Source organism: Mustelus asterias, chromosome 11, assembly GCF_964213995.1.
Source record: "Mustelus asterias chromosome 11, sMusAst1.hap1.1, whole genome shotgun sequence".
Lineage (NCBI taxonomy): Eukaryota > Metazoa > Chordata > Chondrichthyes > Carcharhiniformes > Triakidae > Mustelus > Mustelus asterias.
This window is the reverse complement of record NC_135811.1, coordinates 34,806,402-35,959,834: the sequence shown is the minus strand read 5'-3', so window position 1 is coordinate 35,959,834 and position 1,153,433 is coordinate 34,806,402. Positions and strand designations below refer to the sequence as shown.

Sequence of the window (1,153,433 nt, the reverse complement as noted above, 5' to 3'; positions counted from 1 at the left end):
TTACCTTAGATGTTGGTGACTAACTATAAAGAAAAGTAAAAATCTCAAATTCCCACATGAATAAAACTGTATTTGAATAATTGAAGTAAGTTTTTCTCTCCCTTTGTGCCTGGGTGTTAGTCGACAAGGTACCCTGTTGACATGGCCTAAACCTGTTTGGACTTCTGGCTTCAAGTTGCTCAATGATGAAACCCTGCGACGTGGACCATTGTGCTGAATGAGTTGGAGCAAATTTTGAAGAGGATTCCAACATGTGAGATCTTCAAAGCTGAGTTTCAGCAAGATTTGTTAACTCACGGTGTTACTGATGTGTTACTGAGTGTGTTGCTGAGAAATCTATGGACTCTATCTTAAACTCTTATTTAATGCGCTGATTTTTGTCAAATCAGGGACAAAGCGAGACTATGCCAATATCAACATTCAACTTGTCACTAACTGGGAGCTCAGGATTGAGAATCTCTCATACTTCAAATTTTGGAATAAATCTTGGTGACGTCTGTCATTTATTGTGTAGTGTAGCATGTTCAACCACAGATGGCTTGTTAGTTCACATGTACCTCACATTTACCCTGAATATTAGAATATAAGATAGATATTGTAAATCATTTTATCTTTCCGGAATAACATTTATTTTTGTTTGTTTAGAACCAGTTGAACCTTGTGTCTTTATTCACTGAGCAAGTGTCTTAAATCTCAAACTTTGTGTGGCACAGTGGTTAGCGCTGCTGCCTCACAGTGCCAGGGACCCGGGTTCGATTCCTGGCTTGAGTCACTGTCTTTGCGGAGTCTGCACATTCTCCCCGTGTCTGCGTGGGTTTCCTCCGGGTGCTCTGCTTTCCTCTCACAGTTCAAAAGATGTGCCGGTTAGGTGCATTGGCTATGCTAAATTCTCCCTCAGTGTACCCGGACAGGTGCCGGAGTGTGGCAACTAGGGGATTTTCGCAGTAACTTCATTGTGGTGTTAATGTAAGTCTACTTGTGACACTAATAAACAAACTTTAAACAAAAGGTTATTTATTGGTCCTTAACTGGATCTTACCAATGTTTAGGGGGTCTGACCAAGGATCATGATGCTAGTTAGATATGAGCAGCAATTCGTATTTGCTAAACTTAGGAAATGGTGTAATTCAAGCAGCATTAAAAAACTCTCACTTAAAACTTTGACTATGATTAAATCAGGGACAAAGAGAGACTATTCCACATCAGCTTTCAACTTGCCACTAACTGGTGTCTAGCCCAGAATCAGTAGTCATACCTCAAATTTTGGAGTCAACTATCAAACAGCTGCCAAACAATTTGGAAGTGGTATGAGATCAAACATATATCTCTCCTCCCAATTGTTCCATTTATTCAAGTTCCAAAGCACTGCACCGCTAGAGGAAACAAATCATTACATTTGTTAATAATGGAATTGCTAACCTAATGATCTTTTCTGCTCATAATCATCTTTACTAAGCCTTCAGCCGCTGAAACAGGGCTCTAACAGTGCCCGATATGTGTGTTGCTAAAAGAGGGCACTCGAGTACTTTTTCTCTCTTTTGACGTTATTCAGCTTCAGCTATATTCTTAGTGAGGACCTGGGACAGACTTCTTTTGAAAGTTGTTGATAATATTCTGGAGTGCGCTGCTGGGATCGCTTAGCGGAGCATAAGCAGGTTGGAGCTCATCTCTCAAGTGGCTCTTTAGTTGGGGTACCAGCATTTCACCCACAACCCTCCAAGAGCTTACTACGATGCCATTGGTCTTGTATTTCATTGGCATGGAATCCAAGGCATTTTGGTTGTTCTTTTACGACATGCTGTTGTGTAAAGAATGTTGGGCTCCATCTAGTTGTAATATCATGTATCAGACAGTGCTCTGACCCTTTGTGTTCTTTACAAAATGATTTATCCACTGAGAGCCTTTAACAACACAATAGAACAGTTCTCAGATTGTATATGAAATAGTGATGGAACTACTGATTTCCAATTGTCTGAAGTATTTTGTGTCTAGAAAATTATCCTCATAATGCTTGTTTGGGAACATGTTCTAACATGATAGACATTTTTTAAAAGGTTCTATGTTATTAGGTTTTCTTTATTATGAAAGGAGCTGTGTGCAATATGTGTTTTTGGATGGTGACTGAAGCAATGAAAATGATTATAAGCGATACTTTCCACAACATATCCTTCACAGAGTTAGATTAATGTATTTTGTGCAGGCTTTGCTATCCAAGGGACACTTTGCACTGGGAGGCAGAGCATCCATTGAGTTTTGATTAGGGATGAAGTGGAGAGAGAACAAGGATGGAATTTTACCATTTTTTGGCTGAGTGCCACAGCAGGTGGAAAAATGGCATGGAAGCCATTGGCCACAAAGACGGCTTTCTCCGCCTTATCGTTCTGCTGATAGACGAAAAGACGGTGAAGGGGTGGGTCCCACCAGCAACTTAGGTTTTAAAAGCTCATGGTGACCCAATACATAAAATTAAAAATAGAACCTCCCCCAAACAATGTCCCCTCCACAGGAGACCCCCAGGCAACACCTCAACACCCCAGCCCCAAAATAGTGCCCCCCAAAGAAAACTCCCCCACACTACAATCCACATCACACAACACCCTCTCCACACAACAAACTGTCCCCACACAACATCCTTCCATGGAATAATCCCCAACCCCCGGCATTGCCTCCGGCACTGCCCGGACTGGGCAAAACCCTCTCCCCTCTGATCAATACACTAACCTGAACTCCTCTGTTCGGTTCTGCTCGCCAGGTGTACGTCATAATTCATGACAGAGTGCCTTCATGCCAATGTGAATGGAGTATGTCACTGCATGGTATTATTAGGTGTAGAGATCTGATAGCAAGACATAACTCGATTGTAATTGGCTTCCCGACGTTGAATGTCGAGATTCCCGGTACATCATTGGCAGGGGTGGGGACAATCACAACAGGAAATCTCGCTGGCGTAAATTGCATTTTGGAGCTCTTGCGGGATTTTCCACTCATGCCACTGATCGTGTCTGCTGATTTCTATTTGTTCTTTAATGATAGAAAATAGCCATTATATACGAGTTCTGTACAAGTGTCCATGCATGTGCAACGCTGAGCTCAGTAAAATGCAGCAAGATGCAGCTTGCAGAGTAGCTGGTGTGGTGACTGTGCGTTATGCAGTGGTTGATCGCCATGAAGACTCCCCAAGTGTGCCGCAAAAAAAGATTCAAAATGATTCAAAATTCATGTAATAAAACTAAAATTAACCTTCATCTTCAGCTCTGCGGTTGGCATCTCCAAGACTGGACAAATCTTGGGATGGCTGGGAAAGAGCCGCACATGGGTGGTTTTGATTTTTCATGTTGGTCAGGCCCATGCGCAAAGACTCTGGAGAAGTGAGAGGGAAAAGGAGGTTTAAAATAAAAATAAGCAAGAGGACAGGGAGAAGTTAAAAGCGAAGTTCCCAGTAAAGGGAAGAAGATGGAGAAAATAGAAGGTTTGCCTCAAAATTCACAATAGAGGTGTGCCATGACTTATCAAATGTTGTGAACCAATGCTGTATGGATTATAACCTGGCACAGCCTACCCCACAGACCCACAGACTACTGTTAACCAAACAATATTTTGACAAGATTACATATTTGCTATGCTTACAATCCAAATTACACATTCAGTTCCTGCATAATGTGTTGAATGACTGCTACTATTTGCATTGTCTACTAAATGCAAGTTAATGGTGTAATGTAATTTATCTTTATATAATCTATCATTACAATTAAATTTACTGCTTTCAGCTTGGGGAACACAAATGATCACAAGGAAGATACAAAAAGGAAGAAAACCGTGACATTGACAGCAGTATTTAATCAATTTATACAGTGCGAGTACCCTTTTCACAGAATTGTTACGGCACAGAAGGAGGCCATTTGGCCCATCGTGTCTGCACTGGCTCTCCAAATGAGCATCATGACTTAGTGCCATTCCCCTGCCTTTTCCCCGTACCCCTGAACATTGTTTCTATTCAAATACTCATCTTTTACCCTTTTGAACGCCTTGATTGAACCTGCCTCCACCACACTTCCAGGCAGAACCAAACCACTCGCTGTGTGAAAAAGATTTTTCTCACATCACGCTTGCATGATGTGACATGTGGTAATAACTGCCAGATAATCCCCTTGCACAAAAAGTAATGATTGCAAGTGTGGAATCACTTTCCTTCAAGTTTTGATTTTTTTTGTGCAGAGACATTTTACAAATGTTAAATTTATATTTTATTTCCTTACTTTCCCTCTCCTTTTCTCTTTTTCTCTCTTGATCTTTCATCCCGTCTCTTTATTTCTCTCTCTTTGCTTGATTTAACATGGAAATCACCTCCTTTCCACTCTCCTTCTTGACTTATTTGCTAATTCTTAAATCTCTATAGTTACCCTGTTCACTGATGTCCCAGCTTTTCCCTCACTGCACCATCATCAGCTCACACTTTTAGCAATCTTGTCAGCAACTGTGCTGAAGACTTCAGCTGTAAATCTAACTAACTGCAGCCGCCATTAGATTCGCTGTTACAGCAACTTTTCACCCTATAAATAGTTGGAAATTCCCAAGCAGAAATAACAAATTGCAAAGATGAACCCAACCACTACAATGTTTTCAAAATTCACCATGAACTCTAAACTAAGTACTTTCAAAATGCATGAACAAACACAACACCTGTCAGCATAATAAAAGTTTCGACTAGTGCATATCTAACACGACCATAGGGTTTGAAAAAAAGTCAGAAATGTTGAGAGTTTATGGCAACACTTCTTCAGAGTGTGAGGTCTGCTGGCTGGAGTAAATTTTGCAGTCACTTAAAAACAGCCAATCAAAAAAACACTTAAGCAGTGGACTGCTTAACTGAGGGATCAGATCCTCTAATCATTCAATTTTGCACGGAAGTGCAAACCTAGTTCATGCCCTCTAGTCATAGCGTGGAGTTTGAACCACAATGTTCTGACTCAGAGGTAACAGTGCTACCAACAGCAAAGCTGACATAATCATTTTACATGGCATGCCATACATTTCTCACTAATATCTGTGGTTGAAACCACAGCAACAAAAGCAGAGACATTTGGTAAATGATAAAGATTGAGCAGGTCAGGTGAATTGGCCATGCTAAATTGCCCCATAGTGTCCAAAGATGTATAGGTTAGATCGATTAGCCATGGTAAATGTGCAGTGTTATGGGGGTAGGGCAGAGGGTAGGGTCTTGGTGGGATGCTCTTTCGGAGAGTCGGTGCCAACTTGATGGGCCAAGTGGCCTCTTTCTGTACTGGAGGGATTCTACAGTTCTAACTGGCAATCAGCTGCATATTTGTCTACGTTGTCCTCATATAGTGAATAACACCAACAGTGCAGGTTCAATTCCCTTACCAACTGTGGTAATTCATGGAGATTTATCTCCTCACCTTGCCCCATGTTTGACACAAATTAAAGTATAGCCCAAAATATATGTTATTCAAATCTAACGCTTCTCAGCAGATTCATAGCCCTGTTTGCTTCGCTGAGGGTTTGGACGCTTCTTCATGTTATGATTCTCCTCCACTTATAGAACCAATTGTGGCTCTCTAATGGAGCTGGTCCTTCATGGATAATAGCTAATTACCCTACCTGGTGTAACATGAGGAAGTTTCCAAACCCTCTATGAAGCAAATCGTGTTGGGGAGGAGGGTGAACCCGGCTGCAAAGCACAAGGTTTGAATCTTTAACCTTCTCATATGCCATAGCATTAAAAATGTTTTGGCCTGCACTTTAATATGGTTTGATGCATGATGGAGTTTGTTGTGTAAACATTTGGGAGATTGATTCAAACTGAATTCAATGCCATCCAAATCGAGTTTGATCTGCTGTCTAAATAGAGCTTGTTGAGAGATCCTGGATGTTAGACTGGGAACTCCCAGATCTCCGAACGCAGTGTTTGAATTTGTACATGTGAAATAATCAGCTAGTTTTATTGTCCGAGTCAGTTCACCAACTGACTCATTTACATACAAGTGAAATGAGGGTGAAATCCTGCTCAGTGACAGGATTTTCACCTGTAGTTGGTTGGGGGGAGGGCAGACTTTTACCCACTTTTATGATGCTCACATGACCCCAGCCCAATTCTCTTGGTCTTGGCCAATTAGATATTCCTGTACTGGATTTCCGACACTGTAACTGGTGGTCCTTGGGAACTAACTGCTATGAGGGGGGCGGGGGGAAGGATATGGTGTACTGCTGCAGTTTAAATGGGTAACCAAACTTTAAAAGGAGCAGCAGCTGGAAATGCACCGTGGGGGGTGTGGGTTGGGGGGGTGGGGGGGACACACATATAAACAACTGGGCAAGAACTCAGCAAAATAACGGGGGAGAGGGGGTGAAGTAGGATAAGGCCACTCTGGCACGCAGATCATGGTGCATGATTATTACCAAAACTTTGTGCTGCCTCCTAATCAAACTAATTTCAGAGTGCAACCCAGTGGGGAATACACTGCTAACTGGCTGAATGGCAGCAGGACAGAGATGGGGTGTGCAGTGCAAGGGCGGGGGAGGATGGTGATGTGGTTGAGGGGTGGGGGGGTGCGGTTGAGGGGTGGGGATGCAGCAGAGGTGCAGTCCTCAATGCAGCTCAGTCTTGGCCCGGCTGGCTCCGCCAGCCGTGACCCAGTATGTTGTATAATTCACATGTCTGCAGAGGGTGCCCTAAACCCCTATCTACAGCTGCAGTGCCCACCTCTCCCAGCAGAGCTACTGGTTGCCCAGAACCTCAGTCCCCTTGGTCCTCCCAGCTGCAGAGCATGTCCATCATCCTTAATGGGTCAAGAATCCTGTAGGCAGTGTCTTAGTTGGGCACCTCCTCAGAAATCTCCTCCAGGTTCCTGCCCCAACCACCTCCCTACCTCGAATTCAGCCTGGAGTGGGAATCTGCATTCTGGAGCTACAATTCAACCCAGGAACTCTCTTTTTCTCCCCGCAGATGCCACCTGACCTGCTGAGCATTCATAGTTTTTCCTGTTCTTAGAACCTGATGTTATTCTTATACAATTTCACACTATTTATAGCCACACTTGGAACAAAATGAATTAAAAATTACTGGCGAACACTTTCGTTCCCAGTGTCCTGTTCAACTCAGAGTTGAGCACCATATCCAGTCCATTGGTAAAAGGATGGTTGTCCACCTCCAAAATAACACCCACCTCTTTCCTTTTCCCTCCCATCCACCCCAGCTGAAACTCTTATGCATTTCCCTTTGTCACATTCAAGATTTCATTCATTCAAGTGCCCTTCTAGTCCCACAGTGCACAAAATCTCTCATCCATAAACTCTGCTAGCGGCGTAATAAGTCTCACTTCACCATTATCCATCAACTCAATCCTCGTTAACCTCCATAGATCTCTACCTCCCAGTTCATTGATCCAAAATCTTTGTAGTTATTCAAAATATTCCATGACTTCAGCACCATCTCAATTCCACTTTTATGAGACTGGAATTTTGTGCATGTTCCCTTCCTTTGATCCCGTTATTAATAGCAAGTCCTGAATAAATCATGGTTCAACATCCTGAAAAATCTCTTCCTTTGCTATTCCACCTTGTTACAATCCTCCCCAACTTCATAACCATCCTCGTGCTCATGATCACCAATCACCTCTCCTAGTTCCTGCTCAAAGTCTTTTACTCCTCCTTTATTGAAAGACTATGGGAAATTTCAACACAGTAAAGATATTGCAAGTTGTCGTCATTGTATAATATGCTAAAGGTTACCACTCTATATTATAATCTCGTTCCACTATGAAAGGTGAATGCTGCATTGTGTCAAGGTGTTTTCAGGTACAGTGAGACACTGTTCCCTAGCTGCTGAAGGCTATTCAGTACTTAAAGGAAACAGCATATATGGAAAGAGCAGTACTTAGTGTAATTACTGCCACAAACACAAAAAGCTCATTGTTGTAAGACTTTGCATTCTTTGATGTGTTTAATCTACATAGACAGCATGCCATCAAGCAAGTGGTAATTGCTGACACATGCAGGGGAAGGTTATTTAATCGAACCATCAGTTTATCAAAAAAAATTAGGTCATTCGAAAGGGAGATAATGTTTTCAAATTATTAGCAGCTGTCTTGAAGTTGACAATAAAAGATTGCCTTTGAATGGAAACGCTGGCAAGAAAAGCTTTAAAAATGAAGGGAGGGAGGTATGAGGGGAAAAGCTATCCTTTGAAAAGGTATTGTTTAGTTGCCATTTTGCTATCTGAATAATCTTCAGCTCTTATAGCAGGTGAAGGTTGAGATTCTTATCAGTCAATGAATGTCTATCAACAGCAATGCTTAAATGGAGGGGCCACAGTTTTTGGAAGCTTAGGAAAGGTAGGCAGGTAGTTTATCTTCATGTAAGCAGCAGGTACAATCCCCTGCTGAGTTCAGTCTTCATGGCTGGAAATAAGCACCGGAGAACGAGTTCTGCCCAAGTATTACAATAGAATGATTCTTAAAGAACCCATCATTACTCATGCAATTATACTTGGAGTCAGTTCTTGCATGTCTTTAGATGGCAATTTTGCAAGTGTTTGGGACTGATCTACTTATTATACTGATGGCCAGACTGATTTATCTTATGGCTCAAGGCTTATTACTGAAATCCTCACAACATTTTTCTGATAAATTAGGATTGACTTTTGCTGCAGTTCTTCTCGAGGTGCCTGAGGGCTTCAGTGCATTAAAAAAAGGTATCTTTAATCAGCTCAGCAGGGTTATATCTGTCCATAGCTTTGCCACTCCAGTTTCCTCTGACATTTTAATTCCTCATACCATATCCAAACAAAATGTCACTCTAAACTTCAGAGGAAAGTAAATTATATGATGTTTGGAGTCTTCTTCGCCCAGCTGAATTCTTTATCAGAAGGAGCCTGACTCACAACTTTAAATAAATAAACAAATGTTTATGCGTGGTCAGATTTTCAATGTGGGGTTGAATTCCAGGTCCTGACCCCACACAGGAACTGCATCGCTCTCACAACACTAATTTTGAATTCAAGTGGCCTAATTGACCGGGAGGCAGGCTCGGCACCCAGTTAGCAGTGCCAAGCATCTCCAGCAGGTGAGAGCTGCCGGTCTGGCACCAACAGCAAAGGCAGGCAGAAGCCATATTGGGATCTGTTGCTGCTCCGCCAAGGAGAGCAGACAACTTCTACAAGCATCCACCTGATGAAAGATCCATTGCAGGCTAGATTACAATCAAGTGCGAGGAGATCCAAGAAAGATCAGCTTTAAATAGATGGAGAGAGAGCTTCTCCTGACCCCACAGTGAACCCAATGGTTGTGCAGTAATTTCCACTGAATTAAAAATTAAAAGTTGCAATCGTGAGCACACAGACTCCTGAATGAGCTTATTAAAGAGGGGATGTTCAGTGAATGGGATTGATGTCGGAAATATGTGAGATAATATAAATTTCAAATTAGATAAAAGTTTATTTAATAGTCGAACAGTCAATGTCTAGGTGAAAAACATAAATGGCAACACCAGATAGATAGGAATAGGGAAAATAGCAATGCCTTACTTTTAATAGAGAATCCCAATTTAAGCTTCTTTTGTTACAGGGATAATATTTTCAAAATAATGTCCATCAAGTATTAGACAAAGGTTACCTTAACCCTCAACTGAATGAGATTCGCTCAGCTCATCAAACACATCTAGTCTGTCTGACGTGTCCTTGGATACTTAAGATAAACGTTGCTACTGTATAATTAATTTCTTCCAGAGAGAGGTGCTTCTTCAGTAGTAATGAGGCTATCCCTATTCATCTCCCCTATTCAGTGAAAGACCGCCAATTAGAATTTATGTAATTATTCAATCCCATGAATTCATGGCCTAACCTGCTCCTGAAAATGAAGTCTGTTTAATGGTCAGGCTGGTCACATTTCCCCTTCGTCAGCCGTTGGCTTTATATGAGATAATATGATTCGGAAATTGTTCCGTCTAAATGTGGTTGAATTACCTGTGCCTGCACTGAATGCTTTACATGCCATTGTTAAAAATGCATTGTGTGTCATTTCTTTTGGATTTGTTTAGTGTTATCAGTGGATTCACATTGCTGTGAAGGAGGCTATTTGAACCTCAATTTGTCTTCGCAAGCTGTTTCTGACCTTTTTTTAAAAAAAAGAAATAATACTTTCTGTGAGTTTATAGGGGATTTTAAAAATTCATTCTTGAGGCCAGGGCGTCGTCGCTGGATGGCCAGCATTTATTGCCCATCCCTATTTGGCCCTAGAAGGCAGTTGTGAGTCAACCACATTGCTGCGGCTCTGGAGTCACCTGTAGGCCAAACCAGATAAGGACGGCAGATTTCCTTCCCTAAAGGACATCAATAACCCAGATGGGTTTTCCTGACAATCAACAATAGTTTCATGGTCATCAATAGATTCTTAATTCCAGCTATTTTTACTGAATTCAAATTCCACCATCTGCCATGGCAGGATTTGAACCCGGGTTCCCAGAACATTAGTTGAGTTTCTGGATTAATAGTCCAGTGATAATCCCACTGGGCCACCTTGAATAACTCTTTTAAGTTCATATCCCCGCATTATGGCCATGTTTCTTTACCTTTATTCCTTCACAATACAACATCATGATTTAGCATTAAAAACCAGAATCACGGAACTTTGGAATCATAAACCACAAGGGAAGGCCATTTGATATGAGCAATTTTGAGTTCAGGAACTTTTCGTACAGATTTTTAAAAGCACTGATCAACATCATTCTTCACCAAAGCTCTCGGAACACAGGCGGTAATACAAAAACATAGCCTCCCGTTTAAATTTCTCCTTCAAATTCATTCAGAGTATTTCTCACTAATATGCTGATTGCATTTGGGAAATGCTGGTCGAATGTCATCGACAATGTCATTCACCTGAAAACTAACTTCCTAGAAATTTGACTACAATAAACCTCACAACTGTTTCACTGTATAAGACCCTCACTTCATTTAACTCAACAAAATTATTCAAACAACTACAGGCCTGCCATGCGGAAATCCAAATTCATAAATCGGAGACAGGAATATCTCTATTCTATAAAATACATTATCATAACTGCATCTAATCTTCTTGTGCATGAGAATAAGAGAGAGGAATGTGAGACATGTTTAATTTGGGGCAAGTGTGTAAGAATAAATGAGATTCTTGTTCTAAACTTCACAAAAGCTTGCTGCTGAAATTATTTAATTGGGATCCACAATCCAAGGGTAAGAAAAGACATACCTCATATATCAAATATACTCATCAGGGGCAATAAAGAGAACACATATATTCTGTCCGTTACTTGGGGGGAGTGGGGGGGGGGGTGGTGGGGGGGGGAGGTGGTCGCATAAACTAACTGGATCCTTTTTCCCATATGATCGACTCCCAGTCCTGAGAATTGAACACTTCTCATTTGGATTCAAGTATAGAATTGTACATTTTTAAAACAATGATTCTTGCAATTAGGATGAATTACACTTTTTATCTCCTACATTTGTCTCACATTTGGACAAATACAAAGCATTCATAAAATGCTATCCATTTGAGTCTCACATTATCTTCTATTTATTGCAAATTATTTGTAGTCTTCAGGTGAACCTCAGATCTGAGGGCAGTGGATATTGGCCCAGGAATAAGAACAAAGAACAAAGAACAATACAGCACAGGAACAGGCCCTTCGGCCCTCCAAGCCCGCGCCGCTCCCTGGTCCAAACTAGACCATTCTTTTGTATCCCTCCATTCCCACTCCATTAATGTGGCTATCTAGATAAGTCTTAAATGTTCCCAGTGTGTCCGCCTCCACCACCTTGCCCGGCAGCGCATTCCAGGCCCCCACCACCCTCTGTAAAAAACGTCCTTCTGATATCCATGTTAAACCTCCCCCCCTTCACCTTGAACCTATGACCCCTCGTGAACGTCACCACCGACCTGGGAAAAAGCTTCCCACAGTTCATCCTATCTATGCCTTTCATAATTTTATACACCTCTATTAGGTCACCCCTCATCCTCCGTCTTTCCAGTGAGAACAACCCCAGTTTACCCAATCTCTCCTCATAACTAAGCTCTTCCATACCAGGCAACATCCTGGTAAACCTCCTCTGCACTCTCTCTAAAGCCTCCACGTCCTTCTGGTAGTGTGGCGACCAGAACTGGGCGCAGTATTCCAAATGCAGCCGAACCAACGTTCTATACAACTGCAACATCAGACCCCAACTTTTATACTCTATGCCCCGTCCTATAAAGGCAAGCATGCCATATGCCTTATTCACTACCTTCTCCACCTGTGACGTCACCTTCAAGGATCTGTGGACTTGCACACCCAGGTCCCTCTGCGTATCTACACCCTTTATGGTTCTGCCATTTATCGTATAGCTCCCCCCTACGTTAGTTCTACCAATATGCATCACTTCGCATTTATCTGGATTGAACTCCATCTGCCATTTCTTTGCCCAAATTTCCAGCCTATCTATGTCCTTCTGTAGCCTCTGACAATGTTCCTCACTATCTGCAAGTCCAGCCATTTTTGTGTCGTCCGCAAACTTACTGATCACCCCAGTTACACCTTCTTCCAGATCGTTCATATAAATCACAAACAGCAGAGGTCCCAATACCGAGCCCTGTGGAACACCACTAGTCACAGGCATCCAGCCGGAAGAAGACCCTTCCACTACCACCCTCTGTCTTCTGTGACCAAGCCAGTTCTCCACCCATCTAGTCACCTCCCCCTTTATCCCATGAGATCCAACCTTTTGCACCAACCTACCATGAGGGACTTTGTCAAACGCTTTACTAAAGTCCATATAGACGACATCCCTCGTCAACCATTCTAGTCACTTCTTCAAAAAATGTAGAAGTATGTCAGACCCAAATTTTAAAATATTACATGCTGCCTTTATGTTTTGATTTCATGGCAAAGTTTATAGCAATTTATGAAGCAAAGAAATAACCTTGGTTGGGGTACACGGGTTTATCTGCAGGATGGAGTTGGAAGACAAAAAACAAACAGTTACAGTGCAGTCACTCTTAGGAAGGCTTCATAACATAGTGATAAGTTTCCATTGTAAATATGGACATAGGATTCATTATGGGTGAAAAAGTTGATTTGAAAATACAACAAATAAGTGATAATAGGCTCAAGCTTTTATAGACAGGATGTAATTAATATTTTATCAATCTAGAAAGCATTTAGCAACCACGTTTTTAAAGTTTATTTATTAGTGTCACAAGTAGGCTGCATTGAAGTTACTGTGAAAATCCCCTTGACGCCACACTCGGCACCTGTTTGGGTACACTGAGGGAGAATTTAGCCATGGCCAATACACCTAACCAGCACAACTTTCAGACTGTGGGAGGAAACCATAGCACCCGGAGGAAACCCATTCAGACATGGGGAGAACGTGCAAAATCTGCACAGACAGTGATCCAAGCCAGAAATCAAACACGGGTCTCTGGTGCTGTGGGACAACAGTGCTACCCACTGTGCCACCGTGCCACATTTCAGATACATGCATAACATTTGTCATATTTGCATATTTAATTCAAATGCCATATTCGTCCAGGAGGTTGTATGATGTATTGGCAGCAAGGGTGAAAACTAGTTGTCTATTTTCGGACAATTGTTGAGAATTGTTATTGGGGAAATTTAACATTGCAGGAACAGAAAATGCTGGAAATGCTCAGCAGGTCTGGCAGCATCTGTGGATGGAGAAACAGAGGTAACTTTTCAGATCAAATACAACTTCTCCATACTCCTCTTCTTCTCTGGCCTGCTCAGAAGAGCTGTTAAAATAGGAACCAGCAGGAAAACCTCACAGGTGATTTAGAATAATAGAATCATTGAATCCCTACAGTGCAGAAGGAGGCCATTCAGCCTATCAAATTTGCACCGACTCTCCAGCATCTTACTCAGGCCCAACCCCCGCTCGAACCCCAAACTTTTATCCCACTAATCCCCTTAATCTAAACATCTTAGGTCGCTAAGGGGCAATTTACCATTGGCCAATCCACCAACCTGCACAATATTGGACTGTGGGACAAAACTGGAGCACCCGGAGGAAACCCATGCAGACATGGGGAGAACGTTCAAACTTCCATACAGCCAGTCACCAAAGGTTGGAATGCAACCCGGGTCCTTGGCGCTGTGAGGCAGCAATGCTAACCTCTGTGCCATCACCTGGGATGTGGGCTTCGCTGGCAGGGCCAACATTTATTGCCCTTCCTTAATTGCTAATACCGAACGCAGTTACTGCCTACTTCAATTTATTGGTAATAAGAATGAGAATTTCTAGAGTCATAGAATCATAGAGGTTTACAGCATGGAAACAGGCCCCTCGGCCCAACTTGTCCATGCCGCCCTTTTTTAAAAAAAAACCCTAAGCTAATCCCAATTGCCTGCATTTGGCCCATATCCCTCTATACCCATCGTACACGGCTTCCACGATTACCACTTCGGCAATGTGCTTCTCCACCGGAGTTCGGTTTAGGTCAGAGTTGATCAAACTCCTGTTCCGCCCCGCTTTTCACAACATTGACAGTACAGTTCCCAACTTTTCAAACTTTCATGCAATCAGATGGCACCTCTGCGTCCGTTCGCCACTACAGAGTTTGATGTTAAACCGACTTCTGCCCTTTTGTGCTTCACAATCCTTTAGTGCCCTTGGTGTCTCTCACTCACTTCAATTCCTGACCTTCACGTGGCAGATTTCTGCTCTTAATAGCCAGTCTAAGGCAGAGGTTTTGAGACAGGCACTACCTTGTCCTTTTGTCGATCAGCACAAATCACAGTTATTTATTACTATCAGCAGTTAGTACTTATCACTATAACAAAATACTATCACAAATACACAGTACAAATATTTCCCCCTTATAAACCGTATTTTCCGATCCAGTCCGACTCACAGATTCCGCGATCTCTACCCCGGTTGCGACCGTGGCCAATCGGTCTCACCAGTAATTGAGGGCATGGAACAGTCGGTGGCCCGATTGTTCCTACCGCAAAACGGTTCGGGAGGTTTGGTGTTTCTGTCATGTAGGTACCATTGAAGAGGAATACATACCCCTTCTTAGCCCGGTAACATTTAGTGTCCCGATTGTGAGTTTGCTCATACTGCCAATTGTTCAGTTTATTTGGCTTCCCGTTTGATCCCACCACCTGGTAAGTATCAAAGGGGTATGTCCATTTGGCTGAGCTTACGTGAGTTCCATTACATTGCCCGCAAATAAGCTGTCTTCCCACGGTTATATTTAAACATTTCCGTTCGTCACAAATACAAGTAATCTGTCCCTTGTTAATCCGACAATGTTGACGGACACACTGTGTCTGTACACAAGAATCATTCTTAGGGACTAAGGCATAGTGTCCCAAGATTACGATGAATTGGTAGAATGGGCTAGTGGCATACCTGGAGATGGATAGGAGAGATCTTAGTTTTTGTATTTCAGTGTGTTTGTGAGATCTGGTAGCTTGTCGAATGTAGGTGGTTGTTGTTATATTAGATTGAGAGAAGGTTTGCTACAGACATGTGCCTTGTCTCCACGGAGCTCCGTTTAATAAATCGTATTTTCTGAATCTCGAAGTCTGACTACTAGTGGATTTTTCCCACAACACTATCTAAATGCTTTTTAAAAGACAAAATTGTACCTGCCTCTACTACTACCTCTGGCAGCTTATTCCAGATGCTCACCACCCTCTGTGTGAAAAAATTGCCCCTCTGGACACTTTTGTATCTCTCCCCTCTCACCTTAAACCTATGCCCTCTAGTTTTAGAGTCCCCTACCTTTGGGAAAATATATTGACTATCTAGCTGATCTGTGCCTTCTAGACCTTTAAGTGCAACAAATTAATGTACAGGAATTGCTAGCCTGTAAAATTTCACGAATGGATCTTCTTTTGGTAATACATTTGAATTTATTCACGAGCAGAAGGGATTGACAGTGAACTTTCATCCCAGTGTAAATTTCTTAAGCTTGAACCCTAGACATTTCCTGTAAAATGGTACACTTTAATGCATGGTGGTATTTTCTTCCTGTTGATAAATTAAGCTTTGGAATTATCTTGCTATCTCTCTGCAGGCACAAATCTAATAAATTAGTTCAACTCGGGTGAGAATGAAACAATGTGGTCCCAAATAGAGAGCTTCTCAATTCACCGAATGGACCGTACAGGGGAGGTGGGGTCTGCCAACTAATCAACACCTTGTGGTGCCTAGATGTAGCAACACTGGCGAGTTTCTGCTCCCCGGACCTAGAATACCTGACGCTAAAATGCCACCCCTACTACCTTCCGTGGGAGTTCACCTCTGTTATCTGACACCAGTTTACATCCCAACCCACGTGGACGTGAAGACTGCGCTGGATGAAATATACACCACTCCAAATAGCCTTGAAACGAGACATCCTGAGGCCTTGTTTATTGTGACCGGGGACTTCAATCAAGCCAAGCTCAAGAGCATCCTACCAAGATACCACCAATACGTCTCCTGTTCCACCTGAGGCCCAAGCATCTTAGACCATTGCTACACAAATATCAAACATGTCTACTGTTCTATCACCCACCCACACTTTGGCAAATCAGACCACATGGCTATGCTCCTGCTCCCAGCTTACCAGCAAAAACTGAAATGAGAGAATATGTAAAAGAAAGTTGTGTAAAGTTGGTCTAAGGAATTGGATGATCTCCCACGGAACTGCTTAGAGTGAGTAGACTGGTCAGTATTTAAAAACTCTGCGACCAGCCTGAACGAGTACATCACTACGGTAACTGACTTCATTAGCAAACATGTAGAAGACTGTGTACCAAAGAAGAAAATCTGCATATTTCCCAACCGGAAACCATGGATGAACAGAGATATCAACTGCTTGCTGAAGTCCAGGTCTGAGGTGTTCAAGTCAGGCGACCCTGACCTATACAAGAAAGCCAGATATGATCTAAGGAGATCCATCAAAGATGCCAAAAGATAGTACCGGACCAAGCTAGAGTCCCAGGCTAGTCACACGGACCCCTGCCGACTATGGCAAGGTCTGCAAGGCTACAAGATGAAGGCACGTAAAATCGCCGGCACCAATGCACTCCTTCCCAATGAGTTCAATGCATTCTATGCCCGTTTTAACCAAGAGGTCAGCAAGAGCAAGCCCTCCAGCCCAGAAGCCTCGTACAAACCTGTAACCAAGGTCACCATTACAGACGTCAGAAGGTCAACCCACGGAAAGCGACTAGCCTGGATGGGGTACCCAGATGAGCACTCAGATCCTGTGCGGACCAGCTGGCGGGGATATTCGCAGGCACCTTCAACCTCTCTTTACAACAATCTGAGGTCTCTTACTGCTTCAAGAAGACAACCATCATCCCATTACCAAAGAAAAGCCAGGCAGTGTGCCTTAATGACTATCGTCCAATGGCTCTGACATCCATTATTATGAAATGCTTCGAAAGGTACGTCATGGCACAAATCAATTCCGGCCTCCCAGATTGCCTGGATCCACTACAGCCTACCTCCGCAATAGGTCCACAGCAGACGCCATCTCCCTGGCCCTGCACTCAACCCTGGAACACCTAGATAACAAAGACACCTATGTCAGGCTCCTATTTATTGATCACAGCTCAGTCTTCAACATCCTTATTCCAAAAAAACCCATCTCCAAACTCCATGGCCTAGGGCTCAGCTCCTCCCTCTGCGACTGGATCCTGAGCTTCCTAACCCACAGACCACGATCAGTAAGGATAGGCAACAACACCTCCTCCACAATCATTCTCATCACTGGTGCCCCACAAGACTGTGTCTTCAGCCCCTGACTATACTCCTTATACACCTATGATTGTGTGGCCAAATTCCCCTCCAACTCGATTTTCAAGTTTGCTGATGACACCGCCGTAGTGGGTTGGATCTCAAACAATGACAAGACGGAGTACAGGAAAGAGATAGAGAACTTGGTGAACTGGGTGCGACAACAATAATCTCTCACTCACTGTCAGCAAAACGAAGGAGATAGTCATGGCGTCAGGAAGCATAGTGGAGGACATGTCCCTGTCTACATCAATGGGGATGAAGTAGAAATGATCGAGAGCTTCAGGTTTTTAGGTGTCCAGGTCACCAACAATCTGTCTTGATCCCCCCATGCCGACGCTATCATTAAGAAAGCCCACCAACACCTCTACTTTCTCAGGAGACTAAGGAACTTTGGCATGCCTGCTACAACTCTCACCAACTTTTACAGATGCACCATATAAAGCATTCTTTCTGGTTGTATCACAGCTTGGTACAGCTCCTGCTCTGCCCAAGGCCGCGAGAAACTACAAAGGATTGTGAACGAAGCCCAGTCCATCACTCAAACCAGCCTCCCATCCATTGACTCTGTCTACACTTACCGCTGCCTTGGAAAAGCAGCCAGCATAATTAAGGACCCCACGCACCCCGGACATTCTGTCTTCCACCTTCTTCCATTGGGAAAAAGATACAAAAGTCTGAGGACACGTACCAACCGATTCAAGAACAGCTTCTTCCCTGCTGCCATCAGACTTTTGAATGGACCTACCTCACATTAAGTTTATCTTTCTCTACACGCTAGCTATGTCTGTAACACTACATCTGCACTTTCTCCTTTGCTTCTCTATGTACGGTATGCTTTGTCTGTGCAAGAAACAATACTTTTCACTGTAAACTAATACATGTGACAATAATAAATCAAATCAAATAATAAATCAAATCAAGTCAAATCAAATCAAAACTCCTACTTTCATCCCCATGGGGGCATTTAGTTGAATTGCTGACTAGTGTTATTTTTTACCATCAGGGTGGTTCTCCAGATAAATTTGAAACATTAACCCAGCAGCTATTCAGCAGTATTTTGTATAATGCATCAGAAGGTTGAAAAGCAAAACTATTTCATACGTTCCTTACCCATTCATATCCTCAGTGATAACTTGTACTTACATGCTGCTTCTCACAAAAAATGTCATGTTAGATAAAAATACAGACATCCGTGGCATAAAGTAAGTAATTTAGGAGGGGAGACCAAAGTCAAAGAGAAGGGTTTTTCAGAGAACCGAAGGCAGGGTTTGAGGTAGCAGGGTACATAGGCTTGGGAAGACACCAAATCAGTGGAATGCAATAGTTACCAAATGCAATAGTTACCAAATTGCATTCCACTGATTTTAGAGCAGACAGCATAACCCAGGGACATGGGCTGCTGAATATCTCTCAGGAAGAGTAATGTAAAGCCATGGAGATGTTCAAATATAATGACAGGGGTCTTGAATGTGATTTTCAAAGGAATCAGGCAAAACTTGGCAAAGACCACTGGTGTTTTGAAATGAAACAACATGACTATGATATGTCAAATTGACTAAAATTTATGAAAGGTCAAAGTTGGAAGGTCATCGAAGAAGACATTGGACAAATCATTCGGAAAACGTGATTTAAGGCTTCAGCAGTGGTGGGGAAGATATTGGGTGGATTTCTCCCATGGCTCTGCTGCTGGGTTCAATGCAGGCATTGGGGTGGGCAGAGAATTTTGCAGGCATCCAAAAATCGTTTCTACACCAGTGTAAATTTTCTGTGGGATCATCCGCTGGTGCCCACTATGGCAGACCAGGAAACCCACTGGAGGCTGGCATGAAATGATTTGCATGCTACTAATGAGATGCAGAGGAAGGCCTGATCAGAATTTTCCAACCCTGCCAGGTTCTTTGCGACGCCAGCAGGTAAACAAGTTGGTGCAGAACACGTCTGGGCCCATGTCAAGACTCACCTGAACAATGCCTGGGACTGCTCCAGAGTTCAGGATGGAGGTTGCCAGTGATCTTGGACTCTGGAACACCACAGCAACGGATGGGATTAGCATCTACAGATGAATCCTTCAGATTCAATTTCATTGAGGTGACCCATCTTCCAGTCCCAGACTGTTCCTGGAGTTACATCCTATTTCCTCATCAGTGGCTCAGTGATGTTGGGTACCATTTCAATATGGCACCCAGATATGATGACATGGTATGCACCACCATGCCTGTTCCTCCATGCAATACTGCACTAAATGCACAGGTAATTAACGTGGTTGGGACCAGAAGTTACGGTGTGGCTTCCCGCTGGCCTTTACAGCCGGAAACACTCCCCATCCCTATCCCTGCCATATGGTCCCATATGGGAGAATTCCACCTGCACAACAATTTCCGAAATGGAAAAATGCACTGCTTCTGGTGGCTTAGATATGAGGGAGTGACTCAGTTCAGGGTGAAACTGTGAGGTTGTATACCATTCAATTTATCTTGATAGAACTGTGAGATTATTGGATTTAGGATTAGAGGCCTTTTGGGCATGGGTGGGAAAGGATGGCTTTAGTTTTCCAACATTGAGCTGAAGGAACTTTTGGCACATACAGGACTCTATGTCAGATAGAGAGCCAGAAAGGACAGGAAGAGCCTCATAGACAGTGACACTGGAACAGAGCGAGACTGAGTGTCAACAATATACAGAAAAACTGCCAGCACTGGAGGAGGCCGTCTTTGAAAGAACATTTTAATCTCACAGCACAGTCTTTTCCCTTTAACCCAGAAGATTGTTTTTCTTCAATTAGCTGTCCGAATAGAGATATATCTCAAAGCTGACCTCCAGCTTGTGGATAATGAAGGCAAAGGTGAGCACATAAATAAAATTGCAAAGGAATAAAATTGCAATAAAATTGCACGGGGTAAAGGATGCAGCACTGACTGGGTAAAGGGTGCGGCACTGACTGGGTAAAGGGTGCGGCACTGACTGGGTAAAGGATGCAGCACTGACTGGGTAAAGGGTGCAGCACTGACTGGGTAAAGGATGCAGCACTGACTGGGTAAAGGTTGCGGCACTGACTGGGTAAAGGGTGCAGCACTGACTGGGTAAAGGATGCAGCACTGACTGGGTAAAGGATGCAGCACTGACTGGGTAAAGGGTGCAGCACTGACTGGCTAAAGGATGCAACACTGACTGGGTAAAGGGTGCAGCACTGACTGGCTAAAGGATGCAGCACTGACTGGGTAAAGGATGCAGCACTGACTGGGTAAAGGGTGCAGCACTGACTGGGTAAAGGATGCGGCACTGACTGGGTAAAGGGTGCAGCACTGACTGGGTAAAGGATGCAGCACTGACTGGCTAAAGGATGCAGCACTGACTGGGTAAAGGATGCAGCACTGACTGGCTAAAGGATGCAGCACTGACTGGGTAAAGGGTGCAGCACTGACTGGCTAAAGGATGCAGCACTGACTGGGTAAAGGGTGCGGCACTGACTGGCTAAAGGGTGCAGCACTGACTGGCTAAAGGATGCAGCACTGACTGGGTAAAGGGTGCAGCACTGACTGGCTAAAGGATACAGCACTGACTGGGTAAAGGATGCAGCACTGACTGGGTAAAGGGTGCGGCACTGACTGGGTAAAGGATACAGCACTGACTGGGTAAAGGATACAGCACTGACTGGGTAAAGGATACAGCACTGACTGGGTAAAGGATGCAGCACTGACTGGGTAAAGGATGCAGCACTGACTGGGTAAAGGGTGCGGCACTGACTGGGTAAAGGGTGCAGCACTGACTGGGTAAAGGATGCAGCACTGACTGGGTAAAGGATACAGCACTGACTGGGTAAAGGATGCGGCACTGACTGGGTAAAGGATACAGCACTGACTGGGTAAAGGATATAGCACTGACTGGGTAAAGGATACAGCACTGACTGGGTAAAGGATGCAGCACTGACTGGGTAAAGGATGCAGCACTGACTGGGTAAAGGATACAGCACTGACTGGGTAAAGGATACAGCACTGACTGGGTAAAGGATGCAGCACTGACTGGGTAAAGGATACAGCACTGACTGGGTAAAGGATGCGGCACTGACTGGGTAAAGGATACAGCACTGACTGGGTAAAGGATACAGCACTGACTGGGTAAAGGATACAGCACTGACTGGGTAAAGGATGCAGCACTGACTGGGTAAAGGATGCAGCACTGACTGGGTAAAGGGTGCGGCACTGACTGGGTAAAGGGTGCAGCACTGACTTGGTAAAGGATACAGCACTGACTGGGTAAAGGATACAGCACTGACTGGGTAAAGGATGCAGCACTGACTGGGTAAAGGATACAGCACTGACTGGGTAAAGGATACAGCACTGACTGGGTAAAGGATGCAGCACTGACTGGGTAAAGGGTGCGGCACTGACTGGGTAAAGGGTGCGGCACTGACTGGGTAAAGGGTGCAGCACTGACTGGGTAAAGGGTGCGGCACTGACTTGGTAAAGGGTGCGGCACTGACTGGGTAAAGGGTGCAGCACTGACTGGGTAAAGGGTGCGGCACTGACTTGGTAAAGGATACAGCACTGACTGGGTAAAGGATACAGCACTGACTGGGTAAAGGATACAGCACTGACTGGGTAAAGGATACAGCACTGACTGGGTAAAGGATACAGCACTGACTGGGTAAAGGATGCAGCACTGACTGGGTAAAGGGTGCGGCACTGACTGGGTAAAGGGTGCGGCACTGACTGGGTAAAGGGTGCAGCACTGACTGGGTAAAGGGTGCGGCACTGACTTGGTAAAGGGTGCGGCACTGACTGGGTAAAGGGTGCGGCACTGACTGGGTAAAGGGTGCGGCACTGACTTGGTAAAGGATACAGCACTGACAGGGTAAAGGGTGCAGCACTGACTGGGTAAAGGGTGCGGCACTGACTTGGTAAAGGGTGCGGCACTGACTGGGTAAAGGATGCGGCACTGACTGGGTAAAGGATACAGCACTGACTGGGTAAAGGGTGCGGCACTGACTGGGTAAAGGGTGCGGCACTGACTGGGTAAAGGGTGCGGCACTGACTGGGTAAAGGGTGCAGCACTGACTGGGTAAAGGATGCAGCACTGACTGGGTAAAGGGTGCAGCACTGACAGGGTAAAGGATACAGCACTGACTGGGTAAAGGATACAGCACTGACTGGGTAAAGGATGCGGCACTGACTGGGTAAAGGATACAGCACTGACTGGGTAAAGGATACAGCACTGACTGGGTAAAGGGTGCAGCACTGACAGGGTAAAGGGTGCAGCACTGACTGGGTAAAGGATGCAGCACTGACTTGGTAAAGGGTGCGGCACTGACTGGGTAAAGGATACAGCACTGACTGGGTAAAGGATACAGCACTGACTGGGTAAAGGGTGCAGCACTGACAGGGTAAAGGGTGCAGCACTGACTGGGTAAAGGGTGCGGCACTGACTGGGTAAAGGATACAGCACTGACTGGGTAAAGGGTGCGGCACTGACTGGGTAAAGGATACAGCACTGACTGGGTAAAGGGTGCGGCACTGACTGGGTAAAGGATACAGCACTGACTGGGTAAAGGGTGCGGCACTGACTGGGAAAATGATGCGGCACTGACTGGGTAAAGGGTGCAGCACTGACTGGGTAAAGGGTGCAGCACTGACTGGGTAAAGGATACAGCACTGACTGGGTAAAGGATGCAGCACTGACTGGGTAAAGGATGCAGCACTGACTGGGTAAAGGGTGCGGCACTGACTGGGTAAAGGGTGCAGCACTGACTGGGTAAAGGGTGCAGCACTGACTTGGTAAAGGATACAGCACTGACTGGGTAAAGGATACAGCACTGACTGGGTAAAGGATGCAGCACTGACTGGGTAAAGGATACAGCACTGACTGGGTAAAGGATACAGCACTGACTGGGTAAAGGATGCAGCACTGACTGGGTAAAGGGTGCGGCACTGACTGGGTAAAGGGTGCGGCACTGACTGGGTAAAGGGTGCAGCACTGACTGGGTAAAGGGTGCGGCACTGACTTGGTAAAGGGTGCGGCACTGACTGGGTAAAGGGTGCAGCACTGACTGGGTAAAGGGTGCGGCACTGACTTGGTAAAGGATACAGCACTGACTGGGTAAAGGATACAGCACTGACTGGGTAAAGGATACAGCACTGACTGGGTAAAGGATACAGCACTGACTGGGTAAAGGATACAGCACTGACTGGGTAAAGGATGCAGCACTGACTGGGTAAAGGGTGCGGCACTGACTGGGTAAAGGGTGCGGCACTGACTGGGTAAAGGGTGCAGCACTGACTGGGTAAAGGGTGCGGCACTGACTTGGTAAAGGGTGCGGCACTGACTGGGTAAAGGGTGCGGCACTGACTGGGTAAAGGGTGCGGCACTGACTTGGTAAAGGATACAGCACTGACAGGGTAAAGGGTGCAGCACTGACTGGGTAAAGGGTGCGGCACTGACTTGGTAAAGGGTGCGGCACTGACTGGGTAAAGGATGCGGCACTGACTGGGTAAAGGATACAGCACTGACTGGGTAAAGGGTGCGGCACTGACTGGGTAAAGGGTGCGGCACTGACTGGGTAAAGGGTGCGGCACTGACTGGGTAAAGGGTGCAGCACTGACTGGGTAAAGGATGCAGCACTGACTGGGTAAAGGGTGCAGCACTGACAGGGTAAAGGATACAGCACTGACTGGGTAAAGGATACAGCACTGACTGGGTAAAGGATGCGGCACTGACTGGGTAAAGGATACAGCACTGACTGGGTAAAGGATACAGCACTGACTGGGTAAAGGGTGCAGCACTGACAGGGTAAAGGGTGCAGCACTGACTGGGTAAAGGATGCAGCACTGACTTGGTAAAGGGTGCGGCACTGACTGGGTAAAGGATACAGCACTGACTGGGTAAAGGATACAGCACTGACTGGGTAAAGGGTGCAGCACTGACAGGGTAAAGGGTGCAGCACTGACTGGGTAAAGGGTGCGGCACTGACTGGGTAAAGGATACAGCACTGACTGGGTAAAGGGTGCGGCACTGACTGGGTAAAGGATACAGCACTGACTGGGTAAAGGGTGCGGCACTGACTGGGTAAAGGATACAGCACTGACTGGGTAAAGGGTGCGGCACTGACTGGGAAAATGATGCGGCACTGACTGGGTAAAGGGTGCAGCACTGACTGGGTAAAGGGTGCAGCACTGACTGGGTAAAGGATACAGCACTGACTGGGTAAAGGATGCAGCACTGACTGGGTAAAGGGTGCGGCACTGACTGGGTAAAGGGTGCAGCACTGACTGGGTAAAGGGTGCAGCACTGACTTGGTAAAGGATACAGCACTGACTGGGTAAAGGATACAGCACTGACTGGGTAAAGGATGCAGCACTGACTGGGTAAAGGATACAGCACTGACTGGGTAAAGGATACAGCACTGACTGGGTAAAGGATGCAGCACTGACTGGGTAAAGGGTGCGGCACTGACTGGGTAAAGGGTGCGGCACTGACTGGGTAAAGGGTGCAGCACTGACTGGGTAAAGGGTGCGGCACTGACTTGGTAAAGGGTGCGGCACTGACTGGGTAAAGGGTGCAGCACTGACTGGGTAAAGGGTGCGGCACTGACTTGGTAAAGGATACAGCACTGACTGGGTAAAGGATACAGCACTGACTGGGTAAAGGATACAGCACTGACTGGGTAAAGGATACAGCACTGACTGGGTAAAGGATACAGCACTGACTGGGTAAAGGATGCAGCACTGACTGGGTAAAGGGTGCGGCACTGACTGGGTAAAGGGTGCGGCACTGACTGGGTAAAGGGTGCAGCACTGACTGGGTAAAGGGTGCGGCACTGACTTGGTAAAGGGTGCGGCACTGACTGGGTAAAGGGTGCGGCACTGACTGGGTAAAGGGTGCGGCACTGACTTGGTAAAGGATACAGCACTGACAGGGTAAAGGGTGCAGCACTGACTGGGTAAAGGGTGCGGCACTGACTTGGTAAAGGGTGCGGCACTGACTGGGTAAAGGATGCGGCACTGACTGGGTAAAGGATACAGCACTGACTGGGTAAAGGGTGCGGCACTGACTGGGTAAAGGGTGCGGCACTGACTGGGTAAAGGGTGCGGCACTGACTGGGTAAAGGGTGCAGCACTGACTGGGTAAAGGATGCAGCACTGACTGGGTAAAGGGTGCAGCACTGACAGGGTAAAGGATACAGCACTGACTGGGTAAAGGATACAGCACTGACTGGGTAAAGGATGCGGCACTGACTGGGTAAAGGATACAGCACTGACTGGGTAAAGGATACAGCACTGACTGGGTAAAGGGTGCAGCACTGACAGGGTAAAGGGTGCAGCACTGACTGGGTAAAGGATGCAGCACTGACTTGGTAAAGGGTGCGGCACTGACTGGGTAAAGGATACAGCACTGACTGGGTAAAGGATACAGCACTGACTGGGTAAAGGGTGCAGCACTGACAGGGTAAAGGGTGCAGCACTGACTGGGTAAAGGGTGCGGCACTGACTGGGTAAAGGATACAGCACTGACTGGGTAAAGGGTGCGGCACTGACTGGGTAAAGGATACAGCACTGACTGGGTAAAGGGTGCGGCACTGACTGGGTAAAGGATACAGCACTGACTGGGTAAAGGGTGCGGCACTGACTGGGAAAATGATGCGGCACTGACTGGGTAAAGGGTGCAGCACTGACTGGGTAAAGGGTGCAGCACTGACTGGGTAAAGGATACAGCACTGACTGGGTAAAGGATGCGGCACTGACTGGGTAAAGGATACAGCACTGACTGGGTAAAGGATACAGCACTGACTGGGTAAAGGATGCAGCACTGACTGGGTAAAGGGTGCGGCACTGACTTGGTAAAGGATACAGCACTGACTGGGTAAAGGGTGCGGCACTGACTGGGTAAAGGGTGCAGCACTGACTGGGTAAAGGGTGCGGCACTGACTTGGTAAAGGATACAGCACTGACTGGGTAAAGGATACAGCACTGACTGGGTAAAGGATACAGCACTGACTGGGTAAAGGATGCAGCACTGACTGGGTAAAGGGTGCGGCACTGACTGGGTAAAGGGTGCAGCACTGACAGGGTAAAGGGTGCGGCACTGACTGGGTAAAGGGTGCAGCACTGACAGGGTAAAGGGTGCAGCACTGACTGGGTAAAGGGTGCGGCACTGACTGGGTAAAGGATACAGCACTGACTGGGTAAAGGATGCAGCACTGACTGGGAAAATGATGCGGCACTGACTGGGTAAAGGGTGCGGCACTGACTGGTAAAGGATACAGCACTGACTGGGTAAAGGATGCGGCACTGACTGGGTAAAGGGTGCGGCACTGACTTGGTAAAGGATACAGCACTGACTGGGTAAAGGATGCAGCACTGACTGGGTAAAGGGTGCGGCACTGACTGGGTAAAGGGTGCGGCACTGACTGAGTAAAGGGTGCAGCACTGACAGGGTAAAGGGTGCAGCACTGACTGGGTAAAGGGTGCGGCACTGACTGGGTAAAGGATACAGCACTGACTGGGTAAAGGATGCAGCACTGACTGGGTAAAGGATACAGCACTGACTGGGTAAAGGTTGCGGCACTGACTGAGTAAAGGGTGCAGCACTGACTGGGTAAAGGATGCAGCACTGACTGGGTAAAGGGTGCAGCACTGACTGGGTAAAGGGTGCAGCACTGACTGGATAAAGGATACAGCACTGACTGGGTAAAGGATACAGCACTGACTGAGGGTGTAGCACTGTGATGCACTATCAATTAAGCGACGACTAGTTAGTACGCATGAACAAATAGGCTTTTATTCACAAAAGACTTGGAGCACACCCATGCTGATGAACTGGTCCGGCGACTGTGGCAGGGGGGTTGGGAGCAGTCACCTTTATGCCAGGACCGGGGGGGGGGGGGGGGGGAGGAGTCTCAGGCAGGGCCGGCAGGGGCGTGTCCAGGCATGTCACACATACACACAGGCAATAAACCTAACAGTGGTTTACCACATTTACCCCCTGCTTTTAAAAAGAGTCTGGCGGGGGTGAGGTGGGTGGAACAATATTTACAGAATTACAATTTTACAAATTCAGTCTCTCTGGGGGCTTGATCTGCCGATGCGACCGCCGTAGTGCCGGTTGTCGTGTCGGTTCCGGTGGCCGCGGTGTTGGTCCAGGCTCCAGGCCGTAGCTGCTCGAGTCGTTTGTAGTCCCTTCCGGTTGTCGGGTGCGTGGTGGTGGTTCCTGGGGCTCAGGCGAGTTGTATACGGGGGTTGGGGGTGTGGGGTTGTGGGTCGTAGTGGTCCCTGGGGCACCTGCGGGTGCCAGGTCTCGAATAGAGACCGTGTCCTCCCGCCCATCGTGCTACGCCACATAGGCGTATTGGGGATTGGCGTGGAGGAGCTGGACGCTTTCGACCAAGGGGTCCGACTTATGGGTCCTCACGTGCTTCCGGAGCAGGACAGGGCCTGGGGATGTCAGCCACGTCGGTAGTGAAGTCCCTGAGGAGGACTTCCTGGGGAAAACAAACATCCTTTCGTGAGGGGTAGCATTGGTAGCTGTGCAAAGGAGTGATCTAATCGAGTGTAGTGCATCAGAGAGGACCTCTTGCCAGCGGGTGACTGGAAGACCTTTAGACCTCAGAGCTAGTAAAACGGCCTTCCAGACTGTCGCGTTCTCCCTCTCTACCTGTCCGTTCTCCCTGGAGTTGTAGCTGGTGGTCCTACTCGAGGCCATGCCTTTGGAGAGCAGGTACTGTCACAGCTCATCACTCATAAAGGAGGATCCCCGGTCGCTATGGATATAGCTAGGGAAACCGAACAGGGTGAAGAGGCTGTGCAGGGCCCTGACGACCGTGGTCAAGGTCATATCCGGGCAGGGAATAGCGAAAGGGAAATGTGAATATTCGTCAATGACATTGAGAAAGTATATGTTGCGGTCAGAAGAGGGGAGGGGGCCTTTGAACTCGACGCTTAGGCGCTCGAAAGGGCGGGTGGCCTTTATGAGAGGTGTGCTCTGTCTGGCTGATAGAAGTGCGGTTTGCACTCTGCGCAGACCTGGCAGTGTCTAGTTATAGACCTGACTTCCTCAATGGAGTAGGGCAGGTTACGGGCTTTAATGAAGTGAAAAAACCTGGTGACTCCCGGGTGGCAGAGGTCGTTGTGGAGAGTCTGCAATTGGTCTATTTGTGTGCTGGCACATATTCCCCGGGACAGGGCGACTGGGGGCTTGTTGAACTTCCCGGGCCGGTATAAGATGTCATAATTGTAGGTGGAAAGCTCGATTCTCCACCTCAATATTTTATCATTTTTGATCTTGCCCCGCTGCGTGTTGTTAAACATGAATGCAACTGACCATTGGTCCGTGAGTAGGGTGAATCGTTTACCAGCTAAGTAGTGGCGCCAGTGCTGTACAGCTTCCAATATGGCTTGGGCCTCCTTCTCGACAGAGGAGTGTCGAATTTCAGGGCCTTGGAGGGTTCGTGAGAAGAAGGCCACGGGTCTGCCCGCCTGGATAAGGGTGGCGGCTAGGGCGAAGTCAGACGCATCGCTCTCCACCTGGAACGGGATGGATTCGTCTACAGCGTGCATTGTGGCCTTCGCGATGTCTGCTTTGATGCGATCGAAGGCCAGGCGGGCCTCTGCCGTCAGGGGAAAAGAGGTGGATTTGATGAGCGGACAGGCTTTATCCGCATAACAGGGGACCCACTGGGCGTAATACGAGAAGAAGCCCAGGCATCTCCTCAGTGCTTTGAGGCTGGTGGGGAGGGGAAGTTCCAGGAGGGGACGCATGCGGACGGGATCGGGACCGATGACCCCGTTTTCCACAACACAACCAAGGATGGCGAGGTGGCGTGTGCGGAATACGCACTTCTCCTTATTATAGGTCAGATTTAGGAGAGTGGCGGTGTGGAGGAATTTGTGGAGGTTGGCGTCGTGGTCCTGCTGATCATGGCCGTAGATGGTGATGTTATCCAGGTACGGGAAGGTGGCCCGCAGCCTGTTCTGGTCTACCATTCGGTCCATCTCACGCTGGAAAACCGAGACCCCGTTGGTGACGCCGAAGGGGACCCTAAGGAAGTGATAGAGGCGGCCATCCGCCTCGAAGGCAGTATATTGGCAGTCTTCCGGGCGGATAGGGAGCTTGTGGTATGCAGATTTTAAGTCGATGGTGGAGAACACCCGATATTGCGCAATCTGATTAACCATGTCAGATATGCGGGGAAGGGGGTACGCGTCCAGCTGCGTGTAGCGGTTAATGGTCTGACTGTAGTGAATGAACATGCGATGTTTCTCCCCAGTCTTAACAACGACTACTTGGGCTCTCCAGGGGCTGGTACTGGCCTCGATGATCCACTCCCCTAGGAGCCGTTGTACTTCGGACCTGATAAAAGCCCCATCTCCAGCACTGTACCGTCTGCTCTTGGTGGCGATGGGCTTGCAATCGGGGGTGAGATTTTCAAACAGTGAGGGAAGGGCGACTTTAAGGGTCGAGAGGCTGCAGGTGGTGCGCGGTGGGCGATCTAAGAACTGGGGATTGCACACAGAGAGCGGGAGAAAAGGCCCATTATACTCCATGGTGACGCTCTTAAGGTGACACAGGAAATCTAGCCCCAGGAGTGCGGCAGCGCAGAGTTGTGGCAGCACGAGGAGCCTGAAGTTTTTGTACACTGTGCCCCGTACAGTCAGGGTCGTCACGCAGTACCTGAGGACCTCCACCGAGTGGGACTTTGAAGCCATGGAGATTGTTTGCTTCACTGGCAGTACTGAAAGGGCGAAGCGACTCACTGTGTTAGGGTGAATAAAGCTCTCCGTACTCCCACAGTCAAATAAACAGTTTGTAGTGTGACCGTTTACCTCGATGTCCATAATGGACCTGGCGAGTTGGTGAGGCCTGGATTGGTCCAGCGTAACCGAAGCCACCGTTGGATTTTGCGGCGCGGCTGAAGGCGTCCAGGATGGCGGCCCGCATGGTCCCCACGCGGCTGATGGCGTCCAAGATGGCGGCCCGCACGGCTCACACGTGGCTGAAGGCATCCAAGATGGCGGGTCGCATGCGGCGCTACTGAGCTTGGTGGTCGACTTTGCCTTGCATACCCTTGCGTAATGACCCTTCTTTCCACACCTGGAGCAGGTCGCATCATTCGCCGGGCAGCATTGTCGGGGGTGCTTCCCCAGGCCGCAGAAGTAGCACTTCGGGCCTCCAGAGACTGCCGCAGTGGTCGGGTCATTGTTGGGACGTGGCGTAGGCCTGCTGCCCTCCCGAGTACAGAGGTGGCGGCGACTGTGGCGTCCACGATGCGCTCCCATGGTCGGGGGTGTAGGCCTCGAGATTACGGAAGGCCACCTCTAACGAGTCGGCAAGCGCTACAGTCTATTGTAGATCCAGCCCACCCTGTTCCAGCAGTCGTTGTCGGATATAATTTGACCTGATACCCATGACATAGGCGTCTCTGATTAAGTCCTCTGTGTTTTGGGCGGCTGTTACGGCCTTGCAGTTGCAGGCCCTGCCAAGTGCTCGCAACGCACGCAGGAATTGGTCGCCCGATTCACCTGGCTGTTCTCTGCGAGTAGCCAGAAGATGTCTGGCATAGATCACATTAGTCTGTTTGTTGTACTGGCCATTTAAAAGTTCGATCGCATCCTCGTAAGTTACAGCGTCTCTGATCATCAAGAATACCTGATCATTTACCCGGGTGTGGAGCATGTGGAGCTGGTCGGCTTCAGTCCGGACGACGGAGGCGGTGAGGAAAGTTTCAAAACATTGCAGCCAGTGATCGAAGCTGTTAGAGGCTACTACAGCTTGAGGATCCAGATCTAATTTATCGGGTTTTAATCTCTGCTCCATCACAAACTTTTTGTGAATAAAATTGATGCACTATCAATGAAGCGACGACTAGTTAGTACGCAAGAACAAATAGGCTTTTATTCACAAAAGACTTGGAGCACACCCATGCTGATGAACTGGTCCGGCAACTGAGGCAGGGGGGTTGGGAGCAGTCACCTTTATACCAGGACCGGGGGGGGAGGAGTCTCAGGCAGGGCCGGCAGGGGCGTGTCCAGGCATGTCACACATACACACAGGCAAAAAACTTAACAGTGGTTTACCACACACTGACTGGGTAAAGGATGCAGCACTGACTGGGTAAAGGATGCAGCACTGACTGGGTTGTGGTGAACCATCGTTGGTTCCCACCAGGTAGTGCTGAGCCAGGGTCTGGCCAGTACTATGAGTCTGTATATCTGTTACTGTTGGGGTTAGGGTTGGGCTGTTCTACATGTTACTGTTGGGGTTAGGGTTGGGCTGTTCTACCTGTAATATAGTTCTTATGGTACATCCCAGTCGGGCTCCGCCTCCTGGGAGAGGTATAAAGGTCTCTGCTCTATCTGGGACCCCTCAGTCTGGGATTGTGTATTATATATGGTAGCTCTATTGTAGTAGTCAATAAAAGCCTTTATTTCCTCGAGCATCTGTAGCCTCGTGAGTTATATCGCGCAACATGGGTAAAGGATGCAGCACTGACTGGGTAAAGGATACAGCACTGACTGGGTAAAGGATACAGCACTGACTGGGTAAAGGATACAGCACTGACTGGGTAAAGGATACAGCACTGACTGGGTAAAGGGTGCGGCACTGACTGGGTAAAGGATGCAGCACTGACTGGGTAAAGGATACAGCACTGACTGGGTAAAGGATACAGCACTGACTGGGTAAAGGGTGCAGCACCGACTGGGTAAAGGATGCAGCAGGTGCACAAGCAGAAAGTTTTCTTCAGGCACTTTCACTGGAGCACAAGCCAGTTCTTGTCGCCACACGACTCTGATTACAGAGCAGCAGCATATACAAACATTAGTTTTTCCCAAACCACCCACAATTCATTTTAAATGCTGGATATGAGAACAATTTCCAGCAGTGACAGGAAAAGATGCCGTAGCATTTCATTCATAGCAAACTTTCCAGCCATTCTTGTCGGTGGGATCTGCCAGTCCTGCTGAAGGCGAACCCCACCCCCCCCGCAATGGATTCAATGGGAAATCCCACTGACAGCAGCGGGACCAGAATCTCACCACTGGCCAATGGCACACTACCTGCCGCCATGGCGAAACATAGAATCATAGAATCCTACAGTGCAAAGGAGGCCATTCAGCCCTTCAAGTCTGCACTAACCACAATCCCACCCAGGCCCTATTCCCATAACCCCACATATTTACCTTGCTAATCCGCCTGACACTCGGGTCAATTTAACGTGGCCGATGCACCGAACCCACACATCTTTGGACTGTGGGAGGAAACCAGAGCACCTGGAGAAAACCAGAGAATGTGCAAACTCCACACAGACAGTGACCCAAGCCGGGAATTGAACCCAGGTCCCTGGAGCTGTGAGGCAGCAGTGCTAATCACTGTGCCACCGTGCCATCCGTATGGTTGTGTGGTTAAAATTATCCCCAATACTTCAAAAATATTTCATTGACTGTGAAAGATGTCCCAAAGTGATGAAAGGTACTGTAGGCAGAGTGGTCACGTGATGACATGATGACATGGTTACTTAAGAGGTCATGTGATGGAAGCTTGGGAGTTCTTCAGAGAGTGGACAGAGTACAAGCATGTAGAGTAATGAATAAACTAATGTTTATTATCAGTCCCTGGTCGCCAGTCTTTGAGAACATTGTACTTCTGCATGATGTTTGGAGGCGGCAGTATGGAACCAGGACTTTGCCGCATACCCGATCGTATTCGATGAAAATATTGCGGACAATTGGACCAAGTTTGAAAAGGAGCGGTGTTTATATTATGGTGCTGGATTATCAGATAAATCAAAAAGGTACAAGAGGTCACCTTAAATCTAATGCACCCTGAGGTCATTGAGAAGTTTGAACCGTTTCTATTTTAAACGGAAGAGAAAGAGGACCTCAAATTAATTCTAATTAAGTTTGAGAAAATTTGCCTGCCAGTGGAAAACATAATGCTCAACAGGCAGAAGTTTAACCCTTCAAACCAAAGATCTGACGAATTGATACAATCATACGTGGCAAATTTGAAAATCTTAGCAAATAATGTGTAGTTGGCACACTTATCGATGAGTTAATCAGGAATCAAAGAGGATGTGGGATCCACAGTCGTCTTTGAGCAGCTGCTGCAAGATAAAGATTTACTGCAGCCGTTAGCATTGACTAAACAAACAGTTTCAAAAATAGCATCAAAGGAAACTGAAGTTTTCACAGTATAGGGCATGCCCTTCCCCAACTGTGGTGGCCATCTCTCTCAGAACAGAGCAGCATATTTGTAATATGGTAAACGCTCTAACAAATGTGGAAAGTGGAATCACTTCACAAAACACCGCAGATCAAAATCACAGCAGCTTTCTTTCGACAAGAGCCACATTGCAGATGATCAGTCCTCCAATGTTAGGAGCATCAGGAAGTTGACCAAACTGGAGCTCAGCCAGTGCAACCAAACTACTCAACCTCCAACAACACTCAACTGTGAGAATGTCAACCCATCACAGAAAAGGGCCAGATCTTCACCATGCTGAACATGTTTTGCAACTACGCAAAATTGAAGGTAAATTTAGACTCTGGAGCAAAGCGTAATGTATTGCCCAGCTGAATGCTATGGAAACTAGACACATAGGCAGCATCGGTCCCTAATATCCAGGTGGACCTTGTGGTCTATGGTGGACAAACCATCTACATAGTAGGTGCGGCCACTTCCCATTGCACACAGAACAGCTTCAAGTTCCACATAATCAACCGGGGCATAAGGCCACTGTTAGATCTTCGGGGCAACATCACACTGGAGACGTGATGGGCTATGCAGCAGCTGATACAGCTTAATCCGTGTTTCACTCTATGTAAATAGTTATGCATTGTTAGTCTGATTCAATCTGAATGTTATAAAATTGTTTCCACACAATTACTGTGCACACTGTTACATCTCAGCACTGCCAGTTGTCCCAACGTAACCAGGAAAGATGTAGATGAGTGGTCACATGATGACATGGTTACTTAAGAGGTTGTGTGACAGAAGCATGGGAGTTCTCCCCAGAGCGCAGGCAGTGTACAAGTAGGTAGGAGCTGCTGAGACTTAATGACTGTTTAATCAATGCGAATTAATGATTGTTGTTATAAGTCTTTGGTCACCCGCTGTTGGGAGCCTAATACTTCTACAGGTAGAATGGCAATATTTTTCTTTCTTTCACCTTGAATAGCCAGCCTTCTCCAGCATATGAAGGTGAATTTTGCTTGTATGAAATCTGGCTTCTCCTGCAAATAAAATTCCTCAAGCTTGATGCATCCTGCTGACCCGTCGTCTCTAACCCAGCTTGCACCGATTCAATTGTTCCAATTATCTGCTCCTGATTTCAGCCTCCATGCCGCTTCACTTACTTACCTCTGTGATCTTCCAGGAATCTCTATCCTCCAGCAAATTAATTGGCTTAATTGTTATTTTCGACATACTGTTGTAAAAGTGTAATCAGTGTATAAGCCTGTGGAGAAGTGTGAGCCAACATAAACATCAATTAACTAATCCTTTCTTGACTTACCAATTTTTTTTTCCCTCTTCCCTCTTCCCTTCTGATGGCATTGACTCCTCATTCAGATATTGTTTAGCCTACAAAGGCTGCACCTTGACAATGTGGTTAGTGTGGAGCAAACACATTGCACAGGTTTTGTGTAGTTCTGTGGTACAATGTCATTGTGGGCACTCTTGCTTTGTTTATCTGGTGGGTTTGCTGACATTTTTCTGATTTGTAGCCATGTTAAGACCACATTGATGTACAAGAATGCAATCTGCACAGATCATTTGGGTGAACAATGCCAAACACAATCTGGCACCTCCGTTGGAGACCCTTGGACACCATGACTCTGCTAGCTCTCATCTCCACATCCCTGATTGTCCATTGCTTTCTGCCATCAAAATCATCTTGCAGTTTATCTGCTACGGCCAGCCTTTAACCCTGCAACAACATCAGATGCTGCATTTTCCTCGTTTCAGATGAGAGGCATTATTCATACCAGTACCTTACACACCCAGCATTCTCCATGCGGCTGGGTTCAAAATTCACACTGTTCTGCTCCTGCTCCTGCTGGAAGCACTGAAGTGAATTCACCTCATTGTATTTGTGAGGCTTCCAAACTAAACAAGGCAGTGGCTTAGTGGTATTATTAATACCATTAATCCAGCAACTCAGCTAATGTTCTGGGGATCTGGGTTTGAATCCCACCACGGCAGATGGTGGAATTTGAATTCAATAAATAAAATCTGGAATTAAGGATCTATTGATGACCATGAAACCATTGCTGGTTGTCGGAAAAACCCATCTGGTTCGCTAATAGGGAAGGAAATCTGCCATCCTTACTTGGTCTGACCTATATGTGACTCCAGAGCCACAGCAATGTGGTTGACTCTCAACTACCTCCTGAACAAGGGCAACTAGGGATGGGCAATAAATGCTGGCTAGCCAGTGATGCCCATGTCCCACAAACGAATAAAAAAAGCACTATTAATTTAGCAGATAATTTGGACATTTAGGTTTTACATAAGCATATTGTTAGGGGAAATATTCTGCAAAAGAAATTTTAGAACCATAGAAAATTACAGCTCAGAAACAGGCCTTTTGGCCCTTCTTGTCTGTGCCGAACCATTTTATGCCTAGTCCCACTGACCTGCACTTGGACCATATCCCTCCACACCCCTCTCATCCATGAACCCGTCCAAGTTTTTCTTAAATGTTAAAAGTGACCCCGCATTTACCACTTTATCCGGCAGCTCATTCCACACTCCCACCACTCTCTGCGTGAAGAAGCCCCCCCTAATATTCCCTTTAAACTTTTCTCCTTTCACCCTTAACCCATGCCCTCTGGTTTTTTTCTCCCCTCGCCTCAGCAGAAAAAGCCTGCTTGCATTCACTCTATCTATACCCATCAAAATCTTATACACCTCTATAGAAATGTGAAAGAAATGTGAAAGAAAGGTAATTTATTTTAATCTCAACTTTATAAAAAAATTCTACAACATTAATAATAGAATGTACTAAAAGCTATGGCAAAAGTGGAAATTTAAAAAGTCTTCAAAACTCTAAGAAATCTATCATGCATGGATCTTCCTTTGGGTCCACTTCCAGGAGAAAGGAGAGGAACCTCACCCCCATCTATTTTAAGTAAATGGTAAATTATATTTAACTAAATGCTAAAATTCCTTTGAAGTATTTGCACCATCTGATCTAAAACCTAAGAATCACTCTCGGCACAAAGGTAGCACAAAGCTGGCTACCTGGGCCAGTGCCAGGTTTCTCAGTTCCCCGGTACATCCTTGTGCTCCTGCATCAGCAGCCTGAACGACCAGGAAATGAACCCTTTCATCTCTCAGACAGGTAAATGGTGGTTTGACTAACACAGTGGGAGGCTAAGAAGGCATGGTGGGCTCTCTTTAATACATCAGTGGTTTCCTGAAATTCAGCGATGTTAACGTGTCATGTAGAGTCAGAATTTTAAATTGTTGTTGGACAATTTTCAAAAGAGGATTGTATGCAAACTATATTAATTTCTGAACAGTTACCAGAACTCCCACCGTGAAGGTATCACCTGCTTAAAGGAAGATGGACAGCATTACATTTCCTGCTTCCCAGGCTCAGACACATCAAATTAATCTCCAGAATTAACAAATTATCCTGCGATGAAAGTTTAAACATACCAAAATCTTGTTCAGCAGCCAATCTACTCAATGCCTATGAATTAAACACACTGTGGGAGAGTGTTTCTGGTTTTTGTAGCCACACAAAAATTTTCCTTTCATTCTGGGGAAATAGACACAGGCTGGGATTTTAACTCCCTTCACCCAGCAAGTGGATTGGAGGGTTTTAAAAGTCAGAACTTCTTTTTTTAAGGCTCCGACTGTCACGTTTCACGCTCACCAGGTGAGGTTGTTCAAGTTTTTGATCTGAGGTAAGGCTTTTTATTCGTCAGGAGTGAAGGGGACCTTGCCAGGGGAAGATAGTGGAAAGGATGAGGCAAGGGTGGAGAGTCTGGTGCTCAGGTTCGCCATCAGGAGATTGGGTTGTTGTGGGAGGAGGCCTGTGTGGGATGGGAGGAGCTCTGAGTGTGGCCCATGGGAGATTTGTGCACTTTCATTGCTCAAGTGGACTTGTTCTAGGGATTAAAGCCATGTCAACAGAGCTGCTCATATTACTGCCTGCCTTCTTCCCACAATTCACTTTGTGGATTTGCATTGTGTCACATACACCCAATATATTTGCCACTTCAGTGGTGGAGAAGGGGATTCAACAGAGGAGGACCATGGTCACAAACAACACAGGCCACGAGGCCCACAATGGACACCAGCCTTAGGAGGAGGGAGGTCAGGAGGAAACCAAGCAGGGCAGTCTTCATTACTGAAGAGCATTGGGCACATCAGCACATGTTCAGAATGTACACCAACTCCGCCCAAGGTATCTGAGAAGCATTGCCAGAGATAGCTGAAGTTTTCGAGGGAGGTAGTTACTGACCTGCGCACAGTCCTACAACAATAACTGCAGCCCCACGGATTTGGAGGGAACTCCAAGCCGATCACCTTGAAGGCAATAGTGGCCATAAACACCTACACCAGTAGCTCATTTCAGGTTTCTATTGGAGACATACATGACATTTCTAAGGCTGCAAAACATAGATTCATACGGGTGGTGACAAGTGCCCTGCTCAGATGGGCAAATCATTCATGAGATTTTCAACAAAAGCTGATAGCCAGGCTACAAAAACATTTGACTTTGGGTACAGCACGCAGTTTCCACACGTACAGGGTGTAATCAACTGTACTCACGTGGCCATGCAGTGATTGGCTGCATTTATCATTTGGAAGTGGTTTTGCTCCCTTAACCTTCAAGTTATAGAATAGAACCCCACAGAGCAGAAAGAGGCCATTCAGCCCATCAAGTCTACGTTGACTCACTGACAGAGTAACTTACCCAGCCCCACCCCCACCCTATTCCCGTAACCCCACACGTTTCCCATGCCAATCTATCTAACCTACACATCTTGGGACACTAAGGGGCAATTTAGCACGGCCAATCCACCTAACCCGCACATCTTTGGACTGTGGGAGGAAACCGGAGCACCCAGAGGAAACCCACGCAGACACGGGAGAATGTGCAAACTCCACACAGACAGTAACCCAAGTCTGGAATCAAACCCGGGTCCCTGGCATGTGAGGCAGCTAACCACTCTGTTACCGTGCTGCCCTGTGTTGTCTGTGACCATCAAAAAAGAATTACGCAGGTGTTTGCTCATTTCCTGTCAGATGACAGATACATCTTAAAGAAGTCCCAGCTTTTTTTTAATTTATGAGATGTGGGCATCACTGGCTAGACCCGCATTTATTGCCCTTGAGAAGGTAGTGGTGAGCTGCCTTTTTGAACTGCTGCAGTCCCTGTGGTGTTGGTACAGCCACAGTGCTGTTCAGGAAGGAGTTCAGGATTTTGACCCAGTGATAGTGAAGTAATGGTGATATTTTTCCCATTCAGGATGGTGAGTGACTTGGAGGGGAACCTCCAGGTTGTGCTGTTTCCCTATATCTGCTGCTCTTGTCCTAATAGAGGATAGTGGTTATGGGTTTGGAAAGTGCTGCCTAGGAACCTTGGTAAGTTCCTGCTGTGCATCTTGTAGAGGGTACACACTGCTGCCACTATTTGTTGTGGTGGAAGGATTGAATGTTTGTGGAAGGGGTAGCAATTAAGCGAGCTGCTTTGTCCTAGATGGTGCCAAGCTTCTTGAGTGCTGTTGAAGCAGCACTCATCCAGGCAAGTGGACAGTATACCAACCTCACAACCTCATTTACAGTATTTTTGCCCATGAGTGATGCTCCTACCTGACCATCATTTCCTCACCTGCAAACCTTTGCCTGTTTGGATTATGCACCTACATCTGCCAGCCTCCACCTGCAGCTACTGCTGCTTTCTATTTCGCTACCACAGGAAGTAGTTGAGGCCAAAACATTGAAGATTTTCAAGAAGCAGTTAGATATAATCCTTGAGGTGAAAGGGATCAATGGAGATGGGGGGGAAGGTAGGATTAGGCAATTGAGCTGGATGATCAGCCATGATCATAATGCGTGGCGGAGCAGATTTGAAGGGCTGAAGGGCCTTTTCCTGCTCCTAATTCCTATGTTTCTATGATTACTACTTACACCCGCTGCTGCCTAGAAGAGCAGGAGGAGTGGGCAGTTTTCACATGGGATGAGAAGTGATGACTCTCCCCCCCACCTCCTCACCGACCCCCCAAGTTTGGCATTGACACCCAAGTCAATGGAGCTATCATGAGCCATCTCTCTGCTCCTTGCCCACATTTTCTAGGCCATGATTGTACAATCAGTTCATCATTTTTCACACTCATCAGTGACCTAGGCCAATCTACTTGACAAGTCATTTATAGGGAGGCCAGCAGATGCTGCATGTGAAACCATGTTGCATTGCCTTAGGAATACAAATCATACTACCATCCAATTAAGGCTGACCTTTACCACAACATCATATTGTTGCCTAAACAGGTGAGATGTCTCTCAGTCCCCTTCATTCAGCAACAAGTGTCAACCATGCAGCATGATAGTGTAATATATCCTCCAAAGAAGGATATTCCAACAAGTGTACATAATGCACACAATAGTCAAGTGAACAAAGTATGTTGTGATATTTATATGCATGGGCATACTATCCCAGTGTCTCAACATCCATGCCATTATTGTGCCTTTAATTCCTGTTCATTTTTCTTTGAAGACTGTTATACCTTGTTACAACTCCAACACCAGCTGATGAGGTGGCAGGTTGCTGAGAGCCATGCCACTCCACGTGGTTACACGTGGGACATGTGCCCGCTGCACATACTTAAAATTTGCATGATATAATGTGTTGTAGCTCCTGACACATGATCAGAAGTTTCGTCCACTTGCTGTATCAGGAGCAGCCCACTGTCTGCTGCCCTACACCAGAATGATGACTGAGCAGAAGAGGCCATGGTAAGTTTTGAAAACATGCTTCTTTTAGAACACCTTATCCACATTGTCACTAGAAGCAGGGATGCTTCACCCAGGCCCGACAAAGAAACCCTCGCCTCCCTGTCCCTATTTCCGGCACGGCCTTACCTCGATTTTTCTGGATCCTACCCCACACCCCCATCATGGGTGGCACAGTGGCACAGTGGTTAGCACTGCGGCCTCACAGCTCCAGAGACCCTGGTTCGATTCCCGGCTCAGATCACTGTCTGTGTGGAGTTTGCACTTTCTCCCCGTGTCCGTGTGGGCTCTCTCCAGGTGCTTCAGTTTCCTCCCATAGTCCGAAAGATGTGCTGGTTAGATGCATTGGCCATGCTAAATTCTCCCTCAGTGTACCCAAACAGGCGTCGGAGTTGGCGACTGGGGGATTTTCACAGTAACTTCTTTGCAGTGTTAATGTAAGCCTACTTGTGACATCAATAAACAAACTCTAAACTTTTCACACACCCCCATCACCGATACTGCCCTCCTCCCACTGACTACAGAGGATTTTTTCCATGTGGTCCCCTATTGCAGCCTCCTGTTGTCAATCACTCCCATCTGGTGGTAAGGTGAAGAATCTAACTGGCGGTTAGGTTAGACATTTATCTGAATGATGCCCTATCATTAAAATAGGCAAAGACTTTCATGTCACCAAACTCTCCAATGAACTGTCCCCTACTTGCATACCCATCGCTCTGGAGTATTTTTTTTGTGATATACAAACTGCCAGAATTGATACATACGCCTGATAAACAACACTCAAAATAAAACAGTTTGCATTATTTGGCGGTGCTGATCTAAGATCCATATCAACTACTGCTAGATGTGCTGCAGAAGATTTACTTTATTTCTTTGTTGGCTTTATTTCCCATATGACCAAGACTATATGGTACAGGGTTTGTGTCCATTTGGATGCAATGTTTGCGACTTTAAGTTCACACCTCACAAACAGTGATTTTGTGTCATTTGGATAGACTTACATTTTGACAGCCAGGACAAACTTGTTTTTTAAAATAGGCAGTAGCTGCCTTTATGTCTTTCCAGCTGCTGACTCTCTCCCAAAGTGCTGATCATAAATTGCTCCACATTCACTTGTCAGAGCACTTAACCATTATTTTTGGCACCTTGCCAATTTTCTCCCATCTCCTTCTAAAGCCATCGATTCCATTCTGGATTCCATAAGCACAAACGGGAGCTTTTCCAAGGGCTAATCTTATGTGAGTCTTGGCAGTGAGTGCTCACAGAATTTATTCAATCACCAAGGCCACCATTGACAAATGTGATCCTCTTGTCACCAATATACAGCTTGTGTACTCCTGGAAAAGAAAGTCATTAAGAGCAGCATCCCTGGATAGTGCATTCCATCCTGTCCCCAGGGTGTCAAAGTCAACTGTAGTAACCCTTGATCCTCTTCTCACCAAAATTAGCCAACTCAGCATAGATTGACAATCAAAGCTAGGATTTTCTTGCTTTGCATGGCTCAGCTATTCCCTGGTGGCAGAGTACTGGAGGACAGCTAATGTGGTATCAATATTCAAAAAGGGAAGTAGAGAAAAACTGGGTGGTTACAGGCCAGTGAGTCTAACAGCAGTGGAAGGGAAATTATTGGAAAAAATTCTGAGGGACAGAATTAATCTCCACTTAGGGAGGCAAGGATTAATCAAGGATAGTCAGCATGGCTTTGTCAGGGGAGATCAGGTCTAACAAGTTTGAGTGAATTTTTCAAAGCGATGACTCGGTGGTTAGATGAGGGCAATGCAGTTGATGTAGTCTATATGGATTTCAGTAAGGCTTTTGACAAGATCCTGCAGCGGAAACTGATCAAGAAAGTAAGAGCTCATGGGATCCAGGGTACTTAAACAAAATGGATCCAAAATTGGCTTAGTGGCAGGAATGATGTAAAGATGCCGGCGTTGGACTGGGGTAAACATAGTAAGAAGTCTCACAACACCAGGTTAAAGTCCAACAGGTTTATTTAGTAGCAAAATCCACCAGCTTTCGGAGTGCTGCTCCTTCTCTCCGAAAGCTAGTGGAGTTTGCTACCAAATAAACCTGTTGGACTTTAACCTGGTGTTGTGAGACTTCTTACTTAATGGCAGGAGGCAGAGGGTGGTGGTCAAATTGTTTCTGTGACAGGAAGCCTGTTTCCAGTGGTGTCCCACAGGACTTGGTGCTGGGTCCCTTGATGTTTGTAGTGCACATTATTTATCTACATGGAAATGTTGCGTGTCTGAACAGTAAGTTCGCAGATGACACAGAAATTGGTGGTGTGGTAACTAGCGAGGAGGAAAGCCTTAGATTACAGGATGATATAACTGGGCGGGTCAGATGGGCAGAATAGTGATAAATAGAATTTAACCCCGAAAAGTGTGAAATAATGCATTTTGGGAGGACCAACAAGGCAAGGAAATATACAATAAACTGTAGGACGCTAGGAAGCACAGAGAATCTGAGGGACCCTGGGTGCATGTCCAAAGATACCTGAATGCAGCAGGACAAGTAGAAAACGTGATTAAGAAGGCATATAGGCTACTTGCCTTTATTAGCTGAGGCATAGAATATAAGAGCAGGGAGGTTATGATGGAGCTGTATAAAACACTCATTAGGCCACAGGTAGAGTATTGTATGCAGTTCTGATCGACACACCATAGGAAGGATATGATTGCAATACAAAGGGTGCAAAGGAGATTCACCAGGATGTTGCCTGGGCTGGAGGGTTTTTGCCATGAAGAGAGGCTATCTAGGCTGGGGTTGTTTTCCTTAGAGCAGAGAAGGCTGAGGGGGGACCTCAATGAAGTGTACAGAATTATGAGAGACATAGAATAGGTAAGAAGAAGCTTTTCCCACTAGTTGAGGGATCAATAACCAGGGGAAATAGATTTAAGATGATGAACAGGAGAACAGGGGAGGGGATATAAGGAAAGCTTTTGTCACCGAGAGGGCGATAGGAATATGGAACTCACTGCCTGAAATGGTGGTAGAGTTGTGAACATTTACAACATTTAGGAAGCATTTAGATGAGCACTTTAAACACCATAGCAGACGAGGCTATGGACCAAGTGCTGGAAAATTCAGTCAAGTGGTAACTAGCGAGGAGGAACAGCAGAACTAACAGCAGTGGAAGGGAAAGTAGAATAGATTGGTGTTTGGTGGCCAGCGTAGACACGATGGGCCGAAGAGTCCCTTTGTATGCGGGAAAACTCTATTCATGGCTCTTTGAGATTGGGCCACCCGCCCTGCCAAGGTCTGTCCCTCCCCCACCACCCCCCTCATTCCTTCACCTCCCGTTGCTCCCTCTCCCCAAGCTCCCAGCCTTGCCATCATAACTTCTATCCTCTTTTCCCTATATCCTCTTTTCCCTATCCATTCCTGCCGCGAGATCCACCCCCCATGCCCCCCCACCCCCCCCCCACCCCCCCCCCCGCCTTCACCTCCATCCCATATTCTGGGGCTGGAAAATCCGTGTTTAGAAGCCAGGGACTGCTTCTCACAACTCCCAGTGAAACTGTTGGACGACAGATCTGCCAGCCAATCAGATTGCTCTAAAGTGCTATGGGCAGCCAGCATGCTCTGCCAAAAGGGCCATGCAGGAAACCCCACCACCCATCACATTCTGCCCCACACGTCAATTCATTCCCCCTTGACCACAGACAGCAGCAACTGCACACGTGCACCAGAGAATCTGGAAATCTTTCCTCTTGCTGACGTCCCCCCCTTCCCCACTCAAGGTTGCTGGAGTTTCAGACAGTCTTGCAGCCCAACAAATGGTGGCCCCTTTTAACTGGCTGCAGCCTTTTTATTTAAAGAGCTTCCACATCGCTGAATTACCCAGCAGCAATAAGCCAGTGGGGAATGAATGGTATTGCTGTACCTTGCCCAGCTGACGGCCAATCCTTGGCCTTGGGAGGAAGGTTAGCAGTGGTGTTGTGTGGGTAGATGCAAGTCCTGACCTCACACTCACCTGCTCGTGAGGAGAGAATCCAGCCTGTGATGTTTTATATTGCAGAAACTGAACCATCGATTTAGAATGTGAGAAACCTGTTTGGATGTGATGCACCATCAATCGAGCAAAGACTAGTTTGTATGCAAGAACAAATAGGCTTTTATTAGCAAAAGACTTGGAGCACACCCATGCCGATGAACTGGTCCAGACTGAGGCAGGGGGTTGGGGAGCAGTCGCCTTTATACCTGGACCAGGGGGGGGGGGAGGAGTCTCGGGTAGGGCCGGCAGGGATGTGTCCAGGCATGTCACATATACAGGTAATAAGCTAACAGTGGTTTACCACAGGATGCAAATACTTGGGAAAGAATTTTCCGGTCCTGTTGCAGTGGGGGCGGGGCTATAAAATGTGGGTAGCCATTGAAAACTTTATTGACTTCATCGGGACTGGAAAATTTCACCGATGGGAGGGACTATAAAATTCCATCCTTGGATAATTGACTGACCCCAAACTGTATTTTTGGTGAATATGACTTTCTGCCATTATTATTTTGGCACTGATAGAATGCTGCATATCATAGGATTCTGTCAGTGCAGAAGGAGGCTATTCAACCCATCGAGTCTGCACCAACTCAGCACCTTACCCAGGCCTTATCATCGTAATCCACGTATTTACCCCGCTAATCCCGCTAATTTACACATTTTTTGGAACACTAAGGGGCAATTTAGCAAGGGCAATCCACCTAAGCTGCACATCGTTGGACTGTGGGAGAAAACCAAAGCACCCAGAGGAAACCCATGCAGACACAGGGAGAACGCGCAGACTCCACACACCCGAGGCCAGAATTGAACCCGGGTCCCTGGTGCTGTGAGGCAACAGTGATTTAACCACTGTGCCACCATGCCACCCCAATCAAAATGAAGAATATGTAAGTCCGTTTTTAAGTTCACATTTTTATGAATAGTTGTTCTACATTAGTTGAAAGTGACTGGCCCTCCAATTTTGTACTTTGGAATCGGCATATTCATTTAACTTGGTTTCTATCTTCAGTTCAGGAGTTTTCTAGAATCCAGTTTTTTTGAATGAGATATGTAAAGACACCAGCAAAAAGTAACTGAATAATCAGCGAGTGAGTTGATCGCAGTGGTTTGCCTTCCTTACAGACCACCGGTTTCAGACACTCTCTATAAATCATACAGTTTCACATAAGTATTATATAACAGAAAACCATTTGAAGTATCAACTGGTAAATCACAAGTAGCTGTAAATGATTATCTCTGAGTGTTTTACTGTCCTTTTATTTATATCTGTTGCAGTCACACAGCTGTCAACTAAAATGTGGGGTCAGGCTGGTTTAAACAGCGTGGGAATCGGACTTTCTACAGTTAAGAGCAATATTTCTTTCAAGTACAGTGACCATATCAAATTTTAATATCCCCTTTCCGGATATTTAGGAATTTCCCATTCAAATATATGCGAGGATGAAAAAATTAATTATCCCCATTTAGATTGCACTAATAATGTAAATTTTACGACCATACCGTTCTCTCAGCCCCACATCTTAAGGCAGAATTTTGCATTCGAGGATTAAGTCCCATGGTGGGGGTGAGGAACTGGGAGAGTTTCCCATCCCAGCGGCCAGTTGGAATTTACGCATATCACATGATGCTGGACTCATTAATTATGCAGTCAGGGGTTCCCCAATGTTTTGTGAAGTGGAGCAGGCTAGATGGCTCGAACTACACCATCATATCCGGGTGCCATGTTTAAAAGACACCCAGACATCAACTGACCCACCGTTGAAGAAATATGACCCACTGACTGGGAGATCCTGAAGAAGCAAGATTCATCTCCTGGAAGATCCTGGAGACAGAAGGCCCATTTCTTGGAAGATCCTGAAGTTAGAAGATCCATGTTGGAGATGTATGTGGTGTTCCAGGGACCGGTTTCTGAAAGCCTCCATCTTTCCTTCCAATCTCCATGAGCTGCCCCTGGCCTTCTTCTATGCAAGTGCTGACACTAGCATGCTACGTTGGTCTAGACACATTCTGGTCAGCGTGAAAACCCACCGGTGGGATGATGATCGGGCTGGTTGGGCCTTCATCTGTATCCCATTAACGGGTTTCACCCTGGCTCTGGCAGGAATGGCAACACTCCATGATGGTAGGAACGCACATTCCCGCCATCATTTTATGCCAGTGGGAAGCCAACTTTCCAGTTCCTGCTGCATTGTTCCCTCAACCGCCACCACCCCCCCATCCCCCACCTCCCCAACCCGCCATTAAACCCGCCACAGAGAGGTCTGAAAAATGCCGCCCTTAGGGAGAAAGACTGAATTCTAATTATAATTCTCAAACTCTACCGCGCCATTCTCTCTCCCTGTGGCAACGTCTTTCTGATAATTATGCAAAGGTACATGAGCAAGACTTCTGCCAGGTTTAGCCTTTCCTGGTTTAGCTGTTCCTGAGTTGAGCCTTTTCTGGACATGGAGCCTGTGGTGGAGTGATAGTGACTACATGTTCCGAAGACCCTTGAAGTTCATGGTATCCAAGATGTGTTTCAATTAGGTTTACTTCATTTTTGTTTTGCAACAAGGGAATAGGTGTGAGGTTATAGTCCCTGACAAAATAAAAATATATTTGAAGACAGCTGTAGATGTATTTTCCTTTTTTTTTGACTGTTTTTGACCTGTGCTCAACATAATCTTCATTCCTCTTGGTCGCAAAATTGATGTGAGGCCATGAGTCCCATTCATTACACATTGAGTCTTATAGAGTCATATAGGTTTACAGCATGGAAACGGGCCCTTCGGCCCAACTTGTCCATGCCGCCCCTTTTTTTAACCCCTAAGCTAGTCCCAATTGCCCGTGTTTGACCCACATCCCTGTATACCAGTCTTGCCCATGTAACTGTCTAAACGCTTTCTAAAAGACAAAATTGTACCTGCCTCTACTACTACCTCTGGCAGCTTGTTCCAGACACTCACCACCCTCTGTGTGAAAACATTGCCCCTCTGGACACTTTTGTATCTCTCCCCTCTCACCTTAAACCTATGCCCTCTAGTTTTAGACTCCTCGACCTTTGGGAAAAGATATTGACTATCTAGCTGATCAATGAGGTGTAGTGTTCCTCAACCCAAACAAGACTGCAAGGCTCAGCTAAGTTGAAGCTTCATTTAAATGTAATAATCATTATACAACTATAATTCCTCAGGAACTGCATCCTCATCTTCCAGCTAGGCACGCTACAACCTTCCGGTCTCAACATCGAATTCAACAACTTCAGATGATTAGCTCTACCCCACCTCAACCCTTTTGTTTTCATTTCATTTCTTTTTTAATTGTTCTCCACCTTTTATTTCTTCATTGTCTTTCTTTATTTTTCTTCCCCTCCCCACTCTTTCCTCCTATTTTATCCCCTCTTTCCTTACCTTTTCTCCCCCTTTTTTCTCAATTTTACCTCTCTCCCACCCATCTCACCCCTCCTCCCACATCTCCATCTGTCACAATTTACCCACTGATTTCAGCTTCTCTGCCGTTTGGCCATTCACGCATTCTATTCTCTCTATGGGCTGCCATTTGCAGCCTTTCCCCTGGTTTCTGTGGCTATGACTCATCTTTCCTTCCCTCACCCTACAGTATAAATATTTCCAACTTTCGATGCCTTTTAACTTTGACAAAGGGTCATCTGGACTCGAAACGTCAGCTCTTTCTCTCCTCACAGAAGCTGCCAGCGCTGCTGAGATTTTTCAGCATTTTCTCTTTTGGTTTCACGATTCCTCACTGAGTTTCTGCCCCAATATGCAACTCACACAGGTTTCCTCTGCCTTCAGTAATCTGCCCAGCGAAAGCTGATGGCTTAAGAATGGCTTCCTTGACTCACTCTTAAGTGTCCTTTTGCCTCCCAGGAGTCCGAGTAACAGGGTAATGGATTGATCTAGGGATAATTGGCGCGATTCTCCCAAAAATGCTGAATTGGTGGGAGAACTGTTCTAAATCCCGATTGTTCTGTCAGTTCAGCTTCTCACCTCAATCTCTGCACTCTGTGCACTGCAGTGGTCCCAGTCGTGAATCTCATTAAAAACCTAGCGGGGCGGGGCCTATTTGCGCTCGAGTTTGACAGTTCTGGAATTCTGTGTATGCACAGTGGTCCCGATCCGTCAGACTCCCCGTCTGCTGGCCAACCTGATCGCTGGCCAGCCCGGGGCCCCCACAGCGATGCTCCTCCAGCCTCGCTCCCCCCCCCCCACCCCCCGCCCCCAACGGCCCAATTGCAGCCCCCACATCAATTCCTGGGCTAGCCCTGACGATGTCCCAGAGCGCCCTGATGTCCAGGCCCCACCCCCCAGCAGTGATGATCCCCCCACCCCCTCACACTGGCAGACCACCCCCCCCCCAACTGACCTCCCCCCCTGGGGTCAGACCCCCACCCCCCCAGAGGCAGACCCTACCCCCCAGCAAACCACCCCCTCAGCTTGCCCCAATCGCTGCCCTCCCTCCATTCCAGGCCAATCCTGTCTGCAGAGTGGCAGAGGGACCTCCCACCGCCACTGAATGCCCCTAGGCTCTGCCCAAAATAGGCCGCACCCGCTTGGCACTACCCAATGCCCAATGGGCAGTGCCAAGATGCCCCCTGGGCATGGGCACTTTGCCCCTTGGGCAGTACTGGGGCACAGGCTTGGCACTGCCAAGGTGCCCATGCCCCGCCGCCCGACCCCAGGGGGGCCCCAATTACCCCACCTTCATTCTGGCAGGGTTTCTGGTTAGTTCCCTGAATGTGGGGAGCTAGTCTGAACCCCGCCGGAATGAAGTACTCCTGGCGGGGTGGGAGATTCAATGGTCCCGATAATTAACCAATACACATATTTAAAACATATTAAAAACAGATTTAAATAACTTACCTGCCTTCCTGCCGGTTTCCAGTGTGGTCTGACCGGCGACTGTTCGGCAGCTCTGGGAGATGTGCGTGCGTTCTGCCGCGTGCGCAAATCCCTGTTCAAAGCCGGAGACGCGCAGCTCCCACTGCGACCCGACAGAATAGTTGCGGGCCGTAATGGGAGAATCACGGCCATTTTTTCTGTTTAAAAAGTTGTAGATCTGAGAGTCTGAGGGGGCGAAGCCTCAGTCAAGAAGCTCATAGCAAAGGAATAATGGGTGCAAAATTTAAAGGGGCAGTGCATAATTGAGTGGTCTCACAGGTCTGAGGAGCTGAGTGGAGAACACCTTGGAGGCTGTCTATAAGGAAAGCGTGAGGTAATGACAGCATGGGAATAATCCACCCAGTCTTCCTGTATCTGTGTGCATTAGCGGGGAGACATGATATTGATGAGCACCGTGTTGCACATCATGTTGCAGGCCGCCTAACAGCAGCAGCAACAACAGGAGGTATCACAAGGACAGGATGTCAGGGAGTAAAGGGAAGGCGATGGCCTAGTGGTATTATTGCTCGACGATTAATCCAGAAGCTCAGCTAATGTTCTGGGGCCCCAAGTTCGAATCCCGCCGCAGCAGGTGGAATTTGAATTCAATAAAAAATATCTGGAATTAAGAATGTACTGATGACGATGAAACCATTATCGATTGTTGGGAAAAAACCCATCTGGTTCACTAATGTCCTTTAGGGAAGGAAATCTGCCATCCTTATCTGGTCTGGCCTACATGTGACTCCAGAGCCACAGCAATGTAGTTGACTCTTAAATGCCATCAGGGATGGGCAATAAACGCTGGCCCAGCCAACGACGCCCGTGTCCTACCAATGAATAAAAAGGAGAAGGCGCCTCATGTCCCTAATGTATTCGAGAGTGTACAGGAGCAGGATGACCTACTTGCAGATATCAGCAATGTAGTGCCTGAGGAAACAACGCCACTCAAGGAAGACAGTCACACAACTCTGCTCCCTAATACCCGAATAGACCTGAGTCCATGGGGATAATGTGGGATCCCAATGCCAGGGGCCCTGAAAGTTATTGCAGCCCTGAATTCCAATGCCTCTGGTCACTTGCAGGGTTTCCTAAGTGGCATTTGGAAGATGTCCCCAGGAGCTACTCACTGCTGCATAAAGGAGGTGGCAAATGCACTATTCAAGAGGGTTGCAGGATACATCAGGTCGACGAGGGCAGCCAGGCAGAGAGGGCAATGTGATTCACTGCCATGATCAGGTATCCACATAGTCAGGGTGTAATACATTGCACCCATGTCACTATCAAGGCACCATCTGAACAGCCAGTAGCTTATATCAACAGGGAACACTTCTAGCAGTAGTCACAATGTCTATATGCCGCACTATTTGCAGATGTTGCACTTGCATACCAAGGACACAGATTAATGATTGCCCTCAGTGACAGGAGTCACCCTCTTCATACCTGACACCCATCAGAAACCCAAGTAGTAAGGCAGAAGAGAGGTACAAGGTATGGCACAAGAGCCATAACTGAACAGGCAATCAGCTTCCTGAAGATGTGTTTCTATTGCCTTTAGTGTTCTGGGGTTTCTCTGCAATATGACCCAGTGAAGGTTTCCCAGATCATCACTGTATGCTGTGTGCTTCACAACTTCACCATACAAAGCAGTGAGAACCTCAACCTCAAGGAAGAATAGGACGCACAAGCCTCAATTGATAAGGAGGATGGGGATATGGAGCTTGGTAATGAAGGGGAGACGGAGCATCTGCATGCTGTTGAAACCGAAGCCATGGAGTCAGACAAATGGGAGACAAGGGAGAACTTTAACCATGGCCAGTTCCAAATACCTCAATACCAATAAGGGTTACCCATTCACCATCCTTACTCTCTTGCCATGGATGGCACATTTCCTTGCAATAAAACCCTCACGTTATGCTTCCATTGTTATCACAGAGATGGAGTTCCTCAATGCACACATGCTGATGAATTTCCAAACCTCTCGAATGTCAGGAAGCCTTCAATAAAAAGAGAACACATCAGTGAACATCCTAAACCAGTTTAATGTGGCTCGGACAATCTTTTCATATTATTATGTAACTATCACTGCAACCCTAGTGTTTCTGTGTGACCTTTTTAAAATGCTTCTGGATGCTGCAGTGAAGTCCATCTCTAACATCTGTAGATGTGATGAGAGCAGGCTGTCATTCTTCTGCCTGAGCCCTTGGATGAACAAAACAGGCATCCTTCGGTGGTCTCAGGCCTTGAACATCCAGAGCAACTACAGGTCTCCAGCACCAGTGCAAGAGGCTCCTCTGTGGTCACTGCTGCTGGAGAAGTTTGGGTCACTGACAGAGGAACTGGGAAACATTGGGAGGAACCCTCAAGTGTGTAACAAGGGAGGAACTCTCAAATGTGTAACAAGGAGAGGAGCACTCAACTGTGTAATAAGGGGAGTGATGCACCATTGATTCACGCAAAGACTAGAGGTTGCGGAACAACAGGCTTTTATGAATGTGGTGAACCATTGTTGGTTCCCACCAGGTAGTGCTGAGCCATGGTCTGGCCAGTACTATGAGTCTGTATATATGTTACTGTTGGGGTTAGGGTTGGGCTGTTCTACCTGTCAATATAGTTGTTATGGTACACCCCAGTCTGCTCCGCCTCCTGGGAGAGGTATAAAGGTCACTGCTCTGCCTGGTGACCCTTTAGTCTGGGATCGTGTACTGTAGTATGGGCGGAGATTAGAAATAGGAGAGGAGAGGTCACCCTGTTGGGAGTCTTTTATAGACCTCCTAAAAGTTCTAGAGAGGTTGAGGAAAGGATTGCGGAGTCAATCCTGCTTAGGAGTGAAAGTAATAGGGCAATTGTTATGGGGGATTTTAACTTGACTAATATTGACTGGAATTGTTATAGCTCTAGCTCGTTAGAGGGGTCAGTTTTTGTTCAAAGCGTGCAGGAAGGTTTTTTGACTCAGTATGTAGACAGGCCAACTAGAGGTGAGGCTATATTGGATCTGGTGCTGGGAAATGAGCCAGACCAGGTGCTAGACTTGGAAGTTGGTGTGCATTTTGGTGATAGTGACCACAATTCGGTTACGTTCACCTTAGTGATGGAAAGGGATAGGCATGAACCTCGGGCCAATGGTTTTAGCTGGGGGAAGGGTAATTATGAGGCTATTAGGAGAGAATTAGGAAACATAGGTTGGACTAGGAGATTACAGGGACTGGGAACGTCCGACATGTGGAGTTTTTTCAAGGAGCAGCTACTGCGAGTCTGTGATAGGTATGTCCCTGTCAGGCAAGGAGGAATTGGTAGGGCTAGGGAACCGTGGTGCACCAAAAAAGTTTCTTTGTTGGTTAAAAAGAAAAAGGAGGCTTATGTTCGGATGAGACGTGAGCACTCGGGTAGTGCACTAGAAAGCTTTAGATTGGCTAAGAGGGAGTTGAAGAGCGAGCTTAGAAGGGCTAAAAGGGGACATGAGAAGACTTTGGCGGATAGGGTTAAAGAGAATCCTAAGGCGTTCTATAGGTATGTCAAGAACAGAAGGTTGGTTAGGGCAAGTTTAGGGCCAATTATAGATGGCAGAGGGAAGTTATGTGTGGAACCGGAGGAGATTGGTGAAGCATTGAACCAATATTTCTCTTCGGTGTTCACGCAAGGGGACATGAATATAGCTGAGGAGGACACTGGGTTGCAAGGGAGTAGAATAGACAGTATTACAGTTGATAAGGAGGATGTGCAGGATATTCTGGAGGGTCTGAAAATAGATAAATCCCCTGGTCCGGATGGGATTTATCCAAGGATTCTCTGGGAGGCAAGAGAAGTGATTGCAGAGCCTCTGGCTCTGATCTTCAGGTCGTCGTTGGCCTCTGGTATAGTACCAGAAGATTGGAGGTTAGCGAATGTTGTCCCATTGTTTAAGAAGGGGAACAGAGACTTCCCCGGGAATTATAGACCGGTGAGTCTCACTTCTGTTGTCGGCAAGATGTTGGAAAAAATTATAAGGGATAGGATTTATAGTTATTTGGAGAGTAATGAATTGATAGGTGATAGTCAGCATGGTTTTGTGGCAGGTAGGTCGTGCCTTACTAACCTTATTGAGTTTTTTGAGAAAGTGACCAAGGAGGTGGATGGGGGCAAGGCAGTGGACGTGGTATATATGGATTTTAGTAAGGCGTTTGATAAGGTTCACCATGGTAGGCTTCTGCAGAAAATGCAGATGTATGGGATTGGGGGTGATCTAGGAAATTGGATCAGGAATTGGCTAGCGGATAGGAAACAGAGGGTGGTGGTTGATAGTAAATATTCATCATGGAGTGCGGTTACAAGTGGTGTACCTCAGGGATCTGTTTTGGGGCCACTGCTGTTTGTAATATTTATTAATGATCTGGATGAGGGTATAGTTGGGTGGATTAGCAAATTTGCTGATGACACCAAAGTCGGTGGTGTGGTAGACAGTGAGGAAGGGTGTCGTAGTTTGCAGGAAGACTTAGACAGGTTGCAAAGTTGGGCCGAGAGGTGGCGGATGGAGTTTAATGCGGAGAAGTGTGAGGTAATTCACTTTGGTAGGAATAACAGATGTGTTGAGTATAGGGCTAACGGGAGGACTTTGAATAGTGTGGAGGAGCAGAGGGATCTAGGTGTATGTGTGCATAGATCCCTGAAAGTTGGGAATCAAGTAGATAAGGTTGTTAAGAAGGCATATGGTGTCTTGGCGTTTATTGGTAGGGGGATTGAATTTAGGAGTCGTAGCGTTATGTTGCAACTGTACACAACTCTGGTGCGGCCGCACTTGGAGTACTGTGTGCAGTTCTGGTCCCCACATTACAGGAAGGATGTGGAGGCTTTGGAGAGGGTGCAGAGGAGGTTTACCAGGATGTTGCCTGGTATGGAGGGGAGATCCTATGAGGAGAGGCTGAGGGATTTGGGATTGTTTTCGCTGGAAAGGCGGCGGCTAAGAGGGGATCTTATTGAAACATATAAGATGATTAGAGGTTTAGATAGGGTGGATAGTGATAGCCTTTTTCCTCTGATGGAGAAATCCAGCACGAGGGGGCATGGCTTTAAATTGAGGGGGGGTAGTTATAGAACCGATGTCAGGGGTAGGTTCTTTACCCAGAGGGTGGTGAGGGATTGGAATGCCCTGCCAGCATCAGTAGTAAATGCGCCTAGTTTGGGGGCGTTTAAGAGATCCGTAGATAGGTTCATGGATGAAAAGAAATTGGTTTAGGTTGGAGGGTCACAGTTTTTTTTTTTAACTGGTCGGTGCAACATCGTGGGCCGAAGGGCCTGTTCTGCGCTGTAATGTTCTATGTTCTATGTTCTATGTATATGGTAGCTCTGTTATTGTTGGCAATAAAAGCCTTTATTTCCTGAGTACATCCAGCCTCTCGTGTGTTATATCGCGCATCAATTTTATTGCCAACAAGTAAATTCTTTTTTTTTGAAAAAAAAAACGACAAAGAAAACATGGAGCAAATGCTTAAACCCGGACGGCTTACGTTAGACCCACGTGCGGCGGGCGCATCGAACACATTCGACCACTGGTTGAAGTGCTTCCAGGATTACCTCGACGCCTCCACAGCGGTCACCGACGACGCCGACAGACTCTGGGTCCTCCACGCGAGGGTAAGCGACGCTGCATACCTAGCGATCCGTGGGGCCACCGACTACAAAGGGGCCCTCAAGCTTCTCAAGAAGCGATACCTTCTAGCCACTCGATGGCGGCAGCCCGGCGAAACGACAGAACAGTACGCGTGCGAGCTTCAACAGCTAGCCAGAGCCTGCAACTGCAAGGCAGTGTCGGCAGACCAGTACATGAACGACCTTGCTCGAGAGGCATTCGTGGCGGGAATCGGCTCGTCGTACATCCACCTTCGGCTGTTGGAGCAAGGTAACCTCGATCTCACTAAATCCATAGAGTTAGCTGACGCTCTCGAAACGGCCTCCAAGAGTCTGGCGATGTACCCCGACGACCACGTGGAGACAGCGTGGCAGGGGCAGTCACAGACCCCACTTAATTCAGCGGGACCGAAAAATGGCGCGATTGCGTTCCCAGCCTCGGACCTGACGACGGCAGCAGCTCCAGGTGGCCCGCGGTGTTACTTCTGTGGGGGGGTGAAACACCCTCGGCAGCGATGTCCAGCTAAAGTGGTGTTGTGCTCCGCCTGCGGCAAGAAGGGGCACTATTCCAAGGTATGCCGGTCCAAACTTCCATCCAAGAACAGCAGTGCGGCGTGTGACTCCCCGGAGCCGGCCTCCTTGTCTTCTGCATCTTCAAGGTCTTCTGCCACGTGCGATTCCAGGACGTCGCCATTCCGAACGACGGAGTCGCAAGACACGTGCGACCTGCAGGGGCCGCAGGTTTTGGCGCCATCGGCCATGTGCGACCTATGGGGGCAGCCATTTTGGTCGGCACCGACCGCGAATGACCAGCAGGGGTCGTCATCAACCATCTCAGCTGCCTGCAGTTGCGCCCACGAACCAACGGTGGCGTCGATCATCCTGGACCAGGCCAAGCCTCACAGACTCGACAGGTCCATGATGGACATACAGGTAAACAAACGCCCGATTTATTGTTTGTTTGACAGCGGGAGCACGGAGAGCTTCATTCACCCAGACACCGTGAAGCGGTGTGGTCTCCAGATTCGGACTGTCAAGCAGACAATTTCGATGGCGTCAAGGTCCCGGTCTGTCACCGTGCTAGGGAGTTGCGTGGTCAATCTGACGGTGCAGGGCACGGTTTACGAGAACTTCAAGCTCCTTGTGTTAGCACGATCAGCAGGACCACGACGCCAACCTCCAAACATTCCTCCACACTGCAGCACTCCTTAACCTGACCTATAATAAGAAGAAGTGCGTATTCCGCACGCACCGCCTCACCATCCTTGGTTGTGTTGTGGAGAACGGGGTCATCGGCCCCGACCCCGACCACATACGTCCCCTCCTGGAACTTCCCCTCCCCACCACCCTCAAAGCGCTGAGGAGATGGCTAGGCTTCTTCTCATACTACGCCCAGTGGGTCCCCAATTATGTGGACAAAGCCCGTCCGCTCATCAAATCCACATCTTTTCCCCTAGCGGCGGATCAAAGCAGATATCGCGAAGGCCATGATGCACGCTGTAGACGAATCCACCCCATTCCAGGTGGAGAGCGATGCGTCTGATTTTGCCCTAGCCGCCACTCTTAACCAGGCGGGCAGACCCGTGGCCTTCTTCTCGCGCACCCTCCAGGGCCCTGAAATTCGACACACCTCTGTCGAAAAAGAGGCACAAGCCATCGTGGAGGCTGTGCGGCACTGGCGCCACTACTTAGCTGGCAAATGGTTCACCCTGCTCACGGACCAACGGTCCGTTGCCTTTATGTTCAGTAACGCGCAGCGGGGCAAAATCAAGAACGACAAGATTTTGAGGTGGAGGATCGCGCTCTCCACCTACAATTACGACATTTTATACCGGCCTGGGAAGCTCAATGAGCCCCCAGACGCCCTGTCCCAGGGGACCTGTGCCAGTGCGAACCTAGACCGATTGCAGACTCTCCACGATGACCTCTGCCACCCGGGGGTTACCAGGTTCTTCCATTTCATCAAGGCCCGGAACCTGCCCTATTCCATCGAGGAAGTCAGGTCTGTAACCAGGCACTGCCAAGACTGCGCGGAGTGCAAGCCGCACTTCTACCGACCAGACAGAGCGCACCTCATCAAAGCCACCCACCCTTTCAAACGCCTGAGCGTTGACTTCAAAGGCCCCCTCCCCTCCTCTAACCGCAACGTCTACTTCCTCAACGTCGTTGATGAATATTCGCGGTTCCCCTTTGCTATTCCCTGCCCGGATATGACCTCGGCCACGATCATCAGGACCCTGCACAGCCTCTTCACCCTGTTTGGTTTCCCCAGCTATATTCATAGCGACCGGGGGTCCTCTTTTATGAGTGACGAGCTGTGCCAGTACCTACTCTCCAAAGGCATAGCCTCGAGTAGGGCCACCAGCTGCAACCCATGGGGGAATGGACAGGTGGAGAGGGAGAATGCGACAGCCTGGAAGACCGTTTTATTAACTCTCCAGTCTAAGGGTCTTCCAGTCTCCCGCTGGCAAGAGGTCCTCCCTGATGCGCTACACTCAATTAGATCACAACTGTGCACGGCTACCAACGCCACCCCTCATGAACGAATGTTTGTTTTCCCCAGGAAGTCCTCCTCGGGGACCTCACTACCATCGTGGCTGACGTCCCCTGGCCCTGTCCTGCTCTGGAAGCACGTGCGGACCCATAAATCGGACCCCTTGGTCGAAATGGTCCGGCTCCTCCACGCCAAACCCCAATACGCCTATGTGGCGTATCACGACGGGCGGGAGGACACGGTCTCCATTCGCGATCTGGCCCCTGCAGGTACTACATCCCACGGCCCCTCACCCCCAGCTCCAAACATTGTCCATGATGCACCAGAGTCGCAGCACGCTCATTTAGCCCCCGTGTACAGCACGCCTGAGCCCCAGGAGCAGCATCCACACACCCGGCAGTCTGAAGGGGCTACAGACGGCACCACCGGTTATGGATTGGCATCTGACTCACCACCGCGGCCTCCTGAACCGGCGCCACGGCTGACACTGCGGCGGTCGCAGCGCCAGATCAAGCCCCCGGAGAGACTGAACTTGTAATTTGAATCAATAACTTGTGACTGTCGTTTCCATCACCTCGCCCCCGCCGAACTCTTTTTAAACAGGGGGTGAATGTGGTGAACCACTGTAACACTGTCTGTGTGTGGGATGTGCCTGGGCACACCCCTGCAGCCTTGGTCCGGGGCTCCGCCCTCCTCGGGGTATAAAGGTGGCTGCTCTCCGCCCCTTTGCCTCAGTTCGAGTTGGCCATCGGTTTGGGAGTGCTTCTGTTCTTGTTCATTGATGCGCGATATAACACACGAGAGGCGTGATGTACTCGGGAAATAAAGGCTTTTATTGCCAACAATAACAGAGCTACCATATACAGTATACGATCCCAGACTAAAGGGTCACCAGGCAGAGCAGTGACCTTTATACCTCTCCCAGGAGGCGGAGCTGACTGGGGTGTACCATAACAACTATATTAACAGGTAGAACAGCCCAACCCTAACCCCAACAGTAACATATATACAGACTCATAGTACTGGCCAGACCATGGCTCAGCACTACCTGGTGGGAACCAACAATGGTTCACCACATTCACCCCCTCCTTTGAAAACAAAGGCCGGCGGGGTACAAAACACAGAACAATTGTTCATTTGTCTATAAGTTCAAGCGGTCTGGGGGACCGCACCGTCGTTGTGACCTCCTCAACACCGGCGATGACACTGGTTCAGGCAATCGCAGTGACGTTCTCTCCAAGGCGGTGTCCAGCGACTCCCCCAGTGCCTCACGGGCCGGTAGACCCTGAGGTGGTGACAATCCGCTGAACTCGGGCACGCCTTGAAGTGGCGACCATCTCCTGGACTCAGGCAAGCTGTACACGGGAGTAAGAGGGTTAAGTGGTGGTCCCGATACTGCCCGCGCCGTGTCAGGAGCGGAAATAATTGTTGGGGGTTCCCTAACAGTACGTGTGGGAGCGACAGGGGTTTCCAAGTCCCCTGCTGGCGCCAGATCTCGAATCGAGACCGTGTCCTCTCGCCCGTCAGGATATGCCACGTAGGCATGCTGAGGGTTGGCGTGGAGGAGATGGACCTGTTCAACCAAAGGGTCGGACTTGCAGGTCCTAACATGTCGCCGCAGGAGGACAGGTCCTGAGCACGTCAACCAAGATGGTAATGAGGTCCCAGAGGAAGACTTCCTAGGGAATGAAAACATTCTCTCATGAGGAGTAGCGTTGGTTGCCATACACAGGAGTGAGCGTATGGAGTGGAGCGCATCAGGGAGTACCTCTTGCCAACGGGAGACTGGAAGACCTTTAGACCTCAACGCCAGTAAGACAGCCTTCCAGACTGTAGCATTCTCTCGTTCGACCTGTCCGTTACCCCTTGGGTTGTAGCTCGTGGTTCTACTAGAGGCAATCCCATATGAGAGCAGGTATTGCCTCAAGTCATCGCTCATGAACGACGAGCCCCTATCGCTGTGGATGTAACAGGGGTAACCGAACAGGGTGAAAAGATCACGAAATGCCTTGATAACCATGGCAGCGGTCATATCAGAACAGGGAATGACAAAAGGGAATCGTGAGTACTCATCAACCACATTGAGGAAGTACACGTTCCGATCTGTCGAGGGAAGGGGGCCCTTAAAGTCCACACTCAGTCTTTCGAAGAGACGAGTGGCCTTAACGAGTTGTGCCCTGTCAGGTCGGTAAAAGTGCAGTTTGCATTCCGCGCATACCCGACAGCTTCTGGTTATGGACCTGACATTCTCCACCGAGTAGGGTAGATTCCGGGCTTTTATGAAGTGGAAGAGCCGAGTGACCACCGGATGGCAGAGGTCATTGTGGAGAGCCTGCAATCGATTCTCCTGCATACTAGCGCATGTTCCATGTGACAAGGCATCCGCGGGCTCGTTGAGTTTCCCTGGACGATACATGATATCATAATTGTAGGTGGAGAGTTCGATTCTCCACCTCAAGATCTTATCATTCTTGATCTTACCCCGTAACGTGTTGTTGAACATGAATGCCACAGACCGCTGGTCCGTGAGCAGAGTGAACCGTTTGCCCGCCAAGTAATGGCGCCAATGCCGAACGGCCTCCACAATGGCCTGGGCCTCCTTTTCCACCGCCGAATGTCGAATTTCAGGGCCTTGGAGGGTGCGAGAGAAAAAGGCGACGGGCCTGCCCGCCTGGTTGAGTGTGGCGGCCACGGCGAAATCAGATGCATCACTCTCCACCTGGAAGGGGATGGACTCATCGATAGCGTGCATCGTGGCTTTCGCGATGTCGGCTTTTATTCTTGCAAAGGGTAAGCGAGCCTCTGTTGCTAGGGGAAAAGAGGTAGACTTGATGAGCGGACGGGCTTTGTCCGCGTAATTGGGAACCCACTGTGCGTAGTATGAGAAGAAGCCTAAGCATCTCCTCAGTGCTTTGACGCTAGTGGGCAGGGGAAGTTCGAGGAGAGGACGCATACGGTCTGGATCAGGGCCAAGGACCCCGTTTTCCACCACGTATCCGAGGATAGCTAGGGGGCGCGTGCGAAATACACACTTCTCCCTGTTGTAGGTCAGATTCAGGCAAGATGCAGTGCGTAAGAATCTAAGAAGGTTGGCATCGTGGTCCTACTGGTCATGGCCGCAGATGGTGACGTTATCCAGGTACGGGAAGGTGGCCCGCAGCCCGTTCTGGTCCACCATTCGGTCCATCTCACGCTGGAAAACCGAGGCCCAGTTGGTGACGCCGAAGGGGACCCAAAGGAAGTGGTAGAATCAGCCATCCGCTTCGAAGGCAGTGTATTGGCGGTCTTCCGGGCGGATAGGGAGCTGGTGGTATGCAGACTTCAAATCAATGGTGGAGAACACCCGATATTGCGCAATCTGATTGACCATGTCAGATATGCGGGGAAGGGGATACGCATCCAGCTGCGTGTATCGGTTGATGGTCTGACTGTAGTCAATGACCATGCGAAGTTTCTCCCCAGTCTTGACAACCACCACTTGGGCTCTCCAGGGACTGGTACTGGCCTCAATGATCCCCTCCCCCATGAGGCGTCGCACCTCGGACTTGATGTACCGTCTGTTTTTGGTGGCAATGGGCTTGCAGTCGGGGGTGAGGTGCTCAAAAAGCGAGGGAGGAGCGACTTTGAGGGTCGAGAGACCACAGGTGGTGCGCGGTGGCTGGTCTGTTAGCTGTGGGTTTTGGACGGAGATTGGGGGAAAAGGCCCATTATACACCATAGTGATGCTCTCGAGGTGGCACATGAAATCGAGCCCCAGTAGTACGGCAGCGCAGAGCTGTGGCAGCATGAGGAGCCTGCACTTCTCGTACACCGTGCCCCATACAGTCAGATTCGCTACACAGTACCCAAGGACATTCACTGACCGGGACGTCGAAGCCATAGAGATTGATTGCTGCATTGGCAGTACTGGCAGTGCGTAGCACCTCACCGTGTTAGGGTGGATGAAACTCTCCGTACTCCCACTGTCAAATAAGCAGTTAGTAGTGTGGCCGTTTACCTTGACGGCCATCATCGACCAGGCGAGCTGGTGAGGCCTGGACTGGTCCAACGTGACCGAGGCCACTGTCGGATTAGGCGATGCGGTGGACGGTTCCCAAAATGGCGGCTCCTGTGGGTCGCACGTGGCCACTGGCGTCCAAAATGGCGGCACCCGCGGATCGAACGTGGCCGATGGCGTCGACGACGGTCCCTCCCACGGATCGCACGCGGCGCTGCTGGGCCTGGGGGCCGATTTTGCCCTGCAAACCTTCAGGTAGTGACGCTTCTTACCACAGCCAGAGCAGATCGCGTCTTTCGCCAGGCAGGGTCGTCGTGGGTGCTTCTCCAGGCCACAGAAGTAGCGTCTCGGGCCTCCGGGGATTGCCGCAGTGGTCAGTTTGGCTTCGGGACGGGGTGTGGCGTAGGTTTGCGGCCCTCCCGGGTACAGCGATGGCTGCGGTCACGGTGTCCACGGTGTGCCCTCGTGGTCGGGGGTGTAGGCCTCGAGGTTCTGGAACGCTACCTCCAGCGAGCTGGCAAGTTCCACAGTTTTCTTCAGGTCCAGCCCACCTTGTTCCAGCAGGCGCTGCTGGATATAGGTCGACCTGATGCCCGCGACAAAGGCATCTCTGATCAGGTCGTTGGCATTTTGGGCGACTAAAATGGCCTTGCAGTTGCAGGCTCTGCCGAGTGCATGGAGTTCACACAGGAATTGCTCAGTCGATTCCCCGGGCTGCTGTCTGCGAGTGGCCAGCAGATGTCTGGCATAGACTTCATTCTGTTGCCGGTTGTATTGGCTCTTGAGGAGATCGATTGCCTCCTGGTAAGTCTCTGCATCTTGGATCAGCGCGAAGAAATGAGCGCTGACGCGGGCGTGGAGCACATGCAGTTTGTCGATGTCTGTTACGACAACGGAGGAGGCGATGAAGGTCTCAAAACAGTGCAGCCAGTGATCAAAAGAATTAGAGGCGCCAACTGCCTGCGGATCCAGATCCAATTTGTCAGGTTTCAGGAGTTGCTCCATTTCAAAAATTTTGTTAATAAAATTGATGCACCATTGATTCACGCAAAGACTAGAGGTTGTGGAACAACAGGCTTTTATTAACAAGAACAGAAGCACTCCCAAACCGATGGCCAACTCGAACTGAGGCAAAGGGGCGGAGAGCAGCCAACTTTATACCCCGAGGAGGGCGGAGCCCCGGACCAAGGCAGCAGGGGCGTGCCCAGGCACATCCCACACACAGACAGTGTTACAGTGGTTCACCACAGGGAGGAACCCTCAACTGTGTAACAAGGGGAGGAACACTCAAGTGTGTAACAAGGGGAGGAACCCTCAAGTGTGTAACAAGGGAGGAACACTCAAGTGTGTAATGAGGGGAGGAACACTCAAGTGTGTAACATTGGGAGGAACACTCAAGTGTGTAATGCTGCAGCTCCCCCAGCCTCTCAGTGCAAGAAAGCACCTGCCTCCTTCCCATTGACTAAGGTGCATCTGGAGAGGTATCCAAAGACACCATCAACCTCTCGCTGACCCGCTGCTACAGTGAAACTATAGTGCCAGTGATCACCTGTACGTTTACGTGAACACCACGCATTCACTGTGTGGTCTCCTTTGTCTACCTCTCCATAACAGTCATCATAGTCACTATAGAAGAATCAGTGCATTCATGGTTTTGAAGGACTCCTCCATTGCCCCTGAAGGTCCGCTCAAAGCCTCAGCTCTGTCACATTCTCCCCTGTTTGCCTCTGCAACTCAAGCAGATTGAGTGTGACCCTCATCAGAAGCCCTTTGTCACCCTTGGTAGCAGCATGGGCCTGACCTCCGACTCTCCTCCGATTATCAATGGCTTGGACTCTTTTTGTCATTTGTATCAGCATACCTGTAAGCTGCTCACCAGATTGTGACCCAGAATAGAATCCAAAATGTCTCCCCACTGAGGTGAGTGTATCTGCACTGGCACTAGGCACAGAAGCAAGATATGACGTTACAAGCTCAGAAACATTGAGACTGATTTTCTTAAAGAAAGTCTGTGGAGGGAACCCCTGATGCAGTGAACCTGAAAGGGAAACACAAATACTATTAGCTGAGTGAAGATTGCATGGTCTGTTTGCTGGTCTATGGGTGCGGCTCTCTGCCTTTGTAATCAGAATTGATGGAGAAGCACAAAACTTCTTCCCTCTCTATGCTCACCACTCCAAACTCAGCAACTGAAATGGGACAATTGCCCTTCTCCACTAAGTGCTCGAGTGCCTCAATCTTGTTGTAGTCAATGGACTCTTCCCTCAGTCTTCACCCTTTCCTTGTTGTCATCCCTTTTGTCCTGCAAGAATTAGGGGAGAGTTTGCGACATTTTAAGTGATGCTCTGGAGACCCTCTTGTCACTGTATTGTCCCCTGTTCCCTTGAAATGTCATAATGCCCATTTGTCTCTCCAAAACTCATGTTCTTAAGAAAGCTGAGTGATGCAGAGAGGAACAAGCACAATTCTATCTCTCACTCACCTCACTTACTCACCTCACTCGCTTGCTCACTTACTCACTCACTCACTTACTCGCTCATTCACTCACTCACTCATTCACTCACTCACTCACCCACTTACTCACTCACTCACTCACAAACTCACTCACTCACTCACAACACACACATGCATCCAATGCAAATGAGGAAACTGGTGAGGAGACACAACGTCCACATGAATGCCGATCTGAGCCCCTAACAATTTCAAAACTCTCCTGACCCAGTCCTCCTTTATTCCACATTTTACCCATCTGTCAATCCAACTCATCCTTGTGCTGTGCAGTAGATCATTCATCCTTTTCCTGCATTGGACCTAGTCCCTGGACTGCACCCCACGCTTCTCACCTCCATAGAGACCTACATCCAGGACTCCTATCTCAGCCAAGATGGCCTCTTGCCACTAGTGTTCTGTTTTAATAATGATACAAAGGCATCAAGTACTCATGCAGGATTGCATAAGTGTGTTATGGATTCATTTATTTGGCACATAAGAACATATAAACCAGGATAGAAAGCTTGAGGATGTCAGCAGCAGAGTTGTGTGTGCTATGTTCAGATCACAGGCTAATGTGAAACTGGGACTGGATCGTGTGACACATTTCCCTTCTAGTGATGCCATGCTGCCATCTCTTAAAGGCATATTACAACAGCCAAACGCAGTAAACAGGATGCAAGGTCAAACAATGAGCCCTCACTGAACGGTGAGGTGATCCTCTATCTTCAGGTGCCCCACTAATGCTGTGGAGGAAATTAAATGATGATGGTCAATTCTACTCACTGAGCCTCCTATGGGCTTTTCTGTTGGTTATGTAAATATCTAGCAATGAATAAAAGAACGCAGTTTGCAGAGAAAATCTAAAATAAGAGCCGCCATTCAGACAGGGCTGGTTTCTTTTTAAATGTGAGCATTGTCTTGGAGACCATCGGGTGATGTAGACCCTCCCATCATCAGACCAGACTCCTGCCACAGGATCCAACAGGAATCTCATGCCATCCTCACGAATTGTTCTTCCCCACTTCATTCATATGAGAAATATAGTAACCATCCATCAATCCTCTGGCATGGTGCCTTTTTCTAGCAAATTACTAAATGAGTTGCAATAATGTTTCTGTTATCTCTCCACTTGATTCTTTCAAAATATGTGGATGTAATCCATCTGAACCAGAGACGTCATCCTGTTTGAGTTTTAGTTTATTCAACACATTCCCTCTGTTATTTAAAATGCAGTTATCTCATTGCTTTTCTCATCATTCAATGTCATGTCTACTTGTTCCCTATCCCAGATGAACATTGAAGAAAATAATTACTGAATATTTCCGCCATCCCTCCCTATCGTTATTTGTGGTATTATCCTGTTAATCTCTTAATGGTCGTATTCCCAGTACAGCCCTCCTTTTTCACTGATGTACTTGAATGTAAACATTTGCCAGAATATAGAACTACCCCAAGGTACTGGGTCCATCAACTGTAAACTAACGGCTTTGTGAGTGCTGCACCCTAACTGCTGGGATGTACCACACCCGTAAAGAGTTCCAGTCCCAAAATGTGCAGTTGGTGTCCAACCATGATCAGCCCCCAGCATGCAGGTAAATTCCTGATATCCTGGCAGAAGTCATGATGCTTTCGTTCTGGACCAGTCCACTGTTCCCTTGGTATTTGAGCCACCAATTGTCAAATCAGAGGGTGGCTGCTGGGTGACAAGTTTAATGCCTGACTCATGACTCCACAGTGCAACCCAGCCACAGGTAGCCAGCATGTGTGTAATGAGAGCTATGCTGTCACGTGAGAGTTCACGGGGTAGACCAATTAGGCTGCTCACACAACGGTTCTGCTGCCTGGAGCATTCTGGAGGAATGCAGTGACCAGAATCTACGTCCGCCATTCATCATTGTTTGCTGTGTCCTGCATGACCTTGTCATCAGGAGGACACAGTCTTACTGCCAGGGGCATAGCAAGTACCCCAGGAGGATGAGGAAAAGGAGGAAAAGGAAGAGCAGGATCAAAAGGAAGGGAGGAAGGAAACCTACATATCCCTCTTTAGGCTGGGCTGTTTGTGATCGTCCCATGTCGCTATAGTTCCACTGACCAACCCAAAACCCCATTCTATCCCAGTCCCACATATCTTTCTTACTGAAGTCCCTGCATGCTCTTGGCCACAGTGCTGAAATAAAAGCCACCACTAAAAAAACATTCCAAACCAACTTTATCAAACAAACAAGCCAATGTTCCAAACAAAATAAGCCAATCACACTTGGGCATTCCCTGAGCACCTGTTTTTTGGCTTCCTTTGCCTGGCCTAATGTGCTGCACCTCTGCTTTCTATGCATGCTTCTACGTACTGCTCCTATGCATGCTACACGTGCTCCTATGTACTGCTCCTATGCATACTATGTGTGCTCCTATGTGCTGCTTCTATGCATGCTATATCTACCCCAGTGGCTGTAGATTGGTTGGTGGAACGCTTCTGACTTTCAGTGGGGAAGACTACAGGACACCCATGTGTAGCCCTGAGCCCTGCAAGCCTGGCTTCTGACTACAGCACTTCAGCATGATGGCAGATAGGGCTAGCTGACAAACAACAGCAAGGACCCTAAGAGAGTGGCAAGGACGGGAGGACAAATGCTGCTATCTTGAGAGAAGAGAGCAGGTTCATACTCTACAAAGTCACTGCCACTCACCTTGGGCAGCGCTGCACCAAATCTATCAATCTGTTGGAGCACAGATTGCTGAATCGCTGAGACACTTTCCTGAGCACCAGTATCAACATCCATAATGGTAAGCAACTCTGATCCTGCAGAATGTTAACCTGGACATGCACGGCAACAAGCAGGGGTCTCAGCACCACAGTTTGAGTTTCCACTGCAGCACTCAGTTGTTGGATAGCTTCTGCTTGTGCTGCAATGGAAACACAACTGCATCATTTCTCATGCAATTGACCACCAGTTCCAGGCTGGGAAAAAATGGGCTCCAAACTCTGTGCAAAGCCCTGTGCCAAGTTAGTGCTTAACTTCTCTCTGCTCCCTGGCAATAACACAGTCTTCCTAGCAGGCTTGCCAATGCTCTAACCATTTCATTGCACATACCCACCAGCCTTTATCTGAGACCCTGCAGCAAAACTCATCTGCATCTTTACCCTCTGGGTAGCTGATGCGCTTCTCAAACACGAGGCCAGATGCTCGGTAAATGAAAGGCTTTTATTTACTGTAATGAAGCTACCAGAACTTATATACACTATCCCAGACTGAAGGGGTTCCGGCCAGAGCAGGGACCTTTATACCTCTCCCAGGAGGCGGAGCCCGACTGGGATGTACCACAACACTACAGTACAAAGATGTAACAACCCCACCCTAACCCCAACAGCAACAAGTAGCACAACCCAACAGTAACATATGTACATCCTTGTAGTACTGGCCAGACCCTGGCTCAGTACTATCCAGTGGGAACCAACGATGATTCACCACAGTAGCCAGTTGGGACCTGTGCTACCCTCTTCTCTTGCCTCGTAGCTCATCATGGGGAGATGGTGGCATAGAGATAATATCATTCGACCAGTAATCCCGAGCCCCAGGCTAGTGCTCTGAAGATGTGGAAGTTAAAAAGTTCAGATTGAAGTTTCATAGTTTAATTGTTCAAGTTAAAGTTAAATTGTGCGGAAGTTAAAGTGTTCAAATTTAAAAATTCATGTCTTCTCTGTACAGTAGTGGAAAATGTTTATCAGCTTACTGACCTTCAAAAGCAGCCAGTCTCTGCTATTTCTTCACAAGTCCCCATCACATTTTCCTTTTTCGGCCTTCACCAGAGGGTGAACAAGACCAGATTCTTTTCATAACAAATACCAAAGGCAAGATATGGGGATATGCTATGCAAATGAAGGATTAGCACAAGGATTTGCTGTTTGTAATATATTTAAATGATTTGGAGGAAAATGTAACTGGTTTGATTAGTAAGTTTGCGGACGACACAAAGGTTGGTGGATTTGCAGATAGCGATGAGGACCATCAGAGGATACAGCAGGATATAGATCGGTTGGAGACTTGGGCAGAGAGATGGCAGATGGAGTTTAATCCGGACAAATGTAAGATAATGCATTTTGGAGGTCTAATACAGATAGAAAATATATAGTAAATGGTGAACCCTTAAGAGTATTGACAGGCAAAAGGATCTGGGTGTATGGGTACACAAGTCGCTGAAAGTGGCAACGCAGGTGGAGAAGGTAGTCAAGAAGGCATACGGCATGCTTGCCTTCATCGGCCAGGGCATTGAGTTTAAAAATTGGCAAGTCTTAGTTAGGCCGCACTTGTAATATAGTCTTCAATTCTGGCCGCCACACTACCAGAAGGATGTGGAGGCTTTGGAGAGGTTACAGAAAAGATTTACCAGAATTTTGCCTGGTATGGAGGGCATTAGCTATGAGGAGAGGCTGGAGAAACTTGGTTTGTTCTCACTGGAATGACGGAGGTTGAGGGGCGACCTGATAGAAGTCTACAAGATTATGAGAGGCGTGGACAGAGTGGATAGTCAGAAGCTTTTTCCCAGGGTGGAAGAGTCAATTACTAGGGGGCATAGGTTTAAGGTGTGAGGGACAAGGTTTAAAGGCGATGTGTGAGACAGATTTTTTACACAGAGGGTGGTGGGTGTCTAGAACTCGTTGCCAGGAGTGGTAGCAGAAGCAGATACACCAGTGACTTTTAAGGGGCATCTTGACAAATACATGAATAGGATGGAAATGGAGGGATATGGTCCCCGGAAGGATAGGGGGTTTTAGTTTAGTGTAACAGCATGGTCGGTGCAGGCTTGGAGGGTCGAAAGGCCTGTTCCTGTGCTGTAATTTTCTTTGTTCTTTGTAGCAAAAGTCAATTTTTATCGAATGAGAAAGGGCGAAAGGCTGAGATTTAATTGGCAAATATATATGTCAATGAAAGATGTGAAAAATCTCTTGTTCCTGATTTGCTGTAATTGACTATAACTGCTGAGCTCAGAACTGCTCCGGTCAATCCGATTTGGCCGTGGAGAGTTCTCCTTGTGCACAAGTAATTAAAGACCTTGCATTGGATGCATGATGTCCAGTGCTGGTTGTGTTAAAGTCGACTGAGTGCCTTTAGATTGCTGTTACTGGAGAGAACTCTAACAAAGACATGCTTCAAATGCCACAATGGCAGCTGGTGGAATTTAAATTCAATGAATAAATCTGGAATTGAGAGCTCGTCTCAGAAATGGTGACCATGAATCTATCTTCGATTGTCGTAAAAGCCTACCTGATTCACTAATATCCTTGAGGGAAGGAAATCTGTCATCCTTACCTGGTCTGGCCTACATGTGACTCCAAGCCCATAGCAATGTGGTTGACTCTCAGCTGCTCTCTGAAATAGTCTGGCAAGTCTCTCCATTGAAGGGTCAATAGGGATTGGCGACAAATGCCAACCCAGCCAGCGATGCTCAAATCCCATGAAAGAATAAAGAAAAAAAGGCAGAACCTGCCTCCATGCTGCCATCTAAAGATCGCACAATGCCAGTATCTGAACTTTTTAAAATCCATTCCTGAGGTGTGGATGTTGCTGGCTCAGCATTTATTGCCCATGCCTAGCAGCCCTTGAACCGAGTGGCTTGCTGGGCTATTTCAGAGGGCATTTAAGAGTCAACCACATTGATGTGGATTTGGAGTCACATGTAGGCCGGAACTTACCCGGATCCTTACCAGACCGGGTAAGGATGGCCGATTTCCTTCCCTAAAGGACATTTTTTTAAAACTGACAGTTGACAACGGTTTTAAGGTCATCATCAGTCTTTTAATTCCAGATTATTATTGAATTCAAATTTCACCATTTGCCATGGTGGGATTCAAACCCAGGTTCCCAGAGCATTAACCTAGATGGTTGTGAGTGTATGATTGATGGTATTTTTTCATGGACATCACAGTTTTTGCTCCTGACTACTGCCTGACCAGGTAACAGTTCTTGGGTATCTAAAAGGAGAAAGGCACAAGGGTAAGGTTGCAATGAGGTGGCAAGGGGGTTGGGGCAGCAACCAATGCCTTTTTACATCATCTGCAACTTATGAATCAAAAAGCATTGTGGGAAGAGGAGGAAGTGGGGTATGAGGAGGTGGATAAGGTAAGAACAATACGATCATCCTTATCTAAAAGGGGAAAGGCTGCCCGATCTTTTGTTAACGTTTAAAAGATGGAAGATGAAGTTTAAAAGATCCCAAGGGATCAGTCGAAAAGTCTGGGAACTTTATAAAGTCTGCTTTGCCCTGGTTGTTGTTATATAGCAACTGGTGCACTGTGAGACAATGTCCTCAGAATGCCTAACTTCAATATGAACGAGGTCATCATACAGCTATGCAGCAAATTCTGTTGATGTGAAATCAAAGATGCTTTTTATTGAAGCAAAGAATGTAATGCAGCTGATCTATAATTTAGAAAATAATCTAAAATTATTTGTCATTTTATAAGAGTCATGGGAAAAGTAAACTTTTAATCCTGGAAATGGCTAGATAAAAAATTGTTGTAAATTTTAGTTACTTTAGGAAACAATATACTTGAAAGGTAGTGCAGTCATCTATAAGGTCTGAAGTGCATGAATATAAAGATGACATGACAATATCCTTTAACACTAATATTCCTTTATGCTCCTGAAGTGTTTACTTGTGTTTCCTACTTACTTTTGTTCTACAGAATCACCTCGGGAACAGATAAAGAAAGAGCTCCCTCTTGACGGTATTCATTTTAAAAACCTTTTCTCCATTTAAAGTCAAAACAGAACTCAAAGGCGCCCTAGGGGAAAGCAAAAGGTAATTATAAGTGTATTAACTTGTGGAAGATTTGCTCCAGCCCTGAAGCTGTAAAATGTGTTAATCCTCTGTTTCAGGGGGGGAAGTAGTGTGTGTTATACACCTGCACCTCAGTCACTGAGTACTTGCTGTCTGTCTCCTCATAAAAATAATTTTTAAAGTTTTTGTTTACAAGATTTGACAAGTGTATAGTTGGAAAATGTTGCTATGATGCAGGTACTTTTACTATCTATCCGTGCAATAAACATCCTCTGAGATAACAAAGCTTCATTTAAAAAGTACAAGCCTCTAAACTTCAATGTTTGTGTAGTACAAATTAATACTTTCTGCTAAAGGATGTTTTACTTAAGCCTCTCTCGCTTTATTGCAAACCATCCATCAGATAAAGTTATAGTTGATGTACTGAAATAAGTTCTTCATGTCTTCATTTCAAGTATTTTTTGGAATGTTAAACATTTGAATAATTTATTTTGACTTTCAGCTCGCAAGTTTCTTTTAGTTGTTTCTAGCTGTGATTTCAGTTCTGACTAGAATAAAATCTGAATGTTTTCAATAATTAGTCTACACCTTTTAAAACTGGACTTTGCGTCAAGTCTATGATTTGACTGCACCCAGTACAGATCAACACTGGTATGCGAGGGGGTTTCACAACTCAGTGCACCGGAGAGTTAGATATAGATCAGATTCTCAAGTTATATGATGGTTTCATGTTAATTTGCAGCAGAAACCACTTTGCTTTAACACAAAAATATCATTATAACAGCACCACAAATCCATATCCCTTTGCCTTCATTTCTGATTTTTATCTTCATCTTGCCACTTAGGTTCCTGTTCTCAGATGGTCATCAATTTGCCACTAACCTTGACAGTTTCTTCCTTTCTTCACTTTCCCCCATTGGCCTCAATACTTGTACCTCACCATCATCCATCCGGGTTTGTCTCCTACTCTGTTTTCCCTTTCCTCTCTCACAAACACAAGAACACAAGAATATACAAAAATGGGAACAGGGATAGAACATGTGGCCTATCGAGCCTGCTCCGCTATTCAATGCAATCATGGCTGATCGTGGACTTCAACTCCATTTTGCTGCCCACTCCCCATATCTCTTCATTCCCCAAGATATCGAAAACCTATCTATCCCAGCCTTAAAAGAATTCAATAATGGAACATCCATAATCCTCTGGGGAAACTTCCAAAGATTCAGAACTCTTTGAGTAAGGTAATTTCTCTTCATCTCAGTCCTAAATGATTTACCCCTTATTGTGAAACTATGTCCTATGTTTTACACTCTCCAATCAATGGGAACAATCTCTCAGTGTCTACCCTATCAAACCCCTGCAGAATTTTGTCGGTCATCTCTCATTCTTCTAAACACCAGAGATAGTAAGTCCAATTTACTGAGTCTGTCATAGGACAACTCCACCATCCTCGGGGCCAATCTAGTGAACCTTCACTGTACTGCCTCCAATACAAGTATATCCTTTGTTAAATATGGAGACCAAAACTGCACACAGTATTCCAGATGTGGTCTCACCAAACCCCTTTTCAAAGGAGAAGATTTTTTTATTCCTGTACCTCATTCCCCTTGCAATAAAAGCGAGTATGCCATTTTCCTTCCTATTTGTTTGCTAACTTTCTGTACGGCACACCCAAATCTCTTTGAGCTTCAAAACCTACAAGTTTCACACCTTTTAAAAAATAATCTGCTTTCTAATCTTATGACCAAAGTGCATAACCTTACACATCCCTGCTTTATAATCCATCTGCCATCTTGTTGCCCATTCACCGAACCTGCCCATGGGGGGGATATTCTGGTCTCCCTGCAGTCTGTTTCTTAGATTTCACTGCCAGGTAAGCACTGCCAGAGTGGCACTGGTAAGGGACCAGGCCACAAGGGATGCCTGAAGCATGTGGGGCCTTAGGCAATCCTATTGCAGGGTCTCACCCACTTGAGTGGGTGACCTCCAATGCTGGTGATTGGGTGGAGGAGGGGTCCAAATGCCTCAGTGCCCAGGCTATCCTGGTGCCTGTGGGAGAGGGGTGGGGTGGTTTGGGGGTGTCCCCATGTCTGCAGGGGTGTCGTGATATCCAAGGGGGGTGGGGTGATATGAGGGGACCTTCAACTTTATTTTGATATTGGGGAACCCTTTAAAAGTGATGACCTGACCTCTGAGGAGCTGGTGTTGCCAGTGTCTTCAGGTCCCGCACACCTCTCTCCCGGCAGGAATCTCTCCAAGCTCCAAAAAGGTGTGTGTGAATTGCCATCTGGATCGTACCGATCCACTTACCAGAATTCTCACCGCTTTTTCTGCCGGAGATGACACTTAGAGGGGAATTTTCCCGTCCCGCCTGCCAAGGGAATCATAGTGGGTGGGGGGTGGACAATGCAAAGGATCGATGACCTTGGGTGGGATTTTACGGTTTTGGGGTGAGCACAGCCGGAAAATCTCGCCCTTAGTCATTTTTGGGAGAATTCTGCTGAATGTTGACTTGTTCTAATGATACTATGCTTCTCTAAGTGCATTGTTAAGACCTCCTTAATAATAAATCCAGTAGATTCACCCCTTCAATCTAGTCATTTTCAAGGACTGTGCAAAATTTCACACTTGTATCCCAGGGTCTATTCCACCATAAACTGATGGAATGAAAGGTTTCTCTTTCTGCTCTTGTTAATGCTCCCACAGTTTGCTTCTGAACGCACATGCACAGTACTAAATATTAATAATTTGGCACTAATTCACATCAAATTCAATTTTTCTTCGAGAGGCTAGTGGGATGGCAGGTATGGGAAATGAAATATAATATTACCTATGTAGGAAGTACTTTTTTGAAGCTGGGATTAAGGAACATGATTGGGTAAAGGTAAAAGGGAATTTACTGGGCATCGCAAGTGCTTGGTGATGACACTAGAGAATTAATTCACAGATCACGTATTGTCACACTCATTTGCATAGACCAATGGAAGAACTGCAACACTTTAGTGCCAATTCTTGGACCTTGCTCCCTGGTTGTTTCGGTTCAGTGAATTAACCCTCAGACGTCAACAGTAGAACGGTGTCCCATTCCTTAGCACTTCCTCTCAATGTTCTCAATACATTGAGTGAATGCTAAGGCAACATGACTTTCCTGGCATTGTCAGAACCACTGAATACAATATGCTCATATTGACATTAAGGATACTGAACAAGTTCGAATAAAATTTGCTTGCAGGAAGAAAGGACCATTGCAAGGCAAATAAAGATAGAAGTGGTGTCCCAGGGAAAGAATGCAATCATTGCAGGGTCGTATGGAGGAAGCATGGGAGAGATTTCAGAGCTGGCAGCAAGGGAAGGTTGCGATGAGGCATAAATGGGAAACATGCCTAAAGCTGGGATATCAGAGGTATGAAGCGGTAGTGTCACAATTGGAAAATAAAGTAGAATGTGAGAGATATAGAGCAGGAGATATATTGGCATGGAGAGAGAAATATTGAGATATGGAGAGGGCATGAAGATTTGAGAACAATGAGGGAGAAATCATTTGCTCAATCTAAAATAGCAGTGCCTGAAAAGGTAAAAGTCACCATAGTCCCAGATAACCATCCTTCGATGGGGAGAGCAGACTGGCAGTGATTTAACCTGAGGATCGCCACACCTCAGGCAAGGGGCAATGTTGAGAAGACCATGTTCATGAATAACCTCAGCCAGTACCGGAATTGAACCCATGCTGTTGGCATCACTCTGCATCACGAACCAGCTGTCCATCCAATTGAACTAAACTGACCCCCAAATACTACAGCATTCCCAAAATAGGTACAATGGCACACTTAAAAAGATGATGAAATGGAACTAATTATGCAGGTTTTCTATATTTAAATTTGAAGAAGCAGCAAAGAATATTCCTTTGAGGATCAGAATCAAACTAGATTTGAGCAATTCAAATCAGTTCTCAGTAAGTATGACTTCATAGTTACAGATGCCTTTGGAAATTAATGAAATCTGAATGAATGCATTGAATGAATCACAAATACCACCCAGAAGAAGTGAACAAACCCTTAGCAGAATGTGACTAATCACTTTATACCTAATGTCGTCCTCATCGTCTTTTTGGAAAGGTTGACCAGACACAGAAAGTAAATCAGACCACATTCAGATTAATCTCCTTTGCCCATACAACAACAATATTAATCTTAAATGAACTAAAATGAGCGAAGGTAATACCGCGGGCATGGCAGATTTCAAAGACAGCCCATTGTCTACCGCTCCATCAATTCTACAGCCAGCAGAACAAAAACCCTCAAACCGACTGTAAACTGATGACTGTGAGGTCAGCACAGATTATGGTGTCATAACCTCGGCGTATATTGTTGTCATTCCTCAGACTGGAGAGCTGTGGAGGGTTGCTGGAAGAAAAAAAAAGGCTGCATAGTGATCTGTGGTTCTATTTGACTAACCCTTGACTTCTTATACATTTTAAAAATTGCTCGCTGTATGTGATAATGAGAAGTACAGATGGCCGTCGGGGTGCTGTGTTTGAAGGCTTTGTGTGTTCCGTTCAGAGTTTTGACTGTAGTTCCCCAGAGGGGGGCAGCATATGGACAGCTCACACAGGTACTGTAAACGCCCCTTGCTGCAGAGTCATTTTTTATGAGGGGAGTATGTGAAATTATGTAACTGATACAACTCAAGCTTCTTGGAAGTCATTAGACTCAGATATCGTATGTACATTTCATCTTTTTACAGTGCTGTGAAATGAAGCACCTTTCTCTGCTTGTAGTAGTCACTGTCTGCCCTTAGCTGTCATCAGACTGTACAGAACTTAGATATATAACTGCCTCCTGAGATTTCGGTGTAATGCGTGATATTACTCGGTAATTCCCGATGAGTAGTACAAACAGGTGGGCAATAAAGTTTTCATGTCGAAAATATTCCTCTAATCTAGAATTGCACACAGTTGCTTTACAGCCATGTTCATTAAAAGTGTTGACAATTCCTACAATTTTGTCAAGGTCACTTCATGTTTATTTTCATTATAATCCGAGTGTTTTGATTTTCTTTCCTGTGATATATAGGATTTGATACACCATCTCACTGTATAACATTGAACAAACCTCCCATTGTGGCTGCAAGTGTATTTCTTGGCTAAGGAATGTGCTTGTGATACATCAGAGGGGCGAATCGTAAAGTCAATCAAATAGAAAAAGGATGAATCTTTACTAACTAGCCCAGTAAAATATTGTTGGTATTATATGTATTGTATTATATGTATTGTATTATATGTATTGTATATATATAATTAAGTTTAATTTCCAAAAGCAATTTAACTCAGCTAAAATTATCATTTCATAAGCATTTTTAAGCTGCAATAATCTTAAACTTTTTCCCTTATCATAAGATGGTGTTGCATTAAAGGATTGCGCCATAAGCATTGTTTCTGTATCTTTTCTGTCAATGGTTATCTGGAAAAGGCTGAGAATAGAGGTAAGGTAAAATAAATTTGCAAATATATACAAATATAATCTGAAAGACGTGCTGGTTAGGTGCATTGACCATGTTAAATTCTCCCTCAGTGTTACCCAAACAGGTGCCGGACGGTGGCGACTCGGGGATTTTCACAGTAACTTCATTGCAGTGTTGATGTAAGCCTGCTTGTGACACTAATAAATAAACTTTTTTAAAAAACCTCTTATATACCCTCTATAATAAAAAAGTGAAATTTACAGAAGTCTAGGGGCAGAGTACATCAAAGATTGGTACATGGCACAATAAGATGCAATACTGCAACAGAAAGAAACTGCTTAGTAAGGTAAAATAGGTCATGTCAATTCTTTCACATCGAGCACTTGAACTTCAATCTCGACCAGCCTTTTTCCAATCAGTTCAGAAGGGCTATTCTTGACTCAAAATGTTAACTGAGTTTCTCTCTCCACAGATACTGCCAGACCTGCTGGGTATTTCCAGAACTTTCTATTATTAGTTTTCTGTTTGCCTCCTCCTCTTAAGAGCAATCATGATGTTGCTGCCCAGTCTTAAATTGAAAATGCCTCCATATTTCTATGCCATTCCCAAGAAGGGAATATAGGAACTTGCTGTGATCTGAGATGTGGTGTAATTGAAAGGAGGAATTCACAGGTGACATAGAGCTATCAGTATGTGCTTAGTGTACTTTTATTCTATGATTTACATATTTTCTTACATAAATATGTCCATACAAACTAATTGTGCATGTGAGGCAAAGCAGCACCAAGGATAAATAAATGTGCCTTGTGTGTTCATAATATCCTAGTTATTCACCTCACAAAGCAAAATGAACTCAGTGAAACCCCAACCAGACCCTGAGGATAGCTTGAACACCAGTCACGCTTAAATAGAAGTTTGCACCTAAGCATTACCCACCATCACCATCATCCATAAATATACAAAATGGAACATATATAGGCAGGCAGCACGGTGGCACAGTGGTTAGCACTGCTGCTTCACAGCACCAGGAACCTGTGTGGAATCTGCACGTTCTCCCTGTGTCTGTGTGGGTTTCCTCCGGGTGCTCTGGTTTCCTCCCACAGTACAAAGATGTGCAGGCTGGTTGCATTAGCCATGCGAAATTTTCCCTTTGTGTACCCGAACAGGTGCCGGAGAACTAGGGGATTTTCACAGTAATTTCATTGCAGTGTGAATGTAAGCCGACTTGTGACTAATAAATAACTTAACATATGGTGATGACAAAGAAGTAAAAAGCGTGTAAATAAAAGTGGCATCAGCTTCCACTGCTTCTTCTCTCCCTTTCTTTATCCCACCAAGCCAAATATTCCCATTGTTAACCTTTGCCTTAAGACAACCCATACCTTTCTCTACTTTCTCTCCTATCTTCTCTCATACCCTTGTTCATGAGACACTCTCCTGCTCCCTTGATTCTATTTCCACTAAATTGTTAGTTCCCCTGAGGCCCCCACGTTAGCCGATATCGTTAACAGTTTCCTCTCCTCAGGAACTGCCACCTCCCCTTTAAACCTGCCATCATCACCCTGCACACCCCCACAAAAAACACCCCCAACTCCACTTCCTTATCTCCAAACACCTTGTCCTCTCCAAAGTCCCTGAAAGTCCTTCCAAAGTTTCTGCCCCTGCCACAGTACCGAAATAGCCATTATCAAAGTCAGAAATTATGGCCAGAATGATCCGGCCATTCACGCCGGTGGGATTTTCCCATCCCGCTGCAGTGAACAGAGATTTCCCTGGGCGTCAGATTCTCTGCCCTTGCTGCAGTGGGAGTGTGGCATGAACGGCCAGTAAGATTGCGCCCATTATCTTATGTGACTGTGATATTTCTGCAGTCTTTGACAAGGCAGCCGACACCAGACTACACTTAAACCTCTCCTCCATTCACCAGTTGGAATGGAACTTCATGACAACTCAATAATTATGCAAATGCACAAATCGTAATACAATTATTGGGTTTTATGGCCCATTCACCACCTCCCCGCCACTCCCCCCACCACCCCACCGCCATGCACCTGGCTCGCCAGCAGAGGCAGTACAAGGTGGGGCTTTGGTGTTGTTTATTACATGGCATGCTGGAGCCTGAAGGTCCAGGAAAGCACCACCAATCCCTCAGAAAAGAGGGGCTTCCTCCCTTCCACCACTCAAATCACGAGCCACCCTCACACATGACACAGGCATAAGGGTGACCCAACCCCCACTCAGACCCCCCCATGCAGGTCCCCTTTACCCTCACCCCCCCCCACCTCCCCTACCAGGGGAGCGTGGTGAAGTCAACCTCTTGCCCCCAGACTGAATCCCCCAAGCCAACACCCATGGCCCTTGAAGGACACTTTCTCTGCAGCCTGGCAGTAGCCAAGTCCAATAGCCATTTGCTGCTCTGAGAGGCCAAGGTGTCAGTACCAGGGTGCTAGGGTGCCAGGGGGTAGTGCACCGTTGGTACTGTCAAGGCGCAAGGCCTGAAGAGGCCCCTGAGTGGGGAGGGGGCTGTTTGAGGGGGGGAAGTAGGAGGGGGTATTTGGGTCGGGTCACCCTGCATGGTGTGGGGGAGCTCCCTGTTATTTGTGGGTGGGAGGAAGACGCCCTTCTTTGGTGAGGGGTTGCTGGTGTTCCCCTGGTCAGTTGGGAGGTGGTGGGGGGCACAATTTCAGGTTTTGGGGGGAGGAGGACTGTCTCTGAGTGCAGAGATTGGGGCACCCCAATATTGGAACAGTGGGACTGCCTGGCAGGTCCTCTGAGATTAGCTCATTCACGTCTTTCAGGTGGGTGAATCCCACCTGACAGACAATGCCAGCACCAATGGGAAACATTCCTATTTTCCCGCCAGCATGCCTGCAAACGGGAGAGTTCCATCCCTTTTGTTTCTCTTCCTGATGTATTGCAATATGCATCCCCCCCATTACCCCCCGGTTCCTCTCATTTCTGCTATACCTACCCAGTCAAACACGAACATCATCAGCTTTTGTCACTGCTGTGTGCTTCAAAATGTTGAATTCAATAATTTCAGATTTAATCTGGCGTAAAATATCAACTGTTCAATTTGATTGTGCAGATCTGGAATGTTAAAGGAATCGATGATTGTTGCCTTTTACCAAGAGAAATCATAATTCTCAGCTTTTTCAGCTCCTTTTTTGAAGAGGTATGAATGTTCAGATCAATGCTAAACATAAGAATTATCCACTTGTACTTCCTTTGGACGAGAAATTTCTTTTATTTGCGTACATTTTGCAAATTAAATGAACAGAAAATGCCTCTTTAAGATTAAATTTGGTTATCAGTGAAATCTGGATTATTTGCAGTAATGGGAAAATGGTGAAGGTTTCAGAAGTGGAAGAAATGTTGGCTACCAACTGATTTACTGAGAAATAACAATGGCCAGGATTCTCCGACCTTGTCTGCGGCTGGGATTCTCCAGTCCCGCCACAGTGAATGGAGAATTGGCTGAGCACGAAATTCTCTTTCCTTGCTGGCAGTGGTGACAGGGTGAACGAGATCGGAGAATGCTGGCCCATGTCCCACAATTGTTTCTAGTTGTTCCCTCTTACACATAGGTAAATATGGAAACAAGGTTTACCTGCTGAAAATTGTTCTTTGTGGCATTTCGCAATCATGTGATTTGTGCACACACGCAATTGACCTCTGCGCTTCACCCCTGAATTCTGATTGTGATTGGCAGGAACCCAAGGGCAAAAAGGAAAGGTCAGTGGTTTGACTCCATGAGCTGCACTTCCCTGAAACTGATCTTTATAACGGATAGCATTGGACAGGACAGTTTTTGAACAGGTAAATAACTACAGCATCAGCATCAAAAGGTTTTATCACCAATTAATAATGAGATGAGGAACTTGAAAAAGCGAGTCGACCATCATTACTTTTTTAAACAATCTTCTATTATAATTCACACTTACAGCCTTCCACCTGATCATTTTCTAAATTTATTTTAAGATATATTAAAGACATTTCAAATGAAACTAATATGTAAACATTACTGACCGAATGGTGTGGGTGTGATCTCTCTAGTTGTGACGTGGCCACATTTTAAAGAACAGTGGTTCATACTTTATTCTGGTTATTTATTTAAACTAAAAAAAAGTGGAAGCGAATTAATATGAGTAGATTGCGCAGATAGATGCAAGATTAAATTTAATGTGGAAAATTGTGAGGCAATGTCTTTTGGGAAGATCTAAAAGGAGAGAACATATATGCTAAATAATAGCACATTAAAAAAAACAGTTCAGGAAAGAAGAGATTTGGGAATTCAGATACACAAAAGTCTTTGAAAATGGAAGGATAATCTGTTAAAAAATATATTATAAATAGAGATATGGAGTACAAAGGCATAGGAAAAGCTAAACCCATACAAATCACCAGTTAGCTTATAAATGGGGTTGATATTGGCTTCAATAGTAGCTTTAATAGTTCAATAAGTGTAAAATGTGTGATAGCGAATCGGTTGTGCATTTACATCTCTCTCGACTGTTATTTCTACTGAAGTCAATGGAAATAACAATGAAGACCAGTAAAAAGGGCAGTGGATTCACAATTACCTGCTTTACACTAATCACGCAAATTCCAAATCTGTTTAAACTTTGAGTGTCTTGCTTTAGGAAGGATATGAAGATCATATGATGAAGATAATACCAGGAATAAGAGGATTTAATTATGAGGGCAAATTAGAGAAGCTGGAGATTTTTTTACTTCAGAACAAATTGTTTTAAGAGAGAACTGATAAAGATGTTAAAAATTGAGCTTTTACCGGAGGCTGAGAGGTTCAGAGGGGTTCAGTGAGGGAAGAGAATGTGGTTGAAGTACAATACAAGGAAATGATCATAGATTGCCTTATCGGCCGTAGTTTGATGGGAGCAACAAAACCATGTAAGATGGCAAGGTCAAGAGAGTCACCATGAATATGGCAGGAGAATTTATATGGAGGAAGAGATTTAATGATCAGTAGGAAGGAAAGTGAACTTAGAGGAGAGACTTTGAGAAGAGTTGAGGTGTAGGTTGAAATTATGAGGATGGAAAATCAGAGGTGCGATGGGCCAAATGGTCTCAGAGCTGTGAATTTCTCTGGTTGTAAAAAGACAAGAAGTTGAAAGCAGGAGCCATCTATTAATCAATTATTACAACTTCTCTGATTACAGTCCCATTGGAAAAGGGTGAAAGGTTTGTTATGGATTGTAAAGTCCTCATTCAGGTGGATCCTGTGAATTTGATGAGGTTTTCAGGGATGGACCATGGAATAAATGAGACACTCCTGAATTCACAGTAACTAGTATCATTGGTTATTAAAAAGAAAGACAACATTCCAAAATATTAATGTAGCTATTGTTTAAAAATAATATACACATAACATTGCCTAATAACACCAGAGCGCAAAGGATAATTCAGATCTGTTTTATAAAAGTACTACTTTATAATCAGAATAGCTTATTGGAAATATTTTTGAAGCATACAATATAGTTTTAGGACCAATATATCATCAAATTTCAATTAAAATTTGTTAGGACAAAGTGTATAAGTGAATAAATTGCTCCAAAATGTTACACTAGTGATCAAATGGATCAAATTATGTGAAATCTAACAGAATTTCAAACCAGTATTTATCTCGAAGATGAAGACAGCCATGTTAACTTGAAGAATTCTGAAATGGTTGGTTAAAGTCAATATTAAAGTCACATATGGGAACAACAAACTCAAAATAATACTTTAATAATTATCTCAAAAAGTATGTGTGGATATTGTCCGAGGTTGTGATGTTATAAATTATACATTAGATAGATTTTCTACAGCTAAGGACTATGAAATCTGACTCTGTTTCTTTCCAAAATATTCCAGTCCTGATTCATAGCAGTGATCCTTCCTGTTCTTTTCAATGCTTCATCCTCATTCACATTCTTGTTTCAAACATCTTTTATGTCCATTGCATCATCATCTGATAACTGTTTGCTTTCAAGTCTCTTATAATCCTGAAAATGTACTTAATATTTGGATTGCATATGCATTCTGTAAATTATGCTGGTACAAATGCAATAAGTAAGTCCGAATTGTTTAAATGACTCATCTTAAATCCTATAAAAATGTGGTAGTCTTAATCTCTATACAGGAATGATATGAATGACAGAACTCATATAGCTTTCATAGTAAATGCTGTGCATGTCTGGAGCTATTCATTCTACACAAAGAACTGTGTACTCTTTAGGTCACATAGTTGTTCAAGATAGGTAATGAAGAAAGATGGTAACCGATGAAAAATAAGGATGATTCCCTAAAGTTCTGCTCTAAGAACCTTCTATTATCGGCAGAACATGTACAGCATTGAATCAGACAGCTCCACTGAATCTTTCAAGGCACTGGTTGTAACGTTCACCATGTTTGTCAGACTTCAATCCAAATATGCATCAAGTTGGTCTCAGAAGGTTTGTTTACCAGGAGTAACAAGGTTGTCGTTTCCCCATAGAAATGAGACCACCTGCATGAGAGCACACAACACTTTCAGCAGGTAACAGGCATCTCTCTAAAGTACAGGGCTTCATTGATGGAACGTTTATAGTCGTCAGTAGGAGTGGTGCATCAATTGACAAATTATTCATGTATAAACTGCATTTGTGGCCCTATGTGATTACACTGTATCTCTATTGATAGCATCTCAGGCCTAATCACCACTAAGCATTTCTTCCTAACTGATGGCTCAGCTGTAGTCATCCCCATCTCCAGCTGGGTCATGAGTTGACTAAGGAACTGCTAGCTGACTGCTCCTGTCCACTAATTGCTTCTGCTGCAGTACTCAGATAGGGCTGGATGGGTTAGGCAGATAAGTGATCACCTTAAGAGGTTTATTGCTTCTTTCTGAATTGCTGCAGTTGCTGGGTGCTCTTTGCTGATGGCCAGGGCTCTGATCTGGACAGATCTTTAGCATGGAACATGAAAGGCAGTATCAAGGTGCTTTCATGCTGATCTCTCAAGGCCAGAAGTGAGAACCTTCTGGACATTGAGCCACAAGTCTCAACTGGGATGGACACAGTCCCAGCGAACAAAACTTTATCTATATGCATCCTCTATTCTCAGGAATGCTCCTTCATAAATGTTGGAAGAGCAACGCTACATGTTTCACACATACTGTACAGGAAACTCTAAAACTTCTCAAGAAACCTTATGAAGCACTTCTGCTAGTTAGTGACCACAGCTTATTTTCCTGTCCTAGTAAGGTCTGAGTTCATCAGTCCACATGTCCAACACTTTCTCTTGATTTTGCTCATCTGCTACCACTTCAATTCCCTTGTGTTCAAACCAGTGCGATGTATCACTGGTTCCCCACTGGTGTGCTTGAGGGCGGGGAACATGTAAAATAAAAAAGGAGGCCTGGCTGTGGCCTTCCCACCTATCCACAACCTGTCTCCTATATTATGGTGGGTGAGCAATGCGCCAGGCAGCTCACCGCCCTTAGGCCTATTGAGGCCTAAGTGAACAATTAACTGCTCCTTAAGGGCCTCATTCTGCCTCTGCTGTAATTTTTTTGTCCAATGGGGGAAGGTGCGCAGCCTGAGAGCTTTCACCGCACGGGCTTTGGTCGGGCATGAAGTGAGTGTACCTCCTTTAGGAGGTCCCCTGTGTTTCTTTTACAAATTACATAAAATCTGTGCCTTCTCATTCTCAACCCTCTTACGAGTAGGAACAGTGACTGTCCAAACCCCTCATGATTTTGAATACTTCTATCAAATCTCCTCTGAACCTTCTTTTCTCAAGGGAAATAATCCTAACTTCCCCAATTTATCTATCTACCTATTAAGTTCCTCATCCCTGGAACCATTCTCATGAATTTTTTTCTCCATCTTCTCTAACGCCTTCACATCCTTCCTAAAATGCGGCAGGTACCCAGAACTGGACCTCCTCCAAACAGCATACACTATTTCCGTCCCCCAGTAAACATTGAGGTCTATGGGTGGGATTTTACGGCCTTGCTTAAACGAGACTGAAAATTCCCACCCGAGGTCAACAGACAGTCCCGTTGTTCGCCCCTCGCCCGCTTCGATTCCATGGTGGACGCGGCAGTAGAATTCCGGCGTATATGTTTAAAGTAATATACTTATGTAATGCAATTTTGCAGATACTTTTGAGTTTCTCGTCATGAAAAATAATCCCTGAAAATCTCGTTCTTCGAAGATGTCAATTACAAGATAGTACTAAGGAAGGCAATCAGAAAAATTATGTCCAATAGTTACTTCACACCTTAAAGAGTGCAACTGTATACTTCACTGATGCAGTATTTTGCATTTGTTTAAAGCTTCTTTGCCTTGGGCACAAAGTTGGACAGAGCACAAAAATAGATGGTTTCTCAAAAAGATGTGTGACTAATCAGAATGTCTGCTGAAAATATAAGATCAAATCCTTTATAACACAAGTAGATATGATCTATGCATATTAAACATTAAAGTGTAATTTTTCAAAGCCAACAAGAAATTTGCACACACTATCAAATGTAAAAGAAATCACCTTCGGTTGATTAAGTATGTTATTATGGACTTCAAATACTATAGAAGGGCTTCAATTTGTGTAATTATAACCCAAATCCAGTTAAGCTGACAATAATTTATAAAATACATTACAGTCCCTAAAGCATGCATCACTACAGAGGGAATTGATGAACATGGCCTCTAGTGTTGTGGTTCTCATCCATATTCAATGCACTTCATTTGACCTTTAAAATGGACATAGATGTTCCCTGGGTGTTTTGATAAGAGGCGTAGAGTTCAGTATTTGACAAAGACATGCACACTCTTGTAAAGGTGCAGACACATTGTCCCAACATGACGTTTACTTAAGTGAGAATATCAATAGTGAAAATAAAGATTGTAAACAGAGCTGAATTTCAAATTGTAAGTTTATTTTTGTATTAATCAATTGGCGAAATACCCAGCTAATTTGTCTGTATAAATATGTATGGCTTACACATAAAATGTAAGTTTATTGTTTTAAGAATATTATTTATTTAAACTAATCAATCTTTGTGGGGTGCCCTGGAGGGGAGATTCTGACCACATATCTGCACCATTAATAAGATCACCAATTTCCACCACCATAGCAGTGCTGAATTCCAATGCTGCCTCAGCTCATCTGCTGATGAAACTCTCAGCCATGCCTTTGTTACCTCTAGGTTTGATTATCCAGACACACCATTGATCAGCGAGACATACCTTACCCTCCCAAATCATGAGTTTATTCAAAGCTGTGTTCCAACTCACAGCTACTTCCATTCACACCACCATTGTGTTTGCCAGCACACATTGGCTTCCACTGAAGCAACACCTCAATTTAAAAGTTTTCACCCTTGTTTTCAAATCTCCCCATGGCACTTTCCCCGCATTACCTCTGACTTCTCCTCAAGCCCCACAATCCTCCAAGAAATCTGCATTCTTCTAATTCTGGCCTCTTAAGCATCCCCAAATGTAGTCACTATTGATGGCCAGGCCTTCAGCTGCCAAAGCCCTAAGTTCTCCATTTCCCAAAACCTGTCTGGTTCTCTCCTACTTTTCTCCTTCAAGACACTTGTTAAAACCTTCTTAAGACCAGACTTGTGATCATCTGCCCTAATCACCTTGTGTGGCTCAGTATGAAATTTATGTGCTCTTGTGAAACACCTTGGGACATGTTATTGTGATAAAACTATATGAAAAGAAGTTACTGGTGCCGATGTGAGATCAGAACTGGTCTTCATCCCTAGGCTAAGAAAGTGAAAGAATTATCTAGAGTTACCACTTCTGATCAGTAAGCAGAGATCCTTATTAAAGTGCACAAATGTAGACATTAGTGGAGGACCCAACCAATCTTGGCCCTGATAGCTCCCACATGGTATCATCGGCTCCTGACACTCAAGCTAGGAGGAGACGCATTAATATGTACTGGAGCGCTGCCAGCACTGAGCAAATTGTTCTCTATGTGATTTATCATTCAATGCCTGTTATAGATAGAAAAATAATGCGAAAGAAGTAAAAGGGATTCATCAAGCAGAGGAACTTACAAAAACAATTGTGGTCATAATATTGAGAACTTTTAACTCTCCGGAGGTTGACGAGGTTTAAAACAAATGATGATACAGCAAATGATGAGTTTATGGAATGTGTCCAGTCAGTTGAAGATGTATTTTCTAAGTCAGTGCAGTACAATGTTCGATAAAGAAAGATGGAGCTAAAAACAGGAAATGCTGGAAAATCACAGCGGAATCTGTGGAGAGAGACAAGAGCCAATGTTACAAGCTGGAACTCTGATAAGGGGTCATCCTGACTCAAAACATTGGACGGGATTTTACGACCTTGCTCGGGCGAGCTTGTAAAATCCCGCCCGGGGCCAATGGAGAATTCCGTTCTGCAAGGCAGTAGAATTCCGGCTGTTGGCTCTATTTTCTCTCCACAGATGCTGTCAGAGCTGCTGAGATTTTCCAGCACTATCTGTTTTTGTTTCAGGTTCCAGTATCCGCAGTATTTTGCTTTCATCTGAAGAAAGATGGAGACCTGGTTCAAATAATCAACTGGAGCAAATAAGCATTTAGGATCAGTGATCATATCATCACAGGAGTGAAGATTGCAATAACACGGGTACAAGTAGTTGAAATGACCACTTTCTGGGGCACGATCATATTTTTGTGATTCTGTAATTTTTCAGGTGAAGACAGATTTTAAAAAGTTTGAAAAATACTTAAATACTTACATTTTAGTATTTTGCTACTGAAAGTTAAATACTAATGCTGCAACTTTTGTTTAGCAAAATGGAGTTCTGGATTGTTATCTAATATAATGAGAAGACATGAACCAAAATAATATTGAAGACCATTGAAAATTAAAAATGTTATTTATACTCAAAGCATCTCAAGCAAAATTATAAATGGTCTCCAAAAATTATACATTTAGTAAATTGGTGGTGGTTTAATATAATTCATCTTTAATTAATCTTGAAACAATGTGATTAATCCTTTCTTCAATGCTGTGACACTCAGGTATGAATTGTTGAATGTCAGAATTTAATGCTTCTATAATGGTATGGATTGTGCCCTCTGATAAGAACAAATGTGACATGTGCCATAATTCACCTCCACTACAAGAATCAATCAACTCATCTCTCATAATTGTAGTTTACCAAGAAATCAGCAGATTAAAATGTCTACCCTGGCCCCATGACATCTGAGATGGACGGTGACCCGTAGTTGCAATGATCTCTTGTTCCTAACACTACAACTTCAGGAAATGTTGTCTTTTTCCACTATTTTGCCTGTGGTGTGACACCTAACCTTTCTTAGCATTGCTGCTTGTGCATTTCCTTGTGTGAAAATTAGGAGGACATCAAGAGCCCGAAGAATGTTCCTTTCTGCTAAGTAGTAAGGACCAGATTAAATTGTTGAAGGGAAGCATGCAGAATCCAGGCCCTGTAATTAAGAGCTCTTCTATTTGGGCTTGATCCCCTGAGCCTGAAACCTTTCATTAAAGTATTATAGGTTCTAACTCTCAGTGTATCACCCCTGTCCTGAGCTATATGGCCAAACCCAGCCCCTCGGGCATGTTTGAAAAAAAAATCTTCCAATCTACCTAACCAGACCAAATCAAGTAGACCTGGTTTAGTGCAGTTCCGGTGGTGATGTAAACTAGCCTTGGGGATGCTGCAGAGCAGTGAAGCTTACAAAATAGAAACTAAACCAACAGTTTGATGAATTATCTAAACTGCCTCAGAGACTTAGAGAAAGTTCAATTAAAGTCCTGTATATTGTGACAGCCTTAGAAATGGAATGCCTTTTCATTTGTTGCCTCTAAATTCAATGGTTACGTTGAACTGAATTGTGATTTTAAATTAACAATATATAATATGTATAGGTCAGCATTTTTAAACACCCACACTCTTTTTTATTATTTACACTTAGGAAAGTCTGCAGCAGAACATCACTGACTGTGATAGTATATCTGATAATGCATTTCTTTCACTTTTCCTTTGTCAGAATTTTAATAAAAGGTGGCACGGTAGCACAGTGGTTAGCACTGCTGCCTCACAGTGCCAGGGACCCGGGATTGGGTCACTGTCTGTGCAGAGTCTGCACGTTCTCCCCGTGTCTGTGCGGGTTTCCTCCCGGGTACTTCCTCCCAGAGTCCAAAAGACGTGTTGGTTAGGTGCATTGGCCATGCTAAATTCTCCCTCAGTGTACCCGAACAGGCACCGGAGTGTGGTGACTAGGGGATTTTCTCAGTAACTTCATTGCAGTATTAATGCAAGCTTGTTTGTGACACTAATAAATATAAAAAACTAAAATGCAATACTTTAATGATGTAAAAACCTGTCATATTAAAATACGTCAAAAATGCACAAACTTAGTCAGTCATTCGTTCCTCTGCTGTGGTGTTTTCATTTGTAACAATCTTAATATCAAAATTCAAATCAGTCCACAGTATCATGTGAGAAATATTTCACAAGTGTATGCTGTAGTTAAAAGTATAATTTTTGATTAATATTATAACTTTAGACTTTAGACTTGTGGCCTGCTTACACTTTGAACACCTAAGAGTGTTTTCCTTTTCATAGCTGTTAAAGATGAATTTTAAAATCTATTTAAATATTTTGCCTCTGTTGGGCAAGCTAAATTTCCAATAGCGATGTGATTGGTAAAAGATTTTGGACTAAGATTGCTCTGCTCATTATATGATGCAGGCCCTGTTTGGGAGGTTTTTAGAATAGGGGCCAATCACTTCTGCAGGTGGGTGAGAGGCTGCTTATATGCTGTAAAAACAACAATTACAATTATATAATCCCTTCAATGTTACAAAATACCCCAAGGTGCTTCATAATCGGTGATGAGTTAAATAGAATGGAGTTTGGGTTAGGTGGCTTGAGGTCCTTTTGAAGAACCCTTTTAAAGGTGAGAAGTGAGATGGTAATGTGAACAAATTTGGGAAGGAGTTGTAAATTGTGGGGGTGAGATGAACAAAGTGACTGATAAATAGAGCTGGGGGAGAGTGGTCCTGGAGTAGGTCAGAATTGTAAAAGCAAAGGGTGCAAGCAACAATGGGCTAGAGTTGTTCGCAAATTAGGGAAGTGAATGGAATAGAAGGTCAGGATGAGGATTTTGACATCAATGTACTGAGGGAGGAAAGCCAACGCAGGTCAGTAAGGAGTGGAGTAATAGGTGACCAGTGTTTCACGGGAGATACGGTGGAATAGATGAAATTCTGAATGAGTTGCAATTTTTGTAGGATGAGGACGAAGAGACCAGTGAGAAGAACTGGAGCTGACAAAGGCATGGGTGAGAATTACAGCAGTAGTGGGCATGAAGCAATGTCTGCAATTGGAACATGGTGATGAACTGGGTGTGGGGTGAAGTCCAACTCATGGTCAAGTAGGACAGCAAAACTTCATACCCTTCTATATTAATGTGTTCTTAATAATATAATCATTCAAATCCTGTAAAAGCAAAACAAAATAAATTAAACTAAATGGAAATATATATCACAGCTTTAATGTAATAAATGTTACCCTATATGTGTCAGCTTGGCTAAATAGCACCCTTGTGATTATGGGTTTAAGTTCATGAACTGGTTTGACATTTACTAGTGCGATACTCGGGGTTCTATCATTAATGTACCATTGAAGTCTCACATATCTAGTTCTTTCTCAACTGTAGCATTCAGAGTATTTATTTATTTTTTCAATTGCTTTCTATTTCGCCATTTGAATTAGAATCCCTACAGTGCAGAAGGAGGTCATTTGGCCCATCAAGTCTACACCGACAACAATCCCTCCCAGGCCCGTACCCTGTAACCCCATGTATTTATCTTGCTAATCGCTCTAACACTAAGGGGCAATTTAACATGGCCAATCAACCCAACCCGCACATCTTTATAATGTGGAAGGAAACCAAAGCACCCGCAGGAAACCCACACAGATACGGGGAGAACATGCAAACTCCACACAGACATGACCCTAGGCTGGAATTGAACCCAGGTCCCTGGCGCTGTGAGGCAGCAGTGCTAACCACTGTACCACCGTGCTGTGGACATGTTGGAGTGACATAAGCCAAGAAGACACCTTGATAGGGATTGATTACTGTCAGTGAAATTGGTCTGTTCTGACATCAGTTACAGAGCAAGTTCAGCCTTTGAGTATTTGCTTTAGTTTAACAAATGCTGCACAGGGACTGGTGAAATGAAGATTGGATTATGGTATTGTACAGTCTCTGAAACTGGCCATTTGCTGTCATAATAATTCTAAGCAACAGATGTATTCCAGTTCTGGTCAGCTCAGCATTTCACTCCATAATTCACTGACTGATATGCAGGATACACGGCACTGAGTTTTCAAAATTATATTGAATTATATTTTATATGTTAGCTATCTGAGGTGGGTTGAGGGAAGTAGCCAATGCTATTTCCACACCTTCCTAACACAGCGGTAGACAGTACCTGGCTTATTCCACTAGTGTAAACAAATCTGCTGGGTTCTAAGTGAAATGTGCTGGACTTCATCTAACTTTGTTATCAGTGCAATGCGCAGTACATTTAAACAATGAACATAATAATTAACGGTATGTAATGACATAAAATCCAACAGTTTGTTAAAATGAACAGACTAGTGTTTGCCAACCTAACAGTCTCAAATTCATGGTAGGTGAGGAGCTGTATGCAAATATTGCATTAATTTTAATAAGGAACTATTTGAAACAAAATTATTTGTAGAATACGGTCATTTTGTTTCAATCAGATTTATGAAAGGACATTTCATATTTTCAACGTGTGTGTGTGTGTAAGTGGAAGTTTGTGTGTGAGGAGTGTGTTACTGTCATATGTCTGTGAAGGCGTGTATTATTGTGTGTGTGTGAATGTGTGTGTTGTGTGTGTTTGTGTGAGTGTGTGTATTGTGTGTGATTGTGTGTTTGTGTGTGTATGTGTATCGTGTGTGAGTGTGTTTGTGTATGTGTATTGTGTGTTAGAGTGTGTGTGTTTGTGTGAGTGTGTGTGTTGTGTGTGAGTGTGTGTGTATTGTGTGTTAGAGTGTGTGTGTTTGTGTGAGTGTGTGTTTGTATGAATTGTGTGTGAGAATGTGTTTGTGTGAGTATGTGCATTGTGTGAGTGTGTACGTTTCGGTGAGTAAGTGTATTGTGTGAGAGTATGTGTGTTTGTGTGTGTGTGTGCCGTATGCGAGAGTGTGTGTGTTTGTGTGAGTGTATGTATTGTATGTGAGAGTGTGTGTGTTTGTGTGAGTGTGTGTCATGTGCGCGAGAGTGTGTGTGTTTGTGTGTGTGTCGGGTGTTTGTGTGAGTGTGTGTGTCGTGTGTGAGTGTGTGTGTTATGTGAATGTATGTGTTGTGTGTGTGTTTGTGTGAGTGTGTTTGAGTGTGTGTGCCATGTGCAAGAGTATGTGTGTTTGTGTGAGTGTGTGTGTCATGTGTGAGAGTGTGTGTTTGTGTGAGTGTATGTATTGTATGTGAGAGTGTGTGTGTTTGTGTGTGTGTTTGAGTAAGTGTGTTTGTGTGTGTGCTGTGTGCGAGAGTGTGCATTTGTGTGATTGTGTGTGTCGTGTGTGAGAGTGTGTCATGTAAGTATTTGTGTTGTGTGTGTTTGTGTGAGTATATGTATTGTGTGTGAGAGTGTGTGCATTGTGTGTGTGAGTGTGTGTATTTGTGTGAGTGTATTTGTGTGTGTGTTTGTGTGAGTGTGTGTGTTTGTGTGAGTGTGTGCATTGTGTGTGTGTGTGTATTTGTGTGTGTGCGTGTGTTGTGTGTGAGTGTGTGTTTGTGTGAGTGTATGTATTTGTGTGTGTGTTTGTGAGTGTGTGTGTGTTTGTGTGAGTGTGTGCATTGTGTGTGAGTGTGTGCATTGTGTGTGAGTGTGTGCATTGTGTGTGAGTGTGTGTATGTGTGTGTGTGTTGTGTGTGAGTGCGTGTTGTGTGTGAGTGTGTGTTTGTGTGAGTGTATGTATTTGTGTGAGTGTGTGTGTTTGTGAGTGTGTGTGTTTGTGTGAGTGTGTGCATTGTGTGTGAGTGTGTGTATGTGTGTGTGTTGTGTGTGAGTGCGTGTGTTGTGTGTGAGTGTGTGTTTGTGTGAGTTTGTGTTATTCCTACTTTTTTCGACACACTGTTGTTCAGCTGTTCCCTCCTTCTTTCAAGAGGCCTCCTTCCATATTCAATCCTGCTTTGATTCCAAGTCCGAGCTCAATTCCATTGTCATGATTGGAAATTAATTCTGGTAATGTCCTCAGAGAGCTGAGAAGGATCCGAAGGGTAAAACTTTATATTGGATGCAAACTGCCGCAAACCACGTTGGATTTTCTTTGTAATTTCCTTCGCTGAGTCTAACCAGTTCTTTTGATTTCCAAAGTTCAGAAATGTCAAACCAAAGTAAGATTTTTCAGAAGATTGAGCTACTCACAGACTTTGTCAAAGAGAAGCTGTCCCTTTTCATGCTTTCTCAACTTCCACATGTATGTTCAGGGCCACACAGAAGAGTCACTTTATCCCTGTCCCTTTTTTTGTTAATTGGCCTTAGCTCCTCTGTCAGGTAGTACAACTCCACCTTCTGTTACGAAATGGTATGCTCAAAATTATTTCCAGAGCCTCCAATTGTGTATCTTTCTGTTGCAATGTAGTTTATTAATTCATTCATTTGTTCTGGATCTTCATTATCACTTTCTGCACATTCTGTGGCAAATTAGCAGATCGGCTTCTTTGGTGTCAGAATTTGTTGTAATTATGGTTTTAGTGATCATTGTGGCAGTTATGCTGTTGGGAAAACCATCGTAGTTCACTCGAACATCAGTTATGAACAGTACTGTTTCCCTGGGTATCCATGTCTATGCAATCTGTGTAGATTCATTATCACAGCAGTTCATTTGGAATGATGGTTCAGTTTCACCAAACAGTCTTACTTCACATAATTGTCCTTTTCTTCTGTCTGTGGTAGTAAAATACTTGTGCTCGTCAATCTCCATCTTGAGATCACATATGACCGCTGATTAATCTACATTTTTCATGTCCTAGATGATGAACCGCTGTCAATGGTCCTGCAGTTTATAATCAGTTTATTTCATCAACCCAAGAACAGGGTTCAAATCAGTCAACGTTTTTTTGCATCTGTCTCTGCACTTGCACAATTTCCTTATTCACATCATCTTCTAGAAACTGATTCTCTTTCTCTGCCTTCACCAGTTTTACATTGCACTCATCTGCTTCTGTTCATGTCTTCATTAACTGAGATTTGTAACTATCCTCCAGCCCTTTGTAATGTTTCATCTCGACTTTCAGCTGCTGCATTTCAGACTGAGCAAACATCAGCTTCTCCTTCTGAACCTGAGTGGATTAAGTCTATGCAGATGTTGCTTAATTGGAACAACATTTTCTACATCTATGTCATGTCCAATTACTTTAGTACCTCCCAGTTTGTTCCCACATGTAGCTCTATCTGATTGTAATAACTCTTTTAGGTCATTTTGGTTTTACTCCAGAAGATATCTCAGTAATTTAACCCAATTTTGGATTACTTCCCTTTGTCCAAACTAATTTCAGGAATGTCAAATTCAGAATCATCTAATTTGTTTCTTCACTCTGAACTGTAACAACTCGCACATCCTACTTCTGCTTTCCTTCCCTGTCAAAATACCATTCATTCTATCTAACATTCTGATCAAATAACTCATCTCACTCAATTTTCTTTTGATTTAATAAGGTCCACTAAGCATTGCTTTTAATGGGTCACCTACCAATGGCAATAGTATTAATACATTCTCCGCACTAACAACACTACAAGTTTTTGATCTCTTATCCACTTCTTTTTTCATGACATGCTGTGCCATCTTTAAATGCTGTCAAGCCAACTCACCACTCCTAGTTGATCTCTCCCTAAAGCTTGACACTTAGCCATAAAGCTTAACATACTCATGCCATTATGACATTTACGGGGCAATCTTACCATTTTGTCCCATCGGCCAATGGACAGGGCGAGCTAGAAAGATTGCAAGAGAGCCAAGAAATCGGGTTCGCACTTAATTTTGCACCTCTCACGATCTTACCAACACCAGATGTCTGGCGAGATCAGCCTCGTGCCCGAAAAGAGCATGAGGTTGATTATAATATTTAAATATATTTGACTTGACTTTGTGGCTTTGCGAGGAAAGGTTATCTCTGCGAGGAACACATATGGTCCCCATCAATGGGGACCAGATGTGATAGCCTCACTGATAGAACCGAAGGCCATTGAGGCCCCCCTCCCCCCAGGAGGTCAGGGGTGCCTTTGGGCAGTGCCAGGATGCAGGGTGGCACTGCCCAAAGGCATCCCCGACCTCACAAGGGGGCCTCAATGGCCTCCGTTTCTATCAGTGCCAGGTGCCCAGTGGGCAGTGCCAGGATGCAAGGTGGCACTGCCCACTGGGCACCTGGCACTGCCAGCCAGGCACACTGGCAGCGCCTACCTGGCACTGGGCAGTGCCAGGGGGTAGGGCCAGAGCAGAATTGGCCATTCAGGGGGGGGGGGGGGGAAACCACTGCTGCTTTGTAACAGTGATTGATGGGGCAAGGAGGCACTGCTGCCACTCTGCAACAGTGATAGGAGGGTTGGCGATCAGCCATGGAGTACCGTGGTAGCAGGGGTTTCAGCCATGATGGCAAGCTACAGCTAGGAGAAGCATCGACAGATTTCTGAAAATGCCCAATTGCGCCCTCTGCTGCTATCAGCCGGCCTTTGGACAATTTAGGCCCGTCCACTCCCCCTGCTGACAGAAAACAAGTTTGTCAAGATATTTTCCCTAAGTCAAGATTTTTAAGTCACCTCAAAAAGTGATGCTAATTTCTCCCATTTTCACACTCATTTGGTACTCTGAATTCTTTTGCTAAGATCGCCCCTTTTGAGGAAAATTCCACTCTATGGGGTGAATTTTCCCATTCCGCCCATTGCTGGAATCGGAGTGGGTGAGAGGTGCACCATTGAAAGGTCCGTTAACCTTGGGTGTGATTTTCCAATTTTGGGGCGAGTGTAGCCAGAAAATCCCACCCCATGTGTTTTTTGTGTGTTATTGTGTGTGTTTGTGAGTGTGTGCCATTGTGTGACAGAGTGTGTATGTCTGTGCCTGTTGTTGTGTGTTTGTATGTTATCATGTGAGAGTGTGTTTGTGAGTGTGGGCCCAATTTTACCATTTTCATTCTAAGTGCCGAATCTGGGCATAGTACAGATCCGACTTAGAAATCCGCTTTCAGGCGCCCCCATACGCTCTCAGACATCTCCAGTCCCATTCGCGCTGTGGGTGGGGCTTAGTGCTGCCGGAACGATCGGAGCTCTAAACTGCGCATGCGCAGTTAGAAAAAAATTGGAAAAAGCGCGCCCGTGTTGGATCGCTCCCGAGCCGTAGAAAGTGGAGAAAGCGGCCCAGGAGTGACAAGCGGGAGTGACGGTGTATCTCGGGGCGGGTGGAGGGGCCACAGATGGATCTCTGGTGGGGGGGGGCAGATGGATCTCTGGTGGGGGTGAGGGGGGCACAGGGGGGTCCGCTGCCACTCTGCGGGTGATCGGTGGGGGGGTGGGGGGCAGGGGTGGCGATCGGTCTGGGTAGTGGGGGGGGCTGTGGATAAGGGGGACAGTGATGTGTGTGTGTCATAATTTGTCCTCAATCTCTGAATGAGGCAGGACGCCCGGGGTTCGGGCACACATTTTCACTTCTGCACAATAAGAGGTAACCTACCGGCAATTTAAAAGCAGCAAAATAATGATTTAAATCGTTGATGATTCATCAACTCGTTTTATTTCATCGTTAACTTATCTGAAGAAAGAAGCTGGAAGGTTCCGATTTGTCTCTACTATATCATCCTTCAGCCCTGTTCCCATATGTGCCAGTGCTGCTAATGGATCTCCGCTGTGTTAACCCTAAAGCTATAGAGCATCAAACTGCAACCACTTTGGCAGTTTTTCACTTGGCCAAAGCATAATCCTTTCTTCAAAAATATATACAGTAAGAAGTATCACAACACCAGGTTAAAGTCCAACAGGTTTATTTGGTAGCACGAGCTTTCGGAATGCTGCTCCTTCATCAGGTGAGTGTGACACTCAAGTGTGACACTCAGATGTGACACTAACCTGATGAAGGGGCAACACTCCAAAAGCTCGTGCTACCAAATAAACCTGTTGGACTTTAACCTACTGTTGTGAGACTTCTCACTGTGCCTACCCCAATCCAACGCCGGCATCTCCACATCAAAAATATATAGGGATTGAAGCATTGTTTATGTCTGCAGAGAGTCTGCAGAGAGATTTGGATAGGCTAAGTGAGTGGGCAACGATCTGGCAGACGGAGTATAACGTTGGTAAGTGTGAGGTTATCCACTTTGGAAGGAATAATAGTAAAATGGACTATTATTTAAACGGTGAAAAATTACAACATACTACTGTGCAGAGGGACCTGGGGGTCCTTGTACATGAATCACAAAAACTCAGTTTGCAGGTGCAGCAGGTAATCAAGGCGGCAAATGGAATGTTGGCCTTTATCGCGAGAGGGATGGAGTATAAAAGCAGGGAGGTCATGCTGCAACTGTACAGGGTACTGGTGAGGCCGCACCTAGAGTACTGTGTACAATTTTGGTCCCCTTATTTAAGAAAGGATATATTAGCTTTGGAGGGGGTACAGAGAAGGTTCACCAGGTTGATTCCGGAGATGAGGGGGTTAGCTTATGAGGAGAGATTGAGTAGACCGGGCCTGTACTCATTGGAGTTTAGAAGGTTGAGGGGAGATCTTATAGAGACATATAAGGTAATGAAGGGGCTAGACAGGGTAGAAGCAGCGAGATTATTTCCACTTACAATGGAAACAAGAACTAGGGAGCATAGCCTCAAAATATGGGGGAATCTATTTAGAACAGAGTTGAGGAGGAACTTCTTCTCCCAGAGGGTAGTGAATCTTTGGAATTCTCTGCCCAATGAAGCAGTAGAGGCTACCTCGTTAAATGTGTTTAAGTCACAGATAGATAGATTTTTAACCATTAAGGGAATTAAGGGTTATGGGGAGCGGGCGGGTAAGTGGAACTGAACCAACTATCAGATCAGCCATGATCTTATTGAATGGCGGAGCAGGTTTGAGGGGCTAGATGGCCTACTCCAGCTCCTATTTCTTATGTTCTTATGTTCTTATTGTTTATAGGCTGGTCTGTATTTGTTTTAGGATCACACAGCCTGACACATCATTGCAATACAGTTACCGTAAAAGAGAATTTGCAAGGAAGTCACTCGGAGGGCGCACTGTGTTGTGTCAGAAGCGAACGTGCAATGTGTTCCCCAATTACAGGCATGGGACAGTAGCCTATTGGATGAATTGGTTGTTGATGGGGATTGGGTGCTGCCCTTGGTCCGGGTGTTTTGAGTGATATAATTCGCTTCCCAGATCCCAGGTCAGAGTTTTTAATCTTGGTTCTCAGGGACAGATTACCATTGCCACCAACATTCATTTTGAACTGAACTTTGCAGAGAGATTTCCAGGAAAATGAAACAAACCCTGGTTATCGTTCATTTCACCTTATTATGCAAAAATCTGTGTCAAAGTTTTCTGTGCAAGGATCTGTGTTCATATCCTCAGAGCGAACGTCCCTTCTAATTATACTGTCTGGCATGGAATCAACTGCATTTCATTAAAAAATGATCTCAATCTACCTAAAAATGTTAATCCAGTGTATACATTTGTCACAAATGAAAATTTTTGAAGAAAATCGACCTCCACAGGGTGATTGCAAACACCGAAACAATAGATTATTCTCTCACTACAGAAATACCAAACAGAGACACCGTAATAAACTCCTCCTACAGGCCACTCAGAGATACATAACATAACAAATCTCTCTCACCAATAAAACACAGAGACACCATAGGCAGTGTTTTACCACTTTTTGTCTAAGTGCCGGACGGGCATGGAACTGGGAGAGTTCCAGATCCGTTTTTTGGGCAGGTTTTCAACCGCCCCCCGCCCCCCCCCTCCCCCCCCCCCCCGCCCCCCCCGCCACACCATACGCACACTGGCTGCAAAATTTTGAATGAGTCCATTGCTGCAGAAGCCTGAGAACGGGGCTTAGCGCACCCGAAAGCCGATTGGAGTCTAAATGCACATGCACAGCAAAACGTTCCGCTGCCAGGTCCCTCCCATAAGACATAGGAGCAGAATTAGGTCACTTGGGCCATTGAGTCTGCTCCGCCATTCAATCATGGCTGATATTTTTCTCATCCCCATTCTCCTGCCTTTTCCCCATAACCCCTGATCCCCTTATTAAAAGAGAACCTGTCTATCCCTGTCTTAAAGACACTCAATGACCTGGCCTCCACAGCCTTCTGCGGCAAAGAGTTCCACTGATTCACCACTCTCTGGCTGAAGAAATTCCTCCTCATCTCTGTTTTAAAGGTTCGTTCCTTTGGTCTGAGGTTGTACCCTCTGGTTCTGGTTTTTCCTACTAGTGGAAACATCCTCTCCACGTCCACTCTATCCAGGCCTCACAGTATCCTGTAAGTTTCAATAAGATCCCCCCTCATCCTTCTAAACGCCACTGAGTACAGACCCAGAGTCCTCAACTGTTCCTCATACGACAAGGTCTTCATTCCAGGGATCATTCTTGCGAACCTCCTCTGGACCCTTTCCAAGGCCAGCACATCCTTCCTTAGACATGGGGCCCAAAACAGCTCACAATACTCTAAATGGGGTCTGACCAGAGCCTTATACAGCCTCAGAAGTACATCCCTGCTCTTGTATTCTAGCCCTCACAACATGAATGCTAACATTGTATTTGCCTTCCTAACTGCCGACTAAACCTGCACATTAACCTTAAGAGAATCTTGAACAAGGACTCCCAAGTCCCTTTGTGCTTCTCCCAGGCCAGATAATTCCTCCCCCTGGCCCTCACGGACACTGGACCCCCCCCAACATTACTGACCCCCTTATCGCCCCCGCTGCTCAGACTGATCATGGCCCCCCTCCCCCACCGATCACAAGCAGAGTGGCAGCAGCCCTCCCCCTTCCTCCGCCGATCACAGGCAGAGTGGCAGCGGCCCTCCCCCCGCCGATCACAGGCAGAATGTCAGCGACCCTCCCCCGCCGATCACAGGCAGAGTGGCAGTGAACCCCCCACCCCCCCTCCCCAAACCCACCTGCACATGGCCCCCATCTTCCCCTGGCTCCAATGGCTGTCACCTCCCTCTCTCTTTCCCCTGCCCCCAATCATTATAGAGGCACAGATCCCCCACCCTCCTCCAACAGCATACCTGTAAGTGCTCACTTGCCTTCCCCTCAACGCTAACAAGCAAACTGCATGTAACTTGCTGCGATGTTCTCCCAAACTGCTTGCAGCTGATCTGCCCCAACAAGGGGCAGCTCCATTAAAACCCCAAGGATGGACAGGCAGGCAGGCAGTGCAAAAAGAAGTGTTGCCGAAGAAGGCAGCCACCAGATTTCTGGAATCAGACCTGACCAGGTTGCTGGACACAGTGGAGGCAAGGTGTGGCGCCCTCTTCTCCCCAGCAGGACATCTTCCAAGGGGAAATGATGGGAAAGCAGCCTCGGAGGCAGTGGCCGACTCTGTAAGTGCCATGGCACTGGCCAAGACAGCCAGGAAGCACTGCTGAAAAAAAAGATCAATGACCTCATCCGGGCAGCAAGGGTGAGTGTTTAACCCCATCTAGAATCTTCCCCCAAATCACCCCCAGATCTCCCCATCCCCAGCACCCTGCATGCTTCCAGCTCCTGACCCCAAGTGCCCCACCCCCCGCAAAGAGTAGCACTGTGCTTGCCTCTTGGAGGGCCAAAGAGCTTGTTCCTGTGCTGTAATTTTCTTTGTTCTATGTTCAATGGAGAAATGTCAAGTAAGTTTCTTGCATCCCAGATTCCTCTCCCTCCCTTGCACTTCAACCTTGTGTCCTCTGTCGCAGGAAGGGACCCAGATGCTCCGGGGCCATCTGGCATCATGGCCCCCACTGCTGCCCCTGCCCATCCAGCCCCTGACAGCTCCATAGACTCCTCGAAGAAAGCGGATGAAGGGATCTCCAAGGATGGCACCTGTTTGGCGTCAGCTTCCACCCCACCATCCCAGAGACCCTCACATTAGTGGGTCAAGTGAGGCATCTGGGTCACTCTCTGGTGAGCACGACACATCTGCTGATGTACATTGGGTGGAGGAGGGAACGTCCGAGGCCTCTGGCACGTCTGCTGGAGGCGAGGATTCAGCTGGTCCCAGGCTACATGCTGGGTCTCTGAGATCACTTCTCCCTCAGCTGCTGGAGATGCAGCAACAGAGCCAGGGAGTGAAGGAGGGGCTGACAACCACACTGAACCGACTGCAGGGCTGTTGGGAGGAGTCCCAAAGCTTTCAGGCAGACCAGCTATTGCCTGTCTTGCACGGTTCCCAGGCTAACACTGCAAGGGTGGCGCCCGTGGTGGAAAGCCTGGGGCAGGGAATCCTCACCATGAGTGGCAGTCTCCAAGCAATGGCTAAGACACAGCAGGCCACAGTGGTGTCCCAGAGGGCCGTGGCTGAGTCATAGCAGGCCACAGCTGAGGACTCAACAGGCTTCTCAAGATTCAGCGAACCATGGCTGAGAGGCTCGAGAGTTTGCAGGAGACCCAGCGGGACTGCGCAGAGACACAGCGAGCTACAGCAGCAGCCCTTGAGAACATGGCCCAGTCGCAGAGGGTCATGGCTGAGGGGCTGCAGAGGGCACTTCCTGCTGCCACTGACAGGTGGCCCCTAACTCAGGTGGCCATCGCAGAGGGCTGGACCACCATGGCTAGAACGCAGGTGGTCCTCCAGAATTGGCAGGGCCAGGTGATGCTGGAGCTTCTGGTGCTCACTGCAGAAGCACCGCCATCCCATGGAGCGACCCAAAGGCCCACAGGAACTCCAAGGGAGGAGGAAGGGCTTGAGCCCAAGCCAGAGCCTTCCAGCCAGGAGGCTGCGGCTGTGACTACACCTTCTGACTCCCCCCTTCCTAATACCGGGCATCTCAGGGGCAGTGGGATGAAGAGGATGTCATGGATATATCCCAGACACCCGAAAGCCGGCCAGGGCCCTCAAGGTCCAGGCAATCCAGGGGACATCTGCCACGCGCATCACAGGCCATGGGGCGTGGTAGGCAGCTGGCCCCCTCCAACTCCAACGTACATTCGGGGGAGACACCAAGAGGTAGTGGTAGGCCACGTAAGGTTTAAAAGTTGTAGTAGCACTAAGATGGCACGGGTGAAGGGCAGCACTAGTTAGAAACATATTTAAGCACTTTACCATTTCCTGTTCACATGTTATTATGTTAGTAATTATCAATTAGACACTTTTATTGTCAGCAATAAATGTTTTTTCACCACCCACCTGTGACTAATTTGTCTCAGATTTTCCTCTAACAGGAATGCTCTTACCCTGGCGGTCGCCGGAGGGACTCTTCATGTTGATGTCAGTGGGGGAGGCCCCTCGACACTGTGTCACTGAGAAAATAAAGGCATGGCACCCCAGAACCCACGAGAGATTCCCTCCCCTCCCCCACCCTACCCATCCCGGGGCCCTGTATGGGGTTTACTGATCCCTTAGCCACTCCACAGGTGTGGGCCCAGGTACCAGTGTGCATACGGAGCTCAGGTAGGAGTCAGACTAGTTTGCACCAGGGCATCATCATAATGGTGTTCAGCGAGTCGTCAACACCCTCCTACCTGCCAAAGAAACTCGCTATCACAGCGTACCCAGGCCCACCACTCTGGTATTACAATGTTGCAGGAGATAGCAGGACTTTGGGGGTGGGGGGGAATGGAACCCACGTGCAGCAACACAGGCCCCTAGTGAGCAAAGTGCCTGATGATCAGGGCCTCCCATGCTGCCCTCGCATGCCTGATCCTTGCTACCAACCCTCCAGTGCCTGGGTGGTGTTATGTAGCGTTGCCCTTCTCCCCCTCCTGCTGGGCGGCCTCCTCTCCAGCGACACCCGGCTGGCCGGTCTCCACGTCCTCCTCCACCAGAAGGTCTCCTCACAGCCACAGGTTGTGCAGGGCACAGCACACCACCACAAAGCCGGACGATATCAGGGGGCTATATTGGAGGGCCCCCCCACAGTGGTCCAAGCACATGAACTGCATTTTGAGGAGCCCTATACACCACTCTACGACTGAATGGGTGGCAATGTGGGCCTCATTATATCAGTCTCCACCTCAGTCTCAGGCCTCCACACAGGCGTCATCAGCCAAGTCTGAAGCAGGTAACCCATGTCCCCCACGAACCATCCCTGCATCCTGGGCTCCTCCTCAAAGACCTCTGGGATATCTGCGCTCCTCAAGATGGAGCTGTCATGTATGCTGCCGGTGTGTTTGGCGCAGATGTGCATGATATTCATCTTATGGTCACACACCAATTGCACATTTAGAGAGTGGAAGCCCTTTCTATTCATGAATAATCGTGATTCTGAACCGGGGCCTTGAGGGCGATTTGGGTGCAGTCTATAGCCCCCTGCACATTTGGCATCCCCACGGTGGCCACGAATCCTGCAGCCCGGGCTTCCTGCAAGTCCTGGTCCAGGTCAAATTTAAGATACTGGCGAAATGGCACAGGTGTTGCACTGTCTCCTTCGGAGCCATCAGCAGCACATGATGTCTGCCAGTTGTTCAAAGGACACTCGCATGCAGAACTGCCGGGGTCTCGGTTCCCTCCTCCTCTCCCCCCATTACCCCCCCCCTCCCTCCCGGGCGAATGACGGCCATGTCCTGCCTCCAGTGGCCGTCTCCCTCTCCTCCGGCGAGTGGTAAGGCCTGGGCCTCTTCTGTCCACAATGCTTCCTCCTGCTGCTCCTCCTCAGCTCCAGCAGCAACCAAAAGAACAGCAAGGTCAATCGGTTGCATCGCAGAAACATATCGTCAATCTGAAGGGCGGGTGGAGGGGGGGTATTCGGAGAAGGGGAGAGACAGATGGAGAGGTTCAGGAATTCTGCTTGCCCCTCGCCCAGCCCATAATGCCCATCCCCCCCACAGACCCCCAGCAACACAGCCCCCCATCCTCCCCCAGCAACACAGACCCCTCATTCCCCCCAACAACCCCCCAGCAACACAACCCCCCATCCCCACCCCACAGACCCCTAGCAACACAGTCCCCCCATCCTACCCCCCAGTAACACACACCCAGAACCAATGCAGTAGTGACCACAGGCAGTGTTACTTGAAAAGACGTAAGGCTGCAGAACTGCCACTTCATGGAGTTTCCAGCAGCATCCCTATGATCCGACGTCAGTGCTGAGACCCACGTCCGTGATGAAAATCGGACATCGGACACCGTGATCAGCAACAGCCACCCACCACCCACCACCCCACCCCCACCCCCACCCCCCCCCCCCCCCAACACACTTGCAGACCCCTCCCAACTCAAAACGCAACATGGCCACTATGAAACAACCCCCTGTGAACACCACAGAGCCACCCAACTGTAGGCACTTACCTCCTCACTAGCTTTCACTGATGGAGCGCCAGAAGCCGACTTTCACAGAGGAGGTGTTTTCCAGACCGATCCAGCTGGGGCGAATGAGGTGGTAAAGGCAGGCAGGCTGATAAATTGGGGCGTGCAGCTTGCTAATTGCATTCAGATGAATGCAAAAATATTTAAATTGACGTCTTGCATGTTTTGGGTGGGCCCTGATTGCGTCGAATTTTTTCCCTTCGTCAAGGAGGAACTGGCAAGAAAACGGGCGTAGATCGCATTCATCGCTTCATGCCCCACTTTACAACTTTTTCGCGCCCGAAAATGAGGGCAACTTGGTGGTAAAACTCTGCCCCATTACAAATCACTCCAAGAAAGTACAGCGACACCATGACAAATCTCTGTCCAAAAAAGTACAGAGACACCATAACAAATCGCCCCAGAAAAGTACAGAGGCACTGTAACAAATCTCCCCAAAAAAGTAGAGACAATATAACAAATCTCCACAAAAATGTGCAGAAACACCATAACAAATCTCTCCAAAAGCGTACACCGATACCATAACAAATCCCCAAAATATAGAGACACCAGAACAAATCCCCCCAAAAAGTACAGAAACGCCAGAAGAAATCTCTCCCCAAAAAGTACAGAGACACCATAACAGATCTCTGTCCAAAAAAATACAGACACCATAACAACTCTCTCCCAAAAAAGTACAGACGCCATAACAAATCCCCCCAAGAAAATACAGAGACACCATAATAAATCTCTCCCCAAAAAAGTACGGAGGCATCGTAACAAATCTCCCCAAAATATAGAGATACCAGAAAAAATCCCCCCCCCAAAAAAAGTAGAGACACCCCCATAACAAATCTCCGCAGGAAAGTACAGCCACCATAACAAATCTCTGTAAAAAAAAGTACAGCCAGCATAACAAACCTCTGTCCTAAAAGTACACAGACACCATAACAAATCTCTCCAAAAAGGTACAGCCACCATAACAAATCCCTGTCCAAAAAAGTACACAGACACCATAACAAATTTCCCAAAAAAGGACAGATATCATGACAATTCTCTCCAAAAAAGTATAGCCAACATAACAAATCTCTGACCAAAAAACTACAGACACCACAATAAATCTCTGTCCAAAAAAGTATAGAGATACTATAACAAATCTCTCCAAAAAAGCACAGCCACCATAATAAATCTCTGTCCAAAAAAGTACAGGGACAAGAACAATTCTCTGTCTAAAAAAAGTACACAGACACCATAACAAATCTCTGTAAAAAAATAAAAGTACAGAGACACCATAACAAATCTCTGTCCAAAAAAGTACAGAGACAGCAGAACACATCTCTCCAAAAAGGTACGGAGATACGATAACAAATATTTCCAAGAAGGTACAGAGACACCATAACAAAACTCTCTAGCAAAGTACAGACACCATAACAAATCTCCCCAATAAAGTACGGACACCATAACAAATCTCTGCCCAAAAATTACAGACACCATAACAAATCTCCCCAGAAAAGTACTGCCAACATTAAAAAATTTTGACAAAAAAGTAGACACCATAACGAAGCTCTGTCCAAAAAGGTACAGAGACACTATAACAAATACTCCCCCTCCCGCAAAAAAAAAGTACAGACACACAATAACAAATCTCTGTCCAAAAATTGCAGACATCATAACAAATCTCCCCAGAAAAGTATCGAGACACCACAACAAATCTCCCCAAAAAAGTGCAGGGACACCACAACAAATCTCTCCAGAAAAGTATAGACACCATAACAAATCTCCTTAATAAAGTACAGCCACCATAACAAATCTCTCCAACAAAGTTACAGCCAACATAACAAAATTTTGACAAAAATTGCAAACACCATAACGAATCTCTGTCCAAAAAGGTACAGAGACACCATAACAAATCTCTCCAAAAAAGTACAGCCAACGTAACAAATCTCTGTCCAAAAAAGTACACAGACACCATAACAAATCCCCCCCCCCCCCACTCAAAAAAGAACACCGACACAATAACAAATCACTGTCCCAAAAAACACAGAGACACCATGACAAATCCCCCCAACAAAGTACGGAGATACGATAACAAATATTTCCAAGAAGGTACAGAGACACCATAACAATACTCTCCAACAAAGTAGAGACACCATAACAAAACTCTCTAGCAAAGTAGAGACACCATAACAAATCTCTGTCCAATAAAGTACAGCCACCATAACAATTCTCTCTAACAAAGTACAACCAACATAAAATTGTGACAAAAAAGTACAGACACCATAACAAATCTCTGTCCAAAAATTACAGCCATCATAACAAATCTCCCTAAAAAAGTACAGAGACACCATAATAAATCTCTTCCCAAAAGAGTACAGAGATACCGTAACAAATATCTGTCCAAACAATGCAGAGACATCATAACAAATCTCCCCAAAAAAGTATTGAGACACCATAACAAGTCCCCCCCAAAAAATGAAGTGACACTATAACAATTCTCCAAAAAAATACAAAGACACCATAATAAATCTCTCCCCCAAATAGTACAGAGACACCATAATAAATCTCTTCCCAAAAGAGTACAGAGATACCATAACAAATCCCTCCCCAAAAAAGTACGGAGACATCATAACAAATCTCCCCAAAAATTAGAGACACCATGACAAATCTCCCAAAAAAGTATAGACACACCATGACAAATCTCCCAAAAAAGTACAGACACACCATGACAAATCTCCCAAAAAAGGACAGACACACCATGACAAATCTCCCAAAAAAGTACAGACACACCATGACAAATCTCCCCAAAAATTGACAGAGACACCATAACAAATCTCTCCAACAAAGTACAGCCAACATAAATCTCTGTCCAAAAAATTACAGAGACACCATAACAAATCTCCCCAAAAACGTACAGAGACACCATAACAAATCTTCCCAAGAAAGTACGGCCAACATAACAAATCTCTCCAAAAAAGTACAGACACCATAACAAACCTCTGTCCAAAAAGTACAGAGACACCATAACAAATTTCCCAAAAAAGGACAGATACCATGACAATTCTCTCCAAAAATGTATAGCCAACATAACAAATCTCTCCAAAAAAGCACAGCCACCATAATAAGTTTCTGTCCAAAAAGTAGAGACACCATAACAAATCTACCCAAGAAAGTACAGCGACCATAACAAATCTCTCCATAAAAGTACAGCCAACATAAATCTCTCCAAGAAAGTACTCAGACACCATAACAAATCTCTGTCCAAAAAAGTACAGAGACACCATAACAAATCGCCCCAGAAAAATACAGAGACACCATAACAACTCTCCCCAAAAAAGTACAGACACCATAACAAATTGCCCCAGAAAGGTACAGTGACATCATGACAAATCTCCACAAAAAAGTACAGAGAACCCATAATGAATCTCTCCCCAAAAAGGTGCAGAAACACCATAATAAATCTCTTCCCAAAAAAGCACAGAGGCACGATAAGAAATCTCTCCCCACGTGATACAGAGACACCATAACAAATCTCCCCAAAAAGGTAGAGATACCACAACAAACCCATGTCCAAAAAGGTACAGACACTATAACAAACCTCCCCCCAAAAATACAGAGACATCATAACAAATCTCTGTCCAAAAAAATACCAAGGCAGCATAAAAAATCTCCCCAAGAAAGTACAGCTACCAAATCTTTGTCCAAAAAAGTAGACACCATAACAAATCTCCCAAAAAAGTACAGACACACCATGACAAATCTCCCCAAGAATTTACAGAGACACCACAACAAATCTCCCCAGAAAAGGACAGCCAACCTAACAAATCTCTGTCCAAAAAAGTACAGAGATACTCTAACAAAGCTCTCCAAAAAAGGACAGACACAATAACAAATCTCTCTCCAAAAAGTAGACACCATAACAAAGCCCCCCCCCAAAAAAAAGTACAGACACACCATAACAAATCTCTGTCCAAAAAAGTACAGAGTTACGATAACAAATCTCCCCAACAAAGTAGAGACACCATAACAAATCCCCCCAAACTGTACAGAGACGCCATAACAAATCGCCCCAGAAAAGTACAGACACACCATGACAAATCTCCCCAAATATTTACAGACGCACCATAACAAATCTCCAGAAAAAGGTACAGAGATACCAGAGCAAATCTGTGTCCAAAAAAGTACAAATGCCATCACAAATTTCTGTCCAAAAAGGCACTAGAGACACCATAACAAATCTCCCCCCAAAATAGTACAGACACCTTAACAAATTTCCCAAAAAATTTTAGACACACCATAACAAATCTCCCCAAAAAATTACAAAGACACCATAACAAATCTCCCCAAAAAGGTACAGACACCATAAGAAATCTCTCTTCAATAGAGACACTCTAACAACTCTCCCCGAACAAGTAGAGGCACCATAACAAATCACCCCTCCCTCCCCAAAAAAAGTACGGAGACACTCCAACAAATCTTTCCTTAAACAAGTATAGCGACATCATAATGAATCTCTCCAAAAAAGTGCAGAGACACCATAACAAATTTCTCGCCCCAGCCTCACAGCATAATGGCAGAAAGTGATTCTGTGGGACAGCGGGTTGCAAAAAATGTTTTTAACTTGATCTATGTTTTCATTTTTTCCCTCCTAACGGGTATTTTTAGTTGTGAGGTTGTTTATCTATTCTCATGTCTGTCATTTTTGCATTTGTTTGACGTCGTTATTGTTAAAGCCAATGTAAATATAATTTGTACTGTTCTAATTTTAAAGGTAACAATTAAACTGCATTCCAAAATTAATTCAAAAATTTCAATGCAGTAAAAACATTGCAACTATTGAGCCTGTCACGATAATCGCCCGATAATTCGTTTTTAATCGTGAGCTATATAAATAAATTTAACACAAGCCTGCTAGTATATAAGGTATGTTCGAATACTAGTACCAGTCTATTCCCTAATCTGTGAAGACACTTGCGGTGAATAAGGTGTTTTGCTTGATTAATCTTTTGTTTGGGTGCTTGATTTTTAATTGCTCGGAAACGCAGCCTGTGTAAGCAAACAAAAATAAAGATTGTCCACTTAATTGGGAGACATGACAAGTTCAGAAACGAACCCAAATAATCCAATCTATCGAAGAAGACACGGGAACCAAGAGCGATGGTGAACTTTCGAAGCGGATTTTGGAGCTTTCGCTGCGCACTCTTATGCAAAGTGAGAAGGCATAAGATACTCCAGTCTCACCTTCTGCTGTCCAGTGAGCAACAGACAGGTGAGTCCATTGAGTCTGTGAGTGGAAGAGGTCAGTACAATTCAAAGGACGAAACGCCACAAGAAATCACAGAGAACCCCTGCTTATCTGTTTTGAAACTTCATGTTTGCAAAAGTAATTGCCGCATTTTCATATTTTGAAGCGTTTGGAAAAGTTTGCTGCATTAGATTAAATAAAATGAATCTGACTTTCAGCGCGTAAAAATGTACTGAGAGTTTCGCAGTGCCTTTGAACAACTCGCCGAGAAAGACAGTCCACTAAACACGAGTCAACACTTACTCCACACACCTCCCATCGTCTTATATAGATGGTGGACAATGTTTCCAGTGAAGATTTGTTTCAGTAAAAGTTGATTTCACAGTGGAGCTTATGGAATCTATCCATGCATTGAGGCAATGCCAGGTACCATGCCTTGATGAGTGTTGTTAATGTCCCAGTAACGTTAGTTTTATTGCGCGCGGTATTTAAAAAGGGAAAACTTCACTGATCCTGGGGAAAGAAAGCATGTAATTAAAGCAGTGCCCGGCAGGGGACCGGATTAAATTTGAAAACGTTTTCAAATTTGAATGAAGGGAAAGTCTATTACTAAAACGCTATCCGAACAAAACGACACGTTCGTTTTAAAAACACACAATTAATACCCTGCCAAAATTGCGGGCTGTATAGGGATTACAGAACTGCACTTTGAAGTGGCCGGGGCCCTAAACGCTTAAAATTCCTTCTATAAATGTCTGGACTTCACCCGCCTTATTTAAATCGCTCCTGAAAAGCGGGTTGGCCATACTTTGGGATAGTTGTCTTCATTTCTCCCTTGTGTAGAAGGGTGTCTGATTGTGTTTGAAAATGTTCCTCTGAGAGGCCTTGAAATGTTTTACTAGATTAAGGCGCTATATAAATGCAAGATGTTAAGGGAATTAAGCGGGATTGGAGTCTATTGAATATATCTCCGGTCCCTCTCGGTGTCATTATGTGATGATGGAATAGATGACATCTATCACTTTCTGCTTTTCAGAACAAAAAATGTCAAACATCCGAAACATTCCTCCAACCTTCTGTGCCGGCACTTGTAAAGAATCTTATAGGATTCGGAAATGCATTTTCAGCAGTAAATATTCCATTACAATGACGGGCTCTTCATTTCAATTTCGCTTTCACAATAAGGTTTCTCTGTCGACTGCAAAGCAAGAGTGAAGATTACAAAGAGACAAGTCTTGTGTGATTATTTCCACATATGCTTTACTGTGACACAGCTGTGATCCCCTGACTCTAGGTCAGAAGCTCCCAGTTCCCACTGGAGCGCTTGAAGGCCACGGAAGGTGCGTTCAGAAGACGGCGAGCGAGGTTGGCTGCCAGGGGTAAGAGATGATGTGGAGATGCCGGCGTTGGACTGGGGTAAACACAGTAAGAAGTTTAACAACACCAGGTTAAAGTCCAACAGGTTTATTTGGTAGCAAAAGCCACACAAGCTTTCGAGGCTCTGAGCCCCTTCTTCAGGTTTTGTTTTGTTTCTTAAAGACTGGATTAGTTGTAAGTATTCGCATTCCAACCATTATTCATGTAAATTGAGTCTGTGTCTTATAAGTTCTGTTTGTGAACAGAATTCCCACTCACCTGAAGAAGGGGCTCAGAGCCTCGAAAGCTTGTGTGGCTTTTGCTACCAAATAAACCTGTTGGACTTTAACCTGGTGTTGTTAAACTTCTTACGGGGTAAGAGACTCAGTGGTCAGCCATGCTCGACTCGCAGCGGCGCTTCTCAAGCTAAAACCTCTGGTGTCAGGCAAGCGAGCCGTTCCAGAAAAAACACAGCCATGTGTTCTGTCTGCCTGGTGTATCGGGCGGGAAGTTAGTAATAACTCCTTTAATTCGCAGGAAAAAGTTAAAGGATCAGGAAACACTCAGGCAGAGAGAAAGATGCACCTGATGTTACTTTAACACCTGAACTAAAACAGTCATAAAATGGTTAAACACTAATAAGAACTAGTAACACTCTTCCCCGCTGTCATCAGACTTTTGAATGGACCTACCTCGCATTAAGTTGATCTTTCCCTACACCGTAGCTATGACTGTAACACTACATTCTGCACCCTCTCCTTTCCTTCTCTATGAACGGTATACTTTGGCTGTATAGCGCGCAAGAAACAATACTTTTCACTATATACTAATACTTGTGACAATAATAAATCAAATCAAATCAAATTCTCTAATATTGGCCCAAACTGGCCTCCCAACCTTTGACCCGTCTTTCGTTTAAAATATGAATTTAGACCCGAATTCTCGTTTGGTTTACTTGAAAGTACAGGAAGTGGCCGTTTCATTTCAGCAGTGTCGGTTCACCCACAATTTAGGAGCTGAAGGAAATCCGAGACTACTCCGTGTTTTGGAACAAGTCCTCGCCACGAAAGATTCGGTTTCAGTTCTGTTTATTTGCTTCGCCTAAAGTAAACACACACACACACAGTTTCCGGGTAATTTCTCTCCATCCATAGCCTCCATTCTCCAACCCAAACGCCGAGCTCAACCCAGTATTATTCTGTACCTGCTGGAAATTAATCCGTGCAACGAATTACAACATATTCCAAATATGGAAACCATCACTAAATCATGCGTGACAACAGTTCGGAATGTAGGAATGCTAATGGTAATATACAGTCTGTGCAAAATGAATGAATGTTGTAGCCGTGGCTCACGCTAATAAGTCAGCGAGCGACCAGTTTGGTTTTCTATTTACAGGAACTAAAACAGCAACACGTGCAAAGATATCATTCGGCAGGGAAGCCAGCATTGCCACCTTGCAGCCCTTGCTCTATCTGCCTTTAATCCACTTTGAATAGGCATAGTATCGCCTCTTCTGGAGCCCCCTTTCTGTCCCGTTCAAACATCAAGGGTTCAGGGGTGGAGGGAGGAGCAGTAGCATCGCACAAATTTCCTCCCTCTGCGTTGTGAACTCAGAATAACAAGTTCCTTCGCATTCAATAAGGAAAGAACTGAGATTAACCTTCTTACGCAAAACTAGATATCATTGTACAGTCCTTTGAAATATTTGATGTTAAATCACAATGATTAAAATAGTAATAGTGTACACCAACTGTATTCATGCGAATTCTGAATGCTTAATACTTATGGAACAAACTAGTTCATTGTATGTGCTGAAGATTACAAGTCGACGGGTTACGAACTTTTGCTCCTTAGTTTTAATATGGAAATAAGTAGCATGGTATAAATTCTATATTAACTGTAAAATTATAATTGAAATAAAATCCACAATATGGGAGGTGTTGGAATAGCCTAACTATTCAATTGTTAGGCGAACGTACCGTTCGCAATTCGAATTACACCTACATGAAGTACAATCAGATAAATCCCAGGTTTAAACGCACAGTTAAGTGGCGATATGTTCGCCATTATATGTGATAAATGTACATTTGGAAACAAGACAACTTCTCCAACCCCTCATTTTCAACTCTAGCTCTGAGCGTGTGCTACACATTTAAACAAAATAACTTCGGGAGGCTTTGTTTAGTTAGAGTGAACTTTTTAATTAGAAAAGGGGGAGAATAAAGGAAAGGCAAGTTTAAGTACAGAAACTGCAACTGATAGCATCTCAAAATAACTACAGCATGACGGCGCAGAATTACAACGCGAAAAAAAACACTGCTAAACCAGCCGTTTGGTGAATCCCATTCAAGCAATGAACCCGAGGTCTGATAGATACATCCTAAAATACAAATTCAGAAAGGTCCGAATATCAACTTGACAAAAACTGCTGACTTCTCCGTATACAACGCAGTGTTCGACAATCGATCAGTCCAAAACTGCGATAAGCAGAAATATACTTCATCCATCTACCAAATTAATTTACTCATCGGTTACTTAGTGCATCATTTCCCAGCTACAGATTTCAAACAATATTTCGTTTGACACTCCAAACGTTTGTCCTTGTTTTATAATGTTCCTCGTGTAAACAAATGATTTGTGCCGAAACGCTGCCAACTGACAGGAAAGGCAATTGGACTTCTCCATGGCATTAATAATAAGGGCACTTCGATAGGAAAACAAGTCAATTATACCAAAAAAAACTACACTAAAAAATATTACTCACATCGTTACTCTATAAAAAGGGGGCATATTTCTGTTCTAAGTTTGGTATTCTTTATATTGATGGTTAAACTTCTGGGCCGTCTCTGCTGTGAATGAGGTTATTGACGCTGAAGTTGTTGCACAGGGAGCCACTCAGTCCACTCTGTTGGCCTGAAACTGGAGACTGGTAGTAGTTCAACCGATTGTGGAAGTCGCCTGTGTTATGCATTGAGCTGTGCGAAGGTGAGTAAGAGTTAAGTCCGGGGAGAGTCTGTCTACCTTGCGATAAATCGCCCAGCAGTCCCCCAGAGGAAATGGGCCGGTGCATCCCATTGCTGCTGTTGACCATGGAGCTCATGTTCGACACAAAGTTGCTGTAGCAGGAGTTGGATTGCATGGTGGGTGAAGGCGAGGCTTTGGGATCACTTGCGGGCCCCGGGACGTTCTCCAGTTCGGGAGAAGCAGCAGCCCCCAGGATGCCGGCCGGGTCTGCAGCTTTAATACTGCCCTCCTCGGTCTTGTCACTCAGAGGGAGTCCACTGGAGCCCGGAGTGTCCGACCGGCGCTTTCTTTTCCTCCTGAAATTCCCATTGTCAAACATTTTCTCGCAGTTGGGATCGAGGGTCCAGTAATTCCCTTTACCTGGAGGAATAAATACACCGAGTCAATCAGTCAAATGGAAGGACTTCATGCATAACCAACTCAACATAATGCTTTAAAAATAACACCCCCCCCCCCAAATCAACATCTTAGCTTAATGCTTAAAAAAAACATTTCCGTTCAGCTGAGTATAGAATCACAGAATTGAATTTGAAACAAATTGCGGTTATTTTGTTGAATGATCAAGTTCATTCTAGCAAAGTTGCAACTGATTCAACTTCCCCCACCCCATTACACAGGCACCTGCAACTCGGGAAGGACATTGAGGCCCAACGCAATGACATGTTTTTGTGACAAGTAACTCGCCCACACTTTATGAAAGCAAGCTTTGCAAAGGTGTCCCGGTTCCAATTCCGATCCAACTCGGGGGTGAGCTGAACTTTCAACTTCAGCCAAGCAACTGCCGGCGAGAGAAAACAAGCGGCTTATTATCAGCCCGAGTCATTAAGGACAGGGGTTTAGAATTGTTTCAGGGGGAAAGCAATCAGAAGGGGAATGGGGAGGAGGGTCAGAAAGGGGCAGAGTTGTACCCAGAGTCTGTAGCAGGGATTGGATTGCTCGGTGAGTGGCTGTACAGAGTCTGTACACAAAAGACATTTAGTTCTAGCCCCATTTCCTCTCTCTTTTATCAGGAGGTTATTTTTCTAATTGACTGATTTGCGAATTGGATATAACACAATAAACTGCCCAGAGGTAGAGAAAATCAAACTGTACCTGGATCGTCCTCGTCCCTGGGGACTTTCTTGAAGCAGTCATTGAGGGAGAGGTTGTGGCGGATGGAGTTCTGCCAACCCGCCTTACTCTTCTTGTAAAAGGGAAAGTTCTCAGCCACGTACTGGTAGATCTGACTGAGGGTCAGCTTCTTGTCCGACGCGTTCTGGATGGCCATGGCGATCAGCGCAGAGTACGAGTAAGGAGGGCGAACCATCTTAAAGAGTTCCTGCTGGCTGGGAAGGGACAGCCAGCCCAGCTCCGTGCCCCCGTAGCCCGAGGGAGGCGGCAGGAACTGCCGCTGGCCCGTCCCGTAGCCGGACGGGATGTAAGCCGCCCCATTGCTCCCGGGGAGGTAAGGAGAGGAGCTCATGGTCGCTCCGTTGAGCCAGAGGTAAGGGTTGGCGCTCGGGCTGGTGTAGTCAGGCAGCCCGTAGCTGGGCGGGTGGGGAGAGGGTCTCTGAGGGTGGTGGTGGTGGTGGTGGAGGTTTTGCGGATACACGCTGAAGTTGTCGCAGTACACCGCCATGTCCAGGATCTCCTGCGCGTTGGGGTGTTGGAGAGGGGAAGGTTGAGGATTAGGAACCGGCTGCTGTCCAAAGGCATTCATAATCCGCTGGGGCCAGGCTGGCTGGGGGGCTTTAAAGAGCAGAGGGGCGAGCTCTGATACCAAACTGTGCTCTCTCAGAGCCGGAGCCAAGTGCGGCATTTAAATAATGACTCGGTGCATCGCCTGCAGTCTCAGCCAGAACAGGTAGATCCATCTGGCTGCACCTCCCCCCCCCCCCCCCCCCACACACACACACACACACACACCCACGCTACCAACAGCAGCAACCCACCCCAGCATCCACACAGGAGTGGGGCACAATTCTCAAAAGTCCCACCAACTCACAATGTGGGACACGAGACATTCTGCACACTTAATTTACATTTCAATCCTGAATGTGTTGCAACTTTCCACAACATGTTTGACATCGTTCTCAAACAGTTAACACAAAATCGATGTTTGTCTTCCCCCGGCGGTTAAAAATTCAGAAAGGTTTACAGTGCACCCCCCCCCCCAACTTAATCTAAAACAAAATAATTGTACTTACCAATAATGCCAGACATGTGAACTGTTTGGGATTAGAGATCGCAGTCCTTTCGCCTCCTGCATTCTGTCCTTGGTCCCTTTAAAAAAACAGACTGAAATGTGGCAAATTAGTTTGCTTTGTTTAAATAATTAAATAGGAGAAATCTTTCTGAAATTACCACCAACAGGACTGTGTATGTGCAAACTCAACCCGAGCCTGGGTGACTTGGAAGCAATTTTTTTTTGTTGCAGAAATAAACAGCCAGAGATTGATCAGTACACTTAGCAACTCGGGGATCAGGACGAAGAAAAGTTATTTTGCATTACTTGAGGCGAAACATGTATATCTGCTCTCGATGTTTACCAGCAAACACTTCAGCTTATGCACTCTGTGTATTGGTTAGGTGGGGAAATCTTCAGGATGTTGTGACATGTAATACTTAAGCCTAGTGCCATCTCCCAAAATATTTCGTTGTACACAAAGTTATAAGTGTATTCGTTCATGATTTATTTTTCCGTGGTTTGGAGTATGTGAATTGTTTTCTGTGTTCCAGGACAGATTTTATTTTCTGTGTTCCAGGACAGATCACAATGGGGCTTGGAGGTTGTCCTTTCCTGCCCCCTCTTGGTAGTTCAGGCACTAGGCAGGATCACCAGCACTGCACCATAGCCTCCCACTGTCACCCTGTTTTGAGGCTTGACACACAACCTGGTGTTGTGAGACTTCTTATTGAGCCTTGAGAACAGCCTTGTGAGCCAGGTGGCAGGTAGAGCTGTGCAAGGTAGAATGAGAGGGTGAGAGACAAGGAGATCTGTGGGGGATGGGGAGAGCTCTGAGAGGCGGGGAGATCTGCGAGGGTGGGCTGGGGGAGCAGTTAGAGAAGGGGGTATCTGGGGGTAGTGGGGGAATGGGGAGAACTGTGAGAGGAGGGGGAGATCTGTGGGGGAGGGGGCGAGCTGTAAAAGGAGGGATTATTTACACTGCAAGGCTTTCAAATAAGAAGCATTTACCTTTTCATTGGCTTTTTTGGAGCAGGAATCAGGCTTCAAAGACCAGTGAGTTGGGCCATACCCACCATTAACAAAAGCAAGAATATTAAGGGACCATGTAGCTGTTAACTTTCAGTCCAAATTCCATGGCAGCCATAATCATAGAGTCACAGAGTTTTACAGCACAGAAAAAGGCCCTTCAGCCCATCATCCCCACGCCGGCAATTTTCAATTAGGAACATTGAACAAATTGTTAGAGAATGATCCTCTCTTCAAATAATGCAAAGAAAGCATTTGCATTTATATAGTAATTTTCACATCCTTAAGATGTTGCCAAGTGCCTCACAGCCAGTTAGTTAATTTTGATGTATTCTCATGGTTGACTATCTATAAAGGCAAACACAGCAGCCAATTTATACACAGTCAGCTCACACAAACTGACGAATGGCCAGTTACCGTAATCTATTTTTGCTGGTGTTGGTTAAAGGAGAAATGATAGTCAGGTCATTGAAAACGCTTCCTACTCCTCTTTGAATAATTGAATAATAAAAAGGCAAATAAGGCCTAGCTTTGACATCTGAAAGACGGCAACTTTGTCAATCCATTGGAAGCAGTTTAGAGAAGGTTCACTCAGCTGATTTCTGGAATGAAGGGGTTATCTCATGAGGAAAGGTTGAGTAGCTTGTGCCTATACTCATTGGAGTTTAGAAAAATGAGAGATGATCTTATTGAAACACATAAGATCACTGGAGTTTAGAAGAGTGAGAGGGGGTCTCATAGAAACTTATAAAGTTCTAACAGGGTTAGACAGGGGAGATTCAGAAAGAATGTTCCCAATGGTGGGGGAGTCCAGAACTAGGGGGTCATAGTTTGAGGATAAGGGGTAAACCTTTTGGAACTGAAGTGAGGAGACATTTCTTCACCCAGAGGGCAGTGAATGTGTGGAATTCACTACCACCAAATGTAGTTGAGGCCAAACTGTTGTCGGATTTCAAGAATAAATTAGATATTACTCTTGGGGCTAAAGGGATCAAGGGATATGGGAGGAAGGGGGTATCAGGATATTGAATTAGCTGATCAGCCACGATCAAGATGAATGGTGAAGCAGGCTCAAAGGGCCGAATGGCCTACTTCTGCTTCTAGTTTCGATGTTTGTATTCTGAGGGGGCTTAGATGCTGAGAGGATGTTTCCCGTCATGGGGAATCTAGAACAGGGGGTATAGTTTCGAATAAGGTATCTCTGGTTTAGAACAGAGATAAGGAGCAATCTCTTCTTCCAGAGGGCTATTCATCTTTGAAATTCTCTACATCTGAGCAGTGGAGGCTGGGTCAGTGAATATATCCAAGGCTGAATTGGACAGATTTGTGATCTATATGGTAGTTAAGTGTTACGGAAGGCAGGCAGGAAAGTGGAGTTGAGGCCACAACATCAAAAATAATCCTATTGAATGGCAGAGCAGGCTCAATGGGCCAAATGAGCAACTTCTGCCTCCTTTTGTTTATCTTATATTAATGCCGCAGTCCTTCAGTACTGCACTAGAATGTTAGTTAGTTTATGTCCTGGATTAGGGCTTGACTCAGAATCAAGAGTTCTATTAGTGGATATATATTTGCTATTTGAAGAGGGGGAGGGAGATTAGCCAGAGCTCTTGATTTCTGGCCAGTGACCTTTGTCAAAAAGCAAAAGTATGTGGAGATTGAGTGAGGTTTGGTTTGTTATCCATCCCTAATTTCCCTCAAGAAGTTGATTTTGAGCTGCCTTCTTGAGCCTTGCAATGAAAATACTCTCACAGTGCTGTTAGGGAGGGAGTTCCAGAATTTTGACTAAGCAGTAATAAAAGAACAGCAGCACATTTCCAAGTCAGGCTGGTGAGTGGCCTGGAGGGTAACATGAAGGTAGTGGTCTTCCCAGCAAGTGCTGCCCTCGTCTCTCTAAACAGTGGAGGTTACAGGTTTGGAAGGTGCTGTCAAAGAAATCCTGGTGAGTTCCTGAACTGCCTTTTGCAGGTGGTGCAGGCACAGTGGTTAGCACGGCTGCCTCACAGCGCCAGGGAGCTGGGTTCGATTCCCGGCTTGGGTCACTGTCTGTGTGGAGTTTGCATGTTCTCCCCGTGTCTGCGTGGATTTCCTCCGGGTGGTCTGGTTTCCTCCCACAGTCCAAAGACGTGCTGGTTAGGTGAATTGGCCATGCTAAATTCTCCCTCAGTGTACCCGAAGTGTGGCAACTAGGGGATATTCACAGTAACTTCATTGCAATGTGAATGTAAGCCTACTTGTGACTAAAAATAAACATACTTTACTGTGTGCCCGTGGAGGAGGAAGTATATGTTGAAAGTGGTGCATGGTGGCAATTTGCCATTTTCTGCATGGTATGAAGCTTCTTGAGAGTTGTTGGAGCTGCACTCATCCAAGTAATTGGACAGTATTCCATCACATTCTTGACTTGTGCCTTTGTAGATCAGAGAGACTTTGAGGATATAGGAGATGAGTCACCTATCACAGAATTCTGAGACTCTGACCTGCTGTTGTCGCCATAGTATTAATGTGGCTGGACCATTTAAGTTTCTGGTCAGTGGTAATCCCAGGATATTGATGGTGGGGGATTTAACGATGGTAATGTTGTTGAACATCAAGGAAGATGGTTGGATTCTCTCTTGATAGAAGTGGCTAATCGCCTGATACCTGTGTGGTGCAAATGTTACTTGCCACTTATCAACCCAAGTGTGAATCTTCTCTAGTCTTGCTGCATAAGGACATGGACATGGGAGAAAGGCAGGGAACTATAGGCCAGTTAGTTTAATATCTATTATTGGCAAGATGTTTAAGTCAATAATCAACGAGAAAATAGCTAATTATTTAGGGAAGGTGAATATAATCAAACCTAGCCAACATGGTTTTATGAAAGGTAAATCATGTTTGACAAATTTGCTTGAATTCTTTGAGGATGTAACAGGGAGGATAGATAGAGGCGGAACTGTAGATGTAGTGCATTTAGATTTCCAAAAGGCATATGACAAAGTGCCACATAAGAGGCTGGTGCATGAAGTAAAAGCCCATGGAATTGGAGGAGTACTGTGGAACAGACCGGGGAAGGACGGGAACCTAATTTGAATGCATCAGCATATGGGCGGCACGGTAGCACAGTGGTTAGCACTGCTGCTTCACAGCTCCAGGGACCTGGGTTCGCATCCCGGCTCGGGTCGCTGTCTGTGTGGAGTTCTCCCTGTGTCTGCGTGGGTTTCCTCCGGGTGCTCCAGTTTCCTCCCACAGTCCAAAGATGTGCGGGCTAGGTTGATTGGCCATTCTAAATTGCCCCTTAGTGTCCCGGGATGCATAGGTTAGAGGGCTTAGTGGGTAAATATGTAGGGATACGTGGATAGGGCCTGGGTGGGATTGTGGTTGGTGCAGACTTGATGGGCCGAATGGCCTCTTTCTGCACTGTAGGATTCTATGATTCTATAACATTAACAAGCACTCATGCTGGATATTGAGGCCGCACTGAATATTCAGCTGGCACCAGTGTGACGTCATGTTGGTGCCATTTACAACAGCTCTACATAAGCATGAAGCTGGCGCTGTCACCTCCGAGGGGAATATTAGAAGTGAGTGCTCAGGTGGTCATTTCTTCTTGGGCAGTCCAACACGCAAGGGGCACCAGGAAGAATGCTGGGGACACAAAGAAGTGCAGCTCAGGCCCGGGGGTGAGGGTCGCTATCACCATCCAGGGGGAAGGGTGGAGCGGGGCTTTGCGGGGGGGGATGTGGGTGGGTAGCTCAGAAGCCTTACCTTCCCCTCATATCGGGTCACCCCTTGCTCCAAGGGGATGTGCTGGCTGCCAAGCAGGCATCGCTTCCTGGTTCCTCCATGCTGGGTTAGTGTTCAAACAGTAGCTGAATGGGTTCCCTTCCTTATTGGAGTTACAAACTGAATGGAAGGCAACCACAATAGAGGGGCAGTATGAGGTGTGACTATGAGGTCCTGCAATCCTGCTTTCTGAGAGGCCAGGCTACAAAGGAAATGTGGGGGTATCAGTGATGGGATGCTACCCTGCCTCATGAGGCATAAAGACCGTCTCACTTGGGGGAGGGCGACTGCAGTGAAACCTAAAACCCTCACTCTGTCAATGGTGTGAGGCCAGAGGGGATTATTGGACAGGAAGTTTAAATCCACTTCTCTGTGAAGTCTGACTGTCAGGTACAGCAGTGAGAGTGCATTGATTACTCTCATGCAAGGCTGCTTAACTGCACAGCATTGAAGACCCCAAAGAATGAGGCTGTCCTCTAGGGAATTGCTTCAAAAGCTAATTGTATATCACTCAGGATTCAGCTGTGTCTCACCAAGATGAATGTTGTTGGCAGAGGGACTAACTGACAATTCTTTGAGGATTCCAATATGCCAGTTTAATATCCAGAGCTAGATCTAGTTATACGGTCTAGGGAACAAGGTTCCCTTTGGAAAACCAGGCCCCAAGAATGTAGATGCAACTTTCAATTCAAGCTTTAGCAGTTCACACTGTGGCGAACCCCCTGGCAAGGTAGGATGGTGATATCTGGCACCACTCCCCTCTGTATCATGTCCAGCACCATTTTTGAGGTGCCCCATCAGGATGCAGACCTTGTTGTCATGCATTTTCTCTGATGCACTTTAGTGCTATGCAAGGTTGGGACTTATATTCTTTGGCGTGGGTGGGGAATGTGTGGGTCAGATGCCATGAGACAATGGAAGCTCAACGCTATTCACCCTGCTGGAGTACAGAGGAAGCTATGTCGGGATTGGCTGTAGTGACAAAGGGGGTAGTGTGAGGGAGAACAGAAATTCACACAGGTAATGGGAAGAACTGGAGTGGAAGTCACAGACACATGGAGCGATGAGGGTCAGGGCTCTGTGATGACTCCTCAGTGCTCACTGTGATGTTCTCAATCTCTCAGTGCATGATTCAGGACAATCATGGAGCCTGTTGAGTTGGCCTTTCTACTGATCGGGATTGACCAGCTGCAGAGACAATGATGTGTTGCTGCACATGGCCAGGACCAGCGGCCTGTAGCTGCTTAGGGAGCAGGACCTCGCGTGGAGGAACAATGTCGGAGACAGTGGCAGCCAAGAATCTTCCAGGTCGATGTTCCTACATTCAGTTGTCCTAGCTGCAGTGCCGGGGAAGACTGCGACTGTCCCAGGGGACAATGGGCCATCTCTGACATATACTGCACCACATGGAACTGGAAGACACTCAATGCCTGTGGTCCTTAAACCTATAACCACTCTGAACTTTTATGCAAGCAGTTCATTCCAGGGCAGCACAAGGGACTTCTGTGGAATCTCCCAGTCTGCCACCTACAAATGTACATTCGTTAATTATCTATCACCATTCACGACTGGATATAGCAGGGCTATTGGTTTGTTGGTTATGGAATCGATTAGCTCTGTCTGCAGCATGCTGCTTCTGCAGTTCAATTTGCATATAGTCCTGTCTTGTAGCTTCACCACATTGGCACCTGGGTTTGAGGCGCTGCTCCTTACATAATAAAAGCAAATTACTGCAGGAATCTGAAACCAAAAGAGAAAATGCTGGAAAATCTCAGCAGGTCTGGCAGCATCTGCAAGGAGAGAAAAGAGCTGATGCTTCGAGTCCAGATGACCCTTTGACAAAGCTTTGACAAAGGATCATCTGGACTCGAAGCATCAGCTCTTTTCTCCTTACAGATGCTGCCAGACTTGCTGAGATTTTCCAGCATTTTCTCTTTTGGCTGCTCCTTACATGTTGTCCAATACTCGTCTTTGAACTGGACTTGTCCCATCTCTTGATAGTGTAACGTTAGTGTATCTTTAAGAATTTTTTTAAAAATCATGTCCTCTGCAGATTGCAAGCAGTTTTTTTTCATTGTAGCACCTGATGCCTGCTTCGAAGTCCTTTTATTGCTGCTTCAATGGTTTAAATGGAGGTTTGGTTACTTTTACTCTGGGCTTCATGCAGTGTCTGGAATTTTACGACGTTTTGAATTGTTAAGGGGAAGATTGGTTGACAAGTCAAAGTCAGATGGTTCCTCCACAGAGGAATAAGAACATAAGAACATAAGAACTAGGAGCAGGAGTAGACAATCTGGCCCCTTGAGCCTGCTCCGCCATTCAATAAGATCATGGCTGATCTTTTTGTGGGCTCAGCTCCACTTACCCGCCCGCTCACCATAACCCTTCATTCCTTTACTGTTCAAAAATTTATCTATCCTTGCCTTAAAACAATTCAATGAGGTAGCCTCAACTGCTTCACTGGGCAGGGAATTCCACAGATTCACAACCCTTTGTGTGAAGAAGTTCCTCCTCAACTCAGTCCTAAATCTGCTTCCCCTTATTTTGAGGCTATGCCCCCTAGTTCTAGTTTCACGCGCCAGTGGAAACAACTTCCCTGCTTCTATCTTATCTATTCCCTTCGTAATCTTCTATGTTTCTATAAGATCTCCCCTCATTCCTCTGAATTCCAATGAGTATAGCCCCAGTCTAGTCAGTCTCTCCTCATAAGCCAACCCTCTTAACTCCGGAATCAATCTAGTGAATCTCCTCTCGAGATTCCACAATCTCTCTCCAGTGCCAGTATATTCTTTCTCAAGTAAGGAGACCAAAACTGTACACAGTACTCCAGGTGTGACCTCATCAGCACCTTATACAGCTACAACATAATCTCGCTGTTTTTAAACTCCATCCCTCTAGCAATGAAGAACAAAATTCCATTTGCCTTCTTAATTACCTGCTGCACCTCAAACCAACTCCTTGTGATTCTTGCACAAGGACACCCAGGTCCCTCTGCACAGCAGCATGCTGCAATTTTTTACCATTTAAATAATAGTCCATTTTGCTGTTATTCCTACCAAAATGGATGACCTCACATTTACCAACATTGTACTCCATCTGCCAGATCCTCGCCCACTCACTTAGACTATCTATATCCCTTTGCAGACTTTCAGCGTCCTCTGCATACTTTGCTCTTCCACCCATCTTAATGTCATCTGTGAATTTTGACACACTACACTTGGTCCCCAACTCCAAATCATCTATGTAAATCGTAAACAATTGCGGTCCCAACACTGATCCCTGAGGCACACCACTAGACACTGCTCGCCAACTAGAAAAACACCCATTTACCCCCACTCTTTGCTTTCTGTTAGTTAACCAATCCTCTATCCATGCTCATACATTACCCGTAAGGCTGTGCACCTTTATCTTATGTAACAGTCTTTGGTGCGGCATCTTGTCAAATGCCTTCTGGAAATCCAGATACATCCACAGGTTCCCCATTGTTCACTGCACATGTAATGTTCTCAAAGGATTCCACCAAATTAGTCAAACATGACCTGTCCTTCATGAACCCATACTGCATCTTACCAATGGGACAATTTATATCCAGATGTCTCGCTAAAAGTGATTCCAAGGATTCACTTTCAGTTTTGGTTCAGAGTCAGAGGCTGTTCTAGTTTTCTAGCGGCAGACAGGTTCTCTTTCTCCCTGGTATTGTAAATTCTGCTGGCTAGCTGGAAGCAGGTCTTCTTGCCTTCCTGGAGTGAAAATTCTGCTGTTGGTGGTTTGTTAGCTAGTAACTAGAGTGTCTGTCTTTCTCCCTGGTGTTTTGGGAAGCTGTTCTGGCTTCAAGCTTGCCTATGAGTGTGTCAAGACAGCTGCAGAATCCAACCAAAGGACTAAATTCCAGCATCACATGAGCATTCGTATTTTCTGTGCTAAACCTGTGGCAAGCATATGTTTTAAGGAGATTTGTTTGGTTGGAACATTTCATGCAGTTAAGGTTTCTACAATATCATGGTTGTTTTTTACTTGTTAGTAATTGGTAAACGCTTTTGCTATATGTTAACTGTATTCTGAAATAAACTTTGTTTGATAAAAACTCTCTAATGGGTCATTTGAATCATACCTGAAGTGAAACATCTCCTCCTTACCCTAGCCAAATTCAAATTGCAAAACTTATGATCCAGGTGGATTTCATAAAACACTTTAGAGTTTCTGACCTTGAATTATAACAATAGTAATGGTAGAGTGGGGGATATACTGGGCCATGAGGTTACAATATCTCATGAATGCCCAGGTTTGAGCTGCCAGATCCGTTCTGAACCATTTAACATGGTGGTATTGCAACACGACATGGTGGAGGGGGGTCCTCAGAGCAAAGACAGGAGTTCATCTCCACAAGGACTGTGCTGTGGTCACAATTGTCAATACTGTCATGGATAGGTGCATCTGATAGAGGTAGATTGGTGAGGTCGATATCAAGTAGGTTTTTCTCTTGTTTGGTTGTCATATTCCCTGCTGCCAGCCCAGTCTGGAAGTTATGTCTTCTAAGGACTTGACCAGCTCAGTCAGCAGTGGTATAACACTTGGTGGTGGACATTAGAGGCCTCCCAGGTAGGCATTCTGTGCTCTTGCTACAGTCAGTGCTTCTCCCACGTGATGTTCTGAGTGCTGACTCATCACGGTAGCACAGTGGTTAGCACTGCTGCTTCACAGCTCCAGGGACCTGGGTTCGATTCCCGGCTTGGGTCACTGTCTGTGTGGAGTTTGCACATTCTCCTCGTGTCTGTGTGGGTTTCCTCCGGGTGCTCTGGTTTCCTCCCACAGTCCAAAGATGTGCGGGTTAGGTTGATTGGCTATGCTAAAAAATTGCCCTTGGTGTCCTGAGATGCGTAGGTTAGAGGGATTAGTGGATAAATATGTAGGGATATGGGGGTAGGGCCTGGGTGGGATTGTGGTCGGTGCAGACCCGATGGGCCGAATGGCCTCTTTCTGTACTGTAGGGATTCTATGATTCTTTGAGCTCAGGGAGGAAGTAGATGGTAACCAGCAGAAGCTGTCCTTGCCCATTGTTGACCTCAAACCATGAGATTTCATGGGGTCTAGAGTCCATTTTGAGAATGGACAGGGCCACTCCATCCTGAATGTAAATCATGATTTACATTGGGTCTGTCCCAGCTGCCATGGCACAAAACAAATGCAATTTGGTAATGAAATTTCTTGGACAGAGGATGAAAGCTATAATTTTGTGAGATTGTCCGATTGTGACTTGAATTTATGTCTTTGGATCATTAGACCAAGCCTCGAGGTTGCTAATCCAGTAACATACCCACTATACCATCATACCCATAACCACTATACCCTTAACCACTATAATCGCAATAACAGCTATAACCACCATTGCCCTAACCACTATGCTGCCACATCTATCGATTTAAAACTGTAGAAACTAATATTCCATTTGTGATGAAAATTCAAAGATTGGGAATAGCAATCATATTGCAGCATCAGCTTAAATGTGTGCTTTGCTAGCTTTATTTTTCATGGAAATCTATCCCCAGTGATGTTTTCTTCTAAGTTTCTCCCATAAATGCATATTAATTCAACAAGTTTGGTAAGCTTTTATCTATATTCCTCTTTTTATTTTCTTTCTGCATCAACATTAATCTATTTTTTTACTTGAAGCGGTGAAGGAGAATTTGGAAGGAACTCTCCGGGTTTTTTTTCAGTGTTGGCTCACACGAGGACAGTGGCATGCAGCCCGCTGGCTACATTGCTGGATTCTCTCCCCCCGACCATATTTTCCAACACTGAGGGAAACAATTGCTGGTGGCGGGTCCCACGTCATCACACTGACGGCGTGAGCTGTCTCACCAGCAGAAAGGGGCACCCCGATGTAACAGAACTAAAACTAAAATCAACATCCCCACCCACAGGCGCAGGGACCACCACCTCCCCCCCTCCCCCATGAACACAGAGAACCCCCTGGCCTCTGATATTCGGGTAAGCATTCTCCAAGGCGGCCTTCACGACACATGACGGCGCAGAGTCGCTGAGCAGAAACTGATAGACAAGTTCCGCACACATGAGGACGGCCTCAACAGGGATATTGGGTTCATGTCACACTATTTGTAATCCCCACAGCTTGCCTGGACCTGCAGAGTTTCACTGGCTGTCCTGTCTGGAGACAATACACATCTTTTTAGCCTGTCTTGATGCCCTCTCCACTCACATTGCTTGTATCTTAAAGACTTAATTAGCTGTAAGAATTTGCATTTAAAACCATTATTCATGTAAATTGAGTCTGTGTCTTTATATGCCCTGTTTGTGAAAAGAATTCCCACTCACCTGAAGAGGGGGCTTGGAGCTCCGAAAGCTTGTGTGGCTTTTGCTACCAAATAAACCTGTTGGACTTTAACCTGGTGTTGTTAAACTTCTTACTGTGTTTACCCCAGTCCAACGCCGGCATCTCCACATCATAACCCCCCATGAACACAGAGAAGCCTCCCCATGAACACAGAGAAGCCCCCCATGAACACAGAGAACCCCCCCATGAACACAGAGAACCCCTCCCATGAACACAGAGAACCCCCCCCATGAACACAGAGAACCCCCCCCATGAACACGGAGAACCCCCCTCCATGAACATAGAGAACCCCCCCCATGAACACAGAGAACCCCTCCATGAACATAGAGAACCCCCCCATGAACACAGTGAACCCCCCCCATGAACACGGAGAACCCCCCCCAAGAACATAGAGAACGCCCCCATGAACATAGAGAACCCCCCCCCCATGAACACAGAGAACCCCCCCCATGAACATAGAGAACCCTCACCCCATGAACACAGAGAACGCCCCCCCCATGAACACAGAGAACCCCCCTCATGAACACAGAGAACCTCCGCCCCAGGAACACAGGGAACCCCCCATGAACACAGAGAACCCCCCCCCCCCATGAACACAGAGAGCCCCCGCCCCAGGAACACAGGGAACCCCCCCCATGAACACAGAGAACCCCCCATGAACATAGAGAACCCCCCATGAACACAGAGAACCCCCCCATGAACACAGAGAACCCCCCCATGAACACAGAGAACCCCCCCATGAACACAGAGAGCCCCCCCATGAACACAGAGAGCCCCCCCCATGAACACAGAGAACCCCCCCCATGAACACAGAGCACCTCCCCCATGAGCACAGAGAACCCCCCCATGAACACAGAGAACCCCCCCCATGAACACGGAGAACCCCCCGCCATGAACACAGAGAACCCCCCGTCCATGAACACAGAGAACCCCCCCCCTCCATGAACGCAGAGAACCCACCATGAACACAGAGAACCTCCCCCATGAACACACAGAACCCCTCCTCCACCGATACAGGGAACCATCCATGGACCTCCCCAGAGGAAGCCCCCTCTTAGTATTGCTCTCTGGCATGGCCCCCTGGTACTGTTCCCAAGTGCTAAGGGGCAGTGCGTGGGGCAGTGCCAGGATACATCCCGGGCATGTCCCTCTCCCCCCGGGGATTGTACATACCAGTGCGCCCCCAGCGGATTCTCTTCACCTGGTTCGCATTTCTCCAGACCTGTTGTAAACCTCACCGATGTGGCATCACATTGATGAGGGGTGGGATCCGAATATGAGAGAGACAGTGGGAGAAGCCCACTAATGTCACTGATAAGTATTTAAATGGGGTTCCCATCACCGCATGGCAGTAAACCTATTACATCACTGGTGGGGGGAGGGGCGGGGACAATCGCGTTACAAGATCTCGCCAGTGCGAATCTCGTTTTTGGCCCCTCACGTGACTTTGCACCCCAGCCACCATTTTGCCCACAGCAAATAGGGCACAAAATTCCAGCTGCTGTTTTTAACATGCTGAAGTAATTAATTTTTACCTGACATTTTTAACATTCTAATTCTGAAATTTTTCAGTTTTACAATGAGCATTTTGTCTCATCGCTGATAGAACGAACAATTATGGTGCAATCAGCACAAGTTATTTATTGAAATTATTAATCTGTAGTATCAGTGAAAATAAAAACTTTCACAAAAATAAATAATTGAACAGAAAGTGCCAACTGAGTATTATCAATTCTTTTTTGCCTTTAATGAAATGTGAAAGGTCTCATTACCTACTCACGCTCATAGAAATAAATAATACAGCACCTCATCACATTCTTCAGACATTTCCATGTGTTCTACAACCAATCAATTACAATTTTCAAGTGCATTTAATGTTGGGGTGGCTTTTGAAGGCAGGGAGAGATCAAGCAAACGGGAGTATTTCTGTGTGTGTATACTGCTGATGAGCGTGATGGCAGGGAGCACGCATATGCAGATAAACAAAGAGTTTAAATGGTGGTATATGCCCAGAGCAAATTGCAGCAGTAGGTCAGAGTGAAGACATACACTTGTAAACAAGGGTGAGGACCTTGAAATCATTGCATTAGAGGATATGGAGCTAATGAATCATCACAAGGACAGGATCACAGTGAGTGAGCTCAGTAAAATATAGGATGTGGGCAGTAATGTTCTGGATGAGTTGATGATTGTGTAGAGTGAAGCTTATGGAGGAGTTCTGTTTGATGTATGGGTTGAAGTTGGGTGATATTATCATAGAATCCTTACAGTGCAAAGGAGGCCCATTGAATCTGTACCAAACACAATCCCACCCAGGCCCTATTCCTGTCACCCCACTTTTTTACTCTGCTAATTTCCCTGACACTACAGGGCAATTTAGCTTGGCCAATCCACCTAACCCGCACATCTTTGGACTGTGGGAGGAAACCGGAGCACCCGGAGAAACCCACTTAGACATGGGGAGAATGTGCAAACTCCACACAGACAGCCACCCAAGGCTGGAATTGAGCCCGGGTCCCTGACACTGTGAGGCAACAGTGCTAACCACCATGCCACCCCTATTGCATATTGCAAAAGTGAAAATTGGTCTTTAGATGTGTGGTTTGAAACTCAGTCAAATAACATAGCAAAGTTGCACACTGAGATGAAGATAGGCAGGGATAGGGAATCAAAAGCAAATCTATGAAGCTTCTGGCAAGAACAGAACAGGATGTCTTCGGTGGTGTTGCTGTTGTTTAATTGGAGGAAGTTCTGACTCATCTGCACCTGATGAATGGCAGGCAGTCAGACAGCACAATAGCAGTTATGAAGCCAAGTTTGATAGCAAAGAGGCGAAGCTGACTATCATCTGTGTATATATGGAAGCTCAACCAGTGTTTCCAAAACATTGACTTCAAAAGACATCATGTATATGAGGAATAGGATGACGCAAGATGTCAGAGCTAAACAAGCTGCCACTGGAGGAGAAGCTATTGCAAGAGATATGTTAGTTACACTGGGGTAGTTAGGAAAAACGAGGGTGGCCCGGTGGCACAGTGGTTAGTACTGCTGCCTCACATCGCCAGGAATCCGGGTTCAATTCCAGCCTTGAGTGACTGTTTGTTCAGAGTCTGCATGTTCTCCCCGTGTCAGCGTGGGTTTCCTTCGGGTGCTCCGGTTTCCTCTCACAGTCCTAAGATGTGTGTGTTAGGTGGATTGACCATGCTAAATTGCTCCTTTGTGTCCCAAGATGTGTAGGTGAAGGAAATTAGCAGAGTAAACATGTGAAGTTATGGGCGGGGGATGGGCCTGGGAAAGAAACTCTGTCGGCGAGTCGGTGCAGACTCGATGGGCCAAGTGGCCTCCTTCTGCACTGGAAGGATTCTATGATTCTATGATGGTGGTAGATCACAGAAAATAAGTTAAATAGGAGGTGGAGTGATTAACCAAGAATAAAACTACATTAGCTTTTTACCTCAGTCGAAAATGACCCCAATTAACTGTGATCACAGACATTAGTCTGGGCCCAGAGCAGGGAGATTAGCAGGGTAAATATGTGGTGTTACGGGGATAGGCCTGGGTGGGATTGTGGTCGGTGCAGGATCCATGGGCCGAATGGTCTTCTTCTGCAATGTATGGATTCTATGATTCTATTCTATGTGCTGTAACCAGTCTCTGATTTAACAATTTCCACCTTCATTTTGTGAATGTGTTGTTCAGTATGTTGTAATATTCCTGAAGCTGATGCAGACTTCAGAACATCAACACATTAAAAGTTTAACAAGATCAGAGACAGACAAATCTCCATGTGGTATAACTAAAACTTGCTGTACACCTCATGGTATTATCTCAGATAATACATCGTTAATAAAGTAGCTGTAGGAAAATCGATATGTTAAAATAATTCACCAGACTCGCGTGGGGAGAGGGGGGGTTTGGTTGGTCAGTCAGTGGGGGTTAGCCAGGGGATGGTGAGTGCTCAGGGGGTCGATTGTGGGGGGGGGGGGGGGGGGGGGGGGGAGTTGGGGGCAGTCAGTAATGGGGTAGGGATCAGGTCGTCAGTAGAAAGGTTTGGTCAGAGGTGGAGTTGGTTAGAGGGGTTGTGGGTGGAGGAATCAGTTGACTGGGAGATGGGGGTCAGGTGACCACTAGAAGTCATTAAGGTTATCAATGTGGTGGGAGTGGAGGGGGGAGCAGGAGGCAGGAATGGGGTCGGTGAAGGCGGGTCGAGTGGCTGACGTGGGTAGGCAGTGGGGTGGAGTGGTTGGGGGTTCAAGTGGTCAGTGGGCTGATGAGGGTGGGTGATCAGTGGGGGGGTGGAAGTGGGGAGGTCAGTTGAAGAGGTGAGTCAGATGGAAAGTTGGTCGGGAAGGGTTGGTCAGAGGCTTGGGTAGTTAGTGGGGGGGGCAGTTGGTTGGTTGGTGGCGGTTCGGTTGAGGGAAGTCAGTAGCAGGGGTTTGGATGGCTAGTCGGGGTCAAGTGATCAATGGGAGCTGGGGGTTGGGTGGTTAGGGGGAGTGATCAGTGGGGGCTGAGGTCAGGTGGTCGGGGAAAGCGGCCAGTGGATGTGGGGGTGGTCAGTGGGAGTCAGGTGGTTGGAGAGTGGAACAGCCCCATGGGCGATTTGGGGGGTGAACCCGAACACTGTTCCCTGAGACCCCTGTCTCCAGACATACCAGTACCCCTCAGCATAGCTGGTCTGTCAGTCGTCCCACCACTCCAAGCTAGTGCTGATGATCTGCAGAACTGTTCTCTTTTTTTAATTGATTTGTAGGACATGGGTGTCACTGGCTGCCCAGCAATTATTGCCCATCCCTAGTTTCCCAAGGGCAGCTGAGAGTCAACCACATTGCTGTGGCTCTAGAGTCACATGTAGACCAGACCAGGTTAGGAAGGCAGATTTCCTTCCCTAAAGGACACTAGTGAACCAGATGGGTTTTCTGACAATCAGCAATGGTTTATGGTCATCAGTAGATTCTTAAATCCAGATATTTTTACTGAATTCAAATTCCATCATCTGCAGTGGTGGGATTCGAACCCAGGGTCCCTAGAACATTACCTAAGTTTCTGGATTAATAGTCTAGTGATAATACCACTAGGCCATCATCTCCACTATGAGGGTGGAACTTCCTACCAAGAGAGGGACAGAATTGCCATATAGCAATTAGAATTGCTCCCAGTATTAAATTACTCAGGGGCAGCCATTGGAGTCAGTGGAGGTCTCCCCCAACCCCTGACCATGTAGCTGGGGGTATGGGAGACAGCATCCCATAAAGTACAGCCCTATGCTTCCCACATCGGTGAATCATATTTGACTTGAACAAAATAATGTCTAATTGCTCGATCGCATTCTCTTTCGATTGGCCAAAGTTTATCTTTGCAGTTTTCTCTTTAAAGAACCTGGTTAACCACCTATGTCTCTACCTTTATTCTTTGTCTCCATCTGTTCAAAACAACAAAGGTACCAGAAACGTCTCAACACAATAGGTGTAAGTTACTTTTTCATTTCCAGGTCAGGTTAGTAAGTTGTTCTTTAATTACAGTTTTCAGGGGAACAGCTGCAAATCTTAACAGAAGAGCAAAATACAGCACTGCTGAACATCTTAAATAAAAGCAAAAATGCTGGGAGTACTCAGCAGGTCAGGCAGCATCTGTGGAGAGAGAAACAGCAACATTTTAGGTCAATAACATTTCCATAAGACCATAAGATATAGGAGCAGAATTAAACCATTCAGCCCATCGAGTCTGCTCTGCCATTCAATCATGGCTGATATGTTTCTCAACTCCATTCTCCCACCTTTTCCCCGTAACCTTTAATCCCCTTACCAATCAAGAACCTATCTATCTCTATCTTAAATACGTTCAATGAACTGGCTTCCACAGCCTTCTGTGGCAATGAATTCTATAGATTCACCACCCTCTGGCTGAAGAAATTCCTCCTTTACTCTGAGGCTGTGCCCTCGGGTCCTAGTCTCTCCCACTAATGGAACTACTAATGGAAACATCTTCCCCACATCCACTCTATTCAGGCCTTTCAGTATTTTATAAGTTTCAATGAGATCCCCCCTCATCCTTCTAAATTCCATCGAGTACAGACTCAGAGTCCTCAAACGCTCCTCATATGTCAAGCCATTCATTCCCGGGGTCAATCTTGTGAATCACCTCTGGACCCTTCCAAGGCTAGCACACCCTTCCTTAGGGATGGGGCCCAAAATTGCTCACAACATTCCAAATGGTCTGACCAGAGCCTTATAAAGCCTCAGCAGTATACTCTAAGTTAAGTTCTTGATTGAAATGAGTAGCTTTTTAAAATTACGTTTCTAAAAATGTCAGAAATATTCTATTGCTGGAATGAGATATGGAACATGTTAAATTGGGAAATTATTTATAAAATTCTCATATTAGATTATTAACATAATAGATTAGTAATTTTAAATGCCATATTTGGTTCCCCATCTGAAAATATTGACACTGTTTGCATTTAAGCACTGAAAAGCAATCACTTAGCCATCATTTAACATAATTTACTTTCAAAAGCAATCAATTAATAATCATTTCACATTGCAAGTCACATAATTGATATCATTGTCATCAGTTGTCCCAACTGGAGTGTTCAAACTTTTGTGATGAACAACTTCACTTACCTTAAGCATTCGGACATCTAAAACATTCATAGTTTATTTTCTATATTTATTCTATTTCCATATTCTATTTCTATATTTCTGAATCCTAAAAGCTTCAAAATCCTAAAATTTAGCTATCTTTAGAAAATGCAGACTCTGTTGCAACATGTACTTTTTGACAAGTAGCCTTATTTTTTTTATGACCAGTGCAGCACTCCTCTTCCCCTACCACACCCTCCCCACCACTGCCCCACAGAGAAATTTTCTTCCACCCACCCAAATCCCCCAAATTGCAGCAGTTTTGTTCACCCATATCCCCCTCCTTTTTTCCTCTCCCTTCCCTCTCTCTCTCCCTCCACCCACCTCCCTTCCCCCTCTATTCCCTCCCTCCTCTTCCACACACTCTCCTTCCCTTTCTCTCCTTTCCCCTTTCCCTCTCTCCCCCACCTCTCCCCCTCATCCCTCCCTCGCTCCTCTTCTCTCCCTTTCCCCCTTCCCTCTCTCCCCTCTCCTCCCTCCCAATCATCCACACCCGCCCCTTACTCTCCCTTCTCCCCTTTTCTCCCTCTCCCTTCCTTCTTCCTTCACATCTCTCCCACTCCCACTCCTCTCCCACTCCTACGCCTCTCCCCCTTGAGTTCAGGGGAGAGGGAGTTTAGACCCTGAGACGGAGGGGAGGGTGGTAAATTTAGACTCTTTGGGCGGGATTTCCCGGCCGCACTCACCCCAAAACTGGAAAATCCCACCTGAGATCAATGGACCTTTGCATGGTCCACCCCCGCCCACTGCGATTTCCGTGGTGGATGGGAAGGGAAAACTCCCCCCTGAGTCTGGGAAGCAGGATGGAAAGTATAGACCCTAGTGAGTTAAAACTGATGGGGATCTCAAGTATGTACTGAATAGTGGATATTTTGGACTAAGTGTGAAAACTAAATAAATTCAGATATTAAGTAATTAATTTCCTTGTATTTTTCAATGCAGGTTTCTGAGTGCATTTGCTGACTTTGAATATATTTGATAGCTTTGAGCATGCTCGATGCCTTTGAATACTTTATGCCATTTGATCACATTTGATATCAAAGATGAAAAAAATGCGACTGACTCCAAAACACATTCCAAATTAGGACATTTGGACCGGGATTCTCCCAGCCCACTGTGCTGCTCGAGTAGCGCAGCGGGCTGTGAGACATCAGTGGGGACCTTTAGCGGGAGTCGCAATTGGCTGGACACCGATTGCGACTCTCCGAGGCCCTTCTGGCGTGGAGCTGATTACCATATGGAAATAGCAATTTCCATACGATTAGCAGGCCCGGGACGGTATTTTCCAGGCCCGCTTGCATCTCTCCTCCGCCGGGAGAGGTTCCCACCAGGGGGGTTTACAACAGCTCCCCACTAATGGGGAACAGGCATCCTCTGCCGCTGGTGGGGACAGAGGCCACTGAGGCTCCCCTGGGAGGTCGAGGGCAAGGAGGGTGCCCCTTGGGTAGTGCCAGGCTCTGCCCTCTCCCTACTGACAGATCAGCAAATGCGCAGTGGCCCACTGAGCACTGCTGGTGGCCTCTCGTGTGGGATTAGGCCCCACCCCCCACTTTCCAGTGAGAATCACTCTGAGGCACTCTATTGCACAGAGTGTCAGAGATTCGTTCAGGTAAGTACGCCCAATAAACAGGTGGGAAATGCTCCCGTCTTCCTGCCCATTGGTTTTTTTTCGGGAGAATCCCGACCTTGATGTTAAATTGTTGCTGATTGTTTTTGAGTGCATTTGAAAGTAAAAATTATGACAAAATGTTTGTGTAATGTATCATATATGTCAAAAGCTGAAATTCGGTATTTGTATGGAAATTGATTAAGTTGCACGCAAAAATCGTCATAGCTAAAGGCATGATTTAAAAAATGACAAATATGAAACAGTGACCAGAATTTTACCCTTCTGCCCACCACAGGAATCGGAGCGGGCGAGACGCGGACCATGGAAAGGTCGTTGACCTCGAGCGGGATTTTCTGGTTTCGGGGCGAGCGAGGCTGCAAAATCCCACCCAGTAACTCTAAACTTCAAATTTAGTAGGAAAAACAAGACGATATTATTAAACACATTCACTGTAGATAGAATAATGTGTTTAGACACTGTCTCCTGGTGTCTGGTTTAGAAGCTGGTCCAGATTCCTCTCTCTGATGTCTGTGAGGGGTTTAACAGAAGCAAACTCTGAGACATTTTCAATCTGGTCCTTTGTGACTGGAAGTGATACATTAGCACTAAATTGGGAATCAGCAAGGAAACCACAAAGATTTGTTTTGTGGGTGGCGTGGTGGCACAGTGGTTAGCACTGCTGCCTCACAGAGCCAGGGACCTGGGTTCGATTCCCAGCTTGGGTCACTGTCTGTGTGAAGTTTGCACGTTCTCCTGTGTGGGTTTCCTCCGGGTGCTCCGGTTTCCTCCCACAGTCTGAAAGATGCGCTGGTTAGGTGCATTGAACTGAACAGGCGCCAGAGTGCGGCGACTAGGGGATTTTCACAGTAACTTCATTGCAGTGTTAATGTAAACCTACTTGTGACTAATAAATAAACTTTAACTTTAAGATGCCTGCCACTGATTGTGTAGAAAGAATTGCACTTCAGTGCAATTGTTGGATCCTTAGACAGATTAAAACAATTTGTTGTAGAGTTTTATTCTGTATGTAACTATAGTGCACAGTATCTGACTGTAAGTACATGATTGGATTGGCATCCATCTTCCCCCTCGTGCTTCTAAGAAGCACATTTCAATGTCTTTCTACTTTAAAGGCACAATTTAAAGGCCAGTTTATTGTTGTTGATGATGCTGGCACTGGGTCCCAGAAATGGAAAAACCTTCATGCACTGGCATCTCTGAGGTGAACAAAACATGAAATTTTGTAAAACTCCAGAAGATTTTAACTTTCATGAGATATTGACAATGAACCCAATTACAGGGGTAATTTAAGTAAGGGGTGATTCCTCCACCTTAACTGCATTTCTATAATGTATTGGTTTCACTGAGTATATGAAATACTTTTCTTCTGTGCACAATACTCCTTATGGTCACACATCCTGTCCCTAAGCTCAGTAAAATGCAGCAGAATATCTGAAAGCTAATGCTGTAAAGCAACATTAATAACAACTGCAATAACAGATATTGGCAGAATGACAAGAAATCAAATTCTTTCAGGTGAAAATTTGATTTTTGAAATAACATTTGCAGTTGACCAGAGGGATGGAGCAAATATGCAGACTGGAAAAGACCTTGTGATCCACCTGGCTACTATTAAGTTCAAAAATATTACACTCTAATTTTTAAAGCTCTCAATCAGTTCTTTCATATGTTGTGACCAAGTTCAGAGGGGTGAATAAATTCTCCTCTTTTCCACCCCTGAAGATGGCTGTAAAAGAGTTTGATGGGATTTTTTAAGTGGTGATTTCATCATAGAATCCCTACAGTGAAGAAGGAAGCCATTTGGCCCATCGAGTTTACACCGACTCTCTGACAGAGAATCCCACCGAGAGCCTAACCCCACATATTTACCCCACTAATTCCCCTAACCTATGCATCTTGGGACACTAAGGGGCAATTTAGCATGGCCAATTCACCTAACCTGCACATCTTTGGACTGTGGGAGGAAACCGGAGAACCCGGAGGAAACCCACGCAGACACGGGGATAACATGCAAACTCCACACAGACAGTGACCCAAGGCTGGAATTGAATCCAGGTCTCTGAGCGCTGTGAGTCAGCAGTGCTCACCACTGTGTCGCCGTGCCGCCGCATTGACATTTAAAGTGTTAAACCATTAAATCTGAAAAGTCTGCAGCTATTCTGCTAACATATAGCTGCAAACTGCACCCCATCATACATGTCCCTACCCAACCCCATCCTCCTATCCGGCTTTGGACACAGATCCTCCCTTCTCCATTTCATACTGATTTTTCAATTCAGTATGTACTTAATGATATGCAAATCAATGTGAATAAATAAGCCAGCCAGATCTATTGAATTAGCAAGTAAGGAGTTAGTTTTATTGCAAAATAACTCACTCAGGTAACAGTATAAGACTTATTAAAGAGTTAAGTCCAGAATTCCAAGGCATAAACATGAAAAGCAGAACATGTTACAGGCTGAAGGATGTGGAATTGATAATCATAAAATCATAGAATCTCTTCAGTGCAGAAGGAGGCCATTCAGCCCATTGAGTCTGCACCAACCACAATCCCACCCAGGCCCTATCTTCTTAACCCATGTATTTACCCTTTTAATCCCCTGACGCTAAGGGGCAATTTAGCATAGCCAATCTACCTAACCCGCACATCTTTGGGCTGTGGGAGGAAACCGGAGCACCCAGAGGAAACCCACGCAGACACGGGGAGAATGTGCAAACTCCACACAGACAGTGACCCGAGGCCGGAGTTGAACCGGGTCCCTGGCGCTGTGAGGCAGCAGTGCTGCCCCAATGCCACCGTGCCGGATAAGAGTTAAAGTCTGAAAGAAAAAAGGAAATCTATGTCCCAAAGTTCATTTCATGGATTTGAAATTCTAGTGGGGTGACGGCTGAAGTACGCAGGTATTTGCTGGAGTTTCTTTTAAACGGTAATCCTTTTAGTCCAACATGGATGATATGATACTTGAAGTTCCTGTCGATTGAAATTCTCTATCTCTGTGATGTATACCAGAAGTAATAGAGATAGACCAAACTTGAGCGTAGCAGGGAGAGAGAGATGATGTTCACAGTGCTTCCTCTGGATGTTACTTTCTGCAGATTCTTCTTCTGCTGCAACCAACAGACAAGCTTATAGTCATAACTTTTCACACTGTGTTTGGACCATCTGACTATTTTATTGGCTTTCAGCACACAGTAGAGGGCAATCTATATCAACAAAATAGCTTCAATCTCATTGTCAAATCTACCAAGATGCCATCAAACAAATATGGGGTCCGTAGCACCCTCTTGCATAATAGGCTTCATAAGTCCTCCTTTGTTCCTAGTGGTTATTAGAGTCTAGATGTCCAGCAGCCTGTTGTCCTTGAGTTTTTCAGAGAGCTCTGAAAATGACAAGTGTGACGTCCTTCAGGCAAACGGCCTGGTCATGTCCCCCAGTAATCTGCTTTCAGAGGCTGCTGGGAAGTCAGCCAATTTGTATGGCAGGTGACTTCTGCAGCCATTTTAAAATACAGTGTGATCTTACTGGCCGTTCATGCCACGGTCCCGCTGCTGCAAGGTCGGAGAATTTGCCGCCCAGCCAAATCGCTGTCCACTGCAGTGAGGTGGGAAAGTCCAGCCAACGTGAACAGTGGTGACATTGCAGTCAGTGTCTTTGCAGTTCTAACTATTTCTCTTCCTTTTCAAAAACAATCCAAGGCATTATACCAGCCGATGAAACTAACGGTTGATAGTCCACATTGCACATGACACATCATCATGACACACAAAAAAGAAAATCCAGCTCCATCTTGAATTAGTTAACACTGTTTATCAACATGATCTTCCTGGGCAGTGTGTTCAACATATTTTCCACTATCTGTGTGAAGTAATTAAATTTAATCTTTGTGCAACTCGGGTACGTTTCTGCATGAGGCAATTTTCCCACCCACTCCCTCTGGTTAAAGTTGTGAATATATCAAAAAGAATTGAGTACACTTCAACTGTACTCCATGGAATCCTTAAAATCTTGATGCTATCTTGACTGACCCTTTAGACAGAAGCCCACTTCATAGAAATCATGGAAACCCTACAGTACAGAAAGAGGCCATTTGGCCCATCGAGTCTGCACCGATCACAAACCCACCCAGGCCCTACCCCCATATCCCCATACTTGTTCTCTGACTAGTCTCTGATTGAATCACCCAGTGAATTTCAGCCCTTCAGCTATCCCCATGCCCTTTAAATATGCAGATGATGGAATTTTCCCCAAAAAACAACTGCTCTTCATTAGAACTCAAGAATGGATTTTCATCCCACAATTATTCCTATTGTCTTTCCTGGGTTCCTGCAGCGTTTCCATCAAAGATACAGCAGATAAGCAGGAAAATCCCCAGTGTAAATTCTCACCCTTCATGCCCAACAACTTTTCTTGTCTCCAGTGAAATCTCAATTTCTCTAGTTTCTCAAGAGAGTTTGGTGACTCACTCTCTGTTATGAATGTACCTACTCTCCTCTGTCCAAATGTCTCCACTGCGCCTACAATGTACATGTTATTCCGGGCATGGAAGAACAACTGTTCAATAGCAGCTCACTTACTTCCTGGCATTTTATATTGCTCTAGTTCCAGAATTTAGATGCCTATACTAAGTCCAGGTGAGATGTAGAAAGATTCCATGGTACTATTCAAAGAACACAAGCAGTTCATCCCAGGTCCTGGCCAATATGCAGAACGATCTAAAATAAGCAAGGACGGCATGGTGGCAGAGTGGTTAGCACCGCTGCTTACAGCACCAGAGACCCGGGTTCAATTCCCAACTCGGATCACTGTCTGTGTGGAGTTTTCACATTCTCCTCGTGTCTGCGTGGGTTTCCTCCAAATGCTCCGGTTTCCTCCCACAGTCCAAAGATGTGCGGGTTAGATGGATTGGCCATGCTAAATTGTCCCTTAGTGTCAGGGGGACTAGCTAGGGTAAATACCTGGGATTAAGGGGATAGGGCCTGGGTGCAGACTCGATGGGCCGAATGGCATCCTTCTGCACTGTAAGATTCTATGATTCTATGAAACAACATACAATATGAAGCGGGATGTTGGAATCTGAAACAAGAACAGAGGAAGCTGGAAAAGCTCAGAAGGGCTGCCACCATCGATTAGAGGAGAACAGAGTTAATGTTTTGAGTCAGGGAACCTTGGCCAGAACACTGACCATCGAACGAATACCAGTGTCATCCACCCACAAAGAAAAGATCACGACTAACTGCAACCAATCATCATCAAACCATCCAGACCAACCAGCCCTGGGACATCATCCATCAATAGGAGAAGAGAATGAAGCCACGCCTACATTCCAATATGAACTCCAAGCCACTGCCAAGAGCAAGAACTCCCAAAGAGTGGCAGAGTGGTTAGCACTGCTGCCTCACAGCACCAGGGCTCCGGGTTCAATTCCAGCCTTGGGTGACTGTGTGGAATTTGCATTTTCTCCCTGTGTCTGTGTGGATTTCCTCCAGGTGCTCCAGTTTCTTTCCACTGTCCAAAGATGTGCAGGTTAGGTGGATTTGCTATGCTAAGTTGCCCTTTAGTGTCCCAAGAAATATAGGTTAGGAGGAATAGTGGGGTAAATATGTGGGGTTACGGGGTAAGCCTGGGTAAGAGTTGATGTAGACTCAATGAACCAAAAGGCCTCCTTCCTGCATTGTGGGGATTCTATGATTCTAATTTCCTGAACAAAGGAGAAGCAAAAGGGATGTAAGATCTTCAAACTGCCTGAATCTCTGATATCAAGGACTGGAGATGGGGTAGTAAGAACATTGTTAATGCATGATGTTAATGTTTATAATCAAATAGCATAGAGTTATAATAGTTTGTTGTTGGATTATTAAACTTGGTACACGAGACTTATATTAATGTAAGACTTGAAGCAAACTGGAAGTAAACTAATGTCAGTCTCTATCCAGGAGATAGAGACTTGGGGGAAGGTGTAGTAGAAGCATCTGGTATCTAAAGGGTTAACATGAGATTGAGTCCAATACCCCCCAACACAATGATGTAAGAAGCCACGTGAGCTAGAGCCAGGGCCAGTTTGAAGATGTGCAGCAATGTGTAAGGACCTGGTATGGAATCCTCTCCTTATAGTGTAAATATGTAGGTTCATTATTTTCAGTTAAGGTATAGACCAAATGGTCATGTGGGAACGTGATGAAGCGGCTACGAAAGAGGTCACATGGCGTGTGTGTGGGAGTGACACGTGGGCAGAACACATGTGTTGTATATCATTGTTGAGTTCAGGAATAAACTACCTTTGTTGGAAGTCCCTGATGTCGGTGATTTAAGGAACCCCCAATATTCAACAAAAGGCTTCCTTGTAACTTATACAAAACTGCTTCATGGGGTCCAAGTAACATCCTTCAAGGGCAGTGACAACAGAATATATCATGGTACCAGCAGTAGGATTCATCACATCCCTTAACAAAAACAAATTAATGTGTCATTTATTTTAGCTACTATTGGTGACAATTTGATATGTGAAAACTGGCTATCTCTACCAAACACTTCAAAATGAATTCATTTTAGGTGGAGTATTATGCAGATATAGAATGGTGCTGTATAAATACAAGTTATTTTTCTCTTGTATGCAATCATAAAGACATTTTGACTGATTACTGAAAAACAACATTAATATGAGATTTAACTGCATATGGGTGGCAAGGTGGCACAGTGGTTAGCACTGCTGCCTCACAGCTCCAGGGATCTGGATTCGATTCCCAGCTTGAGTCACTGTCTGTGTAGAGTTTGCACGTTCTCCCCGTGTCTGCATGGGTTTCCTCCAGGTGCTCCAGTTTCCTCCCACAGTTCAAAGATGTGCGGGTTAGTTGCATTGGCCATGCTAAGTTGCCCCTTAGTGTCCTAGGATGCATAGGTTAGAGGGATTAGTGGGGTAAATATGTGGGATTACAGGAATAGGGCCTGGGTGGGATTGTTGTCAGTGCAGACTCGATGGGCCAAATGGCCTTCTTCTGCACTGTAGGGATTCTATGATTTCTCTATGAAGATTCAGGCCAGAACTTACCGGCCATTCGGATCGGTGGGATCTTCTGGTCACGCAATAGCGCCCCCCCCTCCGCCCCCACCGCCCCCCCCCCCCCTCCCCCCTGCCCGCCGCAGGTTTCACGGCGCCGAGGGGCAAATTCACTTGGAAACCCCCTTGACGATAGCAGGACCAGAAGATCCCATTGCTGGCCAATGGCTGGCCGCCCCCCGCCACGGCGAAACATGCGGCAGGTTGGGTGGTAAATCTTGCCTTTTTTAGTCTGTGCTTTTCCTAATCCCACTTCTGGCTGATTTTGCAAACATGAGAATAAACTCCTTTTTTAAGAAGAAATTTTTGAAGTGTTCAAATAAACTGCACATTATTCCCTGAAAAGGGAACGCCATCAACGGCATGTCTGCTATGAGCCAAGGAGTTATTGTCTTCCTCTGTTGATACTAATTACTTCTGTGTTGACAAAATAACATTTTTTCTTACTAGGCTGGAGCGAACGAGTTAGGGAAAATTTCATGAAGTGATTATGCTGCCCTCAAGTGGTTGAAATTTGATATTATTTCTAGAAATGGTGATCTGATTGGAACTTACAAATGATGTACTTTCTAATTTCAATGGTTAATACTTTCCTCAAGTCATTTATGGAATAAAAGATCATTCTACAGTGTGAGTGTTATTCATCAGATCAAAGCACTGAAAACATTTATCCAGGTTCAGACCAGTTTTTTTTTGTTTCTGTTATTTTATTCTAAGTGTAGAATAACTAATAGAATTGTAGGTGAGGTGTGTCATAATCCTTACACAATACCCAAATTGTAACAACCTGGGACAGAGCTTGAATATTGCTCAGACATGCTGTTGAAATTTTTTGGCTTCACTCACTCATCAGGACAAATGTAAGAATGCAAAATTTCAAAATCGGTACCCCTTTTCTCCTGCAGTGTAAATTGTTGCGGTCATTTCTAGTCTTAACATTCTTGCGTTCATCCAGATGAATCCACAGCGTAGAGCTTCGGTAACTTGTCTCCCTTTTCAGCTAAAACACAGAGATGAGAAAAAAACGTGTAATTTATGCTGCACTGCTAAAGAATCACCTTCTCTATAATGACGGGACCCTCAGCAAACAAACCAAATTAGAGAATGATTTATACTGTCCATTTAGAATTTGTTAGTTGCCAGGGCCTTTGTTTCTCCTCTACGTAGTAATTTACTGTTGTATCTCTGCTGTTAATTACACCTGTAGTGCTATGAATGCATTCCAAATTTGATTTCACAATTTTGTTTTACTGACCTGAGTGTTATTGCTTCCAGAAACTCTGAAGTTTTCATTTTGAGCATTCCCGATCGAGACGCAGTGCCAGAAGTGGTTGGGGCTGGGACTGAGTGACTGCACAAAGAAGAAACCAGACTTGCCCACTGATATAGGAAAAATGTATGTTTGGGGTTAAACATTTTCAGTTTGAAGCATACAGTTTAGTGACAATCTATAAACTAACGATGGCATTCTTTGAGTTCACCAAAGCATGTTTTCAATGTGTGAATGCTTCAATAATGGCCTTCTATGATACCTGGATGATAAAGATTTGCAGTTAAAGGAAAGTACTTTGTTTTTGGAACGTAAGTGCATTTGAAATAAATATTCATTGAAAATCACCTGTCGAGTGTTGCTGTTGAAGAATTGAGAATTTCAGCTTGTACTATTACATCTACACCACCAGAGGACAGCGTCCCTTCTATTCCCTGAGATATGCTGCAAGATGAAGTTTAAAGGTAGAATGGGACCTACCCACACAATCATTTCCAAAGCTGTTTGCTCAGCTGCTGGCATTCAGAGCTAGTCCAGAAGACCCCCCGGCGATCACAGAATAATCAAAGTGGAAAATGCCATAAAAAGACAAAGTTGTTTGATAAGTTAAGGTTGCAGGTAAACTCTCCAGTTAATAAATTTTCATCATTCCGGCGGTAAGGCTGAATTGGTCCCATGTCAATAAAATGCAAACACTGCCAATGTTTTCCTTTCTTTTCCTATTCACTGGTACTTTATTTCCAATCAAGATAGTAAATAAAAGCATCTCGCCTGTAATAATTGCAGTTAACTTGACAGGCTATCCAGAGAAAAGCACTATTGAACCCAATTGAAATGTGATTAACTCTGGTGCTGTGTAGTATTGAATCTCCTTCCTGCATCCTTTACAGCAGAATGTTTCAGACCCTAACAACTAGCTGTGTTAAAATACCCCCATCCCCTCTCTGACTCTTCCACTAATTGGCCATGATTCTCCCATCCAAATAGAGCAGCGGGCCGGCAGAATCGTGCGTCGGCCAATTTGCGGGGTTCCCACAAGCGTTGGTGCCACTGTTGCATCACCCAGGGCCGGATTTCCAGCAGCGTCTGCGCAGCACCCGAAATCAGCTGGGAGGCAGGGTCAGCATTTAAATATTATGTAGCATACTATTTAAATGTTATTAGCGGGCCCGGGATTGAATTCTCCAGGCCCGCTAGCATCTCCCACCCCGCCAGAGTGTTTCACTCCAGTGGGGTTTAGACTAGCTCTCCATTATCAGGGAACTAACAGCCCGACCCCGCTAGAGTGAAGGGGGGGGGCAATCAGGGGACCACAAGGGGTTGGGCAGTGGGAGGATGGTGGTGCCTCCTGAGCATGGGCACCCTAGCAGTGCCCAATGGACAAAGTGCCCATACCCATGGGTACCTTGGCACATCCTATCAGGCGTGGGACACTGCCAAGGGGGTGGGGCATATGGGCAGGACCTAGGAGCGATCGATGAGGGTGGAGGGTCCCGCTGCCACTGGGATCAATGGGGGCAGGAGGGCGGACAATGATCGGGGCAGGCTGGGGGAGGGGGGGTGGTCCTGCTGTGGGAGGAGGTGTCTGCACTGCGGGGTTGGGAGTTTGGCATTGCAGGGGTAGGGGGCTGGAGATCGAGGCGATTCGGGACCGGGGGGTGGGGGGGCCGAGGCTAGCCCGGGAATGGCCGGGGGAGCCACGATCGGGCCATGGGAGTGTTGGGGAGGGCAGCACTGTGGGAGTCCAGGGCTGGCCTGCGATCGAGCTGGCCAGTAAACGGGAGGCAGACAGTTTGGGGCCACTGCGCATGACAAGAGCAGCAGATACCTGGGAGCACCACCACCTGTCGATTCTTCTCCAAACTACTCACCATCCTGACTTGGAAATATGTCGCTGTTCCTTTACAGTCATTGGGTCAAAATCCTGGAACTCCCTCCTTAACAGCGGTGTGGGGGTACCTACAACACGTGGATTGCAGTGGTTTAAGAAGGCAGTTCACCACCACCTTCTCAAGGGCAACTAGGGATGGACAATAAATGCTGGTCTACCCAGCAATGCTTGCATCTGTAAAAATGAAGAAAGAAAAGAAAACTCTCTCCAAGGTCTTGATATCCTTTCTGGGGTATGGTATCCAGAATTGGACACAATACTCTAGCTGACGCCTGACCAATGATTAATAAAAGTTTAGCATAATTTTCCTGCTTTTCTATCCCATGTTCCTGTTTACCAAGTCAAGGATCTTAAACACTTGTATGACCAAGAATGGTACAATTATTTTTAAAAGCTTTAGAAACCAGTCACTTCCTATTGCCAGGATTCTCTGGCCTCCCCGTGTCGATTTTTTTGGTGGTGGGAGACAGTGAACGGTTCACCGGGGGTGGGAAGATGTTGCTAAAATCCTAACTCACGTATCGATCACCTGGAGGCTGGATATCAGCGATCATCTTTTTGACTGCTTCTGTCCTCCATATGTGATAAGTGATCCAGAGTGTTGGGTCTGCATTCTCACCTTTGGCCATTATCACAACATTCCTGTCTTGCCAAGATCCATTGGTTTCATTTGGCCTTAAGAATTGACTTAAAGATTCTAAATCTGCATCTTCAAACTGCCATATAGGATCACCGTCCATACCTCTACAAACGCCGTAACTCTGTCTATGCACTTCTGCCCCTCTAACACCAGTCTAGTCCTTGCTCCTGCTGCTCCATCAGTAGCCATTCATTCATTTTTTGACTATCTTTGGCAATTATTTGGTTTGCACTTGGCTTTGTCTGTGACTCTCTGCCACGTGTTTAATTTTATTTGTTCTACCACTATTCTTAGCACCAATGGATTTCTCAATGAGGTGGTTGGAAGAAGGGGGGAACCAACAAAACGCTGCTAAACAGGGTCTGACAATGCAAGAGATGTCCTCACACATTGGACACACACTCATATGTATGCTTCCCTTTAGCATGTGATCAGTGTGCGCGAAAGCCCCTCTCCCTTCCAAAAACACCCTGACACAGCAGCCATAACAGCATCACTTAGACATGTACATGTCTTATTAATTTTAATGTTGAATGCTCCCTTAGAGACACATTCCAATCTCAGTGTGTCACATTTTTAGTGGTTCTGCATAAAAGCAGACATGCCAGGGTGATCAATAGGAAGCATATCTTAATTGTCCATACCTGCCAGGATGCAGGCTTCGGCCTGCCTACGAGACAACGGCCACATCAAACATTTTTCAGGGGCATCAGATAGCCAGATAATTTCCTTCAAGCAACAAGTCGCCATGCAACAGTGAAAAATAATCATTTCAAAGCCATTTGCTGTGCTGAGACTCTTCCCACAAGGTGCTTAACTGTTTGTGGTATCAGGATTTAGCTGTATTTTCTCATTTTTCACCTATTAAAAAGATAAACACTGCACAAGCTGCAAATCTGAAACCAGAAGTAGAAAATGTTAGGAACACTCAGCAAATCAATTAGTATATTTGGCAAGAACAAAGAAGATAATGTTACGACAAAAATGTTTACTTACCTGTTGTATATCTTCAACCTTTCAACTAGCCAACTGAGACAGTTCTGTGTTAAATTATTTATACCAGGCAACTATACCAATTCCTGGTTTAACAGCACCAATACTTAAGTGTGCTGAATCTGAATAGAACCAGATGACATCAACTTTCTAATCCCCACTGTGTTGCACTTTGTTAATTTTTGAACATTTCACACCCTGGATTGAAAATTTCTGCAAGATAATTTGGTGAAGGGTGTGAGATCATTGGTATTACATCATCCCTGTACATTCACACCTTCCACATGTCACTTGCAGTTAAAGTGTAAAGTACATGAGGATTGCCCAATTGCAGAGTGTCAATTGGCATTACCTGGACCAGGAATACTTTGAAATAGACAAATGAGGTATTAGCTGTAATACAGCTGGGAAAGATCATTCAAATAAGGAAAACATACCCGAGGAGAACCAACAAGGAACCCTGAGTATTATTAATGTATCCAAAGTAAGTTGTCAACTGCTTATTGTAACATAAACGAACATGTTTATTATACAGCACACATACTCACTTTAAAAAGTACAAATCCTAATCCAATCATGTTGTCATGTATTGCTGAAGCTCAATTTTTAAAATTGGCAAAACACCAATTTGTCTGTTCTCATTCTTTTACATAATTTGGCCATTCATTTTTGCTGTAGCCTGGGCATCTGTAACTGTTAGCAACTGTAGCAGTAGGCATTGTGTTCTTTCTTCTCTGGCTTTCATCAAGCTTCCATCAAGTCCATGTCTCAATGTTATCCACCAATTCAACTTTCTTCTTCCTCTTCTGTTTTCACCTTCAGTTTCTCCTATAACTATTACCAGGATAAGTCTGTCGGATCTTCATTTCCAATATCTGTACTTGGCTATTTTCCTCTCTCCAGCTGTATTCGGCAACCCTTTTGATTCCTGAACTTCTACTCTTGATTGAACACACTCATTTGTTTTTCTGTCCATCCAGCAACCTCTGCCACTACCCACATTTCAAAAATGTTACAGCCACAGTGAAGAGAGTGGAAATTATGCCTACTGGCAGTGGAACTAATAAGACTGTAAGACATAGGAGCAGATGTAGGCCATTCAGCACATTGAGTCTGCTCCACCATTCAGTGAGATCGTGACTGATTTGATATGATAATCCTCAACTCCACTTCCTGCCTTATCCCCATAACCCTTGATTCACTCATTGATTAAAAATCTGTCTATCTCAGCCTTGAATATACTTAATGACCCAATCTCTACAACCCTCTGTGGTAAAGAATTCCACAGACACCTTCCAAGAGAAGAAATTTCTCCTCATCCCCTCTTTATTAGCAACCCCCGTACTCTGAAATTATGCCCTCTGGTCTTAGACTCTCCCACAAGAGGAAACAACCTCTCAGCATCTACCCTATCAAGCCCCCTGAGAATCCTATATGTCTCAATAATGTCTCATTATTCTAAACTCTAATGAGCACAGGCTTAACCTGTTCAACTTCTCCTTATCAGAATATCCCACCATACACAGGATCAGCCTAATGTACCTTCTCTGGGTTGCCTCCAATGCCAGTATATCTTTCCTTAGAAAAGGGGACCAAAACTGTTCACAGTATTCCAGGTGTGGTCTAACTAGTGCCTTGTATAGTTTTAACAAGACTTCCCTATACTTATACTCCATTCCCTTTGAAATAAAGACCAACATTCCATTTGCCTTCCCTATTCCCTGCGGAACTTGCATGTTAGCTTGTTGTCATTGATGCACAAGGACTTCCAAATCCCTCTGTGCTGCAGCTTTCTGCAGTCTTTCTCTGGTTAAATAATATTCAGCTCCTTTATGCTTCCTTCCAAAATGCATAACTTCACATTTTCCTACATTATATTCCCTCTGCCAAGATTTTGCCCACTCACCTAACCTGTGTATATCTCTCTGTAAACTCTTTGGACTGGATTCTCCGACCTTGCCCACAACTGGGATTCTCCAGTCCTGCTATGGTGAATGGAGATTTGGCTGAGCGCCAAATTCTCAGTTCTTGCTGACAGCAGGGGCAGGGCGTGATCAGCTGGAGAATTCCATCCTTTGTGTCTTCCTCACCACATGCCTTCCCACCTTTTTTTGTGACACCTGCAAATTTGGCAACAGTACATTCACTTCCCTTGTCCAAGTCATTAACATATATTGTAAATATTTGCGGTCCCAGCACTGATCGCTGTTGCACTCCACCATGACAGGTTGCCATCCTGAAAATTCCCCTTGTCCCACTTTAACCTGGTGTTGTTAAACTTCTTATTCTATTAGTTAGCCAGTCCTATGTCCATGATAATATACTATCACCAACACTATGGGTTCTTATTAAGTAGCCCTTTTGTGGCATACCTTATCAAATAATTCCTGGAAATCCAAGTATATTACATCTACTGGTTCTCTTTTACCTATCCTGCTCGTTACACCTCAAAGTATTGTAATAATTTTGTCAGGCATGATTTTCCCTTCATGAAGCCATGCTGACTCTGCTTGATATTATATATTTCTAAATGCTCTGCTATTACATTATTCAGAATGGACTAACATTTCCCCAATGACAGATGTTAGGCTATTTGCCGATAGTTACCCACTTTTTTGCCTCCCTTTTTGAAGAAGGGTATTGCATTCAGTTTTCCAGTCCTCGGGGACATTTCCAGAATTTAAGAATTCTTGGAAGATTACTACCAATGCATCCTACTTTGTTTAATATCGTAATATGCTACCCATCAGATCTAGGATACATATTGGCCTTTAGCCCCATTAGTTTCCCTGGTACTTTTTCTCAGTGATAGTTATTGTATTTATTTCCTCCCCTACCCTCTCCCCCCCTCCCTCCCTCCCTGCCCCCCTCACCCCACCACCACCGGCCTTTTGCCCTATGATTATTTAGTATTTTTGAAATGCTATTAATGTCTTCTACCATGAAGACTGATGCAAAGTATTTATTTAACTCTCTTGTCATCTTCAGATTCCCCACTATTATTTCCCCAGTCTCATTCTCTAAGGGGCTTTTGTTCACTTTGGCCTCTCTCTTCCGTTTTATATATTTAAAGAAGCTCTTATTGTCTGTTTTTGTATAACTTGCTAGCTTATCTTCTTTTCTTTGGTCATCTTTTGCTGGTTTTTAAAACTTTTCACAACGTCTTGTTGCATTGTATGTTTTTTTCTTTCTGTTTAATGCTGTCCTTAACTTCCTCAGTTACCATGGTTGATTTATCCCCTTCCTAGAAACCTTCTTCCTCAAGATATATCTTTGTTGTGAGTCATGAATTATTTTCATAAATGTCTGCCATTGCTGCTCAACCATCTTTTCTACTGAACTCATTTCCCAGTCCACTCCAAGCAACTTTGTCCTCATTCCTTTGTAGTTACCCTTATTTAAGTTTAGCACAGTTGTTTCTGACCCAAGTTTCTCACTCTCAAACTGAATGCTAAATTCTACCACGTTACGGTTACTGTTTCCCAGGGGATCTAGGGATCTAATCTCATTAGTTGCCTAATTGTCTAACATAATTCTTGTCTGAATATGCTGAAGTTGCAGAACTTCACTCTTATCTGTTGGTTGTGGTACTACCTAACTCAAACCATAGTCTTCTGCATTTAGTGTTTAATATGCAGGTGCCCTACATTGTAACTTCATTAGGTCAATGTCTCATTCTATGGTGTGCCATGTGTTACTCTGAGCATTTGAATCAAGATTGGTATCTAGAATTTATGGTAAATGATGAATCGCAGGTGTGGTATATATATTATATGATATTGTATATTTTGATGGTATATAATTCTGCTGCTGCTAATGGCCCACAGTACCTAATGGATACCCTAGTTTTGTCTATTAAATCAGTCCAATTTGGCACAATGGTAGAGCTACACTATACAAAGGAAGGTCGCAAGATCTGTGAAATAGTTACTTCTACCAATGTAGATAGATGTGTCTGCCACAAGGAGTCTGGCAAGAATCACTGAAGTTATTATTTCAGTGCTAAAACTATTACTATTTTAAATGTGTCCTCTATTTATCAATTCGCTGACCGGTAGAACTATCATTTTTCATGAATAATTACGATAGGGAAGCAAGAAATGAATGTAACCTTTGCATGCTTCAAAAAATCAGTTCACCTTTTCACATTCATTTCACGGTAGACATAGATTTCATTAAAATGATAAATATTTCCAATTTTTAAGACACTTAACTTGTTTATTCCAATAAGAATGGCCACAAATGCTATTCCCTTCATAGCTTACTGCTCCCCACTAATTATAGCCTGTCTGTTTTTAATGGAAGTCTTTGAAGAAATAAAAAGGAACTTATCAAGCTGACATGACTATACCTCAGGTAATGGTGGTGCATGTGAGAATAATGCATTTGTGTTGATATATGTATGAGAGAACGAACAGCCCTTGATGAAATGAACAAGATTCACACCATCTCCATACAGTACAATGGGTTTTGGTTTTATAACACATTAATGATTGTGCTCTGGTAACACGCTGTTTTGTGAGTAGTGTCCTGTTTATTATTATGGTCTCCTCTGATATTGGACATTAGTCAGCTAACTTCATTAAAAGGTTTGAGCAATTTGCTGCAGAAGAATTCAATTATTCTGACACTATTTTTTTGTTTCAATCTACGGTCAAGTAACGTGAAACCTGGTCCTACAAATACTCAAATGAAGAATATCTGAAAAATATGGTGGGGGGGAGTTTTCCCATCCTGCCCACCACGGGAATCGTAGCGGGCAGGGGGGGCGGATCATGCAAAGGTCCGTTGACCTCAGGTGGGATTTTCCAGTTTTGGGGCAAAGGCGGCTGGAAAATCCCATCCATAGACAATTCATGATAGTCATAAATAATAAAAGATGTAAGGTGTTAATCATATATTAATTGTCTTTGGTTATATACAGGTGGTGGCACAATGGGTAGCATCTTGCCTCTGGGTCAGAAGATCTGGGTTCAAGCCCTACCCCAGGACTTGATGGCTAAGAGAGGTGCGTTCATAATGTGGACTTGCAGGCTGAGTGTGTCAACCCGCAAGTCCTTCCAACTATACCAATGACAGGCAGTAAGAGGGGGAGAGGCTCCTGGTCAGCCATGTTTGATTCAGAGTAGCACCCCTATAGCTATAAGCCTCTGGTGACGGACTAGCGACCTGGTCTGGGAATTACTAGCTATGGAAACAGACAAAAGTTTGCCTTAGTGCACCATTAGGTTCGGGAAAAGAATTGGAATATGTAGATGGTAGGCATTAATTGGAGCTTTACTTCATAGAATCCTATGTGCAGAAGGAGGCCATTCGGCCCATCGAGTCTGCACCAACCACAATCCCACCCAGTCCCTATCCCCATAACCCCATGCATTTACTCCAGCTAGTCCCCCTGACACCTTCGGGCAGTTTAACATGGCCAATCAACCCAACCAGCACACCTTTGAACTGTGGGAGAAAACCCCGGAGCACCCGAAGGAAACCCATGCAGACACGGGGAGAATGTGCAAACTCCGCACAGATAGTGACCCAAGCCGAGAATTGAACCCGGGTCCCTGGCACTGTGAGGCAGCAGTGCTAACCACTGTGCCACCATGCTGCCCACTTAGCGCATATAAAGCCAACATTGAAGGTGTGGTGTGGTTGAGTTAGGAAGCGTATGTTTATAATGTTTAACTCTTTAAATAAACGTAAGACTGATTAAAGATTGGCTCAGTATCAAAGTTCATCACAAAATAGCCTCTTTGAAATAATGGATACTCACAAATCACAGACTCCAGCCAGCCTTCAATGTTACATGCCTTATTTACTTAATATATTTTACACTTAAAACAAGGGGCAAGAGCCACTGTAAACGTTTTAACAAGCAATGTTATCTGTGCCTAATTACAATGGGCTGATTTCAGTTACATTTCCCCGAGGAGCATTTCTTCACTGGCCACAATCACTAATGGTGCTCATGTTGTGCTCAAAATTGTTCTGAAATGTGCTTTTTGTCCTCATATTTCTGCTTAAACTTATTTACCTATCACTGGATATAAAATCTGCCGTGAACTGGGTGCAATTTGACAGTGCTTTAAAACATAATTTGGAAAAAACACAAAAGGTTGTCTTAAAAATGCTTTGTTGAAGTATCTAAGAGTTGTAACTTGGTAAAGTTAAAATAATACAGCTGAATCTGGGTATATTGCAAAAGATAAAGGCCTTTTGGCTAAGATCAAGTGTAGTATCGACATGCTGTACTTGGTTGAAGTCATTAGGTTACATTTTAGCTTCATTTGAAGCAATTTTTAAAAGCGGCATCTCGGCCTTTTGGCTAAGATGCAAATGAGATCAAGCCTTGGAGGAGGTGCAATGCCTACTCCAATCAGCTTGGGTCATGTAGATCAAACCCAAGACAGGAGGTGAGAGCCCTGTCTTGTCAGCTTGGATCGGGAATGTCTCACTTGTTGAGACTCTGAATTGGACTTGATTAGATTGAATTGGATCTTAAAAAAAGGCTGAAATTTTCCGATGATGCCGCCAGCGTGATCCATGGGAAAACCCATTGACAGCGGCGGGACTGGAAGCACCCGCTGCCAGCCTGTGGCAGGTCACCTCCACCACTGCAAAACACACCATGGGGGGAGGGAACCCAGCCCAAAAATTTTAAATAACAATGTCAATTCATAGCCTGTGAGTAACCCAGTTCTAAATGATTCAAAGTGATTGAAAAAATATACTAAACTATTTTCTAGTTAGCTTGGGCGCAATATTCAGTTCCTTGGTAAATTCTTAATAAATGGATTCAAAATTTTTGACAACTTAGCTATTAGGTTCTTGCACCCAAATGACACAATTTAACCTTTGGAGCCTCCGAGAAAACTTAGAAACAACACAATTGGAAGAAGCACCCAGATTAAAGTTTATTTATTAGTGTCACAAGTTGGCTTACGTTAGCACTCAATGAAGTTACTATGAAAATCCCCTCTGGCGCCTGTTCGGGTACACTGAAGGAGAATTTAGCATGGCCAATGCACATAACCAACACATCTTTCAGACTGTAGGAGGAAACCAGAGCATCCGGAGGAAACCCACGCAGACATGGGGAGAATGCACCGCACAGACAGTGACCCAAGCTAGGATCAAACCCAGGACCTTGGCACTGTGAGGCAGCAGTGCTAACCATTGTGTCACCATGATTAATGTGGCCTAGGGGGCTTGGCAGTTTTGAGAACAGATCCTTTTGTAAAACTGGTGCAAAAATAATCACAAATTTGCAAGTTGTATTGGTTGCAATTTGCACTTAAAATTGCATGGCCTTTAGCCCCAGTTATGCCTGTATTGGGTAAATGACATCAAAAAGAACAATACAAAGAACAGAAATGTTTGGTTCCCATGTCTCATGGTCATGAAATGTAAGGCATATGTTTAAAGTCAGGTTCAGGAATAGTTTAAAAAATGGTTCCTAAACCCATGTGTGATGACTGGACCCCAAATGAGTACTTTCAATACAAAATTATCAACTAATGACTCTCTAGGTAAAGGTTAGCTAAAACTGTATCCAGCACAATCATCATTTGGCATATACAGACACCAGAAAAAAAAGTTAGCCGCTGCCATTCTCTTTCTGTTCATACTTCACAGTTTCCACTGTTGGGTATAAATAGAAATCCCCCTATGGGGCTCCAATAAGGGCTTACCACAGCACTGCCCCTGGCATTGCACCTTGGCACAGGTTGACACTACCAGGTTGGCACTTTGCCAACCTGACAGTGCAACATGTGCCAAGGGGCAATACCAGAGTGCCCCTGTCCCCTGGGGGCTATACTTTACACCCCCAGAGGGATCCCCTAGACTGAATCTCATTTTTGAAAAGCTGTTGTAACCTCGCTGACGTGACATCATATCGGCGAGATTTGAATATTTAGTGAGGGGGATCGTGGTGCGGGTGGGGGGGGAGGTTGGATAATGATATTCAAATGTTTTGAAATCCATTAAAATGACATTCTCACCCTTTGTGGGCGTGAACCTCGTGGCGTCACCGAGAAGGGGTAGGAAAAATCAGGAAACACAATCTCTCTGATGGGAATCGCATTTCTTGATTCTCTCCAGATTTTCCACCCACATCGCCATTCTCTCTGGCTGAAAATCAACCAATGGTTTTCATTTGAGACTTGGAAAACGTTTGAGAAAATACTTTCACATCATAATGATGTGGAGATGCCGGCGTTGGACTGGGGTGGGCACAGTAAGAAGGCTCACAACAGCAGGTTAAAGTCCAATAGGTTTATTTGGTAGACGAGTTTTCAGAGCGCTGCTCCTTCCTTAGCAACTTCATCAGCGCTCACCTGAGGAAGGAGCAGCGCTCCGAAAGCTCATGGTACCAAATAGACCTGTTGGACTTTAACCTGGTGTTGTGAGACTTCTTACTGTGCTCACATCATAATATTCATGGTTAGGTAATAAAGGTACAAGATTCAAAATAATAGAACATAGAACAGTACAGCACAGAACAGGCCCTTCGGCCCACGATGTTGTGCCGAGCTTTATCCGAAACCAAGATCAAGCTATCCCACTCCCTATCATCCTGGTGTGCTCCATGTGCCTATCCAATAACCGCTTAAATGTTCCTAAAGTGTCTGACTCCACTATCACTGCAGGCAGTCCATTCCACACCCCAACCACTCTCTGCGTAACGAACCTACCTCTGATATCCTTCCTGTATCTCCCACCACGAACCCTATAGTTATGCCCCCTTGTAATAGCTCCATCCACCCGAGGAAATAGTCTTTGAACGTTCACTCTATCTATCCCCTTCATCATTTTATAAACCTCTATTAAGTCTCCCCTCAGCCTCCTCCGCTCCAGAGAGAACAGCCCTAGCTCCCTCAACCTTTCCTCATAAGACCTACCCACCAAACCAGGCAGCATCCTGGTAAATCTCCTCTGCACTCTTTCCAGCGCTTCCACATCCTTCTTATAGTGAGGTGACCAGAACTGCACACAATATTCCAAATGTGGTCTCACCAAGGTCCTGTACAGTTGCAGCATAACCCCATGGCTCTTAAACTCCAACCCCCTGTTAATAAAAGCTAACACACTATAGGCCTTCTTCACAGCTCTATCCACTTGAGTGGCAACCTTTAGAGATCTGTGGATATGAACCCCAAGATCTCTCTGTTCCTCCACAGTCTTCAGAACCCTACCTTTGACCCTGTAATCCACATTTAAATTAGTCCTACCAAAATGAATCACCTCACATTTATCAGGGTTAACCTCCATTTGCCATTTTTCAGCCCAGCTTTGCATCCTATCTATGTCTCTTTGCAGCCTACAACAGCCCTCCACCTCATCCACTACTCCACCAATCTTGGTGTCATCAGCAAATTTACTGATCCACCCTTCAGCCCCCTCCTCTAAGTCATTAATAAAAATCACAAAGAGCAGAGGACCAAGCACTGATCCCTGCGGCACTCCGCTAGCAACCTGCCTCCAATCCGAAAATTTTCCATCGACCACCACCCTCTGTCTTCGATCAGACAGCCAGTTACTTATCCAATCGGCCAACTTTCCCTCTATCCCACACCTCCTCAGTTTCATCATAAGCCGTCCATGGGGGACCTTATCAAACGCCTTACTAAAATCCATGTATATGACATCAACTGCCCTACCTTCATCAACACACTTAGTTACCTCCTCAAAAAATTCTATCAAATTTGTGAGGCACGACTTGCCCTTCACGAATCCGTGCTGACTATCCCGGATTAATCCGCATCTTTCTAAATGGTCGTAAATCCCATCTCTAAGGACTTTTCCATCAATTTACCAACCACCGAAGTAAGACTAACCGGTCTATAATTACCAGGGTCATTCCTATTCCCTTTCTTAAACAGAGGAACAACATTCGCCATTCTCCAGTCTTCTGGCACCATCCCCGTGGACAGCAAGGACCCAAAGATCAAAGCCAAAGGCTCTGCAATCTCATCCCTTGCCTCCCAAAGAATCCTAGGCTACATTTCATCAGGCCCAGGGGACTTATCGACCTTCAGTTTATTCAAAACTGCCAGGACATCCTCCCTCCAAACATCTATTTCCTCCAGCCTATTAGCCTGTAACACCTTCTCTTCCTCAAAAACATGGCCCCTCTCCTTGGTGAACACTGAAGAAAAGTATTCATTCATCACCTCGCCTATCTCTACTGACTCCATACACAAGTTCCCACTACTGTCCTTGACCGGCCCTAACCTCACCCTGGTCATTCTTTTATTCCTCACATAAGAGTAAAAAGCCTTGGGGTTTTCCTTGATCCGACCCGCCAAGGACTTCTCGTGTCCCCCTCCTAGCTCTCCGAAGCCCCTTTTTCAGCTCATTCCTTGCTATCTTGTAACCCTCAATCGAGCCATCTGAGCCTTGTTTCCTCATCCCTACATAAGCTTCCCTCTTCCTTTTCACAAGACATTCCACCTCTTTCGTGAACCATGGTTCCCTCACTCGGCCATTTCCTCCCTGCCTGACAGGGACATACCTATCAAGGGCATCCAGTATTTGTTCCTTGAAAAAGTTCCACTTTTCATTAGTTCCTTTCCCTGACAGTTTCTGTTCCCATCTTATGCCCCCTAATTCTTGCCTAATCACATCATAATTACCTCTCCCCCAATTGTAAACCTTGCCCTGCCGTACGGCCCTATCCCTCTCCATTGCAATAACAAAAGACACTGAATTGTGGTCACTATCTCCAAAGTGCTCTCCCACAACCAAATCTAACACTTGGCCCGGTTCATTTCCCAGTACCAAATCCAATGTGGCCTCACCTCTTGTCGGCCTATCCACATATTGTGTCAGGAAACCCTCCTGCACACACTGCACAAAAACTGCCCCATCCGAACTATTTGACCTACAAAGGCTCCAATCAATATTTGGAAAGTTAAAGTCCCCCATGACAACTGCCCTGTGACCCCCACACATATCCATAATCTGCTTAGCAATTTCTTCCTCCACATCTCTATTACTATTTGGGGGCCTGTAGTAAACTCCTAACAACGTGACCGCTCCTTTCCTATTTCTAACCTCAGCCCATATTACCTCAGTGTGCAGATCCCCCTCGAAGTGCCTTTCCGCAGCCGTTAAACTATCCTTGATTAACAATGCCACTCCTCTACCTCTTTTACCAGCTTCCCTACACTTAGTGAAACATCTATACCCCGGAACGTCCAACAACCATTCCTGTCCTTGTTCTACCCATGTCTCCGTAATGGCCACAACATCGTAGTCCCAAGTACCAATCCACACCCCAAGTTCATCTACCTTGTTCCGGATGCTCCTTGCATTGAAGTAGACACACTTCAACCCATCTTCCTGTCTACCGGTACCCACCCTTGACCCTGATACCTTCCCCAATACCTCACCACCCTCACTGACTTCTGGAGTACAACTCCTTTTCCCACTCCCCTGACAAATTAGTTTAAACCCCCCTGAAGAGCCGTAACAAATTTCCCTCCTAGGATATTGGTGCCCCTCTGGTTCAGGTGCACCCCATCCTGTTTGTACAGGTCCCACCTTCCCCAGAGTGTGTTCCAATTATCCACGTATCTGAAACCCTCCCTCCTACACCATCCCTGCAACCACATGTTTAACTGCACTCTCTCCCTGTTCCTCAACTCGCTATCACGTGGCACCAGCAACATACCAGAGATGACCACATGTTTCGTCTTAGCTCTCAGCTTCCAGCCCAGCTCCAGAAATTCCAGAAATATCATCGATTAATTTTCCTTTATATCATGATGTGGTTTTTCTGTATGCAGCATAGTTGAAATTAATTTTTATCTGGCTAATAAAGCATAATATGTTGAAAGGAAGACAGATACATGCGGTCACTGCACTGCACTAAAGCTGACTTTAAAATACAGCCTGAACATCAACAGAATATTTATGCATACCCACTAAATGGCAGTGTTTACAGTATTCTTTCTCATCATGGCACAGACGAATTGGCTACTGATGCAATTGTTTTTAACAGTCACCTTCTCCCCACAGCCTCAGTCCTATACAGGAGGACACTGAATAAAAAACAAGGAAGTGCTGTTGAGTTTGTACAAATTATCGGAGAGTCCACGGTTTAACATTGCCTACAATTCTCTGCACCACAGTAAAAGTGGGTACGGATCAGGTACAGCAAGACTTCACTAGAATGATAGGTCATAGATAGGAAGAAAGGTTTGGAATATCAGGGAGAGCGTCAGAAGTCCCACACTCTTCATGTTTAGACAGCTGGCTACAGAACGGTCTTCTATACAGTCGGTATGTTTGAAACTGACTTTTGTAACCAAGGGTGGGGAGGAGTTGAGCAATATGCTTCCCCGTAAAATTCAACCCTATGTCCCTCCTAATCCAGCCTTTTGTGCATCCCCAATTTCCTTTTCCCAATTACTGACATCCATGCTCTCAACTATCTGGGATTTAAACTCGGGAATTCCCTCTCTCATTTCTCTGCCTCTCTACCTCTTCCATAAGATGCACCTTAAAAACCTTGACTAGGCCTGATGTCAATCTATGTGACTCAGTCCAAGTTTATCTGATAACATTCCCATGAGGTGCCTTGGAACATTTTACTGTATTAAAGGCTCATCAGTGATGGGAATCATGGATGGTATGAATGAAAAAGCCTGTATCCTACCAATGGAAAATTTGTTTGGAATTATGTTCTCCTGACTTTGAGTTAATGGCAGGTTGAGTTCCTGTTGAGCTACATTGGGAACCACATTTGCATTCAATTGCATCTTATGAATGCTCATTCCAACCCTTGGAATTACATATCCCCTCCAAATAAAATCCTCCCCTCCCGGCAGATAATTCAAATAGTCAGTTTTATTACTGTAAATAAGTGGTCTGGACTTGGCGAACTTCAGTTTATCCCTGACTTGGGGGTCAGTAGGCCTTGCCTTCACCTTACTTTAAGACCATAACTGTGAAATAACAGTAACACAAGCTGCACACGAGAGGCAGGGCCAGAGGGAAAGGCTCTTGGTAGGACTTGGGGGCACAAAATAGGGAAGGGGTGAGATGGAGCCAGTACTAGAAGGGGAACATGAGAGGGGAGGGGTGGGACAGATACCGGAGTAGGGGTGGTCAAGGTACAGTGTGGAATAGTGAAAGATTGTCTGGGGGCAAGAGTTAAAGGTCTATCCATGGAAGAGTCAGAGACTGTCCTGGGGTTGAGGCCACATTATCGGGGGAGGGGGGGGCATATTTCAGAGTGGCTGTCCTGGGGCTGTACTCGCGGTTGTTAGAGAGCTCTGCATTGCACATATCTTGGGCAGGGGAAGGTCACTCTGGCCTGTAACAGTTATGTACAGAATGGTGCACAGGGCATGGTCAGGCACCTCAGACACTTAGTCCTGGGCTTCGAGCCATACCATTGTGAGGCAGCGGGCACAGCAATGCTCAGGGAAGGCAACCAGCTCCTGTATGTCAGTAGCTGAAAAGTCATGGGGGGATATTGAATGGTCTCATTGGCCGGAGAAAGGATCCTGAAATGTAAGTGTAAATGTGACATTAAGAATGGGAGGATGAGGTTGACATAAGGCATGGGGATATCAAGGTTGAAGGGTTCGGGGGGAGAACAGGAACATCGACTTGAACAATGATGGACCCAAAGGTGACAGGGGAAGGCTGGATAAGTGTCAGGAGCATAGAATCATAGAATCCTACGGTGCAGAAGGAGGCCATTCGGACCATCGAGACTGCACCAATGACAATCCCACCCAGGCACTATCCCCATAACCCCATGCATTTACCTTAGCTAGTCCCCCTGACACTAAGGGGCAATTAAGCATGGCCAATCCACCTAACCCGCCCATCTTTGGACTGCGGGAGGAAACTGGAGCACCCGGAGGAAACCTATGCAGACCCAGGAGAATGTGCAAACTCGACACAGACAGTGACCCAACCCGGGAATCGAACCTGGATCCCTGGCGCTGTGAGGCAGCAATGCTAACCACTGTGCCACCCCTGAGCAATGGAAATGAGGTGACGGTGACAATGGAGGTGGTTGAGAGGAACTTGGTGGATGATAAGGGGAAATTGGAAGCTCGTCCCACTTACTACATTAAGAACACCATTTTCACAATCACCAAAGAATGATGCAATTTGAAAAACAAACTTGAGAAAAATCAACAGGGGAGAGGTATCAGGGCATGTCGGGGGAATTAAAAAAAAACAATGTTTGGTCGATTGAAGGGACATTCTATAACTGCTGCTGAAGCTATGGCTCAGCTGAGTGCTGGACTCGAGGGTCTAATGCACAATGAATGAGCTTTATGCGTGGTATGCATTCAGGCGAGAATCCTTAAGCTTTGGTGCCGTGGTGCATTTGGCCTGAATTGGTATCTGAGCGTCAAACAATAAAGGGGCATGGCTACTGTACAAAAGCAAAATGGACCTTACAAACCTCAATATTCCCACCATGCTTACAGTCATGACATACATACAAGGAATGAGTATCAATAGTTAGTTTCTAGGTGACAAGAGGGCAACTAACAATAACCTGCCTGAGGCTTACAGCATATTGGTCTACTGAGGCTAATTAGCGTTTTAGTTTTTAACACGCAGTCACATTTGAGGGACTAAGCCACCTGTCATCCTCCAGGATGTAATGATCCTGCAGATAGCATCTCAGTCTCTACATGGATGCCATGTAGAGACTGAGGGCAGGTCAAGGGCTACAGACTGGATTCCTGCCTTGGACACAGAAAGAGATCATTAAAAGGGAACTATCATTGACTGCTCAATTGTATCCTCTCACAGATACATGGAGGAGTGGAGAATGTAGACAATGCTGCCTTGTTGATAGTTATGATTAGAATGAGGGGAAGATGGATCTGTCACTGATTAGTAATGTCATTATTAAACTTCATTAGCACCTCCTTAAGCAACTCCATAATACAGTTCTTTCAACCAGGGCATCAACAAGTAATGAGTCTGGCAATTTCAATGGCTGGAAAGCAAATGACGCATTCATGTCAGTAAGATACCAGCTCAGCAAAGTGGCCAGAACAGTAAAACAATCATCAGTGGTTACCGCTTTACCATCCCAGGAGGGAGCAGCATCCGGACAGCATCATCTCTCTAATTGCCAGATCTCATCAATGAATAATGCAGAGGCATCATCTTGCTACTGACCTCCAATAGCCCTTCGTACATCAGAATGCAGTCATGTATAACCTAATGAACCTAAAGCTCTGAGGTTTGTTTGTATGGTGCACAAAGAGAGTGCCTCACCATGTCAATGGTTTGATGAATACCAAACACTCAGGAACCTGCAATCATCGGGAGCCTGACTAGCTTCAGCAAGGAGAAACCTGGCCCAGTCAGTATTGACACTGCAGTCAATATCAACTTCTTCCCTTCATAGACCTTGCTGAAGACTTAGGAGATGTGAAAGGCATCACTTTCAAAACATGAAGGGCATTGCCCAGCTCTCAAAGACCAATCCATAGCCTAAGTATGGGCGGCACAGTGGCATAGTGGTTAGCACTGCTGCCTCACAGCGCCAGGGACCTGGATTCAATTCCAGTCTTTGGGACTGTCTGTGTAGGTGACTGTCTCTTAGAGCCAATTCCAGAGGCTGATCAGACTCAGACTCAGCAAGGGCTTGGTCTCCAGCAGTCTTCCAAGTTTCAGAAAACTCCGTTGTCACTGCGTCCACGATCTGTGGACTTATGTCAGTGAGGGTGATCACCAGGTGATGAACCTGCACCTACTCTAGAACTAGGAACCACTGAAATGTGTGCATTTCTGCAAGTGGAGGGTGGGTAAACGGTTCTTCGATGGTCAGTCTGCTCCCTCAGCTGAATTGATCGGGGACTGGGGCTGAATGGTCAGAAGGAGAACACCTTTCACCTTTTCTTGCTGGTAGCTGGAACAGAGAGAAGCGAGAATTAGTGATTAACTAGGCAGACATTATAGATGACCCACAATCATCATCCTCATGTTGTCGATGTAACTGGATGAATCCTCACTGGCTTGTTGGGGGAGATCGATTTTGTCTTCCACCCTGGAATGATCCCTATCCTCTCCAGCCAGCTCTGCAGCCTGTTCCTTCAATGGTGGAGTATCCTCAACTCTTAAGTCTCCATTCCTGTCTTCACTCTCTCCCTTTTTTGAATGGATATTTTATCCTGCATAAAGACAGATGGATTGACTGTGAACACTATGGATGAAAGAGCAGTTCAGAAGCATGCACACTTGCTGTATGTGCTGATTCCTCCCCAGCGAGGGATTAAGATGCTATGTGTGCAGGAACTTACATGAGATGGGGCTGGCAGGCATTCAGTGCTGACGTCCCATCTGCCGATAATGCGTGACATCCCTGTGGACTCTATCCCTTAGACTGCTTGATGCCCTTATGAGAGTGAGAGATTGGTAAATCTCACTTACCCTGGCAGATTAGAGCACATCATTCATCCTAATTCTGCACTGGAATGTGGGCTTTGTTTTGCTTCTCCTGGGTGCTAACCTCCCCAGCAACCTGCTCCCAGACTGGCCTGTCAGGAGGGACTACCTCCTGCTCCCATCCTGAAGAAAGAGGGCCTCCTGCCTTTCCTGGATAGCCTGGGGGAGAATCCCCCAGACCGGATTTGCTGAAACGTGATGCGATGGTTTGCTCTTCTCGGTGCCAAGGATTACCTGTCCGATAGGACACCGGGGCTACAGTGCACGAAAGTCTGTCCTCATACCATTTAATTATGGCACAATGGTAACAATGGGTCGGGTGAATCCTTACCTACCCCACCACGAGATTCTCCGAGCACCTTGTTGATGCACAACTGATGAGCTGAAAAGCGGATGTTCAGCTAACCTGCCGCTCAGCGGGAATTACTAGGCAGTGCCTGGTTGGCTGTGATAGGTCGGCAGTGCCAGGGCTGGCCCTCTGGGCAGCCCGATGAGGGTGCTCCCCTTAGTGTGGTGAGGAGGGTGGGGGGGGGGGGGGGGATTGGTAGGGATGATGCCTGTGAGGGGAAGGGAGGAATGCCTCAATACTTTCTTGGTGGTGGGTAGGTGGGGGCGAAAGGGAAGACTGCCCCCACTACTTGCGTGGTGGAGGTATAGTCACCCCAATGTTTGTCGAAGGGTCCTCCGTGTCCGTGGGGGAGTTTGTTTGCAGCACAGATCAAGGTGCCCTTTAAAGATGGCGCCCCGATCTGTGTGGAGCCGGCTTAGTTGGCTCTATCAGGCCCCGCCCTGTCAGAGTGACAGTACAAACCACACCCCCAGATCCTCTGTGCACTGAGTACCAGAAAATCTGGTCTGAAAACTCGGCCGTGCATAGGAGAGATGCACACCAGTTTTCAGTCAGAGCCTGACACTCCGACAAATTTTGGTAAAATTCTGCAAGCTGACTTTTCTATCCACCACTGCACTTAGTCTCCAGAATAAAAATTTCCGCCCGCTGTGTAAATGCAAGTTGTTTTTTGTTAAAAAAAAGAAATTACAAAAAGATATGTAAAAAGTTAGTTTAGAGTGTGTATATATTATATATACATCCTGTTCAAGGACATTTGCAGTCATGAGGAGACAAATTATCTCCTTATGTGATGAAAGCCCTGTGATTCTTTGAAAAAAAACCAAATGAAATAGTGGAGAGAATGATGGAGAGAGAGAGAGAGAAATAGGCGGCAATGCAGGATGGGAAACAAAGATACCATGAAGGAAAAAACCTAACATGAAGGAGAGTGACAGACGTGGAGGAAGAGAGAAAAAAGCAGAGGAGAAGAGGAGAGAGTGTCAGAAGTGAAAGGGGGAAATAGCCTGGACGAAGAAATTCTGTCATAATTCTGTCTGAAAGTGACTTAATTAGACACAGCTCATTCATTAGCTCAAGAAGTCTTGTGGCACAGTGGGTAGCGTCCCTGCCTCTGAACCAGAAGCTTTGGGTTCAAGTCCCACCCCAGGATTTGATGGCCAAGGAAGGTTCATAATACAGTCAATAGGTCGAGTATCAACCTGTAAAATCTTTCCAACACGCCAGTGACAGTAGTATGAATGGGAGAGACTCCTGGTCAACCATACTTGATATGGAGTGGCACCCCTCAAGATAGAAGCCTCTGGCGACAAGCTAGCTACCTCTTCCAGGAAAATACCTCACTATGAGAACAGATGAAAGTCTGCCTTGTGAACCACCAGGTGTGGGAAGAAAAACAACAACAACACTCATTAGTTGCATCACAAAGATCCAGATCCAGACGTTGTTCTAAAAGGTTGCACTCTCTCATCCTCTCTGCCTCCTTAACATGAGTGTACCTACACCACTTGGACTGCAGGGATTCAAAAATGCACCTTCTTGAGGGCAATAACTGCTGGCCTAGCCAAGAATTGTTGAAGACATTCTTTGAGACTTGTTGGGACCGAATTATCTCCGAGGGTCTTTGCTGGGCCATTGAATAAATTCAAGCCTGAGTTAGATAGATTTTACATCAGTTAGGGAGTCAAGGGTTTTTAAAAAAAAATTATTTCTTTTTTGAAGTTATAAAGCCAATGCCATATCAAATCAGCCAACAATCTTTTGACGGTGGAGCATGCTCAAAAGGTCATAAGGGTATACTCTTGCTCTTCTACCTTATGTTCCAATGAACTCCTGTGGCTGTTTAGCTAGGCCTGGCATGGTTCTGATGGGAAAGCTCAGAAGAAAGTTAATTGCTCATTATACCAAGCTCTGACCAGGACTGAGATTGTGCAGTAGACCCTGTATGACTTAGAGCCTCTACATGCTGCTTATCAGGTAAGAATCAGGTAATGACCATGTAGAATCCCTACCCTAGAAATTCCCAATTTTACACAGGGGGCTCAGACTGGGATGAGAGGAAGTGAAAAGCAATCTCGATACTGAAAATAGTGTGAGACAAAGGGGGGGTTGAAATTTCAGAAATATTTGCATTGCCGCCCCACTCCAGAGTTTCCAGTGGCATTCGTCAGGTGGGTAAACCAGATGCACCTATCTTGGCATGGGTATTTGCCAACCCTTTGTAAATGAAATTCCCCCCCACTGACCATTCGTACTCCAGCAGAGTCAATGCTGGTGGGTGCACGAGAGAATGATCACGATGTCAATGTCCTGATTGTATTGAGTACATATTAGGCCTGTTTTCTTTGATATGATTTGATTTGATTTATTATTGTCACATGTATTAACATGAAAAGTATTGTTTCTTGCACGCTATACAGACAAAGCATACCATTCATAGAGAAGGAAACGAGAGAGTGCAGAATGTCATGTTACATTCATAGCTAGGATGAAGAGAAAGATCAACTTAATTCAAGGTAAATCCATTCAAAAGTCTGACAGCAGCAGGGAAGAAGCTGTTCTTGAGTTGGTTGGTACGTGACCTCAGACTTTTGTATCGTTTTCCCGACGGAAGAAGGTGGAAGAGAGAATGTCCGGGATGCGTGGGGCCCTTGATTATGCTGGCTGCTTTGCCGAGGCAGCGGGAAGTGTAGACAGAGTCAATGGATGGGAGACTGGAGGCTTGTGCCTGGTTCAGGATCTACGCAGCAGCAGAATATTTCTGCTCTTTTTTGCACTATCATTTGCTATAATACAGTCTTTTATGTCAATTTTATCAGCTTGATGACAATGTTTTGCACATAACACATCTTTATTGACAAAAATGTTTCATTCTTGTAAGATGTGCCACATTTATGCCATTAAAGTAGTAAATTGTGCTGATCACTGCTCGGCCATCAGCAAATCAAAATAATTGACTACACTTAGAATCATAGAATCCCTACCATGCAGAAGAGGCCATTTGGCCCATCAAGTCTGCACTGACTCTCTAACAGAGTATTTTACCCAGGCCCTCTCTCCCACTCTCTCCCTGGAATCCCACACATTTACCATGGCTAATCTGTTTTTATTTGTTCATGGGAAGTGGGCGTCGCTGGCTGGGCCAGCATTTAATACCCATCCCTGAGGGCATTTGAGAGTCAACCACAATGGCAAATAACAAGGAACATTGGGACACAGGAGGAGAGGGCAGTGCTGCAAAGCAGTTATAGTTCCTTCACAATTGATGGTAATTAAGTCTGCTGGTCACCCCAATTCTTAACGTGGAATTTCTCTCTCATCGTGATATCGAAATTCACAGTGATAGTTTCTAAGTTAAGAATCATGTGGCTTCAAAATAATTTGGTTTATGTTAGAGATTGAATTGTTATTGAACAAAATACCGCTTGTGAATCAATATATATCTTTATATTTAAAAAAACATGATTATTAACAGAGTATTCAGTGTGTCCCCCAATCTTCTGAATAAAATATGGATGTATATGATAAAGGCAAGTTCCAAGCCATTTAAAATCAATCGCTAAAATTTAAATGGACCAAACTCATTAATGAAATGGCAATCATTTTGATGAATCACATAGGCTTGTTCAATTTATAATTGGACTTCCACAAAAAATGCTTTGCACGTTCTAGCCTTGTATTAAAGTTCAAGGATTTTTTGATACATTGTAGAAAATAAGATGTCTGTGCTACTTATTTATGGGCTTGTAAAAGTACACTGCAGCAGGGAGCCTGAAGTAATGGAATCTATTACGTGCCAGGATTTTGCCATTGTAACGACAGTGTCAGCGTTCGCTCTCATCCCTCCACTGAAACCAACAGCAAACTCTGGAGTCAGCACATGTGCAGCATTCAGTGTTGTCAATGATTCTGCACTTTCCCATGAACTGTGCTGCTGAAGTCCCAGCAGGCTGCAATCAAATAGAAATCACCGAATTGACAAGAACTTGCCCCTTCACACCATTCATCACATTGTAAAAATCCACACCTTTTGAATGAGTTGCAACTGGGTTTTTAATGGCATGTTATATTTACAATTATTGCTGCCCATTCCCACTGTCATAGAGAAATGAATTTCATGATTTTGGAATGTCATTTTTCTTCTATTAAGGTTATAAACACATTTTTAAAATAATATATATTTAAAAATGTTTGTTCATGATATTTCAGCTTAATCTTCGGGCAGAATTTTCCATCCCTTCCTGCTGGTGGGATCTTCTGGTCGTTCTGAAGTCAATGGAGATTTAAAGTCATCAACGCATCCATCACAGGAAAACCCGCTGTGACAGAGCCTGAAGGCTTCGGCGTTACTGTACGTCCCAATCATTTATTGCACTCTCTGTAAAAATTTAACTTCAAAATTGCCCACAACTCAGTTCTGGCACTGCTGCGCTGGACTTCCTCCCACTGAGGGGCAGAAGTCCTAAGTTCACCTACTGCTGGCAGTGCATTCGGCTGTGGTGCGGCCTTGTTTAACGACAGTTCCCTCGAAACCAACATTTCATCTGGGGGTGGGTGAGTAGTAATCCCCCCACCCCCTGTAAAATTCAGCCCACTGCATTTAACATCTCTAATCTTCGGCTGCATTTACAATAAAACTCGACCATAGTGCAGAGTGGATTTGCTTCTCACCAGTAAAAATACAATGTCAGGATCCAGCCCAACATTTAAATAAAGGAGGGCAAAATTTCCTAAAGAAGCAGCACGTTTTAATCCGCTCTGCTTCATATTCAGGTTGGGTGCTGAATGTGGATTTGCAATCACAGGGCGGAATTTACCCATCCCACCTGCCTCGGGAATTGTAGCGGGTGGGACACGGACTATGCAAAGGTCCATTGACCTCGGGCGGGATTTTCCGACTTTGGGGCGAGCGTGGCTGGAAAATCCTGTCCATAATCTCTTAGCATTAGTGCAGTATCTTGCAAAGGCAGGTGACCACAAAATTGGTCAAGGAATGAATGATTTATTAAGGTAAGTAACTATATACAAAGAGTGATAGAAAGGCTACCCATATCCCAGACTTCTAACTGCCGAGGAAAACCTGCACTCAGCTCCAGGATTTGTGTGCTCCAGCCCGATTGGCCAAACAGGTATCATGACCCTCTAAGAGCTTGCCCCTTAAAGGGGCACGCTACCACATCCCTCCTCTTTTAAGTTCCCGATGAACACATTTCAATAACAATAGAACTATTTGCAAAATTATACAACAGATGGACCGAGAAAGTTTAGAGCAAGAACAATTTCCTGTGGTACCACCTTGAAGTTGTTTAACCTGTATGTTTCAGAATTTTTTTGAGGGTTATTTTCAATGCTGTGCACTGGAGGATTCTCATTTGCTGGCCCCCGGTAGGCTCTGCTTAATCTTGCATTTGCTCTTAATGTGTCCCCTCATATGGCATGCATAGCATGTAGATTCCCTGAATTTACATCTCTCCTGGGGGTGATCTCTCCCACACTGGTAGCATTCTCCATAGCTCCTTGTCTGAGAACCAAATTCCCTATATCTCTGCAACCTCTTTTGCACTGAGCCTCTTTATTCATTACTTCCAGTGCCCTTCTCCATGGCGCCTCAACTGCCAATGGCTTCCCGCCAAACATGGTGGACTTTGCCTGCTTGCATGCTCTGCAATTCCATCACACCGCCACATCCCCCCCCCCGCACCGCACCCCCCCCCCTTTGAGAGTTTACCCCTTAAAGAGGCACACTACCACAATTAGTGTGAAATTACATTGCATTATACAGCACCCACTGTTTCAGTGTAAATGTAGCCTCATTTGTAGACAACTGAAGTTAGTCATAAATATTTGAAAGCAACTGTCCTTTAACTGTTAATTTGATGGATCCTATGGAGTAATTTTCACTTTTTCTGCATGCGCAATAATCTGATGGATCAGATAATCCACGCGTTATAGAACCAGCAGGATTTTCACTTCCCTTGACTGCAAGCGTAGGCAATCTGCCCCATCACCTTAGCGCCTGAAGGAGGACGTCAGTTGGATCAGTTTACTGGCAAGAAGACAAAGGACTCGGTGTAGGATGATTTCTCGAACAAAACGGTTTATTCAAGCTTGCAAGCAGGGGAGAAGCACTCAAGGCTGCTCTCAAGGTACTTCTCAAGGGACACGAGTTTGTGAACTACATTTATATGTTTACAAAAGTTGTATACTCATCCTCCCAACTGCTTATGTAACCAGCCTCCTTTGTTCCGACCATTGTCCAGGCTGACCCTTTACATGATTCTCTGTTCTTGCGACTGCATTACTCCCACATTGTTCTTTTTAGTATCTTTTCCTGATTATGAGGTAGAATTATCACATCTGACCACTGGTCTTTCCCCCAATGCAATTATGTCTCCTAACACAATTAGAAGTCACGTCTCACCCTTAAGTCTTTTACGTCCTTTAACAGCACCCAAGTCTTGAAGGTGAAAATCACCCTGTTTCTTGAGAGTAAAGACCACGGGCCCCATTTTACCATTGCGTTGCGCCCGAAAACGTGGTAAAGTCGGTGTGAAGCCATTCATGTGATCCGCGTCCGCGCAGATGGCCACTTTACCGAAACCCAGGAATGGCCGCGATCCGCTTCACGCCCAAAACGGGCACAACGGTGATTTAGATGTATTTGCATGTATTTCAATTGAATTAATGAACTGCTGCCCAACTTTATCAGCGTTTCCCCCTTTACCGCCACATTCGCCGATCCGGAATTGCACCGAAATGAACCTGCTGAATAAAAGTCTTAATCAGGCGCTCCAGCTGCTGAAGAGGCGAGTTCAGAGCTTCCAATGGCTCTCTGACTCAGATCGGTCGGGGGTGTGGAGGGGGAGGCGGGGGGGTGGGGGGTTCAGATCATTCTCTGGTTGGGGGGGAAGGGGAGTGAGGCCAGATCATTCTCTGGGGGGTGGGGAGGGGAGTGAGGCCAGGAAGGAGGCCCGATCGTTATCTGGTGGGGAGAGGGGGGGGGGGGAGAGCCAATCGTTATCTGATTGTGGTGTGGGGGGAAGGGCTGATCGTTGTCTGGTGGGGAGGGAGGAGGGGGCGGGTCAGATGTTCCTCTGGGGGGGCGGTGAGTGAGGCCAGATCATTCTCGGGTGGGGTGGGGGGTGTGAGGCCAGATCGTTCTCTGGGGATGGGGATGGGGGAAGAGAGGCCAGATCATTCTCTGGGGGGGGGCGGTGGGGTGGTGGAGGGGAGGCGGGAGGTGGGTAAGATGTATCTCTGGTGGGGGGGAGGTCCGATTGCTCACTGGTGGGGGGGGGCAGATGGATCTCTAGTGGGGGTAGGGGGGGCAGGAGGTTCCGTTGCCACTCTGCGGGCAATCGGTGGAGGGGGGAAGGGGGCAGGAGGTCGCGATCGGTCTGGGTAGCGGGGAGGGCGGGGTGGGTGGATAAGGGGGATAGTGATGTCTGTGGGGGCCATCGCTCCCGCATTTTGCTCCCGGGCTGCTTTATCCGCTTTCTGCGGCCCTGGGAGCAATCTGACACAGGCGAGCTTTTTCAAATTCTTTTCTAACTGCGCATGCACAGTTCAGAGCTCTGATCATTTCGGGCGCGCTAAGCCCCACCCACAGCACGAATTGGACCCACAATTTTCTTTTCAGGCTGAGTGCGTATGGGGGCACCTGAAAGCAGGTTTCCAAGTCGGATCTGAATTACGCCCAGATTCAGCACTTGGAATGAAAATGGTAAAATCAGGCCCCACGCGTACCTTGGGAAAGGTGATTCTGAAACCATCAGTTCTCACTTTACAGTTTAAAGGGGTTTGTGGTTTTTATGAAAAGGGACATTGGCATATGTTGTTTTCTTATTTGAAATATTTGAGGGTTTTATTTCAGTTGCTAGAACAAGTTTCTCGAAGATAATGTACACTGAAGTGGCAATATAAAAGTACTTCAATCATCCATGTCGACAGAGGAACAGCATGCATTTGTGTCTTGCAGATCTGCTCTCTAATGTTCACTGGGAACAAAAATATTGATCTTAAATTTCTACCCTGGGGGTCACAAAATAGCTTTAAAAATATGCATGCTCTCCCTTAACTTTAGGACAGATAAAATGTTTACAAAATGCAGGCAGAACTCGCAAGAGACTTGTTGATATTTCTAAATAACTTGAGGTCTGAGACTTGTGATTTATGTATTAATACATCAATTGCAAACATTCTGTGCAAATAACAGGACAAATGCTGCCTCCCCCGAGGACCCCACCACCATAGATGTCAGTCCTCAAACAATTCAATTCTCTTCATTTGATGTCAAGAAACAGAGGATAGCACTGGATACTGCAAAGACAATGGGATCTGACAACATCCCAGCTACAGTACTGAAGATTTGTACTGCAGAGTTGGCCTTAGCCAAGCTGTTCCTATGCATCTACTAGACAATGTGGCACAGTGGTTAGCACTGCTGCCTCACAGCGCCAGGGACCTCGGTTCAATTCCAGTCTCGGGTGACAGTCTGTGTGGAGCTTGCACTTTCTCCCCGTGTCTGTGTGGGTTTCCTCCGGATGCTCCAGTTTACTCCTACATTCCAGAGATGCGTGGATTAGGTTGATTGGCCATTATAAATTGCCCGTGTCGGGGGAATTAGCAGGATAAATTATGTGAGGTTACGAGGATAGAGCTTGGGTGGGCTTGTTGTCAGTGCAGACTCCATGGGCTGAATGGCCTTTATCTGCACTGTAGGGATTCTATGATTCCATGATTCTATTGCTGCTGAATATAACAACCATTAACTTCCTGGGGGTTACAATTGAACACTGACTGAGCCAGCCTTATAGATACAATGGCTACAAAAGCAGGTTAGAGAGTAGCAATTCTGCGGTGAGTTAACTCACCTCCTGACTTCTCAGAGTCTGCCCACAATTTACAAGTCCCAAGTGAGGAAGGAATAACATGTGCCTGCATGAATGCAGCACCACCCACACTCAAGAAGCTCGACACCCATCCAAGACAGCAGCCTATTTGAATGGCACCCCATCAACCATCTAAAATGTTCATTCCCTCCAGTGGCAGCTGGTGTAATATTGTGTCTCACTGCTGCAGAGGTGTCTCAGTGAGGAGACCCTGAGACTTTCGTATTTAAACATGAACTGATTACTGCTAGTCCTTAACTACTCATAGATCCAATGGTATGGCCATGACAGAGATGTTCCATGCAAGCAGATTACTTACTTAGAGTATTGTATCTAGACTGTTCACTCAGAGTCTCTTAACATATGATAGGCCAGGCTTGTCCAACACATGGCCCGCAGGCCACTACCTGACCCATCAGACCTCTCCATTGGCCCGCGGACCCCCTGCTCAAAATGTCAGTAAGTGAATTGGAAGAACTACTCCTCCAATCACAGGTTGTTTCTCTGTCAGGCTTGCCGTTGCTAGGATCACAAGTGAGCCAATCAGCAGCAGATATGGGAGAGAACTAGTTTTTGATTGGAAGAGCAACTTTCTTCTGCCTGAGGCTTGTAGGTATGGCTGGACAGGGAGTCTGCTGGGGAGGGAGGTAGGTTCCCAGGGTAGGGGGAAGTGTCAAAGTGGCTGCAGGGTGTTGGGGGGTGCTGTATGTGTGCAAGTGAGGATGTGAGCAAGTCTAATTCATCCTCACCTCCACATACCAACACACTCACACCAATTTACATAGTGGTGTGGGTGCAGGTGAGTGAATAAGTACCCCAAGACTGAGAGTGAGCTGGAAAAACACAAGTTTCCTTATCACAAAACATCACCATTTCTTTATCATAAAATTCCATATGAACCTCTCATACTCTAATGGTCACCTTTATTAATTCTATCATTTTAAATTATCAAGTAATTATCAAGTTGTTTCTTTTCTTCATACCTCAACATTTTACTGAAATTCACATTTATTGTTGCACTAAACCTTATCTTTTTGAAATCTGCTCATTGGCTCCTTGTGTGAGTGAGAAAAGAAATGAAATGTAGCCCCTTGCATGGAAAGGTAACACAAGCCTGATATACATCATATCGTGGTGTGGAGATGCCGGCGTTGGACTGGGGTGAACACAGTAAGAAGTTTAACAACACCAGGTTAAAGCTTGTGTGGCTTTTGCTACCAAATAAACCTGTTGGACTTTAACCTGGTGTTGTTAAACTTCTTACTGTATACATCATATCATCAGTGGCGTTATTCTCCAGCCCCACGTTAACCCTTGCTGTGCTGAGCCACTTTACATTACAATGGCAGGCAGGCATTATCACAACGTCCCCTTTCTTCTCCAGAAATCTTTCCTCACTTTTACAGATTGTTACAATTGTTACAAAACTGTAGGAGGCTATTAAATTGAATTTTTTTTTGCACAAGTGAAATCAAACTGCCATGTATTTTGTCAACCATGCTTGGGCAGCAACTGAGAGAAAGAAAAGAATAGGGAACAGGGTGTTCATTGCAAATGATACAATTAGTAGTCAGATTGCTCTGTGCCCAGGAAGCAGTTTAGACACAGATGAGGTGTTGAAGAAGCAGCAGCAAGAGAGAGAGAGGCAGCCATCCCCAAGAACCAGTTTAGCCAGAGATTTGAAGCTTAAGGCAGCAGAAAAGCAGGGGAGAGGGACAGCCATCTTAGGGAAACAGCTCAGCTAGAGATGAAATGCTGAAGGCAAAAGCCAATTTTGTGCAAAAGATCGTTTCCTATGCTGAACCAAAGACTATTCCCAAGTCCTGGTCACTTAAGCTGTATGGTGTGGTATCACTGTCAAGATTTGACCAATAGGTTTATGCTTGTTGTTTGGGAAATGGGGGTCTCAGCAGGCTTTAGAATTATGGGGAAAAATCATTTGGGTTTTCAGTCTTTGAGGGACTAAGTGCTTACTGTTAATTTGTCGATATAAGATTGTTCTTGTTTGTTTTATTATCTTTCTTCTACTTTAATAAATACTTGTTATTTGTCATTTAATGAAAGAGAGGCCTGAGTTCTCCCGGTTTCTGTAAATGTTTCTCGCTAATATCCAAAAAATAATACACCACAGGAAACCAGTGTTTCAGGCTGGAACACTCTTGCACCTAACATCTGCGGCGGTTTTGCGACACAATACAGTTTTTACTTGCTATCCCCGCTCCCCATCTCAAGTCTCTGGCTTTATGAATTCAGATCGTCTTAAGGCTTGAAAGTTCTTCCACATCATCGTCTGTCATATTTGGAGGAATGGTAGCAGTATATCTGTGATCTGTGCTGGATAGCTCCAACTAATTAGCTTATTGCACTCCTTTGAGTTGCGTTTCTCTTTGTTAGCAACTCTCCTACTTTCTCTAGACACAGTGGGTTTGTCCAATCCTTTCCAAGGAGAACATACACTTTGCTGATTTCTAGTGTGGTCTGAATTTTCTCTTTCTGTGGTGATGCCATGTTCTTGCTGAATGTTTATGGTTTGAAAACGGAACCTGCATTTCCATTGTTTCACAATTTCAGCCAAACGTTTCCTTGCTGTTTTACTTTCAAATCGTCTTGCATGCTTATGAATCTTTTCATCCAGCTCAATGGTTTTCAATGTGCCTGAGACATCCAGTGCTTTTCCTTCTGCTAGTTCCTTGTGCTTCAGTGTTGGGTTTACATTTTCCAATCTCATTTCTGTCTCCTTTTTCTCTGTCTGTAACAGAACCTTGTCCTTGTCCTTGTTTTTGGTTTCACTGTTGTCCAGGTCTGTCTCCGGCCAAGTCATAAGTTGTTTCAGTTCTGTAATTGTGCAACTCATAGCTTCATTATCCGCTTATAGTTCTTCAACTTTTCCCTTCAGTGCCTCCTATTTTCCATTCAACTGCTTCTCCGGCTCTTCCGTCTGCTTCTTGTAGCCGCTATCTTCCTCCTGGAATATGGAACATTGCTGAATCTACTCTGTCAGTTGATTTGTCAGCTTGTTCAGAGTGATGTGAAACTATTGGTCCTTCCCTTTGTGATTTTCCAGAAGAATAAACTTTGTCCTGAGAGATTCTTGGAGCGTGTGAAGAGCTTTCAACATGTTTCCCTTTCTGTACAAAGCTTGCTTGCTTTGCGGCACGGTGGCACAGTGGTTAGCATTGCTGCCTCACAGTGCCAGGGACCTGAGTTCAATTCCCGGCTTGGGTCACTGTCTGTGCGGAGTTTGCACGTTCTCCCCGTGTCTGTGTGGGTTTCCTCCTACAGTCCGAAAGACTGGTTAGGTGGATTGGCCATGCTAAATTCTTCCTCAGTGTACCCGGACAGGCGCCAGCGTGTGGCAACTAGGGGATTTTCACAGTAACTTCATTGCAGTGTTAATGTAAGCCAACTAATAAATAAACTTAAACTTTAAACTTCATCTTGAACTTTCCTGTGATTCAGTCGAGTCACCACAAGTGTCTTCTGTTGTGCTTCCATTTTGCTCTTTAAGACAGTCTTCATTTCTTCATGGTCACGCATTCATTTGCATTTGATCTTGAAGAACAATCAACTGTTCGTTCAACAGTTTATTCTCTCAATGCCCTCTCTCTGGTGTCTTTTGTTGTGTTTGCGGTTTACTGGGAGTGTGCTAAACTACTCCTGTGTCTGGTGTAGCCATTTCCTCATCACAAATATGTCTGGCTTTTCTAATTTTCTGTCCGTGGGCGCTTGTTTTATTTTCATGTATTTATCACTTTAAATATGTTCTCACTTTAAGACTGAGTGTCGTCACCATTCTTTGACACAGGCTGTAGTTGCTAGGATACAATTGGCCTCCCACATCTTTTTTGATGTCTTGTTGCTGGGCAAATGTTTGCAGGTCTAGTGTTTCGCAACCAATGTATCAGTAAAAGTAAGGAGGCCGCAATCTAACAGCCCCGTTAGCCGCAGGCGCAAATCCCGTAATGGCTGCTAAATCTCACAAGCAGCCAAAAAGAGGGTAGAAACATAGAAAATAGAAGCAGGAGTAGGCCATTCGGCCCTCAGTTTGAGATCTCCCAGCTCCCACCGGTGACACCTTTTTTAGGCATGAACCTGATTTGCATAAATTTTAATATATTGTCATGTGACTACCGGGCTTGATGCTGTGGTGTCTGACCATGACATATCCTCCCCAATGGCAAAAGTGAAAACCGGTCATGGTGACCATGCTAGGGGTGCACATTAAGGTATAGCCCCAGTTGGTGTTGGAAGTGGCCAGGCAGTGCCCCTGGCATTGCTCTCTGGCACTGCAAACCTGGCAGTACCAAGGTGGAAGTGCTAAAGGTGGGCCCTCTGGGGAGCCGCATGGGGGGGGTTCCTCTTATTTGTGGGGTGGGGAGGAGGGATACTTTTTAAGCGGGGGGTTGTGCCTGCATTGGTGTTTGGGGGACATGGTGCTTGTTGGGGGAGGTGTTGTGTCTGCGTTGGAATGGGGTTGGACTGATGCCTATGAAGGGAGGTGGGGACGAAACCTGTGAAAGGGTATGGTGGCAGTGCCAGTGATGGAGAGAGGCTGCCCCGAAGCCTGTGAGAGCGGGGAGGGGGGAGGAGTGACCCGAAGCTGGTGGGGAAGGGGCAGTCGGCTCACCCCGATGCTTGCGTGGTGGGGGGTGTGGTGACTTCAGACAGGCTAATGAGGTTGGCTTGCTAGAGTATGAGCTACTTGATGGGTCCTAATTGATGGCTAAATCAGGGAGCCTCATGCTCCCTATTTAAAGCAGGTGAGTCAGTCTCCCAAGCTGCATTCTGCAGGGAGCAACTGGAGAACTGGTTGCGTACAGATGTATAGTGTAAATAAAGTAACTTGGTGACGGGACTTTCGCCTCCATGGAGTTATTACAGGGGGGAATGCCCCAATCTTTGTATTGTGGGAGGATGGTGCCCCAAGTTTTGCATGGAGGATGGTATTCCCTTTCTGCGTGTAGGGGTTGGGGGCTGTTCCCCTTGTCCGCTTGGGTGTCCCAATCTCCGCGGGGTGTCCTGATCTCCATTGGTTTGGGGAGCGGGGGGGGTGGGTGGGTGTTGATCTCTATGGAGGGGAAGGTGGGGCCTTAAATTTAACTTTTTTAAAGGGCTCCCTGATCTCAGAATCCCGGTTTTGCCAGCATGTTCAGCCTCTGCCTCGCCAACTGTCTGAGTGATCCTCGCCAGCACTTTGAAATTGTACAGCGTGCTGTTAAATCAGGGAAGGGACAAAGCCAATGCATTTCACACAGCTTTTCCTGCCTGATCCAACACTCTGTGCAATTTTGGGAAAACTGCACCGAGAGCGTTCCAGCTCTTTGTACTGCACTAGGCTTGGAACAAGGTTATGCCCCTGCTTTAACTTGGAACAAAATGTGCTTTCCTCGTTTTATACCACTTCCCTTCAGTTTAGAGTGCTTTTCAAAACTAAGATTTCAACATTTCTGAAATGTTTGGAAGGCCTGTATTCAAAGTTTGTTCTAACTCTGAAGGAGTTCTTTTTAACTGTGCTCTTACAGCTTCTATATTCAACTTTGCCTGCCATTTATTCTGCAGGTTTTCCTTTGCTCTATTTGTCTGTTTTTGTTTGCATTTTTTTTACTGAAGCCATTTACTGAGTCTGTGGGACTGTTACCTATTCTACAATGTAAGCTTCTTTTTTGTAATTTTTTTGCTCACCATTTCATGAACTAAGTCTCTAATGTTCTTGCAATTTTCTGTCATCAGCTTTCTTCAACTTTTTTGTTCAAGTTTTCTTCTCAGGTGCACATCTTTCTAGTCCGGCTTCAGTCTTTCATACTTTGGGATCCCGTTCTGGGTCGATGTATTTAGCTGCCACCTTTCATATCACCACGGATCAACATGTTGGATTATGGTACTATCTCTGATGTGATATCTTTTAGGAGATCCCACCACTGCCAACCATCTTGTAATATTGCGCCTCACTGCCACAGAGGTGTCTCAATGAGGAGATCCATAGACTTTCATGTTTAAACATGAATCTTTACAACCAGTCTTTATGTATGGTCCAAGGTATGGTCATGCATGGAGATGTCCCAAGCACGCAGGCTACTTACTTACAGACTGTTGCTTCTAAACCATTTTCTCAGAGTCACTTAACATGTGACATTATACATCATACTATGGGCGGTGTTATTCCCCAGACCCATGTTAACTGTGCTCTCCTGAACATCTTTACATTACAGTAGCAAGCAGGCAATGTTACAACAATAACAGTGAGCACCATTTACAAGATAACTGCAGCAACTCACTGATGCTCTTTCAACAGCATCTTGTAAATCCGCAATCTCTGTCACTTAAAAGGAAGTAGGCAGGAGAAGCATGGGAACACCACCAATTGCAAGTTTCCCTTCTTGTCACTCACCAGCCTGACTTGGAACTATATTACCATCTTTTACTGTTGCTTGGTCAAAACCCTGGAACTCTGTCCTTAACGGCATTGTGGATGTACCAACATCACATGGATACAGTGGTTTCAGAACACTGCTCACCTTCACCTTCTCAAGAGCAATTAAGGATGGACAATAACTGCTGGCCTTCATAGAATTCCTACAGCACAGAAGAGGCCATTCAACCCATAGCATCTGCACCAACTCTCTGACAGAGTATCTTACCTAGGCTCACTCCTCCCCGCCCTATCCCCATAGCCTCAAACATTTCCGATGGCTAATCCATCTAATCTACACATCTTGGGACACCAAGGGGCAATTGAGCATTGCCAATCCACCTAACCTGCACATCTTTGGAGTGTGGGAGGAAACTGGAGCACCCGGTTGAAACCCACGCAGACATGGGGAGAACATGCAAACTCCACACAGACAGTCACTCAAGGCTGGAATTGGGTCCCTGACGCTGTGAGGCAGCAGTGCTATCCAATGTGCCACCGTGCAGCCAGTGATCTTTATATCCTAAGAGCAAATTTTTAAACATACATCTTCCGCTAACAATCATAACCAAATTACTAATGGAAATGTTCAATTAGAAGACAGTAGGATCGGTGCATGATCTTAGTGGGTTAAAACCCGCCTATTCTAACTGACCATTTCTCAAGATTCCACCAAGCAATTAGGGTTAAAATTATCCCTATAGCTTCTGCTATTGTTGTAACTTTTGATTTTTCTTCCAGTGTCTGAATCTAATGGACTCAGTTAGTCTTGAAGAGAACAAAGGTGTAAAGGCATTGAAGCAATGGAGATGATACATTCATCTCAACTCCCGATAGTAATTTTTCCCTCAGTCAAGTTATTTATATGCAGCATACATATAATTGTCATTAAGACAAAAATAAATACATATATTGATAAAATCACTGTGCTGTTTGTCCCCTGGAGAAATACATTGATATTTACAGAGGAATGCACTGGGACATTGGGTTAATTGGCAAGTCAAGTAATTTCTAATTTCAACCATAGACAGTTCAATAAATGCTATAACAGAACAACTTCAGCCTATGTGTTATGCATCAGAATTCAGAACAACCGAAGACTTTCAATTCTTCCGACATGCATTAAGTAACTGCAAGTTTTTTTAAGATTTTCGATAAATGAATCAAGGGCTTACCTACGGGGTGAATGGTTTTGCTTTCCCATCAGCATTTCAAATGGAAAGATAAATTTAATGATTGACTAGTCTAATCTTTTTAACGTTTCCCCCTTTATCAGGAGGTGAATCTTAGGTGAAACTATCCACACATTGCACATATCCTCATGCCCTATCAAAATCACTCTAATCTTACTACAAAGCCTTAAAAGTCGCACATTTGCCAAGGACAAGATAAATCATTCAATCCAATGCCGCATTCTTGAAAAAAGTAGGATAAGAAGCCTAAACTCTTTTATATTCAAAATTTAAAAACACTGCTTTCTAATTGTTTGAATGGTGTTGGGGTTTTGCAAGCAATTGGTGAGCTCTGATGCTGAATAATGCAGCACCTACTCTGTCTCAGTGACCTATGTTTTTATATGCTGTAGTGGGTTCTCCAGTCTCACAAGCAGTAATCTTCTGTACCATACATTCCATTACAAATCTCATCTGGTGACTATTGACACTGTATAATTTTCAATCCCATAATGGAATTGACTATGCAGTTGTTATTTCTTGAAGGGTAAAGTGAATAAGAGGGACACATATACAGTTTATATAGATTTTCTTACTAAATATGAGTTTAAAACAAACAGAAAAAAATGCATTAACCTGCTCTGAGTTGTATTTATCACGACTCACAGCTGAAACATTTTTGCTGTATCTATTGCAATGCACTGAATGTTCCATTGTGTTTTCACATGCAGACTGTAAAGCATCAAGTGAAACAAATATATTAAGCTACATTCATATTGCAGTCTTGTAGACTGAATAATTCAAGAAGAGTTGCTTATTTTTTTCTGATTCTTTTTCTATCATCTTATTAGCTGAAAAAATGACTGTTAACTCTTGAACCTTTATAACTTGTTTTGGTTAAACACACAACCATTTATCTTATGCATGCCTGAGAATGGAATGAGATATGATAATGTTGCAAACGTGAGCAACATCTTTTCCTTAAGCATTGTTTTTTTTTATTTAAAAAATATACTTTATTCACAAAAAAAAACTCTCCAATAAATCATTGCAAAATGACAGATCCAAAAGTCATAAACAGTGCAAAAAAGCATAATTTTTACAGTACAATACAGTGCTTATTTACAAAACATTACATTTCGTTACATTTCATTTCTTAAAACTATATTCTTTTCCTTAAGCATTGTGGTTAAGATTCAGGTTGCAAATAACTTCCATACTGAATGTTCTTGATATTGCAATGAGCATTCATATTCAATTGCCTGTACCTTCCTGGTAAATATTAACAGAGAGGCATCGAAACAAAATGAAGCAATCAAAATACAGCATGGGAAAGCTTTTCCAAATTAATTAACAATTAATTAGCAGCAAAATGAGTGTATTAAGGCTAAGTTAGAAAACAAAGATGTTTTCCACAATTCATACCAAGCTCAGTATTTAAATTGATCACACGTTGTTTGGCTTAATATTGGATTATAGCTAATTAGTAATTCAATTACAAAAAAACTGTATGTAATAGAGGAATTGCTGTCCCAGTGTGGCTCCCACCTCAGGGAGTTCTGAGCGCAGCAGAGACAAACAACAATAATCAATAAAATGCAGGAATCATTTAAACACATGTTGGTTAATTTAAAGTCAGTTTGAAAAGGAACAATTCAATTAGATTCTTAACCCTCTAGTGTTGACATGATGACCTTTCTACTTTTAGAATATGGTCTTATATTTTAAAAAAACCCGAACCCCCCAGTGTCAGATAGGCAAAAAAAGCATGGATTATTTTTTTAGAAATTTAAACAATAAAGCAGATGGTTTGAGGGAAATGCAAAAGTTTGTTCACCCAGACATCTGCGATGGACTGATGTGAGTCTCTGGGATTCTCAGATACTTAAGTGTCATCAGACAAGGAAATGACTAGAAAAATAATCTGTCTATTGAGCTGTAGCGGTTTTGATAGGTTCACTACTTCTCTGCTCCAGCTCCAGGGCAAGATGTAAAAGCAACGGGATTGACAACTCACAACCTCAGGGAAGCAGGTGAAACAACTTACAAAGCACTTTACTGAACCAGCCAGGGCCCAACATGTGCTAAGAAGAACTTCATGCACAATGGGAGGCGTCCACACTGGGGCAGGTAGTGCTTCAGACAGAATGTAACTCTATATTCTCTGTGTCATTATTATTGATGAAACAGGAGCTGAGACTGAGGGCTTTTTAACACTTTGCATAGTTCTGAGCACTCAACCATTCCGTGTCCTCGCCATCAGACTCCTAGATGGGAGACTGCGTTTTTTCCTGTCACATCTTTTGCTGTGAAGATTTTGTTTTCAGCTATAAATCACCTACAGTTTGGAGAATAACAGCACCCTTTAGGGTTATGTCCAGACTAATCCATAATTCCTTCAAATTTTTTTTTCTCTAAAACAAAGGCCATGATTTTAGGCCTCAATTTGCCAGGGCTTCGGGGCTGTTTTCGTCAAACCATGCTTTTAAACGAGGGTTAATCAGATTTTTATCTGGTGCCAAATACCAGTGAGTGCAGAGGAGAGGCAAAAAAAAACCTTCAGCTAGAGATTAAAAAAAACCTGAGTTTGCATTTGGCTGTTCGAAGGCCTCAAGCAGTCGTGCTCATAACCTCCCACATAGACTTGCAGCCTAGTATTAATACTTTCATCACCTAGTTTTAGAGTTCATTAAGAGTCTCAGAGTTTCCATCTACGAGGAAATAGAAGTCATGTAGCATCACCTATCAAACTTCTGACACAGTTCCATTACTGAAAATATATCTGGTACTTACCAACTCCCCCAGGAGACCAGCCTACCGTAATGATGGTTCTAACATCATGCACTGTTCATTTCACAAATGCAGAGATCTAACATCTGAGACAGTTGAAGTTCATTTGGTGCCCCTTGAGGAGCAGTTACAAATCAGTCTCCATCTGACATACTTTGTTTCAAACATTTCCCTGTTCAACATTTGACCAGGCAAGTTTCATTTGCACTGAATAATTGGTTTAGCAGAAGTCAGCAATAATTTTTGCTAAATATTTGTCCCTGCTAACTATGGGACTTTAATTGTCATATTCTCTGATGTTGTGAAACAGTACGGATAAAAATTGTGGAATTAAAGTTTATTCATTAGTCACAAGTTGGCTTGCATTAACACTGTAATTAAGTTACTGTGAAAAACCCTTAGTTGCCACACTCCGCCATCTGTTCGGGTACATTGATGTAGAACTTAGCATGGCCAATCCACCTAACCCACACATCTTTCAGACTGTGGGAGGAAACCGGAGCACCCGGAGGAAACCCACACAGACACGGGGAAAATGTACAAACTCCACACAGACAGTGACCCAAGCTGGGAATTGAACCTGGCGCTGTGAGGCAGCAGTGCTAACCACTGTGCCAATGTGCTGTCCCAAGGTGTCTCTGAATAATTCATTCACATCTTGTGCTGCTTGAATTATTCCTGTTTCAGCCAAAATGTATTAGAAAGTTCAAAAGGTCATAAAGAAATATTTTCTTGGCTTGATGCATAACCTTGTTGAGATCACCAAAGAACAAATTAAAAGCAACATGTTGACATAAGTTTGGCCATCTTTATCCAAACCACCAGCCTTGTCTGCCGCTGTTTTGGTTGTGTCAGCGTCACAGGCTAATATCCATATGCCGCCGATATTTATATGGGCACTGCCGGCTAAACCAGGCATGATGTGCCAAAATGGTAGCTCTGGTAATGAAAACTTATAACTGGAAATAATCTAAAGATGAGTCTTGAAGATTTCAAGTGATGGGGCTGTGATATTTCCTCTGGCAGCTTGTTATATTGTGGGCTTGTCCTTGGGAAAGTAGATTATTGATCAACTGTCTTGGAAATAAATGGTCTTTGTGGTTTGTGTGGATAGTGCTGCCTTGTGTTTTGTCATTGCCGGAGGGCACCAGATACTTGTGCCTGTCAATTCCCACCAGTCCATTCCCTATTTTCTAAAACATTTTTTCTCCTTCTGTGTGTAGTGATTCCCATTCCAAATCTTTGATCAAGGATGTGACATTAGCATTTCAAATATTGATTCATGCATAAATGTGCACCTTTGGATCACTACAATCTTATTTATATCTTTCATTGTATACAGATCCCACATACAAATTACATATTCCAGAATTGGTTGACCAAATGATTGGTACACTATAATTCTGATATTTTTGTTGCAATACCGAAGATCCCTCCTCATAAATCCAAGAACTCTCTTTGCTTTGGATATTATCTGCTGAATGCGGAATCCCCACTGAAGATTGTTTCTAAGATGAACCCCCAGGTATTGTTGTGTATCTACCTGTTGGAAAATTTGATTACAGAGCTTAAAGTTATCTGTTGGCAGATCTTTTTTTGTGGCAATGTACATCACATTGCATTTGCTTGGCATTAAATGCCACTTCGCATTGCTCCTGCCACTTCTGCAATTATCAAAGATCATCTTGCAATGAATTAATATAATCGTGAATTTTCCCTGATGCATAGTCCAAAGATGTGCGGGTTAGGTTGATTGGCCAGGTTAAAAATTGCCCCTTAGAGTCCTGGGATGCGTAGGTTAGAGGGATTAGCGGGTAAATTAGCGGGTAAAAATAAAAGGGATTAGCGGGTAGGGCCTGGGTGGGATTGTGGTCGGTGCAGACTCTATGGGCCGAATGGCCTCCTTCTGCACTGTAGGGTTTCTATGATTCATAATCCACATAGTCATCTACAAACAGTCACACACTGTTTTTCAACTTGCTGGGAAGGTCGTTTCTGTATGTCAAAAAGAATTAAGGTCTCAAGTAAAGGTTGATTGGCCATGGTAAATTGCCCCATAGTGTCAGGGGGATTAGCAGGGTAAATATGTGGGGTCAAGTTGATAGAGCCTAGGTGGGGTTGTGGTCAATGCAGACTCAATGGGCTGAATGGCCTCCTTCTGCACTGTAGGGATTCTATGATGGTTAGAACATGGTAGATGGAACATATGTTAATAAGTGTGGAGATATCCACTTTGTTAGAAAAAGCAAAGGCAGAGTATTACTTAAATGGGGAAATCTTAGGAAATGTTGATTCCAAAGGGATCTGGATGTCCTTGTTCATGAGTCACTAAGTCCAATTCTACATTGTCCTTCATCACAAGGGGATTTGATTGCAGAAGTAAAGATGCCTTGCTGCATGTGTATGGAGCCTTGGTGAGACCGTACCTGGATTATTGTGTACAGCTTTGGTCTCTTTATCTAAGTAAGGATATACTTAATGGAGGGAGTGCAGCAGAGATTAATCTTTGGGGTGACGTGATTGTTTTATGAGGATAGATTGAGAAAACTGGACTTTTATTTTGAAGAATGAGAGGTGATCTCATTGAAACTTACAACATTTTTAAAGGGTGTGACAGAGCCAGCATGAATAAGATGTTTCCTCTGGCTGGTGGGTCTAGCACAGTCTCTGAATGGGGGGCATGCCATTTAGTACTGAGACAAGGAGGAATTTCTTCACTCAGAGGGTGGTGAATCTTTGGAATTCTCTACCCCAGAGGGCTACCGAAGCTCAATCATTGAGCATGTTCAAGACAGAAATCGAAAGATTTCTGGATACAAATGATATTTAAGCATACGGGGATAGTGCAGGCAAGTGGTGCTGAAGTTGATAATCAACCATGATCAAATAGAATGGCAGAGCAGGCTCGATGGGCTGAATGCCCACTCCTGTTCCTATGTTCCTGTGTTCCTTTATGTTTTTTGGGAGAGGACATCTTTAGGAGAGGATGAAATTTCCATCACACACCAACCTGGGTTTCAGCTGCACTGAATGCAAAAGCTGTCTGCTGTTATTTTCCACTGGTTATCAATCAATACCAGAATATTTAATCTGCCATTAGTTGACCTCCTGTTCCCAGATCTTCAATAGTGTCCCTGGGCGGAAGTTAATCATAGAATCATAGAATTCCTACAGTGCAGAAAGAGGCCATTTGGCGCATCGAGTCTACACTAACTCTCCGACACAGCATCTTACCCAGTCCCACCCTCCACCCTATCCCATAACCCCACGCATTTACCCCGCTAATCCCCCTAACCTACTCACCTTGGGTTATGGTTTTCACTGCCCCCGAATTGGACGTGAGGGAACAGCCCGCCTCTTCCCCCAAAAAGCAAACCCAACAGGGTTTCCTTTTGAGGCTTCTCACTTGATGACGTCCCCCCGCTTGCCACTGGTTGAATACCCGCAGCAATGGAATTAATTGCCCACCTAAGGGGCTCAATTAGCTGCAGGGCAGGACAGTCATCCACAAGCTTTCCCGCCACTGACCTAATCAGGACAGAGGCAGGAAGACAGCAGAGTCCCTCACCCAGCACCCTCCTGCTAATTAAATGCCCCTCTGCCTCCAAATCTCCCTGGGGGAGGGCATTAAATTTCACTCCACAGTTAAATTTTTTAGTGAAGACTTTTCATCCTCTCAATTGTTGTTTGATGGTTCAGAGTGTGAGTGTGTGAGATTGAACTGAGGCATTTGTAATCATTTCTTTTACCTACAGCTGACTGTGTAGCTTACTCTTCTTCCTTGGAGACTCATTATTTCGAGTGGCTTGCTTGATTATTTATTTCAGTGATATTGGAATTGGCTATACCAGTCAGGTACTCAGACTGACCTGTGGAACATTAACCGTAACAAGCCACATCATTAACCTAACTGTTAGTGGGGCGGGGGGGCTGTAAAACCTAACATGTCAGTGGAACCAGCTTCACAGTGCTTGGGCACCATTTTGCTAAGGCACTCCAATCTGCCAGTGAACAAGGAGATCTCTTCCCACCCACCACAGACAACAGACCTCCCCACTTCATCGGAGGCATGTGCTTCCCCCCACACCGACACGGGTCACCGGCATCGGGGCATCAGGGCCCTCCCGATGGGTATCTCTGGCTGACTCCCGACATGCCACCCCCATCATGACTCCCGACATTCTCCCCCCCACCATCATGACTCCCTGCACGATTCAGCCCTGCATGCACACCCCTAAGTAGCCCCTCTGAACAGCCCCCCCTCCTGATGCCATTCAGGCCCCACCGTTGGCACTGCCGGGGTGTCTGGTGGGCACTGCCGGGTGGGCACTGCCTGGCCATGCCGGGGACTTCAAAGGCCTCCGAGCCCCCCCCCCCCCCCCCCCCCCCGGTGTGACCAGCTTGCCATGCCCGCGCTAGTGCAGACCAGTTGTGATTCACGCCAACATAATGGCTCACCGGAGGGGTTTGAAGCATCCAGGAACGGGGGAGGCAGCTGTGCCAAGCTCGCTAATGACTGTGAAATTCTGTCAATCTCACTCCCAGAAGCAGTTGGTGCCATTCAAAAAATTCCAGGAAGATAGCAAACTGTTTCATGCCAGATGCAAATTGGAATTTTTGCCTTGCACACTTTTCCCAGCTCGCCTTGCTGATCGATGGGCATGGTGAGGTGCCATGATGAGGTGGTCAGATCGCGGCCCTTTTCAGCTCTTTGCTTGTACTCTTGCACTCTGGAACCACTGGAGACCGCAACACCTGTTGGTATTTCATCTATCTCGTTTTCACTCTTCTCATATTCTCATTGTGTTCATACATCTCTTAGTTCTTTGATTTTGCTCATTATTCCTCCACTTGTTTCCTACTAACTTCACTTCTGCCATTCTGTCATCTCCCATTCTCCACCTAAGCACACTCATTTCATTTTTATTTCTCTTGCTCAATGTGTGTTTTTTTCCTTTTCCCTGATCCTATTCCTTCTAGACTACTGTTGATGAGAAATACCTGAGGAAGAGTCTTGCGTATGAAATGTCAACAGACTAACTTCTGCCCCTCTATAGGTACTACCTGAACCTGCTTCAGTGACTCCCTTCTAACCCAAAATGCTACGCAGTTGGCTGAAGTATTTGGAAGGTTTGATTTTGAATCCCTCTGAAGGATGGCTTCACAGGTGGAAGACTCATCATAACTCAGGGCTCCATCATGTGAGAAAAAATAAACTCACATTTCACAGGTGCAGAGCATTGGTTAGAAAATACATTGGCCAGAACTCTACCACTTCACCCGCCACGGAGCTGGAGTGGGCAAGGATCTGACAATGTTATTCTCCATTGACCTCGGGTGGGAATTTCCGATCTTGCTTGAGCGAGACTATAAAATCCTGCCCATTGCCTGGGCTATTTAGAAAACTGAGCCATAAAATCTGATGATGCTAAAACCAGGGATTGCATGAAGAACACTCGGCCATTGCTTTCAATGCACACAAACCTCATGTTACCTATTCATTTACATGATGAAGTATCTAACCAAAGCTAAGCACGCTGTTAAGTGACTGAGAGCCTGATTAAGGGGTTTAAAGCATGAGAGACTCGTACAAGTTAAAGTCAGCTTATGTCTCTTAAAGGGGAAGTGTATTTTGATTGGAACCTGGACAGGAAGACATTGCCAAACAGGGAAAGGCACAAGAAAATATTTACATTTATAAAGAAAGACTTGCGCCTATTGTAGTGCCTTTCTTGACCATGGAATGTACCAAAGCATTTCACAATCAGTGAAGCATTTCAAAAGTGTAGTCACTATTGTAAAGTAGGAAATAAGTAGCCAGTTCGCACACAACTAACTCCAACAAACAGCAAGGCAATAATTGTCTGATTATCTGTTTCTTGTGATGTTGATTGAGGGCAAACCTTTATATCAGCTTGGGAGTGAGACAGGGCCTCGACTTAATATAAGTGAAAGACAACACCTCTGACAGTGCAGCACCGAAGTCCTGGACACAGTAAGAAGTCTCACAACACCAAGTTAAAGTCCAACAGGTTTATTTGGTATCACAAGCTTGCGGAGCACTGCTCCTTCATCAGGTGAGTGGAGAGTTGGGTTCGCAATCAGGACATATATAGACAAAGACTCAATTGCAAGATAATGGTTGGAATGCGAGTCTTTACAGGTACAGACAGTGTGAGTGGAAAAAAGGATAATCACAGGTTAAAGAGGTGCGAATTGTCTCAAGCCAGGACAGTAAGTAGGATTTTGCAAGCCCAGGCCAAATGGTGGGGGTTATACATAGTGTGACATGAACCCAAGATCCCAATTGAGGCTGTCCTCACGCGTGGGGAACTTGGCTATCAGTTTCTGCTTCTGGAATAAGACTTAAAGGCAGGAAGCAACTGAGCCTCACAACAGGCAGACTGCATACTCGAGGGCTCTCAAGATGCAGCTCTGGAGATGGTCAGAAGAGAGGGGACCAGGTTGCCCTCGATGAAGACACTGTGGAGGTGGGACCAGATTGCCACCAGGGGTCATCTCAACCTGAAGACCTTCCGCAGTGCTGGAAGAAGTTCAATGACTTCAGATGAATGGTCAAGATCAGTAAATACAACTATAAATGCTATATCCCACCACTGCATCACCTGTCTCATACACTGCCCTATTCACCACACCCCTCCATACCCACCTAACAATAATCTCTATCAAGCATGACTCATACTTCATGTTCATTGTTTCACTTCACCCTCACACATTTAGCTCTACTGCAAGCCTCATGCTCACATCTCACGGCTTGCATGCACTACAGGCTAATCAACAATCACAGAAACATCACCCCAACACATTCAATGGCACACTTCACTCTCTCTTGTCAGATAAGATAATGGAGGCAGCAGCAACAAACTGGCAGGGGGCAGGTAAGACTACATGTTCTCATCCCAATGAAAGAGACAATGCTCACTGTCACTGAAGCAGCCATAACTAAAGTAATGGCTAGCAGTGAAGCTGAAAACATTGAAGATGATGGTGTGCTCATACCTAATCCACTTTCTCACATGCCCCATCCACCCACACTCTCTTCTGATTTACAAGTTGCATTTACCCACAACCCTACTCTGGTCTGGTCAGAACGGTGGCACACAGATTAGCACTGCTGCCTCACAGCGTCAGGGACCCAGGTTCGATTCCCGGCTCGGGTCACTGTCTGTGCAGAGTCTGCACATTCTCTCGAGTCTGCGTGGGTTTCCTTCGGGTGCTCTGGTTCCCTCCCACAGTCCAAAGATGTGCAGGTTATGTTGAATTGACCCTTAGTGTCAGGGGATTAGCAGGGTAAATACATAGGGTTATGGAGATGGAGCCGGGGTGGGATTGTTGTCGGTGCAGGCTCCATGGGCTGAATGGCCTCCTTCTGCACTGTAGGGATTCTATGGTCCCTTTCTCCTTTCAGAATTATCCCCTGAATGGCAGTGGTGGAAGAGCAAAAGGCGAAAAAGAAACTATTGATGAAGAGTCAACATCCCTCATTCTCCCACTCACAGCCATCCGATACTGACATGTGTGTACTTTAAAGGTTAGCTAAAAGGCAGGATCTGCACTTGGTGACACAATCGAGTAGCCTACAACCTGCAGGGGGAAAGGTTAGCCTCGGTGCCAACTCGTCAGAGAGTGAGGTTGCAGACAAATTCTCCTGCAGCAAGCTCAGCTGAGGACTTCAAGTGCAGCGCACATAACTGGGAGAAAATAGTCTGAGCAGAACCCCTGAAGTGAAAGCAAGACATTCACCATGTGCCACACCACTGCCTGGAGACTTCAGCAACCTCAACCAGCAGTACACATCTCCAAACACTTCCATTCAGTAGAAATCAATCAGCAACGTGCTGAAAATGGTTGTTGATCCCTTTAAATAGCTCTGATGGTGGTGGGTGAGGGGGGAGGGGGAAGGTGCAGGGTGCTTACTGTTGCTGAATGCGTGTTCAGCTGTGTGAGGTTAAGAGAGAGTGTTGATTGAAGCATTCAAATTGAAAATGCATCAGCACTGTATGAACTGCCTACTCTGTATTCTTCTGCTGCACACATTAAACACCCAAACTAACGACCTATCCAAAATGCTGTCCAATGCAGCCTGCACCAGAAATCCGCAGGCACCATTTTGGATCCAAAATGGCACCTAGCCCCACAATTACAGGCATATTACAACCCAACTTTGCAGCCCTGGAGTTTTCTATAAATATGTGACACACTCGCATTTAAACGTTAAGGTCTGTTTGTCCAAAATCAAAAAAGAGTTTCCATTGTGGCTTACTGCAAAATGCAGTGAAAAATGCGTTTTACTAATTGGCAAATCACAAACCTCTCGCTATTGTAGAGGAGTAAATGAGCCTGTTGTGATTTATCACATAATACAATCACCTGAACATCTTTCTGCTTATGGAATCATAAACTGAGGGGCTGCAAATTCTTTTCTGTTCGGGACTGTTTTTCTGGTCTCTCCCGTGTCTGTGATTTAAGGAATGTCATCATTTATTCCTCTTTCCCCACACGAGTTGCCTAAATCAGCTTTTGAACTTGGCCAAAAGCTGCTGTACCAAGTAGCATGTTAGATTTGAGAGAAGTGTTGTTGAAGAACTGAATTTTAACACCTCAGCAATGTGTGAAAAAGCCTTTATTAGATGCTGAGTGTCTGTTGAAACACGCACAAGTCTCAGCCTGTCAACAAAGAATGCTGTGTTGTTCCAAGAAAGCTGGATTTTCAATGGGTGGGGTGGAAATCAGAGAATTGTTCCTGCACAGAAGGAGGCCATTTGGCCCATTTGTATGCGCCAACTCTCCAAATGAGCATGGTGAATTAGTGCCATTCCCCTGCCTTTTCCCTGTAACCCTGCACATTATTCCTACTCTAGTAATCATTTAATGCCCTCTTTAATGCTTTGATTGAACCTGCCTCCACCACACTTCCAAGCAGTGCATTCCAGACCCAAACAACTTGTTGAGTGTAAAAGCTTTTTTCTCACATCACATTTGTTCCTTTTGCAAATCACTTTAAATCTGTAATCTCTAATTCTTGATCCTTTGATGAGGGGGAACAGTTTCTCCCTCTCTGTCCAGCCCCTTCATAATTTTGAACACCTCGATCAAATCTCATTTGCGCTTCTTCTCTCCAAGGAGAACAGTCCCAACCTTTTCAATCTATCCTCATAACTGAAGTTTCTCATCCCTTGGACTATTCTTGTAAACCTCTTCTCCACTCTGTCCAATGCGGTCACATCCTTCCCATAGTGTGCATACAATATTCCAACTGAGATCTAACTAGTGTCTTGTATAAGTTTAACATAACCTCCTTGTACTCTATGTCCCTACTGATAAAGTGCAGAATTCTAGATGCTTTAACTGCTTTCTCCACCTGTACTACCACCTTCAATGATCTGTGCACACATACACCCAGGTCCCTCTGCTGCTGCATCCCTTTAAAATTGTATCCCTTAATTTATGTTGTCTCTCCATGTTCTTTCCACCAAAGTGCATCACCTCACACTTCTCAGCATCAAACTTAATCTGCCACCTAACTGCCCACTCCACCAACTTGTCTATTGTCCCTTTGAAGTGCTACACTATCCTCTTCACAGTTTACAATACTTCCCAAGTTTTGCATCATCCACAGACTTTGAAATTGTCCCTTGCACACCAAGATCTAGATCACAGGAATCACTGTTGGAATAATATCATCGGGTGGGATGTCAGTGAAATAATTATAGAATCCCTACAGTGCAGAAGGAGGCCATTCATGTCTACCCTGACCCTCCGATGAACTTACCATCCAGCCCTATCCCCCTTCCCTATTCCCACAACCCAGCACATCCACCATAGCTAATTCACTTAACATAACATTGGGGGCAATTTACCATGGCCAATCAACCTAACCCGCACATCTTTGGACATTGGACTATGGGAGGAAACCAGAGCACCCGGAGGAAACCCACGCAGATGCAGGGAGAACGTGCAAACTCCACACAGTCATTCGGGACCAGAATCGAACCCGGGTCCCTGGCGCTGTGAGGCAGCAGTGCTAACCACTGTGTCCCCGTGCCACCCATCGGTTGTGTCACCTTGGTGCTGATGACACCACCCTCCCCCGTCCCGTAGCCAAAGGTATGGCCATGGTGACATTGTTTAAACTGCAGCCACAAATGTTAATAGGAGACACTTTACATACATTCACACAATACAGGTGAATGTACTTAAAAGTGCAAAACTTGACAATATTTCTCCTGAACCAGAGTTTGTAATTATGATACAAATCTTTCAGACTCAGCGTATCTTAGTGCAATGTGCAGTTGCAAAGGGAGTTCGAATTCCTTCGAGTGGTTGTTGTGAATGTTGACTCATCAGATCTGCCCGAGCTCTCCTTATAGAATGAATTTGGATGCTGCTAACTCTTTGCCCCTCTGTGTCTTTTTGGAGCAGCCCATTACTGGTTGGATTTTTTTCCTTCTGCTGGCTCGAAGTGCTTATTGTGAATAATTACCTGACCACCATGCCAGTACCCCTCTGCATTGTCGTTGTGGGTTCCACATGGTGCTGCTCTATTCCACGGTACTTACAACTGTACAAAATACCATTTTAGCAGGTAATTAATAATCAGTAACCAAGGAAGTAAATGATACATAATGATCAAATCATAACTCACCCCTCTGCTTTTCCTTACCAACAACCAAACAAATAATTACATATGCATACCTGGTATAATGATGAGATCTCATGCCCCATGACCGTGTCTATTACTCTTTTTTTATTTAGTAATCAAAAAATGCATTCAGCCACATCTGGATTCCCAGTTAACTACTTGTGACTAATGGTGAACGTATTTTCTAAAACTGGTGTAACACTGCTGTGTGCTTCTCTGTGCTCTCTCAGGAATCTCACCATCTCCTGTGGTGTGGAGAGAATGTTAATGCTTACAGCACATTGTTCTGACACATGCTGAAAAGAATATTTTGGAACAGATTCTATGAAATGATGGTTCCCTGTGTACTTTAGCAAAGGTCTCCTTTTTGCCGATGGATTTCAGCCAATAAATCTGAAAAGAAATGCAATTTGATATCCATTGTAAATCACGCTCTCTTTAGTTCGAACTGCGTTCCTGATTTTATCCATGGTTGATGTTAAAGGGGTTTTACAAAAATCTGTCAACTTCATCTACTTTAGATAAGATTCATCTATGAGCCCGTTCAATCGCCAGGGCACATTGCTCTTCTGATTGCTAGCTAGATCTAAGTGGTCAATTTTAACTTGGTGAAAATGAAGTGGAAGTTGGAGGGGTTGTGAATATGCCCGTTAAGATGGAGCAGGCTCCCTTACTGCCCAAATCTAGTATTTTAAATTTAAGGTGTAAAGAGTATCCTACCAATGGGGGAATTGTTTAAATATGCAGATTGTGTAATGATGCAGTAATTTGGGCATGATCTATTATTTTAGTAAAGTCTGGTCGAGTGAGGCAATGCTTCCAGCATGGTGTTTCTTGATGTTTCTTGTTGTCTAAAAGGGAATAAAAAGTGCACCCCCACCTCACTTCCCACAAGGAAACTCTGGGCCTCCTCTGCCCTAAGCTTCCTTACCTGATGATAAATCCCCTCCGAGAATATTTATGCGACCATTCCTGGGTCCCTTACTGCCCAATGTATTGTTTCAGTCATAAGGTCAGCAAGTGACATAGAAACACAAAAATAGGAGCAGGAGTAAGCCATTTGCCCCCTCGGGCCTGCTCTGCCATCCAGTATGATCATAGCTGATCATCCAACTCAATAGCCATTGCACCTTCCCCCCATATCATTTGACCTTGTCCACCCCAAGAGCTGTATCTAACTCCTTTAAAACATACAATGTTTTGGCCTCAGCTCCTTTCTGTGGTAGCAAATTCCATATGCTTACCGCTCTCTGGGGAAAGATGTTTCTCCTCATCTCTGTCCTAAATGGTCTACCCTGTATCTTCAGACTATGGCCCCTTGTTCTGAACTCCCTGCAAAATCAGGAACATCCTTCCTGCATCTACCCTGTTTAATCCTGTTAGAATTTTGCAGATTTCTATGAGATCCTCCACATTCTTCTGAATTCCAGCAAATATTATCCTAACTGTCTCAATGGGTGGGATTTTCTGGTCGCACTCACCCCAAGACCGGAAAATCCCACCTGAGGTCAATAGACCTTTGCATGGTCCTATCCCACCCACTACAATTCCCATTGTGGGCAGGACAGGAAATTTCCACCCAATCTCTCCTCACATGTCAGTCCTGCCATCCCAGGAATCAGTCTGGTAAACCTTTACTGCACTCCCTTCAGAACAAGAACATCCTTCCTCAGATAAGGAGACCAAAGCTGCACACAACATTCCAGGTGTGGCCCCACCAAGGCACAATACAATTGCAGCAAGACATTCCTGCTCCTGTACTATGAAGGCCAACATACCATTTAACCTCTATACCACATGCTGCATCTGCATGCTTACCTTCAGCAACTGGTGTACTAGGACACCCAGGTCTCGTTTCACATTCTGAATAGTTAGGTTAGAATTCTCCTTTCTCACACACCCTGCTACCTCTGCCATCAAGAACGAAGAATTTCGCAGCCAGCCAGATCTCATACGCTCAGAGCAGCGGGACTGGACAACCCCAGCCGTGGGTGGAAGTTGGAAAATTCCGGCCTTAAAAAAATTCAACAGCTGGGTGAGTATCTCCGTGTGAGTAAACATACCTAGGTGTGCAAAGCTTCATCCTGCCAGAGGATTCGGAGTTCCAACTGGGCAGTATAAATGACATGCTGCTTGGCTGCGATCATACATGCCACCCACCATCAGCCTTTTTAAGTTGACAATATTTCGACCCGTCCGTCAGCAGGTCAACAATTTACAATATGAAGCAGATTTTCTCCCCCACGGCAAAGGAGGTTATCAGGATCAACCATTAAATTGGTTGTGTGATTGCACTGAACCATTCGAAGCAATGAATCACCTATTTCTGTATGTTGAAGCAGAAATGTTTCCAGATGGGCTGATGGTTTCTGAGAGTTGCAATTACCGCTTTGTCTATTCATAGAGTGTTCCAAAGCTTTTCAAAACTTGATCGTCTTCAAAGGAACTTTCTGGAGCATGTCAATCATTTGTCTCACATGAAGATTTTTTTTTGCAAGACTTGACAAAAGGAGAGGCCTGGAAGAGGAGTAGAACACTGATCATTCAGCACGTCGGAGCCAGAACAGGGAAAGAAATCATGAAGTCATATCACAGGACAATAGATCACGTGGGGTGAGTATAATGGTAAGCTTTTAATTGAATTTAAATTAATCAACTATAAAAGTAAGACTAGATCAATTAACTGGTAGAAGGAATCTGTACCCTTTTGATAATTTATTATATCATTTTAATCAGTGTTCAATTAATTAATCAGATCCAGGAGATAAAGTTGAAATTAAATAGCAAGTTGCAGTCGCACTAAAGGGTTCTGAATTTTTCAATAAATTAAAATCTGATGTATATAGTTAGTGAGAGTTAAGTAAAAACATTTAAGTTAACTGCATTAAAATAACATGATGTCCACACAAGGGAAGCAGCTGATTGAGTAGCTAGTGAATGCATTTATTGTATCTTAAGTTTATTTATCTTAATTTAGTTAATAGCCTAATAAATAGAGGCACAGTAGGGCACCTCAGACCCGTGGAGTGCACATCTTCCTCCAAGTGGGAGCTCCAGGATGCTTTTGACTGAAAATGATTACAAATGCTTCACCCATGACTGTTACACCCACATGATGGGCTCACCATCATTGAAGATGGGATGTTCATGGAGCCTCCACTATCATTATGCACCATCACTTACAACTAGATGTGGCAGGATTGCACAGCCTTGATCTGAATCATTGATTGTGGAATTGCGTAAATTCATCTATAACTTCATCTATAATGCAGCACTGTTTTGTAGCTTCTCCATGTTGGCACCTTATCGTCTGGTAATCTTGGTGCTGCTATTGGCACACTCTCCGACACTCTTCACTGAAGCAGGATTGGGCGCCTCGCTTTATGGTAATGGGTGCAGTGAGTAATATGCCACACCATGAGGTGATTGAATGTGATGGAATACAACTCCCCCACTACTGAGGGCCTACAGTGCCTCCTGAATCCAAATCTGAGTTGCTAGATCTGTTCTTATCCTTTCACATTTGCCACAATGGTAGTGCCACATAACATGAGGGAGATTGTCCTCAGTGTGAATATGGAACTTCATCTCCATAACAATTGTGTGGTGGCCAATCCTACCAATACATTCATGGGCAGATGCACTGGCAATAGTGAGATTGGCAAGGAGGAAGCCAGATAGGTTTTTATCTTGTGTTGGTTCCGTCACCACATGCTACAAGTTTGGTGAAAGTATACATCTCCCACAACTGATCCTTGGAAGACTGCAAAATAGATGCAATACATGATTTAATTTCTAGGCCTTTTCTTTTGTCCCTGCAATTTAGCTGCTTGAGGGGAAAATACTTTTCAAAATACATAATCAAAGATGAATCTTAGTTTAAGTATTGTGTTTATGTAATGAACTAATCTTGCACTGAAGATAAATAAATTAAAATAAATCTAGTCAGAAAATGAAATAAAATAACATAAAATGTTATTTTATTTGATTTTCTGACAAATGTAAAGATCTCCAGGTTTTTAAAAATTGTATATGCTTATGAACATGCAAATTAGGAGTAGATGTAGGCCACTCAGTCTCTCGAGCCTACTCTCCCATTCAATAAGATCATGGTTGACCTGATTGAAACCTCAACTCCACATCCCTACATACCCACGATAACCTTTCACCCCCTTGCTTATGAGGAATCTATCTGGCTCTGTCTTAAAAACATCCAAAGATTCTGCTTCCATAATCTTTTCAGGAAGAGAATTCCAAAGATTCACAACTCCCTGAGAGAAAACATTTCTCCTCATCTTTGTCTTAGATGGGTGACCCCTTATTTTTAAACAGTAACCTCCTAGATCTAGATTCTCCCGCAAGAGGAAACATCCTTTCCACATCCATCCTGTCAAGACCCCTCAGGATCTTATATCTTTCAATCAAGTCACCTCTTACACTTCTAAACTCCAGCAGATAAACACCTAACCTGTCCAACCTTTCCTCAATCCTCAAAGACAATCCTGGTATTAGTCTGGTAAAGCTTCTCTGAACTGTTTCAAATGCATTTACATCCCTCCTTAAATAAGGAGACCAATACTGTACACAATATTCCAGATATGGTCGACTGAAACATGGGGCAGCACGGTGATACAGTGGATAGCACTGCTGCCTCACAGCGCCAGGGACCCGGGTTCGATTTCCGACTTGGGTCACTATCTCTGTGGAGTTTGCATGTTCTCCCCGTGTCTGCGTGGGTTTCCTCTGGGTGCTCCAGTTTCCTCACACAGTCTGAAAGACGTGCTGGTTATGTGCATTGGCCATGTTAAATTCTCTCTCAGTGTGCCCGAACAGGCCCTGGAGTGTGGCGACTAGGGGATTTTCACAGTGACTTCATTGCAGCGTTAATGTAAGCCTACTTGTGACACGAATAGATAAACTTTAACCTCTCTACTTTTATATTCAATTCCTCTCACAATGAATAACATTCTATTAACTTTCCTAATTACTTTCTGTACCTGCATACTAACATTTTGCGATCCATGCACTGGGACCCTCAGATCCCTCTGCACCTCAGAACATGAGTCAGACTCAGAAGGTTATTTACAACAGTAACATCAATGTCATTTTCAACAGAAAGGCATTAGACTGCTTTGCCAAAAAGATAATTGATGTCGGCAACAGATTAGTTCCTGGAAGGTTTTGATGAGATGAATAATTATTTTTGCACAGACTAACAAGCACCACTATCTGTCTGTAGTCAGCATGATGCCTCGGATTTTATTCAGAACTGAGCATACATTATCGCTTTTAAAAGATCAGGAGATAATTAAATTTGCCCTATCTGGATTGGAGGCATAATAGGAAGAAAAAATAAAAGAAAATCAAGATGATAAGATGTCTGAAATAAGTTAATTGAAAGAGGAAAGAACAAAAAGAGAAAAAATAACGTGATTATTATTCTTTTATTATTATTATCCCTGTTCAGGAATATGTGATTTAAGGCCCAGTTACCAACTTGCTCTCCACTTTTGAATTGTCTAATTCCCCAACGTCTTTTTGGAAGATCAGCTGACTAAACTGACGGTAGTCCAGTGAGACTATTGTCCTCTCACCACCACCCTGTTAATGTTTAAGAATGGAGAAGGATGAAACCCTGAGCAAGTCACCGGTTGATGTACCAATTTCTTCCTGCATTGACATCTGTTCTGATCTTTGAGCAGGCCTACAATCCCGGTGTGGAGAACTTCCATTGGAAATGAGGAAGTGATGTGTGCCAGCATTTCATGATTTTTTTTTGGTACACGCTGCTAAACATGACACCGGCAGGAAAGATCCAAGTTCATCCTTCAGACTTGTCAGATGTAGTGGAATCAAAAGAAAAATATTTCGGACAAGAAGTATCTTTCATCTTCCCGATCGTTTCTGAAAATCCCATTTGTGTGAATAAAAACTGTTAGACTGTGGGGAAGTACAGTCTCAACAATCTCAGGTTTTAATAATGAGATATATAGAGCGGATTTTACCATGCAACCCGCTGCAAAGATGGCCCGCTTTTGGCTGGCGGCAGGATCTTCTGGTCCTGCCATTGCCAACGGGGTTTCCCACTGAGTGCGCCCCTTGCTGCCGGAAAACCCATGGTGGGGTTGTGCTGTCAGCAGGAAGATCCAGCCAGTGTGAATGGCTGGAAAATTCCGGCCATAATTACATCAATTCGGTGAATTCCTGTTATTTAATCTTTATAGGAATGAAATAAATGTTATCGGTGCTGGCAGATAATCTCATGGCTGGATTATTTTAACAAGAAGATCCTTCATTGTTTAGTTCTATTACGTATTGGCTGAGTTCCTTCCTATGCAATCTCCTCCAGCCTCACGATCCACTGAAAAATCTTTGTTATAAGAACATAAGAACATAAGAAATAGGAGCAGGAGTAGGCCATCTAGCCCCTCGAGCCTGCCCCGCCATTCAACAAGATCATGGCTGATCTGAAGTGGATCAGTTCCACTTACCCGCCTGATCCCTATAACCCCTAATTCCCTTACCGATCAGAAGTCCATCTATCCGTGATTTAAACATATTCAACGAGGTAGCCTCCACCACTTCAGTGGGCAGAGAATTCCAGAGATTCACCACCCTCTGAGAGAAGAAGTTCCTCCTCAACTCTGTGCCCTCTAGTTCTAGCAAATTCCTCAAATTCTGGACGTTTGAGCTACCTAATTTTAATCACTCCACCCTTGGTGATCACACCTTCAGCTGCCTTTGGCCCTAAACTCTGGGACTCCCTCCCGACATCTCTCCCCCACTCTGCCTTGCCTTCCTCCTTTCAGACACAACCCTAACATTGACAAAGCTATTGGTCACCTGGTGTTGCATGGTGTTACATGTTTCATAGGCCAGAATTGTACCACCTTGCCCGCTCTGAAATCAGGGTGGACGAGGCTCACAGAACAGAATTCTCTGTTGGCCTCGGCGGGATGTTACGAGTCTCGACCGAGCGAGGTCGTAAACTCCCACCCATAGTGTGCCAATGAAGCGCATTGGGACATTTCATTATGTTAAAGGCATTCCATAATTATATATGCAGCACGACTAACAGCTTAAACAGGCATGTTCTCAATAGTTCAGTGATTTCTAATTGATTGAATTCAGTGAGGGACTCCCGCAGGGGAACCCCAGGAGGAAGCATAGAATCAGTGGGTTTCTGTGTTTAACTGCGCATGTACAAACATCAGAAGTTGCTGTCAGTTTCAGCGGAGTAATGACAGCGGACACTGACAGTTGTCATTATTACCACAAAACCTGGAGCACAATCTCTGCAATGGGCCATGCAAACTGCTCAGATCAAAGAAAATTGCACAATTTGAAGATGAGTTCAATGATAAAAGAAGGAAATTGGTGGTTGTTAAAATATGTGGAAAATTTTGCACGTGCAATTGAACAATAGAAGTGCAAATTACATAATCATTTGAAACAGAGGAATATGATTTAGGGTCAGTAGAATATCCGTAGTCTGTAAAACCAATACCTCTCAATCCCTTAAGTAGCAAGTTAAGTCCCTCTTAAATTTTGTTATTTTGTCTATATACACTCCCTCTCTTGGTAGTTCATTTGACACATTCACCACCCTCTGCTTTAAGCCCAGTAGTTAAATCTAAACCATATCCTATGGTTTTAGCATTTGTGGCAATCTCAAACAGACTATCGGGGTTCAGTTTCTCTCTTCCCTGAAAAAAATCTTGAATACTTGTATAATAACTTTTCAAAGCTTCTTTTCTCGAAAGCAAATTCTTCAACCACTCCTCATAGTTTATGCCCTTTAAACTAGATTTTAGCTTGGTTGTTTTATTTCTGTACTGTTTCAATGTCTAGATATCCTTGCAATAGTATTGTGACCAGATTGGCATGGAATTGGTACTCAGAATGTGGCTGTACCGATGCCTTGGACAGATTAATTTATATGTCCTGTGATTTATATTGTCATTTGATTATACTGTGTATCCTACGATGACAAGGTCTGTGGCCCATACCTGCTGTAGCTGAGTGGATAGTAAGCAATATTTGTTCCTGTGACAGCATTTCAAAGGACAATGCTGCCATAGAATGTCAGAAGGTTTATATCTCATTACCCTCTGTGGGTCCAGTAAGCAGGACCAAATGGCACCTTTGTAAGCTTTAATAGGGTAGTTCAAATTAAATATAAATTGATTTAACTTGTGTGCATTATTCAGTTCCAGATCAGCCCCCTAAAATGCTGAAGTTCAGGCAATACTCAACGATAAGGCAGGACTCTAGAATAGCAAATAATATCAAAGTCTACTTTAAAAGGAAAAACCGTGTGCTTAGCAAAATACTCAACAGACTTTTGAAACTTCAATCCAGTTAGAAGTGTAAATTGACCTCAAGTTCCCTCTCTCTGATAGCAATTTCCCTGAAATCATAGAATCATAGACTGCTTACAGTGCAGAAGGAGGCCATTTGGCCCATCGAGCCTGTACTGACAACAACCCACGCAGGCCCTATTCCTGTAACCCCACGTATTTACCCTGCTAATCCACCGACACTAAGGGGCAATTTACCATGGCCAATCAACCTAACCCGTATATCTTTGGACTATGGGAGGAAACCAGAGCATCTGGAGGAAACCCTCTCCCAGGGAACACTTGGTACCTCTTATGAATAAAGTACCTCTCTCTCATGACTAACAGTAAAGATGATCTCAAAACCTCAATTGTTAACTCTTGAATTAGCTTTACCTCATCTTAAATTGGTCTTTTGGGCAGTGGGTAGCTTCCCTGCCTCTGAGCCGGACGTTTTTGGTTCAAGTCCCACCCCAGGACTCGATGGCCCAGGAACGTGCATTCATAACGTGGCCAAACAGGTTGAATATCTTTCCAGAATGCCAATGGCAGGTGGTAAGAGCAGGAGAGACTCTTGAAACTATTCTTGATGTGGAGTAGCACCCCACAAGATATAAAGATCTGGTGATATGTTAGCGACCTGTTCCAGGAACAAACTTGCTGTGGGAATAGATGAACCCAGTAAGAAGTCTCACAACACCAGGTTAAAGTCCAACAGGTTTATTTGGTAGCAAATACCATAAGCTTTTGGAGCGCTGCTCCTTCGTCAGATGGAGTGGAAATGTGCTCTCAAACAGTGCAAACAGACACAAAATCAAGTTGCAGAATACTGATTAGAATGTGAATCCTACAGCCAGCCAGGTCTTCATCTCCACATCAGGAATAGATGAAGAAATCTGCCTTGTGCACCACTCGGTGTGGGAAGTGAAGCAATTACAACAATAATTTGTTATTACTGGGTTAATTTAATTGAATTTAACCATTTGAGTACATTGCCCTGCTGGACAGAACAAGGAGACTATTCATGAGGTTTCCCTTATCTGAATTTGTACAAACCCCTATTCATTGACATGCATTTGACAGACATTGATCAGAGACTTTTAAAATCAAACAGCCTTCAAAGGAGCTGGGAGATTGTAGCCAGCTGCTTGCTCAGCCGAGAGCTGCTGGAGTTCTTTCTGGTTGATATTAAATCACAATCTGAGGGTCTCTCAGTTCCCAAAAGAAAAAATAGATTTCAAAATGGCCACTCAAGTCATGTGATTTTCTTTTTCCATGGTGATTTCAAAATGATGTTTATCCATTCTCTGAGACTGGCTTTGGTTTCAGGACTGATAATGTCCCAGCCATTAGTATTTCTTCAGAGTTGCTATCAATATGGGTGGCATGGTAGCACAGTGGTTAGCACTGCTGCCTCACAGCGCCAGGGACCCAGGTTCAATTCCCAGCTTGGGTCACTGTTTGTTTGGAGTTTGCACGTTCTCCCCGTGTCTGTGTGAGTTTCCTCCGGGTGCTCTGGTTTCCTCCATCATTCTGAAAGATGTGCTGGTTAGGTGCATTGACCCTAACAGGCAATGGACTGTGGCAACTAGGGGAATTTCACAGTAACTTAATTGCAGTATTAATTGCCTTACTTGTGACTAATAAATTAACTTTAACAATAGGAACCCATTGCCTCGGCAGACCCTCTGACTCAGCTAGAGGGGTAAACTGAACAAGACGCAAATGATGTCCATTCCCCCTTTTGAAATGGACTTGGACAGCCCCCAGTGTGAGGTGGATCTGTTAACTCTGCAGGAAGAACAAGTTTTGATCTGTGAGTCCCCTGGTTTTGTGATTATGGTGTCCTTACAATTGGGTGTGAGATTCCATGATGATGAGTGGAGGATTCTATTGTTCTTGTAACTTCTGTTGGTAGCTTCCAGAACAAAGGGTCCTGTGGTTCAGCAGAAGTTCAGTTTTAAAAATAGCAAAAAGCAATACGTTTTGATTCATACAGTTTAGGATTTATTTTCATGTCTTATTGACTTAACAGTAGTATAGGAATCTGGCATAGAAAAGGTTAATGTGGGACTAGGTACAATGCCACACACAGTGCGATGTAAAGGAACATACAACCTGAGTCTCAGGGACAGTCTTGGACTGGAGAGAGATGTGTGTAAAGGCAAGCATGGAGAGAGCTCCTAGCTTAGATGTTATACTATATACATGTATATCGTTACAAGTAATTAAGAACACTTACTGTTAAACTATACGAGACTCCGAACCACTTCATGAGACCGACAAAACTACACACAGCATCTTACAACAAAATCCTCATGATAGACAGAGGTACATTGGGATAACCTAATCCTTCTTTGATGTTGTCTCATTAGCCCACCCTTCTGTTCTCCTCCTTGGACCCCTAACTTGCCAATTCAAACAGAGATTTTCAAATCCTAAAAGCAACAAAAAACTAAACAAAATTAATTACATTTAATATAGATTAGAGCTGTAATTTCTCATTGTGCAGGAAAGAAAGACATCAGTGGATTTCCAAACGAAATAGTGGCTGACTCTTGTGATATCATGGATGTATTTATTATGGGTCTTTGTGGCATAAAAGTTGAATGCGGTGGTGACCTTCATGGCTGTTGGTCAGGTATGGCAGATGGTTAACTGTCTTTGCAAGTTTTCATGGGCCAGATGGCATAATGAATCACAGCTAACATGTACAGAACTGTTTAGTTCTATCTGGACAGCTGACTCTGTGTAGTACTCCTGGTCTTTTAATCGTTCACCTCCCATGTTGTCGATTTCTACTTATCCCTCCTCCTCTTATGCAATATATAAAATTGCCAACTTTACTCCTTCATACTATTTACCTTTCTATTGCCGCAATGATAATTCAAATACTTTTTCATTAAACTCAATGGTCTAGATTTCCAGCCTAACCCAGTGTGAGCAAATTTGCAATGGATCTGGGGATTCCTGGCTGGAAAATTACTTTTTGTTTGTTCTTAGGACACAGGTGTCACCAGTAAAGCCAGAATTTATTTCTCATGAAAGGGTAAAGTTGAGCATTTTGTTCTTGAACTGCTGAAAGTGTTCATCATAATATTACCATCGCCTTACACCCAGATCCGGAACCCAGGTCTGATAGGAGACGCTATCACAATTAAACACAAATGAGGAAACTATATCAATGACTATTTCCCGAAATTTGTCTCATTTGAACAACTGTTTGCAACCTGTTGGCTTTGAGTGTTTTAACATTAAAAATACAGTATCAACTTTGAAAATAGAAAAGCTCTTTGTTACTATGTCGCGCGCAATGCCTACTATGTCTGTACAGCATGCAAGAAACAGTACTTTTTCCTGTATCCAAATACATGTGACAATAATAAATCAAATAATAAATAAGTTTATATTTGTATTGGGGGCGGTACAGTGAAGATTCACTAGATTGGTCCCTGGAATGAGGGGTTGTCCAGTGATGAGAGGCTAAGTAAATTGGGCATATATTCTCTGGAGTTTGGAAGAATGAGAAGAGATCTCATTGAAACCTACTAAATTCTGATGGGGCTTGATAGGATGGAGGCTAAAGATTGTTTCTGCAGGGTGGGGAGTCTAAAATATGGAGCCACAGTCTCAGGATGAAGGGACAATCATTTAGGACTGAGATGAGGAGAAATTACTTCATTCAAAGTGTTGTGAATCTTTGGAATTCTCCCCAAAGGGTTGTAGATTCTCCTTCATTAAATGCATTTAAGACTGGGATAGACAAATATTTGGTCTCAGGGAATTAAGAGAAAGGGTGAGAAAATGAAGTTAAAACTCATGATCAGCCATGATTGTATTGAATGGTGGAGCCAGCTCAATGGGCCAAGTGGTCGACTGCTGCTCCTGTTTCTTGTGTTCTTGTCTGTGACTCCAACATGTGAATGCCACATGCACTGAATTAACTCGTGATGCATTTATTGTAAGGAAGCCACACATTGCCCGCATGCTTGGGAAAGTTATCAGCCTGATGGTTGGTTAATTGGGGATAAGGAGTGCTTCCTGCTGCGTTGAGGGGGGAATCATATGGCAGGGCGGGGTGAGGTGGAGGGGCTCAGTAATGAGATTAAAATGTATGTGGAAGCATTAAAATGAGGTTTCCGCCCTCTGTGGGTGTTAATCCGATGACTTCACTGGCAAGGGGCATGGAAAACTGGAAACCACAATCTCACCGGCAAGAATCGTGTTTCCTGATTCTCGCTGATGGCCAACGCGGGCTGAAAATCGCCCCAGTATATTTATCAATGAGATAAATTTAAATAAGTATTGCAGATTTTGTTTTGGGATTGACAGCAGAGCCGGGAGATCAATGAATACATTATTAGAGCTGTTTATTTATTTTTACCAATCAATTTCAATTTTAACACACAGAAAATGATTATTCGTGACCAAAGGAAATATGAGTTATGTTTGTAAGTATTGATTAATGCATTAACTCTTGGAAAAATATAGCTTCCAAAAAAATACTAATACTACCACTTATTTTAACATTTAAAGCAAGATTATCCCTGCGGAATTCCGGACCCTGCCATCTGGTTTAATTTGAGTTCAGAAACCTGCACTGTGTAGGGAACAGTCATCAGCTGTAATTTTGCCCCAATTAGCCAATTAAGAATGATGGGTAGGCTCTCTTAGCCAGAGGGCCAATAGGAGGTGACACCCTCTCTCCAACTTCAATATATAAAATAAAAAGAACAGCAGTCTGGCTATTATTGTTGGGTAAGGAGGCAATACCCTTCCAAAGGGTCATCTTGGACTAAAGCGAAGCCAGGCAGTAAAGTTAAGGTCAACCTCCAACAAGAGGCCTTAGTAGGCCTTTAATCATTTGAACCAACTATGTATCGCTTGTAGGCGAATAGCCTTGTACACCACCCCTTCCCATCCTGCCTCTGGGAAAGCTACCCAGGATGAAGCTGGAGAATGATGCTGTTTGTTAGCACAGACCAAATTCGGGTGCAAAAGACAACTTCTCGGTGTTTTGTCTTGTTTCCCATCCTTTAAGCTCCGATGAGATGATTCCCCATTGGCTGCAACTTGGGAGGTGACAAGCTGCTGATCTGTCATTGAGGATGCTGGAGGACTCCTGAGGAATTTTCTCCAGCAGAATTTCCATGTAGAAGATTTTTTAATTTACTGTCGATCGTAGTTGACCTTTTGACTCAATAAGATAAATTCATTTGACCCTGGCTGCTAATAAGAGCATGCATGTTAGGCCAATGCCATTTTACACGAGGTGAGAGCATAGTGGTATTGTCACTAATCCAGAGGTCCAGGGTAATGTTCTGGAGATTGGAGATAACTGGGTTCAAATCCCACTGTGGCAGATGGTGGAGTTTGAATTCAGTAAAACAAATCTGGGATTAAAAGTCTAATGATGACCATGAGACCATTGTTGATTGTCATAAAAACCCATTTGGTTCACTAATGTCCTTTAGGGAAAGAAATTTGCCATCCTTTCCCAGTCTGGCCTACATATGATCACAATGTGGTTGACTCTTAAATGCCCTCTGAAATGGCCTGGCAAGCCACGCAGTTCAAGGGCAATTAGGGATGGACAATAAATGCTGGCCCAGCCAGAAGTGCCCATATCACATGAACAAATAAAAAAAGCGATTCTCTAATGCACAGCACCTGCACCCACATAGCGTTACTGGTCAATATGCTAGTTCGCTGGCTCTATCCCACCCCTGGGGCCATTTTCCTGGAGACAGAATTAAAGGTAGCAGGGCTGCCCGTGTGCAAACAGGAAGACAATGGCCACTTAAAACGACTGAAGGAAGTCGATGGTGATGTTCCAGTTGGCTTCTAAGTTTCCACAGGGGGATGAGGGGGAGTACAACTAGAGGTGTCTTCCTGTTAGCAGGCCAAGGGGGGGGGGGGGGGGGGGTGCGAGTTCTCCAGGCAAACGTAGAGCCCCCCGGGTCTGGTTGCAGCATCAGCCCCTGTCTTCCAATGGAAAGATTCCCCCACAACGGCCCAGCTGCAAAGGCCATGGCATCCTGTTTCTGCTTTCAAACTGAAGACCTCCTATTGACCCTCCAGCTTGAAAAGCACTGTCTTATGCTGATCCCACCGTTTGGTCAGTAGTTGGTCAAATTGGAGTGAAGCACAATTGAGTAAGTGTTTCCCAAATGGTGCCGGCTTTTGACTTCCATTTGCCCCAATGGTGGGGCTCCAAAGCCAGAAGGAAAATCCTGCTCCACATGTTCCAAATAGCAGTCAATAGTGATATCTTATAGAAGACCTTTTGAATATCCAAACCTATTACATGTGCAGTTCCCTTATCTACTCTTTCTGTTACTTTCTTCAAAGGATGCAATAAGTTATTCACTTTGGAAGCAAAAACAAGAAGGCAGATTACTACCTGAATGGCTGTAAATTGGGAGAAGGGAGTGTGCAGCAGGACCTGGGTGTCCTCGTGCATCAATCGCCGAAGGTAAGCAGCAGGCGATAAAGAAGGCAAATGATATGTTGGCCTTCATTGTGAGATGAGCAGGGATGTGTTCTTGCAATTATATACAGCCTTGGTGAGACCACACCAAGAATATTGTGTGCAGTTTTGGTCTTCTTTTCTGAGAAAGGATGTTCTCGCTCTCGAGGGTGTGCAGTGAATGTTTACCAGGCTGATTCCAGGGATGGCGAAACTGATGTATGAGGAGAGATTGACCAGGTTAGGATTGTTTTCGCTGGAGTTCAGGCGAATGAGGGGGTGGGGGGGGATCTCATAGAGACTTTTAAAATTCTAATGGGACTTGACAGGGAGATGCAGCAAGGATGTTCCCGATGGTGAGTGTGTCCAGAACCAGGGGTCACAGTCTGAAGATACAGGATAGACCATCTAGGACGGAGATGAGGAGACATTTCTTCACCCAAAGAGTGGTGAGCCTGTAGAATTCATTACCACAGGAAGTAGTTGATGCCAAAAGGGGCAGCTAGATATAGTACTTGGGGCAAATGGGATCAAAGGTTATGGCCAGAAAGCAGGATTAGGCTATTGAGTTGGACGATCAGCCATGATTGTGATGAATGGCAGAGCAGGATCGAAGAGCCAAATGGCCTCCTCCTGCTCCTATCTTCTATGTTTCTATGGAAGTTCAGTTTAGAATGACCTTTCAGTTTGAAATTCTAGCTGGCTACTTTTTAATATGATTTGCAGTTTCCAGATAATTTTCTATTATATATTTGAGTAAGCATTTCCATTATCTCCCTTACCACTGACATTAAGCTAATTAGTCCCTGAACTTGCTATCTCTACAGTGGGATCATTGAATTTCATCTTGCATTAAATGGAGTAATAGATTACTAACTAATTGAAGTCAACTCATTTCTAACATGGAAAAGCTTCTGTTTCCTTTTGTGTGAAAATTCAAGTGCTATTCTTATGATTATTAATAAGAAATGATAATAATATTCCCTGGCAGCGTGGAAATACTGAAAGAAATTCCAAAACTGCATCTGAAAGGTTGTAGTAATAGATGTGTCATTTTTCCATTTATCAGATTTATTAACAATGGGAGCCATACATAAGTCTATTATAATAAAGAATGTATTTTACAATAGCGTTTTTATGGCACTTCCTTATTAATGAGGCACCCATGAATACAGTATATAAGATTTATACCAAAAGATTGTTGTGTTTATATATAATTGTGGTGTGTTGCAGTGATATATTCTATTGCATATTCCTTACCATTGACCAAATACAGTAACTGTTTCCTTATTGATTGTTTTATGCATCGGAAAAAAGATTTATTAGGATGAATGTTACCGCACAGTGTTTTCCAATGTCATAAATTCCTATGAATAGGCGAACTGAGACTAGGAGGTAAAATCATTCATTGAAAGGCTTGTATTTACATATCAGATCTTACTGGGGAATCTCAAAGTGATCCACACGGTGAATTACTTTGAAATGCAATAAATAAGGCATGGTCTGATTGAGCTAGGTGACCTGGTTTGCCAATGTACATTCTATGTAAGTAGGTAAGTGTAGCTACCATTTTTCATACAGCAAGATCCCACAGAACAGCAATGAGATTACCTAGTAATTGTGTCGAGCCTCCAAAAGAGAAGCAAAAAGTGGTTCCCACCAATTCCCCAACTTGGGAACCTGTCTCGGGGGCAGGGAATTCAGATGGTGTTCGTAAAGCAGAAGTGGAAATGAATAGGGTTGGGAAGCATTTTCTGATCAGGGCCAGTGTGATCTCCTGGACTCGTTTCGATCGCCTCAGGGGGTCGGAGAGGAATTTCCCAGATTTTTTTTCCCCATATTGGCCCTGGGGTTTTCACTCTGGGTTTTCGCCTCTCCCTGGAGATCACATGGTCTGGAATGGGGGGGTGGGGGTGAGTTAATAGGTTGTGATGAACAAAGCATCGTAGCTGTGAGGGACAGCTCGGTGGATAGGATATTAGGATGTAGATAGGCTGGAAAATTGGGCGGGGATCCTGGATTCAGGATTCAATCCTGGACCGGGGAGCGGCGCGGGCTTGGGGGGCCGAAGGGCCTGTTCCTCTGCTGTATTGTTCTTTGTTCTTTGTTCTTTGATGGGTGGGGCTCCATTGCACATACTGAGGGTGGTTTTCCTACCTTGCCATGCCTGGCACGGATCGTGTCGATCCCAGTAAATAGCGTGCAGGCCTAAAAAATAGGCTTAGTGCCCAGCGCCAAATCATTCCAGTCCCTTTCTACTGGCAAAGCCGGATCGTGCCCAAAAAGGGCGCAAGGTCAGTTAGCATATTTAAAATAGCAGTTCAACACCGGATTCTCACAGCTCCTGGGACCTTCCAACCTTCGACCTAGAGACAACGGTGAGAGTCACTACTGGTCTCATCTAGTGCAATGGAGGCCATGGCCCAACAATGCCCTTTGGACAGTGCCCACCTGGTAGTTCCCACCAGGCACCCTGGCAGTGCCAATTGGGCACTGCCAGTGTGGCAGAGGCTGTGCCATGGGGGTGGCGACTGAGTAGAGGTGGGGTATGAGTGGGGGCTATGACAGGGGGGTGTCAATGATGTGGAGGCTATGACAGGGAGGCTATAATGGGGGGTGGTCTAAGTTGGGGAGGCCAAGACAGATAGGCTATGATGGGGGGACAATGACAGGAAAGCTATGATGGAGAGCTGGAGGGGTCATAATGGGGGCATGTCAGAAGTCATGGTGCGGGGACATGTCAGGTGTCATGATGGGGGGCATATCAAGAATGAACCAGGGGGACCCATTGGGAGTGCCCCAATGCCGGCAACCCATGTTGGGGAGTGGTGGGGAACATGCCACCAGTGGGGGGGTGGGTGGTGGAGGATCATCCCATGTCCATGGTGGAAGGGAAGGGATTTCTCAGTGCACTGTGAGATCAGGGCAACCTTGCAAATGGCATCCGTGTACTTTGCAGCTGGGCTCACCGGTATGTTTAGCCCCAACCCCCCACCCCAGTACTGGCATGCAAATCACCACTGTCCAAAAAAGTTACCGAATGTGGAAGAAATGCAATCTTGAGCCCACCTGACAGACCACCACGGATTGCTCCAATATTCTCGGCATTATGTCACTTTGCCCCTTGTTCTAGGTGGTGTTGGGCTTAGCCAGGACTCATTAAACATAGTTATGGGACTGTTAATGTTCACCTGAACCACTGGCTGACAATGGGAAACCCCCTCAGTACGGCAATGGTCATTAATTATGTGCTCAAAACCTGGACAGATACTTGAACCCACAACCTTCTTATTCAGAGGCAAGACTATTATCAGCTGAGCCGATGCAACATTCACTCCAACAGTTCTGGAAGTATTTATATCACGAATAGATTGGTGCTTGCATTTAGCATCGCACTTTTCTTTTTTATGCGTGTAGCAGAAAAGTTTATTAACTAGTAGCTTATAATGATTAGTAGGAGAAAAGTTCACTTCCAGATAATATATTCTGGACACTTAGTAGTTGAATGGCTAATGTGAAAAACGATTAACCCGCATTTACGATCTCTATTTCTCAGAGAATATTCCCTTGCTAAGGTCACTGTTCTTTTGCAGTCGTGTCAAATTTATCATTGTCATGCCACTCCATCATGTGTCTCATTCAATGGGTTTCATACTAATTGGAAATATATCTGCCTTCGTCTGAAGAAAATGGTTCAGAACACATTTTTCTTTTATGACACTGCCTATAGGAAAGTGTGTTTGTTTCATCTGAATTTCCGCAGAACAAAATAACATGGAAACGATCCAATCTTCTTCTTTCTTTAAAATGGGAACAATCACATTTCACCTCTTGCAGAAGCTATGATCACTTTATATGAAAAATAAATCAGAATGCAATTCCTTTGCCCTGGAAAATATCAGTTTTCTAAGTGTAATAATGTTCTAAACATAAAACCAGTGACAAATATTGATGACTGAATAATAAAATACATGGTATACTCACCATTTCAGAAAGATATACCAGAACATAGTACTACACTGAGCTGCTGAAATAATAATGATGAATGAAGTACTTACCATTAGTCATCACTAAGTAGATCTTTAGAAACTGAATCACGGTAATTCATTACACCCAAATTCCTTATGCATTTAAAATGCCAAGGAGTGGCCAGGCACTGACTAAAATGGACCTTAATGCATTAATGTAACAATTTAGTACTATCTTTAGCATCACTTAACAGCACCATGTCTGGAAGTAACCAAACATAAGTGTGGAGGAAAGTGAATGTAATGTGGGGCTGAGAGAGTGAGAAAATGATGAAAGTGCACATTACATGAAACAGCCTGAATTGTGCTACCACAAAAATCCATTTATAAAACAATGATGCAGAACCCAGTTACAATATGAACATAACTAGTTGAAATATGAAGGCCTATTGCTACTTTCGTTATAGCTGTATGTGTTATATCTTAAATTGCCATAAATACTCGTAAAGTTGAAATTTTGAGGCCAACTTTTTTGGCCAAAGGTCAGGGGTTCAATTTGACATAGGTAATCATAGAATCATAGAAACCCTACAGTGCAGAAAGAGGCCATTTGGCCCATCGAGTCTGCACCGACCACAATCCCACCCAAGGCCCTACCCCCATATCCCTACACATTTACCCGCTAATCCCTCTAACCTACGCATTTCAGGACACTAAGGGGCAATTTTAGCATGGCCAATCAACCCTTAAACTGCACATTTTTGGACTGTGGGAGAAAACCGGAGCACCCGGAGGAAACCCACACAGACATGAGGAGAATGTGCAAACTCCACACAGACAGTGACCCAAGCCAGGAATCAAACCCAGGTCCCTGGAGCTGTGAAGCATCAGTGCTAACCACTGTGCTACCGTGCTGCCCATATCGAGAGGTTGACATCTGTGCTTGATTTGGGCCCAAGTGAAATCCAAAACATTTACAATGAAATTGAATCATTAACTTTTCCAGGATTATACTTTGGTTCAGAAATTTTTGGGCTTCGACCTGAAACACTTTTGCATGAGGTATATGAAAAGCTTTAGGCCAGAAATCATGGGGTCAACTTTTACATGAAATCAAGTAGATATGGAATATTCTGCAACTTCTTACATACATATTACGTGTATAATATGTACATTTAATATATATATATGACAAAAGTAAAAGGATATCAATGGACTGGTCAGGTGAGCAGAGCAGTGGCAAATGAAATTCAACCCAGAAAAATGTGAGGTAATGCACTTCAGGAGAGCTAACAAGGCAAAGGATTACTCTATGAATGGTAGGACCCTGTAAAGTGTTAAAGATCAGAGGGACCTTGAAGGGCATATCCACACATCCCTGAAGGTGGCATGGCAGGTAGATAAGGTGGTTAAGAAGGCATACGGGCTACTTGCCTTTATTAGCCAAGACATTGACTATAAGAGCAGGGAGGTCATGCTGGGATTGTACAAACGCTGGTTAGGCTATAACTGGAGTACTACATGCAGTTCTGGTTACCATATTATCAGAAGGAGTTGATAGCACTGGAGAGAGTGGAAAGGAGGGTTGCCAAGTTGCTGCCTGGGTTGGAGGTTCTGAGCTATGAGGAAAGTTTGAATAGGCTGGGACCGTTTTCCTTGGAGCAGCAAAGGTTGAGAGGGGACCTAATAGGGGAGTATAAGATTATGAGACGCATAGGGTGGATCAGAAAGTGCTTTTTCCATTAGTAGAGTGGTCCATGGCTAGGGGGCATGAATTTAAAGTAAGAGGTAAAAGGCTAAAGGGGGGGTTGAGAAGAAATGTTTTCGCACAGAAGGTGGTGAGAGTCTGGAATTCATTGTCTGAAAGGTTGGTTGAGTCAGAAACTCTCATAACATTTGAGAAATATTTAAACTTGTGCTGCCATAACCTCCAGGGCCATAGACCAAGTGTTGGGAAATGGGATTAGTGTAGTCAGATCCTTATGGACCCGTGTGGACATGATAGGCCGAATGGCCTCCTTCTGTGCTATAAACGTCTATGAATTTATGAATCGATGAATCAATCAATTCCATGGAAATGCAGAAAAAAATCATACTTTACTTTTCATAAAATCAAACATTTCAATTTCTCTTTATTTCGTTCTGGTGAAGAAATATGGGGAAGGGGTGGGGAGATGATCCACCATCAGATGACTGGCAGGAATCCTGATGCCCCGAAGGATGGAGCGTCGGCCTCAAATAGGGGTTCCCGCTGAGTATGAGGGCCACCTGGATTCACCCAACCCAATCACCTCGTCTATAGCAGGCGACAACCCGATTATTATGCAAACCTGCTAATAGAATTAGTGAGTTTGACAGTTCATTCACCCCCCTCACCAAACCCACCGCCCCCCCCCCTGCGCTCCCCGCACCCCCCCCCCCCCCCCCCCCCCGCCCGCCCCCCAACCACCCACCCACCATTCACCCACCTCTCCAGTGGGGAATAAACTGGGTGATTCTGGAGCTGATAATGACCAGCGGGACCTGGCATGCTGAACCCTGGAGGTTCAGAAGAGCATCACTAACACGTCATCAATGAGGGGCATCCACACCCCCCACCACTTAAATAATGGGTCACCCTCCCCCTACACAGTTTTATAGTGCAGTGTTTTGAAATAGCCTTTCATTGACAGCTTAATGGATTTCTACTCAGCCTCCAGTCAGCTGTGTTTATTTACCTTTCCCTTCATGCTTGAATCCATCTCATGTATCCACATTATTCCTAACCACAATGTTTACTAAGACTCTAAGTCTGATTGCTGCAGAATGGAGTGCTGCAGTGATTTAAAAGCCTGCCAACCATCCAGTGGGTATGGCTATTTAAGTTTTACAGTTTATTTATTAATGTCACAGGTATGCTTACATTAAAACCGCAATGAAGTTGCTGTGAAAATCTCCTAGTCGCCTCACTCTGGCACCTGTTTGGGTACACTGAGGGAGAATTCAGCATGACCAATGCACCTAACCAGCATGTCTTTCCAGCATGCAGACATGGGGAGAATGTGCATACTCCACACAGACAATGACCCAAGCTGAGAATCGAACCTGGGTCCCTGGCACTGTGAGGCAGTCGTGCTAACCATTGTGTCACCGTGCTGCCCTAGTGACCTGACCACTTCAAATTTTTACAGCTGACAGGCAGGAATAAAGATGTTGATCACAGGGCTGCCTGAAATCTCCAAGCAAGGGGTGATCTTCAGGTCTGCCAGGACTAGAAGGGGAGCCCAGCCATGAGACGCCCTTGGGGGAGACTATCCTTGGGGAGAGTGCCGAGGTCAACCCCTTACCACCTGCCCGAGCCCACCCAACCCCTAGAACCTTTGGGGGACACTTTTTCTGCAGCCTGGCAGTGACAGGGGGCACATGGGCACTGGACTACCTCCTTGACTCACCCCCACCCCTCCTCCTACCCCAGGAGCCCAAGGTGTCAGGCCTGGGTGTCAGTGTCAAGGTGCCTGGGGCAATGCACCATTTACATGGCCAAGACACGTGGCTTGAAGTGGGGCCTGAATGGGGGAGGGGAGCTGAGGGGGATTTGAGGGGGGAAAGGCGGGACTGAGTGGGGGTCTGAAGAGGGAGGGGGTCAGGTCACCCTCATGTCTGCAAGGTGTGGGGAAGGGTTTGAGCCATTATTTGAATGTTGTGGGGGGGAGAATGCTGCTCTTTGCTAAGGGGTTGTTGGTACTCCCTGGTCAGCAGGGGAAGGAGGGCACCATTTTCATTTCTAGGGGAGAGGGGGCCCTGTCCGCAAACACGGAAATCGGGTTGATCTCTGAACAGGGGGCTGGCTGGTGGGTTTCTCTGGGTGCATAAATTTTCATCCATCGGGATTGAATCCCACCTACCAGACACTCCCAGTGGCAACGCAATTCACTCCAGTGGGAGCACTTGGCTGAAAATGGATGAATCGCGGGCATCATTCCAGTCCTACCCATGACTAACGTGTTAATATGCAAATAGTTTTAATCATTACCTCGTGAAGGGAGACTGGGTACACTTGCCACATTGTGGTATTCAGTAATTGGATCATACAGATATCATATTGAAAATGTATTAATTAATAGCTGATAACTACTCCAATAAAGGCTGATTTGAATCATTGAAACTTTCATTTGAATAGAAGTACTTGAGTTCACTATCGCAAACGCCTTGCTTATTTTGCAGTTAACAAAAAAGTAAGCAAGTGGTTGACATACAATGCGCTATTGAGTAATTAGATAAAGGTTTTCAATTATGATTCCTTGATGGCAAGTTTGCATTTTTAACCAGATCATCAGGACGATGCATAAGTGACAACTGAGTGCCTCTACTTGGGGAACTGAGAACTTTGGATGGTGAATCACCCACCATATTTCCTGTTGCCAGCTAAAACAGTAACATCATTCAAGGTTTCCTGCTCACCTTCTCAGCAAGGATTTGGCACCTGGAACAATGAGATGAGTGAAAAAGGATAATAGAATTAAAATAAAAAATAACAAGTGGAGCATAAAAATAAGATGGTTATAAATTTACACTACAACATATGCAGTAATTTCACTTGTGTACACTAAACTTTCACTCACAAAATACATGAACCAGTTTTAGGGTTTATGTGCCTAAATTAAATACATAGCTTTTCTAATGAATTAAGGGTTTACAGTTTTCAACCTGAAATGAGTTAAAATAAGTGGTAGTATTCGTATCTTTGCCTGCCATGAATCTCCCAAAATTTCTAAATTAAGGCTTAACTTGCATTTCCTACGGTCTTTCATAATCATATCTCCTTTTGCTAAAATTGAAGTTCACTGATGTTGAAAATAAATAAACCTAATCAAGTATTCATTGATTCCTTAGCTCTGCCATGAATCCCTAAACAAAGTCTGTAATACTAATTTAATAGTGATGCATGATCTCAGCAGTCACAGCACACCTACAATTCCACTGAATCTCAAATTGCTGCCAATAGTGATTTTATACAATATTTACTTATCCAGCAGGATAATTTTAATAATAAACCCATTCTAAACAATTTTTAAGAACTGTATGAAACATTTTTTAGCAAATAGCTTTTCACTTTAACATAACACCTGAAAATTTAATGATCCACGTTTTGTCAATGATGGGTTGACAGCATTTGCCTCTGACCTTGAAGAAAACTCTCCGCAAAGGTTTCTGTAGCATGGATGCTGTCTTTCCTGACATCAGTTTAGTTTAAATCTGATGTCAAGTCAAAGCAATTTCCGATGGTCCATCAATTTTTGCTTAAGTTTATTTATTAGTGTCATAAGTAGGTTTACATTAATACTGCAATGAAGTTACTGTGAAAATCCCCCATGTTGCCACACTCCGGCACCTGTTTGGGTACATGGAGGGAGAATTTTGCATGGCCAATGCACCTAACGAGCACATCTTTTGGACTGTGGGAGGAAACCAGAGCACCCGGAGGAAACCCACGCAGACACAGGGGAGAATGTGCAGACTCCACACAGACAGTGACCCAAGTCGGGAATCGAACCCGAGCCCCTGGTGCTGTGAGGCAGCAGTGCCAACCACTGTGGCACTGCTGTCATTAAGCAAGATGAGCAGCCAACCACATTGAAGCATCCACAAGGACAACAGCCTGGAAGTAAAATGCACCAACTTTTCCACTTTCAATTAAAATTTCACACAAAGTCAAATCAATATATCAACCATACTCAAGGGAGAAGCTGAAATATCAAACTTGAAAAAATAGAAATATAAATCTCTGTTATTGTTTGATGGAGCAACAGTGAAGGAATGGCAATATAGTTTCACCTAAAGATGGTGAGTGACTTGGAGAGGGACTTGCAAATGATGGTGTAACCCTGCATCTGCTATCCTTGTTCGTCTACATGTTAAAGGTTACAGTTTGGAAGGTGCTGTCAAAGTAGCCTTTGTAAGTTGCTGCAGTGCATCTTAATTTGGTACACGCTGCCATGATTGTGTGCCAGCGGTGGTGGGAACATATGTTTAAGGAGGTGAATGGGATGCCAAGCAAACTGGCTGTACTGTCTTGGATGGTGTCCAGCTTCTTGAGTGTTGTTGGAGCTGCATTCAACCAAGCAAGTGGAGAGTATTCTATTACATCCCTGACTGGTACCTTATTAATGATGGAATAGCTTTGAGGAGTCAGGAGGTGAGTTATTCACCACAGGATTCCAGACACTTATCTGCTCATGTAGCCACAATATTAATATTGCTGGTGCAGTTAGATTTTTCAGGTCAATGGTGACTCCCCACATCTTGCATGCAGGCAAGAGTTGCTGCATTAGTTGAAGGGCTGTGAATCGAACTGAACACTGTACAATCATCAGTGAAAATCCCCACTCAGACTTCATGTTATAGGGAAGATAATTGATGAAGCGGTTGAAGATGGTTGGGCCTCGGACACTACACTGAGGAACTCCTGGGATGAAGATGATTCTGCTCCAATAAACACACCATCCATATTTGCGCTTGCTATGACTCTAAGTCAGTGGAGAGATTTTACTTATATATTTCAATTATCGGAAGGTATATTCAAATCTTTTAATTCTGTAAGGATCCTAGGTGTGTATCATGAAACTCCACAGCTACATATTGACCAGAATTCTCTGGCTATTCATGCCAGCAGGATTCTCTGGTCGCGTTGGCAATGCACCCCTACTCGCAGATTTCCTCCTGACGTGGGGCGGCTTCAATGGGAAATCCCACCGACAGCGACGGGACCAGAGAATTCCACCTCCTCTCTCACCTCCTTGGCAGGGTGGATTTCCCACTCATCCATTGTTGAGTGCTCAGCTACATGAAGCTTTATAGAATCATAGAATCCTTACAGTGCAGAAAGAGGCTGTTTGACCCATTGAGTCTGCACCAACTCTTTGACGAAATATCTTACCCAAGCCCTCTCTCCGCCCTTTCCCCACACCCCCCACATCTGTCATGGCTAATCCATCTAACCTACTCATCTTTGGACACTAAGGGGAAATTTAGCATGGCAATCCATCGAATCTGCACATCTTTGGACTGTGGGAAGAAACCAGAGCACCCAAAGGCAACCCACGAGGACACTGGGCGAATGTGCAAACTCCACACAGACAGTCGCCCAAGGCCGCTATTGAATCCGGATCCCTGGCACTGTGAGGCAGCAGTGCTAACCACTGTGCCACCATGCCACGCAATTGGTTCCAGTTGTATTAATTTGCACAGATGTCAGGCTGATGATAGAAATAGCTTTTAGTATTTGACTTATCCAACAGCTAAGAACAAAACAACCAGTAAGAAAGAGACAAAATTGTGATTTAGAACTGAGTTTCTGGCTTTCAGTGAGTGAATTGCTGGAGAATGAAACCCACAGGTTGTAGCTTAGACAAAGCTAACCCATGTTATTTCACTTCTGATAAGATGCCAGTGATTTTATTTACAATGCTTACAGGTCTTCTTGATGAAGTGGCATTTCGTTACACTTGGGTATTAAATGTATGATTCAAGTAATAATTTTAAAATTTATGTTACTTCCCAACAGAGAAAAAAAATTCATAATTCTTGCAATTAGTTAATTTTGAGACAAGTTCCATGTCATTTCAAACCACTGCAGTATGCTGCCTGGTTTGCGTGGAATAACACTAAAGTCCAAATCTATAGGGAAATTGTACGGTGCTCTAATGAAAGTGAGTTGCCTGCAGAGAAGTTGAGTTCATTTAATAATTTATCACTATCTCTTGCGTTGGCCAATCAGATAAATTATTAAAGCGATTGATATTATCAATGTGTCAAATAACCCGCATAAAATCAGTTTGCTATAAAACCTTGTGGTCTAAAACTTAACAAATAATCATTTTATTACAAAGCAGTGTTCCAAAGAGTTTTTTTAAATTTTCTCAGCAACTTTCCCTTTTAATTTCCCAAACATTTTTACTAAGTAAGCAAAAAGATCTTTACAAGATGCAATTTTCAGTATAAGTAGTATCTTTGACGTGCACTCTACAACAACGGTTTTAACTGTATTACTATAGATCAATACCAAACAGTGAATTCCTAACGTGAGGTTCCTCTGTTTATGATACTCTGGGCAGTTCAAACTATCCACCAAATGGTGGCAGTATTTTCAAGACCAAAAATCATTTTTAGGTTTGAACTTGATGCCAGAAATGTTTTCTCTTTGTAAATAGTGTATATGAGTGAGGAAAAGGTTCCTTCAAAATTAATAACATACAACTAGACTCAAAAAGTTATCATTGCATTTTCTGCAATGTTTTATCTCCTGCAGTGTTTCACATGCAGAGGGAAAGGCAGCCCAACAGGACATTATTCAATCCACCCTATCTATTTGCTGTACTGTTTGTCTCCATCAGTGTTTTCCAGCACAATCAGTACCAGACAGGATGTACTGCCTGAAACTGTAAACCTGCTGTACAGAAACATTTACTGCAAAGTTAAGTATTACAGAGCTGTGTATCTGAAGGATATTACCTGCAATGGCTGTTAAAGGAAAATCTCTGCAGCCTAACTGAAATTGAATGCATAGTAGACTCCAGATCCAAAAGCAAATCTGATGCAGAAGTGTCATTATGCAAACCCATTTCTAATCAGCAAGCATAAAATGTTCCCACGTAATCATATAGTAAATAGGCAGTCTAGCATAATTGACCCCCATCATTCAGACTCTCTCATGCGAGATATCTTATTTTCTATTATAAGTGACTACACTACGCAGGTGTTAATGGTAATTCCTCTGCCCAAGGATATGATAAATTAAATATTGGCTGCCTTAGAGTGTCTTAAAAAGCAGTAAAAGAAATTAAATAATGTACATAGCTTCATAAAACATGAAAGTCTTATCTTAAAGCAAGACAACTATTCATATTTACAATATTATGGAATTTTTGCCTATTTCATCCAGTTACCTTACCGCCAAGCTGCTATGACAGGACTTGGATCTATTGATCTCAATATTTATAACAGAAGGGCAAAGGGAGACAGGTTCACTTGTGGTAATGATTTTGGACGATGTGGATATGTGCTGTAACCATTCTACGGTTTTATTCTATTCACACTCAATGATCAATCACACACAACTCATTCCAGAACACATTTGGAAAAGAAACCTATGGAATAGCAATTAGAAGTGTAACATTTCCAGTGCGTACTGAAGATGGTATTCTTGATTAAAACTCATTCAGATGAATCTTCTCTACTTGTAAAACAATTCCTGGAACATCCTGCCAGCCATGCAATATCACACTTAATTTAGATTTAGTTAACACTGTGGTAATTTTTGGGGGGCAAATCCATTACATATTTTGCAGGACTTTGCTGCACTATCATTATATTGAATGAAACCACTGTGAAACTGTGGCTAAATTATACAAATTAACCTGGAAGCATTGTTGCTCTTTAAATCTGTACAAATGTCCCTAATGGCACCTGTTTTAACTTGATTAAAATTTTATGAGCACAAAGAGGGATCAGCACACCGAACTGTAGCCACTTGTGTCAAATCAATTTCACATACTGGTTGATGTCTTGTAATATGGCTTTTTGTAGAGCAATAAGAATATTTGTTACGTGTATGTATTGTGTACTATGTATGGCACTCTGTATATTTTCGGATTACTCATACACCCCACATTATAAACTTCAATTTAAATGCTACAATAAAAGGCAAACAAACACAAAACCTGCCCCACCCTATATATCAGCCTCAGGAAAAACATTGATGAAGGGATTTTGTTTGTACCCAAAAAGAAAAGCAAATTGAAATTGCTCTGTGGTGTGTCTGTGTGATTGTGCTGTAATTCCTCATTACTGTTGTATGGTTATCAGGGATCAATGAGCAGGAATTACCATGGTTCAATGTCAGATGAGGTTCTTCAGTTCCACAGACTGATCATGGCAGCTGTTCCCAGATGGCTAAGGCCCACCGATGATTATCAGTTAACAGGGAACAACAACAAATGCGATTCTCTACTTCTTTTTCCCCACAAACCATTCACTGCCCTAAATAATTGTCCAGCGATTATCTAGAAAGTGGGACTTTTTTGATCAATTAGACTACTAGCAGTGACACAATAGTGGACTGGTCCTATGGTTAATATTAGCCAGGAAACTGCTTCGGCACTTTTGCTGTGCGCATGTATGTATATATACACATTTTATAACCAGACAATTTTTTTTATTCATTCACAGGATGTGGGCATCACTGCTGGGCCAGCATTTATTGCCCATCCCTGAGGGCGTTTAAGAGTCAACCACATTGCTGTGGTTCTGGAGTCACATGTAGGCCAGACCAGGTAAGGATGGCAGATTTCCTTCCCTAAAGGGGCATTAGTGAACCAGATGGGTTTTTATAACAATGGTTTTATGGTCATGATTAGACACTTAGGGTGGGATTTTCCCATCCCGCCCATCACGGGAATCATAGCGGGCAGGGGCAGACCATGCAAAGGTCCATTGACCTCGGGTGGGAACTTCCAGCCTTGGGACGAGCGCAGCCGGAAAATCCTGTCCTTAATTCCAGATTTTTATTGAATTCAAATTTTACCTTCTGCCGTGGTGGGATTTGAACCCGGGTCCCCAGCACATTATCCTGGATCTCTCTCTCTCTATATATATATATATATATATATATATATATATACACACCCCATACCCCATTTTATAGCTAACAGATGAAGAGACCTTCATTCTATTGATTGGAGCTGAATTCAAACTCAGCTCACAGAGGTAAAAAGAAAATGCATGCTGCCATGTGGTCATCGATCAGACCCTTAAATAGGCCCTGGATGATACTGCGAGCTGCTTGATATTCATTGTCTTTTCCTGTGCTTTCACTCTTATTTGTCAGGATTAGTTTAGCTAGTTGATCTTAAAATGTAGTTTTATTGGGACAAAGTACCCTGGGGCAGAAATGTATCATATCCAAATAATCTGCTGCAAGTATCTTCTAAACCCATCTTTCAATTTAGGTGCTTTGTGTTCGATGTCAAAGGGGTTTTGCCACTTCTTCTTTGATCAGCACCTCAGAGGTAAAAACTTAACTGACTGGCACGGAAGCCCGCAAGACACGATTAGAGAGATTTAGACTAAAGGTTATTGGGAAAATGAAAAGATGAAGCATTAATGTATTAAGGTAGGCAAACGAGACCAAGACTCAGGCAAACATTTAGTTCAAATAACACAGTACCTGCTCATTATTTACAGAAAATGCAATGCATTTTCTAATTTGTTTCAATATATGCAACATTTTGGTTGTTTGCACAGAGTTGTGACTTGCATTTAAATGTGACTTAGCGGCGCTGCACAAGCACCAGCTGTTCCTCAGCAAACCGCAGGTGCACTGCACTGATGCAATTTCTTTCTGTCATTTTGCATCTATGTCATTAATCAATAAGCATCTGTTTCCTTTTAATTTTCGCAGATAACTACATTCAGGAATTAATTTCTTTCAGCAGCTTCGAGATTAATGGAAAGTTTCTTGCCTTCCACATAACCTCAGTGTGGATAATGCCCGACTCCATCAGGAAGGAATACAAAGCAGCGGAGCTGATATAAACCGAAGGTGCAACCCCAATTCCAGACTTACCTGTGGCCCTCTGCTGACAAGGCAAGCGGCCTGACATTTGCAATGACCAAGCTGCCGGTGGAGGTGTGACTGGTGGTGGTAGCTTCTGCATAAACTTTAATGAAGCCTGGAAGCACAATTGCTGTCGACCTTATTCAGTCTGGCTTATATGTGATTCCAATCTGACACCAATTTAGTTGATGCTCCGACAAAATGGCCTGGTAAAATATTCCGTTGGAACCAAACCACAGCAAAGAATGACATTGAATATACAGCACTGAAACGGGGCATTTGGCTGCCGAGTCCAGATCGTTTTTGCTTTACACGAGCAGCCAACCTACCTTATCCTATTAACATGCCCCTCCATTCCTTTCTCCTTCCTATCTGGTTTTCCTTAAATGCAATCTCACCACACCTATTCCATGACAAATTCCACATGACAATTAATGCAAGATGCCAGCAGCAACCATGTCATGGGAACGCATAATAATTTTTGTACAAATCTAGATTGATCTTTTCTATATGTTTTAATAGTCTTGTATATTTCCAAAGGGTCATCCTTTTCAGGATGAAATGCGCAAGAGTCTCCAAGAGTTTCCTCATAACTCAAATCCCTGACATCAGAGATGCCTTTGTCTTCAGTTCTTTATACTAACTTGAACGATGCTTGAACAAAACACATTGAGAGGAATTTTCTCAGGAAATGTCAAACAGGAGAGAAAATGGGAGGTTTTCTTGTCCATCTTTCCAGCGAGGTAAGTGGTGGTAATTTACGGCATTCTGCGCATTACAGAGATTCCTGCCATTGGTGGGGTGGAACCTATTCACATTGGGAAGCCGGCTGCAGACTGCTTGTGGCACCATTGTGCAGGCGCCCTGGTCTTCCAGTCTCCCAGTATACTCTGTATTGTGTACTGTATACTGGGAGATCTGTCAATGCCCCCTGCCCCACCCACCATGGTCATTGTACACCAATACCGCCACAGACCCCTGCCCCCCCCCTCCCCTACGATCACCACCCCCACCCCCATGGAACCCCCTATTCCCCAGATTGCCACTCCCAACCAATCACTGGCCTCCCAAATCGCTGTCCCACCTCAATCACCACCCCGCCCCCCGCCCTGTCCTCGACCACCTAGGGGACTTCAATGGCCTCCAGTCCCATTGGTGATCCATCACAAAGAACAAAGAAAATTACAGCACAGGAACAGGCCCTTTGTCCCTCCAAGCCTGCACCGACCATTCTGCCCAACTGAACCAAAACCCCCTCCCCTTCCGGGGACCATATCCCTCTATTCCCATCCTATTCATGTACTTGTCAAGACGCCCTTTAAAAGTCACTATTGTATCTGCTTCCACTACCTCCCCCGGCAGTGAGCTCAGGCACCCACCACCCTCTGTGTAAAAGAACTTGTCTCGTACATCTCCCTTAAACCTTGCTCCTCGCACATTAAACCTATGCCCCTGAGTAATTGACTCTTTCACCCTGGGAAAAAGCTTCTGACTATCCACTCTATCCATGCCCCTCATAATCTTGTAGACTTCTATCAGGTCGCCCCCTCAACTTCCGTCGTTCCAGTGAGAACAAACCAAGTTTCTCCAACCTCTCCTCATAGCTAATGCCCTCCATACCAGGCAACATCCTGGTAAATCTTTTCTGTATCCTCTCCAAAGCCTCCACATCCTTCTGGTAGCGTGGCGACCAGAATTGAACACTATATTCCAAGTGCGGCCGAACGAAGATTCTATAAAGCTGCAACATGACTTGCCAATTTTACACTCAATGCCCCTGCCGATGAAGGCAAGCATGCCGTATACCTTCTTGACTATCTTCTCCACCTGCGTTGCCATTTTCAGTGACCTGTGTATCTGTACACCCAGATCCCTCTGCCTATCAATATTCTTAAGGGTTCTGCCATTTACTGTATATTTCCCATCTGTATTAGACCTTCCAAAATGCATTACCTCACATTTGTCCGGATTAAGTTCCATCTGCCATCTCTCCGCCCAAGTCTCCAACCAATCTATATCATGCTGTATCCTCTGATGGTCCTCATCATTATCCGCAAATCCACCAACCTTTGTTTCGTCCGCAAACTTACTAATCAATCCAGTTACATTTTCCTCCAAATCACATATATATATAATACAAACAGCAAAGGTTCCAGCACTGATCCCTGAGGAACACCACTTGTCACAGCCCTCCATTCAGAAATGCACTCTTCCACTGCTACCCTCTGCCTTCTATGACCGAGCCAGTTCCACATCCACGTTGCCAGCTCACCTCTGATCCCATGTGACTTCACCTTCTGCCATGAGGGACCTTGTCAAAAGCCTTTCTGAAGTCCATGTAGACAACATCCACTGCCCTACCCTCATCAATCTCTTCGTCACTTCCTCGAAAATCTCCTTCAATTTAGTGAGACACTAAATACATCCATTTATTTCCAAGTGGGAGTAAATCCTGTCTCAAAAGATCCTCTCCAATAATTTCCCTACCACTGATGTAAGGCTCACTAGCCTTTCATTACCTGGATTATTCTTGCTACCCTTCTTAACAAAGGAACAACATTGACTATTCTCCAATCCACTGGGAACTCTCCTACAGGCAGTGAGGATACAAAGATTTTTCTCAAGGCCCCAGCAATTTCCTCCCTTGCCTCTCTCAGTCTTCTGGGGTATATCCCATCAGGCCCTGGGGACTTGTCAACCTTAATGTTTCTCAAGAACCCCAATACCTCCTCCTTTTTGATCTCAACTTGACTCAAACTATCTACACACCCTTTCCCAGACTCATCATCCACCAAGTCCTTCTCTTTAATGAATACTGACGCAAGGTACTCGTTTAATACCTTGCCCATTTCCTCTGGCTCCACATGTAGATTCCTTCCCCTGTCCTTGAGTAGGCCAACCTCTGGCTATCCTCTTGCTCTTTATATATGTATAAAAAGCCTTCTCTGGTCCCAGTTGGTGGGGACCATCTATGATCCTTGTCAGTGAGCATCTCAGGTAGGAAAGATAAGTGAGCCCAGACGGTTGCATCCCAGGGTCATTAATGATAAGCAAATGTCATTAATATTGAAATCAGCCTCATGCCCTTCCCGGCTGCTGAAGGGGGAATTCAGAAGGGCTTGGGATGGCTGGAATCTTTTGGATGGAAGACCCTGGCATGGGCTCCAGCCCTTTCTCACCTCCTCCCTCGGGGTGCCTGTGGGCCCTGGTACACTTCATGGGATGAAGGAGCAGCTGGAGTGAGCTCGATGGGAGTCACAGCAGGGGCCGCAGTGAGGGGGCAGGGGGTGGGGGGGGGGGGGGAGGGGCGCAGCGGGCATGCTGAATTCTGATGGCCAGACCTCACTGGTGTCATCTCCTGCAAAAGAAGACACATGGTTGAGTGCAAGGGAGGGACAAGTATCTGGACAGATTGCAACTTACTTGAGAAAGATCATATGAATGAAGGTTGTGTGGCTCTTCACATCTGTGACGCACGCCGACCTGGCTATCATGCTCTTTCTTCTGCCTCCCCTGAGAGTTCTATCACAAGCTCCTCGAAGGGAGTCGGGAGACACAGCTTAGGGACCCCACCTCCGGTCTTCTCCCGCTCCCTCCTGCTATAGGCCATCTTCTCCTGCGTAGGCAAAAGGAAGGATTGAAAGCCTGACGGATTGGAGAAAGGTTCTAGGGGGTCGGGTGCTGGGGGGCCGTGTGGTGTCAGGGAGTGGATCGACGATGGACATTCCAGGCGTGACGGACGAGACTGATGCCAGGACGGAATGGACACTCACCCTTGCTGACCCGAGTGAGGTTGTTCATTTTCTTCCTGCAAGGTGTTCAGCAGTCGTCCCAGCTCTCCCTCGGGGAATCGTGGGGCTGCTCAGTGCGGTGTTATCTTCCTGGCGTGGCTGACTGTGACTGCAGTTGGAGTGTTTAAATGCAGCTCCCCCTGCTTTACAGCGCACAGCAGCAGCTGCTTAGGGTGAGTCATGTGCCTGGAGCCTCCATCACAGTGTGATTCACATGGAGGCTCTTTCATTGCACTGAGTGTCGAAAGATTGCAAAGCGGAACGTGCCGGTGCAGTTCACCCCATGTTTTTAACCGTTATGACACTTAGAAATTCTGGAGGAAAATTCCACCCTCAAAAGTTTACTTGTGTTAAGATTCCCAGTGATATCTTGGGCATACTTGCTTCGTGACCGCATCGTTGACAATTATAAAAGGAATGGACAGCGAATCACATAATTTGGTGAAAAATCTAAAAGGCAGTGAATGTTAAATGTGATTGTAATGATGATCTACAAATCTGGATTGGACAGCAATCAGTTGATAATGAAATTGCAGCCTAAAACTTATGAAGAATGGTTACAATCAAGATGCTCAAGTTCTATTCAATTGACAGAAATTCTCACTGATCAGAAATGTTCACTATTTCCATTTAATACCATCAAGTGATAGGAGATCCAGGGGCAATGAGATGTAATGTGATTAATATGCTCTGCACTGTCTGAATGGAGATAAATTGCATAACTGCCTTTAAGGGAAAGCTAGATAAATATATGATGGAGAAAGGAATAGAAGGTTATGCTGATAGGGTTAGATGAAGCAGAGTGGGAGGAGGCTGGTGCAGAGGTTAAACATTTGCATAGCTGGGTCAATTGGCCTGTTTCGGTGTCGTAAATTTGATGTAATTCTCATGTAAACTTAACCCGAATGTTCAAGAAAAGCTAATTCCCCATCAGGTATTCATGCAGAGAAACTGACATTAAACTTCTTTCACAGCATGCTAACTAAGGAAGTTGTGAAGTCTAGATGAATCAAGGGGCATAACTCTATTTGTCCTTTCTTAGTTCATCAATTATTCATATATATTCAGTTTTAATTAGTTATTACACTGCTCATTATTTATCTTTTATGTGTATAAGTCTTCTGTAATTGCAGTATACCCATGATGTGCATTAAGTAATTTTGATAACTGCATCTCATAATTGTTGTAAATGGCCACAATTGTGTAGCACCTTATTTATGACATTCACTATGGGGAAATCTTCTGCTCCTCCCTTTTACACTGTTAGTTTTCAGAGGCCCTTCTCATCACCTTTTCCACTCAAACTACTGCAGTGACAGGGTGCTCCTTATCACTAAATCATACCACTATTCTTCTGACACTTTTCCCCCCATTGATCAACTCGTCTTGTTCCTCCCGCTTAGTTTATTCTGTACAATCCTCACTCTTCACTCAAGTACCATGCCAAGTTTCTTGAGATATCGTCACTGCTTTTTACCCTCGGCTTCTGCGCTGAGCACCTTCTCATCCACGATTATTCCAACCTCCATCTCAAATCATAATGCCCTCCCTCTTCTAGTCTCACAGTCTCCTATCCTCTGAATCTCTTCCTCCATGTAAATACCCCTACCCATATTCACAACCATCCCCACAGCCTCACCTTCCCCTCAGCCTCACCTTCTCCTCAATCTCACCATCTAATGTAGCCTCTGTACTTCTACCATGCCAATCAGAAATAAGATCACCTCTGCTTGCATCCCTCTCCACTTACTTCCCTCTTCCCCCTCCCCATCTAATTTCCTTCCACACCAGCCCTTGGAAAATACTCTCCACCAAGTCACTTACCATGATATCTTCGAATTCCCTACAGTCTAGCCTTTGGAGTTCCATTCACCACAACATTTCCACAACTACTACTCTGTTCTGTCACACCCTCAACTCCACCTTTGGTTGCCACCTCTCAATAACATTCTTTCTCACCCTAAGCTCATGCAGGGCTTGAGCAAAACAATCAAGGCTGCCCCCCTGCGCAGTACTGAAAGAATGCTGCACTGTCAGAAGTGCCACCTTTTGGATGCAAAGTCAAACCGAGACCCTATCTGCCTGTTTGATGGATGTAAAACGTCCTTGGCACTATTTTGAAGAAGAGTAAGGGAGTATTCGCTGGAGAATTTTTATCCATTAATCAACATTACAAAAGAACAGATTATCTGGTCATTATCATATTACTGTTTGTGGGAGCTTCCTCTTCATAAATTGGATTCAGTCACAATGTTTCCTTCATTACAGTGGGGACGGCACGGTAGCACAGTGGTTAGCCCTGCTGCTTCACAGCCCTAGGGACCTGGGTTCAATTCCTGGCTTGGGTCATTGTCTGTGTGGAGTTTGCACACTCTCCCCATGTCTGCGTGGGTTTCCTCCAGGTACTCCGGTTTCCTCCCACATCCTGAAAGACGTGTTAGTTAGGTGTATTGACCCGAAAAGGCGCTGGACTGTGGCAACTAGGGGAATTTCACAGTAACTTCATTGCAGTGTTAATGTAAGCCTTATTTGTGACTAATAAATTAACTTTACTTCAATGACTATACTTCAAAAGTGTTTAATTGGTTGTAGAGTGCTTTGAGATGTCAAATGGTAATGAAAAGCGTTACTTAAATGCAAGCTTTTCTTTCTTCCTGGTTGTTCCCCTATACAACCCTTAGTTCCACTATGTTTAGTTTAAGGGACAAAGAATTGGATCTTATGGTGAACAATTGGTTCAGCCTTTTCTGGCTGGGACTGCAGTAAGCACCATCATGTCCTGCTCCCCTCTACTAAAGCTATTCACTGATTCCAGAATCATCCTCAAATGCAAAGACAACTCTTGACTTCTCTTCTCCATTACAAGATGCAGATTCTACTCTACTCACACCTCCAACCGTATCAGATCAGTCATGGTCTCACTGAATGGCGGAGCAGACTCGGTGGACCAAATGTTCCGACATCTTATGGTCTAATGGCCTAACAGGTACAAGGAGCTTGTGGGCTTGTTCATCACCAAGATTCAGACCATCCACCAACTACCTTTGCATATTCCCTCTTCTTTTAATCCAACAAGCCAGCTTTCCCCTAAGATTGCTCCTACCCAGTCTTGAACTGTAGTTCCTCTCCTATCTCTTGTAATGCCTTCTTCCAGTTCATCTTATCTACAAGTCCACAATTTCTCGCTTGATCTCATTTCCATTTTTGCCAGGTTCCTTTTCCCATTCTCTACCGCAGAGGGATGTAGGTGCTTAATTGTTGAGTATATTCAAGATGAGATGGATAGACTATTCGGGCACTTAAGGAATTAATGGAAATATGGGGATGAGCTGGGAAAGTGGAGTTCAGATAGAAGGTTTGCCATGATCATATCGAATTGCAGAGGTTGACGGGGTACTAGAACCCACTCCTGGCTCCTGGAAAAAAGGTAAGATATAAAACATTGGGCTGGATGTTGTGCTTAGTGGTGAATTATGATTTCATTCCAGACCACCCTCATTATCAGTGAATGTGCGTAGCCTCTATGCATTTCTAAGGAGTCAGCATCTTGCAAATAGATAGTTAAAACTGGCAAGCTAATGCCTGTTAGGTCAAACCGAAATGACTCCTGCTTTTATGCAAACTAAGTAAGATGAGAATGCAGATCAAGCTGATATAAGTCCCATATTAACACTGACCATGCTTTAGTGCAGCACCAGGTAAAGCAGCCTAATTTGCATCCTGTTCCGTTGGCTGCAAGTTAATTAAATAATGAAGATTGTGTTATCTTACAGATGCTCACCATATATTCTGACTAAATGTTAAAAGTGGTTTGGAGTATATCACATGACAATAAATTATTTAATCGTTTTAATAATTTCAGAGATTGTGACTGAATCCAAACAATTGTGGTGAACTAACCACCAGCACAGAACGAGCAGCAAGTGGGTTGAATGAATCTGCTGTTTGCCCGTTCATACCAGTGGAAGACTCAAGCCATTTCGAGTACCAGGCCTTATTTCCATTGTGCCTGCAAGCTATGGCCGTCCCACAGCAGCTTTCCAGTTCTGGGGGGGTGAGAAACAGTTGGCTTCCATCCTAAGCTGACCAACCATCTCCGAGTGAATGAGAGGCCTCAGATAGACCATTATATTGGTTCTGAGTTGATTCATCTTCTCTAACTTGAGCAGGCTGGGTGAGCTCATGGATATTGGCTTGGCTTGGATCACTGTGGGACTTCTCAGAGTACGCCTTTTCCAAAGATCAGTAACGGTGTTAAGCTGTAGCAATGGAACAATATTTCTTTTTTGTTATTCATACATGAGATGTGGGCTAGGTCAGCATTTATTGCCCATCCCTAATTGCCCTTGAGATGATGATGGTGAGCTGCCTTCTCAAACTGCTGCAGTGTCATAGGTACACCCACAGTGCTGTTCGGGAGGGAGTTCCAGGATTTTAACCCGGAGACAGTGAAGGAATGGCAATATTTTTCCAAGTCAGGATGGTGTGCAGCTTGGAGGGGGACTTCCAGATGATGATGTTCCAAGGTAACTGCTGCCCTTGTCCTTCTCGATGGAAGCCGCCATGAGTTTGGAAACTGCTGTCAAGAAGGGACTTGGTGAGTTCCTGTCGTGCATCATTTAAATGCATGGGCATGCAACATACAAATGTATGAATGGCTTTCATCTTCTTAATGCTTAATTGGAGGAAATTGCAGCTCATTTACAGTCTGAACTTTGGACAAGTAGGCTGTCAACATAGTGACAATGGGTGGTCAGAATGGAAGTGAATAATTAGAGCTGGGTCAACAACATGGGGCAATTTTGAGCCCGCACTCTCTGTCCATAAGAATGGCAGCGTGAGCTCAAAATCCAGAGAGACTCTGAAAGCGCGATTCACACCAGCAGGTTCCGATCTTCCAGCCCTCTCACCAGCAGTGTGAAACATGCCACAGGACACCAGGAAGCTCATTTTAATATGCTATAGCATTACATTAGCGAGCATTCTCTCCAGGATTCTACCCCCCCACTGGATATTCAGCCGACGTTTACAACATGTTCACCTAGACATGAACCTGTTGTGGGGACCCCCCCCCCAGTGGCGTAAAGGTGAGTATAGCCCTCGAGGGAGTAGGACATAGCAAGACAGTGGCCTGGAAGTGCCCTTGGCACAAGTTGGTAGTGCCTGGTTGGCACCAAGCCCATGTCAACCTGGCAGTGCCAACCTGTGTCAACCGACGGACCCCAGTGGCAGTCTCTTGGGAGAGGGATAGATTCATTCAGATTTGTTTGTGGGCCAGGTACAGATGGAGGAGCAGAGGTTGCCAGTGATGACTGTTCGTGGGGCAGGGGCAGGGGGGTGCCGGTTCTGACTGTGGGGATGGGGGGGAGAAGGGGCCATTGATGGGGGGGGAATGGGCCAATGATCGGGGGTGCTAAATCTGATTGAGGATGGAGAAGGGAAGCCCTGAGACCTGCTTGGTAGGCTGGGGAGGAGGTTTATTCCTGTTATGATTGGGGCGCCCCTTAAAGATGGAACCCCGATCTCAGTGCAGCCGGGTTTTTCTGGCACATTGAGGCCCTGCCCCCCATAAGGCGGTGTGAAATACACCCCCTTAATTCTTTTTTTAGGTAAAGTGTCATAAGATCCTGAGAGAAAACTCATGGTTTTCTCACCGGAAACAACACTGCCATGTTTGGGTAAGATTTCTCCCCATAAATCTGATGCCATGTCTTCAGATGATGTTGCTGAGGGCAACACATAGCTGGGGTAGAGATAGTCAAAGGTAGGACAGGTAAAAGCCCCACTCAGCGAATGGAGGAGAGGCCTAGAGGCCGGATGGTATGTTCAATGAACTGCAGTGAGGATAAAGTGAGATTGTGCACCGACATCAGAAGGTATCCTTTATGGCTTTGACTACACTCCTTTCAGTTCTGTAGCAAAACTAGAAGGCTGATTGGTGAGGTTCAAGCATGTATTTGGGAACCAACGCCGACACTTCTGGAAATAAATTGTGGCCAAACTGACCAATGGACCCTATTGGGGCAGAACTCAGAGAAGTCACGACCTTTGAGCATCTTGTAACTGAACTGCAGCAGGATTTCTCCTCCCATGTTGCAACCACTGGGGAAACATCTCATAAAAGCACAAGGTAGGAGTTAGGGGAATGAGAAACAGTCTATAGGTTTGCCTTTAAACTAATAAAGCCACATGTCCTTTAAAAAGGTTTATATACAGAGAGTGTTATCGTCATAGCTGCTGACCTTGGAATAGTAAGTGATATGAATACCAATAGCGTTTTTTTCACAGGAAGTGGGTGTTGCTGGCAAGCAGTGTTTATTGCCTTTCTTAGTTCCTTGAAGAACAGTGGGCATGTTGTTCTGGATTAGATACACAGTTGAGAGAGTAAAAATTTCTCTGAGCATATCCCTTTCTACCTGCTCTCCTTCCTTCTGCTTTCCTTCTTCTCTCGCTAGATGAATTCCTTGATTTCGACAGTTAAAAAACAAGTCATGCCTGAAGCCCCTTAACACTTCCAGACATACCATAGTACTGCAAGTAGCTTCAAATGCCAAAAACCCACACACAAGCTACAGCAAGAAAGAAAGCCTTTTTGAGTACAACTGAGGATCCCTTTAAAGAGCATTTCAAATGATCACTGCAGGATTTGTACAACTCAAGTGGCAAAATCATAGAATCCCTACAAAAGGAAGCCATTCAGCCCATCAAACCTGCGCCGACAACAATCCCACTCAGGCCCTATCCCCGTAACCCCGCCATTTACCCTGCCAATCCCTCTGACACGAAGGGGCAATTCAGCATGGCCTATCAGCCTAACCCGCACATCTTTGGGCAAATATAACTGGGCAAGAGAAATAGAAACTGTGGGAGCAGCAGTGGATATAACCCTACAAAAGTGTGGGGATTGCGATACATGACTACCCGGCACCCATTCCTTCCAATGCAGGCAGCACACAAACCTTGCGCTGCCTGTTCATTCCACGATGGTTGCTCGCAGCCCAGCATTGAACATGCTACTGAGTGACTGCAATTCGCAACAGGGGATTCAAGCACATGCAAGGCTAGTATCACTCAAAGCTAGTCTGAACTACTCTAAGGGGTGTTGTTTTATGGATGGAACAGATGCTGGAAGTGACTGAGGAAGATTTTCTCAACAGGAAGAAGAGTGATTACTGGCGTTGCAGGGAACAAAGAATGAGTAAGAAGTTTAACAACACCAGGTTAAAGTCCAACAGGTTTATTTGGCAGCCTGGTGTGGCTTTTGCTACCAAATAAACCTGTTGGACTTTAACCTGGTGTTGTTAAACTTCTTACTGTGTTTACCCCAGTCCAACACCGGCACCTCCACAACAAAGAATGATCCAAGGTTCTCAGACGCAGCATTGGAGGCCTCGGTGATGGAACTGGACAGGAGAATTGAGGGACAGAAGGCCTTCCAGACAGATGCTGAAAAAACAGTATTTCTAGATAGACATCATCAATGCTAACAATATAACCCCAAAGACATATTTAATAACTCATACAAGTGATCAAGGTCAGTGATACCTCAAATGTCAAATGCTTACAATTGAACCTATAGCCTCAGACTTTGCTCAGATAATTAATTACCCCCTTCAATCACCTACCGGCAAACATTCATACCTGTACCTCATGCCTCACATTTATAGTTTCAAATCACCTTCGCACACTTCACATCACCGCAAGCCTCATGCCATATTCCACAGCTTGCATACAATTGCTGGAATCTTACCATCGTTCACGCCGGCGGGATTTTCCCATCCCGCCACAGTGAAGGAAGATTTGGCTGGCCGCCAAATTCTCCAACCTTGCTGCAGTGGGAGCATGGCAGGGAAGGTCGCGCCCATTGACCTTGACGGGAGAATCACCCAAACACATTGCACCACACCAACTGATACTCCTTCTACTCCCTGCAGGTCAAGGTGCCACATCACACCAGACAGCATCACCTCACAGAATCACAGAATTCCCACAGTGCAGAAGAAGGCCATTTGGCCCATCAAGCCTGTACCAACAACAATCCTACCCCATCCCTATAACTCCACATATTTACCCTGCTAATTTAATCAATTTAGCATGACCAATGAACCTAACCCGCCCATCTCTGGAGTGTGGGAGGAAACCGGAGCACCCAGAGGGAACCCACGCAGACATGGAGAGAACGCACAAACTCCACACAGACAGTGACCCAAGGCCAGAATTGAATCCGGGTCCCTGGCGCTGTGAGGCAGCAGTGCTAACCACTGTGCCACCATGCCGCTGACAAGCCTAACTAGCAAAGGAAAAGCACATGTCCTCACCCCCATGGAAGTTTCAGAACTTGATTGGATTGGATTGGCCACAACAGTGGGCCTGGCCAGTGATGGCACTGAAAGAATTGAAGATGATGGTATTCTCATAATGGATCCACCACTTCCCTCCTATCACACAATCTCTTCTGATTTCCCCACCCTCTCTCACCACAACTCTAGTGTTGTATCCTTTTCCTTTCAGATCCCAGAACTGCCACCTGGTCTGTGGTGATGGAAAGGAAAGTGAGAACACTCGCTCTTACACTAACAACCACCAGCTCAGATAGCGACACTGAACGTACTTTAGAGGGCAGCTTAGAGATGAGAACTGCACACAATGACACTAGGCACAAGTGGCCTGCAGCCAAGGTGGAGAATGAGGGCAGTGCAAGTGTCGGTTCGAGGGTAAGGTTGCATGCCGGTTCTGTTGCAGACGAGTCAGATGAGGTGGACTACGGAAGGTTAGTAGGTTTACACACACGTAGCAAACCAGCCAAATGGCCTGAGGCACATGTCAAGGAGGAATCCAGTCTGAACTTAACAGAGGGCTTTGTGCAGAGCTTGGAACCTACCATTTACAGCATGGAAATGGTGATCAATGCCAGAACAAAACTTGTGGACCCAACTATGATGCATCATCTGATAGCTGATGTCTTCAGTCCATTGCAGCACAGGCAGAAGCCACCCACTGCAGTGGAAGCTCAGACTGAAGTTATGCAAGTTCACAGCACTGCCATCATATTAGTGTTCAAAGCAGTTTGCAGGATCTAAGAGCAGTTCAGTAATCTGACCTCAACACCTTGAGATGCCACTCTGGCCAGTGGCAGTGGCTCTATGGAACACAAACCTACTGTCCTCTCTCAGGATGACAGCATTTGTCTTCACACCACTGCCATTCCACTAGTTGCCTGTCAAGCAGGCAGCCCAAATGGTTGCCATCCATACCAGGATTATGCTGGTATCAAAGCTGAGCCTTCTGGGACCAGGGCTGCATGTGGTCACCCTGGTGATGCTGAGATATCTGACACACAGCATGGTATTTTGTGGAGGTGACATGGGTCTGGGCTCCCTTGTCACCTCTTTCTGGGAAGGCCCATCAGAACCACGCCAAGCTAAGGCCTTGAATTGAGGAGGGGCCCAGTCACTGGTGAGTGATCACAGGAGACAGACAGTACATGGTGGAGGGAGGGTGGAGAAGCAACGGCAGGTGAGTGGCTTTCAGCGGCTGCCCCCCTTCCCGATGCCAGAACCTCAACGAAGCACTGAGTGCCTTTGAATGGGGCACTCCTCCTGGGAGCCCAAAAGCAAACAAGTCTAAGGTTTGAACACCAGGCTTCCCCCATGGCAAGCCTCCTATTACTGGTGCAATATTAGCAGTGGGCACAAGATTCTGTCCACAGTTTCTCAAAGGTTGAGGCAGGAGAATTGCAGCCTGAAGACCCTGGATGGATATGTCCTCCTGTTGAGAGCCCATCCCCTGCTCCTCCTCTTCTCTCTTCCAGCACCTTGTCCTCCTCTGTGATGCCTCTGTTCAATTTGCCTATTAAGATGCAAAGCGAAGGCAATACAAACGATTACCTCCAGGTCTGAGAGAAAATTTGATCAGAACCCTTGAAGACAGAGACAAGGCCTGCAGCATGTGCCACACCACTCCCTGTCGACCTTAGTGTTAGTAATTAGCAGAACAAACCACCAAGAACTTCTAAAACTGCGACATCAAATAATAGCAATCAATTAGCAATTAACCTGAAAATAGTTGATGATCCCTTTGAACAGAACTGGTGGGGTCTTTCCTGCTGCTGAACACATGTTCAGCTGTGTACTGTCAAGAGAGGGCATTAGCTGGAGCATTAAGATCTAAAATGGCATCATTGGTATCAAATAAGCATCACACACTCAACAAAAACAGAAAATGCTAGAAAATTTCAGCAGGTCTGACAGCATCTGTGGAGAGAGAATAGAGCCAACGTTTCGAGTCAGGATGACCCCTTCATCAAAATTTTTGTGTCAGATTCCAGCATCTGCAGTATTTTGCCTTTATCTTAGCATTACACACTGATTGACGGCCTGTCTATTCTGCGTATTTCTGGCACCACTCTGTGCCCACACTAACGCTCTTACCAAAATGGAATCCAGTGTGGCCAGAAGTTTGCGCATGTAGCGCGGGTGCCATTGTGTACCTGAGCCGCCACTCACAATGCTCAAAGTGTGGGCTACACAATCGAATCTTGAGCCTTTATTTTCAGTCTTCTCCCCTATCAACTGTGAGCACATACAAGTCTGTAAATAATACCAATATTCTTCACTAAATAAACTTCCCTCTTTTTTTCCAAAGTCAGCACAAAACAATATTTCTACCAAGTGAAAAACCCTCTGAAAAACCCAGCTCAGGAATATTTGCATCATGCAGAAATTCATTTTCCAACATTAGTCATGCCAAGGAATGTGTGAAAATGTATGAAATAGCTTCCCTCATTATACCAACTGCAACATCAAGAGGTGAAAATTAGAGCTTCATCTGTGCATTTTCTCTTTGACGGCACCAAGTGCATGTTCCAGATTTACAGAGGGCGACTGATATGCAGATGAAGATTGATTTTCAATTTAAATTTAGCTGTTGTCCTTGTCGAGGCCACTGGCAATTTATAGATCCTTCAAACATAAACTATGTGAAACTGAAACTATTTATGTTACCTTTCCACCTACATGTCTTATTTCCAGATGTTTTGTGCAGATGTCAATGTGGTTCACACATTTGACTTTCATGTTTTTAATTTCCTTGTCCTTTCCTCTGCTCCTTCAACGTCTCTTAAACCAGCAATTCATTTTACAGGAAAAATTATCTCCGCGAATGAAAAATATAATTCTTAAAGTATCTACACAGAAGTAACTTTAAGGCAACACGGTGGCACGATGGATAGCACAGTTGCCTCACAGTGCTGGGGACCTGGGTTCGATTCCCGGCTTGGATCACTGTCTGTGCGGAGTCTGCACATTCTCCCTGTGTTTCCTCCGGGTGCTCAAAGCTTTGACAAAGGGTTACCTGGACTTGAAACGTCAGCCCTTTTCTCTCCTTACAGATACTGCCAGACCTGCTGAGATTTTCCAGTGTTTTCTCTTTTGGTAGCTGGTTAGGTGCATTGGCCATGCTAAATTCTCCCTCAGTGTACCTGAACAGGCGCCGGAGTGTGGCGACTCGGGGATTTTCTCAATAACTTCATTGCAGTGTTAATGTAGGCCTACTTGTGACACTAATAAACAAACTTTAAAAACTTTTAAAAATTAAGAAAGTATTTGTGATACACATGCGCTCCGACTCATCAGCAAACTGCACTAACTGCAGAATGGAACTTGTGTCCACAGATGCTGTAATGTTTCAAATAAAGTTTCATTACACACATTTGGGTTTGCTGATCAATTAACAGTCACTGTGAAGTTACCACAGCTTCATGACACCCCATAGACATCCTGACAAAGATTGTGTGAAATAACTGCAAAAATTGCTTTAGTTGGTAATGTTGGAAACGCTGCGTGACATTTCGTGTGAAAATTCACACAATCAGTTAAGTGTTACTGGTCTAAAAACATTACCAACTGCCTTAATTGCTGGCTCTCACTGATCTCAAAATCCAGATCCTTAATTTCTAAACTATACATTCATGATTATCCATCTTATCCACAGCAGAACGCTACAGGTCAACCCTTCATAATCTCTTCTTTTTTAAACTTCCTGAGTTCATGAAACTCAGGGGTAATAATCGTGGGGAGCTAATAATCATCAGGTAGGCAGTGACAGCATTAGTTCAGGTCAAATAGAGCAGAGTCAGGTGGAAGTTAAAACTCACAATATACTGCCACAATCAACAGACTCAATTTTCCAACGGGTGTCTGGAACCTGATGTTGGGATCACCTCCAGGTCCCAGCCTGGCACTTCATGGATGTGCGCCTTTATTTCACAGGAGACAGCCAACTAATAAGTCATCTCTGCATTGATCATCCAATTAGGAACATTCCTGAGGCAGGAGTGCAGGAGATCACAGCCCTCTGCAATGCAGAATGGTAGCCACAACTGTGAGGACAGAAACTCAGGTTTGGGGCGTATCTGGGTGTAAATATGGAGAAAGCTCCTGGTTCATTAAATGGTAAGACAGTGTTAATGACCACATGGAGTATTGATCAATTTCCTGCTGTTTTTCCAGCTCACACAAGCCTAATTTTTAAAATTTCATTCATGGGATGTGGGTTTTGCTGCCCTTGAGAAGGTGGTGGTGAGCTGCCTTATTGAACTATTACAGTCATGTGGTGTTGGACACCCACATTGCTATTAGGGAGGGACTTCCACGATATTGACCCAGTGACAGTGAAGAGATGGCAACGTATTTCCAAGTCATGATGGAGAGTGGCTTGGAGGGAAACTTCTAGGTGGTTGTGTTCTCATGTGTCTGCTGTCCTCATCTTTCTAGGAGATAATGGTTGTGCATTTGGAAGGTGCTGTCGATGGAAGCTTGGTGAGTTCTTGCAGTGCAATTGTTCGAGCAAATCTATCTGTAGCTGAGTGGGAAGAACTCCAATGAATTACCTACCCTTCAAACTCTCAGTAAAGAGCCATTCTGTTCAATGATCAACATTGAAATTAGTACCGTTATGTATTCATCCATTTCCAAGTTGCATTGGTTCTCTTCAGTTTTTTAAATATTGACTGGGATTTTGCCATTCTACTGACAGCCAAACTGTGTGCATTTGTTGCCATTAAACTGTGAATCTGCCAGAAACTTCTAACATTAACCCTCATGCAGTTAAACGTGGTTGATGTCAGTGATACCTCAATCCTCCCCAGGATGAGCTGTTGTAGTTCACATGGATGAAAATCTTACCAATCAATGGATTTGTTTAAAATTTACAGTTTATTGATTAGTGTCACAAGTAGGCTTACATTAACATTGCAATGAAGTTACTGTGAAAATCCCCTAGTCGCCACACTCTGGCGCCTGTTTACAGATTGTTTTGATATAAACAGGGCCTAGTTTTAAGGCTGATAAAATTGGATATCCTAAATTAAAGAATTGGGCATATTAAAATCAAACACAGTCAAACCTCAGGCAGGCCAATTATACAAATACACAAACGTGTCTGGGCCTGACCCATCAACCACCCATCAAAGGTCGTTACACTCTACTTGAGACTTAGCAGGAGATCATGGCACCTCATTGAAATGCATTGGCCTATTGTTAGAAGCGCAGATCGAGCCAGACTTTCTGTCACCAAGAGTTCCTGTAGATACCTTATCTGATAACAAGTTCAACAACATGGAGATGGACACCTGGGGGGCGGACCCTGGTGTCCTGTCAGGCAGACATCAAGAAACCCACTGGGTATTGGAATCCCCTCCTGGGACCTCATTGGCCGAAAGCCAGAGAAGTTTCTGGAAAGGCAAGCAGGCTGGGGGATAAAAGGGACACATTTTCAGACACACTGGTGCGAAGACTCGACAGGGGAGACGGCTGTGACCATTCGGAAGACTGACAGAGAAGGAAGGAAGGAAGAAGCGGCCATCGAGACTCACCTTCGTGACGATGGACCAGAAGGACTCATAGAATCGGATCTGCAGTTCAACCAAACCATCTTTATGGGTAGTATACTTGAATCTGCTGGGGAATCCTCTTGTTTTATGTGGGTAATTTAAGGGTTAATAGTGTTATTATTAATAAACTTGTTGAACCTTTACTTGTGTTTGTCCTTTGTCCATCTTGCACATAAGGGCACCAGGGTAAAACCTTGGAATAAGTAAACTGGTTGAAAGTATCTGAGAATTAACAGGTACAACAGGATACTGAGGGAGAATTTAGCATGGCCAATGCACCTAACCAGCACCTCTTTCGGACTGTCGGAGGAAATTTGAGCACCCAGAGGAAACCCATGCAGACACGGAGAGAACGTGCAGACTCCACACAGATAGTGACCAAAGCCAGGAATTGAACCTGGGTCCCTGGCGCTGTGAGGCAACAGTGCTAACCACTGTGCCATCGTTTTGATGGAACTTCAACTTTTTACGCAATTTGTCTTGTAAAAATCCATGGAGAAGTCAACTTTATTGGATGAGGCATAACCAGGTGTACTAATTACTGAGCCACCTCAGTATCCTTGGAAAACTAATTTTATACATGTGAAATGTCAAATTTCTCCATCATGATTGAAAATGTTCCATAGTTTTTTAATTAATTTAATAATTTGCTTATAACATTTCAGCATGTGCCTTCATCCCATCAGTATGTCCCAATCTTCTATTTACGCTCTGTAAAATGATTTAAAGAATGACAGATAAACTGTGCTCTTATTCCCTGGTTTGCTGTCTGTGAGAATTCTTCAACATCATTGGCTGTTTACCCCTAACGACTATATCACTGTTGCTGGATGCCACAATTAAGCTGCCAGCTGAAAAGATGAAATCAGCACAGGGATCATGGAATCCTTGTGGGCAGCTTTCTTTGAGATCAGTGAGAGCATTAACATTATGCTACTGACCACAATATCCTGGCTATTAAATCTAGCCTTTACCCTAATATCTTGCATTACATGTATGGTTCAGAAATACTCACCCTCAGTTATTTTCTATTTGTAGCTGATTCACTCATTCAGACTTCTATATCATTATGCAAATATCTTCCATCGACTAGCTGCTGTAGAAACTTATTAACTGGTTCAGTCATATGCAAATCACTCAGCAAGGAGAAAATGAGCCAATTAGACATTGCCACACAAAGAAATTTAAAAATCTTTTCGTCTTCCATTTTCGTTCTTACAAATTTAATGATCTGGAGCTCAAAATATGTTTTGTAATGCAATATAAACATTAAAAAGTTATCTATTTTGCCATAACACGATTATATTTACCTATAGAATTATCTTTGGTATCTTTAGGTACCTTTAATAATATCTATACTCCGAGATCTCAGCCTCTCTAAGTCCAGGCTTGAAGCTATCATTCTCCCTCAGGCTTCCAATTGAAAGGAATTACCAACCATAGCTCTGCCTGCAATTCCCAGGAAACTGTGGCCTGAGTAATATGAACAATCTCACAATATATTTATGTGTATGATTATCTTGGTATGATTGGACAAGTGCTTTCTCACAGAAATTCAGGACAAAAATTGTCCGAAAATAAATTTTGGAACCTCAATTTGGAGTAACTTGATACATTAAAATGATTGAGTTTCATATGGTCATTGTTTTACTTGAAAGAGTGAAGAGAAATAAAGAAATGCACTCAAAGGAGCTGGGCAGCATGGTGGCACAGTGGTTAGCCCTGCTGCCTCATAGCACCAGGGGCACGGGTTCGATTCCGGCATTGGGTGACTGTCTATGTGGAGTTTGCACGTTCTCCCCGTGTCTGCGTGGGTTTCCTCCAGGGTGCTCCAGTTTCCTCCCACAGTCCAAAGATGTGCAGGTTCGGTGGATTGGCTGTGTTAAATTGCCAATTAGTGTCCCACAGATACATTGGTTAGCGGAATTATTGGGGTAAATTTGTGGGGTCACAGGGATAGGGCCTGGGTAAGATGCTTTGTCAGAGAGTCAGTAGAGACTTGATAGGTCAAATGGCCTTTTTCTCTGCTGTAGGGATTCTAAGAGTTGATTAGTGCACTCTTATCTTGTTAATAGTGAAAATGTGAAGAGAATAGTTCACTTAAAGATTTATTTTGTGCAGCACGAATAAAAGGACCACTTATTTTCCAAGAACCAATCTAAAACTATTTCTTCACGACAAAGAGATATTTTAGGAAATCCTTACCGAATTCTTTCACTGGAATGTACATCTTTACCCTCCAAGCTCCTCATCTCCCACACCCTCCTTTCAACAGCAATAGCATTAATTTATCATGGACAATGCCACAAGAGATCCACTACTATTATTATTAAAACAGTATATCACGTTGCAACATAATATATCAATACTCCTTCTTCATGGGGAAAAAACCTGGCAATTAACGTTGTTACAATTGATTGGCCTATACGCCAATTTAATATAGCTCACAGAAACATCTTTTACTGATTGATATTTCATTTTAGTCATTGTGATTCACTCATAAGGAAATGTCTTATCCAATAAAAGGCAAACCAATCAAATTGTTCAATATACTTCTTGAAAGAGTTTCATCCGCTCTTTACTTTCCCTTTAGGTTGCTGAATATGGACTCAAAATAAGACTTCTAACAGAATAAACGAAACTTCTGACATTCACAATTATATAATTGAGTTCATGCATGAAGTTGGATGTCACGGTTGGACACTTTCATTAATTTATTTACAAGGAGGTATCATAGAATCCCTACAGTGCAGAAAAGGCCATTCGGCCCATCAAATCTGCACCAACTCGCTGACAGATTTTCCAGCCGGGCTCACGCCAAAACCAGAAAATCCCACCCAAGGTCAATGGACCTTTGCGTGGTCCATCCCCCCCCCCACCCACTATGTAGTGGGCAGGATGGGAAAAACTACCCCATTATCTTGTCCAGGCCATCCCTCCCACCCTATTCCTGCAACCACGCATATTTAACATAGTCAGTGAACCTGACAGGCGCATCTTTGGACTGTGGGGGGAAACCAGTGCACCCGGAGGAAACCCACGCATACACGGGGAGCATGTGCAAACTCCATACAGACAGTCACCTAAGGCCGGACTTGAACCCAGGTCCCTGGAACTGTGAGGCAACAGAGCTAATCACTGTATAAGCCACTGGTAAAACCTAGAATGGACACTTTTTCACCACTGCAATTTCTACTGGTTGGTAGAAAGTTACAAATTATGCTCAATTTCCAGAATGCCTGTCTCCAGCTCTGCAGCATCAAGAATATCCCAGTATCCATCAGTATAATAGTCTCAGCTGAACTATGAACATATCTTTCTCTTGACAGTTTCAGTGTGTGTCTATTTTTTCAAATGCTTTGAAGAAATGCTGGTCGACACATTTTGTACATTTTTTTCCCACGCAATATTGAGCGATTTGTACATCAGACAGAGCAAGAGGGAGAGAGAAATAGAAACAGTCCAATGGCAAGGATTTCTTAAAATTGCTGCTTTTAGAGAAATGATGGGATGAATTTAATGGCCGTGGCAAGGAGTCCTGTCCACCAGCTGGAGAGTTGATGGGAACCCCACCACAGCCATTTCCAGGGTCACGATGGAATTAAATCCCAAATAATCAGGTACTTACCTGCCTGCTGTCAGGGTGGAACGCACTGCCAGTGGAGGTGGTAGAAGCAGGTGCATTAGCAATGTTCAAGGCATATCTTGATAGATGCGTGAACCGAAGGTGAAAAGAGGGATAGAAACCACATGTGGGTAATAAGTAGTGGGCCTAACTAAGGATTAGGAATGGGCACAGGCTTGGTGGGCCAAAAGGCCAGTTCCTGTGCGGTGTGGTTCTTTGTTCTTCTTTGTTGTTCCTGGACCTTTCAAGGTAAAGATACGTCCAAGAACTACCAGCCAATCAGAGACCGGGTGCGGGAGCCACTACTGGGACTGCAGGAGGCCTGGGATGAGAAACGTTGGCTGGAAGTCACCGCTCTCGCACACCCCGCTGCCAGCAAGAACAAAGACTTTGGCACCCAGCCAAATTTCCATTCACAGCAGTGGCCCCCAGAGAATGTTAGCTGCAGGTGAGGTTGGAGAATTCCAGCCAGTGGTGGAAGCCCCAGGAAATGGGGCAGCCTCTTGGGGCTTGCCAGGCAATCCTGGGTGAGGGAGGGGTGTTGGGGGTTAATATGGAGGATGGTGGAGGAATCAAAAGTATGTGCTTCACAACAAAGATATTTTAGGAAGTCCTTGCCAAATTCTTTCACAGGAATGTACATCCTTCCCCTCCAACCACACCTCCCCTATCCCCCACACCTTCCTTACAACAGCAATATCATTGATTTACCATGGACAATGTCACAAGAGATCCACTACCATTTCAAACATACCATAGGAAAATACCAGTGGCACTGGGATGAATGGTGGTCCTGAATTGATCGCCCAAGGATCTCAATTGGGCCTTCCCTGCCTTTGACTTAATTGGTGGGAGCCAGGAAGGTGATGGACTCTTCTCCAGCCAACATTTTCCCATCCGATTAAATAGCACCCCTCTCCCTCTCCGTCCAAGCTCCGAGCCCATTGCAAATGAGGGGAGGCAACAGTGAGCATTAAATTCCACCCAATGTTCAAACAGTGGGAATAAATTGAGAGAGAGAGAAAAAGACTTTGATTATATTAGCTATTGTTTCTTGACTGCTAGTGTTCAAGAAGGCAAACACTGAATTACGTCGCAGTACTAGTTACATTTTCAACTTCCACAGCGGGTAATGAAAACAAAGGAAGGAAAGATGGATTTTCAATGTTCTGTTCACAAACGTTTCAAAGCAAAATTGTTGTCAACATTCAAGTCTGCAAATCCCCACAGCCATCTCACCAAATGATATCAAAGTGAAAGAACTACTGCCACCCCACTGCTGTACATGCTGATCGTTAAAGATGCTCACAGATATAATTAATTAGATGCACAAAGGTGCATACAATAATAATGAAAGCAATTGGTTCAGAGTCTTCATAAAGAAATGGAGAGATTCATGAAATTTAATCTTGAAAATGCTGGTTAAAAAATCTCAAAATGTTACACATTACACACTTTAAGTTATCGGGGAAAAGTTTATTTTATTAGTGTCACAAGTAGGCTTACATTAACACTGCAATGAAGTTACTGTGAAAATACCCTAATCACCACACTCCGCCGCCTATTCTAAGAGAGAATTTAGCATGGCCAATGCACCTAACCAGCACGTCTTCTGGACTGTGGGAGGAAACCGGAGCATCCAGAGGAAACCCATGCAGACACGGGGAGAATGTGCAGACTCCGCACAGAGAGTGACCCAAGCTGGCAATTGAACCTGGATCCCTGGCACTGTGAGACAGCAGTACTAACCACTGTGCCACTGTGTAAGTTATCAGGAGAGGTGGTGGTATTGTCACTGGATTAGTAATCCAGAGACACAGGTAATGCCCTGGAGACCTGGGCTTGAATCCCACGATGTGGAGATGCTGGCGTTGGATTGGGGTAAACACAGTAAGAGTTTTAACAACACCAGGTTAAAGTCCAACAGGTTTATTTGGTAGCAAATGCCATTAGCTTTCGGAGCGCTGCTCCTTCGTCAGATGGAGTGGAAATCTGCTCTCAAACAGGGCACAGAGACACAAAATCAAGTTACAGAATACTGATTAGAATGCGAATCTCTACAGCCAACCAGGTCTTAAAGATAAAGACAATGTGAGTGAATCCCACTGCAGCATACGATGCAATTTGAATTCAATTAAAAAAGAGTCTGAAATTAAAGTCAAATGATGATGATGTAACAATTGTCGTTAAAGCCCATCCAGTTCACTAATGTCTTTCAATGAAGGAAATCTGCCAAGCTTACCTGGTCTGGCCAACGTGTGACTATCCAAATCTACGGCAATGTGGTTGACTTTTAAAATGTCCTCTGAAATGGCCGAGCAAGTTACTTGGTTCAAGGGCAATTAGGGAGGGACAACAAATGCTGGCCCAGCCAGTGAAGCCCACATCACATGATTGAATAAAAAGCAAATGCAAAGTCCATTGATGTAGCACCGTTTCAAAGTGATACTATGTAGACTGCACCAAGTGTAAGGCTGCACCATGACCCATGTGAATGTTACTGATGAATCCTGTGCAATTCATGCAAGTAGCATCCTGCAGCACTGTCTGGCCCCACTGGGAAAGCAGCATAGCCTACATAGCGCCATTGTGAACACATGTTTAGTCCCAGGTGTCCTGGCTGGGCTTACATTCATCCAGTCGGGTACTAACACAATTCCCAACTTGTGAACCTTTGGAGGCGAAAATCTGGAGCAACTTATCTCTGCTTCAATCATTTATCGTATTTGCACCTAGAAACAGTTCGTAGCCAATTCTTCTATTTTCCATTCAACACTCATAGTGGACTAACTATGCTAACACATAGTTTATAAGAGTTCTTTATAAGAGTGAAGTTTATGCAACTCTTAAAGAGGCCCACTGCACATTGCCTTCTGAGAATGTATTCATTTTATTTCTTTAATGTTGTATTTGGTGCCATCCAAAGTTAAGGGTTTCACATAGTCAGCAGTAACCCCAAAGCAAACTTGCCAGATTATTATAGCCAGTTCCTGGGAAGACTAATTTTTTACCAGGTCTTCTTATCAACTTCCCTCAGTAAGTTTACACTGAGACTGCCACTGGCCTTCTGAAGTTCAATGGCAATAATACAGCGCCAGAAAATACAAAAACCCCTGTTAATAAGGTAGCCTTTCTGGTGCTCATGACCATTTGCACTGATGCATGTTCACGTCTGCAGTTCCGCTGCCAAGATAGGATAGCCTGATTTAATCAGATAAACACCAAGAGCTGATTCACAGATGTGGAATCTTGGAGTCCAAAATAAACAAGCACCAATATAAAAATGGCCGTGCATGTCTGATCTTTCCACTTGTAATTCTACCTTTCAGTAAATATCAGATGGGATCCATAATGGGTGGGCAAATTAAAATTTACCCCATAAATGTCTATGTGAAATGCAGATGATTATTGATAATGTTAATGGCTGTAAAATGCATTTTTATCTCACATTTGAATAGTCTATGATATTTTTACAGGTGCTGAAAATCTTGAAACTTTATGCACTAATTTTCCAAACTTCGCCAAAAGAAAATTCTGTAATTTAACTAATTAATCATTTCTACCTAACCAGACACAATGTTGAACTGCTGCTCAAATGTTCTTAACTTGATTTAACAGAATCGGGGAAAATACAAGCAAATGTAATGCTGAAAAATACTTTTCTTTTTAGCATCTCTCCAATTTAGGAAAATTAGACCCAGCCTCTGGTCTTCAGATACTTATAGCTTATATTTCACAAGGTGACAGCCTTTTAATGTTCCACATAAACAAAAATGTGCTGAAAAATGTCAAACAAATCAGATGGCTGACAGATATTGGGGAATTATCAAACGCGGCTGTAAATTATTCCTGAAATATGCTTAACCGTAAGGTTTAGAATTTGCATGTACACAAATCAGGATTGATTTGCATTATTAAACGCATGGAAGCAATGTGCGTACAGGAAATGAATCTCATTAATTTCTTCCCTTGAGACATGTTTCTAATCTATGCTCCTACAGCTGATTTTATTTTCCACATCTTCAGTTTGCCTTCTAGTAGGAGGTTCATTTAAATAGCAATCAGTTACTGTGACATCCTGAGGTCAATTTCGCTCTGGTGACAATCAGGCAGGGTGTAGCAGTTCAAAGTGGGCGGGGTGGGGGGGAGGTGGGTGGGACATACTCAGTGCTTGTATATTACCGATGGTTACATAGAATTTTCAGCTCAAAATCAGGCCATTCAGCCCAACCAGTCCATTGTTTATCCTCTACTTACTCATCTCGTCTTTCCTCTTTTAAATCTAGTATCATAGCCATCTGATCCCTTCTCTTTTATATGCATAGCCTAGTTTCCCCTTAAATACAGCGATACAACTCAGTTCAGCCTCTTCCTGTGGTAGCAACAAAAACAGAACATGCTGGAGAATTCAGCAGGTCTGACAGCATGAGTGAAGAGAGAATAGAATCAATGTTTCAAGTCTGGGTGACCCTTCATCAGAGCAGTAGAGTTGCAAAAGCAGCTCCCGTGCCGTGGTGAAGGCTGGAAACAGGGATATGTGGCTGAAGGTGAAGTGACTTCCAAGAAGTTGGCAATCATCTGTCAACCAGTGAAAGCACCCTTTCAGAGCATTCTCTGTGAGCAGCAGCCTCTCGCCTGGCCATGGCTGCAGCTCTTCAGTTTCATTAATTAAAGTCTTCCCAGCCTGTCAATTTCACTAATAAGTACTAACCTACTTGCACTCACCTCATGACTCTGGTGACTTGTTTATAACGTAGGAAACAGATTCACTGGCAGTTAGAGCCAGCACATTTGGTGAAAAATACACATTAATGATCTATTTAGATGTTTAAATTACTTACCCAACAGCTGCATAGAAATTCCCTATTCTTGGATGAAATCTGGAAGTGGACAGGATGATGGTGGGCTCCCAAATCAATACCACTTGGAAGGGATTTAAATGTTGGCATGCACCAAAATATACCTCCTCTCGCCTGTTAAAGCTCCATAAGCCCAGAGTGTCTCAGTGAGGATTCTTCAATCTGACAGGTCGAAGAGTCTCACTATTTCTTTTCTCTGCTCAGGCATACCACAAATGATGTGGAAATGCCGGCATTGGACTGGGATAAGCACAGTAATAAGTCTCACAACACCAGGTTAAAGTCCAACAGGTTTATTTGGTAGCGCAAGCTTTTGGAGTGTGGCTCCTTCTTCGGGTGAGTGCGAGTCTTTACAGGTAATCAAGCAAAGGTTAAAGAGGCGTGAATTATCTACAGCCAGGACAGTTAGTGAGATTTTACCTGTGCTTAATCCTCTCTCCATTCACATTGTCTGTACCTGTTGATTACCTGTAAAGACTTGCATTCCAACCATTATCTTGTAAATTGAGTCTGTGTCTATATCTGCCCTGTTTGTGAACACAATTCTTCACTCACACGAAGAAGGAGCCACACTCCAAAAGCTTGTGCTACCACATAAACCTGTTGGACTTTAACCTGGTGTTGTGAGACTTTTTACTGTGCACACCACAAATGTACAGGGCGCTGCACTGGATTCTGACACTGGGTTAGAGTTAAGTCTCTGCTCAAAAACCTGCAACAGCTATCTAGTGAATGGTGAGTGCCGATTCTTTGGCACCGACAGCCAAACCAGGGCCATTGTTTTTACTTCTCCTTTTGGTTCCTTGTGAGCTAGGAAGAGCAGGGATCCCTCGCTTCCTCAAACAGTCCCCACTGGCGACCGAACCAGGATTCCCCTCCAAAAGCACTTGTGTCTCTGGGGTCCCCAGTAGCAGCCACCTGGTTTTAACAGCCAGGCTGCCATTTCCCACCTGCAACTCAGAAAGTGACTTATTGATGAGGTCTGCTCACTCAAATCACTGTATGTCCCTACTGATGACTCCAGGAGGCCAACCATTCATCCTGCTACCTGCCCAGCCACAGTTAAAATCAAACCTGTCTTGATTCATGACTTAGGAAATGCCAGAGGTTATTAGTGCTAGACTGTTCTTTGGAATCAATGTCAGCAGCTTGCAAATTGCTTATTTTTAAATCATCTTTGAATTGAATTCTAAATTCAAATTGGGCCAATTCAAATTTATTCTCAAATAGCTGAAAATCTAACAGATTTAGACACGATTATTACTATTCCATCCTCTTAACAACTGAAATAAATTGATTGTTTGACCATCAATATGGGGATATTAGTGTCTGAGAACATTATTACTTTGTGCACCCAGTATCATTACTGAACATTCACCAATCCAAATGTAGTTTGAGTTAAATAGAGGATCTCAACAAGAGTACTTTTATAAACTGGTGTGTGAGCTTTATTTTTGTACAAATTGCCCTTATGGTCTCTCGGAATGAGATTGCCAAATTAGTCCCAATTAGTTCTGAATTATAGGCAGTTTTATGCGGTGGATTACTGGCTATGAAGAACTGAATAGAAACTGTCCAAACCCAATTAATAAAACGCCCGAGGCCTATACAAAACATATAGTCCTCCTATTAACCTGAGACAAACTCTTATTCCAGGGCTGAAAGTATTATCTTGGCACACACTGAAATTTTGGTTCAATTTAGAATCATAGAATCATAGAAACCTTACACTTCAGAATAAGGCCATTTGGCCCATCGAGCCTGCACTGACAACAATTCCACCCAAGCCCTATTCTCTTAACCCCATGTATTTACCCTGCTAAGCCCCCTGACACTAAGGGGCATTTTAGCATGGCCAATCCACCCTAATCCATGCATCTTTCGAGTTCAATTTGAATAAATTTGAATAATTTTAGTTTAAAAGACACATTTTTACTCATGCACAATGCACCTTACCTGCTCCATGTTCATGTACCATTATGTTGTAAATATAACACTGATTAACCGCAGGCCCTATCCCTGCAACCCCACATATTTACTCTGCTAATCCCCCTAAGACTATGTGTGGAATTTTCCCATCCTGCCCGCCATGGGAATTGTAGCGGGCGGGATAGGTCCATGCAAACGTCCTTTGACCTCGGGCAGGATTTTTCGGTCTTGAGGCGAGTATGGCCAGAAAATCCTGCCCAATGGGGCAATTTAGCATGGCCAATCAAACTAACCTGCATGTCTTTGGACTGTGGGAGGAAACCGGAGCACCCGGAAGAAACCCACGCAGACACGGGGAGAATATACAAACTTCACACAGACAGTCACTCAAGGCCAGAATTGAACCCAGACCCCTGACGTTCTGAGGCAGCAGTGTTAACCACTGTGCCACCGTGCTGGCCTTTGATCTATTCAGTGGAAGATGTCCTAATTAGAGACCATTGGAAAGTATTTTGTTTTGCTTTTAATGAGGTGTTTTTGCTTTGGTGGAGGTAATGGATGACCTTGGGGATAGATACCCAAGATTGATATTTCCTTAGGTAACCATTGAAATAAATGCTTGATTTGCATAATCAATTGATCGCCGTGGGCACAAAATAAATTGAACAATCAGATCAACAAACACAAATATTAGAGAAATAAGAACCTGCGTTCCAATTGCCGGCTGCAGAATTCTGCGGAGAAGTAGGGGGTGACTCTCCCAGCTCGCTGCGCTATTCAGGCAGAGGCCATGTAGCAGGCTTCCCGCTGGGCACCTTCTGCACTGTAGGGATTCTATGATTGATTCTATGAAGTCGTTATTTACAAGACAATAGCCAATAATTGTCCGACAGATATATCTGCATTGGATGTCATTGCTATCTATTATATTGTGTTCAGAGTCATAGGGTGGAATTTTATGAGATTTTTTCTAAGTGTCCAGCTAGCGTGAAAATGGGAGAGTTCTTGATCCGTTTTTCATGCAGGTTTTTCACGGGGCATCTTTCCAGACTTTGAAAATATGGGCTAGACCATTTCTAGCCACTTGAGGCAATGGAAGGGACTTAATTAGCCAGACAGCCAGCAGCTCAAATCGGAGTCACCCAACAGCGTATGTGCAGAAAAAGCCCACAGGATCCCAAGGGAGGAGGACGGGCCCAAGGCCATGCCGGGGCCTTCCACCCAGGAGACTGTGGCTGTGGCTACACCTTCTGACTCCCTCCTTCCTGACATCGGTGCATCTCAGGGGCAGCGGGATGAAGAGGGCGTCATGGAAACGTCCCTGACACCTGAAAGTGGCCAGGGCCCTCAAAGTCCAGGACCTCCAGAGGACGATTGCCAAGGGCATCATAGGCCATGGGGCACAGAAGGCAGCTGGCCACCTCCACCTCTGATGTACATCCTGGGGAGACACTGAGACATAGTGGTAGGTCACTTAAAGTTAAGAAGTTGTAGCGGCACTAAGGTGTGACGGGTGAAGGGCAACACTAGTTAGGTAGAATATTTAGGCACTTTAATGTCTCACATTCACGTGTTTTTATATTATCTCTTATTTTGAAGGCACTTTTATTGGCATCAATAAATGTTATTTCGCCCCACACCTGTGACTAATTTGTCTCTGATTAGCCTCTAACAGGAATGTACTTACCCCGACGGCGACTGGAGGGACCCTGAATGTTGATGTCAATGGGGGAGGCCCCTCAACGCACTTCTACTGTGAAAATCAAGCTGCTCAAATAGTTCACTGGCTACAGCGGGTGGCATGCATTGGCAGCAACTTGCAGCATCTGCCATGGCATCTCCAGAACACATGAGAGATTCCCTCCCACCCCACCCCACGCGCCCCAGGGCCCTGCATGGGTGTTTAGTGCTCCCTTACCCACCACCCAGATGTGGGCCCAGGTGCCAGCGTGCATGCAGAGCTCAGGTAGGAGTCAGACTAGTTTGCACCAAGGGATCATCACAATGGCACATAGCGAGTCGTCATCACCCTCCTGCCTGCCACAGAAACTCGCTAACACAGGGTACCCAGGCCCACCACTCTGGTGTTATAACTTTGCAGGAGATTATAGGACTGCATGGGGGTGGGGGAGGGGGATGGAATCTACATGCGGCAACACAGGCCCCTAGTGACCAAAGCACATGGTGGTCAGGGCATCCCTCGCTGCCCTCGATGCCTGACCCTTGCTGCCACCAGGCCTCCAGCGCCTGGGTGGTGTTGCTCGTCACCATCGTCCTCTTCCTCCTCCTCTTCCTCCTCCTGCTGGATCGCCTCCTCCCCAGCAACACCTGGCTGGTCAGCCTCCATGTCCTCCTCCTTCAAAAGGTCACCTCGCTGCTGCGCCAGGCTGTGAGGGCAAAGAACACAACCACAATGCGGGATGATATCAGGGGGCTATATTGGAGGGCCCGCCAGAGCAGTTCAGCCACCTGAACCGCATTTTGAGGAGCCTAATGCACCGCCCCACTATTGAATGGATGGCAACATGGGTGGGCCTCATTATACTGGGTCACCACCTCAGTCTCAGGCCTCCGCACAGGCATCATCAGCCAAGTCTGAAGCGGGTACCCCATCTCCCCCACAAGCTATCCCTGCACCCTGGGCTCCTCCTCAAAGAGCTCCAGAACATCGGAGCCCCTCAATATGAAGCTGTCATGCACACTGCCGGTCAGCTGATGGTCACACACCAACTGCACATTAATTGAATGGAAGCCCTTTCTGTTCATGAATCTTTCTGGATTCTTCACTGCTATCTCATCAATCTGAATGGGGGGGTGGGGTGTGAGGGGGGGGGAGGGGCTGTTGGGTAAGGGGAGAGACAGATGGAGAGGTTAAAGAACTTGCTCACCCCCAGGCCAGCAACACACACTCCCCATACCCCCCCCCCCCTCAGACCCCCAGCAACACACTCTCCCCATACCCACCCCCACAGGCCCCCAACAACACACACTCCCAATGCCCCCCCATAGCCTCCCAGCAACACACACTCCCCATACCCCCCCCCCCTCAGACCCCCAGCAACACACTCTCCCCATACCCACCCCCACAGGCCCCCAACAACACACACTCCCAATGCCCCCCCATAGCCTCCCAGCAACACACACTCCCCATACCCCCCCCCCTCAGACACCCAGCAACACACTCTCCCCATACCCACCCCCACAGGCCCCCAACAACACACACTCCCAATGCCGCCCCATAGCCTCCCAGCAACACACACTCCCCATACCCACCCCCACAGAAACACTCCCCATACACCCCCCACAGGCCCCCAACAACACACACTCCCAATGCCCCCCCGCAGCCTCCTAGCAACACACACACCCCATACACCCCTACACTGCCCTAGCAACACGCACTCCCCATACCACCACCCATAGCACCCCAGCAACACACACTCCCCATACCCCCCCAACAGCCCCTCAGAAACACACACTCCCCATACCCCCCCCCACAGCGCCCCCAGAAACACACACTCCCCATACCCCCCCCCCACAGCTCCCCAGAAACACACACTCCCCATGCACCCATAAAGCCCTCCAGAATGGCAACACAGTCCCCCACATTCTTCCCCCACTCAGAAACACACACCCAGAACCCGATTAATCGTGGCGACAGACCGTGCTGCTTGAGAAGTCCTGAGGCTGTAGCACAGCCACTTCAGAGAGTTTCCAGCCCATCCCCCACCAGCAACAGTGCTTGCTGCTGCCAGCACTAGGACCCAGAGCCAGCGCTAAGACCCAAGGTCAGCACTCTGACCCGGATACATGCAGAGGGGACCCCCATGAACAACAGCAGCCCCTGACCACTTTCGGGCCCCCCCCCCCCCGACCTGCAACGCAACATGGCCGCCACAAAACATTCCCTCCTGAGCTGCATGGAGCAGATTGAAAGCAGAGACTTACCTCCTCACTCACCCTCATTGCTCAAGCACTTGAATGCAACTTTTATCGACAAAGTACTTTCCTGACCGATCCAGCTGCAGGGAACGAGGTCTTTAAGGCAGGTGAGTCGGGACGATTGGGAGTGAAGCTCACTAATTACATTATGATGAATGCAAAAAATATGCAAATTGACATTCTGCCCATTTTGGATGGGGTCCCAATTGCGTCTATTTTTTTTCTTGGCAAAATGGAAATGGCCTCAATTCCCACTAGTCACATCATGCCTGATCTTACAACTTCTTCCCGCTGCAAAACGGGCGCGATGAGGTCGTAAAATTCCTCCCGTAGTCATAGAGTCATAGAGTTGCACAGCGCAGAAAAGACCCTTCAGCCCATCGAGTCTGCACTGATAATAACTACCACTAAAGGAGCGCTAATCCCATTTTCCTATACTTGTCCCATATCCTTGAATGTTATTATAGTTCAAGTGCTCGTCCAAATATTTTTTAAAGGTTGTAAGGTTTCCGGCCTCAACTTCCTTCCCAGGCAGCGCATTCCAGATTCCCACCACACTCTGAGTGAAGACATTTTTTTCTCAAATCCCCTCTGATACTCTTGCCCCTTACTCTAAAACTGTGCCCCCCACCCCCCGTGATTGATCCCTCAACCAAGGGCAGCAGGAAACTCCCAGGAGGAAAGCAGAAATGCTTTTGAGACTTTTAAACATTGCATGCCAACTCAAGGGCGATCCTGGCTTGTGACTGATGAAAATAGAGATGGTTCAATCAGGAAGGCGTCAAACATATCAAAGATTTTTTGGGCCCATTTTCGGGCACGAAAACTTTGTAAAGTCGGGCGTGAGGCGAGTAGCGTGATCCAACCCGCCTCCGCGTCGGTTCCCCCTTTACCAAGGCCCGAAAATGGCCGCAATCGGGACCGCGCCCAAAACGGACGCGACAGCCATTTAAATGCATTTGCATGCATTTAAATTGACACAATGGGTTGCACGCCCAACCTTACCGGCACGTCCCCCTTTACCACCGCGTTCGCCCATCCAGAATCGGCGCGAAACATACATGCTCCACAAAAGTCCGATTCGAACGCTCCAGTTAGTGAGGAGGTAAGTGCTGAGCGCCTGATGGCTCTCTGCTCGAGATTGGTGGGGGGAGGAAGGTGGGTCCAACGGTTCTCTGCTTGAGAAGGGCTGCACATATGAGTTTTAGGTGAGAACAGAATTAGGCACAATTACTTAAATTGCTTTCATAGAGAAAGAACTTGCCAATACTGTCTCAGCAGCAGCAATCCTATAAAAGCAGAGAGCTGTTGCTCGATGAATCATGTCTCAATACAAGTCAGCAAAGGGAAAAGAACTAGACTTAGACAAAGGTAAAAAATCATTCCCACTGCGATTAATTTCTCGTTTTTCATAGCCACCGGACATGACATTCAGAGTGAACAGTAGCATTGGCTTTATAAACACCAGCTATTGTATATGTCCCTCGTTCTTTTGACTCAGTCCCTTGGGATTGAGAGTGACTTGCTTCCACTGCAGTGCGATGGGTTCTGAGATGTCTGCTGAGTCCAATGTATGATCCCTGCCACACTTGGGATGGGTGGTGCTTGCAGGGATGGGTGGGTGGGTTGTTTGGAGGTTTGTATGTTCCCTCGAATGCCTTGACTTCACCTCTGCACATTTCCTGACAAACGGCCCTATTTTACCATTTTGATTCTAAAAGTGCTGCGCGGACTTGAAACTGGGAGTGTTTCATATCCGACTTTTAGACCCCATACGCACTCTGCCTGCAAGAATATCAGCGATTCTGAATCGCACTGCACAAGCCTGTGTGTGGGGCTTAACGCGCCCGAAATACTGCAGCTTCGATCGGCGCCTCCAACTAGGCATGTGCAGAAAAAAAGATAGAATGCGGCTCCCCTGCCACATCGTTCCCAGGCCTGATAATGCCTCCCCTTGGCCCCCACAGACATTGCCCCACCCCTTCAACATTACCGACCCCCTTATCCCCCACCCCTCCGCTACCAGGCCGAGTGTAGGCCCCTCCCCCACCTCCACTTCACTGATCTCAGGCAGAGTGGCAGAGAACCCCCCCTTCCTTCTCACTGATCTCAGGCAGAGTGGCAGCGGACCTCCCCTCCTTCTCACTGATGACAGGCAGAGTGGCAGCGGACCTCCCCTCCCTTGGGGGGTGGGGGGGGGGGGTGCTGTGACTATGCAAGGGAAATGTGTTGCAGTCAATTTCATGCCATTATGGGTGGGTCTGCTTTACAAGAAGGAAGGAGGAAGAACAGCAGGGCTGTAGTGGTGGGGGATTCAATAGTCAGGAGAATGGACAGGCATTTCTGCGGCTGCAAAAGAGACTCCAGGATGGTATGTTGCTTTCCTGGTGTCAGGGTCAGGGACATAATTGAAGGTCTGCAGGGCATTCCAAAGGGGGAGGGCAAACAGACAGAAATTGTGGTACATGTTGGTACCAACGATATAGGTAGAAAAGGGATGAGGTTCTGCAGTAGAATTTAGGGAGCTAGGAAGTAGATTAAGGAAAGGACCTAGAAGGTGGTAATCTCTGGATTACTCTCTCTGCTAATGAGTTAGAGATTGAAGATGAGTCCAGATGAATGTGTGGCTGGAGAGATGGTGCAGGAGGGAGGGCTTTAGATTTCTGTGACATTGGGACCAATTTTGCAGATGGTGGGTCCTGTACAAGGGTTGCATCTGAACTAATTTTAAAAGGACCAGGATGGGCCAGAAATCGAAGGTCTAAACTAGGGCAAGGCTAATTCTAATATCTTCAGTAATGATTTTGCCAGAGTGGACTGGGAACAGACAGTTTTAGGTAAATCTGCGACGGAACAGTGAGACGTATTGAAGAACGACATAGGGAGAGTACAGGGCCAACATGTTCTAACAAACAAAAAGGGTGGGGCCAACAAATCCAGTGAACCCTGGATATTGAGGGATACACAGCATTGGAAGAAGAGACAAAGGGAGGCTTATGGCAGACATCAAAGGCTCAAAACAGCAGAAGTCTGAGAGCGCATAGGATGTGCAAAAGGGAACGTAAAAAGGACATTAGGAGAGCCAAAAAGGGGACATGAAAGGATACTGGCAGGTAAAATAAAGGAAAATCCTAAGTTGTTTTACAAGCATATTAAGCGCAAAAGGATAACTGGGGAAAGAGTAGGGCCCATTAACGATCACAGTTGTAATTGTGTGTGAAGCCGGAGAATGTAGGTAAGTATCTAAATGAATACTTTGTGTTGGTGTTCACTAGTGAGAGAGACAATATGGGTATTGAAATCAGGGAGAAGGACTGATATACAATTAAAGAAATTAACATCGACAGAGAGGCGCTTCTGAGTGGTCTGGCAGGGCCGGATGGAATGTATCTCAGGAGAATGTATCTCCCTTGAGTGAGGCAAGGGAGGAAATAGCAGGGATGCTAGCAATAATTTTCAATTCCCTTCTGGCCAGAGGAGAGGTGCTGGAGGACTGGAGGACAGCCAATGTGGTACCATTACTCAAGCAGGAAGGAAGGGATAAACCAGGAAACCTGAGGCCAGTCATTCTAACCTCAGTGGTGGGGAAGCTATTGGAAGCAATTTTCTGAGAAACAGAATTAATCTGCATTTGGAAAGGCAGGGCTTAAGAACAGTCAGTGTGGTTTTGTTTAGGGGAGGTCATGTCTGACCAGCTTGATTGAATTTTTCCCAGAGGTGACCAGATGTGCAGGTAAGGGCAATACATTTGACGTAGCCTTCTCGGACTTCAGCAAGGTTTTTGACAAGGTCCCACAAGGGAGACTGATGGTGAAGGTAAGAGTCATGGGATCCAAGGAAATTTGGCAAATTGGATACAGATTTGGCTGAGTGGCAGGAAACAGAGAGTGATGGTCAAGGGGTGTCTTTTGGACCGGAAGACTGTGTCCAGGGAGGTCCCACAGGGCTCAACGTTAGGGCCCTTGCTGCTTGTGGTTTATATAAATGATTTAGACTTGAATGTAGGACGTTGACCAGTAAGTTCGCAGATGATATGAAAACTGGTAGGATGCTAAATAGTGAGGAGGATAGCCTTAGAAGACAGGAGGCTATCAGATGGGCTGACCAGTGGCAAATGAAATTCAACCTGTATAAGTGTGAGGTGATGCACTTGGACAGGACAAACAAGACAAGGGAATACATGATGAACAGTAGGAGCCTTGGAAGCACCGAGGGCCAGAAGGACCTTTGTGTGCAAGTACACCGGTCCCTGAAGTTAGTAGGACACGTGGATAAAGTGATTAAAAAGGCATATGGTATACTCGTCTTTATTAACCAAGATATCGATTTTAACAGCAATGAAGTTATGTTGAAACTATATAAAATTTTGGTTAGGCCACAGCTAGAGTATTGTGTGCAGTTTTAGAATCGCATTATAGGACGGATGTGAAAGCACGGAAAGGGACCAGCAGAGATTTACCAGGATGTTGCCTGGGCAGGGGAGTTTTAGTTATGAAGAGAGATTGGATAGACTGGGGTTGTTTTCCATAGAGCAGAGGAGATTGAGGGGGGACATGATTGAGATGTATAAAATAATGAGGGGCCTAGATAGACAGGAAGAAACCTTTCCCCTTGGTGAGGAATCGATGACTGGGGGAATAGATTTAATGTAAGTGGCAACAGGTTTAGCGGGGATGTGAGGAAAATCTTTTTCACCCAAAAGATGGTGGCAGTCTGGAACTCGCTGTCTGAAACTGTGACGGAGGCAGAGAATCTCATAACTTTTAAGAAGTATTTAGATGTGCATTTGTGATGCCAAGGCATACAAGACAATGGGCCAGGTGCTGGACAATGGGTTTAGAATAGTTGGGTGGTTTGCCTTTGACTAGCACTGATATGATGGGCCGAAGGACCTTTTTCTGTGCTGTACACCTCTGTGACTCAATGACATGCACACACACACAAACATACACACACATGCATACACACATGCACACAGGCGCACACACGTACAAATGCATGTGCACTCACACACACACACATGCATGCACACACTCACAGACATCACACACACACATGCATGTGCACACAGACACAGATACCACACACACACACATATACACGTGTGTACACAGACCTCAGGCTCGCATACACACACACGGACACACACACACATATACACACACACAGACGCTGCACACATGCACATGCACACAGCCACCACACGTGTGTGTGCGCACGCGCGCACATACACACACACAAACACCATCCCCTCCTGGTCCTTCATCCCGAGGAAGGCTGCCGCTGCCCATTTTAGTGCCTGATTAGCTTTTGGCACTCAATCTAGCGGACCTTGCTGAAAAGAAGTAAAATGGGGTCCTTTACGGCTCTCCAGCCAGCAGGGAAGATCCTTGTTGCTGCCAATAAATTCCGACCATCAGTTCCAGTCACTGATATTTTTCTCATATTCATTCTTGCTTAGTTCATTTCATACAGTCAGTCATCTCTTATTCCAATTAGTAGATTATGCCTCTGCAGCCTGCTAATCAATATGCTTCCAACAGCTGTAAAATTCATTTGGAAACTGGCAATGAAAAAAAAGTTAATAGGCAATGTTTGTGGGCCAAACAACTGAACTGTGATAGTGAAAAATTAGCTGCTGAAAATCACAGAGACGACAAGGTTCAGCAAAGTGTTTATCTTGGAATTAATTTTCTTCAATACCTCAACCTTATGTAAAAATATTAAAGATAGAAGCTGGTTAATGAGAGAAAGCATGCTCACTAATGGGCAGAATTGCCCTCCAGACATATTATTAAATTTGCATTAATTATAAAATTAACATATTCTTCATTTTATGTGAAACATCAGTAAAATGCATTGATTTCAAACACTGTTGGAAATTAAAGTCGGTGATGTATTTTTAATGGAAGATAACCTGAGACAGAGCAGAGATGGGGCAGTGTGCCCGAGGTGGAAGTGGGATTCGTGCTAGTGGAGAGGATATGGGATGGGAACCTGGTCAGATAGGACACCCAGGTCTGAACTCTCTGGTTCATCCTCAGGCTGTGAGGATATATATATATATGTATACAGCAGTTAGCACTGCTGCCTCACAGCGCCAGGGACCCGGGTTCAATTCCCAGCTTGAGTGACTGTCTGTGCAGAGTCTCCCCGTGTCTGCGTGGATTTCCTCCAGGTGCTCCGGTTTCCTCCCACACTCCAAAGATGTGCAGGTTAGGTGGATTGGCCATAGTAAATTGCATCAGGGGACTATCTAGGTAAAGGGTAAATGTATGTTTGATGAAACAGTCACGGGCTCAAGGTGAGAGGGGCGAAGTATAACTCAGATATCAGAGGGATGTTTTTTACACAGAGGGTGGTGGGGGCCTGGAATGCGCTGCCAAGTAGGGTGGTGGAGGCAGGCACGCTGACATCGTTTAAGACTTACCTGGATAGTCACATGAGCAGCCTGGGAATGGAGGGATACAAACGATTGGTCTAGTTGGACCAAGGAGCGGTACAGGCTTGGAGGGCCGAAGGGCCTGTTTCCTGTGCTGTACTGTTCTTTGTTCTTTGTTCTTTGTATGGGGTTATGGGGATAGAGCTTGAGTGGGATTGTAGCCGGTGCAGACTCGATGGGCCAAATGGCCTCCTTCTGCACTGTAGGATTCTATGACTCTATGATAGTGGCCAGGAGAGGGATGGAATTGGTGGCTAGTGAATGGAGTTGGTGGTAGGGTCTGCATACAATGGCTTTGGTCTTCTCGATATTTAGTTGGACAAAATTTATGCTCATCTAATGCTGAATGTCAGAGAAGCAATGTGGGAAATGAAAGGCAACGAAAGGGCCAAGTGAGGTGAGGCAGAACTGAATGTCATCAGATTCCTTGCAGAAGCCAACTCCATTCTTCTGGATGATGTTGCTGACGGGCAGCATGTCGATGGGAAATAGAAGCTGTGGGCTTCGGGGGGGTGGGGGCAATGATAGATCCTTGGGGGACTCCAAAAGGTAACAGAGTGGGAGCAGGAAGAGAAATTATTGCAGATGAGTCTATTGATTGCAGCTGGACAGATAACAACAGAACCAGTGGAAGGGAGTCTCACGCAGCTGGACAATGGAAGAGGAACATTCAAGAAGGATGGTGTGGTCAACTGTGTTACAGACAATCAAGAAGAATGAGGAGGTATAGTTTGCTATAGTCACATATGATGGCATATGTAATTTTGCCATAGGCCGTGACAGAGACAGAAACCTAATTGGAGGGATTCAAACATGGAGTCCTATAAAGACGGGCATGGATTTGGATCACAGAGGAGTCAAGGCTGACTTTTTGAGAAAGGTTTAATGACAGCAGATTTCAAGAGGATGGGACAGTACTTGTGAAGAGGGAACAACATTTTCAAATGTGGGGTGCGTTGAGAAATTGGGTGCTCAGCAATTTGGTGGGAAGAGGGTCAAAGGAGCAAGAAGTGGGTCTCATTGACAAGATGAACTTGAAGAAGGCCTGCGGCAAGGCGAAATGGAAACTGGGAAATGAATGAGTTCAGGGCCAAGGCAGGAGGAGGTTTAGCTTGGTGGGCTAGGGGAAGGCAGCCACGGCGACAGCTGAACTGATCTTCTCAATCTTGGTGACAACATCGGTGACCTTGCTGTTGGAGATAGGGTCATGGGAAAGGGGAGATGGGTTTAAGAAGACTGTTTGTGATGAGGAAGAGAAGCTGAGGGTTATCGTTGCATTCATTGGTACCCCTGAAATTGTGAGCAGTTTTGGCAGAAAGTAAGATCCCATTGTGTTTTATACAAAAGCAAAATGTAGATGTGGATGCTAGAAATCTGAAATAAAAACAGAAAATGCTGGATAAACTCAGCAGCATCTGTGGAGAGAGAAACAGAGTTAATGGTTTGAGTCTAAATGACCATTATCTTCATGACGAGACAGAGTACAGGAAAGAGATAGAGAATCTGGTCAACTGGTGCAACAACAATAATCTCTCCCTCACTGTCAACAAAACAAAGGAGATTGTCATTGACTTCAGGAAGTGTAGTGGAGAACATGCCCCTGTCTACATCAATAGGGACGAAGTAGAAATGGTCGAGAGCTTCAAGGTTTTTAGATGTCAGATCACCAACAACCTGTCCTGGTCCCCCAATGCCGACCTATAGTTACCAATGCCTCTACTTTCTCAGAAGACTAAGGAAATTTGGCATGTCAGCTACGACTCTCACCAACTTTTACGGATGCATCATCGAAAGCATTCTTTCTGGTCGTATCACAGCTTGGTGTGGCTCCTGCTCTGCCCAAGACCGCAAAAAACTACAAAAGGTTGTGAATGTAACCCAATCCATCACCCAAATCAGCCTCCCATCCATTGACTCTGCCTACACTTCCCTCTGCCTCGGAAAAGCAGCCAACATAATTAAGGACCCCACGCACGCCGGACATACTCTCTTCCACCTTCCTCCGTCAGAAAAAAGATACAAAAGTCTGAGGTCATTTACCAGCCGACTCAAGAACAACTTCTTCCCTGCTGCCGTCAGACTTTTGAATGGACCTATCTCGCATTAAGTTGATCTTTCTCTACACCCTAGCTATGACTTTTCTTCTCTATGAACGGTATGCTTTGTCTGTATAGCACGTAAGAATCAATACTTTTCACTGTATACTAATGTGACAATAGCAAATCAAATCAAATCAAAACAACCAAATCAAAAATCTTGCTTCAACCAACTGCTTAATTTGTCAGTAAAGGTTTGAAATGTGACTAGATATTGGGAACAAACAAATAGATAACTGAAAATAAGTGGCCAATAAAATTTTACAGCCCTGCTAATGTATTTTCATTAACCTTCTCCCCTTAGAATATAACTTACTTCCCTGGATTAAAAGAGTACACTGAAAAATGCTTAATTGACTGAGAAGCACTATGTGATATCCTGAAGTCATGAACTGAGATATATAAATGCAAGGTCTTTCTTTATTTCACTTTTGCATCAGTAGTCCAGCTGTGTGTTCACAGGAAGGTTATTTTTACGATTTTTGCCTGCTGCTTTCGGCAATTGTTTTATCGTTTTTTATGTATTGTAAACAAAAATTGCAAAATGCGGTTAGTGAGTAAATATAATAAATGTATGTGCAACACTTTCTATGTAGTTGCAGCTCTGTGCTTAAATGCTGGGTGAGGTTACACTCAGGCACTTCTCATTGGCAACATCATCGATAGCAGAACCTGAACACTCCTGTTGTGAATGGCACTAATATTAAATCTAATATTAACAAGTCCATTTCCATAACTGACAGCACCAAGGGCACATCTTTCACTGGGTTCAACAGGCAGATAGATATCAGCAGCACGGAACAAAAAACAAATCCTCCAGTCTGGTGAGAGGATCAGAGGTGATAGAAATACAGCCCTCTTTCTCCCTATTGACTGTCCAACAGGGTCCACAATGACAGGCGGGCAGAAGTCAGAAATTATTCCCAGGGCAGAAACACAAAGATCTCCAGAGACCCCTGACAATCATTCTCTAAGCTTCACAAGTTGTGCAGCATGGGATAGATGCCACTTTCCATGGAACCAACTCCCAGCACTTGTCACTGCCTTCAGGAGGGAGAGGAGAAATTTTGGAAAAATGCCTTTTGCTAAATTACATTTTGCAGATAAATCAAGGAGGCAGTAAAACAGCTCTTAGCGTGAAATAGGATCGTTTCATTATAAATCACAAAATGATAGGCATCTTCAGGAAAGTAAATCTGCGAGTTTTACTCTCTATGATCTGATGCAAGAGAAGTCATGAGATTCACATTTACATCCAAAGAATACAAATTCCCTTATTTGGCTGTGTTCCATCAACTTACACCCTGTGAGGTGCATTCAGAGACAAAGGCAATAGATTAAAGCTGGCACAGATCAATGCACTCCTGCTAAATGCTGCCTCATGTTAACTAATCATGAGGCAACATTAATAACAGCCATGGAGCAGCCTATAGCTCATTGCTGTATCCTAGAGTGTGAAAATCAGGACACTATTGGTGATAGTATAAAGAACAAAGAACAAAGAAAATTACAGCACAGGAACAGGCCCTTCAGTCCTCCAAGCCTGCACCGACCATGCTGCCCGACTGAACTAAAACCCCCTAAAAGAACAAAGAAAATTACAGCACAGGAACAGGCCCTTCAGCCTTCCAAGCTTGTTCTCCATTTCACCCAGAACCTGAGAACTATGGTTAAAGTGAGAAATGACAAGGTTCTTGATGGCCAGCACACACACGATGTGCGGAAGGGCCTTGTTCTGTGCTGTAAAGCTCAATGGTTCAATAACAATCAAATCTAAATACCGCTGCTTCACAAAAACAGAGAATCATTTTTTTAAATGATATAAATGGGACCATCAGGGCCATTTGAAAGAGAAAAGGAGGCTGGTTAGATCCTGGTCCCAACTCTCCTCTGCAATTCATCTGGGAAGATTCAGGTTCTGAAAAGGTGAACATAAAGCCTTGTAAACCCATCAAGCTGATTCCCCTACCCACCTTTACATTGTCCGCACCTCAAGGGAATCTCCAGGGAATTTCGGGGCAAAAGTTAAACATAGAAAATAGATAAGTGATCCTGGCTTTCCCAACATATTTTTTTAAAGGTTTACCAGAAGGCCATCAAAAATCAAGGGCATCTAAAGGTCTAACTCTTGTGTGTGGCCACTTCACATTGGGATGTCTGAAGAAGCAAGTAGCAAGATAAAAGAGGTCTCAATCGCTAAGTACATTCTTTTTAAATTCCCTAATGGGATCCACTGGGTGTTCAAACATGGAGCCCTTTGGCTGATTATTTTAAGTGACATCCAGAAGACGTGCCTCTGTTGAAGATTTCTCAGGTGCGAAACAGCAATCAGCTTTCCTGCCCTGAGTCAAGCCCCCTGTCTCATTGCTGCGTTGGCCTATGGAAATGATCTGAACCATCCTCAAGTTTGGTCAGGATGTGCAGCCTTCAAAACACACTGTGCTTGAGACGTGCCCATCGCAAGGGAAAATGGAAAATCGGGATATCTCTGTCAGTACTGCTGTGGGAAGAGCAACTTGTAGTGGAGATGGTAGAAGAGAGAACAAGTCATAGAGGTTTACAACATGGAAACAGGCCCTTCGGCCCAACTTGCTGTCCTTTTTTTTAAGCCCCTAAGCTAGTCCCAATTGCCCGCGTTTGGCCCATATCCCTCTATACCCATCTTACCCATGTAATTGTCGAAATGCTTTTTAAAAGACAAAATTGTACCTGCCTCTACTACTACCTCTGGCAGCTTGTTCCAGACACTCACCACCCTCTGTGTGAAAACATTGGCCCTCTGGACACTTTTATTATCTCTTCCCCTCTCACCTTAAACCTATGCCCTCTAGTTTTAGACTCCGCTATCTTTGGGAAAAGATGTTGACTATCTAGCTGATCTATGCCCCTCATTATTTTATAGACTTCTATAAGATCACACCTAAGCCTCCTACGCTCCAGGTAAAAAAGTCCCAGTCTATCCAGCCTCTCCTTATAACTCAAACCATCAAGTCCCGGTAGCATCCAAGTAAATCTTTTCTGCACTCTTTCTAATTTAATAATATCCTTTCTATAATAGGGTGACCAGAACTGTACACAGTATTCCAAGTGTGGCCTTACCAATTGATGCGCGATTAATTCACACGGGAGGCTAGAACGTACCCGGGAATAAATGCTTTTATTCACGACAAATAGGAGCACACTACTTAACAATATTGTCCCAGACTAAAGACTGCTAGGAAGTAGCAGTGACCTTCATACCCCTGTAAGAAGGCGGAGCCGAATGGAGTGTACCACATAAACAATAATAACAGGTGGGACACCCAAACCCTAACACCAACAGTAACAAGAGTAACATATGTACAAGTACCCATAGTGGTAACCATCTATGGTTCACCACACCAATGTCTTGTACAACTTCAACAAGACGTCCCAACTCCTGTATTCAATGTTCTGAGCAATGAAACCAAGCATGCTGAATGCCTTCTTCACCACTCTGTCATAGTATGTCATAGAGGCAGAAATTCCTTGAATAACAGAAGGAAGTGAAAGGAGAGGCTGTGTCTCTGTAATCACATGACAGAATCAGTTTGAAAGGTGAAAGCAGAGAATAGGAAAGGTCCTGTGATTTCTGAGAGAAGAGAGAAGGAGCACAACATTGAGAATGATATGATTAAGGACCATCTTGTGGATAAATATTGGAAAAAGGACCTGAACCTCTGCCATTATGGTTTTCAGATATCTACAGGAAGTCAACAAATTACCACAATTTGGATTCTGTTTCTTCCCCAGCTTTCTCCCTAGAAGGAGCCACCCCTTTTACTCAGGTTCTCTGTAGTTACACTTTCTATTTTAATGATTCCACAGTCTGCACCAAAGCTTCTGAAATGCCCTCTGCTTATTACCCCTCAGGCTGTGCTCAGCTATCGTCAAGAAGGACCTTGGCAGAAGCCGCCCATTCTCTCATACATGATCTCACAGCTCAGCTCCCTCTTACAAAAGTGACACAGTCTCCCTTGTCTGTACTTTGAAAAAGGTTTCCACATGCATCAAAATAGCTTTTGCCATTGTTATATTTTTAGAAGGGTGGCAGCTTGTTTTACGGGCTGATCACATGATTTGATGGTGATGTCATTAGAGTGTTTACAGAGGCTTCTGTTTTACTTTCCATTTGTACTCTGTGCAGTGCAGAGAACATCTCCTTCAGTAAACTTTGTTGCTAATTTGAATTGTTAATGGCGGGGGGGGCGGCATGGGCGATCTTACCAGAATTTGGCAGAGTGTCGGTTCCAATGTGAAAAATGGAGTGAATCGCGTCAATGGCTCTGCCATTATTTCTGACTGAATCTTGAGCCTCACTGACAAAACTTTTATGGACACTGGAATAACGCCATGCCTGCGGCGACCTTCCTCTGATTCGCCCACCACGGCTCCACTTAATTGCACCAATCACTGAGGAGATACATATAAACAGCTCCCAACACTCCCCAGCATTTATTCCACAGCGACAGCAGAGGATGGCAGGCAGGAAGCCCGCACCGTGATTCTCGGACCGAGCCCTCACTAGACTTCTTGATGAAGCGTAACAGACACAGGATGCACTCTACCCCGTGCCAGGAGAAGGCCTCCCACCGATTTTCCTTGTCTTCAGCTCTGACAAAGGAGCATCCTGACTCGAAACATTGGCTCTATACTCTCTCCACAGATACTGTCAGAGCTGCTGAGATTTTCCAGCATTTTCTGTTTTTGTATGGCATCATTAAACGATAGAGCTGTGCTGGTAGATGTGGCTGCGCTGTCATGTTCTTGGTCCACTCCAGATGTGGCCATTGTTGGCCGAAATGGCTGCCTTCAGCACTTTAAAACAGCCTGCACAACTGGAGGCCAGCCTCTTAAACAAACTCTCTTCACAATTCCCTAATTGGCGTAAAATTACCTCCAGCCAAATAACAGCAAAATTCCAGAAATTGTTGTTAACATGGTGCGGAGTTGGGACACAGAAATGATCCCAATATCCAGGTCACATGCTCAGACTGAAAATTCAGTCCCTCATTTTTGCCAATGTTGTCTTCAAAGGGTCTATCTGGTCCTTTGGCCTTTTAGCTCCCATCTATGACACCTATATATGAATACAAATCAGTGCCTGTTTTCTATTCTAACTGCTATTTGCTTTTATATTGCCTTTTTACCTCTTCTAATATTTGTTTTCGTGTGTTTATAAATCCATAATATGTTGTGCTTCCTTTCAAGTACTTCTGCTTGACCTTTTTAGATTTTTTTGACCTACTTATTTGACTACAGTTGGTTAGAGAACTGATCTATACAGCAACCCAAGAGAAAGTTAAAGAATTTGAAAGCTGATCTCAGTGGGTGATGGAGGAAATATACGGGGCAAGATGCGTGTCTAAAATTAAACAGGCGTGTCACATGGATAATGTGAAATGACTCGCAAGTCTGCGCCGATAAGTAGATGATTTATATTTGAATCTTGTAGATCAAAATTAACCAGAACTGTGTTACATGGAAATTAAAGGGCTGAGCATTGATTGACTGAATAAACCTTTATCATTCTTGATTTATTTTTATGTTCTTGCCAAACTGGTTCTTACTTACTGGATACTTGTTTGTAATTTTTCTTCCCCAATCAAATTATCCATCAGGTTCAAAGCCTTGATTACCTCATATTTACACCATCACTTCAGGTCTCCCCCCCCCCTCCCCCCCTCCCACCCCGCCCATCCCCCGGCCACCAATCCACTTTGCCTGACTCCAATTCTCAAGCCAGCCCAGGCCCATGTCCATCACTGGGCCTGAAATGAATATTTTAGGGAATATAAAGACTGATGGAATCTATCCAAGGCTGCTCAGGGAGACGAGAGATGAAATCACTGGGCCTCTGACGCAAATCTTTATCTCATCACTGGACACAGTGAGGTCCCAGAGGATTGGAGGATAGCTAATGTGGTCCCGTTATTTAAGAAGGATAGGAAGGAACACTAACCTCGACTTTACCTGCACCTCTCACCGGTGTAGTTAATTTGATCACGAGTGTTCCCACTGTACTCAAGTTGGGGTCGATCTTATGAGAATTAGGCAATGTGTCAGATCCAGCGAGAAAAGCGGAATGAATCCCACCGATGGCTCCAGCATAAATTCTGACCGAACTTTGAGGCTGATTAACCAAAGTTTTTATGGCCACGGGATTCATGAACTCCATGGTGCTGGGCTTCAACTGGATGTTGCAGGCATTGGTAAGGATCCACGAGTGTCAGCGGCAGAGGGAGGCAAGTCTTCTGGATTTCACTCCAGCTGCCCCTCTATACCATGGAGGACCACTAGATCCATCAGGCACATGGAGCAATGAGAATAATCTAGGTCACACCCCAGGGCCTACAACCCAAGAGACTCTGGGGGTGCCCAGCCCATCTGAGTCCCTCCTTCCTTTCAGTGACACACCTTCAGCCCACACACCGATGAGGGAAACATTGCAACACCCATGCTGCCCGAAAGCAGGCCAGGGTCCTACAGCTGCAGGCCACCTAGGGGACGCCCACCTAGGTCATCTCAGGCAACAGGATGTGGATGTCAGCAAGCCTCCTCAACCTCAGCTGCAGGTCCTTGGGAAGCATCTAGGCATAGTGGGGGTGGGGAGATTAAGGAGTGATAGGCACCTAGTTGGCTTGGGAGAGAGTACGCATATGTAGAGAAGGCAACGCAGTATATAATTACAAATAATAAAGCACTCTTGTCACTCACACAGCCTCTACCCTGTCATTTCATGCCACGAAGCTCAGTGGACTCACGCACACACCCAGCGCTTCATTCCTGTGGAGTGTGAGAATGACTGTGCTATGTCCCTCCCACAGTGAGGACAGAATAAAGGAGCCCTGCCTCAGGCAGCCCCGCGCGCCTACTCCCCACCCTTCACAAACCCTTGGCCACCCTTCCTGAGATGCTTGAGGAGTAATGGCTGCCTGAGCATTCACCTCCAATATTCCCCCTTGGAGGTGAAGTTGCCAGGTTCATGCTTACGTAGACCTATTGTAAATGCTGAATATTTAGTGCGGTCTCAATATTCAGAGTGAGTCCTCGCTAATGAGATGCTGATGTATTCAAATTAGGTTCCCGGCTTCCCATGGCATGATCCGCATTACTCTGCCGACAAGGTTGGTTGAAAATTGGAAAATGCAATTCCAAACTCTCTGCATTTTGAGCATCGCCGTTATTCCCGTGCACAGTGACTCCGGGCTCAATATTCCACCCACTAGCATTGTTGCCTCAGACCTGAGCTCATAGGTCCCTGTACCTTCCCCTTTCTTTCCACTCTCTCACTGTCCTTGCTTACATCCCTCATTCCACAGTAACCCTAGCTGAAGAAAATATCTCTAGCTTGCTCTCCTTCTCCTCTTCTTGACTCCTCTCTGACATTTCAGAACTAGACCCTTTCGGGGGTGAATCAAGAAACAATTTTTCCATCCCAAAGGTGTTAGAAATCTGGAATTCTCTGCACCAAAAGGCTGTGCTCCTCAATGCCAGTGGAATCTCGGACAGGAGATAATGGATAGGTGCAGGAAAAATAGGGTTGTTGTAGTGGGAGACTCCAATTTCCCTGGTATAGACTGGAAATCGCGTAGGGCTGGGAGTCTGAATGGGGAGGAATTTGTAAAATGCGTACAGGAAGGTTCTTTGGAACAATATGTAGATAGCCCGACTAGAGAGGGGGCTATACTGGACCTAGTACGGGGGAACGAGCCCGGTCAAGTCTTCAAAGTTTCGGTAGGGGAACATGTGGCAAATAGTGACCACAATTCTGTTAGCTTTAGGATAGTGATGGAAAAGGATGAGTGGTGTCCCAAGGGTAAGGTGTTGGATTGGGGGAAGGCTAACTTCAGTGGGATTAGGCAGAAATTGGCAGCTGTTGATTGGGAGAGGCTGTTTGAGGGTAAATCCACATCTGGCATGTGGGAGTCTTTTAAGGAACAGTTGTTAGGGCGGCAGGATAGGCATGTGCCTGTAAAAAAGAAGGATAGGAAGGGTAGGATTCGAGGACCGTGGATAACCAGGGAAATTGAGGGATTGGTCAAAAAGAAAAGAGAGGCGTACGTTAGGTCCAGGCAGCTAAAAACGGAGGGAGCTCTGGAGGAATACAAAGAAAGTAGGAAAGAACTCAAACGAGGAATTAGAAGGGCAAAAAGGGGTCACGAAATGTCCTTGGCTGACAGGATTAAGGAGAATCCCAAGGCATTTTATTCATGCGTTAGGAACAAAAGGGTTGTCAGGGAAAAAATCGGACCTTTCAGGGACAAAAGTGGGGAATTATGCTTAGAGCCCAAAGAAGTAGGGGAGATCCTAAATGGATACTTTGCGTCGGTATTCACAAAGGAGAAGGATATGTTGACTGGGAGTGTCTCGGAGGGAAGTGTTGACCCGTTAGAGAAAATCTCCATTACAAGGGAGGAAGTGTTAGGTTTTTTAGGGAATATAAAGACTGACAAATCCCCAGGGCCTGATGGAATCTATCCAAGGCTGCTCAGGGAGACGAGAGATGAAATCACTGGGCCTCTGACGCAAATCTTTGTCTCATCACTGGACACAGTGAGGTCCCAGAGGATTGGAGGATAGCTAATGTGGTCCCGTTATTTAAGAAGGATAGGAAGGATAACCCGGGTAATTATAGGCCGGTGAGCTTGACGTCCGTGGTAGGGAAGTTGTTGGAGAGGATTCTTAGAGATAGGATGTATGCGCATTTAGAAAGGAATAAACTCATTAACGATAGTCAGCATGGTTTTGTGAGAGGGAGGTCATGCCTCACTAACCTGGTGGAGTTTTTTGAAGAAGTGACTGGAATGGTTGACGAGGGAAGGGCCGTGGATGTCGTCTATATGGACTTTAGTAAAGCGTTTGACAAAGTCCCTCATGGTAGGTTGGTGCAAAAGGTTGGATCTCATGGGATAAAGGGGGAGGTGGCAAGATGGGTGGAGAACTGGCTTGGTCACAGAAGACAGAGGGTGGTAGTGGAAGGGTCTTTTTCCGGCTGGATGCCTGTGGCTAGTGGTGTTCCGCAGGTCTCTGTATTGGGACCTCTGCTGTTTGTGATTTATATAAACGATCTGGAAGAAGGTGTAACTGGGGTGATCAGTAAGTTTGCGGACGACACGAAAATGGCTGGACTTGCAGATAGTGAGGAACATTGTCAGAGGCTACAGAAGGATATAGATAGGCTGGAAATTTGGGCAAAGAAATAGCAGATGGAGTTCAATCCAGATAAATGCGAAGTGATGCATTTTGGTAGAACTAACGTAGGGGGGAGCTATACGATAAATGGCAGAACCATAAAGGGTGTAGATACGCAGAGGGACCTGGGTGTGCAAATCCACAGATCCTTGAAGGTGACATCACAGGTGGAGAAGGTAGTGAATAAGGCATATGGCATGCTTGCCTTTATAGGACGGGGCATAGAGTATAAAAGTTGGGGTCTGAAGATGCAGTTGTATAGAACGTTGGTTCGGCCGCATTTGGAATACTGCGCCCAGTTCTGGTTGCCACACTACCAGAAGGACGTGGAGGCTTTAGAGAGAGTGCAGAGGAGGTTTACCAGGATGTTGCCTGTTATGGAAGGGCTTAGTTATGAGGAGAGATTGGGTAAACTGGGGTTGTTCTCACTGGAAAGATGGAGGATGAGGGGTGACCTAATAGAGGTGTATAAAATTATGAAAGGCATAGATAGGGTGAACGGTGGGAAACTTTTTCCCAGGTCGGTGGTGACGTTCACGAGGGGGCATAGGTTCAAGGTGAGGGGGAGGGGGGGGAGGTTTAACACGGATATTAGAAGGACGTATTTTGCACAGAGGGTGGTGGGGGCCTGGAATGCACTGCCGGGCAAGGTGGTGCAGGCGGACGCAGTGGGAACGTTTAAGACTTATCTAGATAGCCACATGAACAGAGTGGGAATGGAGGGATACAAAAGAATGGTCTAGTTTGGACCAGGGAGCGGTGCGGGCTTGGAGGGCCGAAGGGCCTGTTCCTGTGCTGTATTGTTCTTTGTTCTTTGTAATTGGAGTTTTGAAGACTAAGATCAATAGATTTTTGCTGGGTGAGGTTTATGCAGTTTAGGTGGGTAAATTAATTTAATATATAGATCAGCAATGAACCAGCTGAATAATAGAGAAGGCTCAAGGGACTGAATGACTATTCCTGTTCTTCTTGTTAAAACCAATATTACATCTTAAAATATTTCTAGCTCAGAAATGTGTGCAATCAACAGGAAGCAGAATCTAATTCACTACTAACAAACTGGCAATGCTGCCCTTCAAATGATCTAAGTTGATCATATTGATCCCAATGAAAAGAGTTAATTATTCTTCTGAAACACTAGCGAACTAATGTATTGGCTAAAATGTTGACTGTCAATTTTTTAACCTAACAATTGGTATACCTAAGTCTCATCATAGTTAGGCTTGAGGTCTATAAGGCCTCTATCACCAACAAGCCTTTCCTCATTTGCTTTCTTCCCTCCAAATTAACTTACAGGTAAAATAAGTGGCAAATGTGCCCTCTCAGATGGATGTAAAAAAAACCCTTGGCACTATTGTGAGCAGCGGAGCGATTCCTGATGTCTTGGCCAATATTCATTCTTCACCCATCATCAGTAAATCAACATCAGGGGAATTTCACAGTAACTTCATTACAGTGTTAATGTAAGCCTTACTTGTGACTAATAAATAAACTTTAAAACTTTAAAAACTTCAACTTTAAAACCAGTCATTTTTCTCTGTCGGAGCTTGAAGAGCTTGACAAGGTCATTAGCCCTGCTGCTCATAGTCCATTTGGGTAGGAAATGTCAGATGAGACTTTGTTCTCCTGGGGCGGCACAGTGGTTAGCACTGCTGCCTCACAGTTCCAGGGATGCGGGTTCAATTCCAGCCTTGGGTGACCATCTGTGTGGAATCTGCACATTCTTCCATGTCTGCATGGATTTCCTTGCACAGTCCAAAGATGTACAGGTTAAGTGGATTGCCATGTGAAATTGTATTTAGTGTCCCAAAATCTATAGGTTAGGTGGATTAGTGGGGTAAATGTGTGGAGTTAGAGGGATAGGGTGGGGGAGAGGGCCAGGGTAGGATGCTCTGTCAGAGACTCGGTGCAGAGTCAAAAGGGCCAAATGGCCTCCTTCTGCACTGTAGGGGGTTCTATGATTCAATACGCATGGGTGATGTGAATCTGGGGGTCACATCAGATACAGGACCATTGACCAGTTTATATTATCCCTGGTCCAAGAATGCAAACAGCCACTATGTTCTTTGGGAACGTTTCTGAACCACATTATTCTTATTGTAGATATTGTTTGCAACTTTGTATTTTCCTTTGATATTTATCAGCTCAGTAATGTACCATGCTTCCTCATTTTATAGGTTTACCGGCATGTGTTCAATACAATTTGTCACAGTGCACAATTACTTGGATGACCAACATTGAAAGGATGAGAATAACAAAATGTAGTTTACTTACTTTCCTGACCTGTGTCCTGGATAGAATATTACTTCTGTCTCACTTGAGGAACATAGTAATTTTTAGGAGCAAGAGAATGCAATTTTGTCCAAGAAGTCCATTCTTTCTTAGTTGATCGTACCCCAATCCTCTTTATTTCTCACAAAGCATCCTTTCTGCCTGTATCACAGCTTGGTATGGCTCCTGCTCTGATCAAGGCCATAAGAAACTACAAAGGATTGTGAACGAAGCCCAGCCCATCACGTAAACCAGTCTCCCATCCATTGACTCTGTCGACGCTTCCCGCTGCCTCAGAAAAGCAGCTAGCATAATCAAGCACCCCATGCGCCCCGGACATATTCTCTTCCACCTTCTTCCATCAGGAAAAACATACAAAAGTCTGCGATCACATACCAACCGACTCAAGAACGGCTTCTTCCATGCTGCCACCAGACTTTTGAATGGACCTACCCTATATTAAATTGATCTTTCTCCACACTCTAGCTGTGACTGTAACATTACATTCTGCACTGTCTCCCTTACTTCTCCCCTATGTACTCTTTGAACGGTATGCTTTGCCTGTATAGCGCACAAGAAATAATACTTTTCACTGAATCCCAATACATGTGACAATAATAAATCAAATCAAACCTCTCTTTCACCAGAAATATAGTTGGTTGCCTTGTTCATGCCTTGTACCAATCCCTCAGTTGGCAGACAATAAGTCTGCTTGTCTAATCTGACATTATTGGTGCAGAAAGCCTACATGTATCTGTTTTTATTTGTACATTCTTTCCAAATTATAAGATAAAGTTTATTAAGTGCTTTCATGAAATCAAAGCATCTGTAACATTTTACGACATAGAGCAATGTAGAAACAGACATCTAAATCAATAGAGGAATCCTGTGCATATGTCTGCCCATTATCCTATGTGATAAGAATAATATTGGGAATAACATATTCGCCAAACTGTGCACAATTGTACAGAACACACTTGCTAAATGTCCCTTTTAGTAAGTTCTACTTTCCAGATGAGTGTCATGGTTTCTTCAAAAAAAATACAATCAATTCGGAACGTCACTTCCATCGAACTGAAAAACAATGCAATCTAAAAGGTAGAAACAGAATCAGTCTTAGCAATTACAGATCCATTTAGTTGAGTAGCCTAAGGTTAGGAATCTATCTTGAATGCAAGCCTCTGTACTCCCAGTTCTGAGCAAAGTTTTAACCCTGAATGATGTGACCCTGTGAACTACTTACTCTGTCTTATATAAGTAAAGAGAGGCCTTAAGTGACAATCTCAGCGACTGTTTAGTATGATTCATGTACTTGAAGTGGATCATAAGTCACTGAGGAACAAAAGTGCCTTCAAAGCTCACCAGCATCAATACTTGGAGCTTTTGAAGATTTTGTGCTTGAAATTACCTTCCTCACTCTCTTTGTAGGGTGTGAATGTCTGACATGAAAGCATTCAACCTAGATTCAGCCTATTCTAAATAAAATCTACAAAAAATGGAGGAAATAATATAGTTCAATGATAGAAAAGAAAACTTTTTTATATATCAATTTCCTGATGCATTATGAATTCTGAAACGGGGTTGTTTATAGATGATCCCGACCTCTTATCCACTGAAGACTAAAATGTGTGATAACGAGCTGTATCTCTCCAGCTCACCAAAACCTTTGCCAAGATGACTTATTTTGCTGATCCATTTTTCAGCTGGCTGCTAGCTTAACTCTTTAGAATCTGCTGAAAAACTGTTTTCAATATCTCAACATGGACGGCATGGTGGCACAGTGGTTAGCACTGCTGCCTCATGGTGCCAGGGACCTGGGTTCAATTCCTGCCTCGGGTCACTGTCTGTGTGGTGTTTGCACGTTCTTCCCGTGTCTGCGTGGGTTTCCTCTGGGTGCTCCGAAAGATGTGCGGGTTAGGTTGATTGGCCATGCTAAATTGAAGCTAGTATCAGGGGGATTAGCAGGGTAAATATGTGGGGTACGGGAATAGGGCCTGGGTGGGATTGTGGTTGGTACAGACCCAATGGGCCAAATGGCCTCCTTCTGTCCTGTGGGATTCTATGTGCAGGTTAGGTGGATTAGCCATGCTAAATTGCCCCTTAGCCTCAGGTTAAATATGGTTACAGGGATAGGGCCTGGGTGAGATTGCTGTCAGTGCAGGCTCGATGGACTGAATGGCCTCCTTCTGCACTGTAAAGTCTATGATTCTATTCTATGATTTACTGCCAAGCAGTCAAGAAAAAAATATGGCAATACATTAAGACTCCTAATGCATTCAGGTTGGTTCATCGTAAAACATATTTGTCTTCTTGGGTGACTCAAGGGTGGTAGTCTTTCAACAGCAGGTTGTAAAATGTTATCTCACTTATAGTTAAATGGGCTTTGAAGAGTTTGAAACTGTTACAGTGTATTGACTGGTGCATTGGGAAGAGGGCAGGTGAACTCTGAATCACAGTAAGATTGCAATTTTCTTTCAGTTTCAGGTTCCAATTCAGCCGTTAAGATCCAAAACACAGACATCCATGAAGCTTAATTGAACTTTCTATCCAGTTGCATTGTGAGCTGGAAGATGTAGAAAGTAGAGAAGAGGCAATGTTATTAAGAAACTGTTTAATTTCTACCACTCACACCCGATACTGTTAAGGATTGACTCACATTCTATGGGGAATTGGATAGCATTGCGTTCATAGGTGAGCCCATTGATATGTAGGCTAAATATTGATGGCACAAGTCAGGGGTCTGAGACAGGTGGGGCAACATTTAGTCCTGATGTGGAGATGCCAGTGTTGGATTGGGGTGGACAAGATGAGAGGTCACATGACACCGGGTTATAGTCCATTTATTTGAAGTCACAAGCTTTCGGAGCACTGCTCCATCGTCAGGTGAAGTTGGAGAGAGGCGCGCAGGCACAGAATATGCTCCGCCTATATATTCTGTGCCTGCGTGGCTCTCTCCACTTCACCCGATGAAGGAGCAGCACTCCGAAAGCTTGTGATTTCAAATAAACCTGTTGGTTTATAACCTGGTGTGGTGTGACCTCTCAACATTTCATCCAGATGTGAACTGTTATGGCAGCTGTCTGTCATTTCTTTGGCAGAAAGTGATAGTAATTTGATCCTACATTTTTTTCACAAAATCTGATTGGTAGAGCAGAAAATTCAGAATGGAGAATTGTTTTTGCTAGAATGTGAGCTGTCATTTTTGTAGGATGGAAATGGTGAGAAATCCAGCTGGAAAGCGGGAAGGCACATACACTTCAGATGTTTAACAAACAGGAAAGCATAAAATTACAAACTTACAAATGTTATTCCAAGAAAATAGTGCTGTTGCATTCTTCTTCCAAGTTGCAGATGGCTGAATGCATTGAATTTATTTGAATGCAATCTTTTGCTTGTTCGGTGTGACAAAATAATTGCTTACAAAAAACATTCTATTTATTTTGTGTGTCCAGCAGTGTAATTTAGTATTTTTGAATATCATGACTGGGAACAGTCCTAAACCTGATGCCTATAAACTGCAGGGTACATTTATGATCATGAAATATGCTCTAATGTAACCTATAGGCTGCACTTATAATTTTTTTTAATACAGGAAAGTGACATATACTTTTGCAGTTTATAGAAGACTTATTATACGATAATTAATGTGAAAAGGGTACCCTGGACTTTATTGTGCTTTTCATTTCCAAGTTTAAGATTCTTTTCTTACCTCATTTTCTTCTCTGTTCCAGCATATATCCTGCAGCATGAATAATGGATCCAGCTTATGGGATAATCGGGTGACTTGCTTCTAAGTCTCCACAAAAGCTGTTCTGAAAGCAATCGGTGGGAGCTATACAAGTGTGATCCAAGGTGATCCTTCCATCATTTGTCCTTTATGCTGTCATCGGAAATGCTTGACAGTCTTTGCTTGACAGTTTCGCGTGGCAACGTGGCCTAGAGGTTAGGAGTTCAGCCTGGCAGGAGATCGAGAGACCATTTACCTTTCTAGCTAAAAATAGCAATGTGAAATGAATGAGGAAAAACAAATAATTTGCAAATGGCAACCTGAAATAGTGGGTTAGGTGATGTGTGCTCTATACCTGCCAATTGTCCTTTACATCCACCAATTGAGAATAAACTGCAGTATATCAATCAGGGATCATGTAAAACATTTATATAAAACTTAACTGTCACGTTGAGGATTCCCAAATATCGCTTAGGTTAAATATCGGTGAATTCTGTTTTCATACCAGGTAGGTTGATATCATATTCATGTAGCTGTTATGAACTAGTTCATTACTTGTAAACATTGTGACAATATTTGATGATATTTTTTGTAGATCAAAATCTAGTACTTCTGGGCTGTGGATTGAATTTTGTTCTATGACAAAGTAATGTGATTTGAGTAAACATCCATAGCCAAATCTGATTTCCCTCATCAGAATGCATTACAATACACAGGACTAATTATTGTTTGCTTGGTTAATGAGACAGGGAGCTCTTCATCAGAATTTAAATCGACAGTCTGACTTTAATTTTTAGTGTACAGCTAAAGAGTGATCGTAATTATCACTGGAAGAAATTATTCAGAAGTGGCCCAGTGTTACTGCTTGAGGCCACACTTTTCATATTTTATTTATTTCTGTTTGAGGATCAGTGGTACTCTGAATCCTGTTAAGTTTATGGTTTCACACTTGAACAAACAAGTTGGAAACAAAATGGCTCGGATTTAGAACACCTTCAGTTTCCGATTAGATAGATACTGCTATTGCAAAGGTTAGTGGAGGACTATTTGACATTACTTCATCAGCTGCTTTGGGCAAAGTTTGTTGTCTAAATAAGGCCATTTGCCTCCTATGCTCAACTCTGTTCACAGATTCAGATCTTCAAGCTCTCTGCAATAACATTTTCAGATACAGGGCGGAATTTCTGGTCAAGCTTGCTCCAAAACTGGAAAATCCCACCCGAGGTCATGGTCCGTGCCCCCGCCTGCTACGATTCCCGTGGTGGGTGGGACAGGAAAACTCCCCCCGTAAATTCTCTTAATTCTCGCTCCTTGGGCACCCCTCACTCTCTTTGTTTCACCACTGGCAGTCCAGCAATCAGCCACCTTGACCCTAAGCTCCGCCTGTATGCTTCTCCACCTCTTCATCTTCTTTTCAAGGGCCTCCTTAAGCAATTACCTCTTTGACCAAGCTTTTAGTCATTCTCCATCGTTGTCTGATTGCCCTCTTGTGAAAAACATTGGAAAATTTTCTTTTGTTAGAGGTGCTATGTTGTTGAATTACATATGCGGGCTAAGTATATGGAAGCCTGCAATTCTTCACAGTGTTCAATTCACATTAGCGCTTTGAAACTGAATCCTTGATGAGGAATTACAGATGTACATGCTCAGTGAAATCATCGTAGCTGAGTTTTAGAAATGAGGATGAAGTGCCACTACTAATTTCATCACAGGAACATGTATGCTCATAAACAATAAGCCAGTGATTTGAAGTGATCTTTTTGCCAATTATTCATATTAACCAGGATTTGTCTCTCCAATCCCATTCTGAAGTACAGTTAATGTCAGAATCACCAAGAATGCCAATGGAATGTATTTTTGTCGAGTGTTCAGGTGCAGGTGTTTGGTGAATATTGTCTAATTGGAACCTTGCATTAAACATTTGCATCTGTAATATTGTGATTCCAATACAGTGGTGAGCTACGAACATTACTGATTTGTTCATGACAACTAAGTGATATAGAATCATAGAATGATTCATAAAATCCATACAGTGTAGAAAGAGGCCATTCAGCCCATCAAGCCTGCAGCGGCAATGATCCCACCCTGGTCCCATCCTCGTAACCCTACACATTCACCCTGACATCCCCCTAATACTAAGGAGCAATTTAGCATGGCCAATCACCCTAACCCGCACATTTTTGGACTGTGGGAGGAAACCAGAGCACCCGGAGGAAACCCACGCAGACATGGGGAGAATGTACAAACTCCACAAAGATAGTGACCCGAGGCCGGAATCGAACCCGAGTCCCTGGTGTTGTGAGGTTTCCAGAGGTCAGGAGGGAGGGTCAGTCAAAAGGGTCAGTTGGTCGCAGTGGATGGGGGGGTGGTTGTGCCACCATGCCGCCCCATATATCAATATGATCCCAACATTGATCCATGCTAACCATGTGATACCACAGATCAATGAGGTCATTGGGAAAAGTAAATCAACCTGTTTTTAGGCACGACGATTGCTTCCAGCATTTGTAATTTTCCACTTTGGGTATTCTATCTATTTCTCTTGTCCTCTGCTCCAGTCTTGGGCTTGGCCTCAGTTTCTGCTCTGCTCTCTCTCTCTCTATTCCACTCCTACTGTTTCAAGTCTGTTCGCTTCCCTACATTTCTGTTCATTGTTGCTTTTGGCTCTTTTGTGTCCCTCTTGCCCCAGAGTCAGCAGGTTGTAAGTTTAACTTTTGAGTACATAGTGTAAGCTGATAAATCAGTGAAGTTCCATTTTTTTAATGAAATGTAAACTCAGGCTGTGACGGCCTGTTCTGGTAGATATAAACGTTTGAAGAAGGGCAGGAAATTCTCCGGGTGGCCCAACTAACATCCAATCATAAATTCACATTGATTTATTATAATTGCTGTTTCTGGGACCTTGCTATTTTAAAATGTCTGCTACATTTAACTACACAATAAAAGTGAATGCACATCAAAATAAAATTCATTGTTTGTGCAGTGCTTTGAGACATTCAGGGGATATAAAATGCATTTTATGAACATACTGGGAGAGAGCGTGCGCTGACGCTCACTGTTCGTGCAAATGTCGACGGGGGCTCAGGATTCGGAGGTTGCTGATCTCACTGATAGATAGATATCAGCGAGGGGGTTGGGTATCCAGAGGTCAGTAAGGAGGATCAGTCAAGGGGGTCAGTTGGCCGCAGTGGGTGGGGGGGGGTGGGGGTTGGTTGTCGGGTGGTCAGTGGGGGGTGTGGGGGGGTCATGAGTTGGGGGGTTGTGAGTTGGGGGAGTCAGTTGGTCAGGGGTGGTCAGTTTATCGGTGGGGGTAGGCGTCCAGAGATCAGTAAAGAGGGTCATTCGGGGGGGGGGGGTCAGTTGGGAGAGGCCAATTGAAGGTTATAGTCAGGGACTGTAGTCTGGGTGGGGTATTGTCAGGGATTGTAGTCAGCGGGGTGCAGTGGAGGGACAAATCGGGGTGCACTTGGGGGTATGGGGGGAGTTATAGTCAGAGCAGGGAAGGTGTAGATGGGACAGTGCAGTCAAGGGCGGTGTAGACAGCAGAAGCAGCTCCTAATTAATCTGGAATAAAGTGCTAGCCTCATTATTAATGATCATGAAACTAATGCATTGTCATAAAAGCCCTTTCAGGGGAAGACCCTTACCTGGTCTGGCCTACATTTGACCCACAGAAATGTGATTGATCCAGTCAATTACTGCCCCATCAACCTACTGTTATTCCTGGAAGAACACCCTGTTACGAGAAAAGATAATTAAGCAGTTTTAAAGAAGTTTGAAACCTCTTGCCCCTGGTGGGCTGTGTGCAAAAGGGGTCACCTGGTAGTTTATAGTTATGGAAAACTGTGTTCAAAAGTTGGTTTTGGTTCTGTTTGAGAAGAAGAAAGACCAACTGCTTCTGAAAGGAGTTCAGCAGCCTTTCTGCAGTCTAGGGCAAGTCCACAGCTGGAAGTGACTAGAAGCTGTTCCTAAGTTACTGTACGTGCTGGAATTGAGTACCTGCAAGTGTTCCTCCAGCCCACTCGAAAAACAGCACGAGTCATTGATTGTTTTGTAAATCAGCACTGAAGGAATTACCATAAAACCCAGACGTGATTCAAGGATTCCACCATCTTTCCTTTTCCCTTGAACCATAGGCTTTAACCCTTTGGCAGAATTCCTCTACTTTTATTTATTTTTGGTGTTTGTGTGATTTAATGCATCTCAGAAGGGTAATTAGTTAACTCTCATTTATCAGACTCTACGCCAATAAGTTTTGTCTTTCTATTTGACAAGACTGGTTTTATAATAAACTGATATGTTTGTTGTTTATTGAAAGAAGCCTGGTTAAAGTCTCTTTTATCCTGGGTCTAACAATAGTGAAGGTAAACAATTGGCCATATCAGTGAGTGAAATAAACTTCTAAACCAAGGATGCAGAGTGTGGAGTAATGGGGTTAATCAAACTGCATATCCCTCCCATCCCAGTCGTAACTACTTCTTAAACCTTAAACCAAAGATGTATCATCTAATAATGGATTTTGAGCTCTGAATTTCTTCCTTCTTTCCACTCAGGGCAGCACGGTGGCACAGTGCTTAGCACTGCTGCCTCACAGAGCCAGGGACCTGGGTTCAATTCCGGCCTCGGGTGACTGTCTGAGTTTGCATATTCTCCCCGTGTCCGCGTGGGTTTCCTCGGGGTGCTCCTGTTTGCTCCCACACTCCAAAGATGTGGGGGTTAGGTTGATGGGCCATGCCAAATTGCCCCTTAGTGTCAGGGGGATTAGCAGGGTATGTACGTGGGGTTATGGGGATTGGGCCCTGGGTGGGACTGTTGTTGATGCAGGCTCAATGCGTCTCCTTTGCGCTGTAGAGATTCTATGATGCACAGTACATTTAATATGTTGGCATGTAAAAATGTTCCTTAAGATCAAAACCCTTTCTATATATTGATGACACAATCCTTTCACAAAGTAATCCATCATTCCTTTACCCTTCAGTGTGCATATTCTGATAAGCAGTTTCATGGAAACACGTTTTTAAAAATGAAAGCTACTCCATTTACTGTGCTGCCTTTCTCACTTCTGACCTTACATTAATGGCTACTTTATTGAAGTTTTCCCGTTCATAACTATTAGGAGTGTGGATTTACAATAATTTAATATGATTAGCATGAATCTGTAAAATATGCAAGAAAGTCTGTACCACGCTAGAAGTAGGTCAAGGAATAGATATAAAAGGTTATTCAATGGCACTCCTTCAATTCTGCTCGCCAATCCCTATTGCTGTTCTCTGCATCAGCTTACAATTAATTTACTGGCATCCTTCACGTCCCTAAGTTAGGGAAATAAGAGTCTATTGAAAAAGCTGCTTTAAAACTGGAGTCTAAATCATTCCCACAAATTGCTGTGTGCCTCTGTGTCGTTCTCTGTCTTTATAAATTCCTGTAAAACATGTATTCAGTCTATCTGGTCGTTACATGTTAACATTCATTATGAGCATTTCTTCATATTATGTAATGTTTTAATTTACCCCTGGGTTCAGCTTCTATATTATTTTCCCCGTTCACTTTTATTGAAAACTAACTGTTTGCGTATAGGCAGTGTTCTCTACAATAGCACTATTTGTAAGATTTGCTTAATATTTTACTGATAATGATGGAGTACACACATAGCTTAATGGATATGGAGCCTTAAATATAAAGGCCCACTTTAGATGTAGCAGTATACATTTTTAAAATTACTCCGTTTTGAGTAAATTCCTCTACCAATGATGTCATATTAAAAAATAAATCTTCTGACATTAAATCAATAGCTCTGTTAATTTAGTAAATGAATCACTGAGTATTTGGCTAAATGTAGAAGGATGAAATACTGCAGCCTCTGCAGAGCAGCCTGGTTGCCATGGTGCATATCCCAGCCTTACGATAAATAAAAGCCAAGAATCACATTTTATTAGGTCTTATGTTTTACATCACGTTTTCTAATCGGAAAACAATGATATAACGCAAGAATACTTTTATCTGTCAAACGCAATTCTGTCACAAGATAGTTATAATGAGGTGGTCCATTTGACTCATTTGGTTTGTACATCCTGAGCTGCCCTATTGTCTGTCATGGCAGTATCTAATTATTTTTAAAATGCATCCAAGGTTTTCACAGCTTTGTTGGGTGGTCCATTCCATGCATTGATTTACTCTTTCATGAGAGGAACTTCATGGGCATAAGAAATAGGAGTAGGAATCAGCCTGTTCAATATGATCATAGCTGATCTTTTGCCTTAGTTCCACTTTCTTGCTCCACAAATTCCTTGGATTCCCTGAGAGGTCAAAAATCTATCTATTTCAAAAGTATGATGGGGCATCCACATCCCTCTATAGAGAAATCCTAAGATTCAGAACCCTTTGAGTGAAGACATTTCTTCCCAATTCAGTCCTAAATGAAACTAAATGATTCGCATGAATCTGTAAAATATATAAGAAAGTCCGTACCACGCTAGAAGTAGGTCGAGGAATAGATATAAAAGGTTATTCAATGGCACTCCTTCAGTTCTGCTCACCAATCCCTATTGCTGTTCTCTGCATCAGCTTTCAATACAATTCATTTGCTGGCATCCTTCACATCCCTAAGTTAAGGCAATAAGTTAAGATCTTCTTAACCTAAGACTGGGCCCCATGTTCTAGATTCTCCAGCCAGGGAAACAACCTTGTTGCATCTATCCTGTCAAGCAGAATCTAATATATTTCAATGAGATCTCCTCTCATTTTACCAAACTCCAGAATGTATTGGCCTAAATTATTCAGCCTGCCTTTGTAAGACAACCCTCTCATCCCAGCTGTGAATCTTTACTGTACTGCCTCCAGTGTAAGTATATGATTCCTTAGGTACGGAGACAAAGCCGTGCATAAATTAGTGTAGTCTCACCAAAGCTCTGGACCAGTAGAATAACACTTTCTTGTTTTTGTACTCCAATCCCCTTACAATAAATGCCAACATGCCATTTGCCTTCCTAGCTATTGCAGAGTAAGAAGTCTCACAACACCAGGCTAAAGTCCAACAGGTTTATTTGGAATCAGGTGAGGAAGGAGTAGCACTGTACCACTGTACCAGTGGTGTACCACAGGGATCGGTGCTTGGTCCTCTGCTATTTGTGATTTTTATCAATGACTTGGAGGAGGGGGCTGAAGGGTGGGTCAGTAAATTTGCTGATGACACCAAGATTGGTGGAGTAGTGGATGAGGTGGAGGGCTGTTGTAGACTGCAAAGAGACATTGATAGGATGCAGAGCTGGGCCGAAAAATGGCAGATGGAGTTTAACCCTGATAAGTGCGAGGTGATTCATTTTGGTAGGACAAATTTGAATGTGGATTACAGGGTCAACGGCAGGGTTCTGAGGAATGTGGAGGAACAGAGAGATCTTGGGCTTCATATCCACAGATCTCTGAAGGTTGCCACTTAAGTGGATAGAGCCGTGAAGAAGGCCTATAGTGTGTTAGCGTTTATTAACAGGGGGTTTGAGTTTAAGAGCCGTGGGGTTATGCTGCAACTGTACAGGATCTTGGTGAGACCACATTTGGAATATTGTGTGCAGTTCTGGTCACCTCACTATAAGAAGGATGTGGAAGCAGTGGAAAGAGTGCAAAGGAGATTTACCAGGATGCTGCCTGGTTTGGAGGGTAGGTCTTATGAGGAAAGGTTGAGGGAGCTAGGGCTTTTCTCTTTAGAGTGGAGGTGGATGAGAGGCGACTTAATAGAGGTTTATAAGATGATGAGGGGGATAGACAGAGTGGATGTTCAGAGACTATTTCCTCGGGTGGATGTAGCTATTACTAGGGGGCATAACTATAAGGTTCATGGTGGGAGATACAGGAAGGATGTTTACTCAGAGAGTGTTTGGGGTGTGGAATAGACTGCCTGCTGTGATAGTAGAGTCAGACACTTAAGGAATTTTCAAGTGGTTATTGGATAGGCACATGGAGCACACCAGAATGATAGGCAGTGGGATAGCTTGATCTTGGTTTCGGACAAAGCTTGGCACAACATCGAGGGCCGAAGGGCCTGTACTGTGCTGTACTGTTCTATGTTCTATGTTCTATGTTCACTCCGAAAGCTCATGATTCCATATAAACCTGTTGGACTTTAACCTGGTGTTGTGAGACTTCTTACTGTGCCCACCCCAGTCCAACGCCTGCATCTCCACATCATAGCAATGACAGAGATGACATAGGTGAGGCACCAGACAATATGAATATGATAAATATTGCCACTTGAATTAGTTAAGATCATCTAAAATGGGTCAGAGAGAAATTTTCCATTCTCTTTCCATAATTGGCCGTGGATTCTTATCTTTTTTTTCCCATAGAGATATTTGAATCATCGATAGTCACAGGTGAGGTGCCTGAAGATTGGGGAGTGGCAAATGTTGTGCTTTTGTTTAAGAAGGGCTGCAGGGAAAAGCCTGGGAACTACAGGCTGGTGAGCCTCACATCTGTAGTGGGTAAGTTGTTAGAAGATAGTTTGAGAGACAGGATCTACAGGCATTTAGAGAAGCAAGGACTGATTAGGGACATTCAGCATGGCTTTGTGAGTGGAAAACCATGTCGCACAAATTTGATTGAGTTTTTTGAAGAGGTAGCCAAGAAGGTAAATGAGGGCAATACGGTTGATGTTGTCTACATGGACTTTAGCAAGACCTTTGACAAGCTATCACATGGTAGGCTGTTGCATTAAGTTAAATCTCATGGGATCCAGGGTGAGGTAGCCAAATGGATACAAAATTGGCTTGATGACAGAAGACAGAAGACAGAGGGTGGTTGTAGAAGGTTGTTTTTCAAACTGGAAGCCTGTGACCAGCGGTGTGCCTCAGGGATCGGTGCTGGGTCCACTGTTATTTGTAATTTATATTAATGATTTGGATGAGAATTTATAGGCATGGTTAGTAAGTTTGCAGATGACACCAAGATTGGTGGCATAGTGGACAGTGAAGAAGGTTATCTAGGATTGCAACGGGATCTTGATCAATTGGGCCAGTGGGCTGATGAATGGCAGATTGAGTTTAATTTAGATAAATGCGAGGTGATGCATTTTGGTAGATCGACCCAGGGCAGGACTTACTCAGTTAATGGTAGGGCATTGGGGAGAGTTATAGAACAAAGAGATCTAGGGATACAGGTTCATAGCTCCTTGAACGTGGAGTCATAGGTGGACAGAGTGGTGAAGAAGGCATTCAGCATGCTTGGTTTCATTGGTCAGAACATTGAATACAGGAATTGGGACATCTTGTTGAAGTTGCACAAGACATTGGTATGGCCACATTTGGAATACTGTGTACAGTTCTGGTCACCCTATTGTAGAAAGGATATTATTAAACTAGAAAGAGTGCAGAAAGTATTTACTAGGGTGTTACCGGGACTTGATGGTTTGAGTTATAAGGAGAGGCTGGATAAACTGGAAACTTTTTTCTCTGGAGTGTAGGAGGCTTAGGGATGATCTTATAGCAGTCTATAAAATAATGAGGGGCATAGATCAGCTAGATAGTCAATATATTTTCCCAAAGGTAGGGGAGTCTAAAACTAGAGGGCATAGGTTCAAGATGAGAAGGGAGAGATACAAAAGGGTCCAGAGGGGCAATTTTTTCACACAGAGGGTGGTGTGTCTGGAACAAGCAGCCAGAGGTTGTAGTACAGGCGGGTACAATTTTGTCTTTTAAAAAGCGTTTAGACAGTTACATGGGTAAGATGGGTATAGAGGGATATGGGCCAAATGCGGGCAATTGGGACTAGCTTAGAGGTTAAAAAAAGGGGTGGCATGGACATGTTGGGCCAAAGGGCCTGTTTTCATGCTGTAAGCCTCTACGACTCTATGACTCTACATGGTTTCTGGCAGATAGGGGTCTGATGATAATGCTTCACCATTCACAAAATAGCTACAGAAGAAGCAGAAAGAAATTAAGGACTCTCACTAGACTCAGTGCTAAAAACATATGATCATTGTACAGTAACAATCCACAAAGCCAACAGAATAACAGAATGTTGAACAACATACTGTCACCAAAACAATTGAAGATATATCAGAAGAAAGCATGATCAAACCATATAGATCATGCCTTATATACTATGCTCAGTTCTGGTTGCTAAAACAACAGAAATCCCCAAACTAACCACCCCCTCCCCCTAACAAACACCACTTCAACAACGTAGAACAGTACAGCACAGAACAGGCCCTTCAGCCTTCGATGTTGTGCCGAGCTTTGTCCGAAACCAAGATCAAGCTATCCCACTCCCTATCATTCTGGTGTGCTCCATGTGCCTATCCAATAACCGCTTGAAAGTTCCTAAAGTGTCCGACTCCACTATCACAGCAGGCCATCCATTCCACACCCCAACCACTCTCTGAATAAAGAACCTACCTCGGAGATCCCTCCTTTATCTCCCTCCATGAACCTTATAGTTATGCCACCTAGTAACAGCTACTTCCACCCGAGGAAATAGTCTCTGAACGTTCACTCTATCTATCCCACTCCACCTCTCCCCAACCACCTAAAATACGGGTGAACCCATGAACCCACTACTCTCTTCCTCCAGGGGTCCTGACCAACACCTTTCCCCCCCCCCCCCCCTTTTTCCCTTCACACAAATATACCCCCCATCCACCACACCACACAAGAAAAAAGTAACATGAGTAACAAAAAAAAGAAAAAAGCCCAGGAGATAAGAAGACAACAAGGCACAATATAAGGGCAAAGCATCACAAAGGGCAATGGTTGGATGTGAGCCAAACAAAAAGAGGCAGAGCAACAGCAAAAGGGAACATGTTCCCTCTCTGTCTGACCCCAACAACCCTATTGTAGTAGCGTGCCTGGTCAAGATCTGAACTATTAAGCTTAACTAGTGACATGAGGTGAATAAGATAGTAAATGGTATGGAAAAGGTAAATCCGGGACATTACTCTGGGTTAAATTGTTCAAATAGGATTTCTCCGATGAGCATAGCTCAAGCTGAAATTTAACTTAAGATTTGAAATTTGACTTAGAACTTTAAGACTGTAAAATAAACTGCAATGCAGACAGAAAATGCTAGAAATACTCAGCAGGTCTGGCAACACTTGACTGGGATTTTCTGGTCCCGACACTATCAGACAGGAACATTTGGAGAACTGTTGACCTTTACCGGTTCTCCATATTTTAAGTTTATTTATTAGTGTCACAAGAAGGTTTACATTGACGCTGCAATGAAGTTACTGTGAAAATCCCCTATTGGCCACACTCCGGCGCCTATTCGGGTAAACAGTCCTGCCCATGATGACACCGGTCAGTGCACAGGGCTGGCAAATCCCACCCAATGTTTCAGGTTGTGGTTTCTCATTAAAGAAATTGCAATTTAAGTGACCTAGTTAACAGAAACTGCTCATCAATGTCAGCTAAATGTCAATTAGTTGAAAGTGGCTGTTTGAATAGGTGTTAATTGCTGCAGCGTGAAGCTGATTTAGCAGCTGCAACTTGGGTCTGAGTTATAAATTCTGTAGACAGTGTTTGCTACCACACACAAAAACAGAACATGCTAGAAAATCTCAGCATGTGTGACAGCATCTGTGGAGAGAGAACAGAGCCAACATTTCAAATCTAGTTGACCCTTCGTCAGAGCTGTTGAGGGCTACCACACACTGGGCTGAAATTAATGTCGGAATATAGGGAAATCAGCTAGATCTATTTTCTCAATGCCATTTTTCTGCACTATCCCCATATCCCTTGATAAATTTATCATCTAGATATCTATCAGTCTCTGTCTTGAATATGCTCAATGTCTGAGTCTCCACAACCCTCTGAGTGAAACAATTCCTCCTCATCACAGTCCTAAATAGTCTACCTCTTATTCTAGTTTGAATCTCTTTTGAAGCTTTGTCATGAGTCAACACTCACTGCACAAGTCAGCATAGCTTGTCCTAAAAGCCTACTTATCTTCAGGGTAAAAAGAAACTAACTTCAGCACATGGCCTCTGCTCTTCTCCAATCCACTAAACTGATATAATCTAGCAATAGGAATACAATCTTGTCCCTTTCTGAAATATGCAAAGTGCCTAAAACCTGTTTCAGGATGGACATTTGAGACCTATTTTTTGCCCACACCAATGTGGTAGTGTGTACTTCCAGCTCGTAATGAGTCCCACCCATCATATTGACGCTTATGAGAGTGTGTCATGCCCAAAAAAGAGGTCAAATTCCAAGACTGAGAATCTTAAATTTGAAACTGCAAAAGAACAAAATGAGATGACTGTTCATCTCAGTTCAATATTAAAGTAAAGTTTATTATTAGTATCACAAGTGGGCTTACATTAACACTGCAATGAAGTTACTGTGAAAATCCCCCAGTCGCCACACTCCGGCACCTTTTCGGGTATATTGAGGGAGAATTTAGCATGGTCAATGCACCTAACCAGCACGTCTTTCGGACTGTGGGAGGAAACCGGAGCACCCGGAGGAAACCCACGCAGACACAAGGAGAACGTGCAGACTCCACACAGACAGAGACCCGAGCCGGGAATCGAACGCAGGTCTACTGGCACTGTGAGGCAGCAGTGCTAACAACTGTGCCACCGTGCCACCAGAACACTGCTACACAATTTCTAAGACTCATTATGTGTCACATAATGAGAATTTATAATTGATGACAAAATATTTTTGTGGTCAGTGTGGAGAGTTTGCTTGCTATTCACAGTATGTCTTACCACATTTCTACAGCTGAAAGCAGCAGCTCACCATGTAGAAAATCATTCACACGATAATTATAATGAGGAAGACAATTTGACCCATCCTAATTCAATCTCCAGATTGACCCGATGGTCACCAAATGTAGCATATTATTTCTTAAATTATTCTAGGATTTTCATTTCTGCTCTATCTGAAAGTCTATTACATTTGTTGATTACTTTTTGTAAGAAGAACTTCCTAATAATCAGTCTTAAATTCACCTTTTATTATTTATTTCAAAGAAATTGAAAGGGAAATAAAATTAATCTCAACTAAACACGGAATCGTATGTGCATTTTCATAAATAATAAATTTTCCAATGAGAGCACTAAAAGTTATTAAAGGCATAAACCAGGCTTGTCTGACCCAGGGCCCGCAGGCCACTACCCAGCCTGCCAAGCCTCTCTACCCAGCCCACAGAGTTGTGTTCAAAATGTCACTAAATGAATTCGAAGATCTTTCAAAGAACTGCCCCTCCAATCAAAGGCCGCTTCACTCCCATGTCTGCTGTTGCTAGGATCACTAGTGAAGCAGCGACTGTGGGAGAGAAGCAGTCTCTGACTGGAAAAGCAGCTTTCTGAGGCTTGGAAATACGGCACGATGGCAGTGCTGGGAGGGAAGGAGATGCGGGGCAAGAGTCAAAGTGGCAGCCGGGCAGAGGAGTGGAGTGACTGCTGGGTAGGGACGGACTGGTGGACCAGAGGAAATGGAAGGGAGGGAGTGATTATTAGGCAGGTGGAGGAGACTGGCTGCTGGCGGGGTGAGAGACACTGGGGGCTGGTGGCGGGTGAGATAAACAGACTGCTGGCAAGGTGTGTGTGTTTATATGTGCGTGTACGAGTGAGTGTGTGTTATGAGTGAGTGAATGTGTGTGTTTTGAGTACAGATCTATGGGTGTGTGAGCGAAAGAGTGTATGAGCAAAGGTGTGTATGTATGTTCGTGTGTGCGTATGACTGTGTGAGAGCACAGACGTGGGATGTCTGAGTGAGACTGTGTGCATGCGTCAGAGAGAAAGAGTCTGTCTTACTCCCGGGGCGGGGTTTTCTGGCCGCACTTGCCCCAAGACCGGAAAATCTCCTCCAAAGTAAACGGACCTTCCTATGGTCCGTGTCCCACCCACTACGATTCCCATGGCGGGCAGGATGGGAAATTTCACCCCCAGTCTCAGGGTTCACACTGACCCTTACCGCCCCCCCCCCAACACTAACCCACACTGTGGGTGACGGTGAGTGAATAAGTACCCTGAGAGCAAGTCAGAAAAACACAATTTGATCCTCTCACAATCTAATGGTTATCTTTAGGAATTACTCAATATTTTAAATGATCGGTTTATTGCTTTGACATTGTTTTATTTTTGCTCTGGAAGTTATTAATTTTCTTCATACTTCAACGTTGTATTGAAACGTTGTTTAACATTACGTCAAATCTTATCTTTACAAAATTTGCTCATCAGTCTTGGAGTGAGAAAAACATTGAAATTTGGCCCCTTGCGTGAAAAGGTTCGTAAGGCCTGGCATAAACACTTACCCAGAAATTTTGATCATTTGAAATTGTGCAAATGTCTGAGATCTTTATGGAATTTGTAGGAAAGGTTTAGAATAAGGAGGAGGAGAGGATCTGCCACTTTTACACTACAGTGAAATTCCATCTTGCTGATCGCAAAGAAGTTATCAATCTTCAATTCCATCATTTCCACACTTAAAACAAACCTACCCAATCCAACTTATGCGATGATAAAACAAGAGTGTTTTAAAACAGCAAAAGAGGAAAATCGATCCTACAATTTCAAAAGTAAATTATCTTTCATTATGTAGTTAAGATGTGGAGATGTCAGCATTGGACTGGGGTGGGCACAGCAAGAAGTCTCACAACACCAGGTTAAAGTCCAACAGGTTTATTTGGAATCACGGGCTTTCAGAGCGCTGCTCCATCGTCAGGTGAGGAAGGAGCAGTGCTCTGAAAGCCCGTGACTCCAAATAAACCTGTTGGACTTTAACCTGGTGTTGTGAGACTTCTTACTGTGCAGTTGGACAGGGACTGATAAATTCAATTTGTCAAAATTTGTTGCCATTTTCCTTTCAGGCTCCTCACTTCATTTGGAAGTCTTCCTTGAAATTAATTTTGGTTTGGGACATTTCCTTAAAGTAATGGCATCCTGGGATTCCCAATGAGGATTGTGGAACAAAAGGAGGAGGAATAACAAAGATGATGGGAGCACATGGCTGTACCGCAGAATACCCAAACTGCTCCACAGATGCCCAGCCATCAGGGTTTCTGGCATGGACTAGATGGGTTGAATGACCCATTTCAGTTCCAAATATCCTATGAACATAACCCTGCAGTTATGCATAGAGAGGTCTTGCTTGCGCCAGGGAGCCTTGACCCATACTGGATAAAAGCAAATTACTGCGGATGCTGGAATCTGAAACCAAAAGAGAAAATGCTGGAAAATCAAAGCTTTGACAAAGGATCATCTGGACTCGAAACGTCAGCTCTTTTCTCTCTTTACAGATGCTGCCAGACCTGCTGAGGTTTTCCAGCATTTTCTCTTTTGGTTTCTTGGTCCATACTACTGGGAGATCTGCAAACTTCCTTTAGAATCAGGACAATTCTTACTCTGCTTCTTACTGTGGCACAAGTTCCTGGCCAATGTATCACTCCAATAGGCAGCGAGTTAAATAGAGAAATACATAGAAATTACAAGATGGAGTTTGTGAGTTCAGCCTAACCTCACCGTGACTACATGATGGAATATTCTGAATCATAGTCACACACTCGGTTCCTATATTCTTTCATCCTCTTATCCAGCATCATCTTGCGTGTTGGCAGATTTCCACACGCTTCTCTCACTGTTGTGGCTTCAGCAGAAACAATTGAACTAATAAGTATCCTCAGAACTTTGCATGAAGACGTTTCCCTTGCTCTGCCCTAACTCTCTTGCACCTAATCTTCCATCTATGGCCCCTCGTTCTTGATCCCTTTGTGCGAGTTAATTTGTCGCTCATTCTTGCATAAGGCTAGTAATTAATGCTGAGTTTGCCAAGGCAGCCCAGTCCAGTTCATTACGTTTGATGTAAGAAAGAGATAAATGGGTGAGTGGACCATTAATTATCAGATCACAGTATCCATGAGTGCTTCGAGCTATAGATTGTACTCATGTAGCCATACAAACTCCTGCTTCAACCCACACTGTTATATGAACCAAAAGGGATTTACTTGCTTAATGTTCAATTAGTATGCAATTATAGGCACAGGCTTATGCATGTCAGTGCCCAGTATTCGGGAAACTGTCATGGTTCATTCATCCTTCGGCAGGCAGTTGCTCCTGTAGTATTTCAGAATGAAATATAAGGAGCTGGCTGGCTTCTTGGATACAAGGTGGGTGCAGGACCTCCCACAACTCCTTCCTCTGTTACAAGATCATAAAATAATTACAGCTGTGAAAGGCAATTAACCCATCTTAATTCATCTATTCAGAGAAATCCAAGCAAGCCCGTTGTAAAATCCAATTGTTTTTTAAATGATTTCAGGGATTTCACGCATGAGAAAATAATTCCTCTAGCTTTCAGGCACGGGCTGGCTTATTTGATAACTATTGGAGAACTCATCCCACTCCTCCCATGGACATTGATTCTTCAAAGGGCATGCATGCATTTCACAACTCTCTAGGGATAAAAGCTTAAAGATAAGTGCCAGTGAAATGTATTACTTCATATTAAACATAATCCCTAGCGATTCTCAATCATCACTTTCTATTTCCCTCTTATGCCTCTGCACACTCTAGCACCTTTCACCAATCATAAACTCTTTCTAGATGCCACTCGAGTGTCCAAAATGCAAGCTGCTGACTCACAGCATGAGTTTCATAGACTGACGACTGCCTCTGGGAGCCACTGCTCGACAAAAGAGCAACTGCAGGTGGCATCACCAAACCTGGTGACAGGTCACATTCCAACTTGTAACCTGGTGCTCTGGCTGGACGCTAATTCGTTCAGGCACCTCGGGGACTTACTTGACAGAGATGCTCATTTTCGAGAGCTTCACCTCGTTTACTGTGCATAACCAAAACTGTCTTCCCCTGATCATTACCTCCAGGAAACTCGGCAGTGATCAGATAGATCATGGGGTGGGCTATTGAGAGCAGAAAGGGGGGCAAATGAAACAGCTTGGCCCCTTTTTCTTCCCCCATAGTATAAAAATAGGGAAGTCTTGCTAAAACTACACAAGGCATTAGTTAGACCTGGAATACTGTGAACAGTTTTGGTCCCCTTACCTAAGGAAAGATGTACTGGCATTGGAAGCAGTCCAGAGAAGGTTCACTAAGTTGATTCCCTGTATGGAAAAGTTTTCTTATGAGGAGAGTTTGAGTAGGTTGGGCCTACACTCATTGGAGTTTAAAACAATGAGAGGCAACCTTATTGAGACACATAGGGTTCTCAGCGCACCTGATGCTGAGAAGTTGTTTCCCTTTGTGGGAGAGCCTAGGACCAGAGGGCCTAATCTCAGCATAAGGGTAGCCCATTTAAGACAGAGGGCTATAGAGATTGGTTTGTTAAGTATGTTCAAGGCTGAGATAGACAGCATTTTAATCAGTAAGGGAACAAGAGTTATGGAGATAAGGTGGGATAGTGGAGCCGGGAATATTGTATCAGATCAGTCATGATCTCATTGAATGATGGAGCAAACTCAATGGACCGAATGGCCTACTTCTGCTCTTATGTCTTCTGATCTTATAAATGCCTTATGCCTCTCGGGATAATTTTCAAATATTATTCATTCTGCCCCCTGTAGGCTGCCTCTCCCTAGCATCGTGCACCATCTTACGCTGAGGATAATATAAATCGTATGTCTCGGTTGCCCCATCTAGGAGTGCAGAGGGCGATTGAGTGATGACTGGAAACTTTGTGACTCTAACGCTGAAAGCTTTAGCCAGTAACGTCTGGGGGGACGATTCTCCCAAAAAAATTTTAAGTGTTGAATTCGTGTAAAAACTGGAGAAAATCCCATTGGCTTTTTCAGCGGGATTTGCAAAATGAATCTCCCATACTCTGTGCACTGCACCAATGACCCCCACCAATGATCCCTTCCACTGGCAGCCCCACTCCCCCACCCTGCAGCCCCGACATCCCCAACAGGCTGACCCCACCCCTCCACTGCAAAGGCCAGCCTCGATCGCTGGCCTCCCTCCCTCTGTCACTCAGCCCCAGTGCAGAAATGCAGCAGGACCCACCATTCCCTTGGCACTGCCCTACGCTCATTGGGCAGTGCCACGATGCCCCTGGAGGATTGGCACTTTGCCCCTTGGGCAGTACCAGGGGGCCCAGGCTGGCACTACCAAGGTGGCAATGCCCAGGGGGCACCCCCCTCCCTGGCGCTTGACCATCAGAGGGGCCTCAATGGTCCCCCACTTGACTCCAGAGGAGTCAGGCCACCAGCTCCCCGTAAGTGGGGAGATACAGTAAATCCCATTGGATTGAACCACTCCTGGTGGGGGGAGAGGCTAGTGGGCCCAGAGATTTCAGTCCTGGGTCTGCTAATGCTATTTAAATTGTATTTAAATTCAATTTAAAATATATTATGCAGTTCCGAGCCAGAATTTAGCACAGAGCTGACTGCGCCGAAAATCCGGCTGCTGAAGACATGTGGAGGCCGTGGAACCCAGCAGGGAGCACGTGCAATGACCTCTGCTCGAGTCTCCCGGCCCACTGTGCTCCAAAAGCAGTGCAGCGGGCTGGGAGAATCGCCCCCGTGATGTCTGGATGCTTGTGTGGATAGAATGTCAGATGTGATTGTGAACATTGGCTCTTCACCATGTTCTTACTGACAACACACGTAATTCTGGGACATTGATTAAACCAAAAGGACCACGATCAAAGTGGGCCCAGATGTTTAGTGAGAAGTTCACCAATCCTGCCCAGTATGGGAACGTCATTAAAAAATATTCCACACCTCAGTTGCCAATCTGGAACTCACTGCTATAGCCACCTACCTCTGCAATTTCCTCACTGTTGGACAGCTTGGTCTTCTTTTGTACCAAATAATTGCCTGCCTTGCTCATATTTCTTCATAAAGTGTTTGTTATGATCCTTGTAGTGAGTATTCATGTTTAAAGAAAAATCTGAATACCCAGTAATTAACTGAAAAAGCCACACCACAAAACTTCATTTCTTTTAGAGGAGGTAAGACATGGGTTTGGGTGGGGGGAGAGGGGCGGGGCTTCAAGCAGTTGAGAGCGACTGGTCTTCCCACTTGGTACTGGCTTCTACCCGACATGGAAACATTTACAATGGGGTTGTCAATTGGTCATAATTGACCATTTAAGGGCCTCAATTATTCCCCAGTTAGACAGGCTGCCTGACACCACTTGTAAAATTGCAGTGAGTATTGGGTTGGGTGGACAGGTGCTGAGCAAGGCATCCATTGCCTTGCGCCCAATTTTACGCCCCTCTTCCTGCAACCCCCTCCAGGGAGACTGTAAAATTCTGCCCCAAATCTGACATTAGGCTTGTCAATTTTGTACCTCCATCTTCTAGGCTGCAAGTAACAGCCTAAGTTAAATAAACTGCTTCTATCTGTGCTATCAATGTCTGTCAGCATAAGAACTTGGATCAGAATCAGTAATCTATTTTGAACAAAAGGCATCCAGAATTGTTTTCATGTTTATTCGCCATCATACTACTGCTTTCCTTTGGAATTAATGAAAGAAATTGCACTCTATAAGTCAGTAACATTGTATCTTTTCTTGGAACATTTCACGTCTGTTGAAGTTGTTATACACTGGCACTTATAACATTGAAAATATATCGCATACAAGCTTTAATGTAATTGTTAGTTTGCAGAGCACTATTCGTGGTTGCAGTTGGGTAACTCTGGCGACTGATTTCAAATAATAACAGTGGGTATAGCGAACACTCTTCTGCTTGTTCGCTCTTATAGCATTGAATGGATTTTAATAGCCCCAGCAGAGCACTGTCAGTTATTCTATTAGGCTGAGGGACAACACTTTCCAAGGCTCTATATTGCTGCAGCATCTAACCTCTGGCTCTGGGTTAGCGATGGAAGTCAGATTTTATCCTTATTTAGACTTACAATTTTTAGGGACAGTGATGCTAGCAGCAGGTCCACAGATGCAACAGGCTGATTATAGGAAAACAGTAGATGCACCGCATACGATTGTCCATCTGCTGATAATAATGGATGGAAACTTGCTGGCAACCTACCTGTGATTTTCTGATAAGCCACCTGTTCAGTAGCCCCGAGCCCCAGAAAATTCTGCCAAGTGAAGGCAGGATTTTCTTGGATTAGGTTCCATGGGTTTTACTGTTTATTAGGTTTTAGGTATGTTCCTCCTGTTCCTTCAATGCGAAGGAATGCAGGAGGAATCAATGGGCCCTGCAATTAAAAAACTGCAAACGCTTCTCCGGAGCCAAGGTTCAATCTAGATGGTCGCGGTGGTTTGGGGGAGGCGGCTGCCATAAGCTGGGATTCTGGAGTCTCCAGTCAGGACCTACCATCTCCGAACTCCAGCAATGACCTTCTATTTCCCACACTGAAGCTGTAAGAGGAAACCTTACAGGAGTATGAGAATACCAAAAACATCCAGCACTGGGGAAACCTGCAATGTGTGGGATCCCCTCAAAGCCCTTTCCCGATGATTCCAGGCGTCCAAGTGAAAGCTATGAATTGATTGGCTTTTTGCAGTAGGGTGTCAGTCACATGCTGGATGTCGGATTGAAAGTTTTTTTTGTTAAGAGGCTTCACAAATCTCTGACACTCTCTGTGGACAGTTGTTGCCTCCAGAACACTGGTGGTGAAGGATTCTGGACTGATAGACCAAGTGGTCAGGGTAAAACTGACTGCACGCCTCCTGTTATAATGTCAATGACAGCTCTGTAAGGTCCTGTAAAGCTGTTGATGCTGTTCCTCTTCCTAACTAGAATGAATTGACCAAGATGATACCCATCTTTTGTAGCAACCAGCACCATCCCTGGCTGAAATGCAAAATACTGCGGATGCAAGGGTGCTTTCTTCCCTCATTTCTTTCTTGTTTCCTTTTAGATGGCATTTATTCAGAATCCTGCCATTCCACACCTCCTGTAGACACATCTTTTGTTTCTTCATGTGTCCCATTACCAATCCATTTGGCCTTTCAATTTTCATGCATTTAATTTATCCTGCTCTTCACTCTATCGCAGACCTTCCCTTAGGATGCTTTTCTCATCCTCCCCCCGTCACTTGTTCAAAACCTATTATGTTTCTAAGTTTTCCCTGTTCTGATGAAAGATCACAGACCTAAACTGTTAACTCTCTTTCTCTCCCCACAGATGCTGCCAGACCTGCTGAGTATTTCCAACATTTTCTGTTTTTACCCCCCTCTAGCTTTCTGAATTGCAGCAACTTCAAACAAAAGTAACAATTCGTTCAGCCCAAAACAACAGAGTAAAGCAACATTCGTCCACAACTGGCACCAGGGCATAAACAATTTCACAGGACCCCAATTCTCCTGCTCGAATGAAGCATCCAGCCGTTTCCACAGGAGACTAAATTGAGGTCTGTTTAAAAATTGTACCAGGTAGCCCTCTAACTGGAAGTCAGCAGATAAGTGGTTTTGTCATTTGAAATTTTGATTTCACTATCATTCCATTCCTGTTACAGAAAATGGGTTTGATTTGATTTATTATTGTCATATGAATTGGGATGTGGAGATGCCGGCGTTGGACTGGGGTAAACACTGTAAGAGTTTTAACAACACCAGGTTAAAGTCCAACAGGTTTATTTGGTACCAAATAAACCTGTTGGACTTTAACCTGGTGTTGTTAAAACTCTTAATATGTATTGGGACACAGTTAAAAGTATTGTTTTTTGCACGCTATACAGACAAAGCATACTATTCATAGAGTACATAGAGGAGAAGGAAAGGAGAGGGTGCAGAATTTAGTGTTACAGTCATAGCTAGGGTGTAGTGAAAGACCAACTTAATGCAAGGTAGGTCCATTCAAAAGTCTGATGGCAGCAGGGGAGAAGCTGTTCTTGAGTCGGTTGGTATGTGACCTCAGACTTTTGTATCTTTTTCCTGACGGAAGAAGGTGGAAGAGAGTCCATGGTGCATGGGGGTCCTTGATCATGCTGGCTGCTTTGCCGACGCAGCGGGAAATGTAGACAGAGTCAATGGATGGGAGGCTGATTTGCGTGAAGGACTGGGCTACATTTGTAGTTTCTTGCAGTCTTGGTCAGAGCAGGTGGCAGTTTGAACAAGATCTGGATCAATGTTTCCTGTACAGAAGTAAAAACATCTCTCAGAACCTGAACAAGCTGGTCGTCATCTGAATTTTCTTTAGGCTGTTGCATCTCTTGCTGATGGGTTTAGCTGTTGTGTTTGAGGTGACCTTTTTGTGAAATGAAATTGGGCAGAACGGACAATCTTTTACACCTTTGTCAGACTATGCGTTAGGATTGTTCAAGGCACCTGAAGCATGACTTTAAATGTCCATGGTTTGATCCATCATGATTCTGGCAGACGAATGGACAGGAATAGCTTTAGTTATAGTATTGTTCAGCTGACTTCTGGGAAAGTAAACATTTGGCTTCAGAAACTTGCCTTTCTGTGGTAAAGAGGGTGAATTGTCACAAAATAAACACTTTGTGACAACTCCCAAAATATAACTGTACACGTGAAGGCAAAGATGGGGAGGAAAAGTCATTTTTCTTCATAAAGTGGCATTCTGCATTGACAGCTGTGACCATATGGTTGGAGTGTTGTTTGCACTGGATAGTGGGTCAACTGAAATCTTTTAGATTGGGATTGACAGAATTGTGCTAGGTAAAGGCACCAAGGGATACTGATCGAAGGCAGGTAAATGGGACTGAAGTGCAGATCAGCCTGGATCTAATAGAATGGCAGATCAGGCTTGAGAGGCATACTCCTATTGTTCTTATAATTGGGAAAAAAAGTGGAGTGCTGTGATCATTGTACTTCTGTCAGAGCTAGTCTCTCTCACCAAAGTAAAAAGCTAACAGCCTCTTAATTTGGTTGATAGATTCACCTAGCTGGTTGTAGATTGAGTAGGTTGGTTTTATTTGAGGTTACCAGAATGTGTGATACCTCAATGCACCCTCATACTGATTTTACTGTGGCCTGAATTTTCAGGATGGTGAGTGTTCAGCACCAGTTATCTGGTCAGTAGGCGGAGATGCATTCCCGCTGCCATTTCACACTCTAATGAGCATCGAATGGCATCAAGGAGGACCTCTGTCCATAATTGGAAGGAAGTTCTGCCTTAGAGAGCTGTTGGCCGATCAGATTGGCTAACAGCTCTCTCGCCAATCCAGGCACAGTTTTATAGTGCTAGAAGAGGTACTGCAACATTATGCCTGAGACAGACTCCCAGGAACTGCAGAAATGGGAAGTACCAAGGCCCCCGGGGACAGAGTTCACGAAGGGCTGATTTTGCCCCCAGTCTGAGCCCAACCAATCCCCAAGCTCCTTGGGAGACCTTCCTCTGCAGTCTGGCAGCAGCAGAGGGAACATGGGCACAGGACTTACCTCTTTGACTACTCTCATGGGGTCCAAGGCACCCAACCAGGGTGTCAGCGTCATGATGCCAGGGGGCAGTGCACCATTGCCATTGCCAAGGCGCAGGGCCTGAAGGAGGGGCCTGAGGGGCTGAGTGGGGGTCTAAGAGGAGAGGGCGACTGAGGGGGGGACATGAGGAGGGGATTCTAGTCGGGTCACCCTCATGCCTGCATGGTGTGGGAGGGAGTGATCTGTTATTTGAGTGATGGGAAGGGGGAGGATGTCCCTCTTCACTGAGGGGTTGGTGGTGCTTCCCTGGTTAGCAGTGGAGTGGAGGGTCACCATTTCCATTTTTGGGGGCAGGGGGGGCCTGTCTGTGCCCTTTATAAATGGCACCCCGATCTATGAAAAGCCAGGCTGGCCGGCATGTTTCCTGAGATGCATTAATTTACATCCATCAGATGGGAGAATACAACCTGACAGACGCTGTCAGTGCCTGCGGAAAACACACTAGGTTTCCCACTGCCATGGGCACTTAGTCCTAATTCAGGAGAATCGCACCTTTTATTCCATCACGGGAGGCGAGATATCTATTGTAATTGAGATTATTGTATATATTGCTGGAAAGAAATAAAGCATTGTATAAAATTAAGAAATAAATGCAATACTGATAAAACATAGAAATTGAAACTAATGTAACCTGAAAAAACCCGTGTATTGTTTTTTGGGAAGCTTCATAAAATTTAATTGATTTATGAATATAAGAACTGGGAGTTAAATAAATGAATGTGATATGTCTGAGTAGTCATGTGCACATGTACAGCAAGTGTGTGCAAAAATTTTATAATAATATATAACTCGATGGAATGTGATATTTTGGCATTGACAATTAAGCATATCTATCTATAAGGGGAGGGAGAGAGAGAGAATATTTATATACCATTAAGAAATAACTTGTGTAAAGAAGGGAATGTTGGGAGGTGGGAAAGTTAGAGAGAACAGATGGTCTCCTCTAAATAAATTACAGACAACAGCTCAGTTGGCAGCTGAGTGGTTGATGTAAGTCTCAAATAATCAGTTTGTAAATGTTTTCTAAATTTCCTTACAGCTTTTCTTTGACTTGACTCAAATAACGGGTATCATGACTGAATAGATGCAGTTTTTGTACAACTTATTTGAGCAAAGAAAAGCAGGGCACAAATAAATAACTGGGAACTTATAAAATTAAATGGATAGCGAAAGACAAATCTAAAATATTGTTATAAGGGAGTTTTTGGAATTGAGTACAAGTCACGGAACTTTTTTGACAGTCGTGAGCTGATGTAATATTTCACTGTTCTCTGTCAAGCAATCAAGTGTCTCAATAAAATGGCTTGTTTTATTTCTGCATCAATCCATCATTCAGCCTTCCTTGGAAAGTATTTTCTATTGTGCCTCAAGGCAAAGATTGCTATCCTGCATCTTTTAGCTACTATACTTTACATGTTTACATCCATTGAATGTTGTGCAAACTGAAAGCAAGTTGGAGGGAGCTAAAGCAGTTGACAGTCACTGTGCTGTTGATACTTTTATAAATTAGAGGTGAGTTGCGCAGGTAGATGTTTTCTATGGTATCTCTGAAGTAACTGTCATTACATTGCTTCTTAGCTGTTCAAGATTTCGCTTGACAAGAGACACTGCAAGTACTGAATTGCTTGTTTCCACATAATTGAGCATTCATTTATGGAAAATTCTTATCTTCAACATTGAGGAGCCCTGGAATTTCTCAAAAGAAGTTATTATGGTGCTGCATGAACTAATTCATATTTATAATGTTAATCATTAAATGGAATGGTAAGTCATGACTTAATGTCTAGGGGATTGATTTTTTTTGTGTGTGTACACAGGTAAGTTTCCTGACGGTTTCTTCCTCTTGATTCTCTGCCAGTGTAGAGAAACGCATGAGGCAGATGGAGCACATGCTGATCTGTTCTAGTAGCTTGGTTTTCCAATAACAGGTCACTAGACTGAAGCCAGAGCTTGAGAGGCATGACTCTGAATCAGGCACAGTTTGATTCAGGAGAGACCGGAATCTCTCCCACTCTTATCGCCTGCCATCAACATATTGGAAGGATTTACAGGTTGATAATCATGTTTCAAATGCACCTTCCATGGCCATGAAGTCCTGGATTAGCGCTCGAACCCAGCAGAGGCAGGCATGCCACGAGGCCTCCCTTCCAATGGTTTAGTAGCACAAAAATCGTTGGGGTATTCCTGACTTCCAATTTAGTTTATTTCCCCCAGACACACAAGTATCCGAGGCTACAAAACTCCAAGTCAGAAGGGATAAGTAGAGTGTGGCTAGAATATGGATAGGGAGAGGATATTGGGGCAGGGCTTAGAACTGAGGCCGCACGGTGGTCCAGTGGTTAGCACTGCTGCCTCACAACGCCAGGGATCCGGGTTCAATTCTGACCTCGGGTCACTGTCTGTGTGGAATTTGCAGGTTCTCCCTATGTCAGCGTGGGTTTCCTCCGGGTGCTCCAGTTTCATAGAAATCATAGAAACCCTACAGTACAGAAAGAGGCCATTCGGCCCATCGAGTCTGCACCGACCACAATCCCACCCAGGCTCTATCCCCATATCCCTACATATTTTACCCACTAATCCCTCTAATTCCTCCCACAATCCAAAGGTGTGCAGGTTAGGTTGATTGGCCAAGATAAATTGCCCCTTAGTGTCAGGGGAATTAATGGGGTGAATGTGTGGTGTTACAGGGATGGTGGGGCCTGGGTGGGATTGTTGTCAGTGCAGACACGATAGACCGAATGGCCTCCTTCTGCACTGTAGGGATTCTATGATTCTATGAGGTGGGGCTGTGTTATAGGCTCAGCAGGAGATGGAGCAAATATAGCAGAATCAGAGGCCAGGGATAGGAAACAGGTAGACAGGGTTACAGACCGAGTGGGAGTTAAATAAAATGTTAAATTTTGAGTAATAATGTTCCATGTATATAAAGTCTATGCAAACATTTGAATATATTTGCATTTAATTGAATGGAATGGAATATTTTGGCATTGAGATTGAAGAATATCTATGTATCTATATATAGAGAGAGGAAATGGCAATACTGGGAGGAAGTAAAAAGCCAGGTGGAGGCAGGCTGAAGTGGCGCAGGTAGCTACTGCAAACCTATTGCGCAGTGGGCAATGGGGTGGGGCAGTGGTGGTGATAGGGAAGGGGTGGGAGCAGTGATAATGTTCCTTTTTCATCCATTGTGGGACAGCAACAGCCGTGTGGAGGATCCGAAAAGCAGGAAGATGAACAAGAACTTGCATTTATCATAGAAATCCTACAGTGCAGAAGGAGGCCATTCGGCCCATCGAGTCTGCACCGACCACAATCCCACCCAGGCCCTACCCCCACATATTTTATCCGCTAATCCCTCTAACCTAGCATCCCAGGACTCTAAGGGGCAATTTTTTTAGCCTGGCCAATCAACCTAACCCACACATCTTTGGACTGTGGGAGGAAACCGGAGCACCCGGAGGAAACGCACGCAGACACGAGGAGAATGTGCAAACTCCACACAGACAGTGACCCGAGCCGGAAATCGAACCCGGGACCCTAGAGCTGTGAAGCAGCAGTGCTAACCACTGTGCTACCGTGCCGCCTTTATACATCGCCTTTAACATACTAAAAGTGTAAACAGCTTCATTTTCAAAGAAAATTTTGACATTGAACCACGATGTTATAAGAAGAGATGACTAAAGACATGGTCAACAGGTCTGCCTTAAGAAGTATCTTAAGTTGGGTGAGACAGAGAGATTTATAGAGAGAATTCCAGAGTTAGAGCTGAGTAAGTTGAAGGCACACCCATCAATGGCAAAGAAAAGAAAACTGAGGAGGTGCAAGATATCAGAATTGAAGGAGCACAGAGATCTTTGAGGATTGCAGGAGGTTTTCGAGATAGGAGGAGTGAGGCGATGATGAGGTTTGAAAACAGGGATGAGAAGTTTCAAATTGATTTGTTGCCAGAGCAGGACGAAATGTCGATTTGTGACCATTGAGGTCATTGCTGAATGTGACGTGATACAAGTTAGGGTATTATAGCAGAGTTTTGCAGGAGATCAGGTTTTGGGAATGCAGATAGAAAGTCAGCAAGGAGAGCATCGGAATAGTTCAGTCCAGAGATAACAAAGGCATGGATGACAGTTTCAGAAGCAGATCAGCTGTGGCAAGGATGGAGATAGGTGATGTTATGGAGTTGGAAGTAGAAAGTCTTGGTGATGAGAGCGGATATAGGTTTCAAAGCTCAGTTCAGGATCAAATAGGATGCCAAGTTTGCGAACATGGCTAATGCTTGGGAAAACAACCCCTTTGATCTTACCAATAAGAATAAACTCCTATTCATACAATACTGAATAGTGAATGAGCAGCAAGTGCAGGACAGGGTCGAGAAAGATTGTGGTGAGTTAGAGATGAGTGTCACCAGCATACATATGGCCGAGATTTTCCATAAGGAAACTAGTGTGCGGCTTGCCAGCGGGCTTTTCTCTCTATGCTTTCCAGGACTTAGTAAAAGAATGCCAGAGACATTTCCCACACTGTCACACTGGCAGGGCAGAGCCTGATAGAGCTGGCAATCATGTCTGTCTCCCCCCCCAGGGACTATACTTATCAAGGTAAGTCTGGATTTCAAAACAACAGGAAAGTTGTGGCTACGATGCAGCGCCTTCCTATTTGTCCAGGAGGCTCTTTTATAGCTTGCCCTTACCTGCACTGTCATCTGATGGCTGAATACACCAATGAATACCCGCCCTGCTACATAACTGCATGTATCTCACATGCCTGCTGCTGGCCCTTCACATTTTAATTTGTATTGTGTGCACCAGCTCCCAAAATGCAAGTGGAAGCTGCACTCACTTCCATTTCCAGTTCCACCATTGGGACCCAAGTCACTTGTTAAATTCCGCCTTTAATGTTGACATACACCCTGAAACATTCAAGTAAAACTTTCCATTTAAAACTAGATGCTGAAAAATACCAGAGGAAAGCATAGAATTCTGCCCTCTGCCTTAAATAATCAGAACGGAGGTTAGATTTAAGGGGCACTAACAAAGAAGTGATGCCATTTGGTAGCTTTAAAGGACCCCAATTTCACATTAGCAAAATAACACATCACCAGGGGCAATGCCCATCATGGTGCAATGTGTGGCGTAAGTAATAATCTTGAAATTACTATTCCGTAGGCCTTGCATATTAATTTTAAATCCTCTCTCTTGGATCTGACTTTGGATGACCTTGAACTGTGCTCTTTCCTAGTTGTTAGTTCCAATGTGAACCATGACCTCTAGCTGCTCACTTCCCCTTTCCAAGAGTCTGCATCTATTACTTTAGGCGGGGTACCCTTGCACCATAGGCAACATACCAAACATTGGGTTATCGTCAGAAATAGCTACGTTTCTGTATTATTATATACGGCCCTACACGAATTACTTTCCTGCCCTCCAGTTCAGTCACCCTTCCCTTATTTCCTCAGATAGCTTTTTGTTCCATGGCACTGCTCCTGACCAGCTTTCCTGAGCCACTATCCTTCATATTCTGTGTATAAAGAACCATATATCTTTTAGACAAGTGCAAAAGTTAAGGGATCCCCTCTGACTTCAATTCTTTTTGCTTTCTGTCTCCCTGTGGGTGGTCATTCACTTACCATCGCTTGCTTCAATTTCAAACTCTGACTGTCCTTCAATCTGTTGGGGTGAACATCATCTGAATTATGTGAACCATAAAATTATCTTTGTTCTATTTGCTGCACAGCTCTGAAGTTCCTGGTATTCCATACCCCCAAACACCTTGTGGATCCACAATGATCCACATCATCCATGTTGCATAATCATATTCTGTCCTTGTAACCCTCCCAGCACTTCTTATCTAGTCTCTACCAAATCTGTTCTATTGAAGACAAAGGGCAGTATTTTATGCTCTCCTCTGTGGTAGGTTTGGAGGCAGGAAGGGCATTTATTTGAATGGGATGGTGGTTGTTGGGAACCCTTCCGTGTTTCCACCTCCACTCCAATTAAGCCTATGGATGGTCTTCCTGTCCTGCTGCCAGTTGAGGTCCTTAAGTGGGCAATGCCTAACTGTGTGCATCATCCTGCTGCCGCTGGTATTCAATCAACCAAACAAACCTGTGCTGGTTGTTTGTTGTCTCCCAAGGGAACGGGGGTGGGGTGGGGGACCCTCGTTGCAAGACACCCAGTGCCTGATTGGCACCCCGCCAAGAACCAGTCCTCTGACTCAGCTGCTGACACCCCTACACCCCTTCTTCATGACTCCATGCTGTGAAATCCCCCTCATCACTCACCTGAGTCCAGGGATACACTGAAGATTTGGGTGTCAGCTGGGTGTCATTCCTGCAGCAGCCACTGCCTCCTGTGGCGCTGCTCAGTAAAAGAGCTGCTGGCCTCTGATTGGCCACCAGCCCTCAGTGGGTGGGATCTCTCACTCCCAGGGTCCTGATCCTGTGGAAGGCCAGCCAGTGAACTCTCTCGTGCCTGTTTGTCAGGTAATACCAGCAAGCCTTCCCAGGAGGAGGCAATGTGGGTCTCTCGCTGGCTCTCCAGCTGGTGGCCTCCATAAAATTCCCTTAGTGCTGCCACAGCATTAAATTCCCTTTAAAACTGAAACCTTTTACTCAGTTTTATGCCTCACTTAACTTATGTGTATCTCTTGAGCTTGTCTCTTTCAATCAGGAGCTGTTTTATATATCTAGTGGAACTTAAACTTTGTCAACCTTAATCTGTCTCTTTGGGCAGAATTCTCCCAAGCTCCTGCTGGCCGGTTTAATGGCAGGCTGGCAGGAAGAATTTGGTGGGAGATCCAAAAACCGGTTTTATGCTGGCGAGAGTATACAACGGGATCTGCCACTGGTCCCATCATGGCAGATTGGGAAATCCTCTGGAGGCTGGCATGAAACTCAGCTGCATCCCACCAACAGGATGCAGTCGAAGGCCTGACCACTTGCTCGATTTTCTGCGGTGTTAGCAGGAAAATACGCCGGTTCAAAACAATTCTGGAACAACGTGGTGTGGTGTCAGGACTCTCACCTGAACAATCCCAGGGGCTACCACTGGTGTTCAGGTTGGAGGCCATTGATAACCTTGGACCCTGGAATACCACAGCAGTGGGTGGGGGAGCATGTACAGACAGACCTTCCAAATTCGGTGCTGTTGGTGGGGTACCCGAGGTGACCAGTACTGTCAGGAAAACTCAGACAATACAAGACTCACGAAGCCAGTGTTTCTGAACCAAAGATGTAGCTTTATTTAGACCAGCAGCTGTTGGGAGAAATCAGACAAAGGGTCGCGGCTGCTCTAAGACAGATCGAACCAAGTTCTAATGTATACAGTTCAATACAGGTCAATTATAGATTTTTCTTACGTTAGCTTTGAATCAATCATCTTCATTATACATCATTCAGCAGTATACCTGCCATATACTCTATCCAATCACATCTCTCCCTCTGGCATCATAGTATTTCATTAGTTAATTAAAAACAGATGATCCTTCCTCTCTTGACTCAAACTAATTTCCCCATTGCTGGTTGCCCCAGACGCTGGCTGCAAAGGTTAAAGTGTATGTTTCCATGGGTTCTCTTAAAGATCATTGCCAAATCAGATGCACATCTGACTCCACGTCTGGGCATACATCTATGCTATTTGGACAGTGAATAGACTCTATTCATGAAGTCTGATTAAGTGTTCTCATTGTTTCTACCACTAGGTAATAATTTAAACTCTCTCAAGGCTATAGAATTCTCTCGGGATATGATTTGACCCAATGGACTTTACCATGATGCTTTGCAGGATTTACCTTGACTAAAGCGTACAATAATTCTTAAAAATACATTGATACATTCAAAGATATTACCATATATGCTTTAAATCTCAATCACTTGTTTAAATCTCTTACTGCATTTCATATGTGTGTAAACTGCCTTTTTATTAGCTTATAAGTCTGTGTTTTAAGAATCTTTTAACTTAATGCTGGTAGTTCTGTCAGTGCCTTAATGTCTAATGTTTGAAAATCTTACTAATCTTATTACCCCACTTCAGGTGCCTTGGAGGGAGTTAATTTTCCAGCCTTAGAATGTTCCTGGAGATAGTGGTGGCACGATGGCAGTGTTTAGCACTGCTGCCTCGCAGCGTCAGGGACCTGGGTTTTATTCCCGGCTTGGGTCACTGTCTGTGTGGAGTTTGCACGTGCTCCCCATGTCTGCGTGGGTTTCCTCCGGGTGCTCTGGTTTCCTCCCACGGTCCAAAAGCCATACTGGTTAGATGCATTGGCTATGCTAAATTCTCTCTCAGTGTACCCGTATAGGTGCTGGAGTGTGGCGACTAGGGGATTTTTCACAGTAACTTCATTGTGGTGTTAATGTAAGCCTACTTGTGCCATTAATAAAAAATGTCTTCTTTCTCAGGGGTCCATCTTCCGGCCTCACAATGTTCCCCGAGATCCATCTTCATTTTCAGGAAGTCCACCTTCTTCCTTCAATCATGTGTTAGTGATGTTGGGCACCAGTTCAATATGGTACTCAGATAGGACAGCACACAGTGTGCCATCAGGCCTGCCCCACTGCGCAAAACAACTGGTTGCATAATTAATTATGTTGGATTATGGCGTGTTTTCCTGCCAGCCTCTGCAGCGGGAAACACTATGTTCCCAGAAAGGAGAACTCTGCTCTTTATCTCAGCCAGCGAACTTGACCAATTGAATATTATCACCCACATGGCTACTTTTTCCCTGTGAACTAACAACTACATACTTGTATTTGCTAGTGCTACAAGGGAGGGTTTAAACTAGATTGGCAGGGAGGTGGGATCCTCAGCAGCAGGGAAGCAAATGAGGGGCTGAAAGGAGATTCAGTATTCAGCAACAACAAGCTGAATAGACATGATAGGCAGGAGCACACAGGGAGCATGGAAAACCTGTTGGATTAAATTGCATCTATTTCAATGCAAGAGGCCTGACAGGTAAGGCTGATGAACTCAGGGCATGGATAGGTATGTGGGACTGGAATATTATAGCCATAACTGAAACATGGCTAAGAGAGGGACAAGACTGGCAGCTTAATGTTCCAGGGTACAGGTGCTTTAGGCATGACGGAGGTGGAGGAAAGAGAGGAGGGACAGTTGTATTTTTGATTAAGGGAAGCTAGTAGTCAGAGATGAAATAACCGAGGGATCATCCAGTGAAGCTTTGTGGGTGGAACTAAGAAATAAGAAGAGGATGGTGACCTTATTGGGGTTGTACTATAGGCCCCCAAATAGTCAACGGGAATGAGAACAAATATGCAGGGAGATTGGGGAGACTTGCAGGAGTAATAGGATTGTCATAGTAGGGGATTTTAATTTTCCTAACATAGACTGGGACTGCCATAGTGTAAAGGACTTAGATGGGGTGGAATATAAGTGTGTTCAGGAAAGTTTCTTCAGGCAGTATGTGGCGGGTCCTACTCGGGAAAGGGCAAAACTTGACGTACTCTTGGGAAATAGAGCAGGGCAAGTGACTGAGGTGAACGTGGGGGGCCACTATAGAACCAGTAGCCATAGTTCGATTAATTTTTAAAGTAGTTGTGGAAAGGGACAAAACTGGTCCACAGGTGCAAGTTCTAAATTGGGGCAAGGTGGATTTTGATGGAATTAGACAGGAGCTTGCAAGGGTTGATTGGAGTAGCTTGTTTGAAGGCAAAGGGACCTCTGGCAAGTGGGGGAGGCCTTTAAAAGTGAAATAGCTAGAATTCAGGGTCTATATGTTTCTGTCAGGGTGAAGGGCAAGGCTGGCTGGAGTAGGGAACTCTGGATGATAAAACATATTGAGGTTTTGGTCAGGAAAAAGGAGGCATGGCTCAGGTACAAGCAAGGGATTCTCTGGAGGTATATAGGGGATGCAAAAGTATACTCAAGGAGGAAATTAGGAGAGCAAAAAGGGGGCATGAGGTAGCTTTGGCTGAGAGGATCAAGGTGAATCCAAAGGCATTCTTTAAGTCTAATAAAGGAAAAAGATTCTGAGGGATAAGATATACAAGCATTTGGAAAGACACAGTTTGATTAGGAATAGTCAGCATGGGTTTGTGCATGGGAGATCATGCCTCACAAATTTGTTAAAGTTCTTTGATGAAGTAACCAGGAAGGTTGATGAGGGCAAGGCAGTAGACATAGTCTATATCTTCTTCAGTAAGGCCTTTGATAAAGTTCCACATGGTAGGCAGCTCTGAAAGGTTAGATCACATGGAATCCAGGGGGAGCTGGCAAATTAGATATACAATTGGCTTGATGGTAGGAAGCAGAGGGTAATGGTGGAAGGATGCTTGTCAGACTGGAGGCCTGTGACTAGTGGTGTGCCTCAGGGGTCAGTGCTGGGCTGGTAAAAAACATTGCTTTTTTAAAAATCGATATCAACGATTTGGATGAGAAGGTACAAGGCATTATCAGTAAGTTTGCAGATGGCACTAAATAGGTGGTATTGTGGACAGTGAGGAAGGTTATCAAAAATTGCAGCAAGATCTTGATCAGCTGGGGAATTGAGAAATGGCAAATGGAATTCAATACAGATAAGCGCGAGGTGTTGCAATTTGGAAACTCAAATCAAGGTAGGACTTTCACGGTGAATGGTGGGACCTTAGGGAGTATCGTGTATCAGAGGGACCTTGGAGTTCAGGTGCACGTTCTCTAAAGGTGGAGTCACAGGTAGATAGGGCAGTGAAGGCGGCTTTTGGCATGCTGGCCCTCATCAGTCAGGGCATTGAGTATAGAAGTTGCTAAGTTATGTTGCAGTTGTACAGGACATTGGTGAGGCCATACCTGGAGTATTGTGTTCAGTTCTGGTCACATTTCTATAGGAAAGATGTTATTAAACTGGGGAGAATGCATAAGAGATTTACAAGGATGTTGCCAGGACTCAAGGGACTGAATTGTAGGGAGAGATTGGACAGGCTAGGACTTTTTTCTTTGGAACGTAGGAGACTGAGGGGTGATCTTAAAGAGGTGTATAAGATCATGACAGGCATGAATAGGGTGAACGCACTCAGTCTTTTTCCCAGGATTGGAGAATTGAGAACTAGAAGGCATTGGTTTAAGTTATGAGGGGAAAGAATTAATGGGAACCTGAGGAGCAACATTTTTACACAGATTGTGGTACATATGTGGAATGAGCTGCTGGAGGAAGTGGTTGAGGCAGGGACATTGACATTTAAAAGGCATTTGAACAAATATATGGATAGGAAAGGTTTAGAGGGATATGGGCCAAATGCAGGCAAATGGGGTTAGCTTAGATGGGCATTTTGGTCGGCATGGACCAATTTGGGCCTAAGGGCTGTCGTAGATTCTATGAAGAAACAGATATTAACTTTTAGACAACTAGAAAATGTAGGCTTTACACTATGGCATGGAATTGATGCTGGATTGTGCTGCTCTTAGTGCAATTCACCTGCCATTGGCAAATCAGCACAAAAGGTCAAGGGATCTAAACTGCAAATTACATCCCTCGCAATTTGAGTTTCCGAAATCATTGCATTGATTTAAAAAAAGTATCATGCTGGAAGCTGGTCCTGCCCACAAAACTGGGCATGCCCTCAGATTGACTTAATCACCATATTAATCACTAATGCTGCCAATGTGCAGACCTTCAAAGAGGCTCTTAAAATTAAAATAAGCAAAATATTGCAGATGCTGGAATCTGAAAGAACAACAAAGGATGTTGGAAAAACCCCGTAGGTCTGGCAGCCTCTATAAGGAGAAAAAAATAGACTTAACGTTTCAAGTCTATTTGGCTTGTCATCAGAACTAACGAGGGAGAATTGTGTTAGATTGTGAAATTGTAAAATCCCGCCCGAGGTCGACAGACCTTCCCATGCTCCGCTCCTCGCCCGCTCCGATTCCCATGGTGGGTGGGCGGTAAAATTCCAGCCAGTGTTTCAGATTGCATCTTTTCATCAGATGCTGCCAGGCCTGCTGAGTATTTCCAGCAATCTTTTTGGTTTAAAATCACGTGGCGGACTGGACACTGATTAAAAATGCTTATGTTTTGTGATCTATCCATTTTCAGTTGTATTAGCAGAACTACACCAGGTTGCCATTCTTAAATGAATCAGGGAATTGTTTTAATACAAGGAAGAAAAACAATTACCTTCCAAAGTGCTGTCCAATTGCATTAGTTTATGGAAAACTTTACATATGCGAATGAGTTTGAGCAGAAACACGAGCAAAAAAAAAATCAACTCTGAAAACGATTTACGAGGTGGATTGTCGATTGAGCTCAAAGAGGAGTCTTCAATGTATCTTTAAGAGATATTCCTAGCTCATACCTACCTCAGAAACCTGCTTACTAAATTACTGCATCAGTTTGTCTCTACTGAGCTTTGGGCTTTCTTGGCTTTCTCTTCCACCAAGACCCAAAAGGCTTTTTTACTGCTGAGTTGGAAAAACCAATCCAATAACTTCTTCAAATCTGTCAAGAAAACTGACTCACTCTTGGGATGCTAATTTGCCAATTTGTATAACTTATTGACCTCTAATGGAGCAGCTGATCAAGATACGCACATGTGCTATCGTCTAGATAATTTGGGAGGTTTTCGCATTATGCCTATCTGTCTGCACTAAACATTCTCTATAATTGCTGTTTTGTCTCTTCTAACTAAGGTGATGTTAGTTATAGCTTGCATATATATAAAAAAGAAAAGGACAAAGAATAAAGAAAAATATAGCACAGGAACAGGTCCTCCAAGCCAACCATGATGCTCTAACTAAAAAAAAACCTTTTGCCCTTACTTGGCCCATATCCCTCTATTTCTTCCCTATTCATGTACCCATCCAGATGCCTCTTAAATGTTGTTAATGTGCCTGCTTCCACCACATCCTCTGGCAATGTGTCCCAGGCACCCGCCACTCTCTGCATGCAAACCTTCCCCTGCACATCTCTCTTAAACTTTCCCCCTCTCAACTTGAATCTGTGCCCCCTTGTAATTGACACTTCCACCCTTGGAAAAAACCTCTGTCTATCCACCCTGTCTATGCCTCTCAATTTTGTAAACCTCTATCACGTCTTCCCTCAGCCTCTGTCTTTCCAGTGAAAACAATCCTAGTTTATTCAACCTCTCCTCATAGCAACATTCTGGTGAACCTTCTTTGCACTCTCTCCAAAGTTTCCACATCCTTCTGATAGTATGATGACCAGAGCTGCATGTAATACTCCAAATGCAGCCTAACCAAGGTTTTATATAGCTGCAACATGATTTCCCAACTCCTGTACTCAATGGCCTGGCTAATGAAGGCAAGCATGCCATATGCCTTCCTAATCACCTTGGCCACCTGTGTTGCTACTTTTAGGGAATTGTGGATCTGCACACCCAGATCCCTCCGTTAATGTTTCTAAGGGTTCTGCTATTTACAGTATAATTCACACCTAAATTTGATCCTCCAAAATGCATCATCTCACATTTGTCCGGATTAAACTCCATCTGCCATTTCTGTGCCCAAGGTTTTCTGTGTCCAATCTATTTATATTCTGTTGTATTTTCTGACAATCCTTGGCACTATCAGCAACTCCGCCAATCTTTGTGTCATCCGCAAACTTACTAATCAGACCAGCCACATTTTTCTCCAGATCATTTATATATACTACAGAGGTCCCAGCACTGACCCTTGCGGAACATCACTAGCTACTGATCGCCGTTCTGAAAAACACCCTTCCACCACTGCTCTCTGCCTTTTAAACTAAGCCAGTTCTATATCTATCTAGCCAGCTCACCCTGAATCTGAAGTGATTTTAGTTTTTGTACCAGTCTGCCATGTGGTACCTTGTTAAAACACCTTACTAAAGTCCATATAAATTATATCCACAGCCCTTCCCTCATCAATTTTCGTCACCTCTTCAAAAAACTCAATCAAGTTGGTGAGACATGACCTTCCCCGTCCAAAACCAATAGCATGGTTTGTCACCAACTAGTCCACTTTCCTCCACGTGCGCATATATCCTGTCCCTCAGTAAATTCTCCAAAAGCTTTCCTACCACTAACGTCAGGCTCATCGGCCTATAATTTGATGGATTATCTCTGCTTCTTTTCTTAAACAAGGGCTATTCTCCAGTACTCTGGAATCTTGCCTGTGGTCAAAGAGGATGTGAAGATATCTGTTAAGGCCCCAGCTATTTCTCCCCTTGCCTCCCGCAGTAACCTGGGATAGATCCCATCTGGCCCTGGGGACTTGTCTACTTTAATGCAACTTAGGATACTCAGCACTTCCTTCTTTGATATATTGACATTCTCTATAGTGTTCACACACCTATCCCCAACCTCAACATTTGTCATATTCTTCTCCTTGGTGAATACCAATAAAGTACTCATTAAGGATTTTACCCACTTCCTGTGGTTCCACGCATAATTTCCCTCCATTGTCCTCGAGTGGGCCTACTCTTTCTCTTGCTATCCTCTTGCTCCTAATATATGCATAAAAAGCCTTGGGATTCTCCTTGACCCTGTTTTCTAAAGACATTTCATGGCCCCTTTTAGCCCTCCTAATGCCACGTTTAAGTTCCTTTCTACTTTCACTGTACTCCTCAAGGGCTTTGTCAGTTTTTAGATACCTAGACCTATTGTATGCTTCCTTTTCCCTTTTGACTAAACTTACAATTTCTCTTGTCATCCATGGTTCCCGAATCCTGCCATTTCTATCCTTCATTTTTGCAGGGACATGCTTGTCCTGCACTTCAATCAACTGGTCTTTAAAAGCCTCCCACGTGCTAGACATGGGTTTGCTCTCCAATGGCTTCTTCCAATCCACATTCCCCAGTTTCTGTCTTAATTTAGATGTAATTGGCCCTCACCCAATTAAGCACCCTCACCCGAGGGCCACTCTTGTCCTTATCCATGAATCTATGAACTTGGAAAACAAATCTCTACTCAAGTACTTAATTAATTCAAAACCTGAGCTTTCATGTACTCACTCTGAACAATAAAACCAAAATTGGAAACATCTTACACCTGGATTTTCAAATAGCACCAACTTTTCACATCTGCAAGTTTAAAGATAGACCAAGGGTGACACTTATTATTCAGAACTGAGGGATAAAGCAGACAAAACAAATCTAATTCACTGACAATGAAAATTTCAGCCACTAAAACTTTCAACACTTTTGTTTTTATTTTGGGAGTCAGTAGTGAATTGATTAATCTAGTTTCACTCATATCATGATTACAGAAAATGCTAAAAATTACATTTTAGAAATCATAAAATCATAACAAAAGAACTGTAAAAAGTTAGTTGGCATATTCCATTTCCCATTTTGACCCTATTAAATAAAACAAAAACAAGATCTTTTAGCAAAATATGACCAATAGTTTACAGTCAATAAGCTTCGAAATCTAAAAGCTCTTATTAGGAATAAATCCATTTGCAGAATTATACTAAGCAATTGTAATAAATGTTGACACCATAAAATGAGTTTTAAAATTTTCAGCTTCATATATATATACATACTTCTGTACATAATGATTACACTCCATGGACAAAGCAGTAATTTGTTTCATCAAAGACTATTACTTTACCCGTCTTATTTGAAAAGTAAGCAAAATTTCATATCTGAGAATGAATCAATTGTTGAATAACTATTTAAATTGAAAACCAAGAAAAGTAATATATTCTAACGCAAGAGTCATTGGCCCGGATTCTGCAGTGGTAATGATGGTGAAAGTATTAGTGTTTGTTGTCATTACTCCTGTGAAGCTGACAACAACCTCTGGAATATCTGCATGTGAAGTTAAACGTGGAAATCCAGAAGTTGCTTTCAGTGATTCTACGCTTCTTTATAGGGTGCACTGCTGAAGTCCCTGCAGACTGTAATCAGTTGGAAATGAGGAATTCCCCCTTTACACTGTAATAACACTGTTAAAACCCTCTAAAATGTTATACTTTGCTAATGAGGTGTACCTTAGTTGTTTGAAGAACCTCTCTCGCCCTGGATAACTGATTTTCTATTTGTGCAAAATCATTTTTGTTCCATTCTGATCAAAATTCCTAAATTTTAATATAATGATGTATTTTGATGTTTACAATATTTCAGCTTTAGATGTCCCAAATGTTTACTTTACTCTGAGGAATTAAAATACATGTAGGATAATCAGTGCTTCCTGGCTAGTTGCTGTGAAAATTCTTCAGTGTAACTAGCTGTTTGCCCTGCTTTTTTGAGTGAGTTCATTTGTGGCAAATGGACAGGCTTTTTCAAGCCATGATGAGTTTGGCTTGACCATCAGCATCAGGAGGACAAATGTTATGGATGGGATGTTGCCAAACCACCATCTATCAGCATTGACAATATGGCAGTGAGGTTGATAGCTTCACATATCTAGGCTCCACAATCACTAGCAATCTGTCACTTGATACGGAAATCAACACACACACTACAAAAGCTACAGCTGTTATGTTAAGCTGAGTAAAAGTGTGGAACAACAGCAACCTGACTGAAAACATCAAACTGGAAATCTACCAAGCTTGTGTCCTCAGTGCATTGTTCCACAGTGGTGAGACCTGGACAACGTATGATAGGCAAAGTCCTTCTGTACAGTGAACTGGCTACTGGGTCATGACTTCTAGGCATTCACACCTCTGCTACAAGGGCACCTGTAAGTGAGATATGAAGATGGCAGATACTGATACTGATAACTGGTAGACAGTCACTGATGGCCAGGATTTCTGGATGCAGACTGGAAGGGCATTGGAAGAGCAGAAATGAAAGTTGGCTGAGAAGAGGGCTAGAGAAAACAGGCCAGGGGATTGTACACCTTGAGGCTTCTGAGTCACAGGCCATGCTTAGCTGACCATCATGGCACAAACCATCATATGAGGTGAAAGGCTTCCACATCCCACCCTGTTTGATGTTATCACTGTTGTTGGACACCTGGAGAGACTCTTTATTTGCTGTCAAATTCAAACTAATGTCAGGAAAGATGAAATTCATGCCACTGAGATTGTTAGATCTTTGTAGACATCTCCCTTCAAGTTAGTAATGAGCAACATCACTTCGTTGCTGACCACAAAATCCAGATGTGGAGATGCCGGCGTTGGACTGGGGTAAACACAGTAAGAAGTTTAACAACACCAGGTTAAAGTCCAACAGGTTTATTTGGTAGCAAAAGCCACACAAGCTTTCGAGGCTTTGAGCCCCTTCTTCAGGTGAGTGGGAATTCTGTTCACAAACAGAACTTATAAAGACACAGACTCAATTTTCATGAATAATGGTTGGAATGCGAATACTTACAACTAATCCAGTCTTTAAGAAACAAAACAATGGGAGTGGAGAGAGCATCAAGACAGGCTACAAAGATGTGTATTGTCTCCAGACAAGACAGCCAGTGAAACTCGGCAGGTCCACGCAACTGTGGGAGTTACAAATAGTGTGACATAAACCCAATATCCCGGTTGAGACCGTCCTTGTGTGTGCGGAACTTGGCTATCAGTTTCTGCTCAGCGACTCTGCGCTGTCGTGTGTCGCGAAGGCCGCCTTGGAGAACGCTTACCCGAATATCAGAGGCCGAATGCACGTGACCGCTGAAGTGCTCCCCAACAGGAAGAGAACAGTCTTGCCTGGTGATTGTCGAGTGGTGTTCATTCATCCGTTGTCGCAGCGTCTGCATAGTTTCCCCATGGTACATTGGTACATCCCCAATGTACCATGGGGAAACTATGCAGACGCTGCGACAACGGATGAATGAACACCGCTCGACAATCACCAGGCAAGACTGTTCTCTTCCTGTTGGGGAGCACTTCAGCGGTCACGGGCATTCGGCCTCTGATATTCGGGTAAGCGTTCTCCAAGGCGGCCTTCGCGACACACGACAGCGCAGAGTCGCTGAGCAGAAACTGATAGCCAAGTTCCGCACACACAAGGACGGCCTCAACCGGGATATTGGGTTTATGTCACACTATTTGTAACTCCCACAGTTGCGTGGACCTGCAGAGTTTCACTGGCTGTCTTGTCTGGAGACAATACACATCTTTTTAGCCTGTCTTGATGCTCTCTCCACTCCCATTGTTTTGTTTCTTAAAGACTGGATTAGTTGTAAGTATTCGCATTCCAACCATTATTCATGTAAATTGAGTCTGTGTCTTTATAAGTTCTGTTTGTGAACAGAATTCCCACTCACCTGAAGAAGGGGCTCAGAGCCTCGAAAGCTTGTGTGGCTTTTGCTACCAAATAAACCTGTTGGACTTTAACCTGGTGTTGTTAAACTTCTTACTACACAAAATCCAGACCATTATATCAGTCTCCTAATCAAATGCCAGGAATTTTGATCCACTTAGCAACATTTCCAATCTTACAGCACAAAAGAAGTTTCAAATATAACATTTCAGCTATTTAACATTTTATGTGCATATTATATGTATTAGTTAATATTTAAAACTCAGCAGCAGAATCTGTTGGCTAAAGTACATATTTTTTGTCTCCTTATTTGACGGTGTAGACCTAAATGAGGTGGATTTTTTTTTATGTCCCTTCAGTTTGAAAGGCAAAAGAATGGACAGGCTGCATTTTCTGTCTTTTGTGTAGACTGGAATTGGTATTGGGTACAGTGTCAGTACTGTACAATCCCAGAGTCTACTGATGTTTGCTTCCGAGTTGTCTTTGGAGGAGGAGGAGGAGGCGTCTTGCTTGGTAGAGGTGGTGGGAGCTGTTGGAAAGAAAATCACTTTGGTGAGCTGTTCATTTCTCATTTACAGAATCTTTAACAGTGACCTTGGCTTAAATTGAATATTGAGCATTGGATGGCCTTAAATATATTTAATGCTATCAACTTATGACAAAGCTACAAGTACACCAGGATAAAGCACAGCATTGATTTTGCTATTTGCTATAACTTTTTTAAACTGTTAAACGTCATCATTTTTTCTATTATGCAGAACACATCTAACTCAGAAATTACTTTGAAAATTACAGTGAGAACTGGACTTATGTGCAATGATACTGCAACTTCAGATGAGGGGCAGATGTGCAGTTAAACATGGAAATCCAAACGTTGGTGTCAAAGTTGCACTGTGAATTTTGCAAAAATAGCATCTCGCTTTCTGTCTCACCACTGAAAGGCAGAGAATGGTGTGATAGTGCTATATTTATACAGTAGATATGAATTAAATGTCAGAGTAAGTTAAGTTTTGTCTATTTCACTCTAAAGTACCCTTTTAGCACTGTGATAAATATTGAATATACTCTGGCTCTGAAAGTGTACGATTACAAGCATGAACTCTTATTCCATCACATTTTAATTGTTCATTTTAAAAATATAAAAATTGAAATTGTTATAATTCTTTATTTTTCTTCTTTCAGCCACTTTCTTCTCTCTGAATCCAACCTTTATTTCTCTATTTTTTGTACCTGATTTGGCAGTTAATTGACCCCCCCCCCCCCTCTGTTCTACAACAGCAAATTGTGGGCAATATATTTATCGAAATGTAGAATCAATTTTATTGAGAAAGTTTTGAAGTTTGGTTAAGTTTCTATTATTGTTAGATGTTAGTGGTTCAAAAGTAAGTTCAATAAATTTAAAGAGATTAATCTAAGACTGGTTTTGCTATATTGATAAAGGTTGTTTATATCAACTTATCAACAAATAACTTGTAACTTTACACAGTTTTATTCCAGTAATTTGATAAAGTGGTTGCTGGAAAAACTAAATTGAACATTTATCAGAATAGTAAGGAGGTGATTTTTAGCCCATGTTCGCCATCTGAGAGAATGGTGACACAGACTTAAAATCTGGAGAGAACTGGGAAATAGAGAGATCGCGCTCTGCGATTTTCTCTGCCCCCCCCCCCCCCCACTGGTGACATAGTGAGGTTCACACTCACAAAGGGGAAAAATCTCATTTGAATGTATTTTAATATATTTGAATATTAACCCCCCCCCCCCCCCCAATATATTCTCCCCTCGCCGTATTTTCAAACCTCGTCGACGTGACTTTAGAACAGGTTCACCCAGCCATGACTATTAGTGGTGGTGGTGGTGGTGGAGGAGATGCCGGCGATGACTGTTGGTTGGTGGGATTGTGTGTTAGCGTTGGCGGGGAAGGGGATGCTGCTGTTGATCGTGGGGGGTGTGTGTGTGTGTGGGGGGGAGGGGGTGGGGGGGAAGATGCCGGCGTTGATTGGGGAGAGGCTGGGGGGGGGGGGGGTTAGTTTAAAAAAATGATTATGAAAAGAACAGAGAAGTATTGCTTGTTAACTTTAGATCGTCGTTACCCTGGGTTGATGTAGGGATGGTGTGATAGAAGTGGCGAATTCTTGACTTTCAGTCAGTGTTCCGTAATCACCACTGTTGCCTTTAACAGGAAGTGGAGGTGGTATTCCAGTCTGCTCAGGATTATCTGCGCCATTAAGATCCACATCTAGAAAGAATAGATTGAGGTTATTTTGGAATTTTAATCATGATCTATTTGGACTGTAGCGTTTTCTCCTGGATACAAAAATATATTGTAAAATGCAATTTATTTGATTACTTTCTGAGAGACACGAACTAGCCTAACAAAATAGTGTGTAAAATGGCAAGTACATAAATTATAAGAATATTCAGGAATATAACACATTTGCAAACGGCTTACAGTATCCTGTGAAAATGATCTTATGGAGGAAAATCAACAAGAGTCAAATTTTTTTTTTTACAATAAGCACCATATGCTCCAAGAGTAATTTATGAACTGTAGCAGTAGAAATTCTACTCAAGTTTGGCCAGCAACATGTAAGTGTGGCAAGTTACATAATTATATCAAATAACACTTCTAGCTATACCAAATAATTTTAATAGCTTAACCGTATGTGACTAATTTGAATCTAAATAATAATAAAATCTCAGGAACATTTCAGAGTGCCAAAATCTGGTTCATTTTTGACTTATTCCTTCTATATTGAACTCTAAATGATGCAGAATTTACTCCCATACATTCAGAGATGTTATCATATGTAGCTGGAATTGCTCTTTTCAGCATAGGCTAGATATTTTGTTTATTTTTGATGAATATATGTTATCTTATATATATCAGTTTTGCTCATCTTGTATCTGGAATTGCAAAGGAAAGATGTTTTTCTACATTTCTTCCAATTATTTCTATTTTGTACACACACAAACACAATGGCCTTGCTATTTCTCTCTCTCACTAACATAGACACATTATTTGATCAGAGGCTTTGTTATATTTTTGAGTAAGATAATGCACAGCTGTTTCTGCCCAGGTATAAAAGACAGTGCTGCCTTCAATTTTTTTGTCATTTATCAAGTTTTCAATACATACAAACATACATGTTTAACTGAACAAATCAAATGAACAAAATATTTGAAATTATAGGCTTATTCCCACTTGTTTTGATGATCCTATTACAAATTAATCTTGCATGGCAAAATTGATTACAGAGAGTGCTAATTAAAGAAATTACTAAACAATATAATTATTGTTGCAACACTAGCTAGTAGCCACAATCTTACGTAATGTGTTTCAGTCTTGAGCTTCACTGTGCTGCTCTATGTACAGAATTCATACACCATGGGCGTAATTTTTCGCTGGCAGGAAAAGCGGAGGGCAGCCGCCTTGCCAGGTTTCCCACTGCATTTTCAAACACTTCGAAAAAATAAAGGAAAAGGGCGGATCCCACAGTGTCATGCTGGCAGGGCAGGCTCATTCAGCAACCCTGGCTCCAGAGAGGTCGGTCGTGCACCGATCCAAAAAAAATTAGACGATAAAAAAGAACTACCCCCCCCTCCCCCAATGGACATGGAGCCCTACACCCCACGGACACGGGAACCCACGACACCCAATGGACACAGGACAGCCCCCTAACGACACTGTACTGCTACCCCATGGACACATGACCCCCTCCCCCCACTGACCAACTCATGGAAGATCCCTGGCAGTGCCAAGGTACTGCTCAGGCATGACCATCTCCCCCTAAGGCCTGTACTTATCTGTGCACTCGCGACAGGGACTGTTCGCTGGGTTCCTGTTTGTCAGGACCTGTTGTAAACTCTGCGAAATGACGTTAACGATCTCAACAGGAAATCCCGCCAGTGTAAGCGACATTTTGAGATTCCCTTTGGATTCTCTGCCACTCCGGTTTTTCCACCTGCTGAAATCGGGGGTGCAAAATTCTGCCCCCCCACCCCGATCTGGATTTTGTGTCTAGTGGTGAAGGAAGGGTGTACACTGCTGAGCTCAAAAGAAGTCTCACTGACAGAAGTAACAATCTGTGTTGACAGAACTTTCATTTTCTTGTTGTGAATTTGATTGTAGCATTTTTCGGCAGGGCTCCCAGAGTTAAGCTACAGTGATGTCATCATGTTATTCAAGCAGTCAATTACATTAAAGAATATTCACAGGCAGTGAAGCAGGAAATTAATAAGTAAATCACGTTTTATTAATTTTACATATTTTTCAGGGCCAGATTGGTTGTTCGGCAGTAGTTATTACCCAGATTATAAACAGTTCCACTTCACTGAACAGGACTTAACTTTTTATGAGGTTTCTTACAGTGACACAGGAATTGAAAATAGGACATTCTTGTCAGATCAGCTTATTTCACTGGTGGTGGTTCACTGCGCAGCCTGTGGCATAATAGTGAAAGACAGTTCGCAACTTCAGGATGTGTGTGTTAATCTGCGTACGTGGTCAGATTCAGTGAGTAATGGTCACCATCAAAAACCCTCTAATTTCCAGGTCAGTGCTATTCATAAGTGGGATAATTCCCAATAACTATCCTTGGATTTTCACCTTCGTGGACCCTCATGGATAACAAGCAGAACAATCAGCCGGAACGGACAATTGCCCTTCTTGCCTGTGAATTCAGGCACTTCAACACTGATATCCCTGCCCTGCAAGAGACCCGAAGAACAGCTGAAGGAAGAAGGGGGTGGTTACAACTTCTTCTGGAGAGGAAAACATGAGGATCAGTTCAGGATGCATGGAATCTCTATCAGCTATTCCTGAAAATCTGAAATCCCTGCCAGGTTCAGGGACGCTGCCATCACCACCATCTTCAAGAAAGACAAAACAGACTGTGGAAAGTACTGAGGAACCTCTCTACTCTCCATCGCTGGGAAGATCATCGCCTGAATCCTCATTAGCCACCTTCTTCCAGTCTCTGAAGAAATCCTTCTGGAAAGCAGCGTGGCTTCTGACCAAACTGTGAAACAAGGTTATGATTTTCACTGCTTGACAACTTCAAAAGAAATACCAGGAACAACATCAACCACTCTACATGGCCTTCATTGATTTGACCAAGATGTTTGACTCAGTTAATTGAGAAGTGCTTTGGAAGACTCTGTCAAAGGCTGGCTGTCCGGAGGTGGAGAGGCAGTGGTGTAGTGGTATCGTCACTGGATTAGTAATCCAGAGACCCAAGATAATGCTTTGGGGATCCGGGTTCGAATCCCACCATGGTACTTGATGAAATTTGAATTCAATAAAAATCCGGAATTAAATGTCTGGTGATAACCATGAAACTGTTGCTAACTGTCATAAAACCACATCTGGTTCACTAATGTCTGTTAAGGAAGGAAATCTGCCAGTCTGACCTGGTCTGGCCTACATGTGACTCCAGATCCACAGCAATGAGATTGATTTTCTCGAAAATGGCCTAGCAGATCGCTCAGTTTAAGGAATGGGCAATAAATGCTGGTGGCCCAGCAATGTCCACGTCCCCTGAACAAATTAAGAAAAATAAATTCATCAACATCCTCTGACTCCTCCACAACAAGATGTCCGTGGAGGAAACATGACAGAAATATTACTGGAGTCAAGCAGGGATGTGTCATCACCCAACCCCTCTTCTCCATCTTCATTACGACTATCCTTCGCCTTGACATGAACAAGCTTCCCAGTGGAGGGGACATCATTTACAGGATGCTCGGAAATCTTTTCAACCTCAACCGATTGAAATCCAAGGACGAAACAACACTGACATCGCTCGTAGAACTTGAGAATGCAGATGACAACGCTATCTCTGCTCTCTTGAAAGAGAAACACCAAGCCACGCTTGATGCCTTTGTGGAAGCATACTGAAGAATTGTCTGAGTCTCAACCTCAACACCTAAGGATGAGAGTCTTTGACCACTGCGACATCTGTACTGATACTAAGGTCCTCCTGTACAAGACAGTCATCCTCCTAATTCTTCTATATGCTCATAAACTTGGACCACCTACAGATGCCACCTGAAGGCCCTGGAGAGATACCACCAGTGCTGTCTGAGATGGATTCTCCACATCAGCTGGGAGGACAGGCACACTAACATCAGCATCCTTGAAGGAGTCAAAAGCACCAGCATTGAGGCCATGGTAATCTGAAACTAACTCTGCTAGGCCAGCCACATGCTTAGAATGCTCAAGTCCTGACTGCTAAAGCAAATCTTCTTCGCCCCAGCTCAAGGTAGGCACCCAAACAAGAGGAAGACATAGGAAATGCTTCAAAGACACTCTGAAAGCTCACCTCAAGAAATGCCTGGAAACCCTTGCTCAGAAGAAACCTACTTAGAGGAACCTCTTGATCAAAGGGACACAACTCTTCGAGAATATCCGACTGCAAGATGAGGTCTGGAAAGGAGCCTCAGAAAGGAAAACCAGAGATCTCGAGTCCAAGGACCAATTCCACCTCTCAGACACAACTGCCAATTGTGCAGTCAGAGATGTGGCTTGGGCTCATCAGCCACGCAAGGACCCATAGAACACATGGCCAGTGACACGGAGTTTCTTAGTTGGACAATCATACTCATCAGTGACTGGTCGCCAAAGAGGAAGAGTTTACAATAAAACTAAGATTCAATAAATCAACATTGCCATTGACAGAAAAATGTGGGTAATTATAGATTTGGTTTCCACTACTTTTCCAGGTAAGACATTCCAATTCCCAATAGTACCCTATTTAAAAATAAATGCTCCGTATTGCTCCCTTTCTTCTTTTGCCTTCTACATCACTTACACACCCAATGGCGGAAATAGATTTTTCCCCTTGTCACGATGGGACGGCACGGTGGCACAGTGGTTAGCACTGCTGCCTCACAGCGCCAGGGACCTGGGTTCGATTTCCGGCTTGGGTCACTGTCTGTGTGGAGTTTGCACGTTCTCCCCCGTGTCTGCATGGGTTTCCTCTGGGTGCTCCAGTTTCCTCCCACAGTCTGAAATTGACTCGAACAGGTGCCGGAATGTGGCAACTAGGGGAATTTCACAGTAACTTCATTGCAGTGTTAATGTAAGCCTTACTCGTGATTAATAAATAAACTTTAACTTTAATCCCAGTTTATAATACTAAACAAGTCAGGTCCCAGATTAAAACCTGGCTTGAAGATCCTAACTTGCTTTTTGCTTTTTTAGAAACTGTGGAGGAAATTTACTGAACAAATTCACAGGAGTTTACTATTAACATAAAGAATAAAATAATTATTAAACAAGGAATAAAAAAAACTATATTTTACCAGATGAAAGAGTTGGAAAGAACTTAATCCAAACACTAGAAAATGATTCAAATTAACACTATTCCTTCTATCCCAGCAATATCCTTACGAACACAAAAATCCAGTGAAGATTTATCACAATCTTTATAACAAGGTATCTTACTTGGGCTGATCCAGTTGCAAACAATTTCCTTCTGATGGATTTTTGAACATTCTCTAGATGCTTTTTCCCCAGATGGTATCTCTCACTGAGACACACAAAACAAACTCACTATTACTTCATCTGTAGATCAAACACAAGCTCCCTAAACTCTAACCCTGGTGGACCTTGCAACATTTTTTATCAGAGAACTTAGAACTTCCAAGATGTAGGAGCAGAGGGTGGCCATTCGGCCTATTCTGTCTTCTCTCTCTGAGATAAACTTCTTTTCTATCTTTTTGTGTGTCTCTATGTTTTATTGCACCCCTGCTGCTAGGCAACAACAGTTTTTTCTACTTTGTGTTTTCCCCCCAAATCTTTAAACCTTTGTAACCCATCTCTTCATTTCAAGGGTTGTAAAACATATTAAAAATGCATGCATACAACAAATCCAAAACTTGACCTTTTTGTTAGGAGGCCCTCTATAGGCTTCCTCACACCAAGTTCACAAAAAAGCTAAATGGAAATAAAACTATGTTCCACTTTCCTTAACACACAAATACACATTAAACTTGAACTTATACACTGCTCCCACACCCTATCATATTGAAACTTCTAATAACACTGAATGCTTATATCAGACATCCTCTTAATCTTTTTATTCCATTGAAAAGAGACCTGGTTTTTCTAGACTCTTATAGCTAAAGCCTCTCATCCCTACAATATTGCAATAAATTGCTTCTGTAATCTCTACATAATCCAAACCTCTTCCTGAACTAGTTTTCTCAGATTGGGAGCACCATATCCTAGCTACAGCCGCATAAATGATTCGTATTGTTTCAGCGTTATGTCTTTGTTCTTGTAGTCTATGCCATTATATCTAAAAAACTCACTTTCATTAAATAAAAAATAATTGTTTTATTATGTACCGTTTAACTTTAAAATATATATACGCATTATGGTGCATTTAATTTCACCCATCCAAAAATATCCTAAATTGCTCCTATTCTGGTAACTGTTTCTGAGCAAATATCAGAGATTTTGCCTCTACCGCTCTTACTGGCAGACTGTTACATACATTATCACAGTGTAAAGAAAAATGCTAACATCAGTTCCAAATTTACTTTTTACTACTAGTTTGAACTCCATCACCTTATCCTATTCTTGATAGCTTTATTCAAATATTCACAATCTCCCTTTTCCAATTCTTTAACTATCGCCATACTGTTAGCTTTTAGATGCCTCCTTTCCAGGTTGCAAATCTTCTCTTGTATCTTCCCTCATAACTGAGACATTTGCCATTATGGATCCGCCTTGTGCCTCTAGGCCTTGAATTAATCCCTTATGTCTTTGTGACTAAAACTAAGCACGCTGCTTGACCTGCAGTTTGTCTTGCACACTAAGTAGTTTGTCCAAAGTTAATTTGCATTCTATTGTTTTAGTTTTGCTGTTCTGCACTCTATTGGCTTTATTGAAAGCATTTATTGGATACATCGGTCGAGAATTTTAATTGCACTTGAAAATGGGCAAGTATTGCACACTCTTGTTTCTGTGAGCATAAGGACAACATGTAATTTATACAGGGATCTTATATAATGAGCCAGGCCTGCAGCTATTGCTACCTTTGCTGATTATTGGCTATAGACTTGTCTTGGGAGGCAAAAAATTGAGTTCACTGATGGTAGCTGAAGTCACCAGCAACAGTTGGAAGGGATGTTCACTGGTTACTGACAGCACTGAAGCATCATCAAAGGCTAAAATACTTAGAAGCACAGAAAGTGTGTATAGGTTTTCAATTGCATTGATGGAGGTCCTGATCCATGGTGCACTTTTTCACTTAGAGGGTTGTAGAAATCTGTAACTCTCCCCTCCATTGGCTATGGTTGCTGGAACAATTGAAGCTTTCAAGACTATGATTGCTAGATTCTTATTAGATAAAGGTATTAAGGTACATAGTGGGCAAATGGAGTTGAGGTATAGATCAGTCACAGTTTAACTGAATGGCATAGGAGGCTTGAGGGCCTAATGAATTTCTCCTGTTCCAATGTTCTTTTCAACAATAACTCAGGAGACTTGAAAGATTACTGAAAAACACCTTGTGTTTTCTGGATATGCAATTGGGTTGATTAATCTTTGCATCAGACTGAAAGTCAAAGGCTTGTGATGATCCTTCCAATACTAGCTTCTCTGACTTTGTAAAGTTGGCTGAATAGGGAGAACCTTAATGGAGTTTATTAAATTGAACAAATCTGTAATAAATCCCTTAAAGGGATTTCTTGTGCTCATGCTTTGCTTTTCTATCATATCAGTAATGCTGGTTTTGATCGGCAAAGCAGAGTTATACAAGGATGGCTGTGGAGGTGGGATGCTTCAACTGCAGCATGTGGATGTTGATGGAGAATACTGCAATTCAGGATAAGTACAATTACAATAACTGTCTGCATCTTGAGGGACCTCAGCTCAGTTGTTGAGCTGGAATCAGAGATGTAGACATTGCATACAGAGGGAGAGAAGTAACTGGACACTTTAATCCAGGAGGCAGAGGCACCCCTTAGGTTAGGTACTGGTCAGGGATAGTTGTGTGTCACTGTGAGTCAAGCAGGCATCCTCAGGCGCAGTACTGGAGGAGCCTTTGTGTTGCTCTTTATCTAGCTGATACAATGTTCTTGTTGCAAGTGCTGATGAGGGCAATGGATGAGCAAATTGACCACAGCACTGTGGTATTGAAGCCCATTCAAGTAGAGGAGTAAAAAAGGATGTGCAAGTCGTAGGGTTTTAAGCACAGAAAGAGGCCTTTTGACCCATCATGTCAAAGTGGTAGGATAAAGTACAGTTAGGGGAATAGATACTGCTGTCTGCAGCCACAATTGGTGGTTCTGAATGTTATGTTGGCTTAGTGCTAAGTTTAGAAACACCTCCTCATGTTGAGAAAAAACTTGAAGGGGGAGGATTAAGTTGCTGGGTTCCATGTAGAAATCAACACCATGGGTAGAAATAGGAATGAGATTCTAATCAGAAAGTGTGAGGAGCTAGGGTACATAGAATCATAGAAGTCCTACAGTGCAGAAAGAGGCTATTCGGCTCATAGAACTGACAACAATCCCACCCAGGCCCAATGCCCATAACCCTGTCTAAACCAAAATGCAGAACTTCATAGGTAATAATTTCTAGAATGCTATCCAAGCCATGGATTAATTGACATAGGGTTAAACAGATTAGAAACTTAAATGCATGGCTGAAAGAACAGTGTAGAAGATAGGGGTTCATATCATGGCACTCTGCAAACAGAACTGGGAAAAGAGGGACAAAAACAGAAAATGCTGGAAAATCTCAGCAGATCTGGCAGCATCTGTAGGGAGAGAATAGAGCAAACATTTCGAGTCCAGCTGATGAAGGGTCATCTCCCCACAGGTGCTGTCAGATCTGCTGAGATTTTCCAGCGTTTTCTGTTTTTGTTTCAGATTCCAGCATCCTCCGTATTTTGCTTTTATCATGGGGAAAGTGGGAACTGTTCTCTTGGGATGGACGAGTGAATTGAGTGACTAGGGATTTTAAACCAATGAAGAGTGAGGTGGGAAGATTAAGAGAAGGATAAATTCAAACACAGTAACAGAAATGTCAAGGCTGTTTAATAGAATAACAATTTGAGTAAAAATAAGCAGTGGCTTAAGAAGAGACAAAAAGCAATAGGACATTATTGACTAAGATGGCATCAGGAAAAAATAGATGAAGTTAAAACTAAAGCCAAAGGCACAATACCTGAATGTGTAAACCATCAAATAAATTAATACCCTTGTACATAGTGCACTGGGAGATCAGGGTGCATGCTCAAAGTGCCCTCTAGCAGTCAGCACTCTGCTTGAATGGACTCCCAATCCCACTCCCCTTACCAGCAAGAATTACACTTTGCCTCATTTTTTTTTTTAAGTGCCATAAGATTGCGCTTGGGCGCATTTCTCTCCCGTTTTCACGTTTGTTCGGCACTTAGAATTTCTTTGGTAAGATTGGCCCTCACCACCCCACCACCACCTCAGTCTTTCACGAATGAGGAATACAATGAAATTACATCAGTAACAGAAAAGTATTAGAAAAATAAGCAATTGATATTAGATGAAGGGACAGAGTATATTGCTGCCAAATTTGCTGATGTACAAAAATAGGTTGGAAAGCAAATTCTGAGGAGGAAAGAGAATCAGCATACGGATAAAGTGAATAGGCAAACAAAATTCCAGATGGAGCATAATGTGGAAAAATGTGAGGTTATCAACTTTGATAGGAAGAATAAAAAAAGCAGATCATTATTTAAATGGGGTTAGACTAGTGAAAGCTGCGGTACAAAAGGATTCTCAAACATGCATCACAAAAGTTAGCATGCAGGTACAGAGGGTAATAAGGAAGGCAAATAGAATGTTGGCCTTTATTGCAAGGAAGATGGAGTATAAAAATAGGGAAGCCTTGTTGCAACCACATAGTCCAGTGGTGAGATCATAGCTGGAGTACTGCATATTGTTTAGGTCTCCTTATTTAAGGAGTGATATACTTGTATAGGAAACAGTTCAGAGAAACTTCACTCAGCTGATTCCTGGGATGACAGGTTGTCTTATGAGGTAAGGCTGAACAGGTTAGGCCTATACTCATTGGAATTTAGAAAAATGAGAACTAATCTGCCTGAAACATGTAAGATTCGGACAGGGCTTGATAGGGTAGATGCAGTGAGGATGTTTCCTGTCATAGAAGAATCTAGAATTACTGTGCATAATTTAAAATGACGGGCTCTCTGGTCTAAGACAGAGATGAGGAGGAATTTATTCTCTCGGTTGATCAACCATGATTTTATTGAAAGATGGAGCAGGTTCAAGGGGCTAAATGGTTTATTCCTGCTCTATTTTTTATGTTCTTATGTTTGACAAATCCTCAGACCTGATGGGATATGGGAATAGAATAAGAATATTAGATTGAGATCGATGATAATATTGAATGGTGGAGCAGCCTCAAATGACCTCCTCCTTTTTCTATTTCTTATGTTCATAAGAATCTGAACCATGACTTAGAATGTTGATAAACGCCTTAACAAATGTATGCAATCACTTGGCTATTGATTTTGGAACTGGATACTTTGGTTGCTTCACTGCTGAAAGCTGACTGGCATGCAGAGAATCTGACAAGTAAGTTAATTGTGGTTAATGGTGTAGGAGGTTGTGTTGGACCTTAGGCCTTTAAAAGCTCTTTGGTCAACTATGAGGGCCAATGTAGAATGTGCCTTGCTTGATGGATTTCTAAGGAATTAGGCTTATCACAGTGACCAATGTTTCATGCTTGCACCTATTTCCAATTTATCCTGGGCAAACAGTGTCTGATCAAGCATGACTCTGAAGTGTCTCCATGCAAAGTAAAAACTGGTTTGGGCTTGCTGGTGGTTAACGTTACCTTCCAACTATTAATTTGCTCATGAGATTGTGTGCTGCAATAGGAAGCAATGGAAATGGGTGTGCAGACAATGCTTTCAACAAGTAATGTGGGATTGGGATTGCCAAGGTCAAATTGACAAAAGTATCTCAGAAAGTTACGAGATGGCATGCGTTGTTATCATGCAATAGTGTTTGTAATTTAAATGTAAACCTAAAACAAGACTATTTATGTTTCAGCAAAACTTTATATCTTCTCTTAAAAATCAGTGCAATCGAATAGTTGACTGTTATGAAAAACAAAAAAATGCTTCTGAGATATATCACGATACTTACTCAGGACAGGCTGTAAGGAAAAAGATAACTTGGCTTTGGGAGTTACTGGAGTTTGCATTGGTGAAGAAGAAAACCGTTTATCAGGTGCCATTATGTTAATCACCTGGCTCTTTGGTCTCTGTGGCCTTAAAGGACTGATCTGAAAACAAGACATAAGTTGTTTAATGTAAAGAACTGCAGTGTGAATGAAATCAATTTGTTTTACAATGCATGAATGTCTTGTCATAATGATAAGTTAATATCCAGACAGAAGATGAGGATTTGCTACTTTGCTAATATGATACATTTGCTGCGTATTTGATAAAATGACATTAACATCACAATTCTTAAGTCCTAATTCTTCTATTTCTGTGGATACATGTACTGCTGTATTGGACCAGGCAGACCAGGAGGTCCCAAGTTTGATGTTTTTAAATTAGTGTTCCAAAATAGGAGAAAGAATCAGTCAAAAATTTTGTTTTGGAGTTAATTGGATTTGAGTTTGATGTCATCACTATCAGGCAATCAATGAACACAAATAATCTGGGATCACACATGAGAAATAGCAATGTGCATGAAGATTGGTAGCTCTTCTGCAAATATACCCAATAGGAGCAACCAATTTCAGAAAAGGAGGAAATGTTGGGAAGACAAAATCTTAAATCTCCATTTTATCTTAATCTATTTGATGCAATAGCAGGAACAACTGGAAATATTACAAATTGTTTTTGATTGCAAGTGAATTTAGTCTTATAATGCAATCTCATCAAGTTTTCAACTCCATACACATCTAGCTTCATGTTCACTATTATAGTAAAATCATAAAGCTCTAAGCAAAATCACTATAAGTAGCAATAACTTAATCAGACAAGGTGCAAAACTTCATTTTAAAAACAGAAACACGAAAATAGAAACATAAAAAGATAAATACAAAATGGTTAAATGGGACCTCTGATGTTATTTTGGTTCTCACATTTTTTGATGGGAAGCTAATGCTCAACATGGGTAAGACTATTTAATGTATATTGCTTCACAAAACATTTTTGCAAATAAGTGCCTAGCTGATGGAAGTTTAAAGATCTAAGCAGCCTCCTCCAATCTGCTTCACTTCTCAGTGCTGTTTTCATCATCTCTAAATGGTTGATGCATTTTCCATGTACTTAGTCACTTAGCTGGGATTTTCTTGTCCTCAGCACTTGTGCATCCTCATTATCTCTGTTGTACTTGCAAAAACAACTTTGTTTTGAAAAGTTAATGTGAATCCATTATCCCTTGTTGACAATCTGATTATGACATTAAAGTTGTTATAATGCGCTACTCAAAAAAAGAGACATAAAGTGAAGTTTTAAAATGTAGAAAATCGTTGATAGTAATTTACGTTACATCTTCAATGTAAACTGCTCAGTTTCTTAATGTTACATTACTTCACCTGTACTCTCAAAGTGCAATCTTGCAACCATTAAGCAGTTCCTCTTAATTATCTCCTGGTTTTCAGAGCTTGCATTTTAAGTAGTCACTGAATATTTAAATGACAGTTACTTTATTCGGAAGTCGACAGAACTCCAGTCCACAAATTATCATGCAATTACCGTTTCAGAGAGAATCACTGCCTCCGTAGACTGGCTAGAAATATCAGTAGTTTTAAATTCTTTGTCAAACATTTCTTGATGTCTGCTATTTCTTTTCTCCTTTTTGCGCTCTCTCTTGTCTTTGTCCATTTCATCCTTATCCAATTTATCCTGAGATCTCGAATGCATCTTCTTTGGAAGAAGGGGCTCAAGAATAAATCTAAAATAAACATTGATGAATAAAAAACCTTGTTTTAATGCAATTTGGAAATTTGGAAAATAAGATCTGTAAGAAATATTTCTGGTACAAAATATTTCTGATGGTACTTGGTAAAACTCCACTGCAGCATCCAAGCAATGTCTACCAGCTTTTAATTTTTAATTTTAAATCTTCAACATCTACTTATTTTCATGAAGATGCAGAAGTAGCTTCCCAAAGATCAGTAGTCATGTCTGGATTTTCCATACTGCATTACTTTATTTGTGAGAATAACCCTGCTCAGAAAACTGAATGTTAGCCTGTTGCAATATATTCTGAAACATGTCATTATTCTGATGTGAATAATGACTATACTGCACTATACCATAGAAAAATGCTTAGATTATAAGTGATATAGGATGAAGCATTAAGGCTATCTAAATTGGACTTTTGTAAGCAAAATTAGACTTTTGTAAGGATTAGTCAAAATCAGTTTCCTTCCTCTTTATTTCTAAATTGAACCTAACAGTTAAGCCTTGCATATATATCTTACTTTTAATACTTTTGAATTTGAAAACTTTTTTATTTTAAGCAAGACAAATTTTGAAACCAATTTTTTAGTTTTTCTTGTTCTGGTTTATAATTAAAAATCATTACATGACTAGAAGTTAGCAGATATACGAAGAAAATAATCTGAGTTCCAGCAGATGGAACCATAAGGAAGCATTCGGAAATCAAGTACATTTTTAGCTTGTCTTTCAGCAACGTTTCAATAGATTAATATTAATTTTTCAAAGGTTGCAGGATTGATTGGTCCCATTTACTACGATTAGAGTTTGTCTACCGTCATCATCATCAGTCCTCCTTGTGAAAACTGATGAGAAGAATGTATGCAGTATGTCTCCCATCTCGTCATGATCTATAACAGCTTTTACCCAATTTATCCTTTAATGGACACAACTGACCTTTGACCTTCTTTTGATTATCATAGTTACATTCTCTAGAATCATCTTACCCTATGTGATCAGTCTCTACTTTCCTTTGGCACAAATACATTTCCCTCCATACTTAGATCCCAGAATGAATTCCAATCACTTTTGTTTCCCTTTATCTTTATTAAGTATTTGTGTTTCATTTTCAGTTAATTTTAACTTCCTTATTAAACTACAATGGTATAGATTTTATTTTTCTGCCCTATGAAATATGCCTTGTTTCCTCATGACTCATCCTGCATAAAATACATTCCATTTTTCTTTTGTTCTATTCTGGTTTTCTAATTATTGTCCCTCAAGATTTTTCTCAAAGATCCAAACTCTGTTCCTCCAAAGTTTCACACAGCTATAATCTTGGATTATAAAATTTTGTATAAAATCTACTAGACCAATTGGTCCATCCCAGGTTTTCACTAATCTCTACTTTATTTAACAGCTTTGGTAAATTATTAAACATCAAATTCACCTTAGACTGATATTTAATGGAGGCAAAGAGGATCTTGTCCGCCAGCTGGACAGCCAGTGAGAGCCCCTTGTTGCCTCTTTCTGAAAAGGCTTGGAAATTAAGTGCCATTCAAGCACTTAATTGGACAGCTGAGAGCTTTCCCCAGAGTCCAGGACCCCAGATGGAAGTCCAATCAGAGACTGGCATCTTTGGTGAATGGCACTATCAGAGAGCAGGCAGTGGCTGCTGGCGAAACAACACCCACCTGAGGCCTAGGATTGTTGCTGAATCCCAGGCCACAGGTTAGTTATGGTGCGAAGGGATCATTGGAAGGGATGTTGGCAGCCAGGTAAGGTAGGGTTCCTCTAAGTGGGCACTTCCTCATCCCTGCCTACTCCCCACTTCCAGATAGGACACTGAGTGTCTTTGAGTGAGGGACCCTGCTCTCTGCATGACAAATTACATTAATGGGGAAAGATGATGGCGTAGTGGTAATACCAATGGACTAGTATTCCAGAGACCCAGTCTGGCGACATGGGTTCAAATCCCATCATGGGATAATCTGCAATATAAAGCTAATCTCAGTAATGGTGACCTTGAAACTATCAATTGTTGTAAAAATCCTTCTGGTTAACTAATATCCTTCAGGGAAGGAAATTGTCATCCTTACCCTGTCTGGCCTACATGTGACATCATACACATAGATAAATGGCAGACTAAAAACTGTCCACAGAATTGGACTAGCAAACAACTCAGGTCAAGGGCAATTAGAGATGGGCAATAAATGTTGGCTTTGCCAGTGATGCCCACATCCCAGGGAAAGATAATTTTTTAAAAATTGGTGATGAGGTGGGAAGGCCATTCATGGGCCTTTTTGCCATGGACTTAAGCGGGGTGGAGGCGAGAAGGCAACAGGATACCCACCCGTCATCCTCTGGCTTGATTAAATTCCCCCACTACCAAATTTGCTATAGTGGAGGGCATTAAATTCCACGCACAAGGTATGTTCTAGTAGCCAACCTTATCAACTTGCTTGTACTGTAACACATTTTGATTGTTCCCATTTCTCTATTCCATCTCTAGAATGTTTAAATTGCTCTATGATTATACTGCAATATTTGGTGTAGCTCTCCTCATCTGCCTAAGCAATTCCCTAAATCTCCCTTTTTTGGTCTATAACAATTATCAGTTAATAATTTTCTGCCCTCATCAGTTTGATCTGTATTATTCCAACATTATTCCTTCTGTTACTATAGCCACTCATTCTATAGCTGATGTATCATTCTTCATCAATAATGTAACTCTCTTTGTAGTTTTATCACTGAGACATTTTATTACACTTCAGCTTCAGTTCTTGATTTACCCTATATTACCAACATTATTGCTAGCTGCGTTTACCTTGAACTCCAGTACTTTATTCCTGACATTCTTTGCACTTGGGTAAAAACATTTAAAATCATACTTCAAAACTTATCTTTCTTACTTGATGATTAAGCGACTGAAATCATCAATTTCCCTTTTTCAGTCGATCTTTAAAATTCACACTCCCCCACGCCTTAGTAGTTAAAATCCTCCCTCTACTGCACTATTTATCTTGTTTTCCATTTTGGCACCTCTGCAGTTCACAATATTTGTATATTTTTGTACAACCCTCATACAAATCAGAAGCATGGTAGCAGAAAGTCATTATGCCAAGTTCTCTGTACCTTTTTATGGTTCCTCAGAATCTGTAGAAAACTGGACCCATTCTTGCAACAGATACAGGCTCAACATTCAGATGTCAATGGAGCGGTGGGTGGGGGTGGGGGGAGATTTCCCACCTCTATTTCCCAAAGCTTGCTCCACAAGGATCCCAGATGTACAAGTCCCTCAAGAGGTTGGTCATGGACTTACCAGGCCACTCCTATCCAGATCAGAAGCTGAGGAGGGAGCCCCAATTGAACGTCGAAGATTACCCAAACAATAAATCCCAATTCTCAGCAACTGGAATTTGGGAACCATGGAGCTCCATTTCCTCCCTCATTTTCAGGCACAATGTTTTGTTATGTATGAGTTCAAAATGCACATGAATATTCATTTATTTAGCAACAACTGTTGTCTTCATATTTGCCAAATTTCTCAGAAAGCTAATCATATGAACTCTAAAACATACCCATCAGAACCAGGCCTTGACGGGGTACTGTCAGATGACATGGAGGAGACTGACGCAACTGATAGTGGTCTTGGAGTTGATGGCATCGTGAAGGATCGTACCATTGAACGAGGCCGGCTTCCTCTGCGGTCATCAGGATTTGCAGACTGGAAATAATATATTTACATGGTAAACTCATATTCAACTTCCAAACGCAATGACTGCTTTGTTAACACTTTTAAAATACAGTTAATGTGCAAGTGTGACATTTCTGTAAACAGTTACATAATCCTCTTGAATGTGAACATGATTCCGTAAAATGTGACAATACTCAGAATTCATCTGCTGGGTTTAATCTGCAAGATTAAAGGGGTTGGCATGGTGGCACAGTGGTTAGCACTGCTGCCTCACAGCACCAGTGATCTGGGTTCGATTCCCGGCTTGGATCACTGTCCGTGTGGAGTTTGCACATTTTCCCTGTGTCTGCGTGGGTTTCCTCCCACAGTCCAAAGATGTGCAGGTTAGGCGAATTGGCCATGCTAAATTCTTCCTCAGTGTACCCAAACTGGCGCCGGAGTGTGGTGACTAGGGGATTTTCACAGTAACTTCAAAGCAGTGTGAGTGTAAGCCTACTTGTGACTAATACATAAACTTTAAAAAAAAGTGTGGGAAAGAAACTTTGGTGTGATACTAAAATTAATGTAAAGTACATATCCATCTTACAGCTAATAAGGAAATACTGATCTTGGAACAGTCGCTACTCAAATGCCTTGCCGAGTATGAGAACATATGCTTAGACATCCAAAGTTCTGTGGCAGAGTTTGAGGCGAGCCAACTAGTTTCTGAACAGATGGAGGCATCATTCAGTGGACAGACTGCATGTCAAGGTGACGATGGCATTACACTCATATATTTAATGCCAAGTTATACGAGTTATCCAAGAAAAATAGGGTGGTAATAGTCGGAGATTTTAATTTTCCCAACATTGACTGGGACATTATAGTATTAGAGGGTTGGATGGAGAGAAATTTGTTGAATGTATTCGGAGGAATTTCTCATTCAGTATGTGGATGGCCCGACTAGAGAGGGGGTAAAACTTGACATCCTCTTGGGAAATAAGAAAGGGCAGCTGACAGAAGTGTCAGTGAGGGATCACTTGGGGACCAGTGACCATAATTCTATTAGTTTTAAGATAGCTATGGAGAATGATAGGTCTGTCCCAAAAGTTAAAATTCTAAATTGGGGCAAGGCCAATTTTGATAGTATCAGGCAGGAACTTTCAAAAGTTAATTGGGGGAGACTGTGGGAAGGCAAACAGATGTCTGGTAAGTGGCATGCTTTCAAAAGTGTGTTAACCAGGGTTCAGGGTAAACACATTCCTCTTAGAGTGAAGGGCAAGGCTGGCAGAAGTCGGGAACCCTGGATCACTTCGGATATTGAGGCCCTGGTCAAGAAGAAGAAAGAGGCACATGGCATGCATAGGCAGCTGTGATCAAGTGAATCTCTTGAAGAGTATAGGGGGTGTAGGAGTAGAGTTAAGAGAGAAATTAGGACGGCAAAAAGAGGACACAAAATTGTTTTGGCAGATAAGGCAAAGGAGAATCCAAAGAGCTTCTACAAATACGTAAAAGGCAAAAGAATAACAAGGGAGAGAGTAGGGCCTCTTAAGGATCAACAAGGTCATCTATGTGCAGACCCACATATATTATATATGAGATCCTAAAGGAATATTTCTCATCAGTATTTACTGTTGAGAAAAGCATGGATGTTAGGGAACTTGGGGAAATAAATAGTGATGTCTTGAGGAGTGTACATATTACAGAGAAGGAGGTGCTGGAAGTCTTAAAGCGCATCAAGGTAGATAAATCTGTGGGACTTAATGAGGTATATCCCAGGACGTTGTGGGAGGCTAGGGTGGAAATTGCGGGTCCCCTAGCCAAGATATTTGAATCATCGATAGTCATAGGTGAGGTGCCTGAAGATTGGAGAGTGGCAAATGTTGTGCCTTTTTTAAGAAGGGCTGCAGGGAAAAGCCTGGGAACTACAGGACAGTGAGCCTCACATCTGTGGTGGGTAAATTGTTGGAAGGTATTTTGAGAGACAGGATCTACAGGCACTTCGAGATGCAAGGACTGATTAGGGACAGTCAGCATGGCTTGTGAATGGAAAATCATGTCTCACAAATTTAATAGAGTTTTTTGAAGGGGTAACTAAGAAGGTAGATGAGGGCAATACAGTTGATGTTGTCTACATGGACTTTAGCAAGGCCTTTGACAAGGTACCGCATGGTAGGTTGTTGCATAAAGTTAAATCTCACGGGATCCAGGGTGAGATATCTAAATGGATACAAAATTGGCTTCAGAGGGTTGTTGTAGAGGGTTGTTTTTCAAACTGGAGGCCTGTGACCAGCGGTGTGCCTCAGGGATCAGTGCTGGGCCCACTGTTATTTGTCATTTATATTAATGATTTGGATGAGAATTTATAGGCATGGTTAGTAAGTTTGCAGATGACACCAAGATTGGTGGCATAGTGGACAGTGAAGAAGGTTATCTAGGATTGCAACGGGATCTTGATCAATTGGGCCAGTGGGCTGATGAATGGCAGATGGAGTTTAATTTAGATAAATGCGAGGTGATGCATTTTGGTAGATTGAACCAGGGCAGGACTGACTCAGTTAATGGTAGGGCATTGGGAGAGTTACAGAACAAAGAGATCTAGGGGTACATGTTCATAGCTCCTTGAACGTGGAGTCACAGGTGGACAGAGCGGTGAAGAAGGCATTCGGCATGCTTGGTTTCACTGGTCAGAACATTGAATACAGGAGTTGGGACGTCTTGTTGAAGTTGTACAAGACATTGGTAAGGCCACACTTGGAATACTGTGTGCAATTCTGGTCACCCTATTGTAGAAAGGATATTATTAAACTAGAAAGAGTGCAGAAAAGATTTACTAGGATGCTACCGGGACTTGATGGATTGAGTTATAAGGAGAGGCTGAATAGACTGGGACTTTTTTCTCTGGAGCGTAGGAGGCTGAGGGGTGACCTTATAGAGGTCTATAAAATAATGAGGGCATAGACAAGGTAAATAGTCAATATCTTTTCCCAAAGGTAGGGGAGTCTAAAACTAGAGGGCATAGGTTTAAGGTGAGAGGGGAGAGATACAAAAGTGTCCAGAGGGGCAATTTTTTCACATAGAGGGTGGTGAGTGTCTGGAACAAGCTGCCAGAGGTAGTAGTAGAGGCGGGTACAATTTTATCTTTTAAAAAGCATTCAGATAGTTACATGGGTACGATGGGTATAGAGGGATATGGGCCAAATGCGGGCAATTGGGATTAGCTTAGGGGTTTTAAAAAAACAAGGCGGCATGGACAAGTTGGGCCAAAGGACCTTTTTCCATGCTGTAAACCTCTATGATTCACCACGCCACCCAACAGAAGTTGCTTGACACTTACTGTGCCGTACTCTGACTGGTTGGAACTAGTGAGAGTACGGCACAGTGGCACACTGGTTAGCATTGCTGCCTCACAGCGCCAGGGACCTGGGTTCAATTCTGGCCTCGGGTCACTACCTGTGTGGAGTCTGCACATTCTCCCCCTGTGTGGGCGCTCCGGCTTCCTCCCACAGTCTAAAGATGTGTGGGTTAGGTTGATTGGCCATGCTAAATGCCCTTAGTGTCAGAGGGACTAACAGGGTAAATATGTGGGGTTATGGGGATAGAGCCTGGATGTGACTGTCGGTGTAGGCTCAATGGACTGAATGACCTCCTTCCGCATTGTAGGGATTCTATGGTTCTAAATCTGTGTGCGCGGGCCTATTCTCTATTTCTTTATATTTTTTCTTGGGATGTGAGTGTCACTGGCAAGGCTAGCATCTGCTGTCCATCCCTAACTGCCTTCGAAAAGGTTGTGGTGAGTCATCTTCTGGAACCACTGAAGTCCATAATACTGTTAAGGAAAGAGTTTCAGGATTGTGACCCAACAACAGTGAAAGTGTACATTTCTATGCAAAAATGGCGCATGGCTTGGCGATGAGCTTCTAGGTGGTGGGTGTTCAATGTACCTTCTACTCTTGTCATTGGTTGTAGAAGTTATGGGTTTGAAAGGCGCTGCCAAAAGAGACTTGTGAATTGCTGCACTGCATATTATGAATGGCACACACTGCTGTAACTGTGAATTGGTGGTGCAGGGAGTGAATGTTTAAGGTCGGGGAGGGGTGCCAATCAAGCAAGCTTCTTTGTCCTGGATCGTGTTGAGTTGCTTGAGTGTTATTCGAGTTGCATTTATATAGGCAAGTGGAGAGCATTCCATCACACTTCTGATTTGTGCCTTGAAGATGGTGGACAGGAATTCCTGCAGTAATGACCTGGGGTTGAGATTATTGTCCTCCAAAAACCTACTCCAACCAGTGGAGAGTTTTTTGTTCGGGGGAAACGGAAGGGAGTAGGAAAAGTAAAGTTTTAGGTTGAGTGGACCACTTAATCTGCAACCTGTGTGCCCACTCCACAAACTTGTCTATGACTTCATGTCGTTCGACACTATCCATCTCTCAGTTTATAATGCTTCCAAGTTTTATATCATCCGCAAATTTTGAAACTGTCCCCTAATCTAGATTATTAATATATATCGGGAAAAGCATGGTCCCAGTAACGACCCCGGGAACTAAAAAAACCGACTAAAAAAATGCCTCCAGCCTGAAAAATATCCAACATTATTCTCTGTTTCCTATTACTCAGCCAATTTTGTATCCACAATGTTACTGTCTCTTTTATTCCATGAGCTGTAACTTTTATCACAAGTCTGTTGTGCGTAACTGAATTAACGCCTTCTGAAAGTCCATGCACAAAACATCACCAGCATTGCATCGACACTTTGTTACCTCTGTTACCACTTCAAAAAATGTCAGCAAGTTGGTTAAACACAATTTCCCCATTAGGAATCCATGCTGACCCTTCTTATCAACCCAGATTTTTCCACGTGACTACTAATTCTATCTCAAATAATTGTTTCCAGAAGTTTTCCATGAAAGAAGGTAACCTGGTTAGTTTGTAATTGCTGGGCTCATCCTTACAACCTTTCTTGAACAAGGACTTAACATTTGCAATTTTCGGTGGCACAGTGGTTAGCACTGCTGCCTCACAGCACAAGGACCGGAGTTCGATTCCCGGCTTGGGTCACTGTGTGGAGACTGCATATTCGCCCAGTGTCTGTGTGGATTCCCTCCAGATGCTCTGGTTTCCTCCCACAGTCCGAAAGACGTGCTGGTTAGGTGCATTAGCCACGCTAAATTCTCCCTCAGTGTATCCAAACAGGCGCCGGAGTGTGGTGACTAGGGATTTTCACAGTAACTTCATTGCAGTGTTAATGTAAGCCTACTTGTGACACTAATAAATAAACTTTAAACTTAAATCAATTTTTCAGGCCTCTGACACTTCCCCTGTATATTGGGAAGACTGAAATTTCGTGGCCAGCGGCCCTGCAATTTCCACTCTCAATTCCTTCAATATCCTTGGATGCATCTCATCCAGTCCTGGTGCCTTGTCAACTTTACACAGATTCATGCAGTTGAATACCCAGATCCCCTCTGTACTTCACTCACCTACATCTCTCTCCATTTAGACAATAATCTGCCTTTTGATTCCTCCTACCAAAATGTCTGATCTCATGCTTCCCTACATCAAACTATCGATATCCTATAGCAGAATCACAATATCCCCATCACAACATGCCCTTCCACCTTTCTTTGTATCATCAGCAAATTTGGAAACCTTACATTCGGTTCCTTCCTTCAGGTCATTAATGCAAATAGTGAACAATTGCAAGTGTGAGATTTTATTATTGGTTTTCTTTGTTCAACTCATGACACAGTGTTTAGCACTGCTGCCTCACAGCGCCAAGGATCCGGGTTCAATTCCGGCCTCAGGTGACTGTGTATGTGGAGTCTGCACGTTCTCCCAGTGTCTGCGTGGGTTTCCTCTGGGTACTCCGGTTTCCTCCCACACTCCAAAGATGTGCATGTTAGGTTGATTGGCCATGCTAAATTGCCCCTTAGTGTCAGGGGAACTAATAGGGTAAATATGTGGGGTTAAGGGGATAGGAGCTGGGTGGGATTGTTGTAGGTGAAGTCTTGATGGGCCAAATGGCCTCCTTCTGCACTGTAGGGATTCTATGAACCAATCCCTGCGGTACTCTACTAGTTACATTTTTCCGCTCTGAAAAGGACCCATTTATTCCAACTCTGTTTTCTATGTGATAGTTTTCAAACCATGCTAACACACTTTCTCCAATTCCATGGGATTTTACTTTCTGCACCAGCCTCCTATTCAGCACCCTGTCAAATGCCTTTTGCAAATCTAAATATGCTACATCTACAGGTTCCCTCTCTATCTACTCTCCCTGTTACACCCTCAAAGAATTTGAGCAAATTTTTCAAACATGATTTACCTTTCATAAAACCATGTTGACTAGGTTTGATTATATTCAGCTTTCTTAAATGATTAGCTATTTCCTCTTTGATTATTGACTCCAGCATCTTGCCAATAATAGATGATCAACTAACTGGTCTATAGTTACCTACCTTCTGCCTTTTTCCCTTTTTTGAACAAGGGTGTCACATTGGCTGTTTTCCAATTTTCTGTTACCCTCCCAGAATTAAGCGAGTTATGAAAATTTTTAACCAATGGGTCCACTACCTCTGCAGCCACTTCCATTGAAACACTAGCATGCACTTAGTCGGATCCTGGCAACTTGTCTACTTTTAGTCCCGAGTTACTCTAATACTCTATTCCTTGCGATTGGGATTTTTGTCAGAGCTACTATGTTGTTTGAAATTAGCCCATCTGATAACTTAGGGATATTTGCAATGTCTTCCACAGTGAAGACAGATGAAATATTTTATTTAACATATCTGCCATTTCTTTGTTTGCTGTTATCAATTCACCAGCCTCATTCAGTAGAAGTCCCACATTTACCTTAGCCACCCGCTTCCTACTTCGATATCCATAGAAACTCTTACTGTTTATTTTTATGCTGCATGCAAGTTATCTCTCAAAATTCATTTTCTCCCTTCTTATGAGCTTTTTAGTCTTTTGCTGCTGGATCCTAAAAAAGGCCTCAACCGGGATATTGGGTTCATATCACACTATTTGTAACCCCCACAGCCTGCCTGGACCTGCAGAGTTTCACTGGCTGTCTTGTCTGGAGACAATACACATCTTTTTAGCCTGTCTTGATGCTCTCTCCATTCACGTTGTTTGTATCTTAAAGACTTGATTAGCTGTAAGTATTCGCATTCCAACCATTATTCATGTAAATTGAGTCTGTGTCTTTATATGCCCTGTTTGTGAACAGAATTCCCACTCGCCTGAAGAAGGGGCTTGGAGCTCCGAAAGCTTGTGTGGCTTTTGCTACCAAATAAACCTGTTGGACTTTAACCTGGTGTTGTTAAACTTCTTACTGTCCTAAAAACTTCCCAGCCCTTTGGCCTACCACTATCCCTTTCCACTTTGCATATCCTGCATTTCAATTTAACATAATCCTTGACCTCCTTTGTTAACCATGGATTTTGTCTCTTTCCCTTGGAATCACTGTTTTTGATTGGGATAAACTCCTGCTGAGCATTTTGGAGCAGATGTTTGAATATCTGTTCATCTGCTGACCTGCATCTTAGCTTCTTTACCCAGTTCACCTTAGACAACTCCTCCCTCATACTATTATAATTGCCCTTATTTAAGTTGAAGACACTGGTTATGGACCTATGCCATTCATCCTCAAACTGTATCTGAAATTCTATCATATTGTGGTTAATATCCCCTAGGGGATTCTTAACCATGAGATCCCTTATTAATTCTTCATCGTCACACAAAATCAAATCTAAAATTGCCCGTTCCCGGGTAGGTTCACCAACATACTGCTATAAAAAGCAATCCCTGATGCACTCCACAAATTCTTCTTCTACGCTACCCTTGCTTGTTTGGTTTGTGCAACCAATGTGCAGATTAATATTGCAATCTGTGCTATCAATCCATCTATCTTGTTGCAAATGCTCAAGGCTAGTCCTGATAGGTTGAGGCTTGAGGGTTCCCATTGTGGGCAGACATTCAATAGTCTGGAGGATCCTGATCTGTGGGAAGCGACAGATATATTGTGCTGGTGTTTAGTGGTAGTTTCTTGGGCCTTCAGGAAATGCTCCTGCTCCTCCTGGCCCACAGGCAGTGCTGGAAAGTGCTTACCCCATAGATTTGACCCTAGTTTAGACCACTGGGTACCCCTGGAAACCTGACCAGAATGACTGTTCGAAAGAAGAAAGGTAGTTTAAATGACCAACCCAATGCTCACAAGTGGGTAGGTTGCCCGCCCCGTGGAAGTGGGTGATTTCAAGGTGGATTTGTTTCCTATTCTAAATTGTCTGCATTTTAACCTCCAACACAACCTCAACCCATCATTTTTAGGAGTTTTGATCCAATCCATTAAGACAGCAGTGCTTCATAACAAAGGGACGTTGACATGTTCATCCACAGATCTCTGAAGGTGGAAGGGCACATTAGTAGGGTGGTGAAAAAGGCATATGGGACACTTGCATTTATCAATCAAGGCACAGATTACAAAAGTGGGGAATTCATGTTGGAGTTGTATCAAACAACTAGAGCACTGTGTGCAGTTCTGGTGGCCACATTATAGAAAGGACGTGATTGCACTGGAGGCAGTGCAGAGGAGATTCACCAGAATGCTGCCTGGGATGGGACATTTAGGTTATTAGGCTTGGGTTGTTTTCATTGGAGCAGAGAAGATCGAGGTGTACAAGATTATGAAAGACATGGACAGAGTAGATAAGGAGCAGCTTTTCCCCTTAGTTGAAGGGTCAGTCACAAGGGGACAAAAGTTCAAGGCAGGAGGTTTAGGGTGGATGTGAAGAAAGGTTTTTTACCCAGAGGGTGGTAGCAGTCTGGAAAGCACTGCCTAGGAGGATGGTAGAGGCGAGTTGCCTCACATCCTTTAAAAAGTACCTGGATGAACACTTGGCAAGTCATAAGATTCAAGGCTATGGGCCAAGTGCTGGAAATGGGAGGTCAGGTGTTTCACATGTGTCGATGCAGGCTCAATGGACCAAAGGGCCTCTTCTGCACTGTATGATTCTATGAATCTATAACAGGCAGCTACTAAAGACACATTCTGCTGCATCAAACAAAAGCTTACAAAATACCCAAGAGGTGGAAGGCCTGTGTTGATGTAATAACATGCTACATAGAACAGACTAATATCAGTATGAGCCTCACAGCCCTCATATTTTGATTTGACTGGCCCGGATGGGGTACCCGGACAGGGTACCTGGACGAGCAATCAGATCCTTTGTGGATCAGCTGATGGGGGTATTCGCAGACATCTTCAACCTCTCTTTACAACTATCTCAGGTCCCTATCTGCTTTAAGAAGACGACCATCATCTCAGTACCCAAGAAAAACCAAGCAGCAGCCTCAATGACTATTGTCTGGTAGCTCTGACATACATCATTAAGAAGTGCTCCGAAAGGCTAGTCATGGCACGAATCAATACCAGCCTCATGGACTGCCTGGATCCACTACAGTTTGCCTACCGCCACAACAGGTCCACAGCAGATGCCACCTCCCTAGAGTAGATAAGGAGCACTCAACCGTGGAACACCTAGATAACAAAGACACTTATGTCAGACTCCTATTTATTGACTACAGCTCAGCCTTCAACACCATTATTCCCACAAAACTCATCTCCAAACTCCATGGTCTGGGCCTCGGCTCCTCCCTCTGCGACTGGATCCTGAACTTCCTAAACTCACAGACCACAATCAGTAAGGATAGGCAACAACACCTCCTCCATGATCATCCTCACCACCGGTGCCCCACAAAGCTGTGTTTTCAGCCCCCTACTATACGCCTTATACATTTATGACTGTGCGGCCAAATTCCCCTCCAATTCGATTTTCAAGTTTGCTGAAGACACCAACGTAGTGGGTTGGATCTCAAACAATGACGAGACAGAGTACAGGATTGAGATAGTGAATCTGGTGAACTGGTGCGGCGCCAATAATCTCTCCCTCAATGTCAACAAAACGAAGGAGATTGTCATTGACTTCAGGAAGTGTAGAGGAGAACATGCCCCTGTCTACATCAACGGGAATGGAGTAGAAAGGGTCGAGAGCTTCAAGTTTTTACGTGTCCAGATCACCAACAACCTGTCCTGGTCCCCCCTATGCCGACACTATTGCCCACCAATGCTCTACTTTCTCAGAAGATAAGGAAATTTGGCATGTCAGCTACGACTCTCACCAACTTTTACAGATGCTTCATAGAAAGCATTCTTTCTGGTTGTATCACAGCTTGGTATGACTCATGTTCTACCCAAGACCCAAGAAACTACAAAAGGTCGTGAATGTAGCCCAATCCATCACGCAAACCAGCCTCCCATCCATTGACCCTGTCTACACTTGCTGCTGCCTCGGCAAAGCAGCCAGCATAATTAAGGACCTCACGCACCCTGGACATTCTCTCTTCCACCTTCTTCCGTGGGGAAAAAGATACAAAAATCTGAGGTCACGTACCAACCGACTCAAGAACAGCTTCTTCCCTTCCCGTCAGACTTTTGAATGGACTTACCTTGCGTTAAGTTGATCTTTCTCTACACCCTAGCTATGACTTTAACACTACATTCTGCACTCTCTCATTTCCTTCTCTATGAACAGTTTCCTTTGTCTGTATAGTGCGCAAGAAGCAATACTTTTCACTGTATACTAATACGTGACAATAATAAATCAAATCAAAATCAAATCAAATCAAATTAAAATCTTCAATTCCACTAGCTCATTATGACGATGCAATGAGGTGTTTCCTCACAAGGAGTGAGTCAGAAGGCAAATTATTGCTCTACATGTTCCTTGGGGTTTATATTTAGGCATGAATCACCACCGTGTGCTTTGAGAGGCGTAAAGATGCCCAGAATGAAAGGACAGGGTCACTAGAATACTGGCTATAAAGTAAAAGGAAGAATATAACAAGTTACTGACTTCCAGGTTGTGCTTTCCTCCTGTTTCTAATTAAAAACATATCAATGACTCCGTGAGCTTAACAAGAATACATATAAATATACACATTAGAAGCAGGTGTAGGCCACTAGCCCAATCATTTACTCTTTCAATAAGATCATGGCTGATCTGTTTGTAACCTCCACTCCACCTTCCTGCTTACCCCCGATAACCTTTCACCCCCCCTGTTGATCAAGAATCTATCTACTTCCACCTTAAAAATATTGAAGGACTCTGCTTCTACCTCCTTTTGAGGAAGAGAGTTCCAGAGGCTCATGACTCGAGTAGCTGGACTAAATGAGATAGTTTGTTCACAGTCTGTGCTGAGTTAGCTAATTTTAATTAGGTGCTACAACTTTTATCAGTGATTCTTGTTTAAGGAGTGGATATATGCACTGATACAAAAGCAAAATGCTGCAAGTGCTGGAAATACGAAATAAAGAGGAAAACAAAGCCTCACATACTCAGCAGGTTTTGCAGCATCTGTGGAGAGAGAAACTGTGTGAACATTTCAGGTTAAAGAGCTTGCTTTGGTGCACTAATTTTTCTGCATAGTTTGTCATTCAGCAACACATTCTGAAAGTTGGAGTAAACCGTGACTTGGACAGGAGGGCTTGGCTTTGTTTTTACTTTCTTCCCACTGTGACAAATTAGTCTCTGATATCCAATAATGGATATTTGATCAGTTTTCCAGTAGGAATGGTAGGTCTGTGGAATGGTACCATGCAAGGAGCAATTGTCTTCACGAGATAAAAAAATTGATGAGAAAGAGAAAAGCATCAGTGGGGCACCTTATCTATGGCATGTATCACACCAAAAGGTCTGGAAAAAATACTCACACATGTTTTGACTCCATATTGTTTCTCCACTTTTTCTTTCAATTGTTTGAAACAGGTTTCCAATCTCTCATGGAAAGGCCTCAATGCTTCGGTTACCTTCTCACCATGAATTCGGACGCCCTCATTCAGGAATGGAATCTAAACAATTTTAGAAAATGCACAATGATGCCAATGTTCTACAATAACAACTTTCACTTGCACATTTCCGTTTACAGAACAAATGTCTCAAAAAGCTCTTTGCAGGAGAGAGAGAATTTGGGAGGGAACTTATGAGGGGTGATCAAAGATACTGGTAAAGAAGCAAGTTTAGTGAAATAAAAACAAATGCTGGAAAAACTCAGCAGGTCTGGCAGTATCAATGGAGAAAGGAACAGTTAACATTTTGAGTCCAATACGACTCTTCCTCAGAACTGAAGGGAAGTAGAAATGTTTTATGCTCTTGAAAGGGAGAAGAAAGATCAGGGATAGGTTAGAGGAAAGGTGAGCTTGAATAATAAAGGAACAAAAGACAAAGGTAGTTGTAATGGTTGCAGTAAAGAAACAAAACATTAATCCAAAATAAGGGTTAACGGCAAGTGTTACTGGCAGAATAAAGGCCAACTCTGCCTGAAAGCAAAACCATTGGCCGGGATTTTCCGTTCCTGTTCGCTTTGTGGTGTTTGGTGATGAGAGTGGGAAATATCGCGAGAAGTGCAAAGTCGCGTTTTACGTCGGCATAATCACATGACACAATTGTCCCCTCCCCTGTCAGTGATGGGGCCTTTTTCCCAATGTTTATCATCAGGAACATCATTTGAATACATTAACATATATTTATCAGGCCCATACGTGGGAATCATCTTCCCCCATCAAAAAGTCCATCCATGGCAATGTGACAGCAGAACGGCAGGAAGCCCAACTGCTCTCTGAAAGTGTGCAATGGCGAGTAGACCTTCCACGTGAGCTCAGGTGAGTGCAGCACTCAAGGGGGAAGAGGGTCATGACTGTGTAATACCCTGGCACCCTGAGCACTGTCCAGGCATCCTGCTGGTACTGTTGTAGTGTCAGAACAGTGTCTGGGTAGTGCCAGGTCAGTGTTCAGATAGCACCAGTGAGGTGTCAGGGTAGTGCCTTGGGCAGCAGTCTCCAAACTTTTCAGTACAAGGGCCACATTGTATATTTTACACATTTTCGCGGGCCAAAGAAAAAAAAGTTTTATAAATGAATGAATGAAATTTATTTTATCCGGGCTGGATGTGACCCGCTGTGGGCTGGATTTGGCCCGCGGGCCGTAGTTTGGAGACCCCTGGCCTAGGGGGTTGCCAAGGGGGGAGGGGGAGAAAATAATATTTTCTCACTCATTCTTGATATTTAGCGGATTGTCCACAGTTCATTTAAAACTATTGTTCTGAATTTGTAACATGACAGCATTCCTTTCATGCCTGATAGCACACTTTGTTGTATTATTTTGTATTGTGTTGTAACTACGTTGCTGGCTTGTAATAAACTCAATTTGTTCATCTATTCAATTCTGTGAAGTGTGTTGTTACTTATATTTTAATCTTTTGGATTGAATGTTAAGTGAAAAAAATGAATAGTGTGTTGTAGTATTTGCAAATTATGAAAGTGATTACAGTATTTGCAAATTATAGAGACTTCTTTTGATGTCCAGTGTTGGCACCAATTACTCTCTGCCGCATAGTTCGAAACTATAATGTACTAACACTAAAGTGCTATAACTTCAATGAAGTCTCTTTACAACACCAATATAATATTTCAATTTCTCAAACCAGCCATTATTAAGCAATTAGTGTTGAAATGTACTTCAATTTACGTACAGTATTGACAGCGATAATTTTAATAAATGTGAACTTCCAGTAAATGGATAAAAATTTCAAGTTTAAGACTTTTACTTTAATACACAAACCAAAAGCTTTGACATGCTAAAGTTTTTACTGTAACACACAAACCAGAACATTGTTTAAACACTATTTCAGTAGGCAACTTGCACTCTAAATTGTAGAAAAAATCCTCCAGTTAACATTTAAAACAACTGAAAATCTCCGTCTATGATTGCACTTTGCCTATCCCTTCATCTTCGAGGAACCAGTCCAAATGCTTCTTAGCTCCACTTTCCTTTCCAGTTTGATAATTTCTAATCTGTGTACTGACTTTTATGGTGTGGGTTACTCTGGAGATAACTCCTTCTAGCCAATACGCAAGCTCTCACCTTCATTTTGCCTGGTGAATAATCGAGATTTTCTAGAGAGGGCCAAAATGTGGCAGATAGAGTTTAACGTGGATAAGTGCGAGGTCATGCATTTTGGTCAGAAAAATGGGAAGGCAACTTGTTATGTAAATTGAGAGAGACTTCGGGGTGCTCCAGTGCAGAGGGATCTGGGTGTCTTCGTTCATGAGTCACAGAAAACTAGCATGCAGGTACAGCAGATAATAAAGAAAGCGAATGGAATGTTGGCATTTATAGCGAAAGAAATAGAATATAAAGGTAAGGAAGTATTGTTGCAACTATACAAGGCATTGGTGAGGCCGCATCAGGAGTATTGTGCACAGTTTTGGTCCCGTTATTTGAGGAAAGATGTAGTGGCATTGGAGGCAGCTCAGAGGAGGTTCACTGGATTGATTTCAGAGATTAGGGATTTGTCGTATGAAGAGAGATTGAACAGTTTAGGCCTATACTCTCTGGAATTTAGAAGAATGAGGGGAGATCAAATTGAGGTATACAAGATGATAAAAGGTATGGATAAAGTAGACGTGGAGCAGATGGTTCCTCTTGTGGGGCATTCCAGGACAAGGGGTCACAGTCTTAGCAAACAGAGTTGAGGAGAAACTACTTCTACCAAAGGGTTGTGTCTGTGGAATTCACTACCCCAAAGTGCGGTGGATGCAGGGACAGAGAGTAAATTTGAGGAGTTACACAGATTTTAAATTGGTAATGGGTTGAAGGGTTATGTGGAAAAGGCAGGAAAATGGGGATGAGGAGCATATCATGCCATGATCGAATGGCGGTGTGGACTCGATGGGCTGAATGGTCTAATTCTGCTCCTATATCTTATGAACTGATTAACTTTATCTTTTGGCACTCTCTCACTCAAATTCTTGCAGACTGGCCTTGACTGTGAGGCTCACTGATGCATAGGACAATTTGCAACTTGATTTTACATTGGCTTTCTATGAACTCTTCCCACACGAAGTCTATCTCCATGGCAACGTGAATTACACGGGCCTTATATCCAGGTAGAAAAACTAATTAGCTATCCTTTAGACCTCACAATTTCATACTCTCTTGGAATTAAATACACAGTTTATAGTGTAATCATTTACAAAACGTTACATTCTTAACACCACTGACAAAGTTATACTGAGTGGCCCACAGTTATTGGGTTTATCCTTACACCTTCTTTGAACAAGGGTATAATATTTATAATTTTCCAGTCCCTTGGCACCACCCCAGTATCTAAGGATTGTAAGAATTATGACCATCTCGGGTGCATCCGATCTGTTCCTAGTGACTTATCAACTTTAAAAACAGCCAATCCTCCTTATACCTCTTCTTTTTTGGTCAAGGCAAATGCAAAGTACTCATTATATAGAAGACTTTTAGATTCTCTATACTGTTAACTGCCAGCTTCTTTTCACACTCTCTCTCTTCGCTGCTCCAATGTCATTTTTCACTTCCTCTCTGAAATTTCTATAAGCCTGGTTCTCACTTGTATTATCAACTGGCATAATCCTTCTGCTTCATCTTACACTCCTCTTTTGTCATTCAGGCAGTTCTGGTTTTGGTTTCCCTCCCATTGCCTCTCATGGAAATGTACCTCGATAGCACCTAAACTATTTCCTCCACTTTTAAGACTACTCTGAAAAGTGTGAAGTGATGCACTTTGGAAGGAGCAACAAGACAAGGGAATACTCAATGAATGGCTGGACACTAGGAAGCTCAGAGGAATAGGGGGATCTGAGGGTGTTTGTCCACAGATCCCTGAAGACGGTAGGACAGGTTAATAGGTAGTTAAGAAGGCATATGGGACACTTGCCTTTATCAGCTGTGGCACTGATTATAAGGGCAGGGAGGTTATGTTGGAACTGTACAAAACTTGGTTATGCCATAGCTGGAGACTGTGTATGGTTCTGGTCTACAGGAAAGATGTGATTGCACTGGAGATAGTGCAGAGGAGATTCACCAGGATGTTCTCTGGGATGGAGCAATTGAGTTATGAAGAAAGGCTGGATAGGCTCGGGTTGTTTTCTTCAGAGCAGAGAAGGCTGAAAGGGGACCTGATTGAGGTGCACAAGATTATGAGGGGTATGGACAGGGCGGATAGGAAGCAGCTGTTCCCCTTAGTTGAGGGGGCATAATTTTAAGGTGAGGGACAGGAGATTTAGAGGGAATCTGAGGAAAAATATTTTCATCCAGAGGGCAGACCATGCAAAGGTTTGTTGACCTCAGCAGAATTTTCCAGTTTTGGAGTGAACGTGGCCAGAAAATCCAGCCCATACGCCAGAATTCTACCGCCTCATCCGCCATGGAATTGGAGCAGGTGAGGGGTGGATAATGGAAATATCCATTGACCTCGGGCAGGAATTTCTGGTCTCGCTCGAGCAAGGCTGCAAAATCCCACCCATAATGTCTGACTCATAAATATGAAGTGCGTATTACAGCACCATTATTGACTGAGCTGGACGAGTCCTGAAGGACACAGCTGAAAGGTGTGGCCTGCAGCAAGTAGTGAGTGAACCGACAAGAGGAAAACCTACTTGACCCTGCCCTCTCTGACATATGTGCCCATGACAGTATTGGTAGGAGTGACAATTGCATACTGGTGAAGCTACAGTACAGGACTACTTGCAGTCCAGAACTAAGAGATCCCACAATCAATGGATCAAATCTAAGCTCTGCAGTCTTGCCATGTACAGTCATGAATGGTGGTGGGCAATTAAACAACTAACAGGAGGTGAAGGTTTCACGAATAACCCCACCTGCAATGATGGTGGAGCGAAATGTATCAGTTCAAACAATGAGGCATTTGCAATTATCTTCAGTCAGAAGTGCCAGGTGAATGATCCATCTCGGCCTCCTCCTGAAATCCCCAGCATCAGATACCAGTCTTCAACCAATTTGATTTCCTCTTCATGATATCAAGGAACAGCTGAAGGCACTGGATATTGCAAAACCAATGGGCTCTGACAACATTCCAATGGCAAGATTGAAGACCTTTGCTCCAGAACAAGCCACGTCCCTTGCCAAGTTGCTCCAGTACATCTATGCGACAATGTGGAAAATTGTCCAGGTATGTATTGACCATAAAAATGCAGGACAAATCCAACTTGGCCAATTACATCATCAGTTTATTCTTGATCATCAGCAAAGTGGATAGAAGATGTCATCAATAGTGCTATCAAGCGATACTTAGTGAGCAATAACTTGCTCCCTGATGCTCAGGTTGGGTTTTGCCTGGGCCATTCATCTCTTGGCCTCATTACAGCCTTGGTCCAAATATGAACAAAAGAACTAAACTCAAGAAGTGAGACAATATGATGCAGTATGGCACCAAGGAACCCTAGCAAAACCGAAGTCAGTGAACGTCAGGGAGAAAATTCTCCTTTGGTTGGAGTCATACCGAGTGTAAAGGAAGATGTTTGTGGTTCTTGGAGGTTTAATCATCTCAATTTCAGGGCATGTTGCAGGAGTTCCTCAGGCTAACATCCTGAGCCCAACCATCTTCAACTGCTTCATCAATGATCTTCTTTGCATCATAAGGTCAGATCACAAAGCTTAGTGCCATTTGTAACTCCTCAGATATTGAAGCGGACCACGTCCATATGCAGCAAGGCTTAGACAACTTTCAGGCCTCGGCTGAAAGGTGGCAAGTAACATTTGTAACATACTAGTGCCAGACAATGACCATCTCTAACAAGAGAGAATGTAACCATCTCCTAAGAGTTTCAATAGCATTACCAATGCTAAATTCCCCGCTATCAACATCCTGGGGGTTACCATTGACCAGAAACTGAACTGGATTAGACATATAAATACTGTGGCTACAAGAGCAGGTCAGATGCAGGGAATTTTGCAGCAGATAACTTACATCTTGATTCCCCAAAGCCTGTTCACCACAAGTCAAAAGTAAGGGGTGTGATGGAATACTCTCCACTTGTCTACTTGAGTGCATCTCTAAGTACAGTCAAGAAGCTTGACACCATCCAGGACGAAGTAGCCCTCTTGATTGGTACCCCATCCACAAACTTAAATATTTACTCCCTCCACCACTGACACACAGTGCAGCAGTGTTTACCATCTACCAGATGCATTGCAGCAAACCACCAAGGCTCCATTGACAGCGCCTTCAGAATTAGCAATCTCTTCCATCGAGAAGGACAAGTGCAACAGATGTATGGGAACATCACCACTTGTAAGTTCTCCTCCAAGCCACACATCATCCTGAATTGGAACTCTATTGTCATTCCTGCACTGTCGCTGAGTCAAAATCCTGGAACTCCCTTCCCCACAACACTGTGGGTGTACCTGTACCACATGGACTGCAGCAGTTCAAGGAGGCTCGTCAACACTTCTCAACAATTAGGGATGTGCAAAAAATGTTGGCCTATAAAAAAAAGATGGGGAGCCTCAGGGGGAATCGTCTTTGTCCATTCGTAAACATTAAGAACCCCTTCAAATCTCCGCGAAGCCTCGAGAAACCTAGTAAAACCAAAACTGAACCTTTCCCAAGTTCTCAGATCCCTAGGCTGCCCTTCATGCTAATAATCAGTGTTTCCAATAACACTACTCTTATACAGGCACTAGATTCTATGGGACATCTGCTAAAACGTAAATATAATTACACCAGTAATTGTCAGTTCAATCAGCTTTCTTCCATCATTTTAGTTGTGATTTATTTTGATAGTTGTTTGGTTAGCATTTAGAAAAAAAACTGAAGTACCCCTGTAATTGTCAACAGTGTGGCTTTATTATTTTAAGGATTGGATTTTAAGTTCTTTTTTATTCTGCTGTATCATAATCTGAAATATGTCACAATATGTGGGCAAATCTATATTTCAAATACTTGCTGGAAAATGGTTTGGTGGTGAGTGGGAGGTTGTGCCCCAGTAGCATTCTCCTGTATGACTAAGGCCATGGAATGATGCGTGGGTAGATGGCAAATAAGACGAGATACAGATTTGTGGAAGGAGCTTTGTGCAGATTTGTACAGCTGCAGGGATAAAACAAATATGTTTTTAAACACTATCTTAAAGGTCAGAAACTCTCCCACTCGCACATAAATTGACTAAACTGTGTGATGGCAGAACGCTATTCCTTATGAAGACAGCTTTTGTAACTGAAATAGGTCTGTGATTCAAATCATGGTACGTGCAAAACCACTGGATAATCTCATTAACTCCGATACAACATAAATGTTCTGTGCTTAGTACTGGATCAAGGACAATCCATACAATGAAATTTCCAGAAGCATAAAACCACTTGTTTCATATAGTTGTAGGTAACCAAATGTAGCTACTTTCTCTTGGGATAGTTTTGGCATCCAATTTTAACTGTATTCTCCAATAGTGTCTAACAAAATATTTCCGGCCATAACCATTTTACATTAAAATAGCTTCATCCGTCAGATCTTGCTTCAGCTTAGAATGTTCGGATCACCTGGGGCTTCAATTTTAACTCCCCCCACTCCTGTGGAAGTAAGGAGTGGCAGTTAAAATGCAGCTGTGGACTTGCGCACTACTCCTTCACTCCAATCTGGCCCCCTCCAACTTTAATTGGCAGGCACCAAAGCCACCTGACTGAAGCCAGCAGGCTGGGCTCTAATCTGCTATTCTAACCTGAAGCTTGAGGGGAAGAACAGTGGTGCCTTCAACGCCGTTCCAAACCTGCCAGGAACAGCAGTCAGGGCCAAAATGTTCTTCCTACTTACGGCATTTCCATGGTTTATTATCTGACAAACCAGCATGCTGCACAGCATTTAATTATCTCTATTTGTGCTTATCCCTATAATGTTAATCATATCCTTAACAAGCCATTCATCTTGCTTTTCTTGTAAATATTAATTGACACACCATTAACTAGGCGTCTTATCCATATTTCAATTATTCTGTTGGAGAAAATTGAATTTCTTCCAGTTCCAAATCTTGTTTCAGGGTTTCTAATTTATACCTGTATTTTCTGTTCACATTTAACCATTTGATTTCTGATCTCTTTATGCCAGATATTGGAAAAACACACTTATTGTAATAGAAAAGCAAAATATTGTGGATGCTAAAAATCTGAAATAAAAACAGTTGTGGAAATGAAAATGGTCTGGTTTTTTGAGATAGCAGTTGCTGGCAATAATTCCATTTTTGTCATTTTCAGCTCCTCTAGACCCATTTTTTGTTTTTTCTCTTGTCCCACTTTTACTCTCCTTCCTCTTCTACCAGCATTCCTTCAATCACTTCATGCCTATCCCCATCACGGATGTCCCCTTTTCTTCTTCCCCATCTTTCTCAGCCTCTGCACTTGTTTAAAACCTGTTTTATCTCTGACTTTTTCCAGTTCTGCTGAAGTCATTAACATTGTTTCTCCTCTCTCATAAGCTGGCTGACCTGAATTTTTCCAGCATTCGACACTTTGATTCACCTGAACAAAGCTACTTAAACAGTACAAATAACATAATTTTATTCCAGATTTAAAGCATTACTGTAATATTAACTACTAAATGAAACGCAAAGTAGAATTTATGTCATAAACACATTTAAGTGGCTTTTCATTTGCCGTGGCTGTTTTTTACTCTTTTTATTTTAACTTCAGTTTTTCCATCCAAATTTCATCTATTTTAATCCTTTTCACTAATTGGAGTTGACGTGTTTTATTACTTTAACATTTATCTCAATATTTCCTATATCCATTTTAAAGGTGGAATCAATGATGATGATCTTTAAAGATCTTGTTTGTACAAGCAGCCTAGTTTTGTCACCTCATGGATGAAATTAGTCAATCCAAGGTGTAAAAATTGGGTCAGAACCAGGAAGTGCTTCATTACAATAAATAGTTCTGTTGCTTCATAGAGAACCAAGCCAAACTTTTTCTCAACTGTAACAAATGATGGGTGTGACAATCTATTTGACAAATGATGGGTCTAGTCAATAAATGATAGTTAGGAAATTCTGGGGAGGCCAAAATCACACCTTTCACTCAATACTCTATTGGGTCAGAATTCAAAAGGTATGCTTTTTGTATCTTAGGACATGATGCTTGGTTTGACATCCTCTAGGATAGAATTAACAACTGCCACTACTCACCACCCTAATAGATGGGTATATGATGCATACTTTTCTCAGAAATAATCAAACAGATCGGCTGAAGTGCATATTTATGATTCAATTATACCTCAGGTGTTTCGACAGCCAGGGTTAGGTTGAATGGGCTGACTCACAAAAAAAGGATAAAATTACTAAGTGATTTATATCTTTATCAATGGGGAAAAAAAACTTAGGCATATTTTTCTTAACTTCAGTACTCCAAAATCCTAATGTAACAAAACATTAAAAACCCTCTAAATTATGAGACTATATTTGACTTGAACTGAAGCCAAATACATTGGATACATTAACAATGCAGGCAGACTGCTGGCTGGGCAGTTCACACAGATGGATGACATAGAGTAAACCTGTAATAGAATAGGAAATAGGACCATCTTGACTCACTTGAATGTAATTCATGAAACATCTACAAATTTTTCTAAGAAATAGTTATACATCTAAGGGTTGCTCTGATCGTGAAATCACGGCTTGCTAAATGCCAGCTTGCCTTTAAAACTAAGCAACATATCCTATTGGAACATTCTTAAATTAAATAAACACCCTTGCATACAGTTTTTGGAATTAATGGTTTTTCAGCAAGTTGTTACTTTTTAAAAATTATCTCTACCATTAACCCAATATAATTTGATATTTCTAAGGAAGCGAGACTGATAGAAAATTTAGACTCATTAAACACAGTCCAAATCATGAGGTTACAGAAAAAAGGCAGGGTTTCCAGGGACCTGGGGCAATGTCATAAAATAAACTTCCGCCTCCTCTCTTATAGATTGCAAAATGTTGAAGATTTTAGAACCTTGGGTGAAGGTAGGAAGTGGTTGGGGCTGAAATCACTGTGGTACATAAATAGCATGGACTCAGGAATTCAAAGTACAATTTCAAAACTTGCAGATGGCAGCAAGTTAGGGGTTGTAATTGAGGCTTAGCAAGACAAAATACAAACAACATCAACAAACTTGCAGAATGTGAATGTAAATGACAAATGAATTTCAATATAGATGTGTGAGGTGGTGCATTTTGTACAGATAAGGGGCCACATAGTCCTTGGAAAATAATACCTATTTAAGATAGAAACTCAAGGGATCTAGGGGTATGGATTCACAAATCTTTAAAAATAGTAATGCAGGTTAACAAAGTCATAAAGTGTGCGAACAAAGCATTGGAGTTTATTTCAAGAGAAACAGAAATTAAAAGCAAAGAAGTTATGTTGAACTGAGGTCAAAAGAAGAGCCATACTGGACTCAAAACATTAACTCTGTTTCTCTCTCCACAGACACTGCTAGATCTGCTGAGGTTTTTCATCACATTGCTTTTTTTTAATATCAGATCCCCACCATCTGTGCTATTTTGCTTTTATTTTAATGGGATGGATCAGGTGGATAGATCAAGTAACAAATGATGAAGTGCTGGAGAATGAACAAACACAGAAAATTGTTGAATCTAATTAGGAAAAGGCAGAGGGACCAGACGGGATACCTTTTAACAGGAAACATACTATTATGAGATGTTATGAAGAGAAGAGGTCAAGGAAAACATGGAAGAGGAAAGAAGAGAATATAAAATCCCTACTGTACAGAAGGAGGCTATTCAGCCCATTGAGTCTGCACCAACTCTCTGATCGAGCGTCTTACAAGACCCACCCCTGCCCCTTTCTCTTAATTTCATGCATTTACCCTTTAAAATCCCTAACCTACACACCTTGGGACACTAAGGGGCAATTTAGCATGGCTAATCCACCTAACCTGCACATCTTTGGAGGGTAGGAGGAAACTGGAGCACCTGCAGGAAACCCACGCAGACATGAGGAGAATGTGCAAACTCGACAAAGACAGTCACTCAAGGCAGGAATCAAACTTGGGTCCCTGGTGCTGTAAGGCAGCAGTGCTAACCACTGTGCCACCGTGCCACATGATGCCTTGAAAATTGAACGAAATTACTGCAAAATGAAAAGAAAACTTGGACAGGGCTGTGAGTCATGGAGAAGACTATGAGCCCAGGGACTATCTTTGGGTAGAGCATATAAAATGATAATGAAGATGACCAGGTAAAACTGCCCCAATACTTGTATTTCTTTTAGTTCAGTCCCTCAGACCCTGGAAGGATATGCAAGGGTTGAATCTTGACCTGGTTTTCTAGTCCTAGGGGAGATATTTTTCTACTGAAAATCTGTCTGTTAGATTCAGCTAATTTCTGAAAAGGTTCGTCAGGTATTGAACCAGGATCCTCCCCTTGTATTCATAATAAAAACTTGTAGAACACCTACAAATATTATGTTTATTTGTTAATAGTGATGCCAATAAAAGATAAAGAGGACATAGCATCATTCTCCACTCCCAGTAATTTAATGAATACTGTTATGCGCCCAATTATTGTACAGTTATTGGACAAGTGTGATCATTGTTAAGAACTGGAATACACAGCACAATCTGGGAGGCATGAGTGATATCGAGTCATAGCGATAATGCTAATATGTAATTACATACAATATCTACAAACAGAACTTTTCATATTGTTTGTACTTAATTGGTCAGATGGCAAGATCCCTTTTAATCATCAGAGATTATAGTCACTTCCAGTTTTAAATAACTACTTTATTTTCCAAAAATGGTTTTGAGATCTCTAGAAAAAGGTGTTTAAACTGAACTTCAGTTTATGTTATACGATAACTAATTTTCTGAATATGTATTACCAATGTTGCAGAAGGTGCCAATGAAGTACAACAGGCTACGAGTGTAAATCCAGGTTACTGTGTGCAGATTAAAAAGCATTGACAGAGAAAATATTAAGTCTTTTAGTCTCATATGGGATTATCTACTGACATTTGTGTGTCACAATCTGAAACTCATGATCATGTGACATTCGTTCTGTCAGATGAAGTGACAGACAACTTTTCACAGAAAAAATGCAGTGCTGTCTCATGGGTTGCTGGTTTATTCCTTTCAAGGCTCACAACATCTCAAGTGGTTAAAATCATGTGGAATTTACCTGCCATGCAATGAGGTCCTTGAGTTTTTCGATCTTTTCATGGTCTTCAGTGTGTTCCTGCAGATATTTTTCAGTGAAGAATGCCTGGTATATAAAAAAAAACTCATGTTGTTTAATCAAGAACAATTAGGAATCTATTTTAAGTGGTATAATCATAATAGAACTTGGAAGTGCTGCTGTCATTATTAGAAAATGTGTGTTGGGGAGAGACCAAGCTTCTAACTGTAAGCTTTAGTAAATACAAAACAAACATTTTCACCGGATGTAGAAAAATATGTGATATTAAATGATTTATTTATCCATACCCTTGCTAAAATTAACTGTGTGTGTCGAGGTAAAATCTATCGAGAAAAAGTATTAATCTATAATAGATTGGGTAATCTTAAAATTAATCTGATTATTCAATGATAATGTAATTTAAATAAGGGTTTATGACTTTGACATCTGTACTGTTAAATAGAAAAGAAGGGGGGGGGAAATCAATGAACAAACCTTTTCATAATTGGTGAACCCTCCCATTACTGCAGGATCCACAATTCCATTCAGCAGCATGGAGAGAGGGTTAATCGGCAGATTTGGGTCATTCATGTGCTGTTGAACCATATTATTGATCTTCTCATTCGTTAACTCCATTGTTTCTATCGCATTTTCCAGCGGGCTTATCTCAACCTACAAAGACAATATATATATATATGAAAAATATATACATGTAAAAATATAACCTTCAAACTAGCACTTTTCTGCTTGAAGTAATTATAATTTGAATGAGTTCCGATATATTTGTACCATGCTCAGAAAGAGAAATTAAGATATTTTGCATTTTATTTCAGCAGCAAAAAGCAATTTCATGTTTATCTCTAATTTTCTCTATTATGACCAATTAACAGCAATACATGTTCCATAATCTGAAGAAAATTGGGACTCAAAATGGTTTATAATCCTCTGAACTGAATTTTTTTGGTTAATAAGTAATGAGAATGCCATTATCTCATAGAATCCCTACACTACAGAAGGCAGCCATTTGGTTGTTCGAGCCTGCACCGACAACCATCCCACCCAGGCCCTATCCCGTAACGCCACATATTTACCCTGCTAATCCCTCTGACACCAAGGGGCAATTTTAGCATGGCCAAACCACCTAACCCACACATCTTTGGACAGTGGGAAGAAACTGGAGCACCCGGAGGAAACCCACGCAGACATGGGGAGAACGTACAAACTCAACACACTGACCCAAAGCCGGAATTGAACCTGGGTCCCTGGCGTTGTGAGGCAGCAATGCTAACCACTGTGCTTCCGTGTTCTATTATGTAAGTTCCAGAAGGTTACATTCCTCACAGTTATGTCCCTGAGAAGTCACCAGTCTGTGCCTAAAGGTACATTCAGGTAAGTTATATAAAATTAAACAAATTAAAATGATTTAGTTTGCTTTAAGCATTGTTACAGTATTACTCCTTGGATGACAAACATCCTGTCAACTATAATCTTGGATTTCAGTTGTTATGATTCAGTTCTACAATCATATGTAAACATTAAAATATACCTGAGGTAAAACTGGCTGCGTAATCTCATCATTATAGCCAACATCAATAAATATCCACAGCACAGAATAATGGCCTTGATTCTGAGGTCAGCTGTGAACAAATAACATGTCCCATTCTTTATACTGACATCTATCTTCCTACTGATTTTGCTTGGAAAGGTTATGATCAAATCCCTCTGCATATACGATTATAGATATCCAAAATCTGGTCACATGCAAACTACTTGGCTTAACAGATTGTGGAAATTTGGATCGAAGTGAGTTATGTGCATCATTCCAATATGTCTAATCTCCCTAACCTCTAAAGTACCTCTTTATTTGAATTTTGACTGGTAACTTACTCTGTAGTTGACATGACAACAATAACAGTACAGCAGGATGTCCAGAAATAAGATGAATCTAAAATTAATCCATCAAACACTCTGTCCAAACAAACCTATGCTCTCAAAATTGGCCACATTCTTGCCTCTCCAGTGGAAATATGCTCTAATTGCACTTGTTTGCTTGCATACATCTCAAAACATTGATAACAGATTCTCAGGCACAGTAGAAAACAAAGTCAATTCCTCTTTTGGAAAGTCAATTTCTTGTTCTTGTGATGGCAATATTTTTGAACATTTTTAAAAATTCATTCTCACTGGAGACCTGCATTGTGTTTGCTGTTTCGAATAATATATTTTTATTGCACATGTTTAAGTCACATTAAAATTTCACCAGCCTTACTGATTTGATTGCAGGTTTTCAAACGTGTTGCTCCTGATCTGCATGAATACATTAGTCGAAAAATGTAAATTTTACAATTCAAGGAGGAAACATATTGGTGTGAAATTGGTGTTTTTTAGGCCCCGATTGTTTACATTGATTTCTGCTTATTTATATCCATTTAAGTTTTGTGCATATCCTGATGAGATTGGGAGGAATGCGTTTTGAGATTGGCAAAAATAAGTGTGACATTGGGCAGTTTCTGTGTCTATCTTTAGGTTTGTACCCATGTAGGAAATTTCAGGTCTTGTTCTGGCATAACATGTTTATTTAAAGACAACTTTGCATTTCTGAATGCTCTGCGACACCTGCACTATTCTGTTCTCTTCTCAACTCCAGAGTAAACTACCAATCACGATTCAAATATGTTTCATTGTGAACATTGAAGATCAAATTTAAGCATTCATTCTGTGATCAAATTGTAGAAATAAATTTTACTCTGTAACATTACATAAAATATGCAGCCCTGAAACAGATCACTTGGTCTGTGTTGGTGTTTATACTCCATACACTTCGCCTATCCCATCTATTGTATCTCAGCCTTCTAATGTATACTTCTATTCCCTTTTTTCTCCTGTACCTGTCGTAATTTTAGAAAGAATCTAAACCATTTACCTCATGATGTGGAGATGCTGGCGTTGGACTGGGGTAGGCACAGTAAGAAGTCTCACAACACCAGGTTAAAGTTCAACAGGTTTATTTGGTAGCATGAGCTTTCGGAGCACTGCTCCTTCATCAGGTGGGCAGCGCTCCGAAAGCTCGTGCTACCAAACAAACCTGTTGGACTTTAACCTCGTATTGTGAAACTTCTTGCTGTACCTATTTACCTCAACAGCTTCCTGTGGTAGCAAGTTCCACATTTAACCAAACTGAGTAAAGAAATTTCTCCTGATTTCTCTATTGAATTGGTTAGCAACCATCATGTATTTATCATCCCTAGTTTTGGATTCTTCCACAACTAAAAACAGTCTCTCCACATCTATTTAAACCCATTCAAAGTTTTAAAGATCTCCATCAGTTCTAAGTCTTTTTCTAAAGATAAAATATTTTAGAATTGAAAGTAGGGAGTCTACAGTTTGTAGTCCAAATATCTAATCAGATGGTAAGAAATTTAGTTTTTTTTTGGATGGACAAATCCAAACATTCCACTTGATATTCAAGTAAATTATTACATGGCATAGGTGGATTTCTTTAAATGATAATGAACTTGTTTTTAGAACAAAGTCACTTAATCTGACTGACAAAAATATCACTGAAATATAGCAATGACACGCTGATAATGTCAGCCTATCAGCATGGGAGAGACAATGGCCTAGTGGTATTATAGCTAGACTATTAATCCAGAAACTCAGCTAATGTTCTGGGGTCCTAGGATCGAATCCACGGCAATAAAAACATATCTGGAATTAAGAATCTACTGATGAACCATTGTCGGAAAAACCCATCTGGTTCACTAATGTCCTTCAGGGAAGGAAATCTGCCATCCTCACCTGGCCTACATATAACTGCAGAGCCACAGCAATGTGGTTGACTCTCAACTGTTCTCTGAAATACCACTCACTTAGTTCAAGGGCAACTATGGATGGGCAATAAATGCTGGCCAGCCAGTGATGCCCATGTCCCATAAACGATTAAAAAATATTGGGCTGTAACTCTGCAATATAGAATTCAGCACCTTAGATCACAACTATCATTCCAAATTTGTTGGACAGTAGTTCCAGTAATAGGTTTCCTATAACTCGTTACATATCGTCTGGACCCTATTTTGCTTCTTTACTTGTCCCTTTTTTTATTTGTCACAAATAGGCTTGTATTAACACTGCAATGAAGTTACTGTGCAAATCCCTTAGTCGTCACACTCTGGCCCATGTTTGGGTACACTGAGGGAGAATTTAGCATGGCCTTTGCACTTAACCAGCACTTCTTTCGGACTGTGGGAGGAACTCTAGCACCCGGAGAACGTGCAGACTCTTCAGAGTGACCCAAGCCAGGAATCAAACCTGGGTCCCTGGCGCTGTGAGGCAGCAGTGTTAATCACTGTGCCACCGTTGCCTTACATCATCACGCCTTTTTGCATTTAGTCACTCCTGGCCTCTCCCCTATTACAGATCTTCCCTTTGTTCTCACAAGCCCTCTGATGCTTGTTCTGCACTTGCTAAAAGTGGAAAATCTCTTTAACATCTTGCAGGTTAATGACATTTATCCACTTGAAGGTTAATCCTGTTTCTCTCCTCACAGATGCTATCAGTATGCTGACTATTCCACGCATTTGCTAATTTTACTTTGGATTTCCAGCATTTGCAGTATTTTGCTTAGGTATAGGTTTTATTTTCAATCGCCAAGTATGCTCTGCCATTGCTTCTTCTTTATTTGAAAAATATTCTGCAACTTTTGCAAAGCAAACTTCAAAAGACAATCTATTCCAATCCTTACTGTGAAGTTAGTGTCCCTTTAAGAAAGGTTTTTCTTTAAATCATGGTCACGGTCTTAGGTGATGCCATTAGTGGAAGGAGAAAGAGGAAAAAACTGTGAGCTCAGGTGACAAGGGTTGTTATTAGTTTTGTTTTGTCTCTCTGTTTGTATTTTGAAAGTTTTACCAGTTAGCTGAAAGCATTGCTTATTTCCATTCTGCAATAAATAATCTACGTATTAGTGGCTGCAGTAAGGAGTCTATGTTTTTGGTGTTTTGGGGAGCTGATGATTACAAGCTGCTCTGAATTTTCAAGGTCATTTGAAATCAGCACTCAACCCAGGGAACTGGATTCCAGTATTATGTGAATTTTAGCCTGTGCAGTGATAAATCTGTTTAAAGGGTTTTGATTATTGGATTTTGATTGGAAAACATTAGAGATAATCATTAAGAGTTATACATTATAGTGCTTGCTTTGTTTCTTGTTTATAATTGATAATTCTTGCTACTTTTCTTACTATACAAAGAACAAAGAAAATTACAGCACAGGAACAGGCCCTTCAGCCCTCCACGCTTGCACCGACTATGCTGCCCGACTTAACTGAAACCCCCTACCTTTCCGGGGACCATATCCCTCTATTCCCATCCTATTCATGTACTTGTCAAGGCGCCCCTTAAAAGTCACTACTGTATCCGCTTCCACTACCTCCCCTGGCAACAAGTTCCAGGCACCCACTACTCTCTGTGTAAAAAATCTGCCTCGTACATCCTTTAGAATCATAGAAACCCTACAGTGCAGAAAGAGGCCATTTGGCCCATCGAGTCTGCACCGACCACAATCCCACCCAGGCCCTACCCCCATATCCCTACATATTTAACCGCTAATCCCTCTAACCTACGCATCTCAGGACTCTAAGGGGCAACTTTTAGCATAGCCAATCAACCTAACCCGCACATCTTTGGACTGTGGGAGGAAACTGGAGCACCCGGAGGAAACCCACGTAGACACGAGGAGAATGTGCAAACTCCACACAGTGACCCAAGCCGGGAATCGAACCCAGGTCCCTGGAGCTGTGAAGCAGCAATGCTAACCACTGTGCTACCGTGCCGCCCTCCACTGTGCTACCGTGCCGCCCTTTAAACCTTGCCCCTCGCACCTTAAATCTATGCCCCCTAGTAAGTGACTCTTCCACCCTGGGAAAAAGCTTCTGACTATCCACTCTGTCCATGCCTCTCATAAGTTTGTAGACTTCTATCAGGTCTCCCCTCAACCTCCATCGCTCCAGTGAGAACAAACCAAGTTTCTCCAACCTCTCCTCATAGCTAATGCCCTCCATACCAGGCAACATACTGGTAAATCTTTTCTGTACCCTCTCCAAAGCCTCCACATCCTCCTGGTAGTGTGGCGACCAGAATTGAACACTATATTTCAAGTGCGGCCTAACTAAGGTTCTATAAAGCTGCAACATGACTTGCCAATTTTTAAACTCAACGCCCTGGCCGATGAAAGCAAGCATGCCGTATGCCTTCTTGACTACCTTCTCCACCTGCATTGCCACTTTCAGTGACCTGTGTACTTGTTCACCCAGATCCCTTTGCCTATCAATACTCTTAAGGGTTCTGCCATTTACTGTATATTTCCTACCTGTATTAGACCTTCCAAAATGCATTACCTCACAATTGTCTGGATTAAACTCCATCTGCCATCTCTCCGCCCAAGTCTCCAACTGATCTATATCCTGCTGTATCCTCTGATGGTCCTCATCGCTATCCGCAAATCCACCAACCTTTGTGTCGTCCGCAAACTTACTAATCAATCCAGTTATATTTTCCTCCAAATCATTTATATATATTACAAACAGCAAAGGTCCCAGCTCTGATCCCAGAGGAACACCACTTGTCACAGCCTTCCATTCAGAAATGCACCCTTCCACTGCTACCCTCTGTCCTCTTTGACCGAGCCAGTTTTGTATCCACCTTGCTAGCTCACCTCTGATCCCATGCGACTTCACCTTCTGCACCAGTCTGCCATGAGGGACCTTGTCAAAGGCCTTACTGAAGTCCATGTAGACAACATCCACTGCCCTACCCTCATCAATCACCTTTGTCACTTCCTCGAAAAACTTGATCAAGTTCGTGAGACACGACCTCCCCTTCACAAAACCATGTTGCCTCGCACTAATATGTCCACTTATTTCCAATTGGGAATAAATCCTGTCTCGGAGAATCCTCTCCAATAATTTCCCTCCGATTGATGTAACTGATGTATACATCAGTAACTGATGTATACATTTTAACTATATCGAACTGTGTTTGATAAAAGCACCCTGGTGGATCACTTGAATTATACCTGAAGTGGAACATCTCATGTTCATCCTAGCCAAATTCAAAATGCAAAACTTATGGTTCAAGCAGGCTTCATAAAACATTTTAGAGTTTCTAACCTGAACCATAGCACTACCCCTGAAATTCTACTCATAGTTCTCATTGCAAAAGGTTGATTCCCATTCAATCCAAACCAAGTGCCAAAAGAAGAAAGTAGGCATATACATTAAAATTGTCTGTCTTTGACATATTTTACTGCCTTCTTATGACAAAAAAATCTGTTTGCTTTTCCTAATGCTGCGTTTAACCATGAAGGACAGGTTATATAAATTATGGATCAAATCACATCAAAAAGTAAATATTAATAGATGCAATTAGATTTATTTAGCATCTCCCTCATCAGGGTTAACAAAAATCAAATAAAATTTTCTGCAAAGCTGTGTACTAAGTCGTTCCTTGTATATTCAGTTTTTGACAGGAAGTCTGATGATGATGATAGAAAAATCATTTGTCATGTTCTATGAAAACCTGAAGAGGAAACTTGAAGTAATTGAAGGGAGACAGCACAACTCACTGAAACATGAAAGTGATATGGATGGTTGCTACCATGATCAATTTCGGATAGTAAGCTAGTAAAATAATCTGTTTGAATCCTTTTAGAATGATGGTCACAAGTTGATACGCTTGGACAAACAAAGCCATAACAAATACTTTTCTCTTCCCACAAAAAATGATGGGAATTTACCCCACTTCAGTGAATAATAGTTTTCTTAATAAATGCCAGATGATAGATTGCCATTTATCTGGCATAACCATATTCTACATTTTTGATAAGGCACTTCCCGAGTAAATATTCAGTTCTACATTATCAGATCATAAATACTGCTCTCATTTTATCAGATAGTGGATACTGGTCAATCAATTAATTCATTTTATTGTCCATACAGAAATTCATTTTGGGTACACTGCTTGTTTGTTAAAAAAGTTACATGTGAATGAATAATAACAATAAAAGAAAGATTACCCAATCACAAAGATCTAACTTCAGTTTAGAATTATATTCTTCTTCTTTGGCAGTCCCTTAGGATCGAGGATGATTTGCATCCACTCCAGGGATGTAGCTTCTATGGTAGCTGCAGGGTCCAATCCTGGAGCTGCAGAATCTGCCTCAGGTTTGGCAGGTGGTGTTTGATGAGGTGGGTGGGTGGGATGCTCTGGATTCTGTGATCTCTTTCCCCTGTTTACACTTGGCTTCTGCATGCTCTACCTGATGACGCTCAAGGTGATTGGTGCACTTGCGGATCTTCTTCTTCAGTTTGTGTATTCCAAAGCAAGTGATTCCCATGTGTTGATGGGGATGTTACATTTATTTAGAGAGGCTTTCAGAGTGTCCTTGTAGCATTTCCTCTGCCCTCCGAGTGATCGTTTGCCATTGCGGAGCTCGCTGTAGAGCACTTGTTTCATATGTCTTGTATAGGGCATGTGGACAATGTGGCCTGCTCGTCGCAGCTGGTCGAGCATGACCAGTGCCTCGATACTGGGGATATTGGCCTGGGAGAGGATGCTCACATTAGTTTGCCTATCCTGTCAATGGATTTGCCGGATTTTGCAAAGGCAAAATTGATTACATCTCTCCAGGGATTTGAGGTGTCTGCTGTACATTGTCCATGTTTCTGGTGCATCAGGAGGGCAGGGATCACAGCTGCTCTGTACACCATGAGCCTGATGCTTGCTTTGAGGTTTTGGTATTTCTCAGGTGACCAAAGCACTGGCACATTGAAATCAATATTGGATTTCATCTTCGGAGTCTGCCTGTGCTGAGAGGAAGCTTCTGAGGTAGGGGAAATGATACTTTTTTAAAGATAGTAACAATGAAGGCATTTTGGAGATCTCCTGGCATGCTCTCTTCCATTCGGACAAGGGTGATGAGGTTATGGATTCTAGTCTAGAGTGCCTCTCTGCCGCATTTTAAAGTTTAGCAGGGTTTCCACCTGCGCCGGAGGGCTTGTTGTTTCATCTTGTTGTTCCATCTGCATTGGATGGCTTTTTCGACATCATAGCGAGCTGGGGTTGGTGAGATGGTGGTGGGTACCGTGTCATGGGATAGTATCGAGGACATTTGTGGCAAAGGCTGCATCTTGATTGAGGAGGTCCTCACAGTGCTCTCTCCAGCTGGCGTTAACAGCCTCTCTGTTTTTGGGTCTCAGTGGGCCATAGATAGTTTTAATTGCACTGAAGCCATGCACATTGTGGTTCATGACAAGTTGCTAAGTCTCTTGTGCTCTTTCCACCCACCATTTGTTCTTTAGGTCATTGGTTCTTTGTTGCACCTCGTCCTACAGTTGTTACAAACTAGACTCCATTCACGAGCTGAGCAACTACTCCATGTTTGTGCTCTGCCAGCGCTCTGGGGAGAACTCATATGCTCCTGTCACATGACCCTTTTTTAGTTGCGTCATTACATGACCATTCGGACTACATCTTTTCCTTTAAATTGAGACAATCGGTGGTACTGAGATGCAACAGTATGCATGAACAGTAATTGTGTATATAACGTAGATTGAAAAGGCTAACAATACATAACTGTTTACATATGATGAAACATAGATTAAACTGCTGCAGTTGATGCGTGGCCCATCGCAGTTACTCCACTCCCTCTCTTTTGTTGTGTGTAGATGAGATTTAAAGGCCAATTGCAGGCTAGGTGGTGACATAGTCCTGGAACCTTGTATTTGGTTTGATCACACATCCTGAGCGTGTGGTAATAACAATTGGTTGTGCTAGATTTTCTCAGACATTTTCTCAGTGTCGACAGCCTGGAACATTCCCTCAATGTACTCAATGGGTGAAGAGCTCGCTGCGGCACGGTAGCACAGTGGTTAGCACTGCTGCTTCACAGCTCCAGGGTCCCGGGTTCGATTCCCGGCTCGGGTCACTGTCTGTGTGGAGTTTGCACATTCTCCTCGTGTCTGCGTGGGTTTCCTCCGGGTGCTCCGGTTTCCTCCCACAGTCCAAAGATGTGCGGGTTAGGTTGATTGGCCAGGTTAAAAAAAAATTGCCCCTTAGAGTCCTGGGATGTGTAGGTTAGAGGGATCAGCAGGTAAATATGTGGGGGTAGGGCCTGGGTGGGATTGTGGTCGGTGCAGACTCGATGGGCCGAATGGCCTCCTTCTGCACTGTAGGGTTTCTATGATTTCTATGCGTTGGCCTCTGGAGTAGTCTACATGTAGTACACCTGTGTTGTAGGCTGGATGACAGGAATGCTATGGCATCAGTTGGTACCGGTTCTGATACCTCTAGGAGGTGACGGCGGTTGTCTACGTAATGGACATCGTCTGAGGTTATCACGTAATTGTTCGGATGTGGGCCATGGCTGTGTACCACCACTAACTTGTCATGGTCACATGTGGTCAGGATCCTGGCCATTTGATCAGCTGTTAGAGGGCTGGGTCTGTGGGCATTTTGATCATAGTGCAGATTGCTTCTCAATTGACATTTCATGAGAGTATCATTCACATTGGTTCCAAGTTTGTGCTACGCAGAGCATTAGCAGTAGGGATTATGGTCCTAGGCACCTGAAATAGAGCTGTTAAGCTGTCGAGGCCTGGCTCTATTGGGGCAAATTTCACAGGTTCAGGAGTGTAGCATAATAACCTGAGATATCCTGGGAACATGTCTCTAGAAGATGCTTGGCTGAGTGCTCAAAGTCCCATGTGTGTAAAGTTTAAGAATTGGTGAGCATTGTCTGTCATGAGTCTCGGAGGGATGATGTCTGTGGCAATGTATCTCTTGAGCTTGATGATGACTGTGTTACACATCATGTTTGGCAGATGGTCGAGTTCAAACCAGCCAGAATACAAATCAACTAGGACTAAATGTTGCTTACCATTCCAATTGAATATATCAGCTGCTGTGGATAACTATGGGCGGTCCAGAACTTCATGTAAGTACAGTGGTTCTTTTGCTTGATGCAGCTTGAGTGCATTGCATGGTGCCCATCTGGAAACCTCCCTTTCCATGTCAGCAAACATGAAAGGGCAGTATAGTGATTGCTTGGCCCTGTATCTGGTTTCTGCTTGAAAGGATTTTAATTTTCTTGAGGTAGTATAATCATGTAAGTCCCTTAGCCGCTGTTAGTACACACTTATAGTTAGTAACTATGGTAATTGTTCTGTTGTTGTCATTCACACCTCCTCTAGATTCATCTTTTGTTTCTTTATTTGTCTCATTACCTCCCACCTTTGCACCATTATCCCTTATGTCATTTAACACTCACCTATCACGGACCTACCCTTTGTTTCCGAAGCCCCCACTTTTTTTGCTGTATTTGCTAAAAAAGTTAAATCTTGGACCTTTTGCTGTTCTGACTGAAGGTCATAAATCTGAAATGTTAACTTTGTTTTTCTCTCCATAGATTTACATGAGCTGCTGAGTATTTAGGCTTTTTATTTCAGATTTCAAGCATCCACAGCATATTGCTTTTGCACAAGAGGTTTTAGAGACAACTAATTTACAGGTTTGACTTTATATTCTTTTCTTAACAAGATCACTGTTACATGCCTGTTTAATGGGTTTTATAAAAGCCATGTAGAGTCAGTAGTGTAAATAGGATTTATGTACACCTATATTAGTTATGTATCATTTAGAAAGTACAAAAATGTATTACAAAAAGTTAGCCATAAATTGGTCAGTTACTTTTCAGATGCTCCGTTTTGATGTGTTTCTGTGCCGACAATGTTGGCTTTCGAAAAAGATTTGGGCCCGAATATTACACTCCCCTCCTGGTGGGTTTTGAGGTAGGGTGGAAACATGAAATTTCATGTATGGGATTCGCTCTGGGTTCCCCCCCTGCCCCTACCTGGTAGCAATAAGTGGTCACTTAAGGGCCGTTTCCCAGCCAGTCTCAAGTTTTAGGCTGGTGGATGACAGTTCAGGGGAGGAAACACATAAATAAATATAGTTGGATCTCAACAGCAGGGTGAGAGTGGTGTTGGAGGAGAAGCTCCCTTCCGAAGCTCTCTGCAGATTCGGGGTGCCCTCTCCGAAGCCCTGATCCCTGGTGACCTTTGGACTTCCCTCTCCCACCCACCTATGAACCCATGAAACCCTGATTAAACCCCTCGCAATCCCCCAGCATAGACATCCCTTGCCTCCCTGGGACCACTGCCACTTTTCTTGTCCTCCAGTTGCCGAGACGTAGTGCCAGGCAGCTCCCTGCAGTGCCTCTTCCGGCCACTGCAGCACTATCCCTAGAGAACGGCCGACCAATCTGACTGGCTGGCAGCTCTTCCAAGGCAGGACATTCTCCCGAGTGAGAGGTGGACGTTCCATCTTATGCCAATCGATGTTTGTTCGAGCACAATTTGGCATTGGGGCTGCTGGATTTGGCGGGGATGTGTTCCCCAAACCCCCCTCCCAATCCTGAAAGTTCAGGCTTTGGTGTAAAAACCCAGTTCAACCTAGAGATTTTATAACAGTTGAGTTAAATTATATAGTCATCATGGTATCATTTTTCATCATTATATAAAACCAGCTTCCATGGACAGTAAGCTACTTTGTGTCCAACCATTTGCACAGATTTACTTGTAAGTGCCTTAACTACTTCTTGGGTACAATTTTACATTGCCCTGCAAATGGATTTGCAGGCTTGCATGGGGTTGGGGGAGGTGGCAGGGTGGCATGTAAAATTCAGTGGCTGCCTTTCCACTATTTACCCACCTGCACCTGACCTGACCATGATTTATGGGCAGCAAGTGAGGCCTCAGATGGTCTGCTTGCCTTCACGGGAATGGAGATCCTTAAGTAGCCAATTAATGGCTATTTAAGGGCCATTTCCTCCACAGTTGCAATGTTTTGGCCAATGGGAGAAAGTGGTTGTCATAAGAGCTTGCTGGGGCCTTGGGTGGGAAAAGGGGAAGTGCCTCCTTCCCATCTTTGCCAACAGGAGGCATCGGTTCCCCTGCTGCCCCCAAATTCTGCCCCCACTGGGTATCCCCTCCACTTGTGCACCCTGGCACCATCCCCATTACGCTTTCCAGACCACCCCCTATCCCTGAGGCGTCCTAACCCGTCCCCATCGCTAATTCCCCCCCCCACAAAGATCCAGTCCATGCTTCCTATTCTTTAAAGAGTGGATGTCGTCCCCGCAGTGGCCATCACTCCCAATAGTGCTGCTGGGACCAGACAGCTTTTGTTCAGATTGGCTGGCAGCTCTTGGTATTGTGACTTCCTCCCCAGATGGTGTTGCAAGGCCCATCTCAAGCTAATTTTAAATGGCTGTTGTTCAGCCTGACAGAGGGGGAAGAGTTTTATGGCGAGAGGGGAAACACTGGCACCCGTAAATCCCTGCTCTATGCTTGGTTGATGGAAGATTTTCCAATTGTCTGAGTAAATATTATTTTGCTTGTTAACTGGTACTCATAAAATACTGCAACAAAGGAGGAACTCTCTGGTTGGAAAAGCTTTTGATGAATTAAAAGGTGAACAGATCAAAGGCACCTTAAGGAAATTCTTTTAGATGCTTTATTGCATAGTTATTAGTTCAGGCGATAGCCCAAAGGAAATTCACCAAAGAAAACCAAATGCGTAAATAGAATGCTTATCATTGTAAAAGCTTGCATATACCTCTGAGCTGAAACATCAATACATGGCTGATTTAAGCTTCATCTCTTATTGATTGATGTCAGCAGTCAGTGGACTGAATAAATGATAGCAGCAAAATAATTCAAAAGGTTTTCTGTTTAGTAAAGAGAAGTCAAGAATTAAAGTATTGATTGTATTTTTGGGGATATGAAATAATTCTTTTGCCCTTTACTGTGCAGCAGTACCTTCAACCTCATCGGAGAGTATTTATAATATTCCTTTGGTCATCTCATCAACTGTTAAATCATAGGAACTTAAGTAGCCCATCAAGCTTGTTCCACCATCCAGTGAAGTCATATCTGATCTTTATCTTAATTCATCTATGTGCTTTGATTCCGTAACCCATAACATACCATTGCCTAACAAAAATCTACCGGTTCTACTGAGCCTCAACAGTTTTTGAAAGAGAGAGAAAGGCCTCTCAGCATCTATACTGTCTAGTTCCCCAAAGAATCTTCTATGTTTCTATCACCTATCACTCTTCAAAACTCCAATTAGCATAGTCCAACCAGCTCAACATTTCCTATGAGACAATCCTTTCATCCCAGGAGTTAGCCAAGTGAATCTTCTCTGAATTGCCTCCAATACAAGTTTATCCTTCCTCAAGTAAGGAAACTAAAATTACAGAGTGCTCCCGGTGTGGTCTTGCCAATGCCCTGTCCAGTTGCAGCAAAACTTTCCTGCTTTTATACTGCATTCCCCTTGTAATAAAGACTAATATTCTATTTTCCTTCCTAATTACTTGCTGTACCTGCATGCTAAAGTTTTGTGATTCATGTACAAAGATATGCAGATCCCTCTGTACTGCAGCACCCTGAAGTCCATTCTACTTTTCTTGTTTCCTGCCAAAGTGGTCAACTTTACTGACTCTTTGTATCCCCCTCACAACTTACTTTCCTAACTATTTTTCTATCATCAGCAAATCTGGCCATAATGCAGTTGGTCCCTTTATCTAACTTGTTGGTGTATATTGTAAATAAGCCAGCACTTGTAATCCATATCTAATTGCTCTTGAGAGCTGGTGGTGAGGCATCTTCTTGAAGCGCTGCAGTCCATTTGAACTAGGTACACCTACAGTGTTATTGAGAAGGGGCTTCCAGGGTTTTCATCTAGTAACGGTGAAGAAACAGCAATATAATTCCAAGTCAGGATGGTGTGTTGTCCAGGTCAGGTCTTGCGGCATATGTGCACGGACTGCTACAAGTATTAGAGGATGCCCACATGTCCGTCCTTGGAGAGAAAAATAGGACTCCAGAAGCTGCCAGAACTGCTGAGTTTATCCAGAAATTTCTGTTTCTATTATAGTATCTGAAGATTTGTGAATGGTACTGCATCATAGAATCCCTACAGTGCAGAAGGAGGCCATTTGGCCCATCGAGTCTGCACCGACCACAATCCCACCCAGCCCCACGTATTTACCCTGCTAGTCCCCCTGAACTAAGGGGCAATTTAGCATGGCCAATCAACCTAACCCGCATATCTTTGGACTGGGGAGGAAACCAGAGCATCTGGAGGAAACCCACGCAGCAAACGCCCCCAGTTCTGGCTTTCTGATGGAGGAATGGTCACTGGAGAAGCAGCTGAAGATACCTGGGCCCTGGACACTACCCTGAGAAGCGTCTGCAGATGTCCTGAGATTGAGATGATTGACCTCCAACAACCACAACTATCTTCATTTGTGTCAGGTATAACTCCAATACATGGAGAGTTTTCCCCAATTCCCATGGACTTCAGTTTTGTTAGGTGTCACACTCAAGTCACAGAATCCCTACAGTGCAGAAGGAGGCCGTTCAGCCCATCGGGCCTGTACCGACTCTTAGCCAGGGTTTAGCCTGTAATCCCATGTATTTACACCATTATCCTGTATATCTTGGGGCACTAGGGGGCAATTTAGCATGGCCAATCAACCTAACCTGCGCATCTTTGGACCGTGGGAGGGAACCGGAGCACCTGGAGAAAATCCACACAGAGGCGGGAAGATAGATGTTTCTGTGGCTGTAAAAGATACTCCAGGATATGTTGCCTCCCTGGTGCTAGAGTCAAGGATGTCTCAGAGCGGTTGTAGGACATTCTGAAGGGGGGAGGGTTGTTGGGGGAGTCAGTTGTCAAAGTACAAATTGGTACAAATGACATAGGTTAAAAAGGATGAGGTCCTAAAAGCAAAATATAGGAAACAAGGAAGCAAGTTGAAAATTAGGACCTCAAAGGTGGTTCCCTCAGGATTACTACCAGTGCCACATGCTACTCAGAGTAGAAACAGCGAGATATATGGGATGAATATGTGGCTGAAAAAATGGTGGGGTGGGGGAAGATGGGACCCGATATAAGGATTAAGAGCAAGGGGAATCAAGAACAAGAGAAAAAGACAGCAAGCAGAATAAGAAAAGTGATAGGCAAAGAAATCAAGGGCCAGAATCCGATAAGGACACAGTAAAAAAAAATGTAGGAATGGGACAAGGAACTTTAAAAGGACTAGCCTTAAAGTTTAGCACCTGAATGCTCAGAGCATTTGAAATAAAATGAATGAATTAATTGTGCAAATAGATGTAAAGGAATATGATATAGTCTCCTTTAAAAGGGCGCCTGCCACCATATTTTTGTGTCAGAGAGGCAGGGGTAGGCCCGAAGCAGCAATGGAGGAAGGTGGATGACAAGGCTGGCAGGCTGGAACACCTACTGCTCTTTACTGGGATATGGGCCCAGTTTTAATGATGAATGCCAGGCATTCAGATCCTCATGCCACATCAACCCCCATGCCCTCTCCACGCCCATTTCTCCCCTTTAGCTACTCACTCAGTATGCATCATGGGCAGACTTTTGGAGGCATGTTCTCATGAGCAGTTAGGGATGAGCAATGAATGCTCTTGCCAGCAATGCTCACATCCCATGGATGAATAAAAAAATCTGCCGTTTCTTGATTTCCAATTACAACATGAAAGTGTAACAGCTCAATTAAATTAATATTCATAGAATTTATAGGATATACATAAAAGCACAATATCATTAATATTTAAGAGCCTGGTAAACATAATCATTTAAGTTATAGATGCAAGAAGTTACTTGTTATGGTTGGACAGATGGTCAGATTCCCACATGCCAAATTTCAAAAATACTGAGAACCCGATGATAGCAAGTCTCGTATCCTACTTGCAAAACTCAGTTGAAGTGTTCACAGATGGCTTGCAAAACTAGCAGACAAAACAAAATGATGCCTTCTTGCAAAGGATTCAACAGCAAAATTATGTCAATGTAATTCCTAATGTATGAACACCTCCTATAAGGGAGATACTGATGTTAAATTTTAAATTCAAGAACATTGCTTGGTCACCTCCTCTTAAATGCAACAGAAATTGACTACTTAAAAAAAAAACACATCAAAGCTTTTTTTCAAACCCGTCCTGTTCAAAATGTAAATATAGATCAATAGACTGTGGGATCACTCGGCCTTATAATGGCAAATGTTGCTCCATGAATAGCTGCTCTTGCAGGTGAAATGATCTGATGAGATCCACCAAAGGCAATTTCAGGTAAACACAGCAAACAAAACAATGGCAACATTAACAGGTTACCCATTTCAAACATAGAGGAAATTTTAGAACATAATGGTGCACAGGTGGCAAAACTTCACCCTTCCAATCACCAACATCCAGAAGCAACAAGGGGAGAAAAAGGCTGAGGCGAACTAAATAATTTGTACTCAAATTTATTCACACTGACAGTACTATTAATAGTTACTGGCATTTTGTCGTGGAACTATTCACTGTTTTGTTTTTGCTCCAAACTGTGATCATGTAAGATCAGCAGGAGAAATTGTTAAGATGCCAATGTGAAATACTGCTATGTCTAGGATTTGATTCCAGTATATAATGAGCAACCTCAAAGATTAAACATCTTAAACATCTCCCTGCCTTTTCAATATTTTTCCAATGCAATTGTGAATATTTTTGTGGAAAGAATTTATGCACACATTTCTCAACATCACAGTTTCCAAAGGTTTCAATCAATAGATTTGAACAGGATAAGAAAATGAACTGTATAACTGTCGTTACTAATCCTTATTAATGTACTTCAAAAAGACCGAGATCTCACAAATGCTGGCTACATTTAAAGGTTATTCATTGTATTACATTTCAACTTGAAGTTATGCAGTATGTAGCTTGCTATTGTGCTTTATGCTTGCTTTCTTTAATGTTCTTCAGCTTAATCCAAATAATCCTTTCCAAAACTACTCTGGCTGGGTGTGGTGGTGGGGGTTCAGGTCTGCCTGAGGTTGTTGAGGGGGGTTGTCGAGTCCACCCCTGGGATGCCAGGGCCCAGGTCTACTCCATGAGGCAGAGACTATTGGTGTAAAATTGGCAGATACATCCGAAGGTAGCGATGTAAATCGCTTTGTTGAATGGTTTCTAGTGTAGTGCAATTGTCCAGGGGAAGTTAGTGTTTCTAGACAATTGTCGCACAAAGCCTTACCTCAAAACTTCCAAGGAGGATTCCCCAGATCATCTTTGGGCACTCTCCAAATCTGACGTGGGGGAAGTTACGGGTCTGTGTGTTTTGGACTTTCAGGAGAAGCAGGCTTACAATGCCAAAGAGGTGGTCTAGACTGGGAGAATAGTGCCACAATGTGGCTGAGGGCAATTGAGGAGCTAGCAATGGAGGTTGCAAGAGTGACCTTCAAGCTCAATGTCGGAGATGGTGAATCGCCCATAGCACGGGCCAATGACTCTGTTGGAGACATTTTGGAACATGCTGTCAATGATGGTGATAATGCATGAAGCGGATTGGAAAGTTGATCTGAGGGAGAGTACAAAGGCTGGGTTGCTTGCTAAGAGTTACACTTCCATCAGGAAAAAGATACAAAAGTTTGAGATCACGTACCAACTGACTCAAGAACAGCTTCTTCCCTGCTGCCATCCGACTTTTGAATGGACTAACCTTATATTAAGTTGATCTTTCTCTACACCCTAGCTATGACTGTAACACTACATTCTGCACCCTCTCCTTTCCTTCTCCTCTATGTACTGTATGATCCGTATGTTTTGACTGTATAGTGCGCAAAAAACAATACTTTTCACTGTATCCCAATACATGTGACAATAATAAATCAAAGATGGTTGTAGGCATTGGCCTGGAGCTGTGAGTGCTCTCACAATCTTCAAGGCTTACTCTAATTGCTTCCTTTTGTGTCTCATCCAGATCCCATCACTGCTTGCCCACCCCAATAGGCTGGTTCATTCCTTGGGCATCAGGAAGATGAAGAGATGTCTGAGGAAACACTGTCACATCTTTACAGCCTAAACTCCATGAACACAGGTATTAACCCATTGGAGGGATACTGCAAGTGCTCAGGGTTAATGACACGTGGTGGAGCACTGGGGCTAAAGAGATGTCTGAATCATGAGACATCCTACGCACAGTCCCTCTGACAGGAACAGTTACAATTATGTTTCAGTAGGCATTGAGGTAAGGCCTCAGGATATATATTTTGGACACAATACTTGAAGCACTAGCAGCAAATGTATTGATATCTGTTATAGTTACCTGAGGCAATGAGAGATCACATACTTTGAATGGAGAAGTCCATTGAGGTGACAAGCTCAAACATGTCTCAGGGACTTGATCGTCTGAGCTCCATCTATGAGGGATTGGTTAATCTCATGGAGAGATACATGCAGCCTCACACAGAGTACATTCAAAAGCAGTGTGAAGCTCTGCAAAGGACTTAGGTCTCACTTAGTAGTCTGGAGCAGGCTGTCAGTGTATAAGCGTTGATCTCCATGGAGTAAGTGAGGAGTTGCATTCCCTAAACAGGATATTTTGCAGGTGGCACAGCGGTGGAGGGAAGGGATATGCACTGTACTCCAGCAGCCAGCCCTATTTATCTGCCTGAGTGCCAACCCCAGGTTCTTGAGGAGGATAAAGGTTTCAACATAAGTGCAGCACCCTCATCGTCCATTGCTTCCCCAGCCCCTCTGCCAGACCCCTCACCTGTGCTATATGTTCCAGTGACTAGGGCTGTCCCTGCAGAAATGCAGAGCCTGCAGTCACAGGCAGCTCCCTAATGGGTGTTCCTAAAAGATGAGGCCAGCCGTCACATTCCTCAATGTTTTGTAGAGGAGAGGTGAGCAGCCTTCCTCTACTCAAACAATTGTTACATTGATCTCCAATTACTTTATATATCAGTTAGTCAAAATAATTTGCAAACAAATATCTTAGCAATATGCAAGATCAAATAATAATTTAAATAAAAAACTTTTAAAACCTTAGTTGGCAATATTTAAAAATATCTGCTGGAACTCCTTACAGCAAATTATATTCCAGAATGGGCATAATTGGTTTTGAAACATTTAGGGAATCTGCACAATTGCATTACATCTAACTATAGAACCAGCTACATTAGTTTTAGATATTAACAATCACTTTAGCGAAACTACTAACTATTGCTCCATATAAATCTATAAATAATGCAATCTTATGTAAAAGTTTCCAACATTGCGTTTCAGTTTGCCGCAAACAAAAACACAAGTACCCATTGACCAAACGGTTTATAAAGTCTAAATAGACGAACTACATTAATTTTATCTGCATGGTGCATTTAGTAGGTGGCTGATCATGGACTTTCTGGGTCATGCTTACCATCGAGACAGATTTCACTTCAAACCATCTTAGAATGCCAGGCAATTTGTATGCTGTCACGTAAGTGGTCCTTTCAATCCACATATTCTATGGAAACAATTTAAAGCAATTAGCTTAGCTTTGGAAAATAAAACCACCAAGAATCACACAATTAAATTTAATCTGCACAAAACTACACTCATCTATGACACAGTTCAAAAAAATATATTTGACTCCTGTTTGTATGGGTGCGAAAGAACTGAAGCGCCTTTATAATTATATCAGTTTCTGTAGTGTCAGGTTTGTTGAAATTCTATCCTCTCCTTTTTCCAAACAGTAGCAAATCAGGCAATGTGGTCATTTATAAGTAAGCAAAGCATTTGCTGTTCAATCTGATTTAAAATCTGCGGTGAACAACTTTTCTTAACCCCTGAACAGTTACACAAATATTGTAATGGATAAATTAAGTTGTATTACAACCCAACTGAGAGCTTAGATTATTGAAGATGGGAGAAGCTTGAGTGATTAGATTCACAATAATAAACTGCGCCCTGTAATCTTTTAGCATCCATCCACGTTTTTAAAATTAAAAATCTTTTGCCATTAGGTGATCATACAAACTAATGAACCGATGATTAGTCAAACAATGAAGCGCACAGATGGTCATAATGCTATGGAGAACGATTTGAGACTTCACAGAGAATCATGTTCTGTTGGATGATGAATTAGAATTAAATTAAAATAGCAAATAATTGCAACATATTTCCCTATCAGCTTTCAAGTGTACCTTGTTATTGAACACACATTGAAAAATTAGCATTGTTGTGGTCTAACTACATTACACTGTAGCAATAGGACATTTTTGCACAATAGTTGTTTTCTTTTAACTCCAGACATTTTTGTCCTTTTTGTTTTATATCTTTCATACTTTTAAAATATTTCATATTTTTAAATATCACATGGATTGCGGCAAGTTGCCTGACCAGATCAGAAATTAGCTTAATTAGAGGAAGCAAAAGATACATGAAGCTGCATTAGAAGGGAAGGTGCTGATGAGCAATGACTGGTGATTAGTGAAATGCCACAGGGATCAAACTATAGTTTAAATCAGTGGCTCCCAAAGGGTGCGGCGCGCCACACTGGTGCGGCGAGAGAGGATGGCAAGTGTGGCGGGAAGATTCAAGGACAATCAAAGAAACATTTAAACATGGTTTAAACAAGCATTGTTTTATACTTTCTGGATGTCCCATGATCATATTATAAAGTAGTTGTGTTCTATGTTATGAATCAAGCACTGCTAGGAGTTGGTTTTTTTTGTTTTTGAATGTATTTCTTATCAATAAAAAGTTCGGTGTGGCGCGGGCAAATTTTTATCCCGAACGTGCGGCCCAGTGAAAAAAGTTTGGGAACCACTGGTTTAAATCATGCATACATAGTTTTATCGAAGTATCAAGGTTTTGAAAGGTGTGGATGAAGTAAGTTATAAAAATTAGTTGATATAAACACAAACTCTATGAACGTGATCTTACCACCGTTCACGTCACACTCCCACTGCAGCAAGGTCAGAGAATTTGGCCGCCAGCCAAATCTCCTTTCATTGCAGTGGGATGGAAAAATCCTGCTGGTGTGAACAGTGGTAAGATTCCCGCCTATAAATGAGAGCACAAATTTAAATCTAAGAGGAAAGTTGAATAGACTAAGATGTATTAGTACTTTAAGATAATTAAACAGACTGCTTAAGGATTGAGAGTCTGAGAATTTTTTTTTATCTTTGGGACCAACTAAATAGACCACAAAAGTATTTTCCAGCCCTCTCCCATTACAATGCTCTCTCCTTTAATTAATGCAAATATTAAATAGGAATCCAATGCTTTAGATTGCCAAATAGCAAATTATTAATAGAAGTGATTTTTATAAGCCTATTCAATTTATGCCTACCTCTACCAAATAAGAACTTACTGAAAAATAAAATTTATAATTGCGACAAACATGGAATACAAATATAATATATTACAGCAAATTCATTGTCTGGGTCTTTCTCTCCTTTCCTGATTGGCCTTGAATACTGGAACCGCTGCACCTCATTCACTGCGTAAAAACTGTAAAAGAAAACATCACAAAAAATGTAACAGTAAAACAATTATAAGTTAAAACAGGATTGGCCAAAGCTAAACCTACTGAGTATTTTGATAAAAGCTCTCAGACCATTCCTATGATAAAGAAATGATGTTCAAAAGTGATAACAGTTGACTGAATACAACTGAATTTTCTTAGAGATATTTAATATTCATAACCCTCTGACATTGAAACATGCTGGAATACAAACTTTAAAACATAACTTATTCCTTGCTGTGGATTTTATTCATGAACAAATCTGCTCAGGCATACAACGTATAGCTGCAAAGAACTATACAGCAGCAATCTATAAGGCACTGACAGCAAGCAGCTGGTGATAGAAGATGCCACAAACCAAACATCATCTAAACCCAGAAATGACGTTGCAGTTTCAAATCACTTCCGTGATATAGACACAAATTGTTTGTAATCTTATTTGGTTATGGTCTGAGAGACAGTGACATCTGACACACTCCACAATGTTGGAAGAGCCATGACCTCTACATTGAGGTGGACATGAAGCAAGGCAGAACATCGCTAGCTTCTGCAGGAGAAAGGTACATGAGGATGATGAAGGGGAGTCGGACTCCTTCCCCCGTGACAGTACAGTACATTTCTCCTTCTCTGGATCCTTTCCAAAAGGCTATCTAGTTTCCCATCTGAGGATTTGTGCACCCTCTTTCCTGAGCCATGCTGAAACATGACACATGTACTTCCTGTCAAATTTAGATTATGGTAATCAGCAACTTGCACCAAGAATTGTGTACTAAATCCACATTTTCAAACAGGTGTGCCTAACTGGTGCAATCACCCTTTTGCCAAAATAACCCCCAATGTGTATCTAATACTATATCACTCAGCTCCAGAGGGAAAAGTTTCTGTAGTAATTCAGCCAAATGCCAGTTTCCCATCACTGACACCCTTTATTGTGCACCATAGGAAAAGGCCACTCCCATAGTTTAGTCAAGTAATCTTCATCTCTGCACCTACAGCACTGGTCCAGGTAAAGTTACAGGCTTAAAAACCCCACTGACAGCTTCCCTTTGGGGAGCCTCTGCTCAACAAGGCAGCTTGTACTTAATGAAGCCCACGCGTTGATCTATTGATGATTCCCCATGGCCTTCATGGTCGTCATAACAGTTTACAAGGATAAGGTATTGGTTACACAGATTGGAGAATCTGGGATTTTTCTACTTAGAGCAGGGAAGACGTTTAAAATCAAGAAGCGTTTAGATCAAGTAAATAAAGCGAAACTGTTTCCAACAGAAAGGCTGGTTAGCAGAAGGCAGAATTAAAATGATTGATGAAAAAACCAAAAGTCACATGAAAAAAGTTTTTTATGTAAGGAGTGGTTAGCATTTGGAATGCACTGCCTGATATGAATGTGGGCTAGTTTAGCCGGCTGATGGCTTGAGTGTGGTGCAGATTGATGCCAACAGCAGAGGTTTAATCCCTTTCATGGCTGTGTTAGTTTCTTTGAGATCTACCTCCTTGCCTTGCCCCATGCTTTATGGAGAGTGGTGCCCCTAAAGCTACATATCCAATTGTTTCTCCCTAATGGAAAGAGACGTCTATGGTCCTTCATGGATTACAGCTTACTTGCCTGATATGGTGGTAAAACAGATTCAATAGTAGTTTCAAAACAAGAATAAATACTAGAAGCAGAAATAAATTACGAGGATATGGGAAAAGAGCTGGAAATAGGGACTACCAGGAATCTTCTTCAAAGGAGCTAAAACTCATTAGTCTGAATGGTATCCTGTACTGCACCATTCAGCGGCACATTGTGACGCAACAGTGCTAACCACTGTGCCAGAGTCATGGACGCGGGGTTAATTCTGGGCTTGGGTCACTGTCTGTGTGGAGTTTGCACATTCTCCCTGTGTCTGCATGGGTTTCCTCTGGGCACTCTGGTTTCCTCCCACAGTCCAAGGATGTGCAGGTTTGGTTGATTGGCCATGGTCACTCCTATGGATGTGATCTATCTGGACTTCCAGAAGGCATTTGATAAGGTGCCACACAAGAGACTGATCCAGGAGGTTAGATCCCAAGGGGTTAGGATAGAGTATTGGCTTGGATTCCCCCAAGGTTCAGTTCTCGGACCACAACTATTTACAATCTATATCAATGATCTACAAGCAGGGACAGAGTGTAACATAGCGAAATTTGCTGATGACACAAAAATGAGGAGATGAAAAGTTTACAAATGGATATTGACAGGCTGGAGGAATGGGCCAGAATCTGGCAGATGGAGTTTAATGTGGATAAATGGGAGATTATCCATTTTGGCCGGAAAAATAAAAAGGCAAATTACTATTTAAATGGGAAACAGATTCTAAAGGTGTCGGTGCAGAGGGATCTGGGTGTCCTTGTGCATGAGTCTCATAAAAGTGGGTATACAGGTGTAGAATGTTCTAAGGAAGGCAAATAGAATGCTGGCATTTATTGCAAAGGATCTAGAGCATAAAAGTAGAGAAGTGTTGTTACAACTCTATAAAGCATTGGTGAGATCACACTTGGAGAACTGTGTTCAGTTCTGGTCACCTTCTTTGAGGAATGATGTGGTGGAACTGGAGGTGGTTCAGAAGAGATTCACTAGATTGACTCCAGGTTTGAAGGGGCAGCTGAGTATCTAGGGTTTGTACTCGCTGGAGTACAGAAGAATGAAGGGGGGATTTGATTGAGGTATATAAAATGCTCAGTGGATTTGATAAAGAAATGTTAATCAATTGTTCCCCCTTCTAGAACAGTCTAGGACAAGAGATCATAGTTGTAGAGTAAGAGGGGGAAGGTTCAAGACAGAGATAAGGAGAAGCTACTTCTCAGAGGGTTGTGAATCAATGGAACTCACTATCCCAGAGTGTCGTGGATGCAGAATCAATGATTTTTGATTTGACTTGTCACATGTATTAACATACAGTGAAAAGTATTGTTTCTTGCACGCTATACAGACAAAACATACCGTTTATAGAGAAGTAAACGAGAGAGTGCAGAATGTAGTGTTACAGCCATAGCTAGGGTGTAGAGAAAGATCAACTTAATACAAGGTAAGTCCATTCAAAAGTCTGACAGCAGCAAGGAGGAAGCTGTTCTTGAGTCGGTTGCTATGTGACCTCAGACTTTTGTATCTTTTCCCCGAAGGAAGAAGGTGGAAGAGAGAATGTCCGGGGTGTGTGGGCTCCTTAATTATGCTGACTGCTTTGCCGAGGCAGCGGGAAGTGTAGACAGAGTCAATGGATGGGAGGCTGGTTTGCGTGATGGATTGGGCTACATTCACGACCTTTTGTAGTTTCTTGCGGTCTTGGGCAGAGCTTTGATACAACCAGAAAGAATGCTTTCTACGGTGCATCTGTAAAAGTTGCTGAGAGTTATAGCTGACATGCCAAATTTCCTTAGTCTTCTGAGAAAGTAGAGGCGTTGGTGGGCTTTCTTAACTATAGTGTCGGCATGGGGGGACCAGGACAGGTAGTTGGTGATCTGGACAACTAAAAACTTGAAGCTCTTGACCCTTTCTACTTCGTCCCCATTGATGTAGACAGGGGCATGTTCTCCTTTATGCTTCCTGAAGTCAATGACAATCTCCTTCGTTTTGTTGACATTGAGGGAGAGATTATTGTTGCCACACCAGTTCACCAGATTCTCTATCTCATTCCTGTACTCTGTCTCGTCAGTGTTTGAGGTCCGACCCACTACGGTGAATGGATTTAAGAAAGGGATAGATAAATATTTGATCAAAAGTGGGATAAAGGGCTATGGGGAAAAGGCAGGGAAGTGGAGTTAGGATGAGATGGAGATCAGCCATGATCATATAGAATGAAGGGCTGAATTGCCTACTCTCGCTCCTAATTCCTATGTTCCTAAATTGCCCCTTAGAGTCCCAAGATGTATAGGTTAGGTAGATTAGCCATGGTAAATCTGTGTGGTTAGAGGGATTAGGGGAGGGACATGTTGGAGGGGGGAGCGGGCAGACCAGAGAAAAGGAGGGGGGGGGGTAGAAAGAGTGGGTCAGATCAGATGGGAAGGGGCAGTGTTCCTAGCTCAGCGCAGTGACAATGGCATTATGAAACCGAATGGAGACAAGTGTGAAATATAGCAGGTAAGAAGGATATGAAAAGCAACACGCATACTTAATGTAATGCTGTGCACCCTATTGGACTCAACATTTAATATAGCAGCAACTACAAAGCTAAAAAATAGTAGAAAATACAACAACAGAAAATGCTGGAAATCCTCAGCAATTAGGCAATACCGGTGGATAGAACAGATAAATTAACCCCTTGGGTGTGGATTCCTTGTTTTAAAACCAGTTAATTAATTTATTCTCTCCACAGATCACGGCTAACCTTCTCACGGTTTCCAGAAATCTCTGCTTTAGTTCCAAATATCCTGCAGTTTTTTTTTCCACTTTTTTTTTAACAGCAGAATACAAGTCAGAAGATGTCGTAATCAAACAATGCATTGCTCTGCTCAGATTGCAGCTCGAGTACTTTGCCTAGATCCAGTTGCCAAGAAACAAATGGAGATTTCAAATACTGGAGACAGTGCTGAGAAGAGCCACAAACAAGGTTGATCCCAAGTGGAAGATGTCTGAATTTTGATAAAATATGAAATATTGTAAATATAAATACAGAAAAGCAGACTTTTCATCCTGAAGAGAATGCATCTCAAAAATGATCTCATATAGGCAGCGTATGCAAGATGGTAAATGATATGGAAAAGGTCAATCTAAAATACTGCATCAAATTAAATCATGATATTATGATAAAGGATACAGGTTCAGAATAAAAGGTAACTTAAGGAATAATATTACAAAATTCTTCATACAGAAATTGATAAACACCACAAATGAACTTTTTGGGAGGATGGTGAGTAAAGAACTATGAAAGCATTTAACGAACAATATAGTGGCAGCAAGGGGATTTAAAGGGCTGTTTACGTTTGATGAATTATGATGGGACAAAGGGCTTTTCTTGTCCATATGAATCTTGATATATGTATAAATAAAGCAAGGTAGGTAGAAGATATTACCTCAATATTTGTTCCGAGACAGTCTTGTTCTTCAACTTTGGTGGGAGTTCACGTATGGTTTGTACTGTGAAACACTGAATGTCTACAGGTGTTTGTTAAAGAATTTACTTCAGTGTATCTCAATTACCACTAAGTTTAACCATCAGATATAGCTGAATCACATTAAGCACCCTCGAACTTTATCCAACCCACCATGAGCAGCCATAATTACACACATCTGGCCATTGTTTGGAATTATCGCCTTAAACTCACTGACCGCCCACTCCTCCTTATGACCTACATCTGACCTCTCCTAATATCTCACCATATTTGGCCCACCATCCATTTTGGTTGATGACAACTCCATGAAGCATCTTGGGATAACTTATTTGTATGTTAAAAGCTTTATGCAAGTGCTAGTTGCTGTTTCACTTCAAAATTTTGTAATTCTAAAGCAATCATCCAATTCTTCTTGAAAATCCAGTTTTTGTCCTTTTCATTACAGCTACTTTATTAAAATATATGAAGATTTCATTTGCAGTATTGAAAACTAAGGATGATATTAAACAGCAAATAGGTACTTACATTGGTAAAAATTGTACGTTTTATATACTGTAAGAATAGCAATAAAATCCTAAATCCCAAATCTCAGGCAAATATAGATGCTGATTCCTCACAAGATGTCAAAAAAAGAGGTTCACCTGTATTATTGTCAATGTGCATTGCACTAAATGTATCAAGTACTTGATTTACATAAGGAAAAAATGGTACCTTTATGGAACACTGTTTAGGAATAAATATTTCTTCAATCTTTCTCTATGTACAGGCAATTAGACTGTGACCACAATATTATATCATTTTGCCAAAGCTCCTACTAGACTATAAACACTACAGGTGGAAAACCACTAATTAGGAGCTATGCTAACCAAATTTGAAGACATATATCAAAGAAAATTGAAATAAACAAAGTTTGGTTTTAAACAAAGCTACTTTTTGGCAATCTACCTCAAAATCCTTCCTGACAATTTTCATTTCAGCAAATTTAAGGAGTTTTATAATTAGAAGAAAATGCAAGGCATTAAATACGTGGTTATATTCTGATGTTTGTGGCAATGCCACGTGAACATAATGCCTAGTGTTGTCATGAGGACTTCAGTAACACACACTTAACATGAAAATTTAACTTCAATAACCACCCAGCTGAACAATTATCGAGTTTGTCCTTTTAAATTTGGACTATGGCTATAAAGCGCATTTTGAATTTCGCACAAATTAGAGTGAAATACTGTTGGCAACAATTTATTACTGGTTGTTGTACTAGCGATAATAATTTCACCGTATGAAATAAATATGTACAAGAAGTGCTTTGGATCCAATACATGAAATAAGGCTAGCAAAAATTTTCCAAAATCACAACTGGCATGCACACTCATATTTTCTTCATTTGTGCATTTCTATTAAATTATTTTGCTCAGGAAAGCAACCCTTCCCTGCCCAAAGATACACATTGCAGCACATTCTAAGGATACACTGTCCAGAAGAATTTTTTATGTCATCATTTGGAGGAGATGTTGTCTTCATTTTTTCTGCATTAGGAAATATAGTGAATAGCCTTGCTTCAAAGTCTTCACGTCGCTCGTACTCCTTTCCTCTGTAAATGAACATCTTGTTCTGGAAAAAAAAATAACAACATAAAATTTTATGAAGCTCCTTCGCTAATCAGGACAGCTAGCTCTTCTGCAGTCTCACTGCTGCACAGTATGGATGGAGAAGACAGTAAAATTTGTCACCCCCAGCTAATTTGTCACGGCATAATAACATTTCACAGTAATTTTTATTTGGCAGTGGTACGAGTATTACTTGTTCTGGCTCTTTCACAATTTTGCAGTTGAAATGAACACAAAAAGAGACACCAGCCTCCATTTATCCTGACGACTCGATACTTCCAAAGTTCTAGTCTAGCTTCTTTTATACTGTGCTCACCATCTTCTTGCTTCTACGCATTCAAGAGTCACCTCCTTTCCTATTAAAAGTCTCTCTGTGATTTTGTCTACCCTTTTACCTCTGCAATTTCTTCATCCTATCAATGTCTAAGAATTTTCTTCATCCGAGGTTTTGTCGCTTTTCACATCACCTGTTTTATCCCCATCATTCTGATACAAGTTACTAAGTTACTTTTTCCCAGGACAGAAGGCATTCTACATCCTTAAGGCACTTAATTCGCATGAGGATATTGCATTGCAATTAAGGAATACAAAAACAGCCATAAAATTAGCCGAGAGATATCTCAGAAAGAAGATAATGTGTAACAGTAGCCGTAATAGTAACATTGATTGTTAAGTAACTTCAGAAGTCAAGAGCATTAAGGATACGATAAGGTCACTAGAAGATACTGTCGGGCAGATTCAAACTGATTCTCAGATTGTGAAGCTGCCAAATGACCATCTCCCATAAACCTACTGACAGGACTTTTAACCTCTTGGACCAATGCATGCTGGTATTGACTTTTGAACAGGTGCCAGGACCTGAATGGGTACTTGCAAGCCTTGAACAGCTTGGGTTGTGGCACACTGTAGTCTGTAGTGTGCAAAGGTAACACAGAGGTAAATCTGTAGGCACTGGAACACTTGAAGAGAGTAACCCTACAGGGTGCATAGCAAGGATCCAAGTGGCTGTGATCTTGCTTCTGGAAGCAAGGGAGGACAAGGTTGAAGATGGGGGCTGAGCTTTATGATATGGAGATAAGTAGCAATAAAGAGCAGCTGCTCACATAGTAAATGTAGGCCAGGGGCTCTTAGGCAGGCAGAAGAGTCAGATGATTCTGCCTGCTTCATCCTTAATTGGGTGCCTGGCCACTAATTGATCAGCTTGTTCAACATCCTATGTGGTGTCAAAATCCAGAAAAGCAGAGTCCCAGCCTTGGATCCAAAATCCTGCACTACTTGATACTTATGCTCCAGATTGGGGTAGTCAGAAATAATTAGCATTATTAATACTAAAATAGATAGTTATTTAGATAGATTAACAAAATCGAAAAAGCTCCAGTATCATAGCCATCCAAGGGTGATCAATGGACGGGATGGGACATGTGCTCTGTAAGACACCTGTCCATATCTTCGAGTCAGACATAATTTCCTTAGACTGGAAGTTAGCTTCTGTGTTTCTTACTTTTGGAAAAGGGCACAGATCAGAGCCAGGAAACTGTAGGCTTTTACCATCACTGGGAAAAGGGGTCTTTAGAATTCACAAAATGGCTTCTGAAGTAGGGCTTTCGACAGCGATTATCGGGTCAAAATGATTCTTGGATGCTAAGCGTATACAGTGCAGACCTGAGTCAAACGGTTTGTTTTAGTAAACAATATCACAAACACTTCTCCTGAGGACATCCTACTAGATGATTGGTGCTTCACACCCACTTTTGGCTTGCATGTCATGTCTGTCTTGATGTGGAGATGCCAGTGTTGGACTGGGGTAAACACAGTAAGAAGTCTCACAACACCAGGTTAAAGTCCAACAGGTTTATTTGGTAGCAAAAGCCACTAGCTTTCGGAACAGGCTGTCCCTTCGTCAGGTTGGTGGGAGTTCTGATCACAAACAGGGCACATGATGGTTACTCTCTTCAAGTGCTCCAGTGCCTACAGATTTACCTCTGTGTTACCTTTGCGCACTACAGGCCACAGTGTGCCACTGCCCAATCTGTTCAAGGCTTGCAAGTACCCATTCAGGTCCTGGCACCTGTTCAAAAGTCAATACCAGCATGCTTTGGTCCAAGAGGTTAAAAGTCCTGTCAGTAGGTTTATGGGAGATGGTCATGTGCCCTGTTTGTGATCAGAACTCCCACCTACCTGACGAAGGGACAGCCTGTTCTGAAAGCTAGTGGCTTTTGCTACCTGTTGGACTTTAACCTGGTGTTGTTCGACTTCTTACTATGTCTGTCTTGGACAGACATTAGTGCTGAAGTTATTTCCACAACTGAAAACAATGGATCCTGAGCTGTCCCTGTCTCCAGAGTTAATCTTTATGTAAAGATTTCTCGTTCTGTGACAGGAATAACATATGTTGCCTGAGGCCATTTAGTTTAGACAATGGGCAGCATGGTGGCACAGTGGTTACAACTGCTGCCCCAAGCGCCAGGGACCCGAGTTCCATTTCAACCGTAGGTGACTGCCTGTATGGAGTTTTCACAGTCCAAAGTTGTGCAGGTTAGGTAGATTGGCTACACTACATTGCCCCTTAGTATCCCAAGATGTTAGGGGGATTGGCGGGGTAAATGCGTGGGGTTGTGGGAATAGGGCGGGGTGTGGGCGTGGATAAGATGCTCTATCAGAGAGTTGGTGCAGACCTGATGGGCTGAATGGCCTCCTTCTGCACTGTAGGTGTTCTATGATTCTATGAATGGCCTCCTCCATTCCTTAATTATATTACATGTTGGTGGTTATCCTGTCACTGCCCTAGGTTCCAGTCCCTTTGATAATGTCAGTTCTGTTGTAGGTATCACCGTGATTGAAATACAACTAGAGTAGTATATGAACTGTTTTAAAACTCTATATCATTGGAGAAGTCTCCTGGTTTACAAGTGAAGACTGTCTCTCAGCCTGTGTAAAATGATAAAGGCTGGTTGACATTTGAACCAAAGACTCTGAGTGTTGGTTTAAAATACTCCACAACAGTTTCTGACGTTCATGTTTAACAAATTTACTAGCATTTTTTTGAGGATGTCATTAAGACAGTGGATGAAAGAAATCTGATAGACATTGTCTATCTGAAGTTAAAGTCTTTGCTAAGGTATTTCATAAAATGGTATTATCAGTCAGGATATAGCATTGCTATCTTCATTATATCCACAGAAATCAATGGGAATAGATACTATTGAAAACCATTCTCAAATAGGATTCTTTGTTCATCCTTTCATGGAATAAGGATGCCATCAGTAATGCCAGCATTTGTTGCTTGTCGCTAATTGCCCTGAACTGAGTGGCTTATTAGGCCATGGCAGAGGGCAGTTAAGAGTTAACCACATTGCTGCGGATCTGGAGTCACAAGTAGGCCAGACCTAGGTAAGGATGGCAGATTTCTTTCCCTAAAGGATATTAGTGAGCCAGATGGGTTTTTACAACAATTGGCATGGTCACTATTACTGAGAATAGCTTTTTATTCCAAATATATTAATTGAATGTAAATTCCAATTGTGGTGAAATTTGAATCCATGTCCCAAGAGCATTGGTCTTCTGGAAATCCAGTGATATTACCACTATAGCTCCATCTCCCCCCGAATTAATATCAGTGCAAATGTGAAAGACTAGTTTCGGAATGGGCTCCAATCCTGCAGACCAGAAGTTGTAGTTAATGGATAAAATGACTTTATGGACAGGTGGAGTAAGTGCCGTGGTGACAGGCAGTGAAGAAATGTTTTAACAATTACGTCTGGCCATCATGATGTGATGATGTGGAGATGCGGTATTGGACTGGGGTAAACACAGTAAGAGTTTTAACAACACCAGGTTAAAGTCCAACAGGTTTATTTGGTAGCAAATGCCATTAGCTTTCGGAGCACTGCTCCTTCGTCAGATGGAGTGGAAATCTGCTCTGATTTCCACTCCATCTGACGAAGGAGCAGCGCTCCGAAAGCTAATGGCATTTGCTACCAAATAAACCTGTTGGACTTTAACCTGGTGTTGTTAAAACTCTTACTCATCATGATGTGGGCAGGCTTGGGAGACCAGTTGGTTGTTTCCTGCCCATCATTTTCATATGTTCAAAATGCTACTGGTCTTGCACGTCACTAGCAGTCCTCTAGGAGAACACAACTGATTTTTCATTGAGTGCAAATAAAAGCAGATAACATATTTTATAGTGCTGCAGAATTTTACTTTGTGGGTCCACACAGCTTATATTTCAAAAACAATTTAACTTTCCTAAACATATTAACTTACCATTCAGAAAAAATGTGCAATCTGAACCGCAGTCCTTGGCTTAAAAGAATTAGGGGTAATTTGTAACTGTTACCACTTACCCGTTACCTGAAAAATGCATGACCAGCAACTAAAAATTCAGTGGGTATCTCAGGCACCTATTAATGCCCAAGACCCACTTGGAAGGCCTGAAGTAAGGCAGCAGCAGGCCTTCCGAAACAGATGAGAGGCGTCTTAATTCTGCAAATTGCCATGCCATAGCATTGTGAGTCAGTGTGTCCAATTTTCAAGTATAAATGGGTGAAATTCAGGACAGATTTGAATCAACACAATGAGAATTCTGGCTTTTCAAAGGGCTGCAGCACTTGCATTGATTTTATTTACTCTAGTTCACTTATGAGTCAGTGTAAAGGTCAATTCAGTAGATTGACAGCGAAAATGATTGCTAATGTACACCACACACAAACTCAGGCTCCTCGTAAAATAGTCTAGGAAATTCATCTTCTTCTCTGCCTTCCAAAGATCTCCACCCTGATGATGAATCACTGCCCCCAAACTCTGCTGGCTGAAGAGTGGGAGCTGGCCAATTTGCTACACTTCCAAATGCAACTGAGCAGCAGGGAATGCTAATAAGGCTGATGGCATGTGTGCCACTCTGGCATGAAAAGATCTGCCCCACTAATTTTGCATATATTTTTTTTATTCATGCATGGAATGTGGGCATCGTTGACTGAGCCAGCATTTGTTACCCATACCTAACTGCCATTGACCGGAGTGGCTTCAGAGGGCATTTAAATGTCGGCCACATTGTTGTGGATCTGGAATCGTGTGTAGGCCAGAGTAGGTAAGGATGGAATATTTCCTTCCCTGATGAACCAGATGAGTTTTTATGACAAACAACTATGGTTTCATTATAGTTCCAATTCCAGATTTTATTGGGTTCAAATTTCACCATCTGCTGTGGTGGGATTGAACTCTAGAGCATCATCCCTGGTCTCTAGGTTACTGGCCCTACAGCAATTCCACGACACCACTGCTCCCCCCTAATACTTTTATATTGCATCCTGTTTGATTTTACTTTCAATGTATACTGAAAATGTGGCAGTCTGGACAAACAAATCCATTCAGTAGCTTGTTTTTCATTTCAAATGCATCAAATGTAAAATGTAACAGTGAAAATTCATGACTTCCCTTTTCATGTTTTACATTTTAAGTTGTTTTCTTTCTTCTGGTTGTATCTTCAAATGCAAATTTTTAGCCATTCTTACAGAAAGTTGTACATTTCTACTTTTAAGTGTCCAGCAAAGGAAAGCAGGAGCTTAAAAATTCTAACTGGAAAACACATACATTGATCAATGACAAAAGAATTCTCTTCTTCCAGTGAGATTACATACACAATTTCTAAATGTAGGTTAAGGACCAAAAATATATATTTTTGTTTTCAATTAAAAGTCCAGAAGAAATCTGAATCTTTTAAACCTTCACAGAATGAGAATTCATGCTTTTGAAGGACTGCAGCAGTTGTATTGATCAGATATACTCTAGTTCACTTAAGAGTCAGTGTGAAGGTCAATTTAATAGATTGACAGTGTAAATGATTGCTAATGTACACAAAAAGGTATTTTAAACTTGGGAGTTTCAAAAACTACAATGGAACATCTATTATAGACATTTTTGAAGTGTTTTCAATAAGCTGCATTGCTAATTTATATTGCTCTCCATGGAAGGCAATGACTTCAGACAAGTTCCAATGGAAACTTTCACAAGATATTCAGAAGACAATTATAATTGAATGTGAACATACATTTTAGATTCACTTGTAATCTATAATTGTAATTTTGTATTGGACTACATGATAACTTGATTTAGATTAATGCAAATAATTAAATTTAGGAGATACAGCTAGTGCAGTAAAATTACACATGTAAGTAGCTGTTTTAATCGCTCGGAGGAAAAGGTGTGTTCAAAAAAACAGATACCATTGTATTAGGAGAAAATTACAACTTATTTTCAAGTACTGTAACATGAATACTGTTAACAATACTGTTGTCAACTGTTTTGGGCCATGAATAAAATTATTCACCTGAAATTAGAAATGTGAGCAACATTTAACATTTCTTTGTTATACAACAAATTCTAAATGGCAGCTAAGGGACTTTGATAGTACAAGGATGCTGCAAAGTCATTTCATATCCAAAAGCTGAGTTAAAATAAAACTCAAATTGATGACACAGCAGTCCGATGTTTTCTGTAGCAGTATGGGTCATATCTAAAACATGTTAGACAATGTCAACCCAACTTTTAATAGAAAATTAGACATAAATAATCACAAATTGACTCCAAGGGCTACATTTTATTATTTTTCTCAAAAAAATGGGAATGCCTCATTTTCATTACAAGTGCTAATGTAAACAATAACAACTTGTGTTTATATAGCATTTTACATACTAAACTGTCCCAAGGCAAAAAGCTGACACCAAGAATGCGAGGAAATATTAAGGTAGACGATCAAATCTTTTGGAAATTCCAGGAGTTAGCACCTTACCTAAAGGCACGGCCAGCAGTGATGGTGCAATTAAAGAGGACATGCTCAAGAGGCCAGAATTAGAGGAGTGCAGATATCTGGAGGGTTCTGGAGCTGGTGGACAATACTGAACAAGGGAGTGGTGAGGCCAAGAAGGGACTTGAAAATTTGTGGTGCTGCTTAGCCAGGAGCCAACATAGGTCAGTGAGCAAAGTGGTGAAGCGTGAATGAAAACTTTGTGTCTGTTGGAATATGGGCAGTAGAATTTTGTATGTTTAATGCTACAATATTCTGTAAATAAGCAGCTTTGACAATATAATTGAATAAAAGTAAATACAAAGCTCCCAACAAGAATGCACCACTTACAATGGCACTCAGTTCATAGAATACACAGAATTCCTACAATGCAGGAGGCCTTTGGCCCATCACGTTTGCACCAACTCTCTGACAGAGTATCTTACTAAGGCCCTCCTGCCCACACTATCCCTGCAACCCTGTGCATTTACTATGGCTAATCCACCTTTGGACATTATGAGATAAGTTATGAGAACCAATCCACCTAACCTGCACAGCTTTGGACTGTGGAAGGAAACTGGAGCACTGGGAGGAAACCCACGCAGACACGGGGAAAATGTGCAAATTCCATACAGACAGTGAGCCAAGGGCGGAATTGAACCTGGGTCCCTGGCGCTGTGAGGCAGCAGTGCTAACCACTGGGCCGCCATGCCGCCCTTGACATCTTGGAAGCATTTAATGAAATACTAAACCAGGATGAACATTGAAACGTTTGTTAAAGCAGATGTTGTAGGTGCAAATTTTGACTAAAATACATCTGCGATAGTTGTGATTACCTTAATTTATTCACCAAGCATTGCACTAACCGTTAACATCTATAATGGAATGCTATGTACAAATTTTTGAAGGGAAAGACAGTCCTAGATTTGCAAGGTAAGCAAAAACATAGCACAATGTCACTCATTATATGAATGCAGGGTCAACTTGCAAAGTACCTACCGAGAGGTTTAGAGAATTTCCACAACTTAAAGAGGAGTACAAAGATGAGACATGCATAATGATTCGAAAGAAGCAGAATAGGATATCTATGGACTTGAAGGAAAGACGTAGTAACAGATATCCAGCCAAATTTTCCTGCAGCAGGGCACGAACGACATTTGCTATTAATTTGACTTGCCCTTGCACATTTAGGTTTTCAAATTTTTTCGCATGCTAAGTTGCTGAATGTGCAAGCTGATGACATTGCAGCAGGAGAAACAAAGCATCTGGGGTCCGAGCAGACAGGACAAGCAACTGAATACTCCCTTAACAAATCAGATTGAAGCACTGTGAAATAATCATCAAAATAATTCAAATGTAAATGCAATAATTAGATTAATGCATGACTAAATCAGGTACAAAAGAAAAATGAGGGAAAGGAAAGGAAAAAAATGTCAGAATGGAAAAGCAAAAAGGTATTTAAAAAAAATCTCCAACAATTAACACTTGAAAGAATGAGCCTCCACTCTTGTTATAGTTAAGTTTCAGGTCAGAGATGTTGACTGGCAGTAAATAAAATGGGGCTGAACTTTCCAAGGAGTGACAATCACTGGGGGATTGGCACTTTGCTTTTGTTTACATATCTTCACCGAAGCTCCACATTTCTTGCCCAGACTTCAGAACAAGGCCTCTTCAGAAATGTGGAGGTTCCGAGACCTTCTTCATAGTGCAGTGGCATCAAGGGAACAAAGACCAGCCCTCTTGTTATGGCACGAACTGCCACGTTTCAGCAAGTTTAAACATCCCAAAACCACTTTGAGAAACTACGGAGAGAAGATAAGGGTGTAAGATAAGTAGGTGAGGAGGTAGGGTGGCAGGTGTGTGGGTAGGGTGGGAGCTAAGTGGGTGAAGAGATAGACTGGGTTGGGGGGTTGTGGTGAGGATCAGAGGGGTACATAGGTTGGTAGTTGGGGGGTCAGGGGGAAGATGGGGGCAGAGTTGGGAGTCAGTAATAGTTACTAAGCAGTTAGAACTGGTTTTAATCTTTCTAATTTTTCCCTGAGTGCTATTCTGTTAAGTGAATTGGAACTATCTGGAGTCTTGAACTTTAACTCTGCATTTTGGAGGGTTCCAGCCACAGTGTAAGTATAAACTTTCTGGACAATTCCTATGTAGTCAGTGTGTGGGCACTTCCAAGGAGTTCCCTAGTGCTCTTTGGAGGTTCCTCTGAGATTCAATCATCCAGAGATTGGAAGTTCTGGGCCATTTATTGTGTCATTAAAAGTGTACTTAGATTGAAATGGACAAAGCTTAAATTTTTGCAGTTGAGTTTAGTTTATATCTGCCACATAGGTACAGCATTGTTATGCCACCATTCAATGCACTTTTGATGCCATTTTTGCAAGGCTAAATGTGCAATCAGCAGCAATTTTAGACGTGTTTAATCATGCATTTGCCCTTCACTTAAAGTTGTTGCACCATTTGGGTATTAATAATGGCAAATACTATTTACCTCATTGTCATTTTAAACAGAGGGCAAAATTTTCTCCTTTTTTTTTTACAGAGTGGCATAGTGGGTGGGAAAATTAGCGTGGAAGCCGCTGGCCCCAACGACAGCTTCCACTGCCGTATTTGTAGGCAGAAATGTTAAGGGGTGGGTCCCACAACATCACGCAGGCAGGCCCACCCCACCAGCAACTTAGTCTGTAATAGGGCACCCCAATTTTAAAAATAAAATTAGAACCTTCCCCACCAACCCACAAAACCCCGGTCCCCTCTGGAGCTCATGACGGAACTCCTCTCCTCAATCCCCCACCATGACAGAACACCCCCATCCCTCCTTGGAACTCAACCCCAATTCCCCACCTTCCTTCGGGCATTGGCAGGGGCAATGCAACAGAGCAGTGATTGGGCAGTACTAGTGCATTGCGCAGGTTTTACCCTCTCCCCAATGGGGGATGCATGCACCACCGCACCTCCAGCAGGTTCTGCCCACCAGTGGAAATATGTAAATAATTTCAAATGCGGATCCTGACATTGAACGTCTGGATTTTACTTATGTTATTGTGGGGGCGGGGTTAATCAGAAGGGGAAATCCTGATGGCATGAACCACGTTTTGGGACTCCCATGGGATTTCCTGCTCCTGCTGCAGATCCCGCCACCCGAAAACTGGAGCAGAAAATCTAATCCACCCCTATATCTTCAATATTGATAGGAAAATCCTATCAATATTGAATACAGGAAAGCAAGCTCCAAATTGTCAATCTCACAATGAAAGATCATAAGGTTGGTTGGAGTTAGAAGCAGAAAAAGATTCACTGACAGTGAAGGGGTCACTCCACTGAAGTCGGCATTCAAGCTGCTTAAAGCTGCACTTCTGAATTTAACATCGTTTATTTTAAATGCCTAATAATACTGCAGCATGAAATTGCAAAAAATGTACTAGTATATAATTTGTTTTCTACTTTATAGCACAAATACAAGGCACAAACTTTTCACAGTTAATTTGTCAAGAAAGGGAGACCAGTAAGAACGATTAGTGATTTTTCAGAATTTGAAATAATAAGATTACCTTGTGGTTAATAAACTTTGAGTACATGCTAAAGATGCAAAGCTTTCCTCTGAAAGCTCTTGGCTGCATATTTCCCATTATAACATAATTAACAGTGACAATACATATGTCACTGTGACTAAGTTCTCCGAGAGAAAATATTTAAATAGCTCCTCTGCAGTCAGCTAAGATTTTAGAGTATCAGAAAAGTTAACTATTTCTCTCCATGGAAGCTGCTTGCTGAGTATTTCCAGCAATTCACCTGTTTTTATTTCAGATTTCTAGTGGCTGCAGTATTTTGCTTTTGCATAAAGCCAATAAAAGGTACTTTAGGACTGTTTCATGTTCATGGGATCCTTTCCTGTCCAATATGAGTAATGGAATGTTGAGTTTATCCAAGACTCAGGTTATTAGTTTATGTCTCCTTGCATTTTTGGGGGGAATTTCTGAGTCCCCTTGTCACTGGGAGATTTGACATAGAATGAAAGATCCTTGGGAAAACAATCATACTTGCCCAATTGGGACCATAATTGGGTTTTAGTCACAACTGAAATATTTTCATTTTAACAGTAATAGATGTTGCTTTTTATTTGTTCAGCCCAATATGCTTTAATTTCAAAATATTTTGCTGGAACAAATACTGAAAATCTAAACTTACATATGCATAATTTTCAGCCATTTACACAAGTTAGAACATAACATTGCATAGAATTTTACAGCACAGAAAATGGCCACCCAGCCCAACAGGTCAACGAAAGCATTTATTCTCCACATGAGACTTCTCCCACTTCATTTCATCAAGCCTTCTGCTATATATGAGTCCCTACAGCAAGACGGTGTGGCTCAGGTGGTCATCCTTAGTGTAATTGCTTGTTTTTACATCATAAGTTTATACTCTTGTTTTTCTGAATCATCAGCTTCTGCTAGTTTTCTAAATTAGCATGCAGGTTAACTCATAGGTCACTTTGTCAGAAAAGGTTGTGGAAGCTTGCATAAGGCCATGCTTTGCAATGTTTGAATAAGACTTATAGAACTTATCATAAATTATTTCAAGGTAGTCAAAATGGTTTTCAATGTGACAAATGACTGTTCAGATTGAAAACTTTAACAGAACTTAATTTTACAAAGTTAATGCAAAAGTATAGCATTCTGCACTATTGAATCAGAATATTTGGCCGTACTGATGATTAAGTAAGGTTGGAAGAGGATTGTGTGGAGCATCATCACTGGTGTAGACCTATTCAGTTCGATGGCCTGTTTTCGTGCTGTAAAATTCTTTGCAAGTCTATGTACTAATTTATGTAAATTACAGAAAATTCAAAATGTTAATTTCAGTTTTTAGTATTTATCAAAATATTTTTAAATTAAGGCATATTGTGTTAATTCATTCAGAGGCTAGTTGAAGTAGGAAATCAAGCACCAAGTTTTTACCTGATACTAAATTTATTTACAGAGTGCAACAGTAAAAATGTTTGCCTCCTCCCTTGGAAATATCCTGTATCCAGTAGTATTGTTATACACTTTTTGGAGTATTTAAACTAATGGAACGAATTCTGAAAGGGCACAGGGAAAACACTTGGGCATAAATTGTTAGAACTGGTTCCAATCACATTCCTTAATGAATCTCATCAGCCTGTGAGTATTATTGTACACTTTAACAAAAATCAAATAAGTTAAACAAAAATGAGAGAGAATGGCAGCTCCTGTTGGGACACTGTAACTAAAGTAAGATGTCCAAGGAAACATAAATAACTAAACCAAGTTTCATTTATTTTGCATCCCAGCCCTCGCCCTGTCCATCGGCTGTGGAAGGCTTGAAGCGTGCCAGTGGACACCACATGCTCCCTCTCCAGGATCACCCAGCTGTGAACATGAGTCAGATGATTTGATTTATTATTATCATATGTATTAGCATTCAGAGAAAAGTATTGTTTCTTGCGCGCTATACAAAACATACAGCTCATAGAGAAGCAAATGAGAGAGTGCAGAATGTAGTGTTACAGTCATAGCTAGGGTGTAGAGAAAGGTCAACTTAATGCAAGGTAGGTCCATTCAAACGTCTGACGGCAGCAGGGAAGAAGCTGTTCTTGAGTTGGTTGGTACATGATCTCAGACTTTTGTATCTTTTTCTCGACAGAAGAAGGTGGAAGAGAGAAAGTTCGAGGTGCGTGGGGTCCTTAATTATGCTGGCTGCTTGCCGGGGCAGCGGGAAGTGTAGACAGAGTCAATAGATGGGAGGCTGGTTTGCATGATGGATTGGGCTACATTCACGACCTTTTGGAGTTTCTTGCTGTCTTGGTCACAGTAGGAGCCTACCAAACTGTGTTACAACCAGAAAGAATGCTTTCAATGGTGCATCTGTAAAAGTTGATGAGAATCGTAGTCAAAGCTCTCTTTTGAGAAAGGAGACGCGTTGGTGGGCTTTCGTATCCATCGTGTCAGCATGGGCGGGGGGAGACCAGGACAGGTTGTTGGTGATCTGGACACCTAAAAACCGAAAGCTCTCGACCCTTTCTATTTCCATCCCTTTGATGTTCTCCTCTATGCTTCCTGAAGTCGATGATAATCTCCTTCGTTTTGTTGACTTTGAGGGAGAGATTATTGTCGTCGTACCAGTTCACCAGATTCTCTAACTTATTCCTGTACTCTGTCTCGTCATTGTTTGAGATCTGTCCCATTGGAGGTTAGCGAATGTTGTCCCATTGTTTAAGAAGGGGAACAGAGACTTCCCCGGGAATTATAGACCGGTGAGTCTCACTTCTGTTGTCGGCAAGATGTTGGAAAAAATTATAAGGGATAGGATTTATAGTTATTTGGAGAGTAATGAATTGATAGGTGATAGTCAGCATGGTTTTGTGGCAGGTAGGTCGTGCCTTACTAACCTTATTGAGTTTTTTGAGAAAGTGACCAAGGAGGTGGATGGGGGCAAGGCAGTGGACGTGGTATATATGGATTTTAGTAAGGCGTTTGATAAGGTTCACCATGGTAGGCTTCTGCAGAAAATGCAGATGTATGGGATTGGGGGTGATCTAGGAAATTGGATCAGGAATTGGCTAGCGGATAGGAAACAGAGGGTGGTGGTTGATAGTAAATATTCATCATGGAGTGCGGTTACAAGTGGTGTACCTCAGGGATCTGTTTTGGGGCCACTGCTGTTTGTAATATTTATTAATGATCTGGATGAGGGTATAGTTGGGTGGATTAGCAAATTTGCTGATGACACCAAAGTCGGTGGTGTGGTAGACAGTGGGGAAGGGTGTCGTAGTTTGCAGGAAGACTTAGACAGGTTGCAAAGTTGGGCCGAGAGGTGGCGGATGGAGTTTAATGCGGAGAAGTGTGAGGTAATTCACTTTGGTAGGAATAACAGATGTGTTGAGTATAGGGCTAACGGGAGGACTTTGAATAGTGTGGAGGAGCAGAGGGATCTAGGTGTATGTGTGCATAGATCCCTGAAAGTTGGGAATCAAGTAGATAAGGTTGTTAAGAAGGCATATGGTGTCTTGGCGTTTATTGGTAGGGGGATTGAATTTAGGAGTCATAGCGTTATGTTGCAACTGTACACAACTCTGGTGCGGCCGCACTTGGAGTACTGTGTGCAGTTCTGGTCCCCACATTACAGGAAGGATGTGGAGGCTTTGGAGAGGGTGCAGAGGAGGTTTACCAGGATGTTGCCTGGTATGGAGGGGAGATCCTATGAGGAGAGGCTGAGGGATTTGGGATTGTTTTCGCTGGAAAGGCGGCGGCTAAGAGGGGATCTTATTGAAACATATAAGATGATTAGAGGTTTAGATAGGGTGGATAGTGATAGCCTTTTTCCTCTGATGGAGAAATCCAGCACGAGGGGGCATGGCTTTAAATTGAGGGGGGGTAGTTATAGAACCGATGTCAGGGGTAGGTTCTTTACCCAGAGGGTGGTGAGGGATTGGAATGCCCTGCCAGCATCAGTAGTAAATGCGCCTAGTTTGGGGGCGTTTAAGAGATCCGTAGATAGGTTCATGGACGAAAAGAAATTGGTTTAGGTTGGAGGGTCACAGTTTTTTTTTTAACTGGTCGGTGCAACATCGTGGGCCGAAGGGCCTGTTCTGCGCTGTAATGTTCTATGTTCTATGTTCTATGTTCTATTACGGTGATGTCGTCAGCAAACTTGAAAATCGAATTGGCGAGGAATTTGGCCACACAGTCATAGGTGTATAAGGAGTATAGTAAAGGGCTGAGAACACAACCCTGTGGGGCTCTGGTGTTGAGGATGATCGTGGAGGAGGAGTTGTTGCCTATCCTTACTAATTGTCCTTGACCATCCTCTGCCTGAGCCTTTTGAAGGCCAGACCCAGGAGTAGGCTTACATGGAAGTCCTCCTCCCTCCATCCCCTCTTCTGCACTGCGTGACCAAAGATCAGGGTCGAGTATTACCATATATGAGTTCAAGTACTTAATGTCCTTCACCACACAATTAACACACCATTAAAAGATTCTCATCTTTTCTTTAAAACTTTATGACACACAAACAATATTTTAAAATTGAAAAAATGATTTTGCATGTTCAATGTACTATATGACAATACAAGAGGTTCTCCTTCTAAGGCCTTCAATAATTTATTTGTGCAAACATTTCTTTCTGTAAAGCAATCCAACAATTGGTGGCTTGCATTGACCTATTTATTAATTCCCTCAGACTGATCATTATCAACTTCAACTTGCGAATTCTCCTTGTCAAGCATCGCTTCGAAAATTCTGTTGTTCTGCTTTGGGATATTTTGAGTCACATATGAAACACCTGTTAACGGTTTGTATTTCCTTGAGTTTCGTTGATCTATTATTACTCCTCCAATCCTGGTGTTTGCTAGATTTGCTAAAAATGACTTTATCCTCATTCCTTCTCTATTTTTCAATTGGTCATAAAATTCAGATTCAGAAAATAGAGGTGGATAATCATACTTTGTCAATTTACACTTGTTTTCAACCATTCTTCACAAAACAAAGATTACAATCTTCTATCTAATTTTATATCTTAATTTCCAACTTTTACCTTCACTGACAACCATCCTCTGCTACCATGTTAAAGTATTCATAAGACAGTTAGTGAAGTAGGAAACCAGATGCCAATCTTTTACTTCAGGCCAGAATTACAAATATTTGCCTACTCTTTAACCAACACCCAATGTCCTAACAGTCTTTCTTTATCTGTGCTCAAGGTACTTGATCAATTCCCTTCACCTGTGTATCCTTCACCATAATAATACAATAAACATACTATTAACATATTGGCTGAACAGAAAGTTATTAAAAAGTTAACTGTAATTTTAAATGCACCTTACAAAACGTCACTCCTTTCAAGCCATGTATTATAGACATATGTAAGTATTAAGTACATCTCACAATTTGAAAGTGATCACTTACAAAGCTAGCCTTATTTCCTCACCTTCAGTCAATTCATGCAGGGTATGCAGTCTTCACATTCTTCACTTCAAAATTTAGACATTCATTGGTTCAAATTGAAAACTGAGTAGTACAGTTGGGAATCTCAAGTATTTTCTGAATGTCAATTTGTCACCAACTCAGTCATACAGTGCATCATCCAAGTATTCATAATAACATGCTGCTTTTCAAGTGATCATGGTATAATCCATTTCTATAGATTAACATTTGTGGATCTAATTTTATAGACGGGTACATTTTGATGTAAATGGTACATTGCACTTTCTAACTTACAACAAGGACATGCAAGCGGTATTGCAATGTACTGTATTATTATGCTTGAATCAGTTCAAAATTCACATTACACAATTTAATATTTCATGAAATATATATTGTCCAATAGCTTTCACTGATATTTGATTGTCTATATTCTCTTTTAACATACATCTTGACTTGAGTTGCTGAATACAATTTACTATTTAAATTCCTGGACATAAGGATATCTAAAATATCAATATCTTGCATCATAAGTACTGCAAATAAATGGACATTAAAAATAAACCATGTTTATCTCCATATATTGCTAGTTAGTGGGGCACAAACACTCTGACACACCCTTGGATAAGAATTCTCTCTCATATCATAATTATTGTAATGATTTTGATCATAGAATTCCTACTATGCAGAAGGAGGTCATTCGGCCCAATGAGTCTGCACTGATTCTCCAACAGAGAATTTTACCCAGGTCCACCCTATGCCCTATCCCCGTAATTCCACTCATTTATCTCGTTAACCCCCGAACCCACACATCTTGGGACACCAAGGGGCAATTTAGCATGGCCAATCCACCTAACTTGCACATCTTTGGACAGTGGGAGGAAATCCATTCATACACAGGGAAAACATGTGAACTCCAAATTGTGAGGCAGCGCCAATCACTGTGCCACCCTGATTTACCCAATGTATATTTTAATTATGTTTAAATGTTGGATTAAAGAAATTGAAAATAAGCTAAAATAGAGCTATTTGTAAGGAAAAGAGTGAATGTGAGACAATAGATTGTAACAAGACATAGACTTGGATATATCCATGTGAGACAGGTATAGTATGATCCAATTCGTAATGCACAACTGATCAAAGGAGAGATAGCAGCCTGACGGGTATTGAAAAAGACACCAGCAAAGCCTGATAGTTAAAAGGCTAACTCTGTATCAGCAAAGAATAGGATGTGCAGGCACAGGGGCTGATTGGACTGTGACTGTTGCAATGCTTTGAACAGACTGTGACTGAACTCAGAGCCATCTGTGTCGTGCTCCTGAGAATAATATGACCCCCTGAGAGAGACACGACTCTGAGCATTTGTGACCAAAAGACAAGTGATTTACTAATGCCTAGCTGTGAATACATGACTGAAAGCTCATCAGTGACAGCAGGATCTCTATAAGGAGAAACAAAGGAATTTCTGGAGTGGTAACCCGGGACCAACCACTTCAGAAGAAGTTATCTATATGTTGCTATGTTGTTTCCAGTCCGATCATGATCGCCATATTTCCATTGTCCACTATGAATATCAAGTTAGAAGCTACTGATACACAACAAAGGTTCACATTGTGACTATTCACAACTACTTATGATGAACCGGTTTCTCTAAATCTCCCTTTGTTAAGAGAGCTCAGAGCAAGTCTAGAAGTCTGCAGATTTTGAACTTTGGGTAAGTGCACAAACAATATGAGATTTGAATTCCACTAGTGGTTTTGTCTGGAACTTTCCAGGGACTTGAGGCAATTCTGGGACTGTACAAAAATTCACATCAGTAGCCTGCTTATCAACATTTTAAAGCCCATTTTTAAAAGCAGTGACAGTTCAGGTCAATTATATACTGATAATTAATCAGGGCCTCCTCCTGAATACCGCAGGTTCATAGATGTCAGTCTTCAGTCAATTTGATATATGTCACCTGATATCAATGCCCTATATTGCAACGGCATTGGGCTCTGATAATATTCCAGCAATAGTACTGAAGGTTTGTGCTCCAGAGATAGCAATGACTCGAAGAAAGCCATTGCAGTACAGCTACAACACTGGCATCCAGCTAGAAATGTGGAAAATTACCCAGGCATGTCCTGAGCACAGAAAAAGGGGACAAATCCAGCCCAGCAAATTACTGCCCCATTAGTCTACTCTTGATCATCAGTGAAGTGATGAAAGCTCACTGGTGCTCAGGTGGTGAGAACTTTCCACTAGTTGGAGTCATACCTGACATGAATGAAGATGGTTGTGGTTTACTTGTATATCACTCCAGTCCAAGAATATCACTGCAGGACTTCCTCAGACTAGTGTCCTAGCCCCAACCACCCTCAGGTGTTTTATCAATGATCAGCCCCCATCATACAATTAGATGTGGGGAAGTTGCTAACGATTGCACAGTCCAGTATCATTCACAACTCATCAGATACAAAAGCAATCCATGCAGCAAGACCTGGGAAACATGCAGGCTATAGAAAGTGCCAGGGAATGGCCATCCTCCAACAAGAGAGAATCTAATCATCTTCCCATAACATTTAATGATATTACCATTACTGAACCTCCCACTATCTGAGGGTTGAGATTGACCAGAAATTGAACTAGACAAACCAAATAAAAAATGTGGCTGCAACAGTAGGTCAGAGGCTGGGAAGTTGATGGTGAAAATTCACTTCTTGACATCTCAAAGCCTGCCAACCATCTACAAATCACAAATCAGGAGTGTGATGGAATACTCTTCACTTGCCTGGATCAGTGCAGCTCCAATAACACTCAAGTAGTTCAACAGCATCCAGGACAATGCAAACTGCTTGATTGGTATCCCATCCACCACTCAAACATTCACTCCCTCTATCATAGATGCACAGTGACAGCAATGAGTGCCATCTACAAGATGCACGGCAGCATCTCACCAAAGCTCCTTCAACAGCACCTTCCAAAGCCACAACCACTAAGGGCACCAGATGCTTGGGAACACCACATCTGCAAGTTCTCCCCAGGCCACTCACCATCGTGACTTGGAAATATATTGCTGTTCCTTCTGTGATATTAGTGTACCTCTTCTCTGCAGCTCTCACAGCTTCTGTATTTCTCAGCTCACAGCCTTAGCTGATATCATTATGGTACCGGCTTGTCTGGAGATGTCCTTTTATTGCTACTTCAATAGCTTAAATGGGATCTGTTTATTTTAACTCTGGGTTGTTTTATAGTTTTGCATTGTTAGGAAAAAACTGGTTGGCAGGTCAGGTGATAGGTTTTTTTCAGTTGAGCTGCAGTTTGGTTGAGTTTTAGAGGGGAAATCAAGCTGAAAAGTCGTCTCTCTCTCTCCCTAGTTTTTGGAAATTCTGCTAGATAGCTGAGAGCAATGCATCTTGCCTTCCTGAAGGGAAGATTTTGTTGTTGGTGGCTTGCCTGGAGTCTCTCCCTGGTGTTTTGGGAAGCTGTTCTGACTTAAATTCTTCTGAGTCTATCCAGAGAACTGTAGACTTCATCCAAAGGGCGCAATTCCAGAATCATGTGAGCCTTAGTCTTTGCTGTGTTAAACTTGTTTAAAGGGTTTTCTTGGGATTAGTTTGATTGGAGCACATTAGATTATTTGTTAAGGGTTATCATGGTTTTGCTTTGTTTTTTGTTTGTAATTGATAAAAGTTCTTGCTAATTTTATTATACATGCTAACTATATTCTTAAATAAACATTGTTTGATAGAAGCTCCCTTAGTGGGTCATTTGAATCATACCTGAAGTGAAACATAGTATGCTTATCCAAGCCAAGTTCAAGATGCAAAACTTATGATCCAGGCGGGCTCCATAGAACACTTTGGAGTTTCTGACTTTGAACTATAACACTGTCACTGGGTAGAAGTCCTGGAATTCCTTTTCTACCGGCACTGTGGGTGTACCTACACCACATGGAACGCAGTGGTTCAAAAAGCAGGTTCACCTTCATCTTCTTGAGAGCAATTAGGAATGGACAATAAATCCTGGCCTAGCCAGCGATGTCCACATCTCATGAATGAATAAAAAAGAAAGCAGTTTATGTTTAAAGTTATGAGCATGACCTGCCTTTATTTAGCGCGACAACAGTGTATCTGCTGCTAACAATGTGGTCTGCTCTACTGGGTCACTGCTTTGCAGAACACTTCAGTTCAGTCTGCAAACATAATCCACACTTTCAGTGGCCTGCCATTTTAATTCTCCACCTTGCACACTGACAACTCTGCCACAGTATCATGCACTGCTCCAATGAAGCTTCACACAAGCTCAAGTGACTTCATCTTTCGACTTGGCACTTTACAGCCTTCTGAATTCAAAATTGAATTAAACAATTTCAAACTGTAATCTCTGCCCCCACTCCCCCGCTCATCAGTTTGCTTTCTTTTCTTTCAATGTGTTGGTCCTAATTCTATTTTTCTTGTTTTTGCTTTTGCATGGCAACTATTATTCTTCTGCCATTCACACTTCTTCTGGACCATCTTTTGTTTCTTTTCTTGTCCCATTACTGATCCCTTTGGCTACGCCAAATCTCTTACTTAATGTCTTCCACCTTTTGTCCCATCACAGGCCCTCCTGCTTTTTACCACCCTCCCCCACCTACTTAAAAGCCACTTCTAAGTTTTTCCAGTCCTGCTAAAAGGTCATGGTCTGAAACGCTGACTCTGTTTCTCTCCCCACAGATGCTGCCAGACTTATAGAATATTTTAAGGATTTTCTGTTTTCATTTCAGATTTTCAGCATCCACGGTAATTTACTTCTGGAATAGCAAAGTTATAACCCATGGTTGCAGTACTGAGCGAGAGAATATGGGTTTAATTCATTCTCTCAAAGAATTGTTCTGATGTGAATACAAATGTGTTTAGCAAGGATAGCATAGGCAAAGTTCCCAATGCACAGATTCTCTGTGCGTTTCCTACTGGCCAAAGAAGTTATTATCTGGAAGCAGGCCAGAAACATGTAAAAATACAGAAAACCAAAGTGGCTCCTATTCAATAGAGGATATATGCATTCAAAAAAATCTTATATTTAACGTACGAGAATTCAAGTTATAATTCTGTGCCAATTTACTAGGTTCTTGAAAATTATTCTTTGCTCAGTCTTGTACAAAGCTTTTAAAAATATTATCCGAGAAACTGCCAGCACCATTCTTGAGATAATGAGTTTTAAATGATCTAAATGAGTGTGTTTTAAGTCAAAACAAATTCAGAATGGAACATGCATTGTTGAGGTGTATGGCTCATAAAGATGTTTGAATTCAGATACAAAAATACTAGTGACCTTCAGTAAATGCGAATGCATAAGTCCATCTTCGTTTGTATGTAATTTGTCTACCTATAGTTCTTTTTAAAAAATTTAGAAGGAACTCATCATCTCAACACTGTGCTGTTCTAGTCTGTCCCTTGAATTGTATATCTATAAAAGCACTGAGCTACTCAAAAGACAGTAGGCAATGACTATTTTTAGGAAATGGAAATAACAAAGTTAATATTTATGTTTAATGTATGTTGGCACTCACAAAGAGACATTCTTATAAATATTAATATTGGAGAATAAGCATCAAATCTGTCAAGGTATTACTGATGGTGTAGCAGAACCACAGAGGTCAATTTGACTATTGCATCAACGCAGCAGGTTTGACAGATGTTTTTAGGGACAGGGAAAGAGAAAAATCAATGTTAGTGAATACACAAGGCTTTAATATTGTTTGACTCTTGTCTAACTTTTTCCTAGATATTTATATTGTAAGATGGTGTGTCTCAGGGGTCAGTGCTGGGCCCATTGCTGGTTGTTATCTACATCAACGATTTGGATGAGAAGGTACAAGGCATGATCAGTAAGTTTGCAGATGACACTAAAATAAGTATTGTAGACAGTGAGGAAGGTTATCAAAAATTGCAATAGGAGCTTGATCAGCTGGGGAAATGGGCTGAGAAATGGCAAATGGAGTTCAATACAGATAAGTGTGACGTGTTGTATTTTGGAAAGTCAAATCAAGGTAGGATTTTCACGGTGAATGGTGGGACCTTAGGGAGTACTGTGGAACAGAGCGATCTTGGAATTCAGGTGCACGGTTCTCTAAAGATGGAGTATAAGGCATATAGGGCAGTGAAGGTGGCTTTTGGCATGCTGGCCTTCGTCAGTTAGGGCATTCAGTATAGAAGTTGGGAAGTTATGTTGCAGTTGTACAGGACATTGGTGAGGCCGCACCTGGAGTACTGTGTTCAGTTTTGATCGCCTTGCTGTAGGAAAGATGTTATTAAACTGGAGAGAGTGCAGAAGAGATTTATGCTGTCAGGACTCAAGGAACTGAGTTATAGGGAGAGATTGGACGGACTAGAACATTTTTCTCGGGGCCTAGGAGACTGAGGGGTGATCTTATAGAGGTGTATAAGATCATGAGAGGCATGGATAGGGTGAATGCACTCAGTCTTTTTCCCAGGGTTCAGGAATCGAGAACTAGAGGGCATAGGTTTAAGAGGGGAAAGAATTAATGGGAACCCGAGGAGCAACGTTTTTTTTTTACACATAGGGTGGTACGTCTGTGGAATGAGCTGCTGGAGGAAGTGGTTGAGGCAGGGACATTGACAACATTTAAAAGACATTTGGACAGATACATGGTTAGGAAAGGTTTAGAGGGATATGGGCCAGATGCAGGCAAATGGGGTTATCTTAGATGAGCATTTTGGTAGGCGTAGAACAGTTTGGGCTGAAGGGTATGTCTCCGTGCCGTAGATTCTATGATCATAGAATCCCTACAGTGCAGAAGGAGGCCGTTCGGCCCATCGAGTCTGCACCAACCACAATCCCACCCAGACCCTATTCCAATAACCCCACATATTTACTCTGCTAGTCCCCTAACACGTGGGTCACTTTAGCATGGCCAATCAACCTAACCCGCACATCTTTGGACTGTGGGAGGAAACTGGAGCACCCGGAAGAAACCCACACAGACAGTGACCCGAGGCCAGAACTGAACCCGGGTCCCTGGTGCAGTGAGGCAGCAGTGCTAACCACTGTGCCATCGTGTCACCCCCAAATGATTCTAAATTATAACTGTTCAACATTCACCTGTGCCGTAATTATCTTATCGAATAATGCTGGAGTCAGTTATTCATAATACATTTCTATCCCACCAATTCTTTTGCCACTCTCTGGGAATATTTCTGATTCTGAACAAAAGAAGCTATTGACACCTATGTGAAATGTATCCCAGTATATTAAGCAAATTAATTAAAGTTTCCTGTTTTGTTCAAATACTTTCCACACCAATCTCAAAAATTAAAAATGAACTACCTCTTACCCGAATAAATGAAGGAAAGCCTTGGCCATAGTATCCTACAGCAAAATAATCCGGTTTTGCTCGTATCACTCTGACAATATTCTCATAGAATTGGGCTTGTTTTTGCTGCAAAAGTGATTCACAAATCAGTTTGGATGATTAACAGCTCACGCAAGAAAAAATAATTACAAAGTATGTTGCATGATCTGCCATTTAATGTCTTACCAGCAATTCACTCAGTTGTTCATAATCAAACAGCTCATTTTCATATTGTTCTGCAAGTTCTTTGCCTAAAGAAATCGCCTCCTCCCACATCTGATAGAGAGAAAACAGCACACACAAAGCAGAAGCGCTTAATGTTTTCTAATTACTCAATGCTGTATACTAATCTCTATGCACATCGCTGTTATGTCAAGGTTAGTATGTTCTACTTCAATTCATTGTTTTTGCTAGCAAAGATTCTGATTATATGTGCCTTAGAAATTGTGCAGTAATTTTTGCTCTGAATGACAACAATGTTAAAGTTCTGAACATCCATTCCCATTTCTTTCACCGCTCCAAAAAAGCAGTGAAATTATCATACACATTAATGAACTTGGTTGCCTTTCATCCTACACTGATTAAATATCCTGGATTTACATTATGCTCTTGATTTGCAGAGCATGAATGCATTGCACAGTTTACCTTCAGAAGATTAGACATAAATTTTACTGAAACAGAGGGACTCAGGGAAGGATGGGATTGGCAGTTTGCAGATTATGTCATGGGGCACTGGCAAATCAGGAATGTGAATTGGAAGATCGGGGTTACAGCGTGAGAGATCAGGAGTTGGACATCTTGAGGTGGAGTGGTGGCAATCAGGAGGCTCCTTTAATGTGACGTTGAGAGTAACACCCTTGCTCCTTATGGTACCACAATCAGGTAGGTAACTTGCCTTTGTTGCAAACTTCCATTGGACTGGTTTTCCTGAGTTTAGCCTGCGATAGCGCCGGCTGCCTCAAGAAAAATAAATATCGGAAATAGACAATTTGCTTGTATATTGAAAAGTTCTAACACCTGTTTCAACAATAGATAATGGACACCTCTTGTCTTCCCTTACTCAATATGGGAGGTGTCACATTTCAGAGTGGAAGTGTACTCACACTTCCTGCCTGCCATTTTGGGACCTTTGTGGACTGTGCAGCCCGTGAAAAAAAGGTATTTCTAGTCCAGTGAATGCCAAGAGGATATGGATATGTAAATTTTCTTTAACGATTTTAAAGGAATATATATATCCAATGTCAGGCTGTTTAAAAGAACTGGCAAATTATTATGTATAGAAGTATAAATGTGAACAATTTAACTTTTTGATTGTTAGCCAACCTTTTCTTTTGCTTCTTCATTACAATTAAGTTGATATGTGCATAGGCTGATAGGCTATTCCATTGCTTTACATGGTATATTTGAACAAACAGGATATTTACCAAGTTCAGGAAAATACAATGAAGGTTTTGTTATTGATTTGTTTATGTTTTTGATTCTTTCCGGAGGAGCATGCAGATGAAAACTAATTTTCAAAAGTAAACTATAAATTGATGAGGATGGTCAATGAAAAATTGTGTTCTTATTACAGAACACAAGAATCCCATGTCCTTTGACCCAGCCCAAAATAAAAATTCCCTACTTCAAACAATAAGATTGAGTACTACCACTTGCTATGGGGAGAAATTCATGATACTGTGATGACTCTGAGATCCACAATTCCAATTAACAATATGGAGCAGAATTCTATCCTGGGAGGAGCAATTGGCAGATGTTGGGACTGATGATGAGGTCTGAATTTATTAATGGAGGTACCAAGAATTGGAAAAGAGAGCAAGAATAATGTCAATCTGAACTATGGTCCAAATTTTGCTCCTGAGGGAGCTAACTCAAGTTGAGAAACTTTCCAACTTGGTAGTCTTGTCTTAGTTTAATGAGCCCCCTTCGACCTGTCTGTCATATTTAAAGATCCATGGCGTTTTCTCGACTTCACAACACCAGGGACCCAGGTTCGAATCCCGACTGGGTCACTGTCTGTGTGAAGTCTGCACATTCTCTCCGTGTCGGCATGGGTTTCCTCCGGGTGCTCCGGTTTCCTCCCACAATCCAAAGATGTGCAGTTAGGTAGATTGGCCATGCTAAATTGCCCCTTAGTGTCAGGAGGACTAGCTAGGGTAAATGGGGATAGGGCCTGGGTGGGATTGTGGTTGGTGCAGACTCGATGGGCCGAATGGCCTCCATCTGCACTGTAGGATTCTATGATTCTGATTCGATGATTCTAACTTAATTGCAGTGTAAATGTAAGCCTTACTTGTGACTAATAAATAAACTTTAACTTCTCCTTAATTTCTCTACAAAAAGGGATAATCTGTAATTTTTGTCACAATGTTCCATTTTTCCAAATGTTGTACTGATAAGGAACTTCTTAAAACAGTAAAGTAGTTCAGGGGTTAAACCAATATTTATATAGTCAATAGATTAGGCAATATACAATTAATAAGCGTACCATTATCTTCACATGCAACATAAAAATTTTTAAAAATTAATTATGTAGTAAAGTGCACATAAAAATAGAAAACGTGACCTTTTAAGATATTAAATTGTTAATGTTATTATACAATCAATGAAAAATTGTGTGATTATGATTATGTCGGTGTTGGCAGTTGAACAAATGAGGCAGTTAAGAAACTAGTCTGATCCAGTTCAAAGTTGCGTGGGAAGAATATAAGTATTTAATTAGCATAATTTAGCTCCATGGAAGCAGAGACTGTTAAATGTCCCAAGAACAAGAAGCTTTTAAATTCAATACCGTATCTATTGAATGCAGATTTAAGTAAAAATAACAATTTAAAATACAATTAGCACATATCGTTAATGATCAAAGTATATAGCATTTTAGTACATGTATTAAATCTGTTTAACAAAATGTACAGTTGTTTTAGCTACAAAGGCTTTTAATATGTTGTCATATAAGGAATGATTTTCCTGACGCCCCAGTTTCCGGAATACAAAGGTCAGGGTAAAAGTGGAAACCTGGGTGATTGGGGTCACCATCCCTTTAAATTATTTTGGGAATTCTGGGTGGACAGAACTTGTAACTGTATTAAGTATGGGCCAATTGGGGCAATTCAAATTAGTTGACTGGGAAAATATCCAGTCTTACACTAGACTTTCAGCATCCAATACTGAATGGACATCATAGCACAGGTGCATGTAGAAACATGGCACTGTGAGATGTCTCCAAAATTTTCAAGTTTGCAGTATATATGGGATAGGGTCAAAACCTGCAAGGTCGGAATTCTTTTGAGTTAAACATTCTCCCTTCCAGATGTTAACATCTAGTCAGACCAGATGTTGAAGATCTGGGAAGCTCATCTACCAATGTTATGTCCTGCTACAGGGCAGGCTAATATTTAGAAAGGTACAGGTGGGCAGCAGGTTATCCCAGATCACAAAAATTGTTTGGCACAGGAAATGTAGGTGCTCTTGGGCAGGATATGATTCTTGGCCACACAGTCTTTCAGCTATACTTAATTTGGAAATGAATAGGCTTAGGCTTGCTCTGAAGTAGAATCAAATAATTCCTACAGTGTAGAAGGAGGCCACTCGGCCCATCAAGCCTGCATGGACAACAATCCCACCCAGGCCCTATCCCTGTAACCCCATGGATTTACACTGCTAATCCCCCTGACACTAAGGGACAATTTAGCATGGCCAATCCTCCTAACCTGCATATCTTTGGAGTGTGGGAGGAAACCAGAGCACGCTAAGGAAACCCACGTAGACATGGGGAGAACGTGCAAACTCCACACAGTCAGCCAGCCAAGGCCAGAATTGAACCCGGGCTCCTGGCATTGTGAGGCAGCAGTGCTAACCACTGTGCCACTATGCTGCTATATAATCTGAATTATATTCAAATGGCATACAGCAAAAGGTTTTTTTTAATAATCACAGGTTGTATTCTTCTTCTTGATCTGGGAATGTTCATGCTTTCTGATTATTGCTGCTAACATTTTAACACATTAAATCACTTGTGTTTTAAACTGGAAGTAATCTTTCAACACTACGATGTGCAAGCCAACATTGGAAATCTAGCCAAACTTGAATGATATAAAATAGTGCTGGTTTCAAAATGTTGAAGTGGCTTAACACTTATTTAACCAGTTTACGGAAAATCTATCACTGTTAAGGCAGATGCAGCAAATGCAACCTAAGACTACTAAATCTGAACCATAAACGCAAAACAGAGCTTATTTCACAGAAAAGGCTCTCTCAAAACTTATGGATGCAGTGCTTGGATGGGCACAAGTTCCTATTGGTTCAGCACAAATCAACTCTGAGACCAGGTGCTAGCATGTCTGACAGGAAGATTCTGTTAGGGTGAACATTGGTATCCTGCTGTGCTTGGGTCAAAGAGTGGGTCCCAAGAATTTGGAAGTCCTGTAATATTGCTGCATACAAGTACGTGACTGCCTTACTTAAATTTACAGATTACTCAGTGTGGATAATTTGTAGAAACATGATGCAATACATTATTTTATAAATAAGCTCTTTTAGTGGTACTTGCAAAAAGTTTTGCCTGGGGACCCAACAGTATAATGTTAGATTTATAAACTATGCAATATTATTAATATTGCTAATGAAAACATTATTTTGTAATGACATCTCATACTGATAGGGCACTGAAAAATAATTTTACCTTTCCTTTATCAAAGTAATGGATAATTTCCTGGTAAAGCTGTTCCTTCAGTTGACCTTGGGTCTGTGCTTGATATCCATCTCTCTGATTCAGGTGAGCTGCACAGGGCTGTTCAGACCACTAAACAAAAATAACAAAAGAACAGGTATATTTTATGATTTTATATATTTATATATACATTTCTAAACTCATCAGTATCAACTAGACCACTGCACCGCTGATATTTGCTGCACGGAAGGATGCAAATCCCTCACCAGGCTAGTACCTCTGCCACACCAGTTTCACCACAATCCCATTGCTCTGCATTTTCCCCTTAAAAGGATCGAATGGTCTCTGATACAACTACTCCCCTGTGAGTGTAATTCATAGCACACTTTCAATTTAATGATCGCCCATAAAGGAAATAATTTGCATTAATAGCAAGATGAGAAAATATAACCTACCAAGTGCCCATTGTGAACAACTGGCAAACCAAGGGTTAAGCACAAAACTGACTGGCTTTTGGTCTTCGAAGATGAAGTTCATTCTCTTGCAGACTGCACAATGAAATTATGAATGCAATCATGAAGTAAAGCTTGAAACTGGCACAACACTAAGATTCTCCGCATACCGTCCAAAAATGCATTGCCAATACTATAGTACCTGACTGACCTACAAGAGGTTTTTTTTCAGTTTTTCTTTTGTGCTTCTGCAATATCAGGGTTTCTTACATTTGCCTTTAATTTTATTTTTAAACTTGTGCTGTAGTTGCGTTATTTTCTTCTGATAGAGATGATTGTTCCTTCAACTCTTTCAACCGGGAGATAAAGCTGAGTATATCCCACTGTGTTTGAATTTTCAAAGTAGAATCAAAGGAGCAAGCAAATGGAATAATTCAGTGCTACTCCTGCACACTGCTTCAGGAACTGAACTAAGAACAGTGTCAGCCAAAGTCTGGGAGCACTTCTACTTTTTAAATGCTAACCAAGTATTCAAATCCCTTGATTTCTTTGGTTGAAAATTCTACTTTTAAATATGACCTGTTTAAACTTCATATGCTACAAAATAAGATGAAAAAAGTTTAGGTGTGTCTTCTTTCAGCACAAGGGTACTGCCAGAATATACATGTCAATGGTATTTATTAGCTACGATATAGAAGAATAGATGAGGGGGAAGAAAAATAATTATCTTAATTAATTATTCATATTAGATGCTGGCAGTAAAGTATACAATAGGCTTTCACAATTTGGAAAACAGAATCTAGTAGACATTTAGGGGGCTGCTCATGTAAATAGTCATAAAATGTGGGAAGAATGCTACTTAACACACCTGATCAATTTGAAATTGGTATTGGATTTTTATAATTGGGATTGGAAGATTATAATCCATAAATCTGATGACAAATAGAGGATATAACACTAAAGAATAATGGCAACGTTATAGGAATAAAATGCAGGAGTATATGGTTAAAAATTGAAAAGATTGAGTGGTCCAGATTATGCAAGGACAAATCATTTTATAAGTTTTTACAAGTTTGAAATGTGAAGTGAGAGACATACCACCAGGTCAAAGTTGTGGAGTGTGGGACTCAATGTAGCCAATAATAATATAAAATTTCAACAAATAACCAGGAAATAAATATCTGCGGCATTCTAATTTAATCTGGAAAATTTATTTACTCAGAGTACAGGAAAGAGATCAAAGCATTATCTGAACTGATAAAGCTTCCTTGCCTTCCAGCAGCTGGAAATAAGTTTGAAGCAGTGGAGTAATCAAAGAGAACAAAGAATAGTACAGCACAGGAACAGGCCCTTCGGCCCACCATGTCTATGCCGACACAGATGCCTCTCTAATATGTTCTTGCCTCTATGTGGTCCATATCCCTCTATTCCCTGCCTATTCATGTATCTATTCAGGTGCCTCTTGAATGTTGTTATAGAATCTGCTTCCACCACCTCCTCCGGCAGCGCCCTCTGAGTGAAAAACCTGCCCCTTACATCTCTTTAAAACTTTCCCCCTCTCACTTTCAACCTATGTCCCTGAGTAATTGACCCTTTAACTCTGGGAAAAAGACTGACGATCCACGCTACCAAAGCTTGTCATAATCTTGTAAACCTCTAGGTCCCCCCTCATCCTTTGATGCTCCAGTAAAAACAATCCAAGTTTGATCAACATTTCTTCATAGTCCATATCCTCCAAATCAGGCAACATCCTGGTAAATCTCTTTTGCACTCTTTCCAATGCATCAACATCCTTCTGGTAGCGTGGTGACCAGAATTGTACACAATACTCCAAATGCGGCCTAACCAAAGTCTTATACAGCTGCAACATGACTTTCCAATTCCTATGCTCAATGCCCCGACCGACGAAGGCCAGCATGCTATACACCTTCTTGTCCATCTTGACTACCCGAGTTGCCACCTTCAGGAAACTGAGGATCCGCACGCTTAGATCCCTCTGTATGCTAATATTTTTGAAGGCTCTACTATTTACTGTATATTTTCCTTCTGCAGTAGACCTTCCAAGTGTCATCACCTCACATCAGCATATACAGGAAATCATACAACCTCAACACCATTTTACAGAGCAGAAACTTGCACTCAAAATTTCCTTCGAAGCCAAATGGTAGTCTTCTCACCATTTGGCTAGGATTAGATAGGGCTTGATCACAAATAATACTATAATGAAGTAATTGTAAAATATTTGATGTGACAGTTAGGAGGATTCACCCATATCTCCTTTCAGGCCTGAAATACTTTAAGGACCAAAGGCCAATCAAGAGGGATTCTATTTCATGATAGCACTAATATGTCCTGCTATAAATTATTTCAGTAAACACAAGCCTGCTGTACAGTCAAAATATTGATTTTAAATAGTTGAATGTCTCGCCTTGGCTCAATTATAACATTCATGGGTCCTTAACCCTAACGCCACTCCTGTCAGCTCTGGTCAGTGGGGAAGTTACAGTCTCTGAATACTAGGTTGACACCCAACAGGATACCAGAACCCAATGGGAGTGGAATGCCTCTCCATCGTCACCCTATCAAGTAGCTGACTAGTAATTTAGCCTCTGAATGCTGGGTTGAGATATAATTGCATCCAACAAGAGTAAAGGAACAACACTCCCCTATTTCCTCCTAATCATATGTAACTGATCCGGCATCACAACCCGTCCACCCACCACTACTGTCAGGCTAACGACCTGGTCACATAATAATTATATTCATTGCTTATGCAACCCAGAGCATGATTTGTTAGAAGAAACATATTGCCTCATGCAATATAAGGCATGGAAGAGAAAACCAGAACCTAAGTAAACTAACCCCAACACATATAAAATATTGGAGTTGTTTAAAATATTTACTGAAAGCCAAGAAAAAACAAAAAAATACATTTTTTTTGACTAGTAATCGTACGGGACATAAATATCAGCCAACTGATGACAGCAGGCATATTAATAGACTTGACTTACACTAAAGGGTATAAAACCACTGCAAACATCAATGTAAATGTATTCGGACCCCCAATACATATGTAAACAGATGTAAATATAGTTTCATTCCAACAATGCACTTGGGAGTAAGACTTTCTGTACTGCTAATATTAATTAAATAATATGTATCGATCATAGAATCCCTAAAAGTACAGCAGAGGCCATTCGGCCCATCAAATCTGCACCGACATTCTGGCAGAGTATCTTATCTAGGCCCTCTCTCCCGCTCCTTCCCTCTAATGCCATACATTTAGAATGGTTAATCCATCTACCCTACACATCTTGGGCCACTAAGGAGCAACTTAGCATGGCCAATCCATATTATTCATATATAATTTAAAAAAAAGAAAATCAATGCATGTCAGACTCTGTAAAAGCTGTCACCATTTACCTGCAGTACTATTTATACCTGGTACCATGATCACTATTTATAATGTTAAAGAATGGTCAAGCAATGTTAGAGCAAGTACTTGGCCTTTTGCCCTTTAAATCTGATTGGGATAATGTTCATCTTCAACAACTGAACACAAATCTGGCAGGGCAAAGCAGGTCACCCACCTTTTACAGGTTGACTAAAATGAAAATAAGGCCGGTTCCATAAAAGATGGGGGTGAATGTTACCTAAATTATTGTCTCCACCTATAGAGTGCCAAAAGTCCACAGGGTGGCAGTGAGTAAAAAAATCATAATGTGAAGCTGATGGTCCACCACCTCCGCCCACCTCCCCTCACCCCTCTCCAACACTCCACCCTTCTGTGTCGCCCCAAATCAAGAATGCAGCATGTGGAAACTTCCTGATGCTTTGAAAGAGAGCTGATACAAAACTTCTCCAGAACTGCACCAATTGTAAAGAAATCATTAACCACCATCCAACTTAATGGCAAAACTATAATTTCTTTCTCCGAGACAGTTCTGAGTAGACAACATTGTGTCCATTACAACAGATCTCTCTTTCCTTTATAATGTCCTAGAAATTCAGGGGTTTCTCAACGAAGAGAGGGAAAGGAGGAGGAGGGGCTGAGTCTTGTTTCTAATCAATATTGTAGGAAATGAGGGGGGGGGGGGGCAGACCCTCACCTTAATTTTCTAATTGTATGATCAATTCAAACATGGCTACCCCATGAAGCTAGCTTTCAAAAAATATGGATATCAACACAACAATATCATTATTGATCCAACACAAACTGACAACCACAGTCAAAAGAATCAAAGTTAACCGGTGTGGGAAACAGAAAATTCACACGAGCACAACAGAAGCTGCATTTCTGAGGGTAGTATTAAGGAATAGTGCTGAGGGAATGCCAATCTACATCTCATCAGGAAAAAAACAAACACTAAAACCAACAATTGAACCACCTGCCAGGAGACCGTCAGCTGATCCAATTGGCAGAACGGCTTGTGGAAAGATACCAATTGGCAACAGTTCTGGTAGTAGATTGGTGAAGATAATGAAATCTACTCAGGGAATTGTGCAATGTCAATCTATTCTCTAGGATGTGCAAGCCCATTAATTGGCATTAAAATGACAATTCTGAAAAAAATCTGAAATATGGCTGGTACACTGTCTAACTTGATGCCCTCTGTGTGCACAACAACTTCTCGGAAAGAGAAAATGTTCCACTTTCTGAATATTCCTCACATTGATGAGCCTGCAAAATTACACCTTACACTCACCCCAGCAAACCTACAGCTCAGCCTTTAATACCATTATTCCTATGAGACTCATCTCCAAACTTTGTGGCCTGGGGCTCGGTTCCTCCCTCTGGAACTAGATCCTAGACTTCCTAACTGACAGTAAGGATAGGCAACAACACCTCCTCCACGATCATTATCTACACTGGTGCTCCGCAAGGCTGTGTCCTCAGCCCCTTACTATACTCGTTATACACCAATGACTGTGTGGCCAAATTCCCCTCCAACTCGATTTTCAAGTTTGCTGATGACACCACCATTGTGGGTTGGATCTCAAACAATGACGAGACAGAGTACAGGAAAGAGATAGAGAATCTGGTGAACTAGTACAACGACAATAATCTCTCCCTCAATGTCGACAAAACGAAGGAGATAGTCATCGACTTATAGAATCATAGATCATAGAATCCTACAATGTAGAAGGAGGCCATTCAGCCCATCGAGTCTGCACCGACCACAATCCCACCCAGGCTCTAGCCCCATAACCTCATGCATTTACCCTAGCTAGTCTCCCTGACACGAAGGGGCAATTTAGCATGGCCAATCCACCTAACCCGCACATCTTTGGACTGTGGGAGGAAACTCCGGAGCACCCAGAGGAAACCCATGCAGACACGGGGGGAATGTGCAAACTTTGCACAGACAGTGACTCAAGCCAGGAATCGAACCTGGGTCCCTGGTGCTGCGAGGCAGCAGTGCTAACCACTGTGCTACCGTGCCACTGTCTACATCAATGGGGATGAACCAGCAATGGTCGAGAGCTTCAAGTTTTTAGGTGTTCAGATCACCAACAGCCTGTCCTGGTGCCTCCACACCGACGCTATAGTTAAGAAAGCCCACAATGCCTCTACTTTCTCAAGAGACTAAGGAAACTTGGCATGTCTGCTACAACTCTCATCATCTTTTACAGATGCAACATAGAAAGCGTTCTTTCTGATTGTATCACAGCTTGGTACGGCTCCTGTTCTGTCCAAGACCGCAACAAACTACAAAGGGTCATGAATGAAGCCCAGTCCATCACTCAAACCAGCCTCCCATCCATTGACATAGTCTACGCTTCCCGGTGCCTCGGAAAAGCAGCCAGCATAATCAAGGACCCCATGCACCCCAGACATACTCTCTTCCACCTTCTTCCATCAGCAAAAAGATACAAAAGTCTCAGGTGACGCACCAACAGACTCAAAAACAGCTTCTTCCCTGCTGCCGTCAGACTTTTAAATGGACCTACCTCGCATTAAGAAACTTCTCTACACCCTAGCTATGACTGTAACACTACATTCTGTACTCTCTCCTTTTCTTCTCTACGTATGCTTTGTCTGTATAGTGTGCAAGAAACAATACTTTTCGCTGCATACTGATACATGTGACAATAATAAATACAAAAAAACACGAAAAAATGATATACTCATTAATATAGTGTATTGGGACCGAAATGTGTGTGAACTAATATGATCAACAGCAACATTGGTAAAAGTAGTAGGATTGGAGCTGATGTTGAGCTAGTACTGAAATCATCAGGATTGGCGAAATGGAAGCCTTCTGCACTGAAATTTCTAGGATTTCACTAAGATTATAGATGTAACTCTAGGGCATGAATTTTGTTCTTGTTGAGCATCGGTGATTGGTGGGCCCAGAGGCAGCTTCAGTGTCCACTTACACTAGCGAATGTCAGAGTGATGCAATTTTTCACTGGCTGGCTAATTAAGGACTGTAAGAAGTCTAACAACACCAGGTTAAAGTCCAACAGGTTTATTTGGTAGCAAATGCCACTAGCTTTCGGAGCGTGCTGCTCCTTCGTCAGGCAGAGTGGGAGATGTGCTCACAAACAGGGCATACAGAGACACAAACTCAATTTACAGAACAATGATTAGAATGCTAATTAAGCGAGTCAATGCTAATACAGCTAATCAAGTCTTAAAGGTACAGACAATGTGAGTGGAGAGAGCATTAAGCACAGGTTAAAGAGATGTGTATTGTCTCCAGACAGGACAGCTCGTGAGATTTTGCAAGTCCAGGCAAGTTGTGGGGGTTACAGATAGTGTGACATGAACCCAAGATCCCAGTTGAGGCCGTCCTCGTGTGTGCGGAACTTGGCTATCAGTTTCTGCTCAGCAACCCTGCCGTGTGTCGTGAAGGTCGCCTTGGAGAACGCTTACCCGAAGGGTGAATGCCCGTGACCGTTGAAGTGCTCCCCAACATGAAGAGAACAGTTTTGCCTGTTGATTGTCGAGCGGTGTTCATTCATCCATTGTCGTAGCGTCTGCACGGTTTCCCCAATGTACCATGCCTTGGGACATCTTTTCCTGCAGCGTATCAGGTAGACAATGTTGGCCGAGTTGCAAGTGTATGTACCGTGTACCTGGTGGATGGTGTTCTCACGTGAGATGATGCCATCCGTGTCGATGATCCGGCACATCTTGCAGAGGTTGCTGCGGCAGGGTTGTGTGGTGTCGTGGTCACTGTTCTCCTGAAGGCTGGGTAATTTTCCGCGGACAATGATCTGTTTGAGGTTGTGCGGCTGTTTGAAGACAAGAAGTGGGGGTGTGGGGATGGCCTTGGCGAGATGTTCATCTTCATCAATAACATGTTGAAGGCTCCGGAGGAGATGTCGTAGCTTCTCCGCTCTGGGGAAGTACTGGACGACAAAGGGTACTCTGTCCACCGTGTCCCTGTTTGTCTTCTGAGGAGGTCGGTGCGGTTTTTCGCTGTGGCGCATCGGAACTGTCGATCGATGAGTCGAGCGCCATATCCTGTTCTTATGAGGGCATCTTTCAGCATCTGGAGGTGTCTGTCATGACCCTCCTCATCCGAGCAGATCCTATGTATACGGAGGGCTTGTCCGTAGGGGATGGCTTCTTTAACGTGTTTAGGGTGGAAGCTGGAGAAGTGGAGCATCGTGAGGTTATCCGTGGGCTTGCGGTACAGTGAGGTGCTGAGGTGACCGTCCTTAATGGAGATGCATGTGTCCAAGAATGCAACCAATTCCAGAGAGTAGTCCATGGTGAGTCTGATGGTGGGATGGAACTTGTTGATGTCATCATATAGTTGTTTCAGTGATTGTTCACCATGTGTCCAAAGGAAGAAAATGTCATCGATGTATCTAGTGTATAGCATCGGTTGAAGGTCCTGTGTGGTGAAAAAGTCTTGTTCGAACCTGTGCATGGTGAACAATCACTGAAACAACAGGATATGGCTCTCGACTCATCGATCAACAGTTCCGATGCGCCACAGCGAAAAACCGCACCGATCTCCTCAGAAGACAAACACGGGACATGGTGGACAGAGTACCCTTTGTCGTCCAGTACTTCCCCGGAGCGGAGAAGCTACGACATCTCCTCCGGAGCCTTCAACATGTCATCGATGAAGACGAACATCTTGCCAAGGCCATCCCCACACCCCCACTTCTTGCCTTCAAACAGCCGTATAACCTCAAACAGACCATTGTCCGCAGCAAACTACCCAGCCTTCAGGAGAACAGTGACCACGACACCACACAACCCTGCCACAGCAACCTCGGCAAGATGTGCCGGATCATCTCACGTGAGAACACCATCCACCAGGTACATGTTACATACACTTGCAACTCGGCCAACATTGTCTACCTGATACGCTGCAGGAAAGGATGTCCCGAGGCATGGTACATTGGGGAAACCATGCAGACACTACGACAACGGATGAATAAACACCGCTTGACAATCACCAGGCAAGACTGTTCTCTTCAAGGCCGGGGAGCACTTCACCGGTCATGGGCATTCAGCCTCTGATCTTCGGGTAAGCGTTCTCCAAGGCGACCTTCACGACACCGCAGAAACTGATAGCCAAGTTCCGCACACACGAGGACGGCCTCAACTGGGATCTTGGGTTCATGTCACATTATCTGTAACTCCCACAACTTGCCTGGACTTGCAAAATCTCACTAGCTGTCCTGTCTGGAGACAATACACATCTCTTTAACCTGTGCTGTCTCCACTCACATTGTCTGTACCTTTAAGACTTGATTAGCTGTATTAGCATTGATTAGCTTGATTAGCATTCCAATCATTATTCTGTAAATTGAGTTTGTGTCTCTGTCTGCCCTGTTTGTGAGCACATCTCCCACTCCACCTGACGAAGGAGCAGCACGCTCCAAAAGGTAGTGGCATTTGCTACCAAATAAACCTGTGGGACTTTAACCTGGTGTTGTTAGACCTCTTACTGTGTTTACCCCAGTCCAACACCGGCATCTCCACATCATAATTAAGGATTGGCCAGTGGGTGAAGTACCCAGACATTGGTGCAGTACTTATGGCAGGAGCATGGCCGGTGCCAGGTTAAATGGTGACCCAGAGGGGGTAAAGCGAGCCCAGGCTGCTCCCAGGGAGGAGCCTAATGGTGTTGTCGTCAAGAGACTGGAAAATTTGGCGTAAGTGATGGCCTCAGCACCTGGTGGGCATGGTAGACAGGAGGCTAATACTGGTGGGCACTCTGCTCCATGATTCTCAGGCAACAGCCTGTACACTCTAGTGGAGGCAGTGACTGCCCGACATGAAATACCCATGTTGCAGGATGGTAAGAGGAGGCCACCCTGCCAGATGAAGGAGACCTAGTTGGAGGTAGCTGCTCAGGTGAGCAGGCATGATGTGGTGCGTCACACATGGATCCAGAGCTAGAAAGGGTTCAATGATCTTTTGCACTCTGGCCTGGAACCTAGCATATGTGTCAAGGAGGGTGGCCATTATTTACGATGCTCAGGCACCTAGACGTGAACCTGTCGTGGGGAACCTTCAGGGGGTGCAAATGTGAGTACAGCCCCAGGTGAAAAGGCCTGGGCACTGCCCCCTGGCAAAGGTGCCAAACAGCGTTGGGGGTAGAGCCAGAGGTGGACCCTAGTGAAAGCCTCATGGGGCACTGCCAGGATGCCCAGTGGACACTGACAGGGTGTCAGGCTGATAATGCCAGGCCTACACTCAGGGTCCCAAGTGGCACTGCCAGGATACGAGGTTGGCAGTGCCAGGCTTGCACTGCTCAAGGGGCACTGCCCGCCCTTGCCTCCGACCACACTGGGGGGCTTCAATGGCCTCCCACCGGTGAGGCCACCATGCCTAGTCCCCGCTGTTGGGGACCATACGTGATCTTTGCTGCTGAGGACCTCCACCGGTGAGGCCGTCAAGACGATTGCATCCCAGGCTCACTAATAATATTTAAATAGCCTAATGAATGTTAAAATTAGCCTCGTGCCCGAGATTGAAATGGCAGGTCGGGCAGGTAATGTCGTGAGAGGCCGGCGGGATAAGCCAGTAAAATCGTCCCCAGAGTCTCCTGTGGCACTGAACCTCCGATATGCTGAGGTTAGCTGGATCGCTGCCTGCACATTCTCTCAGCAGGATAGTAGCGTCTTCTGCAGGCTCTTCCATCTTGCTCTCCCGCTGCCTAGCACCCCCTCTGCCTCTCCTCCCAAAGATCTCTCATTGTAACATTTCCTGTGGACACTTAGCCTCCTCTGAGGAGGTCCCTCTGCAGAGTACACAATCCCTATCTGTTGAAATGCAGATTACAGTGCCCCGTGCATTGAAGGCTGCAATGGGCAGAAATACTCAAAGAGAGTTGATAAAACAAAACTGTCCTCAAATAAAAACGAAAACAACTCATACAGCAAATGCTCCTGCCTCCTTTTATTCTGCCCTTGGGATGAGAAAAGTGAAAAAAGCAGGACGGCCCTGCGCATGTTACCTGTGCGACAAGCACGAAATTGCACAGGCAATGTAAATTCACCTTCAACTGCCCTTTTAATTGTCTGAAGTAGCTGAATGTCAGTGGACCCTTCCCACTCCTACGTGGGCCTGCCAACTGTACTGTCGCACGAGTGCATGATGATGATGTTGGGATATGCATCTAACATTTTCTCACAATATTTTACGGTCTTCCAGGTTGGACGTATGCCCGTTACTGCCACGTAAAACTCTGGCCCTGGTCTGAAGTTATTCCAGTTGAGATAGCAGTAATCCTGACATCCAGTAATTCTTGTGTGGCTAGGATTAGTGATTCCCTCATGAAGCATTAATCTAGGCTCATTCATCAAAAGTAACCACTTGATAAACTGATTCAAAGAATCTGGTGTTCATGAAAGGTACCTTGGAAGGAATCAATATTTTCAGACAAAGGAAAAGAAATGTGAAAATTAGAAAAGCGTTCTACATTTCTGTTTTGCATTTGTTTACAAACACAAGATATTGTACTCTCATAAAGCATTCAAACTATGGCCATAATTTGATGCCTCCTCAGCAGCAGATTTGGAGATGGAAGGTCATTTAATTGGATGAGAGGTGCTGAGTGGGGACCTCATCACCTTCCCACCTCCACTCAATTTAGTTCGGGCAGAAAGGTTTGTGGTCGGTCTTCCCAATGAGACATTAATTGAGGCCTTCATGTGGGCAATTAATGCCCACCTTAAGGGTCCCTTCCTTTAACTCTAATAGGCAGGCAGTAGAGTTGCCATGCAGGAATCTTGAGAAGCAATCAGATGAGGGCTTGCTAGCAGTTTCCCAGGACAGAACCCTCATTCAAAAGGAACACAGTGCCTGATACAGGGACCCAGCATCTGGATGGGGCAGCTGTTGACTGGGGGAGATGACGACAGAGCTACCCTGTTCCCTTTCTTCCAACCACATCGCCCACAACCACTGTGAACCCCCTCATCCTGTCCTCACTCACCTTTGGCCTTGGGCCCTTCATTGTTGTGGTGGGTGCACTGCTAGCAACTGTTATTGCTGCCAGTAGTGCTGCTTGCAATGGAGAACTGCCAGCCTCTGACTGGTTGGCAGCACTCAGGGCAAGGGATTTCCACGCCCTTAATCTTGGGGAAGGCCCTATGCTGTCCACTTAAGTGCCTGATAGGTACATAATAGGCTAGGCCTTCCCCAATGGAGATGAAAGAGTGCTCTTGCCAGCTGGAGCGACTCCTCTCGCCTGGAATAAATTCTGCCCCAGATCTTTATGAGGGGGATTACACAGGCTTCTTCTGGTTCCTTGTGTGAAGCAACCTTTTCGATAAAAACAATGCTGTGCTTAAAATATAATACAACATATTGGTGATATTTCCAAACCTTTGAAACACAGTTGGAATTTGAAATGTGATGCCACAATACTATATTACTAACTACAATGAGAAATGCAAAATAGGAGGTTCACCTACTGGACCCATTACACAGTGAATTACGTTTCATGAATTTAGTGAAACCTTCACCATAATGATGACAGTTTTAAAGCTTAGAAAACAATTTGATACCTTGAGTTAAAACATTACCTTAAGAAGTTTTGCATTAAGCAGCAATGTGTAGGCAGCTTCAGTGTAGTTGTCACACTCTTTGTGCAGGTCACACAGCTTGTATAGATATCTAAGGGAACAACATTATCAATTTTGAACATATTGAATATGAAATACTGTACAGTGCTCTGAAGAAACTCCTAAATTAAACAGGTTATTCTGAAGTAGAATTTGAACAAATCTACATTTGTTTGTATTACATGGGTGGTTTAATTTAGCCTGGGGACCTCTGAGTTTGGGAGTAATCATTATGCAGGGACTCCTGCTGAAGTATGCATACATGAAATTCAAGTGAGTACAAGTTCAAACAAGACAACACTCTATTCAAAGCACACAAATGATTAGTAACCATTGGGGAATGGGAGGATCTGTGAAACTGCACCCAAGGTGCCAAAGTTTGCAGGAGAGGATGGAAGGGGGAAAATGAAGAGAAGATTGGTGTAAAAACAAAACAATCACTATGTTACAGAGAAGTAGTAACACTTGCTGAATATATTTCAATAGCAAGTAATGCCAGTAAATACTGGCCTAGTAACACAGTCAATTATGATACTGAGAGCTAGATAGCCATGAAAAAGTGTCACAGTGTAGTATTTTTTCCAAGTTAGACTATCACTGGCCTCTGCTCTTGGCCACTGAGTTATTGGTCTGTGATTGGCGGGAATTCACCTTGCAGCACTGAAACAAGTCACAGGGTGAAAAACTGAACTTTGCCCAAATTGGGCAGCAGATTAACGAAGGAACTACTTTGTGTGCCCTTCCCCAGTGGCCTGGGCCTCAATTTAAATTTGACCCTGCCTCTTATTTACACTAAGCAGGCAGGCTGTGGACATGAATTCAGAGATTCAATACAGCTCGCCAATGGGTCCCAACCAAATTCCTCGTATTTCTTACTTATATGTTGGAAATGAATCATTTGTAACAATCCCACTTCAACTATACTGTGAAAGTGCTTTTGCATACCGGATGTACATTTCTTCTCTCTCAATTTCTTTGTAGAAGTTCTGAAATACAGATTAGAAAATATTTTGCTTCCAATTTTGTAAATATACATAATTTTTAAAGTAATAACTATCTTAAAGCAGACAGATAATTTTTACTTAAAGACTAATGGGCCGATATTCAGCCTGCGTTGGCCATCAGAGAGAACGCTGAGTGGGTGGGAAATATGGTGAGAATCGGCAAACGCGATTCTCTCTGGCGAGATCGTATTTGCCAAGCCCCTCGCTGGTGATGTCATGAGGTTCATGTCCACAAAGGGTGTGAACATCATTTTCATATTTTTGAATAAATTTGAATATAATTACCCAGCAACCCTCTTACCAACATGATGTCATGCTGGCAAGGTTTGCAACAGCTATATGAAGGCTTGATTCAGCCGTGGGTATCCCCGTGGGGGTGCAAAGGTAGGTACAGTCCCTGGGGAGGGGGTGGGGGGGGAAAGAGACAGTGCCAACCTAGCAGTGCCAAACTGTGCCACGGGGCAGTGCCAGGGGCGGGTTCCTATGGGGAGTCACATGTCAGGGTTCTCATTACTACTCGAGAATTCGGGACCAAATTCCAAATAATATTGAGATAAGATTGTGTCTTTGGCCATCAGAAAAATACGAGTCATGGAACCAGATTATAATCATAACAACCCAGAGATCGGCATGGACTCGCAGGTTAACACAAGTTATTAGTGGTGAGGGTATGGTGGCGGGTGAGGCCATTGAGGGGAGGATATGCAGGTACCAGGAGTGGGGTGTGGGATGGTGGGCACTGATGGGGGAATTGATGGGGGCAGTCGGCAGTGCGGGGGAGGGAATGCCGGTGAATCTTCCATGGTGGGGTTGGTGAGAGCCTCTGATGATTGTGTGGGAGGAGTCACCTGCGATAACTCCATGGTGGTGGTGGTGTGAGAGGCGGGGGGGGGAGGTAGTTAATCTTCAGGGCTGATCGGGGTGCCATTTAAAGATGGTGCCCTGATCTCTGTGGAGCTGGTCTAACCAGCTCTTTCAGGCCCAGCCCCACCAGAAAGAGGATGACAACCCCGCTCACTTATCTTTTTCCTTCAGAGAGGTTCAAGATCTGGGCTAAAAGTTCAACTGTGCAACTGGAGAGCTACACGCTGATTTTCAGGCAGAGCCTGACACCAGAGATAGGAAAATTCCAGACTCCCTGCTCCACTGGCAGAGGTGCAACATGTGGAGATGCCGGCGTTGGACTGGGGTAAACACAGTAAGAAGTTTAACAACACCAGGTTAAAGTCCAACAGGTTTATTTGGTAGCAAAAGCCACACAAGCTTTCGGAGCTCTAAGCCCCTTCTTCAGGTGAGTGGGAATTCTGTTCACAAACAGAGCTTATAAAGACACAGACTCAATTTACATGAATAATGGTTGGAATGCGAATACTTACAACTAATCAAGTCTTTAAGAAACAGAACAATGTGAGTGGAGAGAGCATCAAGACAGGCTAAAAAGATGTGTATTGTCTCCAGACAAGACAGCCAGTGAAACTCTGCAGGTCCACGCAACTGTGGGAGTTACAAATAGTGTGACATGAACCCAATATCCCGGTTGAGGCCGTCCTCGTGTGTGCGGAACTTGGCTATCAGTTTCTGCTCAGCGACTCTGCGCTATCGTGTGTTGCGAAGGCCGCCTTGGAGAACGCTTACCCGAATATCAGAGGCCGAATGCAACCATTATTCATGTAAATTGAGTCTGTGTCTTTATAAGCTCTGTTTGTGAACAGAATTCCCACTCACCTGAAGAAGGGGCTTAGAGCTCCGAAAGCTTGTGTGGCTTTTGCTACCAAATAAACCTGTTGGACTTTAACCTGGTGTTGTTAAACTTCTTAGAGGTGCAACATGCAAGGATTTCAACCTGCTTGTCTACCCTGGTCTTGACATTGCCTAAGTCTAAGAAATGGAGTAAATTCCTAATTATTGTGTATAGCATAACTGGATGCCTGCTTCACAAGAGCAATGGAATTTCAAAATGGCATATTGCCAATCCACCAGGGCAGCTTAGCTGAACAATGAATGCATAGAAATGTCAAGTCCCAGTTGCTCCCTTACTGTCGTAATGGTCTCCTAAGGGCAATTTAACTTGGAGGTTAATTCCCATTGTGTTACACCGTTTGGCCCCTATTAATGGGAAGCACGTCCTCTTCATTTTCATGTTCAAAAATTTCTGTGCTGATTTTTATAAAATTAGTTCTTTGAGTTTGTTAATCTTATGGGTGTCGAACTTAATTTTCACAAAAGTAAATCTGTCACATTGTGAATCTTTAATGCGCCCATTATACTGTTCTAACTGGTGTAGTATTGATGCATTTTATTAGTGATGTGACCAAGCAGTTACGGTTAAACTACCCACTTGCATTGCTATTGATAGGGAGTAGACAAGACTCTGGGGATGTATATTTAAACCGAGATTATTAGACTCTAATTGCCAGTGAAATTTCACATGACTTAGAGATGGGATGGTTAGCTTCTTTTAATTATTTGAACTTAAGGGGTGGTGAAGCAAGCCTTTAGAATTTGAAAAAAAATGAAGATCACTGTCTGCAGTGATGCGCAATATAAGCAGCGCAAGTCTGTCTTTTGCAGTTGGTGACCAACACAAATCATTTGTTGCAAAAGATCAAAATGCACCAAAGCCAGGCCAAAATGGTCATGTTCGGAAATACTTTTCACATAATGAGTGGTAGAAGTGTGGAACTCTCCCACAAAAGCACAGCCAATTAAACATTTAAATTTGAGATCAATAGATTTCTGCCAGCCAATGAAGGGATATGAAGCAAAGGTGGGTGGCAGCTAAAATATAGATAAGTCATGTGACATGATGATCTCACTGAATGACGGAACAGGTTGAAGGGTTAGCCTACTCCAACATATGCAATATATTCAGACATTACATTATCTACAGCCCTGTCAGAAAGATCCAACTGCCCAATTGTTGTTGAGCTCTTCAAGTGCTATTGCCTAGAACATACAAAAATTCAGTGACATGAACAGACATGAATGTGCTCAACTGTTTAGCTATAATAATAAAAGTCAGTGGCACACAAAGACCATCTATCTGGCTGCTTATGATTTACCGCTTGCATTTCCAAAGTATTTCCAAAACATTTGCTGTTTTTCAGCTTGAACAAGGAAGTATTCAACAATGTATTCTTTAAAGGTTACTATAAGCTAAAGTAGGCTGGTCGGCTTTTTCCCATGTCTGTTTCAACTGATGGAGAAGTATTTCAGATTTCTTTTAAATGGAAAATTACTTCAGGTTTTATATTACATTGTAATACACATTTAGCTGGTAACAGGCTTTGTCTTATTACAATCTTTACCATGAAAGCAGTACAGAAAATCTTGAGAAACAAATGGCCACTTAAACTATTAAGAAAATTCCAGAATTAGTGGGCACATTTAAAACACAAGTCAGTTTATTTGCTTGTCTTATTTTGAAAAGCTTTCAGTATCGGTTTAACATTTGGAATTTAATGTAACTACGTCACTGCATCCCGGATTTAAAAACAGGTGACAAACAAGCTGACTCACCCATGTGGCCTGTTACAAGTCCAAAGTCCTTTTCCAAATAAGGTAGATGGACTAGTCAATAAACATCCTGTGTTCATCATTTGACACTTTGAAATGTACCAGTGTCTGGGTTTGGATGAAGGACCATTATGATGTGATGGGACGACGTGGGGGACCCCTTCACATTCGTCTAATACATAATGTGTTTTTTGTCCATGGTGAACCAGAAAGGCAAGTCGGCTAGAATGTCATCGTTATTTTGTTGACAGTCCATCCTTAAACAAAGGGATGTGTGAATTTCCCAATGGTTGGGAATGGTCCACATTTAATTAGGCTTGAGTCTCAGGACTCTCTGGAGCAGATACTGCCAAAGGCCACATGGTTTTCAGTGGTCATTTTAACAATCTGTTCTTGTTCAAAATTTTAAGGTATTGTCTGAAAGTTCATCATATACTGGAGCATGGCACCATCATATGTATTACAAATTCCTGAAGTTAATCACCATCATAAAAACGTTCACAATAAGCACTTACCAATACATTAACTGTACAACTCATTCGATTTTCTTTGTTTTCATCATGCATGATTGTTCTGTAATCCAAAAGCCTCTCCATCAGCCTGACAACCAGCATGACAAAGGTTTCACCATTCTTAGCAAGATACTTGTGCTTTCTACAGTGTTCCAGAAGGCTGGATAAAGTAGTAAAAAGCATATTAATTTCATGCATAGGGAAAAAAAATAATTGAGGTCAAATTTAAAGAATTAGGATGTTATATATTATTCATACATTTCCATCATAACAAAGTCAAAATATCCTGAGGTATAATTGTTATGCTATTTGTCTCTGTTACAGGATAATTTTTCTCATTAATTGACACTTACATCTTCTCAAACAGCACTTTGTACTGCTCATCTCCTCTGCCTCCTTCCACTTCATGGTCTAGCTTGGTGATGATCTCATTTTCAAACTATAATTAAACAGTGTGTATAAGTAATCAGCAATACATTTTTTTGTTAGTTCAATGCAACTATTTCATTTATTTTAGAGCTTCTATGATTTATAGACTGAGAAATAATGCATAAAGTAACTATTCATTTCTATCTTGCTTCATTGATCATCAGCGCAATGCATTTCAAAATGACCCGTTGTTAGTTGTAGTGCATTTGCAAACATTGGCAGAACAAAGAGTAAATCTGTGGAAACCATGCTAGCTCAAGTACAACTTTTTGCTCACTCTTTGAAGAATGGATTACTCATCTTACTCAAATAAAACAATGTTTAACCTGTATGAATGAAAGTAGACAACATTAGTAAAGTTTATCTTGACTAAAAACTTTTTAAAAATTTTAAAAACTGGAGTGTGAGATCAGACAGCTCCTTCAAAGTGTCACAAACATGATAGAGCGAGTAGTTTCCCTTCTGTCTCTACGAGACTTTGCAGAAACTACTTTAGAATGCTCTTTGCTTTTTAGGTTTATGGGGTATTATATAGAAATATTTGCACTCTTGGTATGACTGCACAAAGAACATAATCATTAATAGACGTTTGTATCACAGTCGAGACATAAAGAAAAGAAAATTTCATGTCATGATTCAGGAAGTCTGACTGGAGAGGACATAGTTACAGAATGCAAAGTAAAACCACTATCTTAGTGTACACACAGTCGTCCCTGCTTGGGACTACAATTCAGCAGGCCCAGTCCTGGGTCTGCCTTATAAAAGGCTCAGGTAATGAGTTTCAGCTGGGCAGGCCACTGATTGTTGGCAGGGGAACTCATACTCAGTGAGCCTCACAGGGAGATCAATCAATGACTCCCCATGGACCTCGTGGGGATTATCACAATTCAGTAGCTGGACTAATTTCTGAAGTCATTTTTTGCGTTTTCCAAAATGGACAATTGCTGAGCTGACAAGATGCTAGTCACATACTCTCTTCCAGAAGTCAAAATTAACAAAGGCTCACAAAAAGATGTCCAAAATGGACAATTGTTGAACTGACAAGATGACTCTAGCTGGTCACATGCTCACTTCCAGCAGAAGACAAAATTAACAAAGGCTAACACCGCAAATATCTGGAATGTAACACACTTCTTGCATAGCATAAACATTCCAACACAGCCAATGCAATAGCCCAGCAGATGGTCGGCCTGCTCCAGCCAACCTTGAACAAAGACAACCCATTACAGATCCTAATCTCCAATAATGGTGGTAATAGCCTAAACATTAACACAATGGTTTCAACAGAGTCTTGTTTAACAACTCAAACCGAGTATCACATGACCAAGGCTTGGGCCGGCTGACTTCCTTTAATTATATAGTCTTTGGACCTTACGGTCAGTTACCGTTTTGACCTCCATGAGAACAGAACTCCAGGCAACAATCTGTGTTGTCTACTATCAAGCCAGTGGCAACAAAAACTGTGCCTCCAGAGTAAGTCACTCTACATGCCTTCTCCCTTCGTGGAAGTCTCACTCTGAAAAGACAGATCAACCTATAATCAGTCAACCTTCCCTCGGAAGAAACCTTACCTTAGACTTCTGATTCTAGGCTCATGAAGCAATAACTTGTATTTTATTGTGGTTGTGCCCTGCACCCTCTTCTTTACCCCCTGTTTATTGTGCGAATGCAAAAGGGATGGATGTTGCAAAACACCTCTCGCGTGTATGTGTGTTGGTTTTTTTCTTTACTCATAGGATGTGGGTGTCGCTGGTTGGATCAGCATTTATTGCCTGTCCCTAACTGTCCTCCATTTCAGAGTCAACCATATTATGACCAGACCAGGTAAGGGTGGCAGATTTCCCATTTGACATTAGTGAACCAAATTATATTTTATGACAATCGACAATGGTTTCATAGTCATCATCAGATTTTTAATTCCAGAATTTTATTCAATTCAAATTTCACCATCTGCTGTGGTGGGATTTGAACCCGGGTCCCCAGATCTTGCCCCAGGTCTCAGGATTCCAAGCCAGTGACCATGCCACTATGTCACAGCCTCCCATGAGGTGTAAAAATGAACCAGATTTTTCAACTTTATCTTACCTTGAGTATGCTCTAAGTTATTCATAGAGAATTTAAGGGTTGAGGAAAACATTCTATCATTTATAAAGTGGGAAGTCAGAATACAAAAAAACACCTATTTACGGACAAGTAGGGGAAATCAAGATAGCTAAAATTAATCCCTTCCTACTGTCTGTGACAGATGAATCCACCATTATTGGTTCTTTGAAGTGCCATTTTCATTGAACTCTGCCCAAGTGGTAGTTGAGTGTTAATTTAATACCGGCATGAGAAGTCAACAAAATGCTCCACAATTCATTTTGAATTATGTTGTACCTAATACTTCGTTAAAAAGTGCATGTTTAACTCTTTTGCTCAATGTTACTTTGGATATTATACATAACAAATAGGATTCACATTAATCAGTCCCACACGAGGTGTTGAGGCCTCTGCAAAATTTGAAGCATTATTATGTTTGTATAAAAACAAACATTGTCTTTATGTATCTACAGAAAAAAGTGGACCACAAAATATGTTCTGATGAGAGGTCACAACATTGGGTGGGATTCTCTGATCTTATCTGTTCCTATTTCACTGCCAGCGAAAATGATGGATTTGGCGCTCAGCCAAGACTCCATTCACTGCAGCGGCACTGGAAAATCCCAACAGCAGGTGAGGTCAGAGGTTTTCAGCATAACTTTGTTCTGTCTCCACAGATGCTGCCGGAACTTTGTGCTACCAGCATTTTCGGTGTTAAATTTGCTTTTGCAGAAAATATGTGCACTCAATTCTCTAAAATACATCAGGAGCATTTCATGCAGCTAATCAAGCATAAGAGATGCATTGCCCTCTCCTTTGCTCCAGATCCATCTCACTGACCAGCTTTTTGATTAGTCATCTTCTCTCTTGCTGTCCTCTGCATCTTTGTACTGACAGAAAGAAAAAAACCCAGATGGTGGTAATCTGAAATTTATAAATGGCAGGAGACACAGCAGGTCAATCAGCATCTGCATAAAGGTAGGTTAATGTTTTTGACGTAAATCAGTCATCTGTCTCTTTTTTTAAAATGCTATGTGTTTCTCCCATTTTATATTTCTCTGGTTCTCAATTGATTTTCTTTTCTCCATCCTGAACTCTGACACCTTTTGTCTCTGAGCTCATTCATATTTTTGCTACCAATCCATGCTATGCATTTCAGCACAACAAAGTACAACATGCATTTTGTATTAATACATTTTAAATTCAGTTTCTTTTGCTTCTTTTTACTCTCCTTTATAGTTTTCCATTTTATGGTTGCTAAATGTAAATTGTGAGCCAGAGTAGCACAAAATGTCTATGATGCCCTATTCCCTTCATTACGCACTGCGGTGTCTTCACCAGAATGCTTCGCAATGTCTGATTTCCCACCGCACCCAACCTTGTAATGCCCCATTGCCCTCATTATCCCTACAATGTCTGATTCTCCTCACCTTTATGTCCAGTGATGTCCAACTCCCCTCACCACCCAGCCTTGTGATGTCTGATTCCCCTTACTACTGCCTGAGATATCCAGTTCTCCTCCCCTTCTTGTCCAGTGATGTCCAACTCCCTTCACCATCCAACCCTCTGATGCCCCATTCCCTTCACTATTCCTGCGATGTTTGATTCCCCAATCCACCCAAATATGCTGTCTGATTTCCCTTGCTATCAATCCTTGCGGTGTCTGATTCTACTAACATTCTCCATGATGCCCAATTCCCTTCACCACTGCTTCTTGATGTCTGAATCACTCACCATTCATCTGCAATGATCAATTCCCCTGCAATCTGATTCCCCTCTGCAATGTCTGATTTGCTTTGCCACCTCCTCGTGACATCTCCTCGCACTCACCCCACCTACAATCCAATTTGCCACACTATCCGTCCACAATGTCCAATTCCCCTCATTTACGGTCACATAATTAGATTTAAGAAAAAAAGTTTTAAAACCATAAATTTTTCTCCCCATATACTTAGACTGCTGTATGAGTGAAATAAAAGCTACATCTTTTGCAATAAATCATTAGTTGCTAAAACTGTCCAATAATCCCACTTGATCGACTGTAGCCTTGACATTATGGCTTTAATTTTGTAATCATACACATAGAATTGATGTTATGGGTTAATTTTATTATTTACATGTACTATATATTTCTGCTCCAGTACTTTCAATAAAAATCAGCACCTGATGCGATTGCATAATTAGATAATCTGTTCTTAATGAAAGCAAAATCAATGTTAAATCCAACATTTTGCAAAATTAAAGTGTTTCAAACAGGTTTAGATTGCATTTGAAAGTAACAACCTTAACAAGTGCGCACTGAGTATGAGAGAAATAATATAAAACACCCACGGGCGTAGGAAAACATAGCAAAGGAGGCATTTGACAGCAGGTTAGAAAATGGCAAGGCAGAAGGGTCCAGACAGGAAGTTTCAGAGGACCATCAACATGCTGCCTGAAGAAGGGTCACTCATGGTAAAGTGGGAAAAAAGGAACAACTGATTTGGAGAAACAGAGGGCAAATGCAGGACTATTAAAGAGATGAGCAGCGAAGGGAGCAAGTTTAGATCAGGCTAGATTTGAAAGCAAGGATGAGAAAGCAAATTGCGCAGAGAGCCAGTGATCCCATGGGCCAAATGGAGAGTTGGACTTTATGTAGATAAAAACAAAAGTTACAGTATTCTGAATAAATTGAGTACAGTAAGAAGTCTCACAACACCAGGTTAAAGTTCAACAGGTTTATTTGGTAGCACGAGCTTTCAGAGCACTGCTCCTTCATCGGGTGAGTGACTCACCTGATGAAGGAGCAGCGCTCCGAAAGCTTGTGCTACCAAATAAACCTGTTGAACTTTAACCTGGTGTTGTGAGACTTCTTACTGTGTCTACCCCAGTTCAACGCCGGCATCTGCACATCATGTAAAAATTGAGGCTATGGAGAGTGGAAATGAGTAAACCAGCAAGGAGAACAATGGAGAAGCCAAAATGATAAAGTATTGCCAAGTTCAGAGTATTGGCAGCTGTGGTGGATCAATATGGATATCAAATACTAACAGTTGTTTCAAATATTTGTGTTTTATGTCCAACTATGTGAAATAAAAATGGACATGGTTACTTCCCTTATCATAAATGAATAAAGCACAAAAAGTATTTCATAATGATTTTATACAAAATAAAGAATTAAAAGGACTCAAAATTAAAATGTGAAGTTTCCCCATTGACTTAAGTGTTGTCATTTGTGGTGATACTGAAACATATAGCCCACGAGGTCCCATGTTTGAGTCTCTCTCCAATCCTAAGTTAGATGAACTGGCTTTGCGCAGTAGTTGGGGTGCTACATTTGGCCTCATTATTACTATGCTAGTGAGAGGGATAAGAATTATCCTGATTATGATCACTACCCCTGCTTGAAATGTTGTATGTGAATGTCAGGTGATGGCAAAATCAGGCATGGCTCTGGTGTCAATGGTTTGAAACTCAATGACTAGGTTTGTGTATAAGATGCGTGACTTGGGAAAAGTCCCAACAGAGTCCATTCAACTGTATCTCAAAAAGGTTTACTCCCAAAAGAGAGAAAGGAGTACAAAAATCAAAATATTTTAAATGCTGGAAATCTGAAATATAAATAGAAAATGCTGGAAATATTCAGCAAATCGGGCAGAAACTATGGCGAGGGGAACAGTGTTATTGTTTCAGGGCTGTGATTCTTTGTCAAATCAGGAGAGAAGGGATTAAATTGCTGGAAAAGGTTTTAGAGAAGTTAGAATGTCAAATCATAGCAAAGATACCAGTAAAATATAAAATTCGAAATACGGGTGGAGCTAGTTAAGAAAAACCTTTTTGCCATGTAACATTTGTGTATTAAATTTCATCTTTTAAGTGAGAGAAATTCTGAAAAAAGGCAATATAAAATGAAGGATACAATTATAAATGGGGTGCAGCAGCAGAATGACCTGGGAGTTTATAGGCACAACTATTGAAGGTAGTAGAGCAGGTTGAAAAAGTGTTTTTAAAAATTCTTCAAAGGGTGTGGGCATAGTTGGCCAAACCATCATTTATTGCCCATCGCAAATTGCTCCTGAGAAGGTATCTTAAATCGTTGAAAGCCATGTGGTGTAGGTACACCCACAGTGCTATTAGGGAGTTTCAGGGTTTTGACTCAATGACAGTGAAGCAATAACAATATATTTTCAAGTAAGGATGGAGTGTGGCTTGGAGGGAAACTTCCAGGTAGTGGTGTTCCCATGCATTTGCTGCCTTTATTCTGCGAGGTGACAGGTTTCGAAGGTGCTGTTGAAGGAACCTTGGTGAGGTGCTGCATTACATCTTATAGATGGTACACACTGGTGCCGTTATGCATCAGTGTGGAGGTGGTAAGTGTGTAAGATAGTTGATGGGGTGCCGATCAAGCAGGCTGCTTTGTCCGTGATGGTGTTAAGCTTCTTTAATGTTGTTAGAACTAGATTCATCCAGGGTAGCTGCAGAGTATTCCATCACACTCCTGACTTGAGCCTTGTAGATGATGGACAAGCTTTGGGAAGCGGGAGATGAGTTACTCGCCACAGATTTCCCAGCCTCTGACCTGCTCTTGTAGCCGCAGTATTTTTATGCTTGGTCCAGTTCAGTTTCTGGTCAATGGTAACCCCAGGATGTTAACAGAAGGGGATCCAGTGACGGTAATGCCACTGAATATCAAGAGCAGATGTTTCGATTCTCCCTTGTTGGAGATGGTCATTGCCTGGTACTTGCAAATACTACTTGCCACTCGTCAGCCCAAGCGTGGAGATTGTCCAGGTTTTGCCGCATTTGGGCATTTACTGCTTCAGCATCTGAGTCATCGCAAATGGTGCTGAACATTGTGCAATCATCAGTGAATATCCCTACTTCTGACCTTAAGATGCAGGGAGGTCATTAATGAGGCAGCTGAAGATGGTTGGGTTTAGGACACTACCTTGAGGAACTGTAACAATATCCTGGGACTGAGATGATTGGCCTCCTACAACCACAACAACCTTCCTTTGCATTGGGTATAAATTCAATCAATGGAGAGTTTTCCCCCCTGATTACCACTGACTCTAGTTTTGCCAGGGCTCCTTTATTTCATGATGTGGAGATGCCGGCGTTGGACTGGGGTAAACACAGTAAGAAGTTTAACAACACCAGGTTAAAGTCCAACAGGTTTATTTGGTAGCAAAAGCCACACAAGCTTTCGAAGCTCTAAGCCCCTTCTTCAGGTGAGTGGGAATTCTGTTCACAAACAGAGCTTATAAAGACACAGACTCAATTTACATGAATAATGGTTGGAATGCGAATACTTACAATTAATCAAGTCTTTAAGAAACAAAACAATGGGAGTGGAGAGAGCATCAAGACAGGCTAAAAAGATGTGTATTGTCTCCAGACAAGACAGCCAGTGAAACTCTGCAGGTCCACACAACTGTGGGAGTTACAAATAGTGTGACATGAACCCAATATCCCGGTTGAGGCCGTCCTCGTGTGTGCGGAACTTGGCTATCAGTTTCTGCTCAGCGACTCTATTTAGTATGGTGGCAGTGGTACACATGATGGAGGGTGTCCTCAGTGTGAAAATGGGACTTCGTTTCCATTAGGACTGTGCGGTGGTCACTCCTGCTGGTACTATCATGAACAGATGCAACTGCGACAGGTAGGTTGGTGAGTACGAGGTCAAATAGATTATTCCCTCTTGTTAGTTTACTCACCATCTGCTACAGACCGAGTCTTGAAGCTCACATCCTTTAGGATTTGGCCAGTCAGGCATGGTGTACTGAGTCATTCCTGGTAATGGACATTTAAATCCCACACCCAGACTACATTCTGTGCCTTTGTCACCCTCAGAGCTTCCTCCAAGCAGTGATGCACATGAAGGAATATTGAATCATCAACTCAGGGTGGGGCAGGAGGTTTCCTTGCCCATGCTTGACCTGACGCCTTCAGACTTCATTGCAGACTCTGAGGCAACTCCCCCACCTCTGCAGGTGGGACAGGACATACCCAGGGATGATAATGGTGGTGTCTGCTTCAATGTCTGCAAGGTACGATTCCGTGAGTATGACTATGTCAGTCTGTTCCTTAATTAGTCTGTGGGACAGCTCTCCCAATTTTGGTACAAGCCCCCACATGTTAATATGGGTCAACAGGGCTATATGTTTTCTTGCCATACCTGGTGCTCAGGTTGATGGTGGTCTGCCCGGCATAATTCCTTATCCAATTTTCTGCAGTGGTGGTTTGATGCAACTGAGTGGCTTGTTTGGCCATTTCAGAGGGTATTTAAATGTGCTTTGGGTCTGGAGTCACATGTAGGCTAGACCAGGTAAGGACAAGCTATAGTATGGTAACATTTTGTAGCTTTTTTCAACTTATAAAAGGTTTTTAAAATGGTGGTTTTATTTGAACTGCTCAAGAGTATCTGGTTGGATGTTTCATGATACCTTTAAAAAATAGCTGCAGACTGACAATAGTAGTCGCTAAAACATGCAGCATTCTGGGGTCAGCTGCAATAAGATTAAAGTGGATCTGAAAGCAAAATTGCATGACAGCTCACAACTTCCAGTATAACATTTTCTTTATGGCCTGTAACACTAACATGCACATGATTAGAATCATAGAAACTTACAGCGCAGAAGGAGGCCATTCGGCTTAAGCGTGGTCTTTGAAAGAGCAATTGGACTAATCCCACAGCCCCACTTATTTTTTGCAACCCTCTTAAGTTTCTTTTATTCAAGAACCTGCCCAACTCCCTTTTAAAATAATTTAAGAAATCAGCTTGCACCATCCTCTTAGAGACAACATTTCAGATCTTGACAAGTGTGTAAAACTTTCCTCACTTCTATCCTAGAGCTATGACCTCTGGTTATCAACCTTCACACCCAAGGGTACAGCTTTTCTTTATATACACTATAAAACCTTTCATCCTCCTGAAAACCTCTTAACCAATTCTGTTCCAAAAGAAAAAGCCTTAACTTTTATAACCTCTCCTCATAACAGATGCCTGTTATCATTTTGCATCATTATTAATTATCAATATGGATGACTCTACAAATAGCATTAAAACTTCACAAAAGAAAATAATCTTCTAGTCAGCATCAACGCTTTATGAATTAACGATTCCTGCAAAGATTTTTTCAACCTGATCCTTTTGAGACTTTTCAGCTGGAATTTCCGAACCCAAACAAAGCGATGATGAATCAGCCCAGACATCACTAGGGAAGACCATCATCAGGGAAGACAGGGAAATTTGGCATGTTCTCTATGACTCTCACCAAATTTTACAGGTGCACCATAGAAAACAGAGTTTCTGGTTGTATCACAGCTTGGTATGGCTTCTGCTCTGCCCAAGACCGCAAGAAACTACAAAGGGTCATGAATGAAGCCCCGTCCAACACGCAAACCAGCCTCCCATCCATCGACTCTGTCTACACTTCCTGTTGCCTCGGAATCAAGGACCCCGCCAACCCCGAACATATTCTCTTCCATCTTCTTCTGTCGGGAAAAAGATATAAAAGTCCGAGGTCACGTACCAATCGACTCAAGAACAGCTTCTTTCTTGTTGCCATCAGGCTTTTGAATGGACCTACCTTGCACTAAGTTGATCCTTCTTGACACCTTAGCTATGACTACATTCTGCACTCTATCCTTTCCTTCTCTATGAACAGTATGCCTTTTCTGTATAGCATGCAAGAAACAATATTTTTCACTGTATACTAATACACGTGACAATAATAAATCAAATCAGGACATGCCTCCTTTACATGAAGATTCAAGTAGGTTGTTAACGGTGCAAGTATTTCACTAGAGTAGTGAGTGGATGAGTGTCGGTTCACTTACACTGTTTAATCTCTGAGTTAGACCAGGTATTAACTAATGTGACATTTCCAGAGTAATTGTGCAGGTAAGTCCCACAAATCTGGTAAAAGTTTCCAACACTAAGCTCAGTGTAGAAGACTTTTGTGGAGGGCCCCAGACAGCAGAGGTAAGTCCATTGGAAGTTTGAACTTCCTGGGAAATTTCTGTGCATGTGTTAGGACGTGATAGGATCCTGAAGCACATCTCCCATCTTACGTCCAATCTCTAATGATCCATGTACCAAAAGATTTGGGCCTATATATATTTGTGAGAATAAATATTTATTTGCCTCACAAGTTTTAATTACAGACATATAATGAAATTAAGTCATAGTTAAATGGATTTCAATATGATCTTGAATTCACTTACCATCTGGAAACTTCTTGTTGAATGAAATTCACATTGCATCATATCAAAGAATATTGCAATTGTGGCTTTTCTCAGTTCAGTTTCTGGAATAAGAGTCATCTCCAAGATAGGACCCACCATTTCTGGGATAAATTTGATTTTGTGTTGGCCTTGAAGGAAAGAATAGCTCATAAATAGAAATAATTATATATTTTGTCAAGAAAAAAATACCGTAACTGCACAAAATTAAGCAAACTTACAAAGGCCTGTAACTTGAGTTGGATTGCAACTCCATTCATAGTTACTTAACTTGGAATCCAGCTGCTCTGATCTCGCCCGACCTTCCAACTAAGGCCAGGTGAGATCTGTGTAGTGCATAGGGTTCCCATGGTCTTCTGTTCAGGCATGTAGCATTGGAGGCGGGCAGGACACTTCTTATGGCATTAGTTGCCATAAACCAAGTAAATTTAGATGCCCAGCCATTTTGACAGGCCAGGGAGAGGGTAAGTATATGACTTAAGTGGGTAGGGACTTGAGGAAGTGGGGGGTGGGTCAGGGAGGATAGTGGGTGGGGGTAATCATGTGGCAAATCTGGGGGCTGAGCAAAAAAGTGGGAGAAGGGTTGGAGTCCCATGTGAATTGGGGTAAGTAATGCAAGGATTTTCAGAGCATAATGAGGGGGTTGGAGGACTGGTGGAGGGAGTCCTATGGAAGGTTGGAGTGCGGGAAGTTCCGTGGGGTAAGGGATGGGCTGGGGAAGTCCCTCAAGCAGTTGAGGAGTGAGGTAGGAGTCCAGGGTGGTCAGTACAATAGTTATCCATAAGCTTGAAGTGATTTTTATCCTACTAGTTTTTTCTGGGTAACAACTGCTGTATGACAGTTGGAATCATCCAAAGTTTGCGATCTAAATCACATTTTCAGATAGTTCCCAGTGTAAGGCAATTGCCTAAAGTTTGAACTTCCCAGGCATTTGCCATGCAATCCTCTCCTGGGAACTTCTGGACAGGTTTCCCCACACACACTGGCCAGGAGCTCAGACGTTACAGCCCAAAATGTGCCATGCATCATAACAATCTCCTTCTTGGTCACAAGTAATTAATAAAACAAGAATGTAAAGGCAATTGAACAGTTTTATGTAGCTAACATAAATTGAGAAATAATATTAATTTCTGTTTTTTGAACTTATTTTACAATTTAATCGACTGCCTGATGTGGGCCTATTAGTGCATTGCTATGCCTATCAATAGTACTGATGTGGAGATGTCGGCGTTGGACTGGGGTGAACACAGTAAGAAGTCTCACAACACCAGGTTAAAGTCCAACAGGTTTATTTGGTAGCAAATACCATTGCTATTTGGTACCATTGGTATTTGCTACCAAATAAACTTACCAAATAAATTTGCTACCAAATACCATTGGTATTTGCTACCAAATAAACCTGTTGGACTTTAACCTGGTGTTGTGAGACTTCTTACTGTGTATCAATAGTACCACAGCAACATTCCAGTGATGTTACTGCAGCATGTTAATTGCAAAGGCACATAGATGGTGGCTGCTCACTATAGATGGATTTAAGAAATCACCTAATATATGTTTTCTTCTGCAAAACAGAGCATTAATGGAAGCATCAACTCCTAAAGCAAATTAGACTGATAGAGAGAGAAGTTGCACTGAAGACAATTCTTTCAAATTATGCACTTGGTGAAATAAATAGCAACAAATGACTTCAAATGGTTTGCTTCTTGGGTTGGGGGAGAACAATTCTTTATTGTTAATGACTTAGCACCCCTTTGTCCTCCATCTCACCGGGTCACACTAGGATTTGCATGTTATATTTTTGCATTTGGTAGAGTAACTACAATACACATTGAATGGTTTCTGATTATGTTGACTCCACTGGGATGCACTAAAAGGTAGACATCTGGTAGTGAAATGCTCTTGAGTCAGTTCCACTTCAATAATTGGCATTGTAATATATAATGGTATTGTATGGATGGAGGAGTGTAAAGCTTAACCCAAATCTTTTTGCACATCTACCTCTCTCTCCTCTTTGAACACACTTTGTAAAATATATCTTTTTGGCTAAGCTTTGGATTGTCTGTCCTAATATGTCACGTGGCTTGGTCATGTTTTGTTCTACAACGTTCCTGTGAAGTATCGAAGGATCTTTGCTATATTTAAAGTGCTATGGAAATGAAGTTGTTGCCAACAATGGAAAGATGAATTAATAAGGAAAAAAAACAGTCAGTTCCTTAATCCATTATCACTATTTAAAAGAAAATAAAAACTTGAGCAATTGCAAACAGTCATGCGAGCAATACATTTATCACTCAAGAACTTGAAGTCTTGATGCTGTCGATGCACCAATTCAGGGTGACTCCATTTGGGGCTAAAAGCCTTCCAGGAAAAACACAGATGCAAATTTTAGGAAGAAAATTTGTTGCTTGAATCATTGCAGTCACTCGGGACTCTTGCAACTATTTGCAAAAGGGAAGAAGATAATTGATAACTGGAGGAAGGCGAAGGTAGGTGTATTCATCTATGTATGCATCTTTGAAAGGTGCATCCCACATGATACAAAATTAAGGAAGAAACTCCTCTGAAAAGTATAGTTTTAAGAATTGTACACAACCAGTGTCCTTCTGAATACATGAGACAGATGGCACACTTCATGAAGGTGGAGGTAGCTAAAATGAACAATAAGTTGATGGTCCACTGTAGATAATTAACATTGGGCAGAATTTTACATAACCTCGCTGGCAGGTCTTCAAACTTAACTGGTCCTGGACTCCTGAAACTTAGACTCTAGGCACTGCTAGTAGCCCCACTCCACTGCAGCTTCTGAGGCTAGAGAGCTACTGGCCAAATTGATTAGTCAGTGGCTCTCTGGGGTGGGACATCCTCCCAAGTGAGTGTTAAATGCCTGCGAGGCAGCCAGTATTGCCAGCAACATGTTCACTGCCAACTCCTCAGATGTCAGGTAGGTAAACTGTCATCCGAAAAATCCTGGACATTATCTCCTTTGGAGGGCATTCTTAGTCGGTCAGTAATCATGAATGGAGGAAACACCTCATCTCTTAGGAATCATTCCCTTCCTGTCAGTCATGTCTGTCTTTCTTCTGCTTCCAAAAATGCAAAAGACTGCTGCTTCCTGCAAATAATGATCATGGATGTGCATATATTTCTGTGGTTCAAAATAACCTCATTACTAATATAGCACAGCACTTCATTTGCATTTAGCACTATGGCATCGATAAAGGGAGCTGTTGATACCCGTGTGTTTCAGCAATGATTCAGTGGGTAACACTCTTGCCTATAGAAACATCGGATCAGGAGTAGCTTATTTAGCCCCTAAAACATGTCATAGAATCATAGAGTAATAAAGCACAGAAAGAGGACCTTCGGCCCATTGTGTCTGTGCTGGCCATCAAGCACCTATCTATTCTAATTCCCTTTCCCAGCAGTTGGCTGGTGGCCTTGTATGTTATGGCGTTTCAAATACTCATCTAAATGTTTCTTAAATGTTGTGAGGGTTCCCACCTCTACCACCCTTTCAGATGGCGAGTTCCAGATTCAAACCACCCTATGGGTGATAAGGTTTCTCCTCAAATCCCCTCTAAATTTTCTGTCCGTTTACACGTTCTCCCTGTGTCTGCATGGGTTTCCTCTGGGTACTCCGGTTTCCTCCCACATTCTGAAAGACATGCTGATTAGGTGCATTGACCTGAACAGGCGCCGGACTGTGGCGACAAAGGGAATTTCACAGAAACTTAATTGCAGTATTAATGCAAGCCTTACTTGTGACCAATAAACAAACTTTAAAAAACTTTGACGAATCCATTTACATTGCCTTGTAATTGAAGGCATTCTTCCTCCAATTTTTGTTCCATCATTCATTGAGATCATGGCTGATCCATGGCCGAATCCCACATACTCACCTTTCCCCCACATCTTTTACCTTTGGATAACATAGATCCAGAAATCTTGGGCCCGATTCTCCCATCCTGACGTGCATGATTTTTGACACGTCGGGATGGGAGAATCGTGTGTCGGCCATTTCGCGCATGCGTTCCCGACGCATGCGCGGCCTCCACAGCCGGACAGCAGGCACAGTCAGGACCGCACTGGAAACTGGCGGGAAGTGGGGTAAATCATTTAAATCTGTTTCTAATGTATCTTAAATCTCATTATCGGGCCCGGCACGGAATTTACTGGGCTGATAGCATCTCCCACCCCTCCAGGAGTATTTCACTCTGACGAGGTTTAGAGTGGCTCCCCACTTGCGGGGAATTAGCGGGAGACTCCGCTGGAGTCGGGCAGCAGATGTGGTGGTGGTGCCCCCTGGGCATGGGCACCCTGGCACTGCCAGCTTGTGCCCCGGGCACTACCCAAGGGGCAAAGTGCCAATGCCCAGGGGGCACCTTGGCACGGCCCATCGGTCATAGGGCAGTGCCAAGGGGTGGGGCCTAGGGTAAGGGCAGGGCCTAGGGGGCGAGGCCAAGAGGACAGGGCCTAAGGACAAGGGGGCAAGGCCTGGGATGGGTCTGGGGAGGGTGGGCCAAGGGGTGGGGCCTAAGAGTGATCGGTGGGGGTGGGCGACTTCGCTGCAACTCTGCATTGGGATCGGTTGGGGCTGGAGGGAGGCTAGCAATCGGGACAGGCTGGGGGCGGGTGGTGGTCTGCCTCTGTAATCGGGCATGGGGAGGCAGCACTGCGAGGGTCCCAGGCTGGCTAGCAATCGGGATGGCCAGCAAACTGTGATATGACAGATCGGGGCCACTGCGCATGTGCAGAGGCCCGGAACTGTCAGACTCCGACGTGAATAGGCCCTGCTCCGTGAGCTTTTAATGATAATCACGATTATGACCTCTGCATTGCACAGAGTGTGGGAGATTCGGGTCTGAAGTTGAACTGATAAAACAGTCATGATTTACACCAGTTTTCCCACCAATTCAGCATTTTTGGGAGAATCGGGCCCCTTACTTCTAAAATTAACTAATCTAGAATCAATTGCCACTCACAGAAGAGGGTACCAAACTTGCATCACCCTTTGTGTAGAAATATTTCCTAATTTCACTTCTGAAAGATCTGGCTCACATTATTAGAGAGTGGTCTCCAGACCTAAACTCCCCATCCATTTGAAATTGTTTCCCCCAATCTACCCTATTTTCTCTTAATATCTTACAAAGAACAAAGAACAAAACAGCACAGGAACAGGCCCTTCGGCCCTCCAAGCCCGCGCCGCTCCCCGGTCCAGGATTGAATCCTGAATCCAGGATCCGCGCCCAATTTTCCAGCCTATCTACATACTAATATCCTATCCCCGAGCTGTCCCTCACAGCTATGATGCTTTGTTCATCACGAGGGGTCATAGGTTCAAGGTGAAGGGGGGGAGGTTTAACACAGATATCAGAAGGACATATTTTACACAGAGGGTCGTGGGGGCCTGGAATGGGTTGCCCCTACCCCCCCATTCCAGACCATGTGATCTCCAGGGAGAGGCGAAAACCCAGAATGAAAACCCCAGGGCCAATATGGGGAAAAAAAAATCTGGGAAATTCCTCTCCGACCCCCTGAGGCGATCGAAACGAGTCCAGGAGATCACACTGGCCCTGATCGGAAAATGCTTCCCAACCCTATTCATTTCCACTTCCACGAGCACCATATGAATTCCCTGCCCCCGAGACAGGTTCCCAACTATCCGCAGTCTCGCTCTGTACTGGCACCAGCAAGATGATCATAGAATGAAGCCTTGAAACGAGAAACAAAGAACAATTAGCCCGCGCCGCTCCCTGGTCCAAACTAGACCACTCTTTTGTATCCCTCCATTCCCACTCCGTTCATATAGCTGTCTAGATAAGTCTTAAACGTTCCCAGTGTGTCCGCCTCCACCACCTTGCCCGGCAACCCATTCCAGGCCCCCACGACCCTCTGTGTAAAATATGTCCTTCTGATATCTGTGTTAAACCTCCCCCCCTTCACCTTGAACCTATGACCCCTCGTGAACGTCACCACCGACCCGGGGAAAAGCTTCCCACCGTTCACCCTATCTATGCCTTTCATAATTTTATACACCTCTATTAAGTCTCCCCTCATCCTCCGTCTTTCCAAGGAGAACAAACCCAGTTTCCCCAATCTCTCCTCATAACCAAGCCCCTCCATACCAGGCAACATCCTGGTAAACCTCCTCTGTACTCTCTCCAAAGCCTCCACGTCCTTCTGGTAGTGTGGCGACCAGAACTGGACGCAGTATTCCAAATGCGGCCGAACCAACGTTCTATACATCTGCAACATCAGACCCCAACTTTTATACTCTATGCCCCGTCCTATAAAGGCAAGCATGCCATATGCCTTCTTCACCACCTTCTCCACCTGTGACGTCACCTTCAAAGATCTGTGGACTTGCACACCCAGGTCCCTCTGCGTCTCTACACCCTTTATGGTTCTTCCATTTATCTTGAAAACTTTGATCAAAATACCCGTTAGCCTTCTGAACTCCATGGAATACAACCCTAGTTTGTATAATTTATTTTTGTAATTTAATCTTTGCAGTCCAGATGTGCACTCCCCCCAATGTCATTATAGCTTTCCTAAATTGTGGTGCACAGAACTGCTCAAAGTACTCCAGGTTTGGTCTGACCAGGCTTATAGCTGAAACATAATTTATATCCTATCCCCAAGTATTCTATTCCTCTAAACAGAAAAGCCAGCATTCCATTAGCCTTTTTGATTATTTTCTGTGCCTGTTCATGGCGTTTTAATAGTCAATGCACCTGGACTCTTTGGAACTCCACCGTTTCCAGCTTTTCATTATTTATTTCCAAAGTGGATGACCTTACATTTGCCTTCTACATTGTAATTTGTTTGATACAATTTTGTTGATTCACTTAATCTACCAATATCTCTTATTAATTTTATGCTTCTACCCACCCTACATACAATGCTGTCTAGCTTTGTGAGATCAGCAAATTTGGATATGTGACTTTCTATCTCATCATCTAAGTTGTTAATGAATATGGTAAATAGTTGAGGCCTAAGACAATTCTTGTGGTCACATACATACTGCTAGGTCATTAATTTGCCTTCAATGTCAAGAGGTTTAATTTTAGCTCATACTGTCTGATGGGAATTTTTCTGAATAACTTCTGGAAGTCCATCGGTGGAATTTAATGGCAATTCCCAACGAGGGTTGGTGGCAGGAGGGGCCATTTCTTTGGGCAGGAGGGTGGCAAGTGCGGATCCCCCACATTCTTGTTACCACACAGTTTAAGGTCTGTCATGGGAAGATTTGTGAACTCCTTCCCATGCTGTTGCCAATTGAGGACCGTAAGTGGACAATTAATGCCCATCTAAAGGACTCAGCCCACTGCTGCTGGAATTCTCGCCATGCTGGAAGCCCAAAAATCAAACACTGTTAAGGTTGCTTGGGGAGCTTCCAGAGAGACCCATCGTTCAAAGGCACTGCCTGAGGCAACTAGAATCTGGAAGTTGGTGTGGAGAGGAGAGGCTTTTGCTGAGAGCCATTGTCCCTGCCCTTGCTGCTATACCATCCTGCCCCACACCCCTGACTGTGCAATGCCCCCTCTTGCCATCATTCACCTATGGCCTAGGTCCCTAGGGGATCCTGGGCCTTGGATGGGTGCACTACTAGCAGAAGTCATCACCTCGCTAGTGGTGCTGCCAAGCAAGGCACAGCTGCTGGCCTCTGACTGGCTAGCAGCTCTCTGGGGATGGAATCTCTACGCCAGGATCCTTGATCCTAGGGAAGGTCTGTCACTGCTCACTTAACCATCGGACTGGTACTTAATGCAGCACGCCTTCCTGAAAGTAGATGACTCAAAGCTCTCCAGCAGATGGACAAAACTTCTGTTGTTCTGCTCCACAGAATTAACATCTGTAGTAATTCTCCAGTTAACTGCTTCAAAAGAAATACAATTCAATTCATCTGGCATGATCTACTCTTTTCAAATCCATCCTGGCTGCCTCTTCAACTGAGAAACTTAAAGATGTTCCACCGTTAATTACAGATTCTAGGAACTTCCAGACAACGCATTGTAGGCTAACTGGTCTATAATTCCCTGGTTTCATTCTGTTGCATTTCTTAAACAGTGGAGTGACGTGCGCTACAAAAATGGTTCTTGAACTGAGAGATCTTTGAAAAATTATAGCTGATATTCTCACTTACTTCTTTCAAAATCCTAGGATGATAACCTTCTAATCCTTATTCTTTAGTGTCATAACTTTCTCCAGTACTGTTAACTTGCTTATGTAAATTAGTCCCTGTCTTTGATTCAACAATAGTTTCCTCGGGATGTCATGTCTGCAATTTCCTTATTTATAGTGATATCATCATTATCAGTTTTCAAGCGTCTTCTGAGTCAAAAGGTTGGGAGGACCCATTCCGGAGACTTGAGCAGAAGTTACAGAAACTGCTATAGAATACTGAAGGAGTGCTACACAGTTGGAAGTGCCATCTCTTCTGTGAAATATTAAAGCGAGGCCCCATCTACTTTTAGTGCCCTCTCTCAATGAAGACTGTGGTCAAACAAGGTTGTGTCACTGCACTAACTCTCCTCCATTTTCCTCATGGCAATACTGCATCTAACCTCCAGCAAGTTACTAACAGATGTGCCAGCAAGTTACTAACAGATGTGCAAAAAATCTACAGATGGATAGGAAATTGCTCAACCTACGTTGCCTGCAATCTAAAACCAAAATCACTCTAAACTCAGACTTTGAGCTTGAGTATGCAGACGATGCTTGTCTGTGTGCTCACTCAGAACTGGTCATTGTCAGCTCCTTCTCCAAAGCACATGGGAAAGTGGGCCTTTTGGTAAACACCCGGAAAACCACGGCCCTCTTGGCAAGACATCTTATTCATATGCCTGACACCAGATTCCTATTTGGAATCTGGTCACAGCAGGAGACTCCCAGGAGGACAGTGTAAGCACTTGAGGGATGTCCTCAAAGTGTTGCTGAAATGATTAAACATCCCCACTGTTGGATGCAAGTCCCTGGCTTATGACCAACCAAAACAGAGAAAGCTTATTCAGCAAGATAGTGTGATGAACAGATTTGGAAACTTTGTTGGGAGCAGGCAGAGACATAGTAAAGGTGTTGGAGAGAGCACACAGATCTCCAAAACCTCATCTGCTTTACCCTTCAACCAAAATTGCTAGAAAAAGTAGCAAGCCTGAGGATTCGGTGAAGTTCAGCAAAGGAGGACAAAAAGATTGAGTAAGACAGGAAAAATAGAGTATGAGAGTAAATTTGCAAGAAGCATATGAGCAGTTTGTAAAAGCTTTTTTTAAATATTAAAAGAAACAAATAGTATAAAACAGGAGAATTTATAATCGAGAACAAGTGGCAGAGCAATGAAACAAATAGTTTAGTTCTGTTTTCATTAATGAAGACACAAATAACTTTCCAGAAATGCTAAGGAATCAAGGGTCTAGTGAGGAGGAGGAACTGAAGGAAATTAGTACTAGCAGAAAAATAGTACTGGAGAAATTAATGGGACTGAAAGCAGATAAAACCTCAGGCTTGAGGATAAAGCAGCTGGCCATGGAAATAATGTATGCATTGTCATCTTCCAAAATTTTGTAGATTCTGGAACAGTTGCAGAAGATTGGAGGAATAAATGGATCTTTTTTTGAAGAGGCAGGCAGTGACTAGTTGGACCCTGCAGGAATTAGTGCTTGGGCCCCAGCCATTTACAATATACATAGATGATGCGGATGAGGGAATCAAAAGTCATATTTTCAAGTTTGCTGACGACACAAAACTTGGTGGGAAGATGAGTGGTGAGGAGGATATTAAGAAGCTGCAAGGTGATTTAGACAAGTTGAGTGAGTGGGCAAATAAGTGGCAGGTGCAATATAATGTGGATAAATGTGAAGTTAACCACTTTAGATGGAGAAACAGAATGGCAGAGTATTATTTAAATGGTGATAGATTGAGAAATATTGACGTACAAAGTGTCCATGTACACCAGTCACTGAAAGCAAGCATGCAGGTACAAGAAGCAGTTAGGATGGATAATGGTATGTTGGCCTACATTGCAAGAGGATTTGAATTCAGGAGCACGAGTGTTTTACTGCAGCTGCACAGGTCCTTGGTGAGGCCACACTTGTTCTACTGCGTGCAATTTTGGTCTCCTTATCTAAGAAAGGATATACTTGCCATAGAGGAGGGCAGTGAAGGTTCATCAGACTGATTCCTGGGGTGGCAAGATTTTCACATGAGGAGAGATTGAGTTAGCTGTGCCTGTGTTCACTGGAATTTAGAAGAATGAGAGGGGGTCTAATTGAAATGTATAAAATTCTGACAGTGCTGGACAGATTGGATGCAGGGATGTTGTTTCCTCTGGCTAGGGGGAATTTAGAAAATGGGGTCACAGTCATGGGATACAGAGTGGGCCATTTAGGATTGCGGTGAGGAGAAACATCCTCATTCAGAGGGTGATCTCCTGAGGAATTATCTACCACAGAAAGCTGCGCAGGCCAAGTCAATGAATATATTTAAGAAATAAATTAATTTCTAGATTTTAAACATGTCAAGGGGTATGGGTAGTCAGTGGAAGCATGGTGTTGAGACAGATGATCATCCATGATCATACTGAGTGGCAGAGCAAGCTCAAAGGGCTGAATGACCCAATTCCTGCTCCTACTTTCTATGCTTCGATGATCTGCCCCATGTGTGGCAGAAGCTGCAGATCAAGCACTGGACTTACCAGCCATCTCAGAGCCCATCAAGCTGGAGAGGAAGCAAGTCATCCTTGATTAGAAGTCTCAGAGAGATAATTCAGTAAGTACTTTATTGGCTGTAAAAAGTCTTGTAAATATAAGTCTTTCTTTCATGGGTGATATCGATGATGTCTCTGGAAGAAACGCCACCAACCCTGTTTAGCTGATAATTCCTTTCCACAGGGAAATATAATGATTATCATTTGCTTGACATATGCGACTTGGGAGAATGTGGCTACACAGACGTTATGGTGCTATAGGAAGAGCTGCCCTGTTGCTTGCAGCTCATTCTGCAGAAGGTGGTAGAACTATTTGACAGCCTGTCTTCAAAATTTGAGGTACAAAAAGATAAATGTTGTCTGACATGACCAGATATGTATAGAAGGGGGTAAGCAATGTAGATCCCGAGCAAAGTAGACATTTGACATTTCAGTTGCCGTTACACCTGCATTTGATGGTCCTTTGCAAAATTCTCTCCTGATTTGAGGTGTTCAGCATGTTTGGAACCTGAATTGGAAGCTAAGGTTCAGCACTTGAAATAGGATCATTTAAATGGTTGAAGCAACCAAGAATATCAAAGGGAAGTATTGGCCAAAAACACGTGGAGGAAAATGCAGTTACATTTTCCCAGATATATAAAAGAAACATTGTTTCCTAATATTTAAATGTTTATCTATATGTAAGAAATCTGCTTGAGCAGGCTGGGCCGAAGAATATATACCTATTTTAAATGAGTGAGCAACATGTCATGGGCAGGCCCTAGCTGGCATCATATTTGAATAATGATCTGACGTGAAAAGGCCCACACACATATTCTTTAAAACATGGTCAGAAATCAAAAGCACTGTAATTGGATGCATGTGATTGCACACACCAAATGTCATGATTCCACTCGAATCCAGTGTGGTCCTTGTTCAGCTTTGCCAAATCAAAGCCTTGAATTAATTCCATCTGAAGGTTATAGGGGATTAAATAAACTCTCACACTCACAGAAATACCTCCTACCTTGTGTGATTTGCAACTGGAAGATATGCAGAATAATCCTTTAGTAAAATCAATTTATTTTATATAAAAGGATAAATGGATGATTAAGATGGATTAAAGGTTGTAGTAGCACACAAAGATGTGATAAATATCTTCAGAAGGTCATGCTTTCCATTTTGCTCGATGTGTGTCTTCAGTGTAATGTGAAGTAATCACAGTTGAATGATGGATTGTGGGGCTGGTTTGAAAACCTGGAATTTCACCAGATTGTCCTTGAGAACTGGGATCTGTTCATCTCCTTAGAGATTTTGGTTGCCATTGTAAACCACCTTGAGGAGATGAGAAAGAATGTATAGAGACACAAATGGGGGGTGGGGGGGGAGAAAGCATAACAGATTTGAAATTATAAGAGGTCTGATGGCCCAAATGGTCTTTAATTCCTTATTTCATTTTCTGTTTGTGGTTTAAATTAGTTTGGAGATGGCAATTTTTACACCAAGGAGTTATTTCAGGTAACATTCTCCTTATTTTTTTGAAAGTGTAATCTTGGTAATCTTGGTCAAAATCTTCCCGTCTCCAGATTGATGGAGACCAGACATACAACTGAAAATATGTGTCTGGACCCTGCTGAAGTCCTGATGAAATGATAGATTACAACTTAATACAACATCTGGGTAACTACATAAATGACCCCCACAATCACTCACATTGAACCCCTTGCAGAGTAACCCCCTGACCTGAGCACCCTCTCAACCAGACCCAGCCACCTCCCTGACCACCTGACTAACTCCCGATGCATCCCCCACTCCCAACTACCTCCATCATGATTATCCCTCCCAACCACCCAAATACCTCCCTGACCAGACTAGACTACAGCCAGGACCACTCCCCGATCTCACGTAACCACCTCCCAACCTGATCTATGGCCACACCACCAGACAAAACCCACGGCGCGCTGCATTTCTGGAGAAGCTGGGCTTGGAAAGTCCCAGGAGAAATGTGGAGCAGCATCAAGCTGCTGGAATTATCACACAGAGCAGCAATCAGATGACGATTGCTGTTCCTTGGAAGATCCAGATCAATATATTGCTTAAAAACAGATTCAAACCAAGGAAATTCTTCACACTTTTTACTAATTTCAATGTTACCAGGAAAGTGTAAAAAAAGATCAGAAGAAAGCCTGTTGGCATTCGCTTCAATCAACAGCTTTCAAAAAATAACTAATGAGCACTGCATGCCAAATTCTATTGCAGAACATTTGTTTCAAATGTTGAGAAATGCTTTAAGAGAGTGCCATTAACAAGCTTTTGTAGTTCAGAGTGTTAAATCTTATTTGCACTGGGTGACAATGTATAGTTAGCATTTCACAATCATACAAGTCATCAGTATTCACAGGTCATCAAAAATTTGCATGATCAAATTTTCCTCGCAATTTTTTTATGGACTGAAATATCCCATCTTTTAAAACCATAACATCTCAAATCAAAATGTACAAGAATACACAGAAAATTACGAACTATCAAAGTTTTTTTTACATTTCTGAAATTAAACACTATAACTTATATAGGAATATTAGACATGGGAAATAGGAGCAGGAGTAGGTTATTCAATCCCTCGAGCCGGCTTCTCCATTCAACCACATCACAACTGACTTTTTAATATAATTCTTCATGGGAAGTGGCTGACTAGGCCAGCACTTATGCCTATCATTCATTGCCCTTGAGAAGGCAGTGGTCTGCTGGCTTCTGGAACCGCTGCTGTCCATGTGTTGCAGGAACACCCACAGTGCTGTTAGGGAGGCAGTTTCAGGATTTTGACCCAGCAACAGTGAAGGAATGGCGATATAGTTCCAACCCAGGATGGTGTGTGCTTTGGAGTGGAACTTGCAGGTGATGGTATTCCCATGCATCTGTTGCCCTTGTCCTTCGAGGTAGTTGAGGATGCAGACTTGGAAGTAGCAGCCTTGGTGAGTTGCTGCACAGCAAATGGTACACACTGCTGCCACCGTGCATTGGTGGCGAGAGGAGTGAAAATTTAAGGTACAGTGGTGCCCCGTTTTAATGCGATGGTTGGGATCCATAAAATGTGATTGCAAATGTTATCGGGGTCGCGCTAAATCGGGGTCGCGCTAATTCACTAAACCGGAAATAGTAAAAAAAAAGGGTCCGTCGCGCGATCATGTATATCCGATTTTGCACTAAATCGGGGCTCCACAGTATCAGATAGGGTGCCAATTAAGTGGACTGTTTCGTGCTGAACTTCTTGAGTTTTGTTGGAACTGCACTCATCCAGGCAATTGGAAAGTATTCCATCATATTCCTGACTTATGCCTTGTAGATGGTGGACAGGCTTTGGGGATTCAGGAGATCAGTTACTCTCCACACAATTCCCAGTTCTCTGAAAAACTCTTGTAGCCATGGTATTTATATGGTTGGTCCAGTTCAGTTTCTGGTCAATGGTAACCCCAAGGATGTTCATAGTGAGGGTTTCTGCAATTGTAATACCATTGAATGTCAAGGGGAGATAGGTAGATTTTCTCTTGTTGGAGATAGTCATTGCCTGGCACTTGTGCAGTATGAATGTTACTTGCCACTTATCAGTCCACTCCTGAATATTGTGCAGGTCTTGCTGCACATGAACAGGCCGCTTCAGCATCTGAGTAGTTGCAAATGGTGCAGAATATTGTACAAATATCCGTGACCATCCCCACTTCTTACCTTATGATAGACGAAAGATCATTGATAAAACAGCTTAAGATTGCTGGTCATAGGATACTACGCTGAAAAATTCCTGTAGCGATGTCTTGGGATTGAGATGAAGGACCTGCAATAACTACGTTTGTACTGTTTGACTCCAACCAGTGCAGAGGTTTCTCTCTGATTCCCATTGACTTCAGTTTTGCTAGGGGTCCTTGATGGCACACTCAGTCAAATACTACCTTAATGTCAAGGGCAGTCACTCTCATCTCACCTCAAGTTTGGACCAAGACTGTCGTGAGGCCAGGAGCTGAATAGTCCTGGCAGAACCCAAACTGGGCATCAGTGAGCAGATTATTGCTGACTAAGTACTGCTTGGTAGCACAGTCGAAGACACTTCCCATCACTGATCTTATAAGTCAATGTCATCTGCACGCACTAGTCCCATATTCCTGATTCTCTTATATCTATAAATGTATTGATCTTTGCCCTGAACATTCTCAACGGCAGTATCTTCTGTTCTGGAGTATAAGTTGGGGGCAGGAGTGGAAATGAGAGTGATTTCCACTTGGGGAAGGGGTAGCTGGCCACATATGATCTCATGCTGTTCAGCTTATTACGTATGCATGCACAAGAAGCAAGGTGAATCTTCCAGCAAGGTGGGCAGGAAGTTGCTGTCCCCATCGTTACCTCATGGGGTTGAAAATCCTGGTGCAATATTTAAAGAGCAACCCAACAGCAATTCAAACCAGGAGCACCAGCCTGGCTGTCGTTCCAACGGAGTGAACTACTGCCAATAACAGGACATTGTAGAGCAGACAATGTGTGGCCTCATAATTCAGTAAAGCCTCCCTATCCTTTCTCTTCCAGGCCATCCAGGAAAACCAGGTGATGTTGCTTCTCAGGAATGGCATCTTCTGACCACAGCAGCCTGGACAGATGGTGCATGTGTGACATGCTTACCCTCTTGAACAAGCCCCAGTTGAGTCTATCTTCCTTCCCAGCTCAACCTCCTAAATAGTCGTGGATTGAATGGCTTCCTTCCCTTGACAACTCCTAACATGCCTTGGACAGACTGGCTTCCTTCCCTGGACACTTTCCTAACATGACCTGGACAGTCTAGCTTCCTTCCTTGGACATTCTTCCACCTTAGGTCTGCCTGCCTCCCCTGTCCAGCCTTTGTGCAGTTTGGACTAATGGCACTCGATCTCAATCAAGAGGTTGAAATTCCTGAGTGGCCTCCAAGATGGCCAAAGCAGCAGCTACTTGCTTCAAAGTCCAGGCAGATGTCTACCTCGACCGATGCATGTCACTTATATGCAGTCGTAAATATGACGTTCTAATTTCTTGCTAGCAGAGAACTTAATTTGGAGGAGGCACTTAATTCTGACGAGCTGGCCTTTTAATGAGCATGCATGACATACAAATGCAAGCAAAAGGACTTCCCGACACTGTTCACTGGGAAGCTTGATCTGCCTTTAAAATCTCAAGAACTTAATTGCAAAAGTTCATCCTGCCATTGGGGAAGTGATTTTTGGTCTCCCATCAAATCAAATTTCCCTGCCTACCAAACCTCTTGCTGCTAGCAGGCCCGGAAGATCCTGGCCAATGAGTAAGCCTGCACAGCCCTCTGGGGTAGAGAATCCCAAAGCTCCACTATCCACTAAAATGAGAAGACATTTCTCATTTTCGCAGTCCTAAATTACCTGTCTCTTATTCTGAGACTGTCCCCTCTGGTACTAGATCTCCTCCACCAGGAGAAATATCCTTCCTGCATCTACCTTTCAACCCTGTAAGAAATTCCCAAGTTTCATCCCAGTATGAAAATCACAACAACGGGCAACCATTTTAAAATTTGGCTTTGCAGAGCCAGGAATTCTCCTATCTCTGCGCATCTGACCCGGCAGTAAAAATATTGGCTAAAGTGTTTGTTTAGTTTCGTTGCCATTTCCTTATTCCACATTATAAATATTCCTGTGCCAGCCCATATTTGGCTTCGCTAATCTTTTCCTTTTTACATTCTTATAGAAGCTTTTACAGTCCATTTTTATGTTTCTCACTAGTTTACTGTCACATTCTATTTTCCTCATTCTTTATCTGTTTCTTTGTTGAATTCTAAAATTCTCAGGATTATTATTTCTTTTGCAACTTTATAAGCCTCTTCTTTTAATCTAATACAATCTTAAACTTCTCTTTTTAACATCTTTTCTTGTTAACTCAATAAATAAACAGTGAAGATCTGAACATGCAGAAACAGGTGGACAATAATCTTGATGTGAAATAACTTTGCTGAGAGCAGGCGGCCTCTTCCCTGAGACGGACTCTGGGATTAGTGCAGCTGAACAGGGATGAGCTGGAGCTGAAGTCTCCCCGGGCCAGCTTCAGGGTTCTGGGTTTTTGACTGAAGACAAACACTGGCCTAACTCAGACACTGATCCTCAGGCACAGTTGATCCCTCCCAGGCTCATTTTAGGATGCGACCTTCAGTCTGGAAGATGTTTCATTTTTTCCTCTTGTTCTGCCTTGGCTTCTTCCAGCTCTCATCTGAGAAATCCCTTTGGTGATGGGAGCCGGTTTGGCCCAAACATGGAGGTCTACCCCCTTCTCCTGCTCTTTTCCTCTTCACAACAATGTTTCCTCAAGTCTCGCCACCTCATCCAGAACATCTGGCCTCCATTCCACATGGACTGGGCTGGATTCTCAGCTAGTCTTGCTGAATGTTGGCCAAGACTTCTCAAGTGCCAGTGATCGGTGATGGAGCAGGGCCGCTATGGTCACTCAGCTGCCATTAGCTCCAAGCATTAAAGAGCAGTCGATAAAGTAAATCTACAGCTATCTGCTTTAAATCTCATACAAACTTCTGAACAAATAATCCTCTGCTCAAGTTGCAGACCGTGAATCAACCACCTGCCAAAGTGCTTTTGTGTGGGCGTGTTGTAAAGCAAAAAATAAAATGGACCAATTACAGAGAGCATAATTCTTTTCCAACATTTTTTCTTATTTGGCACATTTTATGTTTTGAAAATATTATGCGAAAGTTGATTGGATAAATGCTAGGGCATACTGCTAGGGCAAAGGACAAAATTTCATGGCATACTAGGACAGTTCACATGGCACACCAGTATGACACACTGGTTGAAAACCACGGTCCTACACTTTGCAAGTGGATAAACTGCACTTTTTTAAAGATTTGGCTGGTTTATTTTTCTACATTTTAAAAATTGGTACATTTTGCTCACGGCTACACTGTTCATTTGTCACTGTTATGCAAAGATGAAATTTCAGCCAAAGGAAGGATGTCATTGAAGCATCAAACCACCTCCAGGATTGTTCACTGTAAATTTGATGATGCATTATTTTATAGAAAGAATATGCAATGCAGTGTATTTTTCTGCTGGGACCATGGAACTCTCAGAAAGGGGAATCTTCCATCAGATCTGCATAGTCTAGCTTTGAACCTCGGCAGTCAAAGCACAGGCTACCGCACTATCGAGATAATGTCTGAAATAGGTCCTGATAATACTACATTCTTCTATCACTTATCCTATATCATGCTGAACATATACCTCCCATCATCAAAACTGCTTCCTCCCAGACGAATTGCAACTTATCTTCACACTTGCATCATTTTCTCTGTGCTCAAAGCCTTGTCCATGCCTTCTTACCACTAGAGGACTAGATCAAAGTCTTCTCAAAGTCTATCTCACTTGGGAGATAATTTCATGGGCATATCAGAATTATTTTTGAGGGGGAGCGATAGTCTAATATTTTATGCTGTATTGATGTATGTGATTTCTGGCTATAATAGCATTTAGTTTATTGATGCATACTTCTGAGTGTCATTGTATATTACACCGATGTTCCAAATGAAAAGTGATCTTACTGATATTCTCCAAACTTAACCAGGAATTATGGTGTCAAGTTTTTCCACTTGTTTTTCATCTGGTTGCAATGGTTAAAAATAGAACCAGAAAAAAGTTCTTAAATCAGTAAAATAAAAATGGTTTAATGATCTTTAATTAAAATCATTACAGGAGAAACATACTGACAATTAAAATGATAGACAATAAAAATAAAATGGTTTCTGGCAGTGTCGCTTCCGATTGGAGCATTCTTGCCTCGGTGTTAGGAGTTTGCATAGAACTGTGAAAACTGCATTATTCTTTAGTTATTCATTTATGGGATGTGGCCGTTATGACAAGGCCAGCATTTATTACCCCTAACTGCCCACAGGAAAGGGTGATGCGTCACCTTCTTGAAAAGCTGCAGTCCGTTGCAGAAGTTTTGAAACAATTGATTGACTTGCTAGGCCATTTCAGAGTAGAGATAAGGGTCATCCACATTACCAGATTGGAGTTACATACAGGCTACGCCAGATAAAGAAGGCAGGTTTATTTCGCTAAACGACATTAATTACCAGCTTGGTTTTTATGACAATACGACCATTTTATGGTCACATTATTGACTCTAGCTTTTTATGCCAGATTTATTTTTAAATGACTGAATTTAAATGCCTCAACTGCTGTGGTGAAATTTGAACTCGCGTCTCTGGAATGTATATTAGTCTAGGTCTTGTATAACTATTCCAATAATATAACTGCTATGTTACCATAGATAATTTCAGATCTGGATCTTATTAAAGAATTGAGGCATTTTCATGGTGTCCTGGTCAATATTTATCCCTCAACCAACAACAAAATTGATTAACAGATCACTTATCTCACTGCTATTTACCGGACCTTGATGCCGAGCCTGTCTCTAAAATCATCAACTTTTAAAAGGACATGTGAAGCACTATAAATATGAAGCTTTTTTCTGTTTATTTTGTGCACTCCAAATTAATATCCATTTTAAACAATGGCCATAATAATTGCTATCCTGACAAAGACGGTGAGTTAAACATAAAGTATACTAATTTCCTTGCATCAAAAAGCATTAATGTTACATATTTATTCAAAGGTACAACTTACCAAGATTATACCACATGTCCCTGATCTCAAATCCGATTTGTCTCCTCATGTCACCATACCTGAGAGAAAAAACATTAATGCAAATTTACTTTGATATCCTTAATATTGCGCTTGTTTGAATATGGAACTAATTGTTTCCGAGGAATAAAATTTGGCAGCTGAAACACACATCGGAAGATCCCATATGAAAGAACATTGTTGACACTCAGATCAAACAGCATCTGTTTTAAAAAAGGAGCAGTTCAAAGGGATGGGAAAAGGAAAACAAAACACAAAATGGGCTTCCAACATTCCATTTCTTTTGTTTGTTTTTATATGCTGCTCACCTGCAATATCTTACAGTTCTGAAAAAAGGATAAGGGGCTATGACTAGAAATGTTAACATGTCTCAGATGCTGACTGACCTGCTGAGTGTTTCCAGCAGTTTGTCTTTGACTGAAGCTTTAACGCTTGCTACAGGAGGATGTCTTTTTTAAATTACCATTGTTTGAATAAATTTGCCTTCCAAACAAAAGTGGCTAGAATTTGGGGAACAGAGTGCGGGGAGAGATAGTGGACTAGACACTCTCCTCCAACACTTGGGGTGGAATTTTCTTGTCCTACCCGCCACAGGAATCGTAGCAGGCGGGACACAGACCATGCGAAGGTTCATTGCCCTCAAGCAGGATTTTCTGGTCTTCAGGCGAGTGTGGGCAGAAAATCCCACCCTTGATCTCCAATCTACGTTAAACTGATATGATGAAAAATCCTCTTGGTTCACATAAATTAATTTCACTTTGAATCCTATTGCAAGTAGTCTCCATGCAGTTCCCACTAGCCATCGTGGGCATGAGAAATATATCAAATAGCACACCGATTCACTAGCAGGCAGTTTTTAAGGTGTAGGCTGCAGGGGTAAAGTAAAAAGAATTTAACTTTGCAACCATTATATCTGGTGTGGGAATACTTGATTCCCATAATGTGCTAAGTGAAAAATCCTCCAATTCCTAGTTCCAATATCCATCACCATGATAAGCAAACAGTAAGAAAAAAGCTGGGAATTAATTTTTGAAGATAACTGTTTATTTGATTGATATGATTACAAATAACAAGCCTTTGCATGAGTTTTGAATCTTTATGAATTTTGTTTGATGTTAAGTTCTGAATTTTAACTAACCAACAGTTAATACCAGTCTCCTTTATTCACATATATTCAAATAACTTCCGAATATCTAAATACTCTTTTATAAGGTACTTATTTCTTCAGAGAATAGCAATCATAAAAATATAAAACACAATTTAACTACTAAAACATGTACAGAGGTTTCGAAGTGATGTTCAAATATTGATTCAGCTTTCATCTCAGCCCCAATTAACTGAGGTAATTTTCATAGTTATATACTTAATTAATATAAAAATCACAAAATGTTTTGATTGCGTTATTAGTATGCATTAAAATGTGTTTAATAAAGCAATCTCCAGGAAGTTCAAAGTCTTGGTGACAAAATCACTGTTGCCAATTACTTGATTCACTCACTCATAATTTTTCCAAATTCCAGGTTTGCTTCTCATTTGTCTGAGGGCAGCACATCCTTATGCCTCTCAGTAATGTTATACATGCATAATAAAGCACAAGGTGTGTTGCAAGCTCACCTGAGAAAGTAATCTTGTGCTGCATATTGCTTTGTAATCTTTACATTTCTAAGAAACAGAAACAACTTTTCGGTCCACTCTTTACTATCAATATTCTCTTTCCTCCGCATGCTTTGAAATGTGCACACACGCATATGTACCTTCTTCTACTCAACAGCAATCCAAGTTTGTCTTGTAACTGCAGTGCATTTTACACAGCTTTGTTAAAATGTTGTATTGCTAGGCACAAATATAACTTTGACAGTTCATTCAAGTGCCAAACAGTATTCTAAACAGCGTAGGGTCAATTGGCATCTGCCCTGGCATTGTACAGGAGCAGCACATTGTACCAGTCCAGGCCCAGAACTGTCACCATTTCCTGTTCATGGGCATCTCTGGTTCAGGCTGATCTCCTGGCTAAAAATTTAATGACTAATTTGGGCTGGAAATGCCTCATCCCATCTCTTTTTGCATACTAAAGCTGGCCTACGCCAACTGTAGGCACATCTCCATCACCCCCAAGACTGCCCTGGAAATCTCAAGGAAAAGTAAAAGTGGCAAAGATCACTGAAATTGGTCTCTGTCCCTTGATGCCCACAACTCCATCCAGGAAATGGGTGAATCCTTGATGCAAGGCTTAGAAAAATCATCTCAACTCGACTGCAACATAACTTGATTTACAGAGTTACACAAAACTTCACATTCATGTTACAGTAATTGGCAGTCAGACAAACGTCTATTCCAGACCACATTTGGTGAATAATAGAGGAAAAATGTACAAGAGAAAGCTGTGAAAACAAATCAAGATTGAATGAAGGTGACACATGGTTCAATATGCCCTCGAGATGTTCTGAGGAATAGCCGTTCACTGGCAAGGGGGCAAACATCATGAAGAAAAATGACTCATGGCAATCAAACTACACCATGTGTAATTCATACTTACACAAGCAAAGATTTTAAGCCTCTTGGAATTGGACATACTGGCTGTGAAACATCAATTATTAGCATAAATTGCTACAGTAATTAAAATATAAAAACATAAAATATTCACTTTCACATACTAACCTGTTGTCAAAATACAAAATCTTACGTTATAATATGCAGCATATTAAAGATACAGGTGAGATAAAATACATTTGCCTTGCCCTCCCATTTTGCTATATTTTCTACATAAAATATTTAAGAGAATGTTTGCATAAATATAAAGCAAGCCAGCTTTACTTATTACTAAAGTGCAGCATAAAGTGGCCAGTTCTTCAAAAACTCTCAAAAGTGGTATAATGTCTGCGATAGACATCTTTGAGATGCTTTAAAGTATTGACCTTTGCATGTGTCACTACAATGGAATTCAAAACTGATACTAAACATCAAGACAGTATTATTTTGTTTCCTGAGATGCAGTGGATATCCATATTTATCAGGCAATTGGTTATCATTTATTCAATACTTCTCATGCTCGACAGAAATATTCTTATGTTTTTATTTCTTCCATGAATTAGCACTTTTTTGTTACTCACACTCTCCTGGAAGCGCAGGGAACTTGCTAAGACACAGTTCCAGACATTCCAACATTTTTCCAGGTCCTCATTGCACCCATTTTTTAAAAAAAAGATAAACTGCAGATCTAGTAGATATATTGGTTTTGTCCCTAAAGATTGGAAGGTAGCAAATGTAACCCCACTATTCCTAAAAGTAGGAAGAGAGAAAATGGGAAACCAAAGGTCAGGTTGCCTGACATCAGTGGTGGGGAAAATATTAGAATCTATTATTAGGAATGTGTTAACAGTTGTTATCATCCTTCCATCTGTTTATGATGAACATGCAGCAAATCCACTGGGGATGGGACAGCCTTAAATATTGAAAGGTGATGGCTGAAGAGACCAATCTGTGAAAAGCAGGTTCTGCCACAAGTGTCGCAGGTGAAATGATTGTTGTTGTGGATTGTTCTTTCTCATGTTAGTGCCTATCGCCAAGCCACTTCAGCCATTGATTACTGTTACGTGCTGCCCCACAGGTGGTGTCACCATTTTTCTTTGTTATCAGCTAGTATCTCGCAGATGTGAAATTTGATGTTCAAGGCCTTCATGTCATGCTTCCCATCTAAACTGACAAAGTTTTAAGCAGAGTCTCACTTCACGTTCTGTAATACCAGGAACCACCCAGCCTCCCTGGCTGCTTTGTGCCAGTCAGTGGGAGGCACGGTGGCGAGCACTGCTGCCTCACAGTGCAAAGGACCCGGGTTCAATTCCAGCCTTGGGTGACTGTGTGGAGTTTACACATTCTCCTCGTGTCTGTGTGGGTTTCCTCCGGGTGCTCCGATCCCCTCCCACAGTCCAAAGATGAGCAGGTTAGGTTGATTAACCATGCTAAATTGTCCCTTGGTGTCCCAAGATGTATAGGTTAGGGGAATTAGTGGGGTAAATATGTGGGGAGACGGGGATAAGGCCTGGGTAAGATGCTCTATCGGAGAGCTGGTGCAGACTCGATGGGCCAAATGGCCTCCTTCTGCACTGTAGGGATTCTATGGTTCCCTTTCATGTTTCGAGCAATTGTAAAGGAGCCCTCCTTTTCACTAATGTGCCACAGACCATTTTTATGGGTGGCTGGGTGTGGCCCTTCTGCCATATTCAGTACAGTCTCACTCACTGACTTAATACCAGGGAGTTACGCCCAGACACCTCAAATTAAATAAGAAAGTTAAAATGGCTTGGGCCTTACATCAACGAACTGGAGTGAGCTCAATATTTATTCCACAGACTTCACAGTTGCTGCTGTCCTGAGCTAAAATTAGCACAAGAATGCCAGTACATGCTTGACTATTAACACACAATATATAATGCATTTTGACAGTTAAACTAACTGGGCCTCTTCTTTTACTTAATAGGAAAATAGGTTTTAAGATGTAACACACTTTAATCAAAAGACACAAAGTTCAGTAGATTTATATTGCATTTGATTTGACTGGACAGGAAACTATGCAAGTTGATTTAATAGATTTCATGTCTGTTGACTTAAATTTTTGTATATATGTTGACAGCTGTCTTCTTAGGCTATTTTTGTTCTGCAATGAACTACTGTACTCTTCATTCATTTTGGCACACAGATGATGTCTCATTAAGCTTGGAAGAATATCTGTTTTCCTTGTCTGACAACTTCTAATAGATTAATAATGGATTCTGTTATAGTACAAATCCACAAGGCATTAACCCTTCTCAGCTGCCATCTTTAATGTCTATGAAAGTACTGCGCCACTAAGGATAACTAGTTGTAATTTGTAACTGATCCCTCATTACAAAAAATAACTTTATCTTTTAAATAACCGTAATTTGATCCTCAAAATTTGTCTTCTCGACCTTTTGGCTACAGGTGCTGTACAGTGATTAAAATTCTCAGTTTTTTGCTACTTTTATTTAGAAATGAAGTTAATGTAGGAAAGATATTTTCAATAAAAGCTAATCTGTTTCCAGAAGTTCAAATGTAATGACATTAATGTGCAATTTCAACCTTGCCGATTTTTCAGTATGTCAATGATGTTTTGGGTACTATATGTTCCTTCTGGTAAGTGAAGTAGATAAAAGTGTGGAGTGTTTGTTGTTATTTTGCAAAACGTTTAAACTAACTTTAAAATAATTTTGCAATGGTGGATATAAGAAAGTTTAAAGCGTCTGACACAAAACATATCCTTAAACGTTCCCAAAGCCTAGTAGTTAAAGGCACTACACGCACTATTGTAGTATAAAGCCCTAAGCAACAGGAGGCCTGAGATTTGGTTTCTAATTCATACAATGTAGAATGGGACCACCAGGGGAATTAGAGGAGGGAAAGAACAAATTAAATTGGAAAGTGGATAGGGGAAAGGATTTTGAGAGTAGATCTGGAAAGAAATTAAGCAAGAGGCATAACAAGGGGCTGAAGATTGGGGCTTCAATGAAAAGTTGTTTGGAGACAGTTCCTATTGTGTTTAAGATATATTATTTAGTCGATATATCAGACTTTGATAATGCTGGCTATTGCATTTGTAAGTTTTTACTTTTTGGTCCAACTATTGCAATTGTGGGACATTGTCATTTGAGTGAAGATGTTTCTTATTTTTTCATTTGCAGGACATGGGTATTGGCTATCCTCAATTTAAGAAGGTGGTACTGAGCATCTTCTTGAAGTGCTGCAGTACCTGTGATGTAGGTACATGCGGATTGCTGTTTGGCAGGGAGTTCGCAGATTTTGATCCAGCAATGAACAGCTCCAAGCCAGGATGGTATGTTACTTGGAGAACTTTGCAGGTTGCGGGGTTTCCTGTGCCTGCTGCCCTTCTTGTTCTAAGTGGTAGAGATCATGAGTATTTTGATAGGTGTTGTCAATGAACCAAGTCAAGTTACTACAGTATATTTTGCAGATGGTACACAATGCAAACATGTTGCACCAGTGAAGGTTTATGTGGTAGATGGAGTTCTGATCAAGTGACCTTATTTGTCTAAGATGGACGTTTCTCATATTATTGGAGCAGTCAAGTGGACAATATTCAATCACACTACTGACCAGTGCTTTGTAGATGTTGGAAAGGCTTTAGGGACTCAAGAGGGATTCATTTGCTGCAGAATACTCTGCTTCTGATCTCTTCTTATAGCCACAGTATCTGGCTGGTCCAATTATGTTTCTGGTCAATGACAACTCCAATAATGTTAATTGGGATTTAATGATAGTAATGCCCATTGAATGTCAAAGGGATGTGATTAGACTCTTCCTTGTTAGAAATAAAAGTTTATAAATTAGTGTCACAAGTAGGTTTACATGAACACTGCAATGAAGTTCCTGTGAAAATCCCCTAGTTGCCACACTCCAGCACCTGTTCGGGTACGGTGAGGGAGAATTTAGCATGGCCAATGCACCTAACCAACATGTCTTTCGGACTGTGGGTGGAAACTGGAGCAGGGGGAGGGGTGATCTTTCTCTACACCCTAGCTATGACTGTAACACTACATTCTGCACCCTCTCCTTTCCTTCTCTATCTCCAATAAGCTTTGTCTATATAGCGCACAAGAAACAATACTTTTCACTGTATACTAATACATGTGACAATAACGAATCAAATCAAAATCAGTCCAAAGATGTGCAGGTTAGGTTGATTGTCCATGCTAAAAATTGTCCCTTAGTATCAGGGGGATTAGGAGGATAAATACATGGGGTTACGGGGATAGGGTGGGATTGTTGTCAGTGCAGACTCAAAGGGCCGAATGGCCTCCTTCTGTACTGTAGGGATTCTATGATTTCAAATCAAAAACAACGGAGGGTGTCCTTGCTGTGAAGATGGGACTTCACTCAAGGTTATTTTTACAACGTTGTCATGAACAGATGCTTCTGTGACAGGTAGATTGGTGAGAATAAGTTCAAGCAGATTTTGCCCAGTCTGGCAGCTATGTCCTTTGTGACTTGGCCAGCTTGATTAATAGTGGTGTTACCAAGATGTTGAAATTACCCACCTAGAGAACATTTTGTGCCCTTGCTACCGTAAGTGCTTCTTCCAAATAGTGTTCAACGTGGAGGAGTACTGATTTATCAATCGAGGGAGGACCATAAATGGTAAAGAGGTTACCTTGCCACTGTCAGAAGTTAATTAAATAAAGTCCAATGAAGTAAAACCTTGCAGCTAAGTCTCACTGAATTTTCAAAAGTATGCCGACTCAGTTTTGTTAGGTTGAAGCTAGGGGGACTCCTTCCATTGCTTTGCATAAAACAAGAGTAGACTGATAGGTCAGTAATTGGGTGTAATAAAAACAGAGAGCTTTGGAAAAACTCAGCAGGGTTTGCAACTTCTGTGGCGAGTTTGAGTCCAATATGACTCATAGAAACTAGAAGCAGGAGCAGGCCTTTCGGCCCTTCGAGCCTGCTCCGCCATTCATTTTGATCATGGCTGATCATCGAATTCAATGTCCTGATCACCTCTTCCCCCCATATCCTTTGATCCCTTTAGCCCCAAGAGCTATATCTAATTTCTTCTTGAAATCAGACAATGTTTTGGCCTCAACTACTTTCTGTGGTAGCGAATTCCATACATTCACCACCCTCTGGGTGAAGAAAGTTATCTTCACCTCAGTTCTGAAAGGTTTATACTCAAACCATGACCCTTAGTTCTGGATTCCTCCACCACTGGGAACATTCTGAAACTACTCTGTCTAACCCTTTTAGAAGATGGCTGGAATTGCGGATAGCGAAGAGCATTGTCGGGCAATACAGCAGGATATAGATAGGCTGGAAAATTGGGCGGAGAGGTGGCAGATGGAGTTTAATCCGGATAAATGTGAAGTGATGCATTTTGGAAGAAATAATGTAGGGAGGAGTTATACAATAAATGGCAGAGTCATCAGGAGTATAGAAACACAGAGGGACCTAGGTGTGCAAGTCCACAAATCCTTGAAGGTGGCAACACAGGTGGAGAAGGTGGTGAAGAAGGCATATGGTACACTTGCCTTTATAGGACGGGGTATAGAGTATAAAAGCTGGAGTCTGATGATGCAGCTGTATAGAACGCTGGTTAGGCCACATTTGGAGTACTGCGTCCAGTTCTGGTCGCCGCACTACCAGAAGGACGTGGAGGCATTGGAGAGAGTGCAGAGAAGGTTTACCAGGATGTTGCCTGGTATGGAGGGTCTTAGCTATGAGGAGAGATTGGGTAGACTGCGGTTGTTCTCCTTGGAAAGACGGAGAATGAGGAGAGATCTAATAGAGGTATACAAGATTATGAAGGGTATAGATAGGGTGAACAGTGGGAAGCTTTTTCCCAGGTCGGAGGTGACGATCACGAGGGGTCACGGGCTCAAGCTGAGAGGGGCGAAGTATAACTCAGACATCAGAGGGACGTTTTTTACACAGAGGGTGGTGGGGGCCTGGAATGCGCTGCCAAGTAGGGTGGTGGAGGCAGGCACGCTGACATCGTTTAAGACTTACCTGGATAGTCACATGAGCAGCCTGGGAATGGAGGGATACAAACGATTGGTCTAGTTGGACCAAGGAGCGGCACAGGCTTGGAGGGCCGAAGGGCCTGTTTCCTGTGCTGTACTGTTCTTTGTTCTTATGAGATTCCCTCTCACTCTTCTAAACTCCAGTGAATATAATCGTAACCGATTTTGTCCCTCCTCATATGACAGACCTGCCACCCCAGGAATCAGCTTGGTAAACCTTTGTTGTACTCCCTCTTTCCTCAGATAACGACACCAAAACTGCACACAATACTCCAGGTGTGGCCTCACCAACGCCCTATACAATTGCAGCAACACATCCCTATCCCTATACTCAAATCCTCTCGCTATGAAGGCCTACATACCATGTGCCTTCTTTACTGCTTGCTGTACCTGCGCACTTACTTTCAGTGACTGACTTTCCTCAGTGTTTAAGTTGAGTCATATTGGACTCAAAATGCTAACTTTGGGCCCGATTCTCCCATTACGACCTGCAATTTTCCTGGCAGGTCCGGTCAGGAGAATCGCGTCATCAGCATTTTTCGGTATTTGCGCACGCGCCAAGAATGCATGCGCATCTCCCAGAGCCGGAGAACAGTCACAGTCCAGACCACACTGGAAACCGGCGGGGAGACAGATAAGTCATTTGAATCTTTTTTTAATGTAGTTTAAATATGTTTTGCACGTCATTATCGGGAACTTGCCGGTCCCGATAGAATCTCCCACCTTGCCAGGGGTACTTCATTCCAGTGGGTTTAGAATAGCTCTCCACATTCGGGGAACTAGTGGGAATTGTGTGAGGGCCGCGATCGGGCCATGGGGGGGGGTATTGGGAGGGGCAGCACTGCGGGGGTCCCGGGCTGGCCATCGATCGAGCTGGCCAGCAAACAGGGAGACTGACAGATCGGGGCCACTGTGACCTGTGCAGTGGGGAGTGGGGAGATTCGGGTCTGAAGCTACACTGAAAAAGCAGTCGTGAACTGGAACAGTTTTTGATTTGATTTATTATTGTCACATGTATTAACATACAGTGAAAAGTATTGTTTCTTGAGCACTATACAGACAAAACATACCGTTCATAGAGAAGGAAATGTGAAAGTTCAGAATGTAGTGTTTCAGTCATAGCTAGGGTCCAGAGAAAGATCAACTTAATGCAAGCTAAGTCCATTCAAAAGTCTGATAGCAGCAGGAAACAAACTGTTCTTGAGTCAGTTGATATGTGACCTCAGACTTTTTCGCGACGGAAGAAGGTGGAAGAGAGAATGTCCGGGGTGCATGGGGTCCTTAATTATGCTGGCTGCTTTGCCGAGGCAGTGGGAAGTGTAGACAGTCAATGGATGGGAGGCTGGTTTGTGTGATGGATTGGGCTACATTCACAACCTTTTGCAGTTCCTTGCCATCTTAGGCAGAGCAGGAGCCATACCAAGTTGTGATACAACGAGAAAGAATGCTTTCTATGGTACATCTGTAAACGTTGGTGAGAGTCGTAGCTGACATGCCAAATTTCCTTTGTCTTCTGAGAAGTTAGAGGCGTTGGTGGGCTTTCTTAACTATAGTGTTGGCATGGGGGGATCCATGAGAATGTAGGATAATAACTAATTTTAGCTAATGGTGTGTTTGTCTAAACAGAGTCAATGTATTTAACTTTACTTAGGTTTCCCTTGGGGTCAGAGTAGTGTTTTCATTAGGTTGATTGATAGAGACAGATTCACGTGCTAATGGGAGGAGCTAAGCTTTAGGGAAGATACACAGTTTCTCTATTTTCCCACCAATACAGCACTTTTGGGAGAAAGGCCCGCCTTTGTTTCTCTCTCAGCAGATGCTGCCAGACCTGCTGAATTTTTTCAGCAGTTTCTGTTCTTATTTTAGATTTCCAGCATCCACAGTATTTTGTTTTTAATTAAGTTTTGATTTAGTTAATTAAGTGGGCTGGATTTGTCCTGTTTTTATAGATAGGACACACCTGGGCAATTTGTCAGGTAAATATGCCAGTGAGCTGTACTGGCACAGCTTGACGAGAGGTGAAGATAATTTTAGAGCACTCATCTTTATTATCACTATGATGATACTGTGCCTTTAAGAAATGTATCTATATCATGTTTCTTGTAAGGGATATGTTTAAAATTCAACTCTGTTTTACAAGGTGCCGATTTGTCTGGAAAAAACATGCAGCTCTATAATGAGAATGTAGGATGATAATTCATTTTAGCTAATGGCGTGTTTGTCTAAACAGAGTCAATGTATTTAACTTTACCTAGGTTTCCCTTGGGGTCAGAGTAGTGTTTTCATTGGTTGATTGACAGAGACAGATTCATGTGTTAATGGGAGGAGCTAAACTTGTAGGGAAGATGCACAGTTTCTCTTTTTAAAAAAAAGTCAGTTCCTGGTTCTGAAAGAAGATTGTCTCTCTCTCTCCATAAGTTCTCTGCGAACTCTAGGACTGGCAATCTAATTACAAGCCTGTGTGTTACTAACTGATTTTGAAGAGGAGTTTTAAGTCTGTAAGATGAATATTGCTTGAATTGGAACTCATAGGGATGGATTAGCAGTTAAGAATTGTATCTTGTCATGTTTAAGTATTGTTTAATTGGTAAAGGTTAAGTTAATTAATTTGCTATAGTTAAACTTTATTAAATAAAGTTTGTTTCGATTAAATGGGCGGCACAGTGGTTAGCACTGCTGCTTCACAGCTCCAGGGACCTGGGTTCGATTCCCGGCTTGGATCACTGTCTGTGTGGAGTTTGCACATTCTCCTCGTGTCTGTGTGGGTTTCCTCCGGGTGCTCCGGTTTCCTCCCACAGTCCAAAGATGTGCGGGTTAGGTTGATTGGCCATGCTAAAATTGCCCCTTGGTGTCCTGGGATGCGTAGATTAGAGGGATTAGCGGGTAAAATATGTAGGGATATGGGGGTAGGGCCTGGGTGGGATTGTGGTCGGTGCAGACTCGATGGGCCGAATGGCCTCTTTCTGTACTGTAGGGTTTCTATGTTTCTATGTAAAGCTTTCCAGTTTGTCAGTAGAATGTCCCCCCGGAGCGAAACATCAATGCCAAAAGAGAAAATCGTTGAGATCTAGTCAAACTTCATAATCTACTGTGGGGTTTCTGACACATACCCTAACAAAAGAGGTGGGATGTTCTCAGGATCCATCCCTATCCAAACATTTTGACATCATTTGTCTTTAAAGGTATTCATTTTCACTCATTTGATATCAATTGCACTCAAGAGCAATCAGTTAGCCACCATTTAACATTGCAAGTAGTGTAACTGACATTATTGTCATCAATTTCCCCAAAATGCAATGTTCAAACATTTGCAATTAGCAACATCACTTATCTTAAACATTCAGACACCAAACTATCATCAAGTTTATTTTCCATATTACCGAATTTTGATGTGGCTTCAAACATTCTAAAACTGATTTTCAATTTTAACATATGTTTAATAAGCTAATTTTTCATTTTTCTTCGTAACCTCGACTTCGTGCAGTGCAACTCTGCCCAACTGATTGCAGCAGTTTTCTCCCCCACCACTGCCCCTGACTGGAGTAGTATTCATCCCACTTCTCCCACCCCCACTAGCAATTTTCTCCCCCATGACCAACCCCTGAATACTTTCATGCTCCCCAGATTGCAGCAGTTCCTTTACCCCCTCTCTCTATCCCTCTCATCCCCAATTGGAGAGCATAGGCTGAAAGGCATAGGGCTGGCTGAATCTGGAAGAGAGGTGAGGCCGATCTGGCTGCAGTTTTCCAAATGGCGCGGGAACAGCAATGTTCTGAGGAACATTGAGGTGAGCACTGAGTTTGAGAAGTTAGGGCTGGAGGAATGGAGAGAATTATCAGTCCTGGAATTGGGTCGTGGAGGTTAAGAAGGGCCTGGAGTTTGCCATCTCTGATAGCTTTGAGCTTCTCTTTCCACATGATCACATTTGATGTCAAAGATGGCAAGACATTATTGATTGCATGAAAAACTCATTCCAAATTAGAACATTTGAAGTTAAATGGTTGCTGACGTTTTTGAGCATGTTTGAACTCAAAAATTGTCAAAATCTTCAGGTAAGGATGACATTCAATGTATCCTGTTTACCCAGCCATTTTGGGATATCATGTGGGGGAGTGACTCAAATTGGCTGAAGACTGGCATCTGGGGCTGTGGTGAGCCTTTGTAATTTTGCCTTAGTTTTCGCTGACGATCACTATCCATTTCATTTTATAAAGAAAACTGCATGTTTTGGCTATTAGATAAACACTGTTCCCACAATTGTTAAACACATTCTTATCAATGCTTATGTTCTGAACTCACGCACATAACTAGCTTAGAGTCATAGAGGTTTACAGCATAGAAACAGGCCCTCCGGTCCAACCTGTCCATGCCGCCTAGTCTTTAACATTAAGCTAATCCCAATTGCCCGCATTTGGCTTCTTGGGTAACATACTAGACGCACTACAGCCTTTGAGCCGTACCCTAGCATAAGTTCTCACCTCAGGAAAAGTGAAAAAGAACACAAGATAAAATAAAAATGCCAAAACTAAAACATTTCTCCTCTCCCTCAATAAGTTGTGAAATTTACTTGCAGAGATAGGTGATGCTTACTGGAGTTCATAGCAAGGCTATGTAGCTAGTTATTGAAACGGAGTCCTCACTTACTGCTTCACATTCATAGCACACACACTGAGACACAAATAATTACTTTTAGTCCTAAACAATAGCACAATACCTCACTGAACTACACGGTTTCTCTTTTATTTTGAAAGTCAGTTCCTGCCTTGTTCTGAACTGAACTAAAAAAAAAACAGAACAGTTTGAGAATAAGTCCAAACCAACAGCAAATCAATTACATGATAGTGGAGCCCCGTTGTAAAGCGCCCTGATTTAGCACGAAATCGGATATGATGCGGTGAATCATTGGACCCTGTTTTTTGCTCCTTCCGGTTTAGTGATTTAGCGCGACCCCGATTTAGCACGACCCTGATAACATTCACGATAACATTTTATGGACCCCAACCACCGCGTTACAATGGGGCTCCACTGTATTTTATGTAGCTTTGCTCAACTTACGGTACAGCTTTGAGTTGCAACATTAGAATTTAGCTGCAGTGAAGTCGACTAATTTACAAAAATATCCAACAATACCTCTGTGACATCAAATATGAATATAAAATGCAATGGACAAGACGTGGGGATGGGTTCAATTTAAACTGTCCTGATTTGCCAGTTCTCTACCCATCTGTAAACAGGAAGGTGCTTTTTCAAATTCTGATTTCCTCCTTTATAAATGGCATTGTATTTCCCCCAAGTCTTAACTGAGGTAAGATTCAATAAAAACGATTAGAGTCATAGAGGTTTATAGCATGGAAATAGGCCTTTCGGCCCAACTTGTCCATGCCGCCCTTTTTCTTTAAACCCCTAAGCTAATCCCAATTGCCCACATTTGGCCCATATCTCTCTATACTCATTTTATCCATGTAACTATATAAATGCTTTTTAAAAGACAACATTGTACTCACCTCTACTACCACCTCTGGGTGGTTTATTTATGCTTCCACGAACACACACGCCACAACAAAATACAAGTTAGGGTTTTAGAATCAAAATTCTAAAGGAAAGTTCCTTCTAAGGGCAGGCTGACTGATCGTAGGATGATCCAGAGCAGGACTTCCATGATAGGATAAGGCACGCAGAGGAATTAGGCTGAATTGCTTGGTACCAGCAGGGTGGCAGTTTTTGATGATGGCCAGAATTCTTTCTGCTGTCACCTGCTTGAAGATTGGCAACATAGATTGTTGCCTGGAGTTCTGTTCTTGTTGGAGGGCAAACCAATAACTCCCTGAGTTCAGTTCCACTGGACAATATTATAATCTAGCTTAAGTGGGTCATGTGACATACAAGATACCACTCCTCTTCAATGTTGGGTAAAGGATGGTTGGAATCTTGAAGTGTTTAATTGGAGTCAGGATTCCTTTTGTTCTTGGAGACATTGGTTTTGGGTTCACTAAATGAGGTCCTCTTCTTGAAAACATTAAATTAGCACCTTTATTGAAGATTAGGATCGGTGAAGGTTTATTTTTGTTCAAAGATAGCTGGAGCAGATCAACTATCTGCTGGCCCATTAAACTGGCTGGGTTGGAATGTTAATACTATGCAAAGGGTGCTACATTCCAGAGATTTGAGATGTTAACCTTTGTTAACTCAAACTTCTGAAAGACAGCACGTGACCAGTTGGATCCATCTTGTCAGCCCAGCAATTGTCCATTTTGAAAAGCACAAAAAATGACTTTATGAAGTATTCCAGCTGACAAATATATATAACTATTTTCTTTCACATCTCGACTCTATTGAAAGGACATCCTTCCTCATATAAGGACACCAAAACTGCACACAATACTCCAGATGTAGCCTCACCAATGCCCTTTATTATTGCAGTAAAACATGCCTATTCCTATATTCAAATCTTCTTGCTATGAAGGCCTACATACAATTTGCCTTCTTTACTGCCTGCTGTAGCTGTGCACTTGCTTTCAGTGACTAATGCACAAGGACACAAAGCTCTTGCTGAGTATCCATCTCTCTCAATTTACACCCATTCAAGTAATAATCTGCCTTTTTTTGCTACCAAGTGGATAATCTCACATTTATCCACATTATACTGCATCTGCCATGCATATGTCCACTGACACAGCCTGTCAAAATCACGCTGAAGCATTGCTGCATCCTCCTCATAGCTCACCCTCCCACCCAACTTTGTATCATCTGCAAATATGGAGATAATACATTTAGTTCCCTCTTAATATATGATGTGAACAGTTGGGGGTCCTAGCACAGATCCCTGTGGTATCCCACTAGTCACTGCCTGCCAATCGGAAAAAGACCCATTTTGCCAACTCTTTGCTTCCTATCTGTTAACTAGCTTTCTACCCATCTCAAGACGCAACCCACAATCTCATGTGCTTTAACTTTACTTAGTAGTCTGTTATGTGAGACCTTGTCGAAAGCCTTTCAAGCAGTTAGAAATCCTCTAGATCTGGAGGTATATGGGGTGGCTCAAAATATTGAAATATTTTCCCTATTCCCATGTAACACAGTCAGCAAATTGTAGGATTTACTTTGCAGACCTCTTTGTTTACTGGCACCTCTACACCTTATGACTGGAATAATTGCAGATCAAGGCTGAACACCAGCTTCCTTGAATTCCCTTCTGTCACTGAGACAAAACTGCAATAACAAATGTGCAAAAGCCCCTCCCATTTCAGTTTTACAGCTCTGGAGGTTCAGGTCTGACCAATATAAGATGACCTGCAATGAGCAGAAACCTGATATAACGATACTAAATAACAGGTCTAGTAAAAATACAATTAAGCCCTGATTGTGATTTTTTTTTCAAAATTCAGGCCAGGTATGTCTGTGATTCAGCTGCACCTTCATCCATAGTAAGGCTCATGATAGAACTCTGCAATGTTTGAAGTCTGCTCAAATAGGCACACATGGAAATCTTGAACAGGGATTCAGGCCTAAGAGCTGAACGTTGGTGGGTGGCAAAATCTATAAAAGGGGATACTCATCCTCCAAGGGAAGATTTCTTTTCTTTATAAAATAACCAACTTTATTTTTGTCTTTGACCATTTCCCAATAATGTTTCTCTTGTTTGTTGACATAAGGTGGCAATTTCAAGATTTATTAAATGCAAAATATCATGACCACTCAACAAAAAAAAATATGCATAGATTGTGATACTAATTGTTCAAATTAGAGAAGCAGTAAACATTTCTTTCCAAGTAGAAGACCAGGCAAGATTTTAAAGAATCTGTTTATCGAGTGGAATCATTCACTTACTTGCTGATTATTTTGGCACGTTTTGCACTGGAGAAGTTCTCCAACTGAAGTGATTCTTGAGTGAGAAAAGCAACAGCGAGGTGAAAGTAGTTGTTCCATAACTGTAAATTAGACATCAACACGAAGTTAGAAACATAAAATCATCAATCCATTCATATGTGGATTGATGACAAATGCTAATTTGACTGAAGTGCATCACATTTATATTGGCCAGGATTCTGCGGTATAAATAACAGCAAAGATATCAGCATTCTTTATTATTAAAGAGTAAATAGGAGAGAAAACTCTGACATCTGCACATGCACATTGCTGATCAAGTTGCCTCGCTCCTCAACAGCTTCGCGGTACTGATATCTGACTTAGAAATTCACAACTGCAATACATGGATAATAATACCCATTATAGATACCACTAAAATCACCAGAACAGGTTAAGGCTTCTCCATTCTAGTGTAAATGGATTTTTAATGGAATGGTAAGTCTTGACTACCACCAAATGACACTCCGGTACTGAAAATTAACTTTTACAAACATGAGGTTTCATTCCTTCAGATATGAATTATAGTTGGAGATTTAAAACGACTTTATTAATTTTTAAAACCTCTTTATTTTGTCTCTTTCAAATTCATCTTTTTTCTTGTACCCGATTTAGTATTGCATTAAATACTGTAACTTAAACTTCTTGGTTCAAGCAGGCTCTGTATACCTCAGTAAAGATTCTTCAATATGATTGCATGTCTGATCATACATATCCCAGCTTTGTTGTACAGGATACCACACTAAAATAGATTTTTAATTGCTACAAGAAACTCAATCAAAATCTGTGAGCAAGTGCAATGAAAGGCTTTATCTTTGACTGCAAGTTATGGCCCAATATTTTAGCATCTTATAACATAAGAACATATGAACATAAGAAATAGAAGCAACAGTAGGCCAATGATCATGGCTCTTCTACAACAACACAATTTTCCCTCCTATCCTTCAAATTTCCTACAGGCTAAAAAATCTACCAATCTCAATTCTGAATGTGCTCAACGACTGAGCATTTACAGCGCTATGGGATAGAAAATTCTAAAGATTCAGATCCCTCTTCAGTGAAGAAATTGTTCCTCATCTGTCCTAAATAGCCAACTCCTTACTGTGAGGTTTGACACCAGGCTCTACACATTCCACCTGCTTCTTGTCATCTACCCTGTCAATTGCTTTAAGAACTTTGGGTGGAATCTTCCGCACCCATCAGTGGTGGGAATCGTAGTGGGTAGGGACATTAAATTTGGTGTGATGGATAAAGTCCATTTTCTGGGAAATTAGTTTGGAATTTTATTTTCCAGACTTTGATGGCATCTATGTCAGCAACCACCATTAATTTGTATCTCATGAACGCTTATCAAAAGGCAAACTCACTGAACTAGGCTCCCCCTTCCAAATTAAGTGCCGATAATTAGAATAATCTGTTTCCTGACTGTATACGAGTAACATGCATCTGGTGTGCTTCATTTCATCAACAATTTTAAGTTACGTAGATGCTTCTTTCCTTTAAGAGCATTGCTGCAATATTTTGGGTGCTGGTATCGGAAGCTGCGCCAAGTATGGACACAGCAGGCAATATTAAAGGGAGAAGAGGGAGGCAGGGCTAGAGGGGAACACAGAAGAGAAGGGGAAAAACAGAGGCAGGACTGAGGGGAGTGGTTTAAGCGACAGAGTGCAGTAGTGAAACACTGTTCTGGTGCAAAAGTTATAGGACTGTCCAAGGAGGAGTCAGAGGCTGTCTGGACGGAGGGCGGGGGTTTATTCAATGGCCTTCAATCCTCTAATCTGTGAACTACAAATTTACAAGCGACTAAGTTATATGTGACAGAACATCGTTTTCATATTATTATAGTCCTTGACATTGTCCACATCAAAAAGGCTAATCCTTCCAATGAACACAAAGTCACGAAGTGCAGTCATAATATGAATTCCATGTCAATTGGCGTTCTGTGGCATCACAAAGGGATTATGTGAAGCAACGTTAGGCAGCTGTTTAGGAGCAACGTAAGTAGCTGGCTTCATCAGGATTACGACATACTTCGGGCATCATACACTCATTCCTGTTTAACGGAGATATCAAATGCCACCGAGTGAAAATAACTATCATCACTCAGCATCATGCATGGGAGTGGGAACTAATAAAGGAATAACATTCATCCTTTATAGTACAGACAGTGAAAGATTATGGTGCCCCATGCTAATTAATACATTTACCATAAAATCAGTCATAAAATAAAGGCCAATGCAATGTATACTTGGATGAAAAGACTCCAACGCTGGTCGCATTAAATACTCATACATCCACAAACTACAGGCTTCAGCACAGAAATGATCTCTGTCCTCACCAACCACCGGAGCAGCCTCCTCCTCATAGGCGTATACTTGGCTCTGGGGTACCCTCTCCGGCCTTCACTCTCTACTGCCAATTATGAATAAAGACAGATAGATTGACTGTGAGCACGATGGATGCAAAAGCAGTTCAAAAGCATGTCTCCCTGCTGTGTCTGCTGATCCCTCCCCAGCAAGGGTTAAGACACCGTTTGCGCAGGAGCCTTTCAGAGATGGGGATCTTAAAGTGGCTGGCAGGCATTCAGTGTTGACGTCCCATGTGTTCATACTGTATGACATCCCTGTGGACTCTAGCCCTTAAACTGCCTGACATGCTTATGAGAATGAGAGTTTTGAGTGAGGAAACGATTCACTTACCCTGGTGAAGTGCATCTAAAAATTTATTTGTTTCCTGCACTGTAGGGCAGCCCTTTTTTGAAAGAAATGGGCATTAGACTCCCCAGTAACTTCATCCCTGGCCACTGTGATCAGGTGGGTGGGCCACCTGCTCCCATCCCGAGAAAAGTGAACCTCTCGTCTTTCCTGATGGCCTGGAGGAAAATCTCCAGGGTGACCTTGCTGAACTGTGATGCAGAGGGATCTCTTTAGTGCCACGGTTTGCCTCTTCACCACAACACCTGGTCTGCAATGAGTAAATGTGTGTGCTGGTGCTGTTTAAATGTATCGCCAGGATGTTTGACCCTGAGACAACACTGGGGTGAATGAATCATTGCCTGCATTGATTTATCCACCCTGTCACAAGCTTCGGCAAGCTCCTCACCAATGCAAAAATAATGAGCTGAAAAGCGGAAAATCGGTGACGAAAATCCACCCTGCGGGAACGACGCCAACTATTCCACCCACTGCCGCACTTAGTCTACAGAATGGAAAATTCCATCCTTATTTTTCAGAGATCACTTTTTATTATTTGAAACTCCAGAGAATATAGCCCATTCTACTCCAACCTCTCCTTATAGGTCAACCTCTTATCCCAGGTATCAATCAAATTGACAGTGACTGAAGTTCAACTAACGTCACTGTTTACAATTTACATATTATTAACATATAATTTTAATAAAGAGTGTCTAGAGTGAAGCACCAATGACCCTGGAATGATTATAAATAGCAGTGTTTTGCATCATACTATAAAGGAACTAAACATCCCTTTTATTTGATCATTATACTTTTACACACAAACGAAGATAAAACTCATTTTCATTAGCAATGACTCATCTTTATTACCCCTTTTCAATAGCATCTTTAATTCATTCCGATAAAATTCAGATACATATGAAGGTAAAAGGGATTTCTCCCATTTCTTGCTTCCGAGCAAGAAACGTGGGGATAGATTTTGAACTTGTTTTCTGGGTGTAAAACTGGAATAACAAAGTAAATTGCTATCGTAGAAACTGTCCAATTTTTATTTGCTAGAGATTTCCAGCAATCCATTATGAAGTTACAAAGCAAAGCTGCCAGATGCACGATGCTCTCTCCCTTGTGTAGTCAGGCCCGGGAACTTCCCTCAGACAATGGGAATCCACTAGTGAACTATATCTCACATTTCACCCTCACTTCATAAAGGCATCCTCTTCTGCAATGATGTAAAATAAAAGTACCCACTTCCCATGTTGTGAAACACCATCAACCCATCTCAGTTCTTCCAAAGCTTCCTAAAACTTCCAAAGCCTCCCGATACAACCAAATGCAGAACAATTCTTGAATGTTCCTAAAGTCCAAAACCATTCCATCGGGTTGTCAGTGTCATATTGCATCCAGTACAAGTTAGCTGCATTTTCCTACCTATATAGCTGAATGGAGATGTCTTGTGGTGCAGTACTGGCTCCAGGTTCAAGCCTCACTCCAGAACTTGATGGCCATGGAAAGGCCATCGGGAACATCTTCTGAGCATCCACTTTGCTAACCCCCTTAAGGCATTGGCCCAGTGGTATTATTGCTAGATTATTAATCCAAAAACTCAGCTAATGTTCTGGGGACCCCAATTTGAATCCCGCTACAACATGGTGAAATTTGAATTCAATAAAAAATAGCTGGAATTAAGAATCTACAGATGACCATGAAACCATTGTTCATTGTCAGAAAAACCCATCTAATTCACTAATGTCCTTTAAGGAAGGAAATCTGCTGTCCTAACCTGATTTGGCCTACATGTGACTCCAGAGCCACAGCAATGTGGTCGACTCTCAATTGCCCTCGAGCAACTAGTTTACCATGACTTACACTCTATCAACCCAAAAATGACCTGTTTATTTTAACTCCTTGTTTTCTATTCATTAGCCAAGCCTTAACGTATGCTAATATATTAGCCATGCACCCTATTTTTGTGTAATAATCTATTCTGTGGCACCTTATCCAATGTTTTTTGATAATCCATTGATTGATTCCCTATCTACCCTAACCGTTACAAACTCCAATGAAATTTATTAAACACAAATTGATTTTCATAAACTCATTATAAATTCTAGCATTTCCCCACTACAAACATCAGCCTAACTGGCCTACAGTTCCACGTGATCTCTCCCTCTCCTCTCTTGAATTGAGTTTCAGGTTAATATTTGCTACCTTGAAATCTAGGGAGACCGTTCTAGAACGTGGAGAATTCTGGACGATTAAAGGAAAAACCAATGTATTCACTATTTCCATAGCTATTCTTCTTTAAAACCCCAAGATGCAGTCCATCATGTCCAGTAGGTTTGTCGACTTTCAAAATAAAAACTTGTCCAGGGTTATTTCTTTACTACTATTAATTTCTTCAAGTTCTTGTTAAATCCTTAGTTCTTCACTCTTTCTGGAATGTTTCTTTTGTCTTCGAGCATTAAGACAGATATGGATGCATTTGCTTAATGTCACTGCCATTTTGTTGTTTCCCAATCCTCATTATAATTTCTCCTGTCTCTGCTTCTAAGGGATCCGCCTTTACCTTACAGATAATCCCTACAGTGCAGAAGACCATTCAGCCCATTGAGTCTGTACTGACTTTCTCTGTCAGAGAACCTTACCCAGGCTCTTCCCCCACACTATCCGTGTAACCCCACACATTTATCATGGCTAATCCATCTAACCTACACATCTTGGGATACTGAGGGGCAATTTAGCATAGCCAATCCACCTAACCGGCACATCTTTGGACTTCTTAAATCTCGTCATTTTATAAAGCCATGGAAGGTTTTACAATCTGTTTTTGTGATTCTTGCCAGTTTACTCTCATACACCCGTTTGGTCAATTTCTTTGTCATCCTTTGCTGAATTCCATATCCTCTCAAATTGTGAACATGCTTATTCCACTTTATATTTTAATCTAATTCACAATCTACCCTAGCCAACTAACACATCATGCCCATTTTTACTGTTATGTTCAGATCCAAGGCCTTAGTTCAAAATAAAATAAACCGTTATTGCAAAGTTATTAGCTAACCCCTTTCTCTTGCACATAACTGGGGCCAGGATTTTCTGCTACCATTTCATTGTGCGGGTTAAGCAACCAGAGTGGAAAATCTCACGAGAAGGCCAAATCGTGTTTCATGTCTACGTAAATGCATGACGCGATTGTCCTTTCACCCCATCAACGGTGAAGCAGTTAATGCCAGGAAGATCATTTGAATAATTTATCATCTCAATATCAGGCCTCTATGCCTGAATCATACATCTGCACCCCCCCACTCTCCACATAAGGAAGTTAATTCATGGGCAAAACTCAACTGATCTCCAACTGGTCACCCAAAGTGTGCATCTAGCAAGCAGGCCTCTTGGGGGATGGGGAGGGAGGAATCGGGGGGAAGAAGGTAATGCCCAGACACTACCTGGACACTGACCGAGCACTGCATCTAAGGTGCAAGGAGCAGGAAGAAGAGTTCCCAAGTGATCTGTTGCACGCTGGGGTAGCTTTTAAAAATGGAGCCCTGGTCTTCAAGGGTCTAAGTTGCTGGCGGGGCAGGCTACATCATGGGACTCATCTTTTTATGCTTCTCAGACTAAGTCTGGGACAATAGAGCTTCAACACTGCTTTTCCCGTCCGCTACCAGCCTTAGAACATAGAACATTACAGCGCAGTACAGGCCCTTCGGCCCTCGATGTTGCGCCGACCTGTGAAACCAACCTAAAGCCCATCTAACTTACACTATTCCAATATCATCCATATGTTTATCCAATTACCATTTAAATGCCCTTAATGTTGGCGAGTCCACTACTGTTGCAGGCAGGGCATTCCACGCCCTTGCTACTCTCTGAGTAAAGAACCTACCTCTGACATCTGTCCTATATCTATCACCCCTCAATTTAAAGCTATGTCCCCTCGTGCTAGCCATCACCATCCGACGAAAAAGGCTCTCACTGTCCACCCTATCTAATCCTCTGATCATCTTATATGCCTCTATTAAGTCACCTCTTAACCTTCTTCTCTCCAACGAAAACAGCCTCAAGTCCCTCAGCATTCCCTCATAAGACCTTCCCACCATACCAGGCAACATCCTGGTAAATCTCCTCTGCACCCTTTCCAATGCTTCCACATCCTTCCTATAATGCGGCGACCAGAACTGTACGCAATACTCCAAGTGCGGCCGCACCAGAGTTTTGTACAGCTGCAACATGACCTCATGGCTCCGAAACTCAATCCCTCTACCAATAAAAGCTAACACACCGTACACCTTCTTAACAACCCCATCAACCTGGGTGCCAACTTTCAGGGATCTATGCACATGGACTCCGAGATCTCTCTGCTCATCCACACTACCAAGTATCTTACCATTAGCCCAGTACTCTGTATTCCTGTTACTCCTTCCAAAGTGAATCACCTCACACTTTTCCGCATTAAACTCCATTTGCCACCTCTCAGCCCAGCTCTGCAGTTTATCTATGTCCCTCTGTAACCTGCAACATCCTTCCGCACTGTCCACAACTCCACCGACTTTAGTGTCATCCGCAAATTTACTAACCCATCCTTCTACGCCCTCATCTAGGTCATTTATAAAAATGACAAACAGCAGTGGCCCCAAAACAGATCCTTGCGGTACACCACTAGTAACTGAACTCCAGGATGAACATTTCCCATCAACCACCACCCTCTGTCTTCTTACAGCTAGCCAATTTCTGATCCAAACCGCTAAATCACCCTCAATCCCATGCTTCCGTATCTTCTGCAATAGCTTACCATGGGGAACCTTATCAAACGCTTTACTGAAATCCATATACACCACATCAACTGCTTTACCCTTATCCACCTCTTTGATCACCTTCTCAAAGAACTCAATAAGGTTTGTGAGGCACGACCTACCCTCACAAAACCGTGTTGACTATCCCTAATCAAATTGTTCCTTTCTAGAAACTTATAAATCCTATCTCTTATAATTCTTTCCAAAACTTTGCCCACAACAGAAGTAAGGCTCACTGGTCTATAATTACCAGGGTTGTCCCTACTCCCCTTCTTGAACAAGGGGACAACATTTGCTATCCTCCAGTCTTCTGGCACTATTCCTGTAGACAATGACGACATAAAGATCAAAGCCAAAGGCTCTGCAATCTCCTCCCTAGCCTCCCAGAGAATCCTAGGATAAATCCCATCCGGCCCATTTCCAATATCTGAGCGTTTGCCAATATCTGAGAAAATTCCGCCCTGGATCTAAATAGCCTATTCTCTCGTTGGTTCTTCAACATTCCATGAACTCATCCTTGACACTATACTGCAAATTTGGTTTACCAAGTCAGTACAAAGATCAAGGACCCCCATAATTACTGTATTACTCTTGTTATGTATACCTCTAACTTCCTGTTTTATACTCTTCCAAGCACTACAACTACTATCAGAGAACCTATAAACTGTTCCAACTGTGTCTTCTGCCCCTTGTTCTTTCTTAATTTTTTCTAAACTGATTTCAAAACCCCCAGCTACGGGTTATCTGGAAAGGTATATGTCTTCTGATGGTGCGGAAGATAACAAATAGTGGTGCGAATGGACTGGACGGTGATTTCAAGGGTAGATGAAGCTCTTCAGCTTGCTCAGCAACTCATCTATGAGAAGGATATCTCCAAAATCAAACTTGCATCCTTTCAAGCTGCTAAGTCTGTGGGACACATTGCACAAGGGTAGTATTATTAGCAGCTTGAAAGGGAGTGGGAGAGGCTTCACAAATCCCAGCTACTTAAATATACTCAACATGCAGGTTGTTCAGCAAGTTGTCACCAACCAAAACACTAGGCATACTAAGTTCTGTGCCAATGGGGAAGTGATGATAGAGACAAGCAGAGGATGTTACTGGAGTCTTCAGTCATCGCCATGCATACAGGTGGCCTTGGGGTGATGGTCACTCTCCATAGATAGGGGAAGATGCGTATATTGCATCTTCTTGAAAACGGATCCAACCTTTTACGGTACAGCACTGTTCTCCCTATCCAGGGAAGGGTAAGAACAGGAACCAAACACATAGCTGACTCAATCTGCAGCTGCCAAACACTGCTCCTGGTTGGTCATCCATTCGTGATGTAAATCAATGAAGCTTCGCTCATGGAATGTTAGAACACCTTTAGACGACATGAGACCAATGCACAGATCAACGCGCATAGTCGGAATACCGAATTGTTACACTATGAGCACAGTTGGCCTTAGTGAAACAGATCTGACTGAGGAGTCACAACTGAGGAGATTGGTGCCAGCTTCACATTCTACTGGACTGGCAAGTCCAAGGACCAACCTTGCCAATCCAGTATGGGCTTTGCCATTCAATCTGAATTAGCACAGATGCTTGACTTACTTCCTACCGAGATCAACGATTGATTTATAGTTCTTGAGTAGCATGCAGCACGCATTTGTGCCTATGCTCTAATAATGACAACAAAGCCATCACAAATACAGTCTTTCAGCAAGCAGACAAACTGAAAGTAACATGGATGCACCATCGATTCAAACACTGGCAAATGTTGGACAATTTTATTTTACGATGAAGATATTTCAAGGACATATGCTCTACTGTCTCCCTTAGAGGTGCAGAAAACAAGTCTGAACATCGGCTTGTCAGGGTTGTGGTTTTGAAGATAAATTATAAGGCAGTTGGATACAGAGTCAAGCCACAAAGGAAGCTTGATGTAACTATTCTCAAAGACATGGCTAAGAGACAAGAATTGGAGTACAAATCAGCCACAGGAATCCCGGAAGACAATAGTACCATTGAAGATTCTTGGAAAAAGTCCACGTTGGATAATTTTATTGTACGAAACCAAGACATTAATCTGAGCTCAATTTACATGCAGCACATCACAATGGAACAGCTTCCCCTTTCCCCAAAACTAGTATCAGTGTCCCATGAATCAAAGCTCCTGTCTCCCACATCATTCCACCACACATTTAACCCTCTAATTACTTTGTCTTTATTTCAATTTGTAAATGGCACAGGTAACAATCTGGGGATTATTATTCGCTGACAAAATAATATCCATCCCTAATTGTCCTTGACAAGGTGGTGGTGAGCTGCCTTCTTGAACCACTGTGTCCATGAGGTGTCGGTATCCCCAAAGTGCTGTGGGGATCCAGGATTTTGATCCAGCAACACAGTTCCAAGACAGGATGGTGTGTGCTTTGGAGGGGAATCCGCAGGTATGGTGTTCTCATGCATCTATTGCCCTTATCCTTCTAGGTAGTAGTGACTGTGGGTTTTGAAGGTGCTGTTGAAGGAGTCTTGATGAGCTGCTACCCTGCTGCCACTTTGCATCAATGGCGGGGGGGGTGAATATTTGTCAATGGGGTGCCAATTAAGCAGACTGCTTTGTCCCGGATGGTGCCAAACTTCATGAAGGTTTTTGGAGCTGCACTCATCCAAGCAAGTGGAGAGTGTTCCATTGTGCCTTGTAGGTTGTGGATAGGCTTTCATGAGTCAGGAGGCAATTTACTCATTGCAGGATTTATGCAGCCTCTGACCTGATATTGTAGCCGCGGTATTTATCTTGCAGGTCCAGTTCAGATCTGGTCAACGGTAACCCATAGGATTTTGATAGTGGCGGATTCAGCAATAGTAATGTCAATGGGAGATGGTTAGATTCTCTCCTGTTCTGATGGTTATTGCCTGGCACTTGTGTGGCATGACTTTACTTGCCACTTATCAGCCCAACCCCAATGTCATCCAGGTCTTGCATTTATGGGCACAGACTGCTTCAGTACCTGAAGAGTCACAAATGGTGCTGAACATTGTGCAATCATTAGTAAACACCCTCACTTATGACCCTATGTTGCAAGGAAGGTTATTAATGAAACAGCTGAAGATGGCTACGACACTACCCTGAGGAAATCCTGCAGCAGATGTCCTGGGACTGAGACGATTGACCTCCAACAACCACAACCATCTTCCTTTGTGCTCGGTGTGACTCCAGCCAGTGGAGAACTTTCCCCAATTCCCATTGACTCCAGTTTTGTTAGGGTCCCTTGATGCCACACTCAGTCAAACAATGCCTTGATGTTAAGGGCAGTCACTCTCACCTCTGAGTTTAGTTATTTTTTCTGTTTAGACAAAGGCTGTGATGAGAAGCTGAGTGGGTCTGGCAGGACCCAAACTGAGCGTCAGTGAGCAGGATATTGCTGACTAAATGCAGCCAGATAGTACCGTTGATGACAACTTTTATCACGTTACTGATGATGGAGAGTACACCAATGGGGCAGTAAATTGGCTGGATTGGTTTCACCTTACCATTTGTGGATAGGACATACCTGGGTAATTTTCCACATTGCCAGGTGGATGCCAGTGATGTAGTTGTACTGGAACAGCATGGCTAAGGGTGCAGCTAGTTCTGGTCCAACTTAACTGTGATATAATGAAGGAACTTCCAAATATGCAATTTGATAATTTTCTTATGAATCATCTAAAGTAAGATGACTGGCAACCACATTACTAAAAATTACAAGATTGATGCCACTACATTTTAATCATATAAGTTATGCTAATTCATTTGTAAATTTAACACACTGTTCAAGTGATGAAATCTCTACAGTAAGGAAGTACAATCACATCTATTCAAATGCCTCGGTTTGACCTCAACCTCTTGTATAAAAATGTAAACTCGGCAGATTTCAAAATTTGATTAATGATAATATATTTTTGTGAGCACTAGTGCCTGCATTACTGGAAAAAAATAAATCAGTGTGTTTACAATAGTGTGAAATGTTCAGAGCTTGGTGTTTTATGTTTTAAAGAAATATATTATTTTATCATTTTTCAAAAGCAATGGAGATGGGGAACTAGCGAACAAATGGAAAATACCAGAGGGAGTTGTCCTGAGACCATTTATATTCACAGTCAAACATTTTACTGAATCAAATTCTACACATTTATCTACATTTTAAACACAGCCATGTGCTATTAATTTAGAACTAGTGCAAATTTTAGTGTCAGTAATTCTGGTTCGAAGCATTTTCATGCATCCCAGTAAGCTGTTTCTTATTTTCATGATTTCAATGTCTTTGGGAGCAAGTACATTAATGTAATTTTTGCAGTTGATATACTCTGCACTCGTTCATACAATTTGAATACAAGAAGAAATGCAGCAGGTGAAATGTAAAAACAAACTCATGAATTTGAATTTGTCACTGGATCAGAAACTTAGAATTTTCTATCCAACAATACGATAGGTGTATCTACACCATGTGGATTGCACCAGTTCAAGAAAGCAGTTCACCATCACCTTCTTAAAAGGCAATGAGGGATGGGCAATAAATGTTATCTTTGCCTTGTAATGGGACTTAACATCAAAAAGTTAGACTTAGTAATCTAGTTAAAAAAACTTGCAAACATGTAACAATCATGTAGTAACAAAGGTACACAAATCTAGCAGGTAATGGAAGTGGTGAATGGGATGTTAAAAGGGTAATGTTGTATTAAAATTATATTGTATTACAAACCAACACACCATTTCTACAGTGCAGACACTGAAGCATATATGATTATTATTTAAGTATTTCACTGAGGACCCAAACCATGCTATGAAGATGGCTATATTGGTACCATTTCCGTCCTGCACCTTACAGGATGGAATTTAATTGAACATTGTAGTTGTCTTGGTTGCGTTGGGACATTGTGTAAGTAACCAGCTCCAAAATTGGGTAAATCACCTAAGGGATTTCTCAATTTAATAAAAGTATAAACTGTTCATGGTTGTAGACTTTCAAGTTTTGTGACGTGAAGGGTGTTGCAGTACTGTGGACCTAAGATCAATCTTAGCACGCATTTTTATATTCTTTCAATCTGAGCACTTTGCATGTGTGAGGCCAAGGTGTCAAACAGGCACAGCATATTTGACCAAGGGATAGATGCAGACAATGTAAGTCAATAACAGGTTATGTACAGGGAATCTGAAAGGGTGAGTGATCTGACAATGGACATCCATTTATTTGTCTCTTTGTAGTATACTTTCCACTTGACCATCCCATTTCAATTTGGCTTGAATGTTAATATTCAGGATTTTCAAGGCTTTTACCCTAGTCAGGGCGCTGTTGCCTAATTTTGTATCAAGGGGCATATGTTCATGTCTACTGAGGCCTATTTGCATGGCACTACATTTAGTCGCATTTAACTGCATACGGTTTCGCCATTCATTGAAGGTCTTGTGGTGCAGTGGGTGGCATCCCTACCTCTGAGCCATAAGCTCCGGGTTTGAGTCCCACCCCAGGACTTGATGGTCAAGGATGGTGCATTCATAACACGACCAGCAGGTTGAGTCTCAACCTGCAAAATCCTTCCAACATGCCAATGGCAGGTAGTAAGAGTGGTAGAGACTCCAGGTCAGCCATGCTTGGTGTGGAGTGGCACCCCTCAAGCTATAAGCCTCTGGCAGCCTGTTCCCAGTAAAGCTCGCTCATGGAAACAGATAAAAGTCTGCTTTGTGAACCACTAAGTGCGGGAAGAGAAACAACACCACCACCATTCATTGAGGGTGTCATGAATTTTCTGAACCTCACCAACTGCACCCTACAACCTGGACTCTGTGAATGTTGTACTGTCCATTTATTTGAGGCTGGAAGAGGAGGGAGCATCATTAACAAGGATTAGGAAAAAAATTATCTCCATGGTATCTGACATACTGAGAGTGGTCAGTGAGGAAATCATTATCCCATTGGACAAGATTCTAATGTACATTTAACTTTCTCAACTTCTGAACCACAACTGCGTGATCAAACTTGTAAAATTCCTTTAAAAAAGATGTTTTAATAATTGTTGAGGTTGGTCTCAGCTATTCAGCGTTTTTACAAAAAAGGTTAGCAACATCAAATAGACAATGAGTTGCTAATCTTCCAGTGCGTTTACCAAACTGATAACAGCCAAATGGGGAATAAATGTTGGATAGTTATCACTTAGTCATGGGCTGCTTTGTAATCTTAGAGAAATGGTCTGTCAGAGTGATGGGATTAAGTTTGCCTAGTGCTGCTGGTTGTTGTTTTGGCACTGGAACAAAATCACTTGCTTCCATTGATGTGGAGTAGTCCTTTAGCAAAGGCAGCATTCAAGGTATTGCATATCGGAACACTATACTGATCAGCAAAGAGTCATATAAACTTGGCTAGAACTCTCTCTCGACCAGTTGACTTTCCAGGTTTAACTCTCAAGAACACCCGGGAAGACCACCCACAGTTGAATCTCAGGAGTTTTTCTTCCAGAAGACTGAAATATGTTTGCTAGTCGTCTTATTTTAGATGATTGATAACAAAATTGACAGTTGAATCTTGGAGAAGTTCTTTAATTGCAGCAGAATTAGATTAGTATTCAGCAATATTCAACTTATAACAGTAACAATAATAATCGTGCTTCCATTGTAATTGTAAGGTATTCGGCAATATCATGTTTGTTTCACGATACAGATTGAGCACAGCATTTATTATTATTCTCATTTATTACTAAACACACTATTTGGAAACATAACTAGTTACATTAGGTGGTACTTGTTTTTGTCATGAAAAATCCAATAAATCTTGTATATATTATTTGTGTTAAAATAAACTATAAAAGGACTCTGCAGGGGCATAATTTCCATAAAGGCTGAATACTTACTAAACTTATTTTGAATCCTGATTATTGCTGAATCTATGTTAACTGAACACTGCAGTGCAGCTTAAGCCTTTGAAATTGCACATCTTTAATTGATGAACAACAGAAATGGTTTCTGTGAATTTTTACCATTTAAAAGTAACTCCTCATATTTTCTGCAACTCCATTTTTGGATCTTCATCAGAGCAGACGAAGGGTCATCTAGACTTGAAATGTTGGCTTTATTCGCTCCCCACAGATGCTTTCAGAGCTGCTGAGATTTTCCAGCATTTTCTATTTTTATTTTAGATTCCAGCATCTGCAGTGTTTTGATTTTATTATAATCTATCCTTGTATTCTCCCTCCTTTCAGTTCTGATGGACAGTCTATGATTTGAACCGTTAACTCTGTTTCTCTGCTGATAGATGCTGGCAGACCTGTTAGGTTTCTCCAGGTTGTCTGTTCTTGTTTCAGATTCCAACATCTGCAGTATTTTGCTGATTATAATCTATCCTTATCAGTTCCTTGTCTACATTGCATCCCATCCACAACATTCACCCCTCACCACCGCGCACAATAGCAGCAGCACAGATGCATCACAGGAACTCACAAAGGCTCCTTACATAGCACCTTTCAAACCAATGACCTCTACCATCTAAGGAGGACACAGGTAACAAATACATATGAACACCACCACCTTGACTTGGAAATATATCGATGTTCCTTCATTATCACTGGGTCAAAATTCTAGAACTCCCTCCCTAACAGCAAATAGTTCAAGAAGGCAGCTCATCGCCACCTTCTTAAGGGCATTTATGGATGGGCAATAAATACTAGCCTAGAAGCCCAGATCCCTTAAATAAATTTTAAAAATGATGACCATTGAAGATATGTGGTCCAATTTTAACTCGGTTAAAGCCCATTTACTTACAGAGTTAAAATTGAATGCAAGGAGTCAACTTCTCCATTTTACTGATGATACTGAGCTCTATCTCTTTGGCACTGTTTCAACCTCTCCACTCTCTGCTGTCCACATTCAGCGCTGAATGAGCTTCAATTTAATCCAATAAAACACTGAGAAGATGGCTATCATTGTAACCTCACCACTACTCCCTCACAACTCTGTATCCCATCTCCTTTCATGGACACTGCCTTAGGTTGAACCAGACTGTTTTTAACCCAAGCTTCTTCATTCATCTGAAGCTGTGTTGCAGATCTCAAATATACTCCATCAAAAAGACTGTCTTGTTTCACTACCATACAATTTCATGTCTCTGCACTGCCACCTGATTGATAGAGACAATCCATTAAGGGTTGGCTATTCCAATACTCACCTGGATGTCCTCTTGCCCTCCACAGTTCAAAAAGTATCTCATAATTTATTGCCCATATCCTATCCCGCACCCTGTCCAGTTCATTCATCACTTTTGTGCCTTTTAACCAATATTGTCTTTGCATTGTTCAAGGACCCCAATTTAAAATTCTCATCCCAATGTTAAAATCTCCTAATCTCTTCATGGCTTTACTCCTCACCTCTGTAACATTTTCTAGCCCTACAATCCTCTAAAAACTGAATTTCTTTGACTTTGACTTCTTTTACAGACTCTGACAATGTCAACCATACCATCCTCTTATTATCCAGTTCGCTCACTGCAACTACCTTCACTTGATTGCAGATGTATTTACCCAATTGTGGTCTGAGCATTGCCAGCAATGGCTTCCCTTTCTATCTCTGCATCCTTAAGTACCGAGTCTCACAGGATAGACTATAATCTATCTTTCTCAGCAGGTCTGACAGCATCTGTAGGGAGAGAATAGAACCAACGTTTCAAATCTAGATGAGCCTTCGTCAGAGCTGACAAAGGGTCATCTAGACTTGCAGTAGTTGGCTCTATTTTCTTCTCACAGATGCTGTCAGACCTGCTGTCACTCCTCCACTCCATCATTGGCAGCCGATCATCAGTGACATCGTACCTAAGCTTTATCCGTCCCTTCTGAAACCTCTCCCCATTCAAACTCTTTAAAACCAACCTTTGCTTAATGCTGTTTTTTGTAATTACGTTTCTACCAATTGCCTTGGGACATTTTTCTATGTTAAGGCAAAATTGTAATTTTGGACTAATTTGCAATTTCATGTTTAAAAGGAATTTAAGAGTAATGCATGTAGGTCACACTCATGGGGTTTACTCGAGATCATCGTTGTCATTCTCAGGAATAATGGGAAATCTTTTAGAACCAAGGAGATGTTTTTATTTGAAATAAGCATACTCTGTAGATACACATTCAGGTAGCAGCAAGTAGAATAGAACAAGCCAATTAATTGGAGTTGTTTGTCTGAGCTGATTAGGAGCTGTTATTTATGAAATTACCTTCAGAATATTCCTGCAAGCTTTACTGGGCTATTCCCAAAGGTACCAAATGAGCTAGAAAATGTCCATGACATATTAAGCTGTCCGAGATCTGTTGCAAGGAAGAGGCTTGATAGGCTAACTATCAGTAGTCTTTATTAATTATGTATGTTCTAATCCTTTTTTACTAGGCTATAGTAAACTCCACAAATGCAGGTGATTACTGTACATATTTTTTCAGTGAGTAACAGAAATGTTGAATTGGGGATTCCCCTTCTTCATATCCTGTGGGTACATCTGCTTTGAATATCTTACGTAAAACGAGAGATCTTTGGGGTGTGAAGACTCCTCAAACAGGGGACAACCAAATAAGATTTATTACTTTGAAACATCTTCAAGGAATATCTCTATTTAAATATAATTAAATGCTTAAAAATGAAAATCAAGAAGTCAGATGATAATCTGTTTTATATTACATAATTAGAAAGCATTCTGTTGGTTGGGAGAAACGGTGTTGCTTTAAGGCCACAAGATCCAATCATTTAGTAAACAGAGCTTCAGGCCATTCAGTTTAAACATGGTCCATATTGATTTACTCATGCATATGCTGGAATGTAATACATGGTTTTCAATCTTCTAAAACTCAATGCTACCCAAGACTGCCTGAAGTGGCAGAAAAGCATCTGAAAAGGAGTTGAATGCCTCAAGTTTCAAAGCCAAGAGCAAGCTGAAGCCAGGTGTCAACAGCAAAAGGAATGCTTGACAAGCCAGGCACACTACCTACCCACTTCTCCAACCACCATCTGCCCCATCTGTGACAAAGATTTTAGGTCACGGATTGGACTCCTCAGTCACCTGAGCATTTTTAGTGAGGAAACAAGTCATCCTCGACCCCAAGGGACTGCTTAAGAAGAACCCACATATCTGCTTGGAAAACATAATGATTCATATTAGAGGACAGCAACTGTGCAAGGGAGTAGTAACTGACATTTTCCACCTACTGACTTCCTTTCAAAAGGGATTATTGAAAATATGAATGCATTGAGGAAGGAGAGAAAAAAGCCCAATCAACGACAGAGATATTTTTAACAGGTCATATAACTCATTTCTACCTATGGAACTTTACTTTCTTCAAACAGCCTGCTGTGTTTGCTTACTAAACAATAGTGGTTACAGTTCAAAGGTAATTTGTCGCAAGTGAAAAACTTTATATGACCTGAGAACATGAAATGCACTTAAAGTAATGTTTTCCTTCTTTGTAATGCCATTCGTATCCCTGTGAATTGGTGGAAATTAAGATTCTTACAGCACTCTCACTTTTTGGCACAAATATATCCACCTTGGGTAAATTTGATAGCCTGAGTGGCTGTGCAGGTGTGTGGTCATCTGCAGTAATTTAGGACAATGCAAAACAACCTAGAAAGTCTAGTAGTGACTGCAGAGATCTCCATACAAACATGCGTGACAGCTTATTAGAAGTGCAGTCCATCATTACGTGCATGACATGTCAGCAACTGATGTCCAAATGTTGGAGCTTTATTCCACAGATTATGTATTATTTATTTGGAATCATTTTAACCGACGAGGGAACGAGCTATTTTGGATCTGGTATTGTGTAACGAGGTAGGTAGAATTAAGGATCTTATTGTGAAGGACCCTCTTGGGTCTAGTGACCACAATATGGTCGAATTTCTGATTCAGATGGAAGAGGAGAAAGTTTGGTCTCAAACCAGTGTCCTCTGTTTGAACAGAGGGAAATATGATAGGATGAGGGATGAATTGGCTAAGGTAGACTGGGAGAGCAGGCTGGCAGGTAGGATAGCTGAGGAACAGTGGAGGATTTTTAAGGAGATCCTTTTCAGTTCTCAGCAAAAATATATTCCAGCAAAAAACAAGGATTGTAAGAAAAGGGAGAACCAGCCGTGGATAACGAAGGAAATAAAGGAGAGTATTAAAATAAAAACAGCTGCGTACAGAGTGGCCAAAAATAGTGGAGAAACAAGTGATTGGGAAAAATTTAAGAAACAACAAAGAGAGACTAAGAAAGCGATAAAGAAAGGAAGGATAGACTATGAAGCTAGGCTAGCAATTAATATAAAAAATGATAGTAAAAGTTTTTATAAATATATAAAAAGGAATAGAGTGGCTAGAGTGAATGTTGGACCCTTGGAGGACGAGAGGGGGGAGTTAATAGTGGGAAATGAGGATATGGCTGAGTCTTTAAATAAGTTTTTTGTGTCGGTCTTCACGGTGGAGGACACAAATAGTTTGCCAAATATTAACGATAGAGGGTTGGCAGCAGGAGAAATACTTAATACGATTAATGTTACCAGAGAGGCAGTGCTGGGTAGACTAATGGGACTGAAGGTGGACAAGTCCCCGGGTCCGGATGGAATGCATCCCAGGGTATTGAAAGAAATGTCAGAGGTAATAGTGGATGCGTTAGTGATTATTTATCAAAACTCGTTGCATTCTGGGGTAGTGCCGGTTGATTGGAAAACGGCTAATGTTACGCCGCTGTTTAAAAAAGGAAGGAGACAAAAGGCGGGTAACTATAGGCCGGTCAGCTTAACGTCTGTAGTAGGGAAAATGCTGGAATCCATTATTAAAGAGGAGATAGCAGGGCATCTGGATAGAAATGGTTCGATCAATCAGACGCAGCATGGATTCATGAGGGGAAAGTCGTGCTTGACGAACATGTTGGATTTTTATGAAGATGTGACGAGGGCGGTTGATGGAGGAGAACCGGTGGATGCGGTGTTTTTGGATTTCCAAAAGGCGTTTGATAAGGTGCCCCATAAAAGGCTGCTGAAGAAGATTAGGGCACACGGAGTTGGGGGTAGTGTGTTAAAGTGGATTGGGGACTGGCTATCCGACAGGAAGCAAAGAGTCGGAATAAATGGGTGTTTTTCCGGTTGGAGGAAGGTAACTAGTGGCGTGCCGCAGGGATCGGTACTCGGGCCGCAACTGTTTACCATTTATATAGATGATCTGGAGGAGGGGACGGAATGTAGGGTAACGAAGTTTGCAGACGACACAAAGATAAGTGGAAAAGTGAATCGTGTGGAGGACGGAGAAGATCTGCAGAGAGATTTGGACAGGCTGAGTGAGTGGGCGAGGATATGGCAAATGGAGTATAACGTTGATAAATGCGAGGTTATACACTTTGGAGGAAATAATAACAAATGGGATTACTATCTCAATGGAAACAAATTAAAACATGCTACCGTGCAAAGGGACCTGGGGGTCCTTGTGCATGAGACGCAAAAGCCCAGTCTGCAGGTACAACAGGTGATCAAGAAGGCAAATGGGATGTTGGCCTATATTGCGAGGGGGATAGAATATAAAAGCAGGGATGTCTTGATGCACCTGTACAAGGCATTGGTGAGGCCGCAGCTGGAATACTGTGTGCAGTATTGGTCCCCTTATATGAGGAAGGATATATTGGCATTGGAGGGAGTGCAGAGAAGGTTCACCAGGTTGATACCGGAGATGAGGGGTTTGGATTATGAGGAGAGGCTGAGGAGATTGGGTTTGTACTCGTTGGAGTTTAGAAGGATGAGGGGGGATCTTATGGAGACTTATAAGATAATGCGGGGGCTGGATAGGGTGGAGGCGGAGAGATTCTTTCCACTTAGTAAGGAAGTTAAAACTAGAGGACACAGCCTCAAAATAAAGGGGGGTCGGTTTAAGACAGAGTTGAGGAGGAACTTCTTCTCCCAGAGGGTGGTGAATCTCTGGAATTCTCTGCCCACTGAGGTGGTGGAGGCTACCTCGCTGAATATGTTTAAAGCGCGGATGGATGGATTCCTGAGCGGTAAGGGAATTAAGGGTTATGGGGATCAGGCGGGTAAGTGGTACTGATCCACGTCAGATCAGCCATGATCTTATTGAATGGCGGGGCAGGCTCGAGGGGCTAGATGGCCTACTCCTGCTGCTATTTCTTATGTTCTTATGAACTCATTTTCTTGTTTTCTGCATAAAAGACTAATCCTGTGGAAGTGAACATCACTCCACACAAACCAACTCACAAAACCATGTACCAGCTAGCCCAATGCCTGTTAATATTTTAAGGCAGGGGCTTGAAGTGAAAAACTCACCATTATATTTTAGCTTACTTTATATGTCATTAGATCTTTCTTGATCTCCGAGGATTTAGAAAGTGGTACAATGAACATTTAGCAGGCTGCAACTTAAAGTAGTTTACAGAACTGATTCAGATTTAAGAATAAACACAATGCCTTGATAATGCACTATACCCGGGCTGGCATCTGGAAATTCTTCTACTTGGGAATTCACTTGGCCCACAGGCACATTGGCTCATATTTCTGGCACAATGTCAATGCAGCTGTGACTCAAATTAGCTATCACTAAAAGGGTAAATTCTGTATGCAACATCAAACAATACAACTAAAGTTACCCTTTCCCGTACCGGCTGAGGTTATTCACGAAGGCCAGCCTTCATAACCTTGCCCCTTACCTGAGATGTGGTGATCCTCAGGTTAAATCACCACTAGTAAGCTCTCCCTTCAAAGGGAAGAGTAGCCTATGGCCATCTGGGACTATCGAGATTTTACCTTTACCTTTAGTTATCCTTTCAAAGGTTATTATCAAAAGTTCCTGTTGCAACACACCAATGTAGGCTGTCAACTTGCTTGAGCTGGTAGCATTTTCACCTTTGCACCAAAAGATTCAGTCTGAGCCCCATACAAAATTTGTGCTCATACAACCTCACCCATGGTCCCCCTACACCAGCAGCCCCAACATTACTCTCCAACCCAAATTGATCCCCTCTATAGAGCTCCTCCCGATCTCTGACGTGCCCCCCCCCCACCAACCCTAGCTCCAAAACAGCTGACTTCCACCTTCCCCCCAGCTCCAACACCCAACCCCAAGGCCCAAAGCACTTTGGTTTGTCAAGGGGCTTAAGTTTCAATGGGACAGTTTACCTGCTTTTCAGTAGCTAGGGCTGTAAAAAAAAAAAGAGGGTGTGGCCTCCTTCAATTTGACAAGCTGCTCTTCAATGCTGGGCCTCAGGAATGAATTGCACTGCCTGGATCTTGCCCGGCATAAGTTGGAAGGTTGGACGAGGCAGGCTTGAAAAATATTCTCGTCGGTAATTGGGCACGGAGTGGCAATCCGAAGTCAATTTCAATTCTCAGGAAGTTACGGCCCAATAATCTACAGGGAGCAGTTTGACTGCTGCTGAAATATTATGATTGTGCTGAAACAATTTGCTCATAGAAAAAGTGGTCCAGTAAGGCCCCCTCTGGGAATTGAATCTGACTGGAAGAATGAAGAGAGACAAAGCAGAGTAAGTCAAGCAGCTAGGAAAGGAAGTGGGGAGGGGAGAAGGGCTCTCAACAGGAGGACTATGATTCTATGGTCTTGGCTGGTTGACTTAATTTATGACTGCCGTAGACACGATCAGCCAGGTGGCCTTTTTCTATGCCATAAACTGCCTATGATTCAACTGCGAGGACTTTTGCATTGTTATGCATCCTAGTTATGAGATGTTAAGCCAAAATATTACTTTGCCAGTTGTGTTTCGGATAGATTTTTAATGTCACAAGTTTCAAAATGCATGGAAGGAACCTTCCTCTTCCTTGCTTTGTCAATATTTAAAGTGTTGTTATTCAATGCTTCATGCATCTAGACTCTACAATCTCCTTAAGGTACTGCCAGTATTTTCTTCAATATTCCACCTTTACTCAACACAAGATCCATCACTTACAGTGGGAATGCCGGTCTCAATGCATTTTCCCACTTTACCTGATGTCTGGTATAACCAAACAAGTTTGAAAATGCACACAAGGATTTTTCATCTCTCGTCTCTCCACTTTCAACCTGGTGAATATTTATAGTGCCGTTACTCAATGTGCCATGCAACCACTCTACAATCTCAAGAAAGGTGCCTCTTTATTGCCCCACCTCTGCCTGGTTCAACATTAAACAAGCTGAATCCATTCTCTCATCTTAATTGCCAAGCGAATTTTAAAACAAAGCTGGTAAATGTCTAGTTCAGAAATCCATTAGAAGAGCTTGCAGCTATGATAGGAGTTCTGGAGACCATGAGGAATAAGGACTTAATGATAGGTAACATAGTTAAATGCAGACAGCTGCTTGGACTGCCCAAAACAGTCATCAGGTTTACTACAGTTTAAAGTAATTGACATCTTTGTAACTAACATCGATGGTAATGATACTATAGGCGGCTGTCTGGGACAAGAGAGGACTCTGCCACTAAAAAAGATTCACAGGTAAATTCATCTCACTGTTGTCTATGGGAAGTTAATGATGCAGAAGGCTGCCATGTTTACTGCGATAATAACAGAGTATGCACACCAAAGGTTGATCATCAGGTGGAGTGCTCTCAAGTCATAGAAATCATAGAAACCCTACAGTACAGAAAGAGGCCATTCGGCCCATCGAGTCTGCACCGACCACAATCCCACCCAGGCCCTACCCCCATATCTACCCACTAATCCCTCCAACCTACGCATCTCAGGACACTAAGGGCAATTTTTAGCATGGCCAATCAACCTAACCCGCACATCTTTGGACTGTGGGAGGAAACCGGAGAACCCGGAGGAAACCCACGCAGACACGAGGAGAATGTGCAAACTCCACACAGACAGTGACCCAAGCCGGGAATCGAACCCAGGTCCCTGGAGCTGTGAAGCAGCAGTGCTAACCACTCTGCTACCGTGCCGCCCACAGTGTTTCAAACTACCTTACAATAAGATCACTTAATCATATTGCATTCTGAGGATTTGTCAGTTCATTTCTCTCTCTCCACAAAAGATAAAACTATCTATCCCCACAAGCTCCATTTAAAGAGATTTTCATGATATATTCTTTGCAACTTTTATTCTTCTTTTACAATATGTGCCCTAGAGTCACCCACAAGAATCTGCAAACAGAAACATAATTTCTACTTTAAACAAGACAAATCCCACTGTATGACCCAAAGATCCTAGCATGTTGGTTTGACTTCACTTACCTGTAGCTCAAAGTTTGCTTGATCAAGAAATTTCTTGTTTAGCATATCTGCATACTGATTTATTGCTCGGAGGAAGACTCTGAAAGATAAAAACAAATAAAAACACACTGAATTGCCTCCTCAAATTATATCATTTCTGAAAGAACCTGAAAATATAAACAACTTAATGAACATTGTACAAAGAAAAATACCAATTTTGTTAAATATATTTTCGATGACGTATCAGCTTCCTTTGAATATAAACATTTTGTTTGCAATATTATTTCAGAGATCAAAACGTGCTGAATAATACAGAATACAAAGTGAATGTGCTACATACACAAAGGACATTTTAATTAATAGTCAAAAGTTAAAAGTCAAAACAAATGAATGACTTTTATTCTGCAGGAGAAAATGGTACATAACACAAGAGAGAGGAGTAACTGCCTTCAGCAGCTGCCTGGATTGGAGGTATTGAGGCTGAGAATTTGAGAACAGGGTCTCTGGTTGTTTCTTACATCCCTTCACATAACTCAGAAAAACTGCCAGCCTGACAATATTGTGAAATACGTCAAATGCAATGTGCAATCTATGCCAAACTATCTCTTACTCCCTTTCTCTTCTGCAGATCACTGAGTGCTGAGAACCTCGAGAAGAAGATACCTTAAAGTGGGATAATACTTCTCATGAGGAGGCACTGTCACCCTGTGTCACACCCCAGAATCAAAGCACTGATTGGCATTCTGGACGGGTTACAGAATGACTTAGAAAGGTCTGTTTGTTTTGATGCACCTAGCATGAAGGATTAACAGCAGGGCAAGCACAATGAAGGTGGTTTGCTGGAAACTAAGGACCTTCTCAACTGTGTTTTGGAGGCCGGAAGGCGGGGGGGGGGGGGGGGGGGGTGGGAGAGGAGGAGGCGAGAGAGAAGCACCACTGAGCTGTCTGCTTTGCGTAAGGCCTGCTCTTAGGATGCTGCAGCTGGGTCTTGTAGCAGGTATTATCAGCCTATGTAGTTTAGTGCAAACAGCTGCCATTGAGACTCCGACTTGGTGAGCCTTTGTGGAAAAAGGCACCAACTTCCAACAACATAGGAATATTGTAAAAATGCCAATATTTATTAATACATGATTAAACAGAAGAGAAATTATTAATGATATTGACTGTTTGGATTATTCCAACACCACACCTGTTCTGTTGCTCGCTCTTCAACAGGAGTAATCTCAATACTTTCCCAATATCGCATATTCCTGTTTTTGAAATGCGATTTCAAGTCCCTTCTAAATTTAAATTAATTATCTTAAATATTCACTTGGTACAAGGAATTGAAATGAATCCTAACTTGTCCTGTCAGTTTCTATCGACAATCCTGTTTTTTATTACTGATTTCTCAACTAGTGGAAACAATCTGGTAATCAAAACATTTCATGAGTGTGAAATCTCTTAGTTTCTCTCTTTAACCTTTTATTAATAATTTTCTGAGCCCTTCTTCATAGCTGTAACCCCTTATTCCTGCATTATACCAGTGAAGCTTCACTGTAACATTTCCACAGCTCTAATACACAGGATGATTGGAATACTCTACTGTGGACTAACTAACAACCTGTACAAAATTAAGTTTAAGTTTATGTATTAGTCATAAGTAGGCTTACTGCAATGAAGGTACTGCGAAAATCCCCTAGTTGCCACACTCCGCTCCTGTCCGGGTACTTTGAGGGAGAATTTAGCATGGCCAATGCGGTAACCAGCATGTCTTTCGGACTGTGGGAGAAACTGGAGCAGTCAGAGGAAACCCACCGGAGCAGTCAGAGGAAACCCATGCAGACACGGGAAGAACGTGCAGTCTCTGCACAGTGAACCAAGCCGGGAATCGAACTCAAGTCCCTGGCACTGTGAGGCAGCAGTGCTAATGGCTGTGTTAATCTATTGCTTCTGCATTCAATGCTTTCAGATAAAACACAAAATTCTATTTGCCTCTTCATGCCAGTTTATTTATTTATCTTTAAATATATATATATGAATACCTGTAGATCTTTCCAAAAAATTGCAACTTTTTCCAAAATGTTCGACTTCAGATTTTTTTTGCGTTGAACTACAATTGCAACACATCAGCCCATTGCATTATCCCATCTACCAGCTCTTATACTCTTCCTTAGTCATAATCCTAAACTTGGCATTGGTAGCAAACTTTAAACCAGCACATGTAAGACAGAAGCAGTCCAAGTTATACACAAACACTTACAGTTTTTTATTGATTCTAATTTCCTTAAATGTCTCAGAAGTGTGATAGCATTAGAGGTAGTTTTCATCCAACATGTTGAGCAGAAATTGGGCATCTAGACAACTAAAATTGCTGTAAATAACTATCTATTTACAAAAAAATTTTCATTTTTGAGAGCACATTGCTTCGTCAGTCGATTTACATTTGGGTCATGAGACCCAACCATATCAGACTTTAGGAATGATAAAAGTGAATTACTGCGGATGCTGAAATCTGAAACAAAAACAGAAAATGTTGGAAAATCTGAGCAGGTCTGACAGCATCTGTGGGGACAGAATGGAGCTAACGTTTCGAGTCTGGATGATCCTTCATCAGGCTTTAGGAATGTCTTGTTTCACAGCTTGTGCAGGAGACTTGTGCTTGGCAGAGATAAATAAAGGATATAACAGGTCTGTTGACAGCCCAACAAGCTACTCTGGAAGATCTTTTCATTAGAGAGAGAAAGAGAGAGTGCTATTGCTATAATATTCAATAAAATTAAGATTTTGAGTTTATAGGGCATCAGGTTTTACAGATCTCCCCACCTTGAGAAGAAAATGTTATCACTGACTTCTCACAATCGCCACTGACTAATCTAAGTGAAAAGCTTGCTGTCCAAACTTAAAACACCATAGGTAGCATACCAGAATTATCAGGATCATCAACGCAATACCCGAGAGGCCACCATGAATACTTTTCCAGTTTCACCCTCCCCACTTGCGGATCATCTCACAAAATTTTTAATTATTGCTTTATTGTAAATGCACAGGGTTCAAACAAAAAATCATGAATGATGGTGGTGGGTGAAATCAAATTCAATTGTTGCCAACCTCCTGGATCAACAGTGCAGACTACAATACAAAGGTAGACTTACAATGAAACACTTTGTGCCCAGGCACAGGGCCCCGACCAAATGGGGGGTCTCCGTGCTGGCCAATGGCTTTGGGAGCACCAATCAGAGCCTGATAGCTCTGAATCTGTTTACAATGGAGCCTATCCAGCAGGCATTGCAGAGCAACATTGGGCTCTGGTTGGTCGAGGTGATGGTGAGTTGGAGGGAGGGAGCGAGGATCTCTGAAAAATATCTGGAAAAGCAGCAGCAGCCAGGTTTGTGACCCAGGGCTGAGGAAGCCAGATAGCCAGGCAGGCAGCCTGGGCCAACAGCGAGGTCGTCAAGTTTGTCTTGGAGGTGAGAGTCTGTGAGGGCCAAGCGGGAAGGCAGGTGCTGGCTGGCAGTCATCAGAGGGAGCAGCAGGGCTGAGGAGGGTAGGCAGGCAACATAAAGGTATTAAAAAAAGCAGCAGAAATTTCTGACCCAGGGCCAGGGGACTGAGGAGGCCAGATAGCCAGACAGGCAGCCAATGAGCCAGCACAACTGTGAGGTCGTCATCATCGAGTAGAACTTGGTGAGGTGTGAGGGCTGAGAAGAAGCTGATGGTCATGGAGGGGAGTAGTGCGGCGGAGCAACTCGACTAGACCAGCAGGGCTGGGCAACAAGCCGAGGTGGTCAGATAGGCAACAAGTGAGTCAGCACAACTGCAAGATCGTTGTCAAGTGGAACGCAAAGTGAGGTGCAAGGGCAGTGATGGCGTTCACAGCCATTGAGGGGTGCAGTGGGGTAATTCGACCCCGAGATCAATAGTTGAGGTAGGGTGGGCAACCCAGATAGGGTGAGGACAGATAGCCAGGCAGGCAAACTAAGCCAGTAGCGAGGCAAACCAAGGTTGTCTTGGCCAAGGGGAAGAGCAACAGGGGCGACATGACCCCCTAGGCCATGGCTGAGGAAGGCTGGCAACCAAGGACAAGGCCATACCACAGCCAGGCAGCCTTAGCCAGAATCGAGGCGAGGTTGCTGAACTAAGTCGGGACAACTTTAAATCAAAGGCCCCTTCTAAAATCTCTCTTCCCTGCTCCAGATTATCACTTGTCTTTTGTTTTTCCCATTTGCAATTATTTTCTATTATCTCTACAAACTGCTCAAAATATATTTAGCTATGGTAATAACAACTTTATTCACACTGAAAGTCAATTTCTTTACCATTTTCTTGATTCTTTTACAAAATAGATAATGGATTTCCCTTCTGCTCCTGGTCATTTTTTCAGTGGAACAGGGCATGTTCTGCAACATCCAGGCCTCGACTACTTTCTCCATTTTACACTCCTCAGGCAGCCTACCATTCAATACTTGGGGGTGGAGGAGACAGTGGCATGGTGTAATGTCCTGGACTAATAATCCAGAGGTCCAGGCTAGTGCTCTGGGAACACAGGTTCAAATCTCACCATGGTAGCTGGATGAATTTAAATTAAATTAATAAATATTGAATGAAAAGCTGGTCTCCAAGATGATGATTATTGGAAAAAATGATCTGGTTCACTGATGCCCTTTTAGGGAAGGGAATCTGCTGTCTTTATCTGGTCTGGTCTACATGTGACATCAGTGGTTAACGCTTAATTGCTCTGTAAAATGTCAAGCAAATGACTCCATAGGAAAGCAATTAAGAATGGGCAACAAAAGTGCATTTATTAGTCACAAGTAGGCTTACATTAACACTGCAATGAAGTTACTGTGAAAAGCTGACCGAGCCAGCGACACCAAGAGTCCATGAAAGAATTAAACAAAACACAACATTTAACTAAACTGACAAACCTTTAAGATCCTGCGGGGTATTGACAGGGTGGATGTGGAGGGGACGCTTCGTCTTGTCGGAGAATCTAGAACTAGGGGTCATTTTTTGAAAATAAGGGGTTGCTCATTTAAGACAGAGCTGAGCAGTATTTTCTTCTTTCAGAGGAACTCTCTTCCTGAAAAGGCAGTGGTAGTAGAGTCTTTGAATATGTTTAAGGCAGAACTGGATTGATTTTTGATTAACAAAGGGGTGAAAGGTTATGGGGGTAGGCAGGAATATGGGGCTGAAGTTACAATCAGATTAGCCATGATCTTATTGAATGGTGGAGCACGCTCGAAGGGCCGAGTGGCTTACTCCTAATCCTAATTCGTATATTTGTATGTATCTTGATCTATTCATCTTATTTGAACACCAGGTCTAAAAGATGCCCATTCGATCCAAGCACTCCCTTCTAAGATTAGCAGGGGTTGGATAACTTTTCCAGAATTATTTCTTTCTGTGCAAGAGCACATGCAGTTTGCCTTAGAAAGTACAAAGAAGAAGTCTTGAGATTTTAAGTTTGTTTTTTCCAATTTTGTAGCCGAAATGGAGGTTGCCAGTATGTAGGAAATTTTGTGGGAAATTTCTGAGGCCTAACACAGTAAAATTTCACTTTCAATTTGTTACGGTTTCCCAAAGAAAGCCAAGGAGCTTGATTCCAAAATCTATGTCCACTTGGACATGTCTCTGTATATACGTAAATCACTTGGGCAGCTTTGTTCAACAGCCAGTAATTCATACCGTAGCTTTATTGTACATTGCTAATTTAAAAGCTTCACCTATACAGAAGCCTACTTGATTATTATAATTGCTATTGACTCCTCTTCTGAACCACAGCCTCTTGCTGGTTTAAACCCAAAATACATGTGGATTCTTCATAAAATGAATTGTGACAATGTAAAAGTGATATATTCTGTTTTAGCACATAAAAACAAGGACTAGTTTCTATGTTACAGTTCATGTGCACTTTTGACCTCAGCTCATTTGTTTCCATCATTTTTTTTCTTTTCCTTCTCTTTACCCAGTGGGCATTTCCTGTTTCCTGTTCCTTCTCATCATATGCCCTTATATTTCTCCCTTCTAAAATCCCTACCACTCAACCCCGAATTACTCTACTCGCCTGCTGAACCTACTCCAACCCTTCAACTTTCCTCCAACTCCGGACTCATGTGCATTCCCCAATTACTTTGCACCACCGTTGGCAGCTTTGCCTGAAACCATCCAAGTATGCCCTAAACTTTGGAATTTTCTCCACAAATCCCTCCATCTCTGTTTCCACCTTAAAGTGGTCCCTAAAGTTCACCTTTTCTCTTCCCTAATGTTTCCTTGAATAGTGTGTTGCTAATTTTTGGTCAGTTATATCTATGTGAAGTGCCTTGGGATATCTTACTCAATGAAAGTGCAATACAAATGCAAATTGTTATTGTTGGAAATAGCCCTGAACCTAAATGTGAAGCAGGATGCATTGTCATTATGGGCAGAGGTTGTCCTCTACTACCCAGAGATTCCAATTAGAGGATACAAGATTCTGCCATTTGTCCCTGCTGGATTATTTAGTCTGAAGCAGCCAGATGAGTTTTAACTCTGAATGACAACTTCAAACCAAAACTAAGAGTGATGATCTGAAAGAACAGAAGGAACTAAAATAATGCTGTGGCATTTTATATTATATAGCAAGATCCGAGAGGGAGGTCGGAGGTTTTGGTTCAAAGCTATTTCTGTTAAGTTTTCTTGGAAAGGAGTGCATGTTCAATTTCAGTCAATCCTACTGTACGCATTTTTAAATATGAATCATTCAGTTGTGTACAATGGATCAGTGAATGATTTGATTAAGGTCATACCTCTGCCATTTCATTGCAATGAACATTTAGAAAGAAGCCTGTGATTTAATACAAAAAAAGTTATCCTGAGATAAAAAGCAATTCTCATAGAAGAGCAGCACAGGTATAATTAAACTGGGTACAAGGAGAACTGATCTGCTGAAGGGAACAGATAATAAGTACAATCAGTTTGACGAAGTCCAGCATTGAACATCTGAACAAAATCCTGCACATTCATATTCGCTTTACTGAGGTCATAATATCAAAATATAATAGTTTACTTTTCTTAATTGAAAAATGCTTAATTCATATCATATCAATCCATTTTTAATGCTAAGCTCCCATATTACATTATTTACATTTGCTTATTGAATAATTCAAATTTCTGAACATTAAACATTTCAAATGATGAGTAGATGGCTTTCTATCATATCTTCAGCAATAAATTATTTAATTAGAAAGCAAAGCCATCTAAAACTCATGTATAAATTGAAAAACATTGTGGGCTTTATTAACTTAAAAGCTCAATTCAGTTATATCTTCTGGCAAAATGCAAAAATGTTAAGATAATCCAGCCAATTGAAGACAACTGTTTCTTATTAAGTGAATAATAAGAGGAGCATGAGGCATCATGACTTTTGGAAATAGACCTTTTCTCTTAGGCTGAAGTTAAACGACATAAATGAGCCAAACCATTAAGGAAACCCCAAACCATCGCTATAATTTCATCATATTACGTTTTGCCTAATAGCCCTGGACCAAATTTCCATCCCCCAATGGAGATGCAAATCAAGTCACAAAATACTGAACTTAGTTTGGTTTATTAGAAAAACAATTTTCCTGTGCCTTCCTGAGTTTGTGCAATTTTTGTGTGATCTTTTGGCAGGTGCAGGAAAGCCTTGGTGCAAATTACATACACACCTTTTCAAGGACAGGGTCCCCATTGTGAGGACCACAGGAAAATTTAATTCCTTTCGCATACTATTTGTGTGTGCTGGCATGGGTTCTGAAAGCCTGGTGAACAGGTGCGGCAACAATAATCTCTTCCTCAATGTCAACAAAACGAAGGAGATTGTCATCGACTTCAGGAAGCGTAAAGGAGAACTTGCCCCTGTCTACATCAATGGGGACGAAGTAGAAAGAGGCGAGAGCTTCAAGTTTTAGGTGTCCAGATCACCAACAACCTGTCCTGGTCCTCCCATGCTGACACTATAGTTATGAAAGCCCACCAACGCCTCTACTTTCTCAGAAGACTGAGGAAATTCGGCATGTCAGCTACGACTCTTTTACGGATGCACCATAGAATGCATTCTTTCTGGTTGTATCACAGCTTGGTATGGCTCCTGCTCTGCCCAAGACTGCAAAGAACTACAAAAGATCAATCCATTGCGCAAATCAGCTTCCCATCCATTGACTCTGTCTACACTTCTTACTGCCTCAGCAAAGCAGCCAGCATAATTAAGAACCCCATGCACCCTGGACATTTTCTCTTCCACCTTCTTCCTTCAGGAAAAAGATACAAAAGTCTGAGGTCACGCACCAACCGACTCAAGAACAGCTTCTTCCCTGTTGCTGTCAGACTTTTGAATGGACTTAGCTTGCATTAAGTTGATCTTTCTCTACACCCTAGCTATGACTGTAACACTACATTCTGTACTCTCTCGTTTCCTTCTCTATGAATGGTATGTTTTGTCTGTATAACGCGCAAGAAACAATACTTTTCACTGTATGTTAATACATGTGACAATAAAAAATCAAATCAAATTTTAAAAACGCACCTCCTTGGAGAGTTTGTGACCACCATGGTACAGATTGAGGAGGTGTAAACCTTCTGAAAGGCGAGTGTAAATTGTTTTGACACTTTCAAATGTCACAATTAGATCTTACATTGGAATGCAGATGTGTTTCTATTATTCATCATAGGAATCTGTCCTACAAAATAAGTTGACCCTTACGTTGACCAGCATTGTTTAATTGTTATTATGTATTGCACTAGTTTTCCAATTATCTAAAGTCCCATAACCTCCTAAAATTGTAAAAGCAAAGTCCTGTCAGCTTCTTTTGTCATGTTTTGTGCTATGATTTGAATCAACTGACATCTCTGGCTGTTTGAAAAAAATGCCGCTTTTGAAAGTTGAAAACAAATCTCTGCACCTGTTCCCTTCCACTGATTGATAGGCACTTTCCTTTGAAAATGGTACTCATTTCATCAGCAAGGGCTTCCATGGAGCCATTTCTGGTGAACTGGCAGTTTGAACTTGTGTCGTAAATTGGCTCCCTGGAACATCTGATGCCATTGCAACCCTCAACGGTAGTGAACATCTCAGCATTCACTGTTATTGGGATCAGAAGATGTTGCCTTGTCCTCCTTTGATTACTTGACTGGTTTTCCTAATTAGGAGGAGATAGTGTTGTGCAACTCAATAAATTTCTTGTGTTTTGTTCTGGAATGGATCATGATCAGGTCAATTCTACAACGACAGCAGCAGCTGCCTTTCTTTTAAAACTGTCCCAAAATAATTGGAGTGATTTAAAAAGTGATCAGTCTTTACAATATATGAAAAGTGATTCTACGCTTTACAAACTGGGTACAACAGGAATCAATTCTACAATAAAACTCCACCTAATTCAGAAATCTATTGAATTCAGAGTCCTATCAAATATTATAAATGATCAGACGCAATGAGGCATGGCAATGATCAGATGATCAACTTGCATGTGATTAATACCAATGGGAGAAACATACCCAAGGTAGCTAAGAAAGGACATGTTGTTTAAAAAGTTTAAACAGGGAAAGTCTTTGGTAATGGATTGTCAAGTTTTCCTCTTGCATGTGGAAAGTACAGTTGAATCCTGGCTTTATATCCTATTGGACTGGTCAAAATAATGGGATTCCAAGTACTGTAACAGAAGTGCAGAAACTTTCCTGAGAACAGTGTGGAGGTATTTGCAAATGTTTATGAAGGTATTATTTTAATAATTTTAAAATCCAATATTTTACTTTTCTAATTGTTAACGACACTGTAATAATTCACATGTTTAACAGTTGATTTGGTCTGTTTTATCTTCAAGACTAAATCACAAGTGATTGCTTCTTTAAACTTTATCAGACTAACTGATATTTTGAGTCAAACCAGTTCTAAATTGAGCACTGCATATCATAGCAAATGACAGAATGCATATGGAGACAAATTGCTGGGGCTGGAGGAGGAGAAGGAATGTCAACATCTTCAAAATTCCTGTAATCCTCCCTAATTTCATTATGTAATTCTGGTTTGGACCAATGCAACACAACCTGTCCACTTTGTGAAGGACACGCACAAATATTCTGCAACTGAGGGATAATTTCAAACTCTTTGAACACTGCCAAATTCTTCACTCCCTTTCGTAATGATACCTGCATGGCAAAAGCAGCTCGGGATGCTGTTCAGTCACATGGTCCCAACTTCCAACAACAAAATTCATTGCATTCAGCAAAGATATCACAAATTCTTTATTGACTCCATAAGAAGTTAGCTTTTGTCTAGCCAGAAATGTCCCATGGTGATCCAAGACTGATAACTCCAGTTTCCATCTGCTGTAGCTTAACTGCTGTTCTTATTGAAACACAGTAAGAAGTCTCACAACAACAGGTTAAAGTCCAACAGGTATATTTGGTAGCAAAAGCCACTGGCTTTCGGAGCGCTGCCCTTCATCAGGTGAGTGGGAATTCTATTCACAAACAGGGCATATAAAGACACAAACTCAATTTACAACATAATGGTTGGAATGCGAGTCTTTACAGGTAATCAAGTCTTAAAGGTACAATGTGAGTGGAGAGAGCATTAAGCACAGGTTAAAGAGATGTGTATTGTCTCCAGACAGGACAGTTAGTGAGATTTTGCAAGCCCAGGCAAGTCGTGGGGGTTACAGATAGTGTGACATGAACCTTATTGAAAGCCAGACAAATTTCACTTGTGTTTGAGTCGAAATTTCAAGTTGCGCAGGGCAGTTGTCAACAATGAATAACACGTTTCTATTGTAAGCACTTCTACTGGGGAGGTGGTGGTGTAATGGTTTTGTTACTGGACTAGTAATCCTTCCTTTAGGAAAGGAAATCTGCTATCCTTATCCTTCTGACCTGATTGTTGTAATGGGGGATTTTAACTTCCCAACATGGTCTGGGATTCCTTTAGTGCCAGGGGCTTGGACAGGGCAAAGTTTGTTCAGTGTCCAAGAGTGCTTCTTGAGGCAATATGTAGATAGTCCAACTCGGGAAGGAGTTATCTTAGACCTGGTTTGGGAAACAAGCCAGGCCAGGTGATTGATATCTCAGTGGGGACCATTTCTATAAGATTCAAGGTACTTGTAGAAAAGGATAGAGCAGTCCCAGAGTGAAAGTGCTAAACTGGGGGAAGGCTAACTACGACAGTATTAGGCAGGAGTAGGGAACATAAGAACATAAGAAATAGGAGCAGAGGTAGGCCATCTAGCCCCTCGAGCCTGCCCGCCATTCAATAAGATCATGGCTGATCTGATAGTGGTTTAGTTCCACTTACACGCCCGCTCCCCATAACCCTTAATTCCCTTATTGATCAGAAATCTATCTACCTGTGACTTAAACATATTTAACGAGGTAGCCTCCACTGCTTCAATGGGCAGAGAATTTCAGAGATTCACTACCCTCTGAGAGAAGAAGTTCCTCCTCAACTCTGTCCTAAACTGACTCCCCCTTATTTTGAGGCTGTGTCCTCTAGTTCTTGTTTCCTTTCTAAGTGGAAAGAATCTCTCTGCCTCTACCCTGTCCAGCCCCTTCATTATCTTATATGTCTCTATAAGATCTCCCCTCAGCCTTCTAAACTCCAACGAGTACAGGCCCAATCTACTCAATCTCTCCTCATAAGCTAACCCCCTCATCTCCGGTATCAACCTGGTGAACCTTCTCTGTACTCCCTCCAAGGCCAATACATCCTTCCGCAAATAAGGGGACCAAAATTGCACACAGTACTCTAGTTGCGGCCTCATCAGTACCTTGTACAATTGCAGCAAGACCTCCCTGCTTTTATACTCCATCCCCTTCGCGATAAAGGCCAACATTCCATTTGCCTTCTTGATCACCTGCTGCACCTGCAAACTGAGTTTTTGCGATTCATGCACAAGGACCCCCAGGTCCCTCTGCACAGTAGCATGTTGTAATTTTTCACCATTTAAATAATAGTCCATTTTACTATTATTCCTTCCAAAGTGGATAGCCTCACACTTGTCAACGTTATACTCCATCTGCCAGATCCTCGCCCACTCACTTAGCCTATCCAAATCTCTCTGCAGACTTTCCACATCCTCCACGCAATTCGCTTTCCCACTCATGTTTGTATCATCTGCAAACTTTGTTACCCTACACTCGGTCCCCTCCTCCAGATCGTCTATGTATATGGTAAACAGTTGAGGCCCCAGCACCGATCCCTGCGGCACGCCACTAGTCACCAACTGCAAACCAGAAAAGCACCCATCTATTCCAACTCTCTGCTTCCTGTTAGATAGCCAATCCTCAATCCACGCTAACACTTTACCCCCAACTCCGTGTACCCTAATCTTCTGCAGCAACCTTTTGTGAGGCACCTTATCGAACGCCTTCTGGAAATCCAAAAACACCACATCCACCGGTTCCCCTCTGTCAACCGCACTCGTTACATCTTCATAAAAATCCAGTAAATTTGTCAAACACGACTTTCCCTTCATGAATCCATGCTGCGTCTGCTTGATCGAACCATTTTTTCCCAGATGTCCTGCTATTTCTTCTTTAATGATGGATTCCAGCAATTTCCCAACTACAGACGTTAAGCTAACCGGCCTGTAGATACCCACCTTTTGGAACGTAGACTGAGGGTGACTGTTTGAGGGTAAATCCACATCTGATATGTGGGAGTCTTTTAAAAGTCAGTTGTTAACAATTCAGGACAAATATATCTCTGTAAAAATGAAGGATAAAGATGGCAAGATTCGGGAACCCTGGATGACAAGAGAGATTGTGAGCTTAGTGAAAAAGAAGGAGGCATTCAAAAATTTCAGGAAATTGAAAACAGATAAGGCTCTTGAGGAACACAAAGATAGCAGGAAAGAGCTTAAACAGGGACTTAGGAATGCAAAAAGGGGCCATGAAATGTCCTAGGCAGGCAGGATTAAGGAGAATCCTAAGGCTTTTTATGCATATGTAAGGAGAAAGAGGGTAGCTAAGGAAAGGGTAGGTCCATTCATGGACAGTGGAAGGAATTTGTGTGTGCAGCCAGATGAGGAAGGTGAGATCCTTAATGAGTACTTTGTATCAGTATTCACAAAGGGGAAGGGTGTGGTGGATGGTGAGTGTAGAAATGAGGATATTGACATTCGAGGATATGTTGATATAAAAAGGGAGATGGTATTGAAGGTTTTGAAAAACATTAAAGATTGGAGAGTAGCTAACATTGTTCCTCTGTTTAAGAAGGGGAGAAAAGACAATCCAAGAAATTACAAGCCTGTGAGCCTTACATCAATGGTGGGAAAATTATTGGAGAAGATTCTTTGGGACAGGATGTACTCATATCTGGAAGCCAATAGGCAGCATGGTTTTGTGAAGGGGAGATCATGTCTCACAAACTTGATTGAGTTCTTTGAGGAAGTGACAAGAAAAATTGACCAGGGCAGGGCAGGGGATGTTGTACACATGGGCTTTAGTAAAGCGTTCGATAAAGTTCCTCATGGCAGGCTGATACAGAAGGTGAAGTCATATGGGATCCGAGGTGATCTGGTAAGATGGATACAAAACTGGCTTGGGCATAAAAAGCAGAGAGTAGCAGAGGAAGGGTACTTTTCTAACTGGAGGTCTGTGACAAGCGGTGTTCTACAAGGATCAATGCTGGAGCCTCTATTGTTTGCAATATATATATATATAAAGGATTTGGAAGAAAATCTGATTAGTATATTTGCAGTTGATACAAAAATGGGCAGAGTAGCGGATAATGAGGAGGATTGTCAGAGAATGCAGCAGGATATAAATTGGCTAGAGACCTGGGTTGAAAGATGGCAGCTGGAATTTAACCCAGACAAATGTGAGGTGATGCGATTTGGAAGGTGTACTGCAGAAGTATACAATAAATGGTAGAGCCCTTAGAAATGTTAGCATACCAGAGGGATCTAAGTGTGCAGATCCACAGTTCCCTGAAAGTGGCAACTCAGGTGGACAAGGTGGTCAAGAAGGCGTATGACATGCTGGCCTTCATCGGTAAGGGCGCTGAGGATAGAAATTGGAAAATCATGTTGCAGTTGTATAAGGTTAGGCCACATTTTGAGTACTGTTGGTACAATTCTGTTTGCCACACTACTGGAAGGATGTTGATGTATTGCAAAGGGTGCAGAAGAGATTTACAGGATGTTGCCTGGTTTGGAGGATATGGACTATGAAGCAAGGTTGTACAAACTTGGATTTTTTTCATTGGAGGATGAGGTCGGGGAACCTGATAGAGGTTTACAAGATTATGACAAGATTATGGATAGAGTGGATAGTCAGAGTCTTTTTCCCAGGGTCGAAGAGTCAATTACTCAGGGGCACAGGTTGAAAGTGAGAGGGGGAAGTTTAAAAGAAATGTAAGGGAGGAGGTGGTGGAAGCAGATTCTATAACAACGTTCAAGAGGCACCTGGATAGATACATGAATAGGTAGAGAATAGAGGGATATGGACCACATAGAGGCAAGAAAATATGTGTCGGCACAGACTTGGTGGGCTATAGGGCCTGTTCCTGTTCCGTACTGTTCTTTGTTCTATTCTGGCAATAGTACTGAAGATTTGTGCTCCAGAACTTGCCACGCACCTTGCCAAGCTGTTCCGATACAGTTCCAACACTGGCATCTACCTGACAATGTGAAACACTGCCCAGGAACATCCTAAACACAAAAAAAAGGACAAATCCAACCCAGCCATTACCGCCCCATCAGTGATGGAAGGGATCATCAACTGCGCTATCAAAAACATTTGCTTAGCAATAACCTGCGCATTGATGCTGACTTTGAGTTTCGCCAGGATCAATGAGCTCCTGACTCAATACAGCCTTGGTTCAAACATGGATAAAAGAGCTGAACTGCAGGGCTGAGGTGAGAGTGACTGCTCTCGATGTCAAGGCAGCATTTGACCGAGTATTCAATCAAGGAGCTCTTGCAAAGTTTGATTTATTGTCACATGTGTTAAGATACAGTGAAAAGTATTGTTTCCTGTATGTCATTGTAGACAAAACATACCATTCATAGAGTCCATAGGGGAGAAAGAAAGGAGAGGGGGCAGAATATAGTGTTACAGTCATAGCTAGGGTGTAGAAAAAGGTCAACTTAATATGAGGTAGATCCATCTCTTGATCTAACCCAAGGTTTCTTTAAAAGGAAAGCCACTTCCAATTTTTTACATCATTTGGATCATTTGATCAAATAATATGTTATGAAAATTCCAGTGAGTTTTTTAAAATTCTTCTTGAACCAATCAATAAGTTATTCTCCAATGTCATCAAACGTAAAACCTTTTTATGTCAATGTTGGAATCTGAGATCATTTGGGTGCAGTCAAGGTACATCCCTATGATGGAGAAAGGTAGGGAAAATAAATTCAGAGCTCTCTGATGATGGAAGGGATAAAGAGTGCAAGATGAAGCAGAAAATGAATGTGAATGACCAATATTAGGTGGATAATATAATTGAAAACCAAGCTGAATACAGAAAGTTCTCAGGGGAGAAGAAAAAAACAAATAAGAGAAGCAAAGTGAGAGTGTAGGAAAAGGCTGCAGCTAATATAAAAGGAAATCCCAAAGTCTTCTATAGCCATATCAATAGTAAACATGTGCTTAAAAAGACATGTGGAGCTGATTGGTGACCTTAAAGGGGATTAGGTTATGGAGGCAGGGACATAGTTTAAGTACTAAATGAATACTTTGCACCAAAGTTTTTAACTGAGGAAGAAGATGCTGCCCAAGTCATAGTGAAAGAGGGGGTAAGTTGAGACACTGGATGGGCTAAAAATTGAAAATGAGGGGATAGGAAGAGAGTAATGGTGGAAATTGTGGAGGCATTAGCCATAAATGTGAGGATAATGCCACACGACTGGAGAACTAAAAATGTAACTCTCTTTTCAAGGAAGGATTTGAGAGTCCAGTAATTACAAATTAGTCAGTTCAACCTTGGTGGTGGAAAAGCTTTTAGAAGCTATAATCTGGACAAAGTTAACAGTCACTTGGACAAACACAAATTAGTTGAGAGCCAAAACAGATTTATAAGGGCAAATCATGCTCAACTAACTTGCTTGAGTTGTTGATGAGGTAACAGAGAAGATTAATGAGGGCAATGCAGTTTCTGTAGTGCACATGGATTTTCAAAAGGTATTTGCTAAAATGGAGGGGTCTTACCAAAAAATGGCAGTTTGTTGTTTCTGGCGAGAAACCAGGCATGTTTCTCTCCAGAGAAACGCATCGGTTTATCTCCAGACCTTACAATACTCTGCCTAAAAATAATCATGTTAAATAATCATAATAATAATGTTTCGTGCCATCATGCAGGGGGCAGAGCTTCAATACACTGACAAAACCCGACTGCACTGAGATCGAGGTGTCGCCTTTCAAGAGTGCCCCGATCATAACAGGAATAAACTTCCCCCTCCGCTCACAGGTCTCAAGGGCTCCCCTCCCCCAATCCAAGTCAGCACTTCTCTACCCCCCACACCTACCGCCAATCATCAGCCCCTTCCTCCCAATCTCCTCTACCAGTGTCACACAATTGACTTGTTAGCAAAGTGGAAGCCCATGGAATAAAAGGGACAGTAGCAGGATGGATGGGAATGATTCCAGGGATGAGGAACTTCAATGGCGTAGATAGACTGGAGAATCATAGAATCTCTACAATGCAGAAGGAGGCCATTTGTTCCATTGAGTCTGCACCGTCTCTCCAAAAGAGCATCCCACCCAAGCTCATGCCATCGCCCTGCACATTTACCATGGCTAATCCATCCAACCCACACATTCATGAACACTAAGGGGCAATTTAGCATGGCCAATCCACCTAATATGCACATCTTTGGAGAAGCAGAGGAATTTGAAATAAGAAAAGAAAATGCTGGAGATACTCAGCAGGCCAGGCAGGATCTGTGGAGAGAAATAGTGTTAACATTTCCAATAAATGACCTTTCATCTGAACTCTCAGAATTACAGGACTGATTACAATAATTGGCAAGGCCACCAGAAGTAAAATTTATTTATTTATCACAAGTGGGATGACTGTGAAAATCCCCTAGTTGCCACACTCCAGCGCCTGTTCAGGTGCACTGATATGAATTTAGCATAGCCAATGCACCTCACCAGCACGTCTTTCAGACTGTGGGAGGAAACCGAAGAACCCAGAGGAAACCCATGCAGACATGGGGAGAACATGCAAACTCCACACAGTGACCCAAGCCGGGAATTGAACCTGGGTCCCTGGCGCTGTGAGGCAGCAGTGGAGAACAGAAACAATTATTTAATCGGTGAGTTTTTATGCACAGCCTGAAAGGGTGGTTAGCAGATTTAATAGTACTTTTTAAAAGGGAATTGGATATATATTTCAAAATATTGTAAGGACTTGGGTAAAGCTCAGGGGAGTGGAACAAATTTTATGCTCTTTCAAAGATCTGGTACTGATATGTTGGCCCAAACAGCTTCCTTCCACATTGTATGATTCTGTAGTTAGAAGACATTTAATGCACCATCTTTGGTCTGCAATGAAAACATTTTTATTGTTCCAATATCCTGACCAAGAGGTCATTACAAATTGCAATACTATCGTGTACAACATTGGCTTTCCAGGTCCAAAGAGCATGCAAATGTCCCAGTACTCCAATGCATGGCACAGTGCTCATTTTCAAACCCTTCCCAATACAATATTCTTCAACGCTAAATCCCGCCATGTTCTTCTGACTCTGATCTGCTCTGTGCAGCCCATTCTAAAAACATGCTTTTTTTTCGCATTGTTTACAAAATCCTTTGCTGAATAGTTTCAATATTTTGGATGCTGGGAAAACATACTTTTGAATTCAGTTATTAGTATGCTATGACAGCTGAAGGAGCATTTCCTCTTGCTAATGATGAACCTCAGACAAATCTTTCTCAGGGTAAAGTGATAAATTTGTCTTGACATTTATTATGATATAGAGAGACTGATGATACTATTATACAACCTGGTGCTTTGCAGATCAGATAATTATATCATAAAAGTCACATTTGCCACAACTGCATTTTTCAGTTAAGTCAATGGATGTTGTTAAAAGTAGTGATTAGTTTACTAGAGGATTATTTTTGTTAAAAAAATTCAGGGTGCCTTTTACAATTTAAATTAATTCTCTATCATATCTCAACCATAATTTATTTCTGCTGAGTAAGATCTAATGGGTTGTAAATCAGTTGACTACCCCTGGGAATTAGGGGAATGAGGTAATATATGCCCCGACTACAATCAGGCCTGCCACTTTATTTCAGGTCAACTGGAGCGTTAAATAGTCGAGAGATCATAATGTTGTCTCTTCCATGTCGTGTGGCTACTCCCTTGGCTTTCTAAATCCAACATGCAGTACAGAACAATCAGCTCTGCAAGATAGCATATCATCTATTGCAAACAGGACAAATTTATGATAAATCTGTTTTAACTAGAATCCTTTAATTGTTTTGTTCTAACTTTTTTTGTCAATATTTACATGTTTCAACTATGTGATTCATCAAGCTTATTAACTGACTTGAAGTAACCATGTACTTTGTCGGTGAAATATTATTAACTTGCAATCCCTGAAGGCAACCATATGTTCAGTCTCCAATAGTTGTAAAGCGAGCATGGTTCAGCCAGCAACTGAACTACTAGAGCAAGAGAATTCCAATAAATAAAACAAAAAACTAACAGGAAATATATCTGAATACATCAGGGAGGTTTAACAACCAATGTTTAATGTTCATCAAGTATTATATTGCATTAAAAAACACTTAGATTTCATATATTTTAATTACAAAAAAAGAAATAATGCATGAAGCACCTCAGAATTCTTCCTGGAATTACAGCTTAATGGAATTTATGTGCACACATACATTCAAGTCTTTTTATTATATTGTCATCCCACATATAATTTTAACAGAGTAAACATTACTTCTCCAATAAAAATTCTGTCATTGCATTGTGAACTAATACCTACATGTAAGTTGATGCAAAAAGTTCTATTGTCAAGTTAATTTGAAAAATCAATTGCTCTAATCAAACTGCAAATGGTTATTAATTCAATTCATGAGCAATATGAATTTTATGATGACAAATATAATAGCTTACTGCTTAAGACATGACCCGTTGAGTATTAAGTATTGTATTCTATGTTGTACTGTTAAATGCCGTGGGCATTCACACATGACCACAAAGAAAACACATCTAATAATATACTTAGGATTAAATTAACCGTGTGATGGACTGTGCTCTAAATCTTAAGAGTCTAAAATTCAAATAATAAAAACAATAAAAGAAAAATTCATACGATAGACATCTATGTTTTTATACCATCACGTGAGGAGACAGAACTACAGATCTTCGGCACAATATATCTTCAAAATTGCAAACGTGATCATTGCATACTTTATCAAACTTCATTTGACAGCTCAAAAAAGCTGCACTACATCGTGGGATAATATGAACCATAGAAAATTACAGCTCAGAAACAGGCCTTTTGGCCCTTCTTGTCTGTGCCGAACCATTTTTTGCCTAGTCCCACTGACCTGCACTTGGGCCATATCCCTCCACACCCCTCTCATCCATGAACCCGTCCAAGTTTTTCTTAAATGTTAAAAGTGACCCCGCATTTACCACTTTATCCGGCAGCTCATTCCACACTCCCACCACTCTCTGCGTGAAGAAGCCCCCCCTAATATTCCCTTTAAACTTTTCTCCTTTCACCCTTAACCCATGCCCTCTGGTCTTTTTCTCCCCGAGCCTCAGCGGAAAAAGCCTGCTTGCATTCACTCTATCTATACCCATCAAAATCTTATACACCTCTATCAAATCTCCCCTCAATCTTCTACGCTCCAGGGAATAAAGTCCCAACCTATTCAATCTCTCTCTGTAACTCAGTTTCTCAAGTCCCGGCAACATCCTTGTGAACCTTCTCTGCACTCTTTCAACCTTATTTACATCCTTCCTGTAACTAGGTGACCAAAACTGTACACAATACTCCAAATTCAGCCTCACCAATGCCTTATATAACCTTACCATAACACTCCAACTTTTATACTCGATACTCCGATTTATAAAGGCCAATGTACCAAAGGCACTCTTTACGACCCTATCCACCTGTGACGTCACTTTTAGGGAATTCTGTACCTGTATTCCCAGATCCCTCTGTTCAACTATACTCTTCAGAGTCCTACCATTTACCCTGTACGTTCTTCTTTGGTTTGTCCTTCCAAAGTGCAATATCTCACACTTGTCTGCGTTAAATTCCATTTCCCATTTTTCAGCCCATTTTTCTAGTTGGTCCAAATCCCTCTGCAAGCTTTGAAAACCTTCCTCACTGTCCACTACACCTCCAATCTTTGTATCATCAGCAAACTTGCTGATCCAATTTACCACATTATCATCCAGATCATTGATATAGATGACAAACAACAATGGACCCAACACCGATCCCTGCGGCACACCACTAGTCACAGGCCTCCACTCAGAGAAGCAATCCTCCACAACCACTCTCTGACTTCTTCCATTGAGCCAGTGTCTAATCCAATTTACTACCTCCCCATGTATACCTAGCGACTGAACCTTCCTAACTAACCTCCCATGAGGGACCTTGTCAAAGGCCTTGCTGAAATCCAGGTAGACAACATCCACCACCTTCCCTTCATCCACTTTCCTGGTAACCTCCTCGAAAAACTCTAATAGATTGGTCAAACATGACCTACCACGCACAAAGCCATGTTGACTCTCCCTAATAAATCCCTGTCTATCCAAATATTTGTAGATCCTATCCCTTATCACACCTTCCAATAACTTGCCCACCACCGACGTCAAACCTACTGGCCTATAATTTCCCGGATTTCTTTTGGAACCTTTTTTAAACAACGGAACAACATGAGCCACCCTCCAATCATCCGGCACCTCCCCCGTGAATACTGACATTTTAAATATGTCTGCCAGGGCCCCTGCAAGTTCAACACTAGCTTCCCTCAAGGTCCGTGGGAATACCCTGTCCGGTCCTGGGGATTGATCCACTCTGATTTGCCTCAAGACAGCGGGCACCTCCTCCCCTTTAATCTGTAAAGGTTCCATGACCTCCCTACCTGTTTGCCCTATTTCCGTAGACTCTATGCCCGATTCCTCAGTAAATACGGATGCAAAAAAACCATTTAGTATCTCCCCCATCTCTTTTGGTTCCATACACAGTCTACCACTCTGGTCTTCAAGAGGACCAATTTTATCCCTCACTATCCTTTTGCTCCTAACATACCTATAGAAGCTCTTTGGATTTTCCTTCACTCTGTCTGCCAAAGCAACCTCATGTCTTCTTTTAGCCCTCCTGATTCCCCTCTTAAGTAGCATCTTGCACTTTTTATACTCCTCGATCATCTGATCTGTTCCTTGCTGCCTGTACATCTCATACAACTCTCTCTTCCTCTTAATCAGTGTTACAATCTCCCTCGAGAACCAAGGTTCCTTATTCCTATTTACTTTGCCTTTAATCCTGACAGGAACATACAAACTCTGCACTCTCAAAATTTCTCCTTTGAAGGCCTCCCACTTTCCATTTACATCCTTACCAGAGAACAGCCTGTGCCAATCCACACTTCCCAGATCCCTGATCATTTCATCAAATTTGGCCTTTTTCCAGTTCAGAACTTCAACCCGAGGACCAGATCTATCCTTATCCATGATCAGGTTGAAACTAATGGCATTATGATCACTGGATCCAAAGTGTTCCCTCACACGCACATCCATCACCTGCCCTAACTCATTTCCCAATAAGAGATCCAATATCGCATCCTCTCTAGTTGAAACCTCTATATACTGATGTAGAAAATTCTCCTGAACACATTTTACAAACTCTACCCCATCTAAACCTTTAACAGTATGCGAGTCCCAATCTATATGTGGAAAATTATGGTTTACATTCTGAACTTTTGGTCTGTTGAGTAAAAATATTTCTTAATCAGCCTTTCTGCATGTTATGGAAGTTTATTCTAGTACTTATGATCTGGGTTTTTTTTTCGTTTTTTTGATTCTTTCAGAAACTGCAACTTTATAATCTGTTCTGTATTTGTGCCCATGTTGAGGAATACTATCCCCAATTAAGTGGTGGGCGGGAAGGACATGATGTGGAAATCCTGCCCACTGGTGTAGGGTTGTCAATTAGGCTTAGTAATAAGTCACTTAACTCCAATTATACAAGTCCTTTGCATTTCAGTGGTGGTTTAGGAAATTAACGGGATTCAAACAGCTCTCTAGTGTCTCCCAAAATTGCCCAGCAAACCTTGTCAGTTTGCCTGTGACTTTATAAGGGGAGTCCCTTCTTGACAGGTGCTCAGTGGCCTATCAAGGGATTCGGCATTAAGAAAGGGAGTGGGGGAAGGAGGCTACCGAAAGCCGATCCCTGCCTTTGCCTCCAATGCCTCCATGCTGCCCCACAGATCTGCGTCCAGGGATCCAGCAATCCAATTATGTGACTTTGATTGCAACACATTATTCTTCTCTGATTCCTCTAGTTTTTAATATGATTGTCCACTCAATTCTCCTCCAATCTTTGGCTGTCCACTTCTATGGCACTGTCTGTTCCAATGTAGCCATGCCATGGCTTGGAATGGGTTCTTCTCCTGTGTGCTGGTATATTGCAGGATTCTAACTTTGGCACTTTCCAATGCCATATCTGTAAACAATCTTTCTGCAATGTTATCAGTAAACACTGGATTTCCACGTGCATACTGATTACACATGGTTTCAAGTTTCTGCCACTAGCCCATATCCAATAACTCTTGTGTTGTAGGGGATCAAGTCAGCGATTAACCTCGAGTAGAAAGCAAGACATCCTAGAATCATTGATAGAATCCCTACAGTGCAGGAGGAGACTAATCGGCCCATTGAGTCTGCACCGACTCTCTGACAGAGTATCTTACCCAGGCTCTCTCCCCACACTATCTCCATAACGCTACACATTTACCATGGTTAATCCATCTAACCTACACCTCGTGGGACACTGAGGCAATTTACCATGGGCAATCCATCTAACCTGAAAATCTTTGAACTGTGGTCGGAAACCGAAACAACCAGAGGAAACCCATGCAGACAGGGGGAGAATGTGCAAACTCCACCCAGTCACCCAAGCCTGGAATTGAACCTAGGTCCCTAGTGCTGTGAGGTGGCAGTGCTAACCACTGTGCCACCTTGATTCAACATTTTGCCAGCATTCAGAAGTGTACCATGATTCAGTATTAAGGAGGCATGGAAACACAAAGTGAATTCCGGGACATTGTGAAGAGGATGGCAGAGAGAAAGCTGAGCAACATCAAGGAATGTTATTAATTAATGCATGTGCAAAGCAGGAACATAGTGAGGGGTTGAAATGACATAATGAACTAAATAAAGCTATGTTGTCTATTTCTTCTGCAGGAATTTTACATTATTCATTTTTGCAATTATTTAAAATTCTCAGGAAGTAATTTTATGGAACGGTGGAGAATGTAAATTATTCACAACGGAGAATATTATTATATAAGCAGAGGATTAGAACATGATTGATCTAGAATTCATGTACTTCTTGAAGTAATTTGCCATATTTTAATTATCTGTGATTTTTATCTTAACCTGCAGATGGTTTTGTAGATATCTAATAAATAGATTGGATCTATGTTTCTAAAGTATTCAGTTCATAGAATCCCTACAGTGCAGGAGGAGGCCATTTGGTCCATCGAGTCTGCACCGATCCCACCCAGGCCTTCTTCCCCTAACATCACATATTTACCCTGCTAATCCCCTGACACCAAGGTCAATTTAGCATGACCAATCAACCTAACCTGCACATCTTTGGACTGTGGGAACAAACCCACGCAGACAGGGGGAGAATGTGCAAACTCCACACAGACAGTGACTCGAGGCTGGAATTGAACTTGGGTCCCTGGCACTGTGAGGCAGCAGTGCTAAACACTGTGTCGTGAGTTGAACAAAGAAAACCAATAATAAAGTCTCACACTGACAAGTTCAGGTAAATCAAATCATCTGTGCAAATAGATTCAAATTAACTTGCAGGATGCAGGAACACGTACTTGAACATGGGCAACATTCTTACTTTTTTTAATCCCATAAACTGAGTTGATCGATGATGTTTTCCAACTGATGACTTAGCTGACACAATTAAAGCTTGCTCAATGAGAATACCTAATTTTGAACATCAATTCAAACTGCCTATTAGACTGGTCTTTAACACTTTAAATAATGGAGAACTCTTATTTATTGAATTTAGAATGTCACTAAAGTACCATACAAGTTAAATCTATCTTCTGTATAGTTTGTCCAAACTATCAACCAAGAAGAAACTTTGTTAAATACAAAGGTAAATCATTAGAAACTATTATATGGCTTTCTACTATCCTGGACACGTTATTCAAACAGATGAACAGATGTGTGTTCGTAAAGTAATGAAGTTGGATTATACATCCAGGAACTAAAAATAATAGATGCCTTGTACCAAAACATTTCTAAAATACAAAATGGGAGGTTATTAAATTTAGCTCTGGTTCATGCAGAAAATTTAAGAACCAGTTAACACTCACTCCTGAAAAACAAAATTCCACAGATGCCAAAAATCTGAAATACAAACAGAAAATGTTGAGGATACTTGCCAAGTCAGGCAGTATTCTGTTGAGGGAAAAACAGACTTAACAGTAAACTTTTATCAAAATTGAAAAATATTGTATTCATTGGAACTTGTATAGAGGAGCTCGAAATACCTGTTGGCTGAAAAATGGGATTAGTGGTTATGATCTTGATGTTGAGCCTGGAAGGTGCCTTATAGTAAAATATGGTTCCTCAATCTTTCATTCAACTTCATTGAGACCGTGTAGGAAGCTGAAGAGAGAGGTCAGGGTGGAAGTGGAACAGAGAATTAAAACTGCTACTAATGTAGGTCAGAGATACCTTTGCAGATTGAATAAAAATGTTCAGCAGAGCAATCAACCAATCTGCATTTGGTTTTCCCACTCTAGAATAGACCACATATGGTAACACCACTACTCCTGACCAGTAGAGAGATGATTGGATAATTCCTGTATCAATCATTCCTGCAGAGTGTACTGCTGGAGGTGGCTGGAATTGGCTTTTTAACATGTATTATTTTGTATGTAATTATCCTCCACCCACTGCATTTTGCTGGAATAATCACCTTGCTTTTAATTTGAAGATGTTACAGCAGGTTTGGACATAGGTTCTACTTGCTGTCATTTGTAGAGAATTTTCAAATAAACTCTGGAGACTGCTATAGTGCACTATTTAAGCAGACTGTTTAAACAGGGATCAAATTTGGAAGGTGTTGTAAACCAAAGAGTAAAGGCAAGGCAAGAAAGGTCCTAATATGGGAAATGATAAAGTGACCATGACAGAAAGTGAGACAGAGCACAAATCCAAGAGTACATCAGTAAATAAGGCTAGATTGACAAAGATATTAAAAAAGACAAAACTAAAGGCTCTGTATCTGAATGCATGTTGCATTCAAATCAAAACAAATGAACTGATATCATTAGAAATAAATAAGTATGATCTATAGCCATTCTTCTTTGGCAGTCTCTCAGTGTCGAGGATGACTTACTTCCACTCCGGGGAAGTTGGTTCTGCGGTGGCTGAATAGTCCAATCCTAGAGCCGCAGGCAGTGCCACAGGTTTGGCAGGTGGTGTTGATGAGGTGGCTGGGTTGGAAGCTCTGGATTCTGTGCCTCCTTCTGCTGTTAATGCTTGGCCTTCACGTGCTCCACCCAGTGGCACTCGAGATGATTGGCACCTTCTTGGCTGCTTCTTGTCCAATTTGTGTATTCTAAGACAAGCGATTCCCACTTTTCGATGGGGATGGTGCATTTGGGAGGCTTTCAAAGTGTCCTTGTAGAGTTTCTTTTGCCCTCCTAGTGATCACTTGCCATTGCGGAGCTCTGAGTAGAGCAATTGTTTCAGATGTCGTGTGTCGGGCACGTGGACAATGTGGCCTGCCCATTGCAGCTGGTCAAGTGTAACCAGTGCCTCGATACTGAGGATATTGGCCTGGGAGAGGACCCCAAGTTGGTATGCCTATCTTGCCAATATATTTGCAGCATTTTGCAGAGGCAACATTGGGGATATCTTTCCAGAGATTTGAGGTATCTGCTTTACATTGTCCATCTTTTTGAAGCATACAGGAGGGTGATAGAAGTTGGGTTGGTCTTGGTTCTAGCCTGAAGGTTGAATGGTTTCCCGCTTGTCCGATAGGTTAGCTCCATTCCAGCGGGGAGCTTCAAGGTGATGGTGGAGTGTTGCAGCGAGGAAGATGGAGAAGAGTATTGGTTTGATGATGCAGCCCCGTTTGATCCCAGTTTGTACTCGTATTTGGTCTGTGGTGGTTCCATTGGTGAGGATCACGGCTTGTATATGAACATAGAGCAGACAGAAAATGGTGACAAATTTCTGTGGGCAGCCGAATCTGAGGAGGGTGTTCCACAATCCCTCATGTTGACAGAGTCGAAGCCTTTGTGAGATTGAAGAAGGCTATGTTCAGAGGTTGCTCCCTGCATTTTTCCTGGACTTAGCACAAGCTGGTGATCATGTCCATTGTGCCTCTTGATGGGCAGAAGCCACGCTGAGACTCAAGGAGGAGCTCTTCAGCCACGAGGCGGCGGCGGTTGAAGAGGATTCTGCGGATGACCTTTTCCATGATGGAGAGCAGGGAAATCGCTTTGTAATTTCCACAGTCAGATCTGTCACCTTTGTTGAAGATGGTCACAATTAAAGCATCACTGAGATCTCCTGGCATGTTCCCTTCCTTCTAGATAAGGATGATGAGGTTGTGGATTCTTATCAAGAGTGCCGCTTCGCCGCATTAATATTTCAGCTGGGATTCCATCTGCGCCGGAGGCCTTCTTGTTTTTCAGCTGTTGAACGACTTTTTCGACCTCACAGCGAGCTGGGGTTGCCCTGAGATGGTGGCAGGTAGCATGATGCGGGATAGTGTCAAGGGCACTTGTGTTGAAGGATGTGTCTTGATTGAGGAGGGTCCTCAAAGTGCTCTCTCCCGCAGGCGTTGACTGCCTCTCTGTCTTTGATGAGCACCTCTCTGTTTTTGGTTCTCAGTGGGGTGGGTCTCTGGATGCTCAGAACACAGATGGTTTTAATTGTGCTGAAGAAGCCGTGTACATTGTGGTTGTCGGTAAGTTGCTGAGTCTCCTGCACTCTTTCCACCCACCATCTGTTCTTTAGGTCGCAGGTTCTTTGTTGCACCTCAGCTGTATGATCTTATAACCATTACGGAGATATGGTTACAGGATGACATAGATTGGAATCTGAATAGTGAAGGGTATATGACATTTAGGAAAGACAGGAAGTTAGAAGGTAGAGAGATAGCTTTGTTAATTAATGATGGTATAAACACATTAGATAAGTATCACCCAAGTTTGGTAAACCAGGATGAAGAAGCGGGTTTGGGTTGAGGTAAGAAATGATAAAGGCAAGAAGTCACTTGTGGGATTGGTGCACATACATACCCCCTAATTTTAACGACAGCAGTAACATAGAGTATAAAGGAAGAGATGATAGGGGCTTTTCAGAAAGATACAGCAATAATCATGGGGGACTTCAAAGAACAAAGCACAGGAGCAGGCCCTTTGGTCCTCCAAGCCTGCACCGACCATGCTGCCTATATGAACTAAAAAAATGCCTACCCTTCCGGGGAACATAGCCCTCTATTCCCATCCTATTCATGTATTCATTTAGACCCCCCTTAAAAGTCACTATCGTATCTGCTTCCACTACTTCCTCCGGCAGTGAGTTCCAGGCACCCACCACCCTCTGTGTAAAACACTTGCCTCGTACATCTCCCTGAAACTTTGCCCCTCACACCTTAAACCTATGCCCCCCTAGTAATTGACTCTTCCACCCTGGGAAAAAGCTTCTGACTATCCACTCTGTCCATGCCCCTCATAATCTTGTAGACTTCTATCAGGTCGCCCCTCAACCTCCGACGTTCCAGTGAGAACAAACCAAGTTTTTCCAACCTCTCCTCTTAGCTAATGCCCTTTACACCAGGCGACATCCTGGTAAATCTTTTCTGTACCCTTTCCAAATCCTCCACATCCTTCTGGTAATGTGACGACCAGAATTGAACACTATATTCCAAGTGCGGCCTAACTAAGGTTCTATAAAACTGCAACACGACTTGTCAATTTTTAAACTCAATGCCACGGCCGATGAAGGTAAGCATGCCGTATGCCTTCTTGACTACCTTCTCCACCTGCGTTGCCACTTTCAGTGACCTGTGTACCTGTACACCCATATCCCTCTGCCTATCAATACTCTTAAGGATTCTTCCATTTACTGTATATTTCCCATCTGTGTTAGTCCTTCCAAAATGCATTACCTCACATTTGTCCGGATTAAACTCCATCTGCCATCTCTCTGCCCAAGTCTCCAACCGATTTATATCTTGCTGTATCCTCTGTCGGTCCTCATCGCTATCGGCAATTCCACCGACCTTTGTGTCGTCCACAAACTTATTAATCGAACCAGCTACATTTTCCTCCAAATCATTTATATACATCACAAACAGCAAAGGTCCCAACACTGATCCCTGAGGAATGCAAGTAGTCACAGCCCTCCATTCAGAAATGCACCCTTCCATTGCTACCCTCTGTCTTCTATGACTGAGCCAGTTCTGTATCCATCTTGCCAGCTCACCTCTGATCTCATGTGACTTCACCTTCTGTACCAGTTCAATTGACATATGGACAGAAAAAAATCAGATGGGCAAAGGTACTGTTGATAAAGAGTTCACAGAATGTTTGTGGGATAGTTTCTTAGAACAGCACACTCTGGTGTCAATTAGAGGGCACTAAACCTGGTAGTGTGCAACAAAATAGAATTAATCGATAACTTCATAGTGAAGTCACACCTAGGTAGCAGAGGTCATAATATGATTGAATTTTATATTCAGTTTGAGGGAAAGAAGAGTGGGTCCAATAATAGTATTTTAAACTTAAATAAAGGCAATTACAAGGGTATAAAAGCCCAAGTGAATTGGCATATGAGGTTGAAAAAGAGGGCAATAAATATGTAGCGGCAGCCATTTAAAGGGATATTTTGTAGTACACAGAATAGACATTCCAATAAGAATAATTCCAAGAGGAGGGCCATTTGTTGGTAACTAGTTAAAGACAATATCAAACTTAAAGAAAAAACAGATAACTGCAGAAAAGGGTGACAAATCAGGGGATTGGGTGGAATATAAAGAACAGCAAAGAATGACAAAAAGATTAATAAGGAGGGAAAATTAAGGGTGTGAGAGAAAGCTATTTGGAAATCAGGAGTTTCTATGGATATTTAATTAAGAATAAAGAAAGTGAGCATTGGTCTCTTGAAAGTTTGAGCCTGGGCAATTAATAATGGAAAATAAGGATATGGCAGATGAATTCAACAGGAATTTGGTGTCTGTCTTTTCATTATAAAGCAGGCTTGTCCAAAGCATGGCCCATGGGTCGGATGCAGTTGGTGAAGCCCATGTATGCCATGGGTGGCACGGTGGTACAGTAGTTAGCACTGCTGCCTCACAGCACCAGGTTTGATTCCCGGATTGGAACAATGCCAAATGAGCAGTGACCGGGTTCCGGAGCCAGGGGAAGAAATGAACTGGGGCCACGTTGAGGAGACACTTGCTGCGAAGTCCGTGTGAGAAAGTGTGTGTTAGTGTGGATGAGAGAGTTAGTGAGTGGCCATAGGAGACAGAGGGTAGGTAAACTGGGGTTGTTCTCCCTGGAAAGACGGAGAATGAGGGGAGATCTAATAGAGGTGTACAAGATTATGAAGGGGATAGATAGGGTGAATGGTGGGAAACTTTTTCCCAGATCAGAAGTGACGATCACGAGCTCAAGGTGAGAGGGGCGAAGTATAACTCAGATATTAGAGGGATGTTTTTTACACAGAGGGTGGTGGGGGCCTGGAATGCGCTGCCAAGTAGGGTGGTGGAGGCAGACACGCTGACATCATTTAAGACTTACCTGGATAGTCACATGAGCAGCCTGGGAATGGAGGGATACAAACGATTGGTCTAGTTGGACCAAGGAGCGGCACAGGCTTGGAGGGCTGAAGGGCCTGTTTCCTGTGCTGTACTTCTTTGTTCTTTGAGTGTGTTATGTGAGATTGATAATGTTTTAGTTTGTGAGGGAGCGTGCATAAGTGTGTGATCATTAGTGTGAGGGTAAGTGTGAGTGTAATTTTGAGAGAGTAAGTGTTAGTGTGAGGGTGAGAGAGTTAGAGTGTTATGTGAGAGTGATAGGGTTTTAGTTTGAGAATCAGTGTGTGTAAATGTGAGTGAATGTTAATCTGAGAGTATAAGTGTGAGAGTATAAATGTGAAAGTGTGAGAATTAGAGTGTTGGGGTGGGGGTTTCCAGCTTCGCTCGCCCCGAAACCACCGTGCCACCCATTCTAACGCCTATTCTAGTTGTGCTTTCAAAGTATTAAATCATTGTAACATGTGTTTTTTTTGGGTAGTAAAGCATTCACTGTGTCATTTTGCACAATCAGATTTGTGTAAGATTGCATGCAGACTAGTGCAGTGGGACAGCTATAGTGACAGTACAGCTACAATAACCTTGCATTGCACTTCTTTAATGTGCAAATTAGACAGTTAAACCTTTTAAACAGTCTATTTTGGCAGAATCTAAATGCTCCAGATGCAATTTCAGAGATGCAGATCACAAAGCACCATTTTGAATGACATTTTTAAGGCTCTGGAGGAGAAGGTGTGTGCTCTCAGGGAGTAACAGCAGAAGATGAAACTATCAGGCAGCAGATGAGGATCAGGGGTATGGCTCTGAAGTAAACAGCAAATGTAAGCCATCTGCACAAATGATAATAGATAATTTAGAATGAATGCAGGTCTCAGCTGGCACTGAACATGGACTCAGATACAGAAGGCTCTACCACAACAATTTGTTTTTACACAGTAATAAAATGTCCCACGGTTCTTCACAGGAATGTTACCAAATAAAATTTGTAACTACTCAAGGAGACATTCGAGTGGATAACCAAAAATTAGCACAAAGAGGAAGGTTTTAAGAAGGTCTTCAAAGGATGAAAACAAGTCAGAGGCAGAGCGGTTTTAAGAGGGAATTCCAGAGCATAGTGACCAGGCAGCTGAATGCGTGTCAACCAATGTTGGAACTATTGAAATCAGGGAACCTCAAGAAGCCAGAATTAGTACAGGTATAGTGGAGCATTGTAGAGATGGAGATGGAGAGATAGAGAGGGACAAAAGCATGGAGAAATTTAAAAACAAGGGCAAGAATCTCTTAGGAAGTACATACCATAAGATCTCCTATAATCAAAATACAGAGAGATCATTTGGAATCCTTGCAGCAATGTGGTAGACTTATTTCTTTGGCAATTTACTCAGGAATAGTAGATTATGTAATCAGGCATTATGTTCCAAGGAATAGTACAGCATGCTAGCCCGAGGAGTAACAGCTGTGAACTTGTAAGCATCATTTCTGATATTTGGAATTATCTTTTGGGGAGGTAGGTGCAGTGCAGGGCAAATTCAACTCAGCTGTCGGAGTTATGATTTGCAATATGCTGCAGAACATTTTTCTTTAAAGAAGTCAAAGTTAGCTCTGTTCAATACATAGAAGGTATCATTAAAAGTGTGCTTCAAAGATCTGTTGGGCAAAGTGATTATCTTACAGTGTTCTAAAAAAACATAAACAAGACAACCAACAATAAGAAAGGAGAACATTACAAAGCGGAGTAGGGGTAGACCATGCAGACCATGAATCCAGCTCCATCATTCAATAGGATCACAACTTAACTTCTATATCAACTCAACTTTCCTACTCCATGCTTATAAGATTTAAATCCCCGAGTGGACAAAAATCTATCAATATGTCTTCAATATATTCAATGACTAAGTACCAATAGCTCTCTGACGTAGCGTATTCCAAAGATTCATAGTTTTTCAAGGTGACATATTTCTCCTTAAGATAATCTCTGTGGAACTGACAGTTTACACTTATCTTTTTACCTTAATGTTATGGTTATTTGTGGGATCAGAACATGTTGAGATAAAACAGCTTTCTGCTAAGTAGGGATGCATCGTGTAAATTAGCTGATGAAAAAAACTTTCTGCTTAAGGTTAAGGGACTGATGTAATGTGCAACTTTTACACATTACATTCACCTGAAAAAAACAAAAGGAGGGCAGAGATTTTGGTATGAAATTATTGAACTCAATGTTCAATCTAGAAGACTGTCAAAGACTTAGTCGAAAGATGAGGTGCTGTTTCTTGAGCTTACATTGAGATCCACTGGAACGCTGCAAGAGACTGGGGGAAAGAGGTCAGCATGAAAGCAAGGTGGAGGATTAAAATGGCAGGCCGCTGGAAGCTCGGAGTCATGCGTGCAGACTAACTGAAGAATGAAAATGGTCGTGCACTCTGTGTTTGGTCTCCTCAATGTAGCAGTGAGTAGTGAATATAATATACTAAATTAAAAGAAGCATACGTAAGTCACTGTTTCACCTGAAAAAAGTGGTTGGGCCATGGATACCATGGATAGAATAAAAAATACATGTGCTTACATGGAAAGGTGGATATGGAAAGGAGCTGCTGGGGTTGACTGAGACATCACAAATTGTGCCTTTAGAGTGCTGAAATGGAAGGGGAAGATGTGGTTGATGGTGGCGAAAATTGCAGAGGGTAATCCATTAAATATGGAAGATGGTAGGGTGGAACATGAGGACAAGAGAAGCTCTAACATGGTTCAGGGAGGGAGGGAGAGGGGTGAGAGCAGAAGTGCAAGAAATGGAATGGACATTATTGAGAGCCTGGTCAACTTCGATGGGTTGTTTAAAGGAAAAGGAAGACATATTAGAAGTAATGGTATGAAAGATTGTATCATTAGAACAGGTACGACTGGGGAATGTAATGCTCTTGCAGGAAATAGAGTGTGAAGACGTGTATTCAAGGTAATTCTGGAGTTTAGTGAATAATAGCCTATTCTTGGAAATGGAGATGGAGATATTGAGGATGGCAAGACAATAGTCAGAGATGGGCTATGTGAAGGAGAGAGAAGGGTGGAACTTGGAAGCAAAGTTGATTACATTTTCCAATTCTGGGTGAGAACAGGAAACTGCACCATTACAATTATCAATGTGCCGGAAAAAATGGTGAGGAAAGGGGCCTGTGTAAGACTGGAACACAAAGAACATTCTATATAGCCCCAACAAAAGGGAGGCATGGCTAGGACACATGCAGCGGTGGGGTGAGAGTGACTGCATTTAATATTAAAGTAAGGAGTGTGACATCAAGGAGCCCTAACAAAACTGGAGTCAGTGGGAATCGGGGAAAACTCTCTGATGGTTGGATCCATATGTAGCACAAAGGAAGATGGTTTTGGTTTTTGCAGATGTCATCTGAGCTCCTGGACATCAGTGCAGGAGTTCCTAGGCTCTTCCACTGCTTCATCAATGACCTTCCTTCCACCAGAAGTGGGGATGTTCGCTGATAAATGCACAATCTTCAGCACTCATGACTCCTCAGATACTGAAGCAGTCCATATCCAAATCTAAGACAAAGCAACCTGCTTGATTTGCATTCTTTCCACAAACATCCAGTGGCGCACAGCAGCAGTAGTGTGTACTACTTACAAGATGCAGAATCACAGAATTGTTGCGGTGCAGAAGGCGGCCATTTCGCCAATTGTGTCTGCACCAGCTCTCCAAACAAGCATTATGACTTAGTGCCATTCCCCTGCCTTTTGCCCGTACCTCTGCACATTGTTTCTCGTTTATTCTCACATCACATTTCCTTCTTTTGCAATGCAGGAATTCACCAAGACTCCTTAGACAAAAACTTCCAAAGCCACGATTGCTACTATCTAGAAAGATAAGGGCAGCAGATACAACGGAACGTGGAAGTCTCTTCCAAGGCACTCCCTATACTGACATGAGAATATATCACCTTTCCTTCACAGTTGCGGGGTCAAAATCTTGGAACTCCCTCCCAAACTGCACTATGGGTGTACCTACATCAAATGGATTGCAGCATTCAAAAAGGCAATAATCACCAGCTTCTGAAGCATAATCATGGATAGGCAGTGATGCTGACTAAGTCGGTGAAATACACATCCCTTGAATGAATGAAAATAAAAGTATACAAAGCAACACCTTTTATTTAGAGAAAGTGAATAGAATTAAAAATGAAGTTGTTCAATGTGAAAATAAGTTCAGCCAGGTGGTGGCAGATAGAGGCTGATTGGATCTCCAGGAAGAAGCAAAGACTACTTATACTGACCTGGTGGGGGATGGTATGTCGAAACATTGAATGCCCAAGTGTCAAAGAGTTTGTGTTCGACCTCTGTAAGGTTTGTCAAATGACAAAAGTGACGGAGGGAAGCAGATAATATGAGACAGATAACATCATGCTGGCAATTCACAATGAAAAAATCAACAGAGGGCAAGGGGCCCGAGGAAGGGATCCAGGTGGAAGGAGAATACTTGAGAAGGTAAAAAGGTCCAATGTATAGTGGAGGACCTCTGGCCAAAAACGTGGACTTGAAGATGAAGGCAATGGAAGAAGAATCCAGTGTCATGCCCAACTTGAAATTCATCAAGATGGGAGTGTAAGGTAATGAAGTTGCGGCCTTTACCAAAGACAGATTGTTTAAGGTCAGAGAGGGGAAAACCAGAGGGCCTTGTGAATGCAAGGCAAATGGCAATATTAGAAGAAGGGATGGGGTCAGAGGGAAGTAGAGAGGTGGAAGGTTTTGGCAGGGTGTTGCTACTCATGAGTTGTTGAAATTCTCCTCAAAAGGAAGAAAATTGGTTTGTTGTTAAAGTGTCACATGAGACATAAGGATGAAATGAAAGAGCAGATAAGGACAGCTTCGAGATAGAGTGAATCGGTGCTGCTTAAGAAAGAGATCAAGGACATGCATATAATGATGCATGGCATAAAGTGTGGAACTCAAGGTGCAGCAACAACAGTGGTTTGAGGAACTATTCTGGAGGCAATTTGTTTGTTTTAAATACGTTAAATATGATCAGTGAGAATTTGGAGGACAAGGACCAAAAGAAGCAGCAGACACTTCTAATGCTGTTACTGCAACTTAAAATTTAAACATGCCTTTTCAAAAGCACCATGCACAAGGCAGACATCTCAAGATATCTTCAAATGCTGATTACTACAGGCTGAACTACGCTTACGCACAGAGCCCGGGATTTTCTGTTTCTTTTTATTTTATCGAGTGGGAGATCATAAGATGGTGAGCAGAATTCCTGTGTCTGTATTAACATTGATTTTTTTACAGGGGAAATAATTAGCAGGAATGGTGGCGCAATGGTTAGCAGAGCTGCCTCAAAGTAGCAGGGACCCGGGTTCAATTCCAGCCTCGGGTCACTGTCTGTGTGGAGTTTGCACATTCTCCCCTTGTTTGCCTGGGTTTCCTCCAGGTGCTCCGGTTTCCTCCCACAGTCCAAAGATGTGGGTTAGGTTGATTGGCCATGCTAAATTGACCGTAGTGTCAGTTGGATTAGCAGGGTAAATATGTGGGGTTATGGGAATAGAGCCTGAGTGGGATTGTGGTCGGTGCAGATTCAATGGGCCAAATGGCCTTCTTCTGCACTATAGAGTTTCTATGATAATACAGTGCTGTATTTTCATAGAATCATAATCTTAGAATCTTACAATTAAAATGTCTTCTACTTAAACCATCCATGTTTGAAATGGACAGCACTTATACTGGTCAAAAAGTTTCAACTATCATCCATTAGTATTAACATCAATTTCAAATTTGCCAGTTATGGTGTCTTAAGTGCTCGGTGTACTTTGGGAAGACACTTTAATGTTTGTTAATTTATCTCATACTCTGAAAATTGAGGCTTGGATTTTCTGCTTAATTAGCACCACATTAAATCAGTCTGGAATGCGCTGTCCCTTTAATTAAGTTGTCTTCAACATGCATTTATAGTATGTTGGAAAGCAACAGTTGTTGCTGATATTCTTCGGGCCAAGGTTTTACTTGTTACATGATCGTGTTTAATCTGCACAAGTGTGAAGTAATTAATGCTCTTAAATGACTGTACTAATATATTGTTTATTTCCTACCATTCCCATTAGATCTATATAAAATTATATCCACATTAATTTTGTATGTTCTTATTATAATGTGGTGGTACTATGGAAATTTACAATTTTCACAAATTATAAACAGTATGAATTGGAAGAAATCTGCTTAATTTTGTTGTATCTTTGAGAGAAGTGATTCTCATCTCCTATAAAGTCTGTCAAACATTACACAGATCATCGTGCACAGTGGGGATACTCGTGCACCAGCTATAGACAGTGGAGTTTGTAAGTGAAATGTCATAAGAGGATATTCTCAATGTTCCAAATATTGACTTCAGTAATGTTCTTCGTTTTTTTCCTTACGTGGGGTATTTAATGAAACTGGATTAAAGACCAATTTGAGGGTTACCGAATGGAACATTAAAAACAGATTAAGACAACGCCGACAAGTGAAATAACTCCCACAAGGCCGGTGTCCCTTCACCAAATCCAGATTTATTTACATTAGTTAGTAATACTCAGATAGGTACTTCCCCATACAGAGTATATACCCTGAGTGCTGGGAACCCAGACTCCATATTATATCCTCTGCAGAACTCCTGGATTGGACAGCATTAACTCAATCAGGGAGCTCATAGTCTAACAGGTTCACCTCATGGACCTTGTTAAAGTTATTACAACAAATATTTAATAAAATACAGCTTAATCTCATGTGGCATGGCACTAGGTCTTACAGGGTGAACGATAATTGTACAGAGGCTCACAGGCGACAATTTAATCTCAATTTTAGACCTTACATCCTATCCTTATTTTTGTAAATACTTTGATTTGTCATTGACTCAAAGTGTCAACGTGCACTTAGAAGCAGAGCTGATTGGTGCTCTGGTGTATAGGCTAAGAAACTGGGACTTTTAAAAACGTACAGTGTCGTGAGGTTAGGGGGTTATAATTATTATGAGACAAGTTTAGGTAGGCAGTTCTGTTTGTATTATAAATGCAGATGTAGGAATTGATAACGAGAAAAATTGACAGGAAGTGCAAGCAGAGGTTTACTATGTGATTAGGATATAAAGTAAGTGTAATGTACCTACTTATATCTGGCAGGTATACATTTAATCATAGAAATCATAGAAAGAATCATAGAAACCCTACAGTGCAGGAGGAGGCCATTCGGCCCATCGAGTCTGCACCGACCACAATCCCACCCAGGCCCTACCCCCACATATTTACCCGCTAATCCCTCTAACCTACGCATCTCAGGACTCTAAGGGGCAATTTTTAACCTGGCCAATCAACCTAACCAGCACATCTTTGGACTGTGGGAGGAAACCGGAGCACCCGGAGGAAACCCATGCAGACATGAGGAGAATGTGCAAACTCCACACAGACAGTGACCCGAGCCGGGAATCGAACCCGAGACCCTGGAGCTGTGAAGCAGCAGTGCTAACCACTGTGCTACCGTGCCGCCCCTGTGCTACCGTGCCGCCCCGATTCGACTGAAATCATTGACAGAATTATGACAAGAACTAACATCAAAACATAAAATAAAGAAATTCCGAATCTTGCATTTCAATAAATAAAGCTGAATAAGAACCACCAAGTCATTTTAAAAATCCTGTTAACGTAATAAACTGTTCATTACATTTAGGAGCCAAGAAACAATACATGAAGCATAAGCATTTTTCAACACAACATGGGTATTGAAAATTTCGGACTTAGTGTAACCAATTTGGAACTAAAAAGTGCTGTCAATTATGGTGTGTTTTTGCAAGGACAGAAAAATATGTCATCATAAGTATCCCTTAAATGGCAGCTATGACCACTACAAATATTGATAGAGAAATATTGCAATATAACGGTATTCTTGATAAAATGTAGCTTTTATTGCCATTTCACACACCAAGGAAACCAAGTTCTAACTTTATCTGTTAAATGTAGTAATCACATTGTATGATATAGGTGAAATGCTTCAGTAATTAATTTATATTATAGACACAAAGGCACATGGGAACGGAGATTAGCATTTTAAGGCCATTAGGACTTTTCTAAAATCAATCCTATTACAAGCACAGACATCAAATTTAGTAGATAGAAAATGTAGGGGGAAGCACAGAATAATGTCTTACACTCAAGTATTCAAATAATAAAATCTGAAAGTAATCCTGTGAAAACAATTCAAATTAAAATTAGGGCAGCACGGTGGCACAATGGTTAGCAGTGCTGCCTCACAGCTCCAGGGACCTGGGTTCGATTCCCAACTTGGGTCAGTGTCTGTGCGGAGTTTGCGCATTCTCCCCGTGTCTGCGTGGGTTTCCTCTGGGTGCTCCGGTTTCCTCTCACACTCCAAAGATCTGCAGGTTAGATCGATTGGCCATACTAAAGTGCCCCTTTTGTCCCGGGATGCGTAGGTGAGAGGGATTAGTGGGGTAAATATGTGGGGTGACGGGGATAGGGCCTGGGTGGAATTGTTGTCAGTGCAGACTCAATGGGCCGAATTACCGCCTTCTGCACTGTAGGGTTTCTATGATTCTATATAGCACTGGTGGTCTAATTTTAAAACCTTACAGATAACTCAACAAGGCATGACACCATGAATACATATCATTGAACTTTGGCAGGAAACAAATAATGGAATATTTCCTTCCTCCCACTAGCGATGTGTAGTTTTTTTCCAGTTCCCTCCAAGATATTTCAAATTCCATTCTCCAATTATCTCTGCACTATATTGTATCAGTAGGCGTTGTTCCTCAGACCTTCTCCTCTATGAATGATGATTTTTGAATATGACGCACCACCAATCTCTAGATATGGAAATAATTTATTCTCCAATCACATTCTTAGCAGCTAGCATTATAGTGGTTTGGTAACATTTTCACTGACATGTGAATAGTTAGTTTTTCAATACTGCCCAGTTTATTTTTGGTGGGTAAAGCTGTGTGGAGGAAGTGTGCAGCACAATGGTCTTTAGGCTTTTGGGTTTTGAAAGCTACTTTTGTTTTTAATATAACATTTATATATTTCTACTTCACTACTTTCTGGGAGAGCAGACCTGCATTTTGCCATCTAGTGGAGTCAACTGTCTCACGGATGTAAAAGTGCTGACAAATATGATGTAAAACAGGGGCAAAACAGTGATTAAACTTCAAAAATAACTAGTTGGTCATGAACTGCCTTAGGACATCCTGAGGGTTTAAATTGATGTTCTTTGTTTCATCCATTTTTCAAAATGTTTGGGGTACACAGCTGAAAAATTTATCAATTGCATTTGATCAGTGCAGAATTTGACTCATTGGGCAGCAAATATTGGATGAAGTCAACCTTCACTAATGATAGCCAAAAAAATTATATAAAATCTATTCAAATAAATGGTTCATTCGTAAAATATTGGCAAATCTTAGAGGGTACTAGGTAAAGCTTTTATGGAATGGGTTTCGTGTGTGCAAGGCTTATGAACAGAGCAGCTGTTCTGTTAAAAATTAATTCGCAGATGCAGCTCTTGGGAACAACATGACAGATGTGATGCTAGACAGAGAAAGGCTTGTGATACGCAAGATCAAAAACAGAACAGGGAAAACATTAAACTGTAACGTGCATTAAAAATGCCAGTTAGTTCAATATTTCATGTAAGAGTAGCATATTAATCCCTACCGAAGAGCAGTTTCAGTAGAAATCTACACGTCCAAGTTCTTCACATGAGAAATCTGCATCATAATCAGAATTGATTTTTGGCAAAAAGCAGCCAATTACACATACTGTTGACACTTTGAACCTCTGAATTTAAACTTACCATTCATTAATTAAAACACAGTATTATCTACATGACTACACAAAACTGTAAATTTAGCTGATTTATTACTGATGTCACGGTTGAAGCTACTGGTATAATACTCCTTAATTTTAAAAGATTGCAATGGGCAAAAGGCATGCCCTAATTTAAGAACAGCATTGCCCCATCAAAAGTGTGTTACAGACATACAGCAATATGAATAAAAAACTTGCTTTAAAGTATCGACTTCTTTGTTGTACAGTGTGACAATGTGATTGCAGATTTACCAAGGTTGGAATTAAATATTCCAAGATAACTTTATTGTTAGAAGAGATTGGCAAAATGGAAAAGCAGGGAGGTTTGCTCTGAATATGAAGGTTGGGGTAAAGATAGAAGGGAGAAAGAATCTTATCTTGGAAAACCCAGCCATAGACACAGGGTAGACACTGCTAACAAACAAGAGACAGAAAACGCTGATGAGAGTAGCTTATAGACCCCTCTCCCCCCAAATGGTAATGATTGTATCAGGCAGAGTATAAAATGGGAATTTAGAGCTGCATATAATAGCGATAATGGGAGACTTTAATCTTCACATGGACTGGGTAAAGGCAAATTTGCAGAATGATGTGGAGGGTAAGTTCATGAAATGAATTCCAAGACAATTTCCTAGATCAACATATTAAGGAACCAACTGGGGAACAAGCTATTTTAGATCTAGTTTTGTACAATGAGACATGATTAACTCATAACTCTTATAGTAAAGGAACCTCTGGGAAAAGTAATCATAATATGTAATATTTCATATTGAGTTTGAGAGTGCTTTATTTAAACCTTAGACTAAGATCTTAAATGTGAACAAAACAAACAATGTTGGTGAGGGGCGGGTTCGCTAAAATAGATTGGGAAACTACATTAAATAAAATAATGGCAAACAATCATTAAATCAAAATTTGCAACAAATATATATATCCCACAAGAAAAGTGGTCCAAGTGTAGCAAACAAGAAAATAAATTAAAGGTAGCAATAGACCACAGGAAAAGGTTCACAATGTTGCTCAAAACAGTGGTAAACCAAGAACTTGGGAGGATTTTAATATTCAACAAAGCCTGGTTCAGCAAGCGCGACAAAAAAGATAAAACAGGAAATTAATGTAAACTTGCAAGAAGTATAAAAACAGACAAAGGTTTGAACATGTAAAGTTTCAAAAGTAAACAGTGGTCCCTTCAAGGGGTGTTTTGTGGCACAATGGAAGCACCCCTCCCTACCTCTGAGCCAGAAGCTCAGGCTCGAATCCCACTCCAGGACTTGACGGCCATGGACCATAACGTCATAATATGGTCAAACAGATTGATTATCAATTTACAAATCCTGCCAAAATGCCTATGGCAGGTGATGAGCAGGAGAGTTTCCTGGTCAGTCAGAACCTACAGTGGGCAACAGCGAACTACTGTAGTACCTTGTCAGTCAGGTATAACAATGAGCCAATACATGGTTGCCAACGCCCTCTTAGAACATGGTACCTGAAGAAAGAGAGAGAGAGAGAGAAAAAGATAGAGAGACACACACAGACAGACACAGGATAAATTATAATGGGGAATAAGGAAATGGCAGAGACATTAAACAGATAAGGTGAATATGCCTTTATGGTAGAAAACACATTCTGGAAGCAATAGGAAACTAAGGGTCTAGTGAAAACGAGTGACTTAAGGATATTGGTAAAGAAAAGTTAATGGGACTGTAACAGGATAAATCCCCTGTGCCTGATAGCCTACACTTTAAGGTTTAAAAAGAGGTGGCTACAGAGAAAACCATACATTGGTTTTCCCTACATTCTACACCAGTCCCCATGAATTGGAAAGCAGCAAATGCAACCTGCTATTCCTGGAAGGAGGGAGTGAGAAAATGGAAAGTATCCAGTCTGTTAGCCTGACATCAGTTACCATAGAGAAAATGTAAGAATCTATTATTAGGGATATGATAACAGGGCACTTAGAAAATCATAATATGATTGGGCAGAGTCAAAACAGAGTTATGAAAGGGAAATGGTGATTGACAAATCTTTAGAGCATTCTCAGGATGTAACTAGTAGGATGGAAATGGGGAAGTCAATGGATGTAGTGAATTTAGATTTTCAAAATGTAAGCAACAAGCTGTCACAATATTAGGGTTGATGGGATTGAGTAATATTTTAGCATGGATTGAGGATTAGTTAATGGACATAAAGCAGGGGTAGGAATAAATGGATCAAAATGTAATTAATTAATGGGATACAACAAATTGTATGTTAGACATCATTAAAAAGGGTGTAAGAGAAAATAAATCTTACTATCATTATAGAGGGCCTTGATGAGACCACACCTGAAATAGTACATTCAATTTTTGTCTCCTTACCAAAGGAAGGATATACTTGCCTCAGATGGAGTACAAGGATAAGTGCTTGGGCCTCATTTACTTACAAATTATATCAATGACTTAGATGAGGTGATTGTGTACAATGTCCAAGTTTGCTGATGATACAAATTAAATGTGAAAGAGGGCCGACTAACGTGCAAGTACAGTAAGCAATTAAGAAAGCAAATAGTACATTAGTCTTTGTTACCAAGGAATTGGAGAATTAGAGTAAAGAAGTCTGTTGTAAAGGAAGCGACCCATTTCATGAAGAAATTAAGGAGTTAATTGAATTAATAGAAGTTGGGAAAATAAAGTATACTGTGCAACATTTGAACTAGTGCCAAGCAGCTAGTGAAAAAAAAAACTACACAGCAGTGTGGGGATTACTGTTGGAAAAAAGCCAAATACTTGTGATAGAAGTTAGATGATAAGGGCACAAAGACCCTCAAAGATTCAGTTAAAGGCATCTAAAAACAATCGATGAGACTTATTAAAAATGTTTTTGTGGTATACAATGGACAATATTAGCCTGTTTCAATGAGCCACAAACACAAACTTCATGCCTTAAAAAAGCCAATCATAAAGTCATCTTTAGGACAAAAAGGGTCAAGTTCATCATCAACTCTCCTTAACGACTGAGACGAAAGACACCCTAAAGAAATAATATAATCTTCTTCAATCAATATTTATTTGAATATTCAATCATTAATTAAGGTGGAATTAGATATTGTATGTAAATTTAAAGTGCAAAGGTGATGTTATAATCAGCTTTGATTGACGATAGCTTACACTCTCAGGGAATGCAGTACTGAATATGTATTTCTCTTAGAATGGTCACTATCAGTATAGTGAAGTGTTTGTCTTTAAGTACCATATATTTTATTATATAGTAATCTATTGATTTGTATAATCAATATTCACAAGCACGTATAAAAGAGTTGTAGGAATTTCACGGAAAACATTCTAAGTGCCAAACGAGCGTGACAACGGGAGAGAATCGCGCTGACCTTTTGGGCGAGCACCCAATGCCATTGTACAGTACTTAGTATTTTAAAAGGCCCAAATTCTGTTCCATTGGCAGTGCCAGGGTGCCCATTGGGCAGTGCCAGGCCCTGACCACCTGGGGGACTTCAATGGCCTCCAGTCCCACCGGCAAGGCCATCACATCTGGTCTCTGCTAATGGAGACCATACGTGATCAATGCCAGTAAGATCATGAGAGGCAAGAAACCAGGCACAATTCAGATTTTTTGCCTCTCCAGTTATCTTGCTGGCTGGCCTCGCCAATCGACCGGCAGAAGTGGCCAGCAAGATTGCACCTGTATTCTCATACTTATATCCTCACAAGCCCATACACAGATAATAGTATCCCAGAATTCTTAAGTTAGGATTCTAAGTGCTGATATCGGCAAGCTTAAAAATAGTTGTTTCTGTTATAATATACCTGTAGCTACATTCTACCCTGAGATAATTTTGCTAGTTTAGAACTCCTAGGAAGGAGGACATTTACATTCTAGGATCCAGTCTACAGCTAGTAAAGCTGACTAAATTCCTTTAATGATCTGAAATTCCTCTCAGTTGAGGTTTTAAGCTATAAGTTTTGACTGGGTAGGTTTACCTTGCTCGGGAATGAAGATAGTAGAACAATTAACATTACTATACTTATACAGAGCCTTGGTGAAATCATACCTGGAGATACTGTGTACAGTTCTGGCCTCCTTACCAAAGGACGGATAGGCTTGCGTAAAAAGTGCACCACAGGTTCAGTACGGTAATTCCCGGGGTGAGTGGATAGTTCTATCAGGAGTGATTGAATAGACTATGTCTATATTCCTTAGAGTTTGGAATAATGATCACATGGAAACATACTGCTGCAAAGTATACAAGGGGCTTAAACAGGGGAAATGTCAACATGACATTTCCCCCGGCTGGAGACCCTACAGCTAGGGATCACAGTCTTAGAATGAGGGGGCAGCCATTTAGGGCTGAGATGAGGAGAAATTTCTTCACTCAAACAATTGTGAGTTTTTAGAACACATTACCCCAGAGAGCTGTAAAGGCTTAGTCATTAAGTATATTTAAGTCAGAGATTTTTGGATACTAAGGAAATCAAGGGATATGGGGAAAATGTGGGACTTGCGCCTGAGGTAGAAGATCAATCATGATATTGAATGGTAGAGCAAGTTCAAAGGGCTGAACGGCTATGCATATTTCTTATGTTTTTTATATACACATACTGGTGGATTTCCAGTGGTATTAGAAATGGTAAATTGACAAATATTATCTCTCTCTCTCAGCTGTTAATTTTGTATTTCGTTCCATCGCTCTTGTCTTTCTGTCATTTCTCGTTCCCTAACTTTTTTTTGCCTCTCACTGTCCTCTCCTGATTCTCTCTCATCTGTTTCTTTCTTCCTGTAAGTAGTGGATAGTCGGGCAATGAAAGAAGTTGCTCGTCTGAAGTGGGAATTCTGAGGAAAATGTAGTCTCTTGGTCTAAGTGGCTTCCCTCTCATCACTAGATGGACCACTATCCTCATCCACACTCCATTCAAAACTTTAACCATTTGGCCTTTCTAGTGCCCCCTCTTTGTCTTACCATCCCTTTATTTTCAATATTATCTATAACACTGCGGAGGCAATTCTCCCCAAAAAATTCTGAGTATCGAATTTGCATAAAAACTGAAGTAAATCACACTGTTTTTTTCCATGAGTTTCAAAATGAATCTCCTACACACTGTGCACTGCTGGGTGCACTTAAATCAATCCCTTTGAAAATCAGGTGATGGGGCGTATTCCTGTTGGAGAGGCCAGCAGCATAGCACTGAGTGGGCCACTGTGCATGCGCCGATCTGTCAGTGCCGAGATTGGCGCATGTGCAGTAGCCCGCGCTGCCGGCCTCCCGATCGCTTGTCAGCCCCGCAATCCCCACATCGCTGGCTGTAAGACCCTGCCCTCGACGCAATCACTGACCCCTCAGATGTGTTCGGTCAGCCTCGCTCCCCCCACACCCTGATCCACCTCCACTCAAGTCTCCCAGCCCACTGCACTAAAAAGATCAACACAGCGGATCAGGAGAATCGCCCCCTGCATCTTTCTGAATCTTGAATCCTTCTCTCCCCTCAATCTGTTGTTCCCAACCACTCCACTACCACCACATTGCAACTTGCTTCCCAAAGGTAGTTTTCCTTAATCTCATCTTATTTTTCTCCTCTCTTCTGCCATAATTCATTTCCTTCAAGAAAACATGTACTTGCTTGCAAAATTCAATAACTTTCTCTTCCTCTCTGTTTTAAAATGGTCAGTAATGAACATGTTTACATTCACTATGAGAAAAGTACAGGTCTTGGAGGCTCCCACTTCACCTTTAATGAAAAATATGTTCTAATAGGATCAGAGAAGACACTGGTTCTCAGCACATAATATGCTCACTGATAATTATAAAGTAGAACAGGTATGTATTCAGAATAGTTTGTTTTTCCATAAACATTCAAAGCACTGTTTCTTAAAAAAAACACTAGCTTTACTGATTGAAAGTGTGAAATTTATCCTCTAGTTTTTCTCAAAATATGTTAGAGGAATAACTGGAGTAAAACTGCTCACAGTTTAACTGAAATATTCAACATTAGCAGACTTAAGTACCTAAGATACGTGGGGAATTGAGTTAACCGAACATGTTCCGATTCCATTATCTGTGTTCAATTAACAGAATCATAGTTCTCTACATAGAGATCAAGTTGATGCCCAGGTTTGTGAGAAGGACTAAGGCTTTCAAGGAAATTTTTAATGAATGCAGAAAAGACAATTTAATAGACAAATTACATCACTTCATTGAGAAATATGTCCTTTTTTGAATTTGTTAGCTTATTAAGGCTTTATTTTATTTTCTGTTAATATGGAAACAAAAATAGGCAAAATATTCTTCAGAAAATATTTGATTTGATTTATTATTATTGTCAGATGTATTGACATACAGTGAATGCATTGAAAAGAAGGAATCATTTGAGGGGGAAAATAGTACTATTCTATGATGTGGTGTTACAGGCACTAGTAAATCATAAGGTTAATGTTGAACATCTGAACAAAACACACTTACTGGCATTAGATTGATAAGTAATAGGTGTAACAATTAAGCGTAACAGATAAGTGTGGACATTTTAACATTGGGTTTATTTGGATGATAAACAAACATAACTATAATTACTATTTTCCTTCAGACCGAGTAAGTTTAAAGAGTGACATTTCCAAGCGTAAAATATTAGAATTAAAAGTCTAATGAAACCATTGTTGCTTGTCATAAAAAACCATCTGGTTCACTGATGTCCTTTAGGGAAGAAAATCTGTAGACCCACAGCAATGTGGTTGACTCTTAAATGCCCTCTGTAATGGACTCAGTTCAAGGGCAATTAGGGATGGGCAGTAAATGAATGCATAAATAAATAGTACATGTGAATGAAGGAAAGCAAGTTGAAGAGTAGAAGTGAACCTAGGAATAGGAGTAGGCCATCCAGCCCTTCAAGCCTTCTCCACCATACAATAGATCATAGCTGATTAACTTTATTTCCCCACCTTTGTTCCATACCTCTTGATTGGCATACCAAACAAAATATATCAATCTCAGTCTTAGAAATTTCAAATTGACATGAGTGATTTGCAGCTCTCTATTATTTTATATTTCCTGGTTTCAGGAAGGAAACCTGCCGTCCTTACCTGGTCGGCCTACATGTGATTCAAGAGCCACAGCAACGTTTTATGCTTCTAAATAATTGTTTGGTCGTACAGGTTTGAGCATTGCTGAAAAGAGACATGCTGTGGAAGCTTTTCATCTAGTGCTCATCAGGACAGTTCGCAAGAATATCAACAGTCAAAGGAATAACAATTTATACTGCTTGAAAAGAGAGCGTTTTTACCTGAGTGAGTTTTAATAGTAAAACGACCTTGTTACTTGTTAACTCTGGAAATCTGACTGGTTTATTTCTCCTTACAGCTCTGCATACTGTCACATATGTACCAAGTTAAAAAATCTCAACTTTAAAAATTTAAACGCTGTTACAGCCAACTCAGGAATGAGGAGGAGATACTTATTCATCCTTCCGGACTTGGTGGTAACATTGTCCAGGAAGGGGTCAGGGAGATTATCCACTGCTTCCTGGGGTTACAGTTAATAGAAAGATGCAAAGGGACACAGAATTGTCAGGTTTTAAACACAAGGATATGAAATAGTCTGAGTATTGAAGTTAAAAATTCAAAAGGTTATTTTTTGCAGTTGTAGTCTGAACCACTGCCCTGCAGCACTCCACAGTCACCCCCAGCACCCTCTCCCCTTCCCATGCAAGCGTAAGATATGTAATACCTGTTTTTCTAGCTCCTCCCTTTTCACTATCCAACACCCAAATCATGTCTCCCAGATGAAACAGGCACTTACTTGCACTTCTTTTAATTTAGTATACTGTATTTGCTACTCACAATGTGGGCTCCTCTGCATTGGCGAGACCAAACAAAGACTGGCTGAACACAATGCAGAGTGCCTCAGTTCAGTCTGCAAGCCTGACTCCAAACTTTCAGTTGCCTGTCATTTTGATTTTTCACCTTGCTTCCACTGTGATCTTTCTTTCCTCGGCCTCTTGCAGTGTTCCAATGAAGTTCAACACAAGCTCAAGGAATGGTATATCATATTTTGATTGGACACTTGACAGCCTTCTGGACTCAACAGTGAGTTCAACAACTTTTGATCAGAACACCTGCTCCCATTTTGTTCTTTTTTTCTTTGCGGGTATGTTTTTTTTCTTGTTTCTCTCTTTTTTCCTCTTATTTGCTTTCAGACAATTCATCATCCCACATTCATATCACTTTTAAACACATATTTTGTTTCTTTATTTGTGTCATAATGACTCCCTTGGCCTAGTATTATGCATCCTTTTTTCATTTCATCTTGCCTGCTCTCCGCCATATGTCAGACCGTCCCTTTTGCTCATTGTTTTATGAAAATGCTGCTTCCTACACCAGTCTATAGATCGTTCATTAAAATTAAGAGTAAAGGACCCAAAACTGACCCTTAGGGTACATTACACAAACCACCTCTCAGTCTGAAAATCATCTATCCACCACTGGTTCCTGTCACTGAGCCAAATCCATTTTCATACCACCAATTTCCTCATAATTCCATGGATTTTCATCTTCTTAACAGATCTCCTGCCTAGCACATTATTCATTGCCTTCTGAAAGTCCATATATATACTGCACTAATCTTGATCAGCCTTTTTGGTTACCTCATTAAAAGTAAGAGCAAGTTTATCAGACATGATTTGTCTTTAACAAATCCAAATTGTTTCTCCTCGACCAACTCTTTTCAAATCAAAATATATTATTTTTCTGATAATGGATTCCAGTAATTTCCACGTAGTTACCTGGTTCATTCCTCTTATCTTTCTTGAACAGCAGCTTAATATTAACAACCCTACAGTGCTCTCGCACTCCTGCTGTAACCAATGAGGATTTAAAGATTGTGACCAATGTCTCTGCTACTTTCAGCATCTAAGATGCATTTTATCTGGACCAGGAGACTAATCAAATTTCAGTAATGCTAATCTTTTTAGTATGTCCTCTCTACCTGGTAATAGCTGAATGGTTGAAAGTGGGTTCTTGATGTTAAAAAAATTGGCTACCACGTTTTCCATTTTATAATATTACCACAGTTACTACAATTCTAAAGTACTTCATTGGTTGCAAAATTATTTTGAACATCCTGAGGTCATTAGAGGTGCTATAAAAAGATTTTACTGCCTTTCATTTAGCTTTACTCTTGTGTTTAAGCCATCTGAACGTACATAGGAACACATCCCCAGGAAGAATGACTTCAACATATTTGATTAAACCCCTGATTAACAGAGTCATTTAAAGGATCATTACATGATTTCTGTAGATCAGAGAACACAAACAGAATTGATCTCTCCAGAATTAACAACTAAGTCATTCTCACAGGCAAAGTTTTGTCTGAGTCATTCTTCTAAATTACCCAACATTCAAAGTACAGGAGGTTTGAGTACATAGATCAGGTTTATTCACATCCAACTCATAAATTAATAATTGTGATAAACACAATGCTCCAGAAACAAATCCAACCGTCTGGAACAATCCAAGGTGTTCAGATTATTATGTGCTGAACACTTTTGGGTAATTCAGAATGGATAAGGAGGGTACTTAATATCACGCCTTCTTTTCCCACATTGAATAAACAACCTAAAGATTTCCCCTGACACAAGCCATTCCCTAAAAGAAGTACATTTATTTAATTAATTTTATATTTGTTAAAAAATTACTACAAATGAATTTTACTGAATGCTTTTCCTTACCTTTAAAATATCACACCATGTTGAACTCCAGTGAATGAATGACATGTCCAAACTCAAAAAGTCGGTAGTATAAAGCAATGTGATAAATGTGAACCGCTACTGTCAAGAGGGTAAATATCCACTTCTTAATTACTGATTGCCTTCAAAAAGATGGCCCGATGCCTTCCTTTCAGGCCCACATTAATAAAAAGGAAACTACCTAGGATGTGCGTAAGCTAATAACTCTGTAAATTCCCTGTACAGAAAACTAATGCTTCTCAAATCCACAAAGTTTTTGCTGCACATAACTTTTTTAATTTAAATATTTATGCACTATTTACAGAAAGTTATACCTCAGTAACAACTCCAATTTTTGACTAGAAACACAATTCTTCTGAATGATAGGATCCTACATCTGTGTGACCAATTGTCACAGAAGGAAAAATTCTAACAGGAGAGATGCAAATTGCTTTTCACCAACTTCCACCTGTAATCTATTTCAGTCAGAGGAACACAATATAACTGTCTCAATTTATGATTTTCCTTCTCAACCAACAATGAATTCATTAAACAAAGTCTAACCACATCAACATGAACACCTGAACTATCGCGATTCAGTGCACCGAATCAGAATTATTTGGCTGCAGCAAGATGGTGAATGACACAGTGAATTTTAAATATCTTCTGGCATTTTAACACTAAGATTGACTCAGACCAGCAAGTTAATGTGAAGATAATTCAATTTGCAACAGTGGTATGCATTCGACAGATTAAGAGGGGAATAACAAAAAAGCAAAGCCAAAGTTAATTATATCTGGTTTGGTTGTTTTTAAAGATATCAGATGTTTTCAAGAATTTAAACTCATGTGCACTATTAATTTGTGAACAGAATTTGTGAAATGATTCCATGTAAAACTGAAAACCAAAATTAAAATTATTTCTATGAACTAATCTTATGAAATGTTGTTCTCTCCATTTAGTTGTTGATTTCAGGCACAAATGCAATATTGGATGAAACATGGAGCAGAAATATTGTAGTAAATGTTCAGTGCTTTTCTCAATACTTACTTATTCTGCATCATGTTCATTATAACCCAGTCAGCAAGATAGACGTTCTTTCCAATGAGATCCTTGAACATAATGAATGTTTCCATCAGAAAGTCCTGAAACAGAGTACATGTTTTCATTGTTTTTGCAAAGAAAAGTTAAGAATGCTGTATTAAAAACCAATAAATGACCAAATAGGTAAATTGTCCAACAGTAGTTTGTGAACAATAACATTATTTATTTTACAAAATTTGATGCATAATTTCAAGCTTTTTATTGCAAACTCCTCCAATTCCAAATTCATAATTCCAAAGTAAAATTATTACAAGTAATATCTTAATATTCTAATTATTTCTTTGCAGTTCTGCACTTGAGCACAAATTGTCATCTCTACATTATTAGAATTATAATCGGCATTTTATTCTGAATGTTGTATTTCACAATACATATTAGATTTTGGGACCACCCAGATGAACTGTTCAGTCTTTCATAAATTTATACTTTCTTGTTCCAAAGTCTAGTGTGTGTTTTGAAATGAGGTAATTCATTCTGAATTATGGTTGGTGTTAGCCATGACACAGGAAGTTGTGCTCACATTCTCACAAAAATGCAGTACTGACGGAATGCTATACGATCAGAGGTACCATCTTTCTCATGAGGCAATGCCTGGCCTCTCAGATAGTCATGGCCAATAATTATCCCTCAATCAACATCACCAAAACAGAACATCTAGTCACTGCTACATTGCTCTTTGCAGACCTTACTGTAATAGGTTTTCTGCTGCGTTTCCTACATTGCAACACGAACTCCAAGTCAAAAGTATTTCATTGGCTGCAAAATACTTTGGGATTCCCCCGTTATGTAGATACTATTCCTTTCTTTCATTCAACATTGGCTCTTTGTGCCTTAAGTTTCAGTTGTTATGTAATTAGTTTGAATATTTTTTGGTCCTGTATCTCACTCCACAAGGTTTCTGCTAACATGAGTCATGTGGTAAACCTAGGTATACTACCTCAAATGCAGGGGCATATTTGTCTGCAGCAATAGTTTTCTCAACCAATGAAATATGATGATACAACAACTATGGATGTGAATTGAGGCTGTTCCACCAGAAACCGTGGCAGAAATAGAATCCACCAAAATGTTTTATATCTGAAATTTTAAAAAAATAGATAAGTACAGGAAGGGTGATGTGGATCATTCTTTCGAGAGCTGTGCAGTTACAATGATAGGGCAAGCAGCTTCCTTTTGTGCTGTGAATTTCTACAGTTTCCACATGGAAATCAGATATCATCTCAGAAGCTGAGCACAAGGCCCATGACCTGCTCTAAAGAAATATGTGATTTCTGTGTTATTTCAAGTTCCTTAATGACTCAGTTGATAAGATCATTGCCCAATGTGAAACTGCAATATAGGCGTACATGATCTTATGGCTCATCACACTGATCAAAAGGTGTGGCGAGCTGGTAAGATAGGGCGAGAGATGAAGAATTGGGCTCACGCCCGGTTTCTCACCTCTCAAGATCTTGCCAACCCCGTTTTTCTGGTGAATCAGCCTCGCAGTCAGAAAGGGCGCAAAGCTGATTTCAATATTAATGACATGTCTTACATGTAATGAACAAGCCTCGGGCGCTATCATGTGGGCACATTTACCTTCGCCCCCTTGCCGATCGTGGTCCTCACTGGCGAAGATCACAGATGGTCTCCACCAATATGGACCAGATGTGATAGCCTCGCCGGTGGGACTGGAGGCCACTGAAACCTCTGGGTGGTTGGGGGCAAGGCCAGGTAGTGCCCATGGGGTAGTGCCAGCCAGGTACCCTGGCACTGCCAGCCTGGCATACTGACATTGTCTACCGGGCACCCTGGCAGTGCCAAGGGGACAGGGCCTAAGGGAACGGGGCCTGAAGGGGTGGAGTCTGATGGGGGGAAACTCTCGGGGGGGAAGTAGGTGGTTGACCAGCCAGGGTGGCGATCGGGGCCGGGGGGGGGGGTGTCAATAAGCTGGAGTGGCAAATGGCCAGGACAGCAATTGGGGGAGTGGCGGTGATGTCCTTGGGGTGGGTGGGGAGTGTCAAATCTGATTTGGGCGCCTGCACAATGGCATCCCTAGAGCTCAGCAGCCAGCTTCACATTTGATCCGAGGTTCCACCCCCCCTTCTGGTGAGAATCGCATTATGGTTCCTGTTATGCACAGAGTGCCATAAATTCCCTTACTTACCTCGCTGAAAAACTCCCATTTTCTCGCCCGTTCGACACTTGGAATTTTTTTTTAGAAAATTCTGTCCACAAAGTTCCTAGTTCTAATATAAGTTACTTTCTTCAGAAGAGAAAATTGGAATTTGATCAAATTTTTATTAAATTGTTACCTGGATCATGCTTTTCAGTGGAAACACATGCCTGTTAATTCCAACAGGTTATTGTAGTTAATATTTTTAACACTAAAAGGGTTACTTTGTCACACAATAGCTTCTATGTTGTCAATTATAAAATCAGTGATTGTAACATCTAGCCATTGGAGTCCTTCGCTTCAATCAAAATGCCAATTGAAAACGCTCGAACGGACTTTCCCTTCAATAACTGAAATCTCTCATTTCCAAGTAAGGATTTGGAGGAAATTTTTCATATTTTACAACAAAATTATTAAATGAATGATTAAAATGCCTTTTCTGCTTTCATTATAGTTTTTCCTGCTTCCAAACGCCAGGGTTTGGTGTTTATATTTGTGCCCAGAATTGTGACTGAGAGCTGAATTTGGATTGCACAGTCTGAGCATGTTCCGTATACCTAAACTCTCAGGTTGCTTCAATAATGTTCAGTCAACTCTGCTAATGGGTCATATTTTTCTTTAACTCTGTGTACTTTCAGTACAGCATCTTTCCTTCAAATAATTTTGAAAAAGATACGTGTCAGAAGCATTACTGAGGACAAATTTATATTGTGTTTGCTTTTCTTTTGAAAAGAGTGAAAGAAACCAACATTATGGTGATGCAGCTGGTATAGATGTTGCTTTCTCCTCTATGAAATTTAAAATATATTACAGTTAAAGAAAGGAAAAATTGGAGAAAAGAAATATGTACACTGTATGGGAATCTCTGATCTGTTGCAACTTAACCTTAGGGGGAATAAATGGAATGAGAGAAAGCGGATGAAGAATTCAGGATGAGGTGTGTGACAGCAGAGCAAATAAGGGTTGAAGGTGTGGGTTTGCATGGGCAATCCAAAAGGCACAAGTACATATTGTGACAGAATTGAGGAAGAAGGTAGGAAAGTCAAGAGGTAGCAAATGTAAGGATAGTGAAGGGGAAGAAAGAATAATCAAATGGGAAGATTGTGATGGACTGCCAATTTATAGGATCCAGCAATATTCCATAAAGCTTTCAAAGCCACTCGAAGAGCATCCAAAGTTTACTTTAAAAAGTGTTAAGGAGACAAAGTAATTTTTATTATAAATTTGAAATATTGTCAGAATGAAGCATTCACAATGCAACACTATCACTGTGGCATACATTTCAAACACGATTGGCATCTGTTCAATGCACCATACACCTCAGTTCAGAAAGCCAATTGCGCAATATTATGCAAAATTAGTTGTTCCACTTACCACAACATCTGATCTCATCTTCCCATATGTCTTGATTAAATGGGCATAATGATAATCTTCCATCTGCCTCAGGATGGCCGTCATGCAAGCAACAAAGTTGCCCTGAAGTGAAAAAAAAGTGTAATTTTACTGTTAGATCAAAACAAATACTGCCATCATGTGCTTTACATAGCACCTTCAATTATATTATCTGGAAATATTCTTTTTTATTTGGTTCTTAAAATCTCTATGGCTCAATACCTCTATCTCTAATAGGTCAATGGGCTAATTTAAATGGCAAGTTTAGGATTAATGCAAAGTAATTTTTAAAGCTGTTAAATTGGTAATGTAAATCAAGCGAGGACCCAACCCGTATGCTCAACAAAACTGTCACATTCACTGGCACTGGTAGTCTCAGGTCACTTAGATTTGATGCCACAAGGTAGTGTCAGATTTAGTTACAAAGTGTTGATGAGTTCTGTTGGATCTTCTGGACACTTCAGGATAATTTTCAACTTACTGCTGGAGCATTAGCTAGCATTGTAGGTCAGGTGCAAGTTTAGAAAGTGACCCTCGTATACTGCTTCTTGAAGAAGAGATCTTCCAGATATTGATTCCTTACTGTTGTCGGGTACTTTACTGATTTGGGTGTTTTTTTTCTCTTTGTTCTGGCTCCTGGTACTGTAAAATTTACCCCATGCACTCTGTGTAGTTGACTCCACAGCATGGAATCAACATAAAACAAAAATGAACCTTGATTTATGCAGTTACTTTAAAGTTGTTACTGTGGCTTTCAATATAAACTTGGACAGAGCGTAAAATCTGCATTTCTGGATTGATTTGACTTGTCTGAATGCTCAGCATGACCACTGATAGAAAAAAAGAGCCAGAAAAGGATTGAGCTGGCAGGTCCCGAGCAGAAAGAGGGACACAAACAGCATCCAATTGCTTCTGCTCTGGTATTACCTTGTCTCATGGGGGAAATGAAGCACGTGTTGGGGAACGTTTCCATGATACCCTGGCATCTGAGCCACATCATTTTCCTTATTACACAACCTCCAACATCAGGAGCATTAGTAGTAGCTACTTGTAAAGCTACTTTCAGTAATTTTGAACATCTGTGAGAATTCACCCAATTGACATTTGAGAAAAAAAACAATCCAAGTACCATCCATTACTAGCGCTGTTTGCTTTTCGGCATATGAAGCAGTTCAGTGGAAACTTCCTTGCATATTCTGCTAATTAGCTAACATTACTGTTGTGGAGGATCAACAGAAATCTTGTTTAAGTGTAGATACAGGCTTTCCCCTGCTGTTAGTGACTGAGCATGAGGAGGCCAGAGGGAACTCCCATCATGAATGCTTTCTAAATGAATAAATATACGCAAAGAGCTGTTGCTTGCTCAGGTGTAAAAATAAATATAGTATGAATTGTAGCTTTTGGTGCAAATATTGTATATTGAACCCATTTACAAAAAGAGACAAACTCACTCCAGCTTGCACTACAAAGAAAATGACTACTGAAATGCACAAAGGACGAAAGGTTAGCATATCTGCAAATTACCTTGCATTGTAAAACTTTAAAATTATTACATCATTAAATCTCAAAAAAAGTTGGTTTCCTTAGTGCCCAAGAATTATCAAATATTTATGAATGGTAATTTTTAATAGATTTAGTGTAGAATATAGTCAATAAATACAGAACATGCGCAAATACATGCCAATATATAATGTTCATACAATGCATGTAAAATGTATATGGCATCTTATGGAACGTGATTCCACATTCTAATTTTAGAACATGCACCAGAATAAACTCGTAAATTTGCATATTTTATACCATTTAGCCATCATCGTCAATTATGAACCATCTGCACTTGTCTAATCCAATTACCATAACACAAAGCAAGCCATCTTTTAAGGTGACAAATAATAAAAGCAGACCTATTACAACAATTCCAAACACCTGCACTTGATGGATTAATGTTTAAGCTTTGGTGTCTGAGCTTGCTGACCAAAATCAGCAGCATTCCCCAATCTACAACTCATCTTCATCTGAAGTTGCTGATCCAGGTAATCAGAGCTCGACTACAAACAACAGTTAGGAGTTTCTAATCTTGTAATTATTTCATATTAGAAAGTCCGAACCACAGAATAGAGTATAGCTTTGACTTCCCCAGAATAAGAATGCCAAATACCTATGAGGCAGGCTTGACTCGCTCATACTCTGAATTACATCAGGGCTCTAGTCTATTCTCTCCCACCTTTTGACTTTTTAATCTGGCTGGTATTCTCTCTGTCTCTGCAAAGCACTTGAAGCTATCAGGCCGAATTTTCAAGTCTTCTGTCTCCCCATCTGGCAGCATAATGTTACAAGTGATAATTGAGATAATAGAGACAGTAAGTTTTTCACAAATATAAGAGGAAGGCAAAAATGAGATAAAGATTAAATGAAAACTGAGGGGCAGAGTATGAAAAGAGAAGAGCAAAAACAGGAGTGATGGGGAGGCAGGAGTGACAGGAAACAAAATGAGGGGGATAAAGTATAGCTGAAGTGGAAAGGGAATAAACAGGGGAGCAGGGGAAAGAAAAACAAGAGACATACATCAACCAACTGTAATTTTACAAACACAGTCAAACATTAGGACCGTGTCTGTTTGTTCGATATTCATCCTCCCAAATCAGCACCGAATAAAATCCCAGCTACTTGCATTTGAATGTTTGCATTTTTGCACAGCCCCACCTTAAAATCACAATGTAATAAATTGTGCGCTTCAGTTTTAATCATCCAAGTGTCACAAGACCACAATTTCACACTTGGTGGCTGAAAGGAAGTGGGTCTGCAAATGCTATGCTCAGTTGATAAATAGGAAAGTAAAAATTAAATGTTTTAACTAATTCCAATATCATTTCATATTTTACTTGAAGCAATCTAAATGTAGTGTTTGTCTCTATCACTGACATGCTTTTAGCATACCCATGAACCTCCGTGTTTTCTGTATACAGCCAGGTTTCTGGACTTGGTGTTCTCTTAACTATGTTTGTAGAAGATTATCAGAACACTCATGGACGTTTTGCTACCAAAAACAAAAAGATTGTTTTGGATAGGATTTTGGAAGTCTCAATCCCAGCCTAACTTGTTTGAATTTAATGGTGGTGAGATAGGGGAGAGCAGTCAAATTGCTCACAGGGGGCAGGTTTGCAATATTTAGTGCTTCATTTTTCCATTTACCTGTTAGATCGAGTACACATGCTTGACCAACCCAATTCAAATGTCACCCACCACTCCCACAACTCTTCCAATCACCTTCACAAGACCTACTATCCCCTTCATGTGGTCTTAGTCTCTCTACCTGGCTCCTTGGTGAAACCCTGATCATCCTCACAGATCTGATCTGCCCCATTTCCTGATATTTTCTGGCTCCATGCCCAAATCATTCTATGTGTCACTTTCAGTCAAAATGATCCCTGGGCCTGGGTACCAGCTTTCCCCAACCTCCATCCTCAATCATCGCTAGCTCCCCTAAAGGTGCCAAAGGACAGCATTTGACTGGCTGTGGTCAGGAAACTAGAGAGCAAGGGAAGTAATTGGGTCATGTTGTTAAATTTGGGAAACCCATTCTTCTAGGTTATCAACCATAGAGCACTCCTACTCCCTCCTTGCCTTCGGGTTAATACCCAACCCAATATAACATGATTAAAAATATAAGAAAGGCACTATCATTTCACAAAACAAAGATAGTATGACCAACAGCATAAAGACTAATCTACACCTCAGCCTCATCAATCACCAAATAGTATTGATGGTAAAGGAGAACTACCATTTAAGAAGCTCACCTTAAAATCAAAATGTGATCAGACTACATACAAGCTTAAGTTCAGATACTGTTACAAAAATGTGTTAAGAAAGGAGATATGTTTTATGTTAATGTGTGTTCAAGGTCTTATTACAGTAAGGTTAAATATATTTAACTGTATTATGTTGCCACTCTAAAGAAAATGCATTAATGTGAATTTCCAGTCACGTCTGATTGCTGCTCTCATCCATCAACTTGTGCTCTGAAGGCACTTATTCATATAAAAATACGTATGAAAGAAACATAAAATCATTCTGTATGCATGCAGTTTGGATAGTTGGCTCCCCAGATGCATGAAAACCCATTTTCTACTAACAGGTCTTTTACTGTCTCAGAATGGATAAAGTGTTCACATATTCCTCATCAGTCATAAGACCTCAGATTTAAACTGAATCTAATATTTTTGTTTACCAAAAGCATTTAAAATTATACCGGGCGACTTAGTTTTCTGGCATGAATTTCACAAAAAATGAAAAGAAACTACCAGCTGCAATTAGATTTAACAGCATGATTTGATTCTGATTTGCATTTTGAAATTTAACAAAACCATTGCTATCTCAACTATGATAAGCAAATGAGCTCCTGTCCAGATAACAAAAATCACAGCACTTGCTGGTTTTTGTTGGTATGCCTGCCAACAGTTGAATAAATGCTGTGTGCAAGGTATTATAGCCAGTATTCTAATGCTATATACAGAGTTTATATTATTCAAAAAAAAATCCAACAACCACGTTTTTAAAAATATAAATACTGCAATACTGCAAACCCACTCCATGGGTTTCTTCCGGGTGCTCGGTTTCCTCCCACAGTCCAAAGTTGTGAAGATTAGGTGGATTGACCATGCTAAAATTGCCCCTTAATGTCCCAAGATATATAGGTTAGATGGATTAGTTTTGGTAAATGTGTGGGGTTACAGGGAAGTGGGCCTGGGTAAGATACACTGTCAGAGAGTAGCTGCAGACTCAATGGGCCGAATGGCCTCTTCTGCACCGTAGGGATTCTATGACAATACAGCAAACAGCAAAAATAACACATAATATTAACATATCCAATTCAGCTTCTGGGAAATTCATGTTTATTCCATCAGGCATTAGTAAATGACTTGGGTTCAAGTTTTAATTGGGGGCATCCCTGAGGGAAGTGAACTCTACTCTTTCTTGCCGAGGACACAGTGCCAACAGCTGTAATAATTTAAAAAGTAAATATTATAATATCTAGTAAACACTTTATACTGCATTTAGAGATGCAAGGACTGATTAGGGACAGTCAGCATGGCTTGTGAGTGGAAAATCATGTCTCACAAATTTAATAGAGTTTTTTGAAGGGGTAACCAAGAAGGTAGATGAGGGCAGTGCAGTTGATGTTGTCTACATGGACTTTAGCAAGGCTTTGACAAGGTACCACATGGTAGGTTGTTGCATAAAGCTAAATCTCACAGGATCCAGGGTGAGGTATCTAAATGGATACAAAATTGGCTTCTTGACAGAAGCCAGAGGGTGGTTGTGGAGAGTTGTTTTTCAAACTGGAGGCCTGTGACCAGCGCTGTGCCTCAGGGATCAGTGCTGGGCCCACTGTTATTTGTTATTTATATTAATGATTTGGATGAGAATATAGGGGGCATGGTTAGTAAGTTTGCAGATGACACCAGGATTGGTGGCATAGTGGACAGTGAAGAAAGTTATCTCCAATTGCAACAGGATCTTGATCAATTGGGCCAGTGGGCTGACGAATGGCAGATGAAGTTTAACTTAAACAAATGCGAGGTGATACATTTTGGTAGATTGAACCAGGGCAGGACTTACTCAGTTAATGGTAGGGGGTTGGGGAGAGTTACAGAACAAAGAGATCTAGGGGTACGTGTCCATAGCTCCTTGAAAGTGGAGTCACAGGTGGACAGAGTGGTGAAGAAGGCATTCGGCATGCTTGGTTTCATCGGTCAGAACATTGAATACAGGAGTTGGGACGTCTTGTTAAAGTTGTACAAGACATTGGTAAGGCCACACTTGGAATACTGTGTGCAATTCTGGTCACCCTATTATAGAAAGGATATTATTAAACTAGAAAGAGTGCAGAAAAGATTTACTAGGATGCTACCGGGACTTGATGGATTGAGTTATAAGGAGAGGCTGAATAGACTGGGACTTTTTTCTCTGGAGCGTAGGAGGCTGAGGGGTGACCTTATAGAGGTCTATAAAATAATGAGGGGCATAGACAAGGTAAATAGTCAATATCTTTTCCCAAAGATAGGGGAGTCTAAAACTAGAGGGCATAGGTTTAAGGTGAGAGGGGAGAAATACAAAAGTGTCCAGAGGGGCAATTTTTTCACACAGGGTGTGGTGAGTGTCTGGAACAGGCAGCCAGAGGTAGTAGTCGAGGCGGGTACAATTTTATCTTTTAAAAAGCATTCTAATAGTTACATGGGTACGATGGGTATAGAGGGATATGGGCCAAATGCGGGCAATTGGGATTAGCTTAGGGGTTTTAAAAAAAAAGGCGGCATGGACAAGTTGGGCCGAAGGGCCTTTTTCCATGCTGTAAACCTCTATGACTCACCACGCCACCCAACAGAAGTTGCTTGACACTTACTGTGCCGTACTCTCACTAGTTGGAACTAGTTGGAACTAGTGAGAGTACGGCACAGTGGCACACCGGTTAGCATTGCTGCCTCACAGCGCCAGGGATCCGGGTTCAATTCTGGCCTCGGGTCACTACCTGTGTGGAGTGTGCACATTCTCCCCGTCTGTGTGGGCGCTCCGGCTTCCTCCCACAGTCCAAAGATGTGTGGGTTAGGTTGATTGGCCATGCTAAATGCCCTTAGTGTCAGAGGGACTAACAGGGTAAATATGTGGGGTTATGGGGATAGAGCCTGGATGTGATTGTCGGTGTAGGCTCAATGGACTGAATGACCTCCTTCCGCACTGTAGGGATTCTATGGTTCTAAAGTGTCCAGAGGGACAATTTTTTCACACAGAGGGTGGTGAGTGTCTGGAACAAGCTGCCAAAGGTAGTAGTGGAGGCGGGTACAATTTTATCTTTTAAAAAGCATTTAGGTAGTTACATGGGTACGATGGGTATAGAGGGATATGGGCCAAATGCGGGCTATTGGGATTAGCTTAGGGGTTTAAAAAAAAGGGCGGCATGGACAAGTTGGGCCGAAGGGCCTGTTTCCATGCTGTAAACCTCAATGACTATGACTCTAATTCAATATATAGGGTTTACCAATATACGTAATTATGTGAAACAGTTCAGCATTTTATGTCATAATGCAGAAAATATATTTCAAGATTAGATTTCAGACTATTTTATTTATTATTAGTGTCACAAGTAGGCTTACATTAACACTGCAGTAAAGTTACTGTGAAAATCCCCTAGTCGCCACACTCCGGCACCTGTTCGGGTACACTGAGGGAGAATTTAGCATGGCCAATGCACGTAACCAGCACCTAAAGAGGTCAACAAGAGCACGCCCTCCACCCTGAAAACCTTGGATGAATCCACATCTGAGGTCACCATTGCAGATGTCAAAGCACCTTTCTTGAAGGTCAACCCATGGAAAGCGACTGGCCCAGACTGGGTATCCAGACGAGCACTCAGATCCTGCGCTGATTAGCTGGCAGGGTATTTGCAGACATCTTCAACCTCTCTTTACAACAATCTGAGGTCCCTATCTGCTTCAAGAAGACGACCATCATCCTAGTACCAAAGAAAAGCCAAGCAGCGTGCCTTAATGACTATTGTCTGGTGGCTCTGAGATCCATCATTATGAAGTGCTTCGAAAGGCACAAATCAATTCCAGCCTCCCAGATTGTCTGGATCCACTACAGTTCGTCTACCGCCGCAACAGGTCCACTGCAGACGCCATTTCCCTGGCCCTGCACTCAACCCTGGAACACCGAGATAACAAAGACACCTTTGTCAGACGCCTATTTATTGACTATAGCTCAGCCTTCAACACCATTATTCCTACAAAACTCACCTCCAAACTCCGTCGCCTGAGGCTCCGCTCCTCCCTCTGTGACTGGATCCTGAATTTCCTAACCTGTAAGGTTTGCAATCTGTAAGGATAGGCAACAACACCTCCTCCATGATCATCCTCAAAAGAGCCTCAGCCCCCTTCTATACTCCTTATACACCTATGACTGTGTGGCAAAATTCCCCTCCAACTTGGTTTTCAAGTTTGCTGATGACACCACCGTAGTGGGTTGGATCTCAAACAATGACGAGACAGAGTAGAGGAATGAGAGAGAGAATCTGATTAACTGGTGTGACGACAAGAATCTCTCCCTCAACGTCAACAAAATGAAGGAGATTGTCATCGATTTCAGGAAGCGTAGAGGAGAACATGCCCTGTCTACATCAACGAAGTACAAATGGTCAAAAACTTCAGGTTTTTAGGTGTCCAGATCATCAACAACCTCTCCTGGACCCCCATGCCGACACTATAGTTAAGAAAGCCCACCAATGCCTCTACTTTCTCAGAAGACTAAGGAAATTTGGCATGTCAGCTACGACTCTCACCAACCTCTACAGATGCACCATAGAAAGCATTCTTTCTGGTTGTATCACAGCTTCGTATGGCTCCTGCTCTGCCCAAGATTGCAAGGAACTACAAAAGGTCATGAATGTTGCCCAATCCATCGCACAAACCAGCCTCCCATCCATTGACTTTGTCTACACTCCCCGCTGCCTCAGCAAGGCAGCCAGCATAATTAAGGACCCCACGCACCCCGGACACACTCTCTTCCACCTTCTTCCGTCAGGAAAAAGATACAAAAGTCTGAGGTCACGTCCCAACCGGCTCAAGAACAGCTTGTTCCCTGCTGCCATCAGACTTTTGAATGGACCTACCTCTTTCTCTACACCCTAGCTATGACTCTATCATGACATTCTCCACCATGCCTACTACTTGCTTGATAAGTTGCAAATCTGGAACAGGAGCTATACTATATTCACAATATAGATATGGCCAATCTTATTAGGCAGCACTTCCAACAATTCCTTGCTTTGTGATTTTAAAAAAAATTCATTCGTGGGACATGGGCAACCCTGGCTGGCCAGCATTTATTGCCCTATCTAATTGCCCTCGAGAAGATGGTGGTGAGCTGCCTTCTTGAATCGCTGTAGTCCATGTGCTAGGGGTTGGCCCACAATGCGATTAGGGAGGAAATTCATAGATTTTGATCCCAGCGACTGCGAAGGAATGGCAATTTATTTCCAAATCAGGACAGTGAGTGGCTTGGAGGGGGACTTGCAGGGATGATGTTCCCATGTATTTAATTCCCTTGTCCTTCGAGGTGGAAGTGGTTGCGGGTTTGGAAGGTGCTGTCTAAGGATCGTTGGTGAATTGCTGTAGTACATCTTGTAGATAATACACACTGCTGCTACTGAGCTTCGGTGATGGAGAGAGTGGATGTTTGTAGATGTGGTGCCAATCAAGTGGGCTACTTTGTCCTGGATGGTGTCAAGCTTCTTGAGCGTTGTTGGAGCTGCACCCATCCAGGCAAGTGGGGAAGATTCCATCACACTCCTGACTTGTGCCTTGTAGATGGTGGATAGGCTTTTGGGAAGTCAGGAGGTGAGTTTCTCGGTGCAGCATTCCCAGCCTCTGACCTGCTCTTGTAGCCACTGTGTTTATGTGGTGAGTCCAGTTGAGTTTCTGGTCAATGGTAACCCTAAGGATGTTGACAGTAGTGGATTCAATGATGGTAACACCATTGAATGTCAAGGGGCAGTGGTTAGAGTGTCTCTTATTGGTGATAGTCATGATGTGGAGTTGCCAGAGTTGGACTGGGATAAGCACAGTAAGTAGTCTCACAACACCATGTTAAAGTCTAACAGGTTTATTTGGTAGCACGAGCTTTCGGAGCGTTGCCCCTTCATCAGGTGAATGATTCAAGAAATTCATTTCAGGACTGTATTCAGAGTTCATCCTGGCCTTTGACTTTCTACTCTGGGAGGCAATGAAATCATCTGTTTTGAGGGGTTACAAAATCTGACCTGCTTCTGCAAAGGGACTAAAGTAAAGAGGAGACGCCAATGGACTTCGAGATGGTAAATGCACATCAGTCTCTGCAGAAGGACTGTGATTATTTGATACTTCCATCAGAAACTAAACCTGGTGTGGATAATTACTGTAAGACAGAATTATATAAAGTGGCACTGATTGCCTCACCTTCCTAATTTTGGGCATTTACAACTTACGCAAAGCCGTGACAGAACTTACTTGATCTGAATAGTCACTAAAAGGATTTATTGAACACTAAGTATCTGCATGAACCTCCGGCCTGCACAACTTGATTCCTTGTATTTTTGCCAACTTTATCATGTCAAATTTTCTATTATAATTTCCTATGTCTTTACTTATGTGCTATGCCTCCATAAATACAGTAGTGAGATTATGCAACCTGGCCAAAAAACATTGGACAAAATGTAAAATACAGTCCCAGAGCACCAGTACAAACCAAAGAAAACTTTATTGGTGATGTCACTTTAAAAAGAAACATAGTTTATTCAGTCAATGCAAATCAATCACTCAGAAACTATCTCCTCTATTGCATATCCGTCCCTCGGGATTTAATTAATCTTATTCAATCTCCTGTGGCATTGCATACCGGGAATCATATCTCAGAGCAATCTTCACGTGAAGCAGAGTGGATTGGATTGGGGTGGTGGGGGGTTAGCCTGAGAGACAGAAACATAGAACCGAAAGGAGGAGTTGGCTGTTCGGTCATTCGAGCCTGCTCTGCCATTCATTTTGATCATGGCTGATCATCGAATTCAATATTCTGATCCCCCCCAACTTCCCCACATATCTCTTGATCTGTTTAGCCCCAAGAGCTATATCTAATTTCTTCTTGAAATCAGACAGCGTTCTGGCCTCAACTACATTCTGTGGTGGTGAATTCCACATATTCACCACTCTCTGGATGGAGAAATTTCTCCTCACCTCAGTTCTGAAAGCCTTACCCCTTATCCTCAAACTATGACCCCTAGTTCTGGACACCCCCACCATAGGGAACATTCTTTATGAATCTAACCTGTCTAACTCTGTTCGAATTTTATAAGTTTCTATGAGATCCCCTCTCACTCTTCTAAACTCCAGAGAATATAATCCTAACCGACTTAGTCTCTCCTCATATGATAGCCCTGCCATCCCAGGAATCAGCCTGGTAAGCCTTCGCTGTACTCCCTCTATAGCAAGGATATCCTTCCTCAGACACGGACACCAAAACTGCACACAATACTCCAGGTGTGGCCTCTCCAATGCCCTATTCATTTGCAGTAAAATATATTAATGATTTGGAAGAGGGAACTAAATGTATTATCTCCAAATTTGCAGATGATACAAAGTTGGGTGGGAGGGTGAGCTGTGACAAGGATACTTGATTTGGACAGGCTGAGTGTGTGGGCCTGTCCCTATACTCAAATCCTCTCGCTATGAAGGCCAACATATCAATTACCTTCTATATTGCCTGCTGTACCTGTGCTTACTTTCAGTGACTGGTGCACGAGGACACTGCGGTCTCGCTGAGTTTCCACTTCTCTCAATTTACACCCATTCAAGTGATAATCTGTCTTCCTATTATTGTTACTAAAGTGGATAACCTCACATTTATCCACATTATACTGCATCTGCCATGCATTTGCCCACACACACAGCCTGTCCAAATCAAGCATCCTCTTCACAGCTCACCCTCCCACCAACTTTGTATCATCTGCAAATTTGGAGATAATACATTTAGTTCCCTCTTCCAAATCATTAATATATAATGTGAACAATTGGGGTCCTTGCACAGGTCCCTGCGGAACCCCACTAGTCACTGACTGCCAATCAGAAAAAGACCCACTTATGCCAACTCTTTGCTTCATATCTGCTCACCAGCTTTCTATCCACCTCACTGGACTAGATTATAAAGGTATGGATTTTGGCACTGGGGATAGGGGCAGTGAAGGGAAAGGAATTCAGAGATGGAATTTGGGGCATGCTTCACTGGTGTACTGGTGCACTGGTGAGGGGAGATTGAAGGCATGGGCCAGGCAAATTTGGTTCCAGGAAAACCAAAGTCCAGCAGGTTGAACAATGTTTGCAAGTACTAATTTTCTTGTCTTTTGACTGCTTTTAGAACATTGCTCTTTGTATGGGCTGGATTTTTGTTTAGGAAATGAGGAGCGCGAGGCAGGAAAGTTTCCATCTCTGTTAAGGAGGTTCTCCCTCACCGGATTTTCATTATGGGAATCGAGCCAACCCAAGATGATGGTGTGAGGCAGCAACAGAGGTGGGCAGATGGCAAGGTGGGCAGACTAGGTCTGCCTCCATTTACTCTGACATCAGCACAATTGTAATCATGACTATCTTTACTATCATTCTCCTTCTCAACCTCACCCACTCCCCATGACCTCTCCATGCATCCTCCGTAGCTACTTCCCAATATCCACAATGAATAGGCCGCAGGAGCATGTGATAGCAATGGTAAGTATTTGAAATAGATGTGAAAAAAATTAAACATCAAAAATGCCCAACCATTCATACTAAAAGCAAAACTTGAGATCCAATGCAAAGTTAAATCCCCTCAAGCACATTCAGTTGCAAAAACAAACATCTATTAAGAAACCTCATCAAAGACAGTTAATACTCTAATAGGTCACAGAAAATACTTCAATAATTCTTTAGCTGTCAAACTGTTTGTATAACCTCCTGCTGAGCTAAGTTTTGAAACATAGCCAAATATTCACAATGGGCTCAGCTATCAAACCAAACCATTACAGCTCCAAAAAATGCAGCATATTGACATTTAGAGAGCAGATTTGTTTGGTTTTCCTATGCTACACTTGATGGTTCATCATTCAAGGAATTTCAGGATCAGGTGGCTGTTATTTTTAAATTGTCCCCTACTCAAGACCCCCACCCCCGGCTCACGACTACATTGAGATGCCATAAACCCATGTCCATTGAAAAAATGGCCCAAATCCATTGAAACTGTGGTGGGGGTTGGGGAGGGGGTGGCGACGTCTGGATGTTGCTTTAAAGATTTGTAGAAGGGTTGGGATTTCTTGAGCCTTCTGCTCATTCCTCGTTAAACTATTCCTTAACTGTGGACTTTTGCATCTGAAACTTTCCCTCTCAACTTGGCTATACCATAAGTCCAACTCACTGTTAGAAGTCTTTCAGTTAACAAGATTTTAGCCAACACACAAAATTTCAACTGAACTTTGCTTGAGAGAGATTTTTTCTTCTGTAGCCAGCTTGTTCTTTGACCTAACATAAACTGCTTGAACACTGAATCAGATCCCTATAATTAAACTTGTTAACATTTTTTAAAATCTATTGTTTATCCCCAGGCAATCTGGTCACATAATCATTTTCTGGAAGCTAGGTGTTTTACCAGAAATCATATCCAAAAGAAACCATGTTCTTAAAGGGACCATCACATCTACACAAAATATCGGCTTTTCCCCAAAAAAGCGCATTGTCTGTCACAGTGGGAGGGTAATTTAAATAAAAGTTAATGAAAATGCCTGCAAAGCAGGTTAATTATTCCCAATCTAGCATGGTATCGCATCTCCAAACTGTGAAATGTTATCCTTTTCTTCAGGCAAGCTACTACTAGACCATGTTCAATTTCTAAGTCATGTATTTATTTAAGTTCATATACTGAATCCATGTTGTAATAGTGCTTTACGTGGTCATTTTTCCTGAATCTGTTCCTGACATGGAACTTTGCTTAACATGTGTTAGTTATAGAATCAGCCATAGAAATCTGCATTATCATTTGGCTAGAAGCCTCATCCAGGGGAAACAATACACTATAATGAGGTGCATTTATGTTACATTGGATATATAAAAGAGGTAAAAAAAAAAGTTTTGAAATTTGATTACAAGATAACTGAAGTCATGAATCTCTTTGATCAATAACATTGCACTCTCACAACAGCTGAAAGATAAATATTGATTCCTAGTAAAACGAAATTGATGCGCCATGATTAAGGCATCATTATGCTACTCCTGGCAACAAATAGGGGATGAGGATGATGCTAATGTTACATGATTCTACACAATTATTAGAATTTATGAAGATAAAATGGGTCCCGTGATACATTCCCTCCTGGTCTAGGACAATTAAAAAATTATGGCAGCGAAATTTACTCAAGAATTGCAACCAATATTGATCATCTGGCTGTAGAAGTAGCGATTTAAAACTCTCAGCAAAAGAAGGAGATGCCATTCCAGCCTATGTGAAAAGATTTCAAACAGCTCTCTTCTACCTGCAAGATGAAGTATTATGATTGATGAAACACTTTTGATACAAAATTTGTAATGGTCATGCTTGTTTGGGTAGAACTGATCTGACACCAGTGGTGCCACATTGGAATTCATCGCTCCAACTAACACCCTCTCATAACCTCACACAGCTGAACATGTGTTCAGCAGCAGGAAGACCCTACCACCAGCACTATTTAAGGGAATCATCAACTGTTGAGACGTTAGTTGCTGGTTACTTTGTTATGGCAGGTTCTTCACTTTTGTAAATGTTTGGTGCTCTCTGCAGTTATTTAAAGTCTTCAGGGAGGTGGTAGATGCTGAAGGAGCTTTTGCATTCCTTAAGATTTCTGCACAAGCCACTTGCTCTCAGACATAGGTGCATTGAAAGTCAAGTCCTTAGCAATACACCATGATTTGGAGAATGAATATAAGGTTAAAAGGGCGCACACAAAGCAGGACATACTATTGGAAGGGGGAGGGGGACGAAGAGGAGTTAAGCCATCAGCAGAAGGCCATATCCACTCAGGGTGTTCTGGAAACAATTACCCTGCCTGACCTTTCGCCAGGAATAATGCACAAGATGTTTGTCTATACTTTATTCAGAAATTTTCATTGAAATCTGAGATCCACTGTAGCTATAGCTGCAACTTCAGAGCAAGCACACCACTGCATTACCAACGGCTGTGAAGGAGACAATGCCAATGGGTTCTTAACCATATGGCTGCTTCCTCGATGGAACTGGATACATGTGGAAACTCTCGTAGTTTGACATCCGCTGTTGCATAAGGAAAGCTACTGATGCTCTCTATTCATTGCAAGATAACTACATTTCGATCTTTCAAGCCTGAAAGATGCAGGTGAAGAGAGTACTTGGCATCACCGGCATTGCAAACTTCCCAATGGCACAGGATGCTTCTGACTGCAAACACCACTTTTAGAGCATCTTATGTCAACTTTGTACTGTCCGAGAACTGAGAGGAATTCTCCTCCTTCAGCTGATGTATGACCATAGACGACAAATCATACAAGCCAATGCCTGGTATTCTGACAGCAGTTCTGATTCTTTCATTCGGTGACAATCCACCGTGTCAACTGATGCAACATAATCTGCAGCATGTTGCCCTACATGGCCATCACGAGGGGAAATTCCTTAATTGCTCTTAAATGCATGAAGTGTGTGGTGGATTTAAGAGTATCTGAGTCACTTGGTAGAATATAGCATCTGAAGATATTGGGTGGAATTTTCCCCAAAAAGTTCTACGGGCACGATCTTACAAAATAAAGTCTAAGTTCTGAATGAGCAAGAAAATGGGAGGGAATCGCGCTGGTTTTTTTGGCGAGCTGCGAGTCACAATCTTATGGCACATGTTGCAAGAAAAAAGAGCTCCGATGCGATTCTCGCCAGGAAGGGGAGGGGGCAGGGGCAGAGCCTAAGCTTGCCGGTGAAGCCTACTGCTGAGCTCTTGGGGCGCCATTGTGCAGGTGCCCCGATCTTCCAGTAAACTGGGAGATCTCCTGCCACCAACATCACCACGCCAGCAGTGTTCTCGTATTCTCCCCTTCCCTTCCACCACTGGTATGGAGCTCCCCCCTTCCCCACCAATCACCACTCCTGCAGAGTTTCCCTTCCTTCCCAGATCACCATCGCTGCAGAGCTCCCCCCTACCCTCCCCGATCATCACGCCTGCAAATTTCTCCTCCTCTGTGACATCACACATAAACAGGGTGATGAAGATCATGTTTGGCTTCACTTGCCTTCATCATTCAGAGCTTTGAGCACAGGAGTTGGGACATAATGATACAACTGTACAAGACATTGGCACGCCCACCTTTGGAGTATTGCGGACAATTCTGGTCGTCCTCCTATAGGAAGGATGTTATTAAACTGGAAAGGGTGCAAAAAAGATTTAAGGATGTTGCCAGACTGGAAAGTTTGAATTATAAGGAGAGGCTGGATAGGCTAGTACTTCTTTCCCTGGAGCATTGGAGAATGAGGGGTCATCTTATAGACGTTTATAAGATCATGAGGGCTATAGATAAGGTGAATAGCCAAGGTCTTTTCCCCAGGGCAGGGGAATCCAAAACTAAAGGCACAGGTTTAAGGTGTGAATCGGATTTCTGACCTCCCATGTTATCTCCCTGACTCACCAGGCCGATTGACTGTTGTGGCAAACCTGTAAGATCACCTCCTTAGTCACTAACCGTGACAATTCGTAAGGTCAAATGAATTTTTTGAGGCACTATATCCACTTCCACAAAGTTTGACACTTGGTATTGACCTCTAAAGGAATCTGCTGCCACTGTATTGTGGTGTCTGGAGAGTCTCCCAGCTCCCCATGGATACAGGACATCTCTTTTCTTTTCCATCTCCTCAAACAACATTTCCATTCCACAAACTTTGAAGCCTGCACACTCCCTTGCTATGTCATTCTTCAGTGTTTCACAGATCTGACTTCCTGTGTGACCACAGCACCTGTACCAGCTACATTTCATCTTCCCTTTTTGAAATGTAAGCAAGTTTTAACTGGTGTCAGCCACTCACAATACTGACTCCCTGCTCAGACCTCAAGCCCGTCAACAACACAGTTAGTGCTGCTTGGACACCACAATGCTTCAGAACAACAGCCACACTCCCGTGCTGCACTAAATGAATGCGGGTTAATTATACATTGCACTCACTGTGCTCATTTTTGAGGGTCATAAAACGAACCTCCTTTGTCTTGGAATGAATAAGGAAGGAGGCCAGGAAAATCAAGAAGATTTAATGTATCTACCAAAAACACATTTTCTGTTGGCAATGAACTTACTTCTGATATTCAGAAATTAAACCAAAATGTGGCATTGCCCCACAAGATTACTGTCCTACATGACCGCAGATTATATTTAGAACAGGGAGGAGACTTGGAGAAAAACAATATTTCAAAATAATTCAACTGTATGAGATGGAGTTCTAATTTAGAAAATGGAGTTGTATTTGATTAATAGAATACCTGCATAACATCCCATACTTTCTCTTTCACTTGACAACAGCATATAATAAATGCACAAATGAGACATGTAATTTCAATGAAATTGGAGATACAGGAAGGATTTTTATAAATTAACTTTATCAGTTGCAAGCAGCAGGATTTTCCAGTCACGTCCAACCCTAGACTGGAAATTCCGCTCAAGGTTAAAGGACCTTTAAATGGCTCGTGAAATTTTCCATCCCACCCACGATTCCCAACGTGGGCAGGACCAGAAAATTTACCCGAAACAGCTTTTTCCTTTCTGATTCAATAAACCAACAGTGGATACAGTTATAGTGTCATTTTCATGTCACTGCACAGTGGGTTCAGGTCTATATCGATTGGGAAATAATTGTAGCTCTGTCTCTTTAAGAATCTGGCCCTTAAGTGCAACAATGGTGGGAATTCGCTAAAATGAGGTATGCCTATAAATTAGCAATGGCTTCTGCACAAGTCCAATCAGGTATGAAGAGCTATTCTTTCTCAGCGAAAATTGCTATGACCACAGTTTACCTCACATAGGTTTGCACTCTATAGAAACTACACTGAACTTACGTTACTTATGCAGTCTTAATTCTGTGCTGCAGCCTGAATGTGTGTTCTTGACAGTAAATCAAATTGATTAAAATACAATCGAATGTGTTCTATTGGTTATTTATAGTAACGCATCCAACAGTGATACCCAGAATCTTATTAGAAAAAATTGATTTAAAAAATGTCCAAGTACTTTACTTTTCCTCTAATTACGAGTATTTGGAATGTGGATTAGTTAGAACATATTGATGAAATGGTTATACAATGTAAAGCATTTGGCTTAATTTCTCTACAGTACAGACAAACAATGCTCCAAAGTTCAAATCTCAAGATGCTTTCCTTAAGTAAAGTGTGCGAGTATTCTTGATGCCATGAATAACAGAAACAAACATATTGAAGGCTCCTGGTAAAATGAAGACCTTACTACTTATGTGATTCTGGCAGCCAAACAAGATTGATGTCTTGGATAAAATAGCTACTGCAGCACAATCAAATCTATGCTTCATCACTATAATCTGTACTATTCACCATTTTCAAGAATAAAGAAATTGTTAATTTTGCTGCAGCATATTTCTGCAATTGGGGATTTTGCAGCCTCTAATATCAGCTAATGGTTAAATCTCAATTTTTGAAATTTTGCAGGTACGTCTTCTATTTTAAATGTGTAAAAGTTGCTATTCTTATAATTCAAATAATGCATTTGAGTATATTTACAACAATCATAATTGCAGCATTTCTGAGTGATTCAGTTGCATGACATTTCACTTAAAAAGCCTCTGGTTGTCTGACATAATTAAAATTTACTTTACAATACCATTAATTCATTAAAACAGTAAAAACTTATCGCCAGTTAATAGACCCAAGCCACGTGCATGGCAGCCATTTCTTCAATACTATTCCAAAACCTCATCCTCCCTATTGTTATTTTCCATAATTCCCCTTTCAAGACTCATCACAGTCCACTCAAATAGATTCTTCAGTGGGATGTTCCAGTCCCACCCAAATCATTGGGTGGATTTCCAACTCAACCCAAATCAAAGGGCGGCACGGTAGCACAGTGGTTAGCACTGCTGCTTCACAGCTCCAGGGACCTGGGTTCGATTCCTGGCTTGGGTCATGTCTGTGTGGAGTTTGCACATTCTCCTCGTGTCTGCGTGGGTTTCCTCCGGGTGCTCCGGTTTCCTCCCACAGTCCAAAGATGTGCGGGTTAGGTTGATTGGCCATGCTAAAATTGCCCTTAGTGTCCTGGGATGCGTAGATTAGAGGGATTAGCAGGTAAAATATGTAAGGACATGGGGGTAGGGCCTGGGTGGGATTGTGGTCGGTGCAGACTCGATGGGCCAAGTGGCCTCTTTCTGTACTGTAGGGTTTCTATGATTCTATGATTGGACATTTGCCTGGCTCATCACATCTGCCACGTAGGATGCGCCGTGCCGGAGTCGAAAAATCCCACCCCATTCAATAGATTAGATTTTGCAATGCATTTGTTGAACAGTTTTCTCTCACAATTTACAAAAGTTCCCATAAGCCAAAACATTCCCCTATGATCCAGAAGATGTATTTGATTGATAATTCTCTTTGCTGAGCCCCATGACCAGCAGATTAAGAATTATCTTTATCTGCAGTAATCTACTTATTGGATTTGCCACAGTACAATACCATTATTTTCAAACTGACAGGGTACTGAGCATAGACCAGAGATTTTACAAGTTGAAGTAACTGGAGATACTTATTTCCAATAAACGGAATTATGAACCACAAATAAATCTTGCAAATGCTGCATGTACTGGAAAGCTCGTGGCCTGTTTGATTAGTAGCTCTCTGAGGGAGAAGTTCCTGTTGCTAAGGAGCAGAGGTTCCAACTCAAGCCACTTAATGGTTGTGGCCATCCTCCAGAAGTAGACATGCCCACAGAAATATAAAACCACCCATGTTTGGATGAAGCACAACACATGGTCATTCAAACTATATTAATTGATTATCTGAATATTGACATGTATTATTCCTTCATCTCATTCAAACACATGGAAAACAAACTATTTTAGCTCTCAGCAGTTGGAAATAAATCTAACAAGCCCACTGGTCATCACGTGTGATTATGGTCTTTACTGGTCCTCGCATCTTGATAGAACTTTTGTTAACATTCGCAGGACAATGAATAGAATATCTTGGGGTCTGTCAGCTCTTTTTAATGTTTTGGAATCCCTCTTATTCCTCAGATGGTCTATCACCAGGCTTTGATAAGAATATTCAGCCTCACTGCAGTTGTAAAATATTAAGGAAATTTGATAAACATTGATTTAAAAAGTCAGTAACAATATGACACAGTGATATATATCATCTACCTTCCTGAAATTAACAAGATTTCAAAATTGTAACAGACCATATTTGTATAAGAAGAAAATGTTCACATGCAATTTCCATCCTCCTTACGTCTTTATGAGCTAAGTGCTAACCAAAATCTACTTGCATCTAAGTGCAAATCTTAGTTTGTTTGATTCAAGAATACTCTGAGAACCGTGCTTCATTTGCTCCTTTGTTGCCAAGGCTGGATGGAAAGTCAGAACTGCCAGCCTAATTTTAAATAGAACTCTGTCATCTTCATGAACCATTCACAATGTTTAAAAATTTGTATAATGTGCATCAAGACTTCCTCTCAACCCTGTTACCAGGTGGATTTCAACAAACTTCACAACACATGTCGTGAAATTAGTTTGTGGCTACAAGTGGCTTTTAAATTCTCATTTTGTACCCAATTTAGATAAACAGTTATCAGACCAAAACACGGGAAAACATATTTCAATATAACAAGGAGTCTTAAAATTACTGGTAAATCCCATTGCAATTTCATGTGCCTATAATACTGTTGTTTTAAGCCTACTATACATTTATGGAATAGTTTACAGATTAAGGACTAATTTCTGTTTTAATCATCTGCCTTTTATCCAGTGAAAAATAAACCTTTCCAAATTTATCTTGAACCCTCTCTTTCACTTCAGGAAAATAAAGAAAGTGAGTAATCGAAGTGTTGGTTAATTTGGCTGTATTAGTGAAAAGAATAGATGACCACAAAATAGAATGGAAGCTTTTTCCTACAGAAAATAGAAATAATAAGGATTACCATATCACTAAATTTCCCCAAAAATGGGAAATTAGAGGAATTTTAGTATGGAACTTCTGCAGCATGACACTAAAGTGCGAAAAGTAGTGAGTCATGGACAAAATTTACAAAAATAACTCAACTGTGGTGGATGAAATTCAATACGAATAATGCTGAACCAGCTGGTGGAGAAGCTGAATGTGATCTGTGACTGTCACTAGATTCAACACTTGCTATGTCCAGTCCACCACTCAGTTTTATTCGCCAGTCTAAGACTATCATGTTGAATCTGTACAGTGCTTGAATCAGTCCATACCTTGAATTCCAAGTTCAGTTTTGTTCACCAGGGCACTAAAGAAACAAGCAGCGCACAAAAATGCAGTGGAAAATAATGTGGCAGATGATTAGTTTCTGAAGAAAGCATTAAGGCTGGAAAATACAAAAACATTCAACTGAAGCCTAAGGGGAAGAGAATTAAATGATAAATAATAACCAGCTTAGAAGTATACGACATCTTTATGAACAAAAACCCCAAGATACTTCACAAAATAAAAATAATAATCTATCTGGAATACTATGTCAAAGTAAACCATGATAGTTCTGGTAAGAATAAACTAACCAAAAGACAGATTAAGGGATGAGGTAGAAGAATACTTCATGCAAAAAACTGAATAGTCTTCTCGAGATGATAAACTCAAATCTTGCAATTATTAGTTACTCTGCTGAGGAATCCATATGTTTCTATAAAAGTATGGGCAAGATGGGCAAACTGTTCTTCCTCATTTATCTTTGTGTAGAAGAATTTAGAGAAGTGTTTCCTATCTGTTATGGAACAAAGGTTACATTTATAATTGTGTAAAACAACTTTGGATCTTAATTGTAACTTCGCCCTTCAATGCAAAACCAGTTGACCATTAATCACAGCTATAATTTTCTGATTAGTTAAGGCTATTGCATTATTTCAGTGACCAACATACTAGACATAAGGTATTAGAGTTATTAAAGGGAGAGTACTGGTTATCTGCAATACACGATAAGCGTTAGATTCCTTTCAAATGATTATCAGCGAGACACTTTTTCAATGTGACACTGAAATATTCTCAGATTCTCTAATGTGGCCAGTACCATCAAACCTCCTTATTATCATGCTACTTTGTTTTGGTTGTCATACAATTTCAAAAGAAGAAGAAAATAATTCCCTTTTCATTTCTATCTTTCAGCATGCTTCAGGCAATAATGAATGTGCTTTGTGTCTCAATTTTCTGAGCATTAGCATCACAGCATCCTTGAAACAAAATCATTGTCTTCCTCATCTAACAACACAAAAAATCTGTAGCATACAGATTAACATCAAATTTCTTCCCTGATCTGAATGCACATCCTGTATTCATATCCTATTTGGTCCCATCACATATGCTAACTTGCTTCATGTCCGTGTGGATGTACTTTCATATTTCAATCAGGATTATTATAGAATTTTATACTCTTCATACTGGTCATTTTCTCTGTTGATTTAACATTAATTTTTCTGTTGTTTTTAGCATATGCAGTATGATTTCATGTTCTTTTATTCACAAGTAAGTGCCTTGGTATTATACAAAAATATTTGCTGTACGATTCACAGCTATTCATTCTCCATCAATGGTATATAGTCTGCATAAACAAAGCATTTAGAAATTCTGTTTATGGTCTCAACCCAGTGATCCCACTAGAATATCTGCATGTGCAAATATCATGGAAAAATGAAGCCAGATTCATCTCGATGCCGTAGAGTTGATTAGATGTCCACCACATATTGTCAAGGTTCACAATATAACAACAGTCATCAGGCTGAGATAACAAGAGAGCAGTTGATACCCCAAAGACCCAGGCTCAGATTTCAGTTGTGACCACTGGGATTGTTCCAGTTGATTACTAATTAGAAATAAAACTGCAAACTGGTGAGCGTAGGATGTTCAGGCTTGCAAAATTTAATGTGGCACTGGGAAATAGTACTACACACATTATGATGTAGAGAGTCACATGGGAGTAGTATAGTAGTGAGACTGGTTGAAGTTAGCATTAGAATAGCATCCAATCAGCCTGTATCCTATTATATATGTATGTAGCTATGTGTTATCAATAAATAGCTACTGCTCAACCATACAAGCCTTTAGATCTCTTCATGAGACAATATACAAGCTTTCAACACGATGGCAGCTGGTGAAAGATGCCAAAATTCCCAAAAATGAAGTAGTAAAAAAACTGCAGACTGACCTGCGATATGAGCACCCAACTTGAAGACCTAGAGATCAGCTAAGAAGCTCCATTACAGGCATGGAGGCTGAAGGCAGAAGAAAGGTCCACCGTGCAGTGTAAGAGGATTCCACCAGAGCACATGGAAGTCTGTTGCAAGACTCAACAAAAGCACAGTCAAAGGATCTAGCCAGACCATAAGAAAGGCTGAATTAAGCTTTTAAATTCAGTGCAATAATTAGCAGATCAATTGTTTCAATGAGGGTGGCTTGAAGAACTCTGCTGCCTGGATCCAGAGTTGGTGTTATAACGCATGGCGGTTACGTGCTAACAGAAAAAAAATTAGAGAGAAGTCACAGCAAAAGATTGGCTTCAATTCGATTCCCAAAGCTTAGGAAACCAAAACAATTTGTTCAAAAGATGTTCTGCAAAAATGTGTAAGTTTAAAATAGCTCTGTAATTGTGACGGGAGCCCATCAAACTCTGACAAGAGCAGAAAGAGAAAGAAGGATCATTGCAAAGTTGCAATTCGCTAGTGAATACTTAAAAATTGTTTTGCCAGGAATTACAGATTTCAACACCTCTGAAGCTCCCAAAGGAATCTGCAATGACACAGTAAGGCAGAAAGGGGCATCCGCATTATTAAAACGCTCTTGAAGAAAAGTGATGACTTTCTGACAGTGCTTTTGACATACAATGTGGATTAGCCCCATTGAAGCTGCTGATGGACAAAAAAATTTGCATTCAACTTCCCATGCTACTGAAGAAACTAATCCCAGGATTGGCAGACAGGCATTAGATTCAGGACCAAGAACAGTCCCATCAACGGTGACAAGCTTCCATTTGCAATAGGAGGTACTGTACTAGAAACCTTTCCAGGCTGAACAGCGGTGGCTAGGTTCGAAACAGGGATCTTGACAGAGAAGGTGTCATTGTCCTGAGGGATGAAGATCAATGACGGTCTTACTTTATAGATACCTCAGAAGTCATCTCCTCATGCCTTGTGGTAAATCTCTTACCATACATTTGAGTGAACCAGATGTCGAACCCAAATAATTGCAACACCAAGTCTTACTATTTCAACTCCAGACTAACAAAGTCAGTCCAAAGAGGTTGTAACTACTCAAAACTTAAAAAACAAGGTCTGGAAGAGCTGTAAAGCCTCCAGAGTGATTACTTAAAATCAGGGACTTGGGGGTGGGGGTTGGTAGAGGTTGCATGCTAATATTATTGTAAACAAATTTGGGTGAAGATTTGAGGATGTAGTGTAGTATCAGGATGTTTGGGACTTTAAAGGTTAATGTGGGACTGGGGTAATATTAAGTGTCCCTTTTTAAAGTGGTTTTGTTTTAAAGGGCTTTATTTTTTGCGCCAAGGTTCCACTTAAAATGGAGTAATCCCTGTTTTAACGGTTATGAACAGTGTGATTACATCATCACACCTCAACGTGATGACACCATCACATCGGGGTGCTCGCACAGCCAGCTCCAGTATGTGTGTGTGGAGCCTAGCTTGTGATTGCTGCCATTTTGTCCTTTCTCTACATTTGAGGAGCATTTTTTTGCTGTATTTTCAGGTACCCCATTGCACTGAACTAAATTTTAATTTTAAACTTTTTTAATGTACCCTCATAGTTTTGGAAGAATTCTCCACTGTACTGTATCTTATAGTACAGAAACTGCACCATAAACTTTGTTTTCCAAGTTCCTTCGCTACTAGTGCAGTATGCATTGTACTGTGCAGCACCTTGGAGGAACCTGGTGTAAACTTGTTGTTTCAAAGAGGTTTCTGCAAGAAAGAAACCTGCAAGGCAAGGCAGCAATTTTAAACTTACTTACTGTACAGTATTTGAGACTTGTGATCCCATCTGAACATTAGCCAGAAATGCCCTGCAACAGGTAGCAGTGAGTCTGCTGCTGCAAGAAATAAAGAAAAACCATCACCCTAGCATGAAATTAGATATTTGAACATGGCTTGAGGCAGGAGAATGCACAGCTAATGTTGCGAGTGAGCTTGGCTATCGCATCCAATAATGGGAACAATCCGTGCTAACACTGACAAAGTCGAGCAAAGCGCTCAAAGTCTTACACCTTTAAGTGCTGGCAGGGTGAGTCAGTCTAGAAGCAGCATCATGGCAAGCATGGAAAGACTCTTGGCAGTTCGGATTAAGGCCAAAATCAGTGACAGGTGCCTCAGTTTGTTGGGATCCAAGAAAAAGCCAAAAGCCTGTAAAAAGCCTTACAGAATGAGCAGGTAGGAGTTCACAGCCAAAAAGGATGGTTCAACCATTTCAAGAAGCTACACATCATTAGAGAGTCTAGCAAGGCAGCTACTGCTGATACAGAAACAGCTGTTGATTTCCCTGCTATGTGAAGAGAGTCACTGAAGGAGGTTGCTACTCAGCAAAACAGGTTTTCAATGTTAATGAAACAGAACCTTTCTGGAAATGTATACATCAGCAAACATACATTTTGCAAGAGAAGGCAGCACCAGGATTCAAAGCTGCCAAAGATTGACTAACTGTTCTCCTAGCTGGGAGCACTGCAAGAGATTTTAAGTTAAAGCACTTCATAGTATACCAGTGTGAGACATTTAGGGGTTACTTCGAGAAGCATCTATGTGCCATCTGGCACACAAATAAGAAAGCCTGCATGATGGAGGCACTCTTTCAGGAATGGTTCTCTCCATATGCCATCCCTGCCTGGAGGGCATATTGTACTAGAGAAAATCTTGTCTTCAGATTTTGCTCCTGCTGGATAATTACCTAGATCATCCTATCAGCCTTAATGAAATCTCTGAAAATGTGAAGGTGATTTTCCTGCTACCCAACAGGTCTGCAATGATACAGTCCATAGATCAGGGAGCAATAGCATCATTCAAGGTCTACTATCGCATACAATAATGGGAACAATCCGTGGTAACACTGACCCAGTATGTAGATAGACCAACAAGAGGCGAGGCCACATTGGATTTGGTACTGGGTAATGAACCAGGCCAGGTGTTAGATTTGGAGGTAGGTGAGCACTTTGGTGACAGTGACCACAATTCGATTACGTTTGCCTTAGCTATGGAAAGGGATAGGTATATACCAAAGGGCAAGAGTTATAGCTGGGGGAAAGGAAATTATGATGCGATTAGGCGAGATTTAGCTGGCATAGGTTGGGGAAGGAAACTGCAGGGGATGGACACAATTGAAATGTGGAACTTGTTCAAGGAACAGCTACTACGCATCCTTGATAAATATGTACCTGTCAGGCAGGGAGGAAGCAGACGTGTGAGGGAACCATGGTTTACTAAGAAGGTTGAATCTCTTGTGAAGAGGAAGGAGACTTATGTAAGGATGAGACGTGAAGGCTCAATTAGGGAGCTTGAAAGTTACAAGTTAGCCAGGAAGGACCTAAAGAAAGAGTTAAGAGCCAGGAGGGGACATGAGAAGTCTTTGGCAGGTAGGATCAAGGAAAACCCTAAAGATTTCTATAGGTTTGTCAGGAGTAAAAGAATGACTAGGGTAAGATTAGGGCCAGTCAAGGACAGGAGTGGGAAGTTGTGCGTGGAGTCTGAAGAGATAGGAGAGGCACTAAATGAATATTTTTCTTCGGTATTCACACTGGAGAGGGACAGTGTCGAGGGGAGTACTGAGATGCAGGCTGTTGGACTGGATGGGATTGAGGTTCATAGGGAGGAGGTGTTAGCAATTCTGGAAAGGGTAAAAATAGATAAGTCCCCTGGGCCGGATGGGATTTATCCTAGGATTCTCTGGGAGGCTAGAGAGGAGATTGCAGAGCCTTTGGCTTTGATCTTTGGGTCGTCATTGTCTACTGGAACAGTGCCAGAAGACTGGAGGATAGCAAATGTTGTCCCCTTGTTCAAAAAGGGGAGTAGAGACAACCCTGGTAATTATAGACCAGTGAGCCTTACTTCTGTTGTGGGCAAAGTATTGGAAAGTATTATAAGAGATAGGATTTATAATCACCTGGAAAGGAATAATTTGATTAGGGATAGTCAGCACAGTTTTGTGAAGGGTAGGTCGTGCCTCACAAACCTTATTGAGTTCTTTGAGAAGGTGACCAAAGAGGTGGATGAGGGTAAAGCGGTTGATGTGGTGTATATGGATTTCAGCAAAGCGTTTGATAAGGTTCCCCATGGTAAGCTTTTGCAGAAAATACGGACACATGGGATTGAGGGTGATTTAGTGGTTTGGATCAGGAATTGGCTAGCTGGAAGAAAACAGAGGGTGGTGGTTGATGGGAAATATTCATCCTGGAGTTCAGTTACTAGTGGTGTACCGCAAGGATCTGTTTTAGGGCCACTGCTATTTGTCATTTTTATTAATGACCTGGATGAGGGCGTAGAAGGATGGGTTAGTAAATTTGCAGATGACACTAAAGTCGGTGGAGTTGTAGACAGTGCGGAGGGACGTGGCAGGTTACAGAGGGACATAGATAAGCTGCAGAGCTGGGCTGAGAGGTGGCAAATGGAGTTTAATGCGGAAAAGTGCAAAGTGATTCACTTTGGAAGGAGTAACAGGAATACAGAGTACTGGGCTAATGGTAAGATACTTGGTAGTGTGGATGAGCAGAGAGATCTCGGTGTCCATGTGCATAGATCCCTGAAAGTTGGCACCCAGGTTGATGGGGTTGTTAAGAAGGTGTATGGTGTGTTAGCTTTTATTGGTAGAGGGACTGAGTTTCGGAGCCATGAGGTCATGTTGCAACTGTACAAAACTCTGGTGCGGCCGCACTTGGAGTATTGTGTACAGTTCTGGTCGCCGCATTATAGGAAGGATGTGGAAGTGTTGGAAAGGGTGCAGAGGAGATTTACCAGGATGTTGCCTGGTATGGTGGGAAAATCATATGAGGAAAGGCTGAGGAGCTTGAGGTTGTTTTCGTTAGAGAGAAGAAGGTTAAGAGGTGACTTAATAGAGGCTAACAAGATGATCAGAGGATTAGATCGGGTGGATAGTGAGAGCCTTTTTCCTCGGATGGTGATGGCTAACACGAGGGGACATAGCTTTAAATTGAGGGGTGATAGATATAGGACAGATGTTAGAGGTAGGTTCTTTACTCAGAGAGTAGTAAGGGCGTGGAATGTCCTGCCTGCAGCAGTAGTGGACTCGTCAGCATTAAGAGCATTCAAATGGTTATTGGATAAACATATGGATGATATTGGAATAGTGTAGGTTAGATGGGCTTTAGATTGGTTTCACTGGTCGGCGCAACATCGAGGGCCAAAGGGCCTGTACTGCGCTGTAATGTTCTATGTTCTATCTCCACTGTACCTTCTCTCAATTCATCAAGGAAACCGATGGTGAGAATACATCATCAGCCAGGGAATTTTGGCATGGCGACAACCTTGCTGATTCATGGGAAGAAGTCACATCATTGTGTCTGAATGGTGTGTGATGGAGATTGTGGCCTGAGTGTGTTGGTGGCCAAGAATCTCATGACATTCTTCCTGAGGTTTCACATGAAATCATGACTTTGGCAAAGGAGGCTAGCTTTGATTAAGTGAATGAGGCTGATGTGCTGAATTTGCTTGCATCCTATGCAGTATAATTATCTACTGAGGACTTAATGCAGCTGGAGACAACAAGCTGAAGAGGAAAACAGTGCTGAAACACCACCCACTTGAGTTTTGTCAAAGGAACAACTGTCAAGATTTTTTAAACTCATGGACAAAGGGATGAAAATTTTAACAGAGAATGACCTGAACAAAGAGCACAGTGCCGGAGAGAACAGAGCATTCAATGATTCCATGAGTTGTTTAAAGGTCTACCAGGAAAAGCAAAAGTAAGCTGTCCAACAACCCTTGGATACATTTTTCTAGCGTGTTGGTGATCCTGGCCCTTTGTGCCATTAACTCCACCAAGATCTGGTTGTTGCACACGACTTTCAATTCAAAAGAAGCAATGTTTTCAAAAGATCCTCAAAATCCAGTGACAAGGTGGTGCAACAGCAAGGTCTTCCCCCAAGCCAAAATGGCCAACATTAAGGCTCTAAATCGCAACTCTGATGCCCTAAATCATTCAAAGCCACCTCTGCTGAAATGCTTTAGGCATGCCCTCAAGCATTTCTGAGTATGTCAAACATCACCAGCAACTCATGGTGACCAACCAGAATGGGAGTTCAGTTGGGAATGTACAAACAAAATAAAATACGCCCACATGTGGTTGAGTCTGCAGATTATTCATTGCACTTACTGCATCAGCGATTCCAGAATCCACAACTGGAGCAAAAACAATTCACCCCCAGCCGGAGGGACTGCTTAAGAGACATTAGCGAATGTTGTCTAACTTAAATTAATACAGTATATCTGTCATATTCAGTGATTTCTCTTCTATTTTGAAAGTTATTTCAGATAGGAATGCACAGCACTGCACATGTATTGTACAGTGTTTCAATTTTGTATATTGATTTTCCAGGCAAAACTTGGCCTCAGGAACCTAAGTCTGACTTTAACATTGATTCCCATGGGAAACCATGCTTCACATAAAGGGGTTTCACTGAAAGTGGCAATTTTCAGAAACACAACCATCACATTAAGTGAACGCTCCCTGTATATGTGTGGTAAATAAACAGTTATCATTTAACCATTCAGGCCTTGAGACCTTTTCTTGAGACAACAAGCTGTTTTTTTTGTCCCGATCAGGGAGAAGTCTTTAATCTTACTTCTGGTAAGCTTGTCATGTGAGAACTACAGGACATTTGGTGTGCTCAAGATAATTACGTGCAGAAAGTGTCATCAGGGCACAACAGTGATAGGGGATTTAACACATAGGGGAATAGATTGGCATTTATGTGAGTGTAGCTGTGATTCTAGGATGGTATGACCTTCCTAGTCCAGGGTCAAGGATGTCATTGACAGGCTGCAACACCAAAGAGAGATTACAGAAAACGATAGTGCAGGTGAATGCATGGTTCATGATTCCTGGGGAATTGGGCCCAATTCCCCGGAAGGTGGGACATGAACTAACAGTTTGCACGTCAAAAGGCTGAGATCAATAGTGTAGTAATGAGTGTGCTGTAGCAGGGAGGTGTGGGGGGGGGTGTTAAACTAGCTTGACAGAGTACTGGGAACCTGAGTGTAGATTCAGAGGGAGAGAAACAAAACCGGAAATGGAAAACATAAAATCAATATGCAAGTGTGGATGGCAGAGGCAAAAAGAACTAATAAAAATAACAAGGGAGTTTGACAGTTTGATAGATACTTCGAAGTACGATATTGTAACAATGACTAAACCTGGCTTAACGAAGAGCAGGAGGAAGTTTAACATTCCTGGTTATAGAATATTCAGAGAAGATGGGAGATAAAAAAGAAGGGGTGCAATTTTTACTAAGGAACTGTAACCCCACTATTTAAGAAAGGAGGGAGAGAGACTGTTTAGCCTGACATTTGTAGCAGGAAAAATGCTAGAATCTATAATAAAGTATAGGCACTAAGAAAATAATGGTAAGATTGGGCAGAGTGAACATTAATTTCTGAAAGGAAGATAAATGTTTGACAACCCTGTTAGAGCTTTTTGAGGATGTAACGAACAGAATATATGAGCTGATGTGGTGTGTTTGGATTTTCAGAGGGCTTTGGATAAAGTCACACACAAGAGGTTAGTTAATAAATTTAGACCACGTGAGATTGGGAATAATATAATGGCATGGATTAGCTAAAGAGCAGAAACACAGGTTGGCAGGCTGAGAATAGTGAGGTACGGCAAGGAGCAGGGCCTGGGCCCCAGCTACTCTTAATCTATCGCGATGATCTGGATGTGGGGACCATCTGAAATTATGATCCTTTCCCAACCACCACCGCCCCCCTACCCCCCCAGGTCTATGATAAGGCACATATAAGGTACATATGAATTAACAAGACAAATGTGTGTGAACATACATTGCACAATAGATGACAGATGCGACTAAAACAAATTCCACGGATTTCTCAACAGTCCACCCAGACATCAGTAACACCATCAGTGGCAGCCAATATCAGTGAGACTCTCTGCCTCACAAGGAATTCCAATCTTCACCTTTGAAGATCTTCCTTGGAATTCTCTCCAACAGTCGCTCCAACTTAGATGACTTCGAAATCCTGCAAGGTGGATCATTTTCAATCTTGCCTCACAAGATTCTGTTCCTCTGGATTCCAGAGTACTCCTTCAAGCACCAACTCACAAGCACAATTTCAGCTCTTTAGCCACACCAAGCAGAACACAAATACTCCAAAGGGGTAACTTTGCCCTGATGGCTCATATCACAGTGTCGCCAGCCATCAGTTGCCTTCTTGGTTCTTCAGGGATTCTCTTGAACCCGCTTCAATTGCCAGACCAACAGCCAACCTAACAGAGTTTCAATCACATCTCTTGAGATTCTGTTCCCTTGGATTCCCAAGAATGCATTCAAATAGCAAATTACAGACACAGCATCTGATCTTCTGTCACACCAAGCAGATTGCTACTGCTCCAAAGGGATACCTTTACCCCACTGACCCCCAGTGCTTTCCTGTTCAGAACCCATTTTTCTGTTCCTCTCCTTTTCCTTAAGGGACCTGTTTCTTCCCCTTGCCTCTATCCCTTATTTCCAACTTTGTTTTGGGACCTCTCCCCATCCTTTCACCTCTCTTGGGGATCTCCCCAGACCCTTGCCTGAGACACAATTTCCCCCTCTCTTTATATTCAATTGTGCTGGCCTGTCCTGAGCCCAAAGTACTTATAAATTGTTGTACTGTGCATGCATAGCCCACTCCCGGCCCACAAATGCACAAAGTCCAAGGTCTGTCAAGAGTTCCCAACCTCCGAATTCATCAGAGAAAGCAGAGCTTACATTCCCTTGGAAGAAAGAATGCTTCAGTGTAGATAAACTTTTAATTTTGTTCTACAATTACACTTGCTGTATTATAGAGTTATGAAGATTTAACCAAAACAAAGGTCAATACATCTAATAAGTAGGAATAGGAGGATTTAAACGTCAAATAACTATCTTGCTCAGAATCTGCCTTTTGTCCTGCACCCTTTCTTTAAACTCTAAATATAATACCAATAATGACATGGTTTTTGGCTATAATCTTTTCATGATCAACCAAAGGTATTGAAGATAAATTAAAATTTTCTTTAGAAACATCTTAGCCAGCTTGAACTCTGTTTTGTACTCTGAATTTCAATCTTGCTGGTGTGACTGCAAACCAATACTCTGGCCGCCTTCCCCTCTTCACATATGGATGCATATTCGTCACACTATATGCAACAAGTGACTTCTGCATAGGTATTGCAACTTTAATACAGAAGAATATGAGGGGGTTTTCTTCAGTCTTTCTGTTAATGGAAACATGCCTCCAAAGGTCCTTTAAGTTTGCTGCGGGAACTGGGTGTGTCTGCTGACGAGCTTCAAAATGATCTTCCTCAATACTGCCTTCGTAACAGACTTTCTCTTTTCATTATTTTGATCAACAACAGATTAATATATTTGCATGGAGGGAGTTTTGCTATCTGTACTCAAGTCAATTTTACTTTATTCACAATTTGTGCCAGAGCCTTCGGAACATATTCATATGCTCCCTGTTGATGTTACCAAAATTGAATTATCATTTCCACTTCTTTTGTAATTTTATTTACATACTTGTTTCTTCTCTTATTTTCCAATTCCTTTTCAAGTTTTTTTAAGTTTTTCAGTTAGCTGCAAAACCTTTATACAAGCTTAACAACTTTGCATGGGCATTCAGTTACTTTTAAAATCTTTCTTCTATGGTTACTGACCACTTTTCAATTCACTCACGAGATCCTCAATCTTTTTCTTTTAATTTTCCTTATGTGCTTTTAATGTCTGGATCTGCTCTTACATATCAACGTTTCATCTTCCATGTTTTCCAGATCGTATCGGAGTTCAATTGCCCTTTTCATTTTGCAGTTCCAACAGTTCATCAGTCTTGATTTTTAATTCTGCTTTCAACAAACTGTTCTGATTCAGCAACTCCTTTTCCTGGTCAAGGCATTTCTAGCGATACTTAATTGAGACTTCTGATGCTTGAAGTTCATCAAGTTTCACCTTAAGATCTACCTTTGTTGAATTTGCTTCTACAAGTTTATCATTCAGACATTTCAAGTTCTCATTCAAGTGTTCTACTTCCTTTGATCAACACTCAAATGCTCTCACCAGATCTTGTTTTTCATTAGCAAACTCATTTTTCGTGTGTGAAAGTTGGTCCTCAACACTAATCAGATTTTCCTTCAGTTGCTCATTATTGGCAATATGCTTCTCATGTGTGGCCATAATAATTTTTAGGAGTTTGGCAAGATCAGCAGAATCGAACACCAGCTGCATCACAGTAACATGGTGACAACTATCTATGGTAGCCAAATCAGTGTCCAGAAATTTTTTTACCCCTTCAATAGATAAACTGGGAACAATTTCCACAGTAGCAATTCCATTTACTCAGTCACACTGTAAACTGACTTTATACAAGGGAACAAGTTCACTTCATCAAACTATCTGGAATACAAATTGCATCATCAACCACCATCAATGACTTAAGTGCCCTAGTGTTTCTCAAAATATTGATTTGTTTACTTTATTTGATGCAAGCATGAGCAAACATTTCTCCCTTTGAGATAAAACTTCTAAAACCTGCAGTAGCATGACTCACTTCAGCAAGAGTCAAGGGAGAATTACCTGGACTACCCTGAGTCATATCCCCCTTTCTGGGTCTGAGGGAACGCATTTCACTTTTACTATTGCTATGAGTTTATCACCCATTTCGTTTTTTTTTATAAGCCTCTTTAAACATTTATAGGACTGTGACCAGTTCATCATTAAGCTTCCAACAATTGACTTTGAGCTGCCCTACCTTATGACAAAAAAAGCATACCAGTTTCTTTGCATCCCTTTTATTCTCGACATCATCATTTCTATTGACTGGAAAAGGCTTCTGCATAAAGTTAGACTTTTTTCTATTGCCCCAGTTTCCCCAAGGATTTAAAACTGGAGATCTACTGCCCACGAGCTGCCTATATGATTGATCATATCCATCAGCCAAAACTACTGCCTCTCCTATCCTAGAAAGCTTATGGTATTCCAAGTATGACCTAATAGCTAATGGAGTACTATTTTGAAATTCTTCTGGAGTTTGCGCCCTCAAATTCCCAATATTTGTTCTGACTTCAGTGATTGAAAACACATCATTTCTTTCTCTCTAGAAAATACTATAAATGTTTCACTCAGTCTTTTCTTTGAAGTTCAAAATTCCAATTGATATGCTGCAGAGACCAGCTCGTAAGCATTAAGTACAGCAGTTTAACTACCTCATAATCAGAAAATCTTTCTTCCGAAAGGCAAAAATACACAGCCATAGCCTGATCAACCAAAACATTTTGGAAAATGAGAGTCCTTGTGTCCTTTGGCTATTTTAGCTTTGCAGCAACCTTTTCAAATGAGGTAAAATATCTCAACTCCATATTCCGTGAATTTACACAATAAGCGAAGGCTCTTTGTAATATCAAAGCTCGGAATAGGACTCATTTCCTCACCTGAACTACTCCACTCCCTTTCATCCAGTAACCTAAATTTTTCTCTCGCCAGTTCAGCTGTCTAATTTCTTTCTCTCTTGGGAGCTCTCGATCTTTTTCCTTACATCTTTCCTCCCTCAGTGACTTCTCTCTCTGTAGTTCAAGCTCTTTCATTATTTTTCCATCTTAAGTTGCTTTATCTGCAACGGAGTTCCAATCCTAGATGCTGTGCTATTACCTCAATTATGTCTGCTTTCATAGCCCCTGCTTTTAACTCTAATTCAACATTTATGCAATTAACCTAGCTTAGGTTAGTTGTTTGAAATAATTCAAAAATAAATCTTCCCTCTTCAGAAAAGTTGCAGCAATTAACAAAGCAATTCTGATTTTCAATTGGTATAGTAAAATTCAACATGGAAATCTTAGCAAACTTAACCTCAGCAAATATCAGCACTTATATTTATCCATGCATTTGGAATCCTACAAGATCTTCCTTCAATTTATGTTATGATCCTTGGCCAGACCCCCAAGTCTTTGGTAAGATTCGGCCTGGGACCATTGAAGTTTTGTTTAAAGTAGACAAACTCTTAGATTCAATACAATTGCTTAGCGAAGAGAGCCACAAGATTCCAAGCGTTTTGATCAAATAAAAATGATACAAGGTCAGAGCGACAAAACAATTTACAATATAATATTTAGAGCTAATATGAGTTACGTATGAATCAACAGGAAAACTGTGGTTGAACACACCACACTGCACAACAAATGACAGATGCAACTAAAACAGATTCCACAGGTTTCTCAACAACTCATCCAAATACCGGTAAGATTGAATCAACTGATCTCACTGAAATCCGTGTTTTTTACAAGGGATTAAAATCTTCACCTTTGAAGATCTCACCTTGGAATTCTCTCCAACAGTCACTCCAACTCAGACAGCTTCAACAACAGCCCACCTTGCAGTGTTTCAATCTTGTCTCGTGAGGTTCTGTTTCTCTGTGTTTCTGAGTACTCACCAAAGCATCAAATTATAAACATAAATTCAGCTCTTCGGCACAATGGGCAGAATGCCGCTCCTCCAATGACTTGCAGCATGTAGTCACCAAACTTGTGCTGTCTTCTTGGATATTCAAGATTATTCTCGAGTCCTCTTCAATTTGTAAACTTGGACATCACCAACAATAGCCTATCTTGCAGGGTTTCAATTTTGTCTCCTGCAATTTTGTTCACCTGAATTTCCAAGTATGTGCTCAAACACCAGATTACACACATAACTTCAGATCTTTGGCTGCGCCATACAGAACACTACTGCCCTAGAGTGGTACCCTTGCACCAAAGGCCAGCAGCCCTTTTCCTGTTTGGAGTCTGTTTCTTTGCTCCTCTCTTCTTCCTCAACTTAAATTGGATCCTGCTTCTGTCCGCCTCTGTCTTCTACTTGCGGCTTCTTTTTGGGGATTTCTGCCGGTCCTCTTTCCCCTTTTTTGGACTTCTCAGTCTCCTCTTCCTGTCCTGCCTCGGACCCAAATTTTTCAAGGCACTCCACTCCCCATCACCATACCCAGGTTCTCATACGTTTATTTCACTCACCGTAAGCGCATAGACGCTGAGCCTCCTCTGGGCACAGAGAACTTACAAATTGCACAACTGTGCATCCCGTTCCCGGCTTGTGCATACTTAAAAAGTCCAAGGTCTGTTAGAAGTTGAAGTTCCCAACCTCGAAGCTCAATAGGGTAAGTAATATTTCCAAATTTGTTTATGACACAAAACCAGCTGCGAATGCGAGTTGTCAGAAACTTTCAAGGGGATTTAGATAGATTAAGTGAATGGACAGGAACATGGCAAATGGGATATAATGTGAACAGATATGAAATTATCCAATTGAGGAGGATAACCAGAAATGCGATGTATTTTTTAAATGGTGAAAGAATGGGAAGTGATGTTCAAAGGGACTTGAGTGTCTTGTTCATAAGTCACAAAGTTAAAATGCAAATTAGGAAGGCAACTTGTACGGTGCTATTTATTGCAAGAGGATTTGAATAAAGGAGTAAAGTCTTGCTGCAATTGTTTCGAGCCTTGGTGAGTAAAATTCAGCATGAAAATCTTATCAAACTTAACCTCAGCAAGTATCTGCACTCATATTTATCCATGCATTTGGAATCCTGAGATTCACAAACCGAGAGCCTTTGCCAGATGCCAAGAGTTAAATACTGTAGAGGGTCTAGAGGAGTATATTATATGCAGGGGTGAGGCTACATGGATATTTTGAAAGCAAATAAAGGGCATGAAAAAATATTTGGAAAAAAACCCAAAGAAAATCCGAGGATGAATTATAAATACATAAAGAGCAAGTGAATAAACTGAGAAAGGAGAAGGACCTATTACAACCAGAATGGAAACCTGTCCCTACCTGAGAAGTCTGATATCGTTTGCATTTAGCAGCATTCATTTGAACTCAATTGATATTGGTGGCACTCAAAAGCAATTATTTAGCTGTCATTTAACATCCATTGCACTCAAAGTAATGACTTAGCTATTATTTGATATCAGTTACACTCAAAAGTAATCATTTAGCGAATATTTGCCATTGTTTGCACTCAAAACCAATAATTTTGGTTATCATCAAACCTTACAAGTACCATAAGTGGCATCAATTGCCACAAACCATAGTGCTTAAACATTTGCAATTAGTTAAATCACTTAAGCATTTGGACACCAAAAACAATCATAAAGTTTATTTTCCATATTTCTGAGTTTAGAAAGATTCACACACCACAAAACTGAGATAACTTTAGAAAATGCACTCATTTTTGATGAGGTATTTTTGTGTTGTTCTTTGTAACCTTTACTCATGCACCTGCTCTATTTACTCTTCGCACTGTAGCCCTCTCTAAGCATAATAGAAACACATTTGGAATTGAACCAATCCCTATGCATACAAACATTTGTCCAACATGAATCTAACTATAGATTTTACACTTCTGGTCACTGCATCATAGAAAGGATGTGATGACACAAGAGGGCACAGAGGAGATTTACAAGGATGTTGCCAAGGCTGAAAAATATTAGCTGTCTGTTCAGGTTGTTTTCATTGGGACAGACAAAACTAAGGAGCGATTTAATTGGAGTGCATATAATTATAAAATTCGATAAAGAGTGGATAAGAAAGGACTGCTTCACTTCGCAACAAGTTGAATAGAAAGATTAGAAAAGAATGGAGGAGGGTTTTTACAAATTCCATAACCTACAAGAGTTGGAAGTGGGATTAGATTGGGTAGCTCTTTCTTGGTCCAAAGGCCATTTTGTCATGTAAATTTTTATTATTCTAAAACTGAATACTTTTAAGTGTTCCTTAAGTGTTAACATGACAGCGAGGTGTCTAGATACAAGAAATTTGCTGCTTTAGATTGTCCAGGTCCTTTGGAGAAATCACAGTTGAAAGCAAGTCAGTGTCTCACTGTAATCTGATAATTGAGCAACAGTCATTTAAGAATTCTGCTGACAGTGCCCAAAAGACATGCTGTGTAAGCATTATTACAGGAGATTGTTTGGCTGGGGTAAATTATTTAGTACTTCAAGTACAGACTGTGAAATATTTACTTCTCCTTTCTGTTGCAAAGGATATCAACATAGGAAATAGCAAAATTTCTACAATGGCCAAATATCAAATGCATGATTTCAATAAAATACAGATCAATTAAATATAGATCAACATTAAGTTAAAGTAACATAAACATGCATTAACTCCAAAAGTATAAATAGTTTGGGCAAAATTTCCTGTGAGAGTGTAATCAGGATGTGACAACAAAATTATATCCACTCAGGCGTCCATTTTACCCATGGCTATTTACAGCCAAGTTTTCTTCAACCTCATTAATATATGTCAGGATGTAAAAGTGAACATAAAGATGCAGAAATGAGTGCTGAAAACTGAGGAGAGTGCACAATGCACTGAACATTCTAAAAGTCTTCAAAAAACTTGTGCCGTGCATGGCCTCAGGATGTCTTAAAGTGCCTTACAATCAAGTATTTTTGAAGTGCAATCATTGTTGTAATGCGTTATTATGATATCCATACAGACTGATAACTTTTCACAAGAAAGGAATGTCCCCCACCTGAAGCCAACAGAAAGAAAACCAATGGGCAAGATGTCACTCTTTAAAACTTTTATAGAAAACATCTAAAATCAACACAATTCAAAAGTTAATCAACAGCAATTGATATTTCAAAGAAAAAGGTAAATTTCACTTTAAATAGCTGATACAACAAAGGTGCATCTCATATAGTGTTACAAATGTGAGATTTGTAAAATTTATGCTTTAGGACTTTCTTTTTAAATTAGGGTAAAATGAATATGACCCATTCTGAATTCTGCCTGACAAGAAGCTTGGGTGACATTGTTGTTAAAGTTAATGGGGGCCCAGATTGTTTAACCGAGAAGACTCAAGACATTCACACTTGATGTTAGTTCTCCATGTCTTAGGGAGCGAGTTGGGATATCAAAATTTGTAAACAGTTTAAACTGTCCATTTCATTCCAAGATAAAGTTAAGTATAGATGATTAGTATTTCTATCTAGACACAACGCTCATGTGATTCAAATTACCATGGAGATGAGCTTTGAGAGAGGAAGAGTACATAGTCAACCATTGCAGGATTGAGTTGCAGGTTTTCCTAAAAATATTACTGAACCTCACAGACAGGTCTGAACAGAGAGAGAGAGAGCGAGGGAGAAAGACAGAAGTCTTGGTGAAGCTAAACTTCTTAAAAATTGTTCAAAAAGATTGCATTAAAATAGCAGGAAAAATACTGTTACCAGCTGTGCCTAAAATTCTAGACTTAATTTTAAATCCCATTTAGAACCAGCATAATTAATTGCACATGTTTGTGCGGACAACTTTTTATTTGAGAAGCAAGGAAATTGTAATGAGTGAAGATATGTTGAGACAGAGAGATTAAGAGATGGTTTGGAAGAGCAAAGAAAATTAAACAAGGCACAACCATGTATATGACTTGCCTGTACCTGAATTACACTGATTGCTTCAGCCAGATATTTGCTTTATGTCCCAACAACGTGTGTCTTTGAGCATAAGGTATACAAGAAATTTGACCCCTATTTTTGATATCAATGAATTTGGAAAACGATAGAGAATGAAACCATAAAAGTGGAACAGAATTGACTTGTGACTAATGCTACAAAGTGTAAGAGGAAAATACAACAATGGCGTTGCACTAAAATTAAGATTTGACAACAATATTCATAAAAGTGTCAGATGATGTAGAGAAAAGTCAAAAAGGGAGTTGAGGTACAGATCAACAATTATCTAAGTTAATGTCAAAATAGCTCAAGTAACTTAGCCTAATCCTGTTCCTATTTTTCCTCTTATATTCCATTGCTCATAAAACACTGTCAACTGCAATTCAGAAAGCAATTAATTGTACTAAGTGTTCTGAACTAATTTGGCATAGAAAATACCAGGTTAAGTACATGTATTGTTTATCACATAAACAAGGAAATCTTGTACACTGCACTAAGTACATAACAGACTATGCTCAAAATACAGTGAGGCGCTGTGGGCATTCATTGCAGCAAATTTTAAAAGTTTCAATGTTTCTCTGCTAAACATGCAGTTTTTATTTTTAATTTTGCATGAACATCTAGTTATTTCCTGCAGTCACAATGTAAATCACTGTTCCATCATCCCACTGATAAATTCCTACATTCACCGCGCTAATTAATTATATATACAAAAGAAATGCAACTATAATGTATTTGCCACTTAACTAGCAAGAATCAAAGTTAACACTTTTATATGTAGCTTTCATAGCACTTCTTCTTAGCATATAGTCCTGCTGGCAAGTCGAATGAATTGACAAACTGAAGCACTTACTGAAACACACCTTTTAGCAAAAATATTTTACGGGGAAAACAAAATCATAAATCATGTAAAGAACATTAGTAAAGTATTCTTTAGAGCTCATATTTAAAGGGCCTGTTAAAACTGAGAAATATATAACTGTCAAATACAGTGGTAATGAAAGAGGTTAAGTTTATGTTCTGAAATTTTACAGCACTGACTAGTTCTGAAAGATACAAACATATGGAATGAATCTGTTTCTAGGTAGAGGTTTATTAGGAAACACTGGCTGGATAGGTTGGCTGAATGTATAAAAACTGCTGTAACATTTCTATATTGAAGCAATAGTTAGATTATGCTACATTACATCATAGAAAATCAATAGGACAGTATTCTCCCATGTTCCATGTTAATAATAATAAAGTACAACAGGTAACATCATGATCATACAGATGGTAACAATGATGGTTCCTGTCTCACATACATTGAACGCTATGGAGATATTAGTGTTGGACTGGGGTGGGCACAGTAAGAAGTCTCACAATACCAGGTTAAAGTCCAACAGGTTTATTTGGTATCACGAGCTGTTGGAGCGCTGCTCCTTCATCAGCTAACTCATCAGGACTTTAACCTGGTGGTATGAGACTTCTTACCGTACATAGAATGCAGCAGTTAGTGTGAGTGCAGTCAGCCTGTTGGCTACAGTTTTTCTTTTCCGCATGTACAGAGATTAACAAGTCAGACAATAGCTTCCATAGTCGCTAAATAGAATTCTCGGAGCCCTCTGTTGGATTTTGTCAGGGGGCAGTCTTCAATGGTGAGAGTCACTGATTGTGGTACACCACAGCTGCAGTTAGGGCTTCTGGCAATGGGACCAATTTACTGCACGATCTTAGCGTGGAAACAGTTGAGACGTACCAGATGGAGAGTCAGTTGCAGGTTGAAGCTGACTGTGGGATCTGTGGTGAAGGAGTGGTTTCTATTGATGACATGTTGGTTCCATTCCTGCTGCACAGGGCCTCTGCTGTTCTTCCTTGGCACGGTGGTCTTAGTCTCATAAAGACTAGTGTGGTGGGAGGCGAGCAGCAGGTGCATTGGTAAGGTCATTGTGTAGTGGCAGGCTTGGGTTGATGTAAACCTTCTCCAGGACCTTTCTTGTTGCAATCTTTGTCCTTATGTGAGGGGGCGAGAAGTTGTCAGGACTGAGAGTCAGTGGAGTTGAGTTGATTGGAAAGTACTTGAGATGATATGCATTGCTATGTTGAGCTGGTATCTACAAGCTTGATATGGGATGAGTTGTACCATACTGGTGCACAGTACTCTGCAGTCAATGCAGAGTTACAAGACAATGGCAAGAGCTGAGGTCCTTAAAGTTTGAACACCCATGAAGAGCCAACAAGCTTGCTCAGGAGGCTGTTTAATGTTTTAATCTTTGCTGCTGTCTTGCTCAGATTGTTTTCGTATGTCAATTTTCGGTGAAGGGGAATATCAAAATAAACAGGATGTCGTTTGTGACTTATTCTCTTGATGTGGAGATGCCGGCGTTGGACTGGGGTAAGCACAGTAAGAACTCTCACAACACCAGGTTAAAGTCCAACAGGTTTATTTGGTAGCACAAGCTTTCAGAGTGTCGCCCCTTCTTCAGGTGAGTGAGGAGTTCTGTTCACAAACAGGGCATATATAGGCACAAACTCAATTTACAAAATAATGGTTGGAATGCGAGTCTTTACAGGTACAGACAATGTGAGTGGAGAGAGGATTAAGCACAGGTTAAAGAGGTGTGTATTATCTCCAGCCAGGCCAGTTTGTGAGATCTTGCAAGCCCAGACAAGTCGTGGGGGTTACAGATAGCGTGACATGAACCCAAGATGCTGGTTGAGGCCATCCTCATGTGTGCGGAACTTGGCTATCAGTTTCTGCTCAGCGATTCTGCGTTGTTGTGAAGGCTGCCTTGGAGAACGCTTACCCGAAGATCAGAGGCTGAATGCCCGTGACTGCTTAAGTGTTCCCCGACAGGAAGAGAACACGCCTGCCTGGTGATTGTCAAGCGATATTCATTCATCTGTTGTAGCGTCTGCATGGTCTCCCCAATGTACCATGCCTCGGGACATCCTTTCCTGCAGCGTATCAGGTAGACAACGTTGGCCGAGTCGCAAGAGTACGTACTGTGTACCTGGTGGATGGCGTTCTCACGTGAGATGATGGCATCCGTGTCGTTGATCCGGCACGTCTTGCAGAGGTTGCTGTGGCAGGGTTGTGTGGTGTCGTGGTGCAAAAAGCGTCGGTCGACCTTGGGCCAATATTATTTATCTGTGCCACCTGTGGAAGGGTCTGTCACTCACAAATTGGCCTCTAAACTGCAACGGAGGATGCTCAATAAGAAAGTGACATACATTCTGGGTGCAGTCCATCATCTCCCAAGATAGATGGATGCCTAATTAGCTAACTAACTAATCAATGGCAAGCTTTTCCTCACACTATCAAAACAAATCACACAACTGGAAAGTGTGCAGAGAAGATTTAGGAGGATGTTGCTAGGACTCGTGGGCCTGAGTTATAGGGAGCGGATGGCCAGACTAGGGTTTTATTCCTTGGAACATAGGAGAATGAGGTGTCTAAAATCATCAGGGACATAAATAGGATGAACACACACAGTCTTCTTCCAAGGATAGGGGAATTGAAAACTAGAGGGCATAGGTTTAAGGTGAGAGGGGAAAGATTTAAAAGGGACCTGAGGGGAAACTTCTTCACACAGAGGGCGGTGTGTATATGGAATGAGCTGCCAGAGAAAGTGGTTGAGGCAGGTTCAATAACAACATTTAAAATGCATTTTGATAAGTACATGGATGGGAAAGGATTAGAGGGATACGGGCAAAACACGGGGACTTGGGACTAGCTGGGAGGGCACCATGGACCGATTGGGCTGAAGGACCTTTTCCTGTGCCATATTGCTCTACGATTCTAAATTTGAATACCTCTATCACAATGCCTCTTAATCTTCACTGTTTACTAAAAACACTGCAACTTTTTTCTACTGTTTTGTTAAATAAGCCTCATTATTATTATCTTAGTCAATCACTTTGAGGCCTTCCCAAAGTCTTGACATACTTGAAGTAGGGCACCTGAAACTGAAAACTAGTATAACTGGCCTAATCAAAAATTTGCACAGAACATTTCTGAAAGGACAAACATGTTGTCGAAGCTTTATGCCTTGCACTATGGTTCCCCGTGGCTTTCTCCACAACAATAATTTAACTAATCAGAATTGATTTATCAACCAATCAACACCCTTTCTTCCTGTAGTATAAATTATGATCATTTGAAAGTTGACATTTTTACTTTTATCCTAATAAGTGGAAGACAAAAAGCTTCAGCAACAGGTTTCTCCTTTCAACAATATTCAAGTTCTGTACTACCAAGTGACAAGTGTAAATTTGATATAGCCTCTTGAATTTATATTCTTGGTTCCCATTTACAGCGTTCAGGATCCCATATTTTATTTGACACCAGCCTTATCTACTCGTCTTCCAACTTAAAAAATTTGTATGTCTAAACCTTGAAAAATCATGTTGCTCCTCTACCCTTTTTCAGGTTTTACCATTTGTTGTATACATCCTATTCTTTCTTCCAAGACCTATTACCTCACACGACATAACATTGAATTTAAATCTAAGTCCGCTTGCGATTGCTTGCAGTAATTTTTAAAATTAATCAGGAAGCACTAACCCCCAGCAACTTCTCTGTCCTCTGTAAATTTTAATACATTTGCTCATACTGGAGTCAAGAACATTTCTATGTATTCATAACAATATGTGTAACATTGATCTGAGTGTAGTGGGGAAGGAATCACTGCTGTTATGTCTAAAAATGTTCATTCACGTGCAATGAAGGCGAGACGATAGCTTAGTGGTATTATCGCTAGATTATTAATCCAGAAACTCAGCTCATGTTCTGGGGACCCGGGTTTGAATCCCACTACGGCAAATGGTGGAATTTGAATTCAATAAAAATATCTGGAATTAAGAATCTACTGACGACCATGAAACCATTGTCGGTTGTCGGAAAACTCCATCTGGTTTACTAATGTCCTGTGGAGAAGGAAATCTGCCTCGCTTACCTGGTCTGGCCGACATGTGACTCCAGAACCACAGTAATGTGGTTGACTCTCAACTGTTCTCTGAACAAGGGCAACTAGGGATGGGCAATAAATGCTGGTCCATGCCCCATGAATTAATAAATAAAAATTCTCATTAAATTTGAATGAGAGCATATTTTAGGACGATTTGCTTTTAGTTTGTAAAAACACATCGTATTACAGTAGATCTATTACAGTCCCTTTCTTAACTTTTAATGAAGAATTTGTCATAATTCTTCACGACAACAGAAACAATAAATTTAAGCATTGGAGTCTTCTTAGAATCTGAGTGCATTCCAGCTGTGCTTGCAGTGATTATATAATCCAATTTATCATAATCAATAAAACAAATATGCTTATAATAGTCTGCAAGCACTGCACTTTGCCACTTTCATAACTGCAGCACTTTACTTTAGATCAGATTAAACAATAATGGTCTTAGAGCTTCCTAACTGTTCCAGTTATTGTAGTCATTGAGATATAGTCTTCCATTCACCCCTCATTAACATCTGAAGTGGAAAAATATGGACTTATTTTTTATTCAGCTGTGCAATGAAATAAAGCGCCTCCATAATTTGATATTAAAACCATTTAAAAGTGAAAGTGAAAAATATAAAGATCTATTTAGCGACCAAAGGCGAGAAGATACATAAACGAGAGAAGAACAAAAATCTCTTGTCTCAATGCAATTAGAAAAGTCCATGCATGGCACCAATTTACTGGCATGTATTGGAAATGTAGATTTGCATCTATGATTTCCTATGAGCTAATTCCCCGGTCTCAAAAATTCCCTTGACGGGAAATATTGGGCAGAATTCTCCCCCAAAAATTCTAAGTGTCAAATTTGCAGGAAAACTGGAGTAATTCACGCTGGTTTTTCAGTGGGAGTTCACATGAGAATCTCCCACACTCTGCACTGCAGAGGCCACCAGCGTGAATATCATTAGATTTCAGGCGGCTATTCCTGCCCAGGAGGCTGAAGCCAGTAGGCTTCTGCACAGTGGCCCCTAACTATCAGCCTCCTGATTGCTGGCCAGCGATTGAGCTGGCCAGCCCGGACCCCTGCAGTGCTGCAAGCCTAACACCCCCACGGCCTGATCGCGGCACCCCCGACCATTCCCGGACCAGCCTCGACCCCTCACAGCCCCCGTCCCGCACCGCCCCCCCCTACAGTTCCACCCCCCCTCCTCCCTCAGCAGTTCTGACAGCCCCCCACCCCCCAGGCAGTGCTGATCCCCCAGCAGACAGACCCCCACCCCTGCAGTGCAGACCCCCCGGGAGGCAGCCTGCTGGTTGAACCCGCAATCCCCCAGCCCACCTCAATCAATGGCCTCCCTTCTGCCCTGACCGATCCCAAATGCAGAGTGGCAGCGGGACCCGCCCACACCCACTGATCACCCCTAGGCCCTGCCCCCTAGACCCCACCCCATAGGCCCAATGGGCAGTGCCAAGGTGCCCCTGGACATGGGCACTTTGCCCCTTAGGCAGTGCGAGGGGGCACAGGCTGGCACTGCTAGGGTGCCCATGTCCAGGGGGCACCACCCCCCTGGCCGCCCGACCCTCTTGGGGGTCCAATTACCCCCCCTTCACTCCAGCGGGGTTGTTCCCATAGTTCCCCGAAAGTAGGGAGCTAGTGTAATCCCCACTGCAGTGAAACACTCTGGCGGGATGGGAGATGTTAGCAGGCCCAGGGAATTCAGTCCCGGGCCGGCTAATTACACTAAAAACAGATTGAAAATATATTAAAATTACTTACCTGGTCTTCCCGCCAGTTTCCAACGCAGATCTGACGGCTCCAGAAATCAAGGCGCTGGGAGATGCGCTCGCAGCGGGAACTCATGCGTGAATCCCACGCATGCCCAGCTGCGAGATTCTCCCACCCCACTATGCTAGAAAAGTAGCGTTGTGGGTGGGAAATCACCCATTAAGTAGTGATCCAAAGTGTCAAAGGAGAAAAACTCAAGAATGAATCACATTTTATACATACCCTTAATAATATCTGAAAGAATATTTCATACAAAACATTTTAGTCATCATGATCAAAAATGTGAAACATATTTGCTCGCACAAAAATATTGGTTCTATTATTATGAAAGTAGATATGTTATAATAGTAAATTATTTGAATCTCTAGTTTTTAAAACTATTCGTAACACCTTGATCCTAGACGTCACCAATTCAGACTAATATTCCACATGAGTAAAATAGGAAATTTTAGGATTCAGGTATCCCTCAGTCATCCTCACATCAGTTAGCTTGTCCATATTTCCATCAGACCAGTTTTGAATCTACTCTTCAGTCTTCTGCAATGAAAAATACCTACAATGCAATTCAGAGTTCTAATATGATTTACTTAGCTTATTTGCTCTTTGATGATCAAATCAGAATTGAATAAAGATTATTCAAAAGCTTATCTCCCATTATCATCATCGCAACAAGCAACAAGATCATAAACTACCAATATCTCGACTTAAGAACATAAAAATGAAGAAAGGAGTAGGTTGCTTGGCCTCTCAAGCCCGTTCTACCATTCAATAAGTTCATGACTATCTAATTTTAAATCTGAACTTCACATTCCTGCCTACCCCTGATAATCTTTCACCTATTTGCTTATCAAGAATCTATCGACCGCCTTAATGATATTTAAAGACTCGGCCTCAATCACCTTTTAAGGAAAATAATTTCAAAGTCTCACTTCCCCGGGGGGGAAAGAATCCTCACCTCGGTTTTAAATGGGTGAACCCCTTATTTTTAAACTTTGGCCCAGAGATCGAGATTCTGCCACAACAAGAAGCTTCCTTTTCCTCATCCATCCTGCCAAGTCCCCTCAGGATCTTATACGTTTCAATCAAGTTGCCTCTTACCCTTCAAAACTCTTGATTGATTTTGGTGACTTGATAGAGGTGTATAAAATTATGAGGGGAAGAGATAATATGAACAGGATAAAATTGTTTCCCTTGGCGGAGAATTCAAGAACCAGGGAACATAGATTCAAGATAAGTGGCAGGTGTAGAAGGGATATGAGGAAGAACTTTATTTGCAGAGGGTAGTGGGTGTCTGCAATTCACTGCCTGAGTTGGTGGTGGAGGCAGAGACCCTAAGCTCTTTTAAGAAGTACTCAGATCTGCACTTTTAAAGTGTTGTAAGCCACAGGGCTATAGGCTGGGTGCAGGAAGGTGGGATTAGAAAGGACAACTGGGTGTCCTCAGGCTGGCATGAACAAGTTGGACCGAATGGCCTCCACTGTAACTTTTCTATGGTTCTATAACCAGCCTCCTTACGTCCTCTTTACAACTTAGTTTCCTACTATTTTGTGTCATTAGCAAATTTAACAACTATACCATTGGTTTCTTCATTCAAATCATTTTGATAAATTGTAAAGAGTTGAGGCCCCAGTACTGATTCCTGTGACATACTGCTCTTCACGTTCTGCCAACCAGATAATGACTCATTTATGCCTACTCTCGGTTTCCGGTTAACCAACCAATCTTCTATCCATGCCAATATGTTACCCCCTACACCATGTGCTTTTATTTCCCGCAAGAACATTTAATAAAGCATCTTATCAAATGCCTTTTGATTTACTGTTATACAGCTCACAATTCTGCTCTCTTCAGACACAAACCTAATTTTGATGAGCAAAACCTATAGTCGTCGATGTTGGATGCTATTCACAATTCAAGTAGTAGCAATATTAAAATCACACAGAACATTTTCATATTTTAATGAAATGCCAATGGCGACATGCATTTCCCATTAAAAGCTTGAAATGAGTTTTATACACATGTGGTATGTGTGCAGTGTGCTTCAAACTTATTCAGTTAACTTTTCTGCTGAAAGCCTGGAGAAAAAGAGGTATATATTGAGGAGAAAATGATGGATTTTAGATGGGGAATCCAACACAGTGGAACAAATAGGTTTTCAAAAGTGCTTTTGGAACAAGCAAGGTCAAGTTGTTTTGTAAGTGCTTCCAGAGCAGAGATATAGGGCCTGATTTTAACTCTGTGCAAGTGGCTAGGTTTTGAGATTAATCAAAATCACAAGTGTTATTAAATATGTAATTGAGTCAGCATTTAAATCCAATTCAACACCTTTGCTATTCCCAGAAATCATCAATTTAAAAAAAAATAATGGACAAGTGCACTCTCAACAATTTGAGAGAAAGCCATCTGGTCTAATAACATTTGCAGGTACAGTAATATGAAAATCTAGCAGACAAGTTGCACATAGAAAGTTCCAAAGACCGGATTATCTATCTTTGGTGTTGACTGAGGATAAATTTTGGATAGGACACAAGGAGTATTCTCTTGCTCTGCCATGGGAGTTTCTTTACTTCCATAGGAGAAGGAAGATGAGTATCATTTAATGTCTCATCCAAAAGACTGCCCAACATTCCGTTAATGCTGAAGGGTCAGTATCCGCTTGAACTCCTGATCATCTTAATCAGAACTGCGAGTGCTACCAATGAACTAAAGTTGGCATTAATTGGCTCAATTTCACAACTTGCCATGGTGAAGTTTAGAGCTTAATATTACAAAAAGATAATCCCGAGACTGAAAGCAGATCCCAACCCTCCGTGGAGGATGGTGGGACCTGGAGGCAGGGTGTAAGATTTTACCAGAGACATCCCATTAAAAGACCACGGTAGCTCAGTTAATGCATAGAGGCCCAGCTATCAGAGATTCCAGTCCAAGCAGAGGTCTGGTAGTTCAGAAGCACCACTAATAGAGGTGGCTGCTGTTGAGGCAGAGGGAGAAGAGGGCACTTCCATGTAAAATTGCCCACAAAGTGCAGGTGCGATATTTTGTTAGTGTGCCAGTGTCATATTGACGGAAACTGGCAATTGGAGGGGCGGCACGGTAGCACAGTGGTTAGCACTGCTGCTTCACAGCTCCAGGGTCCCGGGTTCGATTCCCGGCTCGGGTCACTGCCTGTGTGGAGTTTGCACATTCTCCTCGTGTCTGCGTGGGTTTCCTCCGGGTGCTCCGGTTTCCTCCCACAGTCCAAAGATGTGCGGGTTAGGTTGATTGGCCAGGTTAAAAATTGCCCCTTAGAGTCCTGGGATGCGTAGGTTAGAGGGATTAGCGGGTAAAAAAAAAGGGATTAGCGGGTAGGGCCTGGGTGGGATTGTGGTCGGTGCAGACTCGATGGGCCGAATGGCCTCCTTCTGCACTGTAGGGTTTCTATGATCTATCTATGACTCCCGCTTCCCAGCCTGACCCCAAGGGCTTCTAAAATTCAGCTCATAGACTCTGAACATCTCGGTGTTCATACCAAAATCATTGCACCACTGAATCTTACACTACGATCAAAGACCTTGAATAGTGTCCTCTGACAAAACATATAGATGGACACGCATTCTGGGTGCATTCAGAGTTCTAATTAACAAAGTTGGCAGAGGGACCACAATGAGCAATTACCTATGCTGGGTGACTATAACGTGAGCAGCACACTAACTTAGTGCTCTCTGCTCATTTCAATTATTTTGACGTTCACCCAACGCTAACCACACTGTTGATCAAATGAATGCATCAGCAGGGAACCAAAACTGTGGAAAGGGAATCAAGCCAATGTTTGGAGTCAGGATGACCCTTCGGCAGAGCTCTGGTGAAGGGTCATCCTGACTCAAAACGTTGGCTCTCTTCTCTCTTCACCGATGCTGTCAGACCTGCTGAGATTTTCCAACATTTTCTGTTTTTGTTTCAGATTCCAGCATCCACAGTATTTTGCTTTCAGCCAATACTGAGTGGCCAGCATCTTAATTGCAGTGAATTAAACTCAGATGACACAAAACTTCGATGTCAATGTAGTCAACCATTCCCACTGGCAGAATAGCAAATCACATAGTGACACCCATGAGAAACCAAAATTCTGCACTGATCACTCCAGATTAGCTAAACCTGACTAAACTTGTCATATGACCATGCCAACCATACAGAGCAGAATTAAGCCATACAATAGCGCAAAATCATGGAGCACCAGGTAAGCATCATTTGGCATCGTGATCCCCCTGTGAAAGGATATACAAAACCTACAAGATTAAACCTATGAAAAGTTGCTGTGGTGTTGTTAAACAGAAAGAAGGTGAAGTTGACACAGCAAATGGGAAACTGAGGCGTGAAGCACAAGGCAGACATTGCAAAAGAGTGGGAGAGTCCTCCATCAAGTTTTTCCACCATTATGATGCACAAAGCGAACAGCCTAGAACAGTTTGAAAAATAGGCATTCTCTCCAGCAAGGAAGATGATGAGAATGCCTGCCTATCCTGACTTTGAAGAACTCTGCTAACATAGTTCATGGCAGCGCAAGCAGAGAATGCTCTCATCTCTGGTTCAATTCTTCAGGAAAAGGGAGGTCTCCAGCAAAGAAGCTGAGCCACATGGAGTTCATCTACAGCAAGGGATGGCTGAACTGATTAAAAACAAGGCACAGTATCATTTTCCATGTGGTTAGGGTCAATAATGAGGATGCAGCAGCTGCGGCAGTACTGCCAGATGATTAGCTCCAAAATGGTTCTGCCATGTCTTGAATAAGTATGAAGAAACCGGGATGAATGAGGACTGTTTTACTTTCCTCAGGAGTTGATGGGGAGATTGAAACTCGGGGGTTGGAACCATGGGAGTGGATGTGGGTGATTGAACCTGTTATGTTGTGGCACTCTATCATCGACAGGGTACAAGAAAGTTGCAGCTCTAGGCTGCCCCGGACCAGTGTTCCAGTCTTTACATGCTTCCTGCATGATTGTTCGAAGATTCTGGCTGAGAAAGGACTCCACCCTCTGGAGTGATCACTCACTCTCAGTTTATATTGCTTCCTCAAGTGAGTGATTCACATCTGCTGTACTGTCTTTATTAAAGAGACAGATGCCACATACACGCAGAACATCAGGGGTGGATGGTATGATGGGACCTCAGCAGGGAATAGGGGAGATCAGAGTTTGGGGGGGGGGGGGGGGGGGGGGGTCAGCAGTCGGGGGTGATCAGAGGTCATAGTTGGGAGGGTGGGTGGGGGGAGGTCAGAGCTAGGCATGGTCAGACATCTGGGATGAGGGGAGTGGGATTTGGAGGATTTGCTGGGGGATGTTGCAACTCGGGTTGGTTTTGTGGAGTCATGGGTTGGTGTGGCGGGGGGGGCGGTGGTTGGAAGTGTCAGTCAGGTGGGGGGAGGGAACAGTTGGGCTAGATCGGAGGGCTGGAGGTCTTGGGGTCAGGGGATGAAGGTCGGTCCTCAAGTGTGGGTTGGTTGGGTTGGGGGCTCAGGGAGTGTTGGGTGAATCAGAGGCAGAGGGTCAGTTTGAGGATGGGGGTTTCAAGGCTAGGGTGATCAGACCTCAGGGGTAGATGGGAGGGGAGGTTTGGAGGTCGGGCTCCAGTTGGACTTTGGGAGTGGAGTGGCTGTAGGGGTGGGATGTCCAGTCAGGCCTGCGGGGCAGTTGGGTGGGGGGGGGAATTCCCATGAGAAGTTGGGGTGTCGGAGGAAAAAACTATCGGGTGTTTATGGGAGTCCCGTGAGCTTTGGGGCAGTCCCTTGGGGTACTGGGCCTATGGAGGAGGGGTTTTCCCGTGGGGTTGTCAGTCTGGGTCTGGGTCAATTGATACCCGGAAGTTCTACTTTTTCCTGGGTAACTGCTTTTTTGCATTGCATCTTTGGAGTACCCTCCAAATTCGATGCTGAGGAGTTAGGAAGTTACAGCCCATGACGTCTGGCCCACAAGTATACACATGGACAGATGGTTTTTTGGAGCTCCAACGGCATTTAGAGCAAACAAAAATGGGCACATCAGATCCCAAATTCTCACTTTATGGCCAAATATATGTTAAATGTACATTTTCAAAGTCTGCTTCATTTGTGGAAGTCAGCACTGCATAACATATAGCAGATATTGGAGCCTCCTGAATTGTTTCATTTCATAAATTTGGCATAACAAATTACAGCAAATAATTTAGAACTACAAATAGTTCTAGCAGATTAATTGCAGGTTGGAGATGAAAATATAATGCACATGATCAAAGGAGCACTGAATACGTCTTGTAAATCAGAAAGGGGGTACTACAATTCATTGGCCCCTGTCAGAAATCCAATAGAGCTGTTAACCTAAGCACAAGCTAAATTCCTCGTACATTTGTCTTTCAAACAAATGAGTAATTATACTGCGAAGAAGATCACTAACCCCCAAATACATTTTGTGGAATGTGTCAAATATATGCTCTGCTTCCAGGGACAACATATGCCATACTTCATTAACTTTGAAGACAAAAGTCCTCAGTTGAACACTACAGAATAAGTTTTACCTGCATTAGGTTCAGACTCAAGGTTTTTCAAAATCCTTTTTTTAAATACACATTTTCCAACAGGTCAGTTTGTAGTAACATACAAATCTGATCTTGTGAAAAATGCATCCTCAAGCCTTGGTATTATTTAGATTTGTTACTCAACATCTAAATGGACAGGTGCAATATTATAAATACCAGCATTTTTCTAAAGAATTCAAGACGTCTCCATGAGGAACTGTATTCTCTATCATTGTAAAACTATTCTTTAAAGTTGCATGATAAATATTCTAAATTCTAGTTATTAAGCTTAACAATACTCATTAAATCCAATCAGATGGCAATTTTAAAAAGCCTTGCATTCATATGCACCTTTCATGACGACTGGGTATCTCAACGCGCTTTACAGCCAATGAAGTACTTTTGAAGTATAGTCTCGGTAGAAATGCAACAGCCAATTTACACAAAGAAAACACCCATAAATAGCAATGTGGTCAGGATCAGATAATTTGTTCTTTTAATGATGTTGACTGGGGGATAAACATTGTCCAAGATACCACGAATAGCTTCCCTGCTCTTCGAAATAGTGCCATGAACTCACATCAACCTGAACGGGCCTCTATTTACCGTTTCATTCACCTCCAAATGTGGAGCATTCCTCCGTACTGCACTGGACTTACATAGTGCCTTTAGCATAGTAAAACCTCCCTAGGTGTTTCATTGGAACGTTATAACACAACATTTGACATACAACCATATAAGGTGATAGAACCATAGAAAATTACAGCTCAGAAACAGGCCCTTTTTGTCTGTGCCGAACCATTTTTTGCCTAGTCCCACTGACCTGCACTTGGACCATATCCCTCCATACCCCTCTCATCCATGAACCCGTCCAAGTTTTTATAGAACCGTAGAAAATTACAGCTCAGAAATTACAGCTCAGCTGGAGTGATATTAGGGCAATAAAAAATTAAAGCATGATAAAAGAGGTAGATTTTCAGTAGTATCGTAAAGAAGGAAAGAGAGGAGGAAAGGCCAAGACATTTAAGGAGAGAATTCCAGAACTTGGGGCCTTAGCAGCCAAAAGCACAGCCACCAATAGTGGAGCGATTAAAATTTGGGACACTCAAAAGGACGGGCATCAATATCTCTGAGGGTTATAGAGAGGAGATCAGAGAAATGGGGAGGGTTGAGGACATGGAAGAATTTGAAAACAAGGATGAGAATTTTAAAATCAAATTACTGCTTAACCAGTAACCAGTGTAGATCAGCAAACATAAAGGTGATATGATAAATGATGAACTCATGTGAGTCATGACAAAGAATGCATAGCTTTAGATGACCTCAGGTTTACAAGGATAGAATTTAATAAGGACCATAACAGTAGTTAACACTGCTGCCTAACAGCACCAGGGACCCGGATTCAATTCCGGCCTTGGATCACTGTCTGTGTGGAGTTTGCACATTCTCCCCGTGTCTGCGTGGGTTTCCTCCGGGTGCTCCAGTTTCCTCCCACACTCAGAAGATGTGTGGGTTAGGCTGATTGGCCATGCTAAATTGACCCTAGTTTCAGGGAGATTAGCAGGGTAAATATGTGTGGTTGCGGGAATAGGGCTTGGGTGGGATTGTGGTCAGTGCAGACACAATGGGCCGAATGGTCCCCTTCTGCCCTGTAGGGATTCTATGATAACATTATTTAGCTATTCAATAAACTATGCATTTCAGATTAATTAAAGATCATAATAATAACTGAGTTATTCAATAAAATGCACATAGATTCTTCATGAAGTATATAAGCAAACTGAATTACAGAAATGCAAACAGCATTTCAGCCCTTGAACCTGAACAGAAAAATAACTTACATTACTTCATTCAAGTTTTTGTGCAGATCCCAAATAAGAATTGTATAGGTTTGACTTTTGAAAATGAGGGTAAAAGACAACAAACACACAAGTTGGCTGCTATCAAACAAATTGTAAATATGTTACCAGTGATTCAGATTTTAGTATCACAGCAATCTTAAGGCTTTGCTTTAATATTTTAAAAAGTGTTATGCCTTGATTGGCATTGCAGCAATGACTGAGACTGCAAGTGTATTAATTTACTGATGGAAATTTAGGATGAAAAAAATGATTGATATAAAATAGAGCAGCACTCTTGCAACAATGCAGTACCAATTGATCAAACTGCAGTTAAACATTGCCATCTACCATGGTTGGTACACCATAGGTTCATTACTGCATCTTGAAATCTTGAAATGCTGGCTGGTCTAGGGGAAGGCAAGACTAGATGAGTTAAGAACACTTTAGACCCTTACAATAATTTGGTATTCATTTAAGTACTAATTACATTATCAATTAACCATGCAAGACATTGAGAATGGGTTGAGAAAGGGATAAGTGTTAACAGAGACAGGCAATTAAAACGGAATCTTACAGCTCAGACTGAAAATATGAACTGTAGAGTACAAGTGAATGCTTTTTGCATTTAATAATTTAGCAATAATTTTTTTTTCAGCATCGTGGCCAAGGGACAATAGTCAGTAACAGAATGAAGGTAAGCTCAGGATTCTTATAGAATTGGAAATTGGGTTGTTGGGACCACAGTTGGATGAACTTACCACGACCACCATGGCCGGAAAGGGAATGCGATAATTGCTTCCTCCCTTCCACTTACTCATCTGTTACTCACCATATACCTGGCATAATGGGGTGTGCCCTCATTATAGGGAGGTTGTGCAAAAGACAGTCGGCCACAATAAATCATGAAACATGCTCTAATGAGTGCTGCAGGGGTCCTCTAAGCAATCCAGGCAATGGAAACGGTGGTTTGAGCACCGCAATGGTCTGTTCAATGACATTATCAATGACAGGAAGGCAGTGGATAGTGGCAATGCTGCTGGACGAGTAATCCTGAGAACTAGGGTAATGCTCTGACAACTAGAGTTCAAATTGTACCATGGCAGATGGTGAAATTGGAATTTAATAAAAATCTGGAATTAAAAGTCTAATGAAACCAGTCACTAATATCCTTTAGGGAAGGAAATCTGTCATCCTTACCTGATCTGGCCTACACTGACCCCAGATCAACAACAATGTGGTTGACTCTTTCATTCCCCAGGGATGCTGGCCCAGCCAGTGATGCCCACATCCCATGAATGACGTAAAATAAAATTGTGTGGCAACAACATGGCTCTCATAAAATGCATGCTGCCCACGTGTGGTTGGTTTGTTGGAGTCATGCGCCTGATGATCAAAGTGCGTTCAAAGTGTTGATGATCAATGTGTCCTGCAATTCACATTAATTCTCGTAGTTCTTCTGCGTTCTTCATCGATGCACGAGCCGAGTGATCCACCACTAAGAGTTGTACCAGGTTTCGGTTCGGGTCTCCAGAGAGGCTGTCTGATCCTGGACCGCGCGAAATACTCCCCCGCCGACGTGGCAGTGGAGCTCCAGCCTGGCATGGCCCATGGCGAGCCCTCGAGCGATAATTGAAGAAAAAGGGGCGCTCGAATGGCGTTGAGTGGCAGCGTTGGTGCCGGGCCAGAGCTCGAACACACCGTCACGCCCCGCAGCAGACAGAGGCAGAGTTCTCTGATGCCATCGTCTGACGGAAGGCTCGAGAGTTCAAAGAAGGATGGTCCAGCAGACTGATGCAGAATAAAGACATCATGACAGCTAACAGAACACCAAGCATTCACTGTACGATGTGCTGGATATATTTGTGCCTGAAATGCACATTCAAGTTGTGGAAGCCTATGCGGTTATGGATACATCTCTACATTTAGATGCAGCGTTCGATAAGCAAAGTATGCAGCAAATAACACCCTGCACTATGGAGAATCCTCCTAATTTGTTGAAGTTCCATACACGGTCCACCTGCTCATCCCTGGAAAGATAAAATGTAATATATGCTCTCTCCTGAGATGCACATTCTTATTCAACTCCGCCCCCCCCCCCCCAATTGTATAGAGCAATGGGTGGAAAGATGGGAGATATTGGCTTTTTCAGCATGGGAAGATCCAAATGTGAAGAAATTAATGAGTATGGTCACCTTCATAGCCATAGCAGCATCACCTCATTCTACCCCGAGGCCAAAAGTCTGGCTGCAACAGGTGATACATTTCAGTGAACACCTCCTTCATAAAATGAAACACTGCAAACATTTCTCTTCACTAAGCTTATGAAAGAACACTTATTGAAGAGCTGGGGTGGACATGGTCTCCTACTGAGAATCCTTCGTCCCTCCTTCTCCTGTTTTTTCGATCAGCATGGCCATCTTTGCATTATCTCTGCCCTAACCCTTCTTGTGATGATACAAGTCAAGACAGATGGAAACTACAGCAGCCATGACTGAGATCAAGTATCATGAATAGAATCCTTGAAGAGAGAAGTAAGACTGTCACAAAATGCAACACCACTGTCGACAAGATTCATCAACTTTAAATAGGAGTACAAACCAGACCAACTTAACAACATCCAACAGAAATAAATCAGCAACCGAAATGTAGTTGATGATCCAACTAAATAAAAGTGGTGGGCATTCCTTCTTCCTACTGCTGAATACATAGTTGGCTGTGCAAGGTTAGGAAAGGCCATTAGCGGGAGCACTGAAGTCGAAAATGGCACCCCTATAGTCGAACTAGCACCAAATGCAAACTGATACCTTGATTAGACAATTCTGCATATTTCTACTCCAAGCTCCTGACATCTGCAAAAGCTACCTCACCAAGAAGGCATCTGGCTCAGCTCACACCAATGGTGTGCATACAAAATGCGAATACAATTTTATACACAAAATCTCACCAGTAACATGATAAAATGCATGCCATTAAGTCAATTCCCCAGCCGATCACACCAGTGGGATTCTTTGGTCACGCCGGAAGCACATTCCCCGCCTGCAGGTTTCCTGGCGGCATGGGGTGCCTTCAAGTGGGAACTCACATTGACAGCAGCGGAACCAGAGAATCCAGAAAATTGCCACCAGCAAACGGCATGCCGCACCCCTCCCACTGAGGAAAACGCAGGTGGGAGGCCAGAGAATCCCACCAGTTGTCTATTTTTCCCCTATTCAAATACTCCATGCATCGAATTCCCATCCTCTCTTTCCAATGGTCTTTAATTCCAAGCATCCGAGATCACTTTTCTCTCTCCACAAGCTGCTACCATGCCAATTACCAACATGTACATCAGCAAAATATTGTGGCTCCTGCAGGGATAATCCAAGTGCTTTTTTGGGATGGCTTAGCAATCTTTATCTTTAGTAGAGAATTTTTAGGCACAGCAATACTTTATATGGCAAATTGCAAACAATAGAAGCACATTACTGACAAATCACACTGTTTTTGCTAATGAAGCTAACCAGGGCAGGTGCCATTATATTTTTTGGGTAAAACATTAAAACAGTACTTTTTACACCTAGTGTTTCTGTTAATGTGAAAATGATGCATGTCAATCAACTAGCTACAATATTCTCATTTCCAAATTTTCTTACAAATTTAATAACATGTGTTAAGGAGAGCATAAGTTTGTTTGCATTACTTTATGTATCATCTCAAAGTGGCAATAAACATTCCATAGTGTGTGGAACAGAACAAACTAAAAACGATATATTGACAAAGAAATGGTGCACCTGAAAAGATTACGTGCTGGATGCTACAGTTCTTGGCAGGGCAGGGAAGACGGAACAGAAACTGAGTGATCCGTTTACTTCCAACCTCACCGTTTCTGTTCATTCAATCAAGTGTCGGATGGCTATCTAATGACCATCCGGTTGGAAGGATATAAATCATAGGTGCAAGGGAAGTTCCATGCCAATTGATACCATAGGGCCGGAACATCATGTGGCAGAGCGGTACTTCTGTGAAAAGGAAGTCGGTCATGGTTGGAAATGTAAATGCCCCCTGCTCTCAGAGTCATTCTTTATTCTGTGCTGAAAGCTCAAAAAACATAAAACATGTCATTAATAATCATACATGCGCTGCAGCACCTTCCCCAGCAGAATGTGCTGGTACATTTAAACAAGGTGCCAATGGCACGTATTTTCTACTCCCCTGAACTGCCCCTTACAGCAGGCTTAAAAGACGTTTGTTTGTCCTTCACCCAAAAAATGCAGGCTATGAAAAATTGCAGATGATTGGGTTATTAATAAGCTTAATAGCTTCTTAATTAACAATTTTGAAATGGCAGACGGCCTACTGATTTCCACACCATCTCACCTTCCCCAACTTGGGAGAGAGGCTCAATGATGTCACGCATTACTGGCACAATGTCATCATGTCAATTTTTCAGGGGCAGAGTGCTCAGTTTGGGAACGTAGAATGTAACACTGTGTGCGCAAAAGTCTGCAATTATCTTGTAGAGGACAAAGTGCAATTTGAACACTTTCAATACAATATTCTGATAACATGCATCCTTCAGTTCTTTAACCACCCTCATAATCCCTTCTGCTACATGTCATAACCTTCTTAAATGTATCGCGTAAGGAAACTTTATAACCCGCACATACATTAAAACCTTCAGGAGTGCAAGCAACAAGACCCTTATAGACACATAATTAGGAACAATGACAAGCTCAAATGATTCTTAGACATAAAAAGTGCCTATGCTAAACATTTAATGCAATTTTAGCCCATCTATTAAATTACATTTCAGTGCTCTACAAAAACTAAACTCATACTACTGACTCAAATTACAAACATTTGCAACTCATATTAGCCAGCTTAGTACTCCTGAATACTTACAAACCATTTTTATTGTAAAATAAAATAGTAATTAAGTTTTAGTTCACTCAAATTGAAATGGTAAATTGCAATGAAATATAATAATGGATTATTCATAAGTTGATATGCATTTGAAAGGGTATTACATAAAAATTCTGAACCTGGACAAAAAAATGGCATTTGAATGATCGCATATAGAAAGAAGATTTTCTTGGGCAACATGCATAATTTAGCTTCACATACATCTAAGCAGGGGTAAGTACTAACAAGTGACTGTTCAAATGAAATGCATCTGCAGTTTCTGCATGTTATGATTCCCCAATAAGAAAAATCTCCAGAGTCACATTACAAGTCTAAGAGCAGTGACCTATTTAATGTCATTGAAGATGCAGCAATATGAAAAGAATTGCTTTTAGCTCACCAACTAATGATGGTAGTGCTCCCAACTGACTAAACTGATGAACGACTCCCAACAGTTCAACGCTATATGCGTCAACTGATGCAGACAGCAGTCCCTTCGCAATTAAATAAAAGCTGCCAACTTTCAGTATGCACTGCTCTCACATGACCGCCCTAGCTTTGAAAATATGGTATTATGTTATATTTTATCTGAATGCAAATGAATTGTATGAATTTTGGCTAAAATGGGTGCAATAAAATTCAGATACTAAAAGTAGCTTCAATTTTAAAAAATGAGTTTAAAAAGGAACCTATACGGCAAAGTACACTTTAGAACGTAAATGTTCTGTCACTAAGTGGCAGGAGAAAGCAATAATTAACTAAACTCCCATGCAGTTTTACTTAAGCTAATGGTTCAATAGTGCTCAACAGTCTGACAAGCCCAAAGACTAGAAAACATATTAACTGAAGTTATATTTTTGGAGTTTTTTTGCTTAATGATCAATTGTGCATATTAGTACATAATTATAAAATGGTCCGAGTATCAGATTCAACAAATTCATCAAATTCACCTACATTTGAATAGGGGTTAAAATCAGTTATATTCTAACTCTCCCTAGTGGGGAGCCAGCAGCCTACAATACTACAGGAATTGATTGTTTTCTCTCAAATGTCAGCATGGAACATGTGGGCAGAAAACATCCAATTAAAAAAAACTGCAGCAAAATATCATTTTTCACTCACTTCAAGAAGCCTAGAATTCAGTTTGTGTAATAGCTTGCTGGCATGTATCCACTGTAGAAACATCTCAGCCAAGATGATAAGGAGGCGAGGTCTTGCTTTGCATACACAGCTTGCCAGTAGCAGCTGATAGAAATTGGACTTCCCCAGCAGCCTGGAGAGCTTGCACACGGCAACTCAGTAACAGGAAATTTCATAAGTGCGTGGCTGCCTCTAGCGAAAGCATCGTTGGTCACAGCTGGCTAAATGTCTCACTGTTATGAAGAGAAAGGTGCAGACTAAATACTGTGGAGGAGAGGGAACTTTGAGCAATAGCTTAATGTGCAGCCTGGAAAGTAATCTAACAATTCATATTCTTCAGTGCTGGATCATTACTGAAAATCTACTCCACAGACACATGGATTTTTACAACAGAAGCAGCATACAGGCATTGCGCTTTCATTTCTAATTTATCCAAAGGTAAGCAATCATTTCTATTGTAATTTCAGAACTCTCTCATTTCCCACAACAAATATTTAAATTAATTTCTGATAGATTTAATTTAAAAATGCAGCTGCTGAACATGTACAACACAGACCTTAAATGCAGCATCCTTAATAGATTATCTTGAAAGGAAAATCATGTTTTACTTGCACTTTGTAACTGTAATCATTTCCAAAGTCTACAATACTTTCACATTGAATATAATTGCATTCAATTTGAGAAATTTGCCAACCAGAATCTTGTACAAACATCCAAACCAAAAGAGCTTTTTCACCTGCATCCCCAATGCAGTAGTTTTTCTATCATCAAATAATTTATAAGTGTCTGCTTGACAGAAATAATTTAGAGAACAGGCAAGCGAAAAGCCTTCTGTAATACATTGTCCAGTGAGATCTGATGGTCAACGATGACAAGTAGAAGCTACAAGACAAAGATGTGAAATAACAAGAACATTTCAGAGTACTCATAGTACAGCTTGCTTTTTATTGTGTGCCTGTTACCCTGGAAATCCCCTTTAAAGATAAAGCAACACACCATAGCTCTATGCTGCAGAAAAGATGATAAATAATACTCTCATCGCTTTTAAATCATTCATGAAAATATTCCTCAGTTTCGCAACTTTACAAAAATAAATTATTTTTTCTACACTGCGAGCAACAATCTGGAAACAACATCTCTAATATCAATTTTGAGCTTGCTTCTGTGGCTTACAAATAGTTAGGCTCAAGTGAACAGTAGCCCATCTTACAATTTTGTTTCATACCACTGGCTTGCAGCATGGAAAGGATTACTTCATTTTAACCCTTCACTTCCTCCTTAAAGGGTACTTTGATCACCAACTTTAGTGTTACATAAGATCAAGTTTGCTGATGGATTGTGAGGAGACTATTTTTCTTTTCCTATCTTTAATATTAAATGATTATAGAACATCTTGAGCATTCCAAAGTCAGACAGTTAAATCAGAATAATCTACCAATCTAACAAACATGACCAATATCTCACAACAGCTAGATGCATCAGCATCTATAGGTATTTACATTATTTTATATGATTTAATTGACTTAGTCTTGGAAATAAATAGAAAGATCAAACAACCAAAGTTATTCTCTGAAAAACAGATAGCTCAATTAACACTGAAGGTTTAAAATTAAGAATACATAGTAAAAAACTAATTAGGTTCAACAAAAAGTGATGAAAAAAGACACTTCGTGGTGTTTAAAATTGGTTATCGAACTTATAAGCAAATGTTATGATCAAGTAATCAATGCATGATGAGACAACTCAGTTATTTCTTTTAACCTCAGTAATTTGAGAGAAAAAATAATTTTAGTATTAGCATTTTACTAGTGGTCAAGTACACAGTCAATAAGATTAGAGATATACCATCTCAGTGCTAACAAAGTGTATTTATTTGAAAGTTTTAAAAACTAAAACCTTAAGATTCTTCATCATAATATTATTAAACGGAATTCCATCAATATCTTCACTTCAGCTTTTCATGAAGTTGATTTAGTGTTAGTAGACTTAAAAATTAAAATAACAGGAAATCATTTATTGTCCAATGTTTTTGAATAATATCAAGTATTAAATAGAATTTACGTCTCATGCAGCTTGCTAGGGATGATCTTCATGCAAGTGATACTTTTTACTGGAAGCTCTAAATGAGGTTTTAAAAGGTGCCTGCTTTTGTTAACTAGAGCTGTAAAATACTGTAAAAGACTCTGATCCTTGACTAAAACTTATTTGTTTAAAGAAATTTATGCATTATATGACCTTTTTCAATTTGGAACTGATATGCATATAGAATTCATTGCAGATGGAATCTACATAACAATTGATTCAGTTGAGTATGCCCCTGGTCAGTTTGTCATTGCTAAATTTACATTAGATGCACTGAAACACGACAATTTCAAATAGCACTTCTTGGTAAAAATCTATTGTTGGTACAGATAAAGTGGAGAAATTAATATTTTCTTATTTATACTGAATAAGAATCATGACTTGGGTATAAAATATGAAAGAATTATAACTTGTAACCCAAAGGTAATATCACAACTAGAATGCATAATCCCACTTCAAACAGATGTCACAAACTTTCTGCTTTTCTTTAAAAAATGGCACCATACCAAATTATACTCAATTTCATTATTTACAAGACATATATCTTGACTGCATTTTTATTTATTTTAGAAGTGAAATTTCCAATTCTCCACGCTATGAAATATAATCCAGTATATATAATAAATAATGAACGTCATAGATAATCAAATAGCTGTTTGAAAGCTAATAAATGTGTTCATTAAGCATGAACTGTAAACCAAACCAATTAAAAATTGAGAAATTAGCATCATTAACAATTAATATGTTCTATCTTTGACTTTGGAAAATTCTTTATGAATCACTTTATATTAAACAGGAAGTAACTCATATCATGTTACATGCCATAAAAAAAACAATCGTAGGAACCAGAAGAGACAATTTTGAAGTATAGACCTCAAAAAGTATGAGGATTATGTGATAGCTGAGAGGACATAATCCTTCAAACAGTTACACCACAGGTTCATTGCATGTTTAATTGTAAAGTATCCTTAAAGTATTTTAAGCATTTAATGGTCTTGTAATATATGGAGTTCAAGATATTCAAATTGTATCTTCCAACACATTCTGAGTGATTGCCTTTGGATCAGGTGAAGAGTAGAATTGTCCTGGAACTACAGTGATATTTGTCCACATCATGAATTATGAGTTACATAAATATGGTGCATAACGTTTAGGAGGCAATTGTGCAAAATTACAAGTACTTTCCACTTTCAAGGCATTTCTGCCTTTGACATTTCTTATTGATGTCACACAGAATTTAGAAATCAAAAGAACAAATTATTGCCAGCACAATGTTTACTAAATTTCCCGACATCACTTTTATTATCTCTTAAATTAGCTCCTTTTTTATAATCTGTTACTACATAGGGACCTAGATGTTGTGTCAGCTGTGGTTCAGTTGGTAGAACTCTCACTTCTGAGTCAGATGGTCGTGGATTCAAGTGCTACTCCACAGATGTGTACAAAATTCTATGCTGATACACCAGTGCAATACTGAGGATGCACTGACTGTTGGAATTGTACTCTTTTGGATCAGATGTTAAAACAAGGCCCTGTCTCCTCTCTCAGGTGGATCAATATTTATCCATCAACCAACATTTAAAAAATATTATCTAGTCATTATAACTTTTCTGCTTGTTGGAGCTTGCTGTGTGCAAATTTGATGCTGCTTTTCCAGCACAATAGTGACCTCTCTTCAAAAGTAACTCCCTGGCTGTAAAGTCCTTTGGTACCTCTGAGGACCTAAAAGGTACAATGTAATTAGAGCCTTTCTTTTTCTTTTTAGCTGCCATAAAATGTACTGTGAAAATAAAGAACTGAATAAAAGAATGAAGAACGTAGGAGTAAAAGGGTTGTATGCATGTGAACAATACAATGCCTGTTGCTATGATACATGAAGTTAAGAAAGATAAAAAGGAAAATGTTCATTTTGGAAATGGTAACCTCTATTCAGCTGTTCAGTGTTATCTGAAGTAGCGTTTTTTTATAAACTGTAACAACAAGACAATTCACCTGTAGCAGGTTTAAAGGAAACAATATCTCTTTATGTTGTGCTGTCTGGGCTGCAAATGTAATGTTTTTAACAAAATCTATTTTATACTTTTTAACGCACTAATTTTTGGGCTTAAAGAAAGTAAATAGAATTTGAATACCATAAATCATTCTGCAGTAGAACAACACCCAAGCATCAAAAAAGATATGAAGGTTCAATAGAACATTTCAAAAGTTTCATCATTTTAATTATGGGATACATTTTTGCTGTTGGGCATTGCGAGTCCGCCATTCACCCGTTGGCATTGGCCTTAGGCCTAATTAGTTTTCATAGTTGGGTTTCACTAAAATGATTATGGCAAGATGTTAGCAGAGTGAGGATTAAACATATTGGGACAGAGGTGGGGCAAGAAATCAGGAGTCTCCTTTGTGAAGCTCAACCAGATGTGAGATTTAAAAGGAAGTGCTGAGGTACCAGACTAATGGTAGATTCAATATAAAAGCAAAATACTGCAAACGCTGGAAATCTGAAATAAAACCAAAAATGCTCGCAAACCCAGCAAGTTTGGTAGCACCTGGTGGAGAGAGAAACAGAATTAAAGTTTTGAATCCATATGACACTTCTTCAGAGCTCTGAAGTCAGACTGACTCAAAAAAAATAACTCAGTTTCTCTCTTCACAGGGTTAAAATAATCCCTATTTAAAGCCTAAAACAAAATAATTAGACTCTAATATAAAACAAAGTGAATGGCTGTCGAAACCCAGTAATTAATCATATCTAAGATGCTTGTGAAACTTCATCTGTTGTCCCCATCAAGTTTACTTAGAAAAATAAGATTTCTAATCTTTCCTTTTGGACCAAGCATCCTTTTTGGTACGCATCCCATACCTTTCTGTTGGAATGTAAGGAGACCGCATTCTTACTGCAAACCAATCTTGGTAAATGAATATTCTCAGTAGCGAAGGTTCAGATTTATTCAAACACAGTCCAATAAAGCTAGAAATATAAAGTGTTTTTTTTAAAATCAGGCGTATACATCATTGCTGTCAAACTGACAATACTTGATTTCTGAAGCCACTAAAGGGGATTTTGCCTGCTGATTCCCTGAATGAATTCATCAGCACCTGCTTGTACTTAGCTTGTGCGTTCACTCAAATCAAAGATTATATATTTCTTGGAAAGGTCTATTGCTTCATTTCCAGCACCATCTCCATTCCAGGTGTATACTAATAAATGCATATTATTGTAAAAAGTTTAATTGCAATGAAACACCATCATGAACAATTGTGATGATATATTCTGAAATATCTTTTCAAGAATTAGATGTTTATTTGATTTGATTTAATAGTGTCACAGGTATTGATAGATACTTTAGATAGTTTTCAGTTAATCTCTCATCTTGAGACAAGCCAGTCTTGCTCCAAAACAATAGTGGCCCTAGCACAGACTAGCAAAACCATCAGATTTACAAAATTATGTTTTTCCAGTTTTGCCATAAGGTTTAAGCTGTAATGCATTCAGGAGCAGAATATTCTTCTGGTGAAATCAGTCAGTAGGCCACTGGGATGGAGTTGAGAGGGATGAATGAATTCAGAAATGAATTACATAGCCTAAAATTAATTTTCAGTAACTTGCAAACATGTTTATTAGCGCTGGAGGAATTTGGTTTAGAAATTAAGTTTTTGTTTATGTATGCATAAACTTAGCACTTTTAAATAGGTGTGATCTGAAATTGGTGTTTACCACTGCTTATATTTTTAAATTACAACATCTTGTTGTGGAGACAAGTTCATTGTATCAGTTCAATGATAATTTTGCAACAAAGATTTTTATACTTTTAGTTTGTGACACATTGCAAACTGCGTTTAAAATAATTATTTCCATTGTTTTCAATTGTAGGTAAAAGATGGTGAGTAAGGAACCAAGCAAATGCCAACTCACAAGTACAGAGAATGAAGCTGAGCAAGCAGCTTGCCGAACACTGGAAATGAAGTATGTACTGGATCCAAATAGGCAGATTAGAAAAAGAAATAAAGCCCTACAGGTGAGATTTAAAGATATTCGGGAAGCTCAGAATGAACAAGAGAAGAGACTTTCTGCAGCACAGCAACTGGACAAAAAACAAATGAAAGCTATTTCTTATAAGGCAGCGTATTGCAAATACATGACAGTGCCTGCACGGAGGTCAATCCCAAATGTAACCAGAAGCACAGGTGTGCAGACATCACCTGATCTCAAAAAGCGGTATCAGACATTCCCTTTGGAAAGGAAGAAAGTGAATGTCATTAAAATTGCTCCAACAGTTGACACATTCAGGCGACAAAATAATGATTGGGCAGTTGATAGTAAGCTCAATAAAGACTCAGGAGCATTTACTATTAGCAGTGCAGAGGGGAGAAATCAAAAGAACCCAGATATCAGCTCAAATAATACTTTCATCAAACTGAATAAACAAGCTGATAGAGACAGTTTTGGTGATTCAAGCAGCAAAGATCCAGAAGAGCCCTTTCATGTATTAAAGTTGACAGATTCTGACCCAACTGAGCAAAATTACCAGTTGTGCAATATGGCAAAATATGATAAGGGGGCATCAGAAAATCAGAACTTTAATCAATCAGCGCTATGTGAGCTGCAGCTAACGGAGTGCTCCTCCTTCCACTTAACAGAAGCCAACTGTGAACTTAAACAGCTTGAATCTTCTAATTCCTTTACACAGGACTCCCCACAAAATGTGACAGCACGGGAAGTGCATGAAAGAACTTTGCATCCAACCAGTCTGCATTCTCTGCCAGTGAATAGTCAAGCCTGTTCATTACAGTCCCCGCAAAGTGAAGGAGAGCCCTCTGAATCCACTGTATCAAACATTACACCCAGAGATGAAAGTCAAAGTCAGTCTAATCAGACAGCAGTATCTGTAATGGAGACAAATCAGCACATCATGCCTCTTACAGAAGCGGTGGATCTGAAAGCACAGCTGCAAATAATGGAAAACCTGATCAGTTCCAGTCAGGAAACCATTAAGGTGTTACTTGGGGTTATTCAAGAATTAGAAAAAGGTGAAGCCCTCAGAGAAGGGTAAGACCACAAAAAATTGTTTTATGAAAAGGTATACATGTATATACTAGTTTAAAAATGAATGTCCAAATAACAGAAGTCAGGAATAGAACTGTTACATGATTATCTAGAAAGTGGGAGATAAGGACAAATGTCAAAATTATTAATGAAATGCATACTGCATAAAACAGATGACTCAATTGTAATATATTGATCAGTAAAATTCTATGTGGATTCCCCAAATTTCTAAACCCCAAGTCTAACAGGACTAAATAAGTTAAACTGCACTTATGCATTTTGGATCAATAGGCAAAGTGCAATACACAACCAGTAGTTATACTGCCAGTTACACTTCACTGCAGGTTACAATGAGGTCATTGATGAAATAACCTCTTCTTATCCCTGTTAAATAAATGCACAGAGTTCTGCTCATGTGACACTACATTTCAATGTCTCCCAGGAAGTCCTGGACCAGCTGGAGTATTTTCACTGTGGTGATGCCTCTGGTCAGAGTTATACTGCAGCCAGTGAGAACTGTAAGTGGTATAAAATGATTTCCTGGAGGATTATCATATTTCACAACTGAAGAGTGAGATAGTGATATGGTTAAAGTGTACTGAGCATGTTAGTGATGTTCCACCACACTGTTTCTAAATTAAGGAAAATCTGTTATAATACATTAATACATTTGTAAAAACAATTACAATGCTTGTTTGATGTAGGTGGCACTTCATCTCTATTTGATCAAGCAGCATCAACATGGAGCACATAAGTCATATGCACATGGCTGAATAAAGTTCCACTGGGAGGAGTTGATAACAAACTCCTTTTTAATTTAATTCAATCTGTAAAGACTGTTTTAAATGCCTTTAAAAAATCCTTACAAAATTGTTTTGTGAATTAAATCTGAAGTTCTCAGATTTTAAGTAATTGTGTTATTTTTGATTTTAAAAATAATCAGATTTGCAACCCAAACTAAGGAAAATTAAAATTCCACAAATTATAAGGCCTGGACCAAACTGGAAAAATAAAATAAAACAAGTCTATTAAAACTTAAGCTAGCTAGAAAAAGAAACACAACTGAGACCATTTTAACAATGTCGAAACCAGCAATTTTGAAAAAAATAGATCAGGATATATTTTAAGAGTCATGTGGGATTTTAATAGCCCAGTCAAGGAAGAGGGATATTTGATAGAAGTGAATTATAAAGAAAAAATGAAACAGAAGGTAAATTTGACGTACATTTGGAAGCACTTACGTTATCTCTTCGAAACTAATCCAATTTATACTTTATTAATATTTGATTATATGAGGCAGTAGGTAAGAAATTACTGTTGCTGTTATTAGTGGACAAGCAATTAGTGCGATCATATAACATTCTTACTTCCTGTATTTTAACTCTTTAATATAGTAATTTCTAGTCTTTTATGTATTCTACCCAAGACATCATGATCGATTTTTCAACAAAGAGCAATAGTCACCTTGGTGTGAACAGTAACCTTGACAAATGTTTCCAAACAATCAACGTTTTTCAGCTTTTAGCTTTTAAGTTACAAATATGTGATTTAGGAAATAGTTGAAATTAAGCTATCAAACGATTCAAGTAACTAAATGAAAATAATGTTTTTGCATTATGCAAAAAGCAGATTTTATTAAAATATATTTAATTTATTGTAAAGGACTAGACCTATGTTGATGTGAATATCGTCCAACTAAAAAAGAACAATGATGGCTTTATGTGCTTAGCTGCTGTATAAATGGCTTTTCTAATCAGTTAATGTATTACATTCATGGAAGCCCTCAATACCATAATGCCTATTTGCTCCCTTTAAGAGTTTTATTTATTAAATTACTATCAGCCTTCATATGTGGTCTTTGTTTTCAATTGCATGATTGGAAATAATTGCCCTAGTATTAGCTTGAAGGCAGGGAGGGAGTAGGGTATATGCTATTTTGTGGTTAGGATGCACAGAAGACCAGAAGAATAGGGGAGTGGTCAAAGACTGCAGCCAGGGAGTGTAAAGGAGGGGAAAAGGGAGAGATTGGAAAGAAAAAAGGGTGGTGGGAGGTCACACATGGAGAGGATGAGGAAAAGGAGCAATATTACCACTGAGCTGCACGGGTGCATGGCCACACAGCCTCATTATATTATAAGGAGTGAGCCACCTCCTGGGAGCAGATTGGTTGCCTGCCCTCATCCTGCCTCCATTAAAAGTGGAAGTGGGTGAGCTTGAAATAGGTTTGAGACTTTAACATCCCACATGGCCCAAATTCAGCCTTTTTTGAGGTTGAATGATCTTCAATAGTTCATAAATTGCAGCAAACGTTTTCTTATTCATTCAGAGATATGGGTGTTATGGCAAGGCTACCATTTATTGTCCATGTTTAGTTGTCCTGAGAATGTGATGGTGGGCCTCTTCTTGAATCATTTTAGTCAATATGGTGAAGGTGCAGTCACAATGCTGTAGCAACTTGATACATCTGAGTGGCTTACAATAATGCAAGAAATTAAGAGTCAACATACAGTGTGGGCGAGGAACCACAACCATGCTTGATTGGGTAAGGGAGTCAAGTGTTCTTCCACAAGGGACATTCATGCATCAGTTGGGTTTTACTGGCAATCTGACAGCTTTGTGGATACTTTTTACCAATACTAGCATTTAAACTCAATTAAAAACTGGAAACTTCCATGGTGAGATTTGAACCCTCACTAATTTAACATGGCTATATAAATAAGATTGACTGTAAACAAAATAATTGTTCAAGATATCCCTAAGATATTAAGATTGATTGTGCACACTATCATTACTTTAGAGATTTAAAAAAAGCTGCTGCATGTGATCCTGCTTTGTATAATAAATGGAATATGGCCTTTATAAGTGCCAAAAAAGTGTGAAAATGGGAGTTTCAGATCCGTATTTTCGGTGAGGCCACAAATGAAATTTTACATCACTTTGTGCAAAAAATGATGCACAATCTGTTTCCGACCAGTAGGGGACGGGGCAGGGCAGGGCAGGGCTAACCACCCCCCCACCGCCTCTGCGATCGCTAGCCTCTCCACTCCTCTGGATATCTCCTCTCCCCCCCCAACCCAGTTGATCCACCCCATCAGCATGGCTGGCCCTGCTTGGCCCAGTCAATCAGCCCCACAGACAGTTGTAGGGTGCTCAGCTCATCTCACCCACCTCCCCTTATGCCCTGCCCCATCACATTCCCACCCTTTTCCCTTAGGCCCACCCTTCAGGACCTGCCTCCTTGGCACTCCACAGTGGCCAGTGCCAGGCTGGCAGAATCAGGGTGCCCAGTGGGCAGTACCAGTGCCAGGCTGGCACTGTCCATGGGGCACTGCCCGTTGGACAGTGAGGGCCTCCATGGCTTCCGTTCCTACCGGCAAGGCTATCATATCAAGTCCCAGTTGATGGGGACCATACATGATTCTCACCGGTGAGGACCTTCACCGGCGAGGCCAGTGAGGACGTTCACTGGTGAGGCCGCTAAGGCAAGCGAGCTGTACAATAGCATTCCGGGATCACTGATAATATTTGAATCAGCATTAACGTTGATATAAATACTGAGAGCAGCCTCGCATCCAGGTAGGGCCCGAGGCTGATCTTGCCAGAAATCTGGGCCCAGCATGATCACCAGAGCCGAGAAACTGGGCATGAACCCGATTTTCTGCCTCTCGTGCGATCTTACCACTTGCCCCACCCATTGACCGGTGGGACAAGAAGGTATGATCGCCTCCCTATGTGTTCTTTTGGACAGGTGAAGATAAAGAGGAAAAAGTTAAATTAGATCCACAAATATGTATGGCATGGTATGAAAATAAGTGGATCATCTAATTAGGCATGCAATTGCTCAATAGCATCACGTGCAACTTAGAACATAAAAATTGTGAATCACACTGCAATTTCAGACAGCACCAAAAGCAAGTTAAAGGCCTAGATTTTCACAATGGCGGAGAGACTCTCCATCATTGCAAAAATGGCGGGTGAGCTTAAAATCCAGAAGTTCCAACCCTGAACCCAGCACCTACCATTTTCATGGAGGCGGAAATGGACCTGGGTCAGGGTGTGCACTTACAATTTCGCAGAGGCAACTGCCCATTTTAATCAGCAACTGCCTCCATTCATTTGTGATTTTGGGGAGCCAAGTGTGTGAAACATGTCAAGCACAGGTCTGACCTAGTTGGAGCAGGACTGAACTTTGGAGAGTTACTTGGGTAGGTGGGGTACTCTTTTACAGAAGTAAGGCACCCCTATGGATATGGTTATGGGCAAACTTTGGAGTAGGTCAGATACCCCTAGGGATTGAAGTAGGAATGAATGTGTGTAAAAAAAATGAATGAACTTCTTTACTGTCAAGCTCAATGTCAAAATGAACTGTCCAAGGCAACAAACAAGCTTAAATGTTAAGCATTTAAAACTCCCGCACCATAACTCTTTGAAAAAACTATCTGGAGTACTTTTTAAAAATGCTTGCTATTTCGCTCTGTCTGATTTGATTTGATTTAATTTATTATTGTCACGTGTATTGGTATACAGTGAAAAGTATTGTTTCTTGCGCACTGTACAGACAAAGCACACCGTTCACAGAGAAGGAAAGGAGAGAGTGCAGAATGTACTGTTACAGTCATAGCTAGGGTGTAAAGAAAGATCAACTAATGCGAGGTAGGTCCATTCAAAAGTCTGATGGCAGCAGGGAAGAAGCTGTTCTTGAGTCTGTTAGTACGTGTCCTCAGACACATATGCCTGAGGGCTTACATTACCAGATTAATGCTGCGGATTTATAACACAACCTTCCATTTTCATAGTAGGTTGCCTTCCATTTCACAGTTTTTTTGATAGCTCCATAAGACCATAAGACATAGGAGCGGAAGTAAGGCCATTCGGCCCATCGAGTCCACTCCACCATTCAATCATGGTTGATTTCAACTCCATTTACCCGCTCTCTCCCCATAGCCCTTAATTCCTCGAGAAATAAAGTGACTATAAACTTTTGAAGTGGGACTATGAATTCCAACGTTTGTTTCTACTTGGGGATTAAGCACTTGAATGAAATGCTTGCTTTTATAAGGATGTAATTGTTGGAATATAAATATACTGAATGGGTATGCATGAATAAGACTTCTTATTAAATAGTGAATTCATCAATGAATATAACTTTATTTATTTAATCTCAACATGGGTCCTGAGTATGCCCATGGTGGATACTGGGTGGCACGGGTGAGTATAAAAGAATAAAGTCGATTGTCAGGGCATTGGTTCACATAAGTTAGTACTAATTTGGCACAGGGGCTCTAAAAGGCCATAGGGTAGACAGAGAGGGAATTTGTGTTGGTATGAAGGGTCCATGAGGGTGGGTGGGGCATGGGATGGCATGAATGAGCTTTGGGAGTGTGGTGGGGGGCTTTGTGGCAGTGTGAACTGGAGGGCTATTTTATGTTTTATTTAAACTGTCAACACAGTGCCAGAGCACAGGGACGCCTTCCAACCAGCCAGCCTTTTCACCCGTTGCAAAGTGGTGTGACTCCCAGAGAACCCTGCCACCCTGGAACAAAAGTCCAACTTCCAGGGCAACTTTTTTCCCAGGTCAAACTTGCGGAGCCGAGAAATGCTCCAACCTGCGCTCCCTACCCAAGAGTGAAAATCCAGGCCAAAATAACTTGCATGCAAAACAATACTGAAAAAATGCTGCTTTCTTGCAGTCACATCTAATTTGCAGCTTTATAATTTATATAAGGAATCTCACAGACCTTAATTTACAATATAGAACACTTTATGGTAAACCTTCTAGCTTTTGCACTAATGTTCACAACTGCTTCTAGACAAACAACACTCTTGGTCTCTACGAACTAGCAACCAATATTGGCACTATTACAAGGATTCAGGATGTCATTATATTGAGAACTATTTTTGCTACAATAACATTATAGGGGAATACAAATATTTCTTTCAAAATACACATTACAGCTATCTTTTGCTGTTAGCAATTTTCAACATTTCTAAAATCTTTAAGTTTCATTGCTGCCCGAGGGACACTACAAATTGCAAATGCAATATTGCTTCTGATATTACTATTTCTTTGGGGAAATTGTTTTCAATTTCCAACAACAGAAATTCCTGTGCTATGGAGAATAGAAACTAACTTAAGAACCCTGACATGTAGAATTACTTTTGCACCCCTGCTTTTCACTTGGAAAAAGAATTGAATTTTTCCTTATCCTTTAATTTAGGATCCTTTACCAGAAAAAAAAGCACGCTGCTTGTTTTTCACTTGGAAGCACATAATAGCTCAAAATAAAATTGAGTTACAGCCAAGATCTAACTTTGTCAAAAAAGACTGCTTACTTCTAGTTTTTTTAAAATTAGGTTTTTCCTAACCATTCATCCCTGGATAGAGCTGGGCAATGAGACTGACTGGACTGCCCTACCAAGAGCCAACATGGACCCGATGGGCCGAATGCCCTCCTTCTGTGCTGCAATGACTTTGGCCAGTAACTTCCTGGCTCCCCAGTGTCGGATTTGGGGGGTACCCCAAAAATGCACTGGGGAATCCCTCTCGGAAGTTCCCAGGTAAGGCTTTATGCGGCATTTGGTCAGAGGCTTTAACATCACCTGGACAATTGCACTGCACTGGGCATTTTTACACCAGTTTTACACCAATAGTTACTCTGAAAGAGTTAGAAAAAATAAAAACAGTTCTAATTTCAGCGTAATTATCTTAAACACCCAGACCAAGCCCTACATGGAATATGCCCCTACAGTCCGAATCCCCCAACCCCTGGCTCTTCAATCCCCAGAGTATTCCCAATGCATTCCCCTCCCACCCTGAGGGATTCCCCTAACCCCAGCCCCCTCCAACTTGTAATATCCCTCCCTCTGATCCGCCCTGCCTCCCAACCGCACCGACCTCCTCAGAAGACAAACACGGGACACGGTGGACAGAGTACCCTTCATCGTCCAGTACTTCCCCGGAGCGGAGAAGCTACGGCATCTCCTCTGGAGCCTTCAACATGTCATTGATGAAGATGAACATCTCGCCAAGGCCATCCCCACACCCCCACTTCTTGCCTTCAAACAATCACGCAACCTCAAACAGACCATTGTCCACTGCAAACTACCCAGCCTTCAGGAGAACAGTGACCACGACACCACACAACCCTGCCACAGCAACCTCTGCAAGACGTGCCGGATCATCGACACGGATGCCATCATCTCACGTGAGAACACCATCTACCAGGTACACGGTACCTACTCTTGCAACTCGGCCAACATTGTCTACCTGATACGCTGCAGGAAAGGATGTCCCGAGGCATGGTACATTGGGGAAACCATGCAGACGCTACGACAACGGATGAATAAACACCGCTCGACAATCACCAGGCAAGACTGTTCTCTTCCTGTGGGGGAGCACTTCAGCAGTCACGGGCATTCAGTCTTGGATCTTCAGGTAAGTGTTCTCCAAGGCGCCCTTCACGACACACAACAGCGCAGAGTCGCTGAGCAGAAACTGATAGCCAAGTTCCGCACACATGAGGACGGCCTAAACCAGGATGTTGGATTTATGTCACATTATCAGTAACCCCCACAGCTTGCCTCCTGGGCTTGCAGAATCTCACTAGCTGTTCTGTCTGAAGACAATACACATCTCTTTAACCTGTGTTTAATGCTCCCTCCACCCACATTGTCTGTACCTTTAAGACCTGGCTGGCTTTAGGGATTCGCATTCTAATCAGTATTCTGTAACTTGATGTTGTGTCTCTGTGCACTGTTTGAGAGCACATTTCCACTCCATCTGACGAAGGAGCAGCGCTCCGAAAGCTTAGGGTATTTGCTACCAAATAAACCTGTTGGACTTTAACCTGGTGTTGTGAGACTTCTTACTGTGTCCCAACCCCCTCCCAGGTCAGTCAAATTCCATTCAGAGAAGGCAGTGTGTCATCATTGGACTAGTAATCCAAAGTAATCCAGAGATCCAGAGCAAGATCTGGGTTCAAATCCCACCACAGCAGATGGTGAAATTTGAATTCAATAAAAATATGGAATTATAAGTCTAATGATGACCATGAAACCATTGTCAATTTTCATAAAAACCCATTTAGTTCTGCTATTCTTACCTGGTCTAGTCTACGGGTAACTCCAGATCCACAACAATGTGATTGACTCACAAATGCCCTCTGAAATGGAGGGCAGTTCTGGACAGTCAGTAAATGCTGGCCCAGCCAGTGACGCTCACATCCTGTGAAATGAATTAAAATACTTAGCTGGACACGCGCCTTCTCCCTGGCTGGTCAATTTCACTGGGCCCTTTAAACCAATCTGCTTTCCGGCAGCCAGTGTCGTAGAAAAAGAGACCTGGCCTCCTTGTGCTCGCTGGGGTTGCACCACACTGTAGCTGGCAGAAACGCTTTCCCTGCAGGCTTCAAGCAGCTCTATTCAGCAGTGGTTTAAACAAAGTTTACCAGAGCAGGTCAGTGCACTTTAAACTCCTTTATTCCAGCAGGCCAGGACCTCACGCGGCTGGGTGGAAGTAATGGTCCTCTATGACTCACGGCTTTAGGTAGCATACAAGTTAAATGATATATAAAAATTGATTTTTGAATGACTATCTCTCCATGTAGAGCACTGGGATCAATCAAATAAACCAAACCAGATCCCTTTATCCCTCCTTTGTCTCTCTTATTCTGGTGGTCACAAGTCTTCTTCAACAGTCCTGCTGACACGGAGGTGGGAGGTGCAACAAAAATACCCTGACCATATCAATCAAATACTCATGGTTAAAGAGGGAATAAGAATGTAATTGTTATACATATATGTATATATATATATATTTAAAAGTTGAATTAATAAACATGATATACAAAGAATGACAGAAAAGAGAACAAAAAGAAAAGAAAATGCGACATCAGAGTTATGCTATTATATGTTTAATACTGAAAATTGCCAATTTCCACAGAAGCAAGATGTTAAAATCACAACCTATTGAACCTACTAAATTGAGAAGATAGCTGCAAAAGATCTGAATTTATAGTAGGGTGGAAGCTAAATGAATAGTAGCTATCCTGAAAGTGAAAAAATCTGAGCTCCTTGGACTTGTTGGAAGTGAGGATAGCTTTTCTCCTCATCCTTTTCATAGTCTTAATATCCTTGCCTTATTTAAAAACAGTAAAATAGTTACCCAAAATCTGGTACAACTGGCATCAATTCAGATGATATTCCCAATGGTTTGTTACCTTATCTCATACACAATATGGTGGTCTCGTAACTACTTACCTTTCAAAAATATTTTTTGATGGGACAACAAAGAACCAGGCATATCATCAATACTTTTGTGGTAAGGAAAAATTCAATAGCTTGGACAAAGTATCTGATCAGGCAACAAAGCTCTGATTTGAGAATGATTGCTTTTTGTGATCAAGGTTCATCTGGTAAGATTAGTGGAATGGCTAAAACTACAGCAATTGCTCACTGGGGACAGAATTTGAAAATTCTGAGGGCATGTCATCTGAGGAAAGTATTGGGTTTTGGGGCAATTCCAAAATACAATCTGAAATAAAAATGGAAGAGCTTCTCTTTCAAACATCCACATACAACAAAATGGCCAACAATCAAAGGAAATCATAATTGTCTCTCCATATTGCTAATAAAATATAGTGGTTCTAATTGTTAAATACAGACATATCATATCTGTCATCCAAGCAGCCTAAGCAAATGCATCAGATATACAATCAGTGGGATCAAAAATCTTTATTGTAATTATATGTCAGATTCTAGGCAAATGATGAGTCAAACAAATCAGCTGGAATCCCTGTAACCGTGTGCATTTATGATGGATAATTCCACCTATCCTACACGTCTTTGGACATTAAGGGGCAATTTAGTGTGGCCAATCCACCAAACATACACATCTTTGGATTGTGGGAGGAAACTGGAGGAAACCCACGCAGACATGGAGAGAACGCGCAAATTCCACAGTCACCCAAGGCCGGAATTAAACTCGGGTCCCTCGCACTCTGAGGCAGCAGTGCTAACCACTGTGCAATGTTGCACACTTTCTCTGTTATTCTTAAATAAGTATACCCTTTCTCCATTTTATTTATGAACCACTGATATTTTTTCTATAACCTTGATGGGAAAGTGCAACAACCAGGCACCTATAAAGATTCATTTTGGTGAAAGGCTGCAGAGCACTGGAGAGGTATGTCATACATTGGTGGAGTGGACACCAATGTTAATGTTTAAAAATGTTATGATGATCATATTGACGTGCAATACACTGAGTGTCAAAGGAAATTCTGCCTGAAATTGTTTTAACATTAACATGTTTTCCATGTTAATGGCATGAAAAACAAATTAAATATTATGATTGAAAAACAAATGTCAAGGTTATTTTTCTATCCTGAAAATGGAAAGGAGATATTTTTGATCAATCAATTTAAATATTTAAGTTAAAATGAAACTTTTAAAAGTAACACTCACATTAAATGCTGGTAATTTAATAAGTCAATGCTAACTGGAAAACAAAAACTGAAATACGTAAAAATTCCCCAGTTACTTTTCAACTATTCCCTCAAAACTAATTAAGTTCACTTTTACAATATAATGTGCACTCTTATCTTTACAGGCTCTCCTATCGAACAGGACAGGATACTGCAAATTGTGACACCTGCCGAAACAGTGCGTGCATCATTTATAGGTAAGGTACTGAACAAAATAAAAACAAGATCATTTTTGATAACTTACCACCTCCCTAGAAATTCAAGTTTCTTGTTCTGTCTCAAAAAGGTATATTTTTAAATATTACTTAATCGTAACAAAGACCTTCCTTCAGTTAATTCTTTTTTGTTCTTTGAATGTATTTAAGTCTCTATAAACAATGCCTTCTCAATCAATGCAAGAAAGCCCAAGACACCATCCTTTGGAATACTAGCAATGGTAACTGCCACACAAGTTCTTTGAATCAACAACTACAGTTGTAGGTTTTAAAAATTCTTTCATGGGATGTGGGCATCACTGGAAAGAGCAGAATTTGTTGCGCTTGAGTAATCATCACATTAACTTTAAAAGGAAAGAGTTACTTCAATGGGGAAAATCTGCAAAATCAAGCTAGTGGAGAAAAATTAATACCCTGGCAAATACACTGGTGCATCACACCTCTATTTTAGGTAGATATTGTATTCTTTGGCAGCAATGGTAACGAGGTTCAAGGAAGCAACAAGAATGCTAAAATGTTGCAGAAACAATGATACAAATCCAAACTCACACGAGATCAGAAAGAAAATGAGGGCTAAGCTGGGCGGGTGGTCTAAGTGTGGAAAATGAACTTCTTTTTAAAACAAAGTAGGTAAATTCATCCATAGTAAGCAATCTTATCAACCTGCAGTTGTTCAACCTCCCGAAGAAATAAAGGTAAAAGTTCCAGATGACCATAGGCTGTGACTGGATGTGATTTAACCTGAGGATCATCACACCTCAGGTGAGGGGCAAGGTTGAGAAGGCGGGCCTTCATGAATAGCCTCAACCAGTAAGAGAACTGAACCCACACTGTTGACGTCACTTTGCATCACTAACCAGCTGTCCAGTAAGCTGAGCTAAACTGACCCCCAACTATTGATTCCCAGTGAGCAGGGTTTGAATCTGCATGGGGAGACTTCATTGGATTTCAAGTCCAACATCTTACCCACTCGACCATCAATTTCGAAGAAATAGGGCATATTTGTAAGGTATGGAAATAAATTCAAAGAAAAGCTGTTACTAGAGTTTTCAGTGCCCATATCTTCAGCTTGCAACATCGCTGCACTGATGTGGCTGGGCCAAATCATGTTGATTGTGCCTGCTTGATGCTTTGTACATGGGGCACGATTCACCCAAATCAACTCTAAGTGACCTTCAGAAGAGTTCCGAGATTACAAATGTTATGCAGTGGGATAAGGATGAGACAAGAGGGAGCAGCTGCAGGGCAGGGACAGAGAGCATAAGCCTTAATAGAATGTTCACTGTATGTTTCAATAATGAGGTTTTTGATGTAACATTGGCTGTCTGCCGGTACATCTTTCAGCTGCAACTGGGGCATCTGATCTTCATGTCCACTAACCTCGGCGATTCCCCTCGCTCATCTGCTGTGGAACTGTCAATGAAGGGAGTTTCATGAGGTGTGCCAACAGCTTGCACTCATCCAGACTTACAAGGGGGAAGAGCTCTTGGTCAATTAACATATCCTGCGAGTGAGAAGAGTTCAAATAGGGCTGCCAACAGCTGAGGTTATTAAATAAAACCAGGGTTAGGCCAGATTTAGAGTGGATTGCTGAATCAAGTATGCCTGGGTCCAGATAACCAAGTTGCATGAAGTTGGCATTGAACATGAGACCTCACAGCTGTTACAGGACATAAATAGGAATGAACACCTTTATCAGTTAAGTGCCTATCTCGGAGTAAACACACCATGAAGCTGAACAGCCAAGGCACCCCCATCCTGGGTATGGGGGGCACCCCCATCCTGGGTATGGGGAGCCCCCCGATTTCCCCTCCTTCCCTCCAGCACAAACCCACTACTCCCAGTTGTCATGCATAATCTCCCATGCAACGCAGAAAACTTTAAAGCAGGCCTCTTACCACCTTGCTCCCCTTGAATCCCATTGTGCCAGGGCCCAGCTTTTCAGGAGCATCACCAAATCACAACTGTGTGACTTCTGGCTGGGGAGCTGGGTGCTGAATCGGCTTCCAGCCCACTAATGAAATGCAAATCAGTAGATTTGCATAATTATCGGGTTGGAGCGGGAAGCTGATCGGGGTCAGGAGGCAGGCCAAGTGATTTTGCCACTCAGCGGGAATGCCCAATTCAGCAGGAAGTTGGGTGCCCGCCAGCAGCAAGCGGGGTCACGATCTTGAGAGGAATCCTGTGCATTTGTAAAGGTAGCAACACAACATTTAGAAATTCCACAATTAAGTGTACAGGTGGTCTGGTTTCCAATAAAGTGATTATGCTTGAAATGCATGTATACTAATGTATAATAATTACTTTTGAAAAGGTATGAGGTGACTGAGAAAGCTCCTTTCCTTAAATCTGGTAGCCTCTCTTGCTCTGAAAGATAGTCAAAAGTGACAGTGGTCAGAATCCTTCAACCTCGCCCGAGGCTGGGATTCTCTGGTCCCGCTACAGTGAATGGAGTTTTGGCTGAGTGTCAAATTATTCGTGCAGGCAGCGGTGGCGGAGTGAACGAGATCAGAAAATCCCTGCCTGTATCAGTTGACTGTGGAATTTTATAAGTTCTAAGTGGTAGGCCCAATTCATATGGCTGCACCTTGGCCCTGATAGGAATACCCAGCATTTCAGCACTTCAGATGCGTGCAATAGGTATGCATATCTCTTCTCCCACACAAAATCAAAGCATTTGAAAGTCAAAGACCTCCCACCAAAAGCCTTTCAAAATATCTGAGGGTGCAAGAAATGTGTTCTGCCAAAATTAATTTAGCACTTCATGAATTCAATCAATGTCATTATCTTTCTGTTTTTTCTACTTGTGTAATTATCTAACATGTAAATAAGGTTTGTCATTGCTCCATGTAACAACCGGCAGTATGGTTTTACTGCATTTTGGATTAAAAAGGAAAATAATATGGCCACATCATGTTCATCATATTGCTTCTGATCTTTTTAAAAAGAGGCGTTGTTATTCCTTTAGCATGCTATCCTGTAGATAACACATTTGATCCATAAGACACCCGGAAAAAATTTGTTCACATTTGAGTAGCACAATGCAGACTTAAGGTTGGTTCATTCCAGATTTAACATTGGTTCACCATGGTAGGCAGCTCCACGGCTATGGTCCTCATGGGCTTTTTCAATAATATCTATGTAGAGTGGTATGTGGATCACGCAGGTAGTGGCCCAGTGCTACCTGGGAATCAAGATATTTCTGAGTGGTCTACACAAATAAATTTCTCCTCCTCAGTCTTACTATCAAAACTGTGGGCTGAGTTTAATCAGCATGGCAAAAATACCCTCAGCAGCCAGAATGACATGAGAAACCATTTAAGCCTTGACTATTTGAGGGCCCCCCCCAGCCACATTTTAGGCTATCTAACAACTAACTAGTTGTCACTAGGACTCCCATCTCTTTAAAAGACAGGAATCCATCCCCAACAATTACCAACCAATCAGAAGGCAGGCAGCTCTTCAGTCTCATCAATGCCCATGGCTGGGACTGCACCCATTGGAAAAGAAGTTATCCTCACCGATGGAAATGGTGGCCACAGCTGGGAGTGCACTCAGTGGAGAGGATGTCGTCCTTGAAAATATGTGAGTGAAATCTTGAATTGCCGAGGGCAATCAGGGAGGTCTGGCAAGGAGATGGGGGTGGGTGTTTGGTGAAGCCAGATAACCTGTAGCTGCGAGGGTAGCCAATGCCATGGTGAACAGTGTGTATCTGATTAGGAAGGCAGTTCTTCCCTAAGCGCACAAGGAGGCTGCTAAGACTCAGCAGGTGGTCTCCCCACAAAGCAGAGAGCCCACAACTATTGATAAAATGCTAGAGGTGCTGAGAAGAAACCTGTAATTGGCCACGTAAGAATGTTACACTCTAATACAGACCAATAACATTTTGTTCAAAATAGAGAAAGTTTGAAATCTCAGTTACCCACTGAGAGAATAAAGCCACAAGGTTCCATGGTTTTAAACAAACAAAATAATCTTTACAAGTCTGAAAAGTAAAACAATCTACAATATCTATCATACTCTAACATTCAGAATAAACATGAGGTAATCATGGGTTAACAGGCAAACCATGGTCAAACCCACACTGCACATTAAATGGCAGATGTAACCAAGACATATCCCATGGTTTTTTTCAGCAACCCTCCCAGACATCAGTGACCACTGAGAGTCACAATCTCTCATTCAAACTCTGTTTTCCTCACAAGTGAAATTATAGCTTTTTAGAAGCAGCAGAAATTTGCCCGAGACATTTGAAATGCAGGAGATGCTTCAACAAACATCAAATCCTCACTTTCGAAGATCTGGCCTCTGAATTTACTCAAAAGCCACTTCAACTTGGACAGCCTCAAGGACTGCTCAACTCACGATGCTTCATTTTCATCTCTTGAGACACGGAATTCAGGAAGCTGCACTCCCACCTCCAATTACCAGTATACCTCAAATTATTTGCAGGCCACTAGATTCACTGGATTTTTTTGAACTTCAGTCTCTCAGTTACAACAAGCTATCAATGAGTCTTAACTACTTTGAACAGACTTCTGCCACTCTGTCAACTCCCCAGGACTTCCCTTGAACCACATCTGCACAGATCAGCTTCCAGGGCCTCTCTGGGAGCTGCAAACCACACACAGTCCAAATTGCAATTAACAGCTGTACTGAATGGTTCCCAGATCTTATTCTGTGCCCTACCTGCCTAGAGCCTGCTAAGAGCAGCACATTTTCAGCGTGGCGCCTCTTCCCCTGCTTCAAAATGCTCAGAAAATATATTGATACATTGAAAGCAAAGAACCTTATGTTCCTATCATCCCCAGAGTGACGTAGCATTTCATAGTTGACTGAATGATTTTAAACTAATTTAGCTCCAAGTCCCAAAACAAAGCAACTCTTTGGACTGCACTTCTTTGCAAGTAGCAGGAACGTCACAGGTGGGATTTTCCGGCCACGCTCGCCCCGAAACTGGAAAATCCCGGCCGAGATCAACGGATCTTTCCCGTGGTCTGCGCCTCGCCCGCGACGATTCCTGGGGAGGGCAGAATGGGAAAATTCGCCCCCACATTTCTAGCTCTTCAGCTAAGTAAGCACACCTGTTTTAGGATCTTACCCTTCTAGCAGTAAACATGACCCCCACCTTTTGATTGTAATAGCCTCCAAACTAGTTAGTTGCATTTATCCCATTTTCTGCAGTTAAACTTTAATCTTCCCAGTTCAAAACATTATCTCGAAAATATTAACAGGAACGGTGAACTAGGTATTTGTAACAAGTGGCGCAATTAGGCCTCTTGATAGGAGGGTGGTCCTTCACCTTCACTGCTGGTAAAATGCTATGGTGGCAGGAGAGAGAGGGCACTTCAAACTCTGACATCCCACGCCATTTTACAGACTCATCTGCTTCCCAGCCTGTCCCTAGACAGCTCGTAAAATCCAGTGCCAACTTTCTGCTCCTAATAACTATTTAAAAATACTGGAAAAATTATGATTTGCTGCAATATGAGTCACTGCTTTCCATGTCATTTTTCCTATCCATAAGCTGAAAGCAAAGCCAACAGCCCCTCTGGAATAAGAACAATTTGAAAATGTTCTGGCATTGTAAATATCAGATTATAAATAATCTGCAGCAATGTTGTTGAGATGCGGTACAAGGTCAATACTGAACTGAGATAATGAGGTAATCCTGCCACTTTATAAATCATTTGTGTGACCCCCACTTAAAATACTGTCTCCAGCTATGTTGTCACAGTACAAAAAAAATAATATTTCAATTTTGGAAAGGATACATTAGAGAGAAACCCAAATGAGGGGGTGGAGGGATAGGATTATGATGTTTTTAGTTTTATGTAGGAACTACACATAATGCTATTGTGCTCCGACAAACTATTTCATCCTGTCTAAGACAGTCGAAGCAGAAAACATATTGGGGCGGCATGGTGGCACAGTGGTTAGCACTGCTGCCTCACAGTGCCAGGGACCCGGGTTCAATTCTGGCCTTGGGTCAATGTCTGTGTGGAGTTTTCACATTCACCCCATGTTTGCATGGGTTTCCTCCCACAGTCCAAAGATGTGTGGGTTAGGTTATTGGTCATGCTAAATTGTCCATTAGTGTCAGGGGGATTAGTAGGGTAAATATGTGGCATTACAGGAGTAGGGCCTGGGTGGGATTGTGGTCGGTGCAGACTTGATGGGCCGAATGGCCACCTTCTGCACTGCAGGGATTCTATGATTCATACTTCAAAGTGGGTAAATTCAAAGTTAATTTGTGGAAACAACATCCCAGTGGTCAACAATGAAAGAGACACCCTAGTCAGATGCAAAGCCAAATTAGTTTGATTTTTTTTCCCAAAAAATTACATTTTGGGATATAATATGTGAGTACTTTGGCCATGTTAAGAATAGTATGCTTGAAAGGATCGGTTGACTTTGGATTTGTAGTTTCCCAAGCTTTCTAGCATTTGGGATTTCCTTTTGGTCATGTCTGAGTCTGCTGTAACCAGTCACAACTCCATAATCGAGATAATACTATCAGGATGGTAGGTGAACCAGACGAGTGTGATTTTTAATAAAAAATCTAATAATTTTTTCATCCTATTCTTCAGTACACAACTTTATATAGCTCGATGTTCCTCGTGTAGAAAAAAAAGTCCCATTTCTAATGATCTTGAGTTCTCACTGCAAATAACATGGTCACAAAAGGCTGCAAGAAAGCAATCAATAATTAATTTATAATGCCTAACCTGTGTTCATGGTCAGTCCTCATAAAGAACTCAACATGTAAACGATTGCCCATACAAACTGATACCACTAAGCTGTGATTTTTGTTATCTAACATGCTGAAAGAGCCTTAATCAATGCAGTTTTTCAATATGAAAGTTAACTGAAAAGCAATGACGCAATGCAAGTGCAGGTAACAAATCTAAGAACTTCAATGAGAAATGTAATGAAGCAGTTAGTTTTAAAACTGGAAGGATCAAGTAAACTTGCCAAAAATTGATATCCCTCTTACAGCACTGTCAACTACTTCAAGTGATACAGAATGAAAGCTGCAGCACACAAGTATATCAATTTTGTGCTGATTGTTCAAGTACATCAGTCTGTTCCTTAATAAATGATAAAGCAGTGCTTAGAATTCTTAAACTAATTAATTTTCCCTCTAGACAATTTGTGGTACTTTGAATACTAATATGATAAAACATATGTGTAGGTTAGATAGATTAGCCACGGTAAATGTGCGGGGTTAAAGAGATAAAGCATAGAGGAAGGGCCTGGGTGGAATGCTTTCGAAGAGTCGGTGCAGACTCGATGGCGAGATGGCCTCTTTCGGCACTATAGTTTGATGGTTTGTCTAATGACAGGTTAACACTTCGAAGATAACTCAATATGCTGAGGTATGAAATCTTTCAAAGTTAAAGCTCTCCTTTATTGCCAACTTATGTTAGTTTTAACATACAGTTCAACATTTCTTGTTAGTGAGAGAGATACCAACTGGACAGATTTATATACATAATGAGATATAAAATTCAAATCACTGCAGATATAGACTTAATATATGGGTATAATATCTCAAAAAAGATAACCATCGGACCAAGTCCATGCTGGATTTCAGATCCTGCCAGTTTTGTGTCGGGGCTGTTTGGTTGGATCAAAGGTCACTCGGACAACTCTAAGTGTGAGAAAGGCAGGCCCGCAAAGCTGATAATTATTCACTGTGCCACCATGTCAATTCCAGGCCTTGCCAAACAAGTTGGTAAGTTCATTTAATCATCTAATAATAAGTAAAATTCATGCACCGGAAAGCTTTGTTAAAAAATGAAATCTAAAATCCCAATCCCTAAATGCCCAATCTGAAAATCCAAATATACTAAATCCATGTTCCACCGTAAATATTCTGCTAGCTACACCCTGGTCTATTAACTTTGCCCCATGCCCTCTCCCTTTCCATTTAGCCTACCACTTCCGAAAGTCACATTCCATAGCATATTTAAGGCCAGATTTTCACTACTGAAGGTAGTCTGAGTCAGAAATCTCCTGACTTGGCAGATATAAAGGGCCCAGTCACACACAATTTTTGATCCAGTGAAGAAGGGGCGGGACCGAGTCAGGCCCATCGACCCTGGAAACAGATCGGTGGCAGTTATGAGGACAGGCCGGTTAGAAGGCCCACTTCCAAGGTCTTGTTCCACTTATTTTAATAGTCATCGAATCATAGAAGAATCATAGAAACCCTACAGTACAGAAAGGGGTCATTCGGCCCATCGAGTCTGCACCGACCACAATCCCACCCAGGCCCTACCCCCATATCCCTACATATTTTACCCACTAATCCCTCTAACCTATGCATCCCAGGACACTAAGGGGCAATTTTTAGCATGGCCAATCAACCTAACCCGCACATCTTTGGACTGTGGGAGGAAACCGGAGCACCCGGAGGAAACCCACGCACACACGAGGAGAATGTGCAAACTCCACACAGACAGTGACCCAAGCCAGGAATCGAACCCAGGTCCCTGGAGCTGTGAAGCAGCAGTGCTAACCACTGTGCTACCGTGCCGCCCTCCATGTTCTCTAACGTCTAACGTCCTCTAACGCTTACTCTTCACTCACTTCCCATGCCTCTCAAGCCCAGCCACCATGTATGCACTATGTACAGAACCATTGAGTTATCCAATAACAAGTCCTAAAATGCTTAAATAATATATAACACCAATTCAGAAATCTAAAAACCGATTGCTGTTCTGACAACCCTATAAAAGTATCAATGAGACATAGCTGTTTGGAATTTTATCACCAAAAAAAGATGGCCAGGTATCTGTTCTTCCAAACAGCCTCATTATGAATGTTTGTCTAAGCTCTAAGATTCACAAATGGATTCGCTTAGCAAAGGTTCTGTTTTGGTTGAGTGGAAGTGGAACGTTTGCTTTGATTGTAACCTCAAAGATACCAATAGACAATTTAGTATTTCTTTGTTCTGTTTTGTCAAATAGTGTATGTTTATTTGGAATGCATTAAAAGGTATTAAGTGAGGGAGAGCTTCTGGTATTGGGACAATAAATGCCTCTGTATGATTGACATTTTTATAGGGTTATAAGTACAGCAGTACTTTCAAAGTAGATTTCTGAATGGGTGTTTTATTTTCCTCAACACTTCAGGACTTGACATTCTTATTATATTGGTTCTGTATATCGTACATACTCTAAGTGGACATCGGAGGTACAGGTCTAATTGAAGGCACAAAGGGGAATGGGGGCATGGATAAGACCTATTAAACTTTCTTTCAGAAAGTTCCTGAATCCAGACTGTGGTTCACGATTCCTTTGGGGGCAATGAACTACAAATCATTCAGAAGCTGGCCCAACACCACAAAAAAATCTATGAAGCGGGGGTGGTAAGGTATGAGATGCAGTGGAACTGATCTGAATGGATGCTTACTATTCTCACCCTTGTTACGCACCAATGAAAACTGCTGGCGTAAGGAATTGGGGTAGGAATCACAGTGCTGGATCCTGCCCACCATTTTTTAATTCCTCTGGAATCGATCAGACTCTGTGAAAATCTGGGTCTTAGTTCCCAACCTTGGTCACTTTGCTACTATGGGCCCGATTTTACCAAAGCTTTGCGCCTGTTTTCGGGTGCGAAATCGCGGTAAAGTTGGGCGTCGGGCCTATACCGCGATCTGCACCCGATTCCGAGCAGATTGCGGCTTTACCGACACCCGATTCGGGCGTGGGTCCGGCCCGCGCCCGAATTAGGCGGCCCGATGATTTAAATGCATTAGCATGCATTTAAATCAACTTAATGAACCGCGCGCCCAACCCTACTGCCAAATCCCACTTTACCGTCTTCTGGCCCGTTCCGAATCCGCGCTTTTAGCGACCTGCAGAATAAAAGTCCGAAGCGGATTTCTATTCTGTAGGGGACCCTCCGAAGCCCTCTCTGCCCTTGTGAAGTCACCATCCTTCGCAGACCCCCCCCCCGCTAACCACCCGGCAGACCCCCCCACCCCCCCGCCGGGATCGGACCCCCCTGGGAGGCAGGACCCCCTCGGCAGAGCACACCCCCAACCTACTTTGGTCAACACAAAGATGGTCCTTCTGCCTTGTGGGTCCAACTGGCTCACCAAGTCAGTTACAATACTGTGTACAGCATCTACTAAACCATCTTGGATAGAAAGGGTAATGAATGGTGCTGGTCGGTCTTCCTGGTGTTATCAGCACTGTAACATCAGTAATGGCTGCCGACACCAAGGATATCATTTTTAGCATAAGCAAGGCTTACATGCAGAACCCTAATGCCATTATCCTTTGTATCCAAGATGGTTCAGTAGATGCTGAACGCAGTATTGTAACTGACATGGTGAGCCAGATGGACCCGTCACCCCCCCTCTCCTCCTCCCAACCCCCACCCCCCAGAGGGTGATCTGGATCCCGCCCTCTCTCCTCCTCCCACCCCCCCCCCAGAGGGTGATGTGCCCCCCCCACCCCCCCCAAGATGATCTGGGTCAGAGAGCCGCTCTCTCTTCTTTTTTCTCCCCGCCCGGGCGCGCTGCTTCGGATTTTTTTTCGAACTGCGCATGCACAGTTCAGAACTCTGATCGTTCTGGCAGCGCTAAGCCCCGCCCACAGCGTGATTCAGACCGGAGCCGGCAAAACACATATGGGCACGCTGGAAAGAGGATTCCAGGCTCTGATCTATTTGACGCCCAGATTCGACACTTAGACTCAAAATGGTAAAATCAGGCCTTATGTCTCAGTGACGGATAATAGATCAAATTCATTTTTCTCTATGGTCCTCTATGGTCAAGATCCATTCATCTTGTTATGAATACTTTGTGTAGTTCAGATATAGGGCCTTTAATTATTTTTTTACAACTTTTCCTGACATAGCCTTAGTCTCCAATGTATTATTACCGTTATCAAACCCTTTGGGGAAAAACTCATTTGCGTAGCCAAACTACATCAATTCCCCACAGATGGGCAGCATCACAGAACACGGTGCTGCCTGTCCCCAAGGAATTGACAGAAGCGCAGTAATCACTCCACCTCCTGCTACTATCTGTTGATTTTACCCAAATTGCTACCATTCTCTACATATTTGACTTCTCTCTTCAGATTTATAAATTGACCTCTTAGCCAAACCTTTTTTCCCCCTCAAATCAGTTTAAAGTCCGAATTCCATTCTAGTTCTTCAATTTGCCAGGACAGTGTCTCCAGTCCCGAGGTTATTACCTTTAAAGTTCTGCTTTTAAATTTTGATTCTAGCTACTCAAGCTCCTTCAGCAGAACCTCACTCATAGTTCAACCTAACTCATTGGTTTCTATGTGAATCTCAACAGTTGGATCCTTCACACTCCTTCAAGTTCTTTTCCAGCCATGAGGAGATGTCCTTAACCGTAGCACTGGGTAGACATTATAGCCTCAGACTGCTGCTTGTGACCTACTCCCTTGACCATACTGATCTCTAACATTACCATATACCTTTCTGGTCCCACAACTTGAGTGGCCTCCTGCACCATGGTGCTATGGTCCATTTGCCCATCCTTCCGGCAGTCTTTGTTCTCTTCCATACGAGTAGCAGGTATCTCATCTGAGTTGGACAATGGCAAAGGCCGAAGCTCCTTTGTCAGTGCATCTGCAGGCCCCTTACCTCCCTGAGTTGCAGTCACCCTCTCCCTAACTACAAACTAAACCTAAACCACAACCAAACCAAAAGGATGTAACTGTCTCCTGGAAGAAAACTACCAGCAAACTCCACCCCTCCCTAATGCACTACAATGTCTACACCTCAAGCTCAACAACTCAAACAAAATTTCTCCAGTTGCACATACTTACCTGAGGCAGGTGCCACAGATCACGCTGCTCTCGCAAACTTCAGCATGCAGCAGATGTAGCACATCTCCTGCATTGCCATTCCTAACTACCCATCTTTAGTATATAATTGTAGCTTGCGTGCTTTAGATATTGTTTTAAAATTCATTTGTTCAACTAGTTCAAATTATTAACTTTTAAAATATTAATTATACATTCCTAGCTTTAAATGTTTATTGCCTCAAACATATACAAACACCATCTTCTGCACTGACTCCCCAGTCTCACCAAATACATAACTTCCTACTCTTTTTACAATGCATTCCATTAAAGTTGCGAGCTGTATTACACACTGTCCCTTAGCAATTGTAACATCTTAGTCACAATATTTGGTTTTCAATAGATTTCTATTCAAATTAGCTGTGCTACATTGTAGTGTTTAGTTTGATAGCATGGAGGAGTTGTATCTTGAGCACATAATCCTTTTCAAAATTAGCAATGAAATATGAAATTATCTTGCATTGCCAAGTTTATTCAGCCATAATGCAAGTTATATTCTTGTGAAATAATGTGTGTTGTACAGTCATTGTAATACAATTTGTTCAGTCATTTTCCATTGTGATGCAGTTTATAAAATGCCAAGAATAGTTTATGATGGTAAACTGAACATATAAATTTCAAGGTGAGCAGGAAAAATAACTTAAACATTACAGGAAGGAAAAATGGCTGTGATTTGTGGAAAAATCATTCAGCAAAATCGAATGAGATTCCAAGAATTATTATTGTTGAAAATAACTGGGAATTTAAAGGTTGACCTTTTCTTTTCACGTATCATTTAATCTTGTGGTTCTCCAATTCTACATATTTGCATTATAGGATTGTCTGTGAAATAAAGTAATCATATATGATTTATCTTTGCTGATCTACAAGCCCAAGAGCTATTATAAACATGAAGCTCATAATGAATTGCGGATAATGTTTTTCGGATAGGGGTTCCTTGTAGTCTCATTGCCCAAGCTTTGACTGCTTTATTTGTGATATAACGTTTTCAGTCACAATGCAACACTTTAATTTTTTTTAGATGTGCCTCCATTCTTTATGTTCATCATACAAAACGTGGTAAGAAGTCTCACAACACCACGTTAATGTCCTGCAGGTTTATTTAGAATCACAAGCTTTCGGAGCGCTGCTCCTTCATCAGGTGAGTGCTCCAAAAGCTCGTGTTTCCAAATAAACCTGTTGGACCTCAACCTGGTGTCGTGAGACTTCTTACTGTGCCCACCCCAGTTTAACATAAAGAGACTTATATAGAGACTTGATCAGGCCTGTTATCTTTCCTGACAATTGTTGGGAACTTTTTAAGATATGGGTTTGGAAGAATTAAATTTACCTTTCCGTTAATATTGCACTTTGAAACTATCTGCACATGAAGTTGTGCAGTTGCTTGGGTATTTCTATATCTTTGGATGTAAGCGAGTTCTGCAATGCTTAGTGCAATTTTATCCTACTCTTTTATCGATAATTGTAAAAATGTGATCTTTAACATTGCTGCCATTTCATGTCTCTTTTATTTTGAAGTGTACATTTTTAAATTTTGTTGGATGAAGTGTGAGAACCATATTGTTCCTTAGTATCCTACAAACAACAAAAAGTCCGCATTTGATGCACTTAGAATATTCAGCAACTACTTAAAACTTTTTAAAATTATAAAACTCAACTCTTTTACTGAGACAATACTCTAACCACAGAACACAAACAATTAAAACCACAAATAATTCCTTACTACTGATCACATGACAGCTCATGTAAAAAAAAAGGGAAATAATTGTAGAAGCTTATTCACTACATTTTTGTTGCCAATGTGGTTTCAAGGCAAATTGATGAATCATGTCATAAACTTGATCCGGAAAGAGACAACTTTTCTAAGCGATCAGAAGTCTCAAAATTTCTACAGCACACAAAACATTATGGCCTCCCAGGTTTTACAGACACTGTTCTTTTGTATCATACCTAGTTATCTGTTAAAATGCTCACTAACTCTGTTAACTTACCAGACATGGGGCCATTATAAATAGATGGTAATATCATGACATCATCCATGTAGTGCCCCTGAAGAAATCATGCTTGACCCTCTCAGTTTCCTACCTTCATCAGTGACCTGTACATTTGTGATACCTTTGCCTAAAACAACACCCAGTCTGAAAGATGAGTAGTAATTGAATCACTACAAGTACTAAGAAATAGATTTAGTCTGGGGCTAATTTTATTTTATAATTTTATTGAAAAATATTGATTACAAATTCGTGATCATACCTACTCAATCAAAGCATTATGATTTTATCTTGTAATACAGTCCAGTCTATATCTTTAGCTTGGTAAACTTTGCTAGGGTAAAGACATCTCCAAGGTGACTGGGAACACTACAGGAAGAATGGGATTCTTTAAAGCTACTGCTAAATTAGCACCTTCCAATCCTCCTCTTCTTCTTGAAAATCCTCCATGTGTATTAACTGCAAAGGTATTCAATCCTATGCTCCTGTAAACTAGTGGACTTTATTAGTATTATGACTGATGATCTATAGAAGGGCATGCTCATTTCTGCATGCCTCAAGGTCCCGAGCTTTCCTCTTTATTTGTTCATAACAGCCTTCCATGTTCAACATCAATGATCAATGATCAACATGATTAGGGAAAAGAATACGTGAAGTAGTTCCTCTTTGTCTTTTCCATGTGTCCTTCATGAAAACATAAGTCCTCTTCTTGAAAGCCTTCCATGTTCAACATCAATGATCAATGAGCAACATAATTAGGGAAAAGAATACATGAAGTAGTTCCTCATCGTCTTCTCCATGCGTCCTTCATGAAAACATAAGTCCCCTTCCTGAAAGATCTTCCATGTGTACATTGTCATTGGCCCTGCAGTTTCTAGCCCTTCCACCATCACTAGAAATTTGCCACTTTTGCCATTGACCATTGCCATTAACCCGGAGTATTGGAGTCTTGCCTGGGCCTGAAAGGCCACTCTCAAAAGGGCAGAGAAAACCTCTGTGAAGTTCCAAATGACCCTTCTAACCTATTAGGGCATCACTGTGCAACTTTAAGCAAATTTGACAACAGTATTAGCCCAATACCAGGCCACAAACACCTAAAGAATGATAAGTGCTAATGCAGCTACATTTCATCACTTTTTAAAAAATCTATTCAGAAAGTCTGCACAAAATGCTCGCTAAAAATATTCACTTCTTTTTACTTCAACTCTGCCTATGAAATACTCCACTGATGTATTACTGCAGATTGAACATTGCTTCCCTACCTTTGTGTGCACAACATCAAGTGGAAAATTAGATATCCCTTGAATTAATGATTTTTAAAGATGACAAAATCTAATACAATTTCTCAAAAATCTTTCTTTGCTTTCCTAATTCATGGGGTAATTGCGATCATTTTTATTCTGGAAATGGGCAGTCTTCGTGATGGTGCAATAATGTGGTTGTCAAATATAACACCAAGATTGGGAACAGTCTGATCTGCTCAGTGAGTTGCCAGAAAGAGGATGGACTTGGTGGCTAGGGAAACGAGTTTGTGATGCGCAATGAAGATAATGCCTTTGGGCCTCCCAATACTTAACTGTAGGACTTTTCTGCTCATCCAGTACTAGATGTCGAACTAGTAGTCAGACAACTTAGGCATAGTCGAGAGACATGGTGGTGAGGCTGAGCAGTGCATAATCAGTGTAAATGTAGAAACTAACATCTTTGGATGTTGTTGCCAAAGGGCATCATGTAAATAAAAAATAGGAGGGGGAAAAGATAGACCTCTTGAGCACATAGTGCAGGAGTGGGAAAATATGCTGCTGCAAATGATTTTGTCTAAGATCACATGTATAGTAAAATCTTCGTTATCTGGTGTAAATGGGGAATAGACGGTGCCAGTTAATCAAAAATGGCAGTTACCTAAGAGTTCCACATTTTCGTAAGAACATAAGAACTAGGAGCAGGAGTAGTCCATCTGGCCTCTCAAGTTTGCTCCGCCACTCAATAAGATCATGGCTGATCTTTTCATGGACTCAGCTCCGATTACCCGCCTGCTCACCATAACCCTTAATTCCTTTCAACCAATCCTGGGTGATCTTATGGTCATGTAGGTATTGAGGTCTTATGTGAGGTGCAGGAACAGGCAAATCTAGTGAGCAGTGCGGAGGGAACATGGTCTTGCAGAACAATGGAAGGCTGAGGCCAGTGCAGGGGAAGGTTGCTTATATCATGTATACCCATGAGTTTGACAATTTTTATCTTTTTATACCTTTTCTGTGTATATCCACCTGCATGATAAGGTTGGTTGTCCCCATCTGATATTTCAGTGTATATACCAAATTCTCTCTCTTTTTGTTATGCATCCTTTATCAGTTTATCTTCTAACTTGTAGTAGCCACTAAAACCTCTTGAAAATGAGGGCTTATGCTTCCAGTTCCATTCCTATTCTATGGCCCTTGTTCATGTCAAACAAATTATGACCTCTACTGGCTCTCCTAATTGTTTCTAGACGACTGCTACATGATCTCCGTCTGAAAAGCAGAATCCCTTTTGCAAGTCCATAAATTTTTCCCAGGGTATGACCACTTCCTGGTCCAGTTTCAGAACTCTCCCTGCGTTTTCTGGCATTCCACATTGTTACTTCATTTTGCCAATCCATGTGCCTTACTTTCTGTCCCTCATCTCACACATATAGCCAAATGTTTAGTATGTGCCAGTGGCTTCTCCTGCTCTCCCTATAAGGGTGGCATCACTGGCCCCCTACTGGCATAGATGTTGCTCTAGTGCCAATTTTGAGTAGGTAACTTATCCTATACATCAGTATCACTTTGTCCATATTTAGTCAGCCTCTTATATGCCATATTCTGCTCCTCATAATTTTACAACATATGCGTATATGAAGTGCATGGTGCCTGTTCGGATTCTATACATGTATAATCAGTGCCAACTAGCCTCAAGGAATATAGCCTTAACTGACTGATTGCTATATTGTAAAATTACTGTTTTTCCATCATGACCTACAAACTTACCTGGCCTTTCCCCATTTTTGGCCCTTCTCTTTTGTAATATACAATGTCCCCTGGATTATAATTTATTTCTGATGGCCTTATAAGTTTTGCTAAACTTTCTCTGAAACTTTAGCCTTGATAAATGCCCTTTGCATTGCATGCAGGGCATTCGATTGCTTAGAAAAAAAATGGAACTAATTGCAATTCCCATCCAAGGGCTGGGAATGATCTTACATCACCAAAGGTATTTTTGGATTTCCCCTACAAAATAATTAATATGGACTATAGCTTCAACCAGTTGAAGTCTCACAGGTATGCGAGGAGAAAGGGATTGGTAAAGACAAATGTAGGTCCATTACAGTCAGAAACAGGGAAATTTATAATCATAGAGTCCCAACAGTGCAGAAGGAAGCCATTTGGCCCATCGAGCCTGCACCAACAACAATCCTACCCAGGTCCTATCCCCATAATCTCACATATTTACCCTGCTAATCTCTGTGACATTATGGGGCAATTGAGGATGGCCAATCAACCCAACCCACACAATGTTGGGCTGTGGGAGGAAACCGGAGCACTCAGAGGAAACCCACACAGACACGGGGAGCACGTGCAAACTCCACACAGTCAGTTACCCGAGGCCAAAAATGAACCTGGGTCCCTGGCGCTGTGAGGCAGCAATGCTCCACTGTGTCACCGTAATGGGAAGCAAAGAAATGGCTGATCAACTGAAAACATACTTTGGTCCTGGTTTCACAAAGGAGGACACAAATGAGATACCAGAAATGTTGGGGAACATAATATTTAATGAGAGAGAGGAACTGAAGGAGATCAGCATTAGTAGAGAAATGGTGTTGGGGAAACTGATGAGATTGAAGGCCAATAAATCCCCAAGGCCTGATAATCTACATCCAGAGTACTTAAGGAAGTGGCCTGAGAAATAGTGGATGAATTGGTGGTCATCTTCCAATATTCTATAGATTCTGGAATAGTTCCTACAGATTGAAGGGTCGCTAATGTAACCCCACTATTTTAAAAGAGAGGTAGAGAGAAAACAGGGAATTATAGACCAATAAGTCTGACGTTGTGGGAAAATTCTACTGCCCATTATCAAAGATTTTATAGCAAATAGGAAAACAGTAGCAGGATTGGACAGAGTCAGCATGGATTTATGAAAGAAAAATCATGCTTGACAAATCTATTGGAATTCTGCAAATTGATGAGGGGGAGCCAGTGGATGTGGTTTATTTGGACTTTCAGAAGGCTTTCAAAAAAGTTCCACATAAGAGATTAACATGTAAAATGAAAACACATGGGATCAGGAATAGTGTATTAGATCGAAAACTGGTTGGTAAACAGGAAACAGAGTAGGAATAAACAGGTCACTTTCCAAATGGCAGGCAGTGACTCATGAGGTACCACAGGGATGAGTGCTGGGACCCCAGTTTATTCACTAAATATTTTGATCATTTAGATAAGGGAAATAAATGTGATATCTCCAAATCTGCAGATGACACAAAGCTGGGTGGGAGAGCAAGCTGTGAGGAGGATGCAGAAATCCATCAGTGTCATTTGGATAAATTGAATGAGTGGGCAAATGATTGGTAGATGCAGTATAATTTGGAGATTATCATCCAAAAATGGGAAGGCAGATTACTATCTGAATGGCCATAAATTAGACAAGACCTGGGTGTCCTCATACACCAGTCACTGAAGGCAGTTTAAAAAAAGGCAAATGCTATGTTTGCCTTCATTGTGAGGGGATTTGATTACAGGAGCAAGGATGTCTTGATGCAATTATACAAGGCCTTGGTGAGGCCACACCTGGAATATTGTGTGCAGTTTTGGTCTCCTTATCTGTGGAAGGATGGTGAGACTGATGTATGAGGAGAGATTGTGTCAATTAGGATTGTATTCACTGGTATTCAGAAGATTGGGGTGGGGTGGGGAATCTCTAGAAACCTATAACATTCTAATGGGACTAGACTGGGTAGATGCAAGAAGGCTTTTCCCAGTGGTGGGGGTGTTCAGAACTAGAGGTCACAGTTTGAAGATACAGGGTAGACTGTTTAGGACAGAGATGAGGAGAAATTTCTTCATCCAGAGAGTGGTCAGCCCATGTAAGTCACTACCACAGAAAGCAGTTGAGGGCAAAACATTGAACGTTTTCAAAAGGAATTAGATATAGCACTTGAGGCAAAGGGGATCAAAGGATTGGGGGGGGGGGGCGGGGGGGAGGGGGGGAGGGGTGTGAGAGAATGTGGGATCAGGCTATTGAGTTAGAAGATCAGCCATCTGTTTATTGCTCTGTGGTTATTCCTAGGGTCCATTCTCCTGCCACAATTACCGGCATGTTAGAGCTACCAAAAGGTTCTCTGTTCTCATTTCTTTTGTTTATAGTTCATTCGTATTGATGGTTGTGCTCCCATTGAACCTTCCATCTTTTGTGTTACTGCTGAATGACTCATTGGTGCCATGAAAGTGCTGGACACAAATGTATCCCCAGAATTTTTTTTTTAATCTTCAGAGATTCCAAATGCATATCTCTTTCTGAGAATCTAATTCCAGTCAAAACCAGGAGCTTATCCATGTTCGATACTTTAGCACAATCCAACAATTTGAAAACAAGCACTGAACTAGGAATCTCAAAAAAGAATTTCTGCAATCTTATAAATAACCTGTTAAATTCCATGATATCGTTTTCTATTGAACAACCATCCATCCTTTTAAATTTATCAAAGTCTCATCATGCCCCATGTACATTTAATAGATCATCTTTATCAATTTTATCCCTAAATTTTAAGAGTTTATCCAAACCTCCCTCCATGTCCAATTGACAAGCTCTAGCTCCAAAAATATTTTGCACCTGATCCTGCTTCTGTTGGGAAGTAAAAGTGCTAAGGCCATAGCTTGCTTTTTCTTTGGTGAGGATGTAACCCATGTCCATGGATTCACTTAATTCTTCCATTAGTCATAAGGTTCTGCTTCACTGAACAATTGCGGAAAATCATACCCTGATACTTTATACTTGGTTTCAGCCGTTCTTTTCCAAAAGTAACTCCAATTAAAATCTTCTGTCTGAAAATAAGTCTTAGTTTCCAATCTTCAACTTTAGGCCAACAATTCTCTGCTACCAATGTTAACAGAATTCAAGTCAGTTGGTGAAGTCAAAATCAAGACACAGCTTTTCTTTACCGAGTTAATTTATTGACTTTGTTCAATCTCATACCTTTCCTTCAACCCCCAGTATCCCATCTGTCCCCTATTTATATGATCGAAGCACTTAATTAAGCAATGCCCTTCACCTGTGTTTCTTGACAATATAAACAATACAATTAACATACTATTAACATTATGGACTCCCTTCCTGTCATCCCCACCTTGACTTAGCTTCTTAGAGACAAGGTCAGCTACCCAAAGGAAACAGGACTTTAATTAGAGAAAATGTATTATTTACATATAGCAACAAAAATAATGCACTAGAAAGCCAAGAAATACAGTGAAGTTAAAATTCAGATTCTCTTAAAATATCCCAGGATCACTTCATGGACATCAGATTGAAAGCCTTTTCTATAAAGGAACAAGTTTTTCCACACATCTTTTTGCTACACATGAGTAATATTTTTCATATATGTTTACTCAGTATGCTTAACGTCAGCAACTATAACCAAACAAATTGATCTTCTGGAAAAGAAGAACCATCCAGTATCTGTTTATCATCATTCCCATATGATCCAGCAATGCTTCCCTTGACATTGATGAACAATAAGAAATCTTTTCACATACATTTAAGTCAATGTAAAGCGCACATATAGCATGTATTAAAGGAAAATATTTCTAAGCCTGATATTTACTCCGTTCAGTTCAGTAAATTTAATAAAATTGCCATGATATTGCATAATGCATTAGAAAATAAACTCGGTAAATTGTAATAGTTCATCAAAGGACTGGTGCAGGAGGGAGGGTTTCAAATTCGTGGATCACTGGAAAGTCTTCAAGAGAGGATGGCACCTGTACAAGAAGGACGGGTTACACCTAAACTGGAGGGGCACGAAGCACGGTAGCACAGTGGTTAGCACTGCTGCTTCACAGCTCCAGGGACCTGGGTTCGATTCCCGGCTTGGGTCACTGTCTGTGTGGAGTTTGCACATTCTCCTCGTGTCTGCGTGGGTTTCCTCCGGGTGCTCCGGTTTCCTCCCACAGTCCAAAGATGTGCGGGTTAGGTTGATTGGCCATGCTGAAATTGCCCCTTAGTGTCCTGAGATGCGTAGGTTAGAGGGATGAGCGTATAAATGGAAAGGGATATGGGAGTAGGGCCTGGGTGGGATTGTGGTCGGTGCAGACTCGATGGGCCGAATGGCCTCTTTCTGCACTGTCCCTACAGTGCAGAAGGAGGCCATTCGGCCCATCGAGTCTGCACCGACCACAATCCCACCCAGGCCCTACCCCCACATATTTTACCCGCTAATCCCTCTAACCTACACATCCCAGGACTCTAAGGGGCAATTTTTTAACCTGGCCAATCAACCTAACCCGCACATCTTTGGACTGTGGGAGGAAACCGGAGCACCCGGAGGAAACCCACGCAGACACGAGGAGAATGTGCAAACTCCACACAGACAGTGACCCGAGCCGGGAATCGAACCCGGGACCCCGGAGCTGTGAAGCAGCAGTGCTAACCACTGTGCTACCGTGCCGCCCTAATTCTATGATCTAAGTGCTGTTGAAATACTTGTGCAGTCTTTTTTTTAAACTCATTTTCTGCTCTGGTCACAAAAGCATTGAAATGCAAGTTACAGTACATTCATCAATTTCTCCACTTACACAAAGAGGATCAATTTATACTACAGCAGAGGGAAATAAATTGAACACTATAACCTCCATACATATGCCAGGGATAAGGATTTAAATCACGCGTTCAAATAATTCTTGTGCAGCATATAATATTCCTCGTGTTTATAATTTCTGCTACTTACATTAATGCTCTTCCGTTATCAACAAAATACCACAATAAAGTCTTCTGACATTATATACACAACAGAAACAGACCATTCATGCTGCTATTTATGCTCTATTCGAGCCTCCTCCCATCTTACCACATCAAAATCTACATCGCCATTCCCTTCTCCCTCATATGTTTGTCTGGCTTTTCCTTAAATGCATCTACACTATTTGCATCAACTATATCTTGTGATAGTGAGTTCCACATCATCAGTCTTTCTGGAAAGAAATTTGTCCTGAATCAATTATTATTGGATTTGTTGGTGACTATCTTATTCGATAGCCTCAAATTATGTTTTTCCCCATTAAGAGGGAACACTCTCACTATATTCTCTCTATCAAAACCATTTACAAGTTTAAGACAATAGGCCATTCCTCAACTTTCTTTTGCAAAGAGAAAAGCTCAGCCTGTCAATCCTTTCCTGTTATGTATATTTAAACATTTCTGGTATCATCCTTGTAAATCTTTTCTGCACCCTCTCCAGTGTTCTCCATCCTATTAACAATATGGCAACCTGAACTGCAATTAGTACTCAAAAGTTGGTCTAACCAAGGTTCAGTACAAGCTTACCATAACCTCCCTACATTTCAATTCTATCCTTCTTGAATTAAAGCCTACAGTTTGGTTCTTTAAAAATATATGGCTTTGCTAACCTGTGATGTAACATTTAGTGATTGGTGTATTTGTACTCTGAGATCCCTTTGTTCCTCTACCTCACCTGTACTTTAAACTTCCAATGCATGAGATCCCTATTCTTCCAATCAAATTGTATAAGCTCACATTTATCCATGCTGAATTTCATTTGCCAGTTATTTGTCCATTCTGCAAAATTATCAGTGATCTGTAATCATTTTTTTTGCTTTCGTGGCATGTGTAAATCACTGGCAAGACCAGCATTTCTTGCCCATCCCTAATTGCTCTTGAAAAGGTGGTGGTGAGCCACCTTCTGGAACATAGAACATAGAACAGTACAGCACAGAACAGGCCCTTCGGCCCACGATGTTGTGCCGAGATTTATCTGAAACCAAGATCAAGCTATCCCACTCCCTATCATCCTGGTGTGCTCCATGTGCCTATCCAATAACCGCTTAAATGTTCCTAAAGTGTCTGACTCCACTATCACTGCAGGCAGTCCATTCCACAGCCCAACCACTCTCTGCGTAAAGAACCTACCTCTGATATCCTTCCTGTATCTCCCACCACGAACCCTATAGTTATGCCCCCTTGTAATAGCTCCATCCACCCGAGGAAATAGTCTTTGAACATTCACTCTATCTATCCCCTTCATCATTTTATAAACCTCTATTAAGTCTCCCCTCAGCCTCCTCCGCTCCAGAGAAAACAGCCCCACCTCTCTCAACTTTTCCTCATAAGACCTACCCTCCAAACCAGGCAGCATCCTGGTAAATCTCCTTTGCACTCTTTCCAGCGCTTCCACATCCTTCTTATAGTGAGGTGACCAGAACTGCACACAATATTCCAAATGTGGTCTCACCAAGGTCCTGTACAGTTGCAGCATAACCCCACGGCTCTTAAACTCCAACCCACTGTTAATAAAAGCGAACACACTATAGAGGCCTTCTTCACAGCTCTATCCACTTGAGTGGCAACCTTCAGAGATCTGTGGATATGGACCCCAAGATCTCTCTGTTCCTCCACAGTCTTCAGAGCCCTACCTTTGACCCTGTAATCCACATTTAAATTTGTCCTACCAAAATGAATCACCTCACATTTATCAGGGTTAAACTCCATCTGCCATTTTTCAGCCCAGCTTTGCATCCTATCTATGTCTCTTTGTAGTCTACAACAGCCCTCCACCTCATCCACTACTCCACCAATCTTGGTGTCATCAGCAAATTTACTGATCCACCCTTCAGCCCCCTCCTCTCAGTCATTAACGAAAATCACAAATAGCAGAGGACCAAGCACTGATCCCTGTGGCACTCCACTAGCAACCTGCCTCCAGTCCGAAAATTTTCCATCCACCACCATCCTCTGTCTTCGATCAGATAGCCAGTTACCTATCCAATCGGCCAATTTTCCCTCTATCCCACACCTCCTTACTTTCATCATAAGCCGACGTGGGGGACCTTATCAAACGCCTTACTAAAATCCATGTATCCATGTATATGACATCAACTGCCCTACCTTCATCAACAGATGTACGGTTCTAGAACCGTACATCTGGTGTAGATGCACTCACAGTGTGTTACATAGGGACTTCCAGGTTTTTAACCCAGTGACAATGAAGGAAAAGCAAAATAGTTCCAGGTCAGGAAGACGTCTGGCTTGGACAGGAAATTGCAATTGCTTTTGTTCCCTTGCATCTGCTGATCTTGTTCTTTGAGGTGGTACAGTTCACAATTTTGGAAGGTGCTATTAAAGAAACTAGTTGCTGCACTGGATATTATACAAGTATATTTTTACACACTGCTACCACTATGTGCCAGTGGCGGAGGGAGTTAATGTTTAAGGTGGAAGCAGAAAAAAATCAATGATTTTAAAGGAAATTGGATGGTCACTTGAAAGGAATAAACTTGCAGACAGATTGGGGGAATGAGACTGACTGAATTGCTCTGCCGGGTACTGATCAAGCAGACTGCTTTGTCCTGAATGTTGCAAGGATCTTGAATGTTGTTACCAAGTGGCCAATATTCCTTATACCCAGATAATGTGCCTTATAGCTGGTGGACATATTAGGGAGTCAGGGAGTGAGCTGACGAATTAATTCCCAACCTCTGAGTTCCCCTTGTAGTGGTGTAATGGTATTGTCACTGGACTAGTAATCACAAAATCACAGAAACCCTACAGTGCAGAAAGAGGCCATTAGGCCCATCGAGCCTGCACCAACCACAATCCCACCCAGGCCCCACCCCCATATCCCTACATATTTCCCAACTAATCCCTCTAACCTACGCATCTCAGGACACTAAGGGGCAATTTTAGCATGGCCAATCAACCTAACCCGCACATCTTTGGACTGTGGGAGGAAACCCACGCAGACACGAAGAGAATGTGCAAACTCCACACAGACAGTTCCGGAGACACAGAGCAAGATATGGGGACTAGGTTCAAATCACACAGCAAATGGTAAATTATAAATTCAATTAAAATCTGAAATTGCACGTCAAATAATGACCATGAAACCATTGTTAATTGTTGTAAAAAAACATCTGGTTCACTAATGTACCTTAGGGAGGGAAATCTTACCTGGTCTGGCCTACATGCGACTCCAGATCCACCACAATGTAATTGACTCTCAAATGCCCCAGAAACAGAATTTATATGACTCAACCTGTTAAGTTTCCCCAAGACGTGATGGTGAGGGATTTAGTGATGGTTATGCCATTGAATGTCATGGGTAGATGGTTAGATTCTCTCTGATTGGAGATGGTCACTACCTTCCACTTGTGTGGCATAAATATTACTTGCCATTTATCAACCCCAGCCAGATTGCTGCCAGGTCTTGCTGCATATGGACACAAACACTATCAGATGAGTCGTACTAGGTACTAAACATTATGCAATCATCAGTGAATTTCCCCACTTCTGACCTTTTGATGGAGGTAAGGTCATTGATGAAGCAATGTAATCTGTTGTTTCCATTGTCCGCCTGAGATCAGTAGCTGCAATTTGAGTTCCAGATAAACAGGCAATTGAAATTTCAGTCGAAAAGAAAGACATCTATCTGAATAAACAAGCAGAGCTATCTCTCAGAAGTCACAATTAAAACATTGAGAGAGCAGTGGAGGGGCTATTTAGAATAAATCGGGTGAGGAATAATAAATGAGAGCCAGCATGGATTTGTTAAGGGCAAATCATGTTTGAAAAACTTGATTTCCATTTTTTGATGGGATTACAGACAATAGGGCAAAGCAGTTGATGTTGCATATATAAACTTCCAAAAGGCATTTGATAAATCATTCCATATTATCCTTGTTAACAAAACTGAAGTCCATGGGATGAAAGCAGAAATAGCAACACGGAAATAAAATAGATACAAAATTGTCTAAGCAATTAAAAACAGAAAGTTGTAGTGAATAGCTGTTTTTTTTAGACTGGAGGGAGGTATGTGGTATTCCCCAGGGATTAGCACTAGGGCCATTGCTGTTGTGATATAGATTAAGGACTTGGGCAGGATTTTCTGGCCGTGTTTGCCCGAAAGCCCCGCCCGAGGTCAATGGACCTTTGCATGGTCCATGTCCCACCTGCTGCAATTCCCATGGCAGGTGGGACGGGAAAATTCCACCTGGGACTTGGAAATATGGAGCACAATTTTGAAATTTACAATTGATACAATAAGGAACCAATATGAAATGTACCAATGGATCTCAAAAGGACACAGAGAGCCTGCCCGAATGGACTGCCAATTGGCAAATCAAATTCAAAAAAGTTAAATGGTATAACTATAAATGGGGTGCAAGAGCAGAGAGACCTGGGCATGATTATGCACAAATATTTGAAGGTGAAACAACAGGTCAAAGAAGCAATTAATAAAGGAAATCAGATCCTGGGCTTTATAAATAGCAGTATAGAGTACAAAAGCCAGAAAGTTATGCCAAATCAATATAACTGGAACAATGTGTTCAATTTTGGGCACACTTCAAGAAGGCCAAGGTCGAGATCATCCAGCAGCCTGCATGAAATAATTACTACAGAATTTATGATTTCCTTAAAATGCTAACTTAATTCAAGTAGGAGTCACAAAATCTTTCAGAAGCCAAAATAGACACACTATTTTCCCCCAAAGTAAAAGGTTTACTGATTTTTTTTCAAACCAGTCAAGTATTTTATTATGTTAATGTATAGCTTATTATAATTCTGAAGAAAATGGTGCAGTGCCAAATGCTTGTTATTTATGGCCCACTTAGCAGCTTTGATTTATTACGGTCACATTAGATTCCTCCACTGAAATGCAAGTTGTTGTAGCATGGCTATGAGATCATTTTCTTTTCAACAAATTAAGAAAGCCTCTGAATATCTCATTGGTTCTTTTAAATTGAAGAAGTTGTCTACCTATGTCAAAACAAAATTTGCACCACAATGCAAATACATTCAGAACTTTTCCCATGTTGGAGTATGATGTTGGCAACTTGTCTGCCAACTTAAAAAGCTGACTTAACAGTTTCAAAGAGGTTGACAACTCAAAAAAACTGAAGAACCCCCTCTCGTACCTTCGGTCACTTAATGCAAAAAGGATGCAGACTACACAATAAGGCTCCACAAAAAAAATAAACAGACAATCTGTTTTTTTGATGTGAGGGGGAGGAATCTTGGCCAGCATTTCAGAAGTGCCTTGTCTGTTTTGATCTGATAAAATTTTTCCTGTCTACCTGAGTGGGCAAGATGGAGACTCAGCTTCACATCTCAATTGAAAGACAGTGGTTCTAACAATAAATTGTTTTTTTAAGTCATGTGGATAGGTTTAAACCCACAAACATCCAATTCATAAGATGAGCGCAAAATTACATATGTGGACAGAGCAAGCATGTTATCAACTTCTCAATTTTTACAGTTCAATTCTGTAAATACAATGGGTCAAATCTTCCAATCATCAGTGATTGGACATATGACCGAAGGTGCAAGTCTGGGATCCTGTGGATGTCTTGGCACACAGACCTACATGGGAATTGCCTGGGAAGTTTCAACTTTGATAGGCAATATCTTTGCTCCTCAAGACCCTTTGCAAATGTCTCCAACTCTGAGTTAGAGTCAGAGACTTTGGGCAGTTCCATGATACTTCGCTGGATAGTTACCCAGGAAACATTAGAGTGATTAAAACCTAGTCTGCACCTGGGTAACTCCGCAACCAATCAGGCCTAACTACTCCTCCCAATTACCTCTGACAACCATCCCTTCCAGACCCAACTACTTACTCTCCAACTACCTTCCCAACTATACATCTACCTTCTCAACCTGACCACCCCTCCGATCTGACCATTCCCCCCGATCTGACCTCTCCCACCCGCCTATCTTCCTGACCACCCCACTACCCCCAACCAGTTGCCTAACTTATCCCCTACCCACCTCATCCACCAAACCATTCCCTCACCCAACCACCCATTTAACCACTCAGACATTCACTAACATTCAAACTAGAACTTTAAATTTACCATAAGGCAAAGAGTGCTGTACAAAAGTTGTGTCCTGTCTTTACCCAACTTTATTCCACTCCAAAGGAGTTTCCCGATGGGACACTGCATGGCACGATCTGTGAAAGCTAGACTCAAAAGACCCCAGAAGAATTGCATAGCAGCATCAAGGCAGGGGAATTTTTGAGCTACAGAAATCCAACCATCACTACTGAAGATCTAGGCCAATATTATGTATACAAATAGTTTGCCTATCTACAACAGTTTGGAAGCATTTTAATCTGTGACATTCTCTAATATTTTACCATGATACAAGGTTATATAAAGGAAAGTGTCTAATTTTTTTCAATTATTAAGTGTGAGAGAAATATAAGAATAAATCAATTCTGTGACATACCTTGGTTGATAGGCAAGGGGTAAAGCTTCAGTGACTACCACACTAGATGTTGCTACTGCCAACCTTTTCACCCACTGATTACAATCAGTGGCTTCCCCAAAACCCGCAACCTTCCAGGAAATGAATTCTACTCCATTTGTTTTGAGATAGGATCATAGAACTCACGACATACCAGGACTTGTATCTAGAGCTGTCCTATCTGTACTGCTTAGTTTGCACATCATGGTTCATCTGCCTCTGTACCAAAAATAGCTTGAGATATTTTAATTATTCTTCTTGAAGAGGAAAATACATGGCATGTCAATTCTATTTGGCAAGATCTGTGTGGTATAATTTAAAGACAATTCCCTCTTGTTCTGGATGCCCCCCACGAGGACATCTCGTCTTTGTGCATCTGACATATATCCTTTTATCAGTTCAAACCTGTCAATTAGATCTCTTAGTCTTTGAAACTCACGGAAACACAAATCAAATTTATGCAACCTGTCCTCTTCATTTAACCCTTTTAATCCGGGTATCATTGTGGACTTACTTATGTTGTACTCTCTCCAAGGCCAAAATATTCTTCATGAACTGTGCTGCCCAAAATCAAATGCAGTACTGCAGATGGGAGCGAATCAATTTTCTGCAGTCTCACTTAATCCTGGCGTCATTACGTAAATTTACACATATTTTGAAGAATCTATCATGGAGCAGGAAATTGGTATGATTTGTATCTGTCCCTAGACTAAGAAAACAGGCCAATTGCAACATCCCACTTTCAACAAATAACTATTTTTTATTTTAAACATTACTACAAGATTTTAAAAGGAAAATTACAGGATTGTTTAATATCTTCAGTTGTAAACAAATGTCCAGAATTATAAATTCTACCATAATGTGGCAAGTGGCATCTTCTTAATATGAATATAATTCTCTTTATCATTAGTTAGCCCATGTCAACTGCAATCAGGTCTGATTGTATACATTAATTCATATTAACGGACAGCTGTAAAAGGTTGCTGAAGAAGATTGGGTCACACGGAGTTGGGGGTAGGGTGTTAGCGTGGATTGGGGATTGGCTATCCGACAGGAAGCAGAGAGTCGGAATAAATGGGTGCTTTTCTGGTTGGCGGATGGTAACTAGTGGCGTGCCGCAGGGATCGGTACTGGGGCCTCAACTATTTACCATTTATATAGATGATCTGGAGGAGGGGACTGAGTGTAGGGTAACAAAGTTTGCAGACGACACAAAGATAAGTAGAAAAGTGAATCATGTGGAGGGCGTAGAAGGTCTGCAGAGAGATTTGGACAGGCTGAGTGAGTGGGCGAGGATCTGGCAGATGGAGTATAGCGTTAACAAATGCGAGGTTATTCACTTTGGAAGAAATAATAGCAAATCGGATTATCATCTAAATGGAAAGAAATTACAACATGCTGCTGTACAGAGGGACCTGGGGGTCCTTGTGCATGAGATGCAAAAACCCAGTCTGCAGGTGCAACAGGTGATCAAGAAGGCAAATGGGATGTTGGCCTATATCGCAAGGGGGATAGAATATAAAAGCAGAGATGTCTTGCTGCATCTGTACAGGGCATTGGTGAGGCCGCAGCTGGAATACTGTGTGCAGTATTGGTCCCCTTATTTGCGGAAGGATATATTGGCCTTGGAGGGAGTGCAGAGAAGGTTCACCAGGTTGAGACCAGAGATGAAGGGTGTTGATTATGAGGAGAGACTGAGCAGATTGGGTTTGTATTCGTTGGAATTTAGAAGGCTGAGGGGGGATCTTATAGAGACCTATAAGATAATGAAGGGGCTGGATAGGGTAGAGATGGAGAGATTCTTTCCACTTAGAAAGGAAACTAAAACTAGAGGGCACAGCCTCAAAATAAAGGGGGGTCGGTTTAGGACAGAGTTGAGGAGGAACTTCTTCTCTCAGAGGGTGGTGAATCTCTGGAATTCTCTGCCCACTGAAGTGGTGGAGGCTACCTCGTTGAATATGTTTAAATCATGGATAGATGGATTCCTGATCGGTAAGGGAATTAGGGGTTATAGGGATCAGGCGGGTAAGTGGAACTGATCCACTTCAGATCAGCCATGATCTTATTGAATGGCGGGGCAGGCTCGAGGGGCTAGATGGCCTACTCCTGCTCCTATTTCTTATGTAAATAAAGAGGGTTTCCAGTTAAATAAAACAAGAGTGCAACCTGAGCAGTTTCAGTGCCTTCAGAAAATGGGTATAAAATTACAACTCAAACACCATCTATGTGCTGTTGAATATTTTCCTTCATGATGTGCAGGTATCCTATTCAGTGCAATTTGAGATGAAGCATTAGCACAGATGGATGATAATAAAGCTCACTGGGATACTGGAACTGATGCATTATACTGCAGGGTTACTAGTTAACAAACTATTAATGTTTACAATCTTTATTATTGTTTACAAAATAATTTGCACGCTGGACTAATGGTTTTGTTCTGGTATGAATTCTCTAGGCAATGTTATGTTTTCATAATCGCCTGGAGAAAGGAAAAGGTATTGCCCAATGTAACTTTCTTGATCCACACAGGCTCAATGTTTGTCTCTTCCTAGCAGAAGATCTGCTATTGAAAAAAGTGCCTATAACACCTCAGGAACTATACTGAGCCTCTAAAAAAAACTAAAATCAAGTAAAATAGCATTATGAGGAATAATTCCCCAATTTGGTGTATCAGCAGATACTGGAATCCGTAGGGAAATTGTAAAGTATTCCTCTCAATGAAATCTACAGCACAGAATAGGTTATTCTGCCCATCAAGTTTATACTGGTGCCAATAATCCAACTGAAGGTATCTACTTAACCCCACTTCCTTGCTCACCTTATATATTCTTATTTTTAAAATATTTATCCAATTCCCCACAAAATATGCTTAGTCAATTTCTATTAAAGACAGCCATTTGCTTCATTAAAATACAGCCCTACAATTCTCTGAGCGCGCAATAAATCATTGGATAAGCATTCAATTCTATTTTAGTTCAGGTTGCATCAAGATATATTTCTGGAAACAAATCATGTGGATTACTAAATTATTTAGATAATACGACAACATTGTTTCAAAGTCCATCATCTCGAAGTATAGAATTTGATTAAAATGTCTTTTGACAACAACATACATGAACATACATGAACATACATGAACAATACAGTCCTCCAGTCATGTCGCATAGATTTGAAATGAACAGAAAAATTATGAAAAATCCTAACGGTCCTGGAATAATTTAAGTTGAAAGGGAAAATATATTTCTAATTTTGATTTAATTTGGTTATAAATCTTCACTACACCAGTTTAATGTTAACTTTGTGCAGGAGCATTTTACATTCAGACTGACCCAGTTCACACAGTGGATGGTGTTTACATGTTGTTAGCATGTATGCTTAACAGTGCAGTCACCCCTTAACTGATTTAAAGCTACATGTATTATTATCTCCTAGCGTTGAACTGGACTTCAAGCAACAAGAGGACAAGTTCCAGCCTGTTATGAGAAAACTACATCCTACTGAAGAAACTCAGATTTCAACCCTGCCTTACTCACAAGAATTCTGTTCATCCGCCTACCAAAAGCAAAAACCTAGCAAGACTGAATCAAAAAAGCATGGGAAATGGAAACTGTGGTTTCTTTAACTAAACTATTAAAGATTCCAAATGTCAATTCCATTCATTTGAAGTGACCCCTTTTTGACTGGTTTAGAAGTTGAGCTGAATACTCAATACTCAAGAGTTTAAAATCAGCCATCAATGCACAAGGCAACATTCAGTTCAAATGATCCATTTCAAAAGATTTTCGTTCTTATAAATCACTACCATGCAGGGACATGAAATAACCTACAGTTTTTTTTATTTACAGGTCACAGACGGAGAGTAAAATAATAATTTAAATGGATGTATTCAAAAATCATTTGTATTAATCCTGCAAATACTATGATTTGGCCTGTTAATGTCAAGCTGTCATTTCACTTTGCTAATAAGCAAGATACTCTGATACATTCATCCATTAAAAATACAGCAAAAACACTGAGAAAGTTGTACTTTTATAGGGATTTTCATTGTTATGTTTAATTCAAGAACCTTAAGTCAAGAGCATGAAATTAACATTTTAAAGCACATTACAGATTAGGGAGGGAAAAGCACAATTCTTCAAATAGGCACATCGGTGATAAATGTCAGTGATGCTTGTCAGAAGGTTTTTACTTGCCAAGTGATAACCCTGCAAATCTGCTTACAAAATAGAATCACATTTAACTTTAATACCATACAATGCTTTTCCAAATCTGCATTATGTATGATCCATATGAAAAATCTGAACTATGCCGAAATGCACAAGCAGTGACACATCTTTAATCATTTCCAGTTGATAGCTCTGAGTGCAGGGTATATTTTTCTCCATTAGGAAAATTTTAATCTACTGGTACTTGAAAATCATGTTGATTGGAAATATCGATCATAAATGTATGTATTTTGTTTTTCCAAGAGGAAAGGAAGAGAAGAATTATTAATAGCCACCTAAAAACAGTTTTTAAAGATCTGTGCATAACGTAAAGTACGTTATACGAAGCTGCACATGAACGATGATTTGATTGCACAGGATTAAGAGTTATATTGCTTTACATTACAAAACTAAATGCTATGAAGAAACCTTCACAGAACACTTAAAATAGCATTTGTTATACGTACACCTTAGAGTTCACAAGTACTTTGCACTACAAATAAAACTTTGTTTTCTTGCAAAGTTTTACGAGTCAGTTGAAGGCAAATATTAAGCTAAAGTAATGCAACAGGCATATATTGAACAGTATATATATGAAACTGTCTAACTGTAAAAACTGATTAAATAAATCACTATTTCGTTATGTAGCGTAATCTTGCTGGAAAATTATTTTAACATTTATCTTTGAAAACTATTACAATAAATGCCACAAATTTTACATAAATTTCAATATTGTTTTAATTTGGAAATTAAATTTAAGTAGTCCTTGAAACCAATATTCTATTTCATAATATATTAAGTTTGAAGGCTTAGAATTTATTTTTTTAAAATAGCTCATCATTATGCCATTGAGAATATAAGGAATGCCAAATGATTATTTTGGAGATCAAAATTATGCTATACCTGGAGCAAACCAAATATTTGAATTAAACATTAATTGAAAACAAGGATCTACCTAAAGGTTAAAACTATTCTCCCTCAAAAATCTGTATTTAATTTTAAATGATTTTCTATTTCCATATGTTTCTATCTAAATCCCTAGAGAGTTTTAATTTTTAAGCAACTGGAATATTTAGCTAATTAACATTTGTTTTTAAACCTGTACAATCACCATTTGGAGTATGACATCTCATACTATTGTAATACAAATGTCATTTGAGGAAGAAAATCTGCCATCCATACCTGGTCTGGCCTACATGTGAATCCAGATCCACAGCAGTGACTCTTAAATATCCTCTGAAATGACCTAGCAAGCCACACAGTTCAAGGGCAGTTAAGGATGGGTAATAAATGCTGCCCAGTCAGTGACGCCCACATCCCATCAGTCAATAATAATGAACCCTTTTGCTCTGGGTATACATATGGGGGAGAGCGATTTCCTGTTTGCCATTTCAAGCAAAATCAGAGGAATCATCTGCCATGATAAGGAACCAAATCCGAAAAGGTAACCAAATACATTTTCTATTCTTCTCCCCGAAGAAACAGGCTGCCCACATAAATGCATCCATTACAAAGGGCATTCAAAACATGATCCATTTTGATCTTCATTTGTGTAGTACCCCAAGAATTTGTGAAAAGGAACTGAAACTTTCTCTACGAGTGGGCAATTTGTATTACAAAATATCACTGTGATGACTCCCATGAGGTCCATGGGGATCACTGTTTGATGGACGAGATACCCTGGTAACAGGCATTAGCTTGCCCAACTGGAACTCATTACGTGAGCCTTTTATAAGGCCGGCCCTGTCCTGCTGAACTGTAGTCCCAGGAAGGGACCAGTGTGTGTACACAAAGTTTTATTTTGCATTCTATAATAAACTATGTTCCTTTCCAGTCGAGCTTCTTGAGTCAATACATTGGCGACCAGAAACAAAAAAAATTTTGGATAATCTTGCCTTGCCTTTCAACGAACCTGGTAAGACAGTGACGGAAGATATTGAAAATGCTGCTGTTTGGGATACTGGAAACTTAAGATGCGGGTGTGGAGGATTGGCCCCAGTATGACAAAAGAATGAGATGTTTCTTCTGGGCAAACAGAATAGAAGGGGAGGACCAGCAAAAAGTCATTCCCCTGACCGTCTGTGAGGCTAGTAAGAAATTTAACAACACCAGGTTAAAGTCCAACGGGTTTGTTTGGTAGCAAAAGCCACAAGCTTTCGGAGCCTTAAGCTCATTCTTCAGGTGAGTGGGAAACTGAGTGGTCGCTGAGCAGAAACTGATAGCCAAGTTCCGCACACATGAAGACGGCCTCAACCGGGATATTGGGTTCATGTCACACTGTCTGTAATCCCCACAGCTTGCCTGGACTTGCAGAATCTCCCTGGCTGTCCTGTCTGGAGACGATACACATCTCTTTAACCTGTTTCAATGCTCTCTCCATTCACATTGTTTGTACCTTTAAGACTTGATTAGCTCTAAGTATTCGCATTCCAACCATTATTCTGTAATTTGAGTTTGTGTCTTTATATGCCCTGTTTGGGAACAGAAAAAAAAACAGACTATGCTTGTGAGGCTCCAGCTTTCAACATCATAAAGCGTTTAACCTACCTGGCAGCCACGGATTCAAAATCTTTTGACGAATTGGTAGATATGGTATTGAACCACTACAACCTTAAACTGTTATATAGCAAAGCTACAGGTTTAATACGCCAAATAAACTCCCTGGGGAATGGTCACTGAATTCTTACGCGACTATGGATATTGGTGTAACATTGAGTACGGGTCAGCACTTCAGGAAATGTTATGGGATCATTTAGTCTGTGGAATTGATAATATTGCAACCCAAAGAAACCTGCTGACTGAACCAACTCTGCACCTCAAAAAAGCCATACAACTGGCCCTTTCTTGTGAAAACATGGGAAAAGGAGTCCAGAAGCTTCAGGGGTCCATAGATGGTACCATCCTCAGCCTTGGACGACCTGCATACTGCAGAACCAAATCCCCAGCGGACAATGCTCGCATTTTCCATTTGCTGCCAAGAAAGGGAAATTGGAGTCGGAGGCCGCACGATTCCAGAACTAGACGAGAAGTCTCTTCACAATTCAGTGAGGAGAGAGCATATCCATGCTGCACTTGTAGCCATAGCGTCCGCCCTAGACAAGGCTACCGGAAAAGGCAAAATGCGTACCGCCCAGGCCAAAGAGTCAAGTCACCTCTGAATAGGGCCTTACAGATAAGCAAACTCAAGAATGAGGAATTGATACAGCTAAATTACATCCAAATTGGCTCCAATCAAGATTAAACTCCAGATAAATAGCCAGCCCCAAGATATGGAGGTAGACACAAGAGTCACTGTATCTATTATTGGGGAGCAAAATTTTAGGTGACTCCAATTGGGCATCTTGCCTTTAAGCCCATGGCACACCAAGGCTAGATTGGCCACATACACTGGTGGGCCCGTACGTATTGTTAGGACCACTGTAACCCCAATTATGCACGGGCAACGGACAATCTATCTCCCCTAACAATGGTGTAAGGACCCGGGCCCAGCTGTTTGGGAAGGGACTGACTACAGAAAATCCGCCTGGATTGGCCACAGATCTTTAAATTGGGTACTGGCATTTTATGCAAGGTCATTGGGAAGTATCCCGAAGTATTCCAGGAAGGCCTCAGGAAGATTAGAGGTACTAGGGCCAAGATCGACGTACACACAGAGGCCAAACCTAAATACTTCAAGGCACGACCGGTCCCCTATGCTCTGAATTGGAATGTCTAGAGTAACTTGGCATTAAACGCCCAGTACAATTTGCTCAATGGGCCGCGTCAGTGGTCAGTTTTAAAACCTGACAATTCGGTCCATCTCTGCGGGGATTGTAAGTTGATGGTCAACAGAGCCTCCCACTTAGTCAGATACCACACATAGAAGACTTGTACGCAAAGCGGGCTGGAGGTCGCATATTTTCCAAATTAGATATGAGCCAGGTCTATCTCCAACTGGAGTTAAGTTGTCATTCAAGAAGTATGCCACCGTAAATATAGTATAGAAGATGGTATCATCCTGTGGAGAGCCCAGGTGGTTGTCTTGCATCCAGGCCTGTGACCAATACTTCAAGGATTGTACAATGGAAACCCAGGAATTTCTCAGATGAAAATGCTCACAAGGAGTTATGTCTGGTGGCCTGGCATTGACCCTATAGTGAGGAGGATGAGGCCACAAAAAGCTCCATCGTCATGGGAGTGAGGGCCAACCCTTGATCCTCGGGGGGGGGGGGGGGGGGGGGCGGGGGGCGGAATAACCCCCACAAGATCCATGGGGAATCACTGGTTGATCTCTCTGTGGGGCTCATTGAATACGAGTTCCCCTGCTAACAGGCAGTGGCCTGCTCAGCTGGAACCATTACCCGAGTCTTCAGGCTGGGATTCTGTAATAAACTATGTTCCTTTGCAGTTGGGCTTCCTGAGTCATTACAATCACTTAAAAATGTCCTACTCTATGGTGATTACAGATCTCACACCTTGATTTCTCTTCTACCACCCATTTTGCTTCCAAGATTTCGTAGTTTGTCTTTCTATATTGCAATCTCCCTTCATCTCACAACCAGTCCTCCCCCAATCCTGTCCTCATGTACTGCAAGAAGTTTAACAACACCAGGTTAAAGTCCAACAGGTTTATTTGGTAGCAAAAGCCACACAAGCTTTCGAGGCTCTGAGCCCCTTCTTCAGGTGAGTGGGAATTCTGTTCACAAACAGAACTTATAAGACACAGACTCAATTTACATGAATAATGGTTGGAATGCGAATACTTACAACTAATCCAGTCTTTAAGAAACAAAACAATGGGAGTGGAGAGAGCATCAAGACAGGTTAAAAAGATGTGTATTGTACTGCACCCATGCAACCCCAGTGTTCCTCCAGTAACAGGAATGTATTGAAGGGGAAGATACAGGAAAGAGACCATGCTGAATTATAAGACAGAAATAAAACTGACTAAAGAAGTAAAAACATAGCCTGAAAGGAAATTAATTGTGGAGGACTGGGCAAGTAATATTAAAGACAGTCTGTGAGGGGTAGAAAGGACGAAGAAACCAAGAGAACATATAACAGTTCAGAAGAAAAGACCACAGGATATGGCTCTCCTGTATGAACACCTTTAACACTTGGAAATAGTCGGTTTTACTACAGATAGTTACACAATTGTATTTTCATGAATAAAACATTGAAGATAAGTGTCAAATTGTGTTTTCTTTTAACTTTTTGCTTTCAATTAACAACTACTTATTTTTATATATTGTTTCAAGCCAAAATCAGTAGCTTGTATCATGTTGCTCGCCATTATCTGGATTTCTTGCTCCATGGATATTTAAATAATTATCATATTAGGTATAATGTTTCATTACCTGTTCAGAACAAAAGAGGGAACCAAATAAAAATAAAATGTGGTTTTGGAAGAACAAATTTGGTATTTGAAACATTAAAAGCATACTTTGGTTCAACATGGTAGTGGTCACAGACCAGGGAGGCTGCAAATAATTCATCTGACATCAAAAGTCTCCTTGTCAAAATTCAAAATTTAGTGAGACAGTTATATTTTTGATTCTTTTGAGTTAACTGGACTGATGCGATTTCCATATTCAACAAAATATATTGTTTTTCAGATCATTACTACCAAGTTATATTGCTGCTTAATATCACAACATTCAACATTTAAAATCAACATACTCCAATACAATATACATGTCTGGAAAATGCTCTGGAGTGTATGGGAGAGAAAACTACTATATTAGAACAAAATAATTAAGTTCTTTATACTCTTACATCACCTGCACTAATTCAATATGAGGGTATATATGGTGCTGTAGTAATGGCTTTCTTACAATAAAATGCAAATTCCAATATTAACGTCCCAGAACAGGAGAGCAATGTTCAATCAGTTATCAGCAAATCAGATTTCACTGCAGTCAAACTTTTAGCCAACTACAATAACTTTTTTGTTGTTTTAATAACTGGTTAACTTAATTGTCACTCTAATCCGTTTTGTTAAATGGAGAACTTCTGATGTATACTTTCTGGATAGAAAGAGGCCTGGAATGTGTAATTTCTCATTTTTACCATGTTTCTGCTCTGAGGTCCTCAATAAAAGGATCTGCATCCATAGGTCAAATAATATAATTATCATTCCCTAACAAAGCTTTGTTCAACAATTTCTGAAAAGTTACTACCTTATTAGTCATAGTGATCGTTCCACTCACCACACAAAGCATGAGTTCTGAGATTATGGGATGGAACCGATTACACTCGTCTGGGAACTCCTTACAGTCTTCTAACTCATACAACCATATAGGAGAAGCAGCATAGCGGTCATACCAGGAGAGACAAACATAAAATTAGAGCCATGACAGCTCTGACGAAGAGTTATCCTCGAAACATTGGTGCTATTCTCTCTCCATAGATGCTGTCAGACCTGCTGAGATTTTCCAGCATTTTCTGTTTTTGTCTCAGATTCCAGCATCCGCAGTAATTTACCTTTAGGTGAGAAAGCAGGCTGTGTTAAGGAGATACAGAGTTTACAGATGGCTATTGATAGGCTAGAAGAATGGGCCAGAATCTGGCAGATGGAGATAAGTGTGAGGTTATCCATTTTGGCCAGAAAAATAAAAGGGCAAATTGTTATTCAAATGGGGAGCAGATTCAAAGGGCGTCAGTGCAGAGGAATCTTTGTGCATGAATCACAGAAAGTGGGTATGCAGGTGCAGCATTTAATAAGATAAATTGAACCTTGGCATGTATTACTAAAGGACTGGATTTTAAAAGTAAAGAGTGTTGTTACAATTGTATAAGGCATTGGTGAGATCACACCTGGAGTATGGTGTCCAGATTTGGTCTCCTTACTTGAGGAAGGATGTGGCACTGGAAGCAGTTCAGAGGTTCACCAGAATAATTCCAGGCATGAAAGGGCTGTTGTACAAGGAGTGTTGAATAGCTTGGGCCTGTACTCACTGGAGTTCAGAAGGAGGAGGTGGGATCTGATTAAGGTATATAAAATGCTGAAAGGGATTGATAAAATGGACGTTGAACAGATGTTCCCCCTTGTGGAATGGTTTAGAACAATAGGTCATAGATATAGAATGAGAAGAGGTAGACTCAAAACTGAGATGAGGAGAAACTACTTCTCTCAGAGGGTATTGAATCTATGAAACTCACTGGCCCAGAGTGCCGTAGATGGTTTTTTTGAATCAGTATATTGAAGAGCTAATGAGGGAACAAGACTATCCTAGATTTGGTGCTGTGCAACGAAGAGGGCTAAGTTCATTATCTTGTTGTGTGGGTTCCTTTCAGGAAGAGTGACCATTATATGATAGAACTCTTCATTAGGATGGAAAATGAAGTCACTCAATCTGAAGCCAAAGTTCTAAATCTAAACAAAGGAAACTATGAAGGTATGGGGGGTGAGCTGGCTACAATAGGTTAAAAGGCATCACTAAGACAGGCATGAGCTAATGTTTAAGGTACAAATGTATGCATTGCTACAGTTATACATTTCTTTCTGGTGCAATAGAATAAAAGGAAAAGCAGCCCAACCATGATTAACAAAAAAAATTAAGAATAGTATTAGATCCAATGAGGAATCATATAAAGTAGCAAGAAACAGTAGCAAGCCTGAAGATAGGGTGCAGTTTAAAATTCAGGAAAGGAGGATCGAGAGATTATAAGAAGGGAAAATAGAATACGAGTAGCCTCGCAAGGAACATAAAAGCTGTCCATTATAAAGGAAGTGATAAAAGGACATTTCAAAAACAACAATGGGATTAGATAAAGTCAACATAGATTTATGAAAGGGAAATCATGTTTGGCAACTTACTGAGTTTTTGAGAACATAATTAGTAGAACAGATAGGGAGAAAGAATTATGTGGTGTATTTGGATTTTTTGAAAGCTCATGATAAAATCCCACATAAGAGGTGTGCAAAACTAAAGCACGTTGGATTGGAGGTAATATATTGACATGGGTTGAGAATTGGTTAGTAAACAGGAAATAGAGAGTAGGAATATATGGGTCTTTTTCAGAGTGACAGGTGGTGACGAGTGGGGAAGCACAGGGATCAGTGCTTGGGCCGCAGCTATACAATATGTATCAATCATTTGGAATCAGGGAAAAATGTATTATTTTCAAGTTTGCTGACAACATAAGACTAGGTGGGAACGTGAGTGTTGAGGGGGATGTAAGGAGGCATCAAGGCGATTTAGACAAATTGTGAGAGTGGGAAAATACATGGCCGATGCAGTAAAACGTGAAAATATGTTTAAATGGCGATAGATTAGGAAATGTTGATGTACAAAGGCAGCTGGGTGTCTTTTGATTTGATTTATTATTGTCACATGTATTGGTATACAGTGAAAATTATTGTTTCTTGGATGCTATACAGACAAAGCATATCATTCATAGAGTACAAAGGAGAGAAGGAAAGGCGAGGGTGCAGAATGAAGTGTGACAGTCATTGCTAGGGTGAAGAGAAACATCAACTTCATATAAAGGGCATGAACTGCGATGGCTGCACTGATGAGCGGGTATGATGCCATGTACTGCAACTGGATAACATGGCAGTCCATGCCCTCTTTCCATTCTATTGCATTAGGGCATCATATTAGGCACTCCCTGCCTGTAGCCTGTCATCTGTGAAGCACGGGGCTGAGTGCCCACCTAAACTGGCAGGCCTGCCTTTCCCACCTGGTGTAGAGGCCATTTTAAGGTCCACTTTTCATAGGTGCCTTGACTAGCTCCATGTTCCATCCTTCCAACCCCGAGCAGCCTTTTTCCAGCTGCCTGGCCTCCTTTTATTTTCTCCCAATGTCATCAGTTAAGCACAGGTTAAAGAGGTGTGTATTGTCTCCAGCCAGAACTGTCCTGGCTGGAGACAAGACACATCTCTTTAACCTGTGCTTAACCCTCTCTCCACTCACATTGTCTATACCTTTAAGACTTGATTACCTGTAAAGACTCGCATTCCAACCATTATTTTGTAAATTGAGTTTGTCTTTATATGCCCTGTTTGTGAACAGAACTCCCACTTACCTGATGAAGGAGCAGCGCTCCTAAAGCTAGTGGCTTGTGCTACCAAATAAACCTGTTGGACTTTAACCTGGTGTTGTGAGACTTCTTACTGTCCTTACTTGGCCAGACAGCATGCAATTGGATTCTCCTAGCACTCATGGACAGAGGTGGGCACCACAGTCACTTCTGCCCATTGGTCATGCTCGCCGACCAAAGGATTCTGGCCTATGTCTAAATTATTGAGTTATGTAGTGAACAGGAAAAAATCACAGAGCTGAGCCCTGAAGAAGTGCATATAATTGCAAATCTTGTCATTTCCTCCAAGCAATTTCTAAACTAATTTACTACTCTCATTTTTTCAAACCGCTTAAATTTCTTCAAGGCTCAAGTATGAGACTTTGACTAAGGACAAAGTACATGCTTACCACTTCCACCACATTTCTGCCATTCATGAAATTGATCATCATCCACCTTTCTAATACTGATATGGTTAGAGTAATTTTTCTACAAAAATAATTTGACTATAAAGTGTTTACAATAAGGCAATATTTTCTTTCATTTGATTAGACTGGATTTTACTTGAGCTTTTTTAAAAACTCATATTTCTGTAATGTTAGATTAGCTTAATTTACATGGCTGCATGCAACTTTTTTTTAGGTATTATGGCAGCAGTGTGAATCTCTTCTTGATAACAGCAATTTGGAGACATAATTAATATACAAAGGATCACCATGTCTATTCTCAAGCATATTACGTCATTGGTAAAACATAGCTATCTCTACTACCTGAGAGTCTAATTGCAGCTTTATTCAATTTAGATAGCAAAGGGCTTTGTTAAAGCAGAAGAAAGCCTCATGATTGCAAATCAACTTTGATTTGTAGTTCAGAGGGCCAAGTTCCTTATCTGAGATGTAAGACATGCAGAAATTTTCCATCTTGCTTCCAAACAGAATGAGAGGTTGTTAGCTAGCACAAACAGAACACTTCGCAGCACTTTAATAATCTAAACCAGTTTATCTTTGAAAACAAACTTAGAGGAACAAACCTAAATTTATGAAGCTAGCAAGTTGCATGTTATTATTTTTTATAACTCAGCATAGGGAAATAGATTGCTGTCACTATGAAAATTATGTTGTTCATTATTGTATTTTACTTAAAGAGTAGACAGTAACTGGTTTGAATCTCTATCAGTCTTGATGAGGGCTTTTCAGTTCAATTTCCGTAAAGAGCTGGACACAATTGCCAGGGTGTGCAACATTTTGGTGGCAGATGTACAGAGCAAAGCTCTGATGTTATAATCACTGGGCCGTGCTTTGGGTTAACAACATTTTGAATAGAAAAAGGTGACTCCGGATGTTAAGAGATGTAAGATGCACTGAGAGAGACTGGTGACACTGGTAACAGTCCCAAATATGCATATGCACTCTGAGTCGAACAGAGTTGCAGCTAGGCTCAGGAAAATTTCAGTTGGTCCTACTAAAGTTCTCACTTTTTTGTGCGATGTAATAATTTTGTAACAAGCACATTTATATGAAGAATCACTACTCCAAGAGGAATATTTGTTGGAATAAAAAAATTTAAAAGATTTCACACTTGAGAATGGTCTGTCAAATCAAATATTTCTATGATTTAAAAAATGTGAGAATAGCAGAAGATGAGCAATGCTCAACTGGAAGTGTCTCAATTATGAATATATAAAAAAGCCTATAACCAGAAGCTACATTAGGTCTGAATATTGATAATGAACAAAGCCAAGTGCACACTGAATTTCAACTTACCAAAAGTGCCTATTTCTTGTTTAAAATGTCATACTTAGACCTCATTATAAACACAAAATTGGGATGATGCCTGTTACTATCAGCTGGTCAAGGATCACTACATTGCATGAATTGTTTTTTGGATCAAAAGTTTATAATGATTGGGCTATTTTTTTCTTAAGGAAAAACTAAGGAAAGGAAACAAAGAACAAAGAACAGGCCCTTCGGCCCTCCAAGCCTGCGCCGCTCATGTGCCCAACTAGACCATTCGTTTGTATCCCTCTATTCCCAGTCTGTTCATGTGGCTATCTAGATAAGTCTTAAACGATCCCAGCATGTCCGCCTCAATCACCTTGCTTGGCAGTGCATTCCAAGCTCCCACCACCCTCTGTGTAAAATACTTCTCCCTGACATCTGTGCCCCCCTCACCTTGAACCCGTGGCCCCTTGTATTCGTCACCTCCGACCTGGGAAAAAGCTTCCCACTGTTCACCCTTCATAATTTTATACACCTCTATTAGGTCGCCCCTCATCCTCCATCTTTCCAGGGAGAACAACCCCAGTTTACCCAATCTCTCCTCATAGCTAGGACCTTCCATACCAGGCAACATCCTGATAAACCTTTTTTGTACGCTCTCCAAAGCCTCCACATCCTTCTGGTAGTGTGGCGACCAGAACTGGACGCAGTATTCCAAATGTAGCCTAACCAACGGTCTCTTCAGCTGCAACATCATATGCCAACTTTTATATTCTATGCCCCATCCAATAAAGCAAGCATACCATATGCCTTCTTGACCACCCTCTCCACCTGTGCTGCCACCTTTAAGGATCTGTGGACTTGTACACCCAGGTCCCTCCATGTGTCTACACTCCTGATGGTTCTGCCATTTATTGTATAGCTCCCCCTTACATTAGATCTACCGAAATGCATCACTTCGCATTTATCTGGATTAAATTCCATCTGCCATTTCTCCGCCCAATGTTCCAGCCTATCTATATTCTGCTGTATTCCCTGACAATGTTCATCACTATCCGCAACTCCAGCAATCTTTGTATCGTCTGCAAACTTACTGATCACACCAGCAACATCTTCCTCCAAATCATTTATATATATCACAAACAACAGAGGTCCCAGTACAGAGCCCTGCGGAACACCACTAGTCACAGACCTCCAACCGGAAAAAGACCCCTCCACTGTTACGCTCTGTCTTCTATGGCTAAGTAAGAAGTTTAACAACACCAGGTTAAAGTCCAACAGGTTTATTTGGTAGCAAAAGCCACATGGTGTGGTTTATTCGGTAGCAAAAGCCACGTGGTGTGGCTTTTGCTACCAAATAAACCTGTTGGACTTTAACCTGGTGTTGTTAAACTTCTTACTGTGTTTAGAAATCATAGAATCATAGAAACCCTACAGTACAGAAAGAGGCCATTCAGCCCATCGAGTCCGCACCGACCACAATCCCACCCAGGCCCTACCCCCATATCCCTACATACTTTACCCACTAATCCCTCTAATCTACGCATCCCAGGACACTAAGGGGCAATTTTAGCATGGCCAATCAAACTAACCCGCACATCTTTGGACTGTGGGAGGAAACCGGAGCACCCGGAGGAAATCCACGCAGACACGAGGAGAATGTGCAAACTCCACACAGACAGTGACCCAAGCCGGGAATCGAACCCAGGTCCCTGGAGCTGTGAAGCAGCAGTGCTAACCACAGTTATTTTACCCCAGTCCAACGCCGGCATCTCCACATCATGACTTCTATGGCTAAGCCAGTTCTCCACCCATCTAGCTAGCTCACCTTTTATCCCGTGAGATTTAACCTTTTGCACCAGCCTGCCATGAGGGACCATGTCAAACGCTTTACTAAAATCCATATAGACGACATCCACGGCCCTTCCCTCGTCAATCGTTTTTGTCACCTCCTCAAAAAACTCAACCAAATTTGTGAGGCATGACCTCCCTTGTACAAAACCATGCTGTCTATCGCTAATGAGATTATTCAGTTCTAAATGCGCATATATCCTATCTCTAAGAATCTTCTCCAACAATTTCCCTACCACGGACGTCAAGCTCACCTGCCTATAATTACCCGGGTTATCCCTGCTCCCCTTCTTAAATAACGGGACCACATTTGCTATCCTCCAATCCTCTGGGACCTCACCTGTGTCCAGTGAAGAGACAAAGATTTCTGTTAGAGGCCCAGCAATTGCATCTCTTGCCTCCCTGAGGAGTCTAGGATAGATGCCATCTGGCCCTGGTGATTTGTCTGTCTTAATGTTTCCTAAAAAACCTAACACTTCCTCCCTTGTAATAACGGTTTTTTCTAACACGTCTCTCTGAGACACTACCAGTCAACATGTCCCTCTCCTTTGTGAATACTGATGCAAAGTATTCGTTTAGGATCTCTCCTACTTCCTTTGGTTCTGAGCATAATTCCCCTCCTTTGTCCCTGAGAGGTCCGATTCTTTCCCCAACAACCCTCTTGTTCCTAACATATGTATAAAATGCCTTAGGATTCTCCTTAATCCTGTCTGCCAAGGACATTTCCTGACCCCTTTTTGCTCTTCTAACTCCCTGTTTGAGTTCTTTTCTACTTTCTCTGTATTCCTCCAGTGCTCCGTCTGTTTTTAGCTGCCTGGACCTCATGTATGCCTCTTTTTTCTTTTTGATTAGACCCACAATTTCACTGGTTATCCACGGCTCCCAAATCCTACCTTTCCTATCCTTCCTCTTTACAGGCACATGCCTGTCCTGCAGTCCTATCAACTGCTCCTTAAAAGACTCCCACATGCCAGATGTGGATTTACCCTCGAACAGCCTCTCTCAATCAACAGCCACCAAATCCTGCCTAATCCGGCTGTAGTTAGCCTTCCCCCAATTCAGCACCTTATCCATAGGACAACACTCATCTTTTTCCATTACTATCCTAAAGTTTACAGAATTGTGGTCACTATGTGCCACAAGTTTCCCTACTGAAACTTTGATGACCTGACCGGGCTCATTCCCCAGTACTAGGTCCAGTACAGCCCCCTCTCTAGTTGGACTGTCAACATATTGTTCCAAAGAACCTTCCTGTACGCATTTTATAAATTCTTCCCCATCCAGGCCCCCAGCCCTAAGCGATTTCCAGTCTATACAAGGGAAATTAAAGTCTCCCACTACAACAAACCTATTTTTTCTGCACCTGTCCAGAATCTCCTTACATATCCGTTCCTCAACTTCTCGTGGGCTGTTGGGAGGCCTGTAGTCTACCCCCAGCATAGTGACTGCGCCCTTCCTGTTTCTGAGCTCCACCCACAGTGACTCGTTACCTGACCCTTCCAAATTGTCCACCCTCTGCACCACTGTAATATGCTCCCTAACCAGCATTGCTACTCCCCCACCTCTCCTAGCCCCTTCTCTGTCTCGCCTAAAACACTTATACCCCAGAATATTCAGGTGCCATTCCTGTACTTCTTTTAACCAAGTCTCCTTCACTACAACCACATCCAAGTTCCATGCAAGCATTAAGGCTCTAAGCTCGTCTGTCTTGCCCATGACGCTCCTTGCATTGAAGCAGATGCACTCCAGACCTCCAGGCCCACTGAAGTCATCCTCCCCCAGAATGCTCTTCCTCTTAGATAGCCTTGTCTTGGCCCCAACCTCGTCCCCAGCCTCTATGCTTATTGACCTATTGTTCTGATCCCCACCCCCCTGCCACATTAGTTTAAACCCACCCGAACCACACTAACAAAACTCCCAGCTAGGATATTCGTGCCCCTCCAGTTTAGGTGTAACCTGTCCTTCTTGTACAGGTGCCATCCTCTCATGAAGACTTTCCAGTGATCCACGAATTTGAAACCCTCCCTCCTGCGCCAGTCCTTTAGCCACGCGTTCAGCTGTACAATCTCCCTGTTCCTAGCCTCACTAGCATGTGGCACTGGGAGTAGTCCAGAGATCGCTACCCTAGAGGCCCTGCTTTTTAGCCTACTACCCAACTCCCTGAATTGCTCTCGCAGGACCTCCCTGCTCTTTTCTGCCTATGTCATTTGCACCAATGTGGTCAATGATGTCTGTCTGGTTACCCGCCTCTTTTAGGATGCTTCCTACCCGCTCAGAGACATGAGAGAAGTCTATCCTTTCCTTAGTTTTCCTTAAGAAACTATTTCTTATAGAAGACTATTTCTTATAGAAAACAAAGATGACTGGTATTGAATTTAAAAAGTTGGAAATGATAAGAATTTACTTTTACCAAGTGAATTGTTGTGATTTGGAATACATTCCCTGAGAGTGTGATGATAACAGGGTCAATTGAGGCTTTCATAAGGGAATTGGATCATTATCTGAAAAGGAAAAATATTGCAAAGGGAAAAGTCCAGATGAATTGTTCCTTCAGAGGGCCAGCACTGTGCTGTAGCCATTCTATGAATCCATTCTATGGTTCTACAATTGGCTTGAGCCCATTGCCTCCTCTAGGTCTCTCATTAAACACAACTCAGATTACACTGAATTGTCTATTTACAGTTCCCTGCTGTTGTTTCATAGCAAACTGGAACAATGCATAATGCACCATTAAGTATCAAATTTATGGATCCTAAAGTAGGTAAAATGTATTACATCTCAGGGTGATGAGAGGATATGAAGACTTGAAGCTTAGAAGTTCAAATCACCATCCATAAGTCTAACCTTCCCCACATACTAATAAAGAACTGGTATAGAACTTATCTATTTTAATAATGACACTAATTTACTGTGATTATTTTGATATCATCAGAAAATATCACACTAAAATGGTATTCCTGTCACGTCAAAGTATGCCAACAATGGTGCATTTTACATGGTTTATATATGACAACTGTTCAATAACTAAACATGTATTGTTTCATACTTCAGTATTATTATTTTACAAAATAAAGTGCTTGGAATGCTCTTTCAAGATTATAAACTCAACATGCAATAGTCTGCAATTACAGTTTGCATTATTTAAGAATCAATCTACTTCCTTATTCACAATAGAATCAGTGGGAAACATGTTATATTTAAATCTACTTGACAACTATTTGCATTCTGCAGCATTTTAAACAAGAAAAACATCCAACGCACTTTAGAAGAAAAAATGAAAAAGGGTATGCTGAGGCATGGTCGGACAGTCTGGAAAATTGACCACTGCAAAAAGATTGAGGAAAATGAGGAGGCACAATGCCCTATGATAACAGTCACAGATAATGTAATTTGTGATTTTAGTTAGCAGGGTCTTGTGTGCTCAGCCAGACTCAAGGGGAGCATTTAGACATGAGCATGGAGCTAGGAGGCTCCAAGATGCCCAAGAATCTTAAGAGGTGAAAATAAATTCACAGATGAAGGTGATTGTTGAATGAGGAGAGCCTGAGCAGGGGTATATGCTGGTTTTAATACCGCTTATGGAAAAATGTCAACAAACATGGGATAGGAGAGTGAACTAGTGGTCAGGTGTTGGATTGAGAAACCAGCACTTGGATCTCATGGAAGGGATGAGTATAGAGATGGTGGGAGAATAGAAGAAAAACTGGGAGAAAAAATAGTGTGATAAAAGATCAGTGATGGGAGGATGAAAGGGTAAATGAGATCAGGGAAGGAACAATACAGTACGCAGTTTAACTATGTAGTCACTGAAATCAAAACGGACCTCAATCAAGATATAACTTTATAGAAGGAAATTTTATTGGAAGAGTAACATACCATTCAATTGCTTGACTCTATCAGCACAATGCTCAAAATATAATGGAATCTCAAAATATGAACCAAGCCAGCAAGTTTTTGTTCCAATTTTAATGGCAAAACTTGATATAACGCAAACATAAATCTATTACTTCTGAGTCAATGCTACTTAGGATCTCCATGAGGATTTCATGATAAAAATGTTAAAATTTTAATGCAGACCTCATCAAAATGCTCAAAGGAAAACTAAACCTTTACTGACTGAGCTAATTCTGGCCAAGAATCCCACCTTCTGCTCATCTTTAATATCCCGGACATGCTCTCTTCCACCTTCTTCCATCAGGAAAAAGATACAAAAGTCTGAGAACATGTACCAACTGACTCAAGAACAGCTTCTTCCCTGAACAGCTTCTTCCCTGCTGCCATCAGACTGTTGAATGGACCTACCTCGCATTAAGCTGATCTTTCTCTACACTCTAGCTATGCCTATAACACTACATTCTGCACTCTCTCCTTTCCTTCTCTAGGAACAGTATGCTTTGTCTGTATCGCGCGCAAGAAACAATACTTTTTACAATATACCAATACATGTGACAATAATAAATCAAATCAAATACAGGAGGGTGGAAAACATTAATAGTCACAATAACAAAAAAGTTAATGAAGGTGACCTTAATGGCCATAGATAGAGAAATAATGCGGGCGATTCTCCCATCCCATCATTTTTTAGCACAGCAGGCCGGGAGAATCATGCAGGGGCGATTTGCAGGATTCCCGTTTGCGTCTCGCTAGCATCTCCCAGCACTGGATTTCCGGCTTGGTCTGCTCCGCACCAGAAATTGGCGGGGAGGCGGGGCTAGCATTTAAATGATATTTTTAAATCGCTGGTTTTAGCCTCCAGCGCAGGAATTGGCCCTGCCCCCGAAATCTAATAATATTCACACTGGTGGCCTCTTCAGTGCACAGATTCTAGTGTGAACTCCCATTGAAAAACAGTGTGAACTACCCTCGCTTTTCCACAAATTCAATACTTAAAATTTTTGGGGGAGAATTCTGCCCAATATTTTAAATGAATTAGTAACTGGAGCTTCATTTAAGCACTGCAATAGAATCTAATTAAATACAACAAAGCCTGAATTCTAAAGCAACAGTGTTAATACAGTTCAAGTCCGGATTAGGTCACTATTGTTTGAAAACTATTACAGTACTATGGTCAAGGTTTTCTGCTGTATCAAAGTACAATGGGGTAGTTTCCACCTTGGGCACATTTAGTGAATTTTGCACTCAGAACTGCACTATTTTGAGCAGCATCTTTTCCTCTGAATTTTCTACTCAAACTCATTTTTGTATAGCAAAAATCAGCCATAAACCCTGGCAATAAAGTAGCCTATTACAGTGTAATTTATATTAAAACAATGCTTTAAAAATATTCCTTGATACATTTAAGAATGGTCACTTTCTGCAGTTTCATTAATACTATTGAAAATGGGTTTATCACAAAAAATAATTCAAATGAGAGTGTTTAGTCCATCACCGGTGAGTAACTTGATTTTAAATAACTGAAAATGACTTCAAAAAGTACACATTTGCTAATTTTATTGGTGCCAACTCGTCAGTTTCTCAATAAATTAAAAATAATTTATATTCCAGAAGTTTCTATAACTTCCTACTAGCACCCAACAACAAACCAATTCCAGTTTGAGAACAGAGTCAAGGAATATCTTCTGTCACCCATGCTTTTCAATGCTGTGGGAGCGAAGATAATAAGGATGGGTGCAGGAAGAGTTATCCAGAGAGATGTGGCTACATCATGGAAGGTTGCAGCATATGGAATCTTAGATATGTATATGACAACGCTCTCATAGCCAGAACAAAGGAACAGCTAGAGCAGGGCTTCCTAAACTGTGAGTTATGACCCCTGGTGGTGCCGTGAGACAAGATTACAGAGTCTGCGCTCCAATCCAGCAATGGCAGCCCTGGAGTTCAAACTAAATACTAACAGTTGTGAGGCCCCTTTGAATCCTCACTCTTTTTTCCTGTTTGGTGATTGTGGCCCAATCAGGATTGTTTGCTGCTGCAAGCAAAGCCTGTGAAAAACTGGGTGTTTCCTTTAAAAAAAACACTGCAGATCAAACAATTCCCCCCATGCTGAACTTCTCCTCTCCACTGTTCAGGAGCCAACCCCTCCATCCAAACTCAGGAGTTGAGGAATCAAAAGGATGACTAAGTACAGATATTGAGAGAAAGACAACCAAATATGGACATTGAAAACAAAGAAATTACATCTATGTTCTGGCAGCAATTGAAGAAGATATTGAGGGTAAAAACAGAAGAGGAAAAAGTAAAAGCAGATATTTGAGTGAAATTAAGACATGGACTGAGGGAGGCTTGAAGAAAGCCAGAAAAAGTACAAGACAATGTCAATGGTTCCACTATGGCTATGGTACAAATAATTAACAACAAAGAATTAACTTAACTTTAAGAGCTTTGTCAAAGGTCTGCAAACTAGATGTGGCTAATTTTGTGGGCAAATGTAATTTCTATTGCTGCATTTATGAAGGTGTACTGAAAATCAAGGCAACTCAAATGTAATTTGCACTTAAAATTCTGTGATCTTTTGAATTGGTGTGGTCAACAAATCATGCCAAAAAAACAACACAACCTAGCAGAATTTCCTGATCAGTGCCTTTATACTTAGCCTACCGTATTATCAAAATGACTTATTAACTGTTGTCAAGGATTTTCACATCATGCTAATGCAATACTCAGTCAAATTTGAGTTGTTCGTTTGTACAAATCAGCATTTTCACACAGGCCACTGAACCAGACCCATCTATAGGTTCTGTAAAAATAAATCCAATAAAGTATGAAATTTTAAAATGGCAGTATTTTCATCTTGATTGTTCTATGTATTTTCCTGTACATGCACAGATCAATAATCCCCCCCCCACCCCCACTCCCCAAAGTAAAAATATTCCTTTCAATTTTTGCATCTGTTTTCCCAACCTGTATTATGCCTGCAATCATGCAACCAAGTTTGTTATTTGTTTCTTGCTGTGCATTTTTGCTCATTCATTTCGTTCCTTGGTCAGTTATTTGCCTTGATCAGTTTCCCTTTGCTTCCCAGTATCTTGCCTAACTCTTCAAGACTGAATTTAACTCTGGGAGAGTTCAGAATGAACAGGATGCAAGCCGCAGAACACTCCCCTCCCTCCCCCCCGCCAGCGGAGAGATCATTGCAAAGCCCTGAATATTTTAATTCGTGGGCCTTATTTCACCCACCAAAGTCACAAGGATTGAAACCTGAACCAGCAAGTGGAAGTGGAAAATGAGTCAGGAAGCAAACTCCAGCAGCATTAAAACAAAACTCATTGGTGCTTCTTTTGGCACCATGCTGATGGCTGCAAGCTTTTGGTGGCACTTCAGCACCAGGTTGGCTACCCAATGCTGCTAAAACCCATTTTACATTACCCAATCATGATTGCTGTTTATCAGCAGCATTGAAGATATCCAGATTTCATGATGGAATAGGCAACTTCATATTATGTATAGGATACATTATGATACAGAAACCACCAATTTCTATACAAGTTTGCTGACGACACCAAGGTAGGTGGTGTTGTGGATAGTTTGGAGGGATGTCAGAAGTTGCAGCGAGACATAGATAGAATGCAAGATTGGGCGGAGAAGTGGCAGATGGACTTCAACCCGGATAAGTGTGTAGTGATCCATTTTGGCAGATCCAATGGGATGGAGCAGCAGTATAAAATGAAGGGTACCATTCTTAGCAGTGTAGAGGATCAGAAGGACCTTGGGGTCCGGGTCCATAGGACTCTTAAATCGGCCTCGCAGGTGGAGGATGCGGTCAAGAAGGCGTATGGCGTACTAGCCTTCATTAATCGAGGGATTGAGTTTAGGAGTCGGGAGATAATGCTGCAGCTTTATAGGACCCTGGTTAGACCCCACTTGGAGTACTGCGCGCAGTTCTGGTCACCTCATTACAGGAAAGATGTTGAAGCCATTGAAAGGGTGCAGAGGAGATTTACAAGGATGTTGCCTGGATTGGGGGGCATGCCTTATGAGGATAGGTTGAGGGAGCTTGGTCTCTTCTCCCTGGAGAGACGAAGGATGAGAGGTGACCTGATAGAGGTTTACAAGATGTTGAGGGGTCTGGATAGGGTGGACTCTCAGAGGCTATTTCCAAGGGCTGAAATGGTTGCTACGAGAGGACACAGGTTTAAGGTGCTGGGGGGTAGGTACAGGGGGGATGTCAGGGGTAAGTTTTTCACTCAGAGGGTGGTGGGTGAGTGGAATCGGCTGACGTCGGTGGTGGTGGAGGCAAACTCGTTGGGGTCTTTTAAGAGACTTCTGGATGAGTACATGGGATTTAATGGGATTGAGGGCTATAGATAGGCCTAGAGGTGGGGATGTGATCGGCGCAACTTGTGGGCCGAAGGGCCTGTTTGTGCTGTGGCTTTCTATGTTCTATGTTCTATGTTAAGTCATACTATATCTACATACAGACATAAACAATGTTGTGCCTTTGAAGTCAACAACCTGTAATGCAATCAGGAATTTGTAACAACTGAAATAAAAAATTCAAAAAAATTGCAAACAATCAAGCATATATATCCTACAAGACAGAAGCTGTAAAGTTGATCAGCCAGCCAAAAACAACCTATCTGAATATGGTTTGTAACACAATGCTTTACAAGTGTGCTTTAAAGCTTGGTCCCGAAAAGTTTAGTACAGATCAAAGTGTTCCTTTGTTGGTGCCTTCAGCAGCTGCTGCATCAATCTATTAATTTCAATTACCTATTATGAAAACAGAATTTTGCTAAGAACTGACATTTCAGCTAAAATAAAACCTTCTTTATCTGATGCAATCATTTGTGCAAAAAATCTTAGTTCAGCTTACAAAGCATAAACTTAAATAGTAATCTTTCTACCTATCTATTTTTAAATTACAAATTACTATTAATATAACATGCTGTGCATGTCAAAAACTATCCAGCTACATGGCATTAAGAACAGCAATTTTACAGAACATTACATTCTGTTTACACAAAGTTCAAGTTGGAGGCACACAAGCTATTCCTGTGTTATTCTTTGATTATGCAAATGAAGCACAACATTCAGAGGCTATACAAGATGATCATCAAGAATCTCTAACCTTACATCTGAGAATCTAGCATTTTCTTTGTTATTCCAAACATTTTTTGATTTCTACTCATCTCAATTCCACTCAGCACGGTTCAGGCAAAGTGAAGCATGCAAATGTCAGACAGGTCACCACTCAACATGAGAGAAAATTCCGAATATATGATTAAGAAACAGCAAGCAGGATAGAGAACTAGGCAAAACTAAGAAAAAGTCATCCATAAATGGAAAGGCTGCAAGATTCTTCAATTTTGAATAAAATTGGAAAATGATTTTCAAAAGCAGTAAGATTTGCAATACTGAATTTCTGCTACAGAACAAAGGTGAATAAATATACATTCTGAAATATCTGGATCTGACAGAATATCCTCGAAATAGACGTGTAAGTACAATCATGTTGCAGTGCTCCCAGCAGAATACCACTCATCTTAGAGATTTCAATTTAATGTGGAAGAAATCCATGGCAAGAGTTGTGAGCTTGAAATATTAATTGCCAGGCAGTTTAGCCAGCATCCACACTCTGCGCATTGTAGAAATATAGAGCTGGATTTTCATTCTGGGTCAGGGCCTGATGTTGGGAGAACTTACGGGACCCAGCCCCTCATGGCTTCAAACTGGATGTATGATGTGATGACTAAAAAAGGCTACAAATTGGTCCCCAAGGTCGAAATGGCTGTTGAATTGATAATGGCAGGCATGAGGAGGAGCCAGTCGTTCCAAAGAATAGGCCCGATTTAAAGGACAAACAGCTGCCATTATGGTGCTTGCCATTTCATTTACAGGTAGAAGACAGAGTAGACCAGTGGGCCAGCAACACTTCAGGCACTCATGTGAAGATGCCCCTGTCTTTCTGATGCCTCCCTAGGTCATTTTGGAGGCAGAAGAAGGCCATCCAACCAAACAAAGGAGACATAGTTGGAGGTGGTTCCTGCTGTAAGAAGCTGTGTCACTGTGAGAAGGACATGGGTTCAAATGCCACAAGAGGTTTTTTTAATTCATTCGTGGGACATAGGCATTACTGGCTGGCCAGCATTTATTGCCCATCCCTTGTCACCCTTGAAAAAGTGGTGGTGAGCTGCCTTCTTGAAACGTCATGCAGAGTTGGGCAGAATTGCAAAACCTTGAGTCACTAACTGAGTTCCAGCAGTGAGAGATGTCTGCCCACATGTAAGAGTTCCCTTAGTGCAAGGTCATGAGCACAGAATGGAGAAATCCATTGATTAAATTTGCTCTGCTAGGTCAAGGTTTTGAGTGCATGAGCCCCTTTGTGAATCAGTGGAATTATACATGTGGCATCATTCAAGAGTGGATGCAGGAGCTGCGTACTGACATGCAGAGAATGAGACACAAATTCTGTAGATTCAACTCATCTGTGGGGCTAACTACACAAAGATGTATGGAGTGAATGCACCCCATTTGTTGGTCTTTCTAAAGGCCACATGTACTGTTAAAGGGTTGAAGAATGCTTCCCCTGCCTTTCTGACTGAGGAACGATCTGCACAAAACCCTGTGACAGAGGCTGTCCCTGCATCATTATGTGGAGATGCCGGCGTTGGACTGGGGTAAACACAGTAAGAAGTTTAACAACACCAGGTTAAAGTCCAACAGGTTTATTTGGTAGCAAAAGCCACACAAGCTTTCGAGGCTCTGAGCCCCTTCTTCAGGTGAGTGGGAATTCTGTTCACAAACAGAACTTATAAGACACAGACTCAATTTACATGAATAATGGTTGGAATGCGAATACTTACAACTAATCCAGTCTTTAAGAAACAAAACAATGGGAGTGGAGAGAGCATCAAGACAGGCTAAAAAGATGTGTATTGTCTCCAGACAAGACAGCCAGTGAAACTCTGCAGGTCCACGCAACTGTGGGAGTTACAAATAGTGTGACATAAATTCTGATTCTAGGATCGCATGATAAAGACTCAGGAGGAAAAAAGCAGAAATATTTATGTGAAATAGTGTGACATAAACCCAATATCCCGGTTGAGGCCGTCCTTGTGTGTGCGGAACCTGGCTATCAGTTTCTGCTCCGCGACTCTGCGCTGTCGTGTGTCGCGAAGGCCGCCTTGGAGAACGCTTACCCGAATATCAGAGGCCGAATGCCCGTGACCAGTGCATCATTGCCAGTGCAGCAATGTTTAGAGGTGCAGTTACCAATTGCTCATTCACCAATTTGGTTTGTAAGCATGCTGCATGTTAAGCCAAAAATAAAACTTTATATACTAATTCTTTTCGTAGAATCCGCCTACACAATGTCACCTAAAATTCTATGCTTTCTATAAAAAAGTATAATTACACAATTTAAACATTATCTGCAGTTAGATCATAGGAGCGTATAATGGAAAGTTTTAGCTTGTCAACTTGTACTCTAACAAATTATTTCTGCACTATCAATAATCACTGGGTTCAAATACAAGTCATTATTGTTGCAAGAACAACATATTATAGAGTATCTTTAACGAATAAATCCACTTTAAAACAGTGTCATCAAACAAAATCTTTGAGCCACGTATGGAAATATAAGGGCAGATCAAAAAGGCAGATTTTCAGGAGTGTCTTGTAGGAGGAAAAAGCGGTGGGGTGTGGAGGAATTCCAGAGCTATGGCCTTGACAGCTGAAGGCACAGCCACCATTAGTGCTGCAACTAAAATCAGAGGATGCGTAAGAAGACATAATTGAAATAATGCAGTTATCACAAAAGATTGTAGGGTGAAGAAAATTATAGAGATTGGGCTGGGCAAGGATATGGAGAGATTTAAAAACAAGGAGAAGAATTTTAAAATGAGGTGCTGTTTAACTGAACCCAATATAGGACAGCAAGCACAAAGGCATGAGTGAATGGGAGATATCGAAAGTTACGCTACAGACAACAGCATTAATATTCTCTCAGTTGAACCCCATCATTATGAAATCTACTGCAAAAAACATAGGGGCAAAATATTCATCTAATTGGCTATCTATACATTCCTTTCTGGTGCAAGAAACAAGTGGCCCAACCATGGCTTACAAAAGAAATGAGTATCGTGTTAGATCCAAAGAGGAGTCATATAACGTTGCTCGAAAAAGTAGCAAGCTGGAGGACTGGGAGAAGTTCAGTATTCAGCAAATGATTGATTAAGAGAGGAAAAATAAATTATGAGAGTAAACTTGCAAGTTGCATATAAGTAGACTGTAAAGGTTTATTTTATTACCAAAGACAAATGTAGGTCCCTTACAGTCCAATACAGGAGAATTTATAAGAGAGAACAATGAAAAGGCAGAGTAATTAAACAACTACTTTAGTTCTGTCTTCACAGAGAAAGACATAAATAACTTCCCATAAATACTCAGCAATCAAGGGTCTAGTGAGAAGGAGCAATTGAAGGAAATTAGTATTACCCAAAAAATAATGTTGGAAAAATTAATTGGACGGGAAGCCAATAAATCCCTGATAATCTACATCCCAAGGAGGTGGCCATGGAGATAGTGGGTGATTTGGTTGTTACCTTCCAAAATTCTGTACATTCTGGAATAGCCTCAGTAGATTGGAGGGTGGCAAATGTAACATTGCCATTTAAAAAAGGAGGGAGAGAAAACAGAGAACTACAGACCGTTTAGCCTAACATTAGTGGTAGGGAAAATGCTGGAGTTTATTATAAAGGAGGCAATAACAGAAAACTCAGAAAATATCAACGGGATTAGACAAAATCAACATGGAACGGAAATCACTTTTGACAAACCAAGTGGGAGTTTTTTGAGAATGTAACCAGCAGAATAGGTAAGGGTGAACCAGTGGATGTGGTGTATTTGGATTTTCAGAAAGCTTATGATACAATTCCACGTAACAGGTTAGTGTGAAAAATTAAAGAACATGGGATTGAGGATAACATACTAGCATGGATTGAAAATTGGTTAACAGACAAGAAATAAAGAGTAGGAACAAATAAGTATTTTTGAAGCGGCAGACAGTCATTAGTGGGGTCCCAAAGGAATCAGTGCTTGAGCCGCAGCTATTAATGGCATACATCAATGATTTGGATGAGGGAACAAAAACTAGTATTTTCAAGTATGCTGATCACACAAATTTTGGTGGGAAGCTGAGTGGTGAGGAGGCTTCAAGGTGATTTAGACAAGTTGAGTGAGTAGGTAGATATGTGTCAGATGCAGTATGACCTGGATAAATGTGAAATTATCCACTTCGGATGGAGAAACAGAATGGCAGAGTATTATTTAAATAGTGATAGATGGGAAATGTTGATGTACAAGGGGACCTGGGTGTCCTAGTACAGAAGTCAATGAAAACAAGCATGCATTTACAGCAATTAGTTAGGAAGGCAAACGGTATGTTGGCCTTTATTGCAAGAGGACTTGAATACAGGAGCAAGAATGTCTTACTGCAGCTCCTTATCCAAGGAAGGATATACTTGCCATAGAGGGAATGCAACAAAGGTTCACCAGATTGATTCCTGGGATGGCATGATCATCGAATGAGGAGAGTTTTGATCAATTGGGCCTGTATTCACTGGAACCTATTAAATTCTGACAGTGTTCGACAGATGCAAGGACAAGAGCAGAGGATGCAGGAAAAACTCAGCAGATCTGGCAGCATCTGTAAGAACAGAAAGCAAAATAATTCGCCGAAGTCTTGTTCCCATTCACGCCAACAGGATCAGGGTCCCACCAATGGCACACCCCCGCCACGGGTTTCCTGGCGGCAAGGGGTGCATTCAACGGGAAACTCCATCGACAATGGCAGAACCATGGGATATCATCACTATCGACCAGTGTGCCACCAAACACACCATGGAGAGGGAGAAAATCCCACCCGATGTTTGAAGTCCCTTTGGCTCTTCATCAGAACTAAAGGGAGGGAGAATGAGTTAGGTATTATGAGTTTGATATGAAAGTGTAGCTGTGAGAAATTGCAACAAAAAGTAGCAACTTTAAGAACAGAAGCCAGATGGTATGGTGTGGGAGGGGAGATATAGTATGCATTGAGGTAGGGATGTGGCTGAGGGGTGGGAGTGTGCTCACAAGGGCTCACAGAAACCGGGTAGGCCACTTAAACGTAAGACTAAAATGATGAGAAATTTCTTCACTAAAAGAGTGATAAACCTTTGATATTCTCTACCACAGAAGGTTGAGGAGGTCAAATCACTTAATATACTTAAGAAGGATATCAATCAATTTCTAGACTAAAAGTGTCAAGGGGTAAGTGGAGAGGGCATTATAATACGGCATTGAGGTACTGGATCAGCCATGACCATATTGAATGGTGGAGCAGGCTCGAAGTGTTTCTAACTCTCTCAAACTTCATTGCTGAATAAAGTAAATATATAACAAATGAATCTATATTACAAAATCATCCAGTAAAATGGAAAGAGTCACTAGATTATTAGGCTGCACGAAATGTGATCAGCCATGATCATATTAAATGGCGCTGCAGGCTCGAAGGGCCAAATGGCCTACTCCTGCACCTATTTTCTGTGTTACGTATAAAGCTGTGGTATCCTGACCAAATTTTTCCTTCAGTCGACTTGATTAAAAAACAGTGGGCAGGATTTTCAGTGCAACCCACCGCATGTTTCCCAGCAGCAGAGGTGGCCCATTATTGGCCAGCAGCAACATATTCTGGTCTCGCCGTTGTCAATGGGGTTTCCGGTTGAATGCACCTCTTGCTCCGTGAAACCCGCAGGAGGGCTCTGCCATCAGGGGGACTGGAGGATCCCGCCAGCGTGAATGGCTGGAAAGCGTGGGCCAGTGGCGCATTTGGCACCATTTTGTGGAACTATGTTTTGTGTAAATTGGCTGTATAGGAACAGTGACTGCAGTTCAAAAGCAATATTTTTGCTAAAGTACTTTATCATATCTTGAGCAAGTGATTAAATGCATGCATTTTTAAACTAATTATCAGTGATATGTTACAATTAAGAATAGGGTTGGTTTAGGTCAGATGGTTGGACAACTGATTAATGATGAAGAACGACACCAACAGCGTGGCTTCAATTCCCATACCGACTGAGGTTACTCATGAAGGCTCTGCCTTCTGAACCTTTGCCCTCGCCTGAGGTGTAGGTTAAATCACCACCAGTCAGCTCTCCCCCTCAAAGGGAAGAGCAGCCTGTAGTCATCTGGGACGATGGTGACTTTATTTTTTTACATTTAAGAATAGAAAAAAACTTGCCTTTCACATCCTCAGAACATTCCAAGTCACTTTACACATAATGAATTACCTTTGAGTCGCACATGGGAGACTGATCGAGAAGGTTAGAGCACATGGAATTCAGGGACACTTGACGAGATGGATCAGAAACTAGCTCAATAATAGGATACAAAGGATAGTGATAGAAGAATGTCCGAGTGACTGGAGGCTGATGTCCAATGTGTACCACAGAGCTCAGTACTGGGACCCTTACTGTTTATTATATACATAAATGATATAGGTGAAAATGTGGGGGGAATGTTAAGCAAGTTTGCAGACGACACCAAGATTGGTAGGGTGGTTAATAATGAAAAAGATGGTCGTAGATTTCCGGAAGATATAGATGGGCCGAGCAGTGGCAGATGGTATTTAACCCTGATAAGTGCAAAGTAATGCACTTTGGAAGAAGAAACAAAACTAGAGAGTATTTAATGAATGGCAGGACACTGGGAAACTCAGAGGAACTGAGAGATCTTGGGGTACTTATTCACAGATCCTTGAAGTCAGCAGAGTACGTGAATAGAATAATTAAGAAGGTATGTGGGACACTTGCTTTTATCTATCATGACAGATTATAAGAGCAAGGGGGAAATGTTGGAGTTGTACAAATCATTGGTTAGGCCACAGCTGGAGTACTATATGCAGTTCTGGTCACCTTACTATAGGAAGGATGTGATAGCACTAGAGGAGGTACAGAGGAGGTTCACCGGGATGTTGTCTGGGGTGGAGCATTTGAGCTACAAGCAGAGACTCGATAGGCTTTAGAGCAGAAAAGGCTGAGGGTGGACGTGATTGAGGTGTATAAAATTATGAGTGGTATGGACAGGGCGAGTAGGGAGCAACTGTTCCCCTTGGCTGAGGGGTCAATCACAAAGGGGCATAGTTTTAGTATAAGGGGTAGGAGATTCAGAGAGGAAAGAAAAATTCACTCAGAGGCATGCACTGCCTGGGAAGATAGTGGAAACTGGAAACCTTACAACCTTTAAAAAATATCTGGATGGGTACTTGAACTATCATAACATTCAAGAATATGGGATAAGTACAGGAAAATTGGATTAGCAAGTCTCTAGTGTTAAGTATTGTGGGTGCAGATACGATGGGCTGAAGGGACTTTCCTGCGCTGTATGAGTCCATGACTATTAAACATAGATTACATACTCAAAGCCTGGAGTGGGGCATGAATCCACAATCTCCTGACTTAGATGCAAGAATGCTACTATTAAGGAAGATGAAACTTAAAGCATTTTCAGTGGACCTCTTTAGGACAATTCCAATCAAATAAATAACACAATTCTAAGAATTAATCTAATCTTGATAATTAGCTTCTAAATATAAACTTTTTTTGGCTTAATCTGAAATTTCCAATTGTCGTAGGGTTTGACAGAAGAAGAAATTTTGACTATTTTGGCTCCATCATAGAATATGTTCTCAATTCAAACTGAATCCAATTTTATACACTGGAAGATAGCAGCCAGGCCATTTGGTGTTTTGTTTGCTATTGGATAGCTGACTGCTTAGATTGAAATACAATACAATCTTCTGTCAACTACAAATTCAACTAATTGTAAAGTATGCATTTATTACAAATTGTCATTAGGAAAAATACAACAAAAACGTCACAATATTGGACTGGGATGATTCAGAACTCTTGACTTTTAAAATCCATATGTACAATGGATGAATTGTAAAAGAAAACTACCACAATATTAGAGGAGTTGAAGGCATTACCTAAATGCAAACTGTTTCCTTCTTTAAGAGCTGACGTCCAAATTTATGAAACAAAATATAAGTAGAGTGTCACAATTACTGGCAACCTCACATGTCAGGTTTTGGAAAAAAAATTGAAACCATAATTCAATGAATAGGAGGTACATAAAATCATGAGGGTAAGTTCCGTTAAAATACATACTGAAGTCTTTTCTATCCAGCTGAGTTTCTTGCCTTTCTACAACACATTCCTGCTGAGGAGCTTCACCTGTTTTTTTTACTGAAGCCAACAAAGCTGGATCTGATACATTAGGGGTATTTGCTGGTTTTGTTGATATGATTGCTTTAACTTTGTGGCCCTGCACAGTGTATCACAATCCCTACATGCATGAAGAGATCCTTTTTCTTTTAACCTGTACAGAGTTATCCACGTTATTAGCCACTGGGATTGGGTTGGGCGGGTTGGGTTAGGTGGATCAGGCAGAGATAAATCAGGTGGAATCAAGGATCGCTCCAACCACTCAAAGTGTAGGAAATGTCAGGTATGTGAAACGGATAACTATTCGACACTTCAACTTGCCAATGCAGCAACTCTTTGAACAAGCCAGTCAATTTTTCACTCATTTAATGGGACTTATCTTGCATGCCCAGCTTACAAAAGTATCAAATGTTTCCGGCCACTGCCAATTGGAGCAGAAAAATTCCAACTCTATGGTAATAAAATTAATTGGGACAAAAATGACACATATACTAAAATGCTAAAACAAGATTTTTATATATTCTCATGTTGAAGGTATCTTCCATCCATAAATCTGGGTGCTTTCCATTTTGCTCTAAAAAGCAAGAAAAATTCACAGTACCTCTAAATTGTTACCAAAAGAAGCAATATTTATCTGTCACAGCACAGCTTTATACTATAAAATAAATTAAGGCACACCTATTTTCCCCAACCAAGCTGCATTCAAACAAAAGTCTTTTATCTTTAAAATCTCCTAAAAACACATCAAGCCACCATTTAATACAATTGTCAGTGACTTAAGAAGCTTACAGTGAAAGCCTCATCACAAATTGCATGTCAAATACAATATTTTTATTGAAAATGTATACAATTTAAAATTATTTCCCATTAAAGATTTCAAATATTTTCATTTTTAAGTCCACATTTCTCAATGTGAAAGTTCATAAATGAAGGAAATACTGGCTGGAATTCTCCGACCTAATCCGCAGCTGAGGTTCTCTGGTCCCGCTGCAGTGACGGAGTTTTGGCTGAGCGCCAAATTCTCTGTTCTCGCTGACAGCGGTGGCGGGAAGTACGATATCAAAAAATTCTGGCCATTGTGAGCTGCTTTGTATCAACAACAAAGTAACACCTGAGCCTGCCTCTGTGAGCTGAATCTCTTTATCCAGGAAGGAACTGATGACAGGGAAACTCGCAGGTCTTGCTCCACTGACAGACACTCCTTCCTTTTGCATCTTACGTAGGCCAGTGTTGAGAACGCATATGTAGACTGTGGGAAATGGTAAGACTACTGCTATACTGTGGTCTGAAATGGATAGATATTCTTGTCTATCAAATAAAAATGTGTCCAGAGGCATACCCAGTCAAAATGTTCTATATTCAGGGAGGAAGTGGCATTCAACCTTCTACTGTCGTGTTTTAAAATATGTGGAAAGGAGGTTGAATATAGTTCTGCCAGCAGGATTTGCTGATACCAGCTTGAATATTTCAATTGAACCACTTGCCACTTTTTCCTGTCAAAGAGCCAGTTTTGATCTGAAGCCTTGAAGTTTATCTATGGCAGTCAGAATGTTCTTGTTTTTCCACTACATGTTAACATGCAGCTCATTCAGATGGCTGAATATATCTTAAAGAAAAGCAAGCATAGCACACCAAGGATCATCACATTTTAAATCTTTGTATGACAATGCATGCAGAGCCAAAAACACTTGCGGAGTTAGGGAGCTGATAAACAGAAAGGGTGATCTTTCCCTGAGATAGGCAACACACCTGCGTGCATGAGAAAACCCTGGTACTCAGCTCTCATCTCCTCATACAAAATAGCAAACGAGCACAATTTCAAAGGACGTGACTTCACTTAATTCACAATTTTCACTGATCCAACACCGCAGCTCACACAGATGGAATTGTTTTGGCAACAAGTGCTTTACGGTGCAGGACACAGTGGCTGACTGGGATTGTCAGGATTCTGTTCTTTCATCTTACTCATGAATCCTTTGATTTTTTCCCACCATGGAAGTGGCTCCATCAGTGCAGATGCTATTGCACTTGGTCCAGTTAAGATTGTTTCCCTCCAGATAAGCAGTTGTGACACAAAAGATTTCTTCTTCAGTCGCATGACCAGCCAATTCTTTGCAAACAAAGAAATTTTCTTTCATAGGATCAACATCAAAATACCTGACATTAGCAAAGAGCTGGCATTGTACGTTATCAGTGCAGGGCAAATTTTCCACTAATTTCTGTTGAAGCACATGTTCAATATCAACTGATATTTTGGAAATATGCTGCATCATTGTACTATTTTTCACAGTAACTTAATTGCAGTGTTAATGTAAGCCTACCTGTGACACTAATAAATAAACTTAAACTTATCAGAAAGAGGCACTTTGTTGATTTCTTTGGTAGCATGAGCTCGCATCATTACTCTCACAAAAACTTTGCATGCCAGCAGATATAGGATTACAGTAATGGTGTGCAATCTCTTTAATTTTGCCATGAGCTCAGCCACCAGATAACATCTCCTGCACATTATCTGAAACCCATACACATTCCATCATGCATTGATTTTGCTTTGTGTTTTGTTCTCTCAGGTGCTTGAAGTACTGTACATCCTTGCTAGAGAGTGAATGGAAATGGCGCTTAAGTTTCCTTGGTGCGATTGCAGCATTTGAGAGCTTTCTTCTACAGATGAGGCACTCTGGAACATGGCAAGAGGGATCATCAGTCCACGAAAATCCAAAGGCCACATAGCTGTCGCTGTACTATCTGTGCATGAACATCACTTTTTTCTCCTGAGATTCTGTTCTTTCAGCCACATCTAAATCAGAGCAGGATTCTTCACTTCTTATCCATGCTCTTCAGAACTTATCCATGTCAAACTGTGGTCAAACACATCACACTACAAAATAAATGCCCTCCAGCATCTACTTACAAGCACAATTTCAGCTCTTTGGCCATGCCAAGATGAAAACTACTCCTCCAAAGGTAAATCCCTGCCCCAATGCCATGCATCATGAACTTATCAACCTTCAATGGCCTTTGGGGCTTCTTTTGGAATCTCTTCAACTACGAGAGCTTCGCCTCAGCCCATCTCACTTCAGGTATGCTCCTTGTATCCCTTTCTCTAATTGGAGCTTTTTTGTCCTTTTCTGAGCTTTACTGGCTCCTGTTATTTTACATGCCTTCCCAAGGTTTTTGCACACTTTATGCACTTTCACATTTTGAGCAGGTGCACAGAGTCTTCCTTGTCTGCTTCTTGGTCAACGTCTCCAAGTCGGAAGGAACCTGGGATCTCCCGTGCATGCACAGTGGTGGGAAAGTGCTGCACATGCATGGTTTGCATTGTTTTACGATGGAAATCTGAACTGCACTTGCCAAGAAAGGGCTGTACATGCGCAGTTTGAATATTCTGCATTGGTCAGGTGCAGGTGCTGTGTGGCCCTTGGCTGGTCAGCACATGCATGAAAGGCCCAAGGTTAGTCGGGACTTGGAGATGCTGGCCACAGAGCTAAAAATGAAGGTTAGATTTAGTTTATTTACATTAACTTTTTATCATTTTTAATCTTATTTTGCTGCACTGTTATGGGACTTCACGGCACACCAGGCACACCAGTTGGGAACCTCTGAACTAAACCATACACAAAATGCTTGGCATTTCCCTGCCCTAAAAACAAGCCTTTGGGTTAAGAAAAAATACTGACAGACTCTTGCTTTAACAAATTAAGATCAAGATTTTAAACCCATCAAATAATTGTTAGTCTAGTCATCATTGACCTAAGCCAGTTACGGATAGTTCTGATTTAGATTCAAAGATTAATTTCCACAGGAACTTACTATTAGATCAGAATCACGCCCCATGGAAATGACTGTCCTGTTTACAGTTCTCAGCAGTTTCTCCATAATTATCTGGACATGTCGCTGAGTTGGTCCCTAGGATAGAAATCAATCAACAGAAACTGTTACTAACGATAACAAACAAAACCAAATATGATGCTTACCATTAAAATCCATTTTCATTCAAAGAAAATAAGTTATAATTGCACTCAGAATTAAGACAACAGAATGAACGTTTAATATCAAAGTTTACAGGATAAAATGCGGGGGTTGCTATCTATTACAGTTTCGTGAAATTATTTCTCACCAGTTGTCACTTCCAGTCAACAGAATAGAAGGGGATTATAGTCTCAAAATAAGGGGTAGGCCATTTAGGACTGAGATGAGGAGAAATATTTTCACCCAGAGGATGGTAAATCTTTGAAATTCTCTACCTTAGAGGTCTGCGGAGGCTCAGTTGTTGAATATGTTCAAGACAGAGATTGATAAATTTCTAGGTAGTAAAGACATCAAGGGATATGGGGATAGTGTGGAAAAACAGTGTTAAGGTAGAAACCCAGCCATGATCTAATGAATGGCAGAGCAGATTCAAGAGGCTGAATGGCCAACCCGTGCTCCTATCTCCTAAGTTTCTATGTTCCTAAGTAAATCACATTAAGACAAAGGCTAAATATACCAAAAAATGTGCAGTATTTTCAAACAACTGTTGAAATGATCCAGAAATATGGTCATATCCATTTGTCCATATTGGGTAGGTACTATCTCCAACTGAACAGGCCCTTGCTTCCAGGGCTTCTCCAATGCACAAAGGCTCAAGTAGCCACTGGGAGGTACTCCGGCCTGCCTGATTTTCCATTATTTTTGTCTGGAAAGGAGAGCTCTAAAGAAGGCGAAATAATGGCATCCTGATGTATCTTAAAAATAATAAATTCACGAGGCATTTGTATGGTATGCCTCTTCCTATGAATGAATGTCAATATTCACATGCACCAACAACTTGAATTTTTATTGCACATTTTATAATATATAAGTGGCTTCAAAAGGTAAAGTAAAAAAAAAATTATCATTCCATAGGAGCAGGGTGAAGTGAGCCAGGTACAGTTCAGGAGTGTGGCAAGGCTGCGGTTCAGTCCAAGAGCAAGGCGAGACTGTGGTCCAATCCAGCAATAAGGCGAGGTTGGTCCCAGCCTAGGAGTGAAGTGAGGCCAGGGTCCAGATCAGAAGCAGCAAGGCTGGAGTCCAGCCCGAGAGCAAAGCGAGGTCTGGGTCCAGTGCATGAGCGAGGCGAGGGTCTAGTCAAAGTGATATGAGGCCAGGGTCCAGCATGGGAGTGAGGTGAGGCCGGAATGCAGCCCGGGAGCGAGGTGAGGTCAGTGAGGCCCCAGGGCCTGGAGCGACAAGAGGCTGAGGGAAGAGAGAGGAAAGGAAAGCTGTAGGAAAGGAGTGGAGTTTAAAAGGAGGGAGAGGGTGGAGAGTGTAGAAGAAGGGGGAGGAATGTGGAGGCTGCAGGAAGCAAAGGGGAATGTAGAGACTGGAGGAAGTGAGGGGGAGAGAAGTGGGAATGAGGCAGTGTGTGGAGACTGGAGGGAGGGGCAGTGGTGGTGGCGAGGGAGAGCTTAGGCCAAAGGAGATTTAGACCTTACATTTTTGGGAGCAGGTGAGACTAAAATGAATTAAGAACTGACGGGGATCAGGTGATGCTCTCATGCACGTACTGTACAGTGGAACAGTTTTTTTGGGCAAAATGAAAAACTGAATAAATCTGAGATTATTAAATAAGTACTATCCTTGTATTTTTAAATGCAGAATGCTGAGTGCATTTGATAGCTTTGAGCTCGCTGGGACACGTTTGAGCGTCCTGGGGATAGCTTTGAGTGTGTGCATCAAATTTGATATCAAATTCATTCGAAATTACAACTATTGATGTAAAATCGTAGTTGGGAGCACTGAGTACATGTGAAAGCATAATTATGTCACTGACTTTTTTTGCAAAGTCGCCATGGTGCTATGCTCAGTTGAATGCTGCCTTGATGTCTACACATTTTGCTGAAACATCATTGGAATTTTGCTTGCCACAATTGATTCTACAGAATTCCTTTTGAAGGAATGCAAAGAAGAAATTATGGTATGACATGAGTGGCAAATAAAGAAAGTCAATTAGAGTGTGTCATGATCCTGGACTAGACCTCCAAACTTTTAGTAGGATTCAGTTATGGACGAATAACTTTTTTCTTACAGTAGACAAAAGTTTGAGATTCACGATACTTGCCAAAAGAATAAAGCTGTATGGATTCCATGGGTTTAGAACAAACAAAAATAAACTTTACTGTACATGGTAAGAAAGAAAAAACAATTCACAACATTTACCTTATACTCCAACATTCGGGATGAATATGAAGTACATACAACTGTGCTAGAACACACCACACTACACAATAAATGGCAAATGTGACCAAGGCAGATTCCATGGATTTTGTAACAACCCACCCAGACATCAGTAACACCGAGAATCAAGCAATCTCATTGAAACACTGTCTCTATCACAAAGGATTCCAGTGTTCAGATTCGAAGATCTCACCTTGGAGTTCTCTCCAAAGAGCGCTCCAACTTAGACAGCCTCAATGACGGCCCACCTTGCAGGATTTCAAAATCTTTTCCCTTCACTCAGTTCCCCCAGATTCCCAAGTCTGCATTCCAGCACCAACTTACCAGCACAAATTCAGCTCTTTAGACATGCTGAGCAGAACACTAGTGGTCCAAAGGAGTGCCTTTGTCCTAACAGCCCGCAACATAGAGTCACCAACATTCTGCTGCCCTCTTTGATACCAGGAATTCTCCTACTCTATTGAAATCTTAGAAATCTTAGAAATCCTACAGCACAGAAAGAGGCCATTCGGCCCATCGAGTCTGCACCGACCACAATCCCACCCAGGCCCTACCCCCATATCCCTACACATTTACCCACTAATCCCTCTAACCTACGCATCCCAGGACACTAAGGGCAATTTTTTAGCATGGCCAATCAACCGAACCCGCACATCTTTGGAGAGAGCATTAAGACAGGTTAAAGAGATGTGTATTGTCTCCAGACAGCGACTCGCTGAGCAGAAACTGATAGCCAAGTTCCGCACACATGAGGACGGCCTCAACCGGGATATTGGGTTCATGTCACACTATCTGTAATCCCCACAGCTTGCCTGGACTTGCAGAGTCTCACTGGCTGTCCTGTCTGGAGCAATACACATCTCTTTAACCTGTCTTAATGCTCTCTCCACTCACATTGTTTGTACCTTTAAGACTTGATTAGTTGTAAGTATTCGCATTCCAACCATTATTCTGTAAATTGAGTTTGTGTCTTTATATGCCCTGTTTGTGAACAGAATTCCCACTCACCTGAAGAAGGAGCTTAAGGCTCCGAAAACTTGTGGCTTTTGCTACCAAATAAACCTGTTGGACTTTAACCTGGTGTTGTTAAACTTCTTACTGTGCAGAAAGTGGCCAGTTGGCCCATCGAGTCTGCACTGACTCTCTGAAACAGCATCTTACCCACGCCCACCCTGCTCTCTATTCCCGGAACTTCACACATTTACCCCACTAATCCCCCTAACATTCAGATAATTGGACACTAAGGGGCTATTTAGCAATCCATCTAACCTGCACATTTGGACTGTCTGGAGCATCCGGAGGAAACCCACACAAACACGAGGAGAATGTGCAAACTCCACACAGTCACCCAAGGCTGGAATCAAACCCAGATCCTGGCACTGAGGCAGCAGTGCTAACCACTGCACTACCGTGGTGCGTGTGAAACATCAGAGACCTGTTGAAAGTTGAAGTTCCCAGCCTCTAAATGATGATAAGATAAGTTTGGTTCTCATGACAAATGAATCATAGAATCATAGAAACCCTACAGTGCAGAAGGAGGCCATTCGGCCCATCGAGTCTGCACCGACCACAATCCCACCCAGGCCCTACCCCCACATATTTACCCGCTAATCCCTCTAACCTATACATCCCAGGACTCTAAGGGGCAATTTTTAACCTGGCCAATCAACCTAACCCGCACATCTTTGGACTGTGGGAGGAAACCGGAGCACCCGGAGGAAACCCACGCAGACACGAGGAGAATGTGCAAACTCCACACAGACAGTGACCCGAGCCGGGAATCGAACCCGGGACCCTGGAGCTGTGAAGCAGCAGTGCTAACCACTATGCTACCGTGCCGCCCCATGAAGAAAAACATTAAGTAATAAGAACAAAGAAAACATAGGTTGTGTCAACATTTATGGCAGAGTCAGACAATGATAGTACAGACTATAATAATATCTAAAATAGAAACAAATTGAAATACAATTTTAATATTGTATTTTAACATGAAAAGATGTCAATCCATATAGAAAGATCAACTGTAAAGTTATAACTGACAAAAATGGATAACCTACTAACCCCATCCTTTCTGTAGAGTACTTCCAAGATGTTGCTCAGCAGCTGGCAGCATGCTTCCAGTTCTTCTTGTTTCTCCAAATGATGCTTCAGTTGTTCAGTCATCATTGGTAGAAGTATGTCTCTACAGTCTGGATATAGTGAGTGGCACCATTTGAAATAAAACAAAAGCACTTATTAGGTAATAAGCAGAAGTTAATTTTTCACTATTTTGTTTGGCTTCTTAAACCTGAAAAAGCACCCAAACTGCATATGCATTTGTGTCAATAATCAACCTTGCAATAAATTATTGCATTTTCAGATACAAGCTGCATCCACCACCCTCTCAAGAAGTTCACTCCAGACTCCAACCGCCCTCTGGGTGAAAACATTTTTCCTCACATCACTTTTACTCCTTTTGCCAATTATTTTGAATCTGTGCCCTCTAGTTCTTGATGCTCTCCAGATGATGTCTAACTAGTGTATTATACAAGTTCAAAATAACCTTGTTACTTTTGTACTCAATGCCCCTAATAATAAAGGCTATGATACCAAAAGTTTTACTACTGCTATCTCAACATGCCCCGCCATCTTAAATGACTTACATACATATACACCGAGGTTCCTCTATTCCTACACATTCTTCAGAGTTTCTTCCTTTATTTTATACTGTCTATCCATATTCTTCCTACCAAAATGAATCACTCACATTTCTCTGCATTGAACTTCATCAGCCACTTGTCTGCCCAATTTTCCAACATGTCTCTGTCCTTTGAAATTCAAGACTATCCTTATCACAGTTGACAATGTTTCCCATGTTCATATCATCTGCAAATTTTGAAATTATGCCTTGAACACCACAGTCTTGGTCATTAATATATATAAGGAAGAGCAAGGGTCTCAATACTGATCCATGACAAACCTTCCTCCAATCTGAAAAACAACCAAAAACAACTGTTTCCAGTAACTCAGTTAATTTCTTAACCAAGTGCCTACTTTCCTTTTTATTCCATGAACTAGAATTTTGCTCTGAAGCAGAGCTTTGATCTGACCCATTAGTTGTGGGATTGTTTTTTTCTGTCAATAACATGCTTTTTCTGCTGTCTAGAAAACATGCAGTCCTGTATTGTAGCTTCGATGTGGAGATGCCGGCGTTGGACTGGGGTAAACACAGTAAGAAGTTTAACAACACCAGGTTAAAGTCCAACAGGTTTATTTGGTAGCAAAAGCCACACAAGCTTTCGGAGCTGCAAGCCCCTTCAGGTTTTAAGCTTGTAGCTTCACCAGGTTGACAACTTATTCTTATAAACACTTGGTGCTGTTCCAAGCATGCTCTCCTTCGTTCCTTATTGAACCAGGGTTGTTTCTCTTCCTTGTGAGGATATGCCAAGCCATGGATATACAAATTGGAGTTGGATATAATTTTACTACTTGATAGCCCACAGCGTCTCATTGATGTCCAGTTTTGAGCTGCTAGATTTGTTCCAAAGAACCCTACCCAGATATATTCTGGGTTCTTCCTACCCTCAGTGTGTATGTGATAATCAATAAGAGGGTTCCTTGACTATGTTTAACCTGATGCCATGAGACCTCATGGGATTTGGAGTCAAGGTTGAGAACTCCCCCTCCCTCCTGTTTGTATACCACTGTGACACCACCTCTGCTGGGTCTGTCCTACCAGTGGGACACAACATACCCAGGGATGAGGACAGTAGGCTCCGTGACATTTGCTGTAAGGTATGATTCAGTGAGTTAACCATGTCAAGATGTGGTTCAACTGGCCTGTGGGACAGCTCTTCCAATTTCGCCACAAGTCCCAAATATCAGTGAGGAGGGCGTCGTGTGGTCAATTGGGCAGGGTGTCCCTTTATTGTTTTCAGTGTGTAGGTGTATGCTATTCTTCAGAATGTATTTAAGCAGTTGTATTAACTCTCTGGTTGTACTAACTCTCTGAAGAAGGAACTGCTGAAATGTTGTAATGACACACAGCATTTATTTCGCAGAGAAAGGAAGTTAAGAATTACAAATCTACCTAAGTTTCAAGATTATATAAGTCTTCTTGATGATTCCTCTGCAGAATCTATTTGGCACAGAATATTTTGAATAAAAGATTGACAGTTACGCAGTTCATCGGTTTTACACATGCCCTTTGGAAATCATATTTTATTCAGCTCTGCAGATCCAATATCTTCACTAACAGAGATTGTTCTAATCTTTTTGGAAGCAGGTGAAGATAAGAGTTCTACTGTTGCCATATACCGCTTCTCTAGGCCCACCTTGGTTCCTTTACTTGACCCATTACCATTCCCATTTACCTCACACCATCTTCTCTTTTGTCCCTTAATCCCACTCACCCTTTCAAAGATGTTCACTCCTTCATTTCTGTGCTAGCTTAAAACCTGTTATATCTTAACTTCTTCCAGTTCTGACAGAAGGTCATCAACCTAAAACATTCACTCTATTTTGTGCTCTACAGATACTGCCTGACCTACTTTGTATTTCCAACATTTTCAGTTTCAGGTTTCTGTCATTCAGTATTTTGCTTTTGCATTTTTAAAAGGATCATGCGGTTTAGCATATTAAATTCATGCCTTTTAATCTCTGAATTTGGATTCAAATCCAGTCTAGACCAGTTGAAACAAAATCTACTTGTAAAAGTCATCAGAGAAATGGATTTAGGCCCTCTCAATTCACATGTTACTGCATGTATGCCACAAAAAGAAATTTGCCCATAATTCAAGAGACATTTTGGTCAGGAAAAATATGTATTATGTGGGAAACAGAAAACAAACTGGTACAATTCAAATCATTTAAGATTGGGAGAAGGGTGTATTTTTTACAGCAAAATAGAAGATATTTTGGTTAGTATCTGATTAACGCCAGGAATTCAAAGTGGAAAATACTTATTACTGGTAAATTTATGGCCATAATCTTCTGGTCAGCAGCAATGCTGGGCACACAGCCACTGCCCATAAATATATTACCCTACACAATATTACTGCTGTTTCTTCAGGGATATTCAGATCCCAGTTGAAGAAATGTGGAACACAGCCTCTTCTGTCTAAGTCCAACAAGTTGAGTAGAGTCAGTGAAAGGAGGGAACACATCCCCTTTTTATAGCACTAACTGCTGTATTCAGGTAATGATGTGGAGATGCCGGTGTTGGACTGGGGTGGACAAGATGAGAGGTCACACGACGCCAGCTCATAGTCCAACAGGTTTATTTGAAATCACAAGTTTTTGGAGCATTGCTCCTTCGTCAGGTGAAGCGGAGAGGGTCTCCACTTCACCTGACGAAGGAGCAGTGCTCCGAAAGCTTGTGATTTCAAATAAACCTGTTGGACTATAACCTGGTGTCGTATGACCTCTCATCGTATTCAAGTAAGTTCCTAAATGTCCACGTTTTTTTAGAAGTGTGGATTACTGAATGGGTGAGGGTATAAATGGGTGACTGAGGAAATAATTAGATGGGTAAGATGCACGTAGGTGACTGAGGTGGTTGGGTGATGTTGTCTGGTTAGGTCGGGATTGTAGTGGGTGTTCGGGGCAAGAAGACGTGGGATTGTTGGATGGTAGTCACATTGAGTTGTTGGATGGTAGTCACATTGGGTTGAGGGGTTAGTTGGGTGGTCAGAGGGGGTTTTGAGGTGAGGCTGAGAGATAGTCGTTGGGAGGACGGTAGTCAAGTGGGCTGTGGGTGGTTGGGTCAGATCAGGGGAGTTCGGAGGGACAGGGAGGGGTTAACCAGATATTTAGGGGTGGGGGAGGGGATTGGTTGTAGAGTTACCCAGCTGTTAGACAAGGTTTTGAAAGTCTAACATTTCAAGGGTAAATATGCAGATAAGACTCGTGTTTCTAGCCCAAGTCGCTGCCCTAAGCTCAGGACCAAAGACTTTTGCAGACTGTCCTGGGCAGCAGAGAAGCAGCCCATTGGAATTTGAAACTTCCCGGGCAGTTCCTATATATCTCTGCGTGCAAGGTCCCTGCAGAAGTCCTAATACACAATTCCTGACAACATCTCATCTCCAATGATCTGGACATGGAAAGGTTTGGACCTCTAAGTCAAAAGAGGAAGACAAATATGCACTCAGAATTGCAATAAAAGTCCAGCAAAATTAAAGTTCATTTGATTAGCTCCGATTTTTCATTTATGAGCGACTTGTTACTCCCCCGTTTTAATGCCAATCCAGAGTGGCGTTCTTAATCTAAGCCCACTTTAAATTTTTATCTTTTACATGACTATTTGATTTAAGATTTGCAACTTATGTTATTCAAACAGAAATAATATGGTATGAATGGTAGTCTACTCTATCGTCTGCACATTACACAAGGAAACTGGGGAGAATGATGCAAGAAGTAAGAAATTATGAACGATTTGGATTAGCTGTTTGTACAGACTGTGGTAAAGCATTAAATTACCCAAGACCAGTTCAAAATAGTATTTGGATTTAAATTTAGCTGCTAATGGAAGAGCGTAAATTAACGACACAAAATTGGCAGGACTTGCAGATAGTGAGGAGCATTGTCAGAAGCTACAGAAGGATATAGATAGGCTGGAAATTTGGGCAAAGAAATGGCAGATGGAGTTCAATCCTGATAAATGCGAAGTGATGCATTTTGGTAGAAATAATGTAGGGAGGAGCTATATGATAAATGCAGAACCATAAAGGGTATAGATACGCAGAGGGACCTGGGTGTGCAAGTCCACAGATCCTTGAAAGTGACGTCACAGGTGGAGAAGGTGGTGAAGAAGGCATATGGCATGCTTGCCTTTATAGGACGGGGCATAGAGTATAAAAGTTGGGGTCTGATGTTGCAGATGTATAGAACGTTGGTTCGGCCGCATCTGGAATACTGCGTCCAGTTCTGGTCGCCACACTACCAGAAGGACGTGGAGGCTTTGGAGAGAGTACAGAGGAGGTTTACCAGGATGTTGCCTGGTATGGAGAGGCTTAGTTATGAGGAGAGATTGGGTAAACTGGGGTTGTTCTCCCTGGAAAGACGGAGGATGAGGGGAGACTTAATAGAGGTGTATAAAATTATGAAAGGCATAGATAGGGTGGACGGTGGGAAGCTTTTCCCCAGGTCGGTGGTGACGTTCACGAGGGGTCATAGGTTCAAGGTGAACGGGGGGAGGTTTAACACAGATATCAGACGGACATATTTTACACAGAGGGTGGTGGGGGCCTGGAATGCGCTGCCAGGCAAGGTGGTGGAGGCGGACACACTGGGAACGTTTAAGACTTATCTAGACAGCCAAATGAACGGAGTGGGAATGGAGGGATACAAAAGAATGGTCTAGTTTGGACCAGGGAGCGGCGCGGGCTTGGAGGGCCGAAGGGCCTGTTCCTGTGCTGTATTGTTCTTTGTTCTTAAACAGTAAATAAACAATTCCATATCAGATGGTATGCAATACTGGCCCTCCTTGGCTGGATTCATTTTTATAGTGTAATAGAAATACTTTGTTTGGAATTTAATATAATTGGAATAGGTAAAAATGAATATTAATTGTTACCATGGTTTGTGATACAGGGAGTTATGGTGTTAAGACCACATTGCAACCTTAGACAATCCGATTAGATATGCATCTCTTCTTTCTGCCTCATTGGTATTATTCCCACATTTGTTCCACTGGCAGGATTGTTTTTTCTTGTGCCCTGCTGAAAGCTCAGTAATAATGTTTAATCAAATTTGGTCCAAAAAATAACTGCTAACAAAGGCTAGCTTGAACACTGCCCCCGATTAAACTCTTAAGGATCTAACAGGAAATGATCAGAGTCTCTTCCTATAATTTTTAGTTTCTCGAGCTGCTTTAACATAGTCCCTAAATAAGTGGCTCCATAAAAGCAGCTATAAAGCTTTTCTGGCAGAAAGACTGTAATTTTCAACTGCCTGAAACCACACAGGATTGTACCCTCAGCAACCCTGGTTCAATCCATTCATAGACAATGTTATACTAGCTCACCTTGTTCCACATTAGCAAATGTTCTATATGTTGTAATAGACAGTAGGCAAATCATTCCAAGTAGAATAAGTTTGCGTGTGACATAAGACAGGTAATTTACATCCCAAGTGTTGCCTGTGAATTAAACCTCAAGCCACATATATCCAGTTGTTGCTACTCTTCATGTTATGTACTGTTTGTCTTGTCTAACTTACTGTACTTTGCAAGGCAATGCATCATGGGATATCAGGATCCATGTTCCCTTGTTAGTTCAACTGCTGCAGCAATAAAAGAATGTTAATCACCTCCTGTGTTTACTTGTGTACTGATTGATCTTGAAAGATATTGGGACCAAAAACATAACTTTGCTGGTTCATTTGAAGGAACAATGTTCATGATGGTTGTGAATGCTCATTCCAAATTGTCAAAGGTTTCAGTGATGTCCTCTATTATTGCTGAAGGTACAATTCAAAGGCAAAGAAAAATGTTCAGTCATTACTGGTTATCAGAACAACTATCCATTGTGACAGACAATGGACCTCAATTTGTCTTGCAGGAAGAGTTCTTTGAGATGTAATGGAATTCATCACGTCACCTCAGCACCATGCCATCCATCCACCAATGGATTAATACAGAGAAGTGTTCAATTGAAAGGAGTCATAAGTTCTTCATAAGGACATTCCTCTACTCAAAAGCATCTGGATACATTTCTGTTGACATACCGAAACACGTCACATGGTATGACTAAAGCATCTCCAGAATTCCTACAAATAGGAGAACAACTGCACACTTACTTTGATCTGTTGATACCAAAAATAATCAAGAAGAAATTGATTTGCCTTCATTAACAAGGCCAGCTGTGATCCAATGTTGTATTTAACATACTGACATTTAGTTTGGACCTAATTTAAGCAACAAAATCACCTGCACACCAATCAATGACTTATATTTGGAATTGGATCAGTGGGCATACAAAAAGGTTTAGTATGTGGTCAATGTGGAGGAGGTTGTGTGGATAGGCAAGAGACTGGTACTCATTCATGCCTGATGTCCATTAGATTTGAGAGTGCATCTGGAGTGGCGATCTCTACGTACCAAGAACCAATAGCAAGAACCAAACTTCAAAGTTTTCATAACCAAGGCCTCATTAACTCATTAGTTTCTTCTCCTTGGTGGTCCTTCGGGTTTGAGGATGATTTGCTTTCACACCACTTCAATAAATGTGTGCACTCCCTCTGACGCCTCAACATGTCCCACCCACCCAGAGGAGCTGGCTTTGAGTGATGAGTGCTGATGGATCACCTTTCTTGCCATTGGATTTGGAGGATCTTGTGATGATATTGTTGGTAGTACTTCTGCAGTGTTTTACGGACCCTGCTGTAGGTTGTCCAAGTCTCCAAAGTATAGCAGCACAAAGAAAATGGGCCCTTCACTAAACTCCTAGAAAACTAAGACTCTCTTCTAACCAGCTCCCACAAAAAACACCTCATCACATAAATTTAGATCAATGGCAAGCTCCTAGAAAAGGTAGATCATTTTCGCTATCTTGGGATCCACTTCTTGAGGGAGGCAAAATACAGCATCATTGCCTCCAATGCGTACGGTCATGGTTTACTGGATAGCAGTGATTTTGTTAAACCATTGTGCTAATTATAATGCTGGCTTTATACTTAAATATAGAAGTAACGGAAGACAGATGCTATGCAGGTTGGTTACAAATTGAATTTGAAAGTTAGGAGTTGCTATCTGTTGAGTGAAGTCAGACCAAACAGATGAGTTACAGTATGCCACTAAACAAAATTTCATTCGTGGGTAACAAAAGGAACTTTTGCAAATTTGAATCTAAAAATAACCGAATGAACCTTAAAAATATCTCCAAATTTGCAGATGGCACAAAGCTGGGTAGGAGGACGAGCTGTGAAAAGGGTGTAGAAATGCTTCAGTGTGATTGAGACACGCTGAGTAAGTGGGCAAATGCAGTATGTGGATAAATATGAGGTTATCCATTTTGATAGCAAAAACAGGAAAGCAGATTATTATCTGAACAGCTATAAATTGAGAGAAGGGAATGTGCAACGAGATCTGGGTGTCCTTGTACTTCAGTTGCTGAATGTAAGTATGCAGGTGCAGTAGGTAATAAATGTGGCAAATGGCATGTTGGTCTTCATAGCAAGAGGATTAGAGTACAGGAACAGGGATGTCTTGCTGCAATTATACAGGGCCTCGGTGAGATCGCAGCTGGATTAGTGTGTGCAGTTTTGGGTTCCTTATCTGAGGAAGGATGTTCTTGCTCTAGAGAGTGGTTTACCAGAAAAGGTTTACCAGACTGACTCCTGGAGTTAACAGGACTGACAAGTGAGAAGAGATTGAGCTGGTAATGATTATATTTGCTGGAGGAATGAGGGGGAATCTCACAGAAACCTATAAAATTCTTACAGGGCTGGACAGGGTAGGTGCAGGGAGGATGTTCCCCATTGTGGAGGAATCCAGAACCAGGGGTCATAGTCAGGATACGAGGTAGATCATTCAGGACTGAGATGAGGAGAAATTTCTTCACCCAGAGAGTGGTAAAAGCCTGTGGAATTCACTACCACAAAAAGTAGTTGAGGCCAAAACATGATATGTTTTCAAGAAGGGGTGAGATATAGCTTTTGGGATGAAAAGGATCAAAGAATTTGGGGGGGAAGGCAGGAACAAGCAATCGAGTTGGATGATCAACCATGATCATAATGAATGGCAAAGCAGGTTCAAAGGGCCAAGCGGCCTATTCCTGTGCTGATTTTCGATGTTTTTCATGTTTCTATCATATTGCTGTTTGTGGGAGTTTACTGTGTGCATATTGGCTGCCTATTCCCAAATTACTACATTGGCTGTAAAATGCTTGGAGACATCCTGTGGTTTTGAAAAGAGTTACACGAATGAAACATTTAAAAATTAATAAATGAGATTTCAAACAGTTATTGCCGTGAAATGCTTATGAAATTAACAGGGAAGTCTACTGTTGGTGAAATTATAATACACATCTATGAAAAAATGGTTTTGCAATGAGACACGTTGTTGTGTCCACCCAACAAATTGCATTTCTATAATATTCCTTGTACAGTACAATGCTTCAAGGTGGCTAAAAATGCATAGACGCAGAGCAGTGGAAGGAAGAGGGAGAAGTGCACCTGGAAATGGAGCATTGTCAAAGAGGAGGGCGGGAAGACTACTTCTGAAGACATGGATAGAAGGAACAATGATGTGGAGATGCCAGCATTGGACTGGGGTAAGCACAGTAAGAAGTCTCACAACACGAGGTTAAAGTCCAACAGGTTTATTTGGCAGCACAAGCTTTCGGAGCACTGCCCCTTCATCAGGTGAGTGGGAGTCCTGATGAAGGGGCAGTGCTCCGAAAGCTTGTGCTGCCAAATAAACCTGTTGGACTTTAACCTGGTGTTGTGAGACTTCTTACCAGAAGGAACAAGGCAAAGGTCCAAGAGTCTTCACAGGATAGGGGCAACGTGGATGAAACAGAATCTCCTAGCGGTGAAGCAACAATGTGTATGCCATTATTGAAGGAAGAAATGGTTTTGTGCTAGAATGCAAAGCTCGAAAAGATCATGGAATTAGGTTAGGCAAGACCATGCAAGGACTTAACAGCTGAACAAGAATCTTGAGGCCAATTAATCAGGGAAGAGGAGGCTAGTGCTAACTGGTGGGTAGCAAGGGGCAGAGAGACACAGAGCGCCTTCGTCTGGATCAAAATGCAACACATTGTGTTTCTGACTTTAAGTAATTAAAATCACTGCAACAAAAGCAATATTGCCTCTTGGGATGATTATATCCTACAACTATGTGGAACCTGAGAAAATGGGGAAGAATTAATAATTCCAAGCACAGGTACACAATACTTCAACCGTCATCATTTTGTCTGCTACATGCAATGAGCTAGCATTGATCTTACAATGACCTTGATAAATCAATAATCTAACAATTTTTTTGCGTTTCAAAGAAATCTCTCCAGAAAGGAATGCCAACGATCAGCTATCTGTTCACAAATATGATGCACGATGATGTCAAATAACAATGATTAGCTATCCCTGTTCATTGCATTTTGCACTGATACAAACTTAAATGATTAATAACATAGCATTATGCATTCTCAATGCTTTACTTATCTTTCTAAAAGAACATACATTGAAAAGTTATATATTTTGACAATTGGCATATGAATAAGCTAACAAAGTAATCTCAGTACATCTATGAACAGCATGGTGGCACAGTGGCCGGCACGCTGCCTCACAGCACCAGGGACGGGGTTCGTTAACAGCCTTGGGTGGCTGTCAATGTCAAGTTTACACATACTGTGTCTGCATGTGTTTCCTCCCATTGTCCAAAGATTCGCAGATCAGGTGGATTAGCCATGGCAAATGTGCAGGGTTACAGGGATAGGCCATGAGTGGAAGCAATTAGGAAGGCAAATGGTATCTCAGCCTTCATTGCAAAGAAAACTGAGTTCAGAAGTATAGATGTCTTGTTGTATTAATACAAGGCCTTGGTGAGACCACACATGTGGGACTGCATGCAGTTTTGATCTCCCTACCTAAGAGACTCTAATAAGAGTATAGAGGAGGTTCACTCAGCTGATATCAAGGTTGGCGGGACTGTCCTACATAGAGGGATTGGTTCAATTGAGTCTGTATTCACTTGAGAAGGATGAGAGGTGGTCTGATTGAAATGTATAATATTTTAACAGGCTGGACAGAATAGATGCAGGGAGGATGTTTTCCTTGGATGGGGAATCTCGAACCAGGGTACACAGTCTCCGGGTATGGGGTAGAGCTTGTGTATGCAACTGGGAGAGAGACTACACCAGTGGGAGTGAGACTGCAGCCAGAGTGAGATTCAGCCAGAGTGAAGATATCGGAAATTTGGAGCTGAGTGGGAATTCAATGCTGAGGGGAAAGAGGTGCTCATTTTTGGGAGGAGTGGAGAGGCGGACCTGCGAGGGAGACTCAAGAGCAAGTGAGAGGTAGAAGGAAATTGAACCGTGAGGTCATAGCCAGCAGGTAAGTGATTGGTTGGTGACTGGTAAGTAGTTTTTCTTTTCTTTTTTCCTCTTGGCATTGTTGTTGTTGTTGTTGGGAGTTAAGGTAAGGGTAACGTCATGGCAGGGGTTCCCAAGCCCATGTCATGCTCCTCTTGTGTGATGTGGGAATTCAGGGACCCTTCCGGTGTCCCTGGCTTCTTCACGTGCAAGAAATGTGTCCAACTGCAGCTCCTGTTAGCTTGATCGCTCTGGAGCTGCAGATGGATTCACTTTGGAGCATCCGCGATGCTGAGGAAGTTGTGGATTGAACTGAGTTGGTCACATCGCAGATAAAAATTACTGAGGGAGATAGTGAGTGGGTGACCACCAGACAGAGGAAGAATCGGAAGGCAGTGCAGGGGCCCCTTGCAGCTATCTCCCTCCAAAACAGATATACCATTTTGGATACTGCTGGGGGAGATGGCTCACCAGGGGAAGGCGGCAGCGAGGTTCATGGCACCGTGGCTGGCTCTGCTGCACAGCAGGACAGGAAAAACAGTGGCAGAACTACAGTGAAAGGGGACTCAATTATAAGGGGAACAGAGAGACATTTCTCCGAAGGCAAACGAGAATCCAGGATGGTAAGTTGCCTCCCTGGTGCAAGGATGTCTCGGAGCGGCTGCAGGGCATTCTGGAGGGGGAGGATGAACAGCCAGCTTTCATGGTGCATATAGGCACCAACGATATAGGTAAAAAACAGGATGAGGTCCCACAAGTTAAATTTAGAGAGTTAGGAGTTAAACTAAAAGAAGGACCTCAAAGATAGTCATCTCAGGATTGCTACCAGTGCCATGTAAAAAATCTCAGGATAGCTAAGATGGAAATGTGGCTTGAGGAATGGTGCAAGAGGGAGGGATTCAAATTCTTGGGACTTTGGAACCGGTTCTGGGGGAGGTGGGACCACTGCACATCAGACGGTCTGCACCTGGGCAGGACTGGAACCCAATGTCCTAGGGGGAGTGTTTGCTAGTGCTGTTGGAGAGGGTTTAAACTAATATGGCAGGGGTTAGGAACTGATGCAGGAAGTCAGAGGGAAGTAAAATGGGGACAGAAACAAAAGGCAGTAAGGGGAAAAGTGGAAGGCAGAGAAACCAAAGACAAAAATCAAAAAGGGCCACAGTACAGAGTCTGTGGAGAATTCAGTGAATGGGTTCAGTAAGGCTAAGAGAAATAAAACACAGAGTGTACAAAACATGACAGGACAGATGGTCTGAGGTGTGTTTGCTTTAACGCAAGGAGTATGATAGGTAAGGCAAATGAACTTAAAGCTTAGAACTATGATGTTGTGGCAATTATAGAGACCTGGATGAAAGGGCAGGACTGGCAGCTTAGCATTCCAGAATTTACATGCCTCAGGTGAGATAGAGAGGGTGAAAAAACAAGTGGGGGTGTTGCTTTACTGAATAGCGAGAATGTCACAGCTATACAGAGGGAAGACATCTTAGTGGGATCATGCAGTGAGGCCATATGGGTCGAACTCAGCAACAGGAGCGGTACAATCACACTGTTTGGGTTGTACTACAGACCTCCCAACAGCCAGCGTAAAGTGGAGGAACTGATATGTCAGCAGATTATGGGAAGAAGTTAAAAACAACAGGGTTGATGTGATGGATGATTTTAACTTCCCAACATAGACTGGGATTCCTTTAGTGCCAGGGACTTGAATAGGGCAGAATTTGTTCAGTGTGTCCAAGACTGCTTCTTGACGATAATGTGGTTGTCCAACTTGGGAAGGGGCTATCTTAGACCTGGTTCTGGGAAACAAGCTCGGACAGGTGATTGATGTCTCAGTGGGGGACCATTTTAAGAACAGTGATCACAATTCTATAAGTTTCAAGACACTTGTAGAAAAGGACAGAAGTCGTCCCAGGGTGAAAGTACTAAACTAGGGGAAGGCTAACTATAATAGCATTAGGCAGGAACTAGGGATGTAGACCGAGGGCAGCTATTTGAGGATAAATCCACATCTGAATTGTGGGAGTCTTTTAAAAGTCAGTTGTTAACAATTCAGGACAAACATGTCCCTGTAAAATGAAGGATAAAGATTGGAACATTCGAGGAGCCTGGATGGCAAGAGAGATTGTGAGCTTAGTGAAAAAGGCGGCATACATAGATTTCAGGAAATTGAAAACGGATAAGGCTCTTGAGAATACAAAGATAGCAGGAAAGAGCTTAAACAGGGACTTAGGAGGGCAAAAAGGGGCCACGAAATGTCCTTGTCAGGCAGGATTAAGGAGAATCCCAAGACTTTTTATGCATATATATGGGGGAAGAGAGTAGCTAAGGAAAGGGTCGGTCCCCTCAAGGACAGTGGAGGAAATTTGTGTGTGGAGCCAGATGAGGTGGGTGAGATGCTTAATGAGTACTTTGGATCATTATTCAAAAGGAGCAGGATGTGGTAGATGTTGAGTGTAGAAAGGAGGATGTTGACATTCTAGGACATGTTAAGATAAAAAGGGAGGAGGTATTGGAGGTTTTGAAAAACATTAAGGTGGACATATCCCCAGGGCGAGATAGGGTCTATCCCAGAATACTGAGAGAAGCAAGGGAAGAAATTGCTGAGGCCTTGGATAAAATCTTTGTATCCTCTTTAGTCATGGGCAAGGTACCAGAGGATTGGAGAGTATCTAACATTGTTCCTCTGTTTAAGAAGGGCAGCAGAGACAATCTGGAAAATTACAGGCCTGTGAGCCTTACATCAGTGGTGAAGAAATTGGAGAAGATTCTTAGGGACAGGATATACTCACATCTGGAAGAGAATAGACCTATTAACAATAGGCAGCATGGTGAAGGGAGGTCATGTCTCACAAACTTGATTGAGTTCTTTGAGGAAGTGACAAGAAAATGTTTCCATGCTGTACTGTTCTTTGTAGATCATTTAGGTTAGAGATGAGAGAAAGTTTCTTCACTCAAAGGGAAGTGAACCTGTGGAATTATCGACCATAGAAGCCTGTGGAAGCAAAGTTACTGAATGTATTCAAGAAAGAGATTTTTTTTCGATTTTAATGGCATCAGGAGGTGTGGGGAGAAACCAGGAATATGTACTGTTTGAGGATCAGCCATGAACATATCGAATGGCAGAATGGGCTTGAAGGGCCTACTCCTGCCCCTAGTTTCTACATCTTTGTTCTGAATATAACATTTATATTACAATCAATGTTTCAGGCTAATTTCAAACCCATTGAAAGTTAGATGTAACAATGCAACAGCAGTCACATGTGGTTAATGTACTCATCAGCACTGGAGTTTCTTTACTTTTTTTGTAAAGTAAAGCTCTGGGATTCTGAGGCATTTACTGACAAAAACATTTTCTTTGAACTTCCTCCTACAGAAGTGGAAGCAATAATGAAGGATATTGCTGCTCTTGTGGAGTTAATTTAATTGGTTCAAACCCTCATTTTTTCCATAGTACAAGCCTAGATCAAAGCCTGGAAGAGGCCCTAGCACTATAAAAATGTCACTTTAATTACTGAAAATTCTTACTCACCATGCTGTGTGAAGAGGTCACTGTGCACTATTTCTATCAAACAGTACAGCTTCTGACGCACAAGTCTGCCCGGTGCAACATTGTGGATAAAGTCTGTAAACAGTTTACTGCACAGAAAGGCAATTAGACAAACCATTAATAAGTTATGATTGAATTAAAGCCTTAAATATAGTATCAAAAAACAGTTTATATTCAAAATTATCTCTTAATGAGGTTCACCACAAGAAGCCAAGAACAATTTTATAAATCATAAATAAATTCCAACACTACTTAATTTTGATTCCTCAAGAGATTCTGCCAACTGCAGACAAAAGTAAAGTCTACAATTTTGTAGTTTGTAAGGTATTACTGGATTATAGGTTTTTATAACTCAATATTCAAAATATTGTTTTCCAGCATGCATAAATAAAGGATTCTTCAGACTATTTAACCTGTTTTTTGAAGTTCACGCATACACACACACACACACACATATCTACACGCTGTTAGAATCTGACTTTCAAACAAGCCATTTATAAAGCAAACATTTGTTCATAAAGCTTCCAGACTTGATGAACACTTTCTTCTCCTTATGATAAATTAGTAATTATTATTTTAGCCATCAAGTACCAGCGTACACATCTCACTGCAAAATATAGATTCCATGCAGGGCTATGTGCTACTAGAACATCTTCTATGAAAGGAATTGAAGACTTTTGAAAATTAATAGAGGGTGCAGCAATGAAAAGACATATTTAAGAAACTATGGGTGACAAATTCATCTATGATATTTTTCTGGCATGGGGGTTAGATTTACATGATAAGCTTCAGGATAGAAAATCAGCTGGAGCAACAGCTCTAAAGAGCTTTTTGATCCATAAGAGAAAATCTGATGAAGAGAATGGAAAGCAAAGTACACTTACTTCATTTTAGGACTGCACCTTGGGATGTCCTACTGCAATAAATGCAGCAAGAAGTGCAATCCTGGTTTGAGGACTGTGACAGACTGAGTAATTCAAAATCTGAACCACCCAGGTTCACTGTACTCCAGGGCCCTGTTAATGAATGATCAGTAAGCTGGGAGGCATGTGGCACAGTGGTTCACACTGATGCCGCAGAGCGCCAAGGATCCAGGTCTGATTCCAGCCTTGGGTGACTGTGCGGAGTTTGCACATTCCTACCCATGTCTGTGTGGGTCTCCTCCAGATGCTCTGGTTCCATCCCACAGTCCAAAGATGAGGTCAGATGGATTGGCAATACTAAATTGCCCCCTAGTGTCCAAAGGTGTGCGGGTTAGGTGGATTAGCCATAGTGGGTGCACGGGGAAACAGTGATACAGTGGAGGGGAGTGCCTGGGTGGGATGTTCTTTCAGAGAGTCGGGGTTACAGTGATACGGTGGAGGGGAGTGCCTGGGTGGGATGCTCTTTCAGAGAGTCAGTGCAGACTTGATGGGCTGGATGGCCTCTTTCTGCATTGTAGGGATTCTATGGTTCACTAATGGACCCTGCATGGATAAACTCTAAAACATAAGTGACAATCTCAAAGAGTTCTAAGTTATATTGCAAGGAATAAAGAAACATAACTTGGGTCATTAGAATGCATCAGGACAACCCACCCCTTACCTAAGTTCCTTGGGATCAAATACCAGCTTCACATCGTTGACAATTGTCGGTAGATACTTCAAAGCTGCCCCCTACAAAACAACCATAGATAACATAAGCTGAGCTCTGAAAATAAATAAAACTCTTCAAACCCATTTTTGGGAATACCTTTTTTTTAAAAAGCAATTTAAGCTTTTTTTAAATTACCAGAGTTCTTGAAAAATTATAGACACCTGTCCTCTCGTGGTTCCTCTGTAGCGAAAGCAATAATAGAAACACAGAAACTAGAAGCAGGAGTAGGCCATTCGGCCCTTCGAGCCTGCTTCGCCATTCATTTTGATCATGGCTAATCATCGAATTCAATATTCTGATCCCCCCTCCCCCCATATCCCTTGATTCCTTTAGCCCAAGAGCTATATCTAATTTCAAACTGTTATAAATGAACAAGTTTAAATATTTTACAGCTGCTTACTCTGAGTTTTCTGAAACAATCTTAAGTAATGCACACCCATTTACGAACCTAGTTTAAGCATAGATGAAGAAGCATTCTTTATTTTAAATTTGCCAGCAAGTTTTACCTTAACTGTAATTGTCTGATCTGAAGCGCTGCTCATCATGTCATTGATTGACCTGAAGAGCTGCCTCAAGGAATCCATAAAGTCACTTTCTCCTTTATCTTCATACAATCTTAAAGGAACCAGAAACAAACCGGATCAATATCTTATGATTCAGTTAAAATTTGAAAAGAAAAAAAGCAACTGTACTTGATGAATTAATTTGTCTCCTAGTTACAAATATTGAATTATTAATTCATCAAAGCTTTTAGATATATTATACATGCATGGTTCAAGTAGACACAGAATATTAAATATAATTATAAATTGAATTCGGCAATGCCATTATATTCAGCCCTTTTCCAGTACCACTGGTATAATATTACGTGCATGTGGTCACGGAAGATGCGTAGATCAGCTAAGATTTGCACAATTACTGAAAAATATTTTTATGGAGAAGGTACAGTGGTTTCAGTACATCTAAACAGAATACAAATTTTTGTTACATATTCTGTATATGAAGAAAAATTGTAAACTGAAGTATTCCATCGAGTAGTCTTGGCTTATGATGACAAATACCATAGCCTTCTGATGAAAATATTTGTTGAAGAAAGGAAGCCCTTGGTCCTATATCAAAAAAAGGGCAAAATATAATCTGTTCCACTAAGGCTAAAGTATATATAATTACAAATTAACGGCACGCTTTTAAATTGAAGATTGAACAAAACATTAAAAATGATGAGCCTGTAGTAAAAACCCAGCCTTAATCATGCAATACATTGTTCAATAAAATTTGGGTTTCACTGATTGCATGTGCTATAGCAGATAATTCATCTTCCTATTCCAATTTGTAAATTGTGATTATTAGTACAAATTCTGGGATGTTTTATTGTATACTAGCATTTGGCATTTTGAAAGTTAATATCGTTTTATTATGAGAATAAAGTAGGACCTTTCACAAAGGAAGTAGATAAGTCTCTCTTTTTGCTTTCCTTTATGTTCAAACTAAGAAATGTCATTACTAAAGATATGAAGAGCAGTTAATGCCAAATTACAAGTTATTTTGTGCCGTGAATTCATGTCCCCTTGAAAATGAACTTGGGTTCGAGAAAGTCATATCTCTCGCATAGTTGCAACCCTGAAGCTAAATGGCCATTGCTACACTTGGAAGGGAGGTAAGAACTGAATCTGATGCTTGGAGAGAAGTGGAAAGCAAAAATTTAGCATTGGGAAAGTTTGAGTGATCGAGCTTGTAAATAACATGATATACAAACATACGTCCACACATACAAACACAATAGCAAGTAGAGCTCACACTCTAAGAGCTCGCAGAACTACATAATAAAAGGGATGCTGATGCCACTTTAAGAATAACCAGATTCTCTGGCCTTCCCTCAGCACTTTTCTCAGCAGTGGGATCCTCTGGTCCCTCTGCTGTCAATGGGAATTCCCACTGAAGCCACCCCACGTCACAGAGAACCCGCAGCAGGTGATGCACCACCGATGAGATGAGAGAATACCACCGTGAATAATTGGAGAGTTCCAGCCAATAGCAACTAAATAAAATTTGATATTAATTAAATGATATTCTAGAAATGTTCTTATGTTTTAGGGATTGAGCTTCACAACATACTCTGTAATTCTATGCAGCTGAAAATGAATGGCATGATATTTTCTTTACCTATGAATAATTTTTATCTCTCAACAAAGTTGAAACTGTGAATTTACAACAAGGTAGACTGTAATTCTGTGCCTCTCCCTCCCTCACATACACCTCACATACACAGGAGTAAGAAAATGTAAATATTTTAACTAGCATGCAAAGAGTGATAATTTGAAAAATGAGCTCAAATTAAAATGAGTAAAAATATTTCTCCCTCGCTCTGTATCTCACAAATGCCATTAGTTCAAGCCAACCAACTAACTTTTGACATAACTATTAATAATCAGATTTTAAAAAAGGGTTCAATATTAAAACTGGTTGTTTACTTTATAAATTAATTCAAATTGTAGTGAGGAAAGACACTCAGTTTAATGCATTCCTAAAATATATGGAACACAAAACAGATGTCTAATCATTATGCTCTTATTTCCTTCTCTGCTTAGAAAATACTAGATATGATGAATAGTCAAACTTTGTTTCTCACTCCATAGAGACTGATGTGTATTTCCAGGTCTTTTTGTTTCTAGTTCATATTTCTAGCATCTGTAATATTTTACTTTCGTTAAATGAATACGGAATGAATAAAGCTTCTGAATAGTTGGCTCGTTTTTCCTCATGTAATTAAAGCAAAGGATGATCAGAAACTGCCTAACGCAACAAAAACAAAATCAGCAGCTCAACTACTGAATGGTTTCAATGTTCCTAAGAAATTAAGTACACTTCATGTGTTCAGACTACACAATCTATATTAAGCTAGCAACAGAGCTCTGACCAAAAATATGAAACCCACATCCAATCTGTAGCAGTGAAAGCTACAAAAGACAATTCATAAACATAATAATGTTATTTTGCATTGTGTAATTTTAAAAAAAAATTTTTGTTTATATTCTTTTCCAAATTCTCAGATAGGCATCTGTGATCTATTTCCATATCTTAGCATACCACAATCCCGATTCCCAATGAGAGATCTTCTGGTAAATTTAGATTTAACGCAATTACTGTTTGAAATTTTCAAAATGGTACATACAACAAACACTTCCAGTTGCAGGAAAACTTCCTAAAGTGTTATGAAAATTTCACACCTAATTCATATGTTTTAGAATATACCTTTCAGGCTCCAAGGTGGAGCCTTGGTTTACTGTTTCTTTTGTTCCATTTATCTACACGTTTGCTGATAGAGGCAAGCAGCTTAGTTTGGGAACAAACAGACAGGTGCAGAATCGGTCTTGATTTAGGCTGCAGCTCACTGAATTGAAGCAGCACAGAAAATAAATGCTAGTAAGTTAAGCCTGTGCTGCAAGCAACGCGAATGCTAACTTCATTCTTCATCATGTGGAACACAGGTGGAACACTATCGCAGTTTGGATTTCATGAGGGAAAACAGGCTGACAAAGAGGACCTTTATGACAGACAGCAGGGAGCAGATTTAGCTTTGAAAGCTGTGGGAAGGCAGTTGGATATCTGCTGGCAACCCAAACAAGGAGCTGAGGCACCCACGCTCATGAATTCGGTAAAAAGGTGGAAGGTCACGTTCCAAACAAAATAATTGTTTTAAAAATTCATTCATTCAATTTGGGCATTGCAGACCAGGCCAGATTTATTTCCCAACTCTAACTGCCCTCGAGAAGGTGGCGGTGAACCACTGCAATCCATGTGGTGTAGGTACACCCACATTGTGAGGGAAGGAGTCCCAGGATTTTGACCCAGTGACAATGAAGTAACAACGATATATTTCCAAGGTGATGAGTGCTTTGCTGCCTTTGTCTTTTTAGATGGTAATAGCCAATGGTTTGGAAGGTGCTGTCAAAGAAGCTTAGGCGAGTTCTTGCAGTGCATCTTATAGGTGGTACACATGGCTGCCAATGTGCGTCAGTGGTGGAGGGAATGAATATTTGTGGGGTGTGGTGACAATCAAGCAGGCTGCTTTGTCCTGGATGGTGTCGAGTTTCTTGAGTATTGTTAGAGGCTGCATTCATCCAGGCAGGTGGAGAAGATTCTATCAAATGCCTGACTTCTGCCTTACAGATGGTGGCCAGGTTTTGGGGAGTTAGGAGGTCACAGAGGTTTACAGCATGGAAACAAGCTCTTTGGCCCAACTTATCCATGCCACCCTTTTTTTTTAAGCCACTAACCTAATTGCCCGCCTTTGGCCCATATCCCTCTACACCCATCTCAGCATGTAACTGTCTAAATTCTTTTTAAAAGACAAAATTGTATCCGTCTCTACTACTACCTTTGGCAGCTTGTTCCAGATACTCACCACCCTCTGTGTGAAAGAAATGCCCCTCTGGACCCTTTTGTATCTCTTCCCACTCACCTTAAACCTATGCCCTCTAGTTTTAGACTCCCCTACCATTGGGAAAAGATGTTGACTATCTCTCTTATCTATGCCCCTCATTATTTTATAGACCTCTATAAGATAACCCCCAAGTCTCCTACGTTCCAGGGAAAAAAGTCCCAGTCTATCCAGCCTCTCCTTACAACGCAAACCATCAAGTCCCGGTAGCGTTCTAGTAAATCTTTTCTGCACTCTTTCTAGTTTAATAATATCCTTTCTATAATAGGCTGACCAGAACTGTAGACAGTATTCCAAGTGTGGCCTAACCAATATCTTGTGTAACTTCAACAAGACGTCTCAACTCTTGTATTCAATGTTCTGACCAACGAAACCAAGCATGCCAAATGCCTTCTTCACCACTCTGTCCACCTTGTGACTCCACTTTCAAGGAGCTATGATCTGTACCTCGAGATCTTTTTTGTTCAATAACTCTCTCCAACGCCTTGCCATTAACTGAGTAAGCCCCGCCCTGGTTTGATCTACCAAAATGCATCACCTCGCATTTATCTAAATTAAACTCCACCTGCTATTCGTCAGCCCACTGGCCCAATTGATCAAGATCCCGTTGCAATCCGAGATAACCTTCTTCACTGTCCATTATGCCACTAATCTTGGTGTCATCTGCAAACTTGCTAACCATGCCTCCTAAATTCTCATCCAGATCATTAATATAAATGACAAATAACAGTGACAAATAACAGGCGAGTTATTTGCCAAAGGATTTCTAGCATCTGACCTGCTCATATAGTAACATAAATTATATGGCTAGTCTATTTCAGCTTCTGGCCAATGGTAACACCCAGGATGTTGATATTTAGTTAAAGCGACTTTCAAATTTGGTCTTCCTCATTGTGGAATTTCAGTTCCAACTCCTACGAGCATATGTAATCCCCAAATGACAGCAACATGTAACCAAACTGAGTTCCACGCACTCGGCCTTTGCCACAAAGGGCACATAACTGCAGAACCTACTCAACTCAATCTGGATGGCACAGATCCAGCACTGTTGTTATCTTCTGGGTAACAGAAACAGCTGCAGCAACCTCTTTTCTTTGCCTATTTTAGCCACTCGATCTAGACTCTTCTTCTTGAGTGTTCTTCAGCTTGTTTGTTTTGCTGCAGTGGACTCAATAACTGCTATTGATCAAGGTCCTTTTAGATCTTTCAACAAAGTTTCAGTTTTGATTTCTCAATCTCAATTTTTTTCCTTAGAAACTGGGAAGTTCAGTTCCATTTCTACATTTATCATTGTTGCTTCCCTTTCAGTTTCATTTTCAGCTCAGCTTCTGTTTTGAGGTCAGGTCTGTCTCATAGCATAGAAATTAAAATTAAAAATATAGATTCCCTTACACACTAAGGGGAATTAGAGTGAATTCTGGTGGGTGATGGCATACCTTTGAGTTGGTCACAGGAAAAGTGAGTGAACCTTCAAGGTTTTCATAATGTACAAATCTTGGGGAAAGTAATAAGTGGAATTGCGTTCATAGCATAGGTAGTTACAAACCATAGCATTACTAGTGCTTGCCTTGTTTAATTTTTATATACAATATAGTTTTTGTTTCAAGATAATGAAATCTTGTGGCATACTACTCTCAGTTAAATACTGGATGTTCAGATTTCTCTCAAACATCAACAGTCTCTAACAGGACCATGACAAAATCATAGCTGGAAATTGTACCTTCAGGAACATTTCGGCATTTTCATTATAGGAAATCCAACTATATATAATCATGCAACTTATTAATTTTTAACAAAAACGCTAATATACTTATATGGATCACATATTAGATATTATAGTGTTTAAAATGCATGGTAGGATGACACTATACATTAAATATTAAAATATTATACTGCAGTAAAACAGTATAAGCTGTCATTTTGACTAAAATGTGTTAGAACAAGAGAGGGAAATGAGCATTTTCTGAAGTGTAAATAACTGTCAGCTTGAATTAAATGGAAAATTTACAGATGCAAGCTGCTATAATTGATCAAATATAAAACGGAACAATAAACAATATGATGGATATAGTTTAATCAATATAAAACTTGGTGCAATCTTCATCCCCAATGAAAACAAATATATTACACATCAACTGTACTCCTGAAACTAAAAACAGCAGTGCATACCTTTTCTTAAATGCATTTTAGAAATGATGTTGGTGAATTGCCAAAAGATTATATCCATTACAATTAAAATCTACACTTTGGGTTCCCCTGATACCTTGATAGACAAATGTAGCAGCTGGTGTGATACTGAGTTATACTAAGAAGGTCCAAGAACTGATGTATCTGATCTTGCCCAGAGTAATGATAAAAATAAACAAATTAACTTAAGCAGCCATGGGATAGGGAGCAAGGGGAAAAATAGCCATAGCAAAAAGTACGATGAACCTCCTAATCCTGATCAGAATTCTAATAATGTACCTGGACACTGGTTGAGGAGAGATCAAACTCTTCTTTCAGATTGGTTGAATAGCACACCAACACTTTTTGTCTGGGCTTGAGTTGGGAGGAGTGTGAATGATACAGTTGCAGCAAGTGATTTATTACTTAAATTATACAAAAACTAGCATTATCAATGTCGCCAGATTACTTCTGAACATTACAGAAAAATTTACTAAAGCAGCATATGTAGCAATTGCCAGGACTATGCAATCAGCCAAGCCGTTTGAGCAATAGTCACGTGAACAATGGGCAAATGACACACTGATAAGCTTCTGGTCGCCATGGAAATGTACCCTAATTTGAGTTAATTGGGAAGCATGAAAAAAATTGAACAGGAAAACATGACCACATTGAAAATCAGTGAGGGCGATTCTCCCATCCCACTGCACTGCTTTTTTAGCACAGTTAGCCAGCAGACTCGAGCAGAGGCCGTTTTGCGGGGGTCCCACTGGGTGCCACGGCCTCCATGCGTCTCGCAGCCCAGTGCCTAATATATGCAGACCCTAATTTCCATATATTTTAAATCTCATTTGCGGGCCCGAAGTCTCCAGGCCCGCTAGCCTCCCACCCCCTCTCCCGCCAGGAATGGTTCACTCCAGCGGGGTTTACTATATAGCTCCCCACTTGCAGGGATCTGGCAACCTGGCCCCGATGGAGTGAAGGGGTGGCAATCGAGGGGTGGGGGGGGGGGGGGGGGGGGGAGAAGAGGGTGCTCCCTGGGCATTGCCACCTTGGCAGTGCCAGCATGGGCCCTCCGGCACTTCCCATCAGGCATCGGGCAGTTCCAGGGGGGCGGGGACCAAAGGGAACGGGGCCATCAGGGGACAATCTGTTTGGGGGGGGGATCATCCCGCTGCCACTCTGCACTTTGGGCTGTGACAGAATAAGGGGGGCCAGCGATTGGTTTGAGGGGGGAGGTGCAAACTGCTGGGGAGAGGGTGGTTGAGGCTTGGGGGGGTGGGGGGGGGGGGGGGCGCGTTGAGGCTGCAGGAGGGGGAGGTGTCGGAGCTGCCGGTAGGAGGGAGGGAGGGATAGGGTAGAGGGGAGATCTTGCCTTGGGCAACGGGGCTGCGCCCAGGAGGGAGGGATCGAGGCTGGCCCGGGCATGTTTGGGGGAGCCAGCAATCGGGCCATTGGGGGGGGGGGGGGGGGGGGGGGGGAGCAGTCAAGCTGGTCAGCGATCGGGAGTGTGGCAGACATGGGCCAATGCGCATGCGCCAATCTCGGCGCAGACAGATCAGCACATGCGCAGTGGCCTGCTCAGCACTTTGCTGCCAGCCTCTCCAGCAGGAATAGGCCCCAGCAACTGAATTTCAGCGTGATTTACTCTACTGCACTTTGCAGTGCACAGATGTGGGAGATTCATTTTGAAACTCCCGCTGAAAAAACTAGCAGGATTTACTCCAGTTTTTGCCCACATTTGACACACAGAATTTGTTTGGGACAATCACCCCCAGTGAGATTAAACTAACAAAATTTTATCCTTCCTACATATAAAGTGTATACATCGGTCACTTAATAAACAAAACAAACATGTTAAATAGAAGATCCCAAAGTAAGTCGCATACAAAATACAATAAAGATTTATTCCAAGAATCAAAATTTTCGGGTGCAATTTCATGGGCCTTGCCACAGGTGGGCTTTTCCCGTCCTGCCGAAGTCAATTAATTTTTCAACAGCTCATCACACTTTCCAGCCCCTGTCACGACGGAGCCGTAAAATTCTGTCTTATGTTGTTTTGCTATTTAAACAAGATGCATATAATCTCTAAAATAATCTGATTTAGCTCTAAAGCAGGCATGGAATCATAAAATGGTTAAAGCTCAAAAGGATTCTACCAGGCCCATCTTGAACATGTCAGCTCTCTGCAAGGGCAACTCATCCAATCCCACTCAGCCATCCTTTCCCCATGGCCCTGCACCACCTTACATGAGTATCCAATTCTCTTTTAAAAGCCTTGATTGAATCTACCTCCATCAAACTATCAGGCAGTATATTCCAGAACTCGCAACATAAAAACTGTTTCCTGTAATGTTGTAGTTGTTCCTTAATCGGTGTCCACTGGTTCTCAATCCTTCTGCCAGCAGGAACAATTTCTCCTGATCCACTCTGTCCAGATTTTTCAAATTTTGAACATTTCTATCAAATTTCTTCTTCTCTCTCCAAGGAGAACAACCCCAGCTTCTTTAATCTATTCACACAACGAAAGCTTCTCATCCCCAGAATCATTTTCATGGATTTTTTCTGTACCCTACATGATGCCTTCATATCCTTCCCAAAGTGTGCTGTCCAGAACTGGACAGAATATTCCACTTGATGCCAAACCAGTATTTCTACAAGTTTATCATAACTTCCTTGCTTTAATGCTCTGTGAAGCTCAGAATCCCATATGTTTTATTAACCACCTGTGTTCGGAGCACAAAATCTGAATGCAATCTTGTGACCTCCAAACAAATGCAACTAGAGGATAATCACGTTTGAGTGTCAAGGAGTGGGGGGCATGATCAGTCGTTTGACAAAGATTCATTTGGATAGAAGGTTTGACAAAAGATGAAAGGTAAAGGAGACTTGGCCTATTTAGTTTATGTGCATAGCCCACTTTTGCCCATAATTCTGTGATCTTTTAAATCACATAATCTGGATGCTAATGTGGAGGCCTCTATGAATTTCCTCGGGTCAAATTCGGTAGCTTAAGAGACTTCCAATTCAGAAAATGTAATTAGCCAACAACATGATAAAATATATTTTCAAACATTTTTTGATGGGTTCATGAGGACAGCAAAATCATTACAACAGATTTAATACTCACTGATTAAAGAGTATTCTTGAACGAACAATGAATTTGAAGACATATTCTAAGGATTTCATTGCTTTGAAGAGTTGGTCTGTCACATTAGGTTTCTCTGCATTGTCCACATAGTTTTTCAATACTGTGGTAAGTTTCCTGATTAAAAATTAAGGCGTAGTCAGTTCAATATATACATATTTTGATGCTTTAGAAAATTAAACCAAACATTTCACTATCTGCAGAAAGCCCGATTGCAGATTGTTCCACCAACCCTTTCCATAAAACCAATTTACTACTGTTGCTAAATCCTGAGTACATGCATCTCCTGTGTCAGATGGTGATCCTCTCCCAGGATAGCAACTAAGATTTACAAGTAAGATTCAATGTAAATTTCACTACATCATTTCACAGTAGACTGGCAAATCAGAGCCCCTCCACTTCAGGGCATCTCTTTTGAGCAAATATATTCCCAAAACCTAAACAATGCAAGCATGTTGCAACATTTGTATTTTCTTGCAATTTTTTGCAAAGGATCTTAGCACTGGAGAATGGAACATTTAAAACATTTTATATCCGGTTTTAACAGCAAGCACTCATGTCTGATGCAGAGAATAGATCCATTTATGTTAACTACATAAATGTATTTTAATCCTGATCTCAGGATTCAGGTCTCCACATTGTCATAAGACTATAGAGACTGGAGAAGGTGCAAAAATCACCTAGAATGATACCAGAACTGTGAAGTTATACTGAAGAAAAACTGAACAGGTTTCGGGCTCCTTTCGCTCAAAAAGATAAAAATTAGGGGACACCTGATAGTGGTGTTTAAGATTACGTGTTTAATAGTGAAATCATAAAGAAGATGTTTCCACATGTGGGCAAAAATTAAGAGCCATGAATATAAGATAGTCACAAATAAATCAATGGGGAATTAAGGTGGAACTCCTTTGTCCAGAGAGGGGAGCTTGCTACCACATGGAGTATTTGAGGCAACGAGCATAGATGCATTTAAAGGGAAGCTGGTTTTATCTAGCATATGAGGAAGAAAGGAATATAAAGATATGTTGTTACGGTGAGATGAAGAACGGTGAGGAGGCTTGCATGGTCCAAAGCTATGGCCTTGGATCTAATGTGCCGAATGGCCTGTTTCAGTGCAGTAAGTGCTATGTAACATGTGCTGCACTGCTGCTGCATTTCAATTTCTCCAGGCATCCACCTGAACTCCGTGAGACAATTACACATAAAATAAAATTTGGAAGCTTTGGACCGCGGACTTGCGTATTAGTTCATTCCACTTAGGCTCCTAACACCCAAAAGAAAACAGATAATTTAAAATTTCTATCCATTCTATTCCATCATTATGAGCCATAATATTGCCAACGCACCAACAATATAAGGATTATGGTCTTCAGAAATCTTTGTAAATCGTCTAAATGCTCCATTGCAGAAACCTGCTGTTCTCTGTAACTCAGCACAACCTCAACAGCATGGCAAACATGACTTGTTAAATAACCAAATCCAAGTCTACATTCCAGCAGTCTATAACATCACACACCAGACAGCTTATTTAATAATATTATACGATCCACGATAGCATTCTCTTGTTAGGATTTAAAAGCAAGCTAGACCTTTCCAACATGCGAAGAGCATTATTAGCATAGAAGAAAGCAAGCGATGTTCAATCAGGAGGCAAAACATCAAATGAAAGTTTGTGAATCATGTCCTTGACCAAAATAAAGTGTCTCACACACATGGATACCTATCACAATGTTTGAGAGTCTCCAGATCAAACTAGGATACATGTCCAAGTCAAAGTCGCATGTGATTTGGAGAGGTACATAACAGCATTGGAATCCCACATCAGTGTTGCTCTTGTTCTCTTGGGTGGAGAGATCATGTGCAGAATGAAAAAAGATGCAAAATGAAAGAGAAAGGATCAAGTAACAAGATCTCCAATGAAGGAACAGCCGTTAAAGAAATGGTACTTGCACTTAAAAAGGAGTTGCATTAAATGTCTCCCAGATTGAGAATTACAGCTTGCACAAAGAGCAAGAAAAAAAGTAGTAGGATGACCGAGTCTGAATCACTGAGATACGACTCCAGTCAACAAACATTACTCCCTTTGGAGCTGAGCGATGTTAACAGGCAGTTGGATGGAGCATGCAGAACAAGCAAAACAAACCACAGTCACTCTACAAAGCTATACTAGACAAATTACACCATTGTTATGATATGCCACCCTTTGTTTATTACTTTCCTTTCACCTCAAAATTCTTCATAAATAGCTCCTCGAGATAAAGGATGGCTTATTTCCACTCCAGTTCATTCAAATAGCTGATAACGCCAATGTGTGATCTGCAGACTGAGCTTGCAAAGCAGATGAGGTTTGAAGGGTTTACTAAATGGTGTTTGGAGTGTGCTCCTGCAATACCTCGACTTCGCCTCTGCATGTTCCCCATGAAGTCTCTCAGTGTTTTTTATGCCAAGCTATGTGGTAGACACAAACCAGTATCTCCCATAAGTCTACAGGTATGTTTTCATTGTCCTCCTGGGAGTCTCCTCCGCAAACAAGTTCTATGTAGAGTAGTTGATTCATGTGTCAGGTGTCAAACACGCAAATGATATATCCCACCGTGAAACTAATTGATTGATTAGTGGTTTAATGCCGGGAAAGTTGGCTTGGGAGATAGTGCTGTCGTTGAAATGTCTGTTTTGTCACCAGTTTTGGAGGATCTTGCAAAGGAACCCATTGGTAGTTTTTCTCCAATATTTTGAGGTGCCTACTGTACATTGTCCAATTCTCCAAAGTATAAAAGATTGCGGAGATCACTGCTACCCAAGTAAACTACGATCTTAGTCTCAGGTTTGAGATCCTTGTCCTCAATTATGCTTTTCCTCAGCCAACTGAAGGCTGAGCTGGCACACTAGAGATGATGATGATTTTTTTCTTCTGCCTGCTTTCATCTAGAGGAGGCTCCCAAGATAGGGAAAATGATAGGGAGAGGTGTTTAACTATAGGAGCTGGTTCGAAGAGGATATTAGTTTTCTATTTGTTTAAGTGAGAGGCCCATTTTCGCTTATGCTTCAGAGAAGGACTCGACAATTACCTGAAGTTCAGTTGCTAAGTGAGCACACACAATACAGCTGAATGACTGAGATTGCAGTGGTTTTGTTTTTGGATTGAAGACGGCGTGTTCTGCAGATTGTTTCCGCACTCTGGGGAGGTGAGATGCAGTATTGCAGCACGGAAAATGGGAGAGTGTAGGTGTAATGACACAGCCTTGTTTGTTTTCCTTCTTCCACCTAACACACAATGCACAATAATTTGCCAAGCAAACTTTATTTGAAGAGGTGTATTACTGACAGCATTCTAACAGGGTTCTCTTCTATTTCTATTGCTGACCCAGAGTTTTCGCCAGTACCTCACAGTAACTTAGAACACTGAATCAAACAGTATTTCAGTTTGTGAGTGGCAGCACAGAGCACAAGATGAATTATAAAGCATAAGTTAAGGAGAACATCAATGGAGATTGTCCAAATAGTTGGCTTAAGAACTCACTAAACTCGAGGAGGCAGGAATGAGAACTTCATTTAGATTATGGTTCAAGTGACCGCATGGTTGGTACCTATTATGCTCTGTACTTCTGGGAAAATTGCCAAACAGAAAATTCCACCTAACACAGAATGCAGAATAATTTGCCAAGCAAACTCTATTTCAAAAGCTGTATTACTGACAGTATTCTAACAGGGTTCTCTTCTATTTTTATTGCTGCTCAGGAACAGCTGACCCCGAGGTTTCACCAGCACTTCAACTTAGAACACTGAGTCAAATAATATTTCAGCTTGTGAGTGGCAGCACGGAGCACTAGATGAATTATCAAGCATAAATGAAGAGGAACGGTTGTTAACAGCAGTGCAGATTGCCCAAACAGAACTGACTAAGCCTCAGAAGGCAGGAATGAGAATTTGATCAAGGCCATGGGATGATGATAAGAAGTTCAGGTGACTGCACGGTTGATACCCATAATGTGCACCCTGGTAAAATTGTTGAATGGAAAATTTTGTGGCTGATAGATTTAATTGGTTGGAAATGTAATGCCCTCCACCAAGGCATGTTTGCAGGCTGGGAGGCAATTAATTCTCACGTAAGAGTCTCATCCCAAGCTGCTGATATTCAATCAGTGGCAGTTGTGATGGTCATCATGCAGGCTGTCCGAAAACCAGGGTGTCCCTTGTTATCAAGCATTCAGCACCTGATCAGGACCTGCCATTGAGAATGAGGAGCTCACCTTTCTTTCCAACACACCCCTAGGCCTAGACAGCAACTCCCCACCACCCACTCACTTGTGGCCTGGGTCCCTCATTAATCCTGAGCCTCTAGTTGCCAGCAACTTCCACCATTCCCAGTGGCACTGCCTGCAATAGAGAGCTGCCTGCCTCTGATTGGCCAGAGGTTCTTGGGAGGGGAGAGATGGAAATTTCCAGTTGCGCTGTCTTCATAAGGCATTTACAACAGTCAGCCTTCCCCAAAGGAGACAATGTGGGGGCACTGGCTGCAGGCTTTTGACTGTCCTCCAGCAACTGATGAGGTGACTGCTCCCGGATTAAACTCACTGAGGGGAACAAAGCAAGTGCTATCTCAAAAAGGCATCCATTGCCTCCAGTACGCATTTTCACACTACATTTTAACTGATTTCACCATCTGGTTGCATAAAACTTCAAGACTGTGGCCATCTTCACAATGGCCAGAGCCATTGCCATTGATCTTATCTGAATGTTCAGCTGAAATAAGCAACCTATCTGTTTCTGGTGAATCACACGTGATTCAGATCTGCTGTGCATTCAAGTTGCTATTCCTCAGTCCATAATCATGGCAAATTTAGTAAAGGCAGGTAAGAGTAATCTATCTTTTGCATAAATGGGTGCTTTTTTTTATTCATTCGTGGGACATGGGGTCGCTGGTTGGCCAACATTTATTCCCCATCCATAGTTGCCCTTGCGTGATACAGTTGAGTGACTTGCTAGGCCATTTCAGAGGACAGAGAGTCAACCACATTGCTGTGGCTCTGGAGTCACATGTAGGCTAGACCAGGTAAGGATGGCAGATTTCCTTCCCTCAAGGACATCAGTGAACCAGATGTGTTTTCCCGACAATCAATTCATGGTCGACAGTAGATTCTTAATTCCAGATATTGTATATGAGAGACTTCAACACTAACAATTTCCCAGTGCCAGTAGATCTAGAACAGAAGGATGACTCAACTAATTTTCAGACCCCCATTCATGAGTATGGTCCTGACCAACACAGCCAGCTACAACAGCTGAAAGATTTACATTAAGGTGTGACTGCATTGGCAGAAATTGAGCTGGGGACTCGGTCACAGCGGTAGACTTCCAGATATTCAATGATCAGCAGAATAGCTTCAAGTGAATCAACAAACCACTTTGATGAGTATGAAACAAAGAAGATATACATATCTTGTGGATACTTCTCACTGGGAAACGATGCATAACATTTTACATATAAGCAAAATGCCGTGGATGCTGAACATCTGAATTAAAACAAAGTACTGGAAATACTCAGCAGTCTGGCAACATCTGTGGAAAGAGAGCTAATGTCTTGAGTAGAATATGACTCTTTTTCATTTTTGACACAGAACACCAACTGTTTTTCTCTCCACCGGCGCTGTCAGCTCTTCTGAGTATTTTCCACATTTTACACATACTTTCATACAAACACTAGTTCTGACTAGTTGTCTTGAAAACAACTAATCAGAATGCATTATATTTCATGCAGATTTTAAGGAACAGATCATATGAAACACTTACGTGTAAGCCAAGGTTGCGCTGAAGTGCTTTTTGATATAGGTTTCAAGGACAGGGTTGAAATGCTGGAATTTTCTATCAGCAATCAGCCCAATAATAAATACCTGTATTGTGGGGGAAAAAAATACTTATTGAGCCTGTAACTTGAATAAATCTGTATCTAACTGTTTAACATGATATAGTTGGCACAGTGCACTGTGCTGAATAAATAATACAAGAATAAATAAATACAACAATAAATTTACAACTCTAGTAACTCCAAATACTATAATTACTCTAAAATTAATTTTGTCGGCAAACACTGACAAATGATTCTGCTATTTAAGGTAAATGCAAAACAATTAAAATTTACAGTAAATAGCCATATACAACCAGAACCGGCATCTATTTAGTACCTTTAACTCACAAAATTTCCCAAGGCACATTACTTGAGCCTTATCAAACAAAATTTGACACAAAGCCATACAAATAAATATTCTGATAGGGCACCAAAAGCTATGTCAAATAAGTAGGTTGAAGTAACATCTTAAAGCAGAAAAGAGAGGTGAAGTGCAAGGACAGGGATTAGGAAAGGAATGCAGTGCTAATATTAATGTTCTACATCAAGGTCTTTCTTTGGCTCTATCAGAAGTTTCTGCTCCCCAACCCTCTAAGCCAACTCCAAGACATGACCTACCCCACCTTTTTTGCTACCTTTTTAAAATCATACAAGCCATTTCTGTTCCTTAAATCCCTAAGCATCTTCCAAGCTCACTCCTTCTTTCTGCAACATTTTCTTGATCAAAGTAAAATAGTAGGACAATGTAATCTAACAATAAGTTAAGGACATCATCAAGAAACTGCAGAAAACAACCATTTGTGAATGGTCAATCAGGAGAATGTACCAAACAAAACAGATGGAAGAAATTATACATTCAAAATGCATTTTCCTTCATTTAATAATTGTTCTGTCAGATTCTGTTAAATGAAAGCAGATCCTAAGCATGTGTTATGTGCACAATTTCCCAGAAAGTATCAGGACGAATGGGCGGGGCTCCAGGAAGAAGGTGGCTGAGTGGCATTAGGTAAATTGCTCCTTCGTGAAGACAGCACCGAAACGATGGCCACGAGCCTCCTCCTACACTTTAACAATACTGTAGCATCAGCAAAACTTGAGCGTGTACAAAGCATCCTAAAGCGAGAGGGAAAATCAGACAGATGTCATTGTCCACATTGGCACAAATGACATAGGTAGAAAGAGTAGCGAGGTCCTGCAATGGCAATTTAGGGAGTTAGGTAGAAGATTAAAATGCAGGACTTCAAGGGTAGTAATCTCAGGATTACTCCCTGTCTATGTGCTAGTGGGGCTAGGAACAGGGAGATAGTGGCTAAAGAACTAATGCAGGAGGGAACGCTTCAGATTTGTGAATCATTGGGATGTCTTGCAAGGAAGGTGGGGCCTGTACAAGGAGGACGGGTTACACCTGAACTGGAGGGGCACCAATATCCTGGCTGGGAGGTTTGCTCATGTGGTTCGGGTGGTTTAAACTAGCGGAGTGGGAATCAGAACAATAGGTCAGCAAGTGTAGACTGGGAATAAGCATGGGACTAAGGCTAGGCTAGCTGAGGAAGAGCAGGCTGGGGGAGGTAGAACTTAGTGGGCTTGGAAGCCTGGAGGTCTGGAGTGCATCTGCTTCAATGCAAGGAGTATAACAGGTAAGACAGGTGACCTTAGAGCCTTGATTCATACACGGAACTTAGATGTGGTTGCAGTAACGGAGACGTGGTTAAAAGAGGGACGGGACTGGCAGCTAAATGTTCCAGGATATAGGTGTTTTAGGTGAGGCAGGGGGGGAAGGCAAAAAAAGGTGGGGGAGTTGCAATACTGATTAGGGAACATACTACAGCTGTAGAGAGGGAGGACACCTTGGAGGAATCATGTAATGAGACACTGCGGGAAGAGCTCAGAAACAGGAAGGAGGCAGTCACTATTATGGGGGTGTACTTCAGGCCTCCCAAAAGCCCATGGGGAGTTGAAGAATGGATATGTAAGTAGATTCTGGACAGATGTCAAAATAATAGGGTTGTTTTAGTGGGAGATTTGAATTTTCCTCATATTGACTGGAATCCCTTAGGGTTAGCGGTCCGGATGGTGAGGAATTTAAGTGTGTCCAGGAAGGCTTTTTGGAACAATATGTAGATAGTCCGACTAGAGAGGGGGCTATACTGGACCTGGTATGAGGGAATAAGCCCGGCGAGGTCATCAAAGTTGCAGTGGGGCAACATGTGGCAAACAGTTACCACAATTCCGTAAGTTTTCGGATAGTCATGGAAAAGGACAAGTGTTGTCCGAGAGTTAAGATGCTAAATTTAAGGAGCAGTTGATCAGAGTGCAGGCCAGGCATGTGCCTGTGAAAAGGAAGGACAGGAAAGGCAGGAGTTGGGAACTGTGGATGACCAGAGAAATTGAGAGTCTAGTCAAAAAGAAAAATGATTCATACACAAGATTTAGGCAACAAAAAAAAAAAGAAGTACTTGAAGAATACAGGGAAAGTAGAAAATAACTCAAACAGGGAGTTAGGAGGGCAAAAAGGGGGTCACGAAATGTCCTTGGCAGGCAGGATTAAGGAGAATCCCAAAGCATTTTATACATATACTAGGAATAAGGGGGTTGCTAGAGAAAGAGTTGGTCCACTCAAGGACAAAGGAAGGAACTTATGCATAGAACCAAAGGAAGTGGGTGAGATCCTTGAGTACTTTGCATGGGTATTCACAAAGGAGAGGGACAGGTTGATTGATGGTGTCTCAGAGGGGTATGTAAACCCTCTAGAGCAAGTCATCATTATGAGGGAGGAAGTGTTAGATATATTAAAAAGAATTAAGGTAGACAAATCCTCAGGGCCAGATGGCATCTATCCAAGGTTACTGAGGGAGACAAGAGAGGAAATTGGTGGGCCTCGAACAGAAATCTTTCTTTCCTCGTTGGCTACAGGTGAGGTCCCAGAGGATTGGAGGATAGCCAATGTTGTCCCGTTATTTAAGAAGGGTAGCAAGAATAACCCGGGTAATTATAGGCCAGTGAGCTTGACGTCAGTGATAGTGAAATTGTTGGAGAAGATTTTCAAGGATAGGATCTGTACACATTTGGAACTGAATGGTCTTACTAGCGACAGACAGCATGGTTTTGTACGAGGGAGGTGAGTTTTTCGAGGAGACGGCAAAAACGATTGACAAGGGAGGGCTGTGGATGTTGCCAACATGGACCTTAGTAAAGCATGTGACAAGGTCCCTCCTGGCAGGCTAGTGCAAAAGGTTAAATCACATGGGATCAAGGGTAAACTAGCTAAATGGATTCAGAACTGGCTTGGCCATTGAAGATAGAGGGTAGCGGTGGAAGGGTGTCTTTCTGAATGGAGGTCTGTAACTAGTGGTGTTCCACAGGGATCAGTGCTGGGACATCTGTTGTTTGTAATGTATTTAAATGACTTGGAAGAAAACGCAGCTGGTCTGATTAGCAAGTTTGCGGATGATACTAAGATTGCTGGAGTTCTGGATAGTGATGAAGATTGTCAGAGAATACAGCAGGATATAGATAGGCTGGAAAATTGGGCAGAGAAATGGCAGATGGAATTTAACCCGGACAAATGCGAGGTGATGCATTTTGGTAGATCCAATTCAGGTGGGAGCTATAAAATAAATGGCAAAACCATCAGGAGCATAGACACACACAGAGATCTGGGAGTACAGGTCCACAGACCTTAAAAGTGGCAGCAAAGATGGTGAAGAAAGCATATGACACGCTTGCCCCCATTCACCAGGGCATTGAATATAAAAGTTGGCAAATTATATTAGAGTTATACAAAACATTGGTTCGGCCACATTTGGAATACTTTGTCCAATTCAGGTCACCAAACTACCAGAAGGACATGGAGGTTTTGGAGGGAATACAGAAAAGGTTTACCAGGATGTTGCCTGGTATGGAGGGTATTAGCTATGAGGAGAGATTGAATAAACTGGAAGTGTTCTCCCTGGAAAGATGGAGGCTGAGGGGCACCTGATAGAAGTTCATAAATTTATGAGGGGCATTGATAAGGTGAACAGTTGGAAGCTTTTTCTTTGGGCAAAAATGACAATTACAAGGGCACAAATTCAAGGTAAGGGGGAAAGGTTCAGTAGAGATGTGCAGGGGAAGTTTTTTTACACAGAGGTTGGTGGGGGCCTGGAATGCACTGCCAAGTGAGGTGGTTGAGGCAGACACGTCAGTGATATTTAAGACTTATCTGGATAGACATATGAACAAACGGGGAATAGAGGGATCCAGGCAGTTGGTCTAGATAGGACAACATGATCGGCGCAGGCTTGGTGGGCCGAAGGGCCTGTTCCTGTGCTGTACTGTTCTTTGTTGTTCTGACTGCTATCCGGTATTGTCTTCAGCTTCCAGCAGGACTTACTGGACTATTGTTCAAAACAGATTGACGGCAAGCTACTGGGAAAATTCCATTATTTTTTCAGCTTCCATTTATTGATTATCTTTCAAAAGAAGGCTAAGTGAGTAATTCATATAATTTAAGAATAAGGTTATAATAAAGCTTACAGCAGATATAAAAAAATGTAAATGCAATTGAATCATCATTGATGTAAATTGTTTTTTTGAAAACACCCCACAGAACAGTCTGTTAATTGATTCAAAAGGGACAGCTGTCAGAATTAAAATTAAGTATTTACAAATCGTTTCTGTGATGCACCCTGCTTGCTCCAAAATTCTCAACTTGTTCATGATAAATACAAGAAGGAGAATTAAATTTAAACTGTATAGTACATCCTCAAAAATAGCATTAGAGTGAGTACTGAACAGGTGTCATTCAGAAAATGAGTATATTTATAACCTCAGTTTAGGAAATAATAAAAACATAATCCCTTTAACACTCAAAAGTAGTAAGCCACTACAGTTCTCAATGCTCAAAAACATGCATGCATATTACTCTACTCATCTACAATAGAAAGGAGAAAAATAACAGTTAAATTAAATAAATTATAGCCAAATATATCTTTGTCAATCACAAAGGATATTATGCTTAAAGGTTAATGATTAAAATGTCAGTCATCGTAACTATCAGAAATTCTGATTGATTTAACAGTATTAGAATTAAAATAAAAATAGCTGCAAAAATGAAACTTACCAAAGAATCAAAAACTAATGTGTCAAAAGTGTCACTGTCAGAATTCTCCATCATGATGTTGAAAAGTGCATCAAGTGTATCTTGCAAAAACTGAAAGAAAAATGTTTAGATTTGAATATCCACAAAGCGATACAATATCAAGTGCTTATTGTTCAAATAATATCTTATGACAAAGAACACAAAAGCTTTTGGTGGAACATCACTGATCTGAGTAAAATAAAACCTGATGCCCTGAACCTTTCTTCACTGCATTTCTAAAAATCATAGAAATTTCAATGCAGGAAGCAGCCACTTGGACCATCATGGCTTTGCAAGTGGCAGTTTCACTCCACTCCAATTTTGCTGCTCTTTTTTTATATTCAGCAAGATTTTTCTTAAATCTAGTTCCTGCCCAACAGTCACATTTGACTTGGCTTCAATAACCACAATATATTCCATATTCTAATATATCTAACTCTCCATCATGTTACCAGCAATAACCCAACATTTATGCTTTCTTTTCACTGATTTCTACAAAATAATCTCTCGGTATTTGCTGCTTAAAACTTTTACATAATCTTAAGCATTGTTATCAGGTTTGCACTTACCTCTCTGCTCAAGTGAACATCCCATCATGAATACCCCAGATACATTGTAACTTTATATTATCCTTTCCATCATCCTATTGAATCTATATGAAGCCTTCCCTTTATATGAATGCCTGGGACTACAGGCAGTATTCCTGGCTATTATCCACGGTTGATAAATAATTCCCTTACTTTTGTATTCAATTGCTGTAAAATTCAAATTCAAAATACCAGTTGCCTACGTGGTGGCCTTTTCCGCCTGCATTCGTCCTGACATTTTTTTTTGCTTTTCGATAGGGAAAGGGGGATACAATATGCATTGTACACTAACTCCAGCAGACTAGATCCAAGATTTAACTTAAGAGGTTAAATATTAAATCTGCGCACATTAACCCATGAACATTAATGATGCAGATTTCAAGTCACAGGAAATTAAGCTTCGATCATCACGATCAAGACTGAAATATTGAGCAAAGCCGGAAGTATAACAATGCTTCCTGAACACATGAATCAATGAAACACACTGATCAATTGGTGCAATTTGTTTTTAAGCAACCTCTCCTGAAAGCACTTGACATGGAACTAGAATATTCCTTCTCAGAAGGCCAGGGCTCAAGCTGTGTTATGGATGGATCATGTTCAAACATTCTGTCAGTATGAAACATTTCAGGTGAGTTATGATGTGCACTTGTGATGAGCTTGGAGGAGAGTCAATGCTTCTCAAAGTTATATAACTGAAGAAATATAAAGCAGATACTGTGAATATCGAGAGAAAGAAAAACTGCAGAAACTGGAAATCTGAAACAGCAACTGAAAATTAATGCAGAGAAGTGTGAAGCAATGGACATTATAAGGAAAATTGAGGAGAAGCAATTAAAACTGAATGATACAATTTTAAAGAGCATGCAGGAATAGAGAGAACTGGAGGTTCACATGCACAAACTTTTGAAAGTGGTAGGGCAAGTTGATAAGGCGCTTAAAAAAGCATATTTTTTTTGTAAACAGGGAGGTGGGATACAAAAGCAAGGAAGTTATGCTAAACATTACCTCCACCTGAGGTCTGACCAATGATTTACAGTGCATCCAATTCTGGGCACCATGTTATGGGGTAGGATGCTAAAACCCTTTGAAATGGTGCAGAGGAGATTTTTTAGAATGGCAACATGGATGAGAGCCTTCAGCTACTTGGGGAGACTGGAGGAGCTAGGATTGTTATTCTGTGAGTCATTAGTCAGGGTTTTAATGAGTAAACAGAGAGAAACTGTTTGCACTGGCAGGAAGATTGATAATCAGAGAAAACAGATTAAAGACATACAATTATGTAAATGAAAAGAAGCAAAAGCTTTGACTAAAATGAGTGAGAGCAGGACATATGCTTTATCGCCTAGCATTTCCATTTATAAAATTATTAAACACCAAGAAAAACTGAGCTGAGGATAGACCATTTATGAACCATAGTCAAGTTATAGAAAAAACATGCAAAATAAATAACCGGTCTCTTAAAAGCATTGCTAAGAACATTCAGGATATATGAGGAATTTTAACACATGTAATAGAACATATGAATAGGTGACAGAAGAAAATAGCTTAGAGAAAGCATGTAAGGAGGGAGATTGGAGTGCAGGCCTTACATCAGAAAGCATATCAACCGAAATAAATCAAAAAAATTAGTGGCAAAAGAAAAATAAGAAATAGTAAGGAACTAGATTTTTCATGTAGAAGATGTATAATTTCTCAATTACAAATGCTCCCATCTTCATTGTATTTATATGACAGCTGATCAACTGATCAACTCGTCATAGTCTGAATCAATACAAACATTTAGCTATAATATTTTGCCAGATTGGGCACATAAAGTAACATATCTCCACCAGCAATCGATTAGTAATAAACCTTTATGCTTAGCAATGGTTCTAAAAAGGAAAATTGAAAACTGAAAGAAATTTCTTAGATAAGTACTTCCTTGTTCTGAAAGAAACATTATTGTCTTCGTAGGAGTTGCATGTGCATTACTGATGTATTGGTGTAACAGACCTTATTGCTCAAATGCTCCCAATTACACAAGAGGACAAAAAATAGAAGCAGGAGTAGGCCACAGGCTCTTCAAGCCTACCCCGTCATTCAATATGATCATGGCTGTTCTACGCCAACCTCAATTCCCTTTCTGTGCCATTTCCACAGAGCCCTCTATTCCACAATCTATCAAAATGTTTATCCACCACTACTTTAAATGCCTATGATCTAGCTTCCACTACCCTTTGGGGTAGAGAATTCCAGATATTCACCACCCTGTGTGACAAGAAATTTCTACACATCTCAGTTTTACATCTTTTTGATATGCATAAATTAAGTAATGCAATAAAGGAATTATACTTGCATGTCTTTTATAAAAAGATCATCTTGTTATTATATCATACCAATCTTGAATGTGTGGTTTTCTGAGGGGAGGCAAAATTCTCTTATCACGTTCATTGCAAAATCTAATTTATTTTCTGATGGATAAGAAGCACAGAAAAACTCATTCTTGCCATGGTACAATGGAAACCATTGTAAAAGTTACACAAAATGATGTAGTGTATGAAGATGCACATGTTAATTATAGGAAACACTGGGCGGAGATTTTTTCTAAATATCCAGCTCGCGTGAAAACAGTTCCTGATCTGTTTTTGGGCGAGTTTTCACTCCCAATCTTATGAACTCAGTCATTGAAAGTATGGGCTTGACTGTTTCTAGCCACTAGGGGCAGTGGGCAGGGCTTAACTCGCCAGATAGCCTGCAGCTCAGACCGGAGCCATAAACTGCACATCCACAGGAAAAGCACAGAAAAAGCAACTCTCCTAACAGAACACCCCTGGGCCAGGTACAGCCTCCCCCTCCCCCCCTACGGACATCGGGGACCCATCCCTAACATTACTGACCCCTTACTGTCACACCTCCCCGATCCCCTTCACATGGCCCCCTCATCAGCCTCCTGGCCCCGATTGCTGAATGACATGACCTACTCTCTCCCCTGCCCCTGATCATCACAAGAGGCACATTTCCCCCACCTCCCCTCCATCAGCAGACCTGCAAGTGCTGATTTGGCATCCCCTCCGAGGTAACCAGGCAAACTGCATTAAGCTCCCTGGAATGCTTTAACGGTTGACTGACTCACCCAAACTTCCTGCAGATGATCTTCCCTAACAAAGAAATGCTCCATAAAAACCCCAAGGATGGTCAGACAGGCAGGCAGTGCAGGAAGAAATGGCCTCAAGAAAGACAGCCCCCAGATTTTTGGATGCTGATGTGGCCAGGTTGTTGGAGGTAGAGGCGGCAAAGTGAGGCACCCTCTTCCCCCCAGCAGGCAAAATTCTCTTCTCAAGTTCATTGCAAAATCTAATTTATTTTCTGATGGATAAGAAGCACAGAAAAACTCATTCTTGCCCTCGAGGAAGGGATAGAAATGCAACCTGGAAGGTGGTGGCAGCATACGTGAGTGCCAGGGCACTGGCCAGGAGGACCAGAAAGCAGTGCCGCAAGAAACTGAATGACCTAATCCAGTCAGCAAGGGTGTGTTTAACCTCATCCAGCATCTTCCCCCGAAATGACACCCAGGTCTCCCCCACCCCTGGCACCCTGCATGGTTCCAGCACCTCCATCCTCCCCCCAAGAATATCATAACCTTTGTTCTCTGATGGCCACCACCTGATACCCTCCAGGACACATGCAATCAGATTTTACATGGCTCCTTCCGTCCCCACAGGAGAAGAATGCCCATAATGGCCGGGAGATGGCAAAGACAGGGGGAGATCCGGGTCCTTCCCCCTTTGAGGAGTGGGCACTGGAGCTTGCGGGAGAGGAGGGGATCTGCACCATGAGCGACAGCATGGTCAGGCTGCAGCATAGAAGTGAGCACCTTCCAATCCTCCACTCGTTGGAGATATCTGAAGTAAGTTGCATGCAGCCCAGATTCCTCTCCCTCCCTTGCACTTAACCTTGTGTCCTGTGTTGCAGGAAGGGATCCCTACTCGTCAGGGCCATCTGGCATTGCAGCTCCCACCTATCCTGCCCCTGACAGCTTGGAAGACTCCTCAGAAGAAGCCGAAGAAGGGTCCTCTGAGGCCAGCAGCAGTTTTGTGTCAGCTTCCACCCCGCAGTTCACCACCCTAGAAACTCACACATCAGTGGGTCAACTTAGCGGCGAAGCATCTGGGTCACTCATTTGTGCACATGACACATCTACTGATGTACATCGGGTGGAGGAGGGAACATCCGAGGCCTCTTTCACACGGGGCCTGCTGGAGGCGAGGACTCGGCTGGTCCCAGGCTACATGCTGGGTCTCTGTGATCACATCTCCCTCAGCTGCTGGAGATGCAGCAACAGAGCCATGTAATGCAGGAAGGGCTGACTGACTGGACTGAGTGCAAGGCTGTTGGGAGAAGTCCCAAAGCTTTCAGGTGGACCAGCTATTGTCTGTCTTGCATGGTTCCCAGGCCAACACTGCAAAGGTGGTGTCGGCAGTGGAAAATCTAGAGCAGGAAATCCTCACCGTGGGTGGCAGAGTCCAAGCTATGGCTGAGTCACAGCAGGCCACAACAAGCTTATCAAAATTCTTTGGCCCATAGCTGAGAGGCTCGAGAGCTTACAGAAGACCCAGCAAGATAGTGCTGAGACACAGCGGGCTTTGGCTGCAGCCCTCGAGAATGTGGTCCAATCACAAAGGGTCATGGCTGAGGGGCTGCAGAGCTTGCAGGAGACCCAGCGGGACAGTGCTGAGGCATAGCGAGCTATGGTGTAGCCTTTCAGAACATGGCCCATTCAGAGGGTCATGGCTGAGGGGCTGCAGAGCATAGCCCAGACTCAGAGGGCACTTGCTGCTGTCATTGACAGGTAGCCTCCGACTCAGAGGACCATTACAGAGGGCTCAACCACCATGGCAAGAATGCATGTGGCCCTCCAGGACTGGTAGGGCCAAGTGACGCTGGAGCTTCTGAAGCTCACTGCAGAAGCACCCCCGTCGCATGGAGTGATCCAGGGTCCCACAAGAATGCCAAGGTAGGAGCAAGGGCTTGAGCCCATGCCAGGGCCTTCCACCCAAGAGACTGTGGCTGTGGCTACACCTTCTGACTCCCCCTTTCTGATGCTGGGGCATCTCAGGGACAGGGGGATGAAGAGGGTGTCATGGATATGTCCCTGACACCTGGAAGCTTGTGTGGCTTTTGCTACCAAATAAACCTGTTGGACTTTAACCTGGTGTTGTTAAACTTCTTACTCTGTTTACCCCAGTCCAACGCCGGCATCTCCACATCATGACCTGGAAGCCGGCCAGGGCCCTCCAGGTCCAGGTGCTCCAGAGGACAATTGGCAAGGGCATCACAGGCCAAGGGGCACGGTAGGAAGCTGGCCAAGGGACACGGTCGGAAGCTGGCCACTTCTACCTCCAGTGTACATACTGGGGAGACACCGAGATGTATTGGTAGGCCATGTAAAGTTAAGGCGGCATAGCGGCACTAAGATGGGTCGGGTGAAGGATAACATTAGTTCAATAGAATATTTAGGCACTTTAAAGTCTCACTTTCACATGTTTTTATATTATCACTTATTTTGAAGGCACTTTTATTGGCACCAATAAATGTTATTTCACCCCACACCTGTGGCTAATTTGTCTCTGATTAACCTCTAACAGCAATGTACTTCCCCACCCTCTCTCTCTTCCACCACCTCCCCACTACAAACACATGCCCAATAAAGCTTCCACTAGGGTCCACTCCTGACACGACCCTGTCGCACAAGTTGGCATGCTGGGTTGGCATGGTGCCAACCTGGCAGTTCCAACCTCTGCTGGGGGCAGTGCCAGGCCACTGACTATGATGGTGAACACGGACTGAAAATCACCCTCAATGTTTCAAGTCAATGACTTTTCATCAGAACTGGGGAACGGTAGAAATGTGATATGTTTTGAGCAAGCAGTGATAGGAAAAAGGACAAAAGGAAGTTCGCCGAGAGGGTAGAAGACAGGAGAGATTGAATGACAAATAGTTAGTCATGAAGTGGAAAAGGAAATGGTGAGAGGGAGCAAGAAAAGAAACAAAGAAACTCAAAATGTGCCCAGGAGCAGATGTGTCCAGATATGTGAAGCTATCAAAAACCCCAACCATGACTGTCGCCTTCTTGATGGTGATGGTCAAATCAAACCCTTTACAGGCACAAAAGAGTCTGTTCATTTCCTGCTGATGCTGTTGCTCCTTCAGAACTTCGCACGCTCTAGCCTTGAATCTCAGTCAGGCAAGACTGAAGAGCTTTCTGTTGGTTCTGGTATATAAGTCTATAGATGAGCTCAAGTCATATAACAGTAGCAAAGAGAAGAATATGCTAAACAGTGTTCGTGTCAGTACACAACCCTGTTTGACCCCACTGTGGATCATGAAGGGTTCCAAAGTTGGCCCATTATTACTGACCTTACCCCTTATGTCATCATAGAATGAGGAGATTACAATGAGCAGTTTCAGCGGCCGTCAATTTTCTTCAGCAACTTAAATAGGCTCACATGATCAAATTTCTGGATGAGGTCAATGAAGGCAATATTGAGGTCTCCTCAGTTCGTGGCATTTTTCTTGTAACTGCTGAACTGAGAAGATCATGTTGATTGTAGATCTTCTAGTTACGAAACCATACTGGAATTCAGGATAGTCGAGCGATCCAGTCTCATTAATTGAACAAGAAATCGGAGCATGAAGACTTAATGCATTCAGAGTTAGACAAAGGAAAGTCCAATGGATGGCTTGGATACAATTCTGCCCCTTCGATGTTCTCCAATGCAGGGACCATTAGAGGCTTTTATGATGGCACCAAATAGACAACAGATCAGCAAGAAAATAGCTCCAGTAAAAACAAAGACATGGGAGATTCCAATGAAACAGATGGAGAGATGGGTGGAACATTAACTTGAGTTGTATTCCAGGGAAAACAATATCACTGAAGAAGCTTTAGATAACATATAGAGCCTGCTTCTCATGGAATTGTTAGATACTAAAGATTGACAAAGCTGAATTCAAGCACCAAAAACCAGCACTCCTGCAGTATCTACACAAAATACTCAGCCTCTGCTAGAGGGAGGCGTCAGTAGGATGTGTGTGCTGAACAGATGATGATCCTGTACAAGAACAAGGGCAACCACAGCAATTGCAACAACGATTGAGGCATCTTCCTTCTGAGCATCGTGGGGAAAAACATTTCCTCGTGTTACCCTCGTCATCTACGTTACAATCATGAGATATATTTTTAAGTTTATTTATTAGTCACAAATAGGCTTATATTAACAATGCAATGAAGTTACCAGACTGTAGGTTTTCAATTTAGGGCAAAGGAAGGGAGTCATATAATTTGTTCTGCAGTCTGTCTGACAGTAAACCTAAGTGGTTGGATTATTAGAGACCAAAGGAGAGTTCATATGCCTTTACTGGGAAGGTGCAAGATTGCACTTGGAATAATAGCGGCAGTGTCTGAATATATCATGAGTAGATGCTGAGTCTCTCAAAGCCCTGGACATTACAAGTTGTAAACAATTGTGCTATATGTAGTCAATTTACTTCAAAGATGAAAGGGAGCTGGGATCAAAGATAGCTAATTACCAATTCTACCAAAATACAAGCTTAGAGCATGTCATGTTGCCATGGCAGCGGAAGTCATTTTTGAGATCAGGTAACAGGCATCCCTACAAATCCATGACTGAACTTAAAAGTTTATTTATTGTCACAAGCAGGCTTACATTAACACTGCAATGAAGTTACTGTGAAAATCTCCTAGTCGCCACATTCTGGCACCTGTTCGGGTACATTGAGGGAAAATTTAGCACGGCCGATGCACCTAACCAGCATGTTATTCGGACTGTGGGAGGTAACCGGAGTACTCAGAGGAAACACAGGGAGAACATGCAAAATCTGCACAGACAGTAACCGAAGCCGGGAATCGAATCTGGATCCCTGGCGCTGTGAGGCAGCAGTGCTAACCACTGTGCCACCCTATTATACCCTATTACACACAGGCAGCAGCTTGTTTGGTGTGATCTGCAGCCACCTGAGAGGCATAGAGCAGGTGACAGATGCAGCCAATCCTGGAACTGAAACAGAGAGAAGTCTGACTCTGTTGTTCACCACGCAAGACGCAGATGGAGGCTTAGGCTCAGATTAAAGAGACCAAATTTGTCATAGAACATAGAAAAACTACAGCACAAACAGGCCCTTCGGCCCACAAGTTGTGCCGGTCATGTCCCTACCTACCTAGGCCTATATATAGGCTTACCTGTCACCCTCAATCCTATTAAGTCCCATGTACTCATCCAGAAGTCTCTTAAAAGACCCTATCGAGTTTGCCTCCACCACCATGGACGGCAGCCGATTCCACTCACCCACCACCCTCTGAGTAAAAAACTTGCCCCCGACATCTCCCCTGTACCTACTCCCCAGCACCTTAAACCTGTGTCCTCTCGTAGCAGCCATTTCGGCCCTGGGAAAAAGCCTCTGAGAATCCACCTGATCTATACCTCTCAACATCTTGTACACCTCTCGGTGTAATAGGAGACTGGAAGATTTATCTAGTTTGGGCTAGAGAGAAAGCATCTACAGTGTAATGCTCATCATGAAAGTCAGTTCTGAAATAAGGAGATACCCAGCTGGGAAAGTAAACATGAAACAAAATGAAGGGACGCTTCATGGACACTGTAATAATTAACTACAGCAACATAATTTTTGGTCATGCTAAAAGTTAATGGAGAATCTCTTTTTGGTAGTTTGGTGTAAGTTGCCCACAAAAAGAAAATAGCATTTATTCAATAGTGGTTTTTAGTCATTTGTTATACTTAAAGTTTTAAAATGTGAAATCTTGACATCCCATTCTTTCAGCTGTTAATCGGATGTTTGATTTAATATTTAAGTTATTGGTCTCTGCAGAGATCGTAACACTTAAAACATTTATATCAAGGCAGTACTAAATGAATGTATGCTCAAACAGACTATCCTTAATTTAATTTGGAAAGGCACAGCAATAAATGGTTCAGCATTTGGATTCAGTATGCACTCAGATTTCAGCATGTACTTTATTCAGAAGCTCAGCAATAAGGCAGCATGAATCAATCACCATTCTGGGTACATAGTTATATTAAATTGTTTTCCACAAACCCATACATTGCTATGTAAAATGTGGGGAAAATTGCTATGAAACAAAAGTTGAATTCTATTTAATATCTCAAGAACAGAATCTCCCTCACACAAAATGAGATATCGGCCACCACATACGCAATTAGGCATAAACCATGAACAGGTACCATACAGTTGTATAGATTTTGAATGGAATCATTATTAAATTAGTTTAAAGACAAAATGTTCAGAAGATCCATTTGTCCATCTTAATAACCAAGAAGTCCAGCATAAGCTTAATCCTACCACTATCCAAAATTTTCAATTTAATGTGCACAGAAACTTCTAGAAAAATTATCAATCCGGAATCCTAGAACCTGCTTTATGGGGTAGAAGAAAATCAAAGCTCACTTGCCAAATTATAATGACCATTTATTGAGTGGACTGCACTCAGAGGCAATTCCAGCAAAATTCCACGGGAAACATTATATAGTCAGCAGTGAAGCAATGGTACAATCTTCTGTGAGGCAGCCTGCTAATTGGTCACCTTCACATCTGCCATTCAATTAACAATTGCTGCCCAGAAAGTCTGCAGCCTTGGAAACCCCACTAGCAGAGGTGGGCACTGACACTGTAGAAAGAGGACCGTATGAGTGCTGCCATCTTAGGCATCTTCTGAAGACTTCTCAATTTTGCAAAAATTACCTGAGGCCACAGCTGCCAGGCCACCACTATCCAGGGGACACCCCTCCACAAGGTTGCATGTAGTTGCACCTGTAACCTGCTGATCAATGCAGTTCTGTGGGGAGGTGGAAACAGAACTGTAGGAGGCTTCACAGGCCCATGAGCCAGCCGCACACAAGCTACCTTCAGGCACATGCCACGTAAATCCCAATGGTGATACAATCTGCCTATAATTTAGATTGGCTACCCGCCACTTGGTTACCCTTGCCCGTCCCAACTTGTCTCCAGCAAGAGAGACCAGTAGTTTAAGGGAATAAGGCGTCTAGTTATTCTAGTAAAGTAATATTTTATTAATCAATTAATTTTAACTAATCAAAACAATGCATTCATTTAGATTCAGGTGTATCGCTACCTAAAGCAATGCAACACAGGGGTACTTGTATTTACATTGTGCTTTTCATGACCTCAGAACGTGTGAAAACACTTCACCCTAATTAGGTTTTTTTGAAATGTTGTCATGATGATGATGTAGGAAAACATGTCGGCCAATTAGCACTCATCAAATTCCCAAAAGCAGTAATGATAATCTAATGTTGAGGGTTGAAGAATAAATACTAACCAGGAAAACAGGAACAATCTGCTAGTCATCTTCCAATAATGTCAAACAATCTTATACAGCAACCTAATAACATCACCAACGCCAGATCCGAAGTACACTTGGAACAATGTAGTGCTAATTGAAACATAAAATCCTGAGGTGTCTTGACAGGGTGGATATGTTACTAGCCACTCTCGATTGTGAGACCACATCTGGAATACTGTGTACAGTATTGGTCTCCTCATTAAAAGAAAGATGTAAATGTATTAGAAACAGTTCACACTGGGTTATCTAACTAACCAGGGATGGACAGGTTATCTTACGAGGAAAAGTTGGACAGGCTAGGCCTGTATCCATTGGAGTTTAGAAGAATAAGAGGTGACTTTATTGAAACGTATAAGATCCTGAGGGGTCTTGATAGGGTTGATGCAGAGAGGATGTTCCCTCTTGTGGGAGAATCTAGAATTATGGATCACTGTTTAAAAATAAAGGGTCACCCATTTAAAATGGAGATGACCATAAGACCATAGGAGATATACAGCCCTTTGAGCCTGCTCTGCCATTTACTAAGATTATGGCTGATCTAATACTCATTAAGTCTACCTTCCTGCCTTCTCTCCGTGAACCTTAATTCTCCTACTGATTAAACACCTATCAATCTCAGGCTTGAAAATGTGCAAGCACTCAGTCTTCACAGCTTCCTGGGACAAAGAATTCCAAAGATTCACCACTCTTTGAGAGAAGAAATTCTTCTTCAAATCTATCTCAAATGAGAACCCCCTTCTATGACTATGCCTTCTGGTCCTACACTTTTTCATGAGTGGAAACATCCTCCCAACATATACCCTGCCTAACCACCTAAAGAATCTTATTTGTTTCAGTCATATCACCTCCCATTCTTCCAAACTCCAAGGAGTACAGAGCCAACCTGTTTAATCTTTCCTCATATGGCAGTCCCTTCATATTTAGGATCATCCGAGTAAATCTCATTTGAAGGGGTGACCAAAAAAATAGATGAAGACAATGGGGGAACATTGTCTACATGGACTTTAGCAAGGTCTTCAACAAGGTCCCGCATGGTAGACTGATCAGTAAGGTTAGATCACAGGGTATTTAGTACGAACTAGCCAACTGGGTACAAAATTGGCTTGCTGATAGACAGAGGATGGTGGAAGAGGGTTGCTTTTCAGATTGGAGGCCTGTGACGAGCGGTATGCTGCAGGGACCGGTACTGGGTCAACTGTTGTTTGTCATTTATATGAACGATTTGGATAAGAACAGAGGAAGAGGCATGTTTCATAAGTTTGCGGATGACACCAAAATTGGTGGTGTAATGGACATTGAAGAAGTTTATCTAAGACAACAACAGGATCATGATCAACTGGGCCAGTGGCCGAGGAATGATAGATAGAGTTTAATTTAGGTAAATGTGGGGTGTTGCATTTTGGTAAGACAAAACAGGGCAGGACTTGCACAGTTAATGGTAGGGCCCTAGGGAGTGTTGTCGAACAAAGACACCGAGGGGTGCAGGTACATAATTCCTTGAAAGTGATATCAAAGGTATCCGGTAGAGGTGGCTGAGAGACTTTACTGGTGCATTCTGGGAGAAGTCGGCCCAGCAACATCTACTAAGAAGTGGGAAGCGGAAAAGGCCACTGTGAGAAGGTGAAAGGGAAGGTAAGAGTTTTTAAAATTTTCTTCAATAATGTAATTGGTGCCGGAAATGTCAGACAGTGGAGTTAAGTGCTGCACTTGTGAGATGTGGCAGATCCGTGATGCTTCTAGCGTCTCGGACGACTACACCTGCAGGAAGTGCACCCAATTGCAGTTCCTTACAGTCTGCAAGGATAGGTTGGAGCAGTAGTTGGATGCACTTAGGAGCATGAAAGTGGCTGAAAACGTCACAGATAGAAGCTTTAGAGACGTGGTCACACCCAAGGTGTAGGCAGATGGGTCCAGGATGCCTCTGAACAGGCAGAAAGCATTCTGAAGGGAGAAGGTGAGCAGCCAGAGGTCATGGTACATATTGGTACTCATGACATAGGCAGGAAGAGTGATGAGGTGCTGCAGCAGTTTAGGGAGTTAGGTAGAAAGTTAAAAAGCAGGACCTCTCGAGTTGTAATCTCAGGATTGCTCCCTGTGCCACGTGCCAGTGAGGCTAGAAATAGGAAGATAGTACAGCTCAACACTTGGCTAAACAGCTGGTGTAGGAGGGAGGGTTTCAGATATCTGGACCATTAGGTCTCTTCCAGAGCAGGTGGGACCTGTACAAGAAGGACGGGTTGCATCTAAATTGGAAGGGCATAAATATTCTGGCCAGGAGCTTTGCTAGTGTCACGCAGGAGGATTTAAACCAGCATGGCAGAGGGGTGGGAACCAAAGCAAAGATGAATTAACTGAAGGGAAACCAGAGAGTAGGGCCAGTAAGACTCAGAGAAAGAGCACGCAGGGTGTGGTTGCTAATCAAAGAGGGTCTGGTGGGCTGAAGTGCATTTGTTTCAATGCGAGAAATATAACAGGTAAGGCAGATGAATTTAGAGCTTGGATTAGTAGGTGAAACTATGATGTTGTTGCTATTACAGAGACCTGGTTAAGGGAAGGACAGGATTGACAGCTTAAGGTTCCAGGATACAGATGGTTCAGGCGGGATAGGGGGGATGTAAAAGGGATGGGAGAGTTGCACTACTGGTTGAGGAGAATTTCACAGCTGTACTGCGGGAGGACACCTCGAAGGATTAATACAGCAAGGCAATATGGATAGAGCTCAGGAATAGGAAGAGTGTAGTCACAATGTTGAGGGTTTACTATAGGCTGCCCAACAGCCAGCGGGAGGTGGAGGAACTGATATGTAGGCAGATTTTGGCATGGTGTAAAAGTAGCAGGGCTGTTGTGGTGGGAGATTTTAACTTCCCTTATATTGACTGGGACTCACTTAGTGCTAGGGGTGTGGATGGGGCAGTTTGTAAGAAGCATCCAGGAGGGCTTCTTGAAACAGTATGTAGATAGTCCAACCAGGGAATGGGCCGTACTGGACCTGGTATTGGGGATGAGACCGGCCAAGTGATCGACATTTCAGTAGGGGAGCAGTTCGGGAACAGTGACCACAATTCAGTAAGCTTTGAGCTACTGATGGATAAAGATAAGTGTAGTCCTCACGTTAAGGTGCTAAATTGGAGGAAGGCTAATTCCAACAATATTAAGCAGGAACTGAAGAATATAGATTAGGGGCAGATATTTGAGGGCAAATCAACATCTGGCATGTGGGAGGCTTTCAAGTGGAAGTTGATAGGGATTCAGGACTGGCACATTCCTGTAAGGACGAAGGATAAGTATGGCAAGTTTTGGGAACCTTGGATAACGAGAGATATTGTGAGCCTAGTCAAAGAGAAAAAGGAAGCATTTGTCAAAGCTAGGAGCCTGGGAACACACGAACTGTGGAATACAAGGAAAGTAGAAAGAAACTTAAGCAAGGAGTGAGGAGGGCTAAAAGGGGTCATGAAAAGTCATTGGCCAGCAGGCTTAAGGAAAATCCCAAGGCTTTTTATACATATATAAAGAGCAAGAGGGTAGCCAGGGAGAGGGTTGGCCCACTCAAGGACAGGGGAGGGAATCTACGCAGGGAGCCAGAGGAAATGGGTGAATTATTAAATTAGTACATTACTTTGCGTCAGTATTCACCAAAGAGGAGGACTTGGTGGATGGTGAGTCTGGGAAAGGGTGTGTGGATAGTTTGAGTCATGATGTGATCAAGGAGGTGGTGGTATTGGGGTTCTTGAGAAACATTAAGATTGACAAGTCCCCAAGGCCTGATGGGATGTACCCCAGAATACTGAAAGAGGCAAAGGAGGAAATCACTGGGGCCTTGAGAAAATCATTGTATCCTCACCGGCTACAGGAGAGGTCCCAGAGGATTGGAGAATATCCAATGTTGTTCCTTTGTTTAAGAAGGGTAGCAAGAATAATCCAGGTAATTACAGGCCAGTGAGCCTTATGTCAGTGGTAGGGAAATTACTGGAGAGGATTCTTCGAGATAGGATTTACTCCCACTTGAAAGTAAGACGACGTATTAGTGAGAGACAACATGGTTTTGTGAAGGGGAGGTCGTGCTCCACTAACTTGATTGAGTTTTTTGAGAAAGTGATGAAGATGATTGATGAGGGGAGGGCATTGGATGTTGTCTACATGGATTTCAGTAAGGCCTTTGACAAGGTCCTTCATGGCAGACTGATGCAGAAGGTGAAGTCGCATGGGACCAGAGGTGAGCTGGCAAGGTGGATACAGAATTTGCTCGGTCATAGAAGACAGAGGGTAGCAGTGGAAGGTACGTTTCTGAATGGAGTGCTGTGACAAGTGGTGTTCCTCAGGGATCAGTGCTGGGACCTTTTGCTGTTTGTAATATATAAATGATTTGGAGGAAAATGTAACTGGTTTGATTAGTAAGTTTGTGGACGACACAAAGATTGGTGGATTTGCAGATAGCGGTAAGGACCATCACAGGATACAGCGGGGTATAGATCGGTTGGAGGCTTGAGGGGAGAGATGGCAGATGGAGTTTAATTCGGATAAATGTGAGGTAATGCATTTTGGAAGGTCTAATAAAAATAGGAAATATACAGTAAATGGCTGAACCCTTTAGAGTGTTGATAGGCAGAGGTATCTGGGTGTACAGGTACACAGGTCACTGAAAGTGGCAACGCAGGTGGAGGTGGTGGTCAAGAAGGCATACGGCATGCTTGCCTTCATCGACCAGGGCACTGCGTTTAAAAATTGGCAAGTTATGTTGCAGCTTTATAGAACCTTAGTTAGGTCGCACTTGAAATATAGTGTTCAATTCTGGTCACCATACTACCAGAAGGGTGTGGAGGCTTTGGAGAGGGTACAGAAAAGATTTACCATCATGTTGCCTGGCATGGAGGGCATTAGCTATGAGGAGAGGTTGGAGAAACTTGGTTTGTTCTCACTGGAACAACGGAGGTTGAGGGGCGACCTGATACAAGTCTACAAGTCTTTCCCCAGGGTGGAAGGGTCAATTACTAGGGGGCATAGGTTTAAGGTGCAAGGGGCAAGGTTTAAAGGAGATGTACGAGGCAAGTTTTTTTTACACAGAGGGTGGTGGGTGCCTGGAACACTCTGCCGGGGGAGGTAGTAGAAGCAGATACGATAGTGGTTTTTAAGGGGCATCTTGATAAATACACGAATAGGATGGGAATGAAGGGATGTGGTCTCCGGATGGGTAGGGGATTTTAGTTCAGTCGGGCAGCATGGTCGGTGCAGGCTTGGAGGGCCGAAGGGCCAGTTCCTGTGCTGTAATTTTCTTTGTTCAAAGGTAGACAGAGTGAAGAAGAAGCCATTGGGCACACTTGCCTTCATCGGTCAGAGCACTGAGTACAGGAGTTGGGACATTATGCTGCAACTGTACAAGACATTGGTAAGGCCACATTTGGAGTACTGCATATAATTCTGGTTGCCTTGCTCTAGGAAGGATGTTATTAAACTGGAAAAGGTGCAAAAAAGATTTACAAGGATGTTACCGGGACTGGAAGGTTTGAATTATAAGGAGAGGCTGGATAGGCTGGGACTTTTTTCCCTGAAGCATAGGAGGATGAGGGGTGATCTCATATAGGTTTATAAAATCATAAGGGTCGTAGATAAGATGAATAAGCCAAGGCCTTTTCCCCTGGGTTGGGGAGATTTAAGGTGAGAGGGGAAAGATTTAAAAGGGACCTGAGGGACAACTTTTTTTACACAGAGGGTGGTGCGTATATGGAATGAGCTGCCAGAGGAGGTGGTAGACGCAGGTTCAATTACAACATTTAAAATACATTTGGACAGGTACTTGAATAGGAAAGTTTAGAGGGATTTGGGCCAAATGCAGACAAATCAGAGTAGTTCAGTTTAGGAAAACTGGTTGGCGTGGACGAGTTGAACCGAAGGATCTGCTTCCGTGCCATATATCTCTATGACTTTATCTTTCTTAATTTTTTTCTCTCTCACAGGGCCGTGAGTCTTTGGAACACTCTTCCTGAAAAGGTGGTGGAAGCACAATCTTTTAATATTTTTAAGGCAGAGATGGATAGATTCTTTGTAAGCAAGTGACAGGTTATCAGGATAAGTGGAATACAGATTTGAAGTTACTACCAGATCAGCCATGATCTTATTAAATGATGGGAGTAAACTGGAGGGGCTGATGGGCCTACTCTAGCTTCTTGTTCATATGAATGTTCATATATTTGTACTCTCACAGTGCTGCACTGAAATGTCATCTTGGATTATGTGCTTAACTCTACAGAGTGGCACTCTATCTTCTGATTAACAATAAAAGTGTTACCACTGAATCAAGTTTGACACCTTAATTAAAATCCACCTGCAAGTGTAATAGATGGCTTTAACAATATTTGATAAAGCTTCCCGTTACTGTAAGTTATTTTCAGAGTTCAAGGAAGTCTTTTTCAGACTTGCACAGATTTTGGCATCAGTATCTAAAGGAATCTAATTACCTTAACAACCTCTTCTCCATCCACTTTCATCAGCTGTCTCAAGTTCTGCTGCAGCAAATTTGTGTTTGACCGCCATTTCAAAAGTCCCAGGAGGTCCACTGTAAACAAACCAGATATATAAAACTTCCTTACTGATCAATAAGTAAAATGTCAATCTAATCCCAAACAATTAGACAGCACAAAAGTTGCTGTAAGCAGCGACATCTTAATTTTATCATTGTATTTCATTGTATGTGGCTGTTATGAGTAATTTATCCGCAATGGTCTATTGTAGACAAAATCAACAAAATTTAAATTTCATAATGCCCCCGCACCAACCCCCATGACAACATTTACTTTGGCTGAGTTGTAAACGAATACTAAACTTAAACCATTAAAACAAAACCAACAGGGTGGCATGTGTTACTCGCCACACTTGATTGTGAGACCGCATCTGGAATACTGTATACAGTATTGGTCTCCTTACTAAAGGAAGGATGTAAATGCATTAGCAGTTCACACTGGGTTTACTAACCTAATACCAGGAACGGGCAGGTTATCTTATGAGGAAAGTTGGACAGGCTAAGCTTGTATGTGCTGGACTTTAGAAGAATAAGAGGTGACTTTATTGAAACATAGAAGATCCTGAGGGGTCTTGATAGGCAAACATACAAAATCCTGAGGGGTCTTGATAGGGTTGATGTAGAGAGGATATTTCCTCTTTTGGGAAAAGCTAGAACTAGGGGTCACTGTTTAAAAATAGGTGACACCCATTTAAAAAAGAGATGACCATACAACCATAAGAAATAGGAATAGGCCATGGAGCCCTTTGAGCTTGCCCTGCCATTTAATAAGATCATAGTGGGTAGTTGGTGGGTAGAATTAAATTTACCCGATAAATTAGTCTTTGTGAAGTAAAGCAAAGACAGTAGATAGTACAGATACTTCTCAGATTTCCCAGAAAAGTCTCATTTAAGCTGGGTCAACATCCTGGTACTCCCTCCCTAACAGCACTGTGGGTGTACCCACACCATGGGGTTACAGGGATAGGGCCTGAGTGGGATTGTTGTTGGTGCAGGCTCGATGGGCCGAACGGCCTCCTTCTGCACTGTAGAGATTCTATGAGGACTGCGGTGTTTCAAGAAGGCAGCTCACCAACACCTTATCAAGGGTAACCAGGGATGGGCATTAAATGCTGGCCCAGCCAGCGACACCCACATCCCATGGGAACCATAGCGGGTGGGACACGGAACATGCAAAGGTCCATTGACCTCAGGCGAGGTTTTCCAGCTTTGGGGAGAGCGCGGCCGGAAAATCCCACCCTTGGAATTGAAAGGTTAAAATGGGATTTTGAACGTATTCTTACTTCAAGATATCAAAACAAAGTTCAACACACAAGTTGAAAGACTGCAACAAGTGCTGAAATAACATCTACTTAGTGTGAAATTGTAATATTTTGAAATTATATTTTGCTTTAATACCACAAAGTTGAGTTAGAAACTTCACCTTCTTTAGAGAACCTGCATCAGGCCAAGCCGAGGCTCATAAGCAGATATGGAGAATTACTATCACCCACATAGACCGCTAGTGTCTGTTTAAAGAAACATTTATGTTGCTAATTTCTAGCTTGAGGGTTGTCTGAATGGCACTGCTAATTTATTCCCAATTATAGTTAGCTTTGCGCCGTAAGCCCACGAGACACAGAATTAAGATCAGCAAGCTCAATTAATAAAGGGCCATTAGTCAGAGAAGAGACCTTAATCCATCAGTCTGAATTTGATGGTAAAACTGATCCCAAGTTTTACATCAGAAGAGAGATATATTCTGTGCATCAATATCATAAGTTGTAATATTGTTTATTTTTATAATTCTCAAAGCATTTACTGATATCTAAATATTGCTCTGAAGTTTCCAAAGGTAGAAAAGGACCATTATGCCACCAAATTAAGTTTATATCCATACTTCAGACATACTTTCAAACAGAAGCTAACACATTACGTCTTAACCACATAATAATTAGAGGGAAGATGTGCTAACTTCACACTTCAAGTCAGCTAATAGATAGTATGTTAATTTAAGATTTTTTCCGAAGTCCACAAACTTGCTTACTTTCACATTGAAAAATCAAAAAATTGATTTTTCCCCCCAATCTTTCTTTATCTCCTGAAGGTGTCCTTCTTGTTCCACAGCTGCCATCAAAATGTTTTACTTCCTCTGTTAGGCATGGAAATAACTCCTGGCAGGCTGTTCTACCATTTGGGTTAGTATTGACCAGAAACTTAACGAAGCAGCCATACAAATACTGTGACTATAAGAATAGGTCAAAGGCTGGAAATTCTGCTGTGAGTAACTCACCTCCTTTTAAAATCATAGAATCCTTACAGTGCAGAAAGAAAGCCATTCGGCCCATCGAGTCTGCACCAACTCCCTGACAGTGTGTCTTACCCAGGCCCTCTCCCCCACCCTATCCCAGTAACTCCACACATTCACCATGGCTAATCCATCTAACTTACACATCTTGGGACACTAAGGAGCAATTTAGCATGGCCAATCCACCAAACCTGCACATCTTCGGATTTGTGGGAGGAAACCGGAGCACCCAGAGGAAACACATGCAGACATGGGCAGAACATGCAAACTCCACTTCATCAGTCACCTGAGGCTGGAATCAAGCCCGGGTCCCTGGCACTATGACGCAGCAGTGCTAACCACCCATGCCTGACACCCCAAAGCTGGACTATCTTCATTAGACACTAGTTAGAAGTGTGATGAAATATTTGCTTGGATGAGTGCAGCTCCAACAACACTTAAAAAGCTTGATACCATCCAGGTCAGGACTGCCTGCTTCATTGGCACCTCACCCACCACCTTAAACATTCACTTCGTCCAGCACTGATACACAGAGGCAACAGCACGTACCATTTTCAAGATGAGCTGCAGCAATTCACAAAGGCTCCTTTGACAGCACCTTCTAAACCTGTAACTTCTGCCACCAAGAAGGACAAAGCAGCAGATTCATGGAAATACCACCAGTAGATACCTCCCAGACATAAGCCACCCTGACTTGGAACTACATGACAGTTCCTTCACTGCTGCCCTTCCTAACAACACTGTCGGTGTACCTACACTAGACAGACTGTAGCAGGTCAAGAAGGTGGCCCACAAGGATAATTAGTGATGGGCAACAAATGCTGACCTAGCCAGTAACAACTACATCCTGTGAAAGAATTAAAATAACACATAACACACAGAAGTTCTGACAAATGATCCTGAACAGAAATATTAACTCTTATTTTCTCTCCCAAAAGAAACTGCCTGGTCTCCTAAGTATTTCCAGCATGTTCTTCTTTATTTTAAATTCCCAGCATGTGCCATATTTTGCTTTTATCACAAACAAATATTACATGCTACTCTTATGTTGGGCAGTTGAATTAATATGCAAGTGTTCAATAGCCAGAAGAGACAGCAAAGTTTTGTTTCCAGCTACCAAATTAACAGTAACACAAACTGAATAATCCCTTATAATGCAAAATACTCCAGCCAAATCAAAAATGTGAAACTGCAAATAAGTGTGCACTGAGTGAACACCTGGGAGTTTGGTGAAAATTAAAATGTTAATCATGTTCCCAAAAACTCTTGTCTGTAATTAGTGCTAACTGGAAAGTACTGTGCAAGTAGAGTAACTTTCTTCCAGTCATAGGCAGGGTAAATACTCTATTGAGCATAGCTCAGTCGCGTCCCGGAAACCAAAGAGATTGTAATATTTTCCACACTACCAGAAGGATGTGGACGCTTTCGAGAGATGTACAGAAAAGATTTACCAGGATGTTGCCTGGTATGGTGGGCATTAGCTATGAGGAGAGGTTGGAGAAACTTGGTTTGTTCTCACTGGAATGACGGAGGTTGAGGGGTGACTTGATACAAGTCTACAAGATTATGAGGGGCATGAAAAGAGTGGATAGTCAGAAGCATTTTCCCCAGGATGGAAGAGTCAATTACTCAGGGACATAGGTTTAAGTTGCGAGGAACAAGGTTCAAAGGAGATGTACGAGGCAAGTGGTGGGTGCCTGGAACTCGCTACCAGGCGAGGTAGTGGAAGCAGATATGATAGCGACTTTCAAGCGGCTTCTTGACAAATCCATAATAGGATGGGAATAGAGGGATATGGTCCCCGGAAGAGGAGGGGGTTTTAGTTCAATCAGGCAGCATGGTCGGTCTAGGCTTGGAGGGCCAAAGGGCCTGTTCCTGTGCTATAATTTTCTTTGTTCTTTGTTTTCAAGTGTTTCTCAGCTCTACCCAGACAGATTCCACATCGACTAATATCTTTCCTCATTATTGCGTTAATTTCCTCTTTAGTCAGCAATGCAACTCTACCCCTTTTCCTTTTTTGTCTGTCCTTCCTAAATACTGAACACCCAAGGACGTGCATTTCCCATCAGCTTTGACAAAGGGTCATCTGGATTCGAAACGTCAGCTCTTTTCTCTCTTTACAGTTGCTGCCAGACCTGCTGAGATTTTCCAGCATTTCCTCTTTGGGTGCATTTCCCATCCCTGGTCACCCTGCAGCCATGTCTCCGTAATCCCGACTACATCAGACCCATGAACATCTATTTGCGCAATTGATTAATCCACTTTATTGCGAACACATATTAAGACACAAAGCCTTAAAACTTGTCTCGTTAACATTACTTGTTCCATTCCCACTATTGTCACTTTGTTTGATTCTGGCTCTTGATTTCTCTGCCTATCACTTTTCTGACTCCCCTTACTGTCTTTTGTTCTTGTCCTGGATTCCCCTTTCTCCGACTCCTTTCAGAAGAAGTCTCACAACACCAGGTTAAAGTCCAACAGGTTTATTTGGCAGCACGAGCTTTCGGAGACTCCGAAGTAGGGTAGCAATGGAAGGGTGCATTTCTGAATGGAGAGCTGTGACAAGTGGCATTCCTCAGGGATCAGTGCTGGGACCTTTGCTGTTTGTAATATATATAAATGATTTGGAGGAAAATGTAACTGGTTTGATTCGTAAGTTTGCGGACGACACAAAGGTTGGTGGATTTGCAGATATCATCAGAGGATACAGCAGGATATGGATCTGTTGGAGACTTGGGCAGAGAGATGGCAGATGGAGTTTAATCCGGACAAATGTGAGGTAATGCATTTTGGAAGGTCTAATACAGATAGGAAATATACAGTAAATGGCAGAATCCTTAGGAGTATTGATGGGCAAAGGGATCTGGGTGTACAGGTACACAGGTCACTGAAAGTGGCAATGCAGGTGGAGAAGGTAGTCAAGAAGGCATACGGCATGCTTGCCTTCATCGGCCGAGGCATTGAGTTTAAAAATTGGCAAGTCATGTTGCAGCTTTATAGAACCTTAGTTTGGCCGTACTTGGAATATAGTGTTCAATTCTGGTCGCCACACTACCAGAAGGATGTGGAGGCTTTGGAGAGGGTACAGAAAAGATTTACCAGGATGTTGCCTGGTATGGAGGGCATTAGCTATTGAGGAGAGGTTGGAGAAACTTGGTTTGTTCTCACTGGAACGATGGAGGTTGAGGGGCGACCTGATAGAAATCTACAACATTATGAGAGGCATGGACAGAGTGGATAGTCAGAAGCTTTTTCCCAGGGTGGAAGAGTCAATTACTAGGGGGCACAGGTTTAAGGTGCGAGGGGCAACGTTTAAAGGAGATGTACACGGCATATTTTTTACACAGAGAGTAGTGGGTGCCTGGAACTCGTTGCCGGGGGAGGTAGTGGAAGTGGATACGGTAGTGACTTTTAAGGGGCGTCTTGACAAATACATGCACAGGATGGGAATACAGGGATATGGTCCCCTGAAGGGCAGGGGGTTTTAGTTCAGTCGGGCAGCATGGTCGGCACAGGCTTGGAGGGCTGAAAGGCCTGTTCCTGTGCTGTAATTTTCTTTGTTCTTACCCCAGTCCAACGCCGGCATCTCCACATCCTTTCAGAATCCCATTCCACTTGTCATTTTAGTTTAGTTCCCATCTCCTGCCAGTTTATTTTAGTAATGAAATAAGGTAATTTAATAAGGATGTACAGGACAGGAATAGATTTGAATGGGGTGTTGTGGTTCAATGGAGAAATATGGAGAGTCAAAAAGGTGTCAAAGGTAAATTATGGAGGGAGTGAGTTTATTTCTCATTTCCATTCTAAAAGCTGAAGCAAAGAAATAAAGTTAATCAATTGTGGGGGAATGCATTGAAGAAACTGGATGAGACAATGGAGAGATCAAAAGGAAAGAACATGTTTAAGAAGATACTGAAGCCGATGTGTGCAGCTGATTTAGATCTCAGCAGACAGCTGAAATAGCTGGTCAAATCCCTGCATGTGTGAATGTAGCCCAACATTATAAAAAAGCTCCTGTTAATCTCAGAGGGCACCCCAAGAGAAATTAAAGGTACTGTATGGTAAAAATTACTGGACTTTTATATATTTTCAAATCTATAAGGTATTGCCAAACAGATACAGGAAAGCTTAGTTATGAAGGTGGTTAAATTAAGATTATTCAGAATTGTCTTAAAGTATAGGGACTGTGTGAAGCCATTGTTCTGTTTCAGTGTAACTCTGTTTTGTTTTTCCCTCTTTCTTAATAAACATTTACTTTACTCTCAAATCATCACAAGTAGCTGGGGACATCATTTCTGGATTTCAAAACCTCTCACATTATACAAATTGCAAAAAGAACAAACAAGAAGCAGTTGTTTTAAATTTCTCTTCTGGCATTTGAACAACTTGGCATTTACCATCAGCTATGCTTTAACAGTAGTTATTAGCTAACTGGTTTCATGCAATTTCTGTAGCTACAGTTCAGTTAGATAAATGCAAGGGTCTTTCGTGCAACGAGTAAACCAGTGCAGTTTGTTACTCAATGGATACCTCGGAGTTTGCCATTGGGGGAAGAGTTAGGTTAGGAAGGGAAGGAGATTGCTTTTGCTTTGCTTTTGTTTTTTCCAACATTTTCACCCAATAGGAATTGATTCTTACCCCACAACAGGTAAAGGCTGTTTGGTAAATATCTGCGAAGTATTTAAGGTCAATTCTATTCCTAAGTTTTAAAATAGTACAGGAACTGGCAGTATGGCTAATAAAATATATAAAACAAGAAAATAATTGAATAAAATAATAAACACATTAATGATAGCAGCGCAGGTGATGTGTCACAGCTGTAGCATGTAGGTTGCCAGTGTAATACAGAGCAAACACGTGTGCAATAAGTGCCTGCGGCTCAAGGAGCTTCAGCTCAGAGTCAATGAGATCGAGACCGAACTGCAGACACTGCAACACATGAGGGAGATGGGAAATAACCTGGATGCCTTGAACCAGGAAGCAGTCACATCCCTTAGGATAGGGTTTTCTGATTTGGTCAGTGGTCAGGGACAAGACAGGAGAACATGACTACAAGTGAAGCAGGTAGAGGAACCAAGAGGGCAGGAACCTCAGCCTTTGTAATTGTCCAACAGGTTTGTGGTTTTCTGAGCATGTTTCAATTACAGAAGGGACTGTAGGATGGATGAACTAACCGACCATGGGGTTGTATGCCGGAAGCCATTCAAGTGGAAAGACCAAAAAGAAATGTAGTTGATAGTAGTAGACAGTATAGTAAGGGAGACCAACATAGTTCTCTGCAGCAAAGAGAGTCCAGATGGCTATGTTGCCTGCCTGTTGCAAGGTTTCAGGGCATCTGCTCAAAGGGAAGGATCCAGTTGTAGTGATACATGGAGGTATGAACGGCATGGGCAGGACAATGACATTCCATCTTCAGAATATGGAGCTAAGCACCAAATTAAGAAGCAAAACCTCTCAATTATCACCTGAGCCACATGCAGACTGAGATAGAGCAAATAAGATTCAGGAAATATATGCGTGGCAGGCTGAAAGACTGGTATAGGAGAAGTGCATTCCAGCTCGTGAGACAGTGACACCAATGTAGGTAAGTGGGATCTGTACCATTGGGACAGTCTACACATGAACCATGCTGGGACCACTGTTCTAGCAAGCCGTGTAACTAGTTTAAGTTTATTTATTAGTGTCACAAGTAGGCTTATATTAATATTGCAATGAAGTTATTGTGAAAATCCACTAGTCACCACACTCCGGTGCCTGTTTGGGTATACCGAGCGAGAATTTAGCATGACCAATGCACCTGACCAGCATGTCTTTTGGGCTGTGGGAGGAAACCAGAGCACCTGGAGGAAACTAACGCAGACATGGGGCGGCACGGTAGCACAGTGGTTAGCACTGCTGCTTCACAGCTCCAGGGTCCCGGGTTCGATTCCCGGCTTGGGTCACTGTCTGTGTGGAGTTTGCACATTCTCCTCGTGTCTGCGTGGGTTTCCTCCGGGTGCTCCGGTTTCCTCCCACAGTCCAAAGATGTGCGGGTTAGGTTGATTAGCTAGGTTAAAAATTGCCCCTTAGAGTCCTGGGATGTGTAGATTAGCGGGTAAATATGTGGGGGTAGGGCCTGGGTGGGATTGTGGTCGGTGCAGACTTGATGGGCCGAATGGCCTCCTTCTGCACTGTAGGGTTTCTATGATTTCTATGAACGTGCAGACAGTGACCCAAACCAGGAATCGAACGCGGGTCCCTGGCGCTGTGAGGCAGCAATGCTCTCCACTGTGCCACCTTCAAAGGGAAGTGTCAGGAATGGGTACAAGACATTTAGGAAGGAGAGGAAGTTAGAAAAAGTTGGAGGGGTGGGTCTATTGATTAATGAACACATGAAGAGGGATGACACAAGTTTAGGAAACCTGGATATAGAACCGGTTCAGATAGAGATAAGAATTGATAAAGTCAAGAAGTCACTTGTGGGAGTGGTGCCCACCAACAGAAATCACACAGTTTGAAAGAGTATAAAGGAAGTAATATTGGAAGCTTGTCAGAAAGGTACAGTGATAATATGAGAGATTTTAATCTACATATTGACTGAAAAAAAGCAGTTGGGCAAAGATAGCCTGGATGAGGAGTTCATAGAATGTTTTCAGGGTAATTTGTTAGAACAGTACAATTTGGCGTCAACCAGACTGCATGCTATACTCGACCTGGAATTATGCAATGAGATAGGACTAATTACTGACGTCATAGTGAAGGCGTCTTTAGATAATGGTGATCATAATATGATTGACTTTTATATTCTAAAATAAGGGCAAATATGAGGGCATCAAAGCAGACCTAGTCAAAGTCCAGGCAAATTAGGTTAAGAGTTAGATCTATAGAGAAGGGAGTGGAAGATATTTAAGGGAAGATATTTCAGAATATAAAGAACAGATACATTACAATGAAAAAAAAATTCCAAGGGGAGGACCCACCGTCCAGGGTTAACTAAAAGAGTTAAAGATAACATCTAACTTAATGAAAAGGCATATCAATATGCAAAGGTGGGTGGCAGGTCAGAAGATTGCACAGAATACAAAAAATCAGAACGACTAAAAGATTAATAAGGAGGGAAAATTGATACATGAGAGACAGCTAGAAATATAAAGACAGCTAGTGAGAGTTTATATGGATATTTTTTGAAACGAGTTAACAAAGTGAGGGTTGGTCCAAAAGAAAGTGAGTCTGGGGAATTGGTTATGGAAAAGAAGGAGATGGCAGATGAGTTGAATAGGTGACCAAAAAAGAAAAAGCTGGAAAATCTCAGCAGGTCTGGCAGCATCTGTAAGGAGAGAAAAGAGCTGATTTTTCGAGTCCAGATGACTCTTTGACTTTCATAGGAATGTTTTTTATGAGGAAAGGTTGGACAGGCTAGGCTTGTATCCTCTGGAGTTCAGAAGAATAAGAGGCGACTTGACTGAAACATACAAGATCCTGAGGGGTCTTGACAGAGTGGATGTGGAAAGGATATTTCCACTTGTGGGAAAAATCTAGAGCTCGGGGTCACTGTTTAAAAATAAGGGGTTGTCCATTTAAGACAGAGATGAGATTATTTTTCTCTGAGTGAGAGTCTTTAGAATTCTCTTTTTCAAAAGATGGTAGAAGCCAAGTCTTTGAATATTTCTAAGGCAGAGGTAGTTAGATTGGTAATGAGCAAGGGGGTGCAAGGTTATTGGAATGAGGAGTTGAGGTTACAATTAGATCAGCTATGACCGTATTGAATGGCTCAAATGACCTACTTGAGCCCTTGGGGGGGATGGGCCTACATAGGATGCTCTTTGGGAGAGTCGGTATAGGTTTAATAGGCCAGATGATCTCTTAGAATGGTCTTCTTCTACACTGTGAAGTTTATAAGATTCTATGAATGAACAAAGAACAATACAGCACAGGAACAGGCCCTTCGGCCCTCCAAGCCCGCGCCGCTCCCCGGTCCAGGATTGAATCCTGAATCCAGGATCCCCGCCCAATTTTCCAGCCTATCTACATACTAATATCCTATCCACCGAGCTGTCCCTCACAGCTACGATGCTTTGTTCATCACAACCTATTAACTCACCCCCACCCCCCCATTCCAGACCATGTGATCTCCAGGGAGAGGCGAAAACCCAGAGTGAAAACCCCAGGGCCAATATGGGGAAAAGAAAATCTGGGAAATTCCTCTCCGACCCCCTGAGGCGATCGAAACGAGTCCAGGAGATCACACTGGCCCTGATCGGAAAATGCTTCCCAACCCTATTCATTTCCACTTCCACGAACACCATATGAATTCCCTGCCCCCGAGACAGGTTCCCAACTATCCGCAGTCTCGCTCTGTACTGGCACCAGCAAGATGATCATAGAATGAAGCCTTGAAACGAGAAACAAAGAACAATTAGCCCGCGCCGCTCCCTGGTCCAAACTAGATCACTCTTTTGTATCCCTCCATTCCCACTCCGTTCATATGGCTGTCTAGATACGTCTTAAACGTTCCCAGTGTGTCCGCCTCCACCACCTTGCCCGGCAACACATTCCAGGCCCCCACGACCCTCTGCGTAAATTATGTCCTTCTGATATCTGTGTTAAACCTCCCCCCCTTCACCTTGAACCTATGACCCCTCGTGAACGTCACCACCGACCCGGAGAAAAGCTTCCCACCGTTCACCCTATCTATGCCTTTCATAATTTTATACACCTCTATTAAGTCTCCCCTCATCCTCCGTCATTCCAAGGAGAACAACCCCAGTTTCCCCATCTCTCTCATAACCAAGCCCCTCCATACCAGGCAACATCCTGGTATACCTCCTCTGTACTCTCTCCAAAGCCTCCACGTCCTTCTGGTAGTGTGGCGACCAGAACTGGACGCAGTATTCCAAATGCGGCCGAACCAACGTTCTATACATCTGCAACATCAGACCCCAACTTTTATACTCTATGCCCCGTCCTATAAAGGCAAGCATGCCATATGCCTTCTTCACCACCTTCTCCACCTGTGACGTCACCTTCAAAGATCTGTGGACTTGCACACCCAGGTCCCTCTGCGTCTCTACACCCTTTATGGTTCTTCCATTTATCGTGTAGCTCCTCCCTACATTATTCCCACCAAAATGCATCACTTCGCATTTATCAGGATTGAACTCCATCTGCCATTTCCTTGCCCAAATTTCCAGCCTATCTATATCCTTCTGTAGCCTCTGACAATGTTCCTCACTATCTGCAAGTCCTGCCAGTTTTGTGTCGTCCGCAAACTTACTGATCACCCCAGTTACTCCTTCTTCCAGATCATTTATATAAATCACAAACAGCAGAGATCCCAATACAGAGCCCTGCGGTACACCACTAGTCACAGGCCTCCAGCCGGAAAAAGACCCTTCCACTACCACCCTCTGTCTTCTATGACCAAGCCAGTTCTCCACCCATCTAGCCACCTCCCCCTTTATCCCATGAGATCCAATCTTTTTCACTAGCCTACCATGAGGGACTTTGTCAAACGCTTTACTAAAGTCCATATAGACAACATCCACGGCCCTTCCTTCGTCAACCATTTTGGTCACTTCTTCAAAAAACACCACCAGGTTAGTGAGGCATGACCTCCCTCTCACAAAACCATGCTGACTATCGTTAATGAGTTTATTCCTTTCTAAATGCGCATACATCCTATCTCTAAGAATCTTCTCCAACAACTTCCCCACCACGGACGTCAAGCTCACCGGCCTATAATTACCCGGGTTATCCTTCCTACCCTTCTTAAATAACGGGACCACATTGGCTATCCTCCAATCCTCTGGGACCTCACCTGCGTCCAGTGACGAGACAAAGATTTGCGTCAGAGGCCCAACGAATGGTTTGACATATTCAGAGAAAATTAAACAGAACCAGAAAAACATCAGCAGGGTCTGGAAATCTGCCTCTAAACTCAGTGAAGTTTTGAAAAAATTTGCGTTCTCGTTGGTTCCACATTCAATGTTCCTATCATTCATTAACAATCTTAGTGATTTATTTTTGTAAAAAAAATGCAAGCAAGATAACCAAAAGATTCAAATGTTAAAACAAGGTTAGTAGATAAAATTCAAAATGCTGAAAATGAATAATAAGCATGATCTAGTTAAGAAATTACCACTTTCCAAACTGAACAGCACAATTAAAATTGCTCTTTTCAATATCTTACCATTCTGTGTGAGTTTTGTTGAACAGACCAAAGTAGAAATTTGAAACGAATCTTTGCTGATGGCAAAGTTTCCAAAACTGTGCATATTTTTCCCAGACATCGTGTAGCCTTTCTCCTCAAGCATCGGTTTAGTTGCTGGCAAATTTAAGTATGGTGATGCATCTTCCAGTTTTTTGGCATCCCACTGCACAGAAAAAAATCTTAGACTCATAATGTGTTACACTTCAATATATATATGAAAAGCAGTTAGCAGATAACCCTTCTTCAGTTGTGCTGAAAACCATTATATACAAACCATTATATACAAACATACCTTGTATACAATTAGGTCATGCTCTCCATCTCTTAGCGTTGTTCCATCATACCTCATCAGTTTCACAAATGCCATTGCAAATATCTTCTCAGATTTGTCTTTGGCTAAACAAAGAAAGTCTTAATGAGTCTTACATGATTCTTGTTCAACATGGAACATCACGGTAATTACCTTTTTTAGACCAAAGGTGAACTGTTAACGCATGCCTACATTTGCAAAACACATGACAAATCTTGCAACTGAAGAACTGCAATGTGCTAAGCATGGCACTTACCTGTGTGAATTGGACTAGAAATGTCAGGAAAAAAGGCAGTATTTAAAATAAGAACATAAGAACATAAGAAATAGGAGCAGGAGTAGGCCATCTAGCCCCTCGAGCCTGCCCCGCCATTCAATAAGATCATGGCTGATCTGAAGTGGATCAGTTCCACTTACCCGCCTGATCCCTATAACCCCTAATTCCCTTACCGATCAGGAATCCATCTATCCATGATTTAAACATATTCAACGAGGTAGCCTCCACCACTTCAGTGGGCAGAGAATTCCAGAGATTCACCACCCTCTGAGAGAAGAAGTTCCTCCTCAACTCTGTCCTAAACTGACCCCCCTTTATTTTGAGGCTGTGCCCTCTAGTTCTAGCTTCCTTTCTAAGTGGAAAGAATCTCTCCATCTCTACCCTATCCAGCCCCTTCATTATCTTATAGGTCTCTATAAGATCCCCCCTCAGCCTTCTAAATTCCAACGAATACAAACCCAATCTGCTCAGTCTCTCCTCATAATCAACACGGTAGCACGGTAGCACAGTGGTTAGCACTGCTGCTTCACAGCTTCAGGGTCCCGGGTTCGATTCCCGGCTCGGGTCACTGTCTGTGTGGAGTTTGCACATTCTCCTCGTGTCTGCGTGGGTTTCCTCCGGGTGCTCCGGTTTCCTCCCACAGTCCAAAGATGTGCGGGTTAGGTTGATTGGCCAGGTTATAAATTGCCCCTTAGAGTCCTGGGATGCGTAGGTTAGAGGGATTAGCGGGTAAATATGTGGGGGTAGGGCCTGGGTGGGATTGTGGTCGGTGCAGACTCGATGGGCCGAATGGCCTCCTTCTGCACTGTAGGGTTTCTATGATTCTAAGTGAACACCCCTCACCTCTGGTATCCACCTGGTGAACCTTCTCTGCACTCCCTCCAAGGCCAATATATCCTTCCGCAAATAAGGAGACCAATACTGCACACAGTATTCCAGCTGCGGCCTCACCAATGCCCTGTACAGATGCAGCAAGACATCTCTGCTTTTATATTCTATCCCCCTTGCGATATAGGCCAACATCCCATTTGCCTTCTTGATCACCTGTTGCACCTGCAGACTAGGTTTTTGCGTCTCATGCACAAGGACCCCCAGGTCCCCCTGCACAGCAGCATGTTGTAATTTCTTTCCATTTAGATAATAATCCAATTTGCTATTATTTCTTCCAAAGTGAATAACCTCGCATTTGTTAACGTTATACTCCATCTGCCAGATCCTCGCCCACTCACTCAGCCTGTCCAAATCTCTCTGCAGACCTTCTACGCCCTCCACACGATTCATTTTTCCACTTATCTTTGTGTCGTCTGCAAACTTTGTTACCCTACACTCAGTCCCCTCCTCCAGATCGTCTATATAAATGGTAAATAGTTGAGGCCCCAGTACCGATCCCTGCGGCACGCCACTAGTTACCATCTGCCAACCAGAAAAGCACCCATTTATTCCGACTCTCTGCTTCCTGTCGGATAGCCAATCCCCAATCCACGCTAACACCCTACCCCCAACTCCGTGAGACCCAATCTTCTTCAGCAACTTTTTGTGAGGCACCTTATCAAACGCCTTTTGGAAATCCAAAAACACCGCATCCACCGGTTCCCCTCTGTCAAACGCACCAGTCACATCTTCATAAAAATCCAACAAGTTCGTCAAGCATGACTTTCCCCTCATGAATCCATGCTGCGTCTGCTTAATCGTACCATTCTTATCCAGATGGCCTGCTATTTCTTCTTTAATGATGGATTCCAGCATTTTCCCAACTACAGACGTTAAGCTAACCGGCCTGTAGTTACCCGCCTTTTGTCTATTTCCTTTTTTAAACTGCGGCGTAACATTAGCCGTTTTCCAATCCGCCGGCACTACCCCAGAATCCAACGAATTTTGATAATATAAATAATAAAATAGAGGAAATGTGATATGAATTTGATGGAGGAATCTCTCAAAAAGACAACAAATTTCTTTTGAAATACTAAATGCCCATACAGGGTTTTTATTTTCATTATCTTGCATTTATATTTGAAATGTATTCAGAACCTTCATCTAATAGTAGAAATACTTGCTTTCATGCAATGTGTGCCAGCAAATGGACAAGACAAGCTGAGAATGGCAACAATGAACACACATGATCACCTCAGGAAATTATAGATGTTTGAATGGGGCCATCTTAATTCCAATCAGCTTACACTGAAAGCCTGCAGTCAACTTCGTCTCTTGGGCAATTAATTGGGCAATTACAAATACATATATAAAACTGAGACTAGAATCTTCGCCGCCTGTTAATTTTTTGCAGTATCACTGCACAGGCCAGATGCGATAGTGAACTCTGACAAGCATTTTACACAAAAACACTTTATATCTAATATGCATAGAGCAAATATAATTTTTTTAGCACAGAATGCTGCTACTGATTATCAAAAATTGTTTTGGAAGAGATACTGTTCAGTAAAGAACTTTAACTTATCTAAATCTGCTACTAAATGAATTTACATGTGTCCTACTATATACCTATTACTGAATTTTCAATCTGAACTGCATGATCTATCAGCTTATTATTTTCTGCCATTTTGGAGAGATCAAGAGTTGAGCTTATATATGCTCACCAACACTAAATGATTTTTTTCATCTTGACCATGCTACATTCTAGATACATAATGCACAAGGTCAAGTTTCTGATCATAAGAAGCATGAACCAACGGAAGTCAACTTTTGCAAATATAAGTATGGCAAAAACCCCAATCATTACAGTCGGTCACAGTTTTAAAAATACATGCCTAAAAAGCGCAGATTCTTCATCAACAAATGTAAACATGACAAATAACTTCATCATTTTACGCATTTTATGAACCTAAAATCAGTTGAAGTACTTACAATCTTGAGACGATCGATGTCGGAATGTGAACCTTAAATGGCTTCGATTTACATCTTCAATAGGAATTGCCACCTGCAAAGTAATATCGATATACCCTTAAAATAAGGCTAAAATAATACCACTCATGAGTTTATTTTAACTTTTGCAATTCAAGCTTATATTCAGAGGACATACCTTTACTGTCTCAAACCAACGGGGCTGCTTCACTTGATAGTAAATAACAGATTTATATTCAGAGATACCGTCATCTTCCGCACCAGGAAAAATTACATTCTTTTAAAAAGAAGAAGCAAACATCAATATGATCTTAAAAATGTAATAATGCATTTAAAGAGTTAAAAAAATACTGAAGAACCCACAAAACAAAGTGTTTGAAAGACTGAGGAAATTTACATGAAGTTTGGGCTCAGCTATCTCCAATGTTCAGGATATAACTCACACAAAGCCACAGTTGAAGCAATAACTTAAATAACAAAAATATAGCACAAAAATACAAGACCCAATTCTGGAAAACATTATTTGTTGCATGCACAACAGCCTCACAGTTGTGTCATTGGTGGTGGTCATACCTCCAAACGCTTGCCTTCTTCATCATATACCATCATTGTGACCTCCACATTCTTGGAAGTTGTTTTACTGCCCTTGTCAAACTCCCCTAGCACCAGTGTAACATAGATGTCATTACGAACATCACCTTGATGGGGAAATAAGGATAAAGATTCTTAAACAATTTATTTTATTATCACTGTAGGTACAAGAAAAAATATTTTTTCTGCACTCAGTCAAATTATTTATAAATAGAGGTACGATCATTTGAAAATAAATTTTACATGCAAATTGGAATCGCTGTAACATACAAGTAGGATAAACAAAACTGCACACACTTTAATCCTGACTAGAAATAGCATTTAAACCACTAACATTCAAAAGTCGGCTAAGCATCATTTGGTTACAAAGTGATTTGAGGAAATTAAATAGCAGCTTTTGCACAGGCTGAACTTTTGAAAATACAGGAAGATCACATGTGTGACAGAAACATCAGTAGTGGGGCGTGACCTACTTTGAAAGACCCTATTTCCAACAGGACATAACACAGAATGTATATTGCATGATTTTCTGGCCTTTATTCAATGATAAAAATTGGAGATTGTGCAGAGGAGGTTTACAAGAATAGTTCCAGGGATGACAATCTTTCGTTATGGGGATAGATTGGAGAGGTTGGGAACGTTCTCTTGGAAAAAAGGAGAGATTTAATGGAGATGTTCAAAATCATGAAGGGCTTTGACAGAGTAGATAGAGTGGGACTGTTCCCACAGATAAAAGAATAGTTTGAATAGAAACAATGTGCAAGGGTCTGGGGAATAGACAGGGAACATGGCACCAAGTCATAATGCTCATTTGGAGACCCCGTGCAGACACAATGGGCCGAATGGCCTCCTGCTATTCTGTAACAATACTGTGATAAATGATATCAACAAAAAGGTACAATTCAGTTTGTATTAAATAATCAACTGAAAAAGATGAGGCAGCAGGTAAAACCTCACTACCTCAACTTCATGAAATAACTGAAGTTCAAACAATTTTTTGCACGATGATGTGAACAGGCAGATGTCAAACAAACTATCAGTTCACAGATTACAGATCACAAATATTAGTACAGATTAAATCCAAGGTCCTGACAAATAAATGGCCATATCAGCCCGATCAAACTTGGTTATCACAAAATTCTTCAAACACCATTCCTGTTGAAAATAAACATGAACTTCAGAAACATGAACTCTCACTGAACAGAAAGCATGTTTTTTTCCTGGCAACATTCATTACAAGACAAACATTTTATTTCAATACTGCAGGCCAACAGATTACAATGCCGGTGTTCTCTTTGAGTTGAGGAGATTAGATATTACCAAATTCTGTGGAGTTTTAGTCACCAAGTCAGCCCTTAATGTCAAAACAGATGCTTTTCAGATAGATTATTCATATCTGGCCATATTTAAACCATTAGATTTTGCCCATGCAAGATCCTTAAGTATTAATTGATGCCAAGTAGTTGAAGTTCCATGAATCAAAGTGTGCCACCCAATGGTAGGCTGGGGATTCTTTAGGAACCCCTGGCCACCCCATAAAAAAGATGAAGCATTTAAGACTAGTTTTAACATGGTATTGGCTTCTTTGATACAGTTACAGAACATAATGATGCAATGACACCTGCTCAGGTGTCAGGTGACACCTGTTCAGCTTCTGAGCTTGCAAAGAACATTGTATAAAACAGTCAATGTGCACAGGTATTGCAAACTATTTCTTTCTGACACATTCAGGACGATAGCATGGTCTAATGTAAACATTACACCTGTTAAAACAATAGAACCATAGAAACATTACAGCATAGAAAGATGCCATTCAGCCCGCTGCGTCCATGCTGGCCAAAAAAGAGAAATATAAAACTAGCTACTCATTTTAATCTCACGTTCCAGCATTTAGCCCGTAGCCCTGCAAGTCACAGCATTTCAAGTGCAGCTCCAGGTACTTTTTAAATGAATTGAGCATTTCAATCTCAACCGCCAATTCGGACTGTGAATTCCAGATGCCTGCCTGCTACTCTCTGGTTGAAAAAGTTTTTCCTCCTGCCCCCTCTAATCCTTCTACTGATCACCTTAAATCTAAAAATCTTCGATCTATGAATACTCCCTTTTTGCAAAATTTTATTTCCTGACATTGCATTTTCCTCACATTATTGTGTGAACTTTGCCACTATAAGTTCCTTGTGTTATAATGGAACTGTCTATCTAAACGTGCTGCTTCAATCAAACCCTCCCACCAATTATGGCACTGTAACACCAAAGTTTACATCTCCACACCCCTAAACTTTCAGTTCAAAGAAACTCCTGTGCTCCAACCCTGTTTCTCTGCATCACAAAGTGAAACTAATTTATATATTTATTTATCAATAGTTTCAAATCCAAGTATGATAAACTGGTCATTGAAATTAAAATCACTCTGCCGTTTCTTTCCACAAACATGCCATTATTATTGGCATCCATCGGTTTCAGGAGATGCACCCAGGGTGAATGTAATTTCAGTATTCAACATTGTCTGTTGTGGTTATAGAGGGCCAAATCATGAGTAACTGCCCCTTCCGCAGCTGGTACACATAAACAGCATTGGCCCAAAGTCAACTGATGTTTTTTTTCTGGCGGACACTCTTCTGCCATCTGGTCTTTTCTTTTGTCCTCTGTTTTTTCCATGCCCTCCCTGACTGCTCGTTTCCAGGCACTCCGGTCAGCAGTGAGGACTTCCCATGCTTTGACTCCAATCCCGGTCAACTTGAAGTCCTGCTTTCAGACATTCTTGTATTGCAAACGTGTGCAATCTGTTGATCTCATGCCAACAGCCAGTTCACTAGAGAGCATGTTTTTGGGGATGTAGCCATTATCTATTCAGCTCATGGGATCCAGCCAATGGGTTTGACGCCGACTGAAGAGGGCAAACGTGAAGATCTCCACACACAGATGTACTTCTATATTCGGCACTCCGTCTTGTCAGGAGATACCCAACATATGTTTGGAGCAACAGAAGTGGAAGCAGTTCAGCTGCTTTTCTTGGCTTGCATAAGTTATCCATGCCTCACGACTATAAAGAAGGATGCTGAGAACACAAGCCTGGAGCACACTGAGCTTGTATTTTCAGTTAATTTGCTGTTGGTTCACGATTCAACTTTTCAAGTTTGACATGACAACTGTGGCCATCCTGATGATTTCTGCATCAAGAAACAGGTTACTGGTAATTGTTGATCCAAAATATGCAAAACCATTGATTTCCTCCAGAGTGAGATTGTCAATGGTGATGGAAGGGATTTTTACGGCCTGTCCCACAATTTTGGTGCTCTTGACGCTGATTCTCGGTCTGAACCCCTTGCAGACCGAAAAGAACCAATCTACAAGTTGGTGCAAGTGGACTTCAGCATGGGACGCCGGCATGCGTCATCAGCAAACAGCAACTCACAAATTAGGACATTACACTTTGTACTTGGCACACAATGTTGTCAAGTTGAACAGCTTGCTGTCAGTTTTAGCAAGGAGATAGACACCCTAATTTGAGTCGCTGAAAGCGTACAATAGCAGCTTGGAAAAAAAATATGCCAAATGGTGTTGGCGCCATGACACAGCCCTGTTTTAACCCACTGCTGATCCTGAAAGCCTCCGATAACACTCCATTGTAACTGATGAAACTGTGCATGTGCTCATGGAAAGAAGAAATTATGCCCAGGAATCCTGGTGGCCAGCTTATTTCCCGTAGTTTAAAGAGTCCATGAACTTTTGTGTCTGTGCTGGGAAGAAAGGTTTGTGCCTCAAAACATGTGTGATGCAAAAATTGATGCATAAACAAAGGGGATCACATTGATTGCAACATTACTGAGGCATTCCCTTATTAAGTATTGTGGGGAAAGTCTTTACTCTTATTGCTCTGACCAAATTGCAGACCCTGGCATTGTGTATTTACAGTGAGCCTCAGTGTGGCTTCAGAGCTAGCAGATGGACAACTGTTATGATTTTCTCAGTTCAGCAGGTACAGCAGATGTGCTGCAAACAGCACAGACCATTTTACATTGTTTTCACAGACCTTCTTCAACCTTGTCAGAAGAGGCAGTCCTTTAAATTTGTTTATAATGTTCGTATACTTACAAAAACAAAACTACAGACTGATGAAGTATTTACTGCATTTAAATTGTTTGCTAACAAACTCACCAGGCATTATTATTTCAGGGAAACCCATTTTTCTTGCAACTGCTGTGGTTCTGTCAACTAGATGTGGAAAATCTTTTCGTATTTGATGAACATCGCCTAACAGCAGCTTCATTGTCACCCACAAACCTAGGTAAATAAAAGATACAAAAAAAAAATCACCTTTCACAAAATCACCCTCCAAACTAACAGATCAGAAGATTTATTTTCACAATGGAAAAGGAACAGACTTTTCAAATTTAGTGATACTCACATTGAAATCCAAGGGAGAATAATAATTCACTAATATATATTTATCCTTTTTAGTTTTATGAATTGTCGATAAGAAACACAATACACAAACGTTTCCACCATATCTATCCAAATATGGAGACAAACTGAAATGGGGTCGGGAAACAAGGTGGGGGACATTGTGGCTAAAAATACAGCTAGATGACTCAGCCTTTGTGATGAAGGAGGAGTCTCTGTCAATAAGCAAGATATCATTCAAACACATGATGCACACATTGAAGGACCTCATTTTCAAAACAGTAGGAAAATGGTGGTGAGATCTGACAGGAAAATTGACTGAATTGAAGGTTAAAAGGGGCTGGAGATATTGCAGAAGACAGTACCTGCAACAGAAGCAGAGATTGAGCAGTTCATTTGACTGATTTGGAAGAACTAGTGTATGTGCCATGATGAAAAAGTTCAAGCTATGCATAGGCTTGGGTCAATCCAGAAGGGATTCCAGCTTGAGATGGCGGAAGCTCAACTGGGAATTAGTGACAGATATTGGCAGGGATTGGGAAAGGTGAAAAGGGTGGATGTCAGAATGGTAACAGGAAATGGTTACTGAAGACAGCAAAGAAAGAAAAAGATTGTAGATTGGAACTAAAAGACAAGGAAGCTCAGGCCTGGAGCAGAGGCCAATGTAAGTACACAAAAAGACACGGTAGTTATATCTTATATATATAAGCCATGACATGAACTACACCTGAACACTTGATTCTTTTAAACTATAAATTGAAATTGATGCATCAATTGCGCTTCCCAGCCTTCAGAAAGAGTTGGATCTGCCTGACAATTAGAGCCATGTGTTCAAAAGTCATCAAAGCATGATCATCATTAAGAATCTCCAAGTGAGGAGGTAAATGCCAAGCGTCCGACGGCTCTCTGCTTGAGATCGGTTGGGGGGGGGGGGGGGGGGTCCACTGCCACTCTGACTGTGATCAGTGGGGGAAGGGGGGAGGGGGTGGTCCGCTGCCTCTTTGCCTGTGGTCAGTGGGGGTGAAAGGGGGTGGCACTGCCACTCTGTTGGAGATCGGTGGGGGGGAGGAGGGGGGGGGGAAACAAGGGGGTCAGTAATGTTGTGGGGGTGCGGCAATGTTTGTGGTGGCCAGGGGGAGGCATTATCCGGCCCGGGAAGGAGGTGGCAGGGGAGCAACATTCTAACATTTTTTTTCTGTGCATGCGCAGTTGGAGATGCCAATCGGAGCTGCAGGGTTTTGGGCGCGTTAAGCGATTCGGAATCACTAATATTTTTGCAGGCAGAGTGCGTATGGGGTGCCTCAGAACGGGTCTAAAAGTCAGATCTGAAACATTCCCAGTTTCAAGTCCGCCCAGCACTTAGAATCAAAATGACAAAATAGGGCCCAACATGTTTTTGATTTGATTTATTGTCACGTGTATTAACATACAGTGAAAAGTATTGTTTCTTGCGCGCTATACAGACAAAACATACTGTTCATAGAGAAGGAAACGAGAGAGTGCAGAATGTAGTGTTACAGTCATAGCTAGGGTGTAGAGAAAGGTCAACTTAATGCAAGGTAAGTCCATTCAAAAGTCTGACAGCAGCAGGGAAGAAGCTGTTCTTGAGTCAGTTGGTACGTGACCTCAGACTTTTGTATCTTTTTCCCGAAGGAAGAAGGTGGAAGAGAGAATGTCCGGGGTGCGTGGCGTCCTTAATTATGCTGGCTGCTTTGCCGAGGCAGCAGGAAGTGTAGACAGAGTCAATGGATGGGAGGCGGGTTTGCGTGATGGATTGGGCTACATTCACGATCTTTTGTAGTTTCTTGCAGTCTTGGACAGAGCAGGAACCATACCAAGCTGTGATACAACCAGAAAGAATGCTTTCTATGGTGCATCTGTAAAAGTTGCTGAGAGTCGTAGCTGACATGTCAAATTTCCTTAGTCTTCTGAGAAAGTAAGGAATGCAGTGATCATGTGATAGATTGCAAGGACATTCAACTCTGTTTTGGCCAAATTCAACTCTGTTCCTATTGAACATATACTCAAAGGTAAAAAAAAGTTATGATTTTACTTGTGCCAGAGGAAGGCTGATAAAAAAGCTCCACACTGGTATAACTGAGTAATTTCATTAGATTTTCCTACTTATACTCTATTTTGTTGAAAATAGAGCAATGCACAAAAATTTCAGAATGTTCTGCTAAAGGAAATATATTTTAATCTCTCAAACTTATTTTGCAACAAAACAGCACTTACCTTGACCCTTGTGGTTTACTTCCTTGGCAGCAATGACTTTATTGATCACAGTCTGAAGGAAGTCATTCTCCCCTGCTACCCTGGGTGAAAAACGGGATGATATGTTCAGCTGCTTGTGTCGAATGGCGTCATCCAATGCTAGCCTGGAAGATGCACATGACGACCAACACCACAAGAAACAGAAGGGCCACACAAACCAGAATTCACAGTACAAAGGGACACAAAATATCATTGCATAAATGCAACAAACAGTTATCGTCAGCCAACGCAACGGACAGGACAGATGGATAACAAGAAAGACATAGGAAGATCATTATTCAAGAAAATGCTGATTGCACAAGAATAAATGCAAATCTGCATCACGATGACTAACATCTTCTTTAACCACCATAAGCCCTTCCCCAACAGAGTAATGAAAACAATCACCCAGAAGCCCAGAAAATGTAAAATCTTAATGTGCCCATGTCTATTTTCAGAATACAATGGAGCTCTCCCAAAATTAATGCTCAAAAAAACATATTTGATACAATTTGATTACAATAATGAGACACACACACAAACGTCTATTAACTTGCATTGATTTCATCCCTATTCCTATGTTTCATGCATAATATAGAAGAACATTCTAGATATTAATCAAAGTCTACCCTCATACTTCTATGGTACAATTATTTATTTCAAGTCTTTTTTAGTCTCCTTAAATAGATTACTTTCCATGGAAAACCTCTAAAATTGGTCCCACCTTCCGGAAATCAGATGCAATAAGGGGACTGTTGAAAAGGCAGGGAATCAGAAATACCCAAATATTTTGAAAGGTGGATCCCAGTAGAGAAATAGTGGAAAACAAGAAATAGCTAATAACATTACCCCTTAGACTCCACTGCATATACTGCCTCAATGGTTAACTAATAGTCCACACTGTGGTGGCACTTTTGAGAGAATTTTCCACTTACAAGTCAAATAATTCCCAATAAATTATATTTGCCCACACTGAATTCTATCAGTTAATCGGCCAAGTTTAAAATCTCTCAGTTTGCTCTTTGTTGTCATTACATAACTTGCTCTTTTGCAGCTTCTGATTAATAAACCAATACTAACTAGATTGTAAACATAATTCTAAGACTGAAATTCCGAGAACACAAAACAATTCCTGCCATACTTGCACTCAGTAATGTTTCCTATCTTGATGGTTCACTTGCTGCATACCTTGTGTTTTTTGTCGTGCAATCTTAGTTAATTGACAATTTCAGCAAAAAAAAAATCGATATTTCTTTTCCAACTGCAGATAAGGCTCTAATACATATTCAAATAAACCATAGCTGTCCTAGATCATAGCAGCACTTCAGAAAATAAATGCTGTCAAGTTGGTTCCTACTTTTCTCAGGATACTTATCTGCTTTCTAGTATCCTCATCTTCCCTACTCCATGATTCTACTGAAGTTTCCTGACTCCTTTTTTAAACAAAACCATTAACACCTATGTAAAAGCTACCAAGAAACTTAAGTCAAACCTGTGGAACCCCTCTCTCCCCGATGCCCCAAACTTCACCACCCTCCACCTCGCAACAAATTCTATTTTACGGCAGACCTTCCCCTTGATATTCATCATTATCTTGAATAGAACTCAATCACAGCCTAGCTTAAAATGGACTCCCAATATTTCAGGAAACTTTACTAGCAATATAAACAAGCAGTGGAAAAATGAATCAGAAAAGACATGCAGCTAGAGTATCCCACATATTATGTTGCAATAGTCATAAAGAAATACGCAAACACATAATAAGCTCGAGAGAGAGAAGCACCAAACCTTGGAAGGGTTGAAAGATTTGCATATGTAACATACACCAAATCAACTGAAGTGTAGTCTACTGTAAGCATATCAAATATGAAGTGTTTTTAAACCATCTACCAGAAATATCAAACTACCTCGATTATCTTTATCTGTATGGATTTTTAAAGGTTATAATATTATGCATGCCCAGGACTTAATGAACAAACTGTTTGATGGAATATTTGGTCCTGAATTTCTGAGGTCTGAACCAACAGATTTCTAGATTTTCATTGCTATCATCTTGCAATGTGACAATTGCTCCAAACCTATTCATCTGCTGCATTAGAAACTAGAAAATGGGGAGAAAGGCTTGCCTCCAATAACTTTCAGCTAATTCAAAAAGGAAATAGGAAGAGTGCAGGTCCAACATATTCCCTAAAGGGGGAAATGTAAGAGCAATAAGTTCAGAGAACCCTGGGTGTTTAGAACAATTCAGGACTGGATAAAGAAGAGGAGAAAGGCTTTTAGCAAATCCAAAGGGAACAATACAGTTGCAGCCCGAGAGGAATATAGGAAGTGCAAGAAGGTACTTAAGAAAGCAATTAGAGGAGCAAAAATGAGGTATGAAAAAGGACTTGCAAACAAGATTAGGGAGAATCCTAAGATATTCTATAAATACATTAACGGAAAGAGGTTAAGCAGGGAAATAGTAGGGCCTATTACGGACCAAGGGGGCAATCTGTGTGTGAAGCCGCAAGACATTGGAAGGGTGTTAAATCAATTCTCATCGGTCTTCACTCAGGAAAAGGAGAACATAGGTACAGGATTCATGAAAAGGGACTGTGAGGACCTTGAGCAGTTTGTCATAGGAAGTGAAGTAGTATTGGAGGCTTTGACAGGCTCAAAAATGGACAAATCCTCAGACCTGGATGAACTGCATCCCAGGCTGCTGTGGGAGGCAACGCAGGAAATTGCAAGTGCTCTGAAGCAAATTTTTAATCCTCTCTGGCCATGGGGTAAGTACAGTAAGAGTTTTAACAACACCAGGTTGAAGTCCAACAGGTCTATTTGGTGCATTTGCCACCAAATAAACCTGTTGGACTTTAACCTGGTGTTGTTAAAACTCTTACTGTATTTACCCCAGTCCAACGCCGGCATCGCCACATCATGGGGGAAGTGCCAGAGAATTGGAGGAGAGCTAATATGGTCCACTTTTCGAGAAGGGTGGTAGAGATAAACCAGAGAGTTCCAGACAGGTGACTCTCACGTCACTGGTAGGGAAACTATTGGAGAAAATTCTGAAGGAGAGAATTAATCTCCACTTGGAAAGGCACGAGTTGATTAGGGATACTCAGTATGACTTAGTCAGAGGGAGGTCAAGCCTAACAAATTGAAACAATTTTTTCAAGAAAGTTATCAAGTATGTGGATGAGGGAAGTGCAGTTGATGCAGCTTGTGTGGGTTTTAGCAAAGCCTTTGACAAGGTCCATCATGGGGGGGGAAGACTGATTGAGAAGGTTGAAGTACATGAAATTCGGGGAAGCTTAGCAAGATAGATCCGAAACTAGCTTAGTAATAGGACACAAAGGGTGGTTGTAGAAGCCTGTTTGAGTGACTGGAGGACAGTGTCCTGTGGCATACCACAAGGTTCAGTGCTGGGTCCCTTATTTTTTGTAAGTTTGGAGATGACACCAAGATTGGTAGGATGGTTAATCATGATGAACAAGGTCGTAGGTTACAAGAAGATAGAGATGGGTTGGTTAGATGGGCAGAGCTGTGACAGATATTTAACCCTGATAAATGCGAGGTGATGCACTTTGGAAGAAATAATAAGACAAGGAATGGCAGAACAGTAGGAAGCTCAGAGGAACAGATGGATCTTGGGGTACTTATTCACAGATTCCTGAAGGCGGCAGAACAGTTGAATAGGGTAGTCAGGTAGACACAGGGAGACTTGCTTTTATCAGTCGTGGCATAGAGTATAAGAGCAAGGAGGTTATGTTGGAGTTATACAGAATGTTGGTCAGACCACAGCTGGAGTAGTGTGCGCAGTTTTGGTCACCTCACTATTGGAAGGATGTGATTGCACTTAGAGAGGGTACAGAAGAGATTCACCAGCATGTTTCTGGGTTGGAGCATTTGAGCAAAAAGGGGAGATTGGGAAGGCTTGGATTATTTTCTTTAGAGGAGAGAAGACCGAGGGGGGCATGATTGAGATGTATCTGAAACATCAACTTCGAAATACTTTAATTTTCAGTACCAACCAGAATTTTCACAGGACATTGCTTTACTGAAGACACTGCATTAATCCCTTTTATTTGTATTTCATTACACTGTTGCATTCAAGAAAAGTAAATGTTCAGTTTGTTACTTGTACTTTACTGATCTTCATTTCCATTTTTACCTACGAAGGCACCATATGTACATGCAAAGCAAAGCATTGCAACGCGAGGTTATCCCTACCTTTCTTATTGTAAAACAGAAAATTCTGCAATATGGGCCATTTTGGATTTATAAAACAAACAACAGCATAAAATAGGTTAACTCAATTATTTTAGCTTTTGTGAAGTTACGCAAAGTAAATAATTTCAATAAGTTTGTTAACTACCTAGCAAAAAAAATCATAATCATTGACATTGCACTAAAATGCAAACACCTACAAATATCATTAAACATACAAGCATACTTATAAGATTAAATAAACAGAAAATATATTGACCAAGGATTGTGAACCACCAAGACCTAAGACTACTTACGGTTGGAATGGAATGAAGTGCTGTTTGTCCTCATCATCCACTTTCCCTGTAATTATGTCAGTGACATCCATGACTGAAATAATAAGACAAAATGTTTTTTCTTCAATTATTTGAAAAGACTGGGAAATTTTGCAGGATGGTGGTGATACACAAGCTGACAGAGATTCAGCACTCACACTTACCCAAATTAACTCCATTTAAGATAACCACTTTTTGGGCTGAATCACTTGGATTCTGACTTGATGTTCCAACAGATCAAGGTATCATTGAATTCTACTGTAGATCTCTAAAGCCTTTTTTTTTTAAATGCATCATGCTATCCTAGTCTTCCTACAAAGGGAAAAATGGCACATCGAGCCTTTCCTTCGTCTCCTAACCCAGCTGTCAGCAAGGAGAGTATCAGATTAACATATACCAAACAAACTTAACAATCAAACTGAATGAAATAATGAAAGAAGTTGGAAATAATTAGCCAACCCACACTGTAGCAGCTCACAAGGCGGAAGACAATTCCTCTTCAATGGAGGCTGGATCATAATCCAAATTGACCAATAAGGAGCTCATGTTTAGAATACTGCTTGCAGTTTTAGGCTTACTACCATTATGTACTGAAATTTATTCAAAGTAAACAAAAAGAGCAACAATGGTATAAGAAAGATACAAGATATAATCTTCTAAATGTATGAAGACAAACATGGAACTCTGTTTTCAGTGGTATTTTGCATGGGTACCTGCGCATCATAGCATAATTCAGGTCTTTAATAATGTATTACATTATGCACCAAGCAAACAAATGCTGGCAATTTATTTTATTATTTCATTCAGTTTGATTGTTAAGTTTGCTTGGTATATGTTGATCTGATACTCTCCTTGCTGACAGCTGGGTTAGAGGATGAAGGAAAGGCTAGATGTGCCATTTTTCCCTTTGTAGGAAGACTAGGATAGCATGATGCAATTTAAAAAAGGATGGATAATAGAAGTGAGGAGCAGGAAGACAGCAAATGCCATACCCTCAGCATCAATGTCCTTGAACAACTGCCTGGACATATCAGAGAATCAGTGCTGCAGGAGACTGTGCCGATCTAAACAGATGGTAATCGGGATTTGTGCCATCAATGAGAAAGACCATGATCAGGTTATTCAGTACTCCCTGCCCATCCTTCAATGGATTCCATAGATTTTTCAAAAACCCACCCAAATGTTAGTCACATTGTGAATCTCACTGAAACTTTGTCTCTCTCATGAGGATTTACAATCTCTATGTTCAAAGATCTTGCCTTGGAATTCTCTCCAAAAGTCGCTCCCACTCGGATGGCTTCAACAACCTCAAGGTTTCAATCTCACTTTCTGAGAGTGCGTTGGATTTCTGAGTACACTCAAGCATCAAGTTACAAGCATAATTTGAAATCATAGGCTGTGCTAAGCAGAACACCACCACTCCAAAGGGGTAGCTTTGCCCCAATGGTCCTCTTTACTCAAAGTCTCCTCCCTGTAGCCCTTTCTTTAACTTGAAGACGGTTTTTCAGTTTTAATTTAACTGAGCCCCGTCTCTGTCCCGTTTGTTTTTCTCCCTCACCTGGGATACTTGCTGGCTAACTGACTGTTCACTGACCTTTGAACTAATTGTGACTTATCAGAGCACTCCCAAGAGGGTCCCTTATTGCTAGGCAAGAACAAATGTAATAAGCAGTGGGACACCCTGTCCTTAAATGCTACAATCTCCACAGACTACAAGTTTATATAGCACAGGGACACAAAATGAATGGACTTCATAACAGACCACAAGAGCTCAAGAGTTCTGTACACCCTCCGGGGGGAGGAGACTGCTCACAAGAAGCAACAGTGAGAAAGCCTATTAAGACTTTTAAAGATGCAGTTCAGTCTGATAGTGCCTACAGTATACAACTGCAATGGTCTGCTGCATTCCCCATGGCCTAGTCTCCAGATAGATGTGAACCTCCAAGAAACTGAAGCACTGGATCAACAAAGGAGGAAGATGCAGAGCAGAATGGTGAAGTCGCTCTGCAGGGATGTGGCCAAGGCTACCTCAAGTAATAAAACTCTCATCAGAATGGAGTGGACACATCAACATCTGATCTAAGAATATTTCACCCAAGTGCGACTCGGCACTGGCCATGTCCCCGCAGAGTATCTTTGCCATTCTGCTCTGCATCTATGACCAACATGGTGAACTTCATTCACAGACATTTCTATGCAGTGCTCCCCTTCTGGTTTTGGATGAGGTTTCCTGATCATGTGTCTACATGCAATGCACATGGTTATCATCCTCTTTATTCAGGAGACAGATGAGGCACCTACAGAGGCTGCTGTACCAATGTCAATGTACAGGTAGCCTCCGACATAGGGTCCTTCTGCATAAATGGTCTCTCAGTCAGAGAGGCCAAGGAGGCCAATGATGATGGTGGTGTCTCTTTAAGAGTGGTACCCATAACCATCTTCAGTGATTGTCTCAGCCTAATTAACAGCACAATTTCAACAAATACATATTTCAATGAATGCAGCTTTGCATCCACTTTGCTTCATGCAAAGTGAACAAAAAATAGAATCTAGTGAAGTAATGTTCATTTTTGGCAGAATGAGACCACCAGCATACTGAGGTCTATTCTACCTACATAAATGTGATTTTTGGTCTGTGCCAGTGCAGTGTGTGCAGGAGTCACTCATTTTACTTAAAGTTGCACCTAATACGTTGCATATTATTAGTGCAAAGTTTTACGCTGCATTCAGTTATACTTTAAAATAGAAGTGATCCAAGTTTTCCCTTATGCACCATTATGTCTGATTGTGCACATGCAGCCCACCACACTCCTGTCGCCCAAATATTGCATGCACGTCAGTCTATGTAAGCGCAGTTAATGGTTTATCAAATTCTTGTCCAGCTCTCTTTTTAATACTGTAAACCCAATAGAAATATTGAAGAATTGAAACCTCATTTTTCCTGAAATATCATCCCAAAATGGTCAAGATTCATACAAATGAAACATAGATTTCTTGGACCTTTAACTATACTTTACAGTAACAGTGCTAATGTAAGCCTACTTGTGACATGAATAAATAAGCTTAAACTTACACTTGTCATTAAAGAAATGAAATTAGAATTTTTAGGGGACCACGACTGTTCAAGAAACAAAGCAATAAAAAAATGAGTGCATAATAAATAATTCAGGCAGCCTTTTGGAGATGATGAGGAATCAAGTTATTAATGCTTTCTCAGCAGCCAAATTCTGATGCATTGACTAGGATCCCTTCTGAAATGCATTACATAGAAAATCACTTAGAAAATCAAAGTGATATTATAGCAAACAGCTGAACAGATGATGTCATACACAAAGCATGCAAATCTTTAGAGACGACTTTTAAAAACAGCAATTTGTAAAGTTCAATGTCATTATCCTTTTTAATATAAATATATGTAAAATGTTTCCCCATATGGATGTCCATGTATCCAGATGAATCACTTGTTATATTCCACTTCATTGAGTAATCATAATTGCTGCTGGACACATTGACAGCTCCCAGCTGAAATGTAAAGATAACTGAAGAAATCTAATGAAATGATAATGAAATCCATTATTAACTGTTTTTTAAAAGTAAGCAATTAGGCATAGTCTACAAGGGATCATAGTCATCCCTCATCATTAGAGAGAGATAACTGGTCATGTAGTTTGAGGGGTCCATATTAAGTATGGGACATGGCAAGGAGTCAGGCCTCCCTGAACCACCATAGTCAGTACAGGGATGGAACCGTTGTTGCCTCATTCTACACAACATTTTAGATATTGAGCCAACTGAGCTAAAGGCCCAAATGTCCAGATCAGCATCGAAACACTGACGGTGAGGTGATCAGTCAGAAAACTGCATACTTACTTGGTTAGGTTTAAGACGGTCTGACTTCTGATGCAGCATCCTGAAGAACTCGCTTTGCTAATGAATCTATGTGGAGATCTGATATTTTGTAGACCTGAGGGCAAGGCCATGACCATACCATAGCCAGGCAGCCAGAACAACACGTGAGATCCTCGAGTGAGTAGGGGCAACGAACCCCAGGGCTGAGGAGGGCAAAATAGGCCTGCTCTTTCAATCAGTTAAAATCAAGGAAGATCAGCCAATCTGAAGCGACACTATTAATCTGGCAGTCAAAGGCTCAAAAGATTGAAGGCGAGGCAAGAGGGCAAATCAAGGCAAGAAGACATTTTGTCATGTTAGTTTAGAAAGTTTCAAGTATCGAGCAGTGCTCAAACTGCACATTCATTCTCCTCCACCAAAATACTCAATGAATTATCTGATGACTTTGAACTTACCAATTTCTGGAGATACCACATCGCTTGAAAAAGATGAACGAGAAGAAGTGGACTCTGGAGTGGGGATGGAACTGTAAGATACTGGTCAAGCTCATTATTCTGCAGCTGAAGTGAGGGAAGAAACCTACCCTGAAGGCATTGCTTTATGGCCAAAATCTGTTCCATTGGGTATGATTGAATATTTTGAAATAAATAGACTAGGGAATATAGGTAAAATGGAAAGTTTGACAAAAGAGTTTGATGTTGGAGGCTGAAAGCAGTTTAGAAGTCTTCATATGCCCCATTTTCTGAGGGTGAAAAGAAATGGCATGACGGAAAGGAAAAATTGGTTGCAAAGAGCATATGAAAAATCAGGTGGCAGGGTGGCACACTGCTGCCTCACAGCACCAGAGACCCAGTTCAATTTAGACTTTTGGTGAGAGTCTGTGTGGAGTTTGCACATCCACCCCATGTCTGCATGAGTTTTCTCAGGGTGCTCTGGTATCCTCCCACAGTACAATACTGGGTTAGGTGGATTGGCCATGCTAAATTGCCCCTTCTTGTCCCAAGATGTGTAGAGGGAGATAGGAACTAGGTGGGATCCTGTTTTAGAGAGTCGGCGCAGACTCAATGGGTCAATGGCCTCCTTCTGCACTGTAAGGATACTATGATTTCTAAAACACTATCAATGTTGTGGCTCAAGGAAAAACAACCTTTTAACACACAGAACCTATGATGACTTCATCACTCTAATGGCAGAATGGTTCAGAAACCAATTCATTAATGAAGTTAAAGACGCCAAATATTATTTCATAATAGTTGATTCAACACCAAATGTGAGTCCTGTGGACGAATTAACATTAATTTAAAGATATGTCACCAACAATGGTAAAGTTGTAAAGCAAATTCTCTGTTTTGTCCAACTATAATCCCACACCTCTGAAGACAACTGTTTTGGCAGTCATTGCAAATTTAGGTTTGGACATCATAAACTGTGGGCAGAGCTTCGATTCTGCTGCAAATATAGCAGGAAAATATTCAGGTCTACAAGCAAAAATATTCAGGTCTACTGAAAAATGCTAGCCCCTGTGCATTATTCCTCCCTCTTTCCAGTCATTCCTTGAATTTAATCTACAATGCGAAAGCTAAAACATGTGAGGCTGCCAAAGATTTTTTTGACTTTGTTCAAAACTTGTATGCCTTTTGTTCGGTTTCCCCACATCCTTGGAATATGCTGCAATCACGCTTGGAGTAGGCACATGGAAAACATTTGACGGTCAAAAGAATTTGTGACACCAGGTGGTCCGCTCGTGCAGATGCTGTTTTGGCTTTGCAACTGAATATTATCGATATAAAGGAACGCTTATTATACGTAGTCACATTAAATTCAGAGAAACCACATGTGAAAGCTAAAGCAAAGTCCTTGGCAGAGCAATTTGGAAGGTACAATACTGCAGTTTTTACTGTTCTGTGAAACCGTTTACTTCAAAGAATCAATGCCGTCAGCAAATCGCTGCAAAATGTTGATACAACTTCACTGAACGCTTCACAATTATTATCCTTAGATGTTTTGTCATGGAAGTTCGAAATGACTATATCTCAGTGGAAGTAAAGGTACTAACATTAACAAAGAATATTGGCTCCTCTGATGGAGCAGAATTCATTTTTGATGAAGCTAGAGATAATTAAATCACTTCAAAAGGGAAAGAGAAGGTCATCTTTGAGACTGTCAATGTTATTTGTGACACAATAATGGTGCAATTGCAGAGTAGAAGTGAATTTCTGAAGAAAATTGTTGAATTTTGTTCTGTGTTTTTCAACAGAAATTTGGGAGAGAATGCTAAGAGCCGCTGCAGTAAAAGAAAAACTGAATTCTATTGGGAGGACATAGACACAAATCTTTCTGAAGATGAAGTGAAACAATTCATTCATTTCATCAATAATGATGAGCTCCATGCTTTAAGATCATTAGCTGATTTGTACATACTTGCACATGGTTTGTGGGCAATCTTTCCAAAAGTGGAAACCATTCTGAAAATATTTTTAACAATACCTGTCACAAAGCTTTCAGTGAACGTTCTTTCTCTGTATTGAATAGTGCTAAAAATGATCTGCGAAGTATGATGAGTCAAGACAATTGACAAGTTCAGTAATACTGCCAATTGAAAATGCTGCATCTTTATAAGGTTTTACATATAATGATTTTGTCAGGAAAAGCTGTCTAGATTGCCATGGATTACAAACAAATGAAGCAAGAAAATCTTAAAGATACAGAATTCTTTCATATTCTCTTGATTAAATTTTATTTTTTAAATCGGACCACGATTTGCTGGTCTGATATCATGGCTGTCACATGTAGACAGTTATAACCAGCGAGTAACTGCTATCCCCCATTGCTCTCAATACTGGCCTTCAGAAAGTCTCTTTTGGACAAAGAATGGAATCCTGCCAGACAGTTGCCAGCAAAGTCACTGATATTGGACTTGGACTCACTGGACTCCACTTGATCAAATATTTGCTCCTGCACTGGACTTTTTCTGGCTCATTCTGTCCTGCATTAGCCTGTGCTGCAGTCATATCATTGGCTGATTTCTCCATCTCTCTGCTCATCGGCCAGTTTCATGTTTGCTCGCCTCAAGACATATAGATCGCAATACTGACCATCTCTACCATCATGCTGACAACAGGTAGGCTTAGGTTTCAGATCAGTTACAGACTTACTTTTATAAGCTCAAAAGCACTAAAGCAGTTGAGCAGTGATCTGTATTTGTGTAATTCTTTTTGCATTTGTCCAGCTTGCATTGTGAATTTGAATTAATCAATTACAGGCCTATTTTCACCAATTTCAAAGCATTAAAGCAATGAGCAGTGATTTGTGCACTTGTACCTTTTGTGCCCTGGTAACTTGCATTATGGATTTGAATTCATCGTTTACAGGTTTGTTTTCAGAAGTCAAAAAGTACTGAAGTGGTGATTTGTGTGCTTTTCTGTGTATTTCTGGATTGTGTGAGCTGAGGGTGGGAGTGCTCAGGAGGGTAATGTTGTCATTTGGGGCGGGTCTGGACATCACTAGTGGGTGAGTCTTGACGTCACTGGTGGTGGAGCGCCATATCACCGGGGGGATGGGATGTGATATCATGGGAGCACCCTGACACGGAGACAGAGCACGGGACTCCCAAAAGTGTAAGCCCACCTCTGGGAACAGCTCAAGTCAGCTTTCTTGAGCAGTCTTATTTTTTAAACAGGCTTCCTGTTGTCTACACATTGAAATACATCAATTTGACAATGCTGAAACAACAGGGCATTTGGTCCAACCGACCCATCCCAGGGTTTCCCAACCAGGCAAGCAAATAACCTTAACTGTATTTACCGACTCTGTTCCCAGATGCTTTCATCCTACAACCCTCCATTAACCTTTTCAAGTGAGTTACTTATTCTCTTTGTCAGCTGAACACTGAACACTCTTCGGCAAGTAGCATTTATCATGTATTAAACCCTTGGAAGATTAGAATTCTACAAATACCCCTACAAGCAGTAATGTTATTAAAGCTTGTTGAAAATTCTAAAGTTGCCTAAAGAAAATTAAAGAACATTTATAGTACTTAATCCAAGCTCTGTCATTAATATATTTTATATTGAACAGTTGAGCCTTTACCTGCCACTCCAAAGGGTCTTCTCAGCCCTGTAGTGAATTTCTTGGTATTATTGTCCTTCAGCTCCATGCGGCCCACTCTGACAATCTGGCACACAAAACTAATTTTTGCTCTTTTAAGATCTTTGCTGCCAAGGTCCTGTGAAAAAAACAGAAAATATTCCAAATATTTCAGTTCTGATGAGGTATACACATACATCAAAATATCATTACCTCTCTTTTCCTTTCACAGAGGTTGACTTTGGTGGATAGGTTAGTAATACTGTCATCTCTCAGTCACAAGGTTCTAAATTTCAAATCGCTTTCCAGGACTTAAGCAAAAACCAAGTACTGAGGAGCACTGCACTAATATAGTTCAGATGAGATCTTAAACGGAGGCCCCATCTGCTATTTCATGGAGACATAAAAGTTCCCATGGCAGTACTTTTAAGAAAAGCAGAGGGGTTTTGCCTAGTGTCTTGGCCAACATTTAATCCTCAATCTTCTCCTTGGCCTCCCTGTCTCGGGAGACAATGGGTATGTGCCAAAGGGTCACTAGAGTGACCTCTCCACAGCAAGTGCCTCGGCGGGACATACATATGGGAGTTCAGGGTTGCCCAAGCATCAGAACCTTCTTGGTCTTGCTGGTGAGGCCCAGAGAAGTGCAGATCACAACATCTGACACCAGTTTGGTTGCAGGCGCTGCTGGAACATGTTACATCACCGGGCACGCACACGTGCACACACACAAACACAAACTGAGGGGCAATTTTAATCCACCTAACCTGCATGTCTTTGGACTGTTGGAAGAAACTCAGAACACTCTGTGACCATCAACACAAACACGGGGAGAACATGCAAACTCCACATAGACACTTGAGGCCAGAATCAAACATGGGTCCCTGGAGCTGAGGCAGCACATTAACCACTGCACCACCATGCCACCCAACCCTCAATCAATATCACTAAAACAGATTATCTGGTCATTATCACATTGTTGCTTGGGGAAGCTTGCTGTGTGTGGATTGGTTGGTACATTTCCCAAAATTACTACAATGACTATACTTCATAAGTAAGTCTTTGATTGTAAGGCATTTTTGGTCATGAAACGCACTTTATAAATGCGAGGTTGTTTATATGCTTCATTACACGCATTTTTAAAAATTGAGACAAACAGTTTACTCATCTGATTCAAGATATGTTTTAAAGAAAAATCTCTGAATTAATATTCTAATTAAGACAAAACATTAAAATTGACCTTTAACTATTTCCTAATTGACACTATTTTCAGGTGCGTAATTATGTATCTTACCAGGGGATTAAAACTTTATCTTGAGGTGTCATTTTAAAAACGAGCATAGAAAGATCCTTTAATAAGCAAACTCTACCTTAGAAATAGAAAGCTTTTAAATGCTCTTAATTTTTCATGCTAGACAGTGACGGCTACCCGTTCATAGTCAGGATTAATGTGGAGGGACAACCTCATTTAAGGAAATTACTGGTCTTCAAACAACACAGTTGACACAAGCCTGAGCCAACATGCAGGTATCATTATCTGCCATTTCCATTTAATCACAAGAATACTGCTGGAAAACCAAGAATTTGGTGCCTTTTTTTCTCTCAAAAATTGAGTCAGTTGGTACGTGACCTCAGACTTTTGTATCTTTTTATTGACGGAAGAGCATGAATCTAACTATAGACTTTACCCTTCCTTCCACAGAAATATTAAATCAAACCCATTTAAAACTATACCTTACTTCTAATGTTTACCAATACAGATATAAATCCCTTCAAACTACCTTTGTTTTCCTAACACATTACTCTGAGGAACTCCTGCAATGACACCCTGAAACGGAGATGATTGACCTCCAACAACCACAATCAACTTCCTTTGTGCTAGGTATGATTCCAATCAGCAGAGAGCTTTCCCCTGATTCCAAATGACTTCAGCATTGTGAGGGCTCCTTGGTGCCACACTCATTCAAATGCTGCCTTGATGTCAAGGACAGTCACTTTCACCTCACCTCTGGCGTGCAGCTCTTTTGTCCATGTTTGAACCAAGGCTGTAATGAGGTCAGGAGCTGAGTACCTTGGCAGAACCCAAATTGAACATCAGTGAGGAGGTTACTGCTGAGTAAGTGCCACTCAATATGAGCTGTCGATGATACCTTCTATCATTTTGCTGATGACAGAAGGTAAGTTGATGAAGCAATAATCAGCAGAGTTGGATTCGTCCTGCATTTTGTGGACAACATACCTGGGTAGTTTTCCACATTGCCAGGTATTGGTTTGGCTAAGGGCACAACTTGTTCTTGAACACACGTCTTCAGTACTATTGCTGGATTTTTGTCAGGGCCTATAGACTTCGCAGTATCTAGTGCCTTCAGCTGCTTCTTGATATCACATAGAGTGAATTGAATTGGCTGGAGAATGGCACCTGTGAGCCACTCCATTCTTCTAGCTGAAGATTGTTGCAAATGCCTCAGCCTGTCTTTAGCAATGATGTGGTGGGTTCTCCTTCACTGCAGCCTCCCCTGGTGAGTTGTTTAACTTGTCCACCACCATTCACGACTGGATATGGCAGGACTGTAAAGGTTAGATCTGATCCATCGGTTGTCCTTAGCTCTGACTATCACATTCAACTTTCGTTGCTTGGCTTACATTAGTCCTATGTCGTAGCTTCACCTCGTTGACACTTTATTGATAGGTATGCCTGGCTCTGCCCTTTGTAAGCCCTCCTGCAATCTTCATTGAACTGGGCTTAAACTCTCCATTTTGATGATAATGGTAGAGTGGAGGATATGCCAGGCCATGTAGTTACAGATTGTGGTTGTATGCAATTTTGCTACTGCTAATGGCCCACAGTGTCTCTTGGATATCCAATTTTAGCTGCTAAAACTGTTCAAAACCGATGCTATTTTGCATGGTAGTAGTGCCACACATCATGATGGAGGGTGTACTCAAATGTGAAGATGGAACTTTCTTTCCATAAGAACTGGGCGATGGTCATTCCTAACTTTGCTGTCATGCAACTCTGAAAGGTAGATTGGTGAGGAAAAGGTCTAATTGGTTTTTCTCTCTTGTTACCTCCCTTACCACCTTCCGCAGACTCAGGCTAGCAGCTATGTCCATTAGGACTTAGGTCAATAGGGGTGCAAGTGAGACAGGCTTGGTGATAGACATTGAACTCCCTGCCCAGAGTACATTGTGTGCTCTAGCTACCTTCAGTACTTCCTCCAAGTAGTAAAGTGGAAGAGTATGGATTCTTCAGTTGAGGGGTAGGGGTGTCAGTCGTCAGTGGTCCCTCAAAATCGAGGATGACATCTGTCAAGTTTTGAGAGTCTTCAGATGATTGAGGAGGTCGATCCTGGATCCACATGTTTTTCTATAGTGGGGGCATGCTGTTGCGCAGGGGAGCAGAATTCACAGCCTCGGGTTGGCTCCTCTCTCCTTCTGAGAGGCCAGATTGGATCTGTCGCTGAGGCCAAATGGCCTACACCTGCTTCTATTTTCTATGTATATTTCTACATATGATTGCATGGTCTTGGGCAGTACCCTGAGGAATTCCTGCATCAATGTCCTGGCCTGGCGATGTCTTCAATAATTAAAACTATCTTCCTTTGAACTAGGTATGACTCCAACCAATGGAGATTTTTCCACCAATTCCTAACTATTTCAATTTTGCTAGGGTGCAAATGCTGCCTCGACGTATCACACGCCACTTCTGGAATTCAGCTCTTTTGTCCACGTTTGGACTAAAAGTTTAAAGGGGTCTGCATCTGAGTGGACCTGGTGGGATCAAAACTAAGCATCAACATGCAAGTTATTTCTGAGCAAGTATCACTAGATAGCATCACTCAATGACACCTTCCATTGCTTTGCTTATGACAGACAGTAGACTACAGTTCATTGCAGTGTTATTGTAAGCCTACTAGTGACACGAATAAATAAACTTTAAACTTTAGACTAATGGAGTGTTAATTGGCCGGACTGAATTTGTCTTTCTTTTTTTAAGGACAAGACAATTTTCCAGATTGCCAAGTATATCCCAGTATTGTAGCTGTATTAGAACAGCTTGGCTACTGGCACAGCTATTTCATTAGTCCAAGTCTTCTGCATTACAACCAGAATGTTATCAGGGCCCAAAGACTTTGCTATATCCAGTGCCTACAACCATTTCTTGATATCACTTGGTGAATTGTATTAGCTGAAGACTGGGATCAGTGATGCTGAGGATCTCAGGAAGAAGTTGAGGTGGATCATCCATTTGGTACTTCTGGCTAAAGATGGTTGCAAAGGTACAGCCTTGCTTGCTGGGCTCCACCATCATTGAGAATGGCGATGTTTATGGTGCCTCCACCTCCAGTTAGTGGTTTAATTGTCCACCACCAATCATAACTGAATGTGGCAGAACTGCAGAGCTTTGATCCATTGTGGGATTGCTTACCTCTGGCTTAGGCATGCTGCTTCTATTGTCCAGCATGCATATAGTACTATGTTGTGGCTTCACCAGTTTGGCATCTTATTTTTAGGTATACCTATTGCTGCTCCTCGCATGTCCTCTTCACTTCACATTGAATGGCCATTGGTCCCCTAGCTGGATGACAATGATCGATAGAGGAATATGCCAGGCCATGAAGTTAAAAACTGTTATTGAATCTAATCTATTGCTGTTGATGGCTCACAGTGCTCTTAAATGTCCAGGTTTAAGCTGCAAGGTCTGTTCTGAATCCATTTGAGCATAATGGTTGTGCCATACGACATAATGGGGCTTGGTCTCCACAAAGGCTGTCTGGTGATCATTCCTAGCAATACTATCATGGACAGATGCATCTGCGACAAGTAGATTGGTAAGGTCTAGGGTTCAGATAAGTTTTCCCCTCATGTTGGCTCCTTCTTCACCTGCTGCAGACACATAAAAGTCCTTCCCCAGGGCTTGATCGCCGTGGTGAGTAGTAGCACTAGTGAGTCACTCTCACTGATGATCAGCGAAGACTCGAACCAATAATATACTCAGTCCTTCTTTCAAAAGGTATTCAACATGTAAGAGCACTGATTCATCAGTTGAGGAAGGTAGCTTTCTTGCCAATGTTTGACCCAATGTCGAGTCTCCATAGCATCCAGAGTCAACTGCGAGGACAGGGAGGGAAAATCCCTCCTGACTGTATAGCACTTTGTTTTAGCTTCTAGTAATTTTGGTATGTCATTGGGACAGAATATATCCAAGGAAAGCAATAGGGAAGTGTGGGACATGGGCTGCAAGGTTTGAATCAGTGTATGAGACTATGTCAGGCTTTGCTTGACAGGTCTGTGCGACAGCTGTCCCAGTTTTGGCCGTCAGAGGTTCGCATGGAGGATTTTACAGAGTCGACTGTGCCTTCGTCATTACCAGTGTCTAGGTCAATGCTAAGTAACCCATCTGGTTTTATTCTCATTTGAACTTTCTGGAGCTGCTTCATTCAACAGAGCGACTTGCTAGACCCTCTCAGATGGCACCTAAGAGTTCCCAACACTGCCATGTGTCTAGAGTCAGAAATAGGCCCAACCAGGCAAGGTTGATAGATTTCCTTCTGTGAGGCATAATAGTGAACCAGATCGATTATAACAACAATCCAGTAGGTTCATGATCATCATACGGAGGTTAATTTTTAATTCCTGATTTATGAATTAATCGAGTTTAAGTTCAGGAATATCAGCCCAACATTACACTCTGCTAACATTCCCCGTTCTCCTCAGGTGAAGTGCTCTTCCTGTACCATGACACTTCAGAAATGTATTAATAAATGTAGTATATCCAATCTGAATGGCAGACTATATGCATAATTTCATTAAAGTTTGAATTTTTTAATTTATTCTTGTGTTGAAGCTTTCCACCTATTTTTTAAACATTCATTATTCTGGTCATCTTGTGTTGGCTTTTCTTACTCTCTCGCATAGATTTTAATACAGCAATTTTCTGAAAAAATGTCAGATTGCAGTCCTTTAAAACTTTTAAATTAAATCTAACCAAATTAAAGCACAAGGAAAACCTGTTCAACTTCAATCTCATTTCCATTTTTTAACTAACAGCAAGGGATCACCTACATCATTAGTCTCTGCATTGCATAATCAATTTAAAGTAAAAGTGAACTAACAGAACAAAATACCAGTCTAACATTTAGTCAGTAAAAAATATTAAAAGGTGAAAATAGCTTACAGTAAATAAGTGAGCTGAAAGAACAAAATACTAGTCTAAAGTTTAATCACTAAAAAATTTTAAAAGGTCAAAATAGCTTACTGTAAATACGGCTTTCAGGTTGTTTAGCCGGTCTATGTCTTTTGGAAGGCCTGAGCTCGCCCATCGAACTAGGTAGTTTTCACTGCAAAAACAAAACTAATTTTTTAATTTTGATATTCATCACACACACACACAATCCTCACTACTCCTATCTATTAGTACATTAGACTGAAATGAAAATATCTATTTTTATGCAATTTTAGCAATAGAAATCATTATGACATCAAACTATCATTCTGCAAAAATGAACTGTGGAATGCTAACCAATATACAAAATATACTCTCCCAAGTTTATGAGACTATTAGATAGTCAGTATGCATACGGAAATACACAGTTAAGTGTGCTTTTTATTATCACATCCAGAATGCATTCCACTTTAGAAACCAATGGTAGAAAAAAAAATAGTGACAAATAGCATGGATGCGAAGAATCATGAATTCATATAGTTAACAAGTTAGTGATTAAGTATTTTGGAATTGCATATGGCATCACATTACAAGACCCAGTAACAGGCCATTCAGTCCAACATTTCCACACTAATGTTTCGGCTCCACAAGAGACGCCTTAATCTATTCCCATCAACATACTTTTCTGCTTATTCCTTTCATCCTCCTACTTATCTCTAACTTCCCTTAAAGACATTTTTGCTATTTACCTCAACTACCTTTTGTGGTATTGAGTTCCACGTTCCAACCATACTCTGGATGAAGAAGTTTCTCTTGAATTGTTCATGAATTTATTAATGACTCTCTTATATTTATGGCCCTTGGCTTATTCCTACCCTCTTAAACTCTTTCATAGTCTAAAGGCGCTCTCCTTTCAAGTTCCAGTCTGATCAAACATTCCTGAGACTTGTAGCCTATCAGCTCCGGTTTCATTTTAGTAAATCCTTTTTGCATCTTCTCCAATGCCTATATCCTTATGGTGGAGTAAAGCTGTTCACAGTACTCCAAGTGTAACCTAATCCAAATTCTATATAAGTTTAACATAATTTCTGCTATTCAATTTTATCCCACTAGAAATGAACCCCGGTGCTATATGCTTTTTTTATGGCCTTATTAACTTGTGCCACCATTTCTTGTGATTTGTGCAGCTCTACCCCCAGATCGCTCTGTTTCTCATTTAGACACTTATTTTCCAAGGTGTGCAACCTCCTTTATCTTCCCTACCAAAATGCACCACCTCACACATCAATACTGAAGCACAGTTGGTAATCGCACACTCATTCCACAAGTGTCTTCCTGTTTTTGTCATTGCCCTTCTCTATATTAACGACAATTTTATCAGTTCCAAAGTTTGAAATTATATTTGCAATGCCTGAGCCAATGTAAATGGTGAACAATGGTTGCAGCACCAATTCTTGTGGAAAACCACTCATCGATTTTGCCGATCTGAGTAACTACCCTTACCTCTCTGATGTTTTCTGATTTGCAGCCAGTTTGCTACTTGCTACTTACATGTGCTGATCTCAAACATGAGGTTACTAGGAGAGATCTTACCAACAGCCTTTTTATAATCCAAATATATACATTTTCATATAATTAAACAAAGGTTGGTCAAGAATGACTTTCTCTTTTGAAATCTGTGCTAATTACCCTTATATTTTCAGTTTCTAAATACTTTTTCATTACATCTTGAGTAAGGATGTCACTAATTTTCCAATGATCTAAATGAAGGAATCATAATATCTGTCCACATTATTGTTTGTCCAATGAATTTATATATGAATGCAATAGTGTCTCCACTATCTTCCCAGATATCCGCCAGACTGGGATTTTATTAGTTTTCCAATCATCTCATACACCCACCCCTCCACTCCTTTGCAACTTTTTGAATCGTTTCTTCGAGTATCATGTAACCCACACAAATCTCATTGGTAAATACTTGAGGCCAAGTAATTATTTTATTTTATGTAATTATTTTCTGTAATTTTGCTGTCATTACCTGTGCGGTAAATTGAAATTAGATTTCAATTTACCGCATTCAGTGGCTCTATCCCGATTTTACATTTGTAATGTGTGTCTGTAGAATACTATTTATTTTTATATTCCTTAGTAAGTTTCTCTTTGTCTTCTTCATTATTTTTCAGACTTCTTTCCTAAGTTTTTTTATTGCTTTTGACATCATCTCCTCTATTGTCTATGTTCTTAGTATTTTTCTTCACTTGCAGTGTTGCCCTCATTTCGTAATTTATCCATGGTATGTTATCACTGGCTAGCTTGTTCTTGATTTTCAAGTAGGATGCATTTCTTCTGGACTCTACTGATCATAATTATAAATATTTCTCACTCCACTGCTATTCTATTCCTTTGTTTCCAAGAAAATATTCCAGTTGATTTTCCCTGAACCTTTCCTCATCCCTCAAGATCAGTTTTTCCTTATTTAGTAAAAACATGGATAACAACACCTTCTTCTTCTCGCCCATATATCACTCTGGATATCACTGGCTCCAGTTAAAAGTAGAGTTTCCTATGCATTGGAGTTGCAAAGTCGATGGACTATAAAAGTGCAGATGTCCTGCTACAACTGTACAAGGTATTGGCAAGACTGCACCTAGAGTAGTGGACAGTTTTGGTCTCAATTAAGAAGGGATATGTATGCAATGAAAAGAGTTCAGAGAAGGTACACAATCGGCCAATTCTGGAGATGAAGGAGCCGTCTTACGAACAAAGGTTGACTAAGTTGGACCTTTATTCATTAGAAATTAGAAGAATGAGGGGTGAACTTATTGAAACATAAAAGATTCTGAAGGGGCTTGACATGGTAGATTCTGAGAAATGTTTAACCTTGTGGGAGAATCTGGAACTAATGGCCAGTTTCAAAATAAGGGGTCTTCCCTTGAAGATAGAGATAAGAAGAAATTGCTTCTTTCGATGGACCATGAGTCTTTGGAATTCTGTTCCACAGAGGTAGCGGAGGCTGGATCATTGAATATATTCGAGGCTGAGTTTATGCCACACTCAGATCAGCCATGATCTTAGAGTCATAGAGGATTACAGCATGGAAACAAGCCCTTCAGTTCAACTTGTCCATGCCGCCCAGTTTTTAACCATTAAGCTAGTCCCAATTGCCCTCTATACCAATCTTAACCATGTAACTGTCCAAATGCTTTTTAAAAGATAAAATTGTGCCCGCCTCTACTACTACCCCTGGCAGCTCGTTCCAGACACTCACACCCTCTGTGAAAAACTGCTCCTAAGCCTCCTACGCTCCAGGGAAAAAAGTCCCAGTCTATCCAGCCTCTCCTTATAACTCAAACCATCAAGTCCTGGTAATATCCTAGTAAATCTTTTCTGCAGTCTTTCTAGTTTAATAATATCCTTTCTATAATAGGGTGACCAGAACTGTATACAGTATTGCAAGTGTGACCTTACCAATGTCTTGTACAACTTCAACAAGACACCCCAACTCCTGTATTCAATGTTCTAACCAATGAAACTAAGCATGCTGAATGCCTTCTTCACCACTCTGTCCACCTGCGACTCCAATTTCAAGGAGCTATGAACATGTACCCTGAAGTCTCTTTGTTCTATCACTCTCCCCAACGCCATAACTGAGTAAGTCCTGCCCTGGCTCAATCTACCAAAATGCATCACCTCGCATTTATCTAAATTAAACTCCATCTGCCATTCATCAGCCCACTAGCCCATTTAATCAAGATCCCGTTGCAATCCCAGATAACCTTCTTCACTGTCCACTATACCACCAATCTTGGTGTCATCTGCAAACTTACTAACCATGTCTCCTAAATTCTCATCCAAATCATTAACACAAATGACAAATTACAGTGGACCCAACACTGATCCCTGAGGCACATCGCTGGTCACAGGCCTCCAGTTTGAAAAACAATCCTCCACAACCACTCTGTCTTCTGTCATCAAGCCAATTTTGTATCCAATTGGCTGCCACACCCTGGATCCCATGACATTTAACCTTGTACAACAACCAACCATGCGGTATCTTGTCAAATGCCTCATCTTATGACGGAACAGGCCCGATAGCAAATTCTTGCTCTTATTTCTTATCGTCCTTCCAATGAGCTGCCACAGATTTGATAGACTGAATGACTTCCTTCTCTGCTATACCATTTAATGAGATTGGTGTTGATGTGGATACAACATAGAATTTGCAGAGTCATCCAAGGATTAAATTAGAAGTACAAGCTGCAAAACTGTGGCTATTTGCTCATGTTTGTATGGCTAAGGGTGGTCTAATTCAAGTGATTAAAAGATAAAAACATTCAATCAGATAAACATAGAGGAACTATTTCCTCCGATGGAGAAATCCAGACTAAGAGGGCACAAGAGGGGACATTAGAGCGAAGTCATTCAGGAGAGAAATCAGGAAACACTATTTCACACAAAGTGTAACTGAAACCTGGGTCTCTTCCCCCAAAGCTGTTGATGTTGGACCAGTTGAAAGCTTCAAGACAAAGATCGATACATCTTGGTCAGGTAAGTGAATCAACAGAAATGGTTCAAAGGCAAATAAATGGAGATTTGTTTGATTTTTGTTTATTTGTTCAAAGGACGTGATTGTGGCCCATTCCTAACTGCCCTTCAGAAGGTGGTAATGGGTTGTCTTCTTGAATTGCTGTCATTCATGATCAGCCATGATAAAAAATTTAAAAAGAACAGGAATCAGGAACTGAATAGTCTATTCTTGTCCTTAAAGCAAGATCAATCTCTTTCTGCCAAACTGAAATGATCTAAAACAGAAAAGGCAGAATGGATTTTAACTAACATTCTAGCATAAAGATGCTACAGCTGAATGTGCTGTGATAGGGGTGTATAAAATCCAGGTGATTCCTGTTTAATTTTTCAGATTACACAACAGCTTTCTGCCTGCAATCGCATGAAGTGTAATTGCAAAACAACAGTGAGGATAATGAATGCAATATTCGAATAAAATCCTATTTTGAAAAGAGATAATAGAAAGATGTTATACAGTGATTCAGGGTGATTATTTTCCAAAAAGCACACAAAGGTGAATCTTCAGCATCTTTTCATGGGCTGCAAATATGACCATTACTATACTATATTTAAAAAGATAAAAGTACGCGGGTCTCGTAAATATTTATTATGATGGCCTTACTGTGGAATGCATTGAATATACATATACTCTTTGTTGAAAATTTTTGCTTAGCAAATAGATAAATTTAAAGTTATCCACAATGCCATAATGTGAGCCAAGCCAAAATTAGACGGATCACCAACCTGATAAACTTGGACATAATAGGGTCATATAAAGACATCAAGACTTCAGCATCTTCTCCTATTTTGCAGACAACATTCTTTAGAGTTACAAACAGACTGAAAGAAGGTGTAGCAGCAAACTTCGCTTGTCTGTTTATGTCAATGTTATGCTTCTGAGACTGCAAGACAGACAAGAAAAAGTTATTTTGGGTGCTTAGAAAGTTATCATCTACAATAAGCAGCAGAAGCATACACTCTGCCAAGAACTAGCTTTTCCATTCATACAAATATCACTTTAAAAGATTTTAATTACCACACGATATGGAGACATATTTAACCATTCTACAGTGAATTTACTGCCACGATTTTAGGGCAGAAAATAATCAGAATCATTTCCTGGAGCTAAGAAAAATGCTCAAATTGGAAGTTACATTTTTATCACCACATTCTCCCTATTCTGTATGAATGCAGAAACTTAAAATGCAAAGTCCCAAATTATCACAACTTAAAATAACTTGCAAGCTTTTAGTATTCAGTTTCCAAAGGACTTTTTAAAAATTCTTTCATGAAATGTGAGCATTGTGGACAAGACCTCTCTGTTAAAATATCTCTTCTCCAAAGTACAAGAGTCCCGGTCCTATCTGCTAGTATGTTTACAATGCAATGGCCATGTTGCTGTATTTAAAAATCAAATTAGAGGTGATTTTAGCATACACATTTCATTGTAGAAATACATACTCAACTTAAGAAACATTTTGGTTACAGCTTTAACTTTAAACTAAAATTTTAAAAATCGTGCAAATACAACCACATAGGAACTCCAACATGGAAACTTAATTTAACATTCAGGTCAGCAAACTGTGGGATATTTGGGGTGAATAAGGTTGCTCATAAGTAAAGTTGTGAATAGCAGTAATAACTGCATTGAAAGGAACAGCAGCTTCTATTTATAAAGTTTTGGCAATCTCATAAGAGACAGATCGCTTCTATCAGCAAAGTCTGCTCATCTTCCATTGCCACAGCATACTGCAGTGCTGCTCCAAGAAGCAGAATCCCAAATTCACAAAGCAGTCAAAGACAAAGCAGAATAAATGGGAACGAGGATTTTTTTTTTGCAATTGGCAAAGTTATAGCTCTATACAATCTTTCACAATGACAGATCCATTTTCAATAACCCATCTTGGAAGATTTCCTCAATACACTATACATAATGCAATCATAAATCTCTTAATAAAAACAGGTTTATAATTTCTTGATACATAACAAACAAAATGAGACTTCTCTCCATGTGATCAATCTAATGTTTGTAGCTCCAACTTGGGTTTTAAAAGAATACTATAACATTTAAAGATAAATTCCCCTCTTGCTGTTTCTATTCAAGTCTTCTCACATCAGGCATCATACTCTAAAAGGGACTCTTTAAATGGTCACTTAGAAATGTATGTCATGTATCACATTCTCAGACTGCAATCATAATTTCAGTAGCATCAGCCTGAAATCATTTTGGGTTGTTTGTAATTCATTCATTCACACATACTGCATTGTCTACACATACTAACCTTGGGATTAGAGTCATAGAGGTTTACAGCATGGAAACAGGCCCTTCAGCCCAACTTGTCCATGCCATCCTTTTTTTTAAACCCTGAAGCTAGTCCCAATTGCCCGCATTTGGCCCATATCCCTCTATATCCATTTTACCCCTCTATACCCATCTTACCCATGTAATTGTCTAAATGCTTTTTAAAAGACAAAATTGTACCCGCCTTGACTACTACCTCTGGCAGCTTGTTCCAGACATTCACCACCCTGTGTGTGAAAAAATTGCCCCTCTGGGACACCCTTGTCTGGTTCAGGAGGCAAAACAATGCTTACAAACATGACCCTTTGTCAAAGCTTTGTCAAAAGTAATCTGGACTCAAACGTCAGCTCTTTTCTCTTCTTACAGATGCTGCCAGGCCTGCTGAGATTTTCCAGCATTTTTTCTTTTGCTTACAAACATTACCGTTTTTTTTTATAAAAAGAAAAGCTGATAAAGCCAGTTACTTTACAGAATATCCAGCTTTGAAGACCAAAATTATACATTAGTTAGGTTTAAAGTTTACTCGATCTGTCAAGTTGACCATGTTCGAAAGATTGGAACTGACTGAGTGAGCATCATCATAGAATTCCTACAGTGCAAAAGCAGGACATTCGGCCCATTGAGTCTGCACCCACTCTCCAACAAAGCTTCCTGTCCAGACCCCAACCTGAAACCTTACATATTTACCCCACTAATTCTCCCAAGCTACACAATCTGGGGCACCAAGGGAAAATTTATCACGGCCTATCCACCTAGTCTGCACATCTTTTGACTGAGAGAGGAAACCAGAGTACCCAGAGGAAACCAACGCAGACACGGGGAAACTCCACATGGACAGTCATCCAAGGCCAGAATTGAACCTGGGTCCCTGGAGCTGTGAGAACAAAGAACAAAGAAAATTACAGCACAGGAACAGGCCCTTTGGCCCTCCAATCCTGCGCTGACCATGCTGCCTGCCTGAACTAAAACCCCCTACCCTTCCAGGCACCATATCCCTCTATTCCCATCCGTGTCATGTATTTGTGAAGATGCCCCTTAAAAGCCACTATCGTATCTGCTTCCACTACCTCCCCCGGCAGAGTGTTTCAGGCACCCACCACCCTCTGTATAAAACACTTGCCTCGTACATCTTCTTTAAACCTTGCCCCTCGCACCTTAAACCTATTCCCCCAAGTAATTGACTCTTTCACCCTGGGAAAAAGCTTCTGACTATCCACTCTGTCCATGCCCCTCATAACCTTTTATCAGGTCACCCCTCAACCTCCATCATTCCAGTGAAAACAAACCAAGTTTCTCCAACCTTTCCTCGTAGCCAATGCCCTCCATATCAGAAAACATCGTGGTAAATCTTTTCTGTACCCTCTCCAAAGCCTCCTTCTGGTTGTGTGGCGACCAGAATTGAACACTATATTCCAAGTGCGGCCTAACTAAGGTTCTTTAAAGCTGCAACATGACTTGCCAATTTTTAAATTCAATACCCTGGCTGATGAAGGCAAGCATGCCATATGCTTTCTTGACTACCTTCTCCACCTTCTTCAAGTGACCTGTGTACTTGTGCACCCGGATCCCTCTGCCTATCAATACTCTTAAGGGTTCTGCCATTTACTGTATATTTCCCATCTGTATCAGACCTTCCAAAATGCATTACCTCACAATTGTCCGGATTAAACTCCATCTGCCATCTCTCCACCTGATCTATAATCTGCTGTATCCTGACAGTCCTTATTGCTATTCGCAATTCCACCAACCTTTGTGTCATCCACAAACTTACTAATCAAACCAGTTACATTTTCCTCCAAATCATTTATATATACTTTAATATATATATTTATATATATTACAAACAGCAAAGGTCCCAGCACTGATCCCTGAACTAGTCACAGCCCTCCAATCACCCTTCCACTGCTACCCTGTGTCTTCCTTATTGCTATTCGCAATTCCACCAACCTTTGTGTCATCCACAAACTTACTAATCAAACCAGTTACATTTTCCTCCAAATCATTTATATATATTTTAATATATATATTTATATATATTACAAACAGCAAAGGTCCCAGCACTGATCCCTGAGCTCGTCACAGCCCTCCAATCACCCTTCCACTGCCACCCTGTGTCTTCTATGACCGAGACCTGTGAGGAAGCAGTGCTAACCACTGTGCCATTGTGTCACACAAATCATCATCTGCAGCAGATTGTTATGGGAACAATGACCCAAAAAAAACCGTCAGCTGGCAGTTTATTAACTACACAATTATTAGTTCAAAATGTAAACTGAATGAATAGGGGTTACTTCCTAGTGTGTCAATACACTCTAACAGAATATTAAACAAAGGAATTCTCGCAATTTACTGTTAAATAAGCTGCAAACACTAAACCATTTCAGAAATCAATAGAATATTGATTTGCTAAATGAATTAGTTCACACAACACTGAAGCCAAGTTTTAAGGCAGTTACAACAATTAAAATTAATTCATTTCCTCAGCAATTTTGATTGCTGCTACTACAATTAGATTTTACAACTCTACAAATAAAATCCTGCAATTATGCTTCAGTAATAATGGTACAACCCAAAGGCAAACAGGGCAAGATTTCTAATGTTTGTTACTTTTTAGCAATGTCATAAAGATCTGCATAATTTGGTTATAATTTAGCAAAGTATTCCTCCATTGTCTCACTATTTACTGAACTGACCAGGTCTCACTAAACAACGCTTGGGAAGAAATATTCAAAAGTGCTGTTTTCTTTATAGGGAACCAAGACTGAATAAAGGAAATCTCTATTTTTTCAATATTTCAAAAATATTTTTTACATACAAAATATGTAAAATCTTATCACAGATTAAAATGCATTACTTGGCAAGACTTGCATATAAATTAATTAAATAAAACTTGCAATTTCATAAAATCTCAACAATTCTGAAGTAATATTTTGTTGGTTTTAACAACAGAATGTAATATGTTGACTGGGATAGGTAAGTAACTATACATTTCAAAAGCAATTGGAACAGACCTAAGCTGGGGCAAAAAGCTTGCAAAACATCCAAATCTACTATCTGCAAGGGACGAGTTCCTTGAGACTAAACTTTCTTCTCAAAATAAAGTTCTATTGAGTCACTAGCATCATATAATCTTATATTTGACATACAAGTTACAAACATTAACATTTTTTTTCTGACTGAAAAAACTTTGGTACAAGACATGGGGCGGGGTCTTACGGCCTCACTCGTCCCAAAACCATAAAATCCTGCCCGAGGTCAACGGATCTTCCCATTGTCCACCCCTCGCCTGCTCCAATTCCCGTGGTGGGCGGGGCGGTAAAATTCCGGTTACGAGGTCTACAGGTCTACTCAAAATGATGCTCTATTGTCTGCATGCATAATAAGAATGAAGGCTAACTGAAAGCGATGAACCATTTGGGTCACCAGCAATCACTTGTTGACAACTTATTATAAAAGCATAAAAAATAGGAACATGAGAATGTCATCCAGCCCCTGGAATCTGTTCCACAATTCAATAAGTTCATGGATGGCCCACTTCAACTCTACTTTCTTGAATTATCACCACTTCCCTCATACGACTTGCAAATAATTACGGCACAGAATTCTGTATTTTAATCTGCTCTGTTTTATTCATCACTACATTGTAGGCAATTATTGATCATGAAAGGAAAAATTAAGAAGCTCTGGCACAAATTTCACACTTCAGTGAAGCTAGGTTGAAAGTGATGCTCCATTTTGAACATCACTAGTCTAAAATTGTCAACATCTTTGAAGGTTGTGAAATGGTCAATAAATTTAATAGTTACTTGTGCCATTTGCATTAATGTAAAAGCATAGCAGAAGCACAATCAGCTGATGAATTCTTATTAACCTTTGGAAGACGGTATTGATTTATTTTCTTTCAGACTTAACCTTGAATTTAAAATTATAGGTTTGACACGATTCATGTTGGTCATTTCTAAATTCATCAACAGTTTATCCAATGACAGGAAAGCTGCCTCAGTGTAGGGCAGTGAATTCATTTGTCAATGTGCCCTGTTCTTTGGTGGTAGCATATTGGCTTCGAGACTCAACTTTCCACGCCAATTCAGGAATTAGTTCTCAAATACATGCTAAATACATAGAATGGACTTTCAGATAGAGGAGGAGAAAATCCAAATAGTTTTGAACTAAATTTGTATTTTTCTGCACATTCAGCTGTCCTTCCTGCTTTGATCACATCTGTAATACCAAGCAATTGGCTTCAAGTTTCTGAATCTAACTAGATGTAAATTAGAAACGGTACTGATATCAAAACTAATTACTGGGTACACAGTCATCACTTCCCCTCATTTCCTCCCCATCTTAATATATCTGAGGTTTATCCTGAATCACCAAAGCTTTAAGGCTTGCATGCATAATATGTTCAATTGCTTTTTGGAGACCTTGATACAACACACAAGATGTCTAATCACCTCTACTTGTGAAATCATATCCTCCAGAAAGATCAAGGAAGTTGGTTAGGAAGCCTTTTTGTCTTCTGAATCAAAAATGATTATTGCTTGGTCTATTATGGTAATATGTTTATTCCTGATAATCAATTTTCATTTTGTATTGTATTGAAGACTAATGGTGTCTGTAATGGACTACTGCAGTTTTATCAACTCTTCTCGAAAATGAGCAGCACATTACCTTGATAAAAGTACATATGCCAGCTGAAGCATGTTGCACAAAATATAAACTGGATATCTGTACTGAAAAAACCTTTTGATTTTTGTAACAAATAAAACACAATCCTGCTGCTTTAAATATTGTTAATGTTGCATTACGGAGAGGCTGCTTTACATATATTCTTCAATGGAGAATTGTATTGATTAGAAGTGAGCATTGTATCACCTCATTTTAAGTCACATAAATTTACTTGAGAAAAGAAGAATTATATTGGAGACACTAAGCATGCAATTAATAATCTTCATGTACAAAGTATTCAGAGGTTATAAAAAAATTGGAAACAGCACAGGAATTGATCGGCAGGAGAGGGGAGAGTGAGACCGACGGGCAGGCGGCGGTGGGGGGGGCGGGGGGTGTGCATGCAGGGTGGGTCATGGAGGGGATCATGACAGAGTACTCATCGGGAGGGGCCCGATGTTGCAATGCATGCAGCCTGTGTTGCCAGGGGGCTAACCACCTGTCAGCGATGGGGGGTTTGGTCTCAGGAGGTCTCCCAGTTCACTCAGAGATCAGCTTGTATAATGGTGCCCCAGGCAGTTTGTGGCCGGCTTCACCGGCGAGCTTAGGCTCACCTCCCTTTCATCTCTTCCCCCCCCCCAACCCACCCAAACTGGTGAGAATCGCACTTCCGTCTGAAAAGAAGTGTCATAAGATTGTATTTTCAAACTCACCCAAGAAACAGGGCTGAAACTCTCCCGATTTCTCACTCATTTGGCACTTAGAATTTTTTTGTAAGTTTGCACCCAGTTTTTGAATATTAACTGTGCGGCATAAAGAAATTATGCTGCATCTCACAGCTAACTAGCACTTTACCAATCCATTTGAAAGACTGTTAAAAGTTTACAAGATTTGATTCTTAGCACATCTGTTTGCAAAAAGAACAATGTTCTAATTGAGAGAAATTCACTTTTGTAAATATTACCCATAACTTATGATCTTCACTTTGGGATTATCACTCATATGTTCAGTACTAAATTAAGATATAACCTAACATTTTGACAGTTGTTTGCCAACAGTGCATTGGAAAATCTTTATCAGCTCTCTGTAAAAACAGTTCCCAATGGGTAGTTGAATAGCACAGGATTGGAAAAAAAGCTTGCTTACCACTAAGAACCAGAATAGGTAGCAAATAAAACCTTGAATATATTTATTCATCTCTTTATAATCCCCCTTTCAAGATTCTGAATTATCACTCATGGAAAGATAAGTGGCAGGACATCAAACAAAGAATATTATCTTGTTTTGAGTGGCGGGATATGAAAAATTGAGAGAGAAACCCTGGCCTCAGCTCCCCATTTACACAATATTTGCCCAGACAAGATGCTAGTTTTTTCATTAGTTAAAGGTGAAAGACTAATGCTTTCTGTGCATCCACAAAATAATGTTTCCATTCAATTGAAGGAAGTGGGTTTGACAGAATACCTCTCATCCCCTTCATCAGGATAAAAGAGGCATTAATATCCTACTTTCCTCTGCCTTACAATTAGGTAATGGTGTTGGTACTCAGCCATTCTTTCATCCTCCACTCCTGCAGCCATCCTATGCCCTTGATTAGAAATACATGTCTGTCACATGGAGCTACTGTTTCAGTAGTGTCAATCGCTCCCTTAAGCGATCTTTATTTTCTAATATGCATAAGAGGATTAGTCTTGATTAAAAATTCTGAAAAATTTCTCAAGTAAAAAGTATATCACTAAGCCAGGAAATACCATATCAGTTAGGGCAGGCCTGCTGCAGGAACTGACTCATCATGAATAATGAGAAGGAAATCGGATGGAGGCCAGAGATTCAATAGGATAGTTAGAGAAATATAGGTCCTGCTTCACAGGATCATTATAAATCAAAAAATGTCACTGAGCCACATAATGAAACACGAGGTCAGATGACCAAAAGCTTGGCAAAAGAGGTGGGTTTTAAGTGTCTTAAAGGAGGAAAGGAAGGGAGTCAGAGAGGTGTAGGGAAAGCACTCCAAGTTTAGTACATAGGTAACTGAAAGTGTGGCCACCAATGGTGAAGTGATTAAAATCAGGGATGATCAAGAGACCAGAATTAGTGGAGCTCAGATAAGGGTTGTGGGGCATGGAGGAAGATTAGAGATAGGGAGGGGCATGACCATTTTAAAACAAGGATAAGAATTTTAGAATCAAGATGTTACTTGACCAGTAGCCAATTTAGGTCAGTGAGCACAGGGGTGATAGGGAAATGGGATTTGCTGAGAGTTAAGGCGCAGGAAGCAGATTTTTAGATTGGAAGGATTGAAACAAGGAGTTCCAGGAAAGATGGGAACAGATTTGGAGAGCAATAACACACCAAAGAGAGAAAAGGGAAGTTGGAGATGGGGTGGTCATTTGCAGGGCATAATCCTGAAAGTTTCTCTTCTTCAGGTACCTACCCAATTCCTTTTAAAATTATTGAAGGAATCTGCCTTCACTATCTTTTCAGGTAGAGCATTCCAGACCTCAACAAATTACAGTGAAAAGATTTCTCTTCATCTCCCCTCAACAGAAAGAAGAGTTTTCTCCAACTATTTTTATCAAAACCTCTCATTAACTTGAAAGCCTTTATTAGGTCATCACTTAACCTTCTTTGTTCTAAGACAGCAGTATTAACTTTTCCTATCCCTCCTCCTAACTTCATCCTTGATAACATCCTGGTAAATTTCCTCCATACTCTTAACTTACACATTTTTCTTGAAGTATAGCACCTAGAATTGTCCACACTATCCCAGCTAGGGCCTAACTTCATTTATACATTTATCAGACGATCTCTTTTATATTTTATACATCTATTTATAAGCTCATGTATTCTACATTTTCTTTCAATCAACTTAGCATCTTCCAATCATCTTTAAAGTTGTGTATATCAAGTTGTGCGTATATGGACACTAAGGTCTCTCTACTCATCAACATTTGTCAAAGTTGTGTTTTTCCATATCAGTGCATAATTTCATGTTTCTCCACATAGAACACCTGCCATTATTTAACCTATTTCACCATCCTGCCTATGTCTTGAATGAATCCTAAATTAAGCCTCAAGGAGTATCAATGCAAATCACCATCAGTTTGAAAATCATTCATCCAACATTGCCCTTTACTTCATGTCGCTAAACCAATTTTGTATCCATACCATCACTTTGCTCATAATTCCATGTGCTTCAATCTTCTAACAAGTCACTTGGGTGGTACTTTGTCAAGACCTTCTGAACATCCATATATTACTTCAACCAACGTCTTCTGTTACCTCAAATTGATTCAATCTACTTAGTTAGGTATGATTTATCTTTAACAAATCCATGCCTTTCCAAGTTTATTTTGTCCCTGATGATAATGGTTTTCAATAACTTCGTCACCACCAATGTACGGTTGACTGATCTCATAGTTTTCAGGCAACTCTCCAGCAATGTTTCTGTATCCAATGAAGATTGAAAGATAAATCGATGCATTCTATATTTCTATCTTGGGTTTCTTCCAATGCTGAGGAAATGCTTAAGAAATCAGAGGAAACAAAGGGGCTTGGGAGTCCTTGTTCAAGATTATCTTAAGGTTAGCGTGCAGGTTCAGTCAGCAGTTAGGAAGGCAAATGCAATGTTAGCATTCATGTCGAGAGGGCTAGAATACAAGAGCAGGAATGTACTTCTGTGGCTGTATAAGGCTCTGGTCAGACCTCATTTGGAGCATTGTGAGCAGTTTTGGGCCCTATATCTAAGGAAGGATGTGGGGGCCTTGGAAAGGGTCCAGAGGAGGGTCACAAGAATGATCCCCGGAATGAAGAGCTTATCGTATGAGGAGCAGTTGAGGACTCTTGGTCTGTACTCGTTGGAGTTCAGAAGGATGAGGGGGGATCCTATTGAAACTTATAGGATACTGCAAGGCCTGGATAGAGTGGACATGGAGAGGATGTTTCTACTAGTAGGAAAAACTAGAACCGGAGGGCACAACCTCAGACTAAAGGGACGATCCTTTAACACAAAGAGGAGGAATTTCTTCACCCAGAGAGTGGTGAATCTGTGGAACTCTTTGCCACAGAAGGCAGGTCATTGAGTGACTTTAAGGCAGAGATGGATAGGTTCTTGATTAATAAGGGGATCAGGGGTTATGGAGAAAAGGCAGGAGGATGGGGATGAGAAAAATATCAGCCATGATTGAATGGCGGAGTAGACTCGATGGGCCGAGTGGCCCAATTCTGCTCCTATGTCTTATGGTCTAATAACCGAGGATGCACTCCACTCAGGCTAGGTGACTGGCCAACTTTCAGTAATGTTTTTAGTACCTCTTCAGTTTAGTACATTGTTAACTTTTAGCACATCTTCTCTATTATTATCCTGTCCAAAACTTCCCTTTCTTCTTTGAACAGTCTACACTTGGCTTCCTGATGAAAGCAAAAAGAAAGACATGTGTAATGTATTTCTCATGGCTTAGCCCTGACCTGAAAATTTTCCTCTGGGTCTTTCTTCAGCCCAAAATTTCTCACACAGACCAGACCAATTACATTTTATACGTTCATAAATTGTTTCAAGGTTCATCTTTTTCTTTAATCCATCACTGCCTTCCAAAAAATCTCCGCCATTTGTCATCACCTCCTTTTTTGTTTTATTTTGACTTTAATACTCTGTTATCCAGAGTGCTTTAGCTTTGAATAATTTGCCTTTTTTCTTAAAAGGGAACATGTCTATCTAGTCTGTAGATGAACTATTTTCTCCCAGAATGCCCTCCACTACTCACTTACTGATTTATGCGGCAATCATTTTTCCCAATCTACTTGCCCCAGTTCCTTGTTCAAATCTTGGAAATTAGCTTCCCAACCAAGTTGGGCATTTTTACTGTTGATATTTTCTGGTGTCTTTTGATTATTACTCCAAACTGAAATATGTTGTGGTCACTGTTAATTAATGAATTTCATTAGAGGATCCAAGTAACATCCCAGAAATAGCTGTAAATTAGGAAATAGAAGCAAGGTAGGAGCTCAAGAACATTACAATCACCAGCAAGTGGTATTGTAAAATTCGAGCTGCAGGCTGACTAGTCCCTGAGCCTAATGACCATCATCCTATAGTCTTAAAAGTGGCTCATGAGATAAAGTTTTAAAGTTTATTCATTAGTCACAAGTAGACTTACATTAACACTGCAATGAAGTTGCTGTGAAAATCCCCTAGCTGATGCACTGGTTTTAGTTTTCCAAAATTACCTAGATTCAGGGAAGGTTCCATTAGATTGGTAAAGATAGGATGAAGCTCCTTTATTCAAAAGGGAAGGGAGATAGAAAGCAGAAAACCACAGGCCAGTTAACATAAGATCTGTTGTTGGGAAAATATTAGAAGCCATCATTAAAGATGTTATAGCAGGGCACTTGGAAAAAATCATGGTCATCAGGGAGAGACAACATAGTTTTGAGAGGAATTCATATTTAACCAATTTATTTGAGTTCTTTGAAGAGGTAACGTGTGCTATGGATAAAGGAGAACCAATGGATATACTGTACTTATCCAGAAGGCATCCGATAAGCTGTCACATCAAAGATTAAGATAAAAGCTTATGGTTTATGGAGTAACATACTGGCATGGATAGAGACTGGCTAACTAAGAGGAAATAGAGGGCAGGCATAAATGGGTCTTTTTCTGGTTGGCAAGATGTAATGAGGGGTGTGTCACATTTCAATGCAGGGGCCTCAATTTTTTACAATTTCTCTCAATGACTTGGATGAAGGGACAAAAAGTGTGGTTGCTAAATTTGCTGATGACATAAAAATCGATAGGAAAGCAAGTTGTGAAGAGGACAAAAGGAGGCAACAAAGGGATATGGATAGAAGAGGAGAGTGGGCAAAGTTTTGACAAATGGAGTTTAATGCTGGAAAATGTGAAATTTCCATTTTGTCAGGAAAAATAATGAGCATATTACCTAAATGGTGAGATTGCATTCTCTGAGATACAAATGGACCTGGGTGTCTGAGTGCATGAATCACCAAAGACTAGTATACAGGTGCAGCAAGTAATTAGGAAAGCTAATAGAATGTAATTGTTTACTGCAGTGGAAATGAATACAAAAGTAGAGAGGTTATGTTTCAGTTATACAAGGGAGACTACATAAGAACATAAGAAATAGGAACAGGAGTAGGCCATCTAGCCCCTCGAGCCTGCCCCGCCATTCAATAAGATCATGGCTGATCTGATAGTGGTTTAGTTCCACTTACCCGCCCGCTCCCCATAACCCTTAATTCCCTTATTGATCAGAAATCTATCTACCTGTGACTTAAACATATTTAACGAGGTAGCCTCCACTGCTTCAATGGGCAGAGAATTCCAGAGATTCACTACCCTCTGAGAGAAGTTCCTCCTCAACTCTGTCCTAAACTGACTCCCCCTTATTTTGAGGCTGTGTCCTCTAGTTCTTGTTTCCTTTCTAAGTGGAAAGAATCTCTCTGCCTCTACCCTGTTTAGCCCCTTCATTATCTTATATGTCTCTATAAAATCTCCCCTCAGCCTTCTAAACTCCAATGAGTACAGGCCCAATCTACTCAATCTCTCCTCATAAGCTAACCCCCTCATCTCCGGTATCAACCTGGTGAACCTTCTCTGTACTCCCTCCAAGGCCAATATATCCTTCTGCAAATAAGGGGACCAAAATTGCACACAGTACTCTAGTTGCGGCCTCACCAGTACCTTGTACAATTGCAGCAAGACCTCCCTGCTTTTATACTCCATCCCCTTCGCGAGAAAGGCCAACATTCCATTTGCCTTCTTGATCACCTGCTGCACCTGTAAACTGAATCTGTATAGTGCTGGTCTCCTTATTTAAGAAAGGATGTAAAGGTACTGAAAGCAGTTCAGAGGTGTACTCGTCTAATGCCTAGAATGGGAGAGTAGTTTTAAGAGGAAAGGTTGGACAGGCTAGGCGTATATCTGCTGAGTTTAGAAAAATAAAAAGTGACTTGATTGAAACATACAAGATCCTGAATGGTTTTAACAATGGTGGATGTGGAGAGGATGTTTCCTCTTGTGGGAAAATTTAGAACAAGAAGTCAATGTTTAGTTGCCCATTTAAGATCGATGAGGTTTTTTTCTGTCAGAGGGTGAATGCCTTTGGAACACTTCCTCAAAAGGCAGTGGAAGCAGAGTGTTTGAATATTTTTAAGGCAAAACTGGATAGATTCTTGATAGGCAAGGGGGTGAAAGGTTATCGGGGAGGGTGGGAACGTGAAGTGGAGGTTACAATCAGTGCAGTTATGATCTTATTGAATGACAGAGCAGGCTCGGGGGGTAAAGTGGCCTATTTCTACTCCTAATTCATATGTTCATACTTTTGTATGATTTTCTACTGTAACACATGCTACTTGTCTTACTTCATTTCTGATAAACAGAACATTACTGCTTCCTTCTTAGTTGGACTGGAAACATATTGATCAAGAAGCTGCTCCAGCACCCAATGGCAATTCCTCTCCATCCATATCCTTCGCACAACATTAGTCAGTCTGTATTAGGGTAATTAAAGTGTCTCAATATTGCTACTCTATTTTTGTTACACACATTTGAAATTTGCCAACAAATTTGCTCACCATTTCCTTCTCACTGTTTGGAGCTGTTAGAATAAAATCACAGCAATATCACAACACTCCTTCTGTTCCTTAATTGAAGTCAAATCAATTCAGTTTTTGAATAATCTGTTTCAAACTTTCATCATCTTCATTCAACAGAACTATGGCCCCTCCTCAATTTCCTCTCATCACTTCTGAATGCTTGGTAAGCAGGAATATTAAAAATGCATTCAGTATCCTTGATCAGCAATGCCCACTATGCAATCACCTCACAATTCAATGTGGGAACCTGTGCCTACTACTCACTAACCTTATTACATCACAGATAAAGACATAAACACAGATCAATACTTCCTTTGGCTCTTTTGCTTTATTCCTCAATCTCATCCCTGCAATTTTTGAGGTATTTCTAATTTTACTGCATTTCCTATCTTCCAACTTATAGAGATTCCAAATGTATTGAGGCCATCAATACAAGATAATCATTAATAAATGAGGCGGCAGTGGCACAGTGGTATGGTCACTAGACCAGTAATCCAGAGACCCAGGGTAATTCTCTGGAGACCAGGATTCGAATCCCACCATGGCAGATGCTGAATTTGAATTCAATAAAAAAAAAATCTGGAATTAAAAATCTAATGATGACCATGAAACCAATGGCAATTGTCATAAAAACCCATCTGGTTCACTAATGTCCCTTAGGGAAAGAAATTTCCCATCCTTACCCGGTCTGGCCTACATGTGACTCCAGATCCACAGCAGTGTGGTTGACTCCTAAAATGCTCTCAGGGATGGGCAATAAATGCTGGCCCAGCCAATGAATTAAAAACAAAAGAACTTCTGGTGAAAAATCTTTACTCAAGAGAATATGAAACTGATTACAACATGAAGTGGTTGAGGTAATTACCATACCTAGCTTTCCCTTAAATGCATTTAAGTGCATGAGGGAGAAAGAAGTTATGTTGATAGGGAAAGATGAAATAATGTAGGTTAATCATGGAGCATCAGCATAGATCAGTCGACCAAATAACCTTTTTTCGCGCTGCAATACTTTGATTTGTGTAACCTGAACACCTCATAAATGAATGGTGGATTAAAAATTGTATCATAAATTTTCACTGACCAGTATAATTCATGAGATTATTTCTTGATGACTGCAGAGAGTTAAAACATCAGAAATTCCCCGCATGCAACCCATAAAGACCCACCAAAAAATATGCAGCTCACTAACCCTTTGTGCAGAAATGAGAACTAGGAAAGTAATAAAAGATGCAAGAAATAAACTGCAGATCACAGAACGCACAGGACTAATATTCATATCCAAATTCAAATCCCACAAAAATTAAAAACTGGGAGACAAAATAATAGTTTGTACCAGTTCACCAACTGTGGTTCTATTCTCAATGACTTGACAACATTTGCAAATGTAACAAAATTGCTTACACAGCATTGAAGTCAGGACCCTAACAATGGTGGATAGCATGTTTGCACTCAGCACCTTAAGCTGCGCGATAATGCAATTTCAGAAGGCTGGCATAATTTTTTTTTATAATACTTTTTTTCTATTATATTTGTTTAATTATTTAAACGCTTTAGAATTTGTTTATAATCTATACACTCCTACTTGAAGCTTTCTGAAGTCAAGAAGAAAATGATAATTTCAATATATTAAAACTGCATTTCAAAAGTAATTAATTGGATGTATTGTGTTTTGGAAGATCTTAAAGTAGTGAAAGGAACTAGATAACTAAAAGTCTTGCTATCTTTCATTATCGATTTTCCCAGCAATTCATGTTAGCATCATTTTCTCTTTTTCTACTTCTTGCAAGTGTATAACCTAAACCTGTATTCGTATTTCTCTTCCTCTTTTAGTTGGTAGTTGTCTGAAGCAGAACAGTCACCATCTTTGATGGATCGATTTCCTGTTCCTTGAACAAAATGCAGCTGTACCTCCATTCATCTGAACTGTGTTTGTTTGTTGCAAATTTTCCAGCCATTTTTGAGTTCATTCTGACAGCTTTTTCCCTTTCCTCTGAGCAGCCTCTTCATCAACCTTGAATTTTCACTAATGTCCTGTCTCCTTGGGCTTAGATTGTTCCTATACAGCTTCTAGTTTAAGCACTGCTAACTGGCAAGCACATCCTTGTCCTCACTTTTCTGATATTGCATGCATACTCTCACTTACTCCTGCTGCTTTAATAAAACCAGCCTCATTTTCACTTCTATCCAAGATACTATTAAATCTGTTTTTGAAGTTATGATCTTTCTAGCTATTTGCTACAAATTTGAATAGCATCTCTTTGGTCAGCAATTTGCTGGCCACATTTCTGCATTTCACTCAGCTCTTTCTTTACCATCTAATTCCAAAGTGCACTCTCTCACTGCTTACACACCACAGTGCATTTTTGTACACCAAATGTGCTCAATCCCAGGGGTCACTGGTCTTAGCAATCAGATACATCACAAGTCCTTCTGTGATCTTCCAGACTTCAAAAAGCGGCAGAATAAACACCATCAGACCATGGTTTAGATTATAAACTATGGAATAGATTTATTAAAAATAGCAGATAAGCAGTAGCAATATAGAATACAGATTAAATAGGACAGTCTTTAAATAGAAAAATATGAAAACATAGCCCTATGCCAACAGCTTTAGTAATATCAGATCTAAGATAGCATATTTTAACAATAACATCACATGAGATTTGTGTTCAGGACTTCAAAGAGCCACCCACTACTCTCTTGATGGCCTCAGAACAACAGCTACAGACCTATTTAAAAATATACTTTCCATTGACTTTGAGGCTCGATTGGAAATAAAGGAAATTGAATAGGAATCTTGCAAAAACATTAGGCTGCAAGTATACACAGAATTGGAAACAAAGAATGTTCAGAGTAGCAGCAAATTCCAAATAAAAATGACTGACGCAAAAACATTTGCTATTTGGCTACCAAACTTCATTCACAGAATTAACTGTTCACACAGCAAAGGCAATAGCCATCAGAATTGCTTTTGGTATCAACCTAAAATGGTTTTGCCATTAATGAATATTAGCACTGAAAAGCCAGCTGGTCTTATCCCAGCCAGTTTCTGTCTAGGAGATATGCTGGCACAACATAATGCACAGCTCTCAAACTGGATTATCTCTCTAAATGATTGTGTTTTAACTCTGGAATGAGCATGAAGAAAACGAACATCCACCATGGATAGTTTGAGTTTTGTTTTTGCCATTTGTAAAGAGCGTTATGATAAATCATTTGTATGAAGTAATTTCTATGACTGCCCACTGAATCTATAAATAATATGTATTCAGATCATTAAGTTAACTACAAAATTCAAATGTGGTGCAAAACATTGGCACTTATCCAGGTTTACATTGTGGCTCATGGCAGTAGAGTCAAATTCAATTCTGCCACTTCAGTGGAAATTTTGCTGACAATAGATACACTGCCTTAAAAAGTCAGATTTTACTTATGTACTTTAAACTCGCTTAAGTCAATGGCATCGAGTGTTATGAGAAACAATAAATAAAAGTTGGAGCTTACCTATTATAAAACCATTCTTCTAAAATTTATTTCAATTTTTTGCTCAATAATAAGGAGTTTACAATCAAGTTGCAGTAACTATTGGTGGTATTATGCAGACACAAATTTATGAATCAAAGTGGGAGTCAAGAAGAACTGGAATACTATGTGCAATTTTACAATGTTCGCTCAGATATAATGATCATCTGCACTGTTTGCTAAACTGATCACAACATCTGGATGCTACCAAACATGTAATTTAGACAAATTACACTAATCAAAAATTTCAATGTTTATCTCAAGTAACATGGGTGGCACGGTGGCAGTGGTTAGCACTGCTGCCTCACAGCGCCAGGGACCCAGGTTCAATTCCCGACTTGGGTCACTGTTTGGAGTTTGCACATTCTCCCCGTGTCAACGTGGGTTTCCTCTGGGTGTTCAGGTTTCCACCCACAGTCCAAAGATGTATGGATTAGGTTGATTGGCCATGCTAAATTGCCCCTTAGTGTTAGGGGGGCTAGCAGGGTAAGTATGTGGGGTTATAGGAATAAGGTCTGGGTGGGATTGTTGTTGGTGCAGGTTCAATGTGCCGAATGGCCTCCTTCTGCACTGTAGGAATTCTATGATTCTAAAACCTTGCAACATTTCCCTTACTTGATCTTACTCTATAAAGAGAGTTTGTAAGGTAGAGAGGACATCATCTTCATGTTCCTTTTTTTCCTAAACACATTGCAAGATCATCCAGTATTTAATTAAGTTTCATACACAAAAAATTCACTGCAAATTTGACAAACATTTTCAAGGTCTTTAGCACACAAGCATATTTAATGGACAATGTATAAACATTGAAACCAGACAAAAATTCAGAAGAGAATGAATTACAGCAGTTTAACTGCAATTGACTATTTATTTTAATCACCTTTTCTTCCTCGATTCTTTCTTCTATCCGTTTCAATGCCATCTCGTGAGCTCTAAACAGACTGATGGTGCTAGTTTGATCAGGATCTAAAATGTTGCCATCTTCATCTCTTACCACCAAATCAAGATCAAGGATTCTGGAAATTAATAAGAGCAAAATTGTAATAAACTAAATATATGACACATCTCTAAATGTTCCCTGATAACTCCAGGCAAAGCAAAGCCCATGGTGATCTAATTTCTATGTTGAATAATATGCCCCTGTATGAGTCTGCAAAATTTACTCACCATAAGCACCTTTGACCAACACTGTTGTGTGAGCACGTGCTCACAAGAAGTTGGATTGTGGCAATGTTATATGTGTCTCTCCACTACATTTTTAAGATTTAATAAGCATGGCAGTAAAATGATCACCCCATTCACCTGAACTGAGATTAACGCTTTTTTTAAAAAAGTGCAGTTTTTGTCTGTCCACGCTTCTGTAGTGCAAAACAAATCAACATAACCAACGTGATGGCAATAGGTTAATTAGACATTTTAAAATGTTATTGTAACATTTGGGTACTGAATGCTGTCCACATGGGACACATTCATGTTTTAGCACCATTTTAAACCTGATGTTTTTACATATGCGATGTTTCTTATTGCTTTTTTCCAGGGTCAGAACTTTTGATTCTGAAGTCTTTGCTGAAAGAATAACTATAAATTGTTACAGTTTGCTACCTTTGTACAACTTATAAAGGTATCGTAAGGGACTTATATGTGTATGGGTTACCATTAGAAGGTACGGTATTAGGTAGGTTTAATTTAATGTGTGTGCGCCTTTGTATTTGGGTTGTATTTAGATTTCATTTTCAACAAAGTGTTTGTGTGGGGGTTAGTTCCAGCTCAGATTCTATTGTGATAGAGAGCTACGGTGTGAAGAATAAATATCATTGCTTAGCTACTAGGGGCCCTGGAAGGTAAATCAAACAGCTTTCTTTGCTATTAATTTTTAGCTGAAAGCTGGCAGCAGCTGGAGACTGGTATTGAGCTAGAAGGCAACTCTCAGGTCTTGAAGCTGAAAAAGCTGTAGAATGGAGTAATAAGCAAGAAAGCCTGCTCTAGAGGGATGAAGAGACAGTCAAGAGACCCAGGGAACTGTGACAGAAAGATTTCAGAAAACTGAAGTTAAGTCAACAGAGACTAAGATATTATTCAGAAGAATTCAAGGAAGAGGGAACCAGGTTCGAGAGACAATTGCATTTAACTAGACTTAAAGTAGGGAGCAGACCTTCAGAGGTAAATAAAACATTTGATGTTTAATAAGAATCTTGAAAGCAATTGTGGCCCTTCGAAATAGTGAAAGCCATTTGAGACAGAGAAAACCAAAAGGGGTTGGTCTGAAATCTTGTCACAGCCTTGCTGCTAAAAAGTGGAGTTGAAAGCTCTGGTCGAAAGTTTCTTCTGGAATGCAGATGGCTAAGAGAATGAATTGTTATAAGAGAAAGTTTTAAAACATATTTTGGGAATAGGGTTTGGAAACTCTCATATGACAATAATTTGGGGGATTCTGAGACGAATTCACAAACCCTAACTGTGCACTAATGAGGATACTGTAGCTTGAAATGGATTTTGTCATCCATGTCAATCTTAAAATCTGTGTGTATTGGTTAAGCTAAAGGAGTAAGGTATTATATTATAATCCGTTTTTTAGTTTAATATGTTTTTTTATTGTTGAAACTAATTAGTAGCCTTGTGACTTTGTTCCCCCATGTTTGATACAAAAATGTTATGGTCTTTTGAGCCAGGGTTCCATTCAGGGATCTTCCGGTCCTGTTACAAGATCATAACAAAATCCTGTATTTAAAGAAGTGCTGATACTACAAAGATACTACATTGACTGCAAATGTTTTGCTGATCTCTACTTTGGTGCACATAAAAACATGTGGGGGTCGCAGAGCACTGGTGCAATTTTTTAAGCTCAATTCAGATTACTGCATTAAATTAAACTGAGATGAGTGAGCATTGGACATGTGGGGTAGATTTAGTTTTCAGCACCACTAAATTTAAAAAAATCTCATTCCATTTATTGCATTCAATTAATCTTTGAAGTATGTGCATGCTTCACAAAGGTGGTCACTCATTTCAGTTTATATTAAACCCAATCTTTTCATACATGCACATCTTTATTTTTCCAGAGTCAGAAGTTTTGCTTCTGTTAAAGTCTTCTATGAAAGAATATTTAGAAATGCTGTAATTTAAAAAATACTGTGGAAATAAATGTTTTTGCTGATCTACGCTATGGTGCATGCGGTGCAAGTGGAGGACAAGAACATACAGGCATAGGTTTAAGGTGAGAGGGAAAAGATTTTTAAAAAGAGGCCTGTGGTGCAACTTTTTCCACACAGAGGGTGGTGCACATATATAATGAGCTACCAGAGGAGATGGTAGAGGTGGGTATAATTACAACATTTAAAAGACATTTGACAGGTACACGAATAGGAAAGGTTTAGAGAAATATGGGCCAAAGACAAATGGGAAGAATTCAGTTTAGGAAACCTGGTCAGCATGGATGAGTTGGGCCAAAGGGCCTGTTTCTGTGCTAACACATCTCTATGACTCTACATGACAAACATGTAGCTGCGAATGGCTGATGGTGGTGGCAGCAAAAATAGCAGATGGTAGATACTTAATTTATTATAATACAGTTTCTGTCTACCCACATTTCTGATTCATCAGTGGTTGATTCTGTAGGTAGAGCTTGGAACATGCAAAGACACATAGGGCGCACAGAGGACTGGAGTGTGTATCACACAGTGACTGCCAATAGTAGGTAGCAGGAGAGCGGAGAGGGTTGTTGGAGGAAATCAATAGAGAGGCAAGAGGAGCCAACAAAGGTTATTAGGGATAGGCAAAAATGTGGGGTTGAAATTACAATCCTATCATCCATGATCTTACTGAGCGGCAAAGCAGACTCAAAGGGTCAAGCGGCTTATCTCTGCTCCTAACTTGCATATTTGTATAATCAAAAAGCAGAATATTGCAGGTATTGGAAATCTGAAATAAAAAGCAGAAACTGCTTGTGATGGCAGCATTTGTGCAGAGAAACAAAATTGTTTCAGACCTGTGACTTTTCATCAGGAGTGGGCAAAGTTATAAGAGTGATAGGTTTTGAGCAAGAGATAGGTGAGAGAAGGACAAAAAGGAAGATCTATGATCAGGTGGAAGTCGAGAGAGATTGAAAGAAGAAAGAATATTCCAGGGACAACGATAATGGTGATGGGGCAAGAAAAGAAACAAAAGATGTGCTTCAAGCAAGTGTGTTGATGACTGAAAGAAGAACAAATAAAGAAAAGGAAAGAAAATGGAACAGAGGTTAATATCTGAAATAGTTGACTCAATGTTGAAAGGTGTGGGGTGCGATCTTATCTGTCATTCACACCACATTCCCACTGCAGTGAGGTCAGAGAATTTGGCGGCCAGCCAAATCTCCACTCACTGCTATAGGATGGGAAAATCCCGCTGGTGTGAACAGTGGTAAGATTCCAGCTAAGATCTGTTCCTCAAGATTATTTAAGCTTCACTGGAGCAGTGCTGTTGTTAGCCTAGCTGGAGGCATTTGGATGGGGGTGGAGGAGACAGCACAGGAGGGATGATTGGTGGTGGTAACAGTGGGGATTGGTGGGAGGGAGAAAAATGGGAATGATCTGATATCCCTGATCTATTGTGATAATGAGCTGTTTTTGCCTGTCTGTATTGTGCTGATTAATCAATAGGTTGATCTGGGAGGAGGAGCTTAGTGTACACACAGAACAGGAGTGCATAATGCAGATGTGGCTGCCAACATTTTATGGCAGTGGCTTGGGGGAACAGTTGGTGGAGTTAAAGAATAAAAGATAAATGAAGCCCAACAATAAAGTTGACCTGCCTGGAAGAATGGCAATGATGGAGGGGAGTTGTTGGGGACAGTGGTGATATGGGATGAGCAAAATACATGGGAGGTATTAGTACTTGCTGAATCGCAGATAGAGATAGCATATGAAGGGGGATGGAGTTGATATAGAAGAGATGAAAGGAATGTGATGGGTATTGCACAAGAGGGATGACATGTAATGGGATTTAAAATAGGTACCACTGCAATCAAGATACTAATTTGAAATCAAAACTTTGTGAGTTATCACGACCATCAACTGGCTGCAAGTACATTAAAAAATGAATATTTATGAACAGTGTTATCAGTGATGAATACTTTCTATTCAGGATAAATGAAAATAGCAGCATCCTTATGTTCAATTGGTGATTGGTACCATAAATAGTATGGGAAAAAATTCACTCTATTCACTTTGCTATAGGAAAATGCCACAGTACATTGGTAATTTTATCTTTCCTGTGACTTAATTGGCCTTACTTACAGCAGAGTAAATATTATTCCCCACACTTTGATAAAGGCAATATTAGGAACTCATTAATTTCAACATCATTTAAGCAGTGTGAAGCAGTGTGAAGATCTTCTTCATTTCTGGGGTTAATCAATAATTCCCTGGTTACCCACCTGTTGCCAATTATAAGACCACTGCTAACAATTTTCAAATCATTTCTGTGTGCAGTCACAAATCTTCACATGCAAATTTATGCCACAAAGCAGCCTATTATGCAGTTTCACAACGGAAGCAGCTATTGTCATGAAATTATTCATCTCTGCTCTTTCCATATTTCTGAAGGTCATCATACTATTGGGACATGAGCATTTTAAAAATAGTTTTAAAAATGAATAGAAATTTGCATATGCATTTTAGAAGAAAAGATCATTTGAGCTGACCGAGGATACGAAGATAACAGCCTTCGCTTATGCGTGGATATCGAGAACTTGGTTTCGATGCATTTTACGGCTTTGCAATGAATGTTACAAATTTATATATAGTTTAAAGGTGAAATACATGCATTACGTCTCACTTAATCATAGTATTAACAACATCTAATGCCAGTGATCATTACTAATACCTTCATTCAAGATTTTATATCTTACCACCCAAAACTATAAAACCAAATAGTCATCAATGATTAGGTCAGATTTTTCAAAATTATGGATAATGGTCATTTGAATGTCGACATTATCACTCAAGATATTTCCAAAATTAAACCAAGAGAATGATAGGCCGTAAAACAAAAGGAATTACTCCTCTTTAAGATAGACTAAACAAAAACAAACGTTGAAGGAGGTTTCAGTGACACAGAAAAAGAGGTTGAAGAGGTGGCAGAGGATAGAGGCAAGTACAAAAGCATCCACCTTAAGCACAATGAATTCATATCCATTCCTCAAAGTTACTTTTGACAGTTGATTCTTAATTATTGAATTAATCTCATTTGTTCTCAATCATAGAATTAATCTTCAGACTTTAGTCAAATTATCAAATTGGATGACCAAAGATGTGCGGGTTAGGTTGATTGGCCATGCTAAAAATTGCCCTTAGTGTCCTGAGATGCGTAGGTTAGAGGGATTAGTGTGTAAATATGTAGGGATATGGAGGTAGGGCCTGGGTGGGATTGTGGTCGGTGCAGACTCGATGGGCCGAATGGCCTCTTTCTGTACTGTAGGGTTTCTATGATTTCTATGATTCTAAATGAGATTACTATTATTTTGGTCATCCTATCAATTCTTAAACTACCACAAAATGTTTGAAGATTTACTAAAGCCGCAGATAAGCATAAATGCACATCAACTGTTCCATGCAAAAAGTGATGGTCAGCAGAATAAACATTCCATTTAAAATAGATAAACAATCTACTCGTGTTTAAATTGCATAATTATTGATCAGCAATACCAACACTTCACTGACTAAAATAGTGTGAAGATGTGGAACAATAAATGTTAGTTTATACAGATGTGTTATATTATGCAGACCTGTTGCCATAATCTATTTTGGCTGTGACTTTCTGTTTCAGTTCCTTCAGTTCATCTTGTGGGAGTGTTCCAGAAAGTATCTGAGATCGCCATTCAATAAGATCATACATCATGTGCCTAACACGGCTGAACATCTCTCTGCTGTCATTCTAAAGTAAAAGAGATGAGTAGAAAATTAAATGCATTGTAAAGGAAACAAGTAGTGATTTACAAAACCATTTGCAACATCATTTAACACAACTGTTTAACAAGTTTAACAAGGGCGGCACGGTAGCTCAGTGGTTAAGGGTGGCATGGTAGCACAGTGGTTAGCACTGCTGCTTCACAGCTCCAGGGACTTGGGTTCGATTCCCGGCTTGGGTCACTGTCTGTGTGGAGTTTGCACATTCTCCTCGTGTCTGCGTGGGTTTCCTCCGGGTGCTCCGGTTTCCTCCCACAGTCCAAAGATGTGCGGGTTAGGTTGATTGGCCATGCTAAAATTGCCCCTTAGTGTCCTGGGATGCGGGGATTAGTAGGTAAAATATGTAGGGATATGGGAGTAGGGCCTGGGTGGGATTGTGGTCGGTGCAGACTCGATGGGCCGAATGGCCTCTTTCTGTACTGTAGGGTTTCTATGATTTCTAGAAGTTAATCCTGCAAGTAGAATTTAAGGAGCTAGGGAGATGGCTAAAAAGCAGAATTTTAAAAAGGCAAGCAATCTCTGGATCACTTCCAGTGTCATGTACCAGACAGCAGGTTAATATATTTGGTCCAGTTCAGCTTCTGGTCAATGGTAACCCACAGGATGTTGATAGTGGAGGATTTGGTGATGGTGAATGTTAAACTTGAATTCTCTCTTGTTCGAGATAGTATTATCCTATACATTGATGGCACGATTGTTATCAGCCCAAGCCTGAACGTGTTCTAGGTGTTGCTGCACATGGACAGCTTTAGTGTCTGAACTACCTGGAACACTACTATGCTTAGGAACTCTTGCATTGTATTGTAGCCAAGATGATTGACTGCCAATAATCATAACCATATTCTAGTTATATGCTAGTTATGCCTCCAATCAATGGAGAAATCACCCTCCACACAATCAGTCAAATGTTGCCTTGATGTCAAGGGCAGACACTTTCAGACTACATCTTGAGTTCAGCTCTTTTCCCTATGTTTGAGCCAGGACGTAGTGAGCACCGTCAACAACAACTCCCATCACTTTGCTGATGACCGAGAGTAGCCTGATGGGGCAATAATTGATCAGATTGTATTTTTCATACCAAGATTAAGAAGTTTCATTTTAAAAACAATTAATTGTCTTAATATCCTCCCTCAAGAGGTCAAATTCAGGTATAAAAAATGAACAGGAAAAACAAAGTAAAATAATTCAAGAAAAGTATTCAATCTGTCGTCCAGTATGATTGAAATCTAGGAGCACTACTTATATGTCAAATACCAAGAAGATAATCTTCATTACTGTGCTTCATATAATGACAGTATCACTTCGGAAAACCAAAGTGTTAAACCAATGTAAAAGATAATAACCAGCTTAAACCATAAAAGTGTGGGGGGGGGGGGGACATTTCACTTACAACATACAACTGTCGCCAGATACTTGACCATTCTCGAAGGGTTGTAGTGACTTCCTGAACCAATGGAAGCTCATTTGGTATAACGGTTTCATGTTGCCTTGAATGAAATAAAGAGTGGTATAATTATATTCTCATTACCAACTAATTTTTCCCATTTTGATGTTTTCTTTCAGAAACATTTGTGCTTCAGCAACAAGACCAGATTTCATAGAAAATACCACATCTGCATTTTATTAACAATTCTGTTTGTGTATTTGCTTTCCACAAACTGCACTACCCGATATCATCACTTCAACCACATTTTGTTTCATCATTTAGCGCTGAAGTTGTCAATATCAATATGTAATTCAATTTCTTTGTGTAACCTGATGCCTGAAGCCTTTGAAAGGGTCAAGTTTGTTTTCTTAAAAAGACACTATGTCCACTATATCCTAAAATAAGGCTTTAAATAAAAATAAATTTCAAATTAAAAGCAAATTTCAATACAGCTAATACCTTCATTCAAGTTTCTACAGCAAGGCTTCAACCTGATTCAAAAGCCTGAGTTTAAAATAGATTTTTTACATTATAATTGTTCAGTTATGATAATCGCATTCACAGCACATGATTTGCACATATTCTCAACAAGCGATCTGTACACTAATGGGAACTAAAGGGTAAAAGGATGGAGATTTAAAAAGAGCAACTGAGAGCCAGAACAGGGATTTATAAAAAGGGGGAATTAAGCAGTCAGAGCAGTCATTTAAAGACAGCATGGGCTGAGAGTCAAAGGGAAGCGGGGTCAGGCTATGTGGGAAGCAAACTAACATCACAGGAAGAGGAAATGTGTGGTGAGTTTGATGGTCAGGTCTTAAATTCTTCTAAATTAATCAAACATAAAGTAAGACTAGGTTGATTGATTAACAAAATAATTAGTAAAAATACTAACAACTGAAACCAATTTTATAACAATTACAATCAGTGCTCAATTAATCAAATCTCAAAAATAAAGTTATTAAAAAGCAAAGGATAATAATACCAATGTCAACACAAGAAGCAGTTGATGAGTGAGTAGCTGCTCAGTCCTTATTTATTTGAGTAGCAAGTTATCAGTCTAATTAATAGAGAAATAATAGGATAACTAGAGTGCAGCTACAGTGAAGTCCACAGAACCACAGCTGGTTCAGATAAACAGGAGGGAAGGAGGAAGAATTGGAAATAAATGTTGATAGGGAATTTGATAATTAGGGGAACAGGCTAGGGCTAGGGGTTCTATAGCCACAGACGTGAATGCAGGATGGTATGTGCCTCCCTGTTGCCGGATCAAGGACAGAACGTGCTCAGAGGGAGGATGAACCACTATCAGTCGTGGCTCAGATCAGCAACAAAGACACGAGTAGAAAGAGGTATGAGATCCTGCAGGCAGAAATTAGAGAGGAGGGAAGAAAACGAGCAATCAGGATCTCAAAAGATAATGTCTGAATTGCTCTCAGAATGACACCCGAGTGGATATAGGAGGACAGAGCATGTGAATGCGTGGTTCAGGAAACAGTACAGCAGGGAGAATTTTTGGTTCTAGAAGAGATGAGGCCTGTACAGGGAATATGGGTTGCACCCAAACAGAGCTGGGACCAATATCCTTATGGGGTGATTTGCTAGTTCCATTAGGGAGTGTGAGAACTTGAAAACATGAGCAAGGTAAAACAAGGTGCACAGATAATTGGGAGAAATGAATTGCACTGGAGTAGGAAACAAGGTGGAAATTGGTGGACTCCACATTTACTGTGCATGCGTGTGAATGCGTAGAATATGGTGAATAAGTTGGTGAGTTGCAGGCACAGATAGCCATATGAGAATACAATATGTTAATAATGGAGACCTATCTGAAAAAAAGACTAGATATAAAATATTCCTGCATACAAGGTATTCAGGAAAGATAGGGAAGAAAACAAAGGAGGTGGGCAGTAGTACTGATTAAGGAGAACATGATTGTGCTGAAGGGAAAAGGTGTCACAGAGAGATCAAGGACAGATTCTATTTGGTTAGAGCTAAGAAACAATAGAGGAGCCATTCCACTACTGAACGTATTCTATTGGGAAAGATACAGACGAACAAAAATGCAACAAAATTACAGAAAGGTGCAAGACCTATGATGTAGTTATGAACAGGGGACTTTAATTATCCTAATAGAGACTGGAATTGTAATAGCGTAAAAGGCAGAGACAAGCAAGAATTTCTGATTCTAAGGACTGAGGTGGCTCAAGTCAATCAAGTGTTAGTAGAGGAACATTTAGGTGACAGTGATCATAGTATAAGATTTAAGTTGGTTATGGAAAAGGACAAGGAACAAGTAAAAAAAATAAGTGGAGGAGGGGTGAATTCAATGCAGTGAGAACGGGACTAGCCCAGGCGAACAGTGGAGATACATTCTCAGGAGGGTGAAAAGTAGGACAAACAAACCCTAGATGACAAAAAGGATGAGGGTAATATAAAGCAGAAAAATGGATGCATATGATAGATAGCAAATAAATAACTGAATTGAAAACCAGGTTGAATGTAGAAAGCTCTGAGGAGATGTAAAAATTAGAGAAACAGAAAAAAGAGTAGAGTCTAGTAGTCAACATAAAAAGAATTCCAAAAGTCAAGGCATACAAAAAGGAAAAGGGACAGTGAAACGAAGAGTGATCAAGGACCAAAAAAGGAGATTTTATTCATGGAGATCTAGGGCATTTCTGAGATACTAAATTGGTATTTTGCATCTGTTTTTACTAAGGAAGATGTTGCCCGAGTCATAATGTAAGAGAAAGCGACTAAGACACTGGATGGGCTAAACATTGATCAAGAAGTAGTATTGGATAGGTTATGTGTGTATAAAGTTGATAAGTCACCAGGGCCGGATGAGACAATATATGAGTGAAAATTGCATTGGCACTGGTATCATCTTTCAAACCTCTCAGGAATTATGTCAGGGAACTGGAGAATTGCAAATGTTACCCCTTTGTAAAATTGAGTGTAAGGATAGCGCAGCATCTCCAGGACAGTGAGTTTAACCTCATCTGTAGGAAAACTATTGGAAACAGTAACTTGAAACAAAATTAACAGTCGCTCAGACAAGCATATTTAAACATAATTAAGAAGTCAGTATAGATTTGTTAATCATAAATCACTTTCAACTTGCTTGTGTTTTGATGAAGTAAGAGAGAGGATTGATGAGGGCTGTGCAATTGATATGGTGCAGATGGACTTCCAAAAGGCATTTGATGAAGTGCCACATAACCGATCTATCAGCAAAATTGGAAGTCCACAGAATAAAAAGGACGGTCGCAGAATGAATAAGGAGCCTCATGAATGACAGGAAACAGTAGTGGTGAACAGTTGTTTTTCAGACTGAAGGAAAATATATAGTGGTGTTGATGTCAGGACCTCTGCATTCCTTGATCTTTAACACTGACCTAGACTTTGGTATGTAGTGCATGATTCAAAGTTTGCTGATGACATAAAATTGAAGTATTGTGAGCTTTGAGGAGAATAGTGATATGGGATGGCACAGTGGCACAGCGGTTAGCACCGCTGCCTCACAGTGCCAGGTTCAATTCCCGGCTTGGGTCACTGTTTGTGTGGAGTTTGCACATTCTTCCTTTGTCTGCATGAGTTTCCTCTGGGTTCTCTGGTTTCCTCCCACAGTCCAAAAAACGTGCTGGTTAGGTGCATTGGCCATATTAAATTTTCCCTCAGTGTACCCAAACAGACACCGGAGTGCGGTGACTAGGGGATTTTCACAGAACTTTATTGCAGTGTTAATGTAAGCCTACTTGTGACACTAATAAATAAACTTTAAACATACTTCAAGAGGACTCTGACAGCTGGTGGGTGGAATGGATGGACAAGTGCCAGATGAAATTTAATACAGAGAAGTGTGAAGTGATTAATTTTGGTAGGTAGAATGAGCAGAGACAACATAAAATAAGATACAGTACTTGATAGGCCGAATAACGGCCTTCTGTGCTCTAACTATTCTATTAGTCTACGATATCTCATTATCCTCTGAATAAATGAAGGTATCTGCTTTATTGGAGACTTCACATCAAGGAAATATAAAACTATATCAATAATTATGCTTTTCTGTTTTGAATGCCTCACAAACGAGAGGAAGTATGCTTGAATAGCTACAGCTGTTTCTGTAATTTTTGTTGAAAAGGTAACAAACCCTATTGAAAGATTAGATTGACATAAAGCCAGAAATTTTGCATTCCAGTTTCAGCATCGTCACGGACAATACTCTGCATAGTACCGCTGTTTCTATTAAACTTCCTACTCGCTGTGAGCAATGTCATTGCTAGTTTCAAAAACATAACTGCGCCAAGAATTTGAGGAAGGTACTTTTCTCAGATGGGGAATGAAAAAAAGTAAACAGATGAAGAATTCAACTTTGCCTACCATAGTCTCAAATGAACCATTTCAGAGATAAACTAAAATAACCCAAAAGGAGAATGCAGATAAAGGTGAGTTTGTGGTAATAGGTACATTTTACTAAACTATAATGCAAGTTTAAAAACAGTGCTGCAAAAAAAAAACAGTGGAGTGCTTTATTTTGGGGGCAAAATAGGAAAAAGGGAAATGAGTTCCATTGTCAAGCATAAACGATGAGATAATTGTTGGCTGTGCTATGAAATTAGAGACAAAGATTAAACTACAGACTTCTGTTAATTCATAAGTAATTTAAATAAAATATCACAGAAACAATGTTTGGTCAAAATTACTTCAATCAAATTGAAAAACGTACCATAATTAAGTCTGTGGACTTTGCCTGGGGCTAAGAAAACAGTCACTGCAGAATTTAAATCCAGCTTATAGATCCCTTACATATTGTATACTAAGCAATGATATTATTCACAGCTAAAACATTATAGATTGAATTTTGCTATTAATATCAGAATGCAATTGTCCAGGAATTACCTAATCTTTCCTCGTACGACACTCCTGCCATCCCAGGAATCAGTCTGGTGAAATTTCACTGCATTTCCTCCATGGAAAATAAGCCCTTTCTTGGATAAGGACACCAAATCTGCGCACAATACTCTGGGTGTGGTCTCACCAAGGTCCTGCACAGATTCACCACTCTCTGGCTGAAGAAATTCCTCCTCATCTCTGTTTTAAAGGATCGTCCCTTCCTACTAGTGGAAACATCCTCTCCATGTCCACTCTATCCATGCCTCGCAGTATCCTGTAGGTTTCGATAAGATCCTCCCCTTCATCCTTCTAAACTCCAACAAGTACAGACCCAGAGTCCTCGACCATTCCTCATACGACAAGCTCTTCATTCCAGGGATCATTCTTCTGAACCTCCTCTGGACCCTTTCCAAGGCCAACACATCCTTCCTTAGATACAGGGCCCAAAACTGCTCACAATACTCCAAACTTGCAGTTGCAAGTTCTTAATTGTACCTTTGAGAACTCTACCACAAATATAATAAATTACTGTTTTTCAAAAGGCAAACTTCCTTTTAGCAAAGTCATTCAATTGTTTTCAAATGAGAAGTAACTGATAATAGTCTTGTTCTTAGCTCTCAGTCTCTCTTGGAGATTGCCAATTATTATTTGACTTTATACTGTATATTAGTTCACTGCTACCGACTGTCTAACCGCCTTGAAGAATACCTCAACCTCAATGCGAGCAGTGCTAATCTCACCTAATCATGTTACTCATGGCACAAAAGGAGACCATTCAGTCAAACTGGGGCTCTGTCGAACAACCTGTCAGTTCCATTTCCTCATTCTATCCCCATTGCCTGGCAAGCTTGTTTCCTTCAAGTGTTGATCCAATTTCCTTCTGAAATCATTGATCGATTCTACTTCCACCACCCTTGTCAGCAGCAAGTTCCAGGACATTAACATACTGCATTAAATGGTTCTTCAACATCTCTCATCCAAAACCTTAAATTTGTGTCCCCTAGTTCATATACCATCAATTAATGGGAACATTTTTTTCTTCTCTACTTCATCTAACCTGGTCATAATCTTGTACACCTCAATCAGATTTCCCTTCAATCTCCTTTGTTTCAAGAACAACCTCTGCTTTGTCAACCTATCCTTGTATCTAAGATCCCCCATCCCTGGAACCATTCTTGTAAAACTCCCCTGCAACCTCTCAAGGACCCTCACATCTCTCTGAAAGTATAGTGACCAGAACTGGAAACAATACTTCAGTTGTGGCCCAAGCAGAAGTTATAAAGCGTCAGTGTCACTTCCCTGTTTTAGTATTCAATCTCTCTATTTAGGAACCACAAATCCATATGCTTTGCTAAGCACACTTTCAGTATGTCCTGCCATCTTTTACGGATCTCTGCACATGCACTCAGGAGTCCATTTGTCCCTGCACAATCTTTAGGCCTGTGCCATTAAGTCAACATTACCTCTATCTATTTTGCCAAATATATCACCTCACCCTTCACTGTATCAAATTCCATTTGCCACATATCTGACCATGCTGTTGGCCTATCTAGACCCTGTTTTGGTTCATTCTCATTGCTTGCCACACCTGCATGTTTGGAACCATCAGCAAATAAATTTAGAAATATTACTCTTAATTCAAGATCCAAGTATTTTATGTAAAAAAAAAAGGGTAATGGTACAGTTGGGGAATACCACTGTCCACTACCCTCTAGTTTGAAAAATAACCATTTACCATAATTCACTTAAGCTGACACGAACTCTCTTATTCCATGAGCCACAATTTGGTAGCCAGCCTATTATGCAGTACTTGATAAAATGCTTTCTTAAAACCCATGTAGAGAACATCCACTGCTTACCCTTCATAAACCTTCTGTTATTTCATTAAAAATTCAATTAGTCATTTGGTTGTACGAAAATTGAGTACTGTTGAAAAAAGAGAAAATGTCGAAGTTTTTGTCAGGACACCTCACAATAATACCAATAAGGAGGAAACAACAATTGATATTTGTATGAGAGGTGTACCATGGTGCATTCTCCATGGTAATGCCTCTACCAGAGAGCACTTGCTCTTTTGTCATACAGTATAAATTGTTTTCCGCTTATATTGGTATTCTTGAGGTGTCCTGATGAGTGCAAGACAAAAAGCTTCGATATACCTCTTTTTTCAGCAATATTTGAATTCAATTAGTTTAATTGAGCACAATCTGCCTTTTACTAATCTGTGCTAGCTATCCTGAATTAATTCAAACTTCTCCAAATGCCTGTTGATTTTTCTCAAATTATTGTTTTTAAATCATACCCACCACTGATATTAAACTAACTGGCCTGTAGTTACTAGCACCGTCCTTATGCCCTTTCTTGAATGAGGTTATCATATTTGCCACTCTCCAATCCTCTGGCAGGGAGGTCTGCAGCTTCTGAGCTAGAAGTTCTAGGTTCAAGCCCACTCCAGGGCTTACTGGCCAAGAAAGGTGCGTTCATAACGCAGTCAAACAAGTTGATTGCAGTCAGTAAGAGTGGGAGATACCCCTGTCAATCATGTTTGATGCTGAGTGGCGCCCCTCAAGCTATAGCCTCCGGCTTCATGCAGAGATATGATCTAGGAAAAAACAAGCTATGGAAAACAGATGTAAGCATGTGCTGCCTCATACATCTCTAGTTGAGGAAAATTTTCCAAGTCTGATACTCTGGCCTGTATACCTCCACTCTATCAAGAGAGAATTAGAAGATTATGGCAAGCCCTCCCACCATCTCCGATCACCACTTCCTTTAGCAAACTGGGATGCAAGCCATTCAGACCAGTTCAGTTATCCACTCTAAGCACAACAAGCCTTTCAAGTACCTCCTGTCTCTCAACGTTCACCTCATTACCTCTACCATCTCCATTCCTACTAATATTTTGCCAGATTCCTCCATCTTCGTAAACACCAATATAAAGTAATCAGTAACCTGCACCTCTTACCCTCCTTCTCCCGAATAGAGGGCACATCTCTTACTATCGACTTATCTACATTCCAGGAGAAGACTTTGGGTTTCCTTACATGTTGACTGCCATTAGGTTCTCATTTTCTTTTTGCAAATCTCATTTTCCTCCTCACTTTCTCACTCAACAGCATTTTACTTGGCTCTCACTTGATAAATTCACCCAACTCGTATTTCAAGGAGCCGAGGCTTTGGTTCCATTTGTTGGAATGTACCAAGCCTGTACTTGACGCATCCCTTCCTTAAAAATCACCCATTGTTCCATTATAGTTTTATTTAATCAGTCTGGTTCAGTTTTAGCCTGGTTAGTTCCCTTTTCACCCCTTTGCAAATGCTGGAAAAGAGAGAAACAGAGTTAAAGTTTTGAGTCTGTATGATGACTGACTGAAATGTTAACTCTGTTTCTCTCTCCAAAGATGCTGCCAGGCCTGCTGAGTTTTTCCAGCATTTTCTGTTTTTATATCACCATTCTATTTCTTGCCCCTCTGTGATTTCCCGACAGATTTGCTCCTTTGCCTCTCATTATTTGGAGGTCTATAGAGTATCCCCTGTTGTTTCTCAACTCTAACCAAATGGATTCTGGCATTGCGCCTCTCAAGGAAATCCCCTCTTTCCATCCATATAATGTATTCCTTAATCAATACTACCACCATGCCTCCGACAGGGATTTATGGAGTTGGGGTGGAAACTAAAGGCCAAGACTGACAGAGTGGTTATCTCTGGACTCTTGCCTGTACCACGGGATAGTTTAGAGAGGAATAGGGAGAGGGAAGGTTTGAATTCATGGCTGAGGGGATGGTGCAGGAGGGAGGGGTTCAGGTACTTAAGCAATTGGGGCTCGTACTGGGGAAGGTGTGACCTCTATGAGAAGGATGGTCTACACCTTAATCAGAAGGGGACCAATATCCTGGGGGGTAAATTTGCTAAGGCCATGCAGGGAGGTTTAAACTGATTCGGGGGGGGGGAGGGATCCTGAGTAGTGGGGCTGAAAGTGAGGGATGCATGGATGGGGACTGCAATGCACGGCATTGCAGAGGTGGGGTGGAGCAGGGTTTGAAATGTGTATACTTCAATGCCAGGAGTATTCGCAATAAAGTGGGTGAACTTGCAGCGTGGATCAGTACCTGGGACTTCGATGTTGTGGCTATTTCAGAGACATGGATAGAGCAGGGGCAGGAATGGATGCTGCAGGTCCCGGGGTTCAAATGTTTTAGTCGAAGTAGGGAAGGAGGTAGAAGAGGGGGAGGGGTAGCATTATTGGTCAGAGATTGTATCACAGTGTCAGAGAGGAGGTTTGATGAGGACTTATCTGTTGAGGTAGTATGGGCGGAGATTAGAAATAGGAGAGGAGAGGTCACCCTGTTGGGAGTCTTTTATAGACCTCCTAAAAGTTCTAGAGAGGTTGAGGAAAGGATTGCGGAGTCAATCCTGCTTAGGAGTGAAAGTAATAGGGCAATTGTTATGGGGGATTTTAACTTGACTAATATTGACTGGAATTGTTATAGCTCTAGCTCGTTAGAGGGGTCAGTTTTTGTTCAAAGCGTGCAGGAAGGTTTTTTTTTGACTCAGTATGTAGACAGGCCAACTAGAGGTGAGGCTATATTGGATCTGGTGCTGGGAAATGAGCCAGACCAGGTGCTAGACTTGGAAGTTGGTGTGCATTTTGGTGATAGTGACCACAATTCGGTTACGTTCACCTTAGTGATGGAAAGGGATAGGCATGAACCTCGGGCCAGTGGTTTTAGCTGGGGGAAGGGTAATTATGAGGCTATTAGGAGAGAATTAGGAAACATAGGTTGGACTAGGAGATTACAGGGACTGGGAACGTCCGACATGTGGAGTTTTTTCAAGGAGCAGCTACTGCGAGTCTGTGATAGGTATGTCCCTGTCAGGCAAGGAGGAATTGGTAGGGCTAGGGAACCGTGGTGCACCAAAAAAGTTTCGTTGTTGGTTAAAAAGAAAAAGGAGGCTTATGTTCGGATGAGACGTGAGCACTCGGGTAGTGCACTAGAAAGCTTTAGATTGGCTAAGAGGGAGTTGAAGAGCGAGCTTAGAAGGGCTAAAAGGGGACATGAGAAGACTTTGGCGGATAGGGTTAAACAGAATCCTAAGGCGTTCTATAGGTATGTCAAGAACAGAAGGTTGGTTAGGGCAAGTTTAGGGCCAGTTATAGATGGCAGAGGGAAGTTATGTGTGGAACCGGAGGAGATTGGTGAAGCATTGAACCAATATTTCTCTTCGGTGTTCACGCAAGGGGACATGAATATAGCTGAGGAGGACACTGGGTTGCAAGGGAGTAGAATAGACAGTATTACAGTTGATAAGGAGGATGTGCAGGATATTCTGGAGGGTCTGAAAATAGATAAATCCCCTGGTCCGGATGGGATTTATCCAAGGATTCTCTGGGAGGCAAGAGAAGTGATTGCAGAGCCTCTGGCTCTGATCTTCAGGTCGTCGTTGGCCTCTGGTATAGTACCAGAAGATTGGAGGTTAGCGAATGTTGTCCCATTGTTTAAGAAGGGGAACAGAGACTTCCCCGGGAATTATAGACCGGTGAGTCTCACTTCTGTTGTCGGCAAGATGTTGGAAAAAATTATAAGGGATAGGATTTATAGTTATTTGGAGAGTAATGAATTGATAGGTGATAGTCAGCATGGTTTTGTGACAGGTAGGTCGTGCCTTACTAACCTTATTGAGTTTTTTGAGAAAGTGACCAAGGAGGTGGATGGGGGCAAGGCAGTGGACGTGGTATATATGGATTTTAGTAAGGCGTTTGATAAGGTTCACCATGGTAGGCTTCTGCAGAAAATGCAGATGTATGGGATTGGGGGTGATCTAGGAAATTGGATCAGGAATTGGCTAGCGGATAGGAAACAGAGGGTGGTGGTTGATAGTAAATATTCATCATGGAGTGCGGTTACAAGTGGTGTACCTCAGGGATCTGTTTTGGGGCCACTGCTGTTTGTAATATTTATTAATGATCTGGATGAGGGTATAGTTGGGTGGATTAGCAAATTTGCTGATGACACCAAAGTCGGTGGTGTGGTAGACAGTGAGGAAGGGTGTCGTAGTTTGCAGGAAGACTTAGACAGGTTGCAAAGTTGGGCCGAGAGGTGGCGGATGGAGTTTAATGCGGAGAAGTGTGAGGTAATTCACTTTGGTAGGAATAACAGATGTGTTGAGTATAGGGCTAACGGGAGGACTTTGAATAGTGTGGAGGAGCAGAGGGATCTAGGTGTATGTGTGCATAGATCCCTGAAAGTTGGGAATCAAGTAGATAAGGTTGTTAAGAAGGCATATGGTGTCTTGGCGTTTATTGGTAGGGGGATTGAATTTAGGAGTCGTAGCGTTATGTTGCAACTGTACACAACTCTGGTGCGGCCGCACTTGGAGTACTGTGTGCAGTTCTGGTCCCCACATTACAGGAAGGATGTGGAGGCTTTGGAGAGGGTGCAGAGGAGGTTTACCAGGATGTTGCCTGGTATGGAGGGGAGATCCTATGAGGAGAGGCTGAGGGATTTGGGATTGTTTTCGCTGGAAAGGCGGCGGCTAAGAGGGGATCTTATTGAAACATATAAGATGATTAGAGGTTTAGATAGGGTGGATAGTGATAGCCTTTTTCCTCTGATGGAGAAATCCAGCACGAGGGGGCATGGCTTTAAATTGAGGGGGGGTAGTTATAGAACCGATGTCAGGGGTAGGTTCTTTACCCAGAGGGTGGTGAGGGATTGGAATGCCCTGCCAGCATCAGTAGTAAATGCGCCTAGTTTGGGGGCGTTTAAGAGATCCGTAGATAGGTTCATGGACAAAAAGAAATTGGTTTAGGTTGGAGGGTCACAGTTTTTTTTTTTAACTGGTCGGTGCAACATCGTGGGCCGAAGGGCCTGTTCTGCGCTGTAATGTTCTATGTTCTATGTTCTATGACTGTTCCTCCTAGCTTTTCTGAATACTTTATATCCTGAAATATTAAGTACCCAATCCTCACCATTTTAAAATCATGTTTGTGTATTTGCCACTACATCACATTTCCACATAGCTATTTGTATTTGTAGCTCACCAATCTTATTCACCACACGTTGTGCATTTAGATGCAATTTATGAATAGGAGATTTGATTAGGCAGTTTTATTTAAAATGTTTTTGTTAATTAGAGATAAAACAGAATGTCCAAGAATGGAGGTTGTGAAATTATACTGAAATCTACTCATGGATAGGCCATGTGATTTGGTTGCCATATGGACAGACCAAGTTGAAACTCAAAGAAATTTAAGTGCTAGTTTTACACTTGAGACAAAAGAGGAGCAAGCTGATTTTGTTTAACAACGGTCTCTGCTTCAGTCAGACAGAGAGATCTAGGGGAGAAGGCTGAAAGCAGCAGCTGCTATGTCAAGCAAAAGGAGAGACTGTTTTTGTGTTAACCACAAAACAGAATGCAAGTGCGAACGGTTTCCCTCGTCAGGACCAATGGAGATATAAAAACCAGGAGTCGCCTGAGAATGCTTTGCTGCTGGAAGTCAATCCAATTAAACTCAGGAAGGTTGCTTGAAGGGATTTTTAAAACATCACTGCAAGACTTTTCCAGGTGGTGCAGAGAGGAGAGCGCCTGCTGGATTGCCAGAAGGAATTTGAGACTTCATCAGAGGGTACATACCTGTTGAGAATATGGTGTATTCTCGATAGCACACAACACTGGGAGAAATCTAGAAATTACAACATTCAAGGTCCTACTTTTCAACTTCCTTTCTTGCATCTGAAAATCTGACCATAGGACCTCAATACCTGCCCTCTCCATGTTGTTGGTACCAACTTGCACTAAAAATTCTGACTGGTTCCCTTTCCCCCTCCTCCCCACCCTTCAGAATGTTCTGCACTCTCCATGATCTTCTTTACCCTGGGCATCAGAGAGGAAAGACATCTTGTGGGACTCACAATCACTGTTATAAAAATGCCTATCTGTCTCCTGACTATGGAATCTCAGAGGACAACTTAATTCTTACTATTTACCATTTCCTCCTCTGCAGTATCATGGTCTGAAATGCATTCCTTCAAGACGTTGTCACTTCCAACAGTCTCCAATGCAGAGTACCTACTCGAGAATAGTAGACACTCCAGACTACTGTATTCCATGTCTGTTTCTATACTCTCAGATTCCCACCCATCTACTATCCAGGATTCTTACTGCCTGTGAAGTAATCTGTAAAAGAAAATCATCCTAAACAGCTTAGGAATCATTTTAAATTTGGGCTCTTTGAGTTCTGGTATCATGCTTGTGAATCTGCACAACTCACAATGACTCAGAGCACTTTCTCTGCCTTTCACTTGAATTCTGCTGAACAGAACCTTGTTCAATCTATTGTTCTTTGTTCCTTTAACTTAACTGTCCTCCAGGGACAGAGAGTATGTCCCAACTTCCCGGGTTTCTAGATTTTCTTCTGTTCAGGGAAATTTTTTCCCTGCAACTCCCTTGTCCTCTCCAGCTTAAAATTAACTCAGAAGTTCTTTCTGTCCTAGGGCGGCCCCTGATTACTCAGAAACAACCTAGTTTTCATTTAAGCCTCATTTGCGTTCACATCATAAACTCGCATTACCATACAAGCATTTGAACCAAACTGAAATCATTAATCCTTCAAATACAAAACGACAAAATTAAACTTACTTCAATCTTTGCCTTATTTCTAACACCCAGAAATATAGACCATCTCATACTACCTCTTTTTGCTGACAAAAGACTTGGGCAGAGGGCTGCATGTGTGATGTTTTCAAACTTTTTTCTATTGAATTTAGTGCCAAAGCCCAATTTGAACTTTTTTTTAAAAATTCTGCATTGCTGCATGATTCTCGCTGTCAAGATCTACAGCAATCTGGAAAACTTGGATTGGAATGCCAGTGAGGCTCTCTTCATGTCAAAGTCTTCAGCTGATCAGGCCATGTACCCAAAATATTGGCAACAAATTTCAACAAGATCTTGCAAGTCTTCTTGTAACTACAGTAGAGGAATCATTAAACATGCTGCATATCAAATCCTTCACTTTAGCCGTCAGCTGTGTAAGGAAAGGGTAAATCAAAGGAACAGGAATTTGTGAATTGATATTGCAGTAATGCTAAGTTTTAACCTTTGTCAAGCCATGTGAAATTACTCCTAAATTGAAACATCTTAAAATTTCTAATTAATTATAAAAAGAGAATGTATGAGAAAAGCTGACTGAACTTAAAGTTAATAACAAAGACACCCTAAAATTAACCAAGTCACATGATCATAATGATTATATTCCTGTAAGAAGGGATAGAACAACTGCAAAACTTGTTTGTTTGTTCTACTGCTTGGGCACTCAGATGTGTTGCAGTTAAGTACTCCAAGTTTAGGTGAAGCACAAATCTCTGAATAGGGGGAATGATGGACATACTAAACCTCTGCCCAGAGACAGGCCACGTGATTTGGTATTCATACAGAAAAAATCCATACCAACACCTCTTAAAAACAGACATTGAGAGCGAAAGAGTGAGAGTGAACGCAAGAGCGAGCTCAAGAGAGCAAGTGAAATTGCAGTGAAATGTGTGTTAGCAAACAAGCAGGATGCCGGTGAAAGCTGGTTTTCTGTTCAAAAAGCCGAAACAAAACAGATGGGACTTTCGGAGAGTTTATAGGATAAGGAGTCGCTGAAGTGAACCTTGCAGATGGAAGGTAGTTCTAAAATTCTGGATCATTGTATGGTTGGCAGAAGTGTGGTGCAAAGCAAAAGGAGTTGCAAGAAATATCTCGATTGCATTAGTTAATGCAAAAGTATCTGTTCTTTAATTTGATATATCAGTTGTCTGTTAAGTCATGCTTGATTTATGTTGATTTTTGTTTGTTACAGTAAAATCTTAAAATGTGAAACACCGTCCTTCAATTATTTCCGTTGGTTATTTGAGAAATTCATTTAGTTTTAAAAGCTATTAGTCTCTAAGGGGATTGTAACATCATACAGAATTGTTTTTAACTATATCACTACATAATGTAAAGACCTGCTGATTGTCAGGTAATAAGGATTAGAGAAAAGGTACAAAAGTAGTGAACTGTACCACGAATTTGGATTAGACTATTTAATCGACTGGAATACTGAACTCAAAGCCACACAACACATTGATTTCCCAAACGTCATGCTTGTTGTGGTTGTAGGTACTTATAAGTGTATGCTGAAGTATCATTGCAAATACTTTCGACATAAAAAATTTATACGTGCTTGACCTCAATGTTTCACAAACCTTATGGAAAATGAAAAATAGATAGAATACATAATCATAAATAAAGGCTTCAACATTATCGGCTGCACTTTCTATTTCAGCAGCTTTGACTAAGAATCCTGTATTCCTACTTGTAGAATTCTTACAGAAAACTGGAAGACAAATGCTGAGATTAAGTCTACAGAGACCTGCTTTGAAATTTCAATGGCGTAGACTTTCCAGTCAGTATCAGAGAATGAGCACGCACCACTTACAATAGAGCCTTTGCACCGTCTGGTGCCAACTTCAGCAGGGACGCAAGGACGAACAGAGGCGGACAGCCAATTGTCGAGCATAATTACAGCACAGCCATGTCCCCTCTTCTTGTCATGAACTGAAAACATGTCCCTTAAGTTCTGTTTCCTGTTCAATGACTTGCACTGTTTTAAATAGAGCTGCCAACCACAACACTGCACAACCTCCCCTCACTGACCGTGCTAACCCCTTCTTACTCCCCAGTTTTCACCTTCCTCAGCTCTGATAATGCTCAACGCTCCAAAAAGGTTCACCCCTTAACTCCTAACAATGTTCAGTCCCCTCACCTCATGACAATGTTAACCCTCTACCCCATGAAAATGCTCAACATCCCTCTTCCCCCATCATCCCACATTACCCAACAATGCTGACTTTTTAAATCATCAGTTGGACAGGAGCCAGCGATTTAGAAAGGGAAGTCTGGAGAGGAATGGGAGGCATTGCCCATTGCCCAGAGGGGGCAGATGGGGTGAATATTGCCAGGGGTGGGGGAGAGGTGGGTACACATTGCTGGGAGGTGAGGGAATGAATATTGCCAGGAGGAGCGCTGAACATTGCTGAGCGTGTTTTGACACTTCAACTGATTTACTCAAGAATTGCACTGACTTCATAGCTGCTTTGAAAAGCTCTAAGTAAATCCGTGCAAAAACCAGGGGAAATGTAGGGCACACAGTCCAAATCTCTGTGGATATGACCATTTGAACCCACTGTTGTCAGAATCACGGAGCAGTCAGGGCAGGGTAAAACCGGCAATTGGAAGTTTAAATCTTGAAAGCATGCACATCAAGAGTTCCTCAGGGTCCCTATACCCATCAGTGACTTCAGTTTCCTTGGGGCTTTTCCCCATTTCTGAAGACTTGGGCCCATGAGTCATAACCAGGAGTGTTCAGAATAAGACATTTCAAGTAGAAATTATTGCAGCTGCAAGACATGCACACTGATTCATCAATCCAATTGCAAAATACAACCGGGCTCAGAAGCACTATGAATATCAACATTTCAAATGCCAAATGTCAACATTTCTGATTTCTCTCCTTTGGAGTTTGGGTCTCTGAGACAACTCAGTAGAAAATACAATTCCAAATTTCTATAAAAGCAGACATCATGAAATAGCAAATGTACTATAAAGCTCCTTCAGAATATTTATTAACATTCAGATTTTCCCCACCTCACCAATAATCAGTACATCATAAAGTGTGTACATCATAATCTGGAGAACAAATATAAATGCTTAATTTTGAAAGCATTATATGCTAACAATTATCACAATTCAATTATAATAGCTCTCAAAGCGTACTCTACAAGATTGCCAGATTACAATATATAAACAAGCTTCCTGCAAAAGACAAAGAAAAGTTCCAATTTCAAAGTCACAACGCAAACCAATAATAGCTCTGCGGTTTACCAAATCATTTTATACATATTTTCAAATCAGTTTAGTAGTATTTCTACAAAGCATAAAGTACATTAAATACAAAGTTATTAATCTAAGTAAGGAACTCAACCTGATAACATATGATAAATGAACTTCAATTCAAAATGCAGAGGACAGTAGATTTTTAACTTCTATTCTGTAAATTAAGGAAACCTTCATTTTGCAATGATATTGCAATTCTTTGTACACAAATGTTCATCATTGTGCAAACCTTTTATTCGCTTGGATCGTCCATGGAGCAGTGATCTATATCAGATTGCCACTCCACTTGAACTTTTCTACGCCTCGGTGTTACTCTGCATTTCTTGCCAAGTCTTCCAAGCCCAGTTTCACCAAAAATGCAGAGCGTAGCATTCCTTGAGAAACTCCATTGCAGCAGTGTGGCATCAGGGGAAGATGAGACACACACCCTTTTTACAGCAGTAGCTGCTCAAACGTCCAAAGTGAATGTGAGTGAACGAACGGGTAGGCAAGGTAGTGGGTAGACTGTGGATAGCAAAGTCGAGAGGGATAGTCAAGTCAGAGGCTAGTCAGGTGGTTGGGGGTAGTTAGGGGGTCAAATGTCGTCGGTGAATCGGTTACTATTGGGAAGTCACTGAGAATTATTGGAGGTGCGTTCCAGTTTAGCAGTAATCAGGCAGTGAGCAGGTACAATCAGTCCTGTAGTTACCCAGGTGTAGACCTGGATTTTTCTCTCCAACGTTTCCTGGGTCACCTATTCAGATAAGTCCCACTGAACTATTCCAAAATCTCTAATTCTGGCGTACAGTTGGAGACATTCGTGGACGGTCCCAGGGAGCAGGAGAATTCCTCATTGGAAGTTCTAATTTCCCAGACAAATCACAGAGAGGTCAGCGCAATGGTATTTCCATCAGGTCCTGACTCACATCCTGGGTCGTGAATCCATTGTTATTTTATATTTTATTTTAATGTTCATCTATGACAATGCTATAAATTCTGATTACTCATTTTATTTGTATTGTCAAGACAATTCAGCACCTGTCACCATGATAATTTTTCAATAAATTATTAATTAGCAAAATGTTTTGGGGTGAATATTTGCTTTTTTCCTGGATTCAAAACTGAAAAAGTAGTACTTTCTCCAGTTCAGTCACCGAACCATCAAACGTTGTCAATTCATGGACTATATGAATTTACAGTAGAGTAAATTTCTTTCAAATCTATCCCAACTTCAAAACAACACCCAATGTCTTAGTTTGACATTTTTCATTCTTCACACCAAAGCTTAAAAAGAAATCATCACTTGCAAGACAATTCTGCACTGTAGACCTGAAACAGCTTGAAATTACCCATAACTGGCAAAAAATTTCAATCAATCAATTCAAATTAAGGTTCTACAAATAAAATTACATAATGCTAATGCAATCACAAAGTCACTCCCGTCCCCCCCACTTATCCTGAGAACGTGGCCCCGTGTTTTAGATTCTCCAATCGACGGAAACAATCTCTCAGCCTTATCAAACCCCTTCAAAATTTTGTAGGTTTCAATTAGATCACCTCTCATTCTTCTAAATTCCAGAGAATATAAATCCAATTTACTTAATCTTTCATCATAAGACAACCCCCTCATCCCAGAGATCAATCCTGTGACTCTGTTGTACTGCCTCCAAAGCATATATATCCTTTCTTAAATGTGGAGATCAAAACTACACACACTATTCCCGATTTAGAGTGGTATGGTGACACAGTAGTTAGCACTGCTGCCTCAAAGCTCCAGGGACCCAGATTCTATTCCAGCCTTGGGTGACTGGCTGTGTGGAGTTTGCACATTTTCTCCGTGTCTGCGTGGGTTTCCTCTGGGCTCCGGTTTCCTCCCACAGTCCAACATTAGGTGGGTTGGCCATGATAAATTACCCCTTAGTGTCCCAAGATATGTAGGTTAGATGAATTAGCCATGGGAAATTTGTGGGGTTACAGGGATAGGGCAGGAGTTGGGGCCTGAGTAAGATGCTCTGTCGGAAGATTGGTGCAGACTCAATGGGCCAAATGGCCTCTTCTGCATTATGGAATTCTATAGATTCTATGTGGTGTCACCAAAATCCTGTACAACTCTAGCAAGACTTCTTTATTCTTGTACACCAATGAAGGATTGTGTCCTTCACATAAATGCAGCCACTCCAAATTTATATTGATTTTCCCAAAAGCAATAGTTTATTATATATACGAACACTTTTTAAAAGTGGTTTATATCTCCTCTGTTATTGTTGAATGACTGTTAGACTCAAGTTTCATTTAATTTGTATAAAGATATGGTATAAAATTATCTTATTCACAAAAAAAACACAAGGTGGGTTATTAAAGGGTATTTATAGCCAGGAAGACATCAGATGTTATTAGCAAACCTGGCAAAATAGTCATTAGGTATAATAATTGAGAACAATATTGCTGTGAGATGCAAGTTTATGAATAAAACGCAAGACAATTCTAAGGATACAAAAGTGATTCCATAGCTCACCCTTTGCCTTCAACTGTTGCTTCCTTTAGCTGAATATAAGAAGCTGGAAAAATACCCTGCAAGGAAACAAAGTTAAGTTAGAAAAAAGTGGCTTTTTGCCATCAGTAATTGCGATTTTATTAATTTTTTGATTTTACAAAATACTTCAGAATTCTGCCAAGATTGTTATATAGAAATGTTAACTGCCAACTGAATTAGCACAGAAGAAAACATCACATTGTTAACATATTGCTGGACACAACTGTCATATTCCACACACAAATGTATTCATTAATGCACCAGCTTCAATTTAACCAAATGCCATAGTCAATGTTCCACAACTGTAATGAGAACATTTCGTAATGTCACAAAGCTCAGCTGGGCAACTGCACTACAAGCTATTTTCCGCAGACAATAGAGCTTAGGCATACCCTGTATCAATATTGCATTGGGGTCTCTTGAAATGCTATAAAAGAGATGAGCCCAAATGAACCATAATCAAATAATTGCAAAACCTTAAAAGTACCTTTTCTAATTGCTTCCACAAGAAGCCTGGATATTTAGTTAGAAACACAAAGGTACTTCACATTACAAGATCTCAGTTTACCTAGCAAAAGAATCACTGTGGTTTAACATTTATTATCTAAAGTCAAATTAAATCCAAACTCTCAACTCTGTTTTTTTTTAAAAATCAATATTTTGTGCATTATAACTTGAAATTGAAAAAAGTATTCCAAAACCAGGTTTGTTGAAATCCCTTGTTGTTGAGCACCATTTTTTAAACAAGAATATTTGGATATTTCTGTTTTGAATAACATACAAGAAAGTCATTTTGTAATTGGGCTCCTTTGTTCATGTAAATCATTCTATTCACATAATTTTGTGTTGTGTTCTTTTAACAAAATGAGAATACATAAGACTTAAAAAGACAATTTGTGGTTGAAGTTATCAAAAGAAATGAAAATGTATGCCAGCCACACAATTTCCTTGTTTTCCACCTTTCATGCAAAACCAAGTTATACATTATAAATAACTAGATTTAGTTTAATTTAATTTTTTGTGATTACATATGAGAGAGTAAAAAGCCTGAGCAACATTGCATCACACCATTTGATGAGCAGCTCTTACACACATAGCTAACAGGTTGTGATTCAATCTTTCACACGGCATCCAAATAGCGTTTTGTATTCTTGTTAAATTTGAGTTAGATTTTGCTGCTGAAAAAGCGAAGATGATGCCCCGAGGAATGCTTCTGCACAAAAAGGCTGATTGGCGTTGTTTCGTTTAAAAACAACTATAAATGGAGACAGACTAATTACTTTAATCTATTCCCTCAGCAAATACTAAAAATTAATTTCATAATTTAACAAAAGATATACAAAATGGAACATCCAAGGCTAACTAAAATGCATAATCTCAGATTTAAGATTAGCATCTGGCATTAATTGCTATTTCTTACAACTTGTATCTAGAACATTTTCCTAATTTCACTTCTAATAGATCTAGTGCTAAATTTTACACAATGCCCTCCAGTCCTAGACTCCCCAACCAGCAGAAACATTCTCTCTCCGTCTACCACATCCAGCTATCACTTTGGTACAGTGTGCACTTCCTCCAAGGTCAACATGTCATTTCTCAGAGTATGATGCCGAGAACTACCCACTGCACTCCTGGTGTAATAAAACTATCGCTTTACACAGCTGCAGTAGTTTATAGCTGTTACAATTTCTAGTGCATATTTAACTTTTAAAATTTTATTAAAACATTCACACATTTTTACATCCCATTCAACATGAGTAGATCACCCATTTACAGTCAGTAAATAAGGTAAATCAGTTTTTCTTAGAAACAATTGTTTTGAAGGGCACAGGGATAATTTTAACTCCTATGACTGGAAACAGATATATCAGTCTTCTTTCTGTTCTTCCACAATTTTAATTCAACCTTCTGGTTTAAGCAACCCAGTGGCCCTTCTCAATCAGATGGGAGCCTAATTAATGTATGCAAATTCAGATCCCATGATGTACATAGTGTAATGGGTTAATTAGCCAGGATGTTAATGATGTAGATGATGTCACATGACCAAGGGAGCAAAACTTGGTTTACTGTGTCCAGAGAATAATGTATTTATGAGGACTTGAATTTAAATCAGGTAAATAAATAAGACTATGTCCCAGTCAGACCAAATAAGAGAAACTTCATTCAGTCAGTAGACAACACAAGTAAAAAGCAATAATTCAAACTATGGTGGTAGTGCTGAAGGTTGCGGTTTAAGAAAACCAAAGCCACAGGTTGGTAACCCATGGCTAAAGTCCTAGGAGAAGCTCATCTTTGCAAAGAACAACAAAAATAAGGGCAAGGGACTGTGAGCAAACCACTCATGTCTACAGCACTGAAAAGCCACTACCCCTTACACAGCCCTTCAAAAACATCAAGGATCCACAGCAAGGAGGGTGATTGGGGCTCTGGAGGAGCCACTTTGAAAGATACTGAACAGCTTTGGGCTTTCATATGCAATTGGGGCATAATGAATGATGTCCTGGTGAGACAAGGAGTGGAGGAAGCCTCAGCATCCTATGAGATTTTGAGGGACTTCAATAATTTTTTTTTATTAGTGTCACAAATAGGCTCACATTAACACTGCAATGAAGTTACTGTGAAAATTCCCTAATTGCCACACTCCGGTGCCTGTTCAGATACACTGAGGGAGAATTTAGCATGGCCAATGCACCTTACTCGCACATCTTTTTTTGGACTGTGGGAGGAAACCCACACAGACACAGGAGAACGTGCAAACTCCACATGACCCAAGCCAGGAATCGAACCCGGGTCCCTGGCACTGTGAGACAGCAGTGCTTATCACTGTGCCCCTAATTATTTCATCCCCAAGAAGAATCCATTTATTGAATATGTGTTTTTCAACCAAAGTAGACAGCGGTCAGGTGAACCCATTGATTCATTTATTAACATCTCATATAAACTGGCCAGTAGTTGCAACTACAAAGCTTTAAAATGTGAGTTCATCCTCAACCAACTCGATTAGTCAGCATGCTAAATGAGGTGCTAGCAGACTTCTTGCAAAGCAAAGGGGATTTGTCGCTTGGGAAGGTCAAACAGTTTGCAAGGCAGGTGGAACCGGCATAGCAGAATTGAGATGTACTTCAGAGTTATGGCGAGGCTCTGGAGGGTCTGTCCAGCATGTAGACCCAAAGTCAGGAGCCCTGCCAACCAAAATGTTAGCGAAAAAGCCCGCCAAAGCAACTGAGTCATTGAAATGTTCCTAGGAGAAATCAAGGATCCCAATAAGCAGTTCTGGCCTTTTGGGCCAGAACTCTAGGGATACAAAACAGAATTTAAACTGGACAATGTTGCTGGGGTCACAGTCTTAACAGGCAAATTTGACATGTTTCAGGACTGACTTAATGAAGTAAAAATCCAGTTATCCAAAATAAATCTACAAAGTCCGGGAGGGACAGGCCTCAAAGTGAAGGGTCAGATCGCTACAACATTTAAGCATAAAAATAAAGAAATTAATATATCTCTTTATATCTTAGAGAACAAACAATTTGTCCCGCTCAGCAGGGTAGTATGTGCAGGACTTGTTCTTCTACAAATAGGTGACAGTGGAGCAATATTCAGGAATTAATTTCTAAAGTTTTTCTGAGGACTGGGAAAAAAATTGAAGTGGAGATGCCGGCGTTGGACTGGGGTGAACACAGTAAGAAGTTTAACAACACCAGGTTAAAGTCCAACAGGTTTATTTGGTAGCAAAAGCCACACAAGCTTTCGGAGCTCCAAGACCCTTCTTCAGGTGAGTGGGAATTCTGTTCACAAACAGGGCATATAAAGACACAGACTCATTATTCATGTAAATTGAATCTGTGTCTTTATATGCCCTGTTTGTGAACAGAATTCCCACTCACCTGAAGAAGGGGCTTGGAGCTCCGAAAGTTTGTGTGGCTTTTGCTACCAAATAAACCTGTTGGACTTTAACCTGGTGTTGTTAAAATAAAATTGAAGTCAACTTATTACACAATGAGCCAATCTTCATTGAAGAAGCACCATCCTTTAGACCACAGAAAGAGATTGCAGATCTTCACTTCCCCAAGGCTCGGAGAGGTGGAAACAGGATGCACTAACAATGACAGCAATCATCCATTGGATAAGCTTCTCGACCTTGGTTTGCTCTTTTTGTGACAGAGGTAAAGAGAAAGAAGCCACCAGAGTGACAGATGATTTGCAAAGACTGACAGAGGTACCAGACCTTACTGTACTCCAACTCCACTGTCAATGATGGTTACATCTTTGTTGTCTCTTTTGAGGAAAATCATCCTTTTGTTTAAGAAGGTAATAAAAAAGTGAATTTGTCTACTTATTCCACTGAGCCCACCAATGACATACATCAACAGTTGCAAGCAACCAGCAAAAGCAGGAAGGACAAGATGTAGAACTCCAATTAGATCAAGCCAATAGTGAAAGTTCAGAGCTTATTAATTTGTACAAATGTAAGGTACAGTTCCCACTTGGACCTCATCAACAAGCCATGGCCACACTCAAGCTTCTTTTAGTAAAAATCAGAGGCCAAAACCACAGAGCCTCTACAGCTGATGAGCACCTCAGAAAAACTTTAAAAATCAAATATTAAATGGACCTCAAAGATACTGAAATTAAGCAAGAGTTACCCAAAAGAGAATGTTGAACTAAAAGCCCAACCATTAGCAGTCATACAGCTCTACCAAGTCATAGAGAAGTATTCACACAATAAAATGGTACAACAAAAGTAGATTAACAAATTGTAGTACAGGTGTGTCTGCATGGTTTCCTTTGGGTGCTCTGGTTTCCTCCCAAAGTCCAAAGATATGTAGGTTAGGTGTATTAGCCATGGTAAATGCACGGCGTTATGAGGATAGGGGGAGTAAATCTAGGTAAGATGCTCTTTCGAAAGCTCAGTGCAGACTCACTTCTGCACAGGAGAGATTCTAAAGTCAAGGGCTAATGGTTATGTTAATTAGCTAATGATATTAATGATAATGTAAACATGACATCAGGGTCAAAATACCAAGAAACTCCAAGAGGGCAAGACACAGAACACTATCTCCAAAGAACAATGCACTTACCATGAGGTCTTAGATGTAAAAAGTGTAAATAAACTGGTTTTAAGATAAATATTACAGGCTATGTCCCTGTCACTCAAAGGAAACGATGTGAAGGAAAACAAACCCCATCCAGCTATAAGACAACACAAGTATAGAGCAATGAATCAAAAGAAATTGGATCCTGATACAATATGAAGGGTATTTTTTTAATGCCTTTGTGATAGATACTCTGCCTAGCAAAACCAGGTGGTTGAAAAGAAGTCTCAAAAAGTTTATTCTTGTCAGGGGTAGCAATAGCCTAAATACTGAGGGTCACCCTATTCCCTGCTCCCCCAAAACCTGCCTTTGTGTCAGCAGAAGCTACCTTCAGACCGCCCAATTTTGCACCAGTAAGTTGCAACAGAACACATGTTGGGGCATGCAGCTCATCAACACCTCTGACCCAGGTTCAGCCCACAAAATGAACCACCCTGGCCTCCGACTAAAGGAATCAGGCAGCCAGCCCAATAGTTAAAAATCACCTCTCACATTCTGCAATTCAATCAATTTATTAGGCTCAATGGTTTATGGTGATTACATCAACTTCTATTAGGGCATAAAATTCTGGAATTTTAATGGATTGAGTTCCACAATATCCTGCATTGTTTTGTAAAATAGTTGCCTTGACCAGAAAAACATTCTTCAAAACTAGACCGGGAATAATGAGCAAGTCGTAAATCAATGGAAAAGGCTCCTTAGGGAATGGTGGAAGCAAATAGAACTCATTCAAATGCAAATTTGGCAGACTTTGTTTTAAAAAAAGCATCTTGGAATACAGTAGAGGTAATTTGAGACGTGACATATGGCAAGTGTAGCATGCTTGGCAGGAACATGTGACCAGATGAATCCTGGTCTTTTTATGTCTCTCAGTTTCTTGGTTACAGCTCAGTCATTCAATAATGTCCAAAGAAACAGCGATGTAAATCCCATAACATACATGTTTATATAAACTTTAAATTGCTCACCTTTTTGGCTTTGCGTCGATGTGTATATCCTCTATACCAACCTAAAAAGAAAAATAGCTTTAAAAACAGCTAATAATATGAAAATATAACGATGTTAAGTCATTATGCAGTATATCCGAATTTAGCTTAAGATCATGTAAAAATGGTTAAGATTAACAGAATAAGCAAAACAAAACAATCAAAATAAAAGTACAGGAACCATGGAAACTCACCATTGCTACTGCTTTGAATGGGAAGGAGTTATATAATTACATTAACCTGTTTCAATGCAATTCTCAATCATTTAGGACTGAAATGAGGAGAAATTTCTTTCATCAAAGGATAATAAATCCTTGGAATTCTCTATGTACCCTTGGTCACTCAGGGGACAGAATTTTACAGTCCCATTCCAGTAGATTTGTAGGCAGGCTTAGAATCCCTTTCACTGCCCTCTGTCTGCAATGTTATGGATGGAACAGTAATCAGCCAGATTAGATTCCTCCTGCACTTTGCGGACAGAACATACATGACCAGGTACTGTAGCTGTACCGGAACAGCTTTGCTAGGTGTAGCTAATTCTGGAGCATAACTCTTCTGGACTACTGTCAGGATGCTGTTCTCCAGAGCACTCAGCCATTTCTTGACATTACAGGGCGTGAATCGAATTGGCAAATGACTGAGTTCTGTGCTGCTGAGGACCTCAGAAACAGGGAGATCAAGTTGGGTTGTCACGACTGAGTGAAGATGATGGCAACTCGAGGATGGTAATGGAGGAGTCTAGGACATTGGCTGAGCAGTTTGCCCAATTTTGATTCAAGTTCCAGAGGTTTTTGAGGAGGCCTCTGCCGAGTTGAATGGACTAGGTTTGCCTTTGTTGCATTTGGCATCTAGGTTGGTGTGTTTTCTCTATCTCTGATATAACTGAGTGGTTTGCAAGGCCATTTCAGAGAGCAGTTAAAAGTCAAATCACATTCCTATGTATATTTGGACTTGCATGTATGCCAGACTGGGGAAGTAAGGCAGAAAACAGATGGGTTTTTTTTTTACTAGTTTTCATTACTTTTTCTTTAAACTGTAGTTTCATGGACATCATTGCCAATACGAGCTTTTTGTCCAGATTTTATTTAGTTAACAGAATTTGAACTCTCAATTACAGATCATTACACAAACAAACATAATCAGTGTACTGTTCTAGTGTTGCCTGTGTCAATAAAAGTTGTGATGTGGCGATGCCGGCGTTGGACTGGGGTAAACACAGTAAGAAGTTTAACAACACCAGGTTAAAGTCCAACAGGTTTATTTGGTAGCAAAAGCCACACAAGCTTTCGGAGCTGCAAGCCCCTTCTTCAGGTGAGTGGGAATTCTGTTCACAAACAGAGCATATAAAGACACAAACTCAATTTACATGAATAATGGTTGGAATGCGAATACTTACAACTAATCAAGTCTTTAAGAAACAAAACAACGTGAGTGGAGAGAGCATCAAGACAGGCTAAAAAGATGTGTATTGTCTCCAGACAAGACAAGTTTAACAACACCAGGTTAAAGTCCAACAGGTTTATTTGGTAGCAATATTCGGGTAAGCATTCTCCAAGGCAGCCTTCGCGACACACGACGGCGCAGAATCGCTGAGCAGAAACTGATAGCCAAGTTCCGCACACACGAGGACGGCCTCAACCGGGATATTGGGTTCATGTCACACTATTTGTAACCCCCACAGAGTTTCACTGGCTGTCTTGTCTGGAGACAATACACATCTTTTTAGTCTGTCTTGATGCTCTCTCCACTCACGTTGTTTTGTTTCTTAAAGACTTGATTAGTTGTAAGTATTCGCATTCCAACCATTATTCATGTAAATTGAGTTTGTGTCTTTATATGCTCTGTTTGTGAACAGAATTCCCACTCACCTGAAGAAGGGGCTTGCAGCTCCGAAAGCTTGTGTGGCTTTTGCTACCAAATAAACCTGTTGGACTTTAACCTGGTGTTGTTAAACTTCTTGTCAATAAAAGTTGCCCCCCATACTTTCATAATTTCCTTTCCTCAAAGACAACACCCCGGCTGAACTACCTCACTTTCAAACATAATGGAATATTCTACCATATCATGGTCGCTCATTCCTGAAGGTTATTTTACGAGATGATTAATTAGTCCTTTTTTTGTTTCATAATACTAGATCTAAAATAGCATGATCGTTAGTCGGCTCCTCAACTTACCGCTCCAGAATACCATCCCTAGCACACTCCAGAAACTTTTCCTCCACGCCAGGAGTGCTCATTAGATTTACCCAGACCATGTGCAGATTGAAGTCATCCATGGTTACTGTACTACCCATGCTACTCTAATCTCTTGATTCATACCATGCCCCACAATGTTTCTGCCCCTTGCAGGTTTTTTGTAAACTCCACTCAAACAGATTCCTCATTTCGTTCCAATCTGAGACCCTCCCTTACTAATGTACTTATTAATCTCGTATTAATGGTACACCACCTCCTTTTCTTTTTTGCTCATCCTTCCTAAATGTCCTTGAATATTCATTTCCAAATCTTTGTCACCCGGTCTCCATGTTTCCACAATGGCAATCAGATCATGCCCACTTAGTTCTATTGATGCCCTCAAATCTGTGTACATTCAGGTAGCGAGACCTTAACTTTGCACTTTTCTTTCCCCCACAAACAATCTTCCATCAGTTGAAATAATGCTGAGGACAAAGGAAGATGGTGTACTTATTGGAGGCCAATCATCTCAATCCCAGCACATTGTTGCAAGAATTCCTCATAACGGGGAAAGCCTAACCATCTTTAACTGCTGCATCAAGGATCTTCCATCCATCGTTATGTCATAAGTGGAAGTGTTCACTGATGATTATAGAGTGTTCTATGTCACTCACAGCTCCTCAGATAATGAATGAGTCTATGTCCACAACTAGCAAGACCAGAACGACATTCAAGTTCAAGCTGATGCGTGGCAAGTAATATTCATTCCACACATGTGGCTGGCAACAACCATCTCCAACAAGAGGAAGTCAAGTTACCTCTTGTTGACATTCAATAGTACTTTAACCAAATATCTTATTAGAAACATTCTGGGAATTACCATTGATCAGAAACTTAACTGAACCAACCATATATACCAGAACAAGTAAGAGGCTGATGTTCAATGGTCTTATCTCTTGACCACCATCCACAAGGTACAAATCATGAGTGTGATGGAATACTATCCACTTGGCTGGACGAGTAAAACCCTAGCAACACTTAAAAAGCTCAACATCAGCCAGGACAAAACAACCTTCTTAGTTAGTGCCCATACACCACCATTTGGCCCATTGTGTCTGTACTAGCTCTCCAAACAAACATCATGACTTAGAGCCATTCCCCTGCCTTTTTCTTGTACCCCTGCACATTGTTTCTATTCAAGTCATCAGGGTTTGCATGTCGATGGGTTCGGGTTTCATTTCAAACAGTGGGCGGGATTTTCCAGCCATGCTTGCCCCAAGACCGGAAAATCCTGCCCAAGGTCAACGGACCTTTTCATGGTCTGTGTCCATCCCGCTACAATTCCCATGGCGGAGTTATGGTAAAATTCTGTTTAGGATTACAAAGTTTATGGTGTGAAGATAAACAACTGTTAGAGAAAGACGATGCCGTTGCTTAGCAACCAAAGTCCACCTTTAGATTAGAAAGAATTGAGTTTAGCTTTAAACTGGACCCAGCAGCAGTTGGAACCAGGCAGCTGGAGAGGGCACAGCTCCCAAAGACATTGCCAGAAGAAGAGGGGCAGGACAATGGAGTAAGAGCAAGTCCTGGAAGCTAAAGAACAGAGAGTTCTAAAAATCAGGGAATGAAAGGAGCAGTTTCAAGACGACTAAATCAAAGGGACAAAGGAACTGGAAGTTAAACAAGGTACTGTTCATTGAAATTAAAGAAAAGAACAGAGTGAGGCTCCCAGTTAAAGACAGAGCTGAAAGGTGAAGACCTGGTGAAGCTGGCTAGCAAGAAGTCAGGTATCTAAAGTAATCCTATGGTTGGTGATACTTTAATACAGCCTGTGAACCACTGGTTTTCTGTTGGTATGACAAGGTACCCGAAAGATTGTGTGGAATCTTGAATGCATGTGGCAATTCAAGGCACAGCAATACTGAAAGCAGAGATTGAAGTCCTGAAGTAGATCAATGCTGAATGCACCTGAAAGAAAACATTGTTTGGGAGAAGGTTCCAAGGTGTGTCGTTCTGAGAGTGGTGTCTGGAAACACCCATGTGGAAGCCAGAGTTCCAGTGAGACCAGTTGGCCTGTTGGTTTACAGAGACTGTGTCCTTACCAAAACTAATATATTCTAAGGTATATTCTGTAACTCGTGTTATCCTCAAAAATCTGTGTACATTTTGGTAGGACTAATTTAAATGTGGATTACAGGGTCAAAGGTAGGGTTCTGAAGACTGTGGAGCAACAGAGAGATCTTGGGGTTCATATCCACAGATCTCTAAAGGTTGCCACTCAAGTGGATAGAGCTGTGAAGAAGGCCTATAGTGTGTTAGCTTTTATTAACAGGGGGTTGGAGTTTAAGAGCCGTGGGGTTATGCTGCAACTGTACAGGACCTTGGTGAGACCACATTTGGAATATTGTGTGCAGTTCTGGTCACCTCACTATAAGAAGGATGTGGAAGCGCTGGAAAGAGTGCAGAGGAGATTTACCAGGATGCTGCCTGGTTTGGAGGGTAGGTCTTATGAGGAAAGGTTGAGGGAGCTAGGGCTGTTCTCTCTGGAGCGGAGGAGGCTGAGGGGAGACTTAATAGAGGTTTATAAAATGATGAAGGGGATAGATAGAGTGAACGTTCAAAGACTATTTCCTCGGGTGGATGGAGCTATTACAAGGGGGCATAACTATAGGGTTCATGGTGGGAGATACAGGAAGGATATCAGAGGTAGGTTCTTTACGCAGAGAGTGGTTGGGGTGTGGAATGGACTGCCTGCAGTGATAGTGGAGTCAGACACTTTAGGAACATTTAAGCGGTTATTGGATAGGCACATGGAGCACACCAGGATGATAGGGAGTGGGATAGGTTGATCTTGGTTTCAGATAAAGCTCGGCACAACATCGTGGGCCGAAGGGCCTGTTCTGTGCTGTACTGTTCTATGTTCTATGTTCTACATTTGTAAAGATGTAGGTGGGGCGAAGGAGTATTCTATGATAGTCAATCTTTTCATTTTCAATCAAAGTTTTAGTTTTTTGTTATAAGCGAATTGGCAGTGCTATGGCTGTTCATTCCCATTTCCTAAAAAGGAAAAAGTTATGTCCACTGAGCCAAGGTCCCATTCTGGGACCTTCCTGTCCAGCAGTATCAGCTGGGATCATAATGCCCTCTTAAATGCCTCGATTGAACTTGCCTCCACCACACTTTCAGGCAGTGCATTACAGACCTGAACCTTGTGTGAAAGTTTTTTTCTCATCTCACAATTCCATCAACAATGCATCCATCGCATCCTCCAGATTCAATGGGAGGACCCTTACCTCTACCACCTAGTAAGCTAGATAAAAATAGTTAAAATCCATAACAAGCATCCTGAAAAACGTGAGGCGATACTTTTTGGAAGGAGTAATGTGACAAGGAAGCATTACACTAGGAAGTTCTGTGGAACAAAGGGACCTTAGCGTGTTTGTCCACAGACCTCTGAATACGGAAGGGCATGTTAGTAGGGCAGTGAAAAAGGCATATGGGACACTTCATAGAACAGAATCCCTCTAGTGCAGAAGGAGGCCATTTGGCCCATCAAGTCTGCACTGATCACAATCCCACCCAGGCCCTAACCCTGTAGCCCTCTGTATTTACCCTTGCTGGTCCCACTCACATTAAGGGGCGATTTAGCATGGCCAATCAACCTAACCCACACATCTTTGGACTGTGGGAGGAAACCAGAGCCCCTGGAGGAAACTCACACAGACATAGGGAAAACATGCAAACTCCACCCAGATAGTGACCCCTAGCTGGATTTGAACTCTGGCACTGTCAGGCAGCAGTGCTAGTCACTGTGCCACCTCAACTTGCATTTATCAATCATGGCATAAATTTCAAAAGCAGGGAAGTCATGTTGGAGTTGTATAGAACTTTTGTGAGGCCACAGCTAGAGTACTAAGTGCAGTTCTGGTCGCCACATTATAGGAAGGATGTGATTGCACTGGTGGGGCTGAAGAGGAGATTCACCAGGATGCTGCCTGGGATGGAACATTTAAATTATGAAGAGAGGCTGGATAGGCTTCGGTTGTTTTCGTTGGAGCAGAGAAGACTCGGAGTCAACCTGATCAAAATGTACAAGATTATGAGGGGCATGGAAAGAATGGATTGGGAGCAGCTGTTCCCCTTAGTTAAAGGATCAGTCACAAGATGATACAGGTCCAAGCTAAGGGGCAGGAGGTTCAGGGGGATTGGAGGAAAAATCTTTGTATGCAGGTGGTGGTAACGGTCTGGAATACACTGCCTGGGAGGGTGGCAGAGGCAGGATGCCTCACATACTTTAAAAAGCACCTGGGCATGTCATAACATTCAAGGCTATGGGCCAAGTCCTGGTAAATGGGATTAGGTGGGAGTTCAGGTGTTTTTCGCATGCTAGTGCAGACTCGATGGGCCAAAAGACCTCTTCTGCACTGTATGAATCTATAATACTATGATTCTATGAGAGTACTTTCACCAGAAAGAGGGTTCATGAAGGCAGCTCACCATTATCTTTTCACTAACAAATTAGGGATGGGCAATAATAGCTGGTTTTGCCAGTACGCAGACATCCCATTAACAAATATTTTTTAAAAGTCTATACTGAAATTAATTCAATTACATTCAATACTGGCTATTTCCAATACAGTAACATTGGCAGAATAAACAAACAGCCAGCTTGCCTATTTTTTTCTATCAAATTCTTCCTACCTTAAGTTGGAACGTTAAGTTATTGAACAAAGGATGTGAACAGGATAGCGATTAATTGAATTGCCCCAAGGTACCTGAAACATGCTGTAACAGTAATACAGGTCCATTGTGTAGAAGCTGCAAGCTTGAATTCAAATAAAAAAATCGATAGAAACTCCAGCCTTTATCCTCAGAGCACACAGAGCAGTAAGTTCTTATACACATGCTATTTTAAATTTCCAGAGGGAGATTCAGAGAGCTAGTAAAATGATTATTGTCAACAAGGTTTACAGAAATAAACCTCGCCCACTGTACTTTATGGTTTTATTTAGATCATCCACAACAATGTTGCCCATATCTTAACTCACACCATCCCATTCACCCATCACCTGTGGTCAGCAGTTTATCTTTGCTTCTAGACCACCAACACATTACTCATCCTCACTTACCAATCACTACATAGCCTCACCCCTTCCTATTCCTGTAACTTCCTCCAGCCCTGCAATCCTACAAGAACCTGGCATTGCCCTTCGTGCATCCCCTCTTTCCTTCACTGCATGCCTTCAGTCGTCAAGGCCCTAAGCTCTGGAGGTCCTCCTCACACTACATTTCTCTGTTCCTTTAGCTCTTTAACCAAGAATTTGATCACTGTTTCTAATGTCTTCTTCTTTAGCCCTGTGTCGATTTGTGTCTGATTATGTTTCTGTGAAATGCCATGGGGTGTTTTATTATGTTGAAAGTGCTATATAAATGCAAGTCATTGTTATTGAATATATTGGTCTGGAGTTTGCAGAGCTAATTAATGATAGAAAAACTGTCAGCATTGACCATCATTGTCCATTAAAAATGAGAACAACTTCAGGAGTTCAAACATGCGCAGAGTTATATAAAAAGTCCAGAAGTTGTTGTCAATGATTCTATGCATCTCTGGGGGTGTGCTATTATTTTAATTCTTGCAATGGATGTGAGCATCGCTAGCAAGGCCAGTATTTGCTGTTCATCCCCAACTGCCCTTAAGAATGTGGTGGTGAGCCACCTTCTTGAACTACTGCAGTCCATCTACTGTAGGTATACAGGTATACATACATTGCTGTTAGGAAGGGACCAAAGTTGGTTTGCAAGTGCAGCAGGTAATTAAGGCGGCAAATATAATTTTGTCCTTCATTGCTAGATAGATGGAGTTCAAAATAGAGAGGTTATGTCACAGCTATAAAAGGTACTGGTGAGGCCACAACTGGAGTACTGTGTTCAGTTTTGGTCTCCTTACTTGAGAAAGAAGATACTGCCACTGGAGGGGATGCAGAGGAGATGCACTCGGTTGATTCCGGAGTTGAGAGGGTTGGCTTATGAGGAGAGACTGAGGCTATACTCATTGGAATTCAGAAGAATGAGGGGAGATCTTATAGAAACATATAAGATTATGAAGGGAATAGATAAGTTAGAAGCAGGGAAGTTGCTTCCACTGGTGGGTGAAACTAGAACTACAGGGCATAGCCTCAAAATAAGGGGGAGCAGATTTAGGACTGAACTGAGGAGGCACTTCTTCACACAAAGGGTTGTGAATCTGTGAATTCCCTGCCCAGTGAAGCAGTTGAGGCTTTTAAGGCAAGGATAGATACATTTTTGAACAGTAAAGGAATTAAGGGTTATGGTGAGCAGGCAGATAAGTGGAGCTGAATCCACAAAAAAAAAAATCAGCCATGATCTTATTGAATGGCTGCTCTTTATGTTCTTATGTTCAGTTCCTTCATCTAGATCACTGAAATTTAAAGTGAAAAGTTGTAGTTCCAACATTGACCCCAGCGGAACTCCACTAGTCACCGGCTGCCATCCTGAAAAGGACCCTTTTATCCCCACTTTCTGCCATCTGCCAGTCAGTCAATCTTCTATCCATGCCAGTACCTTGCCTCTAACACCATGGGCTCTTATCTTACTCAGCAGCCTCCTGTGCGGCACCTTGTCAAAGGCCTTCTGGAAATCCAAGTGGATAACATCCATTGGCTCACTTTGTCTAACCTGCTCATTACCTCCTCAAAGAATTCTAACAGATTGTCAAGCATGACCTCCCCTTGGTGAAACCATGCTGACTTTGCACTATTTTACCATGCACTTCCAAGTATTCCAAAATCTCATCCTTAACAATGGACTCAAAATTCTTACCACCAACAGAGGACAGGCTAACCGGCCTGTAATTTCCTGTCTTTTGCCTCCCTTCCTTCTTAAACAGGAATGTTAATTAGCAATTGTCCCTCCCTGACTCCAGTGATTCCAGAAAGATCACCAATAATGCCTCCATCATCTCTTCAGCTATCTCCTTCAGAACTCTGGGGTATAGTCCATCCGGTCCAGGTGATTTATCCACCTTCAAACCTCTTAGCTTCCCTAGCACCTTCTCCTTAGTACTAGCCATCATACGGACTTCTGCCCCCAACTCTCTTGAAATTTTGCTAGGTTATTGGTGTCTTCCACCATGAAGACTGATATCAAATGGTTAAGATGCAACATAGCCCTGATTCTAATGTCTGTATCTTGCATGAAAGATTTTCTTTAGAAAACATTAGGTAAAAATATGCGATCCTGGCATATGCTAAAATTGCAAAATTCAATTTGTGGAAGGCCCTTAGCTTCACCGCATTTGATGCTGTCGTTTTCATGCTTTGTTAAGAGGCTGCTGATATGGCACTCCAGTCAAATGATTCAGTGTTGCAACTAAATTTTGCAATTTACCTACAGCCATCCTGATCATAGAATCATAGAAACCCCACAGTGCAGAAGGAGGCCATTCGGCCCATCGAGTCTGCACCGACCACAATCCCACCCAGGCCCTACCCCCACATATTTTACCCGCTAATCCCTCTAACCTACGCATCCCAGGACTCTAAGGGGCAATTTTTTTTAACCTGGCCAATCAACCTAACCCGCACATCTTTGGACTGTGGGAGGAAACCGGAGCACCCGGAGGAAACCCACGCAGACACGAGGAGAATGTGCAAACTCCACACAGACAGTGACCCGAGCCGGGAATCGAACCCGGGACCCTGGAGCTGTGAAGCAGCAGTGCTAACCACTGTGCTACCGTGCCGCCTGATATTCCACTACTGAACAGAATGTGCAAAATCAATTATGTATTTTTACAAATGTATCATTCCTCCAAAGACTTTATTAGAATATAAGAAAAAAACTGATGACAATTAAAGGCGATTCAGCCCTTTGAAGCTGGTCTTCCTGGTACTCTGACTTTCCCAATCCAGTAAAAGTTTCAATATTCCTTAAGCCTTTCAATTTACCGATATCTAATAAATTCGAAACATTTCATGCCTTTTAGGGTAAATTTTTGCAATAATGCCTCTCTGATGTGGAGCTTTTCTAATTAATAGTACACATAAGGCAGAGCAGGCTCAAAGGGCCAAATGGTCTCCTCCTGCTCCTATCTTCTATGTTTCTAAGACATTTAGACAAGGAAATCTGTAGACACTACAGGATTTTCCTTCAATCAAAATAATAAGAAATATGGTTGTTTATATAGCACCATTATTGACCTCAGAATGACCTAAATTATTTAATAATCAATGAAGTATTTTGGAAGTGTAATCATTATTGTAGGAAATGCAGCAGCCAATTTTCACATATCAAGCTCCCTCAAACTAAATTTTGATGATGACTAGATAGTCTGTTTTAATGATATAAAAGCAAACTATTGCAGATGCAAATTTGAAGTAAAAATGCTTGAAATACACAGCAGGTCAGGAAGCATCCATGAGGAGAGAGACAGAGTTAACATTTCAGATCAATAACCTTGGGTCAGAACTGGAAATAATATTAGAGGTGCAACAGGTTTAAATCAACTACAAAGGTAGGGAAAGGAAAAGGGATAAAGAACAAAGAGGAAAGCTTGTGATAAGATGGAATACAGGAGGCATATAACAAAAGGTATGATGGTGCAAGGCCAAAAAGGTGGTAATAGGACAAATGAAGAAACAGGAAGAGTGGGACCAGAGATGCAACAAATGACCAAAGCAGAATCGTCACCAACAGCTGCTGTCCAAAGAGAAAAAAAGAATGGGAGCAGAGGTTATAATCTGGACTTGTTGAACTCAACATCAAGTCCAGTAGGTTATAAGAACATAAGAAATAGGAGCAGAAGTAGGCCATCTAGCCCCTCGAGCCTGCCCCGCCATTCAATAAGATCATGGCTGATCTGATAGTGGTTTAGTTCCACTTACACGCCCGCTCCCCATAACCCTTAATTCCCTTATTGATCAGAAATCTATCTACCTGTGACTTAAACATATTTAATGAGGTAGCCTCCACTGCTTCAATGGGCAGAGAATTCCAGAGATTCACTACCCTCAGAGAAGAAGTTCCTCCTCAACTCTGTTCTAAACTGACTCCCCCTTATTTTGAGGCTGTGTCCTCTAGTTCTTGTTTCCTTTCTAAGTGGAAAGAATCTCTCTGCCTCTACCCTGTTTAGCCCCTTCATTATCTTATATGTCTCTATAAGATCTCCCCTCAGCCTTCTAAACTCCAACGAGTACAGGCCCAATCTACTCAATCTTTCCTCATAAGCTAACCCCCTCATCTCCGGTATCAACCTGGTGAACCTTCTCTGTACTCGCTCCAAAGCCAATACATCCTTCCGCAAATAAGGGGACCAAAATTGCACACAGTACTCCAGTTGCGGCCTCACCAGTACCTTGTACAATTGCAGCAAGACCTCCTTGCTTTTATACTCCATCCCCTTCGCAATGAAGGCCAACATTCCATTTGCTTTCTTGATTACCTGCTGCACCTGCAAACTGAGTTTTTGCGATTCATGCACAAGGAACCCCAGGTCCCTCTGCACAGTAACATGTTGTAATTTTTCACCATTTAAATAATAGTCCATTTTACTATTATTCCTTCCAAAGTGGATAACCTCACACTTGTCAACGTTATACTCCATCTGCCAGATCCTCGCCCACTCACTTAGCCTATCCAAATCTCTCTGCAGACTTTCCACATCCTCCACGCAATTTGCGGTCCCACTCATCTTTGTGTCATCCGCAAACTTTGTTACCCTACACTCAGTCCCCTCCTCCAGATCGTCTATGTATATGGTAAACAGTTGAGGCCCCAGCACCGATCCCTGCGGCACGCCACTAGTCACCAACTTCCAACCAGAAAAGCACCCATTTATTCCAACTCTCTGCTTCCTATTAGATAGCCAATCCTCAATCCACATAAAAACACTTTACCCCCAACTCCGTGTACCTTAATCTTCTGCAGCAACCTTTTGTGAGGCACCTTATCGAACGCCTTCTGGAAATCTAAAAACACCACATCCACCGGTTCCCCTCTGTCAACTGCACTCATTACATCTTCATAAAAATCCAGTAAATTCGTCAAACACGACTTTCCCTTCATGAATCCATGCTGCGTCTGCTTGTTTGAACCATTCTTTTCCAGGTGTCCTGCTATTTCTTCTTTAATGATGGATTCCAGCAATTTCCCAACTACGGACGTTAAGCTAAGTGGTCTGCAGTTACCCGCCTTTTGTCTACCTCCTTTTTTAAACAGTGGCGTCACATTAGGTGTTTTCCAATCAGCCGGTACTTCCCCAGAGTCCAGCGAATTTTGATAAATTACAATCAACACATCTGCTATTACTTCTGCCATTTATTTCAGTACCTTGGGATGCATTCCATCCGGGCCCAGGGACTTGTCTACCTTTAGTCCCATTAGCCTACCAAGCACTACCTCTTTAGTAATAGTAATCGTTTTAAGGACCTCACCCCCTACAGTCCCACGACCATCAATTTTCGGTAAGCTATTTGTGTCCTCCACCGTGAAGACCAACACAAAAACTTGTTTAAGGCCTCGGCCATTTCCTCATTGCCATTAGGCAATTATAAATACATTATAAATTGCCTAATTGAAAAAATAAGTTTTTGTTCCTCTCCTGCACTTTCAATGAAACTCAAGAAGACAGAGGTCAGAATGGAAGTGGGGTGAAGAATTAAAACAACACACCATTTTGCTTGCAGACTGAATGAAGGTGTTTTGAAATCATACCTTGTGTTTGATCATCCTAACATAGAGCAGACCACATTGTGAGCACAGGTAAATTGCCATTTCACCTCAAGGACTGGTGGGAGGGTAGGAGGCAAAGGGGCGGGTGTTAAATCTCCTGCATTTGGAGGAGAGAGAGTGTTTTGTTGGAGATGATTGAGGTATGGAGGTAATAGCCCCTTTAGAATATCATAGGAGAGAAAAGGGGGAAATGTATTTGTTGGGAGCATGACATTAGCAATGGTGTAAATAGGGGTTCATACATTACCACCTATTCACACGCTCACACAACATACAAGTAAAATATTGATGTGTATACTTAAAGCTCATAAAGCCCATATAACTACCTGACTATGTCAAAGCTATTCTTGAATGGTTAGCTTTTATAGGGCTGTGTCCTACATTTTTTGAAGTTCTGGATCAGCTTTGCAAGTTTCCCAGGTTGACATAAATGTGGGTGGTTCTTGGGTGAAATCACAACTTCCCAAATGGCTACCTAAACTAAATCAGAAGCTGTTTGTCTAAACCTCTGGCAAATGTAGGGGCTATTTTCTCCCAAATACAAATGAACTGAGCAACAAAGCCACGTGAATTAAGTATTCAAAGTCAGGTCATATTCCAAAGACTGGATGAGATAAAAGTCTCAATTTAGTGTCTGACGGTTGCAGATCAACCACCTATTACAGAAACATCCAGATTTCCTTTCTATGAATGCAAAGGGGACTTAGGAAACCCCTATCCTTAACTTGTAATCTGGTTGTAAACTGTTACAATGCTTGAATCTGGTTTCTTTTCCAAAATATTATCTTGTCTAAAAGTCACAGAATTAAGAAACTTGTTATTGAGACAGAGATACATGATTGACTTCTATCTCCCAAGTTTTAGGTCTTTCGCTTAGTTAAGGCCCAGGTCCGTCTAAACAAGTATTGAAAATTACAGAGAGAGAATTATCTGCATTCTGTTGTAGAACCGTATCCATATGAACATTGAACAATATTTTTAAACCATTAAATGATCATTGACCAAGCAAATGAAATCTAATTCCTAAGTTGACCACATTAAGTGGGTTTCATTGTAAGTAGGGATAGTTAACTACATTACTCCACATGGAACAGAGAAATAATGAGAACAATTTTTAAAATGGGGGCTTTAACACACAGCTCGGTTTCAGAGCTCTAAATTGTGCTAAATTTCCTTTGTTTTGGAAAAAGCAGCTTATCTTATTCCTTTCCCTGTCAAACACACATGCAGTCATGATAGCAGTTCTGCAGAAAGCCACTGCAAAATAGTCACGGCTTGCGATGGGAACTTTGCTTTTGATGACAAGCCATCCCTCCACTCCTTCCATAGGACTGCCAATGATGCCTAAAATGACAACCTCTTACATGAGTCAACATCTTACAACTCCTTGACAATATCAACTTCACACAATCATACATGGGACGGCACGGTGGCACAGTGGTTAGCACTGCTGCCTCACAGCTCCAGGGACCCAGGTTCAATTCCCAATTTGGGTCACTGTGTGGAGTTTGCATGTTCTCCCCGTGTCTACGTGGGTTTCCTCCGGGTGCTCCGGTTTCCTCCCACTGTCCGAAAGACGTGCTGGTTAGGTGCATTGGCCATGCTAAATTCTCCCTCAGTGTACCCGAACAGGCTCCGGGAGTGTGGCGATTAGGGGATTTTCACAATAACTTCATTGCAGTGTTAATGTAAGCCTACTTGTGACACAAATAAATAAACGTAAAACTTAAACGTTGAAGTTAAAAAGTCAAGTATGAATGCCAGTTCAAATTAATTTTTTTAAGGTACTATCAAAGCTACAAATTTCAATCACAAAGAGAAAAAGTAAACAATAATCTTCTGATTTTAAACATCCACATTAGAATTCACAAAATATTAGTACTTGCCTTCATAAGTTTCCAATATGTGCACTGTATCACCAATCTGCAGAGGAAGTTCCACTTCCTCCCTGGAGTCATAATTGTATATTGCTGAAGACAAAAAAAAAAATGCAAGGAGAATATTTAAATTTAGTTCATTAATATTACACAAATTTCTATCAAGGCTAAATTTTTCAGTAAATTTTCTCTTCAAATATGAGCAGTCCACGATGTAAACCCATCTTTAAACAATTGACAGCACTTGCACACCAAAGCAAGAATATTTCTAATGACGTTACACTTTTGGAGTGCTGAGGGGCGTGGTGATGAAGGAAGCAAGGATGTGTGGGTTAGGTTGATTGGCCACGGTAAATTCCCCCTCGTGTCAGGGGACTAGCAGGATAAATAAGTGGGGCTTCGGGGCCTGGGTCAGATTGTGATCGGAACAGACTCGATGGGCCAAATGACTTCCTTCCGCACTGGAGGGATTCTGTTATTCCATGAACAACCAGCATGTGCCCCAATTGGACTCAATTTTATCCTACTGCTTCTGGTGTCTCATTCTTTGAACTATTTTTTTTCTCTTTACCATTTTATATCTTTGACTGGAAGATATATCAGAGATTTAAAAGAGGACAGTTCATAATTACACTCTTCAGAAGGGAGCCATAAGTCAAGAATCATAACAGACAATAGAAGTCATGATAGACCAAAGTAATTTGGTGATGCAAGTTACATTCTCTACTTATTTTTAATGGGAAAATATTACAGTATCTGTTTAGCTTGAGAGGCAGCATGTTTAGCATCAAATCAGAAGTTGTCATTACATAACCTATTCCAGGAAGCAACAATGCTTTAGACTGATACTCCCATGCAATACCATGGACTGTACCTTGCTCAGAGTGGCAATCAGCTTTGGATTGCCTTTCCATGCCTAATTACCTATGTGCCCGCCTTGCCCAACCTTCTGAATCAGGCTGGATGAGATCGAGGCCTAAAGTCCAGCAGAATCGATTTGAAGAAGGGCATACTCCCTTTTTACTGCACTAACTGCCTTACATCAGATAAGTTAAAAGCTCTATTGAATTTGCCAAGCTACAGAGAAGTAAGTGTGCAGGGCAAGTGGATAGGATTTAGGGAATATGGGGATAAATCATTGCTCAGCGAGTGAGAGGTTGAATCTCGGGGGCGAGTGGAATAGAGTTCGGGAGGGAGGGGGGAAAAAAGCATTGGGACGAATGGGGAGATCGTACCTCGGAGGAGGGGAGGATCAAAAGTCTCACCTCAGGGGGGGTCAAAACTCAGAGGACAGAGTTAGACCTCCAGTCTCAAGTGGTTCAGAGGGAGGTCAAGTCAAGTGGGATTCTCATGCCAGTGGGGGGAACCCTAAGTAGATGTCAGGGAATACTTTGATGGAGGGTGGTTCGTCGGTGGATTGGGGGCCAGGGGTGTCAGGGGAGACCGTTGGGCAGGGGTCTTTACAATTGTTACTCAGATGTTATAAAAAGTTTTAATTCTTATAACTTTTTCGAAGTAACTATTTGTGTAACACATCCAGAACAATCCAAAGCTTGATATTTAAAATTGCACTTTCAGATGGTTCCTAGTGCAGGGCAATTGCCCAGAGGAACCTTGCATTTCTGGGCAACTGCTGTACAAACTCGTACCTGTATAGTTCCAGGGAGGATTCCTCAACGCACCTTTGGAGTAGCCCCCAAATCTGAGTTTGGAAGGTATGGCCCTATTATGTGCCAGAGATGCTGACCTTCAGTAAAATAGTAAATCAAGTAGTAATTAAAAAGTTTCCACTATCTGCAGGTAGTTCCCTGGGTCCTAGCCAACATTTCTCCCTCAACCACCAAAAAAAACCAAATTTTCTGTCATTCATTACATTGTTATTTTTGACAAGTTGGTATGTGCATATTCTAGAGAAATGCACTGCAAACCCTTCAACACCATAGTACTGAAAAATGTATAACTATTGCACTTTTGAGACTTCAATCTTAGAATACATAGTTTTCTTTATTTCCTACCAACAACAGATTTTTCTCTCAATAAATGTTCAACACCAACTAACAGAAATAATATGTATTCTTTAATTCATTGTGCAAAACTAAAACGCTGAACTGTAATAGGAAATCAAACTGCAAAGCTTGATGACATTGCAACTGAAATTATTTGCTCCCACTACCATTATAAATCTACTGCATCCAACTGCATTCCAGCAACAATGCCATATTCTCATCTTTGAAGCAACCAACTGGCCTGTTTTCCATTAAGTTGTTTTCAAATAGAATCATGAAAATACATGAAACTAGCAATATTTGAAGAAAAACCAGCCAGAGGAATTGAATAAATCATTTTCCTCAAAGGAGATTTTCATGAGACATGCTAAAGGAAAAAAAATCAGTCGTACTTTGTATAGAGTTTTTAAAAAGGATCCTTGATTTGTGACCTAGGTTGAAACTGAAATGAAGTATTAAAATCAATTTTTACAAGTTAAGTTATACCATAGATGAATGTTTGGAAGTTAACAAGACACCTCAACAAATTTGCACAATCACCTCAGTTCATGCTCAAGTTCATGTCACCATTCTTCAAGGAACCATCTGTCAGCATAAAAATAAAACTTGCATACAAAACTGAAATACGTAATATAACCTCAGATTCTAATACAAACTTATCCGCACACTTCGCATACAAGCAGAATGCATCATAATAGACGTATTACCTCCACAACTGAAGGTGGGCAGAGATCATGCTTCTGACCTGATATCTTCAATTAATATATATCAAAAACTGCTGGATGAATTTCAATGAAACCTGGTACACAGATAAGGTATGGACCAAGGAGGATGTGGATCCTGAATCTTTTGTGTTAAACAGATCCATTCACATGGAGAGATGGTGCATATAGACTTATCTTTCAAATGTTGCTGATAGTTTTAGAATGTTGTGGATTGTCACAGCTGTCAAAATGTGAGCTGCTTTCAGAGCTGGTTGTTGGATGTGGATTGGCCTGAAGTCGCCTCCATGAGATGGAAGCTTTTAATAAAAAATATTCAATTTTTCAGTTTTAAGAATGTAAAAAAAAATGAAGAGGCACAAAGTAAGCACATAGCTCCACCACGCTGTGCATCATTCCAATTATGCAGCTCTTTCAAGACTTTTTCCTGCCTAGTTGATGCTCTATAATTAAAAGGGTGAAAAAAGAAATATTTTACAAGAGCTTTCATCACCGAGGAGGCTTTAGCCATTCCACAGCCAACAACTTGATCTGAAAACTCTGCTCACATCTTGACAGTGGTGACAAATTCCACTACAACAGCTGAGGTAATCCACAACATTCTAAAATAATCAACATTATAAAAATATTCACCATATCACTCTGTTAATTGATGATTCAACAATATTTCCAGGATCCAGATCCGCACCTTCACGAAAAATGAATCAGTTCTTCCTTGGGCCATATTGTGTGCGCCAAAATTTGTTGAAATCTATCCATTAGCTTTTGCGATATATTGCTCACAAACAGAAAGTGACTACCAGATTAACAGAGACAGAAACATTACTTTTCACACGTTCAGTGGTGGAGGTAATAATAAGGAACAGAAACAGGAGAAGACCGTGCTCCATCATTCCGTATCATCACTGCTAATCTTGGGCTTTAACTCTACTTTGCTACCCATTTCCCATATCCCTTTATTCTCTGAGGCACCAAAAATTTGTCTATGTTAGTCTTGGGTAGTCAGTCAAAACGCATCAACCTTCATGGGGTAGAAATTCCAAAGGTTCATAATCTCGTGAGTGAAGAAATTTATCTTCATCTCAATCTTAAATGATCAGCCTCTCATCCTGAAACTGCTTCCCTTTGTTTTATATTCCCCATCCACCTTAAACATTTATTCCTACCACGGGCAGACGTGTACACCATCTACATGATGCACTGCAGCAACTCACAAAGACTCCTTTGACAGTGCCTTCCAAACCCACCATCTCGACCAATTAGGTTGATTGGCCATGCTAAATTGCCCCTTAGTGTCAGGGGGTTAGTAGGATAAATAAGTAGGGTTATGGGGATAGGGCCGGGGTGGGATTGCGGTCGGTGAAGGCTCGATGGGCCGAATGGCCTCCTTCTGCACTGTAGGGATTCTATGATAGAAGGACAAATTCAAGAAGGTGACTCATTACCACGTCAGGGAAATTAGGGACAGGCAATAAATGTTGACCGAGTCAGCATCTCAAAGTATTTTTTAAAAATCCCCAAGCAGAGAAACGACGGGCCAGATTCTCCAACCTCGTCTGGAGTTGAGATTCTCCAGTCCCACTGCAGTGAGCTGAGACTTGACTGTGTGCCAAATTCTCTGTTTTCACTGGCAGCGTGGTGGGGTATGAATGGCAGGAGAATTCTGGCCAACATCTCATTATCTACTTTGTCAAGCCCTTTCATAATTTTGAATGCCTCAATGAGATCATCTCTCATTCTTCCAAACTCGAGAAAACATAAATCTAATTTACACAACCTCTCATCCAAGGACAACCCTCTACACCAGGACTGAATTTAATAAAAACAGAAAATACTGGAGAAGCTTACCAGCTCTGTCAGCAACTTTAACTTCGTTTCTCTCTTCACAGCTGCTGCTTTGGGTTTTCCCAGCATTTTCTGTTTTTATTTCAGATTTCCAACATCTGCAATATGTTGTTTTTATCCCAATCTAATGAACCTTTGCTGTACTGCCTCATATCAATACAAGTATATCCTTCCTTAAATATAGACACCAAAATTGCATTCAGTATTCTAGGTGTGGCCTCACCAAAGCACAGCACAATTGTAGAAGGGTTTATTTATTCTTGTACTCCAAACTCTTTGCAATAAAGGTTAACATGCTTGTGCTTTCCTAATTATTTCCTGAACTTTAATGCTCACTTTTTGTGTTCCTTGTACGAGTACACCCAAGTCTTTCTGAAAATCAAATTTTATAACATTCAGGACTTTTGCGAAGTATTTTGCTTTTCTATTCTTACAACTAAAGTGAATAAGTTCACACTCTCCCAAATTACCTTTGGGAGGAGGAGCAGAGGTGGGGACCTGCAGGAGATACTTCCAGTGTGGGGAGCACAACCTACATTACCAACCTTCAGGAGGAGCAGCAGAGAGGCAGACCTGCAGGAGATATTGGCAGATTAGGGCACAGAGAAAAACAGTCCAGGGAGCGCAGCCTACATCATTCGCATTTGGGAGGATGAGCGGGGAAGCGGACCTGCAGGAAATATTTGTACAGCGGAGGGAGGAAGTCCCAAGAGTCTAGGAATGCCTTAAGTTTGAAAACAGAGTGAACAGTGACATCACAGGAAAGCAACAGGTTGATTGGTTGAGAATGGTCTTGCCCTGCTGCAGCGGTAGAGGCTACAAGGGAGAGAGCTGATTCCTAAGTAGTGGGACAGTTGTTCAAAGCTACAGTAAGAAAAGGTATGAGTTCTAGTTTTTTTAAAAAGTAATTAATAATTACTTATGCCAAATAGAAAATTACTTAAATAATACAAGGATAAGTAGACCAAAGTTAAATTAGACAAGGAGACTAAGTTAATGTAATAGGAGTATTTTTTAAGACTAAGTAATTAGAAATATTAGCAAGTAAGATGAAATATGTTTAAGTTTCAGACATGGCAGGTGAGGTCAGCCGATTGGAATGTGTGATCTGTCATTTGTGGGAAACCGTTGACCACACTGACATTCTAGATGACCATATGTGCAGCAAGTGTTCCCAACTGCAGAAACTTGAGGTTCAGAGCTTGAGCGGTGGTTAGAGACACGGGGGCGCATTCATGAGGCTGAAAGTTACATGAATAGCACATTTAGAGAGGTAGTCAGACTGCAGCTCAAGGGATTTGAGAGAAGGATGAGCACCAGGCAGCACAAGGTAAGCAGGCAGGTCATACAGAAGTCCCCTGAGTCCCGCTCTCAAGATGTGGAGATGCCGGCGTTGGACTGGGGTAAGTACAGTAAGAAGTCTCACAACACCAGGTTAAAGTCCAACAGGTTTATTTGGCAGCACTTGCTTTCGGAGTCTCAAGCTCCTTCACCAGGTGAGTGAGGACTTGTGTTCACAAACAGGGCATATAAAGACACAAACTCAATTTCCAAGATAATGTACAGACAATGTGAGTGCCATTGTCTGTACATTTAAGACTTGATTACCTGTAAAGACTCGCATTCCAACCATCATCTTGTAAATTGAGCAAAGCAGACTGCAAGAGCTTCTTGTGAGAAAATCTGCAGCTGAACAGTGAGGACCAATCAGAAGGAATACAGGCCCAACATGTTCCGTTTAGGGTGAAAGGTAGGAGCAACAAGTCTAGAGAACCTTGGAAGTATAGGAACATTCAGAACTGATAAGAAAGAAACAAGTGGCTTTCCGTAGGACCCATTGGAGACCCGGGGGGGGGGGGGTGTGTGTGTGTGTGTGTGTGTGTGTGGGGTGGTATTGGCTTACAAGTGGACAAATCCCCAGGTTTAGATGAGTTGTGGGAGTCAAGGGAGGAAATTACAGGGGATCGGACCCAAATTTTTAATTCCTCTCTGGCCACAGGAGAGGTCATGATGTGGAGATGCCAGCGTTGGACTGGGGTAAACACAGCAAGAGTTTTAACAACACCAGGTTAAAGTCCAACAGGTTTATTTGGTAGTAAATGCCATTAGCTTTCGGAGCGCTGCTCCTTCATCAGATGGAGTGGATATCTGCTCACAAATAAGGCACACAGAGACACAAAATCAAGTTACAGAATACTGATCAGAATGCGAATCTTTACAGCTAATCAAGTCTTAAAGATACAGAAAATGTGGGTGGAGGGAGCATTAGGCACAGGTTAAAGAAATGTGTACTGTCTCCAGACAGGACAGCCAGTGAGATTCTGCAAGTCCAGGAGGCAAGCTGTGGGGGTTACCGCTAGTGTGACATGAACCCAAGATCCTGGTTTAGGCCGTCCTCATGTGTGCGGAACTTGGCTATCGGTTTCTGCTCAGCGACTCTGCGCTGTCATGTGTCGTGAAGGCCGCATTGGAGAACGCTTACCCAAAGATCAGAGGCCGAATGCCTGTGACCACTGAAGTGCTCCCCCACAGGAAGAGAACAGTCTTACATGGTGATTGTCGAGCGGTGTTCATTCATCCGTTGTCGTAGCGTCTGCATGGTTTCCCCAATGTACCATGCCTCGGGACATCCTTGCCTGCAGCGTATCAGGTAGACAACGTTGGCCGAGTTGCAAGAGTATGTACTGTGTACCTGGTAGATGGTGTTCTCACGTGAGATGATGGCATCTGTGTCGATGATCCGGCACATCTTGCAGAGGCTGCTGTGGCAGGATTGTGTGGTGTCGTGGTCACTGTTCTCCTGAAGGCTGGGTAGGTTGCTGCGGACAATGGTCTGTTTGAGGTTGTGCGGTTGTTTGAAGGCAAGAAGTGGGGGTGTAGGGATGGCCTTGGCAAGATGTTCATCTTCATCAATGACATGTTGAAGGCTCCGGAGGAGATGTCGTAGCTTCTCTGCTCCGGGGAAGTACTGGACGACGAAGGGTACTCTGTCCACCGTGTCCCGTGTTTGTCTTTGGAGGAGGTCGGTGCGGTTTTTCGCTGTGGCGCGTCGGAACTGTCGATTGATGAGTCAAGCGCCATATCCTGTTCTTATGAGGGCATCTTTCAGCATCTGAAGGTGTCTGTTGCGATCCTCCTCATCCGAGCAGATCCTGTGTATACGGAGGGCTTGTCCGTAGGGGATGGCTTCTTTAACGTGTTTAGGGTGGAAGCTGGAGAAGTGGAGCATCGTGAGGTTATCCGTGGGCTTGCGCTGCTGAGGTGACTGTCCTTAATGGAGATGCGTGTGTCCAAGAATGCAACCGATTCCGGAGAGTAGTCCATGGTGAGTCTGATGATGGGATGGAACTTGTTGATGTCATCATATAGTTGTTTCAGTGATTGTTCACCACGAATCCAAAGGAAGAAAATGTCATCGATGTATCTAGTGTATAGCATCGGTTGAAGGTCCTGTGCGGTGAAGAAGTCTTGTTCGAACCTGTGCATGAAGATGTTGGCATATTGAGGTGCGAATTTGGTTCCCATAGCTGTTCCGAGAGTCTGGATGAAGAACTGGTTGTTGAAGGTGAAGACATTGTGGTCCAGGATGAAGCGGATGAGTTGTAGAATTGCATCTGGAGATTGGCAGTTGCCGGCGTTGAGTACTGAGGCAGTTGCAGCAAAGCCATCGTTGTGGGGGATGCTGGTGTAGAGTGCCGAAACATCCATTGTGACGAGGAGTGCTCCTGGTTCAACTGCTCCATGTGTGTTGAGTTTCTGTAGGAAGTCCGTAGTGTTGCGACAAAAGCTGGGGGTTCTTTGTACAATGGGTTTCAGGATGCCCTCGACATAGCCGGAGAGGTTCTCGCACAGGGTCCCATTGCCCGATACGATGGGATGGCCAGGTGTGTTTGCCTTGTGTATCTTCGGGAGGCAGTAGAGATCTCCAACGCGGGGAGTACGTGGGATGAGAGCACGGAGAGTGCTCTGAAGGTCCGGATCAAAGGTCTTGATCAGAGTGTTGAGTTGATGGATGTGTTCTTTGGTGGGATCTGTGGGTAACTGTCTGTAGTGTTCCTTGTTGTTTAGTTGTCGGTACACTTCTTTGCAGTAATCCGTTCTGTTCAGTATGACGATGGCCCCCCCTTTGTCTGCAGGTTTGATGACAATGTTGCGGTTGGTCTTGAGAGCATGGATGGTGTTGCGTTGTGCTTGGATGATGTTCGGGGCTGTCTTGTGAGTGCGGCTGATGAATTTGGTGTTGACACACCTCCTGATGGCTTGGGCATACATGTCAAGACGAGGGCGGCGGCCTTCTGGAGGAGTCCAATTCGACTCTTTCCTCTTCGGTTGCACTGCGGATCTCTCTGTCGCCTGTTCCAGTTCATTGGCTGTCTCATTGTGTTCGCTGTTGGCCTCTTGGGGTTTGTGGAACAACTCCCGCAGCCTCATTCGCCTGATGAATTCCTCTGTGTCTGCTGCGAGACTGATGGGGTCTATTTTGGTGGTGGGGCAAAAATTGAGCCCTCGGCTGAGAGGTCCCAGAGAATTGGAGGACAGCTAATGTGGTTCCACTTTTCAAGAAGGGTGGTTGAGATCAACAGGGAATTACAGACCAGTGAGTCTCACATCAGTGGTAGGAAAAATAGTGGAGAAAAATCAATCTCCACCTGGAGAGGTGAGATTATAATCAAGAATGCAGCATTGTTTGTCAGACGGAGGTCATGCCCAACAAATTGAATTTTTCAAGATGGTAATCAGGTATGTAGATGAGAGTAGTACAGTTGATGTAGTTTATATGGTTTACAGCAAAGCCTTTGACAAGGTCAGACATGGGAAACTGACAAAGAAGGTAAAAACGCATGGGATCCAGGGTAACTTGGCATCCAAAACTGGTTGAGTAATTGGACAGAACGCCGTGATAGAAGGCTGTTTGTGTGACTGGAGGCTGGTGTCCAGTGGTGTGCCACAGGGATCAGCACTAGGTCCCTTTTTGTTCATGATATATATAAATAAATGTTATAAATTAGAATATGGGGGAAGTGGGATAAGTACGTTTGCGGATGACACAAAGACTGCCAATGTGGTTAATAATGAGGAAGGTGATCTTAGGTTGTGAAAAGAGATAGACGGCTTGGTTAAATGGGTAGATCAGAGGCACATAGAATTTAACCCTGAAAAGTGCAAGGTGATACACAGTGAAAAGGGTAGCAAGACAAGGTACAACTCAATGAATGGCAGGATACCAGAAAGCTCAGAGGAAGAGATGAATCTTGGGGTGCTTGTCCACAGTTACTTTAAACTTTTATTAGTGTCACAAGTTGGCTTCCATTATCAATTCTAATCAAAAACGCCAATTCAAATTAAGTGCCCAATCATGGTCCCCACCTGAGAGGGAAACCAGATCCAAGCTGACAAGACAACATTGTATCTCATCTTGGGCTCAATCAAATGAGATCCAAGCTGACAGAATGAGGCATTGCATCCCTTCCCTGGCTTGATCTTATGCTTCATCTTAGCCAAAAGGCTAAGATGGGCTTTGAAAAATTGCACCACGTAAAGCCTCGGTTTAACCTTATTGGCTACCCTGATCCTTTACTCTACAGAAGCTTAGGCAAACCACGATCGCAAGTATCAGTACAACTCAAGTGCAATGGGCTAGCCTCGTAACCTGCCTGATCATGGTTTCACTTCACACCTGCCAGGTAAATAATTGACTCAGGTGGGAGAATAAGATTCTGAGGGGTATGGACAGTGTGGATAGGGAGCAGCTATTCCACTTAGTTGAAGGATCAATAATGAGGGGGCATAATTTTAAAATGAGGAGCAGGAGTTTGAAGAGTTTCATAGAAGTTTCATAGAAACCCTACAATACAGAAAGAGGCCATTCGGCCCATCGAGTCTGCACCAACCACAATCCCACCCAGGCCCCACCCCCATATCCCTACACATTTTACCCGCCAATCCCTCTAACCTACACATCCCAGGACACTAAGGGGCAATTTTAGCATGGCCAATCAACCTAACCCGCACATCTTTGGACTGTGGGAGGAAACCGGAGCACCAGGAAGAAACCCACGCAGACACAAGGAGAATGTGCAAACTCCACACAGACAGTGACCCAGGCTGGGAATCGAACCCAGGTCCCTGGAGCTGTGAAGCAGCAGTGCTAACCACTGTGCTACCGTGCCGCCGTTGTGAGGAAAATATTTTTCACCCATCAGGTTGTGGGAGTCTGGAATGCCCTAAGAAGGAGAGTAATAGAGTGGGAAATCTCACAATCTTTAAAAGTACGTGGACGAGCATAACATTCAAGACTATGAGCCAAGTTCTGAAAAGTAGGATTCGTGTAGATTCAGTGTAGTTGTGTCAGTGTAGACTCGATGGGTCGAAGGGCCTCTTCCATATTGTATGACTCAATGGCACAATGACTATACTCCGTTTGCCATCTTGTTTCCCATTCATGCTGTCGATATTTCTTTGAAGCCTCTGTATTCTGCTTGTGGCTTGAATTCCTACCTAGCTTTGCATGGTCAGCAAATTAAGTCACCAATACAGAATGTATATAACTGAGGGTCCAATACCAGTGCTTGGGCTCCAACAGTAACAGCTGACTTGAAAATGCCCTATTTTTCCTACTCTGCGCTTCCTGCCTGTGAATCTCCTCTGCATCCTCTCCAGTGCAATCCTCTACCCATGCTAATAAACTCGATGAGCCTTTAGCTTATGTATTAAGTAGTTCTGAAAAATCATACCCACTGTTTCTGCAGGTATCTTTTTTAGAATCCGGGGATTGCTATTAATTACCTTACTTTCTTCACTCTTATTAGCCCCTAGATTCCCCTTTGTTTCTGATATTTAACTCATGTTTTCTACTGTGAAGACAAACACAAAATATTTGATCAATCTTCCTGCCATTTCTCATTCCCCAGAATAATTTTGCTTTTATCTGTTTTTCAGGGTCCAGCTTCAGCTACTCTCTTCCTTTTTATATACTGTCAAAATTCTGTTTGGGACTGTTACATTTAAAGAAGAAATCCAAACAGCCACCAATTCGCTGACAGAACAATGCCCCAAGATTTCACACTTTTCAGCAAAAAGTATCAAAAAGAATTAAACATAGCAATCATTATTAGTTTAACACTCTAGTTTGCAACCATATATATTATGAACACAATTTTACATTTTACTTCTCCCCAGAAAGCTGACAGCTTTCTATCACACAACTCTGCTAGGGCCACTGTAGATTTATTCCTCTCCATGCTAGAAGAAATCTTCTCGCTGCTTTTCCCTCACAAAACCCAAACTGAACTGCCGTGTTCTTTCTTTCAACAAACACACATAGATAAATTAAATAAAAGAACCTTCAGTTTCCAAGAATTTCTTGTTTAATGCCCCAAATTAATTGCATTTACAACTGTTAGCAGACCTATAAACTACTCCCACTAGTAGTTTCTGACCCTTGCTATTCTGGATCATCACCCATACTAAATCTACTTAGTGATTTTCACAGCCAAGATCCTCTCTCACCAATATCCTTATGTACGTCATCCTTGATCATCAGAGCTACCCCTCCTCCCATTTTTTTCAAGTGTTGCGTATCCTGGAAAATTTCACAACCTTGATCACTTTGTAATGGTGATTAGATCACAACCATTTATCTTTATCTGTATCACAAGCTCATCTATCTTATTGAGGATGCATTCAGATAAATTGATTTCAATTTTATTCTTTTACTGCTATTTACAAAGTAGACCTTGCATGCCAATGCAGTGTTTCCATTGAACTCAGTCACTTCCTGTCCCACTCAGTTTGTCTCTACCCACCTGTATCAATATACTTTTCTGTTGCCTTAAATTTTAATCTTTGGATTTCTAAACCCCCCTTCACCTGAACTCTCACCCCACCTCTTTGTTTAAAAGCACTTTTCCCCTCTGCATTTGCTGGTGCACTTGTATGCACGTACATTCTGTGCCTTACTGTCACAATCTAGTTACCATTACCTGCATTGTCACTCTACATTATTGCTTTGCCATTTCTTTTTAATTTTCCAAATCTCCCCTCATATGAACCCTCCCCCACTATCAAATTTAAATCCCACTCAATAGCTGGTTGCAAAACTCGCCAGGACACTGATCCCTTTGCACTTGAGATGAAGACCATCCTAATTGCTCCCTCTTTTCGCCAGTATGGGTGCCAAGTGCCCCATAAGTGGAAATCCACTTCATAGAATCCCTACAGTGCAGAAGGAGGCCACTCGATCGATTGAGCCTGCACTAACAACAATCCCACCAAGGTCCTATTCTCTTAACCCCATGCATTTACCCTGTTAGCCCCCCAAGTGACAATTTAGCATGGCCAATCAACCTAACCTGCACAACTTTGAAGTGTGGGAGGAAACCCATGCAGGCTCGGGAAGAATGTGTAAACTTCACACAGTCACCCGAGGCTGGAATTGAACTTGGGTCCCTGGCACTGTGAGGCAGCAGTGCTAACCACTATCCCACCGTGCCACCCCACACCAATCTTTAAGCCATACTTTCACTTTGATTTTATTTATCCTATGCCAATTTGCTCATAACTCAGGTAGCAATCCAGAGATTACCACTTTTCGGTTGTCGCTTTTTAATTTAGCCTTTAGCTGCGCATACTCCTTTAACAGAGCCCCTTTGTTAGTCCTGTATCGCTGGTACTCATGTGCACCACAACAAATGAATCCCTCCCTTCTCACTCCAAGTTCCTCATTTGTAGTTAGAGTAAGGACCAGGTCAGGAAAAGCCTCAGGGCAAAACTGGATAGTCCCACTAACATTGAGTTAACACAGCGTAGCAGAGTTATGTGCTCTACTGAGTGCCCTCTTCATTTGTTTTATTTTGTTTGTTTGGAAGACCTTCACAACTAAGTGAATTTGTTGCTTAGTCTTTTAGACTCCCTTATATCCAGAATATTCCTATCATTAATTAAAAAGTGATTTAGCAAAGGAAAATGTTTGTTAAAAAAAATGCAGGTATTGTTTGGACGAATAAATGTGGCCATGTGTTTCACAAGTAATAACTTCAAACAAAAGGAACCCTGCTGGTTTGATAAACACAGGCAGAAGCAATGGTGATGTGAAAAATATGTCTGATAAAATTAGCTACATTTCTGGATAAATGAGAAACCTATACAACAATTTGTACATGTAATCTTCTTGTTGTTTTCTGTCCCTGACTTTTGCGAGGACCACCGTCACCATTCAAGACCTTGGGAATTACCATTGGTCAGAAGCTGAACTGAGCTAAACACATCAACGTTGTGTCTCAAGAGAAGAGCAAAGGCTGAAATAAGTGGTTCAACTTCTGACCTTTCAAACAAAATTATTTTTAATCCACAAGATCCACATGTCTGCTTCAATCTTTTTTCTGCTGTCTGTAAAATTTATAAAAACAAGTGAAGAATCATCACTTTCACTTGCTAGTTTGCTGTCTGAGAATTCTTAATGCAATTAGCTGTTTTGTCTGCCTGATGACATCGCTGTTGTCGGATGCCTGGAGAACCTCTTGACATGGCATGAGAATCAAACTAATATTGGAAAATCTACACCAATAGTCAGTAAATCTTTGTGGATAGCTTTGACATCGGCACCACCAACCATGAAAAAAAGTCTTTAGTGCCAGCCGTGTAAAAAGTGTTAAAAACCTACTTGTCGATCTTTGATCACACAGTACAGTCCAACTCTTGGAGGCTCTGCATTTCATCCATGTTATCCATTTGCACTTACTTAAATTTCAAGCAGTGCTTATGTGCGCAACTCTACCACTTTAATACTGATTGAAGGAGCAATAAAAACAAATCACTGAACAGCTACCACTGCTAGTGAGCTGATTTATTGTTTGCTTCCGTGAACTGGAGAGTGAGCACAGCTGTTTCAACCCGAAATAAAACAGAGCACTTAAGACACTTTAACTGGAAACTTTGAAATTGATATTAATGTAAATGGTTATCCACCTTTTGGCTGATATAAGTGACTGCCCATATTAAACCTAGATGTTTCAGGTGATGACCTGTAAAACCTTGCCTATGACATCTGAATTTTATTTAACTAATACAAGAAAGGTATTATCATAGCTTAGTCCAAGATGACTGCAAACGAGTTTAATGTTATGACGTTGAATTTAATTTCCCATTTCTTACGTCCCGGAAGGAGCAGCTAAAACTGAGAAGCTCCAGGAAAATTTGTACAAATAGAAGGTTTAGCAATATTCACAAAATGATTACAAGAAGATTACATGTACAAATTGTTGTACAGGTTTCTCATTTATCCAGAAATGTAGCTAATTTTATCAGACATATTTTTCACATCACCATTGCTTCTGCCTGTGTTTATCAAACCAGCAGGGTCTGAATCTATTTCAGGCAAGTAATATCTCATTCACTTCGGAATGGAATATTCAGACATAGGTTTTCATGATAGTTCATAAAATTTGTCCATTTCTCAAACCAACCAACAGAGGGAAAATTTTTGAACATGTCAAGTAGCTGATAGGAATTCAGATATTTTTCAGTGGTATCTAATTTGTCAGGCACTTCTATATTTACTCTAGTTTAACATATTTCAAGCTCTAAATCAAAGAACAATAAAGAGTACTTCAGCAAGTTAAATGAGTTCAATGGAGGAAGTTTTCAGGAGTGGGGAAATAAGAATTTTTCCTGAAGTACTGATAAGAATCAAGTCAAAGCGATACAGAAGAGGCACCTAATGCAACACGAAGCAATATGAATACTAACTGAAAAAATCCAAATTTATTGAAGAGAAGAACAACAATTGTGATTTTTGATGAGGAGACATGAAAGTTAACATTGAACTTGAAATGGAGAATTTTCAAAAAGAATGAGATGAATGTCCTCTCTTATAGCTACGTTCTTACATATTTCTACAGTTTAAGATTACAGCTTTGAGCAATGCTAATTATAAGATTAACATGCATTTATTCTCTTTTTTTTATTTCTAAATTTCAAAGGGAACTAATATTTACCCAGCAATAGTGAAAATAGGTACAGCTTCAAAATTACAGTTCAAGTTTTTACTGTACAATATCTTTCAATGGTTGGGTTGATTGAACATGGTTCAAATAATTGAATTTCAAGATGAAGCATAGTAATATCACCACAATCTATTCCTTTTCATTTTATCACTTCTTCCATTTTAAATGAAAGCAAGACCAGAAATCTTTTCCAGTTGAGGTGCTTTTGTTACGCTTGATGAGCAGACTTCTTATGGTTGGTGTTCCAAGTACAAATAGACAATCTTCCAAGTAACAGTATAAACCAACTATTTTCATAGGTTTATTTTTTTGCCACCAGAATAATTCTGTAGTTCTGCTGTTATACATACTTAGCAAGGTCACTGACACTTTATTTCCAATTTCTGGAAGTAGCAGAAACAGCAGAACCAGTGTCTTTTGTTATTCCTGAAAGGCTGTCAAGATTACAATGGAAAAGTGCAAGTCCTGGCACATACAGAAAACTATGAGCAGAATTTTAACTACTCAAAGCAGCACAGGCTTGGATGCGGCCAGGAGGATGAAGTCCCACAAAACGACATTGTGCCAAGAATCACTCATAGTCCCGTCTACTTTTAGGTTTAACCTGGGTGGGATTTCAGGTGCTATGAGGTGGCACGGTGGCATAGTGTTTAGCACTGCTGCCTCACAGCACCAGGGACCAGGTTCGATTCCCAGCTGGGGTCACTGTCTGTCACATTACTCTTCACATCAACTTGTGGGAGATCCTCAAAAGTAGAACAATGAATTACATTCAACTTTCCCTTCCTTTTTAAGTAATCCTACTCCTCCTCAGAGCCAGTGAAATCAGAACTGTGGTCACATCAACAATTATCCTACTCCAAAGCTGCTCCAGCTGCCTACCATCTACCATGCCTGCATTTCTGAAGAACATACAGACAATTATCTGTGTGTGAATAACATGCCAACATCTGTGAGACACTAAGCAAGAACACTCAAGCCCATAGCTCAAATTTATAGTATACTTCAAAGCAAGCTTTTTGTCTGTTTTACCCAACATTTCCATTAAACTCCATTATATCCCCCATCAATCCCAATTAAAACTGAGATACCCATATTCTTCACTCTTAAATGAGGTTATAAGACAGGTATAGAATCCAGTTGCTACATTCTCAAAATGTTCTCTTTTTTAAAAACTTTTCTTTAAAATGAGAACTTAACCCAGATTTTGCAGTGGTAATGGCAGCAGAATTGTCAGTGTTTGCTCCATTGAAATGAACAGCAACTTTGGAGGTCAACAAATGTACAGAATAATGCAGAAGTTGCTGTCGGTGATTCCACACGTGTCCAGAGCATGTGCTGTTTCAGCATCTACAGGTTACAATCAACAGAAATAAATTGATTGAGAAGAACTCCCACTCTCGACACTGGTAGATTCACTGGAAAAACTCTTGAAAAGGTGATCTTATTTAATGAAGTTTTTAATAGCATACTAATTTGATAATTACCACTAAACACCCTAACCATGGCTAAAAAGATCAAAAGTCTCCATAAAACTCTACAATTTAAAAAAACTTTCAAAAAGGTTTTTTATTTTAACTTCTATATTAATTCATTTATCTCGCTCTCAGAATTTACAAAGTGTGACATATGTGCTTTTAGCTTGCTAGCTTGTGAGTAAATGCTTCAATGTGATTTTGTTTCATACCTCTTGCTGACATCATTCTTTCAGCATACCAAGACGTCCTCTGCAGTCAGGAAAGGGCAAGCTGGGCCACAGAGACTGCTGGATCTTTGTAGGGAGCTTTCTCAGAGGTCAGCAGCAAGCACTGTTATTTTGCTGCAAGTTCTGGACAAACAAGCTTATTTATCTGCAACTCCTTCACAAAAGCATATTTAGTGGGATAATGTATATATCTCCTCTCCGCTAGTGTTGGTAACCCTGTGGATAATCAATTCTTTTCAACACATCAAGTCCCTTAATACATGTGATTGCCTTCTAAAAGGAGACAAAAACTATGGCTTTAATTAGCAGCTTCTTCCCCATATTCCAAAGACATTGGGAGAGCTTTATTCTGATATCATTTAGAATGACTACATAGAAACAGGAGACATCATTCAGACCCTCAAATCTATTCCACCATCCAAAGAGATCATGATAATCTGCATCTCAACTGTCTTTGCACCTTATCCAATCATGCCCTGACAGCAAAAAATCTATCAACCTCAGATTTAGGATTGAGTTAGCGCCAATTGATTTGTGGGAAAGAATTCCTCACTTCTACCACACTGTGAAGAAATGTTTCCTAACTTCTGCACTGAAAGTCCAGGTTCTGAAATATCGCCTTGTCCTGTGGCACAGTGATCAAGTAGTAACAAGTGAGGCAAAAGCAACTTGGGGCAGCACAATGGTTAGCACTGCTGCCTCACAGCGCCAGGGACCCAGGCTTGGGTGACTGTGTGTGGAGTTTGCATGTTCTCCCCACGTCTGCGTGGGTTTCCTCCGGTGCTCCGGTATTCTCCCACAGCCCAAAGATATGCAGGTTGGGTAGATTGGCCATGATAAATTGTCCCTTCGTGTCAGGGGGACTAGCTAGGGTGAATGCATGGGGTTATGGGGATAGGGTCTGGGTGGGATTGTGGTTGGTGCAGACCCTATGGGCCGAATGGCCTCCTTCTGCACTGCAGAAATTCTATGACTGCCCCAGCAAACCTGAAGTCAATGGGTATCAGGGAGGTGGGGGAATCACCTCTGGTTGAAGTCCTACCTGGCACGAGGAAGATGATTGCAGTTGTTGAGAGATCAATCATCTCAGCCTCACATTGCTAAAGGGTGGCGTCCTAGGCCCAACCATCTTCAATTGCTTCATTAATGGCCTTCCCTCATCATAAGGTCAGAAGTGGGGATATGCACAGATAATTTCAGTGTTCAGTACTATTCGCAACTCCTGAGGTACTGAAGCAGTCTGTGTCTACATGCTGCAAGATCTGGAAAATATTCAGACTTGGACCAATAAATGGCAAGTAATGTTAAACCACACAAGTGCCAGTCAATGATCACCTCCAACAAGAATAAATCTAACCATCTCCTCTTGACATTCAATGGCATTACCAGTGTTGAATCCACCGCCATCAACATCCTGGGGATTGTTAATCATTGACCAGAACCTTAACTGGGCTAGTGATACAAATACTCTGGCTGGAAGAACAGATCAGAAGTTGGGAACTGTATAGTGTATAACTCACCTCCTGACACCCCAAAGCCTACAAGGAACAAATCAGGTATAGATTGGAATACTCTTTGCTTGCCCGGATGAGGGTAGCTCCAAAATATAGGAAGCTCGACACATCCAGGACAAAGAAGTCTGCTTGGTCAGCACCCATCCATCACCTTTCACATTAACTCCCTCCACCACTGACACAACTGCAGCAGTGTATACTAACCCATGATCTCTACCCATGGGAACACAACCTGCTGGAAGTTCCTCTTCAAGCCACCCACCACCCTGACTGAGCACTATATTGCCATTCCTTCAATGATGTTAGGTCAAGATCCTATTCACTTTAGTGCATCTACCTTTTTAAGGGCAATTGGCTTTGTCAGAAATGCTCACAGCCAATGAAAAAAATATATACTGGTGGAAACTGTATCAAGAAATAAGATCTTGTAACAAAGGCAATGCAATAATTATGAGGGACTTTAATTTTCACGTAGACTGGATAAATCAAATTAGTAAAAGTAGTTCAGAGGATGAGTTCATGCAAAGCATTTAAGAGTACATCCTGGAACCAGCCCAGGAAGAGGCTATTTTAGACCTCGATTTACGTAATGAGATTAAGATACTTAGAAATTTCACAGCAGGAGGTCCTCTGGGAACAAGGAAACTTGGTGTAATATACATAAATCCAAATTTACAAGTCCAAAACTAGAATACTGAATTCAAATAAAGCCAATTACATAGGTATGGGGAACGAGTTAGTCAAGGTCGATTGGGAATGAGGGGTATGACAGTAGATAAACAATGGTGAACATTTGAATAAATATTTCACAATTCTCACCAAATCTACACTACATTTTGAATAAAAGCTCCACAGAAAAAGTGCCCTACTTGTGGCTAACGGTAGGCATTTTTGAGACTAGTAGATTAAAAGAGGCAGATAATATTGCCAAGCAGATTAATAAACTGGAGGACTGACAATGTTAGATACCAGCAAAGCATGATGAAAAGATTGATAAAGGGGGGAGGAAATGGAGTGAGGATTAACAAGCCAGAAATATAAAAACAGATTGCATGGATTATGCAAAAAGGTAGAGCATAGTGAAAGTAAACACACTCCCTCAGAGGCAGAGACAGGAAAAAATAACAGGGAAAAGAAAATGGCAGAGACATTACAAATTATTTTGTGTCTTCTACCGTGGAGCTGAACACAAGAAAAATGCCAGAAAAAGTGGGGGACTCAGAAACTTAAAGTAATTAGTAGTCGTAAAGTAATACAAAAAACAATGGGATGAAAAGTTGACAAATCCACTCGAGTTGATGGCCTGCATTCTACAGTTTTAACAGAGGTGGTTATAGAGATTGCAGGTGCATTGGTTGTCTTCCAAAATGTGTGATTCTGGAATAGCCCCGTGGATTGTAATCTTGCTCCATGTGGGACGCTGGCATGTTTCCAGCTCCCAGGGCCAGCAGGTGTGCAGGAAGTATGTCCAGCTGCAGCTCCGAGAACTCGAGTTTCTGAGCTGGAATGGCAGCTGGGGACACTGTGGAGCATCCACGAGTCTGAAAGCATTGTGGGTAGCACATTTAGAGAGGTGGTCACACCGCAGCTCAAGGGACTTGAGGAAGGAAGGGAACGGATGACCACCAGCCACTCCAAGAGCAATAGGCAGGTAATTCAGGAGTCCCCTGGGGTCTCACTCGCAAATCGGTATTCAATTTGAGGCTGATGAGGACGCTGGCTCCTCCAGGGAATGCAAACAGATAAAGCTTCTGGCGCCACAAGCAGCCTGTCAGTACAGGAGGAAGGAAGAGAGGCAGGGCAATCATAATACGGGATTCGATAGTCAGGTGCTATCGTAGTTGTTAATGTGACTCGAGGATGGTATGTTGCCTCCCTGGTGCTAGGGTGATGGGTGTCACTGAACGGCTGCAGAGCATCCTGAAGGGCGAGGGTAATAAGAACAAAGAACAAAGAACAATACAGCACAGGAACAGGCCCTTCGGCCCTCCAAGCCCGTGCCGCTCCCTGGTCCAAACTAGACCATTCTTTTGTATCCCTCCATTCCCACTCTGTTCATATGGCTGTCTAGATAAGTCTTAAACGTTCCCAGTGTGTCTGCCTCCACCACCTTGCCTGGCAGCGCATTCCAGGCCCCCACCACCCTCTGTGTAAAATATGTCCTTCTGATATCTGTGTTAAATCTTCCCCCCTTCACCTTGAACCTATGACCCCTCGTGAACGTCACCACAGACCTGGGGAAAAGCTTCCCACCGTTCACCCTATCTATGCCTTTCATAATTTTATACACCTCTATTAAGTCTCCCCTCATCCTCCGTCTTTCCAGGGAGAACAACCCCAGTTTACCCAATCTCTCCTCATAACTAAGCCCCTCCATACCAGGCAACATCCTGGTAAACCTCCTCTGTACTCTCTCTAAAGCCTCCACGTCCTTCTGGTCCTCCCTACATTATTTCTACCATAATGCATCACTTCGCATTTAACTGGATTGAACTCCATCTACCATTTCTTTGCCCAAATTTCCAGCCTATCTATATCCTGCTGTAGCTTCTGACAATGCTCCTCATTATCTGCAAGTCCTGCCAATTTTGTGTCGTCCGCAAACTTACTGATCACCCCAGTTACACCTTCTTCCAGATCGTTCATATAAATCACAAACAGCAGAGGTCCCAATACAGAGCCCTGCGGAACCACCACTAGTCACAGGCCTCCAGCCGGAAAAAGACCCTTCCACTACCACCTTTTGTCTTCTGTGACCAAGCCAGTTCTCCACCCATCTAGCCACCTCCCCCTTTATCCCATGAGATCCAACCTTTTTCACCAGCCTACCATGAGGGACTTTGTCAAACGCTTTACTAAAGTCCATATAGACGACATCCACCGCCCTTCCCTCGTCAACCATTCTGGTCACTTTAAAAAACTCCACCAGGTTAGTGAGGCATGACCTCCCTCTCTCAAAACTATGCTGACTATCGTTAATGAGTTTATTCCTTTCTAAATGCGCATACATCCTATCTCTAAGAATCTTCTCCAATAACTTCCCCACCACGGATGTCAAGCTCACCGGCCTATAATTACCCGGGTTATCCTTCCTACTCTTCTTAAATAACGGGACCACATTAGCTATCCTCCAATCCTCTGGGACCTCACCTGCGTCCAGTGACGAGACAAAGATTTGCGTCAGAGGCCCAGTGATTTCATCTTTCGTCTCCCTGAGCAGCCTTGGATAGATTCCATCAGGCCCTGGGGATTTGTCAGTCTTTATATTCTCTAACAAACCTAACACTTCCTCCCTTGTAATGGAGATTTTCTCCAACGGTTCAACACTCCCCTCCGAGACACTCCCAGTCAACACATCCCTCTCCTTTGTGAATACCGACGCAAAGTATTCATTTAGGATCTCCCCTACTTCTTTGGGCTCCAAGCATAATTCCCCACTTTTGTCCCCGAGAGGTCCGATTTTTTCCCTGACAACCCTTTTGTTCCTAACGTATGAATAAAATGCCTTGGGATTCTCCTTAATAATAAGGCAGAGGTCTTGATATATGTTGGTACCAATGACACTGATAGAAAGCGGGATGAGGTCTTGCATCAAGAATTCAGGGAGCTAGGCAGTAGACTAGAAAGCAGGACCTCTCAGGTTGTAAACTCGGGATTACTCCCAGTGTCATGTGCTCGCGAGCACAGAAATAGGAGAAGAGTGAAGATGAATGTGTGGCTTAAGAGTTGATGCAAGAGGGATGGTTTTAGATTCCAGGATCACTGGGACCATTTCTGGGGAAAGTGGGACCTGTATAAGCGGGACAGTCTACATCTGAACTAGAGTGGAACTAATATCCTTGCCGGATGTTTTGGTAGTGCTATTGGGAGGAGTTTAAACTAACTTGGCAGGGGTAGGGGGTGTAGTCCGAATAAGGGGTAGGGGGACACAGACTGTTAGCAGAATAGGGACACAGCATAACATAGTAAACCAATCAAGCCAAGGGAGTGCAGCTGTATTAGGTTTCAAGGGAGTAGGGCCAGACTGAATGGCCTCTACTTTAACAATGTGGAGATGCCGGCGTTGGACTGGGGTAAACACAGTAAGAAGTTTACCAACACCAGGTTAAAGTCCAACAGGTTTATTTGGTAGCAAAAGCCACAAGCTTTCAGGGCCTTAAGCTCCTTCTTCAGGTGAGTGCCACTCACCTGAAGAAGGAGCTTAAGGCTCCGAAAGCTTGTGGCTTTTGCTACCAAATAAACCTGTTGGACTTTAACCTGGTGTTGGTAAACCTCTTACTGTCTCTACTTTAACACCAGGAGTATTGCAGGTAAAACGGATGAGTTGAGGGCGATGATTGACACGTGGGAGATATCGTAGACATAGCAAAGACATGGTTGAAGAAAGAGCATGATTGGCAATTCAATATTCCAGGATATAGAATCTTCAGGCGAGAGAGGAGGGAGTAAAATGGAGGTGACATTGCATTATTAGTTAAGGAGTCAGTTACTGCAGTAAGGAGAAATGATATCTTAGAGCGGGCATCGAATGAAGCTTTGTGGGTAGAGCCTAGGAATAAAAACGGGCAAACACATTTATTATAGACCCCCCAGACAGTCAGCAGGATGTTGAGGAGCAAATATGTGCATAATTCATGAAGGCTGTTAAAAACAATCACAATAGGGTTATTATATTCGGTGATTTCAACTTTCCCAAGATTAACTGGGTTAGTCATAGTGTTAAGGGCTTAGATGGAGTAGATTTCTTGAAATGTGTACAGGAGAACTTTTTAGATCAATATGTAGCAGGTCAAATAATGGAGGAGCTCTGCTGGACATAATTCTGGGGAATGAAGCCAGACAGGTGGTTGAGGTGATGGTGGGAGAGCATTTTAGTGACAGTGATCACAACATGGTTTGAGCTAGTTATGGACAAAGAAATAGACAAGTTACAAAAAAGTTTTGGATTGGCGGGGGGGTGGATTTTAGTAAAATAAGGCAGGATCTGGCCAAGGTAGACAGGGAACAGCTACTAATGGGGAAACCTACAGAAGAGCAGTGGGGGGCATTCGAAAAGGAAATGGGGAGAATGCAAGCCCAACATGTTCCCTCTAGGGTGATAGGAAGGAGTAACAAGCCCAGAGAACCATGGATGACCAGAGATATTCAGGATATAATGAGAAGGAAAAGGCAGGCTTGTATTGACTACGAGGGGAGCAAATCGGTGAAGGCATTAGTGAAGTATTGAAAGTGCATGATGGAGCTTAAGAAAACAATTAGGGAAGCAAAGGGGGGATATGAGAAAGCTCTGGCTAGTAAAAGTAGGGAACATCCCAAAATATAAGAGGATAACTAGGGAAAAGAGTGGGGCCCATTAGGGACCAAGGGGGCAATTTGTGGGTGGAGCCAGAGGACATTGGTAGAATGTTGAATAAATACTTCACATCTATCTTCACTCAAGAGAAAAAGGAAGAAGGTATGGAATTCAGGGAGAGAGATGTGAGGTTCTTGAGCAAATTGACATAGGGAAGGACAAGGTATTGGCGGTGTTGGCAGCCTTAAAAGTGGCTAAATCTCCAGGTATGGATGAATTGTGCCCTAGGCTGCTGTGGGAGACAAGGGAGGAGCTTGCAGGGGCTTTGACCCAATTTTTCAATTCCTCTCTGGTCATGGGGAGGGGCCGGACGACTGAAGAACAGCTGGTTCTGTAATTTAAGGAGGGTTGTAGAGATAAGCCAATGAACTACAGACCAATGAGCCTCACGTCAGTGGTCGGGAAACTGTTGGAGAAACGTCTGCAGGACAGCGTCTGTCTCCGCTTGGGGAGGCAAGGCTTCATCGGGGATAGTCAGCATGGCTTTGTCAGAAGGAGATCATGCCGAACAAATTTGATTGAATTTTTTTAAGGAGGTGACCAGGTGATGAGGTAGTGCAGTTGATGTAATTTATATGGATTTCAGCAAAGCCTTTGACAAGGTCCCATATGGGAGACTTGTAAAGAAGGTAAATGCAGATGGGATACAAGGTAATTTGATAAAGTGGATTCAAAATTGGCTCAGTTGTAAGAGACAGAGGGCGATGACAGATGACTGCTTTAGTGACTGGAAGTTAGTGACCAGTTGCGTACCACAGGGATCTGTGTTGGGTCCCCCCATTATTCGTCATTTACATAAATGACATTGATGACTATGTGCGGGGTAGGATTAGTAAGTTTGCAGATGACACAACGATTGACTGGATTAACAGTGAGGCGGAGTGTCTTGGGGTACAAGAAGATATATTTGGAAGGGTCAAATGGGCATATCAGTCGCAAATGGAATTTAACCCTGTTATGTGTGAGGTCATACAGTTTAGAAGGAGAATTTGATCAGGAAGTACTCAATGAATGGCAGGACACTAAGAGGCTCTGTGAAACAAAGGGACCTTGGTGTGTTTGTCCACAATTCACTCAAGGCAGAAGGACATGTTAATAGGGTGGTGAAAAAGGCATATGGGACACTTGCTTTTATCATTCGAGGCATAGATTACAAAAGCAGGGAAGTCATGTTGGAGTTGTATAGAACTTTGGTGAGGCCGCAGTTAGAGTACTGTGTGCAGTTCTGGTTGCCACATTATGGGAAGGATGTGATTGCACTGGAGGGGGTGGAGAAGAGATTCACCAGGATACTGCATGGGATGGAACATTTAAGAGAGGTTGCATACGCTTGGATTGTTTTCATTGGAGACTGAGGGGAGACCTGAATGAGGTGTACAAGATTATGAGAGGCATGGACAGAGTTGATAGGCAGCAGCTATTCCCTTTAGTTGAAGGGGAAGTCACAAGGGGACAATGTGAGGGGCAGGAGGATGAGGGGGATGTGAGGAGAAAGCTTTTTACCAGAGGGTGGTGATGGTGTGGAATGCACTGCCTGAGAGGGTGTTAGGGGCGGGTCACCTTACATCCTTTAAAAAATACCTGGATGAGCACCTGGCATGTCATAACATTCAAGGGTATGGGCCAAGTACTGGTAGATGGGATTAGGTGGGAGTTCAGGTGTTTCTCATGTGCTGGTGCAGACTCAATGTGCCGAAGGGCCTCTGCTGCACTGCATGATTCTATGATTGGAAGGTAGCAAGTCTAACACCACTATAAGAAAGGAGGAGAGTAGAAACAGGGAACTTGAGGCCAGTTAACCTTCCAGCCATTGGGAAAATACAGAAATCCATTATTAAGGAAGTGGTAACCCGGCACAAAATTAATCTCATGAATGAAAGTGAAATTATATTTGACATGTCTATTAAAGAGTTCCTAAGAATGCAACCAGCACAGCAGATAAAGAAGAACTAGTAGATGCAGTATATTTGGATACTGAAGAGGCCTGTGACTAGATGCTACACAAAAGATTGTTGCACAAGGGCTTATGGGCTTCAGATAATATCAGAGGATTGCTCAAAGGACAGAAAAAGTAGGAATAAACAGAATTTTCAGGACAGCAAGTTGTTACTAGCAGAGGGCTGCAAGAATCAGTGCTAGCGCTGCAGCAATTCACAATTAATATTAATGATCATGGAGCCAGTTTTAACTTATCCACGTGCTAACAATGCAAAGTTATGATGTGGAGATGCCGGCGTTGGACTGGGGTAAACACAGTAAGAAGTTTAACAACACCAGGTTAAAGTCCAACAGGTTTATTTGGTAGCAAAAGCCACACAAGCTTTCGGAGCTGCAAGCCCCTTCTTCAGGTGAGTGGGAATTCTGTTCACAAATATGCTCTGTTTGTGAACAGAATTCCCACTCACCTGAAGAAGGGGCTTGCAGCTCCGAAAGCCTGTGTGGCTTTTGCTACCAAATAAACCTGTTGGACTTTAACCTGGTGTTGTTAAACTTCTAACAATGCAAAGTTAGGCAGGAAAATAACATGTGAAGAGGACACGAAGAAATTGCAGACGAAGATAGAAGGGTTGTGAATGGGCATGTGGTGAGAGATGTAGTATAATCTGGGGAAATAGAACAAAGAACAAAAAAAATTACAGCCCAGGAACAGGCCCTTTGGCCCTCCAAGCCTGCACCGACCATGCTGCCCGACTTAACTAAAACCCTTCCGGGGACCAAAATGTGAGGTTATTTTGCTGGGAAGAATTCAAGAATAGAATATTTTTAAATTGTGAGAAACTATTAAATGCCAATGTTTTCATGGTTCCAATTCTTTTCTAACTAATTGTAGCTGGAGAATTACCAATGATCTTTCATCCCATTCCCACGTGGCAAACGCTACATCCCTGTGGATCTATGCTTGGCGTCCTATTTCTCAGAGACAAATGGCAATTTCCACATGTACACTAACAAGACACTGCTTTACTTCACAGCCACTTCTCTCCTGACCTTTCTATTGCTGCTGAATCATCAGACTGCCTGTCTGACATCCAGTACTTGACGAGCAGAAATTTCTTCAAATTAAATATTGGGCTCCTAAAACCATTTGCTCTGCGAATTAGCAATTATTGTCCAATTACTGGTCCGACTACTGCACCCCGATGCAGCTCTGCATTTCTGTCCGAATCTACCATGTCTCTGAATGGGGAGATGGAAGTGAATGAATGCTCTTGAATGGTGGGGGATGGGGAGTGATTGAATGCACGTGAATGGAGGTGAAGTGGATGAATGCTCGTGAAGGGGGGGTGTTGGTGGTGGTGGGGGGGGGGGGGGTAGAGGAGTGGATGACTGCCTCGTGAGTGGACAGAGTGAAAGTGGATTAATGCTCACGATTTGGGGGGGGGGGGGGGGGGGGGAAGAGAGAGAGAGAGAGAGAAGAGAGAAGAGAGAAGAGAGAAGAGAGAAGAGAGAAGAGAGAAGAGAGAAGAGAAGTGGGTGAACACTCTAGAATGGAGGGGAAGTGGATGAATACTCCTGAATAAGGGTGTTGCGGGGGTGGATGAATGCTCGTGAGTGGAGGGAGTAATAGATGTGAATGCTTGTGAATAGGGGCTAACTGGATGTGAACGCATGTTTATTTGGTGGAGGCGGGTGGATGAATGCTCATGAATGGTGGAGAAGATAACTGGATGTGAATGCTAATGAATGGGGGTTAACTAATTGAATGCTCGTTTATTTGCTGGGGGGAGTGGATGAACGCTCGTTTATTTGGTGGGGAAGGGGGAAGTGGATGAATGGGAAAATTGGATGAATCTTCATGAGTAGGGGTAGTGGATGAATCAGGGGTAGTCGAGTCATGTGGATAGTCAGGTAAGGTGAGAGGGATGTGTGTGTTATAGAATCCCTACAGTGCAGAAGGAGGCCATTTGGCCCATCAAGCCTGCACCAACAACAATCCCACCTGGGCCCTATCCCCGTAAACCCCCGATACAATTTAGCATGGCCAATCAACCTAACCCGCATATCTTTGGACTGTGGGAGGAAACCGGAGCACACGGAGGAAACCCACGCAGATACGGAGAGAATGTGCAAACTCTACACATTTAGTCACCCAAGGCCGGAATGTTAGATAGGAAAGGCCGAGTCTAATTCCTGGACTACTACAGAACTATCCAATGTTTCCAACTCTAACTTGGTCAGTAGTCTGTTATTTCCAGTTCAAGTACATATTCTATTATTCTCTATCTTCTACCAGCTATCCAATCTTCTAACCAGTACCAGTTTTGATAATTCTGTTCCACAACAAAATTTGCATCATAATCTTTTCCATAAATTTTAAAAACCCACTTCTCCTTAGTGAAACTCCATAACTACATCACTAAGAGTTCGGGATATTGGAAAGGAACCATAAGAATTTAGGTTGATCTGAGAGAATGTTTATTCTACAAACTGTGCAAAAATGAATGCTGAACTTGTCACCATCCATGAGCTACTGTTGCCGGCCATATGAAAAGTCTCTGTTAATCACTCAAATACAATTCCAAATGTACAACAATAAACTACCCCATCCACCATCAGAGGATACAGGGAAATTAAAATTGGGCAAATTTTCTCTCCTCTGGCTGCTACCTTTGAAGACATTCTCAGTACAGGTGGCGATCCAAGGCCTGTTCCCAGCATAGTTACTGGGCTTCTGACCATCTTCTCCCTTCTTGCTTCTTTTTCTGCTTCTTCTCCTCCATCCTTATAGTACAAGATGTTGAACTGGCCAAACTCATCATCCAGATAACTGTTCCTTGACCTCTAATCATAGGCTCCCATCCTGCCCTCCTTGCTGCTCCTTTAAATCATAGATTCTGTCTCTGGAGGAGTAGGAGTGGGACGAGGGAACCTGAGAGAGGAGGAGCAAGCATGGGAGAGACAAAATCTGTGACTGGAGAAGCAGCTACTCTCAGATCTGTCTCTGCCACATTCCTGCTCCTCGGGTCCAACTCTGCATCATTTCCCCACTCACACTGAGATGCCTGCATCTACAATTGTTCAGCCATAATGTAAACTAATATGTACAGGGATGACCTTTGTTGAATTTTTTGCCTCAGCTTTTAATTTTTCTGAGGTTGTGGGTGAATCCACCTGTTACCCCCAAGTATTTTGATCCCTGATTCCGCCCTAATATTTTCTTATGTGCTTCAATGTGAACTGTTATTTGTTAAGACCCTTATAAAGTCTCTTGAGATGTTTCACTACATCATAAGTCACTTTATGAATAAAAGCAGTTTTTGTTGTTGCTGCTGAACCTAATTTTGCCAAAACAGCAGAGGCCCACATCAGAAAAGGCTGTTTTTAGCCAGACTTACCTTTAGTTTTTAGTCTGCAATGTTCAGCTTTATATGATTCCCAATACAAGTTAGATAAAGTAGTTTATTTCTTGCTCCCTCCCTAAATGAAGCCTCTATGTCATTTCTGCTGAAACTTTCTACTACTTCGACCTTAATTTTTAACTTCATCATAATTGTATTGTTCACGATTCTGTAGCAATTGTCAAACTCCCATGGATTCTCACGATATTACTGCTCTTCAGTTTAAACCTTTGATTTGTTTGAATTTGTCAACTCCATGTCACCAACTGGATTTTGTCAGTTCATCTGTGAAAACTAACCAAAGGCAAGCCTGCATTACCCTATTCTTATCAAGTCATAAATATAAAGTAACCAAACTGCCCAGAGACAAGAGAAAGGGCGTGGGTTTGCAGGAAGTATTTGTTCTTGTGCATTTCCTGCCAGTCACCTCAATACAGCACTGGTAGAGCCTGAAAAGCAGCTTTCCGCTCTCCAGTACATAGATAAGGTATGACACAGAGTAAAACACCCTTAAGAAACAACAACACGTAAAAATACTTCTCTACGACTGCAGTGAAATGAGATTTGTTTTGCTGATGAAAGGAAAAGAGTATTTGGACAAAATGAAATAAGTTTTTATTCACATTTGAAAGAGGGTTGAGAAATGATATACAAACAAAATTTCTGAAAGAATTAGCAATATTCCAGAAATGAATTGGTTAATTTTTTTTAATAGAATAAATGTAAATAAATGCCAGTCGGCACAAGACATATTTGTGAAGGGATAATATGTAGTATTTTTTTAAATAATCAAAAGTATTCATTCATAGATGTCAATAGTTTCTTAACCAGTATTCCACAGCCAAATATTTAAAACAAGTTTGCCACATGTTGTCATTTTCTACTTTTGGACCAGAATTTAACAATGCCTCAGTTGTGCAAACATGCTCTACAAAATGAAAGTAAAACATTAATCACCCAATTGGCGCACTTAATTTCCAGGTTCTAACAATGTTCCTCAACTGTGAGAAAAGCTTAGAAGCCTTTGCTAGAAATAAGAAAATTTGTTATCACCGCACCTTTTCATGCCTTCATCTATCCACAAGTGGCTTTAAGAAACTTGTGTTCTTTAATATTGTCAAGAACCATCTTTGGTCTGATTTTAAGCCAAGTACATGTTGAAAGTGTTCCTTCTCCTTCTGCATTTCTGATCTTTCCATCTATTCTTAAATTGCCTTTCATCACTTACTGTCTCGGTTCACATAAAACATAAAGCTACTGCAGAGACCATGAAGCACCAGTCATTACTTTGGAAAGAAGGGGAGAAGAGAGAAAATCAGTAGGGTGGAAGGGAGAAGGGAAGAAAAATGATCATAAACCCATTCCACTTGAATGAAAAACCTACAGATGTTTGAAACTTTACACTGTTTAATGTCTCCAGAAATTCATTCAAAATTCATCATTCTCTACAGGCTACATTCAGTGTTCCATCCAACAGCCTGGTTAGAAACAAAAGGTAGTCAATCAAGACAATTTTAAGAATTCCAGTCATTCAAAAAGTTTGAAAAGTCATAAATTGCTTCAGATAGGTTTTCTAAAGTTATAAAATAAAAATAATTTGAACTGACTTGCAGATAGTTGAACAAGTTTCTGAAGTTATAAAATAAAAATAATTCAAACTGACTTGCAGATAACTGAACAAGCAATTTACACCCATAATGTTTTCAAAAGTGGTGAATTTCCAGCTGATTTGGGAGGGAAGCTTGTGAGCATATTTGATTTATTCTTCCTCACAGGAAGCAAACAAAACAAACCCCATCAGGTTCATCTCATTACCACCCATAAGCCAACTATATAGCGTAAACTACCTCATGAACCAGAGAATACTGAATGGTGTACATGAGCCTAATAAAGTTTAGAAAGGAGATCTTCTTAATTGCTTGGTATTTAATCAGGTTATATGGTAAATAATTCAAATAAAATTCAGACTACTGTAATTCTAAAACTCCCAAACATTTGTGGTATAAATTTAGAGCTATGTGTTAGCTGTTAGTTCAGTAGTAGCACTCTCATTTAACTCAAATGGCCCGACTTTAAGGGAGGGGGTCTCATCCCATCCCCCCACAAGGAAGGTCAGTGCCGTTCCAACCAATGCTCAACAAGGCAGCCCCAAAGTGGCAAGTGCTGGACAATCTGATTGGTCAGCAACTCTAGTAGTGCCAAAAATGAGTCATGGAAGCTGCTAGGACTGCTAATAAGTCCTGGGGTGAAGAGGACATGGATCCCTGAATGAGGCTAGTCAGGAATAAGGATCAGGGAGCTCAGGGAGAGGGGGGAGTGAGGGCTGGAGGCAGGTTTTGGCGGCCAAATGCAGAGGAACAAAGGGAGCAACATCTTGAGGTTAGCCAATGGGCAAAAGACACCCCCCCCCCCAACCAAAGAATGTGCCCCCTCCTTCCTACCTTTTAAACAGTTTGCTTTAATAAAACTCCTACTCACTCCTGCCAACACCAATGGTTTTATGACATGGGCAGTGTAAGATTTGGATCCATTAGCTTGGTAACAAGCTTGATTAACCAATAATTATGTATTTAAAAATCACATCCCACTGTATTATGGGGACTGGGTCATGAATGAGTGGGCACTAGTCACTGCTGAAAGCACATGGAGTGTCATAGAACAATACAGAACAGACAACTGCCATCTGGCCATTGTGTGTGAGCTAACTCTTTGAAAAGAACTATCCAATTGTCCAATTAGTCTCACTTCTGTTTTTTTGTCCAAGAACAGGATCATAAATGGGTTACAGTGCAGAAGGGGTAATCGGCTCATCATGTTCACCAGGAAGAGCAATTCAGTTCGGCTCACTCCCCCACTTTTTCTCCTTGACCCTACAAATCTTTTTGCTATCTTTTATCCATTTCTCATTTGAAGGCCTTGATTCAATCTTCTTCAATCACCAGTATGGCAGGTGATTGCAGATCCTAACTACACTCTGCATAAGTAGCTTTTCTGGATGTTATCAATGCTTCTTTTGCCAATCATGTCAAATTAATGTCCTCAAGTTCTTGACCCTTCCACCAATGGTAGAACAATATAGTTTTTGTGCACAATTTTGAACACCTCTATTAAATCTGCTTTCAAACTTCTCTTCTCTAAGAGGAACTGCTCCAATTACACCAATCTACACACAATACTTAAGAGCTTCACCCTCATTTCCAGAACCATTCTTGTAAATCTTTTCTGAACTCTCTCTAATGTCTTCACATCCTTCCTGAAGTGCAGAATTGAACATTCAGGCCAAACCAGGGTTTGATCCTGGTTTGTCATAAAATCCTTGCTTTTGTACAACATGCCACTGTTTATAAAGCCCAGGAACCTGTCTGCCTTATTACCACTTTCTCAACACACCCTGCAACTTTCAATGATTTGTACATGGATCTACATCCCTTTAGAATTATGCCTTTTAGTTTACATTGTCTTTCCTTGATCTTTCAAACAAAATGAATCACTTCACACTTCTCTGCATTAAATTTCTTCTACCATTTGTCCACTATTCCATCAGCCTGTTCAAGTCCTCCTCTAGTTAATCATTATCCACCTTACACTGTCTAACACTTCCAAGTTTTGTCTCATGCATAAATTTGGAAATTGTGCCCCGGAAATCCAAATCTAGGACACTAAAATAGAACCATGGCTTTTTTTCATCTAACGCTGACCCCCGGGAACTTAAACATATATCTCACTCCTGTCCGAAAACAACCTATGTATAGTGCCACTGTTCCTTTTATTCCATGGGATTCAACTTGTTGAGAAGCCTGTTATGCGACACTTTACCAAATCATATACACCACATCAGTTATGGCATTCGTCAACCTCCTTGTTATCTCAAGCAAAAACCCATTCAAATTAGTTAAATATGATTTGCACCTTAAAAACCTGTGCTGGCTTTCCTTGATTTAATCCACAATTGTCTAAGTGATTATTCATTTTGTCCCTAAGTGTCAGCTCTAAGAGCTTTTCCGCAACAAAGATTAAACTGACTGGCGTGTAGTTGCTTGGCTTAGCCTAAAGCCCTTTTTGAATAAAGATGTTCAACACTGGCAATTCTCCAGTCCTCTGGCACCTGGAGGATTATGGCCAGTGCCTCTGCGATTTCCACCCCCGCTTCAAGCAGGATCCTTCAACAGATCTCATCCAGTTCTAGTGACTTATCAGCTTTAAGCACAGATAACCTATCTAACATGACACCTTTATCAATTTTGAGCTGGTCTTGTCTCTAAACTTTCACTGTGACTTAGCATCTTTTTCCTTCGTAAAGGCAAATGTAAAGTAGCCATTTAGTCACTTAGATATGCCCCCACTTCCATGCATAAAACCCATTTTTCATCCCTAATTAGCCACTTTCATTCTTTTACCACCATTTACTTTTTATATGCCTGTAGAAGACTTTTGGAGTCTCTTATGTGAGCTGCCAGTTTCTTCTAATACTCACGCTTTGCTGGTCTTATTTCTTTTTCACTTCCCCTCTGAACTTTCTATATGCAACCTGGCTATCTGAACCTGCAACTTACCAACCTTACCGTTCGCATGCCACACAATAACAGATGTGCTGTAAACCTTTAGACATTACAGGTATTTCATTCCCTCTTAGGCTGATTACACCGAAAACCAAAACATTTCCTGCTTTCGAGCTGTCTGTTTTTTCCCAATTTTCTGTGCACCTTGTTCTTCCTTGCTAATATTTCCTAATTCCCATACTCCTGTCAAATTAGTTCAAACACTCCACAATAGCACTGGCAGATTGATCCACACATATTATTTCCAGCTCTGTTCAGGCACAATCTATACCCCTGTACAGGTCCATCTCTCCAGAACTGGTCACAGTTTAACATTTCCAATCTTCCAGCCTCTGTTATTATCCAGAACTGAGAAAGTGTGATATATTGTGGTCCAGGCCTCAGCAACCTTAGATTCATCTCATTCAAATGGGGTGTCTTTCTTATTTTAAGCTCTACCAACCTCTACTAACTCCTAATATATTTCTCTTCTACCTTTTCCTTGGTAGTGACTTTGGTAATATACTCTTTATTGAAGACGGATACAAGCAGTCATTTCATACTTCAGACATGCCCTTTGCCTCCACAAGATAAACTTCTTTTACATAATCTGTACAGGTCCACGCCAGTGTTTATGCTCCACAAATGCCTACTCACATCTTTCCTTCATCTAACCCCATCAATATATCATATTTCATTAACTAGCTCATCCTTAATTACATCTATGGTATTCAGTTCAATTACTCCTGTGGTAGTGAATTCCATATTCTAACCATGATAAAGACCAATCAATTTTTCTAAGTTCCCCCTCGGATTTATTGGTGACAGTATATATCCCCAGCCCCTAGTTTTGGTTTCCTCTCCTTGTGGAAACATCTTGTCCATGACTGGCCTATTAAACCCTTTCATAATCTGAAAATTCTAATGACAGATCACCAGTTCCATTCCCCACATTTTCACTTTCCCAGAGAAAAGGGTTCCAGCTTTTTTGGTCCCTATTATTTCTGTTGACTAATGATTGTGTTCCCTTTATTTAACTCACTAATCTATTCTTGTACTCTTTCTCTCTCATCACCTCTTACTTTTAACCAGAGTATAAGCCTGTTCAATTCCATCTCCCTTCATTTCAAGGAATTTTTCTACAAGTGCATCCCTTTTCTTCCATTTTACCACTGGAATTTTAACCTTTTCCTCTGCTGTGAAAACAGAATCAAGATATCTGCTATTACTATGTTGTCTATTACAATATCACCTGTGTCTATCTCTAATGTGCTCACATTTCCCATGCTTACTCTCAACCTCAATGTATTGATAAAAACTTCATATTATTTACAAGCTTTTTTAATGCATTCCATTTTGCAGCTCTTAACATTTTTGAGTCATTTTGTTGCTTTCTATAATTCTCCCAGTCCACTGGGTTGCCGCTTTTCTTGACATTGTGAGCAATTTCCTTCAGCTTCATGGTGTATCTTATCTCATGTGTTAGACATGGCTGTTTGACTACACAAGTTGAATTTTTGCTCTTTAGGGGTATATATTGGTCTTCAGTTTCTAACTCCATATCATTAACTTTCGTCAGGATCCCCTACGTCAACCTCCACAACATTGACCATCACGGCCTCTGCCTTAGCTCATCTGCTGCTGAAAATCTCCTCAGCTTTGTTACCTCTAGACTGGACTATTCCAAAGTTCTCCTGGTTGGTCTCTTATTTAGCAATCTTCATAAATTTAAACTCATCAAAAACTCTTCTGCTCTTACTCTAATTTGCAACAACCCATCACTGTTGTGCTCACCGACTCAAACTGGAACCCAGTCTAGCAATGCCCAAATTAAAAACATTCTCAAATGAAAACAGAAAATGCTGGAAAATAATCATCAGTTAAGGCAGTATCTGAGGAGACAGAAGCAGAAGTAATGAGTGGAATTTGAGCCCACATTCGCAGTCAACATAAACAGCGACGTGGCCCAAAATCTCATGAGAGTGAGAAAGCAAGATTTTCACGAACAAGATCTTGTTTCCCAATTTTCCACGCCTCTTGCAGGTGATGTAATAAGGTTTCTGCCCAGGAAAGTCAGGAACGTCATTTCAATAAATTAGCATCACATTAGCGAGCCAACCCACCATCACCTCCAACTTCACTGAATATTCAAACTGCGTTGGCGTGATGTTACACCAGTGCAGTTTACAACTGCTCTACAAAAACAAACCAGTGAAGTCATTCTCAGGGACGAGCGGGTCGCGTCCCAGTTGTTGGGGGACGGCACAGTAGCACAGTGGTTAGCACTGCTGCTTCACAGCTCCAGGGACCTGGGTTCGATTCCCGGCTTGGGTCAGTGTGTGTGTGGAGTTTGCACATTCTCCTCGTGTCTGCATGGGTTTCCTCCGGGTGCTCCGGTTTCCTCCCACAGTCTAAAGATGTGCGGGTTAGGTTGATTGGCCATGCTAAAATTGCCCATGCTAAAATTGCCCCTTAGTGTCCTGAGATGCGTAGGTTAGAGGCATTAGTGGGTAAATGTGTAGGGATAAGGGGGTAGGGCCTGGGTGGGATTATGGTCGGTGCAGACTCGATGGGCCAGATGGCCTCTTTCTGCACTGTAGGGTTTCTTTCTTGTTGGGGGATGGTGGGAGTGGTTGCAGCTCCCAGACCTAGCGCAGGCCTATGTTATTGTCGTGCTATTTGTCGCAAATGGATATGACGCATGGCGGGAGCAATAGTGTCCCCATCATGCATCTCGGGTCACCCTTCCTGGGGTTTAAACGATGGTTCCTAGAAGGGAATGCCTTTCTAGGGTGGCAACTGGAAGGGGGTTTGAGTGGGAACAGCCACTGGGTCAACACAGGGGGCAAACGCAAGGTCCCAAGGTGGGGTTCAGTGACACTCGAGGTCGGATGGGCAACATGAGGGACTCGCACAGGGTGATTTGCTCCAGGAGGGCAGAAGGACCCTGCCACAGAGGGGACAAGGATTCCATTCACATTTCATCCCCATCCTCAGGCTTCAAGGGATCACTGTAGGGCTTGAGCAGTGTGGACAGGTCCAGCCAATGATCCAGGAGGCCAGGCCATTAGAGATGTTATCATGGGTGGCTGGTTGTACAAAATAGAAAGCTCATTATGATCCACTACCCACGAGAGCTGAGGGAATGAAGATTAAAATTAATAATAAAGTTGTGTGTAATCTGGTGGCTTGAAATTAATCAAGTGAGCCTCGCCTGGAAGAGGTTTATTTTGTGGCACATCAATTAAGCAATTAAAGTAAATCAAACAAAGCACCCAGCATAGAAGAGACCACATTGTGAGTGACAAAAACAGTGAACTAGGTTGAAAGTACACATAAATCGTGGCTTCACCTAAAGTGGCATAAAAGGGCCTTGTATGGTGAGGAGAGGCAGCAAAAAGGCAGGTGTTACACCTCCTGTTTACATGGATAGGTAGAAGTTTAACAACACCAGGTTAAAGTTCAACAGGTTTATTTGGTAGCAAAAGCCACACAAGCTTTCGGAGCCTTAAGCCCCTTCTTTCGGTGAGATACATGGATAGGTGGCAGGGAGTGAGTCAGAAATTTCTGTCTTGTAAATCCAAGAAAAAACATCCGTGAATGGTAACAGTAGACATAAAATGCAAGATGAAAATTAAAATAAAAAACATAACAGGTGTCTTTGAAATATTTTGTGAACAACGTACAAAATAGTCAAGTTCACGTTAATCCTACAATTTGTCGAAGAAAATATTTTATAGAGGAGTTCTTGGACTGCAATCTGACAATGTTGCACACAAAAACAAAAGTACAAGCAGTCCTTGACTTCACAATGTTAGAGTTACGATGAGTGGCACTTACGTTGTTTATAAATTGACACCGTTTCAACTTTACAATATCGATTTCGACTTTACGATGTCATGCCAGCACGTTCATACGTGTGCATTGACATTCTGCATCACCCATCTGTATGACTGGACAATGTCAGTCCAGCCATCATCTTTAGTAGATTGGAAATGAGTGTTTTATTCTGCTAATCCACCAATCAGCCAATATCAGGTATTTTTTGGCACAACTGTCGTGACAGCACTCAATGCATCAGACTCAAGGTTAAACAGGCAACTACATTGATTGATGGTTTTGTTATATCCCCCACACCAAGAAACTTATGCTAAGGTGTACAGGCATCAGCAGTCACCTCAGCAACATGACAGGGCAAGAATTGAGAGGATTAGCACCTCCAGATGCCCATGAGTGATATCAGGAACCAATTCCCCATTTATAACGTTCCTTGGGGAAATCAGTTCTGATTTGCAATGTTTCAACTTGCCACGCAGTTTTCATGAAACAATTGTGTCATAATTGCAAGGACTGTCTATACTTTAAGACCCTAATAACGCAGCAAATTTAATCCTTGAAAGGGGTGAGGGCAGCTGTGAATAATTGTGGTGCATTTGCATGAAAACTATTAGTTTACTTAGTTGCCAACATGCAACACAGCTAAACCAGTGCTGTATTGACCATAAATTGTCAAAGGGATATCAACATTCATGCTTTCAGCAGTAACATGCCTCTTGAACAGCATGAAACCTCATCAATGCAGCAGAGCCAACACAAATTTTTTTTTAATACTTTTCCAATTCAATCAAATCAAATCCAATTCAAAGTCTCAACCAGTTGAGACATTTCAGATCCAGGCTGACAAGACAGGGCGAGCGACCAAATCACCCTGTCCTGGGCCTGATCTACATGAGCCAAGCTGATTGGAGAAGGGGGAGGTTCCTCCTCTAAGACCTGAGCTCATTTGCATCTTAGCCAAAAGGCCGGGATGCCGCTTTAAAACATTTTTTAAACCAAGCGCAGCATCCAATCCATACTACACTTGATCTTAGCCAAAAGGCGCAGCAGAGCCAACACAAATGTAACGACTGCTTTCAGTGCCATCCACCACTTTATTCCAGCAACATTCAGGCTAAGGATTCAGCCCACTCTACACCATTTTAGAGTCAGTACAGATTTATCGCTCACCATCAAGGCAGATTCATCACCAGAACACAGGTTGTGACTTCCAAAAAGAACTGCAAGTACACTTTTTCATTCATTGACACCAGTGCTGTGGAATTCTCATTATAAACAAGGAAGATTCTTCAAAACTGCAAGCATCAACAGGTTACACAACTGCTTCAAAGGCAAAAAGTTCTCTAACATAATCTAGATGTAAGCAAATGTAAGCAGCTCCCATTGTCCCCACCCTAAAAATTGGTATGTGGAATCTGATATGAAAAATCCAGTAAGTTATGACTGGACAAGTTTAAGCCAGAGTGACATGATCATACAGCATTTACACAGAGAACCTGGAATGTGTTGTCACAATACAAGGTTTATTTGGAGTTTTCTTGAATATATCTGAAGCAGTAGCAACAGGGGATATACAAGAGATAACTATCTGCACAATAACTAATCGTGGTTATTGTTGAAAGCACAGAAATTCATAGATAAATTATACTATGGTACAAATGAGATTTTCTATTGCCGAATGGATGGTCCAGCAAGGGATTAACACAATGGGAATAGATTAACACAATGGAAATACAAGTGACATCAAAATAATGCCATATGCAGGGAAAGTGGGAAGATCATTTATACTGGCTTTGTTATCATTTATACTGGACTGATAACTACAGAACTCGTATTTCAGGACACACAGTCATCCATACTACAATCTAACATCACAAGAACTTATTCAATTTACTGTTCTGATTCACTGATTATAGGAAATTTCACATTTAAGACACTAACCTCAAAATAGCAAAATGGGATGCCACAATTTTCATTGTTTGCTGATCACATATTATCCATTTTGATTTACAGCACCTCCGAGAACAAAGCTGTCCTGTGCCCGCATGCCAGACCCAACAACATTTGGGCTACGGCTACTAAGTGGTGTAGCCTGATAGGTATTCAGTAAAGTGAAGACGCTAGCAAAGCTGATGGTTAAAAGGGCTAACTTTATCAGGCTAAGAACTATGGAAGCAGCAGGAACAGGATGTGCAGTATGGAACAAGCACGAGAGTTGATTGGACAGCGGCTGTTGCTATGCCTTATGACTTCCTGACAGAGGAACGACTCTCAGTATTCATGACCAAAAAGACTGATTGATTAATGCTTGTCATGTGAGTGGATGCATGATCAATTCCAGCAAAATCTCTATGAGAGACAAAAAGACATTAGCAGCAGTAACCTGGGATTAACCACTGTAGAAGGAGCAGCAAGACTTCAAGTGTGGACTCGGAAACATTAGAACAAAGCCCATCAGCAGGGAATCTTTTAAGTTCACCTCACCACAGGTAGTACCTCTTAAGTCGTGAGTTTATATATTTTGTCAAGTTCTGATACCTTTTAAATACTAATGTATATAACGTTGTCGTTCAAAGGTTGGTTACTTTGCACGTAACAAAATTTGATGCCTGGTGTAATTTTGTGGTAACTTGGTACAGTACAATAAAGGAGATTTGTTGCATAATAATTCAAGAGTTTGACTGTCTTTGTCCATGGCGTCAGATGACCCGAGTTCGAAGGCAACATTGACAAATAACATTCATGCCACACAAGCACTAGACAATTAAAATATTCAACAACAATGAGTTTAACCACCTTCCCCTGAAATTCAGTGGTATGAGATAGTACATGCAGTGGTGGTCATCTTTTAAAATTCTATAGATTATGGAATAGTTCCTAAAGATTGAAGCTAACAAATGTAACCAACCTGTTAGTCTGACATCAGTACCAGGGAAATGCTGAAGTCTATCATAAAGGATGTGAGACCACAACACTTCGAAAATAATGGTAGGATTGGGCAGTGGCAACATAGTGCCCAACCTGGTGGAGGGGGTGGCAAAGACTCTGGAGTGGCATTTCAGAAGTCTTAAGTGTAGAGAGAGGCAAGACAGCAATGAGATTCCGGAATGATGCAGCCCAGGTAAGGGTGCCTATTAGCTTTGCCTATCCCTGAAGCAGAAAGCAATTGTGCCCTCTAACATTCCTGAGACTCATACTGATTGAAGGGTTGTGAAGGTTTGAAGTTGCGGGAACAAAGTTGCAGCAACATGTCGGGTCGCGGTAAAACTGGAGGCAAAGGGCGCGCTAAGGCCAAGACTCGCTCCTCCAGAGCTGGTCACCAGTTCCCGGTGGGCCGTATTCACTGGCTGCTGCGGAAGGGCCACTATGCCGAGCGGGTGGGCGCTGGGGCGCCCGTCAATTTGGCCGCTGTGCTCGAGTACCTGACCGCCGAGATCCTTGAGCTGGCTGGCAATGCGGCCTGGGACAACAAAAAGACCAGCCTTCAAGAGTTAACCCTGAACAATGTCAGCTGTCCACAATCTCAAAGTCAAGGAATGTGATGAATACTCAGAGTTCAGGGCTAAATGCTTGGGTGTACGATCGTGAGGCACTAAGTTACTTATGTGCCGGACCCCAACGTCAACCCCAACCTTTGCTGTTTATATATATATATATATATATATATAAATGATTTGGAGGAAAATGCAACTGGATTGATTAGTAAGTTTGCGGACGACACAAAGGGTGGTGGATTTGCGGATAGCGATGAGGACCATCAGAGGATACAGCAGGATATAGATCAGTTGGAGACTTGGGCGGAGAGATGGCCGATGGAATTTAATCTGGACAAATGTGAGGTAATGCATTTTGGAAAGTTTAATACAGATAGGAAATATACAGTAAATGGCAGAACCCTTAAGAGTATTGATAGGCAAAGGGATCTGGGTGTACAGGTACACAGGTCATTGAAAGTGGCAACGCAGGTGGAGAAGGCAGTCAAGGAGACATACGGCATGCTTGCCCTCATCGGCCGGGGTATTGAGTTTAAAAATTGGCAAATCATGTTGCAGCTTTATCGAACCTTAGTTAGACCGCACTTGGAATATAGTGTTCAATTCTGGTCGCCACACTGCCAGAAGGACGTGGAGGCTTTGGAGAGGGTACAGAAAAGATTTACCAGGATATTGCCTGGTATGGAGGGCATTAGCTACGAGGAGAGGTTGGAGAAACTTGGTTTGTTCTCACTGGAGCGACGGAGGTTGAGGGAGACCTGATAGAAGTCTACAAGATTATGAGAGGCATGGACAGAGTTGCTCTTTGTGCCCCATAGCATCAGGGAGCCCCTTTATAAACAGGAAGTGGTTCCACTCCCTCAATGTGCAGTTGGTGTGTGACAATCAGATGCGATTCATGCATGCATGGGCACGTTTTCCAAGGAATTTGCATGATAGTTATATGCTCGAGTAATCACAGATCTCTGGCATTAGAGGGTCACCCCAGGTTGCAGCGTTGGCTTGTAAGGGACAAGGGATATCCCAAGATTTTAGCTGATGTGTCACCAGTGTGGAGGCCAGAGACCATAGCAGAGGTCCGGTGCAAAGAAACTCCCATTTGATCTGTGAAAGAGCAGTGAATTGGCCTCCCAAAGATGTGTTTCCACTGCCTTGACAGGTTTGGTTGTGCTCTCCAATACAGCTCCCAGATGGTCGCCTAGATTGTGGTGGCCTGCTGTGTCATACATAAGTTTGCGCTGCAGCGGGGGGGGTGACCTTCATGAGGAAGACCTCAAGAAGCAGCCCATGTCCTCAGATTGGGAGGACATTCAGGAGAGAGTCAAGGAAGAAACTGCCGAAGATCCTCTGAGTGGGTGGCACAGTGGTTAGCACTGCTGCATCACGTCACCAGGGACCCGGGTTCAATTCCCGGCTTGGGTCACTGTCTGCGTGGGTTTCCTCCAGTTTCCTCCCACAGTCTGTGCATTGACCCGAGCGGGCGCCGGAGTGTGATGACTAGCGGAATATCCACAGTAATTTCATTGCAGCATTAATGTAAGCCTTACTTGTGACTAATAAATAACTTCAACTTTACTTTAAAAGGTTGGGGGTCATTCATTAAAGTGCTCAAGTGATCCCTGATCTGGGTGAATCAGACGCTTCACGCTCAGGCGTTTTCACATGGGGAAAAAAAATTCTAAGTGCCTAAAAATTGCACCCGTAATTGCACCACCAAGGCTAGCAGGAATCACACCAATTTCCTTGCCAAGATGAGACTACCATTTTTCAGAAAATTCTGCCCCATGTTTTGCAACCCCATTGGAATTTTGAGGATGTAACCAGCAGAATAGACAAGGGGGAACCAGTGAATGTGATGTATTTGGATTTACAGAAAGTTTTTGATAAGGTCCCACTCAGAGGTTAGTAAACAAAATTAGAGCAAATTGGATTGGAGGTAATATACTTGCATGGATTGTGAACTGTTTAATGGACAAAAAACAGAGGTTAGGAATAAATTGGTCATTTTCAGATTGGCCAGCTGTGGTGAGTGGGGATCAGTGCCTGGGCCCCAGCTATTCACTACTTATATCAATGATTTGGATGTGGGGATTAAATGTAATATTTCCAAGCTTGTAGATGATACAAGAATCGTGTTGAGTTGTGAGGAGGGTGAAAAGACACTTCAAGGGGATTTGGAGAAGTTAAGTAAGTGGGCTAAAATTTAGCAGATGAAATACAATGCGGAGAAATGGGAGTTATCCAATTTGCCAGGAATTACAGAAATGCAGAGCGCTTCTTAATTGGCGAGAGGTTGGAAAGTGTGAATTTCAAAGCAACTTGGATGTCCTTGTTCATTAGTCACTGAAAGCTAACATGCAGGTGCAGCAAGCAATTAACGCATCAAATGGTATGTTGGTCTTTATTATAAGAAGATTTGAATATAGGAGCAAAGATGTCTTACTACAATTATATAGAGCATTGGTGAGACTGCACCTGTGTGGTTTTGGTCTCCTTCCACAAGGAAAATATACTTCCCATGGAGGGAGTGCAACAAAGGCTCACTAAATTAATTCCTGCAATGGCTGGATTGTCCTATAAGATTAAATAGACTGGGGCCCGCATTCTCTGGAGTTCAGAAGAATAAGGAGGGATCTCATTCAAACATACAAAATTCTCACAGGGTTTGACAGGGGAGATACAAAGAGGAAGTTTCTTAGCTGAAAGGGAGTGGGGGGGGGGGGGGGGGGGAGGAATCTAGAACCAGGGGCACAGTCTCAGAATAAGGAGCAGGCCATTTAGGACTGAGGTGAGGAAGAATTTCTTAATTCAGTTGATGTATGCTGGAAAACTGAAATCAACAGATTTCTACATATTAAAAATGGTCTACTTCTGCTATTGCTTACTTTCTCATTACCATCACTGAATCCAGCATCAACAACCTGGGTGGTCGTCACCATTGACAAGAAACCTAAATGGAGGAGCCACTTAAATACTATAGATACAAGAGCAGGTCGGAGGCTGGATATTCTCACCACTAACTCAAAGTCTTTCCAGCCTGTACAAAGTGCAACTCAGAAACATAATGCAATACTTTACTGGATAAGTGCAGCTCCAATAACACTCCAGAAGCTGGACAAAATCCAGAACAAAACAGCCTATTTGATCAGCATCCCATCCACCAAGTTAAATATTCACTCCCTCCATTATTGAGGTACCATGGCTTCATGCGTACACCATTCACATGATGCATTACAGCAACTCATCAAGGCTTCTTCAACAGCCCCTTCCAAGCCCTTAACCTCTACAACCTAGAAGGACAAGCATGGGGACACCACCACCACCAGGTTCCCCTTCAAGTCACAAACCACCCTGACTTGGAAATATATCACCATTCCTGCACCAAAATCCTGCAAGTTCCTACTGAGAGGAAAAACTATGCCACACACACTGCAGCGATTGAAGGTAACCAGTCTATCACAACCTTCTCAAGTACAGTTAGGGATGGGAAAACTCTGCAGCTCACAAGCTTTTTTTTAAAATCACCCAAGATGCTTATTTATCACATACTCATACAGCACAGAAAAAGGAGCCTTAAAACATTTCCTAATGATTTAATGACTTGTGTGAATGTAGCTATACTCAATAGACGTGCACTGCTTTGTAAAGCCAGTGTTTTACAGTTTTAAAGCAAAATATGACATGCAATGCATAACCAGTAGATCCAAACCATACCAATAGTTCTAAATTCAACGTCCAGCTATTACAATCAAACCAACATGACAAAAGCTTTCTTTTCCTCCACTAACATTTAAAGCAACTTAATTGACTGTTCAACTACTTTAGAACATGGATGACAAGTCATATTGTGCCAAGTGTAAAGGCAAAATCATGGGAGATTGCCCACCAGAAATGAACTCCGACCTCTTGGCAATAATATAGTGAGGCAGATCAAGACCTAGCTCCTGAAGAGTACAGGCACTTTTACATTAATGAATATCTGAAGCTACCTCTAGACATGCAAAAGCAGTACTACAAAGACAATAAGAAGTTCCATAAGAAGTGAAGAATGCACTCAGGGACTTGCATATAATTCTTTTAATTATAATTTATTCACATCCTCTTTCCCTAACTTAATGACTAAATTCATGCTATCTTCTCAAATGATCAAGAATACAAGTCATTAATGCCTTTTGTTGGTCAATTTTAAGTGTTCAAGATCCCAGCAATAAATAATTCTTCAACCAGTATTTCCTTTCCTCCCAGGTATAATCTTAATGTTAAAATTTGTCAATGAGCCTAATGTTCATGTACATTTTTATTAGTCATGTAACTTATTTATTAGTCAGTGGGAAATTTTAAAAATGCCAGTTTAAGAAAAATAAATTTTTCACTGAACAAGCTTTGATCAAACAGTGTCTTTTTTTATAATTCACTAGTATAATGTTCCCGGAAATACTGAACATTCTAGATTATTTAGTAATCATAAATGTCAAGTCTAAAGACATGTCAATTTATGTCAAAAGTTATGGAACGCATTACTTGAAAGTGTGGTTAAATCAGATTCCATAGTAACATTCAAAAGGCAACTGAACATAAGCTTTAATAGAACCAATTTGCAAGGTTTTGGGGAAAAGAAACTGGGTGTGTGACTAAATTGGACAATTGTTTCAGTCAGGACACGTACAATGGGCCAAGTTATCCCCCTCTGTGTTATAAGATTCTATGATGTCAGCTACAAGATGACACCACGGACTTTGCAGCTCTCCCTCAGAATTGCACTGGTGTATCAGTCTAAATTATGTGTTCAAGTGCCTGGATTGGAACCCACAAGCCTACTGACTCAAGAGGCAAAAATACAAATTATACCAAATAAGGTTTCAGAGTAAGTTTTCTGATTAATTTATCAGATAAATAGTTTGACAATGTACAAATAATGGAGATTCGTATCCGAGGTGTCTTTCCTCATTCCCAAAAACATTGATAACAAACATATTTTCCCTGATCTGCTTTGTAAGCTTGTTCAATCATAGATCATAGAAAATCATAGAAACCCTACAGTGCAGAAGGAGGCCATTCGGCCCATCGAGTCTGCACCGACCACAATCCCACCCAGGGCCCTACCCCCACATATTTACCTGCTAATCCCTCTAACCTACGCATCTCAGGACTCTAAGGGGCAATTTTTAACCTGGCCAATCAACCTAACCCGCACATCTTTGGACTGTGGGAGGAAACCGGAGCACCCGGAGAAAACCCACGCAGATACGAGGAGAATGTGCAAACTCCACACAGACAGTGACCCGAGCCGGGAATCGAACCCAGGACCCTGGAGCTGTGAAGCAGCAGTGCTAACCACTGTGCTACCGTGCTGCCCCAATAGTAGCACTCTTTCCCAGTAGTGACAATGTTACAGGTTCAAATTCAAATCCTGAACGCAAAATTGAGGCTGATGTCAATGTAGTATACTGGATTTGTAGCAAGTGCTGTGCTTCAAATGAGGTATTGCAACCCCCTCTCCCTGTTCATATCTCCTTGAAATGACATAATTTGAAGAAAACAGGGATTCTAGCCAATATTTATAACTAGCCATTTACCTCATAGCAATGCACAAACTAGCTTCCACAATTGACTACAATACTGAGGTTAAACTTCAAAAAGCACATACAGTCACATCCCCAGAACAAGTTCTGCAGAAGGTCATTTAAACTCAAAACATTAATTGTTTCTCTCCACAGCTACTATCCTTCTGAGTTTATCCAGCATTTTCTGTTTTTATTTCAGATTTCAAGCATGGGCAATATTTTGCTTTTATTAACATAACTTGAAAGCTTTCTTCTCCCGCCTGCCCCTTATTTGATTTTGTGCAAACAGTTTTCTCTCTTGCCCCTCCTTTATTGTGGTTACCTAAGATTATTTGAAGATTAATATATAAAAAGTACCCAAGGAAATTTGTGATGTCATTAGTTATTCACCTGAAATAACAATTCATTGGAAAGGTCTCCTTCTATCAAACTCAATCTGGAATAAATTCAAAGACCCAGCCCCCTCTACATTCTGGGGAAGAGAATGCCACAGGCCAACGATTCTCAGAGAAAAAAAAACTCATCATCTCTGATTTAAAACATAGACCTCTTATTCTTCAACTGAGTTCCCTAGTTTTATTCTCCCCAACAAGTGGAAACATTCTCCTAGTGTCTATCCTATCAAATTCTTTCAAGATCATGTATGTTTCAATAAGATCTTCTCTCTTTCTTCAAAATTCCAATTGGTATAGGCCCAACCTGGTCAAGCCTTCTTCCTAGGATAAGCCCTTCCCAGAAATTAGTCAAGTAAACCTTCTCTGAACTCCTTCCAAAGCAGTTATATCCTTTTTCAAATGAGGCCAAAACTGTACACAGTACTCCAGATGTGATCTCACCAAGACCCTGCACAGCTGCAGCAAAATTTCCCTACTTTTACATTCCATTTCTCTTGCAGTAAATGTCAACATTCCATTTACCTTCCTACTCACTTGCTGCACCTGCATACCAACTTGGTGATTCATTCATCTGGACACTCAAATCCTTTTGTGACACCAAGTTCTGCATTCTATCTCCGTTTAAAGTGTATACTTTTTTATTTTTCCCACTAAAGTGAAAAAGTTCACATTTACCCACATATACTCCAGCTGACAAAATTTTGCCCACTCACCTGTCGATATTCCTTTGCAGATGGTATTCTTGACAACTTACTTTCCTATCTTTCTTGTTGTCATTGGCAAATTTAGCTACCGTACAATTGGTCCCTTCATTCGAGTCATTGATATGGATTATAAATAGTTCAGGACCCAGCACTGATCCCTGTGGCCCTCCATTAATTGCAACTTGTGAATCTGAAAAAGACCCATTTATCCCTGGTCCCTGCTTCCTGTTACCTAAGCAATCCTGTATCCATGCTGATATGTAACCCCCTACATCATGCAATCTTATCTCTTGTAGGATCCTTTGATGTATGTAAAATGTACTTTGGAAATCTAAGTACACCTCATCCATCGGTTTCCCTTTATCCACCTTGAATGTTACTTCAATAAAACCTCTAATAGATTAGTTAGATGCGATTTCTCTTTCATAAAGTCATGTTTGTTCTGCCTGATCACATTATCTTAGAATCCTGCTATAATTTATTTAATTATGGATTCTGGCACTTTCCCTATGACTGAGTTTAGGCTAATTCATCTACAGTTTCCAGCTTTCTGCCTCCCTCCTTTTTGAGTAAAGCTGTTAGCTATTTTCCAATCTGCTAGAACCTTTCCAGAATCTAAGGAAGTTTGGATGAGTATAACTAATGCTATATCTGTGCCACGAAATTAGAACCAATACATTCACTATCTCTGTAGCTACTTCTTTTAGGATCCTAGGATGCAAGCCACGGTATGAACTCATGAACCAGGGGAGAGTCGTTATAACATAAAACCCATCAAGAGGTACTCAGCCATATCTTTAAAAGGAGAATCCAGACCTGTCTTGCATATTGAACAGAGGAGCTCGACCTTAACAATGGGAGAGTTATGACCCAAAACTCATCAAGAGGTATTCAGCCAGAAAAATAGAAAAATACATTATGGTTGGGTGTTCCCCAGTTTCAGCAAGACTCCCTGATATTAACCATACCTTAAAAAGGGATATGTGCACCTAAGATGATCTGGCCTAAGCTCACTGGGCATTGTGACCCTTGCCCTGTGACCCCTTTGACTGATAGCAAGAAAACATTCCAGAAGGGCTCAGAGAGGGGAATAGAAATGGACATCTTGAGGCAATCCCCAGCAAAGACGCGATCAGCTTGCCGTGACCCGTGACAACGAAGAAAGTCCTGCATGATCCACCTTCATACTAAGAAAACCGAGTTCATCTGTTGACGTGAGCTCAGTGAGTCGAATCCAACAGCCCAGTCAATTTCACCAAAACGGGTAGTATATATGTTTTTCAGGCAGTCAGCCAAGTTTGGGGAAAATTTAACTTAATTTATTCTGTAAGAGTTGTTTCTTTAACTTGCAAGTGTTTAATAAAACTAAATTAGAACCACAGTCCTTCGTCTGTCTCAAAGTAAGAGCACCTGGGTAAGCATGTTTTTGGGTAATAAACTGGTCAAAGTGTCTGTATAGACTATTTCACAGACAACAATTGGTACCTATGTGAACAAATGACACAGAATCTACCTATCCTTCAGGAAGCATTTTGGGAAAAAGACACTTCAATCAACTAGTCAATGCAAACTTTTTTTTCAACAGCAGATACATACAAGGTGCAACAAACTGTAAACAACCACCTTATATTAAAAAGTTGATTATGTCAATTTCACTCCAACTCAAAATATTTTGGGACTCCTTGGAACAACAATTCTTCAATGAATGACTATTGAATAATTTCAAACAATATTTAGCATTTATTTATAAATACTAAAATAAAAGTTCATTAGACAGAATTACGATGCACAAAATAATCCATTAACAATAGCTTCAATCTGCATCTCAGACGTGACCAACTGCCATTTCATGCAGCTCTACTATGGCTGAAGATTGCCTCTAAAAATTCCTTATTCAGCAACTGCCCAGGTACTCAAATGTTTGTTCTGAACGAAGTAGCCAAATATCTTAAACCAAAGATAATGTAAGTTAATTCATTTTAATCAAAATGTCTCAAACTATCCAATGGGGTAATGCTGCATACATTGACAAGTCATCCAGCACCTTGCAGAAAGGCAAAACAGGAAGCAACAATGCTTTGACTGCAAGCACAAATTTATGATAAGTTACAGGATTCTAAAGCATAAAAGATGTCAGATGGCATTAACTGGAATGAAGGTGCCGTTCATGTTTATGACACAAACAGCTCTTAACTGGGAGAGAAAGGAAAATAGTATAGAACAGCAGTGGAAAATAACAAATGAAAAAAAAATCAGATGAAAGGTAAGAATTGAAAATGAAAAACAAAAATCAATGAGATGCATGACATGACTACAATCCAGACTGCAAGCAAAATACATGACACAAAAGTTTCAAAAATGGTTACTTGGTGTATAAATGTCACAGTCTGAAGCAGTGAGCAATTTTAAAATTTGTGCCTCTGGCAAAAGGCAATTTTTTAAAAACTGGACCTTGCCTTTTAGGTGGATAATTTTAAAACATGTCCCTCTGGCAGAATGCAATTTCTTTGGCTTGACCTTACGTTTTCTTTCTAGTTTTCACATCTTAGATCACTCTGACGAACAAGTCCCAATTCTGTACCCAATTCTATTCCTCCCTCGAGATCCAAGTAGGTTTGCAGTAACATGTCCAGGAAAATTAATATCGTTAATTTCCTTCAGTTACTTGACTTATGCCATCAGAAGAATCATTCCAATCTCCAAACTGATTTAGCATCACAAGTCCAGACCTCTTAAATTAAAGATGTTAAGTGAATTTATTAAATGAACAAAAGCTTATGAAGTCAAACATTTACAGTGGTCACCCCTCCAATCAACTAACTCAACAATATAAAGGTTACAACTCTGAAAACAATTCAGCTGGTGCTTTGTAAATAATAAGTTTATTAACTGTTTCTTAAATGTTTTGTGAGAGCCTAGGTAATATACAGCTTAGAAAACAAAAAACTTATTGTGCTGCCTTTTCAGGAGTTCTTAATCACCAAATTACACCTTGACCTGTCCCCCTACTCTTCTGACACTTTCGCCTTTCAGGATCTCACCTTGCTCTGACCTCATTAAAAATCCTCACAGCCCATTCACACCATTAAAATTTTCTCATTACAATACCTTTACTTTCCTTCCTTCAACTGCATCGAACAACTTTTCATCCTCAGCAATTTCATCATGATTTCATCCCTGAAATCAGTACCTTTTTAACCTCCCTTAATCTCTGCCACCATCGAAACTCCAATCCATATTCAGAGCCACCCCCTTGACCTTAAAATATCATGTGGTTTTGCTACTCCCATTGTTTGAATGACGGAGATGAAGCCATCTCTAATCACATCCTCCCCATAGCCCCATTCGCAAAACTATTTCCTTCAATGTCCATCCCTGAAAAAAATTCTCCCCCAGTATACTTACAACTCTCAAATTCCCATCAGTCTAGCCTTTGGCCCTTAATTCACCACAACATCACAGGTACTGATTGTGTTCAACAGCCATCTTAGATACAGTACCGTTGCAAAGTTGGGTAGACTAATTGTAGATTGGTGTTTGTAAAATGCTAGGGAGAAAGCATTGCATGGTCCATTTAAAACATGGTGCCTTTTCTGTGCTTAGAGAGTTAAAAAAATGCAAGTACATATGGAGCCGAAAATGAAACATTTGTATCGAAATGCCAATCTGCAGTGATACCAAGGCAACAGGCCTGTGACTTTTTTGAATTCAGCCAATCAATTTGAATTAGGCATGTAGATGCCAAGAATCTATTAAATTTAAATCTGATGGTGTTGACAACCTAGGATCAATCCTATTGTGGGAAATATGATATGTCATCACAGGTATAAGAGAGCAGTGGGACAAAAGGCAGAGAGCAACTGTGAGAGATCCTATGTATGTTTAGCCCTGTTTGTTTCAGTTTATGCAAAGACTTCATCCATGCAAAGACTTCATTTTAAAATATTGCTGCCTGTGCAATTACATTTAAATGCTAGACTGTAAGGGTTAACTAACAGCTAACTTGACTACATTTAAAAACTCAGAAGGCATGCTGGGTTAGCTAAAATTGTCTGCATTCCTGAAGAGTGCACAATGCAGGCAAAACAAGTTTTTTTCATAACAACGACTGCAAGGCTTGTTTGCCAGACAGAGACAGCATGTGAAGGACACTTACAATAACGAGATATGGGTTGAAATATAGTTTGGATTTTAGTGTGTGTTTGTGCAGCTTGTTTTAAAGATCCAGTTCAGTATGATCAGTACAGGGGCTGACAGTAAAAGCCAGTCTCTCCAAGTTCGCTTTGCTTTTGCTCTGCTTCTGTCATGATTTAGTTTTCTTTAAGTTCTGTTCAAGAAAAGAAATTCATTTCAAAACCCTGTACCAGTGCTGTTCCCTCGCCTATTCGAATGAATGAATGGACCCAACAAACTGTCACCTGCCACAGTTCACAACTCTTAACTCAAAGCACCATCTAGATAGCAAAGATACCGAAGAAGAAAGAAGTCCAGACGAAAGAATCAACAGAGAAGATCCAGAATATTATGGAGGACAAAATCTGGTTGCAATTTAGGGAGTAACTATATTCTATATTTTTGTGAATGAGTGAGAATTGTATTTATTGGAACAGCATGCCATTAGAATCTTGTTTTATTCGGAAATAGTTGATAGCAGGGATTTATTCGGTTTATTAATAGTTTAGTAAATTTGTTCACTATTAGTTAGATAAATAAATTGTTACATGTTGATTTTAGAGGGTCGCGGATTTATTTTGTATTTAACCACTAGGAGTTTAGATGTTTCACTAAGTGCAGGGAAGGTGGTAAAAGAGGGAGGTATGGCATTGTTAATCAAGGACAGTTGATTAACTGTCCTTGATTAACAAGGACAGTTAATCAACTGTGGCAGAAAGGACATTTGATGAGGACTCGTCTACTGAGGTAGTTTGGGCTGAGGTTAGAAGCAGGAAAGGAGAGGTCACCCTGTTGGGAGTTTTTTATAGACCTCCAAAAAGTTCCAGAGATGTAGAGGAAGAGATTGCAAAGATGATTCTGGATAGGAGCGAAAGTAACAGGGTAGTTGTACTGGGGGACTTTAACTTTACAAATATTGACTAGAAAAGCTATAGTTCGAGTACTTTAGAGGGGTCGGTTTTTGTCCAGTGTGTGCAGGAAGGCTTCCTGACGCAGTATGTAGATAGACCAACAAGAGGTGAGGCCACATTGGATTTGGTACTGGGTAATGAACCAGGCCAGGTGTTAGATTTGGAGGTAGGTGAGCACTTTGGTGACAGTGACCACAATTCGATTACGTTTACTTTAGCAATGGAAAAGGATAGGTATATACCAAAGGGCAAGAGTTATAGCTGGGGGAAAGGAAATTATGATGCGATTAGGCGAGATTTAGCTGGCATAGGTTGGGGAAGGAAACTGCAGGGGATGAGCACAATTGTAATGTGGAACTTGTTCAAGGAACAGCTACTACACGTCCTTGATAAATATGTACCTGTAAGGCAGGGAGGAAGCAGACGTGTGAGGGAACCGTGGTTTACTAAGGAGGTTGAATCTCTTGTGAAGAGGAAGAAGGAGACTTATGTTAAGCTGAGACGTGAAGGCTCAGTTAGGGCGCTTGAGAGTTACAAGTTAGCCAGGAAGGACCTAAAGAAAGAGTTAAGAAGAGCCAGGAGGGGACATGAGAAGTCTTTGGCAGGTAGGATCAAGGAAAACCTTAAAGCTTTCTATAGGTTTGTCAGGAGTAAAAGAATGACTAGGGTAAGATTAGGGCCAGTCAAGGACAGGAGTGGGAAGTTGTGCGTGGAGTCTGAAGAGATAGGAGAGGCACTAAATGAATATTTTTCGTCGGTATTCACACTGGAGAGGGACAGTGTTGTTAAGGGGAGTACTGAGATGCAGGCTGTTGGACTGGATGGGATTGATGTTCATAAGGAGGAGGTGTTAGCAATTCTGGAAAGGGTAAAAATAGATAAGTTCCCTGGGCCGGATGGGATTTATCCTAGGATTCTCGGGAGGCTAGAGAGGAGATTGCAGAGCCTTTGGCTTTGATCTTGTGTCGTCATTGTCTACAGGAACAGTGCCAGAAGACTGGAGGATAGCAAATGTTGTCCCCTTGTTCAAGAAGGAGAGTAGGGACAACGCTGGTAATTATAGACCAGTGAGCCTTACTTCTGTTGTGGGCAAAGTATTGGAAAGGATTATAAGAGATAGGATTTATAATCACCTGGAAAGGAATAATTTGATTAGGGATAGTCAACACGGTTTTGTGAAGGGTAGGTCGTGCCTCACAAACCTTATTGAGTTCTTTGAGAAGGTGACCAAAGAGGTGGATGAGGGGAAAGCGGTTGATGTGGTGTATATGGATTTCAGCAAAGCGTTTGATAAGGTTCCCCATGGTAAGCTTTTGCAGAAAATACGGACACATGGGATTGAGGGTGATTTAGTGGTTTGGATCAGGAATTGGCTAGCTGGAAGAAAACGGAGGGTGGTGGTTGATAGGAAATATTCATCCTGGAGTTCAGTTACTAGTGGTGTACCGCAAGGATCTGTTTTGGGGCCACTGCTGTTTGTCATTTTTATTAATGACTTGGATGAGGGCGTGGAAGGATGGATTAGTAAATTTGCGGATGACACTAAAGTCGGTGGAGTTGTGGACAGTGCGGAGGGAAGTGGCAGGTTACAGAGGGACATAGATAGGCTGCAGAGCTGGGCTGAGAGGTGGCAAATGGAGTTTAATGCGGAAAAGTGCAAAGTGATTCACTTTGGAAGGAGTAACAGGAGTACTGGGCTAATGGTAAGATACTTGGTAGTGTGGATGAACAGAGGGATCTGGGTGTCCATGTGCATAGATCCCTGAAAGTTGGCACCCAGGTTGATAGGGTTGTTAAGAAGGCGTACAGTGTGTTAGCTTTTATTGGTAGAGGGATTGAGTTTCGGAGCCAGGAGGTCATGCTGCAACTGTACAAACTCTGGTGCGGCCGCATTTGGAGTATTGCGTACAGTTCTGGTCGCCGTATTATAGGAAAGATGTGGAAGTGTTGGAAAGGGTGCAGAGGAGATTAACCAGGATGTTGCCTGGTATGGTGGGAAAATCGTATGAGGAAAGGCTGAGGGGCTTGAGGTTGTTTTCGTTAGAGAGAAGGTTGAGAGGTGACTTAATAGAGGCATACAAGATGATCAGAGGATTAGATAGGGTGGATAGTGAGAGCCTTTTTCCTCGGATGGTGTTGGCTAGCATGAGGGGACATAGCTTTAAATTGAGGGGTGAGAGATATAGGACAGATGTTAGAGGTAGGTTCTTTACTCAGAGAGTAGCAAGGGCATGGAATGCCCTTCCTGCAGCAGTGGTGAACTCGTCAACGTTGAGAGCGTTCAAGTGGTTATTGGATAAACATATGGATGATATTGGAATAGTGTAGATTAGAGGGGCTTTAGATTGGTACCACTGGTCGGCGCAACATCGAGGGCTGAAGGGCCTGTACTGCGCTGTAATGTTCTATGTTCTAGTTGCTGAAGAGTAGGTCATACCACTTCACACACACTGTTTACAGATTATGATGCGAGGTACTCCTCTTTGGACGTTTTGGTGTTAGTTCTCAGAGACAGTATCAATATCCACTTCATAACAGTACCCACTAAAACCAATACACTCTCACCTTGGTCATTCCTCAAGGCCTCAACTTAAGTCCAAGGGATGCAAACTTAAACAATATGACAGTGAACCAATTTAACCATTCACTGGACTATTTGGCTGGACTATTTAAGACACTCTCAGATCCTGATCTTTGCTGTTAAAACTGCTCATTATTTCAGGATCAGTCTGGAATGCAAACATAAGCCCTGGCTTCTGTAAGCCAACTTCTTAAATCCCTCTCCATTACCTCCAATAGTGTGAGGATCTCATGCAATTCTTTGTCACTAGAGATTGAGACCATCCAAATCACCTGACTCTAAGTTTCCTCCCTTCCATTGGGTCAAACTTCCACTGAACTACAAGCCACCACCCTAGTCCTGTGGGTGACACAGTGGCAAGCACTGCTGCCTCACAGGGCCAGAGACCAGCATTTAATTCCAGCCTCGGGTGATTGTCTGTGGAGTTTGCACATTTTCCCCATGTCTGCGTGGGTTTCCTCCGGCTGTTCCAATTTCCTCCCACAGTCCACAGATGTGCGGGTTAGGTTGATTGGCCATGCTAAATTGTCCCTTAGTGTCAGGGGGATGAACAGAGTAAATACGTTGGGTTATGGGGAAATGGGGTTATGGACGTGCCTTCAGTTGTATAGCCCTCAAGTTCTGGGATTTTCTCCTGAATTCTTGTCACCTCTCTGCTATGCTTTCTTCCTTGAAAAATCTCCTTAAAACCCACCTCTTCGAATCATTGAATGGTTAGAGCACAAAGATCGCCATTTAACCTGTAAGGAACAATTCACCAAGTGCCACTCCCCCACCTTTTCCCCCATAGACCTGCATTTTTCCATTTCAGATTATCTATTTCCTTTTTGAATGTCTGAATTGAATCTGCCTCCAGCACTCTCTCTAGCAATGCATTCCAGATTCTCTGGATGAAAGAGTGTTTCCTCATGGCACTATTGCTTCTTTTGCCTTTAATCTTTAAATATGTGTCCTATGGTTCTCGACTCTTCCACCAAAGCGAATTAACCACTCTCTCAACTTGTCCTGCCATCTCCAAAGATTTACACATGCATACATCAAGGTCTCTCTGCTCTTACACTCCTTTAGAATTGTATCCTTTAGTTTATATTGTCTCTTTGCTTCCTTTCTATCAAAATTAATCACTTCACACTTCTATCTGCCACTTGTTCACCCTTTCAACCAACCTGTTTATGTATGCCCTTCTGAAGTTCTACGCTATCTTCATCTCAGTTCACAATACATCCAAAGTTTCATACTGTCCACAAATTTTGAAATTTAGGTCATTAATATACATCGGGAACAGCGCCCTCACACCAAACCCTGGGGATCTCCACTATAAACTTTCCTCCAGTCTACAGCTCACCACTATTGTTTCCTGTCATTCATCAATTTTGTATCCATGAAGCTACTGACCCTTTTATTCCACGAGTGCCCACTTTGCTCAAGTCAATTGTGCAGTGCTTTATCAAACACCTTTTGGAAATCCACATACACCACATCAACAGCATCACCCTCATTAAGCCTCTCTTTACCTTATGAAAAAGCTCCAGCAGTTTAGTTAAACATGATTTGCCCGCAAATCCCTGCTGGTTTTCCTGAATTAACCAACATTTGCCCAAGTGTCTATTAATTTTGTCCGAAATCATTGTTTCTTAAAACTTCCAACCACCAAGGTTAAACCGACAGTCTGTAGTTGCTGGGCTTAGCTATAACATTTGCAATTTTTCAAGCCTCTGACACCAACCCTTTGACCATCTGCTTCAATATCACTTTTTGTAATTCAGTGTCATAATTTGCTTCATAGCAAAGAACTTTGGGACACTTTACTCACTAAGACGTGTTATATAAATTCAAGGGGTTTAATGCCACATTGACTGACTTTTGAGCAGATTCTTATTTGAAATTTAATTTGCTTTTTCACATTCCAGAAGAATTGGACCAAAAATTTATTTATCCTGCCTCTTATTTATCTGACTCATGGTTAAAAAAACTTGCAACATTATATTGATGGAAGTTTAATATAGGATTCTGACCAGTATTTTTAAATTGCCGGGTTTCCTCCAGGTGCTCCGGTTTCCTCCCACAGTCCAAAGATGTGCGGGTTAGGTTGATTGGCCATACTAAAATTGCCCCTAGTGTCCTGAGATGCGTAGGTTAGAGGGATTAGTGGGTAAATGTGTAGGAATATGGGGGTAGGGCCTGGGTGGGATTGTGGTCAATGCAGACTCGATGGGCTGAATGGCCTCTTTCTGTACTGTAGGGTTTCTATGATTTCTATGAAACTGAGACTGGATTTAAGAGGAAAGTCAGTAAATCAAAACTAGATGAAGATTCAACATTAACTCACACACTGAATTCAAGATTCACCTGAAACACAAGTTTAGAATTAAATCTATACCGGGACACTTACAAAGGTCAAACATTTTTGGAATTAATGTGAATTTTTCTTTTAACATAGCATTCTATAATTTATACTCCCTAATAATCTGTCAAGGCATACAACTATACTGTTGAATATTACATTTAACTACTGTTAAAACCAAGACATTTCCATACCATGCACAAAGAAATTACTTTCCAGCTTGCTTCCTTGGTTCCTCCAGCGCCATGCGCAGCAATAGACAAATACTTTCAAGCAAAAGACCAAAAAGATATAAAGTAACTCAAAGTATGCGTCTTTGTAAAAATATCAGAATCCCATGATCAAATTACTGCCTTAAAATTGTCCTTCATTTAACTGTCAATATGGTGCACTAAATTAAAGTTAAACTATTAACCATGAGACAAGTTACACATATTAATACACAGAGACCGAGGTCAAATTAAGGGTGCATGTTATGAAGTCCATTAACAAATCAAAAGAAGCAATCCAAAATACAACTTCCAATGAACTAAAATAAAACTTCAATGACAAATACAGAAATGTTACATCCTCAAAGCTATGTATGTACCAGCATGTGTTGAATAAGTATTGTCTATGGACATGGCTAATCAAGTTAGAAATATAAAAGAAGGTTCTGTAGTTCTGCACTAATTGACAAAATACCAATTTGAAGGTGAGCTCAACCATCATCTATGAATTGGCTTTAACTGATATGCACCTTTTTGTTGACAGGTCCTGCATTATCACAAAAGTCAGTGCTCCCTGTTCAACTAAAGTTGTCTGTACAAAATGAGAAATTATAATCATGTCATTTGTCCATTCTCAGCATATAGGACCAGTCTGAGGTTAAGTGTGTACACTGAAAAACACTATTTTATAAACATGGTGGCATATCTTTAAAACACAAATACTGATAACCCGGTGTTGGAGTGTTATATGACTCTGGCCCTTCGCTTATAAAAGCAAGTTAATTACACCTTTTAAAAATAATATTTATTGATCTGGTTTGGAAAGTTTTCAGATCAGATCATCAATATTTTTTTAGTAACAATGTGGAAACTTAATAAACAACTATTCAAAACAAAAGTCGCAGCTAAGTATACTGGCGGATGCCATTGTACTCAAGGTTGAAAAAAAAAGTGGAAATAACTATACGACTGGCTTCGTGAGATTGCAAGATACCCGCAGATTTACATTTCAACATTACACAGTAATTATTTCAAATCAGAGGGACTTAAGCTTAGGAACGATTTAGTTGTGCCCTTATAAAACCAATCGCAATGGGCACGGCCTTCGAACTAGGCGCGCCTCAAACCCAAACAGCCCCAAAAGTGGACGGAGGGAGAAGACTTCCAGGATCAATTCATCCTCAAATTATTCATCGAAATTGGGAGGCACACACCTGGGAGGCTGCAGGATTTAATATCCTTGACTGAACTCAGAAAGGAGGCAAATGGCCTGGGGGTGGAGGATAGGCGGAGTGGGACGGGAAAGAAACTGCAAACAAAAACAATTAAGAATTAGTTTGAACAGTAAGATTTTCCCTGTCGGGAATGGCTGGCGAGCGGGGATGTCACTCACCGACTCCATATTTCTCTTTTTTGCTTGGAATCCAACGCGTCATTGTTGCTGCTTAAAACTTCCTTCAACTTCTTTGCAGTGTTGTTTTTCCCCCTCGCTCTCTCTCTCCCCCCCCCCCCCCCCCTCAGTTTTTCCTTATTCCTCCTGGAAACTCCAAGCCGCCATTTTCCACAGGAGGAGAGCTCGAGCGGGTGAGAGAAAGTTCCAGTCATGTGTCTCGAGCGTCACCGCTCATCAAACTCCCAACGGTCGCAGGAGTTTTCCCAAAAAAAAACTTCTCTCCGGAGAGTTGCAGCTGTCTCCTGACGGTACGTTCCCAGACCAAAGACTACTACTAACTTAGTTGATTAGTTATCCCGTTTACAGCACTTTTGTTTTTCTTTTCAGTGGGGCGCTGGCTCCCACTATTATTGTTGGGAGAAATGTGGGAGGGCTATCCCTTTTCTTTTGTCAGGGAAGTTTTTTTGAACCAAATCCACAATGTTGACTTTCGTTTAGTTATATTAGAATAGACGGCCCCCTTTGACAGGCCATTCGGCCCAACCTGTCTATGCCAACTTTTTTTTATGCGCCATTGAAGCTCCTTCCCATCCAGCGTATACGTATTTAACCACATCAACATTACTGCAGTTGGAGGCCTGAAGTAAAAACAATACATGCTGGAAATGCTAAAAAAAAAATCTACCTAAAAGCATCCGTGGAAAGAGAGTTAACGTTTCAGATTTGTGGCCTTTTGTGTCTGCGTGGGTTTCCTCCGGGTGCTCTGGTTTCCTCCCATGGTCCAAGGATGTACAGGTTGGGTGGATTGGCTATGCTAAATTGCCACTTAGCGCCAAGGGGACTAGCATGGGGTTATGGGGATAGGGCCTGGGTGGGATTGTGACCGGTGCAGACTCGATGGGCCGACTGGCCTCCTTCTGCACTGTAGGATTCTATGATTCCTCAGACGAGACCTGAAACATTAATGTGTTTCTTCACAGATGCTGCCTGACCTGATGAGTATTTTCAACTTCTACCAATGTAACCCTTCCATCCCCTTCTTCCTATCTGGCCAACCTTAAATGTATCTACTGTATATTCGCTTCAACTACTTACAAGGTTGCAAATTTCACATTCTCACCCCTGAGTAAAGAAGTTTCTCCTGAATTTTACATTTCACTTTTTTTTGGTGACTTATAGCCTCGAGTCTTCTCTTCCTCACAAATTGAATCATGTTCTCTCTCTCTCTTCAAATAAAGTTTTTATCGTTTTAAAGACTTCTATTAGGTCACTCATGAGAAAAGGAGACTTGTAAATTAAATAATAAAGGAGACATTGGGTTGCCCCGGTGTCATTAAACAAAAAACCCTCAACAACAGTGGCCCTCTACTAGGAACTATAAAACACAGAAAATTATTGAACTGAAATAATACTTAATCCACCATGCCCCCCAACACTTGTGGTGACTGCCAGACACAGAAAGCCTTGAGCAAACCAGAGCACACTCACACACTCCTTCTCTGGAGCCACCTGGGCACCGACAAGCCTACAAAAGAGCAAGTGACCAGTCCCACAGGCCATGCCCCTACCATTCAGTTGCATTGCTACCATTGTGGGTTATTTTTAGAACAAGATAAACTATTACATTACTATTCAACATATTCAAGGTGGAGTTGGACAGATTTTTGATGTCCAAAGGAGCCACAAAGGTAATGGGGAGCAGACAGCAAAGTTAAAGAATTAGATTAGCCATAATCTCATAAAATGTCCAAAATACATTTAATTTGCCCAGTTTCTATAAAAGAAGTTTCCTCCAGCTTTAAAACTGGTTCAGGAGAAAGTGAATCTAAATGCCCAAAATTAAATCCATTCTCAGTAAACAATCATTTTGTTTTATTGTCTAACCATCAACAATGAAACGTCAATCATTAGTATTGTTTATCACATCATGTTTTGAGCAGTTCATAACAGAAAAACAAAATAAATTTAAATGAATATTGTCATTTCCCTGAAATCAAACTTCAACAATTCAAACTTTGTTTTGTTTGACCGTTTTAAAAACTCTGAAATTCTCATTGCATTTTGGAAAATTACTACATACAAGTTACACAAAATCGGAATACATATAATGGAGGTGGTTAAATTCTATAATCAAACGCATAGATGTAGTTAAGTCTGGTTCCAACTGTTGCAAGGTAAAACATCAAGTTGAAGCTTTGGCTTTTGAAACTAGCTGAAGCCTTGAAGTCGAAGCCTTGAAGTAAAAACCTTAATGTGAAGATTGTTACAATCTGGTTAAGGACCAATAGTTTTTTGTTTAAAGGGGACAAAGTTTGAAATCCCAATTACCCATTAAGAGAATAGAACCGCAAGGTTCCATGGTTCAAAAAAAATAAACTTTCTATGCAAAGTCAGAAAAGCAAACAAACTACAGTATCTACCCAAAAGCAAAATACTATGGATGTTGAAAATCTTTTGCCAGTATCAGCACCTTCTTTAGTCTTTAACACTCCATTTGTCTTGTGCCCATAACACCTTTGTCAAATCTCTCCTTGTTCTCATTTATCTCTGAAACTTCCACTCTGCTCCACCCTCTCTTAAATAATTTAAAATCCATCACTTTTCTTCCTCTCTTTAACTTTGAAGAAGTCATATGGCCTCAACATTAACTCTGTTTTTATCTCTCCACAGATGCTACCATATCTGCATAGTTTTTCTCACATTTTCTATTTTATTTTACAGTATCTACCTTATACACTTAAACATTTCGAATTAACATGACCTGAGTATTAATCAATAGGCAAATGGGGTCGAACACACACATTGCACATTAAATGGCAGATACGACCAAGAAAGATCCCACATATTTTTCAGTGACCCACCAAGATGTCAGTGAATGTTGAGGGTCACAATATCTTGTTAAAATTCTGACTCCCTTGAAAGATTTCCAGTCTTCACTTTTGAAGATCTAACCTCTGAATTCTCTCACAAGCTTCTCCAACTCATACTGCCTCAACAACTGCTCACCTCCCAATAGTTTCATCTCTTCTCCTGAAACTACATACTATGGGATTCACAAAGCCACACTCCCGCCTCAAATTGCTGGCACAATTTTAACTCTTTCACAAACTGCCCATCAGCACTGTCTTGGGATTTCTCTGAACTTCAATTGCCCAGCTGTACCAAAGTATAAATGATTCCCCGGGCTTCTTTGAACCCTGGCATGGAACCCCAGTGACCCTCTGCACCTTCTCAACTCCCCAGGACTTTTCTGAGCCCCAGCTACTTGGAGCCTGCTAACAGCTCCCAGGACTTTGCTGTGAACTGTAAACTACCCTGTGGTCCAAACTGCAATCAACTGCCTTTCCCAGCAAATACACAGATAAATTGAAACCAGAGAATCTTCTTAAGCTCCATTTATCTCCATGATAACACAGCCTTTCAGGGTTCACTGAACATTTTGCAACTAATTTAGCTCTAACTCTCAAAACAAATATCTCTTGGGATTATACTTCTTTGCAAGCTGTGTCGAGATCATGTCTCTGGCTCGCGAGCTAAGTAAGCCCACCTGCTGTTGTATGGCTCCCTCTTCTACTGTGACTACTAAATAAACATGGGTAATTTGCTGAGCTTCCATTTTCTTGTCCATATTCTGGCAATCTCTACAGTCCAGCATTTTAGTTACCTTCACAACAGCAATCTTCCCAGAACTGAGCATTACATCTGAAACACTACTATGAACCAGATATTCATCACAGGATATTAAAATATACATGGTAAATTTACTCAGGCTATCATGTACTATGGAATTTTTGATTTTAAAAAATCTTAATTCGAACATTGAACATTTTCATTACCGAGAAAAAAGCATTTTGAGTGATTGTTGGTTCATTAACAAGCCACAACAGTGAGATACTTATAACTTTAAAAAATATTTTGTCAATGTAACATTGTTATTTTGTATTTGCTGCCAGGCCTGCTGAATTTATCCAGCATTTTCTTATTTATTATTGCTATTTTGTTGATCTGTAGATTTTTAATTCTAAATGTTGACACAAAAGTATAATTCAAAATCATGACGAGGTATGAGTTTGGACATTTGAACACCATATGCAACACTTTTAATGTCTGATATATTCATATATGTACTTTTACCTCTTAAGACTAAGTCGCATGTTTGAAGCTAAGAGGCAGGTGAACTTTGTACCTTGTAGATAGTGGGCAAGCTTTGAGAAGTCAATACATGAGTTACTTGCCGCAGAATTTCCAGCATCTGACCTGCTCTTGTAGTCACTAATTATATGGCTGGTCCAGTTCAGTTTCTGGTCAATGGTAACCCCTTTCAGAATATTGATAGTGGAGTCAGGGATGATAATGCCATTGAGTGTAAAGATATTTCTTGTTGGAGATGGTCATTGCCTGACATTTGTGTGGCATGAATGTTACTCCCCATTCATCATCCCAAGCCTGGATGTTGTCTGTGTCTTGCTGCATGTTTAAAGCTTTTGAGATTTTTTACTATTTTTGAAATAACTTTGAAAAAGAATCAAATAAATATTGTCAGCAACCAAAAGTGATAATATCTATCATTTGACAGGCTGAAATGCATCTTGTGAAAATCGAGACACTTCATTTGATGAGACTGCAATACAATCATGAATTTCTGCAGGTGAATGAGATGACAACCTCAGGATAACTAATGAGCGATACATGTAGACTTATCAACATCAAATAACAAAAGGCCTCTTGTATTGTGTATGATGTAATACAAAAGCTAAAAATTTGAGATTTGGAAATTATTCTGAAAAGGCTGCACAAACAGTAACACTCCCAAATATCAGTTTGATTTATCATACCTTATTCACAACATTGCTTATATGAATGAGTGGTTAACTGTGAGTCATTTTTTAAAAATTCATGCTCAGAATGTGGACATCCTTGGAAAGACCAGTATATATTGTCAGTACCTAGTTATCAAAGCAATTTGATACAACTGAATTGTTTGATAGTCCCCTTCAGAGGATAGATCAAGAGTCAACTGCATTGATGTGATACTGGAGTTAGGCTAGAATGGGTGACAGTAAGTCTCCTTCCCAAAAGCACACTTGTGAACCAGTTGAGTTTTTAAATAACTCATGATTGCTTTGACTGATAAAATACCATTTATGTCATTTAGAGTGGTAAAATTGTGTTAACATTAACTATTAAGTCTGTAAATACAACAGAGGGAAATAACGACTTGGGAGTCTTTTAGATTGGTAAATACATACAAGGATGTATATAAGCTGACTGAAACTGAGGACTTAATTTGGCCTAAAATTGTGTAATTGGCTTGTTTGTAATGAAATATGGAAAGTACAATTTCAGCGATACAGGTGCTGCCTAGCGCTAAGTGGTGGGGACTACACCTTTTTTTTAAATTCCAGATTTTTCAAACCAATTTCAGTTTCTCATACTGCTTTCATAGAATTTGAATGCATGTCCTCTGGATTGTCCATGGAGGTCTCTGAATTAATAGTTCAATAACAACCACTATACTACTATAAAGAATGGAATTTAAGGAAAGCTAAAATTCAAATTCATAAATAATGAATTACACATATACCTTGTTCAATATTCACCTAACAACATTAGGATTCCCATGGAGGGAACTGTGATCACACTTCAAATAATAGTCCAAACAATAAGTTGATTTTCCAAATTGTATGCCAAGAGACCACCAACCTGTAGACCAATAACATACAAATGTACAAGCCTACGAATTAGGAGCAGGAGGAGGATATTTGGCCCCTTGAGCCTGCACTGCCATTTGATAAGATGAAGGTGAATATGATCGTGGCCTCCACTTACCTGTCTTTACCTTATACCCTTTGACTCCCTTGTCATTCAAGAATCTAACTCAACCTTAAAAAATATTCAATGATCCTACTTTGGGGAAATTCCAAAAAACTAACAATACTCAGAAAAAAAATCTTCTCATCTCAGTCTTAAATTGTGTCCCCTAATTCTAGTCTCTCCCATAAGGAGAGCATCCTTTCAGTATCTGCCCTATAAGTCCCTCAAGACTTATGTGTTTCAGTAAGATCAACTCTCATTCCAAATTCCGGTGGACACAGGCACGACCTGTCAAACATTTTCTCATAAAATAACCCTGAAGTCGGTAAATATACCTCTTAGAACAGTACAGCACAGAACAGGCCCTTCGGCCCACGATGTTGTGCCGAGCTTTATCTGAAACCAAGATCAACCTATCCCACTCCCTATCATCCTGGTGTGCTCCATGTGCCTATCCAATAACCGCTTAAATGTTCCGAAAGTGTCTGACTCCACTACCACTGCAGGCAGTCCATTCCACACCCCAACCACTCTCTGCGTAAAGAACCTACCTCTGATATCCTTCCTGTATCTCCCACCACGAACCCTATAGTTATGCCCCCTTGTAATAGCTCCATTCACCCGAGGAAATAGTCTTTGAACGTTCACTCTATCTATCCCCTTCATCATTTTATAAATCTCTATTAAGTCTCCCCTCAGCCTCCTCCGCTCCAGAGAGAACAGCCCTAGCTCCCTCAACCTTTCCTCATAAGACCTACCCTCCAAACCAGGCAGCATCCTGGTAAATCTCCTCTGCACTCTTTCCAGCGCTTCCACATCCTTCTTATAGTGAGGTGACCAGAACTGCACACAATATTCCAAATGTGGTCTCACCAAGGTCCTGTACAGTTGCAGCATAACCCCACGGCTCTTAAACTCCAACCCCCTGTTAATAAAAGCTAACACACTATAGGCCTTCTTCACAGCTCTATCCACTTGAGTGGCAACCTTTAGAGATCTGTGGATATGAACCCCAAGATCTCTCTGTTCCTCCACAGTCTTCAGAACCCTACCTTTGACCCTGTAATCCACATTTAAATTAGTCCTACCAAAATGAATCACCTCACATTTATCAGGGTTAAACTCCATTTGCCATTTTTCAGCCCAGCTTTGCATCCTATCTATGTCTCTTTGCAGCCTACAACAGCCCTCCACCTCATCCACTACTCCACCAATCTTGGTGTCATCAGCAAATTTACTGATCCACCCTTCAGCCCCCTCCTCTAAGTCATTAATAAAAATCACAAAGAGCAGAGGACCAAGCACTGATCCCTGTGGCACTCCGCTAGCAACCTGCCTCCAATCCGAAAATTTTCCATCGACCACCACCCTCTGTCTTCGATCAGACAGCCAGTTACCTATCCAATCGGCCAACTTTCCCTCTATCCCACACCTGCTCAGTTTCATCATAAGCCGATCATGGGGGACCTTATCAAACGCCTTACTAAAATCCATGTATATGACATCAACCTTCATCAACACACTTAGTTACCTCCTCAAAAAATTCTATCAAATTTGTGAGGCACGACTTGCCCTTCACGAATCCGTGCTGACTATCCCGGATTAATCCGCATCTTTCTAAATGGTCGTAAATCCCATCTCTAAGGACCTTTTCCATCAATTTACCAACCACCGAAGTAAGACTAACCGGTCTATAATTACCAGGGTCATTTCTATTCCCTTTCTTAAACAGAGGAACAACATTCGCCATTCTCCAGTCTTCTGGCACCATCCCTGTGGACAGCGAGGACCCAAAGATCAAAGCCAAAGGCTCTGCAATCTCATCCCTTGCCTCCCAAAGAATCCTAGGATACATTTCATCAGGCCCAGGGGACTTATCGACCTTCAGTTTATTCAAAACTGCCAGGACATCCTCCCTCCGAACATCTATTTCCTCCAGCCTATTAGCCTGTAACACCTTCTCTTCCTCAAAAACATGGCCCCTCTCCTTGGTGAACACTGAAGAAAAGTATTCATTCATCACCTCGCCTATCTCTACTGACTCCATACACAAGTTCCCACTACTGTCCTTGACCGGCCCTAACCTCACCCTGGTCATTCTTTTATTCCTCACATAAGAGTAAAAAGCCTTGGGGTTTTCCTTGATCCGACCCGCCAAGGACTTCTCGTGTCCCCTCCTAGCTCTCCTAAGCCCCTTTTTCAGCTCATTCCTTGCTAACTTGTAACCCTCAATCGAGCCATCTGAACCTTGTTTCCTCATCCCTACATAAGCTTCCCTCTTCCTTTTCACAAGACATTCCACCTCTTTCGTGAACCATGGTTCCCTCACTCGGCCATTTCCTCCCTGCCTGACAGGGACATACCTATCAAGGACATCCAGTATTTGTTCCTTGAAAAAGTTCCACTTTTCATTAGTTCCTTTCTCTGACAGTTTCTGTTCCCAACTTATGCCCCCTAATTCTTGCCTAATCGCATCATAATTACCTCTCCCCCAATTGTAAACCTTGCCCTGCCGTACGGCCCTATCCCTCTCCATTGCAATAACAAAAGACACCGAATTGTGGTCACTATCTCCAAAGTGCTCTCCCACAACCAAATCTAACACTTGGCCCGGTTCATTTCCCAGTACCAAATCCAATGTGGCCTCACCTCTTGTCGGCCTATCCACATATTGTGTCAGGAAACCCTCCTGCACACACTGCACAAAAACTGCCCCATCCGAACTATTTGACCTACAAAGGCTCCAATCAATATTTGGAAAGTTAAAGTCCCCCATGACAACTACCCTGTGACCCCCACACATATCCATAATCTGCTTAGCAATTTCTTCCTCCACATCTCTATTACTATTTGGGGGCCGATAGTAAACTCCTAACAACGTGACCGCTCCTTTCCTATTTCTAACCTGAGGCTGGTATGAGTCAAAATACAGTCAGGCTTTATTCTCACAAGCTTATGGGAGAACCTGACCCCTTGAAAGCGGAAGCCAAAGTTCTCTCTGAACACAAGAAGCGTGGACCTTTATACATCAGGGTTCCCAATACAAGTCATGAAGCAAAGTCCAGTTAACAGTCCTTGATCATAAATTATAGTTCCATTAACAGCTTCTGATAGTCTCGAACCATGATCCAGAGACTATCTGGTATCCTTGGGTCATAAAGCACAATTCTCCTGGTCGTTGTAGTCAAGGTGCCACCTCTGGTCCCCTGCTCTTCCCACGGCCTTTCCTTTGAAGTGACTGTGTGCGATTGCAGCTGTCCCAGTGGGAGTCCTCCTTCAAACGGCCATTCTCGCACTCGACCATTTGAAAGCTGCTTCCTTTGTTTAAATCATACACAAGCCTATGGAAAAAGTAAGACTTACAACCCTATATCTACATTTAACTGTCTGTTTTATCAGAATTATATAAACAGGCAAGGGAACCATGAACAAATGGCTTATACTACTAAAAGTTAAAGATGAAACCAAGAATAAATGGCTTGTGCTACTAAAAGTTAAAGATGAAAGACATGAACAAATGGGTTATACTACTACCAGGAGCAATATAAACAAAGGGGAGACTAGCCATAAGGAAGGGTTATGTTTATGATACATTCCAGATACAAAGTTCAACCTTTTAGGCACAAAATACATTGAGTACAAAAAAAAACATTAACCCTTTCCCTTCTTCAACCCCTTCAACACAGGAATCAGTCAAGTCACTTCTCTGTGCTTCTAATGCAATTATATCCTTTCTGAAATACGGACACCAAAACTCAGTATTTTTGTTTCCTAAACATCCTGCAGCAAAACTTCCTTACTTTTATATTCCATTCCCCATGCGATAAATGACAACATTCCATATGTTCATAATCACTGTACCTGCATAATAACTTTTTCTCATTCATATACCAGGACACCCAGATCACTCTATCATAGAGTTCTGCAATCTCTCTCCATTTAAATAACATGCTGTTTTTCCATTCTTCCTGCCAAGATGGACAAGTTTACATTTCCCACTCATTAATCTACGTCCTTTCATAGACTTCATGGTATGATCTTACTGGCTCAATTGGTGCGGCAAGCTGCTAAGGTTGCATGCAAGGCCAGAAACTGGGTTCGCGTCCGGTTTGGCTCCGCATGGTGAGTTTCTGGCCCTGTTCTGCCCTTTCTGGCGTGAAGCCAATTTGTATATTAATGTCATTATTTGCATGACAATGCATCCAGCATGGCTGCTTACAGCCTCACGGCGCATACTACCTTGCCGGCGTGACCTCACACCGGCGAGAATCACTACTGGTCTCCACGAGAAGAGACCAGATGTGATAACCACGCCAGGAGAAATCAGAGGCCATTTAAGCCCCCGGATAGTTGGGGGCATGGCCAGACAATGTCCATCGGGTAGTGTCAGCTTGACAGTGCCCATCTGGAACCCTGGCAGTGCCTTGGTTGGGCACCATAAATGTGCCAGGGGCATTGTCGGGGGTGTGGCCTAAGTAAGATGGGGGATGTGTACAATCTCCACTCACGTTGTTTATATCTTAAAGACTTGATTAGCTGTAAGTATTCGCATTCCAACCATTATTCATGTAAATTGAGTCTGTGTCTTTATATGCTCTGTTTGTGAACAGAATTCCCACTCACCTGAAGAAGGGGCTTGGAGCTCCGAAAGCTTGTGTGGCTTTTGCTACCAAATAAACCTGTTGGACTTTAACCTGGTGTTGTTAAACTTCTTACGATATGTACAATGACAGGGGGCTTTGCAGGCAGAGGATATTCATTAATATAAATGAAAAATAACAGTGGACCCAGCACTGATCCCTGAGGCACACCGCTGGTCACAGGCCTCCAGTTTGAAAAACAACCCTCTACAATCACCCTCTGTCTTCTGTCATCAAGCCAATTTTGTTTTCATTTGGTTACCTCACCCTGGATCCTGTGAAATTTAACCTTATGCAACAACTTACCATGTGGTACTTTGTCAAAGGCTTTGCTAAAGTCCATGTAGACAACATCAACTGCACTGCTCTCTTTGAGCTTAAAAAACTCAATCAAATTTGTGAAACATGATTTTCCACTCACAAAGCCATGCTGACTGCCCCTAATCAGTCCTTGTGTCTCTAAATGCCTGTAGATCCTGTCTCTCACAATACCGTCTAACAACTTATCCACTACAGATGTGAGGCTCACCGGCCTGTAGTTCCCAGGCTTTTCCTTGCAGCCCTTCTCAAACAAAGGCACAGCATTTGCCACCCACCAATCTTCAGGCACCTCACCTGTGACTATCGATGATTCAAACATCTCTGCTAGGGGACCCACAATTTCCTCCCTCGCCTCCCACAATGTCCTGGGATACGCTTCATAGGTCCGGGGAATTTATCTACCTTGATGCGCTTTAAGACTTCCAGCACCACCTCCTCTGTTATATGTACACTCTTCAAGACCTCACTGTTTATTTCCCCAAGTTCCCTAACATCCATCTGCAGGTTCCCCTTTGTCCATGTTGCTTGTCACTTCTTCAAAGTACTCTAATAAATTGTTCAACATAATTTACCTTCCAATAAACCATGTTGACTCTGCTTAATTGAAGATTTTTAAGTCCCCTGCTATTACCTCCTTAATAATAGATTCCACCATTTTCCATGACAGATGTGAAAATTGTAGTTTTCTGCTTTCTGTCTTCCATCTTTCTTGAATAAAGGAATTACTTTTGCTGTTTTCAAATCTCATGGGAATCTGGGGAATTTTAGAAATTACAACAAATGAATCTACTATCTCAGCAGCCACTTCTTTTAAAACCCTTGGATGAAGTCCAACAGGTCCTGGAACATGCCAGTCTTTAGTTCTAATGACTTAGACTTCAGTGAGGAGAGAGGTATATAAAGAACAAGACTTCAGCGAGGAGAAGGGAGCTGTAAAGTGCAAGACTTCAGTGAGGAGAGCAGGGCTGTGAAGAGCAAAACTTCAGCAAGGAGAGAGGTGTATAAAGAGTGACACTTCAGCAAGGAGAGCAGGCAACACTGTACTTTGAGTCCCAGGGAGAGAAATCCTGTGAGAAGCAGAAACTAGGTTGGTAGGAGTATGTGTGCTTTTATGTTGTGGGCCCATACAACAGAGCCTGATCTTCAGTCACCTTGCATCCCCTTACCACTGAACCAAGGCGTTGTTCCATCAGACCCATGTGATAACTGGTGTGCAACAGCCATCCCACATTAAAAAAACTCACACAAAGGCATTTCCCATAAAATGAAGTTCAGGACCTTGAATGTCAGAATCCTCCCAGACAACCCCAACTGCAACAGACCAGAACGGTGTACTTCTATTGTTGCCAGGGAGCTCAAACATTTTGACATTGATGTTACCATGCTAAGTGAGACCCAGTGGGCAGAGGTAGTCCAGATCAAGAAACAAGATGGTGGTTACACCTTCTGGAAAGGTAAACCAAAAGATTGCCACCATGCCATTAAAAACAAAACAGTTGGCTGTCTCAGAGACTTCCCTGCAGGATAAATGAACGCCTCAACCCTTTGCATCACCCTAGCTGAGAACCAATGGACCTCAGTGTATACACCCTAGCATTGGAAGCTACAAACAAGCCCAGAGAGGAATTTTACTCCAGGCTCGAAAATCCTGATTCCTAATGGGCAGCACACTCATCCTTTTGCTGACTTCAATGCCAAAGTTGGAAAGGAGACATTCCTCTGGGGAGATGTAATTGGCAGAGAAGGGGTAGGAAAGTCCAATCCCAACATTACGCTGCTCCTGATAAATTGCCTAGGACACAGCCTTGTCATGACCAACACTTTGTTCTGTCAGCGAGACAAGTAGAAAGCTTCATGGCAACACCCTCGCTCCAAGCACTGGCATCTGCTCGACTACGTCATGTTCCAAATGAGGGACCACAAGAATGTGCATATCAACTGTGCCATGACAAAAGTGGATGACTGTTGGGCAGGCCACCATCCAATCTGCTCTGTGATCAACATCAATGTAGCCCCAAAGCAGTGACAGCAACAGAAACAATGCCACAGGAAAATCAACGCAGAGACATTCAAAAATCCTGATGAAAGGCCTATTCAGCCAGCGCCTCATTGTCAACCTGACGACTCTTGGTGATCCAGAGACAGAGTGTTCACAGTGCTTAGTCTGCCCTCAAGGCCTCTGAGCTTTGACAAAGGATCATCCGGACTTGAAACGTCAGCTCTTTTCTCTCCTTACAAATACTGCCAGACCTGCTGAGATTTTCCAGCATTTTATTTTTTGATTCCATAATTGGCATCTACAAAGAGACACTTGGTCACTGAACCAGAAAACACCAAAACTGGTTTGATGAAATACCAGGAGATTCAGGAGGTGATAAGCTGCAAGCACAAGCCTTATCTGAACCTGAAACAACAACCCAACTCGGAACAGGAAAGCAGCTTTACAGACAGTTGAAGGCTGAGGTCCAGCAAAAACCTACAGCCCAAAGAACAGATATTGGGTGAAGAAACCCCAGAGATCTAGCAGTCAGTCAACAACCATAAAACATGAGGTTTCTTACTGCAGTCATGCACTCAAGGCCCCACCCCATTGCTGGCCAAGAACAGATAGGCAGTCAGAGCCTGTTAGAAGAAGCACCTCAAAGACCTCCTCAACAGAGACTCTGTGTTCAATGCGAGTGTCCTTGACTCCATCCTGCAGCATGCTACTTGCCACTATCTCAGCACAATCCCGACCTGACATGAGGCAGAAAAGTCAATTCGACAACTAAAGAACAACAGGGCATCAGGAGCACATGGAATCTGTGCCAAAGCAATAAAGCATGGCAGAGAAATACTACAGATACAAATACATGACCTGATATAGCTATCTTAGAAGGAGGAGAACGTGCCAGGAGATCTCAAAGATGCTGTAATCATAGAACCATAGAATCCCTATAGTGCAGAAAGTGGCCATTTAGTGTTTGCACCGAACCTCTGACAGAGTATTTTACCCAAGCCCTATCCCCATAATCCCCCTAACCTACACATCTTGGGACACTAAGGGACCATTTAGCATGGCCAATTCGCCTAACCTGCATATCTTTGGACTGTGGGAGGAAACCAGAGCACCCAGAGGAAACCCACATAGACACCAGGAGAATGTCTGTGCGGAGTTCGTACACAGTCACCCAAAGCTGGAATCAAACCCAGGTCACTGGCGTTGTAAGGCAGCAGTGCTAATCACTGTGCCGTCCATCATGACCATCTTCAAGAAAGGTGATACTCTCACTGCAGTAACTACAAAGGAATTTCCCAGCTGTCAGCCACACGGAAGGCCATCACAAGAGATCCCCTTAATTGACTTCTCCCTGTGGCTGAAGAGTTCCTCCCAAAGTTCCAATGTGGATTCCATCCACTTAGGGGCACAACAGACATAATCTTCACCACGCAGCAACTAGAAGAGAAATGCAGGTAACAGCACCAACCCTAGTACATGGCCTTCTTTGATCTGATGTGGAGATGCCGGCGTTGGACTGGGGTAAGCACAGTAAGAAGTCTCACAACACCAGGTTAAAGTCCAACAGGTTTATTTGGTAGCAAATACCATAATCTTTCGGAGCGCTGCCCCTTCATCAGATGGAGTGGATATCTGTTCTCCAACAGTGCACAGACACAGAAATCAAGTTACAGAATACTAGTATTCTAGCAGTAATAATTCTAGCAGTATAGCAGTAATAATACTAGTATTCTGTAACTTGATTTCTGTGTCTGTGCACTGTTGGAGAACAGATATCCACTCCATCTGACGAAGGGGCAGCGCTCCGAAAGCTTATGGTATTTGCTACCAAATAAACCTGTTGGACTTTAACCTGGTGTTGTGAGACTTCTTACTCTTCTTTGATCTCACAGGCCTTCGACACTGTCAACCAAGAGGGATTATGGCGCATCCTCCTCCAGTTCTTTTGCCCCCAAAGGTTTGTCATCATCATCAACCGTCAGCTCCATGATGACATGCAAACCGTGATCCTGACCAACAGATCTGCCACTGACACAATTCACGTTCAGATTGGGGTCAAGCAAGGCTGTATCATTGCACCAATGCTCTTCTTGATCTCCTTGCTGCATTTCTCTATCTCATCCTCAGCAAGATCTCTGGTTGAGTGGAGCTAAACCACAGAACAAACATTGAACAGAATCTGTTCGATGTTCACTACCTGCAGGCCAGATCCAAGGTTATGCCATTCTCTGTCATTGAACTGCAGTATGCAGATGATTCTTGCCTCTGCGCACACTTGGCTTCAAGCCATCGACAACACATTCATCGAGGTGTACACTAATCATCTGCAAAACAAAGGTTCTCTACAAACCTCAAAGGTTCTCTACAAACCTGCCCTTGCCACACAGCACTGCCCCCCCCCCCCCCGAATTATCAAAATCCACAACGAGGTCATGAAAAATATGGACTGCTTTCCTTACCTGGGGAACCTATTATCAACAAGGATAGACATCAACGACAAGGTTCAACACCACCTTCAGTGGGCCAGCGCAGCCTTCACTCTTCAGTTGCCTGAAGAAGAGTGTTTGAAGATCAGAACTTCAGACTCAGCACCAAGCTCATGGTCTACAAAGCAGTAATGATGTCCACCCTCCTATATGGCTCAGAGATATGGACTATGTACAGCAGGCATCTCAAAACCCTGGAGAGGTACAATCAGCACTGCCTCCACAAGATCCTGCAATTCCATTGGCAGGATAGGCGCACCAACACATGTGTTCTCACTCAGGCCAACATTCCCAGCATCAAAGCATATGGCTCTTTGTTCATGTGAGGCATCAGACACATACAAACACACCTGCCAATAAACTCATTCACAATTATCATTATTTCTCTATCAAGTCAAGATTGCACATTGGCGACAGGATACTACCAAAGAAAAGGGAGGATAACTGCGAGATCGTTCCCCTTGATCAGGCAATGCTGCCGGTAATTTGGAGGGGATTGCGAGACACATTCATCACAGAAAGAATATGAAATATCACCTAGAAATATATGGCCATGCCAGCTTCTTTACTTCTCCATAACTATTCCTGATTCCTATTCCCTCAAATCTATCCTTACTTACAAGATTACATCACACATGTCCTGATATGGTAGCCATGTGTATTACACCCTAACATTTTGAGCGCTATCATTGTAGGCCCATAGGAGGAAGATCCACCTGAACTGGAGGAGCCACCCTGCGCCAACCACTCCAGTAGGAAATAGAGAACAAGAAAGAAAGCAGTGCATCAGTCACTAGAACTCAGGAAACAACTCTGAGACTAACATCCACATAATTTAAGGTCGAACAGAGATCTTCACAATAACATGCACCAGGCACTAGTGGACAAGCAGTCACAGCAAGCGCAAGTGACAGCCCAGGTGCCACCTTGCCAGGACCATAGTCACAGACTAGTTCTAATGTAGGAGTGTCAGATGAGAATCTTGCAGGGCTAAGTTTCAGAAGAAGCCTAATGGTCTGACAAATCAAATGCATGGGCAGCCTGTCTGAAAGTTTATGGATTGTGGTTAGAGGGATGGAGCAATCTGTCTTTGGTCTGCGGCTTGATGCAGGCCCTGAAAGGACAGGCTGGTCAATTCCATCCAGTGACCTGCGAGGACCAACATCATGCAGTGTTGAATGATTCAGGTTTCCACTGCAATCATAGCTGAGATGGTGCAGCCTGATGCCTGCAGCTTCTCAAGAGCATCCTATCAAGGCATCTGAACTCAATCTTCAGATTCTCATCAGTCATCCACCTTGCCAGCTACAGACTGTCAAAGAGCACCAAAGTAGCCAAGAGCACTTATAGGATAGCAAAGGTAAGCACCAGGGTGAATAATTTAATAATGAGAGTAAATGTTGTTGCTTGTAATATTGAAGTTGTTTGTTTTTTATATAGACATAGAGTGATTATAGTAATTGGGTAATGGTAAAATAGATCGTCTTTTTTATTGTGGGGACGCTGTCGAAGAATTGAATGTGGATTTATTTTTATCCTCGGTGCTAGAAGGTAAGGCATCTGATAACAATGATTCTAAGTCGAAAGGTGGAGGGTGTCTCTCATAAGTGGTTGGAGTAAGCACCCCTCCCAGAGTTAAGCTATTTGCCTAAAATCTCTGGTAATCCCACATTGGTCCCCTGCTCTTCATCTTTTTATGGCTCTTGAGGTTGATCTGTGACACAATTGATAGTGGTCGTGACTGATCTTTCACATTCACCAGATTGTGGAGCATGCAAATTTGGGGGGCATATCCAGACCATCTGCTTGAGGACCTCAGTGGTTTGTTGAATGACATTCCTAGTAGCTGGTTGTGTGAACACCTGGTGCCTGCAGTTTTTTCAGGGGAATCATGTGCTATGGCGTCAGAGCATATCCCCAACCACCTATTATCAAACCATGAATATTGTGCTGGAGCTCAAAGATTTGTAGAATGGTTGAACATATTATCAGAGGATCATGGCAGATTTTTGACATTCACCTGCATGATGAGCTACTGATGGTTGCACAGGAGCTGTACATTGAGGGAATGGAATCTTTCCTGTTCCTAAACACCTCCGAACTTAAATGAGGGGCTTGCATGGTTATATGCATGCAGTCAAATACCCCTTCGACCTTGGAGTATCCTGTAATCCTGTTGAATCCTCAAAGTCCCTGCCTCTGGTTGGAGCAATAGGGAATAACATGTAGTCATTCTGCGGAGTATGGTGGACTTCAATGACCACCCTTATGCAGAATTGCACAGAGGGTCATGACACGTAATTGCTATTACCTGGATCAGCCTGTAAGGTTTCAATAACATAGACATTAAATGCTACTCTGACGTTGATCGGCACAGGCTATGCAGTCCTGCCTGTGCTGTGAGGTCTTAGTCCTTGTTCAATGAGGCTACAAATATTTGTGACGCCCTGTTTGGTAAAGACCAGCCTCCTCATACACTAGTATAGGTCATGTGAATGTGCTTTCTGAAGACCTTGGATACACCGGACCTTCTGCTGAAAGCTGTCTTGTTTCTCCTCTCTTCCAGCAATTGGTGCTATTCTGCCTAGAGTCACCTTCTCTCATTCTGCCTTCAGACCAAGGGGGACTCCTCTTAGTATTCCCATGGCCAACCATTCCTTTTCTAATGAAAGCTCCAATAAGTTGTCTAATAAGTTATGGTGGTATTGCACTGACGTTTTTAGAAGAGGTTCTCAGAAAATTTCCAGTAAAATATTCTTAAAAGGTGAAGCTTGGCAAATTGTATCAGAAATGCTCTAGTCTGTATTAAAAGTTGTCTTCAAGCGCAGTGTAGTCAATCAGTTTCGATCAACGAGCAAACAGTGGAAGCTGAGCATGTCTTTAGGTATTTCTTTTGATACCAACCAAGTAAACAAACTCAAATTAACTTAGGGGCAAAGTAAAAGGGGCAGCTCCCCAAAAGGAAGGGGGGAACAGCCCGAACCAAAAACAAAGTCGAAAGGAAACTTAAAACGTCAAACCAAAAGGTGATTATCGGGGTCGATAATACACCCCAGCTCCTGCGGCGCCCAGCGGTCGCGGAAGGCGTCAACCGCGCCCGTGGACACCGCATGCTCCCTCTCCAGAGACACCTGGCCGCGAATGTAGCCGCGGTAGAGGGGCAGACAGTCGGGATGGACGGCCCCGTCGATCGCCCGCTGCCTCGACCTATTGATGGCGCGTCTCGCCAGGCCCAGGAGCAGGTTCACGAGGAGGTCGGCATCCCGACACGCCCCTCTCCGCACCAGGTGCCCGTAAATCAGGAGCATGGGACTGAAGTGCAAACAAAACATCAATAAGAGGTGTTTGAGGAAACCAAAAAGGGTGTGCAGCCTAAAACACAGAACGTAGACATGGTCCACGGACTCCACGAGGCCACAGAAAGGGCAGTCTCGGGAGCCCGTGTACCGGAAAAACCTACGGTTGCACGGCACTGCTGCGTGCAGCACCCTCCACCTCAGGTCCCCGAGATAATTGGAGGAGATCCCTCCGTAGAGGGACCTCCACTGGGGACCTCCGCCGCCCGGCGGCAACAAGGCCCACCAAGGTGTATCCGGGCGACGGGCGAGGACGCGGTAGTGAAAGGTGTGCAGCAGCAGCCCGTACAGGAAACGCCTCCGCGCGGTGGAAAAGGGCACGGAGGGCATTTCCGCGAGGCGGCACACGCAGTGGGGCACCTGACCCGGGGGGGGAGGTCTAGGCTTCGGGCCAATGTGAAATTCCGTCCGAGCAGGGGAACGCTCGGGCGGGATCCCACCGTACGCCTGCGCCGCCTCTAGACCGCGTGCGCACTCAGGGCCGAGCACGACCGTCCTAAGGTCTTGGATGGCTTTGGCCGCGCGCCGGACGGTCACCCCCGCGCGCTCAGCCAGCACGTGGGGGCTCATCCAGCCCGCTCCTCCGCTATCCAGCACGTCCCCGATCCTGGTCACCCCGGCGTCCACGGCCCTCCTCTCCGCCAGCCACCTGAAGTCGTAAGGCTGGAGGTGCGGATTCCTGAGCAGCGGCTCTCGCACGAGAGCCGCTACTCCTGACGGGGGAGAGCTGCGTCGTGAGGCGACCGTGTTCCAGACCGTGAGGAGGTCCTGGTAAATGACGGGCAACTCCCGCAGAGAGGTGGGAATACGCCCCAGGTTGATGTGCAGGAGCTGCACGTCGTAATTGAGGCCGTGCAAGTGGCGGAAAAAATACGTCGCCATCGCACGCCATCGTGGAGGAGGCTCGACGTAAAGGTATCGCTGCAGGGTCTGGAGGCGGAAGGTCACTAAGCATGTCTTTAGGTAGCTCTTTCGGCACCAATCAAGTAAACGAACTCAAATTAACTTAGGGACAAAGTAAAAGGGGCGGCTCCCCAAAAGGAAGGGGGGAACAGCCCGAACCAAAATCAAAGTCGAAAGGAAACTTAAAACGTCAAACCAAAAGGTGATTATCGGCGTCGATAATACACCCCAGCCCCTGCGGCGCCCAGCGGTCGCGGAAGGCGTCAACCGCGCCCGTGGACACCGCATGCTCCCTCTCCAGAGACACCTGGCCGCGAATGTAGCCGCGGTAGAGGGGCAGACAGTCGGGATGGACGGCCCCGTCGATCGCCCGCTGCCTGGACCTATTGATGGCGCGTCTCGCCAGGCCCAGGAGCAGGTTCACGAGGAGGTCGGCATCCCGACCCGCCCCTCTCCGCACCAGGTGCCCGTAGATCAGGAGCGTGGGACTGAAGTGCAAACAAAACATCAGTAAAAGGTGTTTGAGGAAACCAAAAAGGGTGTGCAGCCTAAAACACAGAACGTAGACATGGTCCACGGACTCCACGAGGCCACAGAAAGGGCAGTCTCGGGAGCCCGTGTACCGGAAAAACCTACGGTTGCACGGCACTGCTGCGTGCAGCACCCTCCACCCCAGGTCCCCGAGATAATTGGGGGAGATCCCTCCGTAGAGGGACCTCCACTGGGGACCTCCGCCGCCCGGCGGCAACAAGGCCCGCCAAGGTGTATCCGGGCGACGGGCGAGGACGCGGTAGTGAAAGGTGTGCAGCAGCAGGCCGTACAGGAAACGCCTCCGCGCGGTGGAAAAGGGCACGGAGGGCATTTCCGCGAGGCGGCACACGCAGTGGGGCACCTGACCCGGGGGGGGAGGTCTAGGCTTCGGGCCAATGTGAAATTCCGTCCGAGCAGGGGAACGCTCAGGCGGGATCCCACCGCACGCCTGCGCCGCCTCTAGACCGCGTGCGCACTCGGGGCCAAGCACGACCGTCCTAAGGTCTTGGATGGCTTTGGCCGCGCGCCGGACGGTCACCCACGCGCGCTCAGCCAGCACGTCGGGGCTCATCCAGCCCGCTCCTCCGCCATCCAGCACGTCCCCGATCCTGGTCACCCCGGCGTCCACGGCCCTCCTCTCCGCCAGCCACCTGAAGTCGTAAGGCTGGAGGTGCGGATTCCTGAGCAGCGGCTCTCGCACGAGAGCCGCTACTCCTGACGGGGGAGAGCTGCGTCGCGAGGCGACCGTGTTCCAGACCGTGAGCAGGTCCTGGTAAAAGACGGGCAACTCCCGCAGAGAGGTGGGAATACGCCCCAGGTTGATGTGCAGGAGCTGCACGTCGTAATTGAGGCCGTGCAAGTGGCGGAAAAAATACGTCGCCATCGCACGCCATCGTGGAGGAGGCTCGACGTAAAGGTATCGCTGCAGGGTCTGGAGGCGGAAGGTCACTAAGCATGTCTTTAGGTAGCTTTTTCGGCACCAATCAAGTAAACGAACTCAAATTAACTTAGGGACAAAGTAAAAGGGGCGGCTCCCCAAAAGGAAGGGGGGGAACAGCCCGAACCAAAATCAAAGTCGAAAGGAAACTTAAAACGTCAAACCAAAAGGTGATTATCGGGGTCGATAATACACCCCAGCCCCTGCGGCGCCCAGCGGTCGCGGAAGGCGTCAACCGCGCCCGTGGACACCGCATGCTCCCTCTCCAGAGACACCTGGCCGCGAATGTAGCCGCGGTAGAGGGGCAGACAGTCGGGATGGACGGCCCCGTCGATCGCCCGCTGCCTGGACCTATTGATGGCGCGTCTCGCCAGGCCCAGGAGCAGGTTCACGAGGAGGTCGGCATCCCGACCCGCCCCTCTCCGCACCAGGTGCCCGTAGATCAGGAGCGTGGGACTGAAGTGCAAACAAAACATCAGTAAAAGGTGTTTGAGGAAACCAAAAAGGGTGTGCAGCCTAAAACACAGAACGTAGACATGGTCCACGGACTCCACGAGGCCACAGAAAGGGCAGTCTCGGGAGCCCGTGTACCGGAAAAACCTACGGTTGCACGGCACTGCTGCGTGCAGCACCCTCCACCCCAGGTCCCCGAGATAATTGGGGGAGATCCCTCCGTAGAGGGACCTCCACTGGGGACCTCCGCCGCCCGGCGGCAACAAGGCCCGCCAAGGTGTATCCGGGCGACGGGCGAGGACGCGGTAGTGAAAGGTGTGCAGCAGCAGGCCGTACAGGAAACGCCTCCGCGCGGTGGAAAAGGGCACGGAGGGCATTTCCGCGAGGCGGCACACGCAGTGGGGCACCTGACCCGGGGGGGGAGGTCTAGGCTTCGGGCCAATGTGAAATTCCGTCCGAGCAGGGGAACGCTCGGGCGGGATCCCACCGCACGCCTGCGCCGCCTCTAGACCGCGTGCGCACTCGGGGCCGAGCACGACCGTCCTAAGGTCTCGGATGGCTTTGGCCGCGCGCCAGACGGTCACCCCCGCGCGCTCAGCCAGCACGTCGGGGCTCATCCAGCCCGCTCCTCCGCCATCCAGCACGTCCCCGATCCTGGTCACCCCGGCGTCCACGGCCCTCCTCTCCGCCAGCCACCTGAAGTCGTAAGGCTGGAGGTGCGGATTCCTGAGCAGCGGCTCTCGCACGAGAGCCGCTACTCCTGACGGGGGAGAGCTGCGTCGCGAGGCGACCGTGTTCCAGACCGTGAGCAGGTCCTGGTAAAAGACGGGCAACTCCCGCAGAGAGGTGGGAATACGCCCCAGGTTGATGTGCAGCAGCTGCACGTCGTAATTGAGGCCGTGCAAGTGGCGGAAAAAATACGTCGCCATCGCACGCCATCGTGGAGGAGGCTCGACGTAAAGGTATCGCTGCAGGGTCTGGAGGCGGAAGGTCACTAAGCATGTCTTTAGGTAGTGATTGCAGCCTTCACCAATGAGTCCTTTATTTCTGTTCAGCTGGTCACTGTTAGGAGAGGTCATTAATTACAGTGTTCAGCAGTGTTATGATGTGCAGTCTATTTTAATGAGCACTAGGGCCAATTTAATTGGTAATAAGAGGCTTAATGATCCTTGGGGTGTTGTTCTGAGCATGTACTTAAGATGCTACCTTGGTAAAGGTGTTTGCGCTAAAGGTGTGCTAACTAGGTGCTGAAATTCAAGATCACACCTTGTCTAATTTGGAGCTCTTTAGCATCTAAATGGCGTTACAGTAAGGAAATGGTCCCCTGATACTTTCTGAATTGATGCTCAAGCAGAAACTAGTCAGCAAATTTTGAATGAATAAGTTATTGAAACTTAACAATGTTGAAATTACTGTTTTTAATGCAAGAGTAGATTATCCACTTTCTGCCACAGAAAAGGGTGACATTGTGGCCTAATAGAAAAGGAAAAAAATCATTTTATAAACAAGAGGAAAGGAGAGTTGGGGAAGTGGAGGAGGAAGGGGAAGTTCTGAACTACAATCAGGATATAATCGTGTGGATTGGATTATATTATATTGTTCTATATACTTTTTTGATGTTTGAAAAGCATTAGAATCTGGGTGTGGTCTTCTTGAAGTAATTTCCCTTAGGTTTGGTACTTTTGCCGGAAGTTGATCAGGTAACTTCTGTTCACAAGTTTGACCCTGCTATTATCTTTATTCATGTTCTTGGAATAGAGCTAAATTACATATTCTGAGCAAATTCCCTGCAGTTTGCTGTTAGAGAGAGGTGGGGGTTTAATTTCAAACAGCCCTGATTTCTCCCTTCACCACCATCCTCAAACAGAGTTTTGATTTCCCCCTTTATCAGTGTTGGCATATTTTTCCCCACCCTTCCGTTTTGTAGTGATCGAACAAGCAGTTTCTATGCTTCAAGTCAAAATCCGTTAGAAGATGGATGGTGCCTCTGCAGGTATGACGTATTTTGATGGCTCTTCCTTTGTTCTAGGATCAGGCTGGGAAGACAGATCATCTGCTGGTCCCTGGTTTCATTGTTTGTAATGTGTCCACACAATGAGAGATGCAAGATTCCACAAGGCTAAGGGCTGAGCTTTTGCCCTTTAACTGCTGTTGGAAATTTACAGAAACTGTGGCTAACTTTATCAGTGAGATGTTTGGATCATGTTTCCCAAGGACCAGTACTGAGGCCTCAGCTTTTCACTGATTAGGGGAGGCTGAAAATTCCCTGGGTTGCCTTTATGTCCACCTCTGACCTGTTCACAAGGTTAGTGAAGTGGGCAAGGCCTTGAGTGACTCTTCTGCTCTATTCCCTTTTGAGGCAGTCAAGTGGTCAATTATTAAGGGCTGCTTCCCGCTCATCTGCTGCTGTTAGGCCAGCAGGTATTCAGTGATGGGGGAAGCCTGACAGAGCACTATGCTTAAGGCCTCGGGCAGGAAAGAAGGATCCTCCATCATTGGCCCCCTTTCCAGATTGGGCAGTTTCATACCCCCAACCCCAGGTGCTCCCTTCTCACCTGACCTTATCACCACACCCCCAGCCTCCTCGCTCCCTCACCCCTGGACCTCCCTTTCTATCCCCACCATGAGACCTTGCACCTATCTGGTCCAGTGGGCTCTGGTGCTTAGGCTGGTGGAACTGCATTCTGTTGAGTTTAGAAGGTTGAGAAAGATCTGATCAAGATATTAGAACTGCTAAAAAAATTTAATACGGTGTATACCGACAAAAAATTTCCACTCTGAAGAAATCCAGGTTAAGAGGACAGAAACTTAAAATTAGAACCAAGCCATTTAGGAGTGAAATCTGGAAAAATGTTCTCATGTAAAGGACAATGAAACTTTCTCTGCCCACAGACTATGGATGCTTGTCCAGCTGCAATGTCAAAACAGTGATTGATAAACTTTTGTTGGATCATGATATCAAGGAGCAAAAGTGGATAAATAGAGCTGAGAGGCAGTTTTTCAATTTAATGACATGATTGGCTCAAGGGTCTGAATTACCTCCTCTTGTTTTAGAAAAATGCTCCAGTTCTGTCGAATAGAAGATGGATTCCCAAAGGTGAATCCCCTTTCATAGGCCCTGAAGAAGATTAATCATTTACCCTGAAAAACATATAATTGTGAAAATTACTATTGGAAAAATTAGCAGTTAAGTATTTACATACATATGAATTAGGAACAAGAGTAGGCCACTCAGCCCATTGAGCCTGCTCCGACATTCAATAAGATTGTGGTAGATCTGATTGTAACCTCAACATTCTTACCTACCCACTATTACTTTTCACCCCCTTAATGAAGAATCCATTTAGCTCTGCCTTACAAATATTCAAGGACTCTGCTTCCAACTCCTTTTAGGAAGAGAGTTCCAAATATTTGATTCCCTGAGGAAAATAATTATCTTATTTTTAAACAGTGACCCTGTTCTAGATTCTTCCACAAAAGAAAACATCCTCTTCACATCAACCCCGTCACAACCCTTTGGGGACCTTGAAGGTTTCAACCAAGCTGCCTCTTATCCTTCTAAACTCCAGTGAATACAAGCCTAACCTGTCCAACCTTTCCTCACAAGACAAATGCATTCCTCATAGTAGTCTGGTAAACTTTCTCTGAACTGTTTCTAACACATTTTGCCCTTTCCTTAAATAAGGAGACCAATACTGTACACAGTATTCCAATTTGAATTATATGTCTGATAGCTATTTTAATACAGATAGCACCCAATTTAAAGTAAATGTGAGTTTATAACATCAGAGGAATGTCAAATATATATGTTAAATTGGTTACTAAGGCTTCAGTTCAGAAATATCCTAGAAATGATTGTAAATCAAGAAGTGAAAGGGAGTAGCTTAAAATAATTACAATCACCAAGGAAAGGGTAATGAGAAAATCATTAGAATCTCTATTAGGCAGTACCTCTGAATTGAGGTTGACTTGCTTCTGCTTTATAAATTAGTTCTCAGGTGACTGAGGAGTTAAATGTATGACTTAGTCTGTCACAAGTGGGGCAGACGGTGGTTGGAGGAGCCAGTGGGTGGGGTGACACGTGCTCCTTTCACTGTCGACGCCTGGCTTCAGCTTTCTTTTGGTGCTGAAACTCAAAGTGTTCAGCTCCCTCTAGGGTGCTTTTCCTCCACTTCGGGCGGTCTTGGGCCACCTTGGGTGTCAATGGAGGCTTTGAGGGTGTCTTTGAAGCATTTCCTTTGGCCTCTTAAGGCTCGCTTGCTGTGTTGAAGCTCCATGTAGAGTGCTTGTTTCAGGATGCCCATGTCAGGCATACAAACTGTGTGGCCCACTCAGAGGAGCTGATGTAAATAATGTCTGTGAAGAATGCAGTAGTGTGGTTTGTGTGAATTTCACTGTGTGGTTAGGTGCTGGAAGTAGAATATTGAGGTTCTATGTTGGCAGTGATGCAGTTAATAAGAAGTATGTTTGTGAAATAGGATCTTGACCATTTGTCTCAAGTCCTTATATTTTTTAAGGCATGGAAGCTATGTCCTGGGTAATGCTGCGACCTGTGACTGCCTTGGCAATCTTCTCCTACATTCACCCATCAGATGCTTCAGTGGTGGCCTCGTATCCTTTTTCCCAGCACCTCTGTTATCTGAATGTAAACTTAAACCTTTCTCCCAGATATTTTCCCCGTGTGCGACAAATCAAAGGACAGGGAGTTGATTCAAATTAAACAAAACCTCTTTATTCAATACGTCAGGGACCAATACTCAATATAAACACACATCAGTTGCAACACTTACTTTAACTCATTTAACTTTCAGCCTTTTAACTAACTCTAACTCAAACTTTTGACTGAAAACAAATACTTTCCACTTGACTGAACTAGCCAGGCTTGCTCTTCAGTAGGAATTTCCCTCGTAGTTTCTTTGTCTTCCTCTGCAGAAAATCTTTCGGGCACATGTTGCGATTGTGAGTTTTGAGTTTTCACTGAAGACAAAGGAGGGAGTTTCTGTCCTGCCAGCCATGGAAATCGTAGCGGGCGGGCGGGGGTGGGGGAATGCAGATGTGGCGGGATTTTCCAGTTTTGGGCGAGTGTGGCCAGAAAAACACACCCTAAGAATCAAAGCACAATTTATATCTTAAAACTTCTCACATTCTTCCAGAAAGTTCTCTGGCACTCAGCCAATGATATCACCGGAAAATGATCACAATGTTCGATTATAAACAATGGAGTTACTCGTAAACAACTCCCAAATGTTTATATCAAGCTGCATGTAAATTACATGGTCACATGTGGAATCAGTGGCTATAGAGTGTCTAGCATTGTCCAAACAACCATTCTTATTTGGTCCACACAGAAAGCGTCAGGTCACAACTTGCTGCAGTCTTCTCTGCATCTGTGTTTAATATAACTTGACCAAAATGCCCCAGCATGCTTGATTCTTGTCATTGTTGCCTTTGGCCATCCGGCCACAACTGTCAGCCAGTGTACTACACATATTAAGTGGAAGTGTGTGTAGAGGCTCTAGAAAACTTACTGCCACCCAGAAGGAAAAAAACAGTAAAATGGGGAAAGAAGAATACTGGTCGGAACTGGTCTTGTATAGTTTAAAATGGAACACCAGTAAAATGGGGAAATAAGAATACTGGTCTGAACTGGTCTTGTATAGTTTAAAACGGAACACCAGTGAAACAGAAAAATAAGAATACTGGTCCGAACTGTTTTTTCCCTTCTGGACAATAGGGACTTGAGTGTTCAACTTGAGGATTTCCAGTTTAAAACCTCCAGGCATGTTTAAATCATAATCAGCAGATAGTCCAACATTGTGAGCCAAATCCAAGCTTTTAAACAGATGAGTTTTATTAACGCAGCAACCACTTGGTGCCTGTATTCACTCTTTCCCGAAAATAATTCCTCATTTTTTTGTACAGAATGACAGCAAATAAATATGCATTAAAGTTGAGAGATAAGAATATGGAACCCAAAGACAATATCCTATTTCCAAGCACCATCCAGCAATGGATCCCCTTATCACAAGCATCAGTAAAACAAATAGAAAGACTTAAAATTGTATAATGCCTTTCACAACCTCCGATGTACAAAAATGTTTCAAAGTGAATGAAGCACTCTTGAATTTAGTCACGATTTTAAAGTAGGAAATAAGGTGTGCACAGCAAGCTCCCACAAGGAACACTGTGATAATGGTCATATAATCCATTTTACTGATGTTATTGGGGGATAAATATTGGTCAGGACATCTTTGAAAAATATTGTCATGGGATCATGAGAAATCATGGGCTTCCTTTTAACGTCTCATCAGAAAGATGCCACTCCAACAACAGAGTACTCCCTCTGCACTGCACTGAAGTGTCAGCTCAGATTTGTGCTCAGGTCTTTGGATAGGGACTTTAACCCACAACCTTATAATGAATGTAAAGCCTAAGAAAGAATGCATTACTTAAATTGTGGATTCCCAATGCCAGTGTTTCGAAACCAATGTTGCCCTAAATTAGTGAGCACATTTGCATAACTGTGTATGTGTCTTAGATATGCTTTGCCATTGTTTTGCATAAACCTGTAAAAGACCCAATAAGAAGTCCCTTTATTTCTTCACTTCTTATGAATAAGCTGTCTGCAATGACAGGCAGAACTGCAAACTATTTCAGGAGTTTTTATAAAATTGTGTGGGAGAACCATTTAACCATCCTTGCCTGCCTGAAACTGATGACTACTGGAATCACCTTTAGTGTGATGGTGGGAGTCCTATGCTAATTTAGTAGATTAATTTTGTTTATCTATAATTTACAGTAAAATATAGGAGGAGGAGTGGGGGGTGAAGAGAAAATAAGGTATTGCATTCTTGTGGTATGATGAGCTAGTTTCTCCGGTCCGGGGTGGACCAAGTATTGTTCAGAATTAGATCTTCAAATCCAATCGAATAAATGCCTAAATTTTAAGTTCTGTTGAAGGGGAACCTTAAAGAAATCACAACTTTTTCTCCATTTGTACAATATTGGTATTGCAAATATCAAACTTGAATGCAGAAGAGATAGTCAAAATATGTGAATATTTAACAGCTAAACGTTAACAAATAAGGATATGCAATGTCACAAAACCCAAAGTTGCTCTAGTTGAACATTTTTTTTTGGCTTTGGAAGTCAGGCGGATGATTGCTTTAAATCAGTGAAGTACAATATTCCTAGTTAATCTTTCACTTCACATTGGAGTTCAACCTACTCAGCAGACTTTTCCCAATACCTTTGACATATCTCCTCTTTTTTATGGGGCAGACAAACAATGATGAGGCTGTTAAGATTGATGATTTAGTTAACCAATCATACAGAGTATTAAGACATCAATCAAGTTCTTATCTGAACAGTGGCAAAATAACAGATCAATCACTGAAAAATATTTTTGACCTGAACAGGAAACATGATTACTTCCAAAGTTGCTGCCTTGTTAATCCTGAAGCTAATCCCTGTTCACAACAACAATTTTTATTTTATAACATATTTATATCAGTCAATCCACAAAGTGGAAATTTAAATTGTCATCGGTGCTGCTACTATGAATGTCAGTTTGAAGTTATAGTATAACACACCTTAAAGTTATCTTTTATCAAATATTGCATATCGGTAAATATTAACAGTAAACACAAAATTGGCAAGTGGATATCCATTACTGTTCTCTTCTCATTTGCATGTACGTTAATCTGAGTATGTTTATTACAGTAGCAAGTCTCACAACATCAGGTTAAAGTCCAACAGGTTTATTTGGTAGCAAAAGCCACTAGCTTTCGGAGCGCTGCTCCTTCGTCAGGTAAGTGGAAGTTCTGTTCACAAACAGGGCATATAAGACACAAACTTAATTTACAAAATCCTTTGTATAAATCAAAGGAGCACATTGTCTGGTGATATTGGAAAAGGAAGCTACAGCCTTGCTTAAAAATGACAGAAATGATCTTAGTAGAGCTAATGACAATGTAAACTGCTCCAGTACAGCTACAGCACTGACATCTACCCAGCAATGTGGAAAGTTGCCCAGGTATATCTGTACACAAAAAGCAGGACAAATCCAATCCAGCTAATTACCACCCCATCAGTCTACTCTCATTCATCACTAAAGTGATGGAAGGGGTCATCAGCGGTTCTATCAAATGGCACTTGCTTAGCAATAACCTGCTCACTGACACTAAGTTTGATGGCCACTCAGCTCCTGACCTCATTACAGCCTTGTTTCAAACACGGACAAAAGATCTAAACTCCATAGATGAGGACAGAGTGATGGTTTTTGACATGAAAGCCTTATATGACCGAGTGTGGCATCAAGGAGCCCTAGCAAAACTGGAGTCAATGGGAATCAGGGCAAAAAGTCTCCTCTGGTTGGAGTTATACCTAGCACAAAGGAAGATGGTTGTGGTTGTTGGAGGTCAGTTATCTCAGTTCCAGGACATCACTGCGGGAGTTCCTCAGGGTAGGCCTAACTATCTTCAATTACTTTATCGATGACCTTCCTCCCATCATAAAGTCTGAAGTGGGGATGTTCGCTGATGATTGCACAATGTTCAGCACCAGTCGGGACTCAGATGCTAATTCGATCCTTTTCCACATGCAGCAAGACCTGGACAATATCCAGGCTTGAGCTGATAAATAGGAAATAACATTTGTGCCACAAGTGCTAGGCAATGACCATCTCCTAACAAGAGAGAATATAATCCTCGCCACTTGACATTCAATGACATGACCATCACTGAATCCCCCATTATCAACATCCTGGGGGTTATCATTGACCAGAAACTTAACTGGACCAACATATAAATACCATGGCTACAAGAACAGGTGAGAAGCTATGTGGTACGTAACTCACCACCTGACTCTCCAGAGCCTGTCCACAAATTACAAGGCAAATGTCAGGAGTGTAATGGATTATCCTTCACTTGCCTGGATTAGTGCAGCTCCAACACACTCAAGAAGCTTGACAGCGTCCAGGACAAAGCAATCCACCTGGTTGGCCCCCCTTCCACAATTCCTTCTATCACCGACGCGTAGTAGCAGCAATGTTTACCATCGACAAGAGGCACTGCAAGAAATCACCAAGGTTCCTAGAGCAGCACCCTTCAAATTCACACAACTACCATCCAAAAGTACAAGGGCAGCATACACATGGGAATACCACCACCTGGAATTTCCCCTTCAAGCCATTCACCATCCTGACTTGGAAATATATCGCCTTTCCTTCACTGTCACTGAATCAAAATCCTAGAACTCCCTCTTAGAACTAGAAGCACGAGTAACCCAATTCGGCCCTTCGAGCTTGCACTGCCATTCATTTTGATCATGGCTGATCATCAAATTCAATATCCTATTTTCGCTTTCCCAATCAATCCCTTAGTCCTCCTTTGCTGAATCTAAACTGCTCCTAATCCGCAGGTCTATTGCTTTTTCTTGCCAATTTGTATGCTTTTATACTATATTTAATTTCCTTGTAAGCCGTGGTTTGATTACAGTTCCCTTACCACTCTTGTGCCAAACAGGAATAAATAACTTTTGGAGTTCACCTATTCGTTCATTAAATGCCTGCCATTGCCTGTCCACTGTCCTTCCTTTCAGTAATGTTTCCCAGTCCATCATGGCCAATTCATACCTCATACCATAATTGTTACCTTTATTGAGATTCAGAACCCTGGTCTCATAATCAACTACGTCACTATCCACCTTAACAAATAAGTCTATCATATTATGGTCACTCATCCCTAAGGGTTCTCTCTCAACTAGATTGCCAACTAATTCTTTCTCTTTGCACAATACCTAGTCCAAGATGGCCTGTTCCCTTGTTGGCTCCTCAATGTAGTGGTCCAGAAAACCATCCCGTAAACACTCCAGAAATTCCTCCTGTATTGTACAGTGACTAATTTGACTCTCCCAATCTATATGCAGATTAAAGTCACCCATAATCACAGACGTTCCTTTATCATATGCATCTCTAATTTCCTGTCTCAAGCTATTTCCAACATTACCACTACAGTTTGGTGGTCTGTCTACCACCCCCACCAATGTTTTTTGCCCTTGGTGTTTCTTAACTTGACCCATACAGTTTCCTCATCATCTGTATTAATATCTTTCCTCAATATCTTATTTAATCAACAATGCAACTAAACCACCCTTTTCTTTCTGTCTGTCCTTCATAAACACTAAATAGCCCTCAATGTTTAGTTCTCATCCTTAGTCACCTTGGAGCCATGTCTCTGTAACGCTAATAATATCATACCCTTTTACATCTATCTGTACGACTATTCATTCATGCTCAGAGAATTCAGGTACAAAACCTTAAGGTGAGCCTTTTTAACAATTCTTGTCCCTTTCCTCCTTTTTATTTACTGTGTCCTTATCGGACTCTGGCGCTTGATTTCATAGTAAGAGTTTTAACAACACCAGGTTAAAGTCCAACAGGTTTATTTGGTAGCAAATGCCATTAGCTTTTGGAGCGCTGCTCCTTCGTCAGATGGAGTGGAAATCTGCTCTCAAACAGGGCTCAGAGACACAAAATCAAGTTACAGAATACTGATTAGAATGCGAATCTCTACAGCCAACCAGGTCTTAAAGATACAGACAATGTGAGTGGAGGGAGCATTAAGCACAGGTTAAAGAGATGTGTATTGTCTCCAGACAGGACAACCAGTGAGATTCTGCAAGTCCAGGATGCAAGCTGTGGGGGTTACTGATAGTGTAACATAAACCCAACATCCCGGTTTAGGCCATCCTCATGTGTGCGGAACTTGGCTATCAGTTTCTGCTCAGCGACTCTGCACTGTTGTGTGTCGTGAAGGCCACCTTGGAGAACGCTTACCCGAAGATCAGAGGCTGAATGCCCGTGACCGCTGAAGTGCTCCCCCATAGGAAGAGAACAGTCTTGCCTCCCGAAGATACACAAGGCAAACGCACCCGGCCGTCCCATCGTATCGGGCAATGGGACCATGTGCGAGAACCTCTCCGGCTATGTCGAGGGCATCCTGAAACTCATTGTACAAAGAACCCCCAGCTTTTGTCGCGACACTACGGACTTCCTACAGAAACTCAACGCACATGGAGCAGTTGAACCAGGAGCACTCCTCGTCACAATGGATGTCTCGGCACTCTACACCAGCATCCCCCACGATGATGGCATTGCTACAGTGGCCTCAGTACTCAACGCCGACAACTGCCAGTTTCCAGATGCAATTTTACAACTCATCCGCTTCATCCTGGACCACAATGTCTTCACCTTCAACAACCAGTTCTTCATCCAGACACACGGAACAGCCATGGGGACCAAATTAGCACCTCAATATGCCAACATCTTCATGCACAGGTTCGAACAAGACTTCTTCACCGCACAGGACCTTCAACCGATGCTATACACTAGATACATCAATGACATTTTCTTCCCTTGGAGTCATGGTGAACAATCACTGAAAAAACTATATGATGACATCAACAAGTTCCATCCCACCATCAGACTCACCATGGACTACTCTCCGGAATCGACACACACATCTCCATTAAGGATGAACACACGCATCTCCATTAAGGATGGTCACCTCAGCACCTCACTGTACCGCAAGCCCACGGATAACCTCATGATGCTCCACTTCTCCAGCTTCCACCGTAAACACATTAAAGAAGCCATCCCCTACAGACAAGCCCTCCGTATACACAGGATCTGCTCGGATGAGGAGGATCGCAACAGACACCTCCAGACGCTGAAAGATGCCCTCATAAGAACAGGATATGGCGCTCGACTCATCGATCGACAGTTCCGACGCACCACTGCGAAAAACTGCACCGACCTCCTCCGAAGACAAACACGGGACACAGTAGACAGAGTACCCTTCGTCGCCCAGTACTTCCCCGGAGCAGAGAAGCTACAGCATCTCCTCCAGAGCCTTCAACATGTCATTGATGAAGATGAACATCTCGCCAAGGCCATCCCCACACCCCCACTTCTTGCCTTCAAACAACCACACAACCTCAAACAGACCATTGTCCGCAGCAAACTACCCAGTCTTCAGGAGAACAGTGACCATGACACCACACAACCCTGCCACAGCAACCTCTGCAAGACATACCGGATCATTGACACATATGCCATCATCTCACATGAGAACACCATCTACCAGGTACATGGTACTTACTCTTGCAACTCGGCCAACGTTGTCTACCTGATACGCTGCAGGAAAGGATGTCCCGAGGCATGGTACATTGGGGAAACCATGCAGACGCTACGACAACGGATGAATGAACACCGCTTGACAATCACCAGGCAAGACTGTTCTCTTCCTGTCGGGGAGCGCTTCAGCGGTCACGGGCATTCGGCCTCTGATCTTCGTGTAAGCGTTCTCCAATGCGGCCTTCATGACACACGACAGCGCAGAGTCGCTGAGCAGAAACTGATAGCCAAGTTCCGCACACATGAGGACGGCCTAAACCGGGATGTTGGGTTTATGTCACACTATCATTAACCCCACAGCTTGCCTCCTGGACTTGCAGAATCTCACTGGCTGTCCTGTCTGGAGACAATACACATCTCTTTAACCTGTGCTTAATGCTCCCTCCACTCACATTGTCTGTATCTTTAAGACTTGGTTGGCTGTAGGGGTTCGCATTCTAATCAGTATTCTGTAACTTGATTTTGTGTCTCTGTGCCCTGTTTGAGAGCAGGTTTCCACTCCACCTGACGAAGGAGCAGCGCTCCAAAAGCTAATGGCATTTGCTACCAAATAAACCTGTTGGACTTTAACCTGGTGTTGTTAAAACTCTTACTGTATTTACCCCAGTCCAACGCCGGCATCTCCACGGCTTGATTTCATGCCTATCACTTTTATTTTTCTCCTTGCTCTCTTTTCGTCTGGTTCTTAATTCCCCCTGCCCTGAATCCTTACATAGCTCCCCATCCCCCTGCCATTTTAGTTTAAACCCACCCCTACCACTCTCACAAGTACTGCCCAAGGATAGAACATCAGAACTGGCCCTGCCCAAGTGTATCCCATCCAGTTTGTACAAGTCCCACCTCGCCCAGAACCGGTCCCAATGCCCCAGGAATCTGAAACCTTTCCCCTCATACCATCTTTTTAGTCACGTATTCATCCTATATATTCTGCTGTTTCTATTCTGACCAGTGAGTGGCACAGGTTGTAATCCTGAGATCACTACCTTTGAGGTCCTACTTTTCAGCTTGCTTCCTGGCTCCCTAAATTTTGTTTTTAGAACCTCTTTAACCTATGTTGTTTGTACCATGACCACTGGCTGTTCACTCTTCCCCTTCAGAATGTCCTACAACTGCTCTGAGACATCCTTGTCCCTAGCACCGGGGAGGCAACATACCATTCCGGAGTCTCATTTGCAGCCAAAGAAATACCTGTCTATCCCCTTACAATTGAATCCCCTGTAAGTATTGCATTCTCACACTTTACTCCTCCCCACATGGACTACAGCGGTTCAACAAGACAGCTCACCACCACCTTCTCAAGGGCAATTAGGGATGGGCAGTAAATGCTGCCATAGCCAGCAAAGCCCATATCCCTGTGAAATGAATTTAAAATGTAGGATCAGGAATTCTTCCAGTTCATAATAACTGAAACCAACATATGACCCAAAGGCAGATATTAAATAAGTTGAAATAAATATTTGGTATAGAGAGGTAACCAGAACTGTTGAAATTATTTAAATGAATTAAAAATGCATATATTTTGAGTGTCTGTTACCCACGTGAGGCCTTGTGGCACAGTGGATATTGTCTCTACCTCAGGGCCAGAAGCTTCAGCTTCAAGCCCCACATGAGGACTTAATGGTCACAGAATGTGTGGTCATTATGTGGACAAATAGGTTGATTATAAGCCTGATGGATGATGATAAGAGCAGGAGAGCTTTCTAGTCAACCACACTGCTGAAGGCAATGACAAACCATTGCAGTACTTTTGACCAATCCGTGGTTGCAAGCATCCTTTTAGGGCATGGTATCTGAAGGAGAAGAAGGATCTCCCAATTAAGACAATTTACCCTATTTTACCGTGTTTTTCTTCTCAAACCATGAACCAAGAGGGTGGGTGAGCTACATAGTCTTGGGTCAGAGCCATTGCTGCTTTTAGCTTGCCTTAAGATGTTAACAAGTGTAACCAAGTGAAAGTATCCTATCTGTTTTTCTCACCTTTTAAAATGGAGCTGCCTTCCTTCAGCTTGAAACATCATTCTGCAGGGTGATTCATTGGGTAGAATTTTCCAAGGCTACATGCCACCAACTGGATCTCTCACAGCAACAGTTTATCAGAAAGTTGCAAGTGTATTTCCTGTGGTTTTCTTTCCATTAATGTGCATTGACAAAGAACACTTGTTTTGATAAGTCATTTTCTGCTTCCAAAGTCACACTGGTGGGACCTTGGAAAGTTCTGTCCATTATCTTCGAGATGAAAATACATCTTTTCAGCTACAGGAAGCTAAAATCAATTTTACATCAAAATTACACTAGCAAAGTAATTAAGAAAACAGAAACAAAGAAGGTGCAAATAAAAAAATTGCTCTCATTACAGTGATCCTCATTTTGATTTTGTTCAAGATGCTTCTCTACATTTATCATTATGTTAATTGCACAAATTCCTGTTTAGTAGTCTGACAACAATAAATAAGCTGGACCAGTGCCACAGTACAGTGTTACCTTTGTGATACCACAATGGCATACAGGCAGCATCTGCATTGTCTTCTTTGGTCTGTAGCTTCAGCTGCACACAGTGTGCATGCTAATATGTTTCAATGACACGATATTTACCATTTTATCCCATTATATTTAGCACTGTATTCTATTAGAGCATGCATTTTTTTCTGATGAAAATTTCATCTCTTTGGGTGAGCTAGTTAGCTATGATTAATCAGATGCTATAACATGCTTTACCACAAAAACAAATTTGTGACCAGAACCAAGCAAACATCATCTTTGGCTCTAAAGGCAGGTATTTCACATTTGATAGCAACATATTTTGTTATTGGTCCTTTGACTGCAGTGATTATGGTGCAGATTTTAAACTATCACAGCAAACTCACCATTGAATATCTGGTGTACAAAGAGATATTTCTGGGAAATTGGCAAGAGATTGGCAGCAGTTTATTCTGAATAATTTTGACTCTGAACTGAACAGAGGTTTCATCCAGAAATTATATTTTAATGACTTAGGACTCATTGTAAAATGCTCTGTTTAGCTTGAAGAGTCAATACAAATTTCGTGAAAACCAACATTTTCCTTTGGACCCAATTTACCTAATTATGTATATGTGGCATTATAGTAGTGATGATTCAGTTCGACACAAGCAAGGTGTCAGGTGACCTCTTAAACCAAAAGTACAAATGTCATTAGGAACCTGAGGATGTATTAAATCCCAATTATTATTTCATATAATATTCACAAGGTGCATTTACGATGTAACTTGACGAATTATGCATTCTGTATATTAAAAGACTCATCTGTATACATAATGATGATGTGGATTACACCAAATGGTAATGTTAGATAACTGCTTCTGTGGAAAAAATTAAAAAGTCCTTCAATTGTAACTATTGTTAAAAACACCTCTTTAATTTGACTACAAATTTCTTCCTCACTTCCCTTTCCACTAACTTCTCAGTAGTTTGTAATATACTGTCAATAATGTTACTGCTTCCTTGCTGTTTCTCTGCTCAAATTTAAAAAAAATCTGTTTGTATTGCCCTCTTTCCTGATGCTCTCAAGCTAGGAAATTAGCCTGGAAACTTTGCATAGGGTCTTCCAATGTCCTGTTGTAACAGAGGCCAGTTATCAGCAATCAGCTGAAAAGAGCAACGAATGTCTTTTACCCGAGGTCCCGTTGGAGCAAGAAATCAGAAGATCTCTGTGGATTTTCCAGGTCATTATTTCTAAATAATCCAACCTCTCCCTCCTGAAGTTATTAGAATAGAGAATATTTAACCTGTAATGCTGACAAAGGTTTAACTACATTTCAGTTTTAACTACATTTGCTACTTTAATCACCAATTCTAATATCCCAATTTGTTTCCTACATTTTGGGCATTGATATACAAATGTTATAATTTTGAAAATCTTGTCTTGAGAATGTCAATTTTGATTGTTTATTTTCAAATCCTAGATCAGCGTTATGAATCATAGAATCCCTACAGTGCAGAAGGAGGCTATTCAGCCCATCAAGTATGCACCACTCACTGGAAGAGCATCTTTCACAGGTCCACTCCTGAGCCCGAGCCTGTGTCCCTGGTGATGTGAGACAGCAATGGTAACAGTCATCTTGGCCTGCGGAACCCATTTTAAATTCTCTATCAGTTTATGATCTGTGTACCTCGCAACTGAATCTGAATTTGACCCAGAAGCAAGTAGCCTGGCCTGCGGACTATATCATGAAATCATGGTCAACATGCCACTTTTTAATATCTGTAGCTGGTAGGAGAAACTCCTCACAAACAATGTAAACTCAGTAAGCTGGAGACCTTCCACTTTCCCTCTCACTGTATAATTAACTGCTTAAAATAAAAATTATTTTTGCCCATTCCTGTCATATTTGCTCAGTCCCTTCCTTAGAGTTTTAGATCTCCGTATGTTCAGGTGAAGAATACCCCAGCAGTTCATTCATTCCAGCTCCATAACCGGTCCCAGTGTCTAAAAAATGTGAGCCTTTCCATTTCATAGCAAGTCTCTAATCAATTACATCTCCAATCAAGGTGTTTTTGTTTTGTATAGCACAGGCTTGTTCAACCTTTTTGTATGGGGGGGGGGGGGGGGGGGGGGTAGGCAGCGAGCAAGGAGCACTTTCGGAGATTACGCCTGAGTGAGACAGAGACAGAGTAAGTAATGAATTTGGTGCATGGCGGAAAGAGGCGTTTTAAATAAGGGTTATTCCACCATGTAACGTCTGTTAAGTATTCATTGGATTTATCAATACTAGTATAGTTTATCAATAATTGTAAGGTTTATTAAGGTTTCGCTTAAGGAGCCGTTGAATAAATTTTGGAAAGATAATGTTTGGCACAAAATAAACACTATTTTCAATCACCTATAGTGCAAGGTCATTCTCTAAGAATCGTGCACATGGATGGCATATCAGTCTTCTGATGCCTCCTTGACACAATGGAATTTTTAAGTGGGGATGGGGGGTGGCGGGGATATGCTTGGCTGCAACTCTCATGTCGCCAATTAACTTGCTGTTAAGCTTGTTGAAGAGCATTTTTACAGGCTGGAGAGGGACAAAATCAATTTTTAAAAGGTAATAATGGGAAGAGCGAATGGTCTGGGTACGCTAGTGCACAGTTGTCAGGAGCACAATGCAGCTGCTGGTGACAAATCTTGTATAAAAATGGCTAGTCAAATGAAGTACTGAGGTAGTGGTGCAAAGTTGCTAATGCTTCGGTAGAATGACTTGAGTACTTGGAGTGAATTTTTGGGCACCTTTGTGGACTGAGACTACTGACCCCATGCTCTTCTGCCTGATCTAAACTAGCTAATGAATTGAAGGATCTTTTTATGAGTCAAGCTTTTCAAACCACACGATCAGTAAGGAGCACTTTAGGAGACACTTTAGGAGTGACGAAAACGGTTGACGAAGGAAGGGCCGTGGATATCGTCTATATGGATTTCAGTAAGGCATTTGACAAAGTCCCTCATGGCAGGTTGGTTAAGAAGGTTAAGGCTCATGGGATACAAGGAGAGGTGGCTAGATGGGTAGGAAACTGGCTTGGCCACAGGAGACAGAGGGTAACAGTCGAAGGGTCTTTTTCTGGCTGGAGGTCTGTGACCAGTGGTGTTCCGCAGGGCTCTGTACTGGGACCTCTGCTATTTGTGATATATATAAATGATTTGGAAGAAGGTGTAACTGGTGTTATCAGCAAGTTTGCGGATGACACTAAGATGGCTGGACTTGCAGATAGCGATGAACATTGTCGGACAATACAGCAGGACATAGATAGGCTGCAAAATTGGGCGGAGAAATGGCAGATGGAATTTAATCCAGATAAATGCGAAGTGATGCATTTTGGAAGAACTAATGTAGGGGGGAGTTATACAATAAATGGCAGAGCCATCAAGAGTATAGAAACACAGAGGGACCTAGGTGTGCAAGTCCACAAATCCTTGAAGGTGGCAGCACAGGTGGAGAAGGTGGTAAAGAAGGCATATGGTATGCTTGCCTTTATAGGGCTGGGTATAGAGTATAAAAGCTGGGGTGTAGAGTATAAAAGCTGGAGTCTGATGTTGCAGCTGTATAGAATGCTGGTTAGGCCACATTTGAAGTACTATGTCCAGTTCTGGTCGCCGCACTACCAGAAGGACGTGGAGGCTTTAGAGAGAGTGCAGAGAAGGTTTACCGGGATGTTGCCTGGTATGGAGGGTCTTAGCTATGAGGAGAGATTGGGTAAACTGGGCTTGTCCTCCCTGGAAAGACGGAGAATGAGGGGAGACCTAATAGAGGTGTACAAAATTATGAAGGGTATAGATAGGGTGAACAGTGGGAAGCTTTTTCCCAGGTCGGAGGTGACGATCACGAGGGGTCACGGGCTCAAGGTGAGAGGGGCGAGGTATAACTCAGATATCAGAGGGACGTTTTTTACACAGAGGGTGGTGGGGGCCTGGAATGCGCTGCCAAGTAGGGTGGTGGAGGCAGACACGCTGGCATCGTTTAAGACTTACCTGGATAGTCACATGAGCAGTCTGGGAATGGAGGGATACAAACGAATGGTCTAGTTGGACCAATGAGCAGCACAGGCTTGGAGGGCCGAAGGGCCTGTTTCCTGTGCTGTACTGTTCTTTTGTACTGCACCTGAGTGAGACAGAGACAGAGTCAGTAATGAATTAGGTTCAAGTGGGAATTTGGTGCATGGCGGAAAGAGGCGTTTTAAGTCAGGGTTATTCCAGCTTGTAACATCTGTTAAGTATTCATTGGATTTATCAATACTAGTATGGTTTATCAATAATTGTACGTTTTATTAAGGCCAAGTAAAATTAATATAAGTAAGCCAAAGTAAAATAAAACAAACGTGAATGAAGTAAAGTTTAGACATGACAGGGCAAGGCAGCTTGGCCATGTGGAGTGTGTGTCCTGTAGTACGTGGGAAGTTGTGGATGCTACTCGTGATCTCGATGACCTCGTGCAGGAAATGTCACCAGCTGCAGAAACTTGAGCTTGAGCTCCAGATTTTGGAGTTTGAGCAACAGCTGGAGTTACTGCAGTGCATCCACGAGGCTGAGAGCTACCTAGAGAGCATGCTCAGAGAGATGGTCACACCACAAGCTAAGAACATGGAGACAGAAAGGGAATTGATTACTGTTGCTCACAACAAGTGGCTGTGATGGAATAATCAATCCAGATTGGTCTTTGAGGTGCAAGCCGATTTATTCTAAGACACTTCCTCAATGTTACTAACCTACAAGAAGCTGTCCACCAAAGTGTTCCAGCAGTTTATAAGACAATCAATGTCACATGTTTAACTAGAAATTCCATTAACAGGGTAATTGCCATACACTGTAATTAATAGTACTTTGACAGATTCCCCTCTTTTTTAAATTAATAAAAGAACATTCTTTGGAAGCTAAACAGAAATTAAATGATCTTACATTTCCACATCTATAAATCCCATAATTCCTTTACCAAATATACATAAACCATTATAAAAACAGAAATTAGTTTTTCATTTCATCATAACGCATCATTACTAATACACTTAGTAATTTCTCAGAATATGCACTTTTTTTTGTAAAACTGTCTAATAGCTGGTGACTCGAGTCAACCCATCGTATTTTAGAGATTTCCCATCTCTAACATTCCTTTATGTCAGCTAGGTTTATCTTCGCCTTTTCTCAGTTACATTCTTTGCTGACTGAACATTGTCAGAGAATGATTGTCAACATTGTCAAATGACATTTTATGGGTAAACTTTTCTCACATTGCCCCTTACATAACATTTCTGACAATATATTGAACAAGTAAACCAATGCTTCTACCAATGCTAGTGTTTCAGCAGTTAATGTGCTTTTTTAACAACTCTATTTTCTTAGCCTCCCAAGCCAATGGACAACACTTCATTTTTTCCAATCAAGAATATGATAAACCCTGCTGTGCTAGAGTACACATCTGGGAGATTGGCATGTGAAGCATCACTAAAAATAACCAACCTCATATCTTCTGGCTTACCCAAGACTGGAAGCTTGAGCATGTATCTTTCCAAATGTAACTTTTTTAGTGTTTATTTTCTCTCGGAATTTCTTCAACTGAAGCATGTTTTGTCATGGTGCTTCGCTCTCTCACATCATAGCTAGCATCAGGTCTAGTCTGAGTGCACAACCAGTTCAACTGCCCAATCAAACTTAAGATGTTCTGTTTCTTCCTTGGTCGCTGGATCCTGTTTGTGAGGATCTAACTGACTTTATAGAGATATGATTAACATTTGCTAGATAACATTGTTGATTCAGTGTCATTCCTAACTTGTTTTGCTTAATGTCTAAACCTATGTATTTAACAACCTCTGTAACCTGACTTCCTACCTTGAATTCCTTAGTTCATAGATCATAGAAATCATAGAAACCCTACAGTGCGGAAGGAGGCCATTCGGCCCATCGAGTCTGCACCGACCACAATGCCACCCCCACATATTTACTTGCTAATCCCTCTAACCTACGCATCTCAGGACTCTAAGGGGCAATTTTTAACCTGGCCAATCAACCTAACCCGCACATCTTTGGACTGTGGGAGGAAACCGGAGCACCCGGAGGAAACCCACGCAGACACGAGGAGAATGTGCAAACTCCACACAGACAGTGACCCGAGCCGGGAATCGAACCCGGGACCCTGGAGCTGTGAAGCAGCAGTGCTAACCACTGTGCTACCGTGCCGCCCAAAGTTATTCTCTTGATTATCCCTTGATTACCCCTTGCTCAAATTCAACATTACTTCCCCATAACAAATCATCAACATGCATGAAAATTCCAGCAAGTTTCTCCATATGGTATCAGTTGAACATTGCAGGGTCCGCCTTTAACTGAATGCAATCTGTTTTCAACAGGACAGACTTCAGGGAAAATTACCATACTCTTGACACATCATTCAGTCTGTAAACACACATTCAAATTCCATAGCTTTCCTTCTACATCACTGGCTTCAGGCAGTTTCTAAAAAACGTTCCTTCAAAACTTCTCTCCTTGTAAAGACACAGCCTTTATGTCAATAGATATGCATTCCCAGGAATATGATGCCAAAATAAATCTTCAAACTTACATTCCCTACAGTAAATGAAACCAATTTGACCCCTTAATCTCTCTTCAAAGCCTCAGATTACTAATCTTGCTTCTTCCTTAGACATGCCATCTAGGAGTACCTTTTCTGTACAGATCCACCCCAGTGAGATAAAGCTGGCTGTCCCTGTATATACTCCAAATTCCTTCTATTTCTTTTGACTTCCTTTATTAGCTTATTCCCCAGTTTAAGTTTTAAAATTTATTTATTTATGTCACAACCCTCCAACAAACTCCCTATCATTCATGCTCTGCTCCTCTTCTTCCTCACCTCCTGTACAGCTGAGTCACCCACAGTGCCATAATGCTGGCTCTGACTGCACTCCTCCGAGGAGCCAATGCCTTCTCCAGCATCCCAAAATGGAAAACTGACTTGCAAGTGTGACATCAGGGGACTCCTGTACTGCCTGCATGTGGTCGCAGATGTGATTCCAGGATGGTGCATTGCCTCCCTGATGCTACAGTCATGGATATCACCAAGTGGCTACAGAACATTCTGGAGGGTGGCACAATGGTTAGCACTGCTGCCTCACAGCGCCAGGGACCTGGGTTCAACTCCAACCTTGGGTGACTGTCTCTGTGGAGTTTGCATATTCTCCATTGTTTCCTCTGGGTGCTCCGGTTTCCTGCCACAGTCCAAAGATGGGCAGGTTTGGTGGATTGGCCATGCTGAATTGTCCCTTAGTGTCCCAAGATGTGTAGGTTAGATGGATTAGTCATGGGATGTGTATGAGGTTATGGGAATAGGATGGGGAGAGGACCTGGGTAGGGTACTCTGTCAGAGAGTCGGTGCAAGCTAGATGGACCAAATGGCCTCTTCTGCACTGTAGAGATTCTGTAATTATATGATAGGGTGAGGGTGCACATGCAGAAGTCATGATCCACATTGGTACCAATGAAATAGCTTAGAAAAATGGATGAGGTCCTGCAAGCTGAGTTTAGAGAGTTAGGAAAGAGATTAGTAAACAGGACCTCAAAGTTAGTAATTTCCAAATTACTTCCAAGGCCACAAGCCAGTGAGTATAGAAATAGGAGAACACACAGATGAATGTGCAGCTGGAGAGATGGTGCAGGAGGGAGGGCTTCAGATTTCTGGGGCATTACGACGGGTTCTGGGAAGGTTGAATCTGTACAAGCTAAATGGTCTACATCTGAACTGGACTGGGATAAATGTCATTGCAGGGAGACTTGCTGGTGTTGGGAGGATTTGAAATAGATTGGCAGGAAAAGGTTACTTAAGGGCAGATTCAGATGGACAGATTCAGAGCAGGGAGCGGGAGACAGAAAATTAACAAATGATTCTGCAAGACAGAAGAAGCAAAGGTTAAAAAGTATATGGCAAGGAATTTTGCAGTATTAAAAGGTATACAGTTTAATGCAGGTTTAACAAACAAAGCCTATGAGCTAAGGGCACAGATAGACGCATGGCAGCATGTATCATTACTATAAAGGAAACTTGGCTTAAAGAGGGGCAAAATTGGCTCTCAATGTCCCTGGATATAGGATGTTCGGACAGGATACAGAGGAGGCTAATAAAAGTGGAGATGTAGCATTATTGGTTAAAGAATGAATTACAATTATGAGGAGGGATGACATAGCAAATGAATCATAGAATGGATTGAGTTCAGAAGGACAGCGACACAACAAGGAGTGTACTATAGACCTCTAAATAATGAGTGGGAAATAGAAGAGCAAATATGTAGACAACTTTCTGAGCACAAAAACAATAGGCCAGTAATAATAGCAGACTTCAACTACCCTAGTATCAACAAGGATGTAAACAGTGCAAAAGGCACAGAGGGCACAAAATTCTTCAACTACTTTCAAGAAAATTCTTTAGCCAGCGTGTGACAAACCCCGTGAGGGGAGTTGATACACATTGGCTAAAAGAAAATTGAGATTTCATCGCAGCAAATGAAGCTGGACAAGTGGATGAAGTAGCAGTGGGTGACCATTTTAGAGATAATGGTTGTAACACATTACATTTAGCATAACTATGGGAAAGGACAAAGGTAGACTAGGAGTAAAATATCTGAACTGGGGAAAGATAAATTTTACGACATGGAGAGGTTATCTGGCAAATGTGGACTGGTTCGAGCTACTTGAAGGGAAATCGGTGACAAACCAGTGGGAGGCATTCAAAGAGCAGGATTCTACAGACACAATGTAGGCAGGTCCCCATGAACAAAAAGAATGGCATTGCCAAATCTAGAGTCCCTTGGTTATCTAGAAACTTACAGGAGAAGATAAAGTAGAAAAAGAAAGTTTTTCACAGTCACGCAGAATCAAATATGTTAAAATAGCCTGGAGGAGTAGAGAAAATATAAGGATGAAGTAAAAAATGAAATTAGGAAAGCAAAGAGAGGATATGAAAGAATATTGACAGGTAAAATCAAGGAAAACCCAAAGATGTTTTATCAATATGTTAAAAACAAGAGGATAAATAAGGAAAGAGGAGGGCCTATTAGGGATGTTCAAGGTAACTTATGTGTTGATGCAGAAGATGTGGGTAGTGTTATTAATGAGTACTTTGCCTCTGTCTTCACAAAGGACAAAAAATAAAGAACAGTGCAGCACAGGAACAGACCCTTCGGCCCTCCAAGCCTACATTGATCACGATGCCTGCCTAAACTAAAACCGTATGCACTCATGGGGTTTGTATCCTTCCATTCCCATCCTATTCATATATTCGTCTAGAGGCCCCTCAAATGCCGCCATTGTACCTGCTCCCACCACCTCCCTGGGCAGCACGTTCCAGACATTCACTATCCACTGTGTAAAAAACTTGCCTCACACATCTCCTCGAAACTGTTCCCCACGCCCCTTAAACCTATGTCCCCTCGTAAGAAAGAGCATCTGACTATTCACTCTGTTCATGCCATTCATAATCTTTAAACCTCTATCGGATCACCCCCTCAACCTCTGTCGTTCCAGTGAGAGCAAACTGAGTTTATCCAATCTCTTCTCATAGCTAATACCCTCCAGACCAGGCAATGTCCTGGTAAACCTCTTCTGTACCCTTTCCAAAGCATCCATATCTTTCTGGTAGTATGGCAATCACAATTGTACACAATATTCCAAATGAGGCCTAACTAAGGTTCTGTACAGCTGCAGCATCACCTGCCAATTTTTATATTCAATGCCCCAACCGATGAAGGCAAGCATGCCGTTTGCCTTCTTGACTACCTTATCTACCTGTGTTGCCCCTTTCAATGATCGGTGGACAGGTACGCCCCGATCCCTCTGCCTGTCAATACTCTGAAGGGTTCTACGAGTTACTGTACTGCACTGTAGGGTTTCTATGATTTCTATAAATTCCTACATGCATTGGACCTTCCAAAATGCATTATCTCCCATTTGTCCGGATTAAACTCCATCTGCCATTTCTCCAAGTCTCCAACTGGTCTATATCTTGCTGCATCCTCTGACAATCTTCTTCACTATCCACAACTCCACCAATTTTTGTATCATCTGTGAACTTACTAATCAGACCAGCATTTTGCTCCAAATGAATTATATATACTACGAACAACAAAGGTCCCAGAACTGATCCCTGTGGAATACCGCTAGCAAAGACCCAGGGTAATGCTCTGGAGTCCCAGGTTTGAATCCCACCATGGCAGATGGTGAAATTTGAATTTAATAGAAATCTGGAATTAAAAGTCTAACGATGACCATGAAACTATTGTCAATTGTTTGGTTCACTAATGTCCTTTAGGGAGGAAATCTGCCATCCATACCTGGTTTGGACTACATCTGACTCCAGAGTCACAGCAATGTGGTTGATTCTTAAATATCCTCAGGGATGGGCAATAAATGCTGGCCAAGCCAGTGATGCCCACACCCCAGGAACGAATTTTAAAAAAGCCACAGCCTTCCATTCAGAAAAGCACCCATCTACTACTACCCTCTGTCTTCTATGGCCAAGATGTGGAGATGCCGGCGTTGGACTGGGGTAAACACAGTAAGAAGTTTAACAACACCAGGTTAAAGTCCAACAGGTTTATTTGGTAGCAAAAGCCACACAAGCTTTCGGAGCTGCAAGCCCCTTCTTCAGGTGAGACTCACCTGAAGAAGGGGCTTGCAGCTCCGAAAGCTTGTGTGGCTTTTGCTACCAAATAAACCTGTTGGACTTTAACCTGGTGTTGTTAAACTTATTCTATGGCCAAGCCAGTTCTGTATCCATCTTGCCAGCTCTTCTCTGATCCCGTGTGACTTCACCTTTTGTACCAGTCTACGATGAGGTACCTTGACAAAGGCTTTACTCAAGTGCATGTATACAACATCCACTGTCTTTCCCTCATCTATCATCTTCGTCACTTCCTTGAAAAACTCGATCAGGTTAGTGAGGCACGACCTGCCCTTCACAAAACCATGCTATCTATCACTAATAAGTCCATTTGTTTCCAAATGTCAGTAAATCCTGTCTCTAAGAATCTTTTCCAATAATTTCCCTACCACTGACATAAGGCTCACTGGGCTATAATTTCTTGGATTACCCCTGCTGCCCTTCTTAAACAATGGAACAACATTGGCTATTCTCCAGTCCTCTGGAACTTCATCTGTAGCCAATGAGGATACAAAGATTTCTGTCAAGGCCCCAGCAATTTGCTGCCTTGCCTCCCTCAGTATTTCTGGGGTAGATCCCATCAGGCCCTGGGGACTTATCTACTTTAGTGCTTTTTAAGAAACCCAACACCACCTCCTTTTTAGAATATCGACATGACCCAGAATATCTACACACCCTACCTAGACTCCTCATCTACCAAGTCCTCCTCTTTGGTGAATACTGAGGCAAAGTATTCATTTAGTATCTCGCACATTTCCCCTGCTTCCATGCATAGATTCCCTCCACTATCTTTGAGTGGACCAACCCTTTCCCTGGCTACCTTCTTGCTCTTTACATACATATAAAATGCTTTAGGATTTTCCTTAATCCTGTTTGCCAAGGACTTTTCATGACTCCTTTTAGCCCTACTAACTCTTTCCCTAGGTTCCTTCCTACTTTATATTTTTCAAGGACTTCATTTGGCCTAAGCCTTTTAGACCTTACAGATCCTTCCTTTATCGTTTTGACAAGACTCATAATATCCCTCATTATCCAGGGTTCCCGATACTTGCCACACTTCTCCTTCATCCTCACAGGTAATTCCAATCAACTGACATTTGAAAGGTTCCCACATGTCGGATGTTGATTTACCCACAAACAGCCTCCCCTAATCTAAACTCTCCAGATCCTGCCTAATGTCATTGTAGTTAGTCTTCCCCCAATTTAACACCTTTATCCAAGGACCACTCTTGTCCTTATCCATAAGCACCTTAAAACTTACGGAGTTATGATCACTGTTCCCGAAATGCTCTCCTACTGAAACTTCAATCACCTGGCCAGGCTCATTCCCCAATACCAGGTCTAATATGGCTCCTTCCCGAGTTGGGCTATGTACATGCTGTTTCAAGAAGCCCTCCTGGACGCTCCTTACAAATTCTGCCCCATCCAAGCCCCTGACAGTAAGTGAGTCCCAGTCAATAGAGGGAAAGTTAAAATCACCCACCTCAACAACCCTGTTGTTTTTGCATCATTCCAATATCTGTCTGCATATATGCTCCTCTATCTCCTGTTGGCTGTTGGGAGGCCTGTAATAAACCCCCAACATTGTGACTGCATCCTTCCTATTCCTGAGCTCTACTTATATTGCTTCACTGCCTGAATCCTCCGAGGTGTTCTCCCTCTGTACAGCAGTGATATTCTCCTTAACTAGTAATGTAACTCTCCCGCCCTTTTACATGCCCCTCTATCCTGCTTGAAGCATCTAAATCCTGGGAAGTTTAGCTGCCGATCCTGTCCCTCTTTCAACCAAGTCTCTGTAATAGCAACAACATCATAGTTCCAAGTACTAATCCAAGCTTTAAGTTCATCTGTCTTACCTGTCATACTCCTCACTTTGTGGGCAGCACGGTGGCACAGTGGTTAGCACTGCTGCATCGCAGCGCCAGGGTCCTGGGTTCAATTCCCGGCTTGGGTCACTGTCTGTGTGAAGTTTGCACGTTCTCCCTGTGTCTGCGTGGGTTTCCTCCGAGTGCTCCGGTTTCCTCACACAGTCTGAAAGACATGCTGGTTAGGTACATTGACCTGAACAGGCGCCGAAGTGTGGCGACTAGGGGAATTTCACAGTAACTTCATTGCAGTATTAATGTCAGCCTTACTTGTGACTAATAAATAAACTTTATTGAAACAGATGCACTTCAGACCACCAGTCCGGGGTTGGGGGGGAATGGATGGGACAGAGGTAGGATTTAGAAAAGGAGAAGCAAAGGGGGAGAAAAGGGAAGAGAAGGGGGATAAAGTAGGGAGAAAGTGTCGGGGGGGAAAGAAAAATGAAGAAAGACAATAAAGAAATAAAAGGTGGAGGATAGTGAAAAATTAAATAAAATAGAATGAAAACAAAGGGGTTGTGGTGGGGTAGAGCAAATCATCTGAAATTGTTGAATTCGATGTTGAGACCGGAAGGCTGTAAAGTGCCTAGCTGGAAGATGAGATGCTGTTCCTCCAGTTTGCGTTGAGCTTCATTGGAACATTGCACCAAGCCAAAGCTGATTGATTGTATCCCAGGCTGTTAAAGGAAGTCAGGGTGGAAGTAGCGTAGGCCTGAAGATCATTTTTCAATCCTCACTAGATACAGGCAAGCTACCTGAGGATTGGAGATCTGCGAATGTTATATCATTGTTTAAAAAGGGTGCGAGGGATAGGCCAAATAATTATAAACTGGTTAGTCTGAATTCAGTGATAGGCAAATTATTAGAATCAATCCTGAGTGCTGGGATAAACCATCATTTAGAAAGGCAAGAATTAATCAAGGGTATTCAGCATGGCTTTGTTAAGGAAAAATTGTGCTTTCCTAACTTAATTGAATTCTTTGAGGAACTAACAAGAAGAATTATAGTGCAGTGGATCTTGTCTACATGAATTTCAGTAAGGCATTTGACAAGGTTCCACATGGCAGACTTCCAGAAAAGTAAAGTCCCTGGGATACTGGGAAGTGTGGCTGGTTGGATCCAAAATTGGCGCAGTGACAGGAAACAGAGGGTAATGATCGACATATATTTTAATGAATGGAAAGCGGTTTCCAGTAGCTTTCTACAGGGCTCAGTATTTGGTCCATTGCTGTTTATTGTACATCTTAATGACTTGCACTTAAATGTGGGAGGCATGATTGAGAAACTTACAGATGACAAAACCGGCTATGTAGTTGATAGTGAAGATAGCTGTGGACCCAGAGTGATATCAATGGTTTGGTTGAATGGATGGACAAGCGGCAAATGGAAGTCAACCCAGAAGTGTGAGGTTTTATATTTTGGGAGAGAACCAGAGCAAGGAAATACTCAATGAGAAGGAGGATATTGAGAGGGGTAGAAGAAATGAAAGTTCTTGGAGTGCATGTCCACAAGTTCCTGAAGGTGGCAGGGCAGGTGGGTAAGGTGGTAAAGAAAGCATACAGAATACTTTCCTTTATTGCATGAGGTAAATAATATAAAAGCAGGGATGTAATGCTGGAACTTTATAAAACGCTGGTTCGGCCACAGCTGGAGTTCCGTGTACAGTTCTGGTCACCACAATGCAGCAACGTCATAATTACACTGAAGAGAGTATAGAAAAAATTTACAAGAACATTTTCAGGGCTGGAAAACTGCAGCTATGAGGAAAGATTAGGTAGGCTAAAGTTGTTTTCCTTAGAGCAGAGGAAGCTGGGCGGTGACTTGATTGAGGTGTACAAATTATGAGGTAATTGGTAGAAGAACTAGAAGGAATACCTATTCACCCAGAGGGTGGTAGATGTCTGGAATTTGTTGCCTGGACTGGTGATTGAGGCAGAAACCCTCAACTAATTTAAAAGATACCTGGATCTACACCTGAAGTGCTGTTAACTGCAAGATGGGTGCTGGAAGGTGGAATGAGAATCGACAGCTAGTTTTTTTCAGCCAGCACAAGCATTATGGTTGAATGGCCTCTTTCTGTGGTTCTATGGTCCTATTTGAATGACGCAAATTATAGCTGTCCTACAATTGTATCTCTTTTGCACTTTATATAAGTTACACTGCAGAATGTATACAAATTTAAATATTTTGAACATTTAATTATATACAATACTGTAGCAGAGGCCAATGTATACAAGCTCCTTCTACTTTGCTGTCACAAGTTTACTGGACCCTTATGCTCACGCACAGTAAAATTCACGACCTCAAATAGCACACTTTCACTATCTTAATAGACATAAATACAAATTACAAAAAGAAACTTGCATTCACCAGTCCAGGTTCTGCTTCTTCCAGCTAAAGGCCTTTTAGTGCCAAATTCAGAAAGGGGCAAAATTCTCAAACTTAAATATCTGACACTTTGAGTTTGCCCAAAATTAAAGTTATTTATTAGTGTCACAAGTAGGCTTGCATTACATTAACATTGCAATTAAGTCACCACACTTTGGCACCTATTTGGGTACGCTGAGGGAGAATGTAGCATGCCAATGCACCTAACCAGCACGTCTTTTGAACTGTGGGAGGAAACCAGAGCACCCGGAGGAAACCTACGCAGACACAGGGAGAACGTGCAATCTCCGCACGGTGAACCAAGCTGGGAAGCAAACCTGGGTCTTTGCTAGCCATTGTGCTCTTAATGAAGAAAATGCAGCTTTTTAGTGATGAATGGACATGATGTGGGAAGGAGGCAGTCCAGTATTTGATTCTGTGGGCTTTAAGAAAAAAATTGTTGTTGGTAATCTGCATTTTAATATATGATTTTTATTATTTAGCTTGCACAGCGAGATAGTTTATAATTAGCAAGGTACTGCCATTCTGTAGGCATCAATAGCACCTATGGCCTCCTTAGTTGATCTGTGGACCATAAATTATCTAACACTGCAGGTGTAAATTGTGTTAGCCTGAATGGCCTGAGCGAATATATACTGAGAGCTGTAAACAATGGAGTGCTGTACAGATGTTGGTTTGTTCCTCATGGGCCACACAGAGTGGATGGCAAAGCTTTATTAGAACCTCCCTGCTGTGCTGTGTATCATCAGGATCTCACAGTAGTTTTGTACAGCACCTGACTCATGGTAAGCTGTTTGCTGCTTTTGCTGGTTCTCTTTGGTTAATTGCAGTACTAATAGAACTGATCTCAGCCCTGACTCAGAAGTAACAGTCTCACCACAAAGTTGTACTCCAGGGAAGTTGAGCACATAATTTAGGTTTATATTTCAGTGTAGTACTGAGAGAGTGATACATTGTCCATGGGGCTGTCTTTCAGGGAAGACATTAGATCAAGACCCGATCTTCTCCTTTAAGTAAATGGAAGAGACTCTATGGCACTGTTGAAAAAAAAGTAGGAAAATTCAACCAGTGTCCTTGTGAACGTATGCCTTGACCAACAGCACTAACAATTTATGTTAATTGTTTAAATGGGATCTTACTGAAATTGACTGTCATGTTTCCCTACAGTAAGAGTTTTAACAACACCAGGTTAAAGTCCAACAGGTTTATTTGGTAGCAAATACCATTAGCTTTCGGAGCGCTGCTCCTTCGTCAGATGGAGTGGAAATGTGCTCTCAAACAGGGCACAGAGACACAAAAATCAAGTTACAGAATACTGATTAGAATGCGAATCCCTACAGCCAGCCAGATCTTAAAGATACAGACAATGTGGGTGGAGGGAGCATTAACCTGGCTGTGCTTAATGCTCCCTCCACCCACATTGTCTGTATCTTTAAGATCTGGCTGGCTGTAGGGATTCGCATTCTAATCAGTATTCTGTAACTTGATTTTTGTGTCTCTGTGCCCTGTTTGAGAGCACATTTCCACTCCATCTGACGAAGGAGCAGCACTCCGAAAGCTAATGGTATTTGCTACCAAATAAACCTGTTGGACTTTAGCCTGGTGTTGTTAAAACTCTTACTGTGTTCACCCCAGTCCAACGCTGGCATCTCCACATCATGTTTCCCTACAGCAGTGCTTACAATTCAGCAGTATTTCATTGGCTATGAAGCATTTTGGGATGGCCTGAGATCAAGAAAGATGCTATAATTTCAAGTTTTTCATTCTCATGAAATCATAACATTATAGCCGGTTGCAAGAAGCAGATGACTTGCCACAAACAAGCATCTGCAGCAGCATCTGAAGGGGCACTTTAATATTCCAATGGTGTGCTGTGTATGATTACTCTGTGTAAGATCCACCTCATTATATCAGTTTTCAGATGGCGACCTTGGATCTTGTATAAGTGCATGAGTCAAAGCTGCAGAGGATATCTTTGATTATACAGGTGCAGCCATGACAAGTTTGTTGGTCAAAATATATTGACAGTGAACTGTCCTAAAGTCGAAATACTGTGAAAGCTGCCTGATTAGTGAACAATCACTTGCATAATTCTATGCTAATAGTGACAAACAAGCTGGACAAAGTGAAATTCTTTGCAGGACTTGTAGGTAGTAGCATTGTGCAATTTAAGCACGTAGAGAGACACGAGTTCAATCTATAATCTCCTTGACCTTCGAAAAGCCTGTCACTGTATAATTTCTACAGTTCTTTCAAGCTGTTGATGGTTAGCCATAGGGAAAGAGATGAAATCACTTGCTCAAGTAAATAAAATATACATCTAGACTTGCACCATACATATATTTACTGCAGATTGTCTAATGTGGCACATGAGCAAACATAAAAACTATGGATTGCTGGCAGGGCAACGCCCACGCACAAGTTTAGTTAGTTTGAGCAAACAATCATAAAGAAGAATGAAGGGCTGAACTACCTCTTCAGACTTGTAGTGGAACCTGAACAAGAAAATTTTTGGTCTTGCCAATGTCAAGCTCCAGAAGATTAATTCGTCCTTGGCTAGTTGTAAAGCACAGCAACAGACCCAGGACAGGATTTTTAAAAATGTTTTCAAGCGACATGAATATCACTGGCGCATCCAGTATTTATTGCCCATCCCTAATTGACCTTCTTGAATCGCTGCAGCCCATTCAGTGTAGGTACATTCTCAGTGCTGTTTGGAAGGGAGTTCCAGGATTTTGATCCAGTGAGAGTGAAGGAACTGCGATATGATTCCAAGTCAGGATGGTGTGTGGCTTGAAGGGGAACTGACAGTGGTGGTGTTCCCATGCATCTGTTGCCCTTGTCCTTATCCTTCAAGGTGGTAGAGATTGTGGGTTTGGAAGCTGCTGTCTATGAAGTCTTGGTGAGTTGCTGCACTGCATCTTGTAGATGTAGATGGTACCCATTGCTGTTACTTTGTGCCAATGGTGGAGAGAATACATGTTGGAGGAGATGGATAGGTTGCCAATCCGAGTTACTTTGTCCTTGATGGTGTTGAGATTTTTGAGTGTTGTTAGAACTGTACTCATCCAGGCAAGTGAAGAGTACTCCATCACACTCCTGACTTGTGCCTTGTAGGTGGTGGATAGGCTCTGAGGAGTGAGGATGCAAATCACAACCTCTGACTCATAGAATCCCGACAGTGCAGAAGGAGGCCATTCAGCCCATCAAGTCTGCACCAACTCTCCGACAGAGCACCCTACCCAGACCCTATCCCTATAACCCTATGTATTTACCCCACTAATCCCCCTAATCTACATATTTTGAGATACTAAGGGTCAATTTAGTATGACCAATCCACCAAACCCTGCATATCTTTGGACTGTGGGAGGAAACCGAGTACCCAGAGGAAACCCACGCAGCCACAGGGAGAATGTGCAAAATCTACACAGACAGTGACCTGAGGCAGAAATTGAACCCAAGTCCCTGGTACTGTGAAGCAGCAGTGCTAACCACTCTGACCTGCTCTTGTAGCCGCAGTATTTATATGGCTAGTCAAGTTCAGTTCTGGCCAATAGTAAACCCCCAGGATGTTGATGGTAGGGATTCAGCGATAGTACTGTCATTGAACATGGAGGATATGGTTAAATCCTTTCTTATTGAAGATGGTCATTATATGGTGCAATGTTTTCCTACTGAATGTGAGCATTCCTGGCACGCTGAAAACAAGGTGGACACACACTCAAAATATGCTAATACTTCAACCCCACAATTTTGGATATAATCAATGATGTTTCCATATAGCAGGTAAAAGTTCTGCTCTGCTAGTTTCACCCAAAGGAATCCAGATGCATTTCTGGTCTTTGGCAGCATGGCAGCCTGGGTAACATTTTCTTTTGGAGAGTTGATGCAGATTTGATGGACCAAATGGCCTCCTTCTGCACTGTAGGGATTCTGTAGTTCTATGTATTCTGTCCCCAAAGTGAGCTGACAGCATTTCTGTAATTGAGAAAGTGACATTCCAAGCCCAGAATTAGACAGAATTGACTGAAACTACATAAAAACAGATATACAAGCAAATTATGTTACATTAAACAATATTGCTATTGTCCTGCTTTGTCAACTGTAGGGTGTCACCACATGCAGACTATTGTAATTCCTCCTTATGCATAGCTGGGACACAGTTCCAATGTTTGTGGATATCAAAGTTATTGGATGCATCAGTAATTAACAGAGTCACTCCACTAACTTTTGCTAGTTTCCAATCTATGTGTACTGGCTATTATATCATACTTACTTCTATTTGCATTCTCAGTTCATCTGTTTTGTTATGAATTCTATATGCATTCAGATGCCGGAGTGTGGCGACTAGGGAATTTTCACAGTAACTTTAAACAGAGCCTTTAGTTTTGTCCGCTTATTATTTTTACAACCTTTAGCCTTACCTGGAGATGTACTCTTAACTTTGTACTTTCTATATCTTCCTGTAACTGTCTATCATTTCTCATATTAATACCTTTCTCTCTTACCTTGTCTCTATTTTTTGATTTTCCTCATCTTCTCAAACTGGATCCTTTGTCCCCGCTGCTTAGTTTAAAATCCTCTCTACTTTCTTTGTTATTCAGCTCACTAAAACACCAATCCCAGCACAAGTGTAGACCATCCCAACAGCATAGATCCCACTTTTCGCAATACTGGTGCCAGTGCCCCATGAAACGGAATCCACTTCTCCCACACCAGTCTTTAAGCCACACATTCATTTCTCTAATGCACTTGGCTAGTTAATAATCCAGAGATCGTTACCTTTGAAGTTCTGCTTCTTAATTTGGTGCCTTGCTCCTCATACTGACTATGCACAACTTCTTTCCTAGTTCTGCCTATACCATTGGTACCTAAATAGGCCGTGATAACTGGATCCTCCCCCTCCCACAGCAAGTTTCACTCCAGCCCTAAGCAGATGTGCCAAATCCTGGCATGGGGCAGGGAACACAACAACATAGCCTTCTGAACACTTGCTCTTTGTTGCAGAAAACAAATCCCCCTTACAATACTGTCCCATGCTACCGCTACATGACTTTATGCTCACCAAATAGCTAGCTGCTGCCCCTGTAGTCGAGCAAGAACCAATTCATACAGATTGGAAACATTAGAAAAGACAAAAGCAAAGGAGAGGCTGCTTTCCTTCCTTACCTAACTCCTTTAAATTACCCAACACCGGCACTCCATTATTGATTTAATCAAGTTTTAAAGTGTGCAGGATTAGAAGCTTTAGCTGAGTAATACTGCAGCACCCAGACACAGTAATCAAGGCACTTAATTTATTGTCTTAGAAGGCCAAATGTCTTCCCAAGGATGCGTGAACCTTTCTACATTCCCACTATACTGACGTTTGGGAAATGGCACAAAAACATCTTGAACTAAGTTTTTAAGTCATATCCCAGCAACATCCATTTTCATCGGATTTTCAACTGTGATCAGTCCCTTTTTCAGGAGACAAATGGACAGCTGACAGCTAAGTATCATACCTGGATGTTTTTGATATCCAGGCTTTTTTAGACATCAAAACACACCTACTAATTGATGGAATGGAAGATCTTACATGTCGAATAGATTATTGAAATGAATGATAGCTCTCGGGGTAGATTTTCCAGTCCCGCCTACCGCGGGAATCGTATCAAATGCAACAGAGATTTGGCAGACCATTTAAAGGACCATTGACTTCGGGCAGGAATTTCTGGTCGAGGGGTGCGTGTGGCTGGAAAATGCCACCCTAAACTCCATGTAGGTATAGTTCCAGATATCCTGGGAAAACTTATAATAACATAATTATTGCTGTGAAGTAAACTATTTCTTGAGACAGCTGGAAACATTATACTTTCTTGTTTTTCCTCTTAATTGTTTTTTTCACCAATTTTGCTCGTGTGTGTTTCCCCATGGTATTGCCTGGTATGGACTCAATGGGCTGAACAGCCACCTTCTGTGTCATAAATATTTCTATATTTTCGCATAAATATTTCTATGTTTATTGATCCCTTGCATGAGTATGTTTTCCAATTTGATGGCACCCTCCAGTAACACACAGGGGAACATTATTAGGTGTGAATCTTAACCTTAACAGTGAGCGTGGACAAGTTCATTATACCTGATAATGGGTTTTTACAGTTGACACCAATTTTTTGTTTATTGAATATTCCAACTGTGCAATTCAAAACAGTTTGGTGTGCAGCGATTAGGAATAGGAATTCCAGCTGGTTTTTCTTGAATTAACAAGTTAACTTAAGGCATTGAGTCCAGTTATAGTGCCTCTGCCACCAGCCCAGCTGTGAACAGATGATTTAACAGAGTGTGATAACCCCCACAAGATTCATGGGAAATCACTGATTGATCTTCCCGTGGAGCTCGTTGAGTATGAGTTCCCCTGGTAACAGGCAATGGCTTGCCGAGCTGGAACTCTTTACCTAAGCCTTTTATAAGGCAGAGCTCGGACTGGGCCTGCAGAACCAGTTGTCCCAGGCAGCGACTACTGTGTGTATACTATGGGAGTAGTTTTACTCTGCATTCTGTAAATAAATGTTCCTTTCCAGTCGGGCTTCCTGAGTTATTACATTGGCGAAGAGGAACAAGAAATTTTTCAGACAGCCTCGCCTTTCAATGAACCCAGTAAGCCAGTGATGGGGAGATATTAAAAGTTTCGCTGTTTGGGAAACTGGAACCTTATGATGTGGATGTGGAGGATTCGCCCCAGAATGCCAAAAGAATCAGATACTGTTCCCGGGCAAATGAGATAAAAGGGGACGAATGGGAAAAGGTTATCCCCCTGATTTCTTGTGGGCATGAGATGCTCACTTAAGGCCTCAAATTGCTGTTAGTATTAACCTAGTGGCAGGCAGGTGTCTTGCCATGCAGGGAGCATGACAAGCAAATGGTGGCATGTTTGCTTGTGGGCTGCCACTGTAGGGAGTTCTCTAGTTCAAAGTAAATATGCTGGGACCCGGCAGCAGGAGAGGAGGGTGCTGAAAGCCACCCCGGCCCTTGCTTCCGACCTGCCTCTCTCCAAAATCCCAGTGACCCACACCCTGTGGCCTTCTTCCCATCATCATTCATATCATAGAAATCATAGAAACCCTACAGTGCAGAAGGAGGCCATTCGGCCCATCGAGTCTGCACCGACCACAATCCCACCCAGGCCCTACCCCCACATATTTTACCCACTAATCCCTCTAACCTACGCATCCCAGGACTCTAAGGGGCAATTTTTTTAACCTGGCCAATCAACCTAACCCGCACATCTTTGGATTGTGGGAGGAAACCGGAGCACCGGAGGAAACCCACGCAGACACGAGGAGAATGTGCAAACTCCACACAGACAGTGACCCGAGCCGGGAATCGAACCCAGGACCCTGGAGCTGTGAAGCAGCAGTGCTAACCACTGTGCTACCGTGCCGCCCGTGGCTGGGTTCCTCCTCGATACTGGTACTTGGTGGGTATTGAACCGGCAGCAGCCACCATCTCCTCCACTGCTGAATACAGAAGAAATGCTGGCCTCTGATTGGCCAGCTCACAGTGTCCATGATTTCTGCACCAAGGTCTTTGATCCCAGAGGAAGGCCCACCGCTGGCCTTTTAAGTGAGTGGGCTTTCCCAAAAAGAAACAGAGGTCTTGGTGGCTCTCCAACCAGATTCAGCAAAACACTTTGCCTCCAAAGGATTCTCCCCAATATTTCAGTTTGATCCTTACTGCTGGAATTTAACTATTCAATTTTACTAGAACTGTATGTTGCACTGGACATTTACATGGTTACTATTTAATGCAGTGTATGTGTAATATCTTCCTGTACTCCGACTTTACATGATAAGTGGTTGTGCAAGAAGTCTTAAATTGCCCAGCTGGTAGTCACAAAGCTTGGCCCAATTTTGTAAAATAGCTCTATTCATCAACATAGGATACCAGCACATTGAATATAATACAATTTTTTCATCCTATCCTGACTCTGGCAGGTTGGGGTGGGAAGGGAAGTTCCAAATGAGCACAACATGGAATGAAAATTGCTTCCTATTTCTGACTGCAGTTATTTTCTGCTTTCCGTTACATAATTACGTTCTGAGACATGCGCAACATCATTAGGTCCTTCTCACTCTAGGGGATAAAGGAGCTGCAGATGGTCAGATTTAAGGCTTTTCATCATATCTGACTGTTGAGAATGTTTGATTTGAATGCTTAACCATACTATTCTGAAATATATTTAAATAATTTAGTGCTGCTGCATAGATCTGGTGATACAAGATAAGTCTCAGGAGGCAAAATTGGATAGCCTCCAAAAATGGTCATGGGGATTGTACAGGCAGCATGCATCCTTTGAGCTGCCTGTTCATTTTCATGAGAGCTGGATGCAGCCCAATGCCAATGAAAAGTGCCAAGGGGCATTCCCAGGCCACTGCCTGGTCATATTCCTCTCCCCTGGGGGTATACGCACCCTATGACCCTGGGGGAATCCTCACAACAGGTTCACATTTGGGTGAACCTGTTGTAAACCATGCCAACGTGACGTCACATCAACGAGGTTTGAGAATATGCCTCAAGCTCAATATATGGCGGGGGGGGGGGGGGTCTTTAATAACATGGTAATCTATTCAAGTGTATTTAAATCAGGTTCACACCCTTTGTGGGTGGCTAAGATTAGAAGTTACAATCTCACCAGTGAGATCTGCGACTTCTGGGTTTCCTTGGATCTTGAGCCCCCACTGCCATTCCCACGGACGGTGAGCACGGGCTCAAGATTGCCCCTGTGGCTCACATCTCACATTCATAACTTCACCTCACTTTCACCCACTTAGCACTGCTGAAAACCTCACATCCATTACCCATACCTTCCACACACTGCCAGATTTTCAACCATCACAATAACATCATGCAAATGCATTGCACCGTATTCCCTGAGATATTTGATTCTCTTTTGAAGGTGGTGCATAATTGCATGCAGCTGCACCTAACCAATGGTGAGTTGGCATGTATCTGTTTCCTTACTCCCTTGGAGGAAGTGGTATTTCCATTATTGGAGAGGACAGAGGCAGGGCCTTCATTCACTTGGGCCCTGATAAGTCTGTCCAACACTGGACCGCGACAAGAATTGGCCTATTATTTTTATGTGAGCAAAGAAGGAAAATAGTAGGCAAAAGTTGTATGAAGAAATTATTTGAGTGACTTAGTTGGTCAATGTGGTGGTACTTGCTAGTTTTTGAATGGTAACTTTGAAGACGTAGAAGAAATTTGATTGCTCAGTTTTCTGATCATTACCCATTTCTTATTAATATGTTTTGCTACTTTTAATTTGTTCACATTTATTGATTGGATATTTGATTAGTAAAAGTAAATAAATGGTTAATGAAGAGAGAAGTGATATATTTTTCTTTACAGATGTGTGATGAATTGGAGGTGTAACAGTTCTAGACTATACTCTCGGGAATTATGCATTTCAAATGAGCAAGATTTTTAATTGCAAAAAATATTCTTTTCCCACTTTAATCATTATTTAAAATGATTTTTGTCAACCAGTAAGGGCGGATGGCATCTTTGCAAATATTGATTTAAAGGATTGCTAAGCATGAAGAATCTAAATAGGACTACACCATTGCTGATTTATCTTTGAATATAATGTTGTGCATCTTGAAATAGTAACAGCTTCCTAATAGTCAACCTTGGTAATTCTTTAAATCAATACTCTTGATGAAGCTATCAGCATTGGCTGTAAAATGTAAATTCAAAAAATAGAAGCAGGCAGGACAGAAGGATAAGAATTGCAACATTATTGTGATTATTTGAGTTTTAACTAGAGTCCTGACGGTGAGCCTTTTTTTTTCAAGCATGTTTACAGTATTTGTTACTGGATAAGATTCATAATTTAGATCTTAAATGTGTGGAATTATAAATATCAGCAAACTACTGAAATATAGGGAAAATACAGAACTAGTAAATTTGCACATTCAACTGCTGACACCCGATCTATTCTTACACACCATGGATTCATTACATGCAGAACTTCATCATTATTTACAGTCATTTTACTTGAAGGTCACTTTGTCAGGCATGTGCATAGTATAGCACATATCCAGAACCTGAGCTGCAATACATTACTTCATCAAGTCTATTTAATTATTAAACAGAAGAGCAATAATAATGTGGAAAAAATCTTTCAGAACATCATTAACTGTTAAATAAATAGCCAAAATGAATTTTTATAAAAAAGTATATTTACAGCCATTGGCTTTAACTTGGTTATCATAGTGGCAGTCGTATCTTGAATATTGATGTCTCCATGTCAAACTCAAGCAGGCAGAACATTCTATAAATAGGGTGTTAGCACACCAAATGCTGCTAGTTGCGCACAAATGCTTTTTTATTTGGATGACTGAAGAACTTAACTCTAGAATGGTAACACAACAGCGAGATGAAAGTCTTAAGCTGGAAAAGTCATTAGTGAGCAGGGTATTCCTGAAAAATATGTGAACCATGAAAGTGTGAAATATGTGACTCTGGCCTTAATTATATAATTCTTCAGCTCACTGGTCACTAACAAAGTTAAACTGCAAATATACTCAAAGATTTCTAGTTTAAAGGCGATTACACTGATAGAAATGGAATTTAGAACAAACAGGTAGACATAGTTTAAGAGTACAGCAGTCTGGGAGATGCTGATTCCCAGCAGAGCCCCAAAAGATTATCTATGTAGGCAGCTTCCCACAGAAGTTTATTTTTTCCTTCTCATTTCTATTTCAAACTTTCTCTTGTGATATTGTTTTGTTGATGCGAAGCCTGCAGAAAAGATGAACACTTGCCTCATGAGAATATTCTCATGCAACTGATGTTAAAATGTTTTAAAACCAATTCCTCTGCTTCTAAAATTGTTGCTGATTATATTAGTAATAAGGCAATTAATTATTTGAAGCTAACACAACTGGAATATGCCCTGAGTTTCACCATTTGACTCTAATTTACCTTCCCATATCAGTCAGGTAAAGACGTTGGCTGGAATTCTCCAGCCATTCACACCCCACTGCTGCTGCCAGTGCGAAAGGAGAATTTGATGCTCAGCCAAATCTCTGTTCACTGCTGCAGGACTGGAGAATCCCAGCTGCGGGCAAGGTTGGTGAATCCCGCCCCTTGGCACAATTCAATAATTCCTTCTCTGCATAACCACAGATAGTGTATGCATTATTTCACAGCCATACCCAGGTAACTGGTTCTCAAGCAGAGATCATGGATTGCCATGGGTATCTGATGTCAGAGACTGAGAAGGCTGTATGTCATTTGTACTTTTTCAACCCTCTTGTCTTTTTACTTTTGCGCTAAAAATAAAAATTGGCAATGCTATTTATTATGTGGTGTACAGTATTTGCATCATGCCCATTAGTATTACTCCTGATCAAAGTACAGGCAAATGGGTGGGGAGGAGGCTGGTGGGAGGGAAATTCTAAAATGAACATGGGAGGAGTTGAATTTCATGATTTCACACTCCCCAGCACCCTTAGATGTGTGTTAGTTGCCATATTACATTGGGCAGTTTTAGCGATACTATGCAGTTGGCCTAATTAGTGCGGACTTCATAAAAATAAAAGTCTTTCGTCTGTTGAATTACTAACATGTAGGATTAATGGATTCTTAACTTCATCCAGTGATTTTAGGCATCAACAGTCAAAAAGCAGAGTGTGCATTTGATATTTGAAGGGATATATCTTCCGAAGAAGAGTCATATTTAACTCAAAACATAACTCTGATTCTTTCTCCACAGATGCTGCCAGACCTTGCTGCACTTTTTGTTTTTATTTTATATTTGCAAGGGTCCTAGTTACCTTTAATATAAGATTCTGGTTAGTTGTTTATCTTTTTAGGTCACTTGCAGACTTGTAGGCTTTTCTTCCGACTATTGTGGTTGCTGTATCTATTTGGAAAATTCAGCAACAATTGACTTTCAGGAGTTTCAGCACTATTTCTGTGGAGGTTGATGAAGAATAGATATATTTCTCAGGCTTGTATTGGGGCAAAGAAGAGAACAGTGACCTGCAGCTGCTGACAGAAGAGAGAAAATGTGAGGGTGGCAAGGCAGGCTTCAAGAATTCTCCACACATGTAGGTCTTCTGCAACACAATATTTGACCTCGAGTGAGAAGCTGTGTGACCAGTAGTTCCACCTTCACCAGGGTGATAGTTACTGAGTATAATCACCTATGGCAGCATTATCTGCAATCAAGCACCAGGTGATACAAATCACTGCCTATGACAGTATAGGTCATTGTGGTCCATAATTTCTGGACTTCTGAGCATTCCAGGCTGCAACAGGTGGCATGAGCAATATCTAACTAATTTATTATCTTGCCGATGGATGGAGGCTTTGCACTTATACAACCTCAAAACAATGTCAAACATCACTTATTCTAACTGATGTATGCACTAGCTGATGCAATAATAAGTGGTTATGCCAGAATTGTGGACTTCTCCATCATTGATGGCACACTTCCACGGGACCCCTACAGTACAGAAGGAGGTCATTTAGACATTGAGTCTGCCCCATCTCTCTGAAAGAGCATCTTGCCCAGGTCCAACCCCCGCTGTATCCCCATAACCCCGCGCATTTACCATGGCTAGTCCACCTAACCTATACATCTTGGGACACTAAGGGGCAACTTAACATAGCCAATTCACCTAAACTGCACATCTTTGGACTGTGCAAGGACTGGCGCATCAGGAGGAAACTCACACAGACACAGGGAGAATGTGCAAATTCCACGCAGGCAGTCATCCAAGGTCGGAATCAAACCCGGGTAGCACAGTGGTTAACACTGCTGCCTCACAGCACCAGGGGCCCGGGTTCAATTCTGGCTCTGGGTGTCTGTGTGGAGTGTGCACGTTCTCCCCGCATCTGTGTTGGTTTCCTTCGGGTGCTCTGGTTTCCTCCCACAGTCCAAAGATGTGCAGGTTAGGTGGATTGGCCATGTTAAATTGCCTCCTAATGTTCAAAGATGTGTAGGTTAGATGGATTAGCCATGATAAATGTGCAGGGTTATAGTAATGAAGGAGTTGTGCCTAGGTAAGATGCCCTTTCAGAGAGTTGGTGCAGATCCAATGAGCTGAATGGTCTCTTTCTGCACTGCAGGTTTCTGTGATATAAAATTCTTACTTTTCAGTGAGTGCCACCTTTGTGGGCGTCCACAGTGCAGCCTGTGATAAAACACTGAGTGACAGATTCTAACTTAAGGATTTCCATTCTGATCTGCGCATGCCCAACACTCTGAAGTTGTGTCCAGTTTCAGAAGGGTAATGATGGCAAACACTGACCGTTTTTAGTCAATTCCTGTGCCACCCCACCACCCCCCCTCCCCCCCGCAAAATCTGGCTCCTGCACTAGATGTTCCCCTCAGGGAATAAACACTTCGGGCATCTTTGCAACTTTGGTTGTGGTGCGCATTGGCATTGAAGTTTGTTTAAAACATGTTGACATTGATTGGAAAAATTGAAGAACGGGGTCTAGCTGAGATGAATGTGTCAAAATAATAATTTTTTTTATTTTCAGGCAAATCAACTCGCAACAAGGTCCAAAAGAAGGAGATTTTTTTCTGACTGATGAAAGACCTGCAACTTACACATTTGATTGCTAAGGTCCAGCCCAAAGAAAATATATGAAAAGTGTTCACCCAAATGGTCAAAGAATATCTGATCCCAAGCTATGTGTTATTGCCTCAGGTCATACATATATCAGTTAAGAAAGTGATGCTACATATTGTGCTAAGATTGTGGAAGTATAATTCATCTGGACCTTTAAGAAACAATGGGGAAGATTCTGAAGTTTTGTGCTGAGGGAATTTTATATTTGTATTTCAGGGCAGGGTGGTCAAGGAGTGTTAATGCCCATTAATTTTAATTGTCAGAAGATCTTGCAGGGTTACATTAGATTGAATGCCCCTCCACTGAGATCTCAACATACCACTAATAATGATTCTCAACTATTTGGTGTAACTTAAAGCATATGCAGTTGTAATAACAGACTTACCAAGTAAATTGATATATTAAAATTGCTTTGTTTTCTCACTTATAAATAACACCATTTGTCATTTTGATGTTAATTGTGCCTACACTCTTGTTACATTTGTCAATAGCTGCAAAAGCCTATAGATGGCGCTCCACTAGAGTTTTCCCCATTTATAGTACATTTTAGTCACATTTTCCTGATCACAACAACCCCATGGCCCCGCAATTCCCTGTTGAAAACACTTTGGGGGGATTTTAATCCTGTGGATCTCACCCAGTGAATTCACCCACCATTCCAAAATGTGGAAGTTGAGGCTCAATTGGTGGCACTCTCATTTCTGAGTTATAAGCTTCTGGGTTCAAGTCTCACTTCAGGGCTTGAGTATATAAAATCAAGGCTGACATTCTAGCACAATGCTGAGGGAGCACTGCACTATTGGATGTGCTGCATCTGGGATGAGATGTTAAACTGAGGTCCCATCTGCTTGCTTATGTGGAAGTGAAAGATTCCATGGTACTATTTTGAAGAAGAGCAGGGGAGTTATCCTAGATGTCCTGACACACTCCGTTATTCAATATCACAGCAAGTAGATTATCTGGCCATTGTTAACCATATCCATAAATGTCTGAAGAATGCAGATTAAAGTCTGATGCTGACACCACCAACGTAGAAGCAGAAAGAGCAATCCAGCAGGATACAATTCAGCCTGCTTTTCTGAGAAGACGATAACGACATTACAAACTGGCGGGATCCAATTTTAAATATGCAGATTGGGCTCCAATAGTGTCATCAGTGCCCAAGTGCTATTTTAGATATGGGCCCAAATGAAAAGATGGCTATTAAAGGCAATTTTAATAATATATCAATTTACATGATAAGTCTGTTGGGACAACTGCATATATTTAAGTTACTTCCCACATGCCAACCTGGGAGGAAGACAAAGAGGGGCATGGAGAAATTGAAAAAGCTCTTCTTTTAATTTTTTTAACTTGCTATTTAGGGTCGGGGGTTAAGAAAAGCAGGAATATTCTTGCTTCGCCTCCACAAGTAACTGCATCCACAATCTAAGCTGAGTGCTGGTCACCTTTCGCTTGATCCTCGGTTGCAGCCTTCCACAGCCTACCAGTGTAAAGCTGCCAAGAACAGGTCACTGCCACTTCCCATAATTTTCAAATGAGAAGCCAACCATGGGCATGCAGAGGATGGTTGACAGTCAAAATCTCCTGATGTCATGCTATCATAAAAAATAGGAGCAGGAGTAGGTCATCTAGCCCCTCAAGCCTCCTCCCCCATTCAATAAGATCATGGCTGATCTGATAGTGGGTTCAGTTCCACTTACCTCTCCCCATAACCCTTAATTCCCTTAATGGTTAAAAATCTATCTATCTGTGACTTAAACACATTAAACGAGGTAGCCTCTACTGCTTCATTGGGCAGAGAATTCCAAAGATTCACTACCCTCTGGGAGAAGAAGTTCCTCCTCAACTCTGTTCTAAATTGACTCCCCCGTATTTTGAGGCTATGCCCCCTAGTTCTTGTTTCCATTGTAAGTGGAAATAACCTTGCTGCTGCTACCCTGTCTAGCCCCTTCATTATCTTATATGCCTCTATAAGATCTCCCCTCAACCTTCTAAACTCCAATGAGTACAGGCCCAATCTACTCAATCTCTCCTCATAAGCTAACCCCCTCATCTCCGGAATCAACCTGGTGAACCTTCTCTGTACCCCCTCCAAAGCTAATATATCCTTTCTTAAATAAGGGGACCAAAATTGTACACAGTACTCTAGGTGCAGCCTCACCAGTACCCTGTACAGTTGCAGCATGACCTCCCTGCTTTTATACTCCATCCCTCTCGCAATAAAGGCCAACATTCCATTTGCCTTCTTGATTACCTGCTGCACCTGCAGACTGAGTTTTTGTGATTCATGCACAAGGACCCCCAGGTCCCTCTGCACAGTAGCATGTTGTAATTTTTCACCGTTTAAGTAATAGTCCATTTTACTATTATTCTTTCCAAAGTGGATAACCTCACACTTACCAACGTTATACTCCATCTGCCAGATCCTTGCCCTCTCACTTAGCCTATCCAAATCTCTCTGCAGACTCTCTGTGTCCTCCACGCAATTTGCTTTCCCACTCATCTTTGTGTCATCCGCAAACTTTGTTCCCCTACACTCGGTCCCCTCCTCCAGATCGTCTATGTATGTGGTAAATAGTTGAGGCCCCAGCACCGATCCCATGCTGCAGAGGTTATAAGTTACCACATGTTTTGACCCCACGTGCCCGACTCCTATTTGGAACAAAGAACAAAGAAAATTACAGCACAGCAACAGGTCCTTCGGCCCTCCAAGCCTGCACCGACCATGCTGCCCAACTGAACTAAAAACCCCCACTCTCTCGGGGACCATATCCCTCTATTCCCATTCTATTCATGTATTTGTCCAGACGCCCCTTAAAACTCACTATCGTATCTGCTTCCACTACCTCCCCCGGCAGCGAGTTCCAGGCACCCACCACCCTCTGTGTAAAAAAACTTGCCTCGTACATCTCTTTTAAACCTTGCCCCTCGCACCTTAAACCTATGCCCCCTAGTAATTGACTCTCCCACCCTGGGAAAAAGCTTCTGACTATCCACTCTGTCCATGCCCCTCAATCTTGTAGACTTCTATCAGGTCGCCCCTCAAGCTCTGTCATTCCAGTGAGAACAAACCAAGTTTCTCCAACCTCTCCTCATAGATAATGCCCTCCATGCCAGGCAACATCCTGGTAAATCTTTTCTGTACCCTCTCCAAAGCCTCCACAGCCTTCTGTGTGGCGACCAGAATTGAACACGATATTCCAAGTGCGGCCTAACTAAGGTTCTACAAAGCTGTAACATGACTTGCCAATTTTTAAACTCAATGCCCCAGCCGATGAAGGCAAGCATGCTGGATGCCTTCTTGACTACCTTCTCCCCTGCGTTGCCACTTTCAGTGACCTGTGTACCTTGATCTGCCTATCAATACTCTTAAGGGTTCTGCCATTTACTGTATATTTCCTATCTTTATTAGCCCATCCAAAATGCATTACCTCACATTTGTCCAGATTAAACTCCATCTGCCATCTCTCCGCACAAGCCTCCAACTGATCTATATCTTGCTGTATCCTCTGATGGTCCTCATCACTATCCGCAAATCCACCAATCTTTGTGTCATCCGCAAACTTACTAATCAAACCAGTTACATTTTCTTCAAAATCATTTATCTATATATTATTAACAGCAAAGGTCCCAGCACTGATCCCTAAGAAATGCCACTTGTCACAGCCCTCCATTCAGAAACACACCCTTCCACTGCTACCCTCTGTCTTCTATGACCGAGCCAGTTCTGTATCCACCTTGCCAGCTCACTTCTGATCGCATGCCTTCTGCAACAGTCTGCCATGAGGGACCTTGTCAAAGGCCTTACCGAAGTCCATGTAGACAACATCCACTGCCCTAGCCTCATTAATCATCTTCATCACTTCCTCAAAAAATTTGATCAAGTTAGTGAGACATGACCTCCCCTTCCCAAAACCATGTTGCCTTTCACTAATAGGTCCACTTATTTCCAAGTGGGAGTAAATCCTGTCTCCAAGAATCTTCTCCAATAATTTCCCTACCACTGACGTAAGGCTCACCGGCCTGTAATTACCTGGATTATTCGTGCTACCCTTCTTAAACAAAGGAACAACATTGGCTATTCTACAATCCTCTGGGACCTCCCCTGTACAGTAAGAAGTCTCACAACACCAGGTTAAAGTCCAACAGGTTTATTTGGTAGTACAAGCCCCAAGCTTTCAGAGCACTGCTCCTTCATCAGGTGAGTGGGAGTTCTTTTCAAGACAAGGCATATAAAGACACAAATTCAATTTACAAAATAATGGTTGGAATGCGAGTCTTTACAAGTAATCAAGTCTTAAAGGTACAGACAATGTGAGTGGAGAGAGGGTTAAGCACAGGATAAAGAGATGTGTATTGTCTCCAGCCAGGACAGTTGTGAGATTTTGCAAGCCCAGACAAGTCATGGGGGTTACAGATAGTGTGACATGAACCCAAGATCCCGGTTGAGGCCGTCCTCATGTGCGGAACTTGGCTATCAATTTCTGCTCAGCGATTCTGCATTGTCGTGTGTCGTCAAGGCCGCCTTGGAGAACACTTACCCGAAGATCAGAGGCTGAATGCCCGTGACTGCTGAAGTGTTCCCCACAACTACACAACCTCAAACAGACCATTGTCCACTGCAAACTACCGAGCCTTCAGGAGAACAGTGACCACGACACCACACAACCCTGCCACAGCAACCTCTGCAAGATGTGCCGGATCATCGACACGGATGCCATCATCCCACATGAGAACACCATCCACCAGGTACACAGTACATATTCTTGCAACTCGGCCAACGTTGTCTACCTGATATGCTGCAGGAAAGGATGTCCCGAGGCATGGTACATTGGGGAGACCATGCAGACGCTACGACAGCGGATGAATGAACACCGCTCGACAATCACCAGGCAGGAGTGTTCTCTTCCTGTTGGGGAACACTTCAGCAGTCACGGGCATTCAGCCTCTGATCTTCGGGTAAGTGTTCTCCAAGGTGGCCTTCACGACACACAACAACGCAGAATCGCTGGGCAGAAACTGATAGCCAAGTTCCGCACACATGAGGACGGCCTCAACCGGGATTTTGGGTTCATGTCACACTATCTGTAACCCCCACGACTTGTCTGGGCTTGCAAAATCTCACTAACTGTCCTGGCTGGAGACAATACACAACTCTTTAACCTGTGCTTGACCCTCTCTCCACTCACATTGTCTGTACCTTTAAGACTTGATTACCTGTAAAGACTCGCATTCCAAGCATTATTTTGGAAATTGAGTTTGTGCCCTTATATGCCCTGTTTGCGAACAGAACTCCCACTCACCTGATGAAGGAGCAGTGCTCTGAAAGCTTGTGGCTTGAGCTACCAAATAAACCTGTTGGACTTTAACCTGGTGTTGTGAGACTTCTTACTAAGCTTACCCCAGTCCAACGCCAACATCTCCACATCATGACCTCCCCTGTAGCCAGTGAGGATACAAAGATTTCTCTCAAGACCTAGCAATTTCCTCCTTTGCCTCTCTCAGTATTTTGGAGTTTGTCCCATCAGGCCCTGGGGACTTGTCTACCTTAATGTATCTCAAGAGCCCCAATACCTCCTTTTTGATCTCAACATGACTCAAACTATCTACACACCCTTTCCCAGATTCATCATCCACCAAGTCCTTCTCTTTGGTGAATACTGACGCAAAGTACTCATTTAATTTCCTCTGGCTCCATGCATAGATCCCCTCCCCTGTCCTTGAGGGGGCCAACCCTCTCCCTGGCTACCCTCTTGCTCTATATATGTATAAAAAGCCTTGGGATTTTCCTTAATCCTGCTGTCCAATGATTTTTCATGACCCCTTTTAACCCTCCTTACTCCTTACTTAAGTTTCTTTCTACTTTCTTTGTATTCCAGACTTGCTTCATGTGTTCCCAGCCTCCTAGCCTTGACAAATGCTTCCTTTTTCTCTTTGACTAGACTCTCAATATCTCTTGTTATCCAAGGTTCCCAAAACTTGCCATACTTATCCTTCATCCTTACAGGAATGTGCCGGTCCTAAATCCCTATCAAATTACACTTGAAAGCCTCCCACATGCCAGATGTTGATATGCTTTCGAACATCTGCCCCCAATCTACATTCTTCAGTTCCTGCCTAATATTGTTGTAACTGGCCTTCCCCCAGTTTAGCACCTTAACTTGAGGACTACACTTTTCCTTATCCATCAGTACCTTAAAGCATACTGAATTGTGGTCACTGTTCCCGAGCTGCTCCCCTACTGAAATGTCGACCACTTGGCTGGGCTCATCCCCAATACCAGGTCCAGTATGGCCCCTTCCCTGATTGGACTATCTACACACTGTTTCAAGAAGCCCTCCTGGATGCTTCTTACAAACTGCCCCATCCACGCCCCTAGCACTAAGCGAGTCCCAGTCAATATAGGGTAAGTTAAAATCTCCCGCCACAACAACCCTGCTACTTTTACACCATGCCAAAATATGCCTACATATCTCTATCTCCCGCTGGCTGTTGGGCGGCCTATAGTAAACCCCCAACATTGTGACTACACCCTTCCTATTCCTGAACTCTACCCATATTGCCTCGCTGTATGAGCGCTCCAAGGTGTCCTCCCGCAGTACAGCTGTGATATTCTCCTTAATGTGGAGATGCCGGCGTTGGACTGGGGTAAACACAGTAAGAGTTTTAACAACACCAGGTTAAAGTCCAACAGGTTTATTTGGTAGCAAATGCCATTAGCTTTCGGAGCCCTGCTCCTTCATCAGATGGAGTGGATATCCACTCCATCTGACGAAGTAGCAGGGCTCCGAAAGCTAATGGCATTTGCTACCAAATAAACCTGTTGGACTTTAACCTGGTGTTGTTAAAACTCTTATTATATTCTCCTTAACCAGTAGTGCAACTCCCCCATCCCTTTTACATCCCCCTCTATCCCGCCTGAAATATCTGTATCCTGGAATGTTAAGCTGCCAATCCTGTCCTTCCATTAACCAAGTCTCTGCAATAGCAACAACATCATAGTTCCTAGTACTAATCCAAGCTCTAAGTTCATCACCTTACCTGCTACACTTCTCGCATTGAAACAAATGCACTTCAGTCCACCAGAGCCTCTTTGATTAGCAACTACACCCTGCCTGCTCTTTCTCTGAGTCTTACTGGCCCTACTCTCTGGTTCCTCTTCAGTTAATTCACCTTTGCTTTGGTTCCGACCTCCCTGCCAAACTAGTTTAAATCTTCCCTTGTGACACTAGCAAACCTTCCGGCCAGAATATTTATGCCTTTCCAGTTTAGATGCAACCCGTCCTTTTTGTACAGGCCCCACATGCCCCGGAAGAGATCCCAATGGTCCAGATATTTGAAATCCTCCGGCCTACACCAGCTGTTTAGCCACGTGTTGAGCTGCACTATCTTCCTATTCCTAGCCTCACTGGTACGTGGCACAGGGAGTATCCTGAGATTACAACCCTGGAGGTCATGCTTTTTAACTTTCTACCTAACTCCCTAAACTGATGTCTGTGTAGAGCAGTTGGATCCAATTGCGGATTCCCTCCCCAAAGCCCATTTTGGAGAGCACATCCATCATGTAGCTGTGCAATATTCTGTCAAACGCCTTCTCCCGGTCTAGGCTGATGAGGCAGGTATCCACCTACCTGTCCTGCACGTAGGCGATCATATCCCTGAGTAGCGCGAGGCTATCAGAGATCTTCCTGCCGGGTACAGCACAGTCTTGATCAGGATGGATCACTGACCCCAGAGCAGACTTGACCCGGTTTGCGATGACCTTGGCTAGAATTTTGTAGTCCACATTCAAGAGTGAAATGGGTCACCAATTTCTAATTTCTTCCCTTTCCTCCTTCTGCTTGTAGATGAGGGTAATGATGCCTTTCCTCATGGATTCTGACATGCTGCCTTCCAGAAGCGTATTCTCGTATACTTCCAGGAGGTCCGGGCCCATCAAGTTCCACAACGCCGAGTAAAACTCAGCCGGTAAGCCGTCGCTTCCGAGGGTTTTACCCTTCTGAAAGGACTCAATGGCCTTTGTCAGCTCATCCAGAGATCACAATCTGTCCAGGCTCTTCCGCTCACCGTTGTCTAAGACCTCAGTGATAGACGACAGGAAATACTGGGAGGCCGTGCTGTCTGTTGGCTTCAGGTCATACAGTCTGGCATAGAAGGATTTGCAGATCCTCAGAATGTCAGACTGTGATGACTTTACAGAGCCATCTTCTTCCTTCAGGCTGCTGATCACAAAGGTTTCTCTGTGCACCTTTTGGAAGAAGAAATATGAGCATGTTTCATCCTGTTCCACGGAGCGGACCCTGGATGAGAAGGTGACCTTGGAGGCCTCCGAGGCAAAGAGCGAGGCTTGCTGGCTCTTCACCTCACGAAGATCCTCCTTGACATCAACCCCCATCGACTGCAGTTGGAGTAGATTCTGCATGCTTTTCTGGAGTCGGGACATTCCCCCCCGTCTCTCCCTGGCCTTCTGAACCACTTTGCGGATGAAGAACCTCTTGATGTTATCCTTGATGGTTTCCCACCAGAGCGATGGAGACTGAAAGAAGAGTTTCACGGTTCTCCAACCCTGGTAAACCCTTTTGAGTTCCTCGAGGTTCTCTGGGATCAACAGTTCTACATTTAGCTTCCAGGACCGCCGCCCACTTTCTGGTTTTCCTCAAGCTGACAGTCGGCCAGCAGGAGACAGTGGTCAGAAAAGAACACCGGCTTGACGCCGGTGGACCTGACTGTGAGCGCGCGGGATACAAACATGAAGTCAATCCTGGAGCAGACAGACCCGTCTGGCTGCGACCACGTGTATCTAGGCTGCGCTCCGTCTGCAGGGTTGCTGAAGATGTCGTGCAGCTTGGTATCTTTGACTGTTTCCAGCAGGAGTCTGGACGTAGCGTCCAGTTTGTTTTCAGCCCTGCTGGATCACCCAGCCGTGTCTATGATGCAGTTAAAGTCCCCACCTGTCTTCTCCCAGAATGCACCAGTGAAGTCCCTCAACCAGATGCTGTAACCCCTGTTTATCTCTGGAGGTGTTCTTCCGCTTCCCACTTCTTGGTAGATGTTGCTGGGCTGACTTCTCCCAGAATGCACCAGTGGAGTTAAATTCAGAACTTTAAGTCAGGATCAAGTGATAAACTTTGAATAATGGAAGTCTTGAAAAGCGGCAAAGAATGAAACAACAACAAAAAACAGTCAGGTCAGAGAAAGAGACCATATTCTATAGTCCTGTGACATACTATAGAAGATTTACTCGGGTAAAATAAATATTAAAAAACTACTAGAATATGATATAAACCAGAAAATGTTTTTTAAAAATCAGCAGGTTCATTAGAATCTGTAAAGAGAAAATGACATATCTATTTCAGAGGTGCACCTTTCAACAAAAATCATCAGCATTCCCAACATTTTATGTAAATGCAAATATTCTGTAAACACAATTCAACCAAAATTAAACTACTCTTATGGAGTAATCATTTCACAATAATATAAGGAAACTTAGATTAGAGTAGCGATTCCACTTGTAAAGATCTCTGGTGCGGAATTTTCTGAGTTTATGTCCTGTTTAGAATGCTGAAGAAAACTAGAGCTAGCAAAGCACATGCTCCTTATCTACATGGAGCCAATATTGTAACACAAGCTTGCCAGATCTTAGACTTCCCATGGAATAGGTTACTACTAAAGAGCTTTCCTGTAAGGTAGGATAGTATATTGAAGCATTTTTACCAACTTTCTTTTAATGCAGCCCAGTTTAGGTTCCACATCTGCTCCCTCAGAGTAACAGGGTACCACCCTAATAAAGGGTGGTACCACCCTAATAAAGGGTGGTACCAAAGATGTGCGGGTTAGGTTGATTGGCCATACTAAATTTGCCCCTTAGTGTCCTGAAGTGCGTAGGTTAGAGGGATTAGCGGGTAAATATGTAGGGATATGAGAGTAGGGCCTGGGTGGGATTGTGGTCGGTGCAGACTCGATGGGCCAAATGGCCTCTCTCTGCACTGTAGGGTTTCTATGATTTCTATGATAATTGTCTCTTCAGTGAATTGAATGTTCTGGTTTCCCTAATCCAGGAATGATACTTGCCTCAATTATTTAAATTATTTCATTCTCAGGATTTGGGATGAGGTCAGAAGCACGATGAAAGTAATGAGGACAAGATCCATCCTACCACCTTTGTATGGATATTTCTTCCATAATGTCCATAATTGTTCATTACGAGTATATTTTTTATATATAGATAGATTAGTTAAGTGCACAATTGCTGATTTTCTTTGACTAGAAGCGCCTGCCTCGGAAATATTGCTGGGGAATTATGGGTTGTGGACCCGAATTTCCGAATATTCAAATTCTTGGACAGAAATTAAAATCTGAGTCCTGAGAACACCATTCACATTGGAAGTGCCCAATTGGGAAATCAGCCTTGTAGAAATGTAAAATTGATATTTTTGCTTTTATTCATGACACATCACTATAGCATATAAGTAAATCATGAAAATGTACCACCGCAGAAACAAGGAAACATCAAATTAAGTAGTGTAACTGTTGACCATATCAACGCTCTTTCCTGTATCCAGTTGTACAAGTTATAGATTTCTTAGTTACACCACATCAGAATGTTTGTTTACATTAATTCATTTTCACTGTTCTCAGTATTTATATACTATGGGCCTGATTTTACCGTCACATTGCGCCAGTTTTCAGGCGTGAAAACTTGGTAAAGTCGGGCATGAGGCGGGTAGCGCGATCTGTGCCCACCTCCGCACCAGTTCCCCCTTTACCAAGGCCCGAAATGGCCATGATCAGGACCACACCCAAAATGGGCGCGACGGCCATTTAAATGCATTTGCATGCATTTAAATTGACTTAATGGGCTGCACGCCCAACCTTGCAGCATTTCCCCCTTTACCACCACGATCACCCATCCAGAATCGGCGTGAAACAGACATGGTCCACAAAAGTCCGATTCGGGCACTCCAGTTAGAGAGGAGGAAAGTGCCGAGCATCCGTCGGCTCTCTTATTAAAATCGGTTGGGGTGGGGGGGGGGTCTAAATGTCAGATCTGAAGCACTTCTGGTCTCAAGTCCACCCAGCACTTAGAATCAAAATGGTAAAATAGAGCCCTCTGACCTAATTGCTGCACTGTCTAAGTTATATTAGAAAGGACCATCAAAATTTAAAATGTTTTTGAGTTTAGGAATGAGCTTCATTCCCACTTCAAATAGGGCAAATTTATGTATTATTTTCTTTAGGTTGATGTGAATTTTGATAAGCAGAGTAAAAGTGAATGCTTGACAAAAATCTCCTTTCATCTCTGTGGATAAAATTATCTTGATTTATTCAGTTTCATTGATACCACCAGAATTGGTAAGTTCAGTATGAAAGCAGTTAATTGTGTGGGGCAGCTATGGGTATTTGGGTAACTTTCTGGCACTTGTTTGCTCAAGCCCATGGAAACTTTGACTAATCCTTCCAAGGAAGGCCAGATCAAGAAGCACCCTGCTCCCTATCCTTTCCCTAACAAATCTCATGCCTTGTTAGCTACTGAATCAAAATCTTGGTGATCTTTAGTGATCCAAACAATTTGTCTAGTCTGATTCCAAATGCTAAAACCCACATACCCTGAGTGGGTATAAAGGAGCATCCACTGTCATGCAAATACTGGGTACTGATTTTGGATCCAGGGCCAACACCTTTTCCCCTGATTTGCCTTGTAAGGAGTAGAAGAAAGTTCTGTCCCTTAGAAATCAGCAAGGATAGCTAATGGAATTTCAGAATGACTTTATTCCAAAGCTAATTGGGCGGCACAGTAGCACAGTGGTTAGCATTGCTGCTTCACAGCTCCAGGGACCTGGTTCGATTCCCGGCTTGGGTCACTGTCTGTGTGGAATTTGCACATTCTCCTCGTGTCTGCGTGGCTTTCCTCTGGGTGCTCCAGTTTCCTCCCACTGTCCAAAGATGTGCGAGTTAGGTTGATTGGCCATGCTAAAACTGCCCCTTAGTGTCCTGCGATGCGTGGGTTAGAGGGATTAGCGGGTAAATATGTAGGGATATGGGGGTAGGGCCTGGGTGGGATTGTGGTCGGTGCAGACTCGATGCGCCAAATGGCCTCCTTCTGCACTGTAGGGTTTCTATGATTCTAATTGTTACATTTGCTTGATGGCCACACCATTATTTTTTGACACACTATTACTTTGTATAACATTGCAAACTAGGGAAGTCAATAGATTCATCATGCATAATGGCCAAACCAACAGGGGTGCCTGGAGAGGAAAGTAATTAATACCTTAAGAGAAACACCAATGGTTCCTTTTAGCATAAAGGCAGTCCCACAAATCCTAACCTTTGGTAAGTATTTATGTACAGAGTTCTCACTACCATTCGTTCTACCATTTTGGTAGAACTAATGTAGGGGGGAGCTATACGATAAATGGCAGAACCATAAAGGGTGTAGATACGCAGAGGGACCTGGTGTGCAAGTCCACAGATCCTTGAAGGTGACGTCACAGGTGGAGAAGGTAGTGAATAAGGCATATGGCATGCTTGCCTTTATAGGACTGGGCATAGAGTATAAAAGTTGGGGTCTGATGTTGCAGTTGTATATAACGTTGGTTCGGCCGCATTTGGAATACTGCGCCCAGTTCTGGTCGCCACACTATCAGAAAGACATGGAGACTTTAGAGAGAGTGCAGAGGAGGTTTACCAGGATGTTGCCTGGTATGGAAGGGCTTAGTTATGAGGAGAGATTGGGTAAACTGGGGTTGTTCTCACTGGAAAGACGGAGGATGAGGGGTGACCTAATAGAGGTATATAAAATTATGAAAGGCATATATAGGGTGAACAGTGGGAAGCTTTTTCCCAGGTCGGTGGTGACGTTCACGAGGGGTCATAGGTTCAAGGTGAGGGGGGGGGAGGTTTAACACGGATATCAGAAGGACGTATTTTACACAGAGGGTGGTGGGGGCCTGGAATGCACTGCCGGGCAAGGTGGTGGAGGCGGACACAGTGGGAATGTTTAAGACTTATTAGATAGCCACATGAACGGAGTGGGAATGGAGGGATACAAAAGAATGGTCTAGTTTGGACCAGGGAGCGGCGCGGGCTTGGAGGGCCGAAGGGCCCGTTCCTGTGCTGTATTGTTCTTCGTACCATAACCTAAGGGAAAAGTTGCGTAAATCACATGTTTATCTGAGGTTGGTGTAGTTCTTCTCCGAAGTCATGACGGATGGGTGGCAGAACCTGCATAAAATTTACCCTCTTCATCTCTGAAGCAACATAACAAATGAGTTGTCCACAGGAAAATCTCTTTGGTTAGTGTACAAAAATAGTTTTCTCCTAAGTCCTTGTAGATTTCTAGACTGTATGAGAAATAATTTCTGAAGAATATATTTTAAGATCTACTTATTGTTTTACCTGTATAACCCCTCCTCTTTGATTTTTTTTTCCTTTTTAAAATACTTAATCACTTCTCTTCCATTTCCACCAATGTGTTTCATCTTAACACCCATCGTGTAAATTTATGCCTTTGGTTACTGCGTCACCAACTAGTTGAAATCATTTCCCCCTATTATCTTATCAAACTGCTCCATAATTAAGAAGACTCATGTACTATAGGTACATACCTTGCTGAGTCACAGATCAGGTTGGTGATCCCAGATGGGATGTTGTATGGGCTTGAAGGGAGCCAAAATATTTTTGTGGTCCCAGGAAGGGCACTTGAATGCCTCATAGCCCCACAGAAATAAAAATTAAAACATTCCTGGACCATTTTTTGAGTGGCCTCCAGTAGACTCATGGGGACGATCTTACCTTCTCGCCCCACCAGTAAAAGGGCGGGGCTCGCTGATAAGATCATGAGCAAGCCGGAAAATCGGGTTCGCACCCGATTTTCCATTTCTCACAATCTTAACGACACTGGATATCCAGCAAGATCAGCCTCGGGCCTGAAAAAGGCGCAAGGCTGATTGTAATATTTAAATTCTATGTAAAATAGAATTTAAATCTTACAAGTGAGCCCGGTACGCTTTCTCCAGGCTCACTTGTCTTTGCAGCCTCGCTGGTGAAGATCTTCATCAGCAAGGATCACTTATGGCCGCCATCAACGGAGACCTGTCCTGATGGCCTTGCCGGTAGGACCACAAGCCAGTGAGGCCCCCGGGAGGTCGGGGGCAGGATGGGTACCCCTTGGGCAGTCCCAAACTGGCACTGCCCACTAGGCACCATGGTACTGTCAGCCTGGCACAATGGCAGTGCCCACCGGGCCAAGTGGCCTCCTCCTGCACTGTAACAATTCTGTGATGAAGCAAGTATCAAATAGAATCAAAGTGCAGATTAATGTTAAGAAGACAAAGTTAAAGGCACTCTATCCAAATGCATGCACCATTTACAACAAGACAGATGATTTGAAAGCACAAGTAGAGGTAAATGGGAATAATTTAGTTGCCTCTGTGGTTGCAAAGTGACCAAGCCTGGGAACTGAATGTTCAAGAATATTCAACATTTAGGAAGGATAGGCTTAAAGGAAAAGGAAATGAGGAAGTGCTGTTAATAAGGAGGAAGATCAGTACATTAATGAGAAAGAATTTTAGTTTGAAGACTCAAGAAGCAGTATCAGTTTGGGTGAAGTTAAGAAACAGAAAGGGGAAGCAAACATTAGTGGGAGTTGTTTATACCAAACTGTAATGGTAACATTGGGCACAGTAATAATCAGGAAATTAGAGCTGCATGTAGGTAATACATTTCAGTTTACACATAGACTGGGCAAACCTAATTAGAATTAATGTTGTGGAGGATGAATTCCTGGAGTGTGTACAAGAAGGGTTTCTGGATACTAATGACATCAAGGGATATGGGGATTGCTTGGGAAAATGTAGTTGAAGTAGGTGATCAGCCATGATCAAATTGAATGATGGAGTAGGCTCGACAGAATGATTGGCCGACTCCTGCTCCCATGTTCCTCAAAATATATCACCCCACATTCCTCTGCATTAAGTTTCACCTGTTATCCATCTGTTCAATCTGTTTCATCAATTGTTAGCCTATAAATATTTGCACCATTAGTTCTGTGCAATCACCCAATTTGTAAATATTTCTGATTCTTTGTTTTATTCTGAACATAATGGTCAACATTGTGGTATTTGGACAATTTAGGTAGGAGATTATAGTTGGCAATCCATGTGGCCTCTGGTGCATTATAATATAATAAGAAGGTAATTTTTAATTCTGCCAAGCTATCAGGGCACACAGAAGGTTGCAGTTTTCAGTTGAAGGAAGATTTGGCATGGACATGGTTATTGCTTTCTCTTGTAAACACAAAATGAAAGTAATTGAAGGAAGCCCACACTTTAACAGAGGATATTTGATAAATATATTTTAAATGAAATTTCTCTTCTTCAAGCACATCATCATATCTTAAATCTCTCACTTCAACATTTCGTCTGAAATTTGTTTAATCTGAGGTGACATTTTCAAAGCTTGCACAGTGTGCTTCAATTTATATTGTTTGTTCAATATCTATTCCCATTCATTCTATCTTATGTAACTTTTTTGATTACTTGAATTATTAGCCAGTGGTAGAAGTGTATGACGGTTGAACAGAATGAAGTATTATCAGAATAATCTTTATGGTTGTTTTTATATTGTTTCATTGGCAAACTAATTTTATTAGCTCAGAAACAAAAACAGGAGAAAAGGTATTTTCCAAATTACAATCTCAATTTAGTGCACAGTGCACACATATGCATGGGTTCAATAGCTGGTTGTGATTATCATGCAAATGGATCACTCAGGCCAAAAGGTTTGTCTTTGAGGCACCGCTGGTGCTGGTGCAATGGAACCCAGCGTTGCTGAAAATGACAGTTATACCGCTTGCAGTCGTTTCTCATGTGAGTCACTCAACACTGGTGAGCATGTTTGTATCAAAAGCTTTAACGATGGGCAGATTCTGATGTCAAACAACCTCTCACACTGATTTGATACAGATCCTGCTAATTTGAACTGTCTAAATCCTGTGAAGATCCTAAACAGTTCCAACTGAACATGCATTCAGCTACATGATGGACAACTTTGCCCCAAGCTACTACATTATTTGAAAGACCAGGCATCCAGCTTGTAGGTGAAGCACTTTTGCAAAGCTTATGGTGTGTTCTTGGAAGAGTTTTGGTGATCTATTAGAGTTTGAAGGAATATTGTGGCAATCTGACGGGGAGGTTGATGGAATTTTCTGTGTACAGAAAGTCTGCTGGAGCCAAGAGGGCTTTTGTTGCAGTTGACTTTGGCCTGCAACATGACTCGGGCATAGACCACAGACTGCCAGAAAGGTAGCATTATGTAGAGGAAGATGGAGGAAGGCTCTGCAGAGGCTCTACCTACCAATGGTTTTCTCCTACTTCCATGTTAGCTAGGAACAGTGTGTGAGGTGTCAACATTTCACTAAAGCGATGGTTACTGGATTGTGCTACCTCCTTCTGTGTGACCTTGAATTGCAGAGCAAATTGAAGACTGCTGCAAGTGGCCATCAAGGTCACCATCAACCTAAACCTCCAACAACTTAACCATCTTAAATTGATTGTCAGTCGAGCTCGCAAAGTAGCCCATTTGCGTGTACTGGAAGCTATGCATTTTAATGTCCAGGGTCCTGTTTTGGCAGATAGAAAGAACATTGCACCTGTTTCAGCTGATTCATTCCACAGGGCAATGCCTTGACCAATCGAAGTTAAGCTGCTTGGTTTAAAATTCAAACAACGTTTGGCAGTTAACTGTCAGTCACTGTCATCTGGTGCATTTTCCATGGCAAATCAGAGTCCACATGCCAACCAATCAGCATTCTCTTCTCATACAGTATAAAGTTGTTGTTTCCCCTGACATTGATATTCTTGTAATTGTCTTGATGGGTTCAAGACAAAAAACTTCATCAAAATGCCTTTTTCCAGCAATTCTCAAATTCCGTACTTATCATGAATAAATGCTAATTTCTTTGCCTCCAAATATTTCCAGAGATCTGCTGGAGAAATTTTTAGAATCTAATGATCTGTGTATCCCCAGGTGATGAATGCCATGTTTGTGCATTGCCACTGATGAGGCCAGTCAGAATGACTGGGTTCCCACAGGTACAGGGAGTCATAGATTGCGCATGTGGCAATCAAGGTGCCTCCAGATCACCCAGGAGTATTCATCAACCAAAAGGGATTCCACTCCATTAATGTTTAGCTGGTCTTTATCCACTGTAAAATTATTATGCATGTCTGCAGAAGATATCCAGACAGCTGCCAGAATGCATTTATCCTTCACTAGTCAAGTTTTCCACAGATATTTGTACCAAGAAGTTGAGTCAGTGGATGGCTTGGAGACAAGATATAGCCTCAAAAGATGTGACTTGATGACACTTGTGGGAAACCCTTCTACTGACATCCAAGAAAGATACAGCTGAAGCCACCTTAACAAAAGAGCAAACAAATTGAGTAAGCCATTGGGGGACTGAACAATGATTCGGATGCCTCGGCTGAGCCGGGAGCACCCTTCACTATATACCACTTCCCGTGAAAAGAATGGACTCTATGCACGTTGAAATAGAACTCCTCTTTACTCATTGACAGTGATAAGAGGCTTCATGGCAGGATTGCGAATGCATCAAGCATTTCTCTGTGCATGCCCATCAAGCTTTTTTGTACGTCACCTCATCAAAGTCCTCACCTGAGTCCTCTCTAGCAGAACTTGTCTGCAATATTTTCTCCATGAATTTGGCAAATGAACCACCAGACTCTTGGGTCTGGCTGTAGCGCGCTTGTGCCCCAGTACTTCACCAAATGCTGATCTGAACTCTATAATACACTCTAAAGTGCAGTGCCAGTATCTGCACTAGTGCTGGCAAGTGTCAAATCAACTGACAATGTTTCTTCATCAGATCCCTGCTGTTGCTCTCACCCTCAATGGTCAGATTGCACTGTCTAGCCACGCAGCAGTTCCTGGGTGTCTGAAAGCATGAATGCAGAAAGGGAGAGTTGAAGTGAAGGGAGGAGGTGGGGGTGGAAAGTAAGATGTACACGGTCACTCCCTGTGCAACTTTTACATCATATCAGTTTGTGGGATGAAGCGGAAGTGAAATTTGGGAAGGTGCATTAGGCACGAACATACCATCATCCCTGATAGCTTCTGCGACGCCTGTTGCTACACCAATTATTCAAAGCACCTTTGCATCCAATAGGTTGAGGAGATGCAGCTGTGCCTGTTATTTTTCCATTCCCTTTCTCTGCTGCTACTCCTATTATGTATCACCGTGTCCTGCAAGTGGAAGACCAAGGGGGCGATCTTACCAAAGAAATTCTAAGTGCCAAACAAGCATGAAAATGGGAGAAATTTGCACCATTTTTTTGGGCGACTTAAAAATCAAATCTTACCTGACTCTGACAAAATACTGAGGCCAAACCAGCAGGGGGAGTGGGCGGGACCCAGCTCACCCGTTAGCCAGCTGATAGCAGGCGACGACACAATTGCACATACTTAGACCTCCCCCACACTTGGCACAAACCCGATTTCTCGGCTTTCTCGCGATCTTACCGGCTCACCCCGCCCATGAGCCAGTGGGGCAAGAAGGTAAGATCACCCCCTCCCCCACAACAGTTTCAGTCATGGTAAGTATGTGAGGATGAGGTTAGGCATGAGTCCTGATTGTTGGAGATTGATGGGTTCATTATGAGGCTCAGGTGCACTGAACAGTGTGAGGTTTATGGTGCAGTAGGTAGCAGAAAGGATTAGAAGATATATTCACTTATCTTGATCACATTTGTGAGGTCTTTGAAGTGCTTTTTCTAGCACTACAGCCTGATTATTGGGTTAAATGTCTTGCATTTACCACTGTGGTTAACTGCTCTCATTTTCTTAACCGTGTATGCCTGGAGACCCTCTGCCGCCCTACAGAAAAATGTTGTTTCTCCTTTCCATGTTCTGGACTAAGGCCTCCAGCACTGCACCAAACAACCATGGAATCCCTTTCTCTGACCTGCTGCTCTGTTAACATTTTTTATTTATCGTAAAAAACATTTTTGAAACAGGGCCAATATCTTTTGTTGCAAAAATGCACCTCTCCTTTAAGATGTGCAGGCTTGCTTTAACTATTGCTAGCTCTGCATATGACCCCTGATGAATATGCAGCCAGTGAGCAGCAGGTTTAGTGCTGGACTGCATGTTGCGATCATTGAGATAAGCAGACAGCATAAAATTTATGTGTCAATTCATCCCCATCAGATGTGTGGTAATCGTCCATTGTGATCCCCGCACCCACAAACCAGCCATATTAAATCTTTGGACCTTTAGAGTTAAGGGCTTCAAAATAAAATAGGAAATTTGAGTAACATTTTTTTCATAAGAAGTGATAAAATTATGGAACAGATCACCAACAGGGTGATGAGACAAAGCTGTGCCAGTTGTTTATAAAATGTGACTGAATTAATTTCTTGTCGGAAAGTTAATACAGGGCTATTAATTCCATAATTATGATAAGAAACCTGATGGGTGGGTTGGAAAGAGAGACTGGTAAACATACCCAAAATATTATGATGTTACCATGTTACCATCTGCTTCTAAATTTTATAAATTCTATTGATAGTTTTATTTCACTCGAAGCAACAACATTAGTGTAGCCTTACAAACATCAGTACATAAGCCAGATAATTCTTCACACACATCATGTAACAAAACATAGTATTTTAAAAGGAATATGATGTCATGTTGAGGTTGTTTGCAAAACTAAACAAATGCTAGAACCTACACTTTGGGGATCAGGTTCTGTTGTCAAAGGAGACTTCTTTTTATGGGGGGGCGGGTTAGGTGATTAGGGACTCACAGTGTTGAATCATTGTCATACACAAACCTTCAGTGGGCAGATTTAATGATAAATCCACAAAGGGAGTAGAACTGACCATCTGCTTAAATTGGTGTTACACAACCCACATCATTTCTCTCCTGTTGCAGAGATGGGCATTTAGACAAACTGTTTTGGCTCATAATCAACACTTCTGAAAGAATATCAGATGGAGGAAATGTGCATGGCTCACAAAGGAAATCTTTTCCTATTTCTTCTGAGATATCACACTGCTTTCTGAATTATTCATCAGATATATCTTTGAGAGAGTGATGGTGTGCCATCTTCTTGAACTGCTGTAGTCTGTATGGTGTAGGTACACCCACAATGCTGTTAGAAAGAAAGTTCCAGGACAAAATAATGGCATTGCTTTCTCTTTTAGCTCAGGTATTCTACACAAGCAAATCCAATTTGAATTGAATGTTTTTTTACATTCATAGAATCCCTTTAGTGGAGAAGAGGGCCATTTGGCCCATCAAGCCTGTACCAACAACAATACCACCCAGACCCTATCCTCATAACCCTATGATTCTAAGCTGCTAGTCCCCCTGACACTAAGGGACAATTTATCATAGCCAATCAACCTATCCTGCACATCTTTGGACTGTGGGAGGAAACCGGAGCACTCGGAAGAAACCCACGCAGACATGGGGAGAACATGCAAATTCCACACAGACAGTGACCCGAGGCTGGATTTGAACATGGGTCCCTGGCGCTGTGAGGCAACAGTGCTAACCACTGTGCCATCCTCTGTACATTGCACTCTGTAATGATCTCAATGAGGCCCATGAAGTGGGCCTCTTGGTGTATGAGCTTCCTTGTTGAGGCATTGGTTGCCTGCCCAATTAGAACATAGAACATAGAACATTACAGCGCAGTACAGGCCCATCAGCCCTCGATGTTGCGCCGACCAGTGGTACCAATCTAAAGCCCCTCTAATCTACACTATTCCAATATCATCCATATGTTTATCCAATAACCACTTGAACGCTCATTAGGGAGTCTCACCTGTGTATATAATAAAGAGTGTCAGGTCTACTGGCACTCCAGACTCTGACTTTGTACCTTAGGAGCGTGTTTGTAAATAAAGAGAATCTGGTGAAGGGACACCAGCCTCTAAGGAATTATTTCATACTCCTTTGATAAAATTGTGGTTCAAGTTGGGAACTCAATGTAATATCTGGATTGCACATCGACAGTTATAAAACTGATGCAATGTAGAAAGCTTTGTACCTCTGTTATTATCAATATAACTCACTAAAGTATTAAAAAAACAAAAACTCACTCAGTAGCTGGACCAGTTATTTTTGAATTCACCTCAGTCTATGATGGTTGATTGTACAGGAAAATCTTTGTTATCCGCCATGCTCCAGGAATTAGATGTGCTGGGTAATCAAATATGGCAGTTAACCGAGATGTTAAGGTGAGGCCTGTGTTTTCATTCCATGACAAATCTCCAAGATAATTATGCAGCTATTTAGGTCCCATGAAAGGTGTGGAAGAATGTTAATCAAATGAGAGGCACTGAGGGAGATGGTTGTGCACAGTAGTGGGAGGCTGAGACCAGAGAAAGGATAGGCTGCCAATAACTAATACTGGTGAACTTGACATCTCCAATAAAAAAATGGACCTGACAGACCTGACATCAGAATTCCGGTCAATAGAGTATCCCTGTTGGCAGTGCTGGATAACAGAAACTCTGCTGCTAACTTTCCTCTTGTACTTGCAACATAGAAACTGATTTGGAGTCCACAACCATATATGTCAAAGTTCTCGAACTAAAATAAGAATTGCTACCTTGTCTGCCAATATTTGTTTGTGATTAAACTAAAGAAAGTAGTCCTGCTTAGATAACTTTTAAAATTTAAATGGTAAAATTGATTAGTGGGAACAGACAATTCATCCATCAAGCCTGCCCCATCAGTATGCTTCTGAAATAATAATTAATCTTCCATAGTTTTGTTTGCAGAAAAAATTGTAGTTGCTTCACTTAGTCATAGAGTCATACAGCACAGAAAAGGTCCTTTGGCCCATCGAGTCTGCACTGATAATAACTACCGCTAAAGTTACACTAATCCCATATCCTTGACTGTTATGCTGTTTCAAGTGCTCATCCAAATACTTAAAGGTTGTAAGATTTCGACCTCCACTGCCTTCTGAGGTAGTGCATTTCAGATTCCTACCACCGTCTGAGTGAAAATGTTTTCTCAAATCCTGTCTTAAACTCCTGTCCGTTATGCTAAAACAATGCCCCCTCATGATTGACTCCTCAACCAAGGGGAACAGCTGTATCTTTTTTGTCCTGGTCCATACCCCTCATGATGTTATATACCTCAAATCATATCCCCCCTCGGCCTTCTCTACGCTAGAGAAAACAACCCAAGCCTATCCTTTCCTGTTGCTCAAATGCTTCATCCCAGGCAACATCCTGATGAATCACCTCTGTATCCACTCCAGTGCAATTACACCCTTCCTATAGTGAGGTGACTAGTAGAATCATAGAATCCCTATAGTGCAGAAGGGTGCCATTCAGCCCATCGAGCCTGCACCAACAACAATCCTACTCAGGCCCTAACCCCGTAACCCCACATATTTACCCTGCTAATCCCTCTGACACTAAGGGGCAATTTAGCATGGCCAATCAAACTAACCTGCACATCTTTGGAGTTTGGGTGGAAACGAGAGCACCCGAAGAAAACCCACGCAGACACAGGGAGAATGTGCAAACACCACACAAACAGTCCGGCTGGAATTGAACCTGGGTTCCTAGCACTGTGAGGCAGCAGTGCCTTCTACCACCATTCTTTGTGTCTTATTACTAAGCCACTTTCGGATCCATCTCGCCAAGTTTCTCTGAATTCTGTGTGTTTTAACCTTCTCAATCAGTCTCCCATGTGGGACCTTGTCAAAGGCTTTGCTAAAATCCATATAAACGACATCAACTGCACTCCTCTCACCAACACACTCGATCACATTTTTGAAAAGTTCTATAAAATTTGTTAGACATGCCCTCCCTCTGATAAAACCATGCTGACCGTGTCTAATTAACTTGTTCTTTTTTACTCTCTAATTATTTTTTGCATCTGGCTTTTTGTTTTCTATTTCTCTTGCTCTGAGATATTTTTAATTTGGTCTGTTTCTTCCTATTTGTCTCCAACTCTTTACTTGATTCTACTTCTTTTGTGGAAGTAATTTATTCCTGTCTCTGTCTCAATTTTTCTGAATGCACTGATGACAGTCAATATGTTCAACAGTTCAAAAGTGGATACTGCTATGATCTTGGTTGAGACAGTAACTTTAAAAATAAAATAAATCTAAAATCTTAATTCTTTACTAAAAGAATGAAGCCATAAGATTCCACAGTTTAAAACAGAAGAATTTTACTGCAAGGGTCAAAGAAAGCATGATGTAGGGGATAAGATATTGGCATGGATACAAGATGGGCTAGTTAACAGAAAACAGAGACAATGCATAAATGTGTCTTTCTGGTTGATAAGATGTAATGAGTGGTGTGCCACAGGGATCTGGGCTGGGTCCTCAACTATTTTACAATTATATCAGTGACCTGGATAAAGGGATCAAAGGTATGATTGCTAAATTTGCTGATGACAGAAATAGAGGTAGGATAGTAAAATGTGAAGAGGACACAAGGACCTAACAAATAATGTAGGAAAGTGGAAAATTGTCAATTTTGGCAGGAAGTAAAAAAACATATTATCTAAATGGTGAAAGATTGCAGAGCTCTGTGATGTGAAGGGATTGACGTGTCCTAGTGCATGAATTGCAAAAGCAAGTAATTAGGAAAGATAAAGAATGTTATAATTTATTGCGAGGGGAATTAAATACAAAATAGGGAGGTTATGCTACTGTTCAACAGAGCGTTGGAGTACTATGTACAGTATTAGTCGTCTTATTTAAAAAAGAACGTACATGTGTTGGAAGCTGTTCAGAGAAGGTTTATTAGATTGATTCCTGGATCAGGCGGATCACCTTCTAAGGAAAGGTTGGACAAGTTAGGCTTGTATCTGCTGGAGTAAGATTGAAATGTGTAAGATCCTGAGAGGTATTGACAGAGTCGCTATGCAGAGGATGTTTCCTCTTGTGGGCGAATTTAGTACCAGAGACCACTGTTCAAGAATAAAAAGTCACCCATTTGCGTAGAGATGAGAATTTTTTTCTCTCAGAGGGTTATAAATCTTTGGAATTCTGTTCCTCAAAAGGCCATGGAAGCAGAATCTTTGAATATTTTTAACGCAGAGGTAGATAGATTTTTGATAAGCAAAAGGGTGAAAGGCTACTGGGTGCAGGCAGGAATGTAAGTTTGAGGTTACAATCAAATCAGATTATTTAATTGAATGGCAGAGCAGGTTTGAAGGGCCAAGTGGTCCACTCCTGCTCCAAAACCATATGTATACAACTAAGACAGATATTATGAATTGACTCAGCAGTCATATTGATCAACAAACTTGATCAAAAAGTCCTACAAAACTCCATCTTCCTTAGGAAGAATTTCAGCTCCTCTTCTTCATTATTTAACTTAATCATCAGCTAACAGCAGTGCACAGCCAACCTGAGTTCCATGGGCATGGTCTTCACCAAAAATGGTGCACCTCTGCAGAACATCCTCAACTCTGCTTATGCTCATCTGGATGGTGTAAATCCTCAAATGTTATCTTCAGGTAGGTTTCTACCATAAGTTCTGGTTTCCTTATCAAGGGTCAGTTGCCTTTCTCAGTTTCCCTTTTCAATTAGAGTCTGTCTCAAAAAATACAAGTTTTGAAACCATGGGGGCAATTCTCCCATTGCGACCCGCAAATTTTCTGGCCAGTCCGGTCAGGAGAATCGCATGTCAGCCATTTCACGGGGTTTGTGCATGCGTCAGGAACGCATGCGCGTCTCCCATGGCGGAGAACAGTCGCAGTTGGGACCGCGCTGGAAACCGACAGGAAGAGAGGTAAGTCATTTAATCTTTTTTTTCATGTATTTAAAATATATTTTGCACGTGATTATCGGGGCCAGCATGGAACTTGCCATGCTCAATAGCATCTCCCACCTGCCAAGAGTACTTCATTCCGGCGGGTTTAGAGTAGCTCCACACATTCGGGGAACTAGCGGGAGACCCCACTGGAGTGAAGGGGGGGGAGGTCAGGGCTCCCCAGGGGTTTGGGTGGTGGGGGGGGTGCCTCCTGGGCATAGGCACCCTGGCAGTGCCAGCGTGTGCCCCCTGGCATTGCCAAGGGGCAAAGTGCCCATGCCCAGGAGGCACCTTGGCACGGCCCACTGGGCAGTACCAAGGGGGCGGGGCCTGTTTGGGGGCAGGGCCTGAGGCAATTGCTGGGGGTGGGGGGTCCCGCTGCAACTCTGCATGGTGATCGGTCTGGGCTGGAGGGAGGCCAGCAACTGGGGCGGGCTGGGAGTGGGGGGTAGTAGTCTGCTCGGGGGGGGGGGGGCCTGTCTGCCTCCTGGGGTGGGTCTGACCCTAGGGGGGGGCGAGGTCTGCCGGGATGAGGGTGGTGGGTGGATCGCCACTGCTGAGGGGAGGGGGGTGGTGGGCTGGATATTGGGGCAGGGGGTGTCAGGGCTGGCCCGGGAATTGTTGTTGGGGGGAGGGGGGTTGCTGAAGGGGCAGCACTGACTGAGAGGGTCCCTGGCTGGCCAGCGATCAAGCTAGCCAGGAAACGGGAAGATTGACAGATCGGGACCACTGCGCATGCACAGAGTTCTGGAGCTGCCAGACTGGCGTGAATAGGCCTTGCACCCTGGTTTTTAATGAGATTCACAATTGTGACCTCTGCATTGCAGACTGGGGAGACTCGGGTCTGAAGCTGCACTGAAAAAACAGTCGTGATCTAGACCAATTTTCCCACCAATTCAGCACTTTTGGGAGAATCACCCCCCCCCCCCCCCCCACCCCGCCATGTGTGGAATCTTCCATTCCGGAGTTTAAGTCCAGTGGGGGATTGAAAAGTTGGTACGATTCCCACTGGTACAATCTTCCACTGTTCAGCTGATTAATTATGCATCTGCAAGGAGCTCAACCAATCTCTTGGTGGAGCAAGCAAGAAGTTGCCTGCCACACCATTACCTCATGGGGTTGAAGGTTCAATTTTAACTGACACATTCCACCTCCAGTGTCCTTGTGCCTGCAGCCCATACTAGAGAAGCTGGCAGTTATGAGCAACCACATTCAGGACATCTGAATGTTCATCCAGCATTGCCATTCACTCATTTCTAGATATGAACACCACATGTGATACACTCATAATCGGATCAATGCTCACTGTTGAAGTGGACCCTACTCACCAGTATCTTGACCTTTTTCAAGGCCCACTGCTTCTTTCTAATCAGGCCCTTGCTACTTTTGGCCTTGCACCAACCTGTGGTGGCCTCTCCTAATCCTTATCTAAATGAGAACCATTACCTAAGGTAGAGTTATCTGCAGCCTGCATCATCAATGCCTCAATGGATCTGTAAACAAATTGAAGTGATAAATTTAGTGTGCATGTCCTTTACAAGTTTCCCTTCATCTCAAAACCAACAGGCTTGTGCTGAGCCCTTCTCCTGGCCTCTGCCTAGACATTGCATCCACAACTCTTCTGGATGAAGGACATCCTGGGGGAACAGAAATGGATGCTCATCCTGTTCGTACATGATTGCACATAGAAACATTGCTCTTTGACCAGGGCGATGAGAGCCATGTGCGAGAAGCCTCCCTCTGACACCATTCCACTTGCCTCCACCACCCTAGAGATTCTTGAGAGACCATAGAAAGCGTAAGAACATAATCCCTTGTCAGCCATGACCAATCACCCAGGAGGATGAAGGTTTGGAGTTGCAAGTTTGTTGCCTTCAATCAGTAGTTCTCCTTGGGGGCATCCACCTCCCTTCATCCCTGCCACCACTACCTTCTACTCTCACCCTGTCACCTACCAACTTCCCAAATATCACCATTTCTCTCCTCTCTGTCACCCTTGAACCTCTCCCCATTACCCTGACTCTATTATGATTCACTTTCACATATCATCCCTTCCCTCAGAACTGACACCCATTACCATCTTATGCCTACCCTTACCCTCTCCCTCCCATTATCTAAGCCACCTGTCTATTTCCCCCTATGTGACCCCTCATGAGACTTTCACCTATCAAACTCTCACACTAGATCTGCCACCATACTGCATCCCACTTCCCCCTCTGACTGTGAATGTTCCCTTCTATCACCAGTTCCCTGAGTTCACCCCTCAGGACCCCATCGCCGACACCACCAACCCCCATTCTCTAGGACACTTGTTCACTCCCACCTTTCACATGCAGTCTCCTCCCACATTTCCCATTTAGCCTGCCTCTCATGTCCAGCTTAGGTGCAGTTTTTGCAACCGGCACTTAATATGAGTGAAGATATGTGAGGCCCCCAGGAAGCAGCATCTCATGACTTTCATGTCATGGAAGATGTGAAGCTTGGTGCTTGCCACTTCTGCACAGCTGTCACACTGAACATTCTAAATCCTCACTGGTGGGAGTGGGAAACCTAATTTGGAGGGTGAACTTAATTCTGGTGTATAGACCATTTAATGACTACGCATGACATGCTAATATATGCAAATTCAGTTCCCAACATTGTTTGTCAGGAAGTTCACCTTGAAAGTCAGGAGAATAAAATTCAAGCAGTTTATCCCACCATCAGAAAACGGATTTTTTTGCCTCCTGCCAAATTAAGTGCTCCTGCCTGCCACGATTCTCTCTGATGGTGGGAATGGAAGATTCCGCCCCCTGGATTCCATCTTAATACTGCGATCTGTCACAGGGAGATGGTCCAGCTGCTTGGGAACATTTGAAACATCTGGGAACATTCTAGTGGTCTTGTATTTGAGGGTTTTTTTGTAGGGTACCTGGGAGCACCCAGAAATGGTTGGGAGTACTTCAGGTGAGCTCTGGCAACACTGAAGCAGGCTGGAGCTAGTCTGGGGCTTTGAGCGAAATCATGGCCCTAGGAGCTTATTGCACCTTCTGGGCACTGTAAAGATGTAGCTTTAAATACATGGACCAGAATTTTGCACTCTCCCCGACAGGTTCTGAGGAGAGAGATATGTAAAATTGCATGGATGGGATTCCTTCCAGGATTCTGCCCACCCAGACCCAGAAACAATTTTATGGTGGGTGGATAGAGCCTTGGAGAAGAAGCCTGGCCATGCCCCGATCAATGCTGGCAGGCACCAGTTGGATCAGGGGGCAAACAGAAAAGGTCTTCACCCTTGATCCTGGGTGGGAAGTGGAGGCCGGGTGGGGGTTCTCTCAATCTGAAGGCTCCTTCAGATTTGAGGCACTCTCCCTTGAGCGACTTGGGAGCTCCAGCACCCAATTCTCTCCCCGGCCTACCCCGGATGCTGAAATCACCCCCTGGTGACCCCTAGGGTGTCCCCTACCCTTTAGGCCCCAGGTATTTTCTTGAAGTGCGGTACTGGGAACTCAGCTCAGGCACGGCACTGCCAGACCTCTTCTGGCCAGTGCAGTGTTTTCCCTCGAGGGACTGGAGAGCTGTAGGCCATTCGGATAGCTGACAGCTCTCTAAGGAAGGACTTCAGTCCAGAGGCAGAGGGAAGTCCTGCCTGTTGCCTACCAACATCCAATTGAGTGTAAAATCTGCACGAGGCACATAGTAGTCAGCGGGGAAGCACTCGCCATTCTGAAAATTCAGGCCATGGGCTGAGCTGAGGATGGAATGTTCACCAAGATGCAGAGACAAATAGTGTATTCAGAAGATTCATAGTGTGCTCATGTGCAGTAGAGAGCAGGAGATTGAGGTCTAAGCTGATGTCGGTGAGTCAAGGTCCAGCTAAATAATCCAAGCTCCACTATAGAGTATGAAGTAAAATTGAGGTTAATGAGAGAGGGGAAGTCTGTGTGGAAATTCCTTTTAGAGAAATGGAAAGTTAGTTGATAAGTTTTGGTTTTGTGATTGCATTCCCCATAGTTGTTGAATTCTTATTTCTGATGTGATAAGTTTTAGCTTAGAAGAAATAGAGTTATAGGTTTTGAACCTTATATCACTGAAATGGACTAGTTGACCTACCACGTCTGCACCAAAATGTTCCTCCTCATGGCTCACAGGCAAGATCGGAGATTGAATAATATCAGTGACTATTAATTCTGGTATTTACTTCAAAGCCAAACTTTTTGAACTACGCATTACCACTTTAAATCAAGCATGATCCATCATGTAATGTATACCAAGTATTAAGGTTTTTGACAAACCTAGTGAAAGGCAGAATAAATAGTCGGGAGTCAGAAAATACTCCCCCTCAGTTTTAAAATCCTTGGCAACCACTGTGCTGAGTGGGTTGGCAATTTGTTAGCAGACAAAACAAATCAATTTGCTACTTTATTAAAGGAAGACACTGGGGAAGACCAGTAGTTTACAAAAAACACATTTTAAACCTAGATACAATCACAATAAAGTTCTGAAATTACACTGGAAAAGAAATGACTTTTGACACAGCTCTGAACCGCAAACTGGATACACGCAAGTAAAATAAAACTATCAACGTGACATCTTATTTCACATAGCGAGGGTACTGTTGTGCTAAAGAAATGATTCATACTGTCTCAAAAGGGAGACTTTGAAAATATTGGCACTATTAAGAAAAAGTTTGTTTTTAGACCAATTTAAAATTTGGAATATTTTAATATCCCATCAGTATTAACATAATTCACCAATGTATGGATGTAAATTATAAATTGTATGTTAATCAGCCATTCAGCATTAGGTGCTACAGTTTCCCCATTCCCCAAAGTAATTGAAATACAAGTTTGTACTCCGATTTAGAGTATTTAGAAGAGTGGGCTGTCAAAGAAATAATGTAAACTTCATAATAGAAGTGATTAAAATTCCAGGTTTATCAACTCACTTAGAAATATAAAAACATAGAAAATAGGTGCAGGAGTAGGCCTTTCACGCCTGCACCATCATTCAATGTGATCATGCTGATCATGCACTTGCAGTATCCCGCTCCCACTTTCTCTCCATAACGCTTGATCCCTTTAGTCACAAGGGCCACGTCCAGCTCCCGCTTGAACATATCTAACGAACTGGCTCCACAGGTTCACAATTCTCTGAGTGAAGAAGTTCTTCCTCATCTCAGTCCTGAATGGCTTACCCCTTATTCTTAGACTGTGACCCCGAGTTCTGAACTTCCCCAACATCAGGAACATTCTTCCCGCATGTAGCCTGTCCAGTCCCATCAGGATTTTATATGTTTCTATGAGATCCCCTCTCATTCTTCTAAATTCCAGTGGGTACAAACCCAGTCGATCCAGTCTTTCTTCATATGTCAGTCCTGCTATTCTGGGAATCAGCTAGGTGCACTTTCGCTGGGCTCCCTCAATAACGGGAATGTCCTTCCTCAGACTAGAAGACCAAAACTGCACACAATGCTGAAGGTGTGACCTCACCAAGGCCCTGTATAACTGCAACAAGACATCCCTACTCCTATACTCAAATCCTCTTGCTATGAAGGCCAGCGTGCCATTAACTTTTCTCACCACTTGCTATACCTACATGCCAACCTTCAGCAACTGTTCCACCATGACACCCAGGTCACGTTGCACTTTCTCTTTTCCTAACAAAATAATAATCTTCCTTAATGTTTTTGCCACCAAAGTGGATAACCTCACATTTATCCACATTATATTGCATTTGCCAAGTATTTGCCCACTCAGTCAGCCTGTCCAAATCAGCCTGCAACCTCGTAGCATCCTCCTCACAGCACACACTGCCACCCAGCTTAGTGTCATCTGCAAATTTGGAGATCTTGCATTCAATTCATTAATTCAAATCATTAATGTAGATTGTGAACAGCCGGGGTCCCAGCACTGAACCCTGCGGTACCCCACTAGTCACTAGATATACCCTATACTCTATTATCAGCATTTATCACATATCTGTTTCTTTAAAAATGGAAATCTGAAAATAAGCATTTGATGGACATTTGTGTCTAAGTAATAAACGGAAACAGTGGATTAAGTCATCCACTGTGATGAGTGCTTGTAAATACACTGTATAAAAAAAGTAGACTGCATTGAGATACCTTTGAACTTGTATAATGTTTGAAATGATATTTGAAATTTGTACATCTGATGTGCTAAGTGTAATTTTATAAGATGTAAATATTAAATTTAAACTTAAAGGATCCATTTATTCCCACCCTCTGCTTTCTGTCTGCCAACCAGTTCTCTATCCACGTCAATATATTACCCCCAATACCATGAGCTTTAATTTTGCTCACTAATCTCTTGTGTGGGACCTTGTTAAAAGCCTTTGAAAGTCCAGAAACACAACATCCACTTGTCCATGCTACTGGTCACATCCTCAAAAAATTCCAAAAGATTTGTCAAGCATGATTTCCCTTTAGTGCTGACTTGGACTGGCCCTGTCACTGCTTTCTAAATGCTCAGTTATTACATCCTTAATGATTGCCTCCAGCGTTTTCCCCATCACAGATGACAGGCTAACTAGTCTACAATTCCCTATTTTCTCTCTCACTCCTTTTTTAGAAAGTGGGTTACATTAGCTACCCTCCAATCCTTTATAACTCTTCCAGAGTCTATAGAATGCTGGAAAATGACCACCAATGTGTCCATATTTCTAGGGCCACTTCCTTAAGTACTCTGGGATGTAGAACATCAGGCCCTGGGGACTTATCGGGTTTTAATCCCAGCAATTTCCCCAATACAATTTCCTGACTAATAAGGATTTCCTTCAGTCCCTCCTTCATTCACGACCTCTCTCCCCTAGTATTTCTGGAAGGTTATTTGTATCCTCCTTAGTGAAAACAGATTCACAGTATTTGTTCAGCTGGTCTGTCATCTCTTTGTTGCCCATTATGAATTCACCTGATTCTAACTGTAAGGGACCTACATTTATCTTCACTGGTCTTTTTCTCTTCACATATCTATAGAAGCTTTGCAGTCAGTTTTTATGTTTTCTGCAAGCTTACTCTCGTATTCTATTTTCCCCTTCCGAATTACACCCTTTATCCTCCTCTGCTGAATTTTAAATTTCTCCCAGTCCTCAGGTTTGCTGCTTTTTCTGGCCAATTTACATGCCTCCTCTTTGGCTTTAACACTAGCCCTGATTTCCCTGTCTGCCATTGCCCATCCACAGTCAACCCCTTAAGTATCGTTCGCCAGCTTATCCTAACCAATGTACATCTCATATCATCAAAGTTAGCTTTCCTTAAGTTCAGGACCCTAGTCTCAGACTTAACTGCGTTACTCTCCACCTTAATGAAGAATTTTACCATATTGTGGCCACTCTTGCCCAAAGGATCTTGCACCACAAGGTTGCTAATTATTCCTCTCTCATTACACAATACGCAGTACAGGATGGCCTGCTCTCTAGTCGGTCCCTCGACACATTGGTCGAGAAAACCATCCCTTAAGGAAATCCTCCTCCATCGCATTATCATCAGTTTGGTGAGCCCAATCAATATGCAGATTGAAGTCACCCATAATAACTGTTGTACCCTTATTGCATGCATCTCTAATTTCCTGCCTGATGCCATGCCCAACCTTACTACTACTGTTTGGTAGTCTGTGCACAACTCCTACTAATGTTTTTTGTCCTTTGGTGTTCCGCAGCTCCACCCATACAAATTCCACACATTGTCCAGGCTAATGTCCTTCCTTACTAATGGGTTAATCTCCTCTTTAACCAGCAATGCTACCTCACCCCTTTTCCTTTCTGTATATCTTTCCTGAATATTGAATACCCTGGATGTTGAGTTACCATCCTTGGTCACCCGGGAGCCAGGTCTCCATGATCCCAATTACATCAGATCCATAAATGACTGTCTGCACAGTTAATTCATCCACCTTATTATAAATGCTCCTTGCATTGAGACCCAAAGCCTTCAGGCTTGTTGTTTTGGCATTTGTTGCCCTCTGAGAATTATGTGGCCCTTTTTGATTTTTGTCTTCGGTTTCTCTACTGCCTTTTGTTCCTGTCCCCACTTTACTTCCCTCTGACTTCCTGCATCTGTTCCCCTCCCCCTGTCATATTAGTTTAAACCCTCCCCAACAGCACTAGCAAACACTCCCCTTCGCTCATTGGTTCCAGCCCCACCCAGGTGCAGATCGTCTGATTTGTACTGGCCCAACCTCCCCCAGAACCAGTTCCAATGTCCCAGGAATTTGAATCCCTCCATCTTGCACCAACCCTCAAGCCACGTATTCATCTTAGCTATCCTGACATTTCTACTCTGACTAGCACTTCATGTTTCTTCATCAGAAAATGGCACATTCTTTGAATTATATAGCTAAAAATATCATTTCTTTTTTAAAAATAGTGCATGTGTTTAACAATATAGTATAAAATCCAACATCATTAATAAAACTCGTTTTGTTTCTTCGTATACTTTGAAAGATGTTGCTGAATTTCTCCACCCTTGTTATCACCACTAAAAATATTTTGTAAACAAAATGCCTTAAAATATCAGTAGCATATTTGCTGAAGTGGGTGGGATATCCCCACCCGAATGATACTTCCAAAGTCCGTTTCTTGGGACAAAAACAAAGCACTAATCAGTCTTAAAAACAAAATATTACAGATGCTGGAAATCTAAACCTAAATTATAAGATGTGGTCAGTCAGCATCTGAAAACAGTTCTCAATTCTGAAGATTCACAGATTAAGTATTACCATATCTGTTCGCTTCTCAGATCCTGATTGACCTGCCATGTGTTTCCAGCATTTTTGTTAAAGAAATCATTTTGTTTTATTGCCGAAAAACATCAGACAAAAAATAAATAAATAGAAACACATTGAATGAAACTGAAGATCTGTGGTTACATCAGTAATGAGAAAAAAGTCACCTATCTACCAGCAAGTGCTGTAAGCATGTAAAATGACAAATGATACAATTGGACTTCTTAAGACATTCAGGTTTTTGCTAGTTGTTCAATGCAGAACTCTCAGAGAAATGTTATTAGTGAGATTTATGGTTAGCAGAGTGAAATCAATTGCAGATTCATTTAAAATGTGGTGTGTTTACTTTTCAGAATGAGATGTATTAAAATAGTCTAAATAAATGAAATTGCATCTCTTGCGCATTTCCATTTCCCAGATTAATCATCCTTTAAACCTTTCTGAGTGACTCTGCTAAATTAAGCTCCCGTTTTGCAATTGAGGCAAAACTGAGGCCAAACCAATCAATAGTCTGGACAAGTGTGCATTTGCAGCATCAGTGTGGGCCTCAGGGTTGAGAGTAGCTCTGTACTGCTGGGTCCAGCAGTGAGCTTGCCTGGTAAGTTTGAAGTACTGTGGTGGCAGTGCCTCCCATGAGCTATTAATTCTCGAGCTTCCAAGTAAAATACAGGACTAAAACTATAACCATCAGCCATGACCTTAACAATTGGGGAAGCAGGCTTGTGGGGCTGAATGGCATACTCCTGCACCTAATTCAGATGTTTGTGTGTAAAGTTTCCAGTGCAAAACCTCAGTCTTCCAGCAATGTAAACTAATCTAAATGGTAGCTAAAATAGATGCTTCAAAAAAAAGACATTAGGGGCGATATTACCATTGCGGCCCACCGGCCGATGGGTGGGGTGAGCCAGTAAGATTGCGAGAGAGCCGAGAAATCAGGTTCGCGCCTGATTTTTCACCTCTGGTGATCTTACCAGCACTGGATATCCGGTGTGATCAGCCTCGCGCCTATTTTTGGCACGAGGTTGAATAAATTATTTAAATTTCTTTTAATGTTAATTTCAATGTGATTAGTGAGCCCAGGACAGAATCGTCTGGACTCGCTTGCCTGTATGGCCTTGCTGGGAAAGATTTTCTCCAGCAAAGATCATGTATGGCTCCCCCAACAACAGGGACCAGACGTAATTTCTGCACTTCGGTTTAGTTGAAGAATACAAATGAACAAAAAATAGTTAAGATCAAATATAACATCTTTTAAATTCAAAAATATTTTAAAACTGTAGTTAAAAATTATGATTTGGAGTTGGGGACCAAGTGTAGTGTGTCAAAATTCACAGATGACACTAAGATGGGTGGCACAGCAAAGTGCAGAGGATGCTGAAAGTCTGCAAAGGGATATAGATAGTGAGTGGGCGAGGGTCTGGCAGATGGAGTACAATGTTGGTAAATGTGAGGTCATCCATTTTGGTAGGAATAACAGCAAAATGGACTATTATTTAAATGGTAAAAAATTGCAGCATGCTGCTGTGCAGAGGGACCTGGGTGTCCTTGTGCAGGAATCTCAAAGAGTTGTTTTGCAGGTGCAGCAGGTAATTAAGAAGACAAATGGAATTTTGTCCTTCATTGCTAGAGGGATGGAGTTTAAAAACAGCGAGGTTATGTTGCAGCCGTATAAGGTGCTGGTGAGGCCACACCTGAAGTACTATGTACAGTTTTGCTCTCCTTACTTGAGAAAGGATATACTGGCACTGGAGGGGGTGCAGAGGAGATTCACTAGTTTGATTCCGGAGTTGAGAGAGTTGGCTTATGAAGAGAGACTAAGTAGACTGGGGCTATACTCATTGGAATTCAGAAGAATGAGGGGAGATCTTATGGAAACATATGAGATTATGAAGGGAATAGATAAGATAGAAGCAGGGAAGTTGTTTCCACTGGCGGGTGAAACTAGAACGAGGGGGCATAGCCTCAAAATAAGGGGAAGCAGATTTAGGACTGAGTTGAGGAGGAACTTCTTCACATAAAGGGTTGTGAATCTGTGGAATTCCCTGCCCAGTGAAGCAGTTGAGGCTACCTCATAGAATGTTTTTAAGGCAAGGATAGGTACATTTTTGAACAGTAAAGAAATTAAGGGTTTTGGTGAGCGGGCAGGTAAGTGGAGCTGAGTCCACAAAAAGATCAGCCATGATCTTATTGAATGGCGGAGCAGGCTCGTGGGGCCAGATGGCCTACTCCTGCTCCTAGTTCTTATTAAACAATATTATTCGATTGAATATAAAGACAGTGAAGATATTATGTAGGCCAGTGATTTGAAGCTTCATGGTGAGCATTAATCGAGTCTCATCCAGCTATTAGAGAAAGGAAGCTTTCACCTTGTGTGGTGAACCATCGTTGGTTACCACTGTGGGGTTATTCCAATGTTACTGTTGGGTTAGGGTGTTGCCACTGTGGGGTTGTTATAATGTTGTTGTTGGGTTAGGGTGTTTACACTGTGGGATTAATATACCTGTGGTGGATGCTGTTATGGCACATCCTGGTCGGGCCCCGCCTCCTGGGGAGAGGTATAAGACCCTCTGCTCAGGCGGGACCCCTCCAGTCTGGATTGGTGTACTCGTGTTAGATAGTTCCATTGTTTGTCAATAAAAGCCTTCAATCGCTGAAGCCTTGTACCTCGTGCTTGATTGTCGTGCATCAATTTTATTGACAAACACAAAACTCTCGACAGTAAAGAGAGTATGGAGCAAATGCTGAAACCAGAGCGTCTGACGCTGGACCCACGTGCGGTCGGTGCCTCTAACACCTTCGACCACTGGCTGAAGTGTTTCGAGGACTACCTGGCGGCCTCTGCAGCAGTTACTACGGACGACGACAGACTCCAGGTCCTCCACGCGAGGGTAAGCGACACGGTCTATCTCGCGATTCGTGCGGCCACCACTTACCCGAGGGCCATCGAGCTCTTGAAAAAACGATACACGAGACCACCCAACGAGATTCACGCTCGTTACCTCCTCGTTACACGACGTCGGCAGTCGGGCGAAACCATGGAGGACTACGCCAATGAGCTCTTGCAGCTTGCCAGGGGCTGCGACTGCAAAGCTGTGTCGGCTGAGCAGTACATGTACGACCTCGCCCGAGATGCGTTTGTAGCAGGGGTAAGGTCCTCGTACATCCGGCTTAAGCTACTGGAGAAAGGGAACCTCAACCTGACCCAAGCGATGGAGATGGCTGAGATGCTGGAGGCAGCGTCGAAAAGCTTGGCTCTGTACCCCGAAGACCACGTGGAGACAACGTGGCAGGAGCAAGCACAAATCCTTCCTCGCCCCACGGGCTCGCGCTCCCATATCGACCCGACGACGGCGGCAGCTCCAGGCGGCCAGCGGTGCTATTTTTGCGGAGGAGCCAAGCATCCACGGCAACAGTGTCCAGCTAAAACAGTGATCTGCAGTCAGTGCGGTAAAAAGGGGCACTACGCGAAAGTCTGCAGATCGAAGCCCAAGAACGGCAGTGCAGCCTGTGACCCTCCAGAGCGGAGACAATCTCCTTCGGCGTCGCAGTATCCACGAGGTCCGACCACGTGCGAATCCAGGACGACGCCATCGTGGCTGGCGGAGGAGGAAGATGACCACCAGGAGTCGCTACGCTTGGCGCCCTCACCCACGTGCGATTCATGGGGGCGGCCATCGTGGTCGACGACGACCAGGAGCGACCAGCAGGGGTCCTCAGTATCAACCTCGGCTGCCTGCAGTGACGTCCAAGGGCCAACGGTGGCGTCGATCTCTCTGGACCAGACACAGCATCACAGGCTTGACTGTTCGATGATGAACATCAAGGTAAATGGTCGTACTGTGTATTGTCTGTTTGACAGTGGGAGCACCGAGAGTTTTATTCACCCTGACACTGCAAAGAGGTGTGGACTCCGGGTTCTACCTGCCAAACAGACAATTTCTATGGCATCACGGTCCCGGTCTGTACCGATCCAAGGACGTTGTATGGTAACCCTGGAGGTGCAGGGCACAATTTACGAGCGATACAGGCTCCTTGTGTTGCCGCACCTTTGCGCGCCAATTCTCCTCGGACTAAACTTTATGGTCCACATGAAGAGTGTGATCCTACAGTACGGTGGGCCACTCCCTTCGCTGGCAGTAGGGAATCAGCCGCAGCCTCCAAATTGTCCAAAGTGCCCCGCATGCAATCTTTCCACACTAAAGATCACCACACCCTCTTTATTTAAGAATCTGGTACCAGGCTGCAAGCTCATCGCTACTAAAAGTAGGCGTTACAGCGCTGAAGACCGGATCTTCATTAGATCTGAGGTTCAGCGGCTCCTCAAAGAAGGGATCATACAGCCCAGTGCTAGTCCGTGGAGAGCGCAGGTCGTGGTGGTTAAAAGCGGGAAACTCAATGAGCCCTCGGATGCCCTCTCGCGCGGAACATGCGCTATCATGCAGGAGGACCGCTTGAACGCCCTCCATAATGACCTGTGCCATCCTGGGGTCACTCGGCTCTACCACTTCATAAAGGCCCGTAACCTGCCCTACTCGGTGGAGGATGTCAGGTCTGTAACGAGAAGCTGTCGATTTGCGCGGAATGCAAACCGCACTTTTATCGACCTGACCGGGCACAATTGGTCAAGGCCACTCGCCCCTTCGAGAGGCTGAGTGTGGATTTTAAGGGCCCCCTTCCCTCAATGGACCGGAATGTGTATTTTCTCAATATCATAGATGAATACTCCCGGTTCCCGTTTGTTGTCCCCTGTGCGGACACGTCGACTGCCACAGTGATTAAGGCATTCAGTGATCTTTTTACCCTGTTCGGGTACCCCTGCTACATACATAGCGACAGGGGCTCGTCGTTCATGAGTAACGACTTGAGGCAATTCCTGCTCTCATACGGGATTGCCTCTAATAGAACCACGAGCTACAACCCTAGGGGTAACGGACAGGTGGAGAGAGAGAATGCTACAGTCTGGAAGGCTGTCCTATTGGCGCTGAAGTCCAGGGGCCTTCCAGTCTCCCGTTGGCAGGAGGTCCTTCCAAATGCGCTTCATTCCATTCGCTCCCTCCTGTGTACGGCAACCAATGCGACTCCCCACGAGAGGATGTTCTCATTCCCTCGGAAGTCGTCCTCGGGGATCTCCTTACCAGCCTGGTTGACGTACCCAGGACCCGTCCTTCTGCGGCGACATGTGAGGGCCCGCAAGTCCGACCCCTTGGTCGAACCGGTCCAACTCCTCCACGCCAACCCTCAGTATGCCTATGTGGCATATCCTGACGGGCGAGAGGACACAGTCTCGATTCGAGACCTGGCGCCCGCAGGGGACGTAGCAACTCCTGTGGCTCCTATACCCCCTGTCACGAACCCCCTTTCACTTCTTTCTTCCCCAGACGTGGCGCGGTCAGCACCGGGACCAGTGCATAACAGTTATACTCCCATGTACAGCTTGCCTGAGACTCGGAGATCGGCGCCACCACAGAAGGTACCAGGATCCCCTGCACCACCGCTTCACCAGGGTCAACTGGCCCGTGAGTCCTCGAGGGGACAGCCGGACGCTGTTTTGGAGAGAACGCCACCGCAAGCACCTGCTCCGGTGTCGCAACCGGTGTTGAGGAGATCACAGCGACGGTGCGGTCCTCCAGACCTTCTGGACTTGTAGATTTTGTATATATGTAATCTGTTTTCGCACCCCGCCGGCCTTTGTTTTCAAAGGAGGGGTGAATGTGGTGAACCATCGTTGGTTACCACTGTGGGGTTATTCCAATGTTACTGTTGGGTTAGGGTGTTGCCACTGTGGGGGTTGTTATAATGTTGTTGGGTTAGGGTGTTTACACTGTGGGATTAATATACCTGTGGTGGATGCTGTTATGGCACATCCCGGTCGGGCCCCGCCTCCTGGGGAGAGATATAAGACCCTCTGCTCAGGCGGGACCCCTCCAGTCTGGATTGGTGTACTCGTGTTAGATAGTTCCATTGTTTGTCAATAAAAGCCTTCAATCGCTGAAGCCTTGTACCTCGTGCTTGATTGTCGCGCATCACCTTGCTTTCTTGTTTTTTCTGTAGATTCCAGAGGTGAAAGAAGTGTTTTAATCCAACACCTTTTTCAATATTCTAGACTTAAATAAAGAAGTATGCATGTAACTAAAGATGAAACATCTGGGTTTGCAATAATATTAATCAATTTTAGGCTTTTTTGTTCAATTTTGTGCTCATTAGATGAGGAATATTGTACCCTTGCCTCAATAATATGAGCTGCAATTTCAGAACAGCAACCATGATTGCATTTTTGTGACAGTTATACATTTTCTGCACAGCCATCAATGAGCATGGTCCCATTCTAAGCCAGGGAGGCTGTATAATGAATGGGTATGGGAGGAAGATACACACATCAAATATTAATACTGAAATCATAAGGTTGGACTTATGGACAATTGTGCTGTGCTGGGAACCATGCGACAGTGATTTCTGTCTATTTCTGTCTATTATGCTAATAGTTACTCAGAAATTGTTAGGACAAAAACACTTCTAAAGTCTGTGTAATTATTTTAAATACCCAGGCCGAACCCCAGATGGGACTCCCCACACTTCCAACTCCTCAGGGGCCTCCCTCACCCCTGACTAATCACTCCACCGTGCTATTCTCCACCCTCCACTTCCCCCATGGGATTTTCCCCACCTCCTCCGATCTGACTCAGCTCCCCTAATCTGAGCCCAAACCCCCCTTCCCCCCAATCTGGCTGGACACCCCCCCCCCCCCCCCAACCCAACATCCACCCCAAACTTGGACATTTACCTTCTCCCTGGCCTGTCAATTTCAGTGGTCCCTTTAAACTTACCTGCTTTACAGCATCTATTGCAATAAAGAGGGGGTGTGGCCTCCCTGAAATCGATTCTGCTGGACTACACAGAACCGGCAGGAACTCTTTTGATGAAGGCCACAAGCAGCTCCTGCTATCAGAGGTTTCAGTGTCATTTTAAAGAGCTGGTAAGTGCTCATTAAAATCTTGTAATTCCAGTGGGCCATTGCTCTCTGATGTTACCAGTTCCGCCTGTAGCTTTTGCACCCTGCATAAATCTGTGTTTTCCACATACATGGAGTGTGGGTGGTTGCTACCCACTATTTGAAAGAGCTACTCCTCAATACCTGGCTCTACTACAAACACACACTCCTGATTTTCAGCCATTGCGTCCCTCGGGGATGGGAAGCTGTTTGATACAAATACAAATTGTGACTTTATGATACGTTTCATGATTGTGTTGTGAAGTATTCAATTTTAATGTTTATTACATGAGAAATTTTGTTTCAGATTGCAATAGACCCAATATCAGAAAAACACATTGAGGAATTTCATTGATTGCTGTTCATTGCCATTTGTCGATGGCTATTGTTTCAATTTTTATTCATAGATTTTCTAATGTAAGTTTAAAAAGGGGTGGTTTGATAAATTTAGAGTTGATTTAATTTAGCTGTGCATGACTTAATCACTGGATTTCAAATGAACCTTTTACCTGCTTTAGTTAATCAGAAATATAATCATCAGGCAAAGATGCACACTGAATTAGCAAATAATCCTAAAGTTTACTGAATAAAGGATAAAAAAATACACATAGCAATTAACCAAAGGAGCAAAAGAACAAAGGATATCCCCATCAATAATACACTCCAGACTTCATGATTTCAAATGGATTGCCAGTCCAGAAGAAACAGAAAATTACCTCAACCCTTCTTGCGGACAGAAATTCTATCTCTGTCTTTGAAGGAAATTATACTATCCAGGGTCAGCCCCAACAGGAATTTGACCTCTGCCCCTGAGAAAACACAATAATGGGTCCCCTTACCTGGCTTACACAAACACAATGATTCCCAAAACCCCTATTTTATATCTGATTCTAGCATCACTCCACAGTATTGAGTGTTTGGGATTGTAGGGTTACATGGAACTGGAGAAACCATAGCACCCTCATTATGATGTACAGAATCATGCGGGAACAGGAAAGTACAGTGGTAGCATGGTAGAGGTTGGAATGAAGATAGCACATAGGACTAAAATATATATGCATATATATTATGTTATTAATAAACAGTATTGTTTAACCATAGAAACCTCTAGACTTCTTCATGCAACAACATACAACCTTAAAACACATTTCACCTTGATTAAAATAATTGTTACTGGCCAATTGGTCAGTAATGTTGTAAGGGTTAGTTACATTGAATTTGCGCACTTTGCCTTAAAGATAAGACAATGGATTATTTCAACTTGTATTCTTTATCTTGTGTAGACTCCTTATTCGTTAGGAGCACTCATTAGCCTAGTAATGGACATTTTGTTTTGATCGTGGCTTTGGCAAAATAATGTAGTTGCTTCCCACAGACACTCTCACAGCCCCCAAGAAAACACAAAATACATTCCTATCCATATTTTAATTGTAATTGTTAGTAGGAAAACAGAAATAAATGGAATCCAACCCTTATGAAGTACCTGATTAATTACTTATTCTTCAACGACAGAGTAATTGAGATACTTCTAATATAACCATATGTTGTTAGCTAGTCTGTTGCTACTTTCCAATACTTGTAGGGTTAGTGTACTAAAATATTACAAAGGCAGCAGTTGATTGAATCATAAAATACCTTTGAAATAAGAGACGGGCATTGTGGCAGTGGGAAAACAGATTGTAATTTTCCCCTTTAGATATTTGTGGTGGGAGGGGTTTCCTACTACGCCACATCAGGTTGTATCTCATGAAAGTTCTTTAAAAATCCAGCCTGCAGGAATCACAGAATCATAGAAACCCTACAGTGCAGATGGAGGCCATTCAGCCCATCGAGTCTGCACCGACAACAATCCCACCTAGGCCTTATCCCCACTACACCACACATTTACCCCACTAATCCCTCTAACCTACACATCCCAGGACACTAGGGGGCAATTTAGCATAACCAATCAACCTAACCCGCACATCTTTGGATTGTGGGAGGAAACCAGAGCACCTGGAGGAAACCCACGCAAACACGGGGAGAATGTGCAAACTCCATACAAACAGTGACCCGGAGCCGGGAATCGAACCCAGGTCCTTGGAGCTGTGAAGCAGCAGTGCTAACCACTGTGCCACCGTGCATCTAATGTATAATGATGGGCTTCAGGATTTAAAGGGGGAAACAGGAGAATGATCAGAGGGAGGGAGACTTACACATGATGCTCTTCCAGGACAATAGGAGGGACTTGGATGGTGATGAGGGTGTAGTTTTGAAGATGGTCTCATAGTAGAAGTGGAGCAGCACCATTTTGACAGGTGATGGAATGACACAGTTGAAAAATAACCGAGGAAACAAATCACTATGGGAGAGGTCTTGAGGGAGGATTCAACCACTGTAGCTTTGGGCCAATTAAAGAGGTAACTTAAGAATTTTTGCTCCAAGACATGGAGAGCAAGACTTAGCTGAGACATGTTAGGATGACTCAAATGCCAATTGAAGGATCTAGCATCTTAACTCATGATGCGTATTCTTGCGAAAAATCAGTTAGGGTTTGGGGCCAAATGTAGGTTGGGTATGAATAATCATTTGTCCCTCTCATACGAATGCGCAAAGGTCAGAGGATCCAACTATAAAGGGGCAAACAGATGAAGTACATATGCAAAATGCTTCAACACATTGCAGCTAAGTTTAGGGTTTACATGGCTCAAAGATTAACAGTCATGACATTACTGCAAGGCTGTGCTCTAGTGTACTCTAAAAGAGGCAGCCTGCCAGTGCCCTGACTGTGGCTGATGGTGCCTGGCTATGCTCATCCAGATCCAACCCACTTTGTGAATGTGCTGTCATGCCTGGGGCATAGGGAGGGAACTCCACTTCCAAGTGATCCTTAAGGCTGTGTTACAACTGCAAGAGACGATCTTGGGATGGAATGTCTGGAGCAAAGGCTGGCCAAGGTCTTCATTGTAACTCTCTAGCTTGGCAATGGAAGGTGATCATTACATGTTAAGGTTCAATCATGTCTCTGAATTATTTTTCCACAGACACAAGAAGTATCAAATGGAAGCAGTGGACAACATTGCCTCCTTCACGGCTTTCATGTAACTGATGAGGAGAAAAAGGACGATCACCAAAAGGTGGTTTAAGGAAAGGGCTTTGCCCTCAGGGACATGGACCAGTGGAGCCCCATGAAGACCCAGAATCTGAGGATGGAAGATCAATTGACGAAAGTGTTCGGTGTGGCCCAGGGTGTATTGACGACATTCTTGTTGATGAGTGAATGATGATGTTGAAGACTCCTTCGCTTGTCGAGGAATGTGATGGCTCATATATGTAACATTCTTTGGGAGGATCTGATGTGACACAGCCTGTGAGGCAATCTATTGCCAGCAGCTTTTACAGTGACCACCACTACTTTTTTGCAAGTGGCTCATTACAAGTGTCCATTCGGAGGGACTTCTGTGGAATGTCACAATCCTCCACTCATAAATGTAAGTGAAAGTTCACCAACATCCTATTCAGTAAGGCACACAATTACATCCAGTTCTCCCCCTGAAAGAAGCCAGACAGGCTGTCAGAGCAGCAGGATTTGCAGCAATCTCTGGTTTGTCACAAGTGCAGGGTGCCATTGACTGGACGCATTACAAGCTCCCTGGCAGCAGTCACAATGATTCATCAATAGAAAAGTCTTCCACTCAACGTGCAGCTGACCTGTGATCACCAAAAGTAGATTATAAAATTCTGTGCAAGGGCCTGGGAGTTCACACAACTCTTATATCTTGAGTCACTTGCAGCTGCCACAGATCTTTGAAAGCCTTTAGTGCATTCAGAATTGGTTCATCATGATAAAGGCTACCCCCAAATGAAGTCCGTTCAGCGGTGACACAGTGCTTCAGAGGAGAGGTACAGTGCAGCTCATTGTACAACTGATATTCTTGATTGAGCATTGGTAACTTGAGGATATCTGATTTCAGATATCTGGACTGGTCAGGCAGTGCTCTCTAGTACCCTTCCCACAGGGTCTCCTGAATTATCGTGGTTTGCTGTGTTCTACACACCTGGTGATCCAAAGGGGGGATGAGTTGCCAGATGGAGGGACAGAGGAGCTGCACATCTCCTCCAATGAGGAGGACGACAAAAGGGATAACAGGAAGAGGTTGAAGATGTTGACACCCCACAGTAAGAGGCCATAGCAGAAGCCAGATGTGTAAGACATGCCATGAGACCCTTATAACCACAAGTTTCCAGATTGATGAAGATAACCACCTCATTCAAACCCATTTCATGTGTCCCCTCCACGCAGGGTAGACATTAACAGCTTTCTTGTTTTCCTCAATATCATAATGAAAGACATCAATCTCAGCATGAGTAGTCACTATCTTACCTGACGATGGCCTCATTCTTGGAGGGCTAGGAAGTCTATGGAGCATGTGGTCATTCTGTAATGGGATAAGAACTCCACCACTGCTCACTATGAAGCAAATAAACATGGTGCAGTCCTTTTAATCATCATGCCAACTCTAGCAGCTTTCACAAGGAAGGAAAAGCACTTCAAAGATCAGTGAACTCATGGCAGTATGCCTGGCACGTTGTAATCTGCCTCAAGGAGGACAATAATCAATCATTGGTTTTTGCTTGACCTTCTGAAGTCTGATCTAAATCCAGACAGCAGCATCTCTCCAAAGGCTATCTCTCATGCAACAATACTATCTGGCCTCATCCTCATATTGATTCCCCAGCATGAGATCATTCTTTAGAATTCTATGATCTGTCACTCTTAGTCATGGATGTGAGCCTGTGGCACATAGGGAAAGCTTCAGCAACACCATCGTCTGATCATTGGCAAGCACTCATGATTTAGCCTTTGTCTGGAACTTTGCAATTTCACATCCACCATTTCCTTGGCATCTGGGCATGAGGTGGCCCAGTCAATCTCGACACTGCATTTAAGCATTACTTAGTAACTTCATTGATCATGAGCACACAGCAGATGTATTGGAGTGTCACTCTCATCCATTAGAGGCCTCCACATTTTCATTCTAACAGATTAAGCTATATATACCTAAGGAAGCCTAGGAAATTGATGGCACTGTCACAATCAGATAACCATGTTGATTGCCCTTCTGAGAGTGAGCTCAGGGATTCTGTCAAGCCATGCTAGCCATACCTTTAGGTGCAAACCAGCATCCTTACATGTAATAGGCTGGCATCATGAGGCTGGACACACATCTAAAACATTGCATAGTTGTGGCTGTCGAACAGACATTTCAGGAGTCACCAAGTGCTAGCTAAGTCCATTGTTCCGCATCATGCAGGTGGAGAGCTGGAACTATTATAGGGGTAATGTTTAGATTTAAACACAATCATGCTGCGGGAACCATGAATGGCTAAGGCCCCTGACTATTACTAAAACTGTAACCCACAACCAAATCTGATAGACATTACATTGAAAATGCACCAGGTTGGAGTAACTCCAATATGGGTCACCATTAAAACATGTAACATCCACAGAGGACAGAATTCAGTGCAGGAGCACAAAACTGCAAACTTTGTACTCATGAAGCCCATATGATATGATCCTCTGACAAAAGTCTTACATATGAATTGCCTAACCATCATGTTGATAGAGCAACTGGCTTTGTTCATGTCACTTCAGTGGACATAAAGGCAACTTCCTGAACTGAGATTGAGCAAAACACCATAGACTTGAGGGACATGATGGGAAATATGTGAGGAGAGGGAGCATTTGTTACACTTGTATGACCTTGAAACATTGCATCAGATAGAAGCACCTTTCACTAGATGAATCTTCCAGATAAGCAAAATGTATTTACAGATGTGCAAAGTATAATCAGTGAGTGAACATTCAAGATACCATTTTGCTCTCACTATTTCTTAATTTTCCGAACCCTATTATCTCGGTACATTCCCAGCGTTCACAGCAGACGTGAATGCTGAATGCTACACTCTGTTGTCTGAGATGACTTTGGTGAACATCCTCTGGAGGCCCAAGGCCTGGAGGACCCCAGCTTGCTTTGGGTCTCTAGCTATGGGACAGGTTTGATTTGATTTGATTTATTATTGTCACGTGTATTAACATACAGTGAAAAGTATTATTTCTTGCGCGCTATACAGACAAAGCATACTGTTCATAGAGAAGGAACCGAGAGAGTGCAGAATGTAGTGTTACACTCATAGCTAGGGTGTAGAGAAAGATGAACTTAATGCAAGGTAAGTCCATTCAAAAGTCTGACAGCAGCAGGGAAAAGGCTGTTCTTGAGTCGGTTGGTATGCGACCTCAGACTTTTATATCTTTTTCCCAATGGAAGAAGGTGGAAGAGAGAATATCCGGGGCGCGTGAGGTCATTAATTATGCTAGCTGCTTTGCTGAGGCAGCGGGAAGTGTAGACAGAGTCAATGGATGGGAGGCTGGTTTGCATGATGGATTGGGCTACATTCACGACCTTTTGTAGTTCCTTGCGGTCTTGGGCAGGACAGCAGCCATACCAAGCTGTGATACAACCAGAAAGAATGCTTTCTATGGTGCATCTGTAAAGGTTGGTGAGAGTCATAGCTGACATGCCAAATTTCCTTAGTCTTCTGAGAAAGTAGAGGCGTTGGTGGGCTTTCTTAACTATAGTGTCGGCATGGGGGGCCAGGACAGGTTGTTGGTGATCTGGACACCTAAAAACTTGAAGCTCTTGACCCTTTCTACTTTGTCCCCATTGATGTAGACAGGGGCATGTTCTCCTTTATACTTCCTGAAGTCGATGACAATCTCCTTCATTTTGTTGACATTGAGTTGACAGGCGTACTCTCCTCAGCCTGAGTTGAGACTGAGGAGAAGATTGACTTACCTTGACAGAGTGGATAGGATCATTCATCCTTTTTCCTGCACTGGAGAATGTTATTCTTCTGAGATCACTGGCAACCTCCTTCTAAGCCTGCATTGTGAAGTCGGTGGACCTCCGACTCCCATCATTGGGTTAGAGGGCCAATGACCAGTCCTCTCCCGGCCCCTGTTGCTGATCATCGGAACAAATAGTTTCCTTCTTCTTGGGGCCATTCTGGTGTTTGACACAAGAAGTCCTAGGCTGTAGAGAGTACGTGTCTGGGTGCCTTTTAAATATGGTGCCCGGCCCAGCAACCTGATTGTGGGGTGGATGAATTCCAGCCCCACCCATCATGAGATATGACAAGCTGCTCATTTATGCATACAATATGAGGTAAAAAGCAGGCAATCTGACACAGCAACCTGCCCTGCTGGCCAGTGGAAGCCACATCATCTTTCCCGCTCACCACTATACTTAGGCCGCGATTCTCCACAAAAAAGTTCTAAGTACTGAATTTGTGGGAAAACTGGTGTAAATCACGATTGTTTTTTCAGTGGGGATTCACACTAGAATCTCCCACACTCTGTGTAATGCAGAGGCCACAATCATGAATGTGATTAAATTTCAGGGGTGGGGCGCCCAGGAGGCTGAAACCGGCACACCTCTGTGCAGTGCAGCACCCCAGACACCACCCCACCCCCACCTTCTGTGGCCCACTCACAGCCCATCCATTCGCGGACCAGCCCTGACCCCCCCCGTCCCTGTCCCGGAGTGCCGCAATCTCCAGCTGCCCCCCGCCCCCACCCCACCCCCCCCCCCCCCCCCTCCGGGCTCGCTGCAATCACTGGCCTCCCTCCAGCCCCGACTGATCCCCATGCAGAGTGGCAGCGAGATCCCCCGCCCCCACCGATCGCTCATGGGCCCCGCCCCGAGCTGGCCCTGCCCCCGAGGTTCCCCCTCCCCTTGGCACCACCCCATGCCCAGTAAGCAGTGCCAAGGTGCCCCCATGCATGGGCTCTTTGTCCCTAGGGCAGTGCCTGGGGCACAGGCTGGCACTGCCAAGGTGCCAATGCCCAGGGAGCACCACCCCCTGCCACCCAACCCCCTGGTGGGCTCAGATTGCCTCCCCTTCATTCCAGGGTGGTCATCCCACTAGTTCCCCAAAAGTGGGGACCTAGTCTGAACCCCACTGGAGTGAAATACTGCTGACGGGCTGGGAGCTGCTAGCGGGCCCAAAGCAGTCAGGCCCAGGCCCGCTAATCACACTAAAAAGATATGTAAAATATATTAAAATGACTTGCCTGGTGTTCTGTTGGTTTCTGGCATGGTTCCGACGGCGCCGGATATCCGGCGCTGGGAGATGCGCGCGTGGTGGGAACGCATGTGGGAATCCCACGAATTGGCCAGCACGCAATTCTCCCAGCCCGCTGTGCTAAAAGATTAGCATGGCAGGCTGGAAGAATAACCCCCTTCGTTTCTAAAGTGGAAAATTGTGTGTTAATACAAACAAAAAGTCTAGTCAGGTTAAGTAGGCAACCTAAACCCTACCAAAATAAAATGTCAAACCCAGGACTCCCTGCTGGATAATTGATAGGTTTCCTATTTGTTTTCCAGTCTGTTCAGTAATGTGAGCGAATCAGCATTGTTCATTTAACTTAAAAAATGATATATTGTTACAGATATTTTGTATGTATGACAGACTTCAAATTATATCGATTAATTCTGATTCATGGGGCGTTTTGCACTGTAGAATCTTGGCCACTATTATTTGGATTTAGACTGGCTAAAGTGATTTTACATAGGATGAAAAGCTTTAACAGACTATGAGGTAGAAAGTCATCTTGGGTGGTGGTGCAAAACAGGAGGTATCAGATCAGTTGCTCATTATTCTGTGCCTGATATTTAATTCAGTTGACTTCAATGGAACTGAATACTCGGCGCTGTGTACAATAATGACATAATAATGATGGACGATTCGATATCACACTATAATACTCCAATACTCAGAAACAAATCACAAAACTTAAAACATCATACCAAAATGTAGTTAAATGGATCAATAAAACACTCCAATCCCCATGGCTGCTGTTACATAAGAACTAGGAGCAGGAGTAGGCCATCTGGCCCCTCGAGCCTGCTCCGCCATTCAATAAGGTCATGGCTGATCTTTTGGTGGACTCAGCTCCACTTACCCACCCGCTCACCAGAGCCCTTAATTCCTTTACTGTTCAAAAATGTATCCATCCTTGCCTTAAAAACATTCAGTAAGGTAGCCGCAACTGCTTCACTGGGCAGAGAATTCCATAGATACACAACCCTTTGTGTGAAGAAGTTCCTCCTCAATTCAGTCCTAAATTTGCTTCCCCTTATTTTGAGGCTATGCCCCCTAGTACTAGTTTCATGTTTATACCATGCAGTGAATTTGGTAATAATTGAAAAATTGGTCATCTGCAAAATTTGATCATGGTGCAGTTGTTTGTAAAACGCAATGAATAATTTGGCTGAGACCTTAACTGATGCCAGGAGAAGGTGCTTACAGATCAGCAAAACTCAAGGTGGTTAACCTGATACTGGCAACAACCATTTAATCAGAATATAATATAACCATTTAACTTTGCTTCTTGATACACCTCTCAAAGCCCAACTGCAAGGTTTATCATATTCTTGTCAAAATTCTATTCAGGCCCCGGGGATGAAAGAAAGATCTGTTGACCTGGCATGTCATTCAGTTCACCAAGATTGGTTACTTGAAATTTGTAATTTCAGAGAGAACCTAAGAATATTAAACATGGCCAATACACTTAGAACAGGTGTGTAGTATCATCTTAGCTCTATCAATTTCTTACCCAGCACGTTCTATCTTACAAGAGTAGCCATAATGTGATAAAATCATTAAATTATTACTAACTTTGCTGGTTAAAGCACATATAAACATACCCATAATTTCTAAATCAACAGTAGACTAATTAAAAATTAAACTCCTCAGGGAATTTTATTTGAACCATCTAGAAAACTATAATTTGTAATACCATTGATATTATGTTGTGTATAATTTGAGATGATTTGTGTGCAGTTCTGATGCATGCAAATCCATTTGCTGGCAAAAAAATAGCTCCCTCTCAGACATAAAACATCAGGACTTATATATGACATTGCCAATGCACTCAGCTTTTCAATGGTTAGCTATACATTTTATCAACATGATACATCATTTTAAGAATATATCGATGGGTGTTCTCCTTTCCTAACACAGATGGTAATAATTCAATATCAATAGTGTGAAAAGCATTAGAAGATTAATGTCCTCAAAGAATAAAAACAATGAAAGCAAGCTGAATTCCATTAACAACAACCGTACTCATCACAAACATTTTGAATAGATTTCTGTGGTGATTACATTGAATAAGATCCAGTATTGGACTCGGAAAGACAAAAAAGACCATTGATAACAATCTAGGCCACGTAATCATCACCAGAGTATGATTTGACTAGTTGTGACAAATGTAGTGTTTTTCATCAGATTTTCTTGATTAATGTTTGGTAAAAATAAAAAATATTTAAAGCCTCAATTTAGCTCCATGCATCGAGCAGAAATACCATAATCAGTCTACTCCTATCCAAGTCTGGCTTCAAACAACTTTTTCACCTATCCTTGCATTGGTATTGATCTGATTTTCAAGTGTAATTATGATCCAGCTTTTACTTTATTGAGGGAAACGATACAGACAAAATGGTGATTAAAACTGAATTTAGTTGCAAGGTCAATTTATTGCCAGTGTTATTGCCCCAAAATTATTTTGAGAAGGTAAAATGACCAGGGGTTGAATCTAGTGCTGTCTTGCTCTAGTGCCATACCAGAGGAATCCTAGATTTCTACATTTTAATGATTTACAGTCCTTATGGTTAGCTTCCTTTAGATCCTAATTGCATCTAAAGGGCCTTTATAGTTACTGTGAAGTAATATCCATGGCTATCAGACCAGCAATATAGCATGAACTCAGTGCCCTCACCTCCACAGACTAACATTGATGCAAAACCAACTTCTCAGAAGAGTCTAATCGGCTCCATAGACAGTGCTGCACTATTAATTGGGTATGAAAGAAACACTGTCTTTATGCTGTTTCACAAACTTTCATTTGTTTCCAAATACACAAGACAATTGTGTAAATCTGCTCAGAATAAATCAGCACATCACTATGTGTTGTTGTGGCCCATCAGCACTCAGAAAACAGAGCCTCTTTGATTTCCAGTTTTCAAATTTTCAATTTACAGGCATTCATTGTGAAGGTCTGAAGTGTAAGTTACAACTAGCCCTCACAATAAAGGAATAATTAGAAAAAAAACAGGATTTATTCTTAAAATAGGTGAAAGATTATGTTTGTATGATAAATAATTAGTAATCAGCTTCATGAAATGCCAAATTATTGAATGGCAGCAATATTCTCTGTTGCTCGACAATCCCAATGGATATTGATACAAAAGCAAAATACAGTAGATGCTGTTTTATGGCTAGCAATATTGCAATAGATCTCTGTTGCTATTAAAGCACAGCGGGCTAGTGCAAGAGTGGCAGTTTTGACTACCATTGCGTCTTCTGGGTGAAAAGGCCAAGCACAAATGTTTATATTAATGTCAACAATATTGGAATTTGAACCCCATAGTAAACCCCAGGGTAACAAAATTCTTGTTGAGGAATAGTCTTATTGGCAAAAAGGATAAGCACAAATTTAGAATGTAAATTCACAATGTTTATTAAATAAAGATTACATGCTTTAAGTTAACATTTCACTAGTCAAGGCAAGGCATAATACACAAGTTCAACACATTTTCTGATTGGCAGTCAGTGACTAGTGGGGTTCCGCAGGGATCTGTGCTCGGACCCCAATTTTCACATTATATATTAATGATTTGGAAGAAGGAACTGAATGTATTATCTCCAAATTTACAGATGATGCAGTTGTGTGTGTGGGGGGGGGGGGGGGGGGGGGTGGGAAGTGGGTGGAGGTGGCGGGGGGTGAGGTGAGCTGTGAGGAGGATGCAGAGATGCCTCAGTGTGATTTGGACAGGCTGAGTGTGTGGGCATCTGCATGGTAGATGCAATATAATGTGGATAAATGTGAGGTTATCCACTTTGGTAGCAATAATATGAAGACAGATTATTACTTGAACAGGTGTGAATTGAGAGAGGTGGATACTCAATGAGACCTTGGAGTCCTCGTGCATCAGTCACTGAAAGTAAGCGCGCAGGTACACAGGCAGTGTATGTTGGCCTTCATAGAGGATTTGAGTAGAGGGATAGGGATGTTTTGCTGCAATTGTATAGGGCGTTGGTGAGGCCACACCTGGAGTATTGTGTGCAGTTTTGGTGTCCTTATCTGAGGAAGGATGTCCTTGCTATAGAGGGAGTACAGCGAAGGCTTACCAGGCTGATTCCTGGGATGGCAGGTCTGTCATATGAGGAGAGACTATGTCGGTTAGGATTATATTCCCTGGAGTTTAGAAGAGTGAGAGGGGATCTCATAGAAACTTAGAAAATTCTAACAGGGTTAGATAGGGTAGATTCAGAAAGAATGTTCCCAATGGTGGGGGAGTCCAGAAGTAGGGATCATAGTTTGAGGATAAGGGATAAACCTTTTAGAACTGAGATGAGAAAAAGTTTCTTCACCCAGAGGGTGGTGAATGTGCGAAATTCACAACCACAGAATGTAGATGAGGCCAAAACATTGTCTGATTTCAAGAAGAAATTATATATAACTCTTGGGGCTAAAGGGATCAAAGGATATGGGAGGGAGGGGGGGATCAGGATATTGAATTCGATGATCAGCCATGATCAAAATGAATGGTGGAGCAGGCTTGAAGGGCTGAATAGCCTACTCCTGCTTCTAATTTCTATGTTTCTATGTCAGTCTGTCTTTCCCTGAATCCCAGCACTTCTGGAATATTCTCCTTGATTCCCTGAATCTGGTCAATGCCCTTCAAGATTTTAACTTAGTCAACTTCATGCCAGCATACATACAGCTTTAAGACTGCAACGCTAGTTTCCCATTCTACCTTATCTGCTGTAGCTTTCAACTTACCTTAACTGCTGAAACTGAACATTTCACAGCTGCTTGCTGAATGTTTCTTTCTCTAAAGCTACATACTTTACTTATAGCTGCTGTTATGTTTTCTCTTTCTCACAATTTGAAAGCAGCTTCCTAACAGACTATTCACTTTCTCATTGCCCTAATACTTGATTCTCACAGTATAAAGTTGCCATAATCCCAGATGACCGTAGGCTGCTCTCACCTTTGAGGGAAGAGCTGATTGATGGTGATCTAACCTGAGGATCACCACACCTCAGGTAAGAGGCAAGGCTGAGAAGGTAGGCCTTCATGAATAAACTCAGCTGGTATGGGAATTGAACCTGCACTGTTGGCATTGCTCTGCATCACTAATCAGCTGCCCAGACAACTGAGCTTTTACAGTAGTCCCCAACCTGTGACTATTATTTTAGTCACTTCTGGGTTCTTATGGCAACCCCCAACCCATTACCTCTTGACTGGCAAATGCTAACTTCCTAGCAAGTACTCTATTGCTAACTCCTAATTTTCTCTCCTACAAATGTCCCCTAGCAAGTGTTGAGGGACAAATGCTATCCCTTGGTGAGTGCAAAGTGCTCAGTGATGCACTCCTATTTTTATACTCTTTTTGTTGGTAGTTTTGCCACATTCAGCCAAAGTATGTGCACCTGTGTCAACGCAGCTAACAACTTCTAACCGAACACTTGCAACTATTGACTAATGGGAAGAGTGTTCTCGCTTCCCCACAATATATTGAGCAAATTAGCTTCCGCCTTGGAGTTCCTTCTAACTGCTAATGTGACAATCCTGTGCCCTTAATCATGTTTCTCTGCAGGTTTTTCAAGCAGGTCCTAGCATTTTATTGGCACCGAGATGTCTGTAGCCAGTGTCCTCTAATTTTTACTGAAGTAGTATAATGGACATCATGCTGATTTTAATCTGGACTAATGCAGGGTTCTAGGGTTTTATGGTCCTTTGGCAATTGCTGAGAGGAGCTTGATTTGGGGATGATTGTCAGGTCACGTGGCTTGGGACAGCTGTGTTTCACAGAAAAGTCCAGCTTTTAGTTTTGCTTTCAATAGTAGCTTGAAGTGAAGAGAAGCAACATTGATTTTTCCCTCTCTCTGGAGTAGGAATTTTAGTTTCGGTTCAGTTGCTGTTGGAAATTGGGGGAAGTAGGCAATGTCTATCTCTCTCCCTCTACCCCTTTCTCTCTCTCTAGAGGCTTTTTGGAAAGTTCCAGGACTGGGAAGCCTCAGAGACTTGTACCAACGTTCAGAGGACCAATTCACAGCAGGTGTAAAAAAGCTGAAAACCCAGCATCACGTGAGCATACTTGCTTCTTGTGCCAAGTCTAAAAAAGAGTGTGTGTATGTGGGATAGTGCTTGACTTTGATATAGATAGCTAACTGTTAAGGTTTATACTGTATCATGTTTGAATCTTGTAATTGGTAAAAAGTTATGCTAATTCTTTTTATCATATTTTAACTGTGTTCTTAAATAAACTTTGTTTGATCCTTTCAAATTTTATGTTCGTTTGACCAGATTATTTCCTTCAATTTCTAAACTGTTGTCTTAATGATATTTCCCAAAATTCATGAATTATGCCAAAAATATGTACAAAATATGTATAAATATGTACATATGTACAGCATGGTAGGTCATTGCATAAGATTAAACCTCACGGGATCCAGGGTGAGGTAGCCAAATGGATACAAAATAGGTTTGATGACAGAAGACAGAGGGTGGTTGTAGAGCAGTGGTTCCCAAAGGGTGCGGCACGCCACACTAGTGCGGCAAGAGAGGATGGCAAGTGTGGCGGGAAGATTCAAAGACAATCAAAAAAACATTTAAACATGGTTTAAACAAGCATTGTTTTATACTTTCTGGATGTCCCATGATCATATTATAAAGTAGTTGTGTTCTATGTTATGAATCAAGCACTGCTAGGAGTTTTGTTTTGTTTTTGAATGTATTTCTTATCAATAAAAAATTTGGTGTGGCGCGAGCAAATTTTTATTCCGAAAGTGCGGCCCAGTGAAAAAAGTTTGGGAACCACTATTGTAGAGGGTTGTTTTTCAAACTGGAGGCGGTGACCAGCGGTGTGCCTCAGGGATTGGTGCTGGGTCCACTGTTATTTGTCATTTATATTAATGATTTGGATGAGAATTTAGGAGGCATGGTTAGTAAGTTTGCAGATGACACCAAGATTAGTGGCATAATGGACAGTGAAGAAGGTTATCTCGGATTGCAACGGGATCTTGATCAATTGGGCCAGTGGGCTGACGAATAGCAGGTGGAGTTTAATTTAGATAAATGCGAGGTGATGCATTTTGGTAGATCGAACCAGGGCAGGGCTTACTCAGTTAATGGTAGGGCGTCGGGGAGAGTTATAGAACAAAGAGATCTAGGGGGATACAAGTTCATAGCTCATTGAAAGTGGAGTCACAGTTGAACAGTGTGGAGAAGAAGGCATTCGACATGCTTGGTTTTATTGGTCAGAACATTGAATACAGGAGTTTGGACGGCTTGTTGAAGTTGTACAAGACATTGGTAAGGCCACACTTGGAATACTGTGTACAGTTTTGGTCACCTTATTATAGAAAGGATATTATTAAACTAGAAAGCGTGCAGAAAAGATTTGCTAGGATGCTACCGGGACTTGATGGTTTGAGTTATAAGGAGAGGCTGGATAGACTGGGATTCTTTTCCTGGAACGTAGGAGGCTTAGGGGTGATATATAGAGCACTATAAAATAATGAGGGGCGTAGATAAGCTAGATCGTCAATATCTTTTCCCAAGGGTAGGGGAGTCTAAAACTAGAGGTTTAAGGTGAGAGGGGAGAGATACAAAAGGGTCCAGACGGGCAATTTTTTCACACACAGGATGGTGAATGTCTGGAACAAGCTGCCAGAGGTAGTAGTAGAGGCGGATATAATTTTGTCTTTTAAAAAGCATTTAGAGAGTAAGGTGACTATCGAGGAATATGGGCCAAACGTGGGCAATTGGGACTAGCTTAGTGGTTTAAAAACAGGGCGGCATGGACAAGTTGGGCCGAAGGGCCTGTTTTCATGCTGTAAACCTCTATGACTCTAAATTAAGACTTTTCATCATTAAGCTTATGTCTCGTACAATTTGATAACTTAAGCATTATTAAGTACGCAAATGTGCCAGTGAGATGGTCTAACAGTAAATACTCAGCCAGTAGCAAGGTGATGCAGTTTTATATTGCGCACTTTTGGTGTTCAGCTAACTGCCGTAGGCTGCATGATATGATTAAACATGCAGAACATCTACACAGCTTTACTTTGAATGTTTCCCATGAACACCCATTGCACAGCAGGTCACTCTTTGCAGCAGCTTTTTTTCTCTACGTGTTCCATTGCTCAGCTTCCGAAATGCTACTTCTCCAATTAATCCTTTCATCTTGCATAATGTGTCATCAGGTTTTCACAGTCATTGTGGACTGCATGTTAAAGCACAGCCATTGTATTTACCCTTGGCAATTGAGCATTATCAGCTTTGTTACTGTAATTTCAGGACAAAACAATACATAAAAGGGAGCGAAACTGCATGGGAAGGTGTATGGGTGTCACACTCCTACTGTCCTCTGTCCTCTCAATCCTTTTGAGGAGAGAATCCGAGATTAAATACAGCAAAGCCACAGAAGAGGTAGTGTTTGAGGAATTCAGAGGCTTGGCTTCAGCCCAGAGTTTAAAACAAAATTCTGTCGCTCTTCTTTCCTCTTCTGGTTCACTAGCTTACTACAAAGTAGAACTCCAATGTTATGTTGTTTATTTGGCAAAATGCTACAAATGGAAAATAATACCCATTAAATCAAATAATTTTATAATTTTCTTCCCTCTGATTCCCCTGTTTTTTGCAACTTCTCATCAGATCGGCAACTTCTCAACAGACAAAACCCACTTATGAATGTCAGCGGAATGGATATGAACATGTTTCACCTCATTCCTGTCATTGCACATTGATAGGTAGGGCCATTAGGTAGCTTGTCATGCTGACGCATATATGAATGTATGAATTATAGATATGGACTTATGAAGTATTATCCTGAAATTGAGATTTCCTAACACAAAATTGAGTTGAGAGTTCAGGTGGCCTTTTTTTTGCTAACTAATGGAACAACAAGAACACTAAGCTAATTTTCATCTTTGGACAATTCTTGGTGTCATCATTAAAATGCAAATGATCCTTCCTGTGATAATGGCTGCATTTCTTCAACTAATTACAAAGACTGGGTTCCCAATACTGTCATGATGTGGAGATGCCGGCGTTGGACTGGGGTGAACACAGTAAGAGTTTTAACAACACCAGGTTAAAGTCCAACATGTTTATTTGGTAGCAAAGACCATTAGCTTTCGGAGTTGTTAAAACTCTTACTGTGTTCCCAATACTGTTGCAGCCTCTGCAATTCCAACTTGAACTATTTGTGATCCCAGAAGGTGTAACCCTGAAGGCGAAAGCCCTGGAAGGTGAAGCCCCCAGAATGTTGCAAGATAACTTGCAATGAACTCTATTGTTGTAAAGAGATTGGCTGTTATTGTATTATTAGTTCCTGATATTGTATTAGTTTGTTGGTTTATTACTTTCTCAATGCCAATGAAGGGAAAAGAATCTACCTAAGGACACTTGCTCTTAAGCCATGTATAGGTGAGAATCAATTTGGCCATCAATTTTCTACCTGAGAAACTTTACCAGGACTCTGCTATTGTGCCTTGACTGGAGTATGATAAGAGGCCATGCCTACCAGCTCTCCCCTGTTTGTAACAAGCTACTTTAATGTTTGCAGTTCGTGTTAAAACATCCCTCCAGCTTATGAACTAAACTAAGCTCATCCCCCATCCAATTCTATCAGGTTTCCAGATGGTATCACAAGGTATGGCTAACTGTCAGCCCGAGTGCCTTATTAATTATAAAGATTGATTATGAAATTGTTCGTACCTTGCAAAATTGCTGTCAATGAGTAAACTCATTTCATATTTCAGCAGAATGACATGCAATTACCCACTTTAATGGGGTCTGAATATGTTATGCACAGGCTGATTAACCAATGACCTCTAAATTTACACCGTATCAAATAGAAAAATGGACTTGTATATTGTATAACAAATCACCATAGAGTCCTGTAATCCTTAGATAGATTTAATATACATGCCACCTGGCAAGTTGAAGCGAGAACTATATTTGCCTAACTTGACCAACAGCAGGTAGTTCTCACCCTTTTTTCCTGTACATCTCCCTATCATGACCAGTTTTGTAATCTTTTCAACATTCACTACGAAAATTATGTGTGAATTATTTCAGTTGAAAGGTTTCACAAAAGGTACTGCAGAGAGATGACAGTGTCACTTCCTTCGGGATAAATTTGGCACTCTCGTTTGTCAACCCATGAGAAGTATTTTTTTGAAGAAACATTAAAGTTGACAGTTTGCAAAACATTGACTTTAAAGCTCATGTCCCAAAGAGATTGGGATATTTTGGAGATTTTCCTTTGCAGCAGGCAACTTCATGAATAGGGTGTAATTCTCTCTAATGTGTTATGAACCAGATGTGTTGGACCCTAATAAGGCAACTGGTAATAATTACCTGGACCCTTTTTTTGCCAGAACTGCAGCTCTTGTAATTTCTGTCCCTCTATTGAACTTCTCTATTCAAACAACAGACATTCCTTTTTAAAGGGGGTAATAGATTAGATCTGAACTGCTCCAGGCCAATTTCTATTTTACCCACTGCCTTTCTAAATTTATGGATAGGACTGTCTATAAGCAACCAACTTCTTCCTTAGACAGTAACAACATTTTGTCAGTCAGGTTTTTGCTTGGGACTTGGATGCATTACAGCTGCATTGAAACTTTTAAATGATATTATAATAGCCTTAGATTAGAAACAAGCCCTGCTGGTATTTTTATTGATCTATCAAAGGCATTTGACACTGTTGATCAGACTGTTCTTATGAAAAGATTGACATTGGTTCAAATAAGGATTGTCCGGCATGGTTCATGAACTACCTTTCTAATCCTATTCAGTGGGCACGATCTTACCAAACAAATTCTAAGTGCCAAACGAGCAAGAAAACAGGAGTTATTCACACCGGTTTTTACAGTGCATCACTTATTGCAATGAAAGAGCCACCAGGCGATTCTCGCCGGAATGGACCATCCGGGCGCATGACTCGCCCAAAGTGGTCGCAGCTGTACAGCATTAACAAGGGAGAACTCCATATAAGTGCTAACGATGGATGCACAAGTCATGCCAGGAAGATTGCACTGCAAAGATCTGTGCCATGATTCACGGAGGGGGAGCTTGGCTGTCTGCTGGACGCCGTGGAAGAGGGGAGAGCCATTTTCTACTCTACAGACGGGCGATGATCCAGAGATTGGGCTGGGAAGCAGTGGTAGCAGCAATGAGTGCCCGTGCACTCCAACATGGAGGATTGGAGCAGCACGGTGGCACAGTGGTTAGCACTGCTGCCTCACAGCGCCAGGGATCCGGGTTCAATTCCTGGCTTGGGTCACTGTGCGGAGTCTGCACGTTCTCTCCGTGTCTGCATTAGTTTCTTCCGGATGCTCCAGTTTTCTCCCACAGTCCGAAAGACATGCTGGTTAGGTGCATAGGCCATGCTAAATTCTCCCTCAGTGTATCCGAACAGGCACCGGAATGTGGTGACTAGGGTATTTTCAAAGTAACTTCATTGCAGTGTTAATGTAAGCCTACTTGTGACACTAATAAATAGACTTAAAACATTACTGTTTCAGTAGCATAAGATGGCCCCTATTTGCTGGGAGCAGGGGAAGACTGAAGGTGGGTCCCCAAGCTGCATCACCTCATTCCATTTGAGAAGCGCCCACTGGAGCTGGTGGAGGAGGGCGACGAAAGAACGGTGAATGACAGCCAGGTTGTCATGTGACATGGAAGTGAGGATCTGCAAAACCTCAATTCATACGAGAAACTTCAAGTAAGTTGCAATCTGCCCAGATAGTTGTCCCTCCCTTGCACTGAACCATGTGTCCTTCGTTATGAGAAATGACCCCAATGTGTCTGGCTCATCTCTCATCTAACCCACTCACACTGCTCCCACTGCAATGCCCATGACAGCAGCAATGACACCTTGGAGGCAAGGCCCAAGGAATCCTCTGAGGCCAGCACCATCGACACAGGCATCAACCACACAACCCACCATAGCAGGTATGCTCACCTTGAGGGGACATGATAGCAGTGAGGCTTCTGGGTCACCTACTAGTGTGCACAACACAGCCGTAGATGCACGTTGAGTGGAGCCAGGAATGCCCGAGGGCTCGAGCACGTGGAGGTCCGCCAGAGTGAAGGAATCAGCTGCCCCAAGCCAGGTGCCAGCAGCTGGGATCCGTCATCCCAATCATAGAAGAAATCATAGAAACCCTACAGCACAGAAAGAGGCCATTCGGCCCATCGAGTCTGCACCGACCACAATCCCACCCAGGCCCTACCCCCATATATTTTAACCACTAATCCCTTTAACCTATGCATCTCAGGACACTAAGCGCAATTTTAGCATGCCAATCAACCTAACCCGCACATCTTTGGACTGTGGGAGGAAACCGGAGCACCTGGAGGAAACCCACGCAGACACGAGGAGAATGTGCAAACTCCACACAGACAGTGACCCAAGGCAGGAATCGAACCCAGGTCCCTGGAGCTGTGAAGCAGCAGTGCTAACCACTGTGCTACCTTGCCGCCTTAAGCTGCTGGAAATTCATCAGCAGAGCCAGGGATCGCGGGAGGGGCTGTCAGCAACCATGCAGCAACTGTGAGGCTGTTTGGAGGAATCTATGGTCTTCAGTTGCAGGTGATGGTGCCAGCATCACTGATATCAGAGTACTGTCAGCATCTTCCATGGCCTTCACTGAGTTCTCCGACTTACTTTGCAACGTCAAGGTCTTCATCAAGCGTTGGTAGGGATATAGCGAAGTGGGTGAGGCGTGAGGAAGATAAGGTGTTGGTAGGAGAGAAAGGTTATAGGAAGGGGAGGAATGAAGCTGGGAGAGTGGGGATTGAAGATGTTGCGAGGGTGAAACTGGGATGGGGAAGGGAGTTCGGAGGGGTGAAGGTGTCAAGGAGGGAGAAAGGGATAGTAGGGCAGAAAGATGGAGCTGTGGGGGAGGTATTGTGGGAGAGAAAGGAGTGATGGAGGGAGTAAGGAACGGTGAAGAAATAGGGAGAGAGGCTAGATTGAGGGACAATACAGGAGTGGAGAGATAGGATGGAATAAGAGTGGATGCAGGAGTAAGAGGGAGGTGGAATATCAGGGATAATTTTTTGCAGAATCTACCATTGCCCATGTTACTGAAATCGAAAGTAAATCACAGCCATGTATTAGATGGACACAGGTGCTGCATGGGACTGGATGGGCAGAAACACTGGTCAGCTCAGATGGACAACTGAAAGAGAATCCCAGCAGGCAGCATTACAAAGGTTTGGGATAGTCAGATGAGTGTGATAGTTGGACGATGCGCGTTTGTGGGCAAATGCTTGCACCGAGGTTGTGAAAGGCCCTGCCACAGACATTCCTCCCTCCAGAATCACTCATGGTGTGGCTGCATGCAGTTGAACTGCGGGTGTTGGGGTGGGGGAGCTGAAAGAGAACACTAGCACAAGTATGGAGGCTGCCTGTGGAGTTCTTTGCCCTATTGCCTTTGATGACTTTGGCGGCCAGCTCTAGAGAGGTGAGGCCTGGAGGGTTCCAGCTGACTTTGGTTTTCCACTGGTGGGCCAGCTACTTTTTCTGCGGTGACCAAGAACAAGGCTGAAAGGCGGGGTCACAGCCTGAAGGGATTAGGAGGGATTGGGTAACGTCTGAGAGTCCTGAGTGGAAGACTCAAGGGTGTTGAGCTTCTGCTTCTTCTCCCTTAGGGTACCGAGGGCCCCAATCTGAGGGGAAGGATCCTGAAGGGATATAAAGGTACCCTGTTGGCCTCTCATGTTGCCACTGCACAAACTCACCCAAGGCAACGGTGATCGAGTGCAGACCTGCACACCTCTCAGCATTCTGCTGGACAAGGATGTCTATGCTATCTGTCACCCTCTCCAAGGAGTTCTCGATGCACACAGCACTTAGTTGATAGCATCCAACAGCTCTTCACTATGCTCCCCTTCCTCCTGCTGATGCTCCACCATAAGATGTAAGGCTGATTCCAGAGGCTGGGACCTCACAGATGCCTCTTCCCCAGCTGTCATCTGACAGCCGGGGAGATTGGCTGAACTTGCCCCCTCCTGCTGCCGTCCATGGGTAACCACCAGATTGTGTGACCCCACCTGAATAACCACTAATACCCACCTTGGTGTGTGTACCTAAGCTGATGGAGGGCATAAGTGATAGCTCTGATGCCTTGACTGGTATGGAGCTCCTTCCTAGCTCCTGACAGGGCTGTGGCTGGTGCTGGGCTTTAAAAGGGGTCCTCCTCCTTCTACTCCCCCTCTGATCTTGGTTTCTTCCTGAAGGCACCTGCAAGTGTTAGAGGAGACAAGTGACAGCATCAGCCATCCCAAGTGGAGGCACATTTCGCCCTCAGGTTTTTTTGATGTGAACAAGACCAATTCATGCTGAATTTTCCACCCGTGCCACATTCCCACTGACTCATAATGTGGGCTCGAAATCACACTCATTCTTTTTAAAATTACAAATGCACCACCTTAAACCTGCTTTACTGGAGTTATGAGATAGTGACAGCTCTGTTTTATTGGCAGGTTTTATTACAGAGTAAATCTGTGCTTACTTGCAGCAGCATTTTCCAAATTATTTTAACGAATATTGATAGAAAGCACTTGACCTGAGTGCTTTCATTTTAGTGTGGGTTGAAAGAAAATCATTACTGAGCTGTCCATCTTTCTGTACAGGATCATGCTAAACAAACTAAACAAAAATACCTGTCTGAATTTTAGTAAAATTCTGGCAATTATTTTGACTCTTAGTTTTTTTTCTCACCTGTTTAGTTTGATGTAAAATATAATAGGTTCTCTGAGTTCACAATAATGGTAGTGACTGGATAATTGGCCAGCTACCGTGTATTTTCAGAATGGTGTAAGTAGGCAGGACACTGCTTCAGAAGATTTGTACCAGTGCATGATACGCAGTACAATTGTTCCATTCATATGGCAAAAAAGTGAAATACAAAATCTTTTGAATGTAAGAGATTGGTTGGTTGGTTGGTTGTAATCAGGGCTGCAGAGGCAGACTTCAACATGTGCTGGTCTATTTTACTGTGAGTATTGAAATTACTTTAGTATCTTTTATTTTTCTCTGTCCTATTTTTGTTGAACTCTTGAAACCATTCCACCAAAACATCAGCTTGCAGGGAAGAATAGGCTAAGCTGCACACCTTGTCAACTGTTGTCAACACCATTGTTTCATTATCCAACAAGAAACATGGTGATGAAGGCACCAAAGCTGTTTTACATTTTTGATTGTACCTCACTTCTATTGCAGCATGATTGAGAGTTACCGCCAACAAAATAATACTTTGGATAAATGGGGCGGAATTCTCTCAAAAATATTCTAAGTGTAGAATTCATGTAAAAACGGGAGTAATTCACATTTTTTTTCAGTGGGAGTTCAGACAAGAATCTCCCACACTCTGTGCACTGTAGAGGCCTCCATCATGAATATCATTAAATTTCAGGGGGCAGGGCCTATTCCCGCTGAAGAGGCTGAAATCAGCGCGCTGAGCGGGCCACTGCACATGTGCCGATTTGTCAGTGCCTCCCAATTGCAGGCCAGCTCAATCATTGGCCAGTCCCACGACCTCCCAACGCTGGCTCTCTGCCCCCCACGGCCCGATCGCTGGCCCCCTGACCAGCCCCGAACTCTTCGATCCCGCTGCCCTGATCACCAGCCCCTCCCCCCCACAGAGCAGAGCACCCCCCCCCAACAGTTACCACCTCCCCCCCACCGGCTTACCCCACCCCCCTCGTAGCCCGATTCCTGGTCTCTCTCATTCCCCCACCGATCCCAACTGCAGAGTGGCAGCAGGACTCCCCCCATCAGGGCCCCATCCCCTAGGCCCTATCCGCCATGCATCATACCCCCTTGGCACTGCCGCATGCCCCATGGGCAGTGCAGGAGGCACAGGCTTGCACAGCCAGGATGCCAATGCCCAGGGAATACCCCATCCCACCGCCCGGCCCTCTGGGGCACTCTGATTGCCCCCCTTCACTCCAGCGGGCTGCTGGGCTGCTAGTTCCCCATTAGTGGGGAGCTAGTGAAATCCCTGCTGGAGTGAAATACTCTGGCGGGGTGCGAGACACTAGCGGGCCCACTAATAACTTGAAATTGAAATGACCATTTAAATGGTCTGTGCGTCTCTCCACCGATTTCCGACGTGGAACAGACGCTGCCAGAAATTTGGCACTGAAAGACGCAAACCCCACAAATCGGCTGCCGCGGGATTCTCCCAGCCCGCTGCGCTAAAGAATTAATGCAGTGGGATGGGAGAATCGCAGCCATGTTGTCTAAAGCCCCATTGTTCTACAATGATAAACGTCTGAACAGAAGCAAGCCATTCAGCCCCTTGATCCTGTTCTGCCTTTCAATTAGATCATGTTTGATCTGTATCTTAACTCTATCCACCCACCTTGACTCATTTCACTTATTATCCTTGATTGGCAAACATCTATCAACCTCAAATTGAGCTGTCATCTATTAGTTTTGCGAAAGACAGTTCCACAGTTTTCCCACCTTCTCAGCGGCCTGGGTATAATTTTACTGTTATGTCCCCTTGCCCTGGACATGCACTATTCCACCACACCAACGAGCAGAAAAAGCTTCCCTTGATTTGCCCTATTAATTCCTTTTAAATTCCAAAACACAATCAAATCATGTCTTAACGTCCTATATTGCAGGAATACTGGCCTAGTTAAAGTAATCATTCCTCATAATTTGCAGCCCTAATAATTTCCTGCTGAATGTGAACTGTCCTCCTTCCAAAGCCAATGGACAAAATCTTACCAAAAAGTGGCAGAATGCTGGTTCCGGCGTGATAAATAGAGTGATTTCTGCTGATGGCACCAGTGTGATTTCAGGCCGTATTTTATGCCTCATTAGTAATAATTTTTATTCCCACGAGAATCACCTCCTCCTCTACATGGTCATCTTCACTGCCCTCCTCAACATCCTCCTCAACATCCTCCTCATCTGAGGAGATATGGCGCTCCTCCATATCCTCCAGGTCTTGGTGGTCTCCCCTCTGCAGTGTCAAGCTGCCGAGAGCACAGCAGACTACAGTGATGCAGGAACCCTCTTGGCAATATATTGTAGAGTACTCCCTGACTTGTCCAGGCACCAGGACTGCATCTTCAGTAGGTCAATCGCCTGCTCGGTCAGCACACACACACATTGCAGTGTGAGCCTTGTTATAATGAGTCTCAGCAGGTGTTTGTGGTCTCCACACTGGCATCATCAGCCACTTCCTGAGTGGGTAACCCTTGTCCCCGAAGAGCATTTCCCTCCAGCCACCGCTCTCCCTCAGCGACAGTTGAGATCTGAGATGCAGCTATCATGGATGCTCCCGGGAAACTTGCGCACAACCACATGAAGTGCATTCTGTGGTCACAGACGAGTTGCACATTGAGGAAGGAGTATCACTTGCCTTTTATGAATGGCACCGCATTGTGTCATGGAGTGTGCAGGACCATGTGGGTGCAGTCAATCAAACCTTGCACCTGGGCAAATCTGCTAAAGCAGGTAAAACCCATGGCCCCGACATCTTGGCTCACCTGGTCCCGGTCCAAGTTAATATACAAGTGATCCCTCCCTTGCATAAATAATATCTATAACCTCCAGGTCACCCATGCTGCCCTGGAGTGAGCCATTCATATAGAAATTTAGAGTGGTTGTGAGTTTAAGGGCCACAGTCCTGCAGTGTCTGGCAGAGGTGGTCCACCATCCCGTGAGACAGACGTAGCCTTCTATGGCACTGAATCTCCGACATTTACAAGTAGGATAATCAATTTCAGAATACCCTTGGCCAGTACGTATGACACTCACACCTCTGTCGTGCATCTCCTGGAATTGTGACAGACCCAGCTTCTCCCTCCTCCGCAGGGCGTTGGTTCTGGCCAGCTGCCTCGGCACGATGGTGTCTCTGCTGCTGCTCTATGGCAATAAGTAGGATAGCCAACTTGACAGGTTCCATGATCCTTCAGACCATGCACTGTAAAGAAGAGAAGACCACAGTGAGCTATAAGAGTTCATGACAGAGTCCTAACAATCATCCCCCAATTCCTTTGGCTCTACCACCCAATTGCAGCACATTAGGTAGGTGCCTCAACGGCATCACTCACACCCTCCACTTTGACACTATAGCCACATTTCCACATTGGTCCCTGTCAGCTCCAGCAGGATGCAGCATGTGGACCACCAGGATCTCAGTGGCATCAAAAGCCCACATTCCCCCAGCCCTCCAAAGAATTCTGGTGCCATGATAGTGGCTGCATGTGACCAGTGTTTGCATCCTGACTGGAGACCTTGCCGGTGTACCCTGTCATGATATCGATTGGAGTGCATGATGATAGACATCACCATCACACCTTGCATAGGGGTGCGCATCAGTGTTATCTGTGTGATGTTGCTGCCTTTCTGGGAATGTCAGCTCAATGCTTGGGATATATGCTTGCAAAGTTTTAAAAGGTGGTTTCCACTCAATGACTGCACACCATTTATTGGCCTAACCACTAGTAAGGGAAGGCTGGGTTGGCTGTTCAGCCAAGTGTCTGCCGTTTGTGGCAGATGCGGCCAGCAATAAGCTGGCCTTCTTCATCAACATAGCATATTCCTAGAGGGCATCCTGTTTCTCCCAGGTCACAAGAGGTGCAGAGTTGAGCAGCCTTTCATGACCCAAACACCCCTGATAATTGTTTTGGACTGCTGGGCAGCTTCTCCCCTTTGTCCTCAAACCACTGCCTATGTGTGCGTTCCAATCACACTGCAGTCAACCTCTCCAGAGTACAGGGCCCTTCAGACTGCATGAGTGAAGATGCAGCCCATTCCTGAATCCTCCACTGTGCCCTTATAGCCCTATCTCTCATTGAACCCCAGCAGGGTAACTCATATTTGCCCCCATTGCTGAGCCACTTGTTTTCAAATCCACCCACCCTCTTGCCACCCCCAGTAAGGAAATGTGCTCCTTCAGCTGCGATACGGACAGGAATCCAGGATGGAGGACACGGGAAGTGCTGCCTGCATTCCAGCCTTCACAACCCCTTTAAAGTATGAGGCACTCCAAAAGGAAGGGAAGGTAAGGCCTGCAAGTGACCCCTTCGGACCCCCCAAAATGATGAATGTGGGACACCTCCCCCCAGGCCCTGAGTTGAACTTAGCTGTGTCCCCTGCATCCTCTCCAATGCCCCTGAGCAGTGCATACCACGAAGGGTGCTGGCTGCCTGAGTGTTCCCTTCTGAAATCGCACTCAGTGGTGAAGGTGCCAGGTTCACGCTTATGTACCGCTGTTGTAAATGGCATCAGCGTGACGTCAACCAGCATCCGCTGAGAGGGGGAAGTCTTGGAGAGCATGCTTTCCAATGACAGACGAATGTATTAAAATGAGCTTTTTGGGGTCCCGCGGCGTGTTTCACACTACTCCGCTGCCGGGGGGACTGGAAGATCGGAACTCGGAAACTCACCGGTGCGAATTGCGTTTTCCGAAATTCTCTCCAGATTTTGAGCACATGCCACCATTCCCATGGCTCAAAATCACCCCATTACATAATTTCTAAGCTGCAGTACCTGGAATTGTACACAAACCCCAGATGTATAACTATAGGAAAAAATCTTCCTGTTTATATTATAGCTCTCTGGAACTACATGAACCTGTAAATCTTTTAAGGTTTTCAAAGTTCCTAGCTTTTCACCATTTAAAGAAAACTCAGGTCAGGCCTATTTTGATTCAAAATGGATGACATACACTTACTTGCGTTGAAATCCATCTGCCAGTTTTGTCCATTTATTTAATTTATCCATGTAATTTAGTGCTCCTATCTGCACTTCTAATTGTGCCATCCATCTTTATGTCATTGACAAACTTGGATTTATAACTCTCCATATTGTTATTTAAGTTCTTAATAAATACAGTGAATAGATGAGGCCCAGCAATGGTCCTTTGATGCCACTGGTCATTTTTTTTCAATTCGAGTACTATTTGTACTATTTGACTTCGAAGGTAAAGGTGCACGGCGTTATGAATAATGTATTAGCATGGATAGAGGATTGGTTAACTAACAGAAAGCAAAGAGTGGGGGTAAATGGGTCTTTTTCTGGTTGGCGATCAGTGACTCGTGGTGTGCCTCAGGGATCAGTGTTGGGACCACAATTGTTTACAATTTACATAGATGATTTGGAGTTGAGGACCAAGTGTAGTGTGTCAAAGTTCGCAGATGGCACTAAAATGATCGGTTGAGCAAAGTGTGCAGAGGACACTGGAAGTCTGCAAAGGGATATAGATAGTTTAAGTGAGTGGGCAAGGATCTGGCAGATGGAGTACAATGTTGGTAAATGTGAGGTCATCCATTTTGATAGGAATAATAACAAAATGGATTATTATTTAAATGGTAAAAAATTGCAGCATGTTGCTGTGCAGAGGGACTTGGGTGTCCTTGTGCATGAATCGCAAAAAGTTGGTTTGCAGGTGCAGCAGGTAACTGAGAAGGCAAATGGAATGTTGTCCTTCATTGCTAGACTGATGGAGTTTAAAAACAGGGAGGTTTTGTTGCAGCTGGTGAGGTGCTGGTGAGGCCACACCTTAAGTACTGTGTACAGTTTTGGTCTTCTTACTTGAGAAAGGATATACTAGCACTGGTGGAGGTGCAGAGGAGATTCACTAGGTTGATTCCAAAGTTAAGAAGGTTGGCTTATGAGGAGAGATTGAGTAGACTGGGACTATACTCATTTGAATTTAAAAGAATGAGGTGGGGATCTTATAGAAACATATAAAATTATGAAGGGTATAGATAAGATAGAAGCAGGAAGGTAGTTTCCACTGGTGGGTGAAACTAGAACTTGGGAGCATAGCCTCAGAATAAGGGGGAGCAGATTTAGGACTGAGTTGAGGAGGAATTTCTTCACCCAAAAGATTGTGAATCTGGGGAATTCCCTGCCCGGCGAAGCAGTTAAGACTACCTCGTTGAATGTTTTTATGGCAAAGATAGATAGATTTCTGAACAGTAAAGGAATTAAGGGTTATGGTGAGTGGGCGGGTAAGTGGAGCTGAGTCCACAAAAAGCCATGATCTTATTGAATGGCAGAGCAGGCTTGAGGGGCCAGATGGTCTACTCCTGCTCCTAGTTTTTATGTTTACTGCCTTACCAACAATATCAATAATTTGCCTTCAATTCCATAAGCTTTAAATTTTGTGAGCTGAGTAGATCTAGCAGTGCAAAACTGGGCATCCATGAGACGCTGTGGACATCAGCAGGAGCAGAATATTATTCAAACATAATTTGTAACCTCAGGTCTGGCATTTTTCTCATTCATCCATTCGCATTAAACCAAACAACCAGCCCTGATTCAGTAAGGAGAGTAGGAGAGTATGCCAAGAGTAGCACCAGGTGTACCTGAGACTGATATGCTAACACAATGAGGTCAGATTTCTAAACACCAGAAGCAGCATGCTTTGGTCAGAGCTCCATGGACATCCCATTCTCAACAATGTTGAAACCAAGCACGTGTGTGAAAAAGACAAGGCTGCAGCATTCGCAATGATCCTCCTCCGCCTGAAGTGCTAAGTAGATAATTCAACTTGTCCTCCCATTGCTGCCCCAGAACCATGGGTGCCAGCCTTCAGGCCAATCCAATTCACTTGTGATGATATCAAGGAATAGCTAAATGTATTGGACGCAGAAACAAACATGGGCCCCAACAACATTCTGGCTGTAGTGCTGAAGCCGTGTGTTGCAGACTAGCCACAAAACAAAGTGATTCCAGTACAGCTACAACACTGGCATCGACTCAAAAAGTGGAAATTAGTCTATAAGAAACAGGAAAAATCCAATCTGACCAACTGTTGCCCCTCAGCTAACTCTCAGTATCAGCAACGTGATTGAAGGAGTCAGAGACTGTTCTATTGAATTGCCTTTATTCAGCAATAACTTGCTTATTGATGCTCAGGTCTTCTCTAGCCAAAACTATTCAGCTCCAGACCTCATTACATCCTTGACCCAAACATAGACAAAAGAGCTCAATTCCAGAAATGAAATGAGAATGACTGTTCTTGGCATCAGGGCAGCATTTGGTTGAGTGTGACAATAAGGTGATCTATTAAAAGTAAAATCAATGGGGCTTGGGTAGAAATCTCTCCACTCATTGGAGTTATACCTAGCATGAAAAAGATGGTTGAAGTTATTGGAGGCCAATCATCTCAACTCTGGGACATTGCTGTCGGAATGTAAAGAAATAATTTATTTTATTAGTGTCACAAGCAGGCTTACATTAACACTGCAATGAATTAACTGTGAAAATTCCCTAGTCGCCACACTCTGGCACCTGTTCAGGTACATTGGTCATGCTAAATTTTCCCTCAATGTACTAACAAGCACTTCTTTTGGACTGTGTGAGGAAACCGGAACACCTGGAGGAAACCCACGCAGGTACGGGAAGAATGTGCAGACTCCGCACAGAAGTGACCCAAGCCAAGAATCAAACCTGGGTTCCTGGTATTGTAAGGCAGCAGTGCTAACCACTGTTCCAACATGCCACCCTCAAGGCAGTGACCTAGGCCCAACCAACCTCAGCTGCTCCGTCAGTGACTGTTCCTCATTGTAAGATCAGAAGTGGGAATATTTACAGTTGATTGCAGTGTTCAGTTCCATTCACAATTTCTTAGCTAAAGAAGCAGTCTGTGCCTATCTGTAGCAATACCTGGACAACATTCAGGCTTAGGTTCATAAGTGGTTAGTCACATTTGTGCCAGGCCATGACCATTTCCTACAAAAGAGAGTCTAACCATCTCCCTTTGCAATTCAGTGGCATAACCATTGTAGAATTCTTCACCATCAACATCCTGGGGTCATAAACCTCATAAATCTGTCAAAATAAATAAACATCAGTTGAATAGGCACTTAAATCAGCCTCTTCGAAGCTCATAAATTTATTCCTCAGGACAGCAAACTCCACACTTCAGAATCCATTAATGTTTTTGACAGAAGCCAAAAACTCATATTTATCAAAACTTTCAAACAGCCAATCAGACAACCGAACTGAGAATGAATGAAAGCAGTTGAGAGTTTTTAAACAGTTAGCTCTGGATCTCACACAAGGCTAGTCTTTCAATATTATCCAGTACAGAATAGCACTTTAGCCAGTAGATAATCAAATCCAATGCATCTGATCTTCGGGTAAGCGTTCTCCAAGGCGGCCTTCACGACACACGACAGCGCAGAGTCGCTGAGCAGAAACTGATAGCCAAGTTCCGCACACATGAGGACAGCCTAAACTGGGATGTTGGGTTTATGTCACACTATCAGTAACTCCCACAGCTTGCCTCCTGGACTTGCAGAATCTCACTGGCTGTCCTGTCTGGAGACAATACACATCTCTTTAACCTGTGCTTAATGCTCCCTCCACCCACATTGTCTGTATCTTTAAGACCTGGTTGGTTGTAGGGATTCGTATTCTAATCAGTATTCTGTAACTTGATTTTGTGTCTCTGTGCATTGTTTGAGAGCACATTTCCACTCCATCTGATGAAGGAGCAGCGCTCCGAAAGCTTATGGTATTTGTTACCAAATAAACCTGTTGGACTTTAACCTGGTGTTGTTAAAACTCTTACGGCCTCATTTTGGACAGCTTCAAAAACGCAGTTGCCGTGATGAAAATTCCAGAAGTTCTAAATGCCCACTTCTACAATGGTGCTGGCCAACTTCGACATATCAGCATATAGCGTTCCCTCCCAGCCCCTTTCCCAAGCCATCGAAAATGGTTGAAGATGGCAGTGGAGGCAGGATTTAGGTTTTAGTGTCTTGGTGGCCATTTTCTTCATTAAACTAACTCCGTTTGTTCCTGTTTCAGGACCACAAAGTATCAGCCATTATTTCCATCATCAGCACATCATGGATATTGTGTGTACTATTTAAAGGATTATTATGGACATGAGTGGGGTTAATTTAAACAGCCCTGATTTCTACTCTCACTACCCGTCCATAAACAGAAAGTTTAAAAAAAATTTTTGATTTCCTCCTGTAAAAGTGATGGCCTTTTGTCCCCAACCCTTACATTTGGAGTGTTCCAATCCTCTATTAATAACTTGCATGGCAAACCTGAGGTAAGATAAAATAAAAAGGCTTGGCTTATTTTTAAACACAAACACACACACACACACACACACAGCAGAGGGGGTTTGCAATGTCCATCTCTTTTGCATTCATACAAAGTGTTGTCAGGGAAAGGAAGGTGGTCCAGGGCCAAGCCACAATAAAATACAAGTTAGTGTCTTACACATGTCCAGAGTCCAGAATCAAAAGTTTAATGAAATGTTTCTTCGAGAGGAGGTTGACTGTTGCAGAGTTATCTTCTTTCCAGAAATGAGACTTCCACCAATGGAAAAGGCACATAGAGTTGATTTAGTCCTGAAGGCACAAGTTCTAATGTTTCAGTAGTTTGCAGTTATTTATAAAAGTTTATTTATTTATTAGTCACAAGTAAGGCTTACATTAACACTGCAATGAAATTCCCCTAGTCGCCACAGTCCGACGCCTGTTCGGGTCAATGCACCTAACCAGCATGTCTTTCAGAATGAGGGAGGAAACTGAAGCACCTGGAGGAAACCCACGCAGATACAGGGAGAGCATGCAAACTCCACACAGTCAGTGGCCCAAGCCAGGAATTGAACCCAGGACCCTGGTGCTGTGAAGCAGCAGTGCTAACCACTGTGCCACCATGCCACCCAGTTATGAAGAGGGCCAGAGTTTTTCTGCTGCCATGTGCTTGATTGTAAGATGACAGTCAGTGCAGGCTGTTTGCTTAGAGCTACTGTATCTCTTAGGAAGTCAAATTGTAACTGCTTATAATTTCCAGCAGCTTAGTTCCAGATCTTCACTGGGGACCGCTGCAGAATATCACAATCCTTTACTCATAAATTTGTTTTAGAGCTTACCGATGCTTTAGTAAGGCACATAAATGCATCCAGTTCTCCCTGGATGAAGCCAGCCAGGCTGTCAGAGCAATGGGATTTTCAGAAATCTCCAACTTCTTATAGGTACAGCATGCCATCGACTGCACACGTGTGGCATTAAGAGCACCCTGGCAGCAGCCACAATGATTCATCAATAGAAAAGTCTTCCACTCTCTCAGCAGCTGATTTATGATCACCAAAAACAGATTATGCTTCAGAGGAGAGCTACAATATGGCCCACAACACGGTCCTTGATTAGACAAACCAATAGCGTGTTGAAGATGGGTTTCAAATATCTGGACTGGTCAGGCAGCGCTCTCAATTTTCTCTCTCGAGGGTCTCCCAAATCATTGTGGTTTGCTACATGCTACACAACCTGATGATACAAAGGAGAAATCAGTTGCTAGTTGGAGAGATGGAGGAGTTGCCATCTCCTCCATTGAAGAGGATATCAAACGGGATGTGCTCCATGATAAGTATGTTGCGGATTGAGGAAGAGGCCATGGCAGACGTGCCTGTGAGATCCTTAAAACCACAAGGTTTCAGATGATCAAGACAACTAACTCATACAAGCCCCTTTCACCTGTGCCCTCAATGTGGGCTTGACAATATTTGTTATCCTCAGCATCTCAGTCAAGGACATTAATCTCAGAATGGGTAGTCAAAATCTTGCGTGACAATGGCCACATCCTTGGAAGGCTAGACAGCCTCTGGAGCACGCTACTGTTCTGTTATAGGATAAGAACTCCACCCATGCACACTGTGAAGAAATTAGGCATAGTGCCATCTTCTCAAGCTTTGCACCAACATTTCACTGCCTCCAGCAGGCCAGAGCAACGTGACAAATATCAGTGCACTCATGGCAGTCTGTCTGGGGCATTGCAAGGCACCTCAAGAGGTTGCAATTGGAGGCACATTTGACCTTCGCTACCAGGGATGGATTCTTACTGGGTGGATGCTCAAGTTCAAACTCGTCATCATTAATGGCTTGGTCTGACTCCACCCTTGCAGCTGAGCTGCCCTCTCTTCAAATTTGATGAATTTGAGAGGAGTTACATGTTGCCTCCATTTGAACATTGCAATTGTCTGGCAGAACATAACTGGGCTACAAGTTGTCCATAAGGGTTATAGGCCAGCTCCATCCAGAATGTTGAGCCCATCCACAAGCAAGGAGAGGGCTCAGATTTATGGAGGTTGCTGGTGCCCTCTGCATCTAAGCCCTGTTCCCCCCACCCTGCCATTCCATAGTTTTCTCTGTATATTGAAGGGTGAAGGAGGCTTACTGGTCACTCCAGCACAGAGTGCATGCAACTATACCAGTGTCACTAAGGTCCATGTACTCTGATATATTGGTCTCATTGTGGTTATAGGATGAGCTAAGGTTAGATTTTAGTATCAGTCTCATTGTGGTATGCAACTAGCTGAGGAATTACTTACTTTGGCGGAGCAAATGAGGTTGTTCATCCTCTTGAGGCATTGTGTCACTGACCTCTTCTTCACAACCTGGCCACTGATAGCATCGGCCACCTGTGCCCATGCAGGATTGCTTTTCCTGCTGGGTCTCCTCCCAAAAGGCAGATATAGTATATTCCTGAAGACCAGGACATAGTCCAGGATATTGCAAAGGGAGGCATTGTTACTCACAATAAATGATTCTGGTGGAAGAAGCACTTCACACTGATTAGTAGTACATTAACAGGCATCACTAAACTTCAGCGCTGGGCCTTCACTTCTCTTTCCATAGTGTGTATTTTAAGTACGGCACCCGGATATGAAGACGGGCATGTGCCATCCAGCCCACCCCACCATGGAAAATGTTACAAAACTCCCGGCTGCATAATTAATAACAACAGGACTGGAAGATACTGCTGGATTTCCCGTCATCCCCCAGAAACACTCCCTGTGACAGCCATGGGACTTAGTCCTGGATAGGAGAATTCTGCCCCTTGTTTCTGGAGTGGAAAAATCTGTATTATCTGTAATATTTGTAATTAGCTAGGAACTATTTTTTATGTGTAAGTGTTCCAGCTGGGATAACTTTTCACAGCTGCATTACAGAGTCATGTGACAGAATAGAACCAGCTCAAATTGGCCCTTCTTTTGTACAAGGCAGCATGACAAATATTAATTACAAAGAACTCTCACCTTTCCAAGCGTAAGATGTAATTATTATCAAATCTGGGAACCAAAAGGCAACAAAAGGTCTTCACCTTGGCTATGAATAATAAAAACAAATTCTCTAATATTCAGTTGCTTTGTCCTTAATTGCAATATCATAGAATCCCGACAGTGCAGAAGGAGGCCATTCAGCCCATCGAGCCTGCACCAACCACAATCCCACCCAGGCCCTACCCCCTTATCCCTACATATTTACCCACTAATCTACGCATCTCAGGACACTCAGGGAAATTTTAGCATGGCCAATCAACCTAACCCACACATCTTTGGACTGTGGGGGGAAACCGGAGCACCCGGAGGAAACCCACGCAGACATGAGGAGAATGTGAAAACTCCACACAGACAATGACCCAAGCCGGGAATCGAACCCAGGTCCCTGGAGCTGTGAAGCAACAGTGCTAATCACTGTGCTACCGTGCCGCCCATGTAACTTCACCACAACATATGTTAGACCAATAGGTCTATAGCTTCCTGGTTTCTGTCCCCCTCTCTTTTACCTTTCTACTGAAGTTATAAACCTTATGAATAATATTATTTTTTGAAGTTACAAATAAATATGAATAGCTGCTTGGATGTGTAGTGAAGACTAAAGCAGTAAAAGGATTTTGAGAAGAGATTAAAACATACAAAGTGAAACATTACATAAATATACATGATCGTATATTTTGTGGGAATAGACTGATTTTTTTGCATTATTTCATTACTTGAATTCACACTTATCAGGTGATCATTTGCCAAAGATAAAATTGCCCAAATTTAGGAGAATTAAGCACAACGTTAAAAAATTGAAACGTCTCAACTTCACAAAATTACAATTCTGTAAATTTACCCTTTAAAGCAGTCCAACTGAAAGCGCAATAGTTTTCTACTGCAAACAAGCTTTTCAATGTTAATCATTAAGTGACCCTTAAATGTTATGAATGCATGATTGATTGCACACAGTCCTCATAACAGCTTGTATTCACATCAAACCATTTACAAAGAACTTTACTAAGCTTGAATTTTGTTTAGTGTTTTCCAAAAAATTAACAGTGCCTCATGATTAGAAACTTCAGAAAATTTACCAGTCTGTGCCTTGCTACATATTTAAGGAGGAGGATGTTTTCATGCTGATTATTTAAATAAGGTGACAACCACTAAAGCAATGTTTGCATGGGTAAGTTATTTCCTGGAATTATGAATCAGGAATGTTTTCAGTGAGCTGAGTCTCTAAGTAGATGTTGTTAATGTACTGTCAAGTGAAATTTTATCATTAAAAACATTGGATTTAATAGCTGAATATTTCATTTTGTGGTAGTATAGGTTTCATTCTTACATTTCATCTGCGTGTTTCATAGAGAAGCCTTCATAGAGAAGCCTTTCATAGAGAAGCTATTTCATAAAGAAATTACTTTTAATGATTGACAGTGGATTACCTGAGCTATTAGGCAGCACTATTTAAAGAATTGTGGGCAAACAGTTTGTTGTCGTATGGATCAGACTATTATTGATATGATCATGGCCATGATAATTGTATGGTAGCTCTCGTAAATACTTCTTCAAAGATCTGAGCTGGATGGCCTAACCTTTAAAAACTCTCAGCCACAAATGCTTTGTCGATTGTCATTATTAAAGAAAGCCATGAGCATAGATCTGTGTCAGGCATGAGAATAAAAAGGCTTGTAACTATAGTTTCTTCATTGGTAATAACTTCAATCTTGTTCCAAAACATGATAAATTATTTATAAATAAAATTAACAAAATGTTCCTAGTCTTGGTATTTGTATATTGATCTATTCAGGAGAATACATTTGAACTTCTTTTTGTAAAGATGCAAGTTTCAGTTCCATTTTAGCTAAGTTTCTGATTTCAATTTTGTTGCTATATGAATCATCATGCAGAGTTCAGATGCCTATTTTTTTGAAGGAGGCAAATGAGAGGGAAATTATGATGAGGCTGTGGTTGTATGTTTCCACTGGGCATTAGACTGATAGCCTTGATTAAAAAAAAGCTGTTTTTCTGACCACCATTTTAACTGTTGCAAGTTGTAATAACCCCCATGAGGTCAATGCAGAATCACTGATTGATCTCTCGATGGGGCTCGATGAGTACGAGTTCCACTAGTGACCTGCCTAGCTGGAACTCATTGGCTGTAATTTTACCGCGCTGCCTGCCACGGGAATCGGAACAGGCAGGGGGGGGGGCAGACCATGGAAAGATCCGTTGACCTCGGGTGGGATTTTACGGTTTCGGGACGAACAAGGCAATAAAATCCCATCCATTATCTGAGCCTTTTATAAGGCAGGCACAGGACTGGACCTGCTGAATAGTAGTCCCAGGCAAGGATTATTGTGTGTACACCATGGTAGTGGTTCTACTTTTCATTCTGTAATGAGCTATGTTCCTTTCCAGTCAGTCTTCCTGAGTCATTACGCAAGTGCAAGGTAAAATAATGGAAAAAGTAAAGGAGAGAAGAAGAATTCTGTACACTCATCCTGAAATCAAAGTACACATTTTAAATATCACCTAATATATTCTTTTGAAATTTTTGGCAATTTTTTCCGTCTTGTTTTCCTGTCCAATTCTCAGATGCTTCGTAAACCACTAAGGATGGGAGTCTCGAACTTAACGAAAATAGTTCCCAGTCAATGAAGTATTTTGGGATAAGAACATGAGATAAATCAGCTGATCTGTTCAATGTTCTTTGGTCAGGATAGCTTCATTGGTTTTCATTAGCTTGGGATCTTTTACATACCCTAACATTACATACCCTTGCATAACTTCATTCTGCGGGTGAGCACATAATATAACTGGCATTCAGTGCAATGCTTTAATGGTAGGAATATGTCAGAGGTGTTTTCTTTTGCGCAAGAGGATAGACTGAAGCCCTGTGTGCCATCTAGGGTATGTAAAAGATCCCAAGCTAAAGAAAACCAATGAAGCTATCCTAACCAACGTTTATCCTTTAACAAAGAACATTGAACAGATCAGCTGATTTATCTCAACACTGGTAATGAGACTTTGTTCTTACCCCAAAAATACTTCACTGGCTGGGAATTATTTTCATTAAGTTAGAGTCTCTCATACTTCGTGGTTTACAAAGCATCTGAGTTCTTCCATTGCTCTCTGTCCAGAGCAAGAAATGTAACTCCATCAAAGTATCAGCCTGCCTTGCATCCAGCAGATTGTGGTTCTTCATAGTTCATAGAAACCCTACAGTGCAGAAGGAGGCCATTCGGCCCATCAAGTCTGCACCGACCACAATCCCACCCAGGCCCTACCCCCACATATTTACCCACTAATGCCTCTAACCTACACATTTTAGGATTCTAAGGGGCAATTTTTAACCTGGCCAATCAACCTAACCCGCACATCTTTGGACTGTGGGAGGAAACCGGAGCACCCAGAGGAAACCCACGCAGACACGAGAAGAATGTGCAAACTCCACACAGACAGTGACCCGAGCCGGGAATTGAACCCAGGACCCTGGAGCTGTGAAGCAGCAGTGCTAACCACTGCGCTACTGTGCCGCCCCTTTGATTTTTACATTTATAATAAACTTGTGTTCTCTCTGGGTTGTTTCCATTATTAAAAGGCATTCTTAGCCTCACAAAATGTGAGCAGGAAAACAGGTGGCCTATCTTTCAACCTGTCTGATTTGGGTGGTCACATTCCTACCGGAATGAATATCCTAGAAGCATGTATCTCTCATACAAAAGCAAACTAGAGTGCCTAGTAAAGATGTGCTTTGTAGCATCTTGAGTATGTGCAATGTGCTATATAAATGCAATTTGTTCAATGGCAATAAATGTTGGCCTAGTCAGTGATGCCCACATCCCATAAATGATTTTTTTTTAAAATGACAAACTCACTGGCATGCTGGTACAAAAGTAAAAACCCTGCTGTGACTCAGGTTAAATTCATTTCTTCAGTTGATTCAAGTCCAAAGTACAAGGATAAGCAAATAACTATCAGCAGGAGGCTTTTGACTTATTTTATGAAGGCTAAAATCTGATAACTATCCCACTGCAAAATTGAAACAAACAGACATATAATAGATAATAATATTCCACAAATGTAAAAGGTAATTTTATCATAACATTAATTCTGCAACAAAAATCAACATTTAAAATGCATTTCTAATGGCAATAGTTAAACACTACCATTGCTCCCTGTTTTTCATGGTATATTAAGTCTTTCTCCCCCATTATTAAAGATATACTTGTGTACAGTCTATTTTTTTCTTATTTTTCTCAAAATAATTTAAACTTTTTTTGTTTAAGGTTGTTGTGTTCTTGCCCAGAACTATCTAGTTTAGAACTGTGAACAGCATCTTAAAAAACTGGACCCAAAAATTGACAGTTATAATTTGCAAGAATGGCCAGAAACTAATCAAGGACCTGGGTAAACTGGATCCTGACTTGATGCTAAAGTATCTGGGAAAGTCTGTTGGGGGCAGAAGCATTGCCTATCCCAAATATGTCCATCACCATAGGGAAGTGAGTGTGGTGAACCATCGTTGGTTCCCACTGGATAGTACTGAGCCAGGGTCTGGCCAGTACTACAAGGATGTACATATGTTACTGTTGGGTTGTGCTACTTGTTGCTGTTGGGGTTAGGGTGGGGTTGTTACACCTTTGTACTGTAGTGTTGTGGTACATCCCAGTCGGGCTCCGCCTCCTGGGAGAGGTATAAAAGTCCCTGCTCTGGCTGGGACCCTTCAGTCTGGGATCGTGTATATAATTATTGGCTGCTTCGTTACAGTAAATAAAAGCCTTTATTTCCCGAGCATCTAGCCTCGTGTTTGATAACGCGCATCAGTGAGTTAGAAGCTGGATTAGCAAAGTTACATTTCATTGAATCAGTTAACATCCCTGACAACTGGAATAAGAACATAAGAAAACGTACAGGAATAGGCCATATCAGTATGCTTTACTATTCAATAATATATTAAGTTCATATCAACTCCACTTTAGTGGCTTAGACCCTTGAAGACAAGCAGAATTTCTTTTCAACAGATTTTCCCTTGACCCTGTAAACTTTGACATGCAGACCTCAGACCTTGTGCTCAGTTGCAGCCCCTGTGAACTTTGGGATTCTGGTCTCCAGATGAAAATTGGCTCCAAACTCTATTTTTTAACCCCCTTCAATATCAAAATATCATAAAAGTATAAGTCGTTTAGCAGTTGCTGGAGTGTATTTTTGCTTTGGTGTGTTACTCGCCAGCATAGCGTTGTACAGGTTAAGGCTGAGTGGTGACAAGGTATGTTGGTGCTTCAACGAACAGCCACATGCATTTGTAGAATACATGTCAATTCTGTGACCTTCCAATGTGGAAAGATACATCTTTGTCAGACAGGAGGTCTCTAATTCAGGGAAAATTGGAGAGTGATGGAAGGGTCATATACTGGAGACCAGTAACTGCAATGTTAGGAATGGCCTAGGGGGTGGGCCACCACCCTCTACTAGTAAAAACATTTGGCAAGAATGTAAAGATGGAAAAAACATTTCCAAATGAAGTTTTCTTGATAAAAACAGTACAGTGAACATTTTTTAAAGTCTGGGGGAATATAATGTTCAAAAGGATGAATTCCTGTTGAATATTATGAATATTACGACACAAGAAGGTAGTTATTGCAATAACTGAGTACCTACAAATGGGAACATTATCTATTACTGTTATTAATAAATTTGAACAACTTCAGGAGAAAATATGTTTATAATAATAAATAAGTTATTTATTTATAGCAAAATTCATATGATTTAACAAAACAACCACAAAATATGTTCTATGCATGGATGGAAACTGGCATAACATCACAAAATAAAGAAGTAATTCAATCTGAAAAGATAACAGCTCTATTCTTCTGGATGGAGCCAGTGCGATCTCTGCCTTGAATTCTAACAGAGCTGTCTTTTGTCCATTTTGAGGGGAGACTTTCTCAGTTATTTCATGCATGACTTGAAAATGTTCCAATGGCGACAAAGTATGACTAACAAACAGGTTTTAAGTGTATTTGAAGCTGAAAAACAATTTATAGTTTATTGGGTCAATGTGCCTAATATTTGAAAAGACTGAGCAAAGCCGTAAAGCTTTCAAAGTGTAATCAACCCTGAAGTGAGCGAGCAGATTGGGTTACAAAGTTTCTACACATTATAAAACATTTATTTGTATCGTCTCTTTTTTCATACAACAGAAAACAGAATTGCACACTGCAATGGAAACGAAGGTAAGTGCATGTGTTAGAGAAATGCATGTTGCCGATTTGTCAGAAAATGACCCTTCACAATATCTGTCTTTGTTGGATTTGACAATTTTAACAAGGTTAACATTTATTGATAATGTAATATTGTGGGTTTTTTGCACTTCTCAGGTTCTTCGAATATTGCTGTTCTGTTCCTGAGTGAAATATGTGAGCTGGATCTCTAATTGGAAGAATTTTACTTCCTGGTCATCAAATAGCAGAAAGTGAAATACACTGTCTCACCTGTAATGCCTGAGAAATACTGACGGTTAGCTGTAGAACAATGGAACTGTCTTTTCAATTACCGACAACTCTCACAAATGAGAAATGTGAGGGCAACTACTGGGAATTTATGATGTCGCAGGTAAAGATTTTGCCATCCAGACGATTTATGGGAAACAGTAGTTTGGAAAACATGTCATTTCAGGTTCAAAAAACACAGAGAAGAGTCACGAGGGACTTTAAGAAAAGAGCAGCTCCACCAGCTTCCCGGACTGCATCAATGCCAGACCTGTCTGGTGGGCACGTTATACACACACCAAGCTTGAACAACCAGAATGTAAATGACAGATTTGGCTGCAAAGAAGGATTGAATCAGTATTCTTCAGGTTCTAGAAAGTATACATCCAACATGAAGTACCCCGATATTCCTTTTACAGCATATGCCCAGAGAATACAAGATTCTACAGCTTACAGAGCAGCTAACATTGAAACTGCATTTGGTTCAAGCATTGAGACAATACGAATAAAGAACGCCTGCATGCAAAAGAAAGAGTATGTTACTCTAGTAACATCTGATACTGTAAAATACCACCAATTACCTAAGCGAAACATTGTTGCAATTTATATTGTCGATGAAAACCAAAGCAACAACAAAGAAATAATACATTACACAGAGGTAAGACAATAATTTCAAAATGCTGATATTATTTCAATTATATTAAAAAGTAATTACTCCCCATTAATCAGAGCATCATTTACAACTTCAGAATACATCTTAAAGTCACTGTTTTTAGTTAGAATACATTGTTGTATATTTGTACATTTCTGCCACAGTCAATTGCAGAGTACATGAGGTTGAAATGCAGAGTGATAGGGAATAAGTCCAACGTAAAGGCAAATACTTGATGATCCAAAGCACTTTAACAACTGACCAGGTTGTTGATGTTTCTGTAAGCCTGTCCATCCAGATATCTCTCTTCTGTATTTCTAGCAAAATTGGAAACATTCTTTCAGCTATCCATGGCGACATTTTGCTGAAAAGACCGACCTGAGAACATTAATAGGTATTGACTTGATGGACAAAAACCTATAGGGGAACAAATCCCAGTGTGAGTACTGAAATGCAACTGATTGGGACCGTCATTGATGATCCCCAGGAAAGCTTGCAGGGTCAGTAAAGGGTCGCTTGGTTTCAATTCTGCTGGTAAGCACCCACACCACTAGGGATACATCCATGGCACCTACCTGCTCCACAAGCTTCATATTAAAATTGTTTAGGGTTCTGGAAGGGTGTTCCCTCCCTTGAAACAAGTTTGAAATGGCCCGAACAACCTGGTTAATAAGGAATCCCCTTCATCCTTGTGTCACCTTGGGTTCAATTCTGAGCTGGAACCTCAAGCTCCACTTTAATGTGACTTGGTACACACCTTATTAGCTGCACCTCGATTTGTTTTGATTTATTATTGTCACATGTATTAGTATATAGTGAAAAGTATTGTTTCTTGTGCACTATACAGACAAAGCATACCATACATAGAGAAGGAAGGGAGAGAGTGGAGAATATAGTGTTACAATCATAGCTAGGATGTAGAGAAAGATCAACTTCATGCGACGTAGGTCCATTCAAAAGTCTGATGGCAGCAGGGAAGAAGCTGTTTTTGAGTTGCAGAATGTGTCTGCATTTTATTTATTGTGTCTGCATTTTATTTATTTATTTATTTTTCAGTTAAATTTGGCTTAATAATCGGAAGTTTTTTTCAAAACAGGGAGTAGGCCCAGGAGCAGCCTGGGGAAGGTTTAAAAAGGGCTAATTTAAAAAGGTTTTTTTTTCAAAACAGGGAGTAGGCCCAGGAGCAGCCTGGGGAAGGTTTAAAAAGGGCTTACCTTGGAGGTTTCAGCCTCATTGTTCCACAGGAGCAGGCTGAGTGTAAGAAAGATTGTGTCTGCATTTTATTTATTTTTCCGTTAAATTTGGCTTAAAAATCGAAGGTTTTTTTTCAAAACAGGGAGTAGGCCCAGAAGCAGCCTGGGGAAGGTTTTTTGGAGGGTTTAAAAGCAGGCCGCACTTTTGAGCGGGCAGCGTCTGCAGCGGGCAGCAGAGTGAGCAGGGAGCAGAGTGTGAGCTGTAAGGGCTTTGGCTCACAGGGCTTCGGCGAAGGCGAGGAAGTTTGTTTGCTTTTCTTCTGTTACACCCCTTTCTTTGTTTTATCTCCCAAAAACTAAAAAAGGACATGGCTGGTATGAGTGGGAGGCCAGTATACTGCATTCGGTGTGGGATGTAGGAGTTCCTGCAGACAACTTGCCTCCCGGAAGTCCATATCTGTGCCAGATGTGTGGAACTGCAACTCCTGAAGGATCGTGTAAGGGAGCTGGAGCTGAGGCTCGATGAACTCAGTTTAGTTAGGGAAAATGAGAGATTAATAGATAAAAGTTATAGTCAGGTAGTGACACCAGGGTCTCGAAAGGAAGACACGTCGGTCACAGTTAGGAGGGGTAATAGTCAGAAGGGTGATGTGCCAGAAAGTACCCCAGTGGCAGTCTCCCATAAAAGAAAGGGATGGGCAACAGATGGGAGAAGGGAAGAGAGTGAGCAGTCTGTGGAGGGATCCCCTGTGGTTGTCCCCCTCCAAAATAGGTATATTGTTTTGGATTCTGTGGAGGGGGATGACCCTCCAGGGGTAAGCCACGAGGACCAGATCGCCTCCACGGAGACAGGCTCAGGGGTCCGGAAGGGAAAGAAGGGGTTTAGGAGAGCGATAGTTGTGGGGGACGCAATGGTTAGAGGCACGGACAGGCGCTTCTGTGGGAGTGAACGAGAATCCAGGATGGTAGTCTGCCTCCCTGGTGCCGGGGTACTGGATGTCTCCGAGAGGGTAGGAAGCATATTTAAAAAGGAAGGTAGTCAAACGGATGTGATTATACACATTGGTGAAAATGATGTAAGTAGGAAGAGCAGGGGGGTCATACGAGAGAAATTCAGGGAGTTGGGTGCTAGGCTAAAAAGTAAAGCCTCCACGGTAGCAATCTCTGGACTGCTCCCGGTGTCTAGTGCAAGTGAGGCTCGGAACAGGGAGATTCTACAGTTGAACGCGTGGCTAAAGGACTGGTGCAAGAGGGAGGGTTTTAAATTCATAGATAACTGGGAAATCTTCAAGTCAGGATGGCAACTGTACAGAAAGGATGGGTTACACCTTAACTGGAAGGGAGCAAATATCCTGGCTGGGAGTTTTGCTAGAGTGTTTCGGCAGGATTTAAACTAGTGTGGCAGGGGGGTGGGGAACAAAACAGTAGGTCAGTAAATACTGAGGCTGGGGTTGAGCTGGGGGCCAGGGCAAGGCTAGCTAAGAAGAGGAGCACTCTGGAGGAGGATGACCTGAGTGGGCCTGGAGGTCTGGAGTGCATCTGCTTCAATGCGAGGAGCGTAACGGGTAAAACAGACGAACTTAGGGCCTTAATGCTTATGCGGAATTTGGATGTGGTTGCGGTGACGGAAACTTGGTTAAAAGGACAGCACTGGCAGCTGAATATTCCGGGGTATAAGTGTTTTAGGCGAGACAGAGGAGGGGCTAAAAAAGGTGGGGGAGTAGCGATATTAGTTAACGAGCATATTACTGCGGTGCAGAGGGTAGACAACTTAGAGGGGTCATGTACTGAGTCGCTGTGGGTGGAACTCAGAAACAGGAAGGGTGCAGTCACTATGCTGGGGGTGTACTACAGACCACCCAACAGCCCACGGGAAGTGGAAGAAAGGATATGTCAGGAGATTCTGGATAGGTGCAGAAAAAATAGGGTTGTTGTAGTGGGGGACTTTAATTTCCCTGGCACAGACTGGAAAGTGCTTAGAGCTGGGGGTCCGGACGGGGAGGAATTTGTAAAATGCGTACTGGAAGGTTCTTTGGAACAGTATGTAGATAGCCCGACTAGAGAGGGGGCTATATTGGACCCATTTCTGGGAAATGAGCCCGGTCAGGTCGTCAAAGTTTCGGATGGGGAACATGTGGCAAATAGTGACCACAACTCTGTTAACTTTAGGATAGTAATGGACAAGGATCAGTGCTGTCCTACGGGCAGGGTGCTAAATTGAGGGAAGGCTAACTATAGCCGGATTAGGCAGGAATTGGTGGATGTTGATTGGGAGAGGATGTTCGAGGGTAAGTCCGCGTCTGGCATGTGGGAGTCTTTTAAGGAATTATTGATAAGGCTGCAGGATAGGCATGTGCCTCTATAAAGGAAAGATAGGAAAGGTAGGATTCGAGAGCCGTGGATAACCAGGGAAATTGAGGATCTGATTAAAATGAAAAGGGAGGCGTACGTTAAGTCCAGGCAACTGAAAACAGATGGAGCGCTGGAGGAATACAGAGAGAGTAGGAAAGAACTCAAACGGGGAGTTAGAAGGGCAAAAAGAGGTCACGAAATGTTCTTGGCAGGCAGGATTAAGGAGAATCCTAAGGCATTCTATTCATACGTTAGGAACAAAAGTGTTGTCAGGGAGAAAATTGGACCTCTCAGGGACAAAGGAGGGGAATTATGCTTAGAACCCAAGGGAATAGGGGAGATCCTAAATGAATACTTTGCATCGGTATTCACGAAGGAGAGGGGCGTGTTAACCGTGAGTGTCTCGGAGGGAGGTGTTGACCCATTAAAGAAAATCTCCATTACAAGAGAGGAAGTGTTAGGTTTTTTAGGGAACATTAAAACTGACAAAGCCCCAGGGCCTGATGGCATCTATCCTCGACTGCTCAGGGAGACGAGAGATGAAATTGCTGGGCCTCTGACGGAAATCTTTGTCGCTTCTTTGGACACGGGTGAGGTCCCTGAGGATTGGAGGATAGCGAATGTGGTCCCGTTGTTTAAGAAGGGTAGCAGGGATAACCCAGGAAATTATAGGCCGGTGAGCTTGACGTCCGTGGTAGGGAAGTTGTTGGAGAGGATTCTTAGAGACAGGATGTATGTGCATTTAGAACGGAACAATCTCATTAGTGACAGACAGCATGGTTTTGTAAGAGGGAGGTCGTGCCTTACAAATTTGGTGGAGTTTTTTGAGGAAGTGACAAAAACGGTTGATGAAGGAAGGGCCGTGGATGTCGTCTATATGGATTTCAGTAAGGCATTTGACAAAGTCCCACATGGCAGGTTGGTTAAGAAGGTTAAGGCTCATGGGATACAAGGAGAAGTGGCTAGATGGGTGGAGAACTGGCTTGGCCATAGGAGACAGAGGGTAGTGGTCGAAGGGTCTTTTTCCGGCTGGAGGTCTGTGACCAGTGGTGTTCCGCAGGGCTCTGTACTGGGGCCTCTGCTATTTGTGATATATAGAAATGATTTGGAAGAAGGTGTAACTGGTGTAATCAGCAAGTTTGCGGATGACACGAAGATGGCTGGACTTGCAGATAGCGAAGAGCATTGTCGGGCAATACAGCAGGATATAGATAGGCTGGAAAATTGGGCGGAGAGGTGGCAGATGGAGTTTAATCCGGATAAATGCGAAGTGATGCATTTTGGAAGAAATAATGTAGGGAGGAGTTATACAATAAATGGCAGAGTCATCAGGAGTATAGAAACACAGAGAGACCTCGGTGTGCAAGTCCACAAATCCTTGAAGGTGGCAACACATGTGGAGAAGGTGGTGAAGAAGGCATATGGTATGCTTGCCTTTATAGGACGGGGTACAGAGTATAAAAGCAGGAGTCTGATGATGCAGCTGTATAGAACGCTGGTTAGGCCACATTTGGAGTACTGCGTCCAGTTCTGGTCGCCGCACTACCAGAAGGACGTGGAGGCATTAGAGAGAGTGCAGAGAAGGTTTACCAGGATGTTGCCTGGTATGGAGGGTCTTAGCTATGAGGAGAGATTGGGTAAACTGGGGTTGTTCTCCCTGGAAAGACGGAGAATGAGGGGAGATCTAATAGAGGTGTACAAGATTATGAAGGGGATAGATAGGGTGAACAGTGGGAAGCTTTTTCCCAGGTCGGAGGTGAAGATCACGAGGGGTCACGGGCTCAAGGTGAGAGGGGCGAAGTATAACTCAGATATCAGAGGGATGTTTTTTACACAGAGGGTGGTGGGGGCCTGGAATGCGCTGCCAAGTAGGGTGGTGGAGGCAGGCACGCTGACATCGTTTAAGACTTACTGGGATAGTCACATGAGCAGCCTGGGAATGGAGGGATACAAACGATTGGTCTAGTTGGACCAAGGAGCGGCACAGGCTTGGAGGGCCGAAGGGCCTGTTTCCTGTGCTGTACTGTTCTTTGTTCTTTGAGTTGGTTGGTACGTGATCTCAGACTTTTGTATCTTTTTCCTGACAGAAGAAGGGGGAAGAGGGCATGTCCGGACTGCATGGGGTCCTTAATTATGCTGGCTGCTTTTCCGAGGCAGGGGAAATGTAGACAGTGTCAATGGATGGGAGGCTGGTTTGAGTGATGGATTGGGCTACATTCAGTACCCTTTGTAGTTTCAATTGACCCAATGGCCAGTTCCATTCTTGAACCAAGAACCTGGAATCTCCTGACTTAAGGAGTCTCTGCTCCCAGTCCAGTCCCCATTTGCACTGATGGCTTTGTCTATGGTAAACAGAGACTCTGATGGCAACTCACATGTTTGATCATGACCTGGCATATCAGATCCTTGCCTCAGTTCCAGTATATTCCTGGCTGCATTGTGGGAGAGTATATGGACACAGCTGTAGATTTTCAGCATCATATCAATATTGAGGACTTTGGCATTGTTAATTTCTGTGAAAATTACTGACAGTTACCTGGAAAATGGGTAGCCTAATAAGTTGTCGAAAGAGACTTTTCTAGCTGTGTGATCTGATATTGTAGGTTTCCAGCAACCTGCATTTTCCAACACAAAGAATCAAGACTAGAGATTGCTTCGCATTTTTTTGTTGGCAGCGAGGTATTTTAGATTAGAAGTGTTTCCTCCCTATCAAATATTATTTCCTTTAATAAACCTTTAATATAGGAATCTTATTAAATAGAACCATGGTTTCATAATCCCTTTGTCAGGTTACTCAGTACACAACCACAATCATTAATATCCCTAAGCTAATCAAGACATTCACAATTCCCAGAACATCTTAAAAGGACAGTTCTGTCACAATTGTAATTGTGCATATGCTCAAAAGTCACTTATTATTCTGGTGAAGTATTGTTTATGTCCATTTAAACTACATGCCTAATCTCAGAAATGGAATACAGCTACTCTAATGTTCCAAAGACTCAGGCAATGAAACCAGAAAGTGCTGAAGAAAAAGCTATGGTCAGAACTAATGCTTTACAATGGTCATATTATTTTGGAAATTAGATTTGGCATTGCAAATTTAAAAATCCATGAAATGACCCCTCAGCTTACTTACATGTATTTCTGAAATTCATGCCCAGTGCAGCTTTCAAATTTTCTACACCTGTTTGCTGAAAATGTAATTCTAATTAATATAAACTACATTTCCTGTTGTCCCCGTGCAAAATCTTCTGAACCAGACTCTTTTTCAACACTTTGTGATAACCCACATTGAAGAAAAAAGGAATTATTTAAATTTTAAAAAGCACATCCTCAGGATATCTTGTTTAACTTCACAACCAGTGAACTACTTTTGAAATGTTGCCACTGCTGTCATGTATACGGATACATGAACTAATTTAGTGCATGATCTCACAAATAGCAAGCGAGATAAATTAGCAGCTTATCAGTTTTGATGTCATTGATTGAGAGAAAATGCTGGCCAGAAAATTACTGAAATCCCATCCTTTTTCTTAAATGTTTCTATGGATGTTTGGTTTAAGATCTGGTCTAAAACATTCCATTTCGAATAATGCGCCGCTCCCTCAGTACTGTAGGAAGTGTCAATCGACATTACATTCAAGCTATTGAACATGGCTTTCTGACTTGCAACAAGTAAATGATCACTGAGAAAAGTCATTACTTTAAAGAAGACTAACCTTGGAAATTGTGGAAGGATTAGTGCTTGTAGACACAGAGGTTCCACCCCACTGCACTCCACCAATATCCTTCAGGGATCATGATCACAAGGAATTCGGGCTCAAACTTTGAATTGAAGTTGTGTTCTCTGGCTGTGTTGATAATCAGAGGTGAGGTTATTTCCAGACCAAAAATTGTGAAGCAAGTTAATGATGGATACTTTTTGCATCTCTTAGTTGCTGGTTACATAGTTGTCTACAAACAACCAAACTCTTCAAACATAAGGAATGATTGACAGGAGATGACTGCTAAAGAGAAACAGAAAATACTAAAATGAGGGAATATTTATAATGATGCAATGGCAAACAACTAGCTAAAAACTTAGCTAATATATTTCAAATGTAATCAAAGTGCTGCAAGGATACTGTGTTGATACAATTCTAATTTTGTTTTAACAGAACGAGAAAGTAAACATTCCTTTTTCATCAGCCTCAACCAAAAGCATTAAAAGCATGCAGAATGAAGACCAAGGTAATGGAAAACTTTAATTAAAAAAGACTGCACAACTGTACAACAGACTTCCAATGGCTTTGCAGTCAGACTGGAAGAATATCAAGGATTATTACTGGTGCATATTTGGATATATTCTGATTTGTTCTACTTAAATTCAGATATCCTTGTCCCTTTAAAAAATGATGCCATGTATTTGCAGTTGGTTTTGATTTCTCTGACCAGAGAGTCTCTGAAATAACACAGTGATTGTAAATATTCCAAACAGCCATCTCTGAACCTCAGGAGTTAAGAATCAATCAGAAAGAAAATGAAGAGCTTGCATTTCTATAGTACCTTCCATGATCTCCAGATGTCCCAATGCAGTTATAATCAGCCAATGAAGTGCTTTTGAAGTGTAGTCACTGTTGTAACGTAATAATATCAGCAGTCACTTTGCACATGAGGTCCTCCAAACAACATTGTAATAAATTACTATTTTATGTGTTGGTTGAGGGATAAATGTTGGCCAGAACAAGAGAAAATTTGCTGCTTTTGTTGAATAGAGCCATGGGATCTTATGGCCGGAATTTTACCAGCACACCTGCCCCGGAATTGGGGAGGGCGAGGCTCGCAGAACGGGATTCTCCATTAACCTCAGTTTTGGTCTCCTGGCCTGAGGGAGGACATTCTTGCTATTGAGAGTCCAGCAAAGGTTCACCAGACTAGTCAGTTAAACTTTGGTGACAGGAAACATAATAGAATGCCTACTAGAGGAGAGAATAGAAGGACATATATGGTGGAATTTCTCCATCCTGCCTGCTGTATGAATTGTAGTGGGTGGGACAGAAAATTTGGCAGACCATTTAAAGCTCTGTTGACCTCAGGCCAGAATTTCTGGTCTTGGAGCGCCCATGTTTGGAAAATCCTGCCGATAGAAACAAAAAAATGAATAGTCAATTTTAATTTCAAAAGGTAAAGGGTTGAATTCTCCCCAAAAAAAATTCCAAGTGCCGAATTCGCGTAAAAACGGGAGTGAATCCACTGGTTTTTCCAGCAGGATTTTCAAAATGAATCTCCCACATTCTGTGCACTGCAGAGTGCATTGGTTTAAATTTCATTAAAAATCAGGGGATGAGGCCTATTCCCGCTGGAGAGGCTGGCAGCTTGGCGCTGAATGAGCCACTACACATTTGCCGATCTGTCATAGCGGAGATCTGCACATGCGCAGTAGCCCCGCACTGCTGGCCTCCCGAATGATCACTGGCCAGAACAGCAACCTCCCATTGCTGGACATGTGACCCCCTTAACATCTGATAACACCTGATTGTTGCCCTCCCAGATGTGTCTGGGCCAGACCCGACCCCCACCCCCGGCTCACCTTGAGCACCCCTGCCTCTCCCCAGCTGTCCCAATCTCCCAATCCCCCCCCCAGAGGCTCTACCCCCACTGGCCCCACTCCTTTGGCACTGCCTGATACCCAGTGGGAAGTGCCAAGGTGCCACCTAAGCAATGCTACTTTGCCCCTTGGGCAGTGCCGGGGGGCCAGGCTGCCACTGCCAGGCTGCAAATGCCCACGGACACCCCCCTACTTATCCCTGACCTCCTTGGTGGCCCCCATACACCCCTTTACTCCAGTGGGATCGGGCCACCAGCTCCCCACTAGTGGGGAGTTATTGTAAAACCTGCTGAAGTGAAACACACCTGGTGGGGGGAGTGAGGCTAGAGGGCCAAGAGACTTCAGTCCCGGGCCTACTAAGCATATGCTAATGATCATTAGCATAATTTATTCAGCTCTGCGCCGATTCCTGGTGTGGAGCTGATGGCGTCAGAAATCAGGTGACTGGAGATGCACTAGGAAGCCTGCTACACAGCGTCCACTTGAGTTCCTGGCCTGCTGTGCTGTTAGAGCAGTGCAGTGGACTGGGAGAATTGCCCCCAAAATCTTGACCAATCTTATTGATTTTTTGAGGTGATAACAGAGAGAGTAAACAGTTGTAATGCAGTAGATGTAATTTACCTGGATTTTTGAAAGTGTGTGTCATAATAGACTAAGAAATAAAGTCCATAATTAAGGCCATCAATATCAAATAGTCAGCAAAAAACTTAATAGGAAATTCAGAACAAAATTCTTTGCCCCAGGAGTGATGAGAAAACGGAACTTGTTGTTGCAGAGAATGCTTGAAGCGAATAGTAAAGATGCATTGAAGGGGAAGCTGGGGAAGAATATGAGGAAGAAGGGAATTGTGTGTTACAATGGTAGATTTAGATGAGGAAAGATGGGAAGAGGTTTGACTAGAGTGTAAAAGTCAGCATGATCTGTTTGGACCTAAGCCTGTTTCTATGAAGTATAACCTATGCAATGTAAAATTAAAATATGTTGGGCTTGAAGAAAAAGGTGGATTGTATTGCTCTAATTGAATGGATTTTTAAATTTTTCTGGGAATTGATCAATTATGAAATAGACCCTTAACATGGTGTACTTAAAATTGATGTGGAGATGCCGGCGTTGGACTGGGGTAAACACAGTAAGAAGTTTAACAACACCAGGTTAAAGTCCAACAGGTTTATTTGGTAGCAAAAGCCACACAAGCTTTCGAAGCTCTAAGCCCCTTCTTCACACTCACCTGAAGAAGGGGCTTAGAGCTTCGAAAGCTTGTGTGGCTTTTGCTACCAAATAAACCTGTTGGACTTTAACCTGGTGTTGTTAAACTTCTTACTGTACTTAAAATTGACAGTTTAATATTTAATTACTTATTGCTTTTCTCAGCACTCCAGAAGTAATAAGGGTTCAGTGCCTATTTTCTTTCAGCCATGGTCTGATTCAGCAGTTCCACAACATGAGAGAATTCTGGACGAAAGCAGGGAGAGGGAATCAAAAGGAGGTTAAACTACCAGGACATTAGAAATTGATGTTGCTGTCGATTGGAAATGTTTAAGTTGATATACTTTCAGTGGTTGGTAGTTAAGGCGGTTAGTTGGCATTTGAATGTTTTCAAAGGGTACTCTTTGCATTAATTACCTCAATTATCTAGAAAGTGGCAAAGTGACTGCACTTGCTGTAGATTTCAAAGAAAGCTGTCAACATAAATCTAGAGAACTCGGTGGTATGAGTTGCATCTTTCCCAATGTTAACTTTATTCTGGAAGCGGCTGAAGGGGATCCCTGATGTCCCGCAAAGTGATGTTATCAAAAAAGCTATGCAGCCAATGACATTGGAGAATTCTCACCTGAGGAAAACCAGGAAGTAACATGTAGGTTTTATAGTTTTCATTTGGTCATGTGTGATTTGCCTGAAGGCAGTTCCAAGACTCATTGTTTGCAGATGCTTCAGCCTGGGAGGTTTTCTTGGCAGTTTGTTATCAGTGGTGGATTGCCATTACCAGCGCAAGTAGGCAGGTCCCAAATGTACCTCGCCTGAAATGCTGTTGATGTTATTCCGAGCAAAAAGCTAGCCAGCTGAGCTAATCAGCCCCCATTTTGTCTATGGAATATTTATCATTGAATGAAGAAATTTGACATTCCAGGGATATAAAATTAGTTTTTAAGGCCAGAGAGGTTCATCACTAATTATAAACATGGTACACAGGTTAAAAATCAAGTCACAGCTCATTCAACAAGGCATAACCTTTTCAAGGATTTTTATAACACCGATAATGCTAATACAAAAAGTAGAAGTTCATATCAATTAAGTTATTTCTAATTGATTTCCAACAGCAAGGATTCAAAAGCACACCTTATGTAAGAATGTGGAATAGCTGACATCAGCATCTGGATTTTTTTGTTTAACTGGGCAGGTGTGAATGCCAAGAGTTGCTGTCAGTTTTCCAGAACATTATTGATAGTGATTGCTAACGGTTTTGCTGCTATCCTAACTGTAAAGCCTGGGCCAACACGTTTCTTTGCCACATGGAACTGAAAAGCAATTTAAGTGTCAGCTGTTTCATTTCTTGCATTACGATTGTGCCTAGATTTTTAAAAAGTTCTTAATTGGATGTAAAGCATGTTAGAACACCCTAAAGTTGTGAAAGATGCTACATAAATGCAAGTCCCTCTTTTCTTTGAGGAGATGTTGAAAGCTTTCTCAGTTATGCACGTTTTGGCACACGTATCTAGGCATAACATAGAAACTCTTGCGAGCTCATTGAACCACTCCTGACACTGCGTGGCAATTCTTCAGATGTTGGGGGAACACTGATTTTCTCTATGGCCTCCCTGCTTTTAATTACTTCAGACTCTTAAAGGCTGTATCAGAAATTTTTTTTTTCTTTTCCAGTGAAACCTTTTAGCTGTTCTGGTCTTGCTCTACATTCTTAATTGGTGCTCAAGAGAGAAGATTAGTGACAAATTTATGTTAGTGGGCAATATTCTCTCTACTTTGCTAAACCACTATCAGGAGATAATCTAGACTACTGTCTTCAATAGATGAAAGAAAAATAAAATGCCTGTTTAATGATGGTTAATTGTTTACATGGAGTGGAATAAAACTGCACACAATACTCCAGGTGTGGCCTTACCAACACCCTATACAGTTGCAATAAAACACCCCTATCCCTATACTCAAATCTTTTGGCTATTGTCATTTGCCTTCTTTACTGCCTGCTGTACCTGCGCACTTACTTTTAGTGGTTGATGAACAAGGACACCTTGGGCCCGATTTTACCATCAAGTTGCGCCCGTTTTCAGGCACGAAAACTTGGTAAAGTCGGGCGTGAGGCGAGTGGCGCGATCTGCCCCACCTCCGCGCTGGTTCCCCTTTTACTAAGGGCGGATCAGATGGCTATCTGGTGGGGAGGCGGGTCAGATGACTCTCTGGGGGTGGAGGAAGATGGATCAGATGGCTCTCTGGTGGGGAGAGGTAGGCGGGTCAGATGGCTCTCTGGTGGGGAGGTGGGGCAGTGGAGGGCAGCGGGGGTTGCTGCCACTCTGCGTGTGATCGGGGGAGGGAAAGGAGGTATCCACTGCCACTCTACGTGTGATCAGTGGGGGGAAGGGGGGTTCCGCTGCCACTTTGCGTGTGATCAGTTGGGGGGGGGAGGGGGTTAGGGGGCCATGATCGGTCTGGGTAGCAGGGCAGTGGGGGCATAAGGGGGTCGGTAATGTTGTTGGGGTGAGGCAATGTCCGTGGAGCCAGGCAGAGGCATTATCCAGCCCGGGAGCGATGTGGCAGGGGAGCATTTTTCTATTTTCTTTGCTGCGCATGCGCAGCTGAAGGCTCCAATCGGAGCTGCAATGTTTTGGGTGCGTTAAGCCCCGCCCACAGGCCTCTGCAGCACTATTCAGAATTGCTGATATTTTTTCAGGCAGAGTGTGTATGGGGGCGCCTGAGAACTGGTCTAAAAGTCAGATCTGAAACACTCCCACTTCAACTCCGCCCAGCACTTAGAATTAAAATGGTAAAATAGGGCCCCATGTCTCACTGAGTATCCACCTCTCTCAATTTACACCCATTCAAATAATAGTCCTGCCCCTGGGGAACCATCTGCCAGGAGCAGACGATCCCACTGACAGGAAGGACTGGAAAATACCGCCTATGGTGTATACAGCAGAGTAACAGCATTCAGCCCATGTCAGTGTTTATGCTCAACATGAACCTTGAGGGAGGAAGCACAAATTTAATGTGCTCTGTTTCACATACCCTATAAAAACATTTTTAAGATCAGTACCTATTAATGGAACTCTAGGATATACCTCGCTCCTTCCTCTCATTTCTTTGTAGATTATCACTTTTCTTTATTTGTTCCAGATCTATAAACAAAAACAGTTGTAATACTGTATGTATGAAAATTCTCTCACATATGAGCAAAATTGATATAGGAAATGTATTATAGTATGTAGCAGTTAAGAAGTACCTACAAAAATAATATCTACCTCATGGAAATAAGTTACTGCAAACACATGTAGCAAACATATCATAATCTCCATGGAGCATACCAATATTTATTTTTCATATGTTCTTTGTCTGGGAGGTCAGCACATTGGTCAAGAATTCCCTCTCAATGCCATCAATAATAATTTTATCAGCCTGCCTCCAGAATGGAATGTCCCCTGTTCCTTTGTCATTTAGGCTGATAGGTCCTGATGAATCCTATTCAACTAAGACAGGCAGTTTGATGACCTTCTGGTTGGGAACCAAGTGCTGACTGCTTGAGTTCCTAGGCCATCTTGATTGCTGTAATTTTAAAAAATTGCCACTGCCAAATACGCACAATTCTCATTGTGATGTAGTTAAGTCACTTATAACTGACTCCAGTGAACTCGTGTCACATTGGTGAATTTATGTATAGGAATTGAATTGCACAGAACTGTTTTTTAAAAATTCTTGTGATAAATGCTTAACATAAAAAATTTTTTAAGATCAATTAATGCATTATCTTTTGAAAATCCTATAAGCGCAATCATTAGCTACTTTTTCATAAGGAAGATGAGGACGAGAAAATATCAGCAAGCATTGCACAATTGTGCAATATCTGTGGTTATTTATGAAAGTATTATATAAAAGTCCTTATCGAAATGAATAGAGAATTGATTGGATTTTGAATTGTAAAGTTACGCTCATCATATTCAAAGAGAGCTCAAATTGAGTGTTACTATCAAAGTTAATTGCTAATTGTAAATATTTGGAACAGAAGCAAGAACATTTTTATTGTACAACCATTCATGTGGTTATTGTTTCACATATGAATTTTTAGCAAAGCTCTTTGCTGTCAATCCAGGTTGAAAGATGAAATACAAACAATCTGCAAAATACTGTTTAACGCCTAGATGATTAGTTTCCTCAAAAATACTTCAAATCTAGCAATCTCTGGTCTTCAAAAGGATGATTATTTCCTGCATTAATAAGTCATCAAATGACAATTCCTTCACTTCATTGGGGCAGTTTTTTTGTGGGGAGTTCTAAAATGGGTGAGCAGGTAAAATTGGGTGCTGGTGGGAATTAAGTGGAAAAAAACTCTGAGCAGATCAGGAAGCCAAACTCCAACCTACCAACTCCTGTAGGTTCTTCCTCTGGAACAGTGGTAGAGGTCATTGCACTGGTAATTCACAAAACTCAGACAATACTCTGCGGTTCCTTGCTTGAATCCCATCATGGTAGGTGATAAATCGTCCTGTGGCGGGCATGGGTGAGTTGATCATTGTCAAGTCTGTTCCAAGAGCAACCTACCAACTTCCAGGTTCTACTGTGGGATAAATGGTGCGGAGTCAACCCATTCCCAGGGCGGGGGCTGACATTTTTAATGCATGGATAAGGCTGGAAGCCTCAGTTCAAATCTGCTTTTCAGGTTTAACTGGGGACAACCAGACATTTCGGACCTTGGGGAACATGACAGCTGCAGCAGGACAAACTTAGGGAGAAGGCAAACTTTCACAGGACTCCTATTGTGGCAGGAGCAGCAAGAGTGCTTTCTCACAGCTTGATCAAGTTCTCCACCCCATTCTGCTATCCCCATTAAGACTAAGGATTGGACCTCCATTCAGGATCGGACATCCCCTTGAATTCAGGGATAGGACCTACCATAACCTGTGGCTTTCTCCAGAGTGCTTCCTGCCCAATTAATCACCAAGCCTGTCAATTAGTTAAAGTTCCACAGGATGTAGGGAAACCCAGACTTCCAAATTTCCTGTGTGCTAACAGGACCCAACATGCCTACCTGTACTGCTCCCAGCATACTGGCAAGTAAATAAAATCCTCTCTAAATTTCATTGCTTCAACAGCGGTTTGAAACAAAATCATCTTAAAAAGCTGCTTCTGAGATTTTCTCGTCAACCTGTAAAATGTGGAACATCCGCCTACTGTTTCCAAGACAAATGATACCACAGGGATGACTCTTGGTAGGAGGGAAAGGCCATGGAACTTCTCACATCAGAATTCCCACTCCCCCAGCTCCATTGGAATTAGACTGGAGGTTGGTATGCTGTAACAGATATTTTACTATTATAGTGACTTAACTATATTAAGGATGTGAAAGTATGAAAGAGAGTTCCAGGGATGAGGAACTTAAGCCGTGTGAATAGATTGAACAAACTGGGAATGTTCTCCTTGAAGAAGAGGAGATTAAGAATGATTTGCTGGAAATGTTCAAAATCATGAGGAGTCAGGACAGAGTGGATGGAGAAAAACTATTTCCATTGACAGAAGAATCCAGAATGCAGATTTAAGATGAACAGCAAAAGAAGCAAAGATGACAAGAGGAAAGCTTCTTTCTGCAGTACATGGAATGCACTATCTTAGGGTATGGTGGAAGCAGATTCAATCAACAGCCTCAGCATGGAATTAACTAATTATCTGGAGGAAGAGGATTTGCAAGGCGATGGGATAATGGCAGAGCAATGGGATTAGGTGAGTTGCTCTTGCTGAAAGCAGACATAGACATATGAGCTGAATGGCCTCCTCTGCACTGCAACAATTATATGATTATTGCATTGGCTCTCTTGCATGGAGAACCAGCGTGAACATAAATGAATCTCAGGGAAAGGTATGCTCTGGGACATACTATGCTGCATGCAAAATTTTCTGGTCAGTTTTTAGGTGCCTGTAGCCTATTCAAAATGGGGAGCAGTATACTGTGAAGTTTGGTGATCAACCTGATGAGCTACATATCCAGGTGTATCAACACATTACAAAAACAAGTCCAACCACATGGACAGAATTTTACCGACCAGCTGCGGCGGGAGCAGGACTGTAAAATGTGGTGAGCCATTCAAATGTCCATCGGCATTGACAGGACCATAAAATCCTGTCAGTGTAAAATTCCACTCTACATTTTTCTTGTTTGTAAATCGGGGACTATTAACCAAAAACAGCCTAAATGCTGCCTATTTCGAGAGATAAATCGTAGAATCCCTACGGTGCAAAAGGAGGCCATTTAGTCCACCTGTGAAGATGGTTTGTTCTAACACACGGGGGTGGGGTAGGCGATCTTACCAAAAAATTCTAAGAGTCAAATGAATGTGAAAACAGGAGAGAATTGCATCCATTTTTTGGGCCAACTCCGAGACATAATCTTATGCCACTTAGAGAAAAGAAATGAGGCAAAGTGTGATTCTCATCAGTAGGCGGAGTGGACGGAGTCTATTCATGGTGGAAAGCTGGCTGATGACTGCTAGAGTATGTCATTACACTTGTGCCAATCTCCCAGTGCACCAACGTCCAGTGCACCAACTGTTTACAAGAGTACAGTCAATGCACTGGAAGATATCTCACTCCCCTCATCCCCCCGAACATCACCACCCCCCCAATTGTGCACTCCCTGGCCGATCCAGCACAGGCTCACTAACAATATGTAAATTCAGATTTAAAGGTTGTAATCAGCCTCCTGCCTTTCCTGGGCGTGAGGCTGATCATAATTGCTTCACAGTGCTGGTAGAATCGCGCAAGGCAAGAAACCGGGCACAAAGCCAGTTTCTCGCTTCTCTCGAGATCTTACTGCCTCGCCACGACAATCAACTAGTGGGATGAGCCAGTGAAATTGCCCCTACAGGCTTTTAAAATAGCTAATTAATTGTAGTATTAATACATTAGTGACCTATCATATTTAAGAATGGTAGCATTTGCTTGATGTTCATGTGCCATCAAAAACCCCAATTTGGAAGTTGCCTGATGTAGATAGAACAAGATTCACTTTTTGTGTTGATAAATTGTGTAAATTTAGAATAGAATGGAACCTACTCCTGTGTTGGGTTTCCTTTATATTAATGTAGAATGATTCAGAAAATGTAAATAGTTCATGCTAGCAAACAGATGACAGATCATTCTTTAGTCTGGTGTGGTTTTTGGATTCAAGCTGCAATAGAAAAATAAGCTAGGACTATCTGAAATGTAATCTTCGATAGGGTTTTCAAGGAGTATAATATTTCAGGCAGAAACAACGCTGGATTCATTCCAGCAGGAATTGCTCTATGTAAACAGGATTTATGACTGACAATCTGGAATGATTAAAAACATCTATAAAGTGAACGAGATCTACTTTTCTTCATATTGCTGAACAAATACATTATGCTGCCAAATAATGGCCCAAGCATATCCTTCTTGTGATGTTGAACTTCTTCGATAAGCTAAATTTTGTTTATGGGCAACATGGAAATATAAGTTAATGTGTTAAAAAGAAAAAACTCAATCAGCAGAAGTGTAAAAAGGTTCTGTTGATTTCACACTTAACTATAAGTGCATTGGAAAATATAATACTAGTACAGAAAAACATTTTAGATCAATTCAATCCATTCAAAGTTGTGGATATTGCTATAGCATCCTTCATGTCATCGGCTGAAGTGGCTTTCAACTTTTGTTCATTTACCAAAGACACAGAGGTAGACAGTATTGTAAGCACTGTAGCTCGAAGCATAAAATTACAAAGAAAATTGATTAGTGTAGCAAGGGGTCAGGCAATGATATAGGTGGGGTTTAGAGACACAAAGTAGGCAACCAGAAGACCAAGTCAAATCAATAAATGATTTATTCATTAACACACGTGAAAGCACGCAGCCAAGTTTATAGTCATATAATTGAAAAAAGGTTTGGCAGTTTCTCATACAGTCAATAGTCAGGTTCCAAATGTGTTCATTATCTGGTCCTGGTCATAATCCACATCACAGACAGCAAGGATTCCACCAAGGAATCCAATGCCCTCCTTGCTTTCACTTTAAGGTACCCCCTGCCCCACCCCGTCCCGTCCCGTCCCATCCCCAGCCATTTTCCTATTGCTCGGTGAACTACTTATACAGTTTGTGTAAGGGTTCACAGCTGAAGCTCATCTCCAAGATTGACTTGGGAGCGCTTCCGGTTGGAAGGTCGCCTGTTCCTTCTGGGATTGCCAGCAACCATCTTGTGTGAGACCTGGCTGTACTCAGCAGCCATGTTGAGTGAGGGACGGACACAGTCTAGAACATGGAGGAACGAGAATATCTGAAATACCACCCCTCCAGCACCCTGCCCCTTGTGACATCAAAATAGATTAAGTGACTGAGCAAAGTTGTGGCAAATGGATTTCAATTTAGGAAAATACAAGGTCATCCACTTTGGATCCAGAAAGGATAAATCAAGATGCTTTTTGAAAATCTAGAAACAGTGGAGGTGCAAAGAAAATTAAGGGTCCAGGTAGGGTCATAGTCTAAACATTAGAGCTGACCTCTCAGGAGGGAATTAGAAAACATTTCTTCACACAAAGAAACAGTGATAGAAGTTTGGAACTCTCTTCCACAAATAGCAATTAATTCTAGATCAGTTGTTAATTTTAAAACGGAGACTGATTTTTTGTTGACCAAACGTATTAAGAGATATCGGGAAAAAAATGAATATATGGAGCTAGCTCACAGATCAGCCATGGACCGGAATTCTCCGAACTGGCACACCCCACTACTGCTGCCAGCATAATGGAGAATTTGGCACTCAGCTAAATGTCCATTGACAGCTGCAGGACCCAACAATTCCAACCGCGAGTGAGGTCAGAGAATTCTGGCCATGATCTCATTGAATAACTGAACAAGCCCAAGGAGTGAAATGGCCTACCACTGTTGAATATGTTTTGTAGGATTAAAGTCAGAATTTATTGATAGATACAGGTCCATTTTCTGTTTCTTTTATTAACTTTCAAATTGACATATTAGTAATGGGTGGAATTTAATACCATCCCCCATGGTGAGTTTGGTGGTGGAGCTCATTTATTCAGGCAGGAGGGTGGCAGGTCAGGAGAGCAGCAACTTTCTTGTTTCTGGTCCAAGTAAGTTTGTGATGAGAAGGTGGCAATTAATGCCCACTTAAAGCTCTCATCCCTCCGCTGCTAGTATTTACCCAGCAGCAGTTTAGGGTACCCAATCAAGGAACCTGGCATCAGGAAGGAGGCCTACTGAGAACCACCCTGCCCTCCCCTCTCCTCAAGACCCCTCAACCTGAATTCCCCATCCCGCCATCACTCACCCATAGCTTGGGTCCCTCAGCAACGAGCCTCAGGTGGGTATATTATCAGAAGCATTCCCCGCCTCCCTAATGGTGCTGCTGAGCAATGAAAAGATGCCAACCTCTGACTGACCAGCAATTCTCAAAATGAGGACCTCTGCCTCTGAGAGCCCAGGGAAGGCCAGCCGCCCAATAAAGTGTCTGAATGCAGTGGACCATTACCCAAAAGAGGAGACAGATGCTTTTGCTGTCTCTCCACCCAACGGGTGAGACCCCAACGCCTACATTAATATAAACTCCATATTATCTTAAGGCATATGAACATTTAAAATCAATAATTCTTATTCTAAAAACATTATAAAATGACCCTGGCACTAAATTCTGGTGAACTCTGCATCCATTTCTGTTGACCTGGAAATTTTAACAATGATTTAGATTTCAGTCATATTTACACTACAATGCAACCTGAAGCTAGTGACAAGTAAAGCTTTGACTAGAGTTGTTATGACATTTGAACACATTACAGTAAAGTAATATTGGGCCACATAGCTGAATAAATGATGGAAAAGAAAGAAAAATACAGAAAAATACAATATCTGTTTCTACATAAGAGTGGTATAAACGCTGCATTATTTGAAGATTCCCATCTACCTAAGACCTTGAACATTATATTTGGATGTTTCAGGAACAAGCATGTCAGTCTCATTTACATTTTTTCTATCTTCCGTTGAAAAATAACAAAGTTTGAAATTAGATTTTTATAGTCTTGTCTTGCCTGGTTGTTAGGCATTAATCTTTATTTGTCATGATGTTGAGAGAAAAAAACCAGATTAGCTGGCTTGATTCCCATCTGGTTGGCAGGTCTATTCAATACAAGGAAGAATTCACTTGGGTTTCATTTTCAGTACCTGCAACTCAGATTCATAAAGGGGACAGAAGTCTTGTCATGATGAATTGTGAGGATCTATGTAATTGTTGAGTGAGATGGACATGGCTTACAGTTGAGAATAAGGCTTCCAGAAATCAACTTGTTTTACATCAGTAGTATTTATAAAAACTGTGATGCCGAACTGTGTGCCTTAATTTTACTGTGGATCCATAAAGATATTACATTTGATGATGACTACATTCATTTTCATGTTGAATATTTATATAATTTCTTCCTTATTTTGCCTACATTGAGATCTACATTAAAAAGAAATGCATCACCTTGTTTGATTCCAGCACTTTATTTCAATCATATTTTGAAATGACTGTTTCAATCATATTTCTGAAATTACATAGATACTAATTGCAGGATGCTACTTTTGATAGTTCTCTTTCCTGTCAGAATGGATTAACAATGATCAATGCCCGACTGACATTTGAACTGAGTGTTACATAGAGAATCTGTAATTTTCTTTATTGAATATCCTGATCCTATTCAGAATCTGACAGCATTGTCCCCAGAAAACTAGACTCTGTTGGTGTTTTTTGGCTCAGTTTTTGAACAATGTTGGAAAATATTGTCAAGGCATTGGGCGGAATTCTCCCAAAAAATTCGAGGTGTCAAATTTGTGTGTAAATTGGAGTAAATCACGCTGGTTTTCTCAGCAGGAGTTTCAAAATGAATCTCCCACACTCTGTGCAGTGCAGAGGGCACGTGCGTGAATCACTCTGAAAAGTGGTGGGCGGGACCTATTCCCTCTGCAGAGGCTGAAATCAGCATGCTAAGCGGGGCTCCGTGCATATGCACATCGCTAGGAGATCACAAAACAAATCCTCCCAGCATTGAAATCGCTGGCCCCAACCCCCCACAGACATTGCTAGATGCTCACCACCTTCCCCCCATACAAAACATGTGCTGGCCTCTCGACTTTCCCATCCCCCAATGACCCGGATATGGCTGGCCTCCCCATCTCCAGTGACCTGGACATCACTGGCCTCCCCATCCCCCAGTGAACTAGACCCATCCCCCATTGACCCAGACCCATCCCCCATTGACCCAGACATCGCTGGCCTCCCAGCCTTCCCACCCCCCAGTGACCCAAACATCGCTGGCCTCTCGGCCTCCCCATGTTGCCGATCAGCGACACGGGGCAGGACCAGACTGCTAATTATCACAAGATGGGTTCCCATTCACTGCAGAGTACATGCAGTATGAGTGTCTATGTTAAACACAGTACCCCTGCTTGGAGCAACAGCTGTCTGAAATGATGAGCCCTCAAGCAGCACAACCCTAAGGTCCCTAAAACCCCATCACTTGGTCCAGTCCCTCACCACACTCCACAGAGAGAACAAAGGAACAGCCCAGTGGCTGCAGACAGCAGCCTGACCAGCAACCAATGTAGGAGCACACCCCACCCCACAGAGACTACATGGAACATCCCTGGGCCTGGAGACAGCATTTCCAGATCTCCAGGAAGTTCCCCACAGCAAGCAGAAAGTTTCCAGGCTCTGTCTCCACCTTCCCCTGCACTCCGGGGGCTGCAGCCCCATAACACTCACCTCCTTAGTCCTGTTCAATGGTGCCACGCCAGCTCCTGACTTTTATACATCTGTTGTAATCCCCGTCAGTATGACATCACGCCAGAGTGGGGGAGACGCTAGCAGGGGCGGAGATTCTAGTCGTGGAATCTGCTGATTATATTTAAAGCCATGTAAACGCATGCAAATCTCCTTTATGTTCATTTGCAGCGTGGATTGCTCCACGCCAAAAAACTTAGGCTGGGAGATGCGCTCGGGCTGGACGCCCAGCACGAATCCCATGAGTTGGCTGGCGCTCGAATCTTCCAGCCCATTGCGCTAAAATATTAGCACAGCGAGATGAGAGAATCATCCTCATCATCTCCATTGAGATGTATGGAAAGCTACTTTTTTTAGACAAGCTTGCCAGCAGAATGTCATCAATTTAGTGAATGTGCTTCTGAGAATCATCTGAAGCGCATGGCCCAGGCCAGCCTGAATTGAGAAAATTGATGATATGGCATATATATCTTTTCTACTTTTACATACATATACCCAATAATCGATAAGTTATTTGCAAAACAGAGTAATTGGACACAATTTAATGCAGGCAACAGGGGAAATTCTGTACTCCAACCCCCCACCAGAACTTCACTCCCAGAGCTACTGTCGAATTAGAGGCTGTCAGCTCTTCATGGCATGCAGTGTTAATGTTTCCATCAGAGGCCCAGGATCAGTGAGAAACCCCAGCCACAATTGAGAGAGGGCAGGATGGGTGTCATAAGGTGGGGGTCATGGGTTGGCAACAAGAGCAAATGATTGACTCTCAGCAGTGAGATGCCAATATTCAATAATTTATTAACAATACAATTTCCTGATGCATCAGGTCCCTTGATTGCCTGACAATGAGAGTCCTCCCCGGTAGCTTGCAAGTAACAGATCAGGTTTTGCTTTTTGTACTCCCCATGTGGTAACTGTTCCACCAGCCTCTGGGTTAATGCCAGTGGTGATGGAATGAGACCCTTAATTGGGCATTGATTTCCCACCTAAGAGCCTGAATTAATGGTGGGGTGAGATGGCTGACCACATGTCAACTCAAGAAAAACTTCTTCCCTGCCCTGGACTTAGTCTGGCAGATGCGGAAATGTGGCAGGGTGACCACAAGATATCCTCCCACCTGACTAAATGCCTCCCCGCCACCAAATGTCCCTTAAGGGAGGGCATTAAATTCCATTTGTTGTGTGCTTTATGGACCAAGGCAGCTTGGTCCCATGACTAGGTAAACATGCAGCTTTAAGAGATGCAGTTGTTAATTGATAAATTAATCAGGGCAGTTTGGACTAAAAGTTCTTGTTTATTGGTTATTGAAATCAAATTGCAAATTAAGTGGTTGTTTGATGACAAATTTTCATTTAAAGTAATGGGATTATTATTAATAAATTATTGAATATTAGTATTCACCTTGTAAGGATGGATGTTATTTTTAATATTTTGGGGGAATATTGTGTTATTCCGTAAGGATACTGTGGCCGGAATTCTATCATCCCACCTGCCATGAGAATCGGAGCGAGCGAGGGGAGGACCATGGAAAGGTCTGTTGACCTCGGGCGGGATTTTACAGTTTCGGGACAAGCGAGGCCGTAAAATCCCGCCTGTGTGTCTGTGTAATTGATTTAATTAAGTTGGAGAAAGATTAGTAGGGACAGCTTGTCTGCGAGAGTTGAGAGATGAAGGAGTGCTAAATGTATACATTTGTAATAAGCGACCATGATGAAGTGGAGTAACAAGTAAGTGGGTTAGGTTAGTGTTACAGAGTGTCATTTTGAGTGCAGAGTGTTCTCATAAGTCTTTTCTCCGATGTAATTGTTTAACTAACATCTGTTGACGGTTCTGAGCATGTATGGGCTTTGGCAGGCTTTTCAGTCTGCAAGAGGGTGACATGATCTGTTTTACTAGTGCTCCTGTTTGCATAGTCATTACTGTTATTACTGTTCTGTTGAGTCACTGTTATGGTTAAATTTTGTAATTTATAAAAAGAAATTCCTTCTTTTGAACAATATATTTGACTACCTTATTTGTGGTCTCAAGTCATCACATTTAGCGATTCGCATTCGGAGAAAGATTGAAAAATATTTTTTTCAGCTGTTAAATTTCAAAGGGCAAAAAGACACTTTTACAACTTACAAACGTTTCATAAGTAAACAAGGTAAAGTTAATAAATATTAGTTGACCCAAAGGGGAGGCAATAGAAAAACATTAAAAATGTTTATATTTTACAAAACTTGAGTTTTGCAAACCTTCCTCCAGCCCGATAAATATCCATTAACCATTATTGTCTATTTCATATTATTCAGCCAATTTTGTATCCATGTTCCTACTGTCCCTTTTATTCCATGAGGTAGGGACACTGTATCAAATACCTTCTGAAAGTCGAAGTACCACATCAGCAACATTACCCTCATATGTTACGTCTTCAAAAATTCCACCAAGTTAAACATGATTTGTTCTTTAGAAAGCTATGCTGGCTGTTCCAAATCAACCCACATTTTTCCATGTAACTTCTAGTTCTATCATGAATAATTGTTTCTTGAAGCTTGCGGACCACTGATGTTAAACTGACTGGTCTGTAATTACTGGGGCTGCTTCCAACCTTTTCTGAAGAAGGGTGTAACCTTTCCAATTCTCCAGTCCTCTTGTCACCTCCCGAGTCTAGAGAAGGCTGGTAGATCATGGCCAGCACTCCTGCAATTTTCATTTTCACTTCTTTCAATATCCTTGGATGCATCTCATCTGGTCCCAGTGCCTTGTCAACTTTCAGTACTGACAATCCATTCAACACTTTCTCCTTATCACTTTTGAACCTTTATGCTTAATGACTATCGTCTGGTGCCTCCGACATATATCATTATGAAGTGCTGTGAAAGGCTAGTCATGGCACAAATCAATTCCAGCCTCCTGGACTGCCATGGATCCACTACAGTTTGCCTACCACCGCAACATGTCCACAGCAGATGCCATCTTCCTGGCCCTGCAGTCAACCCTGGAACACCTAGATAACAAAGACACCTATGTCAGACTCCTATTTATTGACCACAGCTCAGCTTTCAACACCATTGTTCCGATGAAACTCATCTCCAAACTCCATGGCCTGGGCCTTGGCTCCTCCCTCTGCGACTGGATCCTGAACTTCCTGTGGTGAACCATAGATGGTTACCACTATGGGTACTGAACCATAGATGGTTATCACTATGGGTACTTGTACATATGTTACTCTTGTTACTGTTGGGGTTAGGGTTGGGGTGTTCCACCTGTTAGCATTGTTCTGTGGTACACTCCGTTTGGCTCCGCCTTCTTATAGGAGTATAAAGGTCACTGCCACTTCCGAGTGACCCTCAGTCTGGGATAGTATTGTTAAGCAGTGCGCTCTATTCTTGTTGCGAATAAAAGCCTTTATTCCCGAGTACGATCTAGCCTCTCGAGTGAATTAATCGCGCATCAATTTTATTCGCAACAAATTTTTGTTCAGAGAAAAAAAAATGGAGCAGATGCTTAAACCCGATCGGCTAACCTTGGATCCGCGTGCCGCGGGAGCGTCGAACACTTTCGACCATTGGTTGAAGTGTTTCCAGGATTACATCGACGCCTCAACAGCAGTCCAGACCGACGCCGACAGATTGCGGGTCCTCCACGCAAGGGTGAGCGACACTGTGTATGCAACAATCCGTGATTCCCAAGATTACAAAGAGGCCATCGAATTACTCAAGAAGCTGTACCATAAACAGCCAAACGAAATCCATGCTCGGCACCTACTAGCCACTTGACGGCGGCAGCCCGGCGAAACGACGGGACAGAACCTGCGCGAACTTCAGCAGCTAGCCAGAGCCTGCAATTGCAAACCAGTGTCGGCTACTCAATATACTAACGATCTGATCCGAGATGCGTTCATGGCGGGAATCGGCTCATCCTATATTCGCCTGCGGCTGCTAGAGCAAGGTAACTTGGACCTGGCCAAGACAGTAGAATTGCCCGATGCGATGGAAGCGGCCTCCAGAAGTCTTGAAACCTACCCCACCCACCACGTGGGAACATCGTGGCAAGTACAGCCACCGCCTCAACTGTACCCGGCGGCTCCTCGGAACTGCACGATAATGCTCTCAACTTCAGACCTGATGGCTGCGGCAGCTCCAGGTGGCCCACGGTGCTATTTCTGTGGATTGGCGAAGCACCCTCGTCAGAGATATCCGGCCAGGACGGTATTTTGCTCCGCTTGTGGGAAGAAAGGGCACTATGCAAAAGTGTGCCGAGCAAAGCCCCCTTCCAAGCCAAGCAGTGCTGCGTGTGACTCCCCAGGATCCGTCTCCTCGTCTCCGGCCTTGTCGATGTCTTCCACCACGTGCGATTCACGGGCGCCGCCATTTCTGACGACGACGACGCAAGACACGTGCGACCTGCGGGTGCCACCGTTTTCAACGCCATCGACCGCGTGCGATCTGTGGGCGCAGCCATTTTGGTCGACACCGGCCGCAGAAGACCAGCAGGGGTCCTCGTCGTCGACTATCTCAGCTGCCTGCAGTTACACTCGGGATCCAACAGTCAATCATCCTGGACCAGGCCAAGCCTCACAGACTCGACAAGTCCATGATGGACATAGAGGTAAACGGGCGCCTGACACATTGTCTGTTTGACAGGGGGAGCACGGAGAGTTTCATCCACCCGGATACAGTGAAACGGTGCGCTCTCTGCGTGCAAACTGTCAGGCAGACAATCTCTATGGCGTCGAGGTCCCGATCTGTTATTGTTCTTGGGAGCTGTGTGGTAACCTTAACGGTGCGGGGCACAGTTTACGAGAACTTCAGGCTCCTCGTGTTACCGCACCTTTGCGCTCCGGTACTCCTGGGGCTAGACTTTATGGTCCACCTGAAGAGTGTGACCCTGCAGTACGATGGGCCACTCCCTCCACTTTCGGTGGGAGAACAGCAGCCTCCAAATTGTTCAGCGCGCTCCACATGCAGTCTCTCGACACTCAAAATTACCCCGCCTTCCTTATTTGAAAATCTCATGCCAGGCTGCAAGCCCATCGCGACTAAGAGCAGGCGTTACAGCGCTGAGGATCGGATCTTTATTCGATCTGAGGTTCAGCGGCTCCTCAGGGAAGGGGTCATTCAACCTAGCACTAGCCCATGGAGAGCACAAATCGTGGTGGTCAAGACTGGAGACAAGCCCCAGATGGTCATAAACTATAGTCAGACCATTAATAGGTACACGCAGCTGGACGCGTACCCTCTCCCGCGCATATCTGACATGGTCAACCAGATTGCGCAGTACCGGGTGTTCTCCACCATCGACTTGAAGTCAGCCTACCACCAGCTCCCCATTCGCCCAGAGGTCCGAAAATACACAGCCTTTGAGGCGGATGGCCGTCTCTACCACTTCTTAAGAGTCCCTTTCGGCGTCACTAATGGGGTCTCGGTCTTCCAGCGTGAGATGGACTGAATGGTGGACCAAAACGGGCTACGGGCTACCTTCCCGTACCTGGACAACGTCACTATCTGTGGCCATGGCCAGCAGGACCACGACGCCAACCTCCAGAAGCTTTTACGCACTGCGTCTCTCCTGAACCTGACCTATAACAGGGAGAAGTGCGTATTCAGCAAGCACCGCCTAGCAATCCTCGGATACGTGGTGGAAAACAGGGTCATCGGCCGCGATCCAGACCATATGCGTCCCCTCCTTGAACTTCCCCTACCCACTAGCATCAAAGCACTGAGAAGATGCTTAAGCTTCTTCTCGTATTATGCACAGTGGGTTCCCAATTACGCGGACAAAGCCCGTCCACTCATAAAGTCTACCTCTTTTCCCCTGACAGCAGAGGCTCGCCTAGCCTTTGAAGGGATAAAAGCTGACATCGCGAACGCCACGATGCACGCTGTCGATGAGTCCATCCCCTTCCAGGTAGAGAGTGATGCATCTGATTTCGCCCTGGCCGCCACACTTAACCAGGCGGGCAGGTCCGTCGCCTTTTTCTCTCGCACCCTCCAAGGCCCTGAAATTCGGTACTCCTCTGTGGAAAAAGAGGCGCAGGCCATTGTGGAGGCCGTACGGCATTGGCGCCATTATTTGGCTGGAAAACGATTTACCCTGCTCACGGACCAGCGGTCCGTGGCTTTCATGTTCAACAACACGTTAAGGGGAAAAATTAAGAATGATAAAATCTTGAGGTGGAGAATCGAACTCTCCACCTACAACTATGATATCATGTACCATCCGGGGAAGCTCAATGAGCCCTCAGATGCCCTGTCGCGTGGAACATGTGCCAGTGTGCAGGAGGACTGGCTACAGGCCCTCCACAATGATCTCTGCCATCCGGGGATCACTCGGCTCTTCCATTTTGTAAAGGCCCGGAATCTGCCCTACTCCATAGAAGATGTCAGGTCGATAACTCGGAGCTGCCAGGTATGTGCAGAGTGCAAGTCGCACTTCTACCAGCCTGACAGGGCACACCTCGTTAAGGCCACTCGCCCTTTTGAACGACTGAGTGTCAATTTCAAAGGCCCCCTTCCTTCGACAGATCGGAATGTGTATTTCCTCAACGTGGTTGACGAGTACTCCCGATTCCCCTTTGCCATTCCCTGTTCTGACATGTCCGCTGCCACGGTCATCAAAGCCCTGCGGAGTCTTTTTGCCCTGTTCGGATACCCCAGTTATATCCACAGTGATAGGGGTTCGTCGTTTATGAGCGACGACTTGAGGCAATACCTACTCTCTGAAGGAATTGCCTCAAGTAGGACTACGAGTTACAACCCCAGGGGTAACGGGCAGGTCGAAAGAGAAAACGCTACAGTCTGGAAAGCTGTCTTACTGGCGTTAAGGTCGAGGGGTCTTCCAGTCTCCCATTGGCAAGAGGTACTTTCTGATCCGCTCCATTCAATCCGGTCCCTTCTGTGTACGGCAACCAACGCTACTCCACATGAGAGGATGTTTACCTTCCCGAGGAAGTCTTCCTCTGGGACCTCACTGCCGTCTTGGTTGACGTACTCAAGACCTGTCTTCCTGCGGCGGCATGTTAGGGCCCGCAAGTCCGACCATTTGGTTGAACAGGTCCATCTCCTCCACGCCAACCCTCAATATGCCTATGTGGCATATCCTGATGGGCAAGAGGACACGGTCTCTATCAGAGATCTGGCGCCTGCAGGGGACCTGGAAACCTTCGTCACTCCCGCACCCCTGGTTAGGATTCCTTTGCACATTCTCTCCCCTCCTGACACGGCGCGGGCAGCATCGGGGCCTCCACTTAATCCTCTTACTCCCGTGTACAGCTTGCCTGAGTCCAGGAGATTGTCGCCACCTCGAGGTCCACAGGTGCGTGAGGAACTGGAGGAGTCACTGGACACCACCTTGGAGAGAGGGACACCATGGTCACCAGAACCGGCACTGGCGCCAGTGCTGCGGAGGTCGCAGAGACGGTGCGGACCTCCGATATGACTGAACTTGTGAACATATGGACAGTTCGTATTGTTTTTTTTACCCCACCGGCCTTTGTTTTTCAAGGAGGGGTGAATGTGGTGAACCATAGATGGTTACCACTATGGGTACTGAACCATAGCTGGTTATCACTATGGGTACTTGTACATATGTTACTCTTGTTACTGTTGGGGTTAGGGTTGGGGTGTTCCACCTGTTAGCATTGTTCTGTGGTACACTCCGTTTGGCTCCGCCTTCTTATAGGAGTATAAAGGTCACTGCCACTTCCTAGTGACCCTCAGTCGGGGATAGTATTGTTAAGCAGTGCGCTCTATTCTTGTTGCGAATAAAAGCCTTTATTCCCGAGTACGATCTAGCCTCTCAAGTGAATTAATCGCGCATCACTTCCTAACCCACAGACCGCACAATCTGTAAGGATAGGCAACAATACCTCCTCCACAATCATCCTTAACACTGGTGCCCCTCAAGGCTGTGCTCTCAGCCCCCAACTATACTCCTTATACACCTATGACTGTGTGGCCAAATTCTCCTCCAATTCGATTTTCAAGTTTGCCGATGACACCACCGTAGTGGGTCAGATTTCAAACAATGATGTGACAGAGTAACAGGAATGAGATAGAGAATCTGGCGAACTGATGTGACGACAATAATCTCTCCCTCAATGTCAACAAAATGAAGGAAATTGTCATCGACTTCAGGAAGCGTAGAGGAGAACATGTCCCTGTCTACATCAATGGGGACGAAGTAGAAAAGGTCGAGAGCTTCAGGTTTTTAGGTATCCAGATCACCAACAACCTGTCCTGGTCTCCCCATGCCGACACTATAGTTAAGAAAGCCCACCAACGCCTCTACTTTCTTAGAAGACTAAGGAAATTTGGCATGTCAGCTACGACTCTCACCAACTTTTACAGATGCACCATAGAAAGCATTCTTTCTGATTGTATCACAACTTGGTATGTCTCCTGCTCTGCCCAAGACTGCAAGAAAAGGTCATGAATGTCGCCCAATCCATCACGCAAACCAGCCGCCCATCCATTGACTCTGTCTACACTTCCTGCTGACTCAGCAAAGCAGCTAGCATAATTAAGGACCCCATGCACCCTGGACATTGTCTCTTCCACCTTCAAAGGTCTGAGGTCACGTACCAACTGACCCAAGAACAGCTTCTTCCCTGCTGCCATCAGACTTTTGAATGGACCTACCTTGCATTAAGTTGATCTTTCTCTACTCCCTAGCTATGACTGTAACTTTACATTCTGCACTCTCTTGTTTCCTTCTCTATGAACAGTATGCTTTGTCTGTATAGCGTGCAAGAAACAATACTTTTCACTTTTTACCAATACATGTGACAATAATAAATCAAATCAAATCAAAAACCCTTTAGGGACAGAAGTTCCTCCACTGTCACCATTCCCTGGGTAGCATCTACCTCCTTGGTAGACAGATGCAAAGTTTTCATTTAACTCCTCAGCCATGCCTCTGTCTCCATATGTAAATTCCCTTTTAGGTCCCAAATTGGCCCTCTTTTTACCACTCTTTTACTATTTATATACTTCTAGCAAACTTCTGAATTCCCCTTTATGTTGGCTGCCAGTCTTTTCCATAATCCTCTATGTTTATTTATTTGTTAGTGTCACAAGTTGACTTACATTAACACTGCAATGACATTACTGTGAAAATCCTCTAGTCGCTACATTCCGGCGCCTGTTCGGGCACACTGAGGGAGAATTTAGCATGGCCAGTGAACCTAACCAGCATGTCTTTCAGACTATGGGAGGAAACTGGAGCACATGGAGGAAACCCATGCTGACACAGGGAGAATGTGCGAACTCCACACAGACAATGACCCAAGCTGGGAATCGAACCCAGGTCCTTGGCACTGTGAGGCAGCAATGCTAACTACTGTGCCACGATGCTGCCCTTAAGGCTTCTCTTTTTTCACCACTCTTCTGAACCTTTGGTATTCTTCTTGATTTTCAACTGTATTTTCTACCTGACACCTGTTATAACTGTCACATCTGGTATCACCTTTGTAAACCTCTTTGTACCCTTCTCAAGGCTTTACCATTATTCCTATCATGGACTATGCAGAATTGTACTCCATACTGCAGCTGAGGCCTGCACTGTGATTTGTAAAGGTTTAGCATGGCTTCCTTGTATTTATTTCAATGAACATATTTACAAAGCAAAGTATCCCCTGTGTTTTCTTAACACCTTGTCAACTGCTCTGCTACTTTCAAGGACCTGTGCATCAAATTGAAACAGAAGGTATTCTATAAAATAGTAACATCATTTTAACCAAGCCTACTTTTGAATAACTTGCTGGTTGAAGATACAACCAAATTGCTTTAAATTCTCTTCACACCATCCCCTGTATGGTTCTAAAGGAAAAAAAAGTCCACTAGTTTAGGGGATAGCTTAGGACTAGGGAATGGAACTGTCTTGTTCTAATGCTCTACGGTAATTATGTAACCCATTATTACTTACTTTTTCACAGGTCATGACTTGATTACACTGACTTCTCATACAGAAGGTGATGAATACATTGGGTTTGTCTGAATTTATAACACTAGTAATGTCTAAGAACAATATTTTCAAGAAAATAGTAAAATTGTACGTCTTTAAGTCCTTTCACAGTTGGCACAATGTTGGAGTACCAGTACAATGGGTGATACAGGGCTGATCTCTTAAACTGCCAGATTTCTCACCTTGTCTGGCAAAATATCTTGATACATAATGAGGAAAAATTTGAAAGGAAAGTAATTCCTTGTTTCTGTCAAACACACTCCTAAGGGCAGCTCAGAGTAGCATAGTAAGGCTACCCAGACTCTAAGCTACAAGATGTGCATGAACTGAAAAATATGTGGAACTGAACAACATTTGGTTAAAGTTACTTAAAATGAATGAAGGCAGCTTTAAAAAAGTCATAGGTTAGTTTCTCTTAGTGATTTGTTCATGGTTGGTTGGGTTTGTCAGTTGACAAGATCATCGATTTTTATATACAAGATTAGTGCTCGCTTGGTGCTTCTTCAGCATTGCCTCCAACTCCAAAGTGTTTAAGAAAATATCAGTAAGAGTGTATCTACCCTGCAATATCTTATTAATCTTTTAATTGAATCAATACTCAATGCTAACAAACCATCTCAATTCATTTCTAAAAAGCTATTAAAGGGCTGTACTTGTTATCAGGGCAGCACATTTCTCTGCTGCATAAAATAATTTGGTGTGAGATATTAATGTAGATAGGTTTCATAATCTTTTTAGGAAGAAACTAGTCAAGCGAAACTAAGATCTCATTAATTTTCCTGCAGACTGATTCAAGCTAATATAGTTTCATCTGACATTTGATGCTTGGATTGTGATAGCTTTTGCAAGTCTAAAGTTTTTTTTTGGAACTGTCATTATGTCAGGAAATCTGACAGGAGGCAGGAGAATGGCTACGGAAAACCAAAATTTCTCTCACATACTCACTGAGGAAAATAATATTTGAGCACTAGAACTCCCAAGAGGACAGCGAAAGTGCTTTCGGGATGTCCTCAAAGTTCAAGCATCCCCTCCAACTCATTGGAGTTCCTGGCTTGTGACTGACTAAAATGGAGAAGGTTTATGCAGGAAGGCACGAATCACATCAAAAGACTTAGTCAGGAGCACGCAGTGGTGAAGATGAGATGCCTGAGAGCGCGCTCAAACTTTCAGACAACTCATTTGCACAACCATTCAAGTAGCACCTGCCCCACATGCACCAGAGTCTGCAGATCATGAATTGGGTTTATCAGTCATCTCAGAACCCATCAATCCAGAATGACAGCAAGTCACCCTCAATCCCGAGTAATCCCACAGGAAGAAATGGTTCAACTTAATTCATACATAATTCAGCATATCTTCTGCATTGTGTTCATTATTTCATCAAGCTGACATATGTAATATCTTATGAAAGCCAACTTACCTTCTCGTCAAAAGAAGAAATCAGGAACTGCCAAGTCCCACATTTCTGTTAATGCACAGACCAGAAGCGGGCTGCACATGCGTAATGCAGCATTTTTATTTTCTTTGGGTCTTGAGTGCCTCTGAGTAAGGGAAAATGGAGTGAAAATCCAGATCAAGTGACTGGAAGCAGAGCACCATTGAAGACAAGAGTCCCCAACGGGAGAAGGAGCACGGAGAGGCCCCAATGTGAGAGTGGACAGCGAGAGGTCCCAATAAACAGTCTCAGACTGAGAAACAGGGACAAAAAGAAGTCACAGTTAAGTTAAAAAAAAGGGGCGAGTAGAAAAAGAGACTGCATGCAGGAAAAGGACTGCTGTTTGTAGACTTGAAGTGATGAGGGCTTAGGAGAAGCCCTGGTGATGGAGAATGTTATGATGTGGAGATGCCGGCGTTGGACTGGGGTAAACACAGTAAGAGTTTTAACAACACCAGGTTAAAGTCCAACAGGTTTATTTGGGAGCAAATACCATTTGCTTTCGGAGCGCTGCTCCTTCATCAGATGGAGTGGAAATCTGCTCTCAAACAGGGCACAGAGACGCAAAATCAAGTTACAGAATACTGATTAGAATGCGAATCTCTACAACCAACCAGGTCTTAAAGATACAGACAACGTGAGTGGAGGGAGCATTAAGCACAGGTTAAATAGATGCGTATTGTCTCCAGACAGGACAGCCAGTGAGATTCTGCAAGCCCAGGAGGCAAGCTGTGGGGGTTACTGACAGTGTGACATAAACCCAACATCCCGATTTAGTCCGTCCTCATGTGTGCGGAACTTGGCTATCAGTTTCTGCTCAGCGACTCTACGCTGTCATGTGTCGTGAAGGCCGCTTTGGAGAACGCTTACCCAAAGATCAGAGGCTGAATGCCACTGATCTCTGAATGCCTCTGATGCCTCTGAATGACATTCAGCCTCTGATCTTCGGGTAAGCGTTCTCCAAGGCGGCCTTCACGACACACAACAGCGCAGAGTCGCTGAGCAGAAACTGATAGCCAAGTTCTGCACACATGAGGACGGCCTAAACCAGGATGTTGGGTTTATGTCACACTATCAGTAACCCCCACAGCTTGCCTCCTGGACTTGCAGAATCTCACTGGCTGTCCTGTCTGGAGAAAATGCACATCTCTTTAACCTGTGCCTAATACTCCCTCCACTCACCTTATCTGTATCTTTAAGACCTGGTTGGCTGTAGAGATTCGCATTCTAATCAGTATTCTGTAACTTGATTTTGTGTCTCTGTGCCCTGTTTGAGAGCAGATTTCCACTCCATCTGACGAAGGAGCAGCGCTCCGAAAGCTAATGGTATTTACTACCAAATAAACCTGTTGGACTTTAACCTGGTGTTGTTAAAACTCTTAGGGTGGAGAATGTCTCAGGGGAAGCCCTGAATATTCAAAAAGAGAGCAGAATATTGGTGCCTCTGTGCTGCGGCCTGCTGGCATGATGGTATTCCTTTGGAGCAGTAGTGTTCTGCTCGGCACAGCCGAAGAGCTCAATTTGTGCTTGCCAGCTGGTTCTTGAACGCAGATTCATGAGTCCTGGTGAACAGAATCCCAGGAGAAGAGATTGAAACCCTGCCAGTTAGTCTATCGTTTTAGGCCATCTGAGTTGGAGTGATTTGTGATGGGAATTCCAAGGCAAGATCTTTGAAGGTAAAGGCGGGAATCACTTGTGAGAGAGGTTGGGTTTCAGTGAGATTAGTTGACTCTGTGTTTACTGATGCCTGGGTGGGTTGTTGAAAAAAATCAATGGACTCTGTCTTGGTTGCATTTTCCATTGATTATGCAGTTTGTGTGACCACAATTTGCCTGCTAATTCACATGTATTTCCTATTAACCCTGAATCTTAGAGTATAAGGTAGATATTTCTGATCTGGTATAGTAAAGTTTATTTTTGTTTGTTCAAAACTGATGGAATCATGTGTCTTCATTCACTGAGCAAGTATTTTGAATCACAAACTTAATTAAACTAAAAAAAATGTTATTGGTCCCGAACCAGATCTTACCAAAACCTTGGGAATCTGGTCTCGGATCATAACAAGCAAGTTTGCAATTAGCATTACTCCATCAAGTCTTCAAAACACTAACTTGTTTTGTTTTCAAGAATTTCTATCTTTGAACAGAGATTACATGCAGTTCAATGAGGGAAAATCCATTTTTTCTGGGCTGAACTTTTATAATTCCTGCATAGTGCAGTGCCCTACGGCAATCACACCTCCTTTTGCTCCATTTTGTTCAGTCCCTACACACGACTAATTAGCTTTTTACCCTTGCTGCTGTAGCTGGTGTCTTCTTAACATCTTAATTAACTTCACTCTTTACAACTTCAAATGCTGTCAGCACCATGACTCTGTTAAATCTCAGTTGGGAAATCTCAAACTGCACCTTCCTGCTGTTGGGAAACACCAAAGGATTAGTTCACTAAATTTTCCTGAACAATCATGCAGCAATTAAATTATCATATTCCCTTGCTTTATCATGGGACACTGCTAGTCTACATTAACAATCTGAATGCAAAATAAAACCAACAAAAGACTGTTCTGTTTTACAAAGTTAAAGAATTTGCTGAAATCTTAAATATTGGGATTTTCTGATTATTACCAGTCAACATCAGGAATAATGCTTTAACAGTACCAATTTAAAAACAGCACTATTTAAACAGTACCCATTTAAAAGGATGTTGATAAATGATAAATGGGGAGTTCATAAACAGTTCATCTCCATTAGTGATATTGGTCCTTTCACAAGCTTATTGGAGGGAAAACAAATAGATTCAAGAGCTGGAATTTTACTGGCCCTCCCACCACGGGAATTGGAGCGGGCGAGGGACGGAGCATGGGAAGATCCTTTGATCTCGGGCAGGATTTTACGGTTTCAGAACGAGCAAGGCCATAAAATTCCGCCCAGTGTCTTAAATTGGCAATCTGCTGAAATTGGTGTCCATTAAACATACGTTAACTATAGTGAAAAGTTAAATTCTAACCACTGTAGATTTGTTGGGTTTTAAATGCAGCACTGAGGCTCTTTTTAACTGTTTCTCTTCTATGAATTAAAAATTAAGACAATGTATATTCATTGAACATGGCTACAGCCATAGGAAGAAACGTTATTGATGCTGGTGTTCAATTGGTCTCTCTGGTCTGTTGATCACTATTCAATAGCAAAAACATTAGGATGACAAATTTAAAGAGACTTTCACTATCCATAAAAACAAAGTTAAAGTTTTAAAGTTTATTTAAAAGTCACAAGTAGGCTTACATTAACACTGTAATGAAGATACCATGAAAATCCCCTAGTCACCACACTCCGGCACCTGTTCAGATACTCTGAGGGAGAATTTAGCATGGCCAATGCACCTAACCAGTTAAAGTTCGATAAACAGTAGTTTATTAAAATGGCAATGGCATTCTAGAATACATCTAGGACTGTTCCTCAATCAGTGCTTTGCATGTTGAACTATCAACATAAAAGAACACGCAATAAGGAGCAGGAGTAAGCTTCTCGAACTGCTCTGCCATTTGATAAGATCAGGATTGATTGATTGTGGCCTCAAGTCTTCTTTCCTGTCTGTTCCCCATAACCCTAGACTCCCTTATCAATCTAACTCAGCTTTCCACACATTCACTGATCCAGCCTCCACTGCTCTCTGGGAAAGAGAATTCCACAACCTAGCCACCACCTGAGCGAAAACAATTGAAAGGTACAGGTAGAATAATTAGTTAAAATAATAGGATGACAAAACGGCTCTTTTGCACAAGAGATTGAATATAATAGTGCTGAATTTATACAAGACATTAGGCCACAGTTGTATTAGTTTATTCCTGTTAATTCAAAGTCGCTTACCATAATTTTAATTATAAAACAATTCAAAGCCAAATTGTGCTAAAAAGGAGCTTTGTGCCATTTTAATGAAGTTGCTTCATTTAAATTACTGGATAATTTGACTTCTTTGAACGATAAAAACTTTCAATTTGCGGAGTAGATTGTACCAGAAACAAGAAGCTAAATTTAATAAAAGTTCAAATAGAGTGTAAATAGTGATAGGGTACTCTGACTGTTCTGAAAATCAACATCAGGTTATAGACTTTGGGCTGAGAAAAGGGGAGGGAGCAAGTTAAAAGAATTCTCTTCGTGCAGATTGTTAGTAGAACTGGGAATGCTTTATCACAAATCACTCGAGAGGCCGCGATTATAATATCATTGAATGGCAACTGCAGAATTATTTGAAAAGCAGAATATAAAAGAATATGGGAAAGAGCAATGAAATGGGATTACTGTGGACAGCTCCAGCTGTAAAGCTAGCACCACCGTTATTGCAATCGGCTGAATGGCTTCCTGCTCAGTGCTATAATTTTACATTGTCTTTCCAGTTAGTCAACATCATTATATCCTTGCTAACTCAGTACAGTAAAATATTCTGATACAGTTTGTCTTTTTCACTGAACTTGCCTGATGAGAAACTGACTGGATTGGATGACCACTGGTTTAAAACCTGCTCAGGTTGCCAACCAAACAACTATGACATTGTATATGATGCAAACAGTGATCTTAACCTTCCTTCAACCCTTGGAATTGCTCTTTTATGACTATAATTACTGGATCTAATTAAGTATGAATTTGTAGATGAGTAATTGCTTGACAATTATTTTTCATTAAAACCGGAAAACAGGTGGCTAGTTAATTTTGATGTGATGGAAGGAAGACAAAAGCGACAGTGAGCAAGGTTTTGTCATGCTGAAGCTCAGAGTGAGGCAATGAATTATGGACGAATAATTTGAATCTTTGTGCTGTAACTGTGTTGCTAGTTTGGAATGTTGTTGTTGATTCTGATTCTTTGGGCAGAATTATCTCCCGAACCCCATCAGCGGCAGGAGTCATGATGGGTGGGGGAGGCGGACAGTCATGTGGGAACTGTAACATTGGTTTCCCAAAGGTGGGAACTTGCCATCCCGATCATTTTGGTGGGATAATGGTGGGACGCAAATGAACCCCTGACTGGAATTTTCCCCCACTGTCCAATCACTCCCCCGCCTACTGGCACAATATCATGCTGGCCCAGAACATGTCCAGACCAATGTGGCATGCATATGTCGGGACTTACCTGGATGAAGGCTTGAGGCAGCCTGTGGAGAGTGAAAGGGATGGAGGTCTCCAGTGACTTCAGACCCTGGAAGATCATGCGCAACAGTTGGTGCATGTGGCACCTACCATGTGGATCCTTGAGCTGCCAGTGGATAGCTGAATGAGGTACTGTTGGGTGACGAGTGTCTGAGTTGGGATGGGATTAGAAGTGAGAAAGAGCAATGAAGGGGTGGGGCAGGTGTATAGGCCAAAAGGGGGGAGGTTGCAGGTGGTAGCGGAATGCTGCAGGAATATAAGGAATATGAGAGCGAGAAAAGCTGTCTTGGAGAAAGGACAGTGGGGACTGGGTGTGCAGGTGAGAATGGACAGTGGAAAAGGGGAGCAGTTTGTGCTACCAACAGTGCGTCCTGGGGAGCATACTGAAGAAGGGATTGTGAGGATTAAAGAGGGCAGTGGGAGCTGGTAGGGTGGGAGGGTTCGGGTTCGGCGATGATGCATGAAGGGGCGTTGAGGGTTGTTAGAGGGGATACAGAAGTAAAAGAGGATTTGGAGATCATCAGAATGGGGGCGGCACAGCTACAGTCACGGGGTGGGCTCTCACGAAGGTAAGGGATATAGACATTCACGTGTATGGGATGGAGAGTGATGGGGCCGGTTCAAGGGTAGCTGTGGGAAAGTCAAATGTTATGCCTGTGGGCTTGATGGTTATGTGTTGGGGGGGAAGGGGTAGTCACGGGAGGGCAGTAAAGATATTGGATTGCACATTGAAAATAACATGAACCATTGCAGTTCGCAACTATCCAAAGCCTCATGGTGGAGATCTGAATGTGAATTAGGTCATTGGCTGGAGTTGAAGGTCTTCTTAAATGGACAACTGAAGGGGAATTCCTGCATGTGGTACATACAATGCCAGGATGTTGGAACAAATGAGAGTGTGAAGGGTGTGGGGGATGTTTTTCCACATAGCTTGCAAGTGTCCTGGCGAATACCTTTTGCTTATCCTGCCACAGTGTCTAGATGCACCCCTGATCTCTGCAGCAGAGGTGGACACAGCATGTTGACCCTATTGTCCTTGATGATTTTGGCATGTGTCCTCTGTGTTCTGGAGGGTCGCAGCTTATTTTGCGTCTCCTGCTTTGGTGCAGCCTCTGTACTCAGGCCGAGGCTGATGGGGTCACAAACCGAGGGGATTCTGAAGGGTCACATACCTCAGAGTCCTAAGTGGAGGTTCCAGGGAGTCAGCTGCTTCTCTTCCTTTTAGTGCCAGAGGGTCCCTGCCTGTCCACAAAAGAGAAGGGGCAACTGGATGGAGGTCGAGGTGCCTCGTGCCCCTCATGCATAGCCACTGCGAAACCTAGCCCGTGGATACTATGATGGGAGTGCAGGTCTGTGTGCATCTCCATCAGAAATTCATCGCTTTGCTGGACAAGGCTTTTGATGGCATCTGCAACCTTCCCCATTGGGTACCACTTCGTTAGAGAGTAGGCAGACAGACTCCTCCACCTCATGTGCCACTTTGTCATGGGCTTCTGACACCTCTGCTTAATGCGCCCACATTACATGAGGGACGTAATGTGCCCTTTGTAGGACCAGTCCCTGCTGCTTGTCATCTAACTTGGACTTTGCAGGGGTTTCTTCGCCAGTGGTCCTCCGAGTGCCAGTGACTTGGCTGTCCCTGCCTCTTCATGCTGTAGTAAAAGTATTTATGAGGTGACCACCAGAATGTGAAACCCTGCCTGAACTAACTATTGAATGCACTGAGTGTGTTTCTGTGTTGGTGGAGGGTGCAGGTGACTGCTTTGACAGGTCTACAAGTGAAATGCATTTGCCCTCATCTTCCTCGCTCAGCTGCGGGCTGCTGGATATAGTGGACTCAGCTTCGGCATCTGGCCTCACCCTCTTCTTGGTGGCACCTGCATTTGCAAAAGGAGAGAGTGAGTGATGGAATGGTCTCCTCCAACGTAGTATCACACATGAGCCTTAGGTTTCCAAGTAGCGACATTAAACTTTTTTCCTTCCTGGATGGAGGCAGGATGCCAAATGGTTTCTGAGCATTTGGGAAGCAGGTGGCGTACACATGCTACCAATTGATCGTGCCAACCTTCTGGCTATTGTGTACCATGTGAAAGCTCCACTGCACCTGGACCACTAGGATTCTCTGGCAGCACCCTCCAAATTGTTGAGCTCATGCACATAGAAGGAATAGGCATGAGGATCTATGGCATATGCTGTGTTTCCTGGTGTTCTCTATGCCAGATCCATACCCCATTTCCACAATATGAGCTCTCTGTGTGGCAGGGTCAGTGACCCACCCTCATCTCTGTAGCTGCAGACTAGATGGACTGCAGTGAGGCCTCAGTGCTTTGTGCAGAGAAGCCCTCTATGCATGAGCAGCAGCAATGGTAGCCTGTCCACTGAGGCCCATCAATCACCATTCCCATTCTGTGAGGCAAGTTGGTGCAATTGAGGGTTCACTTACCCTGGCAGTGCGGATGAGGTTGTTCATCCTTTACTTGCACAGCAGGGCTGTCCTCTGATGTGTGCTGTTTGCACGCACCATCCTGGCGACTGTCTCCCATGCACGGTTAGTGAGTCAAGTGGGACCCCTCCTTCCACCCCTGGGGTACAGGATATTCCTCCTCCCTACTGAATTTAGCAGTACCTCCAGGGCTGTATCAATAAATCTATGTGCTGGTGCAGCTTGCTGTCTCCAAACTATTTTCTTGACCATTGTTCAGATTCAAAGAGAACAGCACCTGTCCAAGCACCTTTTAAATATGACACCCGGATATGACAATGGAGCATGCAACATCCTGCCCATCCCACCACATAAAATGTTGGGAAAACCCCCAGCTGCATAATTAATGAGACCAGTACTATGTGTCTCAACACAATTTCTTGCTGGGCTCAATGGAGGGAAATACCCTTGAATCACACCTCACCACAAGACTTAGGTCCAGATGGAAAATCCTGGTCTCTGTATCGCACTGAATGCTTTATTGGAAAAATGCACTGGTCAAGCAGTTAAAATTGAACCATCAGAATGTAGCTGGATAGTTCACAGGAATACATTATGTTTCATTACCTCAGAGAAACATTTAGTTGAAGTGGTCAGAGTTTTAAAATAGATGCTCCATGTATTGTACTGAAGCTGCTGAAATAATGCAATTATTTCTTTAAATTAATTATAACTTTCTGAAACATTCGACAGTAGAATATTTTGTCTTAGAAGAATCTCTTAATTAATACAGTAATTGATATGCAAATCACTCACATGGACATGCTTTGACTACTCCTTATTTAAATTTATGTATCCTGGCTGTCTCATATTTTGTTAGTTAATAATGAAAAATACAGCAACAGAAATTTATGTGGAGCAACAGCTGTTCATTTATTATTTGAAGTGTGTGCTCATATGAGTAAACTCAATCTGAATACACATTGGAAGCACATCATAATCATGGTTTACTTTCGATGTAATCCATTGATTGTGATTAACTAAAACTTGTTGAATGCAGGTTACATTTACAACAATGGAAGTATTTTCAGATGCTGAAATTATGATAAATTTGGTAAATCATATAACCATTGTTGTTGGAGTGGGTATTTCAGGCTTGAAAGCTGCATCAGTGTTTGCACATTTTTTGTTTGGGTCAATTCAAAACTAAGGGGGCAAAATTCCCTTGCTCCCTAAAACAGACAGGGGGTGTCCCAATGTGTGATTCACCCATGCCTCTTGCCTCCAATACGGGCAAATGCCAAATTTGCACTACAGCCAGTGCCAAATATGCAGCTGCACACCTCAGTAGGGGCACCATGTTTGAACAAGGCTGGTATCGCATAAATCTAGCCTGCACCACTTGAAGGGGAGATGGGACAGATGCTGGAACTGTTTGAAGAAGATACTATGAGCAGGAAGAAAAGTGAATTACAGTACAACAGATTCACTTTTAGCATATTCCAAGATTCTCTGACACTGCAGTGGAGGAATTAGGAAGGAGGAAAGAGCTCACCTGTCCAGAGTGGACAGGAGGCAAACTCTCAGAAGGCTGTGGGATTAGATAATTATTGTGATCAAGCTCAGGAGTCAAGCCCCAAAGACTTGGATGCACTACCATAAAATATTCAATGACCTCACATGAGTGGTGAAGGTCAATTAATCCATCTTCAAATGTCACACCTAATGAACTTCACCACTCACTTCACACATGGTAGTGCACCACACCTCCATCACTCATTTACCAGCAATCTCTGTCGATCGCAACTCAAAACTGATAGTTATAGCTTCACCTCAACCTCACACACTTAGCACCATTGCAAGTCTCAAACCCATATCTCTCAGCTTGTACAGACTGCTAGCTATTCAGCCAAAACAGTTTAAATGCATTGGACCACAATCACTGACACAATTCCCTCTCTCTTGCACATACCTGGAGGCTGCAGCACCTAACTGGTAGGGACAGGCATGGTGGCATGACTTTGCCTTAATGGAGAAGATAGTGCTCACCATTATTGAAAATCAATTGCTGAGACTGTGGCCAGCAAATGGACTGAGACTAGATCAGATGACATCCTTATACCCAAACCTGCTTCTGACATCCCACTTCCCTCTCATATCACATTATTTTCTGATTTACAAGCTGCACCTCATGTTTTGCCACCACACCCCCTCACCAGAACCATGCCATTATGGTCTTTCTCTTTTCAGATATCCACAAAACACAACCTGGATTGACAATTATGAAAGAACAGCAAGTGAAAGAACAATAAGACAGTAATCCATAGAATCCCTACAGTGCAGAGTGAGGCCATTTGGCTCAAGAAGTCTGCACTGACTCTCCCGACTTATCCCCATAACCCTGCGCAATTACCATGTCCAATCCATCTAACCTACACATCTTTGGATACTAAGGGGCAATTTAGCATGGCCAATCTACCTAACCTGCACATCTACGGACTTTGGGAGGAAACTGGAGCACCCAGAGGAAACCAATGCAGACATGGAGGGAACATGCAAATTCCTGATGAAGAGGAAACATCATCACAGCCACAAGTTCAGATGGAAGTTGTAGCCAGTTCCATTGGTGGGCCCAACATAATGCAATGTGTGGTGACCGATGCCTCAGCTTCCACTGCAATGTGAGCAAAAGACACACAATGTCTGTGCAGTAGTAGGAGCTCAGACTGAAGTCACACAAGCTCAGCTTGCTGCCATGGAAGTGTAGCCTGCTACTGTCATTCCTGCAGATACTGGTGTTAAAAGTAACTTGCGGGGTCACACAGGGGGGGGAATTTTACCATTTTGAGTCTAAGTGCCGGATCTGGGTGTCAAATAGATCTGCGCCCGGGCGCGAAACAAAAAGCAGAGAGAGCGGCTCTCTGACGGTCATCCTCTAGTCGGGGGGGGGGAGGGGGTGGGAGGGGAGGGGCGGTGACCGATCATCCCCTGGGGGTTGGAGGAGAGGGGGTGTGACATCTCATCCTCTTGGGGGGAGGGGGGTGGAGGAGAGGGGGTGTGACATCTCATCCTCTGGTTGGGGGGTTCCGCTGCCTCTCTGTGGCCGACCCCTCCTGGCACCATCACTGGTACACTACCAGCCACAGCCATCTCTCCCGCTCTCTCGCATCTGCAGGGAAGAGTAATCTGTGGCTGGTAGTGTACAGTGATGGTGCCAGGAGGGATCGGCCGCATACACGCAGCGGAACCCGCCCGACCAGAGGATGAGACGTCACACCCCCTCTCCTCCTCCTACCCCCCCCCCCCCCCCCCCCCCCCCCCCAGGCCGGGAGATGATTGGTCACACCCTCTCCCCTCCCACCCCCCCCCCCCCCAGGGGATGAGACATCACCCCCCCCCCACCCCCCCCCCCAGGGGATGAGACATCACACCCCCTCCCGCCCCGACCAGAGGATGACCTGGGTCAGAGAGCTGTTACAATCTCTGACCCCGCTCTTCGGAGGCTGAAGCGGTGACTTCAGACTTTTATTTTGCAGGTCGGTAACAGTGTGGATGCGGATCGGGCCAGAAGACGGTAAAGTGGGATTTGGCGGTAGAGTTGGGCGCATGGTTCATTAAGTCAATTTAAATGCATGCTAAATGCGCCCGAATCGGGTGTCGGTAAAGCCGCGATCTGCTCAGAATCGGGTGCAGATCGCGGTATAGGCCCGACGCCCAACTTTACCGCGAATTTCGCGCCCGAAAACGGGCGCAAAGTTTTGGTAAAATCAGGCCCACAATTCCGCAATCTTCCCTCCAATAGATTGTGAGGATTTTTGAAGCATTGCCCTGGGAGAGTGACAGTGGTTCCATGGAGCAAGATTGTGTTGTCCTCTCTCAGAATAATGGCAGTCATTCTCCTACCCTTGCTGTTGCCTGTTGGCCAGCCTAAACTACTTATGGCAAGATATTGCAGTCCACATTTGGGCCTTCAAAAGACCAAGTTACTTGGGACCATCCTGAAAGGCCAACTGTTGGAAATCAGCAGCCTTCTGCCAGTCATGCTGCAGCCATTGAGGTAGCAGTATGTTGGGACATGAAGATAGGCAAAAGTTCCTGGAAGAGAGACACTAAAGGAATGCTCAAGGATGATTAGTTGATATTTGAATGCATGTTGGAATGGTTTGATTTATACATTTGGTTTGGAACATTTATTTTATGTTGGCTTTTATTATTGGAATGTGGCCAAATAGATGCTGTGATTGTCAGCGACAAGGAAGGCAAGGTATGAGACTGTTGGTGAATGGGGAACTGATTGCTTTATTGTTATCACAGGCAGATGAGTCATTCATGGACAGAAATGGCTGTGTTAAATGCCTCTTCACTGCTTCCTCTTCTTGCTCAACTGCTCACTTTATAGCTAGTGGCAAGGGTTATATCCTTGTAGTCATCAGGCTGTGCAGCAGACCAACATGAACCTTGACATCCACTCTGCTAAATACTGCAGTGTTCCTCCAGAGGTTCCAGATGGCAGAAGTATTTCAGCCTGCCAATGATCTGCTCGGTCAGATTTTGTATGACAGCATGGCTGACATTGTATGTCTGTTGCCCACACATGCATGGGCTGTGTATTGGATTCATGAGTCATGTTGTTAACAGATAGCTTTTGTCACCTAGTAGCCACGTCCTTTGGGTGAGGGCATTTGTTTCCACATGTACGTAGGGAGTGTCTGCCAAATATACACAGAGTAGGCAGATTGTAACATTAGTCGAAGGATAATGCTGATTTGAATCCAGCTATGCCATTTTGGAGCACAACACTTCAATTAATGCCATCCCATAAATATTCACAGCTGAACACATGTTCAACAGCAAAAGGAACTCCCCTACCCACCACATTGTGATGTCCATCACAGCATGCAACAGTGTCATGGTCACTGAGAAATAGAGACAATTTAGCAACTCAGGACTCTTCCTGTGAGACACAATCATAAATAAAATAATCACTCACGGTAGAATGGATAAAGTAAAGTTTATTTATTAGTCACAAGTAAGGCTTACATTAACACTGCAATGAAGTTACTAGGAAATTCCCCTAGTTGCCACAGTCCAGTGGCCTGTTCGGGTCAATGCACCTAACCAGCACGTCTTTCAGAATGTGGGAGGAAACAAGACCACCCGGAGGAAACCCACACAGACATGGGGAGAATGTGCAGACTCCACACAGACAGTGACCCAAGCCAGGAATTGAACCCGGGTCCCAGGCACTGTGAAGCAGCAGTGCTAACCACTGTGCTACCGTACCGAATATGAATAAAGTTGTTCAAATGAAAACCGAAGGCAAATCACATTTTGGGTCGCTGCAAGAAATACATGTATTAAAGAATGAAATCCTTGGGTGGAATTCTGTCAACCTGCCCAGAAACCCCCTGATGTAAACTCAAGTTGCAACTCTCCTAATGGCAGGTTAATGGTAGGTCGACCATCCCACTGGCAGGTGACATGAACTGCATTTGCACCCCATGAATGCTGATTAAAATAGCTGCCCACTGGCATCCCATCAGGTCTTCCAATCTTTCATCATGTCAGTGGGAAGTCATGTCGGCATCAAACCCGACTGATAAAGAATGGTGTGCACAAGACAGCCCTCAATTTGTCAGTGAGGTGAGTGCAACAAAGGATACTTGCCAGAATGCTATACTGCTTCTGATGCATTGAACATCACTCTGCCAGGGAAGATTGTTTCCTGCCCTCCATCTCCATGCCATGCTGCACCATGTTGCTGGACCCATGAACCCTCACTACCTCAGTTCAGTATTGTTCCCAGGGTTGGGGAGTACTGGGGTCTCCTTCCCTCTGGTGCCACACACCAGTGTCTATCTGAGCAGCATTGTGCTGCACCACTTATGCAGCCACCGCAGCAAAGGTCTGAAGTTCAACTAGGCTGGTGCTTGAGCTGAGGCTGGGGACAGTATAGAAGACAAGTGAAGACTAGGGGAGGGCAATGTGGAAGGAGGGCTGTGCAAGGTAGGGTGGGAAGGGTGAGGACTCATGATGGCAGACAGAGGGGCAAGGAGGTGGATGAGGAAGTCAAACAATGAAAGGCACAGGGAAGACCGAGGAGAGGGAAGTTGGAACCCAAAAAGACTACATGAAATGCAGACAAACAAGGGGTTTAAGAGATAGCAAATGTATTATTGAAAGGGGATGAATGCAGACTGCAGATTATGGAGTGGGGGCCTGATAGTGTGGCACATTAGGGAACGTTTGCATGAACATTGAACAGGTTGGGGCTGCAGTTGTTTGTAAAATTTATTGCTGTTCTTAGACTTCTTTAGAAATAGGAACTATATTAAGGCTCTCATTGAAGTTCAGGGGTTGACAGACAGGAGCCACAGAGTGCAGATATTCCTGCTGGAGTGAAAAGGAGTCACAGATGATTGGCAGTCCAGGGGCTATGTGGACTTCACAGTAGGAAGTGTGGAGTATCGCTAAGCTGGGCTACGAGCCTCCTTCTCGGAACACATACTCACTTGTTGGTGCTGCATCAGTGGACAGGGTCCAGGTCAAGAACACAGGACACACATCTTATTGCCCTGGAAGCAACAGCAAACCAGATTTTTTAATTTAGGCTTTTGTGGGTAGCTTACTTCAAGATCAGTAGTGGGCGCAGCCACTTTGTGGCTAACTGCAAGATTTAATTCATTATAGACATTTGCAGAAATAACCATTTCAGGTTGTTACATAAGATTAGAGCTCATGGGACTATGGGCAATATATTTATTTTATTCATTCATGGAACGTTTGCATCACTGGCAGGTAGTGTTTATTACCCACCCCTAATTGTCCTCGTGAAGATGGTGGTTCGCTGCCTTCTTGAATTGATGCAGTCTGTGTGGAAGGAAGTTCTGGGATTTTGATCCAGCAATGATAGTGGAAGTAGCAGGTGGTGGTATTTCCATGTGTATTTGTCTTGTCCTTCTAGCCAGTAGATGTTTTGAATTGGAAGGTAATGCTAAAAATGCCTTGCTGTGGTGTATCTTCTCGACCGTACACACTCCAGCCACTGTGAACTGTTGGTGGAGGGAGCAAATGTTTAAGTTGGTGGATGGAGTGCCAATCAAGCAGGCTGTTTGGTCTTGGATGGTGTCAAGCTTCTTGAGTGTTGTTGCAGCTGCAAGTGGAGAGTATTCCATTGTTTGTGCCTTGTACATGCTAGTCTAGCTTTGGGAAGTCAGAAAATGAGTTACTCACTGCAGAATTCCCAGCCTCTGACCTGCTTTTCTAGCCACATTATTTATATGGCTGGTCCAGTTCAGTTTCTGATCAATGGTCAGGAGGTTGATAGTAGGGGATTCAGCAATGGTATTGGCGTTGAATATCAAAGAGAGATGGTTAGATTCTCTCTTGTTGGAGACGGTTAGTGCCTGGCTTATGCTAACCATGTTTGTTACTTACCAGTTATCAGCCCAAACCTGTATGTTGTTCAGGTCTTGCTACATTTGGGCACAGACTGCTGGATTATCTCAGGAGTTGGAAATGGACCTGAACATTGTGCAGTCTTCAGAACATCCTCATTATCCTATTCCTGGTGGACAAGATGAAACTGGTCAATCTTTCCACTTCTTTGGTAGATGCCAGTGTTGCAACTTTACTAGAAAAGCTTTGCTGGAGATGCAGCGAGTTCTGGTGTACAAGGTCCAGATTTTTGCCAAATCAGGTTGAGTCTGGAGAGATTTAAAAATGATAGTTCCAGGATTCCTGACCCCAATCCTATTTCCAGTAATCTTTGCTAGTGCAGGAAAAGATGTGAGTAGCAAGCCCACATTTAGAAGTCTTGCCTTTGCCAGCCCTGTTGCAGGGGTCAGCATTTCAAACCACTTGCACAATTTCAATAGAGTCAGGCCCATTCCATTAGAAGGTGTGCATCATTGTACCTTAGCTCACATAAACCTATCTTGGGACGCAGGACAGTTTTGCAGTGGGTGATTTGTTTGCTTTTTGCGACTTGGCTGCTGGTAGCTGCACCTAATGCGTGCGATGTTGTGCAGCTAAAATGGCTTCATTGTATCTGCCATTTTTTAGAAGAGTGTCAATATTGTGACGTTTCTTTTTCTCCAAAACATCTTTTTGGAAAGCTTAAATTGGCATTGAACCTGTAACTAACTTCATTTTCATTTAGACTGCTCAACTTTGAAAAAATCATTTATAGCCCTTCTCATAGCATCTGCTGACAAACTGATCAATTGATTCTTGTGTCTGTTGTCTGTAAGCTATCAGCTTTAAATGAGGTATTCTACATTTCACCTTTACACAAAGCTGATCCTCCAGCATGCTCAACAGCTTGACAGGATCCTTCCGATCCTTCTCAGATAGGCCTTAAGTGTTGACTCTGTGCAATCCCTTATTTAAAATGGCTATCTTTATTTTCACTGCTTGTTTATCCGGCTCTGTGAAGAATATATCTGAAAAGCACAGTTCCATCCCTTGCTTAAAAGCCTGAATTCAGATAGAAAATCTATGGCTTTCCCATTCACGCTGGAAAATTTAGTAGTCTTTTTAGAAACATAGAAACATAGAAAAACTACAGCACAAAACAGGCCCTTCGGCCCCACAAGTTGTGCCGAACATATCCCTACCTTTTAGGCCTACCTATACCCCTCCATCCTATTAAGTCCCATGTACTCATCCAGGAGTCTCTTAAAAGACCCTATTGAGTTTGCCTCCACCACCACTGACGGCAGCCGATTCCACTCGCCCACCACCCTCTGTGTGAAAAACTTCCCCCTAACATTTCCCCTGTACCTACCCCCCAGCACCTTAAACCTGTGTCCTCTCGTAGCAGCCATTTCCACCCTGGGAAAAAGCCTCTGAGAGTCCACCCGATCTATGCCTCTCAACATCTTATATACCTCTATTAGGTCTCCTCTCATCCTTCGTCTCTCCAAGGAGAAAAGACCGAGCTCCCTCAGCCTATCCTCATAAGGCATGCCACTCAATCCAGGCAACATCCTTGTAAATCTCCTCTGCACCCTTTCAATCTTTTCCACATCCTTCCTGTAATGAGGCGACCAGAACTGAGCACAGTACTCCAAGTGGGGTCTGACGAGGGTCTTACATAGCTGCATCATTATCCCCGAACTCCTAAACTCAATCCCTCGATTGATAAAGGCCAGCACACCATACGCCTTCTTAACCACCTCCTCCACCTGCGGGGCCGATTTTAGAGTCCTATGGACCTAGACCCCAAGGTCCTTCTGATCCTCTACAGTACTAAGATGCTTTCCCTGGGAACAACACACTTGCTTCACACTCATATTTGACCCTTTATACCAAGATACACAGAGAAAAGTAAATAAGAATTAAAAACTCACCCCTGCTCGCCCTGTCCCCCGAAGCCCTGTGATCCAAAGCCCTTATAGCTCACACTCTGCTTCCCAGTCACTCCGCTGCCCGCTCCCGACGCTGTCCACTGTATACTGCAGCCTACCTTTTATACTTTGCGCGCTTAAAAAACCCTTCCCAGACTGCTTAGCGGCCCACTCCGGTTTTCAGTTTAAAATTAAGAAAAGAAAAATACTACTCGAAAAATAAAGGCAAAAAAACACACTAACTAAATAAATAAATAAATAAATCTCTCACCAGCACTCCTGCCACAAATCACTCCCTCTCTGCTTGCTCCAGTGGAACAATGAGGGTGATCCTCCCAGGTAACTGACTTTTAAAGTTAAAAAAAACCTGATGTTTCCTGACTTTTACAGATGCTGTCGATGTGTAGAGGTTTTGTACTTCTCTACTCGATGGGGAGATTCAGCTTTTTTTTTCTGACTGGATTCGGGCTTTTTTTGTTGCACACACTTTGTGTTTTGCGTTGGAATGACACCCTGATGCGCGATTGATTCACACGGGAGGCTAGGACGTACCCGGGAATAAAGGCTTTTATTCACAACAAGATTGGAGCACATTACTTAACAATATTATCCCAGACTAAGGGCTACTAGGAAGTAGCAGTGACCTTTATACTCCTGTAAAAAGGCGGAACCGAACGGAGTGTACCACATAAACAATAATAACAGGTGGAACACCCAAACCCTAACCCCACAGTAACAAGAGTAACATATGTACAAGTACCCATCGTGGTAACCATCTATGGTTCACCACACACCCGAAGATGTTACAATGGCCCAACGGCTTCTACTTCCCAACTCAAAATTGACTACCTGTTCAAAATCAACTGCCTGACTCATCATCAATCCGCTACCTCACTAATCGGATGGTCACATCTCTGTAAAACACTGTCTGTATCGGGACTCTGCCTCCTGCGATCTTCAATACATTTACAAATTCTTGTCTGTGGCTTTTTCTGTGATCTTTAAATCTTTATCATTCTGTTTAAAAGAAACTACTGTTGATTACCATGTTATATTTCTATGCTTGCTTAATACAAACTTATCAATCTCACACAGGACTGGGAAACTAAATTATATTTTAAGATGTCGTACCGGATTGCTCAGTAGACAGATTTATTATAAAGATTTAACAACATGAAAATACAGCTGTAATCCCTTCACACCTCATGCTGCTTGCTAAACTGAAAGTTCCTCTGAATGATGTCTGCTGGTCACATGATCTACATTCTGGCTACTTACTCATGAGCATGTTCTCAAAAAGCGAGATCACACCAGACAGCTCCACTTTTAAATATGTCGCTGCCTCTGCGAATCGCAGATTTGTGAAATATGTCCCACCCCGTTCCCCCTCTGATGAAAACTTGGGGGGAGGACTTTGAGATTCAGGACTCCTGTACCATTTTGGCCAAGACACAGAGATCTTCCATCTTGGTGAAAATTTGGACCTTAGTACACCATTCAGCAGCAGAGAAGGGCTGCACTTAGCATTCTGGTACTTTTCCAATGAAATGTAGTTGTTTAGACCAACGATTGTCAGTTCATTGTAAGTTTCCAAACAGCCGACATATATCATTAACATTTTCATAACATTTCGGATAGTTATAGTTGTTGATTTAGATAGGTCCCAAAATAATCACTATAAATAAATGATCACTACATGTGAAATTCTGATAATGTCCTGTGGTGCAATTTTCAAACTAAAAGCTGTCACTTTGAGCAGAGCTTTGCTCAGCTGTGTAGAGTTTTGATGAACAGTGTTGAACAGTTGAGCAGTGCTGAGAGCAGCAACTTGCATTAAACTGTAAATTAACTTTGAAAGCTTTGATATACCACTAGAACCCAAAAAGGGACAAAGCTCATACTTTCTTCATTTGTTCTTGCCATTAAGTCCATACTTGCTCCATTAAGTGCTGTGGTTTTTTGTTTTCATTTCAACAATAGTAGCAATTTAAACAATTGCTTGGATAACTGCCAAACCCATGAGCGTTGCTCAATTTCTTATCCCCTTTAGGATACCTGCAATATTGTAAAACTTGAGTACTGTTTGGTAATACTCTTAGAAGTCAAGAAACAATTGTTTACAGTATAGACAAGTGTTTTATGATGACAAGAAGTGAGATGCCCAAGCTGAATATCAATTAGTTTTTAAAAAACTAATAATCAAATGATTGAGTTCAATAGGTCACTAAACGTACACCCTGTTAATATTGAAACCTGTCCCATTTTCTGGGCTTAGCAGCATGACATTCTTTATCTATATGACAGGATATATCAATGACAGATTACGTACTTTCCAAATTCAGTTTTATGTCAGGATAACTCATGTTAGCACACAGCGCATAGAAATGTTTTTTAAAAATCTATGCCTATCAGGTAGGTATGACTGACCTTATGAATGAGGGACTGGTGAGCAGTAACTAGGCACAGCATGTGCGAAAGGTAGATTTTCCCAGCTGACTTATTAGTATGTAACCACTATTTCTAAATTAATGCTGTCATTCCCTGGAATTGCTTTGATTAACATTTTTCTCAATTCAAAGTGGTAAATGTAGATTGAATTTCTGATTTAGCTTGGCCTTTCTCTGTGAATGTATATGGAGTAATGAAAGCCAGTGGCTCAAGAACTTGTACCTCCTGTATAGCAGTTACATCTTATTTACTCTGAGCAATTAAAACAGACAATGTTCTGGGTTTTTTAAATAGTTTGGGATCTGGATTGCAGGCAGGTGCTTTGTAATTTCATGCCACTGGTTTCCATGCCAGTTCCCACCAGATCTCAACCCATCTTCAGAAAGGTTAGCTCAGGTTCAGATTTGCTGCTCACCATGGGTAGCTAATTTAGGCTAATTAGAAGGCCCCGTTCTACCCACCCCCTGCCATGCCCAATGAGTTTTTCCAGCCAACAATGCAGACAATTTACGTTGTGGTGCAATTAGGAGGGTTTCTGGGCAGGGTTTTTAAATCAAGAGACAATAACTCCCCTGCAGCCGCTGATGCAGCAGCTGTGACTGCTGTCTGTCCCTTGGAATGATCATTGCCAGGCAGGTATGGAAATTTATAAAAAGGAAAGAAACTTACTTGCTTTTGTCAGCATCCTCACATTGGCAACTCCCATCTCGACTGGTAAGGCTGCAGATCTCTGAGTGCTGCAGGGCCTCCCATTGGCTTTTTAGCATTAAGAGCCTACTCAGCATTCCTGATTGGACAGTGTAGCAGCATGACCTTTAAAGGGGGGGGGGCATGTTCTGTGGGCCGTGTGACCGGCGACGACCCTATAGATTGCTCCGGCAGGAAGCTGAGGCATTCGGCAGGAGGGTGTGGACCATGGGTCAAAGACGGACTGGCAGTTGGAGCTTGGGAGCACAGAAGAGCAGTCACACTTGTAGCCTAGTCTTACCTTGTTGTAGATGTATACAAATACTCTGTTGGGAATGAAGCCTTTATAGCTAAAGATGCATTGAATCGCCCTCAATCCATTACAGATGGTGAGCCCGTTTAATTGGCTAAAACTTTGAAAATAGCGATTGATGCGCGTTATCACACACGAGGCTTGATGCTCAGGAAATAAAGGCTTTTATTTGCTGTAACAAGGCAGCTACTAATTATATACACGATCCCAGACTGAGGGGTCCCAGACAGAGCAGAGACCTTTATACCTCTCCCAGGAAGCGGAGCCCGACTGGGATGTACCACAATAACGATAATACAAGGTGTAACAGCCCAACCCTAACCCCAACAGCAACAAGTAGAACAACCCATCCCTAACCCCAACAGCAACATATATACATACTTGTAGTACTGGCCAGACCCTGGCTCAGTACTATCTAGTGGGAACCAACGGTGGTTCACCACATTCACCCCTCCTTTGAAGACAAAGACCGGCGGGGTATAAAAAAACAGAATAATTTGTCATCAGTCTATAAGTTCAGACGGTCAGGTCGTTGTGACCTCCTCAATACCGGCGATGACACCAGAGTAGGCACTTGCAGTGGCGTTCTCCCCAAGGCGATGTCCAACTGTTCCTCCACAGACTCACGGGCCGGTTGACCCTGAGGTGACGGTAATCCATGGAGTTCCGACACGCCCTGAAGTGGCGACCATCCTCTGGACTCAGGCAAGCTGTACACGGGAGTAAAAGGGTTAAGTAATGGTCCCGATGCTGCCCACGCCGTGTCCGGAGGGGAAACAAGAGTTATGGGGTTTGTAACAGGGGGTATGGGAGCGACAGGGGTTTCCACGTCCCCTGCTGGCGCCAGGTCTCGGATCGAGACCGTGTCCTCTCGCCCGTCAGGGTATGCCACCTAGGCATACTGAGGGTTGGCGTGGAGGAGATGGACCTGTTTGACCAACGGGTCGGACTTGCGGGCCCTTACATGTCGCCGCAGGAGGACAGGTCCTGAGTACGTCAACCAAGACGGTAATGAGGTCCCAGAGGAAGACTTCCGAGGGAATGAAAACATCCTCTCATGGGGAGTAGCGTTGATTGCCGTACACAGGAGTGAGCGTATGGAGTGGAGCGCATCAGGGAACACCTCTTGCCAACGGGAGACTGGAAGGCTTTTTGACTTCAACACCAGTAAGACAGCCTTCCAGACTGTAGCATTCTCACGTTCCACCTGTCCGTTACCCCTAGGGTTGTAGCTCGTGGTTCTACTAGAGGCAATCCCGTATGAGAGCAGGTATTGCCTCAAGTCATCGCTCATGAACGACGAGCCCCTGTCGCTGTGAATGTAGCTGGGGTACCCGAACAGGGTAAAAAGATCACGGAATGCCTTGATAACCGTGGCAGCGGATGTATCAGAGCAGGGAATAACAAAAGGGAATCTAGAGTACTCGTCAATGATGTTGAGGAAGTACACATTCCGATCTGTTGAGGGAAGGGGGCCCTTAAAATCGAAACAGTCTCTCGAAGGGACGAGTGGCCTTGACTAATTGTGCCCGGTCAGGTCGGTAAAAGTGCGGTTTGCATTCCGCGCATACCCGACAGCTTCTTGTTATGGACCTGACGTCCTCCACCGAGTAGGGCAGATTGCGGGCTTTTATAAAGTGGTAGAGCCGAGTGACCCCAGGATGGCATAGGTCATTATGGAGAGCCTGCAAACGGTCCTCCTGTATACTGGCGCATGTTCCACGTGAGAGGGCATCTGAGGGCTCATTGAGTTTCCCTGGACGATACATGATGTCATAGTTATAGGTGGAGAGTTCAATTCTCCACCGCAAGATCTTGTCGTTCTTGATCTTGCCCCTCAGCGTGTTATTAAACATGAACGCCACGGACCGCTGGTCCGTGATCAGGGTGAACCGTTTTCCCGCCAAGTAATGGCGCCAGTGCCTGACGGCCTCCACAATGGCCTGGGCCTCCTTTTCCACCGCTGAATGCCGAATTTCGGGACCTTGGAGGGTGCGGGAGAAAAAGGCGACGGGCCTGCCCGCCTGGTTAAGTGTGGCGGCCAGGGCGAAATCAGATGCATCGCTCTCCACCTGAAAGGGGATGGACTCATCAACAGCGTGCATCGTAGCTTTCGCTATGTCGGCTTTTAATTTATCAAAGGCCAATCGGGCCTCTGGTGTTAGGGGAAAAGAAGTGGACTTAATGAGCGGACGGGCTTTGTCCGCGTAATTGGGAACCCACTGTGCATAATAAGAGAAGAAGCCTAAGCATCTTCTCAGTGCTTTTGCACTAGTGGGCAGGGGAAGTTCAGAGAGGGGGCGCATACGGTCTGGATCAGGGCCAATGACCCCGTTTTCCACCACGTATCCAAGGATGGCTAAACAGCGCGTACGAAACACACACTTCTCCCTGTTGTAGGTCAGGTTCAGGCGAGATGCAGTGCGTAGGAAATTCAGGAGATTTGTGTCGTGGTCCTGCTGGTCATGGCCGCAGATGGTGACGTTATCCAGGTACGGGAAGGTAGCCCGCAGCCCGTTCTGGTCCACCATTCGGTCCATAGCACGCTGGAAGACCGAGACCCCATTGGTGACACCAAAGGGAACCCTGAGAAAGTGATACAAGCGACCATCCGCCTCAAAAGCCGTGTATTGTCGGTCCTCTGGGCGAATGGGGAGTTGGTGGTAGGCAGACTTGAATTCTATCGTGGAGAATACCCTGTACTGCGCAATCTGATTGCCCATGTCAGATATGCGCGGGAGGGGATACGCATCCAGCTGCGTGTATCTATTAATGGTTTGACTATAGTCAATGACCATCCGGGGTTTGTTCCCACTCTTGACCACCACAACCTGCGCTCTCCACGGACTAGCGCTAGGTTGTATGATCCTTTCCTTGAGGAGCCGCTGAACTTCAGATCAAATGAAGATCCGATCCTCAGCGCTGTAACGCCTACTCTTAGTCGCAATGGGCTTGCAGCCTGGCACAAGATTCTGGAAAAGGGAGGGTGTGGTGATCTTCAGCGTCGAGAGGCTACAGGCGGGGCGCGTTGGGCAATTTGGAGGCTGCTGTTCTCCCACTGAAAGCGAAGGGAGTGGCCCACCATACTGTCGGGTTATACTCCTCAGGTGGACCATGAAGTTTAGTCCGAGAAGTATTGGCGCGCAAAGGTGCGGCAACACCAGGAGCTTGAAACGCTCGTAAACTGTGCCTTGCACCGTTAAAGTTACCACGCAACTCCCTAGCACAGTGACAGACCGGGACCTTGACGCCATAGAAATTGTCTGTTTGACAGGTTGAATCCGGAGTCCACACCGCTTCACAGCGTCTGGGTGGATAAAACTCTCAGTGCTCCCGCTGTCAAACAGACAATAAATCAAGTGGTCGTTTACCTGAATGTCCATCATAGACTTGTCAAGTCTATGAGGCTTGACCTGGTCCAGGATGATCGATGCCACCATTGGTTCATGAGCGCCACTGCAGGCAGCTGAAATCGACGAGGATGACCCCTGCTGGTCGTTCGTGGTCGGTGCCGACCAACATGGCCGCTTCCATAGGTCGCACGTGGGTGATGGCGCCAAACTCAGCGACCCCTGGTGGTCACACATCTCCGACTCCGTCGACCGTAATGGCGTCGTCCTGGCCTCGCACGTGGACGAAACCCTCGACGATGTCGACGATGAAGAACCGGGCTCTGAGGAATTGCAGGCCGCACTGCTGTTCCGAGAAGCAGATTTAGATCGGCACACTTTCGAATAGTGCCCCTTCTTACCGCAGGCGGAGCACAACACAGCTTTAGCGGGACACCGTTGCCGAGTATGCTTCGCCCCCCCCCACAGAAGTAACACCGCGGGCCGCCCAGAGCTGCTGCCGTCGTCTGGCCCGAGTGTGAGCACGCCATTACGCAGCATTTCGAACCCGAGGGACGAGGAGGGATTGGCGACTGCTCCTGCCACGTTGTCTCCACGTGGTCTTCAGGATACAATACTAGGCTTTTGGAGGCCGTCTCCAGCATCTCCGCTAGTTCTATTGCCTGGGTGAGGTCAAGGTTACCTTTCTCCAGTAGTTTGAGTCGGATGTACGATGATCCGACTCCCGCCACAAACGCATCTCGAGCGAGGTCGTTCATATTCTGCTCTGCCGACACTGCTTTGCAGTTACAGCCCCTGGCTAGCTGTAGGAGCTCGTTCGCATATTCCTCCATCGTTTCGCCGGACTGCCGTCATCGAGTGGCTAAGAGGTAACGAGCGTGTATTTCATTGGGCGGTTTAATATAACGCTTCTTAAGAAGCTCGAGGGCCTTTGTGTAGTCGGTGGCCGCACGGATCGCGAGGTAGACGGTGTCGCTTACCCTCGCATGGAGGACCCGGAGTCTGTCATCATCTGTGGTGACCGCTGCGGAGGCTGCCAGGTAGTCCTCAAAACATTTCAACCAGTGGTCGAAGGTGTTAGAGGCGCCCACCGCATGTGGATCTAGTGTAAGGCGTTCAGGCTTCAGTATCTGCTCCATACTCTCTTTTTTTTTTCTTCGACGAGAGTTTATTTACAGCAAATAAAATTGATGCGCGTTATCACACACGAGTCTTGACGCTCAGGAAATAAAGGCTTTTATTTGCTGTAACAAGGCAGCTACTAATTATATACACGATCCCAGACTGAGGGGTCCCAGACAGAGCAGAGACCTTTATACCTCTCCCAGGAGGCGGAGCCCGACTGGGATGTACCACAATAACTATAATAAAGGTGTAACAGCCCAACCCTAACCCCAACAGCAACAAGTAGAACAACCCATCCCTAACCCCAACAGCAACATATATACATACTTGTAGTACTGGCCAGACCCTGGCTCAGTGCTATCTAGTGGGAACCAACGATGGTTCACCACAGCGATGGACATGTCTAAAGCACACTGTGCAGGGTCAAGACCTGGAACTAGCACCCTCATGATGGAGTGACATCCTTTCCACCATCTTTAACATTAACTCCTTCCACCACTGATGCACAGTGGCATTGGTTGTACCACCCACAACATGCATTGTAGCAACTCACCAAGGCTCCTTTGAAAGCAACTTCCAAACCCACGACCTCTACCCCTAAGAGGGACAAGGACAGCAGATGCATGAGAACACCACCACCTGCAAGTTCCCCTCTAAGTCACACACCATCCTGATTTGGAATTATATCACTGCTCCTTCATATCAGTGGATCAAAATCCATTTGGTTGCTAAATTCAAACTAATTGCAGCAAATTCTACTGGAAAAATACTTTAGATTTTAATGCCAGGATTAATGTCTAAGAGCAAATGTCTGATGCTCAAGAGAAAATAAGTTGTGAATCATTTTTGATTATCATGTCCTCTGTTAACTGTTATATTTCATATTTTATTTCATGGATGTTGCACCCAGCATTCAGTTTCTTTGGAGCTATTGTTGCTTTGCTGTCATTATCGCTCTGGATGGGTGGTAGAAATACTTAGGGCGATTCTCTGACCTCGCCATGCCATTAGCAGATCATGCCGCTTCTGGAGAATGGCGTGTGGGCCTAAAAATCCATTTTGCATCCAGTGGCAAATAGTTTGCGAATCTCCTGGCCCCTTCCTAATGGTGTGAACCAGATTTGCCCAGAAAGGGCACAAGTCTGATTAGCATATTTATTTAAAGTAGTATTTAAATATGCATGACCCGTTCAAATCCCAGTGCACAGAATTCACTGGCCTTTGGGTGCAGTGTGATAACAGCAAGAATCACTACTGGTCTCCACGAGTGAAGATATGATGCAATGGTCACGCCAGGGGGCGCTGAGGGGCCATTGAGCGGTTGGGGGCATGGCCAGGCAGTGCCCATCAGGCAGTGCCCACCTGGCGGGGCCCACCTGGCACACTAGTAGTGCCCACTAGACACCCTGGCAATGCTACCAGGCACCCCTGTGGTGCCAGTGGGGCACCACCAATGTGCCAGTTGGGCATGCCAATGCGCCGAGGCAGTGCCACGAGAGTGGGACCTGAGTGGAGGCTATGACAGGGGTGCTATGACAAGGAGGATTGTAGGGTGTTCTGATGGATAGGTGTCATGCAGGGGTGGATCATGAAGGCAGGCATGATGTGGAGCATGTCAGGGTCATGATAAAGCAGCAGGTCATGGGTCAGGCAGGAGGACCCATCACATGGGCCCCGATGCTGGCAACCCATGCCGGAGAGGGAGTGGGGGAACATGTTGCCGATGGGTGGGGTGAGGTACCAATATCCATGGGGGGAGGGGGGCTCCCTTTGCACTGTGAGATTGGGCCACCCTTGCAAAGCTGCACCTGGGTGCTCTGAAGCCGGGTTCACCGGCATGTCTAGCCATCCCCCCGGCACGGATCACTCCATTATTCTCACTGTTATGACACTTAGTTTTCGGGAGAATTCTGCCCATTGTCTTTCAAGGGTGGAGCTTCCAGGTATTTCCAGTTTAAAACAGATGCTATAAACAGGTACCAGTTCTTAAAGGCAAGTCACATTAAGAGAGATAATAACCAAGTTTTTGAGATGATGTCTGCTCTCTGATTGAGACAAATCAATGAACATCAAAATGTGACATTAGTAATAAAAGCTTGGAGAGTTTTCAAATGTTTTGCAAAAAGGTCAGATACTTCAAGTTGAGACGAGAATGAAAAGCTCTTCCATATTCTTGTGAACAAAATCAGTAGGTAAATCAGCAATTAGCTACTACAGATCCGGGTATGTTAAGTTCATCTCTGAAGCTTTGAAAAACTCTTACAAAGAGGGGAACCAGCTTAATCGTCAAAAATAAAATGTGAACTGTTGATATTGGAATAGATGGTCACCATTTTGAAATGTGAGAAATTTCTTAGCACTGATGATTCAAATTAAATCAATGTGTCACATTTTATTTAATTAAATAACTCCACGAGGATAGTTTGAACCACAATTATAGGCCAGGATGTTCTGGCCCCACCTGAGTGGGTTTTCTGGTGGTGAAGGTGGGTAGGCATTAGTCAATGGGGTTCCCCGGCAACATGGCTGACAAGCAACACAAATGGCCATTGACTTCAGTGGGACCGGAAGATCCCATCGACGGTCAATGGCGAGCCGCTTTCACCACTGGAATACCCACTATGGGGTTGCCGGAAAATGCCAGCAGTTTTAAAGTAAACATCAAAATTATCGTCTTCAGCATCCTCTGCAAAGAGTTCATCAAATTGATCCTAAGTCACCTTAGCTATGCCATCATCATAAGGATCCTATTCCAGCTCAGATCTGGTTGCCATTTTAGCTAAACCAGGTTTGGGGCTTGGGGAGGTCATCAGCCCCCACAAGCTGTGCAAACAATTAACTCATTAACAGCTTTGTTAAAAGTGAAGAAAGGAGGCCTTTAGTTTCCCTACATGACTGCTGGGACTCAGTGGTAGGCCTACATGCCTTCTGTGCCTGTCCAGTGGAGGTGCAGCCAAAATTCAACCTGTAAAATCCCCCCCATGGATGATTTTTCTGTTTTACTTAAAGTTTGAGAAGGCATCTTCTTGTTGAGGTGCTCCATACTGGAACTGGGTGCTTGTACTGGAGCTGGGTACACCACTGATGCTGAAAGGCCACTGTTCGACCTTCTAGCTTCACGAGCCAGCCTACCACCATTAAATGAAAAAAAATTATCTCCATGTTCACTAAGGAATCACCCACATGAAAATCTTAACTTTAATCAGTTTTCCACCGAAGGTAGTTTCTGGACCTGGAACAGACCCGACTCCTGTTTCCTATCTCAGGAAAATTTTAACCCTGACTGAATTTCAGATGGCTTCTCTGCAAAGATCAATAAATTGTATTGTGGTCTCTGGAACCACATTCCACACTATGCTGAGAGCAACCATTGACAGTCCATTCCAGTGCCTTATATAATATTTGTACTGTCAGAGAGATGGCAGAAGGTCAGTTGTGTATAGAATTCTATTGTCAGCATTTGGTAAACTGAAGAGAATGTAACTGTCTCAACAGCAATGAAAAGTTCAATTCACCGGAATGAGCTAGTGATCCAGGCACTGGAAAAGAGAGAGTCTGAGGGCATAAGTTTATCCTATGTCTAACATACAGGCATCAGAAGAGCCAGTGCAAGCATTTACCTTAACTCTAGTGTCTTATTTAGGTGGAGATCTTTGTTGAGATTGAGGAGAGACTGAGCTAAGCCAATAACTTCAAAAAATTGTCCAGAGAATTTCACCGTCTACAGACTCAGGAGAGTTGTTTTGATGAAAGTGTGAAAATAGAAACTGTGTTGATGTGCTGTGCTGTGTTGATATGACATATCGGTTTGAAAGTCTGGTTTTAGCCAGCAATTTTGGTCGTAGTTGCTGCTTACTGTAATTTGAACTGTCAAATTACAGTAAGCAGCAATTATGACCAAAACTGTTCACTTGCACTTTTGGTACTGAATATGCTGAATTTGGGACTGAATATGCTGAATTTGGGACTGAATATGCTGAATTTTCATGAAAGAGTATCTTGGGCTTCCACTAAAGGTCTGGACTATGTTGACTAACCTACAGTGGCAGGTTTCAGGATGGCTGAGGGATTGACTGGGAGGAGGTAAAATTGCTCGAACAAATGCTTGAACATGGCACTGGTGATCCAGACAGAGAAGGTAGCACAGAGGACGGATGTCCTACACTTCGGGGAGGGCTCTCTTGTCCATCACGCCTACAACAGCTTATGTTGCTCTGCTGATCTTCATTTCACCATTTCCTCCCCTCTAGTCTCCCCAATACTCCTTCAGACCCTTACAAGACCCCGGTGGCCCAAACACTCCTTTTCTCATGATGTTTCTTATAAAGTGTCCAATAGGATGGAGTACCACAGCACACATTCTTATTAGATCCTCACAGAATATCTGAAATAAATGTTGATGAGTGTTGGTGAATTATTGACAAAGTGTCTCGGAAAGACTGCCAATACATTTCAAATGTCTTCCTTAAACATCCAGCAAGTGAACAGTGAAAGGTTATACACTTTAATTAGTTCTCAATATCCTTAGCAACCACTTGTTTACTCCCAGTCAGCTCATAGCTGTTAGGAGTGGGTGTTAGTTCAAGCACTATCCACCAAAATATGGCACAGCTTTTTTAATAAACACTGGCAGATAATTTTAGTAGCAATCAGTTGCTTAACTATCTTACAGTCACTCCCAGAGCAATCTTAACCAAAATGGCATCCTGCATTTAACAAAGGCTAAAATTTCAGCCTAAACCTTGGCCACCATGGAAACTCTTTAGTGCCTAAGAATTCGGGACTTCAGTTGCTAGATGCAGCACCATTTAAGCACAGTGCAATATTAGAGAACTTGTGGTGAAGATATGCTGGAAGGTCTAAAGATGGAATAATGTCTGTTTTTGAATGGCTGCTGGTGATCAGTAGTAGACCTGCATGGTATTTATGCAAGGAAAGGTTGAACTGGGATGCCCAATCCCCAAGGTCAAATAGTTAATCCCTAATCTCCAAATTTATACCTGCAGAATGGTTATGATAAGCAGCCACCACCTGTGGAGATGTACTTCAAGCAGAATTAATGCCTTTTGCAGTGAAAAAAGGGAGAACATTGTAAAAAAAATTAATTTGTTTTCAAATCAAAAAGTTTGAAATGGAAAATTGCTTGTGACTTTTAGAATTTTGAACGTCAATTGAAAAGGTTGATTGACTTTCAAATTTGACATTTGAAGAGAATAATTACAATAGAGTCCAAAATTAGACCATCTGAATCTGCCCATAAAACTGCTTGCAAGATAATTCTGATGGTTAGTTCATTATATTCCTGGTTCTTAAATTGAAAAACATACATTTGTATTCAAATGTTGGCTGACAATTCGACAATACTTTAGTGTCTGGATTTTAAAGACATATGTAAATGCCTGGTGTTGTTCTCATCAGATGAAACTCAAGCAGAAATTATTTTTTAAAATATTCACTAATGCCATTTCTTTTTTAACTGAATTACATTTCCTGATTTTTCAAAAAGTGAATTGACTTTTCACTTTAAAATGCATTATCCTTCAGATAGAAATTACCATTTTATAAAGAGTCAACTTTTCTATATATTTCTAAATTATCACAACTACAATGTACACAGATTTCTGTCAACATATATGTTAACCTTTGTAAGTATATTTATTTTATGTCTTGAAATTACTTTGTGTTATCTGAAATATGCTTAATTCCAAGAGGCCCTTGCTTTTAAATATACATTTTGTAATGGCTGAATTCCTGATTTGGTTCACTGTTTGTGACATTAAGAAACCATTGAATGCACTGGACATCGCGATATCTATGAATCCTGACAATTTCCCAGTGTAGTGCTGAAGACCCGTGCACAAGAACGAGCTGCCCTCGCTCCATAAGCTGAGCTATTGCCACGACCACAGATCATGGAAATTTATCTGCTATGTCCAATTGCAAAAAATTGTGTAGTGGCTTTAACATAATAAAACATCTGAAGGTGTTTTCAGAAATAATATAAAACAGAATATGACACCAAGTTACATAAGGGAATACTGTCCAGAACCTTGTGGAGGCAATGGGGGTCTTGGCCACCGGCTGCAAAGCAGATGAGAAAGCCCACTGCATCTTAGTACCATTCAAGCATTTGACAGACCAGTGGCGGGCCTTCCCCAGGATCACGGAGCCCAAGGGCAGAAGCCAGGCCAAGGAGAGCTGCTGGTCAATGGGAGGCCGATGGGAATCAGGCAGAAAACTCATCACTGGTTGGAGTCTTACCTACAAAGGAAATGATTGTGGTTGTTGGAGATCAATCACTCAGAACCATGGCATTACTGCAGGAGTTACTCAGGATAGTGTCCTCGGCCCAATAATCTTCAGCTGCTTCATCAAATCAATAACCTTCCTTCCATCTCAGGGTCAGTAGTGGGGATTTTCACTGATGAATACACAATGTTCAGCACCATTCACAACTCCTCAAATACTGAAGCAGTGCATGACCAAATGCAGCAAGACCTGGACAATATCCAGGCTTGGGCTGACAAGTGGAAAGTAACATTCGCGACATACAAGTGCCAGGCGATGACCATCTCCAACGCGAATCTAACCATCAGCCCTTGACATTCAATCGCATTACCATTGTTGAATCCCCCACTGTCAACATCCTGGGGGCTACCATTTGACCAAAAACTGAACTGGACTAGCCATATAAATACTGTGGCTCAAGAGCAGACTTGTCCAAGTATGTCCTGTATGCAAGAAACGGGACAAATCCTACCGGGTAATTATCACCTCATCAATCCACTCTCGATCATCAATAAAGTTATGGAAGGAATCATCAACAGCACTGTGAAGTGGCACTTACTTCACAATAACCTGCTCATGGATGCTCAGTTTGGGTTCTGCCAGGGTTACTTATTTCTTGACCTCATTACAGCCTTGATTCATACATGGACCAAAGCTGAACGCCAGAGGTGAGATGGGAATGTCTGCCCTTGACATCAGGCAGCACTTGACCAAGTAAGGCATCAAGGAGCTCTCGCAAAACTGGAGTCAATGGGAATCAGGGGGGAAACCCTCCATTGGTTGGAGTCACACCTGGCCCAAAGGAAGATGGCTGTGGTTGTTGGAGGTCAATCATCTCAGCTCCAGGACATCACTGCAGGAGTTCCTCATGGTAGCATCCTAGGCCCAACCATCTTCAACTGCTTCATCATCGATCTTTCTTCGATCATAAGATCAGAATAGGGGAAGTTCGCTGAAGACCGTGCAATGTTCAGCGCCATTTGCCACTCCTCAGATACTGAAGCAGTCCATGCCAAAATTCAGCAAGATCTGGACAATATCCAGGCTTGGGCTGACAAGTGGCAAGTAACATTCATGCCACACAAGTACCAGGCAATGACCATCTCCAACAAGAGAGGATCTAATCATCACCCATTTACATTCAATGACGTTATCATCGCTGAAACCCCCACTAACATCATCCTGGGGGTTACCATTGACCAAAATCTGAACTAGAAATTCTGTGATTACCAGAGCAGGCCAAAGATGAGGAATCCTGCAGCAAGTAACTCACCTCCTGACTCCGCAGAGCCTGTCCACCATCTACAAGGGACAAATCAGGAGTGTAATGGAATATCTCCGCTTGCCTGATTGAGTGCAGCTCCAATAACATGAAGCTTTACACCATCTAGGATAATGCAAACTGCTTGATTGTTGCCCCTTCCACAAACATTCACTCCCTCCACCACACCGACCAACAGTGGTAGCCATGTGTACCATCTACGAGATGCACTGCAGAAACTCACCAAGGTTCCTTAGGTTCCTTAGGCAACACCTTCTAAACCCACGGTCTCTACTATCTAGAAGGACAAGAGCAGCAGATTCCTGGGAACATCATCACCACCTGGAGGTTCCTCTTCACGTCACTAATCACCCTGACTTGGAAATATATTGCCATTCCTTCACTGTTGTTGGGTCAAAATCCTGGAACTCCCTCCCTAACAGCACAGGCACTTCAGAGACTACAGCAGTTCAAGAAAGCAGCTCACCACCACCTTCTGAAGGGCAACTAGCGATGGACAATAAATGTTGGTCTAGCCAGCAATGTCCATATCCTGTAAATCAATAAAAAAGAGTCAACCGCGTTGCTATGGATCTGGAATTACATGTAGGCCAGATAAGGGCAGGAGGGCTGGTGAGAGATTGATTAAATTATTTATTTAATTAGTCAGTTAGTGTGTGTGTCTTGTTTTGGCCTTTACTTTTGTAGTAGTATTTTTCTTAAGTTTAAAGTGATAACTGGAAGTGGGCTGCTAAGGAGTCTGGGAAGGGTTTTTTAAGTGCGCGAAGTATCAAAGGTAGGCTGCAGTATACAGCGGGCAGCGTCAGGAGCGGGCAGTGGAGGGAGTGGGAAGCAGAGTGAAAACTGTCAGGGCTTTGGCTCACAGGGCTTGAGTGAGTGGGAAGCAGAGTGAAAGCTGTCAGGGCTTTGGCTCACAGGGCTTGAGTGAGTGGGAAGCAGAGTGAAAGCTGTCAGGGCTTTGGCTCACAGGGCTTAGGCAGAAAGCGCGAGGCAAGGTAAGTTATTTTTATCCAAACCTATATAGGATAAGGGTAACTATGAGTGATAGGCCAGTTCGGTGCTTCTGGTGTGGGATGTGGGAGTTCCTGGAAACACCTAGCCTCCCGGAGGACCACATTTGCGCCAGGTGCGTGGAACTGCAGCTCCTGAGGGACCGTGTCACTGAACTGGAACTGCAGATTGCTGACCTTGGTCTAGTCAGGGAGAATGAGAGAGTAATTGACATGAGTTATAGGGAACTAGTTACACCGGGGCATCGGGAGGAAGACACGTGGGTCACAGTTAGGAGGAGTAAAGGTCAGAAGGGTAACGTACCAGAGAGTACTCCAGTGGCTGCCTCTCATAATAGGAAGGGCTCGGCGACAGGTGT

The 1,153,433-nt window shown here is 42.5% G+C and overlaps 3 protein-coding genes and 1 pseudogene across 7 annotated transcripts; 1 reads left to right on the top strand and 3 right to left on the bottom strand.

Annotated features, from left to right (window-relative positions):
* Nucleotides 1–113,343: 113,343 nt before the first annotated feature.
* foxi1 (forkhead box i1) lies at nucleotides 113,344–115,239 on the bottom strand. Its single transcript, XM_078224377.1, has 2 exons — nucleotides 114,633–115,239; nucleotides 113,344–113,900 (listed from the first exon to the last, which is right to left on the bottom strand). Exons 1-2 carry the CDS (start codon nucleotides 115,237–115,239, stop codon nucleotides 113,344–113,346), a joined length of 1,164 nt encoding a protein of 387 aa, XP_078080503.1.
* A 206,025-nt stretch (nucleotides 115,240–321,264) lies between these two features.
* dock1 (dedicator of cytokinesis 1) lies at nucleotides 321,265–938,828 on the bottom strand. Of its 5 annotated transcripts, none has more exons than XM_078223434.1 (53): nucleotides 938,612–938,828; nucleotides 878,991–879,074; nucleotides 864,164–864,204; nucleotides 858,085–858,140; nucleotides 838,743–838,839; nucleotides 837,172–837,320; nucleotides 831,289–831,424; nucleotides 813,050–813,207; nucleotides 807,833–807,914; nucleotides 801,580–801,715; nucleotides 793,624–793,696; nucleotides 789,098–789,240; nucleotides 786,617–786,742; nucleotides 782,441–782,565; nucleotides 782,046–782,144; nucleotides 781,871–781,943; nucleotides 778,714–778,817; nucleotides 778,401–778,584; nucleotides 765,884–765,981; nucleotides 748,425–748,514; nucleotides 743,269–743,369; nucleotides 737,461–737,595; nucleotides 728,230–728,338; nucleotides 727,673–727,743; nucleotides 726,071–726,177; nucleotides 711,593–711,720; nucleotides 707,147–707,242; nucleotides 562,623–562,724; nucleotides 559,040–559,134; nucleotides 508,451–508,529; nucleotides 484,732–484,832; nucleotides 469,970–470,017; nucleotides 468,338–468,396; nucleotides 448,964–449,112; nucleotides 438,598–438,683; nucleotides 438,248–438,404; nucleotides 434,158–434,198; nucleotides 433,174–433,264; nucleotides 420,728–420,847; nucleotides 416,233–416,322; nucleotides 416,029–416,133; nucleotides 392,844–392,985; nucleotides 391,336–391,417; nucleotides 386,207–386,291; nucleotides 384,214–384,300; nucleotides 364,391–364,567; nucleotides 363,899–363,982; nucleotides 351,608–351,745; nucleotides 339,740–339,885; nucleotides 335,973–336,171; nucleotides 334,405–334,543; nucleotides 323,334–323,479; nucleotides 321,265–321,769 (listed from the first exon to the last, which is right to left on the bottom strand). In XM_078223434.1, the coding sequence occupies exons 1-53, from the start codon at nucleotides 938,652–938,654 to the stop codon at nucleotides 321,674–321,676; spliced, it is 5,688 nt and encodes a 1,895-aa protein (XP_078079560.1). In that variant the 5' UTR covers nucleotides 938,655–938,828; the 3' UTR covers nucleotides 321,265–321,673. The 5 variants fall into 5 exon arrangements, with proteins under 5 accessions (XP_078079560.1, XP_078079562.1, XP_078079561.1 ...); XM_078223436.1 differs by having other exon boundaries at nucleotides 789,098–789,177; XM_078223435.1 differs by lacking the exon at nucleotides 469,970–470,017.
* On the bottom strand, nucleotides 618,531–618,707 carry LOC144501040 (5.8S ribosomal RNA; annotated as a pseudogene).
* Nucleotides 629,185–673,013, top strand: insyn2a (inhibitory synaptic factor 2A). The gene is made up of 3 exons (XM_078224376.1): nucleotides 629,185–630,353; nucleotides 640,960–641,031; nucleotides 672,824–673,013. The coding sequence occupies exons 1-3, from the start codon at nucleotides 629,185–629,187 to the stop codon at nucleotides 673,011–673,013; spliced, it is 1,431 nt and encodes a 476-aa protein (XP_078080502.1).
* Nucleotides 938,829–1,153,433: the final 214,605 nt, after the last annotated feature.

What these genes read in the sequence shown, in the direction of transcription:
- insyn2a (XM_078224376.1), top strand. Translation starts at nt 629,185, where the DNA reads ATGGTGAGTAAGGAACCAAGCAAATGCCAACTCACAAGTACAGAGAAT. An exon ending in GGTGAAGCCCTCAGAGAAGG is followed by an intron (nt 630,354 to 640,959) that starts GTAAGACCACAA and finishes TTATCTTTACAG; the next exon opens with GCTCTCCTATCGAACAGGAC. An exon ending in AGTGCGTGCATCATTTATAG is followed by an intron (nt 641,032 to 672,823) that starts GTAAGGTACTGA and finishes ATTATCTCCTAG; the next exon opens with CGTTGAACTGGACTTCAAGC.
- foxi1 (XM_078224377.1), bottom strand. Translation starts at nt 115,239, where the DNA reads ATGAATGCCTTTGGACAGCAGCCGGTTCCTAATCCTCAACCTTCCCCT. An exon ending in CAGGGACGAGGACGATCCAG is followed by an intron (nt 113,901 to 114,632) that starts GTACAGTTTGAT and finishes TTATTCCTCCAG; the next exon opens with GTAAAGGGAATTACTGGACC.
- dock1 (XM_078223434.1), bottom strand. Translation starts at nt 938,654, where the DNA reads ATGACGCGTTGGATTCCAAGCAAAAAAGAGAAATATGGAGTCG. An exon ending in AACAACTGAGTGAATTGCTG is followed by an intron (nt 416,134 to 416,232) that starts GTAAGACATTAA and finishes TCACTTTTGCAG; the next exon opens with CAAAAACAAGCCCAATTCTA. An exon ending in AAGTGAAATCTGTCTCGATG is followed by an intron (nt 364,568 to 384,213) that starts GTAAGCATGACC and finishes TTGTCTTTGTAG; the next exon opens with GTTGAGATAAGCCCGCTGGA.